The sequence below is a fragment of the Penicillium samsonianum genome (genome assembly GCF_028829775.1).
Source record: "Penicillium samsonianum strain IBT 33392 chromosome Unknown utg000003l_segment0_segment0, whole genome shotgun sequence".
In the NCBI taxonomy this organism is placed as follows: domain Eukaryota; kingdom Fungi; phylum Ascomycota; class Eurotiomycetes; order Eurotiales; family Aspergillaceae; genus Penicillium; species Penicillium samsonianum.
Window position 1 is genome coordinate 2,945,751 of NW_026643261.1, and position 907,798 is coordinate 3,853,548.

Here is a 907,798-nt window from a genome sequence, read left to right on the forward strand (position 1 = left end):
GGAGGTAGTGAGGGTTGGAGGTGAAATAGAGGTAAGATTGATAGCTGGAGATTGGGATAACCTGTTGGACAATGCCTGTCAGACAATGCCTGTCATCCCTTTGATGCCTTTGTCTAGTCATCTCATTGATGCCGCCTTTTGTTTGCAGACTGAGCTTGTCTTCATTTGTCAGGGTACAAATACCCTGCTTCTGATAGATTGAATAGATCATGATTCTTCTTCCTCTCTCTCCCCATAGCTAGTTAGTAGTCTCAACATATTATGAAGACCTCTTTCTTCCTCTGAACCCTCAGGATCATCAATATCAATCACTCCCATCAAGAATAGCTGTTCAAGGAGCTATGTCTTTCTCTGGAATCTTCACCATCAACATGATCACTATATATCTATCGTGATCTTACCACCTTCCACTAGGAATAGTACTAGAAGTGCTATATCTTGTCTTGGAGGCTTCACTTCCACCAGGAATAGTACTGGAAGTACTATATCCTTTATAGAATCTTCATTTTGGAAGTGCCTTTTATGCACTATCCTAACAACTGAGCAACGAAAGCTCCATTTTTCATCATTTGAGCAGTCAATTTGACTATGAATCACTTGAATTTTGCTATGCAAACCAGACGGTTTAAGCTTGATATGATTTTTTTTTCACCCGAGTCTTTCGGAGTGATGGATACCTGAAAACCGACTTCCACCATCATCTCGATTTAGCTACTCCCATATCTCTTTGCTAGTCCTCATTAAAAAAAGGGGCGTCATGCGTGGTTAGCTAATTAGGCGGCCCATCCTGATGTCTAATCGTATCATATAGGAGATAATCGTTCGCTGGAACTTTCTGTCGGTCATATGCGGCATTTCCAGAATCGCCCACTTTTGCAGCTTGGTGGGTTGATGATGCTGTGAAGTGTCATACTATCGATCATGTTAATAAGAAGGTCTACTTCCCTGACCGGGAGGACATGCGCGTGCATCGCTTCAACTTCGATGGAAGCGGGCATGAAGTTCTGGTTCAGACTGGGGACTTCAATAGCCCTATGTAATACGGTTAGACGGCCATGTACTTATACCTCTTCGTCCCTTCGTGTGTATCACCATAATATATCTATCTAGCTTTCGAGTCCCCTTTTAGCACATATAATACTTAAGATGATCATATAACTAACCTTCGGTAAGCAATAAAGAAACTTAGGACAAAGAAGTTAAATATATATCAGGATCCTTTGTCCCATTTATATAACACTTTTCCTTTATAAGGAGATTCAGCGACGGCGTACGCAGTCACGACGCTTCGCCGCAACAGTGTTCAAAGAGGTTTCATTCCACTACAAACATCCGGGAGGATGGGAATAGTCATTATTGACGGACTATGCTGGAGTTTGCAGATAGCGACTGTATCTAGGTCGAAAATTTAGGCCGGCTGGCAGCAAGCCGCAATGACGGCGAACGAGCCGAAGCCACCCTAGATGACAGGACATTAGAATAGCAGACTATCGATAGAGAAGACGCGCTTACCCCCTTGACAATGTTTGCACTAGAGCACTGGTAATGGCCGGCGTTGGGAGGAGTGGCCCCGGTGATGGTGGATCCGTCGCAGTCGACATGGGCAGGCCCGAAACCCTTTAAGCCGTCGTAACCTCCACATGACTGGCCGTTGGTGCCATCCAGGTTGTGCTTGACTGCGACCTGGTTCCAAGTGCCAGCTGCAGAGAGACAGTGTGAATCATTCCGCAAATCAACAAAGAATAACGGAGAGGACTTACGTGCTGTGATAAACCCCCAGGTCTCGCCGCAGACTGGTCAGGTGGTCAGTATTCTGGTTGAACAAGAACTAGTAATTCATATCGCTCACTGGTGTTATGGCCGCTAAAGTTACAGAGCTGCTCTCTGCCAATGCCTTGGAGCAAATGTCAGTGTAGATTTATAAGGGGCGGCTTTTAAACGAACCAACGCCGCTGTTGGGGCATTGAGCGTAAGCACCAGCGATGAGCATAGAGGCTGCTGCAGCTGTGAGGGAGATTTTTCCAACCATCTTATGCAACGTAGAATAAGGTAAATGGGTGGGACGGGCGGGGACTTCTGTCAGGGGAGGTGAATAGAGGGAAAGAAGGCGACTTTACTGCCTCAAGTCTGCCCGTCTTTTATACGCAGGACTGCGGCACGCTATTCCTTCATCGCTACGATATGTTGCGCGCTGACACGCAAAGCTAGCGGTGGCAGTGCCGTCAGCAAGGCGGGGTCAACAGAGGGGACGATGTAACGGTGGTCAGCAAGGCCGTGTCAGCAGCGGCCGGGAAACGGTGACGGCGGTCAACAGGGAGGTTTAGAATCACGGATATAGATGGTCTCAGTATAGTTTGTCCAGCTGTCTGTACACCCTCGTCCACTGCACAGGCTTGAACTTGGGGCGTGGCTGCGTCAGGTCGGGAATTCACGACAATCACTACGTTGCTTCCATAGAAGGCCATCAATGCGTGCGGGGCTTCCCACTAATATAGAAGGGTTCCCCAGGTGCAGGACAAAATGTGAGACACGTTAACGCGTTACATCGATGACCAATGGACAGTAGAGAGCGCAGTTGTCCACGGGTACCTGGCGCCTTCTTACCTAACGCGTACCACCTAGTCTAACGCAATGAGGCAAAACGAAAGCACTGTCTCTGCCAAACATGTTCAGCCGAACCGGTGGCCCGCTGGGTCACAATCGCATTCCGCTTCTATAGCCCTCAGCTGGCCTGGCGCGCGCTTATGCAAAGCGAGCGAGGCGAAGTTTGAGGAGTCGAAAAGCGGCATGTGGGCAAATAACGGGTCTTCCATGCTCGCTTGAGGGAACAGGCGTTGACAAGCCCGTGGGTTTCATGGGTTCAATGTAGGTATCCGCCCTCAACGGTGTATATCGAGCGCAGTGATGCGGCGGAGTGGCAGAAGCTGGAGCTTAGAGGCGTTTTGGTCCTGATCTGGACGACTACTATTCCTTCCGTGGTTTTGCTATTCCGTACCCAGCCTTCCCTCCAGCTTGGATACCTAGTGGCCTTCACCGTCGTTGCTGTCGGGACTCTGGTGGATTTCCTAGTCTGGGATCCTAGTATCTGTGCAGCGCGGTACCGTTTCCCGTATACTTGTGTCTCGTTAGGCTTACTTTCGCTGATACTAACTATCTATGTGTTACGCACTGCCAACTGGTCACAGTTAGGTTAGAAGGGTTCGGTTATACTTGCCTTATGCTTCTCAGGTTTCCAACGTCAACGATCTGTTCTCTCAACCGTACTGTTGCCTAACAGGCCTTACTGTAGAATAGGTCCTATTGAGGTATCGAGGAACGATGCTAGGTAGAGCGCCGAGTATATCTATACCGGAGTATTAGTCTGCTCGTAGGTGTTGTCAAGTTATAATCAAGTAAAGAGTCACTGAAGTTCTAAAGGCATCCACAAGTAATAATATATGATTGAAGACGAAGAACTAAACTAAGTATATGAGAGAGTGTCCTTATATATCCTTCGTATCCTAGTCCTTGAGTGACTCCCCTAGAGTCACTATTGGAGTCGCTAGTGACTCCTACCAAAACCCATTGATCTAGAAATCGACCCGAAGACCGAAATCCTCTACTGGACGGACCGCGGTGATTACCCCATCGGCAACTCGGTCAACCGAGCCTATGTCGGCAGCGACAGCGACAGCAAGGTGTCCGCTGCCCCTAAGTTCGACATTTTGACCCGGCATCTGCGTGAGGTATGTCCTATTAGCCTCACCTCAAACATGATATATATCATGATATATTATCGGTCTATGGATTATTAACATGCTGTAGGCCATCGGTCTCTGTTTTGGATAGGGGGTTGTTATATTGATACGTTTAAATGATTTCCCTTCTCACGGATATTAGGCTCGATTACTGGACGAACAGTAAACTGTGGATGGTCTAACTCTTGGTTCAGACCCTACGTACCCTTGCTGCTGCATGTTGGGCTACAGAATTAAGACTCAACCGCTGGATAAACAGGAGAACCCTGCCCGATATAAGCCAGTTCGCAGGCTTCGACTTGACAACCCTGCTGCTGCAGATAACCTGTCCAACACTTAAATGAGACGCGGCGCCTGCTCGTTCAGTCAATACCCCTGCTTTTGCGGGTACTCAGGTTCCGTAATTCCTTGATTAGATAGACGAGTATATATATGCTAAGCCTAACTGATACGGCTAACCCTAACCAGATACCAGCATGTCTGTTACTCAGGTCATCCTGTTTTTTTCTTCCCTAACTAGTTTGAGGGTTAAGAAAATTTGTATGGTGCCTATGAGGTGATTAAGTATCTTTTGTATGGGCAAGTCATACAAAAGATACCTAATTTGTAGATTGGGTATCTGGTGAAAATTGGGAGGTGTATTGGGCGCTTGGCACGGTTAGTACCTGGATATATATCCGAAATCCATTATGTACTCTTTTTTTGGCCACGCGGTTAACTCGGCATCATCTCCATCGCATCGACCCCACGCAAATGTGGGGTGAAATGGTGTCATAGCTCATTTTCACTCCGGCTTTCCTCTCTCTAGGTACAAGAGTCACAGACTGCTATACGGAGTGCGGATATAAAGTGCCAAGGGAGGATCACGCACAACGGCAGTGTCATACACCCCGATCGGTATCTACCCCAGCCGCGCTCGCGTGACAGCTTCCCGAGCCGGGATCTCCGTTGATGGGGGTTTCTCCACAAACTCAGAACCATGGCCAAGACCGCCGCGAGGACCGAGAAAATGTTCATCTTCCCTCCCAAGGCGATTCTGACTTGATCGGTCATCATGCGGACTTGTCAAGTACAGAAAGCGACAGCGATCCCGAAAGCGACGACACCGCAATTTTCCAAGGCAACTCCCAGCCGAGGAGATTGGACTCCGCGCCGCTGATAACCAGTCACCGACGATTTCCCTCGATCGACGATGATCGCGATCATGATCATGACGGTGTGCTGGGGCCGGCCGAGAATGGCGAGGAGAAACCAGTGACTTGGAGCTCGCTACCGAAGAAGGGCCAGTTGGCAATCTTGACATTAGCGCGGCTGTCAGAGCCGTTGACGCAGACCTCTCTGCAGGCGTACATGTTCTATCAGCTCAAATCGTTTGATCCATCTTTGCCAGATTCGAAGATCTCCGCGCAGGCGGGTATCCTCCAGGGTAGCTTTACAGCGGCGCAATTTATCACCGCTGTCTGGTGGGGCCGTCTTGCTGATGCTGAATGGATGGGACGCAAGAGAGTGCTGTTGATCGGATTGATGGGCACTTGTCTGTCTTGTGTAGGATTTGGCTTCTCTCGATCTTTTGCGACGGCCATGGTCTTTCGGACACTGGGCGGGATATTGAACAGCAATGTCGGAGTGATGCGAACGCTGATTGCAGAGATCATCGCTGAGAAGAAGTAAGTTGATATGTTCATACAATGTGCCAACTTGCCTTAAGCTAACCATTTAGATATCAATCCCGCGCCTTTTTGCTCCTACCCATGTGCTTCAATATCGGTGTAATCATAGGTCCAATTTTGGGAGGCTCTTTGGCCGATCCTATCAACAGCTTTCCGCAATTTTTCGGCCCAGGATCTACCCTTGGAGGTAAAGAAGGTGTCTGGTGGATGCAGCGTTGGCCCTATGCATTACCGAATCTTTTGAGCGCAATCTTCATATTTGCATCGTTTCTCGCAGTATTTCTTGGGCTCGATGAGGTGAGATCATCCCTGTCCGCACTCATATCGTCACTAACAGCGAAACCGTTTAGACCCATGAAATTGCGCGTTATAGGAGGGACTGGGGTCGTAAACTGGGCAAGCGGATCACAAGAGCTTGGACCCGACGACCTCGGTACTATCGTCCATTGACACGGTCCAGAGACGATGACTCCATTTACACGGACGGCAGCGTCGGTACCTGGTCTACGCCATCAAGTCCAGCCCGTTCTCGCGTGCATCCACGGCCACATAAGAAAATAGGGTTCCGTCAAATCTGGACACGCAACATTATCTTGACTTTGGTGGCCCACTTCCTGCTCGCCTTCCACACAAGCGCCTTCAATTCTATGACATTTGTATTTTTGCCCGCACCCCGTGCCCCAGAGAACTCCCGGCAAGGTCTTTTCCATTTCGGCGGTGGACTAGGTCTTCCATCATCCAGAGTTGGGCTTGCTACTGCTATTATTGGTTTCATCGGCCTGCCACTCCAGATCTTCCTCTATCCGCGGATACAGACAAAGCTTGGCACCCTCACGTCATTCCGAACGTTCCTGCCCTTTTCGCCCATCGCATACATGCTGATGCCCTTCCTTGTGATTCTTCCACGCATACCATGGATTGTTTGGCCTTCTTTCACGTTTGTCGTTAGCTTACAGGTCATATCGCGGACATTTATCCTGCCCGCTGCTATCATCCTGGTGAACAACTGTGTCACGGATCCATCTGTCCTAGGCACAGTCCATGGAGTGGCACAGAGTATCTCTAGCGCAGCTCGGACACTTGGTCCATTCCTAGGTGGCTGGGGGCTGGGCCTGGGCCTCGAGAATAACATGATTGGGGCAGTATGGTGGGCACTGGCTGTTGAGTCTTTGCTTGGTTGGGCTATGCTATGGAGCATTTATGAGGGCAAGGGAATCGAACGCAAGAACGATGAGGTAGAGGAGGATGAGGAGTAATCTTCTTTGACTCGTTGATAATAACTATTGTCTACACTCCTTGAACGTGACAACCTAGACGCCTAGCATTAAGAGCGAGTCTTAACATGTAGAAACGAAGTTTCATTCCTATCTGCTTCTTTCCGACTCAACTCATCAAATCATAGAAAACCAGCAGCAAATAATTTAAGTCATCACACATGAATAGATGGGGCAATGAATGCCTTCATTGCCCCGGTGGCATCCCCATCATGAGCCTTCAGCAACTCCGTGGCCTTGATCTTATTTAAATCCAGCTGGTCAACCTAGATCCAATTAATAAAACTGCACAGAGCTGGGCACCGAAGCCATAGCAAACATACTAGCAGTGTAACATCAGCTGGAGCAATTTTAACTGTCTTCTTTTTTACCACCCCATCAGTCTTGGGTCCCTCGACCGTCTTCTTGTTGCCCGAGCCCTGTCCAGCAGCTATCTCAAGCCGACTCATGGCCCGTCCCAGAGCCTCTTGGTCTGCAGTAAGCGGTGTTCCGGCGGAGACACCCTCCGTTGTGATCTCATTCGTGTTGAGGGAGGAGAGAGCGGCGGCGGCTTTGCGATCTTCAGCGTTTGAGGGTAGAGGCTTTTCAACGGTGTCTGGGTGAGCAGTTGCAGAGGGAATTTGATCAGACATATTTTCTTTGTTCAACGGGCCTTGCGAGTTGGATTTGATCTTGACTTGAGCTGTGTTTTGACAACACGACGTCACTGATAAGCCTCGGGTTCAGATAAGTGCTGACATAATTGACTGTTTGGGCACCCGGGGGGGGTTTTCAAGGTTTGTCCAAAGATTATTGGTCCTCTCTTTCTCTTTCAACCTTTTGATTTTCATGTTCGACTTGATATCTTGTGTTTCTAGCTGCAAATGGTATGAACCATTTGCAGCTAGAACCCCTTTGAGTTGGCTCCACAGCTTGTATCTCCACTTCTAGGCTCCGCTTTTGAACCGGAAGACCATCCCGATGAGAAGACAGTGAATGGCTTAGGTCTGGAGTATGGATCCGGTCCTTGGAGATTATACTTCGACCAGAATTCCCAGATTATGATAGCGCTGACTTGCCTCCCAGTGCTGAGATTTGAAGTCACACCTGAAAGGATCATATCAACCTCCTGAATATTACATTTGACTCTTTATATGGAATTGAATATGCATCTATCTCATCTCTATATCCTTGGCTATATATAGAAATATCTTCTGTGCGGCATACACCTTTTCTCGCCTTTTTCTGCTGTCTAGCTAGAGAACTGAAAAGGGGGAGAAAATATCTAAAAGAAAAAGCGATGCAGGCACACTACGAAGCAGGAGAGGAAGAAGAATCAAAAGGTGTGTATTCCAACTACATACTGCCGTGAAGCTATTTATGCTTCATGACCTCGACCAAAGGCAGGTCTGAGTAACATGGGCAAGCAAGCAAAGCCTTGCTGCCTGGGTGGCACTGCATTAAAAAGACGTATAAAACGGCAGCTAAAATGACAGCTAGAGTGACTTGACAAGGCCGCATAAGCGGCCGACTATTGTTGTCAGAAACAATCACAATAGTTTGACAGAATACTTGGTCCAAATATAGAGGGAAAGAAACCTTGCAGTGTTTTTTTCATAGATAACGATTAGCCAGTAGAGGTCGAGGCGCAGACAAACAGTAATGCTCCGGTTAATACTGAAAAAAAATTAGCTTCATCCCAAGCTGTGGACTTTGTAGATTTGGGGCAAACTGAGGAAATGTCTGTTGCAGAACCCATACCCTTGATTTGTTATGTACATTCTTCCTTGGTGTATCTACAACTCTTGCTGGTTGGGATGAATAAATAAAGGATAAATGATCTAAACAACCGCCTTTGTTTGATTTTATCACTTTGACTTCAGATCTCATTAGTCGTGATTCAGACAATTAAATCTTTGTCGTGTCCCCGATCCTTTCCCAGTGCCCGCGTGAAAGAATAATACGCACAAACGTATTCATAGCTTCCATTGTTAACTCTCGACATATTCGATTAAGTCGGTTTCAATAGCAAAGGCTTAAATAGCTTCGCTTTAACCACCACCGCGTCGAGTTATCCTCTCTGTCCATCTCTCATCTCATCCATCTCTCACCTGATCCATCTCCCATCTGATCCATCAATCAGCTGATGGTCACATCCTTACTTTGCTGTCTCTTTTGATCCCCTCGGTCGTTTTCGGACCATTGATTTACTGACAAACAAATATTTAGGACACGTCTACCATGAACACTACTCCACACGATGCCTCTCCCTCTTCCGACGCCGTATCGATCTGGGAGCAGGCCTATCACGATGCATGGCGACACTTCCAAACCATCATTGTCGAGGTGCTGAATAGACTAAACTGGCACAATCCGTCCCCCGAAGACCACCAGACAACCATCGAGAAATTAGGTCGACTTCCAGTCGAGGTGGACAATATCCGAAGCACGGGACAGGCGATGTTTGAGCATGCTCCAGGCTGCCAGACTGTGCGAGAGCAGCATCTTACTTACTTCGTTGATGATTTTATCGAGGACTGTCACAAGCTACACTTCAAGCTGAATATGTTTTCATGGAGGCTGATAAATCGCCCGAATAGTGACCGGACAGTTTCCAATCGCCTTCTCAGCCTACTAGACACGATCAAGGATCGTGTGCCTGACTATCATGTGCCTGACTGATAGGCTCAATGGCTTGGTTTGTCATGGTTGCATTACTATCTATTGGTATTGATTTTGAATATTCTAACCTGGATCCTCATGAACAGACTGCAAAGAAGATGAGCGGCTTACAATACATTTCTTACGATTGTGGAGTTTTTATATCAAATGGTCACAATGTCTGATTTGGTGGGCTTGATGACTGAACTGGTTCTTTATGCCCGTGGACTACATCACTACTTATACTGACTTTAAACATGCTAACATCTGAGCTTATAGACAGCCACCGAACGAGCGATTCCCCATACCTTTCTCATGTTTTCAGAATCTCATTGACAATCGAAATTGGATAAAGACAGTAAGAGCCATACTAAATGTGTTTTTGGAGTCTGTGGAAAACGCGAAGTCAGAGGCCAATTTATTTGTTTGTACCTTGTAAGAATCAACCAGCAATATGACCAGTCTACATCGTGCAATCCTTAGAGAGTATGTAGGCTATAATTTATCCATACTGTATCTGTAATGAAATTAAGTCCATTCATTTGTACATATATAATGAAGTAGTTATTATAGCACAGGCCTATGCGTAGTGAGTTAAAGTTAATTATGAACTGTCAGGCAGACAAATGAATCATTCGGCAATGCTCTACAGGGCAAGAGCCAGAGCCAAAGCACCAGCTGCACCAGCAACACTCATGGCAATACCCCCGGTAGGAGCAGGGGCGCCACCAGTAGACTTCGAAGAAGAGGGAGAAGATGATACAGAGCTGGAGCTGGAGGTCGAGTCAGAGCTGGAGCCCGAGGAGGTGGTAGAAGCCAGAGTGGTCTTGGCGGAGGTCTGGCTAGCGGCGGTCTGGCTGGCGGCGGTGGAACCAGTCTCAACGGCGGCGCTGCTACCAGAAGTCTCGGTCGGAGTAGCGGTTGCCGAGGCACCCATGACCTGGTCATCGAAGTTGGAAGTGGCCCAGGCCTTGACGCTGCTAGGCAACGCGTTGTACCAAGCTGGGTAGGTGCCAGCCGCAGCTTCGCTGACGATCGAGGAGCGGGAGGCCGGGTCCATGATGTCGTCGTACCATGAGGCCGGGATGGCTGTTGCCAGAACAGTCATGATGGAGTTGGGCACATCGGGGAAATCAGAAGTGCCATCGCCTTCGACAGTCTCAGTGCTTGAGGATGTGGCAGTAGAATCCGCAGGGGCGGCCAGGGCCGTGGCGGCGAGGAAAAGAGTGGCAAGGATCTTATACTGCATGGTGAAAAGAATGTGGGAGTATAGGGGCGATATGGATTGAATAGAAGAAAGAAAAACAAAGCCGGCAGAGGGCTTAAATACCCTCAGGGCCAGAAGAAACAAGGGCATCCACTCATGGGGCTCTTCCAAGGGCCTTCCAGAGTCCCGGCTCACGTTTTACCTCCATTAGGGCCACGCTAGTACCAAACAAGCCAAACCAAAACCGATCACGCTAACCAAAAATGGCCACTACTGCGGTTAGTCCCGAAACATGGCCAATCAGAGTTGACAGGTCCCTTATGGTCGGCTCGATTAGACCAAATTTCTTCGACGCTAGCCGTTCTCGATATAAACGTTGCCTGCGCTATTCTCCATTATTACGCTATGGTTTGAGAATTAATTTCTCGTATCTGTCGGCATTTACTCTGTACGGAGTAGTTTTCGATCTATCGGGCCCCTTTTTATTGTTTCCGTGGTCCGTCCTTTTCTTTTCCAAATTTAGCTCCTGAAGGGTCGGCTTTCGCCAAGTCTGGGGAGTGAGAAATGTGAAATCTGCATTCAAATCTGCATTTCTACAAGCGAGAAAGTATATCGACAAAAAAAAAAAAAGGGTTGTTGCCTCCAAACTGTATCAGTCTAGTAGATACTCCATCTATCACGACCTCGGTATTACATTTGTTAATGCCCAAGGCCCTACGGAGTACGTCTGCCTATGCCATAGCCAAGAACTTACCGCAGAGTGCTTTTAGATTTTCACCCTGTTGTCTCTCAACCGGGGGGTACGTGGTGCCCAGGTGGTTAGGTAGGGTTAGGTAATCAAGCATCTATCGGCTACCTACGAGGCTCTGTTCATCTTTGTCAGTCTTACCCAGCATGATTATCAAGCTAACTGTGAAAACTTCGCTCCTGTTTACAAAGAGGCGAGCTTCATCACTCGATGCATCATACAGCCCAAGTTCGAGAACACTTTCCACTTCATCAAAGAGTCTGTTTCCCGGATACACAGCCTTTCGTTCGGATTCCAAAGGAAGAACAGAACTCATCACCTGGGCCATGATACCTTCCACATCCATGATTGTACATGCTAGGGTTACTACTTGATGGCTTGAAGAATGGAGGTCACAGGTTAGGAGGCTGCTACTTAGTGAGAGTTCAATGGGACCCTATGGCCTGTGCTTAATGGGATTCCCATTTTTTCCAGTCAAATAACACTGCCTGGTTTTGAAAAGGGCAGTATGAAACTCTCAGTAGCAACACCTCTAGTCTCACAGGAATGTGGAATAATATTCTGCCTAGAATATCAGGCACCCAGGGTGAGTCATCCGAGGTCCCGGGAATAAGCGTATCACGTACACACACCACACAGCTTCTTTTTGTTTCATGTCCTTGGTATCTTTTCATTCATCAGTCCTTTGTTCCCATTTATAATCATCATTCCATTGCCTATTCCGACCCACTTCTCGTTGCATTTGTTTGTTACTGCTGGTCAAACGGAAGAGATTTAACTTATATCATCACCCCACCTTACGGGATCAATTGCCCTCACCATGGCCGAATGGAGCCCTAGTTGTAAGAGCAAAAATCTGTAGAATCTCTCACATTTGATCTAATATCACTGACTATATCCAGCTTGGACACAAAAGCCCATCAAGCAAGATGTCATCTACGAGGATCTTGAAGGGTTGAAAGAATCACTCCAGAAACTACAGAAGCTTCCTCCACTTGTGACCACACAAGAAGTATGTCTTTTCTCTAGTCTGGGTCTTAGCTACTATACTGACCTGACTTACAGATCATCAATCTCAAGAAAAACTTACGAAATGTCGCTTTGGGCAAAGCATTCGTTCTACAGGGTGGTATGTTGCACAGGACAATATTCCCGAAACATAAGGACTAACCCTGTTGTACAGGTGACTGTGCGGAGCTTTTCGACTATTGCAGCCAAGAAATGATTGAAGCCAAGGTGAAACTCTTGTTGCAAATGAGTTTGGTTCTCATCTGGGGTATGTCAGACCCCCACAAAAAGCAAATAAACATGACAACTAATCCACCAATAGGTGCCAATAAGCCCGTCATCCGTATTGCTCGGATTGCAGGCCAGTTTGCAAAGTAGGTTTCTCGTTCATTAATTCATAATCACGAAACCAATAACAAAATTAGGCCACGCTCAAGTCCAACAGAGGTCATCAATGGTGTGGAAATGCCCTCTTTCCGCGGTGACAACATCAATGGCTTCGCAGCAGACCTTGCATCCCGCCAACCAGATCCATCACGTCTAGTCTCAGCCTACTTCCACTCCGCGGCAACTCTGAATTACCTCCGTGCCTCCCTCTCCTCAGGCCTGGCAGACCTGCACTCCCCACTAGACTGGGGCCTGGGCCATGTAATCACGCCCTCGATCAAAGAGCAATACACCAAAACCGTAGGCGCAGTAAAGGATGCCCTGCGCTTTATGCACACAGTAGGAATCGACAAAGACCGCGGCTTCGAGACTGCCGACATCTTCACCAGCCACGAGGGTCTCTCCCTGGAATACGAGCAGAGTCTAACCAGACTCCTTCGCCACCCAGCACACCCAGGAAGCAGCACCACGTCTCCCGAAACAGGCTACTACGCGACATCCAGCCACTTCCTCTGGATCGGCGACCGGACACGTCAACTCGGCGGTGCGCATGTTGAGTTCTTCCGCGGCATCGCTAACCCCGTCGGAATCAAGATCGGGCCTAGCATGGCGCCGGACGAGTTGGTGCAGCTGCTGGATGTCGTCAACCCGGATCGTGAGGTCGGAAAGGTGACTCTGATCTCCCGGTATGGCGCTGCGAAAATCGCAAATTTCCTTCCTGGCCATATTGCCGCGGTGCAGGCCTCTGGTCATATCCCTGTCTGGCAGTGTGATCCCATGCATGGCAATACGCAGAGCACACCTTCTGGTGTGAAGACCCGCCACTTCACAGATATCTTGTCTGAGTTGAAGCAGGCGCTGGAAATTCATCGCGCTGCGGGTTCATTCCTTGGTGGTATGCATCTTGAACTTACTGGAGAGGCTGTCACTGAGTGTGTGGGTGGCGCTGCTGGGCTGACGGAGGATGGACTTGGGGAGCGGTATACGACATTCTGTGATCCGCGCTTGAACGAGAAGCAGGCTTTGGAGTTGGCTTTCTTGGTTGCTGGATTCTATCGTGAAGAGTCGCAGGAGTGATATCATCGCTTTGGTAAAGCGGACACGAGTTTGAAGCGGAACAGCGAAAAGATTTCGGGTATTATCATCGAGTTTCTGAATCAAAAGTCATGTATGTTTTTGCAAGTTGACCAAGGACATGAGCGTGGATTTAAATCATCTCGAATTGAATTGGTTTGACTGAGATTTGATCAAAAAAGTAACGGACATTAACCTTGCACAAAAACTGTCCAACCTATCCAGCTCGCCGTCGTGGGGCAAAGTTCAAGAAACGCCCAAACAAAACGAGTCCACATATTTACAGTGACTGGGTATGAATCTACAAAAAGCGAACAATGTAATAGACAAAATCAAGGAACAAGAGGGCTACCAACAGCAGGCTTGTAAACAAGACTCTTACGCCTAGCAGCCTCCATACGGAAGCGGCGCTGTCTCCTGGATTCCTCATCTTGCCCCTCATCCAAAATAATACTCGCAGGCTTAGCACTCGGGAAGAGACCTCGGTTGCTCTGCTTTGGCGGGCAAGATTGCTGGACAAGCTTGGAGCGGTTTCCAAGGAATCCTGGTGTAGCGGGCGACATACCAATGGCATCAAGGTTGGCAAAGTTGTATCCTGGAGTGGCAGGGAATTGGTAACTATCAGCGGAAGATTGTTGTGGGGGTGTGGACGGCATCTCCAGCTGGTGGGTCGGAGGTGTGATCTTGCGGAAACCCTCAACGGCACCCGGATTGACACCACTGCGACGTCCGCCGGCAGATGGCGCGGGAGATTCAGAAATGCGCACGAGTGTTCCGTTCACATTGCTTAGTGCACGAGGCTCCATACTCTTGCGGCGCTTGGCGCCTCCGCGTGGGATGATAGAGCTGTCAACGGCGTACGGGGTTTCATCAAGCCACTGGTTTTCGCGTTCACAACTAGAGATAACAATCAGAAAAGCCGTGTAAAGAAAGGTATACAAAACATAAACTTACTCGAGAACCCAGCCGACTCCAACACACTTGACAAGACCCGCTGCCTTCTTGACTTTCTCCAGAGTCCGCAGGCCACCATCTTTGTACACAACATGGGTGATTCCAACTCTCAAGTCCTTGGGCTCTACACCATCAACCGGCGAGAGACTGGAATGAGGGTTCCAGGACCAGGACTTCACACATCGGGCGCCCATTTGCTGCAAAAGTTCCACAAAGATACCAGAGGCATCCTCACCCTCGGTGGTATGAACATCCACATGCACGACTGCCCCATGTAGAGCCTTCTGTTCAGTGCTGATGCTACGACGTGGCTTCTTGGCAGGGCTGGCGGTTGCGGCAGGAGTACCGAGCGCAGCCATCACTGGTGCTTTTGCACTGCTGCGTCTAGCCGTGATAGAGCGGCGTTTTGGTGTCGGACTTCTGCTCACCCGTGGAGATTTCCGGGAGGGAGACAGAATCGGCACACTGTCATTCAGTGCCATAAAAGTTGGCTTGCGAACACGCGGGGAAGACCGAGTGGGGGATGTGCTCGAGAGAGACAGACCTCTCTTGCGGGGCAGCTTGAGAGGTGATACGTCGCCTTCGGCTTTCAAAGGCACTTTTGACACTGTATGAATGGTGCGTAACTCGTCGGGTTGGAATTGCGCCTTCATTGGGGTTGACGGGAGAATCGGAGGACCGCAGTTCTCTTTGTCCTCGAGTAGATGGAACTCTTGATCCTGATCTTGCGGGGGTTGGGCGGCAAAAGTATGCTCCTGTTCAATGATTCCCGAGTCAGGGTCCTCGAAGATATCCGTGCTTTTGCTTGGCGGATCAATTATTTGATGGTCTTCATGGATGGAAGATGGCCGTGGAGTCCGTTCATACTCAGGGCTTATGCAAGTATTATTGCTTTGAGGCTGAAGTGGCAATTCGGCAAACAAAGAGGGGGTTTGTGCCAAAGGGCTCTTTGAGAGATTGGGATACGACACGCTATCAGAATTCGTCGGAGTTTCCGTGTTGGTTCGGTCCAAGGGGCCTACTAACGAGAAAACTCCACGGCGACGCGGTCGGAGTGATCTAGCTTGGGAAGGGGTATTTTGTTCCCAACAGCCAAACTTGTGTGCCAATGGCGTAAAACCTAAGCTAACCTCAGCAGGGGATTGGTGCTGATCATCAACGCTTGGTGTGTTGAAGAGACTGGGTGCCACTAACGCAGGGCTGTCGACTTGGGTGCTTGGCGTCCAACTATTTTCTTCATGCAGGGGCGCGTCCATGATGACATTATTGGCATTCTTGGCATCGAGGGTGGAGTCATGATCATTCTCTGAGTTGTCTGGGCGATTCAAGGACAAGGGTGTAGATTCACCGCCCGTGCAACTTGGTTGTGGCAAAGGAGTCGCTTGCTTCCTTTTGGGTGGGGTTGTAATATCCTCCACATGGTTGCTCTCATGTGGCGAGGCAGGCTTGGACGATATTCTAGAAAACTCAGGTCCGGCCAGGATAGACTCAGTGTCTTCCACTTCGCTCTCCTCGGCCATCACTTGTTCCTCTTCCTCGGGTTGTTGAATGGCCTCCTCTTGCCATTCACGTTCACTTTCCGAGGAATATTCCAAGTCAACCGTTGGTTGGGCTTCATCGCCACGGGTTAAATGCAATGGTGATCTGGAGGGCGAAGCATGTTCATTTGGCTGGTCTTCCATGTCTAGCTCTTGCATCTCCGTAGTTCGCGAAGGTTCCGGGGTCGATTCTATGGACTGGGATCGTATATCAAGATTTTGGCGCTCTTCTTCCTCAATCTCGCGCTCCAGTACCGCCAGCTCTTCTTCGGGATACTTCGTGTCCTCCATAACTGAGTCTGCCACCTGACCTTCTTCATCATACAGGTCATTCTCCGCGAGGTGTGCATCTTCCATGGCGTCAAAGCAAATTGTTTCAAGCTCCTCGTACTCAAATTCGCTCTCGTCTTGGAGATCTTCCCCTTCCTCCAGGTCTGAGGCTTCTTGGACATGTTGGTCATGAAGATCATGCGCTGCCAATTCGGCGTCTTCCAAGGTGTCGAAGCAAACTGTATCGGCTTCTTCGTATTCAAATTCGCTCTCGTCTTGGAGATCTTCGCCTTCTTCCAAGTCTGAGGCTTCCTGGACTGGTTGGTCATGGAGATCACGCGCTGCCAATTGGGCGTCTTCCATGGCGTCAAAGCAAATTGTGTCGGCTTCTTCGTAGTCGAATTGAGCCTGGTCTTCAAGTTCTTCGCTGGCTCCGGATCCTGAGTTTTCCTGAAGCTCTTGGTCATAAAGGTCTTCCGTTGCCATGTTGTCCTCTTCCATGACGTCGAAGCTAATCGTTTCAGGCTCTTCGTACTCGGGCTGAGGCTTATCTTGAAGATATTCACCTTCATCTTCTGTCAGGTCTGAGTCTTCGTCGGCCTCCACCTCCGCGGAGACAGTGTCAGTGTTTCCATCATTGAATGACTCTCGGGCTACTGCCGAGAAAGCAATATCTTTCTGGATAGGAGAAATCGATGATGTCTTGCCATCAGAAGACAGCTCAATGCCAAAGATGTCTCGAGCCACATCCTCGACCATTTCAGTGTCCTTTTCAAAGGCCGCCTCGTCAGGCTGGCTTTCCCTTGGCAAGGATTTGGGGGTGGTGGATTGTGCGAGTTCAACCGTCTTGGAAGGGGTTCCATCATTGTCCATGGGTTTGGAGGGTCCCACAGATGCATGAGCAGAGAATATCGAGTTTTTTAATGGAGAAGCTATTCTCTTTGCGGGGTTTTGAAATAAGGGAGTCCGAGCAGGGGCAGCTGATGTAGGAGCCTTGAAAGGCGATTGCGAGAAAGAAGCACCCAAATAACCCTTCTTAGGTGACATCTTCAGTGGAGAAGTGCGTCCAGGTGTGAAATCAGGGGCGGAAATCGGATTCACACTGTCCCGGAAGAGGGAACCCCCACGGTTCGGGGTGTCTCTCATGGAGAACTGGAATGGAGATGATGGCGCCGGTCGTCTCGCAGGGCTAGACATGATCATGGAATCACTGAAAATAACTGAATTGCCAGGTGGAAGAGCGAGGTGACCATTATCTACGACTGCGTTCTGGCTGCGGTTCGGCGCAAAGTTGACTTTCCTGACCGGGGAGCTAAGACCGATGCCGTCTGATCCGTGTTTTGGTGTTGGTAGTTTCGGTTCGCCATTCTCGTCCGTGAAGCTGGACGCCTTCTTGGGTGTAAAGTTGATCCTCCGTACAGGAGAGCTCAGTCCTGTGGTTTCCAAGCCATGCTTAACAGGCGAATGAACAACAAGTCTAACCAGATCCTTGGTGTCGTCCTTAATGGTATTCAATTCATCGTCTTCACCATCGGAGCTTGCGTATGCTGATAGAGACTTGGCCACCTGCTTGGCCTTCTTGGGAGATAATGGTTGGGTCGCATCCTTCTTCGCTGCAGCTGGCTTTCTTCCGCGAGTACCGGTTGTCGCGGGCTTGCGAACTGGGGTCGCTCCGAGCCCGGTCTTACCAACGCCCGCGCCCTTAGTCGCTACTCGTCGACGGCCAACAGCAGGAACCTCGGGCGCAGAGTCCTCGGCTTCGGAATCCGAGACATCCTGGAATTTCACCGTCTTCTTCTTGGCGGGCCCTTGCAGGAGATTTGATCGCATAGTTGTCGAGTGGGTCGCAATCCTAATTTGGTTCGATTTCATCTCACTCGCTGTATCAACCGCCGCACGTGTCCGCCTGCTCGTGGCCGCCGTTTCACGGGTCGCAGGGGCCTTCGCTGTTGTTCCTGCTCTTGGTCGTCCCCTGGTTTTCGGTGCTGCCTCAAGCTTGGCCGCAGCAGCTTCTGCGGGCAACGGATTTTTTCTTGGTCTTCCAACACGCTTCTTTGGCGCCTCGGTTTGTTGTCCTAGCTCATTTTCGTTGGCATTATTTTGGGGTTTTGACTTGTCGGCAACAGACTCCGAGGAAGCTTTCTTTCCTCGGGCAGTCACAGTTGCAGTCACTTTTGGCTTGGTAGCTGGGCGGCCAGGAGGACGTCCGCTGGGTTTCGCGGGTTTGCTTGTGATAAATCCCAGCTCATCATCGGACTCAGTATCTAGAGCAGGGGTCGCAGTCCGTGGTGCTGGTGTTGCTCTGCGAGGGGCTTTCTTCTTTGCATCGGCAGCAGCTGTCGACTTGGTTGAAGTTCGGACCCGTTTTGCAGGGGATTGCGGGATTACTGCAGCGCGCGCCATGTTGATATCACGCGTCGTCGTTGATGGTCGCAGTTAGTAGTGGCACGCGACGCTCATGGCGGGTTTGGGCGGTCAAATGTAATATCGGCCCGATGTCGCAAGGTCGCAGGTTGCCGGGAGTTGTCGAATTAGGTGCATGAAAGAGGAAGCAAGGCAAAGCAAATAACCCACTGTGGAGGTGGCGGCTGATCCGAGGTTGCTTGTTGTGGCGTTTCCCATAGCAACATGGGCACGTGATATGATCTACACATTCAAAAAAAAAAAACACGCTTTTCAACAAGGATGTTTATATTAGACTGATCCAAGGGTAAGGATAGATCAATATCATGACAAAGTAGCAAGGTAAAAGTCTGTCCCTAATGATGCTATACATTAATCAGGAAGTTCAACCTTCCAGCATTATTTGTACCTCATTCGATAACTATATATCTGCGAGATACCTAACCGTACATAGCTTTGAATGATCCAACCCCCCCTCTAGATGTTATTTTTCTGGCGTTATACTGCTCTAGAATATTTTGCACCTCATAATCTACCACTTGTCGAATGTCGATTTTACAAAATTAAATGGAGAACATCCTGGATTACCTTCATAGTAGCAAGTCTGGAGAGCCGAAACTATGTACCAATGCGTAGGTAGAAGGATGCCGAAATACTCAATGATCCAGCTACTGACACCTTGAGTTGAAGAGGCGCAGGCCATGTTTATTTGCGGTCTAATTCAGAGGAGGGATAGTGTACAAATATATATTATACGGTCATATATGCATTATTATCGAATTAGGTCCCATGGGACCCGAAGAAATCTAGGTAGATACTAGGAAGATGAAAATTACACGAGGATGGCTCAATGGCTCAATTTCTCCAATGGCGAAAATCCATGTTTCAAATGCGATTAGCTGAATGAAACATGGCAGTGAGAAGGGGAAAAAAAATAAAATCATAATGTCCTGTTACACCAGGATGAGCATTGCCAGGCTGGCTGCGACAACTGTGGAGAGTATGGTGGGCAAAATCACCGAGGCCATACTATCAGCCAGGTAATAAGCTGGGTTGTAAGAGTGCGGCCTGGTGGAGTTCACAGTGCCGTTCCAGCAGTACCGGTCGAAACACTGGTTGCAGATATCCGGAAGAGTGGTACCTGTGCGCTCGAATGAGCGGCTGAGGATAGCACAGCCAACACAGGACGTCCAGTTGCCGTCCAGGGTGCTGTTGGCCATAGTGGCAACCTCGTAGCCATTGAGAATGATCTGGTCACGCTGGGTGTCGTCGGTGCTCAGTTGGAAGGTTGAGATGTTGGAGTGGTAGGAGTAAGGGGCATTGGGGATGTACACAACGAGAGGTGAGGGTCCGGTCTGGTTGGAACTATTACAGCCAAAGAAGGACGGGCGGGTGCTGAGGCCCAGGTTGATGAAGGTGTTCTGGTCTGGAACCGCAGGGAAGGCGGTGCCGTTGCCGATACCGCTGCTGTTCAGGCTGCGCTCGTAGGTTGCAACCAGGGATGTGCCGTTCGGCCAGAAATAGTCGGTGTCGGCTGAAGAGTCGACGGCGAAGATGACATCAACTTGGCGCTCGGGCTGGATAAGAGGATGCAAAGGGACGTTCTGTCCATCCTCGCCGCCATCGACGACATCCAGAATTTTTGCGCGGCGTAGGGCGAAGAGTGCTCGTTGTATTTATAGAAGGGGTTGGGATCGTACGAAGCGATGTCGTTTTGCGATTTGTCTAGCCCGAACAAGATTTTGTTGAAAACATCCTTTACGAAGCTGGGGAGCGAAGTGGTGTTGATCTGGAGAAGGAACTGGTTGAAGAGTGTGGAGGAGGTTCCGATCACAAAACCAGCATTGTCGAAACCGCTGATGCAGCTCTCGTTGCTCGGAAGCGAGCCACCCTCGAACTTAGAGCCTAGGTACTTGAGGGGAACGAAACCAAAGATAGTAGGGTCAAAAGTGCCGAACTCCCACGGGTTGAACTCATAGACGGTCGAGTTGCTGCCAATGACCAGCTCACCGGGGTTACGGCCATCTGCAACAACGAACGGCAGGGGATAGTCTCCATCCTTGAACTCGGGGGTGTCGGCAATGGAAGACCAGGTATAGCTAACTCCACCATTGGTAGCATTGAACATTTGATAGGAGAGTGCGCGGCCCCTGTACCCAAGTTAGAAAACATGCAGATGCATCCCGATGAACAGGGACAACCTACCAGATATCGGTGAGAGAAGTATCAAAGCCAGCCGTCCTCTTCCCGTCGACAGCGTCCGCAATGTCCTTTAAGTAACTGGCAGAATCCAAAAGTTGGATACCACCAGTATCAGGACCCTCGAGGATCGAGTTCCCAAACTGCCAGACAGAACCAGCCGTGTGCGTCTGCAGCTTGTCGATCGTAGTGAAGTTATTGATATAGATTGAACCCAGCAACCAGCTGCCTCCACTCAAACCAGAGATATAGGTAGCAGACTGCAGCAGACCACCCAAATGCCCAGTCGCCGACGCATTGGACGTCCGGTTGTCGAAAGCCTTGACCGCACCGGCACCGTTCATCAACGCACGCCATCCACCGCCCGAAACGGCAATGCCGATATTGGGCAGACTTGACGAGTTCCCGGAGTGTTTATCGAGGTAGGCACCGACGTCATAATCACCAACTTTCACATGCCCGAAGAAATCCTTCATCGCCGACAGGGTCTTGCCGCGGCGGACTTCTAGCCATGATGTCTCGTTCGAGGACAGCTTCGCTGCGCTGCGAACTGCCGGTCGGTTCGCAGGGCAGCTGACGGATGTCGGCACGTACCCGTCGGGCGCGTTGGGGAGGGCTCGTTGCACACCTGCAAATGTGATATCATCGGGATTCAGCCCGCCGGGAACAGCGATTGCGCCTGCGAGAAGATAGTGATTAGTGTGAAGAAATTATTTTGTAGACGCGTGTAAAGGTCCAATTAAGCCAAGAATGGCAAACCCGTAAAAAAACAACCGCAAAAAGCACTTACCGGGCAAGCCCAGAGCGATCGAGAACAGCGCAAAAGTCTTCATGACGGTTAGATCACAATTGTGACCGACTAGTAACTGCGCAAAAAACGTAGAAAGGAATGAATTCCCATGTACTAGGGGGTGATACTTATGCACCGAGGGGGAATACTTATGCACCGGGCCCGCCGGAAGCTTAGACAATGTCCCAGGGTAGTTCTGTTGGTATGTTCTCCATATGTTCATAGGGATCACGAATCATGGCTGCCGAGTGGAGTGGAGTGATGTCAACGATGCCGAACGCTCCGTTTTGCCCTATAAAACATTAAATAAATATAGAATAAAATATGACTTTTCTTTGAGGCGCAGTCAGATTACAGCTGACACATAGGTAAGGCTCTGCCCAAATGGAGGCTGGGCAGGGGCTGATGCCGAAATTGTCATGTGATACGAATACGACCACTGTGGGCAAGTAGGCATCCGCATTTTAACATCCATTATTGGAGTAGGGTTTATATGTAAATGTCTCCCTAAAAGTGGACTCATTTCAAATCACTCCACAGTCAAAGGATGTGGCTAAGGTAAGACGGGGATGACTTAGGGTCCGAGGTGGATCTGCTAGCAAAAAAATCAATCACATCGAGAGACGGTAAGTGGATTATATCAAAAATATGGAGTACAATCTCCCGTATTCGCCTATATTACCTTCCAGCTACAAGGTTGTCTCTAATAAAGCCATTGTGGCATGTAACTTGGGGGGCTATATAGATGTAGGTCACAAATCGAGATCGGCACTATGGGGGTGAGAAGGAGGAGTTCAGTATAACCTACTATCAGGCTACGGAGAACCAGTTATCATTTGAATCAATTGAAATTTGATGAAAGCGTTGAACTTAACTTTGGGAAGACATCATCCCAATAGCACCAAGCTAAAGGAAAGCATTCTTTCGCACCCTCAATCTCAACCACGACCAGGGCCAATCTCGGCATGTTCAAACTGTGCCTGGCCTTCCGGATTGCCTTCCGGGTTCTCGCTAGCCTGCACATGACCCTCGGGCAAGTTGTTCAACTCGTCCTCCTCCTTATCCAGACTCCAGAACTGGATAATGAAGATGGTTCCACCGACAAAGGTCAAGATAGCGAAGACGGCATAGTTCCAGATCAACAGAGGGTCCCTGGAAAGCGTAATCAAAGCCTCAGCGATGGCAGCGGAGATGGCGTTGGTGAACATATTGATCGCTTGGATGAGGGAACGCATATTTCGAGGTGCCTTGGAGTAGGCATACTCCATTGAAGTGATGACTGCAAAAATCTCCGATACAGCAACAAGGACGTAGGAGCCCGTCTGAGCCCACACAATGATAGGAGACGGGTTGACGCTGCCGTCGTCGGTGTAGCAGTTGTTAGCTCGGTAGCCGCAGGGCGAAGTCTGGTAGATGTAGTACTGGATGACAGCCGCCCAGATCATAGAGAGCGACGCTATCCAGAAACCAAGGGTGATTTTCTTGATGGCCGTGAATTGAATGCCCATTTTGCGCAGCCCGGGGTATAGAAACGTGTCGCAGAGCGGGACGAGGATGAGCAGCGCCAAGGGGTCAAGATTGTTCACAACGTCGTTTGGGACGCCTTTCAGGGTCATCGTGCCAGCCTGTGCAGTGAGATTGTTTGTCAATTGGTTGTAGGCTAGCCAGTAGACCGGGAAATAACAAAATACAGCACAAGCGGCAAATCCACGGCGCACTTCGTCCACCCACGCATCGTCGAAGGTCATCCACTTGGGTCGGAATCGGGGCTCGATGTTAGAGGGCTTCGCGGTGTCCCAGAAGGTGCCATCGTGCGTTCGCTTCCAGAGGATGTATGGGTTGAAGTGCCAGCGGTTGCGCATACAGAACCAGAATGCCTTGATGGCCTTGTAAGTCACCGAGCCTGCTGGGGGAGACTGGCGATAACGCTTGCGACCCCACCACATGATGAACGGAGTAGTCAGGAACATAAGGGTGGGCAGCAGGAAGGCCAACCAGAACCCGATGTACTTCTCCGAATAGGCCATGCCAATCTGACCCATCAATGCGCCCAGGTTGATGAACAGGTAGAAATAGTGGTAGATACGGCTCTGAGTGATAGTAGGATCGACGACAACACGTTCACTGGTTTCGAGCGTACGAACCTTGAGATTGACAGCAGGTATCTGCTCGACAATCAGGGCGGATATGTTAGGCTTGAAGCCACCAGTGCCCAAACCCATGATGATTACACCCAGAACGAACACAGCGAAGGAAGCATCGGTGTTTGTGATAACCGGTGGGATGGCAGAGATAACTAGAATGATGTGACCTAAAATGGCGGCCCCGATAGACCAAGAGATGGTCTTGTATCTTCCCCAGTACTCGTCGGCGATGTAGGCACTCACCAGAGGAAGGCAGTAGCACCAGAAGGTGTTGAAGGTGTTGATGGCGCTGGCAGTTTCGACACCCTTGCCCAAAGCACCCGATACACCCTGGGAGCTAGGACCACCAGCACCAGTTGCATGGTTTGATCCAGGAGGGCCATTCGGAGCAGGAAGAGGCAGTGCGTGGTTCACGAAGTTGGAGTCTGTGTTGCAATGTTAGAATCGTTTCGTATCTGGTTATGTATGGGGCTGTAGTTTTCTTACAGAGAACTTGGGTTCCATAGTAGGAGAAACGCTCGCACAGTTCAACAAATGCAACGGTGTAGACGACCCAGGGAATCGAAGCTGAGACGCGACGCAACGCGTTGGGGCCATGAAGTTCATTTGCGGTTGGGTCCTCGTCACCCACACTAAGGTGGTACGACGCGGGGATGATACTTTTCTCGGGCTTCTCACTGGAAACTGGGTTACTTTGTCCAGTGGTGTTGACAGGCTCGACATCATGAATAGCGAGCGAGTCCGAGACCAGGCCTGGGGCCTGAGCCGCCATCTTGGATAAAATAGAGACCAGTGCAAGATATGGACGAGAAACGATGAGAGGGACGCGAGTGGAAGAGAAAAGAAAAGAGGAGAAGGAGAAGAGAGGAGAAGTAAACAAGTGAGATAAATTCACATGTTGGGACTGAACTCGGGATGCTCATGAACGTGAGGCAAACAACCTGCACCTAGGCAGATGCCCTTGCTTGGGTTGCCCATAGCAAACCCACGGCTTCAACGGCAGTCATACCTTTCCTTTGCCCTGCTGCAATTACGGCAATACAAGGCTGGCCTAGACTAGGGCGATACGACTCAACATCAGGCGAATCAATGAACCAAAGCAGCAACCAAAGACTGCGATAGATGCAGCATATGCCATACTATGTAACCTGCCGTGCTATGTAACCTCGCCAGGGAATAGCATTGATGTTCGTTTTTCTGACCACAGAGAAGTTAAACTAACGCCAAAATTAATGGCGCCAGCATTTTATTCTACACAAGATTCTCCCAAGTTCATAATGACCCCGGTACAGCCGGGTATGAGATATTCGGGAATTGGTCAAGCATACGGCTTAACTTTCTTTTGAGCAATTAAGAAGCAACAAGCGGGCTTCAATTGAGATCCAACAGGACTGAAGTGTAAGGAAACTCGACATAAGGACAAAAGTCCAAGAGAGAATATATAGACCTCGGCAGGTGTCTCAGTGCAAGGCCTGTAAAAAGCTTGATACATGCTTCCGATGTGGCTTTTGATATGGCCGTCCAAATACTGTTATGTATCCTCCGAGTTTAGATTAGAATAGCACCATTTACCCCAGATTAGCCTGCTCTAATATTATTTTATACTAGGTAGTTCGTTTCCACGGGTTACTGCTTTTAGAGCAACACCGAGAAAGGAAACCTAGGGCTACAGGGTTGTATAATGAAGGCTGTAGGGTTAAACTTTTAGTATATAGCATATTATACAAGAGATGTATGATCTGAGGTTTGAAAGGTCTATGAGACTAAAAAATACAGTTGGCTCTATCAGGTCAGATTCCCTGTAGTACAAAGTACTATGACCAAGTTCCTTGTAGGGAGGACAGAGAACCCTGAAGTGGCAACAGGACTACGCATGCCATACTAACCAATAAGATATCTTATATTTCTGCAAAGAAAATCCGAAGAACAAAACTAGAATGCCAAGCCAAGATGGCAATTACTCTAGGTCACAGAGTGTGATCATCTTCTCAGCACTGCCTTGACCCATAGTGTGTAGTCTTGGTACGGATTCAACAGCCCAAGTCTATGTACATAACATTCGATATAAAACAATTTTCCGCCTGACCACTTGCTGTAAGTACACAAGAATGGGTCCGGGGTGTCTGGGTGCCCAACAGCCCTGGTAATTAAGGCATTTCATCCCACCAGTAAGCGAACATATCCATTGACCCAAACAGTCAATATCCGGCTCGACCAACTCTGATTGGTCCCAGTTCTCCGCATCTTCCCCAGATTCGGTGTCAGTCCCGAGTTAGTTTCCATGGTTCTTGGCGGCTAAAAAGACCTCTGAATGACAGCTGGACTATTTTGGACTACGCTGATGACGATTACAATGGCCACGTACCTATCACGCGGATACTTTGTGATCTGCGGGCTACTAGATTTAGCAACGACATCCTTTTTCAATATGTGTATCCCCAACATTTCATCTTCTTTGAATCGAACCTTAAGTTTGTTGATTAGCCTTGTTGGGAGGTCATGTGGTGATCTCCGGTGGTTTGGGTATGTGGAATGTTCCGACTGGATGGCTGTACGCGGTTATTTTGCCGGTGAGGGGGAAATGTTGAGATTCGGGTTATTGGTGCCGGGAGACGACGCCCAAGCACAAAATATATACAAGGCTACGCAAATGCCGATCTATCTCAAAGTGGATCAAGATTTACATGCAGCTAAACTCTAGATGGAGATGAAACAGTTGAAACAATTATACCAATTATTATTTGAGCGATCGATCTGTAGTCTAACGTCATAATAGGATTCAAAATCCCCAAAGCCAATGATCGCTATTCAACAAAAGGCAATGATCAAAATAAAAAAAAAAAAATCAAAGCCCATGCTGCGCTATTCACGCCCAATAACCCAAAAGAAGAAGACGCAGAACGCCATGCAATGAGAGACCAAAAGAAGATGGTCACGCGCAGTGATTGAAAAGGCAAAATCGAATCAAAGCCATAATCAATCTACCATGCGGCGTGGCCACCATCCATGCGCAAGTCGCTTCCAGTCATGAAGCTGCTAGCATCGCTGAGCAAGAAGACAGCGGCACCACGGTACTCTTCCGGTCGGGAGAGACGGCCAAGCATGTTCTCTTTAGGCCACTGGTCGCGGCGCTCGGGGAACTCAATGAACAGCTTCTCAACCATAGCGGTGACAATGTAGCCGGGAGAGATGGTGTTGACGCGGATGTTGTAGGTGCCCCATTCGGCAGCGAGGTTGCGAGCGAGCTGGAGGACAGCAGCCTTACTAGCGTTATATGCGGGGCAAATAAGACCCTGTAGGAAGAATATGTTAGATCGTTGAAGGCCAACTAGAGGAACGGAATGTGACATAAAAGCGGGGAATATTCCATAAAAAGAAATAAAGAAAGTCTGGGCAGAGAGACACTAGGCCTATACCGACAACTTAAATGGCGAATGGGGTGGAAAAGGTAAAGGGTAAGACGAAAAGAGGGGAGTGGGAACGTACACGATTGGCAATAGTGCCGCTCATAGAGGCGATCATAGCGATACTACCTCCATTTCCAAAGCGAATCATTTGCTTAGCCACAGCCTGGGAGGTCATGAATACTCCCGTGACGTTGACCTCGAACATGGTGTTGCTGTCCTTGGCTGAGTATTCCAGCGCTGGGGTCTCCTGTTGGATACCCGCTGCGGCAACGAGACCATCCATACGGCCCTCTTCATTGGCGATGGTCTCGATGACACTGTTGAGAAGTTCTGTGTCACGCACGTCAATACGACGGTAGTGCAACTCGGTGCCAAGCTCCTTTGCGCGCTGCTGGATCTGCTCGAACTCGGGGGCCTGGTGATCGAGTGATTGTTAGTATAGTGCTGACATAGAGGCGGATGGACCTGGTGGTTGTATGAACTAGATCTGAGGCATTTAGAAACCTACCGGCTCTTCCAGACGGTCGAGGGCGTATACCTTCGCTCCGGCTTCTAGGAGTGCCTCTGCCTGGACCAATCCTAGACCCCGGGCAGCACCTGAGACCAGCACCACCTTTCCAGCGAGACTGAACTCGGGCATTCTGGACTTCTGGCCCATCAAGACGGGCTGGGCGGTCACAGGAGCGGTAGGAAATGTAGTGGTTTCGATGGAGACAGACATTGCGATGTGATGTATTAAGTATTAGGCGAGGGTAGTAACGATAGAAATGATATCAATAAAGGCGTCAAAGATTGTTAAACTGAGCGTTTCGTCTATAGATAAAGAAGAATGAAGATGTTTTAGTTGAGGAATCATGGACCGGAGAAGCGACTCTCTTTAAATACATATCTTCTTGACCGGAAAAGCCAGGCCGAACAAGGACCAAAGCGCCCCAGAGGTGTCTCGTGAGCAGAAAGAAACTAAAGGACAGCCCAAAAAGGAAATCCAGACTTGGACCAAGGGCACTGCGAGCGGATTGAGTCCAGACCACCTGGAATGCAGGCTAAACGGCTGTGGCAAGGCATACGCAACCCTACAAACAGGACTAACATATACAATAATTATCTATATATGTATGTAGTATAGTACTTGGATATTGTATCAATTGATCTCTCAAATAAAGAAATTTGACACTTGTATTCTCTTGTTATGATCTTTTTAGATTTGCCACATAACTAGCTACTTTCCAATAATATCCAAGGGATAGCTACATTGAATTCAGGGATAGATTATCTAACAGGAGTACTGGTCACCAGACATGATAAAAAATTCACGATAGTTTCATCGACGATGTGGCACTTCGGAAGCTAAGGGATGGCCGGATTTCTCTTTTGGGAAACCCGCCTGGGGACTAGAAACCCGGGGAACCCCAACGCCACTCTAATTTTTGAATTTCAACATGATTTTTCTTTCTTGCTTTTGCAAAAGAAATCGATCCAGCTGACTTCCGAACCCCTTTGAGAGAACTACGTGTACATCGTACACAAACTACTGCCGAGCCTCGAACCGGGTCTTCTAGAAATATTTCAAGCCTCAAAGTACCATCTGGGGTCAGTTGGCTCTTTGCAGATCAATGACTGAATCCCTACCAATCAAATTAGTACATATGGCCTGTGATATCTGTTCCTGTCCGATCGCCCCGGCTCCAAGGTGGCGGCCCGGGCGAAAAGAAATTCATTGGTCAATTCCTATACTTAGGTCTCAAGATTTTTTTTCTAAAATTTAAAATTTAAAATCCAAGATCTCGGATCTCATATTAGGATATAGTCGTCAGTAAAAAAAAAACAACCATGGAAAGTACATTGACAATGCTGTCTTCCAAGGTTCAACCCGAATAGCTAAATCTGGGTACTCCGGATTCTGGATTCTCCATGCGGGGGAAGTATCTTGGTACAGAACTAAAATTAGGACTCAAACATTGAAAATCCAACGAGTCCAGACTTCGTGCTGATACTCAGATAGGACTAAGGCCATATAGCTTATCTGACTATAACCCTGCACTAATATCCATTATCAATAAGCCAAGAACAAGACACACCTTGTGACCATCAGAATCTTCCATTCTCAACAAGCTCCTTACTCAATGGGGAGATTCCGAGGTTTCCACTTTTTTCTTTTGCTCTCGTGATATCTATATTCTACAAAAATTCCTAGATTTAGCCTTCACACTACAGGTACCGGTGTGCAATCTGCATACTTCGAAGGTTCGACCGCGTCTCCAATTATGGCTTATTTGTACCCGGGCCCCCGGAGCCAGGGGGTTTGCTGACGAAACCCCCACACTCTGGATTCCCGGTAGGAACTGCAGCGAAAAAATGGAAGTAGATCTCTGAATGTGTGGTCTGTGCATTCATGATTTTCTTTATTTTTCAGAATCTGGTCTGCCCGGGTCTTCCTTTCCCCCTGTCGTGCACTTTTCGGGCCTGCCCCTACTGGCCAGGTTGTTCCCCAACCCATAGGAACTGTTCCTGGGAAACGCATGGCTGAATGTTGTCGGTGAAACAATGGTTGGCTAAGAAAGGGAAAATCTCCTCAGTTGGGGATTTCTCAATTGCTGCCGGACGCTATCTTTTTTGTCTTGACTACAAGCCTTGACATGGCCAAATATTTATGTAGGTAATTTCTGGCTAACTATGTAGTATTATAAAATGATCTGTGTAGCATTGTGTTGCACTCACTGCATTTCTCTTTCCCCTCTTCTTTGGATTTTTTAATTCTTACTATAACAGGTTGCTACTACAGGATTATATACTTTGTTTCTGTATCATTCGAATATGATCGTGAACATTATATATAAATGTATATAGTTGGAAACGAAATAGCGAGACTGCTCACGAGTTAGTAGAGCGTGGATTTAGGTACTAAAATGTATGGGACGCAGTTGGATTAACAACATTTGACCCTTGGAACAACACTAAATTGAGAACAAAGCTTAACCTTAGCATTCCAGGATCATGTCCCGGAGTCAGATACCGCCAAGTCTTGTCTGTATTATGCCATGTGAACATTGTATGTATGTACCCAAGAGAACCCTAGTTAGTTACATAGTGGATCAAGCGGGGCCTGCCGATCCCTCCAGGGCTAGGTTAAGCTCAGGTTAAGGATAAGCATCTGCATCCTTCCAAGGTAGATCGCGATGATCATAATTAAATAGGGAAAGCAGATCAGAACATCAGATCTAGCCGTACCAATGACCGACCTGGTCTTATATTCCTCAGCTTAACTCTACAGCACCGTTCCAGGGAAACTGAAATGAAGTCGAATGGATTATGGATGTAGATTATACATATTAGGTAAAATACCTGGTCAATCCTCAACTATCCAATGCACCATATTCCGCATGAACAATGTTACCCCAATATACTGAAGCGTCCTTGGGTGCTATGTACAATGTTTTGTTCTCTTCCCGTTTCCATACAAGTACAGTTGCCGAAATCCAGGTCTGAGTAACATCAAGGGATGCAAAAGAAAAAGCAAAACATGATAGTGATATCCTATGCCATGCAGATTCACGTGAAAAGTGTGAGATAAAAAGGGCTGTCCAGCCACAGGGTGGGGAAATATCTTCAAGGAAATGAGGGAACTCAAGCATTCACGCATAAATACGTGGGGGGGGAAAAAGCAACTCCGTGTTAACGCCAGTTCCAAAATAAATGTAGGAGATATCATGAGATGCAAAATGGGCATAGAGCCAGAAGAAAAGGAAGGAAATGCAATGCAATGCGAAGTAAACCAGAACAATCATCAAAGTCCGTTGTATGTTTGATTTTTGATTTGATTTGCTTTTGGTGGTTCCGCGGAGCTAGCATATGACTAGGCTTCACGGTAACCCCAAATGCGTTTTTGTTCACTCACCCACCACTTGCCAACTAGCTCAGCATCCTTGAGCCAATCAGCGGACGCTTGGCCAAATTTAGGCTTGACCTCTTTGATGAGGGTTTCAAGAGTCCACGCCTTGGTGAGGTGGGTTTCACCGGGGTCTTCGCCTAGGTGGGTAAATGTGTACTCGAAGCCATCCTTCAGGGGAAGAATGAGACGGTAGGGAACATCGGCTGCCATAACGGAGAGCATCGAGCCACCGGCGTTGATCAATCCCATGTTCCAAACGATACGCTTGGCTGGGCTCTCTGGGTGGGACCTGGCTTCGAGCTGGGGGTGTTCTGGCTCGTGCTCTGGCTGCTCATCTGGCGGGGGATGGTGGTGGTGGTGGTGGTCACGGCGGTGGGGTGGTTCCTCCATAGAAGAGAGGAAAGGACGTATGAGAGACTGGCCTTGATACTCCGGGAGGAGGGAAGAGGCGATCTCGGAGTCGCGCTCGTCCAGGGAGTTGGATTGGACGAGAAGATCCAAAATGGTGGGGACGATGGAGAGGGCGGTTGCGTTGGCGGTGATGTCCACTCGAGGCATGTGCGGGTGGTGGAAAACCAAGGGTACGCGGAAATTGCTAATGTGGCCATTCTCATACGTGCCGGTCATGTCCTTATTATCTTCGCCGAAGGCTTGGCCATGGTCTCCGACGACAACGACTAGAGTCTCGTTGGCAATGCCTGTCTCGTCAAGCATGGCCATGATGTCCCCGAGCCAGATATCGACGAACCGGGCGGCATTCAGGTAGTTGTTCATCAGGTCGTGGTTGATGTTTCCCTGGTCGCTCATGTATGGTTCTTTCTCGAAGTCGTCTGGAGTACTCCAGGGGTGGTGGGTTGTGCTGGTGACATGTGAAAGGAACATGCGGGTCTTGTTGTTTGCAGCCTCCTCGAACAGGTCCAACACGTAGGGTCGGAGCTCAGTCTCCGCATATCCGAAGTAGTTGATCTCTTCGCCCTGAACTTTGTGCTTCGCGTGGGGGGATTGCATGTCACTCTTGACGACCTTGTGCTTAAAGCCCATGTTTTTGTTCAGCACGTCCTGACGGTCATAGTCATCGGTAATTGACTGCATGAATACAGACTTCCAGGGGTTCTTAAGAGCCGCGGATTTGCTCTCGGAAGAAGAGTTCTGGGGGAGCTTTCCCGATTGCGGCTTGCCTTGATTGAACAGATCAAAAATCTGGGGCAAGCACGGCTGATAAATTTCAAGCATAGACTCCTCCAGAAGATCCACTGGCAAAGGGTTCACGCCACAGTGACTTCCCAAAACACTCTTGAATGTCAATGAACTACCTGTCACGGCACCACGGACATTAAGTCCACCCATACCTTCTTGTGGCGGGTTCTTCCACGAAGAGTGGCTCAAGTCGACCTTGTTCCCCTTGCTATCGGTTGCGTACTCGCCGGTCAACTGTTGAGCGACCGGGGTCATGTTGACCATACGATCGATTGCCTCGTTGATGTTCTGCTTCTTATGGGACGCGAGAAGACCATCGAACAGGGGTGTGCCCTGTTGTGCGGGGAAAAGTTCTTTGCGGCCACTTTCGAGCGTTAATAGCACAACATGGTTGACCTCAACGGAGTGCTCTTTAAAAGCCTTTTGTAGGGGCTCATAAATTTCACCGCCCAGATTCGTGACCATCAGGGGGTCATTCTTCGGATTGTAGAATGCGCCCTGATCACCGGCACATACAAAAGAATAATGGTTGTCTTTCTCTGCACGATCACTCGGGCTGAGATCCCAGCGGCTGAATCCTCGGGGTGGGTTTTCTGGGAGCCAGGTAGCCCGTGACCACTGTTCCACAAACGTCGAGTCCGGTTGGAACTGAGGACGGGAGAACCCCTCACCGTCCGTGATCAACAAAGGGAATGGCATGGCAGGCTCGCGACATCCCTCCACCGTCGCAGTCTTTTTCTGGAAAGCATCGAGCAGTGTGAGCGGCAGAGCTCCGGATAGATGGTCATACGGTATAGCGGGCCTAGTTAGTTCCAAGAAAAGGAGCGATACACAGATGGCAACTGTGGGAATAATGCGACGGAACGACCGGAGGTCTATCGAGGCCATGCACGATTTGCTGGGGGCAGAAATCAATGTATAACGCGCTTTGAATCCCCCCACGCACAGGTCTCGGATTGCCTGCAAGCCAAGACCGGTGATGTTGTACAAATGTGAATGAAGCAACCACGCAATCAGTCCGAGGAAGGTGGCCGCAGCGGATACAGTCGAGACACCGCTGAGGAGAATTTTCATGGCGGCCGGATCGCTCAGGAAGCTACCGCCAGCTGCCCAGGCGACCTCGGCACCGGTCTGCATAAAGAATCCGAACTGGATGGAGGAAGCACCCCATGTGATCAAGCTAGTACTAGTGTTAGATTATGTTGCGCAAATTTCTTTTTGTCCTCCATTTCGGCGTTCGGTATTTGGGGGTAAACATACGACAGTGCCCCTCCCAGCCCAGTCGAGAGCCATTGCCATCGACTATCTGGCGCATGGAAGCGTAACAAGACCCGTACGAATATTATAACTAACACATCTCGTAGAATAAGTGTAGGCGAATACAGGACGAAGTAGAGGAACGGTAAGGACCGAATATGTAGCGCAATATGTAAGGCCTTGGAGGCGAGGCCGCTCACGACGAGTGCAGAGAAAAGGAAGGGCGGCAAAGGTGGTAAGAGGGCGAAGATGGACATGTTGGAATCATTTCATTTGTACAGTGGAATCTCGCAGTTGACAAGGGAGGTGGAGATTGGAATCGAGAAATGTCGAAATGGTAAAACGAGAGACAAAGCAAGAAAGAAGAGAGAAGAGGAAAGATGGAGGAAAGGGAAGAAAGGGTCCAAGGGTTATTCTTAGATATCACGAAATAATAGAAAAAGGCCAATTAGGCGATAGGAAATTGTGCACGCGACTCAGACTAAGAGGCTCCAAGTTACTTCCAAGAGCTTGTTTTCTGTTTTCTTTTTTTTTAATTTCTGGTTTTTTAATTTCTTTTTTTATTACGTCGCCGGAACCACTTTTCCCATATTAAAATGGCCCATCCTAACCTGTAGCACTGTCCCTGAATGTCCCAAGTGGGCCTGATGAGAGACACAAAGGCTGTAGAGGTTATTATGTCCAAATTAGTCCAAGTTTGTGCAGCCACTAGGTGGACCCTGCATCGAACTATTCCAAAATGATTCGCTCTTTCGGTGAAACCGAAAACTAATGATACAATAATACAATAAAAGAAAACAATCCCCAAATTGGTCCAATTGAATGAACCATGGACCTTCTCAGACCTCCCGAGGGCGTTCCCAATTTCGGAAGGTTTCAAGCTTACTTCCAAGGGTTCTCTTTCAAAAAGGGGAAATATGGCCGTTCACCAGGGCACTTGAGCATAAAATCCGGGGAAAAGGTCAAAATTTGCGCCGGTTTCCCGTATCCCCCCCCCCACTTTCACTAACATTGCCCCCTTCTATTATTATAAATGATAATCCTCGGATCTTGAAGATCCCGTGTCTCTGAGATCTAATTGTGGACCTCGGGACCTCTAACCGGTGGATAAAACAATCGCACTTTGTGCAATACATCTATATTCACAAATACACGGATTTGGGATAATCCAGGGTTGAAGCTTAGTGCACAGGCCTTTGCCTAAATATGCTTGGCGGTAGACCTTGCAGGAGACTTGTAGGAGACCTGTGTAACGTCAGACCTGTATCTTTAATATGGCGACTCGGATGTTGATCTTGACATGTGTGAGATTCTCATTCGGCTTGCAGGACCCGAGTACTACCTCGTATATTATTATAGTGTTTATTCCTGGTTCCCCCCCAACCCCAAAGAAGACCAAGATGATTAACTAGAAAAAAAAAAAAAAACTAAAAGTGAAACATGTCTACCTACAGAACCAAAACCGTGCTAGTCTACAAAGTACATATGTACAGAGAATATCTTGAAAGCTTCGACCTTTGAATTGAACACATTTCTGTAAAAGTTCTATATCATCTATGCATGTTTCTCATCCCTCATAATCACATCACATCAGGTGTATGTGCAACGGCACCGGATTGTTTGCAGGTCTTCTCTAATAACTCACACAGAGTAAGCAAGTATGAGTTACAATAATTTCTGCTGATCCTTCAAGGCAGCACGCTCTTTCACAGAATCAGCAATACCCCTCCCAACATCTGACCCCAACTCCTCAAATCCCTTCACAACTCCCTCCCGATCTCCCTCGCCCATTTCCTGACTCATCTTAAACTTCCCCTGCAACCGCTCAACCCGAATCTCGATCCCAATGATATTCTTCTTCAAAAGCTCCACATAATTGACCGGCGCCTCAGAGACATTCCACGCAGTCTTCTTATCACCCCCAGTATACCCCATAATGCCCTCCTCAGACTGCCGCGACAGATCTTGAATCTGTTTCTGCAAAAACGCACCCGTTTCCTCTGCTTTGGAATTGCAGTATACACTGATCTTGCCGTACGCCTGCACAGCGGAGTAGTTCCACGTCGGGACGACTTTACCGGATGCCGGTTTGGTTTCTGTGTAGAATTTGGGCGTCACGTAGTGGTGGTGCGGGCCGTTGAAGAGGATAAGGACTTCATCCGTGAGCTCTAGTTTGTTATTCCCTGCTGCGTTTTGCTCGGCGAGGGCTTCCATGAGGGCTTTTGCTTGTGGGTTCTGCTTGGCTATGTGGCCGCGCAGTATGCCGGTCGGGATTGTGTCATCGCCCTCGGTTGAGGGAGGTACATCAAGGACGAAGGGGATGTGGCTTGATTGGATGAATGAGTAGATCGGGGATTTGATCGCCGTTGTTAGGATACCGAGTGGGTTGTCGCGGATGAATTGCTGGAGGACGGGGAGTTGTCCCTCGGCGTGGACGGCGCGGAGATACATTGTAGTCGTGACTTTCAAGGGGGAGGAACGAGAAGTGAATATGTTTAATCGCTTTCAGAGTACGTATAAAACAGAAAGGAAGACCTGTATAAGTATGTGGGAGTTCATCAATATCTGTCATAGCATAGGCCGTGATTTAGATCGCATCATACTTAATCCTCCACCTAGACAGGGCTGTCATCGTGTCTCTGTGTTGTGTGATTGGTAGTCGGCGCCGAACATCACCCCTGGGCCCACCTTTCTACAGCATAAGGTTCGAACTCAAAAATATTGCCTATTCTGTCAGTTGCGCATATAATTATTTCATCTATACTCGCAACATTAGGACACAATCTATTTACAAACTGAATCCATAATCCACAAAACAGAGGAATCTTACGGCATCTAGTCAATTCCGCAATGGAAACGTCCAGGCGCGCCAGAAGCACCGGCCAGTCCCGATTCAAGCCGTAACGAAAAGATGTTTCGCCGCCATGTTTGCTAAAGACCAGAATGTGGTGTTCGGGTTTGATAAGACCCGATGAGTCGGGCATCCTCGATCGTGGTCTGGTAGAGATGCTATCATTCTCGGATCCGCCCACGGTGCTTGGGATGATTGCAGCTTCCCGGGCCACGAGCATCTCGCGCTCATTTATGCCAAACGGATTCTTTCGTGTGAGGGAGTCCGCGTGATATAAAGGTCAAGGGTTATGGTGCCAAGAGCTCTATCTAGAGCCAAACCCACCCCAAAGCCGACTAGAAGCAAATGCCCAGGAGTCTTGCCATGGGGGATCACCTTCCCGTCGAAGTCTGAATAGCCTCACATCATAGGGAGGTCAACTTGGCCAACGACCGGTGGTTATGGCGTTACCTTGACGAGCTTGTAGCCAAGTTCGGAATTCAATCAATGGCTTCCTGCTGTTCCCTTGCTCGTTTAAACTGGCGTCCGGAGTAGCGATTTTCGGTAGCTGAGTAATTTATGGTCAATCATAAGCGTTGTGGTCTAACACTCGATGATCATCCTAGCAATTGTTTGAAAGGAAAAAGTCATTTCAATGGTCCCGAGTCACTTCCTTTGAGCCAGAAGCCAAAGAAGAAATTTATAGCCACTCTAATTAAAGAATTTGATATTATCATGAGTAGGGATGAGTAGAACAAGTTATTTACTATACAAAGTGTGCACAAAGCCAGGAATAACCAATAATCCAAATGCACCAAAGACACCGAATGATATTTTGAAGGGAAAAATCGCTAAACAACAAAGAGCTTGCTGACCTGGGTGGAGGACGAAGATCATGTAATACGGGACACAATCTCATCCTTCCCTAACCGCTCCAAGACCCCCTTCTTCAACCCGAGGAACCGTTCAATATCTCCACGACGCATACCCTGCTTATCCCGCATCGTCAACACTTGCTGGATAGTCAGGGCATCCAGGAATGATCTCCCCGGGTGACCCGCATGGCCGATGTGCTCAGCTTCTCTATCCGCAGCCTCGGTAAGGCGTTGTCGAGCAGTGACCACTAGTAGTGCCGGGTTGGAGGCTTGTGGAAAGACGGTTTGCATTGAGCCAGGGCGGTAGACAGTGCTTGAGTTCGAGAATGTAGGTGATGGGTTGACGGGGCCTATTGACCGGGAGGAGGCGGCGAAATCAGGATCTCGACCGTCCATGTCGATGGCTAGAGAGTCATTAGTAAGTGTTTCCTTGCTGATCTTGCATTTGTTGCATGGAAAAGACTTGAAAGAATCGCCGGCGAGTACGTACCATCAGACTTCACGCCAGATGCTTTCTCCTTTGAGTGGTATGTTGGACCTTGAGAAGGAGGTGCAGGTGCTGAAGGAGGCGAAGGGCTAGCCTTGGGCTTGGGTGCGGGAGTAGGCGTAGGTGCAGACGCTGCTTTGGTTTCTTTTGGAGTTTTGCGCGGCCCCCTCGGTGGAGGAGCCGCCTGCTTAGGGTATTGGCGCCGTGAGGCTGCGCCGGCCGCTGACTTAGCGGGCTTTGAAGCGGCGGAACCCATTGAGAATGATGACCTTTGAAAATCGGAAATGTTGGGTGAGGCGTTGTAGCTTTTTGCGGAGCTTTGAGCGGAGGTCCCGAAGTCGCCTTGGCATTCGATCTGGACGGGTCTTTTGCCAGCAGAATAGTCGGGACTTTTCATTGATCTATAAACCGGAGTATACGAGTCATACGAACTAATACTTTTGTAAAGTGTCAAAGAGAACTAAAGACGGTAGAAATCCTCAAGGATACCGAACATGCCCTCTTTACGTACAGTGTCGGCTGAGAGAAAGGCCTGATCTCTGAGGCAAAATTCCATATGCATACCATCCTGGGTAGGCGGTAGATAAAGCGGTAAGTTAGGACATACCACTGTTTGTCCCGCTAAACCTGCCCTACATTGTGACGTCAAAATAAATACATGGTCAACAAACAGCTTTCTTGGGAGTATTGGAAATTATCTAGCCAATCGACCAAGGTAGGGCGACACAGTCTCGTTTAGGAGAATATGTTGGGGCTGCATATCTGGCGAGCTCTACTCAACCTGATTACAGACAACTTGTAGGAAGATGGTCAGGTTTGAAGATCAGTGAGACTTTAGTGAAATTTCAATGGAAAACCTGTTATTTTGTAAAAACATACTAGATGCCACTGCAGCTAAGATACAATACCACCGGAACCTGGACCACGCGGCATTTTGAGAGCACCGTGAGAGGACAACAAGGACCACGGCAGATAAATTTACGTATGTTCCGGGATTTTACCGGAGACCAGCAAGGCGCCGGCCCTGCACTTCACCTAGCGCACGGCTACCACTGACAAATGCGATCGCACCGACAGCAGCCATCGCGGGGAGGATCTTGAACAAGTTCCACGAGGTATAGTAAAGGAAGAAGATCCCCTCAAATGCGATCAGCGATCCGAGGAAGACGGCGTGCGACAGAGGGGCCGACTTGAATGCGGAGGGTAGGTGGTTGATGTTGGCGCCGAGGAAGAGCCACTAGAGACAATCTATAAGCAAGGTCGGTTGGCACAGCAATGGGATCAACTTACCAAGCCAGCAAGAGCAGGAATAGCAGCCCCGACCATGGCGACAAATGCCAGGGTGATGACAATTGGCGGGCTAGACGCAGAATCCTTGAAGATATGGTGGATCTCAGGCTTCTTGCCGTATCGCTCGGTTTCAACGGTCGGCACGGCCTCTTCGGGGTTATGATCAATCGACAACCTGAACACAGAGCTGTCGTAGGCATCGGAGGTTCCGAACCCACCAATGACGACATGCGCATCAACTGGGCCGGACAGGGAAAGAAATTGAATTGGTAGGTCTTTCTGGGTCTGGAAGGCATGTGTTAGCTGCGCCGCGGAAAGTCGCTTTCGGGGGTTCCATACCAATTCGACTCTTGACTTGCCATTATCCTTGACATTAAAAGGGTAAGAGATATCCAATCCAGTCTGAGCATCCTTGAGCAAAAGGAAAGCCTGGTCTGGCCGCTTTGGAGAGCTGTCTTCCTGGGCTGTCAAGGTGACGCGTAGGGTATCGGCACCGAAAAGGGAGACGGGCTTGGGGAGCGGCTTGGATGCAGTAAATCTAGTTTGAACATGTTGATTAGTTTGATGTACCTTCTATTTGAGTCGAAATGCATACTGTTCCTTGAAACCTCCATTGACACCAGCACCTTTTGCTTGAACGGCCACGGTGGCATCAGTAAAGCCCCAAGCCGTGGCGGCGGCGCCAGGCAAGGAGACCGCGGCCAATAAGCAGAATGGAACGGTGGCCTGCCACAGATGCATTGTGAAAAAAATAATTAAAAGAAAACAGAAATCACAGAAAACAGCTGTAAAGAGCTCGGGGAGATGATGGAGGATGGAGGAGGTGCAGAATAAGGCGGACAAGTGAAGCCGATAAGCGCCGATCAACCGTAGCCCTAATTTCTTTTCTGCTCGACCTCAACATCTTTCATCACTTTATTTCGCCTTGTCTGCCACAAATACAACTCCAACGTCCACCTAGTCCATACAAGCTTGTTTATGAATCCTTTAGAAAATAACTTCGGATGGTTGTACCTCTGATTCCGTGAGTTCTGCGCCTATACGTCGGGCCCTAATTCCCAACTTCTCCCCTGCCGCGCACTGCGGTCTTCTGACGTCGACCTGCCGTTCACCTGATGACCCCCATATATCCTTTTCCCACACCCTAGTTGCCTGTTATTGGAGGTATGATCTAGTCTTCCATTTGTACAGCTCATTCGCTCTATTTACCGCCCGCTGTATTTGCATGAATAGATTATACTGACAAATTCCGGGCCATTTAGCTTTAATTCACGATGCCTCCCAAGAAGGGCCAGCGTAATTCAATGCCGGCGCGCATCAGTAAAGCGCCTACATTGACACCTTCTCGGCGCTCGCCCCGAGTACCTCCCCCATCAAACAGTACAAATGAGAGCGCGCAACCCACCAAAACGTTGAACCTTACATCCGCCTCTCCCCAACACAACTCTATCAACATTCGTTTTTACACTCCAAATCCACCTGTTTCAAGTAATCCGCCTGTGATAAGTCCTGTTTCACGTGGAACCTCCCCTGAAACACCCTCTTCACGTCGGCGGGCCTTCCAGTCTCGTCCATCTCGTCTTTCCACTGTTCACACTCCAGCCCTAGAAGCCCCGGTCACCAACCCGGGTAGCCGACGGACAAGAAGAACAGCTGCACTTGAGACGCCAAAGAAAGAAGTTTCAGATATTGACTTCCCAGAGAGCACTGGTAGCGCCAGCTGGACGTTTGACCAGTACATGGGCAGCTTTGAATCTGAAGGAACAGCCGATGGTCCGTCGAGCCCTACCAGTGCCTCCGACATGCGGAACTCATCCCGGGTTCGCAAGCCCACCATGAGGGCCATTGAATCTTTTGAATCAACTAAGAAGAAGCCTCGCCGAAAGAACACGCCAGGGTCCACCCCGACCGTGGAAACTCCTGCCCCTGCTGTCCCCGTGCCTAGCAAGGTTGCGAAGAACAATATTTCGAAGCAACCAATGAAAAAAACCAGAAAGTCAAAGAGAATGACCAACTTGAACCTGCGAAAGAATGCTGTCTTGATCGGTTTCGATATTGACGCGAAGGTGGCTGGCAAGAAGCTGTATGACTTGACTGTTCAGTCCCTAAGTCCTGACTTTACTTTCCCTTTCAATCTCCCGGTGTTCTTGGAGCAGCAGCGAAGTGAATACTTCCGTCGCCAAGACGAAGAAAAATATGGCGTCGACATGCCCGCCACCACCTCGCCGACTGATATCGATGTTGATATTGGTATGATCGACCAAGACCTCTCAGAGCCTGTGATCGCTCCTTCTCCTCCTTCTCCCACTCCGCCCACTTCGCCCACTCCGCCCACTTCGCCCACTCCGCCCACTCCTCCCACTGTTCCCACTGTTCCCACCGCAGTTACCAACGCTTCAAGCATCCTGAGCTACAAAAAGCAGTCTGACAGCAAGGTCAGCAGCGATGGCTGGATTCAGACTGGCTACGTCAACTCCAGCGGCGAAGAGGTTGCCCTGATTCCCGAGAAATGCCACCCCTACTATCCATCTCATACTTACGGCTACGAGGGTCTTCCTTTCCCCCCAGTGCGCGCCAGAACCAGCCAGCAAGCCGAGGCCGATGCAGCTCACAGCTTCGCTCCACTCATGGGAGACCGTAATCTCCCATTCGAAGCGATGGCTCCATTCGTCACTGAAAACGTCGAGGAGGAGAAGGCCAGGGCTCGGGCTCGGACTCCTGTGCCAGCCCCCGCGACCAAGAAGCCCCGTGCCCGAAAGCGCCGTCAGACCGCGGCCGCAGATGCCGCCGATGAACCTGCCGCAGCTGTCCCCGCCACTGCTGCCGAGACCGGCGGACGCAAGTCACAGCGTCGCCGACGCCAGACCGCTCCTGCTCCTGCTCCCACTGTCCCCTCCCCTACCTCTCCCACCTCTCCTAACTCTCTTCCGACCACTGCGACCCAGGTCCAGTCTTCGGGCCCGGCTGCCGCCGTCGCCCCCGCTGCCACCGAAGGCGACAAGCCTAAGGTGCAGCGGCTGCGGCTGACCTTGAAGCCGGCGCCCAAGACTGAGGCCTCCGGGGTTGGAGCATCTGCTTCCAAAGACCCCGCCGTGCGGCCCCCTTCCTCCCCCGCCCTCTCACGTGCGCCGTCCTCCGCAAAAACCAACAAGCGCCGCCGCCGCCGGGGCATGTGAGGCCCCGGTGAGGGCAAAATGATGATGTTTTCGGCCCGGCAATGCCGGGATTAGTTTTCGTTTTTTTTCTTTGTTTTTGTTTTTCTTTTTTGTATGATTACCAGCGGGCGTTTCAAGCATGTATGATTAGCACCGCGGGAGCATACCATGGAGTCCACCATGGTGAATTGTGAGATTTTTCAGTTGTCTTTGTCGTTGCCATTAGTATTGCTTCATTTCGTAATCTTTTGCCCTGTAATCCTTTTGGCCTCGTAGTCTCCATAAAAGCTAGTAATTCTGATATCTCGCAAATAGCCCTCACATCTCACCGAGTTTCCGCTTACTCTTGGCTTACATTGCATTTTGTGCCATCATACTGACACTCCATACTGATGATAATTGGGATCGGTATGATGTATGCATTATGACTGAGTAATAACTTTCAGTCAGAGTAATCTTAGAGGTGTATCGCATCGGTCTGATAGTTCGAATCTACATAGTCAATTATACTTAGAAAACAACCAAACTAATACCCAGGTTTTATGACACTTAGTTTTAAATGAAACATTCTGATATGTCTTATATGCCATTTGTAGGATATGGCACCTTGTTTTGGCAAAGCTCAATGAAGAGTTGACGAAACGTCGAGTTAGAAAAGATGCTATATGGGATGTCAGCTTGAACACATGGTTTGAAAGTAACTTCTCAAGGTCAAATATGATGGTCAATCAAGCCTGCTTGGCTGGACAGCAAGGATAGATAGTTTCTAGTGATCTGAGGTCAGGTACGATGATCATATCCAACCATTTAGCTTGATATTTAGCAACACTAAAGATGGCTATCACAAAAGACATGTAGAAAAAAAATAGTGGCATATTCCATGGCCAACCCCGCCGTTCTAAAAATCTAATGGCGCATTGTAGTCTACTTGGAAATTGGTGCACGATAAAATGTTATAACAACTCTGTCTTCACAAATCATTGGTCAGCTTTGTATAGTAGTAATAGTTATAATTGCTTATGTCTTCTTAAATCCATATACGTTACCTACTCGCCCTTTGAATAAGCAAAAGAAACTCCAAGCTAAGTACGATATTCCAAGATTGTGGTAGAGATCTATACCTCATAAAAAGAAGCACAGAGGAAAAAATAATTTTTATCTACTCTTTTGGTGCTTAAAAGATGGATTTTGCTCTTATAACCATATCATTTACACCATTTATCCACCTCATAATCAGTGGTTGAAGTGCAGTCTATTTTATGAGTGACTCTTCCTATTGCATACGAGTACTTAAAGTAATGCCTCAGGCGCCAACACCTCCCGGAACCTTCCCTCACAGAATTCACAACCTCCAATTCACCGACCAAACCATGTAAGCACGCCCCAAGGATTTCATCTGTAATCAAATCCATCTAACAAAAGCCAAGAATAATGGCATCCATCAAAGACCAACACAGATACCGATCCGTGGATCCCAAAACCCGGCCTCCACGCCCAGTCCAGCAACCCGCTCCTTCGCGGCTCCCTAAGAGGGTGGATGATATCCGGAAGACGAAGGAGTACAAGGCTGCTGCACGAAGGTATGTGTCACCTTTCTCTGTCTTCCAATCTGCTTGGGCGTTTTTGTTTGTTTCTGCTTTTGGTTAGCAAATGATACATATCAACAATGAAAATCTAATCGTCTCCGTTTCTAGATGGACAACGACTATTGTCGGACTACCAATTCTAATGTACACATCGTGGATTCTTTATGAGAGACGTGAGTTCTTTAATGCCCGGGAAATCTCAGCCTTCTTTTGATTGTATATATACTAACTTATCTCCCTTTAGTCTATACTGGCAAGAGTCCCAAGCGGCTTGGAGATGTGCAGGCACAGAAGGACTAATCCGCTTCTCTTTATTTTTAACTCTTCTGAAAGCGGAATCCTATGTACGATTTAAATCAGAACGGTGTGTGGGAGGCTTTGCAACTGTACATAAGTCCTAAAAGAATCTGTTTCCTCTCATCTCTATCCGAAGCATTCTCTTAAGGGGAAAATCACAAATCCGATTTCAATGCATTCCATTGTAAACTCCAACGCCCGGAGTCTCAGTATATATCCATGGCTTTGTAGACGAGAACAATCTACCCAGCCTAAATAACATAAATAGAAGAAAGATACAACATCCAGATGCATTGTTCCCAACTTTGGAAGTCCTGCCCTAAATCCTCCCCACATTGCCAGCCTGCTGGGGTGAAAAGCAAGAAAAAAGAAATATGTATAGTCCAAATACGATATCTGGAAGAGATCATCTAAACAACGAAGTGGCAGAAGGATAAGGCGGAGAAAAAGAGATCGTATAGATGTCACAGCAATTAGCTCCAGGCAACAATCAAGTGGCAACGCCTTGGAAGGGACTGTGCTGATCGCCTGAGCCAGCTGACGGCAGCATGGATATCGAGTTACTGCCAGTGCTGGCGGGCTTCGAACTACGCTCGCGCATACGACGGCCCTCCATGAGACCACGCAAGCCGCGCTTCTGGAGACCAATAACACTGCTTAGATCACCGGTCCAGAGCTCGCGTTGGGGGCGGCGCAACTCAGCGTCTGTGTCACGGCGGTGATGGGTAGAGCGGGACTGAGAGCGGCTTTCATCGCCGCTGACCCATTCGGAGTCGGACTGGCTGAAACTAGCGCTGGATGCGGATGTCGCTGTGCTTGGGTTACTAATAGAATCCTCGCGGTCGCGGTGGGCGCTGCGCTGGCGCGAATTCTGGGAGACATTGGTGTCGATGCGGAGAGATGGAATGCCTCGAGCGATGTTGGTGAGATCGCCCGTGCTGCTGGCTGCTGACGCGGAGGTAGCACCGTGCTCTGTGTCGGACGAGTCTGATGTGAGTGCACCGTGTTGGGAATTACTATTTTCGCCAATTGTAGGTGCAGTGCCGTTGTGGCCGGTATAAGCTCCGTTCAAAGCCTCGAGTGTACCTCCTGGTCCACCATTGAATCCAGTACCACGACCACCACCGGCAGCCATAGCAGCTGCGTTGAATACAGCTGCGGCATTGCGCCCATCCAGAACTTGATGGAGTCTTTCGACGGTGGCTTCTAGTAGTCCGTCGATCTGGTACGGACGTGCAAGCTGTAGAAGCGAGCAGAGAATTTGTGGTGTGCAAAGCGAAGTGCCTGCAGATGGAAGGGCTGAGGTGTAGAGGTATTGAACCAGCACTTGAAGAGTCAAAATGGTATGGGGGAGATACAGCACACGCGGTCGGGAGGTTGGGGCGAGGCTGTGAGCAGATGGAACTTCGAGATTTTCAAGTAGAGACTTCGAAGGTACAGACTGATTGACAAGAGTTGTTGCATCGGAGCCTATCGAGGGAGTGATGGTAATACTCGAGTTGCGGCTTGGGTGCATATGGGCCGGACGAAGAGTTGCGATGTCTGCAATACCTCCGTCCGACGACTCGCGAAGGAGTTGGATAAAGTAAGGACCCCAACGCCGAGTCAACACGCGGGAGTTGACGGAGATACGTTCTCCCCCCACAGCCTGAAACTCCATGTCGGCCATCTCTGGCAAAGATTGCGCGAGTTTGCCTAGCTCATCGGATGCGGCAGACAATGGCCGCCCACCTGACGTCAACTGCACTAGCTTCTTCTGTAGAGATGCTGGAACAGAAGAGGAGCTATAAGACTTATATCCCGACGTTGGAGAAGTGCGGCAAGAATTGTTGTAGAGTCCAAATGCTTCCAGCTCGACCAGACAGACGTGCGAGAAGTTAATTCGCCGGTGGTTGTAATCATCCACAAGGCTTCGCTTGCGGTGTCCAAGGATCACAAAAGAATTCCGGCGAGGCCAAAGAACTCCTCGGTTCCAACTACCCTGTCCAAATACCGATCCTCCGGCATCAATACGGCCCCAAGTCAATGTCTTCAGGTCGAGAGCCCACAGCGCATATTCTTGCTTTGATGAAGTCAGGTAGGTACCACTAACAACGAAGTGACCGTTGATAATGCCACCGTTTGGGAAACGCAGTCCTGGAGGAGACGCTTGGCTCTGCATCGGTCGTTCGACAAGGCGTCCGTCCGGCAGGCGCACCTGCAGCTCTAGCTTGACATCAAGGAAATTGTAGTTGGAGTATATCAGCATAGGGCAGCCTGGCGATTCAGTGCTATTTTGAATCGGCTCATGTTGATCGCGGTCTGGAGCTGATGATCCAATTTCGGACACATCCATTCCAACCAGAGGAGCCACGACACTGCGATAAGCGCCGCAGCTCCTTCCCAGGGGGCTAGTGTTGGTCCACTTGAGACTCCGCAGGTTGAAGACACTGATTTGTTCGATGTAGTGATTGGAACTATCCTGCCCTCCGACCACAACCATCTCTGCACCTCCAAAGCCGTCAATATCCACGCCAAGTGTACCTTGATGAGTGGAGGATTCCGGATTATTGTGGATGGCGGATAGTGGTGCACTGGCAGATGTGAAGCAAGCGCTCGATGGCAGTATTGTAGCACAGTGTGCATAGCGTCCCTGAGGAGATTCATGGGCCGCAACACGAGTCCATGCCCGCGATGGTACATCAAAGATGTGAATATCCGACATAACCACGACTTCCGATTGTGACTGCGATTGCGCTTCCGCGGGGTTCTCAGGGTCTTTTGGAGTATTCGGTGCGGGTGACATGCCTCCATAACAGACCAACTTGTTATCCCCCAAAGCACACACACTGTGGAAGTACCGCGGCGGTGGAACATCTCCAGCGGGCTCGACTTTCGTCCAATGTCGTCGAATCAAGTCCAATTCGTAAAGGTCCGAGGTGAGTTGAGGGCGGCTGCGCGAGAGGATCCGGCCTCCGAACACGTATAGCTTATCCCCCAGTATGGTTGTAGTGGCACCGACGAGAGGACGGGGTTCCTTGCCGGTCGTTCGCCGCACGTTGCACACCAGACCAGAGAGGTTGATAGGCCCAGAGGTAGACTGTTGGTTCAGGGACGGAGAGCCCCCCGGCGCAGAATCCTCTCGCCCTGAATCCATATACCCCAGACTCGACTGACTTCGCGACATCATGGTGGGCGAATTTCCGGTCCGCTTTCAACAGAGACAATGTTGTGGGTAGCCGTTGACCCCCTGTTTCGGTTCACCCAGTATCGCTCGCATGCGACGAGGCGTTTTTCTGTCGAATGCGTTATTCTCGGAGAATATTCCCCGCGCTGATCGTAGGTGTGTCTGGTACGGCTCGAAAGAGTGGTTTGTGGGGGGCCAAAAAAGGGGGTGGTTCCCCGCGACGCCGCAACTTTGGCGCCAGGCTTCACAATGGAAAGATCGATAACTAAATAAAAACTAGACAATGCAGACTACTGCCGATCGTATCTTGGATGAGCGCACAGTCCTGGCCGAAGTGTCAGCCGTCGAGTTTGGAGATCGGCACAAAAAATGTTTACCGCTTTTCTCCTTTCAATACATGTGGCCCCTCCAATATAACTAACTAGAGCTTTCAAGAGATCAGATACAAATATCATATCTCTTGTTTGAATGGGAAAATCATCGATCCTGTCTATATATCAAAGAAATGCACTTTATCACGCTGAACTTCTTCCTAGCATTCTCGGTGCTAACCTGGTCAACTAGCTGGTCCACAACTTGTTCGTTACATCCACGGGTCCAAACAACCGCGAAGAAAGATACGTAAACATTGTGGTCTAAACGAGGCTTGCTCAGAGACCGAAAAACAATTGATTGGAATCGAGGATCAGACAACAAGGAGCGGAGGCCCGAGGGTGCCTGAACTATGCTGGAACAATAGAGCTCCGCCATGTAAGAGGAACAAGACCTGAAAAAGCTAGCGCAGGGCCCAAAACTACTTGTTGGGCTCTTGGCCCTTGTCCGCGGTGGGCTCCTCGGATCCCTTGTCGCTGCCCTCTTAGGGTGCTATAAAATTGAATTTTACGTTTAGTCTATAAGGCTGAGAAGTGAGGAGGGAGGATGTATAGATGTACATACCATTCTATCCGAGGTCCATGACCTCCTCCTCTACGGCCCCCTGATCTTCCACAGTGTCATCTATTTTATTCACTCGTCAATAAACACACAAAAAGAGCGAATTGCAACAGGGTGCATAGGCATAAGCAGATGACAGCCGCATGCACCTCGCTTCCATTGGAAGCTGGCGATAAGGCCATGGAGACAGACCGGCAGGGTCTATGCACGGGAGAGTAACAGACAGGTATTGATCTACATCCCGGACTTCTTCTTGTTGCCTCCGTTTCTGGAGCTCTCTGATGTTGCCAGGCAAACATGGCAAAGCCAGCGAACTCGTAATCTGGGGTTGCCGAGGAAGCGTGGCAGTGCCAGCGGTGTCAGGATCTACGAAGTTGCTGGGCAAACATGGCAGAGCCATCGGAGTTAGATCCATGTAGTGGCAGCCTGGAACGCATCGCAAGAAAGTCAGTGAGCAAGGCCCGAGGGAAATAATAGGCCAACCACATCGATCACATACCAACTAAGTATCCTACCAGGAAACTCTCGCGGTTGGCCTTTTTATCACCGGCGTTGCCGGGTCTGTCGGTGGGCTTTTTATTCTTACCTTTGTCAATGTGGCCAGGTTGGGGGGGGGGGGTGAAGGGGTGGTCCACCGCAAGAAGAGGTGGCGGTGACGTCGGGAGGCATTTTGGAATGTGTTCTAAAAACTCGGCTTGTGACGAAGCCATGAGCGGGCAGAGGTTCATCCCCTGATTCCTAGTTTTTGCTAGAGGTAGCATTGCCACACTGGAAAATCCCGTGCAGATTGCTCGACTGAGCTGGGAACTTCGACTTTTGAGCACGCGGGGCCATTGCGGAGTATATACTCTGTCCTTTGATTGAATTGCGTTGGCAACCTGATAAGACTTATGAGGGAGGAGAGGGTATATGGGAGAGAGAGGAGAGGGAAAAGGGGAAATGGGAAATGAGGGGCGCAAATTGACTGCAAATGGGCTAAGAATGACTACCCAGGAATTTATAGTAAGCGCGTGATATTGTTAAGCTAAATAAAGCAGGTGTCGAATGGTAAATGGATACGCCGGCAAGGTGCCATAAGGTGAAGAAGTTGATGATTGAAGAAAGGGAAAGAATAGGATGATGAAGATAGCTAACTAGAGCTTATAATCTGATACTGTGAGCGCCAAGTACATGGCGAATGTGAGATTGGAATGGTGGTCTGAAACTGTAGCCAGGACTATGCCTCGGGGTATCATCGGTATTAGTATACATCCTGCTACTACCTATCGTGCAGATATCATTCGCCTACATTGGTCCGCAATCTTGTCCTCGAATTAGCTTGCAAATTTTCAATCTCTGGGGTGAATGACAATGTTGTGTGCCGGACCTTGAATCATACTCTTAGCAACCACTAAGAATTTGATTCCACACTGCTAGCGGAAAGACTATGTACTCTACCACATTTCACAAAGCATAACTTCAATATCATTCAACAACTTACATGCCCACTCTGCTCTATTGATTGATATCTTGAGTAGTGTAGCCAGTAGTGTAGCTAGTAGAATAGCTAGTAGGTATGATAACAGCTTGCCAGATATCAAGATCACTCGCGCTCAGCTCAGCCTCCAATTTCCAAGAAAGTAGAAGAGGAATTGTTCTAAGGTGCGCTGTGGAGTCCTGCATAAACCCCGTACCCGAATGGCCGTCTGTGGATGAACCGCATGGGAGAACTCGCGCGGATGGCACAATAAACAGCTTGACTCTGACTGATTGAGAGAGTATTCGGGCCGTGCTACCACAACACCTTCACATTGACAAGATTATAAGGCTTCTGTACAATAGAGCTACATTAAAAAGCCCTTAGTAGGCAGGTAGTCACTCCCCTTCTGCACTAGGAACAACGTCGTGCTCGTGATCCAATCATCCAAGACATTTGGGAACTTGTGTCCGGAGGCCACGGAGTACTAGCGAGTAAGATGTTAAGAGTAGAGGGCCGAGCACTGCCTAAACAGCCCAAATTTGGTTTTTAGGATTCACCGCTTGCGTCTCCTTCTTCGAAGTAATTTCCATAGTTCAATTTGTTATATTAACCCCCCGATGAGAGTTTCTATAGGTCTACGGCGGGTTAGTTATTTATATGGAAGAATAGTCAGCGCTCAGCGACATCGCCAACGCCGTCGGCCGTACCCGGATGGGATCTATCTCAGCTACATGAATCATAGGTCACATAGAAACCGCGAGCCTTCTATGGCCTTTCGAATGTGAACAGCAAGGGCATCGCCCTCACTATTCGCTCCGTGTTCATCATCGACCCTGCCAAGAAGATCCGCCTGATCATGGCCTACCCCGCCTCCACTGGCCGTAACACAGCAGAGGTTCTCTGGGTTATCGACTCATCGACTCTCCCCAGGGGGGTGATAAGAAAGGTGTAACCACCCCGATCAATTAGCTAGTATTATCCCGTGTCTTAGCTCCTCTTAATCTCTTCTGCCTGCTCCGTCTGCCGGCGTGTTGCCCTTAAGGTTGTATAGTGATTTCGATGATCTATGTATCTAATAACCACTTAAGTGGAGTGGATCTCAGTTAATTTAATTCAATTAGATCCTTATCTTACACATTGCTTCAGGCAAATAATTACAAATTGTCCAAACGTGTCACCGAGGGCTGTCATATACTACGGACGCTCCACGCCGTACTGCTCTTCCAAAGAAGTTCTCAGGAGATATACATATGTAGATCTAGAACTACTATAATAGACAGTCGGAGAATATGCCAGTATATTGGAAAGAGAAGAAACTATCTGAGGATCTACGACTAAATAATCTGAAAGCAACAAATAGAGGTCACATGACTTCTTAACAAGTTCCTACAAAAGCGCATAATTGAAAGGGATAGCATGAGTAGGTTTCATTAATCTCGGGTGGAAATTCTGTCTCAAGTCTTATAGAACCTGTTGTATCTTTCTAGCATCACATCATAAGACCCCGCTTACTCATCCTTAAGAGTGGTGAAGCGAAGGTAACTATAAGATATTAGTATCCTCTGTTTCAAAAGGCAGTTGGACATGGAAACTCACGGCTTCACTTCACGAATCTCGCCGAACTTCTTCTTAGCATCCTCGGTGCTGACTGTTGGTGGCACAATAACGTCGTCGCCCACCTTCGATGGAGTTAGTAAGATACTTCGCATAGTTTCAGGGCCTGGGTTGCTGAGGATAGGGAATCATACCAGCCAATTGATCGGGGTGGTTACACCTCTCTTATCAGCCGTCTGGAGAGAGTCGACAACCCGGAGAACCTCTGCTGTGTTACGGCCAGTGGAGGCGGGGTAGGCCATGATCAGGCGGATCTTCTTGGCAGGGTCGATGATAAACACGGAGCGAATAGTGAAGGCAATGCCCTTACTGTCGACGTTGGTCAAATCTTGTTCGTCTATCATCTGATAGAGGAAAGCGACTTTGCGGTCGGCATCGGCGATGATTGGGAATTTGACTTGAGTCGAGCCGACTTCGTTGATGTCCTTGATCCACTCGTCGTGGGAACCGAGGTCGTTGGCACTCTGGAGAGGCGAGCATATTAGCTAAGCCTCAAGAGTTGTCAATCTCAGAAACTCACCAATCCGATCAACTTGACACCACGCTGGGTGAACTCGGGCTCGAGCTTGGCGAAGGCGCCGAGCTCAGTGGTACAGCTATTAAGTGTCAGTAAAGGCTTCATATAAGAGGCTGGAAACAACTGACACTGGTGTAAAATCCGCAGGGTGTGAGAAGAGAATGGTCCACTTGTCGCCAATGAACTCGTGGAAGTCGATCTCGCCCTGGGTAGTCAGAGCCTTGAAGTTGGGGGCAGTAGAGCCCAGACGGAGGCTAACAGACGGTCAGTATTGCGTAGAACCTCGAAGAGAGAGTTGTGAGCTTACATAGGAGCTTGGTCAGCCATTGTGAATAGATAGGTAGGTGGAGAGGTATATTGTAGATGAGAAAAACAGAGGAAAAGGAGAACAAGTTGGCGGGATACAAGGTTAATAAGATGATGATTGGAACCGTGGAATCCCCTCCGGCTTTCGCATAGATCCAGCCCATATCCATGTTGTGACCCCACTTAACCTCATCTGGATGGTCCCTACCCCACCTAGCATGCATTATTGATGGCGTGATCATTGTCTCCGCCCGGCAGAACATATATTATTGGCGAGTCTACAACAGCACACAATGTGGGCTGTTTAGCGTGTGTGATGCAATATCAACTGTCGATGAGCATTTCGGGTTCCTTGGGTTTCTTTTTACCCCTCAACCTTACCCCTCAACCTTATGTTAGAATGAACCTACCTACCGAAATGAGCCTAGTGCAAGTTTAAAACGAACGAGTGTCCGATTCCTATCTAGGAGCTCAACTTCAGTTGCAGGAATTTCATGGCCCTCAAGCTTGACAGTCTACCAATGTTAGTATGGTTCAGTCTTCGAACCAAGACCTCACCTTAGCAAGTCGCGGAGGTTCGTTGAATCCAGACATGGTGAAATACGCATAAGAGGAGCTGAGGCCAGAGTTCCAATTATGGGAAGTGGGAGATGACCTTGGGCGAACACCACTCATGAGAGCGACCGAAAACTCGAAAGAGACGGTAGTGAGGCAATTACTGGAGCATAACAGCAGCCTTGTTCACCATCGTGATGTTTTCGGTAGAAGCCCACTGCTTTATGCAGCTGAGAATGGCAATTCTACTATTGTGGAATTGTTTTAAGGAGCCAAAATTGAGAAGAGTGTCTTTCCCCACATAATCTCCAAAGAAATTGACGAAGTGGTAGCAACTGTATCATCAATGCCTCTGGCTGCGCTGACTCAAATTGGAGGTGAATGTCTTTCATGGGCGGCAAAGAATGGACATGCGAGGGTGTTGTCGAAACGTTACTGAGAAAGGGAGACGACGCTTACCTTCTCGCGGAACATGGCCACAAGGGATTGGAAAGCGCAATTACAAGCGGCCATGACGGTCTAGTTGAGATACTTTTGGATAGAGGGCTTGGTTTAACGGGCTTAGAAAGCCACGACCGAGCGACGTTGCTGCTTGCCATTGCCATCGGGAATGAGGCCACTGTAAGGCATTTGCTGAACCATAACGTTCCTCTGAGCCTGGATTGCAGTGAGCCTGATTTGGGCGAGGGACCAATCCCTCAGTTACAGACCACCATACAGATAAAGACTGCCCCGCTTCTGTGGGCAGTTTTCAAGGGCAATGGGAATGTTGTCAAAGTGCTTCTAGGGCATGCAGAGAGCCGGAAAATTGCAGTTCGCAACGTGGAGGTCGCCCTGTCATTAGCCATCCTCAAAAATTACCCCCAGATTGTGGAAATCCTCCTGGATTGTCAACACACGCACAAATATGACGATCTTTTGTTGCAGGAAGCAATGGAGCATCAACACAAAGATGTCCTCCGCGTCCTTCTAGCCAGATACTCTGGGCCAGGGTACACTCCAAAGCAAGGAGCATCTCATTTGGTTTTCCGAGCTGCACCATATGGGTTCGTCGAAGCTGTGGATTTCTTGATAAGCAAAGGGATTGATCCTAATTGCGGTCTCAAATCTGTGATTGCCCTGTCGGAATTCGAGGAATTCCCAAGCACGAGAAGTCTCTTGCATCAGTATCAGGACAATTGGCCGTGTAAGTCAGTCCGGTATTTGTATCAACAAAAAGGTGATACCCCGTTGTTAGCTGCTGCTGCAAATGGCCATGCCTCCGTTGTCGCTCTTCTCTTGGAAAAAGGGGCACTCCCCGAGAAAAAGCCCTTCCCCGAGAAACAGGCCTACCCAGAGTTGACAAGCAGATCACGATGGACCGACTTCGGGAAGCGATCAAAGCGACCGGCGAATGTCAAGTCACCATTAGATGCGCGATCGAAGGTAGACATGGGCAGGTGATCCGGCTTCTCTTGAAAATGGGTTGCGAATGGAGCCCAAAGGCAGACCTCGGCACTCTACTTGTCGGTGCTTCTTTCGACGGCAACGCCGAAATGGTTAATGTGCTCCTAGAACAGGGTGTCAATCCGAATACCCGCAATGAAGGGGGGATCACTCCCCTGATATGGTCAACTGTGGCGAAGCACAAGGAGATTGTGAAGTCCCTTTTGGTGGCGGGCGCAGACCCTAATTTCATAGGTACAGACCCGAAAGGCTTTCGAAGGCGACCTGAACAGTTCAGTCCATTATATTTTGCGACCTTTTTCGGGAGGCGGTCAGCTAAACTGATTGAATTGGAGATACTGAAGGATCTGCTGGATGCTGGTGCCAACGTCAATTCCAAAGATGGTGTCGGTCGAACTCCGTTATCATGGGCGGCGGAAAGGCGTTCCAAATCAGTCTTACAGATTCTACTGGACGCAGGGTCAGAAATCGATTCCGTTGATCGATGCAATCGCACGCCGCTGTTCTATGCGACTATTAATAACAATGTAGGAGCTGTCAAAGTCCTCCTCGAGCGCGGGAGCATTGGTACAACTGTTCAAACCTCTGCGGGACGTAACCCGCTGGATGTGGTCCGTGAACTGAAGTTTTCTGAGATTGAACAACTCTTGTTAAAGGGCCTTGAGTCGCGGAACAACCCTACAAATACAAATACTGCTCCTGGGTGTGCAGACTTAAGCGACGACGAAAAAGGTGAACCGACTCCGAGTATTGATGATAAGAATTGCACTGTTTGTGACTGTCAAATATCACTTTTAGAATGCTATTTCAGGTGTCCAATCTGCCACATTGGACCGAGATTTACGATCTGTCGTGAATGCCATGGGTTTGGTGAGTCCTGCCATGATAAGCTACACTACCTTGAAAGGGGATACACAAAAGTTCAGCTGACTTTACACCAGTCGAGACTGTGAAACGGTGGTAGGATAGGAAGATCAAAAATTCAAGTTATATATCTGGTGTAACAAAGCACATGTTCAAGTTCCAAGATACTACTAGCACTAGTACTATTAATCCTCGCCCACTGACACATTAGCAGGTACTATTACTAGTAGTAACTTGAATTACTAATAATATTCTCCGTCATACAATCTTGCAACCTCAGAAGCTGAACTAATACTCGTTAAATTGATACCACGATGCAAGAACGGCATGTGGGGAGAACTCAGAGTTCGCTACCAGAAGATGGAAGGAATGGAATGTCTCAGCACACTTGTAATTGAGTTTTATGGGTTCTCAGCGAAAGCTCAATTGGTAGATCGGCACAAATATGTCTTGAAGAAAGTGGATCCAAGTTACATGGTCGGCCTAAACCGCGTCGCTCTGTGGGGAAATGCAAGACATATATGGAATTCCTTGTTTCTAAAATCTAATGTTTCAGGTAGGAGGAATTTTTTGTATTTAAAAGATAGCGCATTTCCAACTGTCTAGATTCACATTACAATTTAAAGAAACTCTTTTTCCAAATCGAAGGACATCATAAAAATGCACTTGGGCCTTTACGTACTAGGGGTTGGCCTGCTGTCTGCCATCTGCCCCGTCAATGCCGAAGCTTCTTTCAACTCTTCCTTGTCTCAATGGTTATACACCAGTAACATCGACGAGGAAGCTCTTGCCCTCTTGGAGCATCCAGAAATCCAAGGTATCCAGAGCCTTTACACCTGGAAGTCTCTCGAGCCGCAGAGAGACCAATACGATTTCTCTGCCATTGAGAACGATTTGAACCGTGCACGGTCTAAGGGTAAACAACTCTGGGTCCAGATCCAGGACCGCACTTTCAGCATCGAAAACAACCCTGTGCCGAGATACCTTCATAAACCAATCTACAACAACGGCAGCGTGCCTCAGTGTGATGGAGATGACTGCGACAGCGACTTTGTCGCAGGCGGTTGGGCTACGGCGCAATGGAATTCTCATGTCCGTGAAAGGTTCCAGAGTTTGTTAAAGGCTCTTGCAGTCAAGTTCGATGGAAAAGTTTATGGCTTCAATCTCCCAGAGACCGCAATCGAAGTTCAGTCCAATAACAATGCCACCGGCTATACTTGTCAAGCCTACTTCGAGGGTACTCTGGATAATGCCCGCTATGCAGCCCAGGTATTCCGTCGCTCCTACGCCGTCCAGTACGTCAACTTCTGGCCTTGCGGCTGGGCAAACGAGAATAACTACATCTCCGACTCGTTCCAGTTCTTTGCGGACCACGGTGTGGGTGTGGGTGGACCAGACAATATCCCCTTTAAGCAAACCATGGAGAATAACGCCTACCCGTTCATGTCTAAATATCGGAATAAGGTCCCTATCAATGTGGTTGCAGTGCAGGAACCTGATTTGGCGGCAATCAACCCAAACACCAGCAAGCCTTTCACAAAGGCCGAATTCACCTCGTTTGCCGAAAAGCAGCTGGGCTCGAAGATTTTGTTTTGGGCCTTGTCCAGTCCTTGGCTCCATCAGTAACGGGTCAAGAAAGCATATTGGCTGCATGTCAATATTAATGTTTAGATGGTTCGGTTGGACCAGCCTGTCTACTGCTGAACATTGTATTAAAGGCTACTATGGATTGTCAGGTGAAGCCCCGGGTGTTGTTGCTTTACAATGTATTATAATTACTAGAACCGTCGAAAGAATTAATTTTCGGCATTCGTGTTGATGTAATAAGCTACCCATAGCTTTGCAAAGGCCAGTTGGTCTACCTGTCTTCGGCAGTGGTCGCCTACGCACCATTCAGCGGATCGGGATAGCCGGCCACTTCATCACACCGCCAATATGCATTGTAGATAGTACAGTTGATTTTTGAAGCACTAGAGAATTTAACCGAAAACGAAGCATAAAACTGCCGAGGTTAGAAGCGCTCTGCGACCACCTGCTCGAAAAGCTCGGTCACGCAGTTTGTGAGTGTACAACATACGAAGTGCAGAAAGCTTTGGCAACGCCAATCATTCCACCGGATTGGATATAATACAGGCCCTCTCAAAGCTAAGTGGTTCGGCTTTAACAGGTATAAGGGAGCTGTAACGCAACCAGCTGCGCATAAATGTGTACTGGCGCACGTTTTGGCGAGGTGTTGAGCGCAAAATATTGCATCCGTTGTTCTTGGCAATTATTCAAAAAGTTGCACTTGGAGGGTCTATCACCGCATGTAACTAAGCGCATCTATGTGAATGTTAGTCGATGGTGCGTGAAACTCGTTCAACGCTTCTGCCCGGCGAGGTGCCCATCGCTTTCAACAGATTGTCAACCCGCACGAAGAGCGAATGCTCTAGTACTGTATGGGGTATTGGATCTTTTTGAATCTTGGAAGAGGGAGTGTCTTTTTCTGAGTTGGGAGCTCAACTGGCCGTGGAAGCGAACCATGCATCATCACCGAGCACCAGTGAGCGACTATCACCAAACCTGCTTAATTTCACCACCATCTCTTTTCATCAAGACCAATTGGTATAAGCTCAAAAGACGGGCGTAGATAACCGCGCCTTAAAAATGGGCATTGATCGCGGCCCCCAGCCGTTGAGGCGACTCGACCCCGGCCGGATGCTTACGGTAGCTGTAATGCACAGTGGGTTATTCAAGATCTTAACGAATCAGAAGCATCGCGGCTGCCTTATACTAGTTACTAGTAGTTAGTATGTACAGTAGGAAGGGTGGCACAGAAAATGGAATATTAAGAATCCGAATGGGTGGGGCAGGTGAAAAATGAGTGAGAGCTGCCACTTTAGCGTCGCGCGACCGGGCGGGAATGAGAAGGGCGAGTGCGCTATAGATCACCATGGGGCGGAAAATCACCCCCGGGGCCTGTGGAACCCACGAGATAGGCGTCATGCCTGGATAGCCGACGTCACGGCCCTCCTGGCCCCAGGGGGCCGAATTGCGTGGGGCAGGGGGATTTGAAAGGTGGAGCAGAGTGAATCATTTACCATAGAACCAGCATTGACGACACCGCCCCATAAGCCATATATTAATCTCGTGAGTTGTCAATTGCCCGGTGTTCCACCACCACCTATCACCTCCGCATTTGAAAAGCCAACCATGGGTTGTTGTGTGAGCATAGAGGACCCTCAAGAGAGGTTACTCCAAGACTATCAGCAAACAGTCACGCCGGGTTCGTCACCCAGCGACCGTAAATCAACTCGCGGCACATCGAAGCTGACAGTTTGTCCCTAGAAATCGCTCTTCACAACTTACACAATTACCTTGTCGAGCATAACGCTCAGGACAATGCATATCAAGCGATATTTGACGCATCTAGCGTGCAAGACTCGCCCCAGGGGCAGCCATGTGAGAGACACCTGCTCACCATAATGTGATTGTTACGAAAATATAATTAACAAGATTATGATTCAGATTGGACAAAAGAAAGCTTTCGAAATCACATCACAGCCAACTTGCCAGGAACCAGTATTTCCGACACAGCCGTCAGTCTTCTGTGGTCATGCTTCTGCTTTTACGCCTGGCACCCCTTCCCACACCATGATGACGCCTATACCGGAAAACTAGAACGGCGTGCATTCGAACGTGCGTTTATATTGCTTGCCTATAAAGGTACAGAAAATCTGGGTACTATCACCACCGGCATGGCCCGTTCAAAAGTTCACTGGGCGTATGTGGGAAATGGAAGGCCCTGTACATGCAGACACAACGCCGACCGGATCTTGCGAAGTATCAGTCAATTAAGTACGGACGCTCCCGAGTCCAATCAAAATTCTCATATGTCTCTTTCCTTTCCAAAGGACGACATGATGGATGTTGTAGCCACGACTCAGCCCAATCATGGCAAGGGAATTCCAGGCTCTGATGAATTAGCGGCGCCAGCACAGCGCCTTCTGAAAGATAAAAGAGCAAACTATCACTCTCGGTTACATATTGACCACCTCACTACTCTGTTGAGGATGTTAACCAGGGTCAGACTCTATGAACCAACGTGGGGTCGGCCAAATTTGCACTACGGCACTCTTGAAGAACCGAGACCCCAGCAAGACGAGCTGGTGAATATACTCACCAAGCAATCCCAGATTTCGGAAGGCTTCTTAGTACCGGATTCTGTTTCTCGAGTCTTTGATATTTTGGTAAGATTGCCCCCAATCGAAATGATAGTGTGGAAGGCTAACCCACATTTCTGGTTTCAGCCAAATATGGAGCTACATTTCCATCAACTATGGGCAATCATCTTCCAGCCTCCCGTCCCCGAGACGAGTCCGTTATTATTAGGGGAAAATTCATTGCCAGATTCCACAATAAGTGATATTCTCCGTGCAGTGTCGCTATTCGTGCCTCCAGGAACGCAGTTCCACGGCAAGCCTGAGTTCCATCGAAAACTCAGGCCCATCTCATTCGAAACAACATACAAATCGTCAACACAAGAGTCAATTCCTAACTTGGATTTGACTCATCTTATGAAGGGCCTTGGTGATAGAGGTAGCGAGCATCGACCTCATCTTGTTCTTTTCCTCGGGGACCAAACTCAGAGACAGGGTCACGTTCCGGATGTTATAGGTGCTCTTTGTGCCGCAACCCCGAAGGAAGAGAGTGGCCAACAACAAGATATTTCGGAGAAAACTGGGAATTCCAGACCTAGCCACCCGCAGGTCGGGCCTCCACAGCTTCTGTTCCAGCTTCAACCGAATCTCAGAATATTCCGGTTGAAAGAAGCAAATACCGCCTCTCACTCTTCATCAAACGGAACGACAAAAGGTCATGTCCATGATATGGCCGGTAAATCCTGGATTGGCGATTCCAAGGCATCAGGAATCGGCTTAGAAATTGATCCGACCACAAGCCAAATGATGTTCGTACTGAATCAGGTCAACCAGGATCGAAACATATACAATGACGTGCTCCAGATCGACAAGAATAGCGAGATCTCGGGTGAGAAATTGAGTGAAAATATTAGGGAAGGTTTTAGGGGCTCTGAGGTTGTCGTCTATAGAGTTGACGGTGGTGATGAGTTTGACCCCTGGCTGGCGAATAAAGATGGTGTAATCAGAAGGATTTAAATTAAAACATATAGCTGGAAAATGTTTGATACTTGGTGAACTTTTGCGTATACTGGAGTACCTGGTATTCTCACCCGGACTGACCACTGGCAGTTTATTTCCACTCTACCTGTTCAACGCGAAATTATATGTTCATATGATCCATGCTGCCTTCAAGTTCCAAAGTTATCACTCAACCAGGACTATACCTTGTCGAATCTATATACCCTTTATATTTTTAGTAGTTCTGCCTTTCTACCGCGTACACTATTGTGGGGCGCACGGGTACGACGAAGATCAAGACAAGACGAATATCAGGCAACGTGTAGTGGCATTCAACGAAAGTAATCAACATGAGGAGGAGGAAGAAGAAGAAGAAGAAGAGGAAAGAGGACAAAGCAACTAGATACAGATAAATGGTGCCTAGGCGGATGGATGCCTAGGGCGTAAGGCAACCAAGGTGATTAGTCACAACTATTGTGATATGCAATTGGAGATTACGGGTGAATGCTCGTTAGAAAGCAAACTGAACTAGCTAAATACTAAAGTATTATCTCTCATAGGGAGATTAAACAAACTTGGAAGATTTATTCCTAGAGTTATCATTCAGAGTAGCAGAAACTGGGGTGACAATTGTATGATACTGCCTGAGTGGCTCTCTGATTGAGCCATTTCAGGTTTATCCTTTGATTTCATTGTACAGATAGCCCTTAAAATTCCTGCAGTTGTTAACATATTCTCGATAATTACCTCCCTTTTTCAAGACGCCTTGGTATTCTCCATTCATCTCTTCCACGACCTTCTGTGCACGTTCTTCAATCCAATCGGGGTCCTCAGCTTTGTTGCTGATGCGACCGAGGTACTTCCACTCAATACTCTCGTTATCATAAGCAGACAGATCAACTTCTCCGTGAAATCCAATGTCTTTAGTGAAATAAATCTGCTTAGTCTCTCTGCTGTATTGGAGATCCCACGTGTGGAGGAGGGTCCAATCAAGTTTGTGATGGAAGATCACCTCTTCCACGTTACCATTGCGGTCTCTCCTATGTTCCAACATCCCAGTTGAACGGGTGAAGCCTGTGAAGATCACATAATGTCTGGGCCATTTGACACTGAAATCCTTTCCAAGAATCGGAATTGTGAATGATTTTTCGGTGTAGGACACTTGATTAATAGAAACGTCAGTCCCATTTGATTTATGGTGGGGATTAGGAAGCGGATAGGAAAGCAGGAAAAGGGACGTACCTGCAGCGAAAGCAACACCCGCACCGAGGCGATCTGCTGTCCACTTATGGTTTTTGTACGCAGGCGTCTTTTTGATCAATAGCTTATAGGCGTCCGTCTCTTCTCTGATAGTCTGGGTAGGGATCTCGACTCGCTTAATCTTCGTAGCTGACCCATCTGTCGTTTTAGAAGCAGCATATAAGGGATCCCCATTATCTAACACCGTGATAACGGGAAACGCTTCTGGAAAGTAGGATACGGTGGAGGGTTGAAATGTCCCTGGGCCATCAATACCTAGTAGCGCCCATCCGCCATTGGCGTCTCCTGTGTTTTTCTCTTCAAGTTTAGGGCAGAACTAAAGTATATACCATTAGGATACGATAAGCAGAACGGGACTTTGAAGACACTTACCCAACATTCAGGGCCACCAACAATGGGGACTGGTGTCGCATGACCATCTGGTCCAATAGTGGAAGTATGAGCGTTTTCAAAAACGCCCGGCACAAAATGAGGCGTAACAGAGACCGAGATCGGATCAGCTTGCCCAGTGCTTTCGAGTGAGGAAGACACAGGAGATCCCGAAATCCCGGATACCAGGGCTAATGATGCTAGCCACAGACCATTCAGGTGGGTCAAATAAGATATAGGACGCATTTTCCACCACCTCGTAGATAAAGAAAGCAAATTCCTTGCGCAGAGGTAGAAGAGATCGATAATTTGGCCAGGACTCAAGATTTCAAGGAGTATATAGAGCACTAAAAACTTTCCTAGTTTTTAAATATCTCATAGAAAGGCGTGACTTAGTCCTGATCCCCAAGAGGACAATATTAGATTGACCACGTCCCGCCGAAGGACGTTGGCCCCAATGAGGAGATTGTGAGGGCCCCAACGCGTGAACTTGGCCCCAAAAAGGATGGAAGAGATATTTGAGAACCGTGCCGCGATTAATATACACTGAAATAGTATATGTTCCGTGGCTAGATGTGCTCTCATAGGAGTGCACTCATTTTGAGGGGAACTGCATGTTTCTATTGAAGGCTCATGTTTCACACAGTAGCATATATCCAAATCTTCTCTAAGACTGGAATAGCCACTGGTAAATGACGTATATTCTAAAGGAATTGAAAGATCCAGTAATCATGATTGCGGCCCCTATTTAATCTCCTAGAGTAAAAGTGGGACGACTGATAACAGAGGAATGAATGATGTCAATGGATCACTTGAAGTTCCATCCGCCATCCACCAGGAAGGGGTCAGAGGTAGTCAGAGACGGAACAAGAAGAGAAAAAAACGAATATTATTTTACTACCGTGATATAGAGCTCCTGTTACCCTGCCTAGGTATTGAGTCGACTCTTGCTTTTATACAAGTTGTCACTTGGTGTTTGGCATATAAACCATTTCAGGTCACACCCATGGGCTTCACTCAGAGTCATGTTAGACTCGGAGCTTAATGCACCGAGTCTTGCAACCGAGCAGCTATGATTCCCAGGTACCTACCCGGACCAATATTTGCCAAGGGATGGCTTTGTTTTATTTTTAACGCCTGGGGCCAGCCCCATGGGGCTATCACCGGAACAATAAAATTGAAACAAAACTGCATCCGCTTGGGGCGGGCGTGACGCAAAGAGCATCATTGGTGAAGCTTGGAAAGCCCAATTTGCATGGTCCCACTATATACCGCTGGAAGATTGAAATAACCCAGGGGTTGAGACTAAAGGGAGAATTGATATAAAAATGGTGACACTCTATACTTCCTATCATACCAAACTGCATTGAGGTTGTCGTTGGCCATCATGACTTTCTCTCGCAAGAGCGGCTTATTGTCACTATTCGCCTTTGTGGGCGGAAGCAGTGCATCAAATCCCATCGGAGGTCCAATCACTGGTGATATGACCAAGTACGAGACCACAGTCTCGGGTAATCCTAGCTTGACGGTCATCACTGCCGATATTGTTGCACCAAGCGGTTCGACTGCAGTGATTGATCTGGCTCTAATTACCCCTGGGAGGTCGAGCACGCCTATTTTGTCCGCTACATTTTCAACTCCTTGTCTGTCAAGTTCATGCCCGGTGACTTTGACTCCAACCAAGTTCCCACCGGCCGTGCCGACATGGATCCAGCATTTAGAGACCACGGTGACAGTCCCTGCGTCATCTACCCCTGTAATCCATTTTAGTCCTATTGTGCCCGGAGAGGCTTCGCCAACTTCGGAGCTTCGTTCATCCGCCGTCAAGACAAGCGCTGGAATAGGGAAAGAAACTGGGTCAGCCGGATCGCAAAGTCTATATCCTACCAGTACTACTACTCCAGCTTTGGAAACCCCTTCTACGATCCTGCCAGCTGGGGTTTTGACTAGCCAAAGACCCCAGGAAAGCCCGTCATCATCAGGCGTTGCCTCTGAGAATCCACCTGAATCACCCAACCAGAGTCCTGCCGGCTCAGCTAGTCCATCTCAATCGACACCTCTTGCCCCTGGTACTGGTGGACAGCCTTCATCCAGAACACCCTTGCAGCCAGGCCAGTCAGCTACCTCTCTGGCTACACCTGATATCAACACCAAGACCAGGACTGAAACTGCCTTGACCAGTCCCTCCCAATCGACGCCTATAGCCCCTGGTACTGGTAGACAGCCTTCGGCCAGCGCGCCCTTGCCGTCTGGCCAGTCATCTACTCCTCTCGGTGCACCCGATACCCAAACAGAGAGCACCCCACCCAGTCCCTCGCAGTTGACTCCTTCTGGCCCCGGTGCTAGTCCTCAACCACCGACCAATACCCCGGTAACCAGTGGTCAGCCTTCAGCCAACACGCCCTTACAGTCGGGACATTTATCTACGCCGCTCGCTACACCCAATTCCAATGCCGAGATTTCAGGGACTACACCCACACCTTCGAGTGGAGGAATCACCTCTGGGCCTATTGCTCAGTCAAGGAGTGGCAGTCTCTCTGATAATCCTGGCCAGTCGACCAATGGTAGTCCCTTCGGTCGTAACCCAACAAGCACGATCACAGGATCTAATGGCTCAATCCTTGGCATTCATGGGACTACCTCGTCCCCAGACTCTTCGCAGCCAATACAATCTGGCAATCCCTCGAGCGGGGTATTATTTAGCTTGGGAAATTCCCCAGATAAAGAAGAAATGACCTCGATGTTAGCGACGTTTAACTGGCACTTCATCCGCTGAAGTTGCCGCGATACTTTCTCTTCACCCGACAAATACAGCTACAGAGGCCTGGGATGATTTGAAGGATGAACTGTCCCAAATTCCTACTACTGCTGCTGCTACCACTGGAAGTGCGGAAGCCACTCAAGGGGTAGCAGTCGCGGCGTGGATTGGCAAGCTCGGGAATAATATCAAGGCTGCCGATCTCAAAGACAAAGGTACCTGGACCGAGGTCCATGATGACATTGGTAAGGCCAAGGATCGCGTTGAAGACTATGTCAAGGAGCGGACGAGTAATGATAACTCCGGAGGAGGATCATCGGAGACTGGCTGCTCCTCAGGTACAGGGCTGCTCAATCTGTTCAAAGCTGCTAGCTGTGTCATTAAAGAAGCACAAAATAGCCTTAAGCAAGGCGTGAAAGATATTGGGAATTCTATCAACGCAGGGTGGGACCTCACCAAACAGGGCCTCAGTGAGTTAGAGGCTGAGATGCCCGAGGTAGACCAGATGAACACTGAGACAGAGGCGAAATTCAAGAACGAATTCGACAATATTTCTGAAGTTGCCCAAGAGCTTGAAGAATTGGAAAAAGAAGAGGAGAAGAAAACGGAGTCCTCTTCCCAAAGTTCTGACTCCACAACGTGCACGTCCACCAAAACAGTTACAGACTGTTCGTCTACTACCCTTCTTGTCACTACCACAACCACTGGAAATGATGGCTCAGCGACTCCATCCACAAGTACAACCACGACAAACCAGTGTTCAACTCATGTTGGCTGCGACGTAACTGCCACCACCATGATGACCACTCAAACTACCGGGTCAGCTTGCAATATAGACGACATGACAGACACTACATTCTCAATCACAGCACCGACATACACAATCACCGACGGATGTCAAACAATCACTGGAACCATTACCCTACCTTCCTTCCGCGGAACCCAGTCGCCAGATAGCACTACCGCTAGTCTCACTCCTATACCTTATGCCAGCCTCGGATCGGAATTAGCCTCAAGCTCGGTAACAACGCCGGCCTCATCCAGTTCCGCCTCGACCACTCAAGCAACCACCACATCATCGGACATGTGCGAGCTTCAGGTGTTTGCCAGCACTTATTCCGTCTGCAGTTGCTCATCCACATATGGTGGTCATACTTTGTCGCATGCAATGATAAAGCCGAGCAGCAAGGAGTGCAGTGACATCAAGACCTTCCCAATGATGAGCTTTATTCAGGTCCCAACAGCGACTCCGACCTCGACTATGTGCTCCCATACCCACCAAAATATCGACGGCAACACCGGTGCCTTCTGCTATTGCTCTACAACCTCGGAAAGCGAGGCCATTGCTAAACTTCCCTATACGATGGGATCGATGACAGTCCTGTATAACTGTGCACTCATCACCAAGTGGCCAAGCTCGACAGTCTCCGAAAGTGCTGCTGAACAGACGCAGCCTACCGTCACCATGTCAGATTACACCTCTACAGATATAGGCAATGGCAACGTATTCGTTTTCAGTGCTGGGAAAGAGTACTTGGACTACAATAAATATGGGATTTCTCAGACCGGGCCAATAACAATGACAACCGGTCTCGGCTCCCCTATCGAGGAAATCGTCCATGACTGGACGGAAACGAATGGGCACACCGAATATGTGTATGCTACGGCGACCGGCGCCGATAGCGAAGACATGAAAGGTGTGGGCCAGCCGACAAAGACTATTGTGGCATATGCCGCCACCGGCACCGGCGACCCAATGAAGGAGTTCTATATTGGAATGCATATCCAGAACGCCGGTTTAATCAGCAATCAAGAGTGGGCGGTGTGGAATCCCAGTCCTGGAAAGAAAGTAAACGACTGGTGCGATGGGTTCGTTGGGAGCGAGAAAGTTCCAGACTCTAAGGACCTAAATGAAAAGTCGTGGCCTCCAACTTTGGATTTCAATGATATCCAATGGGGCGAGAAGCCCGCAAGGCCGGACTGCAAATATACCGCAGGGTCAGGCGGTGCTGGAACTATTAGTTGTGATGGCTCGGAGCCTATCGACTGCTCAGAAGCCAAGTCTAGTGATGGAGAGGATTTCTGTGGCGCTGCCGGATCTCAAGTCACTGCATGGTCCCAAGGCAGGGTTCATTGCATATTGTATTAAAATTAGATTGAGACCTCAAGTTCAACAGCCCCATTCTCATGAAAATATGGTCATACTTAAACCCTTTCCCTAGAAGTTGGTACTAGTTCCTACTAGATACAATCATTACTAAGATAAGACCGGCTGTAAATAAGGGAAGAGCAAAGATAGCTGGAAGTTTTGCAAGAGAGTCATAAGATATTCAGATTAAAACGGAAAATACACTCTCAATTTGCGACAGCTAGAAAAACAGAAGAATCCAAATTCGTAACGAGAGACGGGTACGCGAGTATTGAATCGCCCTCAACAAATACTTCTCAAATGGGTGAACACTGCCATTCATCCTGTAGCGGCACCATTTAGGGTGTCATAAATGCACCTCCATCTACTAGAGAGTGCGTTGGTCCAGAAACACGCCCACAAAGACCCGTCTTTGAACAGCGATGATAAAGTCGTTCAACAACTACTTGACAAGGCCGGCGTAAATTTTCTCTTTGTTTGAAACTTGTACACAGCCGGTTTTTGGAAGACCAATACGGGGTACATGTTTTTGTTAAAGTCGTTCAAGTCGATGGTTGAAAGACATCATCAAATAAAAAATACCTTGGTAATGGCTTTACCTATTTTAAATGGTCAACTCCAATGACTTCTTCACGTTTGAATTTTCCAACGACTTTCAGTAACCAAGTGTTTCAAGGTCTGAGGTACTGGCTAGTACTGAACATGTCCAATAGAATCAGATGATTGATTGAAGGAGTTGAGATCGGTTGAGCGATCTCAGGGGTCTCCTTTTCTAATTGAGCTATGGCTTGTTATGAAACCATACTAGGGCGAATTAAGTGAACGATGAATACTACACTATGTAGTTACAACAGGTTGCTCTATATTGTAGGCAGAGGATTTCCCTGATATAGCACTACCTACCACCATATCTTGTTTGTCTTTTTCTGGCATTTCCATACCTTTTTCCTTCTAGCCATTAGTGTACAATGCAAACCGTCAACTACATGCCTAAACGGAAAATGGTGAGAAACGCAATTCTTACAAAACGACTTTTCCATAACCTTGCAATCGAACTATCCCATGGGTGGCTCTAATTAGGTACATACCATACCTGTTTTTAAGTCTTTACCCACCAGCCATTTCCCCACCAAAATCGACCAACTTTGAACCCTATTCTCTCAATGAATTTATATAGTAATAGTTTTTAAGAAACTTTTTTATAAAATTTTAATCTCAAATTAATAAAATTCTTCTTTCTGAATCATTAAATATGTGTGGCTGTTAAATAGTCACTAATTGAAATATTCATGTTCGTTGGAATGCAGATTATATATATGGGCGCCCATACTGAACTCGCGATCTATATCCTTTGTCAAGGTTTGAAAATATACAACTCTCTATCTAAAATACTTACCAAAATAATTTATATATAGTTTACTCTGGCTGTGCAATGCTAACTTATTTAAAAATAATCTAAAAATATGTTATAATATAAATTTATGAAAAAAAGATGGTTCAAAGTTGGTCAGTTTTGGTGGGAAAATGGCGAGTGGGTAAAGACTTAGTGGCAGGGTCTGTATTTACCCTGGCTATTGTCATGACCAGAGAAGCTCGAATGCAGCCTAACCTGTCACTTTTTCCGGCTGTGTTGTAATCAATCCGGTCTTGTTATTGAAAAAAGACACAGAGATAGGCGTATCCATGGATATGAATGTTGTTGGGCTGGGCTCTACTATCTGGTCTCAAGACATAAACAGCAATTAAGAACTATGAACAAAGCAATATGTGTAGGTTACCTATCGCAGCTGATTACTGGTTGGAATCTATCTACAGTTTCTAAATAGTGTATTCAAACTTATCAAGTCCGTTGTATTGTTGGGTTGGCGGATATATAACGCTAGGTCTATATTCTGGGGACCTTCATAGCCAGCCACTTTCAAGCTTATTCGGCCGACATGACTTTGATTAGCACCAATGGAAACCCAAAATGATGGCGCAATACCACCTTCACATGATGAATGGTCTATCAAGGGCTATCACAAACTCACTGTGGAGTACAATATAGCATGTACATCAAGCCAAGATAGGGCTAGTACGTCCGCTAATGCAGATCTGCCTGCTCCCTCCAGGCTGGTTTTCCTGATCCAACACTCTAGACAACTCTACTGAATAATTCAGTGAGCATTTGACCCACATGAACATATAGTGGGGCTATTGCATGTACCACATACTCATCTGAAAATACGTCCGTATTCTGTACAGCTGCCTCCAAGTCTAATATTACCTTCACAATACAACATCAATGAGGGGCCCCTTGAAGCTATGACATAGTACATTATTCCAAAGAGTGTTTTCATTGGAAAAGACTTGACTCAAAGCGACGGACTAAACAAGATGCTGATGATGGTCAGACCGGTACAATCTCACCTATACGAATGGACCTATAATGAGCTTAATTAACTCTATTTTGATCACTCTAAGACATTTTGCGTTAACTCTGGGCAATAAATGTCCATATCTTTATCCACTTCTATCTTCTAGTTTGATCATGGATGTTGTTGGTTGACTCCATAAAGTAATATAGCTCTCAACTTCCGGCTGTTATTGGCGAGGTTCAGACTACTTTCAGATAGGATATTTGGCACGAGTCACCTACCGTAGTGTAGGTAGACTATATATCTCCTTTGCAATCATAATATGCGCAGCACATTTCGCCATAATTTCAACATTAACATGTACGCCGCCAAACAAGGTCAATTCCATCAATTTTAATTTTATTTCCTTAGAGAGAGAACATTGACCAAGTGGCTTAGCCTTGATAGCCACGTAAAAGAGACGAATGCTATGCTTTTTGTACCTCTATATTGTAGTGGAATGACCAAGTGTACCAATTATGCCTCATTTATTGATAATATTTAGTGCCGGGAGCAAGTCGAGGGATTTTGAGAGGATATTGATAAATACCCAAAAAACTCTCAAGGTTATTTACCTACATAGAGAGCTGTGTACTTCCAAAAGGTTTGTAGTGCCGATCATGATCGACCCCATCACGTGCGACCCCAGACCCACATCCGCGTCAAGCTCAGTGCCAAACATTCCAGGAAGCTCCCGCTCAGCTTGACTTGATAGCTTCTTCAACAGTTCACGGGAGGACAACCCCATTGATTGTACAGTTTCTATCCAATTCCACTGCACTTACTGTAGTTCCTGCACATATTCGCTGCCTTTCCCTGTCACTTTACCAGCGCAAAACATTGAGCAGTCATGCCACCCAAGCGCAAGTCTGAACGCGCCGTGAGCGCAAATGAGTCTGTCACAACGCCTTCCAAAAGGCTCCGAAATACTGTAGATGCAACCCCAGCTTCTGCAGCGTCGGCTTCAGTGGTAAGTGCATTATGCAGGGGCTGATCGTCGCGTCCCGTGGCTTCTCCACTCCAACCGTTGGTATAGCGCTGACGTACTGGGAACAGGTTGATGCTACACCTCAGACAGGCGAAAAGAGAGGTCGTGGTCGTCCGCGCAAATACCCCGAGAGTTCGATTCCCAAGCCTGCTTCTGACACCCCTAAGCGTGGCCGTGGCCGCCCACGGAAGATTGTCTCCGAGCCAGCACCTGAGGTTGCAACTACATCAGGCCCCAAGAGAGGCCGTGGGCGTCCCCGCAAGGACTCAGGTATGGGATATGTACTGATACGTTGTGGGTGGTATATGCTGACCTTTGAACTGTGCTATCAGGCGATGCGACACCTGTCACACCGAAGATCAAGAAGAAGGATGGTCGTGGAAGACCCCGCAAGAACCCTTTGCCAAATGGAGAAGGCGAAACCACTGAGTCGAAGGTCGCCCCTGTGGCCAACGTAATCCCTGAAACTGGCCGCTCTTTCTGGTTGATGAAGGCCGAGCCTGAATCTCGCCTAGAAAAGGGCAAGGACGTGAAGTTCTCCATTGACGACTTGGCTGCTGCAGATGCACCCGAGCCTTGGGATGGTACGTCCAACCTGTCGCGAATACTGCATATAGTATCCGATTGCTAACAATTGAACAGGTGTACGCAACCATGTTGGTAGGTTGTCCTGTCTAAAGTCATGATAGCTTTGAACAACGAGAATTATACTCACATGAACTAGCCAAAAATCTCATGCGCGATATGAAGAAGGGAGACTTTGCATTCTTCTACCACTCAAACTGCAAAGTCCCTGGGGTTGTGGGAGTGATGGAGATTGTCCAGGAGCACTCCACTGATGGTTTGTCGCCCTCGAAATTACACCACTTGATCATATTGCTGATCCATAACGCATAATAGAGTCCGCTTTCGATTCCAAGCACCCGTACTACGACCCGAAGTCCAAGCGAGATGACCCAAAGTGGGTTGTGGTCCACGTTGAATATCGCCGCAAACTTGAGAAGCAAGTCACCCTCCAGGATCTGAAGTCTCATGGCCAGACCGGAAAGCCGCTTGAGAATCTTCAAATGATTAAGCAATCCCGGCTTAGCGTGTCTTCCGTGACTCCGGCGCAATGGAAATACATACTGGAGCTGGCAGGCGAGGAACCGCAAGAGGAGTTTACCAAGAAGGAATCTAGTGACCAGGAGGAATAGGCATGAGAAAGCGAGCCGCTACATGCAAGCGATGCACAGAGGGTTTTATTCCATATAATTCTTCCAAGGATTTCTATAGATGGCGTTGCTGGTTGAACATGGGTTATCTGAACAAGCGAATTGAAGCATATTTTACTTGACTCAATGTTTCCTCAAGAGATATGTGTAAGGTATAGACTCATCGCAGCAGTAGTCCGGTTCTCTTGGATCCATTCGCCACTGCAGCCATGCCATTGCCATATGGGCTTGCTTTCTAGCTTGACCAGTCCCCGATGACCGACCGACATACCACCCTGGTTTCGGCAACAAATGCCCTAATAAGTGGCACTTCCGGGATGGTGTCACATCGCTCTTGTCACTGCGTCACTTGCATCTGACCGCCCTCACACATGTGCGCCAAGTTATCCGCCCAGTTCACCGCGTTTCCAATATATGCGACCGTTAGCTGCACTGAACGAGCTGTGTCAGAATTTGTTTCAACTTTGGAAACACCCGTCGGACCCTGCGGGTTAATGGATGCGATATGCAAGGAGTCGCGGAATACGGCTTGAGCATCCGGAAGCTAGCGGCAACGAAGTGTATTTGATGTGTTTGACGCTATGTATGTAACTGCAGCCCTGCAGCCCTCGAGTACTTTAGGCATTCATGGCCGAGAACAAATTGAACCTCGGGCTGTTGATAAGCAGAAGCGAACTCCAAGAATCAACGTGGGGAAGATCCACGTCTCCAACGCCGAATACGGAATGTACAGCCAACCAGAAAAGAATAAGAATGCAAATTAAACAAACAAGTAGAGAAAGGAGGAATCTTGACTCGGAAGAGTAAGTCTATCCGGAGAGTGGAGCATCTTTATCGGCTTATCAGGCGGGGAGCTCAACTTCCAACTTTCCAGCTGTGGAGGGCTTCCCCTCCTATATCATTCCTCTCTCTTTCTCCATGTTCCGTATTCACTGCTGTTTGTACAAAGCTCCATCAACTCTTACTTCCTTCATCGCCCCGCGTCGCCTATTTCACAGCTCCCCCTTCGTCATGTCCGACATCTCCGTGCAATTAACTGCCCCAAATGGGCGCAGCTACACTCAGCCCATCGGTCTCTTCATCAACAATGAGTTTGTGGCCGCCAAGTCTGGCGAGAAGTTCGCCACTGTGAACCCTTCGTATGAACCTCTGAATTATCTTGGGACTTGCAGCTGACCGGATCTCAGCAATGAAACCGAGATTACCTCAGTATATGCTGCCGGTGAGGAGGATATTGATATCGCTGTGAAGGCCGCTCGCAAGGCTCTCAAGGATCCCTCCTGGAAGCTACTGCCAGCCACTGATCGTGGTGTCTTGATGCTCAAATTGGCCGACTTGATTGAGCAGCACAAGGAGACTCTGGCCACCATCGAGACTTGGGATAATGGTGAGTAACGTGGGAGATGATTGAGTATCAATGAGAATAGGAACTGACATATCTTCTAGGCAAGCCGTATCAGGTCTCTTTGAATGACGATATCGGTGAGGTTACCAACACTCTCCGCTACTATGCTGGCTGGGCCGACAAGGTGTATGGTCAGACCATTGGCACTACCCCGGCCAAATTTGCCTACACCCTCCGCCAGCCTATTGGTGTTATTGGCCAGATTATTCCTTGGAACTTCCCTCTAGCCATGGCAGCATGGAAGTTGGGCCCCGCGCTTGCGTGCGGTAACACTATTGTCCTTAAGCCTGCCGAGCAAACCCCGCTCAGCATTTTGTACTTGGCCGGTCTTATCAAGGAGGCCGGTTTCCCCCGGGTGTTATTAACGTTGTGAACGGCCATGGCCGTGTTGCTGGTGGTGCGTTGGTCAACCACCCCGGCGTCGACAAGGTCGCATTCACTGGTTCCACCCTCACCGGCCGCGAGATCATGAAGATGGCCGCGGGCACCCTGAAGAACGTCACCCTTGAGACTGGCGGCAAGTCACCACTGGTTGTTTTCGAGGATGCGGACCTCGAGCAGGCTGCCAAGTGGGCACACATTGGTATCATGTACAATCAGGGTCAGGTCTGCACTGCGACATCGCGGATTCTTGTGCACGACTCTGTATACGAGAAGTTCGTTGAGCTCTTTAAGGAGGTCGTCCGCACTACCAGCAAGGTCGGCGACCCCTTCTCCGACGACACTTTCCAGGGCCCTCAGGTCACCAAGGCCCAGTACGAGCGCGTGCTTTCATACATTGAGGCTGGTAAGTCCGAGGGCGCGACGCTCGTTTCCGGCGGCGTACCGCATAAGAACGTCGGTGATGGCCGTGGCTTCTTTATCGAGCCCACCATCTTCACCAACGTCAAGGACTCGATGCGCATCTACCGCGAGGAGGTGTTCGGTCCCTTCGTTGCTATCGCCAGCTTCACCACCGAGGACGAGGCTGTCACCCGTGCTAACGACACCACATACGGCCTTGGCGCCGCAGTCTTCACTCGTGACATTGAGCGCGCCCACCGCGTTGCTTCCGATATCGAGGCCGGCATGGTCTGGATCAACAGCAGCAATGACAGTGACTTCCGTGTGCCATTCGGTGGTGTCAAGCAGAGCGGTATCGGTCGCGAGCTCGGCGAAGCTGGCTTGGACGCGTACTCGCAGGTCAAGGCCGTCCACGTCAACATGGGCACTAAGCTGTAAGCTGTTCATATTAATGAAACAATGGGTAATCTCTTTCGTTGTAACTAAGTTGACCTGATATATAATGACCAAAAACCTTTCTTGTTCACCTCATCTTTGCAAACCCCTGAAAACATTGTATATGTATTTGGTCTTGCTCCTCCTATATTGTACTTGTCTCTCTATTTTGCCTCACTATAGATCCCAGGTTTCCAAAGATCACCTCGACATGATAATCTCAATCTCCATTGCACCGCCCCACTTCTCGCTCTCGCTCCCACCTCCACGAAGATCGCAAAAAAGGGAAAAAGGAAAAATGGTAAGAACCCCAAACTCATCAATGGGGCACAGCCCAGGTAAAGTCAGTTGAAATCACTTTATGTAGATCAGGCCCTGCACCCTGCAGTGACACGATGGCCAATAATCGTCCCATACGCAACAATAACCAAAAAAGGAAGAAGAAAAAAACTCAAATCTCACAGGCTCTGTGTCAATCACCGTGTATTCGCGTTAGACAACCGGACCCGAGCACAATTGATGCCCAACTTCTTCTCCCCGCAGCTGCGATGACTGCAGGCCTTAGCTGCATGCAAGCCTTACCTGGACCATATGCGGCAGGGTGCATTTGAGGATTGAACCGAGCCGTTGAACCTAATTGGTTGCGGTAGTTGGGAGCCGTGCACGGCGAAACATGCTACGGATGACCCCTTATATGCCACCTCGGCATTCTAGTCGATTTTTACGCTTACCCATATCTCGACTTTGCTTGATAACGAAATATGGGTAAGGGAGAATCGAGGCACAACTTCAATTAGAGTACCAGAAGAGACATTGAGCTGCCACCCACCTAGGCATAGCGAGACTTGACATAAGTGTAGCAAAATTAATGATAATAATGCAAAATTCAGTTGGTTAATAGGTATGTCATCAACTTTCTTCCGACTTAACAGATCATTCTTCAGGTACCGCACGGCGGCGTTTGCGGGTGGACGAAGCACAGACATTGGTGGTTGGTACGAGGATCTCATCTTGGATACGCTTCAAATCACACTTAATTTGATCTTGTGTTTGGTTGACGACGAAACTGATGCCATTTTGTAGCCACTTAGACGCCTCGTTTCATTGCGCATGCATGATGCACTAAAGGTCAATAGACTTGAGCAAATAGGAGTAAAAGAAGAGATCATTGGTGTCTCTAGACGAAACAGCTTAGTGAGATCGTGATTGGCTGCTGTGTTACGAAAAGAACTCAGACGATACCGTCAAAAGACTCTCGTGTATACTCATCACGACAGCTGGCCGAGGTGGAGGAGCATGATTGTGGCGATTTTGGTTGCGGGCCTCGGGACCGACCGAGTATCTAAAAGAATATCTAAGGCTACCAAAAAGGACGTCACAAGGCGGCATAAGCGTTCGACTATCCTTGTAATTAAGAAGGGAAACCATCTGTTATCTAAGAGCAGAGACTAGTTCTGACGAAACTGCCGGGGTTTCTACCGAACCGTTACACCTTATGGTTTCAGGCCCTCCGGGCTGCCTGCCCTGTTTAATGTTTCTATTACATACTCCGTACTAATATAGATCTCTTGCTCAATCTGACTATCAGATTCTCATATTAGAAAGGGTGGATCTAGCACACTCCAATTTCCACCTCTCTTCATCTATCCCTGCATGCTCCATCACGCCGTTAATCAAGGTGATACAAATCGGCTGCAGGCACACTCGCGGACATGCATGGCACGGATCGAAATTGCAACGCAGTCTTTTTTTACTCGGTATTGGGGCCCAATTTTCGAGTCAGGCAGCAAAAGTCGGATTACTCTTCGAATTCCGGGATTAGTAGTCAAGAGTAAGTCCAGGTTCCAGGTTCTGTTTCTTAGCGCCCACCAGCACACACACACGCAGGAATCTCTTGCATCTGCATGCAGAGTCAGTCATGTGAAAAGCCACCTCGCCCTGGTCTGAAAAGTGACCTGACGGTACTTTGTGACATTTCTTTGTTTGTTATAATAATTGAATATACTTGATGTTCGGGCCCCGAACACTATGTATACAAGGAGTTTGGCGGCTAGCTGCACGAATTGATGCAGAATAGAAAAGTTTATGCATAGTACGGAGGACTCCGTAGTTCATGGGTATTTCAGAGTTGATTGTGTGATGATTCGCATTGCAGACAGGGGATTCCTGCAGGAGATTCAATAGCGCGTGGGATTGGAGAGTTTTTCATAATTGAATTGCCGAATGGACCTGGAATCCCTGCCGTTCTTGTCCTACGAGTTCGCACAGAAAGAAAAAGAAAACAAGGATAATTTTATCTTCAAGATTACATAGGTAGATAGTTACACAGTCTGGAGTACTAATGACTACATGTATGTAGTAAAAGTACCCCAGCCAAAGTGGAATAGTAAGCCCTCGTGGGGGTGGCTTGGCATATCCCACTTCTCATCTTTCGTCTCCTCCATAATTCCCTTCAATATATATCTGTGGACAATATACGGACAGACGGAGCACCAGTGACTCCGACAATTTGCCTTGACTAGTTCCGCTATCGGCCACTTGGATTGAACTTGAACACGAGTAAACCGTTTTATGTGAGCCTAACCTCTCTCACCCCTCTTCTCAGTTCCCAAATAGCGGTGTCCACTCTATCACCGATCGGCATGTCTGAAATTCAAAGGTGGACGGTCAATGAGGTCAGTAGCCTATGCTATTCGCTATTGCCTGATTCGCTTGGTGTTTTTGATTATTTTTTATTTTCTTTTTCTCCCCTGGTTTCTCGTGTCGGTCAGACGTGACGATTATTCTCCCGAGCCTGTCACAGAACAGGAAAAAAAAAAAAAAAAAAGAAATATACACCAATCACAGACAGCTAACTCACTTAGCCGTACCTTGACATCCCAGGAACACTGCTCGAAGGCCCCTTTCATGATGTGGCCAACAATGAGTTCCGTTTCGTGGATATCTGGGACCACAAACTTTATCGACTCGATCTGGCAAAGGGTCCTGACTCCTTGAGGTTCATCGATACCGATGTCTCTGTTGGGTGGGTTCCCAACCGTTCCCGGAAATCATATTAAACTTGGAAATTACATTTTGCTGACGGGGAACAACCACGTGGACTTTTAGCGTGACCGCTAATGTTGCCCACCCAAGGTCCAATCAGCTGATTGTTGGGGCCAAATATGGATTTGCTCGGCTGGACCAGACTACCGGGAAGCTCTCCTATATTCATGATACCCATGAACTTTGGGGAGAGGATGAAGGGAAAGCAGAGAGGTAAGCATAAGCCCTGAGAAGGAAGAGAAAAAAAAAAAAAAAGCCTCGAAGAACACCAACTAACATCAAACCCCAATTTGTTACAAAATGTAGGATGCGTTTCAATGATGGCGCAATCGACAGCCACGGCCGGTTCTGGGCCGGGGCGATGAACGACCCAAAGATCAAGAAGCCAGAAGCAGAAGGGGTTCTATTCAGACTAGACCCAGACCAGAGCGTGCACCACATGCTGGCACCAGTGACGATCCCCAACGGGATCGGATGGAACCTGACCGACGACGTAATGTACCTGACGGATTCGCCGACAGGCAAGATCTTTGCCTTTGACTTCGATGCGTCCAGCGGCGCAATCAGCAACCGTCGGGTGCACTTCGATATCGGCAATGCACTAGAGCCCGATGGCTTCGCTATTGATGTCGAGGGCTGCATCTGGAGCGCTGTCTACGGCGGCGGAAAGGTACTGCGCATTTCCCCGGCCGGAAAGGTTATCGGTCAGATCGATCTCCCGACGCGCAACGTGACCTGTCCAGCCTTTGTTGGCACCGAGTTGTTTATTACTACTGCCAAGGATGATCATGACGATGACCAGCTCCCGCAGTCGGTTAGGTATGGGGGCCGGGTTTTCAGGGTTGATGTTGGGGTCCGCGGCGTGCCTAAGAATGAGTTTCGGTTTCAAGAATAGGGTCTGATGGATTTGTGTTGTATCGTGTGCATCAGATATCCATGGATACATAGTACATAGTAGTTAACTACATGGTACTTCATACATACATAGCACAGACATACTGCCGGGACGGGTAACATGCTTAGTTCGGTTCTTGGTCTATTCATATTCTACTCCGTACTTCGGCCGCATCTACTGCAACGTACAAGTGCGTAGAGCAGCAAAAAGATCAATGGTGCATCACTAGTACTTTGCACTTCCCGCGCCAAAAATCAGGGCCAAAAGGCGGTAATGGCAATGGTAGTCATCCCATTCGCAGAAAGAAAAAGAAAAGTCCCAAAAAGACGCACTCGACAAATCCGGATATGCAGTGAAAAGCTGAGTGTCGATCGATGATCAGCAAACGGGCGAGCACGCCGGTCCGGGCTGTCATTGTCCGGAAACCTGGGTCTGGGTAGCCTTCCACTGCAGCCCACGCAAGGGACAAAAAGCCAGGTTTATAGATCGAATCAGCTTCCGCATTTCGATCTCACATCATGTTGACTATATACTCCATACATGCTATTTTAGTAGAACTGGGTTTTATTCCCCTGATTTCCGTCCGATTTCAAACTCGGCTGGGTTTTGGTCGGGGCTAGGTAACGCGTGGGCACCAGCACTGCCACCTCTTTTTTTTGGGCGGATCCATCCGCCCTGCAGGGCGCAAGTGATAGGTGGTGTATTTCAATGTGCTGTGCTTTTGTGCTGCTTTTCCAAGGACTATGCGTGTGGGTTTGATTCGAAAGGGGAAGATCTACCGCACCTGTCAAACAGCGGGAGATATCCCAAGAATCTAGATTAAACAAAGCTATTCTTTTGCTTTTTCAAGGAAAATGCGGTTGCAGCGGACACGAGATAATCGGAGATCCATGCGGTGAACAGGGCCGAAGCAGATCATGAAAAGGGGGGACAGTATCCACTTCTTTTGAAAGTCAGAGAGTAACACCTGAAAATTGAAAAAGAAAAAAAGTATCCAGTTATCGATGAATCCATTCTACCGGATATCTTTTTAACTTCTCCGTTTCTGCACAATTCAAATAGTTTGATGACACGCATCCGACTAGGAGGGAACTCGGGGATACGGGAGGAAGACTCCATGGTCTGGGAACTGTGGTTTGAGATTGCAAGCCACAAGTTGACAGAGAAAAGGGCCCTACTGCGTACGGAGTACGGAGTAAGGAGTAGAAAGAATAGAAACATGGACTTCCAAATTCTCCAGAGATATTTTAGCCCCCCTATTGGATTCAACCAGTCAAAATCACTGGATCTATCAGACCGCATTTCTCTTTCAATAATGCCCGATGATTCGCTCAAAAAAAAGAAAAGAAAAAAAGAAAAGAACCACACAATAGCGGGTACTCTGCTGCAACAAAAGACTGACAGCTCCTCCTTCAAACTCTGTCGGAAGCGACACATAATCCAAAGAAGATCTATCGCAAATATTTTGCACACAAGCGCCTAATTACCCACTTACGGAGTATGGACCAAGATCAGAATCCGCGGAGATGATGAAACATTTCCGGTGACAATGGCTCTTAATGTCTGAGGATGATCAACAAATCCTACAAGTGCCAAGAAGAGGCGCTTCAGCTGCGCCAGCGCCAGCTCGCCTATCTTATGAAATCGCTAATTTATTTTTCCCATTTCAAGAATCCACTTTAGTGCAGTGTCTCTCGACTAGACACTAAAGCGATCTCCGCTGCTTATTTAAGTGTTGCCACGCGGTGTCTTTATCCCGTGATCTCGGACAAGCTTGAAAGCCTCCGGGAATAGAGCTATCCACACGGCTTTCTCATGCAGCTCACATAATGAGGCTAGGGGAATCCTGACCGGATCCCTTTCCGCCTGGTCCGATCATGGAGCATCAAAATCCAAGGTGATAGAGAAGTGTTGTTACCTGGTTACTGTTTACTTTTCTGTTTATTTACTTTTTTATTATTATTCGAATGACATCATTTTCAGCGCTGTGGGCTATATAAATGTCACACGAATGAGCTGGTGAAACGAAGCTCTTGTTTAAAGTTGATTCTGGGTTCTTCAGTGTCGAATATGTTCGTTGTTCTCTGTTACCCTGCTCAATGACGTCAAACAAATATCAAGTTATAGATTGTACAACTGAAAGCCTAAAAGTTTCGAGGCTAAAGACCCTCCCCCCACCGACTATTTCTTAGCTGATACACGGAACTGTCCCAGTTACCCCTAACGGTCAACGGCAACGGCCCCTTTTGCCGGGACACGGGGAAGATTTGGTGATGCACAACATACATGTATTCCCAATAAACTTTGACAATTAGAGACATCTGGAGAGAACTTGCTTCCTTTCTTCCTTTCTGCCTTTGGTTCTTTGGTTCATTTCTCTTATTTTTATTTTTATTTTTATTTTTATTTTTAATTTATATTCTGCCACACACCCCCTTTATATCAAGATTAATAGCATGCCCGGGGGTTTAGTTTCTCCAAACTCTCGGAAATTGACAGGACCACCAGGGCAGGCTTACCAGGGCTTACTAGGCAACTATTGGGGATTGCCTGACTAACTATACCCGAGTGGGTATAGATCGGACTGTAAGAAATGGAGTAGTTCGGCGTTTCTCTCATTTCACATTTCAGATTGCCAATGCGTCATCTGCTAAAGAGAAGGAACTTTCTGGATTCCCACATTGTCATATACTATCGTCCACTAACCTTCTACCCAAAGCTCTAAACCTTCCGAGCTTGACTCTTTACGGGAAATCAAAATGAATACGGAGTAGTCTAATAATAATAAAAACGGTAAAAATGGCAAAAAGAGAAAAAAAGAAGTACAAAAAGAAAAAAAGAAAGAAAAAAAAAAAGTCAGTCTCCACCCGTCCCTGTCCATGTCCATGGTGACGGCGCACACTTGCAGCTCCCGATGATTCGTGCTGTGCATGACGATCGCTTTCCCCGGGTACTTAGGCACTTTACCAGTTATAGGATGACTCTATAGCTGGATTTGGTAATTGCCTATAATAGGGGGTGATATCAGTCATGTACTCCATATACATATTGGACATATGTTGTATTGGACATATTGGATATATTCTATGTCTACGCCGTACTTCTATTTCTATTTCTATTTCTGTTATATTTCTTTTCTTTTCTTTTTCCTTCTATTTTAACCTTCTAATTATTATAAGGAAAAATTAAAAACTAAAAATCCAATAGAAAAATAAAACAGAAAAAGAATAATAAAAAAAAGAAGCCCAATACTCCGGGGGTTAGACTTAGACTAGGGTGTCTCCATAGGAGATGCCCAACTATCCGCCAGACTGGGTTGGACAGAGAGACAACTAAGTTGTCTTGGAGCCATCCAGACCAGGTGATGGATCATTCTCTCACCGCTGCTAATTCCAACGTTCTTAAGCTTGCCCCATTTTCCAATTTTTTGCCTTTTCTGACTTTGTCACTTTTGTCTATCTCTCTAGCTTTTTATTAAAAGGGCCTCGGATCTTTTCCGCCCCATCTTCCTAGCTTTCCTAGCTTTCCTAGCTTCCTTAGCTTCCTTATATTGATAACATCTTTCCTCGATCCTCAATTGAGAGAATCGAGTTTCTTGTTCTATATATCCCTATTATCCTATTCATCGTGGCTGCCTTAGGAATCAGTGTGTTGAACGCACCGTATTCGGGCTCACATTCACCCAATCTGTCACTTTATTCAGATCGGTATCCATCACCTTCACCCTCCCTCTCTCACACTCCTCGAGAGCCCAGCGACGAGGAGAGAGAGGGGGTTTCGGTCATGCCCTAACTCCCGCCCCGTCGTGGGAGATTTGGTTTCTATGTCGCAGGATTCTCGACGTGCAGGTTCATTGTCCAGAGATGTAGCTCAAACAGATGACCGTACGAGTGACAATGACCGTGCATTTACGAGCAACCGAAATCCTGCCCGCCGGCCGCCAAATCGACCTCGACCCCAGTCATGGCATCCATATGGTCCCGTGGAGCCACCACTGGAATCCATGTCATCGCGACCCATTGGTGTTCATGCCATCTTGAATCATCCACAGGCAACGGCTGACCTGGCCGCACTCAGCCGTGAACCACTGAGCCTACCGGGACCATCTTCCTCACCTCGTCCCCAAGGGACGTCGCCTACCACCCGCTCAGGATATGCATTGGCGTCGCAGCCATTATCTCCGAGGTCTCATTCACGGCCGTTGATGAACCCAGCATCGCCTTCGGCACGGTTTGTTGGCGGGGGCGGCAGGGCTTCTGGTCAGTCAAGTGTCGCACAGTCACCGCTAGTTACTCACGAACCGTTGATGGGCCCACGTCTGCCCGCTGCTAGTTCACCTCTGCCCCTAGAGACCGGCCTACGCTCAGTAGCACCTCTCACTGGCAGTCAGCCTCCTACGCTGACTTCGCTGCATTCTACAACCAGTCTGCATTCCAGGCGAACCAGTGCGGGCCCGGGGCCTCTCACCAACCCGAACTCCCAAGAAACGAGTCCTAGCACGTCTCATTCAAATTTCAGTCCCTTTGGCCGTGTATCCCCAGCAGTGGCCAGTGTCTCACTCACACAAAGCAATGCATCATATCCCACTGCACCTCCATATATGACAATGGACCCTCTGACCCGACCCATCCCCGCAACAAAAGGCCCCAAACGCCAACCCGAACAAGCCCCCACACGAGCCGGAACACCACAGGGCAGCCCCCTCCCACAGGGAATGATACCCTGCGTACTAGACATGCGATCAGGCTCTTCAAGCCAAGCCGAAAAGCGCAAAGCCAACAGCGATGCATCACGACGGTTCCGCAATCGCAAGCGCAACGAGATGCAACTCGAGCAGCGGCTCACCGCACAGCAAGATGAGATCCAGCGCAGCGTAGAAACAATCCGCCGGCAGAGCGAGGAGCTCCGCTCCCTCGTCCAGCAACGAGACCACTACCGCTCCGAGCGAGACTTCTACCGCGAGCACCTCGGCCGCACAATGTCCCTGAGCGCCTTACCCCCAAGACCCTCTTCTCCCCGCTCCGCCCAACCCACTCTCCTCCCCGCATCAGAACCGGGCACCACGACGTCTTGGTCGGGCGCCGATGCTGCCCGATCCGCTTCAGGCACACAGCCGACTTCGGCGGGTCCAGCTCCACAGGGAAGAATGATCGACCCGGTTCAGTCCCAACCTGCCTGGCCTGCAAGTCCGCCGTATTCTTCAACACCAATGGCACCCGCCGGACGGGCGGTTGCTGGCCCGCCTTCTGGGTCGCCATCTGTATCTGGGGGTCCGCTGCCTCCTTTGCAAGGGTCGTGGTCACGTCCTTGAACAGCAAAATATTATTTCCTTCTCTCTTGTCTTTTTCTTCCTCCCTTTCCCTTACACTCTTAATCCCCCTCTCTCTTGTGTGTGCTACTGCTACCAGGGGAGACAAACAAGCGGTCACTGGCATGGCCGCTCGCAGGTGGTCTATACTCCTTTAGTGATGTGGTTTACTCAAAAAGTGCCTCTTCCCTTAGGCTGGGTGTGTATAACTATCGATCTGCATTTCTTCCTGCATCAAAAAGACTCGTTGGGCCCCAAAGCAAAACCTATACTTTTCTGTCCTCGTCATTATATTACCCTGTCTTACTTCGTCCTCACATACTGTCTCTCTGATTTGATTTTCTCGCTCTTTTTGTGTATGGATTGCACAGCGGTGATACCTCCATTGGCGATGTATTGAATCATCATTTTTGTGTTAAATTGGAAGATATATTTTGAAAAATGGAAATTCAAAGACCAATCATTCTCGCAATTTCTGCCTAACACCTAAACCCTAAACACCGCCCTCTTGCGGCTCAATCGCCGAAGCTGTCTAGACGTATCTAAGTATATTTAAGACAAAACTCGGATCCCAAGTCTCAAAAGCTTAGCCTCCAATGTAACTCTGAGACATACAATACTTGGAAGTGATTGGTCGATCCATGATAGACCGGGACCGGGAGACCGGGATGCAGGCTAAGGTGGTACAGAGTGGTTCATATGACATCATAAACATAGTACATGTGTACCACTATCTAGATAGGCAGGACGTACAGATAATATGTCCACAGGCGTTACTCTAGTTCAGTTCAACTATATCTCTACATTTGGTCTTGATCTGGCTTTATTTAGTGTAAGATTAGCAATTCTCGCTCTCCGGCGCAGCTTAACACCGGCATTCGACGGTGATAGAGGGCTTATATCCGACTAGGAGTATCAGATCCCATTGAGTGGTTATAGTATTTAAAGTCCGTGGTGCTCATAATGAAGTGGTCGATTTTTTCTACGTGACTCGATTCAATCCGATCTCTTTACTAAACCTTTCCCCACAGACCAGCTAAGCAACTACGACAGCATGTCTCAACAAACCATCATTCTCATCACAGGTAGGCCACCAATTGAAAAACCAACCCAGTCCAACAAACTAACTCCATCAAGGCGCGAATTCAGGAGTCGGCTACGCAACCGCCCAAATTCTAGCCGCACACCCAAACCACCATATAATCATGGCCTGTCGTGACCTCCAGAAGGGCCAAAAAGCCCTCTCCGAACTCCAAAGCAAAAGCCTCAAGGGAACCCTATCCCTACTCCAGCTAGACGTGGAAGACGACGCCTCCATAACCCAAGCGGTGCACACCGTAGACGAACAATTCAATCGACTCGACATCCTGATCAACAACGCTGGCTCAGCCGCACCTAACAGCAGCGGCCGCGCCAGACTGAACCAGATCTTCTCGACGAACGTGATTGGTGCAAGTCTGGTCTCAGAGGCTTTCATCCCTCTCCTCCTCAAATCAGAAAAACCTTATCTGATCCATATCTCGAGTGGTCTGGGCTCGATGAATCTGGCGGCTGATCCCAGCAGTAGTATTTATGCTGCGCCTTGGGATGAGTACCGTGCGAGCAAGGCGGCGCTGAACATGATTACCGTCCAGATGCACAAGCGGCTGCAGAGTCGTGGTGTGCGGGTGTTCGCGTTCTGTCCTGGTCTTGTGAGGTCGAACTTGAGGGGCGAAGATGAGGCTGCTGTTAGTGCGTATGGAAGAGCTGGGGATCCGTTGGAGTCTGGTAGAGGGATTTTGGGGATTGTGCTTGGGGAGAGGGATGGGGATGTTGGTGGATTTGTTAATAAGGATGGTCCGTTGCCTTGGTAGATGGATATTTTTGAAGTAGTATCTTTGAAACTACTGTTGGGACAGTCACATGCAGATGCCTGGCTGATGCCTGGTTTGTCAGGCTTCACATAACTATTGAGTTGTTAACTAACTAGCTAGCTTCCTGTTTGTTTGTAGAGAATCAATCCTTCTTCTCATCTCTTTGCTCCCTAGTTGCCAGATCAACTATTCATGGTTAAAAAATGAAGTCATATCCGGTGTACGGTGTAAATGAAGACCAAATCTCTCGAATCATGTGATTGGTTGCTGAAGTTCCGGTGGAAGTTCCCTTCTAGGGCTCCGGTGGAAGATGACCGTCCACTCACCGCAATTTTCCAGCAGCTCCGAGTCTAGATTTGAAACTTGGGACTAAGATCAGCCAATTACCACCAACGAAATCCCTCCGGATCCTCGAAAATGCGGGGCCCCGAGTTTCCCCACGGATGTCGCGGGTCTTTCTCGTATCCCTTTCATATTAAGGGCAGTCCTCCAACATAGTACAACATGTTGTACAACATAGTCGGGAGAAGAAGACAGAAGACACGACCATCACAAGAGTGTATCGAGTGCCAACAGTCAAAGCAAAATCGATATCGGTTCACGTGACTGTCGCAGCCAATCAACTGGCCTCGGGAATTCTACCCACTGTGTCCCAAGAGTCGAGGTAAATATTTCCCCCGAATGCCGAGAGAGGAACTGCCTCTAGAGGTTGCCCTAGCGCTAATCACTTTAGCAGCAAGCGGAGGAAGTGACCGGAGTCCGTGCCGATGGATCTGCCGTCTTCTCTTAGTCTTCTGGAGGCCTTCTCCAATGCCGAGGATGTAGATCGGTTGGACAGGGGTGGGGATGGTCTAGGTAGGACACATGTGCCAAGCATATGCTCCAAATCTCCGCATGGTCGCTGACATCGTTAGATCCCTTTGCGCAGTTCATCGCGTCAGGGAGTAAGCAGATATCTGGTCAACCACACATGACCTTGACGCACAATGTGCCCCAGACATATCCCTTAGACAGTTATCTTACGACGATAAATGAGTTGCTCTCGCCGCAGACCCCGGATCTTATTCCAGGGGAGCACAATCAGCCATTCGAACTGCAGCGAACTTTCGAAGCTCGGCTTCCGAATCTCTCTGGAGAAAGTAAAGAATATCTACAGTTGAAAGGAGCTCTCAGAATAGTTCCTATCGACCTTCGGAATGAGTTGCTCGCGGCTTATATCAAATATGTTCACCCTCTCTTGCCTGTCATTGATTTGCAATGGTTTTTATTAAATGTCATGGTCGAGGATGAAATCCGATTTCCGAGCCCGCTTCTTCATCAAGCTGTCATGTTGGCTGGCAGTGCATTTATTGAGCAGGAAACTGCTCTCAAAGCTGGGTTCTCATCACGGAAAGCATTGCGAAGAACATTATTTGGGCGCGCCAAGGTGAGATCGCTGGAGAAGACAAGAGTCCATGGAAAGTCGAGACTAATTTCGACTCTATTATCAGCTTCTTTATGAATTCGAGACCGAACCCGACGCATATACCCAGATCCAAGCATTATTGCTCATGATGCAATGGCATGGAGGTGGACTCGGCCACAAAGACCCAACATACTGGTTCGATCTCGCCTATTCGACAGCAGAGCGCGTCGGTCTCCTTGCAAGTTTAGAAACAGGTAGTTTTTCTCACAAGCACAGGCTGTGGTGGTGTCTCTATGTGCGCGACCGCATCCTCTCCCTCGGCTTCCGTCGACCACTACGAATCCCAAACAGCGATGTCACAATGTCACTACTGGAATCTACGAGATACTATTCCTCCGAGCCATACCATGAGCTCGTGCTGGTTCTGCTGGGAGAAGCATCCGCCATGCTCAACTGGGAAAATCAAGAGCGAATGATGCTTCTGTTCATTCAGGAGATTAAGCTTGCTCATTGTGTGGGCGTCATCATCAATCTGCTTTACGAAGATGCTTGGTCGCCGTCGCCATCAGGAGAATGTGAATACTCCATGGTACCCAAGTCAGATCTATCTCAGGTTGCCATAACTGGATGCGAACAGCTTCTGAAGACCTGGATTCAGGATCTTCCTGCCCCGGCACATTATTTCCCCCATCACTCTTACACGATTGCCATTCGGAGTCTCCGGAGATTGTCCTCATTGTTCACCAGGCTTTCTTGTATCTCCTCCATCTCACTGCGATGTCCATAATCTACCAAGCTGCGTCATGCCGAGGAGATGGTCTCCAGACAACTCTTGTCTCGACAATGAGAGGCTTGACTTCGCAAGTGAATGAGATTCTCAATGAGCTACATGACTGCAGGATGCTTCATTTTCTCCCTGGAAGCACTATTACTATACTTATTATTATTTTGGAGGGAAGTCTTCCTGACCTGAAGGTTTCGGATGACATTGTGAGGATGCAGGCTATGTCGAACTTATACGCTTGCGAGGAAGCGGCTGGGCATTTATTACAAACATATCCTGCGGCTCAGATTGTTCTTTCACAGGCGCAGAATGCTCGTGGACACCTCTTGGGCTTGGTCGCAACTTAATACAATTAAAAAAGCATTTAGTTATTTTTAGAGTACACAGAATGAAACAAATCAATATATTATGTAATATTCCTATGCTTCCAAGGTTCCAAGGTTGAGAGCCGAACCTTGGAACGCTAAATTTGGTTCCCCTGCGGTTATCCGGCTGTCCCGAAAGTGCGGGGACCCCAGTTGTAACCCTGTTGACATGGACAGATACAGATTTCGACTTTTGTACGGAATTGGCTAAAGCACCACCTTGCTATATTCATGGAGCAAGAGACTAGCCTGTTGCAAAAGTCACTCCGCACATCGCGAGCATGTGACAGATGTCGCCGCCAGAAACTCAAGGTAGATCCCTTCACGAGACCCCCTGGTTTGAAACTATCGTTCTGACCGTGTTTTTATAGTGCGACAGCTCACGTCCTTGTGTGCTGTGTGCTCGCGCTGGACATAAATGTGAGACATCCCAGCGCACAGCAAGACGGACTCGCAGACAAAATCCAGGAGGCAGAGATCTGCATGTGAATTCTGGAGTACACAAAGCAATCGCACCAGCGACACGCAAAAATTCTAATTTTATCCATGGCGTTGGAGGAGCCGATATACCTTATGCCACAGAGAGCTCAACATCATATCCGGAACGCTCTCCGAAAGAGCCGCAGTCTGGTGCTAATGCTTCTGCGATTGACTTCGCCAGACGAGTCTTCAACGAGGAAGAAGCTGGCCGGACTCTGACAGGTGCATCAATCCCTGGTGATACGGGAGCTCCTACATTGGACAACTCATTATGGCATTTGACGGAGGTAGAGCTTCCCCCAGAGGCGGTGATGTTGGCCTTGATTGACGCCTATTTCGACCGAATGCAATGGTTCATCTTGCTGTTCCACGAGCCTTCGTTCCGGCAGACTGCACGCAGGATAATTTCCCAAACTTCATGGAGACGCCAAGATCTCAGTCCTACCATGGCTGTACTGGCAGTGGCTATGATTGGGCTGCATTCTGTGTTACCAGATCAGAGATGGCCTGGACACGAATTGTTGCGAGAACACTCCGTTGACGGGGAGAAGTTGATGCACGGTTTGGTCAGTGAGATACGACGGAATCTGCTCGACATCTCAATCGATTGTCGAATTGAAGCTGTCCAGGTTTGTCTCTTGGTGTCCTGCTATTATGTTTATCATAATTCGCCGAGTATTGCCTGGACTGTTTCTGGTATGGGTGTGAGGTCTGCCTATGCCCTTCGTCTTTATACTAAATCAGCCCAATGTGAAAATCCAGTTGTGGATGAGATTCGCTCTCGTTGTTGGAATCATGCTATTGTCAGCGACACGTTTGCATCTATCGTCTATGGGCGACCTTCATCTATTGACACTGGACTTGTTGCTTTGCATTCGCTCAGAGATATGGATGACCTAGTCATTGATCCACTCCTGCTGAAGAATGAATGGATATCTGGCGATGGAATGCCAACAACGACAGCTAGGTTTTTCACTATGAAATCTGAGATCTACAACATCATTCGACACATTCTTTCGCGGTTTCGTCGTCTTCAATTAAGAAAAGAGACAATAGAAGAGGACCTTCTGGCAATTGCAGAAGCTACACAAGACTCAGAGGAACAATTAGTCTCCTGGCGGAAAAGGGTTCCTCGGTTGTTCGATTTCGAGTTTTGGAGCTGCGAAAATCGCCTCGAGCAGTTCCAACAGCAAATCAAAGGGTTGCCGCAACGGACTAAATATCAAGCTGAAACAATCATATTGCAGGCGGCAACTCTCCAACTGACATACGATGGGGCTTTGATACAAGCCCGTCGACCTTTACTCGAGCAAAAAACCACTAGTTCTTGCTCGCGCTTGGTGGTAGACGCAATCCACGAGTCATTGAGAGTGGCTACAGCAGCTGCACTGCGGATATCTCGCATTCCAGTCCTCCGTTTCAAACACCATTTCGCCGAATCCTTCGTTTCTCTACAACAATTTACTGCAGGAGTCATTCTTTGCATCCTGCCAACTAGTCAACCGTTTACTACAGCTGCACACGAGGCCAAGGCTGGAATCATGCGTATCATTCATGCTAGTGTGGCTTTTGGGCCCCACAATCGTGTTGCCAAGCAGACTGCACAGCTTCTGACAGAGTTGCTGAAAGTAACTATCGAGCGAGAGATGTCCGGTGCCTTGAGAGGGGGACTAGAAACAAATCTTCCCAGGGAGATATCTGAGAGGGGTGCTATTCCGAGTGTACAACCGGCCCATATAGACCATACTGGGAGTCATTCGCCACCATCGCGAGATGTCCGCGATCATCCTCCAATTCCAACAGCTCACGCACCGCCCCATTCGAGACAGTCTCCACACATGTCTCAAGCAATACAAGACCACAGGGGGGCAAACGACCAACAAGTCCAAGCGCCTATCGAACCATCTGACCACCCATCCGCGAACATCTTCGAACAACTTGATGATACGTTCGGTGCCTTTGGTGAACGTGAGTGGAGCCGAAGTGCGGATTAATGATCATGGATTCTAACTAACGTGTTGATAGTCATGTTCAATTTGATACCCGACGACCAAGGTAGGGCTTGGAATTGGGGACGTACGGTCCCATAGTGGAGAATGGAGAATCAGAACTGTATGAATAGGCGGACTCGATTTAATAGCTGGTCTACGGTATTGAGGGCTGTTAGGGCTAGGATGGCTAGTATGGGCGTGAGCAAATGGTTCAAAAAGGCCATGAGCAGAAGGAGAAGGGTGGTTAGAACAAGCCAGGAGAAAAGGCCTTCTTGGTCCATACTGGGTTGCTTTAGCTTTAGAGACTTGACTGTTACAAATGATGAGCAAGTACGGCCCTTGGGATTGATAGCAAAGGGAAGATAACAGACTAGTTGCTATAGATATCTTGAAGGCGGGTGTTCCATACTAAATACAGTCTCTAGGATGTGATATATCACCGAATCAAAGAAAGCTATACTACATCAAATAGTCTCTGGACGGTAGCAACTTTGATCACTGACCGCACAGCGTGATAGTCTCTTTGGTATCTACAAGTACCCATCTCTTGATAATGTCACTTAAGAAAAGGAAGTTCACTAATATAGTTTTCTGATAAAATAAAGCGACAGGTTAGGAACCCAAAAATAGTGCAACTATATCAAATATTATGTAGTGTAACAACAGTTATATCGATGCTGCCTTCTATGAGTAGTTTTTCCTTTTGTCATTATGCTGTTTGTCTTCCATGTGTCTATAGGCAGATGGGTCTGAGATCTCCTAGTCTGTGTCATGCACAAACAGATTTGGCATCTTCAATTGCAATCAGTTTGCTGCATTGAGCTGTTTGTTACTTGTTTGCTGTACTAAGATGCAGGCGTTTTTTCACCTGGGCAACTGCTGTTTGCTCAGGCAGTGTTCGTCAGACCTCTTTTTGCCCCTATTTTGCCTGATTTTGTGTCTCCATGAAGCTATCAAAATAACTTCATGGCAATAAGGGATCTCCACCTCTACCAAGTCTATCGATCACACTACCTTCTTACCAAACGTAGATGGTGCTATATGCCTACGAGTCTATACGAGTGAAACTCGACCCATGCCCTAGGATCTACCTGGGTACAAGTAGACTACAAGGAGGAAGAAACATAAGGACATGAACTTCACATTACGCAACCATAGCTGAGAGATATGCGAGAAAAATAGTAGACAAGAAGGAGAACATGGTATGAGATGCGGAAACTCAGAGAATCCAAAAAGCCCATATCACGATATCAATAAATTAAGCCTCATGAAAATAACAAAACATTATTTCCAGTAGAAAGAAAGAAAATGCCATCGGCACGCAACTCTGTTTTAAGAGAATGCGCTTAGAGGGCGAAAGCGGCGAGGACACCGGCCATGACGGCACCGAAGCTGATGGCGTTGCGGCCAGCGCTGTTGAAAACAGGGGACGAAGCCGAAGGAGAAGCAGAGGCGGTGCCGGTGGGGATGGCGCTGGTGGTGAGACGGACGGAGGTCAAGGGGGTGCTGGAGGGGGGTCCGACGGGGGAGACACCGGTGGGGGTGACCTTGGGGCCGACGGTGGTGGCAGCAGCGGTGGTCTCAGTCTCGGGGCAGATGGTGGTGGTGATCTCGGTGCTCTCGTAGACGGTGGACGAGGCAGCCGGGGTGGTGGTGGCAGCAGCGGTGGTCTCGGTCTCGGGGCAGATGGTGGTGGTCTCGGTCTTCTCGACGGTGGTGGCAGAAGAGCTGGAACTGGAGCCAGCAGCGGCGGAGATACCGAACTGGGTGGAGTACTGGTACTGGCCGGTACCCTCGACAACGAGGAGCAGACCGTAGTGGGTAACGTCGGCCTCAAGGTCAGAGCCAGGAGTCCACTTGAACTCGCCGCTGTTGGGGATGGACTCGGCGAGAGTCTTGAGGGGCTGGACGTTGTTGGAGGGACCGCGCAGGAGGACCAGGGAGATGGGGCCAACAGTGGTGGGAGTCCACTTGATGGTGTAGGTCTTGCCCTCGGGAACGACCTCGTTCAGGCCAGGGGAAACGATGGCATTGCCACTGGGGTTCTTGGTGTAGTCAGGAGCAGTGTGGGCAGCAGCCAGAGCCACGAGGGCAGAGAAAACGGTGGCGACGGAGAAACGCATGTTGATTTGGTGTCGAGATTGACAAAGAATGACTGAGGTGGGAAATAAAGAATGGCTATCGTTGAAAAACGAAAAAATAAAGGATCGTGATGAGTGGAATGAAAAGAGAGGAATAATAAAAGGAAGAAGAAGGAGGGGATATGAACTACATTTCTAGCTTGGAGTGGTACTTACTGGGTGGGTCTACACTAAATCCTCCAAAAACCAAAAAAGACCAAACGAGCAGACCAACCACATCTCATCCACCTCATTTCCTCCGCTACTTTTTACTTTTTTTACTCCCAAGTGTGTGGCTTTGACTTCCCTGTCTTACTTGTAAATACTCCGTACGAGTTCTACCCATCACACCCTATACTATAATACTGTTGTTGTATACAGAGTACGGAGTACAGACAGAAAATCGTCATTTGAGTATGACAGTCTCGTGTCCTAATTGCCATGTCCTCGTGGGGCATGCGGGCCGGCTGTGGCTCAGATGTTATTGTAATATAACGTCAGGCTGTGCGTTACAGGTCAAGTAATAATCATGATAGGCAGGCACCGGTTTTAATTGGTGGACAACCCGGAAGTTAATTTTATTCCTCATAACGGTTGACCCTTAATGTAGAGAATATCCCGACATCTAAGATTAAAAATACCATTAAACTGGGGGGCCAAGGAAGAGAAATATCAAATGAAGAAGGAATGTAGGCACAGAGTTTGGGGCTAATACTAATGGTATGGAAATAACTCTAGGGCTGTTGACATATTTGTTTACCTTTAAGCCTTTCAAGGAAGGTTCCTCCAAATACCGTGGACCCATGGAACCCTACCGATACCGAAAACATCGATCCGAGGATTACCCACGGTAGCCATGGAGCCTCTTGGAACATCTCAGCTATTATTGTGCATATGTTCTACTATAATATGAAATTAGATATATCTTATATTTGAAGGACCGGGGGCGCCCCATCTATTCCTCATTTACGCCACTTGTGTTTAGAAAAAAAAAAAAAAAGAGGAATAACCACAAAGCGAACTCAGGAAATTGCAAGATTACGAGATTGCGCCTTCAAGCCCAGGCCCTGTGACGGGCGTCGTACAGGTATTGTACTGAATACTTAAAGCCCTCAGTGCAGCCGCACAGGGCGTTGTGCCTTGCAGGTACCATGTGTCCTTCCACGGGGGCAAACAGGATTTCCAACCGAACCTGCAGGGTTAGATTCTGATATTCACTGATATTCACGACAATCGCAACATAACTCCACACCGACAGGCCCGTGCCGTATCAAATGCAATCGCCGATCCCACCGGTTCATTGAGGTTGTGATGTCTATGGGAAAGATCAACAGGCTGATATTCAGGGGGTTGAAGTTTAGCCGCTTGTACGGAGTAAATCGCAGTATGTAACTATGTAGTATGCTGTGTTGTTTGCACATTGTAATCGCTCGTTTCCAAGGATTAAGACATGTAAAACTAAAATAAAAAATAAAAAATAGAGAATGGATATTGTCTCACCTGGCGATTTGCTGTGGATTGCTGTGATTTGCTGCGTTCCTGTGCCTGAATTTAGGGTGGGACTTGTGTTCAGCGCCTTCGCCGCAACTATCGAGATTCGAATGTTTTTTACCGGGTCTCAAGGCTGGAATTCCACTATATTAGGCCTATTCATAGGCTCAATCCCTTCGTTTATTACGAAATAGGTATTTTTAGCTTTTATCTGAGGGGGGGGGGGGGGGAAATTAGATCACATGACCTTCAGCCTCATGGCGAAAGCGAGACAGACCTAAATCGGAGGCTCCGAACCCAAAAAAAGAAAAGAAGAGAAAATAAATATCAAAATATCCCATATGGAGTGGAGTATAGTCGTATACTACGCTGTAAGCTCGATGCAACATGAATCACACACATCACATCGACCTCGGGAGTCATTCAACACGTCTATACGGTATAAGCCGGGTATCCGGACCGCATCTTTCTAGGCGACGCGAGAAGGCTCTGTCATTGGCTGCATTGACTGCAAGGTTCAGATCAAAGCCAACTAAATCCCAACTTGGCTCCAAACAAGCCCAGAACAAGCCCCAACCAAGCCCTGTCGATACAACTAGGGAAACAGTCGCCCGTGGCGGCCCAATCTTGCCGGGGGCCAAACGGACCAAAAACGGGGCCAAATCAAACAGGTCTGATATGTAGGCACCGATGTACTCCGTATAACGTATGTACCTGTGAATCTAGCCTCTACTCCTGCCAAGTAACAGTCTTAGTCTGGAGGAATTCGTCGTATCCTGAAATTCCTCCGAAGCGACCAAAGCCGCTGCTCTTCCATCCTCCGTGAGGGAGGACAGACTCGTCGTGTACAGTCATAGAATTGATGTGAACGGCCCTGGAAAATAACACAAAGTTAGCCTCAATCCAATCTCCACCCATATGATGTGATCTGTATTTGGAACTCAAAAAAACCCACCCAGAGTCAATTTGCTTGGCCACCCGTAACCCCCGGAACAGGTTGTTGGTGTACAGAGCCGCAGTCAGGCCGTATTCGGTGTCATTGGCCAGTGCGATCGCTTCGTCTTCGGTGTCTACCACCATGAGAGACACGGTCGGACCGAACGACTCGGTCGCGAACATGTCCATCTCCTTTGTGACACCGTCGACGACGATCGGCCGCATGCCCGTGTTAACGGACTCGCTTGCATTAGCGTCGCCAAACAGCAGCTTAGCTCCGCGAGACACAGCGTCCGCCACAAGCTTCTTGTTCTTAGCGACGGCCGCGGTGTTGACCAGGACTAGCGCGGGCGCGTCCTTGCCAAACAACTTCTCAGTTGTCTCAGCAAGCTTCTGTCGGAACTCGTCTGCGATCGAGCGCTGCACGATAATCCGCTCGGTCGACATGCAGATTTGACCGGACTGTGTATCGCTTGTCAGTACGTGATATCCTTGTCTCGATTGATTCAACGCTACGTACATGCATGAAGGATCCAATGGCACAGTTCATGGCAGCCTTGTCCAAGTTCGCATCGTCCAAAACGACCGCCGACGCCTTGCCGCCCAGCTCGAGCAGCACAGGCTTGATATGTTTACCTGCGGTAGAAGCGATAATCGAGCCGACCATTGTGCTACCGGTGAAGTTAATCTTGCGCACAGCCTGGTGGGCGATCAGCGCGTTGGTGACGGCCGGGGCGTCGGAGGGCTGGTGGAAGATGACGTTCAGACATCCGGCCGGAAGACCAGCCTGGCGGAAGATGTCACCCAGAGCCCAGAAACACTTGGGTGAGAGCTCGGAGCCCTTGAGGACGACGGTGTTTCCAGCCGCAAGAGGGAGCGCAACAGCGCGCGTACCCAGAATGAAAGGAGCATTCCTGCCAATCAATTAAAAAAATAGTCCCAAGCCAGCTGATACATTGCAGTATATGCCACAGATCGGATCACGAAGCTTACCATGGCGCAATTGACAGAATTACTCCGTACGGCTCCTTGTATACGATGGCTCCCTCACCCTCCCCGCTGACATTCGGCACGATACCCTCGATCGTGGATATCCGACCCGCGAACTCCTTGATGAAGAGCACACCCATATTGAAGGTGAACTCTGAGAAAGGCCGGCCGGCACCGGTCTCCTCGCGCTGATACTGGATCAATTCCTCCTTTCGCGAGGCCATAATGTCGGCGGCCTTCAGCAGGATGTCGCGACGCTCATGTGCCTTGGTCTTGCTCCATGCGGGAAAGGCGGCTTGGGCACTATCGACTGCACGGTTGGCATCGTCGACTGACACACCGGCGCAATAGCCACTCAACTCGCCAGTGGCGGGGGCGTGGACCTCGAATTTGATATCTGTCTCAATGGACTCATTATTGATGATAAGCGGGGTCACCGCCTTGTTAGATTGCGCCATTGTGGGTGTTTCGGGGAGTTGAAGAAGGATAATACCGGAGGATATCTTCTTTATACAGAAAGGGACCGGTCTATTCGAATGGAGGGGCTGAGTTGATTTAATAGGAGCTCTGATCTTAACCAACTAGAGTGGCGGGGGGTGGTGGAGACACCAAAGGGGGGGACACAAAGGGGGTGGTAGACTCTGATAGCTCACAGTTTTATTGAATTGAGTGCAGATTGATTGGTTATGTCCGGGGCCTGGGGTCACTATGCAACGGTTTAATGAATTATCTCCGGTCTGCCTGCGGATATAAAATCCTAATGCCTTCTTCAACTACCTTGAATAACAGCCGAGCTTGCCCAGGTGGGAGTTGTGGGGGGAAAAGTATGACAAAGCCGGAAGCATTCCGCCGAGATGAATGAGATGAACGCGATGAATGAGATGGATGAAATGCCAGGGGTAATTTCTTTAAGTTCTTTTTGAATTATTCAACACCATCTATGCCGATCAAAGGTATTTCCAAAAACCCAGACTTCCAGAATCTAGCCCTATCACCCATAACCCATAACCCCAAGCGCCTGAAAGATGCAAATCGTGACCAGCACAATAATACAGAGAGCCCCTCAATTGGCCCAAATCTTCGTCTCAGTCGAACTGTTTTTGCCCATTTCCGCAAAAGGACACGCCGACACCTTGGATGTCGACGGCGCCGCACTATCTATAGAAGGCGCCACAGAAGGCGCCACGGAAGGCGCCACACCACTAGAAATACTGGATCTGTCATCCTCGGTCGAGCTACCGGAGCTGCTGCCAAGAATGCGCTTGCCGCCAAGGTATCCCTCCTGATCCTCTGTGTAGTCGAACTCAGACATCTCGTCCGCGTACTCCTCCCCGTCGCTCGAGTGGTACCGGGCGAAGAGATCGTTCTGGATCCAAAGGATCTTGTTGACGGCGCGCACGAGCGCGATCTTGCGTCGCAGCGACAGGTGCGGGTGCGATAGCATCGCTTCAATCCAGATGTCTTGGATGTACCCTAGACATGCGCCGAGGTGGATGTACTCGATGTTCAGTGGTGTCCTGCGGACTTGTCCGCTGTGCATCATGCTGTGTTACCAAACCCCACGTTAGCGCGTTGCACAAGCACAGAGAATTTGACCCCCGGGGACGGGTTCTGGGGATGGAAAGGTGGGGTTTTGTGTGAACTTACCCAACCTTGTTCAAGTACCGCCAGAATTCCATTGTGGTCGGGTCCTGGCATAGGCGTGTCAGGTACCACCGCAGGAACATCTTGCGTCGCTGAATTTTCGGTGTCTCTTCGTGGAGATACCCCTCTTCGGGCTCGTTCTCGTCGACTGTTGTCCGTGTGTGGAAGGCTCGAGATGTGATGTCGTATTGGAGAAGCTTTTTATATACCAGGTTGACCACTGCCGGGATCAATTGCTTGATGTATTTGTTGCCGGTCATCAGTGCTTCGATATCAGCTGGGCAAACGTTAGTGCCTGTGGCAGACTCCTGACAGTGGTGTATGGTGAGAGCTTACAGGAGTTGAAGTCCAGGAAGTCATGGAGGTACTTGATTCGCTCTTCCAAGCTTGTATAGAGCAGCTTCCGGTCGACATGCATCGGCTCAGCAGCCGATCTCATGCTGTGATTCATGCTGCTAGTGTTGATGCCTTTTGGTATATATCAAATCGCTCTTATGAATAGCTGGGGTCTTTTTTGACGGGGTTGGTAAAAAGAACGAAGTATGGAAGGTAGATCGGGAACCGAGTATGAAGAGAGAAGATTAAACTGGGGCATCTCGTGGCAAGCTCGTGGCGGATCGAGTATTTATACCATGGATGCGCCATACCCGTTAAGATTACTCCGTTCACTGTTCTGCTATATTGCACGCGACACGATTACATTGGAAGCCACCAAACTGTAAAACACATCCGATTGGAGATCCGCTCCAGGCAATCCTGGAACCAGGGTGCATGACTCTTACCTAGAAAAGCGACATTACCCGAATTCATGCGAGCACAGTAATATCAAGCCGAGATTTTCCTTAATACCTTCATTCCAATGATCAAGTAAAGTGCTCATGGCCGAATCAGACCACAGGGTGAGATGATTCAGTCAGTCTCCAAAGTGGAGTGACCATGTAGGCATGTGTGGGCTGATCCCTGCAATCTCCAAACTAGGAAAAAACGGAAACACCGCATAAGCCAAGGACGGCACGATCCATGGTTGCCGTTGCTGTCAGACTCCCGAGGTCGGCAACTTGAAACAAGCGACCTAGAAACGTAAAGAATACTGCAAGCTCAACTCTAAGAGGCTCGTGGAATTGCTATCAGACCTCCGTTCATGTATATCATCCTAGTATACGATCGGATGGCGTTTTTGGCAGGGCATAAAATACTCAGATCACACATGTAATTCCGCGAACTATTGCCCGTGCCAACAAAGCAGTTTAATTACTCCGTAGATTGAAATGGATCTATCGGCATTTGCATTTCACTCTCGCTCACTGGTTAAAGACATTCGGACTCCGCTACGGGCTCAACGGTTTCGCCTGGAACCCGCGACGAAGTGGGTTCCGTTCGGGTCCGACTGGGTTGCGGACCTGGTGATGTTCGGGTGCCTTAGGATGTAGTATTCATAATAGGTAGATATGCATAAATCGTCAGTTGATCGGGGGCTTGGTAAGACTTTCAATTTAGATGAATCGCTTGAGATCATCAGCTTGAATTTTGAGCGATTAGGACCATACAATTGGCCCAGAAAGCAACCACAACGCCCCTGAATAAGTGTATGCTTCTAGAAAACACCGAACTGGTGGATGTGTGGGTCCGAAGGAATGCACAGTTTGCAGACCTAAGGACTGCAATCTGCAATAGGGGACAATCGAAGCTAACGGGCAATAGCGTAGAAAAATCAGGGAACACATGCATGTTAAGGGATGTGGCGTAAGTAAATCTATTAAAACACTTGTGTCGTGTGATGGCATGGCCTGATGGGCGAGATCGGGAGGGCTAACTAGTGGGTATGGCATGATCAATAAATAGGTCTTTCTGATTCAAAATACGAGATGAAAAATTTTCACTCAAAACGGGCCGAGACTTGAGGCCCTCATATTGAGCTTTGATTCTTTTAATCCTCCGAAATGGTAGATTTTCACATTGTTGTTTTCTGTTCAATTTGGGACGTCTCAGAAACAGCCGCGGTAGACGATCACTGCCGCCTTGGTGAGGGCTTTTCTGACTGCTTTGGGTCTAGCACAGGGGGGAATTCTCCAGACTGCCGCGTACCACAAGTATAAAGGCTTGATTCCATGGTTTTTGATGAAACTTTATCTAATTTGATTTCTGGGGAGATTTGACAGCTGTGACAGCGGCTGTCGAAAATACCAACAGCTAGTCAATATGTTCCTATCGAGATTTCTGAAAAGGGGGCGTCGAAGAAAATGCTGATCTAGAGCTCTGGGGATTATCAACGGTCACGATAGATCATTTTTGATAAAATGGGGTTTCATCTAGAGATAATGAGCCAATATAAGATTATATACTCCATACTCATCAAATTCATTCAGATAGCCTCGGATGGCTTAGTCTGTTCACTAAATACATTATGAGATTCCCCCAGTCGCCTTGCTCCGTGCGGCGGCGGCGTCATAGAGAGCCTTAATATCTGCCTGCCACTGCTTCACGTCGACTCTTGCCACACGACGGTCATAAGTCATCAGGCCGTTGACCTCACCCTCGACGTCGGTCGTCTGGGTCCAGACGCCCCCACTGCATGCGTACAGGCGGACCTGATCCTCGAGCTCGCTGAGGAGACGGTGGCTGCGATAATTCCATGCCTCGATGGTCATGTCAATTTCGTATGTTTGGTCGATAGTCTTGATAGCTGCCTGGTTGTTCCAGAGATGCTCAAGGGATACATTAGTCCCGATGCCGCCAAATTCACCTTGGAACCCAATTCGGGTGGGATCGTATGGGCTCGAGGGCGTGGAATAAAAGGGAGTGCCGCATTGTGGATTTGCGTAGTGGTGGTTGTCCTAATATATGTTAGTTGGCCACGTGGTTGAGCCACAATGGAAGGGTGCATACACTAAAGTCTCCAGCGCCATGGTCGTCCCAACCGGTCGTCGAGTCCACGAGCCGAGTGGGGTCCAGCTGTCTAACCCGCTCGGTCAGCTCAAACTCGGGGTGATATTCTCTGATCTGGCCCCAGGCTTCGTTGTAAATGACCTACAGATAGTGGTTAATATCAGGATATTTCTTGCTTTCACCAAACACCTTCACTTACCCAAGTCACAATACTAGGGAAGCTCTTGAACTGGTTAATCAACACATCTAACTGGCGAGCGAACTCGACCTGCTGCTGCTCGTTGGGTAGAATAGTAACCCCGTTCTTAGACTGCAGCGGGCGCAGGGAGGGCATGTCCTGAATTACAAGCAGACCGAGCTCGTCGCATGCTTGATAGAACAGATCGGTCTCGACTTTGATCTACATTCGACGGCATGAGCACGAGAAACCATGGGATATGATGTGACACGGCGACACTCACATGCTTGCGGACCATGTTGAATCCCAACTTCTTTAGCATCTCCAAATCGTACACCATCGCCTCTTTGCTAGGGGGCGTGTATAAACCATCGGGCCAATAGCCTTGATCCAAGGTACCGAACATGAAAATGAATTTTCCATTGAGCAAGGGTCGCTCAATCCCGTCTATCTTGCCCCTGGAGATTGTACGGAAGCCAATATAGCTCTCCACCTGATCTTTGCCGAGTTTGACCGTCACATTGTACAGATTAGGCGAGTCCGGGGACCAGAGCTTGGGCGAAGATACAGTGAATTGGAATGGCTTGTTGGTGGGGCCTTCGTGGGTTGCAACAGTCTTGCCATCTTTGTGGACAGTGACCTCGGCCTGGGCGGATTTCTCCTTGGCGGAGCTGTGTACAGTGATGTTTACTACATTCAGTCAGAATCAAGCAAACATTTCCACAGACTGACATCAGACACTTACCTTGGCCGTCCATGTTTGCATCAAGATCGAGTTGGGTAATGTGGTTGGATGGGGCAGCCTCGAGCCAAACAGTTTGCCAGATACCACTGCACGGGGTATAAAAGATGTGACTGGGTCTCAGGGTCTGCTTTCCAATGGGGATAACATAGTCACCATCGTCAGTAGGATCATGTACGAAAACAAGTCTGTACATAAAGTCAGATATGCAAGTCGACTGCGTTGTAATCCCGGGATACTCACAGTTCATTCGGCTGATCAAACTTCAGGTACTTCGTCACGTCTACCGCGAAGCGGAAGTATCCGCCACGGTGGAAGCCTGCATTTTGACCATTGACAAAGACTGTGGCTTCATAGTCTACAGCTCCAAAATTGAGCAGCACCTGCTCACCCTTCCAAGAAGAAGATACTTCGAAGGATGTCGAGAACCAGGAGTACAAAGCCCAATTGCTTTGAATTCCTGCGAATATTTGTTAATTTTTGATGATAGCTTAGTAAACAGGAGAAAACCTACCGGACAATCCACTCTCAAGACACGACGGAATCAAAACATCCTGTGCAAGTTCCTGCCCAAAAGGAGGCTGCTGAACAGCATTCAGGCCTTCAGCATTTTGGTACTTCCACACCCCGTTAAGATTCTTCCATTCAGAGCGCTGCAGCAACGGCCGCGGATATTCGGGCCATGGGTTCGTTCCGACTTGGTCAGTCCATGGCGTTGTCAAGGGAGGCTCCTTAAGAGAGTAACCAGGGCTGCGCGCCTTATTTTCCTGATGCTTGGTGCCCTCATTGCTAGGTAGAGCTAGACCAGTCGCCACCAGGCACGACAAGACAAAACTCTGAGCCAAATGCATGTTGATCGGAGGCACTCAGATCTTCTAGCAGAAGTATACGCGCACGACAGCGACAGTACCGAAGATCTTCAGATTAAAATATCACATTCTGGACATGATTGGGCTAGTCCCTGGATTTAAATACATCGGATCCTGCGTACGCGGGACTAACAGACTCATGGCACGGTGCTTCCCTGCATACAACATGCCCACTTGGCAGAGATGCCCCCACAAGGGAAAACCCCGCAGGAAGTACATAGGATGCCCAGAAATTCAGATTCACTAAGGACCGGGAGCATGTCGGTCGCTGGCTGGTGTCCGAACACAGGGAGAATCACCCACTGCTTGGCGTTACTGACAGCGCAGGAGCCAAGGGTAGTAGCCAAGAGCTAATGGGCAGCAATGATGTCGATGTGCACATAGTAAACAGATAGCCCGGCGCAAAAGGTGAGCTGAATCCTGCCTGCTACAGGAACCCAAGCTGTGGATTCTCCAGGTAGATCGAAATTATCAGAACACTACCGACACACAATAATAACAGTCCCTCAGCAGTTTCCCAGCCTAACTCCATGTCCGGTTCTAGGGGCCGACAAATCACGGCAGTGATAGGTATTCCGTGGAGCATTTCTCGCCAGCAAAACACGAGTCACGCGACAGAGAATGTTCGGTCTATGCCGACTCTGCTCTGCCCAATACCGCGGGAACTCAATGCCGATCGCAACACACGGACGACAGCCGATCTGTCTTTACTCTAGACATACATTACCCGTGCAAGGGAAGTCATGTTGCTTGATGTCTCACCCGTTAATCGAGATATGCAGCTCATTTGCATATCCAAGCCAAGTCTAAGAATGAAGTCATGTTTACATGGAATGGCTTGATCTTGCATTGTTAGTTCACCCAGCAAGGATCGTGTTTGTCCAATCCCTTGCGTCCGGATTGCATGGCACACCAGCGTCTCCACCCTGAGCGGGATACATATTTGATAAAATGGTCTGGCCCCGGGGCCGTGATCTGATCACGATATATCATTCAATCACTCCCCAGGGCCTCATGACGGGACCAACATCTTGCTACCCCGCTGTCTCCGACGACGTGGTAGCTTGAGGTTGTATCATCTTTCAATTTAAGAATACGAAAGCCCGCCCTGCCCCTCCGAGTGCGGCTTGGCGCGACGATCCCCTCTTCTCGATTGGCGAGTTGTTTGTCCGGTTGCTGCCTCCGCCTCAACCTACGGTGGCTAGTTTTTGGCTAGTTTTTGGGCTTCGGGGGTGCTCCGCCCCCGTTCTTCCCCGCGTTCTACGAGCGGGGCTTACGGTGAGTTGAGTTGACGTTCCAATCAGATATTCTGAACTTGAATAGTGGTGTGATAGAAAAGATATAGCCAAGCTTTTAAGCAAGCGAATCTTTTGTGTTTTCTTGATTTGGAAAAGCCCCGGTGGGCTGGATCATTATGTGTCTCTCACCGATATATGACTTTTCCTTGCCGGCTAAGTATTCACCCCAGCAACTAAGGCTCACCCCTAGCAAGATCAACCTCCCAATTTTCGAGGCAATAACAAAAACGACATTACTGCATTTGGTCCAATGTAAATTACAGTTATTGAGGAATATCACAAGTTAATAAGCTGCTAAGGCGCTGATGCTGTTGAAAATATAACTGACCCCAAATGTAAAGTATCTGGAACCAGTCTAAAATGGTAGGCCAGTTGGTCAGTTCCACCAGCCTTAATTCAGAATACGTACAGGTGGCAGATCATCTGTATACTTTATTGGCAAGTAAGATAGGCCAATGGATAGTTGGATAGCTTTGGCAGGTTGGGAATTCGGCCATCTCTTCTGCAAAAAGATAAAACGAGAGATGGCAGTGTTGCTCCAATCCAGAACATGTGCAACAGACCCGATTAGAGCGGCCAATATTGTACAGACAGGACGGTCCGATTGCTAAGGTGGTCCAAATGAACCCAATTTGGACTAATATATTGGCTTGGATAGGACATACTACTCCGAAGATTCAACTACTGTGGTTGACTTAACGGTTGAGGGTAACTAAAATGGTTAGTCTGGCCTTCACATTGCTAGGTAGCTCAGGAGAACGCAGTCTGTTGACAATATCAGAACCCCAACCAGAGCTATCGACCGAAGAACTTACCTTGTGCCAAGCTTCCCATCGTGCAAGTGATCAGCTATAAATAAAGTTCGAGTAGAATTTCCATGCCTAGACCCAATTACGCGTAATCTTTTGATAACATTCCAAAGCAAATAACAAGAGATGAAAATCTTTATATCTGCATTGTAAATCATAGCCTAACTTATTTTGGACCACGCCAAAGCTAGACGCATGTAGTCAGTTTCTATAAACCGAGATGCGACGCCTATTTAGAAGACTGAACGAATGGACTCCCCTTGAAAATTTAAATTAAACAAATTTCTGCAAGGATAGTCAGATTGGCCACAGCATAAATTTTGACATTTTTAGTCTGGTCAGCTTGTGTGTCATCAAGTCGGGGATGAATATATCCTACTGCCTTAATTCGATAATACTACCAAAGAGCATCGGGCATCGAGCAGGCATTAGAGTATCTATATCTTTATCCTCCGTTTCTTTGAGCATGGTGTAACAGGATGCGGGTGGTAATACAAATCCAAAATCTTTCGCGATTTGCAGATCCTTTATTTGTGATCATGTCCATCCGGCCTAGTAAGTAGAATATGGCCTAAGAGCTAAGAAATTGTGTAATAGAGAGCTAGAAAATGGCGGCGTAGATGCAAAATTACCTAGTTAAGACATTTGCCTGTGTCTAGAAGGAATCCGCGAGCGGCGTTTGGTCATTTGCGATTGTCTAGTTGAACCTCATTGAGAAATATCCGAATCTATGGGACACAATAAGATTCGAACAATGCGATTCCCCTGTTCCCGTCAGCATGATGACTGATTGTTTCTATCGGGATTGAATTGATATCGGGGTTTGGGTGGGACAATCCGGGAAGCTCTGTATGACCCCGGGATTAGGGCTGATCACCGAAGCTCTGCAGTGAGAAGGCCCACCTATCATGGCATGATATGCATCAAATGTAGCTCTAACAGACCCCGGGCTTAAAATAGGCAATTTATACTTGGTTACATGCAAATTATCGAACTTCCGGGGACTATCCTCTGGCGTGACACTACATTGAAGCAAACCCCGTATTTATTCGCCGGGGCTCAGACTTGCGGCTTTACTGCCAAGCAGGACGACCATTGTTCAACAGCTTCAAAGCAGTCCCCGAATCCGAGAGCTTCCGAATCTCATGATGTTGCTCATTCTGTGTTTCGGGGTTTGGGGCGGCAGGTCATTGTTTCACATCCAACATACAAGACAGTTGGAGGTGTTATAAATTGAGGTTCTTCCCGGGCTTGAGACAGAGATCTTTATTCTACACAACAGTCTTCAAAGTAAACACTCGTGAAAATACAACGAACATCTCAAAATGGTTCCCGTTCTCAAGAAGTACAAGGCCGCAGCAGTCAATGCTGAGCCTGGCTGGTTCGACCTCCAGGAATCTGTTCGCCGGACAATCCACTGGATCGATGAAGCCGGAAAAGCAGGCTGCAAGCTGATTGCTTTCCCCGAGCTGTGTTAGTATCAAAATCCCAAGTACCGGATACAATATACTAACGAATGTACATAGGGATCCCCGGCTACCCATACTGGGCTTGGAAGACGAACTACCAGGAGAGCTTGCCTCTGCTGAAGAAGTATCGCGAGAACAGCCTGGCCTCCAACTCGGATGAGATGCGTCGCATCCGCGAAGCAGCCAAAGCCAACAAGATTTGGGTGTCTCTCGGATACTCGGAGCTTGATCTCGCCAGCTTGTATACGACGCAGATTATGATTAGCCCAGCTGGAGATGTCATCAATCACCGTCGCAAAATCAAGGCCACCCACGTCGAGCGCCTTGTCTTCGGTGACGGCACTGGCGACACTACCGAATCAGTGATGGAAACTGAGATCGGCCGCATTGGACACCTGAATTGCTGGGAGAACATGAACCCTTTCCTGAAGGCGTACGCCGCCTCACTGGGTGAGCAGGTGCACATTGCTGCCTGGCCTCTGTATCCCGGAAAGGAGACCCTCAAGTACCCGGACCCATACACCAATGTGGCCGAGGCAAACGCTGATGTACATTTCCCGTTCCTTTTTCTTTCCGCGATGAGGCGTTGGTCTGATTACTGACAAGACTTCTCAGCTTGTTACCCCTGCTTACGCGATCGAGACCGGTTCGTTCACTCTTGCGCCTTGGCAGACAATTACTGCCGAGGGAATCAAGCTCAACACGCCTCCTGGAAAGGAGCTTGAGGATCCCAACATCTACAATGGAAATGGCCGTATCTTTGGGCCTGATGGACAGAACCTCGTTCCTCACCCTGACAAAGACTTCCAAGGACTTCTTTTCGTTGACGTAAGTGGATGATGTTTTGTTTCACCAGAATGTCAAACTAATTGGTCGTCGAACAGATTGACCTCGACGAGATCCATCTGACCAAGTCTTTGGCCGATTTCGGTGGTCACTACATGCGCCCAGACTTGATCCGTCTTCTTGTCGACACCAACCGCAAGGACTTGGTCGTGCACGAGGACAGAGTCAATGGAGGTATCGCTTACACTCGGACTATTGACCGGGTCGGACTTTCTGCTCCTTTGGATTCGTCGGCTACTGAGGCTCAACCCGAGAGCTTGTAGAGATATTTGCTGGACTCTAGCAGAGATTTGTATTATAGAAAACAGAAATACCAACTTGTTCACTCTTTTACCTTGAGAAAATTTGTCATACGATTTTTCATGCATTCTGGGCATTTGATCTCCGATCAGCCAGTTACAAGAAAGTGAAGTTCACGAGGGTTCTTATAGTAACGAAGAAGCGAGTTTGAGGTCTGCTTAGCCCTGATTATTGGCGCCCGTTGCTATAAACAAGCGCCTGGTCTAGGCGCTATTCGGAGAACCCAGTCGTAGTTTTGAAGGTAATTTCCATTTTGCTCTGTTATGGTCTAACGGAAACGTTGAGCTGAATTAGTTGATAAAGTCTGGGCAGTGACTTAGTCGCTCAGACCTAAGGGCTGAGACTCGTGAAACGCGTGGACGTACATTCCGATCTCTTAAAATTCTTCACATTCCTGAAGATTCTGTCTTGTGTGAGCTCAAGGTTGCAAACTCAAGCTCAAGACTTGCAGTTGCAACAATGTGCAGACCCATATTTTTCTACCCGACTTGTCTACGGGCTGGCAAACGGACAATGGCCCCTGAATTAGACGGATGTAAGAGTGTAACAGTGTAACCGTGAGCCTTTCTGGAGTACAATGCACATCATAAATTTTGGTTCTTTGTCTCAGATATAATGCACTTGTCGCCGGAAATGGAAGTACCGAGGACGACAGGTCTCAACCACATTGCCATGGCTATACCTACCACTCCATATTTCCAGCGCATTAGATAGTATATTATGTCTTGAATAACTTTTAAATTTTTCAATTTTGGAGGGCTTGGGCTTTAACGTGAATTAAAACCATGCCCACGGCGGTCATATACAACAATATGTATACTTAGTCACAAAGAATACCCTGGCGTTGTTAAACAGCATATTTTGATCTATAGAACCTGAAAATGTTTAAGTTTAGTCTTATACCAACACTACGTAGCCTAAATATGCTCAAGCTCCTGGACGTCTAGAAGCTGCCAAGAAAATGACATTCCGTAAAAGGTGTCGGAGATGCCACGTGCCGATCACCATCACATCACGGAATGTGAAATCTTGCTGCAAACAACGTTTGGGACTTTTTTTTCCCCCTGAGTCACTTAATATGTACGACACGATGTGTTTGGTCTATGTTGAAAGTATCCAGTCCAGATGGCAATCGAGTCGAAAATCGCAAGGGAAACCCTAATCGATATAGGGCAATGAAGTATGGAGTATAGCTTCCCCGGATACTATTTTGGGTCGCAGTTTCCAGTAGAACACATAGTGACGGAGTTAGGAAGTGACGAATGTGATGAATATGACACTTTCACAGTCCCACATTGTCCAACTACTTCTCCAGACCAGATCCATATTCGTTGTGACCTTCAACCCCGTCCACAGGTGATATCGAAGAAGCACCCAAGACGCCGCTTCCCGGGGTCAGCTAGGTACCGTTACTCTCGTCCAGAGAACAAAGTCTTTGTGCCTTTTATCAAACCTCAAACCCCAGGACACCCTGACCCACCACTGTTTTCGGCCACTCCACTTTCCTATTGATTCAGACCCCGGCGAAGAATAATCTACACAGGTACGTTACTTTTGCTTCATTTTCTATCATTCCCCGTGGGGACTTCCGTTCTCGCCCAGGTAACCTTCTGTTTGCCTGCATCCGGCTACCTGATCAGCCACCCATCGAAATCGAGTTACTTATAACAGCCAATCTCCAACCATTCATCTCAAATCTAATCATTCCTGATTCTTCATTCTTCATTCCTCATTCCTCATTACTCATACTTCAACTCCAGCCTCCTGATTTTCTGGGTCTGACCAAGTTAGGGGTTTCAACATGCCGACCATGTCCAAGTTCGCCCAGAAGTCCTTGCTCGGGCTGTCCCTATTGGCAGCCTTGGTGGAGGCCACACCCACGGTGTAAGTGTTACCTCTGTTACCTCTCTATCAGCACTACAGTTCTACTGCACCCGTGTCTATACAGATACTAACATAAATCGGTGTATAGTAGTCTGAACTTCGACTATCGTGGTGACAAGGTCCGGGGTGTCAACCTCGGTGGTTGGCTGGTAACAGAGCCCTGGATTACCCCCTCTCTTTTTGACGCAGCTGGCGATGCCGCTGTTGACGAGTGGTCTCTTTGTGAGACTTTGGGTGCGGACGGATGTCGCTCTGTTCTGTCCCAACACTGGAGCAGTTTCATTACCGCCGACGACTTGAACCAAATTGCCAGCGCAGGAATGAACCACGTCAGAATCCCCGTGGGATACTGGGCCCTGAAGCACGTGGAGGGTCACCAATACGTAGATGGTCAGCTGGAGTATCTTGACAAGGCCATCGGCTGGGCTCGTGCCGCCGGTCTCAAGGTCATTCTTGACTTGCACGGAGGTAAGTTTCCGCATCTATATATTACATGACAACCACTGACCAACAACACAGCTCCTGGCTCTCAGAATGGCTTTGACAACAGTGGAAGGCGCGGCCCTATTCAATGGCAACAAGGTAATACTGTTAACGATACCAAGGATGCCCTGGAAGCTCTTGCCGCGCGCTACAAAGGTGATGGAGACGTCGTCACTGCGATCGAGGCTTTGAACGAGCCTAGCATCCCAGGTGGAGTGAACCAGGATGGTCTGAAGCAGTACTACTACGATTCATGGGGCCTTCTTCGAAAGGCAAGCCAGGACACCACGCTTGTCCTGCATGACGGTTTCGTGCCTACTGAATCATGGAACGGCTTCATGAGCGAGTCTACCGGTGTCTGGTATGTGATGATGGACACCCACCATTACGAAGTGTTTGACACCGGTCTTCTCGCCATGGACACCAAAACCCACGTCAACAACGTCTGCAGCTTTGCCAAAGATCATGTTGAGACCAATGATAAGTGGACTATTGTTGGTGAGTGGACCGGTGCCATGACCGACTGTGCCAAGTACCTGAACGGAAAGGGTATCGGTTCCCGCTACGATGGTACTTTCTCCGGTGGTGGTAAGCCTATCGGCAGCTGTGAGGGCAAGTCTACTGGATCCGTGAATGCTCTGTCTGAGGATGACCGAAGCAACCTTCGTCGCTTCATCGAAAGTCAACTTGATGCTTATGAGAAGGGTACCGGCTGGCTCTACTGGACCTGGAAGACCGAGGGTGCTCCTGAATGGGACATGCAACAGCAAATCGCTGGCGGTGTCTTCCCCAACCCTGTCACTAGCCGTGAATTCCCCGGCCAGTGCTGAGCAATACCATTTTTTGCCTTTCTGCTCTTGTTTCCCAAATACAGCATGAAGCATGATACTGATTTGAGGTGTTTTTGTTTTTTTTTTCTTTTGTCCAACTTTTTGTCCAGACCTGATTCATATTCTTTAATTGTCTGCTGGGCTTGCGTGTAAGCGAATTGTTTGCTCAGGTGTTAGGTGTGCTTCATTTTTAGGGCTTGCTGGTTGTGAAACTGACAATTCAACTGATATTCTTTTGCTTACTTGGAGTTCCTTGCTCTTCCTCCTGAAGGATAGCCATTTACATACTAATTTTGGTAAACTCCCAACATCAAAAGGTACATGTGGAGCCTACCAGGGCAACCTTAACTTTTCTCAAAGTGCCTAGGGGACCTAGGTACAACCTAATGGTACCTCCAGGGCTAACTCCCTTCTCTGGAGAAGGCTGTGTTTTGGTGGGAATTCCCTTTTTCTTTTTGTGTTCTCTTCCCTTATTATTAAAAAAAAAAACAATTGTACATCGTAGAGCCCTAAAAGAAAAATGACACGGGGAACTGATCACTGGCCTATGAATCCCAAGAATTCATTTTCCGTTCTCGATGCATAAGGACTAAAGCTCCATAAAATATCTATGATTCAGCGATTATGGGAAGCTTTGAATGATATCTTATGGATTGGGATATGTAGCTGGTATTCTGAGAATGCTAAAAGTCGAATAGGTATGGACCTGGTGGTCATGCAAATAGAACAATATGAGGGTGTAAGAAGCATATACAATGTAATGGTGACAATGCAAATGAAAAATGTGCCACTGATATCAAAGTGAGCAAGGTCTTCTTCCTTGACTCAGAGCAACCCAAGTGCTCCAAACGCCGCAACGACTTCGGTGTCAACGTTGACCAGCCACTCATCCTGGAACCGCTGCGGCCCACCACAGCCGGCAATAACCTCTTGCAGACGATGGCGCACAAAGTCTCGGATCATGAAGCGATGGATTGCATCCCCGGACTGCCAGTCACGGCGACGAATGATCTCGGGAGATTCGACCTCCGTGCTTTCTGGCATCGCGGTTGCTGATCCGGCTGGTGCATTCCAGCAGACCAAATAATCGGCATTTGGGTCGGTACCACCGTCTGCTAACTCGGTGATGAGATCTGTCCATACACTCAAGTATGATTGCAGGTGAGAAAGGATGTAGGCGGGGGGTGGAGGGGGTAAAGACGGGTCGAGTGGCGCTCCTTGTAGGGCCAAGAGTTGGGTGAGGGCAAGTACGTGCAGTTTCTTTTGGTTAATGCTGCCAATGTTGTCGTAGTGCAAAAACCATTCGGTCATGATCCAGGTAAGTGATTGTTCTTCGGATGAGTTGGTTGCGGCGGCGACCGATGAGGCTAAAATGGTAGGGCTGGCCAGCGCAAGGCGCGCTAGCACAGAGTAGTAATCGCTCTCGACGACACCGACCACGGGCGAGGACTTTCTGTTTGGGCCAGACGTCTGACTCACTTCATGGGCAGAGTAAAGGCCTTCTAGCAGGGAGGCAAGGAATGAGCTGTCCAGGAGGGATTGGGAAATGACGCCATAGGTTGCTTCGCTACCGCCGTCGACGGTCTCAGCACCGCGAAGCATCAAATCAGCAAGGCGAGGTATCACACCGAGACGTTGCTTGGTTGTGGATTTGAGTAGTGATTCAAGAATCACCAAGATTTGGAACCGGAAACGGTCACTGAGGATCTCCTGCGGCGCAAGGAACACATAAGATTCGAGGATATGAATGGCCTGCGGAGTGCTATCGGTTGCTGCTTCGAGAATGGGGAACAAAGACGGGAGGAGTGATATGATCTCCGGTGAGGCAGGAGATGGCGTGGCCTGGAGTATGGCATGCCAGAGATCGAGTGCCTCATCTAGAAGGTAAACAATGGTTTCCTTGGTGAAAAGTTAGGCTAAGCTTATATGTGCAGCATGATTCACACGGGACTTACCGAGCCAGGTTCCACTGAGCTTTGGATCAGTGGAAGAATGAGAGAGTGATATCTCACAGACTCCTGTCCTAGTGATTGGATCAGGGATGACAGCAAAGTCAGAATGGCTTGTTTCATCAAGTGTTCTTCGCCAGAGCTTTCCCACAACGGCGGGAGTAAAGAGATGATTCGATCGGAGAAAGGGGTGATCTAATAGTATGAGTTTCGCAGCCGCCAACGAAAATGAGGCAACAACTTACATGATCTTCCATCTTCACCACCACCATGCGAACGGTCTCCAAAAGCCCCATCTTGGTATCCGAGGATTCGACTTCTTGAACGAGAGACATGAGACTCTCCAAGATTGTAGGCGCAAATGACATAAATGCTTCGGGTGTAAATTCGTATGAGTCAAGTACACTCCGGAGTTGTCGACCGGCGGTGATGCGGACAACCAGGTCGTTCAAAGGATCATGCTTGCCGAGCAAATGTTGAAAGATCTGGTAAATTGCGTTCATGTTCAAATCGCCTGCCTTCACCGGGACCCATTGGCCAAGTACGAGCGCGATTCTTCTCCTTAAAAGCTTGTACTCTGGTTCCTGAGACTGGACCTCAGCAATCATGGTATGCTCCAAGAATGCGTTGAAGTCCAGATGTTGTTCAAGACTGGCCGCAGCCAAGCCGATGGCAGAATACAGCGAGTCTTTCAACAACACATTGTGGTTGTCGGTGCCTAGAATATAAATGTCAGTCGCGCACACTTTATATAGCTCACCAATAACTTACTCGCGAAAGTATAGAATACAGTCAGCAAACGGGGAATCAGTAAATCCTTGAAGTGAATCACGAGATCAAGGAAAAGTTTTTCCGAACATGAACGGATTGAGAACTCCCAAGCATCAGCGTTCTCTTCCTCTCGCTTCTCCCAGTCCTCCGGTTCTTCTTCCCAATCTTGGAAATCGATCTTGCGGAACCTGAAGAACTGCGTGACGAGTAGCTCCATAACATTGATCACAAATTCTTCGGTAAAGAGTTGCGTTTTGACGAGCTGAACAGATTGTTTCCGCTCCTCCTTGTCTTCCGGTGTCTGGTATTTGAAAGTCTGAGCAGGGTTGAACGCCATTTTTGCGCATGCACGAATCAAGAGCAGAGCCCGGAGGCCAGTCTTCTCAGCCAAGGATTTCCCTTCATCTTCGCCCCCAGCACCAAGGCTGTCATACTTCTCGCCGAGTTTGACGACTAATGACCAATACGATTTGACGAGCGAGATACTATCTGGCAGCAACGCGAATGATGCGGGGTGTGTTTTGGCCATTTCAACATGCAACTTCGACATCTGCAGCAAATGCTTCTCGATAGCCCGATGAATTAGTTCGGGTAGATTTGTAGACCCATCCACGAGGGAATGGAATTTGCTGAAGTGCGAATGGGTCAGCTCCCAGAAGCCCTGTACTTCTTGGCTGCGACTCGGGTGTTCAAAGCCAGCAATGATCAGGCGCCTTAGGACCTTGAGAGACACCAAGCTCAATTCGAGGATTTCCAGCAACTCCCCCTCGCCGGCACCACCCTGCTCCAGTATCGTCCCCCATTGATTGATTTTATCAACATATATGCCTCCTAGTAACTGGAATATCTCAGGCGATGCAGACTGAAGATTGTGTCGCGTTCGTTGAATTCGTGCCGTAGATAATTCCTTGATTATTTCTAGCAATATGAGGAGTGTTCGGGGAAGTTGAAGCGGATTTGCTCCGGGTTGGACGGAGGATCGGAGTGAGGAAATGATGTACGAAATGGCATCGGGCCTGATTGAAATTAGAATGAGAAGACCAACAGCTGAATCTTGCCATACCAGTCATGAGGAAACTCAAATCGCATGATTTTCGCAATCATCAGGGAGTTATGGAGAGCCAGCAGCGGCGCAGGCTCAACGATTCCTGCCTCAAGGGCCCGGGTCTTGATATGTTCCTTTTCTTCCGCTTTGATCGCACTTTCACAGGTGTTAGTATGCCCTCATCTTGGCAGTATTCCAATAACATACTTTGGTGCTGTCTTGCGCCAGTATTTATCGATGCCGTTCTTCAGTTGGATAATGGCAAGATAGCGAACGTCATTCGGTACGGAGTGGTCAAGAAATACTTCCTATAAGTTGTAAAATGTGTTATTAGGCGACGCAACAACAACCAAGATCGTCAACTGATACCTGTAGAAAAGAGTAGTACATGCCCTGTTTCTCCCAGTTCTGGAGCTGTTCTGTGCCAGTCCGAACTTGCTGCTGAGATGAGCTTGCCGCAAGTACTAGCGTATTGAGCACATTTTGAGGGCTGAGTGGGTTGGTCTCGCCCTGTGCTTCGATGGCGAAGGCCATGGCGAATAGCGGTGTTTGTTGATCGACGCGTGAAAAAAAGAGCTGCAAAGCCTGTATGTAGTTCTGCTAATACAAGCACCAAATCAGAGTTCCACTGAAGTGCCCTGAATCACTAGACATTCATGAAAAGGAACTCTGGGTGAGTTCCAAGATGTTAATTGATCTAAGAACTGACATGTCTCGTTGGAGCTCCCTATCCAGCGTAGACTCCCCGCCTCCGGAAAAGCCATACTCCGGTCCCGCCGTACCCTAGGGTTGGACCCTAACCTCTGCCCCGATTCAGATCTGTTGCTAGGGCTCCCAACGTTTCCCCTCAGTGGAGACAATGGCCTCGGGAAGTCCAGCCTCAACCAGCTTGCTCGGGGTGTTATCAAACTAGGATCGACAACTTCCAAGGTTGTTTTCGAGCAAACATCTTTCGATTCACCTACAATGCTCCCCATCTTCCTCCACTCGTGACATACCTATGATGTAGCATGATGCAACTACAATTCCTAACTTGAAGTGAAGTAGGTATGATGTGGATGGGGCGATGTATATAAAGCATAGATGGCAATCTCTAAGCTCAAATCCATTTTAAACACCTCATCAAGTTACGTACATACTACAGCATATAAAAATTCCAAACAACATGCCTACCACCGAAGAATTGAAGCATGTAGGCTTCAACGCCGAGAGGGACCTCAACTCCCACCAGGCCAAGCAAGGTCGCAGCAGGAAGAGTGACTCAAGTACGTGGAGAAACCGGTCTTAATCGGTGTCATTTATCTAATAACCATTCAAGCTGTCGAGTCTGGTGTTGACGAGATGGTCGACCAGCGATTCTCTCAGCCCACCAGTGTGAAGTACGGCCCTGGCTCAACTGCTTCTGGCAGTGACCACCGTATAATTCCGGAGGATGAGGGTGGTGTTCGTGATGACCGAAACAGGTAAGTTATACACAGCTTCTATGAGCTGTCAATCGTTCACATTATTAACATTCCGTCCCTTCCAGACTCGCTAGGGCAAGTCAGTTCGAGGGCCCTGGCGGCCCGAGAGACTGATGTCAATATCTAGACCGAGAACCGTGGTGGTGACCAGGATATTCTGAACTTTCAGGATATAAAGCGTGGAAGAATTGCCCAGTAAAAATATATACTACAAATGATACCTGATGACCTGTACGATAATGGAATTTTCAACATTTAATATTGTTCAAGACTCGACATATACACTGACCCAGGTATCAGAGTTATGTCGCATAGCAATGAACCTCACCAATGTTACCTTCCTAACTAGGACAATGGATACATTTCGAAATCCGACCCCGCCCAAGTATAGCACAGCAAACCTGGAAGCTTTGCCATCCCACGTGATTGTCTTGAAATTTACAGGATCACAGGAAATATTCATTGAAATTATCTGCTCAATGGGAATTCTCATTTTATGGCTCTCTCAAAATGGCCAAGTGCTGGCTTCCAAGGTTCTAATGTTTACTTGTACTCCCCGACAACTACTCAGGTGGGAAACTGCCTAAGTAGGTAGTCCCAAGGTGTATCCTAATATTTCACCCAGCCCTGTAGTATATATGTCTTTTGATGGTATATCTATATAAAATACCTATGTTGTACTACATATGTATGTAGGATGTTGCGGGTTTCCTGTCACTCCTACAACATATGTAGGTCCATTTCTGTTTTAGTGCTCATCTGCTGTCTTTTTTATCCCTGAGTGAACTTAGCACGCCCCTAGGTAAAGCTCAGTGATTTGCCTGGGCACCCCCGGGCGTTCCCCACTCACTAAGCGTTAGGCTAAGTATCCAAGTCGCCTTATCTCAAGAAAATGCACCTGGGCACGCTAGCGTCCTATAAGTCCCCATAGTGGTTGGACCTGTCTCACTAATAGAAATTACAAGTCAGGTGCATAGGTACATTTATTGATATGTAAAATGTACTCTACATGTACGTGCATAGGTACATAATGGACTGCTTTTTACCGTCTAAAGCTGCTGTGAGGAGTGAGGGGAGAGCGGAGAGGACCTCGGAAGGGCCGGACCCCGGAGTCCGGGGCCGGAGCCCTGGAGGTTCCAAGGTTGCCATGGATTTGCTAGTCAGCTAAGCATTCGCCTTGGTCTTTGGTGCGGGCCATCACCTTGAACTTTTGAACCCTTCGGCCAATCAGAGGGCTCCGTTGCTCCATGTGCCCGCATCATACAACAGATGCTCTACCTAAACTTCAATTCAACATCAGGTACGGAGTACGGAGTACCTATATGAGACTCGAAAGAAAGCTGGTAATGGCACAGGACCTCACGTACCTTGAAGGTACATCTTCCGCTAGAGTTTATCTCCGATGTAAGATGCACGTGTAGTCCACTAGTCCACGGGTGACCCCCTAGCTTCCATACATATTCTGGCATTCCGAACCCCCTCGACGATCTTTTCTTCTTTCTTACCATCCTCATCCACCTCGGTTTGCCTCGGTCTCATCTCATCAGCTACATCAATCTTTAATTGATTTTCTGCGAGATCCATCAAAATGAAGACTGTTCTCGCGGCCTTGGTGGGGGTGGCTGCTCTGGCAGTCGCTCAGACAGCTACCACCTCTGAGCCCGCTCTCGCGGACATTCATGCGGCTGCCGCAACTACCAAGCCGGAGGTTACCACCTCCGATGTCAAGGGCTTGGCGTTTGATCGTTTCTATCAAGTCTGGCTGGAGAACATTGTACGTGACAAACTCCCAAAACATTCCTGGAGTCTCCGAGACACCATGACTAACGGTCTCATAGGACTATGACGATGCTGCCACGGACACCAACATGCAGTGGCTTGCTTCTGAGGGTATTCTGCTGTATGTTTCCAATGACTTACGCTATGAGTGAGATGACTCATGATATTCTTTTAGGACCAACTTCTATGCTGTCACCCATCCTTCCGAGCCCAACTACTGCGCTGCCGCTGGCGGTGACACGTTTGGAATGGATAACGACGACTTTAAGCAGATGCCTGAGAACATTTCTTCTATTGCTGATCTGCTTGACACCAAGAGAATCTCGTGGGCTGAATACCAGGAGCACATTCCCTATGCCGGTTTCCAGGGCTACAATTATTCCAATCAGGCAACTTATCACCCGGATTACGTTCGGAAGCACAACCCATTGGTGCTTTACGACTCCGTTGTGGCCAACAACACTCGCGCACGTTCTATCAAGAGCTTTGATGACTTTGAAAATGATCTCCGTGACAAGAAGCTTCCTCAGTGGGCGTTCATCACTCCTAACATGACCAACGATGCACATGACACCAACATCACTTTCGCTGCCAAGTGGGAGCGTCCTTGGGTGGCCAAATTGCTCGAGGACGAGTACTTCTACAACAACACTCTCCTCCTTCTGACCTTCGATGAGGACGATACCTACACAAACGACAACCGTGTCTTCAGCGTTCTCGTTGGTGGCGCCATTCCTCAACACCTCAAGGGTACCAAGGACAATACCTTCTACACTCACTACTCTAGCATTGCTAGTGTCTCCGCCAACTGGGGTCTTCCTTCCCTGGGTCGCTGGGATTGCGGTGCCAACATCTTCGAGATTGTCGCCAACAAGACCGGTTACGTCAACTACGAGGTCGACAAGACCCATCTCACGCTTAACCAGACCTACCCTGGTCCCATGTCAATTGGGGACAAGTCCACTGGCAATACCTCCACGTTTACTGCCGAGTGGCCGATTCCCATCACCGACAGCAATGAAAAGTGTTCCGCTGGTCACGGTATCCTGGATGTCGTCAAGAAAACATATGGGCACCTGAGCGCAACATACGACACCAAGCCTTACCCCTGGAATGCGAAGACTCACTACAACGACAAGGTCACCGCCAAGCGGTCAAACGAGACCACGGCCAAGACCAACTCTACAGTGGGGGACTCTAGCCACAAAGGCGCTGGTGTGGCTGCCACGGCTCCTATCTCTACTGTCATGCTCGGGGTCCTGCTGGCTATCGCTGCCTACTCCTTCTGATTAAGCTGTTCTTCATCCATTCTTACTGGTCGGCCGGGTGTGGCTGTGGTCCTATGACTCTTTATCATCCGGGAACTTGCAAACGAGGTCCCGATTGACTGGGAAGGAATGTTGTCTCCAAATTTCGGAGATGTAAAACACAAACAGTGATCTCTATCTGGAGGCCAATATCTTAATCTTTAGCTATGAATTCAAATGAACTATCATTCTGACATTGCTGTTCCCATTAAAAGACTACTAGAAAGACCATAACTCCCAGAGACTGCCCCCTTTATGTAGCTAGTCACCTTTTTCTATCTCTCTGGGTGTCAGATACTACTTAACACTGGGTCTTCCTCGGTAGAGCCAGGTACTTCTACATGATTTTATTGTACTCGATTCTTTATAATCCAGAAATCACATATCCAATATCAACCATGCCTTCGATTAAACCAGTTATCTGTCACAGACGTGCTGTCTTGATCAGGATACTCTTAGTCTCAAGGAAACTGTCAAGACTATACAGAAGCCCCTCCCGGCCACTCCCGCTCATCTTGAACCCACCAAACGCAGTATCCTTAGCGTTTGTCGGGCTAGTGCAGTTCACCCCAACAGTGCCCGCATCCAGAGCCTTAGCCAAACGAATGGCACGATCAATATCCTTGGTAAAGACAGCAGCGTACAGGCCAAACTCCGAATTGTTCGCCTTCTCAATCGCTTCAGTCTCAGTGGAAAAGGTATTGATCGCAACCACCGGACCAAAGACCTCCTCCCGCATCAGTCGGGAGTCTTCAGCAACGCCCTCAAAGATAGTCGGTCGCACAAAGAACCCATCATTTGCATCACCACCCAGACTGAGTGTCCCATCCTTCTCTCCAATAGCAAGGTATTCCTTGATCCGGTTATACTGCAGCAGGTCAATCTGCGGACCATGCGAGGTAGCAGGATCGAGTGGATCACCCATCCGGACAGAAGCAAACTTCTCACGGAATAGTTCAATGAATTGTTTGGCCACTGACTCGTGAACATAGATCCGTGAGTTCGCCACGCACACTTGTCCACTATTAAACTGAATGCTGAACTGCGTCTGCGCAACGGCTGTCTCGAGATCCGCATCTTCAAAGATAATCGCCGGTGACTTCCCGCCTAGCTCCATGTGCACGTGCTTCATATTCGACTTTGCGGCTGCTGCCTGGATCTTCTGGCCTGTTGCCGAGGATCCGGTGAAGCTGATACAGCGGACGACCATGTGCGATGACAGTGCCGCTCCAGTAGGGTTGCCGAACCCAGAGATGATGTTGATAACTCCGGGTGGGAAGCCCGCTTTCTCGACTAGCTTGGCTACATAGAGAGACTATGCCGAGTGTCAGTTCGCATGGTTAAGTGATATGCAACAGGTATTGCACAAACCGTCAATGGAGCCTTCTCACTGCTCTTCAATACAACTGTATTTCCCGCCGCCAGTGCCGGCGCCATCTTCCCGGCAAACATGATAAGCGGGAAGTTCCACGGGATGATAAGTGCTACTACCCCATATGGCTGCTTGACGGTCAGATTTAGGTGGTCCGGTGTGTTGAGGCTGGCCGTCCCCTGCGCGGACCAACCGCCACCAGCGAAGTACGCAAAGTACTCGGCTGCTAGCCTAGCGTCGAAGAACTGCGAGATCGGTCGGCCGGTGGAGAGGGTCTCGAGCTTCGCTAGCTCGTCGTTTGATTCCAAGATGAGCTGGGATAGTTTGCGCAGGTATGTGCCGCGCACATCAGTGCCAAGATCACGCCAGGTGGGGAAAGCTGCGTTGGCAGCAGTAACGGCATCCTCTACGTCTTGTATGTCCGCTTCTTGGACTTTGGTAACAGAGTAGATGTTAGCAGTATGTTGGTCTTTTGCGGAGAATGGGACACACCTTGCGCAACGACCTCTTTGGTGTATGGATATACCACCTCGAACGTTTTGTTACTAGATGATGCTCGAAACTAGAAATGTCAGTGTAAAGAAGCATGCTTGGTATATAAATAGCAGTCCTAGGGTAATAAACAAGTTAGTCCATACCTCGCCGTCAATGAACAGCCGAGTCTCGATAGATTCATTCACTGTAGTCGCCATACTGGACTGGTTGATAGATTTGACAATAATGAGCCAAGCAAAAGCGCAGGTTTAGCCAGAAGGCCAATTCAGCACTGGACGATGGTTTGATTTATAAACATGCCAGCAAAGCACCTGGGCAGTGCTTTCAATTAGGCCCGCCATTTCAAACCAATCATTAGTCCTTGACCTCAATGCTAAGGACACCTCCGACATCACCTATCATGGATTTTATTGGGCAATGCGGCTGACCTCGTAGAAATCATGCACAAGGCTGACTTGCATGGATCAATTGAAATGGCTTATGTTGGCGGCCCAGATATCTGTGAAACAATTCCACCCAGGGTCCAGCGATATGTGCAACTCATCGGTCACTTGAGTTGATGATAAGTTTTTGGTCATGGATGCCTTGATCAAATTCAGTGACTGAGGTTAGTATGCATGAGGGTATCTCCGAGGGCCCTCTGAGCCCACCACAACGCTTTCCAATACAACGTTGTACCTAGGCATGTACAAATTAGAATCCTACTTATGTCACTAAGAATTTATAGTTATACTTCTTCACTCACAATACTCCGTATCCAAAAGAGGATTGGAAATGGGAAAGTCACGTGACATACCTCGGCTCGTCCGTCTGGGAAACCGAGCACGGTCGATGAGCAACTCCGGGACCCATTTCCCCGTGCTCTCCAGAATCCCCAACCCGCTCCCTCCTATCCTTTACAAACACGTCATGATTTCGCGATGAGTTCGACAAACTTCGCCGCCGCACAAGAACGGGTTCTTGAACGTCGTCGCCAACGTGAGGCCGAATCGCGCGCCCGCCATGCAGCACAACAGCGGGCCTCGCCGATCAGCCCGGCCACCGTCCAGCGCCTGCCATATCCATTGAATCGATTGCCCAGCTCGGGGTGGCGGATATGGAATTCTATCAAGGGCCGGGATGGCACGCGCCCCGCATTTCGAGTGGGCCAGGTGGATGCTGAATTGTTGGATGAGGAGCTGCTTGGTCTGATGAAGGGCCAGGTCGGGGATGCCCTTAAATACTTCGGGGTATGTCTGAATGCTTGGCGAATGAATGTCTGAAGTGTTGTGATAAGGGTGGCTGACAATGACAATAGCCTCAAATGCGCGAAGATTGGTCACACGAGATTCTGTTCGCGTTGCGAGCTATCCTCTTTAAACTATCAATATGGGATCACAATGCATCATATGGTGCGGCTCTACAAGGCCTCAAATACACCGATAGTCGAAGCAAAGGACCTGTTTACTCTTCTCCAACGAAATGGCAGAAAAGTGTTTATGGCTTATTGACGGTTGGAGGGCGATATGCTTGGGACAAGTGGGAAAGCTGGTTGGTCGGACAAGAAGGTGGATATGATGAGGTTAGTTGCCGACATATTGCTCTATGTTGGCAGTGTTGTACTGACAGATACTATAAAGCCATCACAGGACATCCGAATGCTGTCACGACTAACGGACATGCTCTCGACCTCACACTCGATTGCCGCCTTCGTCTCTTTCCTGGTGTTCTTAGTGAATGGCCGATACCGTACCTTGGTCGATCGCATCCTTCGCATCCGCCTTACTCCGCCGTCTGCACAAGCTAGCCGGGAAGTATCCTTTGAATATCTAAACCGTCAATTAGTCTGGCATGCGTTTACCGAATTCCTCCTTTTCCTCCTTCCTCTTGTTGGAATTGGTCGCTGGCGGCGATGGATCGCCCGTGCCTGGCATAAAATGGTCAATTCTGTCCGGTCAAGCGGGGATGACGACGAGCCTGCCGAAAAACAAGGAGAACTGGCCTTCCTCCCAGAGCGAACATGTGCTATCTGCTACCGCGATCAGAACCCCACTACAACGACAGAAAGTGATGCAATGGCGGCCTCTGCGTCTGGAGGTATTGTGGGATCGGCGCAAACCGATATCACAAACCCATACGAGACCGTCCCTTGCGGCTGTATCTATTGTTTCGTCTGTATTGTGCAGAAAGTCGAAGCAGAAGAGGGTCAGGGATGGTCTTGCCTCCGATGTGGTGAACTTGTTAAGAAGTGCCAGCCTTGGAATGGCGATGTGCTAGAAGAGGCACGGTCGCAGCCTGGCACTGGGAAGATCGTTGGCTTTGCCATTGATGGGGAACCAAATGGCGAAACCCGTGGGACAGATCTTCACCAAGAGGCCTCATCGGACAAATCCAGCCCGTTGCAGGAGATCAGCGCTGATGAAGCCCTGCAGCATTCAGAGCAATGGTCCACCATTGAGAAAGAGTCTACAGAAGACGATGGCGCAAGAGGTATGAACGAAGATGAGGACCTAAAGCCTGCTTCAACATGACAGTAATATTGAGGCACACGTCTCGCACTCTGGATGCCCTTGGGGTATATACTGGCCTTCTCTTCTCCGACTTGTTTATAAATATACAATTACATGGGAATCCGCAGAACATACACAACTTGCAACCCTGATAGAAATTTGAAGATACCCATACTTGAAGACAGGTTTTTCCTTTCACATAATCATACGCAGGACTAATTCAACAAACAGCAGAGAAATCCAAACGGCCACAACTTCTGGCATTCCCGTTTAAGGAATTATCCAGCTGGAGACAGCAGCGTAGAACCCAATGCCAGCCCCAACAAGTTGGAAGGCAGCCCTGATCAAATTCAACTGCGCCCAATGCTGCAAAAGTTCAACCACCTCGCTATCCTCCCTAGCCCGTTTCGCCTTTTCCTGCGGACTGACCACCATGCCCTCAGTACCCTCGGCGCCGGCCGCATCATCGCGCTTTGCATGAGCCTTCAGTTTGGCGTTTGTCTTCTTCATAACCGTTAACGTAAAAGGCACAGTGCTCATCGTAACTCCCACAGCAAGCAGATAGCATGTGGACCAGCTGGACCCAAAGATATCCGGGCCAGGGGTAAGAGAGCCTCGTAATTCCCAGAGTGCATAAAGGTTTGCGAGTGAAGATGCTGCGGATATACCGGGGAAAATCCTGGCGCCACGATCATACAGAGCAAACCACTGGTGTGTCATGTGGGCGGTCGAGGTTCCTGGGGTATCATGGAATGGCAGTGTCGCGCCGGATGGGCGACGGGCTGGAAGCATGATATTCGGAATGCTCATTATGGACAATGTGGCAATGCCGCCTTGTACACTGTGAGTGTCTGGTCATCTGTTGCGTAGTGCTACTTACCTGCTGCCACTGCACAGCCAAGCGTCCCTATTGCCTGGGCGATTCTCACGTCAGTGGCCATTATATGGTTAATCCAGTATTCATTCAAAAATAGGTTACAATGAAGTAGAGCTAAAGGTGGGGGATGTTGGTTTTATAGCATATGTATGACGTTGGTGCCATCCATGGATGGATGATGTGGCGAGAGCCCCCTCTCCCTTGCTGTACTATGTTGTACACTGTAAATAAAGTAATGTAGTAAATATAGCAACCCCAACTTTAACTGTTGATATACAAACTCATAATACTAATTATATACAACCTTATATGTAGATCTGGAAACTAGGCCCAACTCCGATCTGCTCATAAATCGGCCGCATCTGACTGGACAATGAACGTGGGGTCCTGGGGTCGGACATCGGTGCGAAATCGAGCTCCCGAGGTTGTGCGGGCTATAATTCAAGTCAATTGCCTCTACAATCTCTTTTTTGTTTGTTTTTGTTCTCACATATCATCATGGATTCCTCAAAGCCAACCGTGCCTAGCACTCTCAGTGAGGCCAAATACATCAACTTCCCTTCTTTGCCCTCAGATGCAAAGCACCCGGATGGCTCCCCCGCACTCAATCGTCACTCCCACACTATCACCAAAGGCCATGATTTCCCCGGCGCACGGGTAGGTTGATACTAAGAATTCATAGTGAGCTTCATTACTGACCGCTGTAGGCTATGCTTTATGCCGCGGGTGTCCCAGATAAGGAAGCGATGGCCAAGAGCCCACATGTCGGTATCGCCTCAGTATGGTGGGAAGGAAACCCATGCAACATGCATTTGATGGACTTGGCCAAGACCGTCAAGAAGTCTGTCTTGGAACAGGGAATGCTTGGGTGGCAGTACAACACGATTGGTGTTTCGGATGCAATTACCATGGGCAGTGAAGGTTGGTTTAACCTTCATCTCTCACCGCTAGGAAACGAGGTCGCTAACCCTTACTAGGAATGAGGTTCTCTCTCCAGACCCGAGAGGTCATTGCCGATAGTGTCGAGACCGTAACCTGTGCCCAATACCACGATGCCTGTATTGCTATCCCGGGCTGCGACAAGAATATGCCCGGTGTCGTAATGGGCATGGCTCGCCACAACCGTCCCTCAATTATGATCTACGGCGGAACTATTGGAATCGGCTACTCCGAGCACCTGCGGAAACCTATCAATGTCTCAACATGCTTTGAGGCTGCGGGTGCCTATGCCTACGGTACCCTGCGCCAGCCCGACGATGGTGGCGATCAAACCAAGTCTCAAGATGAGATCATGGATGACTTGGAACGGCATGCTTGCCCTGGCGCCGGCGCCTGCGGTGGTATGTTCACTGCGAATACCATGGCCACTGCCATTGAGTCAATGGGTCTGTCACTACCCGGCTCATCGTCCACGCCTGCTGAATCACCATCCAAGATGCGCGAGTGTGTTCGTGCTGCGGATGCTATCAAGGTTTGCCTGGAGAAGAACATAAAGCCACGGGATTTATTGACCAAGCGGTCTTTTGAAAATGCTCTCGTCATGACTATGGCGCTGGGCGGTAGCACTAACGGTGTTCTCCACTTCCTGGCCATGGCTCGGACGGCTGGTGTTGACCTGACGCTGGATGACATCCAACGGGTCAGCAACAAGATCCCCTTCATTGCCAACCTCTCACCCAGTGGCAAATACTATATGGCCGATCTTTATGAAATCGGAGGTGTCCCGTCTGTCCAGAAGTTGCTGATCGCAGCGGGTCTGCTCGATGGAGATATCCCTACTGTAACGGGCAAGACATTGGCTGAGAATGTCGCCTCATTCCCCTCCCTGACTGAGGGCCAGGATCTGATTCGCTCACTGGATAACCCAATCAAGGCGAGCGGGCACCTGCAGATCTTACGTGGAAACCTTGCACCAGGCGGTTCCGTCGCCAAGATTACCGGCAAGGAAGGGCTCCGGTTCGTTGGCAAGGCACGTGTCTTCGATAAGGAACACCGACTCAACGACGCCCTGAACGAAGGCCGTATCCCGCGCGGTGAGAACCTCGTCATCATTGTCCGTTACGAGGGCCCCAAGGGCGGGCCCGGAATGCCGGAACAGCTAAAGGCCAGTGCCGCGCTGATGGGAGCCAAGTTGACCAACGTGGCGCTTATTACTGATGGACGGTATTCGGGTGCCAGCCACGGTTTCATTGTCGGCCACATTGTGCCCGAAGCCGCCGTGGGTGGCCCGATTGCGCTCGTCCGCGATGGGGATGTCGTCACCATCGACGCTGAGACCAACTCGCTTTCAATGGATGTCTCGGATGAGGAGCTTCAGGAGAGACGGCGTCAGTGGACCCCTCCTTCACCGCAAATTACTCGCGGTGTGTTGGCCAAGTACGCACGATTGGTCAGTGATGCATCACAGGGAGCCATGACGGATCTGTTTTAATGAATCATTATGATATGCCACCTGAGTGTAAATGTATATAGCGTATTTCGAGGCAGTTGAAATGATCCATGGATGTTATGATCTACCATGTTCTAGAAAAGGGATAAACATTCGATTTCGATATGATCTCAATGGCCCCGCTTGAAATTGGCCAGTAGTAAGTAAGAAACCACCCATGCTGGCCCCGGAGGTACTTATGAAATGGAGTCCCATACCGACATCTTGGAAACCATAGTGTACATAGTACATCGTAGGAGGCAATAGTTAGGAGAAGCAAGGGATTACGTAAAAAGAAGAAGGCTAAATTATGCTAAACCTTGGAAGATATGCGTAATAGTGTATTAAGTATGTCAAAATTTCCCAAAAGTACTTCTCCGCCCATAGTAAATGCCATAATCAAGCAAGTTCCTTCCAAAATTTGTGACTACAAGAACGCCCAGGTGGGGTGGGCCAATAGATAACGATGACTCACCCCCACGCCGCTCCTTCCGAGGCTGTGAGTGGCCGAAGCTGGACTCTCCGTACTTTTTCTTATCCTCACAACACATTTGAACGTTGTCGATCTAGCTTTGCTCATTGGTCTCCAGGCTATTTGCTCTATATCCAAAGAGAATCGGGAGCGCCATCGCGTGGTTTTTGGCGAAATCACTATCGGGGGGCTCTGAAAGCGCCCAGAACGCCCCTCCGGTACTTAATCATGGGGCCCGACGCTATCTCCGCCCTCTACGACTCGTTAACGTCTCAATCCAAACCCTCAAGTGTCGCGCCTGTCCTGCGATTCTTTCACTCGGTGCGCGCGGCCGCCCAAAACGCTTCTTTCTCCTCCGTCGCCAGCTCTTTCCGCGGCCTCTACCGCAATGGCAATGTGAATTGGGGTCAGGTTGTGTTCTTAACTACCTGTGTGGTCGCCATGACTGGATGTGGGGTGTTGTCGTCGCTGGTGAGGCGCAGGCGCTCAGGGTCAAAGGCCTCTCGTGCGCAACGTCCCGCCTCTCGCAAGAGGTCGATCAAATCTTCGAAGACTCTGAGCTCCTCGGAGGAGGAGGATTATGAAGATGAAGACTACGATAGCAACGCATCGTTGCGACATGGAACCAATCCCAACTACAAGAAGGAAGACTGGCCGTCAGACACCCAGCAGCAAAGCTCTGATGGTAGGTGAATTGCTCATCTTCCACTTAAAGGCCTTCATTAACACTCGGGCAGCATACGAAACGGACCCAGGCATTCTCAGGAAATTCACCACATACAACTCCTACACTACCTCGTTCGCAACCTATCCCACCATTCGCACCTTTTACAGCCCACATCCACACCTAGCTCGACTCCCGACCGAACCAACTCCTGTCCCACTGGTCGTGGTTGTCCATGGGCTAGGTGGGTCCCTTGCACAATTCCACCACCTCCTAACCAGTTTGTCTAATGTCGCTTCATGTTTTGGTATTGATTTGCCCGGGTGTGGACTATCCAAATTTGCGCCTACAGATTGGAATGCATACACTGTGGAGGCTCTGTCCGAACTATTGGCTGAAGCCATTGATCAGCACCGGGACCGGGAGTCTGGCCAGGAAGTCATTCTAGTAGGACACAGTCTCGGATGTTCCTTATCCGCTCTCTTGGCTTCATCGACGTCGCCCATTGGTGCAAAGGTGAAAGAGCACATCCTCGGCCTTATTGCTGTGTGCCCTCGAGCCGAGCCTCCATCTGCGGAAGACACTACCAAGTTTCGTCGAGCACTCTATGTTCCTGATCTAATTTTCGATCTTTGGCGTCGCTGGGACAGACGCGGAGGCGAACAAAGTGCTAGTGTCTTGCGGATGGTCGGCGTCGCTGCCGACGTGGAAACACGAAATCTCCAGGTGCGCTTCAACAAGCAAAGTCGGACGCCGGTTTGGCGACGCATGGCGTGGGGCACACTTCCCACCTACGATAATTGCGGCCACCCGATTGGCGGGCTCCCTGGTAAAAAGGTCTGGGCGGGAATTCGCATGCCAGTTCTGTTGGTCGCGGGAGAGACGGATGCTGTGACCAAACCGATGGAGGTGCAGAAGCTTTTGAAATTCTTCGGCGATGCTTCAGCCCATACCACGGTCGTCACCAACGATAGCAGCATCATCCCAGATGCTTCGCGAGTCCACGACCAGTTATCACCTCCAGTCGGCGATCTCGTCAATAAAAAGGTGTTTGGTGTACAGGTCTCCGAGAAGCATTTAGAGGTTGGCCAGCGGAAGCGAGTGGTCAAATCGGCAATTTTGCCAGCGCCCGCATCTCATGCACTACTCTACGACCGGGCGACCTATCGCACTCTTGCAGGGATTATCCAGGATTTCCTCTCGTCAAATGTCGACAAGCGTCTCGGTCTGGGTTGGCAATTACAGCACATGAACACATCTGGAAAGTGGGATGTTAAGAACCTCGCCAAATGGAAGAAGGTTGCCCCAGTCTCAGACCGAATTGCCAACACATTTGCCGCGCTCAAGATGTTGCGCGAGGTTGACGAGGAACACAACCCTGCGACTTTCTCGGCAAAGTACCGTGGTCGCATCCACGCTGTCATAGACATCAGTCATGAAAGTCCGGTCTATAATCCGGCCGAGCTGGAGAAGGGTGGGGTTCGCTACTACAAGCACCCGACTATATCCAAGATTCCTCCGACTCCAGACGAGACACGCGACTTTATCGCTCTGGTCAGTAGCATTCAAAAGGATATTGACGAGAAGATGGAGCAGCGTACGGAGGGAGAGAAGCTTCTGCCACGTCCAGTGGTTGGAGTTCACTGTCACTATGGCTACAACCGTACTGGGTTTATGATCGTTTGCTATTTGATCGAGCATCTTGGTTTCGGTGTGCAAGATGCCATTGACGAGTTCAACCGGTGCCGACCTCCTGGTATCCGACATGGTCATTTCATTGACACTCTATTTGTGAGATATTGCGTTGGACTGAAGAGAGCGCCTACACTGTAATTGGATATGATTCAGGCATTGAAACTGGGGCGAAGACTATGGATCAAGGCATCAGGAAACGGAGTACATTTTTTAATTGTTTCAAAGTTACGAATAATGACAACTGCCATGGAATAGATTTTAATTGGTGTATGATTAGAACATGAGAAATGAGCTCTTCAAATCTTCAAATAATCTTTCATCAATTGTAGTCATGTCAAATAATTTATGCCTGGAATATCAGGCCCCAAGCGGTGTTGTGTTATGTAGAGCCTTATTAATCAGGCACAACTTTGGCCACATCACATGACCCAGCTTAGGGTACGGCTAACCCAAAATGGACAAGCGAACGGCACACAGACCCAACCCGCCCAGAGTTGTGTGTGTCTTGAAATTTTGAGCGACTCTTCGACTTCGACCCTGCCCACCTCGACGCCCAACGCCTCTCTCTCTCTAATCCCTACCCTTCGACCCCTCGACAAGTCGCCAAAATGGGTGGTGTTACCGTTCGCGATGTGGACGTAAGTGTCCTGCTCGATTTTTAGGTGATCGGTCACCAGCTCTGGTTTGCGTGATGTGGACGGTTCGTTTCTGGATGCACGGATACCACAACATCGGTCGGATCATATCGCCAAGATGGAAATGCTTCGGATTAAGCACGCAATGGGTGAATGGTTTTATTGCCTATGGGAAATATGTCGATTATTGAAGATGTGCATGCATGTTTTGAGGGGCGAATTTTTGATAGATTCGTCTATCTGTCGGTATCCTCTATAGAATACTCGACACAACGACTGCATGCTAGCGAAATGCTCCACACGATGAATGATGAAATGCTTCCAGAAACGAATCCGACGCATCTGCAAATCCACAGACTTTTGACCGATCCACGCATATCTTGATGAGCCACAACTAACATATAACTTTCTCCCCCATACAGGCGCAGAAGTTCATCTCTGCCTACTCTGCTTTCCTGAAGCGTCAGGGAAAGCTCCCCATCCCCGGATGGGTTGACACTGTCAAGACCTCTGCTTCCAACGAGCTTCCTCCCCAGGATGCTGACTGGTACGACCGCATCAAATATCAAACTATCAACATTCGAACAAACAATTGACATGCTTGCTTTTTCTAAAGGTTCTACGTCCGCGCCGCCGCCTGTGCCCGTCACATCTACATGCGCAAGACCGTCGGTGTCGGCCGTCTTCGCAAGGTCCACGGCTCCACCAAGAACCGTGGTGCCCGCCCCGCCCACCACGTCGATGCCTCCGGCTCCGTCGACCGCAAGGCCCTCCAGGCTCTTGAGAAGATCGGTGTCCTCGAGACCGATGAGGACAAGGGTGGCCGCCGCATCACCCAGAGCGGCCAGCGTGATTTGGACCGTATCGCCAAGACTACCGTCGATGAGGAGGAGGAGTCTGATGAGGAATAAACGTATCGCAACGATGGGCTTTTAATAGTTCGGGGATAAGTCGTTTGTTTTTGTGGTTTTGTCTTCGCTACGGCGGCAAGATATTGGAAATGACGGCACAAAAATAAAAATTCGGAGCTTGCGGTCCCGTGCGCGACTTTACGTTTGTTTCTTTTTTCTTGATTCCACTCCATATTTTTTTTTCTGACGACCAGACGGGGCTACTAGCGGAGAGAGATATGGGCGGTGCAGAGTGCATGAGGATGAGGCATCATTATCCGGAGACTTGAACGAGAGAAGAGAGCGGACGAGACGTTCTACACAATGCTTCCCCTCTCTCTCTTGTCGAGGGGAGGGGATCTTTTTTCCCTGACATGTTTTTTTATGATCTCCCTCACCTCTTTGACCCCGATCAACCCTACGGCGTCTTTGTCCCTTTTTTCTCTCGTGGTCTCCTGGAAATAAAGAGCATGTCTAAACACTTCAAAACTGTTCCGTCCTCTCTCTCTCTGTTGTAGATGTAGATGTAGACGTCTGGTATTATTTAGCCGGCAGATCTTCAGTCTTACACACATGATATATAGATCGACGTTCTCCCAAAAGCCCAATTTATATCCAATAATTGCTATTGAATTTATGCAACTCTCGTTCTTATATATGTACAAGACAAATCTAAGTTAGCTCGCATTTTAATCTACTTCATTTCTTTCCCGACTGAGCCGCGGTATCCTAGAAAGAATCAATCAGCACCACACAGCTAGCAGCGCAACGATGTACTCACCAAGTAAACTTGATAAAACTGCATCTTGATATCCTCATCTCCCTTCTGGGGCGCGAACACAACCCGTCCAGCCCAAGGCACATAAACCTCATTATCGGGTTCAGCCTTGAGTCTATAGTTCACGCCACCGTACAACATGATCTCATCGTCGCCGCCAAAGTAGATCTGCGTCGGCGTGTGTCGACGTGAAGCAACGTGTGTCCAGAGACCATGGCGGAGGGGGAGAATTGCTGTTATGGATTGGTCTTTTTAGCTGGAGTACAACCCAATGCAGATGTATATTCTGGATCGAAATGGAGATCGGGATCTGGATCGGCTATATAGCTTCACCAATGTTTAAGGGTGGGAATCGGGTAGCACCATACCGCTTGCACCCTTGGCCTCCTTAGGTCCCATGATGAGTGTCGCATCTTCGGTGAAGCTCTGGACGTATTTCTCGTGCAAGGACTCGGTGTCGCTAACGCGGTAGAAGTCTTCCATGAATGCGACGAACGCGGCGCCGCGCGGTGGTGCGCGGGTTTTGTCGTAGGCGATTTGGTAAGACATTCTGGTTTTGTGAGTCAAGGAGAAATATTTGCAAGTGGGAAAGAGTAGAGAGAAGATCCCAAGTCCTTGCGGGATATGTCTATTTCATCATGAGGGGAAACATCGGAAGGGGCACATCCGATCTTATCGAGGACTATATATGGCGAAGTTTTCCTTTCTGGCTTTTTGTATGGACCAATGGGTGTGATATTAGACTTATACCAAGGTTAGATACTGATCCACGTGAAGTCCTGTTGGATCCGAAAAAGTACATGGCCTAGTACTCGAAGTCGTACGTTTACTTCGGAATAGCATCGGAAGTGGACATACCCACAAATATTAGCCCCGATAGTCACCCATTTAGAGATTTGTATACTATATTGTCTCAGTAACTTCAATGAAAGTCGTTATCATATTGATGGATTCGATATATTCCTTATGTTGTAAAAAATAAATGTCCCTTCAGTGTAATTTTTATCGGTCGACAATTATGTCTAATATATTGGTTCTCTCCTTGAATAATATCACAATACAAGAGCTATGTTTGATGGAAGTTGGAAAAGAACCACTGATTGTTCCTAGCTAAGAAGAGAGAGAGGGAAGAGAGAGAATAATGCTAGAGAGAGAGAGAAAGCATACAGGTCTTCTCAACCCATGGCGTCCGTCCATTCCCCTGGCGGATCATTCATTGCGTGGCATAGGTCTCTCCTGGGAACAGTCTTCCCTCATGTAATCATGTTGAAGAGCTTTACAATATGGTGTTCTTTCATAGATGTAGACTCCCTCATATGCCTCTTCCAATCCCCGTCCCATTACTTGTCCGATAGCGCCCTCCGCATCATTCTGTGCTTCCCACCATCGCCAATCCTCCCCGGGCAAGTATTGTCTACGAAATCTAGTATGACCAAAGTCGATCATAGCCAATTTGAAAACACCAATGCATTTTGTCTAATCTAGGAGTCGAAGTAATCCAAAGATAATTTCAACGCACGGCATTGTTCCAATTCATCCAATTCCCTCATCCCGGATGGCCACTGAAGCAGCCGAAGCTGTCTTTCTTTGCCAAACGGCTCCCACGGCCCAGTTGCCTCAATCTGCCGGGTTGTATTGTCATATCCTCTTGCCTTCAAAAAGGCCAAGTCAGGAGTAGGTCTAGCCATCCTCGCAAAACTCGCCCAAGAATCCAGCACATACTGCGCAAAAGGTAGATCGAACTCATCCCGGAACGGCAAATCCTGACGACGGAAACTTCCAAACACGTAGAACAGCTCACCAGAGTGGCATTTAAAGTACTCCTGGCTGGGATCGCCATTTGGGAACTCATATGTAATGGGAGCATTGCACACGGGGGCATTGGGTGACCAGCCGGGCATTTGGTATGAACGGTTGAACTCGTAGTAGAAGATATCGGGGAATAAATGTGTCCTTGAACCTGTATGCGCAGTTGCTTCGTCGATGCAGCGGAAAATTCCATCCGTGGCTATGCGGGAGGAGGTATTGAAGATATCGAGTGTAGCGTTGGCGGTTGATGGTACAGGGAAGAGTTGGCTTGGTGCAACTGAGTCAGGCAGGCCGGATTCGTTGAGGAAGGACTTCAGAGTTTCTCCCACTGCAGGATAGCCGATCATAGCAGCGCCATCGTCTCTCATCGTACCGATCATCAAAGGCACATTGACAGTCGATGCTGGGTTTGTTAAATCCAGTTCCGAGCTTCGGAGGTAGACGCCATCGACAACCATATACCGCGCCGAGTCAGCGAGATTTGCAATCATCGATGCGGGGAGTTGTCTCAAACACTCGACTGGTGAAGCAGCATCTGTGCAGTTCGTCTCGTTGAGAATGGCATTCCCCACAACGTCCATCTCCTGCGCGATGGTATAGTACTTCGAGTAGGTTGTGCCATAAGCCAAGCCACCAAGATTGCTCTGCATAATTGCACCAGCAAAATTACCTCGTGCTGGAGGGGAAGCAAGTAGTGCCCGTACTGAAGCTGCACCGGCCGACTGGCCGAAGATGGTTACCCTGTCCGGATCGCCGCCGAAGTCCTGAATGTTCCGACGAACCCACTCCAGCGCCGTGGTCTGGTCTGCTAATCCGTAGTTCCCGTTGGTTTTGCCATCATCTAGTGCGAGGAATCCCAATGTTCCCAGACGGTAATTCATTGTGACGACCACAACATCACCTCTCGAGGCTAGATTGCCGCCGTCGAACGTTGGGTCACTGCCAGTGCCGCCTGTAAACGCTCCACCGTGAATCCAAAGCATCACAGGTTTGAGATGGTTCTTTTGGGATTTTTTGCTCTTGGGAAGATAGGGAGTCCAAACATTGAGGAACAAGCAGTCCTCTGAACCTGTAGTTCCTTGTATGCAGTCAGATCCATAGTCTAGAGCAGCAGCCTTTTTGCCAGTCCCTTTATATACTTGGGAATATTCCCATCGTCGTGGCTGCTTAGCATAGCGAATCCCCAGAAAGCGGAAACTGAATCGATCTCGGAATCTATGTTTTGTTAGAGTAGGTTGCAAGGTTCTGGGAATACTAGTTCTTACCCAGTGAGATATTCATCGTTGGAGTGGACAGTCACCTGCCACTGAGCACTTGTATCCTGGAATGTACTGTTGGATAAGGGAGCATTTTGTGTACAAAGCACGGGTAGTTTTTCGTTCGCAGAGGCTTTGTTGGCCCGACCATTTGTGTCGATGGTCGACGGTTTGCGATGGTCTGAGGCAGTCCAAAAACGTTGGTTGCGAGTGTATTTGCCTTGAAATACAAGGTAGTTCAAGTCACTTCGAATATTTTTGTAACTGGCATCAGTGCCCCAAAGCGTCTCTCCGATCTTTTGACAGCTTTCAGTGGCTTCTTGCCATGGTCTCGCATCGAGCACCAGGATTCCTGAGCCTGACAAAGGACTTTCGCTTTCTGTTTCAACCGTCAGTCTTCAATTCCAGATCCCAATCTCAGGGGATATGCATACCTAGCAGGTCATTGTGGATGAGAATAGAAATATCAGAGTTCAAAGACTTGGGACTCACTGCTGCCCGGGCGTTTGCAGTGATTACCAAACAGAGAAATATAAACCCATAGTAGACCATTGTGGTCAAATATCTGATGACTCGAGAAAGTCCCCTTCTAAACTACCAGAAAACACTCTATGCTCCTATTTATCAATTTTATTTATTTTGGCTAATTGTCTAATATCGTATTATTTAGGCACTTGGAACCCCGCGTCGGGAAAATGGCCGTAATAGAGTAGGTGAAGATGCCCCATTTATCCGATCATAAGAGTTTAACCTCATCTTCTTCAAAATCGTAGTTTAATAGGAAATAAAGCTTGTTTTGCCTAAAATCATAGCAAAACAATGTGTGTACATAGCAGTACAATCATCTGCAATCCCCCGCATAGGCAGGGATTTTCCCCACAAAGGGTTAAGACACGAGCTCGTTGCATGTAACAACATCTCACAGATACAGCGCTCAAGATTTTTGATGCTCCATACTACCCCAGTCATGGCCGACTCAACGCGATCAAGGGACAGTCTACCACCTCCTCCACCCCCACCTCCCCCAGAGAATCCTCGCTCAAAAATATCACCCGCAGTCCTAAAGATGCGAAGCACATCTCCCAGCCACTTCTTTCCATCCCAAGTTCCCCGACCTCAAAACCAAGGCCCTGCTCCAACAGGCCCATACTTTTTCTACGGCTCACTCCAAGATCAAAGTCTACTCGTAGATCTGTTAGACCTAAAACAGGCCTCCCACCTGCGACCCGCATACATCGAGGGCTATAAGTGTAAGCTTTGGGGACACTACCCAGCCTTGCTCTCTGGTGATCCCGGGGATACTGTCACTGGGGCTGTGTACGAGGTACCGACAATTGAGGACGCAGAGAAACTAGCGGCTTATGAGGGCCCTAGCTATACAACTGTTCCTTGCTCAATTCGGTATACGGATGGCGAATCTCCAATTCAGGCAGAGGGGTACGCGTTTCTCTTCATGGGAAATATGCGCGATCTGAGTGAGGGATCTTTTGATTTAAAGCTTTGGTTGGAGAGGAGGGCATTGGGAAAAAAGAATTGAAGGGGGAGACGTGGGGTGCGCTCATACTTCGGAATCCGAGACGGGAAGTTATAGAATGTACAGCGCAGAGTCAAAATGGCCATCGGCAACTAAGACCTATCCCTCCTGGTCTGAGTCAGATCGTTGACTAAATATTGTCTGACTTATCTATAAGCAACAATTTCAAGGAATGCATGACCAAAATGTAGTATCTGCAGAATCAAGCTGATTTCGAACGCCGCGGGGTAAAACAGGGTAAGCGGCACCAGGAACCGATCAAGGCACAGACAACTCGGAGATCAACAGGAGGGCAAGTAAAGTCCTCGGCTGCAGAACCATTGAGGGGTTTAAATTGTATGGAATGGTAGAATGGTATAGAAGGGGACATGCAGGGCTAGCTCGTCACCCGCATCTACTTCCCGCACAATAGGAGGGGGAAAGGGAATTAATGACCGAATTAAGCAAGCCCACAATTTCCAACACACAGACCCTAATAAACCCACAGACAAGTGCACGGAATACAAGTGTACAAGTGGCTTGTATGTCGTACATGGACCTCGCACTAGGGCTATGCATTCCTACATAGTATGTATTTGTACGGGGCAACGGGTGCTTGGGCTTCTGAGACAGGTGTCAACTATGCAGGATTACATTCCAAGAAGATAAGGTGAATGTGGACAGCATAGTCGGGATTGTAAGGGCGAATTCAATGTTGTATTATAGGATTTATAATTATGTATACTCCTTGGGATATATATACAACGTAGTAGACTATACTATGAGAATAATATAAGAAACTGCGCAATTCCAAGGAATGTCACCGGTACAAGTGACGTCAAGGGGCCAGAGCCCAGATTGTAGTGGGACCCGAGGGGAAAGTGGATGTACCTAGTACACACATACCCTACATAGTAACAAAGTACTCTATCTTGTACTTCATGCCAAGTTACACCATGGAGGGGCAATTTCTAGATCAGAACGTTACAGAAATTAGAATAAGAATGACATCTACAATATTAAGAGTGTCCACCGACACAAATATTGGAACTTCTTTAAATGATCCACGTGCCCTGAACGACGGTTATCAGCCGATGATACGAAAAAATAGGGTTACGCCCTGGAGCGCTGCAAGCGTTCATTAAAGACGCACGAGCACTTAGGATCACCATGACTGGCCGATAACAACCTGGCATGAGGGGTTTTTATTTCTCTATTACTACTCAGATATCATTGCAGTGGGGGTACAGGGAACAGGATTTCCTTGGATCGACTCAGGGATATTTAGTGTGAACATGAATGAACATGAAGATGACATGTAGTAGAACATTTAGGAGAGGGTGTAGAATGTATATTCATGTTAACATGTTAGAAAATAAAGAAAATAGAGGGTAATAGAGGGTAATAATGTCGTAGTTTAATAGTAAATAGTTATAATTGTATAGTAATAGAGAAAAGCCGGAAGCACCCGGTGTCCCACGAGGCGCCAATCAATCCACCCACGCGCCTTCCTGATTCCATACTTGGGCCTTCCTGCTAAGTACAAAGGTGCAAGTCACTTCCAGGGCGTCACATCAACTTATCTTTTCCCTCTACCTTCTTAACCATACTGGACTGGACCTCTGACCATCTCTTCGACCTCTTCGACCTCTTCGACCTTGGAATCTGCTCTTATCGCGACTATCTATCTCTCCTTGCCGCGTCGCATCCCCTACGTGGATCCCCAAGCCCTAAACAAAGTTGGCCCCAACTTCGCTACACGGCTACAGTGTCTCTTTGTCACTGTGTGTGAAAGGTGAGTTCCTTTGTTTCGACTCTGAGACTCTTTCACTCTGAAATTATTCTGTTGCCACCCGATCTTTCCGTGGTACTTCCTTTGTCGCGTATTAGAAGGTCTTCTGACTCATATACCCCGGGTTGCGCGCTTTAGGTTCTTCTCCTTTCACAAATCCATATTCTACCCACCATGGCTTTCCAAACAAACTCCAGCATTGCAATGGCTCTTGCTGGCAAGACTGCCTCGGTTGATATTCCTCAGCGTCGCTCTGGCCTGAGTGGCGGCCGTGTGTCCACGCGACCCGGACAACCTGCGATGCTGCCCACGCCACCCAACTCTATTTCCCCGACCCTCCCTCCTCAGACCTTCAAGCACCGAGCGACACTGTCCCCAGGCTCGCCGCTGTCGACTGTCCCCCAGTTGGACTCCGATATCGATCTCGAGGATGCGGAACACGCCAACGGTCATCACGTATCCCTGCCTGTCGATGACCTCGACAGTACCGGCGCAATCACCCCTGCCATGCTCTCCAAGTATCATCTCCCTGAGATCTTACTGCAGCAGGGGCCCTTAGCTATCCGCCACGTTATGGGTCATCTGACAACTTCGGTCCCTGGCTTTTCGCATATTCCCCCAGCCAAGGCACGCAGACTGGTTGTCGCGGCGTTGGAAGGTCGAGGAAACGGAGGAGAGGCGGGTGGTGTTCAAGGCGACGTGGTGTTCGAAAAGATTGGTTGGGGCCGCTGGGACGCGCGACGTCGTGGTGAACCTGCCCACGATCGTGATTTGAATGCTTCGTCGTCGCCTCCCTCAAGTGTTGCAGGTTCCTTCCAGCAGCGTGGCCTACAGATTCAGGGCCAGTCGGGTTGGCAGGGTGGCAACCGTCACCCATACCGCATGAGCTTTGCCGAATCCACGGCATTCTCGTACACCGACGACTACGGCATACACGGGGACCTCGGCATGCTGGAGCACGAGGCCGACAAAATGTCACTCGATGGTGACGACGGCGAGTACTGTTCTTCCTCGGAGGCTCCCGACGAGACGGAAGAAAATGAGTGGGTTGAAGGCGATGACACCGATGAGGAAGATTGGGCACAAATTGGCGCCGACGCTTTGCGCGCCCGTTCGATGAACAATAACGGGAGTTTCATCAACGGCCATGTCGCTGCGCGTGCAAAGCCTCAACCTTCTGGGATTTTCCCCGCTACCTGTCCAACTGCGGCTAAGTTGCCACCCCGCACCTTTGACATCCAGGAACGCGCCGCTGTGGAGGCGCTCCTGTGCCTGGGCTCCATGTAAAGCCCCACCCTCATCATGATCGGCGTTTTATTTCTTTTCACTCTTTACGGGATACGCTATTTTTTTCCCCTTCACATTCAAGGCCGTCGAAGCTGGTCTGGACCGCTCTTGGCGTGCCATGGCTTTTCGGCAATTCAAAAAAAAATCCAAAGCCAGGAAATTTGGCTAGCTTGCAGTGCAACTACCTTGTTTGATGGGCGTTGGGTTGGACCTTTGTGGTATTGGGTTTCCAAGATGGCGTTCAAGTCTTCAATTTTCTCTTATGCCTGCTACGAAACAACTTGTCATGACGATTCAGGGTAGCAGTCCCGTCACTGCTACCACTATGACAACTCCAAATACCCCTTCTCTTCTCCGCTCTCTTTATTTTTTTTTTACATGGGTTGGCTCACAGTACTATTGTCTGTCACCTACTCATTCTGGCGTTTATCTTTGCATTAAGTCGAGTCAGCTACCACTGCTACAAGACTCCTTATGTTTCTTTCTTCATACTTCGGGCCTTTCTAATACTCTACTTTGTCTCTTTTTTTTATGGGCTTTCGATTCCAACTCCCCAATCATCCTTGGAAGATCTCGGCCATCTGGAGTGAGGTTCTGGTCGTCTTTATTGATTGCACTGGCCCTTCCGACTTGTATGGAATCTCAGTCATCTTCACTGATCCAACTGAGAAGTTGTCTTCCTCTCTTCCTCTCTCTTTCTCTCTCTTTGTCTGTGTTTGTCTGTGTTTCTCCTTATGTGCTCTACGCATAGTCCGTTGTACATTGCGCCTTCGTCATCCTTGCATTACCCTGGAGATTTCGGCTTCGGTTTTCGAGGCTGAATACTTAACGCTTTTCAGCCGGGGATGGGATGGAAGTACATAGTCACTTAGCTAGTTTAGAAACTCAACAAGTCGCAAATTCTGCGCGATTCAGTTGCCATTTTGTTCTTTTCGCTTGTAACCTAAGTGTCCATAGTATGTGACTCTATACTCATCTGAATCCACACCATCCTAGACGTGGGCTGGATGTTCTCACATTGAGTCCAAATATCAGAGCTTACCAGGAAGCTTGACGTAGTCAGAACTAGTTTATACTCCCACCACTCATCTTGAAAAGGCAAGTCAAACTAAAGCATTTGGTATTTGAAGATATTGTTCAATCTAAACTCCAAATAACCTTGGAAAGTACAAACTCCAAGTCCATAACCCAAATACCTGATACACAAGAGAAGCTCAACCCACCGCATGCAAACCCTCACCCAGAAAACCCATACGACAAGCTCCAACCTTACTGACTTCCCAATAAACCTGACCCCAAACCCATCCTCCTAATCATGAACATCATTAATCTTCTTCCAAACTCCCTTCTCAACCTCCGCCAACTTATTCCCAGACCACCTCATCCACCCCTTCGCCGCACCCATAAAGCCCTCCTCCTCCTCTTCGGGGAAGATACTACTCGCCCCACCACCAGACCCGGCACCGTAGTGCAGCGGCAGATTCTGCGTCTGCGGACGAGCATGCGATCCGGCGTGCGTCTGGTACACAGACGAATAAGGTGAGGAGGTCGAGTTTGGCAATGTAGTCTGCGCACCTAGGGTGGGCGCGTTGTAGGAGTAAGATTGCGTATAGCTTTGGGTTGGCTGGGCTGGTTGTGGTGGTGGTTGGGAGATGGCCTCGCCGGCTTTTGGGGGTGGAGGAATTGGAGAGGAGGATTGGGGTGCTGCTCCTGCTGCTCCTGTATATGATGTTGCTGTTGCCGGTGTTGGGAAGGCGCCGGGCTGAGGTGCAGGTGGGGCCTGGGTTGTGGATGTTGCTGTCTCGGGGAAGGAGGTTGTTGGTGGTGGGTGCTCGGAGCCAGTTGTTGCTGTTGGGGGTGGTTGCACTGCTGTGGCGCCTGGCTGGAGCGCTGGTGCCGAGCCCGGCTCGGCGGTTGTGTAGATTGGAGGGTTGGAGGGAGCTGTGGCTGTTGCTGTTGTTGTTGCGGGTGCTGATGGAGGTTGTGAGGGTGCGCTTGCTAGTGACTCGATTGCAGTGGCGAGTTCGGGCTGCGAGGTTGTTGTGTGCGTGCCTTCTTCCTGCTTGTTGGGGTTCACGGGCGCTGAGTTGTAGGTTTGGATTCCTGATGGGGCAGACATTTTGTATGGTGATAGACTGATATGTTGTGTGAGGTTTGAGTGTCAAGGGGAGTGAAGAGGCTTGTAGCTCCAAGGAGCTTAGACGTCATGGCTCTTGCCGCTGTGGAGCCTTGCCGCTTTGGGACGGTTTTCTTTTCTTTTTCTTTTTTTGACTGGTGCCTGGGCTTCAGTGAAGTTTATTTGAATCAAAATAACGCTCTAAGGCATTGGGGCTATCCGTAGAATTGTTGACCATTTGCTTGATGTTCTTTCAGCCATGTGAAGATAAAAGCATGTATCAGCAGCATACAGCCCTGAGATGTTCAGATCTCAAAGAATAACCAAAGAAAACAAACAGGCTTCGCTCATGGAATTGATGTATCTTGATATTAGAATTGTTTACGTTTACAATGGATTAAAGTTGAAAAAAACGAAAGAGTTTGCAGGCAGTAAAGTACATTGGGTACAAAAAGGGAAGAATTAGACCATTCTATGCTTCAAGATCCTTCAGACCCATATCTTGACGCATCTATCTTTTGACCATCCACATCCTCGAATTCCACGCCCAGTGGTTACACTGGGGGTGTGTATCCCCTATTCCAGTATAACTACAGTGGCAAGAGACTCACATTTCTGCGAATCGCTTAGAACTTCTTGCCGAGGAGGAGGAGCTGGGCCTTGTCGTAGATGGACAGGACACCGGCACCGGCAACACCACGGAGGATGTTAGCACCGGCACCCTTGAAGAGAGACTTAACACCCTCCTTGGCGACGATCTGGCGGGCAGCATCCATGGAGCTGGAGTACTTGACGGCCTCACCAGAGGTCATCATCATGCGGCGGCGAACGGTGTCAAGAGGGTAAGAGGCAACACCGGCACCGGTGGTGACGGTCCAGCCGAGCAGGAAGGAGGCGAGGAAAGAGCCCTCAAGAGGACCAACGAGGAGAACGGGCTTGATGGAATCGTACATTCCGAAGTAGAGACCACGGTAGACGACAATTCCGAGAACGGAGGGACCGAAGCCACGGTAGAGACCGGCAATACCGTCGGAGGCAAGGGTCTTGCGGTAGACATCAACGAGACCGTTGAACTGGCGCTCACCGGAGCCCTTGGAGGACTTGGCATCGTTGGCCAGACGGGTACGGGCGTAGTCCAGGGAGTAGACGAACAGAAGGGAAGTGGCACCGGCAGCCTAGAAGTGTTGTTAGCTGTGATCCAAGCGCGAGTAGATTTTCAGAGATACGTACACCACCGGAGGCAAGGTTACCCATCATCCACTTGCCGTATCCATCACGGTCCTTCTTGTAGGCGAACATGGACTTGTAGGTGTCGCGGAAAGCGAAGTTCAGGGCCTGGGTGGGGAAGTAACGGATGACGTTGGCAGTGTTACCGCGCCACAAGGAGACAACACCCTCAGCGGCGGCGGTACGGCGGAAGCAGTCAGCAATGCCGTTGTACTTGCGGTCGAGACGACCCTGCTTGAGCATCTCATCCTATTGATCGAGTCTGGTTAGATGCTGAATTGGTGGAAATATTCAGCTGCCGACTGTCACGGGCCAAGGGAGAAAATTTTTCACAAGCTGTGATCAATGCGAAACACAGCTCGTGTCCAATGTTGGATCTCACACTCAATTGCAAATCACAATTAAGCATGATCTTCTGCCTCTGGTCCATTCCAATCGGTGCTGGACGGGGTGGTAACCAACCTGGTTCTGGATCAGGAGCTTGATACGCTCAATGGGGGCAGCGGCGGTCTTGGAGACAGCGGCGGAGACACCACCCACTAATACATAGTTAGTATTGAAATTCGAGACTTTGTTGATAGCAATTGGTAATAATTGCAAGCATCAAACGTGAAACGTACTCAGGAAATCGACAACGAAGCCCTGTGAAAAGTTTGTTAGCATTGTTGCTCGGTTCAATTCACATTGAGATAGCGATGACCGATCCTTGATGTCGCGCTTCAAATCAAGTTCGATGATAATTTGATGCTGGGCATCTCATCGCTTTGAATCTTCACGCGACATCGAGGCCAGCTCTCACAGGCTCACAGGGAGACACTCACGGGCATGCCGAAGACGGACTTGTCGGCCTGGTTAACATCACCGGAACCCATTTTGAAGATTGTGCAAAAGAAACGGGATGCAAAAAAAAAGAGAGGAGATGGAAAGAGTGTCAAGAAGAAAGAGACACCAGGGATAATGAGGAAGAAAAAGGAAGACAGAAGGCGGGAAGGGGGGCCAGAAAAAAAATACTCGACCGCCGGGCGCTAAGACCCAATCAGGAAGCCCAGGGGGTTAAATTACTGTATATTACAGTTATTATGCTGTATTGGTTTGCGTCTTGCCGATATCTCCCGATCCACTGAAAATTCTGCAATCTGGCCAGCTGGTCTTGATATTGGGGTCTGGACGGTGCTAGGGGCATATGGGGGTCTTTTTTTGGTCTACTAAATGGACAATGTCTCTGTTTACAATACAGCACTCCATAAATTCACTTTTGTCTTCTTTGGGAATCACTCAATCTCCTATCTTTTCACTGTGATCAACGACATCCTGTAGTCCCGAGCAACGGCCCAAGCGCCGGTGCATGTTACCGTTGGTGTACGGTGTATATTTCCCTGTCCAATGCCGGGCCTCCACTCCCGGGGCAACCTCCTTTTTGCTGGCTCGGTATCCGATGGCGAACCGGACATGGAAATTATATCTCGGACTTGCCACTGACGTCGCTATTCCCTTCTATGTTGTAGACCTGTGTTCTGGGGTTGAAGGATTTTTAAATATTTTGAACGTGTCACTCTTAATTAGCTGGGCATTCAAACTTTATCTCAAAGAGACCCGATGTTCCTAGTACAACATATGTGTAGTAAGTAGCCTTTGTTTGTCCTCGGGCGAGTGGATTCTCCCCAGGTCTCCTCAACGCCTACATTCACAATCTTATTCCTTCTTTTCAATTCTTACTAGTACGATGATCTAAGGCATTGGAGTATAAATAAGCCAATTGAGCAAATGTGATCACTCTCAAGTCTTGCGGTAATACAACAGATATCTGAGGGATACCTGGACTAGATATGAGACATTTTTTCCTTGCTCTATTTTTATGTCGCGGGTACAAACTTTAAGCTGATGGATCGCCGCATGGACGATGTACCTAGGTACTTCACATGTTAATGCCAGGTATCCAATAAATAACATAAAATTGGCTCCACTTTACTTCAAGTTAATTAGGAAATTGTCTATTCGGACTCCGTACGTTCAAGTCATTCCAAGCTGCCTAGGTCATAATTATTAGTAGCAATATTAGGAGCTTCCTATAGCTTAGAATCAAAACTTCCCCGAGGTTCACCCCGGCAACCGCTAGCGCCTGAGTGGGCCCGTATCGCATGGGAGCTTTCCGCTTTGGGAGCTACAGAGTCTTACAGGTATGCATATGGGCCTGAAAACAAATAGATTGCAAGGAAATCTTTCTCGGCATAATTTCCAAGATCTGTAGGTGGTTATAATATCTCTACCTCTGGGCGACAAACTAGAGTGGCAATTTATGTTTTATATTCCAGCTCTCTCGAAAAGCTGCAAATATATATTGTTGGTAGTACCACCACCCAGCACTACATATGTACTATTTGCGTGCTTTTTAGTTGCACTTTGCTTATTTCGACACGATGATGATTTACAATTGAGATATACTATTTCAAGGAATCGTTCTTAACGTGCCCGAGCAGGCCTTTCAAGTCAAAAGGGAAAAGATAATGGCTCGTCTCATAAATTGATTCGAAAAAAGCTATAAACAATGGCAGATTCACAGATGCAACACGTTTAATGCTTCTTCGACCTCTTTCTCTTCTTACGTGTGCCATCTCCTTCTCTAATATCAACCTTTTCTTCATCAGCAGCCTCCTTGGGCTCACTAGGTTGGACATCCCCACCGAACTTGAACACCGGCCCATTCTCATCACCGAATGTGTCCTTGCGCCACTCGCGAAGCCGGGCCTTCTTGCCCAGCTTCTTCTGATCGCGCCGCTTCTGCTCTTCTTCGCGGAAGGTGGCCAGCTTCTTCAGACCAGCGAACTTGTTGAGCTGTGTGTCGTCCGCCATGAGGATATCCCGTGCCGTCAAACCAAAGCTCTGCGGTGAGGTTTCGCGGTAGCGGAACTGTGTGGCGTTCTTCTTTGTAGCTCCAGGAAGCAAGGTGATGTCGAGATCCAGGTTACGCTCAACCGCATCGTCAATGCGAAGACGGTCTTTGCGGGCCTCACGTTTCTGGATCCGCTTCTCTTCGGCCTTGCTCTTCTTCTTAGATCCGGAAGCTTCGTCGTCATCTTCGTCTTCAGCTTCTGATAGTTCGAGTGTGGGCTTCGCTTCTTCATCCTCGTAGTCTGGGACCAAGTCGTTGATATCGATATCGTCATCCCATGTAGGCTTCTTAGGATGCTTCTTCTTCTTGTCTCCCTCATTGTCACTGCCCTCGCCTTCCTCCCCGGCGTAATACTCCTCGCCAAATCGTTTTTGCATCTCCGCTTCCCAGTTTGAGTCGTCCCAGGAAGCGTCCAGGAAGCGGGACCAGTCGTCGTCCGTGAAGTGTGAGGCACGGAGTCCCGCAACCTCCTTGATTTGCTCCACCTTTTTCTGGAGTTCCTCAGTCTTCAGTTTGCGAAGACGATTCTTCTCAGTTTCGCGCTGCTTCTTCTCCTCATCCTTAAGTGCGCGCTCGGCGTCGCGAATCTTCTTACGGGAGCTCTTGTCTTCGCGACGGACGGATTGCTTGTTGGTGAGATCACGAGAGTGGGTGACTATCACCTCGTTCAACTTGTTGGGGTCTTCGAAGCGGAAGTTGTATGCTTCTTCGATAGCTTCCGCCCTTTCGACATCGTCATCCTCATCTGAGTCAAATGGATGCAGCTCTGGCTTGTCGGCGGGGATCCAGGCTCGTGCTGACAAGAAGTTGGACAGGAAAGTCTCGGGGTCTTTGTCCGCATTCTCGATATCGAGTTTGATTTCAGATTTGGGCAACGAAATTTCCTGGCCGGGCTTGCGGACCATGAACTCGTCGGCATCTTCCATCTCTTCGTCGGACTTGTCTGCCGCTCCGTGCATCTCCTTGACAATAGCATTCTTCAAGTCGGCTTGCTCTTGGGCATAGGTCCTTGGGGCATTTTCCTCTTCAGCTGGGTTGACACCACTTAGAAGATTTTCCGTATGGTATTGTCGCAGCGTCATGGACTTTTCCTTGGGGCCCTTTCCGGCATCGGCTTCCTCTGGGTCGAACTTGGTGTAAAAGCTGGCATCTTTGTCATAAACGCGAGGATCCTTGGAACGAATAGCATTCAACGTCGCCGAGATTTCAGCATCCAGAGCTAGTGTAGCGAGCTCTGCATCGTCATCTTCTTCTTCGGAGTCGGAATCCTCAGAGTCTTCGCCTGCGCGGTTTCCAAGGCTGGAGGACTTGCCATACTTTGCTTCCACTGTGAATCAAGCCAAGGTTAGCATATGCGACTAGGGCGCAAAAATTTGGAGTGTAAGCACGTACATCTCGCAACTTCTTCTCTCTTCTTGTTGTGTTCAAATCGACGAGCGTAGTCTTCATTGATCTTGAACCCGGTATCAGACGACTGGTTGCCGAGGAGAACTCCACCAGCATCGTCCCCAGAGTCGCTATCGCTATCTTGATCCAAGAGCTTTCGCATTTTCTTAGAAGGAGGCTCCATTTTGTGTGATCAGGTATGTGATTGAAGGCCGACTTCAGTGAAATCCCCAAATGGCAGAAATAAAAAAAATCTCATACCGCCCTGCCTAGAGAAACCACCTTCTTACATAACTAGTGCCTTGAAGATCAGGCACCAAGGCAGGAACCCCATCCCTGACGTAGCCAATTAGATCATCCGGAGGCTCACATGAGCAGGAGGAGGTCTCAGGCAAAGTCGAGACCGTTACAAGCCGGAAAATCATACACGTGGGATCTCTCCAGGCCTTGAAGTTGAATTGATCATTGAGTGGCATGAACGAGAGGAGGCCCATACACACCTCTCGCATCTCGGTCTTTGCTCGCGTCAAGTGTATGGTTGGAGACATGCACTAGATGTCGACTCAAGCACAAACCCCGTTACCCCAAGTTGGGAAGCTTCTGAGCGTTGTGTGAGTATTTGATATGCCTGATACTAGAATTATCTTTCTTGAATACTAATGTATACGTCTATTTTCAGCCCGGTCGGTCTCAAAGAAGCTGCACTCGACTCGCCCACCTTTCGTGCCACCACCCTCCATTTCTCCGATCAGGTCGATTTTATAGAGAAATGGCTCGACGGATATGCCAAAGCTGCAACAAAGCTTTCCTGTGAGCTGACTGCTCTGGAGAGTGTAGTGAGCAACTTTCTTTCCTACTCGACACATCCCCTCGTTGTCTCGGAAGCGGTCGTTGACCATGATTATACACTTTTGGCTATGAGGAGATGTGGTGAGGGATCTAAAGATCTTTGGGGTGGACTCATCACAACAACCAGAAAGTTGGAGTCGTTGATCTCTGAACCCATTCGAGATTTCATTCAAGAGGATCTGCGACATTTTAAGGTATTGGAGACCCCCGAACCAACTTGTTCTAGTGCAGGATTATCTGATACGGCCATAGGAAATTCGTCGCAACCTCGAGCAATCCCAGAAATCGTACGATTACCTCCAAGCTCGATATGCCTCTCAGTCGAAGTCCAAGGAGGCCTCGGCCCTGAGAGAAGAAGCGTTCCAGCTGCACGAAGCCCACAAGGCCTATCTGAAAGCGGCAATGGATTATTCAGTACAGGGTCCTCAGTTACGAAATGCACTTGACCGACTTCTGGTCAAGGTTTCCTGCGATCAATGGCGGGAATTCCGGGGATTTCACAACCACAACAGCGGGACCTTCACGAAATGGTCCCGTGAGATGGATCGTATCAAGGGTTGGCTTCATGAGATGGAAGGGAGCGAGAAATCATCCAAACGAGAGCTGCTATCCACCCGGAAGCACATTGAGGAAGCCGCGGAGTTTGCGGCTCGACCGTCTCGTGAACTGGAGGACTATAATATCTCGACCGTTCCGTACCTTGGCTCTCGTCCTATTTCGACACTTAATGTTAGCAAAGAGATGCGACCAGAGAAGCAAGGATGGCTGTATTTGCACACATTGTCAGGAAAGCCCACTCGCACTGTTTGGGTTAAGCGGTGGGCCTTCCTCAAGCACGGCATATTTGGGTGTCTTGTACAGGGCTCTCGTACTGGCGGCGTTGAAGAGAGTGAACGGATCGGTGTACTGCTTTGCAGTATTCGTCCTGCATTCCAGGAGGAACGCCGGTTCTGCTTCCAAGTGAAGACCAAGAACAACACCATTCTGCTGCAGGCAGATAACCAAAAGGAACTCATGGAATGGATTGGTGCCTTCGAGGCGGCCAAGCAGAAAGCGTTGGAAAACCCCGCAAGCACAGATCTTTCGGTTTCTGGAAAAGTCACAGTTCAAGACCCTGCATTTTCAATTTCTCAACCTCCGGCTTCCGAGTTCGCTGCAGATCCTGCTGACTCTTTTACCCCCCATACGAACGATGAGCCCGGAGCGGGAGATCGCAGTATGACGCTTCCTGTCCCAGACCGTGATGGACATACCATGAGAAATAGTACCGATATTGGAAACGGCAGAAGACCCACAGGCTTGGACAGCGAGAGTTCCGCAAGAGAACATGCAAGAGAGCATACCTCTAGACTCATCCAAAAGTTGGATCTTCACCGCAAATCCAACAATGCGGCTCCAATATCTCCTTCCATCCCCGGCCCTGCAGGTGGAATAGCCAGTCTTATCTCTGCCAGCCATAATATTCTCCCTTACAGCAACACCGGTCCACTCAATGTGAATGTCGATGACAAACGAGGTCGCAGTTTAAGCAACGTGGATGAGCCTGGTTCAAGTCTTGCACCTGCCACGCTCGCCAATCCCCCGGCACCCACAAGCATGAGCAAGGCAGCAGTGGTTGTGAGCAACGAAAGAGGTATTGGATTAGGTGTATCTGATAGCACAGGTGGCATGCCTAGTGGTATGATGGCGAACCTGTGGGGTAGCTCTAACTGGGGTTTCATGAACAAGCTTCAACGAGAACAACACCAGATTGATGGAGTGTCTGATGACACCACAGAAGGCCGGCCGTCTTCCACCTTGAGCGATACCTCAACACCCACGATTGCCGCACAGCCTGATGCAGCGGGTGCTTTAGCGGCACCCCGACAGCAATCAGGCCCACGCCACAGACAGACAGTAAGCCTTGATGGAGATGATGTTAAGCTCACGCAAGTTGCTCTGGGTATCGGGCATGAATATCCCAGCTACTATCCTCAACAATTGAAGATCCAGGATGCCCAGTTCAGATTGCTTTTCCCAGACGTCAAGAGAGTGGAAGCATTGGTCTTGGTGTTCAGAGCCACCTGGAGCCCTAACGACCAGCAAGAGTTCCCCGGGCGAGCTTATGTCACAACAAGGAACATCTACTTCTACAGTCATCATTTCGGACTGGTTTTGACTACCGGTGTGTCTTTGGAGTCCATTAAGGAGGTAACTGCAGCTCCTGGACGAGACTGTGACTTCCTTTTCCTTCATACTATTCCACCCCTCGGTAGTGATACTCCTGGCCGTGTCACGATTAAAACTTTCCTTGAACCTCTCCGACTTCTTCAAAAACGGCTCAACTTCTTGATCCAAGGCTCCATTGCCGTTGAGCAATTGACTTTGGAATCTTTGATCAAAGCACTGATCAAGATGGACACTGGGTCTCCAACCCGAACTTCCAGTGCAGATAGCTGGGAAGATCTCTCGTCCGGACTTGCAGACATCAAACATGACGGGGGCAGGGCTACAGACCTGGGTCATGCAAAGGACATTCGACTCCCTATTTACATTGATAAGGATCTTGAGCTAGATGGAGGCAGGGCTGGCCGTGGTCGGGATATTGCTAAATTCAGACTCCCAACACAACCCGTGGAGTATGTTCCACAAGGTGATCTTGTTTTGGTGACCGAAAAGATTCTCGACATAAGCCCTAAAGCTTTGTTCCATATATTATTTGGCGACAAAAGCGCCGTGTGGCAGCTTCTTTTACATGAGAGGCAAGCTCGAGGTTCGTCGATTCTAGATTCCCAATCACTTATACATGGCTGACATTTCAAAGACATCAAACAAGGCCCATGGGCTAGTACAGAATTACGGCATCTGAAGCGTGACTTCCACTACAATATCGGCACGACAGATATCCTTGGTAGGCTTGATTATTGATGATCTTGAGGTCGAGCCACGACTGATTTTGTATAGGTCGTACACACGAAAATGCAATCTCGGATTATCAAATCATCGACGTTCTCAACGACCATCTGTGCTACGTGATCACAGATAAGAAGACCCCATGGCATCTCCCCTTCCGACGTTCGTTCCGGTTGGTTAGCAAGGTTGTCATTACGTTCCAGGCCAAGTCGAAGAGTAAGCTTGCTATTTATACAAAAGTCGAGTGGCTGTGGTCTCCCTACGGCCTCAAAAGTGAGTCCTCCCCTCCGTCCTCCCACTTGAGTAGAATACAATAATCTAACATACCCAGGTGTGATTGACAAAAAAGCAAGTGATGATCTAGAACAAGACTCCTTAGATCTTGTCGACCTAGTTAGTGACCAAGTACGTCGATTGGGTGCACACAGCCGCACCAAAAAAGCTATCACGATCTTCGGCCACGTTGGACGCCAAAACCACGTCTCCCAATTCAGTGGCGCTGGTTCCAACCTGAAGTTGGAACCCCGCAAGCCTCGAACACAGCGTGCCATGCACGAGCTTCTTCTCGAGACCTTCTTGTCATTCCTCGAAACTAGTGTTTCATTCCTAATTATGTGGGCTTTTGGCGTAGTTCGCTGGTCTTGGAAGACCGTGAGCGCACACAAGATCATCCTGATCATGTTGGCCACAAGTGCAATTTTGAACGGATACTATTCTTCGCGGGATAGTTGGGACTGGTGGCACGAGAGACATGCAGGAAACTTCATGGCACGGCTGGGCGTACAGCCAAACCTCGTTATGAGCAAATCCATCTACATGCGGGATATTGATGATGCGGTTGCAAACTCCACAATCTGGCCCGGTACCGGCAATGCCAGTGATTGCTTTGCCACTTTCCACGAGCAGACCACGCGGTATTCCGAGATGCCTCTGTCGCTCAGTCCATCGGGACCCCGGGATGCATTGACCAAGAGCGCCATTAAACGCTTCCAACAAACCCGTGAGCGTCTTGGCATGTATCGACACAACCTTCTCGTTGCATTGCGTGTCGTGAACAGTATCGAGAAAGAGGTCGTTCAGACCGAATGGGAGCGTTGGCTCCGCGAGGAGGTCCGGCGCTGTCGCCAGGTCGAGGTTCTCCTTGGCGGAGAGGACACTCAGGGCGATGACTCGCAGACGGGCCGAAAGGCCCAAGCTGAGCGTGTCTTCGCCGAGCATGCAGACAACGTCAAGCAGTGGTATGAGGAGTACTGCTCGAGTTGTCGAATGGAGCAAGAACAGGTCATATTCAATGATCGTGGTGACCTAATTCCTTGATTTTCTTCCTGCTGCAGTTTCTAGCTGCCTCTGCGCATATTGTCAAACCTTCTGTACAGCCATCTAGCATTTCTTGCTTATTGCTTATCACTATACCCTGTGGCTAGCTGATCATGTGTCAACAAAATTTCTAAATTTCTTGTGTATAATTTCGGCGCATATCATGCAAGTCGTTGTTACTTTGAATGTACTCTGGATACTATATGGATAATGTCATTTCATTGCTCGTTTGAATGAGTATTCGTCACATCATGTCGTTAACCCATGAGGGGTAAGAATGCAATATGTAATCATATGAGAACCACCCAGCTCCGCACACTCAGTTCTGCCTCGGCTTTACCTCGCCGTCATGCACAACATAATACGCCACCGTCCCGTCACCACCCATCCCCTTATCCACCATAGCAAGCAAAAACCTTTGCGTGCCCCATTCTTTGGTCAAACGAGCCTCCTCCTTCTTATCATAGTACTGAGCCAGTTTCTCTGCCTTTTTGGGATCCAGACCCTCCGCCCCCGGCTTCATGCTTGTAGGATTGACAGATCGATCATGCTCCTCAGCCTTTTGCTTGAACTCAGGAAGCCGATCAAACACAGTAGCCACATGGCGCAATGTCCACGGCTGACCCTGTGTAGTTGGTACCACGAACATACGCTCCGGCTTGAGGTCGTCTTCGCGAATCCCATTTTCTAGCATGTACAGCTGCTCGTCTGGATGTGTGTACACGCGGTGTGGGGGGTAGCCGGAAAGCAGAGGAATTGGTTCTCGTGGTGGTTGGTTGGGGTCTTTTTTTGATGTCTTTGAGTCATCTGCCTGTCCAGGAATGATGTCTCCAATTATAGAGGTCCAGAGGTGTTGGTGCTCGAGGTTGTGCTGGACTTGGGCGGCTGTTGCGAGGTGGGGGGAGTCGTAGCCTTTTTCGGTGATGTGCTTGGTGATCGCCGATGCATTGGGCCGTTTTGTGGATTCCTGTGTGTCTGCCATCATGGATATTTTCTTGGAGGTTTTTGTCTTGTACGACTTAAGCTGAGGGAGCTCCGGTCGAGAAACCGCAAACCTTGGGAGCTTCACCGCCTGTATAGATCTGATTTATTGACACCGCCTTCCTCAATTAGATTGTATAGTTGAGATAAGAAGTTAGTAAGTTCTTGGTTTAATTGAGAGATTGGAAATGATAATTTGAGACTGTCAAGTCTATTCTTCCTTTCATCTTTTGATCTTGAGTTCAAGTAAAAAAAAAAACAAAAAAGTTATGTGGGGTGGCGATCATAGACAAGATGAAGTAAGAACACATGGCATCTTGTTATTCTTTTGGTTTCAGGTCCAGGAATCCTCCAGGACCCTCATGACAACCTAAGACTATTTTCGACACAGGGTCCTTTTCCAGTCCCTTTTGCATAATTCATATTGCCCTGTCTTGTTCGAGTTGCTTGCATTTCCAACTTGTATTCCGCCCCAATTTGTCGCAATGGGACGGCAAAAGCAAGCAGCGCCGCTCCAGAGAGCCCCCTCTCAATTAATGCACCTCTCAGAAGAGTCCGACGTGCCACGAAATTCTGGAAGTGGCAACACAGATATACCTTCCCCCGCCAATGGAATCGTGTCCGAAAAAACATCAGCGGCCCTGGAGACCGTCGCTGACAGCCCTGGGCTGACGCAACTTGTGATTTGCGTTCTCGGTATATATGCGGCATTGTAAGTGCCTCGACCGGCGTTTCGCCTGATTTCTGAGACTGGCCAAAGAAACTAATAAGACAAAAGCCTCTCTTGGGGTGTGCTACAGGAGGCGATCACGACGACCAGCTATCTCGTTCGCCCTGCAACCATTGCGGAGCCAAACCCTCCAACGGAGCGATTCACCTACTCGCTAGTGCTGAATACGGTCCAATCTTTCTTCGCGGCCATCACCGGCTTTACATACCTCCTATTCTCAACCCCGAGTGGCCAAAAGATCCCATCTATCTTCCCCACACGTCGGATCATCTTCCCCCTGCTTCTAGTCGCAATCTCCTCGTCACTTGCGTCACCCTTTGGCTACGCCAGTCTCGAACACATCGACTACCTGACCTTCATCCTCGCCAAATCATGCAAGCTACTCCCGGTCATGGTCCTGCACCTGACCATCTTCCGCAAGAGATACCCCTTGTACAAGTACGGCGTTGTCCTGATGGTCACTCTCGGCGTCGCAACTTTCAGTCTGCACCACCCAGGAACAAGTAAGAAAGTCGCTGCCAAGGACCAGTCTGGATCCTCCGGATGGGGTATCTTTTTGTTGTCCATCAACCTCCTCTTGGATGGCCTGACCAACACCACGCAAGACCACGTCTTCTCCTCGCCCAAGCTGTACACCCGCTTCACCGGACCCCAGATGATGGTCGCTCAGAATGTTCTTTCGACCATTCTAACTTCTACGTACCTCCTGGTCATGCCGCATATATCACAGAGCGGGATTTTGCATAACCTCCTGCCCTTCCCCATTCCCCCGTCCACTGAGACTGAGCTGATTGGTGCCTTCTCTTTCCTCTCCCGCCACCCAGAGGCGCTGAAGCATGTCTTTGGGTTCGCGGCATGCGGGGCTGTTGGGCAGCTCTTCATTTTCCACACTCTGTCTCGCTTCTCCTCACTGCTGCTTGTCACCGTCACCGTAACACGCAAGATGTTGACTATGCTCCTCAGCGTTTTCTGGTTCGGACATTCTCTGTCTGGCGGCCAGTGGCTAGGGATCAGTCTGGTCTTCGGCGGCATTGGCGCTGAAGCAGTGGTACAAAGATCAGAGAAGAAGGCAAAAGAGCGGTCGAAGATTGAGGCTGCGAAGAAGGAGTTGTGAGATGTTTTGCTTGGCTCTGTAGATAGGATTTCATCTATAGAGCATTTAGATTTCCAAAATATAAAGCGAAGTTACAACTTCTGCGTGGCTTCTCCTTTTACATATTTTCTCAGGTCTTGTTGTGGGTATATTATTGTGGCCGTTTGTCTTTTACAGGCGTAAGTAATGGGAAGAAGCTCACTTCCGCCCCTCAACCATGATGATATGATATCCAAACCCGGTCTTGACCTCAGCATACTTGGGATTTCCCGTCGTGCTGGTTTCAAGCTCAAAAGCAACATTCTCAAATGCAGGGTCCAGCCCGCCCTTCGTCTTCCATCCGAGCGACCCTCCTGCAGAAAAGAAATCAGTCCTGTTCATTTCGTCCCTCAGAGAGGTCTACTTACCTTGTCTAGCCTTATCCTCCGAGAATTCACGAGCAACCTCATCAAACTTGGTGCCATTGCGAAGCTTCTCAAGGGCTTCTTCTTTCTTGGCGTGTTTCTCGCACTAGACATGATTAGAATGAGCTATATAACAACCCTTTCCCCTGTCTACAGGATCTGGTAGTATATGGGCCAGCTCCCTGCATCATAGATAGAGGATCCGAGATTGGAAAGAGAAGAGCGAAAAAACATACAAGAATGTGCCGCACGTTAATTGACTGTGCGCCTTTCACAGCTCCTCCTTTTCCACCTTTGCCCTTGGCGTCATCGGCGGAGGTATCCTTGCCCTTGCCCTTGGCGGCTTTGGCGTTGTTCTTGGGGGCCATTTTGGACGAGAGGGTTCAACAATATGTTGTTATAGCTGCCTCGGCCGCTGGTTGTTCGGATTGAGCTGATGTGGGGGTGAAATATTGTTGCCTGAGGTTGCAAGGCAGAAAGAGTGTGTGACGTGGATGCGGGTGTATTATTGTAGACTCTCTACTCTAAAGAGTTATACATATGGAATTATCCCGCTCAAATGCTGCAGTATCTTGCTTTTCTACAAAACCATTCATCTTTCCTTTGACTTCGCCCACACTGCCAACTTCTCACCAATAACTATTGCTGAGACAAAAGACCACTGAAGTCAGCAAAATCGAGGGACTAGGAACCACGTATCTAGTACTAGTCCGAGCTTGGAAAGCAAATGGGATTCAATCTTGAAGCTGCACGAATCACCGCATTGCCCGAGGATGCATTCTATATATCGGACTTCATTACAGAGGACGAGGAGGATTGGTTACTTCAGAAGGTAAGCGCCAATGCTTTTCTTATGAGTATGTGTTCTTAGAAACCATGCCTTGAACGATTGATGTTAAATACTGGACGAATATATGTGCTTGTCATTATGTCATTTCTCTTCGACCATCGATGCATAGACGCCGAATGTCACTTATTCATGTTCAGATCTCACTCACTGCACCAACTCACAGGTACAATCAGCGCCGCTGCCGCGCTGGACCCAGCTCTCGCACCGCAGACTTCAAACATGGCCATCAGCCCTCACCGAGAGTAATGCTCTTCTTGCATCGCCCCTACCAGCTTGGCTTAGATCACCGATCGTTGAGCCGCGGTTTGAGGCACTGCGTATCTTCAACGATGCGCCACACAAGGCGCCCAACCATGTCTTAGTAAACGAGTACCAGCCTGGACAAGGGATCTTGCCGCACGAAGATGGAGCAGCGTACTATCCCCTCGTTGCGACAGTGAGCCTAGGAGCGCCAATTGTGCTCGATTTGTACCACAAACACACCCAAGGCGACAGGGAAGAAAGCGGTACACCAGCCAAGGCCGGAAGAAATGTTGCCGGGATACCCGACACAAATCGAAGACCTCAATACAGGATCTTGCAGGAGAGACGGAGTCTGCTGATCACGAGGGGCAAGATGTACACGGATCTTCTGCATGGCATCACCGAAACGACGAGAGATGAGGATCTAGGCCCGCACTCCATCTGCAACTGGGAGCTCTTGCGGGAGAGGGAACCGTACCAGAGCGGGTGGTACGAGAGAAAGACGAGGACTAGCCTTACGTATAGGGACGTGCTCCATGTTGTGAAGATGGGGAACACCTTGAAGTTTTTAGGTGGGAGGTAACGAGTACCTCATTTCCAAATTCCGGTTCTTTTATTTATTTTTAGCTCTATGTTAGTAGACATAGGGAATCATAAACCACCAGTCCTGCACTGAGTCTTTGCCGAACTTTTGCGTATACCACTGCTTGGTATTCCGAGCTGTCAGACCCAGGTTGACCGCGACGAAAGCCAGACAAGACAACATAGTTTTATTGACCCATTCACCTCGCGGCGCAGCCAACAGCGCCAGCGATAAGTAGACCACGCATTCTGCGCCGTAGTGGGGACATACAACACCGCGGAACATGGGATGCTCCGGGAGGGTGTATTTTTTCAACGAGTACAGGTAGTGATGGGAGTCGTGCTGCAGACCAGACGCCACCAGGAAGAGCGGGACGAGGAAGAAAGTGCGCAAACTTGGGGCGTTGGTCATCTGCAGATGGGCAATGGTCAGATTTTTGGTCAACAGAGTACCGGAACCCTCGATCCAAATGGCAACTCCTGCCGCTAGGTAGAAACCCAAGCCCAACAGCCAGTGCATAAACCACATCTGCGATGACGAAGGCTTTGAAAAGACATGGCACTCCCATAGACGCCGGGATCCCTGTACAGCCAATAGCACACAGCAAATCACCAACTGAGTCAGGGACATGGAATGCCGTTGATGGTCCTCACTAACGCGGGATGCGATGGCTTGGAACACCACACCCCGCGATAGCAATTGGGCAACCCAGAAGACCGACGACAGGACAGATGCAACATAGAAATGCGTGAAATAGCTATGTGGCACCTGCCAAGTAGCGAGATAGTCAAGGAAGCCCTTGCTCTCGGTGGAGGGGTTCTGGGCGCGAGGTGGTGCAGAGCTGGTGGCCGAGGTCGCGCGTGGGCCATAGGTGAGGAAGCGGGACCGTAATGAGGTTGGGATGCTGATCGAGATGGTCTGCATACGAGAGGGGTTGGCGTTAGTTGGGTGCGTCTGCAGGAGGTGTTCACTATCACCACTATCACAGGGCGTATCGTACCGTGGCGGCGGCCAGCAGGAAGAACGCGCGTAGAGCGTCCACGGCATCCATGCCGGTGGCTTCCAGGGTGTTATCGACCCATTGAGAGATTAGATACATGGCTCTTGGATGAGCCTTGGTTTTCCCCCCTTCTCTCTTTTGTTTTTTTCCCGTTTCTGTTTCGTATTTCGTTTCTAATTTAGTGTCATTGTGATGATATCAGTGAGATGTTTTCGGGAGGTGTTTATTGTGGAGAAACCCAGCCCTCCCGCCGATCCTTCAGCTCTCGCCAACGGGGGGCGTTTGGAGTTAGTTCGGCCTCGGGATTAGCTTGGGAATTAGGGCAATTGGGGTAGATTACAGATAGAGGTCCTTATGTACCCAGTACGGAGTATAAGTTAGTTCTAAGTGTATTCTATACCTAGATATTTAATAACGATATTCACACAGGCCGAGATATGGGCTGACACGCTGAGTGGCGACTTGGAGGCAAATCCACTTGACCGCATTTGGTCTAGCCTGGATACGCTGTTTGCCCGGTTTGCAATTTCCAAATTAGGGTTAGTGGTCAGAGGCCCCCCCCTTTTTTCACGGTATCACGGTATCTGTCGTATCGTCTCCCGTATGGAGTATCTATGGATATTCACCTTCGGAACAGGAAGGACATTCAATGAAAAAAGAAAAAAGGAAAAAGGAAAAAAAAAACGAGTAAAATATCAAGAGCTCTAACGTCGACCCCCTCTAAGATACAAGCATGTTTCCAGTAGTCAAAATCCCCACCTGCAGCTCGATGATTCTACTGTGGCCAAACCTGACCCAGTGAGGAGCCCTACGCCCAATGAATCCAGTCCCATTCCTTTCCCTTCCCGCTTTTCCTCTTCACTTCTCTTTCTTCCCCCATTCAACTCCCAAGGTAAAAAAACAACCCTCGATTTCACCCTCGACCTATATACCTATACCAGTAAATCCAATATCCGGACTTCCTCGATCAACATCCCGTATCGCTCCCGTACCCCGGAGCGGTATTGCCCACGTTTCAAGACTCTCTTTGCGGGTGAAACCCGCGATCCAGGATCGACGTCCGCGCACAACTGCTGGCGTTGTCGACCACGGTTGTTTTGTCGGTCGCGTTTCCGCCCCAAAATGACGAGCGGCATTTCAAGTCTTCGAGTGCTATCGCTATGAGTGATGTCGAGGCAGTCTCTTTACCAGCTGCCCTGGACGTCGGTCAGAATAGGCTTGCCACAGTAAAGCCAGACCCTGTTGGTCCTTCATCACCGGGCAAAGCTCGTGCAGATCCCCACCCACGGGTAGACAGCGATGGACCGACACGTGTACATTCAGAAGGGGAGGAGGATGGGCCTCCTAGTCCTAGGGCGGATTCGGAGGCGGAGACAATAATCCAATCAGGTCGAGAATCCTTGTCGCCGGAGAAGAAAAGAAAGCATATAAAGCACGATCCGAGTCGCCATGAGCCTAACGGAACCGATGGACATCAGCGAAAGAAACCACGGGTGTTTGGCGACACTTGCGAACGGGAACGGGAACGGGAACGGAGCCCTCCTTCTCGAAGCCACCGAGCAATTTCGCCATCGGTAGTAAAGATTGAAAAGGTCGATGATTCTCAGATGTCAGAAACGGAAGGTGTTGCCAATGGAATCGACCGTGCGTCAGAGATAGCTAGCGCTTTCCGTAAGCGAAGCTTAAGTGACAGTGCCGAGGAACAACGAGATCGTCGTCGCGCAAACTCCCATGCAGCATCCCATCCTGTGCGGGAACTTAAACATACCAATAATACGCGCCTCTCCAGACCTCCATCCAACACACGATCACTCTCACCCAATCGACCATCCCACCAACGGTCTGCTTCGGGCTCTCGGTTCCCGAAGAAGAAGGCGCCAACCCCTGTGCTCACAGACTCTGGGCGACATAGCTCCGAAGATAGACAGTCGACCTCCTCCTCTCAAAGCGGTTCCCCACTGCCGGGGGCGCATTTACGCAAGCTTGGCTCTGGAGTCGGTGCGTCCGCGTCCCCTGCTAAGCAAATGGGACCGAAGAAGCTGCGTGACAAGAGCGGCCGGACTCCTCTTGCGCGGGCGTGCGCGGATCGGAAACATGATCAAGTGATGATGCGCCATGCCGAACGACCGGAAGACATTAATATCCCCGATAATGCAGGCAACACCCCCTGCAGATCGCATCGCTTGCTGGAGAAGCCGAAATTGTCAAGTTCCTGCTTGATGCAGGCTGCGAGATTAACACTAAAAACATTGACAAAGACACCCCGTTGATTGATGCTGTGGAGAACGGGAATGTGGAGGTGGTCAAACTCCTGCTTGATGCAGGTGCAAACCCGCGAACTGTGAATGCCGAAGGCGATGAGCCTTATGAGTTGGTTCCGTCCTTTGTAGATGATGATGAGTATGACGAGATGCGGAAAGCGCTTGCTGACGCCAAGGTCAATTTACGGCCTGGTCGACGCTCAGAGGAACATACAAGACCAGAGAGCAAGGAACCTTCCTCGCGACGAGCTTCGGCGGTCAGAGGATCGGCAGCTAGCCCCCGAGATTCGCCTCCGATGCGTAGCCCCCTCCAGTGGGCGCAGGAAATCGACGAAAGGGTGGGCGAAGCGAAGCCACGAGAAATGACCTTCTGTGGACGAAACCCACATTTGAGAACCTTCGAGAGTTTGCTGCCAAAGGCGATGAGGCTGGGGTGGTGAGCATTCTGAATATTTTGCAGAAAGCCGACAATGCTTCCTTGATTGCTGCGGCAAAGGGTGGCCACCACGATGTCCTCTCTCTTTTGTATGCGATGGGAAATGCAGACGCGGATCCAAACCCGTTGCGTGGTCAAAAACCGGGTTACAACACACCTATGCTTGCTGCAATTGGCCGAGGTAACAGCGCTGTTATCCAGCTCATCCTAAACCAACCCGGATTTAACCCCACGCGACGACTGTTTGAAGAAAGAACGTATTTTGAACTGTCTCGTGGTCGACAGGGTGAGAACTGGGAGGACGAGTATCAGATTCTGAAAGAGGCGTATGAAAGGTTTGGAGGTTCCGACAAGCGTCGCAAAGACGACTCACCCCGCCGTGCTCGTGGGAAAGAGAAGGAGGAGAAACGTCCCCCACGCAGAGGATCTTCCTCCCCTGTCGCGCGCAAAAAGCACAACACCAGCCCCAACGCCAACAGAAATCGCGATTCTTTGAAAGACATGGATCCAATCAAAGAAAAGCGTCGTCAAAAAGAGCACGATCCATCACGACCATCGGATTCCTCCAAACCCAAATCTTCATTATCCGCCAGACGAGACAGCGAGTCTAGTGGGGTGGCACCCAACGAAGACATTCGAAAGAGACGCCTCATTGCTGGACGTCGCCCCCAGGAGCGTAGACCGAGTCTCTTCTCATCTGATTCGCTCTCTGGACGCGAAGAGGCACCGAAGCCGCGTGTTGATACAGCACCGGATAACACATTGTCTTTGAAGCGCATTCGCGCTGATGGGTCCCCGGAACGATCTCGTTCGCGTGGCACGGATAGTGATCGCTTATCTCCCGAGGCGCGCAAAAAGAAGAGACGGGTTGTCTCTGAAGATAAGTCTTCTGGTGCTACACATGGTGCACCAAGGCAACCTAATGATGCCAGCAAACCCCATCCTCGCCGACCCCACGAGGAATCTAATCGAGCTGCTGAACCTCAACCACACAAACCCACCGACGCCTCCAAAAAACCCCCAACCCGCCCAACGTCACCCCGTCATGATCCCGCCAAGAAGAACGGCGATACGAAAAGGGAATCGCACGAGCCTAGAGCCGACACCATGGAAGACACAATGGCCGTCGCGAAACGTATCGAGCTTGAAGCTCATGAGCGTCGACGAGCCCAGGCCAAGAAGGCGGAAGAGGAGCGTGCCGCGAACGAAAAGCGCATTGCAGAGGAAGCCGAGCGCGATCGACTTGCCAAAGAAGAAGCCGAACGCGTGGCCCAGGTTGAAAAAGCTGAAGAGGAAGACCGCAAACGCAAGGAGATTGAACAACGACGCGCCAAACAAGCCGAAGATGATCGTCTGAAGCGGTTGGAGCAAGAACGCGCTCGAGCCGCTAAGATGCGCCGTGATCGCGAGGCAGCAGAGCACCGACGCCGTGAGGCACTTCCCAGTCGCCTTCGTGTTGCAGCGAACCTCGTGGGCTCCAACAACCCCCGTGCGAAAAGTCATGAGTGGCTCAAGTCTTTCATGCCTCTAGTTACTGCCCTCACCCGTCAACTCGATCCTAGCTGTGGTGTGGATGTCGCCGACGAGAAATGGATACCGAACTACTTGGTTGCGCCTCTTCTAGCTACCAATGATCTGCAGCTTTCGCAATACGCCAGCTGGGAGAAGCGAAAGGCGACACCGACTCAACGTGTGAATCTGTGGCGAGTCACCCGTCGCATGTTGACTCATACGGACGATGTTGGATTCCAAAGCTCGAGCATCGGACAGATCATGCAGAAGGATTGTGACACGCGCCCCAAGTATTTCGAGATGGAGCATGTCTTCTGGATCCGAGTAAGTTTTCTTGAGCCTGCAGGTTATGCTCCTCAACTAACAAGTTTCTTAGCTTTCTGATTTCACAGACCTCGTCCCACACATCCCTCACCTGCACGGCCTAGAACTGCAGTTCTTGAACATGCACGTCGATCCGGAGCCGCCGACGACTGGCGCAGATTTCGGCACTCCCCAACTCAATGGCCATGGCCCGGGATCCTCAGTCGAAACCAACGGAACCGGTCTCAATGGTTATGGCCCTTCTAGGCCTAGTACATATGTCTAGTTTTGTTTTCAGCGTCTTTTCGCTGGACCCGGCGCGATGTCAGCAATTCAGCGAAGCGGTGTACAGGGCGGATTCTGATTGTACGATTATGATACCTCTTGCGTTCAGTGATGATTCTACTATTGTTAGGTAGTTTTGCTATGGTTTCTTTGTAGTCACTGTGGTCATGAATGTAATCATGCATGCCCGTGTTCAAATAACACTCAGTTCAAACTCAACTTACCTCCTCGTACATATTTATATAAATGTAGATATTTGTAGTAAGGTAGTAAATCCCATATTAAGTTAGAAAACCCAAAGGTTAGATTAAAAGTGCCATCAAACCAAACCTGTCGCATTAACATACAAACATGGATTGTATAGATCCATGGATGGGATAAGCATATCACGTGACTATGTTTGCGGGGACCGCATGACATAATCGTAGGGCACACACAGCCGAAAAAGTCGAAATAGCGGGAAATTTCACGCCGCCCGCACCACCACTTAATTTCTCTCTCCAACAACTCTACTCTTCGAGGATCATCCGATTTCAAGCATAACAAGCAACAAAATGGTATGTTTCATATCCGCGAATTACCCTCACACCATACCCGCACCCGCCTCAGATCTAGTCACGACAATTGAGATGCTGGAATGGACATGGCCGGCGAGAGCGATTGCGACGCCGCAGTAGAGGCTACCCCTCGTCGGCTGTCTTATCTATGCGCTGCACTGGTCCAGTCCAATTCCAACTCTCAAGAGTCACGACAACGATCCAAGCAATAGAACCTTTGAAGCACACAATACTAACAATAGTACTCTAGTCGGACGGAGAAGAGCCCACATCCCCCATCGCCCCCGCTGAGGAGGTCGAGGTTTCTGCCGATGCCGGCAGCGGCCAGATGTCCGTCCTGGACGCCCTCAAGGGTGTTCTGCGCGTCTCCCTGATCCACGACGGTCTTGCCCGTGGTCTCCGTGAGGCCGCCAAGGCCCTCGACCGCCGCGAGGCCCACATGTGTGTCCTGAACGAGGGCTGCGAGGAGGAGGCTTACAAGAAGCTTGTCGTCGCTCTCTGCTCCGAGCACAAGATTCCCCTTATCAAGGTTCCTGACGGAAAGATGCTCGGCGAGTGGGTCGGTCTCTGTATGTTTTCCCCTTCTATTGATACAGGATATTCAATTTGGGGGTATATTTGCTAACGTTTTGTTCTTTAGGCACTCTCGACCGTGAGGGTAACGCCCGCAAGGTTGTCAACTGCTCTTGCGTCGTTGTCAAGGATTGGGGTGAGGAGTCCCAGGAGCGCTCCGTTCTCCTCAACTACTTCCAGACCGAGCAATAGATTATTTCTACTGAGCGGCTGTGAGTAGCAGGCCTCGTTTCAGGCGTCGGGTTGACTGGGGGGCTTTGTGGTGGGGATCAAAGGAGGAATACATGAGGGATAGATCAATATCGAAACTACCAGCTGGACTCGGAGTATACTCTCTGGATTTGGTATCTATGTTAGTGGAGATTTGTGATGTCTCTATTTGGTCTTTTGAACCGGTCATTTCGAATCACCTAGTCTATAGCCGTGCCCCGTTTACTCGGGTTCGCGGCACCAATGGCATCTGGACATCTTGTCTACTTTGACACAAACGATAAAATAAGATGTGATAGCATCTGTGCCTTATTGTAAAAGCCTTCTAACGTAAGTCCAGAGAAAAGCGCACTTTTCGGCTCGAAGCTCAAAGTCAGACGGAAGTCCACAATCCAATGAATAAAGACAAAACACTCGATCGACCTCTTCAACCTGTTCCTGCACAGAACGTTCTGGACTGCGATTATGGCCGTGTCAATTGAAGAAGGACAGTCGCTCCTGAGGCTATATCTATCGTAACACTGGGAAACATTACCATTTGGAGTCCAGCAACACGACCAGTTCCTGCTAGGACCTGATAACCAGCCCATTTATTTGCCCTAGTCGGCCGGCTGGTAATGTTTTACGTGATATCAATCGATGGTATATCGAACCCAAGACGACACCGGGTTGTGTTGACGAGCACATATATGGAATGGGAAGAGGGCGACGTCAAGGGCCTGTACTGACACAGCTGGCTTGGACCGGATTTTCACGGAGAGACCTTTCTTAGAGATTTATATCAGGCCAACGCTGACCACGCCGATGGAGGAGGGTTTCAAGTTTCTGGAATAGCTTGACAAGCTTCGAGCTTGGACACAACTCGAATTTATCGCGAAGTCATAAAAGGTCGCGACAAGGACGAGGATGCAATTTATTAACGTTTTCCTGGAGGAAAGCTGCCGGTTGTTGGGAGTGAGATGTAATGGAGGAGCGAACAGCTACAGCGCTGGGCCGGCTATAGGGGATTTGAAAGGGAGTATTCGGTACAAAGCAGAAGGGACCCAGCTATCACAGGGAAAAGTATTGGCAGGAGACATACGAGGCTGCAGAGTATGATAGTATGATGTCAGTGATCCTAGAGCATCATGAATTGTGTAATGAGGATCTATGACAATGCCAACCGCACGAAGGCTGAGATCTCCGTTGAGTGTAAGACTTAAGAAAAAGGAAATACTGAAAATGTTAGATTCTCAATCCCAAAATCGATATGCCAAAGCACCGACAATGAGGAGCGGCAGGATACAATAAGCAACCATTGCCAAAATGGAGATATAAAAGTTCATAAACGCAACGCTGTATAACTTTATCCCATGTTGTAGAAAGAAGTTGAGTGTAGGCTTCCTTTCCGCAAATGCACTCTCCGCCATCAAAGAGTAAAGAATGAGTACAACCACCCAAAGACCCGAGAAGCTGATAGTACCGTCTAATAACAACGTGTTCATCTTGCCGGGATCACGGTCTGCCGCCCAGGAGATAACTGGAAAAATTAACATGGCTAGATGTATATAGATCAGATTGGGTATGTTGGGGTGCGACATCCAATCATTGTCGGGGTCGTTGCGATCCGTGGTAGTTGGGTTTGGTATAGAAAGGAGTTCGGGCCGGGGTACGGTTTGACCGCCAGAGAGAGGTTGTTCTTCATCTTGTGCGGGAGTCTCGTCTTGTGTAGGAGTCTCGTCGTCTGCGAGGGGCTCATTTTGTGCGCTAATGTCATCTTCTACGCAAGTATTAGACCTTTTAGTTGATCCTAGATAGCAATCACCAGATTTGACTCACCTTCCTGGAAATACTCGATGATTGTGATGAGCGGTGCGGCCAGTAATACCGCAGAAGCAACTTGGCCAAACGACCAATTGTTGAAACCAGTCAACGAAGCCTCGAGGCCCATCTTTTCCGGTCGATATATGGTCCCTATCAATCGGATAATACCATATACAAAGGCGACAATTAACCAGACGACCTAAGGCCAAGTCAGAAAACATGGGATGTAATCAACACACGTCCCATATGAGATATCTGACCTCTTTAATGGCGGAATCCCACACATCCACGAGCACCAAACACGTGAAGTATACAGATAAGAGGGGAAGGTAGCAAAGCATCAATTTCAGACTCTGTGGCGAGCCAGACGGGTGGCTCCAATTATACACAATGCGTAGCAACCTTCGTACGTGTCCTGCAAGGAAGGTTCTGGCTCGTCCAATAATACCAACTGAACGTGTATCGTAGAGATTAATCACCCTCGAGGCAAATCCAGAGATCATCAATATCATCGAGAAAGGCATCGACAAAAACGCCGAATTCATCTCCGGACGAGCGCGCATATAACAGACTGCAGGGTCACTAAGGGTCGGATGATCGCCATTGTCTGCGTCAAAGGCCCAGCGATAGTTTCCAGTGAAACTAAGCCCCACAATCAACAGTACCACCAATACACCCACTGCCAGTAACCTCAATATCCGCTCTATAGGGTGGTCATGAAGATGGTTGCGCAGAAGCGTTAAGCAAGATAACTGAGTCAGGCAGGAAATCCAGGCCAGGTGGACAATGACCAGCCAATGATAGGTTGACAGGCCGCATCTGAGCTGGATATACCCGCTGATCAGGATGGAGAAGCCTGTCACGATTTGTATGTCGCTGAATGCTCGGATGCACTGTTTTTTTCGAAGTTATTTTTAATCATTCCTGGTTCACCGATCCGATCTCATAAGATTAACCCACCTTGAGTAAGAAGTCTGCAAGTTTTTTGCCGCCATTTTTGACGAATGGTGCGTGCCATAGGATTAATTTGAGCTGTGTTAAGACACCTTCGTCGATTGGGTTAGGTCGAAACGGAGTTGGTAGAGTTTGGCCATCCTTTTGAAACGGGTCGCAGGTTGGATCGTAGACGGCGACGTAATGGAGGGAAATGATCACTACAACGAAGCCGGCAGTCACGATACTGTTGATAATGTTCTAAGAATGTGAGATGCGCCCATGGCCGATGAGAGAAAGGCCTAGGGGGAAACTCATACCCCAATTCCAGTGATATCGCTGTTTTGAGATAAGGCGGGGGTGGGAGCTGAGCAGTTGAAATTGCAAGAAGACATAGCGTGGCCGACAACCGTCTGATTCCTTTCCCGTATATCTATCAACGTGTCTCTCTATTGTAGACCTCTGTTGAGTTGGCATATACCCTTAGATTGTTATGTTGAAGTTGTAGGCACTGTGTGTTTTCTATCCTCGCTTACGCACGTGCTGGTGAGGCTGAGGTTTATTGGCAAGTGCGGTCTCCGCTGTTATATGTCTGGAATAAGTCATCTCGAATATAAGTAATGCTTAGCACCGTGGACTTCTATAAAACTGCCAAGGAAAACATTTCTGAGGTAGGCACATGTATTTCTCGCTACTCCCCGGGATTCTCCTTAAAGATGTATTTCATTATATTATAATATATAATATCAATAGTCCACGGGTTGTTGAAAACCACCTGGGCAGTGAAGCTTGATATTTGTCTTCCTAAGCTCTACAAGTCGGGCATTTTCCCAATATCCTTAGATCATCCTAGACTTGTATTAAGAAGAGATTTAATAGAGTGATGCTTATAAGTGATTAATCGTGTCGTCGTACTCCCCGGGGCCGTATACCCCAGGGATGTAGGGCTACATACACACCGGATTTTAGGCCGATCGATATGGCTTTCTCTTTCCACTTTAGTGCTCACCCCTTGCCGCTTTTTGATCACTGAGTAAAAGTGAGCACGCCTCTGAGAGGTTTTTATAGTATGTATATACCGGAATGATTCGACTATTTAACCCTAATATCTTTCTATAGAGTGGATAAGGATCTGTAGTTAGTTATGTTAAGGGGGATGTTAGATGCCTGATTTGTTATGCAACACATAGTTATAACTAGTTAACTAACAGATCCTGTTTGTAGATAGCAGTAGCTCTCTCCGTTTCTCTCTCTCTTCCTTTTCCCTCTCCGTCCCTTTTTTCCTTTAGCGAATCGATTACGCTATTTTTCCTATTTAACCTTATCGTAATACGATTCCCAAGAGAAAGGTGCCTTGTCCCGGTTGGCAAAAGCCTTGGGTCATTTTGAGAAGAAGTGTTTAAACGATGGGGTATGACCGGGTTTTAATCGGTGGACAATTGATGAGAATCCCGGGAAGGCTATTACCTTATTGTATATTAATCTGACCAAACTAGATAGTATGTGGTCAGATTCATGCGCATAGTCACTGTTCTTTATTACAGTTCCAATGCCAATTATCAGCCTTCACTTTCTGGCGGAGAAAAGACCGAGTTTATTCTACCACGAGGCTAATACCATTTATGTAAATCAAATATTGCATAGCATTGATTGGCTTATGCTGTCAGATACCACACGGCAGTTTTGGAGCGCATAGTGGATTTCTGAGGCGACTATTCAAAAGCGAGAAGACGACACAGTATGTAGTGATCAAATGGGGCAATCCAGCAGCAGCCCATCCTTCGAGGGATATCTGCTGGCCGTCGAAGCAAGATGAAAGCAAAGAACAAACTCAGAAGTAAAGGATAAAGTAAATTGATCTCGGTCCTCGGGTGTGATATATATAGACTGCGTGGCCATAATATCTGCGCAATTTGTGTGAGGGCCACTACAAGAAAAAAACGAACGGACAAAAACAATATTCGTCAACACAGTTAGTCCTTTTTTGATCCCACCGCCCGGTCAATTAGTTTCACTGATTCTCACAATTCAGCTTTTTCCCCCGACTGCCCAGTGGACCATACTCAGCTTTCTCCCAAGACTGCCTAGTGAGCCAAATTTTGACCGACTGTAAAGAGTCCCCAGCAACATCACAACTCAATACCATAACCGATTTTGGCTTACTACTAACAACTTCTTATTTTGTACCCAGAACCTCACCTAGATCAAGCTTCTTATTATTGTCCGTATCAAACCTGCGCTGATTAGTAACGGCATTATTGCGAAACTCGTGTAGATATGTATACTCACGAATAAAAATGGTCGATGTAGGAGAGGTACAAGCTGGGCGATACTGCATGTTCATGGCCCACATTTTCATTCACCCATGAAATATACTCTCCCAAATCGACGTCGCCTGAATTGTCGACGTCGACTGACTTGAACAGATGCTCGACGTCATCAGCCCGCTTCATTAAAAATGGTAGGTCTCGCTTCCTGGAGCTCGGATATCGACAATCTATTTGCGAATAAGGTTAGGATTCTGTCTCTAGAACCGTGTTGAACAGATCGGGATGAAACATACCACAATCGCAACAGAAGGCATTACATGGGCCCTTTCCACAGCAGGGAGTAGCCACAGTACCATCTGCGCAGATCCATTGGCCATTGGTGAAGTCGAAGTGCGCATCACAGCAGTCTGCTAGTGACACAGCCGCCAAATGAGAAAGGAAAAGAAGCCCAATGGTGACGAGCATTTTGTTAGAATAAGAGAGATATAAGCGATTGCCTGTAATGTTTTTACGGGTGAATTCTTGGTGTGTGAAGATTGATTGACCAAATAAAAGGCATGGAGTGTGTATCCGCACACTTTTATATTTGATTTCTTGCCTACAAGATGACATCTATTGAATTCATTTCTTCCGCAATCTCCGAGTATCGTTTCTTTGAATACGAACTATGAAAAAAAAATTACATCAAGACATTGGGCCTCCGAACCTTCCATTGACGTAGTTTGCACAACTTTATCTTGGAAATTTTATCTGAGATTGGCCTCGAACCTGTTAGGTTCGTATATTTAGACTAGAAGATCTATTTGCAATAGACTAGCTATCATCCAGTAAACTGCATCGACATAACCATATGTCTTTGACGTCGGGTAGCCGGTTCAGCTGATATCCAGAATCACGGTTCACTGTTAAAGAGATGTAGGACCCACAAAAAAGATTGAAGGCCATTGGTTGGGGCTTTTAAAGTTAAGAGTATCATTCAAGGCTGATAACCTCACCATCATTGTCGGATAAGACGGATTTGGGCATCAGTTACTCTTTTAAGCGTTCTCCACCTAGCCAAGAAATCTAGAATCCATCCTGTCACTGTAGTGCGTTTTCTAGCAGGTATGAAATGAAAGGACCCGGAGTCCTCCTCTGGAGGCAGAGGTTTGACACAAACGAGGTTATATCCTGCATTTTAAGAAGCATTCCTGTGAATCGTGCCCTTGCTCACATGTTTTATGATCGAACAGAGAACAATATAAACACGCTGTGCCTGGCCAGTTCTAGAGCCTATATCGGAGGTTAATTAGCTTCCTCCCTTCTGATGCCGCTAATTTCTTGAACATGTGATTCGACATCCAGAGCGATTGGAGAGCATGAATACCTGACGGCAGAAGAAGAAGTTGCCCCAAGGAAACATGTCTTCCGTCCGACCAATCCGACACTATTACATGGGCGGTAGCTTAGTAGAGCAAAGAGGTGTCAGCATAGATGTCATCGCAGATGCAGCTAAGCCACGGGAGCGGGGGTGCCTTGATAGAAAGAATTATGGGTATCAGGTATGTTACCGGGCTAACGGAAGATCGCTTTAGGCTCTCTTCAAGCCCTATGGCCAAATGTACGGAGTGCGATATGTTCAGTTGTGTCAGACAGCACCATTTTGGACCAGAGGCCTCTAACGACCCAGACCGTGTTGCGCCTTGTTGCATGACGGTGCCCCCGCGTTCAACTCCAAGATTCCGTCCGCAGTAGGGATCTAGCTGACGTCACCCCCACTCTGCACACCTCACCCATTGTACATCTCTTACCGAGCGTTACCAACGGGCGGACCTATGGACGGATGGGATTGGCAAAGCTCACAATATTGTGTAAGGGTTTGGGGGTTTGGTGTTTGTTTTTATGTGTGGAAAGTATAATTTACTTGCTCCTCTTCATGCAATTCACTCAGTACACAAAATATATGCCCAATAAAGCAATGCGTTGACTGAGAGCGAAGAGCAGTATTCAAGTCGTCCTGCATCCGGTGTGAGTCATGCGTTAATGGAGCGGTACCATAGACGCGAAACGATTCCGACGACTTCTTGACAAAAGATCTCTGGTAGCGTGACAGGCGATTCGTATTATGACATGTAGCTGGGTGGGGCCAAGCGTCCTTTATTTTTGCTGATGAAGTCAACAGCTTGGCTTTGTGATTCTTGGTCGAGGGAAGTCAATCGAGACGTGAGGTCACCTCGTAATAAAAGTTGACTGTGACACACCCTCCGCAGACCACGAAACTGTGCAGAGACAAAGTCTGCATCAGTCGGTAGGCGCGCAGGCAAGTAGTCACCAGCGCGATCAGTGCTCAATCCATTAGTATAGGCATTGGTGGGAGAGGCGCACGCGGTGAAGTCGGGACGACGAAACACAGAGATGCTATTACTAGAATGTTGAGATAATCCAGCGGTAGATAATTGGGGCTTAGTTGGCCAAATGAAAAGACTGAATAGGGTGGAGGGTCGTCAGCGATCGTTCAATTTGAGTATGTGCTCACTGCCATGGAAGCGATGCGCGACCCCGGGGCCTTATCAACAGGCAGTGTGAGCGGGGCGCGTAATGTGCTGGACTGTAACACGTAATCTCTCGAAATCAGAGCGGCGGACACATGATATGGCGGGCTTCGACGGGCAGGTTCCATTACAGATAGACATTACTTGCCTTGCAAGCACTCTGTTTAAGGATCGACCGGCTGCTGTTCACTTGATCCCTTGGAAGTCTCCAACCAGTCAGGCCCGCTCTATCCAACCGCACGGTCGGGGCACAACACCAAGCAAACTATCAAACGGAGTAAACATTAGCGACCCGTACGATTGAAATCCCAGGGAACCTACAACCAGCCCAATGTTCGATCGAGAAAATCAACCAATGCCTGTCTTCAAAAAGCGAACAAACCAAATGAAGGTTCTTTTGCCGCTTCTCTTTAGATAGCCTATGTATAGCTGCCTTATTCGCTCTCTTTCTGCTTCCTAATCTAGGCGTACCGTAGGGATGTGCTTAATACCGAGTGTGGCTGCATTGTTAGTTATATATACACTGACCTATGTAGGTACCCCGGGGCCTGTGGACCCTCTTAGTCAGCCGGGTTTCGCGACTTCCCCAACTCCGAGTTTCTTTGTTTCTTCTGAAACGGACGCTCTTTGAGGAAAATCTCTCCTTTTTCTTTTTCCATTTATGAATTTAGTCTTGATGAGAGGTGCATATTGCCATTATTTGCCATCATTTTACTCCGTATTAGGACTTACATCTTTCTGAGACAAGCGTCCTCCAATATCTTAATTCGAATTTAATATCCCAATTCCGAATCCCACCGGGCATCGGGATGGAATCCGCTCAAATCCCAGGCGGGACCCCTGCGCCATATGGCCGCGCATGTATGAACTGTTCTCGTGCCAAGTGCAAATGCATTCTTCCCACAACTGGTAGTGGCTGCGAAAGGTGAGTGGCGCTGCTAGAGAGTGTGGCAATAGCCCGAACTAAGCACACCGGTGTAGATGCCAGCGCCTAAACAAGGAATGCCGGCCTGCGCAGACAGTTCGCAAGCGCAATAAGCCACCGTCGGCTTCTAATACTGCCAATCTCGAGGCCAAACTTGATTGGATTATGTCCGCATTTGAAAAGGGTGGTGCTACGCCCGGTCTTCCTCCAGATTGGCAATCTGTAAACCTAGGACAGAGTCAACGGCATGATCCAAGCCAATCTGCACCAACCACTCAAACCCCAACTAGTGTTTCTTCTTCAACTGCCGAGGAAGGACAGTATCCTGCACACTTTCTGCCCTCGTATGATAGGGAGATCTTATCCCTGATCTACGTCCCGCCAGCCATGGCTCAGAAGTGCCTCGACCAGTTCCGCACTCAGAACTTGCAATATCTCCCCTTTGTCTACATTCCTTCCAACCTAACCTCTGACCAATTGCAACAGAAATACCCATTCCTCTGGGTATGCATTATGGAAATCACCACATATAACAACCCAGAAAAAGGTGACTCTTTCGGGAGAATTACCAACCATATTCATCAGAGAGTTATGCTCGACCTTGTGCCGAGCATGGATCTTCTCCTTGGGATCATGACTTTCGTATCATGGTGAGCAGAAAAGAAGTACACTTTTGAAAACCACTTTTCTCATTCCAATTCTCTTTGCAGGGTTACATACACTAAACGGCCATTTCTCAATGTCTATGCACACATTTTAATGGCAGTTGTCGCCGAGCTTGGGATCAATCAAAGTGTCCCAAATGAGTATTCAGCCATGCATTCTTTCAAAGTCGCTATTGGAATGAAGCAAACTCCACCCACAGCCAGAACACTGGAAGAGAGAAGGGCTGTGCTGGGATGCTTCTTGATTTCATCAAGGTAAATAATAAATATCCAAAGGAGCTCTGTAAGCAATAATTAACAGCTATACTACCAGTGCCGCATTGGCAATGTCCAGAATCGACGCTATGCGCTGGACACCGCACATGGAAGAAAGTCTTTCAATACTCGCCGAGGCTAAAGAGTGTCCCCAGGATGAGCTCCTGATTGCACTAGTCAAGATCTATTTGGTCTTAAATAGAGTCCATCAACTGCGGCGGGATGGTGAAGCTTTCGTCTCGCTAGCCTTCTATCTGGATAGCTTCAAAAATCAATTAGACACAGTGAAGAGCCAAATCCCGCCTCACCTTCTACAGCATAGTATGTTTTTACCCGAGTCCCCACAGCCATGACTAACAAGACAAAAGGAGTCGTGCTGATGTATCTCTACAATGCCGAAATTGTAATCAACGAATTATCAATAGGAGCCCCTGCCATTGCACATTCGCCTGATCTCCATCGACTTGACAGCCTTTACGCCTCCCTCCAAGCAACAAAAGGCTGGCTAGATGTATGGCTAGAACTTGAAGGAGAGGATTACCTACAGCTATCATGTGTCATTTTTTTCCAATTCACTCGAGCCATCACCAACCTGTACAAACTCACCATATTGGAAGACCCGGCATGGTCCAAGAGTATGGTCCGAGACACCGCAAATGTCCTGGAATACCTGAAGAGAAACGAAGCCATCATCAGAAAGTGCCCAGAATACATCACTTTCGACCAAAGCAGGGAAATGAACCTTCTAGAAAAGGGATTGAGAATGATTCAAGGCATGAGAATGAACTGGGAGCCGAAACTGATCGAAATATGGCGCCCAAATATGCCCGCGAACACCGGGATCGATAGTGGCATGATCCAGGCTGATGCTATACTCCCCGATGTTATGCCTTTGGGTGGGATTGATGAGGCCTGGATGATGGACTTCCTTGGTTCATTATGAACCTTGGTCTGTGATGCTTGAAACTGTGGTTAGAAAGTGAGACAGGGTTTAACAGCTTTATACATAATATCATATACCCCAGCATACTGTTTTCGCAATCTTGAAATCTTCCACGGATCTCCATTCTATGGCCCGCATAGCTCGCAAGCTCTGAGGCTACGGAAATGATTTTCTATTCAGTCAAGAGCACCAGGGTCGGCAGAGCCCACAACATGCGACTTTCCTTCGCTAAAATGCACCTCGAAATGCACGCTAACCAAGCACTAAGACGCTTCCCGGGGGTATCCATGGAATCCCATGTGATTTTGCGGGGAAATGTCTACAGGCCACTTGGCATATCCTTCAAATCACAACTGCTTGATTGTTAAGAATCTGAGATATCCATTGTTTCCCCCAAGGACTGCCATTTATGAATACCGGCTGACTGCCCACTTTCATTATGGTATCTTGGAATTTTAACACAGAGGCTTTTGATACGATACCCGTCATCTATCTAGTCGCCATCACTGTAAGTCTTTTAATTTGTCGCATCTGGGTCACAGCACTGAGAATATCAGCCGTTAGGATATTTTTTATGGACCGTGGTTTACAACCTTTACTTTAGCCCACTGTCGAAGTTTCCAGGGCCGAAACTTGCCGCATGCACCAATCTCCAAAACTTATACTGGACATCAACAGGGCAGTATCACTACAAACTGAAGGAACTCCATGATAAATATGGAGATGTAGTTCGGACGGCTCCCAAGTCTCTTGTCTATCGCAGCCCACAGGCATGGAAGGATATATACGGCCACCGCAAACCTGGAGCTGGGTCGTTCCTGAAAGACCCCAAATTCTACCTTCAGGGGCCGAGAGGGCCAAACCTTGTCAACGCCAACGATGAAGACCACTCAAGAGAAAGAAGATTGCTCTCGCATGCCTTCTCTGAAAAGGCCCTGCGCGAGCAAGAAAGCCTAGTCCAGTCATATGTTGACATGTTGGTGGAGCGACTGAAGGAGACAATTTCATCACCGCGGGAAACAGTCGACATGTCTCAGTGGTACAACTTCACCACATTTGACATTATTGGGGACTTGGCTTTTGGTGAGCCCTTTGACTGCTTACGGGAAAGACAATACCATCCATGGGTCAAGATGGTCTTTGTGAGCATGAAAGTGCTGGCATTATCGCGACCACTGTTAGTCTATCCTTTTTTGGCACCGATTGTCAGGCGGCTTCTCCCGAAAAGGCTCACAAAGATGCGAGAAGACTCATTCACTTTGGCAACAAACAAAGTCCATCGCCGATTGGAGACTAAGGTTGAACGGCCGGATTTCATGACTTACATCCTGCGATACAATGATGACAGGTCCATGACTATGCGGGAGATGGAAGCAAATGCGGCTTTGTTGATCCTCGCTGGGAGTGAGACGACCGCCAGTCTACTCTCCGGATTCACTTATTATGTCATGGCAAACCCGCTGGCCTATCGGAAACTCGTGGATGAGATCCGAGAATCATTCAAATCCTACGAAGATATTGATTTCCAAAGAGTTGGTCAACTGACTTACCTGAATGCAGCACTCGAGGAAAGTCTGCGGGTTTACCCACCTGTCCCGGCTATTACTCCGCGGGTTGTACCCAAGGAGGGTGCATTGATTGATGGGCAATTCGTTCCAGAGAATGTATGTCTCTACTTTCAAGTGTGATCTTCATGTATATTGACTTCAACAGGTTTCTGTGTCTGGGGCTCACTATTCTACCTACCATTCCGAGTCTCATTTTGCCGAAGCGGACTCGTTTATCCCTGAGAGATGGCTAGAGAGCAGAGACAAGCGATTCGAGTCGGACAGTCGGACAGCAGTTCAACCATTCTCACTTGGGCCCCGTAACTGCCTCGGAAGAAAGTAAGTTTTGGTTTTCTATATCTTCCGAAATCGGGCTAATTGTATCCATCCACAGCCTTGCTTATGCAGAAATGCGTCTAATTGCGACCAAGGTCTTCTGGAGCTTCGACATGACCATGGACGAGGGTTCAACTGCTTGGAATATCCAGAAATCCTTTAATATTTGGGAACGCAAGCCATTGATGGTCAATCTTTCGCTGGCACAACATTGAAAGTGTTGCAAAATTAGCCATTTCTTTTTTGCGTTTCACTTAGTGTAACTGAGCGCTGTTAGGTTAATATACAAGGTACCTATATGGAAATTTGAACTATCTTGAAAACTTACCTATCAAAGTACATAGAACCGCTCGCCACTCTCGTGATACGAGACGAGGAACTATTGGTTAGCACGTCACTATCCCCAATAAACAAAATTCTCAATGTTGTATATGCGTATCATGTATAGAACAACTGTCTCAGTTTATTTGCCTTTAGGCTGAATGTACATACGTATATCTTGCTGAGAATTTTGTTGCACATACATGTATAAGGTTGTCCTACAATAGTTAGTCCTTGTTATCCGTACGAACATGTGTACAACCCTGAAACTGAGACATCAATCAACGTTGGAACTGCGGAACTGAGATTGAGATCTAGCCGAACATTCGGGTATGGGTTAAGGTTGCACATTGAAAGGCAACGACTCCAATTTGATCCTTTTCAACGATCTAGCCCGAAAGCCCTAGCCTTGAAATTACACAACGTGAAGTTTAAGTGATTTGACTGTTGGGTCTATCAATCTTTCCCGATGATGCCGGGTTTGTGACGAATTGAGATACCTAGATCAGACGACATGCAGACTTGACAAGGGCCTATTTCTTGTTATCGCAATCAAAAAGCAAAAGGAGCACACAGGCATAAGGTACAACTCAAAAGACCAAGTAGCACGCTCGGATAGCAAATTCGAGTATAAAGCTTGCTTCTCATCCAGCAGTTAATCCACCACTCACCATTGACTATTCCAAACCATCGCAATCAACAAAAATAATGTCTACTTTTGTCAATATTCTTGCACTTGTGCCTTTGGCACTGGCTGCTAGCCCGATTATGATGGTCATTAATCAGGTACGGCTACGGAGAGTGTTTCCATCTGATCAATCCATTTACTCTTTATCTAGGCCATGATTTTCAAAGAAAATGACTTCGCAATGAATGCCGGCCGAAAAGGAATGCTCGTTGCGTCTGATGGCAATTGCATGAATTTCGACAACATGTCCGAGTAGTAAGTTGAATATTCTGCGCATATCCATGTAGTTTTGTTGACCAAAGTATCAGCCGCATGAATGTTGGATCAATCTATGTCCCCTGTCCGTCCGAGCTCAAGCAAGACATGATGTGCTCAATGTACTCGTAAGTCAATAGACTCCGACTACAAATGTCTAGTGCTAAATCATCTAGCGACAACTCTTGCAACAACGAGCTATTCACATTTACCCGACCCCATGCGAATTTGTTCAGACAAGCTGTCGGAGATGGTGTTGGCAAACATGTCAGAAGCATGAAATGCATGACGGTGCATTCTCCTACCGACAGACAGGGACATATCTTCTCAAGTGATCATGCTTCTACCAAGAGTCCAAGCAACTGCCCCAATGACAGCTGTTCCAGTGGACAGAACTGTCAATCAACCCACCCGGATTATGGCATGTACTGCTCTTCAAGCTCCATGACCTGCCAGCGAACTTCTGTAACTGGCGCCCTTTGCAGGGAAGACGGCCAGTGTGTCGCGGGTCATTGTCAGAGTGGAATGTGTATGGCTGCCGCAGAGAACCTGCGTTGTATGCGGGGCTCCGAGTGTCCTTCAGGCCTGCAGTGTCGCCCTACCCGTGTTCTCAATTCGTCTGGAGCTTCTAGTGTCGAGATGGTCTGCATGAGAGATGAGGATGTTCGTGGTATGCAGTGCTCTGCTGAAAAGCCTTGCCAAGCGCATATGTCGTGCAGTCTTCAACATGAGAGTAATGCGTACTGTGAGTGGGACGGTACTTGTGGACTGAATAAAATGAGTTGTATGTCGGGCACACAATGCTGCTCTGGAGTTTGCAGGGCCAATTTATGCCAGTGATAGTCTTTGTGGAGGGTATCAAGCTTGGAGGAAATGGTATCTAAATTGAAATAGTGACTGGATTCTAGCTGGTAATACGCGTATTAGCTGAGGATAGTCGAGATTTAGTGGTAATGGGAAATTTTCTCTTCGACCGTGCTCCGAAGTTAGACCTCTTCTTATAAACCTTCCTATTTCGACACGTTTGAAGACATTATCACATGGATTTTCATAAAGATCTCAGCTCATGCATCTGATTAGATGCACAGAGTAGGCATTTTTTTAATCAAATTTCAGCTCAGCTTTATGCAACAAAGTTGTTTGAAATTGTTTCCTACTCTTTTCGGGGAACCAGCCGCTGAAATATTTCCAATGCATCTCCTCGAATCTCACGGACAATATCTTCTGCGCCTTTCACGTCGTGTATCAGTCCGACAGAGGCTCCTGCGTATGTCGCAAGTCTCCCCTCAGGCCCCCAGCCGTTATCGCCCGTCTTAACAGCTTCATCATGAAGCCTTTTCAGTTCCTCGAAAGACTTCCCTTCCTGGTGCTCAACAAATGATTTGTTGAAGATAGTCCGGGGACTATATTCTTCTGGCCACCCAAAAGTGCCCCTGAGGTGATTATACAGTAGCGTACGCGTGGTTGAGGTCGCACCATCGACTGCACGTACAACCTCGTCCTGGTAACCCCGGCTAATGCGTGCTTCACTGGCAGCCAGGAATCGAGTCCCCATCACCACGCCTGAAGCTCCAAGACACAGTGCCGCTGCAACACCGCGCCCATCTGCGATTCCGCCAGCCGCAAACAAAGCAATCTGGCTGCCTGCCATGGCATCTGCCACTTCGGGAAACAGTGCCATAAGCCCCATTCCATCCTTCGCCCGACCGTGGCCACCTGATTCAGCCCCTTGCACAACAATAACATCTGGTCGCTCACGGTTCTGAAGAAGCTCCTTTGCCTCCTTCAAGGTGCCAATTTGAATCCAGATTTGGGTGTCAGGGGATGCTTGACGGATCTTGCTAGACCAGTCGTCGTATTCCTTGGGTCCCTGGCGTGGGGCGTATAGCCAGACTGCACATGGTTTATGCTTCTCGATAGCGGCAACGGCAACATTGATGTCGTCACCCCAGAGCTGGTATCCTATGCCGACAGGTAGTGTTGAGCCGGGAGTTGGTACTGTGTTGGCCCCTTGGCGTATCAGTGATGATGCTTTCTCGAGATCGTCACTTGTGTCCTGTGTTTTGGCACCGGGGCCAATGAACCCTAGTCCACCGGCGCGAGAGACGGCTACTGCCAGCGCTGGACCGGACATTACTTTCATGGGGGCGCTGACCACAAACGGACCTGCTACCCATGGGTATCGCGATAGCAAGCTTGTCGCCATGGTTTTGTGCTCGAGAGGGTTGGCAAATTTTTGGATAATATCGCAATAAGATTAGTGGTAATTATCATGCGGCAACCGTGGAAGATGTGTGGAAAGGAGGGTTTGTTTTGAATGATGTTTTGGAGTTACCGAGGCATCTTCGTCGACGTCACAACGATCGGCACCTCCGCAATCTCCGCAATATCCGCATTGCCTACTACAAAGTACATACGAATCATTCACAACTCCGAATTAGTCTTTACTGACTTGTGCTGCGGAAAAACTGCGCTCTCAAAACATATTCCACTCATCACTCATAGTGCCTAAATCAAAATTAATTGCCCAATCTGCAAGGTCGAAGTGATCAAAATCAACGAAGCCAGTCATATCAATATCCGTTATTGTTGTGGTGGAACTACTGTATAGCGTAGGTAGTGTCGGGACTGGCTCTAGTAAACGGTCAGGAGTTTTTGTAGAACCGGCCGTTGTAAAGTTATCCAAGATGCGGTCGAGCTTGCGCGAGATAGCCTTTGAGGCTTTGATGCAAAATACGTGATTGGTCTCACTAGGACTGGAAACGGTTTCGAGTTGAGACCCCAGGACAGAAAGATTTCGAATAAGAGTCGAGATCTTGATGCCGGGAAGAAGATGTGATCCTTTTGATAAATCTCGAAAAAAAGTTTCCAGTGCCGTTGAGAGAATTGCAGCACACGGCAAACCATATGCGAGAATCTTGCGCCCGTTAGTGAGAGATATTCTATGCTAACGCAACATTAGAGTGGGGTACATACAATTCCAGGCAGGTCGCGAGGTGAAGAAGAAGATCTCGCGCGGCAACTCGTCATTTGTACAACTGTTTCGAGCATGTTTGCTGACACCTCAAGCAATTCTGGTTGAAGAGTCTTGTTACCATCACCATTGCCAAGTAATCGGTAAACTTGGAAGTGGATGTGAAGATATGAGAGGTAGACTTTTGCATGCATATGGCAAAGTGTGGGTGGGAGATTCGATGTCCAGCAGTCCTGCCTGTATTGAAGATAATGGGGCAAACCGTTCCACGCTATATAGCAGCGAGTGGATAAATCTCTATAGTAACTTGCTTAGTATACGAAAGGGGCAAAATAACAAAATAGCAAAATACTGCATACCTGAGCTTGATAGCATCGGTAGGTTGTATGGATCGATATTGATATTCGACAGTCTCTTCACGAAACTCTGCTAGAATATAACGTATCCGAGCCCACGTTGCTGTTCTATACTCCTCATCTGTGTTCCAGCCGTCTTGCGTAAGGTTATCTTTTGCTTGTTCTATTTTGTCTGACGATGTGAAAAGTTCGTTATCAGATAAGTCCAACGGCAGGTTGCAGTCTGCATGTCGAGCAGTTATTCGAGGTGGCCGGTTGAACACCGCTGCGAACACTTTGTCGAGATAATAAGCCCGGACAAAGCTTCTTCGTCGACACTCCGCCAGAAAGAATGGCGTGGCTGAATATGTTGCTTCTCTATTCAAGCCCAATGCTAGTAGGTCTGTAGCGAGATCGCCTACCCGTCGCCAGGCACCTAGACCTAAGACACTGTGAATACCAGACTGCTTGTTTCAGAACTACTGGACCTGGACTCACTTGCATCTCCTTCAAAAAGCGTGGTAAGTTGCAGATTCTCATGAGCAAGCCATATCATAAGATCAGTTGTTTCTGGTGCAAGCTCACGAGCCAGTCGCAAGCTCAAGTTGCCATACCAACCCATTTACCTAGTGAACCCATCATCTTGGTATCTGTCGTGTCCGTGACCTTCAGTATAGAGAGACGAGCGTGCTGCCATAGTATACAATAGACCAAGAGTCTCTATACGCAAATTCGCTCCGGTGAATAACGCACAGAAGGCCCCCAAGTCTAAGTCTGGCGTGGTGACAACTTCCGATGAGGATGAGCGTAAAATATCGTCTGCTAGTTGCGAACCATGATTAACGGAAATCTGGTGGGGTGTCTCTTCCATTATATAGCCTGAGTCTGCGAGACCAATTCGAATGGAAGTGATCAGCTGCAATACAAGCGGCTTAGGAACAAGTGCAACTTGACTGAATGAATAATACTCGTGGATTCTTTTTTAATAACTGGCAATAATTTCAATTGGGAGACAATGTCTTCAATGGTTGTCAAGTGCTCATCGTGTGCCTTGATATTGTAATTGTGACCCCCGGTGATCAGAACCCGGGATGCCGAATCGTTGGGGTCGGCTGACAGGAACGGCCATATGTGGAACATTGGAGTTCCGGTCGAGGGACTATTGGCGCTGCTCGAAACTTCATTTTGTACCACACGGTTTGAGCCGGGTGGAGTTGAGATAGTCGGTCTTTGGGAATTACGTTGTTTGGTCATAGGCGCAGGGTGATACCAGCATTGGAGACCACGGCGTTGACATGAGGCACAGATGGGCTTTCTGTGATCACACCGAGTCTTGGATTTCCGACATGGCTCACAAGAAGCCAGAGAGTGATTACGTCGGCGACTTGGCGTTGACATGTTGAGACACACCGACGGACCCGTCTCTCTAGCCATGTGTCATCTATGAAGAGGATGCGAATGAGTTTCAAAAAAAATGTAGATTCGGAGTACCGGACTTCGCGTGGTAATTTTAGCTCTGTATCGGACTTGTATCGGTATAGGCGGGCTAAACTACACGATGAATAGCTACATAACCCACTTACGCTCAGTAGACGGGCTATAGTTGTTGACTTTTCTGTAATCGTACATACACTCAACCGATCTACCACATCTCATCTTACAACGACCTCCTTGATTTTGACCCTCTGTATCATGGAACCTAACGAGGCATTTGTTGAGGAGTTCCTCGACGCATGCGCCGCCGGTGATCTGTCAAACACCCAAGAAGCCATCTCCAGCGGGCGACTGACTGTTGAGGACCTCGACGAGGGACTCAAACTCGCGACGGAGGAGGCACGCCCTGATATTGTGACTGCGCTATTCGATGCCGGCGCTCGCGCGACCTCTGCAATTAGCTGGCTCACCGGAAACAAGAGCTCCCAGGAATCATTCGCCAGTTCTTCGACAATGGCCTTGATCCCAACGCGACCACTTCTAACGGCGAGCCTCTTTTATGGGAAATTGTTTACTTGAGTAGCCCAAATATCTAGGGCTGACTCCTAGTAACAGCCTTCAGTCGAACCCTACATCTGCTCGCGAATTGCTCTTGCGAGGCGCCGACCCTAACCGTTGCAGCCCGAGGGGAGCATCCCCCTTATACGCGCTATTGCGAGCGCTCGTGAAGAAGACCCATCTCTAATTGAGCTGCTTCTTGCATATGGGGCAAAGCTTGAACCACATCTACTCTTCAAGGCCATAGCTCCGCGCTTGGGGCAAGGGGAATTCATGACCAAGTATCTTCTAGCCAAGGGCCTCGATATTAACACGACACATGAAAAATGGGGCACTCCTCTACACCGTGCTATCGATGCTTCCAAGCTGAGTATGATCAAACTGCTGGTAGACGCGGGCGCCGACCGCACAGCTCGACCAGCGGGCACGCCATACCATGACGAATCCCCGCTGGAATTTGCCGAGAGGTCAGAACGTCCTGATAAGCAGGCTATACTGAGTCTCCTTCGGTCTTAACAGGCTTACGGTTGACTATATACCAAGGGGTATATGGATGACGCAAACTATTGATCACAATATTATTATGCTTTGTATGCATTGACATCCCCAAATAACCTGGGATGCTGTATCTATCGCGAGACTAGTTTACTTCCCTCTGCACAACCGTTCCACAAATTGGAAGTAACATAGACTATGGAGGGATCCACGTCTTATTATGGTATCCACACTTCTGGGCCATGTAAGACCGCAGAAAACGCACGAGAAAAGGGACTAGAAAAAGCCTCACTAAGAAAAGATCCATTCTAAGAATGCAGTTTTTATCTTGCTGGGGCACTTGCATACACGATATCTGTCAACGCCTATGTCATCGATACATACGGACAGTACCTGGCAAGTGGACTAGCGGCTGTATCCACCATCAGATGTATTGCGGGATTTACATTTCCGATATTCGCGCCTTACATGTAAGTCTAATTTTTTCAATCACATGTTTTCTTTTAACCATGTCTAGCCATATTATAGGTACTCTTCACTGGGTTATGGTTGGGCGGGAAGCATCCTCGGCTTCATTGGCCTTGGTATTGGACTTCCTGCCACGGTTCTGTTGGGGCTGTACGGGAAGTTCCTACGAACAAAAAGCCCATATGTCTCCAAAGCTAATTGAACTTGGTCAGTCAGAGACTTGGTCGATATCTTGGAGCGACATTGGAAAGAGATTGGAAAGCCGAAAATAGGTTGAGATTGAAGATGTACAAGAGTGGCTCTCAGGGGCATGTTAAATAGGTTGACTATGGGAAGAACATTGGTTAGATTTGAATGAGACCTCGGGAATCTAAATTTGAAGAATAACAAGGCTACCAAGTCAACATTACCAGGATTATACCTAGGTACATAAACACATTCAATCCATTGATGTGGCCGGAAAGCGGAAAAGTAAGCTTTGCTGGAACCTTGGAACCTTGGAAGTGGATTACTAAGCCTCAGGCATCACACACCCGCAATACCCACAGGTTGGTCTCCCCACTCATCTCCTCCGCAATACCCTACCTATCTCTTATTCCGCTCGGAAATTGCGGGATCTCTAACCTGCTTATTGTTCTAAGATATGTCGCAGTCCGGCTTCAAGCGAAAGCGCTCCCGAGTTGCATGTGAACCATGCCGGGAGCGCAAAAGAAAATGCGATGGCGCCGAGCCTTGCACCACTTGCGGTCAATGGGGCTATGACTGCCGCTACGAACGTCACTCACGACAGAGGCACCATGCTCCCCAACAGCCTCCGAGAGAAACTACCCCAACGCCGAGAGCTCCACATCAAATTAACTCAGTGGATACACAGGGGCTGGATCGTCGATTGTGGGCAAACTCCGGTGCTGCATTTGTTCGGAGGATGGGCCTGAATATCGATCCTGCGAAAGCGCCAAAACTCAGCCTGTTTGGTTGGAATGTTGGAAAACGACAACTGTCATCCGAATCTCAGGCTGTATACCCTGTGCTGTCAATTACAGATATCACATCCTTGGAACACATGAAGACCCTCGCTCAGGTCTACTTCGCTGAGATTGGTCCATTCTATGGCTTTGTTGGTTCTTCTCAATTTTTTGAGCGACTGGAGGCTAGGTGGCAGTCTCCCATGGTTAGTAGTCTATATGACAGTGTTCTTGGTGGCGTCGCTGCACTAGGCTGTTTGTTTTCTCAACGAAATATGACCATCACCGAATTACATCTCATCGGATCGGCACTTTCTATTCTCGACTCGCACGTTCTAAGTGGCGCTCCTCCCGTGGACCTTCTCACTGGATGGACATTACGAGTCGTCTACATGCGAATGACGGATCTGCCTCACTCAACATGGATCGCGAGCTCGAAGTTGATGCATCTGGTGGAGGCTGCGGGATTCCATCTAGAGTCCACTGATTCAGTCTTTCCGCGCAGCATTGGCACGGAGTTTGATCCAAACATCCAAAGGCGACTCTTCGGCGTGGCACTCCATCTTAATATGTGGACATCTTATGATCTTGGTTTATCAAGAGTGTCCTTTCAAAAGAATGATTTGCCATTGCTTCCATCAACCATCGAGGGCGATTTCACGCGTGAGCTGCTGGAACTTATTCCATTATCGGCAAGCCTAGACCCAGGAAAGCCAAAAGAATATGAGATAAAGCTAGAAGAAACACTGTCGCAGATCCTAGAAAGAGTTCATAATGAGCCTCCCTCGGCCATGGCGCAATGCAATCTGGTGCTTTGCATTCTGCGCAGAATCCACACAGAGAAACTTGAAATACCCCCTCGCCTCGCCGAAAAAGCGTTAGTGTTGCTGAAAAAGGGACTTTCTTGCTCACGCACCATGGTCAGGAACTGCAATCCCTGGCAACACATGGCAAATGTACCTTTCCACATCATATGTGTCCTGCTTGTGATGGACACACGGCAATCGCTAGCGATGCTCCCCGAAGCAATGCAGACATTGAAATTCGTCGCATCCACTTATGATACAAATACCATGAGAGAAGCCTGGAGTGCGGCCTTTTTACTAGTTATGCTTCATCAACAGCGGAGGAAAGATGACCTTTCGATCTTCAATGACATCATGAACATGGAGGAGCAAGAACGTCCAGCTGGACCATTCACGCAAGAATTTCCAAGCGCGGAAGAGTACTCATGGCTAGGGGCTTTGGTCGCTGATCTACCCGGTTTGCAAAGGGATGACCTTGATCAATTTCTGAATGCGGATATGATGGATAGTTCAACTTTCTTGGGGGGATCTGGATTAGGGAACCCTACCTAGAGGCTCGTATGTTTTTGAGAGCAATCCATGTTAGCTTAATTTGTTAATATTGTCTTTCATCCCTTTCGGCCTTGTGATTTTGCTGTTTTCAACTTTCAAACCTAGTATGATGTCACAAAGCCCTGCGGAAATTGCGGGTGCCTTTATGTGCCTGGCTGGTAAAATTCCCCGTTCCGCAATACCCGTTTCTATACCTTGGAAGTCCACGCAAGTTCCGAAAAGCGGGTTGGGAAAAGCACATGCACACTCACTACATACATACATGGATCAGTGTTAATTTCCCAATATTTCACCGGAGTACAAGCTTGTACTACGCTGGACATCAAACCATAAATCCTCATTGCTAAAACCTGTCTGCTCGTCGCTACTCCATCGTTCAAAATGCACGAGAAGCTGTCGAGTGGAGCGAACAAGGCACTTCCGACAGTTCTTTCCAACACAACAAGCTACGTTGATTTCAAAGAATTCAATGACCCCGAGAATCCTCAAAATTGGAGACTGTCTGCGAAGTAAGCCACAAGTCCAAATCAGCCAAAGATCTTACCCTGAATGCAAACTGACCACAATTTTCACACAGGCTTTTCAACTCCATCTTAGTCTGCTCAGGGACCTTAATTGTCTCGCTAACAAGCGCCATCTTTGCACCGGGAATCGACAAAGCAAGCAAAGCTTTCGGGGTCGGAACAGAGGTCGGGACACTGGGAACAACCCTCTATGTCCTTGGCTTTGCATCGGGGCCCCTAATCTGGGCACCTGCATCAGAGCTACGGGGAAGGAAATGGCCTCTGACAATTGGAATGCTAGGCGGTGGAATCTTCACTATTGCATCGGCAGTGGCCCAAAATATCCAGACCTTGGTCATATGCCGTTTCTTCGCTGGCATGTTTGGCGCAAGCCAACTGACTGTTGTCCCCGGTGTATTGGCTGATCTATACAGCAACGCAACCCGCGGTGCTGCAATTTCGCTATATGCGTTGACTGTTTTCGTGGGGCCGTTTATGGCTCCTTTTGTGGGTGGCTTCATTGCTTCGAGTTATCTTGGATGGAGGTGGACGCTCTACATCCCGGCAATTTTCAGCCTCGGAATTGGGTTATTGAGCGTTCTCTTCTTGGATGAGACATATCCGCCTTGTATTCTCGTGGCGAAGGCTGTTGCTATCCGCAAAGAGTCAAAAAATGCGAGTATTCGTGCCAGACACGAGGATATCGAGGTCAGCCTCGCAGCTCTCGTGGAAAAATACTTCACACGTCCATTGAAGTTGCTCTTCACGGAGCCTATTATTCTCGTGGTGTCAGTTTACATGTCCTTCATCTACGGCCTTGTCTATGCCCTTCTTGAAGCATATCCTTTCGTCTTCGAGCATGTCTACGGAATGACCCCTCCCTTTGCTGGTCTAATGTTTATTGGCCTCATTATCGGCGTGATGCTCGCGTGTGCCTTCATCCTTTTCGGGCAGTTGGCCTATGCAAAGAAATTGGCAGAGAATAAGGGTGTCCCAGTGCCCGAGTGGCGCCTCGCCCCAACACTCCTAGGAGCGCCTGTTTTTACAATAGGTCTCTTTTGGTGAGTAAAATTAATTTGTATTGAAATGATGTATAATGTGTGCTAACTGAAAATCCATCAGGTTTGGCTGGACCGGGTTCACCTCTCAGATTCACTGGGCCGTACCTGCCGCGGCCGGGATATTCATCGGATTTGGGGTGTTATGCATATTTCTTCCGTGCTTCAACTACATCGTCGATGCATACTTGCCAATGTAAGTTCTCAGCCTATTTACTTGACGAAATCAAATCACCCTGCTGACTTATCTGGATCCTAGCGCTGCTTCAGCTGTTGCTGCCAACATCATTCTTCGATCCGCAGTAGCTGCGGGCTTTCCGTTATTCTCCAGGCAGATGTTCCAAAATATGGGAATTCAATGGGCTGGTACGTTGCTTGGCTGTTTGGCCGCAATAATGATCCCCATTCCGATCATATTCAGGACTTACGGACCTTGGCTACGAGGAAAAAGCAAAGTATTCCCTTAAAAGTGCCACAAGTTGGATAGAGCGAAATGACATCGGGAGTTCATTCCATGTTATAGAGTGAGCCAAAGCTGCTGCTAGTGCCATGAGCATATACGGCGTGTTCATTAAGAGTTCAAACGCTTCATTCACATATTCTCAACATTCAAAAAGCCCCAATCCGATCTCAAAAGCTCGATCGAGCTTTAGCTCTGAGTGTCGCCCCAAAGTAAATGAGCGCCAACGGAGCCGGAAGTCCAAATACCAACCCAATGAAGGCAATCGTGCTGTTTCCCCATCCATAGCCAAGGACTTCGTACATCTTGGGAGCAAATAGCGGGAATAGGAATGCAGTCAGACTGCGCATAAACTGTGAGGCTGCCCCGGCACTGCTCGTGTGCTCTGGGTACGACTCCATCACGTATGCCTGCAGTGGCATACCTGTCATCTGCATACCGAGCATACTGATGAAGATACCAATATCAACGACAACCCAGTGCAGCCTGTTTTGGGCTGCCCATCCGTAAAGAAAAAGGCCAAGGGGTCCAAGTAGAGCACCCGGAAAGAGTAGGTTTATCCGTGACTCGGGTACGTGTTCGGTATTAGAACGAGAATTTTGACGGCGGTATAAGTGGTCCATTGCCTTTGCTCCGATTTGGCTTCCCACGATTTCACCAAGTGCGCAAGCGATGTAGTGCAAGCCACTGATTTCCACAGATTGGCCGTATTGTTTTATCCACAGATCCGAGAAAGTCGAGAGCACGATGTATAGAATGCCATAATAGAATGCGGAAATCACTGAGGCAATTTGGATTATTGGGTGAAAAGCTAGAAGCCGTAGCGGTCTCATAAGAGCCCGACCGAGCACAAAGTATGGCGATTTGTTTGAGTGAAGACGTTCGTCCTCAGTATAGTATTGCTGGTTTCCCGTCTCCCGTCGGAGTCGCTCAGCTCGAGATCGAATGATGCGTGGCTCGTGTGTTTCATGGAATACAGTGAAAGAAACAAGGACCATGACGGCTTGAAAAATTGATGTGGCCCAGAACATCCATCGCCAAGTGGTGCGACCAGCCATGAACCCGCCGATAATAGGACCTGGACCTCGGAGTTAGCATTTCAGACTGGAACCCGGTGAAGATCAGGCTTGCTCATACCCACGGCTGCACCCAGCAAAGGAATCAGCAAGTACACCCCCAATGAGCGACCACGCTGCTCAGGCCTCCATACATCTCCAAGTACTCCGCTAGCCAGGGCATAGATAGAACTGGCACCAAAGCCAGCCAAGAAGCGACATGCAATAAGCATTTCCTTGCTATTCGCGAACCCACATGCAATGTTCCAGATCAAGAACCAAATGTTTGAGGCGTGTAGAATAGGTTTCCTTCCATACACCTCTGATAATGGGCCAATGGCTAATGGGCCAAATGCAGTGGCTAGAAGATAGATGGAGAGCGCCATGGCCGACTCTGCTGAGGTCATGTCAAATTCTTCTGCGATTATCGACAAGGCCGGAGCCATAATGGTCGATACCATGATTCGATTAAAGCCAGTCGCAGATAGAACATCTGTCACGGCCCATTTACGGCCAGTCGGCCAGTCTTTGGGGTTTTCTGCGTCAAAGGGCTCGGCGAATGCGACCAGGAATGGATCATCTTGTTTGGTCTTTGCATTTGGGATTTGATCGAGTTCAATCTCTGGTGTGGCAGTAGCGATTATATCTGCATGGGAAACATTGTTTGTGTTGGAAGACATTTTCTTCGTCGAGAGAGTTGTTGTATTCAACACCAAAGGGAATTCCACGAGGGGAACCAGGTCAAAACGATCTGATAAGAGACGCAACGTCACTAAGCTGCTTTAGGCTTCATGCATCTGCTGCCGATCCGATTCGAGCAGTTCCGACATGACGTGACGCGGATCCCGTCGTAGCCGGCTCTTTGACACTGGACTGGCTGGTTAATTAGACAGTTGAGCCCTAGCTTCGGAAAACAGAAAGGTGAAGGGGGAATTTTTATTATTGAGAACAGGAGAGAAGAAAGACGTGATAATACGTGATAACATTGGACGAAAACACAAACAATCAGCTCTCTTGGGGGTTCCTTGAGCTCTGTTCATATCCGAACATGGAGACTACAATTATGATGTTGAATAAACTCAATTAATTGACTTCAAAACTTGCAATCCCGTACATGAATTCCCAGTTTCTATATCTCCGCTTATTCGGGGTTATTATCAATCGAACTGTCCACAGCCCATCCATTGAGCATAGTGTAGTCGGAATAAGGCGAGGTGCCATGCAGGGTCTCATAGTGCTCGCGAGGCCCACACTCTCTCAACTTGGCAGAGTCAGCGTTGACACACCGGTTCTGCATGATAGCCGCGATTTGTCGGCCTGCATCCAGTCCTTCATAGTATGCACCGTGAAGGAACCCAAAGAAAGTCGGGCTGGTAGCCTCGCCGGCAAACCAGAGCCGACCGGCGTTGGCGCGGAGGTTCTGATGCATCTCCAGAGATGTGGCAGGAGGCCAGTTGGAGTAGCTGCCGTAGGCCCAGGGCTCTGAGCTCCAGCGTGGGTACATGAATGCAGTTGGATCGGGAATATCCTTCTCCGGGAACATCTTGCGGAGAACTTCCATTGCTTCCTTCTTGGTTTGCTCGTCTGTTTGGCGCTCGGCTCGATAAGCAAACTCGTTGGTCACGGTTACGAAAATGATGTTGGAATCCGGGAGGAATCCGGGAGTGGATAGTGACTGCCAGATCGGGTACCAGCCACGGGTTACAGGATCGGCGTAGAGGTGGTATTGCGTTTCCGAAGGCCAGAAGGTCTCGTTGAACTGGAAGAAGATCTTGGTGTATGTTCCCATGGTGAACTTATGAATAGCTTCCTGCTTCCAATCTGGGAGTGCTGGGGAGAAGGTGACAGCGCCACGTTGCAGAACTCCCAGTGAGAATGTGGTGATAGCATAGTCTGCTTCTACACAGCTGCCATCTTTGTTGTGAACTGTGACACCATGGTCAGAATATGTGATGTTCGTGACCTCGGTGTTCAGGTGAAGGCGTGGGTCATTGTCAGCGAGGAAAGTCGATGCAAGCTTTTTAAAAATCACATTAAATCCACGCTGGTCAAGAACGAAGTTATCGTGGTCGCTGAAATAATTAAAGGTCAAGTTGTCGCCCGCACACCCGAAGACAAATGAGCTCTCTATTGGGGAGTAAGCAGCTTCAAAGTCTAGTCAAAGGTGTCAGTCGATCGCGCTAGGTGCATTTACAGGACAGATAACTTACCCCACGACCACCAGTCAATAGCCTGTGCTTCCATGTCGTGTACCTTGGGGTTCCAACCAGCCAAGGCAAGACCTGACTTGGCGTTTTGATCCTGGAGATTCTGAGTAAGAATCTCACCTGCCTTTTGGTTGGCAATATCATAGGCCTCGTTATAGGCGTCCAGTAGATTGCTATAGTCAGAATACCCATCCTTGTTATAGGTAGATACGTTGTCGTAATTTGAGAATTCGGTATTCAGCCCGTATTTTTGAGCCTGTTCGAGGTCAGTTTGTGTTCGATCGAAGATCTTTTGAGACTTACTAAGACCCAGATCGGGTTCTGTGGGCCTCCTTCGCTTCCAATACCTTGCACCTGTTTAACCTGTCAGCGGAGTTATTTCATGCGGCTGAGACATACATACCCAGTTGGCACCCATCTCAATATTATAGGGCTTCCCATCTTTGTCTTTGCCAAACGGCTTGTGCCAAGCCCGACCGCCGAGAGTATCGCGGTACTCGAGAATCACGAAATCGTGCACGGAAGCATTCGTCAGTGCTTGCTATGAATTGTGTCAATGGCATTCAGATAAACCCAAAGGGGAAACCCAAAGGGGAAACCCAAAGGGGAAACCCACAGCAGCAGTAATACCAGTCACACCACCTCCCCTATACTTGGTGAGTTTTGAAGGTCAATCAATAAGAAGTCCAGTGCTTACAAGATTGCAACTTTAGTCTTCTTGCATGTTCCCTCGGTTCGAGTCTGGTGAGGCGCACCGATAACAGGCTGGACAGCCCCTACTATGGCCAAAAGCGAAAGGTAGTGCAAATGCATGGTGAAGCTCTAGAGATTGAAAAGGGGATCGACTGCAATAAATAATCACATCGACCCACAGAGGGCGGTACCTGGATATCGAGAGATAAGAACCCGAAAAGAGAAGATCAACAAACATGGATGTAACCCGCTCTCCGACTCCTCAGCCTTTCCGCAATCGGGCAAGTACATGCGGGAACCTTGGAAGCTAAGAGAAGCATAATTTAATTGAACCTTGAATACGCACCTAGTGCATGTACATATCTGCGGGGATGGCTTCAATATCCTCTAATTTCGATTTAATCAATTCTAATATCCATTCCTATTACGTTTGGAATGCCGAATTAGGCTGGTACATCAATATGAATATTCTTAAGTGTCAGATATACTCCCGAGGTCGCGTGCAACCCGGAATGTTTTGAGATAGTCTAATCTATAAACGTTCAGGGGTTACTCGATACCCCGAGTATCCTCCAATGTGCTCATGAAATCGAATATTGTCGGAGGAGTACGATAATCGGTACTTCCGCTAAAATGGTGCACAGGCAAAGAACTAGATTCGACCATTAGTTCCGGCACTAGAGTCTCGGTAGTTATACGTACCGGGTATGGCTCGAAAGCCGTGTTGGAAGCTTTGTCGAACATGCGATTGAATTGTTTCGGGTAATGACTCTGCGAAGCGATTGTCGTTGAGAATTCTTTGAATAAGCTGTAGCAAAGGGTCAGAATACCAAACACCATTGCTTCCAAGGATTCGCCAATAATTACCTCGTCGATTTGAGATACTCCATGCAAGCTCCGCCGAAGGTCGTTGGCGAATAGAGTCCGCACTATCGTTGCCGAGGTTGTCACACCAATAATCAATCCAAGCTGCTGAGCGAGGTAATATGCAGTAATCGTTGTTCTAGCATGTCCTCCTCTACTCCGCGCCGATAAAGCTACAAACTGGGTGGTAAATAGGCCCGCCATTCCGGTTCCTGCAAAAAACACTGGAATCAGACTAAGATAGCTAGCGCTCGAGCGCCAGATAAGGGCGAGCACTGCGAACGAGGCAACTATTGTACCCAATCCAACAATAGACAGTTTCTTGTATCTCATGGTTCTGTTTCGATGGTTAGACTGCGTCTGCACTTCGGATTTTCAGGCCATCCAACTCACCGGCGAATTAACCGACCATAGATAATTGAGCCGAGAGCGATACCTAGGGGAAATGGTGAAATTACCAGGCCGGATAAGCCGACGTTGGCTCCGCGCAATCGCACATAAAACATTGAAAGATTCGAGGTAAGCTAGTTAGTTAGCAGAGATGATGCAAATATTTCTGATCTAGTACTTACAGAAGACAGAACAAAGTATAAGATAGTCTGACCCAGACATATAGCCCAAGACCCATTTTCCTTAAGAGTAGAAGTCGGGATGATCGGATTCCTTGAAATATAGAGCTCATTAACCACGAAAAGAGTGGCTGAGGTAGCGAAAGTGACCCCAAAGGTAATCGTTCTGGGATGAGCTGTTAGGCCATATTGTTGAATGGTCTGTAGCAACACCATCAAAGTCCCAATCGAAAACCCTAGAAAAGACAGACTGATAAAATCCAGGCCCCGGAGAGGCTTCAAATGAGACATTATCCTGAATATTGCCGTGGTACACTTGTGGAAGCTCCTGGAAAGCGCCGTAAAGCAACTATCAGGCAGACAACAATAAGAGGGAACTGTCCTATAAATGACCTATCTAATCATTAGTTTGGAAATATAAAGTTATTGGGGAAGGACGGTACCATCGCCAGCCAACAGTCTGAGTTAGTAGTCCTCCAATTGGACCACCAGAGCTTATGCCCAACGTGGAGGCAACTGAAAGGTAGCTTCGTAGCACCGCAACTTTGGACGGAGAAACAAGATCTGCAATATTATCAGTATCCATCTTGGGATTTACTGAGGAACCGGAAGTGACACTGACCATTAAGCAAAATCGAAATAACATCGACCAGCCCAGAGCCACCGATTCCTGTAAAGAACCTTCCTACCATCAACATTGGCATTGACAATGATATGCCCCTGAAGTAGCTTTTAGCAATTTGCATAATAAAATGTTCGATTTCAAACGAACATACGTGACGAGAGCGCCAAAGGCAAAAATCACGAAAGCGATGATGAGAACAGGCTTGTGTCCATATGCTGCGCATAGATGTGCATACTAGGACATATTAAATCCAGGATATTCTGAAATGAAGGCTTCAAGGCTTACCACTGGAAGTGCTATGGAGTACCCAAAATTGTAGCTAGATATAAGCCAAGGTCCTAAATCTGATCTTTGGAAAACTTTCCCAATCTCCTCGTTTGTTGCCGTCACAAATGAACCATCGGCCATCGCGAGATAGCTACCTTCATGGAACATTTTAGTTACGCGTCTTCATGAATTGACACCATCACCATCTCACCTATCATTGCGACCGCTAGAAAGACTCTGTTTACCTGTCCTTCCTCTTGATCACCATTATCAACTGTATGATCTGGAACGTGAGTATTTGCGAGAACATGCCCGTCTTCGAGCAAAGGCGACGTCTCGGAAACAAGTCGTCGCCAGACATGTCGGAATTCGCAGTTTTGGCAGCTTGTGGAAAGGATAGTGAGATGACAGCTCGAAGGTAGGATCAAAGAAGGTCAAGTATATCAGCGCATCTTACTTGCCACGCCTTTACTACTAGGCATGCAGAAAGGTCGGGGAGTTCGCGATGTATTGCATCCATCACAGCATCACTACCCAATAGGAAGATGCGCCGGAGGTGAGTCCTTGCATGAAAATTTCGAATGTTTTGGCTGGAATGCGGGAGTTGCTGTATGTAGCCTGTGTGACTCGTCACTATCCAGGATTTACATGTATAACATTGCATATTATTGAGCGGTAGGTCTTACCAAGACTGCATTTATCAACTGGCAGCTGTTCAATTTAACTCCATCCTTACGATCCACTTCTTTCTTTGATGTATCTTCAAGATTGGCTTCCTAATTTCCTTCTGTTGGGTACTTACCATATCTGCAGCTGCAACGAGCCAAATGTATGCAGTGGGCAAGGAAACGTTAGTATGATGGTTTTTCTTTACCTAGAAGCCACAATTAGAACAATCGAGTAACATCGCAACAGTTTCCAAGGTTGGCTTTGGAAACTTGAACACTCAAGCAGTCATCCTAGTGTTAATGCACATGTGTTAGGCGTTGGGGATCTACAAGTTACCCCTAGCCACCATCGCGGTACTTGCCGTCAAGAGACTTATTCGTCATGCAGTATATAACATTGTCAAGGCAGCCAAGACAAATAGGAGACCCCTGATCACTTTTCCCACGGTGATGTCAACTTGCTTTTTCAGCAGATTCATAGAGACCGGAGATAATTGGTCGAGTTTGCCGATGTCTTGGATTGGACATGGTTGAACACTTCTGCGCGAGCTCCTGGGATACTTCGATTGCCGTCTCAATGAGCTAGGGTTAGTTTCTGATATATCGAGGCAATACATAATGAACGTGGGAGTAATTTGCGGGGCCTCTTGACATAAGTGGAATTTCCTCATTTCCGGAGTTCCATGACAGCCAAAAAGAAAACATTTTTGTCCATAGATACAAAAACATAAGAGACATGGTCATGATCTCAGGAAAGGCAGAACCATTGCAGCAGCTTGATGGCCGCATATCTATTCCACAAGAAGGAAACAAAATGCAAAGAAAAAGAAACAAACCGAACGAGAAGAACACCGCAGAGCAATGCAAAGGCCGTGTCAGATGCCATCTGACGTTTTCCTTAACGCCAAATCAGAGACAGCGAAGGTTCAGATAGAGGGAACCAGAAGATTATTCTGGGCTAAAGCAAAGATGAGAAGAAAAGAATATGCACAGAAGGCTTCCTTTCAGCGGAAAGCATAGGAAGGGCGAACCATTTTCGATACTTCTGGATTCAGAGAGAGCTGCTGGTAAGGCGAGCTTCCTGGGTCATAGTACAAGCCCTCGATGTGCCCGTCCTCGCGGCGAAGAGAGATGTAGTAGAATCCGGAGATTGTAAGACCTTGACGAGCATCGGTTGGAGTGATGAAACATCGTTCTAGGGCATGTTAGCGAAAAGATAATGTGCAGGGAAAGGATACATGATCTTTCGCTACTTACCCTTCCATCTCATCAAGATCCATCCCTTGGACAATTCCTCGGTAATCCACTTCCGACTCACGAGGTTCCGAGCCATCTCAGCATCTGTCAAATCCTTGAATGGTTGCAGTTCACGCCAGTATGTGCTATCAATGTCTGCATCTGCTTTGAAGTTCTTTGTCTCCAGCGTGTGATTGTTGAAATCAATAATCTCACCTTCCAAGAAAGTCACAATGTGTGCATCGTGGGTGGGCGAGGTCTTATCGGGGATGTTGTAGGCCTCCATGGTGCCAGATAAAGTCATGTCCTCGTGGTTGATCTCGTGTATCGTGACCTTGACAGGCCAATTTTCATCTCGGTTGTTAGCTAAGTATCGGCGGCCACTTGTGGTAGAAACGCTGATTCGAGTGCTATCACTTCCATTTACAATGACAGGCTCACTAGGGGCGTTCGGACTGGGGATACGTTGCGACAACACTGAACACCCGGCACTCGCAGCTCGTTGACAGCCCGAAAAAGCCATTCCAGATCGAAGCCATGAGCATTCCGCGGGTGGTGCAATGTTGGGAGTGTATAAAATGAAGTCCGTATCTCTCCAAGACTTGTTATCCATCGAGAAAGATAGCCGACTGTCCGCCAAGACAAGCATGCTATCTTCAAGGGAGGTTGAATACCGAATGCGATCGAGATAGTGGATGGTTTCCCCCAGCACGTTGCTCATATATGTGTCTGAGTGTAGCTGGCGATGAGCGGCAGCGCGAGCGCGTAGGTCGTTGTGGGTGAGGCTGGTATGATGTGGGTCCCCGCGCGTCGTGGGACGATAGCGGTATCCCCGATGTGCGACCGCTATCGTGTTTTCAGCGTCCTCCTCAGGAGTGGTATCCGAATAGCGATCGATGAGGTAGTTCTCCAGTGTGCGACTTCTTGAAAGACGGGGCTGACGTCTTGCAGACTGTAACAATGCCGCCACTGCAGAGACCGATGTCCGAACCTGGTTGCTGCCCGGTAACGTCGCATACTCATGGGGTATCAGTTGCGCAGGGCCCGGGACCTCATTGCGCGGAGGTCGTGCGGGGGGTGGATCACGACTTGAGATGGAATGGAGGAAGGGTTGCATCTGATCATCTTCTGACTCTTCGCGCGCAGCACCATCCTCATCATCAGATCCGGGTGCCCATCCATACAACGACCTTGAGTTGGGCACTCGGCCCTCGTAGTTCGGCATGTCGGTTGATCTCTCCTGGCGGCGGACAATCGGGATGCGACGGTTGAGTTCAACGGCCGTGCGCGGGTTGGTGGGATCATCCACCTCCATGCGGTCTTCGTTTTCCGGCGGCGGATTGGTCGGATAACGGCGGCGACGTTGTCGGCTCAAGGAGGGTAGTAGCGGGTTGAAGAGAGCTGGTCGCGATCGCAGGAAGTTCACGTTGTCATCGTGAGCGTTATCGGTCTCCACAGGGGCAGGTGTGGGAATCGACGATCGGCGTGGAGGGTCAGGTGCCGCGGTCGTCGGAGAGAGTGGCGTGGCGGCGTGCTAGAGGATATTAGTTCACATATTATAGACTGTGGTAGATTGTACGGATGAAATGTACTGAGTTAGGAGGCGGCATTCTGATTGGAATGCGCCGTTAAGGAGTGTGCGGGATCGACGTTGGCCATGCAAGGCCAAGAAACCAATATATGTGTAGCAACTAACAAATTAAGTCTGGGGAAAGATGTCCATAAATTGAGATCGAGAAAGTGTTAGATGTTGTGCTTCTAGGACTTTGGAGATGTGGAGATGCCCGCAACATATGACGTTCTTCCTTTCAGCCGGCTCAAGGCCGCCTCTTGAGAGAATCTGTGAACTTCATTGAACCTCATGGGGATTCCGATCTTGATTTCTTATTTACCTATTCTTATTTAATTATATGCATATAATCTGAACAAAATCATATCCCTGAAAGCCAGGAACGTGGAGCCCCTGTCATCCTGCAAAACATCACACTAAGATGATGCTGACTGCATCTAAAAAGCGATCTATAAAGGCTACTAAAAAGAACCATCTATATGAAGGACAAACTTCTATTTTGATATATCCCCGATCAGTAAACCCCAAATATCTCTGTTGGCAATCCGGTTCTTCGTTGTCTGAAGCAGGAAAACTCGTTTTCTCGGCTTGTGAATAGGATGAGCTAGGGTGTAGGGATTTCCTGTTACTCTCACAAGCCGGTTGGATTTGAGCCTCGTAAACACCCTTTTAGGACCAGGCCGTTGAGGGCACCTTGCTATGCAATCGATTATGCAAAATCAAGGTTCATGCAAGGTTTAGTATATGTGAAAGTTTGCATGGCATTACCTGTTGGATTGTTGAATAAAGGCATTTGCAAACAATGCATATGGCCATATCTGGGCACTAAGGACAAAAGATGAATAAATTTTCTGGAAATATAGTTCGGGCTATTTGGACATATCGCAAATCCTGTTCTATGACCGATATCTACCCTCCACCAAGATATTGTTCTAATCAGTGTAACTATATGTGCAATTGAAGATCTAGGCCACAGTCTAAAGTAATCAAAACTCTTAAAGGGTTCACAGATCGTCTAAAGATGTTACAAATCAGACCATGCGTGCAGCATTGCAATCATCGGCTAGCTGGACACATTGCAGGACCATGTCCCAGAAAGCATCTAGATCAACCCCCCTGGGAACAGAAACGCCTGGACCATCCACAGGGGTAGCGATCGAGCGCCCTAGTTGACCTGTTGTGGATACATCTTTCCCGTGCTGTCCATCTGTGACAATACTCAGAGCAAAACGCTCGCCACCTTTGTCATCAAAGGCAAGAGCTTGGTTAGGGTATTTGCTGGAAAAGGCTGGATTCAGCGTCGACAAAATCACAGCCACGGCAAGGGGATCATGCAGTGGAGGCCCGGTGGTTAAACCAAAAGTTTTCTCGTATGTGGCAGCGAAGAAAGTGAGTAGCGCGTGCAATATCTGCCGAAGGATAGTGGGTTCCTCGGTCGAGTGGATCGAGCCATTCAAGATGCGCGCTTGAACGGCCTGTGAGGCCAAAACCTGATGTGTGAGGTCTAAGGCCATGATAGTTGTTTTAGATGCAAGAACAGGGTTGCTAAAGATTGACTCGGCAGACTCCGGGTCACACTATACCATCGTGATTAGACGAGCAGAGAGGAATGAAAGATATGAAAACGCACATAGAAGTTGAACTCAGCCCATGGAGTCACATTTCCAATCCTGGACTTCTCACCTGGAAGTCTGCTCATGGGAGCATCGGTGAAACCTCCACCGATGGCACCACCCATAATGCTCAGCCCTTGGATGTGTTCAGCCACCTCGGGGAATGTTGCAAACAACAGTGCGATGGTAGTCAATGTACCCGTTGCAACCACCCAGGGAGTTCCTTTGGGCTGTGCAAGAAGAGCATCTCTCATGGCCACAATGGGGTTCTTATTAGTGATGGGTGTTCTAGTAGCCTTGGGGAGAAGGTCGGTCCCATCAAGACCAGATTCTCCTAGAAAGTGTTATTGAAACAGTTCACTCACAATGCCAGTATTCCCTACCGTGGATATCGGGTGCATGAAGAGCAGGCCGTGAAAATGGCTTATTGCTGCCGGGATAGACAGGAACGTCGGGCTTGCCGATCGCCTCCAGAACGCTGCCAGCATTGGCGGTTGTCTTCTCTAACGATGCATTTCCATGGATAGTACTAATTCCAAGAAGCTCCAAATATGGATGATGAGCGGCAATCAGAATTGCAAAGGCATCCTATATGGTATTAACAAATGTCTCTCTATAATGCCTTTGAGGCTTACATCATGGCCTAAGAGTGGTCAGTAATACGAAGGAGAGAGGAACATGATGGACTGACCAGGATCGCAATCCAACCACAAGGGAGTAGGACTGTATTGATTAATTTTGGCTAACATGGTGTATATTCTTAGAGCAACAAATAACAATTGAGAATCAGGAGGCCACTTGGGCACTCAAGTACAGTTGGCTGGAGATAAACAGATCCCCGCATCAATGAAGGGCGATAAGGCTTATCTTAAAGCCCTAAGCCCTATGGTCCCAATTGGGCCAGGTACAACTCATCAAAGCTTTCCACCTGGGCAAGGTTGACTGTTCTGCTTTTAACAGAGAACGCTTTGTTCCTTGGTAGCTATTGAACCAACTCTAAAGACCTATGAGATGAAATGAATGATCCGCTCCGCCCCGGCCTTCAGCCGATATCTCACCTCAAGGCTGGGCCGACAACCTCCAGCTCCAGATCCACCACGTTGCCTTCCCCAACGACGCTTCAGCCTCCTTCGCGTCCTTCTTCTCGACTCCGTACACAAAAGGATTCTGGCAAGGATGACCTAGACTCCGTTAGTGACAAGGCCACCACTGCCCTGATCCGACGCGTCCTGTGCCCCCAGACAAGCAACTACGGTGCATCTTCCCCACAGCCTCCGGAAGAGCTGTTACCTCCCCTCACGAGCTCCAATGACGTTGATCGTCAACTCTACGCCCTTCTCGCCATTATAATAAAAGAATTTGTTTATTCGTGGTACTCGAAGATTACCCCCGACCAGGCTCTTGTGAATGAAGTTTTACAAGTAATCGCGCATTGCACGCGTGCACTCGAGCAGAGGCTGCGCCAAATTGATGTTGCACAATTAGCCCTGGACGAGATTCCTGGCCTGGTGGAAGCACATGCACACTGTAAGACTTGACCATTTTTAAGTTATTCTAGTCGGAATCCATGGTGGTTCCGCGGAGAGGGGAAACATTGCTGACTATATGATCTTCCAGCGTACAGACTGGCCAGGCAACAGTCACATCTTTCTGGCCTACCGACGTCGTACCGTACGCTCTATCATGAGCTAAATCCACACCCCGGTCTTTCTCCAGTACCTGATCCAGGGGATCCAGATACGATCGCCGAGCAGATAGAGAACGAAGCGGTCTATCGGCGACTACTCGCCAACGGTATCCTAGCTGTTCTTCTTCCAACGGAAGACCTCGAGAACAGCAGTCTCCGAGCGCTGGTGGTTGATGTTATAGCAGATCTGATCCTGGGAAACCAAGTCAGTGGCAGGGCATGCGAAGGATGGTTCATTTGGGAAACTATGGGCAAACTCGCCGCTCAAGTGGGACGCCGTCAAACCCAAGATGACACAAAATCCGCCCCGGACTCTCAAATCAACCGATTAGAGAAATTTGGCTTGCTTTCAACCGATGCTGAGCCCCCAGACGAGCCATCGACGTCGTTCTCGGCCACCGCTTGGATATGGAACCTTCTGCAGAGCATTTATCTTGGTTACGTCGTCTTGCGTTTCATTGCGATGGGTTTATTTCGTGTCGCATCGAGTCCAGGCCCTTCTTCGCACGGTGTCGGTGTTTCACTTGCCTTACCCATCAACCAGAAAAGAGATGGGATGGAGTCGTCAGATGGCATCACAAGCAGGCGCCCGGTTCTCGACTACCGGATGTATTCCATGGTTTCGCAGATACTGGGAATCTCATGGAGAATGCCATGGCTGAGTGGGTTTCTCGCCCTATTCCAATACCTTATTTTGGCAGGCCCAGGTAGGGTCGGTGCTACAGATGGAATCTTTGATAGGTGAGTTTTTGTTCTAATTTTTTTTTTATCTCCGGAGTCTTCCCCTTCTCTGCAACCCCTCAACGCCCCAACCCTCCTTCTCAAGGGCTCAGGCCTTGGGAATCAATGACTGTGGAGTAACGGTACGATCTCCGAAACACGATCTATGGGTCAAGTGTCACTTGTGCGAGTCAAGGTGGGACGTGAAGCGTCTTGCTCGCATGCTGCGTCGGTCACTTGATCTGTAACCTTGGGGAGGCTGCATTACCCGTGGGAGGGATTACGGTCATCTTACGACCTTACGAGGTCTCCTTACTGTACGGTCATTACCGTCAGGCTTACTGGGCTGTTCTGGCATCAGATTGGTTGCCCTCAAATTGGTCCGAGCGACCTTGATTTTTTTTTTTCGAGCAGGGATGACCGCTGCCCGCGGATGCCCCGTCTCTGGATTTCTTTGAGACAGAGAAGTCCCTTGTGTGTGATAGCGCCGGGGCCCGGCCCTTTCCGTGCCGCTCGTCCACTTTTTCTGTTGCAAATCTTAAGATTCCAACATGTGCCAACTTTCAAGGAACTTTGCCAAAAAAGTAAAGAGACTACATCTGGACGGTGATCGAACTCTCCTTGGCAAGAATCGTGCACGAGCAAAGGAGAAGTGAAAAAGAAAAAGAAAAAAGAAAATGGTGCCGATCACCCCATTGGAAGTGAACTGGGCCATACCTCATTTGGCGCAAAAAAAAAAGAAATAGCGCTAGTGAATTACTGGATTCGGTCCAATGAGCGAAATTCCTGCCGGGAAGAACTGGAATTCGTAATCTGACCGAGGTTCGTGCATGAAGCCTTGTGCTCCAGGTACGGATGTTACCCGCCTCTTTGACGTGAGATGATATCCCAGTCCAGGGCTGGCCCAAGCTCCTTCATCTGCCTAAGCCGATCTTGCTCCGCCTCACCCCCACTCTATACGCTCAATTCTTATTTGATGGACAACTTGGACTTTTTCTTAAAAATATGAGGGAAAAAAAAAGGCACAACGTTCCCGGAAAGCTCCACAGTCGAGATTCTCTTGCTTCACTTTTTTTTATTAATTTATTGTTTTTGGGTTGGGGGGGGGGGGGGGGGGGGGGGGGTTGCCCAATTGCTCCGACGTCATGATTTGAGAGAGACCCCTTTGCTAACTCTTACAGATTCCTCCGGGAGACCATTGAGGAGTACGTGCTGACCCCCACTTTGTTGCCCAACCTTCTTCTTGCAACAAGGACCGCCTTGTTCCCAGCCAATACCCGTCCAACATCTCAGATAGCGGCCGGGCATATTGAAGCTCCGGCCTCGGCTCTGCAGTCTGTGCAGACCCCGACGCCCAGTCAGAAAGCCCTCGCGCCCACGGCCGCACCTAATACTCCTATTGTGGAAGGAATCAGAGGCCCTGATACCGATGTCATTAGTAAAACTAATGATCTGGGGAACAGCAGCAACAGCAGCAATACTGGAGGTGCCTCAACAGGCACCTCAGGCCGTCCATCGTCACTTTCTGCCATTGTAGCCGATGACCCAACACCAGAGTTAAATGAGCCGGCCGAACCGGCAAAAAGGAACAGCCCATCTAGGACGGAGATCGCCGCTATCAAGCGACGATGTGCAGCTAGTCTCCTGGCCGTGATCCCGCGCTCCCTCGTACGAACTTTCCTTGGTGTTCCCTCGTCGGCGCCTCCGCCGCCCTACAGAGGTGACGGTACCTGCAGCTCCAACAGTTCACCCTCTCTCATCACGTCGTCCCCACCTCCTTCCCCCAGCGCGCACCAGGAATCTTTCCAAGAGGGGAAGGCAAATCTGGCGCCATCGCATTCGCCTTTGCCTTCGAGCCCCTGTCCAGTTGCGTGTGGCCACCTTGCCGCTGAGCGGCTGCGCACAGACGATGATCCGTCTGCGGGGGTTGATCGCGAGGAACTACACCTCCTGGATATAATCGAACATGATTTTCTAGACCTCTTTGCAGATGAGTACTGCAATAAACATCTAGTCTGGAGTATTATCGAGACAGTGCTGGCTAAGATGCTTCCCGAAATGGCTGAGCGCAGTGTTGAAGATTTACTGGAGGATCGTGGGGTGGCGTCAGTGCCGCCTGCATTTGTATAGACTACATACATATTGTTAGTGGCTTTTTATTATCACCAGACTTAATTAATGAGATATGCCTTACTTATGACCAGCATAAGTTCCAAACTTAAACTTAAAAATAGTGTGATTGTAGAAAGATATTGGGGGTATAATAGGCAAAATTAATCTGACATGGTTCATATATAGGCGAACCCAGAGAGATTATGTTCTTTCCGCGTGAGCAACCCAGTTTTTAAAAAGAAAGGGAAAGAAATTAATATGAAAAGAGCGTAAGAAAGAGATGCAGTACAAGGGGGGTTTCAAGGAAACAGAAGGCAAAGAGAAAAAAAAAATAACAGGGGGATATAGCGAATCAACAGCCAAAAAGAAAACAAGTAAAAAAGCAAAAAACCCGAAGAAGAAAGCAAGCGGCAAAAACTCCCAAGTCCAAGTCCAAGGCCGATGATCCCAAATCCGTATATCATCACATATTGCCATGTGCCCATTATTCCATATGCATCCACCTCGTCCAGACTGGGAATCCCAGGGCGTGTGCGCGTATTCCCAAATCCGTAAACCCAAGAGTTCCAAAGGAAAGTAGAGGTCGCCCTCTGGATATGTGTATGTTTTTTGTTTGGTTGCCCAGGTTTTATATCTCGTTGCCATTGCTGGCTGAGGAGATGGGAAACCGATATAAAGAAGGGGTTCGTACAAGTGATACCAAAAAAAGAACAGAATAGCAAATGAACCGCCGAATGAAGGAAAGGAAGAAGAGAATGGGGAATCACAAATCACGAATCATAGTAAAGCAGATAATGTTGGGGAGGAGAAGGGGGGAATGCTTCAAGAGATAAAACCAGCGATGCAAAAAAAGGAAGGTAAGATATGCAAAATGCAACTTGCTCAAGGACTCATCCCAAATTGTGGATGCTTCTCTTCTTCGTCACACGCGGGATGGGAATATCCTCATGTTCATCAATCCGCGGCAAGCCACCCAACAGAAACCCTGCCTGGCTCTTGGCAAGCTCAAGCCTTTCCATTAGCTTCCCGATGGTCATGTACTCCTGTGCAGCCAGGCCAGAAGGCTGGTGGTCGAAGTAGTTGATGACGAGTTCAAGGGCGCGACGAGCCTCGTCCTGGGTGGGTGATCCTGGAGAGCTGATGGGCGAGATGGTAGTAGACTTTGACGGTGGCGGCATGGACTTGGTTGTGATCTCTGGATTGCTGCGATTGCGCTTGATGACGTTTGTCTGGTGGATCGCGGACATGGGCTTGGGGTCGTCCATTTCCAGTGGGGATTGCAGGGTGGAGACCGAAAGAGATTGCTGGAGTTCGCGCTTTTGGCGGTGCGGATCTGTGGTTTCATCGGCTGATAGGAGGGCTGGGTCGATGGGGACGAGAGGGAAGGTTTGGCTGCGTGGCCGGTTGGTGTTGCTGTTGGCGGCTGGGAGACGGGATTGGCTTGTTGGTGTGAAAGGGCTGTCGGAGACCAAAGTGGATGTTGGGCTGATCATACCCGCCGAAGAAGTGTCGATCGAGGTTGTACTCTTGGAATACCCGTGTTGGTATCCCCCTGTCAGATCGGGTAGTTCGGCCATGTCCCGTTTGATTCCTTCTTGGCTGGTTGGAGACAATGGGGATCCGAAGCCATCAATGGGAGACGTGGGCGAGGGTCCTGTAGGACTTTGAAGAGCAGATCCAAAGTCTGTATTGAGCTGGGTTGGGCTGTTTGATCCGCTGCGAATTTCGGTAGATCCTCTGCGCACCTTGGCGCCGAGAAGATTGTTCTTGTGCTTGAATTTCTCTAGCCAGGCTGTGGTGCAGACCTTTTCCTTGCCTTCAGGGCAGCCGCAGGTGCTGGCGAAGAAGAGTGCTTTCTCTTTGATCATCTCATCGCTCAGAGGATATCCTTGGCGCTGGTAGTTCCTTGCCCAGTTAGATAAAGCTTTCTCAATATCAGGGACTCTGCCCTTGGCCCGTTTGATGGGAGATCGACTCCCGTCTTCGGGGTTTAGGTACTTTTCCTTCTGGCGAAGGACTTTGGAAACAGTGCTATTACATGTTAGATTGAATCGATTAAAAAACGAGGTTGCAATGATACCTTCTCTCGACTCCAAACAATGCTGCACATAACGTCAGCCTAGTCCCTCCACACAGATGAAGAGATAATGCTTACCTCCAATATCAGTCTGCTTAGCAGTCTTGTTTTCCTCGTGATATATACACATTTGCCGGCGGTCATCATCGGTAAGTGTCCTGCGCGGTGTAGACCCTCCAGTCGAGGTCTTTCGCACTGGAGGCATGGGAGCCGAAGGCGATACCGAGGTCGGGGTGGTGGAAACAGTTATTCCAGACGCAGCAAATGGAGAGTGTGTCGTGAGCATACTGGGCCAGGAATGCGAAGGCATGGGTAGTGGCATGGAGGCGTAGGGCGGGGGAATTGACATGCCATATGAGTCCACAGCCATGAGCTGCGATGGACCGTAGTCAAACCCACTATATTCGGGCATGGGAGGGGAATGCTGAGGAGAAGCAAATGTGCCTATTTCCACCCATGGCGAATGTGGGAATTCGCTCTCTGGCCCATGATGAGTCTCCGTTTCCATGGTGGGCTCCTCCATGGACAATGGATCTCAGGAACAATGGAGGTAGGGCTTTTCTTTGGTGGGGGGGTTTTTTTTTTCGTGATAGGCTCGATTCGAGAGGAAATCAAAGAAAGAGAGACAAAAGATATCCCGGGGAACAATGAAACAATCTAAGGGTAAGACAATAAAAGCTGATGCATGTTCCACTGCTTCTGTAAACCTGTATAAAATTACCCAGATAGAGAGTAATGTCCCGAGTATGGTAGCTCTATAAACTACCTAGGGCAAAGGAAGTAGAAAGAAGGTGGGAAGTGTATAAAGTATACAATATGCAAGAAGGTGAGAAAGCATGCGGGTAAGGCAATGGGGGTTAAAAGGAAAATCAGGACTAGGACGATCAGTATCGCGTGGATTTGACAGAACTGTGAATATCGATTGCAACTGGCACGAGAAAGACCGTCCGGAGAAATCCATGATAACCTTCCCCCGAAGAGTTATCCAGCCGAACTGGTTGGTGATTGGTTAATACAGTGAAAAAGTCCATCCGAAGGAAAAACCTATAAAATAATAATAAAATAATAAAAATGGAATTATAAGAGTAATATAACAATTTTAATTTTGTGCAATTTCAAAATCTTCCCTGTAAATAGAGGGGGGAACGGCGTCTGGTTGGTTGGCCGTGCGATATATTGCGGCAGGGGTTGCATCTCGTCAGGCCCAATTCGTTTTGCGTATTACAGTGTAAAGGTATGGAAATCTTCGTTCTCAGGGCTAACGCGGTATGTTCTTGTTTTTTTTTGACATTTTTGGGGATTTTTGTTTTCTTTTTTTTTCTTCTTTACATTCTCCCGTATGACCATCCAACCAGGATGGCAGACTCGACGGTACGAAGTATGTTGTATACTGGCAATATAACCTGGTAGGTATTCAATATAGGTCCAACATAGCGTCAGATATAGGTAACCAAGGGTTTGTGTTGGAAAATAGTGGAACAGCGTGACCGTTTAGTGTTTTCACTCGAAACCTTGACCGATGTTTGACAAAATGTCTAGTCCTTCACGGTGGCTGTTGTCTCGTCGCTTTGACGAGGCTGAGGGTCTCTCCCAAGAAGCGTTGGGTCAAATCAGGGTTGATCATCCGGAGAAGAACGGGGTTCGTTCAAAGCGCAGCCCAGTTTGTAGCTTGGTTTGCTCAAAGCCGGGTAGCGGGTCGATAAACCGCTGAACCTAAAGCCCGCATGACATCCATGCACATCTCAGGCCAGGACGGCGATCAGGGTGGACCGGGAAGAGGATAGCGGCAGGCAAACTATCGACTATCCTCCCGTGGAAAAAGCCCTTCATTGGAGATATCTTCATTTTGGCCAAAAAGCAAACTCGTTGAATCAGAGATCCGACATCCAAATTCCTGTCCCTATAGGATGTATTTCGGGGCACGGTTCACGTTGTGGAGGTGAAGAAACCGGGTCCGAGGGGTCTTAATCTCTAGTGAACGCAAATCATAAAGCAGAGCAGAGGGGACCGAGAGAGAGGGAGGAAGAGAGAGCAAATCCCTACGGAATAGATTGGACGGATTGAACACAGTCCATAGAAGGAAACGTTACCAGATTGGGGCGATATTATGTGGGAAGGCGGATCCTAACTTGGGAGTTCAGAATATGAACCGCATTAGACATCCACGAGAGATGACACGGCTAAAAACGAGCAAATGAGGAGCAGCAGGATGATCTTTGGATGGACGAATCTGCCGTCTCCGTTGCCCTGCGGTTGATACGACCTGGTCCATCCAATACAAGGGCCGAACAGTGGGTTGGAGAATGGTCCTATCACAAGGCGTAAACGGCATCTCTTGGTGGAAAGAGGGGAACTTCCCCCATTGCGATGCGGTTTTTTTGGCACTAAAATCCAGTCATCTTTTCTCCACTACGACCCACTGCGGTCCCCTCCGGCCCGGGAACCTTCAACATTTCTTTGCATCTTGCATGTTGAACATAGTCCAATTGAGAGAACAAGAGGTAGAAGAGAACAGATGTAGACTCTAGAAGATAGAGCAACGGGATGGGTACGAAGTGGAGGTTGACTATCAAGGTAGTACTAACCGATGACCGTAGGACGGGCTTCTACAACATATAATACGCTCTGCTATAGAACGGGTATTCTTCATTTGGACGCAGTCTAGTTGGATACTACCCAAATATCCAACGAGACCCCGCTTGTTCGACTTCACCACGAGGAAGCCGAATGTGAAATCAGCCTGCGTTAGTACAGACACTTGGAAGGATTCGTTCTCGAAACCTGCCGGGATGGAATGTGTCTGAACGAACAAAGAATCAAGCAAAAGCAAAAACAAAGGTATTAGAGAGGTCTGACAAATTATCCCCAACACCCGTGGACTAGAGAGGGCTTCAATTGGTATGTTTGACAGTCCACTCCGTTACTGATTTGGTCGCAGTACCAATCATTATGCTTGCTGCCGTCAGATTCTTTTTGCTTTGCGCCAGTTAAATCAACAGAAACAAAAGAAATGTGTGCCGAAATTTAAAAGATTTTAATTTTAGCACAGTTTTTAATTAAACGGAAATCGTGTTCGCTAGTAATAATGGGTTTTAGGGAATTCGGGGTAGATCCAGCTGGGCTGACGCCATTGGAGAGAGATTTCCATCTTTTTAGGGCAAGGCCTTTGCTTTTCACTTGTTTCCACTATTTCGGAGATGGAGCAGGAACAAGTCTAGACCGGTCAACATTGAAATTCCCGGGCCAATTCATATATTTGCTTCTTTCAATTTGGTCCGTCATCCTTGGCTGTCATTTTCAAGCTCCGGGGAGAAATTTCCTGAGGGTAACAAGGGTTAGTGTTACTCGAGTCAGGTACCGATTGACAGGCCTGTTGCAGTTCTAATTCTATCCGAGGTATCTCCGGGAAGTCGAATTGTGCATAATTAATAGAATTGTCTCTTAGAAAAATTAATGGTATGGGGGGAGTATGGCATTGGTAAATACTATTCCCGCTTTACATAGCGTAGGTACATATGTATGTTAATAAAACGGACCAGTATCTAAGTTCGTACACCATAGAAGACCAAGGAAACAGAGTAAAAATGCTTCGCTACTCTGGGGAAGAGCATGGCTTATGCAATGCAATGCGACGGGGATGACCGATGGATCCTCCACGAGAGCAAAAATGTACAACGTACGTTATAGGGATGCGGGCGATCGGTGCACTCACAGTCACCTGATGAAGAGGTTACCACTATACAAGAAATTAATATACGCCCTCCATACGCCGATCTTGCATCTGAGAACGGACCAGATCGTGAACAGCCCCCTTTCTCGTTTTCACTAAATCGGCGATTTGCGGGAGATTCTCCACCTCACTAGAACTATTTTGTTGTCTCCGCAGAGGTTCATGAGAACTACTTAGTAGCGTACCAGACTCAGTAGACCACAAGAACTCCCCATTGGGCAAAGAATCTACCTCCAATGTTATAATATACCATTTTTACCGAGTACCTAGATGGGAAATCAGATAAACGTTCGCAATTCGACCAATATCTCTCTCATTCACCGCTTGTTTTCTTAAAAATCATTTATGCCTTGCCTCACTTTTTGCTTTTTTCTGTTTGGTTGAAATATTTTTGTTAGTTTGCATGTCAATCCTGCGCAGATCTGTACTTTTTTCTCTCTCAAATTTCGGAAAGTAGTTGCAGGCCAGAAGCCAAGAGATTGGGAAAAACGTGCTAGTCAGTTGACAGATCCATTTTGATCTCTCCTCTATCATTCTCTAGGTATTATACTTGCTTGGACCTATCGGAAGCTAGACTGCCAATGCCGGGTTTATTAAACATGTAATGGTTACAACCCGAAGCTCTCGTGGCTTTCGAATATACGCGACCCCGTCATGATCACCGTTAAGCTATTAGCATTAGGTCAGTGCGTTGAGTCGCGGCCCTTCTCTGCGCCAGAGTATGGAGTACGGGAGGTATGCAGACCATAATTGCCTTTCCGGCTCTTCCGTCGAAGCTATCGAGTTCCTTTTTTTCCCGGAGCTTTCGAGCTGACAGCTACGGAGTAAAAATACGGACTGTGATCGGCATTAGCAAACAGAGAGGCCTAGGCCTTTGTGGCCTGACTCGTCAGCCTCGAAAGTAAAAGGATTGGGAGAGAAAAAGCAATGCAAACAAAGAAATCAAGCCACGGGCGAAAATCTTATAAACATTAGAATTACTAGCAAGGATGCTGTGCAGGACGGGAAGTAATGGCAAGGGGAACATGCCAATCGGAATGTCGTCGAAATAAATTGTCCATGCAGGCGTCCTCGGATCTGTACATCGTAGGGACTGTTATGTATAGGGCGATAAGGAGTCGCATGATGCTGCATCAATTGTCAAGTACTGAAGTAATACGATCTGACCAGGGGAGCTGATTGGTCTGACATGATAAATCATTTATGTTTTATATAGAGAAGGCGATTTGTGGCTTTCTCCAGGTTGGAATCGTTATGTAAGAACGAGCAGACGGTTTAGAGTGGCTTTTATTTTTAAGACAATACAAGAATGCCATAAAATATCTGAACTTTTGCGCTGATGGACAAAGAACCTCGACCATGAAAAAAAAAGGGTAATCATAACAATATGGACTGGTCGCTTCAAGGGCCACAAACTGCCAAAGGTGCCAAGAATATCAGAAAGACCCCATGGCTATTCGCCTCGTGCGTGCCCCTGGGCTTGTGTAACTCCTGAAGCCTAACTCGAGTTCATCAAATCAAGTCAAGCTATACCTTGAGATGCACCAAAAATCAGCAACACTGTGCATGACTGCCAATCTTGATGTTAAAAGGTAGACTCAAAGACTTTCCCCCTAATGATGTTACCGTGAACGAGTCTATCCAACCACGCTCGGATCCGGTGGCGTCTTACGGACGTGCCAGAAACCGCCTGTCAGATCGCGGAGGCGCAAAGACATGCTGGCACAGACCACCCCAGCGCTTGGATCATCTCGTCGCTTCGGGCTATGAGGGTCAAGGAGTTGGCATAAATCCTTTACCGCTTGACGATCGACACTGTAGCTGGTCAGCTTTGAAATTCATGTTTCGTTTTTCATTTGGTAGAATTACCGATATCTTCATCACCAAGCTCGTGCGAAAGACCGACTCGCTGCGGCTGGTGCTTCACTGAGCGACCATACACAATGGCGTGCTTGAAATCGTCCTTGATTGTGCGGTGAATAGAGTCACACTGGTTCGTTAGTATGATTCTTAGAAAGGTGAGGGCAATGCTTACGAAATTTTCGACTGTGCATGCGTAAGAACGCAGCACGACAGGTGCTGTATAGTCGGGCGCTCTGCCCTTGGGTTTCGTGTAGATTCTGCGCAGCTTGAGCTTTTCCCACATCATGTCCATCAGCTCGTCGACATTCCATCCATGCTCCGAGCTAATTGGGCAGGCGTCTGGAATCCGGTACAGCAAATCCAACTCCTGGATGGAAATAGCATCGATCTTGTTCAGCGCATAAATGACGGGGATGTAGCTGCGGCTCTTGGCTTCCAGGACATCAATCAGGTCATCAATGGTGGCGTCACATCGGATGGAGATATCAGCGGACGAAATCTTATACTCGCCCATTACAGCTTTGATTTCCTGGGATTTGTTAGTACTCATCAAAGGCAATGTGAGAAATCGATCTTACATCGTTGTCGATATGAGTCAATGGCTGAGTGCTCGTGATGGCGATACCACCCTTGTCCTTCTTCTTGAACACAATGTTGGGAGGCTTCTTATTGATGCGAATGCCGAAGCCCTCCAGTTCGTTCTCGATGACTCGCTTGTCAACCAATGGCTTGTTCACGTCAAGAACGATGAAAATGAGGTTGCAAGTCTTGGCCACCGCAATAACCTGTCGACCACGACCCTTGCCGTCTTTGGCACCTTCGATAATACCTGGAAGATCGAGCATCTGAATCTTGGCGCCGTTGTACATCACTTGACCGGGGACAGTTGTGAGGGTTGTGAACTCGTAGGCCGCGGCTAGAGGGTGTTAGAGAAATCGTTTGTGAAAGAGGTCTTAACGAACCTTCTGAATGTTGGCCAGTCAATTTATTCATCAGTGTACTCTTGCCGACGGACGGGAAACCAATGAAACCACTGCACTTGTAAGCGTATGCGATCGCAATCTTCTCGGGTAACTTACACACTGGCCACACCAGTACGCGCAACGTCGAAGCCAGCTAATCTCAGGTTAGCACTTTGCACCTAGCAGAGTATTCAGGTCTGAGATACTCACATCCACCACCGCCACCGCCTCCAGTCGGGGTCAGAAGTTCACGCTTGAGCTTAGCAAGCTTCGCCTTCAGTTGTCCTGCATATTGTCAGAAGACGTCATCGGTGAAAAGTCGTCGGTGTGCGCGTACCCAAGTGATACGAGGTGTTCTTGTTTTTTTGAGTCCGAGCCATCTCGGACTCGACCTCCTTGATCTGTACAAAAGCATTGTTAGTAATGTGTTTGGTGCTATGCTCGAAAATCTTGACCGCACTCACCTTTTCAATAGTGGTCGACATTTTGGCGATTTGACCCAGCAATCAAAAAATCAATAAAAGAAACGATTGAGAATCGCCAATACCAAGGGACTTAATGTATGTCCCTCACTAAGAAGCAGCGAGTTGAGCGACAGGTTTTGAAGGAGAAATGCACCGGCGACTCGACAATCTTTTGGATTGTGGCACCGCAGTTTTTAGTCAGGGCGGGGTGTGCGCCTAAGGCGACGAGGGCAAGTATGTCATTGATTGCCTGAGGCATCAATTCTTATCGCTATCATAGCCAAATTGCAACTTGCAACTTGCACCACTAGGGCAACTACATACCTGGGTACTTGTGAATATTGTATTACTCTACTTAGTCTCGAGGTTCATAATTAAAATACACGTCTCGTGCAAGCTTCCATCCTAGTTTACATTTCTCCGTTGTGGTGGATACACTTTCGATTTCGTCATTCGGCCAACTTCCGATACCGCTTCCTCGTTACATAGACTCCATCCCAAAGGCGCCCAGCACAACACTCATTCATCATGCCATTCCTCAACGGGTCCGAATCGATCACCGAGAAACCTGCCTTTGAGAAGCTCGTGGGGGACCTTAGCTCTGCGCTAGGCCCAAGCTCAGGCCTGGATTCTAGAGATGTCGATCCCATAGAGATACAACTGTTGATGGAGAAATATGTCTCGAATTCAGATGAATGGGCTTCATATGCGTTGGGCGACGCGAGTAGGACATACACACGGAATCTTATTGATGAGGGAAATGGCAAGAGTAACTTGGTATGGCAATTGTCACCCCTCAACGATTGCTTGGCTGACTCGTTCAGCTGATTCTCGTATGGAGCCCTGGGAAAGGGAGTACGATTCATGACCATGCCAACGCACACTGCGTGATGAAGGTACGTTCTCTTTGATTTGACAGATAGGTAGAAGCTAATTTGGAATAGGTCCTAAAAGGCAAACTGCAAGAAGATCTATACTCATGGCCCGACCAAGAGCAGATCGAGAATGGCCAAAGTTCACCACCACAGCTCACCAAGCAAACAACCTATGGCGAAAACCAGGTCACCTACATGTCTGACAAGCTTGGTCTGCATCGGATATCCAATCCAGACCAGGACAACTTTGCTATCTCACTTCATCGTATGTAATCTTTTGTGAAAATGAATGGAGCCACGGCTAATTGATCAGTTTACACACCACCCAACGCCGCAATCCATGGATTTGGCATTTACGATGAACGAACTGGCAAGGCCAGGCACATCAAACAGACCAACTATTATTCGTTTCGCGGTCAGCGGCTCGATGATGGACAGAAGTAGTCTTGTCAATACCCTTTATCATTAACGCTACATTGTGGGGGGTGTTCACCTTGTACGTTACCTAAGGCTTGGAAACTCTCTTCTGACAGCTAAGACTGTTCCTTTCGGATACCCCCCTTTGTACTTTATGTTCAATTACATATTCTTTTCAGTCGACCTGTACTTCGTATTGAAAGGCGTTCTGCACGGTGAATGGCAAATGCAAGCCCCTTTCTGACATGTCATTTACTGGGATCTTCTTGGATTTATATACTTTTTTTTGCTTTTGGTCATAACTCTATCAGAAGAACAGCCACTCATCTGTAAGCCCGTTTGCTCTACATGAAAGCCTCGACATTCAGCTCCAGTGTACTGACTGGGTACTTCAACTCGTACTTCTCGAGCACAGTAGGGTGCAGAATACCGAACGAGCCAATAACCTGGTCCTTGCCGCCAATACGGACGTGGATGGAAGCAGCGTGGCCGGGGAAGTAGGTGGGATCTACACAGTTAGAAAATCTTCTAGTCGGGTTTGAGGGGGTACACACCGTCTAGTTCCTTGATATAGTACGAGTCGCCCGTGGCGGTCTCGCCCTCGGCGAGGAAGTCGGTCTTAAGCATGGCCATGATACGATCAAGAAGACCGTGGACAATCTCGAATCCACTAGTCTTACCGTAAAAGGCAGCAGCAAAGTGTCTCTCGTTACGGCTCTTGCGCTCCAGAGACAGATCCTTGAAGGCAACATCGCTGACCTCGAAGATCTTCATGGGAACTGAGTGGTGCTTGTTCTCACGGATGGTCTTGAGCAGACCTGGGAGCAGGCTGGTACGGACAACCTGGAACTCAAGAGTCTTGGGGTTCGCCAGCTTGACAGCGGTGTTTCCGTCATCCTTGCGGTTCAACCAGCCAAAGTTCTCATCATGCGAACACAAAATCAACGGCAACACCTCTGACCAACCGGCCATGGCAGTCTCCACACGAACAATGTCGGAAAGCTTGTTGATGGGGAGAGGTTGAGCGACTGTGCCGGAGATATCGGGGAACGCGCGGGGCAGCGAGTTGAAGCCGTAGGCAATGGCCACATCCTCCATGATATCACACTGGTGGAGAACATCGGCACGGGTTGGAGGGATTTCCACGTCGATGATGTCTGAGGAAGTGGTCGAAGGCTTGGCGCGGAAGGCCATCTTTGTGAGAAGAGTACAGATCTCGGCGGCGCTGAGGCTCAAGCCACAGCACTGGTTGATGTACGAGACTTCAGCCTGAGCGGTGCGGGGAGCGATGTCGGGGGTCACGCGAGTCTCCTTGTTGTGCTCAGACACAATCTGGACGGGCTCGATGGTGAACGGCTCCAAGGTATATTGGGAGAACATAGTGACCATCATCTTGCTCACAATATCCAGCTTTGTCTTATCGAGGGCTGTGACCTCAATCAAAACATTGGTGGTGTCCAGGCTGATCTTCGAGCGATCACCGTTGATAATGGGTGGCAGAGAGCAAACAGTCCGGTTGGAGTCGTAGATGACTGGATAGACTGGAGAGTCACGAATGATGTGCAGGTACTTGCCCAACTGCTGGTGCTTCTCGTAGAAGTTCATCAATTCCTCGCCATCCATCTCCTGAGTCTGGTTCAATGGGGTAAACTTGATGTCCTTGGGAGGGAGAGCCTCATAAGTGAAGGGACCCTTCACAGTGTCCAAATCGTGGGTACCGATTGAAACAAGGGTCCGTTGCCGGGCCAAGTTCTGGTGGAGCTTGTCTTGGAGAGCAATGAAGGAGGCATAACGAGCCTGGTCGAACTTGATGTTCCGTAGAATAGCACCAGCGACGTAGGGTCTGATTTTCGTGGTCTATTTTGGTCAGTGAGCTCCTCCACCTGAGCAGAGTAGGTGTTGAAGTACTGACATCTTCCTTGACAATAATCTGCTCCATCTGTGCTGGCTGAGTCAACTTGTACTCGGGCAGGGGGTTCCGGCCCAGGAAGATGTTCAACATGAGCGCAATGCCCTCGAAGCACAGCAAGTCATATCTAATCTCCTCTTAGTTTGGGTTCTTCCATTTGTTCTCTTCAGATGTCACGCGTACCGGTTGGCGGGGATCTCGATTTTGAGTTGCGGAGGTTCTTGCTTTCCATCGACGATAGGGCGGTCTGAGTTTGTAGTCTGAAAAGGTCAGCATTGGTTATGTATGATCGGGTTTCGGAGGATGTACATCTTCGTCGAGCTCAATTCCTATTCAAAGTCAGTCATGCCCCGCAAGGATTTCCCAGCCAACCCACCAAATTCGAAACACAGCTCATCAAACTCCTCCGTAGTATACCTGCAGCGAGGTCAGTAGAGTTCAATGACAAAATCTAGAGACGTACTCTCGACCCAACTCTTGGAAAAGAGCGGCCTTGTCGACCGAGATGGTGGGCATGGTGGGGGTTGCGAATTCTGGTGTCAATCAGCGAAATGTCCGGTAAGCCAGAGCGAAACCAAAGTAGGCGACTCCGACAGAATATAGGGAAAGCCCTTACAGAAATTCAGGAAGTAGTGATCGGTGCACAAAGGCTTGGATGACTCTTGCGCTGGTGGAAATTCTGCCCGCAAGCCACCACCGCCACAGATTCCCCCCTCTTTTGTGACGGTGGTATCGGTATGGTAATTCCCCTCCATATTCAAAAGTTTATGCGCACACCGCCAGTATGTAATTTACACCAGTAAACACTCAAAGCTCGACTTGCCCTGCTCCGGTTACTGCATCATCGAAGGGGGCTTATTTTCTTTTCTCTTTACGAACTTGTATCAAATCTATTAATTTGCTGTTGATCAAGGTACTCTTCAATTGTCGAGGTATGCTTCTGCTGAAGGTGTCCATGCGGCCCAAAACCCCACCCTCACTCTACCACCATCCATCCCCTTGCCATCTCGCGAAGTCGGAACTAATCCTTATCAGCCATCCCATTGCCTCCTACACCTTCTCTGCCGAATCGCTGTCAGGTCCAACACCACCCTCTTCCCTTTCAGGACCGGACTCGTCGCGTATCCTTAATACATATCCAAATCCACAATGGAGGGCCAGAATGAGAACGATGAGCTCTACCCCATCGCCGTGCTCATTGACGAGTTGAAGGTAGGCCTCCCTCCAGTCGTGCAGACAATATTGAGCTCACATTTCTTTAGCACGATGATGTCCTTCTCAGACTCAATGCCATTCACCGTCTATCCACGATCGCGCTTGCACTTGGGCCCGACCGAACCCGGGAGGAGCTCATCCCATTTCTTGATGGTTTGTCCAGCCTTCAATCGCCTAGCACCCCCGTCTAACAATGATAGATTCCGTCGAGGACGAGGACGAAGTTTTGACTGCGCTGAGTGAAGAGCTGGGTAATTTTACAGAATATGTTGGGGGCCCAGAACACGGGCACGTGTTGCTCTCCCCGCTGGAGAATTTGGCGGCTATCGAGGAGCCGTTGGTGCGGGAAAAGGTACCACACCAGCTGAAAGTTTTTGAGGCGCATGCTGACGTTTCAGGCCGTTGAATCTCTCAACAAGGTATGCGAGCAGCTCTCGGAGAGCCAAGTTGAGGAGTATTTTGTCCCGCTAGTCCTCCGCTTGTCAAAGGCAGACTGGTTCACCTCGAAGGTCTCTGCGACTGGTCTTTACTCCACACCATACAAGAAGTCTACTGCGGCGTTGCAACAGAGCCTCCAAACGCATTTTGGAACTCTGGTACACGATGAAACCCCGATGGTGCGGCGACAGGCGGCCAACAATCTGGCCAAGTTTGTCAAGGAAATGCAAAGCCAGGTCGTCATCGATGAAATAATTCCCCTCTTCCAATACTTGGCGAGCGATGATCAGGACAGCGTCCGTCTGCTTACAGTTGACATTCTTATTGCGATTGCGGAGGAAATTCCCAAAGAACAGCAACCCAGCCATGGCGTCTTGTTGACATCTCTGCGGAATCTCTTTGAGGATAAGAGCTGGAGAGTCCGATACATGGTTGCCGATCGATATGAAAAGGTACATTGCCTTTGCCGAATTTCAGACTATTGGGCGACGCTAATGTATGCAGATCGCCAAAGCTGTCCACGAAGAGGTTGTCACCCGTGACATGGTGCCTGCCTTTGTCAAGCTCCTCAAAGATACAGAGGCCGAGGTTCGCACCGCAATTGCTGGCCAAATTCCTGGTATGATACCTCAATGATGTATAGTTGATACCTGACTAACACATTCAGGCTTCTGCCATTTGATCGACCGCGACACACTCCTCAATGAGATCATGACCAGCGTTGAAGACCTTGTCTCTGACCCCTCTCAGCACGTCCGGGCTTCCCTCGGTACTCAAATCAGCGGGCTCGCGCCTATCCTGGGCAAGGAGGAGTAAGTATCCTGCCTATCTGCTCTCAATAACTATACTGACCGTCCAGGACTATCGCCCACCTACTCCCCATGTTCCTCCAGATGCTTAAGGATGAATTCCCCGACGTCCGACTCCACATCATCTCGAAGCTCGAGCAAGTCAACAAAGGTAGGCGTCCTTGGTTTTTTTCTTTAATGTATGTCTTCTAACCTTTTATAGTCATTGGTATCCAGCTTCTCTCCCAGTCTCTTCTTCCCGCCATTGTTCAACTGGCCGAGGATAAGCAATGGCGTGTTCGCCTTGCTATCATTGAATATATTCCACTCCTTGCCAGTCAACTTGGAGTCGAGTTCTTTGACGAGCAGCTGAGCGATCTTTGCATGGGCTGGCTCGGAGACACTGTCTTCTCCATCCGAGAAGCTGCCACTGAGAACTTGAAGAAACTGACAGAGGTATTCGGCGTGGAGTGGTCAAAAGCTTCTATCATTCCCAAGGTGATGGCCATGGGTCAACACCCTAACTATCTTTACCGCATGACGACGTGCTTTGCCGTTTCTGTAAGTTTTCTCCCTTACTAAATCGATCAATGCTAATTATCAGACTCTCACTCCCGTTGTCAACCTCGAAATTATTGAGAACTCTCTCCTCCCTATCCTGGAACGCCTAGTGACAGATGAAATCCCCAACATCCGCTTCAACGTCGCCAAGTCCTACGCCGTTCTCATCGCCACACTGCGTCGTCTGCCGGCCGATAAGACCTTGGTTGAGGTGGAGAAGTCCGAAGAACCTATCGCGCCATCACCCCAGAGCCTGGAGTTGATTCAGACAAGGGTTGTGCCCAGCCTGGAGAAGTTGCAGGAGGATGACGATGTGGATGTCCGATACTTTGCTACGACTGCTGGTGGCAATCAGGATGAGATGCAGACCTCTCCTTAGACTATGCACTTGTTCGGCCAATGCCCAACAAGGCATCCTATCAGGTTAAAGAATAACCAAGCGTCCTTTTCTTTCAGGCGTTTTTAATGTAGAGGTTTTACATAACGTTTAGCCAGGGTAGGTAGTCAAAAGCAAATGCGCAACTCAAGACCTTCGGTGCATGTAAACCCATATAGCACATGCATACTAGACAGTAAAAATAGGGCTTTAAGCTAGCCCAGGGGGGCTGGACCTCTACGTAGGACTCCAGGGCTTTTGCGATTCATTTGTCAGCAAAATGCGACTCCCCTGGGGCCGGTCCAGGGAGGGGGGCCCGGGGCATCCATGCACATCCATCCATGGTTGGACTACTTACTTTTCAAATATCAACATCCTAAACATGCTTTTTTGAACCGCGCTTCATCTCACCGGCATGTCAATTGACTTGTGATTCTACAGAAACCCTCATTTAGATCATTCTTCAGTCGCCATGTCGTGGCCGTACCAGTTCATTTCTCTCTCCAAAGATGACATGCTGCATCGCAGGGAGCTGCTTGATCTTCGAGGGTATTACGCACAATGGTCAATTGTTGTGGTCATCGTCGCCATTCGAATTTTTCGCTTTGCTACGAGATCAACCGTTAAGCGGGATGGCCTGGTTTCTGGAAAGACCCGACAGTATCTTGTCTGCGGGCTGTGGCTACTATGGCTTTCAGGCCTTTCGATATGGAACAGTGGTAATGGTATGTCTTCGACCCCGGTGGGTTTGAGGAACGAGCTAACATACCAGACTACCTCCATTTGACCAAAGCATTGGGCCAAGTTGGCCTGTCCCAACTGCCACTGCAGGTTCTGATGTCTCCAGCATACATCTCTCAACCGGCAGCCTCATCTGTACTGTCCCTTCTGACCGGTATCCCTCAGCCAGTGTTGACACCGTACCACCGTCTCTTTGGTCGGGCGGTTGTCTCTCTTCTGTTGGCTCACGCCGCGCTGTATACGCTGTTCTTCGTGCAATCCAGCCATCCTGAATTTGGTGTATTGCTCTTCAAGCGAGTCCAAGACTTAGACGTCCAATGTGGCCTGGTCGCGATATTCTCTGCGGTGCTGCTTGTTCTCTTCATGCGACCTGCTTCCCAGAGGAAGGGACTCCAAACTTGGCTTGTTCAAGGAACCTTTCAAGAACGCAGGAAGATGTTTTATTTCGGTCATGTGTCTTTGGTGGTATTATTGTGTATTGCGGCTTACTCCCATGTTAGGCAGGCGCAGAAGTACATTCTGCAGACTTTAGCAGCTTCTGTGCTTAATTGGGTGTGCTCTTGGGCGCTATGTTAGTGTTAGCTGAGGAAATATAACATGCATAATAGTTCTTTTTTAAAAGAATTCCCTTGGTCCGCATCTTAATATTGGCTCTGGTGATGTTATATATAAGCTTATGTAGCATGAATCTCATTCATCCATTCATGGGGGAAAATAGCTTAGTCTAATGCCTTACTTACTTCCAAGGTTCCATCAAACAATAACTTGTGATATATTATTTCGTTTTGTACTTCTTGTTTCTGAGAGGATATCGACCTACATGTATGAAATTTAACCCCTTTCCCCCCCCCCCCCCCTTAGTGATAGAAGCAACAAAAAGTGAGTATGTAGAGAGATCAAGGGGTACAAATTATATTGTGTACATACATAGTTAGTTCACATGAACTAGTTATGTACTCTTTTGATGTATACTCGAAAGTAGACAGATCTACTACTGCTTCATGGGTTAAAAATCTTTCTACCAACCAATATTTGAACGATATTCTTGGTTTTCTGTAACACGATGTACATCATTGTAGTCAAAGCACTTTGGTGACACGTATATGAATAGATTATGGCGTACCTCCCCTGCAGCCGGGCAACGCCACATACTAGTAGATTGGCCCCTTCAGGGAATTGGGGGCCACACAAATAAAATCGCCATATTATAATATTATTGATAGTCTTTGTCTTTTAAACCCTTGTAACGGTTCATAGTTAACTAGTTAGATTGTGACGATTACGTTAGAAAGGCTTGGCGGATAAGTTTAATAGCCCGAGGTCAACTCTAGACTCATGGAAACCCTCCTTAAGACCTAGTCTCGCTCTCCTTCTTCATGCCTCTCCCCAATGGCAGCATGCGCATCCAACGGTTGATTGTATTACTTGCGATCGGTGTTCTTGCCTGTCTTTCTATCGTACTACTACGATCATCGAACCCTCCAAAGCAGCAGCCCATAGATTTGCCTCCTCCCGAACCGATACAACACCCTCAGCTCCATGCGGGGCAGAACACATACCTCCCCGAGAAGGAACACCCGATCACGCGTCTGATTGGAAATGCTCAACACGATTTCAATCATGCGCAGTCACGGCAATCAAAAACCCTGGTCGAGGCCGTGAGTGAATACCAGCGCCGCTATAATATGCACCCGCCGCCATTTTTCGACAAGTGGTTCGAGTTTGCCAAGTCAAGAAATGTACAGCTCGTCGATGATTTCGACTCCATCTACCACACCCTCCTCCCCTTTTGGGGTGTGAAACCTAGGACGATTCGCGAACGGGCGCGCGAGACACTCGGATTTGACAATGCGGTGCTGGGTGTTCTGATTCGCGACGGTAAGGTGTCCTTAACGGATGGAGGGGGTGACGACCGCAAGTGGCAGCGAGACGCCACAGCCGGTATGATGGCTGCTTTTGTGAAATACCTGCCCGACATGGACCTAGTGTTCAACACTCACGACGAGCCGCGCGTGATCCTTCCTAGCGAAGACCTCCAGCGATTGGTGCAGAAAGCCAAGGACTTCGCTATCCCAGCAGCGTTCAAGAAAACCCCGACCAATGCGTGGTCCCCACGTGCTTCAGACCTAAACAAAGGCGACCGCATCGACGAGGTGCGCACCACTCGTTTCAACCGCTTCGCACACCAACCGACCTGGACAAACTCCCGAGTATCTTGTCCGGTTGATAGCCCATCGCGCTCACTCGACGAAAATCCCCCCGACGACGTTGATCCCTATGCGTATGGCGAACTCGGGTTCATCTACAACACCACGGCAGCCTCTGACATCTGCAATACCCCCTCTCTCCGCCATACATACGGATTCTTCGACCGACCCAACGCCTTTGATGTCGTCCACGATCTGTTCCCCGTCTTCTCGCAGAGCAAGATCTCCAGCTTCCAGGACATTATTTACCCGAGTCCCTGGTACTGGGCCGACAAGGTCCCCTACGATACTGAAAAAGACTATGCATGGGAGGCCAAATCCGACCGAATGTACTGGCGTGGCTCTACAACCGGTGGTTTTTCGCGCGCGGGTGGCTGGCGCCGACAGCATCGGCAGCAATTTGTCGACAACGTCAACGCCTTAGGCACCACCAAAGTTCTCGCTCACCAGGGGGACAGTTGGGTTTCACAGGTCACCAACCGGGACGCCTATCGTGATTCCTTCGATGTCAAGTTCACGCTTATCGGCCAGTGCGACCCGGACGACTGCAATGCGCAGACTGAATACTTTGGGGTGTTCAAGCAGGCTGGGCAACAAGATGCGTGGGCGCACAAGTTCCTAGTCGACATTGACGGCAATGCTTTTAGCGGGCGCTTCCACGCTTTCTTGCATAGCAACAGCTTTGTCTACAAGATTGCTATCTTCCGCGAATGGCACGACGAGTGGCTGAAGCCCTGGGTACATTACGTCCCTCTCAGCTTAAAAGGCAACGAGTACGTTGAGAGCATGCGATACTTTACCTCAGAGGAAGAGGGCAAAAAGGCCGCTCTTCAAATCGCCAAGCAGGGCCAGACCTGGGCACAGCAGACCCTACGAAATGAAGATCTGGAGGTTTGGTTCTTCCGGTTACTCCTTGAGTAAGTACCTCGTCATTCTATAAGAGAATTCTGCTAACTTGCTCACTTTTCAGGTATGGTCGCTTGGTAGACGACAACCGTGAACAACTAGGATTCGTTCTTTGATCTGTATATATTCCTTCGACGAGATGATGGCTTTTTGTTTTTGGACTTCTGTTAATACCCCCTTTCCCTTGGACTGTTTTCTACCAATAATATTTGTGCATGTGGAGGCGGCGTTCGGTCTTCCACAGATTGGGAAAAGCTGTAAACTGCCTACAATTTACAGCATAATATGATTGCATTCTAATATTCCTGAATTTGTATCGTGATTATCTTGATTATTATCTAAATTACATATGTGGGTATGGATACTCTGTACCTGCATAACTACATGTAGGTACCCGCGTCGACCCTGGAGGTCCCCAGGGGGCATTTTATATCGCTGACTCAGGTGTGACGCTACCTGTGGACCTCGGGAGCTCCGTTTGCCCCAGCTCTAGATTTATTCCAAGGTTACTGACTTCATCTCCCTCCTTCAACACATGATTTCAATATGGGCAAATCCCTATCCCGTGCCTTGATTGGCGCGGCTGTCTTTGTCTACGGCTTCTTTACAGTTATTCTTTACGGCCTCATTGCCTTGGCGAAAGGCACATACTTCAAAAGCCCCACTGAAAGCGAGAAACAAGACCTACAGCTTGGTGAGCTTTGTATTCACCATCACGAAAGTTCTTTGCTGACTCTCCAGCTCGCGCGAGACTGTGGGATTTATCAAAAGTCTTCAAAGGTCTCTCTCACAACATTCTAACCTTGCAGAGCGGATTCAAGTTCCACTTCGTCAGTAACGATATCCCGAACACACCGGAAACCATCAATTCCGATAAACCATTGGTCATCTTCATCCACGGATTCCCCGATAGCTGGGCGATTTGGCGACACATTATCAGAAACCCTGCTCTGCAAGAGGCCGTTTCACTTGTTGCGATTGACCTTCCCGGATACGGAGGAACAGAGAGCCTGGAAGAATATAATGCAACAAATGTATTGGAGAAATTGACAGAGTTGATCGTCACCCTGCGGACCCAGTATGGTGTGGACACAGGCAACGAAAGCAATAAGAAGAGAACCATAATTGTCGCCCATGATTGGGGTTGTGTCTTGTCCATGCGTCTCGCTGCCGAAGCTCCGTCTCTGGCACATCGGTTCATCCTGTCCAACGGACCATCAGTATGTCAGAACACCGGTGAATATCCTATCTCAACTAACGATTCAGATGAAATTGGTTGAATCCAATATCCGCCGTCTGCTTTTCTCGGCCAATAAGTCGCTCGGTAACGCCTGGCGTTCACCACTGCACTCCCGCGTCCCGCTGATGCAAGCACTCAGAACCCTCACCCCTCTCGCCCGCCAGCTTGTTCTATCCGGCTATATCTTTGCCATGCAGCTCCCAACGCCAATTGTCTACTATCTCCTATCCGGAGGCAACCAGTCACTGTTGAGAAGTTGCCACCTCACCTCGTACAACAAGGACGAATATACCCCCCTCGACGTGGCCAACAGCATGGCTAGCACCATGGGTCCGTCCGCCGCAGAATCGGATACTAAGACTCCCAGCGGTGATGCCTATCCCGCCAGCCTCAGCGAGCGCGCGTTCGCACATGTCATGCACATGGCGGCTTATTACCGTGATCGGGCGGCGACGGCGCGCTGGGTCAAGTCCATTGAGACGGTTGCTAGCTTGCACAGCATTGCACCCGGAAAGCGACTGGCGAGCAGCGGTGCTGGGCTGTTTGATGAAGGTCCCCCGGGCGCTCTCAAGGCTAGCGCGACCATTTTCTGGGGCAAGGATGATATTGCTCTTGACCAGAGGATCTGCCTTGATGGAATGGGTGATTACTTGGTGCAGGGATCCCAGATCGTGCTGCTTCCCCGTACTGGGCATTGGACTCCGCTTGAACGTGAGAGCGGCGCAGCTTTGATCAAGGCTGTTGAATGGGCTGCTCAAGGTGAAGAAGGGGATATTGAGACGGTCATCGCTGAATCCTACCCTGGTGTCGAGGTCACTTTTTCACGATAAACATAGGCAATAAGTTGGACAATTTTGATATTCAACGTTATCCTAATGCGGGGGGCAACTCGATCCAAAGCGGTTAGGGTGAAGGTTGATGTTTCACTTAGACCATGTTAGACCACTTAGAGAAGATGGATTCAATGTATATTTTATGAGATAAAAACAGAGCACATAGAATGTAGAATACATAAAGTATTGAAGAGAAGGGAAGAAATTATATCAGAGAAATGCTTTCAGCGGGATCGATGATTTACCCGGATGGCGGGAAACAAATCCACTTTTTCCCCTCGGGAGCTTTGACCTTAATTTGCCTACATCTCGGCCTTTGCTTTCCATTTACTTTAAGAATCTTTACTTGCCACTTTCTCTCAATCTCATTCAACCTTACACAACATCCATGGATGTAGTGGAAAAAAAATTTACTCCTGTTTTCGTCCCCCCTCGAATCTGCATCCGGTTCAGGTACCACAGTCGGTGTATCGCGCTCTACCGGTCTGAACTGTCATTGGCAATTGACAGGTTAAATATAGACCGGCAGCTCTTCTTCTTTTGAGGGGTTTTATTCTCTGCTCCAGAATTTATCGGGCGCCCGGTCGTTCTTTTGGCTGTTGGAACTGTGGCGTGATGGATTCCAATGGAGGAGCAGTCTACTGCACGGTATTTTACCCCCCTTTCCTATGCTTATGGCGTAAACTGATGATGAGACAGCTTCTGTTGAGTGACAATTATCTTCCTGGTGGGTTCTCATTCATGTGGAATGTGAAATTATTCTAAATATCTATAGGTGCTATGGTCCTTGCCCATTCCTTACGCGACAATGGTACAAAAGCGAGGTTGGTGGCGCTCTTTACGCCAGACAGACTACAATCGACCACCATCGACGAGCTAAGGGTACGTACAGCATTCCCCAAACTATACCTTTGTCTTACAGATTAGACCATCTACGACGAGTTGATCCCAGTGAGCTCAATGGTGAACGACACGCCGGCGAATCTCTGGCTCATGGACCGCCCAGACCTGATTGCCACATTCACTAAGATCGAGCTCTGGCGCCTGACGCAATACCAGCGGGTCGTGTACATTGATTGTGATGTCGTAGCTCTTCGAGCCCCCGATGAGCTGTTGTCACTAGAAGCAGACTTTGCTGCCGCGCCTGACGTGGGTTGGCCGGATTGCTTTAATAGTGGAATGATGGTTCTCCGACCTAATCTACAGGACTACTATGCGCTAAGAGCGCTCGCCCAACGAGGTATCAGCTTCGATGGCGCCGACCAGGGTCTGCTGAACATGCATTTCCGGGACTGGCATAGGCTAAGCTTCACGTATAACTGCACGCCAAGTGCCAATTACCAGTACATTCCTGCGTACAAGCATTTCCAGAGTACCATCAGTCTTATTCATTTCATTGGTGCTCAGAAGCCATGGAATATGCCGAGGCAGATTGTCCCGCTGGAGTCCCCGTACAATCAGCTTCTAGGCCGGTGGTGGGCTGTCTACGATAGACACTATCGTCTGCCATTTGTAAGTGGTATGAAACATCATGAAGACGTGGACTGACATTTCTAGGTACCGAGCGCACCAGCTGAGATTGCAAAGACGGCATTGGCTCAAGGCGAACAAGTCCATGCCCCTCGTTATGACCACCCTCCTCGTTCTGACCATACTCCTCATTATGACAACACCCCTCATGAAAACACCCTTCGTTATGACAACACTCCTCATTATGAAACACATCCAACGTCCGAACGGCAGCCCTACCATGTTGAAGAACCCGCCAGCTTCCACGAGGAACCACACCAAGCACCGGCAATCGAGCACGGCCATTCAGAACCGCACCAGGACCACTCTGCCCCTGCTAATGTACGATATGCTGCCGTGCCTGTATTGAGCATGGTACCGCAATATGTTCGCGGGGAGGAGCATGTCTCAACCTATATCCCACCACTGCCTCCTGCGCCAATCACTTTTGCGCCTCAACTGAGCCACGAAACATACGAGACACAGATACAAACCCAGACACAGTTGCCGATACAGACACAGGCACAGATACACTACCCCGATGGCCATATTCACCAACCACAGCCCCTGGCGCCGATCCCTCCAATTGTCGAGTATCAATCACCCCCATCTCCGGTCCCAGAGGTTTCGACCTTTGAGGCGCCAAGGTCCGAGTGGGATCCCTCACGGTAAGAGCTTATCCCTCAGTATCATCTACAGTGCTAATATCCCATAGAGAGCCACCCCCGGTCAACACGAAACCCGAAGGTTTCAGTTTACAACAGAAAACCTACAATATGTCTGAAGACACCCATCTATTCCAACCCCCGTCGTCCTACCCCGAGGCACCGAAAAACATGTGGTATGAGGTTCCAGCCAAACCGGAGCCCAAACCGGAGCCCAAACCTACCACAGTCTTCCCCTGGGAGCACCATGCCCCGAAACCCACCCGCATCTTCGCCGAGGAGGCACCTGTGGAGTTAGTGGAAACCCCCGTGATACCCGAGGAACAAGAGCAAAATTCACTCCCAAGTGAGCCAGCCCCTCCCGGACCCTCACCTTCTTACACTCGGGTACCGTTCGAACCTAGTGCCGAATCATGGCAAACATACACCCGCTCCAACGCCTGGGACGAGGATCCAGAGATCCAGCGCTACATTGAGACAATCCAAGCACGGCGCACAAAATCACAAGTGACCAGCCCGGGGGCCCACTCCAACAGCCCCGGGAAATCACCCCCCAGCCCAGATTTCCGCCCCAGCGCCAAGATCACCGACTTCCCAACAGAAGTCGAGCGCCCCAGTCTGCCCGTAACGCCGGCCCCAATCCACCGCATCAGCTACGGGGATGAGGCCTCCGGTACGGCCGCCCTCCCTGCTGCCGAGGGTGTGCCTAGCCAGGAGGAATGGGTGGGTATCACGGTTGATGCGTTTACTTCTCTCCTCAACGCAACATACTTATTGTGGCGGTCTACAGAATCCCCTGACTCAGCTCGAGGAGCTGCATCGTCGGCACTCGGAGGTCTTGGAGCATCCCGAGCTGCTGTTTAATCGGCTTGCCGCTGCCTCACATCGTCGTGAGCGTTGACAGTACTAATTCCTTTTCTTTACTTACTTTAAATTTTGGATAATCTGATTCGATTTGTTTTATGGTTGAAGGACATGTACTCCATCTCGTTTGATTGTTTTTGCATATGCATATGTATGGAAATTTCTTGGACGATATTGTGTTATGAAATATTAATAGCGACACTGAAGGGATCATTGAATTCTTCCTTACAGTTCAACTGGGAATCCATCTATGTATACAGGAGCCCTCTCGTAAGACTAGAGATATATACAGCGGTATGCATGGGGATTCCAACTGGTTTCGTTTCTTGCTCACTTGCGCTTCTAGTTTAGATATTTATAACAAAAGACAAAATAGATATTATCAATTTGCCATCGCTTAGAAGATATGAAGAAAGTCCAAAAGACTTTTAAATTGGCCAGTTCTACCAAATAGCCTGTCATTGGCTTGATATATACGCTCTAGTTCAGCATTCCTCAGGCACATCTGAACCAAAGTAATGTTAACGATACAAACGTGGACACGATATCGATATCTCCTCATACTACACAAAGTAGGACGCAGGCACTCGGAAATCGAAGAACTCGCACGGGAACAGAGAATATATATCGAGGCTTTGATTCCAGTATATGATGCCTGATACTCAATAGCAAGAAAAGCCTTTCCTTGCCAATATGTACCAAGCCTCGAACACCTTCCAACGGACCTCCACCGTATTGGCCAATACAGATTATAGAATTGCGAATAAATGGCTTTGAAGGTCATGTAATTTTGATTGCGTGAGGTAGAGTATCAGGTTAGGTTAGGACAGATGGAAGAAAAGGAAAGAGCCGGGCCTAATGTAGATAAGAACATTTACTCCTGAGCGAAAGTCTCCGCACCACCCTCTGCCTCTGCGGCCTGCTGCTCGGCAAGACGCTGCTGCTCGGCGGCCTGCTGAGCGGCAATAGCCTTGGCACCGTAGTCCTGGCTCATGGGCTGGAGAACGGGCTGCTCCTCCTTGGGCTCGATGATGGTGACCGAGTCGGGGAGAGTCTTCTGGGGGCCGGCCTTGCCCTCGGGGTCGGAGCCGCGCATGATCTTAACCTTGATACCGAGGACACCCTGGCGGAGGAGAACGTGACGAGTGGCGGAGTCAATGAACTCCTTGGCGGGCTGACCGGAGTGGATCATGAAACCGTCCTGTTACTTGTGTTAGCCATAATATTCTTCCAAAAACGAGTTTCGCGATCGACTCGTCGGGCGCAATTTCACTGGTATAGACGTACAGTGAACTTCATGGACTTGGCACGGGCGGCACGGAGCTTTCCGGACACAACAACCTCGCAACCCTTGGCACCAGACTCCATGATGAAACGGAGGACACCGTAGCAGGCACGACGAACGGCAAGGCCGTTAAGGAGCTTGTAGCGGAGGGACTCGCACTGAGCGACAGCGGAGAGACCGCGGTTCTGGACCTTGGCGGCGTAGAGGGAGACGGAGTTCTCGGGGAACTTGAAGCGCTTCTGGATGAGGGAGGTGAGCTCGCGGATGCGGCGACCCTGCTCACCGAGAACCTCCTGGGTGTGGGTGGCACGGACAACTGGAAAGCCCGTTAGCATCAAATCTCCCCATTCGAATTCCGCAGATCCCATCGCGATCGTAAATCGGTTTCATTCCTCCTCTTTCCAGGCAATTTCACCAGCAATTCTTCAAGCGATCAAACGAGAGATTGGTTTTTCGGGTTTGACGTACTGATGTCGGTGACAGTGGGAGTCACACGGACTTCCACACCGGAGTAGCCCTCCTCGGCCAGCTCGCGCTGGAAGAACTCGTTCAGCTCGGCATAGAAGACACCGTCGGCGACGAACTTTCTGCGCTTAGAAATAGCTCCCTGAACAGCGGCCATTTTGACGTTCCTGGTGGTGGTGGAATCGGGGGTTGTCGACGGAGGGGATCGTGGTCGAGAGACTTCAATTCTGAGAGTGCATTATTTAGTGGGGATTTTTCGGGACTAGGGCTGCTTGCCCGTTTGGGCCAGGGCTCAACCCTCGCTTGCCGGCACCATTCCTGTTTGGTCCTAGCGTTATCACCTTATCTTTGAGGCAATATTAAGGCAATAAGGCAGTAATATGGATTTACATCTGTCATTGGACGAATCACTCTATTATTGTCGTCCGAATATGGATGCATAACATAAAGTTGTAAATGCTTGAAAATCATGTCCGATTCCTTTCATTACCCCGGTTCATTGCATCTCTACTTCTAACTCGGTCGGTTTGTCGATGTGCTCCGCTGGGAATGCAAGCTTAGATACGCCCGACGTCACAGCAGCTGCCATCCCCGATACATCAGTCATTTTAGAAGCACTGTCCGGCCCTGCAGTCTCAATACCAGTCAACACCGTACCTTCTGGGATGTCACTGGGTGCTGCCGAGGAACGGGGGCCGTTCATCTCCGCATCTGTTCTACCAAATACCTCATTCCACCACCGTGTTTCATTGACTCGGGGAAAGATAAGTCGTTCTTTGCCGCGCTGATTGTCATCGATGACAGGGTCATACTGATGGTTAGTGAATTGTTCCCGGCGAGCGAGGAAGTAATCCCAAACGCTACGGGTTCGTTCACTGGCCTTGTAATCCGCGCGTTCTTTCTCGTTGTTGAACAAGAATGTGCCATATTGACAGGAGTAGAGGTGATAGAGAAGTCGTCGCAGGAAACGCTCATTAAACTCAAATCGTGTCGGATGTTGATGAAGCAGCTGATATGTTGCGTCCAAGAACTGATGGAACACAGGGCTTGTCTCTTTTGGTTTGGTTGTCTCCTTCTCGGACGCCCCCGAACGCGGTGTAGCAGGCTTCTTCGCAGGGTTGTCAGAGTCATAGTTTTGAAGCTCTCCATCCGAGTCCGGCAAAGAGTCACGGCTATTGTTGTCCCGACCAAAGAACCCTTTGGCACTAAGGAATGCATTTTCAATAGCTTTCCCTGCACCCCCACCGTCACCAAAGGCACGGTTGGGATCTCCGCCGATGCGTTCATTTTCGATCTGGAACCATTTCTCGCTGTTCAAATGGCCCGACCGGTGTCGGAACATGTGTCCAAATGAAAGCCAGTCTTTCTCTACCAGCACCATGAAGCCCTCCAGCGTCCGAAAGTAGGGATCCAAACAAATCTGGCTCAGCGCACTGAGCTGACTCGTGCGGTCCCAGCCATCAGAGCAGTGGATCAAAACATGAGAATGAGTAAGACCAACTTGACGAGTGATCAGTCTGGCTCCGTCCAAGATCCCACCAATATGCTTCAGCCAGCCGCTGCGCGCTAGCTGGTCACGATTTGGCCCCAATGGAGTAACATCTGAGTCCTTCAAAGCATCAATCACTTTGTTCAGCGAGTCTCGCATGACGTGGATATTGTCAATACCAAGATATGCCTTGGTAGCGAATTTGTAGTTATCCATGTTCTCTGATCCAAGTCCAACAGCCTGCATGGCAAATGCATTCACCGTAGGGCGTGCGTCTACGATCAGGTTCGACTGCTGGGCGCCATATATCGAGCGATGGTCTTCAGGGTCGCCACTTGTAGCGGCTAACAAGTCGTCCTCAAGTTCCTCGGCATTAGTCAACTCTGGGACCATCACCTGGCTCGTCTCTGGACTGCTGGAATCTGTGTCTTTCTCTGTGGCTGAGAAACTTGCCAACGGCCGCTCAGAACGAGAAGTTAAGAAGATAGCGGACAGAAGTTTTTCATCTTGAATGCTTCGGTTCTGGCGGACACCGACCAGGGGCTGTGAGCTCCTGGTGATGGTGCAATTATTGACAGGGTGAAAGTATGTGAGGGTAGGAATTCTTGCTCGAGATCGATAGCGCCCTGCGTAGTTAAGTGTATTGTCGGAGATGGAACAAGGTACGGGGATAAGGGCGGGATAGGTCGGGGAGAACTAAGAAGTGTTAGTAGAGCACATTTGAATTAGTTTGCGCGAGCATACCTCGTAGTTCACATTGATCTCTGAAAGACGCCATGCTTTTCCTTCATCCAAGCAGCCCTGGCGTGTCCATTCCTTGCGCGGGTCATACAGCTCCCACCCATTCAACTCCTTTTCTGGCGGGGGAGGCTGATAGCTAAAGGCGTAAAGCTTATCGATACGACTGGATTTACACGTCCACTGCTTGATACTTTCAAACACATCTCGTGCTTTGTGCTCATTTACAAAGTAGAAACAGACGAATGTGAAGTCTCGACATCGGAGGCGGATGGAAGAGAGCTGGCGGGAGGCGCCGGGAGCTGGCCGTAGGGTGCAGAAAGCGATGATAGGGTATGTGATCCACAGCTCTCTAGGCCTTGTTGTCACGCCCTTTATCTGCTCTTCTGGAGAGATTGGTGGAGTGTGCGAAAAGATGAGGTGGTGAGGGGTTAGATGGAGGGTGCCATCAACCTGCTCTCCGCGGCGAGCTAAGGTCACATTGTCAACCTGGAGCGACATGGTCAGTGAGTGGGATGTTTGTGACGATCAAGATAGGTTCTCCGAACCTTAGCAATCCGTGTTTTCTCCATGCCGTGTAAATCACTGGCGCGTGGTCTTCATGCTGAATATGCTGAGGGGAACAGTGGAAACAGTAGGACTGGAGGGCACAATAGTGATCGCGGGTGAGATGGATCAATATAGGTTATATATATTTTATTGTGGACGTGTAATCAATCAGGGCGACGAATCAGTCTTAATCAGCTGCCTGGACAGCCTTGGTATCGTGAGGCGCGCAGAGTAGTTGGGATGAGAGGTGTTACACGTCACGGGCGTTGATTGACTGTGGGGCCTCACCGAGGTCACGTCTACGTACAATGTCTGCGGGTATATTATATGTATGAATTTTTGCTATACTGGGTGAGAATAGAATGATTCAAAATGAGACATCTCTGTCTATGATTTTAAATTCGGCTAAGAATAATTCGGAGATGCACAGGGCTTAGTCGACTGAATGACTGCTTAATCTACGAGCCTTGATTAGATCGCAAGCCCACAAAGAGACACTTGGGGACTTTTAGCCAAGTATTCTTTGGCCCGCTAGCCTTGAACAGCTGCACAACACCATTTACATGCATAGCAAGATGCAAGACAAACCCTGGAACCATGAAACACGAGCTACCAAAGCCAGCATGGTCTTCCGAAGAGAATAAACAATAATACTTCTTCCAGAACTAGGCAAATTCAGCATTAAATAGTTGTGGGGTGTCTAATTACAAAGCACCAATAGTAGGTTCTACGAGAATTGATTGCACCGCTTCCCGCCCACTTTTAGCTCTAGGGATATCACTCGAACCCGTATTTATGTGAAAGATCTCGTCATGGGAGATGTGAGTTTTAGTGTTCGATATGATCAGAGATCCGCGGAGTGTCTAGGAAGCCCAAGATAGTACTCTAGCAGAGTCACTCGAGTACTAATTTTGATATGCAAACGTATACTTAGGCGAATCCTAATCGCATCTTCGACATCTTGGGGAATCTTGCTTTTTTTGCTTTTTGTAGTCAAATTACTTCTACAGAGAACGATAAATTTTATAATAAAACCTGAAATTACCTAGAAGGCAATGCCTATGATATAAGTAGGTCAAGTATCTCGGTCAAATCCAAGGTTTGACTTACTGAGGCACCCGTCACTTACACAAGGCTAAAGATATCGAGTACATCCAACAAAAGCATTCGAAAAAATAAACTTGGTAAAGAAGCCAGGGTACTTAAAATAGACAATGTACAGCTAAAGGTGTGACCCTGGCTTCTTGTGGGCCTTTATGTTAAACTGCTACCCAGAATCGGATGGTCCTCCAGATTGTAATCGAACCCCAGAGATCTAGACCCACAGGATCATATCAACTACTCTCCATCTTCTCTAAAAAAAAAGCCAAAGTTCAACTCCATGGAGCAGGCTTGGAGTAGCCAACCATTCATTCTGCCGTGCATTGTATAGCGTGCAACAGACAGCGTACCTTATTATAGGAGAATTTTCATGGATACAAAGACCCATGAGGCATCTCATTTAAACGGGGCATTGGAACAAGATAGTCAGAATCTATTTGGCACAATTACATGGTATGACCATTTCCAAGCTACAGACATATGAGCAAAATGAGATCAGGCCCGTGGACTCTATACATAAGAAAAAAATCTCCCAATCTTGCCAAATTTCTACATAGTACGCTAGATTGCCCAAGTGGGATCCCCGTTGTCCGGCCCATATCCATGGTTCGTTTCCGTCAAGAGAGCCTATCTTGGCAATCACCACACCGGCCCACTTCAATTGAGATATACTTCCGATTTGGAAGTCGATAGTTGTACCTAGGTAGACCAGGAATCTTTCGCCTGTAGCGCGATATTATCCATGGATGTTTGTAATAGATTTGGTAAGACACTTCGAATGACCTCGGGAAGCTTCCAAGGTTATGAGATTGTTCTGCCATGCTTAGTACCTGTAAATCATGATTTTTTCGGTGATTGTGTCTATTCAAGGAGACTTTCGACTAGCTATATTAAAACTCAAGGCATAGTCCGTGTCTAATAAGGGCAAATATTTTACACATAATGTACAGTAAATACAGACCCAAGACGCCGCCATCCCATATGATGATGGCCGTTGATGCACGCTGTACAAATTCAAACAAAAAGTGACTCATGCTGTTAATCCACATATCTTTTGCCGTGGATTTTGAATGCCATGTTACACGCCGCGTTGTAGAACGAATGGAACTCATGATCAAGCTGCTCGGATTGGTCACTTTCTGCGACTGAGTCAACTTGGGGAATCTCCATGCCCAGAGAGACCTCATTTGTCCGAGCAGCAAGGAGCGAACCGCTCTCGTAATACCGGTAGTCAAGTGCTCGCCCATCAAAGCTGTACTTTTGGACAATGGCACCTCGAATGTCGCTGAGTGGAGGGAACATGTACTCGACAGCGACGCTGTTCTCTGCCATTGATTCGTCAAAAATTTTGGATTCAACTTTTTGCGAGGCAGGCTGATTAACAAGATCACAGGGAAGAGTGATGTTGCAAAATATAGGAAGTGGAACAGGGCCTTGCGAACCCCCACTGCTGATGATTGAGCCCTGGAGGGAGATTTTGATGCTTTGCAGCATTGCTTGGATCTGTGGCGAAGAAGAAGGCTGGGGCAAGAGTTCTTTAGAAGAGCTTTGCGGGAGTTCTGAGTTGGAAGATGGCTTATGCAAGAGGTCTTGTGAGAGGGTTCGTGTGAAACGCAGGTCCAGACCATTTTCCGGAAGCAGGTAGTCAACGCTGCTTGTGATGAGGATAGCCTTTACGCTGTGGACATCCACGCCATCCAAGTTCGAGTTCATGGTTACCTCAATTTCGAGTTCCGGCGGAGATCCTGCGTTGGAGGTTGGAGTCAACCGAAGTCGATATAGCTGTGCCTCGTTCTTTGGGCGGATAGGCATGAGTGAGTTGATGAAGCGCGACACCAGAGGTATGTCGTTTGTGAAAGCCCGTGGAAGGGACAGTCTCCCCAACTGTGCCGGACTGATGGCTGTATCATCGAGAGAGGGCTTTTGCATAAAAAGGCATTTCCCAACCACGGCTGTCACAGATTCATGCAAACCGGTGACTAATCCGGTTTTCGGAGTAGTAACTCGGAGAAGCTTCAATAGTTCATCTGAGAGTCGTGTTTGATGCTTGTCGAAGAAAGGAGTTTCGAGGTTTTCTGCCTCGGCATTTTGACTGGAAGACATTGCCCACCGGAACCACGACTTTTGCTGCTCAAACCATGAAGCATGAGCTTCTGGTCTATAGCTATAAGCACTGGCGAGTTCCGAAGCAGGTAAATATGTTGAAAATGGCGTCGATGGAGATGTGGTGTTGGATAAGGCCAAGTTCAAGGTCCTCCGCGCATTATCTGCTCCCGACTTATTCTCAGCAAGATAGATAATCTTTTGGGGTGGCCTGTGTGCTTTGCATTCCACGAATACCCCGTGTGTGCTGTTGACCCATTCCAAAAAGTCTGGTGTAAAAACTTGACTGATTCCATCTCCGTGGATATATGGGTTGATTCCGACATCATCCTCACGGATCCTGCCAGTTGCATCAATGATAATCTCGTGAACAGACTCACAATCATTTCGCTTGCCAGTAAGTGATACCAGACCCGCAGATTGCGTGACATCAATACCACAGCCATGGAGACTAGCCAGCTCGTGGAAAGAGAAATGCTCAGCATGGAGAAGCAAGGATATGAACTGAGCTGGTATGCGGAATTCCAACTGGCCACGCTCGCCATCAGCCACCAGCTGCCAACAATCCCGAACGATCGTCTCTGCAGCCCGGGATTTTCCCCTGAAGCCCTTGGTCTTTCCCAATAACGATTTGGAGCTACTTGACCCCCAGGTCCAACCTTTCTCTTCTATCACGGCATTGCGATTGTACTCTGAAATAAACTCTGACAATTGCTTGTATGTGAAAGAGGAAGCCAATTTTGACCACAATGCCTTGAGATCGGCAGCAGGCAAGATCTGTCCCAGTTGATATGATCCACGAACTTCATCAATTCTTTCCTGGACCGATTTATCGCTGGGCGTTGAGTTCTCGTCGTTAAGTTCATCCAACATGGCGCTGATTGTGCCGCCAGATTCATTTTCGGGGTTTTTGTTGCGATTGCGATTTAACATTCGGCGGCGACGTGAAGGCACAACAACGATTTGTCCTGGCTTTCCAAGTGTGTCCACACCCAATGTGAATGTGCCTGCTTCATGTTTTCCATTATCTTTCGGTTCGCGGTTTCGTTCGGAATTGGGTCCATCGAAAGCTTCGCGTTCATGATCGCGACTCCAGTTACTCTGGCATCGGGGAAGAACGGCTTGTGGGTATGACAATAGTGGTCTCCGATATGAAAGCGACTGGAAGCTCAGAAGCCCCAGCTTGTTCCCTGCGGGGCGTCGAAGCATGACAGAACAGTAGGTCTATTGCAAACACAGAGAAGGTAAATTATCCTGCGATCGCTTTTCTCCGGCGATAATCGGGGCGCTAAGCCGCGATAAGAAATCAAGTTCTGCCTCAGGCGGCGATCCCCTGGCCGCAATAACTATTTAGTACTATGTACGATGTACAAAACTCTTGAACGAATTCTTCGATTATGTAGAACAACGCCGTCAAGTTTGTCTCTCAATTATATGCGAAAAAGCTTACTTAAAAGTAGGGAATCCAAGCCAGATACTAATACATAGCGTAGAAAGGTATGTAGAATTCATTCTTTTGGTACAATTTCCCAGCTGCGCAAGTTCTCTCTTACATCGAACTCGGAAAGCTCATTATTTATATCTGGCGCCTTCCACGCCCGACCCTTGACCCCTTCATATAACTGCTGCTCGATGCTTCCCCCCTTTTTCTGATGCCCAAGTGCAAGAGGGTCTGGGGTCTTACTGCTACTGTGTGAGCGATTGCTGGAAGAACTCTTGGGGCGCCGTTCGAAACTGGGTGACAGCTTTTTCCCAGAGCGGCTTTGTCGCGGGACTGCCTCTGCACTCAATAGAGAATCTCGGTGATCGCCCGCTGAGATGCCAGGGTTGGCATTGTGTGCATCGTTGTTCCAGCAAGAACTTCCAGCAAACAACTCTTCAACCAACTTATCAGCAGGCAAATCACAGGCTCTAGAAGACCACGACGCTGCTAAAGTGCGCCGATACATGTCTTGCATATCTGCAATTTCCCGGCTCTTGGTGTCAGTAGACGGCAGCTGGCCAAATTCATCGGCGTTGACGGGCTGTTCGGTGAGCTGAACAACTCCGGCAATCCCTCCAAAGACGGTGGCGGATTTCAGCTGTGGTCTTTTATAATCAGCATTGAGAGCGTGGATAGGATATAAATCTGGGGCTTCGCTTACGTCGTGAAGTTGCGGTCTCCTTCTAGCTGACGCATCGCGATCCCGATCTTGACAGTACTGTTCACTTTACTTTCATGCATCAGGTATCGCCGAATGATCCCTTCATCTTCCTCCGTTTTGTCCACGTATTCGGCAAGGTTGAGTTTGATTTTTCCCAGCACGCTCTTTTCGGACATGGGCGACGAAGTGTACTCTTGTATGACCTCAAAGTTGAGATCACACTCCTGAAGAATTGATGTTCTATCAATTGTAAGTCTTACCTGAAGGCATTTCTCATAGCCCCAGTAAGCGCGGTGATCTGATAGAGTTGCTTTCTCTGTGTGGCCTTGGTGTTCAGTGGAGCTTGACGATGGCAATCGCCATCGCACAAAAGCGACGCTGTTGCCCAAGGGGACATTATTAATATCGATGATCTTTTCAACGTTAGAAATCTTGACGGCATTTCCATAGTCTGTTTATAATGCATACCCTTAAAACGAGCTCGAACCTAGGCTGTAGCAGAAGTCAGTTACATATGTACTTCACTTGGCCTTATTATGTAACTTACTCGTCTGTGCTTGGGGACTATCGTGAGTGCGTTAGCTTATATCAATCAACAAGTATAGAGGAACATACCAAATGCCTGCATGTTAACGGTCACGTCACTGGCTCAAGTTTGTGGGGACTCAGATGTAACAGGCACACCAACTAGTCCACTCAGGACCGGCCTCGAGAAAATATCTCAATCTGGAGCTGAGAAGAAACTCAACTAGCATGAGTATCAGATGTCAAGCAGTGATAAAGTCGTCAATTTGGCTAAGAGTCCTCCCCGCGTACGTCGCGGACATTATGGGCGGTAAGGTGTGGTGATGTGGCAGAATCAATAACCTGCAGCCAGACTCCCGAGGTCACTTCTACGCCAGTACTCATTTCACCTCTTCTTCGAAAACCTCTGGCGATCAACACTTGTTCCTTGTGAAATACTACCATTTTTAAATACCTTGTTCTCGCTCTACGACCATGGTGAAACCCGAGCCTACTCCTCCCGCTTCATCTCCCCCGGCCGAAGCCGCGCCCGTTCCTTTGGATTCAACAACCCGCGTCATCCCAATCCACCCTGATCTCGCCGAGATAAAAGTTCCAGATGGGCCACTACCATCATATCGCTACCACCCATTAACATGCCAACCAATCAAACCTCGAGATTACCAAACTGAGCTTAAGCAACTGGAAGAACAATACAAATCACGCGAGGCCGCGCTCCATGAGCAGGAACAAGTTGCCAAAGAAGTGAAAGAGAAGATTGAGACTGCTAAACGGAAACGAGAGGAGGTTCAAAAATCCATGGACAAGAAGGTCAAGGAACGCGACACCGAGATGAAGGTCGTGTCCAAATTTCAAGAAACTAAGGCATCGGATATTCCGTCTTGAGGGAGGCGATGGCAACATTTCTTCCAAACCATTCAGACCACCAAGGAACAATTAAGGCTTTTCTCATAGTCTTATCACCTTCCCTGGGGCATAAAAAAGACCCCATTCGTTCTCAGCCGCGTTCGAAACAACTCATCTATGATTCCAGTCAAGGCAACTTCCTCGACACTCACCACGGATAATATCCTTGCCAACACGTCCCAGGGAAAGAATATTTTTGCGTTGCAGATGCGAGGAGTCAGGCAAGCTAAGGAACATTTGCGCCTATGTCTACCTGTGTGAGAGCTCGCTTGAACACTATGCCCTTGGGCCCTCCAATCCAATTGCAACACCTTGAAGTGAACATCTTACCTCTTTGGGGGATTCCAGGACTGGATCAACAATGAGAACGCCTCACTCGAACACCAAACTTGAGGGAATCGACGAGCTATTATCATATGTCAAATAATTCTCCTATCTACATGGCAACACATCCGGATCAAAGCCTCGGAAATTTCAAATACTATCAATCAGCACATACATATCTTGTCATTCGATTATATAGTATTAAAGATACTCATGTATAACATTAATCATCATGAGTCGCCATGAATGCTTCTTTGCGAAAGGAATTAAAGAGAAAGAAAACATCAGAACACCTTACAACGACCTGAGCAGCTTCATGACAAGCGGAAGGGTCTCTTAGTGTCACCAAAACATTCAGCAGATCAGAAAGAGGAAATGGGAACATACATCTGCGGCATCCTCGATCAGGCCCCCTAGGTCTCGTGAACGAACTTGCGCGTGGGCAGATCGCTGGCGCTGGCAAGCAGGCCACCGATATCCTTGGCTGAATCCGCGGTGAGGAGATTGTTGGCGTTGTCTAGTAGGCCATTGATCTCCTTGACGGCACCTTCCGTCAAGAGGTCGTTGGCGTTGGAGAACAGAGGGCCGAGAGATGCGAGAATGTCTGGGGTCATAATGTGTTAGTTCCATAGCCCTACGGCTCCTCTTAATCATTGTTATTTTCATTTATTCCATTCGTACTTCTGAGAAAAACGTTACATGCACGCATATGTTCGCTTACCATCAATATATTTTATCTGGCCCCTTAAGAGCCGAATTGGAGGCAACCACCCAGTATATGGCAGCTTCTAGGGACCATCGCGACAGCACGGGTTGCTACTCGGTAGAAAAATGAGTTTTATCTCTATAATTTATGTTGTTACAATTTGTGAATAATCTATAATATCGAACGCTTCAACAGACCTTTATTAATTGAGGGGATATGTTAGAGTTGTACCAATAAATGTGGCTTGGCTGGTCAGGAAAGTCAGTCATTAAGCTAGTTTTTTTTATTGAGCTAGCGACAAGTCATACTGTTGAGATACTAATGAAGAGTCTCGAAGTGCATATTTGTTAACGAACTTTAGTTAGTCGTGAGTTATCGAACAAGTTGTGTTCTTCAAAGCTATAAGGGCCAACTATAGAATCCAAACATATAGGAATCTTCAATTTATGCCTACAACGGACATAGTATGTACAAGCTTCTCTTAAAGAAGTAGTCGTATGTCTTCCTTCCTCAAATTTCTGCTTTTTAGTTGCTGGCGCGAGTCAAGTTTGATTAACAAAATGAGAGGTAACATACAGAGATTTTAGTATATTCATGAAGCAAAGAACAACACGATAATGATAATACCATTAAAGACATTTTATGCTTTCTCCCTGGTAGCGATGTTAGTACGATACTCGAATACTTTCCGACTTGATCCTTCTGTAGGGTGCATTATTCCTAAGGCTGCTAACTAGTATAAAAAATATTCCGGGATTTTCAACACGACCAAACTCCTTGCTCGGAGGTTTGGGTACGACGCGACATCTGAGATGCCCAGGAAGAAGAAAGTAAAGCTTATCAGGGCTTTTTTGCAAACTGAGCAGTGATGTATGAGTCATGAGCTTCATAATCAAGTAGTCTAATATATGTCTACACAAAACTCGGAGCCTGCTGTACCACTCATTCATGAATGAGCCCCTTGGATATGTTCGAAATGTAAGTCACAGTGAAGCAGTAGTTTAGCATACCTAAAAAGCAATGATTTATTCCGGGTTTGCCTAGGGGTATATCGTGCAATACTAGAGCATTGTCTGGCTTCGTTTCAAATCGAACATCACCGGCACACATATGAGTCATAACCGATGCGGTCTGCAAAATACAATGGATTTCGATATATCGCTCCATTCATAGTGCGGTGATGTCAGTATTCCAACTTGATGGCAGCCTGACAATCATGAAACCAGGCTTGATACGGCCCGAGAGAGATGAGTTTCAGTACCCGCCTGACTGTGGATATGGTTAAGATCTGCCTGAGATTCCAGCTCCCGACTCTTGCCAACCCATATCTCTTCTCCAATCGGTGTTTGGCAAAACAAGTGAAGTGAACAGAGTGAAGCAAGAAACTATACGGAGTAGTAACTAGGGCTTTGCATAGTGGAGCCGGAGATATCCGCCACAACGTGGCGAGTAACGTGCACCGCCTCGTATCTATTTTAGGAAAAAGCAACCAACTCGGTCGCATATTTTTCCATACGTTAGCCAACCTACTTTAGTTATAGATACGCAATAACAATGACAAAACTTCATCCGACTCAAAGCGAGCCCCCAATACACCCACACAAGACCATGTGACCGAACTCATATGCAGCAGGGATTCCATTTTAGGGAAGAGGCAGAAGGCAGAGGCGCCTGCGGAGTGCAGAGTAAGATGAGATCATTGAAAACTTGAATCATGTGGACAAGACAAGAATAAGAAACGGTAATTCAGTACGCAAAGGCTAGTGGCGCCGTCCCAAAGTCTGGCAATGGAGGCTCAGCCCAATGGCAGATCGTAACAGGGATCTCAGCTTCCTGTGCATCGGCCGGACTCGGTTGGTCTCAGCGAATCCCAGCCCTGAAGTGACTCAAGACGGGCTCTGCCCCACGCTTGCTCGACCCTCCATCAGCTGAGGTCTACGACTCTGTCTCGTCTTAGCGGCACTCGATAGGTCCAAAAAAACCTTGATATGGTTGTTATGGGTGTTATGGATGTGTTTCGTGTAATATTATTAATACTGTAAACGTTGGAATATTATTTTCTCTTCTTCAAGGCTAATATTTAGTTGGATATTGAAGCACAACAGTATTGAAACACCATTGAAAAGGGGATCGAAACTAAGTCTTGGCCTGCAGGCTGCAGCCAAATTTAAATAGAGTCTTCACCCCAAAGCATGGGATTTCTAGTGTTGAGGATCCAGTATCTTTTAACGATGAGTAGATCTTGGCGCACACTGAAATATGCACATCGCCCAGCTGAGAAATGTATTTAAGTCCCCGCTAATTGTAGATAGTAATTTGATCGCTCTAGATGATCTATGGAGACTCGGAGGTTTTCTTGTTTCTCTCAGTTTAAGCCGTTTCATGGATCATTGGGGCTTAGCTGTTGCAGTTTAGGGCATCATGCAGCTGTTCTGGCCAAATGGACGTGCAACGGGTGTGTGTGACTGGCACTGTGCGAGTGAACCCGTCAAATTTGATGAAACGTTTGGATCTCGCGCATTTTAACCGTTTCAAGTATTCAGGTATTCAAATATTATCGCCACTGGGTCTTCTGCAGATCGGGGAGTCCGAGATGTGTGGCCACTGTACGGAGTACGGAGTACACTGATGTACATTGACTCCATCAGCCTGCATACAAAAAATAATACGAACCGTAGAAAACATGAATTCTGTGTTTCTTCTAATATCTTAAGAGGAAAAACTAGTAATATTAATCCAAAATTAACATATTATTGTGGCCATTAAATCTCCACTTATTGATAGTAGTTCCCCTCTTATTATTCTTCTTGACTTCCCTCTTTTCTTCTATAACCACTCTTGACTTTCATGTCATCTCCTTTCTTTTATATTATAATTTCTATTCTTTTTGCGCATTCGCCCGCACTTTAATACTGGATTATACGACATATCGACACAATTTCAAGATCCAAAAACATTTTGTGTGGGCGAATGTCGCCTTTATGATTTATGTTCTATATTCTACATTCTTTTATATCAGCTATACCAACGCCGGACGTATCACCCCTCGCACAGTGTCATAATGCCAACAGTATTACTCCCATCTTCTGCCGCTGCTTTTGCGCCGCGATCATCTCCGAATGTCGTGTTGAACACCAAGGTTGAGCCTTGGTTGACAGCCACCCTGAAGCGAGTTAACAGGGTCAAGCGTCCTTTGAACAATGTCACCCAGCATACCCGGTGTCTGACAGAAACACTCTCATCGAAAAATGCCATCTGGACCCTGTGTTCCATGATGTTCACCAAAAGCCCCCAGGCAGAGTTAGAGAAGAATGAGAACCAGCTCTGGGAAGCCCTGCACAACCACCAAATGATTCACATGGAGGCCTACGTTGTACACGTCGACATGGTCTCCCGCAACGAGGTGGCCTTCAAGTTGACTCCGGAAACCATCGAATCCCTGGTTGATTTCCACAAGGAGGTCTACTCGGTGGATGCCGCCGCCAATACATACAACTGGTCCGGAAAGCACGGTGAGTTGAAGAGGTTACAAGAGGAGTTTGTCCAAGCCGCCAACAAGTTTGTCTACCGTGCCAACGCCCAGGCACTCGAGGGGCTCGAAGAAGACGGCGCCGGGGAGCTACTAAGCGGTCGCAGCGAAGAAGCAAAGGCAGCTATCGGCAAGCTCTTTGTTCCACTGGTAGCCCCTTCACCACCAGTGGTGGATATAATGCGCCCAATTCCTCTCCTGCCCAGTTCGACAGGTCCGGAAAACTGGTGGCAGAACCCGGTGCCCCAGCAAGCGCCACTCGAGTCGTGGAAAGTACTGTCGCCCAGCCCCAACCCGGCCACCACGGGTGATTCTAATCCGAACCTTTGGGGTAGTCTCAGTTTCAGTGATGCCCAACTTGCCTCACCGACCCCGTCTTACAGCCAACCCTTCACCCCCTCGCCGTTCCAGACCTATGACTGCCTACCGACTACCTGCATGCCGACCACGTCGGCCGCTATCAGTCCGCTCCCGTTGCCGACCATGTTCCCAAGCATGTTCCCGAGCATGCTTGTACAACCCTGCAGCACGGCTGTCAACATGGGTATGGGGGGCTTCAGCTGGGGCGACTTTGCTCCGCTGCCGTATGGCACAATCGCCTAGCTCAGCTATCCTGAGTAGACTCGGTGATGTCGACCATCTCAAGTCCAGGCTCCCCCGGTTCGTGCAACGTGGGTTCGAGAAACGTGGATCGTTTCTTAGCACTAGATGCGCGCGCAATTTTTTGGTTTTTTTCACGACACCATGACTCCTCGGCTCCCCCTCTCCTCTCCCGTCTCTCTCGCTACCGGGAACCCGGTTCCAAGCAACGACATTTCGCATTCTTGACGGCGTTCTCTTCGATTTGACACTGTGCATCTGTGATACTCCCTCCTGCCTTTTGCATGATATCCAGAATTATCTTTTTCTGCGCCTGTTTTTATAGTTTCGATGTTTGATTCCAGCGTCAGCGATGTTCTTTTGTTTTTCTTTTTTCTCTTTTTCCTTTGCATCAAGAAGCGGCGGGTCGGCTCTCTGTTATGTTTCGTTTCTTTTGTTATTCCCGCATATATGTCATGAAGACTGGTCTGCCTCGCGGCATGTGGAGGATATGAATTTGGACGTGGAATGTCCAACGTTATGTTTTCGATTCTTCTGTCTCAGCTTGATGGAAAGGGAAGGAAGCAAATTTGGGTTACTCGACTGGACTGGGTTCAGCGTGTGCTTTTGTTTTCTTGACTTTCTTACAAGGTCTGTTCTTCTGGTACTGGGTACCGGACTGGCTAGTTCTCTTTATCAGAGAATTGGAGAATAAGTTTATGCGACGGCGTCACCTTCTTCCTTGCATCTGTGATGCTTGGTTGGAGCACGCATTTTTGGTCATCTTTGGTTCGAGGAGGTGAAGATCAGCAACACGAGTGTGAGAGAAGATTGCCTTCAACCCTCGTCAGACTCGAGCACATCCGCCTGTGGCAGATATCGAGCGCAAAGGGCGATGCACTGGATTTCTCCCCTTGGTCTGTGACCTGGGGGTATTCACATCCCGCCCCAAGCGACGAGTGGTCTGAGTGACAGTAATCTCCGACCTCTGTGCTACGATCTCACCTCCAATGACTATAATTGGCAATGATAGATTCATCTCCTATCGTCCAGGCTGGGTTTTAGAAATTCCTGGACAAGCTTGGTCTGTCGGTGGGCTCTTTTCACTGGATGGAAAAGCCCTTCATTCTTTTTCCGACGACGAGAATCGGATGCTCGATCTGATAGATACTTACTCTCCTTTATGATCTGTCTGATCGGGTGGGCTGGTCCCTTGCGCTGGCTGCTTCTTTTCTCCTGGTTTTTTTGTTGATCCATCAGCAGCTCTGTCCAAATCTTGTATGTATCTCTTTAGCTTAGTTTTAAAAAGTGCATACACAATTTCTCTCAGTTTGTACTCATCAAACAAATCCACATTATAAATACATGTCCCGAAGACCATACAAGATTCCATTGTTGGTTACCCCAGGTATATGACGTCAACCGCCAAGGCAGAGTCCAGGCTACATCGTATCCAAGTCGAGACTCTACGGCTTTTGTTCACCGTCACTCCCTTCCTATACCTACATCTAGTTTTACTTGTGTTATTATCTCTTTGCGTTGTAATTTTGTTGCATTTGTCTCTTATCTGGGATTTACCAGCTCGTGCTTCATCAATTCATAACCCAAATCCTTTCTACAAACAGTTCCGCCTGAGCAAGCCACCTGAGAGTCGTTGGACATTGCAGTCTTCATATATTCCGGAGATCTTGGTGCCCAATTGTCCGCCACCGCTTATCCCACCTCCGTTGCCTGCTTCTGGCATAACCGCGAGCTGACAACCCCCGCTACTAGAAACAACATCACTACACTACCGACACAACTTGGATTTTACGTCACAGAGGACTAGCACTTCAAAAATAATCCTCCTACCGCATATATGGCTTCTCTGCATGAGGCCCTTCAATGCCTCAAACCGACGTCATGGGACGAAGTCCCCCAGGATCCCGACGAGCTCCGTGACTACGTGCGCGAGATCTTCAAAAATAGCCGCCTGATAGCGGAGTCACTTCCAGACCCCCCAATCTCCGATAACGATGACTACCCCGGGTTAGACGACACGACAAATTCCTCCACTCGACGAATAGTCCCATCATCCGCACGAGTGGGAAAAACCGATCCGGAGATTACAGACCTGCAAAGGGAATGGGGGAAGCCACTCAAGATGGGCGGACCAAAGGATAATCCGTTAGACGTGACTGTGTGGAAACTTTCCGCGAATGACGGCGGGGGCTCATGGTTCGGCCGACGGAGTGTACATGAGGGCCTCCCATTCTTGCGGTGGCGGAAGAAGCTCTCAACTGAGTACGATGAAACACTCAAAGTAAACCGCAAGAAGATTGAGGAAGGACAGACGCCTGACAAGAGCATCCGCGGGATCGGCGCCGAAGAAAAGGTCGAGACTATTGAGGTCAAGGACCATGATGGTTCGGTTCTGGGTCATTTAATTGTTTACCATGTCTCGGCGCAGTTTCCCAAACCTACTGCTCCGCGCGATTTCGTGGAGTTGGTCATCAATTCCGATTCTGGATTGCAAGCTGGCGGAACTAAGCAGCCTGGTCGCAGCTGGATTATGATCTCTAAGCCGTGTGAACACCCCGATGTCCAGCATAAGCACGGGTATACTCGCGGACAATATGAGTCTGTCGAGCTCATTCGGGAGATTCCTAAGAAGTACAGCAGCGGGAGCAGCTCTTCTAGTCAGAGGAGTAAGAAGAATAGTGATTCTCCATCCTCCAATCTGCAACGCCCCGAGGGGCTACCTGAGCAGAATGGAGATGGAGATGACGAAGACGAAGAAATGAATCCTGTTGAATGGATCATGGTCACCAGGAGTGACCCGGGCGGCAACATCCCGCGGTGGATGGTGGACAAGGGAACACCGCGAAGCGTGGGAGCTGATGCTGCTAAATTTGTCAATTGGGCTCTTCAAGATGACAAGCCGCCTAAGCAAGAAGAGAGCACAGGTACGGGAGCTGCAAATAATATAGCAGGCGTCAAGGCTAAATCTGGGGCGTCTGCGAATGAATACGAATCCAACGAGGCAGACGACTCGGATTCGGATTACGAATCACTCGACAGCGACGGCGAGAATTCTCATCATGGTCTGATTGCCAGTGTCACTGGGTTGCTCAATACTGGGCTGGAACGATTCGCACCACAAGTTCTAGGCTATGGCGCCCACACTAAAGTATCGGGTGATCTCCCAGCCGGGGACGAAGCTTCCTACACTGATGCAGATGGCATAGCACACCTAAGCCCAAAAATTGTTCAACAAAATGAAACATCGTTAGACGCCGAATCCTCAAGATCCCGCGAGCAAGACCGTGTTTCATTATCCTCAGCCAATTCCGAAAAAGCAGCAACTGCCGTCGACGAGATAGCACACAACAACATGTCCTCAGAGGAACTGATCAAAATGACAAAGAATGGCAAGCTCACTTCCCACGAGAAAGAGCTCGCAAAGCTAGCCATCCGCAAACGCGAGGTCGAGGGCAAGCTAGACGAAGTCCGCGCCGAACTCGACAAGTTTCAGATCTCATCGCAACCGCCTAGTGTCTCGGGGAGTCCAGGAAAAGGCATCAGCGAGGTAGACAGCGACACCAGCAGGATGCGCAAGCGCGCAGGGACAAATCAGTCTTCCAGTCCCGCCAGCACTCGCACGCAGCAGAGCCAAAGCCAACCGCAGGGCGAGATCAACAATGAAGACCAATCATCTTTTGCGCAGACGGCAACCCCCGACCCGTCGTCGCATCTCCCCAAAGCAGCCTCTCAACTTCTCCATGGGGAATCTAAGCTGCTTAAGCAGCTGCACAAGATCGAGGCTAGCCAGCTGAAGATTGCGTCGAAAATCCAAGCAAGACATCAAAAGGATGAGGAGCGCTCGAAGAAGTCTAAGTCCAAGAATAAGTCTGAGGTTGATAACTTGAAGCAAGAGGTACATGATCTCAAGAAGGAGATCAAGCAGCTTCGCTCCGAGCGCCAGAAATGGGTCGATCTTGTTTCTTCGTTGCAAGCGGAGAATACGAAGTTGGCGGCGAAGTCGGATAATGCTTAACTGGTGGGTATACGCTACTTCTATAAATTGTACATACTACGTGGCTTATTATCTACCCTTCTCTATTTGTTTATTTTTGATTTTGATTAGGGTCTGATCTGTGCTATGGTTACCTAGGTATCTATCTACGGAATGAATTTTGATAATGGATTATCTTCAGATTTCAAACATTATGATTTGATTGTAATATTGCAGACTATGACCAATCAAGCGAGATACGGCTCTGGAACGGCTTCTCCCATGCATTGGATGCCGTTGAGGAACTGAATGCTCGTCGAGCAATATCAGCCATCCACAGGCCATGATGCTGGTTGGATACTTGGGGACTTATTGTTGAGCGCATAATTTCATGTGGCAGACAGTATACCACAAATTTTCACCCTCAATGACAAGAATTCAAGGATTCTTTAAGTTCCGGAAGCCATAACACGAGCAATCCCTAGGGGATACCAACCGCCAGAGAGAGAAATCTATCGGCCTTGTTTGCATAGAGCGTTTCGTATGTTGAGTTGGAAATGTTATTCCACACCGAAGGAATCGAGGGGGAATCTCGAGAAAATGGGTCTTTGGCGGTTTCGAAACCGGTACATCAGGGGATTATCCCATGTCAGCGAGGTTGCTGAGCTGGACTAAGGGTGGTCGGAGTATCGGAGGATCGGAGGGTCTGCCTTCCTGTATGGAAAAGCCAAGGACGTGACAACGGGTATCAAGAAAAACAAGAATAGACCACACTGAGTAGTTTTACTCTTGAGTCTGAATCATTGGAGAGCACATGTTAGCCAACCCATCTCTGTATTATGTTGAGCAACTCTGCAAGACACCACATACCTCTGGCGGATTACCAGCGCCTCTGACCATTTTCTCCAGCATCATTGCGCGCACCTTCTCTTTTGGTTCGCCCATGCCGACAGCCATGTAGGACAGCAGGGGAGGATGGCCGACGTAGGAGGAGTAGCTGTCACGGAGGATGTTGGATGTCCATTCATACTTGGTGGTATCGGCGTGTCCGGTACCGATGTAACGGGCCTGGAGAGCCTCAAGGTTCTGGATGGTGCGGAGCTTGTCGGCCATGGTGGATAGTATAGACGTTGACGTTGGATTGACAAGGACGGGAAACTTGAAAGAAGAAAGGGAACCATTGACGCCTCAGGCATAAATTATATAAACTCACGTGATCGTACGGAAATGTTGAGATTCTTCGATCCTGTCTTTGCCTTTAATAAAGCATTTGGTTGTTTAGGAAATTGACATTCGGACTATGATCATATTAAATGTCTGCTGATACATCTGGTTTCTCATTATCGTCCCGAATAGCATCGCTGGTTCATGCACATTTCGATGCTCTGCCAACGCGCAGTAAACCAACCATATTTCCAGATGGATCGAGGGAATGGATTCCAATGACCGGTATTGTGGTTGTCAAAGGTATGTTTCTTTGATAAATTATTCATGAGCGAGTCATCATCCTTCGTCCATGTATGTACAGTGAAGGGATCGGTCCATTCTTCGCTTTTTACTTCGTCCTCGCATGTCTTTCTTTTGATTTGATGTCACTCGATGTTCGATAGTAACATTTTTGTCTCTTCGCTTATAGGAAAAGATACACCTTCGGAAAGTCTGACCTGCATATCTGTCACGTAAGTTTTGAACTCCCCACTTACAAGTCTGATCAAGTCATATGCAAGCGACCTACATTCAAGAAAACTTATATTTATGTAGGAGTGGCGCAAAATGCTTGTCGGCATCTCATATCCCACGCTGCAGGGGTCTTGTACTACATGACTGTCATGCCGAGATATTGGCCATCCGAGCATTCAATTATTGGCTTTTGACAGAATGCAACAGTGTCATATCCCGAAAAAAGCAATTACCGAATGGCCATGATACTTCTACCCTTGATAATCAAAGTGTCTTGGATTCTCCATTCATACAAAGGAGAAATAATGAAGAGGATGAAGATAGTATTGGTACATCACCCACAGAATGGCCGCCTTTTAAGCTTCGGCCTGATATCAAGATTTACATGTATTGCACATGTGCTCCATGCGGCGACGCAAGCATGGAGCTCTGCATGGCAGCCCAAGAAGATGCGACCCCGTGGGAAGTCTTACAGCAAGAAGGTCCTTTGCCAAAAATCCAAGACGCAGAGGTCCCAGCTACAGAGACCCTTCTAGATGGCCGGGCCCATTTCTCTCTTCTCGGAGTCGTGCGTCGAAAGCCAGCCCGCATGGACGCCGAGTCAACGCGCAGCAAGTCCTGCTCAGACAAGCTTGCATTACGGCAAGTCTCCTCCTTGCTGTCCTGTGAGACCAGTCGCCTCATTGCTCCCACCGAAAACGCCTATCTGGCAGGTCTGGTTCTTCCCGAAAACGAAATAAGCCAAGTTGGCTGTGACCGCTCCTTTGGCGAGAATGGCCGAATGCAGGCTTTGGGTGGGCGATATTGGCCCAAGGAGATAGAAGTCAAAGAAAACACCCCGGGGTATCGATTCCGGCCATTCCAGGTTCTTTCGGTGCCGAGTGAAGAGGTGGCAGCGCTTTGGCCTTTTGCGAAGCCGAAAGCTGTGCCCTGTCCTGCAACTTCTCTGGAGCAGCAAGGAGACCCTTTGAGCTCCAGTGCAAATCTTAAAAAGATCAGGCCAGGGAATGTGAGCGCCGTTTGGGTATTGGCTCCCTCGTATCATCACCCATCGGCAATGACCATGGATACCGGCAGCAAGCCAGTGCCAACTCTTTGCCGTTCCAAAACCGGCTTGTATGAGACCATCATCAACGGAGTGAAGCAAGGAAACCGGGCATCCTCACCTGGTGCCCGTGGGGCCTCGTCTCTATCCCGAGCTAAGCTTTGGGCTCTTTTTCGCGAAATTGCGCCTGCCTTTGTTCCACATACTTATCAAACCGATGTCTCCCCAGCCGGATCGCCGTCCGCTGCTTCAAAGGCTGAAAATCCGCACGTCGATACAGTTCAGCACCACGTGCCAGATATAACCACCTACCAGGATTTCAAAAATCCTACCAGATTAGGAGACCCGTTGCAAATCCGTATGCAGGCCATCGGGGATGCGAAACTGGTTCTCAAGGGATGGATGCCCAATGCAGGAGATGAATCTTGGGGTTTGGATGTTTTGGTTGACCCCAAGAAGCGAAAGCGTTGATTGTGTCCAGAGGATGGAAGATTGCTGAAGATTACTCTGGGCCATGTATAGTAACCCCATCGTATCCCCCTTCCAAGATCCCCATAAAATATAAGATACTTCGTGTCTGGACAAAAGGAGCCATGTGTTGGTTTAAAGATATCTTCGGGTTATCAAAGAGAGAAGAATGGGACTGGTTTGCTTTTCCTAATTGGCATCAGCTCTTTATAGGCGTCAAACAACAAACCGCGGCCTAATCAACCAGGCACTGAGGGAAAGCTCCATGAGTCCAATAGATTGTCAACAATGGGATGTCTCAAGACTTTGCTCAGGTGCCTGTGATTGTTAGATCGTCTTGCTCTTCTCACCACTCTATTTCCTCCCCTCTGCTTTCTGGTCCCAGTCTCATCAACCTACAACTTCACACCTCATATCACACACCTCATCTCAACTCCCATGAGCAACAATCGATGGAATATCCTGCTTCTTCAACATAGCTTTGATTGCAGCCGCCAGCTTTGTCTTCAAGATGGCTCCGAGTCCGCCAGTCGAGTGCGCAAGATGTGGGACAAAAACTAAGACAATGTGTTTGGGCTGCTCGCATGCACCCGAATACCAAACTGGCGATTCTCGAGTTGTTTTTTACTGCAGCCACAAGTGTCAGATAATGGACTGGCCAAATCACAAAGGCCATTGCAGGGACATGCAGCAACGGAAGATACTGCTCCGAGCTGCCCAGATACTGAAGGCAGCTATGTTAGCATACAGAGAGACTGTATACGATGTGGATCTAACCAAAATCGAGTATCGTGATGGGGTCCTCTATCTCCATCAAAATCAAAGATCGGTTTCGTCTCAATCCAAACGTGGTCCCTTCCCAAACCACATGACCGACAACATCGAGCACAAGGAAGCGGCTCTCGTCAAAAGCCAATCCACAGCAGCCATGGCGCTCTTGGGTCCATTGACCAGAAAACTTCTTAGAGGTAAAAGGCCTTTCTAACCCCTACATACCGAAGCGAGGCGTGGCTAAAACAAAGCAGGCATACCCTTGGAAATTGAGACCATGGTCGTCAATATCGGAAGACCACGGGTTCCAACTAGGCTTGTTCCTGGTCCCGATTTGCACGGCGGTCCACACTCGGTGTTGAAGATAGGACGAATCGAGAGCAATGAAACATGGATCATCGATACAACAGGCTGTCAATATGGATTCCGAGATGTGCTTGTTCCATTTGTCAAGTACTTTATTGACAACAAATGCCGGATATTGAATGGACCACAGATTTACGACGCATGCGAGACGAAGGACTTGGACTATTTGTCAACTCTTCATGTCTTCAACAAAACAAAAGCACAACGGCAGGATATGCGACTAGAACGACTAACCCGTCACCATTTTGCCGTCTTCATTTATATGAGTGTGGGTGATAACTTCCTTGTGGGCTCTGGCACCGACTACCAGGGAAAGATTGATCGCTTCGTCAATGAACTCAAAACTCACATGGTTGATTCCATGAGAAAGACAGGTGACAATTTTGAAGATTCTGAAGATGATTGAAGACCAACGGAGAGGTTCATAGCTGGATGTATTTGTTCAGTCGTTTGATCGATTTTAAACTTGTGATTCACTCTTAATATCAACTATGTGAAGAATTGTCCCCTTAGCTCCTCTGCATTATGAGTATTGTTGTGAGAATAGCAGCGAGGAATAACTCGAAGATGATCGTAACGAGCAAGCTATTTTATTCAAGTAATTTCTACCTGGTTACTCAAAATCATCTGTGACTTTCACAGCGAACGGTTCAAGAGTTACAATTTATCACCTCCAGACAGTCCCATATCCGATTCAAAGATCTTAGTTCTTATCATGGCACGCAATGGATAGCGGAGACAAATAGTATACTAATTTGATGTAGGTAATACGATCCAGATCTTCAATTAGTACGTCGGTCTCGCTTTAGCTTTCAATGTTACTTTCAAGTCTAGAATGCGATGTAAGTTCTGAAGAAAAAATACATGTGTCTCTTGGTAAGAACCTGCAGAGTACATAGAATTTGTATCTGCTGTTCTTGTTTTGTCAAAATCTCCTGCAACAACAGAAGTAACGATGGCCAACCCTGGAAGATTGCAATCCAAAGAGTGCAAGCCTATCGTAAAGGTTTTCGCAGGTCAAAATATTAGGGATGATTAATATACAAAAATAAGGCATAGAAAGTAAACTCAAAGGCCTGTGAAAGAAATTCTTGATGGAAATCTCCTAGTAGATTCCAGGGATGATGCGGCTGCGGACGATAGAGGTATAACGCTTCCAGTCAGCGCCATACTTCCTCTCGCACTTCTCCTCATCACGCATCTCACGGTGGATCAACAAGACACCAAAGTAAATCATATAGAAGTACGTGAAGATCATACCCCAGCCACGGATTTCTGGGGTCTGCACGGCTTGCTTCTGGACATCGCCACTGGCTGGGTTGATACTCTCGATGAGAACATATCCCGCAACACCAGTTGGCAGGCAGTAGGCCCACGACATAGTCCAGTCACCCAGGTAGTTGATGTGACGCGCCAGACCCCACCAGCCGGAGATCATCAGTTTGGATCCAGTGGCAGTTTCAATGTACTTGATGTTCTTCACACGGGGGTCATTTGGATCCGTGCGGAAACGGTTCTTCTGGTTATTGGCGCCGCGGAAAATCGCATATCCAACGGCTGTGATACCCAGAACAACGGCCATACCGCTCAAGCCGAGCTCGTAAGGGAAAACAGAGAGATACCGGGTCTGAATGCTGTACACATGAGGCACCCAAACCACGTCGCCGAAAGACAACATGAACCCGAATCCGTCCATGATTACGTCCATGGTAGTCATGATCGCGGGCTCCATGTACAGCGCATCCAGAATGTAGAATGCCTGGAAAACGGTGACCAGCACGATCGAGTCAGTGATGTAGCCATAGGTTCGGTACTGGTGGGCCACATTGGACAGGTTCAGAATTGTCCATCCAAGCAAGCCCGGTCTCATCTCCATGAACACCTTGATATCGATGGTGCGCGATGCCTCGCTAACAAATGGAATGGGCAGGCGCACACGAGGGTTGAGTTCACGGCCAATGAAGAAGTCGTAGAGCATGTTGCCCGTATGGCCGCCAGGTGCCAGCTGTCGTAGGCTTGGATTTGCCTGCCCTGGGGCTGGAACTGTGAAGCTCTTCGCGTAGACGAACAACGCAGCAAAAGAAGAGATCAACAAGTTTGCTGTAATGACCTGAACATAGTTGTCCCATAGGAATGTCCACACCACAAAGTCGGCTCCATAGAGATAAGTGCCCCCGGCGAGGCCCGAGAGGATAATGACGGCAGAGGAGAATGCTATATAATGAACCGAGTCAGAAAAAAAAAACCCTTGTTTGAATATGATGTGCGAGGAAGGACTGCCATTGCCATACCATTGAATTTGTACTTCAACCGTCCTCCGCAGGCCAACACAACACCGTCTGCCTCCTGACCGGGAAGGAAGACCTGCAAGAACAGGCTGAAGGCATAGTAGCTCAGTGTCCACAGTGTAACATTGGTATCATAAAGCGCAGTGATTCCCTCTTCTGGCCAACCAACTTCACGCTTCAATTGCTCGAGCGACAAAGTCGAGGGATTCAGCAGCGACGGCGCGGGACAACCAGAGACATCGTTGCAGACGAAAGTAAAGAGATAGACCAGGATCGGCAATCCAAATACAATACCGAAAGCACCTAGTCTATTGCAAATGTCAGCTCAGCTTAACTCAATTGAAGTAGAAAATACATACGGTCCACCAAACTCATAACCACGCTTCTCCGGCACTGGCTGCACGGATATTTTTTTGGAGTCCTTTTTGGTGGGCATATTGAGGTAATGACTGAGCCAATGGATAGACAAAGAAATAATCCAGGAACTGCCCAAGTGGGGGAGGGAGATCCTTAAATAAGTCCTGGAGCCTCAAGTCGCGTACGACGTCGGATGGTGGGTGTTCCGCGAGATTTGCTCCGCATTGCCCCCAATCACAGCGGTGGTGATGCTACGTAAGCCTCTCTCTCTATCAGCCCTGGACACGGCTACACTCATACACTTTCCTCCTTCACACCAATTCAAAGTCATTTCTATCCTTTTCTCTAGTCTCTCTACATTCCTTGTCCCATTTCATTTCTTTCTCTTCTAAGACTGCCTTGGGTTGACCCCAACACAGCCCACCATGAAGCTCACCAGCTCCGCTCATTACTCCATTTTCCTTCTATCCTCAATCCTCGGTTTAACTAGCGCATCATATTCTTCCCATTTGGATGATGACGCTCCATGTGTTGCCCGCTCCCCGACCACCGGGTTGTATTTCGACCTCAATGCGATCTCATTATCCCCTCCCGAAATGAAGGACGGCAACAAACTCTCGAAAGATGCGCGGAACAACAGCTGGTATGCCAAGGGTCATGACTACCCGGCCAATTTCACAATCAACATCTGCGCGCCGGTCATTGAGAACGTGACGGACGTGGTCGGGATAGAGTCGTCGCGGTGGAAGAACGTCAGTGCATATTACGAGCGGGATAATAAAAGATACTCCATAGGGTATGTCAGACCTCCATCCCAACCGGTCGCACTAGCTGGACTCATTCCCTGCGTACTGTGCTAACTATCCTCGGTCATCTACAGACAACAAGCATCTCAACCTTTCTTCCGCGGCCGCAAACTCGTCCTCAATTATACCAATGGCTCGCCTTGTCCAGCCGACTATAACATGGGCAGTTCCAATGTCTCTACACGCACTAAGTCGACTGTCATGTCTTTCCTTTGTGACCGCGACGCTGCGCCAAACGTGGCCACCGCTTCCTTCGTCGGCACCATGGATGAATGCTCGTACTTCTTCGAAGTCCGCAGCTCGGCGGCATGTGGTGGAATCGCCGTGGATCCCAATGCCGGCGGTTTGGGACCGGGCGGCGTATTCGGTGTGATGTAAGCACCACTTTCTGCCTGTTGGGGAAACACCCAATACCTAGATATAATACATGCTGACCCTGTCCTCTAGTATGGTGATCGCCATCGCTGTATATCTGATTGGTGGCTGCGCCTACCAGCGAACGGTCATGCATCAACGTGGCTGGCGCCAGTGTCCGAACTTCAGCCTGTGGGCTGGCGTTTTCGACTTTGTCAAAGTAAGTATCCTAGCATTGATCCCATGTTGGCCTCGTCGCAAATTCAGATATGGCAAGTTCGTGTCACATAAGTTCCGGGATTCAAATGGGGCAGGACTACCTATTTCAAGGATGGATTGAACTCACTCTAGCTGGTCTGGAGACTAATCGCTTCGGGACATGCGGTTGCGGTTGGCCTGTTCCATTCGTTTCCTTGTTTCTTATCAGGCATAGATCTCTTTTTTTTCTTTCTTTTTTTTTGGGCATGTTCACTCCCGCTGAATTTGATCCTTTCGATCTGCGAGCGCCTGTGTTGATCACGGCATGTACATTTTCATATGTTTGACAAGATGTCTTGATTTGTGAAGTGGACTGTCCCTTGGGTACTTGTCAATGGACTTGTCATTTCATCTTCGGGGTCCCTGGGAGACAGCTCCTGCATAGTCACTGCTCCTCTTGTTTCATTAGACGGATCGCATCTTCTACTGCATGTACTTTGTACTTAGATGATGTATTGCAGTTGCGAGCCTCATTGTTTGGAACATGACGCTGACCACTTCTTTCTTTCTGCACCAACAGGACATGTTCGTGATTATCTTTTCCTCGCTAGGAAATCTCCTCCGTTGCAAGGGATCCCCCGCGGGCAATGGCTACACCCGTGCGGACTCAAATGGCCGCGGTGGTTTTATCGGCGCCATCGGAGGACGGGGTGGACGCGGTCAGAGCCGTGACGTGGATGCCGAGAACAGGCTCATAGATCAACTGGATGAAGAGTGGGATGATTAGTGGATGGTTGCTTTTGCTTTCTTTTCTCTGGCTTCCCTTGTCTTATAGCGACTTGTGTTTCCCATACCCTTTCCCTACACTCCTTTTCGTCCAGTGGCAATTATGGCCACTTTTGTTTCTCACGTCGTTCAAACAATGAATTCCGAGGCCTTCCTCCTTGTCTGGTTATCTGTGATTCAAATATTTTCCCTGTTATCCAACATATTTTGTAACTGTTTACATGCCTCCCGAGGTGGGCTGGATATATATCCGCATTTGGGACCACATACCATCTCAATTCCTTCATATTGACTTACAGGGTTGTTCAAATGTGAACGGGATCGGGACTAAATTATGAATTAGCCTGTCGCATTACATCTACCAACTTCAATTGCACATACCTACTCTGTACTTGATGTTATTTCAATGTGGACCATACCCGTGAACCAGCAAGCGAACATAGTCCCCACAACGCGCACCTAACCATACAGCTAGCATCATTGGTCTAGTGGTAGAATTCGTCGTTGCCATCGACGAGGCCCGTGTTCGATTCACGGATGATGCACAACAATTTATTTTTTGCTCCTGCTGATTTCTTTTGTCGTAGGGAGAAAGAAGTTAATCGCTTTTTTTTCTCTTAGAGTATCGGAACATTTTACAAGGATTGTAATGACTAACCAAGGAAATCAAGCCATTAAATATGGATATTTGGAACTTGCTCAAAAAGAAAGGGATATATACATGTCGGAGATGAGACAATAATATTTACACAAACCAACACAAATGGGGTGATAATACGAACAGCAGCGCGAAAAGTAACAGACCCCAGCCCTAAAAGTCCGACTCCAACCTTTTGCAATCACTTGTAAAGAAAACTCAAACACCACGTAGCAGTCATCGAGAGGCATTGGCCAATGGATAATACCCGACCTGATCACGGCCGTGAGACTTTCATACTCGAACCGGTTAAACCAAGATCATATGCGCTTAAAGGCATGCCCCCAGCACCCCCGAAGCCAGACATATCCACAGAGGGGATCCCAGATGGCGTGCCGCCGCCATTGCTTCCCCCAGGTATGGGAGCCGAGGGCGGAGCTTGTGATGGTGGGTTTCCACCGCCGACAGGGTCAAGATTGAAGGGTAGGAACCACGCGCTGGGCTGGTAGAACTCGCCCATTCCAGCAGGGGCGCTTGGGTCCAGATGGCCGGTGAACAGTGTTTGATCTGGGTTTTGTGTTTCGACGCCACTGAGCGGCGGGATAGGAGGGTTGTTTGGGACGAATGAGGTGGGGTCGAATTCGGAAAATGAACCGTAGACGAATTGTCGGTCTAGTTGCGGTAATTGGTCTGGCGGGATACTGAAGTCGAATGGTGGTTGGCCGAATGACATTGGCCGGGATTGTTGGAACATAGATGGCTGTGGGAATGCACTGCCTGGAACACCTGGGGTGTTTCCCATGCTCACTTCCATCATTGATGGCGGTGAAGTCTGGTCCATGCCTGGAGCTCCATCTGATAGCTTGCTGTTCTTGCGGGATCGCGATTTGCGGGGTTGATTTGGCTGTGGAGTAGGAGAAAGGCCGGCAAAGAAATCTTCCACGCTTTGGAGGTCAGGTTTCTGGCCCATGACTGCGTCTTCGCCAGTTTCTTTGTGTCGAGTATCGGGATCCTCCCAATGCACTCTTGACACCCCATGGGGATACTTGTCGAACCAGTCACCATATTGGAACATGGGTGTTAGCGATGCGCCATTCTGAGTTGCCACAGAGCCCTTGATAGCTGCATCAGCGAACTGCCGATACCGATCCTTGGCACTCTCAACCATATAGTGGAACATGCCCCAGTACTTTTTCATTTTATTGAGATAACGGTACGTATGCCGGAGGTTCTCCTTTGACCGTGCCTCCAGCTGGACGTTCTTCGAGAAGATCCCCCAGATGTGGACTGTACTTGCCGAGTAAGCGCAGTACCCAGCAAAAGGAACAGTGAGGGGATAGGCTGAAGCTCGATCAAAAAGCACCGAAATGTGATGCGCCGCTTCCACCGCGGCTCGACCTGCATTACTGAGGAAGGACTTGGGCATATCTCTTGGTGGACGGCCCCCCGGAGACAAGGGAATGGCGAACTGATTGAGAAACAGCATGTTTTGATGCATGATGATGTGGAGGAAAATGAACTGATTTGCAATCTTCTCCGCTGCATGAATTTGAAGATTCTCGTAGGTGAAGGTGAAAGGTACCGGAAGAGACGCAGAGAAATCCTCAATTTGCCGCTTAAGTTGCATGTACCCTGACTCTGGATGCCAAAGTGGATATGCGTCCTTTCTCTTTCCACCCAGATTCAGGTAGTCAACAATGCGCCCCCAAATCACGATAGCGCGAATAATATACGCCGAGACACCCATGTTTTCTTTAGCATTAGATAATTGGCCTGCATTTTCAGGTACGGGATTAATAACACCGCCGTCAAGATCTTCGGTTGGACCCGGTATCTCCATCTGGAAGTGAGGTTCCTTGATAGGGAGCTGTATTTGTAGGAACTTCTCATTTCCAATAGGCGGCCGTTGACTTCCAGAAGAGTTATACCGATCCATCAAGTAACATGCCCACATAGTCCGGCGGCGGATTTCTTGATCAGTGAAGCTCAACTGTGAGCCGTTGCCATTCTTCTGACTGAGTAATGGATCGTGATCAAGCTCTTGATGGAGCTGCAACGCATATGCCATCCGTAATGCTTGACCTCCAAAAGACCAACTTCGTCCACCATGACAGGTTCCAAACTCATGAAGACCAAGGAGTAAGAAGACTGTAAGAATGGTAATGTTCGGCTCGTCATGCCGGCTCAGAGCGATGGCCGCAGCAGGATTAGCCCAGTTTTCCCCACGTAAGAATGGCGGATCTGAGTTCAGCTGAGGGTGTGTGGAGAATCGCGCGGATACGGCACAGACAGCAAGGATTAGGACAGGAGGAATTGTGCCGGCTTTAAGCCGTCGCATAAAGCTGGGTTTGTGCAATAGGAGGTATGACTGCCCATAGACGCAATCAAAGAACACCTCCGCAAGATGCTCCTGAATCTCCAACGATGGCAAGAACTCAGCTCCTTCGGTGAGAAGCCCAGTGCCATCGGTGGATTTGACTTCGCGATTCACTGGGAACGTCTCGTGTGGTGGGCGGCCGCTCCCACGTGTCCATTCATCCATTTCTGCCGCAAATGCCTCCTCCGCACTTCGTTTCTTCTGTGCCTTTGACGGCTGAACCGAGGCGGAAGGTTTGACAACCGATCTTCCAATGGAAAGCATATCCCTCGTCTCCTCCTTGGGTATTGTCTTGATTACGCGATCTTCCATCCTCTTCAGGCGCTTGTCCAGCATAGCCATATAATCCGTGCGCGGCGCCGCCTTCCGTGTAGTGACCTTATACACGCACGGAATTCTCGAGCGCGTGCAATGTTTGCAGGCAGGCTTCTCGCCCGAGCAGCGGATTTTCTTGCGACGGCATGCGATGCATGCCAGCGGCAGGCGCTTCCGCTCCTTCCCGGCCTTGGTCTTCATCTCGCTCCAAGCCGGTTTATCGTCGTCGTTTAGATGTTCAAAATTGGACTGGCCGTTGCCGGCGTCGTCTCGTTGGTCTAGCGTGCCGTTGTCCGGGCCCCCCGCGGGGTCGACTGTTTGTGTGCTACCGGGATCACGGGAACTTGCATGGCTTTGGGTATCGAAGTCCTCGAGAGCTGCTGCCGCCTCCTCCTGGCCTAGATCAAAGCTGACAGCAGGGGTTTTCGATGGCGATTCGTCGGAATCGGGTTGGATCATGACGGGTGCGGATACCCCAGGACCCAGGCCCGAAGCATCCTTCGGCACGGTCGGGAACAAAAGAAGGCGCTTCCGATATAGAGCGCGAGTTCGTTCGGGAGGAGGTAAATTTGGGGTGAGATTTGAAGGGCGAGGAAGCGGGAGGAGAGTCAGAATTTAGGACAAAGTGAAACGAAGGCCCCGAATATGGGGAAAGGTTCAGCGGCGAATGGCGGCTTGGCAAATAATTCGGCCACTGGCGGCGCCGATATTACGGAGACTCGATTCACAACCTTTCTATATTGGAGTATGAAGAACTAATGAAGTTTGCTCTAGCTCATCGAAAACCCTTGAAGTAGAGGCAAGTAAGTACCTACGTAATCGATTTGAGGTTACATGCCGGATCTGGAGGCTTCGCCCCAACCTTATATCACCCTTGAGCTCTTATACTATTCCCATATAGTTCTAGGTCTAGTAATATATCTGAAACCTAATTCCCCTCGAGTCATGAATATCGAAAGGAGACTCATACTACCTTCATGGTTATACTCGTATTATAATGTCCGGCTCTTCCAAAACGGACCCGAACACGTAGAACAACAGGACAGCCGGATTGACATCTGGGCTAGCATACCGGAAGCTTGACAGGAGACTAGGACTAGCATGCAGCTACATGTCAGGGGGAGCCTTACTGAGTAGCCAACCTTGGAATATGATAAGGTATTCATTGATCATCTCGAGTGCATTACGGAAGCAGACCTTACTTTTTCTCTCATACTAGCCATCTCTAAATTCCACCTACCCATAAATAGGCCGAAGTCATCCAATTTTTTATAAAGCAAGCTCGCTATCGTCATTGCACGTGTCGCATTTCTGCACGCAAGCTATTCGCTAGTTTGCGCGACTGATCCTAGGTGGATTTAGGGCGGCCGACCTTCTGGCGCGGTGTTGCGAGCTCAAGCGAGTTCAAAATCTCGCCTCCGAGAATATAGATGTTGTAGCCGGGGAACACGAGCCACATCCCACTAAGTAAAATTAGTTTTCTGATGTTTTGTGTAAACATGCACTAGACAGAACTTACTTAGGGACAATCCAGTAGAGGAAGAGAGTGAGCGGTTCGTTGTGACCGATGTTCTCGAAGCCAGAGAAAACCTCGTTGAGCCCTATTTATTGTGTTAAAAGTTGAAATCCAAAACACAAATCTCAGGCAATGAATGTAGCTTACAGTAAAGGATAGTCTTGCTCAGGGTCATGACAGACGCTGTGTAGGCGACCAGAAGCGCGGTCGCACCAATGCGTCCAGCGACCACCTTGTCCCCCTTCAGCAACCAGGTGAATCCCTTGGAGATCTTCTGCGATCCGCCAGCTCTCCCAACCGTCGATCCATAGTGGTAGACAATCCAGAGATAGTAGATGTAACCGATAGTCTCGAGGATATTGAGGATAGTCGTCGCAGCCGTGAAGCCATTATGCGCATTGAAGGCGGGCCAGCCGTAGATATAGTCGACCTTTCCGTACAGCGCGTAAGGTGTCCAGATAGGAGAGTGCAGCCTTCCACCGGGCATGCTATGTGGTCGCAACAAGACATAGCCTGTGTCCCAGATGACCAAGGGAACTGAAACAACGAGCCAGATTGTCAGTGCAGCGGCAGGCGTATGGGTCCATTTGCGCGAATTGGCGCTGGTGGTAGCTGGAGGTAACTTGGACAGCTCTTTCCCGGCCTCGGGGGAGGGAAATTCGCGGGGATGGTGTCGCGTGGAGACCATGATGGAAGGGTTTGCGATACAGTAATGTGAGGAGTTGAATGCAATTCTAATGATATTTACTGTGAGGGGGAAAATGTCCAGGTAGAAACTACAAGTTGGGCGCAGAGAAGGAATGCCGGGGGGTACAGCTCAGGCGCGACTGACGGCCAATGACGTCGAGGGTGACCGTTTGCGATCTGCAACCGATTATTTGCCTCTCGCGCTCGCTTTCGTGAGTTAGAAAACTGACTGCATTGTAAATTCCGTGAATCCCCTCGAAATGGGCTCTAATACTTAGTGGCCAATCTCTACATAGTATACATTCTGCCTGTTACTGGACCTGATCGGAACATTGTTCCAGATACAAGGAAGATTTAATTAAACGTTTACCTATGAGCTTATGAATAGTTACCTCTTACCTAGGTAAATACATATGTAGTATGTATGTAGCAATGTTTGTTTTTGAGATATGTAGAGTGTACATAAATTATTAACTAGTTAAATAGTTAGTTAATGTACAGTACATATGTACCTGTAGGTAACATGCCTGAAGCTGGGCCCGATGGATAGATACATCACTCGTTCTTTCTGCTTTTATGTTGTATTTTCCAATTTATAACCATCAGACAACCATCAGACAACAAACTTGGAACTCTCTGTTTTATTTATTTTGCCCTGGCATGCCTACTAAGTTCACCCAGATTGAGGAATACCTGACTTGATATAGAGATCAAGCATCTATACTATCTGAAGCCCTAGTCGGAAGAGAGGTAAAGATTGGCAAAACAACGCAGAGCCGTACTCCCCACTCAGTAAGGGCGTTGCCGTAGCCATTCTCCGTCGGTTTAGAAAGCACAAATACACCAACTAGTACTTGAGGTGGATTGGGAAACATATCGATCCTCCTACTTTCTCTCTTTGCTCCCTAGTAGCCAGATCACTAAAACTCGGCTAGGGAAGGTCTAAGTAAGATTGGACACCTAAGGAAATCCCACCATCAGATTTTTATATCTTTCATCTTTTAGATAGGAAATATTGCGTGAAGATAGGTCTTCTGGTGAACTACCACTAGAAGTGGTTTCAAAGGAGACCTGGGGGATTGTAGTTATACCAAGGTCCAGAGTATCAGGCTCCTCGGATATCCCATTGTATGCGTGAGCCTTCCATCGTAGGTCATCCGGGGTTAAACCAGGGCCCAAGTTGAACCACCTAGTGATGATAAGTGCTACATTGTCCCCATGTTCTTGGATGGCAAGTTCGAAATCTGTCTTGCATTTGTCGCAGTTGCTTCTCAATGGGAGAATGGTTTGTTTGTGGTGTATGCTGTAACAATAGGCCTAACCAGTTTCAAAATCTTTGAACGATTCATGTGGGAGCAGATTTTGAAGATTTGTAGGGGTTCGTCAACGGGCACGAACAAGTCTCCTTTCCCTTGTTTAACAAATATAATATCCTGGATTCGTAAGTATAGACCTGGTGTAGGTGGCTTGGGACAGATCCGTGCTTTGATAGAGAACAAAGTGGTCGACGTATCATGTTCTGTAATTTCGATATGGGCGAGCGATTCAGCGGTAATACCACACCGAGGACCGCAAGAGAATATTCTCAGACAATATCTCGAAACGAGAGAAAGATCTAGAGAGTCCAATGCCGCTTCTGAATTTATCGACGGGATGCTTAATCAATACCATAGAAGAGGATTCCGAGTTGAGTCGTATATACATACCTAAGTACATTTTGTATGTCCAGTCCATGGGTTCCTATTAAGCCTAAAATGTGTATATCCCTATAATAAAGTAAGACAACTATAAATTAGGACCGAGGTGGGTAGAAATGTAGGGCAAGCATCATTGCTTGACACATTCGACAATACCACACAGTGAGCAAAGTATATTTCTCAATACCAATAACCGTAGGAAGATTTAATATGGAATCAAATAACGCGATTGCTCTATGAAACCAAATAATGCTACTTGATTCGGCTCCATAGCAAGGTCCACGTGACCGCCAAATCGCAGCCATAAAAACCAGGCAACAAAGCGAAGCATCATTTCTCCGAACTCGAAATTCAAAGGAGGGCAATGTCAAACTGTCTGCCACCACATCTGCCATACAACCACTCATTATAACGAGTGCTTTGAATGAGAAGGTTGACTGATAGGGAACTCTGTCATGCTCTACACCTCTGGGTCAGCTACTGATGAATTCAACGAAGGACCAGAAGGTCAGTCACATCTGTTTAAGTAGTTGCGGCCACTGCATGAAACCTAACTAGCTTAGAAGAATGTTGAGCGACTTGCACGGGTGCGTGAGAACCAGCGCAATAGCCGAGCCCGGAAGCAGGAGTATGTGAATGAGTTAGAGCAGCGTCTCGCAGTGTGTAAAGAACAAGCCCACCAAAAAGACATCGAGCACCGACTGGCAACGCAAAAGGTCGAAGCCGAAAATCGGCATTTAAAGGATCTTCTGGGATCACTGGGAGTTTCGAGTGCTTCTGTCCAGCAGTATCTACAGGAAGCGGATACGGGAGCAAACACCAACCGGAAGGTTGCTATCCCTGCTATTCAGCGAGCAGAAGGAAACAATCCTCTGTCTATATCACGTCGGGATACTCGCAGATCAAATTTGTCGATGGCAGTACCTCGTGTCCACAAAGAGGAATCAGAGACAACTGAACTGCCGACAGCGGTCAATAGTACATGTGCCTCGACAGTGGTAGAACCAACAGATCAGTCATCGAAGCAAACCCCACAAGAAGAAGATCCGGCTTTGTGTGGATGCCGGTCCGAGAGACAAAATCCGGAAACAGTATCGGATGAAGATGTGCTCAATTCGACGCTGTGTGCTATTGCAGAAGAAATGATCAATCAATACAATACCAAAGGAATTGATGTTGATGAGATTCGACGAAGAATTTGGTCTGGATTCCGAGCAGGTGCAAATGGCACAGGCTGCAGAGTTCAGAATCACATTCTGTTCCAAGTGCTAGACGATATCAGCAGTGATGTTTGACTTTGGCATTGGTATTTGAGTGGACATGCTAGTTCCAGCTGTGTTTGAATTTGAACAAGGGAATGAGGATGGGGGCTACAGTTGTTCCCAAGAATCGCTTTCAACCCTGTCATCTTGTCATTTGCAGCAGAGTGAGCCTTGAGTACAATAAGTTCGGTCCAGATCCCGCCAATGACTACTAGAACAACTTCTCTGTTATGTTGCATGGCTCCTCGGCCTCAGACCCCGAATGGGACGATTCTATGTCTGAAAATCCTACCCAAGATGTGGGACCACTCTACACCAACAAGCCCGTGCAGGATATTTCTCCGGCCCGACCCCACGCTCAGACGGGGAAATGGCAACAATACCCCGACTTGCAGGTCTAAACGCAGGACCGAGAACGAGACCCGCATTTTGCGAGCTAGAGCATGACCCATAGCTATGGCACTTGCTATGCCAATGACGCCAATACGTCTCATATTTTCTGATGTAACATCCCGGCCACAAATAGCTGCTGAATGAATGAGAACCACGCAGCTAAAATCAAATCCACTTAAAAGGCACAAGCCCATAACGCTAATATCCCGCAAAGCAAAATGGCACTCGCACGACCCCCCGGACTGCCGAATCCCCAACCGGCATTAGCGTTGGAACTCAACAATATTAAGCCGTAACACTGATGATTGGCCGGAAAAAAGGGAAAATATGACAGCCCGGCGGTGCATCCCGTCAGGGATCAGCGGGTTCTCCATATAAAGTTCTCCATATTGCGGGCAGTAGAGTTCTGGAATAGTCCGACTTTCTCTTTGGGCCGGTGACTTTCAAGCGTAGCAATACAGAGTAGTATTTAGCCGTCGGGGTTTGAGACTTGCATAAAGTAAAATGGCCGACGAGATAGCAAAGTTTGCCTAGGCTTAGACTAGCAGTCTGGCCTAAGCCGAGAGATCGGGAATGCGGGGGTTCCGTCCGATGCCGGGGCGTAAGTGTGGGGAGACTCTCGGTGGGGGGACAATATTTCGGCGGAGGGGGACCGGGTATGCAGCACACGAGTGTTAGAAGTTCCATTAGGCAACCATTACTGAACATTAAGTTGTAAGTACAACAGTATTGATGCCCCGAAAAGAATACTGGTCCGATCGAGAATGCGCCGACTTGGCCAAGTTTTGATCAGTCCGATATTGATTTACCGCCTTGGCACGAAGAAGTCTTACGATCGGAAGCATATGTCAGACGCAATGTTTTGCCAACAAATAGATTGGAAAAAAAAACAAGTCACAATTAATCACCCAAGCAGAGACAGTCGACATCCCTTTGGAGTGCGGGTCTCCCGCACTCCGGTCTCCATGATAGCGAAAACGCTTAGCTGCGGATGGCGCAGCCCGTTGTGAAAGATATTTGTGTATGAAAATGGACAAAGCAATTATTATGTTAGAGAAAAGCATAGGTTGTTTTGCAGCCGCAAAACATGGAACACAATGAAAAAACAAAAATTAGGTTAGGATTGCTACCTAGGATTGCTACCTTGGTACCTAGAAGCCGCCCTGGATGGTCCAGGTCCGCTTCCCCACACTTTCGGAGTGACGCAATGAAAAGGGTTTCCCCATTCGGCAGGACAAGCGGGGATCTGTTGGGCATGAGAAAGCGGTCAGATCAGATTAGAATCTTGGAAGTCTCTGTCCACGGGCATATTCAGTTGATCAGGTGAGATTGATCAGGGGAGGGTCTTTACTACAGAATGGTTGGGACAGCCGATACCAATATGTGTAGTTGTACTCTGCCTAGGTGTATACCACAACATATGAAGTTGAACTCCGCAAAGTCACCAAAGACCGTTCTGTTTCTTCAATATCCAACGGATAATTAGAATTAGCGGGGAAGCGGCACGAGCGCGGTGGTGCGGTACGGCATGAGATGCCGACGTTTAGCCGTCCTCGTACACCGAATCGAAGCAAGGCGATGGATTCAAGGGGAATCAATAAGCCCTCCAGGGCTGGAGTGTATGTTGTGTGATGTAAGACGGAGGGGCTGGGTACCAAGGTAATGCTGCCCAGGTGTGATTCTGATGATGTCCTTCCAAGGGGAAAGGGGGTTGACTTCTCACCCTGTGCTTCTCCTTGTCCCCTCTACCAGCCACAATTGTGCCTTATGTCCCCTTTCAAGGATGAGTGTGTCTCCAACTTTAGAGTAAAAATAAGTCATAGCCAATAATAGGACACGATATAATGTGATTAGTGGGATAGTGCATACACTGTCGATCTTTTTCTCCATTTTCTATTATTTTGATTTCGATTGATTTAATTTTATGGAGTAAAATAAAATATTATACGCTATGCACACTATTACAGCCCCTGTGAGCAATCAGCAAACCAACCATTTAAGATCTCAGTCTTCCCCTCCGAGATCTGTGACTCGTTCCTTCCTCACGCCTTTTTCTGTCAACAGCTCTTTTTGTGCTGTCTCTGTGAAATCCTCTCTAGCAGTTTCGCAGCAATGAAGTTTTCGTGGCTTGAGGTGGCCACCTTGACGGCCTCAGTGGCCAATGCGAATGTGAGTCTAATCTAAATCGTTAAATAATATCACTGCTAATCAAGTTGCGTCAAAACAGTCGCTGGCTTCTTCTCCTCCATACTATCCCTCCCCATGGATGACTGGCGCGGGCGAGTGGTCTGAAGCATACACACGCGCCGTCGAGTTTGTCTCTAACCTGACACTGGCTGAGAAAGTCAACTTGACAACCGGTGCTGGCTGGGAGCAAGAACGATGTGTTGGTGAGACCGGGGGCATTCCCCGACTTGGCATGTGGGGAATGTGTATGCAGGACTCGCCATTGGGTGTGCGCTTTAGTAAGATTGCCCCGAATAAGCTTGACGGTGCAGTTGACTAATGGAACTCGAACAGGTGATTACAACTCTGGCTTCCCCTCTGGTGTCAATGTTGCCGCAGCATGGGACAAGCGACTTGCCTACCAGCGTGGTATGGCAATGGGCGAGGAGCACCGCGACAAAGGTGTGGATGTGCAATTGGGTCCTGTTGCTGGGCCTCTGGGCAAGTACCCCGATGGCGGTCGTAACTGGGAAGGTTTCTCGCCTGATCCCGTTTTGACTGGTGTGATGATGGCCGAAACCATCAAGGGTATACAGGATGCTGGTGTCATTGCTTGTGCTAAGCATTTCATTGGAAATGAACAGGAGCACTTCCGTCAGTCCGGCGAGGCTCAGGGATATGGGTACAACATCTCCCAGAGTGTGAGCTCAAACATTGACGACAAGACTATGCACGAATTGTACCTCTGGCCATTCGTGGACTCCATCCGTGCTGGTGTTGGCTCTGTCATGTGCTCCTACAATCAGATCAACAACAGCTACGGTTGCGCGAATAGCTACTCCCTCAATAAGCTGCTCAAGGGCGAGTTGGGCTTCCAGGGCTTTGTTATGAGCGACTGGGGTGCGCACCACAGCGGTGTTGGATCTGCGCTGGCCGGTCTGGATATGTCTATGCCCGGCGATGTCATTCTTGGCAGCCCTTACTCCTACTGGGGAACCAACCTGACCATCTCCGTTTTGAACGGTACCGTCCCCGAATGGCGCGTCGATGACATGGCTGTCCGAATCATGTCTGCTTACTACAAGATTGGACGTGACCGCTTCCGCACTCCTCCTAACTTCAGTTCCTGGACCCGCGATGAGTACAACTTCAAGCACGCTATGGTCAGCGAGGACTGGGGCAAGGTCAACGAGCGTGTAAATGTCCAGCGTGACCATGCCCAGATCATTCGCAAGATTGGCTCAGACAGCACTGTCCTGCTCAAGAACAAGGATGGTGCACTGCCCCTTACCCACAATGAGAAATTCATCGGCATTCTGGGAGAGGATGCAGGCTCTAATGCTTATGGCGCCAATGGCTGCAACGACCGTGGTTGTGACAACGGAACTTTGGCCATGGGCTGGGGTAGTGGAACTGCCAACTTCCCTTACCTGATTACACCCGAGCAAGCCATCCAAAACGAAGCCCTGGAATACAGCAATGGGCGGACCAACGTCTTCGCTGTGACTGATAACTGGGCTCTAACGGAGATGGCCGCCCTTGCCTCCCAGGCTGATGTTGCCCTAGTTTTCGTGAACGCCGACTCTGGCGAGGGATATATCAACGTTGATGGCAATGAGGGTGACCGCAAAAACCTGACACTTTGGAAGAACGGTGAGGAAGTGATCAAGACTGCTACTCAACACTGCAACAACACTATCGTCGTGATTCACAGCACATCCGCTGTTCTGATTAGCGATTGGTATGACAATGACAATATTACCGCTATTGTCTGGGCTGGCTTGCCAGGCCAGGAGAGCGGTCGCAGCTTGGTGGACGTACTGTACGGTCGCATCAACCCCGGCGGTAAGACTCCATTCACCTGGGGTAAGACTCGCAAGGACTACGGCCCTCCTATCCTCACAGTGCCCAACAACGGTGCCGATGCTCCTCAGGATAATTTCGAGGAGGGTGTCTTTATCGACTACCGCCGTTTCGACAAGGACGACAATGAGCCCATCTACGAGTTCGGTTATGGTCTGAGCTACACCAAATTTGCCTTCTCCGATCTCAAGGTCACCCCTCTTGCCTCCGAACACCACGAATACAAGGCAACCGCTGGAAAGACCAAAAAGGCTCCCATTCTCGGCGAAGCTGGTAAAGCCTCGGATAACCTGTTCCCCGAGGGGATTACCCGCGTCCGCCAGTACCTTTACCCGTGGTTGAACTCCACCGACCTGCGTGCTTCGTCCGGTGATCCTGACTACGGCATGGACTCTAAGGACTACATTCCTGAGGGGGCTACCGATGGTTCTCCTCAGGACCTTCTCCCCTCTAGCGGCAACTCCGGCGGCAACCCTAGTCTGTTTGAAGACCTCTACCAGGTGACTGCTACTATCACCAACACCGGCTCTGTGACTGGTGACGAGGTTCCTCAGTTATACGTCTCCCTTGGAGGCGATGATGACCCCTCAAAGGTCCTGCGCCAGTTTGACAGAGTCACAATTGCCCCTGGCCAGACCCTCCAGTGGACCACCACTTTGACCCGCCGTGATGTCTCTAATTGGGATGTTGCCTCCCAGAACTGGGTGATCTCGGACGCCCAGAAGAAGGTGTATGTCGGCAACTCATCCCGCAAGTTGCCTCTCTCGGCCGACTTGCCCTCGGTTGAGTAAATATTCTTCTTTTTTCTGGAATGAAAATAGGAGGATACACATGTCCACATGAGTCATTCTCTTGAGGTTGTACAGCCAGCATTGCGTTTTTGCACATATTTTTTTCTTCTCTTTTTCTCAAGACATGCCCGCTGTGACTAATTTCATAGTTAATGAAACCCATTAATATTTCTTATCCGATCTGTTCATAGAAGTATAAAATTGTGCTCCCGATGACGTGGATCTGTCGGCTGTACCCGCCAGACAATAGCCTATCTGCAGAACTATACTTCGACTCTGACATAAAAGCCATGTCATCCATTCAATCTGCCTCCAAACCTATCTCTAACACAAATTAATACACCGACAAACCCATAAAATGCAAGCCATCCGCGTCCACCCAGCACCACCCTCCGCAACACCCTATTCCCCAACCAACCCCGCCCCAACAACAGCCCTCCACAACGACACAATCCCCATCCCAACTCCGACAGCCCCAAACCAGCTCCTAATTCATATCAAAGCAACGACCATAATCCGCGACATGCTCACATGGCCCGAGACATACTCCCAACCCTACGCAATCCCAGGCCACGACTTCTCAGGCACAGTAGCATCAGTCTCCCCGGGTTCAACAACAACCCTCAAACCCGGCACCGCCGTCTTCGGCATGACATCCTCAGAACGCGCCTCAACATGGGCGTCGTATGCGCTCGTCACGACCGACGAAGTCGCACTCAAGCCAGCGGGTCTCGGGTGGGAAGAGGCCGCGGCATTACCGCTTAGCGCGCAGACGGCGTACGAGGCGCTCTTTGTTCATGCGGGTCTTCCGCCTCCGCTTTCGGGCGGGCGTGCGCAGTCGGAACCACAGCGTCAGCAGGAGCAGGATTACCAGCAGGCTCGTCAGTTGGAACAGCGTGTGCTTGTTACCGGTGCTGCCGGTGGGGTTGGAATTTTTCTCGTGCAGCTTGCTGCCCGTGCTGGGATGCATGTTGTTGCGGCTAGTGGGTCTGTTGCGAGGAATGGGGCGTTCTTGAAGGAGTTGGGGGCTGAGGAGGTTGTTGAGTATGCGGATTTGGAGGGCGGTCACGAAGATCGGTTTGATGTTGTTGTTGATTCGGTTGGTGGGGAGGTGCTGGAGAGGTGTTGGGGGGTTGTGAAGGAGGGAGGTGTTTTGGTATCTGTTGATTCGGCGAGCTTTGATTTTGTAGAGGTTCATGCGAAGCGCGGGTTGAGGAGGGATGGGGTTAAGGCGTTGTTTTTTATTGTTGAGGGGAGTGCTGAGGTTTTGCGCGCGCTGAGTGAGTTGACGGCGAGGGGGGAGTTGCGGTCATTTGTTGCTGCTAGTTTTGGGATTGACCGTGTGAAGGACGCCTATGATTATGCTAATGGGAGGTTTGATGGTCGAGGGAAGGTTGTGCTTACAATTTAGCTTATCAGTATTGTAGCAATTCCAAAACTGCCAGTGGTAGTTCTATGTAGAGGTTAAACCATCTGGGGAGTATAATCTTTCCCTGGCAAGCTATCATAACGTATCCACCGTTCCTGCGGTGGCTCTGTCTGTAGCTGAGTGACCCATTCCTTAAAGGAAACACCAGCTCGCTCAGCGTCGAAGCCAACAATTATCGAATTCGGCTCGGAATATCCACTCAGCTTGCTCAAATTATCGCGCAAATGCAGACGGTGGCCTCGATAACCGAGTTGTTGCAAGGAAACAGACCGTAGCGAGAATCTGTCTCCGAGAAAACCCCAAATCTTTCGCCAAGCAGCGTTGCTCTCCTTATTTATCTCTGGAGAGTCCCATTTTGACAGGTTATGGCTAGTGTCGGTGTCCATTGGGGCTGCACCCCTCAAATTCAAGGACTGCAGGGAAAGAGTCCTCAAAGTTGGCATTGTGGTGCGCAAAAATGCCTTGAAGGTATCATAGGTGATTTCAGTCCAATAAAGATTAAGTTCCACTAGCTGGGTAAAGTTGATACGCTGGGAGAGGTCGATGAAATAGTGAGGGCTCATTGCACCGTTCCGGTCCCATTGTGAGAATGTTAGGACCTTGAGACTTGGTGCAACCATTATAGGGATATCGATGAGATATCGGAGTGTAGAATCATCTGCTTGTACTTCCCAGACGCAAATGCAGAGGTGCAGATGTTCTAGTCCTTCCAAGGAGGAAAACAGCGATTTGTGAGTGAGTTTCAGTGTAAGATCTGAAGGTGGCAGAGCACAATGGTCATCGTTGCATATGTCTAACTTCTTGAGTTTCCTGTTCGAGGCAACCGCTGCCTCTAGGAGAGCCGAAAAAGCTACAGCATGGTCCTTAGCCCTGCTCTTCCAGAGGTTGTGTATGGGTTTTCTGGCGTTCAATCCGAATGGCTTGAATCCAAGCTGGCGTTCTAACCCGCGCCAGCCGAGGAACCGGACATCAGCCTTTGCAATTGGATTTGAATTACGGAAAAAGTCAGAGTCCTTAAGTTGCATTCTAATGACAGTGAGGTTCTCAAAGCGTGCCACGCATTCTTTGAGGACGTTGTTAAGAGTATCGGATTTGACGATGTTGAGATGATCTGCCACTAAGGCCTGATATGCAGTGTACTGAGCATTGATCTGGGCGACAGTCTTAGGCGGCCTGTCTCTATGTGAAGTGGTGCAGGACTTGAAGGCATGAATATCCATCTTATAAAAGCCCCCGAACAAGGATGGTACAACCCATAACTCTTGAAATCGTGCTCGGAAGTTATCGTTTGCGGCAAGCTCTTCCAATCGACGAAGACTGTGACTGGTGAGGATCAAGCCGACACTCTTGCAATACCGGTCCGCGAAAGCATCCAGCGACTTCGTGTACACTGCAAGGCAGGTGGATCGAAACGCAATCCAGTCGCGCAGCTTCAGATAGCTGCAGATGTCACATACGAGCTCTGTGGGAAGTGTTGCAACAGACATCCAGACGGGTATTCTATGTTGAGTGAGGATGACAGAAATACTGTTAACTTAGGTGCATCTGAGTGGGTGTAGACATCATGTGATTGGACAGGGGGTTTGTAAAGAGTTGATGCCTCAGGAATAAACTTTCCGATTCACTCAATCCAAATTGCACTTGTGGATCTCGTACGAGTAGCGGGAATACATTTTGGTGCTGTCGTTGGAATAGATTTGGAGAAATTGGAGCTGAGTACACAGCTGGGATATTGAATCGGAGAGAAGTCATCAGCATTACCTACATCACTCCTCGTATTGTAGAGTAGTAGATGGGACCATAAAGCATGAAGCAATACAATTGCATTAGAAAGGCTGAAACCGTGAAAGAAGGGAGGAAAGAAAAGGACTGTAAGCGTCATTTACGATAAAGAGATTACGGAACTATGAGAGATTTCAAACATTCCTATTGTCCAACGTGCCCGCCGTAGTTACAAAACGGGAGTTTTCAGCAATTTACCAAGCCAAGGGTCCTATATCCGTATTATAGTCTTTCTCCTCAATTGTAGCCGTATGATAGAGATTCCTCTCAGTTACACGGTAACTCTCATCGTCAGAGCTACCGCAGGGAGCAGGCAGCTCTCTAATTTGACAGCCACTCAATTGATAGACAGTAGGTGTAGGCCAAGACGCGCGTGACAGTATCTTTCTGTGAAGAGCAACTGCCTGGTCGATTATATTCTGGACCTGGCCAATGATCCGGTGTCGCTCGTTGTCCCAGGAGAATACCTTAATTGTGTACTAAAAAGAGATGTCAGTAAAGAGTTTGCTCAGGCTTCCAAGGTTACCTACCCGACTTTTATTGGTCAGATGTATGAATACCCATTTTGACCCGTCAGTTATAACACCGTAGATAACTGCGTCCCTTTCTGCGAGCTTACGAGCATGGTGAATACTCGACATATTTTGAAGCAGAGCCCAGCTCTGAGACACCGGACTGTTAGACTTCATAACAATCATATTTGTTTCCAGCTCCCAGCAGTGGCCATACCACAAAATGTAGTCAATGATATCCTCTGGAGCTGGACTCTTGTCGTCTTCCCTTTCTAGCATGAGTATCCGCTTCCGAAAGCTCCAGTGGGGCGATTTCAGGGGCCCATGGGGATCAAGTGACTCTTTTTTGATACTGTCTGCGAGAAGCGCGAGGAGAAGTGATTCTATTCTCATTGGGAACAACGGATGTGTACTACCCTCCTGAGCGGTGACTAGCTCAAGATCGTCCCACAAGCACGCTAATCAGATGTTAGCAAGCAATACACAAAGCCAATGGATGATTAGCTGAAACTCACTGAGATAATCTGGGATGTTCCAGGTGTTTCTTGCATTGAGTTGCCTCTTATTCCACCACCTAGTAGGCAAGAGGCCAAAGGCCTCCACTACACTTTGGTGTCCCTCAGTCGTCTCGATCATTGCACAGTCTTTTTCAATCATTGCAAATGAATTGTGTAGAGTATTTTCAACGGAATGACTTGAAGAATGAAACGCTGAATAAAGTTAGGTAATTGAGGAGCAGAGCTAGGAGGTCTACTGAATAGGAGGATTCTAGAACAACTTGAGATGAAGATGAGAAGGTCCATCTAGAGAAGAGGGAGTAAACGGAGGTGAAATGACTCAACAGTCCATGTGCTTTTCCCTTTTCTAGAAACGGGGGTTGTAACCTTGGAACCTCGGAAGCTAGACAGAAAATTAGCAAGCCATCCATTACTTACATATATGTAGGTAGGTGTTAGGCTCCATATCCCTGGCTATACATGAAAAAGTCGTCTATATGTTTTATGCTTATTGGTGCTTTTTTTTATATATTTCCAGCTATAACACTGAGAAAAGGGAAGAAGGATATCGATAAAGATATCAAAAAAAGACATTTAATAACCTTGAAGGCATCAAATATAGTCCCACGAACCTTACTAGTAAAAAGATCCATGGATAGATACTGCTGATGTACTAAGCCTTTCAAAGAACCTTGGAAGCCCTGAAGGAAGGTTCATAAAGTGTCGACACCTGCCAGCTTTCCGACTTCCTGCATCCAAGGATATTTTCTTCCCTCTAACTTACTTTCACATCTTTTCCTTCTTTCTTTCAACTCACAGCCGTTGAACTTCTCTTTTTCCTAGCCATGGAGAAAATTGTTGAGTCTCGAAAATTGAAGCACAAAGCTCTCGAAAACCAAGTACGTGCCAAGCGGAAGAAATTGAAAAAGATGCCTACAATCGCCATTACCGACCTTGATCCCAGTGAAATTCCGCATCACTTTAGCCTCACTCACTGTCCGCCCACCGAGTTCGAACTTTCCCCCAGCAAGACCGAACAGGCCTCCCTTCCTCCTCATCTGGGTAAGTTCGATTATTGATATGAATATGTGTTTACCCTAACTTGTATAGACTCTATCCTCGCAGACTATGACATGGCAACCGGTGGATCACCTAAAAATGAGGCCCTGATACGATCTCGCATTGATGTGATTATCCTGACAACTCTGGTTAAGATGAAGCGCGAGTTTCTTGCAAAGCCCCGTACCTCCGTTACCTCCTCATCACTCAAGTCTGTTCACCTTCAATTCGAACGCGAGATAAAATTCGTTTGGAAAAGCGGTAAACGACGAGTGAGACTTGCCGGCATCGTTGACTACTCGCTTTGGTATGGTATGCCTAACGACTACGCCACTAATATGGCCATGGTCGAGGCAACGCAACCCCACTTAATTAAGCAGGGCGTATTCCAGTGTCTTGCCTACATGGGTAAGTGATTTTGATTTACATTATACGTGGGTTAGTGCTAATATGAATAGCAATGATCCACAAGACGAGGAAGCAGGCCAACGTTCCAGACACGTCAGTGTATGGAATCGCAACGGACAGTTTCGAGTGGGTGTTTATCAGGATTCGCCCAAATGGGGAGGTGAGAGATCTTGGTGAAATATTTGCTATAATATTACTAATACATTTTCTAGTATGTCAAGAAGTCCTACGAATGGGCGCTCAGTTCGCAAGAGATTGTTTCGATGCTGGCAAAAATTTTCGCTCAAGCTGCGGGATTCGATCCCCAGACCGGCCACAAAGGGTAGAGCTATGGGACTAAAACGGAGGTCTCAACTCCGTTGGAGCAGCTGAAGTCAAAACGAGAAGATATGAGGGCTAGAGCGTGTTATATAGAATTTAGGCTTGGATGTAGCTAAGGAAACGTAGTTAGTATGTGATTCTTCGTTCTTGGCAACGGTAGCTAGGTCCAATAATGAAAGATCTTTACCATTCCATGAGGTTCTCCTATACAATTTACAACAGAGCATCGGATATATTCCTAGCCTCACGCCAAAGCTGTTACCTTGGGAACTCATGTGAGACAGTAGAGTGATTGACTCATCTGTCGGATTTTTATATACTGCATATCAAAGGTTATACGTAGAAAAAGTCGTCTTCACGGTTTACACCTTTTCCCGCATTTTTCTGCCGTCTAGCTATAAAACTGAGAAGGCGAGAAAATATTGATAAAATAGACACATAAAAAGACACCTAAAAAGACTTGACTAGGCCGCATAAGCGGCCGACTCTTCTTGTTGATCTATAACTCGGGGCTTTTTTGGGTTTTAAACCTTGTGGACTTATCTCCGGTCTCAAAACACATGCAAAGGACCATCCCCTGTCTATTCTTTGGAACTGTCGTGAAAAGCCTCCACCAAAGTTCTAAATGCTGATCCCTCTTTTGACAAAAGCGCCTTTGGTGTATCGAATTCCACAATTTTGCCGTTTTCCATGAGAGCAACTTTGTCAAAGTCTAGAATTGTATGCAGTTTGTGCGCAATGGCGATGACAGTTTGATGTTTGAAGTGCGTTCGAATGACGGTTTGCATGAGCGTATCTGTTTCCGCGTCCACACTGCCAGATCTCTTAGCAAAAGGTCGTATATCCGTTGCTTTTCCACATACCTGCTAGTGGCCTCATCCATAATGATAATATTGCTGGACTTGCAAAGTGCTCTTGCGAGGCAGAAAAGCTGCTGCTGGCCATGAGACAGTAAATCATCAGACATATCGACATCCAGACCTCCTTTGAGTTGAATGTAAGACCATAGATTGACTGCTTGTAGGGATTCAATGATTGTGTCATCAGTTGCATTTCCCTCGGGGTTGGCGTTTAGCCGTACCGTGCCATGGAGGAAAAAGGGTTGTTGCGGAATGGTGTTGAGTCTGGACCGAACGTGTGCTCTGGAGACTTTTGAAATATCTATGCCATCAATGAAAATTGTGCCGCTGTTCAGCTCCAGTATTCGCAGAATTGCCGAAACAAGGGAGGATTTCCCACTAAAATACAAATCAGTAAGTGTTGACGCAACGAATTCATGATGTGGGATAACACAAACCTGCCAGTCCTGCCACAGAGAGCAATCTTTTCACCGGGTTGAATTCCGAGATCAATTCCAACAAGAACAGGCTCCGAAGAGGTTCTAAAATACCGGTCAGCATGTATCCGAAGAAACTTAAGAAACATCCAAGAGCATACTCATAAGATGCTGAAAGGCCGGCTATATCAACCCCACCCTGCTGAGGCCAGTTCTCGGGAACGGCCTCTGTTTCGGAATCTAAATCCTCCATAGTGGCTTGTTGCGCATATGATCGAATTCTAGAAACGGCTCCAATGGAGGTTTCCAATCCAATCCAGTATGTCACAAGTGTCTGAAGGGTGCCACTGAAGTTGACAATGTTGAACAACGCGATACCCAATAAGTTCATGGAAGGGCTACCTTTCATCGAGATTGCAACAGCAATGACGATGACAGCAATACATGCCACTATCAAATCTAGCACAAGACCAATCCAGCGCTGAATGCAATAAAGTAAATAAGAAGGGCGTTGGGAAGCGTCGAGGGCGATTTCATTACGGCGGTGGTAATCCTCTGCCCAGCCATAGGCTCGAATGCTGGGGAGGCCACTCAGGGCCTCCAAGAATTGCGAGAATAGAGGTGCCTTGGCTTCGATGTCTAGCAAGCGCATCTGCCGAGAGGTTTGAACGTAGAATCTTGCCACGTAGTATATCACCAGGACGCAAACTGGGATCACTGCTGCTGTGACATAAGAAGAGCCGACAAAGACTAGAAATCCTTCTACAACACAACTTAGCGCAGCATTGATTGTTAGCTCCAAGGCTGAAGGGAGCTCGTCGTCGATGAGTTCGAGGTCTTGGCTAAATCTATAAAAAAGAAACCGGATCAATAAAACGAGCAAACTTCATGAAACTTTTTTTTTACAAAATGCTGACCTGTTTGTGGTGGTTCCGATATCCGTAGAGGTAAGAAAAGATGTGGTGGCTCTGAATCAAAGGTCAAAACAAGTAACACACAACATTTGTTGTCCATTCTTACCCTATTGTAGTTCGTAAAAGAATCTCGTGGAACCGACGGGCTGTTCTAGGCTGTATGATCATGATGAGGATCCTATATAGCGTTAGACATAGAAGAACACCTGGGCGAAAACAACATTGAAACCATACCAAGTGCCAGCAAAGGTAGTTAGAAGTGAGAAGAAACCAAGTGCAGCATATACACCTAACCAATAATAAACATGTTCGTTGGGGTGCTGCTCATTGGCACGAGTCCACCACTGCAGCCATATTTCTGTATGTCTAACTGTTAGCAACGCGTGGAATCAGATGTTTAGGTAGCTTTGTTGAGACCCACGAGGAAAGCTGAGACCGAGAATAAAGAGAACACAACATGCAAGGAAGACCGAAAGAAGAGGCCAGCCAATGTTCTGAAAATAAAAGCGATAGACAGTCCAGTCGCCGGTTCGTCGACTTAAATCCGTATGTTGTTCATCCAAGTTCAATCCTCGCAATGTTTCGTCGTCCAATACAACATCGGAGGCTCGGGCAGTGTTGACTGGGTGAACACCATCGGAAAGCATTTCAATATAGCCACCGGAACTCATGAGATCACTATACGACCCGTGTTGGATAATTCTTCCATCCTCATCCAGCGCGATAACGTCATCGGCATAGACAAGGTGATGCGCTATGATAATCAGCCTATTGAATAGCTTGCACAGATGTGGGGCATATACATACCTGAATTTGTTGCCATAATTACTGTTTGCCGACAACGCTTGATGGAACCATGTTCAGCGAACAAGTTCTCCATAATTATCTTCTCGGTTTCTCGGTCAAGACCCGTTAGAGCATCATCTAAAACAAGAACTGGCTCTTTCGAGTAAAGAGCCCGCGCAAGCGCCTAGAGACGTTTTTGTTATTTCAAGTCTTCTCATGCCCAGGGTTAGAGTCACATACCACGCGCATTTGCTGTCCGCCACTAAGTCGAGAACCTCGAACACCGGCTTTTGTTTGATCTCCCGCAGGAAGTTGTAGCAAATCCGCTTGTAAAGCGCACGACTTGGTAACCTGGTCGTACCAGGGTCGGTCCCATGGCGATGCACCAACAATATTTTCTTGGATTGTCCCGAATGTAATCCATGGCATCTGACTACAATACGCGGCATGAGTGAAGCTGGTAGAGATTGAGCCAGAACATTCTGGGATCTCCCCCATGAGCATCTTCAAAAAAGTAGACTTGCCACTACCCACAGGCCCAACAATCATTGTAACCTTGGACTCTTGGATGTCAATGTTTAGATCTTTCAGCACCGGCTCAGTGTCAATTGACCAAGCTGCAGAGACGTTTCGAATGACAGCACAAGGTTCGACGTAATGTTCCCAGGCCGAGGAATCTGTCACAATCAGAGGCGCTATGCTAGAAATTTGCGCTGATTGGGACCCTGGATTATCGTGCTTTAGTCGATAGTCAACTCTTTCTGTTTCCATCAAGTGCTTTTGGATCCGCTGAAAGCAGTTGACCACCGCCATCAGATCTTCTGAGCCATTCACAATAGAGCCCATTGGTTGATCCAATAATGAAAAGAGTGTCAACGCAGAAAAGGCTAGGCCGTTTGTCAGTGTAGCTGTGTCATTTGCTCGGGCAAGTATAACATAAACACCAAATCCAAACAACGGGGCCAAGGATGAAGAGGCATACCCTGTATAATTAGCGATGTTATTATAATCTCACAGCTGGAGCTGAACATACCCAGTGTAATCCCCAATGTTTCGTAGAGTCGAAATGGAAACGAAGCATGAATCTCCGCGGATCGCAAATCCCGAAGGCTGCAGGAGATGGTTTCTGTCAAGCCTGTCATCTTGATGTTTTTCATAACGCCGAGAACTTTTGAGGTAACGGTCACCCGCTCCTCGACAGCCTCGAGCCAGATGCCTTGTGCTTTCCCACAAGCGACTGCCAGCGGGACACCTGCGGCCAAACATACTAATTTATGTCCAAGTCAACCAAAAGGTCTTTCAAAAGAAGAATATTGTAAGGACGTACCGACAACAACCGCAGTGGAAGCGATTGTCGCTACATTCAGCAGTCGTGCGAGCAGCCACAAGGCCAATGCAACCTCAGTAAAGTTGGAGTATAACTCGTGCATCTCTCTGAGACCACTTCCGATTCGTTCGATATCGGTACTCATCAATGTGATGGCAGCAGTATCTGAGATAGCGATAGTGCTCATCCGCAGAGTTTTGTTGAAGATGAGCGTGACTAAACTTCCTCGGACCATAGTAATAACGCGGTATGTCTTGTGCTCGTAAGCAGCATATGAGATCTATGGATGATATCAGAATCAGTAGAGTTTCCATCAAGACATGGAATGCTACATACGGCGATGCCGAGATATACAATGGCGTAGGCGCCGATGAGTCCATAGGCATAGTTGGCGGAGTTAACATGTTCTGGTTCAGTCATAAAATTGAGTACACGCTCGACGAGAAATGGCTGCGCAAAGCAAAATCCCGTATATGCAAGCCGGGGTAAAACACCCTCCAGAAAGGCCCATTTGTAGTGAGATACGAAAGTCCATAAGAGTGCATTTTGATGATATTGGTTGGCTAGGAATCTGGATTAATTCGTGGTATGATAAAAGACGTCGTGACAAGCTCACCTTTTTTCCATCTTTCAAGGAGAGACTGAGGATTTGAAGCAGCCCTGATGTCATTGTCGAGAGCAGGAAGACTGTCAACTGTCAAAATATCTTTTGACCCACGCCAAAGTAGTTCATTCAACCACCAAAATATAGCACGATTCAGCACGCCACTGGTTGACTCGATCGGGCTATTTTCGTATCTCTTCTTGAGCAAAGATCTCTTTTCCGTTGCCTCCAAACCGAGAATCGTTGCTTTAATGACCCATGATATAGCAAAAAGTACGGTCACGGTTTGAGTAGTGGGCATGAAATACAGAGTTCGAAGGCGTACGAGGTCGAAGAGCAAGGTAAACACGAGGAAGACATTGATCACTGTAGATGGGCGTATGGAGCGGAGGTGCTCAAGATGAGATAGGTAGGCCAGAAAAAGGGAAATAATCACAGTCATAAAAGATGTAAGCACAGTTGCTTTTGTTTTGGATGTGGCTGGTTGACACCAGAGAGCTAGCAGGACCATATGGCATCCTATGTAAAACAGCCACGATAACTGCACGATGCTGGTTAGCGCGAGGAATGTGAGGATATGCAAGAACTTGGAGCTTGGAGGACTTTATACCTCCTTTGTGGCATACAACCATGACCGGTTGACCTTTTCAGGGACGCCCGAAAGCTTCCAAATGCGAATGGATGCTGCCAAACAGACAACACCGATCGGCCCTAGTGTGAGAATACTCTCTTCAAACAAAAGGGTGAAGTCAAATCCATGCAGACAAGAAGGAGCGACAATTGGGCCAAAAACGTCCTCCTCGGCAGAGCAGTTTAACATAGCTGCTGGGAATTTGTGTGTGTGGAAATGAGGCTTAATGTGGAGAGGTACCAAGGTAAATATGGCAAGGGCGGGAGATCGCTGGTGCCTAAAATATGGGGCTGGAACCTTTTGACTCACGCTATCTGGGGCTGGAACCCGCCTTACCGGCATTCTTCGAATTGATGGCACCTTATTCTGTCGCATGTCTCTGTGACTCATTGGTGAATCAGTCATCTCAACCCGTATCCCCCCGAACTCTGGGCTAGGCTCAACGTGAGATTTGATTGTACATGGCATGAGTCTAATAATGGTTATTCACAGGCCACGGATTATCTCTAGTTTCACCAAAATCAAGATCTCTTCTCGACAAATACCAGGGACACACACACAACCAACAATGCCCAGGTGGGTCACATCAATCACACCAATCACAACGATCAAATATTATAAACAGCAATTAAACGACGCGTCTAATATGAGAAGTCCGCCACAAATTGTTTTTCAGTTTACAATACTTCTTTCAAATCCATCACACTTACGGAGACCCGGTTATTTGTGCCGGAGAGCACTCCAGCAGAATTCACGACCAGGTATCGACCTCCAGCCTCCGACAGCACCCGCAGAGACCGCGTGTAGCCGTGTTCTTCGGGCGAAGCGATCTCTGTCCACTCTCCTTCGCCAAGAGCTTTGTTAATGAACAAAGTACTCTGTGTGCCGGAGCTGGCGATGATAGTGCCGTTTTTACCACCGTATGGTGTCCACACAACGTACGGCGAAGATGTCGGCTTAGTACCACTCGAGACAACCAGACGCCGGCCCGGGGCGGAGGCGATATCTTCGGGATCGGACGACAGACGGTAGTATATAGGGAAGGAGTAGCTTGAAGTACCGAAGAAAGAGCCATATTCATAGATGTAGAAGTATTGACCGTTCGGGAGCTGGAAATGTTAGCATTCTTTGGGCATGGCACAAACCAATCACAATTGAACCGGTGCTTTCGGTGTAGCTCACCTTAGTCACAACTGGCATGCCAGGTCGGTCGGTATATGTCGGGTAGGTGACATCCTCTACAACAGGTCCCCATTTCTTCAGATCAGTTGAGACCTGGTGAACCATTGTCTGTCCGTAGGTTGCATTATCCCGCTGGTCCGAGTAATAACAAATCAACTTGCCCTTGCTGTGAAGGGAGTTAGCAAGCTATTTCAAGGCACAATAGAAGAACATACTGGGCGAGTAGGAATGGCTCCCATACAGGAGTCAGTCCATTGTTAGGCAGCGCCTCTCCTCCGGCAGCAATATGGCTAACAAACTTCCAATTCACGCCATCGTCCTGTGACGCGTACAGATCGATGTGTGTGGACGACAAGTCAGTCGGAATGCTACTACCAGCTAGAAGTAGAGTGCCTTTTTTAAATGAGCCAACGCGCTCGGGCAGGGAGTAGAGGAACGGCTGGTAACGCAAGCCATATCCGTTGGCAGTGTCATGGACCTTGGAGATCTCGTTCCAGGTCTTTCCGTGGTCGTTAGAGCGGTATATGGGGAAGTAGACCGCCGGTGGCTCTGGGGAGTAGTTTTCCCATGTTGCAAGAAGGTCGCCGTTGGGAAGCTGCTCGTTACGTGGGTAAAGCGTCCGTGGAACGATGTAGTCGGAGGGTGGCGAGAAGATGGTCACATTTGTGAGCGAGGTAGGAGAAGAGTGCTTGGAGCGCGGAATTGTCACTGCAGCCGCAGCTGCAGCAAAAACAAGAACCTGTGGGATTCTCATGTTTGGTATGCTGGAGCTAACTACTATTCTATCTTCATTGGCAGCATTATGGTGCTTTTATAACTCGACGTCAAAAATTACAGTCAATTTTTAAAAGTAGTATATAGTACTCCGGGGTTATCCCACCGGAATTAACCTTATTGTGGACTAATTCGAGGGTATTTCTTCTGAAGAATTTCCATCAATTACGGGCATCGTAGAGAATCCGGGGAAATGTCAACATTACGGCATCAATTGCCGAGATACCACGTGATATCACATGATCCCACATGGTGAGGAACACCATCTCAAAGGTGCCCTTGAAACCTTGGAAGCACTACTCCGTACTCCGTACCCAATCTGAGTTCTGAGCATGGATTCCTAGGGGGCTATACTCCGTAAAGATCGGAGGATAACCTCGTATCGACCACACTACCTAGGTATATTTTGAAATTTGAACTTTTGCAGTCCATGCCAATTGGGCAGCACAAGCCCCAGGCAGTTTGGCCCCCACCCTCTACAGTCAAATTTAGCAATGCCTAAAAAGTTGACCAATGATGATCGTGGATCTACACTCCAGCCACTCCAGTGCTAATTACGTTGCCTATCAGCACACAGCCTTCCAGCATCGCCATGTTTTGCTGGCATCCAACATGCTTGAAAGTGATTGATTGGGAGAAAGCTATATTTAATTTCCGGTGATCCGTGTAGCCTAGGGCTGGGCTAATATGGGAAACTTATTTACCTTGGATTTCTTGCACTTTTCTCATTGGAATTCAAGCTGCCTTTCAGATTTCACCTTTCTCCGAGACATCCAAGACAAAAATATCCTTTTCCAAGCACTAAAAGTGCATTTGTCCGAAAATGGTATCCACCGACTTCGCACATCGGCGTAAAGGCCAGTTGACAGGGAAACTGCAGCGATCGACAAGGGACCTTGTCGGTCGTTCAACAGCCATGTGGGATAATTCAAAATATCGCTACCATCAATCGACAATGGAAATATGGCACAAATCAGCAGACTCATTAAATGGTTCGAAGGATCGGTGTCATCAGTCGGTTAAATTGATGCTCTATCGATCGGTGTCAAAATGGAATCAATCAGCAGATCAGTTACACCGAGTCGCTCGTATTGAAGACACGAAACAGCATGTTCCAGCGCGCGATGGGCAAACCCAAGAGCAAACCCCCCACAATCACGATTTTACTCACGGGAACTCAACTCGCAATCAACAAACTCATCTCCAAACCCCAAGACTACGTCACCCTCCGCAAAAGTGAAATCAATCATATCTGCCTCGGTCACTGGACCTTCACTATCTACGGAGGAGCAGATCGAAGAGTTTTACGAAGCAACTGTACTCGTCAATTCCACGGCGAAGCAGACAAGACAGTTGCGTGATGACAAAAGAACAGACCTGGGCGAGATCGAGCTTGAGTGGATCAACTCGACCATCAACGATGCCGAAAATGCCGCCAACGATTTAGCTGCATTTGCGAATCAATTTAAACAAATCAGCCACCAAAACCGCAGCGGTTGGAAGCGTCGTGACTATGAAGTTGCCCTGAAAAAGGAATCCCACATGCTTCTTTCTCATGGCAAACTCAGGACGGTTCTTAGCCACCTTGGCTCACTACAAACCACTTTGGGCAAGGATAAAGCATTTTTCTCTCCACCTAAGGTTTCGACAGTCGCTTCTCCAATTTCGGAACTTCCATGTGAGACGAGTGTCATATCTGTTTTCGGGCTTCAATGCTTGTCACCCTTGAAAACCGAGCGACCTATACCGAAAATCATCGTGACACAATATGATGGTGATTATGACGATAATGAGATATACTCCCATACCGATGAAAGTCCTCCCCCAAGCTACGATGCAAGTGGTATGAACAGGATGGCAGAGTTACGGTGATTGCATCACTACATGGCTTCCGAAGGTTGGATAAGGAGCGATATGATTGTTATGTAACCTATGACGATACCACACGAATAACGAATAAAAATCTTAGTTCTAGATGTTACACCAAGTTCCCAATTTGCAAACTGCTTGTCTTATGTCAATCCAATCCTGCTCCAGGGCTGTCTGGTCAATGAAATCTAGAAATAACCCCACCCAAAAATACACCCAAAGTGGACACTGGGAACAACATCTAAAGACGCGACTGAATATCAAGTGCGTTAATCTCCTCAGTCACAGTGTCAACTGCCTCAACCGCCATTCCATATCCAGCCTGGTAGCCGGTTCCACCGGCGCCATAGTTATGGACAACAACAACCCAGCGTCCTGCAGCGCCTACTTGTACGTTTTCCCTGGCAACACGAGTGCCACCCTCGCGAGATGGGCGCAGCCCAGCAAACGCACCAAGAATCTCAGTCTCGTTTGAGTTTAGAGCTGGAAGCAAAGCCGCCGTTCGAGTCAGAATTGATTCTGTCTCTTCTCTGAAGGTATCCGGTGTACTATCGATATAGTTCAGTTACTGTCATATGGAACACCCAAGAGAAAACAACAATGTACCAATGTTGTTCTGACAAAGGGCTGAAAAAAACTTACTTACCCAACATTCTTTTGCATGAATCCACCAAGGATCACATTTCCATTCGAGTATGGTCGAGGAATCACATAGGTTTCATAGTCCTTACCATGTCTCATGATGTTTTGTTGAACATGAGATGCTCTTGCAAGTAGTATCTGACCTCTAGTGGGAAAGCATTTCGAGTCTTGGACTCCCGGCAACTCTTTTGCTCCATTTCCGGTGCAGTTAAATACCACCTTCGTATCCTTGCTGAGATAGCCGGATGAGACTTGGGGCAACTTTTTGCGAATGACTCGCACTCCATATTCTTGGGTGAGCTTCTGGAACAAATACTGAAGGTGCATTGGTGCATTGAGCGTTATTGTCCTGAACTCTATGCCAAATGCAACACCCGCTGGCAAGTCTTGTGTGGCAATCTCCTTAAACTTTTTAATGGCAATATCGATAAGCATATCGGATAAGCAAGGAAGTCATTCATAACTCACATCTTTGAGATACGCGGCCATCGAGTCGATCTTCTCACGGGATGGTAGCTCGTCCCAATACTCCACCGAAGGTGTTTCCTTCGCAAACGCATTCTTGCCATCCTTGGCTGCAAGATTGAGAAGATACATATATCCAAGTTTGTCCCATCGCAACGCATTCGGGTCGCTTGCAGAAATAGCAGAAAAATTGGCACCAGCCCTAAACTCAGGTTAATCTTTTGTGAATGTGAACTAGCAGTAGGAGTCCCAACAAACCATGGTGAAGTGTAATTTATCGAAGTATCTCCTGGAAGATGTTCTGCAATGATGGTTGTATGCTGGCCATAGCCCTTTTTAGCGAGAACGAGAGCTACGTTCAGTCCGATCACGCCGGCCCTTAGAAAAATCGGTATCAACTCTCCGAAACAGTCATCGCGTGTTTTGGATCCCACTTACCCGATGATCACTACAGATTCGCTTTTCATATTTTCGAGTGGTTTTATTTACCCTGAGTGAAATATAGCTTCTTTATTTGCCCTTTGTCCGCTACCTTTGAGAACTTTAAATACTTTGAAATCCAGGGCGGTTCTTCACATTATATGGTCAGATGTTGACTTAAACCGCGGACTTTGCCGCGGTCCATTGCCCGCGGGCTGATTGAGGGGCTCCGATTGGCGGCATGGCCGGCGGGGATGAGCGGGGATAAGCGGTATCGCTTTTCATTGGTCAAAGTACTCTAATTGAGAGCCTCATCGCGGCGGAGAGTAATTTCAACGACCGGTGGATAATCATAATACGACTATGGAGCTAAATCTGAAAAGAACATTCATTCAGTAAGCAGATGATGCAAAGCGCTTTGTTCTGAAAAATCCAGATAGCCGATAAAGCACCGCTTCAGATTTATTGCACAGGATTGATATTTGCACCTCGAACGGCAACAATTCGTAGAGAGTTCAAGTCAGAGCTTCTTAGTTGGATATGCCAGTTCCCACAAGTTCACAAAAAATGGAGTGCAGAATTACAGACTCTCGAGGGCCATCCAAGCTCGGTTCACTCGGTGGCCTTCTCGCCCGACGGCCGGCTGCTAGCGTCCGGCTCTGGCGATCTAACAGTGCGGCTCTGGGACACGGAGACGGGCGCCCTGCAGCAGACTCTCCAGGGACATTTGGAAGATGGCCGGCGCCCAGATGCGTTCTAGTCATGGACAAGGCATCGTTTCACCATTTCGAGAAGATTGCGCAACTGTGTGCTGACGCGGGGTGAAGTTGGTTTATCTGCCGCCCTACTCACCGGACCTGAATCCAATCGAAGAGTTTTTCGCTGAGCTTAAATGCTCTATTAAACGTAACTGGAGCAATCATGAAGCCGACCCCGACCAAGGATTCGATGCCTTCCTCGAATGTTGTGTCAAGGTGGTTGGTACAAAAGAAGATAGCGCTAGAGGCCATTTTCGGCACGCGGGTCTGGCTATTGAAGAAATATAAAGCAAACATAAGCAGTCGAAGTTGCATCAGCTTCTACAAACAGTGTAAATGCGAATGAGCTAGTACAGGCATGATCCAGATTTGGTAGTTCAGTAAGTCCGTGAACGTATGAAATTTGCAATTGTACAATTTCTCAGTTTCGACAGCCATGGACTTCCTGTAACAATGACAAATATAAGTGACCAAGACTTTAAAAGCAGAGGTTGGGGGGGGGGGGGAATTCAACCACCACCAATACCACCATCACTACCAGTACCTCTGCCGCTAGGCTCAGCGCAAACGTTGAGAATATCAATCAAAAACTAAATCTCGATTAGCTATACTTCACCGATGCAATGTTGGTGACCCAAATTCTCAGTATCGCAGCATAGGGTTTGACCGCTGCAAGAGATACCCACTATGGAGCCAGTTAGCGTCGCCGAAATTAAAGTGGTTGATACAGAAACGGGATCACATTGCGTACAGGTTGCACATCCAACTCCAATATCAACGATCTTCCTTGTGTTTTGACAGGAAGCAGAAGCTGGCAGCATTTTGGCGTCTAGTGTCCATTGGAACACGTAACGGAGTTCGCTCTCGGTGAGTGGGGAAGCGATAGCGACGGCCGCAGTTGCAAGCGTAAGGTGAGAGAGTCGCATGTTCTCAATGTGCAGCACCGCCATATGCTCCTGCATACTACATTTGCATCAGACCAAAGGTCACCATCAAGACAGCTGTACTGACCTTGACACCTTGCATTCTCAAACTGGTGGTGCCGCTGGTACAATAACTGGTTCTGGACGCCGCCAATCTCTTTCTGGGTGATTCTCCATATACTGCCGTGAATATTTCCCAACGGTCTGGTACTCATCCCCCAGACTTTCGTTCTGAATTAGCTGCGAACCCAAGTAGACCAAAGTGCACAGCCCAAGGCCAACAATATATAAAATGAAGACGTTCCGGCTATCGTGTAAACCAGCATCAGAATCAAGATTCTTAGTCCAAGTAAAGCCAAAATAAATCCCAAAAGCGATGACTACTGACAAAATAGATATAGCGAGTAAAATTATAGGTGCTGACATCGTGATGACAGGTATAACACCTGGTGTGAAGCATAGTCTCATTAATGAGTAGTCGAAGACTTCAGTGTTCCGGTGGTCGAGCTTTGTTAGAACATCGTCGTCTTGAGGTCTGCAAGGCTGGAAAACTTTAATTCGTGATACCCAAAATGCCCAGATTATCGGTGCGCGGACGGCACGCACACCGGGCATCATCGACTCAAAAAGAGCACAAAATAATGTGACCGGGTCAAGATATGTAGTAACATTACCTCCCCTGATCCACGCCCGAATTTGATCCCCGGACAAGAGAGGTGTCATAACGATATGCTGAGTAGCTGCACAGGTGACGGCACTCAGGGACGATATCAAGCTAAGCGCAAATAATCCACGAGCAACCCAGTGAGTTTTGCTAAGATCACTCAAAGATAGTGAGGTAATCGCTATCTGAGCAACAAGCGCAGCCTATTTACCTTAGTATCAACGGGTCTCGTGCTTATTTGGTAAACTTACCGCTACTGCTATCATAGAACATTCGTCTTGTACAGACTTCCTGAACTCAATTGCTTGATCGTCGTCTAGCTCACCAATGACCTTGGCTTCAACTTGCCAAACATTCGAACTTCCGCAAAATGCCACAAGCATCCCAGAGAGTCCATATAGGCGGATCAGAGCCAAAATACGCTTAAGATTCCCCTTAATCACTCGCGCAATTACTTTCACGTACTGTGCCACTGGCTTGATCGCGTCGATGACAACTTCACTGGGTCTCATCTTCGCGTCCAGATTTTTTTGCGGAACGAACAGTTTTCGGACTGCAAGTGAATATAAAATCTTCGCATGAACCACGCTAGGTTTTGACAAGTTATAACTATCTGTGAAACCCGGGATCAATGATGGGTACTTACAGATAATATTCTTATCATGTGCGAAAGATGTCACTTGACGTCGCTACCTATCCAAGAATTGAATCGGTCCGCAAACGGCCATTCTACTAAGACTGACGAGCCTTTTTTTTCAATCAGGCGCCTATTTCTGACAGTATCAGATAAAACATTTGTTTAGCGACTTGTGTATGTGAATAATGTGGTCAGGCGTCAGTCGAAACACGTTGAAAAATGAAAGCATCGGCAAAGTTGCCCAGGCGACGCCAGAGTTTACCTTATCTTGTCCTCTTGTTTTCTCTCTCTTCTTCGGAAATAGTTTCGAAAATTTAGGGGCAATTGCTTAAAGCTGGTCTGATTCTGCGCTAGATCCGCCTTATACACCCCAAAGTCGAAAGTATTCTTGACGTCATTGGCTTCGTGTCTTTTCTACGATCCCTACAACCCTCTAAAATATATATATTGAGAAACCACTGCGCCGCAGATCAGAACTTTTCTATACATCACTCTAGTCCTACAGGAGACTTCTGCATTCATGATGCAACCAAAATGCCTCAGGATAGGGCACGCGGAGATACCTCGGCGGTAATATCTCGGTAATCGGTCGGGTGAGACTCGGTTCACAATTTTCAAAGAACCCCTACTTGAGATGTCATCCTTATCTCAAGAAATATGATATAAAGAGTGCAAAATCGCCGCGCAAGTACAAATCGAAGTAGCAATCGATAATTTTGCAAATTATTAACACATCATGTCTGAACATATTGATTCACAAGAATTTATTCCTGAAACAAGCAAGTCACAGTCTTCTTCTGTCGAGGATCTCAACGCCACCCAGCAGAAGTCACATCCTTCACCTCTCCAACGCCTGAAGAAACAATGGAATGAGATAAAAAAGGAATGGGGACCTCTCATGGCGGCCAAAGAGGACTTGTACGACGAGTATACTTTCCCACCGGGCCGTTATTCTGGGCAAAGATAGCTTGACAATGGTGAGTATTTTGCAGTCTACCACATACATCATGCTCGAAGTTGTTAGTTATCTAATATTTTTTTGAAGAAACATGCAGGACTCAGTATTTTGCCAAGACGTCCAAAGAGTGGAACTTTTCTTCGATCCAAGGAACGCCATTCCTTGCAAGATATGCGATCTTCCTACTATCAACATGACCCCCCGACTGCGTTCCACAAACATTTTATTTCTTCACGATACCGACGAACACTTCCAAAATATGGCGTTTGCTTTGCGGAACATGGGCGGGGACTATTTTCCAACATGGCGCTACCCTTGTTTCGGTCACATTGTGATGGCGGGCTTCCTGGGATGTTGAGGATTTTGCAGTTTCCTCCAAGATATACATCTCTCTCTCGATAACTCATAACTCATAATATCCTAATACATATTAATTACCTAGGTACACCTCTCTTTCGTATTGGTACATCTCTATCTGCATTTCGATCTCAAAGGGGAAGCAAGTAAGAGAATGGGAAGAAAACAGAAAATAAATGACAGAAGGGAAGAATGGAGGCAGAAAATGAACATAATTATTTCCATTACCCGGTTTAAAAGCCCACCCACCACCCACGAGGGATGTTAAGTCGCAGGGGTTGTATACATAGCTAGACAAGGCACGGAGATGCACATTCTACAGCTGCTCTGACACGAAGCCAACTACAAGGAAGAATATGAAATTTGCTTTCACTAGCCTCTAGCTAGGAGATAGACACCCCAAATGGAAAATATGTCCTGTTTTGCTCACAACGCTTAAAGTTTGTTTGAGTGCATAATCTCTGCCTGAGTATCGAGGCATTAACAGTGGAGAGATTATTGCCCCGGGAACTCCCGAGTTCCGTGCCACACGCTTAACTCTAAATTCAGAAGGGTCCATGGAAAATGACTGGGACACAAATTTTCTGTTCACATCGGTTAGGAACTCACAGGTCCTGCGGCTTTCTGGCCGTAAACCACCCGCACTTTCGTGTACAGGTGATGCGATGTATCCCGCAGCTCCATTCGGATTCCTGCCAACAGTCCCTCAATCTCGGAGCGTGTCCATCCAAGCACTCTTGAAAACAACGCATATGTGTAAATAGGCATAGCTTCGAGCATGTTGAGTTGATGGTACCGACCAAGCTCCTTGAGCTTGGGGTCTTTGGGCCATGGACTTTGGGGCAGCTATTCACCCATAAGTATGGGGTTCCATTTTCATCAAAAAGGGATGGCAGAACATACCTTGTAAACCTCTTCTTTGACATTCACAAACCCGGCCTTCTCCATCCGACCTTTCCAGGATGGGGACGATGTCATGTCCTTGCCAAACATGCGCGATGATTCGTGCATGTGCTTAATGGCTAAGATGAAGTTGGTTGCGCGGAGGTGAGTGTCGTCGTCCGAATAGGTGTTAACGTCGAAACTCGCAATTTCAAACCATCCACCGGGATTCAGGTTGTCAAGTGCCTGTTTGAAGAGAAGGTCATGGTCACGGATGGAACCTTCCAATTCGCGCCCATGGATATAGTCAAATGGTTTGCTATATGACCACGGTTGTTCAAAGTCATCAATCTCGAAGCGGCAGTTTGGAGGCACCCTAGACATATATCAATATTATACAAGGAGCCAGCATAGTAGCAGTGGTACGTACCATGATGGCTGAATAGCGCTTAGATCAATTCCTATTTCAATTAGCCAAAATTTTGATCGAGTTTGAGACAGATGCCCGTACCAATCACCTGTGAGTTTGGGTTTGTACTATATTGCTTGTTAGGGTAGATTTGATATATCTCTTGAAAAAGAAACTTACTCCGCATACTCGATTGCCCATAAACCTGTTCCTGTCCCGAGATCTAGTACTCGCTTTGGATTTTTGATTGGTGCTCGGAACAATTCTCCTTTGAGAAGCATTAGGTAAATGTGGTGGCTCTGTTGCTCGTTAAATTTTGTGTCGTCGGAATCAACAAGTGAAAACTAACCAGGTCAAGGCGATCTTGTTCCCGTTCATCATTTGGCTATTAGAACATTAGTCTGGGACAGAGACTAAACGTTGACAGGGTCATGTACCAAAATGTATTCTCCTTCATGGTATGAATGATATCTGCGACCGTTCTGTATCTGGTCAGCACAGTTCGTGATCAAGTAGTGTTGTAACGCACTTCATATCTGCGATTATTAGCAACCATTGAACAGAGATTCCAGCCACATTAACATACTGATAGTCTAGCACGCTCGATGTCACACTTGTGGTATAACTGGCATTGTCAAGTCTATCATGGTCAGTAGGATATACACAGCATCACAAGTCACCACTATGTGGTCTTACGAGTCAGAGTATAATGAGTCGCCGTCGTTTTCGGACTAATGATGTTAGTTGAATAAGCAGAGGAAAAGATGCGCACAAAAGAGATTTCATGAAATACTAACGTCAGGCTCGACCGGGGTCGATATATCGTGCGTATCTTGATCCATCTTCGATAGTTCCGATCTACAAGACAGCGCACGAAATGCAGGGAAGCTCGTTGTAAACTGGCGATGGAAGGGATCAGAAAAAAGTGGAAAGTGAAAACTGCAAGCAGACTGCAGTCCTATGACCCCCCTTATGACCCCTCTGTCTTCAAGGCAGCTGTTAGCGTCCCAACTTGTCGGGTCCAGCGTTACCACGTTGTATCAAACGATCATTTGTACCGTCAGCCGGATCAGTGCTCCTTTGAGTAAAGAAGGCTGCTGCAGGAAGTACGGAGTGCCTTTTCCTGAGTTTTTGGAGTCCATATCCCGTGCAGCGGCTTTCAATGGGCGTTTGTTGGATATTCTAAGTGGTTAGACAACAGCTAGCGTATTGATCGCTCTGAGATGATTAGCCCATTGCTGTGTTATGATCCACAGGGCCAAAGTGCTGATTCCCGGCCAATCAGGGGTGCAGGGTAACGGGTTGAGGCCCACAGGTGTAATTTATGCCAGCCACGCCCCCGTTTGGTTTGAATGATATGCTACTTATGTTCTCGGTACCATGAATCTAGCAATAGCTTATACGTACATGTAGTATCATCTTAATACCTTGTGTTGAGACTCGGGGGGGTGCAAAGCCGAACTCCTACTAAAACCAACTCCGTGCAGTGACCACATCCTCCAGGACTAGAGTGGGGCGGACACCGTAAGTTTTTGTAAAGTACCGCGTACTTTTGCCCAAATCCCCGTATCCATGTCAGAAAATTGTTCAATTCGCTCACTGACACGCTCGGTCCCGAGAGTTTGGTCGTTCGCCACTAGGAAGCGGAAGGGATGAACAGACCCCGGGACTCATTCTACTCACCGTACCTAGTACTCCGTACTCCGTAATGATAGTCGCTTCGGTCCAATTCTCCATATTTTCGGAAGTTCAGAAATTTTGATCCGTAGCGCATTTATGCGGCCTGGTATGTAAGTTATTGGTTATGTGCATACCTATGCCGGTTGTACAACATTAGGGATGCATATCCCCAGTGTTCTAGAACTCGAATTTTTGGTTTGAGGCACTAGCATGTGTTAGGAGTGTGATATTTACATGTATCCATGTATCTTGTCAGAGACGGGTGATCGCGAAAACGCCCAAGGCTACATATGTACCTAGCCCGAAACGATAACTCCAAGGCGCATTGTGAGGGACCCAAGAGTGCGATACAACCCTAGTCTGGTCATCACAGCCCTTGGTCAACCTGGCGGCGACCATCTGTCCCACGACCTTTATACAATGTACCACTTCTAAGTAGTGCTTATAGGCGGTGAAGCAGCTAATCCCCGGTAGGGACCACTCTATCACCGAGGGCGAAAATGGCAGTTGTTGGTTAGCCTAGAATTCTCCGGATCCCGCTGATATAAACCCGCCCAGGTGACCTCCGGACCTCGGGAATTTCAAACATCAAATGTTCCTTGATGTACAAAGGACGACCTCGGAAGAAAGCCGGGGCGCTCTCCCCGTTGGGTGCATGTACGGGGGCCCTTTGAGGGCTGTACGTTCCCTCTCCATGAGGAACCTCAAAAGCGAACCTGCAGAAGATGGATCCATTTATCTCATTCCGTCTTTCGTTCCTCTGTCTCGCAACCACTATGCTTATCATGCTTACCGACGGCGAAGAAATCAGTAGAAACCCCAAATTCATGACTTGTCTAGTAGAATGAAGCAAATGGGTGTTCAAACATCAGGCCACCAGGCCGGTTACACCTAGCGACTCAACAACAAAAGTCCGGCATCCTTTGTCATGACATGTTACTTGTACACTAAGGGTGCTTTGAGGCTTCGGTCTATTCCGCCAGCAGCGTCCAACCCATGTAGATTACTCAACTATGTGGTATTTGAACGGACCTGACTCGTTTTCTCCCGCATGGTCCTTTGTGTACAAAGAGGGATACAAAGCCAACCTCTGGAAGTTGTATGCGATGACATAAATACCCATAAACAGCCCGCGGGCCCATTGATTGGTTGGTCTCGCGCTGATCATTTCTTGCTCCCGTGTTGCTTCGATTGCTTCTATTGCTTCTAATTATCGAGTGTGCTAGGCAAAGAGGGATCGAAGTGCCCATATTCTTACTCTCTGGGTCGTGACTTAGATGTCATTGGTGTGCATTCGCGTGGTGACCCACTAAATGATACATGATTCACCACTTTACTCCACCCCCATGGGCAACCTCCGCGTTTGGAAAATGTCCAGTGACAGGGAAGGGTGTCTCTTTCTTCTGTGTGCAATGCTATGTATGCCCTGTTTCTCGGGTCGCTCGGCAATTTTCTAGCCCAGGATTCGAGGGCTCAATATCCAATGATTCCGCCCTTTTGACGGATTGTGGGCTACCTATCTAAATCATGTTACATTAGGCACTCTATACTTCCTAGCTGTTGATGCCGTGTGGAAGACAACCAGAACTGAATGCGACCTCAACGATTTAGCGTTTCTCAAAACTGGGGGCGAAGAGATGCTTGTTTTCTATAAAGCAAGCATGTCCCCTTTAGTCCCCCACCCTTGAAGCTCGAAGCTATTCTCGCTATTGCTCTAGATTTGACTTGATAGGCTGCGATAACCGGCACATTTGCGATTAGGTCACCCTACCTCTTGCTTATGATCTTTTATGCGAGAACAATTCCAGCTGACTTGGCTACGTCCAGAAGATAGATAATTCAGTACATTGCTGCCGTTTCACGGCATGTATGTGTGAGAATCCAACCGATCCATTGGCCCAGGCTAACTTCTGGTTTCCCCCCAGCAATGTGCTCTCTCGCTGCGGCTGTGCAAGGTATGGATGAAACTGTCAATAATGGTGCCCAGGCTATCTACTTTGCCAAAGACGTACGTTCGCTATTGTTAATTGTACTAGCATAAACTGATTTTTCTTCTAGCAACTCAACATCACTTCTAAAAACATTCAAGGTCTCGTTGTTGGTGCCCCATACTTGGCTTGCGCGATTATCGGTTGCTGGCTCACTGAGCCCCTAAATCGGTTATTTGCCCGGCGTGGTACAATTTTCATCTCATGCATGATTGCAGCTGTTGCCTCGGTATGGGAAGGTGTTGCAAACACCTGGGTCAATCTTTTTATTGCTCGCTTTGTTCTTGGTCTGGGCATCGGGTCGAAATCGAGTACTGTACCTGTGTATGCCGCGGGTAAGTGTTGTCGCATGACTTCCTTGTCGTCATTGCTAATTCAATAGAATGTTCTCCCGCTCCAATCCGAGGTGCTCTCGTTATGATGTGGCAAATGTGGACGGCCTTTGGTATCATGCTTGGCAATATAATGGGTGTTGCTTTCATGAGTTTAGACCGAGACATCAGCTGGCGTCTCATGCTAGGATCCACTGTCGTACTACCACTGATTGTCTGCGCTCAAGTCTACTTCTGCCCGGAGTCTCCAAGATGGCTGATCCAGCACGGCAAAATCCAAAAGGCCTATACCAATTTCCGTATCCTCCGCCCAACAGATATTCAGGCCGCAAGAGATTTGTATTATGCACATGTGGGCGTTGAGCTTGAACGGAAGATCAACAAGGGTAAAAATTTCTTCACAATGTTCATTGAGCTCTTTACCATTCCCCGCAACCGCCGTGCCACGCTCGCTAGCTGGATCGTGATGTTCATGCAGCAATTTTGCGGAGTCAACGTCATTGCATACTATTCTACCTCTGTCTTCACCGAAGCAAGCTACAGTCTGACCAGCGCGCTACTGGCATCCATGGGAACCGGTATTCTCAACTGGGTCTTTGCCCTACCAGCCTTCTTCACGATTGATACCTGGGGTCGGCGGAATTTGCCACTATTCACTTTCCCCTTTCTCGCTATTACCCTTCTATGTACTGGGTTTTCCTTCTGGATTGAGGAGGGGAATGAAACAAGCAAAAAGAGGATTGAAATGGTCACCACAGGCATGTATCTTTTTGAAATATTCTACTCTCCTGGAGAAGGGCCCGTACCATTCGCGTATTCGGCCGAATGTTTCCCGCTGCAAGTCCGCGAGGTCGGTATGTCGTGGGCGACAGCAACTACTTGGTGCTTTAATTTCATTTTATCTTTCACTTGGCCGCATCTGGTCGATTCTTTCAAACCACAGGGTGCCTTCGGTTGGTACGCTGCTTGGTGTATAATCGGCTGGTTTTTGGTCCTGTTGTTTGTACCTGAAACAAAGTGTAAGCTTCATGACCTATCCGAGATTGACAGGGCTAATGCTTTATCTTCAGCTCTTACTCTGGAAGAATTGGACCAGGTCTTTTCCGTCTCGACTCGCAAGCATGCATCATACCAGATCAAGAATGCTTTGTGGCATTTCCGTGTCTGGATTCTTCGCCAGAAGCTGCAGCCTCTGCCAGAATTCTACCAAGGCGTTGAGCGTCTTGCGGAAGTAGGTGATATAGCGTCCAAGGCAGGAAAGGAAGGAGAAAGAATGAACAATGACTAGATGCTGCAGAGATAGAAGAGAGGGTAGTGAGATAGTGGCTGCAGCTGGTATTCTCGGACAAACAGGTACGTTTTAAATTCATTATGGGATGTGCTTGCCATATCATTGAGTTGTGGCTTTGTGGACAGGATATGATGCCAGGCAATGTAATTACTAGCTCTTCAGCTGACCATTAAAGTGTCAAACGGATCATGTATTTTCATTTATACAGTAGACAAGAGGGGGAAAATGAACGGAATGTGCACAAGGGCTATATGCATCGAACTTCCTATTGAGTATCGCCATTGATTGCTGTTGTCAAATTACTCAAGTCTCTTGCTTAGCACGACACCGTACCAGATCGTAGCAACCAGGCTGACCAAGTTGACCAAGCTTGAGATGCCATGCACCCGGCCGAACTTCTTGTTCAGGGCCAGCATCTCCTTGGAGTGAGGCGCCGGGTCGTAGCTCCTCTTTCCATCACGGGATTCTGCGAAGGTTAGAATGCTCCATTGACTTTTACCCGAAGCATAGTGCCGGCAGCTAACGTACCTTGATGCTTGCGCTCGCGCATCACATTGGTGGTGATGGGACGCAACACGAACATGTTCACCAACCCAGTCACTGTCACAGTTGCCAGAGGCAAAAGGGTGTTAAGGCGGTTCTCAGGTGCAGCGAGACCAGACAGACCCAATACCTGTCCGCCGTGGGAAGCAGTCAAGGCGACCACTACAGGCAGCGCAGTTTGCAGTGAGAAGTAGATGGGGAAGATGGCGGTCTGCAGACTAGCGAACTGTGGCCGCGGAAGGGCGCGGAAAGCAACGAAGCCTCCGACAAAAGACTTTGGATTTGTTAGACAAAGTTTTTGGAGAGGACGATTCCATATGCGCCCGGTTCAGATATCGATCTTACCTGGTAGAACTGTGTCCCTAAAAGGGTGCCGTAGCTACCTCATTTATTAGTACATGAGCCATGATTTTTGTCAATAAACAAACCTCAGAACATGATAGGGGCGAGGATCCATGATTTTGGATATGTTATGACCTCTGGAGAGTTGAGTTGGCGATAAAGTTGATGTCAAGTTGCATCCCGAGGTTGGGGGAAAGAAGGAAGTGGCAGTTATCGCTACGACCTAATTCTTAATGAAATCTTTATTTCCACTGCCAGTCAGACGGAGTCAACTTCTAACGACGCACAGGCCACCAAACACCAACAAACACAGCGTGTGATGTCATGTGCCTTCGCATTTCGGTCTAAACCGCAAGTGGAATATCACGCGTCTGCCTGTTGTCTTGAGCCTCCTCAAGCGATTTCGACTTGCCATTTTCCCAACATCATCATCATCATGGCGGAGAAAGAGGCTACAGTTTACATTGTAGACGTGGGACGGTCTATGGGCGAGCGCCACCATGGCCGTCCTATGACAGATCTCGAATGGGCCATGCAGTATGTCTGGGATAGAATCACCGCCACGGTATGTGACTTGACTTTGTTCAACGCCAGAGTACTGACAGTTCCAGGTGGCTACCGGTCGCAAGACGGCTACGGTTGGCGTGGTTGGGCTCAGGACAGATGGTGAGTGGTAGCCTACCAGTCAACACCCGTTGGGAGCCTATCTCATGTTCGGAACAGGAACTATCAACGACTTGGAAGAAGAGAACTTCTCTAATATTTCTGTCCTATTTGGCCTTGGCCAGTATGTGTGGCTTGAAGAGTTGACTGTTTCATGTCGAGTCACTTGACTAAATTATCTTTTAGGGTCCTCATGCCTGATATCCGGAAACTACGAGAAACGATCAAACCTAGCAAGACTAACGGAGGCGATGGTATGTGGCATTTGAAGTCTCATTAACCTGCTAGTTCTGATCTTATACAAGCCATATCTTCTATTGTCATTGCCATGCAAATGATCATCGAGTACACCAAGAAAAACAAATACAAGCGCAAGATCGTTCTGGTAACCAATGGTACCGGTGTGATGAGTGATGATAATATCGAAGGTATCATCGAAAAGATGAAAGAAGTCAACATTGAGTTGGTGATCATGTATGGTTTCTTGCCGATGTCACTTTGGTTTATGCTAATACCATCCAGTGGTGCCGACTTTGATGACGCTGAGTTTGGTGTAAAGGAAGAAGACAAAGACAGTCGGAAGGTACTAACCTGTCTTCAATATTTTCCAATATTCATGTTAATCAAGTTCTCCTCAGGCTGAAAACGAGACGCTTCTCCGAAGCCTGACTGAGGAATGCGAAGGTGTTTATGGAACGCTAGAGCAAGCTGTTTCGGAATTGGATATTCCGCGCATCAAAGTGACCAAGAGCATGCCATCTTTTAAAGGAAACCTCATGCTCGGTAATCCCGAAGAGTATGACACAGCAATCACTATACCCGTGGAGCGATACTTCCGAACTTACGTCGCCAAACCGATCTCAGCGAGCTCGTTCGTGCCACAATCCGGTACCGAACCCGGAAGTCAAGCACCGGTCAAAGGCAATGGTGAAGGTGATGCTCTCAGTTCAGTGCGAACATCACGGACATATCAGATCACAGACGAGTCCGCACCAGGAGGTAAAATCGACGTTGAACGCGATGACCTCGCCAAGGGTTACGAGTACGGACGTACAGCAGTTCCTATTGAGCAAACTGATGAGAATGTCGCAAATCTACAAACATTTGCGGGCATGGGACTTATTGGGTTTGTTCAGAAGGATCAGGTGTGTCTCCATACCAATCCCAAGTGTTATAGCAGCTAATCCTGTCATTTAGTATGACCGGTACATGCACATGTCCAACACGAATATCATCATTCCTCAGCGTGCAAATGACAATGCGTCTCTTGCTTTGTCTTCTCTCATTCATGCACTCTACGAATTGGAGTCCTATGCGGTTGCCCGATTGGTGACCAAAGAATCCAAACCACCGATGCTCGTGTTGCTAGCTCCGTCCGTTGAGGCAGACTATGAGTGCTTGATCGAAGTACAGCTTCCATTTGCAGAAGACGTGCGGTCATATCGGTTCCCACCTTTGGATAAGATCATCACTGTTTCTGGCAAGGTCGTAACTGAACACCGAAACCTCCCAAGCGCCGCTTTGAAAGACGCGATGAGTAACTACGTGGACAGCATGGATTTTGTCACCACGAATGATGAAGGGTAAGTAGAGTTCACTTGATTATCCAGTCAACCGGCTAATCATAAGAGCCAGGGAACCCACTGACGAGCTCCCAATTGACGAGTCATTCTCCCCACTACTGCACCGCATCGAATCAGCCGTTCGATACCGTGCTGTGCATCCCAACGATCCTGTCCTCGACCCCTCAGAGCGGCTCACCGAATTCGCACATCCATCGGAAGACATGGTCAAGAATTCTAAGTCCCATCTTGAGAGATTGATTTCTACGGCAGATGTTAAGAAAGGTAAGCCCGATTCTCAAACTACATTCAAAGAAACCCTACTCACTAACGCCTTCCGTTATATAGTTCCACCAAAGACAAAAGGCCGTAAACGCCAACGTGAAACAGAGAAACCCCTCTCAGGTTTGGACGTCGACGCCCTCCTCAACCTCGAACCCAAGCGAACGAAAATTTCCACCGAGAATGCAATCCCAGAGTTCAAGCAAACACTTTCCCGCGCAGAAAACATCGACGCAATCCATGACGCTGCGCAACAAATGGCTGAAATAATTGAGACCCAAATCACGCACAGTCTCGGTCATTCGAATTACGACCGCGTTATCGAGGGTCTCGGTACTATGCGCGAAGAGCTGGTAGATTATGAGGAACCGGCGGTGTATAATGACTTTGTGCGCCAGTTGAAGGGTAAGATGTTGCGGGAGGAGCTGGGTGGGGATCGGAGGGAGCTATGGTGGTTTGTGAGAAAGGGAAAGCTTGGGCTTATTGGGAAGAGTGAGGTGGATAGCTCGGCTGTTGACGAAGAAGAGGCTCAAGAGGTGAGGCTTGGTCTCTTATTGTGGAATGGAAAGAGTGCTAACGCTGCATACAGTTTCTGGCTGCCAATTAGGGAGTTGAGTGGGGGCTGGTTATGGTGTCGCTCTTGGAACTATGAAATAGTGAGCATATGAGGGATATGAATTATTCACACTATTTTCTACCCCATATTTAGCCCATGCAGAGCGTGCTGTATGAGTGATGTTATATTGTACACTGTTAAAGCATGGCCGAGAAACGAGGTCAAGCATATAGATGACTGACTTCAATAATACTGATCATCTAGACCAAAGGATACGAAATCTAAGAGAGTTGAGGGAAATGGAAATATTGAGCGAGCTCATGAACAGCATTGTCATATCGACGTAGAATTGACACATACAGGAGCGAAACCCGCAGACAAAACAACATGTGGCACGAGGTGAATCGGTACCCAAGGACAAGACATCTGACGATTCGTCAATCAACAACAGAACCAAACGCCGTGCACAACATGCCCAATAACCAGTATTCGCTCCAGAAAACAACAACAGACCGAGATTTGCAAACTCAAACATTAAAAAGCATCCAGATGCATCACGGAAAAGGGGTATGCAGAAGTATTGTCCCAGCAGGACGAGAAGAATGGAAGAAGAAGCGCTCCGAGGAAACTTGCAGAGTTCCTAGGGACGAAAGAAGAGAGCAAGACCTTTAGTGGATGGTCTTAATTGCCCGTGCGGGGCTGATGGTATTGCTACCAATACGGCCACTAGGCTTGCGAACACCACGAGACTCGCTACGGGTGTTTTCCGTTGCCCGGCGAGGGCTGGAGCGAACCTTGCTGACCGAGATAGGGGCAGCGCCACTCTTGCGGCTCACGGGAGTCTTGGGTACTGAGTGGTCAGCCCAGTTCTCTTGATCCTTGTGGTTGTCTTCTGCGAGGGTGTAGCTGGCTGTGACAGTGGCAGAGTAACTGATAGACCGTGATGTGGGTGAGGCAACAGGAGACCTAGATGACCGCTGGGCTAATCGGCGAAGCTGGATCTCTTCTTCACTCTCACTGCTCTCGTTGCTCTTCCTGTGGCTGCGGTGGCTGCGCTGCTCGTTTTCAACAGCGATGGATCCGGAGGCAGTTCGGGAATAAGGGTGGTGGCGTGAGTCCTTTCGGTGGGACTTGCGAGGCTGGCCAGGGGTCGGTGCAGGAAGATCCTGGTCTGGGTAAGCTGTAGTTTCATTGTGATCAATCTCTCCGAGGGCTGCGCGTTTGGAGTGGCTGTTGTTTGGAGGGGTGGAGACCACTCCATTGCTGGTGCGCTTCTTCGTCGACACTCGGGGAGTGACGGGTGTGGACTGTGCTAGCTTCTCGCGCATGCTATCCTCAAACCACCATTCACGGAAGGCACCCTGGTTGAGGTGGAGCCAGTGCTGCTGAGGTCCAACGACCATACCCGGTCGCATGAATCTCATAAAGGCAATTACTTCATTCGCGGTGAATCCATACTTGTAGATCAGGTAAGCACCAATCAAGCAGCCCGTACGGCCCAAGCCTGCCTTGCAATGAACTGCGATACCCTTCTTCTTGATGGTGATCATCTCATGAGCCATTTTGATAAACCGTCTGACAAGCTGCAGGGGAGGGCACGTGCCATCCTCGAAGATCATGTCAATATGAGCGATTCCCATTGCGGTGAAGTAAGACGGGCAGTAGAGCTCCGAGTTGAGTCGTACAACGAGACCGACGTTGCGCTGGTGGAAATGGGCGAGAACATTCTTGAATGGCATAGGAAGCTTCGAGGAAGAGATTTCCGAGATTGTTGCGGGCAATGCGTTGTACTCAGCGGTGTTGACAGGAATGGGTGCCACAGGCTGCTGCTGAGGGGATGCAAAAGCAAGGAAATCTGGCGTAACCCAGTTGAAGTCACCCATATCGACTCGCTCAAATTTTTCGTACCTGTTGAAAAAAATCAGCATTCAATCTTTGACAGTCTAAACAGTGTCACTTACTCCTCGAGATTGAAGTCGCGAAGTCCGCAAAGAGACTGCTCCTTGGCCTTCCACACCCCATAAACGACATCTTGAATGTTCAAAATGAAATCTGCCTGGCTGTATCCAGCATCGCGGAAAGGCATGTAAGGAGGGTCTGCCTGTGCGATGGGTGCCAGAGCCAAATGAGGTGGCCAGGATTGAATCATAACCATATAGCATGCAACAAGGCAGGCCGCATTGGCGCGACTCCGGGCATCGGTCTTGCTATAGAAGACTACCGGGCGGTCGCTGTTGGCTGGATCGCCAAGTATCTCATGGAAAAGCACGGCAAACCGGTAGAGGTGGCCAATGTGGAGTGGGCCAAAATCAGCGTGAAAGGCATTGTAAAGAAGGGTGTCATCGATAGTGAAGTACACGGGAGAGCGGCGCTTGCTTGGAGTGGCGGGCTGGGCACGTGCCCGCTTGCTTGGGGATTTGGGTGCGTCCAGATGGAAGGGAAACGGGGTTCTGGAGCTGGGAGCAGAATCATAAGATGCAAGGTATAGGCGGTCTATATGGTGGTTTGTCTTAGCTCTCAATTCTGGGTGAAAGAAATTCAAATTGTCGAAGAACATTGTACCAACCTTGGATGTACTCGATCATCTGCCCGCCGTGGTTGAAGTCGGTAGTCATATTGAGGGTTGTTTGTTGACAGCCGCCTAGACCTGGAGTGATTGTGTAACACTGGTAAACAGCGAAGACAAATCGATATGGCAACCGTTACAGGTCCTGTTGTTTTGGTGTGACTCGGAGGATAGCAAAGCTAATGGTAAGAAAATAGTCGCGGTAAAAGTAAGACCTAAACGCTCATGATCAAACTGAGGGAGATCTATGAGTATAGAATGTTAAGGATAAAGAGAAAATGAAAGCCTGCGAAAAGCCTGCAAAAAGCCTGTACAGATGAGGGGATTAGAGGAGAAGGAAATCAACACAAAGTCCGAGTTCATGATGTTTGGGGCAGCTGCCATGCCACTGTTATGTTGTGCCTTACCTATTTGGGACTAGGGGCGGCCGTTGACGTGACAACGTTGTGGCCTCAGGCATCAACCCGTTTGCCTTCCACATTCCAAAACATCAGCACCATAACAAACAAACCATATAAACAATACAAACAATACAAACCATATCAACATCAACATCACTCGTAGCTCACATCTCATACATCTCATAGATCTCCACTCCGAATTCGCGCCCCAGTCTTCAGCTTTGAACTCTGTCTCCCGATTGCACATTCCCATGGCACATTACTCCGTTCATCCCCAAAATAGACCATGTCTTTTGCAAATAATTGATTGGAAGGCTGCCTTCTCATAGTTACATACGCTTCCAATCCATGTCGGTAAAGAATAACGCCCTTCTGCGCCCCTCTGCTTCCTTTCATACAGAAAAGGCCAGTATATCACCTTCGGATCACGACAGTCACTGCAGTATCTACCTGACTATCCGTACTATCGAGTTGGGAGGTGATGTTCAAGCCGCTGCGCTCCAACACTGCCTGACATTGTGTGACCCGTCTGGTACGGAACACACAATTGGCCACTCCGAGCTGCATTCTCTTAACATAAATATGTTCCATACAGCGGCTTGTTTGCAATTTGCTCCAGCTCCACGTTGACTTTCCTCGATCGTGCCTATCATGTTCAATGATTTTGTGGCGATTCAACACTCGACTGGCCATTCCCGATGATCCTGGGGTCACAGTTTGCCCTAATGATGCCCAATAAAATGGTCTGGTTCTCTGGCTGAAGACAGTTTGCTGAACCAGAAAACAAAAACAAAAACAGCATGGACGGTCTTCGGTTTCCACTTCGAAATGGAGTGCGCCTCCACATGCCACTAAACACGAAGGGCAGGGTGGCTGCCGCAATCTCGGTAGAGGCTGGATTTCATGCGGAGTCAATGCAAGGACGTCTGATGGCGAACTGTTTTGTTTCAAGTTCAAATGTTCCACTTGGTCAAACTCACGTTCAGTCCCCCTGGAAAAGCGCTGATCGACCCAAATTTGGGGCCCCGCATATAACGACCCTTGCCTGAGCTTACGGTGAATGCGCTATTTTACAACCCTTACTTGAATTTCGAGATACAACATAGTATCCCGATTGTTGGCTGGTTTGATTCTTATCCTGGCGGAGAAATATTTGACTTTGTTCGACAAGTTCGAATAGACCATGCTAAATCTCCCACGTTGCAATCTTCTCTATATGAGGCTATACGAGATACCCTCAAATATCCAGCAAAGCAAAACAAGCTTCCACAATTTATTAGCCTGCTTATCCGGTACAAACTTGCCGGAGACTTGCTCCAACTACACCGCTTGAAACCTGTCACTCATTTTAGACCATGTGGGCACATACATCCCTTATTTCGCGCAATTTCCGCTAAGATGAAACTACCTGCGCGGCTTCATGGATTGCAGCTCGTTAGCGCCGGTCGTGATAATTCAGTAACTTAATGGACAATAACAACCACAGTCAAAACATCGCCCCTGATAATCCTAAATGCGAGGGGGCTCTCGATGACCGTGCGGAGCACTGCCAAAACAAACCCAGAGAATTGTATATAATGCGGCCTTTAGATCCAGCAACTTTGGGTTCTTTTCCATACACAAGTCATTCATTCACTTCCAGTCACTCTTTTTCTACCTGTACACGTCTTCCTCACCAAGTCACTCTTTCAACCCTTCGAGACTTTACAAACATCGCAACAATGAAGTTCACTGGATTGACCGTTTCACTCGCCCTTGTTAGCTTGGGCCACTCTGCCGCTCTTCCTGTCTTCGGCAATGTCCAGGGTACTGTTTCCAGCATTGTTGCGCCTATCACCTCCACCGCTGGCGGCCTGACTGGTGCGCTCAAGCGTGACAATACGGCTGCCCTCGGTGAGACTGTCGAGACCATCCCAAGCCTTGCCAACAGCGCTGTTACCATTACCGGCAGTGCTGTTGGTACCGGTGAGAGTCTAGTCTCTGGGGCCGCTGGTACCGCCGAGAACACCGTTGCTGGTGCCGGTTCAGTTGCGAAGCGTCAACTCAACGACCTCGTTGGAAGCACTCTCGGAAGCGCTGTTCCCGCCATTATCCAAGAAGCCAAAGCTGGAGGCCTGGCTGGTGCCCTCAAGCGTGACAATACTGCCGCACTTGGTGAGACCGTCGAGACTATTCCAAGCCTTGCCAACAGCGCTGTTGCCATTTCTGGCAGTGCTCTTGGTACTGGTGAGAGTCTTGTCTCTGGCGCCGCTGGTACTGCCGAGAATGCAGTTGCTGGATCCGCCGCGAAGCGTCAGCTCAACGACCTCGTTGGTAGCACTCTTGGAAGCGCCGTTCCCGCCATTATCCAAGAAGCCAAAGCTGGAGGCCTGGCTGGTGCCCTCAAGCGCGATGGATCTGCCGCACTTGGTGAGACCGTCGAGACCATGCCCAATCTTGCCAATAGCGGTATTTCCATCGCTGGCAGTGCCGTTGGTACCGGTGAAAGCCTTGTCTCTGGCGCCGCTGGAACAGCAGAGAACGCTGTTGGTCACACTTAGTCTTTGCGATATACTTCATGCTTTGTCGTTTCTTCCCACATGTGGGTCATCCTTCGGGATTTTTTATGATTGATCGAATTTTCGTGTACATTACTTCTGGGGTGTTTTGCTACCTCTATATGACTTCCAAATGGGTAATGAGGAACAGCCTTTCTACAATTTCATGTTTTATTCTTTGCCGCATTGGTTTTCCGGATCTTGAAAAACGCGTTACACCTGAGACTCCTACTTTGTTCTCAACGTCGCGAGGAGTTCTAGCTCAATTAGACTCTTTTAGATAACTTCCCCACGAAAACACCATGATATAGTTCTAACGCAGGGACCGATCTGTTTTTGGGTGTAATCTTGATTTTGCTAGGTCTTGAACGTCAGAATATATCCAACTACATAGATCCAGTCTCAAAGCCAAGGTTAGCATATTGAAATTGTTATGCAGCGTTTAATTGTATAATCCCTAGTGGATTCTCCTCCAATGCCTTGTTCAAGGTTACATAGTATTCATCGACATAGCTGACGTGATAAGGAGCTAGCTCCAGGGCTACCAAATGGCATGATCTCAGGTGACACCTACCTAGGTATCATTTCCTATTGGTTGTTTTTATTGTTTTTACGTGTCTCGAGATTATTAAATGAAAAATATATGCTTCTTGTGGGACTATCGTGTATTTCTCGATATATATATTTCGAATCCATTTAGGTGTACCCATATTTAATCGAGCAATACCATCGCGCTAGCTTTGGTCATCTACATATATAGAACACGCAGGTCATACAAGTCCTATAATATATCCGACCAAATATATATCACATGTTGAAATTCATGGCTGCTAGTGACACCAACCTGGGATTTGAAGCTGACAAACCGACTCAGTAGGTATGATCTCGAGACCTAATAAAAAATGGCCTCATTGATGGATCCTCAGGGCTAGATTGAAATCGATTACAGTCAGCAATGATTTGGAATAATTATGCACTGCCCCCCAGGTGTGTATATATTTTGTACTGGGTAGTTATTAAGCAACCTCGTGAACCAATTAAGAGACAGCAAAACCAAAGCCAGCTCGGACAATCTCCAATTCCGTCGGGTCCTCTGGATACCCCGTGGCCAGCCCTTGGCCAATTGGTAAGAAGGTGAATCAACCGAGGTCGATTCAGATCATCAGAAGAATACAAGAAGAGAGTCATGTTCTCTTGTTCGCAAATTTCCCCTGTATCACATTCTGCCAAGTCTCTCCGGTCAACTCTCCGGTCAACGACGTCATTATATCTATCCCTGCGAACACAGAGACAGTTTCCTATTTTCGCATATCCACGTCAAATAACAACCATGTCGTCTGCTACATCTTTCTTCGATTTTGAGCCTGTCGATAGTACGTGTAATCCTCGTGGTGTACCTGCCTATCTTCTCCCCTCATCACATCCAAATATAAGCTCCGAAGAACCTAACCGCTAACCAAACCCCGCATTCGAATAGAAAAGGGCGCACCCTTCCCTCTCTCCTCGTTGAACGGCAAGGTCGTGCTAGTCGTGAACACAGCCTCGAAATGCGGCTTCACGCCCCAATTTGAAGGTCTGGAGAAACTCTACCAGAACCTGAAGACCCAGTACCCCGACGACTTCACCGTCATCGGATTCCCGTGCAACCAGTTCGGCAGCCAGGACCCTGGCTCGGACGATGATATCCAGTCTTTCTGTCAGCTCAACTACGGCGTCACGTTCCCAGTGCTTGGTAAACTGGATGTGAACGGCGCTAATGCTGCACCTGTGTGGACTTTCCTGAAGGAGCAGCAGCCTGGGATCATGGGCATGAAGCGCGTCAAGTGGAACTTTGAGAAATTCCTTGTCTCCGCCGATGGCAAGGTTGTTAACCGCTGGGCTTCTCTTACCAAGCCTGAGGGACTCCAGGATACCATTATCAAGGAGATCGAGAAGGCGAAGAAGGAGGGCACTCTTGCTTCGCTAAAGAAGAGTGACGCTGGTGCTGAGCAGGCTAAGCTGTCGTAAGGCTGTGCTTGAGGTGTTCTTTTCTGAATGATTGTGGTGATACCTTCATCTGTTTTCTTGTATCTATATCCCGGTGCTTCTGTTTGTGATATACTCCTTCTTTTCGGTTTACGATTTCAGTCTACGATGGGAATTATACCGAGCTGTAATAGTAATTCATATCCCAGTCTCAAAGCTCATGGATACCTATTTTGTAAAAGTCGCTAGATCAGTTCCTTGGATCCATATCCATTTCCCTTAACATTAGAGGCCTGACTCGGTATGCCCGAGAGTCCTTGATGCCGCAATTCAAGCAGAGGCACCACCCTTCGGAACCAGGTTCCGTAGCGACAGATCGTAGACAACATCCTCGACCTTCTTGACCTGTAGTGCCACACAAATTAGAAATTTAAAACTGTGAAACAGACGTTGCAATGATTTTAACATACGCTGTACTTGATACCGTCGCTGCGCTTGCGCAGGATATCATTCTTCAAGTTCAGGAGCTGGAACCCAGCGAACACTTCCTTGACGAAGTTGCCAATCTGCATGGGACGGGTGTAATCACCCAGAGTGACTGAGTTGACAGCCAAGCGAGCCTGGGAACAAATTAGCTGTGGCCAGACAGAAAAGCTCCGAGATTTCGGGAAACGAACCAGTTCCTCAACCATGGCAATCACTGCCAGCAGGTACTCCTCAATCGTCAGGTGGAAGGCATCCTGCTCCTTTAGGTTGACAGGGACTAATGAAGGAAATGCCAGTTAGTATTGTGAATCAATGTATCCATACAGCACCCGGGGTGCTCATCATATATAGAGATAAGCAAAACGTACTGTCCAGGAACTTGCCCACGTCCTCGATGGTCATGAAAGATGTTGAGCTGGGTCCCTTGTGCTCTTGCAGTCCTCCCAGCCATGCGCAAAGCTCAATAGAGGCGACCTGATAGATTGGATCAGCAGAAGTCTTCGGACATTGAATTTCAGAAAACAAACCAGGTTTTGAAGCTCACGGGTCCATAGCCCGTTGTACTTGTAGAAGGGATGTTGGTCTGCCACGGCCTTCAGGCGAGCAACCTCTTCCTTCTGGGCGAGGATTTCCTTGGTGACATCATCAAGCACGGGCTTCACTATCGCAGAATCAGCGAGATGGTCCATGAAGAATAGACGAATAGTGTGGAATGCTGGCTGGGGGAAAGTGTAGGAATTTGAACGTTATACGGTGAAGAAAAGAGAGAGAAAAGAGAAGTGATCAAGCAGTGAGTCCAAAGATCGAATGGAGTTATACCCCAATCCTCTCGCCAGATCACCCGAGATAGATAATAGATACTTACACTGATCAGCGGGCGTGGAATGAGCCCGCGACAGGATAGCCTGCGTGGAACGCCCTGTATCATTCAACATCAGTTATGTTCGACCTGCGACTTCAACCTAGGAGTGCCATCCCCGGCAGGGCAAGGCATCCTGGAAGTCCTGGTCGAAATTGCGAATTGCAGAGCATACCTCTTCTAGCGAGTGTGTGGACAATCTCATGTAGCTCCTATCCAAAATCGTTAGCTACCTGTCGGTGTTCCTGGCTCAAGGGTCTTGCTCTGGTGTAGGCTTGGCGCGCAAAGAATTCACCAAGTTCAGGACGCGTTGGTATGACTTACATCCCGGACGGTGCTCTCCTCGTCGATCTTCGTCTGGAGATTCTCGAAAATGCGTTGGTCAATCATTTTGTTACTTGGTTGTGGTTGTAGATAGGTATTTGAGGGAATTGAAGACAGATCCGCGAGGTGTGGTGTTGGAAGTGCGTTACGTCAAAATCAGCGTTAAAAAAAAAGAGGATAGCTTGCGCAACATGCCACAATTCTTTGTTTGAATTGAAAGTTATATGACGAGCCTTGATATCACCTCCTGAAATATGTTTTACTTTCTGAAGATGAAATTTCTCTCAGAAGGTTATATCAGGCGCTTTTACTGTGATTTACGACACTGGCCTACAGCACCACTCACGGAATGATTGATAAAGCTTTCAATACTCTAATACATGGATGATTCTCAGCTGCTTATCAAGAAATTCGGATCTCGAAAAAACGAGGCTTGTATGTGACTTGTGTTCAACCCCCAATCAAAATGATTGCAAAAGCGACTCCTCCGCAGAAACAAAAAACGCCAGAACCATGACCATATTTGCAGGTTATTGTCGCCAGATCAAGTCTTGTGATCGTCGTAAATGTCGTAAGGAAGCGATCCACACACTGGCCGGTGCCAGGGTGATCACGCGGCGGCGAAAGAGGCAATGCTTAGTATCTGTATCTGGTCGAGTAATCTGCAGAAACCGGCTGTTAGCGAATGGTGTTTCTATTCCAGTGGAGATTGAATGTACCTTTGGGGCTGACCACCAGACCACGGCCCTTCTTGGCGCCCTTGTATATCGTCTCAATGATGTCGATCAACTCCTGCTTGTCCTCCAGCACCCAGTTCAACTTGTTGTTGTTTCCTGTGCCGAAATCGCACATCATATGCTTGTTGCGGTAGAAGAACATGATCGTCATCCGGTCGTAAAGCTCATACATCTGGTTGAAGTCTGGGACCTGATCGAGGTCGCATAGGTAGATGACGGCGAAGTCTGGGGGTAGGTCTATAAGCTACTGTTCGGTTTGCTTTGGGGGGTATTTCAGCCACTCACTCTTTACCCGCTCGGCGATTTTGTAGAGGAGCTCATCTTGGCGGATACCTGGAGAATGTGTTAGTATGGGACCCTGACAATAGATGCGGGTGGCACTCACAGTCGGGATCGTGGTCTCGCCCGAATCGGATCACCACCAGGCGTTCTTCTTCAGAGAGGATAGCCTGGTCCACATGCCAAGCTGTTTGTAAGTGAGGGAGGACGATCGAACCCATCGCAACGGCTGGTTTTGTGTCGACAGATTGGAGTATGCGGAGTGGGAAAAAAAATGGAAGGCTTATCGATTGGGCCCCCGCGATCGAAGCTGTTGCGTCATGTGACCGCTTTGGCTGTTTGAACGACGATGGCAATATTGCATAACTAATTGTTGTACTGCGTACTAGTTAGTAGTGGTATATTATCCAAAATACTTGGTCCACGGGTCTGCTTCTCAGTGTATCATGTTTATAAACATCACGGTGATGACTCCAACCTGGGAAGGTTAAGTTGTGGATGACCTCATCTCCGTATCCGACCAAAAAAGTACACTAGTTATAGGACGCGATCTACGATATGATATGACAGCTACCAAGCCCTGGAGGTAGGTCGACGGGTAGGCCATTAATTATTCAGTTGTTCGGTACAGGGGTCAGCCTTGGCGTGTCTCACTTTGGACATTGCCACCGAAGGACTAACTGTGATATTTTCGATACTACAGAATTAAATCTACTGACCAAAACATTACATACGATGAACAGACATCTTCTCCAAGCGCCCGGACAAGCCGAACAATTGATGAAAAAGGAGTTCGCGTCGATCGGGGGTAGTGTAAGCCCAATGACACTGTGCAACGAGGCATGCGCAAGCACAGGGGCCAAGTCGCGGGGTCCAAAAATAGGAATAATCAAAGTGTTTCCTGGACGGAAACTTTCAGAGATTAAACTGAAAAGAACAGATACTACACTTGATCTAAGCCAATAGGCAAAGAGAGCTAAAGAAGAAAGAAAAGAAGAGGAAGTTCGGAAGGCAGGCAGGCCTACTTATACCAGGAGGAAAGTGGGTCTCTCCCACTAGCCCAATTAAGCGAGCCAATCGGGAATAATTATTAACTCCGGGACTTTCCAAAGTTCGGACCGTAGTTACCTATGTAGGAAACCCTCATTGAGCCTAAGCGACCTGCTGACTCACTACTAAGCTGACTCACCAAATGTTGCCCTACCCTATATCCCAATCAGGCCTAGTGCGACACACCTCTGGCCGTGAATTTTTGATAACCAAATCGGCTCCACCGTGAAATTTAGGAAGTAGTCTTGACCACTCTCTCGCCGGCGCAGGATATTCACCTCTTTGCGACCTTTCCCAATTCTCCAAAATCCGTCTCCCCCCAATCCATTAACAATGGCTCCCGCTGCTGTACGTTGAAGTCCAAATCGCTTTGCTGTTCCCCCCACCGGAGTCTCTGCCGGTTCGTCTTCGACAAGACTGTGAAACTCGGTATTGAAAAATCTATCGAGTCTCCCATGTCGAAGACGAATTTGCGAGACTACCACCGGGGCTCGACATTATGGAGCAGTAGGCTAATTTGATTCCATGTGGTATATAGGCTCGTGGTCGCAAGGCCCAGAAGGTTACCCAGAAGTTCGTTATCAACGCTTCGCAGCCCGCTAGCGACAAGATCTTCGATGTCTCTGCCTTCGAGAAGTTCCTCCACGACCGCATCAAGGTCGAGGGCCGTGTCGGTAACCTCGGTGAAAACGTCGTGATCTCCCAGTCCGGCGATGGCAAGATCGAGGTTGTTGCCCACATCCCCTTCTCCGGCCGCTACCTGAAGTACCTGTGAGTTTATCTATCTCCCGGAATGATTCCCCATACGTTGGATTATAGTTTTGCTGACCATTGCCTTTTCTGCAACTCAGCACCAAGAAGTACCTCAAGAAGCAGCAGCTCCGTGACTGGCTCCGCGTCGTCTCCACCTCCAAGGGTGTCTACGAGCTCCGCTTCTACAACGTCGTCAACGACGAGGCTGAGGAGGATGAGGAATAAGCGTGTCGCTCCTGACATGTCTTGTTTCTTTGCCCAGTTGATCGATCGGTTCTAGTCTGTGTGTCGCGCTTGGGACGTCTGTATGGATTGAGAGCGAGAGCCATGGGGGGATAAGATTGGTCTATGAGGCCACGAATAAAACTAAAAAAGTTTATACCCTCATTTTCTTCCTGGCATAACGTGTAATGATAATGTAGATTGTCGTCAGTTAAGTTCACATGCATGGGTATCTTATACAGAAAAGTAAAAAAACAAAAACAAAATACACAATATGGGAATGAGGAATACATATCCACGATTACCTGCTGGACTTTCTCTTCTGGACTGTTGTCCATGAAGATGTGAATGTTGATACTTGGCCATCCGGACCGAGCAACTTTCCCCCCTCGATTTTGTATCCCTTCTTCTTCAGCTCTTTCCATTTCTCGCCCACCTTCACTCTTACAAGATCACCTGTAGCAATTGAATCCTCCTTTGAGTCGTGCCCATTGTTCCCGACCTGGATGTCGCGGCCAAGGTGCCTTTGAACAAGGGCCTTGAGACTTATACGAATGGGGAGACCCTTGGGGTGGGGGTACAGGAGAACGGTGTCAACGACCGTAGGGTGGATGATACGGCAAGCGTTGAGGTCGTTGTCGATTGCATGACCGATAAGAGGTGTCTCAGGCTGGAGGAGCTTCAGAAGTAGGTCGCGCGCCTCTGCGGGTGACTGAACAAGTTGCAAGGGTGGGTTGGTTTTCTCTTTCTCATCTGCTGACGGTGGATGTATGTTGGGTATTGGAGTGCCGTATGGGCTGGCAGAAGCATAGTGTTGTGGCGTGACACCAGAAAAGCGTGTGTTGAGATCTAATACCTCACCCATAGGCCGGACCAGCACATCAAGGAGATCACAGCCTTTAGGCCAGCTGACTGCGGTAAGACGAATCAGTTCGAGACCCAATGTCGTGTAGCCCATCTCGCAATCAATAGAGACCGGCCCCAAGGGTCCTTTTCCTGGCTGAGATGGGGTTGTCTGGAACTGGAGGATGGATGCAAGCCGCTTGGTCTCCGAGACCTTGAACACATGTGTCTCGGCTCTGGTGCAGCCGGTAGACGTTCCCAGGGCTTCGCTGCAGCAGGGGAAGTATGGCTGGGAGGGACCAGTGACATGGTCTGTTTTCTTGCGCTGAGGATAAACGGGCCGTCCTGGATGATAGTCACAGTAGCCACCGCTGGTCAGGGTACCATCTTCGCGACGACCTGGGAATACCTGGAATCGTTGTCCGCACCTATCACACTTCTCCCAGCCCTTGGATTCATCAACACCTCTCTTGGCGGTTTCTATATCTGCATTTGTGGGCTGCTTTGTGACATATCCATGTCCTTCGAGGCCAGTGAGGGGGGTGACTAGCTGGGATACAACTGCGATTTCTTCAGCGGTGGTGAGGCCTGTGTTGATAGGCCTGGGAATCGCCTGCGGCTTCTGAACGGGGTTTATCTTATAATATCGCGCATTCAGATGGGACATCACCTCCTTGGCCCATTCGTCAATGCCCATCTTTGTAACTTTCACAATTCGAAGTTTGATAACATTGCCGTAAACACTTGGACTGTCCCTCGCGAATTTCTCTTCCTCGTCCAGGGCCATTGTGATGAGTTCGTCGGGGGTTAGGACAAAACATCTATTCGAGTTATGCTTGTCTTTTCGTAGCCTTTCATTGAGGGCAGTCATGGCGGAGTGCAGCTTCTGGAGAATGGCAGTCCGACTGCCATGAGTGGCCGGTGCATGGGCAAGCATGCGAGGATTCAAAGTTTCTTTTGGAGCTGTGCGAGGAGGAAGTTGTGATGAAGACCCAGCGGATGTGGTATTAGTGCGCTTTGCAGGCTCGTTCCCTGAAGGCTTTGGTGGGCCATGGCTTGAGGTAGGCTGGGCGATTTCTTGAGCTCTTGGGGTATCTTGTGTATTTTGATTTTGCTTGGCGGCGACTGGTTTTGATGAGCGCCGCCCCATTTCGAGCGATGATTCTTTCAAGCTGTGAGATGGGATGGACCCCGGCAACTGTGTGTTTTCCACTTTGGCCCGTTTGGAAGGAGGACCGGCGTCACCTGACGCTGGAATATTTGAACGCCGAGCCTCAGCTGAGGTCGGCTTATTATCATGAGAGAATATGCATTTCAACAGAGTGCAATCCTTGCCTTGCGGGCATAAAATTGCCCCAAAAAGTCCGAGCGATGTGAACATGATGATGACCAGATGAGAAGACAGGTTAAGATGTAAATATCAAGGTCTCGAATGCAGGAGCTAGTCAAGTCGATCACAATTTTTAGAAGTAATAACGAATATGTATAGCTATCGTGGCCCATCGACCCTTTCGTGTTTGTTTTTGTGCACCGACTAGACCGAAACGAATATTGCAGGTAACGCTACCGCATCGCTCAGCACTTGCTTGTGGCGAAGACCATTGAAAACAAGCCAAAGTGCGTTATTCTGAACAAAGCAACTGGATCTCAAGATATAAAGTAGATTTGAAGGGATTAAGAGATCAGATTGACATCACCAAAGGACGACATTATTCCAAGGTTAGAGCTGTTCAGTAAAGTGATAAGTCAAGGATGCAAAGAAGACAAACATGTAGTGCCTGATATTGCAGGCATAAACCACCTGGTGGAGTGGCATCCATTTGTTCATCTGATCCATTGATATATTTCCTGTTGACTCGAAGCTTTGCTCGATGCTAGAAAGACCGTCTGGATTTTCATTGGCAGAATTGATAATCTCCTGTAAGAATGAACACATACAGCCCTAGATATCTACATATGTACTCCGTAGTTATGTTGTATTTCCTGCACGGAAGTCCCTTATCGCCGATAGCTCCAGGCTGACGCAGATGCGCGGCCTTCGGGTGAATAGACATCCGGATTGTGAAATAAGGCTCCTTTTTCTTCTTTTCCCCTGGAATCAGTTCCATTCTCAAAGATGGAATCAACAAGCGGAACAATGCCAGATACTTCAAAAGCCGACCACCTCTGTGTTTTGGTTCACGGGTACACTGCTTTCCCCTTCTCAATGACGTATTGACGAGCCCGCTAATGCGACAAATCTCCCAATAGACTTTGGGGAAACCCTTCGCACCTTGATTATATCGCATCCGCTCTGAAAGACAGATATGGCGGCGACGACCTCTACATCCTCTGCCCAAAAACAAATAGCGGCAACTATACCTACGACGGAATCGAGTTGGGCGGAGAACGAATTGTGCACGAGGTCGAGGAGACGCTTGAATCCCTAGCCGAGAAGGGACAAAAGATTACAAAAATCAGTGTGGTTGGATACTCGCTTGGTGGTCTGCTCGCGCGCTATGCGATCGGCTTGCTTAATGCACGGGGTTGGCTGGATAAGCTGGAACCCATGAACTTCACGACCTTTGCCACGCCACATGTTGGAGTGAGAGCCCCACTGAAAGGTTACAAAGATCAGATTTTCAATGTTCTAGGGCCGAGGACGATTTCTGCATCTGGCCGCCAAATGTGGCTGATCGATTCCTTCCGAGATACTGGACGGCCACTTCTCAGTGTTTTGGCTGATCCCGAGAGCATCTTCATAACTGGACTGAAGAAGTTCCGGAAGCGGAGTGTTTATGCGAATATCGTCAATGACCGCTCAGTTCTCTTCTATACATCTGGTCTCTCTAAAGTGGACCCATTCCGGGATCTGGAAGACGTGAATATCAACTACGTCAAGGGTTATGAAGATGTTATTATCGATCCCGACCTTCACGTGCTTCCACCGGCGAAAAGAAAACCTGGAACTCCAGCAGCCCGATTCTGGAAGAAATTAAAATCAGTGACCTTTTGGATACCTCTGTCACTCTTGCTCATTGTTCTCGCGCCTCTGGCTTCTACGCTCTTCTTGATAAATGCCGGGATCCAAACGTGTCGCAGTTCAAAGCGCATTCGTATGCATGAAGTTGGCGAAAACGGCGAGCGCTTCGGAAGATACAGAGTACCGGTTTTGATCCAAGATGTTCAGCATGTCGTGGAACAGGCCTTCGAGAACGTCACTGCTATACAAGACCCAGCTTATTTGTCCAGCAGCGATACTGAAGTGTCTGATGCGACGCCTGAGAAGCCCGCTAGATCGTCTGTCTCGAAGTCTGCGCAAAACGATGCCGGCACTGAGTCTGCATCGGCTAGACGTTCATCAACAACGGAGGTTTCGACACATTATCCTAAGCTTGCATTGACTCACGAACAATTTGGCATAATTGATTCCCTCAACGCTGTGGGAATTCGGAAATATCCCGTCCACATTCAGAAGCACCACCACAGCCACGCAGCTATAATCGTCCGGGTCGAGAAGGATGGGTTCCGCGAGGGCAAGATTGTGATGAAACATTGGCTAGACAATGAGTTCGCCTTGTGATTTTGTGATTAAACATAAAGCCTTTCTCGAGCGTTAGAGCATGTATTTATAGTCTCCACATCCCACTGACTGATTCCCGAACATTACTATAAATGACCATAATGAGAAAATTCAAAGCTATGCCTTAATCCCCGGAGAGATATCGTAAGACACCCGGCTAATTCCCTTTTGACGACTGATCTTGCGGATTACAACAGACCCAACCAAGCTCGTCCTCGCAACATGAGTACCACCACAAGGATTGTGATCCAGCCCACCTATACTCGCAATCCGGGTGCGACAATCTTCAGCACCCTCCCTATCCCCAACCTGCGCGACACCCTGAAGCCAGGAAATGAGAATGGGCAGATCCAGCCGTACAAGCTCATCCACCTTCTCCTGGATGACCGGCTTGTGCTCGTTATACAACAACCCCTCATACTCCATAGAAGCCTCCCTCGGGAAATGATTCGCCTTGACTTTTTTCTTATCTGGCATCAGAAGCTGCATGGCCAGTCCAACGATGTGACCAGCTGTATGAAGCCGGGAATGATAGTTGCGTTTTGAGTCATCGACCTTCTGCACGACAGGTTGGCCCGCGACGAAGGAAGAGGTGGGGTTTAGGAATTTTCCAAAATGCAGAAACCGTCCATCGGGCGTCTTGCGTACCAGCGAGACTTCAAACGTGGGATCTTGGTCTACTGGTCCAATTGCGCCGGTGTCGCTGGGCTGTCCGCCGCCCTGTGCGTAAAAGATAGTCTGGCGCATGGTGATGGCGCTATCTTCCGCGGCCACATTTTGGGCTAAGCTTTTTTCTTCTTCGGAGAGTGAGGGTATTGACTGAGAGGATAGAACCTCCGTGGTCAATGTCCGCAGCGTGGCATCATCGAGATACACTGCCTCTGTTCTTGCGACCTGGGTTGCCGCATTAGTGATGGCATATCGGGTCGAAGCCGGAGAATTCGTACCATTATTATTACCTGGTGTTGCTTTTACGCCAAGGAATATCCTGGATATGTATACTGCTCAGGGAGAGAAGTTCTGTTTGTATGAGAGGACTTTCCCGTATGGTGGGTCATGTCAACCACAGGGCGGAATGCCTCAATATTCAGGCTTCCAATATCATATCCTGTCATGGATATCGATACTACGTATTATTTTATATTTATATCATTAATTTGAAACGTTTCTTTATCATTGATCATTGTGAAATCCATTTAAGGGTTCCGGTAGTACTATGTAGGGAAGATATCTAACCCATATTGGGATTGTATGTGTAAAAAAAACCTGTGCCATGAATCGCAACAAAATGCACCAAGAGAACTGGGAATCATATCAGAACAGGTCGTGAAGAAAACGTAGGAATGGACTAGATTGAGGACGCGAAACCGGCTGTCGAGGAAACGCATGAGTGAAAGAAGATCACGTCATACCGAGATCTGCTTATTTGGGAACTTCTTCGCTGGTTTCAAAGTCGAGCTCGGAAACAGTTATGCCTTTGGAAGTCTTTCGGTGCTCGCGCTCAATAGCAAATTTGACGGCATCAAAAACATTATCGCATATCTTCCTGGGTGGATAGCGTGAGACAGCACCATCCTGGTAGACTCCAGTCTTAACCAAGATTGAGAACCAGTCATTTTCCGTGGTCTCGTTGAATTCATTTGTGCCACGGATGTCGGACTCCGGAGTATCGCCGATGAAGTACACGGTAGATGGAGACCTGTCGATGCCGCACGACTCCTTTCGCCACTTCTGCAAAAGCCGGGTGGCAAATGCATAGGTTCCGAGCTGCGGCTTACCGAAGGCGATAGTGTTCAGGTCTTTGCCGGTGATAGCCGTGTAAACGGCCTCGAGGGAAGCGCGCAGCGCGCCCATTCCAAGACGTGAGTGTTCATGCGATGTTGACCAAACCACATCGGTGTGCGAGAAGAAGACCGGTGGACCTTCGGTGAAGGTCTCCGACCGTGTATTCAACCAGCCGTCTTTGGTCATGAGGCAGTCCAAAATGATTTGCTGGTCGCCGGCCCAGTCGCGACTATCTGCAAAGACGAAGATTGCTTCGATGCGGACCTTGTCTAGATCGAGTAGTCGGGAGTTTTCGTGCTCCTCATCCGTCAACGTTCGGAACGGCGTAGTATCGTGTCTCGTCTTGATGATATCTCCGGGGGTGATAACATCCTTGAATCCGTATCCTTCAGCCACGTCCCGGCATTTCTCACCCTCGCCACCAACCACTAGAACGGTGTGGTATCGCTCTGTCATTTCGCGCATGGGCGTGTGGCCACAAATAAACTGGCCAGGGTCGACTTCCAGGTCGAGTTGTCTGCTGAGATCGAGGCATCGCTCTTTCTCTGTCTTTCCGCCGCCGTTGGTCAAGAAAATGTAAGGACTAGGATATGTTAGATTTGAATTCTTCTTCTATTTGGCAATTGTTACCCCTCACCTCGGGGTGAGGGGAAACATGGAATAACAGGGAAAATACTTACACTCTGACTCCGTAGGGGTTTTCACCGTTGATATACTTCATGGCATCAACGGCTTCAGGGATGGGCTCGCCGCCCTTGATGAGAACGCCATCGATGTCGAAGGCTAGTGCAAAATCATCACTAGTAACCTTAGGAGGGTTTGGCATAGGTGTGTTGATTGGTGAAGCATCCTCAGATGAGACTTGTTGGTTGGCCATATTGGATTTGAAGATATGGTCAGAAGTGAAAGTCATCAAATGCTTAGGGACGACAACGTTGGGGCCATAGAGATCCCGAGCGGTGTCCAGGTCGAGTCGGACCCTTTGAGTTCCTAACCTATTTGTGGTTGTGGCCATTGTGAAAGATGAAAGGTGTGGGGCGGCGGGTACAATGACGATGGTGATCGCTGCCTTGATGTGTATAAATTACTTCTGTCAAATTTCTTACAAAGGGTCACACAAGCTATTCCGATCCCTGCACCTGGATGTGCGCTGGATGTGCGCTGGATGTATGCTTGTGCAGGCTGCAAAGTCAAAGAGGCAGACAGAGTAATGCAAATTGAATCGGCATGAGTTACTATGTAGAGTAGATGGAGCATGTGGGGGGAAACCAAGGGCCATTAATATAGCAGGCCTCCAAGGGGTTTTACATCATCGACCCTTTTACCCCAAGAGAATGGGGTCTTTGTTGAGGCTCAGACCTCGTCATTGTACAAGTTTTCTGGGTTAAAACAAAAAATAAAGTAAGTGATTGTCGATCCACAACGACACATCCTTGGCGCATGAAACCTGTCCAGGTGGGCTACAAGTCGGGTTGATGACGCTGATTTGATAAGACGCGCTTCGGATTTAAAAAGTGGAATTTCTGGCAGGTTGAGGGCAGAGGATTGCACGTTCCGCGAATCAGAACCAATGATGACGGTAGGATTTGGCACGATTTGACAAGATCGGACCGCTTCAAGCCTTTTTGCTTTGCTTTAGGTGTAGAAGCGCCTCTTCAATTCTTCGGCGGTATCGCGTATTTCGAATCTGACCTCGGGACCTTTCGAGGGAGTCAAAGTATCTGTATCCACGGTAGGCCATTGACGTCATAACCCCTGGATTTTATTCTCGCCTAGGAACGGAAATCAAAACCAGCAAATTAACATGGGTCTATGCCCTATACCGTATGAAGTGGTGTGGAAAGAAGAATAGGGCCTAGACTGGGTATGTTAGCGCCATATGCTGGCCGAAACTACCTCGGACTAAGGAATGCAAGCCATAACCAAAGGTCGCAGGTTGGATAAAGTGCCCTATGCAATGTCTTTATTAATACGCATCAAATATAGTAACAAGTAGGCGCCAAGAGCAGAAACCCTAGTCTTGCTATTTTGAATGCTCAGCGCGATGAACACTTTGATGCCCTAAACTTGGTCTAATGAACTCGTGATAATATGCAGGGATACCTGTCAGACTTGGTCAGAGCGTCACTATGCATGCATACTGTAAACTAATCAAAAGATCCTGCGGACTGCAAGCTTGCGAGTCTCTTTAGGCGATGGCGGATTCAGTCCTTGATCAAGGGATATAAGGTGGACCAGGCGTATTCTAGAGCGCCATACGAGGTTATCCGTAGCAGCTCAGTGTACGGGATCTTGCACCGGGCTGATTTGTATGGAGAAGAAAGGAAGCTGAATTGTTGTCTTTTAGCTTGGGTCCGAGCACAGTCTGTGCACATAGATTGTGGAGGAATGGTCATGATCGCCGTAGACAGGCGAGTGTTGTTGGATTGAGATGAGTCCGAGCCTAAGTTGGAAGTTGTTTCACAGGCCAAATCGAAAACCTATGTTTCCTGCCAAATGTTTGGTTGCCTGGGTAGGTGTTGGAACAAAGCTCTTGACAAGGGGCCTAGGAGTCTCAGAAATAGGCGGAAGAGATCTTGATCCAGAGATGTATTTGCCAACACATGAATATCACGATCGACAGAATCTGGGGAAGAACCCTGCCGGCTTCTCCACTGGGCTGCTTTTATGTTACATTGTATAGTTCTTACCCTCTTGGAGATCTTTATCTTATGCTATCTACACAGTTAATAGAAATGTCCATGGGACCAGTCACATCTTCTTCTGTTACTACAGCCACAAGAAACTCATTGGCAGGTAGCTATGTAGGTCTTTGGTGCAAGTCCTTGGGCCCCATATGGATTATTTCAGTGCTGGATGAAATAACCTCAGTAGAATCTCGGAGTAGAAATCAAAAAGGCAAGAACGAAAATACAACATCCGTCAATGTGTTGAGAGGACAAGAGAGAGAGAGAGAGAGATCTACAGACGAACAGCCTGAACAAAGGAATCCTAGATCAAGAAGGTCTCCACAAAGAATTCCAAGTGGGACTCCTCTGGAAGATATACTGAATTTATTATACTTTGATTCAGTTTGTAAGAGGACTTCTGAACTGTTTAGTTAGTTCCACACAGAAGAATGTTATGGAAATCCCGTGAGAAATATCACAATCAAATTACGAGGGATAAATCGGACCCGGTAGTCATACTAAATAAAGCCTTCAAGCCGAGACGTCAGATCCAGACTGCTCCGCAAGGTCATCCATAAGAGCATCAAGAGCCATTTCATCATCGATATCGGCCCAATCATCAAAAAACACGTCCTCCTCTCCGAAGTCGTTTTCCTCCCAGGGAGGTGCCAGTCGTCTACGGGGATGGTAGAACATGCGATGATAAAATGACAGGCATTCGCAAGAACACACGTCGTATTTGGGCAGATCAAGAGGATAAGGAACAGAGGCCATAGACATCTCCACATTTAGCTCCGCAAACTTGCTTTTCCAAGTGTTGCCCTCCTGACATATCTCGGTTGCGGGGGGGTTGAACTTGTTTTCATTGATTGATGGAAGGTGCTCCATGATTTCCGGTACCTCGCAGGTAAAGCGACGCAGGTTTGGGAGCTTTTCTTCTTTTACCATCTCGTAGATAGCCGAAGGAAGCCAGGCCTTCACTTCATCGTATCGTATCGTAAGACTTTCGAGGCTCGGCGGGAGAATATCATCCAGAGGATCCAGTTCTAGGCATTCCCTCCCTGTAAGGGTGGCGAGGGTTGTTGTGAGATGCTTGAGGCGGACTAGTTCACCAAAGTCTGTCTCCTCATCACCTCCCCAGTAAAGATCGTAATCTATGTATTCCAGGGAACTGGCGTGTTCGAGCACCGATTGAATGTAACATTGGGTTTCTCCTTCATGGTCTAGCATCTCCTGTGACCTAGGACCTCTAAATGTGAACCGCTTCAAGGCTTTTGGATACTCGAGCGCTGTTTGGAGGTCAAACGGGTCTATGACGCAGTTCAAAAGGGTCAGTTCCTCCAGAGGGGATGTAGATAATTTCGAAGGTATAGGGCTAGATTGGGACATTTGACAAGTAGCGCCAGTGATACAGAGCTTTCGTAAGCCTGGATGATAGAAGAGTGCTTCGTTGAAAATTGGTAGGCATCTGCCGTCCATCTTAGGATTGTGCTCGTTATGATCATAGTCGCTTCCGATGTGACCTGATAACATTAGATTTTCGATTCAGTGGAGAGAGTCAGTTATCAGACTCACAAACGCGCAGAGCGGGCAGCCCCGGTGGGTTTTGAAGAGAAGCGTGCCAGAACAAAGTTTCGGCCGCGCTGTCTCGCATGAGAGTCAGCTCGTGATCTGGAGGACTGAACGACGATTCTCCTGAAGGTCCATATCCCAACTCTCGATACTCTTTGACGCTCCCTGATTCAGAGCCAATCCTTTTCACCCATTGCAACATGGCGTCATCTCTGGCATGTGTACTAGCCCACCGAGTAGAATCAAAGGGCCTGGGATTTTTTCTCAAACTCAAGTTCTCCAGATTCGGCAAAGTCACAGCCATCTTGTAGAACTTGAGATGACGGTGAGACCAGAATTCTGACCCAGCATCTTGCTTGTGTCGAATTTCATGAATAAATGGTGCTAACTCTGGACGCTTCTCTATCGTGAGAGCAAGACGAGCACCGCTTTCTGAATTGAACAGGCGTACGGGTTTGTTGTAGAGCTGGGGATCAATTCTAGAATAAAGCGCGGGGCATGTTTGAGCAAGTCGGCTCAGATGTTGGGCAGATTCTTCATCATGTAGGTATTCAATGATGATATCCCAGAGTTCCAGCGGAAAGACGGGCAGTAATGTGGATCTCTGGAGGAATGTTCGCTCCGTTGGAGTGGCCATTGAGGATGAACCAACAGTACGAATGATATTGAAATCCGAACACAGCTCGGAAGATAATGTAAAAAGACGAGGATGTCCACGGGTGATGGATTTTCTACTCCTTTGGGCGGGACCCCAGCTTCTTATCTAAGCCCCGCCAAATACCCGTGGACTCCAGGCTTGTACGCTTGACGCGTTTTCGCCCTTTTTTTTTGAAAGCTGGATAGAAACATAATTGAAGAAAACTAAGAAAGAAGCAATTAATACGAGGAAGCCAAGCCAATCTTCAATGCAGGTTATCGAATTTCTATACAATTCAAATGTTGGATGTTCTCATGCAATACAAACGAAATTCAAAAATTCAAAGCTCTCCACCCATATGAAAGGAACATGGTAATATACAACAAAAGCAAACTCTCATGATGGCATAAATCCCAGATCATACAGTCCCATCAAGAAAAAAAAATCTACTAATCAACACGAAGAATCAAATCATCGCCCCTCCTCGATGGCGTCAAATTCCGACTAGTTGGAGAAACCCGATTTGACACAGCGCCAACCTTCTTCTTCGGACTATCAGGATAATGCACAGCACCTGGAAACATATCTGAAGGATACGGCAGTTCCCCAGACGGTTCCCGGGACTTCGGCGGCGCGAGGGCGCGTCCACGCTCCAGCCACAGGTCATCGGGGCAGTATGGCGCTACGACTTCGCTAGGCGGTCGTGGACTGTTGCGGATCTGGACACGTTTGATGTCGTTTCCACGTATGATCCGCGGCCTGGATACTATCTCCGAGCCTGGAGGGAGGGTTGATGATGATGATGGGGCGGGGCAGGCTTGAGGCGCGTGTCGTCCCGGTGACAGGCTGCGGTTCTGAGGTTGGACATGGGGGGTGTTGACGGGGGCGGCGAGGAGGATGTTTCGGTTTATGGAGGAGTAGGAGGGTTGTGAAGTTTCGGAGATTTCGTTGGGTGCAGCGCTACTGTCTGATGAGGAGGTTCTGAAGGCTGTATTGGGATTGAATGGGGGTGCTAGGGCACTTCGGGCCCCAGATCTTCGTTTGTAGTTGCCTGTTGGGAATTCCTTTTTGAATGCGCGTGGATTGGCTGGCAGCCCTGCGAGTTTCGGCTGGATACCTGGCCTTGGGGAGTTGTTTTGCATCATTCCTGCTGCCGCTGCTGCTGCTGCCGCCGCTGCATGTTGACTTTCGTCTTCTTCAAAGAGAGTCTCTCCACTAGGTGGCCGATGACTCCACTTCAACGGCTTTGGATATAGTCCAGCTGTAGGATCTGGGAGTAGTCGTGCTACGCTGTGCTGTGACGATTGTGTCCGGGGCGAAGTTTCCCAGTCCGAATCGGAGCTAATAGCAAACCCTATTCGTTCTTGGTCTTTAGGTTCTTTGCTCTGGCCCAAGTGATGTACCGTGGCGGATTGCGGTGAGTATCGTGATAGTGGTTGAACGCTTTCCATTGAATGGAAAGTACGTGGCCGCTGTAACATTGTCTCGCGGTCACTAGTTGAGTGGTATGAAGACCCTAGACCCAAACCTTCTGTTGGGAGTCGTGGCATGGGTTTCAAAAAATCAGAAGGCTCAGACATGGCGCCTCCAATCTCGAAAATGTGTGGCGCTGTCTGTTCCCGCTGTTTTCGTCGCCATCTCTTGCAGCAGAAAAACACAGCAACACCGATGATGAAAGACCCTGCCACACCTGATGCTACTGACATCCCAATGATCGCCGCTGGAGTGATACCATGATCACCTTTCTTATTCGTATCTTCGGAAGAGTCACTGGAAATTTGTCCGGTAGAGGATGTTGGTTCCACTTGAGAACCTGAAGATGAAGAAGCATCATAGAATGTGATTTCAGAGGTTTGACTGGAGGTGGTTGACGTCGGTGTTGACGTCGGTGTCGATGCCGATGTCGCTGTAGATTTTGTCGCAGAGGCCTCCGAAGTGTGTTCAGTTGTCGAAATGGAGCTAGTTGATGTTGTCTCTGTGGTCGTTTTTGCATCACTCGCCTCTGTGGTACTCGTATCAGAAAAGACGGTCGCGGTAATCGTCTGGTGTGTTTTCGGAAGGGCTTCAGATACCGAGTCGCATATGTGATAAGCCTTTGACTTTGCGATAACTGTCTGTGAGCATACAGACAGAACACAGCTCAAAGCCGCTTCCCCCAAGGTCAAGCTACTAGTTGTCTTGGTGCGGCAAAGGCACTTGATATTGGAAGGTGACGTGCATTCCATGGGTGTGTATTCGGACTTGATGAAGCTATCAACGCAGTCCTTAGCACAATCCGGGACCATGTCATATAGAGCTGAGTTTGATGCATCGCTGGAGGTATCTTCAGCAGCAGAGCAGAGTGCGAGTAAGAGGAGGATCGCGATGAGTATCCTGTGGATAGGAAGGAGGAGCATTCTGCGGTAGCCCTATACACGTTTACCATGAGCGACGATCTATCATGTACGCTTCTCCCATTAACTAACCTTGTATATTCCTGCATGGGAGTGATTACCCGTGAAACCTTGTACATGTGGTTACCATAGTTGGTAGATGTGTCTGCGAATTGAATAGCAAATGGCGTGAAGGTAGCAAAACAAGTATACAAAGCCAAGAAGAAGTAAATGCCAAACAAACAGCCAAAAGAGGGACTCCAATCTAGTTAAACACGAAGGCAGAGCGCGACATCATTCTAGGCGCGAGGCAAAACTGTCCATGACGCCCATTGACCGTTGGGGTCAAGTATCTGCATTTCGACATCATTCTGAAACACAGTGCTTGAGGCTGTGTATGTATAGGCGCTAGAGTGAAACCGCATGATATTTGAAATAGTAAGATCCCCCAAGAGACGAATCGCTGTAGTGGTAAAGCGCCCTGTCCGGATGGGGGGCCCAGTAAGCGGCTCCGATACGCGCCGGGCCATCGAAAGCGCTTAGGCTGCAGAACGAGTTGTGGATGGCGCCGGGCTAGGTTTCAGATTTCTCAAACTAAACTTAGTGGATAAGTGACTGGGAACTGTTGTTTTGGGCAATTCAATGCTGTGCTCTGTACAGCGTTGTGGTTGGTTTCGCTTTAGTTGCAGGTTACCCGCCTGACGATGATTTATTTAAGGGTTTCTGGAACACTTCGACTCGCTCAGAGATTCGGAAGCGCAATGATCTAAGTGGCCAAAATCACCTTCTTCCTGTCGCGTTACCTGTTTGATTTGTTTTCGGTAGTTGCTGATGGGCTACCCTGGTATGTCCTCGGAACAGTCTACGGAGCAGTTGCACCCGCCTCATGCAATGCTTTGCACTAATCAATCACTTGACCTATTTAAATGGAGACGTGGCTGAGGTCCACAAGACTCATTATGTTAGGAACAAATATTGTTTGGTTTGCTATTTTGCCAGTTACGAGGGATTCTAGGTACTGTATAGAGTACTCCGTACTTAACCATCCAATCTACAGGTTCTTTTGAGCTCTCCCTACGCACAAGGAACTCGGTGGTTTATAGTGAAAAGATTCTCATTCCCATGAATCATAAAAACTAGCCAACGGCGGGCATTGGTACGAAACAACGCAAAGTCGGACCGTATGAGCTGGTATCATTCATAACGAAAAAGCAAAAACCCGCAGTATCGAGCAAGACAAAGGAAAAGAAGCAAAATAAAACATAACCATGCGACCACACAAAATATTAGGGAATTATGGACATCATGTCGGACTCGCGTCGGACCCGATGCCAAGTGGTGGAGGCTGCATTAGGCTAGTCTCAACCGGACCTCCACGGAATCACGCTGACACCGACTCAGGATATTGAATCGCACCGACCCTTACTCAAAGCGTAAGACAAGAGCAAGGGCTGTGAAATTGGTCGCAGTGCATCGCTTTCCAAGGGATATTAGTCTTGGAAAGTCTTGAGTTGCGAAGGTGTGTGGAAGGTGGGTATCTCTAGTATTTGAAGATAATGTAGCTGCAATATGGTCAGTAGCTGTCGCGAGAGGTTGCAAATTCATCAAATAAACACATACATTGCGTGGATGACACCGGGGATCCATCCCAGAATAGTCAATAAGATGTTGATCAGGAAATCAGCACCACATCCGCGCTCCAGGAAGACACCCAGAGGAGGCAGGATAATGGCAAAGATGATCTTGCAGATGTCACTGTTGACAATATTAGCACACTGGACATAGTCTCACTTACAGGCAACAGCGCGACCTGGATGTCGGAGAATGAGAGTGACAGGGTAACAGGGTAACGGGGTAACGGAGTAACAGGGTGACAGGGTGACAGGATGACAGGGTGACAAGGTGACAGGGCGGAAGCTAGGACTGTAGAAGCCATAGCCCATAGACAATGGACAACTTACGAAGCGGTGAAAGGCATTTTGGGCAGATTTGATGGAGGTTTGAGATGTTAATGGGGAAATGGGAAGGAAAGTGGAGGGAGGGAAGTCTTAAAAGGAGAAGACAAGTGAGGTTGGGTCATTACATCATGGCCCACCTGTGGCTCATACCAAAAAGACAAAAAAAACCCTTGGAAAAACACTACCGTTTTGGCAGATCAAGGCACCAACAGGCTACAAATGTGGCTTAGACTTATGACCAAAGGGTGTTTTGTTTTGTTTTGTTTTGTTTTTGAGTTTTTCTTATGTATTTTAATTTTAACTTGGTCACTTCACTACAATATTTATTTCTGTCCAGAGTTGCCAAGAAATGATCTTCTGTGCTGGCGGCTGTGACAACTCCCCCCAAGGTTCTTCACCTATCCCGTTCATTCTTTTGCTCGCTGCCTGGAGGAAACTTGGCGCTGGGAACTAGCCTGCATTCCAATTTTCCATTTTCTGGTTTTTTATTTATTTTCTATATTTTGACTGTATATGTTGTACAGTACAGGGTTCTATCTTACCTACATGTACATTGTAATGTAGCTATGCGCCCATCCTGCAGTCTAAGTCTCATGATGGTGACGATCTCTACAAATACCGTCACTTCTAACTTTGGCGTGAATCTTTACTTGGTTAGGTGTGCCAAGTACTTGCTGTATTTTGTACAGTTTGTGGCGCCAAAACCCCCTACGTCGTGGCCAGACAGCTCAGCCCTATGATGGGCCCTTGCCCCCACCTGCCAAGGCGCCTGGTATCGGCATATGGTTGGCGTTTATATGACTTCACTGAAACAGAAAAGTGGCTGGGCACAATTGTTAGCGACACAACAAAGAGATAAGCATTGAGGCAGTCGACTATGTCGATGCGTTCTACGCCAAATTTAGAGGGAAAATTACTATTACTCATATTATACAGAGTGGTTAATAGACTGATCAAATCGGGCTTATACATCGTTTTCCAGCCAATTTCAACATCGTCTAACAAGGAGTTCCACTGCGGGATGTCTAGATCTGGCGCGACAGCCACAAACTCCGACCAAAACTGTTGCCAACCACCTTCCCCAATGTCATCGGTCAAGTCCCCACTTGCAGTGAGTCTAGTGTTTCGCGAGTCGCTACAAGTGGTTCTTTATTTCCTGCAAGAGACCCACCCTGCAGACTTGGTGTTTAGGGCCGCTGCTTTTGAAGTGTTGACAGCGGCGTCTGCATGTTCTTCTTAACCAGTGATCTAGATTCCCTTTCAATTTCTCCAGCGTCTTGTAAACGGCAAGCACCCTGGTCTTTTGAGCCTTAGCCTCTGGTATGCTAGGGACCTAGGGTTATATAATTTGCGTTCATATACTTCGGTTAGAAGATATAGGTACCTTTTGGGGGACCTCCCAAGAACGTCTTGGTATGTCCTGCCTATAAGTGCGCCAACGAGATATTCACTGAGGTAAAGCCTTGATGGCCGGGGCTGTAGCTGTTCGGTCTGTGCTAGTGGGAGCCGGTATTTGAAAAGCCCTCTGATCTCCGGGGCTCTCGGGGCTTTGTACAAAGTATTCACATTGGATATTCCTTTGCACACAGTTGATGCATGGCTGGGCTTGGTAACAGCGGCACTTTTTCTCTCGACAGGCTCAGCACGACAAGGACAGTCAGTACCATTGGGGTATGATTATAGTCGGACTGCCATGAATATCTCGCTTCATCGTCAATATTTTTTAATTTATCCAAGGCTTTGAACAAGAAAAGTCGGCCGCTTTTGGGGCCTTGCCATGTCTTTTTTGGAGGTCTTTTTCCATTGTCAGTTTTACAGCTAGAGATATGAAAATCCGGTAAAATGCATAAAATGTGCTAATGATTTTTCTCTGTATACATATGTAACCAAGGAATAATATATCCATGGATGGTCCGCAGTCTTCCGAGGCTCTTGTTTAAATGGGGTTAGCGTGCTACATGGAGGACTTCGTCACTATTTGCTTCGTAACAAGAATAAACTCAGCTCAACTTTGAACAAATCAATCCGAAGCTCATGTCAAGTATGTTGTGTTATAGTAACTAGTTAGTTATCCTATATTGTACATAGTGATCTCTCGGAGTGCGGTGAAAACAGATGTTCCGCTCCGCGACTGACCCACTATCCTCCGCAATGACTTTGGCGTTTTCCTAATTGGACCAGCTTTGACGTTGATATCTCAATGTCAATGAGATTCAAACAGATGAGGGTAGCCCTCAATCCCGGACGGCGGCAGCTTCTAGACTCATGCAAAGCCTCTAGAAGCCCCGGTCGTGCAAATAGATGGTACGCAACACAGAACCTGGCCAAAGGTGGGCGACCTTTTGCATACACTTGGCTCACAAAGACAGCAGAAGAGACAGTGAGCAAAATCAATCTTTCTACACTTTTGGAATTCAAGCTAAATAATGTAAGACCCCAGATGATATTTTGTCCAGTCTTCCTTCAGGGCCAGTGAGCCCAGCAGCTGCGCCTGCTTCTGTCCCTCTCCTCCTCGTCACCCCAAACTTCGCCCACTGGCTTGATTCCTCTAGCCCTTTCTTGTCGCAATTCCTCAGTCGCCTTTACGGCAACTCCCCAGGGAACGATACTCTCTATGCCGTTACAGCCGTGGTTGACGCACTCCCGAATACTACATCCGAAAGCCCAAATTTAAGCGAGTCTGAAGGGTTGTCGCTTCTGACAGTAGGGCAATCAGGTGTCCAGGCAAAGGCTGCACCACCCCGTCTCATTAGAAGCTCTGCCAGCGAGGAAACCAATCTCTTGTTTTCATTCCAAACCGAAGTGACTGGTCAAACCAGCAAGGGACCTGCGCATGAGATTGGATTGCGCCTGGCGAACACTATATTTGTGAATGGGAGAGAAACAACAATCTTTGGTACATGTTGGCTTTGGGATAAAACCTCAAACAGATATGCTTTGGACAATTCGATCGATTTCACAAGCTGCATGATTACAGCCACTTCCCAGGCTGTCGATACCGCATTGGAGTTGCCATTGCATCCAGTGACTGAACGACGAAGAGTCATGACTAGCATGGGAAACATTTTACGGCAACTAGCAAAATCGACGGATGCGACCTCGACGGACACAATTCCTGCTTCGTCGGAGCTCGAGAAGGAGCTTCCACGTTATATCGCAGAACATAATATCGTTGACCAGCGTGTATCCGTATGGGCACTTGTCGAGAAACCTGACTTGGAGGTGGCTGATTCAGGTTCAACTGCCCATGATCGCTTGATCCAATCTCTGCACCAAGGTGGGAAATTGCACCGTGTCATGAGCGGTGGAGGTGGATGGGGAAAGAAGCAAGGCCTTCTTTCGCTGGATCCCGAAGCCAGCTTCTCGGGGACTGCCAACCGAGACGATCTTGTCGCATTGAGTCATGTTTTTGATCCTGATACCGCACAGTTGGACACACTCCCTTCTATTGATAAAGGGATTACTGTAGATGATCTATCTCTACTTTCACAGGTTGCTACCGCAGGTGATTATATTCAGTTCTTTGTGTCGGTAGAACCGACTGGGGCACAGGTCAAAGTTTCGAGCAATCATGACTCGCAGGAAGAGCCTATCAGCTATCACTTTGGAATGGTAGCTGACTCCATGGAACTTGAGACACATGAAACGGATGAGGATAGCAATGGGATCATTTCTTTACCTCATACCTTTGGAGCATTGTCCGAGAAGGCGATTGCCTACTCGCAGCCCATCAAAGGAGAAATGATGTCGGAGTCTTCCACGAAGTTGAATATTCCAGGATCTCGAGTTGTCCTCGAAACTGTATAAACAAAATGATACATTTACAATAATGCAATACATAATCAACTGAACAAACCCACCACAGCTGGATCTATACATGTCACATAGTTATGCTGTAGTTGACTAGTCATTACCTGTCCCGGTGGATATGCCAAGACATTGCACGTGACCCAGAGAGGCCAGCATGTTTGCCGTCGACCTCCAAGCCTCTGGACTCTCCATCCTCCCCGACCGCATCCAACTGAGCTGCCGACCTCGGGTGTTTTTATTTCCTTTCAAAGCTCAAACTACTCTACGAGAACCTCGTCGGGTCGTCTTTCATCAAAATGGCAACTGAACTTTGGTAAGTCGTCAGCCAGACCTCTCTCCAGCCCCTGGGTGCTCGACAGCTTCCGATCGACACCTTGCTATCAAGCCCGTCATTCTACAGAATTTACGGATCAGCCTTGCTAACATTTGGATTTTGACAGCCCCGTCTATGCGGTGAGTCTTATTATATGCTAGATCCCGATACCCGAGCACGACCAAGCCAATCGCCCGTGTCTCGGCCCCTCCGCGTCATCCACCTGCTCACAATGCATTGGAATGATAACTGATATATTTCTTCCTTTAGCCCTTCTTCGGTGCGCTGGGCTGCACCTCCGCTATCGTTTTCACCTGCTTCGGTGCCGCATATGGAACTGCTAAGGCTGGTGTCGGAGTTTGCTCCATGGCCGTCCTCCGCCCCGACCTGATCGTTAAGAGTACGTCGATCTCATCAAGACCTCTGCCGATCTGGCAATGAGATATTCCTAGCGTCGCGCAAGGGAATATGGCAACAATTAGCTGACTCGGTTTCCAGATATTGTCCCCATTGTCATGGCGGGTATTATTGGTATCTACGGTCTTGTGGTATCAGTCCTGGTCGCCAACGACTTGACCCAGAAGCTTCCTCTCTACACTGGTTTCATCCAGCTCGGTGCTGGTCTGTCTGTTGGTCTGGCTGGTCTTGCTGCAGGGTAAGTTTGCGACTCATTGTTCTAGAACTTTGTTCCTAACTCGGATTGCAGTTTCGCTATTGGCATTGTTGGTGATGCGGGTGTTCGTGGAACGGCTCAACAGCCTAGACTATATGTCGGAATGATTCTGATTCTCATTTTCGCTGAAGTCTTGGGTAAGTCGTTGCTGCTCCCCATACCAATATGGATAATTGTGTCTAACCACTTCCCCCCTCGCAGGTCTGTACGGGTTGATCGTTGCCCTTCTCATGAACTCCCGCTCAAAAGGAGTCTGCTAAACGAAAGACCTCTCGCCGCATTCCGGGAATGGAACCTCAAATCGCCCCATGGACCGCACGCGATTCCTAGTTCATTCCCGGATGTGCATTCTCAACATTTCCCCGACGCAAACCAATGTGTCTCTTCGGCTGGGGAAGCTGACTTGATAAAGTTGGTGCGGGTGCAGGATCGGATGACATCGGAAAATGATAAATCGATTTCAGCCCGTTTGAGAGTGAAGATTCAATGATTGAGTGGATGTAGAATCGGGGAATCTGTTCGAGCGTTCGTCCTGAACTCGATGGATAGGTGTGGGTAGATATTGGATTTTTTGACTTTACATTGCATGACAACGCGCTGGACTCTGTACTTTATATGAAATTCGCTGATCCGGGACTTGCGTCTCCGTCCTCTCTTCCATTATGGTGGTTTGGCAGGATCTTCTGTAAGGAGTTTCTTGTTTCTTTACTTCTCGTCCTCTGTCCTCCTTGTAGACATATGTTTCTTCTATCTCGGGATTGTGTAATTCTTTTGATCGAGTGGCCTCGTCACTTAGGGTTTGGGTTTGATAGGACAGTAAACCCCGATGCGTGCATTCTGTCTTACGGCATTGTCACCCATAGACCAATTCTTGGAATATGTATAGATCTTCCCGGGTATTGGAATTTTCGGGAGGAATTTTATAGGAAATGACGGTATCAAGTCGAGACATTCCCTCCTCTATTGCGACATAATCATATTTACTGAAATAGAACAAACACTCAAATCAGACACTCAAATCAGACACTCAAATCAGACAACGCAGCAGCAGCGCCATAACATAAATCGAGTAATGGAGATCTATTGGGTTACTGCAATGCATGGGGAGATTTAATGCCCTCATAGCAAAGAAGCCAAAGACCGCACTTACTTCTGCGCAAGTACAGCAAAAAGACCAACGGAGAAGAGGTATGTGTGGATATTTGATCGAGTATCGGCGAGAGAGAATAGGTAAAGGAGAACGGGAAAGTAATAAAAAAAATGTATGAAAACAAGGATATATGCCCTGAACTCTCTCTTACAAGACTAGCCTCGACCCAAAATGCACAGACGCAGGCAAGATGCAACTGACAGAAAAAAGAACAAAGGTAAACCAGGAAACCTCAAGCACGGGTCTACTTGTCGAGTTTCCGTCTTAGGGTACGCGTTCTCTTCATCAGCTTCTTGAACTTGTGCTTCTTCATCTTGGCCTTGCGCCGTCTCATGGTGCTGATTGCATGCATGGTGCGGTTGTTGCGCAGACGTTCCATATATGTCATACCTGCGGTGGGATCAGAGGGCGCCTCGATGGAGATCTCGTCGCGCATATCAGATGGGTCCTCCATCTCTCCGCTGCGAACGAAAGGTCCCGTGTGTGCCTCGTAGGTCTTGCGGCCGTCGGCGTGACGAGCCTCGCGGATAGTCAGGACGGTCGAGTAGGTCTGGTACTCGTTGTCAATCTGAGCATCGGTGGACTCGGCAATCTCAGCAGTCTCGGCAGCGGATGTGTCCATGGGGACGGGCGGGGGAGGAGGCTGGAATGGGCGAAGACGACGGGTGAATTCCTCTACGGACAACTTTGCGTCGGGGCCATCCAGCATGCGGAGTTCGCCGTCCTGTTCGCTGAAGCTTCGGAACTGGTCTTCAGACTCTGACACGCCCTGAGAGCCAGTTTCCATCGACTGCACGGCGGAGGAAAGAGTGAAGATGACGTCCTCTGGCTCATTTTTCAAAGGCCGCTTTGACGAGAAGATCGCTTCGAAGGCATCGGTGCTTGAGGTCGGGGGCACAGTAGTCGTCACCGAGATTGGCCGGTGGATGGAGAAGAACGATGCTACATGGACATCTAGCAGCGAACAAAGAAGAAGAAAAGTTAGCTTCAGGCTATTTCTTTGCGGAGATAAAATTATATAAGGAGCTGGCTGGGGTTTGAGAACTAACCATGTGGCTGTCGGTGCTGTGTCGAGGGAACACTTGGGAGGTTGGAAAATGCCGTATGTTGGCTAGACTTTGAAGATCCGTTTCGGGTAGAGCTGTCCTTCCCCCGACGGCGGTTAGCCTTGCTCTTCTCGCTAGACGAGTTGACTCCCTTCGCCGGGGCAGAGGTGTCGATTCGTCGGGAGCCATCGCTGGGCGGGACGGGCGGTTTAGAGGATGAGGAGGAATACCGGCGTTGGTGCAGAGGTCGGGTTGCGCCGAGCAAGCTGCTGGTAAGGTTTTGACCGGAGCGAGTTATCCCAGGAAGCGGCATGGGAGTCCATGCCGCCCGGCGTAGGGATGTTGACAACATGTTTGGCAGATAACCCAGTCACTGGGGAGGTGAATGAGTCTGAACCGGAGGCGAAATCAGTCGGCCCGGAACTCGGGGTCACTGATCATGCGGATGTTTATGTAAGATTGATGCCTAAGGCGTACATTCATGAACACCCTGGGCAATCTTGAACTCGTGATATTCGACTCGATTGGGGGGGGGGGGGGGGGGGGGGGAAGCCCGTCTTCTATACATATTGACCGTGGGATTTCGTCGAGTAATCTGGTTTATTCTTGGATTCTAGGGTTCTATGCAGTGCACCCCTGGAGAAATGGTCTATGTCGAGTGATATACAGCAAGGAATCTGATGGTAAGCGGCCTAGGGCTTGATAACTAAACCTATTTTTTGAAACTACATTGAGATTGGAGTCCGAAGAGTGAAAAAAAAGTGCTCATAAGAGAGCAGGATATCGAGTTCATTCAGAGATAAGATATAGTAAATAAAGACCCAGAATGATTGTGATAATACAGAGCAGTCGTTAGTAAACACAGCTGCAAAGACAAACAAATGGTATCACTCTGCGTTAAAACAAAAAAAGGGGAAGAGAAAGGTGGGGGTGGCAACGACACAGTCGCTAAACCGAAGCGTGGGCATTAGTTGGCGAAATCGGATAGGCTTTTGGATGCAACGTGATAGACCCAATGATGTGAGCAGAGAGCAGACAACAACCTCTCAGTCAAGACGCCTCGTTAAAAAAAACAAGAAAGAAAAGAAGAGAAAAGAAAATGAGATGGTAATGACCACGAAGCAGGGAACGAATAGTAGCCGCCCTGGAATGCAACCGGTAAATAACTGGTAGGCTGAAGATCTTGAGAAATAGGAAATGAAGAGAGAAAAAAAAAATCATCGTCACAGACAGACGGTCATGGGGAATGCCTCGGGAATTTGAGGGCCTCTGCCTTATAGTATTAAGGTATGCAGATTCTTCTGAATGATCATGTCCTGTACTGAATCCATAGTCGCCTTGAGTAGTGTTGTATCAGTTGCGTTAGTGTAATGGATGTAGATTTCGCGGTCTGGGATGCGGTTGATGCCACGGAAGCGGTCTGCAAAGTACTGTGCCGAGGAATCATAGTCGGTGTCAGAGCCGGTATAATCTGGGAAGTGCTTGGAGATAGAGGAGATGGCGAGTTTTCCTTTGAACAGATCAATCTTGTTGAGGAATAGAATGATTGGTTTGCGCTTGAACCATTCGCCGTTGACTAGTGATTCGAATAACATCATGGCCTCGTGCATTTGATTCTGTAAATGTGGTTAGCGGCGCGAGCGAGCAGATTGGGAAAATCGTGCTTACAGCATTCTGGTCTTCAACCAGACATTGGTCGTATCCAGATAAGGCGACCATGAACAACAGACATTGGACACCCTCGAAGCAATGGATCCATTTCTTCCGCTCTGACCGCTGTCCTCCAACATCCATCATGCGGAAGTTCATCTGCCCGAGCTCAAACAGAGTTTCCGTAATACCCGTTGTCCGAAGTCGAGCCTGCAACATGTCCTGGTTATCAGGAAGCCAGCCCTGAGTGAATATGCGATCGAGAGATTCATAGAAACTGAGTTTCGTCAGCCTAGGTTTCTGTAATGTATCGCCAATTCGACCTACTAGTGCAAGTTGTCATGGAGAGCAAATTCATGCCCCCGTGCAACGGCCTTCTGCACACCTTCATCCTTCCAAATGGCCCTCATCGCATCGCGAACCTCGGGATCGGAGAAGGCTTCGTCGGACCCTACATCTGGGTCCGTATTGTCTAATAGGTCCGCAAATGGCTTTCAACCCTCATTAGCTGATGTCAGTCTCTTGAGGAGAAGGGTGGTTAGTACCTTGGTCTTTTCCTCGTTCTCGAAATCGATATCCTCGGCATTCATGATATCCAACAAAACCTTGAACGCAATGACGAGATTCGAGTAGATTATGGCACGGGTTTGGTGACGCTCTTCCTCGGGGAAGCCCCGGCTGTGAATGATTCGCATCTGCTTGATAATAGTGGATTTGCCGGACTCTCCCGCTCCTGAGCATTTTGTTAGTAACGCGACACTGAAGCGAGCCGACAATCAGCGACCGAGAATCACCCACCTAATAGCAGGATCTTGATGGTTCGGTCCAGCGCCTTCTTGTCATTCTTGATAGTCCGGTCAATGCGCGCATTGCGCTGGAAAGCATCCTTATCAGCCTCCTGGGGCTTTGAAACTAAGCAACCCATGGTTTACGTCCGGTAACGACAAACTACCTAGCGCGATGGTGGTTAGCAACGGTTCATTGCAAGCTGAACTGGTTTAACAAGGGACTCGACGGATCAACGACGTGTATTTGATTTGAGTCAGGGATGCGATTGGATTGCGCCACACGGGAGTCCAGTCGAAGCTCAGAGACAAAAGACTCGACTAGACTCTACCAGACTCGACAGGTGACTAGATTCTCCGCGCAAGGTGGTAGATGTGCCCACCTTCAAAAAAGAGCAAAAATCCTCCCCTGTATTATGTCTAAGTTCAACTCCAACCTAACGTCGAATGACTGGCGTGCGACGTGATAGGCAGAAGCTTGAAAGGTTCGATCGGTGCTTCCGTTGTTCCCCACACCTATCGACCACGTTCCGTTGCGAATTGGGCGGTTATGTTTGCAATTGCACTAGGTTATCCTCCGAGACAGGCGCCGAATTCGTGTGAGCGACACAACGTCAGCCTGCCGAAGGCCAAATAGGAAGCTTGAGGGGGAAAGACGTTGGCGGTGACGGGGGAAGCCGAGATCGCGTTCCAAAGTTCAAAATATGGGCTTTTCCCGAATTCTGAGGACAAAAGGACGTTTCGGAAGCTGAGGGCCGAGTTCTCCGGAGGGGAGAGAGAGGGGGCGAGAAATGGAAGAAATGGAATGGCGCATTCAAGGCCGGTCGTACGTCTTTCCCGTCCCACGAGCGAGAGTCCACAAGCGGGGAGAGGTGATCAGCTCCTGTCAGATATTCTGGTATTCTGTATACTTATTTCGGTATCTTTGACTTCAGTGTCTGTCAATATTTGGTATCTAGAGTATTTTTAGGTATTCTCTCTGGAATGAAACATTTAAAGGAATATTTACATATGTATATGTTTCTTCTTCCTTGTTATTTCCGTTATTTCCTCTCTTTATCCTATTTTCTTTTGACGATCTTCTCTTTGTTTTTCAATACAAAGGCTTTACTCCGTCCAAATCTTCACTTTGTTCCCAGGGGGGGGCCGCTAGGCCGATCCACCATGGCTCGACCCCTGTCTGCAACGTCTACAAGTTGGAACCTATCAACATCTGGTAAACAGATACTGGAGTTTCTTCTTCTATTGTTCTTTATCTTTTTCTGATATTATATCTTTAACAGTTAGGAGACAAAAAGAGAGGAAAAAAAAACCTAGAGATCCTATCAAATTGCACTATTGAAAGTGCTTCGGGTACACCCACGCGATGGTCCAATCAGGAGGATTTCTGGAACAATCGAATTGTTTTTGTCTTTTTCTTTTTCTTAATTTTTTTTCAAAGGAAGAAAATGGCATGGAAACATGTACAACATCCGATGTACGAAGTACGCAATGCGAAAGGACACAGTAATGTACGGAGTACTAAATGGTGCATTAGCCAAGTCAGTTTGGAATGCAAAGCTCTGGCGATCGACATGAAGGTGCTGAAACCCGCATGGGTGTGCCAATGCAAGGGCCGTTCTGAAACGTTGGCGGATTCCTGTCCCGGTTTAACACTAAGGGTCTGCTTGGATCACTATGGGCATCTTGCTCTTCTTCTCCACTTCCTACAGAGGTGTTGGTTCCGTCCACTGGAGCTCCCCCTGAGAGTCAGATTCCTCAAGAGAATCCATACGGAGTACATCTACAACGACAGTTCTGCCGAGGTTCAGACGGACCTAAGGCAAGCACCGGATTACAGCGCTTAGGGGGTTCCGCACAAACCAATCAGAGAGCTCAAATCCAACACTCGCTCACTTCCACGTTATCAGGAACATTCCGAAGGGCTCCATCAAGAGAAACAGATGTTCGGTGGACCGTACCATTTCGTATCATTTCGCTTCGCCCCCACAGCACATAATTTCTGCCGTATTTGAGCCGCAGATGAAGCTGCGGAAGCCAGTCCTTTGTTTGGAGTAGGTTGGATTTGACTCGTAATGAGGATTGCGAGATGACCAACTGTGCTCAACACGAATTTCACTTCTGCAAGGTATTATGCAACCCCGCAACATTCAGCACTCCAGGCCTGCCAAGAGGGTCTGAAACAAAGACCAATTGCCCCATTCTACGGGCGGTTCGCAGTCCCCAGTTTCGAGATATGATTTTCATTAATTGCGGGCAATCTCACCACGCCATCGTGCTATGTACTCCGTACTAAGGCAGGGGGTGATCCTTTTGGGACTGGTCAAATGCACCTGTGGGGATCGATTAGCCTCCCAAAAGCCATGTCACATTTACCCGGAATACTAACAATATACGGAGTACGGAGTACTCCGTACAAGGTTGTATTTCGCATGGGATGAATCCGGATCAACCTAGACCAGCCTAGTTCGCATCAGCGAACGAAAATTCTCCGTGGCCCGATATGATATAGGATTCGCCATCCCGGAGAGGGATGCACATATCTCCGTACGGAGTACCCGGTGGGTGGGTCGACCTTCCCCCAGCCAGATGCTTACCAGCTGCTGCTTACTGATGCAAAAGAGGAGCCCACGGGTCGCATGCTCAAAGCCCGAGATTGGGTTCTGTCTCCACATGCAACATCCGAGGAGTTTTCCACGTGTGGCGTGTCTTTTCTCTGGCAATCGGAAGGCATACCCGAGGTACCGACTTTTATACTGATCTTCTGTCATTTTATTTATGCATAATGGGTGCTCCACTGGCATCATGAAGCTCTGGCAAATCTTCACACCGAAATCCTAAGCCTTATCACCATGGCAAATCAAGGAGCTTACAACCCTAGATGCCTTACATGTGTAGTATATTGTATAACTATGTACTACATACACAACAGATCCATCTTCTCTAAAGATTTTGCAATATAATTCCCTGGCCAACCTTGGAAGACAGGATACATGTGCATAAATTGGGTTTAGGTTCGTCGAAGCCAGACGCCACACACAAAAACTCCACTCCAAAAGACCATCTAATATTAGCTTCCCATCTATTCATATACCTACCTACGGGGTACATATGCAGGGACTATGTACAACTGCTGTACGAGTAGCCGGTGCGAAAGTTAACGGTAAACCTGCCAATGGCCAAATGCCAAACTATTCAGGGGCGTTGGATGGGACTCGAGCAATTTAAACGTTGTCGATCAGCATTTGGCAGCAGGTCCAGTTTCTGGTTTTTCAACGTCCGAGCGTCAGTCGTTCAGGAATAGCTCCGGAGCTGATATACCTAGTACCGCATAGTACTCGTCAAGTTTAGATGGGGAGATTCCATTTGTTCGGGATTTCTTTTCGAGCGTAAAAGGAGCAAAAACCAAATGAAACATGGAGAACTATGCCCGTTTTTAGTGGCCGTTTTGATGGGTCTATGTTTAGACTATGGTCCTGCAGGATTGTGAGGACCGGGATACATACGGCATACTCCCAAACGTGATCTGTTGGAAATATATATCTTATTTGTATTCCCCCCTCCCCACCTCGTTATTAGTCCCCATGCGAAGAGACACGGAGTACGTGATAATTGTCTGTCGATCCTTCTCCATAAGGGGATGAGATAAACTGATGGCGGCGCGGTTTCTGTCAGCAACTAAATAGAATACTTGTACGGAGTAAAGCAGTAACCAAACGAAAGCTCACAATATTAATAGCATTTACTTGAGCAATAGATGCGAAGCGTTCGCACTGAAGATATCAGAGAGTTAGGTAGGGCTTTCAGCTGCGTACTTTCGAGTATCGACCATTCATATTTCTCTTTACAATGACTGAACATATTGTGACGCCACAAGTCCGTATATACCATGAATTGTTAGGTGTCTCGACTATTGGGAGATAGTTTATGTAATCGGTGACGTCACTGAAGAATTCCAGAAGACTACTAGTACACCTCGCAAAACCGAGTCTTATATTCTCCGTGCAAGCTTACAATGGGTCACATACAGAGAAGAGCGCTAGTAGTTGTCTTCCCCAGGTTCAACATTCTCGATGTGAGCGGTCCGGTCGCAGTACTCTTCAACTCGGACTTCGTCGTGAGCTATGCCGCCAAGGATGAGCTCACAACATCCCAAGAGAACGCAACAGTTAAGAGAGATATATCCCTTGCTGAAGCCAAACTTCACCTGTCCGACTATGAAATATTGATTGTCCCTGGCTCACGACCAAGCAATATCCTACCGCATGTGGAACCTGAGCAGGGGAAGCTATCGGAGCTTGTCGAATTTATCACCTGTTTTGCATCAGACGTGGATCAAGATAGCGTGCGGAAACGTACCATCTTGGCCGTCTGCATTGGATCTTACTTCTTAGCTTTTCGGGGTGTGCTTGATGGCCTCACCGCAACCACACACCGTCTTGCTGTCCCGGGGCTACGAGATGCAACCCAACGTTATGTGGATCAAACTCCCGGTGCTAAAGGGACTCGAATCGTCCCCGAAAATCCCTCGGACCAGGTTTCCTATCTGGATGCTGGCCGGAACCAGTTCGGGGTCAGAATCATCACGACGGGCGCTGTGGTCAATGGCATCGATGCCGCATTGTATTTTGTTAGCCTTAGTTCGAGTCGGTCACTTGCAATTGAGGTCGCAGGACTCATTGGGCATCGGTGGGAGGAAATATAGTTGTGAAGCTAGTGGTACAAGGAAAGCCACAGGGTAAGTTTATCTTAGCAGGACTAGTCTTTTTCATGCGCTTTTTATGTTTTGGTCATGCGATGAATATGGAGTATCACAAGATGTTACTTGCAAGCAATTTGGAATATAAAATCACCGCATAGAGTCGAAGATCTGTTGTCATGTGGTTGTCTAGCACAAACCACGAACGCTCCTATTGATTCCACGATTTTTCCAGTATCAGTATGTCATACTCAAAGAGTATAGTACCATCCTGCCATACCCTCAATCTGGCCATTTGTCTCCCGGGCCTTTTTGTTTGTTTTCCAAAAGTGAAAGTCCATCATCAGGGTTAAGCATATGCTAACCATTGTAATGCCAAATGTCACCCAAATGCCTGTAGTATAATGCGGACTTTCATCAGACTTGAACGTGACACTTGCAATAATTCCCCCAAGACCCCCGCCAATAAGACAGGTTGCTGATGCGACTCCACGCTTCGAGTGGGAAGTGATGTTATTCGCTTGAAATGCGAGCACACCGGGGATACAAAACTGTAGGAATCCCACACCTGGAGTATAACTTTAGATATATAACAATCCATTATGACAAGATTGAGAGCTCACCCATGAATATTCCAAAGTACCTTGCCCCACTTGCACCGCCATAGGCTGTGATCAACATCCCCACTGCTGTCAGCAGTTGATGGACAGCAATCACCGGCCCACGGATTTGATATTTATCGGTGAGCCAGCCACCCAAATATGTAAAGAATGCAGCAATAATGTAAGGCGGGGCACTGAGAAGCTGGCTCTGTGTGTTGCTGAAGCCCATGCCCATGAGAATGACTGTCTTGAAGTAGCTGTACGCATATCCGGGCAGGGTGGAGGCCATGAGATTGAATGCCCAGACATACAATTTCCAGTCCTTAAGATGATGAATAACCCGTTCTATGGTAATTGGATCCTCTTCCGCGTCTCCACTGTCGTTGTTTATGCGGGCGATGATGAATTCTTTTTCTTCCGGCTTGAGAAACGTATCTGCTTGAGTCGGAAAATCGATGATGATGAACCAGCCAATTAAACAAATGCTACTGGTAATGGCACCCTCGACGATGAAAATCCCTAGAGTGTAATCGCAGTCAGCCGTTGTTATTTTCATGGCACGGAGGTGAACAACCTACAGCGCCATCCGTTCAGACCGTAGCTCCCGTCTAGCAGGGTCAAGGCATAGGCAAAGATTGCAGCAAAGGCGTTCAATACAACAGAAACCAGCCAGAAAGTGGCCAGCCTCTTGCCTACCTCAAATCGCGTGTACCAACATGTAATTAGATATGTGCAACCTGTATAGTTAGTAGTGTTTAACTTGGAGACATAGTCCATTTCGGTATACCTGGAAGAAATCCGGCTTCCATCACACCTAAAAAAGACAAACTGTCACTAAGGTAGAATAGGAAAGGAGGACATCCATTTACCTAACAGGACTCGGCAAGCTACCATTGTGGTCCAACTTTTGGTGAAACCCATGCCGATCAAGATCACTCCAAAGCTAAATCCAAGAAACGCTAGCCAGTTTGCTGCACCAGCTCGAGGAAGGATCAGATTCTGAGTTTAATCCATTAGTGATGATTCCTGGTTGAGGAGCGCAGACATACGCTGGGTATCTCGAATATACTAAGTAGATACAAAGTTAGAAAATTAGTGAATCTAGATGTTTTTAGGTAATACCAAAGAGCTTACATGTATGCCACGAAAAATACCATAACAACGATCGTATACCTATTGCCGATGTCAAGTCCAAGATCCTGCTCCATTCCAGCTACAAATGCAAGACCGAGGTTGGTCCTATCAATAAGTGATATGGAATACATGATTCCAAGAATTGGGAGGAGGCGGAGATCAATTCGTCGACTAGTTCGAACATTAGAGTTGGCTAGTTGACCATGTTAGAATGTAGAAGGGACACACATAACCCTTTTCTGATGTGCCTCGTCAATACCATACACAGGGGACTCATTTCTAGGATTGCAATGTGCTAGTTCTTGTTCTTCAAGATGGATGAATTCCAAGTTCTCCTTCTTCATAGATTCATCTTCTGGGGGGCTGGCCGAAATCGATGCCATTGTGACGAATTGATGGGTTTCTTGATATTTCAACAAAGGGAGAGAATAAAACCGTGGTGTGGATTGGGAGTAAATACATGGACTGTACTTTAAGAGCATATTTGAAGAGGATCTTAACCGAGCTTATCTACCATAGTGGCAACAACATTGCTAGGACCTCGGAACAAGATGGGCAATCGAAGAACCTGGGGAACTACCAAGGTTACCCCTCAGTTTTCCGCTTGATGCCAAGCAACAGAGCAGGGCATGAAAAGCCGGGGAAGTCTTGGTCTAACTTGGCATCAAGAGGAGGTGGCCTATCATGCACAGGAATCTCACAGATGTCTGATGGGAAAAGGTGATATGGAGGACTATAGTATCAAAACCCCGCACATTGCCCAAATCAAAAGAGGCTGTGGTGAGCAAGTAGCCTTTATCTTAATCTTAGCTTATCAAAGAGGATGCAAGCTCAAGTCACAAATAAGGTTGGTCATGGATTTCTAAACTGTAGTCAGATACATATCTTCCTATGCCTGGACAAGTATAACTGGGATATCAACATTTTCAAGTCGCGTTGGTAATTTATAGAGAACATAGTGCAGAAATAGGGATAGACCATCTACTAGACGATCCTAGTGGCCCCATGAAACATGGAACGCAAGGCTTCTGACATCCCAGGGTCCCTTCATATCAGCCCTTCTCGGTTTTATATATCTTTAGTGTCGTTATTTTTGAATTACTTTCTAGTAAATACTTTGTCCAGGTGTGACATGAGTATATATTGGCTTTCCACGCTTGAATCTCAAGAATTGAACTTAATTGTGGCGCGAAAGACTGCATATAATATTCGGCTATATGCTCTATACAACAGCCTTGAGTTAGGGCAAAATATTTTTGATCCCTTCCCCACTCCACCCAAAAAGAAAACCAATATTCAAGTAGGTATTCCAATTTCCAGCGCTTTGGCAAGATGCTATAATGCGATGTTCTTTCAAGTCCTACATATATCCTACATATACTCAATAGTAGTCCAACGAAGTCTTAGGGCTTCACGTTAAACAGATCTGTCGTGGCGGGGGCAGGGGCACTTCATACAGCCAGACATGCATGTTCTAGGTAGGCACAATATACTCTTTCTTATGTCAATATGCTCGCGATTCATACATTGTAATGCTTATTAAAATAATTGAATTTTACGTTAAACGATGGGCTGTCCATTCCTAGAGGGTGGGACAAGCGGTAAACCTACGTAGTAACCGTGCCAAGCGCCCAACCACCTATACCAGGGTTGGTATAGGTGGTTGGGCGCTTGGCACGGTTACATAGTAGAGATGGAAAAGGCTCCCCACATTTACCCCTCACGTCGACTGCAGCTATCAAGATGTCGTGTCCTTCAGTGCACATCTCTCAATATCTCTTGTTTTATCTAATTTGCAATGGCAAATAAAATATTATCAATAGCTGACCTTGAGGAGGCGGCTTCCAACTCACTACCCGTCTCCGCAAGAGGTATGTATTGACTTTCCCTCGTGTTGCCATGGATATTTATCTTTAACACGGAGAGATAGACTTCTTCAACTCCGGCGCAACGAACCAAGTCACACTTCACGACAATTATGCTGCCTACAGAAAGTACCGTCTCTTACCAAGAGTTCTGAGAGATGTCTCACTTGTCGACACTGGAATTTCCCTCTTTGACCGAGATATCATATTTCCGCTCTGTGTCTCACCTACCGGAATGCAGGTTATGGCTCACCCAGAAGGCGAGCTGGCCACAAGCCGAGCCTGTGCCAAATTGGGCGTCAATATGGGCGTCTCCTCCTATGCTAATCACTCGATTGAAGAGATCACCGTCGCTGGAAAAGAAGTGGGACTAATTCATCATGTGATGCAACTCTACGCGATGAACGACAAAGCTAAACAAGAACGAATCGTCCGTCGAGCTGAGGCTGCGGGCTGCAAGGCTATATTTCTGACTGCAGATAGTCCCGTACTTGGGGTGCGCTGGAATGAATGGCGGAATGGATTCATGCCTCCAGTTGGCTTGGGGTATCCGATGTATGAAAGGACATCTACAGAGATACAGCAACAATCTCATGATGATGGGTTTAGCTCGACAAACTCGGATTCCCATTCCTGGGCCACGGAGATACCGTGGTTGCGCAGCGTCACGAAAATGGAGATTTGGATTAAAGGCGTTCTCACCCCTGAAGATGTCGAGACTGCTATTGAATATGGCTGTGATGGTATCATCATTAGCAACCATGGTGGTCGGCAGCTGGATGAGACACCGGCCACAATTGATGCGCTTCCTGCCTGTGCTAAAGCTGCGCGGGGGCGGATCAAGATTCATATTGATGGTGGAATTCGATCTGGGGTGGACATTTTCAAAGCCTTGGCGCTTGGTGCTGAATGCTGCTGGGTTGGTCGTCCTGCACTTTGGGGACTCGCGGTAAGTGCTCCTTATTACATTAATAATCTTGATAGAGGCGGGTATACTTACTTCCTTTGTAGTATGACGGTCAACAGGGAGTCGAGCTGATGCTCAAGATCCTGTTCGATGACTTCAAGCGATGTATGCAGCTCACAGGCTGTAGATCCATATCTGAGATCAGCTCGGCAAGCCTAGCAATCGTCAATGCATATGGGCCTTTGGCTAGACTGTGATCCACATTGTTGTGATTATGTCTGGCTCGAGGCCCTTCTATTTCCATGCATGCTCACCTCTTGCCACTTTTTTGATCTCGGTGTAAGATTGAGCCCCTAAGAAACCCCCCGAGGCCGCCTACCCAGCCCGGGCACCTCGTGGACATTGCCCGGTTCTTAGTCCTGGAGGTGAGGCTCGTAGTTGTCGTGGCTTGCATGGCAGATATTTAACCTGTATGTGCGGTTTTATCCGTAGAAAGCCTGGTTTTTACAACACCGCTCTTGGACAAATTATGACAGATATAGACCATTCATAGAAGACTGTTGATAGATCTGACTATCGAGGAATTGATCGGCGCTGATTGATGATAATAGCCCATTTCCAGGGTTTCTTTTCCACAAACTAGTCGCTCAGCGTCCACCCGGGTGCGACCTCGCTTATTGGAGAAGATAAAAGCTTCCTGAGCGAATATGCTCACCAACGATAGCTCGGCTGAAATGCAGGTTGCTAATATATAGTTGATCGGCCCCCGCCCGGGCGGGAATGTAACCTGCTGAGTCATCATTGGTGGGCTCGCTCCAGGGGTAGAGCTGCCCAGGCAGCCCAGCTGGCGCCGCCAAGAATTCACCGGGGACCCCGAGTGTGACGCCATTCCCACCCCAGCCTCTCCTCGTTGCCTAAGTAATACGCACCAACACTTATTCAGTCCTTGATTCTCGGATAAGCATCATCTTCTTGAAACAGTATAGTATTTCCAAGAACGGCTCCACCATCATTTAGGTATGTCTTCATTAGCGCATCGTGTTCGGCAGCTATGAAGCTATGAGGAGGTACTAATAGCTCCTGAGTGACCATAGCAAACGTGACTCCAACTAGTTACTCGTTGCCCCATATGCAGTCTGAGAAGGGTCCGCTTCTGGATATAAACGAAGTCTACGACTCCGAGGACAATGACTTTGTTTCCAGGCACACCCGTCACAATAAGCTACAAAGAACTCGCCCCTGCTGGGCGAGAACCCTGAGAAAAGGGCTCTGCATCTTTGTGATTACCGGTATTATTATCTACTATCTAGGTTTACCGCATGGTATGAGTCCCTTCTCCCTATTAGAATGCGTCGCTAACATGACCATCCATGATTAGGCTCTCCGTCTACTGAAAAGAACCCGTCCCCGCACCCCGAGGCTCCCCCGCTTTGCCAGTCGCAAGAATGCATTCATGCCGCCTCCGAAATCCTCTACAATCTGGATCCCAACTATGAGAACATAGATCCCTGCACTGATTTTGACCAATATGTCTGCGGTGGATGGAGGGAGCACCATGACATGCGGCCCGATCAGGGATCGATATTTGCAGGCACAATCATGGAAGAGAATGCCCAGACTAAACTTCGTCATATATTGGAGCGCACAGAGCCGCCGCAGTCATCTGATGCTGACAATTTCAAGAAACTCAAGGCTGCATACGATGCTTGCTTGGACGAGGCTACAGCCAACAAACGGGGCAGCAAGCCGTTGACTAATATTCTGGATGAACTGAAGACTATCTATCCCGCAAAGGCAGGTCTTGTGAAAGGAGCGCAGGATCAACTCACCAGTGCTTTGTTGTATCTGGCGAACGCTGGTGTCGAGGCTCTGGCTTCTTCCGGTGTTACTGTAAGTCTATTCGACATATACTTTGTGGGCACCACTAATTGGCCCTTCTAGCCTGACGATCGAGACCCTGATAATGTTGTTATCATGATCTCACCGCCTCGGGAAATCGGCCTTCCCGCAAGAGAGTACTATAATAACACAAAGACCGTGGCTGACTACACAACCGTTTTGAAGCAAGTTGTTCGGGGACTTGCTGGAGATGGATTCGACAAAATTGCCGAGGATGTTGTAGCCTTTGAAAAGAAGCTTGCGGACATAACTCCGGACACCCAAACCCAGGAAGATGTCACCAAATACTACAACCCCCTTAGTGTCAAGGAAACGGAGGCACTGGTACCTGAGATCTCTTTTGCTGATATTATTTCATCTTTGGCGCCGCACGACTACAAAGGTGATCGCCTAATTGTTGGGTCGCCTTCCTATATGAGGGCATTGTCAGTTCTCTTGAAAGATACACCCAGAGAGACCATTCTGCTCTTCTTGCAGTGGAAGCTCATCCAAGCCTTTGCGGATGTTATTGAGGATACCTCCATTGAACCTCTTCGGCGATTCGAGAATGAACTCGCCGGCAAAGAGCCTCAGGCCAAGGAGGAGCGATGGCGTAAATGCCTTGGGCGTCTGGATGAAGGGCTTGAATGGAGTCTCAGCCGTTTCTATGTGCTCGATGCGTTCTCTGAGGACTCAAAAAAACTTGGCGATCAGATCGTTTCGGATATCAAGGAGCGATTCATCTTCACACTGGACCAGACTAGCTGGATGTCTCCGGATGTGCGAAAATTGGGCATTGAGAAGGTGGGAAACATTATCCAGAAGATCGGATTTCCCACAAAGAGTCCCAACGTTTTAGACCCCGAGGACGTGAATAAATTCTATCGGGAACTGGAAGTGTCCAAGGACACTTTCTTTGAGAATGAGGTGGCTGTGGCGAGATTCCAACTTCGCGGCGAATGGTCTAAACTCGGAAAGCCCACCAACCGTGACGAATGGGACATGAGTGCACCGACTGTCAACGCTTACTACAACCCGCCAGGTAATGAGATTGTCTTCCCTGCCGGCATTATGCAGCCGCCAGCGTTCTATGGACCTTCCGCTCCGTTGTATCTGGCATATGGTGCATTCGGTGCCGTCAGTGGCCACGAACTTTCACATGGTATGTTCTGTTCCCTGCAAAAATATTGCCGTTTTCTAACAGACCAATGTGATATAGCTTTCGATTCTACCGGTCGACACTACGATGAGAGTGGAAACTACACTAACTGGTGGGACGACAAGACCGTTGAAGCATTTGAAGAGCGTGCTCAATGCTTTGTCGACCAGTATTCCAAGTTTACAGTCATTGGCCCCGAGAACAAGGTCCTCCACGTGAACGGACGACTGACACTGGGCGAGAACATCGCCGACGCTGGAGGTTTGACAGCGTCATACCACGCGTGGAAGAAGCACGATGAGGCAAAGCCTGATCTTCACCTCCCGGGATTGGATGCATTCACCAAAGAGCAGCTGTTCTTTATATCTTATGGTAATTGGTGGTGTGGGAAGACCACCAAGGAGGCGGCTGAGCAGGCGATCTATAACGATCCCCATGCGCCTAAATCAGCACGAATTATCGTGAGTCTCATCAATACATTCCTTCATTTGTGTGCCATCACTGACCCATGTCACAGGACACTATGGCCAACTCTAGGGAGTTCAAGAATGCCTTTAGTTGCCCAGATAGGAATCCGGCTTGCAAGCTCTGGTAGTTTTGAGAAGTTTACTGTCAATGCATTTCCTTTCATGAGTTTTGAGTAATATGAGTATTCTGACACTGGACCCAAGTGTCTAGCTATGCCTCGGTCCCATTTCATCCTTGCCCAATTCTTGAATAGGGATTGTTGTAATTCTTTGGCTTTCACAATCAGCCCTCGTCGATGCACATCCACCAACCATCATCACTTTCTCAAGAATCTACGTCCTCACATTCATTACACACTTAGACATTCATTCTCATCAAGACACCCTGGATTTGATGATACTTCGCGAATAGGATTCTTCGTGAGATCTCAAACTCTCAGTCTCCCGCTGGGACAGAAGCAACGCCACAACCCAAAAACAATTAGCATGTTTACCTTCAGACTAGAGCTGGTTCACCATATATTGCTAACGCTTTTCACTTGAATCCGCAAAGCATTTCGCTGGCACCCACGATGTCTGATACATCACGGACCCTACATCTGGATGCTACCGATGCTCGAGAGGACATCCTGCTCGGCCAAGATGCCGAAACCCTAAAGCTGCTGATCTCCACGGCGATCGCAGCCCAAAACAAGCGGGAGCGAGCCTCAGACCAGGAGAACATTCGGTATCGGCGGACAGACCCGAAAAAGACCGAGAAAGAGGAAAAGGAAGAGGTAAAGAATTAGCCAATGGATTTAGTTACCTAGATCAGCAAGGTCCGAGACCCTCACCTCTTCAGAGTTAGGTGGTCTTGGTCCCGTTTTTTTTTATGTCGACATGTCAATTCTTATGGATCAGTGTCAGTTTGATCGACATTTGACATGTGATGTCTCAACCACAGCAAAGTGATGGCAAGGTGAGAGTAATTGAAGTGTGTGAATTGCGGCAGAATATGTATGCTTGGAGGCCAGGTCGACATTGAGTACTCTGTACAGAGTACAGAGTAGACGACTCATGGGCTGGAGAGATAATGGATGAATCTAGCCAAAAAGAACGACAATTTCCCGGACCTTAAATTTCTGGCAATCATACGATGGGATCTCAGATCTTCGGTCATGTGAGAATCTGGCATTTGCGCTAGCATAGAATCTATAAAGTAGGGCAGCCAATCCAAATTAGGGCGCTGCACCGTAATTTCAGAGAGGTCACACAGTCCATTAATAATCTCTTTGAGAAACAGGATCGAGACCCATTTTAAAGTCAAAACATTATACTTCGTACGGAGTACTCCGTATAAAGTAAAACCTATATAAGTTGACCCAGATCCGAGATGTGTCAAACCGGTAGCTCCGCGAATTTTCCTTGGAATATTCCCAGTTTCGCGTCACTCTCTGCCGGTCAAGTGGAGATGGAAATAACGGCGGATTCAGCCAACCGGAATCCCTGTTTGCACTGCCAATCTTAGACAGTTCTCGCTTTTCACCGGGGGTCTTCCGGAACGTAGTGACCTATCACCTCCCTTACACAGTGCCGAATCAGCTCTGTATGGTGTACGGAAAAGAGAGAAAAGAGTGAGCAATCTGTAAAGTAGATAGATATATATACTCCCTAGGAAGAGTCAGATTAATACGGAGTACATATGTATGGAGATCTCCATGGTAAATTATTAAAAAAAAAGGCGATAAAAGGGGTGGTCAATTTTATGGGAAACGGGAAACGACCCAGCGTTCCTACAACATAGGTACCGTTCCACATTGTGTTCTTCCGCCCCGTCGGGTCAGCTCCACAAAAAACAAGAGCTGTCCGATTTCTTCCTCTTTTTTACCCTTCTGACCTCATAAGTTATGTATTATTTTGTATGATTTTACTCTGACTTCTTCCAGTGGTACAAACCCTGGCCCCGTCGCGACGGGAGCATTTCGTGTTCTCATAGCTTTCGCGCCATGGAGCCCTTTCCTCCACCCATCGATCCGTTGGAGTTTAAGGATGCCTTTCTAGGCCCGCAAGTCCAAATCAATGAACTGCCAGCCTCAAACCGAATGTCTAGTGGAGGGCCCCAGAATCCAATCTCGAATCTTCGCCGTGCCAATACTGTAGCCCAGGGCGGCAATATCAAGCGGAACCTAGAGTTGAAGGCAGCGCGCGAGAGAACAGCAACTGGGATAAATGCTAAGGATAGCCATGAGCTCCTACGACAGAACAAACTACAGCGGTCCCAAACACATCGTGGCCCACTAGAGGCGCGTACACCCGGGAGGAAGGCTGGCCATTTCACCGTAAGAAGTGTCGGCCAAAATGGCAAAATCTTTCTCAGGTACACCAATCGATCCATAATTCCTCATGCCGTGTCACACACTGTGCAGCCTGCTGATAGGACTATTTCAATAATCTAGGCCGATTGCCAATCCGTCCCAGAAAAGCCCACAGCCTGCATCCTTCTCTCCAGTGGATACCGCGAAACCCAGTCTCCTTCAGCCGCAGGACCCAGATCCGTCCAGGTGGTCGAGCTCGCAGCTCTCTGAGTTACGCCCGCGCGCACAGCCCGAAGATCCCGAGCCCGTCCTCGCCGTGCCTCCCCCCGAATTCTCGAGCCAGCACCGCACGAGACCGATCTCGTTTTCGACAATATCGGAGCAGCAATTGATAGCCGGTGCTGGGAAACGTGGGGAGCTGCGGATCGTGATTGATAGATCTGAAGACCGCCCTAAGTCGGCACGGGAGAATTCGACACCAGGCTTAGAGGTCCCTATTCCGCGTTATCGGCTCGGGTCGCCGCAATTCAACGCCGAAGGCAGTGCAACGATGCAAAGTTCTGTCTACACGCGAACCTCGATGTCGGACAATTTTCGGAATTCAACCCTGCTTGGGGGCATGGCTGACCCTCTGCCGGGACTCCATAGTCCATACCCCCGAGACTCTTTCTCGCGGCATCGCCCGTCTTTTGCGATTTCGATGTTCTCGGGCACCGCGGCGGCTATGGATATGAACCGAGCTTCACCAGCGCCGAGGAATTCCATGGTCTATGAATTGAAAGAGCCTGTTGAGCCATCCATCTACGAAACGCTGGTGTATGATATGGATGACGGGTCTGTAGTCCGATACATTACTGGGACAAAGGATATCAGTGCTGCCACACCTGCCCGAATCGTTGCGCAAATCTCCTCCGAGTCATTCATGGACTATGAGCTAGTATCGGACTTCTTCCTTACCTTCCGTTCATACCTATCCACAACACACCTTTTGGCTCTTCTTCTTGCGCGGCTAAAGTGGGCAATCAACCGGCTACAAGATGATGGACGCATTATTAGGATTCGCACATTTGCGGCTTTGCGACATTGGATTCTCAATTATTACGTTGATGACTTCGTTACGAATTACGAGCTTCGGACCCACTTCTGCGAGACCATCAACAACCTATATTCAGAGGTCAGGTCTCGACAAAATGGCGGCACGAGTGATCGAAAGATTCTTATTGACTTGAAGCGTTGCTGGAATGGCAAGTGTTCGGTTTATTGGTCTTCCCCCGACTTGTCTCGCGCCTATAACGACCCGGAAATCTCAATTGTACCTGGAGATCCCCAGATCGAGTTACCTAAAGCTGAGGAACTGCAGCAGAACGTCCCTGCTTATGGCATGATGCCCCGTGCAGACACCACCTTTCGCGAAAGTCTTCCTTTCCCCATCCAACATGATCGAAATGACTCTGCAGCAACCACACAAAGCATTCCATTCTCTGCCAAAAGCGAACAAAGCTTGATGGCGCTTTCGTGTTCATTACCACCGAAACCCCCCAGGCGCTTGTCGATGTCTGCCTCGAAAGGCAAGGCGCCCCGCCCTGTGGTATTGGGTCTCACAAAGTCCAAGTCCCCGTCCAGGACTCATGAACCACCTAGGTCACCCGTATCTCCCATGGTCTCGCGGCACCCGTACCACAGCCATAGCCATAAAAGAAGCGGAAGCTTCTCAGACTCGGCGCGAGATGATCGACTGCCGATGTTTGCGATGGAGCCCGAAACGGGACCCACACCACAGGAGATGCTCGATCCGGGCAGTTTAATACGTGGAGAGATGTACCCTCCTGCAGAGTCGTACATGACAATGATGGCACCGGAATCGCCGCCCCTTCCTCCGCCGTTGAAGAACCCAAATCCGGATCGTCGGAGTACACCCGACGTGCCCAAGTCGTCACCTAACTCGGGCATGAGAACAATCATTGGCTCAATCAAACGAGCATTGCACACGAGGAACGGTGGGCAGAGCGTCTCTGCTCGCATTGTGAATGCCCACGAGGCCATTTCATTGCCTTCCCGCGGGAAGACATCCGCAATGCCAACTGGACTCGCTTTCGGCTCTGAGTTCTACCGGGAGAGGAAGATGGCTGCTATTCCCAGATATCCAGGTCGGATTGATGTACTGTGTGATGAAGTCCTCAAACAATACCGCTTGGCCATGAACCAGGAAGGAACGAAAGACGAAACTCAGCCGCCAGCTGCACCTGACTTTCATCGAGCGACCCTACAGGAGCCTGCATCCAACACTTCTAATCTGCAAACCCCCAATTCCGACCCCAAACTCAGGAGCGGTATCACCATGGGCAGCGAATCAATCATCATTGTGGATGATACCGGTTTCGAAATGCCCTTTATGTCAGGGGCAGCACAGGAACCAATGCCAATTGCTGATGATAATACTCACGAAACGCCGGAACTCGAAGTGCCCGATGATGCCTCAACGCAATCGATACCCGTGGAAGGAGAATATCTTCAACCGGTCTGCTATAATGCCGACGAACCAGAATCAGCTGCTCAGTCAAACGTATTCTGGCCCCTTCGCCCTCTCACGCCGCAGAGATCGTCATCAGTCGAACGCGGGTCGACGCCTACGAAAAAGAAGAAGAATTCTCTATCCCTCGGACTCAGAAAGTACGCGTCCTTCCAAAGCGGGATCTCGAGACAACGATTTTCGATGAGCAGCGAGACTGCCCAATCCACTGTCGACTCCAATACGATGCAAGATCAGAACAACAAACAGTCAGGGCCGATTCTGCGCAGGCGCCGAGGTGGAAACCTCCGTCAAATGCAGACTGGAGATGAGACCGAGCCTCCTTCCTGTTGTGACTCCTTTGCATCTTGGGATGACTCAGTTGTGGACGAAACGGCCCCCTCTGATGGCGGCGTCTCAAGACCTCCTTCAACGTTGATCCCTCCAAATCCCCGCTACTCACTTATTCAGCCCCGCACTTCCCGGCAAATTAGGCGTTCCTTTGAGTCGGTAATTGCGAAGTTTGCACAGATTCCTGATGACGACGACGGTGGTATTGAGTCAACGCTGTTGAAGCTGGAGGGAAAGTGGGATGGACCACCCAGCGCTGATCGAGACTCTTCGTCAGCACAAGTAGAGGGGTCTCACCCTCACCGAGAGCAACCTTTGGTTCCGCACGACGTCGAAACGGCCAGGCCTGAGTGGGATGTTCTCTCTCGCAGGCGACAGACAGACAAGTCCGCGTATTCTACGGTTGGGGGTCGATTGGCGCCACCTAGACCTTATTCTGATTCTGTTGCCGAATCCGAAGAGTCTTATAACTCTATCCCACTTCTTGAAAGAGGATTGACCGACGAGTCCATGAAATGGCAGCCTACAAGCCAGCCACTCCAATACGACCCGCATAGTGCTCCGCTCACCCTCGTATCAAGCCATGGAACTTCTGAACTTGCCTCGTCACACCCCTCAATTCAAATTGTGCACGAAACCGACAGCATGCGTCGGATTCCTCGCGGCGCAACCATTCCCGCCTCGGCTAACCATGGTGCTGGCCAGGTTACTCCGAAGCGCCTCTCAGGTCTGTCTTCTGAGATGTCGGTCGACCTGATTGATCCGCATGAAGCTATGGGTGCAGGGATTTCGACAGACACCCGCAGCCTGAGTTCATCAACAGTTGAGATCCCGTCTCATCCTCTAGCGCAACCTCCCTCCCCGCCGATGACCATCCAACATCCGGGATCTTTCACTTCCTATCCTTCGCCGTTGAATACAGTCTTGTTCCAGGCCCAGCCCCTTACGCCCGACACATCCCCGCGACACAAAGAAGTGGGCAATTCTGCTTCGCGTCCTCTAAACATACAGCAGGTTTCGAGTGACGTGTTATTCAATTCAGAAAACAATCGTCCCGACCAGAACCCCATCATCAACCTTTTACCCGACCATGTCCCCTTCATCCTAGCATGCGAATCCCAGGTCCTCGCACACCAACTGACATTGATCGAAATGGCCGCCCTGAGCGAAGTCGACTGGCGAGATCTGGTCGAGATGAAATGGAGCAATGCCTGCCCATTAGTCACAAACTGGGTCCAGTTCCTGACAAGCGAGGAACGCAAGGGTATCGATTTGGTCGTCGGCCGCTTCAACCTTATGGTCAAATGGATCCTGTCGGAGATTGTCTTGACCCGTGACATCAACGAGCGGGCCCGCACAATTATCAAGTATATCCATACAGCTGCGCATGCACGCCGCATCTGCAATTATGCCACGATGCTCCAGATCGCCATTGCTTTGTCTTCGTCTGATTGCTCCCGGCTGCACAGTACGTGGCAGTTGATTTCGATTGAGGATAAGCGGCTGTTCAAGGATATGGAGTGCCTAATTCAGCCGGTGCGCAATTTCAATGATCTACGTGTGGAGATGGAGACGGCCAACTTGCAAGAAGGCTGCATTCCATTCATCGGTGAGTTTCGAAATCGGTTGCTTGAATATCGCGCTAGATCTTGTTTGTTGATTTTTTTTTTCTTCTTCTTCTTTCCAGGCCTATACGTCCACGACCTCACTTATAATGCACAGAAGCCCGCGCAAGTTAACAACACTAATGGCGGTCTGCTTGTCAACTTCGAGCGCTATCGCACCGCAGCACGAATCGTTAAGAGCCTCCTCCGTCTCATCGACGCCAGTACAAAATATAAGTTTGAGCCCGTGCAGGGCATCATCGAACGGTGCTTGTGGATTGCTTGTCTCCCCGAAGACGAAATCCAATCCCGCAGCAAAGCACTTGAATAATCTCTCGTTTGTTTATTTCCTTTCCTTGGTTTTTTTGGTTGCATCTCTATATCCATTTCGTACTTCAATCTTGACATCCGTGATTGGATAGTTTATACCCCCTTTCCAGAGGCTGCTTTGTTCCTCTGCCATTTTGTACTGATCCTTGCATCTGGATAATCTCTTTCGTTTTGAAATTCCCTTTTTTTGTCTTGTCGGTACTGAACCGCGCTGTCCCTATGAATGGAGACATCTGTCTATACATGGCTTGGATCTGCCACTCCATAATGACAGCAATCCTTGGCCATACCTTAGCTGAAGCTATCAATTCGGATATAACATCAATAGCAGATTCTACTATCATATAATCAAACGTTAGACATAGAAAAGTCGACTGCACAAAGTATGCTTTTTACCACCTTATAGACCTAAAAAGAACACCCAAAAAGCACTTCGCACGGTTCTTACATATAACATCCCTAATACCATCTTAGTCAAAATAGATCAGACTATTAAAGTCTTAGGTCGTCAAGGACAGTGACCGCATAAGCGACTATTCTTGTGTTATATAGAGGAGAAATAGGATTCGAATAGAGACATTTTTGCAGGTGAATAGGGGGTTGCAACTTACCTATGATCTAAATGTTAGTAGAAGAAATAAGAGTTTCAATCAAAATAAGAAAAAAGAACGAACTACCTACCAGGATAGTTGCCTTCATTGGTTTCTTACCCCAATATTATACACCCCACCTGAATTACACAGCTGCGTCATATCTCTCGAAGTCTTCGGGGCCGCATCGCGGGAGGTGGTCCAGGAACGGAACACCAAATCCACCACCTACTCATCACCACCACCTCCCTCCAACATCCAATTTCCACGCGTGGAGGGTACCCTCCTTACAGAACATATCCCCAGAGAGGGTTCTTCGATCTTCCCCCCGAATTCAAACCCTTTGATGTCCCACCACAACACTACTGGACATCTAGCCCGCCACGATGGACATGACCGAACCGCGGCGCAGGTCTTCAGAGGACCCCATCGACTCCAATGACTACCGCGACCACAGCCCCGCGTCCTTCCACGAAGCTAAACAGGAACTCCCAGATGACTTACCCAAATCACTGGACGATCGTCGCTCCGTTCCGGTCTTCCAGCCGGAGACTGAGATGTACGATGCTTGGCAAGGTGAGTGCTCTTGTGTCCGCGGAACTATTCCCCCGTTTCCCCGACGCGGGTGATCAAGCTATTTTTCCTTGAACAGTTACATGTTGGAAAATTTACCGGCTGTGTTGGGGGTTCAAGCATCAAGGTCTAATCTTTCAACAGGTCAATCACAATACCTGACCGCGCCGGTCGCCGCAAAACCCTTATCCTTCAGCCTAGCGCTCGACGATCACTCGCACGACAATGAGCATGAGCTACGGGCTCACTATGGGCGCGATATTGAAGATAATGACGCCCGACTGATGGAGATGCTTGCTGCCCAAGCTGCCCATCGGGAGGTGGATTCCCTTACTGCAGACGAAGATACAATTGCCGCCGACGAGAAATTGACCGATGACGAGAAGCGCGATATACTCCAGAAGAGCTTGAACATGGCGGCCAGTAATGGCGATGTGGATCGCGTGCGGAAACTGGTACAGGGCGAGGCGAAGACTTACGTGGATGTCAATAAGCCCGACGAGGAGGGGACTGTGCCGCTGATCTATGCTAGTTGCTTTGTGGGTTGCTCTTATGTGCACAATATTGATGCGAGGCTGACGGGTTATAACAGGGTCATCAAGAAGTCGTTGCTGCGCTCATTGTCGCCGGTGCCTTCGTCGACAGGCAGGATCGTAACCAGTGGAGCGCCTTGATGTGGGCCATGACCAACAGACACAAGACGATAGCGAAGATTCTTCTTGATAACGGGGCATCACCGGATATCAAGTCGTCATCCGGTGGCAGGGCTTTTGATTTCGCCCAGCCCGGTAGTGAGATTTCTGAATATTTGCATGAAAATGGTTACAGCTTTGGCTCTGGTAATATCGATGATGACTTCTATGACGCTGGATTGGCGCATGGTCGTTTCGAGGAAGAGCTAGCAGAGAGCGAGATGAAGCGGCGAATGATGATGGAAGAGAGCGCAATCAATCTGGAGGTCGATCTATCCAGTCTAGGGCTTGACGAGAAATTCGAGGTAAGTTTATGTCGTGAAAATGGGGTTTCGACTTTGACTGATTTGAGTTCTTTCATTTGATAGCCGTCCGATGAGGATGAGCTCGAGGAAGATCAGCAGGAATTTGTCTGGGACAAGTGTCTGAATGATCAGATGTTTGTCTTCCAGGATCATGAGCTAGAGCGCATTTTGGATATTATCATCACCAACATGACTCCCCAGCGGTCTCCTTCCCAAAAGCCAGTGCCTGCAAATCTTCTCTTCCTCAGCGCCCGTTATGCGCACTATCATGCCAGCCCCGAGCTGCTCACAACTCTGCTATCGTCTGCAATGGAGAAGATTAATGACGTTGTAGAACGTTACCAGTGGGATATGACAATGCAAGCCTTTTGGCTGTCAAATGCCACGCTTCTACTCCATTACCTGAAGAAGGATGGGGGCTTAGTGGAATCTACCGTCGAGTTCCAGCTCCATCTGGCGGAGCTGATCAACGAGATATTCGTTCTCGTTATTCGTGACGCCGAGCGTCGAATGAACAAAGTCCTGGATGCGGCAATGCTGGATCATGAGACCATCCCTGGACTGGAAGATATTGCCTTCCAAAACGAGTGGAAGCTGTTCCGCAAAAATAAAAGCAAAAACCCCGAGCCTGACGAGAAGCGATTCCGTCCTCCATCACCACGGCGACGAGCACAAATCTCACCTCGAAACATCACCTCTTTACTATCATCGACCCTCTTTGTACTTGACCTCTACGATGTTCACTCAGTGATCACGACCCAGATCCTCTCTCAGCTTCTGTACTGGCTCAGTGCCGAGATATTTAACCGAATTATGAGCACGAAACGTTACTTGGCGCGCACGAAGGCGATGCAGATCCGCATGAACGTTTCATCATTAGAGGATTGGGCGCGCACGAACAACCGTGTGCCAGAGCATTACGAAAACGGTTCTACAAACAGCACTGGAGAGTCTACAATTGACGCCGCTCGTCGACATTTAGCCCCGGTCATTCAACTCCTCCAATGGCTGCAATGCTTCTCGTCGCTCGGCGATGACCACGAATCTCTCGTAACAACCCTGCTCCAACTCCAACAACTCACCCCTGCCCAGCTCCTGCATGCAGTCAAGTCATACCGCCCAGAAGTAGGCGAGAAAGGCCTGACCAAGCAAGCAATGAAGTTCCTTTTCGACATGCAAAATGACCCCGAAGTTCTATACCGCGAGCAGCAGGGAATTCAAGAAGAGAAGGCAAAGGCAGCAGCTGGACCAGGGCCTCAAGCAGCAGCAGATGCCCGCCCAAAGACACCGCCAAAGGACCATCCCTCCGCAGCACCCACGTCTCCTGACACTGGACTATCCCCAGGACCCGCTGCTGTATCACCCCGATCTACAAGCATGGTCGCCGCCAGGAACGACGAGCGCCCAGGTGGCGGCAATAGTATCTTCCTCGACCCCACCCTCTTCCTCCCCTTCTCCCTTCCCACCAGTACAGACATGCTGGTTAGCTACGGCGCCGGCTTTGGTGGCACGAACCGCGAACGAGCTCGCAAGTACATTCCCACAGTCCCACCCGAGGTCCTGAGTCGATTCGATCGTGGCGACGTATAAAACAAAGTGCATGGTGACTGCTTTTTCTTCACTTTTCCTCTAGCTTGGATTCTTGATGGTGCGACCGGCCACCTTTTCTGTTTTCTGGGATATCACTATTCGGGTGCCCAAAGTGCGGGCACGGTGAGATAAAGATGGCGAATAAAGCGATAGGATACCCTTTGAGCCCTTGTCTTTTTTGCTTGGGGATATGCTCCATGTGGCTTCCATGTGGGCATCTGCCGATGCGTCGAGTATATATTTGGAATGAATCTCTTCTATCCCTAGCATTGTGTCCGGTCACTATAGATTGATATTGATAGCCAGCATTTCTCGCCTTGGCCATGTTGGTTAAGGGCTTGAACTGAATATGGATGTTCTGGGCCCATACAGGTCTAGTGTACATTACCAGTTGACGCCAGATTATGCAAAGGATTCCACCACGGACACCCTGCATCTTGCAGATGATTCCAAAGGTTGCGGGTCAAATATCGATGCGATTGTACGAAGATGCCTCAACAGACTCACATTCGGAAAGAACACGAGAGGACAAATATCGTTACACATCTTCTTAATCTCTGTTGCTTTGGGCATATTCGCTCACGGGGTTTATCGTATTCACGCTCTTATGATCTTTTCAGGATGTTCGAAAGTGAAAAAAGACATCACCGAACAAAAGATACCAGGGAGTTTCATAATCTCTACATTCACCTTTAGGTACTGATAGGACGTTTCAGATCTGCACACTCAACTGGAAGGAATATACTGGGAAATCTCAACGGGGTAACTGCTTGACCCTATGTCGTTTCCTATTTGGGGTTCTCTCCCCCCGAGATCTTCCCATAACCTTCATGTAATCCAACTCGTGTGTGACTTTCTGTCACCCCCCGTGTTTATGCAATTCCAAGTGTTGCTACCCTGCTGGCAACATGGAGCCCACCTCCAAACCCTCCAAGCGCACGAACGGGGCTAAGGACCTCCATGAGTTTACCAAAACAAAGACCCAGTCTCTCTCACAACTACTACCTCAGCCTTCAATAGAGGAATCTCCGACGACCCCCAATCCCATGATGAGCTCATCCAGAGACCTGGTCCCGCCATCTGGGCTAAATCGCCTACCACCTCCACTGACAATGTCGACTCCCCTACCCCCACTACCTGCTGGATGGAAAGGCACAGAGGACATGAAGCTGTGGCTGCACGCCAAAATTGAAGAAGACCGGCACAAGCAGCAAGAAGAAAAAACATACCAGGCTAACTTGGTACTGGAACGGCGGCGCATCGAGCAGTCAATGCTGTCGGATTCCCTACGCGCTGGTGTCCCACCAAACCTGGTCCCAATAATTTTTAACGGCATCTATACTACCGGTGCGGATCTTCCATTGGCGGCTGAACTGCAGAGTCAGTGGTCTGCACCGGCTTCCAGATCTGCTGCACCTCCAATGATGCCCCAACAGAAAAATTATCCGGGCCCTGCACCGCCTGCAAACCTCCCAGTTGCACCCCAGCCACCTCAACACGATCACAAACAGCCTCCTCGAGTACAAGCTAGTGAGTTGCCACTGCCGGCCAAAAAATATCTACCGGGAGTGCGCCACTCTCACTCTGACTCTCAGTGGCCGGAAGCGACATCCAGTTTACATCGAGACCGAGTGATACGCTCTGAGCGAGAGCAGCTGAGGCGCAAGCTGAAATCCCAGAATGTAGAGTTCACTGACATGGACCTGTTGGATACAGCCTTTGAACACACCTTCCCTGTTACGAGCTCTATGATCCAGGCCCAACCCCCTCGACATTTGGCTGGTCCTACTGATAAGGCTTCTGGGTCGCGGGAGAAACGACAGCAAGCCCCTCAGAAAGCTCACCCTAGGTCTTCGCAAGAATCGAGGCCGCCACAACCCCGATCAAAACACCAACAGCAAGTGCAAGTTCCGCCGAGAAATCCTCCCAGTGTCTCAAATGCCCCGTCTCACGTTCACCCGGAGCAAACGAACTCCCCTAGCCCGAAGCGAAAGGACCAGAGGTCGCACGAGAAAGTTCCTCCACCTCAATATCGTCGAAATGAGACAGTATGCGGCCAACAAGACCCATTCGATGAATCAAAGCCTGATCAGAAGCAACAGAAGCGCGGTTTATCCAGCTCCCACGAGTCCCGTACTTGTGAGGGTGGTTCTTCTGAGCAACCATCGGAGTCAACTCTGGCTTCGGGAGGAATATCCAGTGAAACTCCAGCTGAAGAGCGTCAAAAACAATCGTCTCACTCCCAGAGCTCATCTGATGGTGTCGATTCAGCAAACCCCGTGCAAGACACGGTTGCAGGCATCAGGAATGAGTGATGCTTGACATTGTGCCACTCTTTTTTTCGCTCTTTGTTTTCTTCTCTCTCTATTCGATTATTCTTTTGTTGGTCTGTTTTCAATGTTCCTTACGTGTGCATGCGGTGGTTTGGGGTCCATTGGGCTACAATGGGTGTTTATCGTTCGAGCTGATTACATGCTCTAACCTCACCTCGAAGGACTTTTGTCAATTGCAAAGATACCAAATGTTGTTATTGTTACGTTGATACTGGGAATTGTTTGGCCTTTATTGTTATCCTCGTTTGTTCTTGATGAATGCTGAATCATGCATGCCAGGATTTACTAGCAACTATTCAAATTATTGTTAGATCAAGTTCAATGGACCGAACTTCAACTTTACCACCCTCTCTCTGTAATGTGGGGTATAACCGAAATAATTATAATAATGTAATAACCTTGGAAGAAGCGAAGTGGCCACTTGGAGCGCCTCTTGCCTATTTGGGTTGTAGTCGCTTTTGGGTGTTTATATTCACCCTAGTAGGAAGATGTGAGTAACAAAGAACACTTAAAAGCAAGAGTCTAAACTAAACTAGAATCTTCCATATCACATCTAAAATAATAAAAATAGATATAAAGTTGTCGAACGAAACTCTTGGCATGTCCGGTATGACATCGAAGTACGTCACCGCTAAATGACACGGGCAATTGCCATTCCCCCCCTCCCCCGGAAACCTGATTTCATAAGGGGCTTCCCAAGGTTGTATATAAGAAGTTAATTCCACTTGTAGTAGTCCACATTCAACCTCCTTCAATAACCCCAAAAACCAAAACACATCCCCCAACCTCCAAAATGACGACCTTTATGCGCCTGAAGATCCCATTCCAGGCCCGATCCCCAATTACAGCTCTCTCCGCAGCACGTACTCAAACACCCCGCAACTCCCTATACCGAGGCTACGCGACCAAATCCTCAAATGACCCCGAGCAAGCAACAACCACAACCCACCAAGACTCAACCCACCAAGACTCGCCCATTCGCCCAATCCCGTCCAATAAAGCAAAGCCCACCCTCAACGAGGGAGAGCAGTCGCCTCTTACAGACCGAGAGGGGAACCCGAAAAAGGATCTTCCCGAGGATGTGAAGAAGCACAATCAGGAGATGGAGGAGCGGTATGATAAGCCGTATAACTCTACTGGTGACGACGGCACGATTAAACCTGGTTTCAAGAACTAGCTTGATTCCTTGATCAATATCCTGCTGTGCTGGTGATATGTCCGTTGAGATATGCTAGGTTGTGAGATGGTGCTGGTTCATCATTTTTGTCTTGGGCTTCTGGGTTCAGGCGCCTGCTTCGGAGCAATGGATGAATGGCTTTTCTTTGTGCACCGAGATTCAATGTTTTGATTGTTGGCTTTGTATTTTATGTTCTCTGGGCTTGTCTATCTTTTTACATATACATGCACTCAAATGGACAAGTGAAATCCTGGAAATACTCAAGAAACCGGAGTCGCTTCGGTAGCAGACAGAACACATCATTTCGGATCTTCCTGGTTATTCTACCTACTAGTTAAGAGTGGACATTAGGCTACATCTACTTTCATCAAATTCATAGGAAGATGATTGATTGTTGCTCAATCTAGCTATCCATGATGATGTACAAATCAAGGCAGTCAGTCTCTCAGGCTTGTCCCAAAGCCAATATCCACCAAAGATAAAATCCAAAGCACATTGCAGCGAGGTATTCTGATGAAGGTTCAAAGATATCAATGTGTCCCGAGAAAGCATATGTTGATGTTCTCTAGTTTTTTTGATTTTTTTTTGCGATAGGTTTTCTGCAAAGACAGGCAGCTTGGCCATGCCGCCCTCTCATGAATATCATCAATGCGTCCGAAAAGTAAATGTTGTGTTCCAATGTGCGGTTCAGCTCACAGGCAACTTGCCCATATCACCCTTGCCGCCCTTGATCCATTCAGGGTCAACCAGGCGCTCGCGCTCCGCGTACAATTGCTTGTAAGCGCCACGAATGGTTCCATCACTGACGTGCGCAACCTGGGAAATCTCCTTAGCAGACTTGCCGTGGCCCATAAGGAACGAAGCCATGTAGATGCAAGCCGCAACAATAGACAGGGGAGAACGTCCGGCCAAGTCGCCCATGGCGGTAACGCGGTCCGAAAGGGAGACAGAAACACTGGTGACCTGGTAAGGAAGGTCGAGAAGATTGCAGAAACGATTGCAAAGATCGCTTGGCTTGGTCGAAGTAGTCGCGTTGTAATCACCAGCAAAGTCGTGAGTTTCGCCATTTTCCAAAGCAGCATTGTGGCGCTCGACATTCTGGGTGGTGAAAAACTTCTCCAGAGCTTTGTAGATGCGACCGATTTCTTTTCGGGTGACTTTGGTCACTGCGAAGATCTCGGTGAATGTACGAGGAACCTTGCACTGACGACATGCGATGAAGATGCAACCGGCAATAATGACCTCCTGCGACTTGCCCTTGAAGGCCTTAGCGTCGTCGACCATCTTAAAGAGATACTTGGCGGTATCAGCGACAGTCTTCTGGATATTGAAACCATCGCACAGAGCACCGATTTCCTTGTAAGCTGCTAGGAGGGCCTTGTTCGCCTTTTCGCCCGACTGCTTGTTTTGCGCGCGGTACAGGTCGCGGGCACGGCCAGATCCTCCACTTGCGATGGACGTCTCCAGTTGGGCGCCGTTGAGTAGAGGGTTCGAGGCGTCTCCGACACGGGAGGGGTCGTCATTATTTTGGTCGTCGTTGGAGAATGTACGCCATTCAGAGTGCAAGTCGATCTCACGGTCTGCGAGAACAAGTCCACAGGAACCGCAAACTGTCTCGTGGGAGTCGGGGAATTCCAGGTTCGGAGGATCTTCTTTGCATTCAGGGCAAACGAGATGAGCGGACAGGTTTTTCTTCCAAGGAGCCGCGACCTCGGGTTTCGCAAGAGCGGAAGTAGCCATATTTTGAGCTTGCAAGTAACTTGCGTATCGATCGTGGCGACGTCTTGCAAGGGCTTTTGGCGCTATACGGGCTAGATTGTATTTTCGATTATAATAGCGAAGGAGAAGTGGCGAATACAGCTTGGCGGCTGTAGCGAGGAAAACGAAAGCGGGCCACTTGCGGAAGATCCCTCAGCACGGGAAACGGTCGAAAATGAAGAAAACCGAGTCGCTCAAGGCCACTGTTTTTCGCAGTCATGTTAGCTCAGCCCAAAGCAAATCCACTGTCTCCCGTATCGCAACGTTGCCGGGTCCTTGACCTCCAACAATGTCATGCCAAGATAAACTCGAACAAAGAAGCTTTCATTACCTTTCACAGGCCAGAGCCCTCGGGATTCGGAAGGAGTCGCCCCCAGTCGTAGAAAACCCTTCACCAGTCTGTGCTTTCTTGGATCGAAAGTAGAACAGAAATCTCGCCTCAGCTTGTCCAGCCGTGTTGAACCAGTCAAGGTCTCCGCAAGAAGTCTCTCACGAAAATGGGGACAGGCTGAGGAGGAGAGATAGAAGCAGCCAAGGACTGGGGGAGGATGAGGGAGTCGATGGGATGAGGTGAGGCTTCATAAGCGGCACCAGAGAAAGGCGCAGGTCCAGATTGGGCTTAGTAAGTAGATCACGTGATATAATGTGTTTTGATTGGCGAGGAAGTATAGGAAGCTTTTTATAGCAAGTAACCTTGGAAAGATTCTTTGTTCTCGTATGCTGCTGGAGATATACCAACCCAAGAGAGGACAATAGGAATTTACCTAGAGAATATATCTAGAGACGACCTTTGGTGATAAGTGAGAGAAAATAGCGAAGTCAAGAGATTCAGATGTTTTCTATACGGGTGGTCTCGGGACTATGCGTAGACAGTCGGTTCAGGGAATTGTGTCCTCTCCTCTCATCGATAACATACTGTCCATACTTGAATATAACTTAGCCAATCATCACTTTCCCATCGATAAATTAAATCACTGTCAACTATTTGCTATTTAGTGTTGAGGCCCTGGAAACATTCGGGAACAACATGACCCGGCTGAGTCATCTGCCAAGAAACCTTTCCGAACAGAAGTCGTTTGAACCTCCAACTTCACGGAAAGACGGATCAGACCTATTCTGTTGAGAACCACCCCTCACTCCTCATCTACACCCTCAGTCAAGATGATGTCTCAGTCTCTCCGGGCCTCGGTGAGTACTGCTTGATTCATATATGTCTATTTAGACCCTCGACTAACGCGAAAAGCAGCGCACCCTCTTCTCCCGTGCCTCTCGGGCACAGGTCTCGGTCGCTCGCCGCACCTTCCTGACCTCCGCCGTCCGCCAAGGTACGTACTTTACCTAGGGACTATCTTCAATATGGCCCCAGATGTCCCTACTATATCCATCGGTCGCGTTCTTGCTAACCCGCAACGCGCCGCAGCCGATCCCGTCCAGGACCTGTACCTCCGCGAGCTCAAGGCCTACAAGCCCACCCCCATCAAGGCTGGTGACGCCGAAGAGCACGTCCAAAAGTTCACTGCCCCCAAGGCCCCTAAGTCTCCCGAGGAGGCCAACCTCGCCAGCGAATTGTCCGCCTACGAGAGCCAGGAGGTCGAGGTCGAGGGCCAGGCCGCCGCTGGCGAGGCCGCCCCCGTCGAGGAGAGCTGGTTCGAGGAGGAAGAGGAGGCCCCTGCTGCCCACTAAATTCGTCTTTCTTTTTCATTTAGCAAGGTCTGGGGAGATACGGGGGGAAGGCTGGCTTTAAACGCCTGCGACGCAACTAATGTGGCCGCCTCTCGAGGTCCTGAAGCTTGTAAATTAGACCACATTTTTGAACGTTGAGACTTCTTTTTTCCTTGATTATCACTTTTTTTGTTTTTTTCCAGGGCAGGACTCAAGAGTAAAGGTTCTCAGTCTGGAAGGGCTACGTGGGGTGGCTGATACCAAAGACTTGTCTTTGGTGAGTGCAGCAGACATACTCCCGATTAGGGTCATGTGTGATATCATCGGCTTTTCGGTTGAACGTGAAGAGTGGGGTGTGTAGTACCCAAATCTAGTATTTCAATAGCATGGTATACCATATAGAAGATACATCGGTGGTTGACCCGGACGATTGACGACGTGATGGAGTACATAGTACAGGCAGCACATGGAACCGAATCTTAATAGTCGACCATGACGACAAGAGCTGTGGGTAATCAATGCCTGGCACATCGAGACTAATTCCATAGTCTTACCGGTTAGTGGTTGGGTGATCGCTTGATGTGCATAGGCAAGATGAACCAAACAGATAACTAGCTTGGTTAGAACATGACATGGGACTGCTGGTTTAGAAAATGTGCACTGCATGGCTTAAGCAGGCTTATTGTCATGCTCATGTAATAAGTCATCCGTTGCCTGAGCAAACGTTGGAAGTATGCTCCGTATGCGATGGATGTATGGATGTCCCCATAAGGGAACTATTGGAACTAATTATTGGGATCTACTGTAGCGAACAGAGCAGTACGGAGTAGTTCATGAAAGCATTGCAATTGATCTGATATATCAAATTTCCACATTCCCTGAATTGAGCACCTATCAGATGCAATCAGTGGTTTCCCATGCAATTTGATATCAACATCCCTGCCCTGGAGGGAATAACTGAGATGGCTGGCAAAGCTAAAGCCAAAGTTTAATAAAATACAATCCCGGAGCAGAAAAAAAAAGACTATTCAAGTACTATTGCACTATAATTGCATACTCACTCCACCTCAAGGCACTGTTGTTCAACTTGGGTCCTGATTTTCCCAGCAGGGGGCGCAATGAAAACATTGATCGCCAAGGGCTTGTGCAATGTGATTCATGGTGTGTCAACAGGGCACTCGTACCCGGGAACTCTTCGATACATCCAGAGAAAAATAGAGTATGGCACTTGAGAATATACCGCCATTTCATAAGGCTATATCTGTAAGGTGATTACTTTGTAAGCGTCTTATGGGTCAACCCCCCTGCAGGGCAGCTTATGACAGGTAGTGGAAATAGCTTTGGAAATTAATTTGACCCTAATCCAGATGCCGCGTGGAAAGCAATATTGTTTCTTATACGGAGTAGTCCGTATCAATCATGGGGAAACATCACACAATTGAAGGAATGCCAAAATAATGGAGAATTAGGGTTCATGATACCATCGCGATGGATCACAGCGACATTCTAACATTCCATAGCCAAGAATGAGATACGAGAGATCTGGTACCGATGTACAGCTGTCATAGCCCACTCGGTGAATTCTGCCCTATTATGTTCCGGAGAGGATGCGATTGGCCCTATCGCCTGTAAAGACCTTGCAATTGGGGCTGAACAGAGAGCCCAATGTCTTTACGAATCAGACTTGCAGCATGGCAGTGCATACAGAGACCATGGACTCGAGCTGACACCGTGAGACTGTCCAGTTTACGCGATTATGATGGCTACAGAGAGAAGAAGAAGAAGAAGAAGAAGAGATCCGTGGAAGAGGAAGAAGTGGAGTAAAAAGGAAAAATAGTCAATGTCTCAGCTAAAAGAAAACGTCTGACTTTAATATAAAATGAAATACGGAGAATATTGCTCGTATAATAGAGAATAATAAGAGAATAATAAGTTAATAAGTTAAAAATGTCTCGAGTTAATTAACAAAAATAACAAAAATAACAAAAATAGAGCCAATCGAGTACTTTGTAGCCTGGGGACATTTCCCCCTAGCTATTTGGATTTCTCCAACTTCTTTTTCCTTCTTCTTCTCTCCCTCACTTCCTCTTCATAATTATCCCCCCCCACCCTTTTGCCCGGACCCTTGTGCAGACACCCTTGGGGGAGATTCCCCCCGCCGATCACTTGCTGAATCAGAGCGGCGCCCTTCTAAGCGGCTGCATAGAAGATCTATCCACCCCGAAACTCCATGATTCCAGGGCTGGATATTATTCTTTTGTCTACCTCTCTCTCTTGCTGATTTCCTCTCAAAGCATTTCAGCACCGTGATTGTGCCTTGTTTGCCCTTCCCCAGATGCAGCGCGCCTGACCACTTCGACCCGGAAACTCCTGGTGCACAGAGGAGCTGGTCTCTTCTACGCTCAGAATCCTAAGATTTAGGGGAAATGACCAATAAATCCCCTCAATAACCGATCTGTCCTCCCTTTATCCTCTAGACAATGTCTTCGCCCTCACCCGAGACAAACGATGGCCAGAACCCCGAGCTCTCTCGTGCCGCCAGCTATACCGATCTTCCCAGTCAAACCACAACAGAACCCAGCTTAAGACGTACATTTTCCGATTATGCCGTTCCGACCTTGGCGGAATCACCGACAAAGGAAACCGTGGCTGCGGGGAAGGACATTCTCCGACGAACCTCTCTTCGCTCCAAGGACAAGCCGAAGTCACCCTCAGTCTCACATTTCACATTATCGTCATCAGAGGATTTGAAGGATACGGATTCATATGTGCCCGAAACCAGGGCACCGGAGCCCGCTGCAAGGCCGTCCAAGAGCCGGTCAATGTCTGGAAGGATAGTCAGCCTTGCGAGGAAACCATGGGGCTCTTCCTCCCGATCTCCGTCCCCGTCTGCGAAAAGATCTAAACAGCAAGATTCTCAATCCCCAACTCGATTCAGCAGTCGAAAAACAGAAGATGATCAGACACAACCCTCCCGCAGGCGAACAATTCTCTACAAACGCCCGCGCCGGCCAATGCTGGCTGTTGTGGCCAAGGGCCCCGAAGACAGCCCCGGCTCTCCAAGCAGCCCATCTGGCAATTCGCTACGACACCGGTCCTCGTTCGACAAATTCACAGCGTCACTCTCCGTTTCGACCCCAATCTTACCACCTATGCCTAAGGGGGCTGCAGAAACTGCTGCGGCATATGCGAATTCCGGCACCGATCATGCACGGAAAAAGGACGAGCTTTGGGGTATCTTTCGTGGCCTAGAGGCGGATTTCCAAAAGTACGTGCACTCACCTTGGCCATTCACGTTACAATTGCTGACCAGAGAACAGGTTTCAAGCCAAATCCAGCTCGCTGAAAGCCAACGTCATCCGTACCTCGCTCCTCCCTTTTCTCAGCCGCCATCACCTCCACGCATCATGCAAGAACCTCAGACCAGAAGACCTGGATCGTCGAGTCAACATTCTCAACAAATGGTGGATAGGAATGTTGGAGATGCTCAATGGCAAGCATAACCAGTCGATCTCGGGAACCGACAGACCAGTGTTTCTGGAAGCTATCGTGGGAATCATGGCTCGACCGGAATGGCGCACCCCCTTTCCCATGGCCCAGAATGGCAGTGGGCCTACTGACTCATTGAAGTATGCGTCGACTTCAGTGTCGGAAACATCGGATGGGTCAGGCTCCTCGGGTTCGGATTTCCTGGTTGAATCGATTCATCACAACATCCGAAACATCTTTATCCAAAACCTGCTCTCTCAGATGGCATTCGTGGTCGAACGAATGTCGATGAGACACGCACCAGCTAGCCTGGTCGCTTTTTGCGGCAAGGTTTGCGCATATGCCTTTTTCTTCTGTCCCGGGGTGCCCGAGATCCTGGTCCGCCTGTGGAGCACGCCTCCCAATATGTTTCGACGCATCTTGTCAGAATCGGCCGGGTCACGCACTGGAAATATGCGTGCATACACGCAAGAACTCGCTCTGTGCTTTCCACCGGCTCTTCGTCCCCTAGCGTTTCACTCACAAGCACCTCTGTTGCGATATTTGCGCCAGAAAGCCGAGCTACCCTTAAACACTACTCCTATTAATTGGAACCGCCCGTGGGTCGCACGATGGGCTGGGCGTGACACGGATCTCTTCTTTGTCTTTGTCAAATACATTCACATTCTGTATGCTGAGTATTTGCCCCCGGGGACTGAAAAGGCGAAAAGGATATTGGCACCTGGGTTGTTGATAGTTCACGCGCAACTTCTGTTCGTTCTGGAGGACACGATCTACAAGCAATCGGCACAACAGGGGTCCGACAACCCCCACACAGCTGCTGCAATCACCTTTGACGATTTCATCGAGTCGCCGGATGCTTCTGCCTCCACTCAACATCTCCGAAGTGGCAACAACACTCATCGGTCGATGGCAGAGAATCGTCTGATTATCCTTCTCCGAGACCTCCTGTCCGAATCGTCTGTGGAACCGAACCGTGCTCGATTACTGTTTGCCGAATCATTTTGTGGCATAATCAAAGCTGCGGCGCAGAAAACGTCTCTCTTTGATCATAACGCATGCTTTTTGTTGTGTGACTTCCTCGAGGAGGTCATTCCAATCATCACACGCTACGCCCAGTCGATTGAAACGGAATTGTTTGATTGGGGCTTTTGGCTCGATGTTTGTCGCCAAATGATGCAGAGCCACAATTCGCTGACTGAGGTGCGAGTGTTTTCTTTCCTCTTCTGCATCTGGGGTACCTGGACTGCTACAGAAGAAAGAAAAGCATCCATCTGTCTGGACTTCTTGTTGCATGAGCCGATATTCTACCACTACTTCAATCACTGGAGTCCAATGGTGCGAGCCTATTTCCATCGTTTGTTGTGTTGGAGGGTCGGACGGTTTAATACCGAACCCTCCTCACTTGACTCCAACGTCTATGAGATTCTTTCAGATCGGCTCCTACGAGTCTGGGAGTATTACATCGGGTTCCAATCTAAGGCTGAAGAAGATATGACAGCTCCTTTGTCCTCTGCTCCCTGCACACCCGCTCCAGGACGAAGAATCATCATCATCCGATGCGAAAACCAACTGTCTCCTGTCAATCTTTTCGTCAGCTTCGACCGAGTCGTTCCACCCGTGCCTTCGGACCAACTCACGTCACACCGTCGAACCGGATCTTCTGACTCCAGTGGATCAGATGGTCAACCATCTAAAAGACGGTGGGGATTACTCAAGGCTATGTTTGGCAGCTCTTCCAACGCACGTTCCGGCGATGGCGTCAGCAGCAGCAGTTCTGATGACTCTGAGAATGGCGTATCAGATCTAACAATGACTGCGGATAGCAAATGTATGGATGAACACGAACATACTCCGACCAGCAGTATGGACGAGATCATCCGCCCCAAAGCTCCCCACCAGCCATTCTTTTTCAAATTCTCATTGGAATGGATGGATCGCCCGCAATGGCCCACCAAAAACAAACGTCTTTTCACACCTTGTCTCCCTGTCGCATCCCAATTGCATGTCGAGCATCGGCGTTCTCCCGACAAGTCGGATTATGACACAGCATCAGAGAATCCGGGCCAGTCCGACTTCGAGAACGTCGAACAAGAACCAGACACCCTCACCACCGACCAAGATACTCCCACGCAGCCTACCTTAGATACCTGGCCACGAACACCTACAACCAAGAACTCCCCCTTACCTGAACTTCCTTCCCAGCCTTCTTACGACCATCTCGTGCCTAGCAAATATGCAGGCCGCGCCTTGGCGGAGTGGGCACACATTGTCTCCGAATGCGATAGCTTTTTTGCCCGTCGTCGCGACGAGGGCGTCCCCACCGATCGCATGGTGGAAACCCCAACCCTGGGGGTTGAAAGCTTCCGCAAATAACCAAAATTCAACATGAAAGAAACCCCTCTCAGCAACACAGATAAACTATAGACTCCCCATGACATGTTCCAGCAGATGTCTGTTTCGAGATGTTTCGGGTCGTGCCTCTTTTTTTGTTTCTTCTAATTTCACAACACTGTGTGCATGGCGGATCTGGAGCATAGGGAATCGGCGTTCACTTAGCCTGATTTTGTTCTTCCAAGGATTTCTCATTTCGTGCACTAGGAGCGAGACACACAATTAATCATAGTAAGACATCATTTTACTTGATCAAAACTGCCATCCAAGGAAGCCGTAGTAAAATATTCATGGATATATATATATTTTTCTTTATGTAACAAATGATCTCGCCTCTCTCACTCTAAATCTGCTCCTGCTGCTGCCTCCTTTTCCTTATCAAGCTGCTTGTTCAGTAAATACAACAAAGCCCCCTGTACATCCTCCCTACCCATAAATACTTCAACAAGCCTCACCCCAGACCCATTCTGAATCCGCTCATCAGCCAACACATCCTTCAACTCGCCACAAGTCCTCGCTGTAAAAGTATTCTTCGCCGCATGCTCTTCATCAGCCCCGAAATAGTTCAGCGCCTGCGCATGTCTCCAGAACGGCACATCGTTGTAGACCGCTTGGCGCCCGTGGATCACCCGCTCAATGGTATACCCGTCGTTATTGATGATGAAAATGATAATGTTCAGCTTCTCGCGGATCATTACACTGATCTCCTGGGCCGTCATCTGCAGACTCCCATCGCCGATGAACAAAATAGTCTGGCTCTTGCTTTCTGTGCCTTTATTGTGCTCGCGCTGCGCTAGCGCTGTGCCTAGTGTTGCCGGGAGCATGAATCCAATCGACAGCCAGGTCACCGCGCCGAAGAGGCGGGATTTCGCAGGAAGTTTGAAGTTCCGGCCGCCGTGCGCGGCGGTGCCTGTCTCGGTGAGGATTATGTCGCCCTCGCGGAAGAGCGGGTTTACCAGGCGGTAAAAGTTGTCTTGGGCGAGTGGGTCTGTGTTCTGAATATTGGCCAATGTGATTTCTTGTTTTGGGGGTCCGTTGGCCTTGACTAGGCGTGTTGAGTCGAGGCTCTGGAGTAGGTTTGATAGAATGTTGCGGGCCGACAGATCGAGGTAAGTATCATTCTCGATTTGAACGGTGCTCCCTGAGAATGTGATTGCCACTGCGGGCTTGGGGATTGATGTGAAGAAATAGGTGTTGGTATCACTTTTGTGCGGTCCGAATGTCAGGACCAGATCTGCTTCCTCGAAGTACTCCTGCGCTGGCTTGTCGCCAAAGGCTGCCGCGTACAGTCCGTACACATTTGGCAGCTGCTCGTTGACTAGGCCCTTGCCGTACACGGTTGTCCATGTGGGCCAGTTGGTTGCTTTGATTAGAGCATCGAGCTGGTCAACGATACCAAGACCTGTGCTTTCTCCGTCCACAAAGATGAATGGGCGCTTGGCGCTGTACACTCTCTCCAAGATCCGAGCCAGCACCTGGGGCTCTTGGGTAGAGCTTGGTGGTTTGGGGATGCAGATCTTTGTTTCCAAATTTGTAGCCGACACCAGCACGTCGGGCATATCATCGGGGAATTCGAGGTAGACCGGACGGTTGTGGATTAACGCTTGGCGCAGGACATAGTCGATCCTTTCCGGCGCTGTGGCAGCATCTTCTAGCCTGACTTGAGCTGCAGTGACATGCTTCGACATGTTTGCAAAGCGACGGTAGTCGCCATCTGAGAAAGTGTGGTGCATAAACGTGCGTGCGCTCTGAAGCGGGCGCGGTGGAGTTCCGACAATATGTAACACAGGTGTGTTCTCGGCATAGGCGCCTGCAATACCGTTGATAGCGGACAGCTCGCCAACGCCATAGGTAGTGATCAGTGCAGACAGGCCTTTAATACGACCATATCCGTCTGCCGCATAGGCGGCATTGAGTTCATTGCAGTTGCCCACCCAGTGGAGGCCGGCGGGGATAACGAAATCCAATAGGCGAAGGTTGTAGTCACCAGGGACGCCAAACATGGAGTCAACGCCCAGCTGGCGCAACCGGATGAACAGGTAGTCTGCGAGCTTTATATCTTGAGTCATGATGAATGTGATATTGCAGTCGGAGAAGAAGAAAGACGAGTATTTATATATGTATAGATGGATGGATCCCCGCATCTTATCGCCGACACGCCGATTCTCCGACTCTCCGATCTCGCCGTTGTTAGCCGACATTACTCTTTTTTTATCTCCACTCGCGGGCGAAACTCCGCCAGACCAGCCATGTCGCGCCTGGCTGCTTGTGAAGCCTGTAGAAAGGCTAAACTGGCATGCGACCATCAGCTGCCCGTTTGCACGCGCTGTAGTGCTAGCAAGGGGATTTGCATCTACAGGACTACGCCCTTTAAGCGGAAAAGAGTCGAGAAGCAAAGGTCAGTTTCATACTTGCCTGGATTGCATTCGAATTGGCTAATAATATCTTTGCAGCCTTGGTTCTTCTGATGAATCGCCGTCATTTAATCCAAGACGTAATTTATACCCAAACCCTGGGTATCTAGGATCGTCTAGCCATGCAGCTATATTCAAGCACATCACTCCGGACGGAGACCATGGCCCCGGTAGTCATCAAGCAGTACCAGAGGATCTACACTCGGACTTGTTTGGCGACAACCATCTAGTCCTACAAGGCGCGGATATCCTCAAACATCTCTTGACGACATACAAGTTGTCTGCCATGAAAGACCTCGTCATGTTCTGGCTAGCTAAAGGAGCCAACCTGGCCCTAGCAGAGCCCTTTGTTGACCAATGTGCCCAGAGTGTGAGCCAATTGTTCACTTATCACGACGACAACTGGCATCTGGTCTATGCAAGACGTCTCTTGCAGAACTCGGCCCAGCCGCTGCACTTCAATGATACCTCTGACCTGGCTGGTTTCTCGGCTCAATTTCTAGATCACAATTCTCGTTGGGAGACATTAGGAATTTTTTTGCCGCTGTCACTCGAGCGACAATTGACATTTCGTTCTTTCCGTCTCTATATACCACCGAGCAAGAACAGTACACACTCCGAAGACTATGCACCAAACTTTGTGACTTCGCATTGGAGATATCCCTCTCCCTAGATTGCTTGAATGATCTACAACTGATCATGCAATACGAGAACTTCATCGTCCATTCCTACGTGGATGGAGATCAGAGTAGGTTTCCAGCCATCCATCCGCAATTACTATATCTACTTAGCCATATATTAACCCCTCGAAGGCTACCATTCCTGGCGCAAACTAGGCGACGCAATATCCTCCACATTTGCTCTAGGCTACCACGAAAACATTGAAATAAAAGCGGGACTTCCACCATTTCTCAAAGAACTGCGCAAAACAGCTTTCGCGCGCATCTACTCCGCAGACAAGAACATAGCAATATTCCTCGGCCGCCCGCCACGAATGAACAAACGCTTCTGTCACTTCCAGATCCCATCCTGCCGGAATGCAGAAGAAGGCTCAGCAGACTGGACCCCAGACGCGGAGCCCGGGTACCGAGCTGATACGCGGTGGTCTGCGCTGTGCGCATCGCTGAAGGAGGAGATCTGGGAGCTTCTTCAGGACAAGCATGATCCATCATGTGCGCAACGAGCAAGGTATTCAAAATGCAACGCAAGCACCTAATATTTCAATGGAAACAATGGCTAATCAAGAAATGGTACAGCGTGATACAATGCCAAGCAGAGACGCAGTGGCAACACCTGCCAGCCCACTTCCGACTCGAGAGCAGTCTGAAGAAATGTACGCAAGGACCCTTTGAGCGAGACTTTGTTGCCGGCGTACGGCTGCACCACTTACATGTGCTATTCTTGCTCCGTCTCCTGCTTCTTAAATCACCGACCGAGCCCGATCTACCGATCATCGAGACGGCGGGTCAGATGCTCACGCTCGTTGTGGAGATTATTTTGCTGCGGGATCAGCTCACTAACTCTGGGACGGGTCTTATTTGGAAGGTATGCATGAATTGACTTCACGTTTACATAAAATACCCTGTCTATAAACCCCCCAAATTGCAAGCAATTATCTAACATACATGCTAACCAGGTCGCATACTACGGTCTCCCCGCTGCGGGGATAATGCTTCTGGCCATGTTGAAACAACACATGCCACGAGCGCACCGGACACGGTCGTTACAAGATCTCAGTGTGTTTGTAGCGGAGGTTCAAATCGGGACGATTGTTAAAGCCGGGGATCCGAATTATGCGTTGCTTTCTAAGGCTACACGGACGATACAGCGTTTTCTGGACTCGACTCATTCGGATCCGGCGCAGCCTCTGCCTGAACTGGCTGGGGTTGAGGGGAATGATGAGTGGGCGGCGTTGTTGAGTCAGGATTTGTGGGATTTCGAGGCTGGGTTTTGGCAGAGTTTGGCGGATCATCCGTCTTTGTTGGCGATTGAGCCTTCTTTGCCTCCTGTTTAGTTCGATGGAACACTTAATTCTGATGTTTTATGATACCCATGTGTGAGTACCATATGGGTTGGGCTAGAGGAAGGCTGTTCATTTGATGTCATATACCCATACCACATGAAAAACGATAATTTAGACCGGACTATATATCTTCGCCTATTCCAGTCTTAGTCCTCCGAAACGAAAAGGCATTAGAAAAAACACTGGACCTCCTCCTCATAGAAGAGCTCGTCCTCGTCTCCGCGGAATCAGCCTTATCATTCCCCATCATCATGCTCCCCTTGACCATTGGCTGCTTTGATCTCTTATACAACCACCAACAAATCATAACCCCTATTGTAAGCGGTACTGTAATTGCGACCCAAATTAGCCATACCGTCTCTCTGATGGCACCCCCAAAAACTCCCGCACCAACCACGGTGCCTGCAAAGGTACCTGGCAGAAAGATCATTGTCAGGGCAGCGATTGCATTCATGGATGTAGAGTCTTGCTTCATGCTATGAGCGATCTGGATGTTATTGATGGCGTCTTGCTGGGTCACGAGATTGTAGACCAGGGACATGGCGCTGTCTTTGCGCTGCTTGTAGTTTACGAACCAAATTCTCTGTTTCTCCATGGAGGAAATGATATAGGATATGGAATCATCGGCTCGCTGGTTTGTAAATGGGTTGGATTGAGGGAGCGACTTGATGAGACGTGAGTGGGCATTTCGAATGGCTTTGGCCGTGATTATTGCCACATCGGCATTGGCAATATGTGAATCTGCATTTGAGGACATGATTTGGAGTTGCTTTGTTAAGTCTCCAAGTTTAGCGCGATCGCTAATCTCGAGGCCCATGAGGTGGTCCTCAACTTTGTTCATCTGCTTCCACATGAACCGCTGGAAACGCTTGACATGGAATTTAGAAGATTCGAAGGATAATGTGGAGAGAATAGCGTGGATGTCAAATGGATCATCCGAGAAGACAGCTGGTTTGTTAACTGCGGAAGTAACATTGAGTGCAATGTTCAGTATAGATTTGAGTGTGGTGATGGAGGTATCAAGCTCTTTATGCGAGATGATGTATATCGTCAAGTTCCGAATAACGTCGTGGCGCACGTAAACAGATAGCGGAGCTCCCTGAGCTTGGAGGTTCCAACGAGGATGTTGGCAAAAAAGATCTTGTGTGATATTAGCATTTGATGTCTTAATGTCTGATGCTTCTACTGCTCTTACCGCAAGCTAGCAACCCCCCTTTATCATCTACTTCCCAATGCGCCTGAGGGGCCCAGTAATCTGGCCGACCAATCATGTTCAGCATAAACAAAGGATTGACTTGTAGTGTCTCGAGGAGCTGCTTCGCATTTCTTTGGGTCATTAGGATGCGCGAGCCGTATGAAGTACCCTCGGTAGGCACTAAGGGTGCGAAGCTAGACAAGTCAATATGAGAGTCACAACTGGGGGAAACAGGGAGAAGCACTCACAAAACGAGCATATTACGACCAGGAAAGGGTTTAATTGTTGGGAATACGGGGCTTATAGCATAGGACTTGTAGATGTTTAGCCGGAAGTTCTAAGCAGGGTTTTGATAAAACATCACCTGTAAAAGTTGGTCCATGTTGGTCTCGTCAAGTGTTCGCCATTCTTGATATGGTATCAGCATACAAAACAGAAACAATATGTTTCAGGGACATACCTCCTCCCTGCGAATCAACTTTGAAGCATTCCACGCGAGTCGCAAGGGAAAAGTTCTCCTCCCGTTCCAAATGCTGATGGTATTGCACAGCATCAAAGACTTGCTGGAGAGATCTGAGATCAGCTAGTGGATAATGGTCTGTGGCAAGGTCGAAATCAAAATCCAGCTCGTTGACAACCAGATCTGAAGTCTCAGCATGGCGATTTACACGGTCTTGTGATATTGAATTTGGTCGCCGCTCCACCTCAGTGTGCACAAGTGTAGCTTCAAGCTTTGAGAACTTGGACAAATCTCCAGTCTCGGCCAAATCAAGGGGATCTTTGAGCTCAGACATTGCGACTTTCGGGAAAGAGGAAAAAGATAAAAATCGTATGATGAGCCAACTATGGGAATAGAGGTTGCATATTCTACGAAGCAGTGTACCTAGGTATTTAAGACGGACGTGATTGTTGATCCCTCAGCTCACCTCAGCCCGGGCTTGCGCCTGGGCAAAAACACGAGAATCACGCCCGGATGGTATTTATCTGTGAGGAAGAGTAGAAAAACCAACCGACATATCTTGTTCTTCATTGGTTAGGCCGAACTTGTTTGATACACCCGTGGACATGTGCTGTACGGAGTAAGCGCTAGTCCTTTCGCGTGTCTCCTTCCGTCTATAGAATTGGCAGGCCCGGTCCTTGCCAAGTAACCGATTCACATACTACATATGTAGTATAAACCTTGGAAAGATACGGTAAATCATCAGATGCGGCCACTGTCCTTGACAATGCTATAAGAACACATGTGTTCTTATATGTTCTCCTTAGATGCCTTCGAGATGTATACGAGGGGGTAAAACGCATAAACCGTAAAGGACATTTTATGTATAACCAAAGACAAGAATAGTCTCGTCCTTGACGACCTAAGACTTTATTGATCTGATCTATTTGGACCAAGATAGTATTAGGGATGTTATAGGTAAGAACCCCCCCGAAATGCTTTTTTTGATGTCTTATTTGATGTTTTTCTTAGGGGTATACGAAGGCAATAAAAAGCATACTTTGTGCAGCCGACTTTTCTATGTATAACCTTTGAAATTCTAATAGTGGGTGTAGAATTATTCTCTGTTTCGAGAGTCGAGGAACTGATAATTTGCCGTATGTACCTTTTATATGTAAGTCCCTAACAAAATGTACACTTTGCATTGAGCAAAGAGGTTGTGTTAGGTTGCTTGGCGAGGACAGTGATTTAAGATCTACATAGTTATTTAGTGGTATTCTGTACGTTAGCGTTTCAATTCCTTGGGCTATACAATAGCTAGAGGTAATAAAGAGTACTGGTAGCCTATTCGCCATTTCATGGGCCAATATATTATGATATTATGCCCTGGTCGCGTGACATGCGTATCCCCTGCCCCTCTGTTCTGAACTTAGCAGCCTCTCATCATTTTGATAATCCCAGTTCGCATTCGCTATCAAAATGCCACTTGATCTAAGTTACGATGAAATTTGCGCAAAATTCGATCGGCTTATCTCCCATGGCATCATCAATTACCAGCCCAACAAGCCAATTCTTGTGGTGGATGGCGGCATGACCGTACGTCCTCACCGCACGATTCTCTCCAGTCCCTCCTAATAAGAGTCCAGTTTTCCTTTCACCTGGTTGAAGCTCTCAAAACCAAGCCCCAGGCCGAGGACACCCCTGAAACCGACTCAAGCTTGACAGATGGTGTCAATACACAGCCCATGTCCTTCGGTCTAGGCAGCGACATTGCAAATGATCACCCTGATATTTGCATCACCACGGTCAATGAGACTCACTATCTCATCATCAACAAATTTCCTGTCTTCCGCCCCATGCTGTTATTGCTAACTGTGGACTCCTATCGTCGGCAGCATGAGCCTCTTGTCCTTGAAGACATAGAAGCTGCGTGGAGTACGATCTGTGAACTAAAGGAAGAACATTATGTTTTCTTTAATTGCACAGTTATAGCTGGGTCAAGTAGGGAGCATAAGCATTTACAAGTTGTCCCGGCGCCGGGCAAGCGGGAAGGGTACGATGAAGGGTTCAAGTTATTTCCAGACGATGATACGGTACCCCAGACGGGACCTTCTTTTGTGCATTTTCTACAAAGATTTGAAGACTTGCCCGAGGGCTGCGTGAAGAATGGCGAACACCTGCTGGATATTTACCAGCGTCTATTGCAACAAGCGAGAGAGGCGCTAGACTTACCGAAAGAAGACGTTCCTTGTCCCCATAACTTCGTCTTCTCAAGGAGATGGATGATCATTATTCCTCGACGGGCTAAGGAATTCCACAGTATCACGGCAAATTCGGCCTCAATGATGGGATCAATTTATATCTGGAATCATGATCAACTGAATGCATGGAAAGAAATTGGTCCAATGAAGGTCCTAGCAGGACTAGGGCTGCCAAGGGAGGGGTGGTGTTGAATTGACAGATTTTATGTTTGGTCGATACATTTAGACCAGTGATAGAATAATGGCAATAGAACATACAATATGGCAAGATCGAGGCTTGTTTTGGATGGGGAGAAATGAAGGCGTAAACCTCTCAAAGAAGACACTGCAAAACTGACTTCGCCAAAATATCTTCTGGAAAATTAAGTACTACCCTAAGGGTGGAGCATTTGGAGTGAGCAAGCAAACAATATGGACTGGCAGGGCTGGAACCCTCTTAGAGGCTAGATACGAAATGTGATATATCCCCATATGAACGCCGGTCCCTCGGGACAAGGATGAGAAGCTAGATACATTCAAGAAAGCGGGGATGACGCGACCAATGGAACCGACAGAAGAACAATCTACCAAGTCCCGTATGAGCTCAAGACTTGCATGGTATATGATGGGCATAAAAGAAGTTCCCAAAATGCAGGTATAGAGGTGTCCCGACAACCACATGGCAGGTGTCGGGCTGTACAGTGCGCGTTTAGAACGTGACAAATGAATCGATCCGATAAGCGTGGATGAAGCATGGCTGAGTAGAACGACGAATATGAAAAGGGCTGGAAAGTAGAATACATTAGTGGAGCAGCTTGTCGCTGGCGTGGTGGATGATGTTGGCGACCCGGTCGATCCAATATTGGGTCAATGTCCAATTTCCTGTGTTAATGCTGTCACGGATAGCAGGGAAAATCGAGGCGTCGTAGCCGGACCACAGCTCTGGACCAAAGATGACGTGTCGGAATTGTGTGCGGTTGGGAATCTGTACAAGTCGTTAGCTAGGGTTGAGAGATGGTTCAAGCAGAATATCAACTTACACCTCCGCCTTCTTCCAAGTCAAGTAGATTTGTATCAAAGGCAGCCATTCGAGCATTATGGTTCACCCGCTGGACTGCCATGATATTGCTTTCATACCCACCCATGCCCCATACAGTATCATGCCAGATCTTGTTCCAGGACTGGAATGTAACAGCATTGGCTTTCAACTCGGTCGCAGCCTTGAACATGGGTTGCATATCCACCTCGGCCTTCTTTGATTTGGCAAATTTGTCCAAGTCTGTGACCCATCCGCCAATGGAATCGCCGTAGACTTCTAGGTCAAATGGCAGCATGGGGTTCTCCGAAAGGTCAAGGAGGAGAAGCCCCCAGAATTGAGCCAGGATTTTGTGGTATTGGAAATCGGGGTCGGCGAAATTGACCATCCAGTCATATGTTTCGTAGCAGCTGTGGTATGGATAAGGCCCACCCTCAAATCCGAAGTCAATGCTCGAGGTGCCAGCGATATCCTGGAATGCAACATAATCACTTCCGGCGCCAAGTGGGGTGATCTTTGAGCCCTTTTTATCCCAAAGGTCTTTTAGTGTCGCGTTCGCATAGGGATCCGATATACGACCCAGAGCCTGCAGCACGGTGCGCTCAAAAACGGGCGATGCAGACACACGGAAATCGGGCCCAGAAACGCCCACGTCGACATTCAAGTAGGCAAACGCATTCGCGCGGAGATCATCGATCTCCTTTTCGACATGTTCTGTTGAGCCGATCAAATTATACTCCTCTCCGTCCCAACTGACAAATTCAATGGTGCGAAGTGGCCGCCATCCGTAGGTGAGCAACTCGCCAAAGGCTCGTACAACCTCTAGGAAAGTAGCAGTGCCACTTCCAGGGTCAACACTTCCCATGCACCACGAATCTCGGTGGTTGCCCACAATAATCTTCTTATCACGCTCATCCATTCCTTTGATCCTGCCGTGAATATTGTAGATAGGTTGCCGCTCCACTTCATCCTGCAGGTTCATCAGATGAACGATCGGGGAGTTCTGGTCACCAGTCCACCACTCTTGTACATCAGGAACTCCGCCCACCCATTCCTTTGGCACTTTGGATCCGTGGCCTTTGAGGCCCTGCAAAAGTATCTGTGCATCGCGCCAAGCGAGCGGGAGACTGGGAATCTTGGGTAGACCGGGGCTCTTCTCGGGAGATAGACGATGATTTTCTGCCGGAGTGGATGCCCACCCAGGGCTGAGAACATCGCCAACTACCTGCGACATCATACTGACACCGCCCCTTTGCACGCCATCGCTTGGCATGTACCGTCCTTCGGGGAAGGCCGGGCCTTTGCGAAATCCGTCCTGAGAGGGATCGGAGTAGATGATACAGCCGGCAGCCCCGGCCAATTCGGCGGCCTTTATTTTCAATGCGCGGTCTGATTCAGTCCCATAGTAACGGACCAAGGCAATCGAGCCATCGAGTGAAATTCCTTTGTCGCCAAGTAGCTTGAAATCTTCCCGGGATCCGAAGTTAGCATACACCAGATGCCCAGTCACATTGCCGGATTTCGAATGTCCATGGAAGACCAGGTCCTTGGCATTGTCTTCTTCGAGTTTCGCCTCCCAAGCTAGACTGGGTGGATCGATGATTGCGACTCTCCTCCCATCCTTGCGTGGATAGTTGAGGTAGACCTGGAATTCCTCCCGTGACACATCATCGAACCCTGCATTCTGGAACTCTTGTTCAATTAATTTTGATAGCGCAAAGCTGCCTTCCGTGCCAGCTATGTGGGTGTAGTTGGTGACTCGTCGCAGGTTTTCGGCGATATTGGTCTCGTTGATGTGGCCTTGGATGAAGTTCTCGACGGAGGCGGCGCTATAGGTCTGACCCATGGCCATGCGGCTGTTGATATTGAAGACATCTGCAATGAAGAACACATACACTAGGGTGACCACTAGTAAAAGAGCGAACACTCGGAGAAGCATGATGCACCCCTGATCTTTTAAGCGTGCCCTCGTGTCACTGAGGTTTATCGTGAAGCGGAAACTGGGCATATATCGTTGGAAGGGTCGTTGTATAGCGGACAGGGTACGGCTCAGACTCGATAGCTGCTTGGAAAACCGATGTCGTAGAGGGGCGTGTCTGCCGGTTAAGGAGGCCGATGCCGAATCATCCACGTCCATTTGATCTAGTTCCCGTCGTAGTTCCTCCACCGACTCTCGGTCTGAATGTGAGGCCAATGATTCCAGGTCATCGAGGCTGGAGCGCGCCGATTCCACGGTTGGTGGGTGATAGCCGCGGGTGGAGGCATGGTCGCGACCGAGTAGCCCTTGTCGTTCAACATCCGTTCCATCGCCGAGGTCGGATCGAGAGGAGGAGGGTTGGCCGGTGGCTTCAGCGTAAGAAGGAATGGGGACAGCCTGATAGTCAAACTTCTCGTCGCCCATTGTGGGAGATACGGGGCTCCGGAGAGCTGTAAGAAGGGTGTAACGCGGGTGCGGAGATCCGGAGGATCATGATCTGTAGGAAAAAGGGAAATGAGCGACGTCCGACATCATATGCCGATAAATGAGTATGTCCAGAATCCGATGGAGTTGTATAGGAGAGAGACAGGAGATAGGCAGACACCCCCGGAGTGAGTGACCCACGCTTGGCAACTTTCCCGAGGTACTGCATTACGCATCATGGCATTAGATATTCGAGCATTAGCATTTTTTTATGCTATGATATTAGTATGTTGGGATATTTTTTTATCAGTTCGAGATAGATTTGGGAATCCTTCCTTTATATATATATATATATATATCAGACCTCGGAAATGCAGTGTCGTGCAGATGTTCTCCATTATGCTACATACCCCCGTCGCACGTCAAAGATAAAGATGGGCAGTATCAGAATAATACAACATATACCTAGGTAGCAAAGGAAGACTGAAAATTCTGGGATATTAGAGGTACTTGAACACATTAGGGCTGTGTGGAATACTACAACATTTGTAGAGAAGCAAGTTTCAGGCTAAATATCCAAATATCCAAGACTTCCGAAGTGATGCCACTTTGCCATCCTAAGCCCAAAGTTGTTCCATCCACTAATGTAATAAAGATTTGAGGAATGAGAAGGAATCTTGGAAATATATATATATTAAAGATATTAAAAGATCTCAAAGAGGAAGCAACGAAAAGAATTGAGTGGAGACAGAGATCGATAAGATGGCAGACTCAGTTCTACACCGTAGCTTGGATGTTGAGGTTTTATTTTTTTTATTAAAGCCACGTAGCAGTGTACAACACTAATGACCCAGGTATCTAAATGTAACTATTTATTATTTGCTATTTGCTATTTGTTTTTGTTTGTTCTTTGTTGAAGTGTTGAAGTGTAGTAGTTAGCGGTGAGTACAGTAAGTAGTGTTTTATACATTCCATCACGGAGAGTCGGGGATAGCTTCACAAATATCCCCTACACACTTATATACTCCAGCTATATATTAGGCAATTATCCGGCCCAAAGGAACAGTAACAAAAGTAACAAAAAAAGGGTAGATCTCCCCACTTAGATAATAAAAAAAAAACAAGAAAAAGAAAAAAAAGAAAAATAATAATAAGTGGTGACAGATCGTACACGGTAGAACCGAGTACACAGACTCCTTTTCATTCTTATATCAATTGCCTTCTCTTCGGGCTTCTTCCTCTTTTCTTAATCTTAACCCTTACTCTTCTCCATCTTCTCCATCCTCTACATCATCTTCCTTCACCCTCCTCTTGTGTTTTCCTAAAAAAAAAAAAAAAAGCTGCCCCTCCATACCCCCACCATGGCTGCTCGTCCCCAAAACATCGGCATCAAGGCCATTGAGGTCTATTTCCCTACTCAGGTAAGTGTTCAATGTCTATATTATAACCTGGGATCTATACTGATATGTAAATTGCAGTGTGTCGACCAGGTCGAGCTCGAGAAGTACGATGGCGTCGCTGCTGGAAAATACACCATCGGTCTCGGACAGACCAAGATGAGCTTCTGTGATGACCGTGAGGGTATGTATACCGATTCCAAAGGAGGTCAAGACCAATCGGCTAATCTTTCTCGGCAGACATCTACTCCATGACCCTCACCGTCCTCTCCTCCCTCATGAACAAATACAACATCGACCCCAAGTCCGTTGGAAGACTCGAGGTTGGCACCGAGACCCTTTTGGACAAGTCCAAGTCCGTGAAGTCCGTTCTCATGCAGCTTTTCGCTCCTCACGGAAACACCAACATTGAGGGTGTCGACAACGTCAACGCCTGCTACGGTGGTACCAACGCTGTTTTCAACAGCATCAACTGGGTCGAGTCCTCCGCCTGGGATGGCCGTGATGCCGTTGTGGTCTGTGGTGATATTGCTCTGTACGCCGCTGGTGCTGCCCGCCCCACTGGTGGTGCAGGCTGCGTTGCCATGGTCATCGGCCCCGATGCCCCTATCGTCTTCGAGCCCGGTCTCCGTGCCTCCTACCTCACCCACGCCTACGATTTCTACAAGCCTGACCTCACCAGCGAGTACCCCGTCGTCGATGGTCACTACTCCCTTCGGTGCTACACTGAGGCTGTCGATGCCTGCTACAAGGCCTACGACGCCCGTGAGAAGTTCCTGAAGGCCCAGACCAACGGTACTAACGGTGTCCTCGACGAGTCCCGGTCCCCTCTGGACCGGTTCGACTACATTCTGTTCCACGCCCCTACTTGCAAGCTTGTCCAGAAGTCCTACGCTCGTATGCTCTACAATGACTTCCTGGCCAACCCCTCGCACCCCGCTTTCGCCGAGGTTGCCCCCGAGCTCCGCGACCTGGACTACGAGAAGTCTCTTACCGACAAGGTTGTTGAGAAGACCTTCATGGGTCTGACCAAGAAGCGTTTCGCCGAACGTGTCAACCCTGGTCTCCAGGTCGCCACCCAGTGTGGTAACATGTACACTGCCACCGTTTACGGCGGTTTGGCCAGTCTGCTTAGCAACGTCGCTTTCGACCCCAAGGAGTCCAAGCGCATCGGTCTGTTCAGCTACGGTTCCGGTCTTGCCAGCTCCATGTTCAGCGCCAAGATTGTCGGCGATGTGTCCAACATGGTTGAGAAGCTTGACCTCCAGAACCGCCTCAATGCTCGCACTATCCTCGAGCCTGCTGCGTACGATGCCATGTGCAAGCTCCGTGAGCACGCCCACCTGAAGAAGGACTTCAAGCCCACTGGTAACACCGAGACTATTGGATCCGGTGTCTACTACCTGACTGAGGTGGATGACATGTTCCGCCGCAAGTACGAGATCAAGGCTTAAAGTTTCTTTGATATTCTGCGATTGCCTTTACCGTTCGATGTGTCGTTTAGACGGTTCAGAGAGATTCCCCCGAGCGTTTTGAATGTTTTGTCAAGGTGCATAGACCACAGGAAGGATATTTTGAGACCTTTCTTTTTCGTTTTCTTTTTTACCTCTTTCGGTTGGGTGTTTTTAATCATTTCGACCCACATGAAATGAATGTCATGAAATAATTAAAAGACAAATTAATGAGATGAATCCCCAAATAACTCTTTTGTGTACCTAAAAAGTCGATATTAACTACATTACTACATCAAAATGTACACTAACAACCGTGAAACACCCCCAGGGGTCAATGCGCGGTTAGGTGTTGATCACCCCGATTTGACCTCAACCTCTTTCTAGATGTCTCCTGCATGAACTCCCCCATCAACTGCATTAATTGTTGCTAATTATGGGACATTTCTTAGTTTCAAGATCAAACTATCCAATCACTGGATATGACGCCGGTGCTCGGCGCGTACTTCAAACTCATCCCCCACATGTAGCCGCCGACTTCGATATCACATTCGGCCACTGGCGCATCTAGAGCAGGTACCCTCCCTTCAAAGAGTCTTTTTTGGCTCTGTTTAGACCCTGGAATCACACATTCCATGACTCCGATGGCTATTTTTATCCATCTGCTTTCTTGGAACCCTTAACCGCTGACCCCACGAGTCCTGAAGCAGGGAGAGTCACCAACAAGTCCGCTAATTACCTGGAAATGTGACCTAATTGTTGCCGTTTTTAGAACATCTCGAGAATCTTGCAGCAGACTAACCATTCTAGGGAATTTGAAGAATGATATTGAAGAAGATGCAAAATATAGTAACATCTTAACGCGCGACAGTCCGATGAAACCGCACTATGCCGGACTGGACCCCCTCGGAGGGGCAGTTTCAAGGGCTTTATTGCTCAACATGCCTGTCCTCAGGCACAATGTCGGCAGTTTCGCGTTTCATCGAGTGGATGTGCCTCTGATCGGAGACTAGGATCCCAAAAAAAGATTCTCAAGCTCCGTAGGCGTTACAATGGGGCTCTTCTCCATGTTTCATCTTTTCTAGATCGGCTAGGGTTCGTCAGTCAATCTTTTTATATGCATCATGCTTGGCTGTTTGAGACTCTGTCGATGTCCATTTAATATCCAAACATCCTCCCTCTGGATCATGCTTTTGTGAACGACTTGGTCAATAAGACATCAGTTCCTTCATTCGTTTGTTACTCTTATGATAGATTGTTATTGGTGACACGCCTAGTCAACAACTTCACTATCATGTCTGCTGTCGATTCCGCTCGCTTTCGGCCAACGACGCCGCCGCGTCTTTCTCTTGAGGAATACATCGGCTCTGGGCATAGTCGTCATGCCTCCAACTCTTCCGTCTATTCAAGCGAGTCATCTCCCTGGTCGACTATGACTGGAAATACCAGTCCCACCACCTCGCCAACCAGGCATCATCATGGCCCGAAGCTATTGCCTAAGATCCGACCTCAAGACGTCGTGATTGAGCCAGTGTCTGCTGGCGGGCCACTTCGTCACCGTCGGGTTCTGTCCAACACACGGAACCCACCTCCTGGATTCATCCCTTACCCACCAGCGCGGCAATCTGCCGGACATCGCACACGCGATGTCGCAGACCGCTTGACATTGGCCTCTCCCATCTCACCGGCGCCAACGACTACACATGGCAGCTTCTCCGCCTTGTCATCGCCTGTGACCATCACCCCTTCGTACAAGCGTAAGGCAGGTGGGGGCCACTCACGCTCGGTGTCGGCATCTGTCATCGATGCCGCCACTTTGACTCGATTTGGGTATCCCACCTACCGGGAGCTGCCAAAATATGCGCCTCAAATGCACGCCCAGACGACCCCGACCACCCCAGTCACCCCAATCACTCCAAACATCATGCCCTACCCATCATACTCTCAGAGACTGGGGGGGCAGCATGCTTTTGCAAGCACACAAACTCCATTGACAGTGCCGACACCTCAATACAACTACCGCCAGGCATCAATTGCCCAGAATTCACCAGTCTTACTCAGTCCCCACGAAGACCTAGCCCCAAGGTCCACAACCCTACTGTCATACTTGACGCTACCAATCCAACCAATCAGCCTAGTCCGCAACGTGAGCGTAGTTCCAACTCGTGGCCTACACGATTACTTCTGGTGGGACATCCGCAACCTGCGCAGCTGGAGCTCCTTCTCACTGGCGACATTCGACTCCCTGGACAGCCAACTAATCCAGCTCCTGAAGACCGAAATCCCAGCAGAGCTCACACCGCGCGTGGCTGTACCACCAGGAAGCCTAGCGCCAGAATCCGAGCACGACCTAGTGAGCCTAATCCGCGACCTCTACGCACCACGCATAAACGCCGCCCTAGCCGTCTCCCAAGGCAAAGACCACCTCCAACTCTACGCCGCCCCAGATGTCCGCAACACAGGCCACAAAAACCACGGCCACCCGCACTTCCTAGCAAACTATCTTTCAGACACTGAACAAACGAGCGCCGGCCTCCCACGCGGCCGACTAGTGGGCATCGTGAAAAGTTTCGACCGCTGGAACACCGGCATGCGCAACGAAGCCCCCCACAGACGTGTAGAATACCTCAACGGACTAGCCCACCTCCAACGGTGTATGCGCGAGCACTCCTGCCGCTACGGCTTCATCATCACTGAGATCGAGCTCGTCTGCGTGCGAGCAGGCTGTGACACCGGCGACGACGTCCCCTACTTTGGGTACCTGGAGATCGCGGCGTCAATCCCGCTCAAGACAGCACGCCCACACGCGCGCGACGCACCGCTCGCAACACCCATCAGCGCGCGCTCTTTCTCGTCGTCATCGAGCTCTTCGTTCCCCTCGCGTCATGACTCGTCGGAGCCGGAGCCGGTTGAGGATGCATTGCCAGCTATGACGGCAGGTCTAGGCTTGTATTTCTTATTGATGCTATCGAAGTCGGTGCCGCTTCCGCATCAGCCTTCTGCTCACCTCAACGTTGGCGGACCTGGTGCGATGACTCGTCAGAGGATTCTGGCGGAGGCGAAGGATAAGTGGATTCCTGAGCCGCAGATTGGGGAGAAAAGAGATGCTAAGAGGGTGAGGGGGTGGGTTTGGCCTTTGGATCCTTGGCATCGCAGGGAGGGGGGTGCGTCTAGGGCGAAGACTGGGACGACGAAGAAATGGCATAAATAACACTATTCTGTGTAGGCGCCGGTTTGGAGGTAGTTTGGCTTTTGGGGTTTGGAGTTTTGATTATATTTCGTTTTGTTTCTCTTGTTGCTTTTCCTTTTTTGGTGGCTTTTTGTGCTTTGCTATTCCCCCTTGCAAATATTCCCTTTCATAGTAACTTAATTTCTTTTCTTCTTTTCTTCTTTTCTGTGTTTTCTATATAGGAGGATGAGTAGAAGATATATATTATACCACCAATCACCCAAACCAGGCCCAGCGAAGCCTTTTCATTTTGGTGCCCAATCAATACACATTTCATAGAGACGGTCTACTTTCTGTCGGCAATTTACCTGGAAGACGGCCATTCCATCAAAATGGGCTATCATCCATATGGATCCATCATGGATGACTTCAATATCTTACCTTATTCTATCTCCGCTGGCTCTTACGGATGCAGTGGCCGTCAGCAGAGCTGTCAATGCTTACCGTGCCATGTCTAGGAATGGCGTGGCTAAATTAGCTGCAGGTTTGAACAAGAAGCCGAGGAAAATCAGCAACAGTAAGGATGTGTGTCAGCTCTGATTTCGCGCAGTTTTTCTCTCTCCTTTGGTTAGGCAACACAGATGGAATTTAACGACCATTGATACCTATGTATATGTATTCACATTGGTCATTGAAGTAGATTCCATGAAAACAAGGGTTTTAAAAGAACTCTGCTAATATGACAGTACTTGGCTTTCTCGTAGACAAAATCTGGGAAGCAAGGAAGTGCCATGTATAATGAGCCTCTATGGCTTGTATCTATACATCTAATACTACATTACGTTGGAAAGGTTCCCATTTTGAATCCACGATGATCGAAACCATCCCTAAGGTCCTCAAAGATCGACCCCAATAACCCATCAAATCCGTGATGTTAATTGTGGAGTATGAAGCTGTCCCTAGATGTTGTCATGTCCCAAGGACCTTGGGGACGAGTACCTCGATGGTCAACTCATGAGGACATTGTAGAAATACAGTTATGCCCGTAGACTACAGACTATAAAGAAAGATACTTCTCCTATGATCGTACGTTCTTGCAAATATACTATTCTATCCAGTCTGAAGTACTACTACAACTACCACGTCTCTACCACATACCATTACTCCAACCCTACCTCGCCCTTCTAAAATGTCATCATATCAAGAATTACCAGAAGACCATGAAATCCGCGACGTAATAATCATCGGTGCAGGACCATGTGGCCTCGCCGTCGCCGCACGCCTAAGCGAGGAAACACCATCAGCAGTTTTCACAGACGAAGAACACCAGCGCTACCACTGGATCAAGAAGCATAGCGGACGGATGAAACTGGTCCAAGGACGACACAGCAAGATCAACGGCGTTCGGGCCGCAAAATGGGACAGCGAACGCGGGTGTCCTTGTCAAGAAGACCGGCAACGGCGCACCTCGACTGACTCTGCCTCTTCTGTGCCGTCACTGTCGTCCGCATCGTCAACGTCGTCGACATCATCTATCTCGACTCTTGTCCTCGACGGCTCTGGGGATAAATGGATGCAGCGGTGGAACAATGCGTTCCGCACGCTGGAGATTAAACAGCTCCGCAGCCCGATGTTTTTCCATGTTGATCCCGGGGATCGGGATGGTATGCTGGCTTATACCCAGGAGAGTGGGCGAGATGCGGATTTATGGGAGATTTCCGGGTGTGTTGGGAAGGAGATGAGCAAGCATAAGAAGAAGAAGAGAAGACAGGGTGGGAAAACTCAGTAAATGTTGTCCCGTGCAAATGTGGTTGAAACAGAGCTCTAACCATTACATCCTTGTTAACAGAACAATCGGAGCTGAGATCGACGAGCGAGATCGAAAAGATTACTTCTCGCCTTCCACAGACCTCTTTGCGGATTATTGTTCGTCGGTTATCCAGCGGTATGGTCTGGATGAGCCCGGTCAGATCTTGAAGCGCGAGGCCACGGGTCTCTCATATAATTATCTCTCTGATAGCTCGGACTCGAAGGTTTTCACTGTCAACACATGCACGGGAGAGAAGTTTTATAGTCGGTCTGTTGTCCTGGCCATCGGTCCTGGCGGAGCAGGTGTGTCGAAGATTTATCCGTGGAAACCCTCGACGGAACAAGAGGGTGCTGCAGCATGTTGCCACAGTACGGAGATCAAGTCATTTCCCAGCCCCAATGTACAGAACAAGATCCAGCGGCGGCAGGAGACCAATGTTGTCGTTGTTGGGGGTGGGCTATCGTCAGCACAGATTGTCGATATGGCGGTTCGCAAGGGCGTGACGAAAGTGTGGTTCTTGATGCGGTCCGGTATGAAGGGTATGTATAACATCCCCGGCAAATAGGGGGGGGGTTTGTTTTTGATAATGGCTCATTTAAACAATAGTCAAACACTTCGATATCAGTCTGCCGTGGATGGGCAAGTACAAGAACTGGGAGAAAGCAGCCTTCTGGTCCGCCGATACTGACGAAGGTATATATTAAAAAAAGCCCTAATCCCATCGAAAGGCCGACACTAATATCTCGCAGAGCGCCTTGAGATGATCCAAACCGCCCGAAACGGCGGCAGTATTACACCACGCTACACAAAGATTGTAAAGAAGCACGCATCTCAACACCGTGCCTCCATCCACCCTTGCACAGAAATAAAAACCCACGACTACAATCCAGCAACGCAGACCTGGACCCTGACAACTGACCCACCAATCCCCGACCTCCCCGTAATAGACTACATCTATTTCGCAACCGGAGTACGGGCAGACGTGCGCGAGATGCCGCTGCTCCGCGAGATGAACGACCAATACCCGATCGAGGTCAAGTCAGGTCTCCCGTGTCTAACGAACGATCTCTCGTGGCGGGATGACGTACCGTTATTTATGACGGGCCGCATGGCATCTCTCCGGCTTGGGCCCGGGGCGCCGAATCTCGAGGGCGCGAGGGTGGGCGCGGAACGTGTTGCGTGGGGCATGGAGGAGGTGCTGCATAAAGGGCGGGAGGTTGGTGGGCAGTGTGAGGGGTTCTGTGGGCTTGGGAATCGGTATGCTTCGCTGCTTGGGGAGTGTGGTGAATGAAATTCTGTCTCACTTCGCTATGGTGGTGGATGGTATCATAACGTACAATATACTTGTTCTTTTGGACTGCAGATCATGATTTTCTTGAGCTCTGTGATGAGGTGATCGGAGATGGTGGGTCTTTGTGCTGGACACATTGCCTGTTTGGGTAGTTAGATCTTGCATTCCTCCCTTCATTCCGTGCAGTCATGTTTTAGTCGCCAGAGTTATCCTGGAACTATCCGAGGATCAGCCGGGGAAGGCTGGAGGTTTGTTGGGTTAGAAGAATGTTGTTGATCCCTTGTTCTCCAGGGCCGTATAATTTTATAATATAAGCTAGCTGGTAAAGCAACATGAGGTTGAAGACTTGAGTCTATTCAATTCGACTTCATTTTCTCCAAGAAGCCCGGTATTTCAGAGAGCACACAACATGGCGACAAAGGAAGATACAATGGAGAAGGAGCCCCCTATGGAGGCATTCAAGCTCCTACCGAACAACACAAATCCAAACTGGATCAAAGATAGGGGACTCCGTAAATTGAATTTGGGTATTGTGTTCATGTTCTGCACTTCTTCTTCGGCTGGATACATTGGAAGTCTTGTGAATAGCTTGCTTGTGCTACCTGAGTGTAATATCTCCATTCTGATACTGTGATATTTATGCTAATGATGACATAGTTGGTGCCATCATTGGCGGACTAGATCCCAATATTGTTGGCCTGATCATTGCTGCCACCTCTCTAGGGGCGTTGGTCTCTTTTGCACCAGCCTCTTATATTGCGGATACGTTCGGACGCAAGACGTGTGTTTGTATTGGATCTAGCATTGCGATCGTGGCAGCGATCATTCAAACCGCAATCAAAAACCACTGGGCCTTTTTTGGCACGAGAGTCTTGTCGGGTATAGGGATGGGAATTATGCAGACTGCAGCTCCTCTTCTGGCAACTGAGATCGCACACCCTCGGCAGCGACAGACGGCCACATCGCTCTACAATGCCTTCTGGGGTTTGGGCGCCATTAGCGCGGCAACGGTTACATATGCAACTATAGGCATAGCCAACAGTTGGTCGTGGAGAATTCCTTGTCTACTACAGATATCATATCCGTTGTTCCAGATCCTAGGGCTGATCATGTTTGTACCCGAAAGCCCGAGGTGGCTTGTATCCAAAGGCAGGACAGAAGAAGCCCTGGCTATCCTGGAGAAGTACCATGCGAATGGAGACACAGACGATGAGCTGGTCCAGTATGAATACCGTTTGATATGCAGCACGATCACAGCCGAGATCAACAGTACCAGGAATTGGAGCTCCTTCTTCTCGTCAAAAGGCGATATGCACCGATTGGCCATCTGTGTATTGGTTGGGCTCATGCAAGAATGGGCTGGAAATGGTATGCTCTTCACAACGCACTGGAGAAACCCCTGTCACTAACAGTATCGCAGGAATCCTGTCCTACTACCTCGCGCCGATTCTGGAATCAGTGGGAATCACCAAGGCAGCCGACCAAGCAGCTGTTAATGTCAGCCTCAATGTCTGGAACTTCCTCCTTGCGGCAGCCGGTGCACTTGCATCGGAGCGATACGGCCGCCGTATTCTATGGCTTATTTCCACGTGGGGCATGATCGTATTCCTGTCCATGTCCACACTGGCCGCTGGACTCTTTGCCGAAAGGCATCTTCCTGCTGCTGGAATAGCAGTAGTCCCGCTCCTATTTCTCTTTTTTGGTGCATACGACATCGCTTATGCGCCTTTGTTCATCTCGTATCCAGCTGAGATCCTGCCCTTCCAACTGCGTGCCAAGGGCATTGCTGTCACCCTTTCAGTGGATGCTGTGGCGTGCTTTTTCAACCAATATGTTAACCCGGTGGCGTTTACGGCGATTGCATGGAAGTACTACTGTGTCTTTCTTGGCTGTTTGGTAGTATTTTTGGGTCTTATATATTTACTCTTCCCTGAGACAAAAGGGCGGTCTTTGGAAGAGGTTGCTATGATTTTCGACAAGGAAAACGAATTGGAGAGTGATAGGAAAAAGAAGACAGAGACAAGATAGACCCAAAATTGAAAGACAAATATAATATAGTGGCCATGGCCCAATCAGAGTCCGGCTGATGTTGCTGATGTTGCGTCCCCCCCGCAGTTACGGAGTTACAACGCGTGCCCACTGCAACTTCAATGTTGCAATCTCTCGTGTCTCGAACTTTTTGTTGATTATATATATCTCTACTCTCTCTTTCCTTGATTTTAACAGGATATTAAGCCTTGTCAGCGTCAAACAAGTCCATCAATTATTCGTCGTATCACTAGATCCAAAGCTCTAAAGCTCCAACTTATCCCCCGCATCCCCAATACTTCAACCCAAACCAAGATGAAAGAGCCAATACCGCCCCCGACGGAGATTATTTCCAGCTCCTCCTTCTCATCACCGAAGCAACTGCGCTTCCTCGTCATCGGCGGTGGCTCTCGCGGAAACGCCTACGCTCGTGCCGTCACAACCGTAACACCGGGTGTTATCCATGCAATCGCCGAGCCCCACGCCTTCAAACGACGCGAGTTTGGACGAAGATATATATGGGGTATATCCGAATCCCCCCAAGTGGGGCAGGAATTCACGGATTGGCGCGAGTGGGTGCAGTGGGAACTCGAGCGAAGGAAGCGGGCGACTCAAAACAACGACGAGAACGCAGCAGACACAACCCCAACTCCCGTGGGCGTAGACGGAGTCTTTATCTGCACGCTAGACGAAACACATGTCGAGATCTTACAAGCCCTCGCCCCGCTCCAGTTACACATCCTCTGCGAGAAGCCACTAGCCCTCTCGCTAGACGACTGTCTAACAGTATACCGAACCCTCCAACCACCTGAAGGCCCAAATAACACTCCTAAAGCGCCAAATAACATATTCTCAATCGGCCACGTCCTCCGTTACAGCCCGCACAACATCCTCCTCCGCAAGCTCCTCCTGACAGACCGCGTAATCGGCGACATAGTCTCCCTAGAACACTGCGAGCCAGTAGGTTGGTGGCACTTCTCGCACAGCTACGTCCGTGGAAACTGGCGACGCGCAACTGCAGCAGGCGACGGCTCCCTCCTCACAAAATCCTGCCACGACATCGACTTCATCCTCTGGCTCCTCTGCTCCCCTCCCTCACCCGAAACAGCATCCAAACAAGCTCACGAACCACACTTCCCGCGCTCCATATCCTCAGCCGGCACGATGACTCAGTTCCGCCGAAAGCGCAAGCCTATCTCCGCAGGCAACGCTACAAACTGTCTCTCCTGCCCCGCTGAACGTGACTGTAACTACAGCGCAGTCAGGATCTATAACGACCGCCACCTCGCGATGGGTCACACAGCCTGGCCGGTTGACATTGTCTGCCCAGATATAGAAGACGTGTTCCGTGCTCAAGGTGGCAAGGCTGCCGAGTCGCTGCTCCTCTCCCGTCTTGCCGAGGACTATGACCGGGATACGGCGTCGGACTCGGATATCGCTGCGCGGCCTTGGTACGGGCGGTGCGTCTACGAAGCTGATAATGATGTCTGCGATGATCAGGTTGTGACGTTTGTTTGGGATGATGAGGAGGCAGCACCGCATCGGCTTGCTAAAACGGCGAGCTTCCATATGATTGCGCCTACGGAGAAACAGTGTGAGCGCCGGGGCCGAGTGTATGGCACTACTGGCGAGGTTTCGTATGATAGTACAACGATTTCTGTCTATGATTTTGCTACTGGGAAGACTTCGGTCTTTGATGTACCAAAGCCGCCGCCAGGGCAGAACGAGTCGCATGGTGGTGGTGACTTTGGGCTTGCGAGGCAGTTTGTTAGTGCCGTTGAGGCGGTCGAGGGAGGATTGGATGTTGAGACGGCGCAAACGAGGTTTGTTGGATGTTCGCTTGAGGAGGCAGTGCGGAGTCATGCTGTTGTTTTTGCGGCTGAGGAGGCAAGGAGGGATGAGAGGGTTGTTAAATGGGAGAGCTGGTGGGAGGAGAAGTTGAGAGTTTCTGCTGCTGCATGGAAAGCGTAATTATATGGAAGGGCCTGATGATTTACGATGCTACGATTCTATGATATTTTATGTTTACTTCCCCCAATTTGAGATCTAGCACAGAGGACAATAATGCATATACTTCATTAGCAGAGCTGGAGGTCTGAATTTAAGATAAGCCAGGCTCGGATTATGATAAAGATACAGTTTCTATCTCCTGCCAAAGTATAATATTTTAATCTTGATACTGCTTTTCGATCATCATTCTTCTCGCGTTCAGATAAAACTGCAAAACAATTAAAAGGTGATCCCCATCCAGCAGGTTCCACATTAACCCTAACAACCTAACCAAACTTAGGTCTTAACATCAGGCTCCTCGCGGCCAACATACTCTTTGAACTTGAGCAGAGAGAGGGACAGCGAGATGTTATCAGCCAGGTACTCCTGAGCAGTGAGACCGAACTTGGACTTGTCGGCCTCGTAGCGCTCAACGTACAGACGGATAGTAGCACCGCTGCTGCCGGTGCCGGAAAGACGAACGACAATGCGGCTGCCGTCATCGAACTTGGCGTACAGGCCCTGGTTCTTGGAGACGCTGCCGTCGAGGTCGGTGTAGGAGAAGTTGCCAGCGTCGACGACCTTGCGGCCGGCGATTTCCGAGCCAATGAAGGTGTCGCGGTTGGCGACCAGGTCGGACAGAGTGCCGACGACCTTGTTGGCACCCTCGCTGTCGACGTTCTCGTAGTCGTAGCGGGTGAAGAAGGTGCGGCCGTAGGTCTGCCAGAACTCGTTCTGGATGGAGCCAATGCTGGGGGTCTCGCTAGTCTTTTGCTTGGCGACACCGGCAATGATGTTCAACCAGGCAACGACGGCCCATAGGCCGTCCTTCTCGCGGATGTGGTTGCTACCCGTGCCGAAGCTCTCTTCGCCACAAATCGACATCTTCTTCTCGTCGAAAAGATTGCAGAAGAACTTCCAGCCGGTGGGCACTTCGTAGCTCTGTAGGCCTTGCGCTTTAGCCACGCGGTCTACGGCTCCGGAGGTGGGCATTGAGCGGGCCAGGCCGTATACACCCTGCTTCTGGAAGTAGGGGATGAGCTTGGCGTGGTGGGCAATGATAGCCAAGCTGTCACCGGGGGAGACGAAACTGTTGGCACCGTAGATCATGTTACGGTCACCGTCACCATCACTGGCGGCACCGAAGTGCACGCCGTTGGCGTCAACGGCCTCGACAAGCTCGTGGGCGTACACGAGGTTGGGGTCGGGGTGACCGCCGCCAAAGTCCGGCTTGGGCTGGCAGTTCATTGTGCTGCTGGTGGGCAGACCGAGCTCCTTGACGAAGATATCCACGCCGTAAGGCCCGGTCACACCGTGCATGCCGTCGAACAGGACCTTGAAGTCCTTGTGGGAGCTAAGGAACTCCTTGATCAAATCGAAATCGAAGATCTCCTTCATCATGGTCACGTAGTCGGCAGTAGAGTGAACAATCTCAACCTCGAGGGGGCCGTAGTTCTTGATGCCGATGGTGGAGGTATCGACATCGGGAACATCGAGGTATTTGTAGGAGGTGAGGGTTTTGGCAGTCTCGAAGATCTTGTTGGTAACGCCCTCGGGGGCGGGAGCACCGTTGGCCAAGTTGTACTTGATACCAAAGTCGTTCTCGGGACCTGGAAACGTTTGGTCAGTCTCCAACAGCTCTTGTTATACTCCTGACCATTACTTACCACCGGGGTTGTGACTGGCAGTCAAGAGGATACCACCAGTTGCCTTCCTCACGCGAATGAGGTTGCTAGCGGCCGGAGTGCTCATAATGCCATGCTGTCCAACCAACAGCTTCTTCACGCCATAAGCGGCACTGATCTTTGCGATCTTGGAGATGACCTCAGGGTTGTAGTAACGGCCATCGCCACCAATGACGAGGAAGGAACCCTCAACACCCTCGGGGATCGACAGAAGAATACTAGTAATGAAAGATTCAGAGTAGTTGGCCTGCTGGAAGACCTTGACCTTCTTGCGAAGGCCGGAGCTGGAAGCAAGTTAGCTAGCAGTTCAATTGCGGGGCAACAAGAAACGTACGTTCCAGGCTTCTGGTCAGTGAAGGGCTGGATGGAAACCGTCTGGACAGACATGATGGAATAAGATTGGAGAGAAAGAGATAGTAAGGAGAAGAGAAGAAGAGGGGGGGAGAAGGTCGAGAAGTTCACCGACTTGTTAAGCTCCACGGGGAGGGGCCAATGTTGGGCGTCATGTGTTTATCATCCCACTAGTACTCTTGTAGTACTTTGCCACATTTGAATATATGTATTAATTTAAATTTGCCTGTACTCCATATAGCTCAAGGCTCTCTGATTTCTTCTATTCAGTCCAATCTACAAGTTAATCTGTCAAGGTACTTATTTCCAATTGCCCCCCCGCAGATCATTCTCGCGGGGGAATTAAAATACTGCCCAGGTACCTCTTCTTCCGAAGTATATTGTACATGCACGGAGTGTAAATCGGAGGGTAATGTGTATCTTTTCACCTTGGAGAAACATAATCAAGAACAATTTCAACATGCAGAGTTTTAAACTACCTCTCAGACCCATGTCTCAGAGTAACAGAGACAAGCAAGCCACCAAATCAGCCACACCATCACCCAAACAGCTTCTCCTTGTAAAACCGGATCTCCTCAATACTTTCAAGAATATCATCCCTAGCAAGATGAACCTCCCGCTTAGGCGGGACCTGCTCAAGCAGTTCATCACTCCCCCACCTCCGCGCCGCCTCCTTCAACGAACTAACATCCAGAATGCGATAATGCAGATGATCCAGCACCTGCGAGTACGGCGCACAAGCAAGGAAAGCCTTATCGGCGTGAACACTATTTCCCGCTAGGAGGGCAGTGCGCGGGATCGGGACGTGCTGGCGGATGTAGGCGAGGAGAGAGTCTGCGGCGGTGGAGGGGGAGGTGGTCGAGGCTCGCACGGCGGCGGTGAGGCCCGTGCGGCCGTGTGTGTCGATGCACCACTGCGACATCGCGTCAAGGGTGGAGTCTGGGACGTGGATGACGGTTTCGAACCCGGTCGGTTCGAGGAGGTTTAGTTGGGCATCTGTGACGAAACAGCAGATCTGGAGGATCTTGTCGGTTTCCGGGTTCAGGCCTGTCATCTTGTGGGGGGTTAGTGGTGGGGAATTGCGGAACGCGTTGTGGAAGGTTTGGGATCGGAGATGAGGTGTCTGGACATACCTCGCAGTCGATCCAGACCAAAGGGTCTGTTGAGCGTTCGAGTGGCATCGTGGATTTGTGGCGGACGAAGGCTATTCTGGGCTTTGAAGCTGTTAGTGATTTGAGGTTCAATTGGGGCTTGGCAGAATCTCTCACTTGGTGGAGAAATCCGGGCTGGGCCAGAACACTGCGTAATGCAGATGCAGGCAGAAAGATACTTCTGAGCATGGATGTGTAGTTGAGGAGTTTAAAATGGTATATTTGTTTCAGTTATAGCCCTCAGGGTTTAGAAGCTTATCGGGTTTAAAGCCGTTTCAGCCAATGCTTGACAAACGCAGTCAGACGGACCCCGGGAACCTTTGGAATATATAGTATAGTCTACGATGTATACAATTACTTCTCTCCGCCTACAACGCTTATTTCGGGATTTAAAATCATGATCAAGCTGCCCTGATCAGTGCAGCAAATGTATTTCTCCTTCAGCATGTTCCTTGTATTGTAGGTAGTGGACATAACGGCGTAATTGTAGAAAAGGAATATGATCATCCAGAGGACCCGGAAAATGGCAATGAGGATCCCGGCAGCTGGCAAAATGCTAATTGATCCATAGGATCACAGCAAAAACGACCAGTGCTTTCCAAAGCGAAGAGTGGTAGCTTGTTAGGCCCAATGGCGCAAACGAGATCTCGAGATCAGACCACCCAGAAGTAACCTATTTTCGACGATCGCAGGCTTACAACTCCTCATCGTTTGCTGGGGGTCCAGCAGAAAGATCAGGTGTAAGACTGAAACCCTCTTTGAATATCTTAGGACTGGTCAAAGTTGATTCCGCTGGAGCGGAAGAGCCCAGAACTTCATTGATTCTACCGGACGACTCTGCGATCCGGCGCCTAAGGGCATTCTCATCTGCAGTCGAGACACTCGCCCGCTGTTTCTTCAGTGGACTACCGAAAAGTCCATCTTCTGGTTCAGCAGCTGGCTGAGACGGCTCCGAGGGTCCACCTGCAGATCCAGTTGCGGCAGCCTTTGGCGGTGTTGTTGAGCGCTCGTTTACAGGAGGCGTGGATCCAGATCCCGAAGCCGGCGTATCGGCAGAATCGCCGACACTGCCCCCAGGTGGTTCGGCAGAGTGCTGACGCTTGAGCTGTGGGATTGTTAACAAAGAACTCACAGAATGTTGGAATTTTACCTACTCGAATCTTTCGCAGGCTCTCCGCCAGCTCTCCCTGGCGTTGAATGTCATCTGGAGACAAGAACCGATCGTCATCCTTGGCTTCTTCATCGTCTGCCTTGCCAAGTATGGGGTTGTCGGTGTCGTCGTCATCGCTGTCCATGTCATCGACGCTCTTCTTGCCCTTCCGCGGCTTGGCTTCGTTGTCCCGGAAATTAAGGAATCCAACAGAGCCCCCAGGCTTGATAGGGCCAAGGCTTGCGAAATCAGCTTGTATGGACTTGCGCTTGGTGGCGGCAGGCGTCTCTTGCACCTTGGGATCTTTCAGGATACCCATCTTTTGCAATTGACCTATGTTCATTTAAAATTAGAAACGATTCCCATCAAGAGTGATCCAGAGAATACTCACGTTCACCACGGTACATAAAGGTGAAGACAGCGTATGGTTTATCAGTCGGGTCAATACCAGTAACAGTCTGCGTACTAATGGTCTTCGGGTCGAGTGACTTTGGCTTCGCGAAACTTGTGGTATGGTCAACATCGGCGTCTCCTCCGCTGCTGTTATCTTGACCACCCTCCTCATCGTCGTGCGCATCAAATTGCGGGGAGTACTCGCCCCGTTTGATTTCTCCCGACGCCAAAACTCGGAACAAAGCAACTTTAATCTGGCCCGCTGTCTCGGGAATTGGATCATCGTCGTCAGAGTCGGAGGAGAGGTCGTCGTCTGAAACATCCTCGAGGGGCGACTTCTCGTCATTTCCGTATCGCATAATAGTCTTGGACTTGGCAGGATGGTTGTCCTCCATTTCCATGGCGGTCGGATCCTCTTCAGCGGCGCGCTTTGCACGGCGCTTCTCCATCTTCTGTCGCCTGCGTTCAATCTTGGCTGCGGCATCCTTCCCTTCCAGGTCCAGTCCGTTGAGCCAGCGCTCCAGACCGACCTCGCGGAACAAGAATTCGCGCTCGGCAATTCCCCCGCCTTCGCTATCCGGAACGCTGACCCAGCGTGAATTCACCCATGTCTCTTCTCCTCGTCGCAGTAGTGTAGCCACCTCCTCCTTCTGTCTTCCGTCAAAGTAGATGTATGCAGCCACGGTCTCGTTCGCCGAGTTTGTCAAGCCCTGGTATGGTGCGACCGTCCCGGCGGTTTGACCTGGCTCACCGGACAATTTGCCTACCACTTTTGGTTTCGGTGAGGGGCAATCTGCTGTTGGCTTTGGGGTCGAGTACGGAACATCTTGCTCGGGGTTTAGGAGGGTGACGGAAATGGCGAAGGTTGATTGTTCCGCTTTGCCGGTCCCAGATTCGGGAATTTTGGGTGGAGGAACTGGAATGAAACAACCTATGCGCGAAGCTCGGGAATGGCGTTGAATGGAATATTCCGAGATTGGGCCATCTGGCGTGTGGATGCTCACGGCAAGCCCTTTGAAGCAGGGCATGGTGGGAAAGGGTTAAGTGGGATATGGATGTTGCACTGTGGGGAGAAGAGTCCAACGAGGAGGCAGGGCCAGATCTGCCCCGCAATTAAGACAAGAAATACTTCGGGCAAAAACACGAGAGAAGTGACCCCAAATTGAGGATAGGCGAACTTCTTAGTTTTTTTTTTTTTTTCCTTCCCTCGTGGGTGCTGAAAGAATAAGCTATAGGTGGGAGGCGGTCAAGGTAGTGGGTTTCGAATCACCCAGCAGCCCACAGCAGTTCCTTGAGCTCCACTGCAGCTGCTGGTGTGTTTGTTTCTGGGTTTCAAAAAGGATGGTCACGATGACGGGGGGGATCATAGATTTCCTTAGGCTTGGCCCGAAACACGACGCTGCAGTTCCTGGACTCAAGTAGGCACACACAACCTCAAAATTGCGAACAGAAGGAAAGGAAGTGAGAAAAGTAGACCTGAGCTCTCTCAAGGACAAAGGTGAGGGGCGGGAGTGGACCAAAACATGAGGGTTGCCATCCCCCCGAACTCCCACGTGATACACCTATCAAGCCAGTAGCCTACAGCATGCCTACATTTGTAGTCATTTATAGTCATTTATGCTTTATCCCATGACTCTACCTGGTGAAATTCTATCATTTGCACCTATTTATCTCCCCAAAATAACATGAACATTGAACTTGTCCTGATCATATCTCCACATCAGCTGATCCCCCAGCAACCATGGATTCTGCGAAACCTTGTGGAGCACACTTTCCTTACTTTGGATGTTCTTCTCTATAGCTCTATCCCGGTAATATACCCCCAGAAATTGGTTTAGCTCTGCTAAAATTTAAAGGTGAGTGTCAATCCTGATAAATTTCATTATGTCCAAAATCCATAGTGCATCATTCGTGATTAAATATCCAAATATCCCAAAAAGAATAGAGCCAAATGCCAGTAAGCCGGCTCTAGCACGGGAACAAAAACCGTAATTGAAATCCAACAACCAGAGCCATGTTCATTAGACCGATCTACGACTTCACATGGTCAAAGACAATGCTCTGTTTCTCCGACCCGGCAACATCCTCGTTACCACTTGCAGGACGGTCAAACTGGTAAAGAGGCTCCAGCTCAACATTCTGGCGGAAAATGTAGCGCCTGAACCAGTATGGTAGTGCTTTGGTGACTTGATACTTCATGTGGACCCGAGTAGGAACTGCGAAGATATAATCCAGCTCTTCAAGAGTACGCTGCTTCGTTTCGGGAACCCAGAGGAAAATCATGACCATTGCAGTGACGTTCAGACCACTAAATTCAATCGTTAGAGATTTTGATGAGAAACTTTACTATCGGTAGAAAGACTTACGCGTAGAAGCCGAATGCTCCTGTGGCAGTCATTGCACTCAACATTTTGGGGAATGTGATCGAAAGCACGGCAGCCCAACCTAGGCAGGTTGCCACAGCCCAGGACATGCCAACCTCTGATATCAATGTTAGTTCTAGAAGCTCTATCAAGCGAGAAGGGGAAATTGAAAGTGAAAAACATACCACGATGGGAAAGCGGGAATACCTCCGCCGAATAAGTGAACGGCACGGGTCCTTCACCAGGCGAGTAGAATGCGGCGAATAGGAAGACGAAGAACGCGATCGAAGCCAGGTGACCAGTACCCTCGGGAGTCCAGAAGCAGAAAGCAGCACCAAGCAAAGTCCATGCCATCTGCGGGAAAGTGAACAACAATAGAGTCCGACGGCCATATGTATCGATAGTCCAGATAGCAGGGAAGGCGAACACAAAGTTAACCAGGCCGAATCCCCAGGAAGCAAACAAAGCCTGTGTATCATTTGCGCCGGCGTTCTTGAAGACAGTTGACGAGTAAAAGGCAACGATGTTGATACCGCACATCTGCTGGGCGATCATGACAACGAACGAAGCAAGAGTGGCACGTCGGACGCGAGGAATAGTGAAGAGCTCAACAAAACGAGTGACATAGTTACTCTTACCGATTAGGTCCATCTCAATCTTGATCTGGGCATGGATGTAGTAAAGGTCACGGGCGGCCTGCAAAGGCGTGTTACGGAGACGACATAGAGACTTGTATGCCTTGCCCATCTCGCCCCGTCGAATGTACCAGCGAGGTGACTCTGGGCAGAAGTAAACACCGAATAGGAGAGGGACAGCCGGGATAAAGGCCGATCCCAGCTGTAGACGCCAGGATATTTTACCTGTATCCTTGACAGCAAGGTTGGCACTGAAGCCGAGGAAAATGCCAAAAGCGGTCCAGAGCTGCCAGGACATGACCAGACCACCGCGGATCACAGCAGGAGTATTCTCAGCACAAAAGATTGGAATTGTAGAGGCCTTCAGACCCATTCCAATACCCAGGAGGAGACGGACCACAAACAACTGTACCCAGTTCTGGGTCACTGCAGAGCCAATGGGGGTAAGGACACAAAAGATAGAGGCGATGAAGATTGTACCGCGACGGCCCAAAGTTCGATTGCATGGGTCCGAGAGCCAGCATCCAAGGCAAGCACTAGCAATGTAGGGAGCAGCATTGACGACGCCGACGAGCCATAGGTTTCGGTCGGCCTGAGCGCTCTTTTTGGGATCTTCTGAAATACCAAAAGCATCGGGGAATGACAGGTTAGCACCATTGGAGCCAGTCTGATCCCATCCTCTGTATTGATGTTAGTAATGTACCCAAGGCGTGCTGGGGAAATCACATACTGTACGGCTGCACCGATAGAACACAGGATAATGGTGAAGTAGAGTGATCTAGGCTGACGCCATTTGTGAAGCACTTCATCACGCAGGGCAGTGAGCTCCAGCTCGGTCAAGTCTGCCACTGTCTCGAACTCGGTAGGATCACGCGCAACCAGCGCTCCTTTTTTCAACTCGGGTAGGATGTCCATCACATTGTACTCCTCGGCAAACTCTTCCACATTGCGGAGCACCTGATTTTTGGTCAAGTCGGCCAAAGGGTTTTTGATCCTTGGTTGTGTTAGTGCACTGAGAGGAAAGGGAAATATATGAGGAGAGCGTTAAATGAGTGGAGCTTACCTGGCGGACACATTATTGTGAAGGTCAACTTGCTCAACATATCCTTTCTCGGCGCTATTTTGATCATTGCTCGAACTATATGAAATTGGTATGAGCATTGAAAAGCGCCCAAGGAAGATTCAGATCTTACCGCAGGTCAGAGCCGACCTGAGTGATGGCCTCCTGAACCATTTTGAAGACTACCTGGTCAAGCTGTTAAAGACGGTCAAAAAAGAAACCAGAGGCTGAGCCGACTCTGATGGTGTAGGGGAAAGAAAAAAGAGAAAGGTTGATGGAGAGGAAGAGTTGGAAAACCAACAGCTTTAGTTAATGGAGTACTCCGTACCTCGTTTGATAATGAGTCTCCAGAGACAAACAAAGTCGTTAATGGTAACTATTTTATTGACCTCGGGGGGGGAAGGGGCACCTTTTTATGTTCTGCATCTAACCTTTTCTGAGACCAGTCCGTTTGAAAAGGTGCACAATCTAATTGGCTAGAATGAAAGATGTCAAAGCCTCAGGACTAGAGCCAAAAAAAGGAGGGAGTTTTTTGTCATGGCTTCCCTCTGATCTACTTCCCGAAACGGATCAGAATCTGGGGGCCCTCGTCGAATTCCCATGGGGAAACCCCAAACCCTAATAAAAACGGAGATACAGGAATCACATACTCCACTATTACGCTAAGCCTTCGGCCTTTACTGGAAAGATTTCGGTCTCGCCAAAATACTACATTAAAAGTTCTCTGCTACCTTCCCTCATGCCAAGTACGATAAACAAGTATGAACAAGACGACTACATGCATCTGGACAAGAAATCCTTCAGGATCTTGCGCTCTCGACTGGGATCCCTGTCCATACCCGTGGACCCGTTCAAGTCCGATGTGAAAGTAAGTTTACTGCTGTTAAGCCCCAGATTTATCCCCTTCTAATTATGCGGTCTTTGTCTCCATGTTATGCAATCGAATCCTACAACCCCATCCATAGTTCCTGTCAGATACAAATATGGAAGGTAATTCTCGAGAGGTATCGGGATCGCCGCTCTCGACATTGGCTTCTCGGGGCGAGCGCCACATTCGTCCACAAAAGGCATCGGGTTATAGTAGCCATTTCTAGGCAGGGGCAGAATTGTGATTGGCGAAAAAATTTTGGCCATACGCCTAAGTGCTAGTCAACTCATTGGCGCTAAATTAGGCTTAAATCACGCTAATCCCTGCCCTTCAGGCTTGTTTTCGGTGACTTCATAGGACTCGGAGGTTCACGTGGACAATATATTTGCCTTTTAGAACCGCAGAGTGAGACCCGAATCCTGTGTAGGAAATATAGGAAATGACGAACATCTGAAATTGAAACCTTTTCCGAATTCAGTAAAAAGAGGGGGAAAAAGTGGAAATCCGGGGCAAATTGCGGGAAAGACATGTGTTTCCTTGGGGTCTAGGTCTCACGCTAACGCAGTCAGGTGTACGGCGTACCCCGTACGGAATAGGAAAAAGTCAACTTCTCGGGAATGAATTACTCTCGGAGTCCAACCATCCGGCATGAAAAGTAGTGGGGAAATATTTAATCCAAGGATACTCGATCCCGATCTTTGCCGGTAGAACTATCCCGGTCTGGAAGCCGTGTGCCCCGTATGTGTGAGTTACCGTGCGTTTTTCTCCAGTTGAGGGCGAAATAGGCGTTAGTGGCGTTAGATCAAGTAACATCAGACCCGGCAACTACCAAGTCAAACCTCCACAAAAACGTGTTTCTCAGAACGTGGCGTGACCAAGTGCTGATGCGACTAAAGTGGCACATTGAAAGATGATCGCATCATCACTCGTGAATCTCACAAAGCGGACTGTGACCGTCTCCGGCGACATGGTTCTCGCCGAGGCTCGAGCGGGCCGTGTCTGGGGGTTGCAACGCTAAGGCACTCGTGGCTGCCCATGTGGGGATCGACAACTTTCTACCCCAAATTGTTTATCCCTTGGGGAAATATTTGGACGTGCTTTTGTAACTTCTAAGCGCCCCATCCATGGATTCGAGTCATGATACCAACAATTTGCGGCAAAAGAATACTGAGATCACATCCTTCGAGTCGGTTACTTTTGCGCCGTTTTCGGCTTGCCCTGCGCCTTTCAAAGTAGTACGTATTTGACATGTCAGATGCAGAGTACCCCTTGTGTATTAGACTCTATGAGCCAATTCCTAAACTAGCCCTTGTTGAGAAGAATAGTATGGTACCATTGCCGATCAAGCGTCCAATCCTGGTATGTATGTACCATGTGCCAGTGCCATGACAGATTCTGAGCCATGCTACTCCGTATAGAAGAGCACATGTCCTTCCAGAAAAGGATCGCCCTTGCGGGTGCCTGCACACCCTACCATGTGTTCTCTTAAACTGCGGAACAATTTACGTGGTCAATGCATCCTTGGGAGAGTACCATCTGCGTGCCCTGCTGCAAGGGGCAAAGCAAATATAGAAATAAGTCTACAATCGTATTCCATTGTTCTCATCTATACGGAGTAGTCCTCGTAGGCTTATGGCAATTATGGGATTTTGTACCCATTTCGCTTCACAACTCCAAACGGTTTCGAAAGTGGAAGAAAAGGTACGTTCACAATTTTATAAGTGACAGGGCCGGCATGCTATTTTACCAACGACCTAGGCGGGTGAATGCAGTTGTAAAGATATACGAATGTGGCAGTGTTTGAAAAGAACCGCTTATTCCCTAACATCGAATCAGGACAAGCTAGCAACTAACTTGCTTTTTCTTGATGGCAGCGTTGCCTTGGGCCAAACAAAGAAAACGACAGTAACATGGAAATTGATAATTCCTATACAGGGGGTAGAAGCTTAGTCAATGAGGGCCAAGGATGGAGTATAGTTGCTTTTGAAGTTGTCTCTGATTTGAATAGTGCGAATCCCGAGATGGTCAGATACCTGTTACTTTTGAACGACTGCAGATGTATCCGATAATCTCTGGTACTCGAACCCTTTCCTTTTCCGTTTTAGTGCTCATGGTTGAGTGGACGAGAAACGAGCTAGGATTTGTCTCTACCACCTTTCAATAGACCGGCCGGGATTCGCAGCAATCCCGAAATGTCTCGAGGATGACCTCCAGCTGATCCGTTATAGCGAGGAAGTTGGCAATTGTGCGGCCGTGGATGCGTATAAGCTCTTGGAAATTGAAGTAAGGGTCTGCCAACCCTTTCCAGGTCTCCCCCGCGGAGATAAGCTTGGTAATGGGCTCCTCGGACGCCTTTCCACTGTAGCGAGATGCCATGAATATCCTCATTTGCTCCACTTTAGCCTTTAAGCACATGGATCCAGGAGTAAGTTTCAAAAGAACCCTGGTGAACGCAACAGGAGCAGCCGGGCCCATGCCATGCCCGAAGAGAGTGAGGTTTTGCGTCTTGAATGTATATTTAGCTGTTGGCGCGATCCATCCATCCACGGATAGAAGCAAGGGTGAGTGAGACGACTTCAGCCGAGTCTCTTCATTTTGCTTTATCTTTCGCCGCCTTTCTCCCTTCACAACAGCAATGATCTCATCGAGCGTCTTTGGGGAAGTGATCTCAAACAAATCTCCGCCCATCTGGCAGATTTGATAGAATTTTCCACCCCCCTTAAAGATTAGTTCCCCCTCCTGGGGGTTGCACATGATAGGAGTGCATTCCCCAAGGTTATAATTGGCGGTGAGTTGATACCCCCAGGTATTTGGTGTGGCCCATTCACCCTCGTAGTCAAGCTCTTCTGGGTCCATTGTCCATCCTAGTGGAGGGGTCACCTAAGCGTTCTATTAGTATTGCATATACATGATGCAATCATGTGCCTGTTTCCGAACTTAGACTTACAGGGAGATTTTTACTGGCCATGGCAACTAGTCATTTTCCCTAGATAATTTGAGGATATTGGGTACAACTTTGGATCTGGAGTCAAGCTGGATGTGGAAAGCAGAGTTGAGTTGGAGTGGATTATGAAGTGGGCAGACGGATTCTAGGTACCCGTCCACGGGTCCACTAATCACGATGCCATTATGATATCTTTTTCTATTTCATTTTAGGATAGTCAGTCTCAAACTGTAAAATGGGGTGAAAGCACGCTGCACCAGGGCATCCGCAGTTGGGTGTGGTAACCCATCGAGTCCTCCAAGCATATAAAAGCCTCAATGGAGGCCTGTACCACCATACTTTGGTAGCACAGCGGATATGACTTGCACCTGGTTGTGAAATGCTTCATCTACCTTGGTACGGAGCCCATGATATAAGTGCCGCTCTAATTCCATAGTCGAGAACTACATAGAGGTGCATATTTCAAGATACAATAGTATATTCAGTCAAGCTGATGTGATATGACGCCATCTTACCTACCTCCTAGGAGGGCTAGGTATATCCATCCATGGATGGATAGCCCTGGTATTGCGGGGGGCTGACAAATAGACATTCTCGCGCTGGGTGGCCTCCGGGAGCTCCTTTTATTTACTTCCAGACTGTTATTGTTATTCCAAATGTTTTCTCGTTCATTGAAGACTGTATCACGACTATCTCAACTCTCATCAAAATTTTACCCATATTCTACCATGTCTTCAAACATCACCTTATACAGCTGGCCCACGCCGAATGGCATCAAAGCCTCCATCACCCTAGAGGAGCTTGGTCTGCCTTATAAAGCCGAAGGCCTTGATATCTCCTCTAGCTCAAATCCCCAAAAGGAAGAGTACAATTATTCCCACCACGCAGCGCGACATGTCACAACATGCTGATGAAAGTCATTGAACAGATGGTTCCTGAAGATTAACCCTAATGGCCGCATCCCCGCCCTACTTGATGGCTCGCAGCGCGTTTTCGAGAGTGGAGCAATCATGACATATCTAGTCGACAAGTACGACACCGACCGCAAGATCAGTTACGCCCCTGGCACCCCCGAGCACACCGAACAAACTTCCTGGTTAATGTTCCAGATGGCTGGACTTGGGCCCATTCAAGGTGTGTGCAGATAATCCACCTTGTACGTGTGCTTCGAGCTCTCTCTAATACTCAACAGGACAAGCAAATCATTTCCGTCTCTTCGCCGACACGCGCTCCGATTACGCTATTAACCGGTATGTCAACGAGACGAAGCGGCTCTACTCAGTCCTCGAGTCGCGGTTGAAGGAAAGCCCTTACCTCGCGGGTGAGAAGTATACTATTGCCGATATTGCGAGTTTCTCTTGGGTTCGCGGTTCTCCTATTTCCTTGGAGATTGATCTGTCTGAGTTCCCCGCTTTGAAGAAGTGGGTCGAGGAGATTGATAAGCGTGCTGCTGTTCAAAAGGGGGTGGATGTTCCTCATTCGACTTGGACTCCTGAGCAGAAGGCTGAACACTTCCGGAATTGCCGTGCCAAGATTGATGCCATGACTACTTCTGATCAGCATTGATTGATGGTAGTCTTGGGTTTCTGGTGACAGTTCTGAAAGTAAATAGGAACAAGGCAAGCTCGTTGCAACAATGTCATGAGTTTCAACCTTGCATCTAGGCAAGGCGATCCTATGTCAAAAGTCTCAATGATTTGTTTCAATACCTCTAGTAACCAGGGCTAAGCTCTTAACAATAAACAAAGAGGGAATAATGATTGAATACTCAAAGCTCTCCGGGTCTGTAGCTTCGCCAGGTCTTAAAACCAACCTGCTCATACCACCCGTCGAGTGCAACCCAGTCTACAAAGACGCCTTCAAGGCCTCGTTGCTTCATGTTTTCAATAGCATGACAGACCAATGCCAGCCCAATTCCATACTTGCGGTGGGACTCATCAATTCCCACGGCACCGATCAGCCCTGTTTTCGGACCACAGGTTTGGGGGAATGCCCAAGACTTGTTCAGAGCATCTGATGGACCGAGCATTAACGTCCAGCCGACCTGCTGGCCTTGGGAGTCGAATGCTGTCATCACACTGTCGGGATACTTGTCGGGATGTAATGCGACGTATGCCTCCACCCAGCTCTTTATAGAACATTAGTATAGATTCTAACAAAGTATAAGCGTGCGAACAACACAGGAGTCTTACCCCGTTCTTAGAAAAGTTTCTTCTTTGTCCAGCCAGACAGGCCTCGTAATCTTCGGATTTTAATGGCGCGAAGCGGAAGCCTCGCTCCCGGGCACGAGTGATATACTTCTCTGGCGACTGGAAGTTCCGAATATCTTGGTACAAATCAACCGACCGGGCACTGGGCGGACTGAGTCGGAAACCACGGTGAGTGAAGAAATGTTGCACTGTTTCTGGAAGGTCCTGGGGTATCCCGGGCCAAAAGCGGGGGAATGAGCTGCCCAGCTTCACATTATTGAGTCCAAAGGTTGCCCTGAAGTATGCTCTCGTTTCTTCTAGCAGGGCAATTCCAACGCCTTGGTGTTGATACTTTGGTGCCACGGCAAGAACTGTGATATACACGGTGTTTGGTGCACCGTGGTCATTTGTGTAAGCAAGACAGAAGCCTACTAGCTGCGATCCAATGCGAGCGATGAAATGGTGGCCATGCGGGCGTACTATCAGAGACCGCAAGCTTTCAGTAGGAACAAGGTAGGTCGGGAGAGCAGCGGCCCAGACTTCGAGCACCTCATCCAGATCTCTTTGTGCGTTAAATGGCGTTACTACCGCGGAGGTCTTGCTCAAAGCACTCGTTCCCACGGGAAGAGCACCTGTCGGGATCAGCGATCCGAACATGATATCGGCAGCCACAGAAAATGCCTCGATAGTCGGCTCGTAGGTGGTAATATAAGTCTTGACACTAGGAGCATCAAGGAAGTCATAAGGGTTGCAGGCAGCAATATGCACCAATGAATGAACACGTTCAGCAAGTTCTAGGCCTAGCTGCTCCTGGTATGGCGACTCTCTTGCATTGAGTGAAGTGAAAATCACCACATCGGCGACTTCAATGGTTCGCCATTGCTCCGAAGTCAGACCTGTCGCTCCGTATCTGAGCTCAGCAATGGAATTGTTGTGTTGCCGCAGAACATCAAGGTATTTGTTGGACTGATATAATCCTGGCCGTCCCGTTCCTTCGCCATCCACAGCACCACCGACTGGGGTCTTGTCTCCAGGGAAGAGGAAGATTATGATTGAAGTCCTTGACAGGGGGAGAACACCATTTTTGTCACGAACGAGTGTTGTCGATCGAGAATATATATCCATCGTCGTCTCGGCAATTCTATTGTTGAGGGAGCTCAAGTCTGTGAGAGTGGATTGCCGAAGAGCGGCGTCCCAGTTCAAAAACTTGTCCTTCACCGTAGCCACATGGCGACAAGCGTCAGCCAGTCGTGATTGATCAATTGTGCCGGACTTTATTGCTTCACAAACTCTTTTGATTGAAGCCACCTGCACATCAAAGGTATGACAGATCATGATGCTATCGCTACCAGCGCGCAACGCTAGCACCGAGCCTTCCTCTGTACCGTATGTGGAGCGGATTCCATCCATCTCCAGGCAGTCTGTGATGATCATACCATCATAGGCCATGTCCTTGCGCAAGATTCCCATAACATCCGGAGAAAGTGTTGCAGGTCGCATGAGATCGATACAAGGCAGCGAGATATGAGCAGTCATGACGGTCTCGATGCCTTCAGCGACAGCCCGCCTAAAGGGAATCAACTCGCAACGCTCCAGCTGATCCCTTGTTTTAGGGATGACCGGCAGTCCATAATGCGAGTCAACAGCTGTGTCTCCATGACCTGGAAAATGCTTTACGCTGGGGACGATGTTTTGTTCCCGCAGACCCCGCGCAGCTGCACTCGCAAACCGGCCCACAAATTCAGGGTCATCGCCAGGGCTGCGTACACCAACAACTGGGTTTAAGGGCTCCGAGTTGATATCGCACACTGGTGCATAGTTCATGTTAATTCCGAAGAAACTCAGGGTTTCCCCCGTGGCTTTCCCCGCACTGTAGGCGCACTCCGGGTCATGCGTGGCGCCAAGTGCCATAGGCCCTGGTACCTGAGCAGCGATCGGGGGAGAAATGCGAGTGACCAGTCCATTCTCCTGATCAATTCCGATCAACAGTGGTCGCTCATGTCCAGCCACTCTGGCTTCATTCTGTAAAGCCAGTGTCAAGGCCTAGAGAAGATTAGTCAAGCCAGTCAAGGACGATACAGCCTCGGATATCGCACCTGAAGCTGTTCTGCATTCTCAAAATTGCGCGAGAAGAGGACGATGCCTCCAACGTGGTAGTCATGGATCAAAGTCTTGATTTCGGGACTTGGGGTGCAGCCATAGAACCCCACCGCGAAGAGCTGCGATCGTCAGTGAGATTCATAAAGAAGGGGTTTCAGGGCTCATGTACCTGGCCAACCTGCTTTTGAAGATCAGAAGAAGCCATTCTGGCTTTATTGTTGATTTTTTTGGGGGTTTCATGGATTGGAAGTAAATGGTTCAAGACGAGGTGACGTTGCAAAGTATCGGAGTTGATCTGCCCGGGTCCACTTGCAACATTGCGCTGACACCTGGATATTTCAGCTTAACCTCTTAGGATCTAGTGAGTATGTAAGTAGGTAGGTTCTTGCCACATAAAAATATAAAAGATAGGCAAGTTCGATGGATGGGGGATAACCTTGGAGATAAAAGAAATGTGACCGGCCCCAGGGAACATATCCCCGGATATGTTTCTGATGATATCTGGCAATCGAGGCCTTCCCACTTCTATTTCATATAGAATCTAAACCAAAAACATAAAAGTCCAACATGTACCTTCAATGTTAGAAATCCAGCTTATCAACATTGAAGTTAACCTCCCAGCTGGGCAGGGCTTCCAAGGTTGCAAGGCTGGAAGATAACGGCACGTGCGCCCGTAGTCAAGACCGTCTTTCCCGAGCCCCTCTGTATTCAATCCCCAAACGAAATGAATCAAATCACTAGCACCTCAGGCATGACGAGCAATGGCGTCGACCAGCATCGTCCGTTTCCCTGTGATGAATGCTCAAAGTTGTTTACGCGGAGTGTAAGTACCCCAGCTCCTTATCTTTTCTGTCTTGTTCTCACCCGGATTCGATCTGCAGGAAAACTTACAGCGGCATAAGCGTGCACGTAAGTCTGCATAAATATTCCTTCATAGAAAATCAAATATTGATGCCCTATCAGGCCACGGCGGCGCTTCGCGCAAGAATTTCCAGTGTGGCAGATGTCATGCTCGATTCTCTCGAAGGTCTTGTTTCCATTTTCATGCCCGTCATGCATTGCAATAACACTGATAATTTTGCAGCGACGTATATAAAAGACATGGTGATCGTTGCCGTGCGACAGGATCTCCAATTCAGACATCTCAGCCGCAGGTGCCGTGGGAGGGTATGCATACCCCCCAGGCAATGGTCGGCATACCGTCACCTTTGACCAACCCCAACCCAGCCGAACGTGTTGTGACCGACGAAGCTTTTTGGGAAGAGCACAGTACATTTGCTACTGAATTACCCCAGAGTTTCTCCTCTTCCTCGCCGAGGTACGCTTGCCTTTAGCTGATTTGTATAAATTGCCCCCGATGCGTTCCACAGTAAGGGGGGCTCATCGATTGAAATCACGTCTAACAGTGGGAACTTAACCTACAGTAACCACGCTAATAGCGAAGAAACATACGTCAAACAGTATTTTGAGCATTTCCACCCGTCTTTCCCTTTGTTGCATCGACCTACATTCACTGTATCCTCGACGCCGAAGTTACTGTTGAAGGCCGTTACTGTCATTGGGAGCTTATTTTCTCCCAATCTATATGATCATGAGGAGACCCAAGCTCTCGCACACTGGCGTCAAGATGTATGGCAAAGTGGACAGGAAGAGCTTCGACATATGGTATATGACTAGATCCTACTATCGTGTCTTCTGAGAGCGATGTTCTAATTGATATTGAAATAGGTTTCCTCGAATTGCAGTGAGATCAGACAGCCATGGGTCATTCAAGCCTGGCTTCTCTATATAATCTACGGGGTATACGCAAGCGAAGCAGGCCAATTCCAGACCGTGAAAAAGATGCTGCGGCAACTTGTCGATGTCTGTATTGTCTTCTGCAATGTCCTATTCCTCTTTTACCTAGGCTTACATGTATTCTTTGAGATAGGCTGTGCACGAAATCGGTCTGTCCCAACAGGGTATCGCTATGCCAGATGCCCAGTCTTGGATGTACCAACTTGACTTCAGTTCAGCTGGAGATGATCCGCAAACTCTCTATACGCGATGGACGTCCTATATTACCACCGAATCGATGAGACTGTCGCTGTACACTCTAATCTTTCTAGACTCCCACACATTTTCGCCTTGTAACTCTCGGCCTTTGATGTCACCGATGGAACTTGGCTGGGAACTTCCCTTCCCTATCAATCTGTGGGAAGCCAAAAACTCTCAGATATGGCTACTGAGATTCAACGAGAACTTTGGACTTCCGACTTTTACAATAGCCAATAGTCTATTACACGGGCCACGCGGCCTAGGGACGGCCTCTCTGACAATTGCTACTCAGCAACTCATGACCGAAACACCGGACTCGCAACTTTTAGCAGCGCTAGAAGCATCCCCCTTTGCCGCATTTTGCGTCCTGACGAACATAGGTGCTCTTGTGCGGGACTTTACGCGGTGTTACTATCAAATGCCGCCCAGTCCATCTGACCCGAATCCGTTCCATATACTGACTCAGGCTCAAAATAAACAAGTGCACACAGCAATAGAAGCAATCACGAAGATTGTCAAGAAGCAGGCTTACACCGGTGACAGCCCCCAGTTTCTGCTGTGGAGAACGAACGAGCTCTTCATCTCTTCTCTCAAGATCAGCTTATGTCGCCCTGATCAGCTCTTGATAGCAGGTATTGTGGATAACAGCCTGATAGCTGGGATGGCTGCTTCCACTCATCTGACCCAAGGGAACCTTGTCGCGATCCGGCGATCAGCACCTCTTGTCCCTTACCATGTCGGAGGCGATGAGGGCATTGTGGCTCTTCTGAGCGATTTATCTGGCGCATTGTCCAGCATCTCCGGAGAGGAGCAGGATAAAGTGGTCCGCGAAGCACCCTGGGTTACCGTGACCAGTTACGGTGTTTTATTATGTATATGGGGAGCGCTCAAACGCGCAAGTACCGATATCCGTCACCACTTGAACACGTTCAACGAACTCCCAAGAACCTCAGAATACTGCATGTTGATCTTCAACACCCTCATGGAGTCCGCTCTTCTCAATTTCTCCACAGAGAATGACCGGGTGACCCGAGACCCCCGCTTGTGGACCATGGATCGAGAGGCTTTCGTTAGTCTGCTCGATGAAGGCGAGTCCCTCTTTGTCAATTTAATCAAGGCCTTCTGTCAGCGAAGATCCTTGTGGGGGATTGGGCCTTCCATGCTGGCTGTATTGGGCGAAATCCCGGGTACTGGAGCCGAGTGAAACCGTCGCGGGGTGCCAAGGTTTGTTATCAGAGTGAGTGGACCGTCGGCAGTGGACGGTGGGTACACCAAGTGGAGCTCCACATGTCCCGTTCGGGCTCTTTGTTATAAACCCGCGGACAACAAGCTACCTATATAGGTAAAGGCTTCTGGGAAGTTTTCAAATCGACTGCAAGTAAAAGCCAGAATGACATCACCCACAAGAGTTGGCTGGGTAGGTTATATTTCCTTACTTGATTGCCTATTTGCTGATCGGGATAGTATGGCCTCGGATCGATGGGGCTAGGAATGTCCCTCAATCTCCAAAAATACCTCAAGAGCAACAATTTGTCGCCACTTCGTTACAGCAACCGTACTTTGTCAAAGGGTGATCTGCTTCGTGATGAAGGAGCCACACCTGAAGAGAAGTTCGAAGATCTCGTCCAAAATTCGGATATAATCTTTACAATGGTAGGAGGGGCATCTATTTATTATAGGATGTGCGATATATTGACGAAGACAAATAGATCTCCATTGACGAAGTGCTAATTGAGCTATTTAACAAGGCCTTGATCGCAGGCGATTCATTGAAAGGCAAAGTCTTTGTAGACACTTCTACTATTCATCCAGACACGTCAGAATGGGCCACATCACGCCTCAGTGAATATGGGGCAGCATTCATAGCTGCCCCAGTGTTTGGCGCTAGCGCTATGGCGGCCGCTGGGAAGCTCATCTTCGCGGTAGCCGGACCTGCTAAGGCAGTTGAGACAATCAGACCTCTCATCCTGAACATCATGGGACGCAGCATCATCGATATGGGAGAAGACGTGCGAAAGTCCAGCCTTCTCAAGATCTCTGGGTAGGTATCCATTCAATCTTTGGAACGATCATCAAGATTGAGCTAACTCACTCCTCTTTCCAGGAATATCCTCGTTATCAGCTTCATGGAAGTGATTGCTGAAGCGCAAGTATTTGCCGAAGTTACGGGGATTGGCAATCAACAGCTGGAGGAATTTATTGGCAATATGTTTGGTCCCGTGCTCGAAAGCTACTCAAAACGTATCACTACTGGCGCGTATGCACCGCCGCTGGACACGTCTCCCGGGTTTCAAGCAGCCCTTGCAAGCAAAGACATGAAACACGCTCTCTCCATCGCTACCAGTCATTCAACTCGTCTTCCAACGCTTGAAATTGCATCAAATCGTCTTAACTCAGCACGAGAATATGCCGGTGAGTGCTTGGATAGTTCAGCTATTTATGGAACAGGGCGAATGGAAGCGGGCCTGTCTTTTTGGAGTGAAAACAGCCGACAAGGAAACTGAGTTTTCTCTTTTGACCAAATAGAACGTTTACGTGTTTGTTCTTAAAAGATTGATCTAATATTCATTCAACTCTTCTTGACTTGTCCCCTCTATTAAAAGGAAATAATGCTACGTACGTTGTCTTGCGTGTGAATCAGGTATTAAGAGCGTTAACTCTAGAATTCAAAGAAGACGCTTGGTGATTGAAGTTAGCAGTACTTTTTTCTATAGATATAATTCCAAATTCCATCCGAGTCACAGAATGTTCATTGGCGGAATATGGGCTCTTAACCAGATAGTATAGACTGCTTTTCACTTTCTTCTTCCTCTTAGATTTCATGTAGTTATTCAGCCCAGAACATACAAATTGCTCTTGCCAGTTTCATACACGCTTATAAAACGTTCCTAGCAAGAGAGGAGATGAAAACTTTCTGTATTCTCCACAAACAGAGGCTAGCTAATAGCTAGTGGAAGCCCGACAAACAAGTCATCTAGGCATCTTGTCTCAACAATTTCTCCAGGTCAACCACCTCACTTATTGGGGCTACGATTTCTTGACTCAAGCTTGTGATCGTTGTGTTCCCTAGTGGTCTGCGTCCCCGGCCCGTACCGTATCCGAAATGATGCGACACAATAGCTTTGACACCCGCAATGCCCACCTTGGTGAGGGCCCAGTCGGCATGACTGAGCTTGGACTGAAGCTCTTGTGCTGCTTGAAGCTCGCCCTTCTCATAGTACCGCAATATCTGCACATGCAGCTTCGGTACAATGTTGGCGAGTGCGGCAATAATCCCGTTCGACCCAGCAACAAGGGCAGGTAGGAAAAAGTCCGACTTTCCACCAAAAGTAGCAAATGATGTCCCTGAAAGTGCCGATGAGACACGCTGAAGCTTTCCAACGTTGCCGCAGGTGAGTTTGCAACCGACAATGTTTGGGTTGGATTTGGCTAAGCGGATGATGGAGTCGGAGCTGATGTCGATGCCTCCCGTCACGCCAGGGAAATTGTAAATGAGAATGGGAAGCTCGGATTGAGATGCCACCTGCATTTTCAGATATTGTTAGATTATGAGAACACGACAGAGGGTTTCTTTATCAGGATATAGAAAGATCTTACATCCTGGAAGAAGCCTTCAATAACGGATGCATTCATGGCTGCAACCCAATATGCCGGTGGTAACACGAGGGCGAAATTGGCACCGGAAGCTTTAGCCTCTGAGATATAGGATAGTGTTTCCCGCACACTAGGTGCGCCACAACCGACAATCAACTGCAATCCTGTGTAGCCCAGATGGTCAAGGTGATCGCGGACAGCGCGCACCAGAGACTTGCGCTCGCTATGATCCAGATGAGGAGCCTCTCCATTGCTTCCCTGAAGTACAAGCCCAGTAACCCCACCTTCGGCCATGCGCTTTGCATGAGCCAAAGTGCTTTGGAGATCGAGGGACTCATCCTCCTCGAAGAACGTCACTAGTGGCGTATAGACACCGAAGTTGGGCTTTACTGGTGCCATTTCGTCGTGATTTTTGAATGTGAGGGTTTGGAGAGATACTGACGGTATTTAGCGCCTGATTGCTATTTATTGCTACCCCTTGGCCTCTTATTCATCGAGCTCGGCTGCCCAGGTGGTATACCGCTCTTTGTCGGTGGAGCTCCACCTTGTTTCTCCATCGGGCTCCGCTACTGTTAATTAAAAGGCACATAACGCAATCAAGGCTAATATAACCAACTCCATTGATTTTTGCTACTTCCTGCTTTGTGAAATATTCTACTTACATTCCAAAATTACTTCCCGCCAGACCGACACAATGAGCTCTCTTTCTCCTTCGTTTTTCGAGGTCGTGGACTATACGCCCCCGGACGCTATCTTCGAGCTCACAAAAACATACAATGCGGATCCAGTTGCGCGCAAAGTAAACCTTGGGCAAGGAACATACAAAGACGAAAATGGCAACCCTTGGATCTTGCCCGCGGTGCGATCGGCAAAAGAGAAAATCAAGGACTCCAACCATGAATATCTCCCGATCCTAGGGCTCCCCTCATTTCGGACACTGGCTACAGATTTGGTATTTGGCAAGCATTCTGCTGCAATTCGTGAAGGCCGAGTAAGTAATATTCATCTTATTTTCAGACGGTTATTTCGGCGATTGACTTTTTCGCTTCCTCCAGGTCGCATCCTGTCAAGCTCTGTCTGGTACAGGAGCACTCCACATCGCCGGAACAATGCTTAAGCAGGTGCTAGGTCGCGATGCAACGGTGTATATAACCAAGCCTAGCTGGTCAAATCACCGCCAGGTTTTCGAATCAATTGGCTTCGCAGTCCGCGAGTTCAATTATTCGTCTAGTGTCGGTGTCGACATGCAATCATTGATCCAAACACTGAACGAGGCAGCCCCAAAGTCCATCTTTGTGTTTCATGCCAGCGCTCATAACCCAAGCGGCTGGGACTGCAGTCCAGATCAATGGAAACAGATAGGTGCTATTGTGAAGCAGCGGCAGCTATTCCCTGTTTTTGACGCCGCGTACTTGGGGTTGACCTCGGGCGACTACGATCATGATGCATTTGCCATCCGATATTTTGCCGATGAGCTTGGTCTTGAGATCGCGGTGTGTCTTTCTTTTGCCAAAAGCATGGGACTTTACGGTATGAATATGATTTTAGTGCTATTATCTCTCCCCTTTATGCTAACCTGTGTCGAATGTTCTAAGGCGAGCGTGTCGGATTATGTGCGTTTTCATCGAATACTCCCACTATCGCGGCTGCCGTCGAGTCAAGTTTGGCACGAATGATCCGTGTTGAAATCTCTAACCCCCCTGCCTTCGGCGCGCGCATCGTAGCTGCGATTCTAGAAGACGAGGAGCTTTATGCGCAGTGGCGGAAAGATCTCGTCACGATGAGTTCGCGAATCGCGAATATGCGATGGCAATTGTACCAAGGGTTGACTGAACTTCGTACGCGTCTCCGATCCCTTGGTTGCTTTCTGGATTTGATGTGGAATGTCTCTAATTGTTTGTTAGGCACCCCTGGAGACTGGAAGCGCATCACCGAGCAAAAGGGGATGTTCTGCATTCTCGGTCTCACACCGGATCAAGTACACCATTTACAAAGTAAGTGGCTGGAAAACAGATATTCACAATGGAACATGCTTTACCCTGAGAAAGCTAGCTGACGTGTTTGATATAGAGGAATACCATATCTATATGGCCGAGAGCTCGAGGGTATCTATAGCGGGGCTTAACGGGTCCAATGTTCGGTATGTCGCCGAATGCATAAATCAGACAGTGAAGCGATAAGATGGATTTTGGTGGACTATGACAGGTATCAGATATGGACACAATTGAGTCACATATCACATAGATAACCCCAATGCCCATTAAATTGCTATCTAAGGTTAATTGGACACGTCACCCATGGACACCTCCAGGGCTGGGCATCCATGGATCCATGGATTTGAGCAGAACCTTCTGATAAGATAAGCCCGTCCACACGCCTCTTCGACACAAAATGGAGCTCCACCAGGAAATGTCCACCTCTACAAATTCCGGGGTACAGCTTGAAGCTTGGCCAACTTCCCCATAGGCTGTTTCGTAGCCCTTCCGATAAACCCAATATCAGACGGGGGATTTAAAGAGAAAGCCATGGCTTCATGATTTTGCCATTCAAGTGTACAGAGGTGCATCAACTGAGACAACATGACAGTGTCAAACGATATGAAGCTATCCGAGGTTCCATCAAAGCATGATACGGAGCAAGCGGTCATGGACATTCAAGACGGGAACCTGAAGCAGCACGAGATCCGGGACCTCGATCCTGCTCTCCAATTCATGAACGCAGAGGAGATTGAATATACCCCCGGCGAAGCCAAGAAGGTTTTGTCCAAAATCGATCGAGTCCTCATGCCCTTGCTCTGTTGGGTCTATTTGATTCAGTTTGCCGACAAAACGTCATTGAACTATGCCTCGCTTATGGGCATTCGGGAAGACACTCATTTGGATCCCAACTCGCAGCAATACAGCTGGGTCTCGAGTATTTTCTATGCTGGATATATCTTTTGGGAGTAAGTATGTTCTCCTGCTGTTCTCTTTTACAGATCGCTAATGTATACGCTTAGATTCCCCACCACTTATCTGCTTCGCCGTCTGCCCCTGGGCAAATACACCTCAGTCAATATCGTGCTCTGGGGTATCGCACTCGTCTGCCATGCAGCCACTCATAACTATGCGAGCCTACTTTGCGTCCGCTTCTTCCTAGGCGCATTTGAGGCAACAGTAACGCCGGCCTTTGTCTTGTTCACTTCTTGCTGGTATAAGCAAGAGGAACAAGCCAAACGCATGGGCCTTTGGCTCAGTTGTAACGGATTAGCCCAGCTGCTGATTGGGCCCATCGCCTACGGCCTAGCAGGTGTACATGGAACTTCCATCGCTGTCTGGAAAATCCTCTTTCTGGTATTTGGTCTGCCCACTGTCCTAACGGGTATAGTATATTTTTGGTACATGCCCGACAATCAAGTCCAGGCCGGGTTCTTGAATCACCGCGAGAAGCTTATTGCCATTGATCGGATTCGAGGCAACTTCCAAGGAATCGGCAATCAAACATGGAAATGGCCCCAATTTTTTGAAGCATTTCGCGACCCGCGCACCTATCTCTACGTCCTGTTCTCGTTGCTCATGAACATCCCCAACGGGGGAATCACGACCTTTGGATCTATCATCATCAGCTCCTTTGGATTTTCCAAACGCATGTCCCTGATTTTGAACATGCCAATGGGCATCGTGGACATTACCTGTAAACTGGGACTGACCTATCTCTCCGACCGGTTCTTTGATCGCACCCTCTTTGCCATAATTGCCATTCTGATTCCCATGATCGGCGGTATCATGATGATTGTGATCCCCGTTCATGCCAAAGCTGGCTTGCTGGTAGGATACTACTTCATCGGTGCCGCTGGAACTGCCTGGTGTCTCGTTATGGTGATGATTTCGAACAACACCCTAGGGTATACCAAGAAAGCAACAGTGAACGGCCTCCAGATCGTGGCCTACGCAGCCGGAAACTGGATCGGTCCTCAAACATTCCGCTCAACCCAGTCGCCTGAATATTTTGATGGCAAGCTGATGGTCGCCGTCATGTATGCTCTGGCAGCGGTCACCTTGGCAGCAATTCGGGTCATCAACATCATGGAGAACAAGAGACGCGACCGCAAGGCGATCGAGGACCCTGACACTGCACATGCTACCCTTGGCTCTGAATTCCTGGATTTGACGGATTTCGAGCAGCCAACCTTTCGCTATGTGCTGTGATTCTCTACGCTTGAACAGGGATCGTGGTATATGTGTCAAGTCTCATTCGAGTCTTTTCTGGCTGAGCTTGAGCATCCAAGGTGGAATATTTGTATTTAATCGGGGTGTACCGTGTTAGGACTTAGGCTTATAAGATACTGTCAGATTTCATAGCTCTGTAGAACCTAGCTTCTACAACTCTTCAATACATCTGTCTCACATTGCACCATGCACTCGACGTAGTCCTCTCCTGACAGATACATGTACTACTTCAACCTGTACAGCTCTTGTTTGAAACGTATTCTTGTAATCACCAGTAAGCACAATCTTTCATAACAAGGTAGACTTTAGCTATCATGCCAGCATACTATCTAGTCTGAATGTTATGGAGTGCGGAACCCAAGAATGCAAGAAATTATATAATTCAACATTCCTGTTCTAGTACATCGGAATCCTTCTTGCTTTCACTCCTACTGTTAACCTCCGTCTTTGCGTTTTGTGGATCAAGCTTTTAACGTTTGAATTGTTGGAGCCCAACTCTTTTCATATATATATCGAAAACGACAGAAATACATTTGGTGAGAAAAAGAAACAGATAGAATATGTTTAACTAAGTATACTCCTACACCTCCTCTGCCAAGCTCCGATTGGCGGCCACACTACCGTTGGCGATAGGAACAAACGACGGCATGACCGTTGACTGATCCACGCTTGATTTCTTTGGTTCCCCAGGAACTCCATATCCTCCACCACCAGGGGTTTCAATGACGAAACGGTCCCCAGGTTGGACGCGGATCGAATTTTTGCCACCAACGGAGATATGCCGGCCAGCCTTAGTGATCCATGTGTTCTTCCCGCGCTTGCCATCATCGCCCCCTGCCATACCGTAAGGCGCAAAGCTGCGGCGTTCGGAAAGAATGGACACAGACATCGGCAGCCGCAGTTCAACGTCTCTGATAACACCTTCTCCTCCAGGATACATTCCGGCGCCGCCACTCCCTTCGCGAAGAATGAAACGACGCAGAATCACCGGGTAGCGGCGTTCTAGTGATTCAGGGTCGGTGATGCGCGTGTTGGTCATGTTGGTATGCACGCCGCTTGTGCCAGCCCAGCCGGGGCCTCCGCCACTCCCACCAGCGATGGTTTCATAGTATCCGAACCCATTCTCCCCGTCATTGCCGAAGGTGAAATTATTCATGCACCCTTGACTGGCAGCGCAGACCTTGAAGCTCTTGAAAATGACGTCCACGATCCGTTGTGAGGTCAATACGTTACCCGCGCACACTGCGGCTTCGAAGCTGGGCCGCAAAAGTGACCTATCAGGGATGATCATCTGTACAGGTTTGATGCAGCCCTGGTTGAGGGGAATGTCAGAGTTAACCATGCAGCGCAAAGCAAAGATAACTGCCGAGTTGCAGATTGCAATTGGAGCATTCCAGTTTCCTACAGTCAATCAGTTATTGGAATTTCTGTAGTGAGCCATCAGTATAAACATACCATAAACCTCTGGACCTGTTCCTGTAAAGTCAAAGATGGCAGAACCATCTGATGGATCAATGGTTACTTTGAGCATAATCGGGGTCCCGTCGTCCATGTAGTCGACCGCGGATATCTCTTCCCCATTGTGATCATTGGCAAGACGCTTCAAGAGGTTCCGCACGGCGAGCTCAGCCGAGTCTTGAATTGCGCGCATATACATCTGTATCAGTTAGCCTGGTCCGCTGCATCCTTATATCATCAATGGTAATTACCTGAACCACATCCATAGAATATTCCTGGATCAGTTGCCGCACGAGACGGATGCCGCAGTGGTTTGCAGCAACCTGCGCTTTCAAATCGGTGACATTATCCTGGAAGCATCGGGATCCACTGGAGCCTGGGAAACGCGCAGGCTCTACGCACAACACCCGGTGAAGCTTTTCCTCATCGAAATGGCCAGCGCGTACCAGCAGGTATGAATCAAAGACTGCACCCTCTTCGGATAGAAGCTTTGACAAGGGTGGCATTGATCCAGGAAGTATGCCTCCGACCTACGGACATTGTGTCAGTCTATGGATTACTTGAAGCATAAGGAAAACTTACGTCGGCGTGGTGACCGCGCGAAGCTGCCCAAAATATTATATCCTTTCCATCAGAGTCGAAAACAGGGGTAATGACCGTGAGGTCAGGAAGATGAACACCTCCAAATTCTTCATGATAATGCGTTAGCTACTAGAAGCACTGTCGTATTTGGTTTGGGGTACCTACCTGGTGTATTGGAGAGCAAAACATCACCATCTTGCAACTTGTCCTGCCACTCGGCAATCTGTGATCTGACTGCAAAGGCCATACTCCCAATCATGGCGGGTACATGGGGTGCGTTGGCGACCAAGTCTCCTTCGGGTGTGAAAATCGCACAAGTGAAATCCAACCGCTCTTTAATATTGGCGCTGATACTGACGTTTTGTAAAACGCGTCCCATTTGCTCTGCAACGCCCATAAACCGATGGCGGAAAATGGAAAGCTGAACTGGGTCAATGACCTCTGCACTGGTCAATTTCGGACCTGAGGAGCTCACGTCCAGGGCCAGTACATCTTGTGTCAATGTCGCCTTTGAGTGCGGGCTGACCAGGATTGTCTGGGTTTTGTCAATCACGATGGCCGGTCCTGAGATCTGGCACCCATCGCTCAAATTGTCAAAATGATATACTGGAGTGTTTACCCATCCCATTGGACTGAAGTAAGTGGATTCCCATGATTTAGGGACCGGGGCCACTGATCCAGACACGAGTTTAGGATGGGAATTCAAAGATTTGGCCGAAGGCCCAGAGAATATACTGGAGCCAATCGCTCGAACGCGAATAGTGTCAACATACACTGCACGGTTGGTAGGAGTGAATCCAAATTGCTGATGATGGGCTTTGATAAATTCCTCCCGAGGGTCGTCAGAGCTATCCAGGGAGACCATGATTGAAGTCTCGCTACCATCGTATCTCATATTCAGGAAGCGGCGGGTCTGAACATTGTTAAATGGTTGCATGGACTCATTGCCTCGGACGATGTCTGCGAGAATATCCATGTCGCTGTATATCGTTTTGAACGTAGAGTCGTCAAAGGCTTTTGCGCATACCCGCTCTTCCTCGTGCACGAGATCTGCTAATCCAATCCCATAGGCAGAGAGGATAGAGGAGTATTTGTGGATCAAAACTCTCCGAATTCCCAGGGCTTCGGCAATAGCGCAGGCATGTTGACCCCCTGCACCACCAAATGACGCGAGGTGATGCTTTGCAACATCATAACCCTTGGCCTCAGTCAAACTTCTAATGGGTCCGCACATTGCCGAGTTGGCGACCTGGAGGAAACTGCAAGGAACTGTTTAGCGGCCGGATCTGATGCTTGTATTCTGGATATTACTCACCCATCTGCAACCTCTGCCCACGTCAGTGATTTACCCGTCTCTTGGTTGATAGTTTGAGTGAGATCCTTGAACTTGTTGAGAACAACCTCTCTGTCCAATGGTTCATTCTCATTAACACCAAACACCGAGGGGAATTCCTCTGGAAGCAACCGTCCCAGTGCCAGATTTGCATCAGTCACGGTCAAAGGACCTCCTTTACGGTAGCAGGCCGGCCCAGGATTGGAGGTGGCACTTTCGGGACCAACTGACATGAGTCCATCTTTCCAGGCCAGTATACTTCCTCCACCAGCGGCGATAGTATTCACGTTGAGTTGTGGGGCTTGAATCGCGATCCCAGCAGTCGTTGTTTCGAAGATGTGATCCAGTTCACCGTCGTATCGACTAACGTCGGTGCTGGTGCCTCCCATATCGAATCCAACGACAGGGGTCTGCTCTTCTATGTCGAAACATGTTTGGGAAAATCCGATAACACCTCCTGCCGGTCCAGAGAGAATAGAGTGCAGCCCAGAGAGTTTTGACGAGGGCACCAATCCACCATCTGACTGCATGAACTCCAATCGCGTCCCGGACTGGTCGATATTAGGGAAATTCTTTGAGAATTGTTGCAAGTATTGTTCGATGTTTGGAGTCAGGTATGCGTCGACTACCGTAGAATTTCCGCGAGGGACAATTTTTGGTCGTGGAGAGGTTTGATGTGAGAGAGATACATATTTAAACCCAATCTCGAGCGCTAAGTCACGAATCTGCAACTCATGAGTTGGGAAGATGTAGGAATGCATCAGGCACACCGCCAACGAGCGGAAGCCTTTTTTATATATATCTTGCAGATAAGCTCGAGTGCTTGCCAGGTCGATAGGTTGCAGCACTTGAACAACCTCACCGGAGGTACCAACGATCGACTCGACTGGCTCTGGAGATTGCAGCTTCACGGTACGGAGATTTGAGTCACTGCATGCCCCAACTGTCACGCGCTCTTTGACTTCAAAGACGTCTGAGTACAGCGGTTTGGATCGTCGAATTGACAGATCGAACATGTACGGTCGGCTTTGGTTGCCAATATACAAGATGTCCTTGAAGCCTTCGGTGACAAGTAAGGCTGTGCGCTCGCCTTTGCGCTCGAGTAGCGCATTCGTTGCTACCGTGGTGCCCATGCGGATCCATTCTGTTCAATTAGCGAAGTAGCTAAACATGGTTCTGGGCGATGACTCTTACCAACATCCTTGAGATCTAGTTCAGAGCCTCGTGGAATTGAAGTTTTATAGTGTATCTCCAAAACACGGCGAATCGCCTCAGTTGGCGCGTCGGCATAGTGCTTCGGATCAACAGACAATATCTTCACGAGAATATCATCCCCATTGATCACTTTGCAGATACAATCGGTGAAGGTTCCACCGCGGTCTGGGTATACTAGTCAATATAGTATACTACACCAAATATCATACTGAGGGGCGTCAACACTCACCAATGGAAATGCGCAATGGCTTTTTGTTGGTACCTTCAGGCATATTGGATATGATGACAGGCTCAATCAATAAAATATAGTAGATATGATAAGTTGTTCAACGCAGAGGTAGAGCGGGGTAAGTGTGCCTATAAGAGGTCTTAGGTGGCTTATCATGATTAAAGTACAACTCCATGACTACAAGTACTGGCAAGACTTGTAGATTGACGATCATCCTATCCCCTCTTCGCGCTTCTCTCCGTGGTGGATATGGTGGAGATGGTGGAGATATGGTGGAGAGTGGGAGGAGCCCTACAGAGAAATGTGATTGAGGTCATCCTTATGATAAGAAGTGGTGGAGCTCCACCACTTCCACTCCACCAACGCACTGCAGTTTGGAAGAGCACTCAACGGATTGTCCACCATCTACTCAGCAAACCAAAGGACAAAATGTAGTAAAATGTGCGCTAACGAGGAAGAGTCTCATAAATGCATCGATCCCACGCCCTTACATCTCCGTGATTTGATGAGCGAAGCACTCTGATCATTTCTCTACTTTATTTATCCTCTTTCTTCTACCCCAAAATGGGATCTATCGGTGACTATCATGAGCTCAAGGCGGCCAATGGAGTTGGGAAAGGGATCAAACCTTATGAAATCGTGGAAGAGCCAAGTCGATACCGTCGCAAAATCCGCATCATTGTGATCGGAGCCGGCGCAAGTGCGTTGAACTTTGCCCATGACATCGACACAAGCCCGTTAGACACTGAACTAGTTCTTTACGAAAAGAACCCAGAGATTGGTGGCACTTGGTATGAGAACCGCTATCCCGGATGTGGATGCGACATACCTTCTGTCAACTATCAGTTCTCATGGGCTCCCTCTCCAGACTGGACCTCCTTGTAAGTGCAATCAAATACTTGTCTTGTCCGAATAACTAAATGGATATTGAACTTACTGCTGGTAGTTATTCGGGTGCACCTGAAATCCTGAAATATTTCAAGGGCATTGCCGACAAGTATGGACTTCGGAAATATATTCGCCTGGAGCACAAGGTGGTAGGCGCATTCTGGGACGAGCAGGATCAACAGTGGCATGTAAAAATCCAGAAAGGAGATAATCCTGAAGATGTCTTTGAGGACAAAGGTCACATATTGGTCAACGCAAGTGGTGTGCTGAAGTGAGTATCCTTGTCCTTTTACGGTTGTGAAACGATAAGACTGACGTACTTCAGCAAATGGAAATGGCCCGCAATCAAGGGCCTCGAATCCTTCAAGGGCCCTAGACTTCATAGTGCAAACTGGGACGACAGCGTTCAATTGCAGGGGAAGCGTGTTGCTGTTATCGGCTCAGGCTCCTCTGCAGTGCAAATCGTTCCAAGCATTCAGCCAAGTGAGTTTCGCCGATTCAGAGCGCGAAAGGAAGTATATTAATGACCAATACAGAGGTTTCATCTCTCAAATGCTTCATTCGCAGTGCCTCGTGGGTGACTGCCGGCTTTGGTCAACGATTTGCAGGAAAAGGGGGATCTAATTTCAAATGTAAGGCTTCCCTTAAGCAGGGCCCATCAAACCTTAATCCGAAATACTGACATGAACAGATAATGAGAAGCAAAAGGAGATACTGCAGAATGATCCTCAGAAATACCTGGCATATCGCAAGAAGATCGAGTCTGAGCTCAATTCCCGTTTCCGATTCATTCTCAATGGATCCGAGGAGCAAGCAAATGCGCGAGCAGTAAGATTCCCGTCTCAACCCAGTACACTTCTAGCCATTTTCTGACAAGGCAAAATCTTTTAGTACGCCGAGAAAGATATGCGGACCAAGCTTGCGGATCATCCAGAAATCGCAGACTCGATTGTTCCAAAAGACTTTGCAGTGGGCTGCCGAAGACCTACACCCGGAAATGGATATCTCGAGGCGCTTTGCAGCGAGAACACCTCGGTTGTCAGTCAATCAATTGAAGAGATTACCCCTAAGGGCATTAAGACTGCAGATGGGCTTGAGCACGAGGTCGATGTTATCGTGTGTGCTACCGGCTTTGATGTCAGTTGGCGGCCATCGTACCCGACAATCGGCCGGAAATCTCGCAGTCTGAGTGAGGAATGGAAGAATATTCCAAGGACATACCTTTCTATCACAGTTCCACACTTCCCCAATTACCTCAGTGAGCCCCTCCGCACCCTCGGCCCTAAAGTGTTGGAAGACTAATTCCGGCTGAACAGTTTTCAACGGTCCCTTTGGGCCCTACGGCCACGGAAGTTTCCTTCCAATTACGGAGACCATATCAAGACACTTCCTCCAGATGCTCGAGAAAATGTCATCAGAAGGTGTGACGTCTTTTGAACCCAAAGCTGAGGCAGTTGCGGATTTCTTTGAGCACCACCGAAACTTCATGCCTCGTACCGCTTGGACATCTCCATGTCGTTCTTGGTTCAAACAAGGAACGATCGATGGGGAGGTGATGATGTGGCCGGGCTCGAGAATTCATTTCTTTGAAACCATGAAACAGCCCCGTTGGGAAGATTACAACCTCGGCTATACAACCTCTAATCGGTTTGGCTATCTTGGTAACGGCTTCGCTGCACGCGAGTTCGATGGAAGCGACCTGTCGTGGTATCTGGGTATGATTGACGGGAATGAAAAGGCACATCTCCCCGATGAGGATTTTGAGGCCTTTATGGTTTAGTGAACTCGGGGACAGATACATCAGACCTATTTTTGAATCAACACACAGATTTGGACATTATTAGCCTCCAAAGTAAAGTAATCTAGACACATTAACAAAGGTCTGACAGTAGTTTTGAAAGTCTCCCTGGTCAACTTCTTACATGTCCTTCTATACCTATTTTTGATTTCTTGATGTGTAGAGAATGCGGAGTGTGTGTGTGTGTGTCTTCTCTTTTATCGATAAAGTGGAACAAGTTTAGTGTCAGCTATTCAGAAATTTTGAAATATGCTTCTTGAGACCGGAAGTCCCTAATAATAGTTGATGTATTTGGTTAACCAGTTGACACGAAGTAGACGGCAACTGGGGCCCGAGGCTTTATTATCTTGATCAAATCCGATGAGAGAGACCGTCGGCTTGAAAATTTATTTGATGTTGTGAGGTCGAACTCTAGCAGTGTATGAAGCGAATGATATGCAACGACCTTTTTATATTCAATTCTACATACATTGTTTTTATGACTCAAGTACAATAGTCTATCATAATGCCCACTGCTCAACTACATCAGCCAAGCTATCTTCATCTCCAACATTGCCTGGAAAAATGATCAATGGTAGCTCAGTCCATTTGGCCTTCCGTCCTCCTTGATCTTGACTTTTGAGATCTTCCTCGCTCTGGCACCACCAAACGGGAACCCCAGGCGCCGCCTGGCCCAGGACTCTTGCGCGCTTTATGGCTATACCAGCCGTCGCTGTATCAGATGATGTCACACCTCCCTTCGCTAGCAGGTATCGAGGGCAAACGCTCAAGTGGCGAACAATGTGTACCAAGGCATTCGCGGCTAGGTTGTTGATGTCCAAGTTCGTTTTTTGTTTTGAGGTTTCAGATGCCCAAGAATTGACAGAATCCAGTGTCACAAGGTCTCGACTGGTCATCACCAAGACATCCTTGCCATCTTGGAGATCTCCAGACGCACGTGCAACTATGTCTTGCAAGACGGATGAATGACGAAGCATTGTGGGAATGTCGGGATATTTCTGGAGCTCGATCAATAGGGCTGGCACTTCCACAGTGAGAGTAGTCAATTTGTCCCCTGATCTTTGGATCAATGATTGAACCTGCTTGGTGGACTTCGGAACATAAGATCCCGCTATAATTAGCCCTCCGGTGCGTCTTGTAGGTTTCAGCGTTGGGATCTGTCTCGGTAAAATGGCCGGTTTTTCTAGGATTCCGAGACGACTAGATACAAAGCTCGCTCCCGTTCGATAAGCAAAACGAACTTTGTGCTTTTTGCGTACTGCAAGTGAAAAGTCAGTTTGACGGAACTATGCACTGTAAAAGAACCAGAAAGAAACAAGGATGGTTACCTTCCAATAACGCCAGGCTGAACATAAGCATATCCTCCGTCTGGACTGCGTTAACGATCAAGATTCCACCTTTGGGCACGAGAAGCAACTTTTGCTCGATTGCAGGAACTCCTCCGAGTCTGATATCCTCTAATGTGACAGACAATATGTCTTTTCTGGAAAATCGCGATCCTGCTTTTTCACGAACCCACTCTCTGAGATTTGAGGATTTGTATCCAAAGGTTCTATCCTTGGCGAATGGAGTCTTTGCGGCTGGGACCAGGGTATCTCGGTCACCCACATACTGTACGTCGTCGATGGTATAGCGAACACCTGGTCCAAAGAACGGTGCGAGAATCCATGCATCGGGAGAGCCAATCGTATCAATATGCGATTCGACTTCTTCTAGGAAATGACCACGCAATGTAGAGTCCCCCCGAAGGACAACTTCGAACTTTTTGCCAGTCATATCAGCCGCCCGAGAAACGTTTCGCAGTATCTCACTGACTAGCGCGCGAGCTTCGTTGGAAGGCAAGGCGCGACTGTTGGTCAAAATGAAAAAGCCTCCGCTCTCTGATCGGAACTCTGAGGCCAGAAGATCAACATCCCACATGGTCAGGACATTAATATCGTGGCACGTCTGCGTTCCTGTTGGGTCATCGTCAAGAACAACGAGGTTGAAATCCTTCTCAGCCCGTAAATGATCTTGAATATTGCATAGGACGTTTTCAACGTTGTGCGCAGATTTAGGCAATTTTGAGTACAATTCCGAGAGGGGAACTGGATCATATTCGGTAATGTGCAAAGGTTCGGCTGAAAGGTCTGATGTTGTCCATAACTTGAGGAGCGCTGCTTGACCTTCCCCGCCCAGGCCATAGGTCACAGCCTGTTGTAACAGTTGGAATGTAGTAGCTGCGAGTTGAAGAGGATAGTTATGCATTTGGGCAAGGGTCATCACTTCTTTCTGTCGATTTGGTTAGTCCCGTCGATCGAAGTTTTGAAGAGGACCGACCTACCAGCTTGTCCCGTGTCTGTGTGATGGTGTATCCAGATAATAGATCGCCTGCCAAAATTATTGGGGCAACCTTTTTGAAGGATTCGCTAGCACCAGCGGCATTTGAAATAATTGATGTGAGGGTGCTGGTCGAAATGCCGAGTTTATGTCCGAGGGCCAGAGCTTCAACCGCTGCTAAGGTGTGGACAGTCTCCAGTAATTGGCATATCAAGTCAGATGCGCGTGAATTATCAGGGCTCTGGTAATGTGTTGCTTCCGAAACCAGAGATGGAGTTTGTGCTAGAAAAATTCGAACAAGACCTGCATCGTCGTCTTTTTCATATCCCATCCGCGCAGCATATTGATAAAGTCGTTCTGTGGCAGACGCAATATAAAGCGGGAAGTCCTGAAGGAGACCTTCCGAGGTCACAATTCGCTGATGTGGGTGTCAGTGGAAGAAATTTAATGCTTCTCTAAGGGTTACTGGGGGCAGAAAGCTTACCATATCCTTAACAAAGATACTGATAGCAGAGTGAGGTGTCCAGTCATTGGAGAGCATATGAGGTACTCGGTTCTCAAACATCCAACTACACGCTGGGCTTTTCAGAACGGTCTCATAGAATTCCTTTGTGTTCACTCCCAAGGTTGCAGCTAGTCCCATTGCCTCTGCAGAGGCCGCAATATGAACACCGGCAAGGTGCTGGTTAACAAGTTTGACCTTGTTTGCGGCGCCTAGCCCTCCCTCAATCTCGTATAGATTCTCGCTCATTGACTTCAAGATTGGCTGAGCAGTATTCAAAACATCCGTCGGACCCGATGACAGAATGGTCAGCATTCCTTGAGCGGCACGTATGGTTCCACCGGACACGGGACAATCCAACAACTGTATATCTGATCTTTGGAAGTCTTGGTGGATGCGGCCCAAAATTTCCATCGGAAACCCTGGAGCAACCGTTGAGCACAATATGACAATCGCGTTATGTGCCAGGCCAAACACTGCGCCCGTTGAGTCCGCGAAGAATGCATCTTCGGTTTGGGTAGAATTCGCAACCATGCAAATAACAAATGATGCACTTTGGACGCATTCCCTTGGACTATCAGCGGCCGCACCGCCCATGGCGAGCAATTTCTCTAGGGCCATGGGATTGACATCGAACCCGGTCACGGCGAAACGGTCTTCGAGCAAGTGTACGGCCATTCCCATCCCCATGGCACCCAAGCCGATGAAGGCAACCTTTGGCTTAAGAGCCATTTTCGTCACGAGTTTGATTTGTATATTTGAAGTGTGTTGATGTCGAATTGGAGGATAGGTAGATAAAACAGTCCATGCGAAATCCTCTGTTCTATTTAGACCTGACGAAGTGACGAAATGCCTACTTATTTCCCGTCAACGAGTTCGGGGAATTAGTGGTTTGGCGTACTAAATATCCCATTCTCGCAACCATATCGAAGTCACTAGATCTAATGAAGGTAGAAGGCTCCGGAAAATGAGCTCCACCACTCCACCACTCCACCGTCTACCACCGTCACTCCACTCTCTCCCTCACTTTACTACCAGTTCTCACCATGATATGGCCCATTAGAGGGAAAACAACAAATAAACCGGCCATTACAATTTCCTCTTAATCATCGGAGAGGATTTTTGTTTTTATAATAATTGTTCAAAGCCTCCAAAGAAGCGGCACAATTATTCACGTCATTTTCGCTTAGACGTCCTTAGAAATAATTTACCAAGGAATTCCTTAATCACCTATGAATTGAAGCCACACAGCCAAGAAAATTTTTATAGTATTCCACCCTATTCTCTACATATGTAAGTCTGCAAGTAAATGGTGTAGACGGGGTGACATTGAAAATCGGAGTTGACCCGGTGCCCGGTGTTCCACTTGATGCAACATTGCGCTCACACCTGGAACACTTGGGAATATTTCAGTTTAACCTGTTAGGATCTAGTCAAAGTAAGTTCTTGCCGACATTTAACATTTTGAATGGAATAAAAGATAAGGTAAGTTCGATGCGGGGTAACCTTGAATATGAAAGACAACCGAAACACATACAACATATATCTTGTCAAATTCACACTTCCAACATGGCTGAGATTCATGAAAATGATAAGAACGACGCGGCGGTTGATGTGACCCCAACCTCACAGCCACATCCCACCTTGGAGGAGTATGAACGGCTCTTCGGCGTCGACGAGGACGCGTATGAGCAGCCAACCACCACCAGGAAAGAACTTTGGTCCTATTACCTCTATTATAATGGCGATAACGGTGTCGGCCCGGGATCGTACAGTCAAGCTCTGTATGTACAATGAAAACACTGGAGATTTCCGACTAATCTCGTGAAGCTTCCAGTGGGCCTTGAATGGCGCCGGACATCAACCTGGCTCGAATCCACCTAAAGCCTGCACGGATTCATCGGCATGTGTAGTGCCGTGGGCGGGAGGCACAAGATCTGTATCTTCAGTGGTTCTTATTGCCAACGGCCTTTGCTTCACTTTCATGACAGTGATATTCGTCTGGCTAGGAAGTGCTGCGGACTATGGAACATTCGGCCGATGGCTTCTTCTGGCATTGACGGTGGTCTGCTGGGCACTGCAGTATGGTATGATGTCTATCCGGCATCCAAGCCAGTGGCCAACAGCGATGGGACTGTACGTTGTCGCATACGTTGCCTACGGCGCAACGTTAGTATTTTATGCTGCTGTATTCCCCCGTCTGGCGCGGTATACGCCCCATGTGCGCAAAGCGAGAGAGGAGGATCTCAGAGAGGGTAAGATCGACCAGGAGGAATATGATACTATTGAATCACTGGAGAGAAATCATATCAGGTATGTTTGATATTTTGAGCTCCGATTTAACATGTCGCTGACAATAGTAGCAACATTTCCACTGCACACAGCAACATTGGATACCTACTCACGCTCGTGCTTAATCTGAGCGTTCTACTTCCACTCCAAAACAACAGTTTCTCGAATAACCTGGCACTCTGTCTTACCAACTCATGTAGGCTTTCTGGGTAATCCATCGAAAGTCGAATCATCTGACCTTCTACAGATTGGGTCGTTCTTGGTATCTGGTGGTTTATTTTCCAGCAAAAAAGACCAGGTCCGAAGATACCAAAGGGATCAAGCTACACCACCATTGGGTTCAAGCAGATCTGGCTGGCCATTCGAGAAATTAGGTCTCTTCCACAGACATTTCTGTACTTTTTCGCCTATTTCCTTCTTGCCGATGGCCTAAACACGACTGGTGAGTTCATTCCTGATTTGCTGGGTGGAAATGAGACTCGATATATCCATAGATGTAGACGAGGGAATTCACTAACATGGATCAATAGGTACTCTCGTCAGCATCATCCAAAACGACTCTGTTTCATTTTCTTTCCTGCAGATCACATATCTGGGCATTACCCAAGCTGCCTGCTCAATCACCTCGACATTTGGCTTTTGGTACATCCAACAGCACTTCAAATTCAAGACGAAGACCATGTTTTTGTTCACCAATTTCTTCAGTGTTCTCATCCCCTTTTGGGGCATGCTAGGACTGTGGACCAATCGCATCGGGTATCACAATAAAGTATGTATCAGGCCCCAACTAAGAGTTTACAGCTAACAGCCATGGAGTGGGAGTTTTACTTCTATAATGTCATCTTCGGGCTTTTCCAGGCTCCATACTATGCGGTAGGCAGAACTTTGAATGGTCTCCCAACATGATCCCTGCCCTTATAGTTTCTAACATCATTCCAGTACGCTCAAACGATGATCAGCGAGCTGATGCCACGCGGCTACGATAACATGTTCTTCGCGCTTTTTGGAATAACTAATCGCGCTGTAAGTCGGATGTCTTTGGCGCTGTATTTCCTTCAATTAACTAACCTTCTAGTCTTCAATCATCGGTCCCAACGTCATTCAAGCCATCATAAACAATACCCACAACAGCTGGATGGGCTTCCCATTTTTGTTTGCCATCTGTGCCGGGGCAATGATCGCTATCTGCTTTGTAGACATCAAAAAGGGTCGTGAGGACTGTCGAGAATTCACCGAGCAGCGCAAGATAGACCGTGTCGTGGCGGAGAGTGGTCTAGATCCCAATGATATCCCAAAGGGGAAGCAACCTGCTCATAACGAAGATATCCCCGAGGTGCAAAACGAGCACGCAAACACTTTTGTGAGGGAGTAAGCGTGTGTAATTTGGGAACGCTTGAGCTTTTATTCTCTACCTCTCTTTTGGTCTCTGTTTTGATCATGACATGTTCTATCGTTAAGTCTTACATAGATGTCCCCAACGATGAAACTTCAAGTCTCAGCCTTTGTCGTATTCTGCTGTATCTCCTCGGTGCTCTCCTCAGCCTTACGCTGGTCCTTCTTTTCGACCTTATCCCGCCATTGATCGCCGAAGATAGTCGTAAGCCATACACCGACCCCAGACGCAACCAAAAATAAGGCGCTGATGGTACTAAACCACCCCACTCCCATACTCTCTACCGCCGGAAGAACAAGTCCCGACCCTAGAGCACCGAATACGTACCGTAACAGATAGCTACCGGCAACGACCTCGGCACTCCGGCCACTCGACTGCATAACATCCAGGCTGTAGGTGTTGAGACTAGGGAAGCAGAACAGCTGCGCCACTCCCTGGAAGAACATCGCAAGAACGGGGACTGGGATTCCACCAACAGCCTTCTCGACCGTCCAGCCGTAGACCAAGATACAGCCGGGGATGACACCACCCAAAAATATCAGACAAGACTTCAGTCTGTCTTCAGGGACTCGAACACCACCGCGTTTGCGGATCCATTTCTTCACAGTATAGTCTGCCCACCTTCCACCCATGAGTGTGCCAACAAGATACCCACAGCCTGGCGCGATGTAGAATAAGCCCGTTTGGATAGGGCTGGTGAGGTGGAAGCGTGGGTTGAGTACGTATCGAATCGGAGTTAGGAGAGAGTACTGGTTCCAGACGAGAGCACCGGCAGCGAGACCCGTGCAGAAGAGGTTGGGGTATTTAAATAGCATGATAGCAACTTGGAGGGGAGAGATCCGGTGCCAAAGGTATTTGGCTTTTTGCCACGTCGTCTTGTCGGCCATGTCGCCTTTGGTCAGATGCGGGTAGGTCTCAGGGAAAAAGAAGAAGACGAGAAGCGTGCCGCAGCCTCCAAGAGCTGCCTGGAGCCAGAAGATCACTCGCCATGAGCGGAAGGTGACAATCACACCCTATATTTGTAGGTCAGCAGAGTATCTCAGAGCTGGGTTTATAGCTAGAGTACACATACGCCAAGGAATGGCCCAAAGGCTGGCCCAATTAGGGTTCCTGACAAAAACCATCCCAACGCTGTTGCCCGTGCTCGGGGCTCGTATACATCACCCAACGCCGAGCTCCCAACAACCAAGAAAGATGTTCCTTGAAATGCAGTTAAGACACGGAAAATATAATATGCTGGGAGGTTGGGTGCCAGAGCAGTCCCGATGCTAAACGCAAAGAACAAGAATGCGCTCACGAGAAAGACCTACTCCCAGTTAGCATTAGATTGTTACTTCAAGATAAACTTCTGCTTGTTACCCACCGGACGTCGCCCCCAGACCTGACTAAAGGGTCCCCAGAAGGGAGCCGCAATACCCATGAATGCCATATATAGCGCATTGCTCGCGTTTATCACACTTCCGGTAGTGTTATAGGTCTTTGCCACTTCAGGTATACCAGCTAATATAGAGGTAGAGGAGATAGGTGCCAGGAAAGAGCAGAATGATAGGACACCAACAATGATGACCTTGCGGGCTGGTGAAAAACGTAGATATTGCTCCGCATCGACCTCCTGGAAGTCATCATTCACAGGCATGTCATGATGCGAAACATGACTTCGTACGTGGTCAAGAGTATTCACAGCTCCTTCTCGTTGTGAACGCCGGGATTGAGATCTCTGAATTTCGCTTTCATTCGCCCAGGACTGAGACCGTCTCTCCTCGCTGGAAGCTTTCGAGGTAGTTGGAGACATGGCGGGGATCTATTAGCAAGAGCTAGTGCCTGCTAGCTTGTGGTAAATCAGATCCGAGTCTCTTGTGGTGCAGATGCAAGATACGAAAAAAAAATTCTCTGCAATCGTTCTTAAATTCGGCTTCTTTCCGAGATCATGCTCGTCGGGTACATCCGTAAATGCGCGGGAAAGGCTTCAATTGGAATTGTAGTAACAAACGAAGAAATGGAAATAAATGGATTGAGTCTAAGCAAGTCAACAGCAACGAGGTACATCGCAGACTCGAAGCGTGAGTCATGGAGAGAAATTCGAATGCCTCTTTTCCCTATCATCTGGGAGGATCGGCGGGTTGCTTCCGACGTAGCGTTTTTTAGGCCAGTGGCCCCCGAACAAAGGACTTGCTATCATCTTTTGGGGTCCATCCTGCCCAATCTAGAGGCGACGGACCAATGTGATTCGGGGAGAAGACCGGTAGGGTTGCCGAGTAGGGCAGAGGGACGGAAAAGAATCCGGGGGCCTACCGAGGGTAGTCTATGTGGGAGATATGATTAATCCGTGACTACGGAGTATGTACGGAGTACTCCCGCATACTCCGTACAGGGAAAATGAATGAAAATGCAACTAAACCTCTTTGAAGTCTTATAAATTAGAAAAATATGCCCTGGAAGAATCCTAGCTGTTTTTAAGTCCACTCTCCAATCTTATAGCCTAGCACTGGCCCTAGTGAGAAATGGTCACTAAACAGTCTTTCACATGTCGAACAGATGCCAGTATATGTACAACATATGCATCATCTGATGATGAATGTCTTTGCAAGGGAGCATCTGGAAAACTACCCAATCTGGTGTTGTGGCTGTTCACAGAAGACACAGCCCCTGCCCATGACGTTATCCGCTTCTGACCGCCAACGACCAACTTCGTCCCTCCACCTCCCCCACACTCCTTGCTTTTATCTTGGAGATTTCGAGTCCAATTTGATAGCTTAAGAATTCATTCTTTTTCCAAAATATGTCCCCTCAGAGTCAGGTCCCCGCCAATAGCAAGGGCTCATGGACAAGTTTCCTAAAGGTATGCAGGCTCCCTTGTTTGAGTATACTTGGCTAACAAATTTCTTAGTCGATCGCCTCCTTTAACGGCGATCTATCCTCGTTAACTGCTCCTCCCTTCATCCTGTCTACTACCTCCCTCACCGAGTACTCCGCCTACTGGGCTGAACACCCCGCCCTCTTTGTGGCACCAGCTAAGGAGGCCGATCCCGAGAAGCGTGCTCTCCTGGTTCTCAAGTGGTTCCTCAGCACGCTGCACCAGCAATACTGCAGCCGTAGTGAGAAGCTCGGTAGTGAGAAAAAGCCTTTGAACCCGTTCCTTGGAGAGCTGTTTATCGGTAAATGGGCGGGTGACACGGAAGTGGGGGAGACTGCCTTGGTCAGTGAACAAGTCAGGTACGCGAGGCTACTTCTGTATGGAACTACAACCCTCTGATTAAATTGCAGCCACCATCCTCCGGCCACAGCCTACGCGATCCGCAATGAGAAGAACGGTGTTGAGGTGAGTGGATAAAGATTGTACCAAGCCATTGAGAGGTGCCAATAACTGACAATACACCCACAGCTGCAAGGATACAACGCGCAGAAGGCCTCTTTCTCTAGCACTATCCTCGTAAAGCAGATTGGCCATGCGCTATACACCCTCACCCTGCCCGGATCCGACGAAAAGGAGCAATACCTGATCACGCTACCCAATCTACACATCGAATCGTTGATCTACGGCTCGCCCTTCGTCGAACTGGAGAAGTCAACCAAGATCGTCAGCAGCACCGGCTATGTCGCCAAGATCGACTATTCCGGCAAGGGCTGGCTGAGCGGCAAGAAGAACACCTTCACCGCGAGCCTGTTCAAGGAGAGCGAGGGCGAGAAGAAGCCCCTTTACACGGTAGAGGGCCAGTGGTCCGATAAGTTCTCTATCAAGGACGCCCGCACCAAGGAGGTCGTCGACTCCTGGAACTCCAAGGAGAACCCCGTCACTCCGCTCTCCCTGGCTCCCCTCGAGCAACAGGATCTGTACGAGAGCCGACGTGCCTGGGGCGACGTGGCCGCCAACATCCAGAAGGGAGACATGGATGCCGTTTCTGGGTACAAGTCGCGCATTGAGACTGCTCAGCGCGAACAGCGCCGCATTGAGAAGGAGGAAGGCCGCGAGTGGGAGCGCCGTTTCTTCAACCGTATTGAGGAGAGTGCCGACGACGCCCAGATCCAGCGTCTTGCTAAGTTGGCCGATCTTGCTTTGGAGACTGATAAGACTGGCGGTATCTGGCGCTTCGATGCTCAGAAGGCTGCCGGCGCTCAGCCGCCTTACCACAAGGTTGGCGGCGAGGGTCTCGGTCTCACTGAGTAAATTACCTTTGGGCTTGGATACTTTTCTTTTGCTCATCTGAAATTATCTTGGGGCCTTGCTTGCACCACATAGATTTGACTTTTTGGATTCCTATTCTGTACCGTGTCATGTTGCATTTCCATTGTATATAGTTCTCGGTCTAGGTTGAAGCCGAAGCCGCGCACTTGCTTATATGCTTGAACTTGGCGGCTCAACCTTTCCATCTAATGATATGGTTTCAATTATATTGATGGTTTACTTACTTACACCTTTGAACCTAACCTAAGTATGCAGAGACTGAATGCTACATGAATAACGAAAGCCTAGCACTTTCTTGTGACTATGAGAGAGCTACAATGTACATTACTAGATCAGTGTCCATACATTATAGGTGCCATACTAGATCGTACAGGACATACATAATTCATGACACTTTTAGCCCAGAACGCAACTGAGCATTGGATCTACCTCTACCAGACCCATTCAGCCATACATCATAATCATCGACCGATATTTCACATGGTGAGGAGGCACAAAGACAGAACAACAGAAGGGAGAAGTAGGTAGTAAAAAAAAAAACTGGAAAACCGTCCGCGGAAACAAGTGACACACCGGACCCGAATAGACACCGACTAGGTTATAGCGAGAAAACAAAAAGAAAAACAGAGAAACCTAGAGAGGAATTGGTGAATTTAATACAGAGACCGCATCAGATGGGAGCAGTGGTAGCAAAGAAGAGCAAGACGGCTGAGAGTAAGGGCAAGGAAAAAAAGAAAACAAAATAAACATCAAGAAGACAATCCCCCAAAGTAAAGAAAACCAGCCAAGCTCCCCAAAAAAAAAGAGAAGTAGAGATTACACAGATGTTGAGGAGAGAAAGACGAAGAGAAATTGTCTGGGTGCTGTCCGTCCCTTTTGACAAGACATAAGAGGTTTCTTTCCCTGTGAAGTGGACAAAAAACCAAACCCCTTTTCAAATCATCCGCAAATGCAACGCCATATGTGTTTGGTGGGTCATTATGTCTCCCCTTCGTTTCTTTTTGTTTTTTTAGTGGCCGTAGTTGCCACCCCAGCCGCCACGGCCAGAGTTTCCATAGTAGTTGCCGAAGCCTCCACCGTAGTTGTTACCATAGCCAGAGGCCTGGTGAGTCTGGGTGGCCGCACCCTGGTGACCAAGTCCACCGAGTCCACCGTACTGGGGGTTCAGCTGAGGGTAGCTGCCGAAGGACTGCTGACCCTGCTGGCCCTGGAGCGGGGGAAGACCAGTCTGTGCCTGGGGCTGGCCGGGGACGCTGTTGGTAGCAGATCCCGGACGGTTCTGGGCGAGGGAGGGGCTGGGACCGCCGGCCTTGGGGGCTTCAAAGCCCTTGGCCTCGTCGGTGGCAACGGGGGGCTGTCCGGCGATAGGAGGGTTTTGGCCAAAGCTGCCCTGGGAACGGCTGAAAACATCGGACATCCCAGTACCAAAGGCATTGGCGCCAGTAGCAGACTGGTTGTCAGACTGCTGGGCAGAGCCAGTGCGGCCGTAGACTGAATCCCGGCTGGGCATGGCCTGGCTGAAGCTACCGGTGTTTGCGGGGGAGGACGATTGCTGGTCATAAGAGAAAGCGCCGTGGGGCTGGCCGTACATACCACCCTTACCGGCGTAGGGACCATACTGGCTACCATAGCCGTATTGCTGGTTATGCTGCTGCTGTTGCTGCTGCATGTAGTGATCTTCATACCGGCGAGCATCATCGTACCTCGGGCGGTTACCGCCACCGTACTGCTGCTGCTGCTGTTGCTGCTGCTGCTGGCCCATCTGGTTCATGTAAGAAGCGTAGTGGGGGTTGTTGTAGTAGTTAGGGTATTGGTAGCCATAGGCGTGCTGCTGCGCACTTTGGCCAGGCATATGCTGAGCAGTGGGGGTCTGCTGAGTGGCGCCAGGGACGGTGGGGTTGGGAGTGTTGTGTCCGCTGTTAGTAGCGTCAACAGGGCCGTAGCGGTTGGGAGGCTGCGTGGTGGGGATCTGAGCCTGGGCCTCAGCACCAGAGACACCAAACCCAGCTCCGGCGCGAGGACCGGTGGGGGCATCCTGGGACTGGCCGTAAGAGCCATAGGAGGCGTAGTAGGGGAAACGCTGCTGCTCGGCAGCGTAGAAAGGAGAGTACTCGCTGCCGGTGGTGGCAGTGGGCTGAGCAGGGGCCTGGTTGGCAAATGGCTCTGGGATCTGCGGCTGCGGCTGGCTCACCTGTTGGGTGAAGGGATCGAATGGCTTCTGCTGGGGCTCAGAGTAACGAGCGAAGTCGGTAAACGAGTCGGCGGAAGCGCCCTGGGGAACCGGAGGCAAACCAGGAGCAGGACGCCCAGCGGCACCAGACTCCATTGAGTGCGGTGCCTGGGTCGCGGGTGGAAGAGAGGCACGGGGCGCAACGGGGGAGTGCTGGGGGGGCTGAGCGCGGGTCTCGGCCTCCTCGCGGTTCTCATCGATATCGATAGCGTCACCGTTCAGTCCCATGCTACCGAACTGAACGGCAGCACGGTCCACTGCATGGTTGCCGGGCATAACCACAGCCTGCTGCTGTTCCATAACACGGCGTTGAAGACCTGGGGTACGGCCCTGCTTGGTAGCGCTGGGAGGGTAGGCAGACGAGGGGAAGCGGGAGGGAGTAGCAGCTGCGGTCACAGCCGCGGGGTCGATACCACTGCCAATGGTGCTTGCGGCGGTGGCGGTGGGAGCAGGAGCGGATACATCGGGAATTTGTTCGAGGTTTGTCTCGGTCAAATCGCCCTTAGGAGGGTTAACAGCGGTGGTCGGAATAGCAGGGATCACGGGGTGGGTGGGCTTGGCGACGGGTGTCTTCTGGGAGGCAGCGGGCGCCGTCACAGGTTCAGGAGCGGGGGCGGGAGGAGATGGCTCGGCGACAGGCTCGGCGGGCTTCTCGGCGACGGGAACAGGGGGAGCGGCTTGGGGCTTCTTTTGCACCGGAGGAGCGGGTGGTTTGGCGAAAAGGCTCGCCCACCCCTTCTTTGTGCCCTCAGGAATCACACTGCTCTTAGGCTCGGTCGACTCCCATTCACCTTCGGTTGTAGGCTCTGCAACAGTCTCCTCTGCCTTGGGCGCAGCCCACTCCGATGTGATAGCAGGAATAGCAGTAGGCGCCGGAGAATCTACAGCAGTGGACACTGCGCGAGTTCCATTTGTAGCCGCACCTGCACGGCCTCCGCGACCGCCACGGCCCCGGTCTGCGCGAACACGTCCACGACCCTCTATTCCACCGCGACCACGGGTTCCACGAGCGGAAGCTGCAGTTGTCTCGGTCGAGGTACTCGGAGCCTCCTTGGGCTTAGGGCGAGTCCGGTCTGTGGTCTTCTTCTTGACCTCACCCCACTGAGATACATTACCTGCAAAGCCAGTCAGTCACGGTCCTCGAATCACAAAATTCGATTGATTTCGAGTCGGGAAGATTGGGGTTGACGGGAACTCGACCTTCACTAATGCGCTCAATTGCCTCCAAGAGCTCGCCGTTCGAGTCTTCCAGTGCGAACACCAGATCTTCGTCCTTCCAGTCTGGGAACATTTCCTTAAGAGTTGGGATAGTGTCGGAGTACTTCTTCTTCATCTGTCCAATTTCACCCTCTTCAAAGGATGAGATGTCTGAGTTGTCATTTGCAGATCTGTTTCCACCACGACCACCTCTGGAGCTGAAACCGCCACGGCCACCACGGGCGGATACTCTACCCCGCGAGGCGGAGGACCGGTTCTGAATATCGGACATGTTGATTGATGAAGATGTGTGAGATGGAGAAGTATTGAGGGAGGAAGGAGGTCACGATTCGCAGGGAAAGGCTATTGAAATGGAGCACCCTCGCAGAAGAGGAACAGCACCAGAACCACAGGCACAGGGGCCAGAAGAGACGAAAGAAAGAGGTAAAATCAAAGAGATTAATTGGGGGAGAGGGAGAATGCGTTAGGAGATGACAAGATTGAAGAAAGGATCAAAAGCTAACGGGATCTGAGTTGCTTCCCTTCAAGTCTTGGCGTTGCCTGGCTTTTAGCGAGTGGCGCTTATTGGATGCTGGGGGGGGATTTACAGTAACAAAGGGATCTTTAGTTTTTCTTTACAATTTTTAAGGTATTTTAATTTAGTATAATTATATTAGACTACATTTATAAGTATAGATATTTAATTATATCCTACTAATTGAATGGAATTAATTTTTGTAAATTGTTTCGTGTCAGTGTGCTTGGTTTCTTCTACTCGTCATTCACCTTTTTTTCGCCCTTTGGAAGGGAGAGAGACAAGGCTTGTTTCACCGCCTTTGTCGATCCTCCCTCTTTACACTGGATGCATCATCTAACATACCAGAACTTTGAAACTCTACACCGACCATCATGAAGGGTACATCCATTTTTCAGTTCAAGTCCTGGCCTAAAATCCATCAACCCTTACCTCGTACTCCACGAGAGTCTCAGCAACTGTTAAATGCCCTCACATCTTCCTTTCGTCGCCAACTAGATGGGGCTTATCCCGCATCAGGCCACAACCATGGCCGACCCCTCTCCAACCCCGAATCATCCGCGATTGCAACCGATCAGCATTTGCAGAACATTCTCGATAACCCTCTTTTCCGTATCACTCCGACCAGACCCATCTCACATGAACCCACCACATTGCAAAGCATCGAGGGCCAACGACGACTAGCCGAAGAACCCATGGCAGTATTTGATCAAATGGCTGCAGCTGGCTCAGTCACTACACTCATAATCAATGATTGTCTGAAGTCTCAACTTCTCCTTTCCAGATCCCCGGCCGATATGAATACATCTCGGGTGGCTTCGAGGATCGTTGATTGGTATTGGGCATCAGATGGCACATCGAGGCAAATGCTTCTGCGTTTGCGGTCAGTGACTACATCGTTGACCAAGTTCATGGTGGCAGAGGGATTGCACAGTACTATCATGAAGTGGTTGCAAATGCTCATGGGCCATGACCTAGGTAGTCAGAATGGCCGGATGACTGAAGGGCTCGCGCGGCAGACCTTCAATCATCTCCTTGTTGATTTTATAGATGCAGAAGTCTACTTTGGAAATGGCTTCGGCTCAGCGATGGCACATTATCTGAGTGTATGCCAGATGCATTTCCAGAGTGCTTCTTCCCATAAGTCAAGGAAGCCGATGCTCCTGGCTGCAGGCGCTCACCTGAGCCGTATGGCCATGGAGCACAAACCATCGGGTGAGCAGGTATCAACATTAGTGTATGATCAGTTCAGAGACACGGTTTCTGTACTGTCTCCTCGGTCCTTACTGGTAGCATCCGTGGCTGTCTGCCATCCAACAAATCCTGATCCACGCCCATTCCTCCAATTTGTGGAGAATCTCTCTCCAAGCAAATTCCAGGCTTGGAATGAAATTAGGCGTGATGCTTTCTTCGAGATTGGATCGGAGGCTCTTCGTGTCCTCGTTGACCGGAAGAGGTTCCGTGATATCTCCCGGCTGGAGCAACATATCTCAGAACTGCTACCGGAACAGCCAGCAACTCCAGTCGCTGAGAAGTCACATACTTCGTCTGAAGAGGAACATCTCAGTCGTTTGAACTGGAGTTTTACATGATCTTCTGGTCTCAACCCTATTGGACAACCACTCTACTCGCACATAGCTAGGGCGTCCGAAGAGCATCGAAACCAACACCAACACTCAAGAGGCACACACATCTGTCTAGTCTTTCTACCATAAGAGGCAATTACAGGCAGAACTACTGCAGTCATGTCGGCACCTGCTAGGACACATTTCTCCTCCGCATTCATTTGTGTATTATTACACAATTGAAATTACTTCAGCATGGCTGTTCGACAAGCCTTCATTTTCCGAATCCCACACAACGGAAATCCACTACCGCTACTCCACTCCAAGCTAGAGCCTCATCTTCTTGGCGGTCATACATACATTCCTTGCCGAACTGTATGAGGGATTTGAGTTGCCAGGAAGACTTGGCTAAACCAGCGTTGGTGTGTGATGCGCCTGGATACTATCAATTATCCCCAAGCTTGCCTTTCCGTTGTACCAAATATACGAAAGCGCCCCTTTTTTGAGATATATATAACCCATTGTCAATAGTGGCTCAACCAGTTTCCTAGACACGCCGTTTTGGCTCAATGAAGAGCATTTAAACATATATACACGATTTCCTAACTAATGATAAGATTTACCGCATTAGTGACCGAGTACTAACCTCTTAACTAACTTGTGCTGCTCAAAGCTACCTCTTGTGGAGAACATTGCGTGGCAATTGTAATTCTGGAGCTGGTGAGGCTGTGCGACAGAATGCCGTGGAGAGTTAGAGGGCTGGAGCGGCGAATCAGCCGGGAGCAGCGTCTCCAGTGCTCTCAAGTACGTCACCGCGCGACCTCACCTCACGCTTCCCCCCAAATTAACCGAGTCCTCTTTACTTCTTTTTTTCCTCATACAAACTTAGCTGAGCAAGAATTGCAGTCGCATTGCTTTTGCGAATACTTCCCACTCAATCTTTGCCAATTTACAACACGCTGGCCGGGCATCTGACATCATCGATCCACAATGGCTACTGAAGGAGCCCCCGTGCAGAGCCGTGCAGCTTCAGGTATGTGGTTTATCGGCACATGCACCACTGTTGAATCCGAGGAGTAATTGGTCTAAGTGGCCTAATTATTTTTTCTTGTTTATCCGTTCGCTTGTAAAATGCGCAGGTGCACGCCAGATGCTGACTAAGGGACATGACAGATCGGGAGACTGCCCAGCTAGTCAAAGAACACTCGCATGCATTCCAGAATAGGTTAAACACAACTCAGACGGATAGCCCGGCTATTCCTGAAACAACGAAGCCCGATATAAACATCGACCACTCAAAGGCAGAGGCAGGGCTTGAGGCACCCAAGCCCGCTGAAATCGAGCCACCTGTGACAGAGCCCGCAGGATCTGCTGTCGGCAGTATTCCTAATGCCCCTGAGTCGCAGGATTCAGTAGGGCCCAAGGATGAAACAGTGGTGGGTGAGAAGCGTGACATTGATTCAACTGTGACGCCCACTCCGGCTCTGGCTGACGATGAGCAACGAAAGCCTGAGCCGTCGGATGAGCCCGATACCAAGAAGCTGAAGACAGACGAAAAGCCTGTTACGGATTCCAATGGCACTGCTGCTGCTCCCTCCAAAACAGACAGTGGAACACAGAAGAAGGCTAGTCGGTCCAAGAAGGAGAAGATCAAGGATGCCGTGAACAAGGTTATCCCAGGAGATGGCATTGGTAGCCGGACTCGCAGCCGGACCAAGGGTGCTTGAATAAACCGAGGTCACTATACTTGCAGCTGTCGTATTACTTCCATGCCATCATGCTTGCTCCAACTTTGAACTGTGTCTATTCATGTCCGGGACTTCTCATGGTTGTGGCCATACACGCGCTGCAATAAGAAGAATATCCTTTCCCTGACCAAATTTTGGGTGGGAACGATTTCGAATTCAAGAACCACAGAAGTTCCACGCAATATATTTCTGATTGGGCATGACGTTTAAGAAATAATCTGTTTAGTTTGTACTAGTATGCAGTAGATATCTGCGCTGCGCTATAATTTTCGATTGACATAACCCTATCCCTCCTTACTCTCGAATCTATCCCCATGTCGAAGTTATTTCTGGAGCACTAGTTATCTTTTTGAATAATTTCCTGAATAACATTGAATACATCAACCCTCGACTCTTTCGGAGGTTTGAATTTCAGGTGGCCGATAATCGGGACTGAGTCATTTCTCGGAGCGGAATAACCCTTTACATCCCCGCTTATTACTGGAGGGGAAAGTCTGTGTCATTATTGGTGATAGAGCAATTAATATTTGTTTAATTTCTTTTTCCCTCTTCATCATATTCTAATTCTCTACTTTCAAAATGGCTGGACAAAAGATTTGGTTGCGCGCTGAGACCAAGCCCGCTGAGGCGCGGTCTGCCTGTGAGTAGCTTCACCTACAATGGTGGGGAAGCAATTGGCTAACACATCATCTAGTGACTCCAACTACCTGCAAGGCATTGATTGATGCTGGATATGATGTGACTGTCGAGCGGTCAACCCAGCGCATCTTTGACGGTACGTCTAATTCCCCATATCCCCCATACTCCCCACATCCCTTGCTGTTGGACTAAATGACTAATTCCGCTCTATAGATGAGGAATTCTCCAAGGTATGATTCACTCGGTAATATACCTCGAGCCCGCCCTAAATATCATGAATTGCTATAGATCGGCGCGCCTTTGGTCGAGGAGGGCTCCTGGGTTCAGGATGCGCCTAAGGATGCCGTCATTCTGGGTCTCAAGGAGCTGCCGGAGGATGACTTCCCTCTGGAGCACGTCCACGTCACTTTCGCACACTGCTTCAAGCAGCAGGGCGGCTGGGAGAAGGTCCTTGGCCGTTGGCCTCGGGGCAAGGGCACATTGCTCGACCTGGAATTCTTGACTGATGATTCCGGACGCCGAGTTGCTGGTAAGACTCATACCCCAAAGTGTTCCTATTTTGACTCAATTGACTAACTTCTTTTGTCTACTAGCCTTCGGGTGGTCCGCCGGTTACGCAGGTATCTATACGTGAAGCTCGTTGCCCGACACAATCAATACTAAGACGTCGAACAGGATCTGCTTTGGCTGTGAAGAACTGGGCTTGGCAATTGACACACCCTAACGAGACCTTGCCTGGTGAGGTTCCTTATGCCAATCAAGACCGTCTGGTCGAGTCTGTTAAGGAGTCGCTCGAGGCTGGCAAGAAGGTCGCTGGCAAGGCACCTAAGATCCTTGTCATTGGAGCTGTGAGTCTCGCGCAGATGCACAGAAAGCGATATATATATTAACAATACTATAGCTCGGACGCTGTGGCAGCGGTGCCGTGCAGCTGGCCAAGGATGTCGGTATACCCGAGTCCAACATTATTGAGTGGGACATGGCAGAGACTGCGCGAGGTGAGTCAATTACTATCTCCAGCCTCTTCAATCTAATCTAAGCTCACAAATCAATGTCCGCAGGTGGTCCTTTCAAGGAAATCTCACACGAAGCGGATATCTTCGTGAACTGCATCTACCTCTCGGCCAAGATTCCAGGTAATTTTATACATATGTCCTCTCGTCTCGACTCAATTGGCTGATATTCTTTTCTTTTTGCATTAGCCTTCGTGAACGTAGAGTCTCTCTCTGCCCCCAACCGAACCCTGTCTGTTATCTGCGACGTCAGCGCCGACACGTGAGTTATCAGATATGAAACTACGCTAGCGAGCGCACAGCTAATTCTCAAAAGCTCCAACCCTTTGAACCCCATTCCTTTGTACGACATTACGACCACTTTTGATAAGCCGACAGTTCCCGTCTCCGGGCTGGAGGCTGGAGGTCTGCCTCTCAGCGTGATCAGCATTGATCACCTCCCGTCTTTGCTTCCCCGTGAGAGCTCTGAGATGTTCAGCGAGGCTCTCCTGCCTAGCCTTCTCACGCTTAATGACCGGGCCAACGCTCGGGTCTGGAAGCAGGCTGAGCAGCTCTTCGATGAGAAGGTTGCTACCCTGCCTAAGTCGCTTTAGGCCTAAACCTGTTGCGCTGGTAGGCGTATATTCAAGGGAGAAATTTACATGATTGGATGCATTTGATAGAAATAGTTCCAAATACGGAATGCTAGAAAAGTTGCAAGTTCACATGAAGATATCAGGGATCGTGCCATGATTCCTTCTGGAACAGCCGTAGATGCTCTGCAGTATCTCTATCAGTGTGACCTAGTCAAGTTAAACAGGGCCGTTCAAGATACTTATATTAGTGTTCTTTGGCCAATCATTCCATTCGTTTTCAGCCGAATTTTTACATTGTGGCGGAGATGACTTGTCTGAAAGTTTATATTGCTTTTGAGAGGCCTAAACCCATATCCCGATAGATAGATATATCTGACCATCCTGACATTCCAACCATAACTTGTCCTTCAGGCAAGACATGGCTCACTTTTACCCCAGACTACATGGAACCGCGGTCAACCTCCTTATATGCGGGGATGTGTAAGACGGATATCCGGAGAATCCGTCCGTGAGGGTCTAACCCACTACAACGGCGGGCTAAAGAGGAATGCCTCATTGGATGAATTGAGAGTCTCACGCGAAAAGACAGGAATGTGCTCATACCCTTCACCTTCGAGTCGGGACGATTGTGGAGTTTGCCCCGTTTGACTTGTGGCTAACCTGATTTCGGGCTCCGGACGAAAATGCTCTTGTTTCTTTCTCCGCATAAATCGCATAACGCTCCACTCTCACCCTTCCTCCCCTCTTCCCCGAACTTATTCAATTCTGCACTCAAAATTGATCTGTCAGCTTTTCAACCTTGGAAGACCTTCACCCACATTGGAATTATCTTGTGATCTGTCTTAGGACATTCAGCGCCCTTACCTACATCCGGACTAATCCGAGGATGGGGTAGTGAGATAGAAGTCTGCCTGCTTCGACACCTACACGAACCGCCGGACGTTCCTTCCTCTATACCACATTGCTTAATGCAAGAAAAGCCGACAACGGTCGCCGCCTATGCGGCCGGGGCCTCGCTCGCTGCCGTTGCTCTCTTCTACGTCTTCGGGCCAAACTACACAATCGACGGAGATGAGTCAAACGACAGCAATCGCAAGAAGAGCATCGTGGGCTTGTCCAACCTGGCCAATGACTGCTTTATCAATTCGGTGCTGCAGGCATTAGCCGGTCTGGGGGATCTGCGGGTTTACCTGATCCACGAGCTGCACCGGCGCCAGCTGGACGGACCGGAAATATACCATACACTGCCGAGCGAGGATGAACTTTCGCCGGCGCGGTCGGACAAGTTGCGGGAGTTGCAACAGGGGATAACCACACGGGCATTGAAGGAAATGCTGGACCGGTTGAACGAGCGGCCAATCTATAAGAAAACAATCTCGGCCCGCGATTTCATCCAGGCTCTGGAATACGCGTTCCGCACGCGCATCAGCCGCAATCAGCAGGACGCCCAGGAATTCTTGCAGATTGTTCTCGAGCGACTCTGTGATGAGTACCATGCTGGTGCGCGCGCACGTCAACGAGCACTGGGTGCCGTTGATGCAGCTGCTTCCAGCACGGCAGGCGAAGAGGGCAGCACACAAGAAAGCTCGTCCGAGGTGGAGGTGCGCATCGATGATGGATCGGCCAATGGACTGCCTGCCATCATCGACACGAAACTCAAGGAAATCGACCAGGAGTCTGGGTTCCCGTTCGAAGGCAAAATGGAGTCGCAGATCGAGTGCCAGTTCTGCCATTACCAATACAAGCCAAACCAGACGGCTTTCGTCAACTTGACACTACAGGTGCCGCAGAAGAGCTCGACCACGCTCAACTCGTGTTTCGACGGCCTCCTCAAGACTGAATATATCGAGGATTTCCGCTGCGACCGATGCCGCCTGCAGCATGCTGTGGATGCCAAGACCACCGAACTAGCCCGTGCTCGGACACAAGGTGATCGAGATCAGTTGGACCAGGAGATTTCGCGCATCCGCCAGGCTCTAGAGACGGACCCTGAGGCCGAGCTGGAGGGTATCGTATTCCCTCCGTCAGAGACCGCCCCCAAGCGCAGGATTGCGCGGCATATGCGCATCACGGCGTTCCCAAAGGTCATCGCAATCCACCTGTCGCGGTCGATCTTTGATCAGAGCAGTTCGAGCAAGAACGCGGCCAAGGTCTCGTTCCCGGAGCGGCTCCCCTTGGGAAGCATCTTGAGCCAGAAGTGGTACAAGCTGCTTGCGATTGTCTGCCACAAAGGTAGCCACCATAGCGGACACTACGAGTCCTTCCGTCGGAATCATATCTATCCGCCGTTCTCGACGCCCGAGGTCTTCAGCTCCTATGCGCAGAGTCGCACTGCCAGTCAAAGCCCCTCCGCGGCACCCAGTCCCCGAATTGTACCACGTAGCAGCCCCGATGCCGACGGCGATGGAAATATTTCGAGAGCAGGCTCGTCGACCTCGCTATCTGGAGCTTCAGCGACCCAGCTCACCCCTCCTCAACCACGACCTACAACCTCTGGCTCTCGTCGTTCTTTCCAGAGTACCACCTCCCGTTCCTCCAAACAAACGTTGTCACCTGCCTCTGATAGCAACAGCCCGACGACGGATCAGGGTCGCTGGAGTCCGTCTGCCCCGCGGCCCTCCCAGAGCACACCCCGCCCTTCCCATGATACCCCCACTGGGGTCAGTTCGCGGCTTCGGCGCCGTCGCAAACCGAACGATCGCTGGTGGCGCATCTCGGACGAGAAAATCAAAGAATGTAAGACCTCGGACGTGCTGGGCATGCAGAGGGAGGTCTACCTCTTGTTCTATGAGTTGGAGAAGCCCGACGCGAGCCCTACCATGGGACGTTGATAACATAGCCGTTTTCTTTTCTTTTTTTTTTTTTAGAGTCTAGTATATACACATGTCCCCGTACTTCTGTACAGATGGGGTGAATCAAAAAGGGCATTTATTTAGAAAGATATACTAAATCAGACTGAGGTCCTCCAATGAAAACGAAAACGGAAAAGGGAAATAGTTACTTCCGATAAACGGCACCGATGATACAGATGATGTCACTGTTTCTGCAGAAACTCTACCCCTCTACATCTCTACAACGTACGATGTACTATGGTAGTATATTATTCTGCACTATTTTACATCTACCTGAGAATTACAATACAATAAGATTGAATATATAACTATAAACCGGATTGAATATTGACTATATGACTTTTAGCATATCCAGGTACAAATAGTAATAGAAAATGGAAATGCAGCGAATGGCCTCGAACTCCTCGGCCCCGCCACGAACAAAATACGGATTCTTCGGGCACTTTTAGGGATCTGGGTGAGTTATTCTATAGCCATTACAGCTATTATTAGTTTGAATGGCCGTAATAGCTGTAAGGGGTGTTTATAACTGTAATCATTAAGAACGTAGAGGGCAAGCTCATGATATAGATGTAAAAATCCCCTCATAATTCCCTTATAAGCTCTTAATAGCTCGGAGACCTCAACGAAACAACATCGGGCTATCACGGGGAAGGTCGGGAACACTACAGGACTGACCATACATAAAGAGGCTATATTAGATCATCTCATCTCTCCTTTTCTCTTTTCCTTCTTTTTTTCTTGAATCACACTGACCTCACTTCAGTTCCACTAAATCTCCACCACCGGTGAGTCTACCTTGTCTCCCCTTCACCGATGACGCTTGCCCCTCCTCTACCTTTTGCCCCTCCTCCCTATTTAACTCTGCCCGCTTTCAGCTCCCGGTAAGGAGCTTGGTTTCACTACATTTAACTACTTTATCATTGGATCTGACCTTCTTTTCTTCTTTCTCTTTCAGATTTCTACAAACTAAATTCTTTGTACAAACTTCATAATGGGTGTCCTTGAGCAACTTAACCGCAAGTCCGGCGTCATTGTCGGCGATGATGTCCTCCGTCTCTTCGAGTACGCTAAGCAGAAGGGCTTTGCCATCCCCGCCATCGTGAGTTCTTATGTCTTCCTTCACAATTGGAATCCTGTACTAATTCCCACCAGAACGTCACCTCCTCTTCCACTGTTGTCGCTTCTCTCGAAGCTGCTCGTGACCAGAACTGCCCCGTTATCCTGCAGGTCTCCCAGGGTGGTGCCGCTTTCTTCGCCGGTAAGGGTGTGAGCAACGAGGGCCAGAAGGCCTCCATTGCTGGCTCCATCGCCGCTGCCCACTACATCCGTAGCGTGGCCACCGCCTACGACATCCCCGTCATTCTTCACACCGATCACTGCGCCAAGAAGCTCCTCCCTTGGCTCGATGGTATGCTCGATGCCGATGAGGCTTACTTCAAGCTGCACAACGAGCCCCTCTTCTCCTCCCACATGATTGATCTGTCTGAGGAGCCCGTCGATTACAACATCAACACCACCGCCGCCTACCTTAAGCGCGCTGCCCCCATGAAGCAGTGGCTCGAGATGGTATGTCAAATCAAGAAGCAAACTATACATTGATACAGTGCTAACCACTTCTACAGGAGATCGGTATCACCGGTGGTGAGGAGGACGGTGTCAACAACGAGGATGTTGACAACAACTCCCTCTACACCCAGCCCGAGGACATCCTGGCCATCCACAACGCCCTCGCCCCCATCAGCCCCTACTTCTCCATTGCCGCTGGCTTCGGTAACTGCCACGGTGTCTACAAGCCCGGCAACGTCAAGCTCCACCCCGAGCTCCTCTCCAAGCACCAGAAGTACGTCCAGGAGCAGACCGGTTCTTCCTCCGACAAGCCCGTCTTCTTCGTCTTCCACGGCGGTTCCGGCTCCTCCAAGGAGGAGTTCAAGGAGGCCATCAGCTACGGTGTCGTCAAGGTCAACGTCGACACTGACATGCAGTACGCCTACCTGACCGGTGTCCGTGACTTCGTCCTCAACAAGAAGGACTACCTCATGTCCCAGGTCGGTAACCCCGACGGTGCTGATAAGCCCAACAAGAAGGCCTTCGATCCCCGCGTCTGGGTTCGCGAGGGTGAGAAGACCATGAGCGTGCGTGTTAAGGAGGCCCTTGAGGACTTCAACACTGCTGGCCAGCTGTAAATGTTGACGTCTGTGTGATGTCGCATGTTTGATTCCCCTTTTTACCCCTTTTGATTACCCTCATATCCTCTCTTCATGCGGCCGAAAAAGCGTTGGGCGTGCCTGGGGATGTGGGCGTCCCGGTTGTATGTAGCGTTGTATTCTGACACGCTGTAATGAATGTCCATATCACGGTCCTCATGACCGCTCCTCTGGAATATGAACTGTAACGTTCTGTTTGATAATTGTATTCCACCAATCTCCCATGTACTACTAGTAGTTACCAGCCAGACCATAACTATAGTATTCCTTTCTTACCAGGATGTCGCCTTATACTTCGATCCATCCACTACCAACTCCACCTTCGTATTAAATATGTAGGTTGTTGCACTATCCATGGTTACTATTCTATTAGAATAGTATATGTACTTCTTGATGCTTTCTTGTCTCCTAGCTCTTCTACTGTAACCCAATCCCGAAACCCAACCCCTTGGACACGAAGTGATTCACTCGATGGGCAAACTATTGGGCTTCTCTCCTCTCATGTCTTTTACTTCTCTTATTATTCCACAAAAGCTCGTCAGTGTGATTGACCAACTTCCTTCTCTCATACCTCAATCCTCATTCCTCAACCTCCATCAACCTCCATAATCAAAATATCGGCGTGAACCCTAGCTCCTCTTACACTCATCAAAGAGAAGCTATACCAGCACTGCAGTGCACCATGCCCTCCACCCGTTTAACCCAAGTTCCACAAGCGGTACATACAACCAAATCCAAGCATAGCCCTCACTACTAACGAACCTAATAATACAACAGGTGCTCGACCTTAACGGCGACCTAGAAGAACTAGTCTACACCAAGGCGGCAATTGGAATCTACGACCGAACTATGCTGGCAATCACCAACTCGACAATGGCACCGGCACAGCTCAACCTCCACCGCGGGTCCTGGCTGCAGGCTAAGTCGAAAGTGGCTTCTTTGCACCGGAGCATCGTGGCGGATTTCAATCGACTCCCTCGTCATATGAAACGAACCTTTGTGAGGGCTAATCGCTCCACTCTGTGGGAGCATGGATTTCGGCCATCCACTGATGACTTGGAGATTGTTCGTCCTGGTAGTAGGAGGGTTATCGTTGTGCTTTGAGATGTGTTGGTGGGATACATACTGGTAAGTTGCTGGATAAAGAATTAGATCTGTGGATTGTTGCTAACTGCGTTGTTCTGCTAGAGATGTCTTATCCCTCATCTCTTAGCTTCCATCTCTCACCTCCACCTCATCTTCCACCTCTCTCATCCTCCATCCTGACTCCATAACCCAAAACATCGGTATGACACCTAGCTACTCCCCCCCTCTATCACTATCTCATACTAACGAACCTCTGTCAAATAGAAACTATTCTAGAACCGGAAACCACTATTCCCTCTACCCAATTGACTTACGTCCCACCACTAGCGGTACATATAACCAGATCCAAGAATAGCGCTCCCTACTAACAACCCCACTATTCTAATAGTTCCTGGACCTCGACAACTACCTACAAGAACTAATCTACGTCAAAGCGGCGTTGAGTCTCTACGGCCGAACTATGATAACAATCAGAAACTCGACAATACCAATGACCCGGGCTATGCATAATCACCGCGTCACGATCTGGGTGGAAGCTATGGCGAAAAAGGTATTTTTGCAACGGGACATCATGGAGAATTTCAATCGGTTGCCGCAGGATATGAAACGCATCTTTGTGAGGGCTACTCGCTCGGATCTAGAGGAGAATGGGTTTCGGCTATCAGCCGATGAGTTGAAGATTACCTGCCCTGTTAGCTCCTTCAGGGACATCCAATGATCTGGAGATCACTTGCCCTGGTAGCGTCTTTATGCGCTGAAAGGGGGGGAATGCGATACATACTGGTATGTCATTGAGTGTGGAATCATCATCCGCCCTTATGTATTGTTGCTGACTGAGTTGTTCTGCTAGAGAGGTTGTGGTTCGGCTCCTTGTTTCTAAAGAGAATGGAGCTTATAAGGGGCTGTCCATATCTCTTTGGTTCCTGTTGAGATGCTCGAATGCTTGCATTGTTCATGGAAGGCTCGAAGATTCATGCCAATAGCATATTGATTCTCAGGGTTAAGATTTTACCAACAGATTGCAGCGGTTCTTGTAAATGTAGGCTCTTTTGACTTACCTAGGAATGGGTTGGGGGTGGATTATAATCCTGTACAAGTTATCTACGCGAAATGTGCGGTATAGCAATGGCGAGGAAATTGACTGGTAGATTAATGGTTTAGCCGTGAATCTGCTGTAGTGATTGGTACTATTCAATCCCGTCGAGATTCTCGTGCATGAATGGGCTGGTTGGACCGAGAAGACTAACACCTACAGGAAATAATGTCTGCTTCCAACAGAGCAGACACACAAAGAGAAAATGGATGAAACACCCAGTTGATACCACAGCCAAGCAAAATAGATTCCGCCAACAAGAATATAAACCAAAGCAGCTATGATTAGACCTCGCATTGATGAATTTACAAGAGTAACATGACAGCGTTTCAGTCGTGAGCAGGGTGACTCTGAGATAGCGGCAACTCAATATACGATCCAAGATTCCAAACGTGCAGGCATCTTGCGCGCCAAGTTCTGAGACCGCAGCACCCATAACAAAAGCCTTTTTTGATAGAGTAGCCGATTCTCAAATCAGAGCACAGCAACGCGATCAACAAGCGTGCTTGCGAGTCCACGCCCGGGCAACCTCCTCGTAGCGCACCCGGTCGTTCTTGTATTGCTCTGCAATCCGCCCCTCGACGGCGTCATCGGGCATCGGCTCGGATAGTAGCTGGCGGGCGAACTGAAGGACTGCGGCGATCTTCGAGCTGGGTTTCCATTCGTCGGCTCGGAGCATGCCTAGGCACATGCTTCCTTTTTCGTCGTTTGTTACGTTCGGGTGGTATATTTTCGTTGCGAAGGAGACTGTTGGTGGCTTGAAGGGGTATTCCGTGGGTAGGGAAAGCTTGACTAGGAACTTGCCATTCTGTGTTGTTTGTGGAGAGGTTAGAAACAATGTTTATTGGGCTTGAACTGTGAGGTTCGAGTACAGGGGTTCCCGCTGGAGACTTTTGTGGGGGACGATGAGGATAAAGGGGGGAGGAGGCCATGTTTTGACATACGTGGTATGGTGAGCCTTCAGGCCCTTCCATAGTGACCTTCCACTCGTACACGTTCGACTCATCGGCCAGGTCAACCGTGATCCCTTCCGGGGGGATTCGGTGAGCTCGGTCAACTCCTATAATTGAAATAGATGGTCAGTACACTGACATATGACGATATTCATGTGGAAACATAGGCACTTACCTTGGATATGCGCTTGATGCTGCCCATTGTGGTGTTTAGTTGTGAATTTGGCGGGGCGATAAGAAGAGCGGGGAGGTCGAGGAAGAATGCAGGGAAACGCTGTTAGTGCAAAGCGCGTTTTAAGAGCTTGAAGCAACGAATAAATAAAGATTGAGTAATATAGAGAAGATGCTATGTGCGACAGATGCCAGGAAAACAAAGGGGCTTTGACGGCGAAGCTAGAAGCTCCGCCGAGTGGGGTGGGTGCGCGGCAAAAGACGTCAGTCAAGTTTGATATATCCGTCGCTCTATCGGTGTACATCATGGCAATGAACAATATAACCTTGAAATTGACACTCAGTATCTATTGATATCCCCTGCTGTCACATTTAATGCATTTAGTTCCATTTTTACCATTACCCAATGTATATTTTCGCCCATTACTCTCTCTGAATCATCACCATCAGTCCCATAAGTCCCAGCATGACTGTCTTGAGCCAGGGGTGCTCGCTGAGCATGATAGTGACGTATCCAACCATGGGTATATAGCCACGAACACTGCCAACAATATCCTCCGCCCGGTCGAGATAATCCTGGCCTAATCTTGTCAGTAACGGAAATGGCCTCGCTTCAAGCTTTCGTATCGCTTACCTTCAGCGTACAGCTCAGTATCGTCTGCCAAATTGTTGTCACCCTAGCGAGCTGTTAGCAATTCCCCAGGCCATTCAAATTGTTGGATCACCTACCTTGGTGAGGAGCATGTGCGAGTTAGGTGTTGTGTCCCTAGAATTTTGTTAGCACAAGGAAGCAGCCACAAGAAAGATTGTCGGGTAATTGGCGAGGACATACACTGTAATTTCTTTCACCTTCTTTGCGCTCACGCGTCCTTCTACCTCAGGGAAAGTGCGAACAACCCGGTGGACAATCGGAATAGACTTTCCTCGAACATTATAAACGAGAACTTCTCCGATCTCCGCCCTCGCGCCTCGATTCCAGAGAAAGAGCAGGTCACCGCGCTGAAATGCGGGCTCCATTGATCCTGTGGAGAGGGAATGTGAGCTGCGTTCAGACCGCCGTGAAAAAGCTTTGTTTACCGGATAAAACCACAACTATTGGAGAGCTTGATGCGGACACGACCGAGAGGCCTTTCCACAGCATAAAAGCTGTGGAAAGAACCAGCGCAAAGTTTAGCACTTGTGCGATTGATTGCCGAGCATTTGTAATGCTAGAAGAGAGGGAGGATAGCATGGTAGGCGGTTCGCGATCAACGGATAGACGGGAGGTTTGGGGTAGGGCGCTCTAGTAGTGACTGTTCTTGGTCAGGAATACTGGTATGTTTTTTTCCCTTGTTTTTTCCTCTCTTGCAGAATGGTAGATGAAGGCGGTACCTGTTGTGTTCAGCTAATTGGGCTAGTTGGGTTGTCGTGTTTTGATAGAGCTAAAGGGTGCGGAGAGGTGGCCTCGTCGGAGATCGCCTTGGCGCAGATCCACTGGCTTTCCGCCTTGCAGGTATAACCGCCGTGTACGGAGTGTATTGTACGGAGTACTACATTTTGAGTTGATACATCGAATTTTAGCTGGCCCAGAAATTTAGGCCTTCTCAAATCATTTTGGAACTATAATATAGGATTTACTTCTATATCTGGTAATCTGTCCGAATACTCGTGGACTCCGTTTGGTTGCAAGAAACCGCTTGTTGGATTTGGGTGCTTTACAGGTGTGTGGTGTGTGAGAGGACATGTTTTACACTATAGAAGGGTGTGTTTGTCTAAAATAATAGATAGAACTGACTAGAGCCCACAGCCCAGAGCAAGAGTGGGATCTGTGTGCTCTCTTCAGAGCTCTTCATGGGTCGATGAACCCGGTGATCACAGATCGCAGATCATCCGAGAGGTTTGTTGGCAACTTCAAGGTTAGTAAGTAGTGTGCTGAAAGGAAGCAATATATTAGTAAGAAATAGCTGTTGGCTTGCTTGATATGAAAGCCATCCTACATCCGTTTCAGTGTAGAACGGCTCTATTCGGGCAACCATGTATAGCTAATGATATTTAATATATGCCTGTTTTTCACGCCCTATATCCTTGAATTCCTTGTCCACTTTATGTTGGATTTAGGCGAAGACATACAAGTCCTAGGCCCTCGCAGACAATACAAAAGCGGGTCATGTTCCGTCTCCCCGGACATCCTTGGACGATCAAAGCTTGTTCCTTTTTCTATGGTACGATCACAGCTGCTTGATGTCCACTTGATGTCCATTATAGGTAAAAGCTGCATATCTTGACATCATAACAGATCATTTTTCTGCTCATGGTTCTCTAATTCTTCCAAAAGTTTCACCTTTTAAAGGTGGAGAAATTACCATGAAGAATGTTGAAAATAGCTATCCCTAGAAATCAAGTCACTAGACTATGTCTCATGGCTAAAACTTGATCATTCTCCACGTTATTTAATACCCAACTAGATAGATACTAGTGCTGTTCACGGTGTAAACTTGATTTCAAACTTGAAGCTCGACTTACCTACCATGCTTCAGCTAACCGGGAATCTAGTAAATTTTAAGCAAGATTCCTGAGTAGATTTTAGGTGACTGACGCGTGTATATCTATCGCCGACTGGGCTCCAAACACCCCACTGTGCAGATCGCAAGGGGTTTCATTCTTCGGGGCAAGGTTTGCATTAAAAATGTCCGAGCAGGAACAGTTGTGTGGAGTTGTGTGGAGATGATAAAAGCTCGAATCCCACTCCAGGGATTAGCTTCATCCATGACTGATGTATTTTGGATAAGGGTGAATTAGTTCAACATTCTTTATAATCACTTCTATATGATTTGCTCTGCGGTTGCCCAATATGCAGTCTATCTCCTCAGATTCGACTTTATCGACAGGCGAGCCCAAAGCTTCAGCCATTGAGCTCCTGCATGACCATTGTCTTGAGCTTACCCCAGATGGGAGATATGTGCGATGGTTGCGAGATCACCCAAGGCACCCTCGAAATTGGTCTAGCCTACGAAAGACTTACGATATTGTCCTTATATGTCTCTTGGATCTTTTTATGTGTGACCAAACTAAATTCCAACGTTTTTTTGTCAATAGGCTAACAATACTTGCAGAACGGCATCCAGCACCGCAGGTGTGAGTGTATACAGCTATTCATGACCTACCATATTGCCGAGCTAACATCCTGGTCTTTTCTAGTCGGCAGCTGCTGCACAAGCCAAACATGAATACGATATCAGTGAGACGCTTTCCATTTTTATATTTGTCACAATGTGAGATCCACTGGTTTTGGTCTACTTTGCGTACCTGACATTGAACAGATTTCTTCTCGGTCAGGTGGCAGGCACCATCTTATTTCCCCCGTGGTCGGAGACATTTGGGCGCAAGAACATGTACATTGTGAGCAGTGGTCTCAGTGCCATTTGCTGTATGATCATTGGTCTAGTGCGTTCAATGCCGATCATTATCATCATGCGCATCATCGCCGGGCTACTTTCCGCGATCCCTTATACCATCATCGGCGGCAGCATCGAGGACATGTTCAACTCGCATGCTCGAATATGGGCCATGTATTATTGGACAGTTGCTTCAAACATTGGTCTCATTCTTGGACCCATCATGAGCAGCTATATTATTGCGGGTCTTGATTGGTATGTTGCCCTCAACTTTGGTATATGTAAATTTCTCACAACTACCCAGGCGATGGAACTTCCATATCTTCGCCATCATTGTTGCTGCAATTACAGGTGGCCTTTGCTTCATTCGAGAATCACGACCTTCCTTGTTGCTGGCCTACGAGGTGAAACGGATCACCGATATGACTACTGTGCAATCTATCCCACCGCCACTCAACCACGACTATATCCCGGATCTCAATACATTTGTAAAAGAAGCCCTCTTTCGCCCAGCACAGCTCTTCTTCCAAGAACCCATCATTTTCGCCATCGCAATGATGATCTCCGTCGCCATGTCCCTCATCTACATCTTCACAGAAGCCCTCCAGCCCATCTATGGGTCGATGGGATTTGCAAAAACCGATGCTTCACTGATGTTCATCGCTATCGGCGTAGGAACATGTCTCAGCATATTGACCCGCGTGCTAGACAGCTACATTCTCAACTATCTCCGCGGACAGGGACGCCCTATTAAACCGGAACACAAGCTCGTCGGACTAGGTCTTGGTGGTCCATTCCTGGCGATTGGCCTATGGTGGTTTGCCTGGACTATTCCACCCGAGACACAAACTCCGTGGATTGTGCCCACGATTTCCCTCGTTCTGGTGGGCTATGCCCTGACGGAAATGGATACCGTGCTGTATGGGTATATCTCCGATGCTTATTTGAGTTACTCGGCCAGTGCTACCGCTGCTGTTGCATTCATGCGAGCGCTGCTTTCGGGTGTCTTTCCGCTGTTTACGACGCAGATGTTTGATCGGTTGGGAAATAATGTTGCTATGTCTGTGCTTGCTGCTGTGGCAACTGCGTTTTGTATAGTCCCACCTGTGTTTATCTGTTACGGAGAGCGGATTCGTCGGGCGAGCAAATTTGCTCGGTATAGTTGGGAAATCCAGGAGGAGTTGGGTAAAGAAAATGAAGATTGGTGAGCTATGGGCTTTTGTTTGTTTGATATATATATCTGCAGTTTTCAATTGAATGCATATTCTATAAAATATATGAGATACAAATTATATGAGGGCGAGATAAACAAAAGGTAACACCCGAGTAACGGTCTGAATATCAAAGAAAGAAGAAAACATATCCACACAAAATACGCTCATACCCTTTGAGTGGTTCTAGAAGTGGTGTCCTCTCTCCGAGTCGGACTCACTTCCCAATACTTCTCTTTCTTGCCTCGGTTAACAATCAGTCCGTAGATATCAAATGGATCGACAAGGGTCTGGAGAAAATGGCGGGAATCGTCATAGCCAGGGCCCTCAACCTCCGTGACACCGTCTTCAGCGAGATAAATCTTGTTTGATCGGGGAAGCCAGTGCATGGGATGAAAGACATTCAGCAAAGTGGTATTGCTGTACATGAACACGACCTCAAAAATCCAGAAGAACCACTCCTGTTTCAATACAGGACTGATATTCTCGAGGTCAGTGTAGGCATTCAGACTCGCGGCAGTAAAGTATTCCACAGTGCGATAGATGGTACGGATCGTTATGAGGGTACAACTGCAGTATAACACCAGTAGGGCATGCTTGATCTTGTGGTTCAATACGCCTTTTCGGGAGCAGTTGAAGTGGAATCGGCCGGCCAAAGCCACAAAGCCTATCATCAGAACGATCTGCATAATAAGCGCCGCCTTCAGCATTGCCTTACCGGCGTTTTGCGAGCTGACACTAGACTGTGCAGTTGCGAGTCGGGCCGCTCCGTTCGCGGTAATGATCTCAATGCACACACCCAAGGCAACGAAGGTGGTGGGTACGCGGCCAGGGTGAATGGGAGAGTGATAAGGGATGTAGTAGAGTATGCGACCCAAAATGAAGAAATTAGCACCCTCATATACTGGTCTGGAATAATTGAAGATTGGTCAGTAGCGTATCTCATGATGGGATGGGTACTCCTTACGGTCCGACAAGGAGAAGTACGGTGCTTGCGATATAGACGCCAATATTTTCCCACTGCCCGAATGCTCCAATAGTTCGCATGATAAAACCTGCCGTGAACAGAAGAGCAGACCATGGAAGAAGGCCGGTGACTTTCCAGGACTTATATTTGCTGGGAAATCTGGTTAATTTAAGGGTTCATAGTGGGTAGAGGTCACATACAAGCATTGATATCCATGGATGCCGCCAGAGACAGCGAAGAGAATCGCAAAGGCAATTGCAGCACCTTTGTTCGGTGCATAGAACCACAGGCTTCCATCCTCTTTGTTTTGTCAGATAAACCATTGATCGTGATTGATTTAGTAGACTTACGATATGATGACCTTGCCTCGAGCATCGTTGTTGTAGATCCACCAACTATATATTGCTTGGTGCGAACAATCCAGTTTGTGCAAAAACACTACTGTGTAGTTGGTGTAATTGATGGCAGGTTGGAGAGTATGAGTATTTTACTAAAACCAATTGACCAAACCAAGGGACTTTAGCTAGATACATATATATATACAAAATTTGCACGGTGCTTTTCATGCTTGTTCACTTTGGGTAATTTCGTATTCCTTCCAACGCCTCATGATATTTTGGCTAGTTCGTCAATCTGTCTGGATCCACAAAAAATAGCCATAGCCGATCCTTGGGCCTAAAATGACCTCGTATTTACCTCTGCGCCCCTCTGCGCTCGACATAGCCGCTCCTAATACGAATCCATCTCACTGCCACAGATCCCCGGCTTATGATTGGCCTCCTTATCACGCTAATCCCATTTAGGCAACTCGTTTTCGCTTGTTTTAAGTGTATGGGATAGGGTTACACATCAATTTACTTCAACATCAACCAACATATGTGTACAAAGTACTCCAAGGATCAGAGAGGTTGACTGCCTAGGTAATAATGGGCATATAGCTCGGGGATACCTCGGGACCATGGAAAAGCAATATCTACGCTCCACCATCTTAAGCTGATAGTACATTCTGTAATATGAGCGTAAACCAGAGAGCTCAGGTTCAAGGACAAGTAATGGACAAGGGTAATATGGGCCATGAGCAACCAAGTTATCTGGCATTTCAAGTCCCATTCGTTCTTCCCGTATACATCCAATATAATCATTATAGTCGCACGTGATATAGTTGTTGTCAGGGTAACCAGGAACTCAAAGTGGTAAGAGTGATGTTGATCTGTGGACGTTCTGGACTTTCCAAGTTTGATTTGCTCAGCTGTTTGGCATTGGACTGTGTTCCACCCCACAACTTCAAAGGCTCAACATCGCCTGCCCTCGTGCTCTCTAGATACTAACGAGCCGCCCAAAATGCCGCCCAAACAGCCCCAAACCTCGCTGTTCCAAGTTTATCTCCGGCTACGGCCACCGATGGCCCAAAAACCCAACGAATCCGACCGTTTTTTGAACGTTGAGCCGCCAGAGGCTTCGCAGGAGGAAACAGATATCGTCTTGCCGGGATCAACACATATTACCCTTCAACCACCAAATGACACGAGAAAGCGCGCTGTCGAGAGGTTTGGTTTCACGAAGGTCTTCGAGGAGGCTGCTTCGCAACTGGATGTATTCCATGACACTGGGATGGAGCCTATCATACGCGGAGTGCTGAAGGAAAACCGAGATGGGCTAGTCGCTACCTTGGGAGTCACAGGCAGCGGAAAGGTCTGCTCCCGAATATTGCAGCGTCGCGATAACAAAGCTAACGGGTTGATCATACACAGAGCCACACTATTCTAGGATCCAAGACCGAACGAGGAATGACCCAAATGGCGCTTGACGTTATCTTCCGCTCCCTAGAGCCGACAGCCAAGACCGACGATGGTAGCGTTACTCCTGTAATGCTTGCCTCGCTGGCTGCCGCCGACGCTTCTGAAGCCCAATTATTCTCCGCCCAGACATTTTTGGAAGCTGTATATGGCGAGCCAAATGGACGTACGTCGAGAGCGCAAACACCCATGAGCCCTTCGCGTGCCAATACTCCTTTGATGGTACGAAGCCCCTTTTACCTTGAACTCCCCCCAAGGATCCCCGACCCCGCGAGCGCGCACCCCTGGATCGTCTCTCCCAAGGCCGAGACCTCAACCTGGAAGCCCCCGTAAGGTGGATTTGTCTTCTATCACCAGTCCCAGTGGCGCTGCTCGAGCTGGCTTTGGCCAGGTCTCGACTGAGCCCTCTGGATGGATCACCCCGGGATTTTCTAATCCTATTCCCTACACCCACTCCAATCTATTTGAGCCCAAATCAGCTAAATCTCGACTTTATGTCTTTAAGGAACCGACCCCTGCCTTGAACTTCCCCCGCCGTCACATACGTGAACGTCCATGCGCCCTTCCTAGGTTGCCTGATATGAGCCACCTTACTGTGGATATGGATCCAAATGCCGACTATGTCGTTTTGGTGTCAATGTATGAGGTATACAATGACCGAATTTTTGATCTTCTGTCTCCCTCTATTGTCTCGGGTCAGGGAACCATGTCCCGCGGCAATAACCAAAAGGATCGACGACGTCCCTTGCTCTTCAAGCCTACCGAAGGCTCACCAGATCGAAAACTGGTTGCAGGGCTACGAAAAATTGCTTGCAGCAGCTATGAGGAAGCACTGGCTATTTTGGATGTTGGTTTAACCGAACGCAAGGTAACTGGCACTGGGATGAATAGCGTTAGCTCTCGAAGCCATGGCTTCTTTTCCCTGGAAGTCAAGAAGCGGACATACTCAAAGCGAACCGGTGAACACAACTGGGCTGGAAATGCCCTCACTGTTGTGGATCTTGCTGGTAAGTAAGTTGTATCCTTACAGTAGGGCTGCTATTAATTAATCTAGGCTCCGAGCGTGCGAGAACGGCAAAAACAGCTGGTGCCACACTCGCTGAGGCCGGCAAAATCAACGAAAGCTTGATGTACCTCGGCCAATGCCTGCAGATGCAAAGCAATATACAGGATGGAATGAAGGTGAGTTTTGAACTTATCGTCGGTGTGCTTCTTTTGGCAGCTGCTAATCTACAAAGACTGCTCTCGTTCCTTACCGGCAGTGCAAATTGACCGAGCTTCTGTTTTCAAATTCATTCCCATCATCTCATCAGATGTCTAGAGGCCAATATCCCCAAAAGGGTATCATGATCGTCACCGCTGACCCTCTGGGTGATTTCAACGCCACCTCCCAAATTTTGCGCTACTCCGCATTGGCTCGTGAGGTTACGGTTCCTAGAGTTCCCTCGGTCTGTGAATCTATCTTGTCTGTCGCTTCTGGTAGTCACCGCTCAGTCAGTGGCTGCACTTCGCCAAATTTTGATTCAACCGAAGAGCTCCAAAGAGCTGCGGCTGAGATTACACGCCTTACACGCGATTGCCACGGCCTTGCTGTTAAGTTAGCTGAAGAAGAGATTGCACGGTCTGATGTTGAAATGAGACTGAGAGCTGCTGAAGAAAGATGTCTCATGATCGAGCAAGATGTGCGAGAAGAATGCTGGGCAGAGATGGATGAGAAAACGGAAGAAGAAAGGCGACGCTGGCAGAGGGCATGGGATGAGCAGGTTCGTATCCCTGGACGAGCTTAAGCCCGATCAAAACGCTAATAATCTTCAGATCGGTCGTAATGATGAGCACATCGACAAGAAGGTTGAGCTTGTATCCCGTGGATTCCAAAGTAAGCTGGCCCACAAGGAGCGACGTATAGGAACTCTTGAACTAACCTCTATCTCCAGTATTTGAAGATTCGGGGTCGAACGAACGAGTGGAAGAGCTCGAGCAAGAAAATGACCAGCTTCGCCGCAAACTCGCCGCTCTCGAGCGTGAGATGCACAACCAATCCCCGACAAGAAAGCATAGACCCAAGAATGCCACGCCCGCGCGGTCCAATCATCTCGGCCGCGAGAGCGATATTGAGAACGCCTTGCAACGCATGGATCAATTGAAGCTTGCAGATACCATGTTTGCTCCTCCATCGCCAGGAGCCTCGCCTACTAAGAAGACGAGGAAGATGGGTACCCGGAAATGGGACCTCGCCCCAGAGGACCAGATCTAAGTGGTCTTCTTTCCTCCTCGACTCCGTCATGACTGTTACGATTTATTCTTCTTACGCTGCTTGAGATACTAGACCTTTTAATTCCCGGGGTTACTTTTTTTTAGGTAATATGGAATGATATCCCTTGGCTAAGGCGTTCGGGGCTGATCGATCCTTTTGTTCAATAATTGTTGATATTTCATTTCCCAATCGACAATCCCAGATTTGAGTTTTGCGAATATTGTACATGCTAGCTCGTAAGCCATTCAAGCCACCTGTCTCTCAACGCCATCTTGTAGTTTTAAAAAGATTCCTGTCTTGGGAAGAACACCCCATGTGCTCCATAAACCGAAAAGAAAAAAGAAAGCAAGCCCGCTCCTGGGATGTATAGCAGATTGTTCAGGACTCAGATGGGGTAATATCCATGGCATCTTGTTCCCCGGTATCTGGCTTGTCAGCGACATGCTCAGTCTCAGTATCGTTGACCGACTGATCGGCAGTGAGAATACCTTTCTCCTCTTTGTCTTCTTCCTCCAACTTTGTTTCTTCATCCTGCATCTCCTCATCGTCATCTCTCTCGCCCTCAGTCACACCACGATCACCATCACCATCTCCATCTCCATCTCCATCTCCATCCGCATCACCTTCGTCGCCTTCATCCTCACCATCCCCATCCCCATCACCTTCTTCGCCTTCATCCTCACCATCCCCATCCTCCGCACCCTCATCACCGGTCGCCCCTTCCTCTGCATCAGTAACATGAGGGAAAAGCGCCGAGGTCCCCTCATCACCTAGCTTCATGTCCTCATTCTCGCTCAGCTCAGTCTCATCAGCACTGTCATGCTCATCTCTCTGCTCAGCCGAACCATCCCCAGCAGCAGGAGCCTGCTTTGCTGAGCCACCAGCCGCAGAAGTCGGCCCGGCAGCAGTCGGCCCAACGCCCTGCGGAGTCGCAGGTGGTTCCGTCTCGCCCGTAGCTGTTATTTTACTCGCCACGGCCCGAGGAGCCAGCTTTGTGTTCACGATCGTGTCGGCGCGTTTCTGGATGTCGCGGCGGGCTATGCCCTTTGTCCGGCCGCGGGGTGCCGGGGCATCAGATGCTGGGACGGACGTTGGAGGGGTTGAGGTCTCGGGAAGGCCGTCGCCTACCATGAGGACGTGGTCGACTTTCATCTTTTCTTTGTTTTCCTCGGTTGCTTGTTCGACCAGGTGGGGCGTGTTGGTCTCGTAGAGTCGGGCGTAGAGGTCGGCGATCAGGTCTTCGAACATGGTGATTTTCATTAGGTTGTTGTTGAGCTTCTTTAGCTCTAGGGCATCTCGAAGTAGTTCTAAGATGGCCTGGCTCTCTGGTCCAAGGTGAGGTAGGCTTTCCAAGCGAGCTGTCTTGGTGGAGAACTCTTCCCACCCGATTGGTTTGAATACGCTTTCTTCGTGACCTTCGTTGATCTTGGCTGCGCGGCGGATGATCTTTGCATAAGTTAGGCAAATGTCTTCCCACAGCTTGGTGTGGTTGAAGAAATCGCCTTGCTTCTTTCTCACACGGCGCAAAAGTTGATCCAAGCTGGCGCGATCGTCAAGTTGGTCAAGTAGGCCAACAAAAAAGTACACGTAGCGGGTCGTGTAAACGAAATGTCGACCCGGACGTTCAAATTCTGGCCGCCAGACTTGGATCGTTAGTGTCTTGGTGAATATTTGGGAAAGTTCCTGCTTGGCAGCAATGGCAGCGGTTGCGTTTTGCTGCTCGTCGTAAATGACATGCGCAGCCTAGGCGTTGTAAGCAATATGGACAAAAGAAATTCAACCTGCGGGTGATATACCTTTACACCCATGCGATGATGCCAGTTGGACTTGTCAGCGCTCTTGTACTTCCTAAGGACTTCGAGTATGTATGGGTTCCATCCCTCCATGCTCTCAGGAGGCTCGATCTTCCGGGCCCAGGGAGTTGCAAGGAGGGTCTTGCTTCCTTCGGCAGGCTGGTGTTGCTATCAGAATGAGTTCTTCATGTCAGGAGCAGATACAACTTACTGTCATGTTTCCTCGAAGAACAAGCTTGTGTACAAAAGAGAAAAGTTTGAAATGTGGCTCAAAGATCGGATCAGAGCGTGAGTCTCTTCGCTGCGGAAGTGCAGCAATAGCATCGAGAACAGCATTTATCACCTCTTGCATTTCGACTTTTTTGGAAGTCGTTCTCAAAGAATCATCGCTGATGAACATTTTCCAAAGACACTTGCCAAGCGTGTAGTGAGTCCTATTGATGTGTTAGTACTATTTCAAATGTCCCAATCCTGTCAAGTCCCATTGAAATCACTTACATCCATCGCTTAGACTTGTCGACAGCTGCCCGTTTGAGAAGGTTGCTAGCAAAATTCCATGTTGAATAAGCCGTCATTTCTTTGAAGGGCGTGCCCTTGTACATTTGTTGGCTCTCCTCGCTGCTGAAATGGCGAGGGAAGTCCGCAACACTGAAGGCTCCCATGGATAGCGGCTCGCGAGAGGATGAGTACAAGCGGATACCAAAGTCTGAATAAAGATCTGACATCACTTCTCTGGTCTCTGCCGTTGGCTCTGCAGTCCTCATTGCTGTTGAAACAGCCATGGCATAGCAATGAATAGCATTTCGCTGCAATGCTGCTAGGTCCGACCGGTTGTTATTGATCTTATCAGCTGTCCATGTAATGTCTTCGTCAAGCTTCGAGTCATAAGTTTGGGCGAGCCTATACCAGGTTTCCCATCTCCCTGTTCCATGATCCAAGTCTTGTCTAAAGAACCCGATGGCGTCATCAAGCTCGCTTGTTGGACCAGGGCTGAGGCGCTTCTGGGATCGGAACTTGGTGAGTGCGGCATGGCCAAGAAGGAAGAACCACCCCTTCGAAGCGATCTTCGCATTCTCAGTGGGAACTATTGTCGTCGAAAGCTCTGTAATTCCCTGAACAGCACGGAGAAGATTGGATGGGTTGAGTGGGGCTTTAAGATATGCATTCACAAGGCGACGATTGAAAGTCAACTGAGGTGTCTGCGAAGAGGCCTTAGCGGGGCCAATCGCTTGCTGCATCTTTTCAATGGTAGTCTTCAATTCGGACTTGGACAGGTCCTTCATATTCATTTTGTTTGCTTGTTGCAGAACAAAGTCGATCATCATGATCGCTGTAGGGCGATCTAATTTCTCGGGAGGGCATCCATGATCCACAGTCCCATCGAATGCAGAGAATTTGATACCGTGGAGATCGAGAAGTATTTGGCACACATCGAATTCATAATCTCCCTTGGTTTCAAGACCAAAGAGCTCCGCTTTCAGAAGCTTCAAGAACCTCTTTTGCGAATATCTGCACATCGATCGAACGCCCAATGCATTGTGGACCGAACGAAGGAAATGAATGCGGTCTTCAAGTGGATCATCGAAAAGCTCCTTGTTCTGGGCAATCGCTTCCATGAAGAGGGTGTATTGCAAGATCCAGCAGCGAACATATAGCTCTCGCATTCTTTCTTTCATATTTTCCAGCGATTTCGCCAATGAGCCTCGGAAGTCGCGACCAGAAATCTGGCCTACACGCACCGAGTCCTCGTAAAGAATAAAGCTGTGCAACAGCCTCACGAGGCGGGCTACAGCAGACATTGAGGTTTGTAAATGCTCCATGTCGAAACAGTCGAATGCTTGTTCCGAATCTTCAAGGATAAGCACTATAGCTTTGGCCACAATGCCATCGAGGGCTTTGAGCCAGCCCAACAGAGCTACTTGACGATGTTGGCTGGTTTCTTCGCTGTGTTTCGCTGCCTCGAGTTCTGCCATTACCACTTCGATGCTCCGTAAATAGCAAGAGACAACTTTAGGCGGGTAGTCAATGGCTTGGTATGCCTCCTGGAGTCGGCGCCAGAGGAATAGTCGCAATGTAGCATCTCCTCTATCGAGGAAGGCAGCCATTTCAGCGAGATGTGAGGTAGGGTGATTCATGTCATTCTCCGTTGGCATTTCAGCATACTCAATCGACGAGGGTTCAAGAATTGGCTCTATTGCTTCAATGAGAGTCACGGGATCCTCTGAGTCTGAGTTGAATACCTTGGCGAAAAAGTCCATGCACTTGAGCTTCAAGACCTCCTGGTCTATCACAGCAGCGGACAATTCTGACATCGTAGCATTATTTATGAGATTGACACTTGGGTTTCCAAGGGACTGAAGTATTTGCTTCAGGTCTTGAAGACAGAGCAGGATATGTTCTCGCTGTGCGTCCCCGGCAAGATTGATATGGAATGCCGACGCCCACAAATGGCGCAGAGTGAGGTTTGATTGGGATTCGCCGGATGGGCTGTGGTTGACAAAATGATCTATGGATGACCGGGCTAGCATACCCCATCGAGCCAACCGATCACGCTGTGCGAGTCTTGTCTCCTGGGCTGTCTCACTGCCAAGACTCTCAACCGAAGCAAAAACATCCAAATGAAGTTCGTAGATAGTTTGTATCATCTCAAGTTCGAAGAAGTCTTTAGCCTTATATTCAAATGGAGCTCCATTGCTTGAGCCAAGAATTCGAGCTTCAAGATTGGCGATCAGTTCGCTGCACACCTGGTAGGTAAATTCATCCTCCTGAACTAAAAGGTCTACCACTGTTTTCTTTAGGTCCTTTGACCACAGAAAACCGGCGTAAGTCGACTTTGCTGTCGACCAATTTGAAGATTCTTGGCCGAAATCCGGCATGAGAAGACACTTTAGCCATTCGAACGAAATTTCATGGGGATGTAGCCAGTCAGAGTTGATGGCATTGGAAAAATGATAAAGTTGCTCCCCAGAAGGAAGCTCTTCTTCGATAACTGACTTCCGAGTCCCTTTTCTTGAGTGCTCAAGGAAAACAGCCAATCCGGACTTGCTTGTGCCACGGATGTCCTTCAGCGGAGATAAATCATCTTTCTGCTGCATCAGTCGAGACTTTTCGTCGTCCCATGTCTTGATGAGACCTCGGAAATCCTGAAACAAGCGCGTCTCAAGATCTTGGGGTGTATCGGTTGAGTCATTCCCAGAGCACTTTTCTCTCAGACTTCCAATGCTACCGAGTGCATCAATACCGACCTTCGAGAAGAGAGAGTCGACAGTGCTGAACATCCAATCATCGGCATTGACAAAAACCTCAAGACGGTCTTCATAGTACTTGTCTTGATCGAATGCAACTTCTTCAGGTGGTGCTAGAGTGTCGGCATTTGACTCTCGGGCTCTAGTCCGTCTGCTTTTCATGCGACCGCCCTCTGGTTCTTCGTTCGCAGCTGATGCAGACGATCTTTTGCGAATGTCCACTGCAGAGTTCGTGTCAACTTCTGCGTGAGTCCCATCTTGTTCGGCCTGTTGATCTTGCGGCTGCGTCGATTGACGTTCTAACGACTCCATCAATTGCTTTTCAGCACTTTGATCGATGAATGATTGTTCCTCACCTGGCTCAGAGGGCTCTTTCGTTGGCTGAGGTGAACTTTCTTCAGGCTTGCCATCATTTTCAGTTGTCTCAATCATCACGTCGGCAACCTCGTTACCACCCTTGTTTCCGCGCCCCTCGGTATCAATGGCCATTTCCGTGTCCTCTGCATTTGCGATGGGTGTAGTGGGAGCTTGGGAGCTTCTGGCTGGTAAGATAATGCCGATAGACCGAGTGGGAACAACAGCGAGCGAGTCATCATCTTCACCGTCAAGAGCTTGGAGAAGCGCCTTCCCAACTGACTCCCAGGTTGGGTCAGCGGGGCTTATCTCTCGACGGGAAGCGTGCAGGGCAAGAGGGCCCTTTGACGGATCCAGGCAGCTCAAATCGGCGGGAAGGGCGGGCAGGTTCGGGTATGGATCCTCATGCTGTTTGAGGTATTTCAATAAAGCTTTCTTTGGCCTCTGTACAGGGATTTGCGAGGCAGATAACTTGTCAAAGAGGGACTGCAGCGTGCTTCGCAGGCGCTGCTCCGCAAATATCTCCTCTAGGCCAAGCTGCTCTGACCGTAGTTCCAAGCGGTTGTCATCGTCTGCTAGCACACTTTCCAAGCAATACCGAGACAAGCGGTAGCTGTTTAAGGAACTGCTGAGTCTTGCGCTTTGCCTCCAGAGGTTGAGATCTGAGTCGTCTCGTTCTAAGGCATCTCCGAAAGATCCTAGAGCTTTCCTGGATGCCTCCGTCAACTTCCTTTGTGTTTCCTGCTCGGATTCGGGAGTCTGTGGCGCTGTTCGTATGTAGTCTTGTACTGAATCGAGGACAAATTTGCCGTGGTTTTTATAGGACAGATAGAGCGTTTGGAATAGACTAGAGGTAGAGTCGTTCACGTTGAACTCGGCGATTGATTCTGTAGCAATTTCATCGTGCGCATCGTCGAATGCACCCCTTTTGAAATCGGAGATAGACTCTGGGTATTTGAAGATCTCCGAATTGAGAAGAGCTTCATAGGCCTCAGCAGCCTGGGAATAATGCTCTGGCCCCTGTGAATGCAGCTTCAAGGCACTGTGGTAAAGCTTCAAAGCTTCCTCGATCTGAAGCTCCTTGGTGTCGTCAACTTCCTCTTCGACGGCCTCATCGGGCTCAACATTCAATGCGACCCAGCTCGACATGGTGTGAGCCCCACGTGGGTCCCTCAAATATTAGATGGAAAAGAGAAATCAGGCGACAGCATCGGGCAAGATACCGAGACCCTAGATGCGGGCAACAATAATGAGCAAATCAATTGGTTATCGCGGGCAGACACGTTATCACGCGTTGCACCAATCGGGGAAAGTGTTTGAGGCCTGTATGCCTGGGTGCCTGGGTGCCTGTGTGCCTGTGTGCCTTATTGCCTGGAACCCTTTTCTTGGGGGAGAGTAACTAACAGATGGAGTATTCTTAGATCACTCTTCACTTTTCCCCTCAGCGCAACCCCTGAAACGTCTTACGATTCACGCACAATTCATTAATTAAGATACCCTCATCTTTGATTCCATCGCGCTTGTGCAGGCGCCATGGTCGCGCCCGCTGTCCCTGAGTATGTGCTCATGTCCCCGTTTACGTGTTCCCCGGGTTGCGTATGCATGGCCATTGTTCGACATTATCAAGAGCTGCCCCTATGACAATTACAGGAGTTGTGACTGACATTGAGGGCATAATTTAGGATCCATGAAGAGGAGGATATCTATGTTGCGGTCGATGCGCGAACGGAGTCCTTGCAGAGCTTGCGAGAACTAGGCCCTCCAGACCTGGTCTATTTGGTGAAGCAGCCTAAGGCCAATTCGACTCGCCAGGTAAGATATAAGATACCAGCTTTCCTTCCATGATACAATTCCCCATGTGTGAACAATTGGTTGATTTTCTATCTATCGCAGACCGGACTTTATCATCATGTCACCGGAATCGATGCCTCCTCGTCCGCTAGCTTAGCCGCCTATGTTAATACCCTCACATTCTCTCCCCTCGACAAGACGCATAAAGTGGTGTCGGGGATCTACTGGTTAGAATCTATTTTGGTACAGTGTTTAATTCACATGCTGATATCTATACAGTTGCTACAATGCATTCTCGCATCTCGATATGCGTGTCGAAGTTAAAATTCCCGGAAGCTTGGAGAGCTACTGCATTGATGAGCGGGGTGATAAGCGAGTTGCTACTGAGGCTCTTTGGCTTGAGACCTTCCTTTGCGCAGTTCTGAGGGCTTATCTCTATGCGGACGATGGAAGCGGCGATTCCGTCAAGCGGATTGTTGGAGTCCGACGATTCAACCCCGTGACAAACACAGAGATGGAGCACAAGTTCTTGGATGCTGCCGAGAAGCTTTTCTTCTTGGGTATGAATCTCGAATCAATTTGCCTGTTGTGTCTCTGACTAACAACCTTTTAGGACGTCAACTCAGCTCTGACCCCGAAACCCAAGTCCCTAACACTGTGAGCAATCACCTCACATCCGGCATCCTCAAATACATCCACACGACTGGCCGCTATACCTCTGGAATCAACTTGTTTGAGAAGCTCCGCACAAAGGATGTGGAGGTTTCGTCCCTCCTGGCTCGTGTACAGATTATGGCAGACGAGGAGGTACAAGCGGTACGCCTCATGTACGACGCCTTACAAGATGTTCCAATGGACTATGCTCTGCTTGATTGCCAGGCTAGTTTCTGTCAAAGCAAAGGCGAAAGCGAGATGGCACTTGAGTGCGCTAAGCGTGCAGTTACTGCAGCACCCAGCGAGTTCAGTACATGGGCTCGCCTCGCAGAGGTATATGTCAGTATGGAACGCTGGGACCTGGCGCTTCTGACTCTCAACTCTTGCCCCATGTTCACCTATCAAGACAAAGATACCCCTCGCATGCCACAACCGTCACGCATCATGCTCCCAATTCTTGCTGAAAGCATTCTCGATGAGATAGACGAAGGCCAGCCAAAGCAGGGAGACCCTCACGACTATGTTCACCCTTCGCTTCGAAAGATCCATGCTGCTAGTTACCAAGGTACTTTCTTGAAGGCTTACAATCTTCTGACAAAAATCGCTGCTGCCATTGGATGGGATCAGCTACTCAAGGCTCGCAGCCAAGTTTTTGTGATGGAAGAAGAATACCGTGTTGAGAGGCAGCATGTTCCTAAGCCCGCTACATCAGTGGGGGCGGAGACCAACGGCAACGGAGATGACTCTGGCTCTGTGGCTGGCCCTGACCCGACCGAGCCGTCTTCGGGAGAAACTGCCAATGGAGATGTGGGAGACAGCCACCTTGAAAGCCCCCTCGAGCGACCGGAGCAAACAGTAGCATCAGAAGTGGTCAAGTCTGGCAAGGAAGATGTATGTTGCACACCCCTCAGGGATGTATTTTATATATGCTAACTGTTTGTGTCAAGCCCGACCCATCTCACGCCTCATACACGCAATTCCGAAACAAGCGACTGTGTGAAAGGTGGCTAGATAACTTGTTTATGGTACTTTATGAGGATTTGCGCATCTACACCATCTGGCGGACTGAAATGGCCCAGTTCCGTCAACAAGCCATGGAATACAAGAAGTCTGCTACCGAGTGGGAAATTCTTGGTGAGCTTGCGCAGCGGCTGCACCATTTCGACGAGAGCATTGAGGCATACCAGAGCTGTCTAGCCACTCGGTTCTCACCCAAGGCTATGCGCGGAGTGTTGAAGTTGTACGAACAACGAAATGACACCAGAGGCATGCTCGGCGCGTTGATCCGCCTCATCGCCTGGCAATATCGCTGGTACTCCGAGGTATGCTCTTTTCTCTGGCTAATATTATTTTGACCATTATAACTAACAAACCATCAGTTTTCCCCCGAGCTCTTGTTCCTGGTTCGCAAGCTCATTGAGGACGAGGGTGCTGTCAAGGTCCGCAGCATTGTTCAAGCGACAAACCTGCCTCAAGCCGTCCTCGACCTCACACACCAATACTGTCAACTATGTGCCACCTTCCGCAGCAGCGGTAGCGACACTTGAATATGTTAGCGATGATCAGACACAAACTGAGTTGGAAGACAGTTTTATCTCTTCCCCTGGATATCAAGATAGAAAGCGGGGCGCAGGCAGGGCTAATGACCATCCTTGATGACACCTCTTTTTTTTGCACTTTCTCTTGGTCCGAGTATTAGGTAGTTTTCTTAGATGGTATATATTTTCTATGTTCCCTATCTGGTCGTGTGCCCCCGTTCAACATAATAAGTGGATCTCATATGGAGTAGTAGATTTGGGTTTGTATCCATTTCCTCGACTTCTACCTCTAATCACTGCCCAACGCTAGTATATGCATCGGAACCCACTGTAGTGGAGAGAAACATAGAACTCAGCCAGTAGATGAGCTTCAGCGGCGATTTCTATGCACGTCATCTCCAAGTCCCCGAGAACACAACGAGGATTGGCTACTTACATGAACTAGTTTGATATCCCTAGATCTATAACTATATCAAACGTTATACATAGAAAAGTCGTCTGCACAAAGTATGCTTTTTACCGCCTTCTTATACACCTAAAAAGCACTTCAAAGGGTTCTTGCATAGTATAACATCCCTAATACCATCTTGGTCCAACATTGAAATACATCAGACAATTAAAGTCTTGGGTTCTCAAGGACAGTGGCCGCATAAGCGGCCGACTATTCTTGTCAGAGCGTACTTCCAAACCGCAGCACTCTACTTTCATAGCACCTCTGATTGCATACAGGAGGTTATCACAGCAAAGCAATCCGATCACTCACCCAAGGGCAAATTCCATTTTAGTTCAGCATAAAATTCTTGCCTCGAAGAAACCAAATTCTCGATCGCAAAATCACTTTTCTTCCTCAGCCGCTTCAATCTCAGGCAGATCTGACTCCTTAGGAACAACACCACCCTTAGCCTGAGCTGCAGCGGCAGCAGGACCACTCTCTTTGGCGGTATCAGTGGCACTCTCTTCCTCGCCTTCTTCTTCGCCTTCTTCTTCGCCTTCTTCTTCGCCTTCTTCTTCGCCTTCTTCCTCGGCAGGCTCATCCTCGTCCTTTTCGCCCTTTGCGCCGTTCCCGGCCACGACACCCTCGTCATCGTCGACAACAACGGGCGCTGTCTTCCGCTTCTTGGCTGCCGGGGCGCCTGGAGAGGGGGGTGTGTGTTAGCGTGGGCAACTTTGGAGATGAAGAGGGTATCCGTAAAGGCTAAGGGTAGAACGTACCTTCGTCTTTGACTTCTTCTTTGGGCTGTGCTGCTTCTTCTTCTTCCTCGTCTTCCTCAGACTCCGACTCTCCCTCCACCTCCTCCTGTTCGCCCTCATCGCTTAGTTCCTCTACATCGGGCTCGGAGTCTTCATATCTAATTCACCGCACGATCGCGTTAGCAAGGATCAATTGTGTTTGAGATGTTTCGCGCGATATGTTTCAATTCACAGCGGTCTCGAGATCATGTCGTGATGGATGTGAAGCTAGTACAGGCCTGCAGAAGTGCAGTGGAATGATGCGCAGGACATTGGCGCAAGAATGGGAAGAAAGGGAGAATTTATAACGGGATGGAACAACTCACTCTTCCTCCTCTTCGCTCACATCGCTAGGAAGGGCCTGGAGCTCCTCCTCGGCCTCTTGCTTTCTCTTGCGGGTAGTCATAGTAAATAATTGGGGGGTTGGTGAGAATTAACTAAGGATAGACGGTAGGGAAGGGTGAAATTATGGGAGAAAGGGAGAGAGAAGGTTCTGGATTGGCAAAAGTCCCGAGTCTAGGGGGAGGACGGGATTTATAGAGGAAAGCAGGCGTAGCTCTAAGAGGGAAGGGGGGGGAACTCAAGGGCATAAGCGGGAGGTGACGGTGACGACATGGGAGTGACCAGACCTTAGGGTTCCTAAGGTTAAGGTCCACGGGTGATAGCTTACACTCCGGGTGGAGTCCAGGTGCGTGGTCCATGACAGAACTGTGCGTGTCACCAAGGGAGCTATTTACATTCCGTGATCTAGCGTGGTATCCAAATGTTTCAGCTCTTGATCTCCTTGGTATCCTTAATATTCTTGATATCCCAGGTTTGGGTCGATTCAAGCCTTTCTTTGGGGATATTTATGGTCATTGTGTTAGAAAGTCAAAATCGGCCATGCTCGGATCTAGCAGATTTTCATCAAGACCAAATCCGTATGTGCCGACCATGCCATAGATCAGATCTGGTGGAGGGAACCCCTGGGCCATGGCGTTGGCTCCCCCAGGGACCTCGCGGCCTTCCACCGCAGTATCATTGCTTCCTTGGAATTGCCAAGCAGCCTCCCAAGCGTCAAAGCGCTCGAGCATCTTGCCCAATCCACGTGCGATATGTCGAGTAAGATGTCGCTCGCCTGCAGAGACACAATTCATCAATTCGATCACACGCTCAACTAGTCGTCGCACTTGGCGAGGGTTGATGCTAAGGTAAGCTGTGTTCCAATTGATTGCGACCTTGAGTAGGAAAACGGCGGAGAATGTAACCATAGTGTGGGTAAAGATCGGAACGCCGACAATCGCATCCCGAATATCAGGCTCTTCGAGAACCATATTGAGACATGCCATCGCCGAGGAGATTGCGATGTTGGCCGATTCCTTGCGGTCCATAGAGAAGACAGGTGTGTTGTGTGGTGAGAGCGCACGAAGAGAAAGGGAGTTCAGCTGGAACTTTGCGAAATGGTAGTGCAGAACCACCCCTTTGGATGGATAAGTCCGCACATAGGCGCTATCGGCTGTAATGCATTCCAAGGTATGTTAGAACCGAGAGTTGCAGAGAATTAAATCGAGAAATCACTCACCAGATCGAGGCTGCCAAAGAAGTCGCCATTGGTCTACTGCCACATTGTATACGCGCAACTGTCCAAAATCCTCCTCGGTCAATGCTTGTTCAGTGTCGCTACCAAACATTCGATATGCCTCGGTCAAAATCATAAAGAGAGCAACTTGAGCTAAAAGTCGAATGTCTCCGGGGACGATCATCGGCAGCGCGAGGAAGGTCTCATAGTTGCGAATCACCACATCCTCGTGGATGACAGGTGGCCGCCCATAAGCAATACTGAAGTGATGGTCGCACACATAAAGCAGATACCACAGCTGGGCGCGTTCATACTGATCCGTGTGTCCACGGGTCAGGCGCTGATAACTTTGATGGAGGCCCATCTCGGTCGCGATTCGTACCGCATGCCCGGACAACTTCCAACTCAACTCTGATAGCCAGAATGCCCCCACGCAGAGGCCTCGGATATCATCCAAAGTGTGGGCCCGCGTGAGAGCCATGTTGGATACGAGCGATACATACTCGCTGTAGCACCGGTTCAAGGTTTCGGTGCGGTTCGGAATATGGAGTGCCGCGACAGTCAAAACCGCAGCAGAAAGAAGCGTCGATGCGCGACGGACGGACGTTAAATCGCGGTGTACAAGAATTATTCCCCCCCACAGTAGCTGGTTCATAGTGCGACTGAAGTATGCGAATAATTCCTCCGCTTCGTGCAGAGAGATCAATCGTCGTGAAATAAAATCTTCCTCTAGCAAGGTCTGTTTCGGTGCCTCGACATGATTGTTTCTCAGGTTCCGTAATTTAGTGACCTCGTATAGACTGCGCATAGGAGCAGGGACCAAGTCTGGGTCTTGGAGATCCTGCTCCGGCGACGGCTCTCGAGTAACATCCATCACGACTCCCAATCCCTCCTGGTGACTGGTTTGTGTCTGCGACCGATCGACGGAGGGATGGTGGCCATGATATGACTCGGCAGGACTGGGGCCATTGAGAGTGTCCCCGGGAGCATAGGTTGAGAGCTCAGGAAGTCCACCCTGTCGCAATAGATGCGAAACAGCCGCCTGCAGCTGGTGCATAGTCGCATTGGCCTGTGATTTCCATCTATACCAGAGCCATTAGATTAGCGCAGCCCCCTGATAGCTCCAAATCTCATCAAAGGGCCGGGGCGGGGTCACACGTACATCCCATCATCATCAACGAATTTCTGTGAAAAGTCGTTTACGACGCACTTGATACCGCTGCGAGTACATTTTGTACAAGTTGACTCTCCTGATCGAAACTCACAGCGAATCTTATGGCGCTTGCATTCTGCGCCTGCTCTACGTTAATTTGGGGGTATCGGAGATGATGTGGGGAAGAACTCACATGCACGAGCTTTGGAGATCTTGGGGACAGAACGTGTCTTGTTCTCTCGGGGCGACTCCAGCCCAGCGTCATCAGGAGACCGCTTCAGTGGAGTACTGGTATCCATGATGTGTGCTAGTCTGGGGAGAATAGTGGGAAGAGTCGGTGATACTCCGGCATGCAGGTTAGGGGGCGAAATCTTCTCCGGAGTGGGGGGCAGCGTCGGAGTAAAGCGAGCTGACACGAGTACAACGACGAGCTAGAGTAAATTGTAGGTATATTTCAAGAGGGATGTTATGGATAATCGAGGTAGTACTATGAAGAGAAAGGAAGAGAAACAAAAACAAGTTGTGTGACTTGGACCCCCGCGGACTCGACTTCCCCGAAATCCACACCTTGACATTATTCTATACAGCATTGAAATGTCGTTGGGTTTTCAAGATGACGGCTTTGGTAGTTTTGGACAATTGAATAACTATCCTCTATGAATACGGTCTAGTATAGCCTATGTCTTTGACTTTAACTGACAGGTCACTCACAGTACCCGTGAACAATCGTGGCATTCCCCAGGATTCAAGAGACCTCAATTGAGAGACCCTGGAACAAAAGAGGGCCCTGAAAGACCAAACTCCAAGGCGATTCGTGCACAGCAGTTCCACAGCAGATCCACTTAGAAACCGCTGTGCCGGCCCAAGTCCGGTGCGGAGGACCACCTAAAGATCGCCTCGGACTTGATGCGAATGCGGAGAGAAAGCCAAACTTACATATTGAACTACATTTCCCTTCCATATTCCTTGTTTATTGCACTATTCTCAAGAAAATGCATATCCTCATCACTGGCGCTGCCGGTTTCATCGGCCAATTGCTTGCGAAGGAGCTGTTGAATGACCCAGCCTATCGCGTCACATTGACCGATATACATCAACCCCCAATTCCCGCGGGCGTTCGCTATCCCCAGTCCGCAACGGCAATCAAGGCCGATCTCCTGACAGGAGCCAAGGATATTGTGGATTCTTCCTTGGACGCCGTCTATGCCTTTCACGGCATCATGTCGTCCGGCTCCGAAGCCAACTTCGATCTGGGCATGAGCGTCAACATTGATGCAACCCGCAACCTGCTCGATGCACTCCGACACACCTGTCCGGGAGTGCGGGTTATTTATTCGTCCAGTCAGGCCGTATACGGCCAACCGTTGCCAGAGATTGTGACCGACAACGTGATCCCGACTCCAGAGTCCTCCTACGGCGCCGAGAAGATCGTGTGCGAAACGCTGGTGAACGAATACACTCGCCGCAAGTTTATTACTGGCTTCACCCTGCGGTTCCCTACCATCTCCGTCCGACCGGGTGCACCTACTGCTGCAGCTTCGTCCTTCCTCTCCGGCATGATCCGGGAGCCCCTTGACGGCAAGAAATGTGTGATTCCCATTGAAGACCGAGAGTTCAAGTCATGGTTATGCTCGCCCAAGATCCTTGTGGAAAATCTCCTTCTCACTCTCCATCTTCCTGCGGACTCTGTTCCCCCGCATATTCGTCAGATTAATGTGCCTGGAATCTGTGTCACAGTCCAAGGCATGATGGATGCGTTGGAAGCAGTGGGCGGTGCAGATAAACTGGCTCTTCTCACAGAGAAGGAGGACTCTGCGCTGGTCCCAATTCTAAAGTCATGGCCGACGCAGTTTGATAACACTCAAGCCATCTCCTTGGGGTTCAAACGCGATGAGTCTTTTGAGCAGACCGTGCGGGATTATAAACAGTCATTGACACAATAATTATTATATAGATTTTAAAAATTTCTAATGGTATCATTTATTAGCTGGTTTCTCAACTCTTTGGTATTTTATCTGTTACAAAAAGAGACAAAGAAGGCTTAGTTTGGTTTTTGATATAAACCAGGGTTGTCCAAGGGTGCCAGTCGAGACAAGTTGTCAGCCAGGTCACCACCTGGGCACCGCCCGCTTTTCCTGAACCCACCCCCCTTCAACTCTTGGGTTGTTCATGGGAAAAGCGACTTGGGTGAGATATTCTATATTCTCTCACTCAGAATAATAAGCAACTCCAAAATGCCAACACAAATATCCCTTCTCGTCTACAAAGGCGTGCCAGTAGACTTCTCCAAATACCGACACACAGCGCTGCACGCCCTCTACTTCGAGGGCCAATACGATTGGCTTCATGCTGTCGGCGCACATCCTTTCTTTAAATTTCAAAAGGACACCGAGAACCCCATGTCAGAGCCGCCAATAGCTTGGATTCCTGTATGTACGGCGCCGGACTCTGTCACCAAGTAGAAGATCATTCTTGCATGTGCTTGCACGTCAGTGCGCAACAGCAATAGCGACCGAGACTGGAATTGCCAGAACTGGGTTGGAGAGGCCTTGACGGAGCTCGTTAAGATTGGCTGTTTGACCAAAGAAGAGCGCGGAGCGGCCATTGGTAAAATGGTGGAAACTATCTTAGACGCGGAGCTGGAAGACGTAAGTTCTGTCCTGGATAACTGTTCAACAATGAAAACTACATATACTAATGTGGACTTGTTGCTTTTGAATAGGATGGGATGTTTTAGTCTACATGCTCTTCTCGGCTACAGGTGTGAATTTATGCCATATCACAACGGGGAAGACATCCGTCGTTAGTGATTTTTGTAACGAAATTCATGGTCTCATATCTCTTGATACATCGTTGTTTAATGGAACAAACGGACTGTACATATGCCACCGGCACATAAAGCAAAACATCAGATCAGGGATATCATTTCCAAACCTGCGATTCTCTTAGCACGCATCCTGCAATTCGAATCAACAGCTCGCCCAAACCTGTCCATCGATGGCAATAAGCCGATTAAACAATTGGTTCCTCGTCCCCATTGCAGTGAGTTGATATGACTGCCCTGGCTTCTTGCCAGTGATGAGTAAACCATCAACCACCTCCTTACTACCAAGAGCCCAACCAACAACCAATTTCCCCTTCCATCCCATACCGCCTAACTTTCGCATCTCCTGGATATCAGTCACCGGCATGGTGAACAAAACTGATCCAACCTTGCGATTCTCCAACTGTCCGTCTCCATTCTGCGGTGTATCGGTCGTGAAATACAGCAGTGGAGGCTCCTTGGTTGAGTCAATAATCACGGTGCCCCGCTTGCCTTTGCATCGGGCGTCAAATGCCACAGGTCCACCAGGCGTTATCCTCTTCCCTCTGTCACGTAGGATGCCGACACGATTCTTGGCATGGCGGGAACCGGTTGCTGCTCGCAAGCGATCGACCCCTCTTTTGCTCTCGACACCACTAGCCGTGGTTCCCCGAAAGAAGCCCAGAATGCTAGACCCCAATGTCCTTTTGTGGCTCTTCTCTGGTGAAGCTTGGACCTCCTGGACGTGGTCGTCAGGCTTAACCAGTGCAGCTTGTTTAATTTCCTCGTCAGTAGCACCTAGTGTTAGTTCCTCCTGATTTAAAGAAGCTGGCCGCGAGGGCACTTTGTCTTGTGAGGTTGGGGGGGTGGAAGTGGTGACGCATTAGCCTCGCCGATGCGGAGAAGAGTAATGGCCAGCTGAGCATTTGTTGGAATACCTTGTAGGAGGAAACTATTTCAGGGTCAGTATTATGAGTACATGTATGGCTTGAAGACATACTTTTGCAACTCAATAAGCTTCTGCCACCCCGGGACGCGGCGATTCAGATATACAACCCCTCGTCTGATGACAGGGTCTCCAAAGAAGGCGAGCCCGATCGAAAGTGTAGTGAGCTTCATGAAAAAGTAGCAAGATGCCAGCATTGAGACCAGGAATGCTGGACCCAACACAGCCACCAGGCGCAGACGAGGACTCAGTTGAGGAAACGGGGCCGTTGCGGATAGAGCACTAGATAAATAAATTTAACTCCAAGCTATGGGCAAGAGAACGACAATCTCTTTACTCACTTGCCCAGCTTCTCATAGGTATCTGTAATGTCGCCTACCACCTGCATAGAAACGTTCGCAGCGTCCATCACGCTCTGCCTCATAGGCTGTCGTGTTTTGTCATGGGAGTCGCTTGGCACCTTTCCATTAGCAGCGCTTTGCGCATCGGCAGTATTGGCAACCATATCCATCGCGTCTGGCACATCGTCTTCCAAGGGTGCATCATCAGGGACCCCTTGATCATGCTTCCCGACTGCGCTTCCCACGGCCACACTGGCAACACTTGCAACAAGATTACTGGCCTCTTGCTCGGCTGCCTCGCCCTTGAATTTCTCGGGGGCCCCAGTAATACTGTTATCAGATCCAAGGATTCCCGCCTTTGGCTTTTGTACACCACCCGTATCTTTGTTGACAAGAGAAATTGGAGCGGGAGGGAACATGAGTGATCGACATGGTGGATAGACCACCAGGGCAAGTAGGGTGAGCAGCATAGTTGGAACGAGTATATCGAGGAGCCATGATAAAACGTAGATCTGCATCAAATCAGTAATGGTACAAATATATTATATATTTCTCTGGAACGGAGACATGCCGTGCAAAAGGCAGCGGTTCGTCGCGGCTCCTTCCATGACCGTAGTCGAGCAATATGTTTGATACAATTGGTCAAGCCAACAATAACGGTGGTGTAAAAACGTTCAAGTGTAGCCCGGAGTTTATCCGGCGAGAATTCATCGTCGTCTTTTCTCGTGAGATCTAGTCTCTGCACGGGAGCATCGGGAACTGCTTTGACTCGATAGACTTGCTGAAATGCAAAATGACAAGGTCAACTCCAACTTCGCGTACATATTCCTGTGAAATGCTCAGTACATACCTTGTCAAATCGTCTAATGAGCATCCACAAATCCTCATTGGATATTCCTGCCACTAAAGGTTCCCCGATGGCATCTGGAGATTCACCCCATCCGATATTGGTAATTTCCGCTGTGTCGCCAGCTTTTTGTGAGAGGCCTTTTTCATCTTGTTCCACTTGAGACAACACATGGCTCTCAGTTGGTCCCTCTGGGAATTCAAGGTCCTTAGTGAGATTGTTGTCGGCCTTAATTGTAGTACCGTCGACCGAAGCGGGTGGCATCGCCCGTCTGTGGGTCGCAGACATGGGTGTGAGATAGTTGTAGAATTCCCGATATTTTCATGAGGGGTCTGTTGTTCCGAGGTCAACCACATTGAGAGAGGCTGTCCTGTCTTGTACCTGTAGTTTGTGTGGATTGTCGACGTCATCTTCCTTCGAATCAGGGTATCCGGTGGCAATCAACACAACAAACAAGCTTAGAAGCAAATTGGATTGTTTTAGTAACAAATTGCATAGAACAAACCTTGGAACTGTAAGAATAGAAAGGTTTGACCTGTAAAAAAAGAATAGAGATCTGACTCTATTGTTGGGTGAACTACAAAGGCTGCAATAGTCCCATTAGACCTGGGGGTTATCCAATGCTAATTCCAACTGCCGCATGAATTAAAAATGATAAATGCTAGTAAATTATATCAACTTAGCCTTTTGTAAATCTGCAAACGAAGTATAATGTGAGTTAAGAGCAGTTCTACGGAACCTTGGAAGCCCCAAGGACCTATCTTTCTTATCTTTCTTATCTTTTCTTTATCAGCACGTGCCAGTCGCGTTCCCAAAAAGGCAACATCACTCGCGTCCAACCGGCGAGACTCGTCTTGATGATAATTCGCTATACTAATCTGCCACTCCATCGCTGGACACTCGACTCGCCATGAGCGAGGAGTGTGCAAACCCCCTACTCCTGGGGTGGATCAAAGAATGGCTGGATCAAGCTCGAGAACGAAACAGCAAAGGTGTGACCGTGTACGTATATCTTGGCGCCTTTCGGGAAAGACTATATCTGACATCTTGCAGGTACAAGAAGGCTTATGAGTCAATGAAAGCCTGTCCGTTAGAATTCCAACATCCGTCTCAAGCACAACAATTGAATGGACTAGGACCTAAATTGTGTGACCGCTTGACTGATAAATTAAAGGCCCACTGTCAAGAAAATGGGCTTCCAATGCCGGAACCGCCTGACAAAGGTTTGTGGTATCAATTGCACCTTGGCACCGAAACAGGACGCTCAACTAGGTCAAATAGGTGGAAAGAGAACATCTGAAGGTGATGTCGATCAACCGGCGAAAAAGCCTCGGAAAGCCAAGCCGTATGTACCTACATTACGATCTGGTCCATATGCACTGATGTTGGGCTTGGGAACCCAAGATGAGAATGCATCCCAGGGGATGACGAAGGCTCACCTGATCGAGGTGGCTCAGCCATACTGCGACAGTTCATTCACGGCACCCCCGGACCCGACCAAGTTCTACACCGCGTGGAATTCAATGAAAACTCTCATCCAGAAAGACCTAGTCTATGAACATGGACGTCCACTTCGGAAATATCTTCTTTCCGAAGAAGGCTGGGAGGTAGCCAAGCGTCTCCAAAAGACATTACCTGGCGCTGCTCAAACCGCCACGTCTGGTTCCCAAGCTACTTCAACAACTGAGTCACAGCAAGGGGCATTGACAGCCGAACTTGACTCACTTGAACAAGATGACGAGCCATCGGCAGACGCCCAAGAAAATTTATCCGAGCACGACATAGCCAACATCGAGCCCATCTTCTTCCCGCCCAAGAGCTTCACCATCCAGCTCGTATTAGACACCCGAGAAGTCCGCACCTCCACCGACCGCGACTACATCTCCGGCGAACTGATGAAGCAAGGAATTACGCCGCAAGTACGCGCCCTGGAAGTCGGTGACGCAATGTGGGTAGCCAAATGCCACGACCCAAATTTCCTCCCAAGGCACGGCGAAGAAGGCGACGAAGTGATGCTGGACTGGATCGTTGAGCGAAAGCGTCTGGATGATCTGATCGGGTCTATTAAAGACGGGCGTTTCCACGAACAAAAGTTCCGGCTCCGTCGCTCCGGCATCAAGAACGTCATCTACCTGATCGAAGAGTTCGCAGTCACGCATCCTGACTCGACTAGCGGGAGTGCAGCGCAATACCAGGAGATGGTTGCGTCGGCCATTGCCTCGACACAGGTTCTTAATCAATACTTTATCAAAAAGACGAAACATCTAGATGAGTCAATCCGGTACCTAGCGCGCATGACTTTGCTCCTGCGGAAGATGTACGGGGTCGAAGATGATGCGCCCTCCATCGGAGACACTGATAGCAGTATCAACCGTAGCACGGTTCCTCCATCTCCAGTGTCCAAAATTGGCCTCATCCCCGGCCGCCGTCTGTCCACTGACTCCTACCTCACCATCCTCGATAATCTCCGCTCCCAAGATCCGTCCATTACGTACGGTGTTTCATTCGTGACGTTCTCCGCACTCACTTCCAAGTCCGACGTTCTTACTCTTCGTGATGTGTTTCTTAAGATGCTTATGTGTACCCGTGGCGTGACGGGCGAAAAAGCCCTTGAAATCCAACAGATCTGGCCAACCCCACGGCATTTGGTGGATGCGTACATGGCTCTGGAGCCTAAGGAGCGAGAGACTATGATAGCGACTCGGATGTCAGAAGTTGTAGGGCGGAAGAAAATTGCTAAAGATCTCAGCAAGCGGATTGCGGAAGTTTGGGGGGAGGTGAATTTGTATTAAAAAGGTCCCATATCGAGGCTACTTTGGAAACAGACTTGAGGACCGAGTTCCTTCACATGTATTAGATACAAAAATAATGACAAAACGAAATAAATGAATACCATAATGTCTACCTCTTCCGTCTCACAATCTTCGTAATACTTTCTTTATCAATCCTCAAAGCCAAGCTACTCAGCACAACAGAAATACTGCTCAATGCCATGGCCAGGGCAGCCCACACCGGACTCAGTCTCCAGTGCTCATTGGCCATGACCATCTCGCCATCGATGGTTTTCTGATGATGGCCACTCACGATAGGATAGAGCACACCAGCAGCAACCGGAACCAAACAGAGGTTGTAGACGACCGCCCAACCGAAGTTCATACGAACTCGATTGAACACACGGCGACTGAGCAGGACCAGCTGCAAAATCGTGCTGAGATCAGAGTTGAGGAGGATGAAGCTGGCAGAGTTGATAGCAACGTCAGAGCCAGATGCCATGGCGATGCTCACGTCTGCTGCTGCCAAAGCGGGCGAGTCGTTCACTCCATCGCCGACAAAGGCGACAATAGGACGTGATGGGTTTGAACTCGGTGTAGTATCACCATCGGCTGGTGTTGTATTCGGCGAACGTTCTTGAATCTGACGAACAAAGCTGGCTTTCTCCGCTGGCAGGACGTTGGCCATCACCTTGGAGCGCGGGATGCCTATCATGTCTGCGACGGCATGGGCGGTGGTTTGGTTATCGCCAGTGCACATAAAGACATCGACGTGACGCTTTTGAAGCTGAGAAATTATATCGACAGCTTCTGGGCGAATTGTGTCTGATGTGGCGAAGATAATGGCAGGTATGAACTTGGATGGTTCGGTGGACGGAGGGAGTACTTGACGGAGTGAGAGGACTGCAGTCGACTTGCCTGCTGACTGATATTTCGCCAGCAGGTTGGAAACAAAGTATGTGTCTGTTTCGGGAGACAGTAGACTCTGGAGAAGACGTTCGTTTCCAATTGCAGCTTCATATTGCGTTTCGTACTCAGAGCCAGAGACAGTAAAAGTTCCTTTCATGCCTTGCCCGGAAATCTCATGAACATCTGAGGACTTTACAGAGGAAGACTGTTGTGTTTTGCAGAATTCAGTGATTGCCTGAGCAATCGGATGGTTGCTGCTCTCTTCCATTTTCCGAGCCAGAGCCCATGCGACTTTCGCAACTTCTGGGTCATTGGTCAAAACTTCATGATCAGAAACTTTCAGACTTCCACCCTCAGTCAATGTGCCAGTCTTGTCAAAGACGATTGCATTCAAGCGACTGGCTTCTTGGAAGGCTTCACCGCCACCTTTGACCAGGATACCATGCTTCGCTGCTAGCCCGCCCCCAACGAAAAGCGCCGTAGGGGCTGCAAGGGCCAGTCCGCAGGGACAAGCCACCACAAACACTGAAATTGCAAATTCCAGCGCCCAGAATGTCCAGCCGCCATGTGCGACATCGAGATAATCCGCGGGGAGCACACCGGAATGACCAAGCCCTAACCAGATAACGAAAGTCGAAATGGCGATCAGGGTGATGATAGGAACGAAATGGGAGGTGAGAAGATCAGCAACTCTTTCAAGAGGTGCACGTTTGTTTTGTCCCTCACGAACCACGGCGATGATTCGGTCAAGCATAGATGAACCGCCAATCTCAGTGATACGGATCCGTACCGGCTGGCCGACGTTGACTGAGCCTGTATAGACCATGTCGTCGGCTGTTTTCTTGACTGGTCGCGATTCTCCTGTCAAAGAGCTTTCATCGAATTGGTATGACGTGCTATCGACGATAGCTCCATCTGCAGGAGGCGAGGCGCCATGGGGAATACTGACGACGTCACCAACCTCCAGAAGGTCAACACTCGTACGCTTCACACCATCTTCGGAAGTGTCATCAGACAACAGTGCCTCTGAAGGTCGAAGCTTGCCCAAAGATGTGACAGCATCGCCAGTTCTGGCTTTGCTGTAGGCCTCCAGGAATCGACCACCGAGAATGAACAGAGTCAAGAACACAACCGAGTCGAAATAAGTCGTGCTATGGGGGCTGGATCTGGTGCCCACAACTGCATCAACAATAAGGACAGCCAGGGATGAGACATATGCCACTGATGTGCCTGCAGAGATCAGAAGGTTCATACTACCAAAACGGTAGAATCTCCGAAGGATCGGCACCCGACTTCCAGGCCGCCATAGCGCATAGATTTCCTTCACGGCCCGGACATGGAACACATCAGTGCCGTAGAACATGACAGGAGTTGTCATTATAAAGAGCGCCCATTCGATTCGGGTGACACTGCCAGACCACATAGGTTGCTCCAGATACATTCGAACAGAGTTTTCAGACGAGACAAGAGACATGAATACAATCCCTATAAGGAAAGTCGGGATGGCACTGATAAAGACGAAGAGCAGTCTTGCCAACAGACGGCTCCTTTCATGATGCTGGATCGCACGAGACCGGTCTTCAATGCTGGGCGGGTGATAGACAATCGCGTGAAAATTGTCATTTGCCGAGTTGATCGCTGAGATTATTGTGCGAACAGTGAGCAAAGGTGGCTGTGGAGTGTAGGTGACTTTGAGGATGGGGGTTTTCTCAGAGAGTGCCTCCTCGATGGTGACACCGGGAACCGATTTCACTGCCCCCAAAACAGTTTGTGGGCAATGGTGACAGAACATTCCATCCACTTGTATGGGGATTGTTCTGATTTGGGCAGTGCTGAACTTTTCGGTGCCAACTTTCAATGGGGAGACGCTATTGACGGTGGCATCGTATCCAAGGTCTTCAATCTTCTCTATGATTTTGTCAAGATTGTCTCGGCCTTCAAATTCCACCCTCCCGCTATGGGAAAGCAGGTTCACAGACACATTGCGAATGAAAGGAAGTTCTTCAATTCCCCGAGTCACCCCTCCGACACAAGAGCCACAGGTCATGCCGGTGATTGCAATTTCGCTGGCGTAGTGTGCTGCCAGCTCTGCAGATGCCGGTGGTTTGGGGACCTGGTTCACTTCGTCAAGAGATGCTTCGAATCCAGCATCATTGATTTGCTCGACAACCTCGTCAACATTATCACGAGGTCCAACATAAATTACTGTTGCGCTGTTGGTGAGAAGGTTGACAGTGATTTCCTTCACAAACTCAAGCTGTTGGACTTGTGCGGTGATGCTGTTGGCACACGATGCACAGCTCATTCCTCCAATGCTAATCAGTGCGGTGAACTCATAGGCTGATTCAGCGGACGGACTGGGAAGTTCTGCTATGTCTGTAGGTAATTTTGGAGCAGTCACATCGGGTTGAACTTTCGTTTCGGTGGCGAATGAACGGAGACTCTCCTGTACAGCATTCTCCGGAGTTGACTCAAGCTTCGTAGCAGTGATGTCTTGTTCGTGGTGCTTGCTCAATGGCCGGAAGGGACTCTGTGAGAACTTCTCGTCCAAGGGTCCTAGCTCTGTTCGAGAAGAATGACGAGAAAAGGTCTCTCGTTCTTCCTTCCTGCATGCATCGCAGTTGGCAATATGTCGTTTTTGTCTGCTGGTCTGAATTCGCTCTTTAATGTTGGACGAGAAGCTAGAAACAGAGGTTCGTGGCGAGGAGAACAGCGTGGAGCCGCGGTGATTCCAGGAAGTGGTGTCGAGTTCCGCGATGCGTCTTCCTCGTTGGTCAAATGTCGTTACATGGTGTACTTCGAATGCGGCATGAATCAGCGCGTTGACGAGGTCGGCCGGCCGAACGGCGGTGCTGTGGCTCGCACGCACTTCATGCGTCAAAATCGTGACTTCGATATTCTTGACTGTAGGTGTCTCGGAGAGCACTTCTGTGATATATGCAACACATGATGCGCAGTGCACATTCGATACAAAGAAGACACTGGACTGGGTATCAAAGTCTTGATGGGCTGCCTCCAGATCGGAAGACTTATTGTTGGGTCCTGAAGACATGATTGACAGAAATCTCTGCGACCCAAAGACGAGGTACAGTGTGGGATATATCGATCTTTGCAAACCCTCAGCAGAGTTGATACTTCAAGGATCTTGCTCAAACCAGTTTGGAAACAGGCAGTTGTCGGGATTCAGTGTTTACAGAACGGCCTGGCATCAAGGTGAAGGGAAGAGCGACCGGCGGCGATTTATCATATAAAGCAAAAGCCGGGAATGGAACTTGGTTTGCAATGCAATATAATATTTCATTAAGAAAGAAAGGAAGGGAAAATCCTAGAAGTGGGTAGATAAGTTGAAAGATGGCGAAGATGCGCCATTTGTGCGCGATTCCTCCAAACCACGCACAAATACCGCATTCCAGACATCTCAATCATGACGCCTGCGGCCCCTATGTAGTATGCGGCTAGTGTCAAGGCTGGCAATCAAGAATGAGGCCGGATTCCCGTATTCGACATTATAAAAGCAACCACTCCACGTGCGTGGTGTATCAAGTCTGATGATGCTGTGCACCAGCGGTCATGGATCATCCTAGAACCTCAGGCACCGAGGCGCGAACAAAGATCAGATGATACTAAGCCTGATTGGGCTAGCGTGTCATGAACCAATTAAAGTCACGTGACTTATCAATAGAATCTATCGGATTAGCCATTTATGCAACAATAGACAATAGACAAAGGAACTTAACTGAGAAAATAGTTCATTTGTATTTGACTCAACTATCGGTTGCCAACATCCCAATCAACTCCAGGGCTATGTCATATGTGAATCCAGCTCTGCACCGATTCCGGGCAATTACATAATCAGGTTTAATACTTTTGATGTTCTCTCACTTCCACTTTCATCCTTATCGCGATTCTCGTGACAGTCGATAAACCCTTCGCTACGGAAAAAAAAAAGGCTGCGTGACGCCCATTCAAGAAATTCCGAGGCTGTGAGGACCCGGCCTCCGTCGAGTGCCCCTGTCTACATTCAACCTCTGAACCTTCTTACTTTTCACTTCAACCAAAATGTCGGCACCCAGATCCGGCGCGCGTCCAATCCCTCCCCGCGGACCCCGGCCTCCTGTGGGACGACTGGCCAGTCTAAAACCTCCCAACTCTACTCCTATCAATCGTCCAACTGCTATTGGACGTCCTCAACCACCCCGCCCGACAACACACCCCACAACATCTAATTGTCCAAACCCAGGATGCCCTGCTCCGCATATTGTCGATGATGGAGGCGTGAAGGTCTGTACGGGCTGTGGTACTGTCATCAGCGAGAACAACATTGTCTCTGAAGTCACATTCGGTGAATCCTCGTCCGGTGCAGCTGTTGTGCAGGGATCTTTCGTCGGAGAAGATCAGACACACGTACGCAGCTATGGTCCGGGTTTCCAGCGCGGTGGCGCCATGGAGAGTCGGGAAATGACCGAACAAACTGGAAACCGATATATGCTCCAACTTTCTCGGGCTTTAACTATTCCGGAAAGTGCGACCAAGGGCGCCGGTCAAATCTTTAAGCTTGCCGTTGGGCTGAACTTTATCCAAGGTCGTCGCACAAAGACGGTAGCTGCGGTCTGCTTGTACATTGCATGCCGTCGTCAAAATGGCAATACCGTCATGCTGATTGATTTCGCCGATGTGTTGATGATCAATGTCTTCAAACTTGGTCGTACATACAAAACACTTCTTGACGAACTCCGCTTAGATGGCAACGTCTTTCACATGAACCCCATTGACCCCGAAAGTTTGATTTATCGTTTCGCCAAGCAGCTGGAATTCGGGCCATCTCTCATGGCGGTGGCTGGCGAGGCAGTCCGGATCGTTCAACGAATGAACCGTGATTGGATGACCACCGGTCGACGCCCAGCTGGTCTTTGTGGTGCCGCACTGATTCTTGCCGCGCGCATGAACAACTTCCGCCGAACTGTACGTGAGGTCGTCTATATCGTCAAAGTGACAGAAACCACTATCAGCCAGCGTTTGAACGAGTTCGGTTCCACCGAGAGTGGTGAATTGACTATTGATCAATTCCGTTCGGTCCAATTAGAGAACACTCATGATCCCCCATCCTTCACTCGCGGGCGAGAAGGTCGGAAAAGCCGCATCAAGAAGTTTCCAGAGACTGCGGCGGAACTCGAAGATGACGATTCTCCAACCGAAAGTGAAGCAGAATCAGTGCAGCCGCCTCGTATAGATGCCGACGGTTTCGCTATTCCTAGTCTTCCCATCGACCCGGCCTTGACTGCAAATAGCCACGGCCGTCGTGCATCAGTAATTGCCAAGGCAGTGAATGAAGTCGTTCAAGATATCAAAAATGAGCCGACCCACTCCAAGGGCAAGGGCAAGCGACAACCCACGCCAGAACCCTCTGCGGAGCAGGTTGCATCTGAAGCGGCGCTGGAAGATGAAATGCGGTCTATGCTTGCTCAAGGATCAAGTATGATTGAGAGTGTCGGATCCGAGCAACCACCGCGGCCCACCATTTCCGACAGCACTGAAATCGATGCTGCCGAGTTTGAAGATGACCCTGAAGTCGCCAATTGTCTGCTCTTGCCTGCTGAAGTCGAGATCAAGGAGTCAATTTGGGTGACAGAAAATAAGGAATACCTCCGCACTCAACAAGCAAAAGCGCTAAAGCGGGCCTTGGACGAGTCAACCGGAGGAGGCACGCCTCGCAAACCACGCAAGCGCCGCCGTGGCCGCCTTGGAGATGTTACCTATCTGGAGGGCGAGGGCGAAGATGGCCGCAGCTCCCGTGCCTCAACACCGGCTGAGGCGACACGTCGCATGCTCGAGCGCCGAGGTTACAGTAAAAAGATTAACTACTCTCTCCTGGACACGTTGTACGGCGGCGAAGGGGGAGACGCAAAGGCACAAAGCATGAGCCGAAGCCAAAGTCGCAGCCAAAGTCGCAGCCAAAGTGTCGTCTCACGGCGCAGCGCCAGCATCGAGCCGGAAGCAGCCTCGCGATCCCGGCGTGCAACGCCATCAGATACCAAGTTCGATGCCAAATTCATCCGTCCTAGTTCTACTGCACCGCTACCTACTCCGCCATCCACCGCTCCAAACACCACTCAGGACGCAAAGCCAGCCATTGCCAAGGATGGCCCCGTGAATAATGTCGAGCCAGACCCTGAAGAGGAGGATGATGAGGAGGACGATTATGATGACGACGATAAGGACGATGGCGTTGAGGACGCATTTGCAGGCCATTACGAAAGTGACTATGATTATGGCGATGACGATGAATGAGTAACCTGATCTATCGACCTGATCAGCCCCTTCTTTGCGTCTTGCTTTCTGGCTTTTCGTGACTTATTTTACCATTCTTAGCAGAGTTCTAATTTGGATTCAATAAATCCTAGAAAAACACTAATATTACAGACACAATACGTGTGGGATTCAGTTGCCCACTTTTCCAGTGGCGCAGGGATCTGCCATATCCCCTAATTAATCTTAGTCCCTAGTACGTAGTATGAACCTGTACTTTGTATTAAATGGAATTCCTCGACTTCTTCTCTTCTATTTGTACAACCCGCTGGATTTGTTAATTCTTAGTGTGCGAGCTAGATGCTAGGCAGTTGGTGATGCTCAGGGGGTGCTCGGGGGGCCTTACTATATATATATTGAGAGCTAAGAGCCCTATGTCAGTTTATGCTTTTTACCGCCCTCGTATACACCTAAGAAGACATCAAAAAAGACATCAGAGGGTGCCATAACCCCCAATACCATCTTGGTCCAAGTAAATCAGCCCTGGAGATTATTAAAGTCTTACGTCGTCAAGGACAGAGGCCAACTACATATTCTTGTATAATTGCATTAAATACTACGTTAATTATGAGCTAAAAAGTCTGCGGAAAAAGGAAATATGTAGGCTCAGGCCCAGGATTTGTTATATTAAGAAAAGATACCAAGTGTAGGCGAGAAGAGAAGAGAGTAGAGGACTGCAGAATACCCGAGAACCTTGGAAGACAGGGAAGCAGACAGTCAGAATGGTGGACTAATGAGAGCGCGGCATGAGTGAGTATATCGAGATGATACCATGTCTTTCACCCAAGCATTGGGGTTTCCGAATTGAATTGTCATGTTAATATCTCACGCAATTACGTCTTACTCGGTTGCATCGATGTACTCTAACCTTGCTCGGTCATATCTTTATGTGTCTTCTTGCTCTTGTTTGCTGACATGTCTATATCAAAAGTAGCTGAAAGAAACCCCAAAATAGAGGCCAAACTCAAAGGAGTAGCTGGTGCCTTTCGTGGGCACTTTCTCAAAGTAATGAGACAGGATGCCTATCCCGTGCTCAGTCAAGCTACATTACCCAAAACACCAGAATGGTTTTAATTATTTTGATTTAATGAGATAGATAGTCGTAGATAAATAACGTTCGTCAAAAGCATGCCGCGAATATTTGAACTCCCAGATTACGACGCCGGCCATTTCCCATGAAAGAGAGGAAAGCAAACCACCCAAACCCATCAAACCCTCCACTGGGCGAGAACCGAATTGGGCCAGACTGGATCAGTCAGGCGCGTGAGTCTCATAACTAAATAAGCAATAGTGAAAAAAAAAATAATAGAAAAGCCGGAGGGAAGTCCGAGATCGATCGCGCGGATTGGTTGGACGTCGAGTCATCATGCCGGGTCGGATCGCACGGGATTGAAGGGAATCGAATGCGTTTTTGGAGGAAGTTACGAGTCGATCTCCATACCCATTTCCGCGCCTCCGCTCAGTTCGTCGAGACTTGATGCTTGCGGGTTGTTGGACAGGGCTTGTTGGAGGAGCGGCACGTCAGTGTCCATGGAGTTGAAGGAGATGGGTTGTGCGCTAGGTCGGTCGGTAGCTCCGAGGGGAGCAGCGCCCTCGAATATGATGGGGGAGCTACGAAGATTTTGAAGGCAGGCTTCCCAGGAGGAAGCAACGAGCTGGCCTTGAGTGAGGTCTTCGCTGAAGAGATAAAAAGCGGGCGAGGATCCAGAAGCTGGAGTGGCAGCCACAAGATAGGCGTTAAGAGCGCGGCTTTTCATGAGCATCTGGGAGTCGCGCAGTTGGGCGGAGTATTGGTTGTCGATATACTTGGTCCAGCCACGAACAGCAGGAGCCATGTCACCGTCAGTGTTGACGCGCTGCCAGCCGATACCTAGGAGACGAGTGGCATCATCTACTAGAGGCTCGGCGGGCGGGACAAGACCCGCATTGAGAGTGCGGTGCTGATCGTTGGAGCTAGGGTCGTTCAGACGTTGGCGAATCGAAGACAACGCAATATCGTCCAGACCCGGTGCAGATTGATCAAGGCGCTGGGACTTGCGGCTTAGGTCGGTAGCATCAGAAAGCAGCGCGTTTGACCGTGAGGAAACAGGTGCAGCGGCAGCCTGTTGCACCTCAGACTCTTGTTCGTACCATGTGCCAGTCTGGCTCTCGGCAGAGATCGCAAGGCCAGTCTGTGGATTTAAGAGGACCATGCCTTCTCCATAGATGGGCTCGACCTTAGGTGCTGGCGCCGCCTGGTGTCCTAGTAGCGCGCTGGGAGCAACGGCCTCTTCAAGAGTGGCCTCATCACGGGACCTTTTGCGGGATGGCTTGGGAACCGCAGGGGCAGACGAGAAATTGAAGCTCGAGGGGATAGACTGCGAAGAAGTATTGTTGGCAAAGACCGTGCTGGGGCTTGCCGGATAGCCGTTGAAGCTTCCTGGGGAGTCGAGGAAAGAGGACTGAGAGGCGAACTGAGCGAAGGCGTGTTCCCGGGGAGGAGAGAGGACCGTGGCCGGGCCGTCCGAGAGGCGATTAAGAATCATTGGACACATTATTGCTCGGAATTGTCTTGGATTTAAGACAAGGGGAACTGTTCTGTTAGATTAGGTGAGCAAGACACAAGAAGCTTCAACCACCTGTGGAGAGACAGAAGTAAGACCGAGAGGTGAAGGGTGGAAGATGTCTCGACAAAAAAGTAAGAAGAATATATATAGAGAGGGAAAAAGGTGGGATTGAAAGAAAAGAGAAAGAATTGGGAGGAGAAAAATGGGGAAATGGGGGAAAAAAGAACAAAGTAGAGCGAAGTAAGAGGGTAAGAGCGTGAGACAGGAAAGTACGATCTGAAGAAGTGGATGAATCGATGCGCGAAATGCGGAGGTACCGAGCCAAACGGTAATATACCACCAAAAAGCAGCTATCCGATCGACCGTAACGGTATTGATACATGCGCTATTAACGGGTACCATTGGCTCATGCAGCCAAGACTTCTCAGGTGGAGTCAAGTTGGATGGGTCCAGCCCAGAGACGATTGGCCTATGAGGTGGACGGACTTGTGGCCCGTGAGAATTACATCACGTGAAGTCTATAGGTCACGTGCCATTACTATATAGAGAAGATCACGTGCTTTAAATGAGGTCATATAGGTTTCAAGTCTATTGGAATACTATAAAGACATGGTGGAAAAAAAAAATCTAGCGACCACAAAATCTGGTCCAAAGCAAACCGACACCCGAGCTCGTGCAAGTCTAACATCAATCAATGTTTGTAGGAAAAAAAAAAGTACACCGCCAGTAACAACACTTTCATGTCACTGTATATCCCAGAAATGTGGCTGGAAAAAAAAGATTGGTAATAAAACAGCCAAAAACGAGCCCCTCCGTTTTCCATTGCATCGTAGGGGCCCATAAAGACAAAAGCATGAGTGACAGTCTCTTGTGTTACCGAGGGACGGAAAGGAACGGATACCGCTACATGCCTGCACTTATCCACTCGCGCTCTCATTCCGGCCCACTCAATCCGAGGATGGATATTGTGGCTTCGAGCACTGGGCCGAGTTTTCTGCGTTCCAATTTATAGGAGACGAAAAGCCAAGGGTCTGACAAGTGCATTTAAGCATTACCAGCACTGGCACCACCAAGGTAGCCTTTGACACGGTCAACGGAGTCATTGGCGTAACTGGGAGCCATGGAGCCAACAAAGAGGAAGAAAATAAGAGCGACAGCACCAAAAACGACAAACTTGCGCTGCGCAGGGCGTTTGTTGCCATACTCAGCCCAAGCACGGCCGGCGGAGGAAGTGTATTCGCGCATCATGTCGCCGCCAAGCTTGTAGTAAACAAGACCCATCAGAGCAATGGAGTAACCGAAGAACTGGAGGCCAGTGACGGGAGTCTGCCACAGGAACATGGAGGCAGCAACCAACAGGATATCCTTGAGGACACCGCACAGAGTCATGACCAGGGAAGAGGTCTTGCCAATCTGTAGAGACTATTAGTAATGCCTCCCTTGGGGTTGAGATGCGAAATTCTAGATTATCACTTACCAAGAAAACGACCGAGACATTGAGCAGGAAGGCCACAACGGCATTGAGAACCAGAAGCCAAATACCAACGGAGTAGACATGGTCCATGGTGACGTGGGGGAATTCCAAGAACAGAGCAACGGCACCGTTCATGACAGCACAAATGGGGGCGAAGTAGTACAGAGAGACCATGGGGTCCATCTTGAAATCGGCGGAGCTGAGCAGACCCTGCACCATGACCAGACGGGTGGCCTCGAAAATGATACCACCAATCTGGAACAGGAAACCGACCATGTTGAACTTGATCTCACCGAAGGAGGCAATGACCACACCAACCACAATGATGGAGACGTTGGCCAGAACCTTCATGTTGGCCGGGGCCATACCCATACCCCAGGTTGCGAGGAGAACAGCCACGGGGGTTGTGGCCTTGAGCATTTGGATGAAGGCAACGCTGAGGTAGAGGTAGGTCATGTTACCGCAAATCAAGCTCAGACTAAACATTATACCGATAGGGACGATAGCGCGGAGGTAGACACGGCCGGTCATCTTGACCTTCTTACGGCCGTCGAGGACAGTGGTGGTGCGAGCGAGAATTTGGGTCATGATGGTAGCGAAGGACAAGTGCCATGTTGTGAGGATGATGGGGAAACCTATTCACAGTGTGTTGTTAGTGCCAGTTTCCTCGCGTTGTATCTGCGATCTGACTTACGGAAGTTGGCATAGTCGAGGAGGTACTTGTTGAACAGGATAACAGTGGAACTCAAAGTGATCCATGTACTATCAAGATATCAGCAATTCTGTCCGATCTGTCTTTTTCCTTCGATGCTTCTCACGTCACATAAACCGCGGGGTGGAATGTAATGCCGGGCTGCTCTGTCTTCTCCGCTGCGGGGTTGACAGTAGGCAAAGACTGCTCCCGGGGAGTCTCGCCAGAGGCGCGGACCTTCTCGCCGTCGCTCATTGTAAAATTTCGAGATTGATCGGATAAAAAGCGCTTAAATTCAAAAGGTCGTGGCCGGGACAGGCTTCCTTGACTAAATGCGGAGGAAGCCACGGAGAAAAGTGGGCAAGATAAGGGAAATTAGAAGGAAATGATCACTAAAATGCTCCGGAGGTTAACGAGTGTGACAGAAGGACCGAAAAAAAAAAAGCGATAAATAAAAACGAGCGTGGATGAAGAAATGATGATGAAGGTTGAAGGGATGGAATGGGGTACGTACTCCGGGAGTAATTTTCTTCAGCACCAAACATTAAACTTCAATTTGGGGGTTTGCAAGGGAAATTAAGAGAAGAAAAAGCAATTTTATCGTCAAGGAAAATAGACAAGAACCAGACACAAAAACAGCAACACAGGAACAGGAACAGAAGTAAAGAAAGATCCACTCGCCGCAAACAGAAAGTCAGAGGAGAGAGGTATGAATGCACATGTACGTATGGAAATTTAGTATGTGAATTACCGATACATATGTTACATCTCTGCTAAGGCCACCTGTACTCTTTATGCTCTCCTCTTATCATTTGTCCGTTCTCTTACGTACTTGTTTTCGTTTGTATACCGGTTATACCAGAACCAATACAATTATACTTTACTAGCTCCTAATTTTAATTTGAAGAGGCCCTCTGGCCAAAACGTCCATGGGTCTGCTCGTGGCGACAGCCCTGGAGTCTCCCCTTTTCCCCTTTTATACTCACCAATAAGGTCAATCTGGTCATGGATCCACTGTCCCTAACACTCTTATCCTTAATTTCAATCATATTCCAATCCTAACAACACTTATCAATATCTATCTAGGTATGTCTGATATTGGCAAAAGCATCGGCAGTTTCGGAATGTCCTAAATCAACTGGTTTGAAATAGAAAACCGAAACAGCGCAGATCCAAATTAATAGTAGGGCATTACGCAAGCAGCTGTTAGCCAAGGCCCACAAGAACCCGCGTTCAGTGACCCTCTGGTCCATCCGGTCCCTTACGGGTGGAGAATGCGGCGATCCGCCCTCTGAAGGCTGTATCTGACGCAATCAGGGGACTTTCCAGCCCCCCACAAGTATATTGTGCTTGGACCAGTGGTGGTGGGGGGAGAAGACCCCTAAGCTTTTGGTGTTAACGGGAGATGGTGTTTCAAGAGGCAATTGGCAATGTTCTCTGTTTATTCGAGAAGTTTTTTTTTCTCAAGGGGGCGATCAATGGCAAGATCGGTTGTTTGTGCGAAGAGATCCTCGCCGTATTACTCTCTTGGGACTGACAATCAGTGGGACCAGTTGCCAGTGCACTGAAGTTTCGCAAATCCCGTTCTCTTCTCGAGACCGCCAGATTGGACGATCAACTCTGCGGATGTTGCTCCGGGAGGGTTCGAGATGTTTCCCTTTAGGACTGCCCTATTGTATTGGCTATTTAATGCATGTGAGTAGTACACATGTACGCTGTATGTACGATGCACAGTATGTGGTGTACATGGTTGTACATTATACATAACTATACACAGGGGAATCGATGTAGATGAAACTTGGATCACCATCTCTAACAATCAGTAGAAGATAGCCTCATTTGTTCCAAAATCACCTTTGACAGGAGGTCCATACAAACTACGAAGTACCGAAACAGTATTGCGTACTAATTTAACCATAGCCAACAATGTGCCAATGCATACATCGGTGGCGTTTTTAGCCTGACCACATTGGATCGAGATTCAATGGTAGCCCCTATCCATATCGCCCCTTTTTCACTCTCTTCCAAGGTTTTGTTTCTATTCTAGAATAATGTTCCGAGATGGGATTGATATGATAACGGGCATTCCAGAGGGGACCCTGAATGTTATCCAATGCCCGCCAAGGGAAGTCTAATATCGACTCACCCGCATGCGAGAGGTGAATGCAGATTCCATGCACTCCAGGTCCCTGCTTTTGGAGGTATCATGATAAGCTTGAGACCAATAACGGCTTTGCACTAGATGTGATATGTTCAGTTTTAACTAGGATCCTTATTACGGTGTGATGAGATGAGATTGCCTTACGCGTTCTCTTACTCCGTATGGAGTGTCTCTAAGACTCTAAGATTGAGTCGCGGAGCACTGCCTCCCCCTGAGTACATTATTGTAATTGCAATTGAGCTTGTCAATGTGATAGGAGGGCCTAGTTTGGAGTTTGAGAAAGAAAAAAAAAAAAGGAAATTAAGCCCAAATAAAAACAAATAAAGAACCAATATCGATACGAATCAGTAAAGCTGAAACAGGCACGTCGTCTCCACCGGATCCGTTTTAACCCACAGAACCAGGTGCGTCTAGATACCCTTAGCTTGGCTGGTCACGTTGTCCTCCCACTTCCCCTTCTTCTTTGGTTCCTCCGCTTCCTTGCCCTTTATTATCCCTCCATTCCCCTCTTCTCATTCTGCAGATTCCTGCAGCTGTGCTTCTATGCTGAACGTCGCCCGCAAGACATTCAAACGAGTCCCCAGCTTTCAGGACCTCTTACAAGGCAGAATGACCCACCCCGACATGTAAGGACCTTGTCAACATCCGCACATCCGTCATCTCTAACAATTGCTTCACAGTTCTGTTGACGTTCTCGTCATTGGTGCTGGCCCAACTGGTTTGGGTGCCGCCAAGCGTTTGAACCAGATTGTAAGTCTTTCCCTGGATATTTACTATGTCGGAGAGGGGCACAAAAAAAAAAAAAGGGGGAGGGGTATCCGGGAATCAAAAAAGCTAATTGAGTATACAGAATGGCCCCTCGTGGATGATTATCGACTCAAACGAGACCCCCGGTGGTTTGGCTTCCACTGATGTTACCCCCGAAGGTTTCGTAAGTTGCGACTTGGTCTCAATTGTCAATGTCCACACCGCTAACCTAGTTCACAGCTCTACGATGTCGGCGGTCACGTTATCTTCTCCCACTACAAGTACTTCGACGACTGCATCAACGAGGCCCTCCCCAAGGAGGAGGATTGGTACACCCACGAGCGTATCTCCTACGTTCGCTGCCAGGAGCAATGGGTTCCCTACCCCTTCCAAAACAACATCTCCATGCTGCCCAAGGAGGAGCAGGTGAAGTGCATTGACGGCATGATCGATGCTGCTCTCGAGGCCCGTGTTTCCAACACCAAGCCCAAGGATTTCGATGAGTGGATCGTCCGCATGATGGGTACTGGTATTGCCGACCTCTTCATGAGACCCTACAACTACAAGGTCTGGGCCGTTCCCACCACCAAGGTAAGTTCGACTTTTTTTTCTTTCTCGAGACCGAAACAATGCTGATCAATTATGTTTAGATGCAATGCGCTTGGCTCGGTGAGCGTGTCGCTGCCCCCAACGTCAAGGCCGTGACCACCAACGTCATCCTCAACCGGACCGCCGGTAACTGGGGTCCCAACGCTACTTTCCGTTTCCCCGCCCGCGATGGTACCGGTGGTATCTGGATTGCTGTTGCCAACACTATCCCCAAGGAGAACACCCGCTACGGCCCCAACAACAAGGTCGAGAAGGTCAACGCCTACAACAAGACCGTCACCCTCGCCGATGGCACCACCATTGGTTACGGAAAGCTGGTCTCCACCATGGCCGTCGACTACCTCGCCGAGGCTATGAACGACACCGAGCTCATGCCCCTCACCAAGCAGCTCTTCTACTCCTCCACCCACGTTATCGGTGTTGGTATCCGTGGTGCCCGTCCCGACCGCATCGGCGACAAGTGCTGGCTGTACTTCCCCGAGGATGACTGCCCATTCTACCGTGCCACCATCTTCTCCAACTACTCCCCCCACAACCAGCCCGAGGCCTCCAAGAAGCTGCCCACCCTTCAGCTCGCTGACGGCTCCAAGCCTAAGAGCACCGAGGCTCAGGACGGTCCTTACTGGTCCGTCATGTTGGAGGTTTCCGAATCTTCCATGAAGGCTGTCAACAACGAGACCCTCCTTGCCGATTCTATCCAGGGTCTCGTCAACACCCAGATGCTCCAGCCCGGTGATGAGATTGTCTCCACCTACCACCGCCGCTTCGACCACGGTTACCCCACCCCCACCCTGGAGCGTGAAGGTGCCCTCACCCAGATTCTCCCCAAGCTCCAGGAGAAGGGTATCTGGTCCCGTGGCCGCTTCGGCAGCTGGCGCTACGAGGTCGGCAACCAGGACCACTCCTTCATGCTCGGTGTCGAGGCTGTTGACAACATTGTCAACGGTGCCGTTGAGTTGACCCTCAACTACCCCGACTTTGTTAACGGTCGCCAGAACACCGAGCGCCGCTTGGTCGACGGTGCCCAGGCTTTCGCCAAGAAGTAGTAGATAATTCCCCCTTATTTCTTTTTAACTTGTCCCACCATTCTTGTCTGAAGTGAAGGGTTCTTTTTTTTTCTTCCATTTTTTGATACAATTGAAACGAGCTCATACCGTCATGGAAAATTATACACAAGAGAGCATTTGAAGCGGCATCTGGAAGACGATCGATCTTTGTTGGCGTTTCATCTTGTTACTTAACACCGTCCGACCCTCTTCACCTCATCATCTACCTACTACTCCCTCTTCCATTAGCCGATAGCCGGGACTTGCTTTTGATACACTTTGTTAGACTGCCTTGACATGTGCAATTGCTCATTTTTAATTTATTCAGTTGACCGATGAACCTCTGCCCTTTTCAAGTAAAATGCACTCGCAATCTTCATTGGAAAATAACTAGCACGTGACTGACTTTGTTCCACGTGACCCATGCCACACCGCAGCCTCAGGTTCCTCACCAGAAGTTCTAAAAAGTTCAGTCAAGCCATCCGAGAGACAACCTTGGAAATATCCAAACCAAGCAGATCTCACCCTATATGAGCAGAGAGTTTCGTGGCATTTCTCATCCAACCTCGACACCACCCCACCAACTACCAACACTCGCCACAGTGCAGATCACCAACCAGACAATCACTAACCCACACACACCGCAAATGCCTCTCCGAGCCATGTCCATCCATGAACCCAGAAACCCAAACTCCCCGAATCACAGACCCCTGGGTTCAACACGATCAATCTACCGACAAACGCTGTCTCAGCGCCATCAACCACACACGGAAATTACCCGGAATACAAAGCAGTTCAAGGTTATTCTACGCGGTGGCGTAGTGGATCCGCGCGCAGAGAACGCGGGTCAATCGTGAACCAATCATATCGAGGATCAAACATGTACACTCTAAACGGGATTTCCTGCAGGCAAAAGCAAAAAAAGAATTCCGAGTAAGCAAAGTGCATAAGCACAATGCGAAGTGACGTAGGCCGGGGATTTCAGACCATTCTCGTGGTGAGATGTGTCAATGGTTAAAGGGCACTGCCGGGGCCGCGTCAGATCTGGAGGCAGCCAGGTTTGTGGTTCTTCTCCACTGAACTATTGATAGATTTGGGTTGCCGATATCGTTGTTTCAGATGTGAATTGTTTACTGACATTCTAGATCGCTTCTTTTGCATTTTAACGTGAGACATTGTAGTCTGGACCGAAGCCTGGGGGGGGGGGTTGTTTTTGATATTTCTTGTGGTATGTTGGTCTGGAACTGCTTATGTGTGAGGCTGGTTCAATATCTCATATTGGGAATTAAATATTATTGCAAAGTTCCACCTGTTCCCCGTATGGTCGATCATGAGGTCCGTCCTGGGGAGAAACATCATACCATAAATATACATAATTAGAGTCGGGTCAATACGAAGCCACTGGTATCAATAGAAACCCCTCTGGGACAGCTCATGGTGGACTTGAAGAGGCCAAACCACTAGAACAAAGCCACCAATTTCAAGCATCCACGATATCTTGATAGAGCTCCTAGATGACGATTTTCGTGTGAGAGTCATGGTCCTCACTAATGCTATTGGCCGCACTAGCTGGCGAGATTGCCCCCTCGGCCAAGACTGCCTCGTAAGACATAGTGGACGCTAAGCTTAGGTCCCGGGGTGGGACACTTGCGGTGGCCGGACTTGACGACACACCACACGACAAGAATGAAACCTGCGGCGTCGAAGCTGGCGAGTCAATAGACATGGGTGTATATATAGCATCTGTGTGGCTTGTTCGGTGGTTTTCTCCGCGATGATTTCGATCTGCCGTGAAGGGATTGTTAGATGGAGCCAAATTTTCGGTTTTTGGAGTCTGACATACCTGTTTCTTCTTCAAGAGGGGCATTGCCGCTATGGAGTTCCAGTTCTCGCGGTGACAGAGCAAATTTCACTTTCAGTCGCGGTGGGTCAACAGACCGATCTGCTTGCGAGTGCACCCCAGTAGAAATTGTCACTTGTAACGAGGACTGTTGGTTTGAGATGGGGGATTTGAGGCATGATTTTGTCACGGAAGTGTGTGGAATTGCATCTGTAGAAGCATAACTCCTGTCTCTTGGAGATGTAGGCTCAAAACACGATCCTTCTTGATTTAAGCCTGTGGTATCAATGCCTACATCAGATTCCGTAGAGACACACGAGCTGGGAAATGGGTCCGTTTCCTCGCAGCTCTCATCGTCTAGGTGCAGCTGCTCGAATTCGACTGTCAGTGTATGACGGATATAGATCCGCTGGAGGTGAGATTCAACATCATTCTCCTCTAGGACAATGATGGTTGGGGGCCGTCTGATCATTTTTTCAGGGATGGATTATATCCAGTTGCACAGAGAGCCCTGGAGGTCCCGTATATAGAAACATCGTGTCTTAAAGGAAGTCGCGTATCTTCACAATTTAAGAAACCTCGACTAGGATATACGAGTTCATATTGCAATACCCAATGATCCTTGATCTCTGTAATAGTAAATCGGTAAATGCTATAAATCTGTAAATGTGTAAATCTGTACAATATAAATGGTGGAAATTCAATCCTGTCAACTCGAAACTGGACAAATCAGATATACCCATTCCATCACACCACTTAAAAGGGATTAAAATAACATACATATATATATGTCTCTTTTTGTATTCTGAATCTCTCCAGATGTCTCTCTCTCTTTGATTCTCTAGGAAAAGCCCTGGACTAAATATTAATAGTCAAGTCAGGCTCAGCCCCTCAACACTAGACCCAATTTCTACGGAGCCTCCTGTTGATCCTTTCCCCCTCTCCTCGACGTCGATTCTCTCACACACACACACCTCTCTCTTTTTCCCAACTCCTCTTCGGATCATGCATCCGCTGCGTTTCCGATAGCCTGTCTTTCGTTGACCTTTCGACCTTGCTTCCCCTGAACCCCTCGGCTCATCTCCGGTCGCCGCCAAACCACAAAATCTCCGCCATGAACGGGGATCTCAGCCTGTCCCAGACTCTGGGAGGGCTTCGAATAGCCAATCCAGACGATTCCCCTATCCCAACGGAGGATGCGACCGCCGGGTCAACAGGCTCCAGCCCGTTCGGAGGGCCGGACGGTTCGGTATCAACACAATACAATCCCGCACCCGACGAACGCCTCTCTGCCTTTCCCCCTGCACCGATCGAAGTCCCTGTGACAGATGATCGTCAGACTTCATTCCTTCAAGCCTCCCCCGAGATACCACCACTGCCATCAGGCACATACCAGCCGTACTCGGCTCCACCCCCTCTCAACACCTCCGAATCCCAACCGACCCCTTTCCTCCGTATACGCGAATGGCTCGGCAACTTCTGTCCTTCCCCGTGATAATACATATCGCATTCGAACCGATTCCGGTGCTTCTTCCAAATCTGGGTCTCAGCCGCGGTTAGACACACGAGGAGGCTCGTCGGCATTACATGCCGGTGTTCTGGCGCGCGACAACTCCCACAGCGACCGATCCTACCGGACCGCGCAGATCCCGGGCAACGGCCCGGCGGTGATGCGTCAGTCGTCTCGAGCACAAGCAAGAAGTGGCGGCGCGTCTCAGATGCCCCGAACATCTTACATGGCAGAAAATGGTCCAATGGCGAGTAGCGAGGATTGGCAAGACCGTGGCGCCGCGGTCTCTGTGAGACAGGAGGTGGACGCCAACGGCCAAACTGTCTCTCGTTTTATCAAGAAGGGCGTTCGAGACTTCTCGTTTGGCAATACTCTCGGCGAAGGCTCCTACAGTACGGTCGTCTTTGCAACCGACCGGCAGACTTTGAAGGAATACGCGATTAAGATCCTCGACAAGCGACACATCATCAAGGAGAGAAAAGTTAAATACGTGAATATTGAGAAGGATACACTCAACCGCTTGACCGACCACCCGGGTATTGTGCGGCTATATTACACCTTCCAGGATGAGCAGTCGCTCTATTTCGTGCTGGACTTGTGCAAAGGAGGAGAATTGCTCGGTGTTCTCAAGCGGATGACTACATTTGACGAGGAATGTACAAGGTTCTACAGCGCCCAGATTCTTGACACGATAGACTATATGCACAAGCGAGGTGTCATCCACCGAGACCTGAAGCCGGAAAATGTGTTACTTGACAGCGGGATGCATGTCAAGATCACTGATTTCGGAACGGCAAAGATCCTGAAGACTCCACGAGTTGACCCCAGTTCAAATGGCATTCTTCCTCTTGACTCGACCGAGCTTACACAGGAAGAGCGGGCGAGCTCTTTCGTCGGCACTGCGGAGTATGTCAGCCCCGAGCTGTTGACAGACAAAAATGCATGCAAAGCCAGTGACCTTTGGGCTTTCGGCTGCATTATATACCAGCTCTTGGCCGGTCGTCCCCCGTTCAAGGCTGGAAACGAGTACCAGACCTTCCAGAAAATCGTGGCACTCGACTACGAGTTCCCAATTGGATTTCCTACTGTTGCGCGTGATCTTGTCGAACGTCTTCTCGTTCTAGATCCTGCTCGGCGTCTTCAGATCGAACACATCAAAAATCATGAATTCTTTGAGGGTATCACATGGGGCTCAGATCTATGGCAACAGAAGGCACCCCGCTTGAAGGCCTATGTACCCCCGGCACGCGATCCCATCAAGCTCAATGACAATAAAACCGGGGAGAGTCTGCCTCCAGTCATCTCCACTGCGCCCTCGAACGCACCAAGTGCCAGTTCCCGCCACCTTCCACGAGTGGTCACCGAGCTACCCCCGCCGAGTCAGCTCGATATCGAATGGTCACCGGTACTAAGCAAATCCAATGAGCGGATCTTGAAGTTGGGTAATTTAGTTGTTCTGTCTTCCGCTGCCTCACACAGCCCAACGTCCAAGAACAGCAATGGCGAGCCTGAGGCACCCAAGAAGTTCTCCCGTTTCTTCTCAGGAAGCGCCACAAAGAAACGACAGCGGTTGGTGATGGTCACATCATCCGGGCGAGTCATTCTGGCCGCGTCGGGTGGCGATGATAAGAAGATCAAGCTTGAGATTCCCCTGCTTGCTCCGGGGACAAGTTACAGGAGTACGACGGACTCCAAAGGAATTTCATCCTGGATTGTGGACACAGTATGTAATCCATCCTTTTATCGGTCAAAATGACCCATCTAACGAAACGCCACAGAGAGAGAAACATTACGTTTTCGAGGATCCCAAGCCATCATCAAGCAACATCGGCGCCACAGCGGTCCAGGTACAAGAATGGCTGGACGCATTGGATAGGTCCCGGGAGATGGCATCACAGCAACAAAGTGCAGGCTTCTCCGACGATGCATTCCGTGACATTTCATCTGGTTTCCCTAGTCCCGCTAATACACTAGACCGCACCTCCGACATGCAGAAAGACGATAGAGGCCCACCATCATCGGGTCGGAATCACCTAGTGAAACAGCAGGCCACTGACACTGAGTCAACGAAAGGAAGGAAACGATTCAGCAAGCGTCATTCGAAGAATGGTCTCGCTGCGGTGTTTTAGTGACATCGAAGAAGAATTATGCATCTTGCGATACATATATCCAACCGTTTCCTTCAGTGTTGTCGGTATCAAACCGACTTTCCCATACTACCCGCTGCCTTACCTTGCACCTCGCCATCTCATCATTTGAATATAGAGTACCGCCTCCACCTGTCCTCCCAGCTCTCTTTTTTTCATTTCTCTTCCATGCACGGGCATTCGCACAAAGATGGGATGTCATCCCAGCATATTGGTTATCCTACCTTTGCATATTCCAGTGACAAGCGTGTTCTTCTGTTTGTTTGTGTTTTTGGGAAACATGTTTCTTGCATTTAGATTTGGAAGGGAGCGCATACCTTGTTCTTTCATTGCCTGACTGCCTATTTCAGAATACCGATTTTCCTTATCCTTGTCGTTTGCTATGTCGTCCGCTGTTATATATCCCTGATTTGGCCTGAAGCACCACAGCATCGAGACTTTTCTGCTCGGCTCTTTTCCCTTCTTTGTTCCCTGTTCCTGGTAAGTTACCAGGTTTTTATTGAGGCTGACTTGTTGATTATCTCTGGAAAATATCAAATTAAGGCTGATAAGCCCGCGTCCTCATTCCTCATTCTGCTCCTCTTTCTCTTATATCTCTTGGTGTTTTTTTTAGGGCAAATTCGGACAAAAGAATACTTTCCTTACTTCGATATCATCTCCTTTCTCATTGCGTCTATCTTCCTTGACTTCCCTGCTTCCTTACAGTGGCATCTTGATTCGATCTCATTTTCACTGTGATTTTCTTTTACTCGCATCATTCCTCTTCGAATTCCATCCCTTACCTCTCCTCTCAGTATACACTTTCCCATCACTTTTTTCTTCTTGCTCTTCTTCCTCTGCTCTAGGCTGAGAGATGATATACCCGATTTTCCTATTCACAAATCATTATTCAACCGTTTTCTTACAATCATTATATATGTTGGAATTCATGATGAAATACTACGTATCCCAAGCAAAGTGATCTTAAATAATGTACTAATTGACAGGTATATTTAGGTAGGTAGGTACAAGTAGACATTAGTTATAAAAGGCGAGAGACCCGTGGACATCAATATGTTTCCCCAAATTAAATGAACAACCAGTCGAGGCGCGTATGATCCAGCTCCTCAATCCAGTCAAATTCAAGATCGTAATCATTATTATCATATCCATTCTGACGCTCACGGCGCTTGAGATCCTGTTTCTGCCACATGAGACGCAGAACCCACGCAGCATTGCGGACATTAACACTCGTCAGGGCCTCATAGAGCGAGCCGAGCTTTTCAAGGATAAGACCCCGCTGCGAAGGGCGACACTCCGCGCCAGCGATGAAGGTGGGCCATATGAGGCATTTGAAGTGGGGATCCGAATCGGGGACGAGACAGATTTGCGTGATGAGGTTTGTGGCGATGAGTCTGTGGTCGAGCGGGAGGCCGACATCCGTCCAGGGGGGTGAGAAACCTTCCCTAGTGCGTGAGAGGACACGGCTTGTGTAGAGGTAGACGGCGTCTTGGTAGGAGGTTGCGAGTGCGAGACGGTAGGTGAGGTTTGGGATGAAGAAGACATTTTGCATTTCTTGGCTCCAGGCTATTGGGTCGAAGTTGCGGATTCCTTGGAGGAGGCTTGCAAATGATTCTAGGGTGATGGGCTGGCCGGGTTGGATTGGGTTTTGCAGCGCTGTTGGTTGGGGGGTTATGGCGGCAACTTCGGACTCTGGGTACCAGAGGGCGTGGATGAAGAAAATCACTTCTAGGAGATAGGCGGGACATCCAACCCAAGAGTTTTCTTCGAGGCGTTTGAGGATCTCTGGGCCCATGGATGAGGAGTAGAAGGGCTTTGAGAGCGCGCCTGGGCGAGCTAGCGTTGATCCCATGATTTCCATTCTGTACGGTCAGCAAGAACTTTTCGCTATAAGCAGAGATCCGAATCTTACATTAAACACCCGTCAAGGGCAAAAGCGTCCAAGTCGTCGAGGATACCTTGTCCCGGACCATTTTCAGGTCGGTCCTTGAGAAGCTTCTTCGCGCCCTCGATATGATAACTCCAGGCCCCGCTGCCGGACTCAAATATGTCTATGAAGGCAAGCAAGACGATAGCAGCTAAGGTCCTGCCGTCCTTCTGCATCGCTGGGTTATTTAGATCCATAGATAATTGGCGAAGGGCGCGCTGCTTGTACTCCAAGAAATGATGATATGCCTGCGAAGTCGGCTTTCGAGAACTTGCCGGCGCAACAATATCTTCAATTTCCTCTACTGACATCGATAGATTGCCTGATGACCATGGTAGGACAGATGAGTCCGATTCTGATACAAGGGAGTAATGAAGAGCTCCAAGAGCAGCGATGCTGCTAGCGAGAATAGGAGAATGATTGACCAGCGCAGTAAGATCTCGGAAGGGATTTTTGTGTTGAGAGTAAAGGGCGAAGTCGTTAACCATATATTGATTGTCTAACGAGTAATTGTCAGCGGAGTCACGGAAAATACACCGGGGAAGTCTCACAGTGATGTACATAGTACCTTGAGAAGTGGCTGAGATCTTTGAGCAGTGGATCTACCAGTCCCCATGGCGTTGGAGTATAGTCGGCGGAAGGAGTGCTCCGAGGAACATGAACAACTGCGGTGTCCTGCTCGTCGGCTGAATTGACCCCCAAGTGCGCAATTTCTCCCCCAAATGTAGAATTTTCCGCCTCAAAAACCCATCCATCGGTCTCCGGACTAGGTTGATTCCCAGAGCTGTGCGATTCGGCATCGGATGATGATTCGGGGATCGAGAAAAAGCCGAATCCGCTGCTCGCTGCAGGCGAACCATATGTCCCGGTAGCTGGCTGGCGCTTTGGCTTGCTAGGCGGTGTTTCCACATCATCAAAGCTGCGGCCCATCATCTTTCCTCGGCTAGCCACACCACCCTTGACCCAAACAAGCGGTTTCTGGTACCCCAGACATTCTTTCCCCGCATCTCGACACTTCCGACAGGTGGGTTGGCCATTGTCGCAGATAATGCGACGTCGTCGGCAGGTATAGCAACCTTTGGTCATTCTCTGGGCGTTGTGAGAGAAACGTATTTTATTAACTGGATATCGAAGAACTGAGCCACTTGTGAAGTTTGTTCAGCGCCACTCGCCATCGTCGGTTATGGTCAGGATTCGGAGGCAGGATGTCGGCAAAGCCATACAACCATTTCTAGTCGTCTAAGAAGTGACTCTGGTGTCGATAAATGTCATAAACCGAGTTTTAAATCCGTCATGCCCCACGATCTCAGAATGATTCAGGAAAGCTTCGCTCGCGGGGCGCGGGGAGGATGACTAAGAAAATCTTCCGACGATCGAGACCCCAGAGCTGTCCAGGCTTGTTCCACCTCAACCTTCGACTTGCTCATTCCATATCAGCTGCATTTGAAACCCCATGGTCGAATATTAAAAGAACTGCAAGATGGTTTTGAATCTCTTGCTACGAAGTATGGAGGTAAGTGCTTTTGCTTTCGCCACTCCGATCCTCACTGACATTGTTATACCTCAGATCTGGCTCACCGTTCGAGTACGTTGCTCCAACATTGAAATGTTTGCGCTTGAGTTTGCATTTTAATCTCATATACACAGCTCCTTCGAAGTCCGATCTTCCATCGTATGGTGGGCCGAGTTCACCAGAAGGTTCAACACATCAGGCACGGGGTGCCTCCGGAAGAACAGGGAGGCACCAAACTCGAGGGACAAGGTATGCTTGGTACCAAAATTTGGTGAAATAGTGTGTCTGACCTGTTATGGCTAGATTTCGAGTACAAGAAATTCCTTAACCATTTCAAGGAAGAGCTGAAGGACCAGATGAAGGGAAACCCGCGGAACAAAATTTAATACCCTGGCGCTTGTTTGATAAGGAAGCTGATGATACCCACATTGAAGAATGATACACAGTATATGCTGCTCTTTTTCCCTTCCGCGAATCTACACTTTTGCTTCCCATCATCTTGGCACTTGCGTCGACACCGGGTATACATTGGGATACACTTTCGCACTCCCTGGGATGCATCCCTTGTTTCATCCGGAGAATGAACTTGATTTGAATCATTGACTTGCCCCTTCTACTATTCCCAGCTGTTTATATATGCAGTCAGGCTGGGATCCAATAACTGGAGCATATATACATCGAGTTTTGGGATGGGTGCGCCGCAGGATTGTTACGTTGGACTCACCCTGGCTGCAGACACAATCAAGACCCGTCGAATTGCCATATTTACATGTATCTATTGTTGCTAATTCTACTGTTGGGGTAGACAGATACCTCCCAGATAGGTAATGTCCACAGGTAATATTCCAAGTGGCCCACCTGCGCAGTCTAACGCGATGCCTCCAAAACATCTCCAAGCACTTGAAAGTATCTAGCACAATTTTTGCAATGATCAATACTCAGCAGTTAGAGATATTTTGTGCTATAAGATAGCACGCGGACAGATACTGCAGTTGTTACAAATATTGATCTATCATTTCAGATTCGATGCTCAACTTCCTCTGAATCGTTGTGGCCGGTCTACAGGAAAACCACTATGCAGATTATTAGCTCAATTCAGATTATACGAACAGAAAGAGTACATTCGCGATGAATTCTATAACTTCGAACTATTTTTACTAGTCTAACCTGACCCCCGAACACCAAAGCAAGCCGATCATGCTGAAGCCGAGCCCTACCTCAGTTTTGGGAACATTTTCCGAGGAATCATACCCGATCGTGTTCTCATAACTCGAACCCGGACCATATCAACCGAATTATTCACTCTAGCCAGAACATGTAGAAGGATAGTTGTTCTGGCGGGCCTCCAAAAGATCTTCTGTATCTCTCGAGGGTTGGTTCGTATGAACATGACCTCAACCACCCGCAGCTTTCCGTGACTCAGGCTCTGACTCTGAACCCGCTTCTCTTTCTTTTCGATGTTGCTGAATGCAACGAACTTGCGTCTACCAATGTGCTCGGTGTCTAGCCATTCCAGCTGGTTTTCGTTGCCGAAGAACGTTACGGAGAGCATCTTTCCAATAATCTCCAAGTAATCTTCGTTGTCGTGTTGATAGAAGGTATTAGCGTTAGACTTAATAATGTTCCTGATTTTTATATCGGATAGACTAGTTCATGTTAGTACTCGTTGCAAGCTTAGGTTGAAATTTACATCATTTGGAATGGTACTCACTGGACGACAACATGTGTAATATCCGAGTAATCGTAATCCTTAAATTTGCTTTCGCATCGGACGTCAAGGGCGGGAAGCGAGGCTGTGATGACTTCCGGAGAAGAGCGTGTCTCGGCCATGTTTTCTTTTGTAAGGCTTGAGGTGCTGGAATATATTTGTCAAAGGGGACGGACTCGTATCGTGTATGAATATACTGAAAGGTCTGAATGAATGATGAACGCTGAATTTGCTGGAGATATGCTTAACGGAGCTGGGTATTATGAATATTGTATGCAAGGCTATTGAAGTCAAGATGAAATGCCAGACAGGAAGAAGAAGAATGCATTTATATTCAGAGCCCCCGAGGAGCAAAAGGGAAGAACAAAGGAAGATAGACTCTATTCCTGGGAAAATGAATAAATAAATCATAAGTCTTGAAACAAATAAAGTCAGACTATTTTCATCTCATACATGGCTATTATGGGAGATTTGCCCTTTGTCGCTTTCAGCGAGGAATCAAAGCTTCCACTTGTTTTGGCGACAAAGCAAGATCCAGATATAAGGCCTCTGCTCAACTTTCTATTTATGCAGCGCTGCAAGAGAGATTTTATAAGTAGAGGCTCCGCTTCCATTGTGTTTCCCCCTTTGTCGATATTTCAAAATAGGAACATCAAACATCAACCCCAACCCCCCTCTCGATATGCCAACCAAAGAAACTGATTTGCATGCACAAACAATGTTTGATGGGTCCCAGATATGACTAGCGAATCGGTGGTGGCTTTTGCTAATCTCACAGAGGTAATGGGGGATATCCGAAGAACCTCGACATTTCCGAATACCTTTACCATTATTTCGACAACTCAATATATAGCAAAAGTAATGCTCTATTCCATTATTCACATTAGAGCTACCTAGATGCGGAGAAAATGTGGGCGGATGCGACGGATATAAAGAAACTGGCCATGCAGGCGAGGCAGAACGCTCCGATTGCCCCGTGGAATAAGGGAGAGATTCATCTCGTAGACAAGGCTTTCATTGAATAGTCATAAATAGTAATAATCCATTGAACTAATTTTTACTATACTCTGTACATTCGCCTCATATCTACGCAGGAGATGCGAAACGTTGAGATTAACCGGTCTGTTGACGCCTATCGGAACGGGGATCAATACATAACTAGCCGCTCATATTGGCTAGGACACTTGCCGGGAGGCGTGCAATGTTATTCTCGGAAAAGAAACAGCAAAGGGCAGGACTAAAAGAGAAAGGCATCAACTAAGAGTTTCCGCAAGGAAGCGGCTGAAGGACTCGTACACAAAAGCGCTTGCTCTTGGGCCAAATTATTTTGTACACTGGGTTTCATGTTACTAACTAGATCGCACATAGTACATTGATAAGGAGAGATACTAACTAGTTATAGAATGCCTTCTACAATGTGCATTCCCGGGGTCTTCCCGACGTCTCTGACCTGAACAACAGGTAAGCAGACCCTAAACGGTTCCAGAAGAGGCGGGAACCCCGAAACGTAGGCTGTCAGCGGCACGCCACATGGACCAATTTGGGCTAGGGTCAAAAGGAGTCCAATTTTTAGGTCAACTCCGGCTGTGTCGGCTTTTTATGAAACTAAGAGTCGGAAGGGGGGCGGCCAGGTACCCGAGGGATTAGTGCTACATGACACAGCACGAAAATCCCTGCAGACCAGGTATTTTGTAGGAAGATGTCAACCACTCATTAGGCGACTTGTGACAACTGGGTAGCATTTATGTTGTATGCAAGATGTCATACGGCGGCTTTATGCCAATGCCAATAATATGGAAGATCAGAGGCAGATCATGGGATGTGCTAAATATGGAGCGGGAAGCGAGGGGGTACGTCGTCACACATGTTCAGCCCACATGTTCAGAGTTTTTTTTCCCTCTCTGGTCACTAGGGTTATATAGGTATAGGTTATTAACTTACTCATTAACTTGCTGAATTCTCTTTTCTAAAAATCCCTTTCCATCTACCATTCTATTCTACCTGTTCTAAAATAAAACAATTGTAACCAAAATCGGTCAAAACATCTAGGCGACCCAGTCTAACGTGTTTTCTATTGAACCGCCAGCCAATCATAGTGGAAGATTCCTGGGCGCGTGGATATAGTCTGAGACTAGTGTGATCCAATCAGGACTAGCGCAGTCCAAAGTTCGGGACCAAACAACACTCTGCCCAAAGGTTCGCCTTTTCGCTTTGACTCCTTTTTCACTTTGGGTACTTTCCTGCTTATTCTTTATTCAGTTCTTGACTTCGGGTCAAATTCTTTCGTTACTCTGTACTCCGTACTCACGTTCGTTATCCCAACCATGCGTCTCTCCAACCTCTCGTTCTTCATCCAGGCTCTGCTGTTGACTGCGGTCGCAGCCCAGAGTGCTGGTCTCTCCAACATCGTGTCAGATATCACAAGTGAGACCACTTCGTCCTCCTCCTCAGTGCCTGAAACAACATCGACGACCTCATCAACCTCCACAACCTCTAAGGAGACTTCTACGGAACCAAGTACTACCGCTGAGCCTACTACCACCACGACTTCTTCCACCACCACTGCGCCTTCTTCTGCCACCGAGCCTACCACCTCAGCAGAGCCCTCCTCCACTGCGGAGTCCACCGTCCCTTCAACCACTTCCAACACTGAACCCACCTCCACGCCAAATGCCAATAGTGATAGCACCACTTCGTCCAAGAGCACCACTACCCAGACCCCGGTCATCAAGACCATCACCTCCTATGCGACCAGCGATGGATCCACCATCGCCAACGTGATGACCACCACCTCCACCCCAGTTGCCGAAGCTAGCTCCCCCTCTCTTAACGGCGATAAGGGCTCCGGCTCTAGCGGTGTGTCCTCTTCGGACAAGAAGATCATCATCGGTGTCGTGGTGGGTGTCGGCGGTGCTATCCTTATCGGTGCCCTGGGCTTGGTCTTCTGGAGAATTCACAAGAAGCGCAATGAGCAATACGGCGATGAGGACGATCTGATGGGCGGCACCGCTGTGGGCTCCGGACCCCGCGAGAAGGCCCCCAGCCCGGCCGGCAACACCCCCTTCAAGAACACACTAGACCAGTATCACAACCCTGGTCCTGTCAACGCGGCATCCAACTTCTAAGCGTACTGTGTTGACTCGACACACGTCGAAGTGTAAATCTTGTACGATCTTCATGCTTTTCTCAGGCGCTATGGACAGGGTTTGCGAGTTCACGGTTGCGTTTCTATTCGGTTGCAAAATTGCTTTTTTCTTTTCGGGCGTTTTCACAACCAACCTCTCCGTTCATTATAGATTGAATATCTGCGCATTCATTTGAGCGTTTTTTTTCCGGCAACCACCACATTCCTTTTTTTCGTGATCACGACTCTCGATCCCTGCACGACTGACCAAAATACGGCACTACATGTACTTTTCTGTTATGCCTGGTATCTATTTTTGATTCCCCGTATCTAAGCGCTTAGTGTTTTCCTGTGACGAACTCCATTGTGCCTTGACCAATATTCAATTCTTTACCTTTTGCAGCATCAGACGTCACAGATTGCACTGTGTTGATAGACGCGTGCTGCAAAGGTCCTTCTATCTTGATCTGTTTTGATCTGTATGTATGTAATTCGAGGCAAATGAATCCGATCAGTGAAACCATCCACTACTACAGAGTATATGCTAGCAAACTTTGGTACATCGATATAGATTAAGATCGACATGCGATCTAAGGTCGATCCGTATCCACGCGATTGATTCACGTGATGTATTCCAGCCCTCAAAGATGGATCACATGTGAGCAGTTTTCACCTCAACACTCGTTCACCCAGCACTCTTTACTATTGCTCCTCAACGAAGGGCAGGCATTATCAACCTGGCGGTCGACCTTGCACCTCTAACTAAGAGTTGTACGGCTGAGTAGATTTAGTAGATCAAATCCTTGTCCAAACTAATACTTATTTGACAAGAGTCAGATTTTCAAGATGGATGAAGGTTCTTTGGTTTGACAAAGAACTTGCACGATACAATAATACTGGTTTGGAGGCCCAACAGTCTATATAGACTAGATATAATTAGAGAAAAACCAGCAGGTGTTACCAGCATGGAAAAAGTGGATAGGAGTGAAGAAAGACAGAAGATGGGATATATAGAAACAAATTATCGACCGGAGGCGGATCCCGTCACATAGATATGCAGTCACAATTGGCACCACAACAAGTACAGCATAAGCCTATGCTTTGCTGGCCGAGCGCCAATCACGAACACTTGAGTAGCCACCCACATCCTCAGTAGCATCACGTGTGATTGTACTGGCGGAAACAGTTTGGGAATCAAAGTCAAAGCAGTCCGTCTGGCCATCCTCGGTGCAGAATGCGTAGAGGACCTTGGAACCCATGTCACAGAAGGCAGCCTCTCCAGTATGAGCGAAATCAGGTCCCATGGATGTATCGGACTCACACAGTCTCTTAGCTGAGTGAGACTTGGAGTCACTGATGACCAGCTCAGATTCAGCCCATGCAGGCCGAGTCGAGGCCTGACGAGCCCGCATAGGGCTGCTGCGCTTCTTCTTTATGTAGTAATTGATGGTACTGGGGTCATCCTCCTCGCGCAATCCAAAGTTGATATCGTTGCACATTCTTTGGGGGTTTGTGTCATGCTCGTCTTGCTCGTCCTTTGAGAAGGCAGGCCAGCGGACCTGAAATCCGGTCTTGGGCTGATCACCGTTTTTGTCAATCCAGAAGCACTTGGGCTGGTAATCTTCGTTGCTGTTGGGATACATGTGACTCTCAAACCACGAACCACCACATGCCTCGCCGTAGTCGCCCGACACGGCATACTTGTTTCCGCCGCGGTCGTCGCTCCACGTGGTGGTCACCCAAGCCACACAGATGGCATCGTCATTGGCTGAGAACAAGGAGTATACACCCTGGTTCTCGTGGTTGATTTTGACTTCGCCCAGGTTTCCGTTATCCACGGAACCGGGGTCGGCTTTCATACCAACAAAGCCGCCGACCTCATTCCACACTCGTCTGATTCTGTTTGTTAGCCTTGCGCTCTTCTGTCACCGATGCTTCAGGAGTCGGTATTATTGCTTGACTTACACATCGGGGAGGTCACCACCAGCATTTGTTGGCCCGTTCGGGCCATCAAGAGCAACGGCAACCTTGATGGTCGAACCAGAGGTCTCACCCTCGCCGAAATTATCCATTCCAAATGAGACAATGGTCAGGATACCAGAGATGACGCCAATGGCATCGACGACAGACATCTTTGCGGATTGAAGCAGCCAGTTTGCGTTCAAGGGCTGGTCTGGAGATGAAACCGAGTCATATCTTGTGAGATTGACTGGCTTTATATAGACAGCTACATAGTAATGATCAGGCTTTTGCTCTTTCCTCTTTGTCAGAGGCTCACTATACTTAGCCGTAAGCACTACAAGGCTATCTTCATCTATTCAATTGCCGATCGACATGACTTCATCTAAAATAGTCTTGTTTGGCCCCATTTGGCACTTCAACCCCTGGGCTAATGCAGCATTGTGCTTTCTATCACCAACAATTTGATAGCCCCAGATCCTTCGGGGTTCTAGGCGATGTAACATTTTGAACTTTTGCAGTCAATGCACATGGCAGTGATACTACAGCCCCCACCGCGGATCCAAATATCGGCTTTGTTCCGGGATGCAAGATGCTCACGGCATCATCTTCCACGCGAGGGCAAGCTTTGACGGTGAGAATCCCCTTCCATACATCCCAATAATGCTGGCTTTGTTTGTTTTGTAAACATGGAGCTTCTCTAAAACAGAACTACAGGGGAATTTATGTACTTGTTGATGGTACAATTTGGTCTAATCAACAAGGTAGTAAGAAATATCAAGGTCAACGAACAAGGTTAGATTGTTGGAGCAGAATTTGGCCGATCCCAACACCCTACAAGGCGAATACAACAGTTGCATGAAGATCATTACCAACTATAGGCAATGGACATTTAGTTCACTGGCCCTATCGACTAAAGAAGGGCTTCCGCCATGAAGCAAAACCAGTGGGAACTTCCCATTTAGTGTGAGAGTCGGCTATGTACAGGTACGTAATTTGAAGGCATACCTGGGTCAGCCAAATACACTCTGTATATAGCATGAATCTATGAAGGGAGTGCATCGTACTTTCTCTCCCCCGCATCCCTGTCATGGGGCGTTTCAAAGGTTTCTAATCTTGGAAGGTTGTTGAGAGCCTGAAGAGCAACCGCCAAGATATCGGCACCCGCTGCCAAGAAATCCGCTGCAACCGCAATATGAGATGGCCTCTTAAAATCATCGCCCCCAACCAGCCAAGCCAGCAAACCTATAAGTTGGAGCCTCTAAGAAGAAACGCCCCCAGTCAGCTAAGCACATGGATTATAGATTGGAGACTCCAACAAGGAACGCCCCCAATCAGACAAGCAAGCCATTAACAAGTACTCCGCAATGCCCCCAATCAGCCAAAGCGAACTATCCTTTGAAGCCGCCTCTAAACGACGGGTACGACGGCCCCAATCAGCCAAGCATGCAAACCATCACAAATGATGTCATCGAGGTACCCAACTGTGGACTTATGCTCACCTGCAAGGGCATAGGTTGACACATAGAAAGCGTATACTGAAGGCCCCTAACTCGTGTGGGATACAGAAGTTTCTCTAATATCAGACTGGTTCCCCCCACGTCGCAAAATCATATCCAGGCCACTTTTACACAGCATCAAAAACAATGATCCAGCTCAAACCATCCACGCTCACCCTTGCCCTCTCTCTATTCGTTTCTTCCACCCTTGCAAAGGATGGCGAGCTCTCCTCCAGCCTTGTAGGCTGCAACGAGGTCTCATGTCCCAAGAAAGGTCCTGATGACCGCTGCACAGTGGGAGACAATACCTTCCTTGGCATCGGACTATCCCGCATCCCCGATGTTCCCTCGTCTCTTGAGGGTTTCTCCCTCGTGAAAGGTGTAAATGTGTCTGCTGCGATGGCCGGCAAGGACAACGACAAGGCCACACGCCCTTTCAAGTCGTTTTATTACCTCGGCACACCCTCGGGCGTAGAAACCAAGGACTTTTCCGGCTGTGTTGTCGTTTTCCAGGATGCCCCGTCCAAGAAATTCGACGGGCCAGAACTGGAAGGCAATCACAATGGAACTGATGTCCGCGCTGCGAGCGGTACCTGTTCCGATGTCATTGACAAGTCATGCATCGAAAAACTCACAGAGAAGGCAACGAAATTAGCCGAAGAGGCTGATGGAAATGTCTGCACGACGCTTGAGCAAGAATTGAAAAAGACTTCTCTCGATGAGTGCGATGGATTCGCAGGTACAGGTGGCAAGCTTGGGAATTTCACTGTCAAGTCGCTCGGTGATCTCGATGCGGTTAAGAATTCCTCGGGCTGCTGGCCTATTCAGCCCAAGTCTGATCAGCTGATGGAGATTGCGAGTGTCACTGCTCTGGTAAGTGGGGTTTATATTCACGCCTAACATACGCAGATGTTAATGCATACTCTGTAGAAAAACTACTCAGCACAGGCCCTTCTTGACGAGGCCTATAAGATTACACCGGTCCTCACCGTCTTCACTGGGAAGGGCAACAGCAGTCTCGTCTACAAAACCTCTTCTCAGCTGACATGTTTGAAAGTCGTCACTGAAGAGGATCCTAGTAGTGACAAGGATGGTAGTGAGAATATTGCGGTGGCCGTCAAGGCAAGCGGGTTTGCTGCTGGCATTGCGGTACTAGCTGGAATCTTTGCATTGCTGTAGATATTATATTGGATGGACTATTTGAAATAGGCAAATTGGAAAGAGTATTAAGTGGTGTTACTAATTGGATCATTGTCAGAATATTAGTATTTAAATAAAATCTCGATATACTCCATACCACTTACAATGTAAGGGGGTAGAACGCGCTAAATTAGCGCGACTGTCTCAACAGGGACTTTATCTCTCCATCAGACCTCTACGGAGTAAATCACTTACCTTATTCACTCTCAATCAATACAATATACCTACATACATAATAGCCCTGGAGAAATCACCAAGTTAAACACCAAAGTCAAACCCCCGGAGGCCAACAAGCCAACTGACGCAACCGACTTCCGCATCCGAACCACGGATACGCCAGACCCAACTCCATCACCAACTCCATAACCATCCACCCTCTACACCTTCACAATGTTCGCAACACAATCCCCACAAACCCCCTTCCGCCAAACCCTCTACACCCCAACCCGCCCCTCCCCTCTCAGCGAACACAAAACCCCTCTACCTATATGGACCATGTCCCCGACGCGTAGCAATGAAACCGCGTCGCAAAGCACAGCACCAAATCCATTCAGCAAACCCCCACCAACCTTCAACATTCAAACCGAGCCAATCGCCCGACACACTCAGAGCCACCATTCCCCCATCCCAATGCATTTCCACGCGTCCGCTTCCGCTTCAACAACACCTACCTCATCAAACCCATTCCTCGTGCACACTCAAACACCCGCCTCGCCCGCCTCGCCCACCCGCGCAAAACCAAAGTACGAAGCGCGCTACGCATCCACGATCGCGAATCCGCTCCAGGGCGCGGCGGGTCTAGCGCGCTCGAAAACGCGCAAGATGTTTATGAATCGCGTGCGTAATGAGCGTGACGATGGACGCTTTGAGGCGCGTGGTGAGCAAATGATGCGTATGGAGCATCTAGCTGATCGGAGACGATGGGAGGAGAGTATGGCACGGGATGGGGAGGGGGTTGTTGGGGGTTTTGAGGGGGAGGTGGATGAAGATGATATGCTTCCTGGTATGTTTGATTGAAAGACTGGATGGACGTGGACTGTGCGAAGGGGATTTGCTGACTTTGGGGTTTTGGTAGATGATGCCGATGCGCTTGATGAGTTTATATCTCAAGAAGAGGCTATGGAGATGGCTCTTAGGGAGACGCAGAGTGGGCTTCCTGGGAGGGTTGGGGATTTACGGTCTAATGGACCCGGTGTTCTGTTTAGTGATGATGAGTATGATGACATCTTTATGGGATTGTCAGAGCCTCGGGGGAATCAGTCTCAGTCGCAGTCTCAGGATATGGATATGTCGTGAGCGGGCTAGGGCTACGGGGTTGAGTGTTGATTTTCTTTTGCGAGGCATTGCATTGGGTGGCGTTTTTGTTTCCATTTGGGTTGGGCGAGATGGGAATCCGGGTATATACATAAAGTAAATAAGGGTATATCGACGTGGGTTGCGCATATGTACAATGCAGAAACGGACGATGTATGAGTGACAAGGGAAACAAGCAAGCCTCGGGCATCAAGGCGATATCTTCCTTTCAAGCTTCAATCATACATTTTCAAGATTATATCACTGCTGCGGGCAATCAGGCACTCCGCCAGCTGCAGCCGCCGCACCTCCCAGGTCCTCCATGAGGGGATTCGAAACGAGTTCCTCAGGCGGGCTTCCAGCCGCTTGCATCTGGAAAAATAGTCAGTAAACAACTCGAAACAAGATCTCTCGATCCAAATGTAGAAGTAACAACTCACCTCCTGCATCCTCTCCCACACATACTCTCGACACTTGGGATCATCATCCGAGAAACCCTTCTCCTCGAACTTCCCCACAATCTGCTTAACAATCCGCGCCTGCGTCTCAAACCGCTCCATATCCTCAGCCGAAACCTTTCCACCGTCCTTATTCTTCTCAATCCACGGCCCGAACTTGACATCCAACTCCTTCATCGGCTCATACAGCATCTCCTTGTTAGACAGCTGCTCCATCATGCCCATGAACATCTTCGACAGATCCCCGTCTTCACCAGCACCCGATGCTCCCGCCTCAACAGCCTTAAGCAACTGCGCCAGCATATCCTCTGAGATATCGTCTTCATTACTTACCGCCGCGGTAGCTTTATCACCGCTTTCTTTCATGCGGCCCATTGTGCGCTTGATGGCATCGTTGAACGAGTCAGCGGGCTGCTCTGCGCCTGCACCTGCGCCTGCACTTGTAGCGGGCGTACTAGAGGAGCCCTGAGTACTAGGAGCAGAAATACCAGCCGCGGCCGCGGCTGCTGCGAGATTCTCTGCTGAAGCTCCGGCTCCGGAACCGCCCTCCTCGGCCATCACATCGGCGAGGAGCTGTTTGAGGAAATCGCCTGGCGGGATCCCGCTCTCTTCGAGCTGTTTTGCGAATACGTCGGCGCCTTGGTCGACCGTTGCTTGGAAGTTGGGGTCTGAGCTGCTTCCGGCGTCCCCGCCTGGTCCCATCATGTTCGCCATGTCTTGCTCGAGTTGCTTGAGGAAGGCATCTTCGTCGAAGTCTGGGGGTGCGACTCCTGTTGAGGGTTCGGGGTTGGTGGCGGAGGGTGCGGGTGGGTTTGCGGGAGGGGCGGGTTTGGGTTTGTTGAAGTCGTCGAGGACGTCTGTAGGTGTTGTGAGTGTTTGTGAATCATTCGGCGTGGAGGGGTGTGAGAGGGAGGGGGAGGGGGTAAGGAAAAGAGGCGGGTATGTGTTACCATCTAGCTCATCGAAGTCTGAGTCTTCATCGTCGTCATTTGCGGCTACTTTCTGCGATTGTGCTTGTGCTGGTGCTGGTTCTGGCTCTGGTTCTGGTGCCGGTGCGGCATTGTTTGGCGCGGGCTGAGATTCTTGTGTGGTTACGGTCACGGTGGGAGCCTCTTCGGGGCGGTCCTCGGTAGGCAAGGGGGTAGCCATATTGCGCAAGAAGAATAAGCAAGTCTGATTCTCAATTGAAAATACGGGCCGGTCGGAGTGAAGCTTAATTTTTTTGGAGGTAAAAAGAAAGTCTGGAGATGAGGTTGACATGTGACGGGTGTTTGGCGGGGGAAATGCCGATCGCCGAGGGTTCACATTTTGCCTAGGTACTAGGTGTAGGGACTATAACTAGTATGTGCTAGAATGATATTGTATTCGACATGATTTATAAGGAATAGAAATGAAGATATCGATTTATATCCAAAATAAAAGTCAACATTCCATGTTGTATACAATTCGCCAAGGGCACGGTCTTTGATCGAGATCGAGTTGACTGATGTACAACATACCCTGTCCAGGTACAAAGTACCATCATGGCATGATGAGATCCGGCAAGTGCAAGCATATATAATCTAAGATCTAGCACTAAATCGCACACCGGTAAACAACCTTCTCCGCACATCCTCCAACACCCATGAAATCATAAGTCCAGACCAGATTGCAGTGATAATCGGATCCTTGGCACATACCTCCCCTCCCCCCGCATAATCTCAACCAGGCCGTTCCATGCGAGAACAATCCGCGATGCATTCCTTTCAAGACCGGGGAAGGGGTGTCCTATGACGATCCCTCATTGGATCTCCGAGGGGAACCGAGTCGAGAGAGTGGCGCGTGATTCGCTTCCGGGTGCCCCAATGGGTCAGGGCCATCAGGTCATGTGGCATCTGGATAGGGTGGAGGGCGCCATAATGGTCAATACATGTAGGGCAATATGATCGAAAATGGGATGATCTGTTATGTGTTCCGGTATCGGCTATACGGCTTTGCGCATGACGTCCACGTTCAGGGTTCTCCGCGGACAACTTTTCAGCTTGCATGCAGTTTGCAGTTTGGCTGCAGGTTGCAAGTTACCTTGAAAGTTGCAGGTGTCGAGTTTCTGAACATTACAAGGTTACATATGTTGTACTATAATGTAATTACATGGAAGGCAGAAATCCCCACAAGACCTTTGTGGGTCAAAATCTGGAAAAGGATAAGGCCATTCAACTCTCCGTAAACGTGGTAACCCAAGAAAAGATATTATTTTCAACCAAAAGAAGTTAGAAAAAGAAAAAAAAGAAAAGAAAAAGAAAAGTCAAAGAGTTCAACCTGGGCAGGTACGCGAGAGAAGCCCCTCCTGACCGGACAGACTTTTTTTTTTTTTTTTAGTCAATTGCTTTACACAGGATATTTTTTTTTCTCTTTTATCTCAATTCCTCTGACTCTTTCTTTCTCATAATTCAGTTTTCTTTATGTCACAACTTGAACTCCCTCTATCTCGCACGTCCCTTCCAACTTAGCCGCGCGTGTGTGTCTTTCTCCTTTTATCCTTTTTATCCTTTTTTCCTTTTTTCTTTTTTTTTTCTCTCTTTTTTGCCGGCCAGCAGGTCCGGCAACGCGGGGAAAACTGGCTGTGTCTGTTCCGTGTGCGGAGGGCCGCCTACAGGCTTGAATTAGATTATATAATGGTCTCGATGGTTGACCATAGTGATATGGTCATGGACTCAATCGTGCCTAAACATGAACCTGGTCCTGATGGCTCCATCAGTTCGACCGTGTCAACGCCAGATCCAGAAGCCGAACCCTTAACCCAGGATCCCGGGCAGACTCAAAAGAGGAAGGGAGGCAGGAAACCTGTACGTAACATCTTTCTCAAATCTGGGGCCCCGCATTCCCCTGTGTCACTGCCCTATATCGTTATCTTTCCAAGGTTGCATTGTATACTAACTGGTTCAGATCTATGCCACCTCGGAAGAGCGAAAGCAGCGCAACAGGCAGGCCCAGGCGGCCTTCCGAGAACGCAGGACGGAATATATCCGTCAGCTAGAGACCACCATCAAGCGCAATGAGGAATCTCTGCAGAGTTTGCAGCAGAGCCATCGCAGCGCCGCCGATGAATGTCTGATGCTGCGGTATAAGAACTCCCTGCTGGAGCGGATCCTCCTCGAAAAAGGTACGGTCCCTACCCGAACCTTTGGTCCAAACCTCAACTAACCTCCAACCCCCCACCTATAGGCATCGATGTACAGGCTGAACTACGCTTGAAAACAGGGGCGCCGGGCGCTCCTCCCAAGGCAAACCCTATGCCCCCAAAGGCAGCGCCCGGTGCGGCAGGGGCCCGCCCGAACCAGCGACACCCCGCAGGCATCGCCTCGAAGCCCGAGACGTTCGGCATGTCGCAGCGGGAAGGCGCATACGGGATCCCGTCGCCGCAGTTCCAAGCAACCCCGATCTCCCACGTTTCATCGCCCTCGCACGTCAAGTCCCCCGGCTTCGGCTTCCAAGGCGCCATGTCACCTGTCGAGGGCGGACGGCCCCAGCTCCTTCCCCAACCCCGGACTTTCAGTCAGACTTCGCCACCGGCAATCAGCATGCCGCACACCGAACCGTCAGACTCGAAACCCCAGTCCCGTGGTGCGGGAGCTATGGGTCCTCGCGGTGCGCGGGTCGCAGCGGCTGCTTACTATCCCTCTCCATTCCAGAAACACTACGATCAACTCGGTAAGCTTGTCTTTAACTCTTTATTTAGTACTTCCCCAGCTGACCTCTCAAGCAGAACAAGAGTACGATGCCCAGGCCGATATGGTCGACGACGACCACGACGGCTCAACATCATATGTCCCTGGATTCACCCCGCAGTCCGTTACCTCGGGCTCCCACAACATGTCCGGTTTCAGCCAACCGCCAGGCGAGGGCACGCCCAGCGATTTCGGCAATGCAAACCAGCTGCTCGGCCAGTACGAGCCGATGCTGGACACAGATCCGTTCGGGTTAAGCGCTAGCATGCACTTCCCCACACCGTTCAACTATGACCACAACAACTCGAGGCAATGAACGGCTTTCTAAAAATTTGTCTATTGCCTCTTTTCTTTTTCTTATTCTCTTGTTTTATATTCATATATCTGTCCATCTTATGTGGCAAATGATCATCTCTTCCTAAAAGTTTGATATGAGCATTCCCCGGCGTTGCGAGGGTTTTGATACCAATGTTCTCTTCTGGTTTTCTTCAGAGGTATATTATATCACATTTTGTATATGAATCGAATCTTCTCATCACGGCCATTAGCAAGTTAACCTGCATTTGCATATCTTCCATCTACTAAACCCGCAATTCCACCCTAGAATCAATGATACTATATTCATTTACTCATATTCCCTAGCCCACACCAATCTCTACATAACAAACCACACTAGCACTCTAAACTCACCCGCCATCTCCACATTATACACCCGCGGCGTAGTGAAGGTTCTATACTCATCTGCCAGGACGTGGAAGATATTATCTGGGCGGAGGGAATTGGTTGTGTTCCAGATTGATTTTTGCCGTTTGAGAAATCGATATATTGTAGATCGAGATTCGGATTAAGATTAGGATTAGGATTAGTAGTGCCGTATTCGCTATTGCATATGAGAGACCATGATTCTTGTGCGCTTGATGCTTCCGTTGATGCTACGATGATGGTGGTTGTGGATGTACTGGTTAGTACATAGTTATGTAGTTTCCAGGTTTGAAACCTTTCTAGATCGAGATGGAAGGAGCTACGGCCTTGACTAGTCGAGGTGGTGAAATAGCCTTCTATATCGATTTTGCGTTGAAGATTATGTGATCCCTTGTTTTGCCTGAGGTTCCCAATACTATTTGTAGTTCTTGACCTTGGGTATAACTGTAGGTAGCGCTGTCCTGCACGCATTTCTGGCAATGGGGCTGGATCTCATCGCACTTGGGTGATTTTCACTAAGGGTTCCCATAAAACGAACATGGATCTTACTTTCATGCGACGGATCTTACAGCTACGAGTTACCTAGGTACGACAGCCACCTCTTGATTTGTAATGTGCCCTCCGCTTGCAGGAGGAGTGTTTGCCCTAGGCCGGTTGGTTTAGCACCATCACGTTTGTATCATATACTACATAGTAGGCTGCAAAAAATATGATGTGAAAGGACGGGACAATTCGTGGCAGGTTTGTCTACGTTGTTGATGTGCTTAACTCCGAACCCCGGACGTAGTGATCTTACTGGCTTAGAGTCGCTGTCGAGATAACCCCGTATTTCACTTCGGACATTATTCAATAATTTTTCTACTTATAGGCGAGCCAGAGGAATAGCTTGCATGGGTTGTGAGGGTAATATGGAGTTAAGCAAAGGGTTATGTCCGGGTTGTACATGGTTATTTAGTTCCTCGGATGAGCTCGATCTATAAAGGGTCGCGACCTCAATTTCTGTGTAATTTTCGTCATATTCAATTGCATGCTTCAAGCAAATTTTATACATTTGTACTCGAGAAGCCCTGATTCCCCCGACTTTCACCTTCTACACTTCAGACTTCGTCAACCTTCCTCACTACAACCATTCTCACCATGCACGTCTTCGTGACTGGAGCCACCGGCTTCATCGGCAGAGCAGTTGTCGACGAGCTCATAACCGCCGGCCACACGGTCACAGGTCTCGCCCGCTCCGACGAAGCCGCCGCTGCCCTGACAGCGAAAGGCATCAGAGTACTCCGCGGTTCCTTTCGAGACCTTGAGATCGTCAAGCAAGGAGCCAGCGAGGCTGACGGCGTGATCAATCTTGCATTCGACCACGACTTCAGCAAGTATGCACAGAACTGCCTTGACGAGAAAGAGACCATCGAAGCTATAGGCTCAGTCCTGGTAGGAACCAACAAGCCTCTGGTCACCACCACTGGCACCTTGGGGCTCACCAAGGGTAAAGTCAGCACCGAAGACGAAGTCATTGATTACGAACAACCAATGAACATCCGCGCTCAGAATGAGAAGGTCGTTTCCGAGCTTGCTCGGCAAAACGTGCGTGCTTGTGTCATCCGTCTGCCGCCTACTGTACACGGCGATGAGGACCACGCGTTCATCAATAGGCTCGCTGCTCTGGCCCATTCGCAGGGTAATGCCATCTACATCGATGCGGGACTAAACCGCTGGCCTGCTGTTCATCGTCATGATGCTGCTCGGCTCTACCGACTTGCCCTAGAGAATGGTGTTGCTGGAAGCAAGTACCATGCTGTGGGTGAGGAGGGTATCGCCATGAAAGATATTGCTGAAGCCATTGGTCATAATCTGGGTCTCCCTGCTGTCTCCAAGACTCTTGACGAAGCGGGAAGCCTTGACAGCTTCATCTCTTTTGTTATGAGCATAGATAACCCGACTTCAAGTAAGAAGACCCAGGAACTCCTTCGCTGGAAGCCACTTGGCCGGAAGCTTTTGGATGATATCAAGGCCGGAGTTTATGCCCAGAAGTGAGGGGTTAGTTCATACTTTTTGTGTTCTTGAGCGGTGGTCTTTCGCAAACATCATATACATTTGGGATGAGGGAAGGGTTGGGCATATATCGAGGCCGGAATGCATACCCAAGTGAGAGATAATGACCAATGCGATTGCTAGCCAGATGATGCAACAATCTCCACTCACAAGTCCCAAATCCAAACTTATCCATCATATTTGTGCTATGGATAGCTCCATGATTACATAGCTTCTGCAAGGCCGCAATAGAGTACGCAGCTGTAGTCCACAGTCAGATCGACATACTCCACCGGGACATGTCAGTTCTGTTTAAGCTAATACATAGATCACCGTATAGAAACATGCATATAAGGATCATATACACAAAAGGGTGGATATAATACGTCCAACAGCGAATAAACCCAGCAAGTATGAGAAAACTATACTCCCTAGAGCAGTCCTTGACGTAATGATTACGTAAGGTACCCTAAGCCCTAGACTGCGGGCAGCCAATCAGCGGACGCGGGCATCTTCGCTTAGGAGCAGAAGCCGCCTTTCCTGATTAGTCACCTTACACCTTGCAACCACAAACCGTGGACCTCTCTTCACCCTGATCATTCATCATCATCAATCTTGACAGGCCGGATTCCCTTGGGTTCTGCCTTGTGCACCGTTAACTCCTCTAGACCGATTGTCTAAAGTTGAGCGCCTCCCCCGGAAGGTCTCCGAAACACAACAGGCGTCATGGCGGAGTCCGTCCGGTCGAAGGTACGCTGAATTGGAGCTCTCCCGCGCGCTACCAGCGACGCAATGCTGAATGAAATCGCGATCTGGAAGCGATTTCGGGAATTGAGGGATTTTTTTAAATGTTCAATAACTAATTCGAATTGTTTGGTTTCATATAGAACCTCTACGAGCTTCTGGGTAAATTTCCCCTCCCTTGAATCCAATTCTCGGCTATCTTTTCCGACGACAATGAGCCTTTCTTTTGAGAAGAATCAAGCTCTATTCGCATCCGTTCTTCGGTCGATTGATCGCTAACGTTACCTATCATCAGGTAACGACCCAGAGCTCGACCCCAGCAGACCCGCTCCTCCCCCCACCAAGGCTATCGACCGCCCCGTTGACCGCTCCGGAAAGCGTGATGCCCCCAAGGAGCAGCCTGTTCGTCACACCGAGGCCAACGCTCGCCGTGGTGGCCGTGTGAACGCTGGCAACGAGGCCGGTACGTGGTTATAAGAACCGGTTTTTGACGGAATAATCGGACTAATGATTGGACAGCTTACCGTGACCGCAACGCTGGCCGTAACAACAACCGTGAGAAGCCCACTGACGAGGCTGCTCAGCCCGCCCGCCGTGGTGGCCGTGGCGGCCGCGGTGACCGCCAGTCCCGCACTGGCCAGACGTAAGCGATCCCTCGAAACGAATAAACCCGAAGAAAAAATCATGAGAAGCATGAGATTTCATGGGGAAATAACAATTCGAGTGACGAAACTAACCTGACTTTCGATAATACAGCGACACCCGCAAGCAGGTCCAGCAGGGCTGGGGTGCCGAGAGCGGCGAGAAGACCCTGGACGATGAGCGCCAGGGCGAGAAGATCGCCAAGAAGGAGGAGAACGAGCCCCAGACTCCCGTCGAGGCCGAGGAGCAGGAGGAGCCCGACAACTCCAAGTCCTTCGCCGACTACCTTGCCGAGAAGGCCCAGCGCGAGACCCTCGCCGCCAAGCCCGAGCGCACCGCCAACGAGGGCAGCAAGCTCGACAAGAAGTGGGCTGCCGCCAAGGAGCTCGCCAAGCAGGAGGAAGCCTCCTACATCCAGCCCTCCCACGAGAAGGCCAAGCGCGAGAAGCAGCGCAAGGAGAAGAACTTCCTTGACGTTGACCTCCGCTACGTCGAGCCTCCCCGCAGCGGCCCCGCTCCCCGCGGCCGTGGCGACCGTGGCGACCGCGGCGACCGCGCCCCCCGTGGTGACCGTCCTGCCCGTGGTGGTGAGCGCAGCGAGCGTGGCCGTGGTGGCCCCCGTGGCGGCGACCGTGCCCCCCGTGGTGACCGCCCTGCCCGTGGTGGTGCTGCCCCCGCTGCCCGCGGTGGTGCTCCCCGTGGCAACGCCCGTGGCCCTGCCGGCCCTACCGTCGACGAGAAGAACTTCCCCAGCCTCGGCGGCAACTAAATTGCCTGACCTTGTCGGGAACTCGTGCTCCCAGATACGGATATCCTTTATCTTCCCGACTCTTCCATCCCTTTTCTCCATCAGCTAGGTGTGCAAGTTCACCCGGAGGTGGTATTTATTGTGTCGCTTCATCTGTGATGGTTTTTATTTTCTCTTTATGGGGATTGGGCTTGAGGGGAGTTTGGGGGATGTGAAGGATTATCCGTGCTCTGCTGGATGCAAAAACTGCCCAGATTTAAGTTTTTTCTTTTCTCTTGGGAAAAGACATATTCCGGGTTGGTCTTATATGTGTGTTGTGTGTGTGTTTACATTTGCCTTCGGTGAGCAAACGCGAATTGGATGACTGAATTCGACGGGCCCATGTAATTTGAATCGATCCAGAAGAAGTCAACAAAAAAATAGGAACGCAAAGAATCTTCAATTGAATTACGGGACATGTCTGCTTCTTATACTCTAGAGAATTAGTATCTCATAGATCTACCAGTGGGGTTGTACTTCGACGGGCAGATGTACGCTTTTCGATGTATACGAGACGGACTTGCACAGAAATAGACCAAAATCGGGCTTGTATGTATCCTTGGATTTACCCAAGGTGGTATGGACTTAACCCTATCTAAGTATGTACTAATGATAGCCAAAGTTGCAAGATTCTGGCCGGGGGTTATGGATGCCAAGGAAAATGAGAGACGACCAACAGATCCAATGTGTCAACAGCCTCTCCATCTATGACCCGTCGCTGTGATGGAATGTAAGATTCTACAGCTCTCCCTCGCCATGGCGGTTCCGCCCAGGCATGGTGAATTCTTTCGCGGCAGACTCGGCACTCTGGGCCCAAACCGCCAAGGCCTCCTCGTCGACATCGTCGAGGAAAGACAGGCCAGGCATGGCCTTTCCACCACAGGCACGCTTCAACGCTAGGAAAGCAAAATGGCCACCAACGACAGGCCGAGCGAAGAAGTTCGGACCAGGGAAGCCCCCGTCACCCTCCGTGTTGTGCAAGTCGGTCAATGGACGATCAGTGGTCGTCTCATTGACCCAGCGTGCGACAGACTGGAGGATCTCTGTACGCACAGGCTTGGAGGCGACAGCCATTGAGAAGAACTCCCAGTCTGTCTTGGTGTACATGTGGCGGCTGTCGAGGGGCAGGCCGTACTTCTGACGCACATAGTGATACCACACAGACTGTTTCTGGTAGATGTGGCGCGGAACAAACCCAGGCGAATCGGTATCGGTATCCTCTAGGTGGAAGCAGAGCTGGGCATCGGCGTAGAGGTTGTAGATCGTTGTCCAAGAGCCATACCAGTCGTAGGCAAGCTTCGCATGTGTGCCATCTCGGGACATGCCAAACTTCTCCCATTTGGTGATGTAGTCGCTGGCGACTTTCTGCGAGAGTAGTTAGTCAATCTGTCAGAACACACAGACAAAAGACGGTTCATACCTTGAAATAAGCAGCGTCGGCATCCTGACCGGCTACCTCGGCGATCTTGCTCATCGCGTTGATGCCCACAATTCCCTTGAGAGCCAGGTTGGTCTGGAGAGCCAGCCAGCCTGCAAAGTCATCGGTAGAGACTGTTCTCGAGATTAGCTTGGATTAATAGGCCACTAGAAAAGATAGATAAATTGTTCTTACGTTGGTTAGCAGGCTCAAGAGAGAACTCCACCAGATATCCGGTCCACTGTTTCCATAGACTATAGCTCCGCTTCACCCATTTCTCAGCCTGGTGCTGGCCCTTGCTACCACCACCCCATTTGCTATCTTGGTGAGCAATTCCGGACAGTACCTGTAAATTGTCAAGAGGGAACAGTCCAGAAGTCTCGCTTTCAGGGCTTAATGAGGGCGACCCCTGTGTTGACCAAATGGATGAGGCCGCGGTAGAGTCTTCATAGCGAAGCGAGTTCACGATAGCCAAGCCCATGATGAGGATGTTACCACACTCTTCGACCGGCATGTACTCGTCTTTCCCATCAGGATGTCCGGTCGCATTGGGGAAGTGTGTACCCAAATCGTGCATCGCATACTTATTGGGGTATTGCCCGCTCAGCATGTGCTCGATCAGCGGCTCCAAAAGGTACGCCAACCACCGGGGGTTCGTGTACATGAAGAAGGGGAACGCGGGGAAGATGACATCGATAGTTTGGAAGTTGCCATTTGAAGAGATCTCCTTTAGGAACAGAATCGGGTCATCCGGGGTTCCTGAAAAGGTAGTGGCGCCCATGACTTGCCTCGCAGTAAGGGCAACGATGTCAACATAGTCATCGGCTCCCGACAAGTACGCGTCATCTGCCACCTGCTGTGAGTAATTAGATGCTAGAGAACTAGCTGCAGCGTAGTCCCTGTAGTGGAAACCCAGGAGCTCTTCTGTTGTTGGGTACCAAGATTCCCATAAGGGTCGCATCAGGGTGAGCCCACGAGATGATGCATACTGAACAACGGGGACTTGGATAAAAGCAAGAGTAAAGGTGACGCTGTCGTCGTAAATCTTGGATGAATGGCCGAGGTGGAAAGATTTGGAGAACGCAAAAACCGGCGCTCGATCCTGAATAGCGCGGAATTTATCATCGTTGGTGTTTTGTAGAGTTCCCGAGCTTGCGAAACCTCGGCGTACATCAGTCGCATATCCAGACTGGAATTTAGCGTCCTGGGTTATGATTAACTATAGATCAGTTTATTTTGACGAGATAAGACTTACAGATGGTCCAGTGAAATGAAGACTGCCCCATTCCGCACGGTCGCGAGTCTCTGTGAAAAGAAGCTCGTTCTCCCTCTGTACTTGCCATCGATTAAGTGTAAGCTTCTCGTGCTCGGTCTTCAAGCTATCCCATTCCCACTTGATCTTGCTACCAGTATCTCCGCTGACCCAGCGGCCGTCAACATCCATATAGATGCTGACGTCGACATCGCCTTGGACATCGATTGAAACATAGGAGGCCGGGATTGACTGGCGCAGAGTTGAAGTTGGCGTAATGGGTGAAAGGAAAGAAATTGTAATGTCGAGAGGGTTTCCGGTACCAGTATCAATGTGGTAGGTCAGGTTGGTCGTTGAGGCATCGTAGTTCAGGCCAAGGTAGTTGGGGAACATGATCTTATAGCTGTAATTTGTTAGTTATAAAATTCCTCACAAATAAGTGTTTTTCAAATCCATACTCTGATTTAACACCCAAAGACTCGTGGGGCTTGCCAACAAGAGGGTAGACGGTATTCTGACTTGGAAGGTGAGCCATCAAAGAAAGTCCCACCTCCTCTCCAGTGTAGAACATGGGCCATTTTGACCAAGGTGCATCCCGAGCATTTGCAAGCCAGGTGCTCAGATATGGATTTCGTACGATCAAGGGGATAACGGGTGGAGTGAGCGAAGAGGCGGTGCTAACCGCTGCCTGGAAGACAGCGGCCAGGGCCACGAGTGACAGCTGCATGGTCAGTCACTCGTAACGAAGGTGATACAGAGTTCGGTCCGCGATAAAATTTGGAATAACAATAATAGCTGAGATTGTGTAACGAATGTGCAGCTAAAAGAGTTGTAGCAAAGCTGGAGAAAGAAGAGAGGATCAAGGGAGGAAGAGAGAGAATATTGAAATATAAATGCGGGGAAGGATCAAAGATCAACGTTGGAAGTCATCTCTTAGCTTTTGACGTTGAGATTGAGATGAGTTTCGAGTTACTCTAGTCATCACATCTTTTCTTTTTTATCCTAATCCTCCTTTACAGCACAATATAAGTCAGCCCTGGAGGTTCTCCTTACACATCCCCTGATGATGTCATGCGGAGAGAGCACTATCTAATCACAGAGAAACATACCTCTAGGGCTCCTATGGCTATTCCGCTGATTATATATGGTATACTTTCATTGAATTGTAAGTAAAACATGACCAGAGATCAGTCAACAGGAGCAACGATGGTAGGTTGTACGAAAAGCGCTATTATCTGCTCTATAACTTAGTTAGTTACTATAATAAAGGCCTGAGAAACCAGGTCAACATCTAGTTACCCCATCATAGTCTGTCTACATATCCACGAAACATAGAAATAGGAGAATTAGCTTGATGGGAAAGGCAAGTTTAAGTTATTGCCAATACTTTAGGCACCTGTTAATGTTGTCTATCTCGATTTTCCAAGCTCGGTCACACTATAAGGATAGTTTACCTGTTGGGTACAATATTAAGTCAGTCAGTGATAGGTCTTATAGTTATAGTCCACTAACTCAATATTACCTAGGGCATCACCTTAACTGAATGTTTGTAGGATATGCAAAAGAGGGGGGGGGGAAATAAGCTAGTCATGCACCTGGATGCATGGATTCCATACTCTGTCTTTGGACACAAATGCATTGTTCCTCACAATATACCTCAGGTCTACCATGGGCTATTTCCCCTCCCTCTAACTAACGGTACTACTACATACATGCTTATCTATTTTGATACCATCAGACTCTTATTCTTAAGTGAAAGCCATTGTAGATAACATTTGTGTTTTTCTCCTGGAATTTAATCATACATAGACCGCGCTCGTGGGGTTCTCTAGCCCTTGTGGATCCTGGACACGAAAAGCACTAGACGCGCCCCAGGCCGGGGTTTAGCACTCGGTGTGTGTGACAGTATTATGAATCTTTATTAAAGAGTCTCAGAAAAGCAAATTGTAACGCTAGGGCATTTAATAGAGACCCCAAAAGAGATCAAATGTTCGATATTAATAAGTCTTATAAGGGAACATCCTAAGAAAAGTCAATTTTATACGGAGTACGCGTCTATAGAATAACAAGCATATAGCAGTAAACCATTATGAAACATTCTAAACCAAACTATGTAATAGTACTAACAGTATCAAAACAATTGCAATGTCCAAATCGAAATGCAAACGCGTGCTCAACACGCCCGTGTGGAGCCCCCAGTCCGTGCTCTATACAAGGCTAGTAAGTTATCGACTAAACGCGATCGACGCGCGAGGACCGTTTTTCTTTTTCCAGTTCGACTTTCTACTTACTTTCTACTTCTACCTTCTATCTTATACCTCTTAACTTCCTTCTTAACTTGGTACTACCAATTGTGATTGCAATTTTCCTTATACAATTGGCTCGCGTCAACATCAGACTCCCCCGCAGTACTTCCGGATTCTACTATCTCGACCTTCTATTCTTCTCAATCCTCCCCTCAATCCCACCTGGGCACTACCCTAGAGCTCAATAATGAATTCGACTTCAGTGCAATTCAGTCCCATCAAGGACGGGCGACGAATTCTCGGCGAGAAGGACACAAACGCGTGTCTGTCCCCCGCCACACACGCCAAACCGTCATTCCCGGCCATTGGGACCCCGGTCAAGCGGATGTCAATTGCTACCTCACCTAAGAAGCTCCTCCCATCTCCTATATTTGCAGGCCAAAAACGGACACGGGATCAAGTGGATGAAATGGAAGAAAACCTCGGACACATGCAGGCGCGGGAATCCTCTCCGCAGCCCGGTGTCCAATCCACTGTCAATGATGATATGCAAAGCCAGGTAAGCTCATGCGAGACAGGCAAAGAAGTCCCGAGAATGAGCAATCCAAAGCTAACTCCATAACGCGCGAATAATAGCTCAACCAAACCCCCACACCACAAAACTCGCAACCCGAACGCGACCAAACACAAGATCTAATGGACACCGATCAATTATTCAATGTGCCCAGCACCCCCGAGCAAGAAACGCGTAGCGTTACCTCAGACTCCGACGCGCGAAAAATGTTCATTCAACAAGTATGCGGACCCTGATATCAGTATCAAACACCTTCCCCAGCGGACAGTTTCTAACAATTAAACAGAAAGCAAGCCTTCTCCGATCAAGACTACAGAGCGCGATGCGCAATGTGACAGATCACCAATTCGACCGCCGAGTATCCGAGCTAGAAGCACACAGTCGCAAATGCCCACGGCTTTCACTCTCCGTCCTCTCTACACCACCCCTCTCATCGCGCAAACACTTAACATCCTTCTCATCCTCGCAAATGAAGACACCCCGCATTGGCTGCGCTGGCTTCACTTCCACCCCCTCCCACAGCACACCCGATCTTCCAGGCCGACCTTCCCCATTGTCTTCCAGCGTTGTTCAGCAACGCACAAAGTCACACGCGCAACGAACACCGCCTCGTGGGCTCGGCTCCCCAATGCAGCTGAGTAGTCCTCCGGCTACGGTCATTCGCCGTGAAGCCGATAGGGAAGCAAGTATGGGCCCAAGAGCCGAGCTCAGTATGGATGATGTGGATGCCATGTCGCCGTCACAGCGAGGTGACGCGGTCGATGGGCTATTGAAACTCATGAGTACGACAGGCAATCAAAGTTCGGACTCGTGGACTGGATGATTCGGCCGCATTGTCTTTTTTTCTTCTGTGTTGATACTCTTTTCCAGACTATTGCTTACCGTGTGGAGCATGTCTGAGTGAATTAAATCGCATTGCATTGCATGATGTACAGGGCCAAGCGATGAGCATATTGGGATTCGTTGATATAGTTCAAGTGTTGGTCCTAACATGACAGCGGGTTATCCCATTTTGGAAAGCATGCAGCATTATTAGAATAATTCGTCTATACATTGCGATCAATGATACCATTTGTGCATTTGAACAGTTATCAGTTCTCGCCCTAACACCGTATACAAAGTTGAAACCAATAGCAGTGCTGTCTTCCCGGGCGAGTGCATAAGACTTGCCACGCGGTAGTTCACCCAGGAATGCTACAAGAACAACGCCACGTGCTGCATTGCTTCTCGCACATTATTAAGACATTGAATATGTTACACTTCAGGTCCAATCCCGGACAGAAGATCGCTAAATATATCAATGAATTCAAGGTAGACAGCATCTATCTCATAAGACGTCCCTCAGCGAACCTTCTTCAACTTATTACGTTTCCGTCCAAGGATATCACGACCCTCATCAATCTCACCCGCAGCCTCGCGCTTCGCAGAGCCAACCTCCTTAAGCAAACCGGTTCTAACAACACGGCTCTCAATATTGACACCTTCCTGCTCGAACTCCTCCATCTGCCTACCAACCCGCTCCTCAATAGCAAGAATGAGCTCAACATCACGTTGTCCAACAAGCGTGGTAGCCTCACCACTCCGGCCCGCACGCGCAGTACGACCAACGCGGTGCACATAATCATCCGGGTTCCGGGGCACATCGAAATTGATAACCAGCTCTACGGACGGGATATCGAGACCACGGGATGCAACGTCCGTAGCAACCAAGACACGGGCAGCAGTGGCTCGGAAACGAGCCAGATTAGCCGTGCGCTCGGATTGCGGGAGGATACTGTGGAGGGAGGTGATGCGGTGGCCGAGGCGGCGGAGGGTGCGTTCTAGCAGATCGCATGTTTTGGTATGATTGCAGAAGACGATAACTGGCTTAGTGAGGTTTACTTCGGTGGAGAGCAGCGCGTGCAGGAAGGCCTCGCGGTGAGTCATGGGAACCTTAAGGTATGTCTGCTTGAGGGTTGGCGGGATTTTGCCTTGGTTTTCGGTGCCGATTTCGGTCATGAAGATTGGTGGCTTGTTGCCTGCTGCCGGCATGGACTTCAGTGCCCGCACTTCAGCTGTCATGGTCGCTGTGAATAGAAGCGTTTGACGCTCGGCGGATGGTGGAAGTGCTCCGAGACATGTTTCCACGTCTGGTAGCATGCTTCCTGGCCCACTGGCTAGCAGGCGATCGGCTTCATCGAGAACAACCATTTTAACACGGCGGAGACCGGCTACTGTGTCGTCTCCGGATGTCTTGATGTGATCGGCTAGTCGGCCGGGTGTTGCGATGACCACGTGAGGCCGGTTCGCAAGTTCAATAGCCTGCTGGCGCATATCCATGCCTCCGACGACAAGGATAGGCTTCATATTTTGCGGCGCAGAGACGGCCCTGAATTGTTCGTAGATCTGGAGTGCAAGCTCACTAGACAGAGAGAAAGGTTAGTCACCGAAGACGAACGATAAAACGTCTCATATCCACCATGAACATACCGAGTTGGGGTCAAAACCAAAGCGTAGATCCCGAATGGATTCCGCGCCCACTGCTGCATAATCGGAACCGCAAAGGCCATAGTCTTTCCGGAACCAGTGCGACTTCCACCAATACAGTCCTTCCCTTTCAGGATCTCAGGAATACAAGCCTTCTGAATAGCAGTTGGCCGTTTGATCGCCATTGTCGTCAACGAAGAGACAAGCCAAGGTGCGACGTCCAATTCCGCAAAAGTGGACAGTCCACTCTGTTTACCAAGCTCAATTGCATCGCTAATAAGCACCGGTTCCTCTTCCTTCGATTCCGGCTCCTCCTCTACCTCGCCCTTCTTCTTAATACGAGAGAGGGTGGGGAGCGGCGCAGGTGCGACGTATGAGTCGTTGGAAGACTCTGAGAGACGGCGGCGTTTGGGGGCTCGGTCGTCGACATCGGGTTGTTCCACGTCTGAATTATCGGACACATCGGAGTCCTCGAACTCCGGATTCTCTGTGATCGGGGGCGCCATCTTGTTTGCGACTGTCTATCAGGACGAAATAATTTCGTGGCAGAAAAAGTTATCTCCAACAAGCGGTGGGGTGTGGAGCCTAGTTTATAAGGCACTACATTTTGCATCAAACAAGCTTTGAGTTAACTACATCCATACATACACCATAGTTAGTCAAATAACTAGGGGTTTAACTAACAATTAAGATCAGTTTTGAGTCTGCAGAGCAATCATTGATTCATGAAGCGTCTATCAATGTATTATGTTACTGCCGGAGAAATCAGGCATCAATCAATATTCCCAGCTGTATGACTAGTTGTTCATCGAATGGTGTATAATGATAGTGAGAACGACAACATAACCGAATAGAATGCGAGCTACTTTTTTTATTGCAACATAGGCTACCGTAGTACCATTTAGTCTACCCTGCTAGCTGTGCTCCTTCTGCGCGAAACCCGGGAGGCGAGTTCGTACGCCTCTCCACGCTCTAGATCATCATCTTCGACTGCGGATTCCGGAGAAGCCGAAGTTCGGTTTCTCAGGACTCCATCACCTCCACTCAAATACTCCTCCCGGCCGCCGCTAGCCACCGCTTCATCGTACTCCTCCAGTCCGTGGTTGCCACCGACACTTTCCATGGTGAATGGACTAGCTGTCGGTCCATCGAGTACTGCAAGCTCCTCGCGGGTGAACCATTTAGGAAGCAGGAACGAGCGCACCGGCACCAGAAGGAGAATAACAACAGGGAATCCAATGGCAGCGATGGTCTGAGTGATAGCGAAAGTCGCACCAAAGCCAAACAGTTCAAGAGCAACAAAGGCCCAGATGGCGGAACGGCGCTCGATTCGCTTGAGAGGATTTGACGCGGAAGTAAACTTCTTGTCTTCCGCAAGGAAAAGCAGTTTTTGTGTAATGCCATTTCCCTGTAGAGCCTGGACACCCATAATGAAGAACAGACCAGCCATAACACCCTGTGGAATCAAGTGGAGCACGATGAGGAGGGGTCCAGTCATTGTTCCCAAGGTCAAAAGTCCCTGTGCTAAGTTGCTTAGTCGCTGCTCTACTACGTGGTCTGTTACCCGGATAGCTTTGCCCTTATTCGTGTCGTCTTCGTCTGTGACCTGACGAGTGACGCAGAGGGCGGCAGTGTGGAAGGGGGCCTGGGGAATCAGGCCATTGGGGAATGGTACTCCCAGAATTCCAGCTACAAAAGTTGTGAGACCGAGGAGCCAAATGTCCCAATGGAAGCCAGCCGGCTTTCGAAGAGGAAATTCGGTCCCTTGGGCAATGAGAGATGACACTGGAAGGGACGCGTCAGTCATAAATCCACTGCAATTTGCGCGATGCAGAGTACTCACCATTGTGGTCAAAGTAAAAGAGAATAGTGAGAAGAAGCGCAAATGGGATGGCAAGGAAGATATCTCCAATACTGATATCCCAGAAACGCACAAGCCAAGACCGGTCAGTTGTGGGAAAGAAAGCCTTGCTAGTAGGGAGCGTAGCGACATTGACATCCTTCATCTGACCGATATAGACGAAGCCGGTAAAGAAGATTATGGTCAAAGGTGTACCGTAGTCTTCGAGGAATTTCCGAATGAATCGCTTGAAAAGATTACTGTTGCCCAGTTCCCCACAAATCCATGCACACATCAGGACAAGTAGTGCAACCATGATACTCAGGTAGGCAGAGGTCTCTCCCACGGAGCCCCATTGTCTGGTGAGAACTTGAATGCCCTTCTGGATATAGATGCAAGCAACGTAGAATCCAAAGATGTCACACGAGAACCGAGTGACATACGTCAGGGCGTTGCAGGCATTAGTGATGGCCAGTACCCAATGCATAATCAAAGACCAGCTACAATGGATGTCAGTGAAGTCAATGATCGAAGATGATAAAGGAAACTCACATTCCAATCCAACACATGAATGCAAGATACGGCGTCCCTCGAGGAGCCATGATATCATAGACAGTATAGTTGAACACAGTGATGGGACCTAAAATCCTCAGATTGAGACTTCGTGATCATATATTCTAGATTTCTTACCAGTAACACCGACAATGACCAACGGCTGAGCCGCAAAAAGCGAAAATACAATTGCACCAAGAACGGAAGCAAGTAGAACTTCATTAACGCCATAGCTCTGACTGGTCTTCTCGAACATATCTAACGAGAAGGCCAGAGCAGGCAGGATACTACACTGATTGTGAGCAAATGAAACATTGCGCCGAAGAAAAGATCTTGATTAATATCCAATCAGAGCGAACATACTTAGCAAAATACATATAAACCGTAGCAGGCACGACACGATAATCCCATGCATCAGTCCAATCGCTCCAATAATATGGTGCTCTGCGCTTGACATCATTGATCATTCCACGGAAGAAGTGGACGTGCCACCATTTATCTTGAGCCGAGTGCACCGACGCCGCCGTCGATGCACGGCGCTGCGAGTTTTCTTGCGCGCCGTCTTGTCGGTCGACAGACTGGTCAGATTGACGTGCGGTACCATAGTCAGATCTACCTGATCGCGTTGAGCGTACCGATGATAGCCGCTGCGATTGCCGAGAAGGTTTCCGCTGAGCGGACATGGAGGCGTGCATGTTGGGTCCCGGGAGGGACAAATCCCCGTGTGACGATCCTTGCATATGCAATTCTGAGATGAATTCGACGCCTCAGTGTAATACAACTGGCATGAATCTATAAAGAGCCAGGCACTGATTGATACGCAATGAAATACAGGAGGGCATGAATTAGGACATAATTGAAGTTAGCTTGATTTTGCGGAGAAATGTTGGAGCTGAAGCCAAGACATGTATGTGGGGCCTGAGGCATCCACTTCTCGTTAGCCCAGCTGATCAGGCCGCTACGTTCATATACAAGTGTACGGGGTCAAATACGAGTCATACATTGAAATTAAGATGTACTAAAAAGAATTAGTCGTATTACTCAAAACTGCATAGAAAAGAGCAACTATGGAGTTTTTGGAACAATTGTTAGCGAGCCGTGGGCTTCTGAAACCAATCCTGGTTGAATTGTCTTTCAAAGCCCCCATGGCCAATTTCTTCACGCATGGACAAACGATTTGAATCGAGATCACTTTTTCGCTGGGGAGGCGAGGTCATCACTGGGGAGGTGGGGGTGGGGGAGGCAGGTCACTTGGAGGCGGGGGAGGCGGGGCATCGCCAGGCGGGGGCGGAGGGGGAGGACTGCCAGCACCTCCGGGGTACATTGGAGCCATACCAGGAGGGGGGAGGAGGCGCGCCCATACCAGGAGGGGCAGCACCAGGAGCTCCCATTCCAGGAGGGTAAGCCGCATATCCGCCGTATCCACCGTAACCACCACCATAGGCAGGCTGCTGTCCGCCAGGAGGGGCTTGTTGCTGCCAAGGAGCAGCACTCGGGGCAGTACCAGGAGCAGCATAACCACCTTGAGATCCGTAAGCGTAGTCGCGGTTTTGGGGTTGACCTTGAGGTTGGTTCTGCGCAGCCCAAGGGGCAGGACCACCCTGGTTGCGAGATCCATAGTCGTCACGAGGTCCATGATTGTCGCGGGATCCATAGTTATCGCGGGATCCGTAATCATCACGAGGGCGAGGTTCGCGGCGCTGTTGCCATGGAGCCACATCGCTTTGGGGCGGTGGTCCGCGCTGCTGCCAGGGCTTCGCATCACGGTCGTCGGGATGGCCATTACCGCCATCGGGACCGGCTTCAATGCGACGGGGCTCGTATTCGCCAGGAGCACCACCAGACAATTCGTTCATCAATTGCTAAGTGAGATATTAGTATCATATCTGATGAAGTAGTCATGAACAAAGAGAACTTACCTCCATCTCGCGATCCACGGCATCACCAGTGCCAACAGCACGATCGCCACGTCTGTCCGCGCCGCCGGCGTTGCGCCAGTCACTGCCTTTCTGGCGATCAGGACAATCGCGAGCCATATGGCCAGCATTGCCACAGACACGACAGATGATGTTCGCAGTGAAGTTACGCTGCTCGGGGCAGTCATACTTGCGGTGTCCGATTTGACCACCTGATAAGGATCACGGTTAAAATTAATTGCGCAACAAAGGACATTTGAAAGGTGTTCACTTACAGTTCTGGCAAGCCTGGTTCTCGTCGTCACGAAGGGTACCGTTAAGAGCAGCTAGCTCACGAAGTTGGTTGCGCTTGAGCTCGTTCTGGCCTTCAGGGATGGACGCGGCCTGATAAATTGTCAATACCGGTTTTTTTTTAACCCACAAAATGAGACAAGGGAACTTACTGTTTCAATGACATTGTGGACAAGCTTCTTGGCCTTGTTAACCTTTTCTTCGGTGTCCGCCATAATCAGACAGTGCAGGTCTTCTTCCTGGTTGCTACCGTGAGCGGCATCAGATCGACCCTTTCCTTCTTTGACGGAGCCTTTGCCTCGAATGGCAATCTTGGCACCGGACTCGGTCTCCATCTTTTTCAAGGTGTTTCCACGAGGTCCTATGAGTAAGCCAACTGTAAAAATAGCAAGAGCTAGGTGTTAGTGATCCTGTAATTTTTTAAAATATGTGCAGTATCAGGCACCACGGTTTAGCAAGAAACAAGCTGAGGACATCCAAGGTGGTATGTCTTGTCAGCTCGAGTCGAGTAGGGACTCGTGATAGACGCAATGGAAGAATGGTTAGGAGTTAGAGGGTTAGTTATCATACTGAAGTTAATCTCTGGATAGTCATTCACGGGGACGTAGACCTTCTCTTGGGTCTTGGTGGGGCGTCTGTAGTCAGAAGGCGGGTTGTAGTTAGGGATGGTCTTGATGGCCTTCTCGACCAGTTTATGACGTTCATCCTCGAGGCGCTTGCGGTAACGGTACTCGCGAGTGTTCACACGTCTTCCGAAGTTGTCGTACTGGGGAGGTGGCGAGGGAGATCTGTTGGTAAGGTCAGTATACAAGTAAGTACAAAATTACAAAGGACGAAAGCGCATACCTGTCACCATCGCCAGGGACCACATCGTTGATCCGAAGCTTCTGGCTAATCTCCTCAATACGAAGGTGAAGTGTGTAAGCTTCGAGCTGTTCGCTGGTGAAGTTCGCCATGATCATAGTGGGCAGGCCCATAAGACCGGCGGCTTTGTTCTCTTGCTGGTCACCCCAGCGGTTGCGCTTCTTGCGCCTCTTGCCATCGCCATCGGTGTTCAGGGGACCTGGATCGGCTTTGAAATATAAGTCAGTCTTAATTTATTTTCAAACCTTTCACTTTGGAAGAAACATACCTCGAACAGGGCTACGCCCACGCTTTGGACCATCGGGACCCATAGACGAAGAGGGCATAGAAGAAGGGGTCGCAGTGCGACTTTCCTCTTCATCCTCGCCGCCCATGCGTCGCCGGCCAAGCGGGATGTTGTTGGAGCCAGTTGTTCCTTGGTTGCGCCAAGCCATGACTGCTGCTTTGGATAGAAAAAGGTAAGTAGTGAGTGATACAGGTGGAAGAGATGAAAGAAGCTTTGGTGTTCGAGGCGAGCATTAACACGTGATTATAGCAAAATCTTATTTAGTAGGCGGTGGCGAGACTATCCTCGGATTTACATATACCCGTGAACCCGGACCGGGGTGATCAATAGGCGCTAGGTTGTATCCAGGATGATTATTGTTCCGATCCGTGGTCTACAAATACGGTCTCCAGAGTGGACCACTTGCGCACCCGGGTTGTTTGGAATCCTCCAGTGCTGACTTCTATAGATATGTACGCTGCTCCGGTGGTAGAGCGGTAGGACTCTCCATTGGCGAAATCCCATTCGTGGATGTAGGTGAATCCTAGCCGGGGCACAGTTCCTACCAAAGGTCTCGCGAGGGCTATTCCAGTTATTTGGGTATGAGGCCAGGTGCCTTTGGCAACATTAGTTATTCGAGCAGAGTGGCTCCCATATGTGGAACGATTACTCCCCTTGTCAAAAACTAGAAACCAATAAACCGTCATATGGATATGTAAGCTTTTCTCATTTGCTATTTACTCTTATCCCTTACTTCCTTTTAGAGGTCATGTTGGTCCAGCTTCAAGTTAGGTTTATTTAAAGGGTGGAATTAGCCTTATTTAACTAGGCGGCGGAGTTAGCAGAGCCGGCAGCTATTGCAAAGCTTCTGATGGAGGTGACTTGTGAAAACCGAGACTTTTTGATAAAGAGCAAGAAGATTTTCGAAAGAGCCAGACAAATTATGTATGATGGGAGTTGAAAGGTTGAAGATGGGGAGAAAAGAGAGAAGAAGAGTTGCTGGGATGAGAGTAGATGAGATATAGGTTGCGGATTCCACTTTAGGCATTAGCTTCCTCAGACTCATCACCGGTTCAGCTCTCAAGCAATTCACTTTCGCAGCAGACTTAGGACTCAGTCTCTTTCCTTCCAATCAATCCAGACTTCTACTCCCAATCATTGACAGCATTAACCCTCAACTTTCTTGCGAGAATGGACGCTGGGTTTCGAATCGGCATCGAGCTGGAGATCCTTTTGACACACCGCAAGAAAGCCAAAGATGAATTTCCAGATCTTGAAGCTTTCGCAAACCATCTCATCGCCCATTTCCACGCCGCCCGTCGTCCATACCCTCGAGTACACAATGATGTTGATGGTATTTATGAAGGCTCAGAAATATCCGCTGAGTGGTCTCTCACGGATGATGTGACTATCAAGCCAGATACTGATGACCAATGTATGTCTCAATGCCATCCATATCCTAATCAATCTACTAACACAGATCAGGGTCGCTGGAGCTCGTGTCTCCCATCCTTCAATACCATGAGAGAAGTCTATGGCGTGATGAAGTTCGCCACATGTTCAGAGCTCTCTCTTTGGTTTGCGACGTTGAAGCCAATCAGTCATGCGGCGTTCATGTGCACATATATCCCCTCCCAAAAACAGCCCTTGGAGCCTCGACACGTTGAAATCAATCTGCCGCAGCATCTTCTACTTCGAAGGCGCCATACTGGCTATTGTCCCAGACCACAGACGAAGCAATGCCTATACTGCCAGCAACCGATGCGATAATTCACGCTTGAAAGGAAAGAGTGTTCGCGAATGCTTAAGCATTCTGGATGGGTGCGAAAATCACGTGGAAATCGTTGACTTGATGAACGATAATGGCAGAAGATACTTTGCGTGGAACTTCACGAATCTTTATTACGGTGGTAAGGCCACTCTCGAGTTCCGCCAAGCACCAGGAGCATCAGACGAGACAGCATGTTTGCCGTGGGTAGAGTTTGTGGCCTCATTTGTCAACTCATCCAAGATGATGTCATCAGATCGGAACATTTCTCGCTTTTCACGGGATGTTCAGGGATTGCGAAGATTTCTTACGAGCTTCGGTGTGTCTGGTTCCAATCGCGGAATTCTCGAGTCACTCTTCCGGGGAAAGTCTGGATACATTAACCCGAGCCCTGTGCGAGCACTGGTTACAGCAGAGCAAGAGACGCTCAAGGCAAAGGAGGACGAAGGGAACGCAAAGAACCTGGTTATGAAGAAATTACAAAGCATGTAGCTTACATCGAGGTTCAGGGCAAAACTTCAATTGTTGCAGCAAATATCTCAGAAGGAGCTAGGCCCAGTACCTAGGTAAAAGGTTTCAGTCTCCCATCTTTCCGGGTTTCAATCCAAATCTCCCAACTGCTTCTCTTTTTTCCATCGCTTCAGGTCAAACGTGCCTTCCCGTAGTTCATCCCGTTGTCCATTCCACATGAAAGTAACCCCTTCAACAGTCTCTTCGATGCTATCATCATCATTCAGCAGGTCAATCAAGCAAGGTCTTAGCTGATATTTGTCCGTCTCATAGGCCGCGAGTCGATCAAGTTGCGTCTGCGACAAGATTTCATACGCCATACCATCGACTGAACGGAGTGGCTTTCCACCAAGAAGGGCAGGGTACGGGCCCCAAAGCTTGATTTCGAACCCTATCACTCTAGCATGACGCAGGACGGGGGGTCGCTTTGACGAGTTCAAGACTTGAGAGAGCGTATGTGGATCCATTAATGTCCCATAGAAAAAACAATATTCTCTTTGAAAGGGATCTCTAGGCCAGCCATCTTCAGCAGAATTATCAGATGCTGTTTGGTTCTGCCTTAGCGTGTCTGCCGAGTCATTGTATTCAAGGAACTTGCGGAGCATCCGGGAGGGGCGTCTGTCGCTCATTGTGTGGGTATGCAGATGATGATCTCAACAGGCCAGAGATCGGGTCAAGGAACGCAGGTGATAACACTGTGTATTCTGATATCTCTGTGGTGTAGTGCGATGGAGAGGGGAAGAATGGGAGGGAGGAGATGGGAGATGGGAGCCATCTGGGAATCTCCTCTTGGGTGCCTGAGACATCCATGGATCCGATGACCGACCGACCCTTCCTTGGAAGGTCGCGGCCCTGAGGGAAGTCTGGAGAGATTACGTCATCAATGGATATTCTCGACCTCGGGAGGTCCCGCCCATCTAGAGGAGCCTGTCACGACCTGGACTCTGCTGGATTCTGTCTCTTTGTCCCGCCTTCGGTTGTGGATTGGGTCTGACTGTTTGCCATGCTTGTATAGGGTTAGGACTTGTTGTGTACTCAGTGATCAAAAGGCGGGAAATGGTGAGCACCAAAACAGAAAGGAAAAGCCAGGAGCGCGGCCTGCAATCCGATGTATACGTACCTATGTGAAATGTACTACAACACTAACACACTTATTAAAAATTGTGAAGTTTATGGTCTGTTGATTCAAATTTCATTTCAAATTATCTGCTCTGTCATTCAACAGCCATCAATGTCCTAGCAGTTCTTTGTCGGCGCTTCATTTAAACTTTGCCTTTGGCATCGGCTTGCATCCCCTGTTGAATCCAAGACCTGGCTTCAGCAGCCGCTTTATCCACAGCCGCCTTATCCTTGATGAGTTCTTTAATGGTATGAGGAGCAGGGACATGACGACCCTTCTCAGTGCCTGGTCGCTGGGCCATAAGCTCCTCCCAGGCCTTAACATTCGGGAACTCGTCAATATCGATACCGGCCCATCCGGCAGCAGCGACCCATCCCCAGTGTGAGATATCGGCGATAGAAACATGGTCACCGACAATATAACCAGACTTGGACTCAGCGAGGTGCTTGTCCAAAACACCATACAATCGGCGCGACTCATTGACGTATCGGTTCACGCCGTACTCAATGCGCTCGGGCGCGTACCGCGAGAAGTGGTTGGCTTGTCCTTGCATGGGTCCTAGTCCCGCATTCTGGAAGTACAGCCAGCTCTTCATCTCGTAGTATTCCCGCGTGCCCTTGGGGAATGAGATCTTGTAATCTGTGTCGTACTGTTCTGCCAGGTATTCCAGAATGCTGCCAGACTCAAATAGTCGGATCTCCTGGCCATCGCTGAAGGTGTCTGTCAAGGCAGGGATGCGGCCATTGGGGTTGATCTTTAGGAACCAGCTGTACGACAGTTAGATCTGTTTGCGTAGGTATTTGTAGAGGTGCAAGCTCATACTCTTCCTTTTGAGTGTTCTTCGAGATGTCAATCTTCTCGACCTTGTATGGCAGGCTACAATATGTTAGTACCAAGCTTCAGAAGGTCAAGGAAACTACTATACCCAAGCTCCTCTAGCGCGATGGAGATTTTGATCCCATTGGGGGTCTGGGTCGTGTAGAGGGTGATATTTGGTTGCGTCATATTGATAAATCAGGAAAGGGGGCTGAAAATTAAAACTGAGATGATTGAAGAAGATGTTGAATTATTGCTGGATGTTTGAAGATAGATCGATGGTTTAAGTATGCGATGGTTGATGTCATATTAGCCTTCGGCCTCGGGCCCCCCACTTTGTAGATTTATAAGCTCGTGGAACTCGCGGAAGCTTCTCTTGAGGTCTCCCCGACCCGGGTTTGTTGAATAATCATCACAACCTACGAGCCCGGCTAGGTTGTACTTTCTGGGGATATAGTTCCATTCTATGGCCTTGCTCTGCAGTATCCATAGGCGTTAGTCTTGCTGACAGTTGTACCCCTGGAGAACATATATTCATAGGAACTACCGCAGGTTTTCTAAGCTCTTAGGTTTTAAGACTCCCTATTATTTTCATTTAATTCACTGGAATTCTTGACAAAACCTAGGAAAGACCTAGAATGAAGGCGTACCTCCTATTGTGCATAGCTGGACTTGTCACGTCATCGGCAGTTATGGTTTTGATCGAGAGAAGAATACCTTGGGCCCCAGCAGAATTCATGGATCATCAGGGCCAGATGGATCAAATTGGAACATAGGAAGGAAAGAAGTATTAATTAACCTATCGCAACAAATAAATAGGATACAGATTCCTAATTTTGTGTGATTTTCATCGACGAGAAAATTCTTCTTTATTCTTCATTCTTCATTCTTCAATCATCTTCTTTCATTTATCTGCCACTCTACCAATTCTCTCTATTCCCATTCCTTCCTTGCGAGCTACTACCATGTTATGTCATGAAGCCCTTTCTGAGAAAGACGCCCTGGCCTTGTTCTCATACTGAGTGGACATGTGGCGCTGCTACTGAATGTTACCAGATCCCACAAACGTTGATCGCCTTGGCTGACTGAGCACAGCTGTTCTGACATTTTGGACCCTGTTCAGGTCAAAATACCGTTAAACTCGGTGAATCACGAGGCCCATGAGGTCACCTTTGCCTTGGCTCGTAAGTAAGGTCTCGAGCTGTATCTTAAGAGGGACAGGGAATGCCATATTCTCATGCCCTACTACGATCTCTCTATGGGCATCATTTATATTGGGCATGATTCATTTAATGGCGTGGTTGAAAATGTATCTAGTGGAGCGGTCCCGTCACAGTATAGTTCCCGAATGACTTGCCGCGATAATAAACCTCATGTGCTCACCCGATTCGCTGGGCCTTCGTGTTCAACCCGCAAAATGATCCGCTGGATCTGTGTAACAGCTTTTCATCCATGCATGCTGGTTTAGCGTCGTTGACACCCAACCGACCTCTGAGGCGAGTAATAGCATGCAGGTGCAGCAGCGACAGGATATCAATGTAGAGAAACGTGTCGCGGATTATCACAAGTATCCCTTGAATGAGACGACTACGTCGCTGAAACAAAGCAAGCATCACAGTACTGAGGTGTTCGGAAGGGCTCAGCCGGATTGAGTAGCATGAAGCATTTGGCCCGTGTTCAGGTTTGGGATGCGGCTAATTGCGTTGCTCAGGGACCGATGTTACTTTATATGTAGCTCCATAGGACTTACTGAATCCCATCTCTCGTCCAACTCGCTTAATGGCCCAGTGTAGCTATCTCCTCTATTTAATTCAATAGGTAACTTCTCACTACTGTAAATGTAGTACAATATGACTTTTTGAGTTGCCTAGTAAATGAGACACCACGTGTTCCGGCAATCGGATGCTAGTGTCTATAGAGGTACATGCATTTTTGATTTCACAAGATATGGTGATGAATTGTGCTCCAAGATTAACATACTCTGGTGCCGGTCGATTGTGATCTGGATTATCAGGCAGTCATATAACTTACCCATCACGAGTCACTAGAAGAATAGCAGGGGGTGAATTGAGACTGATGCAAGTGTGAAACAAACAGCTGACTGCGGACGGAAAAAAAAGAGACACACGATGATATTTTGTACAAGCCTCAGGTTGACGGGAATAATTCCCTTTTTAGACTAGCTTAAATGTTGAACAGCTTGTGAGTGGCGAACTTTACTTCGTTCCAACCTGGGAAGGTTGTGTGTGGGTCCTCTCTATACGCGTATCTGCAATCCGATCTATACTTTGTAGACCTAAAAGTAAAAAAAGATTCTTCGATATTCAGAATGTCCGAAAATCTCTACTTTATAAAGACTCTGAATCCTTCAACTTAGGTCTCCTCAACTCACAATACCTCTTTCTTTCTTCACTGGTCCATACAATCGCCAAACATGTCTCAACTCGTGTCTCGATCCTACAAATTTTGGAACTATACACCTTCGATGCCAGCAGCGGTCATTTTCATGCTGATATTCATTGTCCTAACGGGTCTTCATTCTTGGAAAATGTTCAGAGCCAGGACATGGTTTTGTATAGCATTTACCCTAGGCGGCTTTTGTATGTGAACTCCCTACCCTTGCAATCTTACCCTTCCATGCCCTGAAGACCAGACACTAACCTGCATTATAATAAAGTCGAGATCATCGGTTACATCGGTCGCTGTATTGCACACAATAACACAACTACAATGGGACCATTCATTATCGCCAACATGTTCATTCTGCTCGGTCCTACCCTCTTCGCCGCGACTATCTACATGACCCTTGGTCGAGTCATCCGTCGTGTTCAAGGAGAACATCTTTCTCCCATTCGGGTCTCGCGCCTTACAAAAACATTTGTCTGGTTCGATGTGTTGTCTTTCGTTGTCCAGGGAAACTCCTCGTCTCTCTCGGTTCTGGGGTATCCCCAGTGGGCAAAGGTTTGCGTCGTTGCCGGTTTGGCAATCCAACTCATCTCGTTTTCCCTCTTCTGGGTAACGGCCATCATTTTCGCAAAGCGCCTTCGTCGTTCACCCACCCCCGAGTGCCTCAAGCCTGGTATTCCCTGGCAAAGATCATTACATATGCTATATGCTGTCAGTGGCCTCATTTTGGTCCGCTCTATTTTCCGGATTGTTGAATATGTCATGGACAATGATGGTTATCCTCTCATGCACGAGTGGACAATGTACGTTTTTGATAGCTTGCCGATGGCGATTGTCATGGTTATCTTCTTTATTTGGTATCCTGATCAGATAAGCCTTGTTGCGGATTCCGAGAGAAGCATACCGCTTGCACACAGTTATTCTGAAGTTTGAATCCCTTTTGCATGAAATGAAGCGCTTTATACTGTATTTAGCTTGGAGTCTTTGGTTTCCTTTTGTTTATACACTATTATCTAGTTTTCTTTTGCTTGTGATATAGAACATTTGCCTTTTTCCACATTAAGCACACGTTTCAACTATTTCTAAATTTCATGGCCATAATCAAATATCTAATAGATATCATCCAATGTCTCCTAATTGAGCACAACTCCTTAATTTAGGGCCATCCAATTTAGGGGCCCGGACCCCTGCCCCACTTTAGCCCTGGGTTCGAATACGCGTATAGCTTTTGCCTCTCAACAGAGTGGGGTTTTATTATTATAACTCGTATGCACTGCCATAAATATCTCTGTCTGGGTATGCAGAAATAAACACGGATTGAGCATTGCAATAATTCAAACTCTTTAACGGAACCGAGGCAGCAGTATTCGAGTCCCTGCCGAATACGCGTATACAATATAGTAAGCAGCAACAACAAATATATAACGACATATCTACATAAAGGATGACCTCTCCGTATCAAAATATCCAGCAAATCCTTTCCTCCCAGTCTAGTCCCCAAAGTGCTGGTTTTTACATCATGACTAGCCTCTCTCCATCGTTGTGCTCGGCTGAGGCCTTTTCATATCCTCATATACCAGGCGCCGAAGTGTTATCACTACAAGCTTCCCAAGTCTCAAATGTGTCCCAGTACATCCCCGAGTGGTACTACTACAATCATGGCGGCGTGACAGCTCAAAACCTCAACTTCTGCAATGTCACAGTGACCTACAAACACACCGCCAAAAACGACACGGTCAACGTTGGCGTCCTTCTACCCAGTGATTCCTGGAACGAGCGGCTACAAGGAATCGGAGGAAACGGCTACACGGCTGGTCTCACATCCATAACAGCATATGGAATGATCGCAGCAGCTGCCGAAGGATACGTCGCCATTTCAACCGATGGCGGCCACACAAGCGATGACCCTGCAGACTGGGGCCTTCTGGAAGACGGAATGCCAGACTATAATACCATGTACAACTTCGGCATTGCTTCTCTCGGCGATGCAGCAATCATCGGAAAGAGCTTGGCAGAGAGTGCATATGGGTCGAAACCCAAATACTCTTATTGGACCGGATGCTCGCAAGGCGGCCGACAGGGTCTGGCGCTTGCTCAGCAATACCCCAAAGCATATGATGGGATCGTTGCTTCTGCTCCCGCAATCAATTGGCCGCAACTTTCGTTGGGAGGATACTGGGCTCAGTTTGTCATGAACCAGCTCGACGAATACCCACACGCTTGCGAGATCAATGCTGTGACAGATGCCGCACTCTCCGCCTGCGACAGCGCGGACGGTGTCGTGGATGGTATAATCTCGGACCCAGATTCGTGCGTCTTTGATCCGTTCACTTTAGTGGGAACCAAAATCAACTGCAGTGACACCGCATCGCAGTTGAGAATCTCGGCTGCCACTGCGAAAATTGTCAATGCTACCTGGACCGGATCACGGGACTCACAGGGCAACTTCTTGTGGTATGGCTTCAATACTGGGACTAGATTGACAGGAGAAAATACCCCGGCAAATACAAAATGTGCCAACGGGACATGCACTGCGGTATCCAGCTTGCTATATGATCGATGGGCTCAAGTGTTTATCGAGCACAACCTGAACTTCACCTTGAAAAACATCACACACCAAACATATGACCACCTTTTCCGAAAGTCTGTCCAGCAATGGAATTCGGTATTTGGAACGAATAACCCAGATCTGTCGAAATTCCGTGACGCTGGGGGCAAGATGCTAACATACCATGGCCTAGTACGTTTCATATTGTTTGTTCAAGGACTACACTTATACTGACTTTTCATGCAGATGGACGAAGTAATCCCTCCCAACGGCACGAGGTCATACTACGAAGCGGTAACTGCCGGCGACTCGAGTGTTCATGAGTACTATAAGTTGTTCGAAGCACCAATGATGGGACACTGTTTTGGCACCAAAGGAGGATATCCTTCTACTATGTTCGACAGCCTTGTTGCTTGGGTCGAGTCTGGCAATGCACCTGCAAGTCTCCCAGTGAAATACTCCCCAGAAGATGGGAAGACATACGATAGAATCCTGTGCCCATACCCACAACGAGCGAAGTACAAAGGCACTGGGGATGTAACATCCGCCGATGCATTTTATTGTGCATGATGAGTTGTTACTGTTTAATTTGTTGTTGAAAAAGGCGGAAAAGGATTTCATTTGTGCAGAGGACTTTTCAATATACAACCTTTGATGATGATAACTAATTTGGACTGTTGGGAGACTGTGGGCAGGACTTCGGATGTTCATCAAATAGGTTGCTACAAGCTAAAGGCCTTGTTGTAAAGAAAGGCGATGTCAGTATCTAAATTCCGTGGATCACTATCTAAGTTGTGGAGCTTCGATGTCAAAGAACAATCCTTAATCAAATCGTGCATTTTGCAGGAAAGATATGTACAACTCTATAAACCCATGACAGGAAGATCGCTGCCAGAAAAGAAAGAAAAAAGTTCAAAGTATACAAGAAAAGCCAGCTGCAAAGCAAACCGAACAGACAAGTGAAGGATTATACAACAGTATAACCCTACGTAAAAAGGCGACAGTGACCACCACAACAAACACGCTCATACGCCAAAAAGACAGCAACTTATATCTATCATGTATATCAGTCTACCAAGAGAAACTCTCTTCCACGTAATCAACACTAGACTGAGTCTGCCTCTTCCGACAAACACGGCGAACGTCATCGCTCAGGCCGCCATTGCCGCAGACGAGAACACCCATAGCGCCAATTTGGTTCTCGACCTCCATACCGACCAGTGTATCAATATTAGGACGACCAGGGAACATCTGCACAGTTGCGGAGGGGCTCTGGATCTCCTTTGTATTGCGCGGCCGCGTAACAAAGAGCATGATGCGCAGGACTTCACGGCGGCGATCCATCGCCAAGATACTGGTCATCCAGGGCCGGATCCACTCCAGGTGTTCGGGTGATTGGATGATCCAAACGAGTGTGACGCGACGGGCAGCGACGGTGCCGTTCGCGAACCCGGCGACTAGGTGGCGGACGAAGGGGACGTGGTGGGTGATACCGACTCCGCCAGCGAAGAGCATCACCGTACCGTATGAGTCCATGGTGTGGATGTTGCCATACGGACCCTCGGCAAAGGCGCGGAGGGTAATCTGTGAGGTCGGGGAGTTCGCGGCGCGCTGGAAGAGCTTGTCGGTCATTCCGGTGCGGCGGCGGACGAGGAGAGAGATGGTTTCTTTTTGGGGCGCGCTGAGGATGTCTTTGCTTGTGAGTGGGAGGGACTTCTCGTCGGAATTGCTGTCTTCGGTTTCGCTCCAACCAACGGAGAACGGGTGCGAGGTCCACAAGCCCACGGCTGGGATGTAGAGGTAGATGTGCTGGCCCGGACGGAAGGTCCAGGGACGGGCCATGCGCAGGGTAATACGCATTGCGTCGCCGTGCATGGCCTCGATGGTTGCGGTGGTGGATTCACGGCCGCAGTTGCGGTACACAATCATGAGGAAGCGGGTGGCTCGCTCAAGGGCCCAGAGGATGATGGAGGCAAGCAGATAGGTTTGCGCTGGCATCTTGTGGAGATGGACCCAAAGGAAACCCATGGAAACGGCTGCAATGGCAATGTGCAGGTGGAGGAATGTCTCATAGAAAGCATGACGAATGGGCGAGGGCGAGTGCAGCAAGAGCGCAGTGAATGCACAAGCAGCCACCAAGCCGGTCAGCAAAAAGCTGCTATTACTCAGAGCCATTCCGACAACCTTCCAGCCTTTCTCTTGACCTTTTGGGATGGCCCATGCAAACACATGTGCAAGACTCTCCAGCACCACGATGCGACCGAGCCATCGGTGGAGCAGATTCCATGTATCGAAAGGCACATGGAGCATAGCAATTAGAGGGTTGCTACGGCCTGCCATCAAGACCAATGGGATCAGGTTCACGGTAGCCATGACTCCGGTGCGGTTACGAATGACTCCGGCAAGCGTGTCTGTCTCGGATCCATAAGGAGTTGTCACACAGCAGAGCGTGACGTTCATGGCAATAACGCCGGTGATCAAGAAAGCATGGAAGCGACTAGGCAAAGTACCCATGTTAATAGCTGATGAGAGCTGGAGTTCACGGTTGTGTCGGCTGCGGAACAACGCAGCGTAGATGATATGCTCCTTGATCCAGGCAAAGGTGTTGTGTGTAGAGACGAAGTACCGTTGTCGGTCATCGCTGAAGCTTGCCAGGCGTCGAAGATGGCGAGAGAAGCGGAAGACGAGCTGCCAGATGTAATAAGCGGCGGCAGCACAGCCAAGGGCGAGAATTGTATAGCGTGCCAGCTCATCGTTGACGGCTTCGTAGTAGGGAGAGTAACCACCAGATCGTTTTTCGATGTATTCAACATCCGTTGCACTGGTCATTCCGGCGAGGGACATCGCCAGTAGAAAGGAGTGCATGACGACCCACCAAAGACGCGGCACGTCAAGTGCTTAGGACTGAACTTGGTGTATTGTTTAGCGAGGCCAGCTCGCTGGAAAAAGTGGATTGAAAAGGGGAACGTTTATATCTGGACCGACCCTACAGAAGGCTCGGAAGATATTGTCGAGTAAAACAGCAAACGAAACAACCCCAGGTTGCTTGATCAAACGGCAGAAGCAAGGGCTGAAGGGGATTCAGGCGTTTAGGGTTTTCTGTTGGATGGCTGGTGGCTGGTGTCAAGTGAAGGACCTGCCTATATCTAATGTATAGAAATCAGAGGGAAAGCATGGAATAAAAGCCGTTTGTCGATATTTTTTCAGTCCGATTGGGCTCAGCGAGAAGCAAAAATGTTCTCAGAACAGTGGGCGATGTTTGTTAAAGGCTGTTGTCGACGGGCAACGAAAGGAATGCTAGTGATCCAGTCACTGCAAAAAAAATGGGCTAAAGATGGAAAATTGTCGGGGACAATGGAGATTGTCTCAAAAACAAAGGCAAAAGAAATGAGAGAATGTTGATTGTAGCAAAAATGAAAGAACAACAATGAAAGATCGAAAATAGATAGAAGAAAGGACTAGTTCCCCTTGTGTCCAGTCCAGTAAAGAAAGAGTAAGACAAGAGTCAGGACCAACCGGACCAATATGTAGAATTCAACCAAGACTCTCCACCTCCAGCACGGCCCGTATCATGTGGAAACCGGTCGTTTCCATTTTGATTTCTGGGTCTTTTCTCAATCTTCTCGAAAGAGGGGGTTTTGGCGCTGGGACCACAGATCAGTGCAAGGGATTTCTCATGTGCGTATGGAGTATAAAGGCAGACGATCCTGCAGATCCATTGCAGCGAATCAGGGGCTCATATTTGCAGATAGCCTCAGCAGACTTTGGCAGAAGATAGACCTAGAACATGCGACAGGTTAAGCCCGAGCTGTCGTAAAGTGGTGGGAATACTGATCAAGGGCTGTGACTGGCCGGTACTGATGAAGAGTGAAACATCCAGTGGACAGGCAGAGTTTGACAAGGATCAACAACCGCCACATAGGCCGGCTTAGATCCGCGTCAATGCTTGGCCTACGACTGGTTTGTTTGAGAAAGAGGCCCGCCCTTCATCGATGAGCCAATCTGCAGTCGGGAGCGGGGAAAAGGAGGGTTGGTGGTGTCACGGTATCATAGTCAACGGGGCTCCATTAGCGCCCATGTCAACCCATCACACACTGAGACGGAGCAACCCATATTAGGGGCCGTGAAACAGTCCGGTCATAGGCTATTGCTCCAGTCATCACTGTAAAAATTTATCTAAAAGTTATCTCCGTCTTCAGGGGTTGTTTTCTTGGCATTTCATTTATATCAGACCTCAATCTCCTCTCACGGAGAATTGCTCGAGAAACCGTGCTTGGCCAAACGCCCTCTGATGGACGAAAAATTATTCTTACCACTTTGGTCCTATATTCCGAAGTAGTTTGGCGAACTGAAACGGGAAAATATGTATAATCCGATGTCTTACCTGATAGCGGGCTGCAGGTCTATATCATTCAAGGCCATCCCGTGTTGGCCCCGGTGTTTTGTCGGTTGCAATTTGTTTTATCTTACGTGCCAGATATATTGCGCATATAACTTGTCTCAGGTCAATCTCCAATCGTGAGGTCTTTCCATTGACATCGTAAGGTCCAAAGACTAGTCCAAAGTTGAGAAATCAAATGAAACAATTATAGAGGTCCTGAACAAACATCTCAACAGCAAAAAACACGAATCCAAGGCTATGGGTATCAAATCAAAAGTCCCAAACACCGATTTCCCAAAAACAAAAGTGGACCACCCATCCATATCCACCGTTCCCTTCACATAAAATGAATCAAGATCTTGTAAACAGTCGGTCAAGCTCGGCCATGTAGGCAACCAAGGGGTCCGTTTGCAATGTAAAATGGGTTACACACCCCGGAACCAGGAGACTCCGGGGAATATCCGACACTCTGCCCGCGCAGTCAAACTGTCACTGGTCCCAACTAGGACCAGCCAAGAAAGCCCCCGGGTTCGGGCCCCGCTCAGAAAAAGCTGAGCTCATCATCACTGTCGCCATCCTGGTAACATGGAATGACCGTTTGTCGAGGTGTCGGCGGCTCAACAATACGACGCGTAGTTGAAACCGAAGGGCGCGTCGACCTTCGTCTCTGTACCGTACGATGGATTTGCTTCGCAGCACGCTCCAAAGTGGGCCGAACAATAGGCTGGCGTGGGCTGCTTTCTTTGTGATTGATGATCACGACTTCAACCTTCCGTGCCTGTTGTGTTGCGGGGGTCATCCGTCTAGTCAGATTGGTGCTGCGCTCTCGCAAGATGCCTCGGCGAGTGACTGGTTCCACAGTAGGATTGTATCTAGTCGGGCTAGGAGAACGTTTTTGGGGGCTGTTTCCACCCCTGTCAACTACAACCACAGGAGTGGGTCGTTGTCGTTTTCTAGGCCGTATGGATGAAACCTCGGTGTCCTCCAAAGTTCGCTTGGTCGCCACCGGCAGGGGAGATGAGGGCAAATTTGAGACAGAGTCTTGGAAGCGATCAGACGCAGGTGAGCTGCTATCTGTGTCTGTAGAAGAAGCGATACAGGGCACTGGGCTTGATAGCATGCGCATAGGTCTTTGGGCCTTTTGGACTAGGATGGGCTTTCCCTTGGTCGCTGGCGTGGATGCCACCCATTCGCCTATGCTATCTTCCCAACGGAACAGGCCCGTACTCTGGCTAGATTCCTCGGGTTGTTCTAAAGACCTTTGGGCAGTCTCTTCCTTGCGCTGTTTTGTCACGGCCGTCTCTTGAACATCAACGGCCCACATGTGGTCATCGGGATCTCCTGTAGCTTCTGCAAACTCCATGGCAGCTTCCGCTGCTACTCGCCCAAGCAAGGCGGACAAACCCGGCGTATCGGCTAAGCGTGCCAGTTGCGAAACCATGTCACGTATTTCGCCGCTAGTATGTTCGGTTTCATCTTCTGCGCTTTTTCTGAGGCAGCGAAACGCTTGGTGCACAAACAATGCTAACTCTCTAACCATGTCTGAATGAGATGCTATAATCTCTGCACATTTATCAACACTGGCTGTTGACGCCATCACATAGTGATATTTCTTCAATAAAATTTCGTCGTTGCACTGTACAAGGCTGGTGGCCAGTAAAATGCAGCCACGCCGTAACAATTGATGAGGGGTGTTATCAGGCCGCCGTGCGACGGAATTTGGCTCCAGTTCTCGTCGCAGAGCTATTTGGAGATAGCTTGTAATGTAGCTCGCCTTCGTTCCATCCGCACAATCAGCGTCATTGGAGGCACGAGACCGTGAAATGTGCATGCCGCAGAGCGCTGCCATGAGGCTTATAACGTGATTGCTCAATGCGTCCTCCACTTGCAAGGGACAAGGCCGCGCGAGATTTGAGATTTCCCACGCTGTGGTGGAGGCAGCCCTGGTCGCACGAGCACGAGCAGTCTTTCCCTTCACATGGAATTTTGGCGTGGGACTCTGAGCAGCGGTGACATGGCGGACATCACTAGCTGAAAGAATCACAGCTTCAATCAACCGCGTAGCTGCAGGACAGTCTTTATCCTCTTTCGAAAGGGATATCGTTGCTCGTGTCATCCAGCTAGTCCATAGCTTGGTTCCCATCCATTCTGGGGGTAGCGCTCCCCGCAAGAGAAGCTTTGCAAGTTCGTCAAAGATATAAGAGCGATTGGCAACACCATGATGAGCATATTTGCGTAACAATCGGATCGGATCAGAAGGGTCATGGTCAACCACTGGCCTTAAAGCCTGGGGGTATGGGTAATTTTTGCGTGTGGAAAGCAATTTAGAGAGCAATGAGTCACTTTCTTCGGGCGCAAAGGAACGACATTTCTCAATCAGTGCGCAGGCAATCGAATCTGTTATCCAATGATTCTGTATCAGGGTAGAAACCAAGTAGATACCCTGTGCGCGGACTGCCTCGCGGAGTGGCTTCCACCCTGTCCCATACGGCGCATAAAATGCTTCCAATTCTGTAAAATATGCATCGCACATATCTTCGTCCCCGTTCTCGTCCAATTCGTCCTGTGCTTCTTGTTCGCTCGCAATAAATTCAGGCAGACTTCGTGCCACCATAGACAGCAAGGATCGGGCACCACGCCTGCTGCTTTCGGATAAGGGCTTCACTTCTTGCTTGGATATCATAGTGTTGCAAAGGAAATTTTGGAAGACGCGATCAAGGTTGTGTGCTATGTCGGCGAAGCCCGGATCACCAGACTGGTCGAGAAGTTCTTGCCAAGGGCTCTTGTGGAGCGAATATCGATCACGGAAGACTTGCGGCTGTGATAGTTGGGTATTAGGGTTGACTTGGCCTTCTGGGCGTTCTGACTGTGCAATCGAGGGCATCTCCCATCTCCTTCCAGTGATGAGTGGTGTCGCGACCTCAATAGCGCCGGGCAGAATGCGTGGGGCTTCCGGGCTGTGTATTGATAGTCTGTTGCGCTTTTTGCCTCCAGTATCCTCTGCTTTCGACGAATACTTGTGTCTGGGTCGACGTCGCTCGGGCTTTTTCCCTGGAATCCAAGCTGGGTCGTTTTCGTCCGGATCCGCATCCGAGCCTGAGCAGTTGCTCTGGCTTTCTGGTTTGTGGTCTGTTTCCAAATTAGACACATCACTGCCCTCTGCAGTTTCTTGTGGTTTCGACTCGGTCGCAATGATCGATAACGTTTCTTTGTGCTTTGCGATTCGACGGCAGATGGAGGTCAAGGGGCGCAGGACACGGTTTGCCCATTTTGCGGTGGCTTGCGCGTCCTCCATTTGGGACAAAATGGATAATAATATCTGCTACTAATAGCATACAACTGTCAGAAGAATCAGCACTGTCACAAGTTCTTCTCTTGGTCATTGGGGTCACACTGTACCAACGCCCGTACTAACAAACCCCTCAACGATGCATGATAGGAACAATGATGGCACTCAACCAGGTATTGCCAATAATTCAGCAATAATCCAATGTAAATAAGATATGCCGAAGAATTAAAGTGCGCGTTAAGTGGAAAATGAATGACAATATTATGCACGGCAAACAAAGAAAACAAACATTGACTAATACGGTAAAGCGGGCCAACACATATTGCCTATTATGGCGATGTTAGTCTCCCCAGTACATTGATGTATACAGTCAAGTTCTTGAAGGTATCTATGTATCCGTATCCATTCAATTTCAAATATGTGCATATTAACGTAATGGATTCTACTCAGAAAGAGAAAATGACCCAAGTGGCAGATCCGCATAATGCACCAGATATGAGCCCAATAAGACAACCGAGTCCTTTCCATGCACGGCCCGAGAGACCACCCAACCTGGCAGATGAAACCAAAAATGAAAAAAAAGAGAGGAGAGAGACCTAAAATACAACAGTTCTTTTCGCTCATCAAGCCTGCCTACCGATCCCCAAAATGACAATGGATATAGATATTAACACATGTAATAACCAAGAAAATAAGAACGGGAACCAATTAATGCAGTATAAATTGGCTGGAATTGGCCGGCTAGGAAATCATTTATGCCTTGTTGGACTGCTTGGAGCCGCGAAGCTTGGGGTTGCTGGTGGCGGCACGCTTCTTCTGCTTAGAGCGCGAAGAGCTGGCGTCGCTACCTTCAATGAACTTCAGAAGCTCGTCGATGCTGCGAGAGTCGAGACCTGAGGGATCGGCAGGGGCACTGATTTCGGGCGCAGACTGGCCAACCTGGGGCTGAACACGGGTGCCCATGGAAGACACGCGAGGGGTCAGAGGGTTGCGGCGCAGACGACGAGCCTGGATGTCCTTGGCGTGTTTCGCGATAGAGACAGCGTTCTGAGTGAGCTGCTCGAGCCAGTTCTCGGCCTCCTTGGTGTTGCGGTCTTCGGGTCCAAGCTGAGCGAGGAAGATGTTGTATGCCTCGCGCATCTTGCCGACGGCAGCCTTGGAGTCCTGGTCCAAAGCGAGAGCCTGGGCGAGCTGGAAGAGAATGGTGGCGGTGTTGATGGACTCCTTACCAAAGAGGTCCTCACAAATGGAGAGAGAGGCCTCGAACCACTGGCGGGAGTCGTTGTACTGCTTGAGGTGTTGCAGCATCACGGCGGCGTTGTTCATCGTGGTGATGGAGTCGGGGTGGTTAGGACCGTAGATGATCTTCCAGACATCCATAGCGTGCTTGATGTAAACCAGAGCGGTCTTGGTGTTGCCAGAGGCATGCTCGAACAGACTCAGGTTGAGGTAGCTCAGAATAGTGTCGGCCGAATCGACACCCATAGTGCGCTCGGTGACGATGACAGCCTTGCGGGCCAATTCCACAGCAGCCTCCTTCTCATCAGTCTGGTAGTATAGCATGGAAAGCTGGTGGTAGAGCTTGGCGACCTCAGGGTGCAGGATACCGTAGATCTGCTCGTGCAGAGACAGAGACTCAAGGATGAGCTCCTGGCCCAACTGCTTCTGGTTCTGCATGAGAGAGATACGACCGGCCTCCAGGGCCTCCTCTGCCAATGCGCTGCGGGGAGAGGCATCACGGACCAAAGGAACAACATTCAGAATGTCATCAGCAGTGAAAGTGACAGCGGGCTTAGCCGGCGCTGGGGCGGCGCGGGTAGGGGACTTGTTGTCGCCGCCCTTCTTCTTGCCCTTCTTCTTGGGCTCCTCGTGGATAGGTCCGTTAGTGACAGGCACAACAACCTGCTCCTTGACCTGAGCCTTAGTGAAGGCGAAGTCACGGGCACCGAGCTGGAGACCCAACTTGATGGAGATGTCACGCAGAAGCTGCAAGTGTCTCAGAGAGTTGGTCCAGTCCTTATCAAGGGAGAAGCGGAAGCGGATGGTGACCTGCTTCTCAAGCTCGGCCTGGAGGGACTCGGGAGTGACGCTCTCGAAAGAGAAGTCACCCTCGGGGAAGATCGCACGCAGAGATTCGTCAATCTCCGCCTTGGGAGTAGCGTTGACATCTGAGCCGAGGAGACAGTTCAGCAGGTGAGAAAGGCAAGGGGCGACGAAGGGGGCGGGAACATTGTTCAGGTAGCGGTTGGCAACGTGCTTGAAGGCACGAGTAACCATTTCCTGAACAAGGAGGATGGACAGGGCCTGCAGGCGAGGTCCCTTCTCGGCGGACTGCTGGGCCAACTTTCCGAGGTAACGGAGGTTGATACCACGCTTGTGCAGCAGCTGGGTCAGCGATTGACCATCCATGGGGAAGCCAACGTCGCCGTCGTGCAGGTCCTTGAGCAGGTCGGGGATGATCTTGGATCGCAGGTGATCACAGGCATCCCGGACTTCCTGCTCATCCTTTGCCCATTGCTCCTTCTCCTCCTCGGTCTGGGGCACCTGGCCGCTGAAAACGTCGGGGTTGAGAGCAAGGTTGAATCCAGAGATGTCAACACGCTCCTGGTCCGCATTCTCCTCCTCGGTCTTGCCATCCTTGGCAGCCTCGGCACTAGCAGCCTTACGGCTCTCCACCTCGGCCTTCACGTACTGGCTCATCTTGTGGCGCCAGTAGGACTCGACCAACTCAAGTCTGAGAACGGACATGCGGTGGGGGTAAACATCGCTGCCATCCTCTTCCTGCCACTCGGCATCCAGAGGAGCCACGCGGTAGAGATCCAGGACGTACTTCCTGCCGTCGGTACCCAAAAGTCCCTTAGTCTCAACGCTACCTTCCAGGTCGTGGCGCTGGTTCTCCTTGTCCCAGACAGGGTGCTGCTTGACACGCAGCGCCTTCGAGAGCTTCTCGAAGACAGGAACAAAGTCGGCGTGGGTGGCCACAACCTCCTTGCCCTCAACACCACCGTAGTCAATCTGGTGCTCACCGGGCTCGCGCTGCTTGAAGATACCAGGAACAATACTCTGGCCAACAATACGCTTACCCAAGTAGTCGACCACGACGGTTCCGGGTGTGAACAGACCCTCGATATCAAGCTGGTTAACAGCCTTGATACCAAGAACGTCCTTACCCACGGCCACACGTGCGGCTTCGTCACCACCCTCGGAGGTGAAAGTCCCAACACCATCGGCACCGAAGGAGTAGAAGATGTTGTTGTAGACAAAGATCTGGGCGTCCCGCGCCTCAGTGGGGTTCAGAGGAGCAACCTCGCCCCGGGCAACCAGGACTGCACCGCGAGCGGCGGCCTCGTTATAATCGGCGAACAACTTGGAGGTCAACCGTTCCCGGAACACGCGATCCTGAACGGTCTCGCGGGGCAGCTCGCGGGTAGTCTGGAACTCCTCGTTCCAGTCACGCAGAGTCTCAGCGTTATCAACACCAGAGATCAGGTAGTTCTCCTGCGAACGGGTGATATCGGGCTGGTGGGCACTCAAGCTCGAAGTGCTGGGGGCGATGAGCCATGGGCTGTTGGGAATGGCGTTCTGGAAGGGGAAGGTGGTCAAAAGATCCTTCTCATTGTTGTACTCCTGCAGAGCCTCGAAGGACTCGTTGAACGAGGGCGAGAGTTGGGAGATGAGAGTGAGCAAGGAGTGGGCGCTGCCCTTCTTGGGGTGTGTTGGCTTCGGGAATGGGTCAAATCTGATGCTCGAGCACTTGTTCACGAAGAAACCAGACACGTGGGCAGTGATCTGGAATTGTTCACCTTCGTTAGTAGAAACCACAAGGTAAAGCAAGTGACCCTTCTGGCGGAGGTTGTACGGAACAGGGTTCCATGCAGACAACGAGATGGACTTCACTGTCTTGGGCAGAGGAGCCTGTGCGGTGGGCAGGATAGTCTGCAGCGGTGAAACTCCAGTCAGGTCATATTTGGAGAGCGAGTGTTCCTTCTCGGACTCGCTGGCCTTGATAGCGTCTGCCGTGATAACATCGTGCAGGGACAGGCCAGCGGAGATACCATGGAGGTTGTCAACACGGTCACCAGAAGCACCAATTAGCTCCCTGATCCGCACAACATGCATGCGGGCCTCCTTCTCGGTGTAGGGATCCTCGACCAGGACGATCTCGGAGTCGGCCTCGAGGTCCGGGACCTCAGACAGCTCGACGAAGTCGTTGATGCGGTTGCCGTTGAACTCGAGGTGGAAGCAAGTGTATTGGAAGGTTCCTGGTAACTCGACAATGGATTGGCGGACATCCTGGACCTGTTCTTGGCTGGAGACCTAGAGAAACAAATGGGTCAGATAAATTTTTGCTCTTCGTGGCCTTTCGAAAAATCGGACCCACCATCACTTGAATCTTATGCGGCGCATGAGGGAGCTTCACGGAGATCTGGAAAAGACCTATAGTCAAGTTAGAACGCCGCTACACAGTTCTGCGCCTGGTTACCAAACATACCACCCGCGTTGTCCTCCTCTGTGCCCTCGGGAGCGTTGCCATTGGCAATCTCTTGGGAAGCTTGGGGAGCCTCTGTTCCTCCGTTAGCTCGTGTGCCCTGCATTTGGTTTTACCCGGAACCCATGTTGTATTCCAATGGACCTTGTCCGGCATGGAGGTTCCAAGGCCAACACACACACCTTTCGAGTGCTCCAACTCCCCGTTGGTCTGTGCCATTGTGTCGAGCCGGTTATATAGAGAGCTTCGACGAAGTAATAACAGTAAACCCTTATCTCACAACCGTCACGCGGGTGAGAGACAAAGTTCGGGAAAATGGAACGGGGAAAAAAAAGGTTGAGGACCTGCGGGGATGCGGCAGATAGAAATTTCAGTATAGTATATAAATATAAGGGCAATTGAGCAAGAAACAAAAACCCCGTACCCCAGAATGTTGAAAAAAAAGGCAAGGATGAATGGATAGGACGGTGAAACTGGGAAACCGGAGAGAAAATTTCACGGATGCGGCATACCCTCGGAATTGCTCGGGCGGTGGGTTCGGGGAAGCGCGCGGAGAGGGACATTTTTCTCCACAATGTCTGCAATTTGGCTGTGATTTTTGAGATGGTGTAATCGGTTCGGAGGGGTCGTATATAGATTGGAAATACTATATTCTTCCTAAGGTAAGTCTATATAATTTTCATTCATTGGGTGTTGATATCAATTTCATAGATCTACAAGTGTGGTGCCTTAGTGCCTCAGGTATCAATATTTTTTCGAATGTGCGTGCATTAGAGATTGTGTACACCGTGGCATTTGATTTTATTGATAATGAACTATTTCCACTGGCAAGGGGTTTGTCTTTAATTTGTCCATAACAATAGACAGACGAAGATAAAAATGTATATAGTAAAGCGGTTGGATTCCTATATGGAAGCTAACGGGGCCGACGCTATTTATACTAGGTACTTGACTGAAAATAAGGGATTATCTGGGGATAGAGACGTAGACATAGTAATATTAAATGTATAAAAGCTAACGAACACCTATGGTTTTATGTCCCCGGGGACCTTTTTTCCCAGAAAACGTAAATTAGGGACCCTGCTGGTTCGGATATATATGTGACAAAAATATAGATCAGGGATGGCAAGTCGCCGGGAAAAAGCTACAATCCATAGCATGTTAAGATCTTTAGTTATTCCACATCATATTCATCCTCAAGAAACCCCTTCATCAATTTAAAATGCTTCAAAATATTACAATATCTATATCCTTCGTCCCCAATAGCCTTGTCGGAGCTTAGGACTAGTAGCCTTCCACCATAGCAATAATAGATTAGAATGCCAAGTTTGAATACATGCACTAAGAAAAAGAAAAGAGATCTGCATATCAGAGTGACTTTCAGATTGCCATATGAAATTGAGAATGTAGCGACCACAGGAGACATGGTTCCTAAGTATTTTTGGCTGGCAATAAACCACCTAGGTACATATGTAGTCGTTCACCCCTACTGGTAGATTGAAAATAAAAATTAGATGAGCCCGTGTTTTGGATATCCCTACGTGTCAGTTAGAGTCTACCTGGTTTTGCTTTACAACGGAGTAAAGGCTACGGTATAGATGGCTTGTTTGTTTACTCTCCAAGAGCCAGTTTTTTGAAGGATCCACTGGCTTCCACACAGACCTTGAGAAAAACCAATTAAAAATCACCTATGAAACTAATGAAATACTCTACCCAAAGTGGAGAATTGAACCTATAATATTATGCTGACACCTCGTAAATACTATGATCAAAGATGGATGTTCCTGATTCGATCGCCAAGCCTTCTGCATCCCTGGTTCATCGAGGCTGAGGCCAACACCGCAACTTAGCCACAATCTTCTTTTTTTTGGACTCCCTTGTTTTTTCTAGTCTTTCATTAACTTCGTTAACTTCTTTTGTTTCTTTGTTTCTTTGTATCCCTTCTGAGATTCAGTCTCTTTCATCCGTCCAATTCCTAGAGTCTTTCTTTCACCAGTGACGCGTCATTCCCTGGAGGTGTGGCTTTGCGTCAACCATCTACAAGTCTAGAATTCTAGCAGTACACTCCTTAAACATTTGTGATTTATATTGATACAGGCCTACACAGACCGTTTGGGGTTCTGATTATCTTCGACGAAGATACACTACCCACATTTTACTGAAGGACTTGGCACCCCGGCATATAAACGCCAAGAAGCCCAATCGCGATGCTATGGAGCCGACTCGCACAGCCTGCGAGGTTCTATGCCCGACATGGCCTGCCAAGGCCTCTCAGGATTAACAGCCGCGTTGTGATTCACACACCCAAGCGGTTCAACTCAAACCCCCAGAACACTGGTCAAATGACCCCAGACCCCACCGATCAGAATGATTCGGATGAGGGCAAGGGCAAGGGTCAGAGTCGTAACGGCGATTCAGACCCCAACTTCAAATCTACGATTCTCAAGATGCTTGAAACTGCGGCAACCACGGCGGCATCAATTGCTATTCTAGGGTAAGGCTTACTTATATGATTCAAGGCATGTGTTACTGTGGCTAATTTGTTTCTAAGTGCGGCGGGATACTGGTATCACCAGTATTACAAGTACTTGATCCTGGACAAGATGGACAATGCGTTTAACCCAGGTGATCCGGCCCTCGAGGTCGCTGGTGTTGTTTCTGGAAAGCACAAGTACCGCCATGAGGAACATTGGGTCGTTCGCAACGAGCAACCCAAAATTGACGATATTGTATCTGGAAAACAAAGTGGCCACTACTATCTAATGATTGGTGAAAAGGGCACTGGCAAGACCTCGATGCTTTTGGAGGCCATGCGCAAGATTAATGGCAACAGCTGTGCGTTGTTCGAAGCGCATGCTGATCTCGAAATCTTCCGAATCCGACTTGGAAAAGCTTTGGACTACGAGTTCCACGAGGAGTAAGCTTATACTGTCATCACCACAAAAGCATAACGCTAATAATACCCAGCTATATCGGCAGCCTTTTCAGCATCCGTGGACCAAGAGACACCACGGCTCTCTTGGACATTGAGCGCGCCTTCAACAAGCTAGAGAAAGTGGCTCTCACCAGAAGGCGGGATGGGTCAACTCCTCTTATCCTGATCATCAACAGTACCCATTTAGTTCGAGACGACCACGACGGACAGGATTTGCTTGAGATGATCCAGCAGCGTGCCGAGCAATGGGCTGCCAGTGGTCTCGTCACAACAAGTAAGACTCTGGCGGACATTCTTTCTTCTTGTCATGGGCTAACTTTGTTGCTTTAAAGTTCTTAACAGCGATGACTATTGGGTATACGAGCGCTTGAAGCGTTATGCAACCCGCATGGAGGTCATTCCCGTGTCAGATCTGCCCAAGGACAAGGCGATGAGTGCTTTGAAGAAATATCGCGAGCAATTCCACAACGAGACACTTCCATCTGCGGTCCTCGAGCAAGTCTATGACAAAGTCGGCGGTCGACTATCCTTCTTGAACCGCGTGGCCAAGTCTCAGGATATCACAAGGACCTGCGATGAGATCTGTCAAGCCGAGAAAACATGGTTCCTAAACAAGTGCTGGATCCTCGGAATGGAGATGGATGATGATGTGATGGACCAGCAGAAGTACGCCGTAAGTACACAGTATAGGATCTCCTGGTTCTTGTTCCTTCGATGCAACTCAAGCTAATCTAAACCAACACAGTCTGCCGCTATGGTTCTGGCGAAAGCGCTGGTAGACAAAGAGAAGGAGATGGAGTCCAACTACCACGAAGAGCAAGGCCATATCCTGCCACAAATTCCGCTCCACGAAGCGCGCGAGATCATGACCCGCGCTGACTTTATCCAATCTTATGATCACGAAAATATCTTCACCATCGATTCGCGAGCCATGGTGCGTGCTGATTCAGTACCCATGCAGCGTGCCTTCCAAGAAATCTGCGCCGTAGAGAACTTCGACAAGCATTTGGACGGCACCTTGCAGCGCATTGGAGACATTGAGAGTCTTGGCCGTACTCGCGAATTGACTATTAAAGATCTCTGGGATAGTGGCAAGTATCGCGTCGTTGTACGCGACAACCGCGGACGAGAGAGTGGGACAGTTGAATTTGCTGTGGCAGAACGCGAAGGTGAAGATCAAGATTAGTTGCTTTGTATATGTCATATCTAATTCACCCGTGGACGGATGAGAAGTCCCACTGTAATTACAAATTTCTACTATGTGGCAGACATCAAGTCGCCGAGTCCTTGAATTTGGACCTTGGAAAAAGCAATAGTGACATCATCGTATGCTCACCGCTAACCAAACATTCCACCCGCCTTCTCTTTTTCTCTTCCAAGCTTCAACTGAGTGAAAGCAATTGCCAGTGACTTTTTGCTATAAACTCTGCTTTGCAGTCACCTTATTCTTCAAATTTGGAAGCTTCAAAATGCCAACTAAGACCCCCAAGAAGCGAACTGTGTCGTGGAGCGAGAACACGCGACCCGCGCAGACCTCTCGATTGGCATGCATCCCATCTCTAGCCCGCTTCATCCTTGTTGTCCTAAGCAGTCTCATTGTGAGCTCCGTTCTGTTCACATTCACATCGACCTTGACTGTGGGTGATCTCGGGCCCATCAGCAAACACCTTGAAGAATGGTGGGAAGTGGGGGGCTTGATAGCCTGGAAGGCTGTGGAGGTCGGATTAGCCTGGGTTCTAGGATTTGATGGTAAGTATCAATTACGATACATATGGCCCCTTGCGTCCGGACACGAGGTTCCTACAGCTATATAGACGATGTATAGAGACTAACCTTGTGGTTGTGATTAGGCCGCGATGTGGCATCGTTCTTATTCCTGACCCACCTGCCAACATACTCTCTCTTGTCATTCTTCTACGGCATCCGCCCGACTTCTGCGCTGATAGCATTTGCGGTCACGATTGTCTCTACGGCGCTTCCCTTCGCCCTCCTGCGCCGGCCCTCGTCCGTCCACAATCTCTCGCGTGCGCCTGCTGATGCAGTTGCCAATCGCAACATCCTACAGGACAAGATCACCACTGTCTTCACGACGCTCCTGGCAACCTCGATTTTTAGCGTTGTGCTGTACGCCAGCTATGCGACTTGGCTTCCTACGCAGCTGGTCATTCACTTCGAGGGTCTCCCGGATATTAGCGCGGCGCATGCTGGTCCCGCCGGCTTGCCTGTCCTCTTCCTGACGCTGATTCCTGCTGGCTGGGCCGCGCGTGACTTTTTATTTGTCAGCTCCACTGGCTATTCAACCACTCCTAGTGAGTCTGCAAGCTGCTGCGAGGGTGAAAGTTTGGCTGCCTCCATTTGTCGCAACACTTGGGGCAAATTGACCACCAAGACAAGAGTTTTGGTTTCTCGGTCCATTATTCTTGCGCTTGGAGTCTTACTCAACACGATTGTTCAAGTGGCCGGCACAATCAGCGATGTCTCTATCGAAGGTGCCGCCACTTGGGGAGCAGTCTGGGCATTTGCGACGCTGACCGCAGGAGCAAGCTTCGGCTGGATCGAAGCCGTTGATGGTGTATAATATTATACGGGATACCGACAGCATGAGGGGAATGCGTGCTCCCATGTTGGTTTTCGTTTCAGCTACGCCGGGTGCGTGAGAGATAGATGCAGTGATACCCTCATATCCAGTATCCTATTTCTTATGACAAGCTTGATTGTAATGTCGCCGCTTGCTTTCGTGCGGTAAGATATATACCTTCTGCTAATCGGCCGTGGGGTTATTGGTTTCAATCACTTTCTTCGTTATCTAAAATTTCCGTGTTTTACCCTTTTTTTCCAATTGTCAAGTATTGCTTTTTCTTACTTGAAATGTTCATTGATTACTCTTTTGTCTTTGTTTTAACATGATATCTGCAGAACGCTTTGGAATTGAAATTAATCATAAGTCTATGTCACGATAGTCGCTGTATAACATCCAACACCCCAATTAAGTATCTAGTATTTGCTGAGGAAAATCATAAGTAAAACGCGACAGGTATATAGAGGCAAGACCAATCCCAGAACATGAAACAAGTAAACCTACTAACAGCACAATGATCAAAGCAATCACCAGTGAGTAGGCGGGCCCTGATACCTGTCCACTCAATCAACCGAAGTCTGCTCCATTTTATACGAATCAGACTTCCCATTGGGCAACATCCATCCAGGATGCAGCACATTAAACACACCCACCGAAACAACCATCATAGCTCCATCAAGCGCAATAAAGTACGACTCGTGAGTAATGAGATAACCATGCCATCCCTGTGACAACTCGATCGTGCGATAGATACTCCGAATATAGATGCAGACGATGGAAAGTATCATCGCGGCGAACAGGGGGATGACCGAGCCGGTTACGGACTGCAGCAAACGGTTGCGCATAGTGCGGCGGATGAAGTCAACCGCGCAGACGACGAAGATGGTAATCGAGAAGAGCTGGAAGACGATACCAGCGACCATGATGTGCGTTCCAGTTGCGGTGTCGCCACCGATCTTGTCGGCTTCTCCGGAGGCCATGCCGCCGCCGATGGCTTGGACAACGAGCGAGATTACGTCGCAGGTGCAAAAGATCCAGAGGTATAGGCTTGGCTTTATGAAGGAGGATTCGCGGCCGAGGACTTGGATGAAGCGGCCTAATAGGATATAGATTCCTGCTGTGAAGAAGGTTGGGGCTGTGGGATGTTAGATTGGGTATGGATAGACAAATGTAGGAAGGTCGCTTACCGATGATGAGGGTGGAGATTTGCATTAGGAAGGCAGTCCCGTTGTATGGACATTTGGCTGACCAGGTACGACCGGCCCAGCCGATTACTTCGACTGTTGGTGTTGTTAGTCTTGCGAGAAGTTAGGGTTTCAAGTGTCACAAGCCTTACCCAAACATCCGATACTAAACACGCTTGCCCACCATTGTCGCTTCCAGGTGAATTGGACTGTATGGAGGATCATCGAGAGACCGAAGAGTGTACAGTAGGCAATGCCTGCTCCTAGCGATGGGATATATCCATATGAGGTGCCAACGCCTTCGATATATGCAGGGCAGCCGGTGAGCAGTTTGATCCTGTCGTCCATGGCGAAGGAAAATGAATGACCCCAAGAGACCACTATCAGGGAAATTGGCGATAAAAGTAAAGCTAGCAGTAAACCCGTAGTATTTTGATAGATTGGAAGATGGTCAGAAGTTCCCCAGACGACTAGAAAAGAGATTTATAGACAACCCCGTTTGTCCAAAATCAAAAAGATACCAAAAAGAGGACCGAGAATCAGGCTTCAATATTGACCCGGACAACTTGAGTATAAATAAGAGTAAGCATGGCTGAGCACCCACTAGCCCCCACCATCGGGAAAGACCTTTCAAGGCCAAAGCCACGGTCTCTCAATGCACGTCTGCCACAATAATCTACCGGGGAGTATAAGACCCGCATCGGAGCAACCAATCCCGACATTCAAGCTTGTCCAATGTTCAGTGTCCAGCGTTCAGCGTCCAGAGCGGGTTGATAAACGGACCGACTCCGGTTGGTATAGAAAGGCATATCCAAATGGTAAGAACCTGCGGCACAATCGGGCAACCAACCGCCACGGTGGGGGTATCCCTAGCCTGTTAGATTACATGAGCATTGTACTTTATACCCTAAGGACCACTAGATGGACCATGACATCAAAGCCAAGTCAAAAATACAAAAATTCAACGAGATCTGATAGAGAATCGGCCGAACTACAACTTACCTCGCAAGACCATCCCTTTTGGGTTAGCGTGGACATCGCCAAGTTTACCTCAGCCCTCAAGGATTTCATTTATCTCCGGTAAAAACCGTTAGCAGACCAAACGGGAGCTTTATAAAAGGTCAAATGAGTCACGGCAATCGGCAATCAGGCACTAGGCGGTTTGAGGGAATCCGGCTTCCAACATGAAAGCATGGTCTCCTTACTCCTTACTGCGACAGACATAGCTTCAATATGTCTGCGGCCCAGCTAAAAAGAACGTAGTAAGATCGTACTCAAGAGTCAGTTAGCACACCGCTTCAAGATAATAAGAGACAATCTCATTCAAAAAGATCACTGGAGTCTAGCCCTGGCCCTGGTTTGTCGGGATATCGGACAATCCAGGTCCAAGGTCTCGGATGGCAGCGGATGTACGAATGTGACGGAGAAAAAAAATTTACGAAGCAAAAATCAAGAGGATCCACATGCTCCTGCTGCTTATTCGTAGTTGGTTTGAATCTCAAGTTATCTTCTCATATTAGCTTAAAATGCAATTCTTGAAGCAATAGACTGCTGGCAACGTCCGTGGCTAAAAGTTCAACAACAATAGGATGATCAAAGGAACTAACTCATACTCCGTATACTCCGAGCCGAAGCTGCGAAAGGCAATGGGATCGCCGATCTCTACTATAGCGGATCGCAAAAACAGTGGAGTTCCAACAGCCGAATCCCTTATCAAAGGTTAGTTATACATAGAAAAGTCTCTTACACAAAGTATGCTTTTTCCCCCTTTTTCTGCCGTCTAGCTAACAAACTGAGAAGGGTGAGACAATATCTATGAAAACAGACATCTGAAAAGACTAACTGAGAAGGCCAACTGAGAAGAATCCGAAAAGACCACCAAAAACGACCACCAAAAAAGACATCTCAAAAGACATCTAAAAGACTACCATAAAAGGCTACCAAAAAAGACTTGACACGGCTTAATCTCCTTTTGGTCGTGATAGCTGAAAGATACCTTTGTTCTGTTGAATAGTTGACTGGACCTTTCAGAATCCGTCTCGATGGAATTGCTATTTGGCCGTATCGAGTGTGAATGGACTGCTTTTTGTGATTGATGTTAAACAAGAATAGTCGGCCGCTTATGCGGCCTCGCCTTGGCGGGCCGGATATCAACACTGCGGAGGTATTCCGGCGGGACAAATGCGCCGTGCTGAGTGAGACCACCCATCGCATATAGCACTACAACTCACACACATCACCCATCTGATTAAACGCCCTGCCCAAAAACAGTTGGTGGTGGAGCCGGGGACCATGCGATCGCAGACAGTATCTTAGAAGGTGGGGGCGATGTCCTCTCTATGGATAAGGGGGAGCAACGGCCCTCGTGGGGTTGATATCAATGAACACCTCGTCTTGGTCAAGTCCAAGAGATTACGCTGCTACCTGCATCGATATATACATCCCCCCATCCACGCGCAGTAAAGTTCACATCCATCCGCTTCCCAGATACTATCCAAATCTTTGCCGCCCACCATCATTGGAACCTTCCAAGACGCTGTGTTTGCTTACGTTATTCTCGGATTGAGGCATCTGGGCAGCAGCTACGTGGTGTGGTGATCTGCGCTGGAGTCGGGGGTGGCAGTGCGGCGATAGACTGCGACGAGGCTAAGTTCCGGCGCACAGGGGGATGGAATCTCGCCGACTATGAATCTTCCAAAACTGCGGCCTTTTTTGTTGGCTGATGGGAGTGGGTTTATGACTGGAGCGGATCCTAATTTTGATGGGGGCAAGACGGCTTGGTGATCTAGGCAGGGCTGTCTGTCTTACATTCCAAGCTCTTGTCAAAACACGAGTTATAGGTAACATGTTCGATCTGGATGGACAGAAGAGAAGGTAAAAAGAAGAAACGGCGGCCTTTTATTTCTTGGTAACATTTAATAACTGATCGATCTAAAATGACTAGGATTGCTCTAAGTAGAACTACTCAAGATCCCAGAATACCTCAGTCGGTTTGTGGAAGCTGTGAAATTGTGGCGTGTCATAAATGCCCTTAGGATCTAGAAGCGAAAGTCAGTATTGCATGGCAAATTCCAAATTGGATAGGGTCCTCACCATCGCGATTTTCCACAATATATTTCCTCGTGTTGATGATATTCCCCTCAAGCTGAGCATTCAACTCCTGCTGATAAACTCGGACCTTCTCATTTACCATGGCACCACCACGAATAGCCTGCTGAGCGACATGGAAACGCGATACACGGTTGACAAGCATCATATCGAAAGGCGTGGTGGTGCTGCCCTCTTCAATATAGCCCCCGACAGTGACACGATCAAGACGCGGACGTCCAAAGAGCAAGCCCTGCAGCTCAGTTGGGTAGCCGTGGTAATTGAAGTGAATAGGCCTATCGGGAGTGAAGAGTGTATCGAATGCCTCAGTGGACAAGGCATGCGGATGCACACCCTCGTTCTCAAGAATCATCAAGTCCGTCACGTTAACAACGCAAACACGAAGCTCTGGTATGAGCTTCCGCAGAAGCGCCGCTGCTGCAATTACTTCGAACATCACCTCAACACCAATACCGGCCAGCACGACATCTGGATTAACTCCATCGTCCGTGCTGCAGAACTTCCAGATTGATGCTCCTGCGCGACAGTGGCTCTCGGCCTCTTTGGGAGTTAGGTACACTGGAGTTGGCTGTTTTGCGCCCACCATCAGGTTGATGTAGTTCTTTGACTTCAAACAGTGGTGAATGGTTGTCAGGAAAGTATTCGCATCAGGAGGCAAGTATACGCGAGCTGCAGTGGGCTTCAGTTTTAGCACAGAGCCGATGAAGGATGGGTTCTGGTGAGAGAAGCCGTTGTGCTCCTGGCGTGTCCAGGTGCTCGATTCGATGTAGTTCATACTACTGACGCCGGAGTGCCAATTTGTTTCCATTGCCTACATAGAGTATTTGGTGAGCATGTAATTGATATTAGCAAGGGGGAAAGGAAGCTGACCATCTTGATGAACTTGGAATACTGCACCATCATCGTATGAATGATGCCGAGGAAGCTCTCATAGGATGGGAAAATACCAGTGCGGCCGGTCAAGGTATAACCCTGCATGAATCCTTGACACATATGTTCGCTAAGGACTTCAATTACACGACCGCCGCGGGCGTTGGCGAACTCGTCCCATTGGAAATTGCGGTTTGTGCCTTCAAACACTGCATCGAGTTTGTTGCTTTCCAGCTCGTCCGGTGAGAACAGCCGCACGCTAGTCGGGTTGTCCTTGAATGTTTGATTGATGAAGGTGCCAATCACTTTCATGGCGCTTGCGTCGGAGCCTTTCTCCGCACAGAAGGACTTCCAATCCGGCAACTTCGGTGGTGTATAACTGTTGTAGACTTCAATGCGCTGACCAAGCTTCTTTTTGTCATCTGTGGGAATCACAGACTTGATCTCTTCAATTACATCACCGTTCGAAGTGAACAGCTCTTCTGGCTTATAACTAGAGAGCCAGTTCTGCAGCAGACCCAGTTCTTCCTTGTCGGTCTTTGCTTTTGGCAATGGCACCTGATGAGAATGGTACGAGCCCTCAATAAACTTGCCATGGAGCTGTTTGGGCCCCGACCAACCCTTGGAAGTGCGCAGAATCAACATCGGCCACCTCGGCTTCATAATCGGCTTCCCAGAGCGGGCAGCCTTCTGGATCTTCTGGATCTCCTTGACGGCCCAGACCATAGAGAAGTGCAAATCCGCGTCAATATCGCTGATATCCTCCACAAAGCGAACCTGATACCCGTACCCACTGAAGAGAGCCAGAAGCTCTTTGTGGTCCATGCACCCAAAGATAGTGCGCTCGCTGATCTTGAATCCATTCAAATGCAAAATTGGCAAAACTGCACCGGACTCCTTTGGATCAATATACTTGATTGCATGCCAGGACCTGTCCGCTATTAGCGTTGTATAGTGCAAAGGGGAAAATAATCGACGAACGTAGCAGTAGGACCGCTTTCAGCCTCTCCGTCACCCACGATACAAGGCACTATCAGATCAGGGTTGTCCATGACAGCGCCAAAGGACACTGCTAGAGCGTATCCCAGTTCTCCACCTTCATGGATAGCACCGGGGGTCTCGGCGTTGATGTGGCTACGCATAACTGTTAGTCAAGGAACCAAATATCAGGGCGAGGCACTGACCTGGGAAGGCCAGATGTTGTACTAAAAGTCGAGACCAAATTGTGCAGGCCTTTGCTATCTCGCGAATATTGGGGATAAAATCTCTCCAGCGAGCCCTCTAGCCATAGCGCGGCTAGGATTGCCGGTGCGCCATGCCCTGGGCCGACAACATACATCATGTCCAGGTTCATTGTCCGGATCAGGTAGTTCAAATGAGAGTAAACCAAAATTAAGCCCGGGCATGTTCCCCAGTGACCTGAAGTATGGCATCAGTGATGACCGAGTTGAATACTACGGCAACGCTACTCACCAAGTAGTCGAGGCTTAATGTGGTTAAATGTGAGTTCCGACTTCAAAAGAGTATTTTCTTGCAGAAATATCATAGCTATCATTAAGTTAGTCGCGCAATTGGAATATATATAGAACACAATCGCGCGCTTACCTGCCGCAATGTAACAAGCCGCGCGGCGGAACTTGAGCAAGGCATCACAGGCCTTTTCATCTAGTTTCTCATGATCCAACTTGACGCTCAATTGCTCAAGATAGTCTGGCAGATGCGACGGCAGTGGTTGTGGATTTGGTTCGCTTATGACTTCTCCAGGCATGGTGAATTTGATATTGTAGGTTCTTTGGTGACTTGGCGGGAGCAAAAGAACATTAAAGACGAGTTCAAGGCAGGACAAAAAAGATGGAACGAGGAGTGGAAGATGAAAGTGGAATTGAAAGTGAAAGAGATACTTTCTAGGTAGGTAAATAAATGGGTGGCATGTAAAACATGCCCGCCTTGTTCTCCGTGTTGGCGACGTCATTCCACATCCTGACATCACTACGACTAGTCTTGAAACAGGCAAGTTCAGCTTTAAAAAGGTATTCCGATCTTCAAAGGCATTTACCCAACTTGCTGCAACCGCCTCACAATGCCCAAATCAATCCTCGCTGTTAACGCGGGTTCGTCCTCCGTCAAAATCACCTTCTATACCTTCGAGAACCCGCCAAGAGCCATCGCAGATGCGGCGATCTCTGGAATTACCGCACCCCCACCTACACTCAAGTACCAACAAGGAGACAAAAAGCACAAAGAGGAAGTCAAAGAAAAACTCAGCACCCCCCAAGATGCGTTCAAATACCTCTTGCAGCGCTGTTTCAACGATCCCGAACTTTCCGAAGTCGCCAGCGTCGACGATCTAGAGTACATCTGCCACCGAGTCGTCCACGGAGGAGACTACCGCGACGCAGTCGAAATCAACGACGAGACACTTGACCGCTTGAAAGGATTGGAAGATCTTGCACCTCTGTAAGCTCATCTATCCCGAATCTTTACATTTCCGGGATTATATACCTCTGTCGACTATATACCTGCTTAGTCCTCAATATCCTGCTAACGCCGCCCCACCAAAAGCCACAATTTCTCCGCGCTGGAGATAGTCCGCCTGTGCAAAGCAGAGCTCCCCAAAGTTAGAAGCATCACCTTCTTCGACTCTGCTTTCCACCAGACAATTCCCGAAGCCGTACGCACATACCCAATCAACCAGGAAATCGCCAAGGCGAATGGTCTGCGCAAGTATGGATTCCATGGGATCAGTTACTCGTTCATCCTGCGGTCTGTAGCACAATTTTTGAACAAACCAGTCGAGAAAACGAATCTCATCGTTATGCATATCGGGAGCGGGGCCTCGATATGTGCGATCAAGAACGGGAAGTCGGTGGATACATCGTGAGTCACGCGATGTAGTTTATACTACATCTCAATTTATCTCGAGTTAAGAGTCGTGCTAATGCGGTGACTAGAATGGGCCTCACTCCTTTGGCAGGATTACCCGGTGCAACACGTAGTGGAAGTATTGATCCATCGTGAGTTGAAATCCACTGGACTTCCCTGACAATGCAATTATGGCGAACTGATACTTGGTGATCTAGATTGGTCTTCCACTATACCAATGAAGCAGGAAAACTAAGCCCAGCCAGCACGTCAGAAATGCATATTAGCACGGTATGAATGCCCAACGCAGAGAACCAATGCCAAAAAAAATAACAAGAAAATACTAACTAAATCCAACACGCTCCAGGCGGAGGATATCCTCAATAAACAATCAGGTTGGAAAGCCCTCACAGGAACAACCGACTTCTCCCAGATCGCGGTGGAGAACCCACCAAGCGAAGCACATAAACTTGCTTTCGACATCTTCGTCGACCGCATCCAGGGCTACATCGGCAGCTACTACGTTAAACTAAACGGTGAATTAGACGGTGTAGTCTTTGCCGGCGGGATCGGTGAGAAGAGTGCCTTGCTGAGACGAACGCTGGTCGATAAATGCCAGTGTCTAGGTTTGGAAATCGATGATGCGGCTAATGACAAGGGGCCTGGGGATGAGGAGACGGTCAAGGTTATCTCCAAGGGCTCCGGCAAGGGGCCCCGGGTTTTAGTCTGCCAGACCAATGAACAGGTATGTGGTCTCAAATATTGAAGATTATTGACCGTGACCATACTTGACCTCTCGTGGAGGTGTAGGTTCTGGTTATAGGTTGTTATTTTTGTATACACCGATTTACTGACTTCGGATTTCATTTGCAGTTTGAAATGGCATATCACTGTGCATGTTCGCGGTGCTGATTTCTCATGCACGGTGTCGACTTTTGTTTATTTCTTCTTCTTTTGCTATTGGTAGTGACAATAATACCTACCTTGGTGGTTAATAGAGGAGGTTGGGGAGCTGAACATGGTTGAATTACGACATATAATATTGATGAATGTCTTCTAAGGTTCTCTACATTGTACGCCCCGTACATAATCGAAATATTCCAAATAATCGAAATCCAAATCTTAAAAGCAAAAGCATGTGACATAGTTCGCCCCGTCCATTTGACACTTGCCACTGGGGAAGGGGATCCTATGTGGCTGGGTTGACAGGTAGTCTCCGATGGGGTCAGCTTTCAGCCCTGGATTGGCGAACCCGGTGATTGGGAACCGGGAAGACTGATTCCAGGTACTTGGTCATATTTTGCGCCTCATTTCCGATGCAATGCATCTATGCAATGCATCACCATTTATCATTCCTGGTACGTGAGTTCTGCAACAGCATACAGTAGGTAGGGGGAAAACAGAGGCCTGAGGACACAGTCCCTGCATACCAACGCCAGCTTGGGTTACTTTGTTGTGGATCGTGTACCCCATACTCCGTACAATCGAAAAGAAAAAGAAAAAATAAAAAATAAAGATGAAATGTAACATGCGTCAGGAGTGAATGTGACACATCCAGGTTGTCGGATTTGATAGATTCGGGGGGAAACTCTTCCCCGGTTCCCAAAGTTGTTGATTGTATGCAAGACACAGAAAAAAGGGTGATTGACGCGATCGAAGGCGATCGCCTCGGGGAGAATCGAAGTCTCAATTGTGGTCCTGGTGGCTCTGATGATCTGCAGGCTAGCGGGTTTGGGCGACAAGTGCATTGCAATTAGCGAAGTCAATGTACTAGCGAATTAGGAGGCGTCTCAAGTCGACTATCAATCTTTGCATTGTTATCTGGAGGATCAGACATCAGATCATCAGTGATGGCGTTCAAGGGCCAAGGTCGCATCGCAGCGATCGGCAGCGATCGACACTGCAGAATGAGAATGTACTTTTGTTGCTCTTTTGGCTCAGTAGTGTGTCATACAGCTGCATAGTGTATTCAAGTACATGCCCGCATATCCGCATGTACAAAGTGCAGAGTGTGACGTACTAGGTATGTACGATGTACTTCGATCGCCTGGGACGTGATTCCCCGTGCAGGAGTATCTCGGGGAACATTATCCGTTCACATATCAAGTGGCCGCGGATCCCCCGACGAAAAGCCGACCCATCTCGACGTGGGTCATACACGATTTTGTATTTGTATGGCTTGATCAGTCATAATCTCCCCCTTCATGCATCATGTCGTGACAACTAAAATAGGTACCAAAGTACCCGAAGTCAGGGGTTGACCCAGCAGGAAAAAGAAAGGGGACGATCGAACCCGGCACACTGGTGCTGGAGCCGTGGAGCTGTCGGCGATCGTCAATTTTGTTTCTTTTCTGCGAGTTAATCAGGTAACCGGGTCACGATGTGGATTTTGGGCCTGTCACTCAGGATCCAGTGAGGCCCAGAGAGGTCTAAAAGCGCAATCCACTTTTTTTTTCGCTTCTTTGTTCGGCTGTGAGCTGCCGTCATGTCTCATGTTTCGGGAGTCAAATAGGAAGTCCGGAACTTGTAGGCCAAATTATTTCCAAATAAAAAGGAGAAGCTAAGAAGTGAGGCGGCTGAAAAAGCGTTTGTCTCGGGACGGGGAAAGCGGTTCCAGTTCCAACTAAATTGACTCTAAATTGTTTTCTATTTGTTCTTTTTCTTCTATTTGGCCCCATTTGATCCCAAATGACCTTAGCTGGCGGAGTACAGACGGAATACCGACTGTGGACACTACCTAAGTTTAGCCCGTTACAACCATCGACTATGGAGTACATAGTGCTTCCAGAATTTTCCATATATGGAGCCTTCTTTTGAGGGAATCGGAAAAGTGAACTAAGATCGCCCGGCTTTACATCCGCGGACTCTTAGTGCGCCATTCCCCTGTTCCTAGTGATATTTAGATTGTAACAAATGAATCAGTCCAAATCCGCCACAGGGCACCCAACACAGAAAAAAACAAAACAAAGTCGCCGATAGATATCCCAATTTTAGGAGCGTTGACACATCCACATCGCTTGTCAGATGAACAAAGACTTCGGCTGGGGCTCGATGCATCCGGACCGGGAACCCCCTGCTTCCTTTCGATGCGCTGCAAGGCAAATCCCAAAGTCAATGCGGGTGGTGATCCGCGACCGTTTTTTTCGATATCATGACGCCACAATCAAGGTACGGGTAGTCGCGATTTCCAGGTTTAAACAAAGGAATACATGAGATAAACAAAATTAAAGCAAAATATGGTGAACTGCATCCATGGATCCAGTCTCGGGAAGACTAAGACGTTCCGGAAACGATGGAAGCCGGTTCATGCAATCGCGTAACCTTGTTTTTCGAACTAATGCACCTCTCTAGACTTTATCTCGCATTACGGAGTATCTAGTACATCGACTCCGTAGGTACCACCATCTTGGGTCGTGGAAGATCCTGAATCCGTTGCTCAGATAGCATTCCCAAGGGAAAAAGGGGCAGAAAAAAACAATTGGGGCCATTAAGGTTGACTATGTGAGAGAATGGAGCACTTGATGGAGCAGATGGAGTCGATGGAGTCGATGGAGACTGAAATGGAGACTCTTGTTTTTCTCCCGTTTCTAGCGCCATTCTAGTTGTAATTGAAACGGCTTCTTTCCGTACGATAACAGCCCAGTTCCACTATAGGAAGCTCGTTTCCCTTGTGTGTAGGCTTTTTTTTAAACATTATTTCTGGATCGGGATACGTAAATATTAATACATAATAGGATATGCCTTTGTCTGTGACTTCTTTTTTTTAAAGAGTTAGTCTACAGGGGATGATCACCAATATGGGAGAAGTACGGAGTAGTCCCTTATTTTCAGCATGTGAAAATGTATATCTAGGATGGAATCTGAAAGGAAGGCGTGAGAGAATGTCTTGTTTCAATAATGAGAATAGTGTAACAGAGCACGCCACAGTGCTAGGATGTAGAGGTGAGATCGATCTAGCATAGTCACGTTGGGAACTTTGAATCTCTTAACGGTAGGCTGCAATCTACCTATGTACGGTAGATCGTCCAGCCCCCGATTTCCACGAGGGAGACCCAGATTCAGTGCCGACGGGAGACGAATTTCCTCCTTTTGGCATGGGGTGGACACGGGGCTGAAACATGCCTACGAGTCCCTTTTACAAGCTGGGAAGCTCGTAATGTGAACCCTGTCACAAATGGGGTTACTATACCGCAGAGGGTAATGGCCATTTAATGGTGAAATGTGTCGGGTCCAGTGTGGCAAAAATATGGAAGCTGACGCAGATACCCTGTATTACCTCCAGGGCTTCGAGACAGAGTCCGGATTATGGGGGTGGGGCTTTCAGAATGTTTCCAGATGTTATGTACGGAGTACTGTACAACACCGGGCACCAAGGTTCTTTATTGTTACCTTTACCCAGCTTCCCGGGAAAGAAAGGAAAGGCTAGAAGGCGAAAAGAATGTTCACACGTAACCGAGACGGGATTTCACTTTTTTCGATCATTACGGAGCTCTCCTTTTGTTTAGCGTATCTCCACCCCCTATGATGGAGCCCAGGATCGTAAAGATAATCCTCTTTTTTTCCCTCTTGATCGGCACGTAGAGAATCATCAGACAAAGCCGACGAGAATAAGTCAAAATTGCGATATGTTGAATTTGCTTCTGATGTGTCTTGTGTCTTGTAAATTGTAGGCGAATTGACGGGGATTGATTCAAAGACTTCCGAGACCAGATCCGAAGTTTGCGACTGGTCTTAATAGGTGTGAGTATTGCACGGGAGACCGCGTGAAAGACCGGATGGCCTTAATTAATAGCCGAAATACCTTGGAGTTTGGGTTGGCTAGGGGATTATTTACCTAGGCATCATATGTCATAATCCCTTTAGCTATTAGGGTTGTGAGTTTCTTGCTTCTTTCTTGGGTCTAATATTATTGTAGGAAACTAGCAAACCCGATGGAGCCCGACCACGCGAGAAAATAAATAAATAAAAATCAAATATTCGGAGGGATCCGTTTCTCGTTCCTGCGGCTGTTTTTCCCTTTTTCTTTCTCCACTCATGCACAAAGGCTGCCCGGAGATTTGGTTCCTAGCTTTATAGTGGAGAGCTTCTACGGCTAGTTGATACATAACAGCGGAGAGTTTTGGACTTTTGGACCTGACAGTAGTGAAGACATGAGTGAGATGTATCTTAGACGTAGTTGTGATGAATCAGAGGGTACCTTTTTTTTAATAAATATTACTTTATTCAAATACATACTTTGGCTAAAACCGACTAAATAGGTAAGCCTATAGATTAGAAACGTTGGAGAAGAAAGGGGGGACATTTCCGTTCCTGTTCCCCGGGACCAGGGGACGGGAGAGCCGCTGTACTAAACAAAGGAAATATAGAAAATATAGAAAATATAAGATTTTGTTTTTATTTTTTAATTGATTTTTATATATTTTCTGTATATTTGATTTTCAATTTGATTTTCAAGTCTGGTTTTATTGATTTTCTAATAAAAAGGATAAATTTAAATTTAAAATATCCCTAAGGAAAAAAAACCCGTAGACCGTCTATATCAACGCAAATCCCCCCTTCTTGGTATTTCCTTTGAACATACTTGATAACCATCTTTCTACACATCCACCCCCTACCGCCCTCCTTTCCTCTCCCTTCTCCCTTGCGATACGTCGATTTGAACTTTGTCCGGATCGATCGGAGCCAGTTCCGGAGCACTTTCTCCTTTGCTCCCTTGCCGTCTTAAACCTCATATCCCTTCTGCCCGTTTACTTGGTTCGGATCGCGATTTTTATGGATTCGCTGCAGCCACCCTCGCGCATATCATTTTGAGAATTGTCGATTTTTATTTGATTTATTTCTCGATCTACCCACTCATAAAAAGCAACGAGCTGCGACCTGTCCACCATTGCTTTTCCCCAAAGAGACTCCATTCTCATTTGTTGGGCCCATTTCGTCACATTCCTGCCCTACGATTCTGTTGGATCCCGCATTGTCCCAGTGGTGTTTCTACAAAAGGACCGCCTTTTCCGATCCCGACTGCATTTGCATCTATCGCCTGCACCGCCGGTTTTTGTCTAGACCTTCTTTCATTTTTTTAATTTGATTTTTCACTGGGGGGTTGGATTGGGATTTCGTTTGTCTAGCTTGTTTCCCCCAAGGGAAACATTTATATAAGATCCTGGCGTCGACGTCGTGTTTACTTGGTAAGTCTCCTACTATCTCATCTCATTCCTCACCCTGCCATTGGCGCATTCACAAAGCCCTCGCTTGTTTCTATCGACAAAATCCTACTTTCCAGCATCTAACCATGACTTCCTCCGCAGACCTTAACATGATCCTTCGGGACCAATCTGCTTTCAACATGGGAAGAGGAGCTTACGACACAACTGGGGTGAAGAAGCCCGGCGTTCCTCCACCGCCGCCGAAATAAATTCATTCGGAAACAACCTCATCATACTCAACATTGCTTTCTACACCACTCGGTCATGTTTCGTATGGTCTGGCGCCCAACAGAGGCTGGAGTTATTTTTTTTGACGCATATGCGTTTTGGAGTTTTACCTGATTTTGGTAAGACACGCCAGCTCCGAGCACACCTTTGAGCATCAAAACTAACCGAATTATTAGATATCTGTAACACTATCTTTTTTTTGTCCCGGTCACGGGCAATACGTTTTTCTTGCCTATTCGCTACAGGCATCGCGCGACATTATACCCTTTTTAATTTGGCTCGACTTTCTGCCTTCAGCATTTTCTTTTCGGATACCAAGCGTTGACAACATTTTTTTCTTCCTTTTCGACCTTTGATCTTTCGTCTTCGCACATGCGCCTTATCCTTATTTTTTCGGGCCTCAAACCATATTCCGCCTTACCTCACGTTCTACTTCACCTCTGATACGACTCGATACCACGGTCCCCATCTCTCTCAAAAAGTGCCTTTGTGTTTATTGTTATTTCTTTTGTCTTTGTTTCTCGTTATCTACCGGCGTTTTGGTATAGACGGGACGGAATATTGATTGGGATGGGCTGATACCAAAATCTAGAGCCTCGACCTCACGGTCAATAGCATGCTTTGATTGCTTTTCTTGTTTTACTATTGGATGGGTACTGCTCCCGGGTTTATTTGTATGAGTATTTGTACTTTTCATTTTGACGTTGATGCCTGTGTATTATATTTTGCGCACAAAAACCATAATTGTCAGCGCCAATGAATTTTTTTTCTCTACATTCTCCATCCAGCTAGTCTAGACCACTATCGACGGCTTCACGTACATTTGTAGATACGTTCTGTAACCCCGAGTTTGCAAACTCGTACCCCTCTCAGGTCGTACTCCGCTTGTACCTGACTGACCGCGGTTGCGCTAGCATCGGGCAGATTTGCTTGCCGACTAATGCCGAGACAGGAACAACAGCCCGATTGTTGATACGGACCTGGCTGGTGCATCGGCAGATATCTCCCGAGGCTGACCAGTGTCCTTCCTAACTGGAGCCCGACATCATCTCGCAGGCCAGTTGGGCAATAGCCCAATCTGCGACAGTTGTCAAGGTGCCAGGAACATATTTGTCTCGCGGTAGCCTACCTTTTATCAAGTCATAGTACGTGTATTTATGTTCATTCTTTCCAAATCTTCATATCCCGACAGCTATGTCTATGTTATCTGCATGCCATCGGTGCAGTGTATCCAATGATGTGACATGATCCTTGAACGTCGAATTTAGCTCTTATGTCAGTCTCTTTAAATAGATATAAGAGCTAAATGAAGCCCCAATAGAAGTACGAGCAATGCAAATGCAAATATGCTAAGTATGTCAGTTGTATACTTCAACCTTAGACGGGCTTCCCGTGACTGGTGACTGACGACCGCGCTAAGCCCAATCTAGGCACCCGTCATCATCCACCTCCGCCTCTCTCCAACTTCAGGATCAATCACTCTTGTCTCGGTAACGATTATACTACGCTTCGAATCCCTTATTCCTCAACAAGGATTGAATTAATTTACCAATACGAGCGCAAGAGCAGCGACTCGTGTCCAGCTCCTGTCTTACTTCTAGGCAGCCCCATTCCCCGAACTGTGGTTACCAGCTGAATCAACCTGCCACCTCATCCGGTCGCCTGATCGCTGATCGATCGAAAGTGAATAACCTACAGAAGGCCTGACTGTGGTTACTTTGATCTCACTGTTGTTTCGTTGTCTCAGCCATGTCCGAATCAGCGAGCGCAAATGCCCCGAAGCCGAGCAGCAGCGTCAAGCTTGTGCTGCTCGGAGAGGCCGCAGTGGGCAAGGTACTACTCCTCCCTTCGCCATGTTACACGATTATCAACAGCTAACCACATTTTATTACTCGCTCATAGTCATCGCTTGTCCTCCGCTTCGTCAACAATGATTTCCAGGAGAATAAGGAACCAACCATTGGCGGTAAGATTTCCCCATGAACTTAGCCCCCACAACATACGAGGTACTGTCCCTGGCAGATTATATACTTTCTGGAGAATCCAGGGGCAGTGTATCGTGTCTAAAATCGAGTTGTTCCCCGGCAAACGGGCCAACCTAACCCCTCAAATAATACTTTGCGCTAGGATGAACCAACTAACGTCATCTTTCCAGCCGCATTTTTGACGCAAAAATGCTCCCTTCCTACGCGCACGATCAAGTTCGAGATCTGGGATACCGCCGGCCAAGAGCGATTCGCTTCGCTCGCCCCGATGTACTACCGCAACGCGCAAGCGGCGCTTGTTGTCTACGACGTTACGAAACCCTCTTCGCTGACAAAAGCCAAGCACTGGGTTGCCGAGCTGCAGCGCCAAGCGAGCCCTGGAATTGTCATTGCCCTCGTCGGTAACAAGCTGGACTTGACCAATGACGGAGGAGATGTTTCCGAGCCCACTGGCGCTTCACAGAGTGAGTCTGAGTCGGCCCAGGATGGCGATGAAGGCGCCGGTGAGGAAGATGGGGTGCAGGATGCCGTTTCCGGCGATGCCCGCAAAGTATCGACACGGGAGGCTACCGGCTATGCGGAGGAGGAAGGTCTTTTGTTCTTCGAGACTAGCGCCAAGACAGGAACCAATGTTGTGGATGTCTTCACGGCAATTGCCAATGCCATCCCCGAGAGCAGTTTGAAGACTGGTCGCGGTACCGGTGCAGGAACTGGCCAGACTTCGTTGGGTAATAGGTCAACAGAAGACGCACGGGTCAACCTGGGTGATCGAAACGCTGCTACGGCTAAGGAGGGCTGCGCTTGCTGATTTGGGTCTTTTTTTTGGCAAATGTTCTTGCAATTATTTCCATGGATACAGGCGTCCCTCTTGCTTTTTTTTTTCATTTCTTGCTTGTTCCGGCTCCAATGGAGACTCCGTGTGCTCTTATAGTCCACAGTGTGCTATTCCCCGTGAGACAACTCGTTTCAACAATGTGATTAGAGTGTAAATTTTTTGAAATTGAGAGCAATCAGAATCATCTCCAGCGTATATAACAGGGAAGAGTAGAACAATATGGCCAGAAAGAGGTCCCGGGGTAGTTGCGAACCAAAGGCGAGTCGTATAGTGGATCTCCTTCAGCGGCAATTCACCAATCAGCAACGAGCCCTAAGACGGCCACGCTAAACCCAAACAGGAAATAGCGCACCCTAAGCGAATGCGCCGATCCCACAGCAAATTCCCATTCGATTCAATCTGCGAACCTCCCCTCCGTCGACATCACCACCAGCACTTCCCGCAGCACCCCGTCGCTCGCAATAATGGCTGCCATCAACAAGATCGCCCCCAACTCGCCGTCCCGGCAGAACCCCTCCGAGCTGGAGACCGCGATCGCCGGCGCTCTCTTCGACCTCGAGAGCAACACACAGGACCTGAAGGCCAGCCTTCGTCCCCTGCAGTTCGTCTCTGCCCGCGAGGTAAGGATTGTTGTCCGAGGCTCCCGACATGCGAATTGAATCGTTCTGGAATGGCGTCTGTGAATTTTCGAGGGATTTTCGATGCTCCGGGGTATATTGGTTGGATTTGTGGATTGATTTCAATTCATATCCACCAACGCCAAAATCATCAACATGGAGAGGAATAATCAGCAAAGGAGGCAACATGCAAATGGATATGAAAATTCGCAGAGCAAGACGCCGTTCCAGGAGGAATTCTGTTTCTGTGTGCACACGACACTTTCAACCGGACAACGCTCTGACATTATTCTGCTATCTAGGTTGAGGTCGGCCACGGCAAGAAGGCCATCATTGTCTTCGTCCCCGTCCCCCTCCTGACCAACTTCCACAAGATCCAGCAGCGGTAAGCAACCACCAGCCCTTCCAACACCAATGGGCCTACCAAAAAAGACCCCCATCAAAAACAAAGAACAACCCGAAACTAACACCCAACCCCAGTCTCACCCGCGAGCTCGAGAAGAAGTTCTCCGACCGCCACGTTCTCTTCGTGGCCCAGCGCCGCATCCTGCCCCGCCCCAAGCGCTCCGCCAACTCGCGCACCACCCAGACCCAGAAGCGCCCCCGCTCGCGCACTCTGACCGCTGTCCACGACTCCATCCTCTCCGACCTCGTCTACCCCGTCGAGATTGTCGGCAAGCGCACCCGCACCAAGGAGGACGGCTCCAAGACCCTCAAGGTCATCCTCGACGAGAAGGAGCGTGGTGGTGTCGACCACCGCCTCGATGCCTACGGCGAGGTCTACCGCCGCCTCACCGGCCGCTCCGTTGCCTTCGAGTTCCCCCAGAGCGGCGCTGAGCTCTAAATGCATATTTAGAATTCTTTGTTCACTTTGAATTTTTTTTGGGGCTAGGGGCTTGGAATGTGCTCGGTTGATGCGTGGGAGAATGGCATTGTTTCTAGTTTTGAATTGTTGCTAGATTCAACGCCATTGATGGGTTCCAAAGAGATGATCTCCATAAAAATGCATTGACGGTTTTTTCTCTTTTCTTTTTTTGCCCCCAGTCACTGGTTGCATTGGTTTTTGTGTCCGGTGTGAGCTCTGGGTGAGGCGATGGAGTTGAGTTCTCTCTCTATCTCCCGATCTAATGAGGGTGGGATGGAATATCAGATAGTATTCCAATTCAACAATTCCGACTTTTCATTACTTTTCCTTTAGATGGTTTTGTCTGGATGGGATTGGGATCTAGCCTGCTTGTAGATTATAAGATTGACTGCCCATGGACACCCAGATATACTTGTTGAATATATCTCCATGGTCAAGTCAGGTTGCTCATATTCTGTTGTTATGTTTACTTGGCAGGATCAAATTGGAAGCTCACTGGACAATAATATGTAGATGCTTCTATGAACGGGAAAAAATACAAGTACACCCGGGGTATGAAAGGCATAAAACGCAAACCAGTCGACACGACTATGAACAAGACGATGGCAACCCCCTATTTGTCTACAACGAAGCCTGAATCCTGCCCACACCAAGGACCATCCAATAAGCCAACTCCCTGGTAACCTTATCATCAGGCTTAGATCCCTTTCCAACATTCTGCTGATCAAGCTGCGCATCCGCATCCCAGTCCATATGCACGAAGACCGGAATCTCAAGCACATCCTCATCCTGCCTGGAAGCCGCAACCGCCAAAACATCCTCATCATTAGTCTCGGTATTGGGGTTGCCATCACCGCCTTCAGCACTACTCCCAGGCAACGTACCAGGGACAACCTCCAACACCACGGTCGTCCAGTTCCGGCCCTTATCCCACACCTTGCCTGCCTCTGGGACTCCACGTTGAACGGCGGAGCGAGAGTCACTCGCTAAGGGGGGCAGAGGCACCCTGCAACGCCTCGTCCCAGACATCGCTGTTCGCGCCAATCTCGAACTGCGGAGAGAGAACTGTGACTTTCGTTGCAACGTGGCCAGGGGTTACGGGGGGCGTGGCGAGGGTGATGCGGACGGGGTCAAACATGTGGTTTTTTAGAGTAAGAAGGACGTGGATTGGGCGTAGGGGTGGGAGGGAGTTGAGGTCAGAGGTTGGGGCCATGGCTGGGAGGGCTGACGAGGAAGAGGGGGCTAGAGGGCGGAGGGTTGGGAGGGGGATGTAGCTGAGAGCAATAAGGCGGATGCGGAAGCGAGTAGATTGCGGCTTGCTCTCGGGCTTCACGAGGATGTGCTTGCAGGACTTGCAGCGCTTGGCTCGCTTAGTTCGGAGGAGGACTGGGAGTGGGAGAAGATCGTCGACGAAGCGGGCGTCCGGTGATTGGGTTGCGCGCTGGTCTATCGAGGCCATACCATCCCAGCCACATTCTGGAGAATGAAGTCGGGCAATCATGTCCGTCTCGTTGTTATCTGAGGCGACCTGAAGACCCTCGCTTGCAGTCAGGGCTTCGCGCATAACAGGTGGCTTGGACTTGGGCTTCTTGTTGCCGCCATACAGTCCGCTTAGACGGGACGAGGATGTGTAGAGTGACATGAGCCGGTTGAGGGCGCCGGGCGAAGAGAACCCAAATTCTGAGCTAAGATGATCATTTGGCGAGTTTGATGTCTCAGCGAGCTGTGTGCGGTAAAAGTTCTTCAGAGCTGCGAACCGGGCATCTGTGCCCATTGGAGGTGCAGCCGGGTCTTCTTTTGGTGTAGCTTGCTCTCCATCACGCTCACGCTCACGCGCATTGGATTTCTCATCAACCGAGGCGTAGCTGGACAACGGATGTTTCAGATCTCCAAAAGTGCGAGAAGCTTGCCTCGAGCGGTCGAGAGCAGCCGGGGCAGTGGAATCTGTCATCTTTTGCAGTTGACTGCGAATATTTGTCGGCTTGTCGAATTTGATGCCGATGTCTAGCGTCGTCCAAAGACAGTACCCGCAAGACAACACCCACGGACCCTGTTGGGGCACGTTTCCTGTAGCATTCTCAATGGTACTCACAGCCAGCGGACCCGTGCAGACAGGACAATTAAAGCAATTTCGGCCACATCTATATATGCGCGTGTTAGCGGATAGTCAAACACAACCCTTCACACCCTCTAGTACATACCGATTACCATCACTCCGCACCATGCTGCTCGGCGTTTCAAACAAGCAGCTAGGACAGTACCAGCTCACAATCTCTTCCGTAATACACCGGGGGCATTTGATCTGATGGCACTCTTCGCAGTAGAGAAGCTGTTCAGGCGGATACAGCGAGAAATTGGACCGTGGAGATCGGGGATCAAATGTTTGCTCTTCATCCTCGTCCTCTCCTTGTTGTTCTTCTTTTGCTGACAATTTCTTGTCTTGGTCTGTGCTTGCTTGCTCGGGTGGTGGCTTCTGCGGCGATTTCTGCGGGGACTCCCTCGACCTCCGCTTCCTGGCTGGATCGGGGACCGGGGTGTCGGCACAGGGGCATGATATGTAGGTGTACGGGAAAGGACGCGACATTTTGATATTGATGTGGAGGAGCGAGCGAGATTGTGTGTTGTAGCTTTCGAGGTGTATACTTGGATCAAATCATGCTTTGTCTCCGTGGGGGTTAAGAGCTGAATATCGTGGTGGAGGAAACAGGTTGACTGGTAGCAAATTCGTAGCTATCAGATAGCTTGTCTTTTCGAGTAAAAATATCTTAATTTTCAGGATCCCAACCTTGTTGCGCCGAATCGGAGACCCTGAGAGGAGCGTGTTGGCGCGCGAGGACGTACTCGAGCAGTGGTGCCAATGGCTCTGTCACGGCCAATGCACTATGCAAAATATATGCGATATAGAAACTAGAAGTGATACCAGGTCAAATGTCTTGAAAACACCAATTTCAGGAAGTCCAAGGTCCACGTTCTGCGGAGAGGGAGCTCTTCCGCATCAACAATCGACGTCAGATCCCGCCATTTTCTGCCCGCTATCGCCGCAAAACCATGGACTTGCATGTTTGAGGGTTTAGAATCCTCCATATCAATTCTACAGCCACAATGATACCTCTACAGACATTTCGTGCCAGCCTCTCAAGGCGATGCTTTGCCTCAACAACTACTGTTCGAAAATATGCCAGCCAGACGCCCGGCAACCCAACACTTGAGGTCTTCAACCGCAAAGTCAAGCACCTCCAAAAAGATCGGGCAGCCCGGAATGTCGAAGAGAGTCGGAAAGTCGACTACCTGAAAGATGAAGTGGCAATGCGGTTATGTGAGCGCTTACTGGTAAGCCACTCAACGAAACAAGCGCAGAAAAAGGCGCTGAAGTAGAGGAAAGACACATCAACTGACAAGAACTTCTTTCGCCATGAATAGGACATTAAACGCGACTTCCCAAACGTTCTAGATCTAGGCGCAAACAGCTGCAACATCGCCCGAGCTCTCACGTCCCCCAATGTCGACTCGGTCATGCCGGAAGGAACCATCACACCACCACTATCAAAAAAGATCTCGAAGCTGACATGCGTGGATACATCGCGCGCGCTACTCCACCGCGACGAGAACGAACTGTTTAACAAAGAGATTGACATCCAGCGGGATGTGATTCCGGACCTGGAGACGTTGCCGTACGCACCGAATAGCTTCGACGCCGTGCTCTCATCGCTCTCGATCCATTGGATCAACGACCTGCCCGCGCTGCTGGAACAGGTCAACACGATACTGAAGCCCGATGCACCGTTTATCGCAGCTATGTTTGGTGGTGATACGTTGTACGAGCTGCGCGGGTCGTTGCAACTGGCTGATATGGAGCGACGTGGTGGTGTGAGTCCGCATGTGTCGCCTCTGGCGGATGTCAAGGATGTTGGGAGCTTGTTGGGCCGTACTGGGTTCAAGATGCTTACTGTTGATGTTGAGGATATTGTGGTCGAGTTCCCGGATACATTTGCGCTCATGCAGGATTTGCAGGCGATGGGCGAGGGTAACGCAATCATGAACCGTGACTCGGCACCGCTTTCGCGGGATGTCTTGCTGGCTAATGAGGCTATATATCGTTCCCTGCATATGGAGGAAGGTGCGCGTGGTATCCCAGCAACGTTCCGGTTGATCTTTATGATTGGATGGAAGGAAGGCGCGGGCCAGTCGAAGCCGTTGCAGCGTGGCAGCGGCGATGTTAACCTCAAGGACATCCTTGAGGGAGGTGACTTTGATAGACCATGAAGAATGGAGACAAAAGGGCAAAGAGAAAAAGCCCAACATTTTGTCACAATATACTAATGTAAAACTACGCTTAAAGCGACACTGAAGAGATATCATCCACAGAGATGTATGGAATGCAAGCCTCTACCAAAAAGACGAGAACAAAAAAAACAGTCAAATGTAAATCATAAGAAACGAACCTCCATCCGATGCTGTTTTCTCCGCTCAAACCGTCCTGCGATCAGTCATGACCCGCACAATCGACCCAGTACCAGCAATCTCCACAAGTCTCTCGTGCCAGCTCAGCAAAACGCTCATCTGCTGACCACCACCACCTTCACCCAAGTTGCGAGCCTGGATCTGCGAGAAGCCCGTATCCTGAGGCGAAACCGGCTTCTTTGGCGACTGGGCACCGCTACCGGGAGCAGCCGAGGACATTCCCTTGTACCTGTAATCAATAAATCAGCAATCAAATCCACGACTCTCCATCAGACGTTTCGTCTCCTGGCAATCGAAACAGTAGTTGCACGTACAGGTATTTCATCAAGCAATCCGCCCGCTCAGCCCCGCCATCCCCGCTGCACACGCCCTCCAGGATGCGGGTCATCTCGCCCTGCCGGATACCCTGAAGCACATCGATGACGGTAGCAAGATGCACCTCCTTGGCGCGGTCGTCGCCGCCCAGCGGCGCCGTGTCTAGGACAGTCCGCAGAGCGCCCTCCGGGTCACCGCCGCGCAGCATCTGGCGCACCTGTGTCGCGGCATTGGCGGCATCACTGGCGCTTGCGGCTTGAGGGAGTGTGGCGGGGAGAAGGGATTCCATGGGGAAGTTGGCCGAGGACTCGGGGTCCAGGGCGTCAATGTTGATGGTGCGATAGTTGATTTGCGACATGGTGGCGGTTGGGGTTTGGTTGAGGGCGGAAACGGAGTAGAAATGGGTCTCGATCAAGTTGTTGGCCAAGCCAGTCGAATGGGTTTGGTGTTGAGGTAGCTTTGTGAGGAGCTGCCTGTTGGTCTGTTTGGTATATCGGTGCGGTGGGCGGAAGCGGGGAGATTAGTGACGTGGGAATGTCTCCGAGAGGTATGAGATCCAATGGGGATGGAATAAAAGATCAATATGTGTTTGAGAGAGACAGAGACCAGATTGACTGATCACAGATAGGTGACTAGGTGTATCGACTGGGCAATGCGGAGTCAATTGGGGAGTCCACGGGAGATGGAGCTGGACACTTGGGTAGACGGGGTGTTGTGGCCTGAGGCAGAAACATATTACCTTAAACCCAGTTGCCTGGAGGCTCTTGTTTTCTACAGTATTGAGTATTCTAGCGAGTAAAAAGGCTACATACTAGTGTGTTGATTTGCCATGTAGAGGGAAGTAAATTTCATAAATTGCAGAAGTGTCGTTTTTCTGGTGGTATATATACACATCTTTTATCGAACCCAATGCTTTATATACAAATAGCATAACAATAAAATATCAAACAGCCAGCCAAATGCTAATAACACCAACGCTAAAATGACAACTAAGGAGAGGTTGTAATTGTGATAGGGGGAACCACGACAATAGGAGGCGTGGTAGGACGCTCAGGAGAGGGCTTTTGCTCGCTCAGTTCAAGTCTCTCGGGAGCTTCTTCGGGATCAGCAGACTCTGCGGGCTGTGGATTCAACTCGGCTCCGTCTTCAGACTTCCGCTTGTTGACAACACGGCGAGTGAAACGCTTCACGGGCCTAAAGAAGGACCTGATACCACGGCCAATTGCCTTGCACCCCTTAGAAAGCGGGCGCAAAACAACCGCCATGCCGCCAACAACGGCATTGAAAACAAGCCCGAAATGGTAGTCTGGGATAATTCGGAGAACGATAGCCCAGGGTAAGCAGGCAATAGCACAGATAATACACACACCCCAAAGGGTGCCACTCAAGCGAGTCACATTAAATGCCTGGCCGCCCACGTAGACGATCATGACCTGACCGCCGATCATGATGGCGTTGATTCCTAGGAACCAGTAATTGCGGAACATGCCTTCGAAGATATTGAACTTGTTGTCGAGGCGGCGGTTGTTGAATTCGTTGAAGATCTGCATCCACACGAAGGTGTTGAAAACCACGGTCGCGAGCTGCTTCGAGCGCAGCTCGGGCTCGGAGCTGAGATGGGCACTGAGGAGCTGGTCGCCTGCGAAAAAAAGCATGAATGTGATGGCCAGCTGGTATACTGCTTGGCCGAGGATCATCTTCCACATGGTCACTGTGAAGAGGGAGGCGTGTTTGGGGACAGGCTTGCGGTCGAGAATTTGTTCAGTCGGGGCATCCGTGGCTCTGTTTTTACAGAACGTTAGCAAAAAAAGTCCAAGCGAAATATAGAAGAACAAGCAGGTCAACTTACAAGGCAAGAGCAGCGAAGGTGTCCATAATCAGATTCACCCAGAGCAGCTGCACAGCTGTCAAAACACTGGTGTTATCACTGCTGTACACAGATGACACAAAGGTGAGTATCACGGCCGTGATATTGACCGTGACCTGGAACTGCAAAAACTTGGCAACGGCGTCATTGACAGCTCGTCCCCAAGAGATCGCCGTGATAATGGACTTGAAGTTATCATCCAGAAGAATAATGGAACTCGCCTCCTTAGCGACCTCAGTCCCAGCAATACCCATGGAGAAGCCGACATCTGCAGTCCGCAAAGCCGGACCGTCATTGGTGCCATCACCTGTTACGGCGACCGTTTCACCGAGGGCCTTGAGCCGTTCGACCAAGATTCGCTTGTCATCGGGGGATGATCGTGCTAGCACTTGTAGGCGCGGAATTACTTCATCCATCTCCGCGTTTGTGAGTTGGCGGAACTTGGGGCCTTCCATGACCAATCCATCTTCCGTCTTGATTCCACAAGAAGTTGCAATAGCGGTAGCAGTGGCAACGTTGTCACCAGTCACCATCTTGACCTGGACGCCTGCCGAGTGGCATTTGCGAATGGCTGACGGGACTTCGGGGCGAAGAGGGTCTTGGATACCCACAACTCCGACCCATGTCATACTATGGAAGAAATCCTCGAAGTTCGCCGAGGAATCTTCAAAATGTTTGGTTTCTGTCGGGGGCCAGGTTGCGAAGTCTTTGTAGACCATGCCAATCGTCCGAAGAGACTTGTGAGCATAATTGTCGATGATCTCCAGGATCTTCTTCTTCTGTGCCTCAGAAAGCTGCTCCACATCGGGTCTCTCTTTGGAGATATCAATGTTGACAATTTCTGTAGTGCAGACGCCGACCATCAACTCGGACGCTCCCTTGACTAGCAGTCGGTAGCCAACACCAGGAACACGGTAAACAACACCCATGCATTTCCTGGCGGAGTCGAAAGGAATCAATTGGGCGATCTCAGCGGAGCCACGCTCCGAGACAAGATCCATGCCCATATAATCCCGGGCTAACTGAAGCATCGCAACCTCAGTCTTACTACCGACAAAATCGATGGAGCCGTCTTTTTCCTGTTCAAAGGCAGTTGAGTTCAAAGCGATGCTCTTAATGATCAAATCCTTGATGGGAGCCGATAGTTTCTGGGAGACCGCCGAAGTAGTCATTGAACCCTTCACATCTTCATCTTCGGTTCTCTGGCTAAAGTCCTGATCCGAGCCCCAGGTTCCGGCCACAACAGTCATCTTGTTCTGTGTCAATGTGCCTGTTTTATCAGAGCAGATGACTGTGGCATTGCCCATTGTCTCGCATGCGCGAAGGACACGGACGAGGTTGTTCTCTTTGACCATTCGTGTGGTAGCAAAGGCCAAAGCCAGCGTTACTGCCAATGGAAGGCCCTCTAGCAAAGAAAATGGATGTCAGTAGAGTTCAGAAAATTCTGCTGCAAAACATCAGGGCTTACCTGGAATAGCGACAACAATAACCGTGACAGCAACAATAAGAATATCCACAAACTCTTTGCCTTTCATAGCACCGTTTTTTTCCGGGTGGTTAGGAAGATCGGCTACAAATCGGAAGAGCAGAACGAAGAACAAAATACCAGCAGCTCTGTCAATTATCATCAGTAAGCAGTACAACATAATGAAGTAGGATGGTCAACTCACGCTGTACCCAGGTATCCGATCCAATCCGCCAGCTTGCCCAGCTTGACCTGAAGCGGCGTTGGGTCATTAGGAGTCTGCAGCGACAGCAAGATCCGTCCATAGGTAGAATAGGGGCCAACACTGGTGACAACATAAGTTCCCACACCTTCAAGGACCTTGCTACCGGAGATCAGGAACGGGTCGAGTTTCTTGGTTGCCTTGCCGCCGACAATTTGCTGCCAGGCTTCATGGCCAGGGGTCTTTTTCATTTGATCCGACTCGCCGGTGGCGGAAGACTCGTCGCACTTCACGCCGTAGCCTGAAACTAGAATGCCATCTGCGGGGATGGAATCACCTGCTTCGAGATGAAGGATGTCGCCGACCATGATATCGTAGATTGAAACCATGTTAGTTTTGCCTGAGCGGGTGACTTTGACTTCGCGGTCATCGTTCTGTTGGGATGTCAGCCGTGCCCACTTTCTGGATTGGTAGAGGAATACTTGCCCGTTTATTGAGTTTGGCAAATTGTCTTTCTTTTTGCCAATCGTTGGCAGCTGTGACAACTGTGACAATCAAAATTGCCACGCAGATGGCAACTCCTTCTACCCAGTCGACGCCTGTGCCTCCCGACACGGTCTCGTATATCCCCAGGGATAGCGAGACCACGGCGGCGATAGTCAATAATATAATAATTTTGTCGTTATATGCAGCCCAAAACAATTTCAGGAACCCGGTCGATTTCCGAGCGGGTAGTTTGTTCCGACTGAAGACACGAATGCGGTCTTCGAAGGGTGAGCCATTACCAGATGATACCGGCGCGGGCGCCGAAGTGACAGGTTTTGATGGGGATTTTCCTGTAGATGTGTGTTGCGCCGTCGGTGCCACATCCTGGAACTCGACATTGCCCTCCAGACACCCTTCATCTATTGACAAACCAGCATTTAGATCCGTTCGCAGACCGCGCTCCAGACCCTGCAATCCACCAAGAGCATGGAATGCAGCCAAAGACTTCGGGTTCTGCATTTTGTTTAGTTGGCCCGGGGAAAACGCAAACCGATTATCCTCGACTTGGAAATCAGTTTCATTCCTCGGATCTGGTTTCAAAGCATCTGCCAGCGATACATCGTCGTACGCATCTTTGGAAGTATGATCCGGGTCTACCTCGGAGTTCGCCCGCGAGCGAACTACAGTATCTGCAGAAGAAGCGAATGAGTCCGCCCGCGGACGCAGTGTATCGCCATCGATCGACTGTGACAGTCGATGCGAGGCACTTTGAACCATCAGCCGGTCTGGGTCTGGTTGATTCCACGCCATATCTGATGAGACAGGAGAAGTCGGGCTGTGGTTTAGATCTGTAGGACCTGACCACGCGGAAGAGGCTGTAGATATAGATCGCTGCAAGAGAAAATAGAAATGGGATGATCAGCGAAAGAGTTCAGGCGTTTATAGAATGGCTTGGGTGACCAACCTCTCTGCCCGAAAAGTCTGTCACTATAACAGGACTCAATAGTGAGCCCTGATGGGAGGAGTCATTGTTTGAAGAAGACATATAGTTAGTGCGAATCGCACGGAGCTCTTCCGGAAGAATATGCGAATCAAATTTAAAAGCAGCTCATGAAGAGGTTCATGTAATATTCTCTGATATCAAGAATTGTCTCGTGTGCCGCCGGGGTTGCGAGTCCTTGTTATCTTTTCCCCTCTCAACGGGGCTGTGTACTTCCAAGGATGGATGCCCAGAGATGCCGAGGATTTAGTGAATTTTCTTCTGGCAATTTGCAACGAGCGTTTTTTGCGAGTAATGCCAAGTAGTATAAGAGGGGATATGTTATCTCCACCTGAGAAGATCGGAGCGATCAAAAAGTAAAATATAATATATACTCTTGATGAAGTGGTGCCAGGGTGTGCCACTTATTACCCCGTACGGTATCACAACACAGCCCCTTTTCCAAGACTGCAAGCGGCAATCTTTGTCGGTTAGAACAGGGGTTACGGAGCTCCGTGTATGATGTAGGAGTAGTATCATGTTAAAGAAGAAGGCGAAGTTCATAGGCATCCACACCCCAAAAGCTGAGGAATGTAAGCGCCGGGCTTCTTTTTCTGTTACTCTAGCCCAGTTTCTTCACACCCATGCTACATGCAATGCTAAATCCTGGGATCAGCGGCTGTCGAATAGCGTTACGCCAAGCGCAGGTGTCCAATGCGAGGGCGTTGCGATCAAATTGGGTTTTGTCATTGTGGATATGCCATTTGCTGCGCCTCGCGGATGACCCAATCATTTTGATATATTTCACCTCGATATATTGTGTTTGTATTGGAATTATTGTTTGACCATGAGCGCAAGTAAGGAGGCGAGATGAGTCTCTTTGCATAATGGGGCTTGATCGTGTCTGTTCTAGGTTGCTGGAGATGGGGTAAGTGTCCACTTGATGAGCGGCTAGACTGTGCGCGTCATGAGCACGCGGAACCACTGTCAGAACCTATCAAGGCACACGACAGAAATTATTTAATTTCGCAAGCCACTAATCCGCACACTACTCCGTGAGTAGTAACTTGAGATTGGGTGTGCCGGGTGTAAGGAGGCGTTGGAGAACAAGGAAGCGAGATCGCCTTTGTGGCGTATTGTGGCGGTGCGTTAAACTATGTGGCGGTGCGGCTCATACTATGGATGACTGGAGGCTCATGAGCTCAAGTATGACCCGGGAGGCAAGAAACATAACCAGCTTGGTCGGAGAAGGGCAGTGCAATAGGTAACAGTGGCATTGGGCAGACTCACCCCAAGAAAAGGCTACTCCAAGGCTCTTGAGTAGCTAGGCAGAAGCACTCGTACTCGCACACAACATCTAGGTAACCGATAGTGGCTGTTACAGAAACTACAGCCCAAATTTGGTCTCAGGACGCGTATGTGCCGATATACTTGAGAAGAGGCCAATGTTTAAGCCTCATTTGACACGAATCCTCAACAGTACCTGCGCCTGCCTCCAAATATCTGTGATCAAAGTTCGGCCTCCCCTTTGACATTTTGACGCCTGAAAGGCGTTTTATTTGGAATTGCGGCTCATTTTCCAAAGCATTCGATCAAACTCATCTCTTTCGACTCGTCAGACATATATAGAAAGGAATATCTGATCCAACCGCAGCAGTAGCTACTCTCGGACGGCAACACGATGGAGGTCTCACAGATCAGATGAAGCAGTCCTATAAGAGATGACATTGGTCTGCAATGATATTACTCTCACCGGCCTTGCCACGTGGTCAGCACGCATGGCCGGCCGTACAGTGGGATTCGTGCGCGAGGCAAGATGTGTTACACGGCTGATGAGCACCTGGGCGAGGTTCCCTGCATGTGTCCAGCGACATATAGTAATCAGTTTAAAACCTGAGTGATTTCTCTGCCAGAAGCCATCTATACGTATGGCAAATGGACAATGTTTCATGAGTGAAGCTTGATGACTTTAGATTACATTGATTATCCGAGCTGATACTCTTCAGGCCTCGACTCATACCAAGAGAACAAAATAATATATTCACAATGACGCAAACATCAAAGTTAAGTAGGAAGATAGTGAAGAGAAACTAATTTGAACAATAAGTAAGAGAAATAGGAGCAGAAGAGAGAAAATAGAAAAGAGGGGGGTATCAATAGTGAAAAAAGAGAATATAACGACAAAATGACAATCAAAGACAGGAAATGCGCTTTTACAGCAGCACAAAGAGGTAAAAAATCGAACAGAAAAAAAATAATAACAATAAAAAAAGGTACGATCGGGGACAAGCCCCGGAGTCCGATGTCACAGAGACTGCGCCCCCACCCATCACTTCATTTCCATCATTTCACATGTCCCATATCGCAACATTGACAATTACTGATCAATAACCTCAGTGAAGCGGCTGCTTCGACTCCCGTCGAAACTGTGCAAACTGCGGCCAAGCCCATCCGGCCGCGGCGGCGCGAAAGGCACCGCACTCTGTGGTTGCGCAACGGGGTGGGCCGGTGTGACAGTGATCGGAGTGGCAACGTTGACCGCGCTGGAGATAGGAAGGTGGACGGGGTTGGGCCGTGTCGGTGGGGTATGCTCCTCGACCTCGCGGGTGTAGTTTGAGTCCAGCGGCATACCGCCATATTGCGAGGTTGGGGGCGGAGCATAGAAGGAGGGTGATGCCATTGGTCCGGTTCCTGGTGAGGTGGCCGGGAAGCCTGGTACGGTGGGAGAATCGCCGTCTAGTCCGCCGCCATATCCGTCTCCACCGTGGGTGAAGACGGGAGGGAGCTTTCTGCCGGAAATCTTTTGGAACCCGCGTTCGCTGGGGGCAGAGTCGATGGTGCTTCCAGAGCGCGTTGTTGCCGTGGACTGGCGCCAACGCTTCATGAATGCGGGGGCGAGGTATGAGGCTGTGAAGAGGGGGTCGTTGCTTTCGCGTCGCTCGACAATTTCTCTAGACCTAGACCCAGCCCCTGCTCCAGCCCCGGCTGCTGCGTCACCTAACATAGGGGGACGTCCCATTTTCCCCATTAAGAATCCTCGGCGGCGGAGGTAGTAAAATAGAAGAAGAAGAATGAGAGCGAGACCGGCGATTGATCCTACTACACCGCCCACGATTTTAGGTGTGTCGGGATTACTTGTTGAATCCTGCGAGGCCTGCGTTTCACTTGTAGTTGGTGCGGTTCCAGTACTAGTCGCTGAGCCAGTTGACTCTGAGCCTCCATATACATTTGATGAAGAGGTTGTGTAGTCTGTGCTGGAGGTCGGGCTTGTCGGGGAGCTGGAACTGGAACTGGAGCCGGAGCTACCAGAATATGACCAGTAATTGTGCACCTGGGATGATGTTGTCATAACAGATGGCGCAGAGCTAGAAGGGGTGACGAGGCGAGTCGAACTCCATGCAGGCGAACTGATGACTGTGGCTGAGGCAGATCTTATTGCTGATGAAAGTTGACTTGTGGAGTTTGTGGTGGCCAAAGAAATTTGAGTAGAGTTCGTGGAGATGCTTGAAAATAGCGTCTCGGATAGTGGCGGTGGTGTCGGCTGGGTAGCAGAGGTAGGCGTCGGCGAGGTCAATAGCCCTAAATCTATAGAGGCACTTGCACTTGCAGTCACACTCGCAGTCGCAGTCGCAGTCAAGCTGTCCGAGCTCGGTAGAGTGTCGGTGGCGTATGTAGAATGCGATATCGTCATAGGAAAGCCAGTAGTAGTCGACTGAAAGGGAGTCTGTGAGCTAGCATCAACTATCTGCAATACAGTCTCAATACTAGTCGGGTCGGCGGAAGTCGTCTCTTCCCGCTTTTCAAGTATTGAATCAGATTCGTTCATGCCATGCTCAAGACACATGGAGTTTTTTGACGAGTCGCAATTTTCATCCGGAAGCATACCAGTGGCGGGGAGGACAGGGGTTTGAAATGAATCATCCTCAAGTAAATCAGAGCCTGCATGCTGTTCACCAAGCTCAGCTTGCAGGCGGCGCCTGGCGCTAATTAGATTGCCGATGCGCGAGTGACGGAAATGACCATGAGCCATGTTGACAGTTTTCCCATACACGTCCAGGTCAATTGCCAATCACATGCAATGTAATATCAAGACAAAGTAGCAAAACAAAGAATGATCCTCACAGAGGTTGAGCTTCGCAGTATTGCGAAGAATGGGGTTGATAAGGTCAAAGTAAACGAAAGAAAAACACGTTCTAGCGTGCGCACAGTTGGTATGGAAAGATTGATAGATCGTCGAACTCAGTAAAGAATGACCCGGTTGACAAGTATGAATGAATGGATGTTGGCAAAGGCGTAGCCAAACTTTGTGATCAACAAGAAGAGCGTAGCATGGATAGCAGCTCAAGAATATCGTGATATATGGTGCACAGTTACGTGGAGGGAATGGCAATCGTACAGACGACTAAGCGGAGTTAGTATGGATGAGTTCAATTGAGGAAGCCCCACGCCATGTAAGCAAACAGATCGAGGACCTCGAACGAATTGATACCAGCACATACCTGGAGTAAAAGAGTGACGAAAAGAGTAGAATGAAAAAAAAGAGAACCCAGTCTCAGATCCTAATCCATTGTGTTTGAGGATATCTGTTGGAACCACAAAGAGGAATATACAGTGCTTAATATGTGTCGAGAGAGTAAGCAGGTCGGACGGGACAGCTCTGAGGGCAGTATGGTCACACTGGCATAAATCTCAGTCAAGAGAGGATGAATGTACACAAAATGCAAAGCGAAAAAAGAGACCAGAAAGAGATCCAAAAAAAGACCAAAAAGCGAGACACACACGAAAGAGAAGAAGCGAAACGGGAAGATGGAAAAAGGACCCAGACCGGACCAAACAATCCCCTATCGAGGCCTAGTCTAGGCGACCCGTGTTAGTGACGAACTAGGCTCGGGGGCCGACAGATTCTTTTCTTTTTTTCCTTCCTGATTTCAGGGAAAGATATCTGGAATTGAATACTAATCTTGGTCTCTTTCATTAAAAAAAGAATAGGAAAACAAACCAGAAATAAAAAACAAAAGCCAGTTCTTCCTCAACGCAGGTACCGCCAGGTACCGCGGGATCAACGAATAGAAAGTGACAGGGCCCAGATGAGGTTCTGGCCAAGCTAACTAGTCTCTTTTGGGTTTAGTCTACCATGCAGGTTTAATTATCGTCGGCTTAGCGTCAAATGGCTATTTACATAGGCAAGGGACAATGGGTTACATGCAGTAAATGAAAACATATCTTTAGCATATATGTTTGTCTTGACTCTACGGAGTAGCAATTCCACATTTCCCTCAAAATAATAATGTGTCATCATGCACGACCACTCCACCTGATCCCAACATACGTTGTACTAACGGAGAATCATTTGCCGATCCCATTCTCCATAAACCTATTTTAAGCCTAAGTGTCAGACCACTGTCTCCATGGAAAAATAGGATGTATGCATTTGACTCCATATCTACGTGCTCAGCTCGTCTTATTTGACACCTGCAAAGGAAGACAAGAAAGAATAGGAGGGGGGTATTTAGTAACGGGTCTTTCCTCCTCACGGGCCCAAAACTCATATTTCGCTTAGAAAGTCTCGAGGTCGTCGGCCGCAACCTCCTCTCCTTCAGCGGGGATCTCGAAGCCGTCCTAGCGGGGAGCACAGAAGCGTCAGTTTGGGGAATCCTCAGCGAATAGGTCAAGGGAACGGACCTCGGTCGAGTATAGAATGCCCTGGATGTGCTTAACAAGCGTGTCTTCCTCCTTTTCAAGCTCGGGGTCGGCTTCAATGGCACTCTGGAGCAGCAGCTCGATATCGCGCAACTTGGCGAAGTAGAAATCGCGCTCCTTCTCCAGTCCTGCGATCGCTTCCTTCTGTGTCGAGATCTCCTGTTGCAGGGCAGCGGTGGCCGCTCCACTGGCCGCAGTGGCAACCCGGGGACGGACAGCGCCAGTGGTCGGGGTCACTCCACGGCGTGCGCTGCCAGCAGACGGGGCGCGCGAAGCGGGGGCTCCGCCGACGGAACCAGGGGCACCGGAGGCCTTGCGCCGGCCAACGGAGTCGTATTCACCACCGGGATAGTGCTGGTCCCAGTATTTCTTAACCCACTGGAGGAACTCAAGGTTGTCCTGCATGCGGCACTTTGTGAGGGACTGGACGGGGACGGGCTTGTTGACCTGGTGGCGGGCGAAGACATCTGGGTGATTTGAATATGTTAAAAAGGGGATCGTTGGCCGAATCTGGAATCCGCCTTCACATACTCTGAAGAACCTTGAAGTTCTGGAGGTAAGCATATTCAGTGTTCACATTGAACTTGACCCGGGACATGGGAACATCCACTGAACAAAGAGATCAACCAGTCAGTATATGTTCCACAACTCAGTCCGGGACCGTCTCTGTCTCTCGATTATTGCGCAAGTCGTGGTGATTACATACTGAAAATCGAATCGAAGACCTGGCAGAGGGCAGCACTATAGAGAGGCAAGATAAGAGGTCAGCCCATCTGATCTATACAAAAAAAGATCGCCCCCGGGCCCTTTGAAGTCGGAGAGAATATTGATCAACCATACCCAGTTCCACACTGCTCAATCTTGGTAAGGTTCAGCTGCAGCAGGTTGTTAAGCCATGCCAGCAGTTCCTGTCTGAAATCATAAATTGATCGGCGTCAGCAAGGCCATATTGGTCGCGAGATGGCGGGGAATAGGAGAAAAGCCGAACCTGGATTCACCCATGATGGTGGGGTAGAATAGTTATCAATGGAAACGCTAAAGCGGAAAATAAGACTGGGATGATCGCTAAGTGGGAAAAGAGCTTGATGAAGATATTACACCGCAAGCCCAGGACTTCTTGTCGGTCTCTGCTTGTGTGGTTGATGGGAAACAGCAGAGGGATTGTTTTGATGCTAAATCCCACGGATCACACTGGCGCTAGCCCACTTTTTCCGGCGAATCACAGATAGATTAGTTAATCAATCCTTTGATGCCTGAGGTGTCAAGTCGTACCTGAGGTATCACATCGTAGACTATGATATTACCTCGGTGCATGAAACTATTACATCGTCGAGTGAGGCACAACTCCATCACAACTGGTCAAATCTCATATATCATATCTCCCATCATGCTGTCGCCCAGAATATCAAGTTATCGCCGCGTATGCATCGCTGCTTACCCGGTTGACCGCCGCTTCTACCGCCTTCCCGCCGCCATATTTGACCAGCAGAAATGGTCGATCTATTGATCTTGTCGCTACCTTATCGCCTCAGGCGACGACCTAACTCAATTGAAGTTGAGGCTATTGTCGCGATACAAGATATACGATAATATATGCTAGGAATGTAATTTTGCAGTGTTGCGATGTGTATAGGTATAACAAAGAAGGAGAATTTATTCTGCCAATATTCTAAGTCCTGATCCAATTTGTACCCAAGACGATAAAGGGAAACCTCATATCTAACTCCCTAATCCAAGCAATGTATAATAATAATGACCAAACAACCCCACAAAGGGAAAGAAGCAGCGCTGAGAAGAAGAGCAAGCGGTATATAAACAAAATGCAAATAGATCACTCCTCTAATAGGTCGATCCCGTCTAATCCATATCCAAAGTCCATAATGACAGCCCTGGAGTCCTGGCTCGTCGCAACAATGCGTCTATAATCGGACTGCACGCTCAACATCCAGCTTGTGGTCCAGCCAGGGAAGTTGATGGACAGGTCACCTGAATCACGGTCGAACACTTTGACACTCATGTCATAGCTACCGCTAATGATGCGCTTATTTGCGCTATCGAGGTGCAGAGATCGGATGAGGCCTGAATGCCCGTGGAGCTCGTTAGCGAGCTCGCCCGTGTTAGCATCGAATTGATAGATTATGCGGTCGTTACCGCCAGTGAGGATGGTCCGGCCATCGTCACTAAATTCGACACATGCGAGGCCACGGTCCTTGCTGGTGAACTCCTTGACACATTGGCCGGAGACCACGTTCCACATCTTGGCAACACCGTCACCGCTGGCTGACACTATAAGGTCACCGCGTAGCTGCACAGCGTTCACTGGCCCTTGGTGACCGTTGAGCTGCCTCAAAAGCCCACCGGTGTTTCGGTCCCACACACAGATGGTGGTATCCTTGGAGCATGAGACGATGTACCGGTCATCAAAGCACACATCAAGCACACCGGCATGGTGGCCGGAAAGACGGTGAATCGGTCGGTAATCGTCCTTGATGTCATACACGATACAAGTAAAGTCCGAAGACCCTGTGACCATGATCTCCTCGTCAAACTGCAGGCACAGGATTGATGCGCTGTGGTATATCGATTCTTCCTCCAGTGGCGCCATAATTTCCATCGTTTCATCTAGCGTGGGCCACGGCGGGGTAATAGTCAGAAAGGGGGCTTTCCCCGTGGCCTGGGAAGTTGGATTATTCACTGGACCACGACGGAAAGTCCGGGCCGCGGGTGGCCCAATAATCTTCTGGCATGACCATGGGTAGTGTGCGTCCCACACACGAACCGTCCGATCACGGGAGCCAGTAATGATTTTGTTTCTACAGACTTGTTAGCAGTGCACGGCATCAACAGATCAATGTTAACTTACTCGTCGAATTGAGAGCAATAGACACTGTCCTCATGACCTTGAAGATAAATGGCTGCAGCCTTGCCATCCTTCCAGCGCTGATCGAGAGCGCGTCGAACAAGGAACTTCTTCTTCCAGTCCTGGTTCGGGATTGACTTCCCTAAGCCAGATGACAGCTTCACCTTGGAGGCTGTCTCGCTTGCTGGCCGTCGGCCATATGCATTGCGGAATACATGCCTCCAAACATGAGAAGAGGACGCACGGAACCAGGTGCGAGACACCAGCTCCACGTCCATGAGGGAATCAGGGTCCAAATATGACAAAATGTGCGATGTAATCTCAGCCGGAAGCAGAGCCACGGGATCTAAAAAAAGAGAAGTTAGCAAAGCACGCGCGCTGCCGATCAGGGGGTTTATCCTTACCGAGTCGCATCATAGCCAACAAATCGGTGTCTGACACATCCGATCGATCGCGCAAGTCAATACAAATACCGCTCTCCGAGTCAAGCGGGACCCTCAGATCTAGCATCTTGTTCTCCAGTTCCACCTTAGCCATCCGCGCAGCCTCCATCCGCTCATTCTGCTCTGCGGCTGCGGCGCGCGCGGCGGCACCTGAGAACAGGTGATTCGGCAGAACTGGAGGTGCCTGCCCACGGCCCGGGATGGGGGCAGGGATCGAGGCAGTGGGGGCATAGAAACTATGCAGGGCAGACACACTATTCAAAGAAGGGCGCCGATTGACGCTGTAGCCCTGGTGCCAATGTGGTTTCGTGGACCGAACATCCGAGCTACCGGAGGCCATGCGCTTATGGTTTGCATGGCTCGAAGTTTGGTGATAGTAACGGTCTTCATCGTCATCAACCAATTTGATGTCCTCGGTGAGAGGAATCGTTTGCTTAGAAGGCTTGTTGCGAATACTGACGGACAGGCGGCGGCCGAGAGCGACCAAACCATCCACAGGATGCTTCAAACTCGAAAAGCTTTTGGCTCCGCGGCGCCGCGGAGCCGCGTTCGGGAATGGGTCTATCTCTTCCACGACCGGTGCGCAGTCATCCTGGCATATTTCCACCAAGTATGGCTCCTCCCATGTGTCCAAAGCCAGCTCTTTTGACACCGGGGCGGCATGACTCACGGTCCGTCGGCGTGAACGAAACGACAACGAGGGGCGTCGCCTTGTGGATGTGGCGTTGGTCTCTCGTTGCGACATGACTGAAGTTGTTGGTGTGTTGAGTGCAAATTAAACAATAATTGGGTCAATCTAATCGCCGATATGTGACGGCGGATGTTGGGACAAAGAATGACGAGGCTTTTTGTGTCCGGTCTATTTATCGTTTGTCGACCGATGTGACGTTTGGTCTTAGGGGTTCGGTGAGATATGTCTAACAAAGTGTATAATTCAACGACCGTTCGCAAACTCCAAGGACCCAAGAGAATGAAAAAGATGGAGAAATAGATAGAGAGATTAATGAACGAACTATAGAGAGTGAACAACAAAAGAAAAAAAAAGACGAAGGCGCAAGGAGAAGTTAAAAACGGCGGAAGAATTCCAGAAAGCAGAACGAATGGGTCTGAGTTCGGGCGGTGAATTGGGGAGGAGTGATTGGTTCGACCATCAAGTTACTTGGTAGTCACTGTTACTGGCATCCCAATACCACTCTCCTATAAGAATTAAGTACCTGATACCTTTGGAGTACTCGCCCCTGCGTGGTTCAGACTTTTTAAGCCGGGGGCAAATCCTGGGGGGAAACACCCGTGGACGGAAAATGCGGAGTAACTGTGACTTGGATCGTCGCTATAAATCTACTGTGGATCTAAGTACCGACTACACTGTGATCTCCTCCGGTGGCGATTAGGGTTTCTGAAATTTTTTTATTGAAACAACAAATGATGACAGGCTTTTTTGACACCGATGCTAATATTAGTACATACAAAGTACTACAGCTCTAGAGTCCAACCTGAATTGGGCCGCTTTGTAACTATATTTCTTCTTTCAATGTTGCATCCGGAAAAAGCGAAAATTAATACTACTATAGTATTATTGGAAAAATAATTGATTTCAATCTCTTCGGAAAACTTCTTCGATATAGATAAACACCCCTAACCACCCAACCTTCTACCCCCTGGTTTTGTATGTTGACACCGACTATATACATAATTCTCAATACCGAAACATCTATCCCCTTCATCCAAAGATCTTCTCATATCCGGTCAGAGTGAACCGATAGTGAACATCACCCTTCTTCATGCGCAGCATGGCCTCCTTGAGTCCTTCCTCTCCAATGGCAATCTCCTCCACCCAACCCTTAAGACCCCGATCCGCAGCCAGCTGCAACATATTAAGCATCTCCCGACGGCTACCCAGGTGGCTGGCACCGATAAGAACACCGTTGGAGATCAGGTTCTGAGCCTTAATGACCTGACCTTCCTCCTCAGGAAGACCGACACTGATCCAGCGCCCATGAACATCCATCATGGACAAATAACGCGCAAGATCGAAACCCTCCGAAGAGTTAGCGCAGTTGATAATCAAATCAAACGAGCACAGGTGATCCTTCTCCCATCCCTCTTCAGCAGTAGCAATGTAACCATCAGCACCGAGCTTGAGAGCATCCGCCTCCTTAGCGCGAGAGCGGGAAATAGCCCACGTCTCCGCGCCCAGCGCCTTAGCAAACATGATTCCAAAGTGACCAATACCACCCAGTCCAACGATTCCAACCTTCTTGCCAGGACCAGCGCCATTCCGCACCAAGGGCGAGTACGCCGTCAGTCCGGCGCACAGCATCGGAGCCACCGCGTTGGTCTCCAGTGCGTCCGGGATCGGGAAAACCCAGTGCTCGTGTGTTCGCACGTGCGATGAGTATCCACCCTGGCTGATAATACCACTGTCGGCCCACTTCGAGCCGTAGGTGTCCATAGGCTCAACCTGGCAGTATGTCTCGTTGTCGTTGCGGCACTGCTTGCACTTGCCGCAGGAGTAGGACTGCGCGCCGACTCCAACGCGCTCGCCTTCCTTAATCAAAGTGACCTTAGGTCCGACACGGATTGCCCGACCGACGATCTCTAGAATGGCCATTAGCATGAGACAGTAGCGGTTTTCTTTTCTTTTTAGATACGTACCGTGACCCACGCACAGGGGGAACTTTTGATCACCCCATCCTCCTATATGAATACATTAGCCGGTGTTTGTGTTTGATATTTCAACGGGTTCACCATACCGCTGATAGTGTGTACATCACTGCCGCAGATTCCACAGGCCTCAATCTTAATGTCGACATCTATACTCAGTTAGAACCAGGAAGAAGCATAGTAGCACCGATAGCAAAACTCACCATAGTCGCCGAAGGGCTTCAGCTTGAACTATTCATCACAATAAAATCTAGGTAAGCAGATATCCTAACCAACGCACGGAAAAGATCACATACGTGGCGCTTGTGGAACTGGGTGAAGCTGTTAGGTCCATCGACCTGGAATCCCTCAGCTTCTTCGGGGTAAGGCATTGTGATAAGAATAAGGGATTAGTCTGAAGAAGTCTTTGTCAATGACTATTCTTTGGGATATGGCAGAGCAGTGTACACGAGGGAACCAAAAAGTAAGAAAAGGAAAGTAGAAACCAGCAGACAAGCGGGGTGCAGGGGGTGTATATCAACGCCATTAAATTTCAGACCCTACGAGCGGGGAGCGCAAAACATTCCCTATTCTTCCAACGCGGGATACAGTCTCCAAATCCATCGTGGCACTACGTATTGCTACAGTATACAGCTGCTTCCCTCCAGTCGGACATTGTCCCGTGGACCCGCTCCACCGGGAAAACTGACAATCGAGAGGAATCAGAGGAATCAGAGCGCAGGGATCGGGGTTCGATATCGCCCGAGAGGCGAATATGCTGAAAAGAATCAAGTATTCCGGGCAGCGTGGGGTGGTTGCTTTGCTGTGGGGTAGGATTTTGTTAGCATCCATGCTACGTAGCTGATAGCGCTAGGTCCCGCGGCGGTCTAGTGGACGGGTTCTCGTATCAACTCCGATTTACAGGTTTTTCCACCTATGAGCTTGCGAGGAGAAATTATATCCCGCTTTGGCCTTATCAACGATAAGAAGTGGGATGATGTAGGGCTTTGGCTTAGGGCTTGGGATTTACATGGATGTGGTCTGGGCATGCCAAAGAGGGGAACAGCAGCCACATTCGAGGACGACAGAAACAGACACCCATCACTTGAGCTCGATGTACTGCGAGATGAGATCAGTGATTGTTTGCTCCAAGTCCGTGAATTTCCACCCAAAGGCGACCACGGTATCAGAGGATTCGATGCCAAGTGGAATCGACGTCTGTTCGCCCAGAACAGTAACACGTTTCGGTTCGCTCTGAAGCTCCTCAACAAAATTCTTCCGGACAATCCCTGGGATATCCTCCCATGCCCCTGGGGTACTGGCAATGAAACTACGACAACCCCGGCTTCAACGATGTTTGCCTGCTGCAATGACTGGACATGGAGGCGGGCGACGTCACGAACATACACAATAGCACGGGTCATATGGGGAAAGGGGGATTTGTTGCCCTGAACAATCGTGTTGAGTACCAGTCGGTTGCCCTTTTTTAATAACACCTCATATTCCTCACCGGCCCATGCAGTCGGACCCAGTACCCAAGATAGATGGATGTTGACGATGCCGAACCCAGGATTTGTCTCTTTCGCCCAGGTCTCGGTCACTTCTAGAGATGCCACCTTGGAAGCTATATAGGCGATACTCGGATGGGCAAAGGGCGGCTTCATCAGCGGCACGCGACTGCTGGAAGTAAAGGGATGGTCCGGATCTTGAGGTTCGGACCCGCCAAAGGCCATAGGTGAGATTATCCCCGCAACTGAGCTGGTTATAACCACCCGCTCAATAGAGACGTTTGTGGCAGCGGCGGCTTCAAGAATCTCGAGCGTAAGGTGGACGCACATCATATTTACTACTACACATCGAATGTATTGTCAAGGGTAAGCAAGTAGATCTGCAAGTTTAGGAACTACCATGGAATTCTTCACCTGCTAATGCCTATATACTAGTTTGTAGGGGGGTGGGACACTCACAAAAGCCCTAGTTGTAGACAAAGGATTGCCCCACAAATCAAGTTCAAATACCCCTCAGAGGCATCATGGGGAGACTTAGCCATATAAATGAGCCATTCAAAGCTATACTGGGACAGCGGAGCTAAATGAAGGTTCCCTATATAGCCATAATTGTTGTGGTCTTAGGGCTGAGCGATAGTGGTGAGATGATGGCCAAGAGGCCATGCCCAACGAAGCAGTGAGTGCATCATGTCGTAGTACTTTTTCTTATCAATTTGACCCATGTAACCGTCCAAGGTTGACGATCTGATCTCGGTAAATTCTTGAAAATTCAAGACCGGGGTAAATTGAACTTGGAATCTACCATCAAAGTAGCCATATAGTACACGGGCACAGCATCTTTGGTCGAACACTATGATCATAATCTATAGAGCTCAAAGTTATTAGTAAAACATTGTTTTGCACAAGGGATGGAGCTGGGAGGGAACCGAACGTACTGGAAAAACTTCACTGAGCATATGAACATCCTCTGTCTCAATTCCGTTGGCGAGCGAATCTAATTGATGAAACATGCCTCTCAACCCCCAGCTAACTAAGGCTATGAGCTCAGCAGTCGAGGGGCGATCGTGACCACACAAGATCACATCTACCAGAGCCCATGTATGCGATTTGCGAGGGTGATCTAGGTCCATCGACCTGGCGATACTGATTCCGTGTGTTTTGTCTGGGAGATCAAGATCGTACAGTCTTTGGTACCTAGGTAAAGGTGATCAGCCTAAATAATACAAATTTCACATTCCCATAGGGAATAGCAATGTGTCACTTACCAGTAGACTGACCAGTCATCTGTCTGGTAATTGCGAATCTCCAGGTCCAAAGCATTCGCAATCACCATCTCATGGTCATCATTGACTCCCTTGTCACTTTTCTCGCTTTTCTCGCGACTTTTATCACTCGATTTGCGATTCTCGTCATCGCTCTCTTCGCTCTTGTCGCCATCTTTATCACTCTCATAATGGCTTTTCGGGTCCACAATTTCCCCTTCTTTAGCCTTGTCACTGTATATTTCCTCATTCTCGCTGGATTCTTGATCATCCGGTTTGTCCTCTCCATCGCTCACCTTGTCGTCTTCAGTTTTATCAAAGTGACCTGACTTTTGAACAGTAGGATATTTATCATTATTGTCTTCCTCGCTTTTCGCTCCATCCAGCTCGTAGGGCCAAAATTCCGGAATACTCCAGTCCTGGTAGTCCATGAACACACGCCGAAGTAGATAGTTTGCACAGTGAGTTCCTTTGCCGAAATTGCCTTTCTGAGATAGAAACCAATCCCAGCTTGGATCTGCAACTATCTTCTCTATCCTAGGTGTGTTTGTCCGTGGCATGAAAAAGCGCGTGACAGAAGGCGAAGTTATACCAGAAGCAATGTCCAGATGATTGAAGTCAATCCGGAGAATTTTTAGGCGCTGCTGTGGGATGAAGGACGTCGTTATTTTTTTCATAGAGACAAGCATTTGTTCAAGTCTCGCGCATTTCAGTATAAAACGCCAAGGTTTGGGGATTGTGTTTACGGGGGTATCGTCCATTTTGGTAGATTGCCCGAGGCAGCAAAGTCGAATAATCAGTATATATGGCAGTATCGCACATGAGGACTTGGAATATCTGGTAACAAATAATAATAAAAAGTACAGTGTATGTGTAGTTACCATATTTAGGTGGTTGAGGAGAATAGCTTCTTGAGAGGTGAAAGTAGAGAGGGCTTGGAGGTCGATTTAACCTACTAAGCCCTAATCAGAGGCCCCATCCATTTCCTTAAATGCTAGCGCTGGAAGCTGAGCTGTTCCAGTGGACGCGTATTCCGCAGTGGAATTAGGAACAAAGTATATTTTCGTGAACTATGCCAGTTTGGGAAATTAGGTACATTCTGGCTTCCAATATTGGAAGGAACCAAAGCGAAAAACTTGAATGATGCAAGGCTTCCAAGGTTGTATCCATGAATGGCGCCTTAGGCTACCATATCTGCCCTAGGTAACTACACTTGTTACCCGTGAACGACCTACCCTAAGTAGACAGAGCCATTCAAAAAATAGTGCCATGACACTGGTCCAAGGAGGCTGCTACGTTGGCGAATGAGACGTCAACAAACGATGTAAAATTATGACGACAAAGGACAAGACCACGGAAATTGATATATGCATTGGAATTATATTACTAGACTTTGGATGTAGCTCCTTGCCGCATTCCCAAGCCATTATGCCACATCGGGCAAGGTCAATTCAACATCCATAGCAGGCTTGATCTTATCAGCAACGGTCTGGTACTGGGCATCAGTAAGACGGCTGAGAGGTCGGCGAGGGAACCCGCCGTAACCGTAGTATGACTGGATAGCACCCTTGGTGCCAGGAATGGCAGCCTTTGTGAGAACCCAGTCGGCAGCACTCAGTTGCTGCTGGGCCTCAATGGCCTCTGTGAGACGGCCCTCGGACCAGAGAGTGAAGATGCGGACACACAGACGGGGAAGAACGTTCGCACCACCGGCAAGAATGGCAGAGCCACCAGAGACGAGGGTCTGCAGACTGAAGTCGGCGATACCGCCGAAGGCAACGTATGGGTGCTTAGCGTTAGGCTTGGAGACTGTTGCGGTACGCTGAGCTGGAGCCAAGGGAGAGGAGGGGGTGATGGCGCCGAGAGCGGTAGCGACACGAGTCAGCTTGCCGGTGTTGGCACAAGTGAACTTAGTGCCGACGATGTTAGGGTGTTCGGAAATACGGATGATGAGGTCGGAGTCCATGTCGATGCCAGCGACAGCACCGGGGTAGTTGTACAGGATAATAGGAACAGGGGAGCCGTCGGCAACGGCTGTGAAGTACTCGTATAGGGTTTCATCATTGCCGACAGCGGCGCGGTAGTAGCTAGGGGGCACGATCAGGACGTACTCGCCGCCAGAAGCCGCGACCTCCTTGCACAGGTCGATGGTTCCGCGGATGCTGTTCTCGCTGGCACCGGCGATGACGGGCACGTTTGAGAAACCAGCTTCATCGAGAGCAGATCGGGTCTCCCGAGTGACGGTCATGCGCTCTTCGCGGCTGAGATGCACAGCCTCGCCGTTTGAGCCCATGGTAACCAGGCCCACAAGGCCGGCCTTAGCTAGACGCACAGCATGGCGGCGAATAGAGGCGATATCGAGCTCTTCGGTCTGAACATCGAAGAAGGTCATCGTCGGCGCATAAACGCCGGGGCGGAGTGGGGTGAGAGACATGATTTCTGGTGTTTCTGTGAGCTGGTGTTCACTGATGTTCACTAATGTTCACTACTATGGATAGAATAATACCTACTTGGAATTTGAGGGGTATATAGTAATTAAATCATCATTGGCACTTGACATTCTTATGAACTTCTTCGGGGCATCCTTCTCCCCTCCCCCACGTCGGCGAATGCTCCGAGGCACTTTGTATGGCGGAGAATTGGATTCCACCAATCAGCGCAAGCATATAGAATGTGGGGGACATGAGGGGTAAAAAAAAGACGGGTAAACGCGCATTTCAGCCGGCGATAGCGTTGAACGAGGCCATATATGAGTCTAGCATTTATTAAATTGGTAATTGAGATCTTGAGCAGCAAGCGAAATGGTATATACGCATATAAATCTTTCTATCTTAAAAGAAAGAATGAGGTTGAAAAAGAAATCAAATGGCGTCAAAACCCCATGGCCGATAAGATACGGCTATTGAGTTGGCATTTCAAACGCCGGAAGAATTATATCCAGCGATCTAACACCCCGGCTTTCTGTGAATTGTCTTAAATTTCCTTTGCTCCCCAGAAATCTCCCCGGAATTCAATCACCATATCGGAATTAACGGACATCATGGCTCCTCCTAGCGTTTTGATGGTATGGGCAATGATTCCCCGCAGTAGATCCCAAGCTAACTGAACTCGCAGGTTGGCACTGGTGAATACACCACCGGCTTCGTCGGCGGTGGTGCATCTGGCTCAGACAAGAAGGTCGGCGTGGTAGGCCTCAGTCTATTTGACCTGCGCCGACGGGGCAAGGTTGGCGAGCTGAGCATGGTGGGCGTGTCGGGCAAGAAGTTCCCTGGTATTCGTAAGTTGAGCAAAACAACAAGCAAGCAAACAGGAAGCTAATCACGAGAATAGGTGACCACTTGCACCGTAACATCTCTCAAGTCTACAACAACCTCGATACCTCATTCGCCTCGTTCCCCGCGGACGACCAGACCGATCCCGATGCATACAAGACCGCTATCGATGCCCTCCCCAAGGGATCCGCCATCACCATCTTCACCCCCGACTCTACCCACTATCCCATTGCCCTGTACGCAATTGAGCGCGGCCACCACGTACTTATCACCAAGCCAGCAACTCAGCGGCTAGGAGACCACCTAGCTCTGGTCGAGGCCGCGCGCAAGCACGGCGTCTTCGTCTTCATCGAGCACCACAAGCGCTTTGACCCTGCATACTCTGATGCGCGGGCTAAGGCGAAGACCCTCGGTGACTTCAACTACTTCTATAGTTACATGAGCCAGCCTAAGAGCCAGCTCGAGACCTTCAAGGCGTGGGCTGGTCGTGATTCCGATATTTCTTACTACCTCAACTCTCACCACATTGATATCAACGAGAGCATGGTCCCAGATTACAAGCCTGTGCGGGTCACAGCAACTGCATCCCAGGGTACCGCTGCTGCGCTTGGATGTGTCCCCGAGACTGAGGACACCATCACCCTTCTGGTGGAGTGGCGCCGCCGTGATAACCCGGCGAAGATTGCCACTGGTGTCTACACTGCTAGCTGGACGGCACCTCAAAATGCGGGTGTTCACTCCAACCAGTACTTCCACTGTATGTTATTCCATTCTCCGGCAGTAGTTTATAAACAGACCTCTTCTGACATATTGGAACAGACATGGCTGCCAACGGCGAGATCCGCGTTAACCAGGCCAAGCGTGGCTATGAAGTGACCGGCGACGACCAGGGTCTAATTCATTTCAACCCGTAAGAACCCTATTCTCAGAATAATGTTGTACCATGGCTCGATGCTAACTCCGATATACTAGATTTTATATGCGCTACGCTCCCGATGAAGAAGGAAACTTCAGCGGACAGACTGGATACGGCTACATCAGCTTCGAGAAGTTCATCGATGCCGTTACAGCTGTCAACGAGGGCCGTGTGACCCTCGACCAACTGGACGCCCGCCCGCTGCCCACTTTGCGCAATACGATCGCCACAACGGCAATCCTCGATGCAGGACGCAAGTCGCTGGATGAGAGACGGCCTGTGGAGATTATCTCCGAGGGCGACAAGTGGGAGCTGAAGTAAAGAGTAAATACGATGTAAATGGACTTATATTATACCAATCAGAAGTGTATTGTTTTCAAATGGCCCTCGTATATAATTTCTTTAGCGCCCAAAGCCATCCTGTCATGTGCAGTCTAACCCTGCAAGGCCGCAACTTTAAAATAGTAAGCAGATGAAATACGAGTGCGACTTCAATTCAGCCTTGCACTCTTTTATCTTCTCTCTTCCGCAGCTGTTTCTATCTTTCAGACTAAATCATTCAATATGATGCGCCGAAAAGAGCTTTATACCAATATCACCCCTATCCCCTCATCCGTGCCCCGCCAACTAGCCCTCGACATCCTACACAGCCACAGCGAAATCATCACACTAAACCCACTCGTCCTCTCACATCAACCAGTCAGAGCTCCACGGGATGCCGTCGCCGACGAGTATTACTCAACGTGGTACGAGATCACGGAACGAGTACAATACGTTCCAGGCCTCGGCAAGATGGGGTCAGGCAAGATCAGCTTCAAAGGGTGTTTCCACAACGTCGCATGGGGTCTAGAAACGCACATGTACGCGCCGATGGGAATCGACCTCCGAAGCAAATGGCGCATTGGAGGCAACCAGCGCGACGAAGCACCCGAGCCGCGCGACAGGCGCACAGACGGCGCTCCGAAAACGGGACTCTATCTGCATGAGGATATCGAGATCGAATGCAACCGCACGCTAATTTCTTTCGTCAAGAATCAGTTGAAGGCTGCTTCCAAAGTGCTGGTAGATCGTCTGATTAAGAAAGCGGAGCTTCTTGATGCAGGTGTCTTGCAGGCTATGATGGAGGATGGGAAATTGACCACATATAATCCGGCCGATCGATCGAGCAGGATTATCAGGGAGCCGTCGCATTCGTCGCGCAGACAGTCGGATCAAATGTCCAGGTCGTCGTCTTCTCGGGAACCGAGATCGCCAACGGGTTCGGTGCAGTTGGGTTCGATGACTTCTGGACATGCCTTTCCGCCGCAGTACGGGCACGAACACAGTAAAAGTTTTGCTGTGGAATTGCCGGCGGACTTTCATCATCCGCAATCTGGATCTGGTAAATATCAAGAGTTGCCGGATACGGATACCAGTCGACATTCGAAATCATCACGGCTGGATAAGGGGTATAATGAACTATCTACCATGGAAGAGACTTCAGAGGAGCGCAGTGAAGGCATGTTACCCTATAAGCCTTACAGACCAAAGGGTTAACTTGGGGGGTTTTTTTAAATATCCGAAGCAGACACAAAATTGCCATGTATTATGTATCTTGCCTTCATTGTATCTTGCCGATGTGTATAACGAAGTAATTTCGTGGTTGATTTCTGACATTTAGTGCAACGACGCCTCCTCGCCCAGGGCCGGTTCACATCTTTGTTTCGGTTCTTGCGAGTTTCAGACAAGCTTCCTAAGACAGTTATAGTGCGCCTCTTGGGCCTTGATTTGTTCAAGCAAGATCTGCGCCTCGGTGGTCTTCTCCCACTCGGATTCTTCCCCAGGAAAATCCCGGAGATATATCAGCCGTTTGAGCCTTAACCTTTTTAGTTCGATGCGTTCGACTTCGAAGTCTCGGTCCCAAAAGGGATCGTAAAATAGGCCGCGAGCTAGATGTCGTCTTTTAACGACGACCAGTTCGTCGCTTAGCTTCTTATATCGTTCATCCAAGGAAATATTGGTCTGTGTTTCGTGACTCATGTCGATAGAAATTGTGCTGGACGTATATCTCGAAGAATGATCCATAACGGCGGATGTATATCGTGATATAGCTGGAGACATATTAGTGTGAGGAATTCCGTCAATTTATATAGGGAGGCGCATTTCCCGTATTTGGCCCCGGAAGCGCGTATCAAGGTCGGAGGCTGTAGCCTCGCAGATATCACAATGATGCTTCCAAGTTTGATAAACGTATGATTATTTGGTAGAAAGAAAGAAAAGGCTGGAAACCCAGAAGCCGTATGGCAGTACTCCGTACACGAATAGGGGAAAAAAAAACAACAAAATAGCAGCAAACGCATCTCGTGGTATCATGCAAGAAAGATCATTCAAATCCAATTAACGTCGCGAACTCCCCTTGATGATCCCATCTTCACCCTTGTGCAGCTTGACACGGCATTGGGGGCAATACCACTTGGCCGTGCGAGAGGGGACTTCGGTCAGACCCACGCAGTTGAGATGGAACCATTCACGGTCACACTGCAGCGAGTTAAAACATTAGCATTCTGCCAGAACGTGTCATAATAGGGATAGCTTACATCTTGATTCTCGCAGCAGATCATCGTCCCGAAACTAACATCTCCACAGAGACAGTATCGGGGCTCGTTGGCGTCGATCTGCTCGAGGACGCCGTCTTCATCTACACGGACATCCTGGGAGTCGCGGATGCTGAGGCGCTTCTTTCCTGGCTTGGCTTTGCGACGCCCGTAGCTTACTGCCGCGCCGCCATCTTGACCACTGGAAATGGGTCCTGGTGCCGGACGCTTGCGCCGGCGGGCTGGACCTGGAACACTTGGCGCATGTGATGACTCGCGGATGGGTGTTTTATGCGCAGGTGTTGCGCTTTTTATACGGCGATCACGTCCACTTGCTGCTATTGCAGTCGGGATGCTACTGAGGGTCCCTCCCTCGATCGAGGCGGCGGCTATAGAGCGCCGTGATGAAGGCCGAGTGACGGGCGGTGTGGGTGTAGTGACGGGTTGGACAAGGGATGGGATGGATCCGGAGCCTGCGGGGCTGGGGAGAGCAGGGGAGAGTTTGGCTTCAACTGCGGGGGACACGTGGGTTTTGATTGGGAGGACGAGGTCATTGGTAGTTTCTGCGGCTGGAACGGCTCCTCGACTGGATCTGCGCCGAGATGGGCCAGCCCTGGAAGAGGGCCCAGGGACAGGGGCGGGCGGCGCGACCGGGGCAGCAACTGGCGTAGGTTTTGGAGGCTCGCGAGCAACAGGTTCTGTTGCTTCGAGCATAACCTCTTCACGTTTCCTCTTCCGTGATGATCGATTCGCGGCTGGGGGTGCTTGGGCGGGGCTTGGCAAAGTCCTGGGCAAGACACCACCTTCGCCTTCCATCAATGCTTGTTCACGGGCCAACTGTTCGCGCTTCAACTTCTTTGCTTCGTTTAGTTTCATTCCGCGATTGCTCAGCTTCGTCTCCTCCAGATCTTTAGCTGCCTCCCCGCGCCGGGTTTCCTCAATATTGTCACAGTCAATGAACTCCCCACCCGTCTCTTCTGCCAGGACCTTCGCTGTCCGGTATGCTTCCCAACCGCGGTTTGCCAGGGCCAGCTCACGGTGAATCATTACTTCACTAGGCTGCCACACAGCATTCTTTTTCATCTTCTTCCGCAGCCTGGTCATCTCCCATTCCGTCAACCGCAGCCACGGCAGGTCCTCGCTGCCCAATTTCGCATCAGCTGGCGGCGGTTTCAACTGCGCGAGAGCCTGTGCTGTCGACTGTGCGGTACCCAAGCTCAGGCGACGCGCTTTCTCCTTCTTTGGGGGTCGAGCGGGCTTGGGGGCAGATTTAATGAGTTCGCTCTCCAAGTCCGATTGCTCAGTACTCGCAAGCGGAGAATCTGGATCAAACGCCCCATCAGCACCTAGCATACGCCTCCTATTTTTATCTCTCCGATTGCGATTGTTATCCAACCGAAGGGTGATACGCGGCGTGGCATCCTTGGTCTTCTTCCCTCCGCGTGCACGCTTCGGGGTAGGTTCGGGTGGGGGCGATGGTTCCTCTGAGGCAGGTTTTGGCAGTGCTTCGAGTTTCTGGCGGATGCAGCCCAATCGGTCGAAATGGCGATCTACAACATCGTAGAGGCGACAGGCCTCGGCATATGCCGATTCACGCGCATTGATGGCACGATCGACCTGAGAAGATATGTCTTTGCGCAGTGCAATTGCGCCCGGTCGGTTATCCGAAGGGAGGTCTGGGAGCTGACCGTAGATCTGAGTGAGCTGGTGCACCGCATGCGCCGAGTCGAGGTATCGGTCATCGAGGCCGCGGATGAGGGTTAAGGAGCGGATTAAGTCTGCGGGGAGGTATTCGGTGTAGTCGATAAAGTCTGTGACTGTAGCCTGCGCGTCAGGATCGAAGGGGCCATCTAGGATAACCCCTCCGCTGTCGTCTGTGTCGTCGGTCATGGGCATGTTCTAGCACGATAGTGGTGGATGTTGTTAGGTTGTGGAAGGGGGGTTTGCGCGTTCAAATTTCAATCGATGTTGAGATATGTCAATTCACCGTGATTCTGCGATGATAAATGAGGACATCGAGGGGTCTAGGCGTCAGATAACAGACGGAGCTGGGTGCCTTGCTGCACGAGGTTCTAAAACAGCGGATGATAGTTATTCCAATGCCGTCTGGGGAGCTCTCAGTCACGTGGATTTATCCATCCAGTAACCCAGTTATAATGACTCGGAGCCCGCATATAACGAATATGTACTCGGTGGTTACGATCGGGTACCGGTGCTTCGTGTTATCTACTATCGTAATAACGAAAAATTTTCCCCTTACTATGAACTTCATCACTTCATCCTCTCCCATACAAAATCCGCTATGTCAAAGCTGAGTCACTCAATTTCAACCAATTAAAATGCTTGGTCGATCGATCTTCTAAGAGGTGGACCGAGCTTCTATGATGTGGGGAGCTCTCCGAGAGTAACGGCGACTCCAACCCTTCCTCCCAGGGTGAAAATCAATCAAATATGAAGCTTTAATAAAGATATAGGAATTTTTTATAAGCGAGGAAGTTAGAGGCGCAGAAGTAGAGCGTTACTACACCCATTTCAAAGTCGATCCATACATATCTATACTCAGCCTGGTCTTTTTATCCAAGAGTTGATTCAATTTCATTTGACTTTTGAAAGTCAAACTGAAGTGCTGAGTATATATTTCTCTGCCAGATAAAGCCAGACAAAAAATTGATTGATGAAGCTATTCTCCTCTGATATGCTTCTCAATATCGGACAGCATCACCTGAATGTATACCATTGTCATGATGTGTGACAGCCTATTTGAGAGAGGAAAGAGAGCAGATATAACAATAAGAGAGGAGATCATTGATTTATCTTTTTAATGTAATACTACATGTATGGATGCATGTACTAACCCATGGTGGGTTCCTTGTTGGATTCCTGTTGAAGAAAGAAGGAAAGAGGAAACCATCACACTGATTTCCATCGTTCTTTCCCAGTGTAAATTTGCCCACATCGCTCTTTCCCAAATGATCGTTCTTTCCAAATTGAGTAATTTCCGTCCCAAAGGCTCAGCGTGCGCGTCCTCGCGCGTTTGTTTATATTTTTTTTAATTCCTACTTCCTCTCCTCCCTCTCTTCATCTCACAATCCTCGGTTTTGCTGAAGCTTTATCTCGGTTTTTCAATATGGATGTTCGCGAGCGTCTGAAGATGCTCCTAGAAGGAGACACGAGTCTCAAAGACTTGAATACCCACTTGAACGAGGCTCAAGCCGTCCAACCTGTCCCAGCGGATGGAGCTGATCCAATTGCCGAGTCCAAAGCTAAGCAAGGCGTAAGTGGATATGTTCTCCCCGTTGATTTTGAGCCGGAGAATGGCATGGAGTACCCTAAGGGTGGCCAATTTCCTTTGTCGTACATTCGTACCCATGTGGTTGGACAGCTCGCTGAGTCGGAAGACAAGCTTATGACCCAGGTCAACCAGGATGGCCGTCCCCACCGTCGTACTCCGAAGCTGCACCTTGATCTCTCGGGCTTGGTCAAAGATGAGCGCGGCGGCGGTAGTTCTGACATGGACTCCGACGAGGAGCTGGTAACTGCGATCCCGGTTCCCAAGTCGTTCACTCCGGCCGTCACAATGGCCCGCTTCCCTTTCAACTACCTCCATGGACAGGATGCCAAGAAAGTTAATGAGCAGTTCTATGTGGGCGATAAGTTCTGGAATCGAACCTGGACTCTGTTTGTGAAATCTAAAATTAATTAGCAAAGTATATCGTCGCTAATGCTCACCCAGGTATTATTTGTCTGTCCCCAGGGTTATTTCTCAAACCCCATTTCTTTTGATTCCCACTTCCCAAGCTCAAGCACTGCTCGATGAAATCAATTCGGCTCTGAACATCAATTTGACTCTCACGGGCGTTGGCAAGGAAGGCCTCGTGATTGAGTTTGACAATGAAAAACTGCCGCGGCCTGTGTACCTTGGCCGAAGCAGCACCCGTGATCAGAAGACGAAATTGGAGAGCAAGGTTCCCTCACCTCTGGAGAACTGGGGACCCTGGGCACAGCTGGTTGAGCCCCATGTTTTCGAGGACTTTGAAAAGAAAATCAAGCAATCTCTCACCACAATCAAGACCAAGAAGAGCAGCCAGAAGCAGGCGGCCCGAGATGCCCAGACGAAGAAGTGGCAGGAGTGCCTAGGTCGTGCGCAAGCCTACTTTGGGCTGCGTCCTGCGTTGAAGCCCAATGGTACACAGCCGTCGTTTGTTAATGGCCAGATCGAAGCGATTGATATTCTGAAGCCTGTCAAATGGGCCTTTCAAGATGCCCCCATTTTCATCTCCGTTGATCTCGAGTGGATGGACTGTTACGGCTCTCTGACTGAGGTTGGAATTTCGACACTGGATATGTTGGATTTGGAAGGTGTGGTCCCTGGCGATTATGGAGAAATGTGGCTCAAACGAATTCGATCCCGCCACCTGCGTGTGAAGGAGTACCGAAACTGGGTCAACAATACGTACATTTCCGGATGTCCTGGTAGCTTCCGGTTCGGCGAGAGTGAGATAATTCCAAGTGCCGAAATTCCGGATGTTGTGGACGCTGCGTTCCATCCTCCATACATGGTTCCCCCGAAGGAAGAAAAGATCGCCCCGTACAAGAATCAGAAGCGCACCGTGATCTTGGTCGGTCTCGACCTCAATGGTGATATCAAGCACCTCCAGAGAGCGGGAAGCCGGGTTTTTATCAATCTGAACGAAACCTCTTCAGTCATTCGTGAAACCATCGACGTGACAGAGCTGTACCGTGTTGCTGCTGGGGAGAACCAGAAGCGAGGCCTTCGAGCACTGCTGGGATTACTGAATATCTTGAGTCCCGACTTGCACAATGCCGGAAATGATGCATACTACACCTTGCACGCTCTTGTGCGATTGATGCTGAGAGTCGCCGGAGAAAAGCCGTGGGGATACGAGAGTGCTGAAGTCGGTGATGAGAAGGAGCCCAACGTGAAGCGCAGTGATGAGCGCAAGGATGAGCCTAAGGTCACGGTCAGTCCCAAGGATCAACGCAATGACAAACGCGATGGAATCAAGTTTGGATCCATGGCTACAATGCGTGAAGAAGACGACGAAAACTCCGACGAGGACCCCGTTTGGCGGCACTAAGACGTCAAACTGCCACGATTGTCAATCCACGAAAGTGGGAGTGACGGAGTGACTAGAGCCGCGAAGTCAAGTTTGAGAATCGTTTGAACATACCTCATCGGATGCCTTTGAAAGGATGAATGGGCCCAGTGAGGTTTTAATTTGAACAGAATGCGTGAGATCAAAAATGTGTGAAAATAAAAAAAAACAAAAGGGATGTATGGCTAGTTCTAGCTTTCTATGATTTGAACTGAATGAAATCTCCGCTGATTTGTTATCAAAATTTTTCTTGTCCTAAGTATTGAATACATGTAAGAAACGACTGTGAAAAGTGACTATGGAATGATATACCCCGATGTTATGTCCCACTGACGACATACCATGTTCATCCCACTATCGCCCATATCCCACAATCTTAATCTCCGATCTCCCCCTCGAATACCAACATCAACACCAACCACCTCCAACAACAACCTCAAAAAACCAAAATAAAATGACAAGCCGAGGCCCCCTAACCGCGTACCTGCTATCAAGCACCCCCAATGCGCTGAAGCGCGCAACAACCCACCCCTTCCTCGCCTCCGCCGGCCGCGGCACCCTCCCAAAAGCCCAACTAAGCCAATGGCTCTCTCAAGACCGACTCTACGCGCAATCCTACATCCGATTCATCGGCCTCCTCCTCTCAAAGATCCGCCTCCCAACCCCAAACCCCAAATCCCCAGCCTCGCACCTCCCAACCTCAGAACAAAACGCCATAACCGTCCTCATCGATGCCCTCGTCAACATCCGCACAGAACTCGCCTTCTTCGAACAAACCGCAAACGACTACACCCTCGATCTAACAGCAATCTCCGCTGAAGAAGGCGGCTGCACCCTCACCTCCTACGGGCTAGGCTCAGACATCACCGTCTCAGCCGGAATCACCTCCACCGGCTCTGGAAGCTGTCCCGGTTACGCGGGCGGCGAAGGGGGCGCGTCTGCTATGTCCACAGACGCGACGAGCAGCGCGCCCGGTCACGGCCTGTGTCTGAGTCAGGGAGAGTGCCAGATGCCGTCTGGGGGCGAGGTTTGTGCGCCTGGACCGCAGTTCAATGAGTCTGGACGCGGCTCGGAGCCTGCGGCTGTTGGTGGGGATGCTCGGGGGAATGTTGGTGTGCAGGGGGTGGAGAGCAGCGTGGGACTAGTTTCTTCTGTGCGAGCCGGACGACTAGGGCTTATATTGATATGTTTATGTCTGCTGGGAGTAGTGGGGTTTCTGTTTTGGAGGGGTTGGCAGTGTTGTGGGCTACGGAGGTTTGTTATTTGAGATCTTGGAGGTTTGCGGCGGGGTGTATGCGGGAGGATGGGGAGAGAGATTATAAGAAGGATGCGGATGGGGGGTGCGTTGAGGGAGAAGTTTATTGAGAATTGGTCTAGTGCTGAGTTTGAGGGGTTTGTTGATCGGATTGGGGATGTTGTTGATGAGATGGCGGGGCAGATTAAGGGGGCGGAGGAGTTGGAGATTATGCAGGGAAGGTGTTTGGAGTGGTGGAGGCAGATTGTTTGGTTGGAGGAGAACTTTTGGCCAACTGTTGCTGAATGATATAGAGTTATCTGATCAACTCTATATTAACTCTAGATCAACTTTAAATGTCACTACGATCTACCGTGCATATTCTTTTGCAGTTGAAAAATATTGTATGTAAGATATCATACATCTGACTCGAAGCCCATACATACAAGGCCATCTAGAACGGGATGACAAGCAAAAGCAAGAAAGGCAGACAAAAACAATTAACGCCGTCCACAAACCCCCGGGACAAAATCAAATCAAACTCCGATCCCTGATCTCTGCTCCCAAAATAATGACAATGTCATCGAGCAAACCTCCAAAACACAAGTATAAAAATGACCAAACCCACCAACACCATTCGTAATGCGGAAGCATGAAGCATGAATCAAGTAGTAAAACACATGGATACAGTCTGTAAAGTGGGACATGTTGTACATCACAAGATAAGACAGTCTGGACCAACCATCGCAGTCAACATCAAGTAGCTGCCGCACGGGCAGCATTACCAAGTTGTCGATGGTATGAGCCAATAGGTTCGAAACCCCTAGAAATAGTATTAGTTCCTGCGCGCCAATTGGGTAAAGAAAATCAGTGTAGCAAGAGTAAACATACCTAGCAAGATCAAACCCCGATCCATTATCATCTTCCTCCTCTTCCCGCTCTTCATTCCTCGCACCATGGGATTTCCCATTAGGTCCCATATCCCCGGAATCCGACTGGAGCGGGGGTAGAGTCCGACCCGAGCCAAGGCCATTCGACGTCCCGGGTTTGCTGGGACTAACGAGATTCGGCGGCGGGGGAGAGCTACTCGGGAACCCGCCGATAATGCGGTCCTCGACCTCGCCCTTCAGAGGACTCATGTCCGGCGGTGGGCGGGCAGGTGTACTGCCGATATCAGCAAACTTCCAGAACTGCGCGGGCGAGCTCATTGGCATGAACTTCGACGGGATCTGCGCTGTGCTGGGGGGCGGGAGACGGGGTTGTTGGCGTTGTGGGGCGGGAGTGATCATTGAAGAGGGTTCTTCGTTGTAGTAGGACGATGAAAGGACTGGTGGGGACCCGGCTACGTTGTCGGACATGCCGTATGCGCGGGTCAGGTTGTTGCTGCTGTTTTGCACCTGCGTGGAGATGCTGGAGTTGTGGTTGTGCGTGCGCGATGGGAGCGGCGAGGGCTCGTCGTAGTCGCGTGGGTTCATGTGTCGCAGTGGGTGGTCGGAGCCGAGGCCTCGACCGAGCCGGGAACCACGCTCTGGTGTATATGCTTCCACCGGAGCTACGGGGAATGAGCTGAAGCCCGGTGACGAAATGGGTGGTGACTTTTTTGCTGTTGCTGAGAACGAGGTGTCGAGTTTGCTAACGTTTGTTCCGCGTGCTGATGACGGTGGCTCCTTTGTCGCCGGTGAGGACGGGGCAGATGACTGTGTGCCGCCTTTGCGTGTTTGCTTCTTCCGGTACTCCTCCCGATACTCTACTGCGATCTGCCACTTCATACCCTTGCCCGGCTCGTCGGTCCGGCGGGGGACCTTCTGGAACGCCTTGTTCAGCGAGAGATTGTGGCGGATCGAATTCTGCCAGCCGCTTTGGGAGTGTCGATAGAAAGCGTATTTCTCCATGATCCAATTATAGATGCTGTTCAACGTGAGCTTCTCCTCCTCGCTTGAGAAAATAGCCTGAGCAATTAGCGTCGCATAGCTGTACGGCGGCTTCAGGTCCTTAGAGGAGTCCTTGCTGTAATCAATCTCCTCCGTGCTCTCCATCATCATGCCTCGGTTATAAAGCGGAGACTGCTTAGCCGTGCGCTGACCAGCGGTATCAGGCGATCGCGGCGGGGGCGTCACCTGGCGCTTGATGAACTTCGGAGCAGGCGCCAACGAAGGCCCGCCAGACGAAGATGGTCGCGCAGCCTCGTCATTCTGGGATTGCTGAGGATGGGCATGCTGAGAAGCATCCCAGGAAACCGAAGCCGGATCGGGCTCCTGTCCGCTAGCAATGCGCTGGGCGCGCTCAATAAAGCTGGGTTGGATATTGGCTTCATCGCCGGGTGTAACAAACATCATTTGTGTATTGGCCACCTCGATGATGTCGCCACACGAAAGAATTGCATCGGTGCCGCGCTTCACAATGCCATTGTTCAATCGCACACCATTCCGGCCGTTGACACGGATGTGCCAGGCAGGCGTCTCCTCGCCATCATAAAAGATCTCGGCATGCAGTCTCGACACGAATTTGCTGGGGCCCAAATCGACATGAACATCTGGAAGCGCACGAGCCGCAATTGTGACGGGGCTGGACTGTTCGACAGCCCGTTGTTCGCGGTCCGGTTCGCGGCCGATATTGACATGCAGGGTTTTGACGTAATAGGTCCAGTTGCGGCCTGCGATCTTAGCATAAGCCTGGATGCGCTGTGTATTCTCGGTCTTGGTGTTGGAGTGGTCGCGTGAGACGCGCAATTCCTCGCGGGGTGTGTTCAGGTATGAAATAACTAGATCGACCAGGTCTTGATTGGTAGCGGGTTCGTGTTCGCCCGCTGAGTCCTCGGCTTCGTCGCCGGACTCATGTTTGACGTTTCGCGGAGGGGAGGTGCGGCGGTCAACCTGCGGATCAGAAGAAAACGGGTCTTAGCTCCTGTTTGCGCGGGGATATATTTTGTCTCAGACTAAACGCTCTGTTGTTTTAACTCACCTTGCGCTTCTTTGCAGATGGCCGGCTGGGCGATGAGTCCGGAGCCTCTGCATCGGAGGTTTCTTGCAGTTGAATTTCCTTGCGACGCGCGCGGCGGCGGTTCGTGAGCGGCATATCTTTATAGTAGTTCGCTCTTCCTTCTCTCCGGTATGATATATTGGCAGTCGAATGTCGGTTCGTAAATGATTATTTTTTTTTCTTCCTGTTGCGTAGGCAATGAAGTCCGAGTCGAAGTACTCCACAAACAAGCGCGGGGCACTAGAGAAGAAAATATGACAAGCCGAAGGCAAAAAAGGCAGAAAAAAGAGTTTAAAAAGAAAACAAAGTCAACTCTTCCGAGGTTGGATTCGGATTTGAGCGCCCCAGAATCGGAAGACCGTTCAGAGGTAGAACCAGAGAACGAAGAACGTCAGAGTATGGGTTTGCCACCACGGAAGAAAGGAAAGGGAAAAAAGGGGAAAACGAGAAGCCAGTTAGACTGTAAACAAGACCAAGAGGCTGGATATCTTTTTTTTTAACCAAAAACTCCCCCAATCGAAAGGTTGATATTGTGTGGCTGGATGTTATTATCGTTAATCCCTAGGCCGATCGACACGCGCAATGGCGTCTGTTTGGGGTGGTGACCGCCTTGTCGCGTGTGGAGAGCGTATATAACACAACAACCGAAAGAAAATATAGAGAGAAGAAAAGAAGAGAGAGAGAATATAGGAAAAGACAAAGAGAGAAAACAAAGTGTACAAGTAAGGAAAAGAAAATGAACTGCGATTGGGATATGACCGTAAACAGAGTGGTGGATTTCAAATGTTGGTAATAACGGCGTATGCATACAGGGAAAGTTCACCCATAGGCGGAGATAGGGCCGAAATACCAATACCAGCACGTGCTCAGCGTGGGATTGGGGATGCTTCCGAGTGCAGAGAGTGGAACTTCAATATCCAGATGCAGAGATTCTATGTTAATGTTGATATTCTATAATCCTTAGTTAATATGTACATATGTATATATCCTCTTTCTTTATCTTCATTGTTCTTACTATGCACATACCCATGTATAACACCTATATCAATAACTAATTATGATTCACCTACTACTTCATACATACACAAACCCCCAGATTGATAAAAATGAGATCTGCCCGTTTGCGTCACTCCCCGGATCTGGTTTAGCTTGGGAATGTTGCTTTGCCTCTTTGGGTTTGACATGTCGATCTAAAGGATACACCTGAGCAGGTAACATTTCGATGTTCCAAAGTTCTACAGATGCAAAAAGAGTCAAAGACGCAAACAACACTTTACATAAATAAACACTTCAAATGTTCAAACAGTTCCATGAAGAGAGCCCTAATAGTCATACAAACAGAAACAAACTTAAGATGAGAGCACCAGAAGAGTATCAGAAAGAAATGGAAAATTTCCCCATTGAAAAAAAAATTAAAAAAAAACTGCCCTTAATGAAGACCTTGGAGTGGGTGAAGAGCGGAAAGAGAGGCAATAAACAAATGTCGTCACGGCGTGAATCAAACTATGGCCAAATAAAGGCAGAGAGAGATGAAGAATTTACTCAGGCATTTTGGAGTCCCCATCCTCATCCTCATCCACACCACGTAACGTGGGATAAAAGACTCCCTCACTTTCGGACTTGGGCTCTTCCCTGGGCTGCTCAGAAGCAGCACGTACACTGGCAGTCTCAACTCCCTCCATGGCATCAAGTCCTGATGTAGGAGAAGCCGAGGAGGTCTGCACTCCATATCCAGCAGTAACGCTACCAGCCTCCAGCAATTCAGAAACCAAGCGACGCAGGTTCTCAAGCAGCCGGACCTTTTCCACCCACGCAACGTTGACATCCCGCTCGGCGACTTCAGTGGCCGCTTGCGCAGTGCGCTTGACTGCCTCCTGATCGGGGTTAGAGGTACCCGACAGAGCGGGGTCAATTAGGCTCTCCGAGATGTGAATAGCCTTGGGAGTGCGCTCGCCATCATTCCTGCTATCCTGGGAGATGTCCATGCGGTCATCGGTGGCAGCACGCTCGGCCGGCCGGGCGCGTTGCAAGGTACCTCCAGTGTAGCGGCGGCGATCGTCGTGGTCATACGCACCGCTCAGAGTTGAGGGTGGTGCGGCGCCTGACGCTGCCGGGTAGCCTGCATTCATGCTGTCGGCGACAGTGGCCGACGGCAAGCGAGGGTACATACCCGGGCCGCTGTCGTGAGGAGGCGACACGCGGTGGGCATGGTGCATGGAGATAGGAGAGCGGTTGGAGGTATACGACTGTGCGCTCGAAGGCGGGGTCAGAGCCGGGGTGCCGACCGATGGGGAGTGGGCCGAAGCAGCCCCCATGGGGGCTGAGGTAGTTGCGGTGACGTGGCTTGGCGGGAGCTGGGTAGGCGGGGAGTGGGTAGCGCGATAGTTCATGCCACCATGCACGTAATGCGCGCCGGGCTGGGCAACGCCGGCAGCCGCCACATTCTCATCGCTTTCATAGATAGTGTTCTGCATTTGCTCGAGGAACTGATCGATGTTGATCAAATCGTTCTTAGTCCGAACATTGGACATGGGGGGAAGGTGGTAGCCAGGAGGCTGGGAACCACCAGGGCTGTAACCACCACCGCCGCCGCCGACCGCAACAGAAGCAGGCATTTGTTGATATTCAGGCACAGGGCCACTGAGGAAGGGGAGCTGAAGGGCCTGCAGACCAAGCAAACGCTGGCCGACCGCGGCATAGGAATTAGGGTCGAACTGGCGACGCTTCAAGTCGCCAAAAAACTCGTTCAACGCGTCATATCCGCGCTTACGGTCATACGGGTGGCCTCCCTCTTGTCCTTGGCTCAGGGCATAGTATACATTTCCATAGGAATGCGGGTTGGGGGCCTGAGGTGGGGGGTGTGGCTGGTAGTACTGCGGAGGTGGCGCGTGTGAATATTGGCCATTGATACCGTTGATCGGGCTCTCGAAGTAATGTGTGGCAGCAGCATAGCCCTTAGGGTTTTGAGGGAACATCATATCAGGGTGCTTCATGCCCGGTTCGGGGGAGCGGATCTCCGAGTCGTCCGCATGAGTCTTGACATGCTTCTTCAAATCCTGGGGGCGCTTGAAAGCCTTTCCGCAGAAGTCGCACTTGTGAGGCTTAAGTGGCACATGAACACGGATGTGGGAGGTGATATGATCACGCTTGACTGTTGTGGTGTTGCAAGTGCCCCACTGGCAGGTCAGGTTGAGGTTGTTGGTGCTTTTACGTCCAACGTGGCGCTCACAAACATGCTCCTATACGGGCATTATTAGCATCTTTTGAGATCGTAATTGATTGATCAGTCTTACATATAGAGACTCGGCGGTGGGAGACTTCTCAGTGCATCCAACCCACTGGCACGGCAACTGCTCACCGGCGCAGTTCATAGAGGGGCTATTCACCGCAGCAGTAGCGGCGGCGGCAGTCGCGGTGACGGAGGCGGAAGGAGTCGGAGTTGCCTGTATCGGCGCCGGTTCAGCAACAGGCGCAGGCAGCGTTGCCTGTGTAGTAGAAGGGGTATGGTTCTCCGTCATCTTGCCAAGAAATTTGATCTGGAGTTGGCGGAAAGCCTAGAGAGCAAAAGAGAACAAAAGAAAACAAACTAAGAAGATCAGACAACTATAGAGAAGAGACACCCTATATGTATACAAAGAGGCGAGAATGAAAAGGGGGGGGGGAAAGAGAGAGAAAATGGGGGTTTCTCCGCAGAAGAGGAAAAGGAGCCGAGCCTTTGCCCAGAAAATACCGCTTTGCTAAGCCTGGCGGAAGGACAAGGAGAGAAACGAGAAGACCAAGACCGGGCCAAGCGTCGGTGCGGGCCCCAAGAACCAAGAGGCGTTGGCGCCATGGCTTTTGACTGGTGGACCGGGGGGGGGGAACGAGGGGCTGTGTGTGAGCATTCCAGAGCTAACACGTAGCACAGTAGGGTACAGTACGGAGAAACGGTATTCTAATATGTATATTTTAAGTAATTTGAGTAATTTTTAGTAATTTTATATACGGCTGTGCTAACTCCGTACATAACTGGCCTATCTTATAAGCGTTTTAAGTACATCCGTTTACCCTAAATCAGTTTAGTGCACCAAACATACCGTAAATTCAAGGTAAATTCAACAGTAATTGAGTCTTACGGCCTCCCCGTTCAATTCAATGTTCCAATATTAAAGAAAATAAACGAAGCAGGGAATGAATGAAACAAGGAGTGGCGTGTTCATTTCGCCAAGCCAACTTCCAAGAAACATCCCATGGGCAATTCTTCTTGGCAGCCAAGTGATTCCTCTTGCCAATAATTCCCGCTCCGGAGACCAAGAATCAAGTCTTGGAGTCTTGGTGTCTTGGTATGACCAATTTCATATCCCTTTTATCCAATGTTTCCAGGTTGTGTGACAAGTCCTCTGATTAATCTGGCTGCCTGGTGCCCTTGTTACGGCCGGCATGCATGACTCGGTTGGTTTCGGATTCCGAGGTCCCTAGAGGCATCTAGAGGCATTTACATGTAATCATTCATGTTCTGACTATACCGTATATGTCACCTTCTATAGTCTAATGTTCTTGTCTAATTCTATTCTATCTGTAACATCTTGGCCTGACATCTCTGGCTACCCCTGATATATAAAATACATGTACTTACCGAGCATGTCATTATCTTCACAAGGGCCTAGCCCAAGCATTCCAGATGCTCCTTGGAACATGTCTTGGCCTGTGGCTTAGCCAGCCGAACCCAAAGCACCCACGTGCTCGTCTTCTCTCTGCGCAAGTGCCACCTCACCTTCCCGAGCGCTTCCTCCGCTTTGGCTGGTACCAACTCCAAACATTCAACCCAACCTTCGTCCCCTTTGTAACAGGGAACGCAGCGTGCCAAGTCTCCGGATACCCCGTCCCATCCGGCCGAAGATTCTCCCAAAACACGGCATTACCCTTGATAGGTTTGAATGTGATACCCATCTCCTCCCCCTTCCTCTTCCTTCTCCCATCTACCCCATCCCGCTGCTCACACTCCAAAAACTGACACCATCCTTCCCCACCCGGCATCCTCAACCGCGGAAAATTCGTTCCCCCACCCTCACAGTCCGCATCGAGATACACCATAAACGTGCTAAAACGGTCCCCGCCCCGCGCCAGCGACCCAGCCCAGTCATAGTGGTGGCGGTAGTGGCCGGAGGCATTGTAGCGCTGCGCCCACATACGCTCGATGTAGAGGTCCGGACGCCAGCCCTGGAAGGCGCGGGCGCGGTCTTCCAGGCAGCGGATTGTATCATCGCGGTCGAGAAGGGCACGGTCGGAGAGGCGTTTTGTTGGGTCTACTCGTTCTGTTTGGCCATCGTAGACGATTGAAGGGGTGTATTTGTTCACGCTGGGATTCGGGGGAGGTTGGTCCGGTTAGCTTGGTCTGTGGTTATCATGGGTGTGTGTGTGTGTGTGTGTGTTATGGTGTATATCCGTGTTCTCGGGAGTTGATTGCAGTTGAGACTGGTGGTTTACCTCATGTCCAGGATGTGGTTTGCTTCAGTTTCTGAGATAAAGTTCTCGATATATATGATCAGCGGTTCGCGCGAGAGGAGATGCACGCGGTATCCCTCTGCGCCGGGGCAGCTGAATGGTACACCATCTTCGGGGCTGATGAAGCTGTCGTCGGTGAGGTTGATGCCTGGTCCTGGTGCGCTGGACTCGTCGAAGAGGTTTTCGCTGTCCACGGGTGGTGCCAGTAGGCTTGGGAAGAATCCGCGCAGTAGCGGGTCGAGGATGAAGATATACACGGGGATGAAGTAGAGGGCCCAGGTAAAGACGGTGGAAAACTTTGGAAGTGACGCCATTGGGTTGGCTATAAATAGTCACGGGGATATGTAGGCCAAGTAATGTTAAATGTACAAGGGGAGATTTGGACTGTTAGCTCTCCATGCGACCGGGGCGGAGGCTTGCGGATGCTACAATTGATCCGACTCTAGGTAGAGATGACAGCCCATGGGCAATGGAAAAGGAATATAATCAAGAAAGGGTGTAGCGCAGGGCCATCTTGCAAAGGAAAGGTTCTGGACGTTGAGGTGGAAGTGTCGAAGTATGTGGGTCCAACAGATTCTGGGCTAGCCCGAAGCTAAGATGAGTATGACTTCATTGGCAAAACATGGCAAGTTACTCCGTGTTTGGGGAGTCGTCTTCTGTGAGGCGGATGCCGGAGTAACTTATTCGGTGTGAATATTACTGATTCAGTTTGTTGATAGGTACATAATATATAGACTTATGTACGATTTCAATTTGTCCTTTTAAATGCATCACTCAACAATTGACATACATTAGATCCATCATAGCACAATATATATATCGTACACTTTCTTTTTATTGCCTAAAATAGCAATATTGTAAGTGAAGATCTATCTATATAATTTTTTAGAGCACAGTTGCAGATAGAAGGGCAACTCGGATATAAATTGCACCCATCTATGAAGAAAGGAGAAATGGGACAAGTCAAAATGCATGGTGATTCTGAACACCATCACATATCTATCCCTATGCTTCCGGTATACAGACAACCATTCCACACACATCCGCACGCTTAAAACAAATGATCGTAGAAGTATGTGCTTTGCGTGGTGGAACCCGATGGTTCATGCAATAGAGTAATTGGGCAACACATGAGCGTCAGCAAGAAGAGGATAATATCCAGAGAACGCAGATACGGAGATAAATGGTAGGTATTTGCTATATAAAGAGACAGGGAAGCAAGGACTAGGGATAGATGACAGGATAAATGTCAGATTCTGACTGCCTGTGATAATCCTGGTAAAGGTAGTATAAGGCCATCAGCAGAACGTCCTCCGACAAATATATAAACCACCGATATTTCGGCCAAGTCGAGAAAGTAAAACATTTTATTTCTCCACAATCACTACTAAGATACTATATTCAATCTCCGCCATGCATTTCTATCAGAAACTTCTGACCTTCCTGGCCTTCGGAGCCACTCTCGTAGCCGCACAGATCACTGCTGGAGTCGTCGGTGGTGTAAGTGACAACACCAGAGACCCTGAATGGTAATATGGTATTAGACCTGTTCAAAGTCCACTCAACTGTGCACCTTGCCTGCCGTACCTCCCTTCCCCGCCGCGTTCTTGGCTTGCCCGGAGCAATCACTCGTAAGTTATGTCTATTCCTAAGTACACAGAACTGATGACTGACAAGAATCACACAGTGTACCTCCGATGGAAGCGGCTGTACCGGGGCTCGTCACAATGCCCTTACAGACCAATGCACCTAGTTGGGACAAGGTTTCTACTTCCCAAGTCAAAGGTCCATGGGTAGCTTTGAGGATCATGGAAGTAGTAATGTCCCCAAGATCCCTTCGGGAGATATTGGTGTTGGCTACGTAGCCACAAACCATTGATGAATGAACGAATTTATGCTGGGTTTCTTTTTGACTGTAAAACTACAAAATATACTGTCGACAGCGTGAGCGTAGTGTCTAGCCTCGTATTTGGAATCAGATAGGGCTGCCAGGTATAAGGCATCGCAGTAGAGTTTAATGAGTCTTATGGTGAGCGGAATCTATGGCCACCAGGGCCGTAAAATGCGACAACCACTCAAAAGTCCCCTCAGTCCTGGCCTGGATTGCCCCCTTCCAGAAATTTGAAAAAAGTCAAGAGGTTCCCATCATTGTCTTTGATTGAGAACTGCCTATACCCCCACGGTGTATCCTCGACATCTTCCACAATTTCAACATCGTCGAGAGATCTCAGATGATTGTAGTACTCATCCAACTGCGAGGTCCCTAGGGCAATCATAGCCTGTGACGTAGTGAAATTCCCAGCTGTTGCTTTTGAGAAGTAGAAGTTGGCGTCTGCTTTTCTGCCAATGAATAAGGAGCAAAATATCTGCTCGGATGAGCCTTCCTCGGGTTTTACACTGGCAAGTTCAAACCCGAGTTTCTCGGTGTAAAATTGAATTGTGATAGGAATAGAGCGTGATTGAAACATGGGGATTACTTTCCATGCAGATTTCAATATTTCAGAAGACATTTTGAGACGAGGTCGGGTATTTGACACGTGCGCAAGATTGCAAGTATTGAGGGGGAAGACCTGGGATTTGAGAGTGGTAGGGGAGGGAGGAGGAAGGTGAGTAGGCCACTGGAGAGGGTATCGGAAAAGGGTTGATCCAGTAGTACTTTATTCAACCATACCAAGCACATACAATACTTCTGCCGAAAATGGTGCAATCATCTCGCTCTTACTTCGATTGACTCGAGTGATCGGCCTTCGAACAAAAGACAGAAGACACAAAGTGGTATAGAAATCCGGTATGCATTTATGTATATAGCTAATAGTAATTGCAAAAGAAAAGCGAGACTCCTAATCCCAACCAGGTATCAACAGTTTTTACACCAAGATTTTGGGTTTCATGATAGCATATCCTCGTAAAAAGCAGAGAAAACAAATATGGCAAACCAAACCAAGGTCAAATGCTGTTGGCATTCATCCACTGGGCCCAATCCTCAGCAGAGGTCCCGTTTCCCGGTCGATAGGCGGCATTGTTGCCGAACAGATCATCAAAGGAGATCCCCAGATCCATATTCATGCCCATACTCTCATCCATGCCCATGCTGAAATCAGGTAATCCATTTGGACCGGGCATCTCTTGCTGTTGTGGTGCAGACTCGGCTGCCATGTCGTTTGGATTGTTGGGCTGGAAATTGTAGCCCTGCCAGACGAAATTCTGGTTCGGGATTGAGACCAGGTCTGGACTGCTGATCACTTCTGCTGGAGTCTGGCTCTGCGAGATTGGGGAGTGGACGCGGGACGAAGTTCGGGAGTGGGAGGGGCGGAGGTGGCTTGGCACTGATGACTTCATCCCTGGTGGATTTGCGATGGGGTAATTCGGCATGTTTGTGAAGTCAAAGGTTGGAGTGGAGACCCCTGCGCTGGAGGGGTCGCCTGGTGTGGAGGGCCCCATGCCTGGCGCTGAATCGAAGGGATACTGCGATGGCATTCCTGTAGGGTCGTGCCGGAAGTGATCATCTTCCAAGGTGGACATGGGCTGTGTTGGATATGCGAATGGATCGTCTGATGGGAACATCATTGGCATGAGATCTGGGAGATTGGACGGATTGGTGAATTGCTGAGCCCATGCTAGACTTGATGGCTCTTGATTGGGCATGGAGGGCGTCATTCCGGATGAGGAAATATGCTCCGGGGTGGTCATGGTTTCCGTCAGCAGCTCAGGCGATGTTGAAATCCACGTGGACTGGTGGTTAACGTCAGTAGAGCGATTGCTGACAGGCTGGACATTGTCCAGACTTTGTTGTCGGCGGTTCTGGTCATCGTTAACAGCTGGCTGGGACATCATCTGCGCTGGGAAAGTGCTTGACCGATGTGGCAGCGTTTTCTCGAAAGAAGGCTTCAGCCCAGGCTCAGCAGTGTTAGATGGCGCGGGTCGCTTGAGGTTTACAGGAGTCTTTGAGCTCTGGCGATTTTTCAACATCTCGGGCAACGTCTTGAAAAGGCACTGCAATATAATTAGCCAAGGTCATTCCAAATTTAAGGTAGGAGAACTTACGTTCAAGCTCTGAGAACACCGGTCGGCAGCAAGACTCTTCTTGGCCAATCCGGCTAGAGTATTTTTGCCCTCCATGGCATCTTTCAGGACGCCATCTTTGGCTGTAGGTGAATCCGGATTTTCAAGCACGAAGAAGATCAAGGAGAGGATAGCGAAATAGGTCGTATACATGGTGAACCAGAAGGACCCATTGAGCAGTCCTCTCTTTTGCATTCCGGTCGTGATGTGAACAATGTTTCGCGAAACGCTGACGCAAGCTGCTGCACAGGCATATGACCGCTTGTCCACGCCACGCGCTTGAGAACCACCAGAGACGTAATGGAGGAACGGGCGGTACATGACCATTTGCACGTGGGCGTAGCTTATACGCAGCAATTGCCGGACACTAGTTAATTGTTAGTCAAATTGATTCAAAACATTAGTATTGTAGACTTGAGACTTACCGTTCTAGCTGGGGCGAGACTTCTGTGCCCGGTCGCAGAGCAGGAGGCAATTCCTCCATCCAAGTTTGCAGATCTCGCTCGATCTCCCGGATTTTTGAGTGGCTGACCATGTATCGCTGGTCTGACTTGGAGCGATAGCGGGCATTTTTGACTGGGTAGATATATTTCACCACCTTCAAAATGATGTTCGAAAGACGAGTGTGCGCATTGCATCCAGCCATCAGCGGTGTATGGTTAGATGGGGGTTGAGTGATTCCTTCCGTAGTAATGAAATCACCATCAACCTCCATTGGGTACTCTTGATCGATATCATCGTCACTCAGCATCTGGGGAAGACCCAAGAGCGTGCTCACGTAGATGTCCATCTTGCGGATGACCCAGAAGATGCGCTTTCGAAGTTCTCGTTCAAGGGGGTTGAAATCTGCCGCAACAGAGCGATGGAGACCTAATCGCAGTGCTGAACGAAGTGCAATTCCCACATATGAGTAGCATGTGCTCAACTTCGCAGATGATTGGAGGAAGAGGACCATAAAACAGATTGCCTGGAGAGAAACCAAGTCACGGCAGTCGGTGATCTCCAGCAGTTGTCGACCGGCCTTGAAGAATTGGAACCTGTCAAAAGAAATTAGTCGGTGCCATAGACCAGCATACGGATTTAATATGACTTACCCTTGGCCTATTGCGCCTTCGTAGCCAGCCAAATCCAGGGTACCTTGTCCCGATTCATCGTCCGAGAACAAGCAGCCAACCGCGATGACGATATACAAAAGCGGCAAGAAGGCGTTCTCTTGGTTCGTGAATTGTTCCGGGGAGTATCGTAAATGCGGTCCAGACTTGCATAAAAAGAGGGTATGTGCACAAATTTCATCAAGGAGCAGGCATGGTCGATCGCATTGTGACACAAGCGGAGAGCGACCGCCCGGGGAGGTAGGTCATGTGTAGGAGGTAATGTTGTATCTTGAGGCGACTCGGACATAGACTTCGGACTATCCAGCATATGTGCGGTTATCGAGGGGCGCGATCGTGCCATGGGGCCTGTAATATCTGCAGCGCCCAACTGTTTGCGCAATCGGCGAACAAATAGAACGCCCGACGTGTGCCCGTGGTAATCCCAATGGCCCTGGTCATCCCGATCTAAGCAGCCCGAATTATCGACCATGGTTTCAAGTAGTCCCTCGTCGGCCCCGTCTTGCGCTGTATCTTGTGCAATCGACGGTTTGACATCTTCGGTCGCTTTTGATTTTTGAGCGGCGGTGAATTTTTGTTCTGTCGCATGCACATCTAGTTGCGGATCATCGAGGTCGACATTTGGAAGAACGATTCGAAGGAGCGCTTCGGCTTTTTGGAGCCGATTTTCAAGTGCCTCAACATATTGCGGCGCGGGATTTCGACGGCGATTGGAAGGTTGGTCGTACGAACACTCTAAAGACTGTTAGGGCACATGAACGTTTTCGGAGATTTAAATGCATAGGGCTTCGCGTACCATAACTATAGACTGTGCAATGAGTGCATGGCTGTTTGCCATCGCACTTGATCTTTTTTCTGCGACATTCGTCGCATGCGCGGCCGACTCGTCGTCTCTTCTGCGCAGGCAGTGATTTAGGGTCTGTGGTGGAGGCATCATGGGGAGAAGTGTCATGGTGATCGTCATCAGGCGAATATTTGAAGTCGTTCATGGGCGCGGGATCCTCCTCATTCTCGCCAGAAAGAGGGCTCGTCGTAGTCGCCATGACTGGATATCTGAGGTCCGTAAAATGCACGGAGTCATGTAAAGACAAATGTTGGCCTTGGCGGGCGATCCGAAGTGAATATCACTATGTCACTAAATATCATGGATCGCCCTATTTCGATGGTCGCAAGATAAGCAGAATCAAAGCGGAAAAGGACAGTGGAGTCTGCAAAGTCTGCGTAGTGTTCGATTGGAAATCCCTGGGAAAGTAAAATTTGGAGTACTAGTTGAAGGGTCTGAGGGGGATCTTAGGGTCTTGAGGGGGGGGGAATGGAGATCGACGATGATGAAATGATTAATTCCCGAAAGCGGTGTGTTGACTAGGAAATATCAAAAGACTTCAAGGGTTCAACCTTGCAAAGTACAAAGAACAACGTATTATCTTATTCAAGAAAAGGATCAAGTTCACCATCAAACCCGTGGACCAGTTTAGTTTAGTCATTCAAAGAGTCATACGCCTTATGACCGGTGCCCAGGTGGATATCGGGGGTTCACTATGCGCGACGCCGATACATAAAGTTCCGTGTCCGTTTTTCTTTTTTCCAGAATTTTCCCTTCTGACTGAGGCATTTTTGGGATTTTCATGATCCTCATGTCCAATAGGAACTCGACTATCTCGCTGTTAAGGCTTTAGCCCCGTCTCCACTGCCCGATTTGTCTAGACTCGGCCTGCCTCGCTCAATTCGCCGACTTCTACTCCGTACTGCGTACGGAGTACCGATATTTGAGTCTCTCATTGAAATTATGAAGGGAAATTCAAGCATCTTATGTACTCCGTACTATTGTGTTGTGTATTGTTTGGGTTTGAAACTGAACTGCAGCCGAGGTCCTGTGGGATCTTATTAATATGGGTTCCTCGGAACTTATACGAGTACTCCGTACCAACCTCACAGTATTAGCCAGTTTTATTAATCTCTTCCTGCATACTACCATCATGTACTCCGTACGGAGTATCCCGGCACAGAAAAGGGTGATCACCTGTGCAGGAGCAAATCCATCCATGGATTTGCTCAATTCTATTTGTAATATAAGGCTGTGACCTCGGGACCTCAGATCACTACAATAGTACTTCGTTTCTATTATTGCTCTCTATGTATGCAATAAGAACATTGCAGTACACAGCATAAAGTCCGAAAGTGCAGAGCACAACATACAGCCCTGAACCCTTGAACGCCCTTGCGCTGTCATCATGAAGGGGTCTGCCATGCAGAGGGGTCTTCGAAACAAGGCACCATGCGTCAAAATGCTTTAACAGCCCTGTGGCGCGAGATACGGGGAATGCAAAACATCGAAATGAGCTATCGCCCTATCACCCTATCACCCTATCGCCCTATCGTCCTATTCACGACAATCCATTTTAATCGGGCCCCCGAGGTTCGGGTTCACGATGTGCCTCATTAATAGTCCTTTATGTACATAACATTGTATGCCAAGCTGACTGCGTCATAATTGTTTAAAACAGTTAATTAGGCTATTGACTATCGCCCTCTATTCATTTTAGCCCTGAAACGATTCTGAAGATCCCTCGCATCCCGCATGGCATTCCATTTCGCAATTAGCCCCTGCGGCACGTCCCACTTTCCCCAAGGTGGATCGGCATGTATAACAACGCCAACGCGACTTTCTCTAGCTCGGCCTTATATGGATTGCCTCGTCCTCTAATGCCAATTTTTACAGGCTATGGAGCCATGCGACATATACTATGACTTTCTACCTCGTCACCTTCTGCTGCGCCTCTGCCGCGCTGGGATCATTCCTGTTCGGCTATGATTCGGGCGTGATCTCTTCCAGTATCGAGCAGGAGGCCTTTCTGCACCGATTTGGATCTCCAACTTTGTCTGACGCTGCCGCTGGGGGCATTATTTCCTCGTATATCGGTGAGACTCCATCTTCGTCGGATCTTGCCGCGATCGGTATCTAATTGGCGATCAGGAGGCGCAATCGTGGGCTCGGTCCTCGCCCCATATGTTTCGGATTACTATGGCCGCCGAATGGTCCTCTTCATCGGCGGTCTCCTTGCCACTCTGGGTGCTGGCCTCCAAGGAGGTGCGGTCAGTATCGCGATGCTTATCGCCGGTCGATGCATCGCGGGTCTGGCGACTGGGCAGATGTCTGCCACTATTCCCGTTTATTGTGTAGGTTGATACATGGTCCAGCTGCTAAGCTTTATCTAATGTGAACCAAGACCGAGGTTGCCTCACCACAAATTCGGGGGATGTTAGCCAGTATGCAACAATGGATGATTGCCTTGGGGTTCGTGGTTGCTGTGAGTAATTCCCGCTGGGATTTTGCTATGATCCAACTAACAGGTTTCAAGCAATGGGTGGGATACGGGTGTTCCCTTCGAGGTGGAGCCTTTTCCTGGCGTTTTCCACTCTCCTTTCAAGTCGCGCCAGCAATAATTCTCACCTGTAGTGTCTGGTTCCTTCCTGAATCTCCAAGATGGCTCATCGAAAAGGGCAGAGAGGGAGAAGGCCGCTCCGTCCTCACCCGACTCCATCTCAACCAGAACGCAGCCAACAACCAACTACTAGAACACGAGCTCTTCCAAATTCAAGAGAGCCTAGCATCCGAGAAGCAATCCGCCGTGCGATCCTGGCGCCAATTTCTCCTCTCCCCGCGCTGGCGACGCAGGATCCTCTTAGCCTGTGGCCTGCAAGTATTCACCCAGTGCTCAGGCACAAACGTAATCTCAAACTACGGCCCACGACTCTTCAAAGCACTCGGCCTTACACCATCAACATCTCTCATGATAATCGGTCTCTGGGGCGCACTAGCGCTATTCTGGAACACGGTCTTCATGCTCTTCATCGACAAAGTCGGGCGCCGGAAACTGCTCATCCCATCACTGTTCGGCATGGGAGCAGCCCTGTGTATTGAGGCCATACTCGCGCGGTACATCGATTTCAGCGACCCTAACGCCAATCCACATGCTCTGCGAGCTGCCATCGCCATGTTCTTCGTCTTCTCGTTCTTCTTCACTGCTCTTGGCATGATCTCCTGGATCTACCAGTCTGAGATCTTCCCCACGCCCCTTCGAGCGCGTGGTTCGTCTATGGCGACTGCCACGAACTGGAGCGTTAGTCTTATCTTCGCGCAGTGCTCACCTATCGCACTGAAAAATATCGGATCCAATTATTTCTATTGCTTTGTCGCGTTCAATTGGGCGGCGATGGTTGTTGTTTGGGCCTTTTATCCTGAGACTGCGGGTTGTTCTCTTGAGGAGGTCGAGGAGGTCTTCAACACACAGTCTGGTGATGAGCAGTCGGAGCGCTCCTTTGTTGACGAGAGCACTCCAGTGGCTATTACACCGCGCTCACAGATCCGACACAAGGGGCTGCATCCGCTGTCGATGCATCCTACTTATGACACTGTTAGTATAGGTAGCAGTCACAGTGGGTCTGGGGTTGGGATCGGAACCAAGGAGGTTTAGATTGTACGATATAGAATTTATGAAGTGACGAACAGAACATCTCGTAGTTTCAGTGATTGCCAATAGAGAGCAAACATCTCCAGTAGAAGCAAAATGACTCCTGGGGGGTTATTCCTAATGCACTTCCCCTGCGCGCTGAAGTACATCGACCCGGCAGTGAGGGAGTATTGGCCACGGGCAAGTGTTGTCGCTGACTCCCTGAAAGTTTGTCTGCGGCATTCCTACTAGCGGTAGGTAGATACATGGTCATGAACTTGGGTCCCTATATACACCTGGCGCGACTTTGGTAGTTGTTGCAGCATGCTATGAAATTGCCGCCCATGCGATGTGGACCTTAGCCCTGAGGTTAAACAAGGCCAGACACACAAGACCTATAGATTTAACCGCTCCTCTAACTCGCCCCAAGGTCCCAAAGCCTCTTAAACTCGCTATCTCGCTTCAGGAGAGCGCGAGGACTATCCCATTCCAGGAGCTGACCACCGCCCATGACAGCAACACGATCGAAGTCGACAACGGCACCGAGGCGATGCGCAACGGCAATGACGGTGCAGCTGGCAAATTGCTCACGCATGACGTCCCTGATGAGCCGCTCGGACCGCTCGTCGACGTTGCTGCTCGCCTCGTCGATTAGGATGATCCGCTTGCCCGCCAACATGGCCCGGGCGATGCACAGGAGCTGGCGCTGGCCCTGCGAGAGCCGGTCGGCGTCCAGCGGGCTGTCCAAGCCGCCCATCCGATCTACGACATCGTCCATTTTGAGCCGGCGCAGGACTTGGAGAATCTTGTCGTCGTCGGTTTGCTGCTGCTGCTCGTGCTGTTCGTGCTCCTGCCGGTGCTGCTGTCGGTGAAGGACGACAAGGTTGTCGTGGAGGCTCGTGTGCTTCAGGAAGAAAGGGTGCTGCGGCACAACGGCCACTGCAGCGCGCACAGCCTGCCGTGGCAGCGTCGTGATGTCGACGCCGTCGATGGTGATGCTCGAGCCGGGGCCGACTTCGAGGAGCCGCAGGATGCAGCCCAGGAGCGAGCTCTTGCCACTCCCGCTGCGGCCACAGATGCCGACCTTGGCACCGGCGGGGATGTCAAGGCTCACGCCGCGTAGGACGGGCTCGCCGCCGCCGCGCGCATCGTACGAGGCCACCAGATCCTTGATGGTGACGCGGCCGTGCGCCGGCCAGTTCTTGGGCACGGTACCCGTCTCAGCGGGTCGGTTCTCCGACTCGGTGTCGGTGCAGAACGTCTTGACGCGCGCGACGGCACCAAACGACGTCTCGAGCTGCGTCCAGTCCTGGATGACGTGGGCCAGCGACTGGCCGAACGACATGACCTGCACGAAGGCCAGGGCCACGTACTGCGCCGACAGCTGCGCCCGCAGCTCCACGACTAGGACCATCATGACAGTCACGAGGACGGCGGTCATCAGGTCGAGCACGAGGCCCAGCCAGCGCTGGATGCAGAAGAGCAGGTAAAAGGGTCTTTGCGAGGCATCGAGAAGGTCCAGGTACTGCTCGATGAAGCGCGGCCCCCACGCGAACGCCCGCACCGTGGATAGGCCCTGGAGGAGGTCGAGAAACTGCGTGAAGAGGGGAGACTTGGCTTCAAGATCAAACAGTCGGATCTGCCGAGACGTCCGCACGTAGAACTTTTGCAGCACTGTTGGCCCATAGTAATAGTAGCTTGGGGGTCAGTGCCATGATCTTTTGTGTCACATTATGGGGCTTGGGGGCGGGCCGTCAGAACTTACACCAGCAGAAAGCGACGAAGGGCACAAGTGTGGCTGCAAAATACCCAGAAAATACGCACATCAGGATGACCGACATGATGATGAGGGCAAAGTTGACGCAGAAATCCACAAGGGCGAAGGGCAGCTCGGTATCGACGACCGACATGTCCTGGCTGAAGCGATTCGTGGTGACTCCGACGTCGGTGCGCGAGAAGAAGGCCACAGGGGCATTCATGACGGAATGTAGAAGCCGAGCGTGGAGAACCTCGGAGCTCAAAGCCACCATAACGACCAGGAAGAAATAGGCGGCCCCTGTGATGCCCAAGACGGCGAGACCGGTGAGCATTCCGAAGAGCCCGAGATAGTAGTCATTGGTGGCTTGGCCGGATTCTTCTGCAGTGTCCGTCCAGAAGCTGAGTACGAGTGCCGTCATCCGAGAACCTCCCGCGTACAGAATGGTGAGGGCAGCGAACAGTATGGTGTGCCATACAGGGACGGAGCCAAAGTAATATGCATATGTGGCAAACTCGCCGAGGACTCGTCCGGGCGATTCAGAGTCGTCGCTGTTCTGGTCAGCATCTTGTTCGGATCGACCCTTGGGAACAGTCTCGTGGCGATGCTGCACCGATGCTTTAGCTGCGTCCTGCGCGTCAATCGCGCCGTTCTGCTCGACTGCCAGCCCATGCAGATAATCTGTATCGGATTGAAGTTGGGCGAATGAGCCTTGGTGCATGATATGGCCGCTCACATCTAGAGCGACCACATGATCGGCATAGGCGAGTCTATGAATGGCATTCGTGACACAGACCACAGTTATGCTCATCTGCCGGAAGAGACCCGTCTCGGCAAAAAGATTCTGAAAGACGTGCTCCTCGGTCGCCGCATCCTGCCCTGCAAAGACATCGTCCAACAAGACTGTCTTTTCCCTAGAGTAGACGGCTCGGGCCAAGGCGAGCCGCTGCTTTTGGCCGCCGCTCAACGAAAAACCCGCGCTGCCCGCCCTTGTCGCATCTCCGTCGGGAAGCTCGCCGATATCCTGCTCCAGCCCGCACGCGTAGACAACTTTGCTGTACCATTCCGCGTCGTAGCTGGTACTGCCTAGGATATTCTGGCGTATGGTCAGGTTCTGGATCCAGGGCTCCTGACCAACAAACGCAATGTTGCCGGGATCGGCATGGATGGAACCCGCTCGGAGCGGGACTTCTCCCAGAATTGCTCGCATGAGGGTGCTCTTGCCCGAGCCCACGGGTCCGACGACGAATGTGAAGCAAGACCTGCGGATGTTGACGGTGATGTCGTTGAGGATGTCCGGATTTCCGGGAACCCAGCCAAAACTGGCTCCTGATATCGCCACAAGCGTGTCGCCTTTCTCATCGCCTTGGCTTGAATGATGATCCCGCTCGCTCAAGGGCAGTCTGTAATCGGTACAGCTTTCAGACAACAAGTAGTTTTGAATGCGAGAAAAGCACGCGAGGGCGGCACTGACGGATGGGATGGTACGAAACACGACAACCATAGGGTCCGACAAAAGGTATATCAGCGAGAGCGAGGTATAAGCAGACTCCGTGTTCAAGGGCTGACCAGTGCTCTTGGAAACAATCACAAAGGTTACAAAGGTCGCCAGAGGGGCGATGGTCGCCGTGTTCATTGCTGCTCGGCCAAAGGAGTCAGCAGCAGCGTCATGACGACACGTTGAAAACGCGGCATAGCAAGGGTTCATAACCCAGGTACCTACCAATGAAAGTCTGTATGGCCAACAGTCTGCGATATTGCTTGGATAAGTCCAGTTCTGTTACGCGGAGGTTCTGGATCATGTTCGCGACAATATCCGACAAACCAAGCATTTTGACTTCCTGCAGCGAACCGATTAGTACTGTAGCCTGTCATCAAGAATAGGTATTATCAGGCGTTTCCGCTGGATCCTCACCTTCATGGATGCGAGGACGGAAGCCGTTACATCGACCCGCGTTTGGATGCCCCTCATCCATCTCTTCTTGGCCATGCCAATGAACTGGGCAAGCTGCAACATTCCAGTAGTGGCAATGATTGCTACAACGACCGGGGCCAGCGCGGCAAGTCCAAGCTGCCTGTACAGGAGAAAAATGGCGACTGCGGACTCAATTGGCGAGGCCCAAAGCTCGTGTAAGGTTGCGGCGCTTTGACAGATACTCTCGGTGTCCGTGGACATGAGCGATACTGCCACAGACTCATCGAGAGCCGTGCTGCTGAGATCCAACGTCTTGGTGTAGATCAAACTGCAGAGACTGCCGCAAATCGAAGTGACAAATCGATATGTCATCTGGTAATAAAAGCCGTTCGAAATTGCTTGCCCAAGGAAGATCAGCAGCCATGCGCCCGTCAGCCCCCATCCAATTGCATCCGACTGCGACAGATCGGCCGTCCAGGAAGTCGTTCTAGTGATGAGAAAGGGCAGCGTGTACTTGAAAGCTGCCAATGCAAGCCGGGGTGCCACGCCAGCAAGAAATATATACTTGGTGGCCCACAACGTGGAGAAGGCCAATGCATGGCGGTTGGACTGGTTTGATGAACCAAATGAGTTTCGTGCTTTTGGGAGTAGTGTTCGTGCCGCTAGGCTGTCATGAATGGGGAGCAGATCATGATCGGTGAGGGAGCGAGTGAACCCGGTTCGCATGAATGAATTCAGCCACCAGAAGACACTCCGGGCCAGTATGCCACTGGTTGCCTCTGGGGAGAGATACTGGTACTGGGACAGGAGTATAGGTCTCTTTTCCCAAGCTTCCAAAGTCAAGACAAAGAGTTTGATCGCGACAGTTGAGGTGAAGAGGCCCGAGATAGCGGAGTCATGGTCGGCAAGCCACAGGGTTCTGGCGACGACGCAGTCAAAGAGCAAAGTAAAGAGTAAATAAACGTTTATGATGGTCGATGGTCGCACCGAGCGCGCGTGCTCGGCATGGGACAGGAACAAGAGCAAAAATCCATCGACGAAGGCGAGCACGGCGGCCGACGTCCGCAACTGAGAGAAAGGCCACTTCTCTGCATTCAGAGCCCAGTACAGCAAGACTGCAAGTTGTAGAGCCGTGTAGACGCCGATCAATCCCTGCAGTTACTGAACCAGTCAGTAGTTGTTTTTTTCTTGCGGACACGATGGACTCGAAAAAGTCTATGGTTTCTAGGGCGGAGGTTATCACGTGCCACTTTCACGATTGGCCGGTGGCTTTTGGCGACCTTGCGAGGCTGTCTCGCGAGCCAGAAGAGACGCTGTAGGGCCACAACTAGAAAGAGGGCCGAAGGGACGATGCAGAGAACGGCGTCCTCGAAGGCGGGCGTAAAGTCGAAAGCGCCCGTGCTAGCAACGACGGCAAACCGAGCTTCGGGCGGCATTTCTAACCTCTCAAGAGTCAAGAGTCAGGAGAACTTAGATATCCCCTTGGAGCCTTAGCAAAACACTTCAGGGCTTACATATGGGGGGAGGTGGTTATATTTATGTCACGGGAAATGCAATTGCGCGATGCGAAGGAATCTGGTGCAATATTAGGATTAGGATTTAGAACCTTAGCCACAAGTTAGTGTCCGCTCTCTATAGTTAGAAGGAATGTTTTATTATAATTTCCCTCGGGGAGCTTTTCCACTTTCGTACAGATATAAGGGCTGGAATCTAGGCTCTACACGGCAATTTTCACGAGTTTATCACAATTGAAGTTCACACGCCTTCCGGCTAACTACTAAGTCTTATTAAACAATAGCGGCCCGCGGTATAAATGTGGAACTCCGGCTTATCCTAACTCTAACTTAAATAAATAATCTCATTTAGTATAGGCTCACCAGATATGTGAATCACGTGACACAACCGCGTTTGTGTTGGAGACCTTTGTCCTTGCTAGCCCTTGAATAACGATATTCTCGAGATCAAAAAAGCTCATTTACGTTACCATAAAACGATCCATGTCCCACAGGTGACTAGTATGAGAGGGAAGCAAAAAGAAAGCTTTTCGTCAGCTGCAGGGTTCGACTACGCGGGCGAACCCAATAGATTGTGACATGTAGTGGACAAACTCAGGGAACGAGTTCTCGGATCGAGTCCAATGTTCAAGTCTATCGCCTTAACCACTCGGCCAAACTGACAGGCAATTGAAAAATAGATTCGCGGTACGGGTATAAGAGAGGGAGTTCCATCATGCAAAATTTCATCAAGGCGCGAAAATAGCGAGGTTCTATATACCTGTGCATAAAATGTTCGCGACTAGAGTGGGAATATTATATGCAATCATCGATTGACCAATCTCAATCTAGATATGCAGGCCTCATAACCTAGACCATATAGTGTCATTGACCTTATCGCGGATGGCGACTTCTTCGGAGTTATCACCACAATGATGATGCAGAGCCGACTATTGCGACGGATGAGGTTTTAAGTAGTCGCCCGAAAGACCCCTATATCACTATCAGTATGACTGAGAGGGTAACTTAGAAGGTATGTGGGATGTGCACATAATTCTGGAGGTTGTACGTCCAGACTAATGGGTTTGACTGATTGAAACTGCTCTCCTGGACCCCGGGATAGTTTAATCGTTGCAGCTTTCCAGGAACCTTGGAAGGGTACTTTGATTGAAACTGCTCTCCTGGACCCCGGGATAGTTTAATCGTTGCAGCTTTCCAGGAACCTTGGAAGGGTACTTTGATTATTAAGGCATGTGTGATAATAATTCAGCCCTGGAGGTAGTTATTTTAAATTTTCTGCCGTTCTAAAACAAGGCATTCAGACATCAAATCTTTCCTACATAGCACTTGATAGAGTTCGCCTTGCCTCGCATATCCGACCTGAAATCCCACGCCCCCAGATTATCGATAGCGGGCGTACTATTACCATTGCACTTTGTTGAACTACATAAAAGCACAAGTTAGCTAGGTTCTCTTCCCCAAAACACATACGGACAAAACATACGACCAGAAGCGACAGCGGTACCCAGAAGGGACTTTAATTGACCCAACAGTGCCTTCGAGGGGCTCTTCCGAGACTTGGCAACATCAGCTATGAAAGTGGAGGCCTATGTGCTGCCGACGCATTTACGTCTTTGGCATGGGGCACAGAACACCTCGCCAGATTGCACACTGTGTAAATGATGCACAGATGGACGGCAGAACATGTCTGAATGGCCGTGCTCCGTATAGGATTTCAAATACTTGCAGCATAGTGAAACTTTCAGGAGCAGCGTGCTCTAGCTCTGCGATCTGAGTGTTATTGTTGGATCTTTTTGGACCAATCGAAGTTCTCTTTCTCGAATTCTGCTCAATACACCGCTACTCTGATGCGAGGACCATCCTACGTAATGTGGGTCTATCCTGCAGTTCTGGTGATTATAAGTAATCTCAGCTCCAGCTCCTAGGAAACCTGCCCACATACATGCCAACACATAATACGTAGTGGCGTATGGTATTCGCCGACGCCGCATGAATGAACTGCCAGTAGCCCTCTAGTAAATGGCCAACGCTTGACTCACGGTGCATAGCACACAACCAAAACTGAAATCCTGGATAACCGTGTCGCCATCATCATGGGAGACTCGCGAGAGGCAAAGCTTCAGGCAGGCGATTTCGACCACATTCCCATCATCGATCTCTCGACCCTGAACAGCTCCCATCTTGACGAGCGCAAGAAGTTGGCTCAGCACATATACCATGCCTGCACGCAAGTCGGGTTCTTTTATATCAAAGTAATGTTTCTTGCTGTTCGAGTCTCTACATATATTGACACGAATATCGCCAGAATCATGGGATACCAGAGGATCTTATAACCGCCAGCCACACTGCGGCCCATGAATTCTTCTCTCTCACAGAGGAGCAGAAAATGAAGTACTATATGGGGCAGTCCAAGGTATGGCCATTTTGAACCTGTAAGGTATGTGACAGATAGTAACCCATGGCCAGAAATACCGCGGTTTCACTCCCTTTTATGCTGAGAAAAGCACTGGAACATATTCCGACAACCTCGCCGAGAAAACCTTAGCCGGGACACTCTCCGAAGCTTTCAATATCGGATACGAAATTGGAGGAGATTCTCAAAGATCCGTGGATGATATGCTCCCCCCAGATATCTATGGCTTGTACGGGGATAACCAGTGGCCAGGGGACGACATCCTCCCTGGCTTTCGGGAGACATTCCTGCAGTGGTTTGCCCAGGGGTTGAACCTTTGTCGAGCGTTGATGAGAATATTTGCGCTGGCAGTAGGGGAGGAAGAGCATTTCTTCGATTCAAAAATGAAGTACCCGGGCGCGCAGTCGAGGATGATGCATTATCCTCCTCAGCCTGTAGTTGGAGAAGTGCAAGAGGGGGTCGGATCGCATACCGTAAGTCCTCAGTTCTAATCACGCACTTGCAGGCTTGCTCAAATAAATACTACATCCAGGATTATGGATGCCTCACTATTCTATCCCAGGACTCGGTCCCAGCTCTCGAGGTCCTTAACCGTCGGGGTGAATGGGTCGTTGCACCGCCAATTCCCGGGACGTTGGTTGTGAATATTGCTGATTGCTTGGCCATTTGGTAGGAATCATGCACAATGATCATTTGTCAAAGTTGAAGCTGATTATTCAGGACGAATGAAACGTTCAGGTCGACCTCCCACCGCGTGACCAATCTGACTGGGAAAGAACGATATTCAATCCCATTCTTCTTCAGTGTTGACCCTGATATTACGGTGTCGGTCTTGGAATCCTGTCTTTCGGATGAAAAGCCTGCCTGCCGAGAGCCATTCAAGGCAGGTGAAGTGAGTAATCCTAGGGGTTTATTGCGATGAGAATAAGTAGCTGACAGACAATTCTAGTTTATTCGTCAGCGAATGTCAAAGGCGTACACTAGATATGGACAGGACCCTCCCGCAAAACCAGTCCATTGAGCTACAGCAGCAGGTCGCTTATAGGGCAGAATTGCTGAAGGAAGCTCACTACCTCCAAGGCCTTAGGGCAGATTAAATATTGAGGGAACCGCATTGTCCTGAGAGATATGTCGAATACAAGTTGAATACAGATGCTTCTGAGAAGGACTCCTGGAGGTTGAGAGAAGGTGAGGGAGAGGAGTATTGTTTCTGTCATAATGACTTGTCGCAACATAATGTGATTGTTGATCCTGGGACGTTGAAGATATCTGCTATTATTGACCGGGAATACGCGGGATTCTGGCCTGAGTATTTTGAAGACGCTTTCTATGAACGACCGGGGCCATCGGCTGCTTTGGATATGGAAGTTGATGATGTGCCCCGGCTGTTGCGGTTTCTTGTGGACCAGCGTGTGGAATGAGAGCATATGGGTTTGAGTTGCATGGGCAAAGCGCGTGTGGAAATGCAGTATTCAATACTCTATACAATATATCCCTTCTACCTCTATGTGGTCGTCTATTTTTGTGTGAATCAAATCAAAACCCCTATATCACAACTAGCGAGCAACGTATACTTAACAATAAATCATAAAAGACACCAATATAACATGTGGTGAGTGGCCGATACCGCTTAAATCGGCTCATCCCGAGGCTCAACAAGAATCTCGTTGACAGATACATGTTCAGGTTGGGTCAGGGCGTAAACAATGGAGTTGGCAACATCCGAAGGATCGAGGATCTTCGCTCCGGATGGCTCTCCGAACTTCTTGACGGCTTCAGTATCCGTTGACATGCCCAGCAGGTCTGTGGAAGTGTTGCCGGGCTGGATACTCGTCACGCGCAAGCCAGCGCCTGCAGTCTCGAGACGGAGGGCTTGAAGGGTGGCCTCGACGAAGAACTTGCTGGCCGAGTACACACCCAGACCAGGGAAGACCTTACGTCCGGCGTCGGAGGAGATGGCGACGACATGGCCGCGGCCGCGCGAGAGCATGCCAGGAACGGTTGAAGAGAGAGCGTGCAAGAGACCCTTGCAGTTGACGTCGACTGTGCGCTCCCACTCGTCCATCTGTGTGTTTGCCATCATGGTGAAGTACATGACACCAGCGCATGCAACCAAGATGTCGACTGGGCCGAGCTCCTCACTCGCTGCTTGGACAAGAGCTTCCACCTGAGTCTTGCTTGTGACGTCGGTGGATCGGAGGATACACTTCACGCCGTGAGCTTCAACCTTGCGCTTGGTGCTCTCAAGAGCATCCAGGCGTCGAGCGCCAAGTGCTACAGCACAGCCCTGCTTGGCTAGGGCAGCTGCTACCGCTGCACCAATGCCAGAAGAAGCACCAGTCACCACGGCGACTTGGCCGCTGAGTGGCCCCTTTACTGCAACCTTGGAAGGTCGGTTGAGGGCATGCTGACGAGATGGGGGCCGGGGTAGCCATCCTCGAGCAAACCAATGCCGAGTGTAGGTCTCCAGCAATAGGCTGTCCACCTTGGGACGCTCGATGACGGCCCGGAAAGGCCTGGTCAAAGCGTTATCAAGAACCACGATGTCTCGGAGGAACTCGACAGTCGGCATGCCACTGCGAAGAATGTCGACGGTAAACGAACCATCGCCACCCTTGGATGAGCCTCTCTTCTCGAACCACAGAGCCACCCACTCATCCCATGGGAGAGGTTGTGTCTCATAACCAAGCTCTTTGAGGTCCTCAAAGACCGAGCGAGTGTCGACCGGTGTAGGATCTCCGAGATGGAACACCGTTTGGTCTTTCTGGGTCTGAGTCGCAAGATGGACAATGGATTTGCTGACAAAGTTCACAGGGGTCATCTCAGCACGCCATCCTTCCACGTCTGGGGCGTATCCAATCTGGATGGATTCAACGATCAATGCAGTGAGCAAATCCCACGCATTGGCGGAGCCTGTGTCGCTGTGACCACTGATGGTACCACACCGGTGAATCTTGACTGGCAATCCACGCTCACCAGCCTTGAGAACGAGCTGCTCTGCAACCCACTTTGTCTGACCATAGCCATCGAGTAGCTTTGTGGGGACATCTTGTACATCTAGTATGGTAGTTTCGGGCCAGCCGTTCTCACCAGATGATGGCAAGACACCATTGGTAGAGATATACTGCACGGTTGCGCCACCCTTGGCGGCCAGACGAAGAATCTCTCTGGTTCCACCCACGTTTGCTCCCCGAAGTGCAGCGTAGGGGTAAACGAGGTTGACGGTGGCTGCAGCATGCACAATCACTTGGACACGAGCCGCGATGTTCTCAAATTCATCCGGATTCAGACCCAGTCGAGGGCGAGAAAGGTTTCCTGGTAGGATTTCGAGACGCTCCAGAATAGAATCGCGCCAGAGTCCCATGTCTAGGAGGTTCCTGCGGATTCGAGCCACACCTCCGGCTTGATCATCCTGCTCGGGGTCGCTGAAACGCACAAGACAGATGATTTTAGCGGATGTGTTCTCAATCAAATCATTGAGCAGGAATGCGCCCAGGAAACCGGTTACACCAGTCAAAAGCACCGTGTCGGCCGAGCTGATTGAAGTGATCGCGGTATTGGTGGGCTTAATGTCCTCGTCCAGTGTGGCATCGGAAAGCAAGACTGCCGGCAGATTTGCTTGTACTTCTTCAGTGTGGCCATCTCTGACAGCACGCACGGTCTCCAAGTGGCCCGAAAGAGTAGTGTTCTCTGCGAGACGAGGAATAGGAACACGGAAGCCGAAACGTCTGGAAAGCTTGGATGACAGATCTGCCAGAGACAAAGAATGTCCGCCCAGATCGAAGAAATTGTCTTCGGCGTTGATCAGGTTCTTTGAAACTTTCAGAACAGCCTCCCAGATTGCCGCAATGTCATTGAGACCAATCGGGTCCTTCCCTGCGCTTTGCTCACTGCCATTGGGGCTGGAGCTACGAGGCGAAGGGAGGTTCTTCATATCAACCTTGCCGGAGACCTCGTTAGTAGGCAACTGGTCTAGTGCAACCCAGAGGGCTGGGATCATGTATTGCGCAAGATGGTTCTCGAGGGCACGACGCGCGCTGGGGGAGTGGCCGGACTCGTTGATCACGACCGAAGGGCGATCGGAGGAAGCGTCCTTGTCAGCAACAACATATGCGACCAGTTGTCGGTCCAGTCCATCGCCGAACGCAGTGACAACGCACTGGCTGACAGCCAAGTACTGGCAGATGTCACTTTCCACCTTTGCCGGCACAACGGAATATCCGCGCAGCTTAATCATTGCGCCGACGCGGCCGGTGATTTCAAGGAATCCAGAAGGCAGCTTGCGGGCTAGGTCGCCAGTCCTGTACATACGAGCACCAGGTGCGGAATCAAAGGTGTCCGGAAGGAAAGCCTTGGCGGTGGTCTCGGGAAGGTTAATGTATTCCCGCGCCAACAAAGGACCTCCAATAAAGAGTTCTCCCGATGTCCCTGTTTCTACCTCCTGTCCATCCTCGTTCAGGACGTAGGTGTGTGTAGGAACAATTGATGGGCCGACTGGACAGTAAATAGAGTCGCCATCAAGCATATCACGGATATCTCCGCAGGCAATCTCATGCGTTTCACATGCACTGTAGCAGTTGAGCAGGCGGGCATTGGGAAGAATTTTGATAGCTTTGCGGGCAAGATCGGTTGTCACAACCTCACCGTTCAGCCAAATGATGCGCAAATCAGGCACACGAGTACCGAAGCGGGGATAACGTGAAAGAACGGTAGCTAGGAGAGTGGGTGTCATGAGCGTTTCAGTGACCTTCTTAGCCGAGAGCAGGTCAACCAGAGCCGCGGGGTCATAGCTCGTTTCGTCGGGCACGATAACCACCGTGGCTCCGCGCAGCAGCGGCCGCAGCATCTCCCAGATGAAAAAGACATTGCAGGCCACCCGATCACCTGGTTGTACATCCTGCACTGCAAATCTCAGATCGTATGATAGTACCGGGGCGCGGTGCGGGTTGGCGATTCCCTTGGGTTTGCCTGTCGTTCCTGACGAATAGGATACAAACGCCAAGCGATCCAAATCGTCATCGGCCGGCAACGGAGAAGGTTCCTTGGTGTGGCCATTGATTTCGACCACGGGTCCATCCAAGGCAATTACCGGTACAGGGGCTTTGATTTTGTCGGCCTCGGACTTGTGGGTGATAATCACGGCGGGACTAGCGTCCTCGATGACATCCGCCAAGAGGTCCGCGGGGTAAGCCAATTCGAGAACAAGGAAGGCACCACCCGCACGGAGCGCTGCTAGACAGGCAATCACGTAATGCGCGCTGCGAGGTAGGAGCACACCCACGAGGGTGTCACGGCTCACTCCATAGGTCCGTAAGCGACTGGCAAGAGCCTCAACTTCTTGATCCAGCTGGGTATATGTATATGTCGTGGTCTCATGTTCCAGGGCGATGGCGTCTGGGGTTTCCTGCACCTGTCGCTTAAAGAGTGTGGGCAAATCCTTGGTGATGTCGAGGACGGCCATTGTTTCGGTAAAGAGGGTTAAGAGAATCACGCTATACAGGTCAAACGCTGCGAAAGTTCACTAAATCAGGTGAAAAAAAGATATGATTGTAAGGTTGTGGTCATTGGAATCTGTACAATGGTAGAGAGAAGAAGGGAACAAGAAATTTTGTTGAGATTCTAAGAGCTTCGAGCTGCCAGTGGAACACATTAACCTTCCAGGGCCACCTGGCCAAGACACCGTGTTCGCGTGGGGTTCCAAGGTTCTCCATCTCCGGGAACGTGGCTTCTTATCGTATCTCCGGATTTTCTCGATTTGGGCAATTTACGAGGTCTTATTATTCCTTCTATTTATAATATTAAAACATGTTTATTTTGTTCTATTCGTCTCTCTATACTGATTCATCTAAGCTACATGATAACCTCCTATGTTCAACAAATACTAATAAATCACCCCGTGGACATGATAATTTGATTTGGCCCCACTTTTAAGATTTGCATGTGAAAGAGCCATTTCCCAACACTTTGGGTTTCCCCCTGGGAGGCGTCATAACCTTGGAATGCGCAATGTGCGGCAATTCTTAAAATTAATTCTCTTTAACCTTGGCCAAGAGATTGCGCCGATATAGGTATGAATTTGGAGATTCAGGCATCAAACCTTGGAATGCACAGACCACTTTTTAAGCAGATCCAGGGCTAGGCCTTGTTCTGTCGATTTTTTGAGTTTACTAACAGTTTTGCCCTGATCAGCCATCGGCATATGCGGCAAACTCGTCAAAATATCTTACAGGCTTCATCTTCAGACACAAAGTAAGAATTCCGGGATGACCGCCGTTGTCGGACGCATACTTATGGAGCTCTCGACAAATCCATCAACAGGACCGTTGGCTGAAAATTCACCCAAGCCATTTGAATTTGTAATAGTTCATATTCATTGTCGCCAAAAACATGAAGTCTGATATGTATCAAACCACATACCATACCCACCTGGGCACGTGTCCACATGCCTACCTAGGAATAGTGGCACGGAACATCCCGAGATGTCACCTGGAACCAATCCGGCGATGTTTATACATAAGCCATGATTTTTCTGATTATCCATAGAGAATATCTAGCCGTCGCACAATATAAGGTTGCAATATTAACGCAGTATAAACATTATATGAATTCATAGATTCTGATGCTATATATCATCTATGCAGTAGTCCACATAGTCCACACCAAACTATGCATTTGTACCTATCACATGTCCACAATTTCCATTGGAGATCTGCACACCGGTCATGCCGCTCTGGAGAGAAGCCGTGCCAAAGGTAGAAGCAACCGAGCACGTGTTTGTTGCAATTAGATAACAGTATTTGACGGAGGACGAAGCCGAGTAGTAGTATGACATGGCACAAGTGGAACTTGCCATACAGCTGGCACAACAATCGTATGCGGAATTAGTGTTACCAACTGTCATTTGTTGGCCAGGGACGTGGGTGAACGTGAGCGAATAGATGTATTTGCCTGCGGCCGAGCCGAACTCCGAAGAGAGAGGGGCTCCAGCGATGTTGTTTGTAGCACAGGCTGCGTAGAAGGATGTGGTAGTTGTACCTCCTAGAACAGTGCTAGTGGAAGTAACTGTGCTCGTCTCACCGGCAGCAAAGGTGGTCTCGGTGATGGTTGAGGTGGTGCTGAAGCTCAGTGTGGTGGAGACATCCGAGGGAAGAATCACTGAGCTGCTGGTGATGGTGTTGGTGACTGTCACTGTGGTGGTAGGAGTTGCAGCGGTGATAGTGGTAGGTGACCCGGTCACAGTGGAGATAGTGGTCGTTTTGATGATGTTCTTCTCATGGCACACGACCGCTTGCGGATACTTGTAATCATCCACCCAAGGAGAGCAATCATCATCCTCTTCCAATGAGCGCTTGGCAGTAACAGTGGGAGGCAGAGTGTCTGCAATGGGAATGAAGCCTGCAGAGGTGGCAATGGTGGAAGTGCTGGTCGAGATAGTCGAGAGGACTTCGGCAACGGTTGTGGTGATAGGAGCAGGAGTTAGAGTCAATGTGGCAGTGTCAAACTCAGTTGAAGTTGTTGAGAAAATATCAGTGATTGCATCAGCTGTGGAGGTGATAATAGTAGTTTCATAGTCCGTCAATATCTCGGTCGACACAGCAGGGGTGACCGTGACGGTTTCCAGAAGTGTTGTGAGGACAACGACGGGAGTACGCTGATGGATCGTACGAGTGATGGTTGTGGTAGGTACCGACTTCACCGAGCTAGTTCCTAGCTCCGTTCGGCAAGTTTCCGTGGCCACATGGGCTTGACTACTGGCTGGTGGAGAGCTAGCCGCGGGGGTGCTGGCTGAAACCTGACCGAGAAGAAGGGCTGCGGCGAGGGCAAGGCGACGGATGAACATGTTTGTATTTCACAAGACGTTCTTTGACTGATCCAAATTATTGAGTTTGGTTGGAACATCCTCGCACTAAATAGTTCTCCCTTTTGTGTTGAGTGGGAGTCTCAGCCGGCTATTTTCACCACGGCGATGTACAAATCCAAGACAAGGCACAAACAAGCGAGCGGAGGCGTCAATGGCGTCAATAGTTTATTTCAAATCCAGGAAAAATCCAGGAACTGGAGCATTTTGCCCACGTCAACTTAAATCCTGGCTTTGTTGTTGTCGGCGTCTCCGTGTTGCGAGCATGGAAACCCTAAGCGACAAAGTATATACTGCGACATTTCCTCTCGACGGCTTCATTTTGGTTTGAATTCTTACACTCTTTTTGCATTCCCAGTCCAACTATCAGTCATTCTTTTTCGCTGTTTTTTTAATCATCTTACTGTCAATCGTTCAATCCTTTCGGCGACGGTCAAGATGGGTTCCTTTCTTGTTCGAGGATGGATTTTGGCCGCATTATTTGTGCAAACCAGTCTCGCCACGACCATGCTTGCTGAGCCAACTATGACTTCCACTCCTATTGCTGTGGCGACACACCATAGCCAGCATCAGCATCAGCATCATCGCCATCAGCATCACCATTGGTCTTATATCCCTAGGCCTATGCCTAGTCGCAAACCTTGTCCTGTTCGTTCTTCATCGGCAGTTCTCGCTTCCAGCGCAATCGCTACTTCAACTCCTTATCTGAGTCGAGTCCCTAGTCACTCTCCTCGCCCGCATACCCCCACACCTTTGTCATCGTCTGTGGTTATTCAGACTCCTTCAGCCCCTGTTTCTACCCCTGTTACCAACCCATCTATTGTTGTGTCTGCACCGGGCTCTCTTTCAACTGGACCTTCGCAATCGAGTGGTTCCTCTCCCCAAGGACCGACCACTGGACTCGGATCATCTTCTTCACAGGTCAGCATCTCGACGTCTGCCTCTGATAGTAGCACTACAGTTGTCGCTTATATCCCTACATCCACCCCATCCGGAGCACTTCAGTCCAGTGTGGCCTCTGGGTCCTCTACATTGGAGTTGACCACATCGACTGTCTTTTCTACTCGCACGGCTACCGTCACTGCGTGTCCTACCACAGTCCCTAACTGCCCAGCCAGTTCCAAGACAACATTCGTGACTACAGAGACAATTCTGGTATCCACCACAATCTGCCCTGTCACTGAGACTGCCAGCACTACTAATACAGCACCTGCATCTCCATCCGCCACTGGAGGTTCTGGTGATCATGGCCATGGAAACGGTGACTCAGACCTCACAACTTCCACTGTCTATAGCACTCGGACAGCCACCATCACTGCATGCCCATCTTCAGTGACCAATTGTCCCCTGAGATCAAAGACCACATACTTGACCACTGAAACCCTGGTTGTCTCCACGACAGTTTGTCCCGTGGCAGATGCCACTGCTACCAACGGCGCTGTACCTACTAAGCATACTACATCTCCTTCTGCCACCGAAGCAATTGGAGGTAGTGACAATAGCGCTTCCAAGCTGACCACATCTACTATCTTCGCTACCCGCACGGCCACCGTCTTTGCCTGCCCTGAATCTGTGACCGACTGCCCGCTGAGATCAAAGACGTCTTACGCAACCACCGAAACATTCGCTGTCGCAACCACTGTCTACCCAGTCTACACATATATCCCAGCCGAAGGAGCCATTGTCCCTGTGACTGTTGCGAACCCTCAAGCTACCGATGTTACTCCCGGATCCCAATCTGGCTCTGGGAGCACAGAATCAGGCTCAGATGCAGGCACAGTCCACACCACGACCATAGTCGTTGAATCTTGCTCCGACGATGATACCTGTACCGGGTACATCAACACTATTGTGGTGACCCAGACCAACGCCGCTAAGCCCACCGTGGCTCCATCTTTGTATACACCACACCAGGGCTCTGGAGCTGGGGCTAGTGGTGCTGTCTCTTCGTCCTCGACTCATTCACGGTTCCACAGCAGCCACCCTAGTGGGTTGGCCACGGCTACTGTTTCGACTGCGACAAGTGCAGTGAGTCTGATGTACACCGGGGCTGCATCTGTAGGTACCCAATCGTCGATGATGCAGGTTGTGGGTACTATGATGGTGATTCTTTTGGCGATCTATATATAGAGATCTGTTGGGAAGATGTAAACGTGAAGTTTACGTCTGTTCTGATAATTTGTCTTCAATTCAATATTTTAATATTATATTTTCATTCATTTGAATTCAGAGGTCGTCACATTCATGACGCATTTTGCACATAAAATATGGAAACATGAATATTCTTCAACAACAACACTCTGCCGCGAATTGCCTAGCAATGTTGTTGAAGTTACACAGCCTCTGTCTAAAGAGTTATGTGTGGAGCTTAGTTATCGGAAGGCGATCCCGATGAAGGAACAGTTGTTGCATCTTGTTTTGGAAGTTAAGGAGAATGGGTCCCCTACGCTGACCATCTATCAGCGAGTCATTATCAAATGAGTAGTTGATTGGTAGTGGCGGCGGTGCTGATGCTATTGGTGATACTATGAAGGACATCATGGAGTGAATAGTACTTATGATCATATAAAGATGCAAATTTATGGATAACTTTAGCCTTGTCACTTTACAATTCTCCAGGTTCATCAATAATCCAAAATATGTTATAAGTGATAGCGAGGGTATATACAAGAAACTCTGAAAGAGTGGTACAAGGGGGTAGAAAACATCAAAACATAAACATAAAACATAAAAACAAATACAGGTCATCTGGTCCAGGCCAGTGCTATACATCACTCAGTCAATGAGCGCATAACATAAGTAGTCGGCGCATCGAGGATCTCGCGACGAAGATCCGCTTCCCAGAGAGCCGTAGACGACTCCTGCACCTGGAGGGTCAAACACGAGAACAAAAACTCATTAATCCGGTACCACGACAGAGGGCTCAACCGCTGAGCAACCTTCATCATACGGCCCGCGAACCACGGACGCGCAGAGGGCGAAGTAGCAGTCGGAAAGTATTGAGAGAAGTCTGGGAGCTCCTCTACCGGGGCAGCGGAAGCAAAGCCGGCGGCACTGGTGGGCCAGCCATCAAGAGTGCCGTTGCTGCATTCAAGAAGGGTTTGGAGCCTGGCATCGACGGAGCCATTTATGCCGACTTCGCTGTCGACCAGGGATTTCTCGAGCGTGTCGAGGAAGATTGCTGCGCGCGCTGGGGTGTTGCGGTAATCCCACATCGCGGCATTGAGTGTCATCAACGCTGTTAACCGGGCGACCATTTGTTTTCGGTCGTCTGAGGTGGTGAATCGGGCGCCTGGGGGTGCCGCGAGGATTTGGCGGAGGATGGATGTTTCCTGGACTGCTGTATGTCGGGTTATGTACGATGATTGAGGGTTATCGCGTTGGTATAGGGCGAGTTGTTCACAGCGTCGGAGGAAGTCGAAAAATTCTTCGCATTGGAATTTGATCTCATCTACTGGGATCGCTTCGGAGTGTGATGGGAGCATTATTCGAGGTTCGGGGCTGGGCGAGACTTCTGAGAAGGCCGAGGAGGTGGAATATGGTGGAGATGGCATTGAGCGCGGGTTTGGGGTGGGCTGGGGCAGTGATGCTAGAGACGCAGACGAGACTGGGGCATGTTGGTCGTATTCATAGAAGAAGCTGGGTCCGTTGGCCTCATAGCCCGGCAAGATGTAATTTTGCCAGTTGATCATCATGCCGATACGAGTGTTTGCAAATGCAGCGGGACCACCACGCGCTCGTATCATCTCTCGTGCGGCTCGCATGTGCACCCAGCTTATTTCTTTGTGGCCTGGCCGGGGATCGCAGTCCTCTAAGGCTGCAGCACTCAGACAGGACATGATTGCAACATCGGAGATGTCATGAGGGTTGTCGGAGCGGTGCTCCCGGAGCACGGAGACAGCATGATCTCTTTGAAGAAGGGTTTTTTGAGTTTGGCCTTCATTACGAAGTGTTAGCTGCATGTACGAGAATGGTGTTTTGGAATGCGACGGTACCTTTCATTGTCCCAGGCACGAAGGCCGGTGTGTAACAGTTGTTGGCCATGGGCGACCGGTAATGGGATCCATAGGAGGAGGCTGGCATATCGTTCAAATAGGAGTCAAATATCCTGTGTCCATCTCGATCCAACTCTATAGGAAGAGGAAGCGTGTTGAATGTGTCGATTCGCGCATCGCTGATCATAGTAGATGGTGATGGCATGAACTGATATGGGATTGTGGAGGGGGACGGCCATGAGAAATTGTTAAAATATAGATCATGGCTCGGAGAACTTTGTGGATGTACATCGACAAAGCCATCCAGTGGAAGAGGAACATCGTGAGATTGGGCAGAAGAGGGTCGGAAAGGGGGAAACGAGGGAATGTCATTGGATTCGATCAACGGAGGACCCGACGAGATAGGATCCGAAACAAACACATCGCAGTTAACCTCGATATTGAGGTCTTCTTTGCGTGTAGTTTGCTGCTTGCTGGTTGACCTCCTTGCCCGAGGTTGATTGTTATTGTTGGCACCGTCTGATTTCGATTTTTTGTTTGATCTTCGTTGCGCACCCTGAGTCTTCCTGGGCCTCCCACGTTTTGGTCGTGGTGCTTCCTCTTCACTTTCGCTTTGGCGAGCACCGCCTTTCTTCTGGCGCATATATTCTTGCATAACATGGCGCTTCACCTGGGTTAAGTTGGTTCGACTATTGTTCGAAGAGTCGATGAATTGCCACCGCACATTGGATGCGTCCGGCGCATTGTTGGCGGCCTTATCAAGAGAAATTGACATCTTTCTGATAGCCTACGTAAGGACAGGAGAAACAGATATGTGTAATAAGAACACAGGAGCCGTTCGTCTCCTTGTGGGGTAAAAGGAAGGACAGTATGGAGAAGTTTGATGGATATAATCGACGGGGCGAGTCCAACGTCCGCCCTTAAAAGGAAAAGATCCAAGAATAGAACAGCAAACTAACAATGGGGCAACTCTTTTCAAATCTTGATCTAACGTAAAAAGGATTATAGTAACTGCACAATGAAGATAAGTAAGGACAGTACATTAGTCGAAATGTGCTTCTCCACTCGTGCATCGTCTTTTGACGAACTAGACTAGACTGGAATAGCGGAGTTCCCAGCACGCCGGTCAACACGTGTGGAGATCAACGGTGCAGCGAGTCAGGGGCCGAGTAACCGCGTACGAGCGATGCAACTCTTGATAGATTGGGGGCCAAACGCGCTGGCATGTACTAGTGCCTCAGGGTCGATAAGATCATCCCTTGAACGGGCCGTGACAAAACCATTTTCTCATATTTTCCCCGCCATATTAGGCTAGGCGTGATCTATCAAGTCCATATTTTAGAGCAAGTAAACAGGGTCCATTACTCCATACGTCGAATCATCAATTCTGTGTACCCGGGTCTCTACCCGGCATTCTAGCCGGTCTGCAGTCTATTGCCCGTGAGTTGCCCTTGAGGTTACATATTGAAAAGGATCGTCATATAGTTCCCTCGCTTAGAGCATCACAGCTTTTTCATACCCTGCAATCTTTCGTATGTTGTACGGCGTGATGAACATTGCAGAGAACCACACGTGTGAAGAGAACCACACGTGTCAAACCTTCCTTAGGGCCTCGGGGAAGCTCCGTCCGTTAGTAGTGTCTTGGCAATTCGAATCGAAGCATTGCATGACTTTCCCAGCTGGTTGTGATTTGTTGTAGGAGAGCCTGTAAGGGGTCACGCACATCAATGGATACAGAGGACCCAGTTGACTAGGAAATTTAAATTGTTTTATTGTGGGGGCTGAAAGGGAGATCTCTGCAGGGGGGAAGTCCGGGAAGTTTCATAACTTCAACGGTGAGCTATCTGTGCTATTATTACCTAAATTTGCTGATGATCTCGTCTATATTGTATTATATGTCGCTTAATTGCGCTAGAATTGACGATCTACTCCGCATTATGCCATTGTAATGATGCAATATTATCAAATCTTCCTAGAACACTCCAAAAATGACTCTTTATTCAGTGACAAATACACCAGGCTTTTCTGTTGACCGACTACTCCAGTGGAGTATAAACGTTAGAGTTACGGAGTACACCGTAGGCTACAGAAACTATCAAATCGAAACTCTAAGCTCTAGATATCATTCTAGGGTTGCAGACTGAACTTTTGGAAAATTAAAGTATGAGACTAACCCCAATTCTCCGCCCCCACGCTTGCTTTTACGCTTGCCACATGCCCTCTTTGGTATCTTTTTAGTCGATCACCGGCAAATATTTGCCATACTCCGGGATATCCGTTCTACAAAAAAGCAATTATTCGCTCTTTTGTGCCGGATATGCGCCAATCCCATTCCATGCGAGGTAATCTACAGAGCATTGCTGGATTATCGAGACTCGCCCCACCCATGAGGTACATTCTCTAGACTGTTGGTGTGCTCCAGGGCACGCGTGGTGGCGTCAAAAATACTGTACTGGTCCAGACATGCTTTACCTAGGCGAATTTGCTTGAGCCACCATTCCACAAGAGTTTCAGCGTAAGACAAAACTTCGCCGGTGTTTTCCCCGGGAGTACCCTTTACCGGCAACGAAAGGCAATAGAACCCTAAGCTATGCAGGGCACTCTCACCAATGATGACATTCCCAATCTGTATCTTGCAAAGTACAAGGTTCATGATCTCCTCATCGCTTTGCCCATCACACGACATACTCTCAGGCAAATGCGCTGTAACCCAACGATAATCTGGCATGTCGTCGTGGGGATCTGCAATTCGGCCCCTGCCATTCATGAATATACTGGCTTGAAGTCTAGAATCGGACGTCATTCTGTAAGTTAGTAGAGACGTGCAATAATCTTTCTTTTTCTCTTTTTCTGTTTTTTCTTCAATTGGTTGATTGGTAGTAAAAAAATGCTCTCTGTGGGTTATGAGAGAGAAACGTGAGGGAACTGAGGCCTTCTATACGCTGAATACCGAGACGGTTTACAATGGCCTTTTCTAGTCTTTGACAAAGCTCCACAACAATCAGGTCTTTTACAGCCTTATGGATTCAAGTCTTTATACCCCGGTTTTCACTGATTTGTCTACAAAGGCCTTGGTTGTTCTTTGTTAGTTCACAACGATGAACATGACACTCACGGATTTTTTTTTGAGGATCAAACGTCTTTTAATTCAATTCAATTCAGTTCATTCATCTCATCAATGCAGGTGGGCACGTTTCATTAATCCGTATGTTGTACCCACAGGAAGAATAGTATGTACTATGATACTGGTCCAGGTTCGTACATCGGCTATGGATTTTATCTATCGCCCGTGCATTGTTCCCACTAAAGTCCCACAATGTGATATCCACAGGGGTCATTTGAAATTTTAGTGTCTAAAGAAAACGAACTAAGGGGTAAATTTGTGGACTACATACACTGAAGTCCTCGGGTACAGCCGACGTCTCTCCTCGGTTACAACCGATCTCCCCTATTTTCCTTTCGGCTACTCCCGAGCGAAAAAGCTCCCAGCTTGGACATGTCGGCAAATTGCATAGAGCGGGATCTGATTATCTTCCGGTCTTGGAGTAGGTATGTAGTAAGATGAACCCCCGCTGATCGTCAAGGATTATTGAAAATCTTTATGCATGTAGTTTGATCTTACCATAAAGCAAGAAAAGCCGACTCCATCACTCTGAAACTTGGATAATCTGACAGTTTCAAAGTAGAAATAGCGATTAAAACAAGGTATGGGAACTGAAGCATATACTACTTTTGGCCATGATCGCCTTGGTGGAGTGTGGTGCTATTGTGGAGTTGTGCCCTAAAAACGGTTAGCGGAGCTACTACAACGCCCAAAGGATAATATAGTAAGTCAGCATCAGCAGGTCGGCTAGCTCAATTCCTTTATCCCGCTACGTATTGGCCAAAATAGCCGGTCAACTATTCTGTGCATGGGGCCCTAAACAGCTACTTGTCGGGCGAAATAGCGTGTGAGATCGATTTTCAAACAAGGACAGGGTATCCCAGCAAGGCCTAAGGAGTAGGAAAAAACAGCCCCCACGCAGGATATACATATTGGAGTATATTTCAAGATATTAGAGGTAGGCCATAGCTCCACATATTGAGGGCAAAGACTGGGGTAGAGGGGTTAAAAGGAGATTCGGACCCGAGGTTAGCCCGTCTATTCCACTATCGGCGTAAATGTACATTGTATTTGGGTCAGTTGGACACTTAGTTGAACAAGTTCATTTTGATCAACCTACCATACGCGTACAGCAATGCAGTTAAACGAACGGGATTAATAAGAGTGATACTAAGGGTCCACGGATCCTTTGGAAGTGGCTTTTCCCTACAGTCTGGCGCCTTCCCCTTTGGGGTTGGCTCATGTTGGCCGGAAATTTCCACTTGAGTGAAATAAATATTCCCTTTGTATCTTGGACATCTGTGGAGAATATAAGTCTAGCCTGCTTGGGAAAATGAGCTTCAAACACACGCATGGTTGGGCATATACAAAGTAGGGACTGACTTGCCATGAGTTCTAATTTGAGCTATACCTATATCTACATATACGGAGTAGACACAGAGTATACCTCAGGGAAAGCGGTTCGCACTCGTTAGCGCGTCAGTTAGTTGCAGTCCCTAGTCCCTCAGGTACCTGCGTTTTGCAGGGGCCCGTTTAATAGATGAGCACATCATCAATGGCCAATGGAGCTATCTCAGACGCGGTATATCCCGACAAAAGAAGATCATTTACTTCTTTAGTCACACCTGCCTAGCTCAGCAAGCTCTAGTATCTTTGATACCCTCTTTCATTTACTAGGATAAGTTTCGCTCCAACTATTGGCCCAATCTGGCAGGGCACTCTAAACTACTATGCAGGCCACCGGCTGATAATTTGGCTCCTGTGCCTTACACCCGGGAACTGCCCGGTTCTATTTTTACTTGAAACGTCTCGCCACATGGTGGTAGATGGCTGTATCCCGCCACTCGAGGATCTTCGATTGCTGATCTCTAAAATCCTGTTACATACAGGAAGAAAACCGATGTAGGATCAACGGCAGCCCATTGCGGATGGCTAGACCATTACGCAAGTCGATTGTGATCCTCTGTGATAAGAACTACGCAGTTATCATTCTTGCCAATGGATTTCTATATGTCACATAGATGTGGAACATGCCTCGCTTGCTAACCTGCTTGTGGGGTTATATCATCTGAAACAATGGGAAGTCGATCACCCTTCCTCTTAGATTTGGCAGACCTGTGTCCACCTCTATCTTTGGAATGACATTCCATATTGAAGAGAGCTTGGTGAGATGCCAGTGATACACTTGGCCTGAGCATAAATAAAGCAATTGGACATGACCTAAACACATTCCCCGTCGAGAAGGCTCCATTGTTCGCTATCTGGGCTCCGACGGTTATTATCATCTACTGAATCCTTGCATTTGGCTGGGGTTTACATTACCACATGTCTCCGACTTTATAAATGGTGAACATGTACATACCCATGGTGAAAGCATATTGCCATCCCACTCACGCTTCAATTCGTTGTAGGGTTTTGCATGTAAAAGATTCGGCATAAGTACCCTCTTAGCTCTCTGACTTACTACACCCTTTCAATATTCAGCGCGGGGTTCTAATTTAGCACATGTGCAAAATAGACAATACACTCTTGCAAACCACATCGAGCGTAACTACACGAGAGCTACCTACCTAGCTGAATGTGTGGCTATCTATCTACCCACATGCCTTGGGAGTGGGAAGCAAGGCACAGCAATAGCACATATTCGACACATATGCGTCTCATGAATGAATATATTATTTATAATGACACAATGGAAAACTTGAAGAATGATGGGGTACACAATGCAAGTTATTGATGTTCCAATGACACGAGCATTTGGATCTGAAAGGCAGCGAAGAAAATGCAGCATCGATATCAGAATTACGCGTTTCTAGACCTATTCGCAGAAGCGGAAGGTTAATGTTGTCAGATCTCGTACTCTAGAGCTTCCCTATATCAGTACTGGTAAGGTAGCGGTGCCAGACGAGTGACGCTAATATTATCTTTTTTCTTGTCGTAGAGATATCTTGTTGAACATATTAGTGACAATCAAACATTAAAGTGATTTGACCCAAATATCTTGCTCTCTCCAGGAACTTATCCGTGGAGGAGTAGAAGTGAAATTGGATAAGTGAAGTAGACTGACCAGGTGAAGTCAAGTAGTCGCCGCTGTCGCGTGCCCGGGATCTGCTCACCGCCTTCGCGCTCAGTCCGCAACTCCGACAATGTTCAATCCAGACCTCAAGGCGCTAGACATTGAATCAAGCTGGAATCAAACATTCTGTATATTCAAGGGAGGGTTTCAGATTGTTTGCCTCTCATAACTACCAAGCAAGTACCCTCGGCGAAGACATTGGACCAGACCCCATCTCTTCGATCAGCGGTGGGATCGCGGCAACCCTTCAACCCCGTGAGAATTCAACAGTCAACACAAGACCACCGAGAGTACTTTCCCAATCGCAGCAGTGGGATCGCGCAGACTAGAAAAACCCCGAAAACCCATCTGCAAGACCCTACACCCTCGGTGCAATCCACATGATGTCTCCGGCAGTCTCGGTGGAACTTATATCGGTTTAGTTTTGCCCGCGCGATCTTCGCTCGCATCTTTGAACCTCGCAGGACTCCACACAAGCTTCATTTCTCACAAATACAAAAGGGAATTATTACGGAGCTATCATCTCGAACCTGCGCACAACACACCTCTCCGCTCCACTTGTGACAGCCATGGCGGAGATGGAGGCGGCCGCCGGCGCAAAGCACGTGAACGGCTCCGCGGCCACAAAGTCCACAACCAACCCCTACGAAACCAACCCTGATCACATTCCCAGCGATGACCCGTTTCTGCCCCAGAGCGCGCAGTATGGCCGCTACACACCCCGCGCCGACGATTTCACCCCTCGCTTCATGAACTGGTATCGGTCTGACCCGGCCGTGAACTCGTTCTGGGAGAAGGTCGCGCAGCAATACTGTACCCCGGAATACTCACTCAATATCTCAGGGCCGAGGGAGGCATTCGCGGCCGGGAGTATAATTATTCGGGTTGACCGCGAACTGGCCGATGGAGCGGCGGCTGAGGGATACTCATCTGCGAATGCGAATGAATTGTCAGCCGCGCAAAAGGCAGAGGACTCGCTCAGAGAGATTGGAGTCGCAGTGCCAGTGGTATATTTTTGCGGGACCATTGAGGGGAGGAACGTGACAATCGAGTCCCGCATTGCGGGCGTCTCGCTGGAAGTTGCGTGGAGGTACCTCGACACGGAGCAGATCGAAGTTTTCAAAAACCAGTGTCGCCAGATCCTCCAACGACTCGGAACAATCGATTCTCCCCCGGACGAACCGTCCTACATATGCCGTGAACTCAATTCCCAGATTCCGCCCTCCGTCGAGCCTCGCGAACGAGATATCCTATTCACAGACAAAAGCAAGGAGGAGGAGCTATCTTTGACACACAACAACTTCATCCCGAGCAATATCATTGTCCAGGATAATCGGGTGGTGGGGATTGCTGGGTGGCGACAATGTGGATATTTTGGCACCGTTAGAGCTAAGAAGGTCCATCGACTCTTCAGGGATCTTGACACTGCGCCTCAAAATGGCGTGGCCAGTTCCGAGAAGAGTGTGACTTGGACCGACCTCTACGATGGTGACTATGACCCCAGTAAGGGCATTCCGCTGGTCGCAAACCAAGATACACCACTGCCGTCAGTTAAAACCGAACCTACAAGCTCTACCCTCGACAAATTCCCAGCTAGCGATGACTTGGACACAAATTCACTAGGTCTCGATGGCACGGGCGACTACGCGACGTCAAAAACAGTGGCGAATCTCAAGCACGGGCTGACATCAAGAGCGTCATCGTCCGACCGGTCCTCCCCAGCAAATTCCGTCAAACCAGCAAACAAAAAGCCCACAACAACCACTAGCAAAAAGGGAACTGCAAAGAAACCTGCCGCCAAGAAGCGCAAGGTGAATGACCCGGACGCAGACAGCGTTGATGGGCGACGTTCCAACACACCAGTTTCCCGGGCCAGCAAAACACCCGCCAAGAAGCAAAATTCTGTCTCGATAGCAGGGTCACCACCCCCGAGGAGAAGAAGAAGCCACAGAAGAAGAAGAAAAAAGGGCCCAAACCAGCTGCTGCGCAGGACAACGACGATTCCGACAGCTTTGATGAAAATGCGATCTTCTGTATCTGCCGCCGACCCGATAACCATACGTGGATGATCGGGTGTGACGGCGACTGTGATGACTGGTACCATGGGAAATGCGTCAATATCGATCCTCGAGATGCGGATCTGATCGAGCGGTATATCTGTAAGAGTCATTGAGCGACGGCTCTATTATATTTAAAACTAACTTCATACACTAGGCCCGAAGTGCGCAAGTGAAGGAAAAGGATGCACAACCTGGAAACCGATGTGCCGCCTGGTCGAATGCCGGAAACCGGCGCGCGCCAAGACGAAGCCCCCGAGTAAATACTGCTGCGATGATCACGGCCGGGAATTCATGCGTCAACAGACTCAGCAGCTTAAACAGCGTGCCGGTCAGGCGAACGGTCTCTTTGAAGACCTGGGTAGCATGGGTGGCATTCTTACAGCTGGAGACCTGAAAGCTGCCATTATGGGGGTAGCATCTACACAAGAATTCCGAAATCTCGGAGATCGCATCATCTCCCCGCCGCCACAGGTAGACGAAAACGAAACTGCCGTCGCTGGAATCAAGGCTGAATCAAAGCCGCAGAGCGGCAGATGGTTGGGAGTCGACGTCCATGCCGTTGGCATGGAATACTCGTCCGATGAGATTGCGAAGATCGAAAAGCTGCGCACGCAGCGTGAGGAGCTACTTCATCGCAAGGAGATGCTTGCTGCACGCACGACGTTTGTCTCGCTTCTCAAGCCACGCGCCAAGGGCGTAGTAGAGAAACTGAAGCAACACGAGCCGAAGGGTGGATGGAAAGATATCTGTGGCTTTGACTCGCGGCTCTCGTGGTCCGACGAAGAATTCGACGAATGGCGACTCTCCGACGCTGGAAAGAAAGCTCTCACGGAGGGAACAGCCGAAGCTTTGGCTGTGAGCTCCTCGGCTGGCACCGATGCAGACGGGGACACAGCGATGAACGGCGACGGTGATGACGATATCGCATTTTGGACGCGTGGCGTCTGCACGAAGAAGCGGTGTGAGAGACACAAGCAGTGGGTCAAGGTGCAGCAGCAGGACATTCTCTTCGAGGAGGAAACGGCAGAGCAGGACCTCGCCAAGTGTGAGGAGGAAGCTCGATCTGTGGTGGAGCGGGGTGTGATGAGACGATGGGCCGAGAAGGATAATCAGGCTTGAATGCCGAATGGATTTCTTCCAAGGCCAGCTGGATCCCACAGAACAAAAGCTTGATACCCCTTGATTGCGGAGAGGCAAAAAAAAAAGCTCATGGACTGGAGTTGGTATTTTGCAGATTTTAATAAAGCAGGATGGTAGTGGCCGGGTTTTTGGGCCAATTGCATACAAAGCGGCGCTTTGCGAGGGGTGGATCTGTCTTGTTTGAGAATATTTTTTTGTAAGAGTATGCACAATTGCATCGAGATCGATCAAGGTCATCTTTTTCTGACAGCGACATCATGGCAAATGGTATACCATTCATTGCTCGTTCCATATTCCCCATTTGCCTAGACTCGTACCAACTCGATCTTTGATCACTTCGACTATCTGAGCTCCTCTCAAATCAGAAAGCAACAGATGGGTATCGATGCCTTGGTCTAACGTCTTCATGAGCAAGGTGGGGAACAGGGGGGAATATCCGAATGGAAGATGGAGTGAATGCCATCTTCCAGCGGCTGTCTCGCAGCACTATCTCCATGTGTAGTAGTATTTCCAGCCGACGGTTTATTTTTATCCCACTCTGGGTTCGTTGTGCCCAGTCCGTTAGTATTGACAAGAATGATCGAGAGATGAGAGGCATGCACACGAGACAAGCGCGTTAAGGTACGGAGTGTAGCTGTCAGAACGGCCGCACCTCGAGCCGGGTTGGAGGCTCGAATTACTCCTTCGGTGAGGGTATCGAGGCCAGCAACAATAAGGACAATACGATTGTCGGTGGATGGGCTTGTCTCGGTCGGCTTTCTCTGTCGTTCTCGCTTTTCTTGGATCTCGTGCAGCGCTTCCGAGACCTTACCGATCGCCTGTGCGGCATTGGTAAAGTTGTGCACAGGAAGTAACTGCACAGAGTCAAGTCTACGGATTGCATCATCCCTGGATAAAGCGGGTTGGTCATGGGAAGAAGACTGCAGCTCATTGAGTAGAGTCCTTGGGGCAAAAGCGTCGAAACTTCGCGGGTGGATAATGAACGCGCTCGACTCAGATGATGGTTGGATGCTCCGCAGTTGGTTTATGAGAATATATCGAGGGATCTATGGTTATATTAGTCTCATTCACAATGTACAGCGAGCGGTATTGAGTCGGTCATACCTGTCCGATATACTCGTTGCTTTCGTTGCTTCTCATTCGCAGCCTGGAAAAGCCGAGGACAACCCCGCACCGAAAGACTGCCTCTTTGGAGGATTGGATGCCCTTCTTCCAATCAGTTTTAAGGTTCCAGTCATTTTTTGCGGTTCTCTCATTTGAAGGAGCAGCTGCATTTTCGGTTAACTCTGACTGTCGGAGTAGAGAATCAGCAAGGACCGGGAATGCAGGCTCTGCCGAGTAGACATTTTGTGCGCTTGCCATCCCCGTGTACAAAGCCTTGCCAAGTTGCTATGGATTTGATATCAGGATATAAGTAGAAGAAGCGAAGACCGAGAGGTTGATGGTGGAGACAAACGCGAAAGTGGATATCCCCGATTTGGTCTAGCCTCACCCATGAGCTTCCCTCTGTTTGATCGGCTCTACTTGAACGTTCAATCCGAAATATTATTTTTTGATATTGCTCTTGATCATGAAGGAAAAATTCCCTGTATGATGGTGAAAAAAAATAGAGAATAAGATGATAAAGATACATTTCTGTGGGAAAATGGTCAAGCTCGCCTCCACACTCCACGCCCATCATGCACCCAGCCCCCGTCCCCGATGACATCGTCCAAAATGACTAGCAGATCCTGCCGCATGGGCTCCACATGCAGGTCGCCGCACCTGAACTCTTTCAAGCAAGGCAGATTATTCACAGTATACCCAACCAGAGAGTACGAAGTTGCGAGTTCCATCCATGGATCGTTAGGGTCCATGGACCCTCGTTGTTCAAGTTCGGTAATATGATTGTCCTGAGAGGGAGCCAACTGTACATCCAGGCGCCGCAGACGACGCATCCTCACAACAGCATCCAGTACAATTTGCGAGTGATTGTAAAATGGAAACACAGCTGTGTAGGAAAAGGATGTGAGGCCGCGTAAGAGAACTGGGAGGTCGATTGGGCGTTGAAGCGTACGGGTTGATCCGCGTATCCCACTTGTACCCCATTCTGCAAGCACCGATGGGACACAGGAAAGGAAGTACTCGTAGTGGTTGTATGCTTTCAGAGAAGATGACTCGTTAAACGTCATCGATGTCCAAGGTCGTGAGGCTAGAAGACTAGTACAAGTCTCCAAGTCAGGCAGTTGGGATGGGTCACGAGGTTTGCACTCTCGTTCCAAAAGTAAGATCTGTAGGGGCATATCAAAGGCCCAGTGGTGTCCATTATTGATCGGGGTAGCTAGAGTGTTGCCAATGAAGATTGGCGGCCCTATTACCAGAACATGACGAGGGTCTAGATAGCGGAGGACTCGGCGCCACCAAAATGGGTCTGCCTGACGATCTGGGTTTTCATCCGCGATTGCGACGAGAGATGTCACATATTGACAGAGATCCGACTTGATCATAAAAGAGCGGAAGTCGGGTTCATCATGAAGGTTGAGCCGGACATGAGTGAACAGTTGAGGTCGCACCAGTAGAAATAGGCGCCGTGAGCACAGTTCGAGATGCTTGAGGTCTTTTGTGGGAGACTGGGTGAGTCGCAGACTGGGTGTATGATGTAGTTGTCCAAATGACGGTGGCTCCGTGGATAAGTAGAAGATAATCTGGTCTAGGAGCTCATTGGGAAGAAGCTCCAATGGAGACGTTGGCACAGACATGGCAAATTGCTCATGCCGAGGGCCTCGCCCCACATTACTATGACAGTTGGATATCCAGTACTGCCCAATATGACAGTATACCTAGAGTGCACTAGTAGAGTAGATGGAAGTAGTTGTCGGCTGAGGGAATGAAAGTGAAGTGCCGGGCTTCCCCACTCCAATCGATGGGCTGGCTCCACTGAACTCTTTGTAATCGGTGACTCAGCAGATGGTCTTTCCAAGGTTCAAATGGGATTTTGTAAAATGAGAGTTGTTGTATTTGTGTGAGTTCTGTTGAAAGAGAAGTTGGAAGAAGGATTAGGGGGATAGGACAAATAGGTACAATTAACAAGGGACCTACAGAGAATGTATAGAAGCGGGCAACATCATGGTCCGTGCACTCTAATAGATTCGAGACATGTCCGAGGATACACAATAACTATATTAGAATAATATCAGAATAATATCAGAATAATGTGGAACAATTTCACTGTTCGATTGCCAAGGAACCCCCCGCATTGTCATATGTATTATCATGTACCAGCTTGCATCCATATAGGCTCTTCAATCTGTCCTCGATTGCTATTAGCCTAACCGCCCAAAACAACATTGGAAGGAGATCAGCACAGAAACTACAAATAGGAGGAAACTCGCAGGCCAAGTCAGCCAATTCCGCCAAAAATGTGGAGAGCCTCAGCGCTTTGCTGTGGGGCAATGCCTATCACGGCTGGATACGTTGTAGAGCGCCTCGGATGAGATGGCAATGGCAATGCCATGCCCCTCTTTTCATTCATCCGTTTCCCAAACTTCCTTTCTTTCTTCTCCAGACAATTATTTGTTTTGGTAGATCTCTAAGGTAAGATACTGTCGCATCTTCATAGAAACAACGCTCATCATCTCTCGCAGTTAATCTACATACTCCGTTCACAATGGCTCCTCAACTTCACCAGCGTCCCCCTTTCCGCGCCGAGCACTTGGGCTCTCTCTTGCGTCCGGACCAGCTTCTGGATACCAAGCTCGCTTTTGAGGCCGGCAAGATCCCCGAGTCACAACTGACCGCTTCCGAGGACAAGGAGATTAAGGATATCGTTGAGACCCAGCAGAAGCTTGGCTATGCCGCTTTGTCTGACGGCGAGTACCGTCGTCACAGTAAGAGATCCGGAGAGCCATTTGGTGAGTCGCGTTGACAGATTTAGTGTTCTGGGGTACTTTCTTCCCTGGTTTGGACGGCTTCGAGGAGGTCAACAATGTCGATGTGGATGACTTCCGTCCCTATGCCCCGGATATCGCCGCATTTTTGGAGGCCGGCCACAAGCCCGGTGAGAGCGTCATCTGTACCGGCAAGATCAAGCACGTTGGTAGCACCTACATCAACCAGTTCAAGTACCTCGCCAGCCAGGTCCCTGCCAACGAAGTCGGAAACCTGAAGATCACTCTTGCCGCGCCTAACTGGTACCACCTGCGCTACCGTGAGGGCAAGGCTTACCCCAAGTCTGTATACACCAACGACGAGGATTACTTCGGCGACATCGCCAAGGCCTACCAGGCCGAGCTCCAGATTCTGTATGAAGCCGGCTGCCGTAACGTCCAATTCGATGACCCTAACCTGGCCTGTAAGATGTACCCATTCAGCCAATGTCGATTAACTAAACTAACCTTTCACTCAGACTTCTGCTCTGATAAATTCCTCACTGGCTTCAAGGAGGACCCTCTGAATGTGTACTCGGCCGATACCATGTTCGAGAAGTATATCAAGCAGTACAACGACTGCTTCGCGAACCTGCCCGCCGATATGCATGTCGGTGTTCACCTATGCCGCGGTAACTTTGTCGGCAGCCGCCACTTCTCCGAGGGCGGCTATGATCGTATCGCCATCAAGCTCTTCCAGGAGCTGAATGTCCACACCTACTACCTCGAGTACGATACCCCCCGTGCCGGTGGTTTCGAGCCTCTCAAGTTCCTGCCCACCCACAAGAACGTCATTCTGGGTGTTGTCACTAGCAAGTTCGCCAAACTTGAGGACAAGGAGGAGATGAAGAAGCGGGTCATTGATGCTGCTAAGTTCATTGCTGAGGGGAACAACATCTCTCTCGATGCTGCACTTAACCAGGTTGGTGTTAGCCCGCAATGTGGTTTTGCTTCCCATCGTGAGGGTAATGCTATCGACTGGGACGGTATGATCAACAAGCTGCAGCTGGTCCGTGATATTGCCAACGATATATGGCCCAACCAGGCTTAAACTTGGTGTTTATGTGTAAACAGTAAAGTCCTTTTTCTGTCTTTTTAGCTCTTTAAAATTCTGGCCAAGAATGCCGTTCACCCCGTTACTTTTCAACAAGTGTAACAGGGCTTACAATTTTGGTTTTGCGTGGTGCATTTTTACTAGATGGCTTGGACGAAGGTTACGATATTTGTTTGGACGAGTACTTGATTTCTTTATTTTTGAATATATAGTCAACAAGCTTCTTTTCAGTCCAAGTTCTTTTCCCCCTCTTATTATAATGCAACGATCAACAACGGTCTCTGTCTGCTTACATGAAACGCCATTCATGGGCAACACTGGCATTTTGATTGCCCCCCGATATCAAACAGCCTGCATCAAGGACCTTGCCACTTCAAGCTTTTGAGGCATAACAATCTTCTCTTTAACCAGCCTATCGATAACACGCACAGTCCAACCCTGACAATTCTCCGTCACAGACTTCCGATTCTCCGCTTGTGGGGGAAGCTCCTCCTCTGCAGCCTGTTTCACTAGCCTCGCCGCCCTGGCCTGTTCTTGGGACACAACAGCCAGGATATAGATGTTGGAAGTGAGGCTAGTGTCAACTAGATTGATCTTATCAGCCGACGGGTCGTATTTCATATCCTGTGCATCTCCTGTGACTCGGTAAACATAACCGTATTCAGGCTCGTTTTCGTCGGCAAGGAAGAGTGCCCAGTGGTTGGGTTCTCCGGGGTCTTGTTCTTCTTGGACGAGATAGAGATACAGATGAGGGTTTTCGACCGGTGGTTTCAATTCCTCCGGGTTGGACTTGTCCTCGGTCCACTCCTGTGCACCCCTCTTCCTGAAAAATGTACGGCCATCGACCTCGCACACTTCTCTGAAACCCCTTGTCTTGATGGTAGTCCCCGGCGGTGGAAAGTCGCTCATAGTCTGGGAGAGTTGGGTATTAGTATACTGTTTCCCTATGAGTGTGAGCAGACTGATACCTGTCGTAAAACCTGCTGTGGATAGTCAATTTAGTTGAGGTTCTTGAACCGACTTTGGTCTTGTTTTTTGAAGTTGTGGAAATAATGGCCTGTGCAATGGTAGATAGAGTCAGATGACGAAACCAATCAAATGTATCAAATGCAGGGATCTCTCTTGGGGCTCTTTATCGCATTTCTACGTCATTGAGGGACTACCGTTGAAGAATATATACGTACCAAGATGATTGAATCTCCAATTGCCTATTAGGAAAAAGACAGAAACCTGAAGACCTCGACATAAACGACTCTTCTCGTTGGCGTTTCCAACTAACCTGCTACCTCTCTCATATAGCGCAAAACTTCGATATTTTGGCAACAAGTCAATTTTAGAATGGCTTATACCTAACTATTTTGAATACTAGAAACATCTAGACAAAGCAATTCAGCTCAATTTAGTATGCTAAGTCAATATACATCTCCCACCACCGGAGTGGAAACCAACGGGTTAATCCGCCGGTCCCTCAATGTTACCCTCCTTGATGTTGGAGCTCTTGTGGGTGTGCATGTTCTCGATTTTATAGCGCGGCTCGTCATCTGTCGAGCTACGGCCTCCCTTCATTTCACGAATGACTCCGACGCTTTTGCTGGTTCTGGATTGCGCGCCTATTGTATTTTGTTAGATGGTGGTTCAATTGGACATGTGTCTGTATCTTATAGAAAAAGGTTGCACCATACCGCCGACCGGCTTGTAACTAACTTTGTCTCCTTCTTTGTAACGAGGATGCATTGGTGCCGTTGGAGTCGATGGGTATAGTGGTAGTGGCAGTGGTAGTAGCAGGCGTGTGGACTTGAATATTCCGGGAATATGTACTGAATTGTACAAGTTTGCGTGCACAAATAGTAGGGCAGTCTTTCGGTATTTGTAGATAAAAAGAGTATCTTGCAAGAACCAACCCTAAACTATCATTCTATTTATATTTGCCCATGACGGGGGAACAAGTTCCGCTATCGTCATATTGAGGTAGCGGGAGAAACAAGTTGACTGGGTTGGAATTGATTCATGGCTATATGAACATCTGGATCTAATCCGGAGGTCGGCTCCGTGGAAACGACGAGATGCGAATTTGATCACGCACTTTAATCAGCAGTATGTCATTTGTTTCTATTTTCTATACCCAAGGCCAGAACTTGTCTGCCCTGTCTCCGCTGTAGGCAATTATGTGCATAAGGAAGCGCATCCACAATTGACCGAGGATATACAAACAATAACAACGCTAGGTGAGGAGCACAATGAAATTAAAGTATTAAATTGGACCCAACAAGCCCATATAAGAACAGAGGGGATATCATAGAAGTGAAGATAAACAATGGAAAAAGCAACGAGATAACTAAGGCCAACAAAAGAAAAGACCAAGGAAATAAAAGCCCAAAATGCTGCGTCGTCTTGTCATCAAAACACGGACATGAAGAGAAAAGAGGAAAACACTTGATAATGCGAGATGTTGTACAACGAAGCTGCTCTAGGAGCGCCTCTCGAAATCACAGCGGTGTATCTTATTTCTGGGGCTGGGTCTTGACATTGTTTGAGAGCCAGGCCTAGCAAGAGATAGCACGGTTAGATTGAGATTTCCAAGTGGATAGATCAGGGATACGACTTACAAGACCCTCGAAAATACCTGTTCCATCTGTTGCAACACTGGGCGCAACGTACCACAGCTTGTCCTTGAGCTTAGTCAATTGAAGCTGCTGAGTAACTTCCTCCGGGCTCAAGTCTAGAAGTGGGTCAGCGGACAGATTCATCGAATTCCAGGAACAGGAGATACGCACGGCCAGGAATATCTTGCTTGTTGGCGAACACCAGTAGCAGAGCATCCTTCATTTCACGATCGTTGATAATCTTGTGCAGTTCCGAGCGAGCCTCCTCCACACGGGCTGTATCGCTGGAGTCAACCACGAAGATCAATCCTTGTGTACCGGAGTAATAGTGTCTCCAGAGCGGTCGGATCTTGTCCTGACCACCGACATCCCAGACGTTGAACTTGACATTCTTGTAGGTCACGCTCTCGACGTTGAATCCGACGGTGGGAATGGTAGTCACGTCCTGGTTGCTGAGTTTAAGTTTGTAGAGAATTGCTGGAAGGAATGTTAGCCAATCTTGACCGAGGTCTCTATTTAAGGTCCAGGAAATCGTACTCGTCTTTCCAGCAGCATCCAAACCCAACATGAGGATACGCATTTCCTTGGTCCCGAAAATCTTCCCCATCATTTTAGATACTTGTCCACCCATTTTTGCGGGATTTGACGCGGTGTCCGACGTGCTCAGGAGCTGTTTGGCGGAATATCAACAATTGCGACCCGCGTATGAATTGCGGGTTTGGAAGAGAGAATGGAAGACACCAGACGTTTCCGTACAAAGTGACTTCAATTCAGATGACTCCGCCAACGAAAGGATAGAAAAAAAGAGAAAAGAAGGAGTGTTGGTGCGTGAGGATCTTCAATTCAATTTCCATGAGGCGGGGGAACCTAGAAAAGGGGCTTGGGCTGAGCTTACTCATCATGGAGTCTCCCCGGCCCACGAGGTACACGGGGCAGTTTCATCCTCGTGTGAAGTTTCATATATATCAATACTTCGAACTTGTTGTATCCATTGTTGGATTGATTTTATGGGCAATGGAAGTCCATACATGTCTATCAAATCAAAATACTTCTCCGATGCCATTAAATGGTAAGAGCCAACCGCGGTTGTGACCTTTCCTGCTGAGGACCATCATTCAAGGCACCGGATGAACCATTACTCCGGCTGTATATAGTGTAGCATGTCACCTCTCTTAGAAGATACTCACTCAATGACACTTACGCTTTCTACTACATACACATCCAACATAGTTAGAGTATCACCGCCTTATTTCTTAAGGCAACACTATGAACCTGTTTGGAATTGGTCCTTGAGAAAGCCACTAAGAACTGTTTACTTGATCGTTAGAATTGTTGTGACGTCATGACCAAATGAAGTCACCTATGGCATCATGGGGTTTACCATACGTAGCTGATAGCTACTTTTTTTGATTTCATTACTTGGATAATTGTTTTTGTTTGAAATTCCTAAGAATCATGCCCGGCGGAGGACACAAGTTCGAACGCCATGCCTCAGTCACGCAGCAGCGTCGACTGGCGCTACAGTACGAGCGCCACGCTTGGTCAGGACCGCCGTCAGATGTATGGATATTCCTGAAGTAGCAGTAAAAGCCACTTCTCGAATTGTCAATACTAACAGAAATACTAGAATATCTACGCCGGTATTTCCAGCAACTTTGAAGATCACTATACATCAACTATAGCTATCGCAATCCGCGACACCACATATTTACTTGACTTCATCGAGAAGCAGTTCTCAAACGGTCAAGCCTCGGCAGAGGAGGCCACTGACTTCGTCATTTCCGAACTGAAAGCGTATTCCATGCATCATTTGGAGAAAATTGTTGGGATATCAATGCCTGAACATGTTGCAAAGCACTGCCCTCGACTGTGCCCTCGCCTTTGGGCGGAGCTTGACATCGTTCCATTGGTACTGTCGAACGCAACTCTAATAGACAGAGTCAGTGTCGATCAAGCTAGCGAGAACCGAAACCCGGCAGCTAATGGATGGAGTGAAAAGACCATCGACGAACAGGCAGAATCCATGGCACGAAAAGGTGTTAGGTTGGTTGGTCCCATCCAATATCATAAAGGAGTCATTGAGTCTAAGTGCATACAGACTATTTGGACCGGAAAACACGCCCCTGCTACAAGTGGGCTTCCTCGGGCTCGTGGAAGTAGACACAGCTTACCATGTGCGACTTGCGGACCTGAGTGATTTTCAGAAAACAGTGTCCGATAGAACTTGGACCGCAGTGCAACGCCACGCCGCTGAACTAAAATCACGCAATGTCAAAGTCGCATTTTTCAGTGCCACGCCTCAGGGTGGTGGCGTGGCTTTAATGCGGCATGCTCTCTTGCGATTTTCACATTGTCTAGGCACTGACATCAAGTGGTGTGTCTATGTCTATATATATATATATATATATGTCATTGCAAGAATAAACACTAACTCAATACTCCTAGGTACGTCCCGAAGCCACGCCCAGGCGTCTTCCGGGTAACCAAAACAAACCATAATATCCTGCAAGGTGTCGCCCATCCAGACGAGCGTTTAACACCAGAGAATAATAAATTTCTGCAGGACTGGATTGAGGAGAATTCTAGGCGATACTGGACCCGATTAGGTGGACCTTTGCTTCCACCATCAGAAGGTGGTGCAGATGTCATAATCGTCGATGATCCCCAGATGCCAGCCCTCATTCCCATCGCAAAGAAACTAGCTCCAAATCGACCAATCATCTTTCGAAGCCACATCCAAATCCGAAGTGATCTAGTTGCGATACCGGGCTCCCCACAGGCGGAGGCCTGGGAATTCCTGTGGGATCATATTAAACACGCCGACCTCTATATCAGTCACCCTGTGAGCGCTTTCGTGCCACGGAATGTGCCCCAAGAGATGGTAGGCTATATGCCTGCAGCAACTGACTGGTAAGGGCTGAGCAGCCTGATAATCTGCTTTCATCTTTCATCTCACTGACGGGGACATAGGTTGGATGGGCTTAACAAAACTATGCGAGACTGGGACATCGCGCACTATAGCCGCATGTTCAATTCAGCCTGTCGCAACGTTGATATGCCAACTATTCAATGGCCCGAAGGTTAGTAGCCGGGCCAGCACCAGTGAAGATGATCAGATTCCTCAGTGAAAACTAACATAATATAGATTCATATATCGTCCAGATCGCACGGTTCGACCCGTCAAAAGGTATCGTGGACGTGTTGATTTCCTACGAGAAATTTTACAACAAACTAGTAGCCGAAGCACCTCATATGGTCCCTCCCAAACTAGTAATTTGCGGACACGGATCAGTGGACGATCCCGATGGAGGGCATATCTACGACGAGGTAATCGACTACCTGGACACAAAAGTCCCAGATATCCGCCATCTGATCTGCGCGTTGCGGGTGCGGCCCTGCGACCAAGTCCTAAACGCCATTCTCTCCAAAGCCACCGTCGCACTGCAACTATCTACATCTGAAGGTTTCGAGGTAAAGGTCTCTGAGGCAATCCACAAAGGCAAACCAGTCATCGCCACGCGTGCCGGCGGCATCCCGCTGCAGGTTGAGCACGGGAAAAATGGGTTCCTGGTTGATGTTGGCGATACCGATGCTGTGGCGCAGCGCCTGTTTGAGCTCTGGACAGATCACGATCTGTACCACCGCATGTCAAAGTACGGCATCCGTAATGTAAGTGATGAAGTGAGTACCGTAGGAAATGCTCTCGCCTGGTTCTATCTCTCTGCCAAGTTGTCGCGCGGCGAGTCTGTTCGGCCCAATGGACGTTGGATCGATGATATGGCATTCGAAGAGCTCGGTCTCCCTAACAAAGACCACAAGTTGCGGCTCAAACGCGCCGTCAAGGTGGGGCAAATGGGCTAATTGTACTTTTTGTCTGACTCTCCTTCAATCATTAGCAGTATGTATATACAGAAAAAGTCCATACCCTCTGCCATTGGGCATAATTAATTAGTATGCAAGTCGATACCAAAAAACACAATATCATTAAAAAAGTAGCAAAGGGGGGTATCACAAAACCAGGAAAAGAAACCAAAGAACAAAACCCACCAACCTCTCTCAAGGCCGCCCAACAACCCGATACCTCTCCCTAGCCATACCCCCCTCTGCCCCCTCAACACCATATCCCTCCCCAACCTCCCCGACAATCCTCGCCGGCCTCCCACCGACAATACACCAACTCGGCACAACCATACCAGGCGGGACGACCGCGCCATCAAGCACATAAGCATAGTCCTTAATAATCGCCATACTGCCTACAGCAGCGCCCTTCCCAACATGAACATGATTCCCCAGCGACGCAGCCTCCACAACAGCGCCCTCGCCGACAAAAACGTGGTCGCCGATCTTAAGCGGGTAGAACGAGTGTATGCCGCGGTGCAGCCGGCTCGGAGGGCGCAGGATCGCGCTCTTGGAGATGTAGCTGTACCGTCCGACTGTTATCGCCACGCTGGGCGTGCTGGGGTTCGGGGCTGCTGGCGCCGGAGCATTGTTTGGGTCTGTGGATGTGGGGAGTGTTGCCGTGCGGAATAGGTCGCCGCGGATTACGGCTTCGGCTTGGATTACCGTTTTGCCGCCCAGGATGATGTGCTGTGTGCCGTGGATTTGGGACCGTCGGGAAATCTTGTTTCCTGTGTCCTATTTTTTTTGGTGGGTTAGGTTGGGGTTCTTTTGTTTTGGGGTGGGTTCGGAGATTGGTCTGAATTGAGAGGGTAGGGCGGGGGATTTGCTTACGGTCTCGATGTATTCACCCTTTGCTGCCTTTGGTGGAGGCATTTTGACGAGGATCGAAGGGGTTTTAATGTTGTGTGATGCTGCAATTGTGGAGTTGGAGTTGCAACAAATATAGCTCGACCCCGGGATAGTAGATGCGGCAGTATATTCCTAAAGCGGTGGAGGTAAACAACTATGGCGATTTTGATAGACCCATTGCAATGATCTTTTCAAAGTTGGTTGAATTTTGGTATACTCTCTATCTAGTCTACTAAATTGCTCTCAAGGGAAAAAAGTGAAATCAGTGAACTATTAATGAACTATACACTACACAGCTATAAAGCTTCAACAATTTCCGGACATCCTGGCAACCAAACAAGGTCGTCAAAAGCAAAAAGTTAAAAAAAAAGGGCATATAATCATAGCCAACCCCAAGTAAATTACCTCCACATAACATGGCACGTTTGCAGCTTGACATAAGCAGCTTCAACTGACAAACCCAAAAAGGGACACTATCAGGAAGATGTAGCCTTCTTCTTCTGCTCAAAGGGACCATCCCAGTGCAGCTTAAGCGACATGGGGAAGGGACAGTAAGAAGTTCCATCACCGCGGAGGTAAACGTAGTATCCACCCTCCTGGGGAATCTTCTTAAGCTGGCCCTGGGCACCGGCAGCACGACGGAGACCCTGCAGACGACCGACGACACGCAGCATAGCAACGAGCGCGATCTTAGTGATCTGCTCACCGAATCCGGTGGTGGGACCCTGACCGTGGTTGATGTATGAGTCAAGAGGGCGGTTAAGGTTGACCTGGGTGGGCTCGGGGAAGACGCTGGGGTCGTGGTTGGCCTGGTTGAAAGAGGCAAAGACTTGCTGACCGGGCTGGATGGTGTAGGTCTTGCCGTCCTCCTCGACGGTGACAGCTTCCTTGGCCTCGCGGAAGGCGCCGAAGGTGCCGTTCAGGCGAATACCCTCCAGGCAGTAGCGGTACAGCTTCTCGTCGGATTCGGCGGAGTCGGTCTTGGCGAGGCTGTTGATCTCAGCCAGGTGGGCCTTGTTCTCGGGCGCGGTGTAGAACTCGATGATCTGGGTGAAGACCTGACCCTGGCTGGGGACCAGGCCGACCATCGTCGGGACGATGGCGGACCAGGTAATGTCTGAGGCGCTGGAGCCGGCCTCCTTCATGCGGCGGATAGCTTCTGTTCCGAACTCGCGGAGAGCATTGTCATGCGGGCGGAAGCTGTCTATGATGCCGGAGAAGAGACCGCTGTTGGTGTCGGCCTTGACAGTGGCCTCGACGACCTGGCCAAGCTGGGTGGAGACGGCGGAGGCGGCGCGGTTCAGAGCGTACGAGCGAGGAGCATCGACATCGAAGAAGAGCGCGGAAAAGATAGTGGAAAGAATCATGTACATCTCGTGCTCGGTGAAGAGACCCTGCGGGTTCTGCTCAGTCTTCAGGGGAACGCCGAAGATGGTAGAGGCGAAGTGGACGTGGGCCAGGTTGCCGACATCGCGAGTGATATCGATCTGGTTGATCTTGCCCAGCTGGCCACCCTTCTCAGCAATCAAACGCTCAGTGATGTCTTCGTAGAAAGTTTTGACGAGCTTGGGGAACTCCTCGGTATTGAGAGCCTTGCCGATAGCCTCGCGCTGCTTGGTATCGAAATCGCCCTTGCCGAAGAGCTCAGACATGGAGCGGGCCCAGCTGGGACGGAAGTCCTTCTGGTTCTCGAGGAGGAGCTTGGCATTCTGGTGGGAGGCCAGGTTGACACGAGGCTCAATGAAGGCGGGCTTGTCCCAGGAGTAATCCTGCTCACGGCCCAGATCCTTCATGATGTTACGGTTCTCGCTGGGGATGGTCATAGGGTAATGGGCGTAGATGGAGTCAGGCTTGTAGTGGTTAGGGAAGGCGCGCGTGGCCAGCTTATAGAAGATACAGCCCTGGTTGATGTTGAGGTCGTAGCGGCACTCGTTGTAACCCCAGTTGGTTAGGTTACGGGGGTTGTAGTCAATAGTGTAGTGACGATCACCACGGACAAGGGCAACGGCATCCGAGAGCACAGCACGGGAGATGGTGTAGGTCGGGGCAATACCGACACCAGGGATCATGGGCTCCTTGGCCTCCTCGGTAACGATACCAGTGTACAGCTCAATGTAGTCGGGATGATCATAGAGGTGACGGAGAGTATCAGCGATCTCGGGGTTGGAGTTGACTTCCTCGAAAGTCTCGTAAGCCTTCAGGCCGAAGTGCTTACGGAACTCGTTGAGGGAACCGACGTTCCATCTACGCGAAGCCTCGATACCGAGGATCTCGATAGAGCGCATGGCCTTGGGTACGTTTCGGGGACCGAAAGAGCTGGCCACGTCCTCGGTGGCATGGCTCAGAATGTTTACAAGCTCTCCATCGTCGAAGAATCCATCCGCGTCACGCTGCAGGCGGGCGAAGGTACGCTTGGCTGGGTCAGCCTCGAGCAGACCCTCAACCTTCTTCATACCCATCAGTAGCTCAGGCATGGTGACCTCCTCGGCAGGCTTGCCCATAAGGTCATGGTAGATCTGCTCAATCCACTTCTCGTCGCCCTGACTGATGGCCGAGTGCCAACGGTAAGCCAAGTTAAACTCGACAGAGCACTGGTTGCCGAGACCGGAAGGAGTGGAACCGGCCTTCTCAGCCTGGGCACGGGGATCCAAACACCAGGTGGAGTTTGTGCGGTTCAAGTTGACAATGGTGCGCAGGTAATCATATAGAGTAATGTTGATGTACAGACCGCAAGTGATAAGACGACCGGTCTGGAACAGTTCCTCATCACGCTTGGCCCAGGCATTCTTGGTGTCCTCCTCGGACAGACCAGGGCGGGGCTTGCTGAAGCGACCATTCTCGTTGATCTCAGCCAGCTGCGTAACAACGTGGTTATGGAAACGGTTCAGCATAACCAGCAGAACACCGCAGGCAGCAGGAAGAGCCTGCAGACGACCCTCGGAGAAGCAATCGGGCTTCAGCTTTCCGTCCTGGTGGGAACGAATCAGATCCTGTTGCTCCTTGATGTCACCGTACAAAATGGACAAGTCCAGGTAAGAAGAGGTCTTGTTCAGGTGCTGTTGGCGGTAATCGGTCTGGAAGATATCTATGTACGGAACCAGCATATTAGCGCCTGGATTGTAAATTTAGGTGGAATTGACTTACCGTGAATAATCAGAGAGGCCCAGTCAAAGAAAACACTGGAGACCTTGTTGGGGTGGGGAGTGAACTCCTGACGAGCAAAGAGGGTATCAAAAATCAGACCGGCGTCGGGCAATCCGCTGGGCTGGATGGTCAGGGGAGGAATGGTGCGGCAGTATGCGGTATTAGCAGCTCCCAGCCACGGGAGAGTAGGATTGTTGTTTGAGCCATCGGCGGAGCGGTACTTGTACTCGTCTCCCATGTAACTATTCACAGCGTTAGCGCGCAATTGCAAAACAGTAGTCTCCAATTGGGGATTTCTCACGAGAGAGGCGGGTGAGGAATTGAGTTCCATAGCTCATCCAGAAATGTACTGGTGAGCTCAATACGGTTCTTGGAGTTACCGGGCAAATCCGCGACCATCTGGATTATGCGCTCCATCAAGTAGGTCTTGTCATCAACAAGTTCGCCAGAGGCTTTGCTCGCAATCAGGTCTTTGACAGTGTTGACATCGCGGAATCCCAGCGACTTGATGTCATTGATGAGACCGGACGACTTGTCGTGTTTCAAGTAGGCGCCATCACTGGTCTGGTTAGGCAGAGGCTCCTCCGAAGCGTGAATTGCTTGCGCGTATTTCTCGAATACAGCAACGACCTCGGCACGCTTTACGATGTGGTTTTCCTCCTTAGTAGAGGAGGACTTCCGAGGTGGTGAGACCTTAGAGGCGCGCTTGCTGCTCTTGTCTGTGCTCTTGGGCTCGGTGTCACCATTGGAATCCTTGGAGTCCTTGGACCGCTTGAACTGGGTAGAGAATCTCCTCAACATTGTGAAAAATGATGACACAAACAAGTCAAGAGGAGAAAGTAAGTTAAAGAAGAAACACAAAGTAGCTACTAAGGGCCAGATCAGGGGGGAATAAATCAGAAGCTCGACCGTGCTCTTAAGACGAGCTGTGCGGGCGACGCAAGTCAGCTGCAGGACTGTGGAGCGTCCAAAGGTGGCGGATTTGCTATCGCCAATAGCTGATTGACTGTACCAGCACTTGATTTGACGAAGAGCATTAGGTCAATCTCTTTTCTCGGGCCTAAACCTGGTCTCTGTAACCAATATCCCAGCCCCGCATGGTACAAGCTCAATTCCTAAGTGGGGTCTCTGTACTCCGTAGTGGACCTCTCGATGGTGGAGCGTCTCAACATAGTAACTGATCATCATTTCTGACCTTGGATACCCGAGAAAGGGGGATATGTACTCCGTATCTGTTTTATTATGTTTACTCCGTACAGAATACCCGAATACTCTGCCCGGGTGGAAGTCGTATGATTCAATATAACATAATACGGCCAAGGTTCCAAGTTGTGGCATGCATGCATAGCACCAACCCGGAGTTGAGCTGAAAAGAAAATCTAGATCTAGATCTATACATCGCCGGCTTCGGAAGAGTGGATAATAGACCAATGGCTGTGAGAATACTGTAATATCGGACTATAATCAGCGGTGTACACTATCTGTACGAAGTACTCGTGCTCCGACAGAAGTGCAAAAAGATCTCAAGATCGAACTAAATCGACACCAAGTGGGGGAGGAGGTTCGGACTTTGGCTCTGCATTTTTGATGAAAAAGAAATTTCAATATATGTACTGAGTGGCTGGCTGGAGTGCTGTCATACCGTCATACCTCTATTCCAGGATTTGCTCCAATTAGGGTCATGTTGTGTAGGATACGGGGTAGTGCTCCTCCATACTCCGTAGGACTTGAGACGCAAGGAAGGTCCTTAATGTGATAGAGAAGCAGAAATGTCCTTGAAAAAAACAAGGAAAAAAAGAAGAACCCAAGAAAAATCACTTTTGCTTTTTTCTTTTGTTTTGATCGTCGCAGGCCCACCTGTTCACCCACTTACTATGGATTTTAAGTGGCGAACGGGCCACCTGCACGAACCACATTGTGTCGTCTGTCATTGGTAGCTGAATTCACCACTCATCGTCACGAATTATTCAGAATCTGACCCATCTCAGGGCATCCACTTTCAGGGTCTTAGTTTTGGTCTACGGCTTCCACTATCCTCGTGGCGTTTCTCGGTACAACATAGAACGGGAGTTTCCACGCGAAAATGAGATATTCCCCCTTTCCTTTGAAAAAGCAAAGATGATTAAGAAAGGGATGGTTTCTCTGGAGATGAATATTTCAATCTGATAGTTCGGTTAGAACGAACCACGGGTGTCAATGACCATTGCATCCATAAATGGGGCCGCTCCCGGGTTATCTATCCATGGATGGATTGTAAGCATAATATCGCCTGAATCTCTTTAAATCAGCTCCCGATTCACAATCCCTTGTTCAGCCGTAAATCCAAATAATCCATTGGCTTCCCTTTTTTCGGGATATGAAGAGAAGGCTGGAAGTCCCACTCTTTCCCGTTCAAGTATTAACAATTCTTTTCAGCTTAGAACAGTCCCACGCGGGATGACTTCCGTCCTGGGTTTCCATGGTTGCCAGCCACCCCAGATGTGATGACAGCTCCAAGGTTGTATTATATCATTGTGACCACAGTCCACGAGTGACACCTCGAGAAACTTTCTTTAGTCTTTGAAAAAAAGAAATTTGACGGCAAAGACAGATCCACCAGTGGGTCGCGGCCCCGTGAAGGACCATGAACGACCAATGCGTCTCGATCGATACAGGGCTAGAGCAAGCTAGTGCCAAAGTTAGATCCGATCGCTCAAGACCGAACCGATGTGGCGGAACACTCTCAACCAACCTTGGAAGGAACGCCCCCTCTCATCCCTTACCATCTGAATCATTAGTGACCAGGAGCCGTCCGAGGCTATGTGGGGAATGATCGACAATAATATCCCGAACACCATCTAGCATCGTCTCCTTTCAAACCCTCATAGAGCCAATGATTACTCGTGTATGGAGTAGCAAATATTAAAATCTGCACGTTTCTCTTTTAGTCTCTATCCAGCTCCATCCCACAGGAATTCCAAATTCATACACGACCCAGGTCCGGGCCGCGCAACCCACATACCTCGTGCAGAAGTTCTCGAGTCAGGTTCAGGTTCAGCCCTGTTTGCAACAACCTCGCATATCCAGCAATGATTACCGACGCGTTTCCATTGGGTAGAATGCACCTCCGTTAGAACGAAGTAGGGTTTCGTGTAACCTACCTGCACGCAAGTCAATGATCATCTACAGAAAAAAAAAACCCGGAAGTAAAACATAAGGCCCAATCTTGTGATGGGAGTGTGCCAAGTATTGGGGGGCCCGCCCGTCAGCCCGCTCTGGTTTGACGTATTCTTTTCACAAACCTGCAGCGATCGGCTAGTGGGTTGGACATTCTTATCCTGCCAATCCCCCTTCTCTGGGTCCGATGTAAGGCGCTGATTCGTGTAATGTAATACTAGCTGTAATCAGCTGCATAAAAGCGTCATCTTAGCCTCGATCCCTCCTCCCTTCTCGTATATAGCCCCCTTCGGGTCTTATTAGGTGTGTCTGAAGTTTCGAACTTTTTTTTGTCTGACCGACTGCATTATCATTCGGCGGCATCATGGCTTACGGGAATGAACACCAAGGCCCGTCGGGTATGCCGAAGCAGTTTGTGCTTTGCTTTGATGGTACTGGAAACAAATTCGCCGGTGACGAGTCAGATAGCAATGTGCTCAAGATCTTTCGCGTAAGTGGGACTGCGAGCCAAGAGTTTGAACCGGTGCTAACAAGTCGCAGATGCTTGACCGCAGCCAAAGCCACCAGTACCATTACTACCAGCCAGGCATTGGCACATATGTGACCTCGAAGTCTCTGACTAGCCATGGCCGAATCCAGCGTATCAAGTCCGCCTATCAAAAGGCCAAGGACTCGGCTGTCGGGTCTTCCTTTGATGAGCATGTCATGGGTGGGTACAAGTTCCTGATGCGGTACTATTCCCCTGGCGATGAGATCTTCTTCATTGGCTTCAGTCGTGGTTCATACATCGCGCGATTTCTGGCAGAGATGCTGGACTATATCGGTCTACTCGAAGCAGGAAACGAGGAGCTGGTCCGGTTTGCATGGAAGACATTCGCCAAGTGGCAGCAGCGGTCCGACGACTCGGAAGAAGAGCGCGAGGAGAAGAAGAAGCTCTTCACATACATGAAGGCCTTCCGGGAAACGTTCAGTCGCCCTATCTCGCGTATCCGTTTCATGGGTCTCTTCGACACCGTCAACAGTGTGCCGCGCTTCGAGTCCGCGTGGATGCAGCGCACCAAATTTCCCTACACGGCACGCAGCTCGGCCAAGGTGATTCGCCACGCTGTGGGTATTGACGAGCGCCGCGCGAAGTTCCGCCAAGATCTAATCTCTGGGGCGCGTCCAAAGGAGAAAAAGAAACATCGTCACCATCACCATTTGCCCAAGAACCATCTGCACCTCTTCCACCAGGACCACAAAGAGAAGCCCCAGGAGGAGCTCCCAGACAACATTCCTGCCATTCGGGTCAATGACAACCCCGAGGAAGAGCCGCAGGAAGGAGAGAAGGCCGAGCCTGAATTCAATACTCCCACATATGGACCCAGCGCTGGAGAGACATACTACCACACCGGGCGTCGTGCCTCGCACCACCAAGCCTCACACACAACCTCGCAACGAACCTCCCGCGCCAATAGCGAAAGCGGAACAATGCAGCCCAATACATACCGCGCACCCTCTCCCCGACGCAGGCTCGCAGTGCCCAACGCGTCAATGGAAGATCTCCATCCAGTGCGAAGCAAAGAGTCCGTGCAATCCAACAACCTCTCAGTGCAGATTCCCGCCACAGAGGCCGATTCAAGCGACGACGAAGACGAGCAAGACATCCACGAGGTCTGGTTCCCAGGCTGCCACGCAGATATCGGCGGCGGATGGAGACTCTCGGACGGCGAGTCATGGGCGCTCAGCCACGCGCCGCTCGTGTGGATGACGCAAGAAGCGCAAAAGGCCGGACTTGAGCTCGATGAGCGCAAGATGAAGCAGTTCCAGTGTCTGGAGGAGTTCGATGGTGATTACAGCCCCATCCGGGAAGAGATCAATGCCCGGCGGCCGAGTCGGTGCGTTGAGCATCATGTTGAAAACGATGATGCTTTCCGCTCTATTCCCGATGATAAGGAGCGCACTGCTGCGAGTCGCGACTTCTGGCATGCGCTGCATACCTCCAGTACGAAGGGCCTGTTGCATGACTGTCTGATGTTCAACCAGGGTATTCCTACTATGTCAGTTATCACATGGCGCATTATGGAATGGTTACCGTTCCGTCGTATGGATCTCCAGCCTGATGGGTCATGGAAGCCGATTAGCTGGCCGTTGCCTCGTGGTGAGGTGCGGGATGTTCCGCTTAATGCTGAGATACACGTTTCTGCTATCCGGCGTATGCAGGCGGATCCCAAATACCGTCCTGGTAATGTGATTGTTGGTGGTGGTGGTCGTGGTATACGTGTTGCGCCGGAGGAGTATGGTATGGGTGAGTGGGTGGTGTTCAAGCATGAAGGTGATCCGTTGCGGGAGACTTATGTCCGCAAGAACGTCTCCAAGTGCAAGGAGGGCGAGGAAGAGACCAACCATTGAGATATCCCTGTCATTTCTTTTTCTTTCTTTTGTTTATATGCCATTGACTTGGCCTTTTTCTATACTGTCTAATAGGTAATTTGGAGGAATTGTATCAAATGCTATACAACATATATCCAATTGGCGTCATCTGGAGCTGTCTAGAATCCTGCGGTCGAGATCAAAATTGCCAATGACATCGCTTCCTGGCATATCCCAAGTCCATGTGCATATAGCAGACGTAGCAAAGACAGACCGAATGTTCGGAGCTGGTCGAATCGATCAATCCGTGGCAAGTTGATTATCAACCCCATTCTGCAACATTCAACGTAAACTTCTATCTCCATTGATTAGCATGTGAATGCAGGGATGTCTTGGCCTTAACGGCTTGGCAGAGTCTGGCCATCTTATATTACCCACTCTGGTCTACAGGTCCCTTGGTTATATATTATCGTCGGCTTAAATACAAATCGTAGATAAAAGCCCGACATGTGTACTCTCAACATATGTACTCTGGTGGCACTTCTATATGTAGCTAATGATTATCCTTCTAGCTAACAAGAAAAACCTCTTAAAAAAGACTTTGAAGAGACCTCTTAAAAAGACATCGGAAAAGACTCTAAGAAGACACCTCAAAAGACATTTCAAAAGACATTTCAAGAAGACATCCGAACTCACCGCATGTATGTCATTCATGAAGTCACCAGTCAAAATCGGATGTTTTATCCCGATACAAAGTCATATATAGCTCAACTCAAAAGTAAATATAACCAATATCCATGGATTTCAATAGATGCTAAGAGCTAAGAATAGTAATGGATATCTGATAGGACCAAAAAAAATATCAAAAGTGGATTGAGATCCATACTAGATACTACATTCCTTGGACATGATAAAGGTAAAAAAAATAGTTGAAGAGGAAAAAAAAGACAAGAGGCTCTTAAGAGATCGCCGATCATCACGTTTGAACGTTGAGAGATTCTGGGCCTTGGCTTCTCCTGTGCGGCCTGCAACACTTTTTTCTCTTTTCCACATCCTTGACCTCACCACTATTTCCCAGGAACCTCCGTTTCTGCTTCTACTTGGCAGGTCCAATAGTCTCCTCATTTGCTCTATGCCATGATGCGAGGCTAAATCTCGCTTACCCCCTTTTTTCCTATTTCTTTACACATCATGGAGTCACGACCTGAAGAGATGCGCCGTCAGGAACACGGGACCAACTCCGGGGCCGAGGGTAAGGAGGACGTCATGATCGGTTTTTCACAGGCACCACCCCGGACACGATCCCCTTTGGCCCGATCTCATCTTCGCTCTCGATCACTGGCTGGAATCCCGGGCATGCCGTCTATGACGCGCGCTTATTCCTCCCCAGGGCTGGACTCTCAGGGTCGTTATATCTTCGTCAATGGTCGCGGGGCACCAGTCGACGCAAAAAGATATCCCCTGCAAATGCGCCCTGATGATTACACCGACCGCATGGGTTCTCTCAACATCTCAGAAACCATCTCCGAAAACGCAGAATTAGAAACTATTCCCAAATCGCCTTATCAGCCAGCCTCATCTCCTATACTGATGCCACAGACTTTCCCCCGCATCGGTCGCCTGCGCCCGACTTCACCCCTTCCTTTCCAGACCCCCATCAGCCCCTCCTTGCATTCCTCGCCCATTCTGGGCTCCAAATACAACGAATCTTACCCCGGCCCCTCTGGCTCCGTTTCGTCCATTTCCGTCCCCTCAACCCCGACCAGCCTTCGCTCCCGAAGCCCCAGCATTTCGTCCCTGGAAACAATCCCCGACGTCCCTGACGCTGAGAATGAGGCCCTCGAAGAGGATCGGATCGCGGAGTTGAAAGCCGCGGCTGATGCAGCCGACGCGGCAACTACTGCCAACCGACGGCGTGGCGCATCCGATACACCAAACTCCTTCACTACAATGCGCGGGGGATCGGGCGTATATTCAGCTCGGAGCGATAAGCGCAAGCGATGGAGTGTCTGTGGTGCCGAGCGACGGCAGGATCTCGACCTGGAGACCATCTGGGAAGACTGAGAGTGTTTCCCAGTCTAATACGAATCCACCCGATCTTTGCGCCTCGTCTACCACAACCAAAGCACCCCTTGTGCTCCCACATTGTCTCATGGTGGAGTTGATCTCTACTACTTCTTTATCGGCTTTCCTTTACTCGGTGGCGCTTTGCTCCGTTCTCTGACTTTCCTTGATACCCTTCCATTACCTCCGACCCGTACATATCGTTCGCAGTCCTGTTTTTCATTTCAAAAAGCGCTTTCGTCATGGAGTTCTACGGCAGTGGCAATGGTATTTACCATGTCCCCACTTCTAGCGGCTTAGCAGGTTCAACCAGGGGCATGGTTTCTTTTTGTATCTATTATGCTGGTCATAACTGAGCCCCGTCCTTTTTTCTGATTTTGCGGTGCCTTCATTTGACCCAGCATCTGTTATGCGATGTCTTTCAGAATTGCTTTATCAATGGAATTGGGCCTTTCCCAAAATAATTCATCCTTTTGTAAACTGGGTAGACCAATTGTAACCACTCCTGGACAATGTAGGCAGCTGGCAGCTGGCATTGGTAAGGGCGTCTGCCCAGGTGTGGAGAACGGTAACCAATCATCCGAGCACCCAATGACATCCAGAATCTTCACTTGATCGTCAAACCTTCCATATTCATCGTGTCTACTCAATTTACCCAAATTTCAACTGCATATCCCAAATTGGTTTTTGGAATCACGGCATGGCCTCAAGTCCACATATCGGCGTCATCGGCGCAGGCATTTCAGGCCTCCGGTGCGCCGACATCCTCATCCAAAATGGGGCCCGAGTAACAATCCTAGAAGCAAGAGATCGCATTGGTGGGAGAGTATGTCTTCTTTCTACCCCGGGAGCAAAATCTCAATCAATCGTTTTTTTAACTTTTCCGTCCGATAGGTGCACCAATCAACAGTTGGAGGCCATGTAGTGGATCTGTATGTACCCCAACATGACGATGACTTGAAAAGTATCCATCGGCTAATGCTCGATTCAGAGGCCCTAATTGGATTCATGGCGCGGGGGAGAACCCCATCATGACCATAGCGGAAGAAACGGGAACCGTCATGTATGATCCTGAGGGTGGAAGGCATATCTCATACTCGCGAGATGGTCACCCAATCAACGATGAAGTGAACGCTAAAGTCCAGGAGTTTGTATGGACTACTATAGCAGAAGCCTTCAAATACAGCAATCACCATGGAGAAAGCATCCCCATCGAGACAAGTCTGTTCGATTTCTTCGGCGAACGAGTCCAGCAAACCAACTTCTCAGATGAAGAGAAACAGCTCTGTCTCGATACCTGTAGGCTCTGGGGAGCATATGTTGGTGATCAGGCCGACAAGCAGAGCTTGAAATTCTTCCGTCTGGAAGAATGCGTTGATGGGAGTATGTGCCTTCAGCAAATCATCCCCAATTGCACATCAGACCTTCTAACATCATCCATCAAGGCAACTTCATCGTGGCATCTACATACAAGCGCATCCTAGAACACGTCGCAAAATCCGCCATCGCAAAAGCGGATATCCGCCTCAATGAACCGGTCACAAGCATCGAAGCACCACCTCGCAACAATGAATCCCAAACAAAGCACCAAGTAACCGTAACAACATCCACAGGAACAAGCTACGACTTCGACGAAGTAGTCGTAACATGTCCACTGGGCTGGCTCAAGCAAAACACCTCAGCATTCACACCCGCTCTCCCACCCCGTCTGAAACAAGCGATCAACAACATCTCATACGGCCGACTAGAAAAGGTCTACGTGACATTCCCGCGCGCTTTCTGGCACACCAACAATACCAGCACCTCATCAACCAAAAGCCAAACCCAACCCACCAACACCGTCTTCGCCCAATTTCTCGAACCATCCTACACCACCCACCCAGCAAACATAGAATGGAACCAAGAATGCATCTCACTCGCCTCACTCCCAGAACCACACGCTCACCCAACTCTCCTCTTCTACACATACGGCGACGGCGGCGGTGAGATAATAAACCGTCTTTCGGAGCTAGATCCCTCATCTCCCGAATACAGAGAATCCCTAATCGAAACACTGCAGCCCTTCTACTCCCGACTCCCCGGGTACAGCGCGGAGAACGCAGATTGTGTGCCGGTTGCGCTGCTTGCTACGCAGTGGCAGAAGGATGTGTTTGCTGGGAATGGGTCATATTGTAACTTCCAGGTTGGGATTGAGGAGGCGGATGTGGATGTTGAGGTTCTTAGGTCTGGGGATGGAATTGGGCCGGTTAGGGGACTTTGGTTTGCTGGGGAGCATACGGCGCCGTTTGTGGCGCTTGGTACTACTACTGGTGCGTTCTGGAGTGGGGAGAGGGTTGCGAGGTTGGTTTGTCGTGGAGTTGGGATTGGGGAGGTTGGTGGGATGGGGGTGAAGGATGATTCTTTGCCTTCTACTGGGGATGGGTCTTGATTTAAGGAGGGGAGGCTGTATACTACATGTAGCTACGTGAGGAATCGATAAAGATTTAGGTCTTGTTTGAAGAACTATAGCTTGGAAACATAGCGTGATAGAGACAGATAGATACCCTGCGTGTCTACAAGGCACGAGGTGTGTCGATTATACAATGGACCCAGCAAGTCGAACATTTTCATTCATACTTAAATAAGGTATTTCAGGTCGTTGGATTCATTCAAGGATTAGTATCTTTCTCGGGAGCTTTCGCTTTCACATTTGTTCAGTCAAGCCCCCCATCAACGGCAGGCCAGGAGGACCATACAGGTCCACCGAGTAAAGCATCATAGACGAAAGATAAAGAACCATGTAGATCCATATGCATAAGAGATGCAGCGAACGGAAAAAAAAAAAGAACAGGCCCGAATAAAAAGTATATCATGGACAGGGTTCACGTGACAGTGGCAAAGACCGCTTGCAAGCACACATCATGAAGACAACAATAAAAATAAAAAATACATCAAGGCTCCGAACAAAGGAAAATCAGTATCACAAAGGAAATAAAAAATAAACAGTTGCAAAGATGACAGGCAATGGCGCTTCGGAATGTCAATATATCAATCATGCATGCATCCCTTCCTTATCGCCAGGCCCCCTGGCTCAACGACAGGAGACCCTGCACACAGTCCAGGTCATCTTCTTGACTATCCCCCGACCCACCGGCCATGAAAGCCGAGACTTCTGCACTAAGCTCTGGCGGGGCTTTTCCCTGTGAGCCGGTCTGGAGTGGTCGATTGCGTTTGCCGTTGGTCGAGATGCCGAGACCGCGATTACGGTTAGCATCGCGGAGGACCGGTCGTGGGATGTGTGAAGTGTTGCGACGACGAATATTTGTTGATCGCGTACCTGGAACCCAGTTCTCCTTGTCAGAGTCGCCGGGGTCTTGCTCCAGATCCGGCTTGCCGGACTTGGAAAATAGAGGCTTGGACAACTTGGATGGGTTCATGTTCGCTTTGTTTCGGCCTGTCTCTAGTCGCCCTAGAGATGAAACAGTGCGGGCGAGCTTCCGCCTCTTCTCCCCCATAGACTGAGAGATTGGCGTGTTTGGGTCGCCGTGGACAGCGAGACTGTGCCGCCCTGAGGCGCTCCGCGGTAATGAGCGCTGGCTGCGAGATTGGAAAAGACCCGGAGAACCGTTCGGCCCGCTGGTTGGTGTTGATAAAGCACTTCTTGCGTCCGTGTCACAGAATGATTCCCAGTTACGTGGATCACGAGAGCGACCGAAAGCACGATCTTTCTCGGTCACACCTGCCCGCGGCGTGGCTGGGAAGACGGCGCTGCTGCTACGTCGCAGGCTTGACATCTTTGTTCGGCGAACTGAGAACATAGCCACGCGGTTCTTGGACGGTGATGGTTCGTTCTCTCCGCGGATTACTGCCTTTCCATCCGATGACATCGCGATGCGTAAGGCGTTGCGACCCTTAGGTGGAGACGGCGTTAGCTCGCCCTCTTTGCGTAGCAAAGCCTCTCCATCAAACGACATCGACAAACGCAGCGATGGGGGTGACTTGGTAGGTGTGGTTTGTGTATTTTGTGTGGTTGCCGCCTGCTGCTCATATTCTCCCTCGCCCCGGATATCCGACACTGAACGTTTCCTTTTTGGTACCTGCAGAAGAGAGTCTTCTGAGTGGTCATTCACCAGTTGGGAAAACTCTTCCTGTGTGGTGGGCGGAGTATCCTCAGCAGCCTCTGTTGCGACGCTTGTTTGAGTGCTCTGGGGCAGCTCATGCTCATCTTTATCTTCAGTCACTGGGTCCGAATCATCTGAAAATTGCAACAGTCCCCCGTGCCATGGTTTTGATGCCATTTCCTCGCGGTGGTCGTTGATGTCAAACTGCTCTGCCCCACTTGAAGACCCTGGCTCCGTCGACGAGTTATCATCACTGAAAGGCTGACCGGATGAATCGAGCATGCCCGACCGCGGGGCGAGTAATTCGTGAGGCTGGAGGGGTTTGGACTTCCGACGATCGTTCTGGCGGCGATTTTGAAACCAAATCTGTGAGCCAGTTAGAAGTGGTTTTTGTGTGTGAACTCTTGGCATCGCATACTTGGACCTCTTTCTCGCCGAGCGAGACGCGGTTCACGATACTTGTGCGGGCTGCTTTGTCTGGTTTGGGATTTTGCTGGTATTCGGATTCGAGGACTGCGTGATCCTCCGGACTGCAAAATAGAACATATCGGGTTAATTGACGCGTTCATAGTATGGACCACACCCATAACAGCATACCTAGTTCGACGTCGCTTTTGGCGGGCTAACAGTTTATTGTCGACACGAGGAGGGAGGTTCTGTGTGAGGGTTTTTTGCGAATGAACGAGGAAAGCGTAATTAAGAGGATTGGAGTCGGTGGCCGGGAGAGAGGGCGAGGATGAGATCGCCACCGAAGGCTCCGGATCAGACATGATACTTAAGAGAGCATGGAGGGGTTGGGAGGGTGAAGGGAAAGAAACAAGGACACCCGATCACCAGATCAATAATAAAAATTGACAAGAGACAGAGGATGGAAAAGCCGTGAGGCTGGCATGCAGAAAACGGTATGGAATCGCGTCGCGGTGTGGACGCGGAGTAGAAAGAACGTGGCCCGCGCTAGTAACAAAGTGCTCCTCCGAGGTACTTGGTACTTGGACACACAAAACTCTTCTCTAATTTGATTTGATCTTGACCCTTTTTGAGTTCTGAATTACCTTATCTACTCGAATGGAATTCTAGTTTTACATTTGTTTATATTGACGCGTTGGGCTGGTAGAGGTGGTTTGGCCCCACACTTGGTATGAGGTTGCAGTAGTCTATACAGTTATCTGCGTGAAGCGCGTGTCCTCGCGTTCGATACAGGCATATTTGAAATTTCCCAAGCTCGGATTAAACCACAGATGGTTCAACAATGGCATTCACCCTGGTTGCCTTCTTTGCATTATTTCAACTGATCTGCCCGTGAGCGCCCAACGCGTGGTAACGCGCCCTCACGTGACCCCACGAGGAAGACTTGCACGTGGTGGAATGTGATCTCTCGGATGATATTTTGCAAGAAATGTTAATATGTTAAGAAGGGAAAAGAGATCTCGTCTCTCTAGTGTTCTCAGATGAGCGACGAGAGGGCATTCATGGCTAGATTCCCAATTGTAACACCTCTAGTGCGCAGTGGGTCACCGGTGAAGTAGCACCCCATCTCAGAGAAGCAAAGAGCTTCAAATATCGACAGCCAATAGCCTGATAGCCTGCTTAACAATAGTCACAGACTGGAATGCTCGGACCTGGGCGTAACTACCTAGGTATTGACCCCTTTGACCCATTTAGGGAATCGAAACTTCTGATCGAGTTTGGGGGAAATCACTTCATCCATGGGCCAGCGGCATAGTCCCATTGGTCGTGTCTTTCTTATATACCTACATGTAGGTACCTAACTACATTCAACCTTACATCTATTCTAAACTTGTTTTGTATCCCTGGTTCTGCAGACCCCGAGCCTATCAGAAGAAAGAAGCAAAAATGCTAATGCTTTCGACAGCAGTAATTGGTTTCGTATGTTGTACAAGATTGACTAACTACATGTATAGACCGCTTCGACCATGAATTCGTCATCCAATTAGGAACATTCCTATATTTGATCGGTGCGCGACCTATAAACGGTTACTTAGAGCCCCTAAATGATCACAGTGGGCTACATGTTTGCTAGCTATGTCATCGGTCTGATGTCCATGCCTGTCCCAGTCTACCAAGCCGAGTGTGCGGACTAAGAAACCAAAAGTATTGATTTGCCCCTCGGTAGTCGTACGCCGAGCAAGCAAGCCACAGAAAGAAGTAACAATAACACATATATAAGCATGACATCAACTGGAAATGCAACTGCTAGACAAGAAAGGGAGAAGCATATCTGTAACGAATGTAGAAGATGCAGGTCTGCTAATAAGTAAATTATACACTAACCGAATGCGACTCTGATGAAATCCATTACTTCGACAGAAGCCTACCGTGCAAGAAGATGGCAGATGTAGCTGTTTGGACATATCCAAGATCCCAGTTGGATTTAGATCTAGACCCTAATAGTCCTATGGTAAAATAAAGTAGGAGTCTAGAATACCAGAAAAGAGTCAATATTGCCAGTTAGAATGTTCGAAGAATGTGTCCATCAAAGTGCAATACGACCCTTGCAATGATAAAGTAGGGGAGTGGAGCAGTGGGGATATAGTCTTGGCCGAGTTTAAAACCGAGTCATCTGGCATATAATCCATGGATCTGATTGATTCCCACACTAATCTTGAGAGAAATCCATGGATATACGAAGCTAAAAGAACCAATAGACTAATAGACAAATGCTAGGCAAATACGGGGTGATAAAAAGGCATCTACCTATGTTTCAAGTATCTCTGTGAATCCCATGATCAACAAAAGGACAATCCAGCCGATCAACATTCCGCCCGCGGGCCTATCCCTTCCATCTCACACTGTTGATTGGTTCGATACAGGGAGCTGCTCAATACCTAAATAAGCCAAATAAGACAAATAAGAGGGAAAATAATAGCTCATCGTATGATGATCCACGTCTCTTTCCCCGCTTTGACGCTTGGACATGGAGATCATCCCCAGATCAATTGATATTCCCTGTGTTCATTACATTTACATCCTTGGAATCTCCTTTAGTTTTTGACATTCTCAGACCTCTACATATTGACTCGTTCCTTGGATGCTGACTGGTATTTCGGCTCTTTCTTTTTCTTTCTTTCTTTTTCGAAAAAGTCTAGTCTAGTGTTATACTACGATCAGACTCCCTGAACCGGTGCGGCGACCGGGCTGTGACACCCACTTTTAGCTTATGATCACTGACACGTCGGTATCAAAGCCTTTTTGAGTCCGGTCTTTCATTTTCGCTTTCGACCTTGGTCACCATCACCCCCATCTCATCGACGCGACTTTGACCACCCGTTCGTGCAACAAAGAATCCTGGACTCGGAGAGATGGCTGAAGACGCGAAACTGAAGAAGAACCATATGGCCATCGTCTTGGGCATCGGACTTGGGGTGGTGCTGCTCATCGTGCTTAGTTTGATGTGAGTGAGATTCGATTTTGCATGTTATCGCATGTTATCTCTTGTGTGTCTCCTCCATCCGTCCCCATTCTCACCGATACATTTCCTCCGGCGGTGTTACATGTTACATAACCCATGCCAGTCCATCTCATTCTAACTGTATCATCCAGTCTAACAATACTCATCAACCGCCGGGACAGGCAGTCATTCCTGAGATCAAGGAAAAATCCCAGTGAGCGATTGCGCAAGTTGGACAAGGTCTCGCCAACTTGCACGCTCGAAAAGTGGTGGACGACCACAAAGGGGAATCTCGGGCTGTCTGAGGCCGTCGATGGACAATTCGTTTGGTTTGTTTACCTTGCTTTGCCGCCAGAGTAGTGGCTGACGTTCTGTTTAGCGCGGTTTGTTTGGAGCAAGTAGACCGCACGCAGGAGATTCGCGAACTGCGGTGCTTGCACGTTTTCCACCGGGAATGCTTGGAGAAGTGGTTCTTGGGTGACCACTTCAATTGCCCGCTGTGTCATCGGGCCTATTATGTGGCCGACACACCTCCCCGCAACGATTATCTGTGGGTGGTATGACCAGATACCAGCCAGAGATCAAAGGGGAGGGAGTAATACAATAACGACGTCATGAATACATCTTTTGCCTCGGATTGAGCTTCATGATAATATAATGACCAATGTTTAAGGCGCAAATCCCTCCGTAAGAGGCATATAATCAGTGTTGAAGTCCCAGATCGTATTGTAGTTCGACCAATTGAGGAAGTTGTGGAGGCCTGTTGTGACATCGTCCACCACATGCTGCTGCACAGGCTGTGGGTCGAGTAGCTGATCAAGGATGCGAGACAGCTTTTTCTCGGCTTGTTTGCAAGTATGGTAGTTGCCGTGACCGGGGCCTGCGACCCACGATAGGAAAGAAATAAACACGCTGAGGTTGCGGATCAGCTCAGCGCGCGGGAGAGGAACGGCGTGTGGACCGGGCTCATGAGATTGGTGCAGGAGTTCAAGGAGAAGGACGCTGGCGGACGGAACACCGTACGTAAGGACCTGTATTCATTAGTAAATGTTTCTCTTCCATCCCATGAATGGTAACCGTGGATGACATACAATCCAAGAAAAGTGCCGGTCTAGATCGACCATTGGGGTTCGAAACGAATTAATCTGAATGACAATGGCTAGCACCCGACGAGATACGTCGCAAAGATCCGCTTGTCCGGTGTTCGTGTGCTTGACGACTGCTCGATAGAGCAAAAAGCAAGTGTATAGATAATCCAAATAGAAATAGACTATCGTAAGCCACCCATCATGGAAATGGTCGTTCGATCGCCGGTCATATCGAAGCTGGTCCGGAGCGGATTCCCATATGGCGCGCGATTTTGCTTGGATCTCTCTGTTATAAATTGATCATGTCAGCATTAAGTAAACATGTGATTTGGAGGAGAAGATATACTTACTCGGACTTCTGGATTAGATTGTGTTGCTCGCGAGTCCCCAGTACAACCTCAAGAGTTTCTTCCCTAATGATAGCCAGCTGATAGCGTAGGCGAGTTGGGGTTACTGGGTGTAACTCCCCTTGAGTATTCCATCCGGCGCTGTTTAGCTCCGAAATAGCCTTGCTAAGGACATGTCCACCTGCAACCAGGACTTCGTCACTCAGATCCAATGGAGCAGCAAGTGTGCAGAATCGACCATTCATCAGTGGCGGTCGTCCAACAAATGTTGCTACCATTTTGTCCATGTAGAAGGAAGCAACAAAGCAGCGCCTCCGCCACTGGCGAAGAAAGAATGGACAATTTTCAATGCCATTGGTCTCTAAGTGTAGCCCAGCTGCATAAATGGTGGATACCAGGTCACCCAATCGACGCCATGCCTGATAGCCTAACAGGTGGTCAGTAAATCGATAGGAGATGGGATCATACAGAAAGGGAAAACCTTACTGGAATCACCATATTGTTGTGTTCGCAACATAACATCATTGAATTGTAACATTGCGAGTAATTCGTTTGCCGACGATGTCTGGTCACAGAAACCAAGGCATATTGTACTTATCACAGTTACCTGCTCTAGTAACTGGTCTTTTGCTCGAGGGTCATCCGAGCCCTGCATAATGTCGGGGTCATTGTCTAGCGTAATAACCAATTGCATTCCGCAAAGAGCGAAGATAGACCCGAGGGCCTCCCAGCGGAGGTTGCGACCGGTGAAAGAAGAACAGTACTCCTCAACTGACATTGACTTGTGCGTCCGCATCGGACGGGAGGTATTTTGAAATATTTGATTCGCCAACTCTTGTAGTTGTGCCGTCGGATCACTGGAGAACCCATCAAAGATATCGCGCACCGAGCGCAGAAGTCCGTCCATTACCCTTTTGGGCACGATATTGCTCCATGTCCCAACATAGAACCGTGCAATCAGGATATCACACACAGTGAGATTATACAAAAACCGCAGTACATCAACCCCGGATTGGAGTCGATCGGGTTCCACTACTAACCCCGCAGAGGAATCTGTGCTCTCTTCAGGCTCGAACGAAATCTCACTACGATGCTCAGTCAAAACCGCAGAGTAGCTGGTCGAGCCCAGATATCCAGGAAGAGCTGAGGGTGGTTCCAATGGCGCAAAGAAACGGCCATTCCCCAGTGAGCCTGAGCCCGGGCTGGACGCACTGTTTCTACATATTAGTATGGGCCGATCATCCGTTGCAGGATATGCTTACTTTGAGGTTGGTTGACTGGTCAGTCGACTAGAAACTATCGCAGGATTGACTGGATCGGAAGGTCTCCGCCTAGTCATCGGAGCTGGATGATAAAAGCATTTATCGCTGATTCTTTTTGCGGTGCATCGGCGACAAACCGGCCGGTCATGGTCACATCGCTGTTTGGATCTCCGACAGGGTTCACACGACTGTAAAGTGCCATTTTTGCGCGTTGCCGGCGATGCAGAACGCCGATCGTCGTTTCTCATGGCTTGAGAAACAACGCATAAAGGTACCTGATTAATGAAAGAAAGGGACCTCGTGACGACGGCGGGAAAATTGATACCCGCGAAGGTTGGCAGTTTGCCTTGTCCAAATTAGGATTAGCGTGCCATACCTAAGAAGTCCGAAGTATGAGAAAACCAGACAGTCAGTACATAATCCGATGGCTATCGAGGCTTGGAGAATATATATTTATCTATTGTTTTCTATATATTCTACTGGGACTGCAGATTCCATGTTACGAGAGGCACAATTGAAAACTATATCAATCACTAGAACCGTTTTTGACACGATATATATACTATTACCTTTACTGACCCCCTGCAATATTCTTTCTCATGAAGACCGTCTTTGTCTCCCAAACCTTCCCATTCTTATCCTGGACTTGATAATAGTTCTGCACAGTCTTGATCAACTGGTAACCTCGACGAGCATACCATTCCTCGTTCGTAGTCTGCAGACGATAAGTTACTTGACAGAGGAGATCAAACTGTATAACCGGACTTACCTTTGGAACACCACCATATGTTGCATTCGCAAATTCTTCTCTCTTCTGATCATCTTTCTGAACCGTGTCTAGCATCAATATCTTGGCTAGTAGTGGTTCTCGGACTGCCATGGCCTCGACCTCATCCATTGCAGCTCGCCCGATTCCCTGGCCTTGGATAGACCGCCTGACGTAGAATGTCTTTATCCAAAAGATGTTCTCGGTCGGCAGGTCAAGCTCAATGTGCTCTGCATCGGGGTTCTTGGAATCCAGTGAAATGTGGCCAATAGGGATGAAGCTTTCTTTTGTCGGCTGGCGTGGGACAGCGTTGATTGCTGTGGCTGTGTCTTGAAGCATTTCATCTTCCTAGTAGTCACGTGTTAGTTATTTTCTTTGGGTTGCGCTGTTGTGCTTACTTTTGGCGATATCGTTTGTGACTCATCTGATGGCAGGACCTTTCCCAAAAATGTAAGCATATTCGACTCGTGTTTGTGTTGAATACAACGAAAGAGTAATATTTAATGGGACTTACAATCCAATAAATGCACTTCTCGCCTTTGAGCTGTTGCTTCTTCCATTTTGTCTCAACTTCTTCCTGGTGCCAACTGCATTCGATTCGCTGCGACACGAGACATTTCAGATGGACGTCCGAATTGGGATCCCAGGGAAATAAAGTCACTTTCGAACTTGAGCCCATTATTATTTAAAGACAAATTTGATATCGAAAGTATAAGAGTTAAGAGTTTCAACCTCGAGAAAACGGCTTCATGATGATTTATAAGCTAAAGTTATTATGGATTACCTAGGTAACGGAATCTAAAATCAAAAAGAATCCAACCAATCCCCGGTCCCGGTCAACCACTTATGCAGCGCAGGGTATTTTTTCCTGTTTCGATAACTATAAGACATGAGTCAACCATAGCCCCAACCTCGGCAGGCAACTCTCTACTCAAGAGCCAAATATCCTCAAATTATGTGTTTATTCTGCTTTCGACACGTTCTGCCCAGCCTCGTCTGTTGACAACGGCTTGGTTTCCTTCTCTAGCTGCGAGCTCATGGATTGTAGGTTCTCACCTGTGGCTAGCTGATGGTCGAGCCGAGCTTTTTCCTCGTCCGTAGCGCCGGTGAGGTCAACAGCAACCTCCTCGCCGAAGTTCTTGGCGATTTCTTCTAGGGTGAGACCAGCAGTCTCGGGGAAGAAGAAGTAGATGACTACAATTTTTGTTAGCGAAGTTTTAGTTGACGGGCAGATCTTGATGCGATCGGGAGAAAAAAATACCGGGAATGAAGAATGCAGACCAGCAAATAATGACAAGATAGTATTTCCAGCCAACGTTGCCGAAACCCATGGGGGCAGTTTGCAAGAGTATGAGGGTGGCTAGGTATGTCAGTTGGAATTTGGACGCGAAATTGTAAGGAACAACTCACAAGCAAATTGACCGAAAAGAGAAAAGCCCATGCCAATTGGACGGATTTCAGTTGGGAAGATCTCCGAAACATAGAGGTACATAGTGGTGTCGCAGAAAGTACTGCAGAAATGTTAGCTCATATTCAGCGATTTTTATGTCGCAGCTTGACTCACCCTTGGAAGGCCAGATAAAGGTACATGAAGAAGATACCGAATCCATTTCCGACCTTATTGGTTGTACCAGCATACTGGGCGGTCATAGCAGCCAGACAGGATGTAGAGATGATAATGCCGACAAAGCCGATCATGTACATGCCGCGCCGGGAATTGACTTTATCATGGAGCCAGGCGCCTAGAGGATTGTAGATCACACCTATGCCAAGTTAGCAAACGGGGTACATAGTAGATACTGGGTGTTGATCCTCACCAGCTGTTGTTAGCCATACAGCACTCAAGAGCAGAGGCATACCGCCCTCCATGCCCAAGTTTGTGTATAGAAGAACGGCGTAATTGTTCTAGCCGTTGTCAGTGGGATATACTTTTCAATAAGGTATTACTACACTCACGATGATCAAAGGTCCGCCAAATTCAGCGCCCCACTGGGTAAGGAAACCGATAGCCATTCGCTTTCGGTATGTTTTCCTTGTGAAGACAGCCTTCCACACGCTGCCGTAAGTAGCCAATCTCTCAGCCTCGAGTTGGATTTGCTCTTTCGTCTGGAAGAACTCCTCCTTGGCGGCCAAGTTGTTCGGATCATCTGGTGATTCACGGAGCCGGATGAGGACATGCTGTGCCTCGTCGAGCTTACCCTTTGAAATCAACCAGCGAGGTGAACGCGGGAGCCAAGGAGATCCCAGAAGCAGCACCAACGCGGGCAGACATTGCAAGGCGAGAGGGAATCTCCAGCCAAACTCAGACAGAGAGCCTGTTGCATAGTAGCAAGCATAACCCACCCATCCTGAAAGCATATATCCAAACACCAGGAAAATGGCGTGGTGGCCGACAAGCCAGCCACGGCGCAGAGCACTTGACATCTCGGAAAGATACATAGGGCAGACGGTTACAAGGATACCGATTCCAAGACCGCAAATAAAGCGGCCAGCCTGGAACATACTGAAAGTTGTCAGCGCCAGTCCAATTTTAAAGCAGAAGAAATGACATACGCCAGTGAGTTAGAGCCGGCCTGCAGTGCTCCTCCGAATAGCGAAAAGAAGGCACCAAACTGGATGTTTGCCTTTCGGCCAAAGAAATCACACGACCACATCATAAAAAGTGCACCAACAGCACCACCGGCACTGAAAACACCGTTTGCTGTCGAGATCGCGGGGGTAGTGATGGTCGCGTACCCCGGTTCACCCTCAGCGGGCAGGCCGAAGTAGGCATACCATCCCGGCTGGCCGATTGTACTGGAGATAATCGAAGAGCAATATCCATATGTCTATTTGTGTAAGCTTAGTAAATAACTGCAATGTGAAGATATATGCGAGCTCACCATTGACCCAATGGCCACAAAAACGATAACCAGCCTGTTATAGGAACTGGTCTGAGACCCGAACCTACCCATGATGGTCTGTTGTAGTTTTTACAGCTCTCAATAAATTAAGGGTATACAATAAAGGATGCCAGCATCAGGTTTGAACGAGGGAGAAATTTTAGCATGTCTGTAGCCGACCCCAAGTAGGGGGGCCTCGTAGGGGTACTGCTCTGTGGAGTTGTGGCCCACTGAGCTGCATAAAGTTCTTGAGAATACGACTGGCTTGCCGATCACGGCACAGGAACTTTGAGTCCAGACTCTGAAATTGCATATTGCCAATATGTTAGAAGTTAAACAATGCTCATTTGCTGAGTAAAATTCGACTCCAACATGCCGTACGATGTGTGTTGGATGTTGTACTCCGTAAGGGTGCAGTTGCGGAGTCAATAGCGCGGAACCGGTCCGAGGCTATTGAGTCCACAAATGACATATCCACTACGATGTCAAGAAAAAGGTCCATGTGCTCCATGCTAGTTCATCGCACAAAGCTCTACTCCGTATCTAGCAAGAGACTGCGACATCCCGCGCCCTACAAGGTATATTTTTTGTTCACAACTACGACTAGCAGAAACAGACAATAGGACAACGGAACGATGGCCCAATCTCCCTTTGACACCCCGTTTGACCAGCTCCCAAATCCGAAACAGGTTTGGCTAGGAAAGCCAGGTAGCTATGAAGAGGGTTTGGGAAAACTAGCTATTCTTACCCCTGAAGTCGTCGCCGCGGCTTCCGCCAGTGAGATCAGATGTGGTCGACGCGTGACGATGGGATGGGAGATGACAAAATTGGATTTTCCTAATCTCAACCGTCAGCCATGTCACCATGAGATTGTGCCTCTTCTGGGAGGTGTGGCATTCGATGATATCTATACTATGAACCCACGTGAGTCGAGAGGATATTTGCTTTTCTCTCTTCGGTTTCTTTTTTTTACAATATATTGACTGTTTGACAGAGCAAAGTAGCCAGTGGGACGGCCTCCGCCATTTTTCTCAAACAGTACCTGGTCAGTCTGAACGTGTGTTCTATGGTGGAACAACCAGTGAGGAAATCACTGATCGCCAAAATGATCGAATTGGTCTCCAGCATTGGGCCCGAGAGGGCATTGCAGGTACTCACCCCCTTCGCATGAATCCCCTGATGTTATCTCACACCATTTCAATAGGACGTGGAGTATTGATTGATTACGCTACTTGGGCTGAGAAAAAGGGGATTAAATACACCACATTCTCGACCCACCAAGTGCGATTTGCCGACATCCTCGAAATTGCCAAGGAGAACAACATCACGTTCCAAAAGGGTGATATTCTTTTCGTCCGTGTAGGAGTGACCAAGGAGTGGGACACGTCCATGACAGACGCCCAAAAACAAGCTTATTCGGATAACCCTAGCCCAGAGCATGCTGGAGTTGAGGCGACCACGGAAGTCCTCCGCTGGTTGTGGGACACCGGGTTCGCCGCCATCGCAAGTGATGCAATCAGTTGGGAGGTGAGCGATAAGAAACATAGATCCAGAATTCTCAATAGTATATTGCAAGCCGATCAAGGAAATCAACTGACAGACCCACAGGTCTACCCGCCACAGTCCCCTGACATCTTCCTCCATGAATATGTACTTGCTGGATGGGGAATGCCGATCGGTAAGTTGTCGGAGTGTTTTCCTCCGAGTTTCGCAGGTCCATTTTTATTGACTCATAGATAACAGGGGAACTATTCGATCTTGAGGCGCTGGCACGCACCTGCCAGGAACTCCAGCGGTGGAGCTTTTTCGTGGCATCTGTGCCTTTGAATATGCCCGGTGGGGTTTCCTCGCCTCCGAATGTGATGGCTATTTTCTAGGTCCAAATTGTCTGCGGAGTACAACATGGCAATAGTATATCCAATGGTTTATCACATAGTCAATCAAATATCCCGAACTCCGTAGTCATTGCCGGCACCTGGGCAGGATTCCCTAGTATGTAAGCCCTATTGACCGGCTATTGAGTCGGGTGGTGCTGCCCCGCTCCAAGTGTGTACAAAGTACATAAATGTCATGCTAGCCCCACTAGATTGTACAAAAGAAGCGCTTTTGGGAGCAACGAGGACAAGTCGGGGGTGATAAATTGTCATGAATACGTGGTACATTATGTTAGAAATCGTGGGCCGAAGGCTCGGAGCGAGCGTACCAGCGGAAGGAACTACGATGTACACATCGGCACGGCAAACAGGCCCCGCTTAAATAGCCATTTAGCAGACACTATGAATAGTGATATGCGGTGCAATTACCTAGCAGAGGTAAAATAGAGAGTACACTACTCAAATGTGGATTTTGCCTCGTATTTTTGACTTTGGTTTTCCTTCGGGGCCGGGCTGCCAGAATTTACCCAACTCTCCACCATCCTGCAGAGGACAGACCCCTGCGATCCACAAGCTATGGAAGTCCCACTTTAGTTGACGAACCTGCATCTCCAAAATATGCCGTCGTGGGTCAAAGGACTTCGGGAAATCATGCTCTGCACAATCATGGTTGACGGAGCCGTTTGGATCCACTTCCCGTATAGATTAACTCAATTTCAAGCCCAGAAAAAAGTACTTACAACCTGAAGGCCATCAATGTCGTCAGAGAATATGCAAGCCTTTTATGCATATATATGCTTAGACTGAGCTCAAGCTGTAAATATTCCGTTTCACTTGATCTCGGCTATTTTAAACATGTTCTTGTTAGGAAGATAACTATGTAGTTAGGTTGAGTGGCAGGTCCTGTATGTACAATGTGTCATTTAAATGACAGCATGAAAGCTTGGATGCACGCCACCATGTACTTTGTGTGCAACTTCTTTACCGTGCACCAGGGGATACACATTGTACGATGTTTGCACAAGACGTATGAACATGTTACATCGTAGTGCCAAAGCAAGACAAAAAAAAAGTTGGGAAACAATACTGTTAAGAAACGAATTGTTGTCAAACATTTTATTTTTCACGGACCTCGTGCATAATTAGCCCCGGCTAGCTGTTTCTGTTTGTGGGCGGATAATAAAGGTATGTTTGTTCTTCTGTTTCGGGGGAGCCGATCGTGGGTGATCAATAGCCCGATTTCAATCATGCAGCTCGTAAAGCATGTCGGTTTAAAATTTAAACCAAGGATCTTGGCTGAAGAGGCCATTATATTATTGTTTAAAAGACGGGGCTGTCTTGAAACACCTGACCCCCGTTACTAATTCTAAAGGAATCCATGATGCATCTTGTGTCGTTGCTAGAACGGGGCTCTGAGGATGCATCCATTGACCGGAGTGTGCAGAAATGGAACTATGCCTGCCAGTCATTATGTATCATTGGCATGACAGTCTTCTTCGGTCTTCGTCTTTATACTCGATTGTTTATTCTCAGCGGATTCGGGAAGGAGGATTGTGAGTGAAATTTTTGCGTGAGGGGCACAGAGCACAAAAATGCTAACAGCCTTCTAGGGACATGTACAATTGCCTGGGTAGGACTACCACGTGGAAAGAGGGCAACATAGGCTAACAAGATATCTCGAACAGTTTCTCGGCGTCTGCTACTCAATCATTGCTCTCCTCAGTATGTCTCTAGTACCACGGGCGACAGGCTGTATCTAACGCAAGGACAGTGGGTCATTATGGAGGAGGTTTACACTGGTTGGACGTCCCCGATGAGAACAAGATTCCTTTCCAAAAGGTATGCAAAGCACTGGCGCAATTGATCATCCCGACTTCTGACTCTCTAGACTATATACGCAACAATGGTCATGTATGGGCCAACAGCCTATCTCACAAAAGTGTGCCTCCTCTGGATCATGACTCGTGTATTCAGCCCCTTCCGAAAATGCGTCATATTTATTAGGATCTTTATGGGAATTATGTTGGCCTACTACATCCCGGCTGTCATCGTCAAAATCCGAATCTGCAGCCCCATCGCCAAATTCTGGGACCAGGGTATTGACGGCACATGTTTAGACCAGACATCAATCATCTTGGCTGATGCTGTCGTCAGTGTCGTCAGTGACATGATCGTTCTCATCTTGCCATTACCATTGACTTTGACTCTGCAAATGTCCACAAAGAGAAAGATGCGGGTTATGGGTATTTTGGGGGCGGGTGGCCTGGCTGTTGCAGCCAGTATCATCAGGTTGGCACTTATTGTCATTACCGGACAGTCGAAGGATGTTTCTCGTGCGTTTATGAGAATCAATATGCTAGGGTATGTTCCTCTCAGCTTATTCTTTTGACCAAACATTCTAACCAAAACATTCTCTCTAGTAACGCGGAAGTCTCCATCGGCATTATCTGCACCTGTCTCCCTTCCCTATCGGCTCTTATCATCCGCATCTACCACGAATATTCCAGTAACAAAGCAACCCTCGAGTCTGACTACAAAATGAGCACGATGCGAAACCAGGGCACAGGGAACCGAAGCAAGAATCAAATGAGTGTGTTAGCGGCGGACTCGGACGAGGATGTACTCATGTACAATGCACAGGGGAATCCGAAGATTGAGACAATCATCCACGGTAATAGTCAGCAAGGAGCTCCGCCGACATTAACATTTGATGGCATAGGAGTGACCCGATCTGTTGATGTGTCAACCTCCGCCGGGCCTCGGTGATACAAATAACGACGTCAACTTTGTTTCGGATGATAAAACAACCCTGGAGACCATCAACTATAACTAGATACAATTGGGCCGATATACCTTCCATGTATATAATAATATATCTCTTTTCCTTTGTGATGAATGTACGTATCTTAAAAAGAAGCCGAGTCCTGCGTTATGCCTTATACCGTCGGGTCAAGTGCAAACAATCCAGCAAACGGCCAAGAATCAATTAGGGCTGCCTGCCTTGGACTGGCCTGGATATGCAGGCAACCATAGAATACCAGAGGCAAACGCCGTTGACCGCCATGATCTAGAACCCACTGGATTTACCTGTCTCATATGTGGAACGAAGCGTCGCAAAATGGGCTCTATCGCTAACTGGATGCTCAAGCTCGTGAGAGGTTGGAGGTGTGTCACAACTTTAATCCTTCTAAGGTTGGAACGGCCCCGGGGGACAAATGATGACATAATAGAGCGGATATCCCGGGGTCCCGGCCCGAGAAATAACGGAAGGAGACTTCCGAATTCAACAACCTTCTCCCTTTCCAATATGTTGGTCGCAGAATGATGTTCTCATTTCATATGGAAAACTCTTCCCCACAAGAACAGCCGAGAGGACCAAAACCGAAACGTTTCAAGATCAGCATCGCATGTAACGTTTGTAAAGCCAAGAAAACAAAATGCGATGGTGCTAGACCAGGTAAGCGAATTAAACGAACTCGACAGGGTGCGATCGATACTGTGCTCATATTTGTCGTGTTAGTATGCGGGTCTTGCTCAAAAAGGAAACAAAGTTCGCAAGTATGTATATACCGCGAGGCTGATCGAGTCTCTCCCTCATCAGGTATACAGTAAGTACATAGAATAGACTCAGCCTTAAAACATATAACAGCCAAGCATCTTATGATGCTTGCCTTGTGGCTCACTTGTCGTGGTCTATTATCTACAGATCAGCTGACGCGTTGACCAACATGCAGCTCAGATACTGCCAGAGAGAAGGTTACGATCGACAGCGGCTTCGGTAACACCGAACAGCCGAGATACAGGAGCGAATCTCCAAACAACTGTTCTCAAAATGAAGACAACGATGAGACTGGCTTGTACAGCGGAATCGTACCTAACGGCAGCCTTTTTGGCGCATCTAGTGGGGCGCATATCTTGCACGAAGTTGGAAATGCGACACGCCCAAAAAGAGGATTTGAGAACAAAGGGAAAGAAAGCAGTCTAGTTTCGCCCAGACCGCTCGAAAGGTTGCCGAAGTTGCAGAAAAAGGAGCCTAGCAGAGAACCCTCTGAGATGCAGTTTGTTCTTCCTACAAGGAAGGTGGCTGACAACTTACTGAGTGTATATTGGGATTATGTGGATAGCGCCTACCCCTGGCTCGACAGATCGTCTATCGAAAACGCATACGAGACGCTGTGGACCAAAGATGGAGAAATCTCTATGAACGAGAGGGCTTTGCACTGCCTTCTCAATATGATATTCGCCATATCTTGTGTTGTTTCTCAGACTCAAACACCTACCTCTCGGTATCAATCCTCGGTTACTTTTTTTGAGAGAGCTCAAGGATTAATGTCCTACGAACTGATGGAAATTTACAATTTTGAAATCATTCAAATCCTTTTGCTTACAGCGGTGTATCTTCAACATGAAAAAATGCCCCAGAAATCCTTCCGAAGCATTGGCATGGCGATTCATATCGCACAGGACCTGGGGTTGCATTTACCTGCCACAATAGAATCCATCAAAGACTTACGTGAGCGGGACCTTGCGTGTCGCGTTTGGAATGGTTGTATTATCATGGACAGGTATAATATGAAGAGTGGATATTTTCAATGCGCAAACTAACTCTATATAGGGTTGCCTCCATGACTTTTGGCTGCGCACTCAAAGTTCCCCAAGCTGTTGCAAAACAAGGATTGGATACTTTGGTGCTACACTCAATGGAGTTCGCCAGTGGCACTGGGAATATGGCTCTACCTTCGAAGGTGAATTTCTACATATCATTCTGCCGACTACATCACATCATAGGAGACGTGTTGGAAACCTTCTATAACTCCAGTGATTCCAAAGCCGACTCTGATCTAGGCAGAAATTTCACTGGTGTGAACTTGGGCTCACCATTATCCTTCGATAAATTCACGAGCCTGTTTAGAATCGAGTCGGAGCTGAGCAATTGGACCGAAAACCTTCACTCTTATTTTCGAATGCCATCGGATCTTGAAGATCCGACGCCGACAAAGCATATCAAACGTCAAGCAAACGTTTTGCGCGGCCGGTTTGTATCCTGATACCCGGGAATGTGAAATGCGGACTAATTTTTGTTGGAAGATATCTCTCTGTCCGCCTCCTCCTTTTCAGGCCGTTCCTTTTGCAGGTGCCCCATCCAAAGGCAGACAATGCTCCTGGTGTCAATTTGTACTCGGAAGATCAAACCATTGGATACGTGGTCTTTCAGTGCCAAATTCAGTGCGTCAAAGCTGCTGAGGATATGATAGATTTCATCATGAGAAATTTACCAGAGCAGACGCAAGCGTATATATTACCATCGAACTGGTACACTGTCTCATGTGAGTTACTCTCGTAAATGAGGCACAACGGTGTGGCTAACGATTATAAGATATATACATGGCCGTAACTATTCTGCTTGCAGCTCAAATGTCCCCACAGATAGTGGCACATTTTTCTCTCGCTCGTTTGAAGGACCTTTTGAAACAGGCTCGTGGGATTCTCAAAGATTATGAAAAGTATACTACATTGGCTTCGAGGTGCAGCTCCGTTCTCAAATTGATACAAGAAAATATTGATATGCGCAGCTCTGGAACAGACTACGCCGCCGGAGAAGGTTCGCAAGACGCAATCAACTATGACAGCACAATGGTTCAAGATGCAACCATGGAAGGACAAGAGCCTCAAAATAATCTAGGAAACATGGCTTGGCTTGAGAATTATGCGTTTGATTGGAACGATTGGCCTTTGTTTTTTGCACAGCTGGACGACCAAACCGGCCCGGCTGAAGAATGGGGAATGCAAGCATAGCCTCGACTAATCCAAAACATCAGACCTTTCTTTTTCACCCAGAAGGTCTGCTGGAAGATGGTGATTACCAGTCCAGCAGTAGAAGCTCATTGGACTAAAGTTCTGAAGATTCTTTTGCCATATTGAATGCATCATATGATGTTTAAATTTAGATATATAAAGAATTAAGTATATTTATGACCACCAGGTCAATGTAACATTAAACTCTAGTCCCAGCAGGTTCAAGATCGTTACTGATCTGGCATAGTTATGGTCTATGCTAGCGTATGGGCTGAAGTCTACCTTGGGTCAATTCCTCATGAGAAGCCCTAGCTGATTTGCAGTCGTATGGCAAATCATTGAACCGAGATAACACATGGAAGTAAGGCCTAATCTGAAGCACTCTCGATTCAATTACAGTAGCCTATACACGAGGTCAAGGATGGGAAGAAACGAGAACGCATAACTGTATGATTGCTAATGGAAGAATATATCTGGGCTAAGAGGGAAACTGGACATAGAATCCGAACAAGTATCGACACTATTCACATACACTAACTGCAATTGACTTGAACACTGTATTGCTATCCTCAAGCCTGCTCCAGATCACAAGAGCACAATCATCATCCCGAAGGCTTGGCAAATGAACTTGAACAGTAAATCCAACCCAATCGCTAGTCTGCAATGTCACAATTTGCCGCCACCATTGGCATCACATGGTAGACCTGTCCGAGGAGCAAGCTACAGCCATTGTATGCTTTGAGGATGATAACAATGGGGAACCGCAGGTGTCAACCAGCGAGGTGTCATGCTCGAATTGCTCAACTGCACCACAGGCTTCAGGGTGTCCATGTGACCCCATGGCCCATCTTGGAAACTGGTCATGAGCGATTCAGTTCCGGATGCAAAGTATTGGGGAAATACCCTCTTCCATCCATCCATGACAGTGAGAAGGATCTCTATCACAAAATGGGAAGGGTGGATGGGACCCCATTTGAACAACTGATTGCTTTGTTCAACAACCTCCGGCGAGTAAAGACCGATCTCGGGCTCCAGTGCAATCGCGTCGGACTTTACCAAAGAGCTTGTCACACGATATGAACCGCCATGTCGAGCCCGATCCCGGAGGGCCATAAATGCCCCCAAAGCACCCACAAGGCCAGTGGTCATATCGGAGATTGGAAGCGGTGGAAGAACGCTAGTACCATCCTTGAAGCCTAAAGACCGGCCCATCACATAGGACGATCCTGAGGCTGCATCCCCAATCTGCTGCCAGCCAGGTCTTTCATGGTACGGCCCGTCAGGGCCGTAACAGTTCTCCTCAACGTACACTATCCCCTTACCCCGGTTGCCGGCCATCTCGAGGAGATCGTTGACGCCGAAGCCCTTCCTTGCGATCGAATTGGGGCGGAAGCCCTGAACAAAAACATCGGCACCCTCAAGGAGTGCCCGCAATCGTGATTTGTCTTCGTCCTTGGTCAGATCAATATCGATAGTACGTTTCCCTATGTTTAGGGTAAGTTGTAAAGCCTACACATTATCAGTCAGTACAAAGAAGTTCGAGCGCGAGTAGGCCAGAAATTTGCGACATACGTTGAGGTCTACTAAGCGGCTGCAGTTCACGCGAATGACATCGGCACCGAAAGCGGCGAGAGTGCAGCCAATGACAGGACCGGCGATAATGCGAACCAGCTCAATCACTTTGATACCTGCCAGGGGCCGCCTATCTTCCGAAATATTGGGCAAGGGGGTTGGAGGAGTCGGAATCGCATGCGACTGTCGAGAGTAGCCGACTAGTGGGTGATCCGCAAGTCTCTTTCCCATCACCGTGTCTGACCATCCTTGGGCGGTAAAGCAGATGCTACCGCAAAAGCCGTTCTTGACGTTGTGCATTTCCAACTCGTCTGCGGTCCATTGCTCCACATGCCGGCTGATGTAGTCATAAGCTTCATCTAGAGTCTTGGCAGGGTAACTGGGATCAATTCCCATAGATCGGAGGACCGGTATGGGATCAAGAGAACCGTGAAGTTGATACCAAACGCCCGGAGTCTTTGTCTTGTAGATAGCAGTAGATCGTTGTTTGATCGGTGTGGACATACAACCTCGCTCGAAATCCTGCTGAAAGAGAGTTGGCAGCTGACGTGACCTGACCAGTCCAGATAAGTCTTTCCCTTCCACGGAAGCTGCAAAAATCGTTCCCAGCCAAATACCAGCATGATCGGTGTTAACAGTAACCTGCTGGGTACGCGCCGATGTGCCGTCACGGTCTTCGACAATTTCGTGGGCTACAACTCCACACATGGCATGTATGGCAGCTGCAATGGGAGGGGCCTTGATTGGGCCAGGAATGATCGGTAGCGAGCTACCCTCAAACCTGACTGTATCCCAAAGCTCTTTGTCTTGAGTGAATGCAGGAGTGTTCTTTGCAATATACTCAAAAATCCGAGCAGCATCCTGGGGAACTGGAGTAAATTCCGTATCCATGAAAGTCCCAGGACCGTAGATATCCGTGCTCGGTTTGGTTTTGTGTGGATGAGGCATTGTGAATTCAGCACGTTGTTGCCACAAAATCACTGTCAAGGGGAAAAAAGAAAAAGAACGGAGATTTAGAATGGAGACAAGGATGAAGTAATCTTGGTCATGCAGCTCCTATAGTCGGACAACTACTATACCACATCTCTGGTGGCCCAGAAGTATTTATATATCCCATCGTACGTCACAAGACACAACAATCAGTGAGATATGATCTTCCCGTTCCTAGCTCCCAAGGTCGGAAGGCTAGAAACGGCACCGGATGTGTCGGCTTTGCCCAAAATGACACTTCTCCATAGAATTTTGTTGAAGCAGGTTTTTTAATTCAAAGAATTTGCGGGAAATTCCTAGAACCCCGGACCTTCGGGAACCCGGCACGCTCGGTATCATAGAATATTGGCTGGTTTCTTTCGGACTTCGGCTTCGAAATCGCGGAAGCCAACAAACGCTTCCGGGGAACATTTCTTCCCGATTAGGTACACACACTCCGGTTTCTCTAACTTGCTCCGTCACCTCGGGGGCTCATAGACTATTTATTGGCTTCACTGCACGCATATTCAATCATTATACAATCTCAATTCAAACGCAAAAGTCAGAATCAACGCCTAACAAGTCAAAAATCATGGCTCTCCCTACCATTAGAACTGTCGGTGTGATCGGCACTGGTGTCATCGGCGCTAGTTGGACGGCACTGTTCCTGTCTAGGGGCTTGAAGGTCATTGTGACGGACCCGGCACCAGGAGCTGATGGCAAACTCCGTGATTATTTGCTAAAGCATTGGTCAACCTTACCCAATGCCAAGGTGACACAAGAGGATTACTTGAACAATTTCACATTTGTCAAGGATATCGACTCTCATCTTGGGGATTTAGATCTCATACAAGAAGTGAGTTGGCCATTGCAAAAAGGGATTTCTTCGAGGCTGTTGCTGACTGATCTTTCAACATAAGAATGGACCGGAGAGGCTGGACTTTAAACGACGTCTTTTCGCTCATTTGGACGCAAATACTCCCGAGCACGTGGTTATCGCATCATCGTCCTCCGGCCTCCCTTCATCGGAATTTGTCACTGAATGCAAGAAGAACCCAGCCCGTATTCTGATCGGCCATCCCTTCAACCCCCCACACTTAGTACCCCTTGTGGAGGTAGTTCCCCACCAAGGAACAGGTGATGTGTACGTGACGACTGCGCTCCAGTTCTACCGAAGCCTAGGCAAAGATCCGGTGCTCGTCAAGAAGGAGACCCCCGGGTTTATCGCGAACCGGCTTCAAGCCGCTGTTTGTGCTGAAGCCTATAGCCTCATCTCGAGAGGAGTCGTCTCAGCTGAAGACCTTGGTTAGTATTACCCGTTTGAACGAATGTGTGTGACTTGCTCTAACTTGATTAGACAAAACCGTGACATCTGGCCTTGGCCTTCGTTGGGCTTTGTCTGGCCCCATCATGACCAACACCCTTGGGGGTGGTGGAGACTTCAAGCATTTCATGGACCATCTGGGGCCGGCATTGAAAACATGGTTGGATGACATGCACCGGCATGAATTTGACATGGATTCTCAAGATGTCGACGTTCTCAAAGAGAGAGTGAATGATTGGATATCGCACGTCAACTTGAAAGAGGTTGAAGAAAGTCGGGATGAACTTTTGGTTGGCTTGATCAGGAGCAAAACAGAGGGTTCCTTCTAAGGATTATGTTGAGACCGTTCCTGCCTCAGGCGAATAGGACCTTGCTTCCTTCCTATTTTGATCTTCCTTCCTTTCTCTCACAGTTAGCTAGCTCAATACAACCCAGATTATGAAATTTTAGCAGTATCCAAAAGGAGTGGGGGCTATCTAGATTGCAGGTAATGTTGCGATAAATCAAAGTATGGCCTTCATTTGAATGCGATGTCCTTCATAGGTGTAGCCAAGGTAGCAATGTCGATTTTAAACAAGTTGTTGAAATCGTGAAGTCACTCCATAAACCATCCGTGGATTACCATCGCTTAGTAGATCTGCCTCTTCGACATGTCGAACCTACGAGAGTGGCGTGGGCGCCGAGGCTCTTGCCAACCTTCGCCGGCATTTTGGCGAAGAGTACATGGATTGGCCCCCTCGCAAAAGTAAAAAAAAGCCAATTGTTGGATGCAAACGCTAAATGACAATACGTCATAGTTAACAAAGCAACAATTTACAATTAATTTAGGTCAAATAATATCTATCAAACTTGAGAAATGTATTCGAATTCGGCTGGTATTGTGTCTAGTTGAGGCACACTTACACTTACGTACAAGACACAAATCGACAAAATATTCAAAAAGAGAAAGTGATCAGCAAGAGATAGACATTCTCATAGCAGATCATAGGCGCATGACTTGTGCAGAGTCTGGAACAAGTGTCTGCCGGCCTTGAGCTCCAAAGGTTTCGCCAACAAAGTTGGGGCCTTCCTAATGAGTTCCTGAAAGTAAGGAGCAGCGCGATGTCTTTCCAATGCGGCCTGGTTTGCGTATCTGAAAAGAAGGTTGTTAGAAGGGACTAATAGATATTGCCAAGCTACAAAAGGAGCAAATGAGGATAGAGCATGGACGCACCTCTCAACTACTATGACTTCATTTGCATGAGCAATAGAGAAGGCATAGTATAGAATAGTCTCAGGCTCATTCTCTTGCACCCCCGGGTAATATTGGCTAATTCGCCAACGAGCTATAGGTAGGACGCGACACAAAGTTCATCAGTTCAAAAAGATCCACATTTGGGGGAAGAGAAAGTCAGAAACGACACAGGCCTGGTCAGCCATACTAGTTAATGATTTGACTTACTTCATCAAGCATTTCTGGCTTGGCTGTAAGAATGGCAACCTGGTTGATAACTTCGGACGACATTTTGAGCTCTTGACGACTTTAGCGTAGTGGTATGGCACAAAGTATGTATGTTGGTGATGCGCACCTGGGCATTAAGGTCATATTAATAATCCCCACTCGGCGCGGTTCCGCGAAGAACCGGGAACCACAGGGGCAATGGGAACCACGCTCTGTATGGTCTGCCGAAAGCTCCCGTAACATACGGCTGGACGGCTTTCCTCGGAGTCGGGACAGTCGATAGTCACGGCTTCGAAGGTTTCGGAACTCCAAAGCGGGTCAACGGAACATACCAGTTAGGCTCCCGGCTATACTCCGGAAGCGACCAAGTCTGGACAGCGGACAATCCGGCCTGCTCGTCCATGCCAGATAATAGTCAATCGTCTGAAACACAGTAGCCACCATTCGGGAGGTCGCAGTACGCAATGGAGAAAGTACTTAAGGTTATGATTTGCCGCCCAGTTCACTTACCTATCAATTCTTTCCTGCGCGAAATCTTAAACACCCGATTTCTTTTGATCTCTTTTTATAACAATATACTCTCGAAATGGTCCAATCTCCCCTTGCTGCGACTCGTACGGGTCGACTCTATTTCCTCGACATTGGAATTTCAACATATCCGGAACCCAGTGGCCGCATTCTCACTTGCCAATCGGATGGTTCTGATATCCGTGAGCTGGTTACCAACATCAACACTCTGCCCGACGGAATCGCCATTGACACGGGTTGCCAGCACATATACTGGACGAATATGGGAATCCCTTCCGCTAACGACGGGTCCATACAACGATGTGATTTTTCCGGCAACAACATCGTGACAATCATCCCACAAGGCCAGACACATACACCGAAGCAGATGACCATTGCGCCGAAGTCACAAAAGTTGTACTGGTCAGACCGAGAAGGCATGAGAGTTATGAGGGCGAATATGGATGGCAGTGACATCGAGGTGCTTTACCAGGCTGGCATCACCAATACAGACAGCCAGGTTTCGCAGAACTGGTGTGTCGGCATTGCTGTAGACGAGGAATCTAAGTCTGTCTTTTGGACGCAGAAAGGACCGTCGAAAGGGAACAAAGGACGCATTTTTCGAATGAGTCTCGAAAAGAACGGAGATATCCAGATTCTTCTGGACAATCTTCCGGAACCCATCGACTTGGAATTGGACCACGTTTCTGGGACACTGTACTGGACTGATCGTGGTGATCCACCACATGGCAACACTGTAAATTCAGTCGCCCTTGCGGATGTGTCAGCGAACAACTTGCAACCACAGATCCTGGTTCGCAAGCTTCATGAAGGGATTGGACTTGCTTTGGACCTGAAGAATGGCCGCATGTTTTTCGGCGATCTTGGAGGCTCTCTGTACAGTGCCAATTTGGATGGGTCCTGCAAGAGCACCATTTTCCCTGACATCGGAGGTGCGATCACAGGGATAGCCTATGTTGGAGAGTAGTTGATGCATTGACGCCGCTTACATGCAGCTTGACAGACCTTTCTCTGCTCCTTTGTGGCTCTAATGCCTTTGCCTCTTTGTCCCCATGAAGCTATTTAGAGAGCTTTATGGCAGTATTTAGATCATCATCAGCAATTATCTTGACTTCTTTTGATCGCCTGTTTCTTAGTCACGTAGTGTACGTGCATCAGTAATAAAATACCAAACTCCTGCCATCTCTGGATTCTGACGCCCTTGGCTAAAATGGTAGCAGCATGTAATTTGGTTTCTTCCTTGTACATTTTTGTTCTAAAGTTTTTATTTTTGGTCACTGGTCTATTAGAGAACACACTGTATTAATCGAACTATGCACGCTCCTTACCATTTTTCAGGCATTTTACTACACATACGTAGCGAGAATTACAACATGGCCCTGATACCAATTCACAGTAAGAACAAATGTAAGCCATGTTGGAAAAAAGAAGTGAGTACGCCTTTGGGAAGTAATTATAGTTTCCACGAAATCGGTTAAACTTATGCTGTTGGATTTGAGTATGTTGTTCAAGTGAGATCAGTGTGCTTCACCAAAATTTGTTGCAGTTTTGAGTCAGCCCTCATTGCTCTACGAAAGTCATGAACCAACTCTTTGACGTGAAAATATAATAAATAATTAAAAACGGAACTAACGATATCACACAAATTCTATATATGCATTTTTCTTCTAACCTCTCGACCACCATCAAACGCTATTGACTGGACACATCCCGGCCAAACAGTTGAACTCTGAGCCAATCACCCATGATAAAATATCGGTTGCGAACTATGGTCGAGTTAAGCAGGGTTAACGGATATCAAACCTGAATGGAATTGAGCACATACCACTGAGGCACATCTTAACGTAGGCCACACGCCAGAAGAGGAAAGTCCATTGTCCGCCACTTGCGACATTCATACCCAGCAGCGGGATATCCGCAATGGCCCGTTCGTTACCAATATAAGCCAGGCTTCCCTGGTGGATATAATTGAATGCCTTGGCTGCCTTTGATCCGAGAAGCGGCTGGTCGACTTCACCAGCAATATTGTTGAGCGATTGTTTCTCTGCTGTTGCCATGGCGTTGAGGAGTTTGCCCAAAAAGGCACCCTGCTGGCTAGCAACCTGGGCTGTTGGCGCGAAGGAGGTCTGAGTACAGTCACCCACCGCCCAAACCCCACTAGTACCTTTCACCTGAAGGTAGTCATCAACAGCGAGTCCTCGACGAGAAGTAGCTTGGGATGGAAGTTGGCCCATGAAGTCCTTCACAATCGGGCGGACGGCATTACCGCCCGCCCAGATCAAAACTCCATAAGGAATCACCTCCTTTCTGATGGTACCATCAAGGTCCCGGGACTCCACTTCGATTTCCGTGTCTGAAACCCTTTTAACCATCGTCCTTTTCCGGATCGCAATACTTTCTTCCTGAAAAGTTAACTCGGTGAAATTGATCAATTTCTTGGAAAACATTGGAAGCACCTAAGGATTGCGGTTAGTATCAAAACTAGAAAAAGAGCATTGCTGCGGTGTGCACACAGTTGGAAGGGCTTCAATCAAGGTGACCGTGAGTTTATCCGAAAGCTCTGGAAGCCATTTCTTCAAATCGTCTTTGAAGAAGTCTTGCAACTCAGCCGCTATCTCAATTCCCGTAGGGCCACCTCCCACAACAACCATATGCAAAAGTCGGTTAATTTCCTCTTGCGCTTGGCCCTTGAGAGCAGCTTGTTCGACGCGGGCCATCACTTCCCTGCGAATCTTTTGCGCATCTTCTGCTTCCTTAAGGAAGCAGGCATGGTCCTTCACACCCTCAATTCCTAAACGCGCATCAGCATGTATCCTTCAAGCTCTAGTTTTCAGTAAAATCAGGTGGACGTACCAAAGGTAGCATTCTCCGCACCAACTCCGACAACAAGCAAGTCGAACGGGATTTCACCAGCGGACGAGTCATTGGAGTCACTCTTGAAATGCACCACCCTTTTTTCATAATCGATATTTGTTGCTTCCGCATCGTAGAATTTGACCGCTGTCGTTTTGTGACGCAAGATATTCCGAATGGGTTCCATCAGAGACCGAGTGTCTAGTAAACCGGTCACGCAAGACGGCAGCAAGGGGGTGAAAAGAAAATAGTTGCGTGATGATATCACCACGACATTGTAGTTTGAAGAATCAATCTCTTTCAGCAATGATGTCGATCCCCATCCCGTTCCCAGAATTACAAGAGTTTTCTTGCTGGGATCTGGCTGGAGTTGTTCCCGGGGGTTGTTGAGGTGGTAGATACTGTATGCCACAATTGAAACGCCTCCAATAAGCGAGACCAATGCAATCCGCTTTGTGTTTCGAAAGATTTTATTCCGTACTCGTGTGGTAGTTCCATCTGCTGGATTTGTGTCTCCGTGATGTTTCAAGGTCAATGCACGCCGGGTGACCTGGGACGATGGTGGTTGTTTGTTCAATTGGCAAGAACGAAGGCTTTTCGACTGCAAAACTCGGCGAACAGGAAATCTCGCAAGCAGAGCCATTCTGTTTTCTTCTAGGTCCTAGCCCTAATGGAATGTGATAAAGAAACCGCAGGTGTTTCTAGGCTTGCAATACAACCTTGAATGCAGGCCAGAGATGAACGAATACTAAATAAAAGAGCCAAATTGATCAGTTTCTTGAATCTCAAGTACTAGTTGGCCAGGGGACGCTATAGTCCTTACTATATACACGGCCGATTCCTATACAATGAGGCGCTGCCTCGGGCTAAAAAGCCCGAGTCGGAACCCCAATCGGGTCTTCCGGGATGTGGCGTCTCCACCTTCCAATGTCCTGGTGCGACCGATTTGTTTCCGACCCGCTCGGTGCTTCCGGCATGAGTCAAGCAGTCCAGATCTGGGTACTCCGTAAGGCAAATGCCTTTTTGGATCTATTCAGGGAGGAAGCTCCAGAGAAGAAATTTGGGCGGAACTGAGGTATGCGCCAAGCGGGCTTTTTCCATGTTCGGAGTTCCGTATCGGATTCCCGTGTTTTTTGGGTATGTATATAATGGTTTTGTTATATGTTCTTGAAGGTCAATTCGCCCTGGTTAACGATTGTTTATTTCTTAACTTTCATATGTGCTTTGTTTCTCTGGACGATCCAAAACAACCAACATGATGTGTGCACGAGCGATAGGTGTCCCAAGAGGGCTCCCTAAACCAGGTGTTTTAACCTGTTCAACATTGACCACTGCTCCTCATCGGCTCTGGTCTGTAGCTTCGCTACGACAAGACAAAAACGCCAAAGAAAGCCACCATGGACCCTTTCTGGCCCAAAAAATGAAATTCTCTACCTCCAAGCAGCAGTCATTAAGAAACCTGTTACCCCCACCTGATAGTAGGAAAATCAAGGAAACCAAGATCATCTGGCATCATCCAATGTACGCTCACTTTTACCCTGCGAAGCCTCTGACCATGGCGCACCCTGTCTGCCAAACATACGCATACTGAACACAGCCATAGCTATTCGGAGAAGGACATGCGAGACATTTGCGTTGCTCACCGCGACGCCCGTTGCATGTCTGACAAAGTCGCCCTCAGCCTTGTGCAATTACTCCGATGGGGTACTGACTTTGCTACTGGGTATCGGAACCCCAAAAAAGACGAAAAAGTTGCTAAAAGGTTCGTTATGGATGAAAGAAAATGGTTGATTCGGTTCATCTTTTTGGAGTCGGTAGCAGGGGTTCCTGGGATGGCTGGGGGGATGTTGCGACACCTGAAGAGCATTCGGCAGATGAAAAGAGATCATGGATGGTAAGCCTATCGGAAGATTTATATATTTTGATCCTCGCTTTTATTGACATCGGCACACAGGATCGAATCTCTGATTGAAGAAGCCTACAATGAACGTATGCATTTGCTGACCTTCATGAAACTTGCGGAGCCGGGCCCTTTCATGCGCCTAATGGTTCTTGGGGCTCAGGGTGTCTTCTTCAATATGTTCTTCTTGTCCTACCTCATCTCGCCCCGAACCTGCCATCGATTTGTGGGATACCTAGAGGAAGAAGCCGTGGTCACGTATACACATGCTATTCACGATATTGAAGCTGGGAAATTGCCACTTTGGACCAACCTCGCGGCCCCTGACATCGCGGTCAAATACTGGGAAATGCCAGAAGGCAAGCGTCGGATGGTCGACCTTTTGCTTTATATTAGGGCAGATGAGGCTAAACATCGCGAGGTCAACCACACGTTGGGAAACTTGGATCAAAGGAAAGATCCGAACCCTTATACTGCCGAGTACCATGACCCGAGTGAGCCACATCCAATTGATGGGCCTGATTCAAAACGGGCATGTGGTTGGGAGCGGAAGGATGTGATTTGAGCTGTCAAAGTGCTGTTCATGATTTGTATCGTCGTTCCACATTACATGTATACAATTATAGCATCAATCTACCAGAATAAATGATGCTATACAACCCATATCGAATTTTGAGAGGGGGTATTCACGATGCTATGGTAGGATTCGACCACAAGGGACCATGCTCCTCCGAGTACTTAATTGGCGATCCTTTCAACTTCACTGATGTTGCTTTGCCTTTTCATTTCTTTCGTTGCCCCCTTTCTTCGTTACTGCACTTCTCTAACGCCTCCGGTAATTTGACTCTCCCCAAGGTGTACATGTTGCACCGGCCCGTACTCTATACACATAAATGCCACGGTACTAAAGCGATATGTAGGAATTTTTAGCCACACGCCTAATCGCAGTCAAGTCAGGACACGGCAATGACGTACCCTCAGCTTGCGTTGACGACATCTATGCCAAGCTAAAGAGACTTTCTGGCACTTTCTGGGTGAGGTTATCCTCGAAAACAAATCCGAATACGGAGGGCTCCGTTGGAAAAGCGTTCCCGACGGAGATGGCGGTGGGGCCCGCGGGCGTTCCGTCGGACTTGGGTAATCGCACCAATAACCTTAAATGGACCCAGATCCAAGGTCAAAGCTTTGAATCCATGATGCCTCTTTTCTGCTTACTACAAAGAGGTAATTATTACATATTTGGTAGTAGTGCTCCATATCACACGATGCATCAAGTCTATGTATCTTTGAAAACTTCGCTATGGACTACTTCAATTAAATAAGGTAACTTGTTCTCTTCACCTTTCCCACATATGCACTTTCGCCACCAAAGTGAGGAACAAACACATCTAACACCGAGCATACAGCAAGTATTTTATGGGGGAGATCTGTTTTCGAAATATACTGTACCTTATAACATTATACGCATATTCCTAGTCGTTACTACTTCCAGCGATACAGTCTTTTTAAAGCGCTTGTAATTTTCTAAAATCAAAGTGCCACTGTTTGACAGACTGACGTAGAGAGCTTGAGCCAATGCCACGCAATCTTAGTCAATCCTACAAATCAATTTGCCCTTTGTAGTGTTGCTCTCCAGCAGCTTATGGGCATCCACAATCTGGGAGAAAGGGAAAACCTTCTCAATGAAAACTTTGAAAGTCCCATCTTTGAACTTTGGAAGAGCATGCTGAACGAGGGTATCTCTCAGCTTTCGCTGATAGTCGAGTGCCCGGCCACGAAGAGTACTACCCTCTATGCTGACCCTTTTGAATAGCAACGCGGAGATATCAACGTTATTAGGCAGCTTCGCTCCACCCATCAAACCCAATAGTACAATACTACCGTCATATGCAGCAGCGTTAAGGTTACCCTGGAAATAGGTTGCGCCAATGAAGTCAACAATAAGATTAACGCCCTCGCCTTTCGTTGCCTTTTTCACCTCAGCTGCCCAGTCCTGAGTTTTGTAATTGAATGCGGCAGTAACACCGAGTTCCTTGACAAGGAAGTCGATTTTCTCTTGCGAGCCGGCTGTGGCGTAGATCTCCTTGGCTCCCTCTGCCTTGGCAAGCTGGATACCAGAGATCGAGACCGATGAGGCGCCAGCATGCCATAACACGGACTGACCAGGCTTGAAGTTCCCAATGAGGAAGAGCGCCTGCGAGGCTGTGACCCAGGTCTTTTGAAGTAGAAGTCAGTAACATAACAGTGAAGTGTAGGCATTATTTTTGAGGTAGAGCATTTCTCACTTCCGGGATACCAGCAGCTTCATCCCATGAAAGCGACGCAGGTTTATGAATAAGCATATCGACCGAAACGCAAATGTATTCGGCGTAGGCTCCTAATATACTTCAGTATAGGATTCAGTAGGGCGTAATGATGAATTACGAACCTCCATAAGCAAGGCCAAACACCTCGTCTCCAAGTTTGAAATCGCACTTTTCATCGGGTATAACAGCCTCGATAGTGCCGGAAAACTCGACTCCCATGGTCTCAGGTGCCTGCGGCGGTAAAGGGTATAAACCCTCCCTCTGAAGCAAATCCATACGGTTGAGGCCAAAGGACTTGATCTTGACCAGCGCCTGGCCGGTAGCGAGCGTAGGCTTTGGGATCTGCTCTATAGACATCGAATTGGCTGGCCCTTTGCCGTCTTTGACGACTAGCCATGGAGTCAGCAACGTTTGTCACATTAGCCCAGAGGTTTATTACCTACCAACTGCCCTCATTGTCTCAGACATGATGTAAGATCAAACAGAATTTTCGAAAAAGTGTATTCCTTGCCAATTGTGTCGTAAAAAGTAAGAAGGCGAAAACAGAGCTTCAAACACGCTTTATAATTACACCCTAAGCAGTGGTGCTTATCTAAGTGTCAATTTATTCCAAGGTTCCACCCGTGGACGGTTTCTGTAGCTCCTGTAAAAGTATTTCTAAGCAAAAATACAATGACCTTTTGATTTTGCTTTCTTTCGTACCTTCAAATTTACTATCCCACCTTTTGTAATTTCCATCCCGACGGAATACGGAAGCTACCTAGGTACGTCTGTGCACCAAAGTCCGACGGACTTACAAAGCTTCCAAGGTTCCCTCCCGCCCCACCCCCGGGTAATATTTAGAGTTAAGATCGACGCAATTTGCCACGGAGACCTCGGGAGCTTTAAGCCACAAAAGTTACCTCTTAGTAACCTTGAACGACGATCAAAACCTTCCAAACGGAGTAGGTAAGCATGGGGTGATTATCTAAGGTTTCTGTGGCTCCTATAAAAGTATTTCTAGCAAAAATACAATGACCTTTTGATTGTACTTTCTTTCATACTCTAAATTTACTATCCCACTTTTAGTGATCGGTGGTTGTTGGCCAAGGGCGCTCAGTTTTGGTATACTATAGCATGAGCCAACTCCAGGAGAACCATCAGCTTAACTTATTATTTTAAACCGCTCTATAAACATACACAACCGAAGGAACCAAAAAGATATTTATTCACCCTCAGGACTTTTCAATCTTTGCGCCTTCAAAATGGCCGAGTGATCCAGGTTATGCGTGGTGCCCGCCTTCAGGATCGCATATAACCTCGATCTAAGTGAAAATATCATTTCTCAAATTTCCTCACTTCATGAAATTGACATTGTTGAGAGTCGCTTAATCTAGAAGAAGTTTTGTAATGTATGGTCTGACCATAACCATAGTTGATTTGCATCGGCAAATTCAGGATCGATCGTTGAATATAAGCCTCCGTCCCAAGAAAACATCGGAGGTGCTAGCATTAAAGACTCCTCATAGGAACCGGCCGAATTCTGTGGCATATCATCCGTCGATTCGATTCCTAGCGCTCCATCTTGCAGGTGCTCAGCAAATACTATAAGAATTGAGATGAAAATCAGAAGCATGTTCATAGTTTTGATGACTCGGTGCATATATGCATATATATGGCCCTACCTTCCTGTAAAGGGGCCAAAAAGGCTTCGTTCTCTGTAGCCCGTGAAGTGTCGGGACGACTATCCTGGCCAGCTGGCGTGACCACATCATCTTCGATCAAAGTTCTGGGCCGAACGTTGGGCGATCTAGGCGGAAGATGGCCAAGGATGAGCTGCTGTTCGAATTGCATGACCGCAGCTACTGAGTCCTCGAGAATTTTCGCGCTTTGGGCCGAAAGAAGATGCTGATCCGAAAGGTTGTTCTGATGCAGACGGATGATAGCCATAATCCCTGCTTTTGCTTTTTGGCTGGAAAGCGATAATGGCTCCGAAAGGCTCACTGCGCAGAGAACTACACCTGCCGTGAAAAGGCATATACCAACATGCATAACAGCGTGTGTTCTGCGACAAGCCTGGAGGATGTGACTATACTGGCCCAGCTCCGACGTTCGTAACGCAGACTGGAGCAATTCTTCTCTGTGAAGAGATGAGTCCTGTCTACGGGCAGTGCTACCATCACCAGTCATGCAGTGACGGCTGTCCCCAAAAGCCACGCTTCTGTGGAGGATAATCTGGAGATTGTCATAGGTTAATTGAAGCGCTAATGCCTGCAACTGGTAGAGAGATGGCTTCTCCGAGGGCACATCGTCCTTGTAGGTCTGTAATCGTAGACTTCCAGGTAGCTCCCTTTGCCAGAGAATGAGCTGACCGTGGAGGTTGTTTACTGTTTCCAGTCGATTCGTCTGGCTCCTGCGGCCTAGGAAAGGGCCCATCAGTCGATACAGTTTGAACTTTTGTCGATGGTATTCCAGTAGTGAATTTCGAGGTGAGACCAGTTTTCCTTCAAGGCATACATCGACTGGAGGATCAACGCTGCAATCGGACTCATCTATTGTGCAGGGTCTTCCGAAGGCGATAGCAGCATATCTGGTGCATCATTAGAATTCGTCTGAGCTTCGCAACGGAAAAGCAAGAAAAGAAAAGACATGGATCATCAGTGATGCGTACTTGTCAAAAACTTCAAGTGCCCACCATGACCGCCGCCTCAACTCTCTGTTGATACTGGAAATACCCTTCCACATAGACTCCCGATGTAATCCCATGATCTGGGCGATCTTGACACCGCTTCCAAGTATACCAAACCCAACTGTGGGACGGCCATTGAACAAATGGAAGCTACCTAAGAGTATACAAATTTGAACAGCCTCGACATTCGGTGAGCCAATGATACGGCAAAATTTATGTTCAACTTGTGTGAAAATGCTCTCGGAAAATAGTCGCAGTGAAGATTCGTCTTGACCGGTGGATCCGCCCAATAGGGAATAATGGGCGCCTAGTCCAAGAGCCATCAACGTAACCCAAAGGAGGTTGTTATCGACTGGTTCTACACCTTGAGTAGATGTTAACAGGTTCTCGTAGCGTCGTCGAAAATGTTCCTCATGAAAGACCTGGAATGGAGTCAGGACGCGCAATAACGGGCTCGATTCTAGGAATGCTACCATCATAAACCAATTAACTGAATTGAAGAACTGGTCAAGTAATGTATCGAGCACTCCTTTTGGAGGGAGTGTTGACCCAATAATATCTTGCCATGATTTGGCGCTGGCTGAGACTGACCTTTCCATTTCCTTCCCTCCCGGCAACGCTGAAGTGTCGTAGGCCGGATAATCACGAGAGAAAATCTTCCAATTTCAATCATCATCGAACAAGCAATGAAGCCAAGCAGAAACCTACCTTCGTGCTCAATTCCACGATACTTTGTTCCGGTAGAACAGCCCTTTCTTCATCTTGGAGACGAATCTGGTTCAGGCTAGAGCTACCCTGCATATTCACCGCCACAGCCTGTTCTGTCCCACCAGTCCTACCAGGTACGCATGGCACACCAGCTCGGACACATAGTTGGCATGGTCGATGTCGATCACACTGATCATTTGTCAGAATTCGTATAGAGTCGTATGACGAACAACATACTCCTGATTTCCGCGAACGGCATCTCTGACAGGCCGAAGAGACCTTTTGTCGTCGTCTAGTGGGATCCATGATTTGTGGCTCCTCCTTGTTCGATTGGACGAGCAAGGTCCGACGGAGTTGAGTGAGGGGACGAAATTTCCCTCAATTTCCCGGCCATAATAGATCAAGTCATTTTACACCGCCCCCTCCGCCACCTCCCCCGCAATATTCAACGAGGCTGACAAACTCCGTCGGAGCTAGTCGTGGACGTAGTCAATGTCGTCACCGTGGGAAGCTCGCGACTAGTATAGCTTCAACAGAGGTATAAATATTTACGCTCCTTCAGTTTCCTTCAATCTACCTTTTGAAAATACATCAAAATAAACCCATCGGCTTGATTTGAAACCTCGCTAAGCTAAAGAACCTCGACCAAAAAAAAAACATAATGGCTCCCCCTCGCAAAGCTCTCATCGCTATCACTTCCGCCCATGCTCCTCTGTACCCCGAGGGCAAGGAGACTGGTGAGCTTCCAGATTGAAAGACAGTTCAAGAGTCAGGAGTAACATCATCTTCATTTTTAGGTTTGTTCATCACTGAAGCCTTGCATCCCTTCCTAGTATTCAAGAATGCAGGCTTTGATGTTGATCTGGTGTCGGAGACCGGATCTTACCAGCCCGACTGGCTCTCAGAGCAAAAGGACTGGCTTCACGATGAAGATAAGGTTATTTGGGAGGATAAATCCAGTGAATTTCGTTCGAAGCTTGACAATCTCTTGAAGCCGAGTGACATTAACCCTAACGACGTAAGCCGATTTTATCGATACCAGAGACACAAGCTAACAAGCGTTTAAACTAATTCAGTATGGTATTTTCTTCGCTTCGGCTGGTCACGCTTCTTTGATCGACTATCCCGATGCCAAGGGTCTACAGAGCATTGCATCTAAGATGAACACTGATGGTGGTATCATCTCTGCTGTGTATGGGCCCGTTCATGATCCAAGTTAAATATGTTACTGATTTAAAGCAGCTGTCATGGCGGTGCCATCTTCCCGGGAATCGTTGATCCTAGTACAGGAAAATCGATCATATTTGATCGAAGAGTGACTGGTTTCACTACTCGAGGTGAGGAGGAAGAAGGTATTTTAGACACCATCAAAAGCTGGAATCGCCCGACCATTGAGGCCTCCGCCGCAAGCTCGGGAGGCAAGTGTAAGTTTCAAATAAATGCGTTTCCTCAAACGCTATGTCCAAACTACGATTTTCCATGCATGTCTGACACAACTTCAGATGTTTCTCCTCCTGGTCCCTGGGACGCTTTCACCATCACTGATGGCCGCATCGTGACTGGTGCCAATCCTGCGAGCGCGCATGTGACAGCTGAAGCTGCGGTTAAGGCATTCAACACTCTGTAGTAGCTAGGCAAATCACAGGAAACTTGGATGTCTTTCAGCACCTAGGTAAAAATGAGAGTACTCTTCGTTCGTTATTACATTGGCCAGTACATTACCACCCAGCACCGAGGAATCCTATGTAGTCGGAAACCTAGCAAATGATTACTCCTAGCCGCGTCTAGCGTGGCATTTCAGGTGTATAGTTGCAATACTTTTAAGCAATCGAACGATCGACGCCGTAAGATATTTTGTTTATGTACCTCTCAGGAATATTGACATATCAACAAGTGCCGTGCTCATATACTTTTACATAGATAGAAAGTAACCACACAGAAGTTGTCTACTCCTCTGGGGCACTCTGTCCCATCTTCTCAGCAGCCCTCTGCTTCCCGCCCTCCGTCACGAGAGGATTATGCTGCGCGCTATATAGGCCGATTAGTAGACATTGAAAAGTTTCCCTTAGGGTCATACTCACGCTTTAAGCCCAGCTGAGACCCTTGTTGGGTCTTTGTTTTGATCTCTTGCCTGATATAATTCCTCACGAGGCTGATCACCGCCGAGCTCATTAAGCATGGCTTGTGCATGCTGCTTTGCCTCTTGTGAAACTTTTGGGTTGCTCAGCGTGCTGTGAAATATAGCCTTAGGCCTTAGATACACTCGTGAGGTTTTATGATCCGGAATGTAATACTTACGCCTTGTACCCACGCATCTCATTGACTCTTTCCTCTGTCGGCATATTGGGCATAATGGTCTAGATGTGTGATCGTTTCAGGTAAGTGATCATTTAACGAAGTGTTGGTCTGTCTTTGACGGATAATCCTTCTACTTAAATATTTTACAATCACCAGCGGTTCGTCATATATCATTTCTTCGTCACTACATCCCGCGGCGATTTGTTCGCCGTTATGATATAATTATGATGTCCCATGATCGCTTGGTAATGAGGGTAGACCTCCATCCTATTATATGGCCGTAACGTTAGGGTAAAACCCTGTTCTAACTTTCGAGTTGCCATCAATCCTTTGCTAAGAATAAAGGTTGAATCGGGCGGCTAAAAGCAGACTGGAAGATCTTCAATTACAGCCTCGCCACGGGAAGACGTTCCGCATATGATAAATTTCTTCGGTATGGAGACTGTGGGCGATGCAAACTCTGTGAGCACAACCTGAGTGCTCACTGAGCAGGACCGTGAGCGCCCACCGCGGCCTAAAATCTGGTTCATACTTCTACATATGTAGTCTCCCCAAAACCCATGCAGCACCTGCCATAGTGTTCTATAGATACTTATTTACCTAGTCGAGAAAGATGCCCTTTTCGGTATTTTTTTTTTCTCTTTAAATTCATATTCCATTCTCTCCCGAAGTTATTTCACACTATGTAATGGTACACCTCTGGGGAGTCTTTTCGAGATAGGGATTAATTGCATTGACCACGTCATGGTTTACCCCAACCTTCACACATTTAGATATATCATTTGTTTACCCTGCATCTATTTTCTTGAGAATCTGATGCATAGGCATCCAGGAAGGTAGGCTTTGCTTGCTTGCCTTAGTGTTGAGACCGTTCCTGCCTCAGACGGATAGGACCTCCCCACCTTGCTTGATCTTCCTTTCTCTCTCTCTTTGTCCCCATGAAGCATATAAAAGGCTCCATAGCAGCAGGTAGGTTCAACACACACATTTGATTCTTCTTCCTTCCTCGCTCGGCAGTGTGTCTCCCCTAGGTTCCTACACTCAACATGCCATCTTCCATGTCATTCGCATCTCCCAGCTGAGATCATCTACATAATTGTCGAGTTCCTCAAGGAAGCACGTTACCTCAATTCTTTGGCGCAAACATTTGGCGGCTATATCTGCTGCTAAGCACAACCTTCTATGAAAACAGCACTCGCTCATTCCACGCGTTCCCCATTGTATGGGCAGCAAAGCGTTGCTCTGAAGTGATGCCAAGCGTTAGATGCTGGAGCTTCCACACACTCCTGTCATTACAACCTAAGACGATCGTTCATCGCGGCAGTGGAAAATAGCCAAAAGAACAATTTACAATATCAAGATGTTATTTGAAAATAAATTGGCTTGAATGATGCTGAGAAGACCCGCTCAAAGGTATAAATAGAAGAAGTGCTCTAGGCGGAATGGAAAACATGCACAGTCTAAATCAAGAGATCTTTCCGATCCTCTTCCTTCCAATGTCCATCTTGGATTTCAGTCTAGATATCTCATTAGTAAGGCAGATCAAAGCAAATGGAAAAAGTGAGAAAAGGGCATGGACGAACATATCAGCCTCCTCATCCGCCAACTTCAGCAGATCATTCTGCACCTCGAGCTCCTCATTAATCTGCGTGCCGAGTTCCCTCTGTCGAATAATGATCTTCCTCAACTCATCCACGTTATCATCCTGACTCTGCATCATCTGCCTCTGCAACTGCAGCACACCCTCGTTGTCAAGCTCTCGAGTCCGCTCAGTCTCTTTACCAAGGACCCTGCCCGCCCGCGCCGGCGTTTTACGCCCACTAGACGCATCTCCAGCGACATTCCCGGCATTGATCAAAGCTCCTTTATCTTGGATGGATGCGACAGTATGATCAAGCCGGCTCTTGGTCGCCATAGCATGCAAGAGATCCTCCAGGCCGTCTTTCTCCTTGCGCGCATTAATGAGCAGGTCCTTTCGTCGGCGGATCTCGCCTCCACCGAGACTAGATGATGTCTGTGACTGGGAGCTCTTATCATCGCGTCCTAGATTCTTCAGTCCATCGTCCAGAGTGGTGATCATTGTCCCCGCACGGACAAGGCTGCCCTTCGCCTGTGCAGAGCTCTCGTGTTGCTTCTGTGGCGTTGTCTCCTGGTCTCTGCGAGATAGTTGTAGTCGTGCGTCATGGAGGTAGTTTTTCATGTCGCGATAGTAGTCGAGCCATAGCGTCGGGTCTGTGATGGGTGCGTTTGTAGCGGCTGGGTCTGTGATGGCGGCGTGGAGTCGGGTGGAGGTGTTTGTTGATCCGGTGCCTGTTGATGCGACTGCGGTGGGGAGATTGAGGAATGAACGCCACGCGGGCGAAGTGCGCCAGCGCCCATCGTCGGACTCGTTGATCGCGCGAAGGTATTCCTCTAGGCCGCGGCGGCGGTCTTCGCGCAATCGTTCATTCGAGATTGTTTTCGAAAACCAGGTTTTTGAAGGTAAGGGAGCTGGCGGAGGGGCATTCGTTTGGGAGACTAGGGTGCTGTGGAAGGTTGAGAAGTCCGAGTAGCGTTTGGGGACCGTGAAGGAGCGGAGCGGGAGGCGGAGGGTGATGTGGTAGATGGTGTATGGCGGGGAGGTGTTTGAGAGGGTGGTATTCGGGATTGCTATCTCAACGGTTGGCGCCATGTTGATTAGAATTAAAATGAAAATATCATTATCTCAAAAGTTTTGGGGAAAACAAAGAGGTGAAGACCTGCCCAAGTGAGGTTGCTCCCCGGGCCGCATGACGCAAACCTTGGAAAGCTTAGACCAGCCTATAGGCACCCGATATGCCGAATGATCAGGCACTACGTATAGAACACAAGACATTGGCACGTTGTAACACGGAATTAATATTAAGTAACAATGGGTATCTCATACATGCAAATCAAATCCATTTAATCCCAGACCTCTCGTTCCTGCAACAGATCCCGCTGGCCAAAGAACTCACCAACAACCGTAATGATCATGTCGAGCAGGGCATGAGTCTGTATCGACCAATCGTCTTCTGCTTCCTCATCATCATCATCATCATCACAGCTAGCAGGCGTCTCGATAGAGTCGGAATTGTTTTGCAGCCGAGCTTGCAAGCGCGCCTTGGCTGCCTCCAAGTTGGATTCTTCAAGCGATGCATCAGGCATGCTAGAGTCTTGTGCTTCCGCGGCCTCCGGCAATTCTTCTTGCTTGCTTTCCTCCTCATTCTGAACTGTAGGTTCCAGCTGAGCCCCTTCCTTGGTCTCTTCCCCACTTTGGGCTGTAGGTTCCGTCTGGGTTTCCTGCTTGGTCGCTTCCTCATCCTGGACTGTAGATCCCTGCTGAGCTTCTTCCTTGGTATATTTCCCATCCTCGACGAGATTACCCTGCTCTTTTGAGGGGTCTGTCACAGAAGAATCGACCTCCTCTTCCTCATACTCTTCATTTTCTAGCTCTTGCACCTTGCGCAAAATCGTCGCAGCTCGTTTGCCCAGATTTCGAACAACTCCCACCTCTCGGGTAGAAAGTTGCCCAACCTCACGGCACTTCCCCAACAATCCCCAAGCCCAGGCTCCAATGCGCCGTACGCGCTGGGTGTCGTCGCCCCGCACAACATCGGACATCATCCGCGCTAGTATTTCCAGCACTTCTAACACGCTGTCCATGTCCATGCTTGCCAGTTGAACCATGCGTGGTTCGACAGTGACCAAAAGCCGACGCCATGTTTTATGCGCAGATCCGGCCTTTCGGGGGAGACTGATAGGGTGGTCATTGTCGAGGGTGTTGATAGCACCAGCGGGTGGGCTGCATCGTAGGGTCGATCGCAAGAGGAGGAATCGATGCCGGAGAAGATTATTGTAGGATCTTTGCGTATCGGGATAGAGTTCATCGAGCTTTGAAGGGGAATGTGCGGCCTTGTTTTCGTCCACATCCTCCGCAGGAGCAATATAGGCTTCGTCCTCGTAAAAGCCTGCGGGCAAAGGAAGGTTATTTGGTTCAAGTGGCTTCAAATCGCGTTGCTTGTTCGATGCTGGACCTGGAGGGTCTATCATCTGACTAGGCGCAGAAAAAAGCACCGGTAGTGAGTTTGCTTCGGATCTATCGAGCAAAAATTAGTTCAAAATTGAATCGCGACATGCGCAAAACTGGGAAAGTCTCGACATCGTTTATGGGGCAAAGCAAAATCTCTCTAGATCGAGGATCAGACATACCGAACCATGCGTAGATATTCTAATCCATCCTCCGGATCATCGTACAGCAATTCATCGCCTCCATCATCCAAACCCGGGAATGCACTCTTCTGGCCATAGAGGGGATGATGACGGGGACGCTCATAAGACCCTGTCGAAGATTCGCCATCATCATCGTCGTCATAAGATATCCGAGGACGTTTCAAGGAGGGGGGCGACATGGTGGCTTTTCTCTTGTCGGGCATAGTGAGATGAAGGTGGTTGGATCGAAGGAGCTTGGGCCAATCTACAGACCAGCTTAGAGCTCTTGCAACAATATGGACTTGACCTCCTAACCACCTATTTCCTGGAATGTGATAAGAGACTTAAACGATAAGTAATGTTGACTTAATAGTTTGAGACTATTTTCAGTTTTAATCTGCTATCATAATCCTACATATGTAGATATAACATTGGAATTGTATACAAGCAAGCCTAAGGCGGTGTAAAATAATTGTTTATCGAAGGCGGGGACCTGCATCTGCCGGGAAAAAAAGATAAGGATCGTCATCGGCCTACCTAGGTATCTAAGGTTAGATCTTCAATTATTTACTCTCAATCCACTCCTCATGTCTTTTTTTATCACTTGCTCTTCACGCCCCCTCCTTGAGCCTTTTCTTACTAGCCTCAATTGACAGTCCTTTGTGCTCCCTTCTCAATCAACTGAAGGAAAACTCACCTAACAATCCTGCTTCACTTGAGATGAGGTGTGTTTTTGCCTCTCGGAAGCGGTTCGGTCTCTCTGTTGCCTCTTCGTCCCCATCTTCATCCCTGATTGCCACAAAACATCATACATAATATTTCGAACACACTCGTGCTTTGCGATGTCTATTTGAAAACTTATTGTCTGTTCGACTTGCAAAACGCCAAGGCTAGTCGATTCCTTCGAAGTTATGAATTCTCGCCGATATGTTCACCTCCCTACAGAGGTCTTAATGCACATCGCCGAGTTCATATTTGATTGGAATCAAACTGATCCTGATCCCCACATTTTCCAAGTCACACTTCAAAGGTTCTGTTCGGTCTCTCGCCAGTGGTACTCTGCTGGCATCGAATTTCTCTACCGCATGCCTGAACTTAACGAAGGGAAAAGCTTCTCGCTTTTCACCAACACTGTGTGCCCACCAATTCGCTCCCGAGAACGAAAAGCGGACCTAGGCTCGCTCGTTCATGTCCTGATGCTCGGGTTATTGGTACATCACAGCTCCAATAGCCTGACGGCACGGCTTCTAGGTCGAGTGAAGAAGAACCTGCAGACTTTTGTTGCTCCGAGGATCTCTTTTTCGTAAGTAAATATTGATTATCACAATATCATCTAATCCTAAGCCAACCTCTTTCTCTAGGATCAACAGCCTTGCGCCTTTAGCCAAGTGCAAGAAGCTTGCCTATCTTTCCCTTACGTTAGTAGCTGAGCCAATTCCGCTTTCTACTCTCAAGAAATCCATCAGCAGACTTGACAAACTGGAAACCCTCCAGCTTCCAGCTTCAATGTTCATCACCGACGACGGTTCCAGTGAAGATTGGCCACCCAATCTGAGATGCCTCCAGGTTGGCGGGCAGTTTGATGTCGAGAAAATGTCTTCTTTTAGGTGGCCCCCGAACTTAGTAAAGTTGACATTTCTTGGTTGCGAGGATCTGGACACTTCCGTCTTGGAAGCGATCCTTATAAACGAGCAGCTCTGCACCACACTTACTCAATTGACTATCGACCGTTTGAACGGCGAGATGTTTGAGGAGGGACCATCTGAGATCTTATCAGCCCTCATTGCTTTGGAGTCTCTCCAGATACCCGTTGATCTGCTTTACGATTTACTCATTCTTCCTGCGTTTGATCCAACGGGTTCTCCGATGTCGATTCGTGAGCTAAAGCTCACGGCACCATATGATGAGGATTTTTCTATGGTGATTGACCCCGATGATCTTTGCAAGGCCTTGGAAATGAATCTTTCTCGTGTCTGCTATATTGGTATCAGCCCTGGCTGTCTTGGGATCATACCTGAAGCATCACATGCCAAAATTGACAAGTGGGTGTGGAAGAACATTGATAAGTGTCCTGAGGAGGAACTTGACTCTCTTTTTGACTTGGGTCTCGTTGTCATGGATAAGGAGCCAATTTTCTAAGCGTTCATGCATTCTTATGGAGTCTTGCATACCCATCTCTCTTTACATCAGCCTTATAAATGTCATATTACCGTCCCAGGAGTTGTTTTCTGAGCGATATACAATAGCACAACCCATAAACCAGACTTATGAAGCGAGACTAACCGGAGAAGATACATGTAAGAGGATAATGATGCACCGACAGCGAAAATTCTGGCTGAGACGTGATTCATTTGATTATACTCCGTATTTGATTCAAAATCCTAGTCCTTTTTTTTTCCAAGCTTCGAATCAAAGGGAAGTGTCCAGAGTAGAGGCTTGAGAGTTGCAGGTGTGGAGAGTGGGGAAATGGAAATTCTACGGGAATGCCGCACGGGAACCTCCAGGGGCTGGCTGGCAATGACGTACCATTTCCTTTTGTACACATTCCCATGACCACTAACACACCTGGACAATGAGATCGCAAACTCTTTGGCGGTCTTTTGGCCTATTACAGCGCCACACTCTCTCTTCTGGTAAAATCATCACCCGTCGAGCTATCCAAACAGCTAGTTCTCGACCAGTCCCCAACTTCGCATTTGCATTTGAGTGAGTCTTGATCAACGCAATCCACTCGATTTTCTTCTCACACGCTATAGCATCGATGGCGTCCTCCTCCGCGCATCAAAACCTATACCCGGCGCTGCCGACTCGCTGGCTCTCCTGAAGGAGCAAGGCATCCCCTTTATTCTGCTCACCAACGGCGGCGGTAAACACGAGACAGAGCGCGTCGCAGAAATTAGCGAGAAACTAGGGATCCCACTGGATGCTACGGACATCGTGCAGAGTCATTCACCCTTCGCTGAGCTAGTCAAGGGATCGGACGAGTCGAGCGCTCTGGAACACAAGTGTGTGTTGGTGGCCGGAGGCGATGGGGATAACTGTCGGCGCGTGGCAGAACAGTATGTCAAGACCCCCTTCCTACTGCTGAATGGTATATGCTAAGCAATGGCAATAGGTACGGTTTTAAGAATGTTGTCACCCCGGCGGATATTCTCATGGCCAACTCCGCTGTCTGGCCGTTTTCGAAGAACTTCAGCGACTATTATAAAACATTTGCCCGACCGCTTCCGAAGCCCATTGACCTCAATGATCCATCGAAGACTTTGAAGATTGACGCCGTCTTTGTGTTCAATGATCCTCGTGATTGGGCATTGGACACTCAGGTTATCATGGACCTCCTCCTCTCATCGCAAGGCCGTATGGGCACTTTGTCTGAAAAGAATGGCCGAATCGATCTTCCCAACCATGGATACCAGCAGGATGGCCAGCCCCATCTGTACTTCTCTAACCCAGATCTGTGGTGGGCCGCCGCCTACCCCTTGCCCCGTCTTGGTCAGGGTGGATTCCGAGAGGCGCTTGAGGGCGTCTGGGCTGCGACTACAGGTGGCCCCAGCAAGGGTATTGAGTTGAAGAAGACCGTGATCGGCAAACCTTATCAACCCACTTACGAGTTTGCCGAGCGCCAATTGCTTCGGAACCGACTGAGAACATTTGGAAGCTCTGCAGAGCGCACGCCCCTGGAAAGAGTATACATGATCGGTGATAATCCAGAGTCGGATATTCGAGGAGCCAACTCCTATCGCAGTGAAATTGGCAGTAGCTGGCACTCGATTCTTGTCCGCACTGGGGTATACAGTGGCGGAGAGCCTGCTTGGATTCCACAGATAATTGCTGATAATGTACACAGAGGTGTTCAATGGGCACTTAAGAGCTCGAACTGGCCTGCTGCGTGATTGTCAAGGGCCACTAGACACACTATATTCATATAAAGATCAGCATGAATATTGGCGCCAATTGTATGTTTATACGTGTTTGTTTCAAATAGCTATTAGCGCCAACCCACATAAGCACGTCTAATGCATTTTATCCAAGCTTTTAAAGGAATAACAAACGTTCGAATAACTATTTTACATGCATGTATACAGTCAAGCTGGTAGAGAGTAGATCTGCGTTGGAGTCCCCACACCGCCTACCCCTCTTAGGGCTTGATTATTCGGCGGGGTGAGTCAACGGAACACTTTTCTCTGCAGCTCTATTTACAATCAGCCTGCTGCATTAAGTCCTGCAAATTTCTCAGGATAGAAAATCATTGAGGTAGGATCCACCACCGCTCCAAACTCAACATTTTGCCCCCTCTAATTGTCCTCGCAGCACCATGGCCGACTCCGAATTGCCCCACCGTCCCAAGCCCGAAGCCCAGGATGCCTCCGCTCCCGCCGCGGAAGGTGAGACCAAGAACGCAAGCAAGAACGCTCTGAAGAAGGCCGCGAAGGATAAGGCCAAGGCAGAGAAGGCTGCGGCGCGTGCGGCGCAAGAAAGGGCCCAGGCCGCCGCCCAGGAGGCCAACGACACCGCCAAGGATCTATACGGTGCCCTCCCAGAGACCGAGGACATCGCCCCGGCTACACGATTCACCGAACTCTCAGAGGAACACTACGAGAAGGAGGTGACAGTTGTGGCGCGTGTGGACAATGCGCGTGTGCAGAGTGCTAAGCTTGCATTCTTGATGCTGCGCCAGCAGGGACAAAAGGTGCAGGCCGTCATTGCGGCCGCGGAGCCCATCTCGCGACAGATGATCAAGTACACCGGCGGCTTGAACGTCAACTCGATTGTGGAGGTCACCGGTATCGTGAAGAAGCCCGAGATCCCTATCTCGTCCGCGTCCATCAGCCACCTCGAGATCCACATTCGCAAGGTCTACATGATCTCCGAGGCTGCGCAGATGCTCCCCATGCAAGTCAAGGATGCTGAGCGCCCGCCCCCCGAGACCACCGAGGAAGGTGCCCAGGTTGACGCCGAGGGTGCTCCCATCGTCACTCTCAAGACCCGCCTCGACAACCGGGTCCTCGATCTGCAGACCGAGACCAGCCAGGCCATCACCTGGATTTCCAGCGGTGTTTCCGAGCTCTTCGCTGAGTACATGATTAAGAGTGGCTCTCGGTGGATCTCCACACCTAAGCTGGTCGGTGCCGCCACGGAAGGTGGCAGCGGTGTCTTCGAGGTGAAGTACTTCAAGCGCAATGCCTACTTGGCCCAGAGTCCCCAGCTCTACAAGCAGATGTGTATTGCCGGTGATATGGAGAACGTCTTCGAGATTGCCCCCGTGTTCCGTGCGGAGGACAGCAACACCCACCGCCACTTGACCGAGGTATGATCTACTGATATATTTGCTCAAACAGGGGAAAAAAACAGATTATTCTAACATGACATACAGTTCTCCGGTCTCGATTTTGAGAAGACCTTCCGCGGCCACTACCACGAGGTTCTGGGGTTCGCCGAAGACCTCCTCGTCTTCATCCTCACCCAGCTCAAGGAGCGCTATGCATCGCAGATCGCCACCATCCACAAGTCCTACCCCAAGGCCGGCGACTTCAAGCTCCCCAAGGACGGCAAGGCCTTGCGTATGAACTACATGGACGGAGTCGCGCTGCTGAAGGAAGCCGGTGTCGACGTCACAGAGCAAGAGAACTTCGAGAACGACTTCTCCACCGCGATGGAGAAGCAGCTCGGCCAGATCATCCGCGAGAAGTACGACACCGACTTCTACGTGCTTGACAAGTTCCCCATGGCTGTCCGTCCCTTCTACACCAAGGCCGATCCCAACGACAAGCGCTTCTCTAACTCGTACGACTTCTTCATGCGTGGCGAGGAGATCATGTCCGGTGCCCAGCGTATCAACGATATCAAGGAGTTGGAGGAGTCTATGCGCGCTAAGGGTCTTGAGCCTCACCAGGAGGGCTTCGAGGATTACCTCAACGCTTTCCGCCAGGGTTGTCCCCCTCACGCCGGTGGTGGTCTCGGTCTCAACCGTATTGTTATGTTCTTCCTTGGCTTGCCTAACGTCCGTTTGGCTTCGCTGTTCCCCCGTGACCCTCAGCGTCTCCGTCCTTGATTTTGCATTCTGTGGAACTATCTCATAACATTACAAGAAGCATATAAAATCAAAATACTTTACCTTTCTTTCAACCATATATACATGTTTTGCATTGGTAGTGATATCCTAGCAAATACCCTTGAAGAATTCTAAGCCGGCAGCTTCTTGTCTATTCTACGTAAAACAACGGCCAGGCAGCGTTAAGAATCAAGCTTAGAGTTTGAGGTCTATACTGCGACGAAACACCAGAGACACCTAGAGTAGGCATGAATATGATATGATATTTGGATGAAAAGTTGCATTGACAAGTTTTGAGGGGTGGACGACGCAATCTAACGAACCAAGACACATGAAAAAAACACACGCTCTTGTCCCCCCAACCAGGATTAAGCACGTAACGACGAAAAGAAAAGCAGAGAGAGATTAAGACACAGAAGCAATCACAGCCGCAGCAACGCCCTCCTCTTCTGCCCGGACGGTGATCTTGGTAGTGACACCGGCCTTGCTGGAGTAGGCCATCTTGATGAGAGAAGCGACGCGGCCGCCGGAGACGGTCTTGCCGAACAGCTTGAGCGTGTGTGTGCTGCTGTTGAGGGCAACGTCGGTGCCCTCGAGGGGCTGCAGAGATAGTGCTGAGATCAGTTGTTCCGTGGCATCTGTTGAGAGTCAGTATGAGTGTTTATAGCAGAGAAAGATAGATAGGACTTGTACGTACCGTTGATACCCTTCATGTTGCTGAGCTGCAGGGTTTCGCTTTCCTCCTCGCCGTTGGCACCGGTCTGTTCCCAGACGTGGTCGAAGCTGCCGGCGAATGTCGGAATGATATAGTCGCTGCCTGTCAGTTCGAGGTCCTCCACCTGGTACTCATCGTCGTAGCCACTGTCCTCTGGCTCGCCGCTTGTGGGGTCGATTTCTTTGCTGGTGAACTTGAGGATGTTTGTGAAGGAGGTGACGGGGACGCTGTTCTCGCCGGTGAGCTTCTTGAAAGCAACGTAGACAACACCAGGCTGGTCTGTGGGCAGCTTGGGGGCAGGAATGATAAAGTCGTCTTCCAATACGTCCTCTTCCTCTGGCGTGGCAATCACGGTGACATTCTCGAGAATGGTATCCGGAAGTGTGTTCTTAATATCATATTGCACCACGATGTGTTCCTTGAAAATGTGCTTGACGGCCGTAACAACATATTCGGTTTCGCTCTCGGAAAGCTCGACAGGCGCAGAAGACTTGAGCAAAATACCGTACGCCTTGATATCGGGGTACTGCATAAGTTGCTCTGCGTATTTCTGGGTGGCAGAGGCGCTGGCCGCTTCGGCCATACCGCCGGCCGCCTTGCCCTTCGGGGGACCGGTCGAGGGAGCCTTGAGAGTGGGAGTGGCTGAGGTAAGCTTCTTGGTCCTCTCTTCAGCCAGGGCCTGCTCGTGCGAGACAACCGGAATGGTGGCAACATCGAAGGCAGCAGCGAAGGTCTCCTTGTCACCAGACGTCACGTACATGACGAGCTGGTGTTCAAACGTGGAAAGGGAATACATTGAGTCTAGAACCATTAGTATATTTACTATTGCCAGTCATGAACAAGGTCTTACCGTTCTTAATGAAAGCGCTCGCCGACTCATCATCTTCACCCATCAGACGCAGGTTGAGGGCAGCACGGTCTCGCACCTCATCGTCGGTGTCATCAAGACAACGGGTGAGGAGAACATGAACACTAGACTTGACTTCGGGGTCCTTCTGGCCAACACCAAACTTGGCCAGTGCGGTGACAGCAGCGGCGCGTACGATGGCGTTCTCCAATACGACGCGGTTGTAGATGTAGCGGATATACTTGGTGGGATGGCTAGTCTTAGGGCCCTCAGAACCAAGCAGGTGCAGGATTCTAACCGAGAGCTTGGTGAACTCGCAGTCCTCAATGAACTCGCAGAGGTGAGCAAGCGCATCTTCCTTGCTTTCTGGGACAAACTTGATTAAATCGAACATGCTCTCAACAACAGTGCGCTTAAACTCGTAGCCACCTTCGTCCCGCAGGATACCACTGAGGAAAACGAGCATACCAGCCTGCTTGCTGGGGAACTTCAAACACAAAGTGCGAATAGCCTCGACAATAGTGACCTTGAACTCGTCGGTGATATCTGCCATGAAGCCCGAGATTTGCTTCATCAGACGGTCGACGCTGGCTTCATTGCCGGTCTTGAGCAGTGTCGTAATGGCGAACGTGGCAATAGAGCGGTTCGAGTTTGAGATGAGGGACTCGATATCTGGGTTGCAGACATTGACGACATGTGGCTTGAAAGAGGCGAAGTTGTGTAGGATACGGATGGCAGCGAACTTGGTGATCGACCGGGGAGAAGACAGGAAGAGCTGGAGAACGTGAACTGCCTGTGTTGCCTCGGCATCGGTGACATCGCGCATATCGCAAATAGCCTTGGCCGCTTCGAAGTTGACCATCTCATGCTTGTGGCGGAGCCAGCCATCCAACATCTGCATCATGGGTTTCCGGAGACCTTGGTCCTCCTCGGCCAATTTGGCCGCCAAACGTACCAACAAAACCAGAGCAGCCGGGCTCTTCACCACACCTGCAGCACCGTACTGCTGTACCATCTTGACCAAAGACATGCGATCGTGCGAGCGCATCTGGTACAAAAGACCGATGGCATGGTACTGTGTCATGAAATTCGAGTTGGAGATGGCGTGGCTCTGTGAGCCCGAGGAGAAACCAAGGAATCCGGTTGATGATTTCGAAGACGAGGCCGCTTCCTGTGTTTCGCTCTGCCATCTCCGGACAACGTCGCGCGCAATGGGGAGGAGGTGGTAGGAAGAGACCAAGGCCGCGGAGGACACCGAGGGGGTCTTGTCAACAATGGCGGTCTTGATGAGTCGCTCGATACCCTGTACTGTGGAACCCTTTTGCAATTGTCAGCAAATCCCCTCAACCCTTGAAGCCCTCGCGACCGACGACCTACATCGATAATGCGGCAGAGCGCTCTGATGGCATTGGCCCGGTACAAAACATCGCTTCCCACCGCAGTGTCCTTCATAATGATACTTGTCGACATGATCACATCTTCGGCGGTGCCAGCCAGCTCCTTCAAGATCAGATACACCATCTGCCGCAATGACGGGTCTTTGTTCTGGAAGAGCTTGGAGATTCCGAAGAAGAGGGTGGTGGCTTCATTCGTAGGGAACTGCTCCCCGGTGAACATGAGGACAGCGATCTTGGTGAGTAACGTTCGGCATGTTCGCGGCGAGATAGGAGAGGAATTGAATAGGCGTGCTAGGAGAATTATCTCGTCAGCATTGAATATGTGCAGCGCATGGAGGCGCCAGGGGGTATTGTTGATTGCACACCATCTTGGAAAACGGAGGTCCGATCAAGCTTGATCATGACCTGGTCCTCATCTTCATTTTTCTTCATGTAACTCATCTTGCCCAGCAGCTGGAATTGCACCAGCAATGAGTGGTTGCTGTCGTATTAGAAAGGTGGAGTTGGTGCAATTGGGACACGGGTCGAGTACACAGAAGCAGGGTAGGGCGGTGTGGGCGACTACAGCATTTGCATAACCACGCAGGAATTGATGGCTTGAAGAGGATAAATCGGAGGAAAAAGAAAATATGATTGAGGTAAATGAGGTGGTAATGAATCTCGAACCCTCAAAGCTCAGAACTGCCAGCTATTGACAAGTTGAAGGTGGCCTTCCGTGTGTTTGGCCCGAATCAAACACTGCAAACAGGTGGCATCACCATTGAGGGCAGCGCATTTATCCCTCCAACTCCCTTTGTTTCCTCCATATATCGTTTGAATTGAACTTGATCTATACATCTTTGATCATTTCAGTCCACCATGCAGGTTGAAGTCGATCCCAAGGAGGATACCGAGTGGTAAGCCTACTACCTGCACATACCCCCCACCACCAGCAAGGTATAAGCTAAATGCAGTGTGCTAACCATATTGTATAGGAACGATATCCTCCGCCAACATGGCATTATCCCCGAAAAGCCCAAAGACCCCGAACCTCTGATCCAGGAGGCTCTGATCGCCGCACAGCACAGGGCACACGAGAACCGACTTGAGGACAAGGACCTTGACGAGCTGGACGCACTGGAGGAGGAGGAAGATGAGGAGTTTCTCGAGATTTATCGGTAAGCTTGTTATCTAATAATTTATATACCGAAAAGGTCTCGTTTGCTCACGGTATCAATCAAACAGGCAAAAACGACTTGCCGAGCTCTCCACCCTCCAACAAACCAGCCTCTTCAACCAGGTCTTCCCACTTCAGAAAGTCGATTATGCCCGTGAGGTGACAGAGGCGTCGAACAGTGCTTTCGTACTAGTCAACCTCACATCGATGGGCGGGAACGCCGAATCGCGACTTTTGACGGAGCTCTGGCGGCAGCTTGCTGCCAAATTCGGCGATATCAAGTTCTGTGAGATTCGTGCCGACATGTGTATTGAGGGGTATCCGGAGAAGAACACGCCCACAATCTTGGCATACAAGGATACCGAGATCAAGAAGCAGCTTATTACGCTTCAGCAGTTGAAGGGTCCTCGGACCAAGGTTGAAGGTAAGTTCCGTTCAAGGCAGGAATAAATCAAGGATGATGCACTAATCAAATGCATAGATATTGAGCGTCTGCTCGTGGAAATCGGTGCTTTGGATGAGAGTGATATGCGTCTGAAGAAGCGTGATGACGAGGACGACTACAAGAAAGATGATGACCTGAACATTGAAGACTACGATGATGACTGGGATTGATTTCCTTGCGCTTGGAATTACTGCAAATATTATGATCTGGCTTGTGTGTATATTATTGAACATATCCAAAAGATGATGACCCAATTTCCATGTCGGCAGGAGCCAAGAGAATGATGCTGTTAGACGTAACGCGCTTGTCGGCCTCGATTTGAATTGAGTTGCCTAGATCTACTATATCTATACATATGGTGGTGGATTTGGCTATCTATATATGTAGAGGATAGCCAGTCTGGGGTTCACAATGACGACTTATGTAGTGTATATCAATGCTCGAAATATCAATAAACCCAACTCAATTTGCAAACTACGTAGGCATTCATTGCAATGAACATAAAAAAGCCAAAATTCAAGTATAAATGGCTCAAACGCTCCTAAGTTCAACCAAATCACGTATATACCGAATTAACGACGAATCAGATGATATAATCGCTGTTCATCCTATTGATCCCATCAATCCCAACGCCAAATAACACCAATCATAACCGTATCGAAGTACCCGGAGAAGAAGGATACCACATAGAAATCATCAAATCAACTCATCACGACCAACAGCCGCACTCTCCTCAATAGCCCGACGCACCTGGCCCTCTATAAAAGCAGGTCCCTGTCCATCACACTGGGACATGCCCTTCAAACGCTCCGTGACATCACCGATATCAAGCTGGCCGCGCTCAAACAGCTCATGTTTCTGGATAAGATCCCACGTAGCACCAGCATCCAGCAGCTTCTCGCCAGTGATTGGACACACGGTGAGACGGTGTTGCGGGCTTCGGGGCCCGTCGGCCATGAATGTAGCATGAAAGTCTGTGGGGGAGTATTTCATTGGGCCCGTAACAGTTGGCTCGGGGTTCTCATTTGCACTGGCATTTCCGCGGCTGGCGTGTTGTGATGTCGCGCGCAGGATTTCATTCTCGGTTGTGAACCGGGCCAGCTCGCGCTTGAGGCGCTCGTTGTCGGCTTGTAAGGTGTCGGATGCTTGTTCGAGGCTGCTTACTTTTTCTTCAAGATCGCGGACATGCTGCTCCTTGCGCTCTCGAAATGCTCGTTGGCTGCGTAACAATGAAATATGTTAGTGTGTTGTTGTTTATGGAGATGGATGTATCAGCCACGTGGGTTTGATATATCACATACGCTGCTCGGTTTTGTGCCTTGCGCTTGCTTTGCGCGGGCGCTGATTCTTTTTCCTCGCTGCTACTCCTCCCTAAGGTTGGGTCGGCGAATTGAGATTCATCGCCGTCGAATGAGGTGGGGCGTGTATGCTGATTGCTGGTAGCATCGCTGGAAGCAGAGTGCTTGACCGATTCTGGCGGTGAATGTGGTGCCGGCACAAAGGAGGGGTCGACGGGGAAGGAGGGGTCAAAGCCAGGGAAGTTCTGGTAATTATTCTAGTTTATTGGCGACAAGTCTTGGATGGGGGAGACAATGAACATACCAGAGGGGCGAAGGTGTCTGGTTGGGCATGGGGTTGGTCGGGGGTAGGCAGCCCGTACAGCGAGAAGCCCGACTGCTGTGATCGGGGGTCATAGAAAGAGTAATCCATTACGGAATCTTAGGTAGTTCCCAAGGTCTTCAGGGCTTGTCGGAAAGTTAGGAGGTGAAGGTGGGAAAACTTTTGAGGAAAATCTATTAGTTATCTGCTTAAGTTTCATGTACCGGGGGGCGTTCCGTTGTACGATGTACAGAATTCAATGTTGTCACTCCTATACCCATCCCAATTTCAAGGTATACGGATTACTTCCAAGGTTTACATACACTCTCGAATGTCCATAAATTCCAGGAGTGTTCGGTACATGGGCCAAACTTTTGATGATCTCACCGTTTTTCTACTCCTTGGGACCGGGAAGTACGGATGGTTGGTTCGATGGGCCAAGTTCCAAGTCTGGTTGCCAGTTGCATGGCACGATTCCAGTTGAGATGAGAGTGAGCAAATTCAAAGTGCAGTGTAGAGAGAGAGCTAAGAGAAATAACTTCACACAAATCGACGCATACCACCCCGGAAGCGACCCTAACCAATGTCCGTCGCCAACCACACCAGCTTCCTGCAAAGCGGGATTGCAGTAGACCTTCTGTAACAGTAATTTCTGCAATGTAGCTTGAGCAGAAATCCAGAAAGCCTACAAAGCAATACTCCCGAAAGCTGTCCCCGTCCTAAACCCCTCTTGGCCAGATTGAAGGCCACACCTCGTCCCCGTTGAGCGTCGATAGTTCACAAATTAATAATCGCCAGGCAAACGCAAGAAAAAAAAAACAGGGGAAGATCAAGGGCAGAGAATAAACATCATGAGTAAAGAAAAGGGGCAAGCAATGATGGGAAGTGCATCCGAGGATGCATTCAAGGATCTCCAGTACCAGCGATTAAACAATCCGACGAAAAAAAAATTGCGGGCTGACGCCGTCGTTTGCATCTCCCTTAGTCTTGCCCTCTGGTCATTCTGACCGAAGATGCCAGGTTGTAAAGAGAAACCAAAGGGCGAAGACGTAAGAATAAGCCACAATATCAGAAGCGTTTCGAGACGTGTAATCGGTTGTCCCGCAGAACGGGTACAAAAATCCGAAAAGACAGAAAATAGTCGCCAAAGTTTTCGCAGGCTCAGCGCAAGATTGTCCACCCAATCGGAAAAGGTTTCATGGGGCTGAAAGCGAGCGGGCGATAAACAGAGGCGAATCGAAACGGCTGAGATCGAAATCTGATCGAAAACGGGATAGGGGCTGTCGGGGAGTGCAGAATGAATAGAGATCCAAGAAGAAAAAAACAAAGAAATATCCGAGAAGGCTGAGTGCGACATGGTCCGCTCTAAGGCGACATGAACGGGTCCCCGGTTTCTTAGTAGACAAGAATGTGAACAGACAGGAGGGCACATGCGAAACATAGCCTCAACGTCTTGTAAACACGATTAGTACCACTGGGCCTCCGCTCCTTCGTCCCGCTTCGAACGGCCACCAGAAGGTCCATAACCCAAAGCAGCACCTTTCGAGGCAGAACGTAGCCTAACGCCGAAGACTATGCGATTAGTCAGATTCAGAACATAAGGGTCCTCCACGCCAGCGTCACGAAAAGCAAATCACTCAACGTAGGAGATAAGAAAGAAGGGGTTCCCTACTCGGAACCAGGTTTCATGTACTCACATCCTGTCACTACCTCCCACGGCACGGTTGGTGTCCGGAGTGTCGAGGGTGCCGCGTTCGACGACCTTACGACGCTGGCTGGAGATGGCACCGGGCTTGGCGGCGGCACTGGCTCCCATCTGGCCAGCAGCAGGCAGAGCCTGGCGGCGCTGCTGATCTTCAGCGTCCTTATCCTTCTTGGAAGCGTCCACAATCATGGCGGCATTCTTCTGGTACTTGTAGACGGTCCAGTCGAAAACATAATCGTACTGGAAGGATTCGCGGACGAAGAGATCGCGGAAAATCTTGCGCAGGTAGGAGTAATCAGGCTTGTCGTCGAAGCGCAGTGAACGGGTGTAGTTCAGGTAAATGGCGAATTCGTTGGGGAAACCACGGCACAGGACCTCGGTGGGGGTGGTCATCTTCTTCTCCATGATGCGGTCGTATTTCTGCTTCTTGGTAGCAGCCTTCAGACCCTGCCAGGGGAGAGAGCCACGGCAGAAGTAGAGCATGACATAACCCAATGATTCCATGTCATCACGTCGGGACTGCTCGACACCGAGATGGGTGTTGATACTGGCGTAACGGGCAGTTCCAGTGAGGTTCTTGTTCTCACGGTACGGAATGTGGAAGTGGGTCTTGGGGTCACGGTATTTCTTTGCAAGACCGAAATCAATTACATTGACCTGGTTTCCACGCTTGCCAATGCCCATTAGGAAGTTGTCGGGCTTAATATCACGGTGGATGAAAGACTTGGCATGGATGTATTCGATGCGGGAAATGAGCTGATCGGCGAGAAGTAGGACGGTCTTCAGGGAGAACTTGCGGTTGCAGAAGTTGAAAAGGTCCTCCAGACTGGGTCCCAGCAGATCGATGACCATGGCATTGTAATCACATTCGGTACCGAACCAACGAACGAAGGGAATACCAACACCACCGGCGAGCGACTTGTAGACACGGGCTTCATATTCCAGCTGGGGGTGCTTGGCCTTGACACTCTCGAGCTTGATGGCAATCTCCTCACCGGAGATGATGTTCGTTCCTATAAGTTATGAGTTGTTGTGCAGGGGTAAAGCCGGATTTGGTATATCCATACCGAGATAGATGTCACCGAAACTGCCACTGCCGATCTTACGGCCAATGCGGTACTTGTTACCGACTCGCAAATCCTGGAGGCAATGTCAGTAAAACGCGTGGTTCGGGCGTCTTGTTGACAATCAGAAAGTCATATAATCCGAGCTTAATATTCAAGCCACTTGAGGTATGACTCCAAGAGAAGAAGAAAGAAATAAAGAAATCGGGGGTGGCTAACACTGACCATGGTCGTCATCTTGAACCGATGGGGGCACAGCGCTTAGCCGTGAGAAAGGATTTGAGGCTAGAAGATTCCGAATATTAGATTGTGTTCGAATCCTGTTGAAGTAGAAATATGCAAAGCTGAGATCGATGGAGTATAAAGGGGTGTGGAAGAGCTAGAGAGGAAGAGAGATGAGGGAAAGAAACAGGAAATCAATGAGGGGGGTTGACCACTAATCCTCAGGCAACTTGGGAAGCCCTTGGGAGGCTGGGCCAGATCAACTGAACACAGGAAGCAGAACCAGAAACACAACACACTTTGTCAAATGATGCAACGAAGAAGGAAAGGAAATGTGACGGAAAACTGAAAGTCAAAGGTAAAAAAAAGCAGAACGAATCGATCTAGGCATACCTGGAGATAACGGATCAAAGACGTGTTGCCGACCGTACTGAAATCAAGAAACGTTCAAACGTTGAAAAGGAGATGAGCCGGGAAGATCCGGGAGAGCGAGAAAATAAATATCAAGGGCAAAAGCCTTGATTAAAGGGAAGATATGATGCTGAAAGCACTGAGAAGGAGAAGAAGAAGGAGAGGGGGCAAGAGGTGAGTCGGTGAGAAGGGTATTTTTTCCTGTTTAATATGCAGGGGACGGCAGTCACGCCCGAGGTTCTTTTCCCTTGTCATTGGGCGTGGTATGGTAACATTGGTATTGGGCATCTATAGTCTTTTACATGCATTTACTATGGTAGTATAAATTGCTATAAATTGCTATAAATTCAGTTGATATAAAATATAAATTGATTATATTTTCTTATTAAACTCCCTATAAAATCACTTCGCAATCTTGGTGGTGATGCAATCCCTCAGCTGACCGGTATGGTGATCAATGAGAGCTGAGCGGACAACAGGCATCAAGCCTATAACCATTCATGGATTTCTCTCAATATTGAAGTGATACCCAATCTAAGACGTATACCATTCTCATTTGAATCATAGACAATCACATTGCCCCTCGTGAGACATGATATCTGAAATGTTCTTGCTCATACATCATGCTGAATCAACAATACCAGATACTATAGTATGCGCGATTTTCTTCCAAAGGGGAAGTCGTCTCGGTCTATTAGGGGCAAACGTGGAGTATCACGCTTGCAATCGGCTACTATGATATATTCAAATTCTATACTACAGAGTATGTAGTTCTACATCATATGGTAACTAAATGACATCGCCGCGTAGTAAGCCTGTACATATCAAATCGGGCTGATGACAGGTCATCATTCTCACCCGGGTGTCTGGAATTTACAAAATTTCAGGATACCCGTGTCATAATGATCTTGATGAAAGATAAGAGCCTCCACAGGGCAACTAGAACGATTTTTTGACTATGGATGAACAAGGAATCCGCGTGGAATATGCTAGTGGTACAGCCAGAGTCCAATGAACATCAGAAAACCGGGGTATAAAAAGGGCAGCCGGGGGGTTAAAAACAAAACCAAAACGGGAAAGGGGGGAAAAAATGAGCGCAATGGCGAAACGGAATCAGAAAATAACACCGTGCATCGGCGTAGAGGAACACAAGAGAATAAAAGCACACATCATACATAGAAAAGAGAGTGGAAAACACAACGGGAAAAGGAACAAGTGTTGCAAATACACGTGCAGAACGCTCAGACGGTACAAATTGACATATCTTAGGGCACATGGTCATAGAACAACAATGGAGGGCAAGACCTTTAGATCACGTTAGAGTGTTCGGGGTGTGCAGCTTCAGTGTTCAATGGCTTGGTTTGCACATCAAACCCAGCCCGGTCATCATTGTCCAGTCTCCTCCTCCATTCTGCCAAGCTATCACTCATCAGTGCGGGGCCCTCACTATTATCCTTGGTGGGAGTCCGCTCCAGATCCAGCTGGCTGCTCAGACGGTAATTGCGGTTGGTGCTTTCCCAGTGAGTACGCAAGGCGTCCAACTCGTTGGCAAGTGAGTCCAGAGCCATAGAACCACGGTTGTCAGGGAAAGCAGAGTCCTCCGAGACATTGCTATCAGCTCGTGCCCGCCCATTGCCTCCGCTGATTGTGTTGCTAGAGGCGTTGCTGTGTGTGCGGGAGATTCCATTGGTACCTTGACCATGGTGAGATTGACGGCGATAGTGACCAACTGATGTTTGAACCTGTTCTAGAAGCATGTTGACCTTACGCTCGGCATCCGAAGCACGAGTTTCAAGGTGGGAATTTTCTTGCTTGAGCTGGTCCAGCTCGGTACGACTTTTCTCAGCGGCAGCGAGTATATCTTGCTTAAGACGCTCGTGTTCACTTTGCGACAACTGTTTCTCAGCCGTAGCCTGATCGAGATCTTGCTTGAGCTGCGTGATCTGGCCTTCAAGGCTGGAAATAGAGGATGAAGTTCGATCTTGAAGATCGGACATCGACAGCTCGAGACGGGACCGCTCAGCATCCCACTCAGCGGAAGATCCAGATGTCTGGCTGTCTGAATTCTCAAGGCTCTTCTGAGCCACATCCAATTCAGATTGCATTTTAGCATTCTGAGTCTTATACCGACTCAGTTCATCTTTCATACGCTTCAACATCTTCTCGGTGCCTTTCACGTAATGAACTGCTGACTGGTAATCATTCTCAAGCTGCTCAAGTTTCTCTCGGAAAGCTCGGTCGGCTTCCTGCTCACGACTTTCGAAGCCGTTCTTCAGGTCGTCATGGGCCTTGATGCTAGCCGAGAGTTGTTGCTCAAGCTCACGTAGTCGGCTTTGCTCCGGAGTGCCGAATCGTGATCCGGGGGAGTCAAGCCGTGGGGACCGCCGGGTGTCGCTGTTGATTCCACGCTCACCAAGAAGATCCTTCAAAGCGGCGTGCTGAACTGCCAAAGCTCCAGCCTCTCGCTGGTGAGTCTCAAGTTGTGTCTTCAAGTCCCGATTATTTGTGGCGGCCAATTGGCTTTCTTTCATGGCAGTCTGAAGCTGTCTGCGCAATTGCAAGCCTTCACGGCTGGCCTGCTCCTGGTATGCCTCAAGACCAGCAATCCGTTCCTCTGCACGCCGGAGCTTGTCCGAGGCTGCGTTCGCAGCTGCCTGGTTTGCCTTAGCTAGAGTGGTGGACCGCTCGATCTGGGCCTCCAAAGCAGCGACTCGCTGGTCAGCACGAGACCGGAATGAATTATCCAAATCTGTAGAAGATGCGCGTTCCAGCCCAGACACGAAGGCAATCTTGTGAGTCTCGGCTTCCTTGGCGTGGATTTCTGCCAACTCCTCTGCATCTCGAAGCCGACGAGTAAGGTTTTCCACTTCAGTAGTGCGTTCTTCGTGGTCCGATCGGAGCTGCAGAAGCTTTCTCTCCAGACCCTCGCGACGCTCTCGCTCCTCTTGGAATTGCTTCTCGACGAGGGCTGTCTTCGCGGTGGAGGCAGAAACAGCTTCTCGGAGACCACCAAAGCTAGAATCAAAGTCCTTCAGGCGAGTCGAGGAATCCTCAATCTGTGCTAACAACTCTTCTTTGTCTAGGATGAGTTGTTGAAGCGAGGCCTCGGCTTCTGCACGCAAGAAGGCCTCTTCTCTGGCCAGGGCCTCTGCTTGGTGAAGCTCAGCGCGCAAATTTTCGGCTTCCAGAGTATTGCTTTGCATCTCAAGCTCTGCCAGGTGTTTCCTGGTTGCCTCATTTGTCTCTTCCGCAAGTTCCTTGGCTTGACGCTCCTGCGAAAGCTCGGTGGCCTGCACATCTAATTTAGCTTTCAACTCAGACAGGGAGGCCAAAGCAAGGGCAAGGCGACGTCCCATGTCAGTAGGTCGCTCGTCATCTCCATCTCGAGAAGCATCAGGCTGAGGGGTTCCCCGCTGACTACCACTATGGGCAGCAAGCTTGGCCCGGGAATAAGCAGCTTCATTGATAGCCATGTCGCGTTGATGTTCCACTTCAGCAACCCGTTTAGATGCGATTGCCGCCTGTCGATCCACAGTGGCTTGCATCTTGCTGAGGTCTGCTCTCATAGCTAAGAATGCCTCAACCAGCGGGCGATCCTCATCGCTCAAGGCCTCATTGGCCCGGTCGTCTAGCGCGGGGCTACTGGTTGCATTGGGGACATAGCCGCATTTTCTTGCTAGTGCGAGTTCCGAGGCATACCAGGCATTTCGGGCTTTGGTAACCTCCAACTCTTTTATCAACGCCTCTTGGTGGGGCGTCAGTCGAGGAGACCGTGGCTCATCACCAAGTGTCTTCGAGTTGCGGAAGCTTCGAGATTCCATTGAACCCTCGATGCTAGCCTGCCGACCGAGGATTGATTCCTCCCCGCTGTCAACCGACCCACGCTGTCGATGAGAACGGATCGACCGTTGTCGGCCTGGCGTGATCAACGGAGCTGCCTCGCCTGCTTCCATGGCCTTGGCTGATGGCTTTTGATGCTGTGTTGGAGTTCGGCGACCAGCTGATGGAGGTCCCTGGGAATCTTGTGGGCCTTCCTTCATGATTGGTGATTCTTCGCCATGCTCGTCGTTTGTAACACGAATGTCGGCAGTTGGCGTGTGCCCGCGATCATTCTTGGTCGGCGTCTTGCTACGAGGGTTCGCACCGGCTGGAGGGCCATTGCCACGAGGGCCAGGAGAGGGTGCTTGTCCAGGAGGCGGTGGACCGGCAGGGGCTTGGGCAATTGATGCCCGTGGCAGTCTAGATCCAGGTCCCAAATTTGGATTAGAGCCGAACTCCACAGGCCTATTAGCAGCGGTACCCTGTATCATGCTCTCACGCGATGGCGCCGGTCCCCGTCGCATTTGCTGCTCTGGGCCTGCGTTTTGTGCCTCCCGAGACGAGCGCCCAGACGAGATACCTGGTTTATCAACACTTGTCTTTCTGGTCGCTGGCTCGGGAACGCGTCCCCCAGCTTGCGAATCATTGGGGTACCGGATCTTGCTAGTATCGAGGATGTAGGACATGCTAAGCTCCGCGGGGTCCCTAGGAGCCGAGCTCGGTTCACCCGCCATAACAATAATCTGCTTACCAAAAGCGGTCATGCTGTGACCAGATCGTGGGGACGGGGCAGGGCCCATGTTTTGGAAGGAGTACCAACGTCGAGTTGAGATGCGGAAGGCTGACAGGTCTCCCAGGTCCACCCCTTCATCCGTGCGACCTCCGAACACATACATCACATCGTTGACCAAAGCAGAGGCATGGCCCTCCCTAGGAGCCGGGATAAAACCAACGCAATCAATTTCGGTCCAGCTGTTGGCAATGTAGTCATAAGACCAGACATCATTGAACCACTGCACTCCATTCGTACCTCCAAACAGGAATAGTTTTTCGTTGAAACTGACAATGGTGTGGTTTGTTCTCGCTGGAGGAATTTGGCCTGGTGGGGGTCCACCTTCGTGACTGTTGGGGATCAAAACCTCCCATTTATTTGCTGGGTTTTGAAGCTGGTTCAAGTCGAATGCAATCAAGTCATTGAAGAAGAAGCCCTCCACCTGCCCTCCGAAAACGTAGAGTTTGGAGCCTAGGATGTTCAAAGTGTGACCGTAACGCCCGGAAGGTCGAGAGCCGGGAGGGATAGCGCGGGACCATTGGCGGGAAGCTAGAAAAAAGAAAGAGTCAGAGTCATGGTAAACATGAATAGATCGATGCCACGCTTACATGTGTTTAAAAGATACAGAGTGTCGTCCAGAGAGTCATTCTCGTCGATTTTGGTATCACCGCCAAATACAATGAACGCATTGCCGACGAGCAAACTGGCATGGCCGACTCGCGGGCCAGGGCCTTCGGATACTGTTGCAACCTGCAGGCAGTTCAAGCCACCACCACTGCTTTCAATCATCCATAAATCACCCTTGACGGTTGATCCATCAATCAGGCCTCCCATCATATATATGTCTCCTTCCTTGGATGCCACCGAATTGATTGCTGCTCCATAGCGAGGAAACGGGTTCGTTTGGGGGGAAGAAAAGTTCAAACGGCGTTGCGACCATGGGTAAAGGGATGAACTGGGGCTTGGAGGGGGATACCGTTGGGTAGTTGCTGAGGTCTTTGCATCTGTGATAGAAATTAGAGCTCTGTCCTCGTGAAAGAACGACGAATGGGTCACGAAACAGATACCCACCTGGGATTCCGATTCCGCTCTCTGCCGCGGCCGTACTGCGTCTGGACTCGTGGGGCTTGTGGCTGAGTGTAGAGAGTTGCTGAAGCTACCGCTTGGGGTTGGCGTCTGGGAAGTCGTGGCATCCCCTTTCACCCCCCCATTCGCCATGGTAGGCGATCCAGTGGATGGAGCACCCTCGGAGGTGTGGACATTTCTAGTTGCCGGGGGGAGTGCAGCCGACTGCTGACTCTGCTGATTCTTCTTCGATTTAAACAGAAAGGCCATCGTTATTTATGTGCTCGTAGTCGGTCGTATCAGGGGACTTGGCGCAAAGTCAAGCTGCGCCGAAGTGCGGACTCGATCCGACACCCGAAAATCGAAAGAATGGCGTCGTCCCGAGAGATGAAGTGGAAAATCCGAAGAGATAGGGGGGGGGGGGTTTGTCTATTTCAGGTGAAGTGGGAACCAGGAACCACTAGGAACCATAAAACGTTCCATGCACAAGCCGCTCAGCGTCCCCCCAAAAAAATTATTGTGGGCAGGGGGAGGCTTCTAAACAGAAGCATTCGCACTGGGGACTCGGGAAAAAAACAAATCAAAGCGGCTAAAGCCAAGGCAAGAAAGGGGGAGGTCGAAGGCAGGAAATGTGAAAGAGGAAAAGCGAAGATGGAAGAGATGGCCGTTTCAATTTCCCGGAGATGCCTCTAAGTCGAACTAGTCTTAGTCTCATTGAACGTGCATACTCAGGGGCATGCTATTATTCGAATATTTAATGATAATTCATGTTTATTTAATTCAATGCTTGTCTTCTACTCATATCCTCCGTACTGCGTACATTAAACTATTTCCCTCTTCATTCCCTTTCCCAGTCTCTTTTCCCCACCCCCAGCCTCCAGGAACCGAGGGGAGTTCACATTCCACTACTCCGTATGGTATATCCACACGTCTTTAGCCTTCGTATGTTATATATCAGTACGGAGTATTTCAAAAGAAGAAGGATTTTAAAAAAGAAGGTTTCACAACAATGTCGCAAAGTCTTCAGAATATTTAAGTACAATATAAACAAGGGTTAGTTGGAATTCCATCCACAGGCTTATTAACCCTAAATATCACACTATCACACTCCAATTGCTATATATCCATGGATATGCCGGGGGGCCGAGGACTCGGCCAAATGTGTGAACAAACTGCAGGTCCAATAACAATTCATCCTAACACCACATTCCCCAATTCCACACGACGATCCATACCCCACAATGTGCAAGAAATACCGATTGCTCAAAGATTAAGGCTGTACAACATTGTAAGGCATGTGAGTTGATGAATGTTGATTCTGAAATACCTTACTAAAAAAAGGTAGGGCTTCCAAGGTTTGAAGCTGATAGACCCAAGAGAAAAGGGGGTTCCCACCTATCAAAATAATCTGGGCGATCTCTCGTTTCCCGGTCTTGGGTTATTGTACGGAGTAGGGATGAACCTCTGACACTGATGTACTTTTGCGATAATCTATCATCATTGGCTACATGCCATATGTCTGAGTGTTTTTTGGTTTGCCATGTTGTATAAGAATCGACGTGTCAGATTTTGGATGTCCATCCTTCCTTGGGTGAAACCTTTTATGTCCCCTACGATTGCTGTCTTAGACATTTCCAACCATACAATGTCTCTCTTCGATTAGAGAAAAGATTACAAAATACCCTACTTAGACCTAGATACATGGCTGACTAACAGAGGTTTCATCCCACCTGGGCAGCCCTGGAGATGGACTTCATTTAACAGTCACTCCGCAAAAGTGCTAACACCCCTAATTAATATTCTGCTGGCAATTTGATTTTTCACCATTACAAAGTCTAGGACCAACGGGCGGTATACCCGTATTAAAAGGTCCACGGTTGGTACAAATAATAGGGGTGTTAATACTTTTGCGGAGTCACTGTGTATCGCCCATGATGTAACCAATTCCTGTGCCCACATTGAACAGCTCCATATCACTAGATTCTGTGATATAGATACATAATACATAGACTCTGTAGAGAGGCATTTAAAGCTAACTTGCCTTAAAACAAAGAGCTATTGGATATGTCCAAGCCATGATTGCCTCGGAGATGTTGTAAAACGATGTGTTTGAAGTCTACACGTTTTGAGTCTATACTTCCTGGATGCCAAGACATCATTCTGAGTAATTCCCGGAATATCTGTGTTTCCGCATCCATCTCGCCTTTCCGAACCACATCCGCTCTAGACCAGGCAGATTAGCTCTCTTTGGACCAGAATCCATAGACTGTGCGCCGAGCTCTCTCAGCGCTCCTGGAATATCTCCAGGGCAGTCGCAATTTGAGACTAGTCTGGGTCACTACAAATCCGACCAACTCCAAGGTCACCCGGGCCATTTCATCATCGGTCTATTCCCCGGCTTCAGTCGACAACATCCATACCCTCGCGAGCGAACCGAAGGAGGAAACTCACTGGCTGTGACCAGTGACCGAGCGGGGATACTCGCAGCTTGCCTTTACATACGTTCCAGCCCTTCCTCTTCCCCCATACTCGTGTAACACAATGAACTATCATACAACATGAGGGATCCCACTACCGATATGGAACAAAACTTACAACAAACGACCAACGGGTCGACGGCCTCGCGTCGCAATCCGAATAAATCGGTCCGCGTCGCGTTTGGTCCCGACTTAGAGACTACGATTCCCACCCGCGAAAGATCTCCAGCGCCGTTGAGTGGCCATCATCGTTCACTCACAGCAGTTGAACACAAGCAGCCCTCACTGACGCCACACGGGCGCCCAACCAGCTCATCGGGAGAGAACAGTGCCATCGGAGAGACCCCACCCCGCCGCCCATCACCTCGGAGATCGGAGAGTAGCCGACCGGCTATGCTGAAGAGAGCTAAAAGCGATTATGGACCAAGTCGGATAACCTTCGATAAAGTGGCGGGTGATGACGATGAAGATTTCGCTATGCGACATGGATGGCAGGAGGAATATACTTCCAGCGAATATCTCAAGATCTTGCATTCGGTGAGCATGGCCACTCTGATCGTGAGTTTCCGGAAGCTAACACAATACCCGCTGATAGAATTTCTATATGTACTTCACCGAGAAACGCCATGAGACCAACGGTATTCCCAGGGATCCGGTTGGGAGTTGGCCAAGTCAGGACTGGCGCATGAAAGATCGCCTGAAAACTGTGTCTGCGGCTTTAGCCATCTGTCTGAACATCGGAGTCGACCCTCCCGATGTTGTCAAGACCAACCCAACATCGAAGCTTGAATGCTGGGTAGATCCGACTTCTACCACAGGCGGTGGTCAAAACAAGATCATGGAGCAGATCGGCAAGAAGCTACAGGAGCAATATGAGACTTTGAGCCTTCGGACAAGATACAAGCAGTATCTGGATCCATCAGTTGACGAGACCAAGAAATTCTGCATCTCACTTCGCCGAAATGCCAAGGACGAGCGGGTGCTTCTACATTACAATGGACACGGAGTGCCATTGCCAACTCAGTCGGGTGAAATCTGGGTCTTCAACAAGAATTATACCCAGTATATCCCTGTCCCACTGTATGATCTGCAGTCTTGGCTAGCTGGGCCTAGTCTTTTTGTCTTTGATGTTTCACATGCGGGCAACATTGTCCAAAATTTCCATACTTTTGTGGAGAAGCATGAGAAAGAGAATATTGAGACTAAGAAACGAGACCCGAATGCCGTCATTCAGAATTATGGTGACTGCATCCTCCTAGCTGCGTGCCAGAAGACAGAGTCTCTTCCGACCAATCCCGACCTACCTGCAGACCTATTCACTTGTTGCTTGACAACACCGATTGAAATCGCATTGCGCTTTTTCATCTTGCAGAACCCTTTGCGCACAAACATTTCCATTGACGACTTCCGAGTTCCAGGTCGACTTCAAGATCGTCGAAGCCCTCTTGGAGAACTGAATTGGATCTTCACTGCAATCACCGATACGATTGCGTGGAACACCTTACCTCGGGCTTTGTTCAAGAAACTCTTCCGACAGGATCTAATGGTCGCCGCTCTTTTCCGCAACTTTTTGCTCAGCGAACGCATCATGCGCACATACAAATGCCATCCGATCTCTTCGCCCGAATTGCCAGACACACATCATCACCCTCTATGGAAAAGCTGGGACCTTGCAGTCGAGATGGTGTTATCTCAGCTACCTGCTCTTATTGATCAAGAAGAAGGGCGCCGGCAGTACGAATACCAGCACTCAACGTTCTTCGCTGAGCAACTCACTGCTTTTGAGGTATATCTCTCGTCAGGTCCTACGGAGAAGAATCCACCAGATCAGCTTCCTATTGTCCTCCAAGTCCTCCTGAGTCAGGCACACCGCTTGCGGGCCTTGATTCTTTTGAGCAAATTCCTGGACCTCGGTCCGTGGGCTGTCCACCTTGCACTCAGCATTGGCATATTCCCCTATGTCGTTAAGTTGCTGCAATCAGCAGCTCAAGAATTGAAACCCGTTATGGTTTTCATTTGGGCGAGAATCATGGCAGTCGACCACACTGTACAAAACGATCTACTCAAAGACAACGGCATCCACTACTTTATCTCAATTCTGAATCCTTCTTCTCCCATTCCTGTGGGAAACGCCAGCGAACACCGGGCCATGTGTGCTTTCATAGTCTCGATCTTCTGCAAAAACTACCCCCAGGGACAGAACGTCTGCCTCTCTGGTGAGTTGTTTGATTCGTGCCTCAGGCATCTCGGCGATGTGGAAAATCCCCTGCTACGGCAGTGGTCTTGTCTGTGTCTCAGTATGCTCTGGTGCGATTTCCCCGAAGCAAAGTGGATGGGCATTCGATGTGCAGCTCCCGCTAGGCTCTGCGAGTTGAATTTCGACCCCGTACCCGAAGTCCGTGCTGCCATGCTTCACGCTGTGACTACGTTCTTGGGAATTCCAGATCTGACAGACCAAGTTGCACAAATTGAGGAGACTTTAGCACTGGCAGTCTTGCCCATGTCTGCCGATGGAAGTGTAGTTGTTAGGAAGGAGCTTTTAGTATTCTTCTCAACATTCGTCAGACGCCACCAAAACAAATTCTTGGTCGCAGCATTTGAGGAGCTTGAGGAAGAAAAGCGGTCCCTGTGTCACCGCTGGGAGAGCGAAAACTCTCAGACTAACCGTTCCGAGGGGCAGACTGGCGCACTAGTTTCTCATGCGAAAGTCCCCCAGCTGTCTCGCAATACGACTTTCGGAACTATCTGGAAGCAGCTGCTGGCGCTCTCGGTTGACCCTCATCCTGACATCGCCCAGGATGCCGCCGTTATCGTTGATTATATCCACCTAGCCTTGTTGGAATCTCCAATGGCGCCGCTCACTAACAAGCTTCAGAACGAGATTCTGGAAATCACAGGCTTGACCAAATTACAACCTCGCGAGCGAACTGAAGCAAAGAAAACTGCGCCACCTTCAACGCCTCCCTTGTCTGGATCAGCAACCTCAAAACAAGAAGGCTATCTTTCTTTAGGTTTTAGGCGAACTGCCAGCGTCGCTGCTTCCCTGAAGAACCTTGCTTTTGGCAATTCAACAACAGGAGATTTATCCTCAGATAATTCGAACCCCCCTTCGCCTTCAACCAGCCGTATGACAATTACTCCACGCGGCCGAGCCCCTCCTGAGTGGACCCGACCCCCGGAGGGAAATGATCATGTTGCTCCCGCAACAGCATACCACCAGGCTCCGATTCCCACATCCCGAGGGTTCGAACCCAAAGGCTTTGATGTCGTGCCGGTTATTCCCCTAAAGAGTAGATTCCTAGACTGGTCCACTGAGGTAATGCCGGATTTTGAATCCATCGAGTCCCACAACTATTATTACCTACATTTACTCACCATTTCTAAGTATTTCCGAGAGCCCCAGATGAAGCCCAACGAGCCGGATGAGCCCGGTAGCTCCGACTACAACCAGCGCCTCTGGAGACGCGGCCGCAACGAAAAGATCATCGCCGAAACCCAACCCCTCAAAGGAAAAGCTGGAGCAAGCCGATGGGATAACTCGGTTGCTTTGCTATCGAATGGTAGCCAGCCCCACAAGATGTGCTTCCATCAGTTCGAGGATCACATTGCTGTCGCAGATGACAGGGATACAATTTCGTGGGTACCAACAAGTCCCCTGTTCTTCCTGTCCTTCTAACCATTTATTTCGTATAGAATTTGGGACTGGCAGAGCCACAAACGCCTCAATCAATTCTCAAATGGCAACCCGGTTGGGTCAAAGATCAACGAAGTTCGATACATCAATGAGGACGACCAGGCACTGCTTATGACTGGATCTTCTGATGGTGTGATCAAGCTTTTCCGCCATTACGAGACTAATCAGAATATTGAAGTGGTCACAGCCTTCAGAGCCCTCCCTGAACTAATTCCAAGCAATCGCAACGCAGGCCTTGTGCTTGATTGGCAGCAAGGTCAGGGCAAAGCTCTGGTTGCAGGTGATGTCAAGGTTATCCGTGTCTGGAATGCTGCCACTGAGGTGTGCACAAACGTACGTCTTCAATGTCTTGTCCCACAAATATATCGCGTTGCTCACAAAAAGTTCAATAACAGGACATTCCCGCACGATCGGGTTCCTGCATCACATCCTTGACCTCTGACCAAGTAGCGGGCAACATATTCGTTGCCGGTTTCGGTGACGGTGCTGTCCGGGTCTTTGATCAACGGTTGAAGCCAACCACATCCATGGTCAAAGTTTGGCGTGAGCACAAGCAATGGATTACAAATGTCCATATGCAGCGTGGTGGTCTACGAGAATTGATATCAGGTGGTCGTAATGGTGAGGTCCGACTTTGGGATCTTCGCATGGATAGCCCGGTCTCCACCATCTATGCTACCAAAGACACCATGCGGACCTTGAGTGTTCACGAGCACGCTCCTGTCTTCAGCATGTACGTTTCCGCCGCAATATTTTGATGTTTTGTTTGTTCAAAGCTAACATGACGCAGGGGTACAAATCGCCACGAAGTCAAGACCTTCAATGTGGATGGAACCTATCTATCTACGTTCGAGCCATACTCGAGCTTCCTTCATCACAACCGATCCTCACCCATTGCCAGCACTGCCTTCCATCCCCACCGGACTGTGCTTGCCTGCGCCGCATTGAATGACCATCATGTAAACCTCGTGTCCTGCTAATTCCAACTCGGCTCCGAAATTCATGTACCTTCGTGTGGTGCGCTTCATGGCATCATTTCTTTCTCTTGTCCTAATATTACCCTTTCTGTAATATGCATCCGCATACCCGACGAACAGATACACACGGCGTCTTGGCGATTGACTTGATCAACCATACATTGATGGCTCTGCGTTGTTGGTTTTTGTTCCCTTGGGGTTGCTTCACTACCATTTGATATTCTTGACGATTTCTCTATTCTTCTACTTCATGTGAGACAGTGTACCCAGTTCCGGGTCTATGAACTTCTTTTTACCCTTCTTGTCTTCTCTATCTTCTTCGGTATGAAGCGCAATATCTTGTAGTAATGTGCTAGTCTTGCCAGATGGAAGAACGTATAATGTTTGGAATTCTCGTGCTCTGCTCATTTTAGTGAAGTGGGTACAGAGCACCAGAGGCTGTCCTATTTTTACTGATAGTAGGACATTGTTTTGTTCTTCTTTCTATGCTTGTTGATAACTCTAGACAATGCATTAATATTTTGGTGTGATCCTGCTTGGTCTTTTTGGATATGATGCAGTAGGGCAGTGCTTAGGTTAGTCGGCTGATTATGTGGCCTCTGTCCTTCACAATATTAAAGCCGTTATATATGTCAATATTAGGATATCTTGTCTGGTATCCTTTTTAATATATATCTTCCCTTCTGGTCACTAGCCTACAACACAAGTGCACGATAACCAAGGTAATAGCGGTAGAGGAACAGTGTATATCATATCCTCTTGAAAAGGACCCTTCCATTTATATCATCTGATATATAACCTTGACACTGCATACCAGTTCGGTTTGGGAAGAGGCACAGTGAGGGCAAAGGCGGTCACGTGCATACATCACGCCTAACAATGTCAATCGAAGGAAACACCTGGATAGAAGAGATGCCAAAGAAAGAATTGTTGAAAGAGAAATTCTTTATCTGTGTCAAAGAAAAGAGAACTATATAAATACAAAGCATAAGCCGAAGATTTTTTAAGAAATATTTATTCAAATGTTTATCCTAGCTAACTTGGATTGATATTCTTTTGAAGGAAGCGAGGTAAAAGGAAAAAGGATATTGATATTGTTGGGTCATTCTCATAAAATACTAAAGAAAAGCTAGGAATACAGCCTAGAAAAAGTTCATAACATCACTCATTAAATCGCCTAGTAGTTGCGCTGGCTGCCAGGCGCTTCCTTCTCGTCAACTCTGGGGTCAAGCTTGTTCAATAGGTCGGAGCTGTGGGGACCAGTGGTCTTCCCAGTCTTCGAGGTTTGGTCGTTGTAGCTGCTGCCACCACCGGCTCCGTAGGAGTCATTGGCGCCATAGCTCGACTGTCCAGTGGAGTGACCGGTGGAGCTACCATAGGTGTCGCTACCGGACAGGGGCTTGCTCGAGCCATAGCCAGTCTGTCCAGAGTGACCGGTGGTGCTACCAGATAGGGGGTTGCTAGAGCCATAGCCGGTCTGTCCAGAAGAGTGGCCGGTGGTGCTGCTGTAGTTGTCGCTGCCAGACAAAGGGTTGCTGGCGCCGTGTCCAGTCAGTCCAGAAGAGTGACCGGTAGTGCCACCAGATAGAGGGTTGCTGGAGCCATAGCCGGTCTGTCCAGAAGAGTGGCCGGTGGTGCTGCCGTAGTTGTCGCTGCCAGACAAAGGGTTGCTGGCGCCTTGTCCAGTCAGTCCAGAAGAGTGACCGGTGGTGCCACCAGATAGGGGGTTGCTAGAGCCATAGCCGGTCTGTCCAGAAGAGTGGCCGGTGGTGCTGCCATAGTTGTCGCTGCCAGACAAAGGGTTGCTGGCGCCGTGTCCAGTCAGTCCAGAAGAGTGACCGGTGGTGCTGCCATAGTTGTCGCTGCTAGACAAAGGGTTGTTGGAGCCGTGTCCAGTCAGTCCAGAAGAGTGACCGGTGGTGCCACCAGATAGGGGGTTGCTAGAGCCATAGCCGGTCTGTCCAGAAGAGTGGCCGGTGGTGCTACCAGATAGGGGGTTGCTAGAGCCATAGCCGGTCTGTCCAGAAGAGTGGCCGGTGGTGCTACCATAGTTGTCGCTGCTAGACAAAGGGTTGCTGGAGCCGTGTCCAGAAGAGTGACCGGTGGTGCCGCCAGTCAGGGGGTTGCTGGAGCCATAGCCGGTCTGTCCAGAAGAGTGGCCAGTGGTGCTGCCGTAGGTGTTGCTAGAGCCGGTAGTTCCAGCGTGCTTTCCTCGGTTGTCTGAATTGGCATATCATGTTAGATATATGACTCTAGTATAATAGCTTTTACAAGGTAGCCAGTAAAGGGCAAGATTAACTTACCAAGATCGCTATCGACACGGGGGTCAAGCTTGTTGACTAGCTTAGAGTCATGGGGGCCAGCATTGGTGGTGGAACCAGTGTTGGATCCGTAGGTATCAGATTTGCTGCCGTGGTTTCCGGATGCTCCTGGGCCGACATCAATTGGACCCTTGCGGGAGTCATGGATAGTTCCAGAGCTGTGGGCACCGTGGCCAGTGCTAGCACCAGTTCCGTAGCCTCCAGCTCCAGTCGAGGTACCTGTCTCATAGCCGGAGCCAGAATTTAGGCCACCAGTGCCAGTGCCAGTGCCACTGCCGTAGCCTCCAGCACCGGTAGTGGATGTGGTATCATAGCCGGCTCCAGATCCAGAGCCATAGGTGTTGGAGCCTGCGCCGGTAGAAGTGTATTTGCTAGGAGCGTTGTCCGTAGTGTTGTGTGAGGATCCGTAAGTATCACGGGTATCTATATGAATAGTATTGTTAGCATCACAATAAAATGTCTCTTTACTAGGAACAACGAACCATCAGTCTTGCTGCTGGATGTCTTGGACTCATCATGATGATGACCGGTCACGGCATCCTTGACCTTGTGAATAATACCCGACATGGTGGGTGGTAAAATGCTGTGATAGGAAGGTAAAAGATTTGGAAAAGAGTTGAAGTTTGAAGTTTGAAGTTTGAATAGATTGCTTTGAGTCAGATGATTGTGTGTTTATGGAAAAAGTGAAAGATAAAGTGCTTCTAGTAGCTACTTTATATGCTTTACTGTCTTTGCTTGTCTTAATCAGATCACGAGTAGATCCCTACCTGCGGAGACTGAGTGACGCCATAACGCGGGGGTTCTACGAGTACAAACATGGATCAGAGCTCTTTCACTCTCTCGTTTACAGCTGTCATGACGTCCCAAACGGGTTTATACTTACAGATAAATATTCTTGGCTGGAAATGAGGAGAGCTATCAATGTCATCCATCGTCATGTCCCGGATCTACAATGACCAAAGCACGCCACTGAGCTAAAACTTGCAAGGATACCTTGTAGATCCACATGGCCACACCCAGACTTGGATTTCATATTTAAGTGGGGTTTCTAGAATTTCGTGCCAATAATTCTCCGAGTTTGACATTGCTAGGCCATGGGCAATGGAAGCTTAGCTATCAATTTATAATTTATCTTATGGCTTCATAACAAGCGTCTATGGTGTTGTTTGTACTCTTTTACTCTTATAGAAGTCGTAGTAGACATATACAAGGCAGACAAAGAGATTCAAGAATGATTCCTCAAATATACGCTAGTCCCCTGTTAGGCCATATACGTCATATATGTCCCGGGGAGGGGATACAATTTCCTACGCTAATCCATATATGGTAAGTGGGGACAAGCTTGATCGATCGTCAAGTCCAAAAATATCTCACGGGTGTACCTTGATATAATATTAAATATTGTACAACGTAGAATGCACTAGATGGTTCGATAAACCACTACAACGTAGTTTACGATATAGGTATGCGTACTCCGTACATTGACAACGCGATCCAAAATCGAAAATAGAAAAGGCGGTGGGTTATGTAGTTGCCTAGCAGTGATGGCATGATCGGCGGTGGCAGCTCCTGGATCGAGAACCTTGGAAGAGACCAAGTAGTCTATATCAAATCGACAATATACGTCTGTTATTGCGAGATCCAAAAAAGGCCCAAGCAAACGACGTACCATGCTATCTTGCTAATATCTTATGATATTGTACGAATTACAGAATTTGTTGAAGTGTCTTTAAATTATCAATTCCTCTCTCACAATAGTTACCTGTTGGAGTCTTTTTGATACAACATACATGTATGTATATTGTATCTTTCGACTTTTAAGCATCTGGTGCTATAACGGAATGGAAGATCCATGGATATACAGGTGGTTAAATAAACCACTATAGCACCAAGCTCTAATATTGCTGCCATTCCAACTTTGTATGTTATAACTACTTAACTGACTAAGAAGCTCATGTGATTTCAGGCACCAAGGCCAGATTAGTGCCTCAGGCCTAAAACACATGACACGGCGGGCATGCCGTCACCTGGGCACCTGGGCACTGACCCGGGGTTAGATAATCCACATCATGAGTTCACTTCCCCTTCTCCACCTGACTGACTTCACTTGAACTCCTCTCCGTCTCTTTATCACGTCTCGTTGTTCGCTTTGACTTCCTCTGTACTCGCGTTGGCTGTCATTTATTGACTATCTTCAACCAGCCGTAGTGCTGCTCATTGCACTCGATGAGTGGTCGCCTGCTAGCTTGCCGCCAACTGTTGGATTGGTCATAAACAGTCCACCCAAAGTACTGTGGTACAGCGGAGCCGCTGGCATCGTCAATAATTCAACTCGATCCACCCGTTTCTGCTGTGATTAGATATCTCCGATCAACCCACTCTTCCATTAAAGTGGTTAAAACCATCTATCAGAGACATGCGACCGCCACGCCTGCTCATCGTCCTCTTCTGCCTTATCTTCTTTCCCATTCTCCTCACCTTCTTTTCCGCGCTTACATCGCCCGATGTAGCGACTCCTAATACTCTCGCCGGTCAGACAACTGGGCTGCGCGCCATATTTTCTTTCAACATACCATCGTCCCTTTTCCCTCCGTCGGCCATGATCAGTCTCACTGATGACAACTCGACCTTCTTCCTCGCCCGGCCAGCGGCATTTGGCCCGCTGCTGCCAACCAAAGGCCTCAGTGGTCAGTTATGGGTGGGAAGTGGCTTTGGTGAGGGAGGATTAACTGGTGGCGTGGAAGGGGAACTGGGCTGCTCCGATATTCCCGGCTGGGGTGAGGGCACCAATCATAAGAAGCAAGACAAAGCCTCTAGGGGCGTGGAGCAGAGTTCCGGGATATCCGGAGATAGTACAGTGAATGATCAATCATCAAACCGCCCGCGGTCGGTATCGCAGGCCGATACTACACCTCAGAACGACAGAGATGATCCAACCAACCCGCACTTGACGAACGATGGCACCGACGATCATCTACATCATCCACTCCCTGAATCCGGTGCTTCTAACCCCAGGATGAGTCAGAAGTATGGAGATTACGTCCAAAACAAGCCGCCCGCGCATGCCGACATCCAATCGCTACAAGAGACTGCCGAAATCCAGGGTAAAGTAGTGCTATTGAGTCGGGGTGGTTGTGGGTTTTTGGAGAAGGCCAAGTGGGCGCAACGACGAGGAGGGGTTGCTTTGATTGTTGGCGACGATACTCGAGGTGGCAACTTGGTCACTATGTACGCACGAGGCGATACGTCGAACGTCACGATCCCGGCATTGTTCACGTCCCACACTACTGCTCACCTTCTATCGTCATTGGTTCCTGGACATGGCGGTGCAAGTGCCAGTTTGGGGGATGTGTTGAAATCATCGCCAGCGAAGTTGGCAGGACAGGCTGACGCCGACAAAGAACGGGTGGCAACTACTACAGCAATGACAACTATTCCAAGTCCAACTGCTAGCAGCCATTCGACAGCCAAACCTGTGTCCTCATCTCAGTCGAAAGGCGGTTTTTTCCGATCAATTGGTGCATTCTTCGGATTGTGCGATAAGAACGGAGGTCCGCGGCATCTGGAAGACAGCCGACGTCCGCCCAGCAGCGGCAACATTGACTGGATCAACCTAGGCTCACGGGATGAAAAAGAAGCCCCGTCGAGCGCTTGGAGAAAATCAACTGATCTCAATCATCGTGGTCGAGCCAAGGTAGACGACGCATTCGACAGCCACAAGGCCGACATGTCCCCTGAAAGTTTTGAGGATGATGACTTTGTCATAGGGGTTCAGGACTGGAGAGATCCCGACTTGATGCCTCCTAAGAGTAGCACGCCCCTGACAGCTAGCACCTCTGTGACTGGCAAGGATACCTCCAAGACTGCCAGCGCGGATAAAGATGCCGCCTCCTCGCCCAATGGTCTTCAGGGTGGTAGCATCACACCAGGAAGTGGAGAATACCAGAGCATCGACAAATCAAGTGCTGGTTCTCATGACACGCGCCTCAAGGGATCTGAGAAGGAATCTATCGGAGCTCATGGGAAGTCTGGATCTTCTACGAAGGGCTGGTTCTCGAGTCACTTTGGATGGGGAGATGATACTCAGCAAGACCCTCAGCCTTCTTCGTCGCCCTCCCTTCAAAAAAGCATTGCAATAAACCAGCAGATGAAAAATAGCCCTCTCGCATCGAGCCGCCTAAGCGCGGAATCTCCCGAGCACGAAGGTCTTTGGGTTACCATGACACCTACCAGCATGTCCACCAGCCCCTTTTTCGATACTCTATTGGTCCTCGTCGTCAGTCCTTTGCTCACGCTGACGGTGGTTTATGCCCTTTTGCTGATCCGATCTCGAATCCGCCGACGTCGCTGGCGTGCCCCGAAGTCGGTTATCGAACGACTTCCTGTCCGAACATACCACACAATTACTACCACTTCTACCTCGTCTTCCAACTCAACGCGTCCCCCCAGTCCCGGCCCTCTCTCCCCGACTTCCCCACTCCTTGACAATGAAAGCCGGCCAAGCGCATCCCGATCAAATAGATCACGTTCACAAACATTCTCAGGCACCATGCTACACTCATCTGTCGCTCCCAAGGAAGAAACATGCAACATGCAAAACGGATCTACCTTGTGGCGACGCAAGTACACAGGAAGGCAGGTGGAGTGCGTCGTATGTCTTGAGGAATATATCGATGGTCAGAGCCGGGTCATGAGCTTGCCATGTGGTCATGAATTCCATGTGGAATGCATGTAAGTGACATGAAATAATTTGGTCTTTGTTCGGATGTTTTACTAACCTCTTTTCTCAGTACCCCCTGGTTGACTACTCGTCGACGAACTTGTCCAATCTGTAAAGGCGATGTTGTCCGTTCGTTGGCCCATTGTCAATCCGATGATTCTCTGGGTCATCGTGAGCAGTCCAGTGATGACGTTCACAGCGCCCAGCCGATCTCTCGAGGCAGCGCATCTTCCGCTCCAGTACTAATTGAAGGCGTCAATGGCAATGCTTCAGATACGGAACAAAATGCAGGTCTACTTGGCGACCATGCAAATTCTGCCCCACAGTCAAGCTGGCGAAACCTGGCTACCCTTAGCTTTTCTGCTTTGAGTGGCGATACCATATGGCACCAGGCTCGCGCGGACCGTAATCGCTAACATCTATATTCTGTCCACTCTTTTCGATTTTTCTTTTTTTTTTAACCATTCCCCCCTCTGTCCTGTGGGATTTGCTCTCCTTGTATTGAAGCATGCTGTATTAGCGGTCGTTTGGAGTTTCTTATGATTTGAATCTGCTTGGCGTTGGGTGAGGGCATTTCGGCGTGCTAGGCGGTTGCAAAGTGCCAGCAAGCATTGTTGAAGCTGCTGGGATATACCGCGGGTCAATCGTTCAAATATTGTATGTTCTTATGTTCTTTTGGTAGGATGGATATCTCAATGGAATCCATTGACACTTGGCTGTCATTAACACTACTGCTATGCCATGACCATCTGACCGTTGACACAAACAATCATACTGTATATATATGATTCTCTGCAGCTGCCCAGGTGCACTTATAATTGATAGTAATCGAAGCTGTGAAGACTACCATCTTGATTCAACCATCCAGACCCAAGGCTTCATTCCTTCTCAACATAGACATTCCCAGCAATATCCCCAAACACATCAAGCGCATGAATTAGCCGATCACGCACCAATTCAACACGAGGAATCATATCCCGGCCCAAAGGCAAGAACCCCTCACTCTCACGCCCAGCACCAACGCCCTCGCCAACGACAACTTCATACATCGCCTTGGCAGCCTTATCCTTATCACCATCAGCAACAAATCTACCAGTCAGTAAAACATCCAGCATCTGTGCAGCCACAGAGTCGTCATAGTCCACCGGTAAAGGCTTAGCAGGAGAACGACAACCAGTCCCGAACTGCGTGTTGAACGCTCCCAACCACACCGTCAGGAGGCGGACGTTGAATGGTGCAACTTCTTTCCCGAGCACTTTACATAAACCTTCAGAATACACACATCAGTACATAAACAAGAAATTCCTAACCCAGAAGAAGAGAAAGAATGAGAACATACCATCCATAGCAGCCTTCGCCGCCGCATAAGCACCCATACTCTCCCTCCCCTCCAGCCCAGCCCCAGAACTAACGTTAACAACAACTCCAAACCGCCTCTCCCTCATCCCAGGCACAACCGCGCTGATCAGCCGACTCGGCCCAAAATACACAGTCTCCATCTGGGCCCGCAGCTCCTCGTCCGAGAACTGCTCCACTGCCCCGAGGATCGCGTATCCGGCATTGTTGACCAGCACGTCGATCGTGTGTCCTGCAGACTCGAGCTTCGATACCAGCTCAGAAGCTGCGGTTGGGCTGTCAACGTCTAGTGCGTGCCATTCGCCCCCGTTTTGGGTTATCTCGGACACTAGCTCTGGGGTGCGAGAGGGTTGTCGTGATGTTGCGATTATCGTGTGGCCGTTTGATTGGGCCGTGCGGGCCAGTGAGAGGCCCAGGCCTGAGGAACAGCCTGTTATTAGCCAGGTTAGGGGGCGTTTTGGTTTGGTGAAGGTTGGTGTTTGTGTGGTCATGGCTGGTGCTTGTGTAGTCATGGTGGTTTGTGATGGGTGTTGGATGATGGATGATGGATGATGGTGGTAAATATTGGAGACTGTGTCGTGATATTTTGATTTGCAAGAAATTTATGACTAGAGTGGTATAATATCAGAATACCACGGCTCTTTTATAATCACTTTCTTACTGGATTCCTCGGACTTAGGGCTGCGGGGGCGGAGTTAATGTGGTCTGTGCGTCTCAGCCTTGATGCTTATCAATGGCCCCCGGGGATATGGTTGCATTTCACAAAGAATTGAGGGGCTTATTGAGGTAGAAAAAGGACATAAGCTGCCGTTCGGTGCACAGTTGACAAAGATCGTCGGTTTGACTTGATATCCAAATCATCTCAACACATTCACGGAGCACAACCTCGGAGGACAAGGTAGTAAATATAAACTGTCATAATTTCTACAAAATAACTAAAATACAAGGTCCCAGCACCACAATCCATATAAACATACAAACCAGATACATACAAAGTGAAACCCGAAAAAAAAAAGGCAACCCATCAACCAAACTAGTGAAAATCAATGCCATGTTCAACACGACCCCGGCACACACGACAAGCTACAACCTACTCGCCGGAACGGCAAAGGCCGAAGCTTCTCACCCGGACAGCGAGGCATCTTCATCCCATTCTCACACGGGGTAAAGTCCCACCATTCCATCCATTCAGCGCGAGGAATCACAAACTCTCGCTGGCATACAGAGCAAGGCTGTCCACCAGCAGCGCGCACTTCCCTCGCTTGTTGCAGCAATGGCACAATCAGCGCCGGGTACTCGGCTAGCTCTTCGTCGGTGGTTTGCTCCAGGTAGGGGAGCTTGATCACAGCGCGGAGCGCGACTTCGCGCAGAGACGGGGCGTCGTTTACAGGAGATGCCAGTTCTGAGGGTGTGAGAGTGGGTCTGTTGTGGGATGGGCTGGCTCCCATGGGATTGCCCTCCATATCCATGTAGGTGATCGGGCCTGTTGCGACATGGAGAGGGGACCAGCCCTCGTCGAGAGAAGATTCCTGTTCTTGGAATTGGAGCGGGGGAGATGAGTCCTCGTCGTTGTCTGTTTCCTTTTTATTGTTCGGTTTGTAGTGCCATTCTGCGATCTGCGCTTCTTCGATTGCGAGGAATGGGTTCGGGCGGACGGTCAGGTGTTTCAGTTCGCCTTGCTGCATGAGTTTGAGGATCTCCCAGGGAAGGCAGGTCAATTGGTTGACGGAAAGATTTAAGACTTCCAGTGCTGTCAGTCTGCGGATTGTAGATGGGATTTCGGTCAGCTTGTTGTTTCGCAGGCTGAGGACTTTGAGGTTGCTGAGCTCGAAGAGATCATTATGCAGGGTTGATAGGGAGTTGTTGGGGAGATATATGCTGAGGAATGGCTGCAGAGATGTGAAGACGTTCTCTGAGACTGGGGCTTCCTTGACTGATGGAAGCTTCGTTAGGTGCTGTAGAGATCGCAGGAGACCGGATGGTATAGTTCCCAGATGGAAGTAGCTGTGTAGAAAAGAGCTATTAGAATCATTGGCTCGGGTAAAAGGGGGAACACCAGATGAGACTAGAACATCAGATAAAAGGGCAATTAGCACATACCCCAGATCAATGCTCTCAAGTCCCTTATCGAGACAATCACCGACAACCTCACGCGCAAACCGATGAGCATCGGACTCTTCAGGGCTTCTAAACGCAACACGAGTCTGTGCAGGCATGTTCTCTGTCTCAATAACGAAAGGTGTAGAGCTTCCAGGTTTTCTAGGATCAAGCACAGACTTGCGCAAGTCTTCCCCCCACGCCGAGCCATCCTCCGACGGCAAAAGCGACTCAGCACCAGACTCATCACTCCCCATCCACACACCACTATCAACATTCCTCTTATCCTTAAAGTCCGCCCTCTTCCTCTTCGGATCTAACACCTGCTCTCCCCACCAGGTCCCCCGATACCGTCGTTTGCGTCCCGCGCCTGACACCGTCGCATGGTAGTTCTCCAGCCCGGAAGCCGGGATATCGTCACTGGAGAAGAGTGCAGGATCACTGGATGGCTGACTAGAGCGATCATCAAGGCGCGACAGTCGCTGCGCGCGCTGGAACGAGGAGACCGCTATGCCTGTCGCTGAGGGGTTCGCGGTCGCGGGCGAGCGGTGCCGGATTCGCCGCGGCGGTGGGAGGGGGATCTCGCTGTCCATTGCGATTTCGGTTCGCGGGTTCAGACGAGACTCTTGTAGTTCTCGGCCTGGCTCATCTGGGTTTCTATTCAAACGCGGTTTTATCTGATGTTCGGGGTTGCGCGACGCGTTGTGGAGACCCGCGATGGAGAGCTGCGGGTGTCAACAAACGCGCTAATGGCGCGATTGGGGGAGATAAGGGTTTAGGATTTGGAATCAATTGAGAGGTCTCTTATGTTTTGGAAGGGAAAAACAACTGCATCCCCAGTTGGAATGGAAAAGATCAGATCAAAAGATAAGATCAGATCACACGTGCACGGGCATATTGGCTGACCCCGGACCTCACGGCTTCCCCACTGGAATGTTGGATCGACATGATCTTCTCTACTTTACTACGTACTATGTACATATGTTGCTACAACTGGTGTTTACAGTTGGATTTGGTATCAAATGAGAGAAGAAAAAGAAGTGTCTATATTCTGTGGATGACTCATAGCCGACTCATGTAAGTCATGAATATCAGACCAGTCCGATGACTAGTAAGTCACCCACGACAACGTATATGGACAAACGAATTGAATAAATAGGGTTTGAAGAAGAGAATAATAACAGCATCAACTCGTATCGGTCCAAAAAGTCATAATGAAAAAAAAAAAGAAATGGGGGTATTTGAAAAGCGTTAAACCGTTTCCTCTCCGAAAATGGGTTCTTCAGCCAACCGAGAGGAATAGAAATGTTAAAGGTATAAAAATAAAAAAATAAAGAAGAGAAGATCCCGGCTCTGCTGGAGATGAACGGTAATCAACAAGGCAGCAGTCATGCAGTATGAATTGGGTGCGGTATTGGCCAATGGCCCCAATTCATGATCGTTGCCTGCGTGAAGGCTTCATGCTGAGAAGTCGCGACATCACGAGTGTGATTACAGGGCTTGGCCCACCATCACAACGATATAGCCGGCGGCGGCCAAGGCAGCTGGCATGCCAGCGCCAATGTTGGCCGCTGCGCCGGTGGAGGTGGCAGCTGGAGCAGCAGAAGTAGTGGAGGCTGCGCGAGACAGAGGAGTCGAGGTCGAAGCAGTCATGGTAGTCAGGTTGCTCGCGCTGGAATTCGCGCTGGAACTAGGAGTTGGGGTCACCGAATTGACGCGAACCAGAGTCTTGGTGATGGTCGTGGTTGCAGTTGAGGTAGTGGTATCCTCTGCGGCGACGAATGGAGCCGCGACTAGGCAGAGAGAGGCGACGATTGCAGTGAACTTCATTTTGAGAATTGATTCCAAAGTGAATATCAATATGGAAGAGCGAGCAAGGTGATTGAATTGGATTCAATGTTTGTGGTGAAGCGCCGATGCGGAAGTATGAAACTTGGATGGCAGAAGAGATATGTTTCAGGTTTGATCGCAAAAGAGTGAGCGTCAAAAAAAAATATCGAATATAATGATTGTGTAGAGCACTGCTCAAACAGTATAAAATGAGTGACTGAAAAAACGAGTGTGTATGAGAGAAATCTCTAATGCGCCTAAGAAGGAAAAAGGGAAAAAGGAAATTTTACTAGGGTGTGGCATGCGCAGGCTAAATAATAACACACGAGCACGTCTCGAACCTGGGGAAAAAGAACCATTCGTCCATCAAAGAAGTGTGGCGCTTCTGTTTTTTGTTTTTTATTTGATTTTTTTTTTTCTTTAATTTTGTTATATTAATATTGATTTTTAAGTGGAATATGATCTTCCTATTGGCCCCTTGAACACGCGGACCCTGGGACTATCCAAGATTGGGCTCCTCTCAGACTGAACTATGACATTCCGAGCCCTAAAAGCCAAAGGAAACAGGGTCTTCCGCACAGACACTTGACGCCAGGGGTTAAGTCTATGATGATTCGTATACAACATAGTTAACTAGTTAGTCAAATGCCATAAAACATGTTTATTGCCATCTCACTGTTGATCGAGTAATTTCAATCGGGAAAGCCGGAAGATTCGCCTTCACTTGGCCCCATAGCCCCGTGTCCCCTAGGTGCAGCAAATACGAGAATTCTTCGCCTAGGTATACTCCATAAGTTGGTGTAATTTCGGCAGTTCGTAATAATCCGTGTCAAGGGAATGTCCTTCAATTGCGAGACCGTTTTGGTCTCGGGGTGTTTCCAGAAGCGCCTTTGCTGGATTTGTCTGCTTGAACTGGCTAATTTTGCCTACTTTGCTGTTTTGCTGTTTTGCTGTTTTGGTCTTATTACCCCTAGAGTGTTAAATGACGATTCTCGCTGGGCATCACACGCTACTGCAAGTGTTCACTCCCTCGCGGGCACTTCCGTCTGTTCCGGACCCCTGGCATCTTGCGCAGGAACAACGATCTGTGATTCGGTTGATCTTAAACATAACAATAACAGACAGTGTATGGATTAATTGACTTGGATCTTGATCTTGTATCTTACCTGCTATACCTTACAAAGTGATTCCGGTGGTTCCCCCGTTAGCCCATATTGGAATTTGCCTCAATTTGCCCGATTCCCACACTATTGAGAAAAGACTTTTTTTTTTTTTTTTTATACTCCATAAGGCTCTGTGGATCGCTTCCGTGGTTCCATTCAGGAACGAACGACGAACGATCATCGCTCGGGACTACTGTGTTGGGAATCTCTACTCCGTAGAGTAGTCTGGGGAGCAACGGTGAGTCATTCCATGCTCACTTATTTGTACTCCGTACTGTTAGCAGCCTTATGCTACATTGTAGTGGGTACATTTTGTTAGCTAGTTAGTTAGTTAGTTAGTTATGTGTTGGCACGAACATGTCACGATTGTTGTAAGAGGGGTCTTTTTACTCCATAAGGGGCTCTGGACTCTTTGGGCTCGCAAAGCCCTACTCCGTACCCACTTTGAACACGACCTCAAGAATACAACATAAGCAATACGACAAGGTATACTCCGTCGTGTCGACCAATTAGTAGAAATTTTAAGATGATCATTATCCATCCACTCCATAGTCTGTACTCCGTACTAATCCGTCCGAGGTCATTTGGACAGACAAAAAAGAAGGGGGCAATGAAAACAAAGTAGAAAGGGGTGGCTCGCTCTTTTTCCTTTCCCGTTTAGCGCTCAATCTTACTTTTCGTTCAATGAGATTGCATGTCCGGGGTAGCCCAAAACAAGGGCGAATAGACGACCGTTGGTTGGTCAACAGAGATCTACTGTGTTGAATGCCTAACACGTAAGGCAACGCGTTCAAAGCCAAAGGTCTTTTCTTGAAATAATCAAATTGAGTCTACTAGATTGTGTAGTTGTGTTCATTGCATTCATTCTCGGTTGCTAAGATGCTTTCGTAGCTACTACTAGTACCTACTCAGGTACTTGTATGTAACCAACTTTTTAAATTATGACATGACCAAAGAGGCGGATGCCCTCCATGCATTGAACTGGTATCAAATTAGAGGCACCCAAGTCCTACACATCATTTCCGTTATAAAGTTCAAATGACAGGTTGGATCATTGGATAGTGTCCTTTCAGTCTGTTTATAAATCCGTGCTTCGGAAATAGCATTTTTTGAAATGAATACTATGGGACCGGGTGGTATATATATCAAGACCTACCAGCAGTTTATTAGTCTTGAAATACCATGCTCTTAGCTGCAACCGAGGCCAATACCGATCACAGTTGTGTTTGGATACATCTGTCAGTTTCTAGGCATATTAGGCTCATATAGCACAGTCAATTACACAGCAATCTCCCCGAAGTGCAGCTCATATAGGCATTAGATGACGGACGGAGGACGAACTTGTCGCCTTTGACCAAATGATTATTGTCCTGTTCAATACAGTATCTGCTAAAAGGAAAATTGAGGGCAAATTACCACTTCTATGTCCTACAATAGAGACATTCATATTATTCGAACCGTGCCTCGGATTGTTGTTAACTTTAAGGGGATTTAAGAGGGCATCCAATTAATTTGCGAGTGAAGGAAACAGCGGTCAAATTTGTTGGGAGTCTTCAGCTCATGCAGGGTAGGAATGTGGCGTTGGTGATCTTTAGCTGAATCCATAACTGTATGCTAAAATCCACCACAGGTGGATGAGGATGATGCTGGGTTGGACGAAACACATGATGCTCCTCAAGGAGAACTCGCGGTCCTATGACACTGGAACCGGTCCCATTTGATCTTTGATGGAACATGTGATGGGATACGTGATGATTCCATACGTTGTAGATATCCGGGTAAAGATTGTATGTAGTATTGAAAGCTCAAGCATATCAGAATTGACAATTTCATTAGTTACATTCCTTTTAAATTATCTCCCCAGCCTCGTAAACTCCAACCATTCCAGTTTTCTCGCCTACAACGCAGGCTTTCCACTATTGATACCCCCGAACTGATTCTTCCAGAGGTTCTGATATCTTCCACCCTCCTTCTTCAGCAGCTCTTGGTGTGACCCGCTCTCAACAACCTGCCCCTCATGCACAACAAGGATCCGATCAGCGCTGGAAATAGTTGAAAGCCGATGCGCAATGACAAACGTAGTTCGCTTGGCTCTCAATCGGTCCAACGCAACCTGGATATCCGATTCTGTGTTCGAGTCTACGGCGCTCGTTGCTTCATCCAGCAGGAGAATCGGCGACTTCTTTAGGAAAACCCGAGCAATAGCTATCCGCTGTAGTTCACCGCCAGACAGCTTGACACCCTGCTCTCCGACTGTGGTGTTGTATCCGTCCACGAAAGTGAGGATTTTCTCGTGAATAGCTGCGGCGCGACATGCTTCGTGGACCTCTTCATCCGAGGCCGAGGGCCGGGCATACCGCAAATTCTCGATGATAGATGCGTTAAATAAGACAGGATCTTGGGGGACGACGCCGATAGTCTGACGTAGTGAGCTGAGGGTTATATCACGGATGTCTTGGCCGTCAATCTCGATTTGGCCCGAAGTAACGTCGTAAAGTCGGAGAAGAAGTCTAAGAATGGTTGTCTTCCCTGAACCAGTCATACCGACTAGTGCAACTGTTGTCCCGGGTTCGATAGAAATATCCACGTCCTTGAGGGTCTTTAGCCGAGAATCATAGGCAAAGTCAACATGGTGGAATGAAACACGGCCATTGCCAGGTTTCAGTGGCATGGCATACTCTTTGTCATTGACGCTGGGCTTAGATTGGAACAGGAAGAGTAGCCGCTCGGCATCAACTAGATCAGAGACAAGCCAGCGATATTGCGCGGAGAGATAGGCCAATGGAGAGATGAGCGATGACCAATATTGAATGAAGAAAACGAAGTCTCCTGTAGAGGAACGCCCCACGGAGATCTCGTGTACGATGAGCGAGGAGAGACCAACGAAGCAAATCGGCTTAAGTAAATCTAGGAGTGACTTGCCGACTGCTCGGCGTCGACCAAAACGGGCGCTAGCCTTCAAGCATAGGTCAACTGCTTCTCCAAAGCGAGACCTCTCGTACGAGAACTGGTTGAAGTATGTGACAGTCTGCCAACCTTGCACAGCCTGATGCATAATGCGGGTTTCGTTTCGTTGCGTCTGTGTAACTTCACGTCTGGCATCCATGTTCCAGTTAGAGGTAAACACCTCCGCCGCAACGTAAGCAATAGATACTATCACCACTAGAAGGGAGGCATAGACATTGAACTTCAAATAGAAAACAACACATGCAATAGCCAAGTCAGCCACCGTCGGGACAATATCTAGAATGGCAACTTCTAACAGATTGTTCAGCGCTCCACCTTGGTCGATGGACTTCATAACTTCTGCCGAGTCATTTTCTATATGGAAGTCCATTGATAGATTCATAACATGGCTGAAGGCAGCATTGGTGATCTGACGGTAAGAGAACTGCCTGATAGGAATCTTGACGAGCGACTCAATCAATCCTAGCCCAGCTCCGCCACGGATGAGCTGCAGCAGTGCCCATTTTCCTAGTGAAGCGTATGGGGCTTTGTTGGCAAAGATGCTATCGGTAACATCTGCTAGTTGCTGGGGAATGAGAATATTCAGTGCTCGGTGGCAAACTAGACAGAAGATGCTGGTAGCAATACAAAGCTGCACTTTGCGATTGTTTTTAGGGACCAAATAGGGCAGAAAGATCGAGAAGCCTTTCAGATAATCCCACCAGCCCCCAAGCGACTGCAACTTCTCATTGCGGAGTCTTTTCCTGCGTGTAGCTGCATCGTTTTTATTTTTGCCGGTGTCCGAATCGCTCTCGCTCTTAGAGTCCACGCTGCTATTTTCTGAGTCGTTGCCATTCACTGCGCCATATCTTGTGTAATTACCATTTAGGAAAGGGCGCGACTCTTCCGAGGTCTTTTTCTTCCTCTGTCTGGTCTCAAATAGAATCGCAGTTGTCACAAAGACAAGCAGGGCAAGTCGGGCCGCTGAGATGGTGATCTGCGTGATTGGTACCCATTGTCTCGGTTTGGGACACAAGGAGAGCGCAAGGAGTGGAACTTCGAAACCAGCGGTGACCAACGAGGCTCCAGCCACTTCGAACTTGGGAGGATTTTGTCGCAGCCACAGTGCAATCCATACAACGGCTTGCGAGGTCATATGCACCAGGAAGGGCTGAGAACGGTCCAGGTCATCGGTGGCGATTTTCAAAACCGTTTGACTGACATACGTGAAAACGATCAAGGAAGACAAGATAACTCGGGGTCGACTGCGACGCTTGGAGCGAGTCTTTCTTTTCTTTACCGGAGCGCGATTAAATAAAACGCAGATCACAATGTAGAGACTTGCTATCAAAGTACAGCTATAATGAAGGGCCTGAGGTGCTAGCTGAGTAGCCATGATGGCAGGTGGGATGGAGGCTCTGTTGGGTAAGTCCCCTGAGGTCCAAGCGGTGGTGGTTCTTTATATATTCCCAAATTTGAGCCGCATTCTTATATCAAGCACCCAGGTGTCGGCCTAAGCAACTTCTTATTGGGTTGACAATGTCATACAAAGTTGCCTGCGCCAGGGGGGCTGGGAGAAGGGTGTCCTAGCGCCCATCGAAACCAAACTGGGCTGTGAACGGCTTCATTATTGGACAATCTGGGCAATCTGCAGATTGAACTAGAATCCACCTGCTTACACCGTAGGTTTGGTACTTTGGTTGGTGAGCAGACATTCCTTGCGACTTACTTTGTACTCCGTGCAGTGGACATATAAGGGGCTGCTGACTGTGTTTTCGGTGACTCGTTTGAGCACAAGTAATAAAGGAACCCTGATTCTGAGTATAACACTGTGATATCTATTCTGCTATTCTCATTCTGCGACCGTACTCGTGACGTCCAGTCGCCTCCGTTGCCCGTACTTTGATATTGATCTTTACCTGGGCACAGCCTACCTCTACACATAAAGTTCTACTTACCGCGACCTACACATGTCAAGCCAAATAGTATGGTTTCCAACTTGAATAACTAGGATTAAATATCTGAAGTCCCCGAGAGCGGCTGGAACAGCAATCCAACATTGATCTGCATCTGGTTTCAGGACTCACTGGACAAACGGAGACAAACAGAAATGAGTCACTGGTACAACTGCCTGTTCGGTGGCTAGTTGCAACGGGAGATGGCTCCTCTCAATAGGGATTGAGACTGTACGTTTTCTATAGCTTGGTGGCTATGATAAAGGCGAGGCGGAAAACAATGACATGTCACTATAGACGAGGATTTTCGGCAATTCAAGCCTTGAAATGCTGCTTAGTCTGGGCATTAGAGTTGACCCCAGGTGTACATTTGAGGGGCCCCGCAGCTTCTAAGTCAGGTCTGAAACATAGATGCCAGGTCATCTAATATGGCAGCTGGCTGCGGCTTTACTAAAAGTCTGGTAACCAACGTGGTCAGATTCAGAACCAACCAGATTTCTTGCCCTGACTTTGAACATCATTCAACAAGGGTATGTAGTCAGACTGGGCCATACATAGTGATCTTTGGCCTAATAGATTGATCTCCGTTTGAGCTGGATGCAATTTCCCAAGTTATATCATCAGTCGCGTGCCTTCACACTCTGTGAGGGGTGTGTCGTTTCCAATGGTAGGACTGGATCGTCGAAGCCAAAAAAAAAAAGGATATATTGTCACGATAACGCCTAACATGGTTGGAACAACCGAGACAATTGAACTTCAACATCCATGTTCTGGGTACTGCTAGATTATGTACATCGCGTGCTGAAGTAGCAAGTACCCATGAACTTGTCCGTCACAACCATATTTGGGTAGTTGTCCTGTCTCTTGAAGCCACCAGAAAAAGTATCTCTTAACCATAGAGATTATATCGTACAAGGGATGTCGCCAGGGAGTGGTCATGTCGCATGTTTCCCGAACATAGTCTTGAGACTGCGAGAAAGATTGTGTTCACTGGCGCATAGGCCGGAGGGGGCTCTGTCGGGGGAGCATCATCGGGGGTCCTCGAGCGCGGAGCCAGGCATCGTTTTGAGGTCCTTCAGAGCGAATAACGCTACCGATGGACATGAAGAGTCTATTTAAAGAGAAGTTGATTAGCCAGTGATTCTCAACCAAAGTGGTATAACTTCCAAGCTCAAAGAGTTAACCATACCCGAAAGTGGCACCTGAACCCAGCATGTACTTGCCCAGAGTGCGCATGACACCGTTGGGGCCAGCGCCATACTGGAAGATTGTCACAGTTCCTGCTCCCAGTTAGCTTATCCGGTACGCCTTCATTTGGGGCTAAGTGGTACAAACCAATAATGAAGCCCATGATGCCACCAACAGCTAAGAGGGGAGCTATGTTAGCACCAGCTCTTGGTGAATAAACCTCGGTTGTTTTGTGATCACATACTGGAACCCATCATGCAACCCATTTTCACTAATAATCTGTCAGCACACTTGGTTCACATATATATGGTGCCCAAATAATAAGAACACCAAGCGGAGTGTGATCTATATCACTGGGTTGTAGATGGCATACTCTTGTCGAAAGTTGAGGGAGCACCCCCTGGGCCCGCTTGAGCGGGAGGTCCAGCAACCACAGGCATTATGAAAAGCTAAAAAGAAGCTTGTAAATTAGATAAAAACAGCAGGCAATAGCTCTGAGCTGAATGAGAGATCCTGTTGTGAGAGTCAAGGAACGAGCTCTTTTTCCTCCCCGGCTTGATGCTTCTCCGCCTTGGTCACGTGAGCGCCCAACGGGCTTTAAATCGCACACGTGCCGACATGGCACGTGACTAATTTTGCCTGGCGGCGTCAAGGGAGTAGGAAACGGATGGCCCTCTTGCGCTCTTGCCTGGGTTCCCTCATGGCAACTATCCTCGATATCTGATTTCTTTTCCGTTACATCTTTTAAAGGGCTGCCTGAAGCCTGCACCGAGGCGGCAGTCCCGTCTTGTGCTTCTATCATTGCCCTGGCGTGAGACCGGTCGCTCACGATTTCCGACCTCCACACAACTCGTTGGTCTTGAATCGCCTATTTTACTCCTAAATATCTCTCAGTTCACAATTCAGAAGTGAGTTAACTTCCTACTCCAAATATACAACCATTCTTTTGTGGGGTCGAGGTCTCGCCTCGACCTAGGAGCCAATTTATTTGTCTCTCCCCCAAACAGCACTAACGCGACCGTCTTCATTTTAGTCGGGCGACTTAAAGCTCCAATCACCCTTGCGCTAATTCAATATCCCCAACCCTCGGACACAAACCAACATTACTAGACGTCCTCTTTTCACCCTTCAGACTATCTCAGATTACGGCCCCTTTTACAATTCGCAACCGTGGACGCGCTCCGTGCTCCGTCTAGATATTCCATTCCCTTGAACAATTCGCATCCTTCTCCATGACTGCTGTGGCATCTCCACCTAGTGTCGAATCGGGGTCTCGATTGGGATGGTACAGCTCTAGTAACGGAGGAGAAGGAGCCCTGTCTTCAGTGAATGCGGACGACGTGTCACGGATGTTCATGCCGCGGAAACACGTTCAACGCTCAAACTCCTCTTCCTCTCTGGGGTCGAACTCTTCGGCTTCCTCTACATCTACTGCGACTGCCCCTACCCAAGATACCCATGCCGCGCAGAATTCCGCCAGTGATACAGAGACTTGGTCGTCATCAAAAAAGAAGCATTCGAAGAACATCTGGCCTAGCTCGAAATCCGAGCCGGTATCAGGGGTAACGAACGCGCGATCTCAGGCAGTGCCTGCTTTCTCGTCGGGCCCAAGTGCATCGTCGACAATGTCCGCAATGCATCAGCCTTCGAACATCGTCCCATCGCAACAGATGCCCCAGTCGTCGCAGCAGAATGGCGTCCGTGCGCCAACCGGCCCGCCCTCGGAGAACCCAGCAATTTTGATTCTGTTGCCAATGAACGGCACCTTTGACAGGAAACAGATCAATGTACCATATTACCCCGAGGTCCTGCGAATCGGGCGACAAACAAACGCCAAAACAGTGCCCACGCCTCTCAATGGATTCTTCGACTCCAAAGTTCTCTCTCGACAGCATGCTGAGGTATGGGCCGATAAGACTGGCAAAATCTGGATCCGAGACGTCAAATCCTCAAACGGCACATTTGTGAACGGCCACCGATTGTCTCCTGAAAACCGGGAGTCAGAGCCGCACGAACTGCGAGAAAGCGATAACCTAGAGCTGGGTATCGATATTGTCAGCGAGGATCAATCCACCATCGTCCATCACAAAGTCTCATCTAAGGTTGAGCATGCCGGAACCTACGGTACTACCCCTAGTATCCTTGATCTGAACTTCGGGGACTTGGATCCTGCCTCCGGGGGCGGTCTTCTCCCTTCTCCCTTGAGTCAACCGCTTTCTCATATGCGAGGTCGAGCCGGTAGCAACGCGAGTAGCAGAAGTGCTCAGAGTGTTGCCAGCAATCAGCTCAGTGCTTTACATCAACAACGGCAAATGAACTACTGGAACTCGCCAATCTCCATTGAACAGGTCGTCAAGCGGCTTACGGTGCGAATCACAATTTATCTTAATATTACATATCACTGACTTGTTCTAGGGCGAACTGAAATCCGCAAAGCAACAAACAACAGATCTTTCTCAAGCAGATGAATTTTTGACGACGATCATGAAACCAGGCTATACAGAGAAAGAAAAGCTCAATAAGCCGTCTCCTTTGGAGAATAGTGCTCATCGCCAGATGAACGGTCGGCCTAAAATGCCTCGAGTCGACTCCTTTTCAAGATTTTCGGATCCCCCCGCTCCTCCTCCTCAACAGCCTCTGCCGGAGAAACCTGATGCGTTGTCGCGAAGTGCATCAGAATCGTTCTCACCGCTGAAGCGCAGTGATACGGAAAAGCCGAAGAGCGGTACAGGTTCCCCTGTCTCCCGCGATTCTAGTCAGATCTTGAATCTCATTGAGGCGCTATCGTCTGCCAAGCGAGAGATTGAAACCCATGGAACTCGTGTCAAGGAACTAGAAAAGATGCTGTTCCAAGAGCAGACTGCTCGCAAATTGGCAGAAGACAAAGTCAGTGAAATGGAGATGCGCTCATTGGATGTTGAAGATGTCAAAGTCGAGAAAGGCATTGTTCCACCTTCAGAGAATGGTGTGGACGGAAAGAAGGCGCAGGATGATACAGAAGCAACCGTGCAGGTCAACGGCATCCATCCTTCAGAGACTCTCACTCCCGCAGACATCCAGGCAGACGCCCCCGTGGAAGACAAGAGTGCTGAACTTCAGACTCGCTTGGAAAATATGATGGAGGAGATGGCAGAAATGAGAAAGCAAATGGCATCCTTCAAACATCGCGCCGAGAAGGCTGAAGATGAGACCACGGAGTCTCGCAAGTCGTTGAACGAAATGATTGAAACCTTGCGCCAGGAACGCGCCGAGAAGGCATTAGCCACGGCTCTTGACAAGAAAACTGATACGCATGACCGCGAGCCAAGCAATGGCTTAGCGGAACCGTCGCCTACGAGCGATGATACTTTAACGGATTCCAAGACGAAGACTCCATCGATGCAGGGCTTCGATACGGTTACCTCGCAAAACAAGGACATGGATGCTGCAGCTGCGGCCACAGCCTTTGCAACACAGCGCCATCGGTACAACTATATGGAAGAAGCAAGTCCTTACGCCTCCATGTTTGGCGTGGTCTTATTGGGAGTAGGCCTAATGGCCTATCTCAACGGTTGGCAAAAGATGGACAAATAAACCAGCTTAGCCTCGCGTGCTACTTCTGGGGTTTCCTGTTCCTTTGACGGCTATTTCTACTGCATAGGCCCTTTGCATACTTTGACTTGGTCTTCTATCTTTCTCATCAGATTTCAGTACTCGCCAGTCACGACTTTCTGGCGATAAATGTCATGGTTCTTCTCTCAAATGAGGACCATTTTCTTGTCTTCATATTCGGAGCCTCTTCCGTTTAGCCCACACTGTCTCTTTTATCTCACGAATTTTTTGATGACTTTCTCGAGATCCCTCTCAGGGATCTGCTTCTTGGTCGTCTTTTTCGACGTCCGTTCCTCCCCCTCTTTCTTGCCATCTCCTTTTTCTTCGTTCTTCTTCTACATCCTACTATGTTACTATTAGCCTGTCGCCCTCTTGGGAATCGACACATCTTTTCTCTTTTGTCTGTACATGATGGGGAAAATCAGGATACGTTCATGACTTGCAGCCTCTCTTTGAAACGTTTCGTTCGAGAAGGGTTTTCAGGCATTATCATTCATCATGTCATGTCAGCACAGGGCTTTGTGAGCGTATCAAGGAGTTTTTATTCGTACTATTTCGTTTTTTATTCATGCCATTTGTTTCTCGCTGGCAGATTCGATGATTCAGGCTTCCTCTTTTAAACCTCTTTTTTGATTGGAGTAGTATTGTTACCCTATAGTCCTGTCTCTCCCTCTTTCGTTTTTCATACAAGTCTGTCCAGCATCCACAGCGCGATGGGTTGGTTGGGTGGAGCATGCGCTCTGGGTAAATCAGAGTTGATTTCTTAAAGGACAATCTCGATGTACATGATTTTGTGCTAGGCTAACAACCTAAGGACAAACGAATTGTTCTTTTTCCTGATCCTGCTCAAGGGCCTCCCGCGCCTGTGTAATATTGATATTGCACCTGTAGAGTATTTGGTACTGGGTATACGCAAGTGACGAGGGTGGGAAGAGGACGCCCTCGAATTGGGACTTGGGTTTTGACCGCTTCCACCAGCAACATCCCAGAGCAGGAATCCAGATAAAAGGTCTTCTGAGCTGGGTTACTGGGTGGTGTATAGTCCCCATGAGCGTTCCGTTCGGATCATGGTCACTCAGCAGGATGTGCGTGCACTCAATGTCCTAGCTGGCAATTCCGGGCTTGGCCACAGGCTCATGACAATGGCTATTTCCCAGCTATGGGTGTGAAGTTTTGCAGTTGAACATCCTCAAATCAGCAGACGATGGCCGGGCAATCGGATGACGGACTATCGTGGGAGTTTTTGTCGGAGTGATCATAGGCGGATTCACTTGAGGCTGACGGCGACCTCAACCATTTTGATCCACCTCGTCCGGCTCTCGGGGAGCTCGGCGTCATCTTCTGCTGCAGCGGCCTGGCGTTTTCTCTTCTTTGCTGCTGACTTGGATTCCGGTTTAGAAGCCGCATCTCCTTGGTCAGTTGGGGTTTGCTCTTCCTGCCGTTGTCGGTTCTGTTCCTCTTTTGCTTTCATTTCTTCATCCTCAACGATATCATCCACGACAACCACACTACCCGTAGTAACACGGACTGTGTACTCGGCTTCCTTTTCCTCGAACCATTTGGCTACATTCAGCGCCTTCTCGATAGCCCGTCCTGTCGCCTTCACAAAAACTTCCTCTCGCTTCTCTGACACCTTCGACAGCTCCTCGAGTATCTGTTTCTCGTTCTTGCGCGTATCCTCAAGGTTGATGTTTGCGGTGGCGCGCTTCTCCGCCTGCAGGAGGAGTTTCTGGACGCGCTTGACTGCGCTCATGAACGGCGTGGTCTTGGAGACGTAGACGATCTTGGGTACTGATGCACCGGCATATGGAGAGGCGACTGGCGCATGAGGTATCGGGCGCTTCTCGACTTTGGCATCTGTTATCTAGAAGTTAGCGTTTGGGGTCTTTGGTTCCTAGCATTGGCCATTTGACCCTAGGCGTTCGGATGGGAAGAACTCACGTTTCGGGAGTCTAATAAGGTCTTTGTTCTTTTTCTCAAATTGGAGCTTGTTCTCCAATGTCCCCTTTGCCATGGCTTATGTGCCTTGCACGAATAAAAAGTTGCAAAGTCAAATTGGAGCTGCGCGTCTTATCGTCTGCCTTTTTCTGCCAGGCTGCTGGAGGCTGCCTGCCCGCCGCCCGCCCGGGCGCCCGGGCGATATCACTTGCTTATGTCATCATTTGTCGAACTTGCCCACATATGTAATCGGGAAGCTACATCTACAAAGTAGATCGGTAAACTAAATGATACCTGGCACCGTCCACCAATTTGACGTTAACAGGCTCTAAGGTTAGTTTATCTAATGAGAGAGCTCTATACACTTATGGGTGCACCTGAAAGTGCAAGAGAGCACCTCCGATTCCCTCAGGCAAAGCTACGCAAGGCCAGCGGCGTGCTGCAGACCGGTGAAGTCCTGTTTTCTTTCTACGGAAAAAAGAAAGCAAGGTCAACTTAAAATCGTTCTCCACATTGCTAACAAATTAAAGACGTTGGCAGAGCTTACTCAATTGTCATCACGATCCAAGCGGGCAGCATCGCGATGAGTACGGTGTGGGACATATTCATATACATACTTGGTCTGCATACGGTGTTTGGCAGGCAATTACATTACACTCTTAGAGTGCAATAATGGTAAATTGGAGTTCGGTACTAATCTCTTCACACGGCACCACTACAGACTGCCCTCTTAAAGTTGCTGGATGCACAGACGCGCCCCAACTCCTCTGTCGGGTTCCTTCTCCAATGAGCTAGCTGCCGATGACACCGATCATAGCACGCCTATCATCAAGCAATATGCCGGGTAGAGGAGCATTGAGTATGTAGTAATTTATGTTTGGCAAGGCGGGCCTGGATACGGAGTACGGGCATGATCATCCATCCGGGTGGGCCAAAATTCCTTTTGATCGGATGGGGTTCCAAGGCCCGGGAACATGCTCTGATGCCGAACAACCTGCACCGGCTTGTTGCGTTTCCGAGAGAAGACGGTCTCTCATAACCATCTTCAAGAGACTAGTGAGGTGCGGACTGCAGATCTGGATCGGCGATGAGCAGTGGTCTTTGCTATGATTCTGAATGAGGCTGCTGACCAGGTGACCCCGGTGGGTTCCCGATTTGTGTGACCATCCTTATGGAGTACGGAGTCCGGAGCACGCATTGAGAATGCTCAGTTGGAGACCTATTCAAATTTAGAAGGCAGTTAATGTGTAAAGGGGTTTCTCTGTACAATATAGTTTAAAGTGGAGAATATCGATATGGATAGGCAGTTCCTCCTATATTGTACGTAGATACCTAAGGGGCCCGTTGGGCATCTTGTCCAATATTCAAGGATATTCTTTTATAGATACTTTTTTTGACCTTAACTCAGGGGCGAACGACAGCCACAGGATAAAAAAAGGTCCCGGCTATACTCCGTACATCGTAGTTGATCAAAGCTTCTAAAGCACCATTGTCGTCATATCGGTACCGAGACGAAAAGGGTCCAAGTGTCTGTTGACCTGTTGACCCGAGTCGTTGGTAGCTGGTAACTTAGCAATATCCCGTGTACTAGTATAAGAAATACAGGGTACTCCGTACGGGGTACAATAAAGGTGATGATGAAATGATCATCATGAGACCCCCCTTCAATAATCTGGCAAATTTTCCCCTGGGGCTGATTGACGTACTTCGCACGGAATACGGAGTATAAAATATCGGAACCAAACAAAGGCGTTGACGATCAACGCGTCTGGGCTTGATAGATCGACATACGCCTCGAGCTGAAAGCTGGTCAGGTGATGCCCGCCAAACTACTTTGGGAAGGTCCCGAAATTGGTGGACTTGTGGGTCAACTGGGCAGTGTCAGTTATTTTGTTTCGCTTGCATCGACATGAAAGAAGTCCGGATATGCGCATGTTTGATATTTGATCCCCAATTTTAGGTGTCCCAGGTATCAAATTGAGTACGGAGTACGGAGTAGATGTAGTTAATTCCGGGGTACCCTAGAGGTTGGAAAGTAGACCTGACATTGGTAAACAAAGAGCGCCTTAGGCAGATTACACGCCTCAGGCAGCGCGGCCCGTCTGACTGGACAGTCAACCGTGGTATAGCAGTCAAGTTACCATGGAAGACACTTGTAAAACCATGGATAAAATCTATAATTACGGCTGTTTATTGATCTGCAAACATTTGATTGAATGATTGATCTCTTCGAAGCTCTGAAGAGTATCACGGCTCTTTGCTTATATCGTACTTTGGTCTCTTGTTCCGTGTGACTGCTCCAACGGCTCCTGTTTTGAGTGGACTTAAGGCAACAGTCACAAGTGGTTTCATCACCGGGGATAAATATGAACATACATAACAATATGTAAGATACAAGTTGTACGGAGTAGGTATTGCGTATGTACTATGTTTAGTGCCCCACAGGCGATCGAAGCCAACACAATCGTAATCGGATCTAAGAATTATCAATGGAAGGTTTGTTTCTTGAAATAGACAGTGTTGGAGGATGGCTCATGTGGTATAATAATAGATAGTTGAATGTTGTTTTAAAATTTTATCCCGGGGGGGGGGAACACAAAAGTACGTTGCCACAACTGAGCCACAATCTCGAAAGATCTGCTGCTTGTACGGATACGGAGTACGTCGTAGACAAGCTGAGCGCAATCCATAGCTGAGGCGGAGGCGGATCTCCGAGAAGTTTGTCTTGTAAATTGACCAGTCCTATTATACATAAAAAGTATTATGTTGCGCTGATGAATCTGACAGAGCGAAAACATTTGTTCGGCGTAACGGCTCCCCCAGTTCCGGGTCACGATGTTAGAGTTCCGCGTGCACTAGAGCCCTTGAATGCAAGACAGCTCTAGTCGTCTTCAGCCGGAAAGGCACGGGGATGATAACCCAATCATAAAAATGAGCTAGGCTCTTTGGCTTAGAACCTACCTGAAGAGGAAAGGTGTTAAACGTAGGCTAGTGGGGTAAGAATAGTGCCAACGGCTGTCTCTGAAGCACTCCAAGCCAATTGCACTTCACACAAATCGGGGCTAATGACATCTTCCAGCGGGTCGGTGCAGGTGGAGTAGCCTTAAAAAACAGAATCCATGGATCTGGACTCGGATAAAGAGGGGTTTGACTTAATCAAATTATTATTTTGATTAAATTAGTGATTTTATTGATCTAAACAATTAAAAGAAAATACAATTAAAATACATTTTAAGTATTTTAAATAATTTCCAATTTTCGGATTTTGTTTCGCGGATTTTTGCGGTCGAGTCCGTCTCCACCTTGTAGAATGGTCCAGCCAAGGGCAACAGCTCGCGCCTTTTTGTATGGGACTCTTCCCCTCCGCTGAAGTGTCTCGAACTCTTCCTCCTCAACTCTCCTTGACTTACCTCTACATTCGCTTGGTCTCATATCCCCAACCACTTTGGCCCTTTAACCGTCTTACGTTCCCTTCTCAATCCTTGAAGGGGGTTAAGACGTGTCTCACGTTTCAGTGCTCGGAAGCTAGCCATTGAAGCCGCTTTTTGCCTTTTTTTGCATACATCAGATCTGGCGTGCAGGAGATCCGAGAGATCCCGCATCGTGATTGGTTTTGCTTCTCAAGGGTTATCCTAAAGAAAAAAAAGTACTTTTTTCTTTGTTGGCCTCCTTGGGTGACTCAAGACTTCGGTACTCCAGGGCTGATCCGACCAACCGGGTTCCTCCATCAGTCTTCTATTCCTCTTTGGGCCTATCAGGTCTCCAGCTACCCCCTTGACGGGCTTTGAGCTATCCCAGCCGCTACGTCTCATCCGGTTCTTCGGGTCGACCATAACTACAGCTCTTTAGCCACTGAACTTCATTCTTTTCTTCTCATCACAACTCTCTTTACAACTTATCACCAACACACTCTCTTGTACCGACAATAATCCCGACACTCCAGTCCTTCAAATATTCATAGCATGTCTCAAGACCCCCACTATGAGATATTGGATGCACCCGATGGGTCAGCATTGACGTGGATCTTCGACCATTGCTTGCGTTACGCGGACAACTACGAAATTTCTCTTCGTGCTGCATACGAGCTCAATTGCCACCCGTCGAAGAGCACAATGGGGCCTTCATTTCTTCCTCGATCTTCCTCCATCTTCTCCCGCAATTCCGTTTGGTCCAAAAATGCTCGTAACTCCAAGTCTTCTTTCGATTCTCCCTCTTACGACACCAATGCCGAATTCCGTGCCTGTTTGTCCAAGACTGTCGCCGAATTGTCTTCTCAACCTTGCTCGCTCCCTCCGAGCTTCATTATCTCCTTTGTGCGCCGCTGTTTTTGTCTGGATCTGTCCGATGTCGACTTTGCCCAGGCTTTAACTGCTCTTGATTACATTAGAGACCTCCAAGGTCGCTGGAAGAAGGAGATTGATGCCTCCTTCAACCGACTCAACATTACTTCCCAGGATGCGAGTGACCCTCAGCACTCGGAGGTGGCTCGCAATTTCCCTAACGTGTTGACCTGGTACAAAGACATCAGCAACAAGGCACGCATGATCGATTTTCTGTACACTCAGGTCTATATCGGCCTGCGTCGATGGGTAAGCTTTATCCCGAGATTCAAATATCGAGTTCGATATCTAACATTTCTTTTCCAGGTTCTTGTCAATCAGATGATGCTCGAGCCATTCGACAAAGCCAACTGCCTTGCTCTTCTTAACACTCTACTGCCACCTCTTCACCGAGACAGCTCTACCCCAACACAGCAGTTGTCGACAGCCATCCTTGGAAACCATCGCGACACCTTCTTCAAATTCATTACCACCTTCGAGGCCGACCCTTCAATCCTGGAGCCTATCATTAAGCAAGGCGCTCGACCTGGTGACGAGAATGGATGGCCTGCATTGTATGACGCCATTGACCGATACTTGAACGCAGTCCTCGAGATGATCGACGAGTGTACTTTGATCAACGAGCCTGGTCAGATTAGCAAGTCCGGCGTGCAGCGCCGCACCGACTCGGGCATCAGCTTCGGCCCCGATTTCGGCCCATGTCCTACTAGCTCCCAATCTTCGGACACCGAAAAGCCTCTTCCCCATTTCCCAGAACCAAACACAGGCTCTAGCAAGCATGGTTCGTTCCTGGAACGATTTTCCTCCTTGTCAGGATGGGGCAAGAAGAAGGACCCCAAGAAGGAGCAGCAGAGGGAGCAGCAGAGGGAGTTTGCGCGCAGTCTGAAGAAGATGCAGTCCTACAGAGAATTCAACAGTCGGGCTAGCAGCACCAAGAGCACCAAGACATCAGCCAAGTTCAACGCAAAGTTAACTTTCGATTTGACCGACGATAAGCGCCGCCGTTTGATTGATGAAGCCCAAGCTCGCAAGGCAGTCGACGCGGCTGAGGCAGCCCAAAACATTGGCCAGGCCATTTAATCGAACATCTCAACAATTTCTACAAAAGCGAAAAGGCAAACCAGAGAACGCAAACCAAAAAAACAGACCAAAACAAAGCCAACAGAGGGGACTGAACATGCTCCTCACATTTCCCTTGATTTCTTTACACTCGACTCGGTCATCCCTTACTCTTCTCTCATCCTCGCTGCAGCCGTCCCCCTGCGAGCGCAAAATCTTAAGGGAGCATTCGCTTCCAACTTTCCCAATGCCAGGCCTCTGTTGCGCAGAGCCAGCTGGGCTATGTGACTTACCTTAGTTGTTTCGAACAAAAAAAAAAAGGCGTTCGGGGGGAAGCATATGGGGGTGTTGATTGTTGATTTACGACTTAATGTCTTCACGATAGCGTCCAGCTCACTGGATTTGAAACCAAAATTATTATTATCTTTATTATGATTATTCTCATTTCTCATCCAGTAGATATAAATACACATATAGGATCTCACAACTGTAGCCAATGCAACACAACGCACATAATAGAACAGTCGACATCTATATCTCGGAGATTGCGCCAGTTGCCGCTCAGTCTGCCGTAGAAGCTGCGATAAGAGATAGCGAAACCCTCCAAGTGTCCAGATCAGCCGATTCATCCTCGATCTCACTACCGTCTTTGTTAAGAGCTCTGGCTCATTTGGCCCGTGATGCTTGTAAATGAATTGATCTGCATGTTTGCTAATTAGAAAGCCCACACCCCATCACATACGACTCGCCCGATACGAGGCTATCCCCTATACCATACAACAGATATACACAACTGCTCTCCCATACTGCATTGCGCGATAATGAGGGTCTCTACGGGATCTCCCATTTCCTGGCGGTGGTATGCCGCTGTCGGAGTTCTGCTACCAGGCTGGATTGCCAATGCTAGCCCAGCTGTGAACGTGGCGCTCCAAGCCTCCTTTGACTCGGCCCCATACCTCGTCGAGCTCCTGTACGTTGCATATTGAGTGGTCTCTCGCCTGGAATACGTCTGTCAATATAGAATGGCTAATGAATTTATCGTAGGGAGTCTGCCGCCGAAGAAAATTCCACCTCCTATTTTCCTTTGTTGGATCGCATCGCCGACGGGACATTTGAGGACCTCACAACCGAGAAGGAGCTCTACGACCGCTTCTTGACAGTCGTGAAAGATGATGATCACATACGGACTCCGGAGAGTCTTTCCTCCTTCAAATTATCGCTTTCGGTCCGATCATCGGCGCCTCGTATTGAGGCGCACTTCCAGTTCTATAACACCTCGGTTCAGCAGTCTTTGATGGTGGCCCAAGATGCGGTATGTCCCGTATGGGTTCACTCGGAGGGAAAGCAGTATTGCTCTTCTGCCATGGAACGCGCACAGCAGGATGTCGTGGGAGAATTGTGGGTAGATCTATGTCTATGGGGGTATCGGCTCCAATAGCTGACATTGAAATTGTGCCTCAGGGATCCTAGAGAGCTACCATTTGATCGCGTCCTGGGCGATGCATCGCTCCCTCCAGCAGTTCTATACGCAGATGTCGCCTCTCCAATGTTCAGAGATTTCCATGAAACCCTGAGCGACATGGCAAAACAGGGACAGATTTCGTACCGTGTACGCTATCGACCTCCCCAGCACTGGATTTCTCGTCCCTTGTTTGTGTCTGGATACGGCGTAGAGCTTGCTTTGAAGCGAACGGACTACATTGTTATTGATGACCGTGATGCGGAGCAGCTGGAAGGAAAGGGCGCCAACAGTCTTCCAACCGACCCGGATGAAACCAAGGAAGATGCCCCGGATGATCTCCGGCCTCTGTCTTCCTCCGAGGTTACCCGTCTAGGGTTGAACTCTGCGAGCTACGTTATGGACAGCGCTGATCCTTTGGGGACATTGATCAAGATGTCCCAAAATTTCCCCAAGTATTCATCGACAGTAGCTGCCCACAATTCCACTGGGGAAATGGCGCAAGAGATCCGCCACAACCGGGTAAAGATGCTCCCTGGTGGTTACAATGCCATGTGGATCAACGGTGTGCAAATGGACACACAGCAGATCGACGCCTTCTCACTTATAGAACATCTACGCCGAGAGAGGAAATTGATTGAGAAATTCCGCGGCCTGGGTCTCTCTGCGGATGATGTCGTGAAGTTGCTGTCACACCGACTCCTCACTGAAGCCCAAGCTGGTGGCGAGGAGCAACGGTATGACTACCGGGATGATTTAGAAGGGAACCAGGTTATTATTTGGATGAACAATCTGGAGAAGGACTCTAGATACGAGTCCTGGCCTGGTGAACTGGAGGCGGTTCGTACTTCTTTCGTATGGCTAATCGACTGAATACATACTAACAATAATTCCAGTACATCGCCGGTTCTCACCCGGGACAATTGCCCCCAGTGAGCCGAGATCTGCACAATGTCGTCGTGTCTATGGACTCTTCTAACCCGGAACACATGATGCTTGTTGCCGGAAACCTGAACGCCTTCATCAAGCGAGGAATTCCTGTGAGATTCGGCTTGGTACCTACCACCTCGTCGCCAGAGTCCATTGCGCAGCTGAAGGTAGCACATTACCTTTTCGATGCCTATGGTATGGAGTCTCTTGTGCAATATTTCGAAGAGTATGCCTCGAAAGGCAAAATGGGCTTCCCAGACAAATCGTGCTTCCAGTCTGCGACTAAAGAACGCGACATCGTTGACGAATACGAAGCTCTGTCTCTTGATCAAGTCTTGAAGAGCGAGAAGTATAATGCCCTGGTGTCCCAAACGGCTGCTTACCGGCGTCGGTTAAGTCTTACCGGCGACGCACCTCAATTCCTGGTAAACGGTGTCCCTATCTCCCGAGAAGGCAACTGGATGCAGGGAATGAGCATGCAGATCAGCAGGGACTTGAAATTGGTCCAGCAAGGCATTGTAGAGGGGATTTTCGAGGAGGACGCATGGCTTCCAGAGTTCTTCCTGGCTGGTGCATTCGAGAGACGCAATACTTTCCTCATGCCCGAGGATCCCAAGAGTGTCCAGATTGTGGACATCGCTAACATCATTGCATCGGATGAAGATGTATTGAGCCAGACTCCCCGCGTTCTCTCGGACAAGGGATCCTTGGAGAGTGCTCATATGATAGTTGTGGGCGATTTCGAGTCAGAGGCAGGTATGAAACTACTTACCGAGGCCCTCAATCTTCGAAAGGAGAACGATGACGTGGAGATTCTGCTGCTACACAATGCGGCATCGGACGCCGAGGATGATGTCTCCAAGAATCTCGTAACTCTCTATCTCTCGCTTGCGAAGGGGGCACCTATCGACCAAGTACTGGCTAAGATTGCATCCGGTGATCTTGAGACTGAAGTCATAGAGATTGAGGCCCAAGAGATCTCTACTATTCAAGCTTTGCACCAAACTCTGGCCAAAGAACTTGGATTCAACCCTGGCACTGAGGGACTCATTGTCAATGGGAGGACAGTTGGCCCTATTGAGAAGGGACATCCTTTAAGTGTGGAAGAGATGAGCCAACTGATTGCCTACGAACGGGTGAAACGCCTCGATTCCGTTGCGGCGGCTGTTAGCGAACTTGGATTCGCCGATAAGATTTCAAACCCGCTCGATTTTGCCAAATTGACCTCGCTTGTGGCTCTTTCCACCATCTCGGATGTCCCCGAGGGTATATTCGAAAACACTCCTGATTTCAGAATGGACGTGTCCGGTAAATGGAGGACGAAGCACTCTGTTATCACGGTTTCTAACTCCGATGATCCCTCGATACACGTTGGTGTTAGCCTTGACCCGGCATCTGAGGTTGCTCAGCGATGGTTGCCGATTCTGAAGGTTCTCTCCGAACTCTCCGGCGTTCAGCTGAAGATTTTTTTGAACCCGAAGGAAGATCTCACGGAGCTGCCGGTCAAGCGGTTCTACCGCTATGTCTTGGAATCAGAGCCATCTTTCACGGACGCGGGGGCTCTGGCTCGGCCGCAAGCGTCCTTCACTGGCGTGCCAGTCGAGGCACTGCTGACCCTGAGCATGGACGTGCCATCGTCTTGGCTCGTAGCACCCAGTGAATCAGTCTATGACCTGGATAACATTAAGTTGAGCTCGGTCAAGTCTGGTACTGACGTTGACGCCATCTACGCCCTCGAGCACATTCTGATCGAGGGCCACTCTCGTGATCTTACAACGAAGACTCCCCCCAGAGGTGTCCAGCTTATCTTGGGCACCGAGAACAATCATTATTTCGCCGATACCATCATCATGGCTAACCTGGGATACTTCCAGTTCAAGGCCCAGCCAGGCTTGTGGCAGATCAACTTGAAGCCCGGCCGCAGCGAGAAGATCTTCAAGATCGATAGCGTCGGTAGCCTAGGATACCGCCCACAGGCCGGTGACGAGAACAACGAGGTTGCTCTGCTGTCCTTCCATGGTCGGACACTGTTCCCTCGCCTGTCTCGAAAGCCAGGCCACGAGGATGACGATGTTCTCGAGACAGGGGTCCAGCCAGGCTCAAAGATGGACTATTTTGCCAAAGGACTAAACTTTGCATCCGGCGTCCTCTCCAGTGTTGGTGTCGGGTCCAAGAGCGGAGGCGAACAACACGCCGATATCAACATCTTCTCAGTAGCAAGTGGACACCTCTATGAGCGCATGTTGAACATCATGATGGTCTCGGTGATGCGACACACCAAACACACCGTGAAATTCTGGTTCATCGAGCAATTCCTCTCTCCGTCCTTCCGCGCCTTCCTCCCTTCCCTCGCCCGCGAATACGGCTTCTCCTACGAGATGGTAACATACAAATGGCCACACTGGCTGCGTGCCCAGAAAGAAAAGCAACGCGAGATCTGGGGATACAAGATGCTTTTCCTGGACGTGCTCTTCCCCCTCTCCCTGGACAAAGTAATCTTCGTCGACGCGGATCAGATTGTGCGCACAGACATGTACGAGCTAGTCACCCACGACCTCCAAGAAGCGCCCTACGGCTTCACGCCGATGGGCGACTCTCGAACTGAAATGGAAGGCTTCCGCTTCTGGAAACAAGGCTACTGGTCCACCTTCCTCCGCGGCAAGCCCTACCACATCTCGGCGCTGTACGTCGTCGACTTGAACCGCTTCCGCGCGCTTGCTGCCGGCGACCGTTTGCGCGGCCAGTACCAGATGCTCTCGTCGGATCCGAACAGTCTCAGCAACCTCGACCAGGATCTGCCTAACCACATGCAGCATCACATTCCCATCCATAGTCTTCCGCAGGAGTGGCTTTGGTGTGAGACTTGGTGTTCCGATGAGGATTTGGATGTGGCGAAGACTATTGATCTTTGTAATAATCCTCTTACCAAGGAGCCTAAGTTGGAGAGGGCCAGAAGACAGGTTCCCGAGTGGACGGTCTATGATGATGAGATTGCGGCCTTGGCGAGTCGGGTTGCTGGTGAGCAGGCTGCTGCTGGGGTTGAGTTTGTGCAGACTGGCGAGGACCGCAAAGATGAATTATAGTCGACCCTGTGGGTTTCATTAGATAAAGCGATTGCATTTATGATTACACTTGTTGCATTTATTGGATTGAATAGTGAATTCCATCGTATTTTCATGGAAATTTTCTTCTACTGCTCGCTCTCATAAGAATTGATATCTCAGCAAACAAGGGTATAATGAAATGTAGAAAGCAAGCAACAGCAAAGGCAAATTCTTCGTTTCGTGAAGTTTCAAAGCTCATCCGAGTCAGTCTCGTACTTAACGTTGACTTCGCTGCTGTCATCATCTCCACCGTCCGAGTCGGATTCGTCGACGACAGCATCATGTTCAGTGGCAGGTCTGTGAGAAGCAGGCGATGCGGGCGATGGGGATTCTTCGACAACAGGATGAGAGGGTTCAGCCAAAAGGGCAGGGCTGTCACTCGAAGCTTGCTTCTGCTTCTTGGACTTTTGCTTCTTTTGGGGGGGCTCAGGGGCCTCGTCATCGCTGCTAGATGCCTTGTTGGCCTCCTCGGCAGCAATACGTTCCTCTTCCTCTAATCTCTTTCGCTTCTTCTCCTCCTTTCTCTTCCGCTTGCGCTCCTTGCGTGCGGCCTTGTCCTCCTGGACTTCTTGCTCAATCTGCTCTTGCCTCACCTTTTCTCGTCGTTCCTTCTTCTCGCGCTTCCTCTCCTCCTTGCTCTTTTTAGGAGCGGCGGGAGACGACGGGGCTTCCTTGATAGGGCCAGAGGCGGGGTCTTCGTTGTGCTTCCGCTTGGACTTTGACTTCTTATCCTTTTTAGGAGGCTCGGGCAAGTCGGGCTCACCCTTCTCGGACTGCGCTTCGTGGTCGGACTCGACATTGGCATTGGAAATGGAAGATGGTGCTGCCTTTAGGCTCGAGATGATACTTTGTATGGCTTCGTCGTTATCAGAATCCTCATTCACGAATTGAGAGCTCTTTCTTTGCGCCTCCAGTCTCATGTTCCAGTGGGCACTTTTCTTAGCAGCGAGTTTGGGATCGAACACCGCGCCTGGCTGGCCATTGGCCCGCATGGTCATGACCTGCCTCACGATCTTGCGCCACTTGTCTGCGCATTGTTGTCGAGACCGCGTGTGACCCATCTCCTTGCTGATGTTACCCCATACAACGAGGCGCTCATCCAGCTCGTACATGTCCTTGCCTGCCTTATCGGCAAGCACTGGCTTCATAGTGACCCACGTTGATTCTACGGCGTCAAGGAAAATCTTGGTTTCCTCCTCCGACCACGCGCCTTGGTTCATGGTGCCTTGGTGCTCGAGCTTGTTCTTCCAGCGTTGAGTGACATCGTCATCACTGCGCCCAATGAGCTTACCAATATAAGTCCATTTCGGACCGTGTTTGGCGTGGAGCTGGATAAGCTCATCGTCTTGTTCCTTCGACCAATCATGTGCCTTTTGAGCCGAAGCTTGGAAGTGTCGGCGCATGAATCGGTACACAGATCGCCGATCACGGTCTGGAACAAGGGCGTAGACTTCGTTCCAAAAGTCGCTTTTTGAGATGACGTCCGAGGAGACTGGAAATTCACCGTTTGCACCACGCTCAGAATGCTGAACCATCTCATCGAATTTGACGCTAGAAATGCCATGCATGGTGCAAAAATTGACTTTGTACGCTTCGATTTTTCGCACTTCATCCGGCGTATAGAAGCCAATTTTCAAGTTGTCCTTCTCCCTAGTGCGTGAACCTCTAACTCCCTTGGCCCTGCCTCCTGGTGTGGTGCTACCCTCGGGGTTGGGTGAGTCAGGGGCTGGAGTTTGCTCGGTGGCAGCCAGCTGCTTTACAGCGGGTGGTTCTTCTGCAACCGTTAAGTCGGGAGTAGGCTGAGCAGCGGACGAAGTGGGGTTTTTCAAGTTTTCGCCATTCTGCTTGCGAGCCTTCTTCGCCGAAGGCTTGGGCTTTGACGGAGTGGGTTGGCTGGGAGTGGGGGAAGTCTGAACAGCAATTGCAGAGGGGGGTAAGTTGCTTTCTGGTGAAGCTGACTCGACAACGGACTTTTCTGATTTGCGATGCTTCTTAGTCTTTTTCTTGTGCTCAGGTTCAGACTCGCGCTTTCGCTTTGAAGGATTCGACATGTTGGTGTCTAATTCTGGGGAGCGCTTTGTACCATTGGCTTCCGCAATTGCTGGCGATGAAGCCTTGGATTCTGAGGAGGATTGTTTCTTCTTCTTTTTCTTCGTCCCATCAGCCTTGGAAGAATTCGGAGTTTCAGGAACTGCCAGATTGCAAATGTTAGTACCGAATCGCGTGAAGATCAAGTGTTTTCACCAACCGGTATCTCCAAAATCTTCAGGAATTTCGGGGAATGGTTCAGGCTGAGACGATGTATTTCCCATGGCAATGAGCTGCGACAATGAGTAGGGAGGGGAAGAGTAGACGATGCGATAAAAAAAGAGAGACCGAGGTTCCTCAAAATTTACGGCCCACGAAGCGTGGAATCCGGCAATTGGGGTTCACCGCCGAGCTGACCGCCTATGTGGGGCCAATCGAGTCAATATCAATGGCTATTGTTTGTAGATCATCATCAAAGGTATACTAGCTAGTCCTATATTATTGGGAAGAGATGGCGTACAATAGAAACAACAAGATCAAAAAGAATATGAAAAGGATTCAAGGCACCAAGATAACCTGTTCACCTATTCTAAAGATGCAAATCAGACTTATTGAAGACTTCCATACAATGGCCATTGTACAAAATTACTACAGAGGGACTCATGCATTCCATACAATACTGCATAATTCAGGCGTTTAGCATTTACTATACACAGTGCTGGCAAGTATCATGCTCATGATTGCATTAATAGTGTACATGCTGGCATAAAGAACATAGAAATCAACTGCAAGTCGTAAAACCCATACAGGTCCTATAGACACAGTCACGACACAAGCTTCATATCCCTTAGGATTTTCATCACTAGTTTCTTTTGGTCATGAGTGTGAAGATTTTGCTGATCTGTCTCCTGAAGACAGCGCCCAATTGCAATAGTGACCTTGACAGAACTTTCTGCGGCGTTGGAGCAGTCCACCCACACCTTTCCATTGCGGCCAACTGCAATCTCAAATCCTCCCAAGCTCTCCAACTTCTTTCCAAGTTCAGAAAGAACGACCAACCCTTCAATTGCATCCGTGTTCTCGGCAGAAGAAGAGCTTGCCCGGATCAACCGGGCCGCCATACCAGTCGAAACATCAAATACCATTCCACCTGTCAAGGGTCCCAATCCTCCATCAGCCTTGCCAGTTGCTGGGTTGACACAGGTGAGTTCAACTTCGGCGCCGGCGCCGACTCCCACAGACTGTACTCGGGCATACACCAGCTCGCCTTGCTTCAACATTGGCCTGGTCTTTTTGGATGCGCCCTCAAAGGACAGTTGACCCAGAAGCGCGTGGGCCGTATGCGGGGTTACCATGCAGTGAAAGAAATCAACGCTGGAGTGGTGGATCTGAGCAATGACGAAGTCGTTGACGGTGGGAATGTATCGGCGGTTCGGGAAAGAAAGAAGCGAGACGGTGTTTCGTTTCGCATCGGTCGTCAACAGACCAGCTTGTGTTGCTGTTAAGACATGATTGGACCCCTTTGAAGAGGGCTGTGATAGGATGCGGAGGCCGGGGCCTAATCGTAGAGGGTTGGAGTTGTTGGTAGGAAGATGGTCTTGAGGTACTTCATCACTAGGTAATAGGACAAGCGGGGCACTCATGATGCCTGACTCGATAGCTGTATTCTGAGAATAGCCCAAGTGTAGAAGACTCCGAAGCAAGATGTTCAATGTTTTATTGCTGGATTTCTTTCGTGCAGATAGATTGTCTACTTTTGCGCATTGATTCTGTTGGAAAGAAAACGACATTTCTTATCGCCACGTGATCTCATTGAATATACTGACCAAGCTCCATCCTAACACTTCACATGGGACTGACCTCGGGAATATAAATAAATTAAGTGGTCTGGATAACTATAAATTTTGTTTATTCGTGCCCAACCTTTTTTTTTATGTTAGAGCGATATCCATCATGGAAAACTGTCTGCATATTAAGCCGTGAAGCGTGGCGGTGCCCTATGGACATTGCCACAACCACTATCGATAAGCACTAGCCACATTTGCGGCAGAGGAAAATCTTCAAAATCTTTTTCGATTGTTCCCCCTCAATCGAGATTTCCACCAATTACCTCCGATACCCCCGAATCTACTTTCACGCCGTAACGTGAGATCCTTATTCTTTTAATCCAAAAAAAGTACATATTTACAACTTCGACATGGGTGACGCTGCCAACAGTGCCCCCGCTGAGGCGGAGCGCTTTGCTATCGGTATCTCGTTCGGTAACTCATGCAGTTCAATTGCCCGCATCTCGCCTGTACGTCCTGATAATCATCCTTTGGGTTAAAGAACGGTGACTGACAAATTTATAGGAGGGCAAACCTGAGGTTATTGCCAACGAGGAGGGAGGTGAGGACAATGAAGCCCCACGATTTGAGAACTCGTATTAACATACTCAGATCGTCAAATTCCTTCCATCCTTTCTTACATCGACGGCGAGGAGTACCACGGCACACAAGCCAAGGCCCAGCTTGTTCGCAACTCGGCCAACACTGTCGCATACTTCCGCGATTTCGTCGGCAAGGAATTCAAGTCGATCGACCCTACTCCCTGTCACCAGTCGGCCCACCCCCAGCAGCAGGACTCGACTGTCGCCTTCACCATCCGCGACACCGAGAGCGAGACCCCCAACACTGTCACTGTTTCCGAGATCACCACCCGTCACTTCCAGCGCCTGAGACGCTCCGCCTCTGACTATCTCGGTAAGGATGTCAACGCCGCCGTTATCACAATCCCCACCGATTTCACCGATGCCCAGCGTGAGGCCCTTGTTGCCTCCGCCAAGGCTGCTGGCCTCGACGTTCTCCAGCTGATCCACGAGCCCGTTGCCGCTGTAATGGCTTACGATGCCCGCCCCGAGGCGACTGTTACCGACAAGCTGGTCGTCGTTGCCGACTTCGGTGGCACCCGCTCCGATGTTGCCGTTGTTGCCTGCCGCGGTGGCATGTACACTATCTTGGCCACTGCCCACGACTACGAGCTCGGTGGTGCCTCCCTGGATAAGATCATCATTGACCACTTCGCCAAGGAGTTCATGAAGAAGCACAAGACCGACCCCCGCGAGAACGCTCGTGGTCTGGCCAAGCTGAAGCTCGAGTGTGAGGCCACCCGCAAGGCCCTCAGCCTGAGCAGCAACGCTCAGCTGAGCATTGAGTCCCTGGTCGATGGTGTTGATTATGGTTCCACCGTTAACCGCACCCGTTTCGAGCTTCTCGCCGGCAAGGTCTTCAGCCAGTTCACTGCTCTGATCGAGCAGGTCGTTCAGAAGGCTGAGCTCGATGTCCTTGATATCGATGAGGTTATCTTCTCTGGCGGTGTTTCCCACACCCCCAAGCTCGCCAGCCTGGCCAGCAACATCTTCCCCGAGAAGACCAAGATCCTGGCTCCCGCCACCTCTGTCACTGCCGTTAACCCCTCCGAGCTGTCTGCCCGTGGTGCCGCCTTCCAGGCTTCCTTGGTCCAGGAATTCGAGCACGAGGACATCGAGCAGTCCATCCACCCCATGGTCACCGTCGCCCCTCACCTGACCAAGGCTATTGGCGTTGAGTTCACCTCCCAGACCGAGACTACCTTCCAGCCCCTCCTCGCCGCCGAGACCGCCCTCCCTGCCCGCCGCCTCGCTCAATACTTCGCCCCCAAGGAGGGTGGCGATGTCCTGGTCCGCGTGTGCGAGGGTGCCCGCGAGATCAAGGTCACCAAGCCCGAGCCTAAGGCTAAGGAGGACAAGCCCGCCCAGGATGAGGATGACTCCGACTTCGATTCCGAGGATGAGGAGGAAGAGGAGACCCGCGAGATCGTCTGGAAGACTGAGAAGCCCGTTGCTGAGCTCGCCGTCAAGGGCGTCAAGGCTGGCAGCAAGATCGAGGTCATGGTTCACGTCAACCCCGATCTCGGTCTGCAGATCGCCGTCCGCGAGGTCGGCTCCCAGAACGCCGTCCGTGGCGCCGTCAACGGCTCCGCTTAAGTTTTTTTTTCCCCCTCGTGAAATAAAAACAAAAGCATGGATTTCGTTTATGGTGTGATGATGCATGCATGACTGATAGAGGTTGTGATTTTTCTTTTTGTCCACGATTTATACTGCAGTTATCATCATGGAGTCTTTCCCTTTATTAGTTCTTAAATAGACTCAGTTATATGCAACCAAAACTCAATACTGGTTCTCTTTCCCAGCCAACTTCACTCTGCTGGGCCCTATTCATTTCCCGACATAGTTGATCCACGCTCCTCCTTCTACTCCCCAAGGACTATTCATTGAGAATCCTGTTTTTGCTCCAAAGCGTGGTTACCCGAGATTCCAAGATATTTGACAGTATACAATTTACATTCCAAGGATCAGGTAACGGTAGTAGAAATTATATTACAACTAGATTAGATAGGTTCGCAGCCGAAAGCACAAATTCCTGCATGATCTTCAAATCGGAGAATCATTGAACATGGGATTCATCAACCAATCATCATCAGACTCACGTGCCTTAGAAACATAACCGGACCCAAGGCAGGGAGAGTATTGCGCGAAGAATGCTCAATTGCCACCTTATGCAGGAAGGCCGTACGTAGATTTATTAGGTGAGTAAAGATCGTGAGGGTTCGTAATAGCATCAAGTGAGTGTGGGTAGTTCGATCTTTCAGGCTGCATCCGGGTCATTCAGATGCAGATTGGCGAGATCAAAATGAAACAAGCGGCCTCCTGAAGAAAGAATAAACTCTCAAAGGGGATATCAACGCAGGAAGACAAAGGTGTGCGTGGGATGGTCCGGAGATCGACAGTTTCAGGTCGACATTTTCAGGTACTCCGGCTTGTTCTTGTCGAGGTGAGGAAGCAGGCTTCTCATGGTTAGGGTACATCTATTTAAGCGTAGTTCGTGCCCTCCTTCTTCTGGCTTTTCACGCTGTTTGGGCGCAGCGAGGAGAAGAAACCACGGCGGCGCTCCTTGCGTCCACTGTATCCACTGCTAGTATCTTTCCGGCCGACAGCACCACCGAGGCAGTACAGCAAACACGAAAGGAACTCGCAGACAGATGCGGTCCACATGAAGGCGAATGCCTTGACACCTAGGTGTGAAGCTTGGCCGTTACTGTTGAATGCGTTGCGGCCCTGGACAAAGACAGCCCTATGAAATACAGTTAGCACTTTGTTCTTTGTTTTGGGGACAAGCACAGTTCCAATTGTAGTGGTACATACGTCATGAGACAGGTCGTGATGATCTGGAAAGTCAGAGCGATCCAGGCCAGGAAACCGGAGAGGTAGCCGGCAACGCGGGTGCAGATGGCCAGCATCCCAGTAAAGAAAGAGCACACGGCGAAGAACAGACCGATGATGATGAAGGGGAACATGAACCGAGACGTTAAGAAGTAGTGGTTCGTTCTACAGCGTAGGTATGGTTAGCGCGACCCAGTAAATTAGGATATATCAGTTGGTAACCTACCCGATAAACTGATGAGGGACATTTTGGGTCGTGTTGAAGTTACGGTGGCTTGGGGGGTCCAGTGGGAAGTCCGCATGGGTGTCTCCGCAGGCATTATTGCCGTTGCTCACCCCACAGAGGTTCCAGAATGTCCAACGCGAGAGTGGCGGTGCACCTGGGATATTTCCCGTTTCCGCCTCCATGAAGTAGATTTTGTTCAGCGGATTGCTGTTGTTTGCACCTCCCAACAGAGTGAGGAAGATCAGCAAAATCGACGCTGCCATGAAAAACAGGCCCGTGAAGCCCAATGTTGCTCCTATAGACATTGATCAGATTAATATGTTATAGAGTTGTTGATCAGGGGTCAATCGACTTACTGCTGAGACCCATTTTGTTTGGTGCTTATTCTAGGTCACACTAGGATTTGATTTTTTTTTCTCGAGGTTGTTGTCTCTTACCTCCAAAGGGAATGGGTTGCACAAGGAGAGTGTCGAGAGATAAAAGAGAAGGTGTCAGAATTTGAAGTGGAAAACGCTAGCTGGTATAAGGATGTAAGAGCAGCCGGGGTATCCGGGACCATTGGCCGGTGTGATATAATGACGAGTGAGCATCATCCTCCTTTCTCTTTCCTACAAAATTAAGAGTATCAACGATCATAACGTCATAGTTGCACCTGATCGGCTAGCTGTTCGTAGTTAGCCTGCACTCTACTTTAAGCGTTATACCATATCGGGTTAGTCTAAAGCGGTCCATGACGAACCTTGGAAGTCAACGAGCACCCTCAAACCAAACGACGTTGCACCTCTCGCAACAACATTGGCCCTATGGAAGAAAAGTGACGTGGACCATCACATATTAACGTTTTGTCTTATCCAGTTTTGCGCCTTACCGAAAAAAAAACCTTTTGTGCCCAACCCGATCCCCAGACCGAGGGGGTACACAGTACAAACCTCCCGCCCCGTACAACATTGTAATGGCGACCTGGGCATACCCCCCACTGCCCACAGAGCAGATCAACCATGAGGCGGACACTGCGCTGGTATGTAAAACATATATGGACCCTTACAACCGGCGATCTCTACGTGGAGGCCTGGTTGCCTGTAGCTATGATCCGTGAAGGGGTGTGGAGCTTTTCTAGTATAATGCCAACATCTTTATCTTAGGCCCGAGAGCTAGAATGGCTATTACATTCGCTCCAGGATTCACTTGCCTCATTGAAGGAAGGTCTCCAAGAATGCGCTGCCCTCCTAGCTCCCCAAGAACCGGGGTCAACCTTGGTGTTGTCCTCGCTGCGGTCGGAAAGTGTGAAGGGCTTTGTGACTAGAGTCGGCACCAAGGTCGTGAAGGGCGTATGTACCCCGAATCTCTTGCCCGAATATCAATGAATATGCAACTAAACCGATCCATCTCTAGGATGTTCAACTTCGTCTTGCATCGCTCCCGCCTCCTCGGGGTGCCCCTAGCACCCGACTGAATCTATCCCAGTCCCCCGAAGCTCCGGAACTGGTACTTCGACAGCTGGTGTCGGTCCGAGACCTCGTGGCTCAGAGCCTTGATATTGTGGATGTGAGCACGTGGACGGGCGATCCTCTCAATGCAGGCTTCATTTTCAGTCAACTTCACCTCTTGCTCGAGACGATCAACGAGGCGCGACAAATGTTGAAAGGAGAAGGCGATGAGACGCGAGGCAAGTGGTGGGATACCAGTGCCACTGAAAATGTATGTTCGATTTCTTTGACAAAAGTCCTCCGATATTTTGCTGATATGTATGATGCATAGATGTTTGACCCTCCGCTTCCACCACATCTTTCATTCCATCTCTCTATTACAGACTCCGCCCTGGTCCTTCTTCTTCGGACTCTAGAGCCTGCTGCCCTCAATCATACGCCAACCTCTTTTTCCTCGGATATCTCCCTGACAGGGTTCTCTATACGAGACCGGTTATTCGGCTCGCGAGGGCCAACCCATGATGAGGCCGGTAGCGTTTTTCAATGGCAGGGAGAAGAAGTTCGTGTCAAGGAGAAGGTCCGGGTGGAGAGCCAGGATCCCAGTCTGATGGCGGTCATGGCGAAACTATCGGCCCTTGAGCATGAGGTGATGCGGTGCGTTGCTGCGCTGCGGGTGCTTATGGGCGATGAAGATACGGAGAGCGAGGCTTAGTGATTTGATGGATACCCTACTGCATTTGAATTATGAACAGATGCTTGTTGCAATACTTGATGTGATTCGGTAGTCGAGTTAGGACCTTTAGAAGTTTTGAATGGGCTGTCATCTGAGATATGTATTGATCGATCATCTTGAGGCTACCTAGGGCTAGGACTTCCAAGGTTTGACAACCGGTTGCATGGTATAATATATAACAAAAGCAATTAGGAATTAGCATCTAATTTACAACATATACATATTCCTACCAACAAAAAACTTCCTTGGATGTTATAGATCATTGATACCGAGGTAAAACCGACTGGCGGACCAGCCAATGAGAGGCCCGCAGTTTGTGATTGGCGCCGTCTTGGCATCAATTTTCTGGGCTTGGCCATTTTTCTTTCCTCTCTCAACCTCTCGAAAAAGGACTGTCGACAAGAGCTGGAAAATGTTGTCCAGGTCTTCAGCATCAGGCGCCAGTCGGACACAATCGCGCGAACTATTTCGCACTTTTGCCCCCCCTTCTGGATCGCGACAGCTCCGTGGACCTGCCAACCGTTTGACACCTACACAGCAACGCAGTCTTGTCCAAAAAGCTTTGCCTTTGGTCGCGTCTAACAGTTTTGCGCACCGAAGAAATACTTCCGAATATGCGGCATCACAATGTCGGCCTCAGCGGAGGTTTGTGTCAGGCCCAGCATCTGCCGACTCGCCACCTCAACCCAGCCAATCCATCGAACCGGATGATATCAATACCCTGATCGATCGAATCGGCGAAAATGAGGCGGAAATGGTACAACTACTTGAAGAGCTGGAAATTATGGGCGAAGAGGACGAAGAAGGACACGAGCTCATCGACCTGATGGGCCAGCGAGACGAACACACCGCAGAGTCATGGGTACACATGATCAAACAGCGCTTTAGAGATGAGGTGCCGGAGGGGTTGTTGGATGATGCTGAGCTTCAAATCTACGCCCGCCTCTATGGAGAACCAATCATTCGGCAGGAAGTTGAGTTAATGGTCGAGGAGGAAGAGGAAGATCTGAGCTTACTCCGCGAAGATGGACAAGGAGGATGGGAGGAAGTCGATCTAGAAGAAAGCGCCGCTGCCGAGGATGATGTTCCACTCGCCTATGATATGAATGTTTCCCTGGAAGAGCGGGAAACAATTGCCATGCAACGGACCAGAGAAGTGGCAGAGCAATTGGGTGGCGAGATCATGCTCGAGGAATTCGAAAACGAGGCAGTTCCTGACTCTGCTCCAAGAATGCATCCGCTCACCCTGGAGGGCAAATTCGGAACTGATCCTACAACTATCCATCTGCCCAAGAATGTCACGGGTCCCATATCAGTCATCCTGTCAGAATTCTCCAACAAGCACATTTCCGAGACTGCTCGACGTCTATTCGGAGGACCAGGATTGCCCCATTCGATTACAACGGCACCTCCGCGTGCCCAATTACCACAGCTTCCTGTCGCTCTTCAGGCTTCGCAGCGTCAAATGGGAGAAATGGAGGCCAACGCATACTTGGCAGCCTTGTACCCTGGAATCTACGCATCGACACTTAGTGTTATGGTTGAGATTCGCAAGCGATTGGGTGTCGATTGGATCCGCCGTCTCATCGCACAAGAGGGTGGGCCAAACGTTCTTGATGCCAGCGGTGGTGGTGCCGGCATCCTGGCCTGGAGAGATGTCATCCGCGCAGAATGGGAGCTCATGGTTCCCGATCATCCCGCGGGAGCACCCATTCCCTTTGGGAGATCAACTGTGCTGACAGGCTCCGATTCCCTTCGACTGCGCGCTGCTGCCATTCTGGAAAACACCACCTTCCTCCCACGGCTACCTGATTACGTCCATGTGCGCGGGAAGCCTACAATCGATGACTCGCGGAATGCCCCTAAGCGCAAGCAGTACGATATCATCATCGCACCGCACTCTCTCCTCGGCCTTGAAGAAGAATATGAGCGTAAGCAGCACGTGGAGAACCTGTGGTCTCTTCTGAACCCCAACGGCGGTATTCTCATTCTGCTCGAGAAGGGTCGCCAGAAGGGCTTCGAGGCTATCTCTGGTGCTCGTGAAATGCTCTTGAAGCGCTATATTGCAAGTCCTGGCTCTACCGAATTTGACAACTTCCTCGAAGACCCCGACCAACGCGAGGTCATTGAGAAGGAGCGTGGAATGATCGTTGCTCCCTGTACCAACCACTCGACCTGCCCGATGCACAATTCCTCGGGTGCTACCAAGGGCCGTAGGGACTACTGCCATTTCGAGCAGCGATACATTCGCCCTCCATTCCTGCAGCGCATCATGGGAGCGAAAGACCGCAACCACGAAGATCTCAAATTCAGCTACCTCGCTGTGCAGCGTGGCGTAGACCTACGACAAGACCAAGCAGTTCGCCAAGGTCCTGAGGCTACAGATTCCGCGTTCGAAGGATATGAGGACCCCGAGGAGTCTGATATCCCCAACAAACCAGCCTTCCACGCTCTAGCTCTCCCCCGTGCCATCTACCCACCCATGAAACGCCGCGGCCATGTCATCTTCGATCTCTGCACGCCCGCCGGCAAAATCGAGCGCTGGACCGTCCCGCGCTCTTACAGCCGCCAGGCCTACCGCGACGCCCGCAAGTCTCATTGGGGAGACCTGTGGGCTCTGGGAGCCAAGACCCGTGTCCCGCGCAACCTGAACCTTGGCGATAAGCATGGCGAGGGTAAGAAGGAGCGTCTGGCTCACCGTGCGGCGACCAAGGATTCTATGCGTGACGCCGAGGAAGAGGGTGACTTTGAGAATGAAGGAGAAGAGGAAGATGAAGACTATGCAGTTGATGACTCGGATATTCCTGATGTCCCTGTCAAGAAGAGGGGCCAGAATATCCCCAGTTGGAAGAAGCATAATGATAAAAAGAAGCTTCGTCAGGCTTACAACAAGCGTGCTGCCGACGAATAAGTGGCTTTGATTTGGCGCAATTTTTTTATGGATTTGGATGTTCGAAAACATGTACTATACTACTAACTACTGGCAGCATTTGGCATTGGGACTGGGAACTGGATCTTGTTTGTACACTAGGATATTATTCTCGCACTTCTACAGATGTAAATATAGCATCTTCACTCTAATCAATGTTTGATATGTGTTTGATTGGTTGGTACAGTACCTGAGGCGCCATTTGGCCCGAGTCAACCTTCCTTTTCTCCAATGAGATAGTCCTGATGGAGGCCGTTGGGGATCCCACTAAGTCGGTCGTGATGAAGCATGGTCCTGTCACGAATTGGGGGGACTGTGCCAGGCCCAGGAAGCGCCGGCAGTCATTGGAAGCCTTCCTGAGTGGAGCTGCTGTGGACACGGGGTTCTCCAAAACGCACCGGTTGTGAGGCGCATCGATGTTCTGGGAAAGACAGTGGCTAGCTTCAGGCTTGGTGTTTTTCTAGCCAGAGTTGGCGAAGCACGCTCAGTCAAGAAACAACGTGAATAGAAATCAGACAAAAGTCCTGTTGGAACCAAATGCTCCTGACAAGCTAGACGCTTTTCGTAATAGCAGATATTCTTATCTCGCAGAGTGACACCGCCACATTCACTGCGCAGCCATACTCTTTCGCAGCTGCCTTTGCTTCTGCGTACTCTGCAACTCCAATCGATCGACTGCGAACTTGAGCCGTTCTTTCTTTTGCACGAGTCTCCTCAGCTCCGCTGCCTTGGATGCTGCTGGATTACCCGACGAGGCAGCGCCGAGCCCCGCCATGCGACCCCGCAGTGAGCTACTTTGAGGTTGGCTGCGAGTAGCTGATGACCGGCTCTCTGGGTTGGACGAGAGTCGACCTTCTTGCAGGTCGCATTTCGCCTTGAGGCCTTGTTCGCGGCGCGCAAGCTTTTCAACGTGGTTCGATGATAGTGTGAGGAGGTGGGCGATGCTGGGGGTGATTTCGTCAAGAAGGGATTGCTGCGCTTCGCGCAATGTAGGCTCAGGGAGCAGCTCAAAGTGCTATTCAAAGATAAATAGTTAGACTTATAGCTTCTCGTTGCTTCTCAGGAATGAAACTTTGGGAGAACCTACTCGCGTTGACTGGAGGACTTTACATAGACGAGGGAAATCGTTCACGCCCGCATCGAGGGTGGATATAGAGTTGTCCAAAATCTGGAGAGAGGACTGTAACGAGGTAACTGAGGAAGACAATGAAGCTGCCATAGTGTGCGATTTGAAGCTTGATTTGGGAGATGATTGTTTACAATGGTCGGGATAGATCGGGCTGTAAAAGCGGCATGACACCGCCTTTAAGGCGGCGTGGCCTCGGGACCAGGCAAACCTCCCAAACCTCACTTCTCCTCTTCCGTCCTCCTGCCTCACCATCTTCCCGAACGCCGAATTCCCTCCGCATTCGATTCACCTGTCACAATGTCTCTCCTCGGAAAGAAGTTCCCCGGTGCTCTGGGTACGTGTTTTTTTGGACTCTATTACGACTTATGGGAGAACCATATGAGGACCAACGACTGACGCATATGTTCACTTACAGGCAAGCCTATGGCTCCCTTCTTCGCTGCCGGTACGCATACCCTTTGGATCCCGAAATGCCCGACAATCCGGAACGCATGGATTGTCAATTCTGAATACCGCACCCTCGGAACGGTTGTTGATGGAACATTACTCTGACGATTCTCCTCTCCAGGCCTCATTGTCCTCTACGGCGTCAACTCTCTCCAGAACGCTATGTCCAACAGTGAGTCTACTCCGCGCAGCTACAAATAAATCATCGACGGGTTTCGCGGTCACATGCGACAATATCCACGAGACGACACTCCAATGAACGTCTGCGAGCATAAACAACTAACCTTCATGTCCGTACAGCTGCCCAGTACAAGAGCGACCCCCGCAACCCCAACGCCCAGCCCGCTGGCAAGGCTGACCACTAAATTGGGTCGACAATGAATGCATTTTGAGATCCCATTTGTTCGTTGAAGAGGAGCGGGACGACCCGTCGCGATGTGTGGGTGGACGCAGATGGCCCAGGTCATCAATGGCCGGCTTGCACTTTTTGTGATTACTCTGCGGGCAGTTTGCCCCTGTCCAAGCATATAGAGTATACCCACCTCGATGGGGGTGACTTGGATCAATTCACAAGCTGTACCAGTACCATTCTGGGCAAGGCGCTTCTCCCTCTCGTAGTGTCCCTTCTGCCGGATGATATTCCATCAGTCAGGGCAAGAAAAGTAACTTAAGCCGAATATTCCGCAGCCTGTTGTAGTATAGGTAAAGCTATAGGGTTTGTGGACTCTATACTTCACATCTGCTCATTGCTACGCTATTTCACTTAGGGCTAGTTTTCTACTTCTTTGCGACCGTGCAATAAGTTAAAATTAGCCCTTATTTGCGACACTGTGTCACTTAATTTTGATTGTAACAGCTATCCATCAAAATACTAGCAGTAACGTAGGGCTTTGATGCCGCTCAGCGTGAAATCTTGCATCAAGCACGCTAACCCCGATCGGGCAGCCGGTTTTCGCCAACTCCGCCTGGCCGAAGGACAATCATTTTCCGACCTCAACTCCGCAAATACCCCCCAATTAAACACGCCAAAATGACCAAAATGGCAGGCCTTTTCCGGCCCAAGAAGCTTGATCTCTCTGGATTCGTAAATACCCGCTTGATTCGGGACAACAACAAGCGCATGGCCTTCGAGCAGACCGAGCCCGAACGGTACGAACCCTGTCCCAGACACCTCGAGCTTGGAAAACATGCTAGGAATTGAGACACAAATGCTGACTCTGTCTTCCTTCACAGACAAGCTCTCCGCTACATGATCCGCAACACCTCCCTCTCTGGCCGTGTCCGCGCGCAGGCTCAGCTCCAATTGTCGCAGATGCACGCCTACACTCGCCCCACGCAGATCAAGAACCGTTGTGTGGCATCAGGCACTGCCCGCTCTGTCTTCCGCGATTTCAGAATCAACAGAGTAAGTGGAAAACTCCGCCAAGGGCCGAATCTTGCCTGAGGCTTTTTATATCATATCGCTAACATACTGTCTTCTATAGTACCAATTCCGTATGCAAGCCCTTGCCGGAGAACTTCCCGGCGTGCGGAAGGCCAGTTGGTAATTGTATGAGATTGTTGCCGGTACTCTGTAATATACATATGGAGACCTCTGGTTGAATTGTTTGCACGACGGCGTTTTCTTCTTGCTTCCAATGGGTGGAAGCATGTAATGTACAGTATGCAATTCTCATTTGCAGAGAAATTCAAATCTTTCTTTGTTGTTTTGGCTCCTCCGATCAAACCCCTCGGCTTGTTGACAGGTTTAGGCGCTGCTTTGGGCTTGATCCTCGTTTGCTTATGTCGTGAGACCAAGCTTTCTTTGTTGGTATTGTTGAGATCATCTCAATTGGGTTGTTTGCTTCCAGGATGATGGTCAGTTGCAGGCCGGCCCGGCTGATTTGATTGATCCTTGACCGGTAAATCATCATTTCAGCTCAGTGGCGTATATCAAGAAGATCCCAGTCATAGATCCTCAATATCCGCAGGAAGATCCTTCGGCGTAGCTTCACAATCGCATCATCGCGGGTCATTGAGCAAATGGGAAGCTCCTCGATGCCTGCCATAATCACGTCGTCGCTGACTGTTGCCCCGTCGTAAAAAGTGCGCTGAAAATGCGCGGCGCCTTCCGGTTCTGACCTGTGATTTCTTCCCTCCCTCTTCCTTTTGTTTTCTTCTTCCTCTTCCATTCAACCATCACTCATCTCCCCCTCTTGTCTCGTTGACTTTTTTCTCAAATCAATCTCACACGTTGATTTGAAGCCTCGCCACAATGAATGGCGTTCCGGGAGACCTCCTCCCCGATGACACGGTCTTCCCAGAAGACCTGCTGGGGCTTGGGTAAGTTTTTCCGTAGTGTTCGACGTGACGTCCCAGCCTTCAGGCCTAACAATCCATTGAATGACACAGATTCGTCATCACCAAAGATGACAAAATCCGGTACATCGCCGCCCCTGACCAAGGCCCTCGTTACAAGGTCAACCGAAGTGACCGCATGAACAAGGTCCACATTGAGGCCTTGCATAGTTAGTTAACCCTCAGATCCATTTCCATCGTAGGCTATGGTCTTGATGAATCATCTGGCACTAACAACGGATTTCACAGAGGCGATTCGTACCAGCATCATTGACCGGCTCCTGGGAATGGGCATGCACTTCATGAAAATTCCCAAGGGCAGCAAGCAGCAGGTCCCCATCATGGTGTCTGGTAACGTTACCACTGCACCTCGAGTTGTCGTATTCGTCGGCGAGATTGTCGAAGACCTGGGCGTCTTCTCGTACCGTGATGCTTGCGACGATGGCATTTCTTTCGGTTCGATCTTGGGCTTTGCAAAGGGTCTGCTCGGTGAGAATGCTCAAGATTCGCCGAATGCTCTCATCCTTGCGAACGCCGGCCAGAATGTCTGGCACAATGCAGGTTGGTTCGCGATGACCCATGACAGTGTTCATGGTCAACACCGCGCCTCTGCCGTGGACCGCGAACGTCCACTGAGTGCTCGTAACGTGATCGGCAACGGCATCAGTGAGCATGTCCAGAATATCTTCGAAGGAATCTTGATGCGCAGCAACTTCCGAGTCGGTGCCAGAATCGACATCATTGGCCTGTCTGAGGGCGGCCATGCTGCCATGACATACCTGAAGAACCAATGTGAGTATCTGACCGAATAAGAGAGTTGGGGATTGCTTACTGACATGGGCCTTAGGGAGTTTATGGTCGCCCCACATCTCCTCTCTCTCCCTGATCAACCCCGAGACGATTGTGAGCGTGGACACCAAGACTGATGACCAGAAGGATCCGAAGTCATTCGCCTGGTTTATGAAATACCGTTGCCGTGCTTGGGCCATCTGTGACAAGTCGATTGGCACACGTGTGCCCGGTCTTAACCTCCGCCATGGTTGCAACACGTACTCTTCCGGTGAAGGCACGAAGTCGGCGTGCATGATCACTCGTGGTGTGGGACACATCTTGACCTGGATGAACATTATGCACTACTCCCCGATGGCGATGGAGAAGTTTGATGTGGTCCCTGGCGAGACCGATCCCAACGGCGAAGGTTTTATCGCATCACTGATCAACAACGACATACTCCCTGGCGGCAAAATTGAGGTGCACAGCCTAGAAGTTATGAACCAGATTCAAAGCTTTCTGACCGGTGTCACGTTCACCGAGGACATGGTAACTTTTTTCAATGACAAGTTGTATCCCGGTGAAGATGATACCAACGAAAGCGACGATGACAGCGAGTGTTCGGCCATTTACAGAGTTGAGAACAATGATGCGTTTGACGCTCTTCCTGACGTCCTTCCTGCCATTCCTGGCGGTCCTGCTGACGCTTACGCGAACGCTCTTCCCACCCCCGACGATCCCAACGTCCTTCCTGACCCTCTTGCTGACGCTCTTTCCGTTCTGGAAACCCCAACCTACTACGACGACGTAATCGTCGGCAAGGCTGGCCCGTTTGAGCTTAGTGATCTGCAAGACATCCGAGAGGAGGGCGAAGAAGAGTAAGCCCTCTAAGAAGTGCGCCCTGCTTCCTTATGAAGCGGCGCTGGGGTCGGTTGTCTCTGGAGTTTGTGTTTCCCGGTGTTCCAACCGGTTGATTTTATTTTTGATATTCTTTTTTGAGGTTTCTCGTGCGCAGATATCTGTTCTTTCCTCCCTACTTGAGATCAATCCAACAAGAAAATTCACAGGAAATGAAAAAAAGGAGGAAACAGCTACCATCTGCCCAGATAGCGAATGAATGAAACTTCTTTTCACTAATTTCTTCGGCCAATTTCACCGTATGCGACGTAGGTACATACGTATACGTAGGTTTAGGAGTGCACCAATATCACAGCCTTGACCGGCATACGTCCACGGGTAGTAGAAAGAGCATTAATATCAGATTAAATATCTACCTTTGCATGTATAAACCTTCGCTTTGACAAACATCGGAACGTTGCATTAAGCATCTGCTAGGTGGATTATGTTGCTGATCACGGACCAGTGATACAACGGCGAAATTCAAGCAGGCATCAGTCTTGGAAGAATCCCTGGAGGTTTGGGGACAAAGGGGGGAAGGGATTTCCCACAAGATCAGACTTGTTCTCTTGCCTATACTCTTACCTATATTCTTCAATATTTTCCTCCTCACCATCGGGGTATAAAACAATGGCGAAATTGTTCAATGAACCCTTGAAACCGCTCGGCAAAAAACGGGACCAAGACGGTCACGAGCTAAAATTCCTAACCCTTTCCGAGTCAAGCATTTCCCCCCACCAGAAGCAGTTTCGATCGAGTAAAAAGAATGAAGATGCCCGAAGCTGCCCAGGTGACCTCGGGAGAAAAAACAGTTTTCATCGAGTAATCTGATAAAGCGGGCCATTGATAAGCGGGCCATTGATAAGCGGAATTGTGGAATCGCCCGCGCCTTTCACGTCGGAGGTGCCCGACGGCTTTCTCTCTTTGCCTTGTATCGATATGCTATACTCCTCTTAACATGCTAGTATGTCGGAGACAGAGAAAACACTGGGGTATTGTATCCCAGGTCTTCCTCAATACGGCAAGGATGAAGGTCGTTCTGCTGCACTGACTGTCTGGACTAGCCGGTTGACCGGTTGGCGAGTAATCGCAACACCGTCGGGCTCTGGAATAATAATATGGCTCGGCTGTGGGCCTGTGGATATGCCCTGGATATTCCTAGATATCCCCTTCTTTGCTGAAATCCATTTACCCCAAGGTGGGCCCGGAAATTTTTTTACCTTTGGTCAAAGTGGCATGGCGTATTTATATCTCCCAATCCCCTTATCTTAGGATTTTGCTCTCTTATCTTTCTTCTTCTTATCTAAAGAGCATTTTCTTATATTCTGTCTTCTAGTTATACAAGAGTCATGGCAACTAACCTCCCCTCCATTGCCGTTGTGGCTTCATCACGCGCCGTTATCTCCGGCCGTTTGACCGCTGCCACTGTGGTGATCTCACGGACAACCGGTAAGATCACCGCCGTCTTTGATTCCGTGATTCCAGCATCGGAGTTCCCTGGCGATACTCCCTATACCGACTACTCGCCCCATGTTTTACTGCCCGGCCTGGTCGATGCACACGTTCATCTGAACGAGCCCGGCCGCACGGAATGGGAGGGCTTCTATACAGGCACCCAAGCCGCTGCCTTTGGTGGTGTGACCACTGTCATTGATATGCCTCTCAACGCCATCCCGCCTACTACTACTGTGAACGGGCTGAAAGAGAAGATCCAGGCTGCCCAGGGCAAGTGCTGGGTTGACGTCGGTTTCTATGGCGGTATCATCCCCGGCAATGCGGGCGAGCTCAAGGCTCTTGTCCAGGAGGGTGTCCGCGGCTTCAAGGGTTTCCTGATTGACAGTGGTGTAAGTGAACGATACCAGCATCGTGGGTTCTCTGATTAGTATTAACTTTCAATAATAGGTCGATGAGTTCCCCGCTGTCAGCAGAGTGGATATTAAGAGGGCCATGGCCGAATTGGCCGATGAGCCAACAACTCTCATGTTCCACGCCGAGATGGTGCCTCCCATTACCGCATCTGTGGGCGACGAGGTTCAGACGTCTGATGCACCTGCCGACCCTGTCGGCCCTCTTGAGGCGTATGCGACTTTCCTGGCCTCGAGACCCTCCTCATTCGAGACCTGCGCCATCGAGAGTATTCTGTCTTTGGCTCATCTTGCTCCCAACCTCCCCCTGCACATCGTTCACCTCTCTGCAATGGAAGCCATCCCCTTGTTGCGAGAAGCCCGCGCCAATGGCGTCAAAATCACAGCCGAGACCTGCTTCCACTATCTGTCCCTGGCAGCTGAGGAAGTACGTGACGGCGACACCCGCCACAAGTGCTGCCCGCCTATCCGCTCAAAACTGAACCAAGATAGTCTGTGGGAAGAGCTGGAGAAGCACACCGACGACGGCGTCATCAAGACCGTCGTCTCCGACCACTCCCCCTGCACGCCAGACCTGAAGATGCTCCCAGCCCATGTCCCCGGCCACTGCGCCGGCGGCAAGGACGAAGAGAGTGGTAACTTCTTCTCTGCCTGGGGCGGCATTTCTTCCGTCGGACTGGGCCTGCCCATTCTCTGGACAGACCTCAGCCGTCGTAAGGGCCTGACCTCCTCGCCAGAAGACGAGAGCACCAAGAACGCCCTCCAGGACGTCGTCCGTCTCTGCTGTGCCAACACTGCTGCCCAGGTTGGCTTGCAGTCGCACAAGGGTGACCTGGTTGTCGGCTTTGATGCTGATATTTGTGTTTTCGACGACTCTGCCGAATGGACCGTCGAGCCGAGTACTATGCTCTTCCGCAACAAGTGCTCCCCCTACCAGGGCCGTACTCTGCGCGGCATGGTCCGTGAGACCTGGTTGCGTGGTGAGCGTATCTTCAGCCGTGACCAGGGCTTCGATAACCAATCGCCGCATGGCAAGCTGCTTCTTGAGAAACGGGTTTGAGATCTTTCCCGCTCTCTTCTTCTTCTTCTTCTTCTCCTCCTCCTTTCTTTTGTCCACACTTGAGACAAGTTGATATCTCGGCAGTGCGCCTTGCTATCTTTTCTATATTTCTGCCACTTTACATATCGATCTCGACCTGTGAGATTGACCCCTCTGATGAGCACTAATGATTACACAGCATCCATACCCGTTAGATTAATGACAGCGCGTTGTAGCTTTAGGGATAGAATACCAGAAGCAATCAATTGAACCCATCCAAGTCCTCTAAACAAGTCAGCCCATAAAAACACATCAATGTAATCATTATTGTCGAATACTATACAAATACATATCAAAGACTCCCAACATCCTCACCCCCATCCTTCCCCTTCTCCCACTTCTCCCTAACCCTCCTCCTAACACCCCCATTAACCCCCTTCCCCCAAATTTCCTCCTTCTCCGTCCCAACCTCAACACCCTCATCCGCTCTATCCTCCTCCCCAACCGCCCCAATAACAACCTTCCTCTCCCTAACCCCCCTCTCCTTAACTCTCGCCCGATCCACCTTCCCAAGATACGTCCAATACAAAAACGACTCCGCAACAGCAACACTCAGCGCCGCAAACAGCCCAAGAAGAACCTTAACCGCCTCGCTCGACAGGATCTGCGGCGTCGGGAACCGAGTGAGCGCAGCGTACACGCTGAACCCGGTCACAATCACCGAGATGAAGACGCTAGAAACCAGCGAGACCGTCAACGTATCCTCTTCTACCCGTCCGTCGCTCGTGTAGGGTGATGTGTGCGGATCCGCGTGGTCGGCGTTTGGTTGGTAGTTTGGGTTTAAGAGGCGGTTGTAGGATTCTTGTTCTGTTGCTGCGAGGAGGCGGGCTTTTGATGCGAGATATTCGGCGCTCTGGATTGTGTATAGTTTGTTAGGATCTGGTTTGGTGTAGTTTTATGTATTCCAGGGAAAGAAGGGAAGGGATGGGATGGGGATGGGTTTGTGTATAGACCACGTACGGGCTCTGGCTTCTTTGGCGGCGGAGGAACGTAGACTTTCGTGCCGCGGAGGAGGGAGCTGAGGACTGTCGGGGTGTGAGAAACATGCTCTTTGTACTCTGGGTCGGTTTGGAGGTATCTGGCGAGCCGGATCAGTTGTTCGTGGGCTATTGGGCCTTGTGCTTCCAGCGTGGCAGGCAGGTCTAGCTCCTCGTGGCGCGAAGCTGGAATAGCTTCGAACGCAGCGAGGATGCGATCTGTCGTAAGAAGGAGGACCATTATGATACAAATTCAACGAACATTAGGGTAATTAAGCAAAAGAATCCATTGAGGTTTAGTTTATCGCTGGAAAGATAAAGCGGAACCCCAAAAAAGTGGCAGTTAAGCTCCTCCCCACATCGTCATATCTTCTCTTCTCTCTCACACACATCTTTGCGACCATGGCGGACTCAAAGAAGAGGTAAATTCCAATTCCTATGTCATCTCTCTTTACAGAAATTCCCTTCTAGCTTCCAACCCCCAACTTCAATCCCATGCCCGCATCCACAGAACCCAGAATACTAACCCCTCCACCCAGCACGGTAACAACAGAAACCAACCCGCGCGGGATCCCCGTCGCCCCCTTCATCGACAATGTCAGCGACTACGTCTCCTCCCGCGAGGAAGTCGAGCCTACCCTCCGCTCCTTCCAGGAGATGATCTCCAAGTACCAATTCATGGAGGTGAACACGCAGCGCCGCGGCCAGGGCCTGCGCGAGAAGATCCCGGATATCAAAAAGACGCTGGAGATGGTGCGGTTCCTGCAGCTGCGCAAGGAGGTAACTATCCCCCGCGGTCATCCTCTATTTATAATATGCAATTCGTTGAAAAAGTGATTTGTGGAGCATCCAGCTTTGGAAATTGAAACCGAAATCGAAATCAATATCAATTCACTAACACTCTGCTTGTCTAGTCCAACCCTGACTCAGACCTCGAGACTAACTTCGAACTCAATGATACCCTCTACGCCCGGGCTGCGATCTCGCCTGCTGATGCCGAGGAGGTCTACCTCTGGCTTGGAGCGAATGTCATGTTGGCGTACCCGCTCGGCGAGGCGGAGACTATGCTAGATGAGAAGCTCAATGCTGCGGAGTCGAGCTTGCAGAATTGCGAGGAGGATCTGGAATTCTTGCGCGAGCAGATTACGGTTAGTTTATTCGGGTTGCGAGAGGCATGGGGTTGGGATATTGGCGCTTTTGCTAACGCTTTTGACTCTTTGCAGACATTGGAGGTTGCCACGGCGCGTGTGTACAACTGGGACGTTGTAGAAAGACGTAAAGATAAGGCTGATGGCAAGGGTGATGAAGAGGAAACGAAAAAATAAGAAGCGCCCTGGTGGCTGGAATGTGTTTTGAAGGGATTTATATGGGATATTATAAAAACGTTGTCAATGTCGTCGATTATGAATGGTCTATTGTCTTCTAGGGTAAATGTCAAGGGAAAAAAAATCAAGGAAATCATAACGCATCATAGAGAAACATTCAAACGAAGTAGTGGATATTAGAAGAATAGGCTCTAAACCAAATGCCCTATGCATATAAAACGAAACAAAAAAGACGCAGGTCATGATTCGTGAACAACCTGGCAAAGCAATATAAAATCGCCAAAGAAAACCAAAAAGAAAGAAATAGAACACCAAAATTCCCCAATCTTCGTGAAGCTTGAGGTCGCTACCTTCACTCTCAACATCTCCCAGTCCGCGCACCTGTACAGCATGTTTTTGGTGACAGGGCGGGGATTTGAGGATGGTGGAGGATCTCGACAGTGCGCTGCTGTATCTCATCAAAAAACAAAATGCTAATCATTCAACTCGGGGAAACAAAATCATTGGAACATGTTGGAACCTAGCCTGTCGGCATCTGAAGCAGCTCGCTCACGCACCCGCTTTGAGATGTCGAAGCCAGTTTCTTCACCGACAAATGTCCACTCTTCAATATCATCAAGGTCGTCATCGCCTCCATCTGGCGAGGCTTTAGCTGTAGGTGTAGGGGAGAATGGGGTAGACGAGGCAAGCGACTTTTGTCGGGCCAAGGTCTTAGCGTATTCAAGATCGCGATAGAGGGCCTGGATTGCAGTGGCCACACCGTCTTCCTAAACAAGGAATATCAAATTAGCACTCCATCCACTTAGCCTAAGTAGACTTGGAATAACTCACCTTGCGAATCTGAATGCCCAGATTCCGTGCCTTTACAATCATGCGTTCGCTGTGCGTTGCCTCCCAGAGAGCCCGCGAAAAGACACTGACGTTCAGTTTCTTCATGCAGATGCCAACCCCTAGATCCTCCACCCGGGAGCCGAAGAAGAACTGATCTCCGAAGAATGGCTTGACGATGGTGGGAACGCCAGCTCGAAGACTTGCGCCGGTGGTTCCTGCTCCGCCATGGTGGGCTGCAGCATCGATTTTCGAGAAAAGCCAGTCGTGGGGTGCAGATTGGATCTGAAGAATCTCTGGTGGTAGAGGTATCTCAGCCTTCATGCTAGCTGGGTCACCAAGCCTATCGGACCACCCCTTTGAGAGGATGCATCGGACATCTGCTTTCTGGACTGATTCGATGACAGTCCGTGTCAGGGCAGAAGGATCCGAGACCACAATGGATCCGAACCCGATGTACACGAGCTTCTTGCCATCCACTCTGGCTTGCGCAATGAAGTTTGATAGTTCAATTGGAGGAGTCCAATCTGTGCCCTCATTCAAAAACCAGTAGCCGGTAATGCGAATCCAATCCGGGTAATCGAGAGGCGGGGGCACCACGGAGGGCGAGTAATTATAAAGGAACGGGACTTTGTTTTGCTGCATCTTGTCCAAAGTTGTGGCCTTCAATCCTAACTCATTGTTTCGCCAGCGGTTCACTTGGCCCGCGATCGCCTTCCAGAAGATGTTGTCGAACATGACGTATGTGATGTAGTTGTATGCTCCACCCATGCGATTCTCTGGCACTGCGAAAGCATGAGGATACGCCCGTGTTCTTGTCCATGGCATGGTGAACCCGCGGAAGTATGGAATCCTTAAAGCCTCTGCAATGTGAATTCCGGCCATGGCGCTCGGTGACTCGATTAGAAGGTCACTACCCTGACAACCAATCCAAGCCGACGACAAAAGATCATCGATCCATCCTCTGAACTTCAATGAAGCTTCCCTGAGGAAGGAATATGTGAACATCCCGTTCTCCACGCAAATGCGCATTAGCTCCGCAGGATCACCGTCAACGGGAGCAAAGTCAATCCCGTGTTTTCTGATCCAGGGCTCAAACTCGGCATGAGTCGCAATCTTCGGTTTATGGCCCTCTGCAAGCAGTCCTTTGCAAAGCGCGATGTACGGCTGTACATCGCCCCGGGAGCCGATGGTCAGACAGGTAATCCTTAGAGGCTTGGGAGGTTTGAAGTTGATAATGGAAGCGCGAGGATCGTCAAAGAACGGATGTATCTCTGATGAATCCTCAGTGAAGCTCGGACGTGCATCATGTTCCTCGGGACTGTCCAGTCTTGCTTCCTGAAGCATGCGGTGCTCAGCCTTAGCTGCTTCAACTTCGTCTCGTTCTTCATCGGCTAGCAAGCCAGATTCTACCAGATATTTCACTGACTCCAGATTTTGATGCAATGTGACTGCACAGTCATCCCGTGAACCTGAGGCATTGAACTCAAAGAAAAGCTCTTCATGACCACGGATGATGACAACAAGTCCATGGTATCCAAAACGGAAGCCTTTCTCCTTTTCAACGTTCTCAATATCTTTGAACGGTAGAATCATTTTGGTCCGGGTACCAGGAATCAGGCTCCGGAAACAAAGTTTCTTCTGACTTATATAGATCTTGCCATACAGCGGGAGCACACGATGCAAGTAGGCGTAATAAGTCGCCTGCAGTCTTTCGGTAGACGGAAGAGCAAAGTGTGCACGAAAGCGATCCCCGTAGTTAAATGCACCTTCCTTGTCCTCAGGATCAACGTTCGGGTCTTCGAGCAATGGCCCTTCTCGCTCTCCATAATGCTTCTGGCCACCAATCCACATGCCAGAGACCTTTTCTATATAGCCCATTGACTCTGTTGCTAACAGTGTACTCATCTGTTTCGAGCGGCTCTTCAAGTATTCTGCAAAACCAGCGGCGCGTTGAAGGGGATATGCGCCCGCTTTGACAAGCTCGTTCAGATGAGTAACGGAGCTCGGCCGTGAGGATTGCATTGGATTAGATTGGCCGATGGTATATCGCGCGTCTTCTGTGGTTTCATTACCACCCAATGTTCCAGATGGAGAGCCTGCCGCTGCACCCAGGTCCAGCCGCGCAGACGCAGAGGGAGTCGTATCATCAGAATGTCGTCGAATGGTTTCTCCCACATCCAATGAGCGTCTTTGCAGTGTGCGCATAGTGGGTGATTGAAAGACGTCGCTTCTGTGCAGTATCTGACTGGCCGATTCAGTGGTGTCTGTCATCGACTGTACAATCGGCGATGATCCGGTCCCTTGCTCCGCAAATGAGTCCGCCGAGCCTTGATTTTCATTTCCTACACTGGAGCTTCGTTTGCGTGGTGAATGTTCCTGTCTCTGATCGGACACTCGAACGCTGCTGACTGACTGTCTTTTATGGACAGTACGACTTGATTCGGGTTGATCCTGCGGCTCTTTCGTTGCGTTGGTAGCCGATACAGCATTGACCAGGCCTTTGATGTAATTGAACGCGTCCTGTCCCGAATCAAAGAACGAGAAAAAGTACTGTTAATTGATCAGCAATGAACATAGTAATGTTTCGTCCCACGACCTACCTCGTCAATTGCATATGTTTCGCCGCTATCGAGAACTCTAATCTTGAATGTCTCCGCGAAATCGGCCATTGGGCTCTCCTCCAGGTCAATAACATTCGCTATTGGGAATGATACTTTGACACTGTCACCTTCATTATGCGTCCGAAAGATGACTTTCTGGAGAGCTTTCACCCATTCCTTTGCACTGGTAGCACTGTCTGCTCTGAACAAATAAGTCCGCTGATCAGTGGTGACCTGAAAGTCTTTCGCATCACCATCTTTGCGTTCTGCGAGAGACGCAGAGATCCCATAACGAAGATCGACATGTCCGCTAGGAAAATAGAGATTGGAGGGATCAGCGTAGTATGAAAGGACATCTCCCTTCAGAGCAAACCAATAGCGATGATACGCGGGGTTCTTGCGGCCGCGTTTGGATAGGTACCCCGACTTTATCGCCACGTTGGACTTCTTTGGGAGGTAGGCGTAAAAGCAGATGTGGCCTTCTGTCACATACATGTAGCCTTGAAGAAGCATGCTCTGGAGCAACGAGCAGGCATACTCCACCAGAACCTTTTCAGGCTTCGCAAACTCAAACATCTTCATCAGTCGCGTAGAAAGAGCGGACGCAGATGATTGTGGATGGTCTTCCATGAGTTTGTCTGGATTATGGGGTGGCGAGCATGGAGTTGCTGATGTCAAGTCAAAGTGAGACTGTGCTTCAACCATGCGACTTAGAACTGGGGCTGCTCGCGGTGTCGCACTGCGAGTTCGCCTTAGAGGAGGTATTTTGAGCATCGAGTCGCTTTGGTTTGATGGCTCGATTGCCCCGCCTTCTGGGTCTAACTTGGGTAATCTCTGCAAAAGCTTATTGTCTGATCTTGCTCTTTGATGGCGACGTCCTCTTTCTTCCAGAACGAGTGTGTTTGATTCCGTTCTCTTGCTTGGTTGGCGGGAGTGCAAGGATGGCACAGGCGGCGGCGTCGGAGATGATGCTTTCCCACTCGTTTGTTCCATCCGCGGGTCTTCCATATCTCCGTCACTATCACTTGATTCCTCAAACCGGGTATGGAAGTCCGACTTGGATCCGACAGCAGCAATCATGGAAAAGAGGGACTGCTGCATATAATGCACGTTTCCGTCCCGTGAACCCATACCTTGCGGCGGAGCTGTGAAATCAAACTGGGCATCATCCCCATCCTTAAATTTGTCTGGCACCCGATCTGAAAATGGACGGTTGGACGAAGTAGGTTTCATACTTGCGCTCAACTGCCGGTCTGCCCGGCGTTTGGCATCATCTCTTAATGGTCTCATCCTTATCTCTGGTATATCGATATCATACAATCGATGCAAAATGTAGTTCAAGGACGGGAGTAAACGATGCTAGGGCGTGGTGAATCACTAAGATCGGTCGGGCAGGCAGAAGCTCGAGCCAGGTGACGGCGCTGATAGGACTATGATCAGGTATGCACTAGTCAAATGCGACGATATCAACCTGGACATCAAATGACTTTGTCATATCAAAACTTTGGTCAGGCGCCAGATCGTGATAAGCAGGGTTAATGGTGAACAACGCACGGGATTCCAGGGTCTAGGCCGATAAGCGCTTTGAAGCTTGGACACTAGATATGGATGAAGCTGTCAAACCACACTCCAAATCATCCAAGCGCCATGGTCTATATTGCAAAGATAATGGAAATGGAAATAATGGAAAGAAAGCCCAAATCTAAACAAGAGTCCATAGAAATCTCAGCATGCACATTAAGGGAGAAACATCACCTGGGCTCTCTCCGCACGCATGTGATCTATGACTCCATCGTCCTTATGTCAGCTGGCTGCCTGAGGCAAAATTTGTAGATCATATCTATACAGCATTTAGTTATGCTTTATAGGCTATCTTGCGTTATGCCTCTTCTATTTTCTAATACTTCTTCTAACTTTGACTTGATCGTATGACTTAGTTACTTTGTTGAGATTCAAAAGCAAAAGCAGTTGGTCTTAGCGATGGTTAAGCTAAGCATTTGGGGATCGGCCGGCAATTATTGATCCTAGATGCTATCTAATGTTGGATGCCGGATTGAAGTTGAAGCCAGTCACTTTATGTTGAAGGAAATCCTAGCTTAGAGCAGCATTTAAGGAGGAGCTCATCGGACTATACTAATTGCTTCCGTCTTATGACAGCAATATAAAAAAGAATAGGCAATGGAAAAGCCAAACTCATGTAGCATTGTTCAAATTGCAGCCGGCTATAAGAGCTACCTGATCCAAGATGAAAGGTAAGATTGTAAATTGTACATAGTATTGGGGACGTCGTTAGAACAAAGCTATTCTCAAAAAACACTAACGCCAAATCATGCCTTTTCGGACTTCTTCCGCTTCTTTTCTTCCTTGTCCTTGTGGGACTTCTTGGACTTCTTCCGGCTCAGACTATCATCCTCCTTTTCTTGTGAGTGCTTCTTTGACTTCTTCCGAGGAAGCGCCGCAGCTTGGGGAGCTTCATCCTCAGCTTCATCGTGATCAAGCTTCCTCTTCCGTTCCTCTCCCCTGGGAACCTTGAACGAAGGCACCTCAGCCTCGGATTCCGAGCTAGATCCAAGGGTCTCTGGAGGCGCACTGGTTGTACCGACAGGCCGGAAGCGCATCTTCAAGTTCTTCGGCTGTGGCCGGGCTGGCTTGACGTATTTGCGCATTTCGGCCACTGCAGCATCGGTGTTTTTTGATGTGCTTGGAAGACCGATCATTTCTTGGACGTGGTAACTTGGAACGCTGTGGGCTGCTGTGCAATATGTTTGTGTCTTCTCGTCGAAAAGAAGTAGCGATTTGGTCGCAGGATCGGCCTCGGAAAGAGCCTCGACTGGGATGCCGTAGTTCACACCGTCGTGGGAGATGATCGGTTCACCCTGCATGATCTTGGCCATGCACACCTCTTTGACCTTGGACAAAGGCAGAGAGGCTGGTGCTGTGAGGTGGAGGACTTGTTTGTCGTTGAGGTTGGAGAGAAGGGAGGAGGCCTTTGAGGATGGCGGGGCCTGCTTCTTTGCAGACTTGAAACCCGCTGGTGGTTTGTATGGCTGAGGACCGGAGAGTACAACTCTATGGGCACAAGGATTAGTTACTATCAGAACTGATAAAGGGATGATCTCTTACTTCTTGCCTGAGCTGGAGTCGGGCTTCATTTCGTTGGAATCGTCAGAGTCGGAATCCGAGTCCGAACCTGAGTCTGAGGTTTCTTCCTCGCTTGATTCCTGCGCCTTCAAGTGTTTCGTCATTTTTTTCTCTTTTTCGGTTGTAAGTTCAGGCGAGGTCGATCTGCTCGAGCTGCTATCGCTGTCGGATGATGCCATGGCGGCTACTCTGTGTTGGGCAAACTCGAGGTCGAGACTAAAATGCTTTCGCAAGGATGCGCGGCGCTTGGCACACTCTAAATTCACAAGATGAATGGGATGGAACAACAGAGTAATGCACAGGATATATAAGCGAAGTTTAGCAAGGCCGATTTCGCAAAATGAATTGGACCGATGTTGAGTGAGAATGCTCAGGTCCAACGATCTTTTTTTCTGCTCCGCGGGAGCACGGACCACCAGTCAACTTTTTTTGCTTATCGGCTTTGGATCGCATTATCGAGGTCATTTTCCTTTCGAACACAAGCTTAAAAGCCCATGAGCTTGAATCGTATAATATCATGGTGAAGCGAAAGGCCGAAAAACAGCAACCAGCTGGTAAGCCCTCTTTCCATGTTCTACAACACCAATTTGAAGCTCACATGTCTTTCTCTAGGCCCTGTTAGCGCTGTCGCTGCTTTAGCAGCGCGCAGAGCTCGACAACAGCAAGCGCAAAGCGTGAATGCACCAAAGGATGCGCCACAAGCTATTATTGAGAGCGAACCGCCCTCGAAAAAGTCGCGACAGTCTCTCGAGGGACCCGAAGCGACTGAGACAAATGAAAAGCATCGTGGTACACGGACAAAGGCAGCAAAGAAACCAGATGAGCCATTGCCCGCAGAGACAATGCCCGAGCGCCCAGTAAGAGTTACCCGGCCTCAAACTTCGGAAGTGAAGTCAGAGGTGGAGGATACTCTTAAGCACCCCGAAGACAAGCAGTCTGAAAAAGACCAAGTCGAGGATGCGGGAGAGATGGATGAAGATGATATTGCGTCTGTTGTGGGTGATGCCGATGGTTATGAATCACCCGCAGAAACACCAGCAGAGCTCCAGAATTTCCCTCTATCCAAGGCTCGGTTGAACAAAAGCAACATAGTCTACAGTGATGAGAGCACGCTTTGCATTCGCATTAAGGAACGGACGGTATGGATGAACCTTTCCGGCCATTCGGGGTGAATACTGACTTTGCCTTAGAACCTGGCGTTGTTGGGCCATTATGATCTCTGGGTCAAAAGAGGTGTTGTCAGTCTGATGGGCGCAAAATTACATCCGTCCTCACAACTGCATAGAGTTTACGCTCCCTCGACTCACTCTTTGCCAGTCATCAAATGTGTTGCTGGAATTGATGGCGACGCAGAAGTGGAGATCAAGACCTGCACCAGCGGCATTTCCCGCCTCCGTGACCTCTCGCCTCTGTATCAAAGGATCTGGGCCGGCGAGAACACCGCTGCAGATAAAATCACCCTGAAAGGGGCCGCAAAAGACTCGAAGCGGACTTTTTCAGTGGTATGCTATCATACTCTGCTCCAGATCGAGCTGTGTTCAAAGCTAATTGACTTGACAGTTATATACATCGGCAGATGATTCCTTAAATAGACATATCCGACCACTTCACCTTGACAAGAAATGGAGCGCATCAATGAAAGCTCTCTCACAACGTGAAGGACAACTTCGGGTTCTAATCTGTGGCCCCAAGGCATCCGGAAAGTCTACCTTTAGTCGCTACTTGTTGAATCACGTTCTCAGTCCAACACCCGAGACCGAGAACGGATATACTAATACCGATGGAGTTGCTTTCCTGGATCTAGACCCAGGCCAGCCTGAGTTTGCCCCTATGGGTCAAGTTTATCTTGCACGCTTACGCTCTCCATTTTTCGGTCCGCCTTTCACGCACCCTTCATTGGACGATTCCCGTGACGGTGAAATAGTGCGGGCGCATCATATTGGCGCAGCATCGCCAAAAGAAGACCCTGATCACTATGCGCTGGCCGTCATGGATCTTATGGATCATTACCGCTCGTTGTTGGAGAAACATCCCCAATGCCCTCTGATTATCAACTACCCCGGTTGGATCTTTGGACAAGGATTAGAGGTTGCAACTTGGCTGGTCAGATCTCTCGGTCTCTCTGATGTGGTATACATGAGTGAAAAGGGCCCATCAGAAGTCATAGATCCGTTAGGTCTGGCTGCCCGTGAAGCTCGAGTCCCCTTGACAATCCTCCCATCCCAGCCCACTGATTTTGTGAGCCGATCAAGCGCTCAATTGCGAGCGATGCAAATCCAATCATACTTTCATATGTCTTATCCAAATGATCTCAGCACTTCGCTTTGGTCAGATGTACCGCTATCTCGCACAAGGCCCATTACTGTGGACTATGCTGGTGCACGACAGGGCATTCTAGGCGTCATGGTCATGGGATCCCAGATCAATCCCGATCTACTGCACGAAACGCTTGAAGGCGCTATCGTAGGAGTCGTGGCAGTGGAATCGCCGAAAGCTATTATGAGTGGGATGGCAACATCAGAGCCACCGAATGACGAAGACCATGAGGACATTGACATGGATTCAACAAACCCAGGCGCAGGTAATCCAGCTGATATTTCCATCGCTGACAGCATTGTACGAACCTCCGAAGACCTTCCTTACCTCTTTGTTGGTTCCGGCAGTTGCACCCCATTGGATCCCAAAGCGTCAAACTGTCTTGGTTTGGCTTTGGTCCGCTCGATCGATACCTCTTCGCGCAAGCTTGAGCTCTCCACTCCTATTCCCTCATCTCACCTAGAAAAAGCCATCGAGCAAGGCCATGGCATTGTGCTGGTCCGCGGCCAGCTTGATAACCCGAATTGGGCTATCAGTGAAGAATACTATGCCGCCCGTGCGGCAGAGCGGCGCTACCAGCAATCGACTTCTGGGCCAAGGAAAGCTGGAGACTCTGGCAGTGAACAGGCACACGAGCTCGATCCAGCTGAGCATAGTCGGACGCTTGCACTGCTCCGAGAGAGGGTTCGCCGGGCGAGCAATGTGCCTTGGATGACTGTCGTGGAAGATAACAGTCGTCACCAGCGTGAAGTTGCTGCGCGACGAGAAAAGTCACTTTGGAAGTTGAGGAAGAAGGCATATCCCGGCAGCGAGAGCGAGGCGGACTACTAGCACCCACCTATTAAAGATCTCGACAGTGCGCTGCTGTATCTCATCAAAAGACAAAATGAAAATGCAGCAATAGGTTGCACCCACAACGTTACTGGTTTCTAAGTTACTCGTAAGTGTTATGCCGGGGTCAGACTCTCTTGGCTCGTTGTCCTCTTCATTGGTCTCCTTCTCTGTCTCGTCTTCGGGAATAGGCTCAGCAATCTCTTGTCGAACCTTCTGAAGGAACTCTTGGGTGCTATTCTCGTAAGGGTCGAAGAAAATTTGATAGGCAACGGCGAGCGGCGGGGGATCTTACGGTGTGGGCCCTAGTAGGGTGACCCTCACAGTAGGATACCCCGGCACGCCGGTGCCTACGCAAATTATGTGAGTTACTTCTCTTCGAACTCAGGTACTAACAGGTTCTTAAACACTCCTCAGGGCGGTCAGCTTCTTAAGAACTTTGCTGTCGGCATTTGCGGTGCCCAGCAGGGCTGGTCCATGTCCGAGTTTATTGGCCAGGAGATCACACGCATTCGCCAACTCGTCGGACCAACCGGACAGGTACTTGGTACCGTGTCGGGCGGCGTGGATTCTACAGTTGGTATGCTATGCCCGGCACTCTCCCTTTAGATCCTCGCATATGAAGTTTTAGGATTGCCTTCGAAATTAGAGTTCTGCCAGGAAGGTGGTACAACTACTGGCATGGCAGAACTCCATTAGGAAGGCAGTACTAATCTCCTAGACGACATCACTAACATTTGTCTTCTCTAGCTGCTAAGCTGATGACCGAAGCTATCGGTGACCGTTCCCATGCTGTGCTAGTCGATAACGGCTGTATGCGTCTAAATGAATGCGAAATTGTCAAAGATGTGCTGCAGAAGCAGCTTGGTATCAATCTTACCGTTGTCGATGCCAGCGAGGAGTTTTTAAACGGGTTGAAGGGCGAGCACGATCCCGAGAAGAAGCGCAATGGAAAGTTCATCGACGTCTTCGAGGAGGAGGCCCGCAATATCGAGGCTAAGAGTGCCGGAAACGTCGAGTGGTTCTTACAGGGCACTCTCTACCCAGGTAAGATTATTTCTACTCATAACTTAGTGAACATGACTCGGTGAATTAAGCTAATATCTTTCCAGACGTTATTGAGAGTATCTCATTCAAGGGTCCTTCGCAGACTATCAAGACTCACCACAACGTGGGTGGTATCGCCGAGCGTCTTATGGCCGGCCACGGCCTGGAGCTAATCGAGCCTCTCCGCGAGCTCTTTAATATTGAGTTCCGCGAGCTAGGCCGCCAGCTCAAGATCTCCGAGGAGCTTTTTGGCCGTCACCCCTTCCCTGGTACGTAAACCTATACAGTCTGTAGATCTAAGATCTAAGATCTAACACTATCTCTAAGCCCCGGTCTCGCTATTCGTGTCTTAGGCGAAGTTACTAAGGAGAAGGTCGATATGGCCCGGAAGGCCGACCACATCTTCATTGGTATGATCCGCGAAGCCGGTCTGTACGACGACATCGGCCAGGCGTACGCCGCGCTAGACCCCTCGCGCGCCGTTGGTGTTATGGGCGATAAGCTTGTGTACGCTAATATTATCCTCCTCCGCACCATCTCCACGAAGGACTTTATTACCGCCACTCCCTACCCCTTCGCCTACGACTTCCTGACCAAGGTCCCTACCCGCATCGTCAACGAAGTCGAGGATGTGTGCCGTGTCGCATACGACTTCACTAGCAACCCCCTCCCCCGGCGGTATTGAGATGGAGTAGATCTTTGGTATTTTCTTGGGTTAGGGTTTGCTCGTATGTGAGGGTTATAATAGAAAAGTTTACACTATTACTACAGATTTAGCTACAATGATTGGATACAGGTTACAAGTCCATGTGCATAGAAAGGAATCAAGTTTATTATTTCATAATAACGGCGATCAATGGTCGGATCATTGTTGCTGATAGTGGGAAGTCGGTTGCGGCGGCTGGGGATACTTTCTGGAATCTCAATGTTTTGGATGTCGGTGTCATTTGAGCTTGTATCCTCTGTAATGACAGTATGTCGTGCTGTATCCCCATTGCTTCTACATCTGGAACTAGCTCTGTATGGTTTTTGATATTGGCAGCAAAGCCGGCCCTACATGGAGGCACGACTGAAGTTATGTTATGGTATGGACATGACATCTCTCTCTCTTCCTCATATTATCCATTGCAAATATTTGCACGGATAAGTAAAAAAGAAGAATCCAATACAGACAAGAGAAATAGAAAAGAAAAAAAAAACGCCAGATGCGCCAGGTCCCGACTCATCTCCGAGCCCCTCCTCCATGCGAAATCTATCGTCTGTTCGTCACTTGATCGGGGGTGGGATTCATGAACTCATGTCATGGATGGAAATCAAATTTTCCCTCGCACAGCTTTTTGGAGATTTTAAAAAAAAGGTGATACGAAAAGAGGAAAGAAGTGAAACATTTCGAATCGACGCGGAAAAAAGAAATTCAAGAATAAAGAGCTTCCGTAGTAAGCGCTTATGCGGGCAACTCGAAGCCACGACGGATGACACGACCGAACTGCTCGATGCCGACATGCTCGCTCTTGACCTCGGAGCGGGCCTCGTTCTCCTTGTTGGTAGGCACGCGGATGACGGCGCCATCAACCTTCCAGCCGCAGACATCGACGACGAACTTGTCGAGCGCGTCACGGCTGCGGACGTCGAGCCAGGACTCGAGGTTCTCCGCGGTGATGGAGCGGAAGGTGTTGCCGACCTCGACGGCGATGCGGATGCGAACGAGTTCCTCGAATCCGGCCACGTCGGCGGTCAGGTCTGCGTACAGGTCGTCCGAGTTCAGGGTGGACCAGAACTGGGCGTACTGGGCGGACTCGAGGAGGGTGGACAGGCGGGTAAGCTTCTGGACGGACTCGACGAAGTCGGAGGTCTGCGAGGCGGATTGGGCCTCATTGGTGGTGGGGAAGGGCTGGGTGTTTGTTGGGAGCAGGGCGAGGCAGAGCGAGAAGGCGGGCGAGGGGAACACTGTCAGGGCCTTGGCCAAGATGTTGGTCACGGTATCGGGTTGGATAAGGTGGGGGTTGAACTGGAAGCTGGATTTTTTGAAGAGGGCTACTGTCAGCTTGGGTTCGAGAATTCCACAATGACTTGAGGTATTTGTGAGAAGTATGCCATGCTGTTGGTTCCAACCAATGCATGGGTTCTTCCCGTTCAGTATCTTCACAGAATTTCTCAACATTCCCAAGCATATTATGGGGACGTCAGGTAATAGGAAACGCATAAAAGATACTCATCATAGTAGAGCTTCTCAAATATGATTTTCGCAATGCATGCTTCCATGAAAAGAAGGGGTCCAACTCACAGCTTCAACAGGGCCAAGTTGGCGTAGCAGTCGAATGACCGGTCCTCGCACTGCTGGGACACATAGTCCTGGAAGACAGTGGTGGTCTCGGGGTTGTACCGGTCGAGGCCATTGAGGATGGCCTCAATATGGGCCGGCCGGGTCTCACACTTGTCGAAGGCGACCATTTTGATATAGCTGGAGGGAGGTGGGAGGTGATGCGGGTCTTTTGTCTCTGCTGTTCTTTTTGGTGGGATTTTCCAAGGTTTGATTGTGGCCGTGGTCGGATTAACCCGGAAGGGTACGTTTACCCGGAATTCTTCCGGACTATATAACACACATTTACAATAAAACTCGAGTCTCCGAAAAAGTGGCCAATGGCCATGGATTCATTCGTGTTCAAATAATACATAGAATACATGTCTCTTGAATGCCTCGTGCGATCGTGACATCTCAATCATAACCTAGCACCAGTCCCAAGAATGGAAACCCGCTAAACAGACGTGCTTGAATCGTTGAACTTCGTGAAGATCGAACGAGGTGCCCAAGAGAAGAAGCATATCACTTCAAGAAAAAAACTGAAATCAAGGCTGGAAAAACAAGAAACTCCGTTCCGTGTTTGTGAGACGCCATTGTCTATCCCATATCGCAAAAAAAAAAAAGAAAAGGCCGAATCCGTATGCAAAATGAGCAATGCAGAAATCGGTCGAAACACCTTGCCAACCCGCATAAAAGCACAAAAAGAAGCGCAAAAAAGAAAAAGAATAAAACAAGGTCAAAGTTGAAGGTGCCTGAAAAACAAAAAGAACAAAGCAGGCGGGTATCTCAATAAGAGGTTCATGCAAATTATGAAAAGAATATTTCAAGCCATGACGGGCCGACGAGGGGCAATGGGAATCGCCTTGGGTCCCGCGGAAATTTCAAGGTTCGAGATGTCCATGTCGTCGGCGTCATACTTCTGGCCGTCCTTTGGCTGTCTTGCCTTGGAGACGAGGACTGGCTGAGAAGGACTGGGGGTTTCTTCGTCGCCCACAGTGCTGCAGACAAAGCGTTCCTCGCTGAGAGGGATTCCGCCAAACATTGAGCCCAGCTGTTGGAGAAGTGCGACGAAATGAGCATGCAATTCGGTGAAGATGTATTCATTGCCGACGATTTCGGCCAAATTACGGGCACGAATCTGGCCTGCCGCACGCCGGCCCGCCGGGTCCATACCCCGGCCGGTGAGGAAGGATGAAACGGGAGGGTACTGGCGGCCGGGCTGTCTTCCCGGGTTGTTCTGCTCATCGCGGGTCTTCTCGTCTTCCTGGAAGCGCTCAGCAGCGTGGACAATGCTGGTTGCGATGCGGCCGAATGCCCGCCAGATGATGGGGCATGCGCGGAACGCTCTTCCGGCATCTCGGCCGGCCAGTGCGACCAGTGCATAACTGCGTCGCTTGCCGCGGGCCATGGGGTCTATAAGGCGAAAAATGTAGGCAATTGTGTAACCAGCGACGCCGTCGCCGAAGCAGATGGGGCCGGACGAAAGTCCCCGGGGCAAGAGCTCACAGCTTAGGGTGCGAATAGACGATCGTCGGAGAAGTGCATAGTCAGCGGGGTTAGGCGGCCCGCGCTGGGAGAGATAGGTGTGAATGTGTGTGTGACATGAACCATCGGAGGCAACCGAGGCAGAGTGAAGTGAGTCGGGAGGAGAAGCATGGTTGTGATAGTCGGTCTCATCATCCAACTCTGAATGGTTGTTGCCGCATGAGTAAACTAGCTCGCGCGAGCGGAGCACCGGGCTAGTGGAATTGCCTTTTGCATCGCGACTTCCAGGCGCACCCGGAGGTAGCTGTTTGCTCACATTTTCTGGCAGAGACAAGCTACAACTGGCGCAACTGTCGCCATTTGCACCACCTCGGTTGGATTTATCTTCGGGTGAGGCCGGATGGCCTTTGAGGAAGTACGGGTGATCTTCAATTCTGGGCGACTTAGACTCGGCAGATTTCTGAGATCGAGACTCGTGATCGAAGCGAGACTCGTGTGAAGCCGGGGTACCCTGGGGAGAGTGATCGGATTCGGGGTGACATTGCGGACATGAAAAAGGTAGGACCTGTGAGCAGATGATAGAAGTGGGACCATGCACCTCGCAGAAGTGCGTCAAAGAGAGCTGAGAATGTCAGTCCAAGCTCATCATAGTATGTACTTTTTTTTTATACTCACAATGAAATCCATGGTGGACCGGATCAAGCAATAACCAGCATCTTTAGTCCATTGTCCCAAGGCATGCTGTGACTGGATAATGACGAAAAGACTGGTATGCGGGTCCACACAGCGACCAGATTCCAAGGGAAAGAAGGTTTAAAAAACAAAAAAAAGAAAGTCAAAGGAAGAGAAGGGCAAAGAGTTGAGATATTAAAGAGAAGAGGAAGAGAGTAGTGGAGTAATGTGATAAATAAGAAGACAAGCAATAATAATTGAAGGGGCTAAGGCCCTGGGGGGGGGGAACTCTTTTCGGTGGAAGACCGGGAGTTACATACGGGCACTTCCCAAATGGAAGGTCGATGGAAGAAAAGAACTTCTCCACTGGGAATCCACTGGGAATCCACTTCCTTTTTATCTTTTCTGATTTTCTTCTCTTCATTTCTTACTTTATATCTCTTACTGCTTTATCTCTCTACTTTGTATACTTTGTAATTTGTATGTAATCTATACTTTTTGCCCTTTAGATATAGTTACACCACCCTTCCGGATGCCTTCCGATCACATTCTTTCATGCTCTTCTCCTGGATTGCTGCATGTGAAAGTCATTCTAAAATCGGGCCGACCATTAATATTCATGGGTTTCCGTGCTTTGCCTAGCGCATTGTCCCGAGGGGCCGTTCTCGTCTGCCCTTGGACCGTTGCGTACAAGTGGATATGGTGGCTGCAAACAGGGGCTCCATTGTGGGAATATGTGTGGTACCAATGATCATGCAGATAATTCAAGTGAATATTATTACATCTATGATCTCGATCTGGATACATATCAATCCAAATGGATTCAAGGATTCTCATTTGAAGTTGATATATCAATTCGACAAATCGTCAGGGGTACACCGCTTCCTCATTTCAGTATTCTATCAAGGGTTTTGCTTTTTTTCTTTCTTTTTTCTTTTTCCTACTTTTCATGTCACTCGAAAATCAGCATGTGTCAGATCAGTCGACAGCCGTCTCTATTCCAGCCATCAGCCCGGTGGATTTCCTCGGGGAGTAATCTGGAGATAACTCCGTGTTAGGGGCACGGTAAGGAGGTGATTGGGAAGAATTCCCTGTCCTCCGATTTGCTATGAACGTCATCATATTGGATGTGTACAATATATTTCATAGCAGTTTAGCTATACTCCCTCGCTTCTGGATAGACGATCTTCTGAAAAAGATGCTCATCTTTCCCCAAGTTGGACACAAAACAGTTCCGTGGAAAAGTGGGAATCGGGGGAAATTCCAAAGGTTAGCGTGGTCAGCAGGGATCTAAACTTTGTGTTGGGATTTCCCGACAAGCCTCCGGGAGTCGTAGGATCATAGTTGATATCCCTTTTCGCCGTTACGTTATCGTTCAGCTCTAAATTATGGGACAATGTTGTATACAATACGGAGTATACAATAACATATACTCGATGCTCATGCTCCAGGTCCAAAGATCTTCAGCATATCTCCTTCATCCGGAGGATCTTCTTCGGAGTTAATCTCCATTGAATCAGTTATGGATCCCTTTCATCCGTCCCGTCCAAATGGCAAACGGAGGCGGCTAATGTACATCTCCGATCCTACTGCGTCCACCGGGCCAGGATATATTGTACAGGCTATTTCCAAAAGGTGAAACAGACCCTGACACTCCGAAATAGCAGTTGCCCCGGCATTGGGCCGGGATGCTAAATCCTAGATCCTTGCCGACATATGGAGCCAGGTGACCTCGTACGGAGTATGCAAAGTGCTGCTTACAATCAGGCAGCCTTCTACCACTAGTCGCACACTAAGTACACTAAGTAGTTATACTAGTGTACAATGTGTAGCAGCCTTCAAGTCCTGTCATCTACTTTGTATACTATATACCCCGTCTCATTCCTTCATTCTGACTATATTATGTATTCCCACCCTATCATGCCGAGGACATTATTGATTTCCGATCCATTTTAATTTATGCTGAGGGATTTAATATAATATTTGTAACCAGAAAAAAAAGAATAAAAAGAAAAAAAGAAAAAAAGCCCGGCAAACCCACTGGATAACCCACTGAACACGAGCGGATCCCTTATTATTTTCGCCACCAAATAGGCACACGACACTTAACGGGTTTTGATGGATTGCCGGCTTCCATACTATTTATTTCCGCACTAAGGAGTACTCCGTGTGTTGTAGTATTTCCATTCCCTTTTTACATTAACATTTTACATTCTATCCAGTACTGGACTCACCTTAAAACACTTACACTTCTTGTTTCACAATGTTCGTTCTACTAAACGTGAGACAAAATGTATATTATACCTTGCAGAGTATATACAACATAGTGTAATAGTGTAATTGAGTTTATTTGTTACCCACCATGAACTGGATACCCGATTGTTTTGGGCAGGTAGTTTATGTACGGAGTACGTAAATTCTAATATGGTTCTCATGCAGAAGTGGATCGGCTTATGAGACATCTTTATATTGCCCCGAGGTCAGGAACAATCGGTAGGCTAAACACTTAAGTCGATCCAAGACATGGACGATCTAGCCAATCTAGCCACGTGGAATTCCTAACGTACAAAATACTAGATTTGATGATCAGCGTTTTATATGCAACTTACAGCATAGTTACATACTTTGTAGGTACCACATAACTAACTAACTAGTTAACTCCAACTTATAACATTGTACAATATATTCGACATCATTGAATCTATGAGCATAGCCTTAATAGAGGCCATAGCCTTAATAGAGGCAACTCACAAGACCTGGTCGGGCAACTCGCCTCGACAGGACCGTGGTTCCATCGTGGACAAATCACCGCTAATATATATGGGTACACGCCTCTTCGTGCGGTCGCCACCCGGCGGGTATGCCAGTCTACGTGGCTCATCGGGTTGATCGTCATGTATTATGCGTGTTGTGCAGCTGTATGCCTTTGATGACGACCTCGGGATGGATTGCCCTACTAACTAGCCCCACCAACGCTAGCAAGTTTATTCAAGCAGCTGGGGACGTCCCGTTGAACCATATATTTTAGGAGAGTGGAACATGTTTAATGAAAATAAACAAGTTTTATGACAGTTATATTTACAGATAGACGCCTATAGGTGTATGAGGATTAAACTTGAACTGTCTCATGACATTTGGCCGGAAGATGTGAGGGTTCTAGCAGGCATTTGATATATTTCCACAAGTTACATATTTAAAAGGGTATATAAGTTTTTAACCTAAAAAAGACATCAAGATTGTGAGGCAATAAAGCCTCATTTAGTCGCCCTGGGCGGAATTGTTAAGCCCGACCGATGATCACCTTCTAACTCTCCAAGGAAGTCGGACATGGATGGGTACAAGTTGAACCCACCTGAAAGATGGAAAACTGTTTTTTCTTGTTTTCCATTAATAGCCATCATGGCATTTGCAAGATACCGCGTTATCAACCCCGTTATCCCAGGGGCGGGTGTGTAAGGCGATATCACAGAGCCACATTGACCACCTGGGCATCAACCACAATAGGAACAGCCCCTTGTCTTTGGTCGACGGATCGCCTTGTCTAGAGAAACAAGACATTTCTTCAGTCAATTTCATGGAGCTGGCATTAAATCCATTGCTGATTCAGAGTCTGTTCTTGCCTTCTGAGGCATGCCGAATGATTACTCACACACATGTACTATCATCCTCAAGGGCGATCATATTTAGGCATGCGCATGTTCATCATTGACAGCATATTGCCCGCCGGACCAGAAGCTCCAGCTTGGCCTTGAAGACTCTCCAGCAAATTCTTAGCGAGGTTGATGTTGATGTTCTCATCCTCATCATCTTCATTGGAGGTCTTGGCAGCCTTTCCTTTGGATGCACTTGCTTCGTCAGAGGACAATTCCTGCGGGCGTCGGTTGAGATCGAGCACACCCGTTCCTTGTAATTCCGCCTCCATTCGTCGGGAAAGCTCCTTGATCTGCTCCGTGTCGTCTTCCCCGTCCGAGTCGAGGTCTTCCACTCGTTTGCGGATGGAATCGGATGCAGAGGGCATGCCCATCATCTCTTTCATCATTCGGGAGAATTCCTCTTCGTTGAATGACGCGTCCTTATCCTCGCCTTCACTGTCGACTTCTTCGTCATCATCATCATCGACATCGACATCAGAATCCGACTCAAAGTCATCAATGAAATCGGCACCATCGAAGCCCGCTGAGTTGTCATTCAGGAACTCTTCAAAGCGAGCCACGATCCGTTGAAGATTTTCCTGGGCACCAGAGTCACCGAATTTGCCAGCATCTGCTCCCTTTCCTTCGCCTCTTCCTTTGAGCTCTGTCTCCAGATCTTCATAGTTGATATCCAGCCATTTTTCATCGTCTTCTCGCTTGTCCCAGGTTTCTTGGATTTCTTGATCAGTGGGAAGGGTTTCGTCCCCTGTCTCCACATCCTCGAGCAGGAACTTCATTTCCCTGACTGCAGGCTTATCTTGATTTTGGGGGTCGTACAGCAGCATCTCGAATCCACACGCAAGTTTCATTCCCGCTTCCGCCCGCTCATATGCTTTGTGATCCTCAGTCGATGGCAGCTTGCCCGCCCAGGTATTTGGCACAGGGAATTCCTGGCTTTTGAGTTGCGCATATCCGACACGGGTAAACCGAACACTAACGTCGACCAAGTCGTCCGGCTTGAAAACAAGGTCGGACGCATCCTTCGCTCGTAGTGGTCGCAAAGCGATGGGATCACGAACATAGAACGCCTCCACAGCAGGTGAGATGTAGGCTGGCTTTTGGTGTAGGAGGAATGCAGCCTTGCGAGGAATTGTGATGATGGCGGAGTGAAGATTTTCGCTGATTTGCTGGGGGTACTTGCGCAGACGGTAAAAGGCCTCTTCTTGAATTATTGTCGAGCGAAGAAGGCGAATGGGTTCGTTCTGGATAATCTTTCGTGCCTCTGGAAGTGAAATTTTCTCGGTGACCTGTCGCTTCGCCTCCTGCTTGGGCTTGATGATTCGGAGCTCTCCTTGGTTAATCCACACCTGATCCATAGATTGGCCGGTTAGTGTGATGTCTCTAACAAGCCGATACGATTTAACTAGCCATGACTCACTCTATTGTCTGCGACATCTGGCTCTATCCATGCTGGGAGTGTCCCCGCAGCCTCAATGAGAAGAAACTCGCCATCGCCGTCCGCCACTTTGACCCAGATATCTTTGTGCCGCTTGGTCAGTTCACGGAGGAAGTACACAATGACCCATTCATCTTCAATGGAGTCGCCGAAGATGGTGCGACCCTGTAGTGAGGTGATTCCTAAACCCCGCGAAAATTAGCTTTAACTTTATTTAGAGGTAGATCTCAAGAATAAGAGTTCTGTACCATCTTCTTTTGTAATTTCCAATCGAAAGGCCTCACGCTGCCAGATGTAATCCTTGAGCAAATCTTTGGTTAAATCCGCTGCTGTACGTTGCACCTCAAGCAATCGTGCTCGGGTCTCGGCAGCTTCATCGATAACGGCGAGGGTGGGGGAAGGCGGGATATGATAAATTGAGTAGTCGACAGCGTCGTCGGGGAGCTCTGGTTTTGGGATAGGACGGAAGGTTGATTGAAACCATGCGAGATCCTCCTCAGAAGTCATGTTTGATCTTGTGCTGTCAAAGACTGTGGATGACCTCATGCATTCTTCTGATAGAAAATAGCAAAAGCGGCGAAATGCACATCCCGTGATCCACACGCTAACCCCAACTAGGTTAGAAATCAACAGAGGTGTCCACGCTAAACCTAACACAGCCGGGGATACCTCGCCCAAAACACGTCTGTGATTGTCAAGCGTGAACTTCTAGTCTAAACTTCGCTCCTGCCCTTATTGACGGTGATGGTCACGCGCTGAAAGGTTTTGGCCCACCTCTCCCTGTTCAAACATGGCCTTCCCCTACATCGACACACCGCGCACCGAATACGACGGCAACGCGACTTACCTTACAACTGGATTTCGCAGCGCGGGGCGACATCACTTATCTGCACTCGAGTCTCTTGAAAATTCATTCCAAACACCATCCAAGGACAATGATGTGATCAAAGGTTTTGACAAACGCGTCACTCCGCGCGCCGGTGCCGCTTCCAAGTCAACGAGAAGCGCGTTACGACATCTTCCAGCAACAGCCCCCGAGAAGGGAGAGTTTACTCCGTTAATGAAGAGCGCGACGAAGAACAATCTTTTGAGGAATATGTCTGCGGCCCGAGGAACAGACGGCCCGAAAACCCCGGGGTATCAGCGAGAGACCTATCGTAGCAACGCCCACACACCCGGCTTGCCAGCTATGGACATGTCTGATATATACGAGGAGGATCGGACGATGGAAGAGCCAACTCCAGTTCCACATGCCGCAAGCAGTAGTGCGCAAAGTACACCATTGCCCGGGTATTCAGGACGCAACGGAGGAATCCTTGGTGATGGAGGGAATAATTTGTCGCTCAAGGACCAAGCTATGGTATGATACATATCCCAACCATTATGTTTACAGGCAACTTTCTGCAGGCTATTGCTGACGTCCACAGGCCATTGATCAACTGAGCAAAGTCAATTTCAGTTTGAAGCTGAGGATTCACTTCATGGAAGAACAACTCCAAAAAGCTGGCCCGGAATACAATAACGACGCCTTAAAAGAAAACAGAGAACTCAAGGTCTTGCGACTAACGATGCAACGCGATATTTCCCGATACCGGAAGAGCCTCCAGCAGGCAGAGAAAGATCTCGAGGACTACCAGCTACAGCTGGTGGAATTAAAGGAGAAATCATGGAGGGAGCAAGCGGATCAAACGGTACAGCGTGAAATGGATATGATGCGCGAAGAGCTTGAATCGCGTGACCTCGAACTCCGAGAAGCGCGCGACGAATTGAGGCACATCAAAGACACCCAATCTCAAGAGACCGATAAACTTCGCGACGATATTGAGGACTTAGAAGCAAGCTCGAGAGAGAAAGATCGGCTTCTTGAGGAACGCGAAGAAGAGCTTGAGGATCTGAAACGTAACGCCGAGGAGAATGGCGCAGCTTCAGAGCTCCAGCTTGAGCTGGACCGTGCCAAGGAGCAGATGCAAGAGCTCCATGATAGTCTTGCCCGGGCCAAGTCTGAGACCAGAGAGTCAGTTGATGCCGCAAGGCAGGCCATCGAAGAGAAGGATCGTGCCGAGGAGGATTTGAGAGAGTTGCAGGACGAAATGTCGAACAAATCCTTTACCACCAAAGGATTGAGCCGGCAAATGGAGGACAGAACCGAAAAACTCGAGGAAGAGATACGTGAGCTGCAACGAGAGAACGATGCTCTGAGGACAGAATTGGAGAGTAAAACCAACCATGCGACTCTCCTCGAAGAGCGTTATCAAACTATTCAACATGGCCTAGAAGATAACGCCCACCACCTGGCTGAGGACCTCGCTGCGGCCAGGCGTGATCGTGATCAAGCCCGACAGGACCTAAAATCTACTTCTACTCGACTACAGGAGGCCTTGGACGAACTCCAGCGTGGAACGGACGAAAAGGAACTTCTCCAAACCCGCCATCAGGCGCTGACCGGTGAATCGGGGGGACTACAAATCGAACTCGACCGTGCACAATCCAGAATCCGCGAACTCCAAAAAGCGGTTCAAGACGCCACATCTCGCGCTCAGGATGAAGGGCACAACATTCGCTGGCAGCACAAGGCGGAACTTGAACGGTTGCAAGAGGAGATCGAAAACCTTCACCACGAGATTGAGGAGAAGGAGGGCCGATTTGCTGTCGATCAAAGTCGCTGGGAAAGCGCTAAGCGGACGCTGCAATCAGAGAAAGCATGGGCAGAAGGCCAAGCGGCAGACTTCAAGCGCACTATCGACACGCTTCAGGAAGCCGGTAGCACATACTCTGGGAAGGAGTCCAGGCTACAAGAGGCCATTGATAGCGAGAAAAAGCGCTACTCGCAAGAAAAGTCTATGCTGAACCGCCAAATCCAAGATCTCAAAGACGACCTCGATAAGACAAGACGCGACCTTGACGAAAAACGAGACGAGCTTCTTACGGCGAAGCAGGATGCTCGGGTATCTAGACGCGAAGAGCAAGCACTTGCAGACAAGGTGCGAGCTCTGGAAGACGAGGTGATCGTTTTACAATCGAGTCTGGCGGATGAGCAAGAACTTGCTAAGGCCCGACAAAATGGGACATCTGACCTGGACAAGAACCTGGAAAAGTCTATTGCCGAGAGACAGAAGCTCCGTGATCAGCTTGCAAATGCTCATGTCGAGATCTTTGACCTGAAGGCTTCAGCGCAGGAGATTGAGGCTGAACGCATCGAGCTCCAAGCCCAACTCGACCGAGTCCAGAATGCAGATGACACCAACCGGTTTGACCGCGACAAACTTGAACTACGCAAGACTATAACACGACTTGACAACGAGCTCAAAGTACTGCGAGACGCCAAATCGTCCCTTGAGGACCAACTTGTCTTAGAAAGTGAACGATTTGCAGCAGAGGAGGGTCGTCTTTCGGCTGAAATTGATCGCCTTCAGGACAAATTGCTTGCTGGCTCTGGTAACCGAGACCGAGAACTTACTTCGGCCAAGACGAAGGTACAGCGCCTGGAGCGTCGCGCCCAAGAACTGGAAGCTCTTCTTGAGCAGCAGCCTGTGGTGGAAAATGAACAATCTGGTGCACATGGAGACCTCTCTTTACTTCGACACAGCCTGGAGGAGGCTCGGAAACGGGAAAAGATTCTCTTACAGCGTGAATCCAAGCAAAAGTCTTCTGCGCAAAGCTACAAGTCACGAGTTGACGAACTGGAAAAGGACCTTCATGATGCGATGATGAACAAATTTGAGTCACACTCCCCACATAATTCTCCATCAAACAAGCTTCATGAAGAGCTACGCAGTCTACGAAAACAAGTGGCTGAAGCACATCGATCCCTCCAGAAAGCGAACACGAAGAACCGAGAGCTAGAACGTGCCGCGATGAAAGAAGAGGACCAAAAGGACTTCCATGAGCTCCTTAGGTCCTCCACCCTCGAGGCTGAATCATTGGCTCTGAAACTTTCCGAACGGGAAGCGCGCCTGAGCGAATTGAAGACACATGTGCGCCGGATTCGCGAAGAACGAGATGCCCACAAGCGCGAGGCTGAAGCAGCAACCAAAAATCTCGATATGTTACAAAGACGCCACGACGAAATTCTCGAGAAGAACTCCCTTTTTAAGTCAACCAACAAGACCAAACATGAGAAAGAAATCCGAGGTCTGGGCAAGGAAATCATCTGGCTTCGCGCTCGCCTACAGCGCGAGGAAAAGTTCCGCCGTGATCTTGCCTGGAGCAAGGGCCTGATGGAACTTGGTGAACGCGTCCGAGTTGCATGGTTCGTACCCGCATTTCTATCTAATATTATCTGCAATATAGCTAACAAGTTATTAACAGCAACGATGCCGATCTCCGCATGATTTCCGAGATGGGTGTGCAGGCCCGTGACCGAGCTCCTGTTTGTACTCCACGCCATAAACTAAAATCCGCCATATCACTAGTGAGGGCCGCTGTTCGCATGCAAAAGATGAGCAGCGATTGGAAGCGGACCAAGAAACTGGGGGAGGGCTTGAAGCGTGCTAAGACTGAAATGCTCAAACGCCGCGATAGCTCGAACAAGAGCTTGCTTGGCCAGTAGCCCTGGAGATCTGTTCTGTGTTTATGTCATTCGTTGTGATTTTGTCTCTTGTTCTTCCAGCGTCGACCTTCTGTCATGAGAGATTCCCCCGACATGTCTTGCAAGTATACTAGTTTTTTTTCAACTTGTTTTGTGTTTCTGTGTCTCCCTTCAATTTTTTATTATTGAGACGTTCTAGGACTGGCTTTGTGCCAGTTTGTTCGAATCATTTGTGCATAGTGTCATCCCAACGAGGAATTTGATGATTCAAGAACCGTTATTCATTTATGTAGCGTCTGCCAGTACATAAATTGAGCCTTCCAAGGTTGATTGGCATTGATTACACGTACAAGCAACGGTGAAAGAACCTTACAAGTTTGTAGTCTTCAAAGCAGTATGTATGCTACTCGCACGCTTTCCTATGACGGAGACACTCGCGGGGATAGACACATGAAATATTTGCTCACCAACGCCTCGCCATCGCCAAAAGTAATTGAGAAACGCTTCTAAACACCAAGCTCTTCGGAGAAACCCACCAAAAACACAGGAATCCGAAATGAAGCAAGCATTGACATGGACACAGATAAAGCTTATGAGAAAATGGAGACTCTGGGCAGGGGCATGAGATATTCAGCTTTCGTCTTCTCTGGACAAGCGAAGGAGCCAGGATTTTAAGTTGTCGATCAACTGAGATAGAAAGATTCATATTTCGGAGGCCATGATGGGAGGAATATATCGATCAGTTCGGAGGATACGATCAGGCGCCTTCACTGCCGAATTCTTGGGTCCAGTCGGCGTTCCTCGTGAGATCCTCTCCGCTAACGGTGGGCCGAGAGTTCTTGACTGCCTTGATGAAATCCTTCAGAGTGAGAGGTGGCTCCAGAAGCTTATCTGCATCGATGTCGAGCCAGCTCATTTCCTCTGCGCCCGCATCGCCTGGTGAGCAAGGCGTGACCTTTTCCACGCCCTCGACAAGTACCTGTAACAGAGGCGGGTCAGTCGCTGTGGATTGGAACGGCGAGAACTGGGTATACAGACCTTCTTATAATGTGTTGCTCCTTGAATCTTGCGGATTGGCTGCATCAGTGCATCCTGCACGGAAATACTAATATCGCTACCGGAGTAGCCCTCGCTTAGATCGGCCAATTGGCGGTAGTCGGTCTGGGTCATTTGACACGGCGTCGAGCCCACGGCTAGCATGAACATCTTCATTCGTGCATTGAGGTCGGGGAGACTGATGTGAACTCTTCGCTGGAATCGTCGCCGAATAGCAGCATCCAGCTGCCAGGGGATATTGGTTGCGCCCAGAATCAAAACGCCCTTGGAGTCTTTGCCGACGCCGTCCATCTGTACAAGTAATTCGGTTTTGATACGCCGTGAAGCCTCGGACTCTCCTTCACCACGGGGTCCGCACAGCGCATCGACCTCGTCGATGAAGATAATCGCGGGCTTATTCTCACGAGCCATGTTAAACAACTGCTTCACGAGTCTAGACGCGAATTAGTACGTAACTCTCGAAGCTCCCGTAGATAAAGATGTTGCCCTACCTTTCACTCTCACCCATCCACTTCGAAACCAGGTCACTACTGCTGACACTGAAGAATGTGCTGTTTGCCTCCGTTGCCACGGCTTTGGCAAGATAAGATTTTCCCGTGCCCGGAGGACCGTAGAGCAAAATACCCTTCCAGGGTTGGCGCTTGCCAGTGAACAAATGGGGGAACTTGATGGGAAGAATGACTGCTTCCTTTAATGCTTCCTTCGCGTTCTCTAGGCCAGCAACATCCTCCCACTTCACGTTCGGCTTGTCCGACAGAATAGCTCCTTGAAGCGCCGATCGAAGCTTTTTCGCTTCCGCATCCTCGCCGTTGTCGTCATCTTCTTTCCTGTACGATCCAGTGTTGTTAGCGGAAATAACGTAGGACAATAGCTCACTCGCTAACACTGTTTATCACACATATGGGGGTGCTAGAACGAGAAACCCTTGTCAAAAGAAGTCAAGTACATACCCTCCCTTCCCACTGCCTTGCGCCACCTTTCCATTTGCGCTGACCGCGCTCGGTTTTTTCCGGTCCTCGGCCAGGTGATTCTTAAGCTTCTCTGCGCGATCCATATACTCGCCGGCCTTTGAGCGGATCATCTCCTTCGATTTCGGGTTCTTCTCCCATTTCAAGGCCAGCATGAACAACTCCAGTGCGGAGTAGTACATCTGATAAGCCTTTTCGTACTCGCCATCGTTGTCATTCTCGATGGCCTTCTTGACCGTATCGATCGCCCGCCCCAGGAAATCCGTATTACTCATAATGGGTAATGCGTGTGCTGTCTGGGGTAGATGTAGCAGGTCGGCCGCGGAGGCAGATGTGATAAAGCGGGGAGAGGGGAGCAAGGGTTGGGGCAATGGGCCAAGGCTGGAGGGATAGGCAGCGAGTTGCTAGAAGAGAAAACTTGAAGCTTTTTGGTGTAGAAGAAAAGAGGAAGTGCAAAACAGCCCTAGAGCCGGGGGTTGATGGGAATTGGAGGGGAAAGTGAGAGTGGAAGTTGTTTACGGGCGGGAGCCATTGATTTTCCCTCCTCCCACTTCACCTCCAAGTTCACCATGGACGCCCAGAAACAGCTTCAAGCACTCTCGGAAGAGTTCCAGGGACTGCAGACCGGTATATCTATATATTTAATTGATGACAGCAATACCTACTAACCTTTCCCGCACATCCAGAGCTTGAGGTTTTGGTCGACGCCCGCCAGAAACTCGAATCGCAGCAGCAAGAGAACGAAGGCGTGCAGACCGAGTTCGCCTATCTGGACGATGAATCCAACATTTACAAGCTCGTCGGCCCGGTGTTGCTGAAGCAGGACAAGACCGAAGCCATCATGGCCGTCAACGGTCGGTTGGAGTTCATTGAGAAGGAGATGTCAGTGCTACTGCCTTGGCCACTGTGAACCAACAAAAGTGCATGCTGACTGAGAATCTACAGCAAGCGCATTGAAGCCGAGATTGATGCGACACAAGAAAAGAGCGAGAAGATGCGCTCAGAGGTAAACCACCCTCATCCAACTGCAATCCACCCCCACCATATGCATATTCTAACCCCTCACCCAGCTCATCCAACTCCAAAGCCAGGCTCAACAGCAGGGAGCTGCTGCTTCGGCCTCCGCATAAGGTCAAAATCTCCGAGAATCCGCAGGCGAAGAAGGATATACCACCCGGAGATGCAATAGGTGGCGGGCGAGCTACGAAGCTGGCGTCGGATGGGACCAGCCCTCAACCGGTTCACTGTAATTCAGTACATGCGCTATGCAGCCGAGAACCCTATTTTGTACGAGGATTTCTAAATGCTTGGGCATTGAGCACTAAATCCCAACTGGGTTGGGATAGCTTGGAAATGTATGATTTGTGCAGGTGCCTGACACCAAAACAGCAAAGATATACCCTCGAAATTTTAATGCAATGCCCTCAAAGTCATCAATTGATCTTTTGCGAATTATCTCATGGGGTTAATCATTCTGATCTGGAATCAATCAATATACTTGCATGATGATGTCTACCTACATATGTACAGTGTTGTAAGAAAAGAAAAAATAATGTTACTTACACAAGGATCCCAGAATCAGCGATCCCATCCTTACCGAATGCCATTAGCTGAAAGTTCTAGTAGTATCCATGGATGCACATTAGTACATTACATACAGGTCAAAGAATGTGCTGACCCGAAGAGAATTGGGATGCATCTAGATAGCTTCGATGTGTTATACAAAGCAAATGTGTACGAGATATCGAGAGTGTTTTCACCTTTTCCTTTCTTTGTCAAAATGCATCCATTGCGAACAGATACCGAAGACTGATCTATGACATACAGACATGTATGTACTAGTTATAACTAACTATAGCCGAAGGTTCCTCTACCTCAGCCCAAAATTTGGCCTATGATGAAGATCGACGTCAGGATTGAGAAATCATTAGTTAAATCATTAGTTAGTAATGAAATTATTATTTTTTTTTCACTCTTTACATCTCTAAAGATATTCAAGATGAATCGACATTCCCCAAAGCACCTTTCCACCGAGACGCCAATGGCCGAAGATACCTCCCCAAATAGTATACTTTATCTTCATAACCCTTCGGACCACAGACGCGGTTTGCTTTGCGCTGAGTTGTAAGTTCACGCTTGCCTTTTACCTTTGGCTTCTTGAGAGACGTGGAAGGACTATGCCTGTGACACCCCAGCCGATGTTCATAGGCGTGAAAAACTTCCCATGGATTAGAATATGCCTACTTCGCCGACTCCAAAATTCCCGCTGGAAATTTTGCGCTCAATGCTGGACGCTTCATCCACGCTCCATTTGGAATATACAACCTTTCTGGAGGCTGGACCATAAGGTGTGCTCTTATGGCTGTAACACACTTGGCAGTCGGAAGTGCTACTTGCCGTACGCTGGTGAAGTTGATATGTGTCCTTGTAGCATTCTCAATATACACCACAAGCTACAATTGATCTCTCTATGCTATCATCAGCCCCTCGATTCTAAAGGCGGTGTTCAACTCGATTCTAAAGGTGGTGCTCAACACCTGACAAATCGCAGCTGCAAATGCATTGAGATGTTACAACACACATGTACCTTCAACGCAAATCCCATTGCACAGGTTCAAATCAACGTCTCGTTCTCATTCGGCTGCCAAGACCAGAGCCTACGCATGCGTACTCGTATGCTATTCGATTTCACAAATTCGACCCCTTCGCAGCTGGAAGACTTCTGGAACAAGCGGCGTCATATATGTGTGCGTGGAAACACTGGAAAGTGGGTTGACGAGTTTTTCCGTGAAGCCGGGTATCTTTTCGGCGGAGAACAGGATTGGAAGCCCTGTCAATGGTTTAGTTGGGATGTGAGTGACGAAGGACCACTGGAGATTACCGTGAACCGCAATCTGGGGAAGCGTGAATGGCCGAGCAAGAGCTGGATTCGGAACTGCCGCAAATATCCTAAGTAGTATTTGGTGCTTTCCTTTTTTCATTATGACCTATGGCTTCAAAATAAATGGACAATCAACCGTTTTTATAGTAATGTTGTGTTACATTATATACATCTGAGCTCATGTTGGCTTCACCCGAAGGTTACTAGTCACCGACCCTGCGGAGAAGGGTGAGCTCGTCGTCGGTGCTATCTACTAAGAATAAGTAAGGATAAGCTAAGGATAGACTAAGAATATTATGAAGACCAGTTAAAGAACCTCTACCTTTCCCTCTAAGTCCGAGCAACCTGCCCCCTTACCTCCAACCCCCACTCATCCACATCCTGGCCAAAGTCCATCTCTACATCACCCAGCCCCGGACCACGACGACCAACCTCCCCATCCCCAATATCCCCACCACCTCTCTTTTTTCTCTGCCTCCGCCATATTCAATTTCTTCCCCACCTTGCGACCCATGCCGTCCAAGGTAAGACCGCCGATCTATTGCCCAGGTCAGGTAGCTTCCATAATTGTAGTTACTCGGGAGATGTCAACATAGGTTTTTAAGGAAAGTGCAACCTGGTCCTGCTAAGAGTAACTAGAAAGTCTGGAACCACCCTAGGATGTCAGGAAGGGGACAATGAATACAGAGATGGGACTCGAACCACGAGGTCCTTGAACTTATCTAAGATTTTTTCGATGGCAGACATCTTGAGGCTGCTATAAATTTTTATAGACTTCAAGAGAAAAGACTATACTAGGGTTATCTATACAGAGGTCTTCTCCAGGGCTACCTTAGCATATATATGTCAGATTACAAGTGTTTCACCGACCTTGTCCAATACTGTTGTTGGCCGCATGCATAGCTGTACAAAGTTGTGCAGATATCAGTTTATAGTTTTGGCTGAAGACGATCTATAATTCTACCATAGTCAAGGAAGTTGCGTGTACCTATATAAACTACAAACCAGCCAGATAAAGTACCCGCGCCCTAACTATGTCCAGGTTGTTCCTAAAAAAAAAACATTGGAATACATGCAAGGTGAAACTCGTCTATATAATTAAGACATTTCAAGGAAAGACAACAAGATGAAGTGCGCATTTGTGACAATATAGGTCAATCTTTTCCAAAAATGTCACCTACCTACATACCTTCTTTAGCTAGATACATAGACACAGACTTTCAGTCGTCATAGCGCAAATCTGGTGTTACCTGACTTGGAGAGTTTTGACTCAGAAGGCGATCACTCGGCAATATATCCAAAATACATGTACTCGATTTTCCTGGTAACATTGCTATGTACAACCTAGGGTAGGCAAAATACTCTCATCTAATGCAAAATACCCACACCTGGGCATCTACCTCAACTCCTCCCACTGCACACCAGCCCATTCCTCCCGCCACCCAGTGACGCCCAACTCCTGCGGCGTACAGTTCTTACCACAAACCCCCATGATGATAGTGCCCCACTCCATGCCCGCATCATCCTTCCCAAGCCCAACACCAGGACGCCCCTCCTCAAGCATACTAATAGCATGCGGCACAAGCTGGAACTCGAACACACGGTGACTTCCACAGTACTCACAAGCCGGGATACTCCCCGCACCGACTGTGGTGACCTTGGCGCCAGGGGAATTGTGAGCATGTAGCCGGGCACCGACCTCATCACCAGTCGAGTACAGCAGCGGCGCACCGCGGAACTCATACCGCAGCACCTGCTCCGGGTTGTGCTCGATGCGCATCGAGAACTTCATAAAGTCCTTGTCGAGCTCGGACTCGAAAGTGTCCTTGAGCTCGGCGCCGCCAGCGCCTTCTTCCTCCATTGGTTCGATCTGCACATTATCTGGCACTGTGGGTGAAGAAGGCCGCGAGAGAGTCTCGTATTCTGCGTCTAGGTAGAAATTTTTGTACGGCGCAGGGAATGCAGACTGTGCGGGCCACGGCACCGGTGTGCTTGATTCCGGTGTTTTCTTTGTCGCGGCTGAGGGGGGCGGCGAGGAGATGCGCACTTTGTCGGCGAAAGATGAGGCCAGGGTGCTTGCAGACACGGCGGGCTTCTCGGCTGTAGGTGCTGTTGCCTGGACCGGTGTTGCGAAGGGGTTGCTTCCTGCGGGGGTTGGGCCCGAAGCGGATGAGAAGGGGTTCTGGTTCGAGGAGATGTTGCTTGTCAAGTTTGTTGCGCCGAACAGGCTCGCTCCTAGATCCTGCTTGGGTTGTTCTGGTGCGACGGGCTGGGTTTCCTCTGTTTTCGCTTCAACCTGCCGGGTTTGTCCACCGACAGCGACCTTGCGCGCTGCGCGGAATGCTCTGATACTGCCTGGCTTGCGGTTGCAGGGTTTTCTGGGGCAGCCAAATAGGTATAGGCGTCGTTCGTCGGTCGGGAAGTGATCGGGCAGGTCGCCGTGCAATTCGAGGAGGAGCAGCATTGGACTGTTGCAGACTTTGCAATTGGCAAAATCGCCAGGTGCTGGGGAGGCTTCATCGAGCCATTTCTGAACCAAAAAAAATGCGATTGTTAGTTGGAGCTGGTTCTAGAGAGTGGTCCCTCGCGGTGGTAGAACATACTGGCAAGCCTCCAAGATGGCTGATTACATCCTCAATGACATCCTCAGCGGCATAGCCTAGAAGAACACCGGTATCGGTGAAATCCTCATCGACACTGGAGTCACTGTCATAGGGATCCATTTTGAATTAATTCGGAGTTAAGTGAATCAAATCTGTGATGCCCCTCAAAAAGATAAGCGATATGGAAATGCACCAGTCCTAAAATAGACTAGCGTATTATGGATACCGACTACCAAGTTACACTCCTGGCATCACCTCCTTGATACTTCAACGTCTGATGATATCTGATCGATATCTCTGGCTGATCAGGACTTGCTGTTCAACTACAAATTAGCTTTGCCATCTTCTAGTCCTACCATAATCATGCCGGCGTCTATGCCACGGCATGTCGCTCTCTTTCTATACTCCATCTTAGCCCTCTTACTCGTCTCGTTTGGTAATGCATCAGAACAAGAGCCACTGCAAGGAGCCTCTAGTGCAGCCCCCAAGCGGGTGGCTATAATTGGTATGCAATTCGCAAGAACATAGTTTTATCCAGGGCTGATAACCCTCATAGGGGCCGGAGCCGGAGGCTCGTTTGCTGCGTATCAACTGCGCAAGCTCGCAGATGAAGCCAACATCCCTGTCGATATCACAGTCTACGAGCGTGAATCATATGTGGGCGGCCGCTCAACAACAGTCAATGTATTCGATAACCCAGCGTACCCCATTGAACTGGGCGCTTCCATCTTTGTCCAGATCAATTATAACCTGGTCAACGCTTCCCGTGACCTCGGTCTGACGGTCAGTAGTGCTGACCATGCACGGCCTAGGGAGACTGAGGAGAGTATTGGGATCTGGGATGGAAACCAGTTTGTTTTCACGTTGAAGAATTCGTATAGCTGGTGGAATATCGGCCGGCTCTTCTGGCGGTATGGACTGGCGCCGCTGCGTACTCAGAACCTGGTGAAGAGTGTCGTTGGCAGGTTTCTCCGCCTTTATGAAGAGCCCTTATTCCCTTTCAGCTCTCTTACCGAGGCGGCTGTTGCGGCTGACTTGATAAATGCTACTGTGTCTTCTGGCGATGTGTTTCTCCAGGCAAATAGCATCGATTCGCTATTTGCGAGGGAGATCATCCAAGCAAGTACTCGAGTGAATTATGGGCAGAACCTGCAGCTGATTCATGGCTTGGAATCTATCGTCTGTATGGCTACGGATGGAGCGGTTTCTGTCGAGGGCGGAAATTGGCGCATTTTCGATGGCGCGCTGGGAGCCTCGGGAGCGAATATCAAAGTGAATACCACGGCAACTGAGATTTCACGCAATGATGATGGGACTGTGCGGGTCTCCTCAAAGCTAAACACCGCTATCAACTCAGAGCATGAGGTATTCGACGAAGTTGTCATTGCCGGTCCTTTGCAGTACTCGGGTATCTCCGTCTTCCCTCCTTTGGAGCATACCCCAGATGAAATTCCATATGTCAATCTGCACGTTACACTCTTTGCATCCCCACACCGCATCTCACCGAAGTATTTTGGTCTGAAAGATTCAAATGCTCGAGCCCCTGAGACTATTCTAACCACTCTACCCGAGGGTTACCATCTGGGTTCGAACCCAGATGGTGTTGGGCCCAGCAGCTTCTGGAGTATTAGTACACTTCGAACAGTAGATCATTCCGTGGAATCTGAAGACGATACACAGCAACATTACGTTTATAAAATCTTCTCGCCAGAGCGGCCTACGGCTGAATTCATTACCCAGATTCTGGGGCTGGAGAGTGAGACCGTGGGGAGCAATACGACCGGGAATATTGGAGACCTCTTGATAAGCGATATCAGCTGGTTCCATGAAAAGCTATGGAACCCATATCCTCTTTTATATCCGCGAGTGACCTTTGAGGAGACTCTTCTGGCTCCGGGTGTGTGGTACACAGGTGGCATCGAGAGCTTTATTTCGACGATGGAGACTAGTGCGCTGATGGGTAGGAACGTGGCAACTCTCATGTTCCAGTCATGGCAGAAGCAAGCAGATCAGACAGACAGCGATGGCTCGTCTGGGGACAGGGAGCTCTAAGCCTGCTTATGTCTTGGCTTGGCTTGCCAGCCTCCTTTTGTCAAACAAATCAAGCATTATGCATAGAAAGTCCAAGAAAGCTATTTAAAGCACGCTCAAGGAAGCTAAGAGGATGAAAAGCAAAAGGAAGATCATGTGTATATTGACAAAATTCTATTCATTGATTCATAATCAAACATTTATGTACGGGAAACTTTATCTAGGACTTGACCAGTAGGTTGGCTCCGGTCATCTCTTCGGGCTGCTCGACGCCCATGGCTGCGAGAACGGTAGGCGCAACATCACCCAAAACACCGCCCTTCTTGAGGCTCCAGCCCTCAGGGGCGTTAGCCATAACGAAGGGAACCTTGTTAAGGGTGTGGGAGGTCTTGGGGGTGCCCTTCTCGTTGAGCATCTCCTCGGCGTTTCTGCGGATATGGGTTAACAAGCAATTCTCTTGATGGGAGGTGTTCCTGTTTCGCAGAATAACTTACCCGTGATCGGCGGTGATGAACAGAACGTAGTTGTTCTTCTTGCAAGCCTCATAGATCTCGCCGATGGCCTTGTCAGTGGCAGCAACACCCTGGATGGCGGCCTCGTACACGCCAGTGTGGCCAACCATATCGGGAGGAGCGAAGTTGTTCATGACAAAGTCAAACTTGTTCTCGCCAAGGCGCTCAGCCATCTTGGTACCGACAGCAGCTGCACTCATCTTTGGGTCAAGATCGTAGGTAGCAACTCGGGGTGAAGGGATCATATCGCGCACTTCACCGGGGAAGTCCTTCTCGATACCACCGTTGAAGAAGAAAGTGACGTGAGCATACTTCTCAGTCTCAGCAATGTGGCACTGCTCGAGGTTCTTCTTGGCGAGCCATTCGGCCAGCACGTTACCCATGTGCTGCGGGGGGAAAGCAACATTGAAGTTGTAGTCAGTCTTGTACTGGGTCATGGTGGTAAGGTTGATGTTCTTGGGGTAGGGGAAGTCGGGACGCGGGGAACGGTCATGGTCGCCCAGCAGCTGGGTGATTTCACGGACACGATCCGAGCGGTAATTGAAGAAGAAGAGGGTATCGTCATCTATATAGGCTCAATTAGTTGTCATTACATTGCCTTTTGGGCTCGGAACACACATACCCTGGATACGGCGCTCCTTGCCGCCAACAATGATGGGCTTCAGGAACTCATCGTTCTCATTCTTCTCGTAGCGCTCCCTGATGGTCTGTAGCGGGTCCGAGCTGTCCTCACCCTCGCCAGTGACCAGACCCTTGAGGCCAATCTCAACACGCTCCCAGCGCTTGTCGCGGTCCATGATGTAGTAGCGGCCCACGACAGTAGCAATCGCGCCAATACCGATCTCCTGGGTCTTCTCAAGCACCTCCTGCATGAACTTGTCGGCGCTCTTGGGGTCGGTATCACGTCCATCGGCGAAGAAGTGGATGAAGACCTCGGGAATCTGCATGTCCTTGGCGGCCTCGAGCAAGGCGAACAAGTGAGTGATGTTGGAGTGAACACCACCGTCCGAGACCAAGCCCAGAAGGTGCAGACGTCCATTGCCCTCCTTTGCACGGGTGAAAGATTTGACAATGCTGGGCACCTTGCCCATCTCACCCTTCTTGAGGGTCTGGTCAATGCGAACACTGTCCTGCCAGACAACACGGCCAGCACCAATGTTCAGGTGACCGACTTCACTGTTGCCCATCAGACCTTCGGGCAGACCAACAGCAAGTGAGGAGGCATCCAACTCGGCGAAGCCCTGGGCGGTCTTGGAGTTGGGCTCGGCGAAGCCGGACATGTATGGGGTATCGGCCGCGGCGATGGCATCTCCCTGGGGTGGGGAGTTGGGGCCTGCAATACCCCAGCCATCAATCACAACTATAAGGCTTATATTAGCCGGCATATCTTTTGAGGACCTGGGTGGCAGTCGACCATACTCAAAGCGACTTTTTGGTCAGCCATAGTGGGGTTTGTGATGGTGATTGAACCACAACCTAGAATTATTCCAATACTGATCAATTGCTGAACCAAGAGAAATTTAAGAACAAACCGACAAAGCTGCTTACCTTTAGACAGATGTTTAGAGGAGAAGAGATCGAACGAAGGAGAATCAGACCACCAACGCAAGAAAAAAAGGCCGCCGGTGAAGGAGGGGCATGGGCCCCGACGTCACTGTCACCGGGTGCCAGGAGCGTATATGCTGAGATAAGCATGTGTTGTGGCCCTGGGGCCGAATCTACGGGGGTGTCTTCCGACTCTTCCCTAAAAACTTACCCCAGCCGGGATCTACTCGTCCTTCAAATATCTTTCCTCGGTATTCTTTTAGTCAACATTCCCGACAATGGCTTCTCGATCCCCGCCAGTGGGCACCCCACTGCTGAAATCCCCTGCGCCCGAGACGCCCTTTAAAGACGCGCCAACACCAGCACCGCAAACAGTACCTTTCCCTTCACCACAGACCTTCGAGATAATCCCACCATTGCATGGGATTCTTTCTCGCTTGCTCTCCTCCAAAGGTCAGCAAACCGGTTCATCGGACGCACCCGGGGATATAACAGGGGTCTCAGGAGCTTCCCAGGCACAGACCCAACAAGCACCCTCAAGCATCCCTAATGGTGGACACAATGGCAACACTACATCTTCACATGCTGTACCAGAAGTATCAGTCCTCGGTTCAAGCGCTCATCCGCCGCTCGATGTGAAAAACCTCCCTACCGAAACCAGCTCTGTCAGGATTCGAATCCAGAAGGCTCGTACAGTCGTCGAAGGGCTACCAGATGTGCATCGGTCTGTCAATGACCAACAAACAGAGATTGCAGAGCTGGAGGATCGTGTGAGACGTTTGCGCTCTGTCATCTCTGACTTTGGGAATCGAGCAGGAATGCTACATGAGGATAATACGAGGACCGTGGAAGCATGAAGCTTGAAACCTTCTGGGGTTTCGGTTGACAATGGGAATTCTCAAGTCAGCCAGATGCTGCAGGAATTTCAAATTGATTTATTTGGCGTTTATAAGAAGGAAATACCCTGGTGTTTTTAGCGATCATTTCAAGATAGTAGAGGCGTCATCATTTCATGAGCTGTGGCAAATCTAGCAATTCATACTCTATTTCCTCTTCTCTCTTTTCCCTCGAAGAATGTCCAAAGGAAATACATAGCCAATTCATCATTGTTTTGAACCTCTAGCCAATCTAGTATAATTTTGCCCTACCGATTTACAAATTTTATAACCTAAAACCCTAATGCGGCCAGCTGTCTCCGATATCGTTCGGTGGGTTAAAGTTCAGCGCCTGAGGCAACGGAAGATCCCCTCCCCCACCACTTCTATTTAATTTTTCCCCTTCTCTTCACCTCCCCATCCTCCATATCACAATTTTTCTCTGTTTATCCCAGACAGATTACCATTCTTCATCATGACTTACGCTCTTTCCGAGTCCCACCGGGACGTGAGTATCACATCTGCCCTCTTTTCTAGCATCTAGATCATTGACTCATCGATTACAGCAAATGCACAACTCCCTCGTGTCCAGCGACCCGGAGATTGCGTCCATCATGGTACGTCGAAACTATACAGCATTGGGACTTGCAGTTTAATGCATTGTCCACACCAGAAAATCCAGCTGTGCTAATTCTTCTACTCGTACAGGAGAAGGAAATCCAGCGTCAGCGTGAGTCAATCGTCCTGATTGCCTCTGAGAACTTCACTTCTCGTGCTGTCTTCGATGCTCTTGGTTCGCCCATGTGCAACAAGTACTCCGAGGGTTACCCCGGTGCTCGTTACTACGGTGGCAACCAGCACATCGACGCCATTGAGATCACCTGCCAGCAGCGTGCTCTCAAGGCCTTCAACCTCGACCCCGCCAAGTGGGGCGTCAACGTCCAATGCCTTTCCGGTAGCCCCGCCAACCTCCAGGTCTACCAGGCTCTCATGCGTCCCCACGACCGCTTGATGGGCTTGGATCTCCCCCACGGTGGTCACTTGAGCCACGGCTACCAGACTCCCTCCCGGAAGATCTCTGCCGTTTCCACCTACTTCGAGACCTTCCCTTACCGTGTCAACCTTGAGACCGGTATCATCGACTATGACACTCTCGAGCGTAATGCCGAGATGTACCGCCCCAAGTGTCTGGTCGCCGGTACCTCCGCCTACTGCCGTCTGATTGACTACAAGCGCATGCGCGAGATTGCCGATAAGGTTGGCGCCTACCTCATCGTCGACATGGCTCACATCTCTGGCCTGATCGCTGCTGGTGTCATTCCCTCTCCCTTCGAGTACGCCGACGTTGTGACCACCACCACTCACAAGTCTCTCCGTGGCCCCCGTGGTGCCATGATCTTCTTCCGCAAGGGTGTCCGCAGCACCGATAAGACCGGCAAGGATGTCCTCTACGACCTGGAGAACCCTATCAACTTCTCCGTCTTCCCTGGCCACCAGGGTGGTCCCCACAACCACACCATCACTGCTCTGGCTGTTGCCCTCAAGCAGGTTGACACCCCTGAGTTCAAGCAGTATCAGGAGCAGGTCATCAAGAACGCCAAGGCTCTCGAGGAGGAGTTCAAGGTTCTTGGTCACAAGCTCGTGTCGGACGGCACTGACAGCCACATGGTTCTCGTCGACCTCCGCGCCAACAGCCTTGATGGTGCCCGTGTTGAGGCCGTCCTGGAGCAGATCAACATTGCCTGCAACAAGAACTCCATCCCCGGTGACAAGTCTGCCCTCACTCCTTGCGGTATCCGCATTGGTGCCCCCGCCATGTCTTCCCGTGGTATGGGTGAGGAGGACTTCAAGCGCATTGCCCGCTACATTGATCAGTCCATCGCCCTCTGCAAGAAGATCCAGGGTGAGCTTCCCAAGGAGGCCAACAAGCTCAAGGACTTCAAGGCCAAGGTTGCCGATGAGAGTGTTCCTGAGATCCTTGCTCTCCGCAAGGAGATTGCTCAGTGGGCCAGCGCCTTCCCTCTTCCCGTTTAAATGGGACATTTGAGGACCGAGTATGAGTTACGGAAAAATCAAGAGGGATCTGAATCAAGATCCCACGAGTTCAACATCATTTCGTATAAAAGAAAAATACATGGGTGCGTTTTTAGGGGTTAATTACCGGACTGCTTTTTCAACCTGACGCGGGTCATTGGGATATGGGAATGCTTTTTTGCATATGAAACGAGTAATGTTATTTTTGGCGGTTGGGCCTCGCACTTATTCAACAGCGGGCTCACATGAATTTCTGAAGGGGAAAAGTTCAACATTAATTGGGCGTCCTATGTACATTCTACAATCTGTTCTCAACACAAGGATCTATAGAATCCAAGGACTATTTTCTTCTCATCCGCTTTATCTTCATAGGTAATACGGTTCTTTCTGGTGTAGTTTTTGCCTGTGCATTCTGGTCTGTTTTATCCATGATCAAGAGTGTTGAGCTTTGAGGTGACTAAATGTGATGGACACCCGTAACCCGTAGTATACTGCACAAGAATAGTCGGCCGCTTATGCGGCCTATGTCCTTGATAACGTAAGACTTTAATTGTCTGATTTATTTGAAGATGATATAGGGATGTTATATGTAAGAACCCCCCCCCCATGTGTTTTTTGGACGTTCTTTTCATAAGTCTTTTTTGATGTCTTTTTTGATATTTGCTTAGGCGTATACGAAGGCGATAAAATGCATACTTTGTGCAGATGACTTTTCTACGTATGTCCACGGGTATAACCTTTGATGTGGAATCCGAACTGGCGCACTGGTGGTACTAGACTGCCGTAGACGTCCACGTGAGCTATATGGATAACTCCAACCTTGGAAGACTACACTCTCTCTCTCTCTCTCTCTCTCTCTCTCTCTCTCTCTCTTTTTGTCTCCATCCTGATTTGTTTCTGCTTTTTGCTTTTATGTCTCTTGCCCTTTAATATCCGTCACTGCACTGCCTGATACTCTCCTACGGCCTGCCTCTAAATTTAGGCCCCTCGTTGGAGTTCCAGGCCCCATCGATAAGGACGCAGTGTCTTATCGCCCCGGACTCTCACGGAGGGGGGCATATTCTTACACCAATCTGTGTTTGATTGAAGAAACCGAACCAGTGTAGTGCATCTTGAAGAAGTCGCTGGTGAACCAAGAGAAAAAAGAACCTTGCCCGACATGGCGAATACCGCTCAGTGCTACTATTGCTTTGAGTCTCTCCTTGCTTCATTCGAGGATCGCGAGCCCGCCACTCTGACAGCCGTAGAGGCCCTATGGGAACAACACGAGCAAACTAAGAAGTTGTCGAGTCTTGAAGACCAAATTGAAGAGGAAGATACACACCGACAGCAGTCCGTAAATGAACAGGACGAAGATGACGACAGCAACCAATCGTCCCTGTCGAGTAGTCAGCCCAAGAAGCTGCAACTCCGCAGCATCAGTCGCCTTCAGAGCCAATTCTCCGCCTCTTCCAGCGCAGCCACATCTTCATCGTCTGCATCCAATACTTCTTCCAACTCGCTACAGTCGAGCTCAACCAATATCACCACGCCAGGTGCGGTTTCCAACACCCCCCAGCTGAGATCGCCTGATCAGCGATATCCCCTGTTCGTTACATGGAACACCCTGTCACGAACCGGACACAAGTCTCTACGCGGGTGCATAGGCACATTCGAGGGGCAGGAACTTGCAGCGGGGTTGAAGTCCTACGCTTTGACCTCGTACGTGGTTCCCATTCCCATTTCATACCCCTCTCTCGCTACAAAGGTAAATTCCTATCTATATACCAGACTGACTCACATGTGATCTTGTTTTAGTGCCTTCGATGACACACGTTTTGAACCCATTCCCAAATCTCTTCTCCCCTCCCTATCATGCTCTCTCACCCTCCTTGGGTCCTTTGAGCCGTGTACAAATGCCATGGATTGGTCTCTGGACACTCACGGGCTGCGGATCTCCTTCATCCATCGCAGCCGGCGCTATGGCGCCACTTATCTCCCTGACGTCGCTGTCGAGCAGGGCTGGACCAAAGAAGAGACCGTGGAGAGCTTGATGCGCAAGGCAGGCTGGGATGGTGGTGGTGGCAGTACTGCAAGGAGACTGCTACGCGGTGCAGCTGGTGGGAACTCCAGCGCTACTAAGCCTTGGGACCAGGTCTCGGATTTCCGTACCGTCAGGTACCAGGGCCTCAAGGCAAGCGCTAGTTATGCGGAGTGGCAGGAATGGCGGGAGTGGGTACTCTCTCTAGATGACGGGGAGAAGATCCTGGAAGGCGCGGATTGATTGGCTTTTATTTTTAGATCGCTTTGCTTTTCGTCCCACATCTCAACGCTTCGAGTGGGACTGATGATTATGATGACCATGATGATACTGCTTTTTTTTGCGAGTTTTCGGTTCACAACTTTTCGACATGGGCATTAATAAGGGATGGCAAGGGCCCCGGGGTCCGGGGGTCCACAGTCATGATGAGGATTTGATATGGCATCCCAGGTCTATAAAGATAATGAACAAGCATTTCAAACTGAGACTCATCTGAGAATTATTGATTATAAACACTGGCATCATTTATTGTATTCGATAATGGGGTGATATGCAGAGACATTGAAAAGGACCCAAGTAAAGCAAAAGTCCCAGACCAGAGAAGAGCAAGCCAGTGATTCTTCCAAATCCAATACGAACATCCCACGGACGAAACACGGCATAGACAAAAAGCTAACGATACATTCATATCCACGCATCCTAACGCGGAGTACGGCTCCACAAACCAGCAACCATTTCCTTGACTCTCCGCTCCTGGGCCCGGATCTGCTCCTCAGTCTGCCCACGCGCATTACCACGACTATCGATCTGCATCTGAGCCCCGCCAGCATTTACCGGCGCAGACGGAGGAGCATGATTCTTCTCCTCGATGATTTCATCGCCATTAACACGCTCAGGCTTAGGATCAACGCTCATAACGCCGTCCATCATGAAGCCGCCGCCCTCGCGGAGCTTGTTGATAGCCCGCACGGTGTCGATAGCACGGTGCAGCGTGCGGCGCGCATTGAAGTTCTTCTTGACCGTTGGCAACAGATCTTCGCCCGAGCCAACCTTCCCGCTGTCGTAGGCCAGGTTGACCCATGGGTGCTGGAGAGCTGCGTGGGCTGTCATCCGTGACTGCGGGTTGACTGTCAGACAGCTGTTGATGAAGTCGCGTGCTTCCTGTGATACACCACGCCAGTACTCGAGCGGCGTAAAGGAGTAGTCTGCTGCTAGGATTGCTTGCATCTCTTCGAGATTGGAGTCCCGGTCGAAGGGCGTGTATCCGCATAGCAGGAAGTAGGTGATTACGCCGATGGCCCAAATATCGCTGGAAGCGGATAGTTGTTAGTAAAAGATAAAATAATTGTAATGAGATGAGCTTACACTGGCTTGCCATGGCCGCTCTTTTTGAAGATCTCTGGTGCCATATATCCTGGCGTTCCGCAGGTTGTGGTCAGGACGTGGAACTGCTCCTCGTCCATGATCCTCGACAATCCGAAATCAGCAATCAATAGATCGGCGTTGTCTTCTGGTGTGCGGAAAAGCAGGTTCTCCGGCTTCAGATCACGGTGCACGATCCCGTGGTCATGCAGATAGGCGACGGCGGAGAGCACTGCGCGGATAAGGTCTGCAGCATCCGACTCATAGTAGCTGCCTTTACGACAGATGCGGTCAAAGAGTTCTCCGCCCAGCGCGAGATCGGTGACAAGATATACTAGAGAGCATCACTTGTTAGCGGGGGCGCGATTGGCGCTATCGTGCAGGAGCGAAACACACAGTTGTTCATAGTCTCAAAATAGTCGACCAGCGTGAGGATGTTCTGGTGGCCCAGCGACACCTTCTTCAATACCGCGATCTCATTCCGGACCTGTGTATTTTCGGAAGACGTCAGTCATGCTTTTATCTCCACGGTTGTAGTTTCCCCGGCACACACCATATGCTCCCGCCCGGACATGAGACGCTTGTTGATGACCTTTGCCGCATAATAGCGACCGGTATCGATATGCACACATTCCTTCACAACAGAGTACGAGCCAGCGCCAAGTGTCTTTCCGGTCTTGTATCGGCACGGCTGGACCTTCGGCTTCTGGCTCGGAGGTTGCGCCGCCATTGCGAATAAAACCAAGTGCGGGATGCGCGACTTGTGGGAGGATGGGGAAGTTGTGCAACGCAAAGCGCGAGAGAGTGAAGGACTGAGCGCAGTGCTAGAGGGGTTCGACTTGAGGATTGCGATATATATACACCTGTCCCTATGTACCTGCGCAATCCAAAGTCAGCATTGCCGTAAAGTGGCACAGGAGTCTAGCGCAAAGGCCCAAGGTGAGACTGCGCAGAGAATACTTACAGTTGGGCGACAAGGGCTGATAACACCTGGGCTTATGGTATTCCCAACGGTTTTATCGTGATGTTTTCCGAGGGACTGCGGGGGTTTGAAGTCGAAGATCCTGGGGAATCGTTGGCGGGGCTAATTGGAGAGGGCTGAAACGCTGAAACCTCAGATGAAACTATTAAACAAGTTAACTCCAACAGCGTTGGCAGTTGGAATAGAAAATTTGAAAAAAAAAAAAAGCAAGGAAGTTGAATTATAAAGGCCGAGATAAAAAGATCAACGGCGCGATTATTGGAGAGGCATTTCTGCCCAGTTGGCTACATATGTATTTACATTTGCCCGACTCAACACCAGCCCAATGCAGAAACAAAAACAGGGGCAAATCAAAATCAAAATCAAGGGAAAATAGTACATTCAAAATCGCTCCAGCACTTCCTCGACAACGTGCTCCAATAGCTGTAGCTTGTGGAATTTAGCCACGCTCTCCAACACTTGTAGTTTCTTCTCGATCTCCTTTCGATCAACTGTCGCAGTCCATGTACCACTGCAAGAACAGTGCTCCATGAAATCACTGATCTTAAGACCACTGCACTTGGAGCACTTGATATCCTGCGTCTGCCATTCAACAACAAACCCGTGGACTTGACCAATGAGGAATTCTTCAGTCGCCAACCGGTCATACTCGGCGTGACAGAAGGGGCATCGCCAGGGCTGGGTAGATTTGCTGGCATCTGAGCTGGCATCAGGCAGTACATCTTCGTCGCGACAGAGATCGAGATCTCGAATAAGACAGCAGGAGTTGCAAGACATTTCCGGCAGCTTCAAGCTAGCACTGGGGTTCTCGAATCGGCCCTCCTTGCTGAATTCTCGGACTTCGAAAAGGGCAAGAAGCTCGCGCCGCAGCAACCGGGATTCTAGGGTTGTTGTCTTAGACAAACTCAGAACCTGCATCAGCAGTTTCGTCAACTCCAAAGATGGGTTTCGTTTGTCCTTGGGACCGACAAGGACTCCCGGCAAAACGGGGAAGGCATAGTCGGATGCAAGCTCAGGATGAAGCATCTCGTCGCGTTGTCTGCGGATCAATCCCGAGATTTGCTTCTTCAATGGCTTTGAGAATCGATCGGAGAGAATAGCAGTGATCTCATCATCGTCTCCTTCGTTGGTCCGTCCAATAGGAATCTGTGTTGGTCGAGGCGTTGAAGACAGATCCCCGTCCTGAAGTTCCGGCCGTTTCAAGCCGTGCATCAGCTCAATGTACTCGACAATCCAGTCATGGAAGATAGTCTGCATGGGCATTGGCAGGAACCGGCTGAGCTGCCAGTGCATCGCTGTTTCGAGATCCTGTTCCTCGGCTTCGGTGACTTCCCGGCAGCCCTTGCCTCCGTAGTTGTATTCATCGTACCAAACGAGATAGTCCCAGTATTCTTTGATCTCGAGATCGATAAAGTGGAATGAAGGGTTGGCGCGAATTGACTTGAGGACATACTGACTGTAGGCGTAGGCGTTGCCAACCTCGGTTTTGGTTGTTTGGAGAAGGAGGCGTGTAGGGCTGGCAAAGATGACATGCGATCCAACACGTCTGAACTCTGCCATCAATCTCTGGAATGACTTCCGTGACAGTAATCGCACGTAGTTGTGTAGAGACCGGTCATAGAGACAGGACACAGGGCTTTCCACCCACCGGATCAGATGCTGGACCATGATATCAGCCATGTTGTTCCCTGCACAGGCCTCTGTCCACCAGTGTTTTACCATCTCCCGGAGAACGACAACACCGGCAGAGGCAAATGCCTTCTCTGAATAGAAAACACCAGTATCTTCACCGTCCCCAGAAGGAGCCAGTAGCGTATCACTGCCGTCCATTTCATTGATGATAGAAGATGTCAGGATTGTGTTGATCGACAGATTGCGAACCTCGAGTTCAATGCACACTGTGGAGTAAGCACCTGGTACATTGACAGATGGCATGTTGACCTTGTCCAATGCACCTAGGATGTCATCCCTTTCATAGCCCGCGTGATCAGGACGCGGGCCGGATGACCACCAGAGCACAACATTGTTTTGCTGAAGCCGTCTGGCGTACGAGATATCGATGAGGTATCGAGGATCCTCACTTTCCAGGTTGCAAAGCGGAACATCACCGAACCGAGCGAGCATGGTCAAGTGCTGAATCCAAGAAGACAAGTATAGATAGCGCGTGACTAGACGTCTCGCAATGAAAGCCTGCCAGCCCAGTGGGGGAAGTTCCATGTCCGATGCTTCGGGCTTCACGGATAACACTGGGTACTCCTTCAAGATGGGAATGTCGTGACACAGGCGGTCTTTTTGTTGGGATTGAATGACAAGGACAGCAGGCTGACTCTCATCATTTCGAATCTTTCTGATCAGATCACCAACCTCAAGATGAGCCTTCCTCCGCGTCATCACTTGGGTAGTTTTGAAATGGATCTTGTCCTGGTAGTCGAACGCATGCTGCGACTCATCGCCCGATGCGGCTTGCATCTTACGTGTGAGAAGCTCGGTGTAGATTTTATCGACGTTGGGAAGGCCCTGAACATCTCTTGTGCGGTTGAGAACGATAATATGCGCCTCATTCTTGGATGTCGAGAATATTGCGAAGACTTGTCTATCTCCAGAGACAATGTGATATAGGTAGTGGAACACCAATGACGAGTCCATCAGATAGGGCTGCTCGGAGGATGTATGAAGTAATGTTGAAAGGTCAAAGCCCTTGTCCAAGCCGTCACCTAGGACACCACGCTGTTGTTCATCGAAGGTACAATGGCTTCCTAGCTTGAGCACCGCTCGAGTGCTTAGCGGGATGTTTCCCTCGTAAACGCCCTCGACACTAGGGTGCTGGAAGAGAATATCCATCTTGTCGGCTTCTTCTAGATATTTCTCTTCTGACAAAGACAGCTTGAATAAATAAACCGAGGGATGTCCGTTAGGTAAGGTGTGGTTGACCTTCTCGACTTCACAGTCTGGCACGTCAATATCCGGCAAAGAGTCCCGTTTCAAGTTCAGGAAAAATTGCCGTGGAACTCTAACGCTGAGGGCGTGGATCTTTTGGTCAATCAGTACAAAGGCTCGCACAACTCCAGGAACGCCCGTATCGCAAAGCTGCAGGACCTGCCATGTGCTGATGTACAGCATTTGAGCTTGATTGCGGAAGAAGTTACTCAAGGAATCCGAGGCAATGTTGGTTCGTTCGCCAAACAGCTGACGACGGCGAAGCCGTGCTTGTTTTTGGATCTTCCATTTTTGCTTCTGATACTTGAGGAATTCTTCGTAATTTTCCGACATCGATGGCATAACTGCTGGTAGGCTAGCGAAGGGGTCAAGAGCTGTCTTCGAAGCATTTTCCGGATGCTTTCTCTTCTGGGAGACCTTGTTGTTAGGTGATTTCGATTTTTGAGTCGAGCCCGCGATTGCTTCATCTAGATCACCAGCATGCTGAACACGATGGTCTAGGATATTGGCATTTGCTGACGAAAGTGGCGTCTTCTCGGACTTGGTGAACAGATCAGTCATCTTCTTTTGCTTGAACCTGTCATCCTTCGTGTTGATCCGACGTTGCAGCCAATCGGGGTGGGCAACTCGGGGCACTGGGTTTCGAAGCTTCTGAAGCGCAGCTGGAATGGTAATCAGCTTCTGGATCACGGATCCCAAACGCTCTAGGTAATAGTCCCAATCGATCACAGTTCGAGGATCCATATCGCCAGGATCTTCCTTAAGCCATTTGCGCAGGAAGAATCGCTTGATGTTCTCTTCGGCTGAAAATATAGCCACAGGAATGGCTCTTTCGGTGACAGGTGTATTCCGTGGGCGTGATGAGATGATGTATTTGCAGTTGAGGCCTTTGTCCTTGACCATCTGTTCACCCAAGAACTCTGCTAGCCGTTTTGCCGTCGTGATGGATGTGGACTTTTGGGAACCGTACTCTTCCAGGGTTTTTGACATGCTTCGATTTTCCGAAATGAGATCGATCAGCTCTTCGTCGGCCAATGTCGTTCCGTGTTCGTATAGAACGTCCAACCACCGGTCTGCAACTCGGGCCACAGCGGCGTAGGTCTCAGCAAGATTAGAGCCCTCTAGGAAGAATTTGAAGAGCTGCGTCTGGAAGATCTTAATCAACTTCAGCTCTCCTCTTCGCTTGACTTCGAATCCCTTGAGCTCAGCTAAAGAGCCATCGTGATTGAAGACTGCATATCGTTTCTTCAAGTTCTTGTCTTCCTCCTTCGACGTTGGCAAAATCATTGCCCGGTACGGTCCATCCACTTCGAAGAAGATGGAATTTTCACTATGAGTCTCGTACTTGAAAGTTTTCGGATCGACAAGCGCCTGGTACTGGTGGTTGGTGTATCTCGCATGGACGAGGTGGTTCAGCATGACACAAGGGTATGAGATACCCAGTTTTTTCCCGTTCTTCAAAGTGAAGGAGAAGTTATCAGGGAATCCTCCTGGAAGCATACACCAGATACCGTCAGTATCCAATTCCAGGGGACGACCGATACGTTCGACAAGCTCTCTCGCCATCTGAATGATGTGAGCGCCTGTCAGACAAGTGACACCGGCCATTTCCATAGAATACCACCGAGAACCCTTTCGCATGACATATCCGTAGAAACTGTTGAGAATGACCTTGTGTGCAAGCTGAAGAGAATCGTACAGAATAATCATCTTCTTCGCCTCCTCAATTTCAGCGGCTGAACCGCCCGACGACTGCAAACCATCGGCTTTGTTCTTCCAGGATTTTTGCTTGCCCTTGAAATCGTATCGTCGATCACGGAAGTCTCTGACAGTATCGACATAGAACGGATTTTCTCGTTGGCAAATGATGGCTTCACGCTCCATCGTCTTGCTGTCGTGAATCTTGTGATAAATTTTCTTGCTGTAATCCTGTAGTCGTTTCTTGACCACTCCGGCTTGCTCTTCAATGCTCAATTCACCGAATGACCTCATTGGGGAGTTTGGGTACCGGCCTGGGAAACGTTCATTTCCTGTGGCACGTCGGATCATGTTGTATTCATCACGTTTGGCAGGCAAGAATTCACCTCGCCATGCCCAAGGCATGCGTCTATCACAGGTTTTTCCAGGTCGGTTGAAGTCGCACGCGGCACAATTCGACTCATCAATCAACGAGTCTGGTTGCAATCGGTTGGTGATCATGATGTTGGGATACATGGAGGCGACGTCCAAATGATAAATGAAAGGCACCTCATTCCGGACTGGATTATTCTTGAGATCGAGCAAACGCTCCACAATTTGTGCCCTGACTTCATCATAGTTCACGACATCATCCATGGATTTCTTCTCTTCAACCTCAATACTGAACTTGAGGGCGTGATCCAGATCCTTGAGAAGCTCATCAATTGCGGTAGTATCGACGGTAAAATGCGTGGGGATATCACTTCGGAAGACCCCAGCTTCAATACTTTCAACGTGGCCACCAACGTAGGTCTCAGACTCGAGGAGATGGCCTTCGTAGAAAGCTTCTGGGGGATTCTTGTGTTTGTTGGGCAAGACAATCTCATGCTGGTAGGCTTGAACCATGAGAAGCATCTCACACAGAGTTCCAGTACCCTTCCGCAACGTTTCGTCGGCGTTAAGGGGAATGATCGTGCAGAGCGAGAAGATGAACGGGTGGACATATTTCATGTACAGGTAATAGGTTGCGACAGCATCGGAAACCGAGTATTCAGCAAGGGTTTGTGGCCTTTCACTCGCATACGGTGTCATAAGCTCTGGGTCGAGTTCATCCGGGTCGTAACCAAGCTTTGCAACAGTCACGGCTTTCAAACCACGACTTCCTTGAGGAAGGTAACTGTCACGGTTGACCCAGGCGAAACAATCCATATGCACACAGTTGTCGGCTTGGTAGATATCCTCGCTGTTTTTCCGGAAGCCGATCTCCATATACATATCAAGTCCCAGAATACTGGCTCTTGTCTCCACAAACGGCCAATCGAAGAAGTCACCGTTGTACGTCGCAATAACAGTAGGCTTGGAAATTTTGATATGCTCGAAAAATCGCTCAAGGACTCCTCTTTCATTGGGCTCATTGAAGATAATGAAAGGTCCATTGTACTCTGGTTTGGGAGTGTACTCGAAGTCGTGAATGTCCTCAGACACAATCTCTCTGTTGGTAATTAGGAACCCTTGCCCATCAATCATGTATGAAATCATCATAATCTGATCCATCGTGGCGTCGGGAAATTTCAGCGGTAACTTCGTACATTCGATATCAAAAGCGAGAACAACAGGATCGGCACGCTGAAGCCGATCTTCCAGGCAGGTCAGCGATACCACACCATGATCTGCCTCCACATTGTACCACTTTCCAATCCGAATGTCTGCGATGCGTCAGCTATAAGGCCTCACCGGGAGACACAGAAAATACCGACCTTTGTCAATGCAGACCCGGACATGGTATGGCACGTCGTATTCTCGAATATCAACAATAAAATCACTCGCTTGTAGGTTGCCATTAGGTCGTTGCTCATTAATTATTTCGTCGTCAAAAAGGTCGATACCAGCAGTCGCACTATAGAAACCATAAATTAGCCCAATGTTCAGATCAAATCATGTAATGCAGAACAAACCTGGTCATCTCAACGTATGCGTCCATCGCACTCTCATTTTTCTTGTTCTTCTCTGCGAGAGGAAGGAGGGTCCTCCTAACCTCTAAAAGGTTGCTCACGTTGGCGAAGCTGAGCTTGATATAGGTCTTCCGGTAGCCGAGAAGGTGGTTCGGGAGGTTGAGATCTTCTTTCTCAAGTCGCTTGAATTTTTTGATCATGCCCTCAAAGGTTCGGCGGCACCACTCTTCTACCTCCATTTCATACCCCTTTTTGACTGCAATCAAGAAATAAGGATCGTATTCCACGGTAGCTTTGAAACTTCCACCGTCGTCCTGCAGAAAGTAATAATCCACGCCGGCACGACCTCCAGGCACGTCCGAGTCCTCGATAGATGTGCTGTGCATGTTGACCAACCAGCCGGCCCTTGTCTCGCCAGACTCAAATCGCGGGAAGCCAAGAGTCTCATCGATGCTGTTGGCCAACCGAATGGCCTCGAATTTCTCATCTTGGGATGTTGCCTCGGTCGAGCGTAATGAGTTGAATTGGACCGTTTTGGAGCGTCGAGGATTCGAGGATGCAGCACTAGATCGGAACTTGTTTCCATACTTGCTGGGCTTTCGTGAAGGCATTGCGACGCTTCGCCCGGTTGGGCTTGTTAAAGTACCTCTTTCAAAGGGCGGGACCAGAGTAGAACATGAAATGCGCACTTGGTGAATTTCAGAGCAAACAAGAAAAAGAAGAAAGTGTAGATAGACGCAAATAGAACGAGATCTGGTTCTGGGGCTAATTGTGCCTCTAGGAGGTTCCAGCAATAGCCTACGATCTGCTTCAATCAAATCGATTTCGATGGTCCAGACGCGTTCGCGTACCGTCCACGCGCGTCAAAAGTGTTAGTAAGCCTTCCGGAATAACCGTCTCTTTCGAGACAGGATGGATTATCTATTTCTCCGATATTGATGATCTTCTTCAATAGCGGGAGACAGCAAGTAGAAATCTAGAAGCAATTTACTCCGCACAACTATGGCGGAAGACTCACGAGACCCCGGCTCTCTTCCGGAGTCTGGTAGCAACACACAACCCCCCAATGACCTGGCCGATTCGCAGAAACCGAAACACAATCCGTCCCAGTCACAAACTGGAAAGCTATGGGATGCCTTCGGAAACCCCGAAGAGCCCGCGAACGCGCTCGCCAAAGCAACCTATAAGCCAAAGGGCAAGAACCCCAAGGATGTGCCATACTCCGAGATTATTGGATCATTCCCGGTCTCCGAAATGTCCACCCTTCACAAAAGACCGTGTGCTCGGGAATCCTTGTTGACCGGCATTGGTGTCGGATTTGGAGTTGGTGGTCTACGAGGTGTGCTCAAAGGTATAGCTACACTCTTTCGGCATTGGAACGCTTTAATTATGGGGCTAATATGTGCATGCAGGACGGTACTATCTATGGTCTGCTGGAAACTGGGCTGTTGGCATGTTTGCGATCAGTTCATTAGCCTCATACGAATACTGCCGCTGGCGACGAAATAATGAATTGAGTGGCATGGCTGAAGCGCTCGATCTGATGAACCAGTTGAAGGCCAAAAAACAACGTGAGAAGGATACGGCAGAGGAAGCGGCATTGCGCGCGCGCCTTGCTGAGCAGGAAAAGAAGAGCAAGAGTTGGACCAATCCCTCCAACTACAAATTCTGGTAGTGCTGTTGATTCATGAAAAGGAGTCGTGGAGTTCATGAGGTGTTTCGAAAACTGTATATTCCGATCAACTGGTGATCGACGTCATGTCATAAGTCATCTCTGTGTATCATAGCTCTCTGCAAAGTTCATATTATCCAATCAACCATCGTTGGATTCTCCCACTTGTCCGAAAGAAAAAGAGAAGAAAAGGAGAAAAAGAAGAAACCGCCCATATGTCTGCCCTTCAAGAGAGAAACGCCGAAGTAAAGATATCCAAAATGTAGCTGGATGTTGCGCAGCCATGCTTGCCCTGCTAGACATTGAATTTCACTCGCTTCTGAATTGCACCTTCGTTTATGCCGCGCAAGTTGTCTAGCTCAACGCCATCCCTCCTCCTTTCGCGTCGCCTTTCACGAGCCTCCCGGGCTTCGCGATTCCTCCATTCTGCCACTTGCTTTTGTCGCCTCTGTGATCTTTCCCACGCGATTGAGGCGGTGGGCTTGAAGCCTATACCGTTGATCCCATATCCATCATCCGTCGGGTCAGATGGGTTGTGGCCTGTTATTTCCGAATCATGCCATACAAGCGGGTCTTCTTCAGACGGAGTATCCGCAAGAGGAGGGGATAGTCGTTGCTTGCGTTTAGATGGCGATGGGGGATTCAAATTCTTGCGAGAGAATGTTGCAGGCTTCTTCTTTGAGGGGGAATTGGGCAAGGAAGTCGGATCTTGTGTTGGATCCTGTGTTGCGGGCGGCTCGAATCGCAGCGCTTGGCGGTCACCGGGTTCGCTGCTAGTGGCCGGTAGGGCTTCAGGCATATTCTTGACCTCGTGGCTGTCAGGCTCGCATGCTTTCTGGGCCTGTAGAACCAAAGATCCTCGCCGTGGATTGCCAGTCAAGGTTCCAGAGTCCGAAAGAAGGTCGCCACGGATGGCTAACTCCCCAAATCGTCCAACCACTGCAGTGCGAGGACTGTAGCTTTCCAGCTCGTCCTCGTCCCGAAGTGGAACCTCTTGAAAACTGTCGATAGAGGATATCGATGTGGGTGACGCTGAGGGGCTATAGCAATCTGATTCTGAGGGCTCTCGCTTGCGCTTGGGAGAGAAAGATGAAGGTAAGCCTGTCGGCATCATACTGAAAACGGACGTAGTGGGGACGTCACCGAGCAACCCGATGGATGTCATATGTAAATAAATAGGGTATCCACCACCAAGTTGTTCTCAGGAAACGAAGGTATTCATTTTGCAGAGCCCACGAACGGCGGAGGTCAGGGCTGAGAGGGGTTTTGGTCTTGGACATTCGGCATTGAATCAGCCTGTGGGGTACCACCGTGCAATGATCGCCACTAAATTGGCCGCGCATACAATCTACATCAAGGGATTGTTTTTAGTCTCCTTTATCGTTCTGTTCTGTAAGGAATAAAAATAGGTTTCTTTGAATCTGGAAACCACCTACTCCGTACACATACAGTGCTTGATCACAATGATGAACAACTTAAAACACTTAATTGAAAAATATCAGAGCAGCGATAGTCAGAGCTGCTGAGGCAAAAGGCCTGGTAATAATTTACAAATACCTGCAAGCCGTACCAATCGAGTCATGAAGACAAAAGCAAAACCTAACGCCATGACGAAGACTCCCAAGTCAAAACACATTGCGCATCTAGGCCTTTTGCTTCTTCTTGGAGGGCTCGGCATCCGTGTCGTGCTTGCGCTTCTTCTTCTTGTCGGACTCGCCATCACCACCCACGGACTTTCTCTTCTCTTTCTTTTCCTTCTTCTCCTTCTTTTCTTTCTTCTCTTTCTTCTCCTTCTTCTCCTCCTTAGCCTCAGCGACTTCGGTATCCTCCATATCCGCATCACTCTGGTCGGCATCAACATCAAGGTCAGCCAGAACAGCATCCATAGCATTTTTCTATAAATTATTAGCTCTTGCTTGTCCATTTAGTAGGGTAACGAAAGCTCAACATACCATGGCGACCTCGTTCTTGGTAGGGGCAGCGCCGGAGGAGTAGAATTCCAAGCGCTCCTCAACCTGGGCCTTCAGGGCCTCACCGAACTTGGTGTTAGGCGACTCGGAGAAGTTGTCAATGCGGGAAGCAATGGAACACTTGTTGGCAAGGAAACGGGAGATTCTGCCCTTGTTCTTGGGGCCAGCGCGGCCGATGAAGGAAGAGTGGTACAGCAAACCGTACTTGGGGGTGTTTCCCTTAGTCTTCAGGGCACGGAAAAGAGCCTTCTCGGCACCAAGAATCTGAACGGTAGAGGCGGGGTACTTGGAGAGGTTGGTCAAGCTACCAGCGTGGGAGATCAGACGGGCGCCGACGACTTCACCGATCAGGGCGGCAAGGTTAGGAGCGACGACGCTCATCTTGGCCACAAGGTAAGCGTAGAGAGACTTGCGGTACTTGGCGAGCTTGACAACGCGCTCGGCGAAGGCGACAACGTTCTCCATGTCAGCCTCGGAGATCTCTTGACCCATACTAGTCTTAGCAGCATCAATGATGCTCTGGGCAACAGCCTCGTCATCCTCAACAAGAGCGGCAATGTCGTGCAGACGTTCGTTGGTCAGGGCTTGCTTGTCCTTAATGAAAAGGGCGAGCTCGGCGTAGCGCTGGTTGTCGGAGACAATCTTGACGAGCTCGGGGAAGTGCCAAGAGTACCATTCGCGAACTCTCATGGAGAAGGTGTTGATGGCCTTGTCGAGCTGATCCAGAATGGCGATGGCCTGGATGATGTGGTTGTCGTCACGCTGGACGGAGAACTTTACCTTAGCACGGGAGTAAGCGTGACCGAGACCGAGCTGGGCAGTGTCCATGTCACCATCGCGCAGCTGCTTGAGAAGCTTGCCAGCGTGGAGACGGATACCACGGAGAAGATCCTGGACGACCTCGCTGGTATCACCAGTCTCACAGTCCACGAATGAGAAAGCGGACTTGATGCTTCCTGCCAGAGCCTTGTCGGCAAGACCTAGGATCACCTTCTTCTTCTTGTTCGGCTTGGGGAGGTTCAATTCAAGGAAAGAAACTAGAGTCTCGGATGCGACACCTTCGGAGATGTCATTGATTTCTCCAAGAGCCTGCTTGTTGTTTCTATAAATTGTTAGTGGACGATGAAAAATGAAAACCTTTTCATTTAGACAGATAAAGCGTACTCGAAGGGCAGGAAACTCGAAAGCTCGACCATCTTGCCGAACTTAGCAAGGTCATTGACACCCTCCTGGACTTCCTTCAAGGCATTGCCGACAGAGTCACCCTGGTGGGCGACCTTGAAAAGCGAGTAACCCATAGGGCCCTCGAAAAGTAGGAAATCGGCCATCGTGTTAGGGCCAATACAAGGTCAATCACAAGATAATGATAAAAACTTGCGACACCGACCAGAAAACCTTGCAAAGTGCAATTCGATGGGTTGCTGGTGAGGTTGGCGACGGCTGGAAATGGACAATTTTTTTTTCTCGCCGCTAGTGCGAATCCTAAGGCACCGAACCGGAGGTATGACGGTTGGTATCGGAGCAAACGTTTACCCGTCCCGCTGATATAATCACGTGATCGTATGGATGCTCGAATGTGGGCTTTTTGGCCGCGGACCTAACGTGGAACAAGTGCTCTACCATCCCTTAATTTAATATTTTTGAGTTATTGGACGTGATACCCTGTCATTCATTACCTGGGAGATGTCTGCAACTCAACTACTTAACCCCAAGGCGGAGTCGAGGGTATGGAAAATATTCCCAGATGGCCCCTCAATGATATGCCCGCACACTAACCTTTCACGCAGCGGAGAGGAGAGGCCTTGAAGGTGAACATCGGTGCCGGTGAAGGTCTTCAAGATGTTCTCAAGTCTAACCTGGGTCCTTCGGGAACTCTCAAGATGTGAGTTTTCTACGAATACACCTCACCTACAAAGGCAATGGAGCTGACAAACTTAGGCTGGTTGATGGTGCAGGCGCAGTATGCAATCCCCGAATCCTCTCGAACGGCACGAAACATCCCTTTTCTGATACAGGCTTGCTATGATAGATCAAATTGACCAAGGATGGAAATGTTTTGTTGCGGGAGATGGTTCGTTCTGACCCCCAGAATCCCAGCATCTTCGAGCTAGCTAACAATTAACAGCAAATTCAAAACCCCACGGCTGTAAGATGAAATTGCCTCGAGGGCCTCCTACATGTTGCTGACGAAATTGAAAGGTTATGATCGCTCGCGCTGCGACCGCACAAGATGATATTACCGGTGATGGAACAACATCTGTCGTTTTGCTGGTGGGAGAGCTTTTGAAGCAGGCTGAGCGTCACATCTCGGAGGGTCTGCACCCCCGTGTCATCACTGATGGCTACGAGATTGCCAAAACCGAGGCCTTGAAAGTATGTCATGGAGATTGAAAGTCGAATCTAGAGATGGGTCTAACACATTACCTACAGTTCCTTGAAAACTTCAAGCTCGAGCGTCCCATTGACCGAGAGCTGTTGCTTTCTGTCGCCCGTACCTCCCTCTCCACTAAGCTTAACGGTGCTCTCGCTGAGAAGCTTACCCCCGACATCGTCGATGCCGTGCTCGCCATCCACAAAGCCCCTGAGAAGCCCGATTTGCACATGGTTGAAATTATGACGATGCAGCACCGGTCTTCATCGGATACCCAGCTTATTCGTGGTCTTGCCTTGGACCACGGTGCCAGACACCCCGACATGCCCAAGCGGGTGGAGAACGCTTTCATCCTGACTTTGAACGTCAGTCTGGAGTACGAGAAGTCGGAAATCAACTCCGGATTCTACTACTCCAACGCCGAGCAGAGAGATAAGCTGGTTGAGAGTGAGCGCAAGTTTGTGGATGCTAAGCTGCAGAAGATTGTGGACCTCAAGAAGGAGGTTTGTGGAAACGACCCCAACAAGGGATTCGTTGTCATTAACCAGAAGGGTATCGATCCCCTCAGCTTGGATGTTCTTGTCAAGAACGGCATTTTCGCTCTGCGAAGAGCCAAGCGTAGAAACATGGAGCGTCTGCAGCTAGTCTGTGGTGGAACTGCTCAGAACAGTGTTGAGGATTTGTCTCCGGATGTTCTTGGGTGGGCTGGTCTGGTCTACGAGCACCAGCTTGGTGAGGAGAAGTTCACTTTCGTTGAAGAGGTCAAGGATCCTAAGTCTGTGACTATCCTCATTAAGGGTCCTAACGGACACACCATCACCCAGGTTAAGGATGCCGTTCGTGATGGTTTACGCTCTGTCTACAACACCATTGTCGATGGCTGCGTTATTCCCGGAGCTGGTGCATTCCAAGTCGCATGTGCCGTACACCTGCAGTCCCAGGCCTTCACCAAGACCGTCAAGGGTAAGGCCAAGTGGGGTGTTGGTGCGTTCGCTGATGCCCTTCTGATCATCCCTAAAACTCTTGCTGCCAACTCCGGCCACGATATCCAGGATTCGCTGGCTGCTCTTCACGATGAGGCAACTGATGGTAATACTGTCGGTTTGGATCTGGTCACTGGCGAACCCATGGATCCCATCCAAGAGGGTGTCTTCGATTCCTTCCGTGTTCTGCGCAACTGCATCGCTTCCAGCACAGGCATCGCATCTAACCTCCTTCTGTGCGATGAGCTACTGAAGGCTCGGCAGATGAGCAAATCCGGTGCCGGTGGCCCCGGTGGTCAGGAAGAGTAATGCACTTTCTCATTTACGAAGTCAGGCGGTTCATGTAAAGTTTTAAAATGGTTAAAGACTTGATTCCCTCACAAAGTTAGGGACCAAGAGCCAATCTATTCAAAAAATGCACAAACTTCACGTTGCTTCTCATTGTCGTCGTTAAATGGAAATACAGTAATCAGCGCTATCGTACATAAATTTGGAAGCTATCTCGTTGGAAAAATCAGTCTTCTTCTGAGGTGACGCTTTGGCCATCCCCATCAGACACAATATCGGGGGGCCAAAGCCCCTCAAAGCCCTCTTCCCTGACTGGGTCCTCCAGGGAAAGATGATGTGCTTGAGCCCACTCCCACACATCAGATTTGCAAATGGTGACCATCTGACCTGGTGGAGTAGTCTTGTCCTCCACGGCTGTACGGGTGGATTTACGTTTTTTCGGGGTGGCCTGAGGTTCAAATAGCCCCATGCTCTTGAGTGCAGTGATCACGTCTTCGGTCAACATACCAGTTCCCAGGCCGAGTTCTTCAACGGTAATGGTCTCGCGCAAGGGTCTCTTGCGGGAGCCTTTAGGGGTCGAGCTGGGCTTCTGTTGGTCGGTTTCAAGGGAGCCGCCGCTAGGCTTGCCGCGGAGTAAGAATCGGGCAATCCGTTCGGCCCAAAAACGGACATAGCTTTTGTGGCCCAGCTCACTCAATGGCTTCTCTGGTCCACCGATGCACCCACCATTGGAGTCCCATCCGCTGAGCTTGTAGCTGACCCCCATCAACAACTTTCCAAGCTGCTTGTGTTGGTAAGGCGGGAAGATCAGAATGCAGGCAAGATTGTTCGCGTCCCATGAGAGTTTCTCTTTTGAAAAGAACCCAAGTACGTAGTAGCTGTCGGAGTCGTCCGGGTCGATGAAAGTGAGGATGTAGTACAGGAAGGTTGCGACATCGAAAAAGACTGTCTTGTGGTCGAGAAAGAGTTTCGCGAAAAGGGACAAATTCTGTCCGAAAAGCTTGTGGTTTTGCCCATCAACCTCCCATACTGCATACCCGCCATGGTCGTAGACTTTCCTCCCTGGTGGGGTTATGCGATGCTTGCAGGCACGTTTGTGTTCCTCGAAGATATCCCCGTCACATGAGTATCGAAAGCACCAACGACAGACGTAGAGTCGATCGGCATCCTTGGCGACGAGGTCTTCGGGGTAGATGGATTGGTTCCATGGCTTGAACAAGAGATCGCCCAATACGACGTTGTTCACGTTGCGATCGGCTGGAGTCTGCAATGGTGCAGACTTCGTGGTCGCCATTGATTTCTATGGAGATTCGAGCGGCGCGACGTGATATCGAAGTTGTCGGAATGCTAGGTTTCGGGAGCGTTCATGCGATGTACCGTCTCCAATGGACCAGCCATTGGTATTATCATGGGAATGAAAGCTGTAGATAGATTGAGAGAGTGAACACGGTCGCGCAGACATCGGGAGACTTTATGTGGACATAATTCTCAATTAGTTTTATTCATTGCCCATTGAATCCATTCAAGCGTCAGTATTCAGAGTCGCCACCTCAGATTCCTGGCGAAAAACTATTGTCATGTGATCGGAGCGGGGATTCATCACAGAGCTTCATCATTCTCCCATCCTCTCTTTATCCTGTTGCCTGAAACCCCCATTGTACTTTTTTCGAATTTCTTGAATTTCCTTGAAGTTCTTGCCTCATTCCTTGCATTTGGAAAATCCGAACTTGAAAAATTGGAAGTGTTGCCACAGGCAGCAACATATGAATCTCGTGATCTTTTTCCCGTTTATACACCCCCCGTCTCCAAACTAGCCGCAGAGGCATCATAATTTCAAACCATTCCATATCTTTATCAACTCTATCAACTCTAGTTAATCACTTTTTTTATTTTCGATTCTGTAACACCGCCCCACTTGTTCGTGTTCCTGATCTGCAGGGCTCGCAGTGCATCTTCTCCACGATGTTGAAGCCCTTCCAAATCAGAAACCTTCGGGTATCCACTCAGCGCCAACCCGAGCAGTTTTCGGACTCTCGTACTCCTGCAGCAGTGGTCCAGATCTCTGCTACAGATTACGATGATTTGGCGTCAAACCATCCCCGCGCAAGGTTGACTTACATGGATGACGATGATGATGACGAAACAATCACCGTAAGTTCACAGCAGTCTTTTGGCTATCTATCATCAAAATCTCACAATTTTCCTTAGGTTGGATCCGCTCTCGAGCTCTCTCAGCGCCTTGAGGAACCCCTAGACATTAATACACAGCTTGAATCCGTCGAACTTTCTCCCCATGATATCAGTCCGATGCACATATTTGATATTCGTCGATCAAACTCCGTGACCGAGTTGTGGAAGCGATTTGAAGACAACGTTCCAAAACAAGGCTCGGTTGGTGAGAAGAACGACACGCAAGCTACTTCTAAGGCTATTGTCCTCGAAGAGCAGCATGAAGTACCGGTTCCTCATAGCCCGACCTCGCCATCGGTCTCTGGGGACCAGCCTCGACCTCTTATGGAAGCATTTGAGGCTGAGCTAGCAGAGATGCTCGATGCTGCTGAGTCCTCGGAGAGTGGAGTACCTCAACCTAACTCGCCACCGACTAGTGAGCAGTCAACCAACACAAACTCAGGGCGATCCCCTCATCCCGTTGAGATTTTGGCGGCACAGGTTCTAGACCAGCTGATCAACGGAGCTACTATGGTACAATCTGAATGGAGATCCAAAATGCCTGAGCTACAGCGACAACTACAGAATGCTCAGAGACAATTTGAGGCTGCACAGAGATCTCTGCCTGAGAACGTGGAAGCGTCCTTGCGGACACTACTCGCCACTGTTGAGGCTCACTTAAGAACCGCTTTTAATAATCTTCCAGATGGCGGAAGGCAAATGGCAGAAGATGCCTTCCAAGCAGGAAGACCTGTCGCTGAGAATGCCGCTGATGGTTTTCGTATGATGGCCTCCGAACTCAACGAGGTCGGAAGAACATTATTTGCCGCATTTGAAAGCGAGTTTGGGCGCCCTAGATCAGCAGCCTCTACGTCAACCTCTACTTCCGATGTATCAAACCCTGGAGCATCTGGGCCGTTCTTTAATACTGCTGCAAGCAACCAATCTGTGGCTCCGGACACTGTGTTTTCCCAGTCCTCAAACGCACATCCTGCAAGCACAGTCACAAACGAGAAATCAACAGCAGACCCAGGTCAATCGAATCCATCTAATACTCCACAAGCAGGAGTACCCCCCATCCAAAGTCGTCATGGTCAACCCACACCCGCTCACTCAAATCATTGGGCACCTCCCTCATGGCCTGCTCCATTTTGGAATCCATTCCAAACTTATAATGCACCCGCCCCTCACTGTCCTCCTCTACCGCCGGCATCGCTGCCGAATTTCATTCACTGGCCGCAAGGGCCACCTGCGCCTCCGCCTCCCCCTCCTCCTGCGTTCAAGGCCCCGTTGAATGCTCCGCAGACATCACAAATCAAGACTGGAGAATCGAAAAACAGCTCAGCAACTAAATCCTTGTTCGTCGGGAATGTTGGTTTCAAGGTTACCGACAAGATGATACAAGATGTGTTTGCTGCCAAGGGATTCCTTGTCAAGGTAGACCTCCCACTAGATACCGCATCAGGAAGACATGCAGGCTTTGGCTACGTTCATTTCCCCTCAGATTATCCGGCTTTTGCTGCAATGGAAGCATTGCAAGGTGCTGTCATTGACGGTCACTCGATAAACCTTGAGCCTATGTATCATCCCCCCATCGAAAGTGTGCGTCCGGCGCAGATTTCACTCAATACCAGTACAACCACACACGATACTCAGACAGACCGCCCTCGGGCTGAGACGAGCGATGCAACCGATGCCTTTTGGTCCCCGCTTGGTGTCAAGCTACAAAAGAGTCCATCCAAGCCTGGCAAAACAGATAATCGGAGAAAGTCTGTCAGTTTCGTAGACCTCACGCAAAATGTTGATCCTGGTCAAGCTCAGACGGAATCGTCCGCACTACTTGACTCTCCAAGCGACGACCCTGCATTCAGCGCACGGTTTCCCTCGCTTTTACCCGAGACGAGCGCACAGCATAATGATCCACTGAGTGGTCGGAGTGTTTCCTCATACTCGCACACGGAGTCTCGTTTCCCGCCTGTGTCTCAATGGGAGGCCCAACTTCTTGCAAATCGGCAGGAACGCGGTGGAACAGAACCTATAACTGGTGTTTTGGACAGTCAATCACCAAACAACCCAAAGCACCGTGACGGGCTCTCCACTCACGGTTCACCCTTTCATCCTACCCCGAAGGCACTTGATCGATCTCAACCAGCTTCTCCTCTGGATGCACCCGGCAATCTATCATCGGCCGTTGACGCTGGACGACCTTCCGACCATAGTAAAGCAATTCGGGATCAAATTGGTCATTCTTCCGGTGCCAATAAGACTGTGCGCCCAGTTGTAGATCTCAATAATACCCAGCATGCGGCCAAATTGAAGCGTCGAGCCACTGAGCACAAAACTCATAAACCAAATCATCGGCACGCTGCGGAGACTGGCCGTCATAATCCCCTCAAGCATTCCGCAAGTATGCGTCATCCTGGGGATAGATCACATGGTCCTGTGGAAACAGACACATGGGCTCGGCTGTCTAGGCGAGAACGAAATGGTGCATCTTCTCACGAGCAAATCCCCGGAAGCTTCCCGGTGGAAGATACGAGGGCCGAACCCTCTAGTACTCTTGCTGCCAGTGTTCCGGAGCATGATGATGCGGCAATCGAACGATGTGTCTCTGCTCTTGTCGACATGGGCTACGGTGCTGAACAGGAGGGTGGACGGTCGAGGATGGCTGTATATGCAGCTATGGCAAATGGTGTCCTCATGGATGCGATTGATATGATTGAAGAGGAAAGATGGATCTATGAACGGCTGCCTTCGCAGTGAGGCATGGAATATTTGCTGCTTTTTTGTTTCAGGGTCATATAACGACCCAGTCATTCCTTTAGCTGCAGTTTAGCTTGACTGGAACTCTTGCGGCGTCATTTACTTTCGGTAGTGTTTTGAATCCCACTCTTTGTTTTAGTGACTTGCTCAGCCAATTATCCATGGATTTTTCGAGGCCTCAACACAGTACTATATATCCCACAAGGAGATAGTATATCCACCTTTAAATGAACTTTCTTTTATTGTTTTTGTTTGATATCCTTTTAAATGTTTTTGGGCTATCATGAGAAGGCAAAGTGCCTAAGTTGATGGAACTGGCCCGTTGTATATAAACTGTTGTACAAGACTCGAGAACAAGCGAGATTGTAATCAACGATATATATATTTGGATATAAATAAGATTTCAAAAGAAAGAAAAATCGCTGCCAACAGAACATTTAGCGCTATAAACCGATTCAATCAATGACCTTTACATAGTAAATGCTGAGAATGCTAATCGGACCGACATCAACGCCGATAAGTTTCCTAGACGCAATCTCCGAACTCCCCGATCATCCAACCCACAGCACCTTCAGCAATGCAGACATGGCGGCGAACCTTCGCCACGTCTGTGGGCAGACTTACCCAAAGCTCAATTAATTCCCGTTCCTCTATTGTGCGATGCGCGCAGATCCTCCAAGCCAGCAAGAACGATGGAGTATGCACCTTCGAGGACCAAGAAATCAAAGTGAATGGGTTCATTCGGTCTGTACGGAAACAGAAGCGCTTTGCGTTCGCAGAAATATCTGATGGCTCAACCGTGGAGCCATTGCAGGCAATTTTGAAACCCGCACAAGCAGCAGAGTACGTTCGACCGCGCGAGAGCTTTGATCCCCGACCTGTTTGTCAATGAAGACTAACTCGAACGCCTTTTCTCTAGTCTGTCAACTGGAACTGCGATCGAAATATCGGGCATATGGAAAGCTTGCCCACCGGGCAAAGAGCAGACTCATGAGCTTCAAACAACCGATGTCAAGGTTGTAGGCGCATCGGACCCGGAGGTGAGTCCAAGAGCTTTCCCCCAGCTGTCGTCGGACCTCACACTAACCATGATATCTATGGTTGCAGACGTTTCCGATCCAGAAGAAGTACCACAGCCCCGACTTCCTGCGCCAGATTCCCCACCTCCGCATTCGAACACCCTTCAATTCTCTCCTTTCGCGCTTCCGATCCGAGTGCATGTTCCAACTTGGCAATGTCTTCCACTCTCATCCAGACGGAGCTTTTACACAAGTTCAGCCTCCCCTTATAACGTCCTCGGATTGTGAAGGTGCAGGCGAGACGTTCACATTGGCACCACGCGGTGCCGCTACACCCACCACCGAGAACGAGCATTTCTTCCGATCGCCAAAATACCTGACCGTATCGTCGCAGCTTCACCTTGAAGCTTATGCGGCAGAGCTGGGCAATGTATGGACACTGACACCCGTGTTCCGAGCGGAGAAAAGTGATACACCACGCCACCTCAGCGAGTTCTACATGCTCGAAGCCGAGGTCAATTTCATGTCTGATCTTGACTCGCTTACTGGCTTAGTGGAACATCTGCTACGCGATCTGACGCGTCGTCTGTATAATACTCCTGTAGGCCAAGAGATCTTGTCGGCAAAGCGGTCTGGCGAGCCAGGCCAGGAAACTAGCACCGAAGAGACGGGATCTCTACGGCAAAGATGGACCGATCTAATGGATGGGCCAAAATGGCACCGCGTCACATACACCCAAGCAGTGGAGATGCTCCAGCGTGCTGTCACCGAAGACGGAGCACCATTTGAGCATGCCCCGACATGGAATGGAGGTCTACAACTTGAGCATGAAAAGTATATTGTTGAGGTGCTCCATCAAGGGCGTCCTGTCTTTGTGACGGACTACCCGAAATCCGTCAAGCCGTTCTACATGGCCCCTTCGCAGGTTGGCGACGAAAGCAACACGCCTGGGGAGACAGTGGCATGTTTCGACCTGCTCCTACCCGAAGTCAGCGAAGTCGCCGGGGGGTCCCTGCGCGAGCATCGCCTGCCCAATCTCATCCAGAACATGCGTGAGCACGGTCTAATCAAGCCCCGACAGATTTCCGAGTCTGGTGACCCAGCTTCAGGCGAGTCGCTGTATCCTCATCTCACCCCCGATGAGGACCTGAGCCACCTCCAATGGTATGCTGACCTCCGACGTTGGGGCTCTGCTCCTCATGGAGGCTTTGGGCTCGGATTCGATCGATTCCTGGGATACTTGACTGGTGTCTCCAGCGTTCGGGATATCGTATCGTTCCCGAGGTACTTTGGTCGCGCTGATTGCTGAGACTTATCAGAGGTATCGCCTGGCCAGTGTATGATAGATCTGTAATATAATATGCATGAAAACTAAATAGTTGAAATAGAGAGAAATTTAAAAACAACCCAACCTAAAGTGACATGAGCTGATCTACTCCGTACTACGGAGTATGTAACTCATAATTGGGCCTGATTTTGCTCCACTGACAATAAATATACAAAGTACTCCGTGTCATCTGGGGAGCTATACTATATTTTCAACGGTGCCAGGAATAAAGTCGCCGATAGATTCCCGAATGGGACAAAAACAGGGGGCACTTATCCGCAGACATCCGCATAACGGAGCCTCCGTCGCACTATGTGTCCAAATCTGACTAGTGAGAATACAAGTCTCTTACCACTGAAGCTAAAAAAGAGCTTGCAGGTACTAACCGGTAGTGCCCGGCTCAGCTTACTTTGTACTCCGTATGTTACTGTCCTTTAACCATTACACAATTATTAGGCCCCCAAAGTCCTCGATAAAAACATATACTACATGGACGCCTTATGTACTCCGTTGCTAACAAAAGGGAAAGAAAGGAGAAGAAAATGACTAGTAATTATTAAATTCTCATCTACCGACGGAGCACGTAGTACTCCGTACATACTCCGTAGACCGTCGGATTATAAGAATTAGGTGGCTACATATATCTAGAGCTTATTGATTTATCCACCTTTCTATACCCACTTTGCCTATCTTGCTTACCAGTCCGGGATTCTAATTTTAAAATTATGACCTCGCAGAGCTCAAGACAAATGATCGGATAGTCGGCCGAAAAAGAAAATGGTGACTGGGTTATAGTTATAGTTAGTCAGTCTTTTTACATTATTGGATTTGGCCCCTGTCCCATGACTCGGCTAAGTGATCATCCTAGACAGCCAGCCGAAGAAGCCAGAGCAAAAGCGCAACGCTAAAAATCAGGAGGAATGCTACGGAGGGGAGAGAAAAATACTTGCTTCCGACACCAGAGCTCTCACACCAAGCACGGGATAGGACATTATTATGTGATATCTAAACATGATAATACCAGTTTGAGAACAGGGTCGGATTGACGTATGCTCACTCCATATTTTGGCGGATATTCGTGTACTCCGCACAGGGCTGAATATAGAAGGAATAATCAGGATTTAGACACTAGAGGAACTAGAGCGCAAAATATACAACGTTAACAAGCACTAAGCACCGCACGGACGAAAGGAATAGGTCCTCGAGTTTAACTTAGCGACCGAAGGAATAAAATTAAGGCACAGATCTTGCTGCATTAGCAGAGCGCCAGGCGTAGACGATCGTTTCACGATAAGAGTGGCTCGACGGAGTAGACCGGACGTTTTTGCACATGCATACATACAACATAGCTGGGGTAGGATATTGGCGTATAGTACATAGTCCTCTCCGTATCTCGTTTACAGAGTACATGTACGGCAGATCTTATCCCTGAGTTATGCACCGGAGGTCCGGATCCCAAGCAAAGCCAAGCACTATAGTCTGGAAATGAGGCGTCCCACAGACCAAATGTAAAAAAAAATGGGGTGTCAGTGGCACTAGCCGTACGTAGGTTGATGATTGCTAGAAAAGTAGATACATATCAGTACCCTAATTGGGAAACAGGACAGCGAGGCGGATGTGGTTAACGGCAACGAAATTCAAGGACAATTGTGTCTCGGTACCCCATTAGGGGAAAACGTGGTCCCCCGAGTGGATTTGGAGTATTTTGACTCATGAGTTACTTTAATTGGGATCTCGCTTATTTTTGCCGAGCATTCTAGTTTCGGTTTAGATTTATAGATTTGTATTGCCACTTGTCCTTATGGATTATTATTGTACTGAGAGGCAATGATTGTATGGTTGATAAAAAAAGATCAACATTATATTAGAATTGTATGGGAAAGATGATTACAGCCTCATAGGAAGGAAGCGCACAGCCTTGAATTAATATATTTGACTTTGACAAAACGAGCACTACTTCCATGCCAATAAGGGGGCCAGGATCAGCAGGCCAAGAGGCCAAGGGGCCCCAACCTTACCAGGGTTAAGCATAAGCAAAAGAAGTTCGGGCAGTGCGCGCCTTGTACGAGTCATGCAGTAGGGCATCCCTGCCTGACGTATCACATTGCAGATAGCCCACAGGATGAAGATGTGATTTGCAGTCGTAATTGTCACGCAGTGATATCCAATTATTTTAGTATGCACGGTTAGGGTAATTGATCCGTAATTGATAGCCCAGGATGATTACTGCCTAGTATGTTAAGGTTACACTCCAAAGGCTAAGACAATATTACATCAAACAGATCAACCTTCGTATTCGGCTTCAGAAACTCCGAGAAAATAATGCATTCCGCCACATGGTTTATGCTCATGTAAGACAGGTCAAAGCAAATTTCCAAGGTTCCAAGGTTGAACCTTGGAAATGCCTAGGTAAAGTTGAGTAAAGTTAAGTAAAATAAAGGTACGGAATAAACGTTAACCATAAATCTGCAGCCGCGGTTTCCATGGTTCGCAAGAGGAATACTGAATTTTAGGCTTCGATGACATTGCCCCCAGACAGCCAGCCATGAGTCTAGCCACTCAAAGTTGGCATCATCTTGGCATTCACACCTCTTGGCCCCAAGATTTACCTGGGTAGTTTCTTGCCATTTTTGGGTAGGCACCAGCATTTGTTGGTGCACTGCCTTTTCTTGGACCGCTATGGAGTATGATGTGTTGAATATGTTAGTAAAAAAGTCAATATTACATACAAACATTGGACCAGAATAAAATGAAACCTTTGACCCCATGCAATGAAACATAACCATAATAATATAAACAAAAACTAAATGAAAGAAAAGAAAAAAAATAAAAGTAATTCCAAGCCTTAACCCATTCCAGCACATTCCCTATTCATCTAGACAATGGATACCTTAATTATGCTAGTGGAGATAAGCTCGTGTGACGTTTCACAAAATTAATTCTTGGCAACCTTTAATTCCAGGGTTGCAACGAATGCATGACAATACAAGAAACAGTTAATCGCACGTCATTTTTCATTCTGTTATGGTTTTTTTTTAGTGTTAGTTGCCTTATATTCGATTATCTGGTCTCTGACTGTAGGAATCAAACTTCCCAAACACCTTGGCTGACTAGGGGCTCTCGTTTATAACGTTAGGCCGCCCGTGTCGGATCATCAATCGGAGATTATTCATGAAAGCAAATGCTGTGTAGCGGAGTTACATCTCAGCTATAACGTATATTCAACAATCCGAATGTAGTCCGAGACCATTAATAATAGATTAGCAGCTAACGAATACAGTTGCAGAAGGCCCACACAACCCACGGTCGGCGAAACAGTCGGTTTATCCCGCAAGGGTACTCTATCAACAGATATAGTTAGCGAGATGTGGAGCTGGATCCACTTGGAAAAAAGGAGTCTTCGGGTAATCGGATAGACCTTAAGGAGAATACGCAATCCATGATCTTGTTTTTCTTTGTTATAGTTAAGTCCGTACTCCGTACTCCGTACATGGGTATGTCTCTTTGATTAGAAACCCCCGAATCTGGAAATTGGTGTTATTATACCTTAGGTGTGGATAATTTAGTGGGCGATGTATACCTAATAAAATGGAGATGATTTTCTGTCTGGGGGAAATGAGAGACACCAGACTATCCTAATGTAGCAAGACTTGCGGGATCACGGCTGTTAAATGGTGGATTCAGGCGATCTTCAGAATTAAAAAAATTCGGTCGGGGTCTGAGCTTCTACATTAACATTGAAGCAATTGTATTTTGTACAGGGTTGCATGCTTTGGGTAAGGGAATACATGTGGTGATTCGTGCTGTTGGTTGCTTGTTTTATCGTGTTAATTGGAAGATAACTCAAGGTAACTAGAGCCAATGTTAAGGCGAAAATGTACTTATTCCGGCTTCCTCTTTCAACATTATAATGATCAGCTGCACCGGTCTGATTGAAACTTGGGCCCTGTCAGTTAACCTCGATTATTGCCTAGAGCCTATCATTAACCGTTAAACAATTTGGACTGTGGAAGCACAAGAACACAGCATAATTGTACGGAGTATTAGTTCGCTCATCCTTATAGCTTGCATGTTAGATCATACGCACTACACTATATCTTCCATACCTTAGTCCCCCAAACCTTGTTTCTTATTCCATTGAACCTAGAGCAAGGAAGCAGTGCGACCTTGCACACTCCGTAGACCTGGTAGATGGAAGACCGGGTCACGACGGTGATGTTCTATGTTGTAGTCACACAGGACGGCGCCATGTGAGACATGTAATGCAGGCGATACAATGTATGTATGAAGTACGCTGACACCATGATAGGCTCGTGCCATGCTCGT

At 49.0% G+C, this 907,798-nt stretch overlaps 363 protein-coding genes across 363 annotated transcripts; 180 read left to right on the forward strand and 183 right to left on the reverse strand.

The window, feature by feature from the left end:
* Nucleotides 1-1,047: 1,047 nt before the first annotated feature.
* On the reverse strand, nucleotides 1,048-2,079 carry N7471_004706 (uncharacterized protein). The gene is made up of 6 exons (XM_057277425.1): nucleotides 1,945-2,079; nucleotides 1,850-1,894; nucleotides 1,761-1,793; nucleotides 1,513-1,700; nucleotides 1,164-1,459; nucleotides 1,048-1,106 (listed from the first exon to the last, which is right to left on the reverse strand). The coding sequence occupies exons 1-5, from the start codon at nucleotides 2,027-2,029 to the stop codon at nucleotides 1,409-1,411; spliced, it is 402 nt and encodes a 133-aa protein (XP_057137035.1). The 5' UTR covers nucleotides 2,030-2,079; the 3' UTR covers nucleotides 1,048-1,106; nucleotides 1,164-1,408.
* Nucleotides 2,080-2,631: 552 nt separating this feature from the next.
* N7471_004707 (uncharacterized protein) lies at nucleotides 2,632-2,823 on the forward strand (the record flags this gene model as incomplete). Its single annotated transcript, XM_057277426.1, has 1 exon — nucleotides 2,632-2,823. One exon carries the CDS (start codon nucleotides 2,632-2,634, stop codon nucleotides 2,821-2,823), a length of 192 nt encoding a protein of 63 aa, XP_057137036.1.
* Nucleotides 2,824-4,688: 1,865 nt separating this feature from the next.
* Nucleotides 4,689-6,663, forward strand: N7471_004708 (putative MFS multidrug transporter; the record flags this gene model as incomplete). Its single annotated transcript, XM_057277427.1, has 3 exons — nucleotides 4,689-5,404; nucleotides 5,458-5,704; nucleotides 5,758-6,663. The coding sequence occupies 3 exons, from the start codon at nucleotides 4,689-4,691 to the stop codon at nucleotides 6,661-6,663; spliced, it is 1,869 nt and encodes a 622-aa protein (XP_057137037.1).
* A 173-nt stretch (nucleotides 6,664-6,836) lies between these two features.
* N7471_004709 (huntingtin-interacting protein K) lies at nucleotides 6,837-7,313 on the reverse strand (the record flags this gene model as incomplete). Its single annotated transcript, XM_057277428.1, has 2 exons — nucleotides 6,837-6,947; nucleotides 7,005-7,313. 2 exons carry the CDS (start codon nucleotides 7,311-7,313, stop codon nucleotides 6,837-6,839), a joined length of 420 nt encoding a protein of 139 aa, XP_057137038.1.
* Nucleotides 7,314-8,901: 1,588 nt separating this feature from the next.
* On the forward strand, nucleotides 8,902-9,342 carry N7471_004710 (uncharacterized protein; the record flags this gene model as incomplete). Its single annotated transcript, XM_057277429.1, has 1 exon — nucleotides 8,902-9,342. The coding sequence occupies one exon, from the start codon at nucleotides 8,902-8,904 to the stop codon at nucleotides 9,340-9,342; it is 441 nt and encodes a 146-aa protein (XP_057137039.1).
* A 625-nt stretch (nucleotides 9,343-9,967) lies between these two features.
* Nucleotides 9,968-10,570, reverse strand: N7471_004711 (uncharacterized protein; the record flags this gene model as incomplete). The annotated part of the gene is made up of 1 exon (XM_057277430.1): nucleotides 9,968-10,570. One exon carries the CDS (start codon nucleotides 10,568-10,570, stop codon nucleotides 9,968-9,970), a length of 603 nt encoding a protein of 200 aa, XP_057137040.1.
* An 810-nt stretch (nucleotides 10,571-11,380) lies between these two features.
* Nucleotides 11,381-11,622, reverse strand: N7471_004712 (uncharacterized protein; the record flags this gene model as incomplete). Its single annotated transcript, XM_057277431.1, has 2 exons — nucleotides 11,381-11,394; nucleotides 11,418-11,622. The coding sequence occupies 2 exons, from the start codon at nucleotides 11,620-11,622 to the stop codon at nucleotides 11,381-11,383; spliced, it is 219 nt and encodes a 72-aa protein (XP_057137041.1).
* A 317-nt stretch (nucleotides 11,623-11,939) lies between these two features.
* N7471_004713 (3-deoxy-7-phosphoheptulonate synthase class II) lies at nucleotides 11,940-13,913 on the forward strand. Its single transcript, XM_057277432.1, has 6 exons — nucleotides 11,940-12,118; nucleotides 12,179-12,288; nucleotides 12,342-12,405; nucleotides 12,460-12,552; nucleotides 12,607-12,658; nucleotides 12,710-13,913. Exons 1-6 carry the CDS (start codon nucleotides 12,097-12,099, stop codon nucleotides 13,746-13,748), a joined length of 1,380 nt encoding a protein of 459 aa, XP_057137042.1. The 5' UTR covers nucleotides 11,940-12,096; the 3' UTR covers nucleotides 13,749-13,913.
* A 164-nt stretch (nucleotides 13,914-14,077) lies between these two features.
* On the reverse strand, nucleotides 14,078-18,910 carry N7471_004714 (uncharacterized protein; the record flags this gene model as incomplete). The annotated part of the gene is made up of 2 exons (XM_057277433.1): nucleotides 14,078-14,642; nucleotides 14,700-18,910. The coding sequence occupies 2 exons, from the start codon at nucleotides 18,908-18,910 to the stop codon at nucleotides 14,078-14,080; spliced, it is 4,776 nt and encodes a 1,591-aa protein (XP_057137043.1).
* A 953-nt stretch (nucleotides 18,911-19,863) lies between these two features.
* Nucleotides 19,864-22,122, reverse strand: N7471_004715 (lysophospholipase family protein; the record flags this gene model as incomplete). Its single annotated transcript, XM_057277434.1, has 5 exons — nucleotides 19,864-20,576; nucleotides 20,611-20,635; nucleotides 20,664-21,060; nucleotides 21,116-21,788; nucleotides 21,900-22,122. The coding sequence occupies 5 exons, from the start codon at nucleotides 22,120-22,122 to the stop codon at nucleotides 19,864-19,866; spliced, it is 2,031 nt and encodes a 676-aa protein (XP_057137044.1).
* Nucleotides 22,123-22,837: 715 nt separating this feature from the next.
* Nucleotides 22,838-24,815, reverse strand: N7471_004716 (uncharacterized protein; the record flags this gene model as incomplete). The annotated part of the gene is made up of 2 exons (XM_057277435.1): nucleotides 22,838-24,468; nucleotides 24,530-24,815. The coding sequence occupies 2 exons, from the start codon at nucleotides 24,813-24,815 to the stop codon at nucleotides 22,838-22,840; spliced, it is 1,917 nt and encodes a 638-aa protein (XP_057137045.1).
* Nucleotides 24,816-27,024: 2,209 nt separating this feature from the next.
* Nucleotides 27,025-28,171, reverse strand: N7471_004717 (putative short chain dehydrogenase; the record flags this gene model as incomplete). Its single annotated transcript, XM_057277436.1, has 3 exons — nucleotides 27,025-27,336; nucleotides 27,530-27,865; nucleotides 27,959-28,171. 3 exons carry the CDS (start codon nucleotides 28,169-28,171, stop codon nucleotides 27,025-27,027), a joined length of 861 nt encoding a protein of 286 aa, XP_057137046.1.
* Nucleotides 28,172-31,303: 3,132 nt separating this feature from the next.
* On the reverse strand, nucleotides 31,304-34,050 carry N7471_004718 (uncharacterized protein; the record flags this gene model as incomplete). Its single annotated transcript, XM_057277437.1, has 2 exons — nucleotides 31,304-33,716; nucleotides 33,797-34,050. The coding sequence occupies 2 exons, from the start codon at nucleotides 34,048-34,050 to the stop codon at nucleotides 31,304-31,306; spliced, it is 2,667 nt and encodes an 888-aa protein (XP_057137047.1).
* A 1,408-nt stretch (nucleotides 34,051-35,458) lies between these two features.
* Nucleotides 35,459-36,244, reverse strand: N7471_004719 (FMN-binding negative transcriptional regulator; the record flags this gene model as incomplete). Its single annotated transcript, XM_057277438.1, has 1 exon — nucleotides 35,459-36,244. One exon carries the CDS (start codon nucleotides 36,242-36,244, stop codon nucleotides 35,459-35,461), a length of 786 nt encoding a protein of 261 aa, XP_057137048.1.
* A 1,272-nt stretch (nucleotides 36,245-37,516) lies between these two features.
* N7471_004720 (uncharacterized protein) lies at nucleotides 37,517-38,241 on the reverse strand (the record flags this gene model as incomplete). The annotated part of the gene is made up of 2 exons (XM_057277439.1): nucleotides 37,517-37,902; nucleotides 37,989-38,241. 2 exons carry the CDS (start codon nucleotides 38,239-38,241, stop codon nucleotides 37,517-37,519), a joined length of 639 nt encoding a protein of 212 aa, XP_057137049.1.
* Nucleotides 38,242-38,982: 741 nt separating this feature from the next.
* On the reverse strand, nucleotides 38,983-40,016 carry N7471_004721 (putative oligosaccharyltransferase subunit ribophorin II; the record flags this gene model as incomplete). Its single annotated transcript, XM_057277440.1, has 4 exons — nucleotides 38,983-39,222; nucleotides 39,276-39,560; nucleotides 39,615-39,813; nucleotides 39,871-40,016. The coding sequence occupies 4 exons, from the start codon at nucleotides 40,014-40,016 to the stop codon at nucleotides 38,983-38,985; spliced, it is 870 nt and encodes a 289-aa protein (XP_057137050.1).
* A 533-nt stretch (nucleotides 40,017-40,549) lies between these two features.
* N7471_004722 (putative GPI-anchored cell surface glycoprotein) lies at nucleotides 40,550-42,451 on the forward strand (the record flags this gene model as incomplete). The annotated part of the gene is made up of 1 exon (XM_057277441.1): nucleotides 40,550-42,451. One exon carries the CDS (start codon nucleotides 40,550-40,552, stop codon nucleotides 42,449-42,451), a length of 1,902 nt encoding a protein of 633 aa, XP_057137051.1.
* A 1,410-nt stretch (nucleotides 42,452-43,861) lies between these two features.
* N7471_004723 (uncharacterized protein) lies at nucleotides 43,862-44,316 on the forward strand (the record flags this gene model as incomplete). The annotated part of the gene is made up of 3 exons (XM_057277442.1): nucleotides 43,862-44,010; nucleotides 44,125-44,189; nucleotides 44,261-44,316. 3 exons carry the CDS (start codon nucleotides 43,862-43,864, stop codon nucleotides 44,314-44,316), a joined length of 270 nt encoding a protein of 89 aa, XP_057137052.1.
* A 487-nt stretch (nucleotides 44,317-44,803) lies between these two features.
* N7471_004724 (putative regulatory protein Ral2) lies at nucleotides 44,804-47,482 on the reverse strand (the record flags this gene model as incomplete). Its single annotated transcript, XM_057277443.1, has 1 exon — nucleotides 44,804-47,482. The coding sequence occupies one exon, from the start codon at nucleotides 47,480-47,482 to the stop codon at nucleotides 44,804-44,806; it is 2,679 nt and encodes an 892-aa protein (XP_057137053.1).
* A 3,897-nt stretch (nucleotides 47,483-51,379) lies between these two features.
* N7471_004725 (peroxiredoxin) lies at nucleotides 51,380-52,329 on the reverse strand (the record flags this gene model as incomplete). Its single annotated transcript, XM_057277444.1, has 6 exons — nucleotides 51,380-51,413; nucleotides 51,468-51,550; nucleotides 51,620-51,949; nucleotides 52,006-52,081; nucleotides 52,131-52,256; nucleotides 52,310-52,329. The coding sequence occupies 6 exons, from the start codon at nucleotides 52,327-52,329 to the stop codon at nucleotides 51,380-51,382; spliced, it is 669 nt and encodes a 222-aa protein (XP_057137054.1).
* A 924-nt stretch (nucleotides 52,330-53,253) lies between these two features.
* Nucleotides 53,254-54,306, forward strand: N7471_004726 (ankyrin repeat domain-containing protein; the record flags this gene model as incomplete). Its single annotated transcript, XM_057277445.1, has 1 exon — nucleotides 53,254-54,306. The coding sequence occupies one exon, from the start codon at nucleotides 53,254-53,256 to the stop codon at nucleotides 54,304-54,306; it is 1,053 nt and encodes a 350-aa protein (XP_057137055.1).
* Nucleotides 54,307-54,323: 17 nt separating this feature from the next.
* On the forward strand, nucleotides 54,324-55,262 carry N7471_004727 (ankyrin repeat domain-containing protein; the record flags this gene model as incomplete). Its single annotated transcript, XM_057277446.1, has 3 exons — nucleotides 54,324-55,056; nucleotides 55,121-55,179; nucleotides 55,251-55,262. The coding sequence occupies 3 exons, from the start codon at nucleotides 54,324-54,326 to the stop codon at nucleotides 55,260-55,262; spliced, it is 804 nt and encodes a 267-aa protein (XP_057137056.1).
* A 571-nt stretch (nucleotides 55,263-55,833) lies between these two features.
* N7471_004728 (uncharacterized protein) lies at nucleotides 55,834-56,799 on the forward strand (the record flags this gene model as incomplete). Its single annotated transcript, XM_057277447.1, has 1 exon — nucleotides 55,834-56,799. The coding sequence occupies one exon, from the start codon at nucleotides 55,834-55,836 to the stop codon at nucleotides 56,797-56,799; it is 966 nt and encodes a 321-aa protein (XP_057137057.1).
* A 2,246-nt stretch (nucleotides 56,800-59,045) lies between these two features.
* Nucleotides 59,046-60,329, forward strand: N7471_004729 (uncharacterized protein; the record flags this gene model as incomplete). Its single annotated transcript, XM_057277448.1, has 3 exons — nucleotides 59,046-59,402; nucleotides 59,463-59,529; nucleotides 59,593-60,329. The coding sequence occupies 3 exons, from the start codon at nucleotides 59,046-59,048 to the stop codon at nucleotides 60,327-60,329; spliced, it is 1,161 nt and encodes a 386-aa protein (XP_057137058.1).
* A 658-nt stretch (nucleotides 60,330-60,987) lies between these two features.
* On the reverse strand, nucleotides 60,988-62,186 carry N7471_004730 (uncharacterized protein; the record flags this gene model as incomplete). Its single annotated transcript, XM_057277449.1, has 3 exons — nucleotides 60,988-61,472; nucleotides 61,554-61,887; nucleotides 61,944-62,186. 3 exons carry the CDS (start codon nucleotides 62,184-62,186, stop codon nucleotides 60,988-60,990), a joined length of 1,062 nt encoding a protein of 353 aa, XP_057137059.1.
* Nucleotides 62,187-63,327: 1,141 nt separating this feature from the next.
* On the forward strand, nucleotides 63,328-66,847 carry N7471_004731 (uncharacterized protein; the record flags this gene model as incomplete). Its single annotated transcript, XM_057277450.1, has 2 exons — nucleotides 63,328-64,632; nucleotides 64,688-66,847. 2 exons carry the CDS (start codon nucleotides 63,328-63,330, stop codon nucleotides 66,845-66,847), a joined length of 3,465 nt encoding a protein of 1,154 aa, XP_057137060.1.
* Nucleotides 66,848-70,093: 3,246 nt separating this feature from the next.
* On the forward strand, nucleotides 70,094-71,427 carry N7471_004732 (EVE domain-containing protein; the record flags this gene model as incomplete). Its single annotated transcript, XM_057277451.1, has 6 exons — nucleotides 70,094-70,213; nucleotides 70,300-70,501; nucleotides 70,564-70,815; nucleotides 70,874-70,891; nucleotides 70,956-71,072; nucleotides 71,132-71,427. The coding sequence occupies 6 exons, from the start codon at nucleotides 70,094-70,096 to the stop codon at nucleotides 71,425-71,427; spliced, it is 1,005 nt and encodes a 334-aa protein (XP_057137061.1).
* Nucleotides 71,428-72,351: 924 nt separating this feature from the next.
* N7471_004733 (aldehyde dehydrogenase family protein) lies at nucleotides 72,352-74,071 on the forward strand (the record flags this gene model as incomplete). Its single annotated transcript, XM_057277452.1, is given in 4 exon segments — nucleotides 72,352-72,584; nucleotides 72,633-72,832; nucleotides 72,892-73,176; nucleotides 73,188-74,071. The coding sequence occupies 4 exon segments, from the start codon at nucleotides 72,364-72,366 to the stop codon at nucleotides 74,069-74,071; spliced, it is 1,590 nt and encodes a 529-aa protein (XP_057137062.1). The 5' UTR covers nucleotides 72,352-72,363.
* Nucleotides 74,072-76,710: 2,639 nt separating this feature from the next.
* N7471_004734 (SMP-30/gluconolactonase/LRE family protein) lies at nucleotides 76,711-78,008 on the forward strand (the record flags this gene model as incomplete). The annotated part of the gene is made up of 4 exons (XM_057277453.1): nucleotides 76,711-76,743; nucleotides 76,933-77,093; nucleotides 77,177-77,326; nucleotides 77,420-78,008. The coding sequence occupies 4 exons, from the start codon at nucleotides 76,711-76,713 to the stop codon at nucleotides 78,006-78,008; spliced, it is 933 nt and encodes a 310-aa protein (XP_057137063.1).
* Nucleotides 78,009-81,831: 3,823 nt separating this feature from the next.
* N7471_004735 (uncharacterized protein) lies at nucleotides 81,832-83,319 on the forward strand (the record flags this gene model as incomplete). Its single annotated transcript, XM_057277454.1, has 1 exon — nucleotides 81,832-83,319. One exon carries the CDS (start codon nucleotides 81,832-81,834, stop codon nucleotides 83,317-83,319), a length of 1,488 nt encoding a protein of 495 aa, XP_057137064.1.
* Nucleotides 83,320-84,305: 986 nt separating this feature from the next.
* Nucleotides 84,306-85,169, forward strand: N7471_004736 (uncharacterized protein; the record flags this gene model as incomplete). Its single annotated transcript, XM_057277455.1, has 2 exons — nucleotides 84,306-84,401; nucleotides 84,454-85,169. The coding sequence occupies exons 1-2, from the start codon at nucleotides 84,371-84,373 to the stop codon at nucleotides 85,167-85,169; spliced, it is 747 nt and encodes a 248-aa protein (XP_057137065.1). The 5' UTR covers nucleotides 84,306-84,370.
* Nucleotides 85,170-85,936: 767 nt separating this feature from the next.
* N7471_004737 (fungal specific transcription factor domain-containing protein) lies at nucleotides 85,937-87,361 on the forward strand (the record flags this gene model as incomplete). The annotated part of the gene is made up of 3 exons (XM_057277456.1): nucleotides 85,937-86,024; nucleotides 86,084-86,595; nucleotides 86,660-87,361. 3 exons carry the CDS (start codon nucleotides 85,937-85,939, stop codon nucleotides 87,359-87,361), a joined length of 1,302 nt encoding a protein of 433 aa, XP_057137066.1.
* Nucleotides 87,362-87,954: 593 nt separating this feature from the next.
* Nucleotides 87,955-90,293, forward strand: N7471_004738 (Zn(II)2Cys6 transcription factor; the record flags this gene model as incomplete). Its single annotated transcript, XM_057277457.1, has 3 exons — nucleotides 87,955-88,035; nucleotides 88,095-90,171; nucleotides 90,229-90,293. The coding sequence occupies 3 exons, from the start codon at nucleotides 87,955-87,957 to the stop codon at nucleotides 90,291-90,293; spliced, it is 2,223 nt and encodes a 740-aa protein (XP_057137067.1).
* Nucleotides 90,294-91,540: 1,247 nt separating this feature from the next.
* N7471_004739 (GPI anchored serine-threonine rich protein) lies at nucleotides 91,541-92,317 on the reverse strand (the record flags this gene model as incomplete). Its single annotated transcript, XM_057277458.1, has 1 exon — nucleotides 91,541-92,317. The coding sequence occupies one exon, from the start codon at nucleotides 92,315-92,317 to the stop codon at nucleotides 91,541-91,543; it is 777 nt and encodes a 258-aa protein (XP_057137068.1).
* A 2,025-nt stretch (nucleotides 92,318-94,342) lies between these two features.
* On the reverse strand, nucleotides 94,343-96,189 carry N7471_004740 (aldehyde dehydrogenase; the record flags this gene model as incomplete). Its single annotated transcript, XM_057277459.1, has 4 exons — nucleotides 94,343-94,679; nucleotides 94,761-95,203; nucleotides 95,262-95,655; nucleotides 95,735-96,189. The coding sequence occupies 4 exons, from the start codon at nucleotides 96,187-96,189 to the stop codon at nucleotides 94,535-94,537; spliced, it is 1,437 nt and encodes a 478-aa protein (XP_057137069.1). The 3' UTR covers nucleotides 94,343-94,534.
* Nucleotides 96,190-96,794: 605 nt separating this feature from the next.
* Nucleotides 96,795-97,971, reverse strand: N7471_004741 (protoglobin family protein; the record flags this gene model as incomplete). The annotated part of the gene is made up of 3 exons (XM_057277460.1): nucleotides 97,712-97,971; nucleotides 97,379-97,652; nucleotides 96,795-97,275 (listed from the first exon to the last, which is right to left on the reverse strand). Exons 1-3 carry the CDS (start codon nucleotides 97,824-97,826, stop codon nucleotides 96,795-96,797), a joined length of 870 nt encoding a protein of 289 aa, XP_057137070.1. The 5' UTR covers nucleotides 97,827-97,971.
* Nucleotides 97,972-99,777: 1,806 nt separating this feature from the next.
* N7471_004742 (putative hydrolase) lies at nucleotides 99,778-102,032 on the reverse strand (the record flags this gene model as incomplete). The annotated part of the gene is made up of 7 exons (XM_057277461.1): nucleotides 99,778-100,209; nucleotides 100,262-100,402; nucleotides 100,461-100,661; nucleotides 100,723-101,129; nucleotides 101,185-101,369; nucleotides 101,425-101,641; nucleotides 101,696-102,032. 7 exons carry the CDS (start codon nucleotides 102,030-102,032, stop codon nucleotides 99,778-99,780), a joined length of 1,920 nt encoding a protein of 639 aa, XP_057137071.1.
* Nucleotides 102,033-105,413: 3,381 nt separating this feature from the next.
* Nucleotides 105,414-106,805, forward strand: N7471_004743 (carbon-nitrogen hydrolase family protein). Its single transcript, XM_057277462.1, has 4 exons — nucleotides 105,414-105,630; nucleotides 105,684-106,174; nucleotides 106,242-106,454; nucleotides 106,511-106,805. The coding sequence occupies exons 1-4, from the start codon at nucleotides 105,483-105,485 to the stop codon at nucleotides 106,733-106,735; spliced, it is 1,077 nt and encodes a 358-aa protein (XP_057137072.1). The 5' UTR covers nucleotides 105,414-105,482; the 3' UTR covers nucleotides 106,736-106,805.
* A 1,768-nt stretch (nucleotides 106,806-108,573) lies between these two features.
* exg1 (glucan 1,3-beta-glucosidase) lies at nucleotides 108,574-109,969 on the forward strand (the record flags this gene model as incomplete). Its single annotated transcript, XM_057277463.1, has 3 exons — nucleotides 108,574-108,656; nucleotides 108,745-109,124; nucleotides 109,176-109,969. 3 exons carry the CDS (start codon nucleotides 108,574-108,576, stop codon nucleotides 109,967-109,969), a joined length of 1,257 nt encoding a protein of 418 aa, XP_057137073.1.
* Nucleotides 109,970-110,794: 825 nt separating this feature from the next.
* N7471_004745 (putative importin 11) lies at nucleotides 110,795-114,268 on the reverse strand (the record flags this gene model as incomplete). Its single annotated transcript, XM_057277464.1, has 7 exons — nucleotides 110,795-111,868; nucleotides 111,925-112,113; nucleotides 112,164-112,636; nucleotides 112,690-113,705; nucleotides 113,753-113,890; nucleotides 113,942-114,042; nucleotides 114,104-114,268. 7 exons carry the CDS (start codon nucleotides 114,266-114,268, stop codon nucleotides 110,795-110,797), a joined length of 3,156 nt encoding a protein of 1,051 aa, XP_057137074.1.
* A 631-nt stretch (nucleotides 114,269-114,899) lies between these two features.
* N7471_004746 (uncharacterized protein) lies at nucleotides 114,900-115,311 on the forward strand (the record flags this gene model as incomplete). The annotated part of the gene is made up of 3 exons (XM_057277465.1): nucleotides 114,900-114,999; nucleotides 115,053-115,197; nucleotides 115,263-115,311. The coding sequence occupies 3 exons, from the start codon at nucleotides 114,900-114,902 to the stop codon at nucleotides 115,309-115,311; spliced, it is 294 nt and encodes a 97-aa protein (XP_057137075.1).
* A 1,474-nt stretch (nucleotides 115,312-116,785) lies between these two features.
* N7471_004747 (acid phosphatase PHOa) lies at nucleotides 116,786-118,265 on the forward strand (the record flags this gene model as incomplete). The annotated part of the gene is made up of 3 exons (XM_057277466.1): nucleotides 116,786-116,971; nucleotides 117,036-117,097; nucleotides 117,152-118,265. 3 exons carry the CDS (start codon nucleotides 116,786-116,788, stop codon nucleotides 118,263-118,265), a joined length of 1,362 nt encoding a protein of 453 aa, XP_057137076.1.
* A 442-nt stretch (nucleotides 118,266-118,707) lies between these two features.
* Nucleotides 118,708-120,347, reverse strand: N7471_004748 (aldehyde dehydrogenase family protein; the record flags this gene model as incomplete). Its single annotated transcript, XM_057277467.1, has 4 exons — nucleotides 118,708-119,598; nucleotides 119,655-120,088; nucleotides 120,148-120,217; nucleotides 120,294-120,347. The coding sequence occupies 4 exons, from the start codon at nucleotides 120,345-120,347 to the stop codon at nucleotides 118,708-118,710; spliced, it is 1,449 nt and encodes a 482-aa protein (XP_057137077.1).
* Nucleotides 120,348-121,070: 723 nt separating this feature from the next.
* On the forward strand, nucleotides 121,071-122,820 carry N7471_004749 (pex2/pex10/pex12 family protein; the record flags this gene model as incomplete). The annotated part of the gene is made up of 3 exons (XM_057277468.1): nucleotides 121,071-121,379; nucleotides 121,448-121,711; nucleotides 121,770-122,820. The coding sequence occupies 3 exons, from the start codon at nucleotides 121,071-121,073 to the stop codon at nucleotides 122,658-122,660; spliced, it is 1,464 nt and encodes a 487-aa protein (XP_057137078.1). The 3' UTR covers nucleotides 122,661-122,820.
* An 89-nt stretch (nucleotides 122,821-122,909) lies between these two features.
* N7471_004750 (anthrone oxygenase family protein) lies at nucleotides 122,910-123,580 on the reverse strand (the record flags this gene model as incomplete). Its single annotated transcript, XM_057277469.1, has 2 exons — nucleotides 122,910-123,472; nucleotides 123,520-123,580. The coding sequence occupies 2 exons, from the start codon at nucleotides 123,578-123,580 to the stop codon at nucleotides 122,910-122,912; spliced, it is 624 nt and encodes a 207-aa protein (XP_057137079.1).
* Nucleotides 123,581-124,014: 434 nt separating this feature from the next.
* Nucleotides 124,015-125,947, forward strand: ilv3B (putative mitochondrial dihydroxy acid dehydratase; the record flags this gene model as incomplete). Its single annotated transcript, XM_057277470.1, has 3 exons — nucleotides 124,015-124,173; nucleotides 124,224-124,437; nucleotides 124,494-125,947. 3 exons carry the CDS (start codon nucleotides 124,015-124,017, stop codon nucleotides 125,945-125,947), a joined length of 1,827 nt encoding a protein of 608 aa, XP_057137080.1.
* Nucleotides 125,948-126,644: 697 nt separating this feature from the next.
* N7471_004752 (RNA 5'-triphosphatase domain-containing protein) lies at nucleotides 126,645-128,913 on the forward strand (the record flags this gene model as incomplete). The annotated part of the gene is made up of 2 exons (XM_057277471.1): nucleotides 126,645-127,101; nucleotides 127,154-128,913. 2 exons carry the CDS (start codon nucleotides 126,645-126,647, stop codon nucleotides 128,911-128,913), a joined length of 2,217 nt encoding a protein of 738 aa, XP_057137081.1.
* A 470-nt stretch (nucleotides 128,914-129,383) lies between these two features.
* Nucleotides 129,384-130,321, forward strand: N7471_004753 (40S ribosomal protein eS19; the record flags this gene model as incomplete). The annotated part of the gene is made up of 3 exons (XM_057277472.1): nucleotides 129,384-129,413; nucleotides 129,833-129,957; nucleotides 130,027-130,321. The coding sequence occupies 3 exons, from the start codon at nucleotides 129,384-129,386 to the stop codon at nucleotides 130,319-130,321; spliced, it is 450 nt and encodes a 149-aa protein (XP_057137082.1).
* Nucleotides 130,322-130,999: 678 nt separating this feature from the next.
* N7471_004754 (uncharacterized protein) lies at nucleotides 131,000-131,627 on the reverse strand (the record flags this gene model as incomplete). Its single annotated transcript, XM_057277473.1, has 3 exons — nucleotides 131,000-131,029; nucleotides 131,082-131,311; nucleotides 131,447-131,627. 3 exons carry the CDS (start codon nucleotides 131,625-131,627, stop codon nucleotides 131,000-131,002), a joined length of 441 nt encoding a protein of 146 aa, XP_057137083.1.
* Nucleotides 131,628-132,559: 932 nt separating this feature from the next.
* On the reverse strand, nucleotides 132,560-134,695 carry N7471_004755 (putative carboxylesterase; the record flags this gene model as incomplete). The annotated part of the gene is made up of 3 exons (XM_057277474.1): nucleotides 132,560-134,102; nucleotides 134,153-134,522; nucleotides 134,578-134,695. 3 exons carry the CDS (start codon nucleotides 134,693-134,695, stop codon nucleotides 132,560-132,562), a joined length of 2,031 nt encoding a protein of 676 aa, XP_057137084.1.
* A 415-nt stretch (nucleotides 134,696-135,110) lies between these two features.
* Nucleotides 135,111-135,680, forward strand: N7471_004756 (gamma-glutamylcyclotransferase family protein; the record flags this gene model as incomplete). The annotated part of the gene is made up of 1 exon (XM_057277475.1): nucleotides 135,111-135,680. One exon carries the CDS (start codon nucleotides 135,111-135,113, stop codon nucleotides 135,678-135,680), a length of 570 nt encoding a protein of 189 aa, XP_057137085.1.
* A 1,942-nt stretch (nucleotides 135,681-137,622) lies between these two features.
* N7471_004757 (uncharacterized protein) lies at nucleotides 137,623-138,735 on the forward strand (the record flags this gene model as incomplete). The annotated part of the gene is made up of 1 exon (XM_057277476.1): nucleotides 137,623-138,735. The coding sequence occupies one exon, from the start codon at nucleotides 137,623-137,625 to the stop codon at nucleotides 138,733-138,735; it is 1,113 nt and encodes a 370-aa protein (XP_057137086.1).
* Nucleotides 138,736-140,044: 1,309 nt separating this feature from the next.
* Nucleotides 140,045-140,854, reverse strand: N7471_004758 (uncharacterized protein; the record flags this gene model as incomplete). The annotated part of the gene is made up of 1 exon (XM_057277477.1): nucleotides 140,045-140,854. The coding sequence occupies one exon, from the start codon at nucleotides 140,852-140,854 to the stop codon at nucleotides 140,045-140,047; it is 810 nt and encodes a 269-aa protein (XP_057137087.1).
* Nucleotides 140,855-141,254: 400 nt separating this feature from the next.
* On the reverse strand, nucleotides 141,255-143,037 carry N7471_004759 (putative mitochondrial ADP,ATP carrier protein (Ant)). The gene is made up of 5 exons (XM_057277478.1): nucleotides 142,900-143,037; nucleotides 142,699-142,720; nucleotides 142,541-142,617; nucleotides 142,082-142,327; nucleotides 141,255-142,026 (listed from the first exon to the last, which is right to left on the reverse strand). The coding sequence occupies exons 1-5, from the start codon at nucleotides 142,948-142,950 to the stop codon at nucleotides 141,478-141,480; spliced, it is 945 nt and encodes a 314-aa protein (XP_057137088.1). The 5' UTR covers nucleotides 142,951-143,037; the 3' UTR covers nucleotides 141,255-141,477.
* A 1,612-nt stretch (nucleotides 143,038-144,649) lies between these two features.
* Nucleotides 144,650-146,538, reverse strand: N7471_004760 (KRI1 family protein; the record flags this gene model as incomplete). The annotated part of the gene is made up of 2 exons (XM_057277479.1): nucleotides 144,650-146,295; nucleotides 146,361-146,538. The coding sequence occupies 2 exons, from the start codon at nucleotides 146,536-146,538 to the stop codon at nucleotides 144,650-144,652; spliced, it is 1,824 nt and encodes a 607-aa protein (XP_057137089.1).
* Nucleotides 146,539-146,909: 371 nt separating this feature from the next.
* On the forward strand, nucleotides 146,910-151,412 carry N7471_004761 (uncharacterized protein; the record flags this gene model as incomplete). The annotated part of the gene is made up of 6 exons (XM_057277480.1): nucleotides 146,910-146,965; nucleotides 147,034-147,397; nucleotides 147,456-149,955; nucleotides 150,007-150,093; nucleotides 150,147-150,368; nucleotides 150,427-151,412. The coding sequence occupies 6 exons, from the start codon at nucleotides 146,910-146,912 to the stop codon at nucleotides 151,410-151,412; spliced, it is 4,215 nt and encodes a 1,404-aa protein (XP_057137090.1).
* Nucleotides 151,413-151,731: 319 nt separating this feature from the next.
* On the reverse strand, nucleotides 151,732-152,394 carry N7471_004762 (uncharacterized protein; the record flags this gene model as incomplete). The annotated part of the gene is made up of 1 exon (XM_057277481.1): nucleotides 151,732-152,394. The coding sequence occupies one exon, from the start codon at nucleotides 152,392-152,394 to the stop codon at nucleotides 151,732-151,734; it is 663 nt and encodes a 220-aa protein (XP_057137091.1).
* Nucleotides 152,395-152,878: 484 nt separating this feature from the next.
* N7471_004763 (UDP-galactose transporter HUT1) lies at nucleotides 152,879-154,237 on the forward strand (the record flags this gene model as incomplete). Its single annotated transcript, XM_057277482.1, has 2 exons — nucleotides 152,879-153,105; nucleotides 153,172-154,237. The coding sequence occupies 2 exons, from the start codon at nucleotides 152,879-152,881 to the stop codon at nucleotides 154,235-154,237; spliced, it is 1,293 nt and encodes a 430-aa protein (XP_057137092.1).
* Nucleotides 154,238-154,414: 177 nt separating this feature from the next.
* On the reverse strand, nucleotides 154,415-154,988 carry N7471_004764 (peptidylprolyl isomerase; the record flags this gene model as incomplete). Its single annotated transcript, XM_057277483.1, has 3 exons — nucleotides 154,415-154,569; nucleotides 154,624-154,726; nucleotides 154,857-154,988. 3 exons carry the CDS (start codon nucleotides 154,986-154,988, stop codon nucleotides 154,415-154,417), a joined length of 390 nt encoding a protein of 129 aa, XP_057137093.1.
* Nucleotides 154,989-155,347: 359 nt separating this feature from the next.
* N7471_004765 (uncharacterized protein) lies at nucleotides 155,348-156,296 on the forward strand (the record flags this gene model as incomplete). Its single annotated transcript, XM_057277484.1, has 2 exons — nucleotides 155,348-155,452; nucleotides 155,634-156,296. The coding sequence occupies 2 exons, from the start codon at nucleotides 155,348-155,350 to the stop codon at nucleotides 156,294-156,296; spliced, it is 768 nt and encodes a 255-aa protein (XP_057137094.1).
* Nucleotides 156,297-156,347: 51 nt separating this feature from the next.
* Nucleotides 156,348-157,395, reverse strand: N7471_004766 (putative 3-oxo-5-alpha-steroid 4-dehydrogenase; the record flags this gene model as incomplete). The annotated part of the gene is made up of 2 exons (XM_057277485.1): nucleotides 156,348-157,214; nucleotides 157,297-157,395. The coding sequence occupies 2 exons, from the start codon at nucleotides 157,393-157,395 to the stop codon at nucleotides 156,348-156,350; spliced, it is 966 nt and encodes a 321-aa protein (XP_057137095.1).
* Nucleotides 157,396-158,228: 833 nt separating this feature from the next.
* N7471_004767 (uncharacterized protein) lies at nucleotides 158,229-158,432 on the reverse strand (the record flags this gene model as incomplete). The annotated part of the gene is made up of 1 exon (XM_057277486.1): nucleotides 158,229-158,432. The coding sequence occupies one exon, from the start codon at nucleotides 158,430-158,432 to the stop codon at nucleotides 158,229-158,231; it is 204 nt and encodes a 67-aa protein (XP_057137096.1).
* Nucleotides 158,433-158,456: 24 nt separating this feature from the next.
* N7471_004768 (putative histone deacetylase complex subunit (Hos4)) lies at nucleotides 158,457-162,094 on the forward strand (the record flags this gene model as incomplete). The annotated part of the gene is made up of 4 exons (XM_057277487.1): nucleotides 158,457-159,373; nucleotides 159,454-159,814; nucleotides 159,862-161,829; nucleotides 161,882-162,094. 4 exons carry the CDS (start codon nucleotides 158,457-158,459, stop codon nucleotides 162,092-162,094), a joined length of 3,459 nt encoding a protein of 1,152 aa, XP_057137097.1.
* Nucleotides 162,095-162,647: 553 nt separating this feature from the next.
* N7471_004769 (40S ribosomal protein eS12) lies at nucleotides 162,648-163,415 on the forward strand (the record flags this gene model as incomplete). The annotated part of the gene is made up of 3 exons (XM_057277488.1): nucleotides 162,648-162,650; nucleotides 162,901-163,219; nucleotides 163,291-163,415. 3 exons carry the CDS (start codon nucleotides 162,648-162,650, stop codon nucleotides 163,413-163,415), a joined length of 447 nt encoding a protein of 148 aa, XP_057137098.1.
* Nucleotides 163,416-164,665: 1,250 nt separating this feature from the next.
* Nucleotides 164,666-166,564, reverse strand: N7471_004770 (uncharacterized protein; the record flags this gene model as incomplete). The annotated part of the gene is made up of 5 exons (XM_057277489.1): nucleotides 164,666-165,222; nucleotides 165,252-165,435; nucleotides 165,476-166,129; nucleotides 166,197-166,430; nucleotides 166,490-166,564. The coding sequence occupies 5 exons, from the start codon at nucleotides 166,562-166,564 to the stop codon at nucleotides 164,666-164,668; spliced, it is 1,704 nt and encodes a 567-aa protein (XP_057137099.1).
* Nucleotides 166,565-168,211: 1,647 nt separating this feature from the next.
* Nucleotides 168,212-168,969, reverse strand: N7471_004771 (uncharacterized protein). The gene is made up of 3 exons (XM_057277490.1): nucleotides 168,733-168,969; nucleotides 168,459-168,666; nucleotides 168,212-168,403 (listed from the first exon to the last, which is right to left on the reverse strand). Exons 1-3 carry the CDS (start codon nucleotides 168,902-168,904, stop codon nucleotides 168,346-168,348), a joined length of 438 nt encoding a protein of 145 aa, XP_057137100.1. The 5' UTR covers nucleotides 168,905-168,969; the 3' UTR covers nucleotides 168,212-168,345.
* A 2,810-nt stretch (nucleotides 168,970-171,779) lies between these two features.
* Nucleotides 171,780-173,758, forward strand: N7471_004772 (transcription factor domain-containing protein; the record flags this gene model as incomplete). Its single annotated transcript, XM_057277491.1, has 5 exons — nucleotides 171,780-171,895; nucleotides 171,952-172,545; nucleotides 172,606-172,815; nucleotides 172,874-173,136; nucleotides 173,184-173,758. The coding sequence occupies 5 exons, from the start codon at nucleotides 171,780-171,782 to the stop codon at nucleotides 173,756-173,758; spliced, it is 1,758 nt and encodes a 585-aa protein (XP_057137101.1).
* A 439-nt stretch (nucleotides 173,759-174,197) lies between these two features.
* N7471_004773 (cytochrome P450) lies at nucleotides 174,198-175,856 on the forward strand (the record flags this gene model as incomplete). The annotated part of the gene is made up of 4 exons (XM_057277492.1): nucleotides 174,198-174,266; nucleotides 174,316-175,422; nucleotides 175,472-175,644; nucleotides 175,700-175,856. The coding sequence occupies 4 exons, from the start codon at nucleotides 174,198-174,200 to the stop codon at nucleotides 175,854-175,856; spliced, it is 1,506 nt and encodes a 501-aa protein (XP_057137102.1).
* An 814-nt stretch (nucleotides 175,857-176,670) lies between these two features.
* On the forward strand, nucleotides 176,671-177,745 carry N7471_004774 (uncharacterized protein; the record flags this gene model as incomplete). Its single annotated transcript, XM_057277493.1, has 4 exons — nucleotides 176,671-176,748; nucleotides 176,802-176,905; nucleotides 176,959-177,033; nucleotides 177,082-177,745. The coding sequence occupies 4 exons, from the start codon at nucleotides 176,671-176,673 to the stop codon at nucleotides 177,743-177,745; spliced, it is 921 nt and encodes a 306-aa protein (XP_057137103.1).
* Nucleotides 177,746-178,058: 313 nt separating this feature from the next.
* N7471_004775 (nitronate monooxygenase) lies at nucleotides 178,059-179,111 on the reverse strand (the record flags this gene model as incomplete). Its single annotated transcript, XM_057277494.1, has 1 exon — nucleotides 178,059-179,111. The coding sequence occupies one exon, from the start codon at nucleotides 179,109-179,111 to the stop codon at nucleotides 178,059-178,061; it is 1,053 nt and encodes a 350-aa protein (XP_057137104.1).
* A 270-nt stretch (nucleotides 179,112-179,381) lies between these two features.
* On the reverse strand, nucleotides 179,382-180,836 carry N7471_004776 (fungal specific transcription factor domain-containing protein; the record flags this gene model as incomplete). The annotated part of the gene is made up of 4 exons (XM_057277495.1): nucleotides 179,382-179,822; nucleotides 179,882-180,176; nucleotides 180,239-180,656; nucleotides 180,713-180,836. 4 exons carry the CDS (start codon nucleotides 180,834-180,836, stop codon nucleotides 179,382-179,384), a joined length of 1,278 nt encoding a protein of 425 aa, XP_057137105.1.
* N7471_004777 (Zn(II)2Cys6 transcription factor domain-containing protein) lies at nucleotides 180,837-181,612 on the reverse strand (the record flags this gene model as incomplete). Its single annotated transcript, XM_057277496.1, has 2 exons — nucleotides 180,837-181,162; nucleotides 181,183-181,612. 2 exons carry the CDS (start codon nucleotides 181,610-181,612, stop codon nucleotides 180,837-180,839), a joined length of 756 nt encoding a protein of 251 aa, XP_057137106.1.
* Nucleotides 181,613-181,906: 294 nt separating this feature from the next.
* N7471_004778 (uncharacterized protein) lies at nucleotides 181,907-182,722 on the forward strand (the record flags this gene model as incomplete). The annotated part of the gene is made up of 2 exons (XM_057277497.1): nucleotides 181,907-182,194; nucleotides 182,330-182,722. The coding sequence occupies 2 exons, from the start codon at nucleotides 181,907-181,909 to the stop codon at nucleotides 182,720-182,722; spliced, it is 681 nt and encodes a 226-aa protein (XP_057137107.1).
* A 177-nt stretch (nucleotides 182,723-182,899) lies between these two features.
* N7471_004779 (MFS general substrate transporter) lies at nucleotides 182,900-183,371 on the forward strand (the record flags this gene model as incomplete). Its single annotated transcript, XM_057277498.1, has 3 exons — nucleotides 182,900-182,913; nucleotides 183,022-183,171; nucleotides 183,230-183,371. 3 exons carry the CDS (start codon nucleotides 182,900-182,902, stop codon nucleotides 183,369-183,371), a joined length of 306 nt encoding a protein of 101 aa, XP_057137108.1.
* A 441-nt stretch (nucleotides 183,372-183,812) lies between these two features.
* N7471_004780 (uncharacterized protein) lies at nucleotides 183,813-185,492 on the forward strand (the record flags this gene model as incomplete). Its single annotated transcript, XM_057277499.1, has 1 exon — nucleotides 183,813-185,492. One exon carries the CDS (start codon nucleotides 183,813-183,815, stop codon nucleotides 185,490-185,492), a length of 1,680 nt encoding a protein of 559 aa, XP_057137109.1.
* Nucleotides 185,493-185,873: 381 nt separating this feature from the next.
* Nucleotides 185,874-187,581, forward strand: N7471_004781 (MFS transporter; the record flags this gene model as incomplete). The annotated part of the gene is made up of 5 exons (XM_057277500.1): nucleotides 185,874-186,001; nucleotides 186,070-187,056; nucleotides 187,118-187,249; nucleotides 187,313-187,419; nucleotides 187,475-187,581. The coding sequence occupies 5 exons, from the start codon at nucleotides 185,874-185,876 to the stop codon at nucleotides 187,579-187,581; spliced, it is 1,461 nt and encodes a 486-aa protein (XP_057137110.1).
* Nucleotides 187,582-187,683: 102 nt separating this feature from the next.
* N7471_004782 (MFS transporter) lies at nucleotides 187,684-189,248 on the reverse strand (the record flags this gene model as incomplete). The annotated part of the gene is made up of 2 exons (XM_057277501.1): nucleotides 187,684-188,591; nucleotides 188,651-189,248. The coding sequence occupies 2 exons, from the start codon at nucleotides 189,246-189,248 to the stop codon at nucleotides 187,684-187,686; spliced, it is 1,506 nt and encodes a 501-aa protein (XP_057137111.1).
* A 262-nt stretch (nucleotides 189,249-189,510) lies between these two features.
* N7471_004783 (uncharacterized protein) lies at nucleotides 189,511-191,588 on the reverse strand (the record flags this gene model as incomplete). Its single annotated transcript, XM_057277502.1, has 6 exons — nucleotides 189,511-190,722; nucleotides 190,779-191,031; nucleotides 191,079-191,129; nucleotides 191,179-191,316; nucleotides 191,392-191,422; nucleotides 191,473-191,588. The coding sequence occupies 6 exons, from the start codon at nucleotides 191,586-191,588 to the stop codon at nucleotides 189,710-189,712; spliced, it is 1,602 nt and encodes a 533-aa protein (XP_057137112.1). The 3' UTR covers nucleotides 189,511-189,709.
* A 323-nt stretch (nucleotides 191,589-191,911) lies between these two features.
* On the reverse strand, nucleotides 191,912-193,961 carry N7471_004784 (Major facilitator superfamily domain general substrate transporter; the record flags this gene model as incomplete). Its single annotated transcript, XM_057277503.1, has 8 exons — nucleotides 191,912-192,120; nucleotides 192,171-192,669; nucleotides 192,726-192,856; nucleotides 192,905-192,995; nucleotides 193,345-193,465; nucleotides 193,524-193,621; nucleotides 193,678-193,760; nucleotides 193,812-193,961. 8 exons carry the CDS (start codon nucleotides 193,959-193,961, stop codon nucleotides 192,097-192,099), a joined length of 1,197 nt encoding a protein of 398 aa, XP_057137113.1. The 3' UTR covers nucleotides 191,912-192,096.
* A 1,504-nt stretch (nucleotides 193,962-195,465) lies between these two features.
* On the reverse strand, nucleotides 195,466-197,307 carry N7471_004785 (GID4/VID24 family protein; the record flags this gene model as incomplete). The annotated part of the gene is made up of 3 exons (XM_057277504.1): nucleotides 195,466-195,656; nucleotides 195,719-197,231; nucleotides 197,290-197,307. The coding sequence occupies 3 exons, from the start codon at nucleotides 197,305-197,307 to the stop codon at nucleotides 195,466-195,468; spliced, it is 1,722 nt and encodes a 573-aa protein (XP_057137114.1).
* Nucleotides 197,308-198,298: 991 nt separating this feature from the next.
* Nucleotides 198,299-199,629, reverse strand: N7471_004786 (uridine-cytidine N-ribohydrolase; the record flags this gene model as incomplete). The annotated part of the gene is made up of 5 exons (XM_057277505.1): nucleotides 198,299-198,844; nucleotides 198,898-199,214; nucleotides 199,264-199,468; nucleotides 199,516-199,523; nucleotides 199,572-199,629. The coding sequence occupies 5 exons, from the start codon at nucleotides 199,627-199,629 to the stop codon at nucleotides 198,299-198,301; spliced, it is 1,134 nt and encodes a 377-aa protein (XP_057137115.1).
* Nucleotides 199,630-199,896: 267 nt separating this feature from the next.
* Nucleotides 199,897-203,417, forward strand: N7471_004787 (PXA domain-containing protein; the record flags this gene model as incomplete). The annotated part of the gene is made up of 3 exons (XM_057277506.1): nucleotides 199,897-200,407; nucleotides 200,498-201,308; nucleotides 202,469-203,417. The coding sequence occupies 3 exons, from the start codon at nucleotides 199,897-199,899 to the stop codon at nucleotides 203,415-203,417; spliced, it is 2,271 nt and encodes a 756-aa protein (XP_057137116.1).
* Nucleotides 203,418-204,289: 872 nt separating this feature from the next.
* N7471_004788 (uncharacterized protein) lies at nucleotides 204,290-205,999 on the reverse strand (the record flags this gene model as incomplete). The annotated part of the gene is made up of 3 exons (XM_057277507.1): nucleotides 204,290-205,430; nucleotides 205,480-205,501; nucleotides 205,555-205,999. 3 exons carry the CDS (start codon nucleotides 205,997-205,999, stop codon nucleotides 204,290-204,292), a joined length of 1,608 nt encoding a protein of 535 aa, XP_057137117.1.
* A 1,008-nt stretch (nucleotides 206,000-207,007) lies between these two features.
* On the forward strand, nucleotides 207,008-207,187 carry N7471_004789 (uncharacterized protein; the record flags this gene model as incomplete). Its single annotated transcript, XM_057277508.1, has 1 exon — nucleotides 207,008-207,187. The coding sequence occupies one exon, from the start codon at nucleotides 207,008-207,010 to the stop codon at nucleotides 207,185-207,187; it is 180 nt and encodes a 59-aa protein (XP_057137118.1).
* A 3,292-nt stretch (nucleotides 207,188-210,479) lies between these two features.
* N7471_004790 (GTP-binding protein RBG1) lies at nucleotides 210,480-212,677 on the reverse strand. Its single transcript, XM_057277509.1, has 9 exons — nucleotides 212,496-212,677; nucleotides 212,369-212,432; nucleotides 212,242-212,316; nucleotides 212,149-212,185; nucleotides 212,032-212,102; nucleotides 211,648-211,985; nucleotides 211,242-211,598; nucleotides 211,076-211,196; nucleotides 210,480-211,021 (listed from the first exon to the last, which is right to left on the reverse strand). Exons 1-9 carry the CDS (start codon nucleotides 212,514-212,516, stop codon nucleotides 211,002-211,004), a joined length of 1,104 nt encoding a protein of 367 aa, XP_057137119.1. The 5' UTR covers nucleotides 212,517-212,677; the 3' UTR covers nucleotides 210,480-211,001.
* Nucleotides 212,678-213,023: 346 nt separating this feature from the next.
* N7471_004791 (putative cysteine dioxygenase Cdo1) lies at nucleotides 213,024-213,814 on the forward strand (the record flags this gene model as incomplete). Its single annotated transcript, XM_057277510.1, has 4 exons — nucleotides 213,024-213,272; nucleotides 213,320-213,391; nucleotides 213,440-213,635; nucleotides 213,684-213,814. The coding sequence occupies 4 exons, from the start codon at nucleotides 213,024-213,026 to the stop codon at nucleotides 213,812-213,814; spliced, it is 648 nt and encodes a 215-aa protein (XP_057137120.1).
* A 171-nt stretch (nucleotides 213,815-213,985) lies between these two features.
* On the reverse strand, nucleotides 213,986-216,229 carry N7471_004792 (phenylalanine--tRNA ligase subunit beta). The gene is made up of 7 exons (XM_057277511.1): nucleotides 216,160-216,229; nucleotides 216,073-216,113; nucleotides 216,006-216,025; nucleotides 215,880-215,956; nucleotides 215,700-215,823; nucleotides 214,342-215,644; nucleotides 213,986-214,295 (listed from the first exon to the last, which is right to left on the reverse strand). Exons 1-7 carry the CDS (start codon nucleotides 216,210-216,212, stop codon nucleotides 214,132-214,134), a joined length of 1,782 nt encoding a protein of 593 aa, XP_057137121.1. The 5' UTR covers nucleotides 216,213-216,229; the 3' UTR covers nucleotides 213,986-214,131.
* A 616-nt stretch (nucleotides 216,230-216,845) lies between these two features.
* On the forward strand, nucleotides 216,846-219,077 carry N7471_004793 (protein phosphatase 2A structural subunit TPD3; the record flags this gene model as incomplete). The annotated part of the gene is made up of 9 exons (XM_057277512.1): nucleotides 216,846-216,908; nucleotides 216,959-217,064; nucleotides 217,112-217,263; nucleotides 217,310-217,801; nucleotides 217,854-217,968; nucleotides 218,017-218,161; nucleotides 218,209-218,309; nucleotides 218,361-218,698; nucleotides 218,742-219,077. 9 exons carry the CDS (start codon nucleotides 216,846-216,848, stop codon nucleotides 219,075-219,077), a joined length of 1,848 nt encoding a protein of 615 aa, XP_057137122.1.
* A 344-nt stretch (nucleotides 219,078-219,421) lies between these two features.
* N7471_004794 (ferric reductase-like transmembrane domain-containing protein) lies at nucleotides 219,422-220,436 on the forward strand. Its single transcript, XM_057277513.1, has 2 exons — nucleotides 219,422-219,799; nucleotides 219,847-220,436. The coding sequence occupies exons 1-2, from the start codon at nucleotides 219,547-219,549 to the stop codon at nucleotides 220,389-220,391; spliced, it is 798 nt and encodes a 265-aa protein (XP_057137123.1). The 5' UTR covers nucleotides 219,422-219,546; the 3' UTR covers nucleotides 220,392-220,436.
* A 755-nt stretch (nucleotides 220,437-221,191) lies between these two features.
* On the forward strand, nucleotides 221,192-223,044 carry N7471_004795 (putative capsule-associated protein CAP1; the record flags this gene model as incomplete). Its single annotated transcript, XM_057277514.1, has 2 exons — nucleotides 221,192-222,939; nucleotides 222,993-223,044. The coding sequence occupies 2 exons, from the start codon at nucleotides 221,192-221,194 to the stop codon at nucleotides 223,042-223,044; spliced, it is 1,800 nt and encodes a 599-aa protein (XP_057137124.1).
* Nucleotides 223,045-223,474: 430 nt separating this feature from the next.
* Nucleotides 223,475-224,998, forward strand: N7471_004796 (uncharacterized protein; the record flags this gene model as incomplete). Its single annotated transcript, XM_057277515.1, has 3 exons — nucleotides 223,475-223,622; nucleotides 223,670-224,148; nucleotides 224,195-224,998. The coding sequence occupies 3 exons, from the start codon at nucleotides 223,475-223,477 to the stop codon at nucleotides 224,996-224,998; spliced, it is 1,431 nt and encodes a 476-aa protein (XP_057137125.1).
* A 618-nt stretch (nucleotides 224,999-225,616) lies between these two features.
* Nucleotides 225,617-228,076, forward strand: N7471_004797 (uncharacterized protein; the record flags this gene model as incomplete). The annotated part of the gene is made up of 7 exons (XM_057277516.1): nucleotides 225,617-225,649; nucleotides 225,701-225,728; nucleotides 225,777-225,883; nucleotides 225,929-226,513; nucleotides 226,559-227,178; nucleotides 227,226-227,898; nucleotides 227,966-228,076. 7 exons carry the CDS (start codon nucleotides 225,617-225,619, stop codon nucleotides 228,074-228,076), a joined length of 2,157 nt encoding a protein of 718 aa, XP_057137126.1.
* An 837-nt stretch (nucleotides 228,077-228,913) lies between these two features.
* N7471_004798 (40S ribosomal protein uS3) lies at nucleotides 228,914-229,946 on the reverse strand (the record flags this gene model as incomplete). Its single annotated transcript, XM_057277517.1, has 3 exons — nucleotides 228,914-229,240; nucleotides 229,327-229,640; nucleotides 229,793-229,946. 3 exons carry the CDS (start codon nucleotides 229,944-229,946, stop codon nucleotides 228,914-228,916), a joined length of 795 nt encoding a protein of 264 aa, XP_057137127.1.
* A 339-nt stretch (nucleotides 229,947-230,285) lies between these two features.
* N7471_004799 (phosphatidylinositol-3-phosphatase YMR1) lies at nucleotides 230,286-232,588 on the reverse strand (the record flags this gene model as incomplete). The annotated part of the gene is made up of 3 exons (XM_057277518.1): nucleotides 230,286-231,974; nucleotides 232,023-232,505; nucleotides 232,565-232,588. 3 exons carry the CDS (start codon nucleotides 232,586-232,588, stop codon nucleotides 230,286-230,288), a joined length of 2,196 nt encoding a protein of 731 aa, XP_057137128.1.
* Nucleotides 232,589-234,704: 2,116 nt separating this feature from the next.
* On the reverse strand, nucleotides 234,705-236,978 carry N7471_004800 (putative respiratory complex assembly protein Rmp1; the record flags this gene model as incomplete). Its single annotated transcript, XM_057277519.1, has 1 exon — nucleotides 234,705-236,978. One exon carries the CDS (start codon nucleotides 236,976-236,978, stop codon nucleotides 234,705-234,707), a length of 2,274 nt encoding a protein of 757 aa, XP_057137129.1.
* A 299-nt stretch (nucleotides 236,979-237,277) lies between these two features.
* On the reverse strand, nucleotides 237,278-238,541 carry N7471_004801 (N-terminal C2 domain-containing protein; the record flags this gene model as incomplete). Its single annotated transcript, XM_057277520.1, has 5 exons — nucleotides 237,278-237,857; nucleotides 237,914-238,326; nucleotides 238,382-238,405; nucleotides 238,461-238,477; nucleotides 238,529-238,541. 5 exons carry the CDS (start codon nucleotides 238,539-238,541, stop codon nucleotides 237,278-237,280), a joined length of 1,047 nt encoding a protein of 348 aa, XP_057137130.1.
* Nucleotides 238,542-238,912: 371 nt separating this feature from the next.
* N7471_004802 (uncharacterized protein) lies at nucleotides 238,913-239,323 on the forward strand (the record flags this gene model as incomplete). The annotated part of the gene is made up of 1 exon (XM_057277521.1): nucleotides 238,913-239,323. The coding sequence occupies one exon, from the start codon at nucleotides 238,913-238,915 to the stop codon at nucleotides 239,321-239,323; it is 411 nt and encodes a 136-aa protein (XP_057137131.1).
* Nucleotides 239,324-240,081: 758 nt separating this feature from the next.
* Nucleotides 240,082-240,282, reverse strand: N7471_004803 (uncharacterized protein; the record flags this gene model as incomplete). Its single annotated transcript, XM_057277522.1, has 1 exon — nucleotides 240,082-240,282. One exon carries the CDS (start codon nucleotides 240,280-240,282, stop codon nucleotides 240,082-240,084), a length of 201 nt encoding a protein of 66 aa, XP_057137132.1.
* A 3,153-nt stretch (nucleotides 240,283-243,435) lies between these two features.
* Nucleotides 243,436-244,506, forward strand: N7471_004804 (uncharacterized protein; the record flags this gene model as incomplete). The annotated part of the gene is made up of 1 exon (XM_057277523.1): nucleotides 243,436-244,506. One exon carries the CDS (start codon nucleotides 243,436-243,438, stop codon nucleotides 244,504-244,506), a length of 1,071 nt encoding a protein of 356 aa, XP_057137133.1.
* Nucleotides 244,507-246,340: 1,834 nt separating this feature from the next.
* N7471_004805 (uncharacterized protein) lies at nucleotides 246,341-248,518 on the forward strand (the record flags this gene model as incomplete). Its single annotated transcript, XM_057277524.1, has 1 exon — nucleotides 246,341-248,518. The coding sequence occupies one exon, from the start codon at nucleotides 246,341-246,343 to the stop codon at nucleotides 248,516-248,518; it is 2,178 nt and encodes a 725-aa protein (XP_057137134.1).
* A 741-nt stretch (nucleotides 248,519-249,259) lies between these two features.
* On the reverse strand, nucleotides 249,260-249,589 carry N7471_004806 (splicing factor 3B subunit 5 family protein; the record flags this gene model as incomplete). The annotated part of the gene is made up of 2 exons (XM_057277525.1): nucleotides 249,260-249,271; nucleotides 249,347-249,589. 2 exons carry the CDS (start codon nucleotides 249,587-249,589, stop codon nucleotides 249,260-249,262), a joined length of 255 nt encoding a protein of 84 aa, XP_057137135.1.
* Nucleotides 249,590-249,789: 200 nt separating this feature from the next.
* N7471_004807 (tRNA-specific adenosine deaminase) lies at nucleotides 249,790-251,672 on the forward strand (the record flags this gene model as incomplete). The annotated part of the gene is made up of 3 exons (XM_057277526.1): nucleotides 249,790-249,947; nucleotides 250,087-250,155; nucleotides 250,193-251,672. The coding sequence occupies 3 exons, from the start codon at nucleotides 249,790-249,792 to the stop codon at nucleotides 251,670-251,672; spliced, it is 1,707 nt and encodes a 568-aa protein (XP_057137136.1).
* A 646-nt stretch (nucleotides 251,673-252,318) lies between these two features.
* N7471_004808 (uncharacterized protein) lies at nucleotides 252,319-253,212 on the forward strand (the record flags this gene model as incomplete). The annotated part of the gene is made up of 2 exons (XM_057277527.1): nucleotides 252,319-252,637; nucleotides 252,695-253,212. The coding sequence occupies 2 exons, from the start codon at nucleotides 252,319-252,321 to the stop codon at nucleotides 253,210-253,212; spliced, it is 837 nt and encodes a 278-aa protein (XP_057137137.1).
* A 411-nt stretch (nucleotides 253,213-253,623) lies between these two features.
* On the reverse strand, nucleotides 253,624-255,643 carry erg24B (uncharacterized protein). Its single transcript, XM_057277528.1, has 3 exons — nucleotides 255,454-255,643; nucleotides 255,098-255,402; nucleotides 253,624-255,020 (listed from the first exon to the last, which is right to left on the reverse strand). The coding sequence occupies exons 1-3, from the start codon at nucleotides 255,528-255,530 to the stop codon at nucleotides 253,912-253,914; spliced, it is 1,491 nt and encodes a 496-aa protein (XP_057137138.1). The 5' UTR covers nucleotides 255,531-255,643; the 3' UTR covers nucleotides 253,624-253,911.
* A 233-nt stretch (nucleotides 255,644-255,876) lies between these two features.
* On the forward strand, nucleotides 255,877-257,596 carry N7471_004810 (uncharacterized protein; the record flags this gene model as incomplete). The annotated part of the gene is made up of 4 exons (XM_057277529.1): nucleotides 255,877-256,247; nucleotides 256,332-256,631; nucleotides 256,705-256,831; nucleotides 257,390-257,596. 4 exons carry the CDS (start codon nucleotides 255,877-255,879, stop codon nucleotides 257,594-257,596), a joined length of 1,005 nt encoding a protein of 334 aa, XP_057137139.1.
* Nucleotides 257,597-257,816: 220 nt separating this feature from the next.
* N7471_004811 (uncharacterized protein) lies at nucleotides 257,817-258,167 on the forward strand (the record flags this gene model as incomplete). Its single annotated transcript, XM_057277530.1, has 2 exons — nucleotides 257,817-257,895; nucleotides 258,067-258,167. The coding sequence occupies 2 exons, from the start codon at nucleotides 257,817-257,819 to the stop codon at nucleotides 258,165-258,167; spliced, it is 180 nt and encodes a 59-aa protein (XP_057137140.1).
* Nucleotides 258,168-258,509: 342 nt separating this feature from the next.
* Nucleotides 258,510-261,383, reverse strand: N7471_004812 (putative C6 transcription factor; the record flags this gene model as incomplete). Its single annotated transcript, XM_057277531.1, has 1 exon — nucleotides 258,510-261,383. The coding sequence occupies one exon, from the start codon at nucleotides 261,381-261,383 to the stop codon at nucleotides 258,510-258,512; it is 2,874 nt and encodes a 957-aa protein (XP_057137141.1).
* Nucleotides 261,384-262,272: 889 nt separating this feature from the next.
* Nucleotides 262,273-263,128, reverse strand: N7471_004813 (uncharacterized protein; the record flags this gene model as incomplete). The annotated part of the gene is made up of 3 exons (XM_057277532.1): nucleotides 262,273-262,387; nucleotides 262,444-262,525; nucleotides 262,588-263,128. 3 exons carry the CDS (start codon nucleotides 263,126-263,128, stop codon nucleotides 262,273-262,275), a joined length of 738 nt encoding a protein of 245 aa, XP_057137142.1.
* A 2,179-nt stretch (nucleotides 263,129-265,307) lies between these two features.
* On the forward strand, nucleotides 265,308-266,119 carry N7471_004814 (bZIP transcription factor; the record flags this gene model as incomplete). Its single annotated transcript, XM_057277533.1, has 2 exons — nucleotides 265,308-265,331; nucleotides 265,388-266,119. 2 exons carry the CDS (start codon nucleotides 265,308-265,310, stop codon nucleotides 266,117-266,119), a joined length of 756 nt encoding a protein of 251 aa, XP_057137143.1.
* A 2,472-nt stretch (nucleotides 266,120-268,591) lies between these two features.
* N7471_004815 (beta-glucosidase) lies at nucleotides 268,592-271,299 on the forward strand (the record flags this gene model as incomplete). The annotated part of the gene is made up of 3 exons (XM_057277534.1): nucleotides 268,592-268,648; nucleotides 268,707-268,944; nucleotides 269,000-271,299. 3 exons carry the CDS (start codon nucleotides 268,592-268,594, stop codon nucleotides 271,297-271,299), a joined length of 2,595 nt encoding a protein of 864 aa, XP_057137144.1.
* Nucleotides 271,300-271,657: 358 nt separating this feature from the next.
* Nucleotides 271,658-272,710, forward strand: N7471_004816 (NADP-dependent oxidoreductase; the record flags this gene model as incomplete). Its single annotated transcript, XM_057277535.1, has 1 exon — nucleotides 271,658-272,710. The coding sequence occupies one exon, from the start codon at nucleotides 271,658-271,660 to the stop codon at nucleotides 272,708-272,710; it is 1,053 nt and encodes a 350-aa protein (XP_057137145.1).
* A 53-nt stretch (nucleotides 272,711-272,763) lies between these two features.
* On the reverse strand, nucleotides 272,764-274,215 carry N7471_004817 (uncharacterized protein; the record flags this gene model as incomplete). The annotated part of the gene is made up of 1 exon (XM_057277536.1): nucleotides 272,764-274,215. One exon carries the CDS (start codon nucleotides 274,213-274,215, stop codon nucleotides 272,764-272,766), a length of 1,452 nt encoding a protein of 483 aa, XP_057137146.1.
* Nucleotides 274,216-274,704: 489 nt separating this feature from the next.
* On the reverse strand, nucleotides 274,705-275,679 carry N7471_004818 (uncharacterized protein; the record flags this gene model as incomplete). The annotated part of the gene is made up of 3 exons (XM_057277537.1): nucleotides 274,705-274,989; nucleotides 275,041-275,480; nucleotides 275,538-275,679. The coding sequence occupies 3 exons, from the start codon at nucleotides 275,677-275,679 to the stop codon at nucleotides 274,705-274,707; spliced, it is 867 nt and encodes a 288-aa protein (XP_057137147.1).
* Nucleotides 275,680-276,364: 685 nt separating this feature from the next.
* On the forward strand, nucleotides 276,365-277,312 carry N7471_004819 (uncharacterized protein; the record flags this gene model as incomplete). Its single annotated transcript, XM_057277538.1, has 4 exons — nucleotides 276,365-276,581; nucleotides 276,630-276,986; nucleotides 277,037-277,146; nucleotides 277,199-277,312. 4 exons carry the CDS (start codon nucleotides 276,365-276,367, stop codon nucleotides 277,310-277,312), a joined length of 798 nt encoding a protein of 265 aa, XP_057137148.1.
* A 576-nt stretch (nucleotides 277,313-277,888) lies between these two features.
* On the reverse strand, nucleotides 277,889-283,034 carry N7471_004820 (uncharacterized protein; the record flags this gene model as incomplete). Its single annotated transcript, XM_057277539.1, has 15 exons — nucleotides 277,889-278,120; nucleotides 278,171-278,545; nucleotides 278,605-278,688; nucleotides 278,745-279,431; nucleotides 279,501-279,551; nucleotides 279,604-279,675; nucleotides 279,732-279,855; nucleotides 279,919-280,251; nucleotides 280,305-280,467; nucleotides 280,524-281,266; nucleotides 281,317-281,550; nucleotides 281,611-281,890; nucleotides 281,947-282,173; nucleotides 282,227-282,755; nucleotides 282,825-283,034. The coding sequence occupies 15 exons, from the start codon at nucleotides 283,032-283,034 to the stop codon at nucleotides 277,889-277,891; spliced, it is 4,344 nt and encodes a 1,447-aa protein (XP_057137149.1).
* A 488-nt stretch (nucleotides 283,035-283,522) lies between these two features.
* N7471_004821 (sialidase family protein) lies at nucleotides 283,523-284,781 on the reverse strand (the record flags this gene model as incomplete). Its single annotated transcript, XM_057277540.1, has 3 exons — nucleotides 283,523-283,954; nucleotides 284,028-284,193; nucleotides 284,243-284,781. 3 exons carry the CDS (start codon nucleotides 284,779-284,781, stop codon nucleotides 283,523-283,525), a joined length of 1,137 nt encoding a protein of 378 aa, XP_057137150.1.
* Nucleotides 284,782-285,624: 843 nt separating this feature from the next.
* On the forward strand, nucleotides 285,625-286,673 carry N7471_004822 (uncharacterized protein; the record flags this gene model as incomplete). The annotated part of the gene is given in 2 exon segments (XM_057277541.1): nucleotides 285,625-286,021; nucleotides 286,039-286,673. The coding sequence occupies 2 exon segments, from the start codon at nucleotides 285,625-285,627 to the stop codon at nucleotides 286,671-286,673; spliced, it is 1,032 nt and encodes a 343-aa protein (XP_057137151.1).
* A 178-nt stretch (nucleotides 286,674-286,851) lies between these two features.
* On the reverse strand, nucleotides 286,852-288,244 carry N7471_004823 (FAD-dependent oxidoreductase; the record flags this gene model as incomplete). Its single annotated transcript, XM_057277542.1, has 5 exons — nucleotides 286,852-287,218; nucleotides 287,317-287,720; nucleotides 287,781-287,979; nucleotides 288,036-288,155; nucleotides 288,216-288,244. The coding sequence occupies 5 exons, from the start codon at nucleotides 288,242-288,244 to the stop codon at nucleotides 286,912-286,914; spliced, it is 1,059 nt and encodes a 352-aa protein (XP_057137152.1). The 3' UTR covers nucleotides 286,852-286,911.
* A 1,739-nt stretch (nucleotides 288,245-289,983) lies between these two features.
* N7471_004824 (uncharacterized protein) lies at nucleotides 289,984-291,054 on the reverse strand (the record flags this gene model as incomplete). The annotated part of the gene is made up of 2 exons (XM_057277543.1): nucleotides 289,984-290,745; nucleotides 290,794-291,054. 2 exons carry the CDS (start codon nucleotides 291,052-291,054, stop codon nucleotides 289,984-289,986), a joined length of 1,023 nt encoding a protein of 340 aa, XP_057137153.1.
* An 861-nt stretch (nucleotides 291,055-291,915) lies between these two features.
* Nucleotides 291,916-292,146, forward strand: N7471_004825 (uncharacterized protein; the record flags this gene model as incomplete). The annotated part of the gene is made up of 1 exon (XM_057277544.1): nucleotides 291,916-292,146. The coding sequence occupies one exon, from the start codon at nucleotides 291,916-291,918 to the stop codon at nucleotides 292,144-292,146; it is 231 nt and encodes a 76-aa protein (XP_057137154.1).
* A 945-nt stretch (nucleotides 292,147-293,091) lies between these two features.
* N7471_004826 (class I SAM-dependent methyltransferase) lies at nucleotides 293,092-294,627 on the reverse strand (the record flags this gene model as incomplete). Its single annotated transcript, XM_057277545.1, has 11 exons — nucleotides 293,092-293,340; nucleotides 293,398-293,752; nucleotides 293,807-293,837; nucleotides 293,888-293,913; nucleotides 293,966-294,084; nucleotides 294,135-294,170; nucleotides 294,223-294,267; nucleotides 294,315-294,321; nucleotides 294,372-294,425; nucleotides 294,482-294,516; nucleotides 294,583-294,627. The coding sequence occupies 11 exons, from the start codon at nucleotides 294,625-294,627 to the stop codon at nucleotides 293,092-293,094; spliced, it is 1,002 nt and encodes a 333-aa protein (XP_057137155.1).
* A 2,765-nt stretch (nucleotides 294,628-297,392) lies between these two features.
* Nucleotides 297,393-299,073, forward strand: N7471_004827 (uncharacterized protein; the record flags this gene model as incomplete). Its single annotated transcript, XM_057277546.1, has 4 exons — nucleotides 297,393-297,473; nucleotides 297,524-297,788; nucleotides 297,836-298,804; nucleotides 298,856-299,073. 4 exons carry the CDS (start codon nucleotides 297,393-297,395, stop codon nucleotides 299,071-299,073), a joined length of 1,533 nt encoding a protein of 510 aa, XP_057137156.1.
* A 172-nt stretch (nucleotides 299,074-299,245) lies between these two features.
* Nucleotides 299,246-300,299, reverse strand: N7471_004828 (DUF4149 domain-containing protein; the record flags this gene model as incomplete). The annotated part of the gene is made up of 5 exons (XM_057277547.1): nucleotides 299,246-299,542; nucleotides 299,605-299,893; nucleotides 299,965-299,998; nucleotides 300,048-300,184; nucleotides 300,249-300,299. 5 exons carry the CDS (start codon nucleotides 300,297-300,299, stop codon nucleotides 299,376-299,378), a joined length of 678 nt encoding a protein of 225 aa, XP_057137157.1. The 3' UTR covers nucleotides 299,246-299,375.
* A 98-nt stretch (nucleotides 300,300-300,397) lies between these two features.
* Nucleotides 300,398-303,075, forward strand: N7471_004829 (ATP-dependent DNA helicase 2 subunit KU80; the record flags this gene model as incomplete). Its single annotated transcript, XM_057277548.1, has 11 exons — nucleotides 300,398-300,526; nucleotides 300,573-300,627; nucleotides 300,685-300,748; nucleotides 300,811-300,878; nucleotides 300,930-301,098; nucleotides 301,147-301,207; nucleotides 301,263-301,769; nucleotides 301,822-302,207; nucleotides 302,260-302,471; nucleotides 302,535-303,004; nucleotides 303,058-303,075. 11 exons carry the CDS (start codon nucleotides 300,398-300,400, stop codon nucleotides 303,073-303,075), a joined length of 2,139 nt encoding a protein of 712 aa, XP_057137158.1.
* Nucleotides 303,076-303,692: 617 nt separating this feature from the next.
* On the reverse strand, nucleotides 303,693-305,639 carry cdcA (phosphoprotein phosphatase CDC14; the record flags this gene model as incomplete). Its single annotated transcript, XM_057277549.1, has 3 exons — nucleotides 303,693-304,932; nucleotides 304,986-305,517; nucleotides 305,591-305,639. The coding sequence occupies 3 exons, from the start codon at nucleotides 305,637-305,639 to the stop codon at nucleotides 303,693-303,695; spliced, it is 1,821 nt and encodes a 606-aa protein (XP_057137159.1).
* Nucleotides 305,640-307,712: 2,073 nt separating this feature from the next.
* Nucleotides 307,713-308,531, forward strand: N7471_004831 (uncharacterized protein; the record flags this gene model as incomplete). Its single annotated transcript, XM_057277550.1, has 1 exon — nucleotides 307,713-308,531. One exon carries the CDS (start codon nucleotides 307,713-307,715, stop codon nucleotides 308,529-308,531), a length of 819 nt encoding a protein of 272 aa, XP_057137160.1.
* A 1,080-nt stretch (nucleotides 308,532-309,611) lies between these two features.
* N7471_004832 (glutathione peroxidase) lies at nucleotides 309,612-310,702 on the forward strand. The gene is made up of 2 exons (XM_057277551.1): nucleotides 309,612-309,901; nucleotides 310,006-310,702. Exons 1-2 carry the CDS (start codon nucleotides 309,715-309,717, stop codon nucleotides 310,533-310,535), a joined length of 717 nt encoding a protein of 238 aa, XP_057137161.1. The 5' UTR covers nucleotides 309,612-309,714; the 3' UTR covers nucleotides 310,536-310,702.
* Nucleotides 310,703-310,823: 121 nt separating this feature from the next.
* Nucleotides 310,824-312,228, reverse strand: N7471_004833 (translin; the record flags this gene model as incomplete). Its single annotated transcript, XM_057277552.1, has 8 exons — nucleotides 310,824-310,898; nucleotides 310,964-311,113; nucleotides 311,171-311,256; nucleotides 311,348-311,453; nucleotides 311,507-311,640; nucleotides 311,845-311,898; nucleotides 312,014-312,050; nucleotides 312,163-312,228. 8 exons carry the CDS (start codon nucleotides 312,226-312,228, stop codon nucleotides 310,824-310,826), a joined length of 708 nt encoding a protein of 235 aa, XP_057137162.1.
* Nucleotides 312,229-312,798: 570 nt separating this feature from the next.
* Nucleotides 312,799-313,399, reverse strand: N7471_004834 (DIM1 family thioredoxin-like protein; the record flags this gene model as incomplete). The annotated part of the gene is made up of 4 exons (XM_057277553.1): nucleotides 312,799-312,824; nucleotides 312,882-313,124; nucleotides 313,185-313,232; nucleotides 313,285-313,399. The coding sequence occupies 4 exons, from the start codon at nucleotides 313,397-313,399 to the stop codon at nucleotides 312,799-312,801; spliced, it is 432 nt and encodes a 143-aa protein (XP_057137163.1).
* Nucleotides 313,400-314,561: 1,162 nt separating this feature from the next.
* On the forward strand, nucleotides 314,562-315,206 carry N7471_004835 (60S ribosomal protein eL22; the record flags this gene model as incomplete). Its single annotated transcript, XM_057277554.1, has 3 exons — nucleotides 314,562-314,576; nucleotides 314,767-314,999; nucleotides 315,080-315,206. 3 exons carry the CDS (start codon nucleotides 314,562-314,564, stop codon nucleotides 315,204-315,206), a joined length of 375 nt encoding a protein of 124 aa, XP_057137164.1.
* A 298-nt stretch (nucleotides 315,207-315,504) lies between these two features.
* On the reverse strand, nucleotides 315,505-317,427 carry rex3 (putative RNA exonuclease Rex3; the record flags this gene model as incomplete). The annotated part of the gene is made up of 1 exon (XM_057277555.1): nucleotides 315,505-317,427. The coding sequence occupies one exon, from the start codon at nucleotides 317,425-317,427 to the stop codon at nucleotides 315,505-315,507; it is 1,923 nt and encodes a 640-aa protein (XP_057137165.1).
* Nucleotides 317,428-318,100: 673 nt separating this feature from the next.
* Nucleotides 318,101-319,690, forward strand: N7471_004837 (lipase ROG1 family protein). The gene is made up of 2 exons (XM_057277556.1): nucleotides 318,101-318,230; nucleotides 318,297-319,690. Exons 1-2 carry the CDS (start codon nucleotides 318,163-318,165, stop codon nucleotides 319,606-319,608), a joined length of 1,380 nt encoding a protein of 459 aa, XP_057137166.1. The 5' UTR covers nucleotides 318,101-318,162; the 3' UTR covers nucleotides 319,609-319,690.
* Nucleotides 319,691-319,725: 35 nt separating this feature from the next.
* N7471_004838 (Translation elongation/initiation factor/Ribosomal beta-barrel) lies at nucleotides 319,726-320,558 on the reverse strand (the record flags this gene model as incomplete). The annotated part of the gene is made up of 2 exons (XM_057277557.1): nucleotides 319,726-320,502; nucleotides 320,556-320,558. The coding sequence occupies 2 exons, from the start codon at nucleotides 320,556-320,558 to the stop codon at nucleotides 319,726-319,728; spliced, it is 780 nt and encodes a 259-aa protein (XP_057137167.1).
* A 472-nt stretch (nucleotides 320,559-321,030) lies between these two features.
* On the reverse strand, nucleotides 321,031-322,408 carry N7471_004839 (phosphatidyl synthase; the record flags this gene model as incomplete). The annotated part of the gene is made up of 2 exons (XM_057277558.1): nucleotides 321,031-321,976; nucleotides 322,074-322,408. 2 exons carry the CDS (start codon nucleotides 322,406-322,408, stop codon nucleotides 321,031-321,033), a joined length of 1,281 nt encoding a protein of 426 aa, XP_057137168.1.
* A 2,185-nt stretch (nucleotides 322,409-324,593) lies between these two features.
* On the reverse strand, nucleotides 324,594-326,271 carry N7471_004840 (uncharacterized protein; the record flags this gene model as incomplete). Its single annotated transcript, XM_057277559.1, has 2 exons — nucleotides 324,594-325,585; nucleotides 325,638-326,271. 2 exons carry the CDS (start codon nucleotides 326,269-326,271, stop codon nucleotides 324,594-324,596), a joined length of 1,626 nt encoding a protein of 541 aa, XP_057137169.1.
* Nucleotides 326,272-326,720: 449 nt separating this feature from the next.
* N7471_004841 (uncharacterized protein) lies at nucleotides 326,721-328,667 on the reverse strand (the record flags this gene model as incomplete). The annotated part of the gene is made up of 1 exon (XM_057277560.1): nucleotides 326,721-328,667. One exon carries the CDS (start codon nucleotides 328,665-328,667, stop codon nucleotides 326,721-326,723), a length of 1,947 nt encoding a protein of 648 aa, XP_057137170.1.
* A 1,072-nt stretch (nucleotides 328,668-329,739) lies between these two features.
* Nucleotides 329,740-330,690, reverse strand: N7471_004842 (YqaE/Pmp3 family membrane protein). The gene is made up of 3 exons (XM_057277561.1): nucleotides 330,605-330,690; nucleotides 330,264-330,398; nucleotides 329,740-330,205 (listed from the first exon to the last, which is right to left on the reverse strand). The coding sequence occupies exons 1-3, from the start codon at nucleotides 330,619-330,621 to the stop codon at nucleotides 330,184-330,186; spliced, it is 174 nt and encodes a 57-aa protein (XP_057137171.1). The 5' UTR covers nucleotides 330,622-330,690; the 3' UTR covers nucleotides 329,740-330,183.
* A 2,111-nt stretch (nucleotides 330,691-332,801) lies between these two features.
* Nucleotides 332,802-334,408, forward strand: N7471_004843 (uncharacterized protein; the record flags this gene model as incomplete). Its single annotated transcript, XM_057277562.1, has 2 exons — nucleotides 332,802-332,981; nucleotides 333,035-334,408. 2 exons carry the CDS (start codon nucleotides 332,802-332,804, stop codon nucleotides 334,406-334,408), a joined length of 1,554 nt encoding a protein of 517 aa, XP_057137172.1.
* Nucleotides 334,409-334,707: 299 nt separating this feature from the next.
* On the forward strand, nucleotides 334,708-335,657 carry N7471_004844 (H(+)-transporting V0 sector ATPase subunit c; the record flags this gene model as incomplete). Its single annotated transcript, XM_057277563.1, has 6 exons — nucleotides 334,708-334,724; nucleotides 334,852-334,864; nucleotides 334,995-335,124; nucleotides 335,223-335,379; nucleotides 335,431-335,534; nucleotides 335,599-335,657. The coding sequence occupies 6 exons, from the start codon at nucleotides 334,708-334,710 to the stop codon at nucleotides 335,655-335,657; spliced, it is 480 nt and encodes a 159-aa protein (XP_057137173.1).
* A 651-nt stretch (nucleotides 335,658-336,308) lies between these two features.
* Nucleotides 336,309-337,980, reverse strand: N7471_004845 (mitochondrial 37S ribosomal protein mS38). The gene is made up of 2 exons (XM_057277564.1): nucleotides 337,597-337,980; nucleotides 336,309-337,501 (listed from the first exon to the last, which is right to left on the reverse strand). Exons 1-2 carry the CDS (start codon nucleotides 337,943-337,945, stop codon nucleotides 336,792-336,794), a joined length of 1,059 nt encoding a protein of 352 aa, XP_057137174.1. The 5' UTR covers nucleotides 337,946-337,980; the 3' UTR covers nucleotides 336,309-336,791.
* Nucleotides 337,981-338,867: 887 nt separating this feature from the next.
* Nucleotides 338,868-340,168, reverse strand: N7471_004846 (guanine nucleotide-binding protein subunit alpha; the record flags this gene model as incomplete). Its single annotated transcript, XM_057277565.1, has 5 exons — nucleotides 338,868-339,209; nucleotides 339,262-339,520; nucleotides 339,571-339,734; nucleotides 339,789-339,976; nucleotides 340,042-340,168. 5 exons carry the CDS (start codon nucleotides 340,166-340,168, stop codon nucleotides 338,868-338,870), a joined length of 1,080 nt encoding a protein of 359 aa, XP_057137175.1.
* A 3,875-nt stretch (nucleotides 340,169-344,043) lies between these two features.
* N7471_004847 (DJ-1 domain InhA-type) lies at nucleotides 344,044-344,733 on the forward strand (the record flags this gene model as incomplete). The annotated part of the gene is made up of 1 exon (XM_057277566.1): nucleotides 344,044-344,733. One exon carries the CDS (start codon nucleotides 344,044-344,046, stop codon nucleotides 344,731-344,733), a length of 690 nt encoding a protein of 229 aa, XP_057137176.1.
* Nucleotides 344,734-344,978: 245 nt separating this feature from the next.
* N7471_004848 (Major facilitator superfamily domain general substrate transporter) lies at nucleotides 344,979-346,846 on the reverse strand (the record flags this gene model as incomplete). Its single annotated transcript, XM_057277567.1, has 8 exons — nucleotides 344,979-345,295; nucleotides 345,351-345,848; nucleotides 345,908-346,066; nucleotides 346,117-346,143; nucleotides 346,199-346,328; nucleotides 346,379-346,397; nucleotides 346,464-346,634; nucleotides 346,692-346,846. 8 exons carry the CDS (start codon nucleotides 346,844-346,846, stop codon nucleotides 344,979-344,981), a joined length of 1,476 nt encoding a protein of 491 aa, XP_057137177.1.
* Nucleotides 346,847-348,261: 1,415 nt separating this feature from the next.
* On the forward strand, nucleotides 348,262-349,492 carry N7471_004849 (alpha-hydroxy acid oxidase; the record flags this gene model as incomplete). Its single annotated transcript, XM_057277568.1, has 3 exons — nucleotides 348,262-348,334; nucleotides 348,394-349,277; nucleotides 349,340-349,492. 3 exons carry the CDS (start codon nucleotides 348,262-348,264, stop codon nucleotides 349,490-349,492), a joined length of 1,110 nt encoding a protein of 369 aa, XP_057137178.1.
* Nucleotides 349,493-350,364: 872 nt separating this feature from the next.
* Nucleotides 350,365-352,867, forward strand: N7471_004850 (M13 family metallopeptidase; the record flags this gene model as incomplete). Its single annotated transcript, XM_057277569.1, has 5 exons — nucleotides 350,365-350,557; nucleotides 350,614-351,125; nucleotides 351,177-352,275; nucleotides 352,333-352,733; nucleotides 352,790-352,867. The coding sequence occupies 5 exons, from the start codon at nucleotides 350,365-350,367 to the stop codon at nucleotides 352,865-352,867; spliced, it is 2,283 nt and encodes a 760-aa protein (XP_057137179.1).
* Nucleotides 352,868-353,311: 444 nt separating this feature from the next.
* On the forward strand, nucleotides 353,312-353,527 carry N7471_004851 (Peptidase M13 neprilysin; the record flags this gene model as incomplete). The annotated part of the gene is made up of 1 exon (XM_057277570.1): nucleotides 353,312-353,527. The coding sequence occupies one exon, from the start codon at nucleotides 353,312-353,314 to the stop codon at nucleotides 353,525-353,527; it is 216 nt and encodes a 71-aa protein (XP_057137180.1).
* A 1,197-nt stretch (nucleotides 353,528-354,724) lies between these two features.
* N7471_004852 (mitotic regulator LTE1) lies at nucleotides 354,725-359,828 on the forward strand (the record flags this gene model as incomplete). The annotated part of the gene is made up of 3 exons (XM_057277571.1): nucleotides 354,725-355,095; nucleotides 355,175-359,502; nucleotides 359,581-359,828. 3 exons carry the CDS (start codon nucleotides 354,725-354,727, stop codon nucleotides 359,826-359,828), a joined length of 4,947 nt encoding a protein of 1,648 aa, XP_057137181.1.
* Nucleotides 359,829-360,803: 975 nt separating this feature from the next.
* N7471_004853 (uncharacterized protein) lies at nucleotides 360,804-363,577 on the forward strand (the record flags this gene model as incomplete). Its single annotated transcript, XM_057277572.1, has 4 exons — nucleotides 360,804-360,993; nucleotides 361,135-361,529; nucleotides 361,583-361,987; nucleotides 362,051-363,577. The coding sequence occupies 4 exons, from the start codon at nucleotides 360,804-360,806 to the stop codon at nucleotides 363,575-363,577; spliced, it is 2,517 nt and encodes an 838-aa protein (XP_057137182.1).
* A 908-nt stretch (nucleotides 363,578-364,485) lies between these two features.
* Nucleotides 364,486-365,892, forward strand: N7471_004854 (uncharacterized protein; the record flags this gene model as incomplete). Its single annotated transcript, XM_057277573.1, has 1 exon — nucleotides 364,486-365,892. The coding sequence occupies one exon, from the start codon at nucleotides 364,486-364,488 to the stop codon at nucleotides 365,890-365,892; it is 1,407 nt and encodes a 468-aa protein (XP_057137183.1).
* Nucleotides 365,893-366,703: 811 nt separating this feature from the next.
* On the forward strand, nucleotides 366,704-367,087 carry N7471_004855 (uncharacterized protein; the record flags this gene model as incomplete). Its single annotated transcript, XM_057277574.1, has 1 exon — nucleotides 366,704-367,087. One exon carries the CDS (start codon nucleotides 366,704-366,706, stop codon nucleotides 367,085-367,087), a length of 384 nt encoding a protein of 127 aa, XP_057137184.1.
* A 687-nt stretch (nucleotides 367,088-367,774) lies between these two features.
* On the reverse strand, nucleotides 367,775-368,827 carry N7471_004856 (transcription factor SUA7; the record flags this gene model as incomplete). The annotated part of the gene is made up of 1 exon (XM_057277575.1): nucleotides 367,775-368,827. One exon carries the CDS (start codon nucleotides 368,825-368,827, stop codon nucleotides 367,775-367,777), a length of 1,053 nt encoding a protein of 350 aa, XP_057137185.1.
* A 1,179-nt stretch (nucleotides 368,828-370,006) lies between these two features.
* Nucleotides 370,007-370,528, forward strand: N7471_004857 (ATP synthase subunit H; the record flags this gene model as incomplete). The annotated part of the gene is made up of 3 exons (XM_057277576.1): nucleotides 370,007-370,033; nucleotides 370,092-370,170; nucleotides 370,266-370,528. 3 exons carry the CDS (start codon nucleotides 370,007-370,009, stop codon nucleotides 370,526-370,528), a joined length of 369 nt encoding a protein of 122 aa, XP_057137186.1.
* Nucleotides 370,529-372,987: 2,459 nt separating this feature from the next.
* N7471_004858 (DUF1765 domain-containing protein) lies at nucleotides 372,988-376,372 on the forward strand (the record flags this gene model as incomplete). The annotated part of the gene is made up of 2 exons (XM_057277577.1): nucleotides 372,988-373,775; nucleotides 373,828-376,372. 2 exons carry the CDS (start codon nucleotides 372,988-372,990, stop codon nucleotides 376,370-376,372), a joined length of 3,333 nt encoding a protein of 1,110 aa, XP_057137187.1.
* Nucleotides 376,373-376,671: 299 nt separating this feature from the next.
* Nucleotides 376,672-378,459, reverse strand: N7471_004859 (alpha-keto acid decarboxylase family protein; the record flags this gene model as incomplete). The annotated part of the gene is made up of 1 exon (XM_057277578.1): nucleotides 376,672-378,459. The coding sequence occupies one exon, from the start codon at nucleotides 378,457-378,459 to the stop codon at nucleotides 376,729-376,731; it is 1,731 nt and encodes a 576-aa protein (XP_057137188.1). The 3' UTR covers nucleotides 376,672-376,728.
* Nucleotides 378,460-378,639: 180 nt separating this feature from the next.
* Nucleotides 378,640-380,818, forward strand: N7471_004860 (uncharacterized protein; the record flags this gene model as incomplete). Its single annotated transcript, XM_057277579.1, has 6 exons — nucleotides 378,640-378,788; nucleotides 378,844-379,412; nucleotides 379,478-379,552; nucleotides 379,617-379,992; nucleotides 380,061-380,349; nucleotides 380,441-380,818. 6 exons carry the CDS (start codon nucleotides 378,640-378,642, stop codon nucleotides 380,816-380,818), a joined length of 1,836 nt encoding a protein of 611 aa, XP_057137189.1.
* Nucleotides 380,819-381,139: 321 nt separating this feature from the next.
* N7471_004861 (uncharacterized protein) lies at nucleotides 381,140-382,816 on the reverse strand (the record flags this gene model as incomplete). The annotated part of the gene is made up of 6 exons (XM_057277580.1): nucleotides 381,140-381,154; nucleotides 381,183-381,967; nucleotides 382,023-382,216; nucleotides 382,271-382,359; nucleotides 382,387-382,430; nucleotides 382,483-382,816. The coding sequence occupies 6 exons, from the start codon at nucleotides 382,814-382,816 to the stop codon at nucleotides 381,140-381,142; spliced, it is 1,461 nt and encodes a 486-aa protein (XP_057137190.1).
* Nucleotides 382,817-383,940: 1,124 nt separating this feature from the next.
* N7471_004862 (putative phosphorylase) lies at nucleotides 383,941-384,914 on the forward strand (the record flags this gene model as incomplete). Its single annotated transcript, XM_057277581.1, has 2 exons — nucleotides 383,941-384,057; nucleotides 384,108-384,914. 2 exons carry the CDS (start codon nucleotides 383,941-383,943, stop codon nucleotides 384,912-384,914), a joined length of 924 nt encoding a protein of 307 aa, XP_057137191.1.
* Nucleotides 384,915-385,503: 589 nt separating this feature from the next.
* Nucleotides 385,504-388,138, reverse strand: N7471_004863 (M28 family metallopeptidase; the record flags this gene model as incomplete). The annotated part of the gene is made up of 2 exons (XM_057277582.1): nucleotides 385,504-385,686; nucleotides 385,742-388,138. 2 exons carry the CDS (start codon nucleotides 388,136-388,138, stop codon nucleotides 385,504-385,506), a joined length of 2,580 nt encoding a protein of 859 aa, XP_057137192.1.
* Nucleotides 388,139-389,499: 1,361 nt separating this feature from the next.
* On the forward strand, nucleotides 389,500-390,989 carry erg13 (hydroxymethylglutaryl-CoA synthase; the record flags this gene model as incomplete). The annotated part of the gene is made up of 3 exons (XM_057277583.1): nucleotides 389,500-389,559; nucleotides 389,617-389,719; nucleotides 389,776-390,989. 3 exons carry the CDS (start codon nucleotides 389,500-389,502, stop codon nucleotides 390,987-390,989), a joined length of 1,377 nt encoding a protein of 458 aa, XP_057137193.1.
* A 1,291-nt stretch (nucleotides 390,990-392,280) lies between these two features.
* Nucleotides 392,281-394,197, forward strand: N7471_004865 (uncharacterized protein; the record flags this gene model as incomplete). Its single annotated transcript, XM_057277584.1, has 1 exon — nucleotides 392,281-394,197. One exon carries the CDS (start codon nucleotides 392,281-392,283, stop codon nucleotides 394,195-394,197), a length of 1,917 nt encoding a protein of 638 aa, XP_057137194.1.
* A 1,030-nt stretch (nucleotides 394,198-395,227) lies between these two features.
* On the forward strand, nucleotides 395,228-397,256 carry N7471_004866 (FAD binding domain protein; the record flags this gene model as incomplete). Its single annotated transcript, XM_057277585.1, has 4 exons — nucleotides 395,228-395,940; nucleotides 396,005-396,504; nucleotides 396,572-396,658; nucleotides 396,715-397,256. Exons 1-4 carry the CDS (start codon nucleotides 395,345-395,347, stop codon nucleotides 397,254-397,256), a joined length of 1,725 nt encoding a protein of 574 aa, XP_057137195.1. The 5' UTR covers nucleotides 395,228-395,344.
* A 409-nt stretch (nucleotides 397,257-397,665) lies between these two features.
* N7471_004867 (uncharacterized protein) lies at nucleotides 397,666-399,284 on the forward strand (the record flags this gene model as incomplete). Its single annotated transcript, XM_057277586.1, has 3 exons — nucleotides 397,666-397,864; nucleotides 397,914-398,624; nucleotides 398,677-399,284. The coding sequence occupies 3 exons, from the start codon at nucleotides 397,666-397,668 to the stop codon at nucleotides 399,282-399,284; spliced, it is 1,518 nt and encodes a 505-aa protein (XP_057137196.1).
* Nucleotides 399,285-399,599: 315 nt separating this feature from the next.
* Nucleotides 399,600-401,255, forward strand: N7471_004868 (Gfo/Idh/MocA family protein; the record flags this gene model as incomplete). The annotated part of the gene is made up of 1 exon (XM_057277587.1): nucleotides 399,600-401,255. The coding sequence occupies one exon, from the start codon at nucleotides 399,600-399,602 to the stop codon at nucleotides 401,253-401,255; it is 1,656 nt and encodes a 551-aa protein (XP_057137197.1).
* A 79-nt stretch (nucleotides 401,256-401,334) lies between these two features.
* pgmA (phosphoglucomutase PGM2) lies at nucleotides 401,335-403,395 on the reverse strand. Its single transcript, XM_057277588.1, has 3 exons — nucleotides 403,293-403,395; nucleotides 402,941-403,242; nucleotides 401,335-402,883 (listed from the first exon to the last, which is right to left on the reverse strand). The coding sequence occupies exons 1-3, from the start codon at nucleotides 403,343-403,345 to the stop codon at nucleotides 401,571-401,573; spliced, it is 1,668 nt and encodes a 555-aa protein (XP_057137198.1). The 5' UTR covers nucleotides 403,346-403,395; the 3' UTR covers nucleotides 401,335-401,570.
* A 452-nt stretch (nucleotides 403,396-403,847) lies between these two features.
* N7471_004870 (oligoribonuclease) lies at nucleotides 403,848-404,490 on the reverse strand (the record flags this gene model as incomplete). Its single annotated transcript, XM_057277589.1, has 2 exons — nucleotides 403,848-404,363; nucleotides 404,443-404,490. 2 exons carry the CDS (start codon nucleotides 404,488-404,490, stop codon nucleotides 403,848-403,850), a joined length of 564 nt encoding a protein of 187 aa, XP_057137199.1.
* A 664-nt stretch (nucleotides 404,491-405,154) lies between these two features.
* Nucleotides 405,155-407,031, reverse strand: N7471_004871 (uncharacterized protein; the record flags this gene model as incomplete). The annotated part of the gene is made up of 3 exons (XM_057277590.1): nucleotides 405,155-405,565; nucleotides 405,615-405,943; nucleotides 406,002-407,031. The coding sequence occupies 3 exons, from the start codon at nucleotides 407,029-407,031 to the stop codon at nucleotides 405,155-405,157; spliced, it is 1,770 nt and encodes a 589-aa protein (XP_057137200.1).
* Nucleotides 407,032-408,034: 1,003 nt separating this feature from the next.
* N7471_004872 (Major facilitator superfamily domain general substrate transporter) lies at nucleotides 408,035-410,235 on the reverse strand (the record flags this gene model as incomplete). The annotated part of the gene is made up of 6 exons (XM_057277591.1): nucleotides 408,035-408,311; nucleotides 408,370-408,484; nucleotides 408,552-409,681; nucleotides 409,732-409,995; nucleotides 410,065-410,139; nucleotides 410,195-410,235. The coding sequence occupies 6 exons, from the start codon at nucleotides 410,233-410,235 to the stop codon at nucleotides 408,035-408,037; spliced, it is 1,902 nt and encodes a 633-aa protein (XP_057137201.1).
* Nucleotides 410,236-410,800: 565 nt separating this feature from the next.
* On the forward strand, nucleotides 410,801-411,155 carry N7471_004873 (uncharacterized protein; the record flags this gene model as incomplete). Its single annotated transcript, XM_057277592.1, has 2 exons — nucleotides 410,801-410,929; nucleotides 411,027-411,155. The coding sequence occupies 2 exons, from the start codon at nucleotides 410,801-410,803 to the stop codon at nucleotides 411,153-411,155; spliced, it is 258 nt and encodes an 85-aa protein (XP_057137202.1).
* A 1,931-nt stretch (nucleotides 411,156-413,086) lies between these two features.
* N7471_004874 (uncharacterized protein) lies at nucleotides 413,087-413,897 on the reverse strand (the record flags this gene model as incomplete). The annotated part of the gene is made up of 2 exons (XM_057277593.1): nucleotides 413,087-413,809; nucleotides 413,877-413,897. The coding sequence occupies 2 exons, from the start codon at nucleotides 413,895-413,897 to the stop codon at nucleotides 413,087-413,089; spliced, it is 744 nt and encodes a 247-aa protein (XP_057137203.1).
* A 704-nt stretch (nucleotides 413,898-414,601) lies between these two features.
* N7471_004875 (glutathione S-transferase family protein) lies at nucleotides 414,602-415,439 on the forward strand (the record flags this gene model as incomplete). Its single annotated transcript, XM_057277594.1, has 3 exons — nucleotides 414,602-414,738; nucleotides 414,802-415,007; nucleotides 415,066-415,439. 3 exons carry the CDS (start codon nucleotides 414,602-414,604, stop codon nucleotides 415,437-415,439), a joined length of 717 nt encoding a protein of 238 aa, XP_057137204.1.
* Nucleotides 415,440-415,641: 202 nt separating this feature from the next.
* N7471_004876 (uncharacterized protein) lies at nucleotides 415,642-418,367 on the reverse strand (the record flags this gene model as incomplete). Its single annotated transcript, XM_057277595.1, has 4 exons — nucleotides 415,642-416,001; nucleotides 416,066-418,105; nucleotides 418,159-418,281; nucleotides 418,332-418,367. 4 exons carry the CDS (start codon nucleotides 418,365-418,367, stop codon nucleotides 415,642-415,644), a joined length of 2,559 nt encoding a protein of 852 aa, XP_057137205.1.
* A 519-nt stretch (nucleotides 418,368-418,886) lies between these two features.
* N7471_004877 (uncharacterized protein) lies at nucleotides 418,887-421,403 on the forward strand (the record flags this gene model as incomplete). The annotated part of the gene is made up of 7 exons (XM_057277596.1): nucleotides 418,887-418,985; nucleotides 419,044-419,071; nucleotides 419,126-419,156; nucleotides 419,247-419,480; nucleotides 419,602-419,827; nucleotides 419,891-420,025; nucleotides 420,093-421,403. The coding sequence occupies 7 exons, from the start codon at nucleotides 418,887-418,889 to the stop codon at nucleotides 421,401-421,403; spliced, it is 2,064 nt and encodes a 687-aa protein (XP_057137206.1).
* Nucleotides 421,404-421,589: 186 nt separating this feature from the next.
* Nucleotides 421,590-422,703, forward strand: N7471_004878 (NAD(P)-dependent oxidoreductase; the record flags this gene model as incomplete). Its single annotated transcript, XM_057277597.1, has 4 exons — nucleotides 421,590-421,616; nucleotides 421,664-421,852; nucleotides 421,909-422,240; nucleotides 422,304-422,703. The coding sequence occupies 4 exons, from the start codon at nucleotides 421,590-421,592 to the stop codon at nucleotides 422,701-422,703; spliced, it is 948 nt and encodes a 315-aa protein (XP_057137207.1).
* A 470-nt stretch (nucleotides 422,704-423,173) lies between these two features.
* N7471_004879 (dihydrodipicolinate synthase family protein) lies at nucleotides 423,174-424,192 on the reverse strand (the record flags this gene model as incomplete). The annotated part of the gene is made up of 2 exons (XM_057277598.1): nucleotides 423,174-423,722; nucleotides 423,797-424,192. 2 exons carry the CDS (start codon nucleotides 424,190-424,192, stop codon nucleotides 423,174-423,176), a joined length of 945 nt encoding a protein of 314 aa, XP_057137208.1.
* Nucleotides 424,193-424,487: 295 nt separating this feature from the next.
* N7471_004880 (uncharacterized protein) lies at nucleotides 424,488-425,973 on the forward strand (the record flags this gene model as incomplete). Its single annotated transcript, XM_057277599.1, has 5 exons — nucleotides 424,488-424,784; nucleotides 424,849-425,323; nucleotides 425,389-425,631; nucleotides 425,698-425,787; nucleotides 425,864-425,973. The coding sequence occupies 5 exons, from the start codon at nucleotides 424,488-424,490 to the stop codon at nucleotides 425,971-425,973; spliced, it is 1,215 nt and encodes a 404-aa protein (XP_057137209.1).
* Nucleotides 425,974-426,372: 399 nt separating this feature from the next.
* Nucleotides 426,373-427,980, forward strand: N7471_004881 (uncharacterized protein; the record flags this gene model as incomplete). The annotated part of the gene is made up of 2 exons (XM_057277600.1): nucleotides 426,373-426,737; nucleotides 426,792-427,980. The coding sequence occupies 2 exons, from the start codon at nucleotides 426,373-426,375 to the stop codon at nucleotides 427,978-427,980; spliced, it is 1,554 nt and encodes a 517-aa protein (XP_057137210.1).
* Nucleotides 427,981-428,581: 601 nt separating this feature from the next.
* N7471_004882 (uncharacterized protein) lies at nucleotides 428,582-432,861 on the reverse strand (the record flags this gene model as incomplete). Its single annotated transcript, XM_057277601.1, has 8 exons — nucleotides 428,582-429,402; nucleotides 429,457-429,658; nucleotides 429,711-429,989; nucleotides 430,042-430,148; nucleotides 430,207-431,300; nucleotides 431,357-432,518; nucleotides 432,569-432,754; nucleotides 432,819-432,861. The coding sequence occupies 8 exons, from the start codon at nucleotides 432,859-432,861 to the stop codon at nucleotides 428,582-428,584; spliced, it is 3,894 nt and encodes a 1,297-aa protein (XP_057137211.1).
* Nucleotides 432,862-433,382: 521 nt separating this feature from the next.
* On the forward strand, nucleotides 433,383-435,486 carry N7471_004883 (flavin-containing monooxygenase; the record flags this gene model as incomplete). Its single annotated transcript, XM_057277602.1, has 7 exons — nucleotides 433,383-433,699; nucleotides 433,765-433,977; nucleotides 434,032-434,189; nucleotides 434,243-434,338; nucleotides 434,398-434,534; nucleotides 434,598-434,964; nucleotides 435,023-435,486. The coding sequence occupies 7 exons, from the start codon at nucleotides 433,383-433,385 to the stop codon at nucleotides 435,484-435,486; spliced, it is 1,752 nt and encodes a 583-aa protein (XP_057137212.1).
* Nucleotides 435,487-436,004: 518 nt separating this feature from the next.
* N7471_004884 (uncharacterized protein) lies at nucleotides 436,005-439,141 on the reverse strand (the record flags this gene model as incomplete). Its single annotated transcript, XM_057277603.1, has 4 exons — nucleotides 436,005-436,762; nucleotides 436,833-437,775; nucleotides 437,828-438,241; nucleotides 438,308-439,141. Coding segments are annotated over 4 exons (2,949 nt in total), but the record flags the coding sequence as incomplete, so codon positions are not given.
* Nucleotides 439,142-439,894: 753 nt separating this feature from the next.
* Nucleotides 439,895-441,989, forward strand: N7471_004885 (uncharacterized protein; the record flags this gene model as incomplete). Its single annotated transcript, XM_057277604.1, has 8 exons — nucleotides 439,895-440,109; nucleotides 440,156-440,638; nucleotides 440,689-440,813; nucleotides 440,865-441,059; nucleotides 441,148-441,386; nucleotides 441,434-441,490; nucleotides 441,557-441,640; nucleotides 441,693-441,989. 8 exons carry the CDS (start codon nucleotides 439,895-439,897, stop codon nucleotides 441,987-441,989), a joined length of 1,695 nt encoding a protein of 564 aa, XP_057137214.1.
* A 116-nt stretch (nucleotides 441,990-442,105) lies between these two features.
* Nucleotides 442,106-443,802, reverse strand: N7471_004886 (putative MFS transporter; the record flags this gene model as incomplete). Its single annotated transcript, XM_057277605.1, has 3 exons — nucleotides 442,106-443,023; nucleotides 443,083-443,316; nucleotides 443,374-443,802. The coding sequence occupies 3 exons, from the start codon at nucleotides 443,800-443,802 to the stop codon at nucleotides 442,106-442,108; spliced, it is 1,581 nt and encodes a 526-aa protein (XP_057137215.1).
* A 987-nt stretch (nucleotides 443,803-444,789) lies between these two features.
* Nucleotides 444,790-446,175, forward strand: N7471_004887 (OSBP family protein; the record flags this gene model as incomplete). The annotated part of the gene is made up of 4 exons (XM_057277606.1): nucleotides 444,790-444,849; nucleotides 444,898-445,223; nucleotides 445,275-445,329; nucleotides 445,393-446,175. The coding sequence occupies 4 exons, from the start codon at nucleotides 444,790-444,792 to the stop codon at nucleotides 446,173-446,175; spliced, it is 1,224 nt and encodes a 407-aa protein (XP_057137216.1).
* Nucleotides 446,176-447,202: 1,027 nt separating this feature from the next.
* N7471_004888 (putative RNAPII degradation factor Def1) lies at nucleotides 447,203-449,912 on the reverse strand (the record flags this gene model as incomplete). Its single annotated transcript, XM_057277607.1, has 2 exons — nucleotides 447,203-449,538; nucleotides 449,624-449,912. 2 exons carry the CDS (start codon nucleotides 449,910-449,912, stop codon nucleotides 447,203-447,205), a joined length of 2,625 nt encoding a protein of 874 aa, XP_057137217.1.
* A 617-nt stretch (nucleotides 449,913-450,529) lies between these two features.
* N7471_004889 (uncharacterized protein) lies at nucleotides 450,530-451,747 on the forward strand (the record flags this gene model as incomplete). The annotated part of the gene is made up of 1 exon (XM_057277608.1): nucleotides 450,530-451,747. One exon carries the CDS (start codon nucleotides 450,530-450,532, stop codon nucleotides 451,745-451,747), a length of 1,218 nt encoding a protein of 405 aa, XP_057137218.1.
* Nucleotides 451,748-452,710: 963 nt separating this feature from the next.
* On the forward strand, nucleotides 452,711-453,447 carry N7471_004890 (uncharacterized protein; the record flags this gene model as incomplete). Its single annotated transcript, XM_057277609.1, has 2 exons — nucleotides 452,711-452,753; nucleotides 452,894-453,447. 2 exons carry the CDS (start codon nucleotides 452,711-452,713, stop codon nucleotides 453,445-453,447), a joined length of 597 nt encoding a protein of 198 aa, XP_057137219.1.
* A 600-nt stretch (nucleotides 453,448-454,047) lies between these two features.
* On the forward strand, nucleotides 454,048-455,713 carry lys1 (saccharopine dehydrogenase (NAD+, L-lysine-forming); the record flags this gene model as incomplete). The annotated part of the gene is made up of 10 exons (XM_057277610.1): nucleotides 454,048-454,108; nucleotides 454,163-454,243; nucleotides 454,321-454,337; nucleotides 454,396-454,636; nucleotides 454,701-454,727; nucleotides 454,783-454,955; nucleotides 455,009-455,105; nucleotides 455,169-455,243; nucleotides 455,310-455,382; nucleotides 455,437-455,713. The coding sequence occupies 10 exons, from the start codon at nucleotides 454,048-454,050 to the stop codon at nucleotides 455,711-455,713; spliced, it is 1,122 nt and encodes a 373-aa protein (XP_057137220.1).
* A 950-nt stretch (nucleotides 455,714-456,663) lies between these two features.
* N7471_004892 (putative ubiquitin C-terminal hydrolase) lies at nucleotides 456,664-458,526 on the forward strand (the record flags this gene model as incomplete). The annotated part of the gene is made up of 1 exon (XM_057277611.1): nucleotides 456,664-458,526. The coding sequence occupies one exon, from the start codon at nucleotides 456,664-456,666 to the stop codon at nucleotides 458,524-458,526; it is 1,863 nt and encodes a 620-aa protein (XP_057137221.1).
* A 1,015-nt stretch (nucleotides 458,527-459,541) lies between these two features.
* N7471_004893 (fructose-bisphosphate aldolase FBA1) lies at nucleotides 459,542-460,733 on the forward strand (the record flags this gene model as incomplete). Its single annotated transcript, XM_057277612.1, has 3 exons — nucleotides 459,542-459,649; nucleotides 459,703-460,116; nucleotides 460,173-460,733. 3 exons carry the CDS (start codon nucleotides 459,542-459,544, stop codon nucleotides 460,731-460,733), a joined length of 1,083 nt encoding a protein of 360 aa, XP_057137222.1.
* A 703-nt stretch (nucleotides 460,734-461,436) lies between these two features.
* On the forward strand, nucleotides 461,437-462,558 carry N7471_004894 (uncharacterized protein; the record flags this gene model as incomplete). Its single annotated transcript, XM_057277613.1, has 4 exons — nucleotides 461,437-461,472; nucleotides 461,532-461,832; nucleotides 462,117-462,169; nucleotides 462,229-462,558. The coding sequence occupies 4 exons, from the start codon at nucleotides 461,437-461,439 to the stop codon at nucleotides 462,556-462,558; spliced, it is 720 nt and encodes a 239-aa protein (XP_057137223.1).
* Nucleotides 462,559-463,426: 868 nt separating this feature from the next.
* N7471_004895 (putative ubiquitin conjugating enzyme (UbcB)) lies at nucleotides 463,427-464,362 on the reverse strand (the record flags this gene model as incomplete). The annotated part of the gene is made up of 3 exons (XM_057277614.1): nucleotides 463,427-463,741; nucleotides 463,878-463,993; nucleotides 464,062-464,362. The coding sequence occupies 3 exons, from the start codon at nucleotides 464,360-464,362 to the stop codon at nucleotides 463,427-463,429; spliced, it is 732 nt and encodes a 243-aa protein (XP_057137224.1).
* A 118-nt stretch (nucleotides 464,363-464,480) lies between these two features.
* Nucleotides 464,481-465,288, reverse strand: sec11 (signal peptidase complex catalytic subunit SEC11; the record flags this gene model as incomplete). Its single annotated transcript, XM_057277615.1, has 5 exons — nucleotides 464,481-464,638; nucleotides 464,692-464,734; nucleotides 464,787-464,823; nucleotides 464,890-465,079; nucleotides 465,135-465,288. 5 exons carry the CDS (start codon nucleotides 465,286-465,288, stop codon nucleotides 464,481-464,483), a joined length of 582 nt encoding a protein of 193 aa, XP_057137225.1.
* Nucleotides 465,289-466,887: 1,599 nt separating this feature from the next.
* On the forward strand, nucleotides 466,888-468,639 carry N7471_004897 (Major facilitator superfamily domain general substrate transporter; the record flags this gene model as incomplete). The annotated part of the gene is made up of 5 exons (XM_057277616.1): nucleotides 466,888-467,093; nucleotides 467,150-467,171; nucleotides 467,235-467,308; nucleotides 467,357-467,686; nucleotides 467,736-468,639. The coding sequence occupies 5 exons, from the start codon at nucleotides 466,888-466,890 to the stop codon at nucleotides 468,637-468,639; spliced, it is 1,536 nt and encodes a 511-aa protein (XP_057137226.1).
* A 170-nt stretch (nucleotides 468,640-468,809) lies between these two features.
* N7471_004898 (putative RTA1 domain protein) lies at nucleotides 468,810-469,984 on the reverse strand (the record flags this gene model as incomplete). The annotated part of the gene is made up of 4 exons (XM_057277617.1): nucleotides 468,810-469,551; nucleotides 469,610-469,759; nucleotides 469,810-469,909; nucleotides 469,960-469,984. 4 exons carry the CDS (start codon nucleotides 469,982-469,984, stop codon nucleotides 468,810-468,812), a joined length of 1,017 nt encoding a protein of 338 aa, XP_057137227.1.
* A 966-nt stretch (nucleotides 469,985-470,950) lies between these two features.
* Nucleotides 470,951-473,659, forward strand: N7471_004899 (uncharacterized protein; the record flags this gene model as incomplete). Its single annotated transcript, XM_057277618.1, has 7 exons — nucleotides 470,951-471,301; nucleotides 471,361-471,571; nucleotides 471,636-472,412; nucleotides 472,460-472,587; nucleotides 472,644-473,168; nucleotides 473,221-473,281; nucleotides 473,340-473,659. 7 exons carry the CDS (start codon nucleotides 470,951-470,953, stop codon nucleotides 473,657-473,659), a joined length of 2,373 nt encoding a protein of 790 aa, XP_057137228.1.
* A 378-nt stretch (nucleotides 473,660-474,037) lies between these two features.
* On the reverse strand, nucleotides 474,038-480,200 carry hir3 (putative transcriptional corepressor of histone genes (Hir3); the record flags this gene model as incomplete). Its single annotated transcript, XM_057277619.1, has 4 exons — nucleotides 474,038-475,402; nucleotides 475,456-475,611; nucleotides 475,664-475,886; nucleotides 475,951-480,200. 4 exons carry the CDS (start codon nucleotides 480,198-480,200, stop codon nucleotides 474,038-474,040), a joined length of 5,994 nt encoding a protein of 1,997 aa, XP_057137229.1.
* Nucleotides 480,201-480,476: 276 nt separating this feature from the next.
* N7471_004901 (ChAPs family protein) lies at nucleotides 480,477-483,227 on the forward strand. The gene is made up of 7 exons (XM_057277620.1): nucleotides 480,477-480,607; nucleotides 480,734-480,863; nucleotides 480,945-481,069; nucleotides 481,122-481,402; nucleotides 481,456-482,387; nucleotides 482,444-482,818; nucleotides 482,876-483,227. Exons 1-7 carry the CDS (start codon nucleotides 480,585-480,587, stop codon nucleotides 483,041-483,043), a joined length of 2,034 nt encoding a protein of 677 aa, XP_057137230.1. The 5' UTR covers nucleotides 480,477-480,584; the 3' UTR covers nucleotides 483,044-483,227.
* A 641-nt stretch (nucleotides 483,228-483,868) lies between these two features.
* On the reverse strand, nucleotides 483,869-484,670 carry N7471_004902 (uncharacterized protein; the record flags this gene model as incomplete). Its single annotated transcript, XM_057277621.1, has 3 exons — nucleotides 483,869-484,167; nucleotides 484,247-484,383; nucleotides 484,591-484,670. 3 exons carry the CDS (start codon nucleotides 484,668-484,670, stop codon nucleotides 483,869-483,871), a joined length of 516 nt encoding a protein of 171 aa, XP_057137231.1.
* Nucleotides 484,671-485,118: 448 nt separating this feature from the next.
* On the reverse strand, nucleotides 485,119-487,274 carry N7471_004903 (putative C6 transcription factor; the record flags this gene model as incomplete). The annotated part of the gene is made up of 4 exons (XM_057277622.1): nucleotides 485,119-485,759; nucleotides 485,826-486,904; nucleotides 486,985-487,117; nucleotides 487,169-487,274. 4 exons carry the CDS (start codon nucleotides 487,272-487,274, stop codon nucleotides 485,119-485,121), a joined length of 1,959 nt encoding a protein of 652 aa, XP_057137232.1.
* A 693-nt stretch (nucleotides 487,275-487,967) lies between these two features.
* N7471_004904 (SDR family oxidoreductase) lies at nucleotides 487,968-488,918 on the forward strand (the record flags this gene model as incomplete). The annotated part of the gene is made up of 1 exon (XM_057277623.1): nucleotides 487,968-488,918. The coding sequence occupies one exon, from the start codon at nucleotides 487,968-487,970 to the stop codon at nucleotides 488,916-488,918; it is 951 nt and encodes a 316-aa protein (XP_057137233.1).
* Nucleotides 488,919-489,209: 291 nt separating this feature from the next.
* On the forward strand, nucleotides 489,210-489,742 carry N7471_004905 (uncharacterized protein; the record flags this gene model as incomplete). The annotated part of the gene is made up of 3 exons (XM_057277624.1): nucleotides 489,210-489,404; nucleotides 489,438-489,623; nucleotides 489,737-489,742. 3 exons carry the CDS (start codon nucleotides 489,210-489,212, stop codon nucleotides 489,740-489,742), a joined length of 387 nt encoding a protein of 128 aa, XP_057137234.1.
* A 202-nt stretch (nucleotides 489,743-489,944) lies between these two features.
* N7471_004906 (DUF3292 domain-containing protein) lies at nucleotides 489,945-492,254 on the reverse strand (the record flags this gene model as incomplete). The annotated part of the gene is made up of 6 exons (XM_057277625.1): nucleotides 491,916-492,254; nucleotides 491,637-491,846; nucleotides 491,066-491,577; nucleotides 490,779-491,006; nucleotides 490,717-490,730; nucleotides 489,945-490,627 (listed from the first exon to the last, which is right to left on the reverse strand). The coding sequence occupies exons 1-6, from the start codon at nucleotides 492,198-492,200 to the stop codon at nucleotides 489,945-489,947; spliced, it is 1,932 nt and encodes a 643-aa protein (XP_057137235.1). The 5' UTR covers nucleotides 492,201-492,254.
* Nucleotides 492,255-492,822: 568 nt separating this feature from the next.
* On the forward strand, nucleotides 492,823-494,704 carry N7471_004907 (crossover junction endonuclease MUS81; the record flags this gene model as incomplete). The annotated part of the gene is made up of 3 exons (XM_057277626.1): nucleotides 492,823-492,914; nucleotides 492,966-493,135; nucleotides 493,194-494,704. The coding sequence occupies 3 exons, from the start codon at nucleotides 492,823-492,825 to the stop codon at nucleotides 494,702-494,704; spliced, it is 1,773 nt and encodes a 590-aa protein (XP_057137236.1).
* A 109-nt stretch (nucleotides 494,705-494,813) lies between these two features.
* N7471_004908 (putative copper resistance-associated P-type ATPase) lies at nucleotides 494,814-498,644 on the reverse strand (the record flags this gene model as incomplete). The annotated part of the gene is made up of 1 exon (XM_057277627.1): nucleotides 494,814-498,644. The coding sequence occupies one exon, from the start codon at nucleotides 498,642-498,644 to the stop codon at nucleotides 494,814-494,816; it is 3,831 nt and encodes a 1,276-aa protein (XP_057137237.1).
* A 1,007-nt stretch (nucleotides 498,645-499,651) lies between these two features.
* Nucleotides 499,652-501,880, forward strand: N7471_004909 (transcription factor TFIIIB subunit BRF1; the record flags this gene model as incomplete). Its single annotated transcript, XM_057277628.1, has 1 exon — nucleotides 499,652-501,880. The coding sequence occupies one exon, from the start codon at nucleotides 499,652-499,654 to the stop codon at nucleotides 501,878-501,880; it is 2,229 nt and encodes a 742-aa protein (XP_057137238.1).
* Nucleotides 501,881-503,319: 1,439 nt separating this feature from the next.
* Nucleotides 503,320-504,432, reverse strand: N7471_004910 (uncharacterized protein; the record flags this gene model as incomplete). Its single annotated transcript, XM_057277629.1, has 1 exon — nucleotides 503,320-504,432. One exon carries the CDS (start codon nucleotides 504,430-504,432, stop codon nucleotides 503,320-503,322), a length of 1,113 nt encoding a protein of 370 aa, XP_057137239.1.
* A 1,056-nt stretch (nucleotides 504,433-505,488) lies between these two features.
* On the reverse strand, nucleotides 505,489-506,864 carry glfB (uncharacterized protein; the record flags this gene model as incomplete). The annotated part of the gene is made up of 4 exons (XM_057277630.1): nucleotides 505,489-505,857; nucleotides 505,922-506,553; nucleotides 506,613-506,680; nucleotides 506,737-506,864. The coding sequence occupies 4 exons, from the start codon at nucleotides 506,862-506,864 to the stop codon at nucleotides 505,489-505,491; spliced, it is 1,197 nt and encodes a 398-aa protein (XP_057137240.1).
* A 2,360-nt stretch (nucleotides 506,865-509,224) lies between these two features.
* Nucleotides 509,225-512,447, forward strand: N7471_004912 (protoporphyrinogen/coproporphyrinogen oxidase). Its single transcript, XM_057277631.1, has 5 exons — nucleotides 509,225-509,396; nucleotides 509,451-509,520; nucleotides 509,621-509,701; nucleotides 509,758-510,108; nucleotides 510,168-512,447. The coding sequence occupies exons 1-5, from the start codon at nucleotides 509,314-509,316 to the stop codon at nucleotides 511,170-511,172; spliced, it is 1,590 nt and encodes a 529-aa protein (XP_057137241.1). The 5' UTR covers nucleotides 509,225-509,313; the 3' UTR covers nucleotides 511,173-512,447.
* A 235-nt stretch (nucleotides 512,448-512,682) lies between these two features.
* N7471_004913 (uncharacterized protein) lies at nucleotides 512,683-513,484 on the reverse strand (the record flags this gene model as incomplete). Its single annotated transcript, XM_057277632.1, has 2 exons — nucleotides 512,683-512,957; nucleotides 513,016-513,484. 2 exons carry the CDS (start codon nucleotides 513,482-513,484, stop codon nucleotides 512,683-512,685), a joined length of 744 nt encoding a protein of 247 aa, XP_057137242.1.
* A 642-nt stretch (nucleotides 513,485-514,126) lies between these two features.
* N7471_004914 (PDPK1 family serine/threonine-protein kinase) lies at nucleotides 514,127-516,651 on the forward strand (the record flags this gene model as incomplete). The annotated part of the gene is made up of 3 exons (XM_057277633.1): nucleotides 514,127-514,261; nucleotides 514,341-516,245; nucleotides 516,301-516,651. 3 exons carry the CDS (start codon nucleotides 514,127-514,129, stop codon nucleotides 516,649-516,651), a joined length of 2,391 nt encoding a protein of 796 aa, XP_057137243.1.
* Nucleotides 516,652-517,735: 1,084 nt separating this feature from the next.
* N7471_004915 (Zn(II)2Cys6 transcription factor) lies at nucleotides 517,736-519,682 on the reverse strand (the record flags this gene model as incomplete). Its single annotated transcript, XM_057277634.1, has 3 exons — nucleotides 517,736-518,531; nucleotides 518,582-519,095; nucleotides 519,148-519,682. The coding sequence occupies 3 exons, from the start codon at nucleotides 519,680-519,682 to the stop codon at nucleotides 517,736-517,738; spliced, it is 1,845 nt and encodes a 614-aa protein (XP_057137244.1).
* Nucleotides 519,683-520,076: 394 nt separating this feature from the next.
* On the forward strand, nucleotides 520,077-520,495 carry N7471_004916 (uncharacterized protein; the record flags this gene model as incomplete). The annotated part of the gene is made up of 4 exons (XM_057277635.1): nucleotides 520,077-520,109; nucleotides 520,164-520,181; nucleotides 520,244-520,358; nucleotides 520,413-520,495. The coding sequence occupies 4 exons, from the start codon at nucleotides 520,077-520,079 to the stop codon at nucleotides 520,493-520,495; spliced, it is 249 nt and encodes an 82-aa protein (XP_057137245.1).
* An 827-nt stretch (nucleotides 520,496-521,322) lies between these two features.
* N7471_004917 (uncharacterized protein) lies at nucleotides 521,323-521,939 on the reverse strand (the record flags this gene model as incomplete). The annotated part of the gene is made up of 2 exons (XM_057277636.1): nucleotides 521,323-521,755; nucleotides 521,821-521,939. 2 exons carry the CDS (start codon nucleotides 521,937-521,939, stop codon nucleotides 521,323-521,325), a joined length of 552 nt encoding a protein of 183 aa, XP_057137246.1.
* A 2,202-nt stretch (nucleotides 521,940-524,141) lies between these two features.
* On the forward strand, nucleotides 524,142-524,942 carry midA (putative cell wall protein; the record flags this gene model as incomplete). Its single annotated transcript, XM_057277637.1, has 1 exon — nucleotides 524,142-524,942. The coding sequence occupies one exon, from the start codon at nucleotides 524,142-524,144 to the stop codon at nucleotides 524,940-524,942; it is 801 nt and encodes a 266-aa protein (XP_057137247.1).
* A 1,093-nt stretch (nucleotides 524,943-526,035) lies between these two features.
* N7471_004919 (uncharacterized protein) lies at nucleotides 526,036-527,073 on the reverse strand (the record flags this gene model as incomplete). Its single annotated transcript, XM_057277638.1, has 2 exons — nucleotides 526,036-526,834; nucleotides 526,907-527,073. The coding sequence occupies 2 exons, from the start codon at nucleotides 527,071-527,073 to the stop codon at nucleotides 526,036-526,038; spliced, it is 966 nt and encodes a 321-aa protein (XP_057137248.1).
* A 1,473-nt stretch (nucleotides 527,074-528,546) lies between these two features.
* N7471_004920 (uncharacterized protein) lies at nucleotides 528,547-529,578 on the forward strand (the record flags this gene model as incomplete). The annotated part of the gene is made up of 2 exons (XM_057277639.1): nucleotides 528,547-529,272; nucleotides 529,330-529,578. 2 exons carry the CDS (start codon nucleotides 528,547-528,549, stop codon nucleotides 529,576-529,578), a joined length of 975 nt encoding a protein of 324 aa, XP_057137249.1.
* A 411-nt stretch (nucleotides 529,579-529,989) lies between these two features.
* On the forward strand, nucleotides 529,990-530,895 carry N7471_004921 (uncharacterized protein; the record flags this gene model as incomplete). Its single annotated transcript, XM_057277640.1, has 2 exons — nucleotides 529,990-530,602; nucleotides 530,675-530,895. The coding sequence occupies 2 exons, from the start codon at nucleotides 529,990-529,992 to the stop codon at nucleotides 530,893-530,895; spliced, it is 834 nt and encodes a 277-aa protein (XP_057137250.1).
* Nucleotides 530,896-531,153: 258 nt separating this feature from the next.
* On the reverse strand, nucleotides 531,154-532,499 carry pex19 (putative peroxisomal membrane protein receptor Pex19; the record flags this gene model as incomplete). The annotated part of the gene is made up of 3 exons (XM_057277641.1): nucleotides 531,154-531,264; nucleotides 531,333-532,207; nucleotides 532,301-532,499. 3 exons carry the CDS (start codon nucleotides 532,497-532,499, stop codon nucleotides 531,154-531,156), a joined length of 1,185 nt encoding a protein of 394 aa, XP_057137251.1.
* Nucleotides 532,500-533,911: 1,412 nt separating this feature from the next.
* Nucleotides 533,912-535,656, forward strand: N7471_004923 (bZIP transcription factor). Its single transcript, XM_057277642.1, has 4 exons — nucleotides 533,912-534,175; nucleotides 534,276-534,492; nucleotides 534,555-535,040; nucleotides 535,096-535,656. The coding sequence occupies exons 1-4, from the start codon at nucleotides 534,005-534,007 to the stop codon at nucleotides 535,371-535,373; spliced, it is 1,152 nt and encodes a 383-aa protein (XP_057137252.1). The 5' UTR covers nucleotides 533,912-534,004; the 3' UTR covers nucleotides 535,374-535,656.
* Nucleotides 535,657-536,896: 1,240 nt separating this feature from the next.
* On the forward strand, nucleotides 536,897-537,793 carry N7471_004924 (SDR family oxidoreductase; the record flags this gene model as incomplete). Its single annotated transcript, XM_057277643.1, has 1 exon — nucleotides 536,897-537,793. The coding sequence occupies one exon, from the start codon at nucleotides 536,897-536,899 to the stop codon at nucleotides 537,791-537,793; it is 897 nt and encodes a 298-aa protein (XP_057137253.1).
* Nucleotides 537,794-538,516: 723 nt separating this feature from the next.
* On the forward strand, nucleotides 538,517-539,945 carry stm1 (uncharacterized protein; the record flags this gene model as incomplete). The annotated part of the gene is made up of 5 exons (XM_057277644.1): nucleotides 538,517-538,540; nucleotides 538,678-538,696; nucleotides 538,830-538,997; nucleotides 539,054-539,177; nucleotides 539,291-539,945. The coding sequence occupies 5 exons, from the start codon at nucleotides 538,517-538,519 to the stop codon at nucleotides 539,943-539,945; spliced, it is 990 nt and encodes a 329-aa protein (XP_057137254.1).
* A 756-nt stretch (nucleotides 539,946-540,701) lies between these two features.
* N7471_004926 (putative glutaminase) lies at nucleotides 540,702-543,359 on the reverse strand (the record flags this gene model as incomplete). Its single annotated transcript, XM_057277645.1, has 5 exons — nucleotides 540,702-541,328; nucleotides 541,384-541,514; nucleotides 541,576-542,584; nucleotides 542,636-543,035; nucleotides 543,091-543,359. The coding sequence occupies 5 exons, from the start codon at nucleotides 543,357-543,359 to the stop codon at nucleotides 540,702-540,704; spliced, it is 2,436 nt and encodes an 811-aa protein (XP_057137255.1).
* A 1,766-nt stretch (nucleotides 543,360-545,125) lies between these two features.
* On the forward strand, nucleotides 545,126-546,275 carry N7471_004927 (uncharacterized protein; the record flags this gene model as incomplete). Its single annotated transcript, XM_057277646.1, has 3 exons — nucleotides 545,126-545,437; nucleotides 545,515-545,673; nucleotides 545,739-546,275. 3 exons carry the CDS (start codon nucleotides 545,126-545,128, stop codon nucleotides 546,273-546,275), a joined length of 1,008 nt encoding a protein of 335 aa, XP_057137256.1.
* Nucleotides 546,276-546,793: 518 nt separating this feature from the next.
* Nucleotides 546,794-548,424, reverse strand: dbp8 (ATP-dependent RNA helicase DBP8; the record flags this gene model as incomplete). Its single annotated transcript, XM_057277647.1, has 2 exons — nucleotides 546,794-547,853; nucleotides 547,922-548,424. 2 exons carry the CDS (start codon nucleotides 548,422-548,424, stop codon nucleotides 546,794-546,796), a joined length of 1,563 nt encoding a protein of 520 aa, XP_057137257.1.
* A 395-nt stretch (nucleotides 548,425-548,819) lies between these two features.
* Nucleotides 548,820-551,050, reverse strand: N7471_004929 (anion exchange family protein; the record flags this gene model as incomplete). Its single annotated transcript, XM_057277648.1, has 6 exons — nucleotides 548,820-549,703; nucleotides 549,762-550,258; nucleotides 550,311-550,398; nucleotides 550,449-550,597; nucleotides 550,674-550,888; nucleotides 550,946-551,050. The coding sequence occupies 6 exons, from the start codon at nucleotides 551,048-551,050 to the stop codon at nucleotides 548,820-548,822; spliced, it is 1,938 nt and encodes a 645-aa protein (XP_057137258.1).
* A 507-nt stretch (nucleotides 551,051-551,557) lies between these two features.
* Nucleotides 551,558-553,815, reverse strand: bbp (putative zinc knuckle transcription factor/splicing factor MSL5/ZFM1; the record flags this gene model as incomplete). Its single annotated transcript, XM_057277649.1, has 7 exons — nucleotides 551,558-552,172; nucleotides 552,230-552,438; nucleotides 552,502-552,610; nucleotides 552,670-552,893; nucleotides 553,088-553,305; nucleotides 553,364-553,589; nucleotides 553,650-553,815. The coding sequence occupies 7 exons, from the start codon at nucleotides 553,813-553,815 to the stop codon at nucleotides 551,558-551,560; spliced, it is 1,767 nt and encodes a 588-aa protein (XP_057137259.1).
* A 1,022-nt stretch (nucleotides 553,816-554,837) lies between these two features.
* On the forward strand, nucleotides 554,838-555,906 carry N7471_004931 (uncharacterized protein; the record flags this gene model as incomplete). The annotated part of the gene is made up of 3 exons (XM_057277650.1): nucleotides 554,838-555,081; nucleotides 555,127-555,223; nucleotides 555,291-555,906. 3 exons carry the CDS (start codon nucleotides 554,838-554,840, stop codon nucleotides 555,904-555,906), a joined length of 957 nt encoding a protein of 318 aa, XP_057137260.1.
* A 107-nt stretch (nucleotides 555,907-556,013) lies between these two features.
* N7471_004932 (gamma-glutamylcyclotransferase family protein) lies at nucleotides 556,014-556,553 on the reverse strand (the record flags this gene model as incomplete). The annotated part of the gene is made up of 1 exon (XM_057277651.1): nucleotides 556,014-556,553. One exon carries the CDS (start codon nucleotides 556,551-556,553, stop codon nucleotides 556,014-556,016), a length of 540 nt encoding a protein of 179 aa, XP_057137261.1.
* Nucleotides 556,554-557,186: 633 nt separating this feature from the next.
* On the reverse strand, nucleotides 557,187-558,049 carry N7471_004933 (glutathione S-transferase family protein; the record flags this gene model as incomplete). The annotated part of the gene is made up of 3 exons (XM_057277652.1): nucleotides 557,187-557,811; nucleotides 557,867-557,920; nucleotides 557,970-558,049. 3 exons carry the CDS (start codon nucleotides 558,047-558,049, stop codon nucleotides 557,187-557,189), a joined length of 759 nt encoding a protein of 252 aa, XP_057137262.1.
* Nucleotides 558,050-560,590: 2,541 nt separating this feature from the next.
* N7471_004934 (RTA1 domain-containing protein) lies at nucleotides 560,591-561,199 on the forward strand (the record flags this gene model as incomplete). The annotated part of the gene is made up of 1 exon (XM_057277653.1): nucleotides 560,591-561,199. The coding sequence occupies one exon, from the start codon at nucleotides 560,591-560,593 to the stop codon at nucleotides 561,197-561,199; it is 609 nt and encodes a 202-aa protein (XP_057137263.1).
* Nucleotides 561,200-561,785: 586 nt separating this feature from the next.
* On the forward strand, nucleotides 561,786-563,584 carry N7471_004935 (uncharacterized protein; the record flags this gene model as incomplete). Its single annotated transcript, XM_057277654.1, has 3 exons — nucleotides 561,786-563,006; nucleotides 563,061-563,332; nucleotides 563,533-563,584. The coding sequence occupies 3 exons, from the start codon at nucleotides 561,786-561,788 to the stop codon at nucleotides 563,582-563,584; spliced, it is 1,545 nt and encodes a 514-aa protein (XP_057137264.1).
* A 301-nt stretch (nucleotides 563,585-563,885) lies between these two features.
* N7471_004936 (ferric reductase family protein) lies at nucleotides 563,886-565,679 on the reverse strand (the record flags this gene model as incomplete). Its single annotated transcript, XM_057277655.1, has 1 exon — nucleotides 563,886-565,679. One exon carries the CDS (start codon nucleotides 565,677-565,679, stop codon nucleotides 563,886-563,888), a length of 1,794 nt encoding a protein of 597 aa, XP_057137265.1.
* Nucleotides 565,680-567,736: 2,057 nt separating this feature from the next.
* Nucleotides 567,737-570,490, reverse strand: N7471_004937 (uncharacterized protein; the record flags this gene model as incomplete). The annotated part of the gene is made up of 1 exon (XM_057277656.1): nucleotides 567,737-570,490. The coding sequence occupies one exon, from the start codon at nucleotides 570,488-570,490 to the stop codon at nucleotides 567,737-567,739; it is 2,754 nt and encodes a 917-aa protein (XP_057137266.1).
* A 747-nt stretch (nucleotides 570,491-571,237) lies between these two features.
* On the reverse strand, nucleotides 571,238-575,417 carry N7471_004938 (translation initiation factor 3 subunit CLU1; the record flags this gene model as incomplete). The annotated part of the gene is made up of 4 exons (XM_057277657.1): nucleotides 575,156-575,417; nucleotides 574,977-575,048; nucleotides 574,866-574,921; nucleotides 571,238-574,801 (listed from the first exon to the last, which is right to left on the reverse strand). Exons 1-4 carry the CDS (start codon nucleotides 575,190-575,192, stop codon nucleotides 571,238-571,240), a joined length of 3,729 nt encoding a protein of 1,242 aa, XP_057137267.1. The 5' UTR covers nucleotides 575,193-575,417.
* A 1,763-nt stretch (nucleotides 575,418-577,180) lies between these two features.
* N7471_004939 (ATP-binding protein) lies at nucleotides 577,181-579,094 on the forward strand (the record flags this gene model as incomplete). Its single annotated transcript, XM_057277658.1, has 5 exons — nucleotides 577,181-577,467; nucleotides 577,525-577,890; nucleotides 577,941-578,182; nucleotides 578,241-578,581; nucleotides 578,654-579,094. 5 exons carry the CDS (start codon nucleotides 577,181-577,183, stop codon nucleotides 579,092-579,094), a joined length of 1,677 nt encoding a protein of 558 aa, XP_057137268.1.
* Nucleotides 579,095-579,377: 283 nt separating this feature from the next.
* N7471_004940 (uncharacterized protein) lies at nucleotides 579,378-580,486 on the forward strand (the record flags this gene model as incomplete). The annotated part of the gene is made up of 2 exons (XM_057277659.1): nucleotides 579,378-579,657; nucleotides 579,759-580,486. 2 exons carry the CDS (start codon nucleotides 579,378-579,380, stop codon nucleotides 580,484-580,486), a joined length of 1,008 nt encoding a protein of 335 aa, XP_057137269.1.
* Nucleotides 580,487-581,049: 563 nt separating this feature from the next.
* N7471_004941 (RTA1 domain-containing protein) lies at nucleotides 581,050-582,018 on the reverse strand (the record flags this gene model as incomplete). Its single annotated transcript, XM_057277660.1, has 3 exons — nucleotides 581,050-581,621; nucleotides 581,674-581,766; nucleotides 581,823-582,018. 3 exons carry the CDS (start codon nucleotides 582,016-582,018, stop codon nucleotides 581,050-581,052), a joined length of 861 nt encoding a protein of 286 aa, XP_057137270.1.
* Nucleotides 582,019-584,631: 2,613 nt separating this feature from the next.
* N7471_004942 (putative phosphoketolase) lies at nucleotides 584,632-587,416 on the reverse strand (the record flags this gene model as incomplete). Its single annotated transcript, XM_057277661.1, has 7 exons — nucleotides 584,632-584,708; nucleotides 584,764-585,589; nucleotides 585,649-586,579; nucleotides 586,630-586,782; nucleotides 586,833-587,067; nucleotides 587,122-587,196; nucleotides 587,254-587,416. 7 exons carry the CDS (start codon nucleotides 587,414-587,416, stop codon nucleotides 584,632-584,634), a joined length of 2,460 nt encoding a protein of 819 aa, XP_057137271.1.
* A 291-nt stretch (nucleotides 587,417-587,707) lies between these two features.
* Nucleotides 587,708-589,628, forward strand: N7471_004943 (uncharacterized protein). The gene is made up of 6 exons (XM_057277662.1): nucleotides 587,708-588,105; nucleotides 588,211-588,525; nucleotides 588,600-588,662; nucleotides 588,729-588,801; nucleotides 588,878-589,255; nucleotides 589,384-589,628. The coding sequence occupies exons 1-6, from the start codon at nucleotides 587,729-587,731 to the stop codon at nucleotides 589,420-589,422; spliced, it is 1,245 nt and encodes a 414-aa protein (XP_057137272.1). The 5' UTR covers nucleotides 587,708-587,728; the 3' UTR covers nucleotides 589,423-589,628.
* Nucleotides 589,629-596,690: 7,062 nt separating this feature from the next.
* On the forward strand, nucleotides 596,691-597,734 carry N7471_004944 (Rab family GTPase; the record flags this gene model as incomplete). Its single annotated transcript, XM_057277663.1, has 3 exons — nucleotides 596,691-596,774; nucleotides 596,844-596,907; nucleotides 597,097-597,734. The coding sequence occupies 3 exons, from the start codon at nucleotides 596,691-596,693 to the stop codon at nucleotides 597,732-597,734; spliced, it is 786 nt and encodes a 261-aa protein (XP_057137273.1).
* A 491-nt stretch (nucleotides 597,735-598,225) lies between these two features.
* Nucleotides 598,226-599,222, forward strand: N7471_004945 (40S ribosomal protein eS7; the record flags this gene model as incomplete). The annotated part of the gene is made up of 3 exons (XM_057277664.1): nucleotides 598,226-598,381; nucleotides 598,681-598,763; nucleotides 598,859-599,222. 3 exons carry the CDS (start codon nucleotides 598,226-598,228, stop codon nucleotides 599,220-599,222), a joined length of 603 nt encoding a protein of 200 aa, XP_057137274.1.
* A 642-nt stretch (nucleotides 599,223-599,864) lies between these two features.
* Nucleotides 599,865-602,205, reverse strand: N7471_004946 (putative dynactin Arp1 p62 subunit RO2; the record flags this gene model as incomplete). Its single annotated transcript, XM_057277665.1, is given in 3 exon segments — nucleotides 599,865-600,229; nucleotides 600,249-601,384; nucleotides 601,445-602,205. The coding sequence occupies 3 exon segments, from the start codon at nucleotides 601,825-601,827 to the stop codon at nucleotides 599,865-599,867; spliced, it is 1,884 nt and encodes a 627-aa protein (XP_057137275.1). The 5' UTR covers nucleotides 601,828-602,205.
* Nucleotides 602,206-602,345: 140 nt separating this feature from the next.
* On the forward strand, nucleotides 602,346-603,506 carry N7471_004947 (uncharacterized protein; the record flags this gene model as incomplete). Its single annotated transcript, XM_057277666.1, has 2 exons — nucleotides 602,346-602,573; nucleotides 602,664-603,506. 2 exons carry the CDS (start codon nucleotides 602,346-602,348, stop codon nucleotides 603,504-603,506), a joined length of 1,071 nt encoding a protein of 356 aa, XP_057137276.1.
* Nucleotides 603,507-603,710: 204 nt separating this feature from the next.
* On the reverse strand, nucleotides 603,711-604,377 carry N7471_004948 (actin-related protein 2/3 complex subunit 5 family protein; the record flags this gene model as incomplete). The annotated part of the gene is made up of 2 exons (XM_057277667.1): nucleotides 603,711-603,933; nucleotides 604,019-604,377. The coding sequence occupies 2 exons, from the start codon at nucleotides 604,375-604,377 to the stop codon at nucleotides 603,711-603,713; spliced, it is 582 nt and encodes a 193-aa protein (XP_057137277.1).
* Nucleotides 604,378-605,008: 631 nt separating this feature from the next.
* On the reverse strand, nucleotides 605,009-608,849 carry pmcB (putative calcium-translocating P-type ATPase(PMCA-type); the record flags this gene model as incomplete). The annotated part of the gene is made up of 5 exons (XM_057277668.1): nucleotides 605,009-605,801; nucleotides 605,869-607,291; nucleotides 607,355-607,500; nucleotides 607,557-607,987; nucleotides 608,040-608,849. The coding sequence occupies 5 exons, from the start codon at nucleotides 608,847-608,849 to the stop codon at nucleotides 605,009-605,011; spliced, it is 3,603 nt and encodes a 1,200-aa protein (XP_057137278.1).
* A 2,546-nt stretch (nucleotides 608,850-611,395) lies between these two features.
* N7471_004950 (uncharacterized protein) lies at nucleotides 611,396-613,048 on the reverse strand (the record flags this gene model as incomplete). The annotated part of the gene is made up of 1 exon (XM_057277669.1): nucleotides 611,396-613,048. The coding sequence occupies one exon, from the start codon at nucleotides 613,046-613,048 to the stop codon at nucleotides 611,396-611,398; it is 1,653 nt and encodes a 550-aa protein (XP_057137279.1).
* Nucleotides 613,049-614,574: 1,526 nt separating this feature from the next.
* On the reverse strand, nucleotides 614,575-615,720 carry eb1 (microtubule-binding protein BIM1; the record flags this gene model as incomplete). The annotated part of the gene is made up of 6 exons (XM_057277670.1): nucleotides 614,575-614,637; nucleotides 614,701-615,185; nucleotides 615,250-615,327; nucleotides 615,425-615,459; nucleotides 615,559-615,630; nucleotides 615,707-615,720. The coding sequence occupies 6 exons, from the start codon at nucleotides 615,718-615,720 to the stop codon at nucleotides 614,575-614,577; spliced, it is 747 nt and encodes a 248-aa protein (XP_057137280.1).
* Nucleotides 615,721-616,549: 829 nt separating this feature from the next.
* N7471_004952 (F-box/WD repeat-containing protein) lies at nucleotides 616,550-618,766 on the reverse strand (the record flags this gene model as incomplete). The annotated part of the gene is made up of 3 exons (XM_057277671.1): nucleotides 616,550-617,531; nucleotides 617,582-617,924; nucleotides 617,983-618,766. 3 exons carry the CDS (start codon nucleotides 618,764-618,766, stop codon nucleotides 616,550-616,552), a joined length of 2,109 nt encoding a protein of 702 aa, XP_057137281.1.
* A 975-nt stretch (nucleotides 618,767-619,741) lies between these two features.
* Nucleotides 619,742-621,056, reverse strand: N7471_004953 (NAD(P)-dependent alcohol dehydrogenase; the record flags this gene model as incomplete). Its single annotated transcript, XM_057277672.1, has 5 exons — nucleotides 619,742-620,619; nucleotides 620,677-620,718; nucleotides 620,775-620,834; nucleotides 620,889-620,916; nucleotides 620,982-621,056. 5 exons carry the CDS (start codon nucleotides 621,054-621,056, stop codon nucleotides 619,742-619,744), a joined length of 1,083 nt encoding a protein of 360 aa, XP_057137282.1.
* A 709-nt stretch (nucleotides 621,057-621,765) lies between these two features.
* N7471_004954 (NAD(P)-binding protein) lies at nucleotides 621,766-622,505 on the reverse strand (the record flags this gene model as incomplete). Its single annotated transcript, XM_057277673.1, has 2 exons — nucleotides 621,766-622,009; nucleotides 622,072-622,505. 2 exons carry the CDS (start codon nucleotides 622,503-622,505, stop codon nucleotides 621,766-621,768), a joined length of 678 nt encoding a protein of 225 aa, XP_057137283.1.
* Nucleotides 622,506-622,792: 287 nt separating this feature from the next.
* N7471_004955 (uncharacterized protein) lies at nucleotides 622,793-624,195 on the reverse strand (the record flags this gene model as incomplete). Its single annotated transcript, XM_057277674.1, has 3 exons — nucleotides 622,793-623,035; nucleotides 623,108-623,366; nucleotides 623,438-624,195. The coding sequence occupies 3 exons, from the start codon at nucleotides 624,193-624,195 to the stop codon at nucleotides 622,793-622,795; spliced, it is 1,260 nt and encodes a 419-aa protein (XP_057137284.1).
* A 665-nt stretch (nucleotides 624,196-624,860) lies between these two features.
* Nucleotides 624,861-625,868, reverse strand: N7471_004956 (dihydrodipicolinate synthase family protein; the record flags this gene model as incomplete). Its single annotated transcript, XM_057277675.1, has 1 exon — nucleotides 624,861-625,868. The coding sequence occupies one exon, from the start codon at nucleotides 625,866-625,868 to the stop codon at nucleotides 624,861-624,863; it is 1,008 nt and encodes a 335-aa protein (XP_057137285.1).
* A 606-nt stretch (nucleotides 625,869-626,474) lies between these two features.
* N7471_004957 (Gfo/Idh/MocA family protein) lies at nucleotides 626,475-627,943 on the forward strand (the record flags this gene model as incomplete). The annotated part of the gene is made up of 5 exons (XM_057277676.1): nucleotides 626,475-626,498; nucleotides 626,549-626,711; nucleotides 626,765-627,463; nucleotides 627,526-627,616; nucleotides 627,679-627,943. The coding sequence occupies 5 exons, from the start codon at nucleotides 626,475-626,477 to the stop codon at nucleotides 627,941-627,943; spliced, it is 1,242 nt and encodes a 413-aa protein (XP_057137286.1).
* A 243-nt stretch (nucleotides 627,944-628,186) lies between these two features.
* Nucleotides 628,187-629,158, forward strand: N7471_004958 (uncharacterized protein; the record flags this gene model as incomplete). The annotated part of the gene is made up of 1 exon (XM_057277677.1): nucleotides 628,187-629,158. The coding sequence occupies one exon, from the start codon at nucleotides 628,187-628,189 to the stop codon at nucleotides 629,156-629,158; it is 972 nt and encodes a 323-aa protein (XP_057137287.1).
* An 840-nt stretch (nucleotides 629,159-629,998) lies between these two features.
* N7471_004959 (putative PHD finger domain protein) lies at nucleotides 629,999-632,091 on the reverse strand (the record flags this gene model as incomplete). Its single annotated transcript, XM_057277678.1, has 2 exons — nucleotides 629,999-630,139; nucleotides 630,199-632,091. The coding sequence occupies 2 exons, from the start codon at nucleotides 632,089-632,091 to the stop codon at nucleotides 629,999-630,001; spliced, it is 2,034 nt and encodes a 677-aa protein (XP_057137288.1).
* A 1,231-nt stretch (nucleotides 632,092-633,322) lies between these two features.
* N7471_004960 (uncharacterized protein) lies at nucleotides 633,323-635,294 on the forward strand (the record flags this gene model as incomplete). Its single annotated transcript, XM_057277679.1, has 2 exons — nucleotides 633,323-633,873; nucleotides 633,929-635,294. 2 exons carry the CDS (start codon nucleotides 633,323-633,325, stop codon nucleotides 635,292-635,294), a joined length of 1,917 nt encoding a protein of 638 aa, XP_057137289.1.
* Nucleotides 635,295-635,766: 472 nt separating this feature from the next.
* On the forward strand, nucleotides 635,767-636,855 carry N7471_004961 (putative transcription regulator PAB1642; the record flags this gene model as incomplete). Its single annotated transcript, XM_057277680.1, has 3 exons — nucleotides 635,767-636,465; nucleotides 636,521-636,603; nucleotides 636,690-636,855. The coding sequence occupies 3 exons, from the start codon at nucleotides 635,767-635,769 to the stop codon at nucleotides 636,853-636,855; spliced, it is 948 nt and encodes a 315-aa protein (XP_057137290.1).
* Nucleotides 636,856-637,302: 447 nt separating this feature from the next.
* N7471_004962 (putative forkhead transcription factor Fkh1/2) lies at nucleotides 637,303-639,621 on the reverse strand (the record flags this gene model as incomplete). The annotated part of the gene is made up of 3 exons (XM_057277681.1): nucleotides 637,303-637,369; nucleotides 637,438-639,419; nucleotides 639,508-639,621. The coding sequence occupies 3 exons, from the start codon at nucleotides 639,619-639,621 to the stop codon at nucleotides 637,303-637,305; spliced, it is 2,163 nt and encodes a 720-aa protein (XP_057137291.1).
* A 1,442-nt stretch (nucleotides 639,622-641,063) lies between these two features.
* Nucleotides 641,064-643,043, reverse strand: pacC (putative C2H2 transcription factor PacC; the record flags this gene model as incomplete). The annotated part of the gene is made up of 2 exons (XM_057277682.1): nucleotides 641,064-642,764; nucleotides 642,819-643,043. The coding sequence occupies 2 exons, from the start codon at nucleotides 643,041-643,043 to the stop codon at nucleotides 641,064-641,066; spliced, it is 1,926 nt and encodes a 641-aa protein (XP_057137292.1).
* Nucleotides 643,044-644,031: 988 nt separating this feature from the next.
* On the reverse strand, nucleotides 644,032-645,512 carry N7471_004964 (oxidoreductase, 2OG-Fe(II) oxygenase family). Its single transcript, XM_057277683.1, has 2 exons — nucleotides 644,992-645,512; nucleotides 644,032-644,863 (listed from the first exon to the last, which is right to left on the reverse strand). Exons 1-2 carry the CDS (start codon nucleotides 645,321-645,323, stop codon nucleotides 644,275-644,277), a joined length of 921 nt encoding a protein of 306 aa, XP_057137293.1. The 5' UTR covers nucleotides 645,324-645,512; the 3' UTR covers nucleotides 644,032-644,274.
* Nucleotides 645,513-646,422: 910 nt separating this feature from the next.
* Nucleotides 646,423-646,762, forward strand: N7471_004965 (uncharacterized protein; the record flags this gene model as incomplete). The annotated part of the gene is made up of 3 exons (XM_057277684.1): nucleotides 646,423-646,509; nucleotides 646,566-646,640; nucleotides 646,697-646,762. 3 exons carry the CDS (start codon nucleotides 646,423-646,425, stop codon nucleotides 646,760-646,762), a joined length of 228 nt encoding a protein of 75 aa, XP_057137294.1.
* Nucleotides 646,763-647,096: 334 nt separating this feature from the next.
* Nucleotides 647,097-647,519, reverse strand: N7471_004966 (uncharacterized protein; the record flags this gene model as incomplete). Its single annotated transcript, XM_057277685.1, has 1 exon — nucleotides 647,097-647,519. One exon carries the CDS (start codon nucleotides 647,517-647,519, stop codon nucleotides 647,097-647,099), a length of 423 nt encoding a protein of 140 aa, XP_057137295.1.
* A 263-nt stretch (nucleotides 647,520-647,782) lies between these two features.
* On the reverse strand, nucleotides 647,783-651,622 carry N7471_004967 (putative C6 transcription factor (Mut3)). Its single transcript, XM_057277686.1, has 6 exons — nucleotides 650,980-651,622; nucleotides 650,356-650,918; nucleotides 650,166-650,329; nucleotides 649,497-650,108; nucleotides 649,054-649,438; nucleotides 647,783-649,002 (listed from the first exon to the last, which is right to left on the reverse strand). The coding sequence occupies exons 1-6, from the start codon at nucleotides 651,224-651,226 to the stop codon at nucleotides 647,956-647,958; spliced, it is 3,018 nt and encodes a 1,005-aa protein (XP_057137296.1). The 5' UTR covers nucleotides 651,227-651,622; the 3' UTR covers nucleotides 647,783-647,955.
* A 1,305-nt stretch (nucleotides 651,623-652,927) lies between these two features.
* N7471_004968 (sugar porter family MFS transporter) lies at nucleotides 652,928-654,658 on the forward strand (the record flags this gene model as incomplete). The annotated part of the gene is made up of 4 exons (XM_057277687.1): nucleotides 652,928-653,102; nucleotides 653,158-653,360; nucleotides 653,411-653,491; nucleotides 653,543-654,658. 4 exons carry the CDS (start codon nucleotides 652,928-652,930, stop codon nucleotides 654,656-654,658), a joined length of 1,575 nt encoding a protein of 524 aa, XP_057137297.1.
* Nucleotides 654,659-655,049: 391 nt separating this feature from the next.
* Nucleotides 655,050-659,741, reverse strand: N7471_004969 (ABC transporter integral membrane type 1; the record flags this gene model as incomplete). Its single annotated transcript, XM_057277688.1, has 5 exons — nucleotides 655,050-656,308; nucleotides 656,400-658,028; nucleotides 658,114-658,231; nucleotides 658,306-659,457; nucleotides 659,556-659,741. 5 exons carry the CDS (start codon nucleotides 659,739-659,741, stop codon nucleotides 655,050-655,052), a joined length of 4,344 nt encoding a protein of 1,447 aa, XP_057137298.1.
* A 2,171-nt stretch (nucleotides 659,742-661,912) lies between these two features.
* N7471_004970 (isopenicillin N synthase family dioxygenase) lies at nucleotides 661,913-663,253 on the forward strand (the record flags this gene model as incomplete). The annotated part of the gene is made up of 6 exons (XM_057277689.1): nucleotides 661,913-662,071; nucleotides 662,125-662,232; nucleotides 662,268-662,705; nucleotides 662,765-662,901; nucleotides 662,953-663,124; nucleotides 663,182-663,253. The coding sequence occupies 6 exons, from the start codon at nucleotides 661,913-661,915 to the stop codon at nucleotides 663,251-663,253; spliced, it is 1,086 nt and encodes a 361-aa protein (XP_057137299.1).
* A 609-nt stretch (nucleotides 663,254-663,862) lies between these two features.
* Nucleotides 663,863-667,693, reverse strand: N7471_004971 (Male sterility NAD-binding; the record flags this gene model as incomplete). Its single annotated transcript, XM_057277690.1, has 1 exon — nucleotides 663,863-667,693. One exon carries the CDS (start codon nucleotides 667,691-667,693, stop codon nucleotides 663,863-663,865), a length of 3,831 nt encoding a protein of 1,276 aa, XP_057137300.1.
* A 1,203-nt stretch (nucleotides 667,694-668,896) lies between these two features.
* N7471_004972 (uncharacterized protein) lies at nucleotides 668,897-670,072 on the reverse strand (the record flags this gene model as incomplete). Its single annotated transcript, XM_057277691.1, has 1 exon — nucleotides 668,897-670,072. The coding sequence occupies one exon, from the start codon at nucleotides 670,070-670,072 to the stop codon at nucleotides 668,897-668,899; it is 1,176 nt and encodes a 391-aa protein (XP_057137301.1).
* A 456-nt stretch (nucleotides 670,073-670,528) lies between these two features.
* N7471_004973 (uncharacterized protein) lies at nucleotides 670,529-672,220 on the forward strand (the record flags this gene model as incomplete). Its single annotated transcript, XM_057277692.1, has 1 exon — nucleotides 670,529-672,220. The coding sequence occupies one exon, from the start codon at nucleotides 670,529-670,531 to the stop codon at nucleotides 672,218-672,220; it is 1,692 nt and encodes a 563-aa protein (XP_057137302.1).
* Nucleotides 672,221-672,861: 641 nt separating this feature from the next.
* On the reverse strand, nucleotides 672,862-674,860 carry N7471_004974 (sigma-70 region 2 family protein; the record flags this gene model as incomplete). The annotated part of the gene is made up of 2 exons (XM_057277693.1): nucleotides 672,862-674,027; nucleotides 674,086-674,860. The coding sequence occupies 2 exons, from the start codon at nucleotides 674,858-674,860 to the stop codon at nucleotides 672,862-672,864; spliced, it is 1,941 nt and encodes a 646-aa protein (XP_057137303.1).
* Nucleotides 674,861-676,450: 1,590 nt separating this feature from the next.
* Nucleotides 676,451-676,888, reverse strand: N7471_004975 (uncharacterized protein; the record flags this gene model as incomplete). The annotated part of the gene is made up of 1 exon (XM_057277694.1): nucleotides 676,451-676,888. The coding sequence occupies one exon, from the start codon at nucleotides 676,886-676,888 to the stop codon at nucleotides 676,451-676,453; it is 438 nt and encodes a 145-aa protein (XP_057137304.1).
* Nucleotides 676,889-680,833: 3,945 nt separating this feature from the next.
* On the forward strand, nucleotides 680,834-683,443 carry N7471_004976 (putative PHD transcription factor; the record flags this gene model as incomplete). The annotated part of the gene is made up of 3 exons (XM_057277695.1): nucleotides 680,834-682,075; nucleotides 682,141-682,423; nucleotides 682,479-683,443. 3 exons carry the CDS (start codon nucleotides 680,834-680,836, stop codon nucleotides 683,441-683,443), a joined length of 2,490 nt encoding a protein of 829 aa, XP_057137305.1.
* A 425-nt stretch (nucleotides 683,444-683,868) lies between these two features.
* Nucleotides 683,869-684,826, reverse strand: N7471_004977 (uncharacterized protein; the record flags this gene model as incomplete). Its single annotated transcript, XM_057277696.1, has 2 exons — nucleotides 683,869-684,510; nucleotides 684,569-684,826. The coding sequence occupies 2 exons, from the start codon at nucleotides 684,824-684,826 to the stop codon at nucleotides 683,869-683,871; spliced, it is 900 nt and encodes a 299-aa protein (XP_057137306.1).
* Nucleotides 684,827-685,113: 287 nt separating this feature from the next.
* Nucleotides 685,114-686,202, reverse strand: N7471_004978 (F-box domain protein; the record flags this gene model as incomplete). The annotated part of the gene is made up of 1 exon (XM_057277697.1): nucleotides 685,114-686,202. One exon carries the CDS (start codon nucleotides 686,200-686,202, stop codon nucleotides 685,114-685,116), a length of 1,089 nt encoding a protein of 362 aa, XP_057137307.1.
* A 908-nt stretch (nucleotides 686,203-687,110) lies between these two features.
* N7471_004979 (cobalamin-independent methionine synthase II family protein) lies at nucleotides 687,111-688,420 on the forward strand (the record flags this gene model as incomplete). Its single annotated transcript, XM_057277698.1, has 3 exons — nucleotides 687,111-687,330; nucleotides 687,378-687,794; nucleotides 687,849-688,420. The coding sequence occupies 3 exons, from the start codon at nucleotides 687,111-687,113 to the stop codon at nucleotides 688,418-688,420; spliced, it is 1,209 nt and encodes a 402-aa protein (XP_057137308.1).
* Nucleotides 688,421-688,765: 345 nt separating this feature from the next.
* N7471_004980 (uncharacterized protein) lies at nucleotides 688,766-689,332 on the reverse strand (the record flags this gene model as incomplete). The annotated part of the gene is made up of 1 exon (XM_057277699.1): nucleotides 688,766-689,332. The coding sequence occupies one exon, from the start codon at nucleotides 689,330-689,332 to the stop codon at nucleotides 688,766-688,768; it is 567 nt and encodes a 188-aa protein (XP_057137309.1).
* Nucleotides 689,333-689,875: 543 nt separating this feature from the next.
* On the reverse strand, nucleotides 689,876-690,157 carry N7471_004981 (hypervirulence associated TUDOR domain-containing protein; the record flags this gene model as incomplete). Its single annotated transcript, XM_057277700.1, has 2 exons — nucleotides 689,876-690,033; nucleotides 690,106-690,157. 2 exons carry the CDS (start codon nucleotides 690,155-690,157, stop codon nucleotides 689,876-689,878), a joined length of 210 nt encoding a protein of 69 aa, XP_057137310.1.
* A 393-nt stretch (nucleotides 690,158-690,550) lies between these two features.
* On the reverse strand, nucleotides 690,551-692,072 carry N7471_004982 (ADP-ribosylation factor family protein). The gene is made up of 5 exons (XM_057277701.1): nucleotides 691,922-692,072; nucleotides 691,564-691,862; nucleotides 691,198-691,503; nucleotides 691,030-691,142; nucleotides 690,551-690,966 (listed from the first exon to the last, which is right to left on the reverse strand). The coding sequence occupies exons 2-5, from the start codon at nucleotides 691,655-691,657 to the stop codon at nucleotides 690,925-690,927; spliced, it is 555 nt and encodes a 184-aa protein (XP_057137311.1). The 5' UTR covers nucleotides 691,658-691,862; nucleotides 691,922-692,072; the 3' UTR covers nucleotides 690,551-690,924.
* A 409-nt stretch (nucleotides 692,073-692,481) lies between these two features.
* On the forward strand, nucleotides 692,482-694,887 carry ccg9 (putative trehalose synthase (Ccg-9); the record flags this gene model as incomplete). Its single annotated transcript, XM_057277702.1, has 6 exons — nucleotides 692,482-692,586; nucleotides 692,654-693,069; nucleotides 693,125-693,400; nucleotides 693,472-693,936; nucleotides 693,997-694,106; nucleotides 694,172-694,887. The coding sequence occupies 6 exons, from the start codon at nucleotides 692,482-692,484 to the stop codon at nucleotides 694,885-694,887; spliced, it is 2,088 nt and encodes a 695-aa protein (XP_057137312.1).
* Nucleotides 694,888-695,082: 195 nt separating this feature from the next.
* Nucleotides 695,083-695,799, reverse strand: N7471_004984 (dynactin subunit 5; the record flags this gene model as incomplete). Its single annotated transcript, XM_057277703.1, has 2 exons — nucleotides 695,083-695,661; nucleotides 695,758-695,799. 2 exons carry the CDS (start codon nucleotides 695,797-695,799, stop codon nucleotides 695,083-695,085), a joined length of 621 nt encoding a protein of 206 aa, XP_057137313.1.
* Nucleotides 695,800-696,251: 452 nt separating this feature from the next.
* N7471_004985 (peroxidase/cytochrome P450 family protein) lies at nucleotides 696,252-699,720 on the reverse strand (the record flags this gene model as incomplete). The annotated part of the gene is made up of 3 exons (XM_057277704.1): nucleotides 696,252-698,860; nucleotides 698,920-699,161; nucleotides 699,221-699,720. 3 exons carry the CDS (start codon nucleotides 699,718-699,720, stop codon nucleotides 696,252-696,254), a joined length of 3,351 nt encoding a protein of 1,116 aa, XP_057137314.1.
* Nucleotides 699,721-702,339: 2,619 nt separating this feature from the next.
* N7471_004986 (T6SS phospholipase effector Tle1-like catalytic domain-containing protein) lies at nucleotides 702,340-704,466 on the forward strand (the record flags this gene model as incomplete). The annotated part of the gene is made up of 2 exons (XM_057277705.1): nucleotides 702,340-702,565; nucleotides 702,616-704,466. Exons 1-2 carry the CDS (start codon nucleotides 702,440-702,442, stop codon nucleotides 704,464-704,466), a joined length of 1,977 nt encoding a protein of 658 aa, XP_057137315.1. The 5' UTR covers nucleotides 702,340-702,439.
* A 1,152-nt stretch (nucleotides 704,467-705,618) lies between these two features.
* On the forward strand, nucleotides 705,619-706,491 carry N7471_004987 (uncharacterized protein; the record flags this gene model as incomplete). The annotated part of the gene is made up of 1 exon (XM_057277706.1): nucleotides 705,619-706,491. One exon carries the CDS (start codon nucleotides 705,619-705,621, stop codon nucleotides 706,489-706,491), a length of 873 nt encoding a protein of 290 aa, XP_057137316.1.
* A 700-nt stretch (nucleotides 706,492-707,191) lies between these two features.
* On the forward strand, nucleotides 707,192-708,919 carry N7471_004988 (flavin monoamine oxidase family protein; the record flags this gene model as incomplete). The annotated part of the gene is made up of 4 exons (XM_057277707.1): nucleotides 707,192-707,317; nucleotides 707,386-707,423; nucleotides 707,483-707,874; nucleotides 707,937-708,919. 4 exons carry the CDS (start codon nucleotides 707,192-707,194, stop codon nucleotides 708,917-708,919), a joined length of 1,539 nt encoding a protein of 512 aa, XP_057137317.1.
* Nucleotides 708,920-709,541: 622 nt separating this feature from the next.
* On the reverse strand, nucleotides 709,542-711,386 carry N7471_004989 (homeobox domain-containing protein; the record flags this gene model as incomplete). Its single annotated transcript, XM_057277708.1, has 3 exons — nucleotides 711,189-711,386; nucleotides 711,010-711,121; nucleotides 709,542-710,957 (listed from the first exon to the last, which is right to left on the reverse strand). Exons 1-3 carry the CDS (start codon nucleotides 711,359-711,361, stop codon nucleotides 709,542-709,544), a joined length of 1,701 nt encoding a protein of 566 aa, XP_057137318.1. The 5' UTR covers nucleotides 711,362-711,386.
* A 2,525-nt stretch (nucleotides 711,387-713,911) lies between these two features.
* On the forward strand, nucleotides 713,912-714,563 carry N7471_004990 (putative RING finger domain protein; the record flags this gene model as incomplete). The annotated part of the gene is made up of 3 exons (XM_057277709.1): nucleotides 713,912-714,003; nucleotides 714,153-714,329; nucleotides 714,380-714,563. The coding sequence occupies 3 exons, from the start codon at nucleotides 713,912-713,914 to the stop codon at nucleotides 714,561-714,563; spliced, it is 453 nt and encodes a 150-aa protein (XP_057137319.1).
* A 105-nt stretch (nucleotides 714,564-714,668) lies between these two features.
* Nucleotides 714,669-716,899, reverse strand: N7471_004991 (putative C6 transcription factor; the record flags this gene model as incomplete). The annotated part of the gene is made up of 6 exons (XM_057277710.1): nucleotides 714,669-715,031; nucleotides 715,092-715,374; nucleotides 715,439-715,862; nucleotides 715,922-716,646; nucleotides 716,698-716,766; nucleotides 716,835-716,899. 6 exons carry the CDS (start codon nucleotides 716,897-716,899, stop codon nucleotides 714,669-714,671), a joined length of 1,929 nt encoding a protein of 642 aa, XP_057137320.1.
* Nucleotides 716,900-717,218: 319 nt separating this feature from the next.
* On the reverse strand, nucleotides 717,219-718,206 carry N7471_004992 (GNAT family N-acetyltransferase). Its single transcript, XM_057277711.1, has 4 exons — nucleotides 717,978-718,206; nucleotides 717,862-717,900; nucleotides 717,467-717,811; nucleotides 717,219-717,412 (listed from the first exon to the last, which is right to left on the reverse strand). The coding sequence occupies exons 1-4, from the start codon at nucleotides 718,140-718,142 to the stop codon at nucleotides 717,269-717,271; spliced, it is 693 nt and encodes a 230-aa protein (XP_057137321.1). The 5' UTR covers nucleotides 718,143-718,206; the 3' UTR covers nucleotides 717,219-717,268.
* Nucleotides 718,207-718,424: 218 nt separating this feature from the next.
* N7471_004993 (putative MFS sugar transporter) lies at nucleotides 718,425-720,417 on the reverse strand (the record flags this gene model as incomplete). The annotated part of the gene is made up of 8 exons (XM_057277712.1): nucleotides 718,425-718,657; nucleotides 718,725-718,823; nucleotides 718,874-718,974; nucleotides 719,028-719,226; nucleotides 719,281-719,368; nucleotides 719,420-719,966; nucleotides 720,017-720,291; nucleotides 720,346-720,417. 8 exons carry the CDS (start codon nucleotides 720,415-720,417, stop codon nucleotides 718,425-718,427), a joined length of 1,614 nt encoding a protein of 537 aa, XP_057137322.1.
* A 563-nt stretch (nucleotides 720,418-720,980) lies between these two features.
* On the forward strand, nucleotides 720,981-722,222 carry N7471_004994 (uncharacterized protein; the record flags this gene model as incomplete). The annotated part of the gene is made up of 5 exons (XM_057277713.1): nucleotides 720,981-721,269; nucleotides 721,340-721,495; nucleotides 721,550-721,872; nucleotides 721,954-722,023; nucleotides 722,089-722,222. The coding sequence occupies 5 exons, from the start codon at nucleotides 720,981-720,983 to the stop codon at nucleotides 722,220-722,222; spliced, it is 972 nt and encodes a 323-aa protein (XP_057137323.1).
* A 1,378-nt stretch (nucleotides 722,223-723,600) lies between these two features.
* N7471_004995 (putative integral membrane protein) lies at nucleotides 723,601-724,985 on the forward strand (the record flags this gene model as incomplete). The annotated part of the gene is made up of 6 exons (XM_057277714.1): nucleotides 723,601-723,772; nucleotides 723,830-723,849; nucleotides 723,905-723,941; nucleotides 723,991-724,058; nucleotides 724,108-724,580; nucleotides 724,640-724,985. 6 exons carry the CDS (start codon nucleotides 723,601-723,603, stop codon nucleotides 724,983-724,985), a joined length of 1,116 nt encoding a protein of 371 aa, XP_057137324.1.
* Nucleotides 724,986-725,661: 676 nt separating this feature from the next.
* Nucleotides 725,662-728,015, forward strand: N7471_004996 (fungal specific transcription factor domain-containing protein; the record flags this gene model as incomplete). Its single annotated transcript, XM_057277715.1, has 6 exons — nucleotides 725,662-725,676; nucleotides 725,740-725,777; nucleotides 725,954-726,784; nucleotides 726,835-727,254; nucleotides 727,308-727,546; nucleotides 727,597-728,015. The coding sequence occupies 6 exons, from the start codon at nucleotides 725,662-725,664 to the stop codon at nucleotides 728,013-728,015; spliced, it is 1,962 nt and encodes a 653-aa protein (XP_057137325.1).
* Nucleotides 728,016-728,735: 720 nt separating this feature from the next.
* Nucleotides 728,736-730,535, reverse strand: N7471_004997 (uncharacterized protein; the record flags this gene model as incomplete). The annotated part of the gene is made up of 2 exons (XM_057277716.1): nucleotides 728,736-729,524; nucleotides 729,588-730,535. The coding sequence occupies 2 exons, from the start codon at nucleotides 730,533-730,535 to the stop codon at nucleotides 728,736-728,738; spliced, it is 1,737 nt and encodes a 578-aa protein (XP_057137326.1).
* A 583-nt stretch (nucleotides 730,536-731,118) lies between these two features.
* N7471_004998 (Dehydrogenase multihelical) lies at nucleotides 731,119-732,311 on the forward strand. The gene is made up of 3 exons (XM_057277717.1): nucleotides 731,119-731,412; nucleotides 731,477-731,861; nucleotides 731,914-732,311. Exons 1-3 carry the CDS (start codon nucleotides 731,149-731,151, stop codon nucleotides 732,207-732,209), a joined length of 945 nt encoding a protein of 314 aa, XP_057137327.1. The 5' UTR covers nucleotides 731,119-731,148; the 3' UTR covers nucleotides 732,210-732,311.
* A 443-nt stretch (nucleotides 732,312-732,754) lies between these two features.
* Nucleotides 732,755-733,426, reverse strand: N7471_004999 (putative quinol monooxygenase). The gene is made up of 3 exons (XM_057277718.1): nucleotides 733,322-733,426; nucleotides 733,111-733,205; nucleotides 732,755-733,012 (listed from the first exon to the last, which is right to left on the reverse strand). The coding sequence occupies exons 1-3, from the start codon at nucleotides 733,382-733,384 to the stop codon at nucleotides 732,853-732,855; spliced, it is 318 nt and encodes a 105-aa protein (XP_057137328.1). The 5' UTR covers nucleotides 733,385-733,426; the 3' UTR covers nucleotides 732,755-732,852.
* Nucleotides 733,427-733,907: 481 nt separating this feature from the next.
* Nucleotides 733,908-734,816, forward strand: N7471_005000 (uncharacterized protein; the record flags this gene model as incomplete). Its single annotated transcript, XM_057277719.1, has 1 exon — nucleotides 733,908-734,816. One exon carries the CDS (start codon nucleotides 733,908-733,910, stop codon nucleotides 734,814-734,816), a length of 909 nt encoding a protein of 302 aa, XP_057137329.1.
* Nucleotides 734,817-735,541: 725 nt separating this feature from the next.
* N7471_005001 (External alternative NADH-ubiquinone oxidoreductase mitochondrial) lies at nucleotides 735,542-737,345 on the reverse strand (the record flags this gene model as incomplete). Its single annotated transcript, XM_057277720.1, has 4 exons — nucleotides 735,542-735,615; nucleotides 735,675-736,305; nucleotides 736,363-736,640; nucleotides 736,703-737,345. The coding sequence occupies 4 exons, from the start codon at nucleotides 737,343-737,345 to the stop codon at nucleotides 735,542-735,544; spliced, it is 1,626 nt and encodes a 541-aa protein (XP_057137330.1).
* Nucleotides 737,346-738,122: 777 nt separating this feature from the next.
* Nucleotides 738,123-739,167, forward strand: N7471_005002 (alternative oxidase; the record flags this gene model as incomplete). The annotated part of the gene is made up of 3 exons (XM_057277721.1): nucleotides 738,123-738,223; nucleotides 738,306-738,596; nucleotides 738,657-739,167. 3 exons carry the CDS (start codon nucleotides 738,123-738,125, stop codon nucleotides 739,165-739,167), a joined length of 903 nt encoding a protein of 300 aa, XP_057137331.1.
* Nucleotides 739,168-740,190: 1,023 nt separating this feature from the next.
* N7471_005003 (NAD(P)H-quinone oxidoreductase) lies at nucleotides 740,191-741,376 on the reverse strand (the record flags this gene model as incomplete). The annotated part of the gene is made up of 4 exons (XM_057277722.1): nucleotides 740,191-740,817; nucleotides 740,888-740,979; nucleotides 741,031-741,297; nucleotides 741,352-741,376. The coding sequence occupies 4 exons, from the start codon at nucleotides 741,374-741,376 to the stop codon at nucleotides 740,191-740,193; spliced, it is 1,011 nt and encodes a 336-aa protein (XP_057137332.1).
* Nucleotides 741,377-742,280: 904 nt separating this feature from the next.
* N7471_005004 (Zn(II)2Cys6 transcription factor) lies at nucleotides 742,281-744,590 on the reverse strand (the record flags this gene model as incomplete). The annotated part of the gene is made up of 6 exons (XM_057277723.1): nucleotides 742,281-742,492; nucleotides 742,573-743,477; nucleotides 743,559-743,998; nucleotides 744,050-744,232; nucleotides 744,285-744,473; nucleotides 744,522-744,590. 6 exons carry the CDS (start codon nucleotides 744,588-744,590, stop codon nucleotides 742,281-742,283), a joined length of 1,998 nt encoding a protein of 665 aa, XP_057137333.1.
* A 101-nt stretch (nucleotides 744,591-744,691) lies between these two features.
* Nucleotides 744,692-745,947, forward strand: N7471_005005 (class I glutamine amidotransferase-like protein). Its single transcript, XM_057277724.1, has 5 exons — nucleotides 744,692-745,021; nucleotides 745,082-745,302; nucleotides 745,361-745,476; nucleotides 745,527-745,708; nucleotides 745,787-745,947. Exons 1-5 carry the CDS (start codon nucleotides 744,946-744,948, stop codon nucleotides 745,909-745,911), a joined length of 720 nt encoding a protein of 239 aa, XP_057137334.1. The 5' UTR covers nucleotides 744,692-744,945; the 3' UTR covers nucleotides 745,912-745,947.
* A 283-nt stretch (nucleotides 745,948-746,230) lies between these two features.
* On the reverse strand, nucleotides 746,231-746,626 carry N7471_005006 (Con-6 family protein; the record flags this gene model as incomplete). The annotated part of the gene is made up of 3 exons (XM_057277725.1): nucleotides 746,231-746,312; nucleotides 746,366-746,515; nucleotides 746,583-746,626. The coding sequence occupies 3 exons, from the start codon at nucleotides 746,624-746,626 to the stop codon at nucleotides 746,231-746,233; spliced, it is 276 nt and encodes a 91-aa protein (XP_057137335.1).
* A 1,421-nt stretch (nucleotides 746,627-748,047) lies between these two features.
* Nucleotides 748,048-749,253, reverse strand: N7471_005007 (Qc-SNARE protein; the record flags this gene model as incomplete). Its single annotated transcript, XM_057277726.1, has 2 exons — nucleotides 748,048-748,099; nucleotides 748,166-749,253. The coding sequence occupies 2 exons, from the start codon at nucleotides 749,251-749,253 to the stop codon at nucleotides 748,048-748,050; spliced, it is 1,140 nt and encodes a 379-aa protein (XP_057137336.1).
* A 251-nt stretch (nucleotides 749,254-749,504) lies between these two features.
* Nucleotides 749,505-751,093, reverse strand: N7471_005008 (SIP1 domain-containing protein; the record flags this gene model as incomplete). Its single annotated transcript, XM_057277727.1, has 2 exons — nucleotides 750,792-751,093; nucleotides 749,505-750,678 (listed from the first exon to the last, which is right to left on the reverse strand). Exons 1-2 carry the CDS (start codon nucleotides 751,013-751,015, stop codon nucleotides 749,505-749,507), a joined length of 1,398 nt encoding a protein of 465 aa, XP_057137337.1. The 5' UTR covers nucleotides 751,016-751,093.
* A 236-nt stretch (nucleotides 751,094-751,329) lies between these two features.
* N7471_005009 (F-box domain protein) lies at nucleotides 751,330-753,232 on the forward strand. Its single transcript, XM_057277728.1, has 2 exons — nucleotides 751,330-752,094; nucleotides 752,153-753,232. Exons 1-2 carry the CDS (start codon nucleotides 751,703-751,705, stop codon nucleotides 752,928-752,930), a joined length of 1,170 nt encoding a protein of 389 aa, XP_057137338.1. The 5' UTR covers nucleotides 751,330-751,702; the 3' UTR covers nucleotides 752,931-753,232.
* A 91-nt stretch (nucleotides 753,233-753,323) lies between these two features.
* N7471_005010 (putative HAD superfamily hydrolase) lies at nucleotides 753,324-754,842 on the forward strand. Its single transcript, XM_057277729.1, has 3 exons — nucleotides 753,324-753,497; nucleotides 753,548-753,850; nucleotides 753,907-754,842. Exons 1-3 carry the CDS (start codon nucleotides 753,364-753,366, stop codon nucleotides 754,682-754,684), a joined length of 1,215 nt encoding a protein of 404 aa, XP_057137339.1. The 5' UTR covers nucleotides 753,324-753,363; the 3' UTR covers nucleotides 754,685-754,842.
* A 264-nt stretch (nucleotides 754,843-755,106) lies between these two features.
* Nucleotides 755,107-756,843, forward strand: dps1 (putative aspartyl-tRNA synthetase Dps1; the record flags this gene model as incomplete). The annotated part of the gene is made up of 2 exons (XM_057277730.1): nucleotides 755,107-756,099; nucleotides 756,166-756,843. 2 exons carry the CDS (start codon nucleotides 755,107-755,109, stop codon nucleotides 756,841-756,843), a joined length of 1,671 nt encoding a protein of 556 aa, XP_057137340.1.
* A 405-nt stretch (nucleotides 756,844-757,248) lies between these two features.
* Nucleotides 757,249-760,243, reverse strand: N7471_005012 (coatomer subunit gamma; the record flags this gene model as incomplete). The annotated part of the gene is made up of 5 exons (XM_057277731.1): nucleotides 757,249-757,481; nucleotides 757,541-758,359; nucleotides 758,409-759,723; nucleotides 759,783-760,093; nucleotides 760,168-760,243. 5 exons carry the CDS (start codon nucleotides 760,241-760,243, stop codon nucleotides 757,249-757,251), a joined length of 2,754 nt encoding a protein of 917 aa, XP_057137341.1.
* A 417-nt stretch (nucleotides 760,244-760,660) lies between these two features.
* Nucleotides 760,661-761,573, forward strand: N7471_005013 (uncharacterized protein; the record flags this gene model as incomplete). The annotated part of the gene is made up of 4 exons (XM_057277732.1): nucleotides 760,661-760,698; nucleotides 760,777-760,959; nucleotides 761,027-761,382; nucleotides 761,440-761,573. The coding sequence occupies 4 exons, from the start codon at nucleotides 760,661-760,663 to the stop codon at nucleotides 761,571-761,573; spliced, it is 711 nt and encodes a 236-aa protein (XP_057137342.1).
* A 526-nt stretch (nucleotides 761,574-762,099) lies between these two features.
* Nucleotides 762,100-763,113, reverse strand: rsmA (putative bZIP transcription factor (Fcr3); the record flags this gene model as incomplete). Its single annotated transcript, XM_057277733.1, has 3 exons — nucleotides 762,100-762,622; nucleotides 762,705-762,958; nucleotides 763,006-763,113. The coding sequence occupies 3 exons, from the start codon at nucleotides 763,111-763,113 to the stop codon at nucleotides 762,100-762,102; spliced, it is 885 nt and encodes a 294-aa protein (XP_057137343.1).
* Nucleotides 763,114-764,467: 1,354 nt separating this feature from the next.
* N7471_005015 (casein kinase 1 family protein) lies at nucleotides 764,468-766,008 on the reverse strand (the record flags this gene model as incomplete). The annotated part of the gene is made up of 4 exons (XM_057277734.1): nucleotides 764,468-764,561; nucleotides 764,700-765,720; nucleotides 765,775-765,847; nucleotides 765,997-766,008. The coding sequence occupies 4 exons, from the start codon at nucleotides 766,006-766,008 to the stop codon at nucleotides 764,468-764,470; spliced, it is 1,200 nt and encodes a 399-aa protein (XP_057137344.1).
* A 1,703-nt stretch (nucleotides 766,009-767,711) lies between these two features.
* Nucleotides 767,712-772,330, reverse strand: N7471_005016 (putative cell polarity protein (Tea1); the record flags this gene model as incomplete). Its single annotated transcript, XM_057277735.1, has 3 exons — nucleotides 767,712-771,544; nucleotides 771,604-771,999; nucleotides 772,063-772,330. The coding sequence occupies 3 exons, from the start codon at nucleotides 772,328-772,330 to the stop codon at nucleotides 767,712-767,714; spliced, it is 4,497 nt and encodes a 1,498-aa protein (XP_057137345.1).
* Nucleotides 772,331-774,618: 2,288 nt separating this feature from the next.
* On the forward strand, nucleotides 774,619-779,211 carry N7471_005017 (ubiquitin-binding TORC1 subunit KOG1; the record flags this gene model as incomplete). Its single annotated transcript, XM_057277736.1, has 6 exons — nucleotides 774,619-775,074; nucleotides 775,133-777,853; nucleotides 777,923-778,173; nucleotides 778,231-778,564; nucleotides 778,627-778,964; nucleotides 779,022-779,211. The coding sequence occupies 6 exons, from the start codon at nucleotides 774,619-774,621 to the stop codon at nucleotides 779,209-779,211; spliced, it is 4,290 nt and encodes a 1,429-aa protein (XP_057137346.1).
* A 1,174-nt stretch (nucleotides 779,212-780,385) lies between these two features.
* On the reverse strand, nucleotides 780,386-782,232 carry N7471_005018 (uncharacterized protein; the record flags this gene model as incomplete). The annotated part of the gene is made up of 3 exons (XM_057277737.1): nucleotides 782,012-782,232; nucleotides 781,512-781,952; nucleotides 780,386-781,428 (listed from the first exon to the last, which is right to left on the reverse strand). The coding sequence occupies exons 1-3, from the start codon at nucleotides 782,094-782,096 to the stop codon at nucleotides 780,386-780,388; spliced, it is 1,569 nt and encodes a 522-aa protein (XP_057137347.1). The 5' UTR covers nucleotides 782,097-782,232.
* Nucleotides 782,233-783,945: 1,713 nt separating this feature from the next.
* N7471_005019 (PA and RING finger domain protein) lies at nucleotides 783,946-786,665 on the forward strand (the record flags this gene model as incomplete). The annotated part of the gene is made up of 2 exons (XM_057277738.1): nucleotides 783,946-786,260; nucleotides 786,320-786,665. 2 exons carry the CDS (start codon nucleotides 783,946-783,948, stop codon nucleotides 786,663-786,665), a joined length of 2,661 nt encoding a protein of 886 aa, XP_057137348.1.
* Nucleotides 786,666-787,127: 462 nt separating this feature from the next.
* On the reverse strand, nucleotides 787,128-788,117 carry N7471_005020 (uncharacterized protein; the record flags this gene model as incomplete). Its single annotated transcript, XM_057277739.1, has 2 exons — nucleotides 787,128-787,516; nucleotides 787,589-788,117. The coding sequence occupies 2 exons, from the start codon at nucleotides 788,115-788,117 to the stop codon at nucleotides 787,128-787,130; spliced, it is 918 nt and encodes a 305-aa protein (XP_057137349.1).
* Nucleotides 788,118-788,660: 543 nt separating this feature from the next.
* N7471_005021 (leucine-rich repeat domain-containing protein) lies at nucleotides 788,661-790,295 on the reverse strand (the record flags this gene model as incomplete). Its single annotated transcript, XM_057277740.1, has 2 exons — nucleotides 788,661-789,609; nucleotides 789,706-790,295. The coding sequence occupies 2 exons, from the start codon at nucleotides 790,293-790,295 to the stop codon at nucleotides 788,661-788,663; spliced, it is 1,539 nt and encodes a 512-aa protein (XP_057137350.1).
* An 898-nt stretch (nucleotides 790,296-791,193) lies between these two features.
* N7471_005022 (uncharacterized protein) lies at nucleotides 791,194-791,532 on the reverse strand (the record flags this gene model as incomplete). Its single annotated transcript, XM_057277741.1, has 1 exon — nucleotides 791,194-791,532. One exon carries the CDS (start codon nucleotides 791,530-791,532, stop codon nucleotides 791,194-791,196), a length of 339 nt encoding a protein of 112 aa, XP_057137351.1.
* A 3,060-nt stretch (nucleotides 791,533-794,592) lies between these two features.
* On the reverse strand, nucleotides 794,593-797,037 carry N7471_005023 (ABC transporter ATP-binding protein; the record flags this gene model as incomplete). The annotated part of the gene is made up of 1 exon (XM_057277742.1): nucleotides 794,593-797,037. The coding sequence occupies one exon, from the start codon at nucleotides 797,035-797,037 to the stop codon at nucleotides 794,593-794,595; it is 2,445 nt and encodes an 814-aa protein (XP_057137352.1).
* Nucleotides 797,038-798,583: 1,546 nt separating this feature from the next.
* On the reverse strand, nucleotides 798,584-799,224 carry N7471_005024 (MGR2/ROMO1 family protein; the record flags this gene model as incomplete). Its single annotated transcript, XM_057277743.1, has 5 exons — nucleotides 798,584-798,707; nucleotides 798,786-798,876; nucleotides 798,932-798,961; nucleotides 799,029-799,055; nucleotides 799,158-799,224. 5 exons carry the CDS (start codon nucleotides 799,222-799,224, stop codon nucleotides 798,584-798,586), a joined length of 339 nt encoding a protein of 112 aa, XP_057137353.1.
* A 118-nt stretch (nucleotides 799,225-799,342) lies between these two features.
* N7471_005025 (uncharacterized protein) lies at nucleotides 799,343-799,696 on the forward strand (the record flags this gene model as incomplete). Its single annotated transcript, XM_057277744.1, has 2 exons — nucleotides 799,343-799,363; nucleotides 799,445-799,696. The coding sequence occupies 2 exons, from the start codon at nucleotides 799,343-799,345 to the stop codon at nucleotides 799,694-799,696; spliced, it is 273 nt and encodes a 90-aa protein (XP_057137354.1).
* A 320-nt stretch (nucleotides 799,697-800,016) lies between these two features.
* On the forward strand, nucleotides 800,017-802,357 carry N7471_005026 (uncharacterized protein; the record flags this gene model as incomplete). Its single annotated transcript, XM_057277745.1, has 2 exons — nucleotides 800,017-801,150; nucleotides 801,200-802,357. The coding sequence occupies 2 exons, from the start codon at nucleotides 800,017-800,019 to the stop codon at nucleotides 802,355-802,357; spliced, it is 2,292 nt and encodes a 763-aa protein (XP_057137355.1).
* Nucleotides 802,358-803,020: 663 nt separating this feature from the next.
* On the reverse strand, nucleotides 803,021-804,471 carry N7471_005027 (ribonuclease P subunit p20 family protein). Its single transcript, XM_057277746.1, has 2 exons — nucleotides 804,317-804,471; nucleotides 803,021-804,232 (listed from the first exon to the last, which is right to left on the reverse strand). Exons 1-2 carry the CDS (start codon nucleotides 804,387-804,389, stop codon nucleotides 803,643-803,645), a joined length of 663 nt encoding a protein of 220 aa, XP_057137356.1. The 5' UTR covers nucleotides 804,390-804,471; the 3' UTR covers nucleotides 803,021-803,642.
* Nucleotides 804,472-808,275: 3,804 nt separating this feature from the next.
* N7471_005028 (uncharacterized protein) lies at nucleotides 808,276-809,733 on the forward strand (the record flags this gene model as incomplete). The annotated part of the gene is made up of 2 exons (XM_057277747.1): nucleotides 808,276-808,902; nucleotides 808,960-809,733. 2 exons carry the CDS (start codon nucleotides 808,276-808,278, stop codon nucleotides 809,731-809,733), a joined length of 1,401 nt encoding a protein of 466 aa, XP_057137357.1.
* An 800-nt stretch (nucleotides 809,734-810,533) lies between these two features.
* N7471_005029 (putative UDP-glucose:glycoprotein glucosyltransferase) lies at nucleotides 810,534-815,184 on the forward strand (the record flags this gene model as incomplete). The annotated part of the gene is made up of 4 exons (XM_057277748.1): nucleotides 810,534-810,682; nucleotides 810,757-811,110; nucleotides 811,174-812,011; nucleotides 812,068-815,184. 4 exons carry the CDS (start codon nucleotides 810,534-810,536, stop codon nucleotides 815,182-815,184), a joined length of 4,458 nt encoding a protein of 1,485 aa, XP_057137358.1.
* A 209-nt stretch (nucleotides 815,185-815,393) lies between these two features.
* On the reverse strand, nucleotides 815,394-817,517 carry N7471_005030 (MYB DNA-binding domain protein; the record flags this gene model as incomplete). The annotated part of the gene is made up of 2 exons (XM_057277749.1): nucleotides 815,394-817,396; nucleotides 817,454-817,517. The coding sequence occupies 2 exons, from the start codon at nucleotides 817,515-817,517 to the stop codon at nucleotides 815,394-815,396; spliced, it is 2,067 nt and encodes a 688-aa protein (XP_057137359.1).
* Nucleotides 817,518-818,057: 540 nt separating this feature from the next.
* Nucleotides 818,058-818,876, reverse strand: N7471_005031 (exosome non-catalytic core subunit RRP40; the record flags this gene model as incomplete). Its single annotated transcript, XM_057277750.1, has 1 exon — nucleotides 818,058-818,876. The coding sequence occupies one exon, from the start codon at nucleotides 818,874-818,876 to the stop codon at nucleotides 818,058-818,060; it is 819 nt and encodes a 272-aa protein (XP_057137360.1).
* A 441-nt stretch (nucleotides 818,877-819,317) lies between these two features.
* On the forward strand, nucleotides 819,318-821,443 carry N7471_005032 (ribosome-associated complex protein SSZ1). Its single transcript, XM_057277751.1, has 3 exons — nucleotides 819,318-819,529; nucleotides 819,585-819,621; nucleotides 819,672-821,443. Exons 1-3 carry the CDS (start codon nucleotides 819,431-819,433, stop codon nucleotides 821,234-821,236), a joined length of 1,701 nt encoding a protein of 566 aa, XP_057137361.1. The 5' UTR covers nucleotides 819,318-819,430; the 3' UTR covers nucleotides 821,237-821,443.
* A 678-nt stretch (nucleotides 821,444-822,121) lies between these two features.
* Nucleotides 822,122-823,067, reverse strand: N7471_005033 (SUR7/PalI family protein; the record flags this gene model as incomplete). The annotated part of the gene is made up of 4 exons (XM_057277752.1): nucleotides 822,122-822,383; nucleotides 822,455-822,637; nucleotides 822,699-822,993; nucleotides 823,055-823,067. 4 exons carry the CDS (start codon nucleotides 823,065-823,067, stop codon nucleotides 822,122-822,124), a joined length of 753 nt encoding a protein of 250 aa, XP_057137362.1.
* A 411-nt stretch (nucleotides 823,068-823,478) lies between these two features.
* N7471_005034 (uncharacterized protein) lies at nucleotides 823,479-825,058 on the forward strand. Its single transcript, XM_057277753.1, has 4 exons — nucleotides 823,479-823,716; nucleotides 823,841-824,026; nucleotides 824,091-824,396; nucleotides 824,457-825,058. The coding sequence occupies exons 1-4, from the start codon at nucleotides 823,651-823,653 to the stop codon at nucleotides 824,835-824,837; spliced, it is 939 nt and encodes a 312-aa protein (XP_057137363.1). The 5' UTR covers nucleotides 823,479-823,650; the 3' UTR covers nucleotides 824,838-825,058.
* A 212-nt stretch (nucleotides 825,059-825,270) lies between these two features.
* On the forward strand, nucleotides 825,271-827,769 carry N7471_005035 (tRNA methyltransferase RSM22; the record flags this gene model as incomplete). Its single annotated transcript, XM_057277754.1, has 1 exon — nucleotides 825,271-827,769. One exon carries the CDS (start codon nucleotides 825,271-825,273, stop codon nucleotides 827,767-827,769), a length of 2,499 nt encoding a protein of 832 aa, XP_057137364.1.
* A 625-nt stretch (nucleotides 827,770-828,394) lies between these two features.
* Nucleotides 828,395-829,006, reverse strand: N7471_005036 (DASH complex subunit SPC19; the record flags this gene model as incomplete). Its single annotated transcript, XM_057277755.1, has 2 exons — nucleotides 828,395-828,802; nucleotides 828,875-829,006. The coding sequence occupies 2 exons, from the start codon at nucleotides 829,004-829,006 to the stop codon at nucleotides 828,395-828,397; spliced, it is 540 nt and encodes a 179-aa protein (XP_057137365.1).
* Nucleotides 829,007-829,154: 148 nt separating this feature from the next.
* On the forward strand, nucleotides 829,155-829,961 carry N7471_005037 (F1F0 ATP synthase subunit i). Its single transcript, XM_057277756.1, has 4 exons — nucleotides 829,155-829,250; nucleotides 829,332-829,361; nucleotides 829,485-829,535; nucleotides 829,664-829,961. Exons 1-4 carry the CDS (start codon nucleotides 829,214-829,216, stop codon nucleotides 829,726-829,728), a joined length of 183 nt encoding a protein of 60 aa, XP_057137366.1. The 5' UTR covers nucleotides 829,155-829,213; the 3' UTR covers nucleotides 829,729-829,961.
* Nucleotides 829,962-830,393: 432 nt separating this feature from the next.
* Nucleotides 830,394-830,910, forward strand: N7471_005038 (mitochondrial 37S ribosomal protein uS14m; the record flags this gene model as incomplete). Its single annotated transcript, XM_057277757.1, has 3 exons — nucleotides 830,394-830,512; nucleotides 830,597-830,768; nucleotides 830,848-830,910. 3 exons carry the CDS (start codon nucleotides 830,394-830,396, stop codon nucleotides 830,908-830,910), a joined length of 354 nt encoding a protein of 117 aa, XP_057137367.1.
* Nucleotides 830,911-831,617: 707 nt separating this feature from the next.
* On the forward strand, nucleotides 831,618-833,353 carry N7471_005039 (uncharacterized protein; the record flags this gene model as incomplete). The annotated part of the gene is made up of 4 exons (XM_057277758.1): nucleotides 831,618-831,685; nucleotides 831,755-831,870; nucleotides 831,950-832,492; nucleotides 832,548-833,353. 4 exons carry the CDS (start codon nucleotides 831,618-831,620, stop codon nucleotides 833,351-833,353), a joined length of 1,533 nt encoding a protein of 510 aa, XP_057137368.1.
* Nucleotides 833,354-834,635: 1,282 nt separating this feature from the next.
* N7471_005040 (allantoinase alX) lies at nucleotides 834,636-836,293 on the forward strand (the record flags this gene model as incomplete). Its single annotated transcript, XM_057277759.1, has 2 exons — nucleotides 834,636-835,212; nucleotides 835,271-836,293. The coding sequence occupies exons 1-2, from the start codon at nucleotides 834,718-834,720 to the stop codon at nucleotides 836,291-836,293; spliced, it is 1,518 nt and encodes a 505-aa protein (XP_057137369.1). The 5' UTR covers nucleotides 834,636-834,717.
* Nucleotides 836,294-836,624: 331 nt separating this feature from the next.
* N7471_005041 (TMEM199/VMA12 family protein) lies at nucleotides 836,625-837,550 on the reverse strand (the record flags this gene model as incomplete). The annotated part of the gene is made up of 2 exons (XM_057277760.1): nucleotides 836,625-837,185; nucleotides 837,293-837,550. 2 exons carry the CDS (start codon nucleotides 837,548-837,550, stop codon nucleotides 836,625-836,627), a joined length of 819 nt encoding a protein of 272 aa, XP_057137370.1.
* Nucleotides 837,551-837,711: 161 nt separating this feature from the next.
* On the forward strand, nucleotides 837,712-838,634 carry N7471_005042 (tubulin-binding prefolding complex subunit PAC10; the record flags this gene model as incomplete). Its single annotated transcript, XM_057277761.1, has 4 exons — nucleotides 837,712-837,731; nucleotides 837,849-838,089; nucleotides 838,224-838,457; nucleotides 838,533-838,634. 4 exons carry the CDS (start codon nucleotides 837,712-837,714, stop codon nucleotides 838,632-838,634), a joined length of 597 nt encoding a protein of 198 aa, XP_057137371.1.
* Nucleotides 838,635-839,134: 500 nt separating this feature from the next.
* Nucleotides 839,135-843,355, reverse strand: atg26 (uncharacterized protein; the record flags this gene model as incomplete). Its single annotated transcript, XM_057277762.1, has 3 exons — nucleotides 839,135-839,401; nucleotides 839,466-842,015; nucleotides 842,066-843,355. The coding sequence occupies 3 exons, from the start codon at nucleotides 843,353-843,355 to the stop codon at nucleotides 839,135-839,137; spliced, it is 4,107 nt and encodes a 1,368-aa protein (XP_057137372.1).
* An 896-nt stretch (nucleotides 843,356-844,251) lies between these two features.
* N7471_005044 (DNA-directed RNA polymerase I subunit RPA34) lies at nucleotides 844,252-845,552 on the reverse strand. The gene is made up of 2 exons (XM_057277763.1): nucleotides 845,189-845,552; nucleotides 844,252-845,134 (listed from the first exon to the last, which is right to left on the reverse strand). Exons 1-2 carry the CDS (start codon nucleotides 845,383-845,385, stop codon nucleotides 844,393-844,395), a joined length of 939 nt encoding a protein of 312 aa, XP_057137373.1. The 5' UTR covers nucleotides 845,386-845,552; the 3' UTR covers nucleotides 844,252-844,392.
* A 171-nt stretch (nucleotides 845,553-845,723) lies between these two features.
* grc3 (uncharacterized protein) lies at nucleotides 845,724-848,353 on the forward strand (the record flags this gene model as incomplete). Its single annotated transcript, XM_057277764.1, has 4 exons — nucleotides 845,724-845,760; nucleotides 845,819-846,345; nucleotides 846,397-846,708; nucleotides 846,767-848,353. The coding sequence occupies 4 exons, from the start codon at nucleotides 845,724-845,726 to the stop codon at nucleotides 848,351-848,353; spliced, it is 2,463 nt and encodes an 820-aa protein (XP_057137374.1).
* A 477-nt stretch (nucleotides 848,354-848,830) lies between these two features.
* Nucleotides 848,831-850,085, forward strand: N7471_005046 (uncharacterized protein; the record flags this gene model as incomplete). Its single annotated transcript, XM_057277765.1, has 4 exons — nucleotides 848,831-848,933; nucleotides 849,104-849,400; nucleotides 849,466-849,669; nucleotides 849,754-850,085. The coding sequence occupies 4 exons, from the start codon at nucleotides 848,831-848,833 to the stop codon at nucleotides 850,083-850,085; spliced, it is 936 nt and encodes a 311-aa protein (XP_057137375.1).
* A 759-nt stretch (nucleotides 850,086-850,844) lies between these two features.
* On the reverse strand, nucleotides 850,845-851,851 carry N7471_005047 (CSN8/PSMD8/EIF3K family protein; the record flags this gene model as incomplete). The annotated part of the gene is made up of 2 exons (XM_057277766.1): nucleotides 850,845-851,415; nucleotides 851,685-851,851. The coding sequence occupies 2 exons, from the start codon at nucleotides 851,849-851,851 to the stop codon at nucleotides 850,845-850,847; spliced, it is 738 nt and encodes a 245-aa protein (XP_057137376.1).
* Nucleotides 851,852-852,525: 674 nt separating this feature from the next.
* Nucleotides 852,526-853,874, reverse strand: N7471_005048 (folliculin domain-containing protein; the record flags this gene model as incomplete). The annotated part of the gene is made up of 2 exons (XM_057277767.1): nucleotides 852,526-853,809; nucleotides 853,863-853,874. 2 exons carry the CDS (start codon nucleotides 853,872-853,874, stop codon nucleotides 852,526-852,528), a joined length of 1,296 nt encoding a protein of 431 aa, XP_057137377.1.
* A 3,652-nt stretch (nucleotides 853,875-857,526) lies between these two features.
* Nucleotides 857,527-859,493, reverse strand: N7471_005049 (putative regulatory factor Sgt1; the record flags this gene model as incomplete). The annotated part of the gene is made up of 3 exons (XM_057277768.1): nucleotides 857,527-858,858; nucleotides 858,930-859,129; nucleotides 859,196-859,493. 3 exons carry the CDS (start codon nucleotides 859,491-859,493, stop codon nucleotides 857,527-857,529), a joined length of 1,830 nt encoding a protein of 609 aa, XP_057137378.1.
* A 244-nt stretch (nucleotides 859,494-859,737) lies between these two features.
* On the forward strand, nucleotides 859,738-863,749 carry N7471_005050 (putative spindle-pole body protein (Pcp1); the record flags this gene model as incomplete). The annotated part of the gene is made up of 3 exons (XM_057277769.1): nucleotides 859,738-860,307; nucleotides 860,375-863,196; nucleotides 863,256-863,749. 3 exons carry the CDS (start codon nucleotides 859,738-859,740, stop codon nucleotides 863,494-863,496), a joined length of 3,633 nt encoding a protein of 1,210 aa, XP_057137379.1. The 3' UTR covers nucleotides 863,497-863,749.
* Nucleotides 863,750-864,232: 483 nt separating this feature from the next.
* N7471_005051 (AAA family ATPase VPS4) lies at nucleotides 864,233-865,774 on the reverse strand (the record flags this gene model as incomplete). The annotated part of the gene is made up of 4 exons (XM_057277770.1): nucleotides 864,233-864,454; nucleotides 864,514-864,964; nucleotides 865,023-865,358; nucleotides 865,482-865,774. The coding sequence occupies 4 exons, from the start codon at nucleotides 865,772-865,774 to the stop codon at nucleotides 864,233-864,235; spliced, it is 1,302 nt and encodes a 433-aa protein (XP_057137380.1).
* A 204-nt stretch (nucleotides 865,775-865,978) lies between these two features.
* N7471_005052 (tubulin-binding prefolding complex subunit YKE2) lies at nucleotides 865,979-866,997 on the forward strand (the record flags this gene model as incomplete). Its single annotated transcript, XM_057277771.1, has 4 exons — nucleotides 865,979-866,126; nucleotides 866,186-866,381; nucleotides 866,445-866,505; nucleotides 866,570-866,997. The coding sequence occupies 4 exons, from the start codon at nucleotides 865,979-865,981 to the stop codon at nucleotides 866,627-866,629; spliced, it is 465 nt and encodes a 154-aa protein (XP_057137381.1). The 3' UTR covers nucleotides 866,630-866,997.
* Nucleotides 866,998-868,066: 1,069 nt separating this feature from the next.
* Nucleotides 868,067-868,456, forward strand: N7471_005053 (uncharacterized protein; the record flags this gene model as incomplete). Its single annotated transcript, XM_057277772.1, has 1 exon — nucleotides 868,067-868,456. The coding sequence occupies one exon, from the start codon at nucleotides 868,067-868,069 to the stop codon at nucleotides 868,454-868,456; it is 390 nt and encodes a 129-aa protein (XP_057137382.1).
* A 1,320-nt stretch (nucleotides 868,457-869,776) lies between these two features.
* N7471_005054 (small subunit rRNA maturation protein TSR4) lies at nucleotides 869,777-871,103 on the reverse strand (the record flags this gene model as incomplete). Its single annotated transcript, XM_057277773.1, has 2 exons — nucleotides 869,777-870,910; nucleotides 870,984-871,103. The coding sequence occupies 2 exons, from the start codon at nucleotides 871,101-871,103 to the stop codon at nucleotides 869,777-869,779; spliced, it is 1,254 nt and encodes a 417-aa protein (XP_057137383.1).
* Nucleotides 871,104-871,346: 243 nt separating this feature from the next.
* N7471_005055 (putative prenylcysteine lyase) lies at nucleotides 871,347-873,035 on the forward strand (the record flags this gene model as incomplete). Its single annotated transcript, XM_057277774.1, has 2 exons — nucleotides 871,347-871,488; nucleotides 871,540-873,035. The coding sequence occupies 2 exons, from the start codon at nucleotides 871,347-871,349 to the stop codon at nucleotides 873,033-873,035; spliced, it is 1,638 nt and encodes a 545-aa protein (XP_057137384.1).
* Nucleotides 873,036-873,234: 199 nt separating this feature from the next.
* N7471_005056 (phosphoglycerate mutase, 2,3-bisphosphoglycerate-independent) lies at nucleotides 873,235-874,970 on the reverse strand (the record flags this gene model as incomplete). The annotated part of the gene is made up of 4 exons (XM_057277775.1): nucleotides 873,235-873,442; nucleotides 873,509-874,091; nucleotides 874,149-874,886; nucleotides 874,946-874,970. 4 exons carry the CDS (start codon nucleotides 874,968-874,970, stop codon nucleotides 873,235-873,237), a joined length of 1,554 nt encoding a protein of 517 aa, XP_057137385.1.
* A 379-nt stretch (nucleotides 874,971-875,349) lies between these two features.
* Nucleotides 875,350-875,928, forward strand: N7471_005057 (mediator of RNA polymerase II transcription subunit 9; the record flags this gene model as incomplete). The annotated part of the gene is made up of 1 exon (XM_057277776.1): nucleotides 875,350-875,928. The coding sequence occupies one exon, from the start codon at nucleotides 875,350-875,352 to the stop codon at nucleotides 875,926-875,928; it is 579 nt and encodes a 192-aa protein (XP_057137386.1).
* Nucleotides 875,929-876,399: 471 nt separating this feature from the next.
* On the forward strand, nucleotides 876,400-878,334 carry N7471_005058 (glycine hydroxymethyltransferase SHM2). The gene is made up of 3 exons (XM_057277777.1): nucleotides 876,400-876,454; nucleotides 876,513-876,563; nucleotides 876,655-878,334. The coding sequence occupies exons 1-3, from the start codon at nucleotides 876,422-876,424 to the stop codon at nucleotides 877,978-877,980; spliced, it is 1,410 nt and encodes a 469-aa protein (XP_057137387.1). The 5' UTR covers nucleotides 876,400-876,421; the 3' UTR covers nucleotides 877,981-878,334.
* Nucleotides 878,335-878,851: 517 nt separating this feature from the next.
* On the forward strand, nucleotides 878,852-880,488 carry N7471_005059 (AMMECR1 domain-containing protein). Its single transcript, XM_057277778.1, has 2 exons — nucleotides 878,852-879,681; nucleotides 879,778-880,488. Exons 1-2 carry the CDS (start codon nucleotides 879,140-879,142, stop codon nucleotides 880,241-880,243), a joined length of 1,008 nt encoding a protein of 335 aa, XP_057137388.1. The 5' UTR covers nucleotides 878,852-879,139; the 3' UTR covers nucleotides 880,244-880,488.
* A 211-nt stretch (nucleotides 880,489-880,699) lies between these two features.
* On the reverse strand, nucleotides 880,700-882,092 carry N7471_005060 (serine/threonine-protein kinase; the record flags this gene model as incomplete). Its single annotated transcript, XM_057277779.1, has 4 exons — nucleotides 880,700-881,309; nucleotides 881,366-881,696; nucleotides 881,759-881,849; nucleotides 881,916-882,092. The coding sequence occupies 4 exons, from the start codon at nucleotides 882,090-882,092 to the stop codon at nucleotides 880,700-880,702; spliced, it is 1,209 nt and encodes a 402-aa protein (XP_057137389.1).
* A 633-nt stretch (nucleotides 882,093-882,725) lies between these two features.
* N7471_005061 (DNA polymerase epsilon catalytic subunit POL2) lies at nucleotides 882,726-889,521 on the reverse strand (the record flags this gene model as incomplete). The annotated part of the gene is made up of 3 exons (XM_057277780.1): nucleotides 882,726-888,664; nucleotides 888,716-888,855; nucleotides 888,914-889,521. The coding sequence occupies 3 exons, from the start codon at nucleotides 889,519-889,521 to the stop codon at nucleotides 882,726-882,728; spliced, it is 6,687 nt and encodes a 2,228-aa protein (XP_057137390.1).
* A 391-nt stretch (nucleotides 889,522-889,912) lies between these two features.
* N7471_005062 (Cytochrome oxidase biogenesis protein Cox20 subunit) lies at nucleotides 889,913-890,585 on the forward strand (the record flags this gene model as incomplete). The annotated part of the gene is made up of 2 exons (XM_057277781.1): nucleotides 889,913-890,261; nucleotides 890,323-890,585. 2 exons carry the CDS (start codon nucleotides 889,913-889,915, stop codon nucleotides 890,583-890,585), a joined length of 612 nt encoding a protein of 203 aa, XP_057137391.1.
* A 292-nt stretch (nucleotides 890,586-890,877) lies between these two features.
* On the reverse strand, nucleotides 890,878-891,747 carry N7471_005063 (uncharacterized protein; the record flags this gene model as incomplete). The annotated part of the gene is made up of 1 exon (XM_057277782.1): nucleotides 890,878-891,747. One exon carries the CDS (start codon nucleotides 891,745-891,747, stop codon nucleotides 890,878-890,880), a length of 870 nt encoding a protein of 289 aa, XP_057137392.1.
* Nucleotides 891,748-892,225: 478 nt separating this feature from the next.
* sik1 (snoRNP complex protein NOP56) lies at nucleotides 892,226-893,880 on the reverse strand (the record flags this gene model as incomplete). The annotated part of the gene is made up of 3 exons (XM_057277783.1): nucleotides 892,226-892,477; nucleotides 892,535-893,654; nucleotides 893,717-893,880. The coding sequence occupies 3 exons, from the start codon at nucleotides 893,878-893,880 to the stop codon at nucleotides 892,226-892,228; spliced, it is 1,536 nt and encodes a 511-aa protein (XP_057137393.1).
* Nucleotides 893,881-894,235: 355 nt separating this feature from the next.
* N7471_005065 (chaperonin-containing T-complex subunit CCT6) lies at nucleotides 894,236-896,215 on the forward strand (the record flags this gene model as incomplete). Its single annotated transcript, XM_057277784.1, has 7 exons — nucleotides 894,236-894,277; nucleotides 894,340-894,434; nucleotides 894,491-894,512; nucleotides 894,582-894,623; nucleotides 894,678-894,698; nucleotides 894,752-894,925; nucleotides 894,983-896,215. 7 exons carry the CDS (start codon nucleotides 894,236-894,238, stop codon nucleotides 896,213-896,215), a joined length of 1,629 nt encoding a protein of 542 aa, XP_057137394.1.
* A 205-nt stretch (nucleotides 896,216-896,420) lies between these two features.
* N7471_005066 (putative histone acetyltransferase (MysT1)) lies at nucleotides 896,421-897,488 on the reverse strand (the record flags this gene model as incomplete). Its single annotated transcript, XM_057277785.1, has 1 exon — nucleotides 896,421-897,488. The coding sequence occupies one exon, from the start codon at nucleotides 897,486-897,488 to the stop codon at nucleotides 896,421-896,423; it is 1,068 nt and encodes a 355-aa protein (XP_057137395.1).
* A 452-nt stretch (nucleotides 897,489-897,940) lies between these two features.
* N7471_005067 (RNA recognition motif domain-containing protein) lies at nucleotides 897,941-901,388 on the forward strand. Its single transcript, XM_057277786.1, has 2 exons — nucleotides 897,941-898,345; nucleotides 898,403-901,388. Exons 1-2 carry the CDS (start codon nucleotides 898,157-898,159, stop codon nucleotides 901,124-901,126), a joined length of 2,913 nt encoding a protein of 970 aa, XP_057137396.1. The 5' UTR covers nucleotides 897,941-898,156; the 3' UTR covers nucleotides 901,127-901,388.
* Nucleotides 901,389-901,703: 315 nt separating this feature from the next.
* Nucleotides 901,704-903,454, forward strand: N7471_005068 (asparagine--tRNA ligase SLM5; the record flags this gene model as incomplete). Its single annotated transcript, XM_057277787.1, has 3 exons — nucleotides 901,704-901,969; nucleotides 902,046-902,166; nucleotides 902,234-903,454. 3 exons carry the CDS (start codon nucleotides 901,704-901,706, stop codon nucleotides 903,452-903,454), a joined length of 1,608 nt encoding a protein of 535 aa, XP_057137397.1.
* Between the last annotated feature and the right edge of the window lie 4,344 nt (nucleotides 903,455-907,798).

What these genes read in the sequence shown, in the direction of transcription:
- N7471_004706 (XM_057277425.1), bottom strand. Translation starts at nt 2,029, where the DNA reads ATGGTTGGAAAAATCTCCCTCACAGCTGCAGCAGCCTCTATGCTCATC. An exon ending in ATGCCCCAACAGCGGCGTTG is followed by an intron (nt 1,895 to 1,944) that starts GTTCGTTTAAAA and finishes ATTTGCTCCAAG; the next exon opens with GCATTGGCAGAGAGCAGCTC. An exon ending in CTGGGGGTTTATCACAGCAC is followed by an intron (nt 1,701 to 1,760) that starts GTAAGTCCTCTC and finishes GTCTCTCTGCAG; the next exon opens with CTGGCACTTGGAACCAGGTC.
- N7471_004713 (XM_057277432.1), top strand. Translation starts at nt 12,097, where the DNA reads ATGGCCGAATGGAGCCCTAGTT. An exon ending in AGCATTCGTTCTACAGGGTG is followed by an intron (nt 12,406 to 12,459) that starts GTATGTTGCACA and finishes CCTGTTGTACAG; the next exon opens with GTGACTGTGCGGAGCTTTTC. An exon ending in GAGTTTGGTTCTCATCTGGG is followed by an intron (nt 12,553 to 12,606) that starts GTATGTCAGACC and finishes ATCCACCAATAG; the next exon opens with GTGCCAATAAGCCCGTCATC.
- N7471_004743 (XM_057277462.1), top strand. Translation starts at nt 105,483, where the DNA reads ATGGTTCCCGTTCTCAAGAAGTACAAGGCCGCAGCAGTCAATGCTGAG. An exon ending in GATTGCTTTCCCCGAGCTGT is followed by an intron (nt 105,631 to 105,683) that starts GTTAGTATCAAA and finishes GAATGTACATAG; the next exon opens with GGATCCCCGGCTACCCATAC. An exon ending in AAGGACTTCTTTTCGTTGAC is followed by an intron (nt 106,455 to 106,510) that starts GTAAGTGGATGA and finishes GTCGTCGAACAG; the next exon opens with ATTGACCTCGACGAGATCCA.
- N7471_004759 (XM_057277478.1), bottom strand. Translation starts at nt 142,950, where the DNA reads ATGGGTTCCGGTGATGTTAACCAGGCCGACAAGTCCGTCTTCGGCATG. An exon ending in AGTCCGTCTTCGGCATGCCC is followed by an intron (nt 142,721 to 142,899) that starts GTGAGTGTCTCC and finishes AACTTTTCACAG; the next exon opens with GGCTTCGTTGTCGATTTCCT. An exon ending in AGCTCCTGATCCAGAACCAG is followed by an intron (nt 142,328 to 142,540) that starts GTTGGTTACCAC and finishes CTCGATCAATAG; the next exon opens with GATGAGATGCTCAAGCAGGG.
- N7471_004771 (XM_057277490.1), bottom strand. Translation starts at nt 168,904, where the DNA reads ATGCTCGTCACCATTGGGCTTCTTTTCCTTTCTCATTTGGCGGCTGTG. An exon ending in TGCCTTCTGTTGCGATTGTG is followed by an intron (nt 168,667 to 168,732) that starts GTATGTTTCATC and finishes ATTCGCAAATAG; the next exon opens with ATTGTCGATATCCGAGCTCC. An exon ending in TACATCGACCATTTTTATTC is followed by an intron (nt 168,404 to 168,458) that starts GTGAGTATACAT and finishes TAATCAGCGCAG; the next exon opens with GTTTGATACGGACAATAATA.
- N7471_004790 (XM_057277509.1), bottom strand. Translation starts at nt 212,516, where the DNA reads ATGTCGACCACTATTGAAAAG. An exon ending in AGGCGGTGGCGGTGGTGGAT is followed by an intron (nt 212,186 to 212,241) that starts GTGAGTATCTCA and finishes ACCTGAGATTAG; the next exon opens with CTGGCTTCGACGTTGCGCGT. An exon ending in TGACTCATATCGACAACGAT is followed by an intron (nt 211,599 to 211,647) that starts GTAAGATCGATT and finishes AACAAATCCCAG; the next exon opens with GAAATCAAAGCTGTAATGGG.
- N7471_004792 (XM_057277511.1), bottom strand. Translation starts at nt 216,212, where the DNA reads ATGCCCACCATCTCGGTCGACAAGGCCGCTCTTTTCCAAGAGTTGGGT. An exon ending in GAATTGAGCTCGACGAAGAT is followed by an intron (nt 215,957 to 216,005) that starts GTACATCCTCCG and finishes TGACCTTTTCAG; the next exon opens with ACTACAAACTCAGACCGCCC. An exon ending in ATCGAGATCCCCGCCAACCG is followed by an intron (nt 215,824 to 215,879) that starts GTACGCGTGACA and finishes AGAGGAGATTAG; the next exon opens with ATATGACTTGCTGTGCTTCG.
- N7471_004794 (XM_057277513.1), top strand. Translation starts at nt 219,547, where the DNA reads ATGTCGTGGCCGTACCAGTTCATTTCTCTCTCCAAAGATGACATGCTG. An exon ending in GATATGGAACAGTGGTAATG is followed by an intron (nt 219,800 to 219,846) that starts GTATGTCTTCGA and finishes CTAACATACCAG; the next exon opens with ACTACCTCCATTTGACCAAA.
- erg24B (XM_057277528.1), bottom strand. Translation starts at nt 255,530, where the DNA reads ATGCCCACCAAAAAGGACTCCAAAAAAATATCCGTGCAGCCAGTGCCG. An exon ending in GGTTATGAGTTTGGTGGACC is followed by an intron (nt 255,403 to 255,453) that starts GTATGTATTTTC and finishes CATTTGCAATAG; the next exon opens with ACTAGGTGCTTTCGGTATTG. An exon ending in GTTGAAGTACAAATTCAATG is followed by an intron (nt 255,021 to 255,097) that starts GTATGGCAATGG and finishes TTCATTATATAG; the next exon opens with CATTCTCCTCTGCCGTCATT.
- N7471_004832 (XM_057277551.1), top strand. Translation starts at nt 309,715, where the DNA reads ATGTTCTCTTGTTCGCAAATTTCCCCTGTATCACATTCTGCCAAGTCT. An exon ending in CGATTTTGAGCCTGTCGATA is followed by an intron (nt 309,902 to 310,005) that starts GTACGTGTAATC and finishes GCATTCGAATAG; the next exon opens with AAAAGGGCGCACCCTTCCCT.
- N7471_004837 (XM_057277556.1), top strand. Translation starts at nt 318,163, where the DNA reads ATGGAATCAACAAGCGGAACAATGCCAGATACTTCAAAAGCCGACCAC. An exon ending in CTCTGTGTTTTGGTTCACGG is followed by an intron (nt 318,231 to 318,296) that starts GTACACTGCTTT and finishes ATCTCCCAATAG; the next exon opens with ACTTTGGGGAAACCCTTCGC.
- N7471_004842 (XM_057277561.1), bottom strand. An exon ending in CCCGGTGTCATCCACGCAAT is followed by an intron (nt 330,206 to 330,263) that starts GTATGTGTTTAT and finishes ACCATATTGCAG; the next exon opens with CTACATTATCTTCAAATACT.
- N7471_004845 (XM_057277564.1), bottom strand. Translation starts at nt 337,945, where the DNA reads ATGTTGTCAACATCCCTACGCCGGGCGGCATGGACTCCCATGCCGCTT. An exon ending in ACAGCACCGACAGCCACATG is followed by an intron (nt 337,502 to 337,596) that starts GTTAGTTCTCAA and finishes GTTCGCTGCTAG; the next exon opens with ATGTCCATGTAGCATCGTTC.
- pgmA (XM_057277588.1), bottom strand. Translation starts at nt 403,345, where the DNA reads ATGTCTGTCCAGACGGTTTCCATCCAGCCCTTCACTGACCAGAAGCCT. An exon ending in ACTGACCAGAAGCCTGGAAC is followed by an intron (nt 403,243 to 403,292) that starts GTACGTTTCTTG and finishes ACTTGCTTCCAG; the next exon opens with CTCCGGCCTTCGCAAGAAGG. An exon ending in TGCCAGTCACAACCCCGGTG is followed by an intron (nt 402,884 to 402,940) that starts GTAAGTAATGGT and finishes AAACGTTTCCAG; the next exon opens with GTCCCGAGAACGACTTTGGT.
- N7471_004901 (XM_057277620.1), top strand. Translation starts at nt 480,585, where the DNA reads ATGGTCGCGCCCGCTGTCCCTGA. An exon ending in GTCGCGCCCGCTGTCCCTGA is followed by an intron (nt 480,608 to 480,733) that starts GTATGTGCTCAT and finishes GGCATAATTTAG; the next exon opens with GATCCATGAAGAGGAGGATA. An exon ending in TCAAGTCTGGCAAGGAAGAT is followed by an intron (nt 482,388 to 482,443) that starts GTATGTTGCACA and finishes GTTTGTGTCAAG; the next exon opens with CCCGACCCATCTCACGCCTC.
- N7471_004912 (XM_057277631.1), top strand. Translation starts at nt 509,314, where the DNA reads ATGCTGAACGTCGCCCGCAAGACATTCAAACGAGTCCCCAGCTTTCAG. An exon ending in AGAATGACCCACCCCGACAT is followed by an intron (nt 509,397 to 509,450) that starts GTAAGGACCTTG and finishes ATTGCTTCACAG; the next exon opens with TTCTGTTGACGTTCTCGTCA. An exon ending in GGGCCGTTCCCACCACCAAG is followed by an intron (nt 510,109 to 510,167) that starts GTAAGTTCGACT and finishes AATTATGTTTAG; the next exon opens with ATGCAATGCGCTTGGCTCGG.
- N7471_004923 (XM_057277642.1), top strand. Translation starts at nt 534,005, where the DNA reads ATGGTCTCGATGGTTGACCATAGTGATATGGTCATGGACTCAATCGTG. An exon ending in GGAAGGGAGGCAGGAAACCT is followed by an intron (nt 534,176 to 534,275) that starts GTACGTAACATC and finishes TAACTGGTTCAG; the next exon opens with ATCTATGCCACCTCGGAAGA. An exon ending in GCGGATCCTCCTCGAAAAAG is followed by an intron (nt 534,493 to 534,554) that starts GTACGGTCCCTA and finishes CCCCACCTATAG; the next exon opens with GCATCGATGTACAGGCTGAA.
- N7471_004943 (XM_057277662.1), top strand. Translation starts at nt 587,729, where the DNA reads ATGCCCAAATCAATCCTCGCTGTTAACGCGGGTTCGTCCTCCGTCAAA. An exon ending in GGGAAGTCGGTGGATACATC is followed by an intron (nt 588,526 to 588,599) that starts GTGAGTCACGCG and finishes TGCGGTGACTAG; the next exon opens with AATGGGCCTCACTCCTTTGG. An exon ending in TCTGCCAGACCAATGAACAG is followed by an intron (nt 589,256 to 589,383) that starts GTATGTGGTCTC and finishes TTTCATTTGCAG; the next exon opens with TTTGAAATGGCATATCACTG.
- N7471_004964 (XM_057277683.1), bottom strand. Translation starts at nt 645,323, where the DNA reads ATGGCGTCACTTCCAAAGTTTTCCACCGTCTTTACCTGGGCCCTCTAC. An exon ending in AACCACATCCTGGACATGAG is followed by an intron (nt 644,864 to 644,991) that starts GTAAACCACCAG and finishes CCCGAATCCCAG; the next exon opens with CGTGAACAAATACACCCCTT.
- N7471_004967 (XM_057277686.1), bottom strand. Translation starts at nt 651,226, where the DNA reads ATGGCGACTACGACGAGCCCTCTTTCTGGCGAGAATGAGGAGGATCCC. An exon ending in TTGCACAGTCTATAGTTATG is followed by an intron (nt 650,919 to 650,979) that starts GTACGCGAAGCC and finishes AACAGTCTTTAG; the next exon opens with AGTGTTCGTACGACCAACCT. An exon ending in GGTGTTCTCAGAGCTTGAAC is followed by an intron (nt 649,003 to 649,053) that starts GTAAGTTCTCCT and finishes ATTATATTGCAG; the next exon opens with TGCCTTTTCAAGACGTTGCC.
- N7471_004982 (XM_057277701.1), bottom strand. Translation starts at nt 691,657, where the DNA reads ATGGGTGGACAAGTATCTAAAATGATGGGGAAGATTTTCGGGACCAAG. An exon ending in GGATGCTGCTGGAAAGACGA is followed by an intron (nt 691,504 to 691,563) that starts GTACGATTTCCT and finishes CATTCCTTCCAG; the next exon opens with CAATTCTCTACAAACTTAAA. An exon ending in CAGGTATTTTCGAGGGTCTT is followed by an intron (nt 690,967 to 691,029) that starts GTAAGTCGTATC and finishes ATCTCTTGCTAG; the next exon opens with GCCTGGCTCTCAAACAATGT.
- N7471_004992 (XM_057277711.1), bottom strand. Translation starts at nt 718,142, where the DNA reads ATGGGCTCAAGTTCGAAAGTGACTTTATTTCCCTGGGATCCCAATTCG. An exon ending in CACAAACGATATCGCCAAAA is followed by an intron (nt 717,812 to 717,861) that starts GTAAGCACAACA and finishes CGTGACTACTAG; the next exon opens with GAAGATGAAATGCTTCAAGA. An exon ending in CATATGGTGGTGTTCCAAAG is followed by an intron (nt 717,413 to 717,466) that starts GTAAGTCCGGTT and finishes TATCGTCTGCAG; the next exon opens with ACTACGAACGAGGAATGGTA.
- N7471_004998 (XM_057277717.1), top strand. Translation starts at nt 731,149, where the DNA reads ATGGCTCTCCCTACCATTAGAACTGTCGGTGTGATCGGCACTGGTGTC. An exon ending in ATTTAGATCTCATACAAGAA is followed by an intron (nt 731,413 to 731,476) that starts GTGAGTTGGCCA and finishes TTTCAACATAAG; the next exon opens with AATGGACCGGAGAGGCTGGA. An exon ending in CGTCTCAGCTGAAGACCTTG is followed by an intron (nt 731,862 to 731,913) that starts GTTAGTATTACC and finishes TAACTTGATTAG; the next exon opens with ACAAAACCGTGACATCTGGC.
- N7471_004999 (XM_057277718.1), bottom strand. Translation starts at nt 733,384, where the DNA reads ATGTCGTCCGAAGTTATCAACCAGGTTGCCATTCTTACAGCCAAGCCA. An exon ending in AGCCAGAAATGCTTGATGAA is followed by an intron (nt 733,206 to 733,321) that starts GTAAGTCAAATC and finishes TCCTACCTATAG; the next exon opens with CTCGTTGGCGAATTAGCCAA. An exon ending in CTATTGCTCATGCAAATGAA is followed by an intron (nt 733,013 to 733,110) that starts GTCATAGTAGTT and finishes CCTTCTTTTCAG; the next exon opens with ATACGCAAACCAGGCCGCAT.
- N7471_005005 (XM_057277724.1), top strand. Translation starts at nt 744,946, where the DNA reads ATGGCTCCCCCTCGCAAAGCTCTCATCGCTATCACTTCCGCCCATGCT. An exon ending in CCCCGAGGGCAAGGAGACTG is followed by an intron (nt 745,022 to 745,081) that starts GTGAGCTTCCAG and finishes CTTCATTTTTAG; the next exon opens with GTTTGTTCATCACTGAAGCC. An exon ending in CGCAAGCTCGGGAGGCAAGT is followed by an intron (nt 745,709 to 745,786) that starts GTAAGTTTCAAA and finishes ACACAACTTCAG; the next exon opens with ATGTTTCTCCTCCTGGTCCC.
- N7471_005009 (XM_057277728.1), top strand. Translation starts at nt 751,703, where the DNA reads ATGAATTCTCGCCGATATGTTCACCTCCCTACAGAGGTCTTAATGCAC. An exon ending in GCTCCGAGGATCTCTTTTTC is followed by an intron (nt 752,095 to 752,152) that starts GTAAGTAAATAT and finishes CTCTTTCTCTAG; the next exon opens with GATCAACAGCCTTGCGCCTT.
- N7471_005010 (XM_057277729.1), top strand. Translation starts at nt 753,364, where the DNA reads ATGAGATCGCAAACTCTTTGGCGGTCTTTTGGCCTATTACAGCGCCAC. An exon ending in AACTTCGCATTTGCATTTGA is followed by an intron (nt 753,498 to 753,547) that starts GTGAGTCTTGAT and finishes CACACGCTATAG; the next exon opens with CATCGATGGCGTCCTCCTCC. An exon ending in TGTCGGCGCGTGGCAGAACA is followed by an intron (nt 753,851 to 753,906) that starts GTATGTCAAGAC and finishes CAATGGCAATAG; the next exon opens with GTACGGTTTTAAGAATGTTG.
- N7471_005027 (XM_057277746.1), bottom strand. Translation starts at nt 804,389, where the DNA reads ATGGCAAAGGGGACATTGGAGAACAAGCTCCAATTTGAGAAAAAGAAC. An exon ending in CCTTATTAGACTCCCGAAAC is followed by an intron (nt 804,233 to 804,316) that starts GTGAGTTCTTCC and finishes TCTAGATAACAG; the next exon opens with ATGCCAAAGTCGAGAAGCGC.
- N7471_005032 (XM_057277751.1), top strand. Translation starts at nt 819,431, where the DNA reads ATGGGTGACGCTGCCAACAGTGCCCCCGCTGAGGCGGAGCGCTTTGCT. An exon ending in CAATTGCCCGCATCTCGCCT is followed by an intron (nt 819,530 to 819,584) that starts GTACGTCCTGAT and finishes ACAAATTTATAG; the next exon opens with GAGGGCAAACCTGAGGTTAT. An exon ending in TATTGCCAACGAGGAGGGAG is followed by an intron (nt 819,622 to 819,671) that starts GTGAGGACAATG and finishes TAACATACTCAG; the next exon opens with ATCGTCAAATTCCTTCCATC.
- N7471_005034 (XM_057277753.1), top strand. Translation starts at nt 823,651, where the DNA reads ATGGCGACCTGGGCATACCCCCCACTGCCCACAGAGCAGATCAACCAT. An exon ending in GCACCAAGGTCGTGAAGGGC is followed by an intron (nt 824,027 to 824,090) that starts GTATGTACCCCG and finishes ATCCATCTCTAG; the next exon opens with GATGTTCAACTTCGTCTTGC. An exon ending in ATACCAGTGCCACTGAAAAT is followed by an intron (nt 824,397 to 824,456) that starts GTATGTTCGATT and finishes TATGATGCATAG; the next exon opens with ATGTTTGACCCTCCGCTTCC.
- N7471_005037 (XM_057277756.1), top strand. Translation starts at nt 829,214, where the DNA reads ATGTCTCTCCTCGGAAAGAAGTTCCCCGGTGCTCTGG. An exon ending in GGCTCCCTTCTTCGCTGCCG is followed by an intron (nt 829,362 to 829,484) that starts GTACGCATACCC and finishes TCTCCTCTCCAG; the next exon opens with GCCTCATTGTCCTCTACGGC. An exon ending in CCAGAACGCTATGTCCAACA is followed by an intron (nt 829,536 to 829,663) that starts GTGAGTCTACTC and finishes ATGTCCGTACAG; the next exon opens with CTGCCCAGTACAAGAGCGAC.
- N7471_005044 (XM_057277763.1), bottom strand. Translation starts at nt 845,385, where the DNA reads ATGGCATCATCCGACAGCGATAGCAGCTCGAGCAGATCGACCTCGCCT. An exon ending in GACTCCAGCTCAGGCAAGAA is followed by an intron (nt 845,135 to 845,188) that starts GTAAGAGATCAT and finishes TTGTGCCCATAG; the next exon opens with AGTTGTACTCTCCGGTCCTC.
- N7471_005058 (XM_057277777.1), top strand. Translation starts at nt 876,422, where the DNA reads ATGACTTACGCTCTTTCCGAGTCCCACCGGGAC. An exon ending in TTTCCGAGTCCCACCGGGAC is followed by an intron (nt 876,455 to 876,512) that starts GTGAGTATCACA and finishes CATCGATTACAG; the next exon opens with CAAATGCACAACTCCCTCGT. An exon ending in CGGAGATTGCGTCCATCATG is followed by an intron (nt 876,564 to 876,654) that starts GTACGTCGAAAC and finishes CTACTCGTACAG; the next exon opens with GAGAAGGAAATCCAGCGTCA.
- N7471_005059 (XM_057277778.1), top strand. Translation starts at nt 879,140, where the DNA reads ATGGCGAATACCGCTCAGTGCTACTATTGCTTTGAGTCTCTCCTTGCT. An exon ending in AAGTCCTACGCTTTGACCTC is followed by an intron (nt 879,682 to 879,777) that starts GTACGTGGTTCC and finishes ATCTTGTTTTAG; the next exon opens with TGCCTTCGATGACACACGTT.
- N7471_005067 (XM_057277786.1), top strand. Translation starts at nt 898,157, where the DNA reads ATGTTGAAGCCCTTCCAAATCAGAAACCTTCGGGTATCCACTCAGCGC. An exon ending in ATGATGACGAAACAATCACC is followed by an intron (nt 898,346 to 898,402) that starts GTAAGTTCACAG and finishes AATTTTCCTTAG; the next exon opens with GTTGGATCCGCTCTCGAGCT.